This window comes from Giraffa tippelskirchi, chromosome 5 (genome assembly GCF_054371585.1).
Source record: "Giraffa tippelskirchi isolate mGirTip1 chromosome 5, T2T-mGirTip1v1.2.pri, whole genome shotgun sequence".
NCBI classification, from domain to species: domain Eukaryota; kingdom Metazoa; phylum Chordata; class Mammalia; order Artiodactyla; family Giraffidae; genus Giraffa; species Giraffa tippelskirchi.
Genome location: NC_137279.1, coordinates 11250822 through 12404254, shown reverse-complemented (window position 1 = coordinate 12404254; position 1153433 = coordinate 11250822). Strand labels below are relative to the sequence as shown.

Below are 1153433 nucleotides of genomic sequence, written 5' to 3'. Positions count from 1 at the left end.
GAATATGATTGCTTTCGATTCTGATGTGCTCTGTGGTAAGATCCCACATGAATGTGCTGTGCTTTGCTTAGTCGCTCCGTCATTTCTGACTCTTTGCAACCCCCTGGACTGTAGCCCACCAGGCTCCTCTGTCCATGTGATTCTCCAGGTAAGAATACTGGAGTGGGTTGCCATGCCCTCCTCTAGGGGATCTTCCCAACCCAGGGATCAAACCCAGGTCTCCCTCATTGCAGGCGGATTCTTTACCATGCAAGCCACCAGGGAAGCCCTCCCACATGAATATCTAGTATTAATAGTTACCATTTTGAATACTACTATACACTATACTATCCTGCTTTTGTTGGTGAAAATATTGAAACTCAGAAAAGTTCAATAATTTATCCAAGGTAACACATTAAGTAGGTTGTAGATTCAGAATTCTAACCCTCACTTTTTCCTTAGTTGTTGTTGTTGCTGTTGTTTAGTCTCTAAGTAGTGTCCGAATCTTTTGCAACCCAATGGACTGTAGCCTTCCAGGCTTCCATTGACAAGCAGATTCTCCATCACTGAGGCACCTGGGAAGCTCTTTTTCCTCAGTGCTATACTGCCTACCGGAGAAGGCAACGGCAACCCACTCCAGTACTCTTGCCTGGAAAATCCCATGGATGGAGGAGCCTGGTATGCTGCAGTCCATGGGGTTGCTAGGAGTCAGACACAACTGAGCGACTTCACTTTCACTTTTCACTTTCATGCATTGGAGAAGGAAATGGCAACCCACTCCAATGTTCTTGCCTGGGGAATCCCAGAGATGGGGGAGCCTGGTGGGCTGCCATTTATGGGGTCGCACAGAGTCAGACATGACTGAAGTGACTTAGCAGCAGCAGCATACTGCTTACAGGGCTTCTCAGGTAGTTCAGCGGGTAAAGAGTCCACCTGCAATGCAGAAGACATAGGAAATGCGGATTCAATCCCTTGGCAACCCACTCCAGTATTCTTGCCTGGAGAATCCCATGGAAAGAGGAGCTTGGCGGGCTCTGGTCCATGGGGTGGCAAAGAGTTGGACACGACTGAATTGACTGAACATGCATGCACACGCACGTACTGCTTATAATTAAAACATGAATGATTTATTCCAGAAATAAAATTGCAAACATTATTATACTGAAAACAGTAACAGAAGACCAAACAAATTTTGCAGGCATTTATTTAAATTAATGCTGATAGAGTGGAAAGATATCTGACCAGGTATTTACATTTAGATGATGATCTTTCCATTATTTTGAAATAGTTAAAGAAAAATGCACTATGACTTAATTTCCAAATAGTTTCTTTCCAAGCTTATGGTGAAAGGGAATGCTGCATTGGAAAATTCATAACATCAGTGAACAATTTGAATCAAATTAGACAGAATTTAGGAAGCAGAACAATTGGCTTCAAGACAAAATTTTTCTAACTATTTTCATATATCCTCAAGGAGTGGGACAGAATTACTGTGGGCTTACAGACCAGACATTTCCAGGAATGTTTTCTCATTCAGCCCTATGGGTCTTAGGGGTCCATGATTTCCAGCCTATTCTCTCTGCTCCAAGCCTCTCTGACCTGAGACATCAAAGTAGCTGCTTTAATGTGATGTCTCAAGCCATTTTCCCAGCTTTGTCACCTTTATCACCATCTCTATCAACTGTGCCTTCCTCTTGTCACTCTGAGTTTGAACTTAAGTTTTAGTATGGCACGTAGAATGAGGGTTTTACATAAATGCTTTTGGAGGGTCACAATTCTAAGTTATTCTTTGAAAATTAAACTCTGATGACTACAAGTGCAGTTCCAATAACACTAATTACTGAGAAAGGGATCAATTTTAATACATTTAAGGATGCTCTTCTGCACCCCAAAGAGTTAAATGGTTAAACAAGTTCTTATAAGACCTATAGCTCATTGTCAGAATCAAAGTTTACCCCAGAGCAGACCAAAAAGAGTTCCAACTCTCATGCATTACTGTATTGTTTCTGTGAGTTTTCCTGAGCAAGATGAACTCCATCACCTTCAGGAATCTCTCTCTCTTTCAAGAACATCTTTCTGTTTTTCTTTTTAACTTTTTATTTTGTATTTATTTTGTATTTATCTTGTATTGTTAATGGCTGTGAGGGGCTCTGGCTGACAAGCCCATCTGAAGTCCTGATTGATAGTCAGCAGTGACTACCTGTCATGTCAAGAGGGAAGCCTCTTGATGAACACTAGGGCCAGACACCATTTGACTGCTACGTCAAGAAAGTCCATGGAACAAGAACTACTTTATCCCCAGTCAACTACCAGAATTGGAAGCGATAAGAAGTGATTGCTTCTACTTTATGCTACTCTGTTTGGGGTGGTTATTATGCAAGATAGAACTGGAGCCACCTAAATAAAAACCCTTAAAATAAAAGCAAATACCTAAATTGTACGAAATCACTGAAATTAAAATTTAATAATACGTATCTTGTAAAAATAGTGAAGAGGTTATAGTGCATAAGAAAAGTGATAGATTCACTTGTTCTATGTCTTCCCACTTAGCAGTCTTCCTTTTCAGTAAATAACTAGGAGTGATAAACTTCTCTAATATTGTGCCTCAGTCAGGACAACAGTCTTTCTTGTCTGTTAGTGCTCGGGTTCAGAGCAGGGCAGCCACATTTCCCAGGTTTCCTAGGATGGTCCCCATCTACATATGTGCAGTCCCAGGGTTGTTACTGATGACTCCCCCGTCCTTTGCTTTGCTTTCAAAAGTGTCCTAAATTGGACAATAGATTATATGGTCATGCTGATCTAAGGGAACTGACCAAATACACAGTCAGGTAGATCATTATTCTCTAAATTTTTCTCACCCAAATTAAAATGATGGTTAATGTGTGAAATTGCTTTATGTTAATTAACCTAGTGAGACCACATCCATAAATCATGTCTGTGTAGAGAGTACAATGGCTAGGCTTCACCACATCATGGTCAGTGAACCCATGAACATTTGGGTTACATGGCTGTCCATCACAGTCATACTGAATTTATGAGGATTATCGATGTCATGCTCTGATGAAGCAGGATTCAATATGTGAGCAACAATCAAGGAAGTACCAAGGACAGCATGCAAGATTCATTTGTTCCAGAAATACTATAGAAAGCTCACAGCTTCCTTCTATGAGGCATTGCTACATACTTTACAATAAACAAGCAAAGAAGTAGGAGAAAATTTTGAAGTACTAAAGGTTGAAGCCATCATTTGCTACCCAGATTGGATTCTTCCTTGCTAAAGAAAATGGAAATAAAAGTCCAAAGTCAAGAGAGCTTGTAGAATGCCAATATTAATCCTGTAGCCTTAGAAAATTTTATAAAATGGCAAAATGAAAAAAAACATAAAAGGTTGTGCAGGAAGGAGTCCAGACAACTCTTTATTCTGCATTAACAGTATCCAGGGAAGAAAATTCCACTATTTTTATCTTAGCAACCTGTTCCAAGGTCTAAAAATTTTTACAATTAGCAAAGTTCTGTTTAGTCACAGGCATACAGTTTTTCAAAGTGCTTTTGTATATATAAATCATCTCTGGCATTGGGTAGAAAAAGCACACACACCTGACTGAACTTTTTTTTTTTTTACTGAAACTATATAGCTAAAACCTATGATAGTTCTAGCTAGTTTTAAATTTCTTTCATGACATTTGAGTCTCTCACATTCTTCCTCCTTTTTAACATTTAGATCATTTTAGATGAATTTTCAAATCACATACTTTTTCAGCTCTCTGGTTCCTTCTGGCAAAATGCTCAGAGGCCATGGTATCCATGCTTTTATCAAATGTTTTAATTCATTATTTTAATTTAATATAATTGCCCATTATTATAGGTGTATAAGTGCAATCTTGAGAGTCCCTTGGACTGCAAGGAAATCAAGCCAGTCAATCCTAAAGGAAATCAGTCCTGAATATTTATTGAAAGGACTGACGTTTGAAGCTGAAACTCCAATACTTTGGCCACCTGTTGTGAAGAACTGACTCATTGGAAAAGACCCTGATGCTAGGAAAGATTGAAAGCAGGAGGTGAGGGGGATGACAGAGGATGAGATGGTTGGATGGCATCACTGACTCTATGGACATGAGTTTGAGTAAGCTCCGGGAGTTGGTGATGGACAGGGAAACCTGGCGTGCTACAGTCCATGGGGTCGCAAAGAGTGACTGAGTGGTTGAACTGAACTGAAGTGCAATCTGTATGTGCATTTAGTCTCTAAGTCATGTGTGACTCTATTGTGATTCCATGGACTGTAGCCTGCCAGGCTCCTCTGTGCGCTGGATTTTCCAGGGAAGGATACTGGAGTAGGTTGCCATTTCCTTCTCCAAGGCATCTTCCTGAACCAGGGATCAAACCCACGTCTCCTGCAGGCAAATTCTTTACCACTGAACCACTGGGGAAGACCAAGTTCAGTCTAGAATATATTATCTTCCATATGAACATGCTTATTAACAGAATATTATGATCATAGGGAATGCTTAAATTCAAAATAGTTGAAATGCTGTTAGCTTTTTGCTGTTTTCAAAGACCACTTCCTTCAGTTCAAATTTTAAATAACATTTTTATAGTTTTCAATGTAGTTTTAAACTGTCTTAAGCATTCACATTTCTGTAAGTCTTCTAAAACTAACAAATGCCCTAAAATAATGTATATAAAGTTGATATACAACTAGATATAAATAAACAGTTAAAAATGATACAGACATGTATATTTAGTATATCCATATAGAATATATTGGGGCTTCCCTGGTGGCTCAGTGGTAAAGAATTTGCCTGCAATGGAGAAGATGCAGGAGACATAGGTTTTATTCCTGGGTTGGGAAGATCCCCTGAGGGCATGACTGGAGAGGCCACAGTCCATGAGGTTGCAAAGGGTCGGACACAACTGAAGCGACCAAAAACTGAGCACATACAATGTATTAAATTGGAAGAACCTGGATATTACAACAAGAGAAGTAAAATTTGACTTGTTCACAATATTTGTGTTTTCTGAAAAATGACAAAATATATCACATAAAAAATTCTCTATTTATAAACATTGGTCCATATCTGCCAGGATTTGTAAACACAAAATATAGACTCAAAAGCATCTGTTTCAAACTTTATTCTTTTAAAAAGGCATTTTCTTATCCTTAGCGTTTTGCTCTATTTTTCAACGTTATTGAGTAAGCTACACTTTTTCTAATGTAGTTCACAGGCCAACACTGTATGAATCCACTTTTGCTTCTTTATTTATATTAGGAGATGATAATAAATAATAGAGCTAAGAAAGTGAGGAGCGGAGCTGTCAACAGCACAGTGTTGGTAGGGAAGAGTGATTTATTCCTCATTGTTAAACATCACTATTGAAATCTGTCAAGCAGCTTAACGGTCAACTATAAAAGTGTCAATAAATATGAGACCCAGGCCTCATGCTGGAGAACAACAGAGAAGAGTCAGGAAACACTCCTTTCCTTGGCGGAGATAATGGGGCACTCAGAGAGACATAATAGTTCCACCGGATTTTCTTCTATGCAGCTCCAAGTTCAAGGATAGCACTCTGCTCACTGTGGGAATAATACAAGCTTTGTAATAACTTTAGCCTAGGACTGTGTAATAGGATTAAAATGGTATCAAATTTGTTTAGTCGAACAGTATGCACCAAGCTTGCACTGTGAATAGAGATCCTTACACCATGTTAGAGGAATTTCCTTAAGAACAAAGTGGGGAAAATGCAGAAGGAGGGAAGGGAATCAACTAGGAGACGTGGAGATCAGGGCAGGTCATGAGGGAGGAAGTGAACTTAAAGCCAGAGGATTCAAGGGAATTCTTGCTCATCTAGCGTAACCATGCCCACATCCCCTTCCCAGACCTCCCTCTTGTCCTGCTTTTTAGGCTGCTTTTTTTTTTTTTTTCCAATCCAAACTTCAGGGAAATCTCAACTTTCTGAATTTTTGCTCTTTCTTCTTAACCTTTATAGAATATTGAAATCGGAATCAGGCACACAATGATAATTTGAGGCTATAAGTATATAAAATTCATAATTTCTCATCTTTACCTGTGAACCATAAGACACACACACACACACACACACACACCAAAGGTATAATTTAATGTGGTTTTCCTGTAGAGTTTTATGTGATTTTAGGATAATAAATTTGTGGATCAAAATTTTTGGCTTTGTGTCCCAAATGTCAGGTTTAGAATTTATGATCACCATAAATCCATTCTTCAAGTAAAGAGGAGTTGCTATTATATTTTTATGACAATATGAGACTTTCTATATAAACACAAGTCAGACAAATATTTATAGACTCTAGGCACTAGCTAGTTGTTTAGAAAGTATACATAGTAGTGTAATTAGTTATATTAAACAATAGAAAATATGGTTGCCATAAATTAAATCTACTCCCACTGCTGGAAATTCACATGTGGATTGTGCTGAGGTGCTTATGGTGGCCTGATCTTGATAGAAAAAAGGACAGAAGGGCAGGGCTTCCTATAATATTAATAGCAGAGCTGGAGGTGCCTTATATCACAGGTTTCTAGAATTCCATCAGGGTCCCCTCTGGTTCAATACAATTTTTAGCTTTTTTCTAAGAAGAGCAATTTCAATCTCATGAGTAGAAGTTGGGCTTTAAAGACTGATGCAATTGATGTGTAAACATACTAACATTATAAAAGATATAAGTATCTTGAGGTCAAATGTTAGAGTTGAAAAGTCTTTAGAGGTCTTCTAGTCCTACTTGCTGCCCAACACGTAGATCTCTTTCTTCCAGCTGTGGATCATAACTCATTTCACAGACCCTTTTGAGAATCTGAGGAAAAGTAGGGACCCTTGCCCCAAACACTGGTACACACAACCTAAAACCTTGCATTCAGACAATATATTTGAATCCACATGGTCATTTATTAAACAAATATTTATTACATATCTATTGTGTACATGTCAGATACTCTCCTAGACATCGGGAAGATATCAGCGAATCCCTGCCTTCCTTGAACTTAGGTTTTCTCGTTCACATTGCTGGATTTTCCCTGGTCTACATTTAATGTTTTGAACATTGGTGCTTAAATTTATACATTTCCAAAAAAGTCAAGAAAATAACTGACTGCTGAAACATGCTGTCCTTGCCAAGGTGTGAACTGTAAAAATAAGAGCTATGCCATTGTCTAGTGAGGGCTTCTTGTTGGATACAAGAGGCCATCTGCCCAGTCTAACATGCTTTGTCATGCTTTGTAACACTCAGTAATCATGCTCTTGAGATCAAGTGTGTTTTCACTGAATAACCCATCTGACAAGACTGATATGGTGATGTCTTACAGGGTTATTGTGAGGATTAATTGAGACGCACTAGATAAAGCCTTTAGCACTACTAATTTGGTATGACCTTTTTAAATAGCATTAATTAAGTTAAGGAAAATGATTCAAGCCAATGGATAGAATAAACATAAAGAATGGTTTGATGTGTATGTGTGTTTGTACATTTAAAATTCACTTTACCATCTTTGCCAGAAAACAAAATGCTGGTTTAGAACTGTATTTTCTCAAATTCTACGTTTAACTGATTCCATTCTGTAGGACTTAATCACATTAGACTTTATTTATAGATTTTCACAATTCTAAGATCCCCAATAAATTAAAAAAATCCATGTTGAAATAAATTGATCAGACATGTCCTAATGATCAATTAATTCTCCAGGTGCAATGATATCTTGACTTTGGCAATTAGAGGTGTTCTATAATTGATCACTCAAACATGTCTCATCTTGTTTATTTCAGATGCTCAAGTTCTCTAAATTTGAAAGGAAACTTTAGTGTTTTTAAAGCACTAATTTATTTGGTTCTCTCAAGTCTTACAAGTTGTCAATAACTGATGAAATGACCTGTCCTGTACCCCCATCTTTCTCTATTTTTCACATCCATTTCAGGGCTTTCCATTGCTGGACTAATTTATAGAAACTCCATGATTTCAAGTACAATGCTCAGTTCAGTTCAGTTCAGTCGCTCAGTCGTGTCCAACTCTTTGCAACCCCATGAATCGCAGCACGCCAGGCCTCCCTGTCCATCACCAACTCCCGGAGTTTACCCAAACCCACGTCCATCGAGTTGGTGATGCCATCCAACCATCTCATCCTCTGTCGTTCCCTTCTCCTCCTGCCCCCAATCCTACCCAGTATTAGAGTCTTTTCTAATGAGTCAACTCTTCGCATGAGGTGGCCAAAGTATTGGAGTTTCAGCTTCAACATCAGTCCTTCCAATGAACACCCAGGACTACCGCACAATGTTCAGATCTATAATAAACTGCATTTAATGGCAGATTGCCTTAGTGATAACTTTTGTCATCATTTAATGTAATGTGGCTATGAAATTTGATAGAGAGATACAATCTGAAATTGGTAATTTTCTTACAGTTTCATACTGTGTTAGCTTGGTCCTTATTTTGTTCTTTTCCTTCATCTTCAGTTCACTATCTTTATTATATTTTAATCTACACTGTGTTCTAGTTTTTTAAAATGCAATTGTCTAAACTTCCATTTAGAATATAACCAACAAGTTAGAATCTATTCAAATGTTTAAATCAATACATTCACCTTATGATTAGGAACACTTTTTTTCTCACTTTGTTCTTTACGTAGCACAGGGCCTGGCTCTTTAAATTTAATAATGTGATTGTCATGCATAAATTGCCTCATAGCATCTGCCTTATACAGTATGGCACCACTTTCAACAGCAGATAATCCACAGCAAACATGAAACATCTGACTTGTGTTTCATGACTCCTCTATGCTGCACAAGCTCAGACAACCTTCCTAAGAAGCCCAGGAGTCTGAAACCGAGGAGAAAGGTCAAGACGGTTTATCAGTCCTGGAAAGTAGATACAGAACCAGACAGGCGAAAATTTCTCTAGTATGAACATGTGCAAGTTTTGCAATCATGTTATTAAATTTTGCATTAGCAGATTGCTTGAGGTAGAGTTGCTTGATCAGCATGTGTCAGATATATTGGCAGCCACCTGCATTCCTTTGAAAATACAAGCCATAAAAATATGAGATCTAAGCCCAAGGCGAAACTGACACAGACGTCTTCTCAAGCCAAATGATGGCAAAGAATATTAAGACAGGTTTCTTATGATTCAAAACAAGACTCCCCATCATAAAACTGCTTGGTGAGTAAGGCTAAATTGTTTCTTCTACTTTAAAGGTAATATTTTCATACCACACAGTGTCTTATAGTGTTGAGAACTGAATGCCTATTATGTGTGTGACCAAGACATATGAAATGGAATAAACTTGTGTGTTTGCTTGGACATCGAAAAGGGCATTTTTGCATCATTGTCTTTTTAGAAGAAGCTGCTGTTTGTTTGTTCATATGTGTCTTTTCTCATTGAACGCATGTTAGGTACATCTGTTGATGAACAACTGTGGCTCCTGTCTAAGGCTGCTGAGACTACTTAAGAATTTTGCCTTTTGGTTGGCCCGAAAATTTTTCTCTAACAGGACAATTCCACCTCTTATGGCTGGCACCAAGTGCCCATCACCATGGTGCACACATATTAAGTCACTTCAGTGGTGTCTGACTCTTCTGAAACCATATAGACTGTAGCCCTGCAGGTCCTCTGTCCATGGGATTCTCCAGGCAAGAATACTGGACTGGGTTACCATGCCCTCCTCCAGGGAATCTTCCTGATCCAGGGATAGAACTCCCAGACGGACTCTTTACCACTAGCGCCACCTGCGAAGCCCATCACCACTGTACTTCTCATTTATCCACATGCTATGGTAAAGCGTTTTCCTGTTTTCCAGTTTGGAATCACCTCCCTCTTCAGTCCACAACAAAACACCTCACTGGACATTGCTCTGCATCTGATTCTTTGCAGACTCACCAGTGTGGACTGGTTTTTACCAAAGTACAGGAAAATTATACACATTCTAAGATTCCATTCTTGCTGACTTTCTTATGTCATTGAATTGTAAAACTGAAAAAATATTTTTCAAGTCATTAATTATACAAACTCAGAATGTTGTTTTACTCTTTCTGGAAGATTTTTAGTTGAGATCTAGTCACTGCCATTAAGGCACTAAATATAATGTGTATTGTTAGTACAAGAATCCTTGCCAGAAACATTCTACACCTAGATACCTGCATGGCACACTCCTTCATAGCTCTGCCCAATTATCATCTTTTCAGAAAGGCTATCTCTGGCTCCCCAACTCCCACTACCAAGCTGGTACCCCTTATCAACCCTGTCTTGCATTATTTTTGATATTAATACACATTAGAATATGACATAGACATTTATCTGGGCTTTGTTTCATTCTCTGTTCTATTTCCAGCTCCTAGAACCATGCCTGACTAGTAGGTATTTAAAATATATGTATTGATTAAATGAATAAATGAGACTAATTATTCATGGACCCACACTCTAACCTGGAGCTTTTCACCATAGTGCCCCTTTTGGTTCATTCTCCTTTTTGAGGATAGATGTCTCAGGGAACAGAGGGTTGCTCAAGTAACAAAATTTAATGTTAATTTCTCAGTCTGTACTCTTGATAGAAATTAAGTTGGGATATTCCAGTACTGGAGAAATGTGATATATAAAGGATATCTGCTTCAGATTTATTATCTAACCCAACATAATTGTTTGTTCTAGTCCATTCCATCAATAAGTGGATTAGACTGACCTTATGGATTAAATTACTTCTTGCCCAATTAGCATAATTAAGTAGGTGTCATGGCATGTGTTCAGTCCAGGGACTGCAGAGATTTAAGTAAGAAGAAATTGGCTTAAAAGAAGTGGATGGATTTTATTAGTCATAGTAATAAATTTTCCTGATTATCACCATGACTTAAAAAATACAAATCAAACAGGAACATTTGTTGTCTATTGAATCCTTAGTATGTGTTGACATAGTGCAAAGAGGCTTCTGTCTCACTCAGTACTTACAACAGTCAAGTGAAGGAGGTATTCCCATTTCCATTGAACAGATGAGGAAGCCAAATCTTAAAACACTGTATGAAAACTATCCTAGGGAAGAAGCTAGGACCTGGCAGAGATGTAATTCAAAATCTGATTCTCTTGATTTCAGATTCTATCTTGATCTGCTTATGCTGAGGCTATTGAAAAAGAACAAAATCACATCTACTTGAGGGAGCTCAATAAAATGATTAAATCGAATTGTCTTGAAAATAGAAAATAATATGACCTGTTCAAATTAAAAAAAGTTTCTTCCTCAGTGCCTGGTTTATACAGACTGCAGCTCTGTGTTCTATCATCCTCATAAGCTGCCCCCTTTCACTCTGTGCTCAGTGAAATTTTGCTTGAGAGACTGTCAGCAGAACAACTTTCTCAAGAACCATAAGACACTATCGGTTGAAAAGATGACATTAATAGCAGAAGTGGAAAGGAGGGCAATTTGCCTTATGTTTCCATTTCAAGATAATAGACTAATCCCATCAATGGGAAAGTTTATCTTAAACCTCCTCTCTCCTCATCCCACTCCTCTCCCCAAAATAGCGTCTCTCACTCTAGACTTTCCAAAGTATTCTCTAAAAAGTAGTCTTTTTGAAATTCTTGGACTTGGAGATAATGTTTTTTTATTTTTTAAAAAAAGAAGTAGACTGTAAACTTGATCCATCAGTAGCCAGTCAAGGGCTTTCATCCATGAACTTGTTCTGGAGAAGGTCATTGATATTTTAAGTGCTTTTTGACACTGAAAAATAAATCAGGAGACATTATGGAAAAATGTTGTCAGTGGAAAATGCAATTGGTGAGTTTGTTTAATCAGTCTGATTTCAACAGAAGGGAAAATCAAACAGGAATTTAAAAATACTCTTTGTTAGTCTTTTTTTAAAAAAATTTTACTCAGCAAAACTATGGAGACAGTAAAAAGATCAGTGGTTGCCGGGGGCTCGCGTGGAAGGAGGTATAAGTAAGTAGAGCCTAGAGGATTTTTAAAGGAGTGAAAATACTCTATGCACAATACTATAATGATGGGTATATGACATTCTCCATCTGTCAAAACCCTTAGGATATACACCACCAATAGTGAACCCCAGTGTAACCTGTGGACTTTGGGAAATAATGATGTGTCAGTGTAGGTTTATCAGTTGTAACAAATGTACCACTCTGATGGGGGATTTTGTTTTTTCATTTTTTAAAATTGAAGTGCAGTTGATGTACAATATTATGTAAATTACATGTGTACGACATAGTGATTCACAATTTTTAAATGCTATATTCCACCTGTAGCTACTACAAAATACTGCCTATATAGCTTATTTATTTTATACATAATAGTTTGTACCTTTTAACTCCTATCCCAATCTTGCACCTTCCCCCTTCCCTCTCCACTGGTAACCACTAGTTTGTTCTCTATATCTGTGAGTCTGTTTCTTCTTTGTTATATTCACTAGTTTGTGGTGGGAGATGTTGATAATGAGGGAGGCTGTGCCTGTGTGGAGACAGGGAGTATATGAGAAATCTCTGTACCTTCCTCTCAATTTTGCTGTGAATCTTAAACTGCTCTAAAAATAGATTTTACAAAAATGTATTTTTTTTTTTCAGTGACCTGAATGTGAAGGAAGTCCAAAAGGGAGGGGCTATATGTATATGTATAGCTGATTTTTTTTTTTTTGCCATAGAAACTAACACAACATTGTAAAGCAACTATGCTCCAATAAAAATTAATTTTAAAATATATGTTTTTCTTCTGTTATTTAAGAAGATAAAGATGCTTAGAGTGACCTGCAAAGTTTGCTGATGAAAAACTCCCTCTCTGGTATAGGTGAATTCTGATGTTCCAAGCCTCTGCCTGTGGAAGAGCTATAAAACCTTTGCTCTGAATCTCAGGTAAGACCAACATCCAATTAAAAAGATGAAAGAGCTGGTAAGTAAGATATATATTTGTTGAAACTGAGAACTGATTCATAAACAGTACTAAAAATATCTCCACAACTTGACCAGAAGCAAGATAACATCACTAAAAATGTCCTTGACAGGAATAAAAAAGTGATAAACAGCATTTTTAATAAAAAAATAGTCACTGGTGTTAATAATTTGTATTTACTCTTTTATCTGTATTTTGATATACCAACTCTGTATTTAGGAACTTTTATTAAACATATCCTGAAATTAACACTTTTTTTGTATGAGACTGATGCATTGACATGAACTTGGGCAAACTTCTAGAGGTGGTGAGGGACAGAGAGCCCTGGCCTGCTGCAGCCCATGGGGTCGCAAAGAGCTGGACAAAACTGGGCATCTGAACAACAACAATAAAGTAGAAGCTATTTAATAATTAAGGTCTCCTGCCTTTTTTATTTACTGACTCATAAATTATTGTTATAACTAGTCTTTTTGGTTTCCTATCGCTATTGTAACAAATTGCCACAAACTCAAAGGTTTATTATATTCCAATCTGGAAGTCAGAAGTTCAAAATGGATCAGCAGGGCTGTGTTCCTCCTGGAGATTCTGAGGGAGAATCTGGTTGCTTTTCTTTTCCAGCTTTTGGATTGCGGTGGTTTAGTCGCTACATTGTGTCCGACTCTTACAACCCCATGGAGTGTAGCCCACCAGGCTCGGCCACCTGCAATCCTTGGCTTGTGGTCCCTTCCTCCATCTTCAAAGCCAGCAGTCAGTGTGGCATCATCCAATCTCTCTTTCTCTACTTCCGTTGTCATATCAACTTTTGATCGACCCTCCTGCCTCCCTCTTATAAGGACCCTTGTGATGACATTGAATCTGCCCAGATAGTCCAGGATAATTTCACAACTCAAGGTCTTTAACATGTCTGTAAAGTCTCCATTTCAACGTGAGGTAACATATTCACATGTTCCAAGGATTAGGACATGCACATTTTGGGGGGGACAAAATGTGCATGCCACAAATCTGTCTGCCACACTAAGCTGCTGTATATAGATAGCTCCTGAAACCCATACCAGCAGAGTCTAAACATGCCAAAATATTTTTAAGTTTTATTTTATTACACAATTAATAATGAATACATAAATGTATTCTCATTGTCAAATATGCAACAATATTATGATAACACCAAGTCTTACTTCACTATCATGTTTAATGTCCAGGCCCTTCCCTTCTGGTAACCATTATTATTTATTTGGCTCCATCAGGTCTTGTTGTCATGCAAGATCATTTGTGTGGGGCACAGCCTCTCTAGCTGTGGCACTTGGGCTCTGGAGCGCAGGCTCAGCAGTTGCCGCCCACGGGCTTAGCTGCTCCACAGCTTGTGGGATCTTAGTTCCTTGGCTAGGGATTGAATCCAGACCCCTGCCTTGCCTGGTGGATTCTTAACCACTAGACCACCAGGGAAGTGCCCAAGTAGCTAATAGTATCAATGAATATCATATATGCTATGAGGCCGTTCCATATATTTGCATAAACAAATGTCCCTATACAAAAATGGTATATATTATTATTTTTTAAAGATATAAATTATAATGTATATTTCTATATCCAAGTAACATTTTCCCATAAGATACTAAAAGTTCAGAAAGAGGATATAATATGTTGGAATATAATCATTTTGTTGATATATATGCTTATTTCTCTTTTTTAAAAACAAGCAATTTTAACTGCTTAAAATTGCTGCAATACCTCACACATATCTCTCTTGGCACACTACTAGAATGGATCTTTAGAGATCTCTAGGGCTGGAAGTGTCAAGACATAGGAGATGTGCTTCAAGAAGTTCTGGTACATATATATATGTATGAATATTGGTCAAAAAAAGAATGAAATTCGGTCATTTTTAGTGATGTGGATGAATCCAGAATCTGTCATATAGAATGAAGTAAGTCAGAAAGTGAAGCACAGATACTGTATATTAATGCATATATATGGAGTCTGGAAAAATGGTTCCGATGAACCTATTTGCAGGGCAGGAATAGAGACACAGACACAGAGAAGGGACTTGTGGACACAGCAGAGAAGATGGTGGAACAAATTGAAAGAATAGCATTGACAGGTATACACTACCATGTGTAAAATAGGTGGCTAGTGGGAAGCTGCCGTATAGCACAGGGAGCTCAGCTTGGTGCTCTGCGGTGACCTGGAGGAGTGGGAGGAGGTTGGCAAGTGGAAGGGAGGTTCAGGAGGGAGGGGATATATGTATACATATAGCCGATTCATGTTATACAGCAGAAACAAACACAACATTGTAAAGCAATTATCCTCCAATTAAAAACATTATCTAACAAATACCACAAAATTGCTTTGCAAAGTGACTGCACCAATTTTAATACTAGCAGCTTTGGAGAAGCTTTGGAGAGTTCTTTCCACCTTTAGGCTCAATAGCTTTTTATATTATAGCATTTTCCCCTTAATTAGATTGTTTTTTAAAAAATGGCATCATATGGTTGCTTTAATTCCCATTTCCTCCCTGACCCGTGAGGCTGCGTGTCTTGTTTACTGGCTGTTTGGTCTTCCCCTTTGGAATTGCCAATTTATACTCTTTCCTGATTTTTGTAGAGCATTAAAATTTTAATTTGTAAGAGTTGTGTTTTTATATGGCTGGACATTAACTATTTTCTTGTGATAGAGATTTCAAATATATTTCCCTTTTTTATTGTTTGGTTTAAAAAATTTTATGGTCACGTTTATCATAGATAAGGCTTTAATTTTGATGTAGTCAAATTTATTACTCCTTTAATATTTTGTTTTTAAGTGATGATATCACTTATTCCAGGCTTATAGATATATTATTCATAGTTATCTTAAAATTTGCCTTAGACTTATATCTTGAATTAATTTAGAACCCATTTTGTGATTTCTGTGAGGTAGAGTCTTAACTTTACCATTTTTTAGAATTAGTAGTCAACTGCTGCAACCCCATTTATTGAATAATGTATCATTTCCTTAGTGGTTTAAAAACACCAACTTTATTTAGTTACAAAATCTACATTTATTAATGCGTCTGTTTCTTGATTCTTTGTTTTGATTGACTGATATGCTATTCTTACTGTGATCCTTTTTTTTTTTCCCCCTTTTTATTAAGTTGCTCAGTTGTCTCCAACTCTTTGTCCCATGGACTATACAATCCATGGAATTCTCCAGGCCAGAATACTGGAGTGGGTAGCCTTTCCCTTCTCCAGGGGATCTTCCCAATCCAGGGATCAAACCCAAGTCTCCCACCTTGCAGGCAGATTCTTTACCAGCTGAGCCACAAGGGAAGCCCAAGAATTCTGGAGTGGGTAGCCTATCCCTTCTCCAGGGAATCTTCCCAACTCAGGGATCGAACCCAGGTCTCCCGCATTGCAGGTAGATTCTTTACCAACTGAGCTATCAGGGAAGCCCTATTGTGATCCTAGCCAGCTTAATTTCTGTATGTCGTTTAGGTATGCTTTCATAATACATTTTTTTCTTCTTTGTCAAAAATGTCTCTGATATTCTTATAGTTAAGACCTCCTACATGATATTGTGAATCAGCCTGTCAAATTCCTTCAAAAATCCTGTTGGAATTTGGCTTTGGATTATGCTAAGTTTAAGACTATTTTGTTGAGAATTATAATGAATTTCTTCATTTGTTCAGATTATTATTCCTGTCATTCTGGATAATTTTATAGTTTCCTTGAACAAAGTCTTGCATATTTTAATTTCTCTTTTACAGGGTTTTTTAAAAATGGTTTTCATGTATAGTTTTAATGCTCTGGCAAAATGCCCCATTACAGGGTTTTAATTAAGTGATAGTAGAGAAGATATTAAATTTATTTATTTATTAATAAATAAGATACACCACCATCAGATGTTTTTATGAAGTAGCTGAAAGAAAAAAGGTCTCAATCAACATGTTGCAAAAGTTGATATTTATTAACCAATATGTTACTAAAGTGTTTTTTTTTTTATTTCCACTACATTTTCAGTCAGTCCATTGGTTATTTCTAGTTATTTTTTATCACTTTAATTTTTTGTCATTATAACATGCATTCTGAATCTTCAGTAGAACTTTCTTACTATGACCATAAAAAATGAGATATGTGAAACATCCCTAAAATGGGTTTTCATTTCTTCATTGTCATCATAAAGACACTCTTATTGAATAAATTGAAACAGGTAACAAAAATTGACCTAAATTATTATCTCACATACTATGAGTCTGGAAATATAAAATAGAAACTAAGACTATAAACGTATGAGTTACTTTGCAACATTTTTTTCAACATCTTAACTATCAGATGAGAGCAATTTAGGATAACAAAAGTTGCATCTGTAGGAGCCATTGCAAATCAGCATTCAGAGCCATGAACAACACGCTGCAAAACAGAGTTCAAAGGATCTCCAGTAAGCTATTGTTTATAAGGAAGCCTCTTGTTGGACATGATTTAAGGTCAATATTTTACATTTTTAGACTCCCACTTAGGTACTCATGTGATGCAGCATTGTGCATATTTTCAATCTAAGCCATGCTTGTAAGTGGCTACTGCCCTAGTTCTCGCCTGATGAATTGGTAATACGCCTTTGTCCTCTGGATGCTTACTATGAGCCAAGTGGCATTTTGTTTTCTGCTGCCATATGCTCTATCAATCTGTAAGCACTGGTTCTATATTTAAGTGACACTTAGTTCAGCTCAATTATGAAATTGGCTTTGGTGTCATGTATTAAAGACATAGTTGGCTTTGCTGTTCCTTAAAAAAAAAAAAAACCTGACAACAGGTCAGACATTGTAATGTAAATGTGCTAATGAAGACAAATGTATCTACTGAATTAAAAACATTATCTCAGAACCACAGCTTTCTGTATTTTTCTGAAGACACAAATGATTTTATTCAGAAATTCTTTTCCCTGATGGTATTGGAAGAAATTTACAATACAGCCAATATACGCTTAATTAAAACATTCCACATATGATATCAAAGCATTTTATCTTTTCTCACTGCAACAGAAGTAGGACTATCCAGTAGTAATAAAAAGAAGACTGAAGAAATATCATGGAGCCACCACAGCTCCACAACATTTAGACACAAAAGTCATTTGATAGTGCGAAAGTGTAAGTCAGTTTTAAATTGGTTTTATATTGAGGCTCTGTGACGAGAGAAATCCCATAATGCTAGCAGTTTTAACTATAGGAAGATAAATTGAATCAAAGTGATTATATCAAGTGGCTGTGATGATAATAAATGTGATGATAATAAATATATGCACATATTGCCAAGGTATACAATTGTAGTCAGAATTATTGATTTCAAAACATACTTGTTATTGAAAAAGCATCAGCAACCTGCTCTGCTAAAAAAGTAGTTTCCTCAGCTTTTCTTTCCACTATGTCTCTGGGGAGGTTTCTCCTGAGAGAACTGCCACCAGTTGTATTCAGGACCAGAAGCGCTGAGGGAAGGGTAATGCTGATACACAGAGGGAAGCATCAACGTTCATCTTTGGGTGAAGACAAATCAAAACCACTTATTTATTATAATTGACATTTGAAATACTTTTTCATTTTATTCCTCAGAACTCAGCTAAATAGACCATATTCTGAGTTCTATGCCATTATATGAGCTTCTCTGGTGGCTCAGATGGTAAAGAACCTACCTGCAATGTGGGAGACCCAGATTTGATTCCTGGGTTGGGAGAATCCCTTAGAAGGAGGGAATGGCACCTCACTCCAGTATTCTTGCCTGCTTCATTTTTTCACTTTATGCCATTATATTGGTGGAGAAAATACATTTTATTTTTTTAAAATATAATTTATACTGGTTACTAAGCAGTTCAGAAATTGCAGACATTTGTTTGGTTGTTGTTCAGTGGCTAAGTCCTGTCTGACTCTGCAACTCCACGGACTGCAGCACTCCAGACTCTTCTGTTCTCCACTATTAGTTAACACCAAAGATTAAACAAGTAAAAACTCCCGATAGTCTTTGATTCTCAAAGTTATAAATAATATATGAAAAAAAATGTCTTCTTTTATTACCTTGATTATTTCTATTTATCATTCAGTTTTATTGACGCTAATGTACATGCAGCAAATGACGCTGTTAAATATGCCAGCAAATTTGGAAAACTCAGCAGTGGCCACAGGACTGGAAAAGGTCACTTTTCATTCCATCCTCAAAGAGGGCAACACCAAAGAATGTTCAAACTATCATACAACTGTGCTCATTTCACATGCTAGTAGGGTAATGCTCAAAATCCTTCAAGCTAGGCTTCAATACTACATGAACCAAGAACTTCCAGAAGTACTGACTGGATTCAGAAAAGGCAGAGGAAGCAGAGATCAAATTGCCAACCTCTGTTGGATCATAGAAAAAGCAAGGGCATTCAAAAAAAAAAAAATCTACTTCTGCTTCATTGACTACATAAAGGCCTTTGACTGTATGGATCATAACAAACTGTGGAACATTCTTAAAGAGATGGGAATACCAGACCAATTGACCTGCCTCCTGAGAAACCTGTATGCAGGTCAAGAAGCAAAAGTTAGAACTGGATATGGAACAACAGACTGATTCAAAAGTGAGGAATGAGTTCATCAAGGCTGTATATTGCTACTCTGCTTATTCAACTTATATGCAGAGTACATCATGCGAAATGCTGGGCTGGATGCAGCACAAGCTGGAACCAAGATTGCTGGAAGAAATATCAATAACCTCAGATATACAGGTGACACCACCCTCAGGGCAGAAAGTGAAGAGGAATGAAAGTGATGGATGAAAGTGAAAGAGGAGAGTGAAAAAACTGGCTTAAAACTCAACATTCAAAAAATGAAGATCATGGCATCCAGTCCCATCACTTCATGTCAAATAGATGGAGAAACAATGGAAACAGTGGCAAACTTTATTTTGGGGGGCTCCAAAATCACTGCAGATGATGACTGCAGCCATGAAATTAAAAGACTATTTGCTCTTTGAAAGAAAAGCTATGACCAACCTAGACAGCATAATAAAAAGCAGTGACATTACTTTGTCAACAAAGTTTCATCTAATCAAAGCTATGGTTCTTTCAGTAGTCATGGATAGATGTGAGAGTTGGACCATAAAGAAAGCTGAGAGCTGAAGAATTGATGCTTTTGAACTGTGGTGTTGGAGAAGACTCTTGAGAGTCGCTTGGACTGCAAGGGGATCAAACCAGTAAATCTTAAAGGAAATCAGTCCTGAATATTCATTGGAAGGACTGATGCTGAAGCTGAAGCTCCAATACTTTGGCCACCTGATTCAAAGAACTGACTCATTTGAAAAGCCCCTGATGTTGGGAAAGTTTGAAGGCAGGAGAAGGGGACAGACAGAGAAGGAGATGGTTGGATAGCATCACCAACTCGATGGACATGAGCATGAGCAAGCTCCGGGAGTTGGTGATGGACAGGGAAGCCTGGCGTGCTGCAGTCCATGGGGTCTCAAAGAGTCAGACACGACTTAGTGACTGAACGATAATAGTGATATTTTATTACTGTTTCAATTTGCATTTTCTTGATGACATATAATGCAGAGTTCTTTCATATGCTTATTTACCATCTGTAGATCTTCTTTGGTGAGTTGTCTGGTAAAGTTTTTAGCTAATTTTTCAGTTAAATATTTGTTCCCTTAGTATTGAGTTTTAAGTAATGATGTGTATTTTGAATCACAGTCTTTTATCTTATGTTCCTTTCACATGTATTTTCTCTAATTGTGGCTTGTCTTATCTATCATTCTCTTGACATTTTCTTTTGTGGAGCAGAAGTTTTTAATTTTAGTGAAGTCTGGTTTACCAATTATTTCTTCCATGAATTGTGTCTTTTTTGTTCACCTAAAGCTAATACCAAAGGTTATTTAATTTTCCTTCTATGTTATCAACTAGGAGTCTTCCAGCTCAACATTTTGCATTTATGTTTGTGATTCATTTTAAGTGAATTTTTGTAAAGAGTCTAAGGTCTGTGTCTATATTCATTTTTTGCACATTGACTGTCTACTTGCTCCTGAGCTATTTGTTGAAGAGACTCTCTTCACATCATTGTATTGCCATTGCTCCTTCATCAAAGATGTTTTCTATATTCAGGGGGTCTGTTTCTGGGCTTTATATTTTGTTCCATTGATCTATTTTTCATTTTATCACTGATTCCAGACTGTCTTGATTACCATAGCATTATAGTTAAGTCTTAAGGTCTGATAGTGTCAGTTCTCCAACTTTGTTCTTCTTTCTTCTTTCCTTCAGTATCACATTGGCTGTGCTGGGTCTTTTGCCTCTCCATATAAGCTGTAGAATCAGTTTGTTGATATACACAAATTAACGTGCCAGGATTCTGATCAAGATTCCATTGAATCTATGTCCCTGTATTTTTGTCATATAAATGGAACCATATAATATCTATCCTTTGAATTTGGCTTTTTCACTTAGCATAATGCATTTGCAATTTATTTGTTGTTGAGTGTATTAGAAACTCACTCATTTTAATTGCTAAGCAATGTTCTGTTTTGTGGATATAACTGTTTCAGTTGTTTCTAGTTTTTGGTAATTATGAATAGTCACTATAAATATTCAAATATACATTTTTGTATGAAAGCACAAGTTTTCACTTTTCTTGAGTAAGTAACTAGAAGGAAGATTGCTGGCCATATAAGTGTATAAGAATTACTTTAGAGGAAAAATTTGTGAAATACATATATGAATATTGTATAATAAACTATAATTTTTTCTTCAGTTCAGTTCAGTCACTCAGTCGTGTCCGACTCTTTGTGACCCGATGGACTGTAGCACGCCAGGCCTCCCTGCCCATCACCAACACCCAGAGTTTACTCAAACTCATGTCCATTGAGTCGGTGATGCCATTCAACCATCTCATCCTCTGTCATCCCCTTCTCCTCCCGCCTTCAATCTTTCCCAGCATCAGGGTCTTTTCAAATGAGTCAGTTCTTTGAATCAGGTGGCCAAAGTATTGGAGTTTCAGCTTCAGCATCAGTCCTTCCAATGAATATTCAGGACTGATTTCCTTTAGGATGGACTGGTTGGATCTCCTTGCAGTCCAACAGACTCTCAAGAGTCTTCTCCAACACCACAGTTCAAAGGCATCAATTCTTCAGTGCTCAGCTTTCTTTATGGTCCAACTCTCACATCCATACATGACTACTGGAAAAACCATAGCTTTGACTAGACAGACCTTTGTTGGCAAAGTAATGTCTCTGCTTTTTAATATGCTGTCTAGTTTGGTCATAACTTTTCTTCCAAGGAGCAAGCATCTTTTAATTTCATGGCTGCAGTCACCATCTGCAGAGATAATATGTTCTTAAGTTACTTTAAAGAAATTTTTAAAACTTCCTTAGTAACTTATCTAAATAATCTTACTCATACCCACTTTTTTTGCTGCATTAAGAAGGTTGGTTGAGTTAGATTTGTCTACTAAGAGTATTTTATTTTTGTCTTGATAAATTTCAGGATTAAAATGTAAAACAAAATCCTAAATAAAATATACTCTTTTCATATTTGTTTGTTACACTACTATATACTTTCCTTTGCTTCTGACAATAGATGCCAATTCATATCTATTCATTCACTCTGAATAGAGGGAGTTAACTTAAGTAATTGAAATGCACATTAAATAATGGGAATACACACCAATAAAATCTTATATTAGGTCTTATTAGGTCTTTTGCTTACCAACTGTCTTTTCAGAACTGCCAAGATATTGACAGATTTCTGATATTACCTTCACATGGTTTATATCTTCTGATCAGTTCTGGCAACCAAATAAGAGAGAGAGATGGAGAGGAGAGAGACAGAGGAAGAGAAAGAAGGAGGGTGAGAGAGAGATCAGGAGGAAGAATAGAGTGAGGGAAAGAAAGAAGAAAGGAAGGCAGGGCTTAATGGACCCAGATAATTCACAAACTGCACTCTCAGTGTCTGTCTGTATGGAGTATAATGACCACTTACCCGATTTCAGTACATTTAATGTTTACAAAATAGTAACAATAAGACAGCTAACTTTCATATTGATTTATATTTTATTTTTTGTTCTTCAATAATCATGACAGTAGAGATCATTTCAACTTTATTTGTAAGAGTAATACTTGAAAGAAGACACTTTACTTGAAAATTATGAAATCCGCACTGGGATGCATCTATCAAGTTAAATTCTTATTTCTTAGGAAATTTTAACAAATTATAATAAAATGATAGATTTTTTAATTGCTCAGTACAAAGTGTAACACAAAGAGAATAATAAGCTATTTTAAGCTCTAATTATTATAGTTAACAAATAATAATAACAATTATTATTATTGTCTTCTTTCAAAAGTACTGTGTTAGTCATTTTGCACAATTCTGTACAGCTAAACACTGATAGATGCTTAAACACTTTTAAAGAATGCTTTTATCAAGTTTCCTCAGCACAGAAGCATCATTTTTTTAGAAGCCTTGATTGAACTCTTTACTTGGTAAATTATTTATCTGTTTCATTAGTTGTTTTCTCAGAATTATTTCCTTGTTTTTTCATTTGAAACAAATTTCTCTGCCATTTCATTTTGCTTTATTGTCTCTGCCTCAGTGAAATTAGATGAAAGAGTTACCTTTCCCAGTCTTAAAGAAGTGTCCTTGTGTGGTAGTATCCCATACAGTCTATCCAGTGGCTTTGGTGGGAGAACAGTATCTGAAGTGAGCAAGAATCATATCTTTCCCCAGGGTAAGTTGGCAGCTATCACTTGGTAGGAGGTGGGGCTGGAGATGGATGGGCTAGAGCCAGAGCCAGGTGTGAACCCTGGCGTTTCCTCTGTTAAACTGGCCAACACCATCCTAATGGAGGGCAAAGTCAGGCCCTAAGCTGCTGAAACAGAAGCCTGAGGGTCAGGTCTGAGCTAGCTATGCTTGCTTCCAGCACCTGCACCCTTGCCCTACAGGGAAATGGTACTGGGGCCAGATGGGCTGGAGTAGGTGTTCAGTGTGGGTTGCGGTGCAGACTGGGGTGGCCCTGGCTCCAGCAATAGTTCTGGACTTCTCCCAATCCACTGTCTCTTTAAGCACCATCAATGGCTGTCTTCTCTCCACTCAGATACTGCATCATGCCAGAGCTGGCTCCCAATAGGATTACAAGGTACAAACTCTGTGTATGAAATAAATAAGCTACAAGGATATGTTGTATAGCAAAGGAAATATAAACAACATTTTATAATAACTTTAAATGGAGTATAATCTATAAAAATATTAAATCATTAGGTTGCACACCTGAATCTTTGTGATTCAACTAATATTTAAATCAACCCTACTTGAATTCAAAAAGCTCTAATTGTGATTAAGTATAAAGTATGTATTTTAAGAATAAAAGAAAAATTTTCAAGTAAAAAGTATTTAAATTTTATTTAAAAAAATGAAATCAATTAAAAGTAAAAATGATAAATACACCAGAGTCTGCAAGATTAAGTATATCAAAATATAAAATTTTGATGACCATTCATGCTTTCCATAAATATTATTGATTACCTGCTATGAGCCAGATACTTTTCTAGGCATTGGGGATGAAGCAAAGAGCAAGACTGATAAGACAGGAGCCGGCAAATATGGTGCCTGGGGCAAATTTGTTCTGATATCTGTTTTTTAAATAAAGTTTTACTGGAGCATAGCCATGACCATTCATTTAGGTTACTGTCTACAGTTTCTTTTATGCTATAAGGGCAGAGTGCGTGCATGCTCAGTCGCTTCAGTTGTGTCCGACTCTATGCAATTCCATGGACTGTAGCTCACCAGGGTCTTCTGTTTAAGGGACTGTTCCAGCAAGGATATGAGAGTGGGTTGCCATTTCCTCCTCTAGGGATCTTCCTGATCCAGGGATCGAATCCATGTCTCCTGTGGCTCCCGCATTGGCAGGAGGATTCTTTACCACTGAGTCACCTGGACTTCCCATAAGGGAAGAGTAGCTAAATGCAATACACACCATATGGCCCATACTGCAAAAAAAAATTTACTATCTGACCATTTCTATAAAACTTTTGCAAAATCCTGGATAGGACTATTCTCATGGAGCTTATATTCCAGTCTGGAGGTGATTGGGACAGAAAAATTATGCATGTACATAAGATAATATTAGATTATGTCAAGTGTAAATAAAGGTAGATATGTTAGAGAGGGACCAGAGTTTGGATAATTTCTTTATACTGGATGTTTCTAAGGAGAGGATATTTGAGACACAATCTAAGTGAAAAGAAAGGTTCAAGTATGAAATAATCTGGAAGTAATTTTCTTTAGGCAAAGAGAATAGTAGGTGCAAAGGCTCTGAGTTAAGAAAAAATTTGGCATGTGTATGAACCAAAAGACAATAAGACTTGAGTTAATATGTCAGAGCCAAAGGGAGACACAGGTTGAAGGGTTTGTTGATGACAAGAACTCTTCAGGTCTTATAGACCAGTGGTCCCCAACCTTTTTGGTAACAGGCACTGGTTGTGTGAAAGACAATTTTTCTAGGGATGTGGGAAAAATAGTTCCAAGATGATTCAAGTGTATTACATTTGTTGTGCTTTTTATTTCTATTATTATTACATTCTTATATATAACAAAATAATTATACAACTCACCCTAAGCAGAATCAGATCATAAGGCATTAGGTTCTCATAAAGAGCATACAGCCTAGATCCCTCACATGCACAGTTCACAGTTCATGCTCCTGTGAGAATCTAATGCTGACCCCGGATCTGATGGCAGGTGGAGTTCAGGCTGTAATGTGAGCAATGGGAGCAGCAGTAAATGTAGAGGATGTTTCACTTGCTTGCTGCCCACCACTCACCTCCTGCTGTGTGGCCTGGTACCTGTCTGTGGCCAGGGTTATGGTCCCCTGTTACAGACTATAGTAAGGAATTTGGGGTTTTCTTCTCATTATAATGAGAAGACACTGGAGCAACTTAACAATGGGAGTGATTTTATCTGTCTCAGTGCTGAAAATATTTCTAAAATATAAATTCCTGGTAAAGTGAACTTGTAAGTCATTAAGGTTTTTGGTAAGGAAACTATACTACAAACCACTAGCTAACATTTATTTAGTGATAAACACTGTAGGCATTGATTGTCATTATAATCAGAGATAAGAATATCACCCCCTTTATTTAATATTAATAAAATATTATTTATTTATTATTTATTTATTAATATTTAGTCAATATTATTTTGGAAATGCTAGCGAATGTTATAAGCAAGTAAAATAAATAAGAAGGGCAAATACTGGAGAGGGAAATGGAAATTATTTTATTATCTGTAGGTATTGTGGCTGAAAACCAGGATATGCAAAAAGGAAAAAATCAGTAATTACAAAGTAAAAATACTGGCATAATAACAATAGTTTTCTCCTTATCAACAAAAAGCAACTCAAACATATAAAAGAAGAAAACTTAAATATAATAGCATAAGAAATATAAAATAGTTAGAAATATTTAAGAAAATAATCAAGAAAGCTAATGAAAAATCCTGAGTCACATAAAACAGCTTGAGAAGAGATACTTAGCATTTTTCTAGATAGGAAACCTAAATAAAAACTGAAACTGAAGAGCTGACCATTTTTCCTGAATAAATTGATAAATTTAAGTTAATCTCAATTAAAGTCACAGAGAGCTGATCACCAAGAGCAAACTCTAAATATTCATAAAGCCTGGGAAAAAACACATACAACTTCTCCACCAAACAGAGAAAGGCACACTTCTTTTAAATGGGATATGCTGCCTAATTGGCAATATAATAAGTATACTAATGCCTGTGACTGGGCTTCTCATGTGGCGTTAGTGGTAAAGAATCTGCCTGCCAAGTAGGAGATGGAAGAGACTCAGAAAAGATTATAAAGTAGCCTCTGATTTATAGAGTTACAGAAAACAAAGACAAGATGAATCCAGGATAATGAGAAAATAATAGACAACCCATAATATTAAACAAAATTTTATTGAGATATAACTTACATTAAATAAAATGCATCCATTTTAAGCATAGTTAGATAAGTGAAAGTCACTCAGTCATGTCTGACTCTTTGCCACCCCATGGTCTATACAATCCATGGAATTCTCCAGGCCAGAATACTGGAGTGGGTAGCCCTTCCCTTCTCCAGGGGATCTTCCCACCCAGGAATCGAACCAGGGTCTCCTGCACTGCAGGCAGATTCTTTACCAACTGAGCTATCAGGGAAGCCCATAGTTACATAAGTTTTGACAAATGTATAACTACACATATAACACATATAATTACATGCTTATAATCATCCCCAAAAAGTTACTTTATGCTTCTTTGTGGTCATTCTTTTGCATTCTGACCCCAGGCAACTATCCGGGCCCTGTAAAAACAGCCATTCAGAAAACAACCATAATGGCAAAAGTTTTTCTTTTGCATCTTCATTTTCACTTTCTGCTCCTTCCCCCTCAACTTATCCAGGCACCAAGCTCCAAGTGTTAACCATTTAATGAGTTACCAACTCAGGGTACCAGGATTTTTTGAATAGAATAGAACACATCTAGAAATAAAGTATTTCAATAGCAAAGAAGTAATGAAAGAATTTCCCAGGAGCAGAAACAAGTTTATGGGAGATAGTTCATCTGTGTGTGCATATATGTGTGGGTGTGTGCTCCTTAGATGCTTGACTTCCTGAGAGGCAAATTATGAGAATTACATGAATTATTAGGTATATTCATACAACAAAATAAGAGTCATTGAAAAGAATTAGGTACATTTATACCTATATATTTGTGTGTAAATAAATAATAGAAATAATAGATTAGTATGCTGAGGGAAAAAAGATGGAGGGATATGTTTCATTCGGTTAACTGTGGCCATCTCTGAAATTTTTGGTGGGGAGGACTTTCTTTCCTTTTTAAACTTAATTATTTCTATAGTGTTTGAATTTTGTATAATTTGAGCAGTCAGAAAAATAAATAATAAAACTCAAGGGAACTCCCAAGTTTGCCTAAAGTGGAAGCGTATCTGGTGGATCCATAAATCAAAATAACATAAAACACAGTAGCTTAAGCATTCACCATATGTTCAGTTCAGAGAGAAGGTGCCTTTAACTTTAAGAATGTGAAACTGAAGAATACAAGTTACATTTTTTTTGTTCCACAGGCCTGATCATCTCACTTCCAACAAGTTAAGGAAAGTAGAAAGAACGGGAAATGAAAAACTTATAGAGCGATAGCTGTGAGACAGGAAGGAAAAGACGTTGACAAACAACCAAAGTGTGTTCCAAGAAATGAGTACACAATTGGACTACAGTATTAAAAGGACGCATTTGAGAAGGGGACCCAGAGTGATGATGAACAGCAGCAGCGGTAACTGTTCCGGTGTGTGAGGCCCTCCACGTGGTTCTCCTCAGTTCATCCCCACCTCAACACGGTGAGGACACTTACCCTTTCGGAGCCTCAGTGTTCCCCTTTCTAAAATGGGTACGAGCACTGTGTGACTCACGGGCTGGTTGTGCGGATTAAATGACACGATGGCTGTAAAACATTCAGCATAGTGCGTGAGACGCAGCACTGCCTGTTCACTGTGATTCCTTTCTTCCACCCCAGTTTACAGATGTGGGAATTATATCTGAAGCTTGCCCAAGGTCTGAGAACTAGTAAATGGCAGAGCTAATATCTGAATCTGGGCTTGTCTGTTTCCAAATCTGTTTCAGGATTTATGTGAAATAGTTACATTCTGGAACCCTCTTTAAACACCCTGAGAATTCCACCAGTTTTGATGATCATTTTTAGGATCATGATGTACAAGTGTAACTAAGACCTATTGTTGTAGGCAAATGGAAACAGACTCACAGACTTAGAGAATGAACTTATAGTTGCCGGGGGAAGGATGGAGGGAAGGGATAGTTAGGGAGGTTGGGATAGATGCATACATACTGCTATGTTTATAATGGATAACCAACAAGGACCTACTGTATACCACAGGGAACTCTGCTCAATGTTATGTGGCAGCCTGGATGGGAGGGGAGTTTGGGGGAGAATGGATATATGTATATGGCTGAGTCCCTTCGCTGTCCACTTGAATCTGTCACAACATTGGTAGTCGTGTTAATAAGTTTTGATTAACAATCAACATTGTTATCATTGTATACCCCAATACAAAATAAAAAGTTATTTTAAAAAGACCTATTGTTGCAGAAATAAGCATGTTGGTGGAAGCACACATTATTAGAGACATCAACAAAAACAGATCACACCTTTTCTGAAGACGAGACCATGTTCTATAAGCAGGATTTGTAGATTGTAATGAATTTTTCTTAAAATAATACTGAAGCATCGAGTGTGACCACTTTACTTTCAATGCTAGTAGGAGAAAAAAGCACATGACTCCTGTAGTGACTCTGGCATCAAAGTGACAGATGACTCTGTCCATGACTCTGACTTCCTGGCATAACCTACTACCTTCCTGGCATAGTAACTATACCAGTATAACAGGAGCTGCTCCAAGGAAAAGCTTACGATGAGGTGGGGCAGAGTTAAGGCATTAACTTTGCTACTGCTGCTTTGTAAAGATAAATCAAGACAAGTCAGCTTTGCTTGGGAAGTTATACTGGCACTGAAGAGGAAATCAAAGACAGAAGCAAAGAGGAAAGGATTGCAGGTCTTTGGGCAGAGGTCAGTGGTGCTGAAAGTTGGGATGCCTGGCCAGGAAACATTCTTTAAACAGGCAAATCCACTGTCGTGCATGCTTTAATGGAAAATGCAGACCCACAGTGTAGCAGTGAAAAGTGGTGCAGACTCTAAACTCAGCTTGTCCTAAACCAAATTGACTTCCTGGCTTTGAACGCTAGACAGAAACTCCTGGTTCAGTTATTCAAACTGAAAAAAAAAATGTCCCCTGGAGGAGTACGGAATGAGAAATGAGAGTGTGTTGAAAGGGTAGCAAGAGAGCAAGGGGGCGGGGAGTTAGTGTTTAATGGGAACCGAGTTTCAGTCTGCGTGCTCAACTCACTCAGTCGTGTCCAACTCCTTGCGACCCCGTGGATTGTTGCCCGCCAGACTCCTCTGTCCGTGGAATTTTCCAGGCAAGAATACTGCAGTGGGTTTCCATTTCCTACTCCAGGGGATCCTCCTGACCCAGGGATTGAACCTGCATCTCCTGTGGCTCCTGCATTAGCAGGATTCTTTACCACTGTGCCACCTGGGAAACCCAAGTTTCAGTTTAGAAAAGCAAAAAAATTGGGAGATAGATGATGGTGAGAGTTGCACAACAGTATAAATGTACTTACTGCCACTGAACTGCATAGTTACATATGATTAAAATAGTGTGCTTTATACTGTATGAGTTTTACCACAATAAAAACAAAAAGTAAAAATAAGGATGAGGTTCACAAAGCCAGTGTTTTAGAATCAGGTGCAGACACCTGGCTTTAGAATGAACATCATGAAGGGAAGACAAGTTTCACTTGAATATAACCCAAAGGCCAGAGGAGGTTAGTTCAACCTATTCATCTCTCCTGTCTGGCACTGCCATCTGCTCTGAGCCAAACTGGCTATGAAACACAGTGGTTGGTTTATCACTTGGTACAGATCTGTCTGTCCATCATTAAAAGGAGGGAATTTGAGGCAGAAAGCAAATTCTTGAATTTCAGTCATTCATACAAGGTGGGCTTCTATTCTACCAAATCTCTGGGCAGAAGGAAATCTTGAATTTATAAAATCTTGAATTTATAAAAGTGACAGGGGAATGTCCATTCACTTAACCAAGTAGAAGCCTAGTCTTCTCATCTCTAGCCTGGATCCATGGTGAAGGGCAGACTTCTGAACCAGTGGGGCTACAGCAAGGATGACAGTGAAAACGACTCTTCCTCCATGGTCATCAGGACGACATTTCTCTGGCATCCCTCTCCTTTGCTCCTAGCATCTGAGGAAAGAAAAGGGGGAAGGAAAATCAGAGGAATGTAGAGTAGAAAAGCATGTTTGCAGATGGGGCCTGGAATTTTTTAGAGGCAGTAGCTGAAGACACCTTGTAACTACTTGAAGATTTGATTATCTTTGCTACGGACTGAATGTGTACCTCCAAAACTGAAGCCTAATACCAGATGTGATGGTATTAAGAGGTGAGGCCCTTGGGAGGTGACTAGATTATAGGGGGTGGGGGCTTCCTGAATGGGATTAGTGCCCTTACTGAGAGACTCCAGAGAGCACCTGTGCTCCTTCTATTAATACTATGTAAGGATACAGTGAGAAATGGTCATGTGCAACCGAGAAGAGGACCCTCAATAGAACCCAACTGTGCTGGCATCCTGATCTTAGAATTCCAACCTCCAGAACTGTGAGAAATCTATTTCTGTTGTCTTTTCCCTACCCAGTCTGGTGTATTCTGTTACAGCAGCCCACACCAACTAGGACACTCTTATGCCAACAGTAGCCATCTATGCTGGTAGAATAATCAAGTGACTTAAGGGGGGTGCTAGGCATTTTTGTTTTTCTAGATGTTCTTGTCATGCTACAATAAATGTTTCTTAGTTATATGAGCAAACAAATGAAGACCCCAAAATAACTTGTATCAAGCAATAACTATAAAGAACAAAAACAACTAGGGAGCAGTTGGCTATGTTATCTGGGCCTTAGTAGAATATCTGAAAAGATTTCAATTTCCTCATCCCCACTCCTTATCACATACTAACACACATGTCCAGTCAGTTTGCAAGGGGCACATTTGTACAAACAGGTGAGTGGAAAGGATGATTCATTGATCTCATTCTGATTTTATATGAGGTTCCTGTTCCTGTCATTAGCAGACATTGTGATTAGAATGACTTAATTGACAAGAGGGTCTGTTAATACATGTCTTGTTCCAAGCAGTTTGGAATGTTTCAGAATGTCTTTCTACTTCCCCGTTGTTCTGGTGAATGCAACCTTTGCTAGAGTTGAAGGTATATTCCTCAGGTGGTCATCCTCAGAGGGGACAAGCACTGTGCCAGAAGCAGTGAAAGAATTTCACTTAGACATCTTAACACAAGGTTGCAATTTTTTTTGCTAAGTCTCATCCTTGAGTAACATAAAAATACTACTGTCTTCTAGCACTAAGTAGGGAACTAGACACCTTTTCTGGTAGCCTGGTCCAAATCTCAGAGCAAGAACCTGAAGGAGACAGTAGTACAGCTTGTGATGGGTTCCTGCCATGAACAAATCAATATATGTATAGATATATGTTAGTCTTGATAAGTTTTAAAAAAGCAAATTCAGAGATGAAGCCCTATAAAATAAAGTCCTTATTTTTTTGTGTTTTATAAACTTTTTCATTTTATGGTGCCTTGAGCATCAACAGATGTTGATAAAAACATGATTCTTTATACCACCTTAAAAAACATAACCCATAAAAAATCAAACTAGTTATTACTTTTTGAGACTCATTTTGGGAATTATAGATGTATAATTCTTATTTCAAATTAAAAGAGAAAAAAGGTTTCTAGAACTTCACCAATCCTAGCTTTTATGGCAGCTTTAATTCCATTTCTTTTAAGAAAACAAACCTGTCCTTGCTAGAAATGAATAAATAACTGAATCCATTAAGAATCTCCTGTTAACCAGGAGGAAATTATTCTTCTATTACAAATTGCTAAAGCATAAATCACTGTGCTTTTAGTCTTCCTCACCAATGGTTTAGAGAAGACATCACCCCTCTTCCACTGTTTCAGGAAGCAGCTTGAATCTTTCCTCTCTGAGTAAGACTACAGGTTATTCCACAAGATTTCAAGAGAATCAAAGTTAAAGAACCGAGTTTGAAGAACTCTTTAGAGACTGAGGATTCATCAATGTCAGCCAGTGGAAAACTCATTTGATTCTTAAGAAATTTTTATGTATTCTCTTTTGACTCCAGTGGGCCATTTGCAGCAAGACAAACTAGTGGGCGTCTCGGAGAACAAGGAATGGTACAAATCCATGCATTAATGCATTGCTTTCATCTGGCTTCACAAACGATTTACCACTCCATTCAATTTTTTCCTACGGGAAACTGGAAAACTGCTTCCACTGGCTTCTGGCACAGTGCTTGTTCCCTTCACGTACAACCATCTCAGGAACACACCTGCACTCTCGCAAAGATTGTGTTCACCGGAACAGAGGGAGGCGGAAAGACATTCTGAAATGTTCCAAATTCCTTGAAACATGCCATGTATTAACAGACCCTCTTGTGTGTTAGATCATTCTAATCACAGAGTCTGCTAATGCTTTTTGTGAACAGGAATCTTTGTAACTTTAGCGAGGGGGAGTAATGACCTCAACAGCTTTTACCGGACCTCAAAAATATATAATTGTCAGCAGCATGACAATTTTTTTTACATCAGTAACAAAATGGCTATTTTTTGGGTAAATAAATACAGGAAACTGCTTTTACATTTATCTGCAAAACAAGGACCAAAACAAGCAAAGATATGCAAAACATTTTGTCAGGGAAGGGGGGGAGCTGGATTCTTAACTTTATGTACAAAGGTCATGCAAAACAAAGCAAGCTACAAGGAAAATGAATATAAAACAATGAAAATTTCTAGTGGAAGGAGTTGTCTAAAACTGCAAAAGGTCTGGGATTTTACACTGCTTACAAACTAACAAGTTAACCTGACACAGTTTCATGGATGCTGGTAGAAGAATTGAGACTCCTGGGTGAGAGATGAAGACATATTTATTACTCACAGCAATAGCAATAGCCAGAGTATCTGCATTTTGGTGTTGATTTTCTGAGGCTGTTCCCATAGGGTGATGTGAATAGGGTCAAATGACACTTGCATAGGCAGTGGGTTGCCTTGTAGGAGAGGAATTCTGAGCTTTGGGCACCTGGGCACTTGAATCTTTTATAAAGGGCAGTAAGCATGCTTTCCTTTTGCTTTAGAGTTAGACATTATTTTACTGAATTGTAGTTACATATGTCCTTTGTTTCAGAGCATCATCTCCATCTTAAAAGGCTGTGAACAAAACTTTTCTTAGCTCTAGTGGGAGACATTATCTCTGTCTTCTAAGGTGGGTTGCTAGGTGAGCATCCTTGAAATTGTAGTCTAGAACAAGGGGCAGCCAATGACTATTTGCAAGATGTACAGAAATGTCAAAGACCCACAGTGAATCATCTTCCAGTAGGATTATCTGTGATATTGTGTTCTAGTTTTAACCATTAACAGACTTCAGGTCATCAGCCATTCATTTATTCTCAATGGGTTGCTCATTCAGTCAATGACTGTCAGTCATTTCACAAACATTTACTGAGTGCTTGCCATGTACCATAGAGAAGCAAAATGAGAAACGCTGAGTACATTTCCCTGAGGAAATTGCATACTAGTGAAAGAAACAGGAAGCTGGGTAGGATTGGGGGCAGGAGAAGAAGGGGACGACAGAGGATGAGATGGTTGGATGGCATCACCGACTCGATGGACATGGGTTTGGGTAGACTCTAGGAGTTGGTGATGGACAGAGAGGCCTGGCATGCTGCAATTCATGGGGTCGCAAAGAGTCGGACACGACTGAGCGACTGAACTGAACTAAACTGAAAGAAACAGTAACTAAAAAGATATTAATGTTAGGCAGAGATAACACTGTATGTTCACCATAGCTTTTCTTCCTGGGAATGCACAAAAACTGTTTTCAGGTTTCCTTATATATGCCAGATGGAACAGTGGTAAAGAATCGGCCTGCCAATGCAGGAGACAAAAGAGACTCGAGTTCAATCTCTGGGTTGGGAAGATTCCCCTGGAGTAGGAAATGGCAACCCACATCAGTGTTCTTGCTTGTAAAATTCCATGGATAGAGGAGCCTGGCAGGCTACAGTACATGGGGTCACAAAGAGTCAGACACGACTGAGCACGCATACCTGCCTTGTACTTGCCATTAGTTTGGGAACATGCAACCAATTGCTTATAAGCAATGTAAGCTAGTGGTAGACTAGATCCTTCAAAACTTTCCATAGAACGATGAAGCTTTCTCTTCCTTGGTCATGAAATCTGTGGAAGGCTGCCAGTTCCACATCAGATTTGCATGAGCAAAAAATTAACTTTTATTATCTCCTGTTTACAAGTGAGGAAACAGAACCACACTATAATGCACTAAATTTGATAATGGAGATCTATTATTGCCAGTACCATGAACAAACTCAGAGCAAGTGTTCTGACTTATTCATTTCACGTTCAGTTGCCTTGTATGTCAAGAAAGAGATTGTTATAGTAATAACAATGGGGCACAGAATCAAAGCAGATACTTTTTATTTGCTTAGGTTTTTCTTTTTTAAGACAAAAAGTGTTTGAATATAACCATAGGTGAAGGAAATGAATCAATGGAGAGGGACAGGGTGAAGTTATGGAAAGAAAGACCTTCAGGGGAAGGTAGAAGAGGAAGGTCTGGAAGAGCCAGTAAACAGGTGAGAAAGATCACCTCTTCTTTTTAAAAAAATAGCCTCTTCTTACCTGACCACATGAGAACAAGGGGGAATAAACACTTGAGTGATGGCTTTGGGGAGTGATTGTTTTATTTAAGGCAAGGGAGGTAGAAACAGCATTAAGAAAATATATTAGGTTGTAGATTTCAGCCATTGACAGAAAAAACAGTATGTACTGTCTATTTTGTACCAAACAGTTTGTTAGAGCATTCACAAACATTTCAATGGATCTACTTGGCATTCAGCAAGGCACTTCAATATCACTATTATTAATTTCATAGATGAAGTAACTGAAAGTCCTAGAGGTGAAGTAATTTATCTGTTAAAAAGTGGCAGAGCTAGGGCTCAGATCTGATCTGTCTGACTCCATGCTGCTTCTACACTAGAATGATCTGATGGGGGAGGCTAAGGAACAACATTATGTCAGCACTCTCAGAGAATTTGAGCCAAGATGCCTGACTGTGCTCCTGAGGTCACATTGCCTACGTCCAGTAGATGCGCTGAGAACCTCCATATAGACAAGAGAGCTTTAAAACGATTTAAAAATGGAACAATGAAGTCAATCAACAATAGAGGAATGAACTCACCAGTCTTTTACCAGTTTGGGTTCATGATATTATGCAACTTGAATGGTTACAACCTCCTCAATGTGAAAGCCGATTCAGAAGGAATTAAAAGGTTGTAATAGACCTCTGGACTTCCCAGATGGTGCAAGTAGTAAAGAATCTGCCTGCCAATGCAGGAGACACAAGAGACATGGGTTTGATTCTTGGGTCAGGAAGATCCCCTGGAGGAGGAAATGGCAACCCACTCCAGTATTCTTGCCTGAAAAATTCCATGGACAGAGGACCCTGATGGGCTACAATCTATGCAGTCGCAAAAAAAGAGTTGGACACAACTAATGCACACATGCACACCAGACCTTCAATATCTCCACTGCGCTATTAGCTTGTTGTCCTTTTTAGAACTATCCTAACTCCTTTTAAGATGTAAGCACATACTGCATGACTATAAATGAGAAGGATTTATCAAGTCATGGGTGTGAGGCCGAATTAAAATTTTGGAAAACATTTGTTATCTTGACTTACTAAAATAGTCTTCAGGACCTGAAATTAGAGATCCAGAATTGTATGTGTTCAAATAGGTTGTGTTTTCTAAACCGAAGAAACACGTTAATTCACCAGTAACTTCCAGAAGTAACATTTAAGGTAAGTCTTTAGAATGGAATGAAATGAATATTAATAGTGATACTGCACCCATGCTGGGAGCTACAATGATGACAATAGAAGACGCTTGGTACAAATTTCCAGGAAGGTACCTGAAGCATCAGGTGAGCCCTGTTCAGCAATGGAAAGAGAGAATAGATTACGAGGTAAAGTAAATGAACAGGATATATAACATGGGTTTGGCTGATGCTCTCCTTTCCCTTTTTTAGGAAAAGCATCTCCTTTCACGAAACTCTGCTTGCTCCTCCAAAGTTCCACCTTAATGAGCTCCTAAAGCTCAGTGCATCCCCACAGCTGCCTAATGAAGGGATTATTTTGCTCCTGGGAACACACTTTTCCCAGAAGAGTTTTCTGGTCTGGCAACATGACTGAAGATGACCAAGAATGCGTTTGCACATTTTGTGGCTGAAACAAGGTCTACATTCCAAGCGCAAGCCCCTGACTGAAAGAGGCCAGATTCCTCTTTGAATCCTAAGGGATCTCACAAAAGGATTTACCCAGGTGTTTGGGGATTGTATAGTTCCACTGCAAAGAGGCACAGCATCTGGAAGCCTTCCTTGTTTCAACATCTGTCTTCCTGTGTGGTCCAAGTGTACTAGTCTGTTATTAATTTGTCCAACTTCAGTCTTGTTTTGTGGAATTAAAGTTTTGATGCTTTCTTGGTTAACTTCCTGTTAACTGATTGAGACAGCGTTCTAGGAATGCGGTGAACGAATGTTTAGTTGCGCAGTCATGTCCAAGGCTTTGTGACCTCATGGACTGTAGCACACCAGGTTCCTCTGTCCATGGGATTTTTCAGGCAAGAATACTGGAGCAGGTTGCCATTTCTTCCCCCAGGGGATCTGTCTGACTCAGGGATCAAACGCTTGTCTCTTGTGTCTCCTACATTGGCAGGCTGATTTTTTACCACTAGGGCCGCCTGGGAATCACAGGAATGTGGTAATGCTCCAAACTTGCCTATGGTTCTAATTCTGAGCTTCACCTGGCCTTCCTGAAGAGCATGATACGTTTCATCTTATACTTCTGGCATTCATTTAGAATTTCTGACAATTCAACCTCACAAATATGTATTAAGAACCAGGTAGGTCTCTGCTAATCTCTGCAGTGCCCCCAAAACATGGGTAGAACAGTCCTTTTAGAATTTTTATCAATAAGCTTATAATTAGAAATTAAATCTGCTTTGAGAACTACAATCCATTAATACAATCAAATATACTTGCTAGCATTCCTATAAATCTCTTAAATGATTAAAATAATTGGTAGTACTCTTTTACTAACTCTAAAGTACCAATACAGACCTCAAAATGTCCAGCCTTGTCATAGCCAGCGGGCCTCTACGTCTATATTCCAACCACGACATTCTCCTTTCCCCATCTCACAGAAGCTCTGCTTTCCTACCTCTGGGTTTTATTTCATCCTTTTTAGAGTTTTCTTTCTATAGAAAAGAATTCTCTAATCATCTGTCTTCCAGATCTGATTTAGGTCTCTTTCATTTTTCATATCAGAGAAGGCAATGGCAACCCACTCCAGTACTCTTGCCTGGAAAATCCCATGGATGGAGGAGCTTGGTAGGCCACAGTCCATGGGGTCTCGAAGAGTTGGACATGACTGAGCAACTTCACTTTCACTTTTCACTTTCATGCATGGGAGAAGGAAATGGCAACCCACTCCAGTGTTCTTGCCTAGAGAATCCCAGGGATGGGGGAGCCTGGTGGGCTGCCGTCTATGGGGTCGCACAGAGTCGGACCCAACTGAAGTGACTTAGCAGCAGCAGCAGCAGCATTTTTCGTATCACCTCTCGCTGCCACCATCACAGACTTTATCACTGTGTATTGTGTGTATTGTGACTGAGTTATTTTCTGCCTCCCTCATGATTCATAAGCTCCATGAAAACAGGTCCTACTTGAGTTTTATTCTTTGCATTGTGCCTCTTACCACAGCTAAAGCCCATCATTGATAAGTAGTCATTGTATTTGGGAGATAGGCTAAAAGTATGAGAAGACATAGGTGAAATGCTTTGTTATCTATATGTTAATTATTACTCAATCTTCTTAATTGTATTTCTAGTTCATCTACAATATACTAATTTTTGCATTTTATGTTGCTTTTAAGACTTGCTTGGAGCTTCCCCAGTGGTTCTGCTGCTGCTAAGTCGCTTCAGTCGTGTCCGACTCTGTGCAGCCCCATAGATGGCAGCCCACCAGGCTCCACCGTCCCTGGGATTCTCCAGGCAAGAACACTGGAGTGGGTTGCCATTTCCTTCTCCGGTGCATGAAAGGAAAAAGTGAAAGTGAAGTTGCTCAGTCGTGTCTGACTCTTAGCGACCCCATGGACTGTAGCCTACCAGGCTCCTCCATCCATGGGATTTTCCAGGCAAGAGTACTGGAGTGGGGTGCCATTGCCTTCTCCGGTACATTCACGCAGACAGTCTCAATTCTATGTAGGTTAAGGATTACTAATGTACTTGAGCAACAGGGAGAAGTTTAAAAACAGTAGCAAAAATGCACTTCAGGTTAGCAATGTTACGCCCTGAAATGTGTGAGAGGTGGCCTGAAGACACAGGTTTGATCCATGGGTCTGGAAGGTCCCCTGGAGAAGGAAATGGCAAGACTCTAGAATTCCTGCTTGCAAAATCCCAATCCATGGGGTCACAAAAGAGTCAGATACAATTGGGCAACTGAATGACAACAACAAGGTTTGTTCAAGATTCTTTCGTGTGATTTTTTTTCCTTCCCCAAGAAAACTATAAGTAATAGATTTCACTTATCTTTAAAATTTTTTTAACAGTGTTTGTCACCCTTAAAAAGTTACAGAAAATTTAAGGCAGAGATTTTATAACCTATCAATTGGTTTGCTTTATGATTTTCATATTAGCAAATATTCAACTAAAATGTATCTGTATATTTAAGAAATTATATTTTTTTCTATTTAACACAGTTTATACCATTAACATGGAGAAGGAAATGGCAACCCACTCCAGTATTCTTGCCTGGAAAATTCCATGGACAGGGGAACCTGGTGGGCTACAGTCCATGGGGTCGCAAACAGTCGGCCTCAACTGACCACATCAGCACATACCATTAACAAATAGAAAATTATTTATACTTACATTTATAAAAAAATTAGATACTTGAATTCCAGATCCATTAATATTTCATCTCTGCTATCTGATACAATAAAAATAAAGTATGTAGATTACTTGATTTTAAGAATATTGAGGTTTTCATGTACAATAACAAAATGTATTTTTTAAAAGTAAGTATAGAGTTTATTTATGTATTTAAGTATAGTTGATTTACATTATAATAGTTTCAGATGTATGACATAGTGAATCAATATTTCTATAGATTATACACCATTTAAAGTTATTATAAAATATTTGCTATATTCTCTATGCTACAAAATATCTTCTTGTAGCTTTTTTATCTTACATACAGTATCAATATTTTGTACCTCTTAATTCCCTAGTCCTGTCTTTTCCCTAGCCCCTTCCCTCTTACCACTGGTAACTAGTTTGTTCTGTATATTAGTGAGTCAGTTTCTGTTTTGCTATATTCATTCACTTTTTAAATTTTTTTAGATTTCATATATAAGTGAAAGTATACAGTATTTGTCTTTCTCTGACTTATTTCACTAAGTATAATACCCCTGGGTCCATCCATATTGTTGCCAAAGGCAAAATTTCCTTTTTTATGGCTGAGTAATTTTTCAGTGTGTGTGTGTGTGTGTGTGTGTGTGTGTGTGTGTGTTCTTTATCCATTTCTTCCTAGTTGAAGTTGGTACTATATCTTAGCTATTGCAAATAATCCTGTTCTGAACATTGAGGTATGTGTATTTTTTCAAATTAGTGTTTTCAATTTTTTATGGATATATACCCAGGAGAGCAATCACTGGATCATACGGTAGTTTTAGTTTTTGAGGAGCTTCCACACTGTTTTTCATAGTGACTGATCCAATTTACATTTCCACCAATAGTGTACAAGAGTTCCGATTTCTCCATATCCTCATCAATACTGACATCTGTGGTCTTTTTGATGATGGTCATTCTGACAGATATGAGGGGCTATCTCATGGTGGTTTTGATTTGCATTTCTCTGATAATTAGTGATGTTGAGCATCTTTTCATGTATATGTATGTTGTCTTTGGAAAAAATGTCTATTTGGATCTTCTGCTAATTTTTGAACTGAGTATTTGTTTGTTTGTTATCAAGTTGTATGAGCTGTTTAGAAATTTTGGATATTAACCCCTTATCAGTCATATCATTTGCAAATACATTCTCTAATTCAGTAGGCTGTCTTTTTGTTTTGTCAATAGTTTCCTTTGTTGCATGAAAGTCTTTAAATTTAATTAAGTCATATTTGTTTACTTTTGCTGTTTTCCTTTGTCTTATTTATTTTTTGATGATTTATGTCAACAAGTGTTCTTCCTCACCTCCTTCTTTCTCAACTCACTATGATGGATCCTACAGAAACTCTAAAAATAAGATATGTGAACATCTTGCCAAATAAATTTGGCAATTTAGGTAAAATGGTCACATTCTTGCAAAACACAATGAATAATATTTGACATAAGAAGAAATTTAAAGCCTAAATCATGTTATATCTATTAATGAAGTTGAATCTATAAAGAAAAATTTCAGTCCAGAAAGCTTTGTTAATTATCCCCAATAATTAAGACAGAAATAACATGTAACTTGTGCAAACTCCAGACAATAGAAAAAAGAAAGGGAAAGAAATTCCCAGCTTGTTTTATAAAGCTAGAATTAAACTGATACCAATATCTGACAAGAAAATTATAAGAAAATCAAATCAAACTACAAGACAACCTGGAAAACACAGATGAAAGAATACTAAATTAAATATTAGCACATAGTATCTATTGATGTAGTCCAAAGATAATACATCACTATCAGGTGGTGGTTTATCCCACAATCACAAGGGTGGCTTATCACATGAAAATTAATCAATACCATTCACTATATTAAGAGAATAAATAAGAAAAACTGTATGATCATCTCAATACATACACAGATATTTGAAAACATTTGTCACTCACTAATTATAAATAGAATTCTCAGAGAATTCATAACAGAAAATATCTTCCACAATCCAGTAAAGGATAACTACAAAACACCAACAGCAACTTCACATTTAATGATAAAATACTGAAAGATTCTTTTGTGTGAGGTCAGAGATAAGACAAGGATATTTGCTACTAGGACCCTTATTTAACATTTAATCATAAAAGACAATGCTGTTATCATAAAAGATAAGTGCTGCACTCAATATGCTAGCAAATTTGGAAAACTCAGCAGTGGCCACAGGAAAAGGTCAGTTTCTTTTCAATCCCAAAGAAGGGTATTGTTAAAGAATGTTCAAATGACTTCACAATTGCACTCATTTTACATGCTAGCAAGGTAATGCTCAAAATCCTCCAAACTAGGTTTCAACAGTACATGAACCAAGAACTTCCAGATGTACAAGCTGGGTTTAAAAAAAGGCTGAGGAACCAGAGGTCAAATTGTCAACATCTGTTGGATCATAGAAAAAGCAAGAGAATTTCAGAAAAATAACTATTTCTGCTTCACTGACTATGCTAAAGCCTTTTACTATGTGGGTCACAAGAAACTGTGGAAAATTCTTAAAGAGATGGGAATACCAGACCACCTTACCTGCTTCCTTTGAAAGTTGTATGCAGGTCAAGAAGCAACAGTTAGAACTGGACATGGAAAAACAAACTGTTCCAAATAGGGAAAGGAGTATGTCAAGGCTGTATATTGTCACCTTGCTTATTTAAATTATATGCAGAATACATCATGTGAAATGCCAGCAGGATGAAGCACAAGTGGGAATCAAGATTTCCAGGAGAAATATCATAACCTCAGATATGCAGATGGCACCACCCTTATGGCAGAAAGCAAAGAGGAACTAAAGAGCCTCTTGATGAAAGTGAAAGAAGAGCGTGAAAAAGCCTGCTTGAAATTCAACATTCAAAAAACTAAGATCATGGCATCCAGTCCCAACACTTCATGGCAAATAGATGGGGAAAAAATGGAAACAGTGACAGACTTTATTTTCTTGGGCTCCAAAATCACTGCAGATGGTGACTGCAGCCATTAAATTAAAAGATTCTTGTTCTTTGTAAGAAAAGCTATGACAAACCTAGATAGCATATTAAAAAGCAAAGCCATCACACTGTTGCCAAAGTCCATATAGTCAAAGCTACAGTTTTTCCAATAGTCATGTATGGATGTCAATGTTGGACCATAAAGAAAGCTCAGCACTGAAGAATTAAGGCTTCTGTACTGTGCTCCTAAGACTGCAAGGAGACCAAGCATGTCAATCCTAAAGGAAATCAATCCTGAATATCTATTGGAAGGACTGATGCTAAAGCTGAAGCTCCAATACTTTGGCCACCTGATGGGAAGAGCCAGCTCATTAGTAAAGACCCTGATGCTGGGAAAGACTGAAGGCAGCAGGAGAAGGGGACGACAGAGGATGAAACGGTTGAATGGCATCATCGACTTGATGGACATCAGTTTGAGCAAGCTCCATGAGTTGGTGATGGACAGGGAAGCCTGGAGTGCTGCAGTCCATGGGGTCACAAAGAGTCAGATATGACCAAGTGATTGAACAACTAGATAGCTGAATAAAGTAAGAAAAAGAAATCAAATATAAAGTCAAAGAAGAAATAAAAATATATCTTTCTTAGTTGTCATGATTATGGTAGACAATCCAAAAAAATCTATATGTAGATTGCTATAATTAATAAGTAAATTTGGAAAAGTCAGTGATATAGAATCAGAATCCCCAAATCAGTGGTATTTCTATATATTGCTAAGTCGCTTCAGTCATGTCCTACTCTTTGTGACCCTATGGGATTTTCTAGCCAAGAATACTGAAGTGGGTTGCTGTGCCCTCCTCCAGGGGATCTTCCTGACCCAGGGATCAAACCTGTCTCTTTCATCTCCTGCACTGGAAGGTGAGTTCTTTACCACTAGCACCAGCTAGAAATGAACTATTTGAAATAAAATTAAAAATTTTTTAAATTATAAGTTTAGTTTTTAAATGAAAAATTTAAATAACAAAGACCTAGGAATAAATCTTTTGTAAGACATACAAGAACACAAAACCTTAAGATGAGAGAAATTAGAGACCTAAATACATGGAATAATAAGTTGTGTTTACAGATAAAGTTATTAAATATCAGAATGACATAATTTGTCCCATGTTGACCTATAGACTCAAATAGACAGTTTTTAGGAAATATAAAGCTGATCCTAAAATTCATATCAAAAAGCAAAGAACTGAGAATAAACATGAGAACCTTGATGAACAAAGTTGGAAAACTTAAATTACTAGATATCAAATCTTAGTAAAAGTAATGATAATCAAGAGTAAGATAGTGGCCCAGGGATAGAGAACTAGGCCAATAAGTTAGGATGAGCAATTTAGAAATAGATCTGTACATATTTGTTAAACTGATTAAAGCAAAATATTATTGCAATAGATGGTTTCATGTCCAAATAGTGCTGTATCAACTAGATATACATGTGGGGGAAAAAGAATATTGCTCCCTACCTCTTATCAGCCTCAAAAATCAAATATAGTTGAAACAGAAAAAATAATGAAAACAATACAGATTCTAGAAGATAATATAGGAGATAACATATCTTTATGACCTTGTGGTAGGAAAAGATTTGTTAAAGAAAGATTTGATAAGCAGAAAGCAAACAGTAATAATCATAAAAGAAAAGTTTACTAAATTTAATTTAATTAAAATTGAGTTCCTCTTTTTAAAATTTATCATAATGAAAGAAAATCTACAGAGTGGAAGAAAAATTTGCTATATGTTATATACAACAGATGACTCATCTAGATTATTTAATTCAGTCTAACAAATCAATAAAAGAAAGACAGGACAATCTAATTAATACGTAGGAAAATTCTTAGACCATAACTTCCTATAGAAATATATCCAAATGACCAGTAAGCATTAAAAAAGATGCTCAAGTGTTTTAGGTATCATGGAAATATAAATCAAAACATGATGAGATAGTATTCACATCTACCAGAATGGCAAAAATCTAAAAATCTGATAATGCCAGGAGTTGGTGAGAATGTAGAACAACTAGAACTTCTGTATACTGCTGGTGGGAGTTTACATTTGCAAAACCACTTTGGAAAACAGAATGTATAATCTATGATTCAGCAATTTCTCTCCTATATTTATTTCCAAGATAAATGCTTATACATGTGTACCAGAAGACATGTACCAGAATGTTGAGAGTATCCTTGCCTGTAACAGCCTCAAGCAACTCAAATGCTACCAATGGAATGGATAAATAAATTTGGATATACTTCTACAAGGGAGCTGTGCAACAATGATAACACTGTGATACCCCAGAAAAATCTCACAAACCATTGAATGAAATATATCAAGCACATAAGAGCAAATGCCTGTGCACTTTGTATGATTTTTAAAGCTCAAAAACAGTGAAAACTTAATGTGTGGTGATAGAAGTTAAACGAGCAGTTTCTTTATAAATGGTAGTTACTGAGATGCGGCTCAAAGGAGTCTGCGTGAATGCTAAGTCACTTCAGTCACGTCCAACTCTTTGTGACCCCATGGACTGTAGCCTGCCAGGCTCCTCTCTCCATGGGATTCTCCAGGCAAGAATACTGGAGTGGATTGCCATCCTCTCCTCCAGAGGATCTTCCCAACACAGTGATCAAACTTGAGTCTTTTCCATCTCCTGCACTGGCAGGTAGGTTCTTTACCACTAGCGCCCTGGGAAGCCTGGTGCTATTCTATGTGCTGATCCGTGCAGTAGTTGGATAGGTAAGCGTCCACCTGTAAAAATTCTTTGAACTACATATTTAAGATTTGTGCATTTTTTGTATGTAAAATTTAAAAGCTTTTAAAAAGAATATATAGGCTGATACCTTGTGTTAGCCACACCTCCTAACTTCTTTTAGTAATGGAAAATGGTTTAGTATTTCTATAAATAAACAAATGAGCTTGGCTAATGGATGGTTTGAGAATGCATCATACAAGATTCTACTAAATCTACTTTATTAAAATACTTGCCAGAGAAATTAACAGATATATTTAGTGCAATGCACATTTTTTTTTTCAATAATAAAGGGGACAATTGTTTTTAGTACATGAATTGCTCACTTATTTCTCATACTCCTGTCAAGAATAGATTACTTCACATTTCTTTCTTTTCAAACCTCTACAGGAAAATTCAATGATCACGACTCAACTCTAAAATGATGTTTTTTCTGGTCAACCACTTGTAAAAGAATGAAACTAGAACACTTCCTAATACCATACACAAAAATAAACTCAAAATGGATTAAAGATCTAAACGTAAGACCAGAAACTATAAAACTCCTAGAGGAAAACATAGGCAAAACACTCTCCGACATAAACCACAGCAGGATCCTCCATGACCCACCTCCCAGAATATTGGAAATAAAAGCAAAAATAAACAAATGGGACCTAATTAAAATTAAAAGCTTTTGCACAACAAAGGAAACTATAAGCAAGGTGAAAAGACAGCCTTCAGAATGGGAGAAAATAATAGCAAACGAAGCAACAGACAAACAATTAATCTCAAAAATATACAAGCAACTCCTGCAGCTGAATTCCAGAAAAATAAACGACCCAATCAAAAAATGGGCCAAAGAACTAAACAGACATTTCTCCAAAGAAGACATACAGAGGGCTAACAAACACATGAAAAGATGCTCAACATCACTCATTATTAGAGAAATGCAAATCAAAACCACAATGAGGTATCATTTCACACCAGTCAGAATGGCTGCTATCCAAAAGTCTATAAGCAATAAATGCTGGAGAGGGTGTGGAGAAAAGGGAACCCTCCTACACTGTTGGTGGGAATGCAAACTAGTACAGCCACTATGGAGAACAGTGTGGAGATTCCTTAAAAAACTGGGAATAGAACTGCCATATGACCCAGCAATCCCACTGCTGGGCATACACACCGAGGAAACCAGAATTGAAAGAGACGTGTGTACCCCAATGTTCATCGCAGCACTGTTTACAATAGCCAGGACATGGAAGCAACCTAGATGTCCATCAGCAGACGAATGGATAAGGAAGCTGTGGTACATATACACAATGGAATATTACTCAGCCATTAAAAAAAGTACATTTGAATCGGTTCTATTGAGATGGATGAAACTGGAGCCCATAATACAGAGTGAAGTAAGCCAGAAAGAAAAACACCAACACAGTATACTAATGCATATATATGGAATTTGAAAGATGGTAACGATAACCCTATATGAGAGACAGAATAAGAGACACAGATGCATAGAAGTCTTATGGACTCTGAGGGAGAAGGTGAGGGTGGGACGTTCTGGGAGAATAGCATTGAAACATGTATATTATCATATGTGAAACAGAACACCATTGCATGTTCGATGCATGAGACAAATGCTCAGGGCTGGGGCAATGGGATGACCCAGAGGGATGGGATGGGGAGGGAGGTGGGAGGGGGGTCCAGGAGGGGGAACACATGTAAACCCATGGCTGATTCATGTCAATGTATGGCAAAAACTACTACAATATTGTAAAGTAATTAGCCCCCAACTAAAATAAATAAATTTAATAAAAAAATAAATAAAAAAAATAAAATGATGTTTTTTGTCAGCTGTGGTTTATTGAATAACTGTCAATCTGCCTTGGTGTCACGGTATATGCTCATTCCAACATCTCAGCTCTGTGTGATGGTGACCCAAATGACCGGATGTCTTCACTTTTGCATAAATTGCACTTTGGCTGAGCACCTGCTACTATTATTTTGTCAGGGAAGGTAGCCATCCAAATAATTAAATAATTATGTAATTGGTATTTGTGAATACTGTTTCCTGTAGGAAGTAAATAGCAAAAAGTAAAGTGGGAGGGGAGCTAAGTTTTGGCTGACTTTAGGAGGGAAGAAAATCCCAGAGCACATTCTTCCTTTCCAACCACAATTTGCTTAATTACCTCCCCCCTTCATTCTAGAACCTCAGTCTAATTTAAACTTCCTGGATTTTGCAACAAGTCGCATCTAATCAGAATGGCCTCTGATTTAAGCTGCCTTACCTGCCACAATTCAAGCTGCTATAGGCATTGCTCCAGTGTCCCAAGAGAGACAGGACTTAACGCATCAGAAAAAGCAGGGTCAGAAGAATGCAACCTTTAATCCTTTCACACCCCACCATAAGAAAAGACTGAGCAGTCAGGGATTTACTGCTTCTTTGGTGTGAGTCAATTTAGCAGCTACTGTGTACAATGTACTAAATTCTAAGACTTTCTTATACCACAACACATTAAAGTAGTTTTATTAAAAAATTCTAAGCTTTTTGTTTTAGTAAATATGTATTTTGCTAGATGAATGTGAAGATAACACTTTATGGAGAACAGAATAGTCAGTTAAACAATTCAGGATATTGTTCTTATTCTCATCCATCCTTCAGAACGATACACACAGCAGTTGCACAGGGAAATGATTTTCTCAGATGTAAAGCTGTGATCAAAAGCATTCCCTCACAGGCTACACCTCATTGCCTTTGTCAGTGAAACTGAAATTGAGCTGCAGGGATAAAAATTTCTGTCTCTGATTCTAAGGCTAAACCTGCTACACACTCTTTTTCACCACGAAGACTATTGATAGGGCTGCCTTGAGCTTCCTTTTCTTCCCTTTGATGTAATTAAACGCACAATGGAAGAGGCTTAAACTGAGCTTTGATGTATCAGACAACCTTTAAAATCAGCAGCTCCTCATTTTCCTCCAAGGGCCAATTTCAGCGTTATCTATCATGGAGTAGAATTAGGGCTTATGAGCAAGTTAAATTCACCTCTGAGTAAAGAAAGTTGCATTTTTGCATATCTGTGTTCTGACTTTACATTTTCTACCTCTCTGTTGGGTAGGAAGAGAAACCACAGAAGAAAAGATAGGGGGAAATATGGTTAATCTTTTTGAAAATAAAAAACATGAGCTAATAAAAACAATACAGTCATGTGCATTTTACACCCAGAGATTAAGGAACTTGCTGGTCTCACAGCTAACAGATGGTGGAGCTGGCCTGTAAACCCGGGCAGCAGATTATCTTGTCAGGCAGGACTCCCTTACTGAACTGCTTCTGCAAAGGAAAAAAAGAGATGGCTAGGAGATAACAGAATCAATGGTGATTTTAAAAATATGAGGACAACTGACACATTTGGAGACGAAGAGAAAGAGTTAGAAATGATGGAAAATTGGGAAGGGGAATAGAGAATTCGTGGAATAAGATTCCCAGAAAACTAGAAGAAAAAGAATTAGAAGCAGGTGAGACACAAAAGGACATCTTCCCCTGGAAAAGCAGGTGGGGGGCGGGGGGGAGAAACGCAAGAAGACAGAAGTGTTTGGAGTCATGAGAAATTGCCACACAAAGGTTTTTCTTAGAAGGCTCATAATTTTACAATAAGGAAGGGGCGTGTGATCCTTTGAGAGACAGGGGAGGGTGGGATTGAGGGTGACTGAGAGGTAGAGCAGAGAAATGCATTTGGGGTGGAGGGAGAAATAAAGTCCTTGTGAGAGATGTGCTGGAGAATTGAATTTTTGTGGGTATAAATTGTTATTTTAAAAAAATCTGAAATCCGAGTGATTTAACATCTTGAGATTAAGTTAAATAACAGAGCTCTTGTGTGTGTGAAGACCAAACCTATATGCAGTTCACAGGTTTAGACACATCCCAGCTTGCATGAGCTTAAATAAGCATGCATATTAGGGTACTGCAAAGCTTCTACTGAAAGAATAAACTTTATTTTAGTTAGCAGACTTTCCAAACACAGAAAATATGAGTATCAAAATTCTAAATCAGAATCTCCATCTATACACAGTGAAACTAAGGAAGAGGAAGACAACCTAGAAAAGCGTTCTTTAAACAAGAACATCTCATATAAACATTTCACTCTGATCCCTTCCCCCCAAGTAAAAGTCTTCAAAAACTACGCATGTATATATAATTATATAATTACAGGAGATAGCATCATCTGAAGATGAAAAAGTTAGAGGTAAATGTTTGGACTGATATAACACTATCTTCTCAACATTCTACTTACAGGTAACATAATCAGAATTTTTAGCTGAAACTTAAAATATTTTGCACAAAATAGCTGACACCTTTTAACACGCTCGTGCTTGCTGTACTTGGTCTTTTATGGCTGCATTTTTAGAAGCCGCCTCCGCCCCTGCCCCAAGTGAAGAAGGACCACAGTGGCGGGAGGTGCCAGGCGACCTCCACTGTAGTCCGAGGCAAGAAGGCAGATGCCCAGATGCCTCCCAAACCCTGGAGAGCACGCAACTCACCCCACCCAGGTATCCCAACCGCTGCAGAAAATGGGCCCCGCTGCACCCCCCCAACTTCCGGTGTGGAGAGGCCAGCCCCCCAGAGGAGGCCGGCAGTGGCTTCCGGAGGGCGGGGCTGGTGTGCCCTGAGTTGGTGGCCGCCCGCAGCCGGAAGAGCAGAAGAAGGGAGTGGGGCTGAGCCCAGCAGGGAGGAGGGTGCATCCTGGAGGAGAAAACCCTGGCACTGCAGTTGGCCACCAGCACTCCCCGGCCATGCACGCCCCTCTTCCTCCGGCAGAGCCCACCAGCGTCCAGCTGAGAGCCCTGGGCTACTGCCCCCGAGCCCACTGCGGGGTAGGGAGGCTGGGCCCTGTGCCTCCCCACAGTGACCCGCTACAGATGGACGAGTCCCTGTCTGTCGCCTTTGAGCAAGGGCCGCTGCCATCCTGAGCGAAGCCGGGCTGAACCTAAAACTCTGCGACCCACGGGTGGAGTCCCGAGCCTCCCCGCACGACGTGCCCCTGTGCCTGGTGTCACTCTGTGAGGGCACCGCCAGGCAGTGCCCATGACGCCGACACCCGTGTCCCCTGGCAGCTCCAGGGAGAGTGCCTGCTCCCAGGAGCTGACGGGCACTCTGGGGGCCCAGGAGACACCACCCACATCTGTCAGCAAGTCGCTGCTCGCTCTGACTCGGACCTCTTACCTGAGACCACAGACTCAGATAAAGACACAGACTTTAGGGTCCCTCACTGCAACCCACTCAGAACTCCTTAAGATCTCCCCACTGTTGCCCGTCCTGCCTGGTATCTGCATGATGGACCCTGAGATGCTGCTTCGGCCTCCGCGGTACACAGAAGCCCTTCCCACGCTAACCCTGGCATTGCTGCCCTGAACGGAGAAGGAAATGGCAACCCACTCCAGTACTCTTGCCTGGAAAATCCCAAGGATGAAGGAGCCTGGTAGGCTGCAGTCCATGGGGTCGCTGAGAGTCAGACACGACTGAGCGACTTCACTTTCACTTTTCACTTTCATGCATTGGAGAAGGAAATGGCAACCCACTCCAGTGTTCTTGCCTGGGGAGTCCCAGGGACGGAGGAGCCTGGTGGGCTGCCGTCTATGTGGTTGCACAGAGTCGGCCACGACTGAAGCGACTTAGCAGCAGCAGCAGCAGCAGCTGCTGCCCTAAAACCCACTCCTGCGACTGCTGCCAAAACCGAAGGGCTGGTCAGTGGGGACTGTGTCAGTTGGCCACTCAGGCCCAGAACCAGCCCAGTGACGAAGGAAGCAAAGCACCTCATCCAGAAATTCCTCAGTCCCCGAGATGGACCACTCCCTGTCCATCCGATAAGTACCTGGGGGCTGGAGTCCTGCCGTGGGTCCCTTGCTCAGGTCCTCCTCTTCCCTCCTTGCCCTGTGGTCTCAGCCACACCCCACACCTGCTCTGAGCCTCGCTTCTGCTTCAAAATGGAAATTCTGGCCTGTCTGTTGAAGCGTCTGCAACTCCAAGGTGCTGGAGCAATAGAAACATCATGTGAACACATCCATCATGGTGAATTTTCCAGTAGCCAGGGTAAGCAAAAAGAAACAAGTGAAATTAATTGAAATAGTATATTTTATGAACTCTATTTGTGCCGACGTTCTTAGGACCATCCCCAGGCTGAGAGATTAGCTCGGAGCCTGGGTGTGCTGTCAAACTCACGGCTGAATTTATTACAATAAAAGGTACAGAGTAGAATCTGCAAAGGGAAAAGGCTTGGGGAGAAGCTCCGGGGGGAAGAGCATGGGCCTCTGGAGCTTTCTCTCAGTGGAGTCACACACCACGTGCTCGATTCTCTGACAACAGGAAACACCCTCCACCAGGGAAGTGCCTTAGAGTCTCAGGGCCCAGGGTTTCTACTGGGGCTGACCCTGCAGACACCCTCTGCCTCAGAGATACACTGAAAAAGGTTCCTGGGTCCAGTTCTTGGATACTAGCTGGGTGACCTATGATTCCTGTCGGTTCTGACACTATCTACCCGGAGATAGAATCATATTCTACAGGTAAAGGACACCATTTGTCAAGCATCCTCCACTTCAGGGGCAATCACAAGTTCAGGTGGTTACCTGTGCTTCTGATTGTGAATCGGAGGTTCCCGTGACTACCTCTGTGGGTTTTTGATTAATTTGCCAGAGCAGCTGTGAGTACTCAGGAAAACCCATTTACTCACTAGATTACTGATTTATTATAAAAGGATACTAAAGGATACAAATCTACAACCAGATGAAGAGATACATATGGAGAGGCCTGGAACAAGAGCATGTATGTCCTCATGGAATCTGGGGCTCTGCAAAGTGGCACGCAGAAGTGTTCTGGTTCCCTGATGTGGAAGCAGTCTAAAAAAGGGTCAAAAAACTGTCCTTCAGCATTTATATGGAGGCTTCATTACATAGTCATGTTTGATTAAATCATTGGCCAATGGCAATTGATTCAACCTCAAGCCCTTTCTCGCCTCCCTAGAAATCAGGGGCAGGACTGAAAATTCCAACCCTCTGATCATAAGATTTCCACTGGTCATGGAAAACACCCTCTTCCAACAACACAAGAGAAGACTCTACAGATGGGCGTCACCAGGAGGTCAATACCAAAATCAGATTGATTATATTCAGCCAAAGATGGAGAATTTCCATAAAGTCAGCAAAAACAAGACTGGGAGCTGACTGTGGCACAGACCATGAACTCCTTATTGGCAAATTCAGACTTAAATTGAAGAAAGTAGGGAAAACCACTAGGCAATTCAGCTATGACCTAAATCAAATCCCTTACGATTATATAGTGGAAGTGACAAATAGAATCAAGGGATTAGATCTGATAGAGTGCTTGAAGAACTATGAACGGAGGTTCATGACATTGTATAAGAGGCAGGGATCAAGACCATGCCCAAGGAAAAGAAATACAAAAAGGCAAAATGGTTGTCTGAGGAAGCCTTACAAATAGCTGTGAATGGAAGACAAGTGAAAACCAAAGGAGAAAAGGAAAGATATACCCATTTGAATGCAGAGTTCCAAAGAATAGCAAGGAGAGATAAGAAAGCTTTCCTCAGTGATCAGTGCAAAGAAATAGAGGAAAACAATAGAATGGGAAAGAGTAGAGATCTCTTCAAGAAAATTAGAGACACCAAGGGAACATTTCATGCAAATATGGGCACAATTAAAGACAGAAATGTTATGGACCTAACAGAAGCAGAAGATATTAAGAAGAGGTGGTGAGAATACACAGAAGAACTATACAAAAAAGATCTTCATGACCCAGATAATCATGATGGTGTGATCGGTCACCTAGAGCCAGACATCCTGGACTGTGAAGTCAAGTGGGCCTTAGGAAGCATCACTACGAACAAAGCTAGTGGAGGTGATGAAATTCCAGTTGAGCTATTTCAAATCCTAAAAGATGATGCTGTGAAAGTGCTACACTCAATATGTCAGCAAATTTGGAAAACTCAGCAGTGGCCACTTAGGACTTTCCAATCCCTAAGAAAGGCAACGCCAAAGAATGCTCAAACTACCACACACTTGCACTCATCTCACACTCTAGTGAACTAATGCTCAAAATTTTCCAAGCTGGGCTTCAACAGTATGTGAACTGTGAAATTCCAGATGTTCAAGCTGGATTTAGAAAAGACAGAGGAACCAGAGATCAAATTGCCAACATCTGCTGGATCATTGAAAAAGCAAGAGAGTTCCAGAAAAACATCTACTTCTGTTTCATTGACTATGCCAAAGCCATTGACTGTGTGGATCACAACAAACTCTGGAAAATTCTTAAAGAGATGGTAATACCAGACCATCTGACCTGCCTCTTGAGAAATCTGTATGCAGGTCAGGAAGCAAGTTAGAACTGAACATGGAACAACAGACTGGTTCCAAATAGGGAAAGGAGTACGTCAAGGCTGTATATTGTCACCCTACTTATTTAACTTATATGCAGAGTACATCATGAGAAATGCTGGGCTGGAGAAAGCACAAGCTGGAATCAAGATTGTCAGGAGAAATACTATCAATAACCTCAGACATGCAGATGACACCACCCTTATGGCAGAAATTGAAGAAGAACTAAAGAGCCTCTTGATGAAAGTGAAAGAGGAGAGTGAAAAAGTTGGCTTATAGCTCAACATTCAGAAAACTAAGATCATGGCATCCGGTCTCATCACTTCATGGCAAATAGATGGGGAAACAATGGAAACAGTGACAGACTATTTTTTTGGGCTCCAAAATCACTGCAGATGGTAATCGCAGCCATGAAATTGAAAGACGCTTGCTCCTTGGAAGAAAAGTTATGACCAACCTAGACAGCATATTGAAAAGCAGAGAAATTACTTTGCCAACAAAGGTCCATCTAGTCAAAGCTATGGTTTTTCCATTAGTCATGTATGGATGTGAGAGTTGGACTACAAAGAAAGCTGAGTACTGAAGAATTGACGTTTTTGAACTGTGGTGTTGGAGAAGACTCTTGAGAGGCCCTTGGACTGCAAAGAGATCCAACCAGTCCATCTGAAAGGAAATCAGTCCTCAATATTCATTAGAAGGACTGATGCTGAAGCTGAAACTGCAATACTTAGGCCATCTGATGCAAAGAACTGACTCAATGGAAAAGACCCTGATGCTAGGAAAAATGGAAGGCAGGAGGAGAAGGGGACAACAGAGGATGAGATGGTTAGATGACATCACTGACTCAATGGACATGAGTTTGAGTAAACTCTGGGAGTTGGTGATGGACAGGGAGGCCTGGCGTGCTGCAGTCCATGGGGTTGCAAAGAATTGGACATGACTGAGCAACTGAACTGAATTGATCTCAAGATTAATTATCTAGGCAACACCTTGGGGTGGTATCCAAAGTCATGTTCATTAAGATAAAACCCAGTTGTGATGGAAATGGCTTGTTATGAATCACAAGACATCCATTTAACATTTTTGGCCCTGCAGTGTTTTCTGGAACTAAGGTCAGGAGACCAAACATAACAAAAGATGCTCCTATTGTTATTATTGATCAGAAAATTCCAAGGGTTTACAAAAGCTGTGAGCCAGGAACTGTGGAAGAAGACCAAATATATCTGAGAATGACCATATATATATATTTCTTTTTAAAATTGCAGTATAGGTTATTTATAATGTATTAATTTCTGCTATAACAAATTGATTCAGTTTTATATATCCTTTTAAGTATTCTTTTCCATTATGGTTTATCTCAGGATACTGAGTATAATTCTGTGTGCTATACAGTGTCATATGTTTTTGTGTTTTCATACTGTTCATGGGGTTCTCTATACAGTACCACCTTGTTGTTTATCTAGTTTCTATATAGTAGAGGGTATCTGTTAACCCCAAACTCCCAGTCCATTCCTCCCCCAACTCCCTACCTCTTGGCAACCACAAGTTTGTTGTCTATGTCTGTGAGTCTGTTTCTGTTTTGTAGATTGGTTCATTTGTGTCATATTTTAAATTCCACATATAAGTGATATCATATGATATTTGTCTTTCTCTTTCTGTCTTACTTCACTTAGTGTGATAATGTTTAGTCCCATTCATGTTGCTGCAAACGGCATTATTTTTTTATGGCTGAGTAGTATTCTACTATATATGTGTAGATCATTATCCATTCGTCCGTCAATGGACATTCATGTTTTCATGTCTTGGCCATTGTGAATAGTGCCGCTGTGAACACAGGGGTACATGTATCTTTTTGAATTATCTCTTTGTACTGATATATGCCCAGGAGTGGGATTGCTGGATCATATCCCACTTTTTGAGGAACCTCCACACTGTTTTCCACAGTGGCTGCACCAATTCACATTCCCACAAACAGTGTAGGTGAGCTCCCTTTTCTCTACACCCTTTCCAGCATTTGTTATTTGTAGATTTTTTAAGGATGGCTATTCTGACCAGTGTGAGGTGTTGCCTCATTGTAGTTTTGATTTGCATTTCTCTGTTAATTAATGATGTTGAGTGTCTTTTCATTTGCTTGTTGGCCATGTATATTTCTTGTTTGGAGAAATGTCTATTTACATCTTCTGCCTATTTTTCAATTGGGTTTTTTGTTGTTGTGGAGTTGTAAGTACTGTTTGTATCAAATATATATATTCCTTATAAATCACAAAAAGGCTGCATTTTAGAAAATAGCTGAAATAATCTTTTGTTTTTAAATTTTTACTGTTTACTATGTTATATTTATCTTACAGTAATATTTAGTGTATCAATTTTTGCTAATACTTCTTTTACTAGTTTAATTATCTATAGTTAAATCAGAATTAGGGTGTGCACTTAGCATTTATACACACATTAATTTAAATTTTAAGGTATTTTTCTACTTAAAATCTATTACTTTTTTTAGTTTTGTTGATTTAAAAATATTATAAATTCTAAATACAAATGAGATACTGATAATGGTATATTATTTCAAAATTATAATGAATAAATATTGAAATGCTAGTTGATCATTTTGCTGCAATAATGTAATCAGAGCAATTAGAAAGACTAGCATTAAAATGACTGATCATGAGTATCCATTTCTACTTAGTGTTAACTAAAGCCAAAGTCATGTAATAAGCTAAGGGCAAAGGGAGGGCCATTAAAGCTGGAATCCAGTTAAAACATGCCGGTTGGTGAATTGGCCAAGGGTCAGTTGGAAGAATGAGAACCACTTTGGTAATTTGAAGTGCAAAGCAATTTGCTAGAGAAAATTAGATGCTTTAAAAATTATGGCAAAAATGGAAAGAATGTACATGAGACTTTGTCTCTGTGAAAGACTCCTAGAGTAAAATAGCTAAACCAAACTACCCGGAAAACAGCTGTGCTGACTGTGGAGTCAGGAAGTTGGAGGATCAGGAGGGACGACTAGAATTAGTGAGTTGAAGAGCAGTCTGCTGTAGGTGCAATCCAGGATCAGGGAGCTCCACTGCCTCTTGACCAAAACAAACTTGGTAACCGGATGCTGGACCATGGATTCCAGTTTCCACTAACACTACCATACTGCCTTCCAACACCCACAAAGAAAATGTCTGGACCTTGCTACACCATTGCAGAAGAATCTAAGTCTCTGGTATGTTTGCTTGCCAGAAGCAACTTCTAAGAGCACCAGAAACATAGCCGCGTTCTCACTGCTGCTTCCAAATCTTACTTGAATGGATCTAAGTGGCAGAATCAAAATCACAACTAGAACTCAGATATGGGTGTGAGAAATCCTAACTTTAGTTTTCTACTCTCTGTAGTTCAAGACACAACTAGCAAGAAATACAGTTGAGCAAACCCTGGATGGTAAAACTGTACAGTCAGTATGTGTTAAATATTTATTGTCATGACTTAATAAAAAATAACAATAAGAGACCTATGTTCATTTGTATGATGTATCTAAAGCAATCAAACTCATGAAAGCAAAAAGTAGAATGGTGATTGCCAGCGCCTGGGGGGAGGGGGAAACAGAGAGTTTTTCAATGCATAGTTTCCATCATGCAAGAAGAAGGATTTGCTATGCAACAATGTGCATAGTTAAAACAGCAATGTGTACTTAAAAATCATTAAGAAAGTAAATTTTTGTTGTGTGTTTTTAGCATAATAAACCAATAAAAATTTTTTTAAAAAGAGAAAAGAAACCTCTGTAGTTCAGGGATTTGTAGTTGTCTTCAAATTCTGAGCATTGTAGTGAGTCATATTTGAAATGGAGCATGTCAGCTGTCCTTACCTTAAACTCAAATGTCAAAGGTCTTGGATTTATCTTTTGTTATGTTAAGGTAAATTCACCAGAAGCACTATCTACCTACACAAGGCAATATTTGATTTTCTCGTAGTTAAAAACAATAAAAAAATTGCTCAGGAATTAAATTAGAATCCTTTCCTTGGAAGCTCTGATTGGAAAAAACTTCTGAGTGCCAGTATCATAAATATTTCACTTAAGCAGTTTTACTTGTACAGAATCTAAACGACGTAAGATACTATTTCCAAAATAAGTCACTCCATTAGAAAAGCTATAGCACAGAGCTTCTTGCAAGATCATTAATCCATTGTGAAGTTTGTCATTCTCGTTCTTGTGTTTTACAAACATATTTGAAAATCTAAATTACACAAAAGTGGAGGATGGATATGGTAGGAGAGCCATATTTGATCTTTGAACTTAAATATTTATTTTATGTATAACAGTATCAAGCACCTAAAGCATAAAATTAAAAACCTTCTGTAGATTGTAAATGGCTCTAACTCCCATAGTCCGTAGCCAGCTCCTGTAAAACCAAAAATCTGTAAACTTCATATCAAGAATTGTTTTAGTGCTTTGTAGGCTTCTTATTTGTGTTGATTTATGGAGAAAGAACAGAGATAAATTTTGGTCATTGTTATTGTTGATATTTAATAAATACCAAGGAATTGAATTAATCTAACGTAAAGCTTGCATAAGTTTCTTAGGATTATTTGTTTTCAGTTTGTGAATTGTGTTTACAATTTCTTATTTGTAATTTCCAGATAAGATTTTTCTAAAGTCTTATTTCCAATTCCCAAATATGGTGGTAGTATCTTTGGAAGAGTCAAATGAAAACAGTGTGACCCATTGCCTATATTCGCAATCAGTATTTTCCCATATCATCAAAGAATATGGAATTCCATTGCATTGTCTCATTCAGTCCAAGTTTCTGCTTTTTTCAGGGATATGTTTAATAGCTTTTAAAGAGGAAGTTTATCCTCCTCCCCCTCTCTGGGGTAGAAGTTCTTAGCTTATTATGAAGTCGAAACAATTCCACAACTGTTCCCTGACCTCACCCCCTCAAGGGTTGAGTTTCTAAACAAAAGACATGTTAATATGGAGATACAGATTTTGCACATGTTTCTTACCACAGTAACACTAACTGCAAAGGTCAAGATTACGATGATCTCCTTAAACCCACTGGATTCCCTCACTCCTGTGTCTGTTTCATTCTTCTTTATAGATAATTTGACAATTCCCAGAGCTGAATCAGACAATTCAGAGACTCTGTCTGGATCACAGGCTACCACCCCTTGGAAGGAAAATGAAAAATTCAGTCCATTGTGTGGTATCCAGATATCTGGATGTTGAAAATGGGGAAGACAACATGTCTCGATTATGTACTCTGTGCCAGGACCGTGGGTGACAGTAGGGAGAAAGAGAAGAGCCAGGACTGCTGAGATTTGAGGGGAAACCAGAGGAGGAACAGGGGAGAGGGTGCAGGCCAAACCACACACAGGAAATTCCCCGGCTGTGGAAACCAAGGGCATATGACAGGGCTGAGGCGAGAGCAAGACCAATGTGTTCAGGCTATTGTTAAATTTTGGCTGTGTTAACATGGAGGCTAAATACTTCTAATGTTATCAAGAATGTGCCAAGGATTTTCAAACTTTTTAAACGAATGAAAAGTCAAGAAAGTAATTTCATCAACTCTGTCCTATATGATTTGGCTCTTCAGTTTCCTGACTTTGAAGCTCAAAGATCAGTTTTTTGCCCAGAGTCGCCTTTGTGACATTAAGAGGGTCCAGTGGAATCCAGGTACCACACAAAGAGTAATAGTCCCACTAATAGAGGTCTGATCTTTATTTCCAAATTAAAAATCTCCTTGGAGGCATGGCAAATTAAGTCACTAACAGTTTAGTTTCGTATTAGAATAACAATAGCCTCATAGAATGGGTTAGGAAATATTTTCTTTGCTTCTGTTTTCTGGAAGAGATTGTGGAGAATTAGTTCTATTTCTTCCTTAAAATTTTGGTAGAATTTATCAATGAAACCATCTGGGTCTGATGTATTCTTTTATTTTTTTAAAGGCTACTTGAAACTTTTTTTTTTAGCTTTTTATTTTGTATTGGAGTATAGCGGATTAACAATGTTGTGATAGTTTCAGGTGAACAGCAAAGGGACCGAGCCATACGTATACATGTATCCATTCTCCACTAAACCCCCTCTCTAGGCTGCCACGTAAAATTGAACAGAGTTCCTTCCATGTGTTATACAATAGGTCATTGTTGGTTATCCATTTTAAATATATCAGTATGTACATGACCATCCCAAACTCCCTAACTCTGATGTTTTATTTTTCTGGAATTTTATTAATTATTGATTTAATTCCTCTAACAGATAAAGCCCTATCAAATAGTCTGTTTCTCCCTGTGTGAATTTGGTAATTTGTGTCTTTCAAGGAACTGGTCCACTTCACTTATCAAATTTGTGTCATAGAGGTGTTCACAGTATTCCTTTACTATCCTTTTTACAAAGCTTTATTGTGGAATATTTGACAAATATAATTGTGCATATTTAAAACTGCACAGTAAACTTTTAATGTCCATAAAATTAGTAATGATGACCTTTTTATAATTTCTGATATTGGCCAGTTGCATTTTGCATTCTCTTTTTCTTAGTTAGCCTGCCTATAGGTTTATCGTTTTTACTGATTTTTTCCCAAAGAAAGAGCTTTTGGTTTTATTGATTTTTCTCTGTTTTCCTGTTTTGAAGTTCATTGATTTCTGATCTCATTTTTACTATTTCTTTTCTTCTGCTTCTTTAAGATTAAATTTTCTTCTTTCTCTGGCTTCTGAAGGCAAAAACTTAGGTTATTGATTTTAAATCTTCCATCTTTCCTAATGTACGTATCCAGTATTGTCAGTTTGTATCTGAGCACTGCTTTCATCACATTCCACAAACTTTGGTAGGTTGTGTTTTAATTTCCATTTGCCTAAAATATTTTTAAGCTTCACTCTAGACTTCTTTGACCCACTCTAATTAAGTAAACTTTGCAATGTTATACCTTTACTGTCTCTTTCCTTGCTTTAGTTTTTCTCTCCTTCCTATTACTGGTAACCTCCTACGCAGTCATGTAATTTCTTTGCTATGTATTTTTGTTGTCTCTCTTTCTGTCAGAATATAAATTTCACAAGGGTAGAGTTGGGGAGCTTTGTCAGTTTTGTTTAATAATGTGGTTCATGTATTTTGATCTATGTCAGGTATATTGTAGGCACTGAATATGTATTTGAAGTAAGAGGAATTATATTAAAAGCTTGACACATGGAATGGGAGAGGGGAAGAAACCTGCCTTTTAACCAGAATTTTTTTTTCCAACTATGGGCTTCCCTGTTAGCTCAGTAGGATATTGGATTTTTTAAGCTAAAACATTTTGCTTTTCAAGTCTATATAGATTTTTGATAAACTCCATGTGATGTCTGAATAAAGCTTTTGTGCCCATTTGATCTTACCTGATCAGAACAGGACATGCTTTTAATGTAGTGCTCCAGACTATTTTTATATCTCTGGAGTCTAACTGATTGCAAATTCTGGCAATTCTGAGTCAGAGGCCTGTGACTTTCAGTCAAACTATAAAATTATTTACTCTGTAAATCACAAGACAGAAATCATATGTTTATGTCAATAACAAAGGAAAAAATTATATAGTGTGACTGATCAAAGTAGTGTTCATCTTTGGGTACAAAAAATGTGACATGAATTTTCTTAGATGTTATGTTTGGCCAGGTGAATTAGGATATGGGACACCTGACTAAAATCCTTAATGGCCAGAATTTGAAGTGGAGGTTTATGTCTTACAGAAGTTACTCTATAGTACCCATTTCGCTTCAATTCTCACAGAACACTTCACGTGGTCACAAAACACCACTCAACAGAAAAATATTCTTCAGTGGATATATTATTATCACCAAAGATGCTTACCTGTGTCATTGTACTGACCTGATGATATTGATAAAGTATATCCTGGCTATTTTACAGGAATATATTTACATAGAAATGCCATTATGTGAAAAATGCCGAAGAATCTTATACCTTTAATCTACTTAGTGGACTATAGAATTGCAATGCAATTAAAATTCAGTACTTAACCAGGTCTCTTACGTAAAGACATGGGATGTTGATTGGCATGGAATGGGACCTTGAGAACTGGGGTGGGAATGGGGACCATTGAGAGTACTCAGATGACTCTAAGAAACTTAAACACCCCAAACCACCTGAGTGTCCTTTGCTTTCAAAAGCAGCCCCTCATCCCCTTTCTAACTACTTTTTCACTTTCCTTGAGAATCTAGCAATTATCTTACAGGACTCAGTTTCTCTTTCTCCTCATGATCTATCCTTAACACCCATCTGCCTGTAGATTCATAATGAAAAGATCCCAGAATATTCCAAGGGATTAACATGAAAAGGATGATAACACTTTTGCCAGCTTATATTGGAAAAAAACCTAGAGAAGGTATATAGGAATGGATTTTCAGTGGGTAGACCAAATGCAATGGATTCTCTTCTTTAGTGGGGATGATGAGATCCCCAAAGGCCAAGGCAGAAGCCACATAGCAGTGCTTAATTTTAGGTGTGTTTTCAGCTGGGGCCACAGTGACAGTTTCAGCCTGCAGAGATTCTTGGCAATGGCAAGTTTTTTTTACAAAGTCTTTGAATATAAGATATATTGGCAGCTTAGCTTATAATTAGTAAAACTCTAGTAAGACTAGGGAGAGAAAACTTGATCGAATCTGCACAAAAGAGCATCCTGTCCTCTCATCCAGTTTCCAGACATGAAGCAAAGACCAAGGTCCACCTAAATGAACACAGACTGATCTACCTACTGACTGGGTAGGTTTGAGGCGGGACTGAGGCTGGAGAATTTTTAACACATCTGAAGGGATCTGAATCCATGTACCAGAATGGCTGTGTACTGAGGAAAGAGAAATACCCAGACATTTAGAGCATTATAAATCAGTATCTCTGGATTGCTATTCTCTGATGATGACAAATATCATTTTAATCCAACTAAAAGTATGTGGAGGTTTGGTTTTACTAAATCTCACAGTGGGGTTAATAGGTCCATGGACCCATGTTGTTGTGATTTTCATATCTCTCAAATACATAATTGAAATGATGTTTTTGGCAATAGATAGAATCCCCACCATGGACTCATGAACTATGGATGGAGGGCTATTATTATAGGCAGGACCAAGTGGAGGCCCTTAGAACTTCTCATTCCTACCAAAATACAAACTAAAAGAAATATCTCATTCACAGGAAGAATCACAGAAATTACTGTCATTTTTCAAATTTGAAAAGAGTTGCCATCCTAATTAGCATTGTCTTTTGTGAAAAGGGCAGGTGGATCTTGGAGAATGTGGGGCTTTGCAGATGTAATAAAGTGATAAATAATTCCAAGTATACATTGCAATTATAAATTATAAGATATGGAACAAAACAGATAGCCTTTGGAACATGGTTTATAGTTCTTGATCTGGCTTTTTTTTTTCTTTTCTATTCCAATTTACCAGGAACATTTGGCTTCCATCTGGCAAGAACAAAAGTTCACCTTCACTTTTATGACTTTGTTAATTCTCATGTTCTCTTGTGTATAATCTAGCCTGCAAAGACCTTGATTATCTCATCATTCTCTGGAACATAATGATGGTACATTACATAGATCATAACAAATTGATTGATCCTGGTGATCAGGGAGTGATAATTTCTATTAGTGACTTAGAAAAGTGGTTCATAAAATGTGATCTTTGGACAAGCAGCATCACTACCACCAGTGGATGTGTTAAAAGTTCTCCAGCCTCAGTCCCACTTCAGACCTACTGAGTGAGTAGGTGGATCAGTCTGTGTTTTAGCAAGCCCTCAGGGTAGTTCTGATGAGCACTAAAATTTGAGAATTATAGCCTTCCTTTAAAAACTACATGTGTGTGAGAGGGTAGGAGATAAGCCTCATAAAAAATCAAGGGTCTGCCATCTTGGTGGAATTTGAGCAGTCTAATTTTCTGGGGCATGTCTTCCAAAATAAAAGGACTGTATCTTGCACTATTCACCACTATGAAAGAGGTACATGCTTCTTTTGTGTGTGTGTTCATCTTTGCATTGCTGAGATAAATAATAACACATTTCGGTGTGCTGCTTTGAGTATTTACTGAGTAACTTGCAAGGCTACCAAAATAATGGTGCTCAAGGTGCTTCCACTTGGGTTTTATGACCAGAGGATTCAATAGCTGTCCAAATGTCTATCACAGATTAAGATGCTATGAAGTTCTGATGTGTTCCAGTACAGACTTCTAGGGCATACCCTGAGGGTTTGGAGGGAAAGCCATGCTTTCTTCTACAAACAACCACCTTCCCTCTAGAAACATTTCCTGATTTTGTTTTGGGTCCAGGTAAAAACCAGTGCTTGATTATCAAGTATCTGATTTGCCCATCATAAACCAAGTATTACCTGATCCACCAAGCTCTAAACAGAGATATATACAGAAGCAGTATTCTGTCATTAAGTGGAAGCTGAGTATATGAGATTAGACTAGATAAGACACTAAGAAGTAAATTTCATGACCAGTGGCTCAATCTTCTGTAACCCTTACTTCTGCTTTGTGTGGGCTTCCCTGATAATTTGTTGGTAAAGAATCCACCTGCAATGCAGATGACCTCAGTTTGATTCCTGGATTGGGAAGATCCACTGGAGAAGGGATAGGCTACCCACTCCAGGATTCCTGGGCTTCTCTTGTGGCTCAGTTGGTAAAGAATCTGCCTGCAATGTGGGAGACCTGGGTTCGATGCCTGGGTTGGGAAGACCCCCTGGAGAGGGGAAAGGCTACCACTCCAGTATGCTGGCCTAGAGAATTCCATGGACTATATAGTCCATGGGCTCACAAAGAGTTGGACACAGCTGAGTGACTTTTACTTCACTTCACTTCACTTCTGCTTTATTGCTATCATCCTTCAATCCACACCTAACATCTCATGGGTAGTTTGGAGCAAAGCCACGGCCTCTTCTGCAAGCAGGTACTGTCCCTTTGAGAAATAGCTCCTGACTTGATTCCTCTGGTCAAACTGGTAGAAGAAAAACTGAGACCTGGTCTACAGATGATTCTGCATGATGTCCTGACAGAAGATTGGTGAGGCAAGAGGAAAGAGGAAGTCATCTCCCCCTAGTTTTTGGAGATGTTTTGGGCAGGAGCAGCAATGGGAGAGCCAGCTCCTCAGTGGTGATCTAAGTGCCTGGATTCTCACTAAGTGGTGACACAGCAGTTCTAAGAGCAGAAGCAGAGGTGTGTTTCTCAGCAGCAGTGAGACTGTGTGTGGGCTCCTCAGTGGAACGTAGACTCCTGGATTCATGTTCAGTTGTAACAGTGGCAGAAAGTGGCAGCAGTGATGGTAGCAGCTTTCCTATCACAGCACAGTCGACCTCTCTTCCTTTTATATTTACAGCCCTTTTCAAGCCCCTGCATTAAAGCCCTCTCTGTTTGAAATCTTTGGAATCGTTTCTGTTTTCCTGATGGACATTGGCTGATACATCCATAAATGTTCTGACTGTGATTTAGAGGTCCAGCTCTATAAAATTTCCAGTATTCCTGTTGACCTTTTTTTTTTGGACCAACTAAGAAGTTGGGTTCTGCTTCTTGGGAACAAGTCATACTCTTCCACCTACCCTAAAAGCTGCTTGTCACTGATGACAACATTGACCTTCATGTTATTCCCTCTTTGAGAAAGCTCCAGCTCTAATAGGTAAAAATACATTCACATAGCAGTCCTGGAAGTTGAGAGTTAACATAGATTACTAGCATTTCTCTACTGAAACCAGGAAGAACAGACTTTTCTCGAGTTCCCAAAGAGTTTGTGACAAAGCCTGGCATAAATTCAGCTCTCTAAACCCATGCTCAGCAGTGTCTCCTCTATAAAGGAGGATAGTATAAGCAGGATGGATATCTTTAGACCATAATTCCTCCAGTGTTACCAGCATATTTGAGTAGTGGTACTGTGGGTACATTTATTGCTTGGAAGTTTCCAGTAAAGAGTCATTAGTTATAAAATTGTTTTGAAAACAAACAACAATATAAAAGCACAAAAACTTTCATAGAAAAAGGTATTCTCAAGCTGAAAGCTTAGGACATTTCTCATCTGTCCAGTGGCTCCTGGTTATCCTCTGAGAGATAGTGGTATTCCGGGAACTGAATCAGCTTATTGACTTGAAATAAAGCATAATGTTATTTTTCAACATTATAGAAAAATGAATCAATACAGATATTGTTTATTTGATATTTGATTTTCTTAAATTTTTAAGACCTGCTCCTACCTGTCTGCTGCTAGCAGAGGACAAAAGGAATGACTAACACAAAAATATTAAAGCAAAAACTTGAAAATGTGATTTCTCCAAACATTTTATTGTGTTAGTCTGCTCGGGCTGTCGTAATAAAATACCGCAAGCTGGGTGGCTTGAATAACAGAAATTCATTTTCTCCCAGTTCTGGAGGCTGAAAAATCCAAAATCACAGTGCCAACAAGGTTCAGTTTATGATAAGAGCTGTCTTCCTGGTTTGAGAATGGCTGCTTTGTCCTCACATGGCCATTGCTTTGAACTCTCTGGTTCCTCTCCTTCAGAGGACACAACCCTATCCAATCAGCAGTCTACACTTGCAACTTCAAGTAACCTTTACTTCCTTCAAGGCTTCACCTCCAAATGTAGCCACACTGGGGATTAGACCTTCACCATATGAATTGTGAGGGAACACAAACATCCAACCCATAACACAGATCTACTATCAGTCCTACCAACAGGAACCAATCTACATACAGAATGCAAATACATTTTCTGAGAATAAAAGTTTTCTTACTTCAAGTAACATCCTTGTCTACATCACTCTTTTTATGTGTTCTAAGATGAATGCCATCATTTTCAGAGTTTGGCTTTCCTTAATATATTTAAAACACACCAGAAGGGTAAATTTCAAATTCCTTGCTGATTATAACTAACTATGTTTCTGCCTTTTTGAAGATACTCAGAGCATTAATAAAATTTATTTGTTTTAATATTTATTTTGTATGTTTCTTAGAAATTCACACACGGTCTGCATCTTTCCCACTTTTCCTATGGAAGCAGAAAAGTGTTAAGTTTGGAGTCTTAATTCATTTACTCCAAATAAATTTTACTTACAATATGTATTTACTCTAAAAATATATTCAAGGTAAAACTGGATAAATTACTTATCAGCTCTGTTCCTTATTGACATGGTTGGTCTAATAATAGTCTTACACCATAAAGTTGTTGTTAGAATTAAATGAGATATTCCATGTTCAACCCTTAATGAAGGACCAGGAACTTTTTATATAGTTGAATATATCCTTATACTAATTTAAGGATCACAGATATAAGATGCAGTTGAAGCTATTTGCAAGGATTGAAATATTCTTTTTTATTAACAAAGTTTAAAAAATGATGTAAAGGTTAGTGGTGCCACATGGCCAAATTCATATTCTGATGCTCTAGTGTGCATTTCACCCCAGTTAGCTGTTTTCCCTCATCCATGGGGGTTTCAGGTTTAAGAAGAACAATATCTATTTCTCAGTTATCTAGCTTTGACCTCTTATCTAGCTTTTTCCTTTGTCTGTACTGGCCAAGGAATAAAAAGATCAAAGTACTATCATCAATTTGTTTGTGACTCTGAATTCACAGTCCACCACACCTCCTCTATCATTCTGTCTTCACAGGGTTTCCTGTAGGCAGTCACAACATTCATCACACTCACCACCAACTTCCAGGACAAGTCAGGACTTTTTCAATAGATGATCTGAATTCCGCTGCCAGGATGTTGCTGCTTTTTAGATGATGGCTAAATCAGCTGCTGGCTTGCTCCTCTGTAAAAACTGCACTGTTTTCAGTTTTAACATTTTATACTTGACAAATGGATTCTTTTCTCTGCTAGTGAAAGTGAAAAATCATAAGCTACTAAAATAAAGAGTGGCCAGTCAAACTGCCTTTCTGTCAAGGACCTTAAATTTTAGGTTTGTCTTGCTAACAAGATGAGAGAGAGGTAAGGTATAATTAGCACGAATAGATGCCTTTATAGTTCCATCCTACCTCACCCCCAGATAAAAGTCAACATATTCCACATTTTAATAAATGAGCAATGCCTGTATGTAGAGTGTGCACCTATCTATATTTAGAAAGTCAGTGGTTTAACCCAGAGCACTCCTTTTTAGCTTTTGGGTCTTGCTTCTCGGAAGAGCAATCAAGGCAAACTAACTTTCGAAGCTGTTTTTGAAAATGATCTTCTTTCTGTCTCCTCACTCAAATCTCACCAGGGAATATTTTATTCTAGAACATCATGCTTAAGCCTATGGCTGGGTACTCCAGCAAAAATTTGATCTTCACATAAAAATTTAGGTAATATAATTACTTATATATAAAAAAGAAAACTTGTTTTAAGTAGTCAAAATACACTAGGCTATGCTTTGATAATAACCCCAATTCTCAATGTTTTAAAAACACTATTTCTAGCTCATGTTTTATTTTTTAAAATTTATTTTTAGTTTGAGGATAATTGCTCTACATATTTTGCTGGTTTCTGGCATACATCAAATTGAATCAGCCATCAGTACAATTGAGTTCAGTTCAGTCGCCCAGTCATGTCCAATCTTTGCGACCCCATGCACGCCAGGCCTCCCTGTCCATCACCAACTCCCGGAGTTTATGCAAACTCATGTCCATTGAGTCGGTGATGCCATCCAACCATCTATCCTCTGTCATCCTCTTCTCCTCCTGCCTTCAATCTTTCCCAGCATAAGGGTCTTTTCAAATGAGTCAGTTCTTTGCATTAGGTAGCCAAAGTATTGGGGTTTCAGCTTCAGCATCAGTCCTTCCACTGAATATTCAGGACTGATTTCCTTTTGGATGGACTGGTTGGGATCTCCTTGAAGTCCAAGGGACTCTCGAGAGTCTCCTCCAACACCACAGTTCAAAGCATCAATTCTTTGGCATTCAGCTTTCTTCACAGTCCAACTCTCACATCCATACATGACTACTGGAAAAGCCATAGCTTTGACTAGACTAACATTTGTTGGCAAAGGAATGTCTCTGCTTTTCAATATACTGTCTAGGTTGGTCATAACTTTTCTTCCAAGGGGCAAGTATCTTTTAATTTAATGGCTGCAGCCACCATCTGAAGTGATTTTGGAGCCCCCAAAATAGCCTGTCACTGTTTCCCTTGCTTCCCCATCTATTTGCCATGAAGTGATGGGACCAGATGCCATGATCTTGGTTTTCTGAATGTTGAGTTTTAAGCCAAATTTTTCACTCTCCTCTTTCACTTTCATCAAGAGGCTCTTTAGTTCTTCTTCACTTCCTGCCATAAGGGTGGTATCATCTGCACATCTGAGGTTATTTATATTTCTCCCAGTAATCTTGATTCCACCTTGTGCTTCCTCCAGCCCAGTGTTTCTCATGATGTACTCTGCATATAAGTTAAATAAGCAGGGTGACAATATACCCTCTTGAACCTACTTTCCACCTCCCACCCTTTTTGAGATCAGTAGGAGGCTCTGTTCCTACTTGGAGTCTCCACATGTGGAACGTCCTGGTCACTGTGATAATGCGAAGGATAATTGTTAGTTTCAAAGACTTCCATAGGGAAGTAGTACATGTCACCACCACTCATATTCTGCTTCAAGAAAGCAAATGGGAATTGTTGAAATAGGAATCGCCACAGTTGTCACGACAACAGGCCAAAGATCTATGCTGTTGTTTAGTCACTAAGTCATGTCCGACTCTTTGTGACCCTGGCAGCATGCCAGGCTTCCCTGTCCTTCACTATCTCCCAGAGTTTGCTCAAACTTATGTCCATTGAGTCAGTGATGTCATCCAACCATCTCATCCTCTGTCATCCTCTTCTCCTCCTGACCTCAGTCTTTCCCACATCAGGGTCTTTTCCAATGAGTTGGCTCTTCACATCAGGTGTCCAAAGTAATGGAACTTCAGCTTCAGCATCAGTCCTTGTGAATATTTAGGGTTGATTTCCTTTAGGATTGACTGAATTTGATCTCTTTGCAGTCCAAGGGACTCTCAAGAGTCTGTTCCAGCAACACAGTTTGAAAGCTTCAGTTCTTTAGGACTCAGCCTCCTTTATTGTTCAAATCTCACATCCATACATGACTACTGGAAAACTATAGCTTGACTAGATGGATGTTTGTCAGCAAAGGGATGTCTCTGCTTTTTAATATGCTGCCTAGTTTTGTCATAGCTTTTCTTGCAAGGAGCAAGCATATTTTAATTTCGTGGGTGACCGTCTTCAGTGATTTAGATCTCAGGGATAATCTTTTTTTCCAATTTTAATTCACTGTTTAATTAACACAGGAAAAAAAAGTGTAGAAGCAAAGGCAAAATTTGGAAAGGGGGAGAACAAGAAAAGTCTAAAATTTATTAGGAGTCAAACACTTATTGAATGTGTTATTATATGTGACAAACGCACTACAAATTAGTGGCACTTAATTTATAATATCCAATAAAAAACAGGATCATCATATAAATGAAAAAAATATAAAGCTAAAACATGTTAACTTGCCCCAGGAATAAAAGTTTAATGCCATACAGATCCAAAGCCCTTGCTCTATTCTTTCCACTACTTTTTTTTTTTTTTAACATTCAGTTGGTTATAAAATTGTGGCTGATTTTTTTTTAATTTAATGAATAGAATAGATAGTATCAGAGATTCATGAATGACAAGGATATTTCTTTAAACTTTTACTTCTTTGGCATACATATGACCCTTTCTATGTGTATTTCAAATATGTTGCTTTATTCCAAACTAAAGAAAGAAGTCCTGTAACAACTAACTATGATAACCTCATCTTCTATCCCTTATCCATCACACAAAAGCACTTTGCTCCTTTAAACTAACCTGGCTGAGCCCATGATGAAGTATATGAAGATTTCATTACAAGAAGTCATACAAGTTTTGAAGGAACAAAAACCCCATGGAAAACTTTCTCATTATTTATAGAGTGGAAGTTTGAGAACTACTTTTGGTCAAAAACCATAACATCAGTGTGGAAACATCAGTTTTTGTTGTTCTGAGTTCTCTAGGTATAAAGTTGGATTGTTGGGCTTGATTCCTCTCCATTGAGTCTGGAGTACACATCTACCCACAAAACTATTGCCTGTATATAGAAAAAATATTAAATGAATGTTTAGTAAATATTTATTGAATGACATACGACATTAGAATAACTTATTTATCAAATACCAAGATAACTTCCATGTGAACATTCAGAAGCTGTCACTGTGTACCATCTGCTTACTAAATCCATATTTTCTTCTTCTTGGGAACACAGATAGAATTTATTTCCTGGGATACCATGCTATATGACTGAGTTCTAGTCAATAAAATGTAAGTAGAGGCGATATAGTCAAATCCCAGGCTTGGTCTATAAAAGTCTTCTGTACATGTTCACTCATTTCCTTTCCTTTCTCCAGCTAGCTGAAATGGAGATGATCCCAGCGTGGCCTTAAAAACCATGTGCTGGTGATGGCAGAGCCATGTTGGTCTGGTTCATAGTTGTGTGAAAAAGCACCGAGGTATTTACCAGGTAAGTACTTTAATGTGAGCACAATTTTTTCTTTAAACCTCTATTGTGTTTGATGTTTGAGCAATTATACATTTTGGGGTCTATTCATTATAGCAAATAGGCTAGCTTAATTAATAGAAATGGAAGTGAATATTCCAGATGAGGAAAAAGTAAAGGCTATGACTTAGTCTATGAGAAGTCACTGCAATCAGGATTTTGTTTTTACTGATTCCCTATTGAAGTCTTTCCTGAGGCTTTATCAAACTTTTTTGAGACTTCTGGTATATTACAAGTCAACGATGGTAAAATGATGGTTAAGTAGTCTATATACATAAAATACAGAATTTACATTTAAGTATGCTGGATCATTGAAAAAGCAAGAGAGTTCTAGAAAAACATCTACCTCTGCTTTATTGACTATGCCAAAGCCTTTGACTGTGTGGATCACAATAAACTGGAAAATTCTGAAAGAGATGAGCATACCAGACCACTTGACCTGCCTCTTGAGAAACCTGTATGTAGGTCAGGAAGCAACAGTTAAAACTGGACATGGAACAACAGACTGGTTCCAAATAGGAAAAGGAGTACGCCAAGGCTATATATTGTCACCCTGCTTATTTAACTTATATGCAGAGTACATCATGAGAAATGCTGGGCTGGATGAAGCACAAGCTGGAATCAAGATTGCCAGGAGAAATATCAATAACCTCAGGTATGTAGATGATACCACCCTTATGGCAGAAAGTGAAGAGGAACTAAAAAGCCTCTTGATGAAAGTGAAAGAGGAGGATGAAAAAGTTGGCTTAAAGCTCAACATTCAGAAAACTAAGATCATGGCATCCGGTCCCATCACTTCATGGGAAATGGATGGGAAAACAGTGGAAACAGTGTCAGATTTTATATTTTGGGCTACAAAATCACTGCAGATGGTGACTGTAGCTATGAAATTAGAAGATGCTTACTCCTTGGGAGGAAAGATATGACCAACCTAGATAGCATATTAAAAAGCAAAGACATTACTTTGTCAACAAAGGTCTGTCTAGTCAAGGTTATGGTTTTTCCAGTAGTCATGTATGGATGTGAGAGTTGGACTATAAAGAAAGCTGAGCGCCAAAGGATTGATGCTTTTGAACTGTGTTGTTGGAGAAGACTCTTGAGAGTCCCTTGGACTGCAAGGAGATCCAACCAGTCGATCCTAAAGGAGATCAGTCCTAGGTGTTCATTGAAAGGACTGATATTGAAGTTGAAACTCCAATACTTTGGCCACCTCTTGCAAAGAGTTGAATCATTGAAAAAGACCCTGATGCTGGGAAGGATTGGGGGCAGGAGAAGAGGGGACAACAGAGGATGAGATGGCTGGATGACATCACTGATGTGATGGACATGAGTTTGGGTAAACTCTGGGAGTTGGTGATGGACAGGGAGGCCTGGCGTGCTGCGATTCATGGGGTCGCAAAGAGTCGGACACGACTGAGCGATTGAACTGAACTGACTGATGGGGATGTCGTAATGTGTTCTCAAAGAACCCAGTTCAATATGCCTGAACTTATATTCCAGGTGTACACATCCTCCTATGAGCAAGAAGAGTGTGATTATTAGTTCATGAGTGTGTAATTTTTTAAGATCATGGAAAAAAGTTGAAATTGATGGTCCAGCTCTGAGTGTGTTTCTTTGCCACATAAAGGGTTTTGTAGGACAACATGCTTCCCTGGTATTTTTGACAGTATTTACTTTAAAAATCAGATCATTTCAAAACTCTTTTGCACAACAGAATGAACCTTCAGGATTGTTAATGACAAAGAAATGAAATTGTGATAACATTCAATTTCAGCAGTTAAGGGCCCAATATTGATCAAATCATGATATCTGACATAAAACATATATTGAATTTTCTGACCTTAAAAAAAAAAAACAACTCTTGATGATAATTCAATTCCCTTATTCTCCTCAGTGAGAAATATTATATCTTGCCTTTGAATGATGGGTTATTATCATTATCACATAAGTACTTTACAAACGAAGCCCTAAAGATGTGAAGTGATTCTCCCAAGGCCCCATAACTGGTAAGACATAAGGCTGAGTCTCAAACATCGATCTTTTTTCTGTTTATACCATTTGTTTATATATGCCTGTCTGCATTTTATACCTTTTCAAACAAACTGTCTGCCTAAGGGAACTGCAGATTCATTATACAAGGGAACTTGAGATAGAAAAGGATTGAAAGAGACCAATAAAGTATATGAAGAGGCAGAAATCATAATTATGGCTGTATAGTTCACCAAAATATATGTGCAGAGTGTGCTCAGAAGTACAATCTTTTCAGAAAGAAAAATGAACTGTAATATAAAAGCATCTAACACGGTGCCTGGCATCTGTTATGCCATCAACAAAGACTAGGTGGAGCCAAGTCCTCATGAAGTATTGTATGTAAAATCATTTAATCAAAAGCTTGACTTTCTTGAGGAACCCATTTGCAGAAGATTCACTTTGATTATTTATTTTTTAAAACTTTTTGTTTTGTATTGGAGCATAGTTGATTAACAGTGTTGTGTTAGTTTCAGTATACAGCAAAGTGATTCAGTTGTACATAAACATGTATCTACTCTTTGATTGTTTATTACTCAAAGGTATTGATCAGTATGAGGAAAAGTTAATGATAAAAAGCTAGAGGCAGAACAAGGAAGGCAACCTCAGCCAACTGGATTTCTTTTTATCACCAGGAATATAAACAGTAACTAGGCAGCTTTTGCATTGTGAGAAGCAGAGGAAAATATATGTATTAGCCTTATTATTAATTAGAATTTTGGCACATGTATTTCTAAATACATGATTTTATTGGAATTTGAAATAAATGTTTTTAAAGAAGCAAGCCTAGGTAATGTGACTTTAAATGATTCTTCCCAAAGTTAACATTTCCAGACAAACTATAATGCCTCCTTATTTTGTGTTTGTACTGTTTTATAAATATTTTGAAGGATTTGAGTGATAAGATACTTTTTTTCATGGAATTAGATCCTATAGTTAACAAAGACTCAATGCTTCTTCTTTTATTAACTTCTTCTATTGACTCAGAAGTAAAATGTTCAGGGCATCTTAGGACGTCTCTGGTTTTTGTTTTTGCTTGTTTTTCAGTCTCTTGCTTCTTGGTCCTCTGATATCCAAAAAATTTCATTTTAACTTTGATAGCAAGTTTCTTGATGTATTGTTTTATTTCTTTTATATTCCCCCCGCTTTGGCCTTCATAAGTCCCCAGTGGTGCAAGGGAAGAGGGGAACACAACAGGAAATAAGGGTGCTTACTGAGCATCTACAAATGGGAAACTCAGGGAAATGGTACTTGTAGGAGTTACAAGTAGGACAATCTTTTTCTTTCTCTCTGTAACTGTTTGGATTGACAATCCAGTCTCCTAAGAGAAATCCCAAGGAGTGCTAGTGCTATGCTCCTTTAAGGGTGAGATTTAGAACACGATGCTCAACTACAGTAAAACGGACCTTTGGACAAATTTTTTTTCTTACAAGAAAACAGTAGCTATCTGATTACTTACTGCTTTAAATCCACATTCAGTCCTGGAGTTACTCAGATTAATCTAAGACTCTTCCCTGTAAGTTGGTAGAAGTAGAAGCTGTTATTTCTTACTATGTTCGAGGACCTTCTTTCAGTGATAATATTCTCATTTCAATGTGGTAATAAGTCTGATAAATACAGCAGGAGATTATAGCTTCCTTTTTGAATTTGTGTACTTGTTAGGTTTTATCCTCAAATATTCATTACTTGCTGTAAAATGCAGCTCACTAAAAGAGAATTTTTTCAGTTTCTTTTTTTTTAATGAAAAAAATTGACTTCCTCCCTCTCCTTCCCTCCCTTCTCTTACTTTCCTTTTTACTTCATGAGGAAATTGTAGGAAGAAAAGGGCTAATCAACTGTTTTACACAAGCAGAGGCTCATTTTGTTTTTACTTATTAAATGGTTATCTGAATTAGTGGATTAATAGATTTTACTTATTTAGCTAATTCTCCCCAACTTATTGATGGATTCTAGGTTGATTAAATTTATATATTCAGTAGTTACTTTGCACTTATAAAAAATAATTATGCAAAAAAATTCTGGAAGCTAGAATGTAAGTAGGAAATCATCCCACTAAATGATTATAATAGCATAAGAGAGAAAAGAAAATTTACACATAACCATCAATTAGACATCATTATAGAAAGAGGGCTGAAAATTAATGAAAAAGGAGTTAGATTTGTGTAATGAGTAAGATACTGTATAGTGAGCTATCTGGACTTAAATGAAAAGAGGAGAGCTGAAATTGGGTAATTTCAGTGATTTTCTGAATCCTCAACAAAATAGGTTAGCTGCCTGGATGTATATATATGTGATTGTTTCAGTAAAGTAATTTATTTAAGCAAGGGCAGGCCACCCTCACCTTCTGTGCCATGATAGTTGCATTCTTTAGAATTTGCTTTACCAATTGAAGATCAGAGTCAGCAGCTTGTAGAGCCAACCAGGAAATGTCCTGACAATTAGGAATCAGTCTAATTTTCTTTAAAATATTGTCTATTCTTTCAGGCTCAAATGTGAATCTCTCATTTGATATTGATCTCCTCTTGAATATCTGTTTGTTTTTTCAATTATATTTTGCTATTTCTTAGAGCAACTAATGTGTTTGGCACAGCTTTCATTATGAATATTGTTATCATTATATTAATAATACCCAGCATGTGTAAAACAGTTCATGATAGCAGAAACAAATTGGTTCCCACTCACTGAACACAGCTTACAGACATGTTTGGTTGGCCCACATTGGATATGATCATTTTAATTGATCGCTAGTATTTTTGAATGGGATATGTTATATATAAATCCGTATTTCTATTCTTGAGAAGTTGGATGAGGAATTTCATTGTCAGCGTAGGGATGGTTTCATGACAATAATTAGTCAAAGCTGAGCAATAACTGCTGTCTTTTCCCCCACTGAGACAGTGCATTGGTTTTCTACACTTCACATTCTTCGGCTTTTTCCGCTTATGATATTTTCTCAGCACTCAACAAGAATTTGAGTTCAAAATATTTAATTTTCAAGGTAAAAGTTTGTTGTCATTTTATCACTACACATTCATATAAGGTATAAAATGCAGGTATCCAATAGATACTGAATTGAAGGAAATTGAAGATCAAGGAGCTAAGTAAACTATCTCAAGTCAAATAATTAGCCAACAATAGAAAATGTTTTCTGGCTTCATCTTCCGGTCTTTCTACTCAATGATGCCATATCTCAGGAATAAAATAAAGTGATTTATAAAAGTCTTCAAATTTCAAGTGAAGTAAAGTCAACAGATTTGGTAGTTTTTGTTTTAATTTTAAACAATTGACCTTGTCAATTTCTACAAAAATACTACAGCTGAGATTTTTTGATTGAGGTGACATTTAATCTGTGGATCAATTTAGGGGGAATTGGATTTTATCAATATTGCCAATCCATTACTATATCCCTCTCTTTAGTTCACTCTTCTTTAACTTACCATAGCAAAATTTTATAACACTCATTGTATTTTTCTTGTTCTTATTTTGGTAAATCTATTTCAATTTTATATTTTTACGTTATCATAAATAGTATTTTAATTTAAATTTCCAACTGCTTGTTGGTTGCATATAAGGAATTGAATAAGATTTTTGTATATTGATCCTGCTTCCTACAAATTTAGTATTCATTTACTGGTTCTAGGATCTCTTTTTTTGGTAGATTTCTTACTGTTTTTTGCATACATGATAATATCATCTGTGAAAAAAGACTGTTTTATTTTCTTTTTCCTAATCTTTTAGTTCACTTCAGTTCAGTTCAGTTCAGTCACTCAGTCATGTCCAACCCTTTGCAACCCCATAGACTGCAGTGCACCAGGTTTCTCTGCCCAACACCAACTCCTGGAGCTGGCTCAAACTCATGTCCATCAAGTTGGTGATGCCATCCAACCATCTCATCCTCTGTAATTCCCTTCTCCTCCCGCCTTCAATCTTTCCCAGCATCAGGGTCTTTTCAAATGAGTCAGTTCTTTGAATCAGGTGGCCAAAGTATTGGAGTTTCAGCTTCAACATCAGTCCTTCCAATGAATATTCAGGACTGATTTCCCTTAGGATGGACTGGTTTGATCTCCTTGCAGTCCAAGGGACTCTCAAGAGTCTTCTCCAACACCACAGTTCAAAAGCATCAATTCTTCAGTGCTCAGCTTTCTTTATAGTCCAACTCTCACATCCATACATGACTACTGGAAAAACCATAACTTTGACTAGATGGACCTTTGTTGGCAAAGTAATGTCTCTGCTTTTTAATATGCTGTCTAGGTTGCTCATAGTTTTTCTTTCAAGGAGCAAGTGTCCTTTAATATCCTGGCTGCAGTCACCATCTGCAGTGATTTTGGAGTCTAAGAAAATAAAGTCTGTCACTGTTTCCCCATCTATTTGCCATGAAGTGATGGGCCCAGATGCCTTGATCTTCATTTTTTGAATGTTGAACTTTAAGCGAGCTTTTCTCCCTCCTCTTTCACTTTCATCAAGAGGCTCTTTAGTTCTTCTTCACTTTCTGCCATAAGGGTGGTGCCATCTGCATATCTGAGGTTATTGATATTTTTCCCTGCAATCCTGATCCCAGCTTGTGCTTCATCCAGCCTAGCATTTTGCATGATGTACTCTGTATATAAGTTAAATAAGCAGGTGACAATATACAGCCTTGACATTCTCCTTTCCCAATTTGGAACCAGTCCATTGTTCCATGTCCAGTCCTAACTGTTGCTTCCTGACGTGCATACAGATTTTTCAGGAAGCAAGTCAGTTGGTCTGGTATTCTTATCTCTTTAGAATTTTCCATAGTTTGTTGTGATCCACACAATCAAAGGCTTTGGCATAGCCAATAAAGCAGAAATAGATGTTTTTCTGGAATTCTTGTGTTTTTTTTGATGATCCATTGAATGTTGGCAATTTGATCTCTGGTTACTCTGCCTTTTCTAAATCCAGCTTGAAAATATGGAAGTTCACGGTTCACGTACTGTTGAAGCCTGGCTTGGAGAATTTTGAGCATTACTTCACTAGCGTGTGAGATGAGTGCAACTGTGCGGTAGTTTGAGCATTCTTTGGCATTGTCTTTCTTTGGGATTGGAAAGAAAACTGAGCTTTTTGAGTCCTGTGGCCACTGCTGAGTATTCCAAATTTGCTGGTGTGTTGAGTGCAGCAGTTTCACAGCATCATCTTTTAGGATTTGAAATAGTTCAACTAGAATTCCATCACCTCCACTAGCTTTGTTCGTGTGATGCCTTCTAAGGCCCACTTGACTTCACATTCCAGGATGTCTGGCTCTAGGTGAGTGATCACACCATTGTGGTTATCTGCATCCTGAAGATCTTTTTTGTATAGTTCTTCTGTGTATTCTTGCCACCTCTTCTTAATATTGTCTGCTTCTGTTAGGTCCATACCATTTCTGTGCTTAATTGTGCCCATCTTTGCATGAAATGTTCCCTTGGTGTCTGTAATTTTCTTGAAGTGACCTCTAGTCTTTCCCTTTCTATTGTTTTCCTCTATTTTTTTGCACTGATCACTGAGGAAGGCTTTCTTATCTCTCCTTGCTATTCTTTGGAACTCTGCATTCAGGTGGATATATCTTTGCTTTTCTCCTTTGCCTTTTACTTCTCTCCTTTTCTCAGCTATTTGTAAGGCCTCCTGAGACAACCATTTTGCCTTTTTGCATTTCTTTTTCTTGGGTATGATCTATATCACTGCCTCCTGTACAATGTCTCAAACCTCCATCCATCCTCCAGGCACTGTCTATCAGATTTAATCCCTGGATTCTAATTGTCACTTCCACTGATTTGAAATATTAGAATGAAATAATGCCATTTGCAGTTACATGGATAGACCCAGAAATTATAATACTAAGTGAAGTAAAACAGACAAAGACAAATATCATGTGATCTCACTTATATGTGGAATCTAAAATGTGACACAGATGAACTTATTTGCAAAACAGAAATAGACTCACAGACATAGAAAACACACTTACGTTTACCAAAACGGAAAGGCAGTGAAGAAGGAACAAATTAGGAGTTTGGAATTAGCAGATACAAATTATGCAATAGATAAACAAGATCCTACTCTATAGCACAGAGAACTATATTTGGTATCCTGTAATAAACCATATGGCAGAAAGTGAAGAAGAACTAAGGAGCCTCTTGATGAAAGTGAAAGAAGAGAGTGAAAAAGTTGGCTTAAAGCTCAACATTCAGAAAAGAAAGATCATGGCATCTGGTCCCATCACTTCATGGCAAATAGATGGAGAAACAGTGGAAACAGTGGCAGACTATTTTTTTGGGCTCCAAAATCACTGCAGATGGTGACTGCAGCGATGAAATAAAAAGATGCTTACTCCTTGGAAGGAAAGTTATGACCAACCTAGACAGCATATTAAAAAGCAGAGACATTACTTTGCCAACAAAGGTCTGTCTAGTCAGGGTTATGGTTTTTCCAACAGTCATGTGTGGATATGAGAGTTGGACTATAAAAAAAGCTGAGCACCGAAGAATTGATGCTTTTGAACTGTGGTGTTGAAGAAGACTCTTGAGAGTCCCTTGGACTGCAAGGAGATCCAACCAGCCCATCCTAAAGGAAACCAGTGCTGAATGTTCTTTGGAAGGAATGATGTTGAAGTTGAAACTCCAATACTTTGGCCACCTCATGCAAAGAGCTGACTTATTGGAAAAGACCCTGATGCTGGGAAAGATTGAAGGCAGGAGGATAAGGGTATGACAGAGGATGAGATGGCTGGATGGCATCCCCAACTCAATGCACATGAGTTTGAGTAAACTCCAGGAGTTGGCAATGGACAGGGAGGCCTGGCGTGCTGTATTCTATGAGGTCACAGAGCATCAGGCACGACTGAATGATTGAACTGAACTAAATAAACCATAAAGGAAAAGAATATGTATGTGAGTGTGTGTGTATATATATATAAAACTGAATCGCTTGCTGTACCAGAAACTAACACAATGTTGTAAAACAACTATACTTCAGTTTTAAAAAAGAGATTTGAAATACCAACATAAGACTAGTATAATGATAAACCAATAAGTATAACTAAGTAGGAAAGGAAATGAAGACAAGAGGAGAACACAGAAGGGTCCAAATGACTCCAGATCCCTGTGCCAAGAACAGAAAATATTTAAGTGAGTGAAAGAGAGCCCAGAAGTGTGATTAGCAAATGACGGGCTCTGTAATGAAGATTGTGGAAGTGGAGTGTTCCAGTTAATGATCAACAAATTTCTGTGGATGTCTAGAGTAGAGATAAAGGCCCCTTGAATAGTAAATGTAGGTGAACTATGATGCCAGAGTATTGGATAGGTCAACAGGAAGCTAAATCACTGGACATGAGGCAGAACTTGGAAATGGAGAAGAAAACTGGTATCGAGCCTGGTATTATAGCCTTAGTAAAGAAAAGGAGACTGATAGATAACACAAAAATCAGAGATTGAAGATTAAGTAGACAGTGACATGAACTTCAAGGAAGCCTCCAGTTGGAGGAATAATGTTCTGCAGAGGGCAATACAGAATGAGAAAAACATGGATGTATGTGGGTATTTGTCAAAACCAAAACAATAAGCAAGCTTATTGTTTCAAATAAGCAAACTTATTTCTTTGACAATGTATGTGAAATTATGTCACTTTATTGTATTTTCCACTTATCTATATACTATATATTTATGTTGAATTTGAGAAATGTGTCTGTTGAAGATTTCATAATTGTTTATTTTGTGAGCAAAGTGTTATATGTCAGTGATAGGATGTCAAAAATACGTGTTTTCTTCTTTAACACTGTACACAAAAATAAGCTCAAAATGGATTAAAGACCTACATGTAAGACCAGATACTGTAAAACTCTTAGAGGAAAACATAGACAGAAAACTCTGACATGAACCACAAGATCATTTCCGATCTGTCTCCCCAAGTAATGGAAATAAGAACAAAAATAAACAAATGGAACCTAATTAAACTCAGAAACTTTTGAACAGCAAAGGAAACCATAAGCAAAACGAAAAGACAACCCACAGAATGGGAGAAAATACTTGCAGATGATGCGACTGACAAGGGGTTAGTCTCCAAAATTAATAAGCCACTCATGCAGCTCAATAGCAAAAAGACAACTCAATCAAAAACATGAGCAGAAGACATAAAGAGACATTTCTCCAAATAAGACAAAAGAGATGAGCAAGAGGCACATGAAAAGATGCTCAACATCACTAATTATTAATGAAATGCAAATCAAAACTATAATGAGATATATCCCCTCACTCCTGTGAGAATGGCTATCATCAAAATATCTGCAAACTATATGTGCTGGAGAGGATGTGGAGAGAAGGGAACCCTCCTACCCTGTTGGTGGGAATGTAAATTGGTACAGCCACTCTGGAGAACAGTATGGGCATTCTTTTAAAAAAAATGAAAAATAGAGCTACCGTATGATCCAGCAATCCCACTTTGGAGCACATATCTGGATAAAAACATGGTTCAAAATGGTACATGGACCCTAATGTTCACTGAAGCAATAGCCAAGACATGAAAGCAACCTAAATGTCCATCAACAGAGGAATGCATATAGAAGATGCGGTACATATATACAAAGGAATATTATTCAGCCATTAAAAGAACGAAGTCATGCCATTTGCAGTAGCATGGATGGACCTGGAGATTATCATTCAAGTGAAGTAAATCAGAGAAAGACAGATATATGATACTGCTTATATGGGGAATCTAAATGAGAAAATAATACAAATGAATTTATTTCTAAAACAGAAACAGACTCACTACTTAGAGAATGAACTTACGGTTACTGGGGAGGGGAAGGGCGGCAGGCGGGATGAATTGAGAGTTTGAGATTAACATGTGCTCGCTGCTATATTTTAAGTAGAATGTCTTTCCATGAAAAATAAATACACTGTTTTTTAAGAGAAAAAAGAAAAGCTGTGAAAACAAAAGAAAAATTCATACAATTCATGAAATAAACAGCAACATTTATATCTAGATGACATTTAAGAAATGTTTTCTTCATATGTATGAAGAAATCCATTTTCTTCTAATTTAAGATAATGTAATATGACAAATTTTAAGGAGTAACTTGTAAACAAATAACAATAACCCGCAAATGAAAAGGTTAAAATTTACAGGTGAATTTGTCAGTAAATTTGTGAGAATGATGAGTCCCAGCACTTTGAGCTTCACAATTTTAATCTAGACTTTACCTTTTAATAATATACATGAAACATACATTTCCTGACACCTGTATTGCTTTAAATATTTGAATGTATTTATCAAGGGATACATTTCTGAGGATGTTAGAATTACCAATAACTTAATTTTTTTTTATTTTGAACAATTACAAATAGCTATATTTGAAACCAAAGAATAATTGCATGTTCTCTCATGACTCTTGAAGTTTAAATAAGGACTCTAGTTTCCAAACATCCCAGTTAGCCATTGCAGTTTCCTCATAGTCACAGACCAGTCCATACTGGCACCATGGTGCTGCAAAGAAGATTAAAGCTAACAGTTTTGAAAGTTGTTTCAAATTACATAGTGAGGCTTCAAAAATGTGATTTCACAATATCTATTATTTCAAGTCATTTGAAGGATTTTTGGTCTTCTGTTTATTATGCTAAGTTAATTGTTTCTGTGATCAAGAGATCTCCCAAAGGAAATGTTTTCTTATCTAAATAAATTTAGTGAAGCCCAAGCTGTACATTTTGGCTTTACTTCAAAGGTTTTAAAGAGCATCCAATCTCAAAGCAAATTTTTATTCCAAAATAAGTGAAAGAAAGTCACAGATGACAGAATCAGTTCCAACACCTGTAGGGTACAGTAATTAAATAGATTCTCTTTAGTTAAATTTGAACTTCCTATTAGTGATGGATTAATTTGAATTCATCTAGTTAAATGCTTTCATCTCCTGGGATGAAACTGTAGACAAAAGGAAAGTACCTGTCTTATTTCCCATGATTTTAGATCCCCACTGTCTCTTTACTTCTTTTTGTTTACTTGCCAAAATGGGCTCTAGTCGATTGGGTTATCCATCTTGGATATGCTAGCCTCCTTATTCAGTCTTCTCCACCAATTCTTGTCTATTTCCTTTTTCAAAAACCTTACTTCATCTGGACAAACATACGGACACCAAGGAGGGAAGGGGGAGAGGGATGAACTGGAAGATTGGGATTGACATATATACACTGCTATGTATAAAATAGATAACTAATGAGAACCTGCTGTATAGCACAGGGTACTCTACTCAGTGCTCTGTGGTGACCTCACTGGGAAGGAAAACTAAAAAAAAAGGGAGGCTATATATATACACGTATAGCTGCTTCACTTTGCTATACAGCAGAAACTAACACAACATTGTAAACAACTGTACTCCAATAAAAATTTAAAAATAATACAATTGAACAATCATCCCACTGAATGGAATTGAATGATGTATTTCGTGTATGTACATGTATGTGCATTGATAGATGTATCTCATCAGTCAAATGAAGGTCAAAGCAAGCGAGTGTTTATATTTGCTTTATCCTCATTATTGCAACTGAAATAATATTATAAAATATAATAATGAATTTATTGTATCACTCAATAAACATACAGGGCTCATAAAAACAAAAACAAATACAAAAGCCTTACTTCATCTGGGATCACTCACCTGGGAAGACCTCCATAGATTAATTACACCTAACTGTATGCATGCTTCTGCTTTCTAATCCTTTAATTATATCTGCAATTTAATATTGACTTGATTTATGTGACTTATCCAAACTGTTTAACAGATAAGTGCATGGTGTTATTATTATCATAGAATAATCACTATTTAGCTGTAGTTTTGTGTAGTCTTTCCACCAAGTTGATCTCTTTATGAACAAGGTGTATGTCTATCATCGCCATGTCTCTAACTCCCAGGAGAGTACTCTGGCTCATGGTAGACAACCCTATCACATGCATGTGTGTGTGCTTAGTCACTCAGTTGTGTTTGACTCTTTGTGACCCCATGGACTGTAGCCCACAGGCTCCTCTGTTGATGGGATTCTTCAGGCAAGCATACTAGAGTAGGTAACCATTCCCTTATCCAGGGGATCTTCCCAACCCAAGGATCGAACCCAAGTCTCCCACATTGCAGGCAGATTCTTTACCATCTTAGCCACCAGGGAAGCCCCATTATATGTTTAGATGTCTGGATATCTGTGTAAACAGAAAGAACAAGGTTGATTTGGGGTTTTCCAAAGCGTCAAGACAGAATTATGAAAAGTAGGCTTAAATGTCAATAAATAAGCAAAAAATAGACTACTTTCTTTCAAGTATAAGCTCCTTAAAGATATGTGTCAAGTTTGTAAAACTGACACTGCCCATGAAATATTTTTAATAGTATTGTATACATTATGATGTAAATGTTAAAGTATTAAAGGCAACTATAGTGAAAGAATGGTAGAGTTCCAAAGCAGAAGCAATGAAATACCGTGAAAACAACACTGGATTAAAAATCATAAAATGCAGGTTCTAATCTGTATTACATCACAGCTGGGCAGCCATGGGCAATCTACTTAATCTTTCTGAAACAAGATTCTCTTGTTTTTCAAATGAAATAGTTGGGGGTATGATTTTTAAGATTCTTATAGCTATGAAAAACTGTGATACTTTAAAGTACTTCAGAGAAGTGCAGAAAATTGTATAATGCAATTATGGTTATTAGAATACAAAGAACATATCAGTGCATCTTATAGACAGCAGAAAGTTCATTATTAATTATATGAAGGTTATGGGGAGGGCATTCCAAATTGCCTAGGAAATTCCACATGTGGCAATTGTCCACTACATTTCATAAAAGGCCTTAGGAATTTACAGCTGGAAGGTATCTTAGCATTATCTATTAAACATTTAATTATACAAATGAGGAAAGAAAATTAAAGAAGTTAATTGATTTGCTTAATCTCATACTCGGCAAGTAAATGTAAAAACTATGCCAGCATTCAGGTAAGTGATTAACCTCAAGGTAAATATAATAGTTATTCTATGCTGCAGCCATTTGCATCACAGGAAGAAAGAAAGGTTTGAGCAATATTACTGATAGCTAATGTTCAGTGTCATGGGAAAAATTACTTGCAACAACAAAAAAATTGTTAATATCTTCAAGACTTAGGGTTCTTAAAAATCAATAAAAAGTTAATAAAATAATTGGAAAATGTATAAAATAGTGACTATCCAATTCACAGAAAGATTTAAAATGTAGTTAAAAGCAAGATGGAGGATAAGGAAGTCCCAACCCTCATCTCCTCAACCAAAGCAATAAATAAAAACTGCACTCCGATGTTAATAGCTCAGAAAGTGTTCTGACTACAAAAGAGAAGTAGAAAAAAGCCAACAGAGCTCTGTGGCTACACAGAAAGTACAGGAAGCATTTTATCTGTGTCACCCAATCCCCCAGTCCAGAGCAGCTTGATGCCAGTAGAGATTTCTTCAGGGAGCATTCACCCTATGAGGAAAAGGAGATCACAAGGACCCAACCAAGGCTCACCACCGTGCAAGTTTACAGTCTGCTGCTGATAAGGTCTTCCACAGTCAGTTCAGTTCAGTCCAGTCGCTCAGTCATGTTCGATTCTGCAACCCTAAGGATTGCAGCACCCCAGGCTTCCTTGTCCTTCACCATCTCCTGGAGCTTGCTCAAACTCCTTCATCGAGTCGGTGATGCCATCCAATAATTTCATCCTCTGTCGTCCCTTCTCCTCCTGCCTTCAATCTTCCCTAGCACCAGGGTCTTTTCTAATGAGTCAGATCTTTGCATCTGGTAGCCAAAGTATTGGAGCGTCAGCTTCAGCATCAATCCTTCCAATGAATTTTCAGGATTGATTTCCTTTAGGACTGACTGGTTTGATCTCCTTGCAGTCCATGGGACTCTCAAGAGTCGACTCCCACAGTGTACACCAACCTGATTCTAGCTGATGAAGCTGCCCACAATCTCCTCACTGCATCTTCTCCCTGGGGCTAGAGCTATCAGTGTGACAAAATGTGCCCCAAGAGATCCCAATGACTGCTGTGTCCTGCTCTCCTAACTGGGTAGTCACAATGCCTTACCATCTATGAAATCACTGCCATTGCCGTGTTCTGCCCTCTGGGTTCCCAGTCGTGGTTCTGACCTGTTGTTGCCCAGCCATACTGCTGCTCCTCTGAGCTCCACGCCATAGTTCCTGACATGTGGCTTTAATAGGCCACCACTGGGGACATGATGCTTCTGTCCTGCAACTGCCATCTGAAGTAAGAGCTGGGACTTTGACCAAGCATCCCCACACTGTGCTAATACTGCAGCCGGCTGCCTGGGGTCCAAGTCACTGTTGTACCATGTCATCCCAGGGCTCTGTGGAGGCTGCAGTGGCATCCACCCCAGTTGGAGTCACTGTGGTGACCCTGAACTCTCTAGTTCTACTGATGATCTGCATATGCCTACTTAGACACCAGTGCCACTGCTCCAGAAAGTACACCTGTGCTCCAAGACCAAGATACTATGTTGGTTTTATGTGTACCTGACCCCAGGACCCTGAGTGATAGCATACCAGGTGCCAAGAGGAATCTCCTTGGCTATAACTTCCTCCCATGGGCAAAATAAAGAGAACAGGAAGACCCCAGCATCACCTTTGAGGATTCCAGGAGCACTAGCCACTACTGCCATCCACAGCCCATCATATTCTTGACCAAAGAAGACCCCTGCAGTCTGTGCCAACTGACCTCAGCTGATGGAGATGCACAGAGACTACACTTCTGTGCCAGGAAGAGGAGATGTGCCCTCAAATGTGCAGATTTAAATGCAAAGCCATCAGAAACATGACAAAGCAAGGAAACGTGGTACTACCAAATAACGTTCCAGTAACTGACTCCAAAGAAATAGAGGTCTCTGAGTTACTTGAAAAATAATTCAACAGAAAGAGAGAAGTTATTTAAAATAATCAAATAGATATTATGGAGCTGAAGAGTACAACAAATGAAATAAAGATGCAATATAGAGCTTCAACAGCAGCCTCAGTCTGTTGAAAGTATCAGGATGGATAAAGATATTCCATGAAAGTGGAAACCAAAAGAGATCAGGGGTAGCTATATTTATATCAGACAAAATAGATTTTCAATCAAAAACTGAAACGAGAAAAGGTCATTACATAAAAAGGTAGATGTCAGTTCATTGAGAGGATGTAAGAATTGTAGACTTATACATAACAATTACTGGGGCACCTAAATATATTAAAGAATTACTAACAAATCTGAAGATGAAACTACACATCAATACAATGATAGTAGAGGATTTCAGTTCCCCATTTTCAACAGTAGATGGATCATCCAGAGAGAAAATCAACAAGAAAACATTGGACTTGAATTATATTTTAAACCAAATTGACGTAACAAGCATATATAGAACATTCCATCCAACTGCAGCAGAATACATATCTTAGCAAATCCACACAGAACATTCTCCAAGATAGATCATGTTAGCTCACAGAAAAGTCTTAACAAATTAAAAAAGATTGAAAATATGTTGAGTATTTCTTTTACCACAGTGTATAAAACTAGAAATTAGTAACAGTAAGAAAGTTGGAAAGTTCACAAGTATGTGGAAATTAAACACCATACTTCTAAATAACAAATGGATCAAAGAAGAAATCAAGAAATCAAAAAGATATCATGAGAAAAATGATAATGGAAATGCAACATTCCAAAACTGATGGGAATCACCAAAAGAAGTTCCAAGAGGGAAGTTTATAGCAATGAATGCATACATTAAGAAAAAAGAAAGATCTCAAATAAACATCTTTACACCTCAAGGAACTAGAAAAGGAAGAACAACTAAGCCCGAAGTTAGTTGAAAGAAAGAACTAACAAAGATAAGAGCAAAAATAATGGACTAGAGACTAGAAAACAATAGAAAAGGTCAATGAAACTAAGATTTGCCTAAAGATAAATAAAACTGAAAAACCTGTACTGGACTAAAAAAGACAAATGACTCAAAGTAGTAAAATTATAAATGAAAGAATACATTACAACTGAAACCACAGAAATACAAAGGCTCATAAGAGACTGCTGCTGCTGCTGCTAAGTCGCTTCAGTCGTGTCCGACTCTGTGCGACCCCATAGAAGGCAGCCCACCAGGCTCCCCTGTCCCTGGGATTCTCCAGGCAAGAACACTGGAGTGGGTTGTCATTTCCTTCTCCAATGCATGGCAGTGAAAAGTGAAAGTGAAGTCGCTTAGTCGTGTCTGACTCTTCACAACCCCACGGACTGCAGCCTACCAGGCTCCTCAGTCCACGGGATTTTCCAGGCAAGAGTACTGGCATAAGAGACTATAATGAACAATTACATGCCAATGAGTTAGACATTTTAAAAGAAATGAATAAATTCCTAGAAGCACACAGCTTATCAAGGCTGAATTATGAAGTAAAGGAAAATCTGAACAGATCAATAATGAGAAAGATGATTATTTCAGTAACAGAAATCCCCCAACAAATAAAACTCTAGGATCAGATGGCTTCACAGGTGAATTCTACTAAGCGTTAAACATTAATACTAGCTGTAATCTGCTTACTAGGTGCTATAAGCATATTATCAATATATTGGATCACCATAATATCCTATGGAATGGTGTGGTAGATAATCTTCAAAACGGCACCATCAATTCTTTCTTTTCTGATGAAATCAAGAGGTAGACATCACATCCACGTCAATTGAATTTGCTTGGTGTTAGTGACTGTCTTGATCGACAAAAGTGACATTTTAGGACTTTTGAAGCTAGGTAATAGAAACCTTAAAATTTTGACTTGCTTTCATAAGGTGCTTCCACATGAAAGACAACAACTGAGAACTTCCCAGTTAAGCCCAGTCATCTCCAGAATAAAGAGAGATAGTGATAAACTGCCAGCAAGTCTGGGGTGGTCTGTGATGGGCATGTGATTGGGCCCGCCACCTCTGCGTTCCTCACGTTTCTCCTGGAGGCACTAATATCTGAAAGCCTTTAAGGACTACAGTATTGCTTTTGTTTACTCTTTTGACAGAAAAAGTAGTTTTAAGGTTTTTCACGTGACCCTTTCTACTACAAAAACTCTCCTTCTATAGCTAATGGAACTAATATAAAGAGAAAATGAAGGGTTTGTGTCCAGCTCTTTGTGACCCCATGGACTATAGCCCACCAGGCTCTTCTGTCCATGTAATTCTCCAGGCAAGATTACTGAAGTGGGTTGTCATTTTCTTCTACCAGGCTATCTTCCCGACCCAGGGATTGAACCCAGGTCTCCCGCATTGCAGGCAGCCTCTTTATGGACTGAGCCACCAAGGAAGAAATTAAGAATTAGGACCTATGCAAATGTGAGAGGAATTGTGAAACTGAAGATTTGGAAGGGGGTTTCAGTGAATGATAGAAATCATTAACTGCTACATCTTGACATACTGGAGCAAGTGGAAAAGCCAGAATATGGGGGTGGGGGGGGGATATCTGAGAAGTCATGAGTATTTTGTCACCAAATTGAGACCTTAAAGTGGAACTTAGAGAGGTGGGTAGTTGAGAGGTCTGTAAAGCTACAGCATCAGTCCATGCTTCCCTGTCTGGTGCCATCATGAGAGGATCCTGGGGCTCCACAATCTCCTAAAACTAATGGGTTTCACTTCCCTTCTGCATTTTAATTTTACACAAATTTCTGTCATTGGTAAACTTTAAGCTTGAACCATTCAAGGAAGGTGATTTTGAAAAAGAATCAAGAATTAGCTAGAAGTGGAGGTGCCACTGTTAATAGTCCCTTGTGTGAGCTTAGTAAGGAGTTCAACTTTTCCTTTAGAGTTTTATCAAGGACCTCTATTCTTAGAAGGCTTCCAACTTCAGAATCTAATCTTTCCTGGGAGCTGGGACCTACACAAACACATAGGTCCTAACAGAGGGAACTCAGTCAGTGTTCTGGGGATGATATCAACCATCTCTACATTCTTAAATATACCCTTCAGAAATACAAGTGGTCAGAGAAAAAGAGTATATGCTCTTTGTGAAAAATTCTGTGCGAATTCCTGCCCTCAGTGAACTTACCCTTCTAATGGGAAAACATAATACAGCATCATGAATCAAATATTCAGAAAATCAGTGCAAATCAAGACAGTTCCCATTTTAGTAAACAAAAAGAGACATGCTGGAAGTGGAATGCTAGAGTTTATTTGTACTAGCTTGTAAGAGCCAGCTATTAAGTGTTCAGGAATTTTGCAGACTGGTTGACATCACCAGCTTGACATTGGCCTTGGCAGTATTATTTATGAAAATTGGGGAATATATTGTATTAGAAGTTTTTCTCTGAAGAGCCAGTTGCTAAATATTTGCCAATAAACTGTCGCACACTGCATATCATTACATATACTTTCCATTTCAAATTCTAGTTAGGATCAAGGTATGTAAGCAGTAAATTTCTGATTCTATTAACATAATTATCTTTGCAAGTAAGTAATGCTGATCTGATGTTGGAGCAGTTAACAATTAAAATTTGTTAATATGGAAAGTTCATGAAGTGTTTTAATCAAAAAAAAAAAAGAATATGGAAAGTTCATTTTGGAAAAGCAATTAAGGTTAAATTTCCTATAGGTAACAGAGGTATGCTGCATGAAAATAGAGTTAATTGAAGCCATTCAAAAAGATAGTTAGGTAATATGTATTTTTAGCTATATTTTATTTTGTAAGTTGCAACCTGATTTCATGTTATGATCCTTGCATAGACTTTGAATACATACCTAGGATAGCTATACACTGTATATGTACAATGCAGAAAGGAAGTATATTAATAATTAGGCAATTTCATATAAAATCAATTTGTCAATGATGATGGATCTCTCAAAGAATATTTTTGTCAATACAAAACCCAAGCTAAAATGAGTAATTAGTTAATTAACTTTAGTTTTTTCAGGCAGCTTATTTGTTTATGGCTGAATTCCCTTAGGAGTTTACTGAAACTTAGATAATTTTTAAATTGGCAGTTTACAGTTAAAATGGAAGAAATACTGAATGTGGATGAATATTTTTGTATATGTGTTTTAATATATTTATTGGAGTATAATTTGTTATAATTTGTTAATTACCCATTGTAAGCATATAATTCAATGACATTTAGTAAATATATAGAGTTGTGCATTCATCACCATCATCCTATTTTATAACATTTCTATTATACCAAAACAGTGTTTGAGCTTGTTTTTTTAAGTTATTCAGGTTTTACTAGGTTCTATTTAGAACCTCGAAACCACTAATTTACTTTCTTTTTCTATGGATTTTCCTGTTCTAGATATTTCAGTAAATGTAGCAAAACAACATATGGCCTTTGTAACTGGATCCTTTCACTTATGTTAATGTTTTCAAGTTTTATCCATATGTGGCATATATAAGAATTTAATTTCTTTTTCATAGCTGAATATTATTCAATTGTTAGATTGTTTCTGACTTTTGAACAATATAAATAATACTGCCATGAATATTCAGGCAAAAGTTTTTGTGTGGACATATGTTTACGTTTTTCCTGGGTATATAACTGGGAGCGGAATTGCTGGGTCATGTGTTAAGTGTATGCTTAGTTTTTTGAGAAGCTACAAACTGTATTCCAGAAATGTGTCCTCCTCTCAGCACTTCAAGGATAACATTCACTGCCACTGACTCCTATTATCTCTAAGAAGTCAGCTTTCAGTTGCTTTTCTCTCTGTTTTCAAGATTTTCTCTCTGTCTTTGACTTTCAAAAGTTTGACTATGATATGTTTAGGAGAGAATCTCTTGGTGTTCTTCCTGCTTGGTTGTCATTGACTTCCTTGGATAGAAATGTTCAAGTTTTAATGTTTTCATAAAATTTAGGATGTTTTTGGCCATTATTTCTTTAAGCTTTTGTGTGTGTGTGTGTGCCATGTTCTCTATCTCCTCTATTCCGAAACTTCTGTTATGATATTGTCCCATAAGTATCTGAGATGGTATAGTTATTTTTGTTTTTCAATCTTTCTTAATGTGTTCCTCTACTTGATAATTTTTGTGATCTATCTTCAAGTTCATGGATTCATTTTTCAGTTGAAGTCTACTGTTGAGTTCAGTTATTGTAATTTTCAACTTTTAATAGTTTGTATTTCTTTATTGAGATTACCTTGATTCAGTGAGATGAGTTATTGTCATCATAGTTTCCTTTAATTTCTTTATATAGTTTAATTATTTGAATGCATTTATAATAGCTGCTTTGATGTCTTTGCTACATCTAAGATCTGGAACCACTTGGAGTAACTTTTTTTTTTTAATGACACTCTTTCCATTTTTCAAAAATTTATGTTTTACTTCTTTAAATTTTTAAACTTTATTTGGCTGCACCAGGTCTTAGCTGTGGCATGTGGGATTGTCAGTCTTCATAGCAGCCTGTGGGATCTTCTTTAGTTGTGACATGTGGAATCTTTAGTTGTACATGTGGGGTCTAGTTCCCTGACCAGGACTGAACCCAGGTCCCCTGCTTTGGGAACACAGAATCTTAGCCACTGGACCACCAGGGAAGTCTCACTTGGAGTAAATTTCTATTCACTGTTTTTCCTTCTCAGTATTGGTCACACTTTCCTGTTTCTTTATGTCTTTCATAATTTTTTGTTAAAACCTAGAAATTTTAGGCAATGTATTTTGCCATTCAGATTCTGAATGTATGCCCTTGTTGGTTCTTTCTATGGTAAAATATCTCTTGTTTGTCTTCCTTTTTCTTTTAAGCAAGAAAGATTTGATACATTCAAAGCCATGTACCTAATGCATGGGGACTTCCCAGGTGGCACTAATGTTAAAGAACCTCCTCCCAGTGCAGGAGACATAAGAGACATGAATCTGATCCATGGGTGGGGAAAATGGAAGAGGGCATGGCAACCCACTCCATTATTCTTGCCTGGAGAATCCCATGGACAGGGGAGCTTGGCAGGCTACAATCCATGGGGTCCCAAGGAGTCGGACATGACTGAAGCAACTTAGCACACATGCAAGCATGTAATATGCATGGAACTTATGAAGAATAGTAACAACTTAAACAGAATGTTTCCAATCTTGCAGAACCTATATGTGTTATTAGCCCAGATTCTACCCCATTCACCCCTAACTCCTCAGATATCTTCAATTAAATAAAAAATTTCCTTGATTTTCTTTAACTTTGCCATATATGTACGCATCCATAAAATGTATACCTTTTAATTTTGCTCTTTTACTTTATGAAATAGTATCATGATGTATATTGTTATCTGTAATTCCCATTTTGCTCAGGCAAAATTATGAGTCTAAAATTTATCTCTTGACATATTTGGTTGTTCTTTGCTCTTTTTCACTGATATGTAGTATTCTTCAATGCCTTTTAGTTCTCTCTTAACTAATACGGCTGTTTCTAATTTTTACAATTGCAAGTACTGCTGATTTGATTATTCTTTTTTTGTGTCCTATGCATATGCACAAACATTTCTCTAAAGTATAAACCTAAAGTATTGCTTGATCATTAGGTATAAAGAAGTGAAACTTTTGTAAGATGCAACTAACTTATTTCCTCCAAAATGGTCATATTTATTTGATCTCCTGTGAGAATTCTAGGTAATCCGTAGTCTTGTTCACTTAATATTAGTTGACTTGTATGTCTAGTAGATATGCTGGAACTTTCTCATAAGTTCCCCTTCAGACACTCCATTTTATTTCCCCCTCAGACACTCCCCTTCAGACACTCCAGTGTCAGTGACAATGCTGACATTCCAGATCAGCATTGTCTTATAACCATTTATGTTTAAACCCATCTCTTGCAGGGTAATTAAAAGAATAGCATTATTGCTTTCCATTGCTGCCCAATATGATAACCACCCTCTACATGTGGCTATTTAGCTCTTCAGTTGCATTTGCCACATTTCAAAATGCTCAGTAGTCACACGTGACATGAGGCTGCCATATTGGACAGCACAGGTATTGAATACTTTCATCATTACAGGGTGTTCTATTGGGCAGAATTGGCATAGATTTATCATCCTTCCCTAAAGTAAATAGATGAGACCAGATATCTGAGTAAAATTGGGGTTTCCAAAAAAGGGGTGGATGGATGCTTGGTTTTCAAGGGAAATAGTGTCTGCTACATGTTTTTAAACAGTAAGCCATTTATAAAATTTAAATGTTTGCATGTAGATTAGCAGAAAGAATACTCCGCTGCACTCATCTCTCAAGCTGCAAAGAACCACAGTTATTGCATCTATCACAAGTGACTAAGATATAATTTTGTTGATAGTATTATTAAAAATTTTAGTTGATAAATTAAAAAATCTTTTAGTGAATTATCTAAACAAACTGCTTCTTGGAAGAAAAGCTACGACAAACCTAGACAGTACATTAAAAAGCAGAGACATCACTTTGCTGACAAAGGTCTATGTAGTCAAAGCTATGGTTTTCCCAGTAGTCATGTATGGATGTGAGAGTTGTACCATAAAGAAGACTGAGCGCTGAAGAATTTATTCTTTTGAACTGTGGTGCTGTAGAAGACTCTTGAGAGTCCTTTATACAGTAAGGAGATCACACCAGTCAATCTTCAGTTCAGTTCAGTTCAGTTGCTCAGTCATGTCCGACTCTTTGCGACCACATGGACTGTAGCCAATCCTAGAGGAAATCAACCCTGAATATTCATTGCAAGGGCTGATGCCAAGGCTGAAGATCCAATACTTTGGCCACCTGATGCAAAGAGCCAACTCATTGGGAAAGACCCTGATGCTGGGAAAGATTGAGGGCAGGAGGAGAAGGGGGCAACAGAGGATGAGATGGTTGGATGGCATCATTGACTCAGTGGACATGAGTTTGAGAAAACTCTAAGAGACGGAGAAGTATAGGGAAGCCTGATGTGCTACATTCCAAGGGATCACAAAAGTTGGACACGGCTGAGCGACTGAACAAAACAACAACTAAACAAATTGGGAATTATAAGGTGCAAAATGAGTCTAGATAGATAGCTGAAAGGCACTGAAATTGGCAGGAGTGGTGAATTAGATTAATCAAGCACTCAACAGAATACTTTGTTAGCTTTTAGTGCCATATATAAGGAAAATTACAGCACTGTACAAGGCTTTTGAGATTTTTTTTCCCCTTGGCTTTCCATTATAGGAAACTTACTCATCAGAGGTCAGTCTGAACCAAGAGATACTTGATGAATCTGAGGCAGAATGGTATTATATAAGAACTGAATCATAATTTCAGTTATTATTGAATCATAATTTCAAGTAAGAATAATTAGTTATTCCAGCATTTATGTTTGTGTTCACCCTCCATTGACATCAAAGCCAAGAAATTATATCGCCTTCTGGATCTACTTCCCTGTTCTGTAACCCAAGGGGAATAGCTCTGCTAGTTCTTTAGATGTTGATAAAGGGGATTCCCAAACTTAAATCCAAGGCAATTAAGCATATATTTAATGAATATTTAAAACATTAAAATTAGAAAAATATAAAAAAATTTAGAAGGAAAGTACAAATTGTGTAATACAATAAAAGGAGCCATATTATTAAAAGGTCAATGGGATTGCTGACAGCACAATAATTCAACACAACCCATCTACCAGCATCATTAAACACTCAAGGGAGCAGGATTCCTTTGAGGGAAGCACGTGAAGACAATAGATCATAGCCAGCTCCTAAAGCTGCAGCTGTTTTCAGTCTTCTAGAAACTTTGAAGTTACCTTTGATTTTTTTTTTAATGTTCTTTTTATTCTCAGTTTTTTTTTTTCCCTTCATAATATCTCTGGTATTCATCCTGTCTGTTTACCCAGAATTCTCTAGAGAAACAGAATTAAATAGATTATATACATAGAGAGAGAAAGAGATTTTAGGAAATTGGCTCATATGATGGTGGGGAGTGGCAAGTTCAAAGTCTGTAGGGCAGAGTAATAAGTCAGAGTTGATGCTATAGTCTTGAATTTCACAGGGTACCAGGCTGGAGACACAGGCAGGGTTTCTATGTTTCATTCTTGTGGAGAATTCCTTCCTTAGGAAAGCTCAGTCTTTGCTCTCAAGGCCTTCAACTGTTTGGATGAGACTCATCCAGATTCCAGAGGCTAATCTGCTTTACGTAAAGACTGTTGATAATGTTTTAAAACATTAAATGTTAATCACCTCTAAAAATATCTTAACAGCCACAACTAGACTGCTGTTTGACCAAACAACTGGGTACCATTGGTTTGCCAAGTTAACACATAAAACTAGTGATCACCCTTTCATTTCTATTTATATATATATAACTTAGACCTATGTTTCCATCACCTCATATTTGAAATTATTGAAACACACCCACACCCACCCCAGACTAATTTGCCTCTTTCCAGTTTCTCCATTATTCACTTTTCTTATGCTGTTGCTATATTCCTAAAATATTCCCTTGAAGTTTTCCACTGTCTTAGCCAGCCTGTCAAATTACACTGACCCTCCCTTCATTCCACTCATGGTGTTCTTCTCATCCATCACCACATCGAGTGGCTCAGTTTGTGCTGGTCATGTCATAGCTGAGCTGTCATGTTTCCTCCTTTAATTTTCTAGTACTCTTCCTATTATTCAGTTCAGTTCAGTCATTCAGTCGTGTCCGACTCTTTGCGACCCCATGAACTGCAGCACGCCAGGCTTCCCTGTCCGTCACCAACTCCCCGAGTCCACCCAAATTCATGTCCATTGAGTTGGTGATGTCATCCAACCATCTATCCTCTGTCATTCCCTTCTCCTGCCTTCAATCTTTCCCAGCATCAGGGTCTTTTCAAATGAGTCAGCTCTTTGCATCAGGTGGCCAAAGTATTGGAGTTTCAGCTTCAACATCAGTCCTTCCAATGAACACTCAGGACCGATCTCCTTTAGGGTGGACTGGTTGGATCTATTTACAGTCCAAGGGACTCTCAAGAGTCTTCTCCAACACTGCAGTTCAAAAGCATCAATTCTTCGGTGCCCAGCTTTCTTTATAGTCCAACTCTTCCATCCATACATGACCACTGGAAAAACCATAGCCTTGACTAGACGGACCTTTGTTGGCAAAGTAATGTCTCTGCTTTTAAATATACTGTCTAGGCTGGTCATAACCTTCCTTCCAAGAAGTAAGTGTCTTTTAATTTCATGGCTGCAGTCACCATCTGCAGTGATTTTGGAGCCCAGAAAAATAAAGTCAGCCACTGTTTCCACTGTTTGCCCATCTATCTGCCATGAAGTGATGGGACCAGATGCCATGATCTTAGTTTTCTGAATGTTGAGCTTTAAGCCAACATTTTCACTCTCCTCTTTCACTTTCATCAAGAGGCTCTTTAGTTCTTCTTCACTTTCTGCCATATGAGTGGTGTCATCTGCATATCTGAGGTTATTGATATTTCTCCCGGCAATCTTGATTCCAGCTTGTGCTTCCTCCAGCCCGGCGTTTCTCATGTTGCACTCTCCATATAAGTTAAATAAGCAGGGTGACAATATACAGCCTTGATGTATTCCTTTTCCTATTTGGAACCAGTCTGTTGTTCCATGTCCAGTTCTAACTGTTGCTTCCTGACCTGCATACAGGTTTCTCAAGAAGCAGGTCAGGTGGTCTGGTATGCCCATCTCTTTCAGAATTTTCCACAGTTTATTGTGATCCAAACAGTCAAAGGCTTTGGCATAGTCAATAAAGCAGAAATCGATGTTTTTCTGGAACTCTCTTGCTTTTTCAATGATCCATCGGATGTTGGCAATTTGATATCTGGTTCCTCTGCCTTTTCTAAAACCAGCTTGAACATTTGGAAGTTCACTGTTCATGTATTGCTGAAGCCTGGCTTGGAGAATTTTGAGCATTACTTTACAATCATGTGAGATGAGTGCAATTGTGCAGTATTTTGAGCATTCTTTGGCATTGCCTTTCTTTGGGATTGGAATGAATACTGACCTTTTCCAGTCCTGTGGCCACTGCTGAGTTTTCCAAATTTGCTGACATATTAAGTGCAGCACTTTCACAGCATCATCTTTCAGGATTTGAAATAGCTCAGCTGGGATTCCATCACCTTCCTATTATATATCCAATTTATATCTGCTCCAATTCCCATGATGATCTTGTATCTCTAAAACATTTATGCCATCCATCACCATTAGTTTACGGTTTAACAGTTAGTTGCTCTCTCATTGTTTAATGTATGTTTCCTTTGTCCTCTTAATCAAATTGCAAAGTACTTGAATTAGCAGTTGTGTTCATTTCTCTTGTATGCACCACTTTGCCTAGAACAGGGCTGGCAATTGGCTGCATGGAATTGATAATTTTGCCTTTCATGTATGTATTATGGCAAAAAATCTAGAACATGGTGCAGTTCAAGTTTAAACAATGCTTAGAAGCTACAACTTAGGACCATCTTTGATATACTGAATTAGGTCTCTGTGGATGAGCCTAGGAAACTGTACTCTTCAGAAGTTCCTCAAAGTGACTTTGATTTTGCAAGTCCAGACATTGGTATTCAGGAATTACTATATAGACTTAGTCCTATTTCTTATCACCACATTAATTCTCAAAAGAGTTCTGTGGGTTTTTCCTTTAACTAGTTCACAATGATGCCTTTATTGTCATTGCCTCTGGTAAGAATGTAAGGCTTTCCTCACATGTAAGGAAATTTACATCAGTGTCTTAACAGCCTCCATGCTTCCTGTCAGATTCCTCTCCAATAATGCCTTCAATTAGCAGTCAAAGTGTTTGTGCTTCAAATTCAGAAGTTTGATTGTGCTGTTTAAGCATAAATTGCTTTACAATTTTCCCTATTCAGAGTGAAGTTCTGTCTTCTTTACATGTCTTATAAAGCTGTTCAAGGAATATCTGCCTACCTTTTTAGCCTATGCTTCTTCCACTGCCTCCATCCATACTAAGCTACTCGAAACAGTTTTATCCTTTTGGGAGTCTTTGTCTTAGTACATTAAAAGAATTTTGTGCCATAATCCATGCCATTTGTTCATGTAATATTTATTGAATCGGTACTATGTATAGTCTAGGCATTGCCATACACTGAAAATTCTGGTGTTAAAAATATAGTCTCCTCCTGAATCCACTGCTCAGAAGGAAAACAAATAAAAACTCATTTAATGATAGCTACTATGGACCAAGGATATATTATTTACCAGGACTAGACTTAAACATTTTGCACGAATTACCACTTTTAATCTTCATAAATACACTATATGGAGCTGGGCTAGAGTCCAGGTCTTTGGAACCTGGAGCCCACATTCTTCGCTGCTACACCCCTCTGCTGCTATGCTGAAAGAATTAAGAGGAACCACAGTCATATCACAGGAAACTTAATATATTACTCATGGTATCATCTCCTTGATTAGCAAGAAAGAAAATTAAAAATCATAAATTTGAATACTTTCCTTTACTCTTTTACACTGCCCTGGAACTAATACTTTATTTATTTTTGTAGCATCAGAAATTAATGAAGTGCCTGTCATGTGGCAGGTACCAAATAAAACTTGAATGTTCCTGTTCCTTTCCTTCAGCCTTCTCGGATCATTTCACTAGCCCTCAGCGTGTCAGCACTGACAAAGCTAAGTGTGAATCTGGCTCTGGCCTTTTATTAGTCATTTCCTCTTAGGAAAGTTATTTAGCCTCTTGTTCTTAGTTTTCTCCTCTATAAAATGAAAAATACAATAGCTTGTAAGCCATGCTGAATTTTAATAAAAGCTTAAATTGGAAAATGACATAATCAGATTTGTGTTTTGGGGTGATTAACACTAGTAAACTCTGTGCAGTTTTCTCCATAAAATACATTAATGGACAAGACTATGATGTTAACAGAGGGTATGGAAAGAATAAAACTCATGCATATCTATGTATTGAAGTCTTCTTACCCAAGTGATAAAAGAGGTAAGATTCATTCTTTACAACTCCCTCTTTATAGTTACATAGGGCTTGACATAAACTCTAAGTTTCAAACTTATTCCCTATTGTAATTCTCAAATAATTTGAATCACTCTATCTCAGTACTGAAACACTTACATAAGATAATAGCTAAAATAATTTCTTATGGATTCTGTAAGGAACGTGACTAAGGGAGCAAAAAATATTTAAGTTAAGGGATAAAGTGTATAATTGTGATATATTCATGGGGAGGATTTGAAGTAGCCTATATCTTGTCTTTTGAGATATGTAGTTGAGAGATAATAAAAAATTAAATAAGTAAGAAATAATAATGAAAGCATTTTATTTAAAATAACTGGCGTTAACTAACAGAAGAATTAAATACAAATTCTTAACATTGGTCTTTTAAAAGACTGACCCCAGAAGGCAACTAGATCTCTGAGATTGAGGCTTTTGATAATGAAGCGTTAGGGGACACTATTCTGATTCCTTCAGGCAGCTCTCAACCAGGTGTTAAATAGGTGGGTGTCTGGGAGACACTTACAAAGGGTAAAGTAAGCCAGCCTACAGGAAGTTCTCTCTTCCAGACAAAGGCGCTGAGTTTTGCAGATGTCCAAGGAGAAATACCCTACTCTAAGAGAGCTTATCTATTTTTAATTAGTTAAGTACCCTTTTAAGTTCTAGGGTTCTACAACAGGATAGCTTTTTTAATTTAAAAAATAATTGTGTTAATCGGAGCTCCAATTTTTTTTAATGTTGTGGTAATATATATATATATATATGTGTGTGTGTGTATATATATATATATAAAGTAAAATTTACTATCTTAACCATTCTAAGTGTTCGATTCAGCAATTCTAACTAAATCCACAATATTATGTAGCAGATTTCTAAAACCTTTTTATCTTGCAAAGTTGAAACTCTATACCTATTGAGCAATATTTCTACTTTTTCCTCTCCTTCAGTCCCTGGAAACTACCATTCTGATCTTTGTTTCTAAGAGTTTGACTACTTTAGGTACCTCAAATAAGTGGAATCATGGAATCATTTGTCTCTTTGTGATTGACGTATTTCACTTAAAACAGTGTCCTTGAGCTTCATCCAAGTTGTAGCATACAAGAGGATTTCCTTATCTTTAAGGTTAAATGATGTTATTAGAAGTATATACCACATTCCCTTTTTCCATTCATCCATCGGTAGCTACTTATATTATTTCCATCTCTTATTTTGGCTATTGTGAATAATGCTGCAATGAACATGAGTGTAACTTCTCTTTGAAGTTGTAACAGGATAGTTCTGAACATAAATTAAATGTCCATTAAAGGAAAATATCTACATAATTTCATCATTAAAATAGTCTAAAACCAGACATTTAAGAAGTATGTCTGACAGTTTTCATTAAAATTAAATCAACTTGGTGTTGTAATTTAAACTTAATGTCATTTTGACATGCTCTGTTGAATAAATGAAAAATAGCAAATGCTTTGCCTTGAGTATTGAGTTCTTTTAATCAAAAATTACTTTTCTTAATTACTCTATATTGAGAATCACATGGAATGTTAATTTATTAAACTATTTGGAGATCAATAAAAGATAATTAATTATATGTGAATTATAGATAATACTATATGACTTCAAATAAGTAGAAGCTTATTCCAATTATAAACATGAGTAAGAATGAGATCTAAAAATTAACTTGTCATATCTCTAATGCAATAGAATAAGCTTAAAACTAATATATTGAAATGTGATTGGGATTTATTATATTCATGAATAGTAGATTCACATTTATTAATATTATAATTTATAGAAGACAATTGGAGCAATGCTATTAAAATGAATACTGAGGAAAATTATATACTATATATCCATATGCCAGCATTGGAATTGAGACTAATAATATTAGACATTTCTCCATAAAGAAATTTCATTGGCTAACTTGTTTAGTAAAACAGCATTTTTGTATGTAACCAATTACTGTTTATACCAAATTTGCTGATCTTTGAGCTAATTGTCATAGATTTTTTAAAACTACATTATTTTAATCCATTTCAGAGTATGCATACAAAGTTTACTATTAGAAAGAAATAGGTTTTAATTATAACAAACATATGTTACTGGTAATGTGTAAAGAGACTCATGTTATCTTGAATGGCCTCTGTAGTTTAATGTAAACACAAATATGAAAAATCAGGAACTCTTCTTCAAACATTGCATGTTCAATATACCAGGTCAGGAAAGAAAACGCAATCAGGAAATTGAAATTATATTCACATTTGTCATATTAACTGTAGTTATTCTATAAAAGCAAAATATGTACCTAGAAAAAATTATGAGTCTCTGATAAATTCTAGATATTGTGATAGACTCTGGAGATACAAAAATGAGGAAGACATCCTTTTTGCCTTCAAAGTATCCATGGTCTGGTGGACAAAAAAAGACGTAAAGAGAGATATAAATTTAATTCGACAGGCCAAGAGTTAAACACTGTGAAAAAAATTTTTAATGAGAATATGAGAGGATGACGAATGAAAACTCACAGTATCCCAGTGTCTCAAAGCAGGCATTAGAGAGAGAGAGAGAGAGGAGACAGGGAAAGAGACTGTTAATACCTGAAGAAAGTGAAATCAACATTCAGTCCATTTTCTGATTGTACATCTCACAGGAAAAAACTGGTATGACTGATTTTCTTACACTATTTATTGAATTTTAAGCTGAAATGATAGAAACAATGATAGCTTGTGACACTGAATAGACATATTCAAGAAAAGTAGAATTTGCACATAAGCAGTACTGTTGGTACATGAAAACCTGGTTGAATTAACGTTTAATCTAGCACATAATATATTGATTCAAAGTGAATTTATTTTATCGTATAATAAATTATTTATTGTGTCCTTTAAATTAATCTTAAGTATTGATACAGTCATGCTGTGATGTCAATACTCAGCTATTTGAGTTGATGTATCAGGGCATCCTGTTTCCTCTGCTAATGTGTCTCAAATGATAAATATAAAATTTCCACTATATTTAGTATGGAATAATGGATAGAAGCAGTTCAAAGTGAGTCAGATATTAATATTTTGGACATCTATCATGAAAGGAGAACTAATCTGTGTTGAAGGTCACATTCAATAGCCAGATGAAACTTATACTGTAACATGATCGATTATTCACAAGTTTCAAGAGGCAATCTAACTGGAGCCTCCAACTTCCAGGAGATAATGGTTCTGGGTAACCTATGCTTAGATATGAATGAAGCACATCAGGGTCAACAGTAAACACTGGATGAAACGGAGATGGAGAAGTGTCAAAGGAAGAGTTACAGGGTAGGGAGAGAAGCAGAAATCAGGAAAAAGTATGTCTGTATTGTTAACCAGACTCCTCCATGGTTCTTAGCCAGGCTGCAAGTGATGACTGGTGCCCTTGAGAGGCAAGGTTCCAAGTCAGAAAAAAGTCAAAAATAATTTGTGCTGTGTTGTCTTCAGATTATTAGTAGGTCGTATTACTGGCTGTCTGTAGTATCAGTGGGAAGTTATCCATCTGGTTATGTGTGTGCTTAAAACTCTTAACGACCTCATAGACTGCAGCCCACCAGGCTCCTCTGTCCATGGGATTCTCCAGGCAAGAATACTGGAATGGGTTGCCATTTCCTTCTCCAGGGCATCTTCCCGACCTAGGGGTCGAACCCAGGTCTCCTGCATTGCAGTCAGACTCCTTGCCGACTGAGCTACCATGGAAGCCTGGTCATACCTGACAGGATTCCTTACAGTGGCATACCGTGTAACTGTAGACCCCTAGTTGGACTTCGGGTTGGAGGGTTAATAATCTGTAAGACTGTTGTCCTAATTCCTTGTACCCATGGCATAGTTGCAACTAGTTTGCAATTTCATTTTCTCTTTCCTTGACTTAAATGTTATAAGTTTGGGCATAGAACTCATTACTTCTAACTTTTTAAACTAAATTTTGGGTTTGGTTAAAGAAAACATGCTCTACAACACAGCATCCAAGAAGAGCTAGTTCTTCCGTCCTTTTTTATTACTTCATTGGCTAAACAAACCACTACACCTGTGGATCACATGTTCATGTTATTTCTTCTGCTAGATAGAAACTCTTACAGAGCAGAAAATCTGCTTAATGAATTTCTCTAGCTCCAACTTTTCACAGTGACTTGTAGTGACTTATTCTTAGTGCATATATCAGTGAATGGAGGGTGAAGACAGGCATTTTGCCTTCATCCTTAAATTACTACATGTACAGTTAGAAGCCACTAGCAAGAAGAAAAGCCTGGGGTTCCCTGGTGGCTCGGCAGTAAAGAATCCATCTGCAAGGTAGGAAATGTGGGTTCAGTCCCTGGATCGGGAAAATCTGCTGGAGAAGGAAATGCCAACTTACTCCTGCATGCTTGCCTGGAAAATCCCATGCACAGAGGAGCCTGGCAGGCTATAGTCCATGGCACCATAAAGAGTCAGACATGACTTAGCAACTAAAGAACAACAACAACAACCATCCGTTTCTATATTTCATTTCAGGAAAAAAATTGTAAATGATCTTGACCTCATTTCTTCATGCTAGAACCTCCAGAACTATGGAACTAGAGATATAGGAAAAGACTCATGGAACTTAATAATGATTAACAGGCACATAGTATCATAATGTTTCCGGTAAGGATGTCCTATTTAAATGACTTGGCCTTAAGAACCAGGTGTTAAATCATTTTCACATCCATGATGTCACTAATTTTCAAAATATGAACTTGACACATCATCTATTTAACATGCCAAATAAACATAACTAGAATAACTATTCCAATAATGTATGTTAAAATTTTACATTTGCTAAACTATTTAAATCATGTTTGAATCCCATTACATGTGGAATAAGTGTGTAGCACTTATTATGTGTCAAGCACTATTCTATATTCTTTATAAATATTAATTTGTCTACTCAGAACAATTTTATTATCTTCACTTCATAACTGAAAACATGAGGCGCAGATGTTAAATGACTTGCCCGAGGTCACATACCTCATAAGCAGCAGAAATGGAGAGTTTAAGGCCTTGCCATATGGTTCTAGAGTCTGTGCTCTTATCTATTATCCAAAGACAACAAATATTAAATTTGATTTATTAAAATACCTACTACACATTACCTAAATTAGTCATTCTAATAATACCAAGCCAAAACATTGTGGATGTGTTGAGTTAGAGTTGAAGGACTTTTTAAAAATCTTTAACTATTCTTTATTATCTATTTATTTTTAAATTAATTTTATTGGAATATAGTTACTTTACAATGTTTTGTTATTTTCTACTGTACAGAAAAATGAATCGGCCATACATATACATATATCCCTTCCCTTTTGGACTTCCTTTCCATTCGGGTCACCACAGTGCATTAAGTAGAGTTCCCTGTGCTATACAGTATGCTCTCATTAATTATTCACTTTATACATGGTATCAATAGTGTATACACCAATTTCTCTCACCCCTACTTCCCCCCTTGGTAGCCATATATTTGTTCTCTGTGTCTGTGTATCTTTTTTTTCTTTGCAAATAAGTTCATCTATACCATTTTTCTAAATTATTAGAAAAATATTAGATTTTCCAATATCTAATATGATATTTGTTTTTCCAGTTCTGATTTTCTTCATTCTGTATGACACTCTCTAGGTTCATCTATGGATGAAGTAATTTATGTGCTTTATATCAATCTGTCAAAAGAAAAAGTAATAAATTTAATTATGAACTATTTCAAACACTCAAAAATTAGCAAAACAACATATCCTATGTTTCAATTACTTAGACTTAACATATAGACATATGTGCTTTAGAATTCCATTTTAAACAAAACTAAGAAAAAAAAAGTGATCACACGATGAAAGGAAGATTTGCCAAAATGGTGAGTTGTACGCAAATAGGAAGAGAGAATGTCCATTGCTGCAGATCTCAGAAAAAAGCCAACAGAGAGCACTTTTCCAAAGAAATGGAGCCCCCGAGTCACAAAACCGACAACTTCTATTGGTGATACTGAGAAAGAATAAGAGGGCTCATGATGAGTTCTTCCCTAGATCTGGTAATAAGTTGCATAATGTTGGGAAGGGTGATGAGGAATCAGAGGAGTGCTCAGGCAGGCAGTATTTGCAGGAAGCAATGTTTGGAGAGGCAGAAATGCAAGAGAGAAGGCACTGTAGGCAGTCCTGAAAGTCCTAGCGGCTGAGGGAGGAGTAAGGACTCCTATACAAATATATTTATAGGATTTATTATTTATATATTTATTATTTAATTATTTATTGTTATTTATTTGTAGTGATAGGATTTCATACAAATCCCTATGATCTCTGGGCTGTAAGGAAAACTCTTACAGTCTGGTCCCCTCTCCAGGACCCTCATGCAAATAGCAGATCTAAGTATATCAACTTTATTTGGAGATGAGTCATTAAACATAAGCTAGTGTAGGATCTACATATCAAGATAAAACAAGATAAAAGTAGGCCAAGAGCAGAAAACAAAATGGTAGAGAATATTTATAAGGAGAATGTTGTCATGGAGTAGAAGGAAAATTTGACCAAATGTATCACTGTGAGTTTAAAATAAACAAAAGCTTAAAAAAAAAATGCATCCTAAAAAACAAGAGTTTAAGGGACAGCTCTAGACATTAAGGAAAATATGATAGTAAAACAAAAAAAAAAAGGACAGTAAATTTGCATGGCCCAGGAAAGAAGTAGAATCAAATAATAAAATAATCACAAAAAGTATAGCATCGAATGTGAAAAATTCATCAGTGTATTCATTTGTTCATTTGACAGATGGTAATGGAGAACCTCCCATGTATAGGTACTGCCTAGGCACTATTCTAGGAACATGACAAAGGATATGACAGGGACTCAAAGAGTCAAAAGTCCTTACCCTCATGGAGTTTGCATTCTACTCTGTGGAGAGAGACAATAAACAAATACACATGCACCCATATATATACATATACAGTTCATCATGTGATAAGTGTGTGGAGAAAATAAAACTGTGAAGGGAGTTAAGAAGTCCTCCATGTGAGTATGTACATAATTTTTCTATAGGGTGGTCAGGGAAGGCCTTCCTGGGAAGATGATTCTAGAAAATCAATCCTAAAATAAGTGAGGAAATAAAGAATGCAGACAGGATGAAGAGCTTATCTGGCAGAAGCTACACCAGATACAAAGTCTCTGAAGCAGAGGATTGCTTAACATATTTGATGAACATATCTGAGGAGCTTAAAGGGGGCCAGTGTGGCCAAAGAGGGGAGAGCAAGGAGGACATTTGCAAGAGACAAATTCAGAAAGCAGCATGAGACTAGATTTTGTGGAGCCTCTGAGTCAGCATTAATTGTGACTGCCATGGGAAGCCATTCAAAGGCGCTGAGCCTCATGGAGATGTTCTTGACTTACTGGCTGCCATGTTGAGAGTGTGTTATAATGAGGGGAAGGGCAGAGCAGAAGCAATAATTTGGTGACAGAATAGCTAAGATTCTGGTGTGAGTGAAGGTGGTGAGAGGTGATAGTTTCGAAGGATTTACAGTCTGATTGGATGCAAGGTGAGAAATAGAATGACTCCAAGGTTTTGTCCTGAGTAACAGGTAAGATGCAATTGCCATTGTTACATTTCATGTAACTGAAATTGAGAAGACTGAAATAAAAAGTTATGAGGGAAAATCAGAAGTCGGGTCTTAGGAAATGGCAATTTTGAGATACTATTAGGCATCCTAAAGAAATGGCATCACTGACTCGATGGATATGAGTTTGAGAAAGCTCTGATGGACTGGGAAGCCTGGTGTGCTGCAGTCCACAGGGTTGCAAAGAGTCAGACGGAACTGAGTGACTGAATTGACTGGGGCATATTTTATTTTTGGGGGACATTACTTTGCTGACAAAGGTCCGTATAGTCAATGCTGCGGTTTTTCCAGTAGTCATGTATGGATGTGAGAGTTGGACTATCAAGAAAGCTGAGCACCAAATAATTGATGCTTTTGAACTGTGGTGGTGGAGAAGACTCTTGAGAGTCCCTTGGACTGCAAGGAAATCCAGAGTCAATCCCAAAGGAAATCAGTCCTCAACACTCATTGGAAGGACTAATGCTGAAGCTGAAGCTCCAATGCTTTGGCCACCTGATGCGAAGAGCTGATTCACTGGAAAGATCCCGAGGCTGGGAAAGATTGAAGGCAGGAGGAGAAGGGGATAAAAGAGGATAAGATGGTTGGATGGCATCACCAACTCAATGGACATGAGTTTGAGCAAACTCTGGGAAATGGTGATGGACAGAGAAGCCTGGCGTGCTGCAGTCCATGGGGTCATAAAGAGTCGGACATAACTGAGCGACTGAACAACAATTAGGCATCCAAGTGAAGTTGTATAAAGCGTCAAAGATGAGACTGGACTTTATTTACAATCAATAATAAATGAAATTTTAAAAAATGATGCATATTCATTTAAACTTGACAACTTTTTATTCTGCCTTCTTTGTTCTTCAGTAATGTATAGAAAAACACATTTAAAACAATTTATTATTAGCGGAGGGCTCTTTATATACACAACCAAATTTGCAATTGTGAGTGTATCTCATGACATACTCCTATGGCTACTAGATACTAGCAGAAGCATCTTATTGGAATATATTCAGTATTCATTGCCCTTCACAAGGTTTACCGAATTGATCCTCATGTGGTATTCATCAAGTCCCACCCCACCCTATTAGCCAAAGAACTCAGTTCTTCAGGTTTCCTTTATAAACATTTTTCTCTTAGACATATGGATAATGCTTATTTTTTGAAAATAGTTTTATTCCTTAGTTCTGGACTGTGGAGCTAACTCATGCCATGAAAGCATCTATCATCTTTTGAAAATGGTAGGAGTCCTGTTGCCAGACTGGGTTTTTATCTTGTTGAATTTCCAGTGTGCCTTGGCATGGTTCTCTTTCTTAATAAATACCTATTAATAATTCCATCTTAAATCAAGTCCCAGAAATTTTTCCAGCTGCTTTTATGTTCCTTACATTTTAATTTTAGTTGTACTTCCAAAAATGATTGACAGGAAATTATATTCTTCAAAAACTGTATGCTGCTATATCCCCATATTTGTCATAACTATTTCAGGGAACATATTGCTCCAAAATATGAAGGGAGTGGTTCATATCTCATAAATGAGTACCTATTAAACAAATGCTTTGAGGGCTAATTAAAGACTAAAGAGCCTAAGATCAAAAGTGTCCTTCCAAAGATAAATGTCACCCTGGAGCCAGCTGTAGAGTTCCAGAGAGAATGTGGGGTGTAGATTCGTTTCAGTCCTAGTACTTAATCTCTAAACAACTTTTGGCTTTGAAAATTTCTGTTTAGTTCTACACTGCTTGGCAAAACAAGGAATTCTATCAGGGTACCAATTACAATCACATTTTGTGGCATATTAGGGTGGAAACAGTCAATTATCTTTATTTCCTAGTGGTGAAAGGCAAGCCACAGGTGAATTAAATTATTTGTATACAAGAGAAAAATATTTATATATTTATTTATTTGAATAATTGAAGTATAGTTGATTTACAATGTGCTAGTTTCAGATATATAGCAAAGTGATTCAGCATATATATGTACTCTTTTCAGATTCTTTCCCATTATAGATTATTATAAGATATTGAATATGCTACATACTTCACTATGCTATACAGTAGGTCCTTGTTTTTAATCTACTTATGTATTGTAGTATGTATTTGTTAATCTCATACTCGTAATTTCCCTTTCCCTCGCCCTTTCCCCCTCGGTCTTCTGTTCTGTACGTCTATTTCTCTTTTGTAAATAAGTTCATTTGTATCATTTCTTAGATTCTGCATATAATTGAGATCATATGATATTTGTCTTCCTCTATATGATTTACTTCACTTAGTATTGTAATCTCTAGGTCCATCCATGTTGCTACAAATGGCATTATGTCATTCTTTTTTGTGGCTAAGTAGTGTTCCATTGTATAAATGTATGACATCTTCTTTATCTGTTCCTCTCTCCATGGACATTTATGTTGCTTCCATGTTTGGCTATTGTAAACAGTGCTGCTATGAACATTGGGGTGCGTATATCTTTTCAAATTGTTTTCATCTTTTCCAGTAATATCCAACAAGTATTTTCTTAATATAACTGTATTTCTGCTTAATAGTTAGTGAATTAAGCCTATACCTTGCTTTAGCTTAAGAACTTTTTTTGAGCCTAGAGAGCTAATTTCTAAAAAAAAAAAAAAAAAAAAAGAGTTAAAAAATATATATGTATGTACATATATATATATGTATATTTGAAGATAAATCTATGATTTCTCTCCTGTTCCAGATTTGCTAACATTCCAGCTGAGTGAACTCACCAGTGTTTATTGTTTAAAGGGTCACTTGTTTTTGACATTTTTTTGTTGTTGAGATAGTCATTTTCAGAACCAGAATAGAATAAAATTGTGTATCTACACTGCATGTACTTACATGTGTAAGTAACAAAGTCCTCTTGAAAAGACTGTTTTTAAGTGTTTTACAAGAAGTAAGAATGATCATGAAAGAAAATTAGTAATCAGATGGTATATTCATGAAGACCACTAAAGAATGCAGAAATCAACACAGAGAAAGGGAAAGGGTAGATACGTATAATTGTTGAGGTAAGAAAAATTATATATATTCTCTGTGATAAAGTAGAAAAATGTATCTTGGCCAAAACATGAGGCAGGGAAAATTTTCTCAGCCCTGGATGCACATGAGAATCATCTGGGGAGATTTTTAAATATGCGAATGCCTGGGTCCCACCCCACCCCCCAAAAATCAAACTAGCGCTGGGCTGGGACTTGGGAATCTAGACATTGGTATTTCCAGAAAGTTTCACATCAGTGATTCTGATGTGTCACCAAGGCTGAGAACTTTCAAAGTAGCACCATAAAAAGGAACATAAAAATGTGAGGCCTTGGGATGAAAGAATAGCAATTCATTCCTCAAATGGAAGGGTAATTAATGGGCGGACTTAATTTCAAGCAAAGGATTGAATTCCTCTCTTGATTTTACAGGACCTATTATTTTTCTCCACCAAACAGTTGGAACTAAAATGCTTCGAGTGTCTGAACAGGCTCTGTGGAGCTACAAGGGGACAGTGAATTCTTTAATGCTTTGAGCATCTACTCCAAAGCCACCTCCTCTTTCATTCACAGCAGCATGATTCTCTACCCCACCCCCTACACATCATTCAGGCATTTTTCCCTTTAATAGCCTTAGCATAGATACAGGATTTTTATATAAGGGAGCAACCATTGCATGCTTCTTGTATTCAGTTTAGAAGGTCATTCACAGATAATTTTCGCTTTATTTGGGTACCTATTACCTTTAGCTTTGTTGAATAAAAAGTTTTCACATTAATTCATGAAATATTTAATGAATGCTTGCTATGTGCCAGACACTGTTCTAGATGTTGAGGTATCAGTTCAGTTCAGTCGCTCAGTTGTGTCCGACTCTTTGCGACCCCATGAATCACAGCACTCCAGGCCTCCCTGTCCATCACCAACTCCTGGAGTCTACCCAAACCCATGTCCATCGAGTCGGTGATGCCATCCAGCCATCTCATCCTCTGTCGTCCCCTTCTCTTCCTGCCCCCAATCCTTCTCAGCATTAGGGTCTTTTCCAATGAGTCAACTCTTCACATGAGGCGGCCAAAGTATTGGAGTTTCAGCTTCAACAGCAGTCCTTCCAATGAACACCCAGGACTGATCTCCTTTAGGATGGACTGGTTGGATCTCCTTGCAGTCCAAGGGACTCTCAAGAGTCTTCTCCAACACCACAGCTCAAAAGCATCAATTCTTTGGCTCTCAGCTTTCTTCACCGTCCAACTCTCACATCCATACATGACTACTGGAAAAACCATAGCCTTGACTAGATAGACCTTTGTAGGCAAAGTAATGTCTCTGCTTTCAAATACGCTATCTAGGTTGGTCATAACTTTCCTTCCAAAGAGTAAGCGTCTTTTAATTTCATGGCTGTAATCACCATCTGCAGTGTTGAGGTATAGCAGTGAAGAAAATACACAAAAAAATACTATGTTGTATGATAAGATGCTGATCATTGCTAATTATTAGAGAAATGCAAATTAAAACTACAATGAGTTATCACCTTGCAGCAGTCAGAGTGGCCATCATTAAGAAGTCTACAGATAATAAATGCTGGAGAGGGTGTGGAGAAAAAGGAATCCACTTACACTGTTGTTGGGAATGTAAATTGATGCAGCCGCTTTGGAAAACAGTATGGAGGCTCTTCAAAAAACTAAATATAGATTTGCCATATGTTTCAGCAATCCCACTTCTGGGTCTATACCCAGACAAAACTATAATTCAAAAAGATTCATGCATCCCTATGTTCAAAGCAGCACTATTTACAATGGACAAGAAATAGAAACAATCTAAATGTCCACTGACAGAAGAATGGATAAAGAAGATGTGGTATATATATATAAATATAAATATATATATATGCAATGGAATATTACTCAGTCATTAAAATGAATGAAATAATGCTATTTGCTGCAACATGGATGGACGCAGAGATGATCATACTTCATAAGTGAAGTAAGTCAGGCAAAGAAAGACAAATACCACATGATATCACTTAAATGTAGAATCTAAAATGCAACACAAATGAACATTATCTATGAACTAGAAACAGACTCACAAACATAGAGAATGAACTTATGGTTGCCAGAGTGAAGAGGGTGGGGGAGGGAAAGATTGGGAATTTGGGATTAATAGATGCAAACTATTATATACAGGAAGGATAAACAACAAGGTCTTACTGTATAGCACTGAGAATTATATTCAATATCCTGTGATAAACTATAAAGGCAAAGAATATGAAAAAGTGTGCGTGTATATATGCATATGTATATATAACTGAGTCACTTTGCTATACAGCAGAAATTTATACAACATTGTAAATCAACTATACCTCAATAAAAATTTTAAAAGTACTCTGTGGTAGCACTTACATTCTCTTAATTCTTTGATTGATGTGTAACACTTTAAATAGGTTTGTACATTTTGTAGCTCCCTTGAGGAAAATCCTGCAGTAGTTGCTCCTGAATAACTTATGGTTTTTTTGTTTTTTTAAGTCAGAAAGCTCTTTGTGTTGTTTCTTGACTAAGAGAGACAGAGTTTTCTTGGTGAGGCTTGAGCAAGGGTCACTCTCAGGTTTCCTCCCTTCTTTCCGGAGCCAATGAATCTGTAGGCAGGGAGGATCCTTCTAGGTCTGCTTAGCCTGACTTTTGTAATTTCAAATTCACAAGCAGATCTTTCAGGAGAAACACATTTCTAGAAAGGGTTTTCTTAGAAACGGCATCACTTTATATAAGTTAAATAGCTAACAGACTTTAAAAAATATCTGGAACCATTGCAGTGAAATGTGTGCAGGCATCTTTTAAAGAAGAATCATGCTGTGTTTTAGCTACAGGAGGGGAAAAGCTTTGAAGTAGAAATGGGGAAAATTAGGCATTGAGACTCAGGGTTTTACAGTATTCCCTGAGGACAGTCCTCCTACTGTTTCTCAGCTGGAAAGTTGGTTCTGCTGCACTCAAATCTGTAGAAACGGATAAATGTTCACTTCTATGATGGAGAAGGCAAGCCAGGTGGCAGGGGTAACCTCGTTGTAAAGACGAGTTGAATTGAATAACTTGATACTGGCAGTCAAGGTGGCGAGGATGATGACACGACTAGAAAGGAAGAAACCAAGGAAGTCTCTGATCCTGCCGCCTTGGGGATCAGTGGTTGGGGAGAGAGAAGATATATTTTAGAAGTCTGAGTGAGCCTTGTATTAGAAAGTGTCAATTCAGTGCAATGAATAGGGCAACTTTGTGGTATGAGGGACAACTGAACTCAGAATAATATAGTGAGATGTAAATTGTGAATTTTGAAGAGATAAAAGAAAGCAAGGAAAAAAATCAGAATAAAAATAGTGCCTCTGGACTGTAAATGCCTTGAACTCAGAGGACTTGTTTTATTTATCTTTGTGTTCCTGCACAGCACATGAAGCAAAGGTGCTCAGTTAATATTCGCAGAATTAAAGCCAAGAGGAAGAGCAACAGCTACAGCTATAGCAAGATCTGAAACAAGTTGAACTCTTGAGATGGCATAGCATTTGTGCAGCTCTGTATTTGAACACTGGAAAAAATTGAAGGCAGGAGGTGAAGGGGACGACAGGAGATGAGATGGTTGGATGGCATCACCGACTGGATGGACATGAGTCTGAGCAAGCTCTGGGAGTTGGTGATGGACAGGGAGGCCTGGTGGGCTGCAGTGCATGGGGTTGCAAGGAGTCAGACATGACTGGGCAACTGAACTGACTGATATCTGAACACTAAAATGAATAGCAAGCCCACACAAAGTATAGCTGAGAGGAAGAGGGAGGGGGGAGGGAGGGAAGGAGAAGACCCACATGTGGGTATGGAGGACAAAAATGAGCAACATAAATGAGTGACAAAAGGATGGTGTTAGATTGTACCATGTTATATTTAATTGATAATTCAACTATATACACTCATTTGAAAAATAAGTAGTAGAAATTTCTGTCCCACATCAGACTCAAAGAGCAAAAGCCCTAAAGTGACTCTGAGATGGAAAGTACGACCTCGCTTCAGATCTAATTTTTTATTTCAGTAACTGCCTCTCAGTGTAAAAATTTTGCCAAGCTGTGGGTGATTGTACAGTTTAAAGATACATTTATCTTAATACATAGTTCCTGCTTTATCTGATGCTTAAAGCTGTGTTGCCCTATTGATTTCCTGCCTGGATGACCTGTCCATTGATTTAAGTGGGGTGTTAAAGTCCCTGCTATTGTATTATTGTCAGTGTCTCTCTTTATATTTGTTCATGTTTGCTTTATATATTTAGATGCTCTTGTTTTGGGTGCATATATTTGTTAATGAACTTTATATCTTCCTGAATTGGTCCTTCATCATTCTATAATGCCTTTCTTTGTGTTTTGTTACAGATTTTGTTTTAAAGTCTGCTTTATCTGATGTGAATATTGTTACTGAGCTTTCTTGTCTTTTCCATTTGCATGAAGTATCTGTTTCCATCCTCTCACTATGTCTGTGTGTGTCTTTAACTCTGAAGTGAATCTGTCATAAACAGCATATAGAGGTGTCTTGCTTTATCCAGTTAGCCACCCTATGATAATTAAAATGATTATAAATTGTTATGTAGTTATTGTCATTTTGTTGCTTATTATCTGGTTGTTTGCTGTTCTCTGTTCTTTTCTTCTTTTAGTTTCTTCCCTTGTAATTTGATGATTTTCTTTAGTAACATTTTTTTATCTCTAGTTTTGTGTATCTGTTTTAGGTTTTTGACTTGTGGTTTCCATGGGGTTTGTATATGTTGACCTGTAAGTATATCTACTTATTTTAAACTATAGTCATTAAATTAAAACACATTCTAGAAGATAGTCATTTAAGTTCTAATATCTTTTAAAAAATTAAATTTTTAATCCCCTTCCCTCATGTTTTGTGTTTTTATGTCACATTTTACATCTTCATATTTATGCCTTAACTGTTTACTGTAATTATAACTGGTTTTATAATTTTTGTCTTTTAATCTTTGTACTCGCTTATTTAAGTGATTGACCCACAACTTTATTTTATATTTGCCTTTACTAGTGGGATTTTTCCTTTCTTATAAATTATTACTTCTTGTTGTAGCCTTTTTTCCCATTTAGAGAAGATCATTTATACATCTCTAAGTCAATGTAGTATTGATGAACTCTTTTAATTCTTGCTTAAGAGAGTATCTCTTCTTGAATTCTGAATGATTATCTTGCTGTGTAAAGTATGCTAAGTTTTAGGTTTTTCCCTTTCAGCACTTTAGATACATCATGCCACTCCCTTCTGGCCTGCAAAGTTTTTGCAAAAAATCAACTGATAGCCTTATGGAGTTCCCTTGCTTGTGGCTCTTTGTTTTTTCTCTTGCTCCCTTTAGAATTCTCTCTTTATCTTTAACTTTTGCCATTTTAATTATGATCTGTCTTAGTGTGGCCCTCTTAAGGTTCATACTGTTTGAGATTCTCTGTGCTTCCTGTACTTGGATATCTGTTTCCTTCTTCAAGTTCAGGAAGTTTCAGCCATAATTTTATCAAATACATTTTCAAATGCTTTCTCTCACTCTTCTCTTTCTGGGACCCCCACAATGCAAATGTTAATATGTTTGCTGTTGTCTCAGTTCATTTCAGTTGCTCAGTCACGTCTGACTCTTTGCAGCTCCATAGGCTGCAGCACGCCAGGCCTCCCTGTCCATCACCAACTCCTGGAGCTTGCTCAAACTCATATCCATCCAGTCGGTGATGCCATCCAATCATCTCACCCTCTGTCATCCCCTTCTCCTACTGCCTTCAACCTTTCGCAATATCAGGGTCTTTGCCAATGAGTCGGTTCTTTGCAGCAGGTGGCCAAAGAATTGGAGCTTCTGCATCAGTCCTTCCAGTGAATATTCAGGACCGATTTCCTTTACGATTGACTGGTTTGATCTCCTTGCAGTCCATGGGACTCTGAAGAGTCTTCTCCATCACCACAGTTCAAAAGCATCAATTCTTTGGTGCTGAGCCTGGTGGGCTGCCGTCTGTGGGGTCACACAGCGTCAGACACAACTGAAGCGACTTAGCAGCAGCAGCTTTCTTTATGGTCCAGTTCTCACATCCATACATGACTACTGGAAAAACCATAGCTTTGACAATACAGACCTTTGTCAGCAAATTACCATCTCTGCATTTTATTACGCTGTTTAGGTTTGTTACCGCTTTTCTTCCAAGAAACAAGTGTCTTTTAACTTCATGACCTTGTGCTGTTGTCTCAGAGGTCCCTTAAACTGTCCTTATTTTTTCAAATTTGTTTTTCTTTTTGCCATTCTGATTGGATGATTTCCATTATTCAGCCTATCAGATCATTTATGTGTTCTTCCGTATCCCCTTCTATATCCCCTACTTTTATGTCCTTCTAGTTTGTTTTTACTTTCAATTATTGTTTTTCTTCAGCTCTGGCTGAGTATTTTTTATATTTCCTAGTTTCCTGTTAAAATTCTCACTGCGTTCGTCTATTCTTTTCCCAAATTCAATTAGCATTCTTATTACTAAGGCTTTGAACTCTTTATCTGGTAAATTATTTGCCTCTGTTGACTTAGTTGTTTTTCTCAGGGTTTTTTTCTTGTCTGTTCATTTGAAACAAATTCCTCTGTCTTCTCAGATTTTTTAAAACTTTCTTTGTCTCTGTGAAATTTGGTGAAACACTTACCTGTCCCAGTCTTGAAGGCGTGCCCTGGGTAGGAGGATCCCTGTACATGTGCCCAGTGGCTTTGGTGGAAGAGCTGGATCCGAAGTGAACACAATGCATGCCTTCCCTCAGGGTGTGCTGGTATCACCTTGGTGGAAGATGGGGCCAGAGATAGAGGGGATAGAGCCAGAGTCAGATATGAGCCAGGGCTTCTCTTCTGCCAGGGCTTCCCTCACAGCTCGGTTGATAAAGAGTCCACCTGCTTGCAGCAGGAGACCCCGGTTCGATTCCTGGGTCGGGAAGATCTCCTGGAGAAGGGAAAGGCTACCCACTCCAGTATTCTTGGGCTTCCCTTGTAGCTCAGCTGGTAAAGAATCTGACTGCCATGTGGGAGACCTGGGTTCAATCCCTGGGTTGGGAAGATCCCCTGGAGAAGGGACAGGGAAGTATTCTGGCCTGGAGAATTCCATGGACTGTATAGTCCATGGGGTTGCAAAGAGTTGGACAAGACTGAGCGACTTTCACTTTCTCTTTTGCCAACACCACTCTATCAGGGGTAGGGTCAGATCCAACCTGGTTTTGATCCAAGAGTACATTCTCCCCTCACCTTCACCCCAGAAAGGACCAGTGCTGGAGCAAGAGGGGTCAGAAGAAGTGTTTGGCATGGGCTGAAGCCAATGCTCTGATACTCCCAGCATGTCAGAGTTTAACACAGTTCCCGATCCACCACCTCTGCAAGTGCCAGTATTGGCTGCACGTGCCCATTCAGAAGTAGTGTCAGATCCAAGATGTCTCTGTGCCCTCAAGTGCGCATTCTCCCTGGCAATGGCAGCCTTTACCTTAGTGGGGAGCTGCACCAGAGCTACAGACGCCTGGACTGTGCTGCAGGAGTCGCAGGAAATTGACAATTTCAATCTCTTTCCCTTTTTCCCAGAAGTAAGCAAGTGTGTGTGTTCTCTTCAGGGGCAGTGTCAGTTTCTCACAGCCCCTCTGTAAGTCACACAGGTTTTCAAACCAACTATAGGGACTCATTTTTCCACTGTCAGATCCCAAGGTTGGGGTACCCAACATATGGTTCAAACCTCTTACTCCCCAGGGAGGTTCTCTTAGCCTGTGATAGCCCCCTCTTCTGTGTCTCCTCCTGGGGGCACAGGTTCCAATCTGATCACATCCACTCCCTTCCTACCCAACTCAATGTGGATCTTTTTTATGGCTTTGGTTATGGAAGAGTCTTTCCACCAGTCTCCAGTTCATTTTCGATGAGCGTTTCTCTGGATGTAGATGTATTTCTGATGTGTTCATAGCAAGGCATGAACTCAGTGTGCTCCTATTCTGCCATCTTGATCTCCTCCAAATGCTGTTTTGCAGTAACTAGACTGGAAAACAAAGCTCTGCAAGATAACTGCTCAAGTGCTTCAACAGCAGGGACTCTGTCATATTAATGGCACCTGAAAAGCAGCAGGTTATTTTAAAAATGTCTAAATTGGCTTTTCCTGCCAGTAACCTACAGATTAGAAATTTGGAGATTCTTTACAAAAACTAGAGCTTCAATAGAAATTAAAATCCTTACAAAAGTCCTAAGATAGAGAGAAGTCAATACCCATTTTTGTCTTCCATGTCTCCAGCCTTGGAAGGTACAGGTCAGCTCAGAGGTCACATAAAATGTTCTAATGCCTCTGACGTAACTATTTCTCATGTATAGTATAGTATGTATCAGTTTTTCTCTAAGAGGAGACAGGTGATATTTAAGCTTCTCTTGTGGTCAAAATGTTTATAAAGATTTACAATTTTAATCTTTGAAAAATTAATCAGATAAAGTATATTGATTACTTTTATCTTTGATTTATCTTCCTTCTTAATATGATTCATTAACATACTTAGTGGTGAAATGGTGAAAAAATGGAGTGAAATTAGAGAATTTGACTCATTTCCTTTGGAAGCAGTCAATAAAAACTAGTATTGGGTATCTGTTGTATGCAAGGCCATATGCTAAGTTCTCTGGCAAAAATGGAAAGCAAATAAGGAAGAACTTCAAGGAGTTTTCAAATTTCCTGAGGCAATTCATCTAAAATCTATAATAAAAATTTAAGTATTTTATAAAAAATGTATTTAAAGATCAAAAACAATGCATTATTATCCATGTACTTGCTCGTCAAGAGGCTTCACGGTAAATAACCTATAGTGATCAAAGGACTTGCTGGTACGGGTATCCTGTGGTTATTATTTTGAAGAGGCCAGAGTCATGGATCAGGAAAGAAAAGGCACATTGTTTTGCTAGGAGAGGCATTTCATGTGAAAAGGCACACAGGCAGATTGCATGTAGAAGCTGACTGGCAGAGGAGTGTCATTGCAACAGAACATGTTGAAGACCCAATGAGAGACTGGGTTGAACAGACACTGTAGCTATAGAGACATTGCCCTTAGATTAAGGATGAATACAACCTTAAGGTAAATTTCAGACATTGCTAAGTCCTTTGGAAAAATATAAGAAATTTTCTCAGCCAGACAGAACTCCTTCACTCCTTGTGCACAGCACTCTTATATCATTCCTGACTTTTATGCAGCAGTTACAATGACTTCATTTCACAGCCACTCTTCTCAATCCGTTCTGAGTGTTTGCCCTTTGCAAAGCACCGTAATGGTTTTCTCTTACAGCTGACGTGAGGAGAGGCTGCACTTAGCATTATCAGGGCTCTACCAGCCCTGCTTTCTCCTACTAGTAGTGCACACTGTCTGCAAAGTAACCAAACAGATGCCCACTTCTTTTGGAAGGAAGACATGTCAGAGACAGAACCATTATCAAATGCTCTAAAATTGCATTTTCACCTGCTTCTGTGGAGTGTGTTCCTCTTATTTAGGAGGAAATTATTCTGAATATTATTTAGGGGCTGTGTGTCATCAGAGCTTTTACTTTCCTCTTCTTCCTTCCCAATGATCTCAACTCACTACTCTACCAGGAATTCACTCCTTACAAGTGGAGAAGTTACTGATTCAGTCCTGTCTGTTTTCAGTATAAATGAGCGAGAGACATTGTTTTCTCAGATGTGAGGCCTCTGCAGGGAGGTGGTTCCATCTCTCTTTGTTTGTTAGCTTGGGGCACCAGGATTTGTTCTCTCTAGTATTGTTGGGAGTCAGGATCACCCTCTTTTCCAGAGGGTTCAGAATTGCTGCATCCTACCGCATTATAGAATGTTTTGTTGAGGGGGAAGGAGACCCATGGACAGAAAATGTTCAGAGCCAGAATTGAAAGGCAGTGGAAAAGAGTCCTGAGCTGAAGTGGAGTGCTGGTATACATTTCTCAGTGCTGTTAACCAGCTGCCCGGCAAATCTATTCATGTCTCTGGCTCTCATTATGAACTCTGTAAAATGAGAAATTTGGATTACAGAATTTCAAAAGGATGTTCCAGCTCGAATGCTACGTTTTATTTCTCTATAGACAACAAGAAAGCCCCAAGAAAACAGAATCATCGAAAACACATATTTGTTCTGAAGATGTTATTTGAAATTTTCCATAGTGTCCTTACAGGTACATAAAGGAGCAGAAGATCTGGAAAGAGGGGGCCTAGGATCCCAAATGAGAGTCATGCAATTTGCTCTAAATGGGTTCTATTTAACATGCTCTGTGTCTCCGTAGAAGCACAGTTATAAAGAGGAGGCTCAAACAATATAGCATAATTTTTTTTTATAAACTTGCTACATAGTTTTCCAGCTGCTCTGTCATAATCTTATGCTTTACCTGAAAACTGACTTACTGTAATCATTAAGAAAAACTTCAGCTTTTCTATTCTGTTACAGATATTTAAGTAAATTAGTTGTTTATTCAAGCAACAGCTGAATTCATTATAAAATGGCATTACTAATTATAGCAGTTTAGAAAGCCTTCTTTGTTTATTTATTTTTAGTTCAGTGGTAATTATGAATAAACTGGTGGAAAATGTGACATAAGGCACCAAAACAAACCACTAGTGGGAAAAGAAAAAAAAAATGATGTAGCTGTACATTTAGTGGGGACTACCCTGTTTTAGAAATGGGTTAAAAAATCTATGTTCATAAATTTATTTTTAAAAATATTTATTTTTAATGGACTTTGAGCTAGCTTTAATGAAATACTAGGGAACAAAATCAGTAACATCTTTACTGCATCCCTAAAATTAGTCTCAATTTATCCTGTAAGTGTAGCCAAATATTCTTAGGTTTTGTTACCATTTTCCTCCATAAAATGAAAATATAGAACTGGTATATTTCCTATGGTGGATAAAAGAAGACACTTACAAAATGTGCTAGTAACATTTAATGAAAAGAAATGCTGGCCAATAAAATTACTTAAAAAGCAATTTCCTGAACAGGTTGTGTTCTATCCAGTGATATTCTCCTTGATGTTTATTTGAGTTAAGCCAATTGCTAGTTACTAACATCACCATTCACAGTGAAGTAGCATCATTTGGGTATCTTTTCCAGTGGAACACTAAACTCTAGGTGTCATTAGTAATGGTTGATGTGACCTGATGATTAGCAATGTTGAGCATCTTTTCATGTGCCTATTGGCCATCTGTACATTTGTTTGTTTGTTTTTGGAAAAACATTCAGGTCCTCTGCTCATTTTTAGATTGGGTTGTTTTGGTTTGTGATATTGAGTTGTATGTGTTCCTTCTGTCTTTTGGATATTAGCCTCTTATCAGATATACAGTTTGCAAATATCTTCTTCTATTCGGTAGGCAGTCTTTTTGTTTGGTTGATAATTTCCACTGTGCAAAAGCTTCTTAGTTTAATACAGCCCCATTTACTTGTATATTTTTGCCTTTATTTTCTTTGCCTTAGGAAATATATCTACACCAAACATTCTGGGAGCTCTTCTTCTGTTGTTGTAGGGCCTACAGTCTTGGTAGCCCAATGTGAGGCTTGGACCACTTAACTCCTTGGGAAGCAACTCTGCAACTGTAGTTTCTCTCCTGTTTGTGAGTTACCTACCTGGGGATAGGGGTTAGAGTATGTCATCTCCATCCCTTCTACCCATCTTGTTTTTTTCTTCTATATAACTTTAGTTATAAAGGATCCTTTATGCTAGTCTTCAGATTGTTTTCATAGATAGTTGCTCTGTAAATAGTTGTAATTTTGGTGTGCCCCTGGGAGGAGGTGTTCAGGGTCTTTCTATTCTACCATCTTGGCCACTGCTTCTCTACTCTATGGTTTAAAAAACGCACACTGGAAATTATATTAGTCTTGATAAGGAATATGGCTGTGTCTTTGTGTTTTAGGAACCAGAACTCCAAAAAGATTTCTGCTAAGCATGGTTTTAAGGGTATGGTGTGGTGTAATGCATTTGTAATGTGGATGGTTTATGTTCTATAAAAATTGTTTTGAAGAAGGAAACAGTGTAGTCTTGATGAGAGAAATGTCTCTCTGGATGTACTTCTTGCATTATTCTGCAGAATCCATACCAATTAGAGATTGCTTTGTCCTTAGATTAAAAATATGTCTTCAAGTTAAGATTCATGAATCGGAGGAATAGGGTTCTTCTCTATGATGGAGCTATATGCTGGGGACTTTCATCCTTAGGAATCTTTTGAGAGAAATACTGATGACAGTTTTGAAATTAAATAAAAAATCTGCCTCATACCTGCTTCTGCCTCAGGCCAATAAAATGGGTTTGATCTGGGTCTGATCTGTTACCCCTCTTGTTTATTATACTTTGGATGGTCACTTTAAGTTATTTATTTACAAAAGTAAAATCTTTTAGTTTATTTTTGCTTTGGTCTACATTCTTAAATTCTATCAACCATTTACCCTTACAGTTTATTTATTCTTCTACATTCTTTTAGTTAACTTTTATTATTACTGCAATGTCCTTACTTTTTTATCTTGTAAACAAATACTTTATATTATTTAAAATTCTTTTTATTTACTTCATTGTAATTTGCTATTCTAATTTTTATTTTTTGACATTATATTTGTTTTCTATTGTTTATTTTGCACTTTTATCTTGGTTTATATCTTTTGATTTTACCATTTATTTTTCTAGTAGACTTTTTAATCTAATTGTACTTATTTAATTTTAATAGTTTATTTGATAATTAAGCAGGAAATAAAAAGTGTGACTTTTCTGTCATCTCACGTTGACACTGCACTGACAATCAAAAATTATTGTTTTGCCTAATTGATCATCATATTCAGCCTAAGAGCTAATTGATCTAGCACAACAGGTATATATAGTCTCAACTTTTGGATTTATTTCTCAAAGATAACTATTTGAAGTAGTTGAGTTCTTGGAAATTTAAAAAAAACATGCAATCCAAAATGTGGCTTTCTTTAAACAATCGTTTTTGTTATAGTGTTGGTTTACTTGGCACCATTATTCAAGCTGAAAAATAAAATTCAGTTATGGAAATATTTCAACATATGGAGTCTTCTGAATAATTTGATCCTATTATAAAAATCTGTTTTCCTTAAAATAAGTTTTGTCTATGAAACTGTACACTAGCACTTGCAAGTAGATAAAAAATGGCTGTATTGTTGTCAAAATTATAATAGTTAAGAATTTCCCACGTGAAAGATATTATTTTTCACACAATCATGAAAACTACGTAGATAAATTTTTAATGAAGTATTGGGGAATGGTTTAAGGACAATTTTTTAAAAATAAGGACCAGCTTAATTTGTTGGTCCAGACAATTTAATATAGGTATCAGACAATTTGTCTCGTGTGTCTGTGTTATAATTCAGTATCATGCTAAGGAGAAGGAGGAAGAGGAGGAGAAAAGAGAGGTAGGAAGAAGAAAGTGAAAAAGAAGCAAAGGTGGAAAGGAAGGGAGGAGAGAAGTGAAGAAGAAGGAAAGAAAAAGGGAAGAAAGGAAAAAAAGAAAAAGAGACTGAAGGAGAAAGAGAAAGAAAATCTGAGTGTTATGAACAAAAAAAGAAAAAAAAATATTGCAATTATCAATGTCCTGTTACCTCCATCTGCTGTCTTCCATTTGTGAGTTCTAGATACTTTCACTGTCGACATACTTTCATTTAGAATGGTCATGGCTGTTGATGGATATGATCTTTATAACTCATCTGGGACCAATCTTTGACCATTGATCCCATTCCATACTGTGTTACTGGGCTTGTTCTTATTTGGGAAGCCATGAGGGTAAAGTTGGATTTCCAAAACATTTTAACAAACTGCTCACTGCTTGTCTGCCTGAATCAGTCTTCTTATGGTGCTTTCTTGATGCCTTAGCAGTATTACTCACTCCCTCAATCTGTTTTATCCATAAGAAGCCTCTGAATGTATTTCATCATTTCCTTACTTTCCCCCATGGTTCAGTAAGAAGAGTGAGGGTCTAATTCCTGTTTCAAGCATTTTCTCTTACTCATGGTGACAGAATTAATAATTCTTCAGAACCTGGGTAACCAGTACAAAGTTATCTTTGATTTATGAAGTATTTTATGAGTACACTAACTGATTGCACCACTGGAGCTACTGTGGTTCTTTTTAAATCAAAATTCACTCTACATATAACATTAAATAAAATTGGTGTGTCTTTTATGCTTCTTTTTCTAAGAGTAAATCATTGAAACACTGTTTTGTTGGTATCTATGTTCTTTCTCCCTCATCATCTTAAGATACAGAAAATTTGGTGGAGAAATAAGTGCAAGCCTAATTCTTATCCCAGTCATGCTAACTAGAATAGAATTTCACATGAAATAATTGGCTAAAAAGTGAAAACTCGTTTGGTAATTTGCCAGCATGTAAATAAAATAGATGGATGGGTTGAATGAGTTTGATGAAGCTGATTGCTACATATATTATGACATAATCTTTGCCTCTATGATTCTGTCTTATATGATTTTAAGTAATTTACACCTAATTTTAATTGTCTGTCTTTCTTTAAAGGATGCTTATTGAAATCTCACTCCATTCCTAGTTCCTTAAAATGATTTTTTCTCAAATGGAGATTTTTAGAGATAGATGGCTCCAATGCACATGTGCTCAATTGCTTCAATCACGTCCAACTCTTTGTGACCCCATGGACTATGGCCCACCAGGCTCCTCTGTCCATGAAATTCATCAGACAAGAATATTGGAGTGGATTGCCATTCCCTTCTCCAGGGAATCTTCCCGATCCAGGGATCGAACCTGAACCTCCTGCATTGAAGGCAGATTCTTTGCTGTCTAAGCCCCAGGAGAAGCCTTGAATAATAATGATATTACATTCACATAACATTTTTCACTTATAAAAATATTTATCTCACTGACAAAAATCCTGTGAAATCAGTACAGAAAGTACTATTTCATTTAACAAGGGGAAAAAGACAATAATAATGGCAAGGATAGACATCCCTGAGGACTTACATTTGTTGGAACAAAAGTGACTGTGGACCCTTGTTATTCCCCTGCTAGCATCTTCCTCATACTGTAGGGATCCTTCAGAGGCTATGAAGTTCCTCAGATTGACCTCCTGGGACAGAATAGCCTGTTACAGGTAGTGAAGAAGGAGACAAACTCCAACATTCAGTTAATATATCTGAAAAGATTTATTAGATGAGGGGTAGGTAATGTAAATGATTCTACAGAGAACAATTTATTTTCCATAGAATTACTGAAACTTTGATTTACAAACTTTGAGGTTCCCTATTCTAATATTCCTGTATATGCAGGAACACTTGAAAACTTCCCAGACAAATGTTTAACCCATTAATCTTGATGTGATAGGGAGGCTATTATATTCAAGGCAGATGCGCCTACTGTTGAACAGTTTTATATATTATAAAATTTTTCTCATAGTGAACTAAAACCAGCCTTCTTATAACTTTGATCCTAGCTCCGTTCTTTAAAAGTGCACAAATTGTTTAAATTGTTTTGTAAATGAAAGTCCACCAGATATTTCTTACCATTCAAAATAATTCTACTTCAGAAGAGTTTTATAAACAACTTTACTGAGAAATAATTGATATGCAAAAGACTGGACACACTTCTTGATTTTGAAATATAGTATAAAACTACAGTAATTAAAACAGTATGGTGCTGGCACAAAATAGATATATAGACTTATGGGACATAATAGAGAGCATGCAAATAAATCTGTGTTTCAGATATGGTGAACTGATCTTTGACAAGGGTGCCAAGAACACACAATGGGGAAAGTGTAGTCTTTTCAACAAATAGTGTTAGGAAAACTGAGTATTCATATGGAAAAGAATGAAATTGGACCCTTATCTTATATCACACAAAAATAAACTCAATATGGGTTAGTGATTTAAATATAAAAAATCTAAACTGTAAAACTTCTGGAAGAAAATAGGGGGAAGGCTTCTTGACATTGGCCTCAGCAATGCTTTTTTGGATGTGGCACCAAATCACAGGCAAGAAAAGCAAAAGTGGACAAATGGAACTTCATAGTTTTAATGTTCCTTTAGACCTACAAGTGAAAACACTTTAAAAACGAAGAGTCTTGTTCAGGGTAACCCAGTTTCTGGGAGTAAAAATACAGTTCTTCTGATGTTATTTCTAGCCTATCACCAAGAAGTCCTGAATAAGTGAGGTGTCATCCTGTTCTCATAAGTCATATTGATTGGAGATTTTTATATAGCAATTATCATTAACTAAAATCACAGAAGCAAGTGAACATGGGAATCAACATAAATTGCTTACACTCCAATATAAAATAAAAATTAAATAAAAACACACATGCACACAAAAGAATTAACACAAATAGCTCAAAGTTATGATATAACAGTGAGGAATAGAAACAAATTAAGTGGAAAATGAGGAGAATTAAATTCTAATTTCAGTTTTACTCCCTAAAATCAATTTAACAATTAATATTAGCATATCATTTTATGTTTAGGGAGCCATGTTTCTTGATTTGCTATACCTTATGAAATTGTAAATCATAGATTTCTAGATTTCTCCTTTGATACTCAACTCATAGAGAGCTATGAATCAATTCAGATATAATTTGGAACCAACATGACTATTAACCTTGGTGTTATAGTAAATTTGTACTTCATATCTGAATATTCTATTCCCTTAGTCATAAGATGAAAGTGAAAGTGTTAGCCGCTCAGTTGTGTCTGACTCTTTGTGACCCCATGGACTGTAGCCCTCCAGGCTCCTCTGTCCATGGAATTCTGCAGGCAAGAATACTGAAGTGAGTTGCCATTCCCTTATCCAGGGTATCTTCCAGACCCAGAGATCAAACCCGGGTTTCCTGCATTGACAGGCAGATTCTTTTCTATCTGAGCCACCAGGGAAGCCCATAAAAGTGTCCTAATCCAAAGTTAGTGATGTCTCTGTTCTAAAATTTTAGACCATAAGATTTTAACATTCTGTGATACATATGTAGTCTGGATATAGTCTGGCAAATAAATAAGACTTTAATAAATAAGAATGGTAAGACCACATTCTTGATTTTTCTTTGTATTTCCCATAGTTCTTAACACTTATGAAAAAAGTGATTAATAAGCAATGTTAGTTTTGTGTGCAAAGATAAAACAATTGAACTGAGGAAAATGGCTATTTTGCAAACAATTGTTTATCCTTCCTGAAAAATGAACAAACACTGAAATGAAGCCAAATATTATGCTTGCATTGTCATAGAATTATCTGATGCTTTACTAGTTTCATTCATTCAACCAGCCTTTATTAAGTATTCTGTTTTTGTGAACATGGAGATGGAATTACTGCACCAATCCCATTCAAGAAAGGACTTACTGACCCAACTGTCAGCTCTTATCTCATCTGAAGAGAGTCTCATGACCAGATTCTCATACTCCCTGGAGCAGACCACATCCAAAGACAGATTGTGGTGGGGTAGAAATTCTCAATCAGCTAATAGAGAGTGGTGTGTGTTAGGTGAGATGGGTGGTGGTGGTGTGGACCTGGGAAAAATCAGTTGTTTGGCTGGAGTGGCATGCATTTTGAGGGAAATTATTTGTTGTGCTTAAATGATTACCATATAATTAATCCCACATTATGTCCTCCTTTGACTAAAAACGTTTACTGTTGTGCCATGAATGCTTCAATGTAACTAGATCATTAGTCTGTATGACAGATTTATGGCTTCTATTCAACCACGGTACTTTAATTTCTAGAGTTGGCTTCCATTTTAGCTCCACTACAGGCTACTTTGAATGTGAACCCTGAAGTTGTTGGGCTGCTCTATCCTCTTCCCCATTCCGTGGGAAATTAATGGACCTGGACACCTGTAAGCTTTACAGAGTTCCAGAAAAATTTAAAAACTGGTTACCTCCACTTATCCCTGATAAAGAATGTAGCAAGCACTTCTCCAGTCACATTTCCCAAACCCCTAATGGGAGCTGGGATACCCTCTATCTCTTAGTTGAGGCATGGGGTATTTAGCTCCCTGACCAGGGTTCAAATTGGGCCCCCTGCATTGGGAGCATGGTGTCTTAGCTACTGGACCATCAGGGAAGTCCCTTTTGGTTAACTCTTGACACTAGGAACTCTTCATGATTCCAGACAACCCCAAATTCTAAAAGGCTGTTTCTATCCTCAAATTTCTCCCTTCAGACTAAATAGACTCCTGGTATCACCCATCTTGGTCACTGAAACTCTGAATGCTAAATAACCATAGCCACCATAGCCCATCTGTGAGATTTCTCACAGGACCCCAGGTTGATAATCTGGGTGTTGCCTGTCACTGCCCTCCCAAACTATCTGTTTTACTTTCTCTAGGGGAAAACTTTGTGTCCAGTCTTGTCATCATCCTTCTGTCTAGCTCTTCCATATATGATGCCTCTCTGCATCATGTTTGGATATCATTTACCTCATGTTCTGGGAACTTAGGGATGGTCCCATCTCATTCCTGGAATGTACTCAGTTCCTGGAATACTTGTCTGGCCAGAACCCCAGGTATGCAATGCCCGGGAGGAGTGTAGGTTTCAGCTGTACTTATGCTTTTTTGCACAGCCTTTTCTGACATTGTGCACCTGCCCTGTCCCTCCCCTCCTCCAGATAAGCTCTCCCTTCTGATTCTATTGTCCACTTTAGTCCTGAATACAGGTGTGGTCATCTATTTACAGTTTTGTGGCCTTTCTCTCTCCCAGCACCTCTCTTCCACTCAGCTAACTATGTTATCTACTAAACTTAGAAGTTTTACTTTAGTAATAAATGAGGAAATAAAAATGTATCTAACTGACCAAACAAGAGGATATTCTGGGATTATTTGAAGAAAAGAAATATAAGATAGCCTCTAACGCAAATATTCCTACAGTAGTGTTTCGGTTATCTATTGTTTAACAAACCGCCCCTGAATTTAAAACAACAATCATTTATTTACAATGTGAAACTGCAGTTCGGGCAGAGCTCAGGGAGGATAGCTTGTGTCTGCTCTACATTATTTGACACCTCAGTTGGGAAAATGCCAATGCTGGGTGTGACTGGTTGACTGGGAGCTAGAATCATTTGAAGGTTCATACATTCACCCATCTGACAGTTGATGCCATCAGCTGGGGTCTTAGCTGAAGTTATCAACAGGAGCATCTGCATGTAACCTTTCTTGATCCTGGGATTCTCAAAGCATGGCAACTAAGTTCCATGGGAAAGCACCCCAGGAGTACCAGCTGTAAGCTGTGCTGCTTTGTATCATTTATCCTTGGAAGTCTCACAGTTTGACTTCTGTGTCACCCACTTTCAGAGGGAAGGAATACAAAGCCTGCTTCTCAATGGACAGACTTTCAAAGTTATAGAATCATAAGAGCATGTGGGGTAGGAAACCACACTGGATGCCTCTTTGAAAAATACACTGTGATGGAAAATGTGATTCTAATCTTATCAAGTAATAAAGGAAGCATGATATTAAGGATTTTATTATCCAATTATGACTTTACTAAAATAATTAGTTTAACGTTATTACTAAAATCTTATGAAAATGATGTCTGAGATTTTTAAGATTTTTTTGTAATGTAGACCACTTTTTAAAGTCTTTATTGAATTTGTTACAATATTGCTTCTGTTTTATATTTTGAATTTCTGGCTGTGAGGCATGTGGGATCTTAGTTCCCTGATCAGGGATGTAACCCTCACCCCCTATACTGAAAGGCAAAGTCTTAACCACTGGACCATCAGGCAAGTCCTGATGTCTGAGATTTTCATCAAAACAGTTTGGTGTAGGGAGATAGGGTAGCAGTGTAGATGAAATAAGATTGTACATGAATTGATGTTTGTTGAAGCTGATTGAGGTACACACAATTGTTCACTCAATTACTTTGTCTACTTCTATATGTGTTTGAAATTTTCTATAAGAAAAGGTTTAAATAGTCATGAGAAACTATCAATACATGTGATTAACTTCTTAAATGCATTTTTCTTTTCTTTATATTTTCTCTAATTTGTAACACATTTTATGTTTTAAAAAATCTAAGTAGAGCTAACACCCCTGGACATTATATATGAAATAAACACAGGTGGAGAAAAGGCAGACTGTTGAGGAAATTTGGTACTCAAGGAATGACAGTGATGAGTTGTCTGAGTTTTCCTTTTGACTCGTATATCCCAGACCAGGTAGCATAGAAGATGGCAGTCGGAAAGTGCCAATATGTACAGCCACCCCTCCTTAAAAAAAAACCCAGCCCAAGAAAGCCTTCCAGCACTAGCCAAAGGACTAAAAAAATGCACAGCCTGGCAACATAGAAAACTTTTACAAAATAACCACTCTACTCCAGCCTACACCACAGAAAAAACTGTGGTCTGACCCCTACCCAGACCTAGTCTTCCACACCTACCAGGCTGTAAAAAGCCTCTCCAAACCACACCTTCCCTGACCCTGGGGTGGTGTCATTAAATGCAGAGTGGGGAGCAGGACTCTAATCTTCACAGAGCACTAGCAAGTCCCTGATCGGTTGTCCTTTAAATTCATGACTGTGAACTTACTGACAGCAAAAACAGTCCAAAATGCTGCCTGCCTGGCGATAATGCTATATTTCTCTAAGTCATACATTCTCAGAGGGTGTGATATTGCTCCAGGCAAGAAAAAATTGATTCTGTGAGAGAAGCAGTATGAAAATGAAAGAAAAAAATTTAAGAAACACCACCCTCGTCACTTTGACATTTTTCTCTGGAGGAAATTCTGACCTTTCTCTCTCTGCATTTTTTCCATTTCTTCAAATCAACTTATTTTACTAAATCCATCCACTTTACTTGCATGTATATGCCATATACTAAAGACATAGATTGTTAAAACCTGTGGATTTTTTTACCCTATTCCTGAAATAATTCTTTCCCACTCACTTTCTTTGCTATTCTGTTGGTTCACACTCACATCCTTTCTTTCCTGAATTATTGTGAGTCTCCTAATGGTCTCCCTGCTTCTGGATTCTCTCCTTTCATCATGACAAAAGCTACTTCTCTAAAAAAATAATCTTTGTACTTCTCAGCTGAACTCTTTCGGTGGATTTTAAATATATACAGAATAAAGGCCAAGATCCATAGCATAATATATGAGGTTACTTAAGAAGAGAAACGTTCTCTCTTTTCTATTCAGTCGTCTTTTTGTTCCTTTAAAAGACATAAATATATGTGACTCAGATCCCTGTTCAAGGAAGAGTTTGTTCACAACACAACTAGAGATGCTGTCAGCTCCTTCAGGATTTGCCTCAGCTGCAGAGAATACTCTTCCTCAAGGACATACCCTTCCCACGTGGTCCTTATCCAATGAAATATTGCGATGGGAGTATAGATGCCTAGCCTTTTTAGGCAGAGTTTCCTCTGTGTGTGTGTGTGTCTGTGTGTGTGTGCATGCACACATGCTTAGTCACTTAGTTGTGTCCGAATCTTCACAACCCCATGGACTATAGCCTGCCTGGTTCCTCTGTCTATGGGATTTTTCTCCGCAAGAATACTGGAGTGGGTTGCCATTTCATTTTCCAGGAGATCTTCCTGACCCAGGGATCGAACCCACATCTCTTCTGCAATGCAGGTGGATTCTTAACCTCTGAGCCACCTGAGAAGCAAAACTTCCTATGAGTCTGGTCAAAACATTAAGGTTCAACTTCTCTACCCAATCCTCATTCTTACTTCTCCAATCTATAGGTATTCAATTCAGTTCAGTTCAGTCGCTCAGTCATGTCCGACTCCCTGCGACCCCATGAACCGCAGCACACCAGGCCTCCCTGTCCATCACCAACTCCCAGAGTTTACCCAAACACATGGCCATTGAGTCAGTGATGCCATCCAGCCATCTCATCCTCTGTCATCCCCCTCTCTTCCTGCCCTCAATCTTTCCCAGCATCAGGGTCTTTTCAAATGAGTCAGCTCTTCTCATCAGGTGGCCAAGGTATTGGAGTTTCAGCTTCAGCATCAGTCCTTCCAATGAACACCCAGAACTGATCTCCTTTAGGATGGACTGCTTGGATCTCCTTGCAGTCCAAGGGACTCTCAAGAGTCTTCTCCAACACCACAGTTCAAAAGCATCAATTCTTCGGCGCTCAGCTTTCTTCACCGTCCAACTCTCACATCCATACATGACCACTGGAAAAACCATAGCCTTGACTAGACGGACCTTTGTTGGCAAAGTAATGTCTCTGCTTTTTAATATGCTGTCTAGGTTAGTCATAATTTTCCTTCCAAGGAGTAAGCGTCTTTTAATTTCATGGCTGCAGTCACCATCAGCAGTGATTCTGGAGCCCAGAAAAATTAAGTCTGACACTGTTTCCACTGTTTCCTGTCTATTTGCCATGAAATGATGGGACCAGATGCCATGATCTTAGTTTTCTGAATGTTGAGCTTTAAGCCAACTTTTTCACTCTCCTCTTTGACTTTCATCAAGAGGCTCTTTAGTTCTTCTTCACTTTCTGCCATAAGGGTGGTGTCATCTGCATATCTGAGGTTATTGATATTTCTCCTGGCAATCTTGATTCCAGCTTGTCCTTCCTCCAGCCCGGCGTTTCTCATGATGTACTCTTCATGTAAGTTAAGTAAGCAGGGTAACAATATACAGCCTTGACGTACTCCTTTTCCTATTGGGAACCAGTCTGTTTTTCCATGTCCAGTTCTAACTGTTGCTTTCTGACCTGCATACAGGTTTCTGAAGAGGCATGTCAAGTGGTCTGGTATTCCCATCTCTTTCAGAATCTTCCACAGTTTATTGCAATCCACACAGTCAAAAGCTTTGGCATAGTCAATAAAGCAGAAGTAGATGTTTTTCTGGAACTCTCTTGCTTTTTCAATGATCCATCGGATGTTGGCAATTTGATTTCTGGTTCCTCTGCCTTTTCTAAAACCAGCTTGAACATCTGGAATTTCATGGTTCATGTATTGCTGAAGCCTGGCTTGGAGAATTTTGAGCATTGCTTTACTAGTGTGTGAGATGAGTGCAATTGTGTGGTAGTTTGAGCTATAGGTATTGATACCTAATAAATACTCTGTATGCAAAACTCTGTCTCAGCCTCTGTTTCCCATAGTAGTTCCATCTACACCTAAGTACAACACATTCCAGATTCTGACATGCTCTGTTCTTTTATATATCTGTGTTTTTAAATGCATTGTTTTACCTGCTTGGTTTCTTCAGTCTATCTGCCTCTCTTTTGAAAAAAATTTTTTTTTGTAAGATTGACTTCATCTGCTACATCCTATGAGCAGCCTTCCTTGGCTTCTTTAAGCTCAATTACACTTTCCTTTATAGTCCAGTGATGCTTGGTTTATATCTTTATTATCACCTAATAAAATATACCGTGATTAGCCAGGACTCTTTCATTTGCAGAAGATTGAGATCAGTTCAGTGTGACTTAAAAAAAATGGTATTCTGTTGGCCTTACACAACTGAAAAATTGGTGGATGGTGCTGATTCCCGGTATAGCTGAAAGTAAGGACTCAAGAAAATGTCATTAAGATACCAAATCTCTTTCTGCCATAGAGCAAGCTACCTTCATGTGAATGCAGAATAGCTGCTTACAGCCAAGACTTAAAAGACTTACTTATATAAGCTTTCTTCCTCAGTGAAAGAACAAATGTTTTATTCAATAACTGACAGGCAAGCTCTAGGGAAGACTTGGGTCTCGCTTGGGTCACTTACCTATTCTTCAACAAATTATTGTGAACAGTCAGAAGATAGCTGATTTTCTAAGTCTGTAGAGCAAGAAGAGCTCTAACCAGACCATATGGAATGTGTCCCTCAGAGGAAATACAGTTACTATTAGCAGAGGAAAGAGAAGGGTTAGCAGACAGGCAAAAATAGCACATATTTGCTACGTGCTGTGATAGCTGGCCAAAAGTTAGAAAATTTAAGTGGGCTGATCTGATGATTCTAAACTTCCAAGTCATTTGTGTCCACTGATGCATAAGATAGATTTCACATGGCTTAAAATGAAACAAAGGAGAGAAAATTGATGGCACCATCAGGTCAGTGAGAACAAGACAAATATTTTACTCATTGAAGGGATGCAATTTTCATCTTGCAGAGCTCTACTGAATGTAAACAAAGTGAAAAGAGAATACATTTTAAGTATATAAATCACCTGTTATCAGGCTTCCCTCTTGATTCACTGGCAAAGAAGTTTGATATATAAGCATAGAAGGCTAAATAGGAGAAAGAAACAGTGCAAGAACAGAAACAAAATTGGAGAAAAGAAGGCATGAAAGACAATTATTTAAGATTAAATTTGCTTCTCTAAGAGTAATAACCCCTTAAATAATATTTATGTGACTGACCATTAGGTTTCACTTTAGCCAGAATATTAATCAGCATACTCTCTCTTACTTGAGATATGGGTATATAGAGATAATATTATATATATAAAAAATGCAATTGAAAGTAATACTAGTAAGACAAGGTCAAAATAGTATTTAATCCTATAAAACTCCTTGCACTGGTTACAATAGAACCACAAATTAGACTCCCAGACTGCTAGGAGCCCAGGAGAAAAGGTAAATGGAATGCATTATACCACTCCTAGTGTCCAGTTATACAGAAGAAGCAAAAACATTTGTGACACTATCACAAGAATAAATCACCTCATCACAATATAACATAGCTGTCAGCGTCCTCAGTGCCAGCCTCCTTAAAAACACTCCAGATAATCGCAGCATGGCTGCCTGCAGCCCAGGGCTCACTGCACTCGGGATAAGCTGACAATATCATGACAAAATTTAATCCGGGTAAGTCATTAAAGGACAGCACAGAATGCTGTAAAGCTGTGCGTAGTTGAAGAATGAATAAATGTACCTGTGGTCTGTTCAACAGTGTGACATAATTGGGACAAAAGATCTAGTAAAATATGTCCTCTCAAGTTAGGTCTTCTTAAGGGATGTCTGTAACTTTTTCTTCTTGGCATAACTTAGGTCAAGTTTGGTTTTTTTTTTTTACATAAGACATTCCAAAAGAAGCAACCCAATGACATAAAATCTACTCTTTGTTACTTGACTACTGTCTACTATCTATGTCTTGGCAACAAAAAAACAATTTTTTTAAGGAAGAAAATAGTACATAGTAACTTCAACACCTGTTCCCTTTTTCTAATAGCATGAGTTAAAAAGGCAAATATTAAAATAATCACTAGCTTCAAAGCAGGAATGAGAGTCCAAGTATTTAACAGTTTGTCTGGCACTGACACGGACCGATCACAGCAGATGCTGCACTCGGCCTCTTGTATTATGGCAGGATTCTGGGTGCCAAGACCTTCTACTGTGAAGGGCATTCATCTTTTAGTTATTAGGTCATAGAAGGGGGCAGGTGTGAAAGAAGGGAGGGGAGCATCTGGAGGATGCAGAGTAGCGGCTATTTCCCAGTGAATATTTGCATATTTAATATTTTAACACTTCTTACCCTCTGGCAGTACAAGATGTTCCAGACATTACCTTATAGGCTCCAGTCCTAGAAGCAGCCATTTATCCAAGAAGCTGGTGTTAAATATTAAATCACTAATGAGTTAATGATTTGACCCAGATCCTGAAATACCTGGAATTAATGTTTCACAAGCTTTGTCAAGGGTCTCTGTGTGCATGTCTGAGCATGGTTTCAACAGTCAGACAGGCAATTGAAAACTCTGCCTTAGCCCTCACATCCTACTTTTGCAGAGCCTCAAGTTCAGCTAGAAGCAAGAGTTAAGACTTCTAGTTTCCCCAGAATCTGTCAGAGTTTCTGAAAGGCCCATATAGACAGTTCATTGTGTGTTTCCTTTTTGATTAAAAATTTCTCCACTTGTTATCTACCACCCCCAGACAGCAGCAATGCTACACTGGATCTTAGCCAAAAGGCCGAGAGGTGATAACGTCAATGTTAAATAATTTCCACCGATTGTTTTCAACAGCTGCCCCAGGGCTGCTGCATTAGGAAAGTTCCAAGTCTAGCCTGATAAAGACAAGCTTTGAGAGCGGGTTCTTCCAGGGAATGATCAGATAGGTCAAATAACAACCGTTTTCTGGAAATGAGGCTTTCAAAGGGCTCCAACTCCATCTTTCCCCCTCCAGAGCCTGCCGGGCTGCTGAGTTTCACTGTGATTTCAAAGTTTCGTTTTTCAAAGACACCTCTGAGTTGTGGAGGGCTTGATGATAAAAGGGAAATTAAAATTACCAATATTTAAATTTTTTAAAAGATAAAGTTTTCCAGATTCTGTCAATACTTGGATTGATTTACAGAATTCTGAAAATGTTGATTCTGATAATGTTGGCTAGTAGTCTCACAGCTTTTATGAAGGAGAAAACTTTTGAACTCGTTACTAATTCCAGTCATATTACCCCTAAAGAGTTTATTTAAAATGGTCTCACACTTGTTTGGCCATATACTATTTCACATCTGAATATCAGCCAGACTCTTAAGCACAGTTGGCATGGTTCACCAATTGTGAATTATTAATTTAAGTATTAATTTTCTTCATACCTAGAAAAGAGATTACCACCTTTTTTTATTCTTATTGGACTATAATTGCTTTACAATGTTGTTTTAGTTTCTGCTATACAATGAAGTAAATCAGCTATATGTATACATAGATGCTCTCCATTTTGGATGTCTCCCATCCGACCCATCTAGGGCATCACAGGGCACCAAGCTCAGCTCCCGGTGCTGGACAGAAATTCCTAGTAGCTATCTGTTTCACGCATGGTAGTGTATTTATGTCAAACCTAACCTCCCAACTCCCCACCCTCCCCTTCCCACACTGTGTCCAAATGTTCATCTTCTCTGTGTGCATCCCTTTTCTTGCCCTACAAATACGTTCATCTGTGCCATGTTTCTAGATTCCACATATATGCATTAATGAGTAATCAGTTCTGTTCAGTGGCTCAGTCATGTCCGACTTTTTGCAACACTATGGACTGCAGCACGCCAGGCCTCCCTGTCCATCACCAACTCCCAGAGCTTGCTCAAGTTCATGCCCATCAAGTCGGAGATGCCATCCAACCATCTCATTCTCTGTTGTCCCCGTCTTCTCCTGCCTTCAATCTTTCCCAGCATCAGGGTCTTTCCCGATGAGTTCGCACTTTGTATCAGGTGGCCACAGTATTGGAGTTTCAGCTTCAGCATCAGTCCTTTCAATGAATATTTGGGATTGATTTCCTTTAGGACTGACTGGTTTGATCTCCTTGCAGTCCAAGGGACTCTCAAGAGTCTGCTCCAGTAACACAGTTCAAAAGCATCAATATTTCAGTGCTCAGCTTTCTTTGTGGTCCAACTCTCACATCCATACCTGACCACTGGAAAAATGACAGTGTTGACTACACGGACCTTTGTCATCAAAGTAATGACTATGCTGTCTAGTTTTGTCACAGCTTTTCTTCCAAGGAGCAAGCGTCCTTTAATTTTGTGGCTGCAGTCAACATCTGCAGTGATTTTGGAGCCCAAGAAAATAAGGTCTGTCACTGTTTGCATTGTTTCCTCATCTATTTGCCATGAAATGATGGGACTGGATGCTATGATCCTAGTTTTCTGAATGTTGAGCTTTAAGTCAACTTTTTCACTCTCCTCTTTCACCTTCATCAAGAGGCTTTTTAGTTCCTCTTCACTTTATAAGATCCTTTTAATTTCTCTCTGCTGAGATTATCCCTGACCCACCAGCCAAAGCATCAAGCAGAATTTCTGCTGCTGTCTCCCTAACACACCAAACACTGGCTTCACAGTATAGAGCCCTATCCTGACTTTTTACTAAATCGCTTGCTCACACCCGTTTTCACGTATTATCTCCCCGTTAAAAAAAAATGAGTCTTTAAAGAGGCCACTCTGCGTAAATATTTTTAAAAATCCTTCAAACCAAAAGAGCTGTGTCAAAGATGGCTGTACATATTTTGCCATTCTGCCTATAGTGGCTTTTAAGCCAGAAAATGAGAAACTTAAGAGAACAAGCAGGGAAGCTGTAACAACAACTTAGAGCAGTGCATCTCAAACCTGGTAATGTCTTAGAACATTCTAGAGAGTTTTACAAATATTCATACCTACTCTCCTCCCCAGAGCAATTATGTCAGAATCTCTGGGAATAGGGACCAGTCTTTAGGGCTTCCCTGGTGGCTCAGATTTTGAAGAATCTGCCTGCAATGCGGGAGACATAGGTTCAATCCCTGGGTCAGGAAGATTCGCTGGAGAAGGAAACAGCAACCCACTCCAGTATTCTTGCCTGGGGAATCCCATGAACAGAGAATACCGGCTGGCTAGAGCCCATGGAGTCACAAAGAGTCAGACACGACTGAGTGACTAACACTTTCACTTTATGTGTTTATTGAGTCCCAGATGAATCTGAAATGCAGTCAGGAAAAAAAGCCAGCGGCAAACCCCAGTACTGGAAGAACTCCTGCCCTTGTAGACACCTGGAGTATGCGGAGGAAGGGATATGTTGCAGCTAGTGACGATAGAAACCCCAAGATGCAGGCAGAACTAGAAAAACAAAAACAAACAAACAGAACAAAATGCACTCCAAATATCTCCGTATAATAACTAAATCCATTAGGCACTGGGTTAGAAGGCAGGGTCCTGGGTTCTGTTAAACAACCAACACCTAGCCAGTGCCTACCTGTGCCAATCTCTAGCCTGTATTAACCATCTTGATTAAGTTATTTAATTAGGTCTTAGAGAAATCATTTATAATATCTAGACATGGGATTCTTCTAGTAGTCCATGGCAGGATTTTTAACTTATGAGTATTTTGCCCACTTCCTCAGAAGGTTTATTCCACTTTTTCTATAATTATGTTTTTCCTACTCTGGAGGGTTCAAATATAATTTCCCTTATAAAAAGACTATGCTAGAAAATAATACATTTTAAAAAATGCTTTCTGTTAACAAAATAGAAATCTGGAAGTATTTTATTGGTGCTCTTTTTGGAAAAAGGAAACAGTTTTGGTTGTTTATAAAATTCGAAAGTCTGGAAAAATTGAAACCAGTCATTTGGAAAATAATGTCTGTATTTGATGACTTAGCTGAAGGAACATTAATTCAAATTACTACAACACTAGTGTTTGTAAAATATTGTGTTTTGAAATGTGAAGTCAGATGCCTTTATTTTTCCCCCCGTGGCTTATACTGTGTTGTTCTGTGCTTAGTCACTCAGTCTTGTCCGACTCTTTGCGACCCCATGGACTGCAGCCCTCCAGGCTCCTCTGTCTTTGGGGATTCTACGGGAAAGAATACTGGAGTGGGTTGCTGTGCCCTCCTCCAGGGGGTCTTCCCAACCCGGGGATCAAACCCAGATCTCCTCCACTGCAGGCAGATTCTTTACAAACTGAACCACCAGGGAAGCAGCTTAATTAAAGGACAGGCTTATTTAGGATTTCCTCTGGAATATTTAAATTTTAATGAATTTTGTTTTAAATCAAAGTTAGCACTAGAGCTTACTGAAAGAATAACAATCTTACCTGGCACTGCGAATTGTAAATTAAATTTGTTGGCAAAAAATTTTTGACTCTTAGGACCAAGCGAAATGAAAAAGAAAATTAACCATTTTCTTTGGAAAACTGGATTTTCAACTGGAAATCTTATACTGGAGAGTTGTTAACCTTTATCTTGTATAATTAACAGTCATTAGGAAATATTATAGTCATTTCAGTAATTGAGACATAATACTCCAGTCATGTCAATATAACCCCTGTGTGAGGAAATCAACAAAATGTTTAAAAAAACAGGTCCCTAGTTAGATATGGAAGTGACTAAATCTGTTTTTTGTTTTTTTTTTTAACTCTTTGCCCATGTTGTTTTCTCTGTTGTTGTTCGGTTGCTCAGTAATGTCTGACTCTTTGTGACCCCGTGGACTGCAGCACGCCAGCCTTCTCTGTCCTTCACCATCTCCTGGATGAAACTCACATCCATCCAGTCAGTGATGCCATTGGCAGCTGTTTTCTCTAGGTGGGCCTATTTTAGACTGAAAGGTACAGGCTCCAAAGACCTTGGAACAACAAAAGTATATTTTCTTACAGTTCTGAAGGCTACATGTCCAATTCAAGATGTCAACAAGACCACACTTCATCTGACGGCTGTAGGGAGATTCCTTTCTTGAATCTCACCTTCTTGTGACCCTATCCATTCCTTGGCTTGCGGCAGTGTAACTCAGTCTTTGCCTACCTCCATCTTCATGTGGCCATTTTCTGTGTGTGTGTATTTCCTTTTCTGTCTCTTTCACGTTCACATTCATAGATTTAGGGATCATTCAAGAATCTGCCTGCAGTGCACGAGACCTGGGTTCAATCCCTGGGTTGGGAAGATCCCCTGGAGAAGGAAGTGGAAACCCACTCCAGTATTCTGGCCTGGAGAATTTCATGGACAGACAGAGGAGCCTGGCAGGCTACAATCTATGGGGTCACAAAAGGTCAGACACAACTGAGTGACTAACACTTCACTTCTTCACACAAAGAACACATACTGAAACTAATTCAGTATGTTCTCTTTTCAATCTTTAGTTGTATCTACAGAGAACCTATTTCTAAATAAGGTCACCTTCTGAGATTCCATGTAGACCTGAATTTGGTGGAGGTCACTATTCAATCTATTGTAGTCCTGAGGCATGCTCTCTCTCAGTAATTACATTTAGCCAACTTGACCTACCTACCTCAGTTTTTCCCTTTCCTCCTCCTGAAGCATCTTTCTCCCTGAATTTTGCATGACTAGTAGTAGTTCAGTCACTCAGTCGTGTCCGACTGTTTGCGACCCCATGGTCTGCAGCATGCCAGGCCTCCCTGTCCATCACCAACTCCCGCAGTTTACCCAAACCCATGTCCATCGAGTCGGTGATGCCATCCAACCATCTCATCCTCTGTCGTCCCCTTCTCCTCCTGCCCCCAATACTTCCCAGCATCAGGGTCTTTTCCAATGAGTCAACTCTTCACATGAGGTGGCCAAAGTATTGGAGTTTCAGCACTAGTACCTTATTATTAAGTTTAAATATCACCCTTTGTCCTTAACTGTGTAAATTATCTAAATTAGATAGTCCTTAATCATCTAAATAATACAAGTCAATAAGAACTCACAAGTCACTTGTTATTTAATCACTTTGTCTTATTGTCTTTATTACAATTTTGACTTTCTGAAGTTATCTTTTTTGTTTTTGTAGTAATTGTTTCACTTGCTTGCTTTTCATTTTATACCACCATTCCATTCTGACAGAATATATAATCCACAAGAACAAAAGTTATATCATGTTTAACTATCGTACCTCTTGTAGATATCTCAGTAATAGGACCATGGTAACATTCAATAAATATTTGTTGAAGGAATGAGTGACCAAGTAGGAGGAAAAGTATGAATTGGGGGTTAGCTGACCTAGGCACTAGTCCTTTGCCACTAATTAGCTATGTGACCTTGGGTGCCACAGCTAACCTCTCTGTTTATCAATATCACCATTTATTAGTGAGGGAGTTGATTGCTGAGTAGTTTTCTGGTTGGAAGACTCTTACTACAACTTCCAATAGGTTCTGGACCATGTTTTTGTCAAAGAGACAAAATTTCCAAATAAAAACATCCATTATACTCTTGAAAAGACTGTACTGTAGCCACATTAGTGGCTTAATTGGAAAGTTCTAAGTTTCAGTACAATTTGGGGAAAACTATCTTTTTTTCCTTAAAACTGGTTCTGTCTGATGACCATCATCAATTCTATTTTCTACTTTGTCAGCTGATTTTTGAGCATGTTTGAGACAGTTTTAGTCTTACTTAATAACCAGGATCAGAGACTCCATTGTGATGAAAGTAGGGTGCTGATGTGCCCAACCCCACTCTGCAAGAAAGATCTCTGATGGGAGTACAGTGATGACAATATTTCTAACACAGCCATGAGTTCAAAAGTAGATACATTTGAGTAATTCTCCTACATCATGTACTTTTACAGCAACTCAGGTTTAATAAAATAGCTTATTTTCTGAACATACCCTCTAAATTTTTTATTTGTTTGTTTTTCTTGACAATTCTATACAAGGATGCCTGACAAAGTACAGATTCTGAGTATGCTTTCTGGAGGAGAATAGAAAAGAACATATACTCTACTCCCAGTTAATCTCCTCCTGGAGTAAGACAGTGATGATAACTGCTCCAAAGATGGAGGAGTATCAGCTTTCAATGGCTATTTCACTGTCTGCCACTCTGCTCACTATTTGACTAAAAGAACCAATTTTGTTGCAGCCTGAGAGGTAGCATAGGGCCGCAAACACATAATAGTGGATCCTAAATCCGAATACACTTTATATCTAGAGCTGCTGCTACCCTCTTGGCTACCTCTGAGATTATGAATTTGGAAAGTTTTTCTTTGTGTAACATACTGAATTTTTATCTCAACAATAACAATTTATAAATACGATGCTTCAGATACTTGTTAGAAGAACATATACATATGGAAGTTACATGTAAAGAATGTGACTTGCACTGAACCTAGGTATTTCCAAAAGGTATACTCTATAGCAACTAGCAAGTAAGCTTTAAAGTACTTCATTCTGAAAGGAAACGTTTGTTTCCTATGTCATTTATTTGATGACAAAAATAATCTTCATGAAATGACAACTATGAGAGAGAAGAAACATAAAATTCCATACATTGTGTAAGTTAGTTGAAATAAAACATGGTAGTAGCATAGATAGCTGGGAAGTAGCACAGATAGCTGGGAAGAGAAGAGAAGCGAAAAGCAAACGAGAAAAGGAAAGATATTCTCATCTGAATGCAGAGTTCCAAAGAATAGCAAGGAGAGATAAGAAAGCCTTCCTCAGTGATCAGTGCAAACAAATAGAGGAAAACAACAGATTAGGAAAGACCAGAGACCTCTTCAAGAAAATTAGAGATACCAAAGGAACATTTCATGCAAAGATAGGCTCGATAAAGGACAGAAATGGTATGGACCTAACAGAAGCAGAAGATATTAAGAAGAGGTGGCAAGAATACACAGAAGAACTGTACAAAAAAGATCTTCACGACTCAGATAATCACGATGGTGTGATCACTCACCTAGAGCCAGACATCCTGGAATGTGAAGTCAAGTGGGCCTTAGAAAGCATCACTACGAACAAAGCTAGTGGAGGTGATGGAATTCCAGTTGAGCTATTTCAAATCCTCAAAGGTGATGCTGTGAAAGTGTTGCACTCGATATGCCAGCAAATTTGGAAAACTCAGCAGTGGCCACAGGACTGGAAAAGGTCAGTTTTCATTCCAATCCCAAAGAAAGGCAATGCCAAAGAATGCTCAAACTACCGCACAATTGCGCTCATCTCACATGCTAGTAAAGTAATGCTCAAAATTCTCCAAGCCAGGCTTCAGCAATACGTGAACCGTGAACTTCCAGATGTTCAAGCTGGTTTTAGAAAAGGCAGAGGAACCAGAGATCAAATTGCCAATATCCGCTGGATCATTGAAAAAGCAAGAGAGTTCCAGAAAAACATCTATTTCTGCTTTCTTGACTATGCCAAAGCCTTTGACTGTGTGGATCACAATAAACTGTGGAAAATTCTTAAAGAGATGGTAATACCAGACCATCTGACCTGTCTCTTGAGAAACCTGTATGCAGGTCAGGAAGCAACAGTTAGAACTGGACATGGAACAACAGACTGGTTCCAAATAGGAAAAGGAGTACGTCAAGGCTGTATATTGTCACCCTGCTTATTTAACTTATATGTAGAGTACATCATGAGAAACGCTGGGCTGGAAGAAACACAAGCTGGAATCAAGATTGCCGGGAGAAATATCAATAACTTCAGATATGCGGATGACACCACCCTTATGGCAGAAAGTGAAGAACTAAAGAGCCTCTTGATGAAGGTGAAGGAGGAGAGTGAAAAAGTTGGCTTAAAAGCTCAACGTTCAGAAAACTAAGATCATGGCATCTGGTCCCATCACTCCATGGGAAATAGATGGGGAAACAGTGGAAACAGTGTCAGACTTTACTTTTTTGGGCTCCAGAATCACTGCTGATGGTGACTGCAGCCATGAAATTAAAAGACGCTTACTCCTTGGAAGGAAGGTTATGGCCAACCTAGATAGCATGTTTAAAAGCAGAGACATTACTTTGCCAACAAAAGTCCGTCTAGTCAAGGCTATGGTTTTTCCAGTGGTCATGTATGGATGTGAGAGTTGGACGGTGAAGAAAGCTGAGCACTGAAGAATTGATGCTTTTGAACTGTGGTGTTGGAGAAGACTCTTGAGAGTCCCTTGGACTGCAAGGAGATCCAATCAATCCATCCTAAAAGAGATCAATCCTGGGTGTTCATTGGAAGGTTTGATGTTGAAGCTGAAACTCCAATACTTTGGCCACCTCATGCGAAGGGTTGACTCATTGGAAAAGACCCTAATGCTGGGTAGGATTGGGGGCGGGCGGAGAAGGGGACGACGGAGGATGAGATGGTTGGATGGCATCACTGACTCGATGAACATGGGTTTGGGTAGACTCCGGGAGTTGGTGATGGACAGAGAGGCCTGGCGTGCTGCAATTCATGGGGTCGCAGAGAGTCGGACACGACTGAGCAACTGAACTGAACTGAGTAGCATAGAAGTGGGAAAAAATTAAAGTCATCATAAGCCGATGTATCTATTTGCCTCAGTACCCTTCACCTACCCCTTTCTTTTTTCTCCTTCTCCCCTATCTCCTTCTCCCCACTTCTTTCCTCTCCTCTACCTCTTTTCTCAGTAACCATTAATTTACTTTCTATCATTATAGTTTTGCCTGTTTTAGAAATTTTATATAAATAGAATCATATCTTATGGGGTGTTTTGTGATTGGATTCCTTGACTGAGCACCATGATTTTGATAGTAGTTCATGTGGTTGTGTATGACAGTAGTTTACTCCTTTTATTATGGGAAAATATGAAAACTAAGACTACATAAAATGTAAAAACACCATTCTTTCTGATGACAACAAATAGGCATCCAAAAGAGTTAATTCCATAAGTCTTATTTGCAAATAAATCATTGAGAGAGAAATGAGCTCATTTTTATGGCAAGAAAATAACCAGAAAATTAATTGGGCCCAAACAAATTCATCTTAACTTCTATTACTCCTCCAGCATAGTTTTCTGGCACTGAATTAATTTGAAAAAGTCTCTAGTGCTTCCAGTACGTGCATGTTTTATTTCTAAAGTATTTAAATAAGTTTCTAAGAAATTCTTTTCTTGAGCAGAATGAAAATGCTCTTCCTGGGAATTATAACATACACTCATTTACCTTTTCCATTGTTTATCCTGCTCTTGTTAATAAGCAAAGGCATTTATGCTTACCTACACTGTATTTTCCCATATAGTATAGCCTTTTTTGTTGCTAATGACTTAACCTACAGTGAAGGTATATGCCCAAACTCATGGAGAATAAAATTGTTAGTCAAGCTGCATAAACACTATTAAAACAAAAACACAAAATAAAAAGTTCTTACAGTGAGAAAAAATACACAAGCTTGAAGTGTTTAGTGCCCTCTTAGTCTGTTTTCTTAAGCTTAGATGCCAAAGTTGTTGTACTTCAAATCTTGTTCCATATTGTAGAGCATAAAGAGAAATATTTAGTTCTGTTTCATATTACTACTGGAGAAGGCAATGGCACCCCACTCCAGTACTCTTGCCTGGAAAATCGCATGGACGGAGGAGCCTGATAGGCTACAGTCCACGGGGTCGCTAAGAGTCAGATACAACTAAGCGACTTCACTTTCACTCTTCCCTTTCATGCACTGGAGAAGGAAATGGCAACCCACTCCATTATTCTTGCCTGGAGAATCCCAGGGATGGCGGAGCCTGGTGGGCTGCTGTCTATGGGGTAGCACAGAGTCGGACACGACTGAAGTGACTTAGCAGCATATTACTACTATAAAATCTAGTTCCTGGCATTTAGAAAAAAATATATGCTACTAAATAAATTTAAAATAATATATTCAAATATACAAAAAGAAGGAAGGAAATGGAGAATGGAGAAAAAAAACAGAGGGACAAACATAAATAATAAAATGGTGGACATAATTCCAGACTTGTCAGTGTATTACACGAAATATTAGTGGACCAAGGGGCTTCCCAGGTGGCTCCATGGTAAAGAATCCACCTGCCAATACAGGAGATGCAGGTTCAATCCCCGGGTTGGAAAGATTCCCTGAGGAGGAAATGGCAACCACTCCAGTCTTCTTGCCTGGAAAATACCATGTACAGTCCAGGGGTTCACAGAGAGTTGGACATGACTGAGCACATTAATAGACTAAACACTCAAAGGCAGATATAATCAGAATATTTAAAACTGAAAAATCCCACAGAGTGAAAGTAAATTATTAGAAAACAATATGGTGGTGGTTTTGTCACTAAGTCATGTCAGCTCTTGAGACCCTGTGGACTGTGATCTGCCAAGCTGCTCTGTCCATGGAATTTTCCAGTCAAGAATACTAGAGTGGGTTGCTATTTCCTTCTCCAGGAGATCTTCCCGACCCAGGGAATGAACTCGGATCTCCTGCATTGCAGGCAGTCTCCTGAATTGCAGGTGGATTCTTTACTCACTGAGCCACCAGGGAAGCCCAGAAAGCAATATGCTATACAAATGTTAACTTAAGAAGGCTAGAGTGGCTATATTAATATCTTAAAAATTTGGTCTTAAGGCAAAAATTATTACTAGAGATAAATAGGGACATTTTAGAATGATAAAATGTCAATTCATCAGTCAGACATAAAAGTCATAAACATGTATAGACCAAATAAAGCAACTTCAAAATACATGAAAAAATGAAAAATTGACAAAATTAAATGGAGAAGTAGACCACTCTACAATTATAGTAATAGAGTTTAATGTCATAGGCCTGCAATGAATGAGACAGCTAGACAAAAATTTGTAAAGGCAGAGATGATTTTTACAATAATATTAACCACTTTAATCTAATTGATATTTATATAGCTCTATAACAATAGAATACCATTTTTTTTTCAAGTACATGTGACAAATTTACTAAAACAGACTATATGCTGGGATTCAAATCAAACAGAGTGAATTCTCTATCCAAAGCAGAATTAAAGTAAAAACCAATTTATATAAATGTATATACATTGTATATATAAATGTATATATCTATATATATCACCAAATTTATATATTTATGTATATCACCAAAGTCCTAAAATATTTTGGAATAAATTAACAAAAACTTGCAAGCTGTGTACACCGAACACTACAGAATAGTCCTGGGATAAACCATAGGAAACCCACATAACTAAAGACGTGTATTTACAGACTTACTATTAAGGTGACAAATTTCCTCAAATTTATCTGCTGATTCAGGAAAACCCCAAGCAAAACTCCCGTAGGTTTGTTGTTGTTGTTGTTGTTTTAAAGAAATTGATAGTTACCTAAATTTATATGAAAACACAAAAGATCCAGATTAGATAAATCAATTAGACAAAAAAAGGAAAGTACCTCAATCTCATTGGTCATGAAAATCCAAATTAAAATCATGAGATGCTATTTACACACGTATTCACACACACGTTAGAAGAGATAAAATTAAAAGGCGATATCAAGGTGAGAATGTTGAGCAACTGGCACTTTCATATACTGCTAGTGGGTATATGAAAAATGTATGTAAAATATGTAAAATAGTACAAGCACCTTAGAAAGCTGTTTGGCATTAAATATAAATAAGGATTTAACATACACCTCCCATACAAAACAGGCATTCCACTCCTCAGTATTCACTCAAGAGAAATAACAGTGGATGTTCACATAAAGACTTGAAACTGATTGTTCCTAAGAATTTTGTTCATAATAGACCCCAAATGGAAATGACTCAAATGTCCATCAATGGCTGAATGAATAAGCAAAATGCAGGCAATACTCAGAAATGAAAAGGGAAGGAAGTGAAAGGAGCACAACTCAAAAGAGTACACAGTACATGATTCTATTAATATGAAATTCTAGAGAATTCAAACTAATTAATAGTGACATAAAGCAGATCAGTGATTGCCTGGAAAGGGCATAAAGCAAGAAGGGATGGCTACAGAGGGCCACGAGGAATCTAATATGCGTGATGGATACATTTACATTTTGACTGTCAGCGACTTCACGGTGCATGCATCTTTCAAAACTTATCTGATTTAATTGTACAATTTAAATGGATGCAGTTTATTGTATGGAAATTATACCCCGATAACATTTAAAGTGATAAGGTAGCTGGCTGAACATGTAAGGAAACCTCATTATAAAAAAAGTAAAGTTCAAAACAAAAAAGAGGAGTCTTCTTATATTAGAAATGGAGAGATCTGTAAGTAGACAAATAAAGCTAAAACAGAAACAGCCGGGAACCCGTGATGGCAGCCAAGAGACAGAGACAACGGTTCAAAAACAAAGGGAGCCTGTATTAGATGAATGCCAGTCATATAACATCAGGACCAGTGGGCTCAACATCTGTGTAGATGGACTCACTGTTTCTAGACTGAGGATCTATGGATGCGTGAATTTGTAACACATGTGAAAAGGAGCCAGCAGTAGTTACCTGTGCACAACCATACCCAGCTACTCAAGTTTGCAGCAAAATATGAGGCTCCATTGTACTGCAAGGAGCAGGGGCAATATCATTCATGCCTAAGTGGGACTCAAGGCTATGTTACAGATATAGGACTCTGTATATACAACTCTGTATAGGACAAAGAGTTGCATCACCAGCAAGAAACTGTAACTGTAAGCATGGACACCCAGAACACATCTGGTTTGGATAAATGTCCCAAGCAGACCACAAGACCTATTTATAGGACAATTACATATGTGGAGATGATTTCCAAAATAATAATTTTTAAAAATATAGAGTGAAAGTACAGAATATCATCCTTGGGGTATAGGGGTGATAATTAAGTGGATCCCTGAAAGAGAATAAATGACCTCCACCCAAAAAAAGGAGGAAATGGAAATAATAATTTGTTAACAAGCTAAAGAGAGAATTTGTTAAGAAAGAAAAGACTGGCCAGATTTTCATGTTTTCCTGGGTCAGAATTGAGTTATTTTCTGTATCTAATATCCATTTCTAAAGTATGTTATTAATATATTTCGTTACCATCTACATGATTCCCTTATTTACATATATACATATGTATACGTGTGTGTGTGTGTAAGTAAATTCCCATATTTGTATCTGGCTTTACATCTGAACACTAGACTTTATATCTGACTGCCAACCTGGGTTTCCCAGGTGGCGCTTGTGGTAAAGAACCCTCCTGCCAATGCAGGAGACATAAGAGATGTGGTTTTGATCCCTGGGTTGGGAAGATTCCCTACAGAAGAAAATGGCAACCCACTCCAGTATTCTTGCCTGAAGAATCCCATGGACAGAGGAGCCTGGTGGCTACAGTTCATAGGGTTGCAAAGAGCCAGACAGACTGAAATGACTTAGCATATACACATACCAACCTGTGAAGTACATGTGGTTATCCTAGAGATATTTGAAACCTAATATCTTCAAAACTAAACACTGGAGTCCTCCTACCACCATAACCCCCACCATTCTTGCCCTTCCTTACCTTAGCATGTCACTACCACTTACAAGTTTGAGGGTGCAAAATGTACATGTCCTCTTTGATTCATCTCTTTATTTCACCACCATTACATTAATTCACCCATAAGTGACTTGACAAGATAAGATCAGGTACATTTAGGGTGGTATGGCTGTAGATACTCATAAGTGATTTGAATCTACCTGCAAAATGCATCCACATTTATCCATCTCCACTGCAATGACCTGTTGTAAGCTGCTGTCTCTTGCCTTGACTCAGTCTTCTCTTAGTCTTCTCACTAATCTTCCCCTTTCTGCGCTTGCATCTCCTATAATCCTCAACACAGCAGCCAGAGAAGTCCTTTAACGTTAATCAGATATTCTCTGTCTCAGGCTTACAATATTCCAGTGTCTTATTTAGAGAATATTTTCTAAGGAGCAGTAATTCACTTTGGGTGTAGGAAGGTACTAACTAGCTCTGAGAAGACTGTACAAAATAAAATTATCCTAAGTGAATCTATTACCTTGAACTCAAGACTTCATGAAGTATTCTAAATTGCCATATTTATATTTTTATATGGGGTTATGTGAGGTAAGCAGTAGAATAGCTTTTTCTGCTGTCTGGTTTGGGATTTTGGATAGGACAGGGTGGTGGGGGTGGGTGTTATATTACTACCATTGAAAGCAGCTCCAAAATCTGAAACAATACGTTTGAAAAGCCCATTTTTTCTTTGGAAGCTCCCAAGTTAGAGAGTGTGGGTGGCAGTTGATTTTCCATTTTCACTTGGTGCCAAGTTCCTATGGGTTTTGTTTGATCAAAATAGCGGGTAACTTCAGTTGAGTGATAAGATTAGCTGAGGATGAAGGAGAAAAGGGAAGGATAAAAGTACCATCAACTTGATGTGTTTTTGGTTTTCTGGCCGATGTAGCTGTCAAAATATTTATTTGACTAAATGTTTTATTTTTGATGTTCCTAGGATTTGTACTGGCTCTCTTAGATTGCTTAAACCTCTGGGATCTTGTGAGAGCTTTTTGCTGTGATTTATTTATTTATTTATTTTTGAGTTTGAGTGATAAGGCAGTATGTCATAAAGTAGAAGACAATTCAGTCAAATTGTTCCTTTGTTCATGTTGTGGCATTAAGAAAAGTGCTATGTAGGGGCAATTCAGGAGATACACTCCTTATTGACTGTGCCTGATGCAAAGAAGCAGGATAGTTCCAAGGCTGTTTTAATTAAAGTGCCTTTGTTTTTTTGAAGTTTAATGGAAGGCTATTTACTACCAGGTTCTTTCCATTGCAGTGTAATTCTTGTGTGGCCTATTTTCCATAACAGTATTAGAAAGATTCCCTAGGAGACCTCACTACAGATTGCAGAGATGGCCTCTACTGAGAAGATGAATTGTTGACTTACAGCTTAGAACTTGCTGCAATATTTACCAAAGGCTATCACAGTCTATTTTAAGCCCATGAAGCCAGGTATGAGGTTAGATAACTGAAGCCCAGAAGGAAAATTTTATTGCCTTTTTGAAACTGCAAGTACCTTGAAGCATGCCTGCTAAAAATACTGCTGAGTAAGGACTTCTGGGAGAAAACAGGGTCTGACACCAGCCTGGCACCCAATAAAAAAGAAGGAATCTCACTAAAGGGAAATAATATTCCTGAGGAAGCACTTTGGGTTAACCACAATAGTTACTTTTTTTCCCATGGAATAAAATATAATAAAAAGTTTTAAAACAGTTGTAAAATTTATTTAATGGAGAGACACCCAGGAGAGTATTGGGAGACATAGATGCTGTGGTTGGTGGTTTAGTCCCTAAGTCATGTCTGACTCTTGTGACCCCATGGACTGTAGCCTGCCAGGCTTCTCTGTCCATGGGTTTCTTCAGGCAAGAATACTGGAGTGAGTTGCATTTAAGATGCTGTACAGTGCAGTTTTTACACAGCGCATAGAAGGTAATCCAGAAGTGACAGGTAGTTTGCATTAACCCAAAAACAGAGCCTGAGAGAAGACCAAAATAGCGGAAGTTACTGCAATAGCATCTGCTGTACAAAACACAGAACTCAGAGTATGTGAGCCTGTGAGTCTTCATCCACATCAGCATACACTGACTGAATAAAAGTAAAATATGTTAGGGAATTCATTAAATATTTTATCTGACTACTGTCTCAATGGTGAGTAATGATAGAGGAAATGGTGCAACTATCTTATGGTCAACCTTTCTATAGAATAATTCTTCAAATCCGAACTTCTGTGTTGAAAAGCTTCAGTTTCAGAGATACCAAAAGGACACAAATCATGTCTACCCTTCTTGCAGGGCATAAAAATTGCTAAGATTCACTGGGTTCATACCATTTATTTAGATGTTGTATTAAGTCTCATATACGAATAGAATAATACACTTTAAAGAGCAATGCCACCCACACTTAACTATTGAGAATTCGTTTTTATTTAGGTGGATTTTGTATTTCCAAACAATTTCTCAGTTTTTTTTTTGGTTTGGTTGCTTTTTTTTTTTTTAATTTTTGCTGTTTTTTGTTTTGTTTTAGTAATGCAGGAGAGAGAGAATGGGCAAAAAGAGGATGGAAAACAGTAATGCTCATCCCCGTTTGCTTACAGGATTAAATCTAAAGCCCTCTCTCTCTGATTTTTTATACCTGTAGGCCCTGATTGGCATCAGGGAAGCCTGATTGGGATTCCCCGGTGGCTCAGTGGGTAAAGAATTCACCTGCAATGCAGGAGACACAGGATATGTGGGTTTGATCCCTGGGTCGGGAAGATCCCCTGGAAAAGGAAACGGCAACAGGCTCCAGTATTCTTGCCTGGAAAAACTCCATGGACAGAGGAGCCTGGTAGGCTATAGTCCAAAGAGTAGCAAGCAAACAGTTGGACATGACTAAGCATGCACGCACCACATGGCCCTGATTGAGTTCATAATATGATCATTTAACCCAATAAACTATTAACCTCCTCCCTGGGACACAAAATTTAATTCCTAATCTCACATAAGAAGAAACATAGGACAAGGAATTTACCTACAATCAAGTCTTATGTTCTGTCTTCATTGGTTAACACTGTTAAAATTGGAATCTACATTCACATATCCTCATCAGGTACTTGCTGACATAGCTTGGTAATGTCATGTAATCATATTGATATAAAGATTGTTTCTTTCTAAAACTTGCCTATAACTCAGCCCAAGATATGTGTTATAGGTTTGAGTCAATGAAAGGTATCAGGATGCACCCAGGTTAAGAACAGGCATCAACTTGAGAGCCAACCATTAAGATGTATATATATATAGATAGATAGAGATATAAATATAGATATAGACATACATATGTATGTATGACATACATACATAGTGACATACATATTAAGAGACATACATACATATGTATGTCTATATCTATATCTATATCTATATCTATCTATCTATATACATATACATTTTTCCCCCCCAAAGGACGGTTTGGAGAGGATTTCTTTACTGGCAAAGGGTGTTAGAGAAATTTTGAAGTTCAAAATTCTCAATCTCAACTTCTGGTCATGATGAGCTAGCAGAGATTATATTTCTCCACCAACTGAAAAACTGGACAAAATTATGAAATTGTGGTTTTCTAGATATTATATATGGGAGAAGGCAATGGCACCCCACTCCAGTACTCTTGCCTGGAAAATCCCATGGATGGAGGAGCCTGGTAGGCTACAGTCCATGGGGTCGCTAAGAGTCGGACACGACTGAGCGACTTCACTTTCACTTTTCCCTTTCATGCACTGGAGAAAGAAATGGCAACCCACTCCAGTATTCTTGCCTGGAGAATCCCCGGGACGGCGGAGCCTGGTGAGCTGCCGTCTATGGGGTCGCACAGAGTCGGACACGACTGAAGCGACTTAGCAGCAGCAGCAGCAGCAGCAGATATTATATATGAGGAAGCAACTGGGATTGTTGAGATGAGAAACAAATAAAATGAGGCCTCTGACTGTCCAGTGTATTGCCTAGAGAATGTTTCCAGCCCAGAGGTGTGGAAAAAGACCCTGAGAAGAGCCTGGTGTCCTCTCAGATTAGAAGAGGAAGCCAGGAGCATAGAACAGGTCAGCTAGAGTGCACAGGACCAGAGTACCCGAAAGGAGAGAGCTACATGGAGAAAGAACTCTGGAATTCAAGTCTCCTTGAATTAAACTAAAATCAGTTTGGTAGGGATTAACATATATGGATAAGGAAACTGCCCAAGGCGAAGGAAGGCAGGCTAATAGTAAATTCTTCCAACTTTTGTGTATCTTAAACAGTATTTATTTCACCTTTGTTTTTGAAAGACATTTTTGCTGGATAAGGAATTATAGATTGACAGTTTTTTTTTTCTTGTGTCTTCTTCAAGTTTACTTTGTTTCTAATGAGAGGTCTACTGTCATATCTTTATCATCGTTCCCCTGCACATGATACATCGCTTCTAGCTGCTTAAAATATTTTTTTATATTACAGTGAGTTCTTTCAATTTTTAAAATTGAAATATAGTTTATTTACAATAGTATATTCATTTTAGGTGAACAACATAGTGATTCAGTTTTTTCATATATTATATGCCATTTATAGTTATTAAAAAATAATGGCTGTATTTCCCTGTGCTGTACAATATATCCTTGTTCCTTATTTATTTTATACATAGCAATTTGCATCTCTTTATCCCTTACTCCTGTATGCCCCTCCTCCCTTTCCTACTCTCTACTGGTAACCACTAAATTAAATTATTTTCTACATCTATAAGTCTGTTTCTGCTTTGTTATATACATTTGTTTATCTTTTAGATCCCACATGCAACTGGTGACAAGGAGTATATTTCTTTCTCTGTCTGACTTATTTCAATAAAGATAATATCCTCTATGTCCACTTACATGGTTGGAAATGGAAAATTTTATTTTTATGGCTAATATTTCATTGTATGGAGAAGGAAATGGCAATCCATTCCAGTATTCTTGCCTGGAGAATCCCATGAACAGAGGAGCCTGGTGTGCTGCAGTCCGTGTGGTCAGAAGGAGTCGACAACAACTGAGTGACTAAACAACAACAATTTCATCATATAATATGGATATATAGATACGCACCACATCTTCTTTATCTATTCATCTGTTGATGGAAACCTAGATTGCTTCTGTATCTTGGCCACTGTAAATAATGCTGCTATAAAAGATAAAGGCAAGCAGAAAAGGAAAGATATACCCATGAGAATGCAGAGTTCCAAAGAATAGCAAGGAGAGATAAGAAAACCTTCCTCAGTGATCAATGCAAAGAAATAGAGGAAAACAATAGAGTGGGAAAGACTAAAGATGTCTTCAAGAAAATTAGAGATACCAAGGGAACATTTCATGCAAAGATGGTCACAATAAAGGACAGAAATGGTATGGACCTAACACAAGCAGAAGATATTAAGATGAGGTGGCAAGAATACACAGAATAACCATGCAAAAAAGATCTTCATGACCCAGATAACAATGGTGTGCTCACTCACCTAGAGCCAGACATCCTGGAATGTGAAGTCAAGTGGGCCTTAGGAAGCATCACTACGAACAAAGCTAGTAGAGGTGATGGAATTCCATTTACAAATCCTCAAAGATGCTGCTGTGAAAGTGCTGCACTCAATATGCCAGCAAATTTGGAAAACTCAGCAGTGGCCCACAGGACTGCAACAGGTCAGTTTTCATTCCAGTCCCCAAGAACGGCAATGTCAAAGAATGTTTAAACTACCACACAATTGCACTCATCTCACACGCTAGCAAAGTAACGCTCAAAATTATACAAGCATGGCTTCAACAGTACATGAACTGAGAAATTCCAGATGTTCAAGCTGAATTTAGAAAATGCAGAGGAACCAGAGATCAAATTGTCAACATCTGTTAGATCATAGAAAAAGCAAGAAAATTCCAGAAAAACATCTACTTCTGCTTTATTGACTATGCCAAAGCCTTTGACTGTCGATCACAAGAAACTGTGGAGACTTCTTCAAGAGATGGGAATACCAGACCACCTGACCTGCCTCCTGCAATATCTGTATACAGATCAAGAAGCAACTGTTAGAACCAGACATAGAACAACATATTGGTTCCAAATTGGGAAAGGAGTACATCAACGCTGTATATTGTCACCCTGTTTATTTAACTTATATGCAGTGTACATCATGCAAAATGCCGGGGTGGATGAAGCACAAGCTGGAATCAAGATTCCTGAGAGAATATCAATAACCTCAGATATGCAGATGACACCACCCTTATGGAGAAAACAAAGAGGAACTAAAGAGCCTCTTGATGAAACTGAAAGAGGAGAGTGAAAAAGTTGGTTTAAAACTCAACATTCAAAATAAAAAAAAGATCATGGCATCTGGTCCCATCACTTCATGGCAAATAGATGGGGAAACAGTGGAAACAGGGAGAGACTTTATTTTGGGGGGGCTCCAAAATCACTACAGATGGTGACTGCAGCCATGAAATTAAAAGACACTTGCTCCTTGGAAGAAAAGCTATGACAAACCTAGACAGCATATTAAAAAGCAGAGACATTGCTTTGCTGACAAAAGTCCATCTAGTCAAAGCTATGGTTTTTCCAGTAGTCATGTATGGATGTGAGAGTGGGACTATAAAGAAAGCTGAACACCAAAGAATTGATACTTTTGAACTGTAGTGTTGGAGAAGACTCTTGAGAGTCCCTTGGGCTGCAAGGAGATCCAACCAGTCCATCCTAAAGGAAATCAGTCCTGAATATTCACTGGAAGGACTGATGCTGAATCTGAAACTGCAATACTTTGGTCACCTGATGGGAGGAACTAACTTGTTGGAAAAGACCCTGATGCTGGGAAAGATTGAAGGCCAGGAGGAGAAGGGCACAGCGAAAGATGAGATGGTTGGATGGCATCACCGACTCAATGGACATGAGTTTGAGTAAGCTCCAGGAGTTGGTGATGGACAGGGAAGCCTGGTGTGCTGCAGTCCATGGGGTCACAAAGAGTCAGACACGACTGGGTGACTGAACTGAACTGAACTGATGAACATCCATGTGCTTTTATCTTTTCAAATTAGTGTTTTATTTTCTTCAGATAAATATCCAGCTGTGGAATTGCTATGTCATATGGTAGTTCTAATTTTAAATTTTTGAGAAACTTTCATACTGTTTTCTGTAATGGTTGCACCAATTTACATTCCCACCAGCAGTCCACCAGGGTTCCCTTTTTGCCACAACTTTCCCAACACTTGTTATTTGTTTTCTTTTTGAGAATAGTCATTCTGACAGGTGAGAGGTAACATCTCATTGTGCTACTGAATTGCATTTTCCTGATGGTTAGTGATGTTGAACATTTTTTCATGTGTCTGTTGCCCATCCATATGTCTTCTTGGAAAAATGTCTATTCAAGTCCTCTACTTATTTTTTATTTGAGTTTTGTTTATTTTCTGATATTGAGTTGTTCTGTTCTTTATATATTTTGAATATTAAACCCTTATCAGATGTATCACTTGTAAATATCTTCCCCCAATCAGTAAGTTGCCTGTTTATTTTGCTAATGATTTCCTTCAGTATGCAAAAGCTTTTTAGTTTGATGTAACATCATTTGTTTACTTTTGCTTTTGTCATCCTTGCCTGAGGAGAACAATGTGGAAAATGTGTTGTTAAGATTGATGTCAAAGAGCATTACTGCTCTTGACAGTATTTTCTTTTCTATATTTTCTTATAGGAGTTTTATGATTTCAGGTTTTATATTTAAGTCTTTAATCCATTTTTATTTATTTTTGTATGTGGTGTAGAAAGTGGTCCAGTTTCATCCTTTTGCATATAGCTGTGTCCAGTTTTGCCAACGCCATTTATTGAAAAGGCTTTTCCCTCACTGTATATTTTTAGCCCCTTTGTTGTATCTAAGTGTGAGTTTATTTTAGTCCTCTCTATTTTGTTCCATTGATCTGTGTGCTTGTTTTTGTCCCAGTATAATACAGTTTTGACCACTTTAACTTTGTAGTATAACTTTGAATTCAGAGAACGTGATACTTCCAGTATAGTTCTTTCTTAATATTGCTTTGGTTAATGGGAGTGTTTGTGGTGTCATACAAATTTTAGAATTATTTTTTCAGTTCTGTGAAAAATGCCCATTGGTAATTTGATAGGGATTGCCTTAAATGTATAGATTTCTTTGTGTAGAATGGATATTTTAACAATATTAATTTGTTTGATCCATGAGTATGGTATATCTTTCCATTTATTTGTGTCACTTTCAATTTCTTTCATCAACTTCTTGTAGCTTTCAGAGTACAAGTCTTTTCACCACCTTGGTTATATTTATTCATAGCTATTTTATTCCTTTTAATGGAATTATAAATGGGATTGTTTTTTAGTTTCTCTTTCTGATAGTTCATTATCAGCGTCTAGAAACACTACAGACTTCTATGTATTGATATTGTATTCTGAAATATTATGGAATTCATTTATTAGTTCTAATAGTTTTTTGATAAAGTCTTCAAAGTTTTCTATACATAATACTATGCTATCTGCAAATGGTGACAGTTTTACTTCTTCCCTTCCAATTTGGATTCCTTTGATGTTTCTACTCTGATAGCTATGGCTAGCAATTCCAGTACTACATTAAATAAAAGTGGTGAAAGTGGGCATCCTTGTCTTGTAAGGTTAAACAGGAACACAGAAGGAGAGTGAAACAAAACGTTTAGTAAGTAAAGCATAATTAGAGTTAACAATCATTCCCATCTCACTCCCAGGTGATTCTGGACAATATGGATCATGAGATGATTTAGGCAGTGTCTTAAATGTTAGTTCCGTGGACAAATCTAGAGCTCTTTGTTAGCATTGTTACAATAAGGTCAACTGGAGGTGAATGTCAAGAGGAAGCTTATTGCTTTCCAGAGTAATGAAAACAGAAATTCAAATCCCAGATGTTTCTGGAAAGCTAGATAATGATCATAGATTTTGGGCTTACAAAAGTATTGCTCAGCCTCTGGTTTTGCACTTTGCTTGTTTAAAAAAAAAAAAGACACCCATGTGTTCAAGCATACATCTTTAGCAACTGGCTCCAAATCAAAAGGAAATATTTTCATTAATATGTGTTCTCACTGAAAGTAAAGATTAGGCCTTCTTCTTCAGGCTGTGAGAATCCTCAAAGTGCCTAGAATTTCACCGGGAATATAATAGGTTTTTAATATATAGTGACAGCTGATAAGGAGGGTAGGCTGAGTAGAGAGATAGTTCTTGGATTTGCACTTGAGGACTCCTAGACAGTCCAAGTGGCTGTGCTAACTCCTCATGTCTTTTCTATTATGTGCTTCCCCTCCTGGTGTTCAGGATTTTGTGAGGATCATTCATCTCCATGCTGCAAAGGAACTTCAGACATCTTTAATCGTTAGCACCAATTTAGATCACAATTATGTCTATAGTTCAGTGACAGCCTAATAATACTCACCCATCTCTCTGTCCTTCTACATCCTTTCTTTCAGAACTTAATTCACATGCCTGTAAAGTTCCTACTGCCTGTTGCTCATCCTGTAGACATGACCTTCTACTTCTCACCCACTTAGCATTTTCAGTTGGATCTACTACTTTCCATTATAAACTCTCTAACCCAAGTATGGTACCATCAGGTATGACCGAAATCAAATACCTTATGACTATACAGTAGAAGTGAGAAATAGATTTAAAGGACTAGATCTGATAGACAGAATACCTGATGAACTATGGATGGAGGTTTGTGACATTGTACAGGAGACAGGGATCAAGATGATCCCCAAGAAAAAGAAATGCAAAAACGCAAAATGGCTGTCTGAGAAGGGCTTACAAATAGCTGTGAAAAGACTGGGAAGCGAAAAGAAAAGGAGAAAAGGAAAGATATACCCATTTGAATGTAGAGTTCCAAAGAATAGCAAGGAGAGATAAGAAAGCCTTCCTCAGTGATCAATGCAAAGAAATAGAGGAAAACAATAGAATGGGAAAGACCAGAGATCTCTTCAAGAAAATTAGAAATACCAAGGGAACATTTCATGCAAAGATGGGCTCAATAAAGGACAGAAATGGTAGGGACCTAACAGAAGCAGAAGATATTAAGAAGAAGTGGCAAGAATACACAGAAGAAAAAGATCTGTACAAAAAAGATCTTCACGACCCAGATAATCACGATGGTGTGATCACTCACCTAGAGCCTGGAATGTGAAGTCAAGTGGGCCTTAGAAAGCATCACTACGAACAAAGCTAGTGGAGGTGATGGAATTCCAGTTGAGCTATTTCATATCCTCAAAGATGAGGCTGTGAAAGTGCTGCACTCAATATGCCAGCAAATATGGAAAACTCAGCAGTGGCCACAGGACCGGAAAAGGTCAGTTTTCATTCCAATCCCAAAGAAAGGCAATGCCAAAGAATGCTCAAACTACCGCACAATTGCACTCATCTCACACGCTAGTAAGTAATGCTTAAAAAATTCTCCAAGCCAGGCTTCAGCAATACATGAATCGTGAACTTCCAGATGTTCAAGCTGGTTTTAGAAAAGGCAGAGGAACCAGAGATCAAATTGCCAATATCCGATGGATCATCAAAAAAGCAAGAGAGTTCCAGAAAAACACCTATTTCTGCTTTACTGACTATGCCAAAGCCTTTGACTGTGTGGATCACAATAAACTGTGGAAAATTCTGGAAGAGATGGTAATACCAGACCACCTGACCTGCCTCTTGAGAAACGCGTATGCAGGTCAGGAAGCAATAGCTAGAACTGGACATGGAACAACAGACTGGTTCCAAATAGGAAAAGGAGTGCGTCAAGGCTGTATATTGTCCCCCTGCTTATTTAATTTCTATGCAGAGTACATCATGAGAAACGCTGGGCTGGAGGAAGCACAAGCTGGAATCAAGATTGCCAGGAGAAATATCAATAACCTCAGATATGCAGATGACACCACCCTTATGGCAGGAAGTGAAGAAGAACTAAAGAGCCTCTTGATGAAAATGAAAGAGGAGAGTGAAAAAGTTGGCTTAAAGCTCAACGTTCAGAAAACTAAGATCATGGCATCTGGTTCCATCACTTCATGGCAGATAAATGGGGAAACAGTGGAAACAGTGTCAGACTTTCTTTTTCTGGGCTCCAAAATCACTGCAGATGGTGATTGCAGCCATGAAATTAAAAGACGCTTACTCCTTGTAAAGAAAGTTATGACCAACCTAGACAGCATATTAAAAAGCAGAGACATTACTTTGCCAACAAAGGTCCATCTAGTCAAGGCTATGGTTTTTCCAGTGGTCATGTATGGGTATGAGAGTTGGACTATAAAGAAGGCTGAGCACCAAAGAATTGATGCTTTTGAACTGTGGTATTGGAGAAGACTCTTGAGAGTCCCTTGGACTGCAAGGAGATCCAAGCAGTCCATCCTAAAGGAGATCAGTCCTGGGTGTTCATTGGAAGGACTGATGTTGAAGCTGAAACTCCAATACTTTGGCCACCTGATGCGAGGAGCTGACTCATTTGAAACGCGTGTACCCCAATGTTCATTGCAGCACTGTTTACAATAGCCAGGACATGGAAGCAACCTAGATGCCCATCAGCAGATGAATGGATAAGGAAGCTGTGCTACATATACACAATGGAATATTACTCAGCCATAAAAAAAATACATATGAATCAGTTCTATTGAGATGGATGAAACTGGAGCCCATTATACAGAGTGAAGTAAGCCAGAAAGAAAAACACCAATACAGTGTACTAATGCATATATATGGAATTTGAAAGATGGTAACGATAACCTTATATGCGAGACAGAATAAGAGACACAGATGCATAGAACAATCTTACGGACTCTGAGGGAGAAGGTGAGGGTGGGACGTTCTGGGACAATAGCATTGAAACCTGTATATTATCATATGTGAAACAGAGCACCATTCCATGTTCGATGCATGTGACAAATGCTCAGGGCCGGGGCAATGGGATGACCCAGAGGGATGGGATGGGGAGGGAGGTGGGAGGGGGGTCCAGGAAGGGGAACACATGTAAACCCATGGCTGATTCATGTCAATGTATGGCAAAAACTACTACAATATTGTAAAGTAATTAGCCCCCAACTAAAATAAATAAATTTATTTAAAAAAAAAAAAGAAAAGAAAAGACCCTGATGCTGGGAAGGATTGAGGGCGGGAGGAGAAGGGGACGACAGAGGATGAGATGGCTGGATGGCATCATCGACTCGATGGACATGGGTTTGGGTGGACTCAGGGAGTTGGTGATGGACAGGGTTGCCTGGCGTGCTGCAGTTCATGGGGTTGCAGAGTCGGACACGACTGAGCGACTGAACTGAACTGAACTGAACCCATTAAGTGGGTTTCCCTTGTGGCTCAGATGGTAAAGACTCTGCCTGCGATGCAGGAGACCTGGGTTCAATCCCTGGGTCCACAATGGAGGGATTTCATAGTCTTGACTTATACAACCTGCTGCAGGTTTTATCACCCTCTTGGTTTGAATTTAAAATGTTTTCTTTGATTTCCAATGTCATTTAATGACTTCTCTTAGATATGGACTTGTGACATGTTAGTCTTCTTCCATCTGTTTTCTTTATCTTGGCACTTCTCAGACTGCCATTCACTGGCCATGTATCTTAAGAAAGCCATTGCAACCTCTGTAGCCTCATCACTAAAATGGGGAAAATAATACTGTCTGTCTCATAAAAGTGTTTTGAAGACTGAGTCAATATATATGAAATTCTTAGCAATATTCTTATTATAGAGTGCTATATATATATTAACTACATATAAAAATATAAAAATTATAAATTAATATTCCATATATATGTATATATACATATATATGCATAAGTATGTATCTATCTATTGTCTATCTACCCATCTATCTATCTCTTATTTAGTCCTCTCACTTTTGGTGTTTTTTTTTTTTTCCCCAGTCTTTTTATCCCTTTGCATTTCAGTTTAAGAAATTTTTACAAACATGTGTTTAAACTCACTAATTCTTCCTTTGGCTGTGACTAGAGTACAGATGAGCCCATTAAAGGCATTCTTCATCTCAGTTACAATGTGTTTAACTGAAAAACCATTTTTCCAACATTTCTTTTTTATTCTTTCTTAGAATTTCCATTTCTGTGCTTACATTACCCATCTGATCTTACATATTGTCTACTTTTTCTGTTAGTGCCCTTAACATATTAATTATAGTTACCTTACAGTTCCTCTCCAATAATTCCAATTTTTTTGCCATATCTACAGCTAGATCTGATATGTCCTTTGTCTCTTCATACTGAATTTTTACTTGCTTCTTAGTATGCTTTAGGATTTTTTACTGAAAGCTGGATATGATTGATCAGGTAATAGTAACTGAGGTAAACAATCTAATGTGAAGTTTTATGACAATCTGGTTAGGAATTGAGCTGTTTAATTTTTGTTGCAGCTATAGATGTTCTGAGACTTCAAATTACTCTGGTATTCTTGTGTTTTATTTCCCTGTTGTTTTTCAGTTTCTCTAAAAACTTCTCCTTAGGTGATGGCTTCATGTTTTAACTGTTGTTTGTCAGTCACTAAGGCATGTCTGACTCTTTACAACCCCATGGACTGTAGTATACCAGGCTCTTCTGTCCTTAGCTATCTCCCAGAGTTTGCTCAATTTCATGTGCATTGAGTGGGAGATGCTCTCTAACCATCTCATTCTCTCCTGCCCCCTTCTCCTTTTGCCTTCAATCTTTCCTAGCATCAGGGTCGTTTCCAATGAGTTGGCTCTTCACATCAGGTGGCCAGAATATTGGGGCATCAGCTTCAGCAACAATCCTTCCAATGAATATTCAGGGTTGATTTCTTTTAGGATTGACTGATTTGATCTCCTTACTGTCCAAGGGACTCTCAAGAGTCTTCTCCAACACTATAGTTCAAAAGTATCAATTCTCCAGCACTCAGGTTTCTTTATAGTCCAACTCTCACAACCATACATGCCTACTGGAAAAACCATAGCCTTGACAAGATGGACCTTTGCTGGCAAAGTAATTCTCTGCTTTTTAATAAGCTGTCTAGGTTGGTCATAACTTTTCTTCTAAAGAGCAAGCATCTTTTAATTTCATGGCTGCAGTCACCAACTGCAGGATTTTGGAGCCCCCCAAAATAAAGTCTCTCACTGTTTCCATTGTTTCCCCATCTATTTGCCATGAAATGATGGGACCAGATGCCATGATCTTGAAGCTTTCTGAATGTGGAGTCGTAAGCCAACTTTTTCACTCTCCTCTTTCACTTTCATCAAGTGGCTCTTTAGTTGGCTTTCTGCCATAAGGGTGGTGTCTTCTGCATATCTGAAGCTATTGATATTTCTCTTGGCAATCTTGATTCCAGCTTGTGCTTTATCCAGCCCAGCATTTCTCATGATGTACTCTGCATATAAGTTAAATAAACAGGATGACAATACACAGCCTTGATGTACCCCTTTCCCAATTTGGAACCAGTCTGTTGTTCCATGTCCAGTTCTAATTGTTGCTTCTTGACCACACACAGGTTTCCCAGGAGGCAGGTAAGGTAGTCTGGTACTCCCATCTCTTTAAGAATTTTCTACAGTTTATAGTGATACACATAGTCAAAGACTTTAGTGTAGTCAGTGAAGCAGAAGTAGATGTTTTACTGGACCTCCTTTGCTTTCTCCATGATCCAACGAAGGTTGGCAATTTGATTTCTTGTTTCTCTGCCTCTTCAAAACCCAGCTTGTATATCTGGAAGTTCTTGTTTCATGTAAGTCCAAGGAAAGACATTGATTTTTGTTTTGTTCATTTTTTTTTTTACTAGTTGTAAGGACAGGTGTGAGAACTTCCAATCTATTTATGTATAAGAGCTTGGCAAATGAGAATGCCACGTCAACAGAGCTTGGAGGCTCACTCCCTCCCCTTGTTCTTGGGTTAGTGTTTCAGTCCTTTGTGATCCCTCTTCAAAAACAATACTATAGTCAGTCCAACCCAGGTTAGCTTGGATTTTTTTCACCATTAAGTATTTATTGAATGTCTACTGCATTCTAGGCACTGTACTAGTTTATAGAGATACAGTGTGAACAAACAGGTGAGATCATCTATTTTTCCTTTCAGTTAGAATTCTTACACAGTCCTGCTCTCTACCAGCTCCTTCATGTTAAGATCTTGCCACACTGTTACAAAAATTTATCTCTTGTTCCTATAAGCTCCCTCCAGCATAGAATCTCCTTTCCTACTATCTTCACATCCTACCCAGCCTTTGGTGCCCAATTCAAAACCTGCATTCCCCAAGAAGCCAGAATTTTTCTGTTTATCTTGATTTATTGCATTTCACTTTATTGCACTTTGCAGGTATTATGTGTTCTATAAGTTGAAGGTTTGTAGAACCCATTGTTGTCAGATGATGGTTAGCACTTTTTAGCAATAAAGTATTTTTTTAAAAATAAGCAATGTATATTGGGTTTTTTTTTGACATAATGCTACTGCATACTTAATAGACTATAGTAACATGTAAATACAACTTTTATGTGCACTGGAAAACCAAAAAGTTTGTGTGACTTGCTTTATTGTTGTATTTGCTTTACTGCAGTGGTCTGGAATCAAACCCACAATATCTCTGAAGTATGCCTGTAGTGAGAGTTCCCCACATTAAATTCTTACCACTTTGTGTTTATTTTAAGCATATCAGTGGGGGCAAGGTAGAGGAATGTTTGTTGAAGAGTTAATAATATAATATCGTGAATTGGAAGTTGCCTTTTTAAAATATCACCTATATTTCAGTTTTTATGTAGTTTGTAAGCAGTTGTGACGAAGAATCTAGTTGTCTTGTTCCCTTTTAATTTATCATTTGAGACCTTTCATTAGTACAGAGGACACAATGGGGTACTACTGAAGAATTCAGTTACATCCATCACTACAATGCAAAAAGACCAAAAACGAGTGGATACTTCATCTAGTAGGTTCTATCCTGTGTGCTGATGGCCGTAGAAGACTGTAGCCAATTTCTCAAAAACATTTGATTTCTCCACAAGCATGCATCTCTTATTGTATTTTGAGAGCATGTACTTTTTCAGAGACCAAGCATAGCAGATCTTTTTCTACTGTGCAATTTCCAGTCCTTTGCCATATATAAGAAGTTCTTGATGGTGAAGCTATCAGATACTATCTGGAAGTGTGGATTATGTTACAGTCAATCATTTCATTTGTAAAGCAATTCATGCATCTGCACTAAACAGCTTCAACTCTTTCTTGTTAAAAATAACTGTGTGTTTCATAGGCATTTCTATAAATACATCCAATTTTTACAATGCTTCCTGTAAATAACCAATGTGGTTTCTGCACTATCCACCATGGAGACACATATGTGTCCTGTACCGTTGGCTTGGATTTGCCAGGAAGTGTTCTTGATGAATGTGTGGAATGCCCTTTTTCCAGAGTCAAACATCTGGTTTTGGCACCAATTTTCAGGCCAGCCCCATGCTCAGCACAAAAATGGAATGTATTGGATTTTCTTGGGTAGAAGTTGCTCACGCAACCCACATTTCCAAATGCCAGAGCTTTTGAAAAATTCATTGAAGTTGATTTTAGGTATGACATGGAATCAAGAACAACACTCCTTGCTTGCTCTAGATTTTTGCTGATGCTACTATCGCATACACATCATTGCTACAAGTTTTCATGTTACGTGGGAAGATCTAGCTTACCAACAGTAGCAAATAAGGGCTAACCAGCAATTTCCACATCAACAATTAAGAGAATATCTTCAGATTTAAACAAAACTACAGCAGCAATTCAGTTTTAAAATTTTATTACCGTTAATCTATATTCAGAGGTAAAGATAGAATAGGCACATATTTGGGGTTTATACTTAATTGTACTATATAATAGACAATTGTTCACACAAACCTTCACATCATTAAACCTTTGGATTATACTGGATTATAGCACTGAACGTGAGTCTCTGGAGGAGAGCTTCTGTCATATTCTAGACATCTTGCTGTATCCATGAGTGTCATATTTTCTTTTTTCACAAATATTTTTTGAGGACTAACTCTATGTTAATCACTATAGTAAGTGCTAAAAAAATAGCCATGAGTAGAAGAAAGCCCTTAACAAAAAACAACCGGGAGGGGTAGAGACAACAAAAAATACATTAACAGGTAAATATGTAATAAATATGTGATGTCAGTCAAAGTAGAATGAGAGAATAGTGATAGATAGGATGACTTCTGAGTACACACCTGAATCAAGTGAGGAGTGAGCCAGTCAAACAAATATCTGGGAGAAGTGTGATCTGGATAAAGAAGAAGGGAGAATGCAGAGCCATTGCCCTAAAGCAGAAGCTTGTCCAGCTCTGTTCCTCCAGAGGCCAGGAGAGAAGTGATGTTGCAACAGAGTGAACAGGGGTAAAAATGGTAGTAGAAGAGATAGCAGTGGTAAGATTCTTTTATATCAAAGGAAGGACCTGGATTGTTCCTGTGTAACAGTAAGATATTGGGGGTTACATCCATAGAGCCTAGCAGAGCCCAGCAGAATCAGCCTCATGGTGAAAGTTTATTGAATGAAAATAAATAAATGAAAAATTTAATTACACATTGTATTCAATTCAACAGCTTTAGCAGGTCAAGGTAAATGGGATTATACATCTCATTCATTGCCCTAAATCCTTGGCATCTAATTTTGAATATATTTTTGCTCCTTTTATACATACTTTCAGTAATTTACCCATTACTTCTTCCATCAGCTGCAACAGATGACACAGACTACATCTGCACCCCTCTGATGATTTGCTCTGGAGGGCTTGGACCCTGTCTCCATGTATATACACCTTGACACTCTCTCGTTCTTTGAGCCCATTATTCCTTATTGTTCTCTAGGACACAGCAAAAGCTCTCTGGAGTCAGAGAGCAAGCTGTCCCCTTACTTAAACCAGAGTATTTAAGCAAGTGTTTCATTCATGGAATTAAAATCATTTTTTGAAGTTTAATTTCATTCTGGGTCTCAAACAGAGCAGGTAACCAAAACATATTTTGACATCCCTACCCAACCTGGAGGGAAAAACATAGGCCTGGAATTTAGACAGACATAGACTGTAGTTCTGAATCATGGCCATGGTGTGAGGGGAGGCAGTAAGTGTGTGGGATTTGCAGTTGCACACCGCTGCTTACTTTATGTGACTTTAGAAAATTTGCTCATATTTTCTGTGCTCTAGTTTCCCTATTGGCAAAACAATGAAAATAAAAGTAGTCTCTTCAGAGCTAATGTAATGATGAACGAGCTAATGCTATACACAAAAAGTGCTTAGGAAATCCTGAAATACAGTAAGTACAAAATAAATAGGGCTTCCTAGGTAGTGCTAGTGGTAAAGATCCCACTTGTCAATGCAGGAAATTCCTGAGACAAGGGTTCGATCCCTGGGTCAGGGAAATCCCCTGGAGGAGGGTATGGCAACCCACTCCAGTATTCTTCCCTGGAGAATCCCATGGACAGAACAGCCTGGTGGGCTACAGTCCATGGGGTCACAGAGAGTCAGACACGACTGAAACGACTTAGCAGCACGTACGCACAAGATAGATATTCGTTATTACTATTATTATATTCACTGTGTGCCTAATGAAATTACTATGTTTGTGACCCTCATCCAAAAATGAGGAATTACCAGATACCTATGTTATAATAGTCATAAGAGAAACAAACGAGATATGTAAAATACCTAGCCAAGTATTTGACACATAATGGCAAAGATAATACTGAAATTGTTATTATTTGAAGTGTTCTTTTGGTTCTTATGGCTCCTTCATGCACAACAGTAAAGCTCTTCTGACTTCTGATTTCTGCTTTTGAATATGGCTAAATACTAGATTCTACAACCCATGCCACGGTCAGTTGTTCCCTTTTAAGACCAAAACCAGGACTCTGCCCTCAAAGAAGAAAGGAAAATAGGATGCAGGGCTGACAACAGTGTCTGCTGTAAATGTCCAGCAAAGCTTGCAAAACTACTTGTACCATCCCCTAAAAGGCACTCACGCTTAAGTGGTCTGGTTTTTATGAGTTCTAAGGACTGACTGACTGCTTGGGCAGTAGCTACACTCATGTTTCTCACCCCAGACTATTACATAAAAAAATAGTTTCCAAGCCTTGGATGTTTTCAAAACAACCTTGTCTTTTTACATACCCAAAGACAACCAGAAGTTGCAAAAAATCTCCCATGAACATTTCAGGAGTTCTGGGTCAGGGACTTTCTTATTGCCAGTTGAGTTGAATTTTGCCCTCAAACCAAGTTTCCACATTCCAGGATGCCAGTGGAATGTGGGATGGCCAATGTGGAAGGGAGAATTTGTTCTAAAGCGTGTCCTTTTTGTGTTTGTAGTAATACTGTTATTGCTTTAAGAGGGCAGGAAAATGCTAGCTTTGCTCCTTGTTTATTGAATACAGCCTGCCATAAACTTATTTTACTTTCCTCATAGTTGTATTTGATTTTCATCTGTGCTGGTGACTCAAATAAATGTCTGGCAGGACCAGCTGGTGAGGATTTGATAACAACAGGAATCACTTTCTAAAAAAGTAGTTGAATGTAGGAGCAATGAAAAAGTTAAAAATTAAACAGCAGGGAGCTCTTCTTACTGAAAGTACAAACTGTACCATCAGCACTAACCATGCACTGGCTACAAGGATAGACTTAGCAAGCAAGAGAGAAAGAACCTCCGGTTGAAATTTCCTTTATAGAATCTTTCAGAAAAAATGTTAACTAAGATGCCGATCTTAAATGAGTTTGAATAGTTAATACTGAAGTATTGAGTAGTGTGCATTAATACTTGCTTTGTTATTGTTTGGTCACTAAGTTGTGTCTGACTCTTTGTGACCCCATGGACTGCAGCACACCAGGCTCCTCTGTCTTCCAGAGTTTGCTCAAACTCATGTTCATTGAGTCGGAAGCTATCTAACCATCTCATCCTTTGTTGCCCCCTTCTCCTCCTACCCTCAATCTTTCCCAACATTAGGGTCTTATCCAAGGAGTTGGCTCTTCACATCAGGTGGCTAAATATTGGAGCTTCAGCTTCAGTATCAGTCCTTGCAATGAATATTCAGTTGATTTCCTTTAGTATTAACTGGTTTGATCTCCTTGCAGTCCACTGGACTTTCAAGAGTCTTCTCCAACACCACAGTTCAAAAGCATCAATTGTTTGGTGCTCAGCCTTCTTTATGGTCCAACTCTCACATCCCTACCTGACTACTGGCAGTGATCCATGAAAGGGAATACTTGTTTACATGGACTTAAATTCTGTAAAAGGGGAAACTCATTCTTCCTTATCTACTGTAACCTTTCTTCTGCTATCAACATTCTAGTTATCTTTAAATATCCATGATTCATTACCAAATATAATAATCCTTTCCCTATTATCCTTCTCAATCTCTCTCTGGTATTTGATTTACTCATTCCATTTGTTAACTTTTCTCCCCTCTTGGGATCCAGACTAAACATATTCACACTAGAAATGTCAACTCTGCATTCTAAATGAAGTGCTGGAGCCAGTGACCACTGGAAACTGGTAGAGGGGCAGAAATAAGGGGTAACTGGTAATTTACATATAAGTAATGTGAGTTTATCATTATGTCCATGGTCCTAAGAGACAGACTCTCTTGGCTCCAAAATCTGTGTGGCTAACTAGTCTGAAGTTTTGTTGGGCTAAATCCAGAGAGAAACAAATGTATCAAGGTATGGATAAAGTAATCGGTAAAAAGGGTTGGATGATGCAGGGGGAAGGAAATTGTCCACCAAACTGAGAAGGCATCTTGAGACTGAAAAATGAGGCAAGCAGGTCCATATAGTCAATGGATCAGTTTGTTATTGGCAACCTACTCACAGAGTGGATGGGTATTGGGAAGATAACAGTCCAGAAGCATTTTCAGCTACACTCCACACTTATGGAGGCCACTGGAACCATCTTATAGTTAACCTCAAGTGCTGGCGAGAGGTGCCTGGAAACAATATGTGCATTCCTAAGTGAAGATTTTACGACTAGGTAACTAGTCTAGTGGGTGCCAGAAATACATCAGGGAAGATTTTCATCATTGAAGATTACAGAGAAGCATGGTCCTACTGATTATTAAAATATGTCTACTAATTAGAAAGTCCATGGTGGTAGATAAGCCACTTACTGCACAGTACAGTCCTGGGTTCAGGTCAGTTCAGTCACTCACTCATGTCTGACTCTTTGCGACCCCATGAACTGCAGCACGCCAGGCCTCCCTGTCCATCACCAACTCCCAGAGTCCACTCAAACCCATGTCCATCGAGCTGATGATGCCATCCAACCATCTCATCCTCTGTCGTCCCCTTCTCCTCCTACCCCCAATCCTTCCCAGCATCAGGGTCTTTTCAAATGAGGCAGCTCTTCACATCAAGTGGCCAAAGTATTGGAGTTTCAGCTTCAACATCAGTCCTTCCAATGAACACCCAGGACTGATCTCCTTTAGGATGGACTGGTTGGATCTCCTTGCAGTCCAAGGGACTCTCAAGAGTCTTCTCCAATACCACAGTTCAAAAGCATCACTTCTTCAGCGCTCAGCTTTCTTTATAGTCCAACTTTCACATCCATACATGACCACTGGAAAAACCATAGCCTTGACTAGATGGACCTTTGTTAGCAAAGTAATGTCTCTGCTTTTTAATATGCTGTCTAAGGTGGTCATAACTTTCCTTCCAAGGAGTAAGCATCTTTTAATTTCATGGCTGCAATCACCATCTGCAGTGATTTTGGAGCCCAGAAAAATAAAGTCAGCCACTGTTTCCACTGTTTGCCCATCTATCTGCCATGAAGTGATGGGACCGGATGCCATGATCTTAGTTTTCTGAATGTTGAGCTTTAAGCCAACTTTTTCGCTCTTGTCTTTTACTTTCATCAAGAGGCTCTTTAGTTCTTCTTCGCTTTTTGTTATAAGGGTGGTGTTATCTGCATAACTGACGTTATTGATATTTCTCCCGGCAATCTTGATTCCAGCTTGTGCTTCCTCCAGCCCAGCGTTTCTCATGATATACTCTGCATATAAGTTAAATAAGGAGGGTGACAATATACAGCCTTGACATACTCCTTTTCCTATTTGGAACCAGTCTGTTGTTTCATGTCCAGTTCTAACTATTGCTTCCTGACCTGCATACAGGTTTCTCAAGAGGCAGGTCAGGTGGTCTGGTATTCCCATCTCTTTCAGAATTTTCCACAGTTTATTGTGACCCACACAGTCAAAGGCTTTGGCACAGTCAATAAAGCAGAAATAGGTGTTTTTCTGGTACTCTCTTGCTTTTTCGATGATCCATCGGATGTTGTCAATTTGATCTCTGGTTCCTCTGTCTTTTCTAAAACCAGCTTGAACATCTGAAAGTTCATGGTTCACGTATTGCTGAAGCCTGGCTTGGAGAATTTTGAGCATTACTTTACTAGCATGTGAGATGAGTGTGATTGTGCGGTAGTTTGAGCATTCTTTGGCATTGCCTTTCTTTGGGATTGGAATGAAAACTGACCTTTTCCAGTCCTGTGGCCACTCATGAGTTTTCCAAATTTGCTGGCATATTGAGTGCAGCACTTTCACAGCATCACCTTTGAGGATTTGAAATAGCTCAACTGGAATTCCATCACCTCCACTATCTTTGTTCATAGTTTTGCTTCCTAAGGCCTACTTGACTTCACATTCCAGGATGTCTGGCTCTAGGTGAGTGGTCACACCATTGTGATTATCTGGGTCATGTCTTAACGGTGCACAAACTCGAAGGCTGCAACAGTGCATAGTCCTGGGTAGGGTCGGTGAAAGGACAGAGGAAACTGTAAGGCCCAGGATGGCACCAGCTATGCTAACAGCCATATGTGAAGACACAAGAGGAATGAGAAAAGTAGATGAACTGGAGGGTAATCAGTAAAGCAGATAACTCTCTCCATGAAACACACTTAGAAGCACAGCTGCAGACATTGGGGAATTACGGTCATATTCCATTTAATCATCATAATAATTGATTTGCAAGAGCCAGAGCAAGTCTGGTGTTTGAAAGAAAGAAAAATCTTTCATCACAGTCCAAGAGTGTCTTTTCTTTTTACAGAATTGGTAACTCAGGTGAGTAGGAAAGATCTGAAGAGTCCTCTTCCTGGGCATAACTGTTGGAGGGAATGAGCACAGGGGTTGGGCCGTGAGGTTCATGGGCTACTGGCCTCTCCTATTTCACTCTTATCTTTCTTCAGGGTTATTTCTTTTCTATCTCTTTCATCTTCTCCCTTCTATGATGTAATAGTATGTCTTTCTCTGCCTTCTCTCATTGTCAATTTCATTCACTTTTCTGATTTCAAGTCTACATCTCTGGTCCCAACTTCACACCTAAATTCCTAAACCACTTGTCAAATCTCTCCACTGAACTGTATTCCTGCTGCTGCTGCTGCTGCAAAGTCGCTTCAGTTGTGTCTGACTCTTAGCGACCCCATGGACTGCAGCCTACCAGGCTCCTCCATCCATGGGATTTTTCAGGCAAGAGTACTGGAGTGGGATGCCATTGCCTTCTCCACTGAACTGTATTAGATGTTACCAGCATCCCAAGATGAGCTCCTCTTCTCCATCAGAGCTAAATTTCCTGATGTCCCTTCTTTTATGGGTATTGCCATCTCAGTGAAACCTCACTTGTTTTGGAATATATCTTTATCCTTACACTTCATTCAAGATTCTGCTAAATTCTAGACATTCTAACTTTTTCTCCTCTCTCACATCAATTTCCTCCTCCATCCCCATGGCCATTACACTTTTCAGCAGGCCCTTACTTCTCATGTAGTCTACTATCCCAGCTTCCTTTTGCTCTCCTTTCAACTGTTTCCTATAGAGCTGCTGCTGCTGCTGCTGCGGCTGCTAAGTCGCTTCAGTCGTGTCCGACTCTGTGCGACCCCATAGACGGCAGCCCACCAGGTTCCCCAGTCCCTTGGATTCTCCAGGCAAGAACACTGGAGTGGGTTGCCATTTCCTTCTCCAATGTGTGAAAGTGAAAAGTGAAATTGAAGTCCCTCAGTCATGTCCGACTCTTAGCAACCCCATGGACTGCAGCTCACCAGGCTCCTCCATCCATGGGATTTTCCAGGCAAGAGTACTGGAGTGGGTTGCCAGTGCCTTCTCCATCCTATAGAGCAGGGGTTCCCAAAGTTTGGAATCTAATGCTTGATAATCTGAAGTGAATCTGATGTAATAATAACAGAAATAATGTGCACAATAAATGTAAAGTCCTTGAATCAGCCCCAAACCACCACCCTCCCCAGTCCATGCAAAAGCTGTCTTCCACAAAACTGGTCCCTGGTGCCAAAAAAGGTTGAGGAACACTCCTATACAGTACTATAATTTTAAATTTCCCAAAGTTTATTTCTTTTCATTTCCACTACTGTTCAAAAACCTTCACTATTTCCATCACCACTGACAATACTATAGTCTAAGCCATCATAAACTTCTCATCTGCTTACTACAATAGACCTTTGATAGACTATTTACTGCCTCCAATTAACCTGCCTCTAATCAAGTTGGCATATGTTCTCAGTATGATTGCTTCTAAAATTAAGAGTGAACTCATTAGTTCCCTGCTTTTAGCACTTCAGTGGTTCTCTATTCCTCTAACATTGTTTTGAAAGCCTTTCAAGATCTAGCTGCTATTTTTATCTCTGATCTCATCTCTTGTGATAAAGTCGCCAACCCCTCTACCCCTCTTAGGATACAGAACAAAGAAGAAACTAATTGCAGATGTTTCCTCTTATCAGACAGGACAGCTTATGTGGGTAGGCACCAGTTTATGCTTTAGCAGTTGGCTTGAGGCCACTGTGTAAACAAAGCCTGATGCTTTGTTTCCATGATGCCAGAAACCATGTTGGTTGAAAATGAAAAATTCAGTCAATCATCTGGAGGCATCCCAGATATCCAGATGTTTGGCACCATGTAGACAAAGTAGTCAGACGATTCAAAAAAGAAGTTTTCACCCTTCCACTTAGAATATGATTTGGTCTCCTGTAGTTATCAAAGGGGCAGATATACCCAAGTGACTTCCCTGAGAAAACGAGTTCCAGGTGTAATTAAAAATTCAAAAGTCAAAGGAGAAGTAAGGACCATGGTTATTGTACTTGTAAGACTCTAACAATAATAAAATTGTTTGAGATGTGGCAAACTGTTGTTAACAACAATCTACCTTGTTATTACTTGATGCTTCCAACTGTAACTGTGGCAAAGACTTGCTTCCTTATCAAGAACTGCCACAGATCCTCTGATGTGCTATAGGTAGGAGTCCACATATGTAACTGTAAAATAACTTGAGTGCCTTTTGTGTACAAACCAATTTAGTTACCTGAAGGAATTAGCATTATGATAATGGTTTTGTGACTAAAGCTAACATTTCTGAAGCTGTACCTCATAGCCAAGACAACTTGAAGAACTGAAGAGAAACTAATCTAATAGCATAATTAATTATATAGGTTTTATAGTCAACTAAGAAAGAAAAATAAGCAGTGATTTAATTTACCTGTAGAATTAATAGTAAAGCAAGAAAATGTGCCTCCACTACTCTGAGTGCTGAAGGGAAGAGGCTTAAGAAATGTATCAGGTGAATTTATCTAGGCCAGGAAACACTGAGAAATTAAAAGTCAACAAACCCAAGGATAATCAATGAAGACAATTTAGAATTTGTGTTTGAATCTATTAAAAATAAAGGTTCATTTAAAACTTAAGTTTACAAATTCTATTGGACATACTATAGATATCTGTTAGTGATTTAATTTTATCTAGGCAAATGCACACTCTTAACGGAATCAGTTGTAACCATTTGTGACTAGGAAAACCCAAGTTAAAAAATGGCTACTGTCTTACATGCATGCTCTCCAGGCGATGTGTGTGAGACTACTCAATGTTTAAATATGGAAACTTTCCATTGCAAAATTTATCACCAACCAGTTGGTTGACGTTCATGGAAAGGATATTGTTGTCATGCAGCAAATTGATGGGAAAAATTTCAAGGTAGGAGATTAGCAATGCATATGATGTTGAAGATCAGCAAACACAACCAGAGAAACCTATTTTATAGTTGAACAGCAGTGATAGCAGCAACAGTAACAACAACAAAACCCTCATCTCAAAGCAGAATATAATCTAAATGAAAAGTGATAACTCATTACATTTTTTTCTACTATATCATTGCTTTACCTTGTTTGGTTATGTAGGAAGTCACATTATTGTGTTGCTTACATGAAATTAATATTTATTTCTCTCATAGGAAAATTGATTGAGCAAAAATATCTTTTGTGTTCATTGCATCAATTGAATTTATAGCAAATCAGTTATATATCTTTTGGCTTTCACCTGGCTAATAACATGGGGACTGAAGCAAAGGACCTTTAGATATTCCTTCAGCTCTAGAATTGCATGATTATGATGGACAACTGTCAGGTCTGTCTGGCCAATGTATAGGAAAGAGCTAGCCTTCATAGGAATAGAATCCTTGTTTTTTTAAATTATTACAGCCCCCTAGGTCTTGAAGAATTTTGTAAATTCTAGGAAACAATATGCGGCTCTGCTTCTATGAGGCTGATGAGGGTATTTTATTATTTTAGAAGCAAGGCAAAAGTTGATGACTTCCTGTGGGTATAAGTTATTTCCTCAGGAATCAGGATGTAACTCAGAACCCTGTTCATTTCCATAGATACATACATCCTGTCCACTCATGCACATGCATAGGAGTAATTAAGGTTTTGAGTGGAAAACTTTTTACCACATGGGATGAAAATATAATGTTGAGACCAAATATACGGAATACGCACTCCAACATTTGGTTATGATTAGCCCCAACACGTATACAATAAAAATACATTCAAGGAACTAGGGTGCGTGCTGAGCAGAAGGCTGATAGTTCTTTAAAGTTCTGTTCTATTATTAAGTCTCTTCTGCTTTCATATTAAACTTCAATTAAATAGTCTCACTGGTTCATTGGAGTAGGTTTCCATTCACAATGAACATTTGTCAGCAGATGCATTTATAAACAGCTGTGGTTTTCTTTGGGTGTATATGGTGTTATTATCCAGACCATCTGGTCATTTTACTGATGGTGTTTCTTATTTGGGCTCTGTTTCTGACATAATAATTTATTATCTTTAATCTGCTCGATTTCTTCAGAGAGAACTTTCCCTCTCTTACACCTCATGAACCACCCACCCCAAAGAAAAACCCAAAATAAAAAGAAAAGTAAACTGACAATTGAAAACGTTTATAGGGAGTGAATAGATCTTTCTAAAGGTCACTGCTTGGCCTGGTAATTTTTTTCTCTCTTTTAACGATAAAATGCAGTCTGATTAGAAAGAAAGATCAATTTAAAAACAACAATGCTACATTAATATTTTAAAAATAAATTGTTTCTAAACATAAATATGTTCTGGGATTTATTCTTTTGATTTATTGTTTATTTAATTTTACAAACTTTGGCCATGTCACAAATGATTAAGAAACAACAATTTTATTTTTTCAGGCTTATCATGCTTTTCTTACCAGCATTTTTAGTCAGAGCAATATAATCACGGAGGGAAAAAAATAAGAGAATAAATGGGTTTTCTCTAAAATACATCCATCTAGGAGCAACATAGGAATCTAAAAGTATGCAATTTTTTATTCAGGTATAAGAAGTAAATTTTTAAAATGTGGAAAGGTATAAGACACTACAATATGAGTCAAATATGTAATGAATATATTGGTAGTCAAAAAAAGTAGAAAAAATATAAGCTACATTCCTATAATCATCTTATTAAAAAATATAAATTACTAATCTTTGATATTAAATTTATGTATAAATTTAAGTAAGGCTATATTGGAAAAAATTGAATATGGAATAAGAATTTGTCATTTCTGATGTAAAGACTGAGTCTATCAACAACCTAGAAAACCCAGCAAAACAGGTTGATTATTATAAAAAAATGTAAATAAGAACATTTATTCCCCATAGGCAAAACATTCTATGACATTAATTGTAGGAATGTTTTCTTAGGTTGGTCTCCCAAGGCAATAGTAATGAAAGAAAAAATAGATAAATGAGACTTAATTCAACTTAAAAGCTTTTGCACAGCAAAGGAAACCATAAAGAAAACAAAAAGACAGCCTACAGCTTGGGAGAAAATATTTGCAAATGATGTGACCAGTAAGGGGTTAATTTAAAAAATATACAAACAACTCTTACAGCCCAATATAAGAAAAAACCCAATCAAAAAAACTGGCATGAGACTTTCCCGGCAGTCCAGGGGTTAAGAATCCACACTTCCATTGCAGGGGGCACGAGTTCAATCCCTGCCTGGGGAACTAGGATCCCACATGCTGCATGGTGCAATCAAAAAATAAATAAATAAAAATAAAATTTAAAAATGTTTTAATTGGCAAAAAAATTGGCAGAAGACTTAAATAGATATTTCTCCAAGGAAGACATAGAGATAGCCAATAATCACATGAAAAGATGCTCAAAAAGTCTACAAATAGTAAATGCTGGAGAAGGTGTGGAGAAAAAGGAATCATCCTACACTATTGGTGGAAATGTAAATTGGTGCAGCCACTATGGAAAACAGTATGGAGGTTCCTCAGAAAACTACATGTAGAATTACCATATGATCCTACATTCCCACTCCTGGGCATATATCCAGAGAAAACTCTAATTTGAAAATATACATGCAGCCCAAATATTCATTGCAGCACTGTTGACAATAACCAAGACATGGAAGCTAAATATATATGTGTGTGTGTGTGTGTGTGTGTGTGTGTGTGTGTGTGTGTGTGTGTGTGTGTGTGTGTGTGTGTGTGTGTGTGTATATGTATGTATTTGCAGTAACATGGATGGACCTAGAGACTATCATACTAAGCCAGCCAGACAAAGAAAAATATCACATAATATCACTTATATGTGGAATCTAAACTATGATACAAAAGAACTTATTGACAAAACAGAAACAGACTTATGAATATAGAAAACAACTTGCAGATATAGAAAACAAAACTTACGGTTACCAAAGGGGAAGGGGACGAGTAGGGGTAGATCAGGAGTTTGGGATTAGCAGATATTAGCTATTATATGTGAAGCAGATAAACAACGAAGTCCTACTGAATAGCACAGGAAACTATATCCAATATTTTGTAATAACTTGTAATGGAAAAGAATGTGAAAAAGAATAGATATCTGATATATGTATATATACACATCTGAATCATTTTGCTGTACACTAGAAGTTAACACAATATTGTAAATCAACTATACTTCAATTTTAAAAAATAAGATTAGATTTATAAAGGCACAGAAAAATGAAATAAAGGTAATAAATGTCAAAACTGAAAAGAAACCATTTATTCTTTTTAATGTCAGTGAAAAAGGTAGGTTTTAAGTTAGAAAAAATGGTTAAAGGATTAATTTTTTTAAATTGATGATATGAAAGAAATAGAAGGCACAGAACATACTTAAGGTAAATAAACTTTGCACTTGTATATTCATTTAAATAACCAAATGCCTGTTACCCCTAGATTGTTTAGAATATATTTATTCTTAAGTTACTTGTTTAAAATTATTTTAGAAGGAGAAGATATGACATAAAAGATAAATAGGGGAGTGTTGAACTTACGGGTAGCTCTTTCTGAGAGTAATTTCAGTGGTAGGGAATTTTAGCACTTTCTTGTGAGTAATATAAGAACTTACATTCATAACAATGATTGTTAAAGGCTGCTAACATTACAAGAAGAGGGATACTCAGACATTATGAACCTCCCAATGGAGTTCAGCACCACCTATGAAGTAATTTTGCTTAACATAAAATTACACTTGACACTGATCCATCTCTCTAACAAAGTATACAAAATGCAGAAGAAATACACACATGTAAAATGACCCCATGAAGATGAAATCAGCAAAATCTAAACTGTGGGGAAATCTGCACGACAAAATACAGTCTCTTTAACAAAGAGTTGAAAGGAAAAGCAAAATAGATCAGAGAGGTCCAAATAGAGTAAAAAAAAAAAAAAAAATTAAGAAATATCCCAATCAGTTACAGTATATGAACCTTTTTTGGATTAGAAACTGTAAAAATTAATGTAAACTCATGGCTGATTCATGTCAATGTATGGCAAAAACTATTACAATATTGTAAAGTAATTAGCCCCCAACTAAAATAAATAAATTTATTAAAAAAAATTAATAAACAGAAACCTCAATTAAAATAGACTCAGGAAGTCAAAAGGGGGAGCTTTTACGTTTTATGGAGAGTGGAATCCAGTAGGGTGAAGAACGACCTCTTCTTGCCTGGCAAGAGCTCAGCCAATAAGAGACAGTCACAACTTAACCAGTGAAAACCTGCTATACTTGATCTCTCAATTCCTCCAGTGGACACTTGGTTTGCTATAGCCCTCCCAACTTCCTTTCTTTGAAAGAGTTCCGCTTTCTTCATTGCAGGATCGTGTATGTGTCTCATCATGGTAGCAGACCCCAAACTGTAATTCTTTGCTGACCCCAAATAAATCCATTTTTGCTGGAGAAATAGTCAGCAGTCTACTGGGTTTAAGTCAACATTTTGGTGGTCCATACAGGAATCCAGAGAAGACCCCCAGTGACTCAGGGGCTGATACTCAAACAGGTGTAGTACCCACGTTGAGCCCACTGTTGCTGATTGCTTCTCTAGCCAACCCTGGGGTTTGAGGGACAGTCTTTCTCCTGGATCTGAGTTTCCTTCCTTTTTGCATTTGGAAGTTTTCCAGGCCTTATTTGGGTTCTATTTTGAGGTTTTATCTCTTCTGGTTAAGACTATCTTCTGTATGAGAATATTCCTTTTGCACTTTGGCCTGACTTTTTGAAGCCAGCTGAAACTGTGCTATCCCTCAGCCTGATACTTTTAGGAAAGAGTGGTGTTCTGTTGGAATCGCACTGGTAAACTGTTAGCCTGGCTCCTTAGAATTTAGGCAGTTTCATTAGAGTTGCGCTAAACAGACTTCAGCGTGGATCCTTGAGGATGAAACTATTTCTTAGAACTAGCTGGTGTGTGGCCTGTAGATTATTTAAGCTGTTTAAGGTGTTGAAGCTGCTTGAGCTGTTTAGGCTATTTAAAATTAAGTGCTTCAAAGTGCCTCTAGGCCTCTAACCAGCCTTTTCGATGTCCTTCCTATTCTCAACTGTAGAGGTTCTTCCCAATCCTCCCTCTTAATCAGCTGGAGAAACATTACCCCAGACTGGGGATGAATCTCTTCCAGTCCTAATTGACACAAGAGTCACACTGTCAGTACTCAATTCACTACCATAAATCAGCCCTGACTCAAGAGTACTAAAACAATTCAAACAGTGAAGATCTCTGATGAACTTCAAAAGATCTAATGAACCTAAAAAGGTTTCTAACCCTGAACCTATTCCCTTTTGTTTAGGTCCTTTGAGAGGTGCACATTGGCCCTTAGTCCCTCTGCCCCTGTTTATTTACTAGGCCGTGTGTGTGTGTGTGTCTGTGTGTGTGTGTGTGTTCAGTTGCTGAGTCGTGTCTGACTCTTTGGACTCCATGGACTGTAGCCCGCCAAGCTCCTCTGTCCATGGGATTCTCCAGGCAAGAAGTACTGGAGTGTGTTGCCATTTCCTTCTCCAGGGGATCTTCCTGACCCAGGGACTGAACTCGTGTCTCTTACATCTCCTGCATTGGCAGGCAGGTGGATTCTTTACCACTGTGCCACCTGGGAAGCCCTACTAGGTTGGGACTTCTTAGAAAAGTACCATACCAGAGATTCTTTCTCCCAAAAAGGGAAAGTAATTCTAGAATTTGATCATAAATAAAGCAGCCAAGCTGGTAAATTAAATGACATTTTGAAATCTTTGTTACATCTCTGATGATACTAGAGCTGATTCTGAAAACAGGAACATTTATCCCTATTGAATCGGTTACCACATTCCTTACAGGTAAATCTCCAATTGATATTGGCAAAATTCACAGCATACCTTCCACCAAGATTCAAATAGATCCCTGAAAATATCTTCCTAGAAGTAATCAATGATCTATAAGTAATGTAACCTTTCAAGGTATAAAGCCCATAATAGAGGATTACAAGACCTCAGGCTTCATTATTCCTTGTGCTAGACCCTGTACTACTCCTATTTTAATGATGAGAAAAACCCAAGGTCTTGTCCTGGGGCTCTGAGCAATAAACAACATTGTTATCCCTCAACACGCCCTATTGTTTCTAATCCTTATGTGCCACCAACATCCGTTTTCACCAGAAGCAAATTCTTTATTGTAACTGATTTATGCAGTGCATTCATTAGTATTCCTGTCGAGGAAGCTAGCCAATACCTTATGCTTTCACTTGAGAAGAAAACAAAATTACCTGGACAGAAATACCGCAGGGTTTTACTGAGAGTCCTTCTTATTTCTCACAAATCCAGAAGGCTGAACTCCTGATGTAAAGCTTCCTAGAGTTCTCCTTTGTCACAATATGTGGACCATTTGTTTCTTTGCTCTTCTCAAGCTTTCTCTTACGAAGACAGCATCCACTTGCTAAAGCTTTTAGAAATACAGAGTCACTACAGAAAAATTGGAGTTTGCTCAAACATAGCTTTAGTATTTAGAGCATCTAATATTAAAACAAGGGCTACATCTATATTCTGATAGGCTTCATGGTGTTCAAAACCCAAAACTAAGCATCACCTGTGAGGTTTTCTTAAGTTAGTTGTATATTACCAGCACTGGATTCCAAATTTCTCTCTTATGGCCAAATTTTTGTATGTTTTACTGAAGAGCAACAAGCCCAACACAATTTTATGGAAAGAACTGGATGACCCAGACTTTAAGGGCCTTGAAGAAGAGTTTGATAAGCACACCTACCCTTGGGTTCCCAATGGTCAGATTCTCGTTTTCCTTTTTGTGTATATAAATGAAGAGAATGCCCTTGGGGCATTCATCCAAACCACTGGGACCACCATTAACCCATAGGTTGTTATAGCTAGCAACTGGATCCCCCTTACCTTAGAGCCATTACTGCCACTGACCTTTTGGTTAAGACCATCAAGAAAATCTTTGTGGGATCCTCTTTATCCATTTCTGAACTTCACGAAATAAAAGCCCTCCTGAATCCCATCCCACTCAGCATTTCTCAGTCAACCATCTCACCTCCTATGAAGTTCTTTAGTTAACTGCTCCTCACATAATTTTTATATTGTAATATCCTTAACACTGCTGCTCTTCTCTCCTTCATCTCCAATGCAGTCCCTCATGATTGCCTAAGGCTGAAAGATCACCTCCTGACTCTTCATAAGGATCTGCTGGAAACAGCTTTAACACATACTGTTATACATATGCTCTTCAACATAGAGTGTTATTTTTAATACTATAATAATTTAATACATAATTAAACTAAAATAATATTACATTGTAATTTTAAAGACCCTGTAGGAAGAGAATTTGCTCCCTTCCTAGAAAACCAGTGCGTGGCTAGTTTTCCATGCGCACCACAATGTTTCAAGTAAGACAAATGCCATGAATGTGAAAACTGCAGTTTACAGGATATCATATATCCAGAACCAAGGGGAGAAGAATTAGACACAAGTTGTAGTCATTCAGTTATACAATCCTGACAAGTTGCTCTGCGGCAACAAAACTCTACAGTTAAGTTTCTTTTTTGTTAACAATCAGAGGTTCCACGTTTTCTGCAGTTTTTTTTTTTTTTTTTTTACTGTGCTTTGGATGAGATTCATCACAGAATGAGAACTTTGGAACTCCAACAGTGGCAGTACAAAGCTTTTTATCTCCCAAACTCTCCACACCAAAAGCATGTATTATCTTGGGGTTGTCTTTCTGGATGTGAAGATTCTCCATAGATTTGCTCTGATGATATTTAACACAAAAATCTTTTGTAAGTTACATAACCAACAGCAACTATCACAGCAGCAGTGGTTACTGCTCTAGTCTGTTTTACCTTGAAATAATGACAAATTCTAAAAATGTAAAAAAAGTTTTGTTTTGTTGTTGTTATTGATGTTAAAAAAAAGTAACAGAAAGTTAACAGAAAGTAAAGTCATATGGAACCAACAATAATTTAATTAGCTTCTATTCAAGCAATAAATCTTAAATGGAAGAAAAGCTTTTCACTCACTAAGGTTATAACTTAGTACATAACTTAGTACATAACTTAGTACATAACTGAATCATTCATGTCAGGTCAGACTCCTGAGATAAGAGGAGATCATGAGCTGAGGAAATAACCTGAAAACTTTTTAAATGTCTCCAGAATGTTTCTGTCTAGAATCTTTGTGACATTGTAATTTATAATATGGAATATGTATGTAGTCTTTTCCCATTTCTGACACAGAAAAACTTCTGGAATTTTCAAGTGATGAGAGTAATCAAGGTGTCTTTTGTTATGTTAATGAGGCGACTTTTGGGAAGCACCTCAGGACGGGAGCTAGTTGTCAGGAGGAAAAAAATCTAGTGATTAGAAGGTTGGAACTTTCAGTCCTTCCTGATCCCTGGGGAGTGGAGAGGGACTGAAGATGAGTTCAATCACAAATGAGTGATGGCCTAATCAATTTTGTCTCTGTACTGAAGCCTACATACAAATCCACAAGGAATTTCAAGAGAGCTTCGGGGCTAGGAAACGTGTCAATTTGGGAAGAACGGTGCACTCAGAGAGGGCACGGAAGCTCTGCTCCCTTCCCCATAGTTTGCCTTGTGCATCACGTCCCTCTGGCTGTTCCCGAATCATATCCTTTTATAATAAACCAGTAATCCAGTGAGTAAACTGGTTTCTTGAGTGCCGTGAACCGCTGAGCAAATTAACCGAACCTAAGGAGGGGGTCCTTGGGAACCTTTGGGAACCTTTGGTTTATAGCTGGTGGCTCAGAAGCGTAGGTGACAACCTGGGCTTGCACTTGGCATCTGAAGCAGAGGGCAGTCTCATGGGACTGAGCCCTTAACCTGGCAAACCTCCAGGTCGATAGTGTCAGAATTGTGTTGAACTTCCAGATGCTGTCAGAGAATTCTTGGTAGCATGGGGAAAACCCCTGACCAGAATTGGAGTGAGAATCATTACTCCTTCAAGTTCCTTTTTAATGCTCCTAATCTATCAATGACCCCCATCATTCTCTTAGTCCCACAGAAATTGTGCTATAATTTTTCATCCTTTCTTTCTTTCATTGCAATTGCAGTCAGTTAACAAGTCTTGATGAGTCTTGTTTATCAATGTGTTGTATATTGCCTTCTCCCAACTTTAATTTCCACACCTCACATGTGACTCTTGCTTAATAGCTGAATTCTCATACTACTGACATACTACTTCCTAAAAGGCTGGTTTTATCACATCATCCTGTACTGAAGAACTTCCAGTCATCCTTCATTGTTTGATGTCAACCTTTACTTCTTTGCCTAACAGTCTACATTTTCCTTTAGCCTACATAATCTACAGCTCTCCCTTTCTTCTCCACACCATGAAGTTTTGCTCTGTACTCCAACCCCATCCTTCAGCTGTCTCCACTCTGTCCTCAGAACCTACCCTTCATAAGCCGCTGCCCTCTAACTGTTAGGCTTGGTAAACAGCAAGTACTATCAAGGGATATATGGGTTGAATAAAACCTAAAGGAGTTTAAAAGAAATTTTTTATTTAAAATAGAATGGGGAAAAAAAAATCCCAAACAAAATTATTTTCTCTCCGTCCTAATCAAAATCATAGTAAATTATATAGAACCTCAGAGTAAAAAGAGATCATAAAATTTATATACTCCAATGCCCTTCCAAAGTCAAAGTGTTCTATAGAATAGTCCCTGGCGTGTGTTCCCTCTTTTCCAAGAAATTCCTTCCAGCCCTTGAAAGCTTTCACTTTTAGAAAGTTCTCTGATATCAAACTTTCTACCTCCTCAGAATTACATCCGTTGACCTTATCCACTCCCCTGTATCTTTAATGATAAAGGCCCAGTTTCCGTCCTCATGATAGTACTTCAACTGTTTTATGATTGCTATCACTTGGTTTACTCTTCTCTAAGCTGGAAATTTCCAGTTTGAAAAACTGTGCATGAGAGGATGTGTTTTGAGACTCACAGAGCCTGCTGACGAGATCTTCCTTGTGCACTCATGACCGTAAGGGAGATCTTTTCTGGCAGCACCTGTGCTACTGTCTTAAATGCCTGACTTCTCTGTCATATGCGAGTTCCCTAGAATTGGTGACTGTGTCATATTCATCCAGTGTTTCCAGTTGCCTTGCCCAGTTATTAGCTTATTTATTTTTAAACAAACAGATAGATGGTTTCAGTTATTCCCCTTTAATGCTTCAATGTGCCCCTCTCAGAAACACAACTCAATAGTTCAAATGAGGTCTGGTGAGTAGAGAGAGGATCGAAGCCATACTTGTTCAAGACAGAATATCATACTTCCTGTGACGCAGCTTGAGATTATGTTAGCATCTTTTTTTCCTCAACCAAACACACTATTGGCTCATATCAAATATATTTTAAATTAAAATCAAATTTTTTACTTATTACATCCAAACTGTATCTTCCTAGCATGTATTAGTGTAATAGCACTTTTTCCTTATCTAAATATAAGAATAATGTTTATCCATGTTAAATTTATTCTTGCTGAATCTAACAAACCATACTTTGAGATCATCTAGGATTCTGATACAATCATTCATTGTATTTGTTATCTCTCCTACTGGTGGCTCAGCTGGTAAAGAATCTGCCTGCAATGGAGGAGCTGCTGCTGCTGCTGCTAAGTCGTTTCAGTCGTGTCCGACTCTGTGCGACCCCACAGACAGCAGCCCATCAGGCTCTGCCGTCCCTGGGATTCTCCAGGCAAGAACACTGGAGTGGGTTGCCATTTCCTTCTCCAATGCATGAAAGTGAAAAGTGAAAGTGAAGTCGCTCAGTTGTGTCCGACTCTTCGCGACCCCATGGACTGCAGCCCACCAGGCTCCTCCATCCATGGGATTTTCCAGGCAAGAGTACTGGAGTGGGGTGCCATTGCAATGCAGGAGAGTCCGGTTCAATTCCTGTCTAGGGAAGATCCCTGGAGAAGGAATAGGCTACCCACTCCTATATTCATGGGCTTCTCTGGTGGCTCAAATGGTAAAGAATCCACCTGCAATGTGGGAGATGTGGGTTCGATCCCTGGGTTAGGAAGATCCTCTGGAAGAGGGCATGGCAACCCACTCCAGTATTCTTGCCTGGAGAATCCTCATGGACAGAGGAGCCTGCTGGGCTAGAGGCCATGGAGTTGCAAAGAGTAGGACATGTCTGAACGACTAAGCACAGAACTTTTTCTTTGTTAATTATGATAATGTCTTAATAGTTCTTTTTTCCATGCATTGATAAAAGTTTCAATTTATTCATTAATTTAATCAATGACTATTAATTGAGCATCTATTAAATCAAGCACTTACTCTGGGTGCTGGAGATGAAGCTTATATTCTACGGTAGTGTTTTCCAAATTTAGGATGGATCAGAATAACTGGGAAGGCTTGTTAAAATACAGATTATTGTAATGGTCTCCACCCCCAAAGTTTATGACTTAATAGGTCTGCTGTGTGTGGCAGGGGAGAGATTCTAAATTTCTAACAAGTTCCTAGATGATGCTATCCAGGGCCCACACTCTGAGAATAACTATTCTAAGTAGAGATACACTTTTAAATGCTAAGGAGTGATTTTAAGTAAATATGAGTTCACAAGACAGAGGATAGATTCTTGCCTATAGAATACTTCAAGGTTTATCTTATTTTATATGTTGCTTACAAATATAACAAAAACAATAGATGAACAATTAATTACGGTAAAAGAGATTATCCAATATATTGGGGAGGAGTAAAGAACACACTAATAGGAAATCAAGCTGTACTTTTATAAATTAATCAGTTAATTCAATTGAAATAAAATATTTAATATTGTTGTTGTTGTTGTTTAGTCACTAAGTCGTGTCTGACTCTTTGTGACCCCATGGACTGTAACCCACCAGGTTCCTCTGGCTATGGGATTTCCCAGGCAGGAATATTAGAGGGGGTTGCCATTTCCTTCTCCAGGGGACCTTCCTAACCTAGGAATTGAACCCACATCTCCTGCACTGCAGGCGAATTCTTTACCTATGAGCCACCAGGGAAGCCCCATTTAATGTCATACTCAGAGGCTATTTTAAAATAGTTACTATTACATAAAATTAAATAATATTCTCTCAAGTATTTTGTTCAGAAACTAGTAAATCTCTAATGCTCTATTAATATAACTATGAATGAATGAATGAATAAATGAAGATCAGAATGTTAAGAGATTTTTCAGGTAAGTGATCCATAAATAAGCGGCAGAATTTGTACCTGAACTCAGATCTCCAAAGGGGAACAGAGTCAACAGTATATTTAGAGCAGCAAAAATTTCTAATTTAATGTCAATCTCCCAGAGAAGAATATGAGTTGCCTAATTTTGAGCGCTTATTTTCACAAGTGAGATTAAGCTTAGGCATTGTGGGAGACATAGACGATGGTTTATCTGAATCCCTTGGGAAAGTCACCTACTCTCAGATCCTTAACTATTTCTCAGAAGAAAGCCAAAGAACTGTACAAACTGTACTGTTAACAGCTGTAAACTGGCAGACTGACTTTAAGGAACATTCAAGGGCTGGCCCACCCAGATGGGACCTATTTGCCCCAGTTGAAATGTCTGCCAAATGCCCAGCTGGAACAGGGCATTGAAAAGATGGGTGGTGATTTTAAAGGGTTGTAACAGAGTCCTGCCTCTAGCCTGCGTCCAGGTGCTCTGCTTCCAAAGTGATGACTACACCATCATAGACCCTGCAGTGGTTTGCTGGAGCCATCCCTGTGCTGTCCTGTGAATAAACCGAATAATGTGTAAATCATACTTATTACTGAACTAAAACCTCCTACTCACTGTCAAAATTTTTAGCATTTATAAGCTCATTAGATGGACAGTTCAACTCTCAAACACCCAAATGTTTTAGTTTTCATTATGTCAATGACTCCAAATTTTTTGAAATAGAAATATCATGTTTGTGTTTGTTTTTGCCTCTGTTGAGTTCACTAATAGCTCCTACTCTATTATTTTATAGGTATTTACCTACCATGTTAATCATTAATTTTCACAAGATGGAGGCTGCATATTTTATATTATTTGAAGTACAGTGAAACGCAATTTTGTGTTGAGTACCTTACACCACTAACTGAGACAATTTAAAGTGTCTGGATGATGCCATACATTCAGAGCGGGAAGTAATAGTTTATATATACAGTGACAAAGCAAGCTGCTGTAGACTGAATTATGTTCCTTTAAAATTCATCTGTTGAAGTTCTATCCCCACTGTGGTAGTATTTGGAAATGGGGCCTTTGGGAGGTCGTTAGGTTTAGAGAAGTTCATGAGGCTCTCATGATGAGATTAATCCTTTTATAAATGGGGACACCAGAGAGTTTGCTCCATTCCTCTCCCTGCCAGGTGAGGACACTGTAAGAAGACCTGTCTACAAGCCACAAAGACAGCTCTCCCTAAAACCTGACCATACCAGCACCTTGATCATGGGCTTCTAGCCTCCAGAACTGTGGGAATTCAAATTTCTGTTGTTTAATGCACACAGTTTTGCTATGGAAGCCCAAGTTGACTAAGACACAAAGTGTTTTAAAACAAACTTTTAAATGAAATTAAAACCATCTCTACTAATAACACTCAGAATTTTTCTGCAAATGAAACAGACTCAATTTGACTTTTTAAAGACTGATTTTACTGGAACTTTGAACATTACAAAGACATGACCTGATTATTAATTTTCATTGTACATCATCACGGAAATAACCCATTTGAAAATAACAAGATGACTCTTAAATGAATTTTGATGCAATGTACAAATTCTTCAGCTATGAAAAAACAGTGCAAAAACATGTATCCTTTCTCCTTTCTTTTACAAGAAAATCATTGACATTCAGAACAATGCCCAGAATCAGAACTAGTTATGATTGCTTGAACATGCCATTCTTGGGGTATATAATTTGACATGCCACATGTACCCGCTTGAACTACAACTGTATCTTGTTAGAACGTGATAGCAGGCTAAGTTGTGTAGAAGATTCTAAGGACTGAGGGGGGTACTGATCGGCATCCTCTGAGTCAGTCAGATGTTCAGATTTCCAGTAAAGGTCCCACAAACAACTACCATAAGTGCGTTGACAGTCAACTGCCAAAACAACAGCTTCTCTGTTTTCCAAAGCAATACATGTGTACAATCCATAAACAAACTGTCAAGGAGATTGTACATCTGGACAACACAGTTGCAAAGTTAATTTCGGTTGGAAGAAAACTATGCCTCTGGTTTTAATTTAGATGGAATTTTGATCAGAGAAAGACTCCTATCTTGGGCATTTCTGATACTTCTATGGACATGTGCAACAATTCTATGAGCTGCCAAACACAGAAGATTCTGAGAAATAAAATTAATGCTTTGAGTGAAGTCAAGAAGTGTCTGAAGGCTTTGTCTCATGGACCAGGAACCTGGGCATTCAATATCATATTATTGACTCGGTATTTCAAGATTCATATTGTAGAAATAGCATGAAACAGTGAGTGATGAAAAACCACTGAACAGTTTCTCCTGCCTTAGAAGACTATGGTGAGTTTTTCTCACTCTTAGAAAAGAGCAATCACCATCATCAGAGTAGTCAAAGTTCTCTTATACCCTTACTCAGAGCATTTGGAGCTGGCTACTCAATCCTTCTCTTATTTCTGATATTACTAACATCCATTTAAATCCACTGTCTCCAGGCAACAAGTATCTCTTTTCATCCCAATCATTTTTAAGGGAAAAACAAGCATATCTGTGGGACTTCTCTGGTAGCTCAGTGGTAAAGAATCCGCCTGCCAATGCAGAAGATGTGGGTTCAATCCCTGGGTCAGTAAGATCCTCTGGAGGAGGAAATGGCAACCCACTCTAGTATTCTTGCCTGGGAAATCCCATAGCCAGAGGAACCTGGTGGGTTACAGTCCATGGGGTCGCAAAAGACTTGGACATATAAGCATGAGTAATGAAGAATGAGTAACTTTCATGATGTTGCATAAGTGAACTCTTACAAGAATCAGATTCTTTTTACCATGTTCTCAATCCTTCCTACTTCTCCCCTGAGTAGGACATGGTCCACTGCGTCATACAGCTGCCTTCTGTTCTGTTGTCACAACAGTCTCTTGATAGTTTCCATCTGCAGTTAGGACCACCTCTAATGTCTACTAAGTTCCGATTACCACGCGAGGAAGAGTCTGAGGAGCATTCAGCACTCAACTGTCAGCTGTCACCCCTGAACACCCGTCTTAGCAGCTATCATCACCATTCTGACAGAAGTGGTCTTCCACTTGCATGTGACCAAGTTAAAATGTTTTTAATAAACTGGGCTTAAGATGTTAGCTTTTTAAATTTAAATAAAGCCAACATACAGAATTATAAATAGATGCATTTGAGAAACTATTCATTTTTATGAGTTAAAAATTTGGCCAAAGAATTATCACAATTCCCCTAGATAATGACAGTTCCTAGCATTAAATGTTCTAATATATAGAACTCTCTTTTTACCTGCAAGTGTATAGGAACATAAAGCTATCACCTTTTACTTCAATATTTCACATACTCTGTATATTGATTCATATTATCTTAATAACAATTTTATAAACAATATGGAACAAGAATGGTGTCAATTTAGTAGTTGTAGAATCTAAGAGAAATAAAATGACAAGTATATGCTCTCATTGATTGGGAATCAAACTCAAAACTCAGACTTCAATTTCAAGTTCCATGTGCTTTCTACTCTACAGTGTCTGCCTCTGAACTTTTGTACCTAATAGAAACATTCAGGTAAGCTAAATGGTATCTATTTCTATTTAAACATTGGGCTTCCCTGGTGGCTCAGTTGACAGAGAATCCACCTGCAATGCAGGACACTGCCAGCAATGCAGGAGACTCTAGTTCAATCCCTTGGTCAGGAAGATCCCCTGGAGAAAGAAATGGCAACTCACTCCAGCATTCTCGCCTGGAAAATCCCATGGGCAGAAGAGCCAGGCAGACTACAGTCCATGGGATCTCAAAAGTCGGACATGACTTAGTGACTAAACCACCAACACCACCTAATCCTCTACAGTGTCTACCTTTGAACCTTTGGACCTAATAGAAACATTTAGGTAGATTAACACATGGCATCTGCTGCTATTTAAAGATTAAGGATCAGGAATCCAAAGTATTGCATATTAACTCATAATCAACAGTAACGATGCAAAAAAGTGATATACATATTTTTTCAACATCATAATAACTGTTTTCTTACCTCTGCATGTCTTTACTATACTTTAAGCATAAGGGCTGACTTCATCCCTATGTGGGAAATATAAAGGCCTATAGAGTTTATGGTGAGTCAGGAGGCAAAATTCGCTGTTAATTTCATATCAACCTGTGACTCATTTCTGATAATTGGACTTCTTAATAATCTGCATTCCTAATCCATGTTCCAAATCTCTTCCCTTTTGCCTCAGTTTCTGTCTTAATTCAATGACAAACACTTTGGTTCCTTCACTCTGAGGACTTTTTCTGTCCTGATGAATCCTATTGCTTCAAACAGCATTCACACCCTGCGCCAAGTACTTTCCCGTCTGCAGCAACACTTCCTCCATACTGATGTTAGTCTGCCCTCTGGAATCAGGAGGGCTGCCTGGTGGAGATACCATGGCCTTTAGATTCCGATCATGATGGGTTTGAATCACTCACTCTTCACTTTTAGCAATTAACTTTAATCTCTACAACTACTCCATGAAGTTGTTTTTCAGTTCCCATTTTACAAATTATAAAACCAAGGCAAGTTACTTAACTTCCTGAAGTTTCAGCTTCAAAATTCATAAAGTGCTATCATTACCATTATTGCTTAACCGAGGCCTCTCTAGTGTTGACCAGAAATTGAACTGCCATCCATCATTGCTTTTCTGGTTTTGCTGATTCCCTGCAGACCTGGAAGCATGTCTCAAGGCTCCAGGTTCCCTTTCTTCCTACTCAGCTCTATTTTATGACAGCCTGGGCAGAATACCCCAGGAAAAAGTACAAGTTGACAAAGCAAAGTGTTGGTGTTTAAATCAACACTTCTTGTCATAAGCTTAAGACAGCAAGCAGAGGTAATGTGCTGTGAAATCTGAAACAGTCATCCACCTTAGTACAGTTCATATTTCCATGTATCATTGTCCCCCTTTGTACTTGAAACAGTCACATATTCACTTTACTTTGCTTTGTTTTCCTTAACACGAATCTGTCATTGCTCTCTGTTATTGTGCTATAGATGTGTTTGTTTATTGTCAGGTTCCTCGTCGTGAGCAAAGCCTCCGCTTCATGCAAGGAAGGTTGTCTGTATTGTTCTTTTCTCCAGCACATAGAGGAGCTTGGAATACTATAGTTCCTCAATAATGTTTGTTAATAAACAGTCAAAAAGGAAGGAAAGGGGAGAAGGAAGGAAGGAAGGGAGCGAGGAAAGACGAAGCATGCTTGGGGTAAGTTTGGAAAGATTAAAAGTTTAATAATTTTGATAATAGTCTCTGAGACTTACTGAGTGCTTACTCTTATTGAGTGATTACTCTATGTCCTATTCTAAGAAATCAAATATGTATTAATTAATCTAATGGTATAAATACACATTAAAAGACAGGTAAGATTGGGAAACTGGGACAAAGAGATTAAATAACCTGTTTATGGCCACAAAGCTCATATTAATGTGGTTAGGATTTAAGCCCAGGAAATTTAAGTCCAGATTTTGTGCTCTTAATCTCCATGATGTATTGTTTCCTTTTAGAGTGCAAAATTAATGCATGTAATAAAAAAATTAAGGCTAAATATATATTGCTCTCAAAGCAAGTGACTTAAAGAAACAACTCTAAGAAGGTTCTCAGTAATTGTTATTAAATTCTGTAAACAACAAACAAAAAAATCCTTATTTAGGCAAATTCACAGTGAACCCTTGAGATAAGAGCAATAGGAGAGAGAGAAGGACCAGACCATATCACACATTTCTTGTCCAGACCCAGTACAGATCAATAAATCACAAACAATTTACAGAACACCCTCATGCAACTTTGAGGTTATTTCAAGGAACCCTCCCATCTGGAATCGGTGCTGATTCTTTTCATATTGTATCTCCCCAAGGATGACTCACAGAAAATTGAGGTTTCAGAAATATGTGTTTTTCTATGGCATTTCTCTACCTTCACTACAGAAGTTTTAAAGATAAGTGATTCTGTGGTTGTGTTTTTTCCCATTTAGTTTATGGAAAGAAGATCACTACTTTTCAACCAATTTTCACAATTTCTCGAATCATAATAGCATTTATGCTGTTATGATAAGTGATGATAGTGATGATAAGCCTGTTGACTGTGGTACAAATACTCCAGCAAGTGAGGGTATGAAGAGAATTAAAAAAAAAAAAAAAAAACAACCTGGATAATATGTAAAGTTGCAATAAAAAATAGTTAACCACTATGGATAACCACTCTGTGTACTGAGCTATGCTGCATATCATGAGGGGTATGCAGATACATAGCGTCACCCTTGCCTCAAACAACGACCTCTGTTGGAAGAGTCGGAGGTAGAGCAAGGGTCTCCAGCAGGGGATGGAGGCAGTGTGATAGAGACACACCGTACAATGATCACACATTTACTGGCATATGATTCATTCCAGCTGGAGGATCCTTTAGAGCCTTGTGGAAGGTGGCATTTGAAATAGGTCTTGAGAGATTGTATACTTTCTTTAAAAAGAGAAGGAAATACACAGACGAAACTTGTAAAGTGAAAGAGAAGAGTGAAAAAACACTCTAGTTTTCTGACTATCTCTCTTAATAGACTCTGAGACATCTGGAACAAGGACCATAGCTTTATTCATTTATTAGGTATTTTATTTGATACCTATGATGTTTCAGCTGCTGTGTTAAGTATTGTGGTGCAAAAAGGAAAAATATACTCGGGGCTGGTGCACCGGGATGACCTGGAGGGTTGGGATGGGGAGGGAGGTGGAAGGGGGGTTCTGGAAGGGGAAAACATGTACACCCATGGTGGATTCATGGCAATGTATTGCAAAACAAATACAATATTGTAAAGTTAAAAAATAAAAAATAAATTAATTAAAATAAAAAATTAATTAATTAAAATAGAAAAAAAAAGTGAAAAAAAATAGTCCCTACAGATGCTGTGCTTACAATTGATGATGGAGAAGGAGAATACAGCTGATGACTTTTAGATAATATCTACTGCCAGTCACTATGATAGGCAGTGCAAACACATTATTTACTTGGTATACCTGCCCTCTAGGGCAGATATTATCTCCATTTTACAGGTAAGGATTTAAAGCTTAGATTGGCTAAGTAATTTGCCTGAGGCCACATAGCTGTTGTAAATCTCACCTGTTAGAGCTGAGATTGTAAAGCTCAGACTCCAAACCCTGCGCTCTGACCTGTTCATTACACAATGTTAGGAGTTGGCAATACTGTTAATCTTTAAACAATGTGGAGATTAATTCACACATAATTTATACTCTGTCCTTGAAAGCTGGGGCTCTTCCCCATCCATGGATTTAACCAAGCATGGATCGTGTAGTACCATAACATTTACTACTGAAAAATATTCATGTATAAGTGAACCCTCGTGGTTCAGACTCACGTTATTCAAGGGTCAACTACAGTCACTTCCCAAATGGGCGCCTAAGTTGCATCTTAGAAAATTATTTTGAATTTTTAAAGAAGAGAAGTGGTGGGGAGAATATTTGAGACCAGAAAGCAAGTGGTTTATTAAGACTAGGCCACAGGGAGTATTATGAGAAAGGTGTGGAACATGTGGTTCAAGAAACAGAAAGGAGACAGTTTATAAGAAGCACTGGATACTTCAGCTCAAGCCGTGGCTCCCCTTGGCTGAACGTTAGAATCAACTGGGGAAAGTTTAAAACACATCAAAGCCTGGACACCTGTCCAGACCAGTTTAAATGAAGCCTCTAGAGGTAGGGTGTCAGGCATCTGTATTTTGTAAAGTTCTTCTGGTGATTCTAGCACAGTTTTGGGTGAAAAACCACAGAGCAGAAGCGATAGGAAGCATAGAATTTACCCAGGGAAGTGTGGTACATGGATTAGAATAGAGGCAGGGAAATGAGTTAGAAGGGGCTAATGATGACGACCTTAATAATATTAGGGGCAAAATGAAAGGAAGTGAGGGAAGATATGTGAGAATAATTAGGGAGGAAGTAGAACACACCGGTTTTGTTATCCGTGTGGATGCACAGGCTGGAGAAGATGGAGAATGACTTTTCCATTTCTAGCTTGGATGTTTAAAAGTTAATGCCATTTACTGAGGCAAATATGGGAGAAAGGGCAGGTTTGGGGAAAAGCTGGTGAAGCCAAAAGGCTGTGAATGAGACGTGACAGAAGTCAGAGAAGCCATAGAAAAGAGAGGCGACAGTAAGACCATAAAAGCCAAGAGGGGTAGGTTATCAGTAGTACAAAAATAGTACCAAATGCCTCTAGAATCGGGCTTCCCGGGTGGAGCTGGTGGTAAAGAGTACACCTGCTGATGCAGGAGATGCAAGTTTGATTCCTGAGTGGGAAAGATCCCCTGGAGTAGGAAGTGGCAACTCACCCCAGTATTCTTGCCTGGAAAATTCCATGGACAGAGGAGCCTGGCAGGCTACAGTCATGAGACCGCAAAGAGTCGGGTATGACTAAGTGACTGAGCACAGCCTCTAGCAGCAGGAGCAATGTGGTTTTATTTAATTGAAAATAAAATATCAGAGTGATGTAGGTTCCTCTCCCTTTGTCTACTGTCTAAACAGATTCCTGCTTTGGGTTTATGAAGCCAACGGGCGTAAGAGCAGAATTAGAAAAAGCCTATGTCTGTTGTCATTGTCCTCAGCTCCTGACTCACCCTTCTCTACTCTGCTTTGTGATGCTGAACTCTGCAAACCACGTTGGCTCTGCCAGCTGCATGCTATTAAACACTGCCAAGGAAGGGAGCCAGAGAGAGTCCGCAAGGCTGCAGGAGGAACCGGCAACACTTGGATTCCTCTGAGGGCAGTAGCCATGAACATCACTTCAGGATTGTTTCTTCACCGTGTAGCAAGTTTATTACTTCCCCGTGGCAGCAACTGAAACCAACCAATTTATAGTTTTTATCACACTTGCAGAATCAGTGTCATTATGTCCTCCACCCAAAAACACCAGCAAGAACAGTCTGATGCCCCCTGTCCTGAGACCTAGGTCCCAAGTCCACAGAGCTCAGGTATACCAGCTCTAGCTGAGTGACATTTCTTCTTCTTATGCCTGTATTTCAGCTCCACAGAAACTATTAAACTTAGAAACTAAGTTTTCAGTTTTGATAATTCCAGCCTTTTCTCCTTGCTACCTCAGCCCTAAGGGTGGCATCTACTTTCTGCAGCTGATGTCTTAGATATCTTAATATTATACTGGCATTCTTCTCTTTATCTACTGAAGAAGTTTATAATTAGTTAATCATTCTTTATAGTAACATTTCTTGGTTCAAATAGGTAGTGCTATGTCTGTCTCAGGACTGAGCCCTTACTTACCCAGAAATTAACTAGTTCCAGGGGTCATTTTAGGATACCAGATCCTCCATGTTATTTTGGGATTAGTTTGGTCATATTCTTGAGCTCCTTGCCAATGGGAAATGAGATTTTTTAAAGTTATCATTGGAGTATAGTTGTTTTACAACATTATGTTACTTTCTGCTGTACAGCAAAATGAATCAGCTATACGTATACATATCCTCTCTTTTTTGAATTTCCTTCCTATCTAGGTCACCGCAGAGCATTGAGTCGAGTTCCCTGTGCTGTACAGTAGGTTCTTGTTAGGGAGAGATGAGATTCTAATAACCCATGGCAAGTAGTCTTATTACAATTAATCAAGTTACTATTTGCGGTAGACTGTGACGAAAAGAAAGGGAAAGTGAAAGTGAAGTTGCTCAGTCACATCCAACTCTTTGTGACCTCATGGGCTATAGCCCACCAGGCTCCTCCATCCATGGAATTTTCCAGGCAAGAATACTGGAGTGGGTTGCCATTTCCTTCTCCAAGGGTTCTTCCTGATCCAGGGACAGAACCCAGATATCCCGCATTGCAGGCAGACGCTTTACTATCTGAGCCACGAGGGAAGCCAGAGAAGACTGGGATGAAGTGTTTACTTAATCAAGGGTCTTAGGACTGTATTTGGCTTGTGGGAATAGGATGCCTGTAAAGACTGTGGTATGGGATGGATTTTTATGAGTGCATTCAAGTGCTTATAGTATGGAAATGACAAATACAGGTCTTTAAATTTTCAGCTCAAATCATAGCCAGAGAATAATGAAGCTTCTATGCCAACCCTAAATGAGTCTCTCTCTTCTTTTTGGTAGGCACAGAAACACTATTTCAAAAACTAAACTCAAAATATTGTGTGTGTTGCACAATTGCAATGTGTTGAATTCACAGACTCACCAAGTGTATCACAAGAAAGTTGGGGTCTTAATTAGGAAGAAGAGGGGCTAAGATATTTAAAATGAACACATCAAGTTAGATGAAGCTGAGAATCTTAGACCCTAAGTCACTGAGTCTCCCTTGGCAATAGGAGCTGATTTCCTGTCTCTGTCTGAAAACATTAGCCTTCCCTTGCTTGGAAACTTGCAAACATCTAACCAGGGGTTGTTGCTTTGCAAATGGAGTTCATTTTGTTCACAATTAATCTCCACCATCTCTTGTTGCCACTAGACTTACAACTAGGGTCAGATCTCAGCATGTTCCATTGGTCAAGTACAAAATCTGACCCCAGGGAAATAGTTTATACACCAAAATAATTGTAAGATTTTGCAAAAATATGTTGATAGAAGCCTAGGGAATAGTGCCGAAGTCAGGTCTAAATGACTGCCTTCTAAATGGGGAAGGTAGAATGAAGAAGATGGGATGTATAATAAAATCAGACCTAATTTACTGATAGGAGTGAAATTTTACTTTAGTTTTTTTTTTTACTTTAAAACTTTTTACACAGTTTTTAAAGGTTACACTCCATTTACAGTTATTAAACAAATTGTAAGTGCTGGCTGTATGCCCCTTGTTGTATAATACATCCCTGTAGCTTGTCTTGTTTGCTGCTCCCACCTCCCACCCCACATTGCCCCCTCCCCCCGACTGGTGGGCACTAGTTCTCTGTATCTGTGAGTCTGCTTCTTTTTTGTTATAGTTATTAGTTTATTGTATCTTTTAGAGTCCACATATCAGTGATAACATACAGTATTTGTTTTTCTCTGTTTGACTTGTTTCACTTAGCATAATGCCCCCCAAGTCCGTGCATGGTGCTAAACATGGCAGATGTTCAGTCTTTTTTATAGCTGCAAATGGCTTTATTTTGGCTTTTTTATGGCTGAGTAATATTCTGTTGTATGTATGTACCACATCTTCCTTATCCATTTCTCTGTGGATGGACATTTAGGTTGTTTCTGTGTCCTGCTGATTGTAAATAATGCTGCAGGGAACACTGTTATACATGTATCTCTTTGAATTGTGGTTTTCTTCATTTATATGCCCAGGAGTGGGATTTCTGGGTCATATGGTATCTCTATTTTTAGATTTTTAAGGGATCTCCATAATGTTCACCATAGTGGCTGTACCAATTGACATTGCCACCAACTGTGCCAGAGGGTTCCTTTTTCTCCACATCTTGTTCAGCAATTTATGGTTGATCGAATTTTTGATGATGGCCATTCTGATGAGTATAAGATGATACTTCATTGTAGTTTTGATTTGTATTTCTCTAATAATTAGTAATACTGAGAATTTTTGCCATCTGAGTGTCTTCTTTAGAGCATTAGCTATTTATATCTTCTGCCCATTTTTTGATGAGCTGCTTGTTTTTTGATACTGAGCTGCATGAGCTGTTTGTATATTTTGGAGATTAACCTCTTGTCAGTTGCTTCTGCAGTTTTAAAAGATTCCAGATTTAATGTGTTAGGCCATAGAGCTGATTCAAGCAGTTTCCTTGGTGCATTGAGGTAGAGATGGCAAAACTTTCATGGCAAGATGTAGCGAAAGGAATTCAAAGGCTTTTTGTTGTTCAGTGGCTCAGTCGTGTCCAGCTCTTTGCCACCCCATGGACTGCAGCACACAAGGCTTCCCTGTCCTTAACCATCTCCCAGAGCTTGCTCAAACCCATGTCCATTGAGTTGGTGATAACATCCAACCATCTCATCCTCTGTCATCCCCTTCTCCTCCTGCCTTCAATCTTTCCCGTCATCAGGGTCTTTTCTAATGAGTTGGCTCTTCGCATCAGGTGACCAAAGTATTGGAGCTTCAGCTTCAGCATCAGTCCTTCCAATGAATATTCAGGACTGATTTCCTTTAGGATGAGCTGGTTGGATCTCCTTGCAGTTCAAGGGACCCTCAAGAGTCTTCTCTAGCACCACAGTCCAAAAGGATCAGTTCTTCAGTACTCAGCCTTTTTTATGGTCCAACTCTCACATCCATACATGACTACTGGAAAAACCATAGATTTGACTATATGAACCTTTGTTGACAAAGGAATGTCTCTGCTTTTGAATATGCTGTCTAGGTTTTCCATAGCTTTTCTTCCAAGGAGCAAGTGTCTTTTAATTTAAAAGGCTTAGGGAGATACAAATATTGGAGAAATTACATCATATGCAAACTGTACACCAGTATGTCAACAACATCTCCCAACAGGGCTCAGAAGACATTCCCTTTACTCAGCTATTGGGAAACACACGCATGTGTGAAGTACCTGCAACTCTGAAAAGCCTGTGATGACTCTCTTCTGTAAACCAGGTATGAAAATAGGAAATGCCATATTTGAGGTGAAATTCCTGATTTCATTGCCACTGATGGCATTTTGCTGATTGGATATAACTTGCATAAGTAACAAGTATTTGAGATGGTTCCTCATATGTGAATGTGAGAGCGGGAGATAAACCAAGTGAAATATCAGGCATCTGCCACTTCAAGGGAAGTGGTCGGAGGACTATCAAGTTAGCTCTTGACAGTGAAACTCAGGGTGCTGCACTTTGTACACCTTCCAGTAAAAATGAAAAGGCATAGTGTCTGATGGCCTTGTTTGTTTTGAAGCAACATATACCAGATTTGAATGTGTTACTTTGTAGCTTAAAAGGGTGCCTTTGGGGAGGAAGGGACCAGAGTTAAGAGAAGCCTCTGGTCCAGTGCAGTACAAACCACTTCTTCCACTTTTACCTAATGACCCGGTGGATCCAGTGATACTTGAAGTATCGGGACAAATACAGATGCTATCTGGAACCTCTGATAAACACCAACAGGAATAATTTCAGTGCAGACCTTTAGAATTTTGGAGAAAATCTGTACTCTCTTTTGCTGGTAATTGTTTTTCTTTTGAGAAACAGCTTCTGGCTTACTACTGAACCATGGGTAGAGACTGAACGTAGAACCATGGGACTTTGCGTGGCCATGCAACCTGAGATTTCCATTATGCTCAGGTGCTGTTTAACTCACTAAGATATAAGCGAAGCAACCTGTTATCAGTTGGTAAAGGCATATATGAGATTGTTCTTGAGCGGGTCGAAAAGGCAGTATCTAGTTGCATGAGCAGGTGCTTCGTGCTTCTTTGACATCAACTTCTACCAGCATCGTCTTCTCATTTAAGATTCCATAATTTTATAACAGGGGAGTGAGGAAAAACACCACTGACTCCTAGCCTACAGATAGTTCTACACAATATGCAGACCCCACTGAAAGTGGACAAATGCAGCAGTCTAGTACCACTCAGGAGGAGCCCTGAAAAAGTGCCAAAGCGTACACCACACAGTGGTCAGACATTGCATGGTCCATTTGGTTGTCCACTTTCTCTGATCTATGGATGTCATTCAGCCTCTTATCCCAAGGATGACCATGGATGCACACGGCAGCCAGTTAGCCAATGGTGGCAATGCTGATAGGGATGGAGGGACAACTCATGACTTCAGCAACATGGACTTCTCCTCACCAAGGCTAGATGCCTCACCTGCCAAAAGCAGGGACCTGACGGACCATCCAGTACCTGATAACAGACCCGTGACACTGGACTTCTTCCTGCGTGACCACTGATTTGTCATCGCTGGAACAGATACATATTCTGGACATCAGTTTTCTTTGCTGCATATCATGTTTTTTCCAGAGCTCCCTTTCATGGACTTACAAAAGGGTTTGTTTTTTGTTTTGTTTTGTTTTTTTTCCATCTGTCATCATTTTCCAGACAGCATTTCTACAGAAATAAAAGTTAATAGAAAATTACTGCAACCGGTAGCAAAAGACAAACTCACTAAGAATTCAGATCCTCCAGGAATGAATTTGAGTGCCCTAACCAGGTAAATAACTAAATGCGTGGAAGTAAACAAAAAGATTTCGAATGTGTGTTGCAGGAAGGAAGTTACGTATGTATCTATTGTGGCCTCTTGACTAGTTATAAAATTCAAAAATAGGAGACGCGCATTTTCTTATTTGCTTTGTCTGTGAGTGTGTGTGTCTTTATATCTATATATCGATATCTTTGTGTGCTTATGCGTTTATACGGATTAACTATTTTCTTCTGTCTCCTCTTTCATCATTAATTTATACAAGTTTTGTTGGAGGTTGACTTTACTGTTTAGTCTTTAAGTAATAGAATATTTGGACGCAATTGTCACTGAATTTAAGGAGTAATACACAGAGCCCCCAAATGGATACACTGATTATCAGACTTTGTAACTCCTTTTTGGAGAGAGAGTAATAATGTCTTCATTTGTGAAGGTAGTTGCATCGTCTTAGGCAGAAACAGCATATTTTATTGTATGGAAGGAAAAACACGTGTAGAATACTGCATGCGGATGCGAAGTAGCCAGAGGCAGACTATGCCAGTTACTGCACTACTGTTCCAACTCCAAATACATCCTTGCGTCACCCGTCGGTGATGCTGAGCATGAGCTTCTGTGAACCCCCTTTTGTTTTTGCCACCTGACTCTATGCTAGGCTCTGCCAATAGAGGGCGCAAGAAGTAGAATAATACAGTTTGAGCTTCCCTGGCAGCTCAGCGGGTAAAGAATCTGCCTGCGATGCAGGGGACCCCGGTTCAATTCCTGGGTCAGGAAGAGCCACTGGGGAAGGGATGGGCTACCCACTCCAGTATTCTTGGGCTTCCCTCGTGGCTCAGCTCGTAAAGAATCCGCCTGGAATGCGGGAGACCTGGGTTCAATATCTGAGTTGGAAAGATCCCCTGGAGAAGAGAAAGGCTACCCACTCCGGTATTCCGGCCTGGAGAAATTCCATGGACTGTATAGACCATGGGGTCGCAAAGAGTCCGGCATGAATGAGCGACTTTCACTTCACAAAGAGGTCTAAGAGATTTGCTTCTTCCCTTGTGCTTCCTGTGGGCTATTTCTCTGCTTGCCTTTTCTGTGAAAGTAACTGTAGCAAAATTTCTTTCTTCCAGAGAGGGAATTTCTTCCTAGAACAGTAACTGGATGCAGATTTCAGTTTTCTCAAGACCTGTAGAAGCGGTCATTAAACTCTAACACCTGCCAAGCAGTGCTTCCTCCTCAGAGATCAGAGTTTTAGCTACATGGAGTTATCCCCTAGATTTCTAAGCTTTAGTAATTTCACCATCACCTTTTTTATGTCAGTGCCGGAGTGGGCGTGGCTTCCTGTGCTTGCTCCTCTGCAATATCCTAAAGTTCTTTTTTTACTTTTTAATTTTCTTAGTTAACAAGTTTATTCCTAGTTAACACTTTAAGTTCTTTTTGCTCTTGTTTTTGTCTCTTGACCGGACCTCTACTAATACAAAACCTTAGAAAATCTGCATTGAATTCTGTTGGGAAGGGCAAGGAACCATTGGAAGGAAAAAAGGAAAAGAAAATAGGAGAAACAGAGAGAGAGGAAAAACTATATGGGGAGAAATTAGGATAGTTAGAAGAGAGGGAAAATTGTGGATGTGGTGGGTGGTGGGTGTGATAGAAAGACCTTTGAGGAAGGGGGTGAAAGAATGTATGTGTAATAGTTTTGGCTCATGGCATGACATGAAATCCCTCCCTTTGCCCTGACACATAAGATTTCAATTGCTTTACATTCCTTCTGGACATTTTGATGTGTGCTTTCTCTGAATGCAGCACTTAGCTAAGCCTGAACAGAAGTCACAGCTTTATATTAGTCATATTTTGGAGTTTCTCTGTGGGAGTTGGACCCCAGGTCTAACATCTAGCATCCCAGTTACTGTTGTTCAGTTGCTAAGTCGTGTCCGACTCTTTGTGACACCATAGACTGCAGCACACCTGGCTCCTCTGTCCACTATCTACCGGAGTTTGCTCAAATTCATGTCAAGAGAGAATTTCAACTTTCACTATGACTCTCCGGCTTCTGGCCTTTTCATGCAAGTAACTGAGAACTGACTTGGCATAAAATGGGATGGTCCTCTAAATGCTGGAGGCACATTTGCAGAGAATGAATTATTGCAAGTCAGCAGTTACATGGCCCAGTAAGGGTGTACAAAGAATCTGACTTGTTTCACGTTATGTGTGAGTTCAGGAAATTAATCAACTTTCAAAAGTCTGATATTAATTTTATGGTTAATTTTTTCACAGGTTCAACAGATTTATCAATTTCTTAGGAAATCAATTCTCTCTGGAGGGGAAGAGAAGGTTTGTGGCAAACATATTTCAATTAAGTAATTTTGAAACTTTTTTTCTCTTTTCCTACCAACTGAAAATAGAGTCCCTTGATCTGTGCAGCTAGTCTAGAGTGTCCTGTGGATCAGCCTTTGAGTTTACTAGTAGAGAGTGTGGGAGGAGTACAGTATGAGATATAAGCAAAAGACTAAAAAGTTATATGATTGTAATAGGATCGTGAGGTTAGAAAAAGACCAGCACTTCGGTGGAGTGTTTCAGTACCCAGTGTTAGGAATTATTTGAGCCTTCAGAGCTATAAAAATCTCTATCTTTGTGGTTGCTGTTATGAGCATCTTTGGAAAAGACTAGCACTGAGTAGAGAATTCATAATTACAAATTGAAAAAGACATACATGGTCTACAAATTGCTTCCAGCATATAGGAATTTTGGAGAGGCACATGTAACAGGAAGCTAGTCATGGTGGCCAGCATCATGTAACATGACCACAGGGATGAAACATTCTAATTGCAGGCCCCAACACAATGACATGAGAGGGGGAGGAATATTTCTCCAAAGAAAGTTGGGCACTGTCCCTAGAGGAAGGGTGTGAAAGTTGCACAACAGACAAAATAATGAGTAGCTACTGAAAAATTGCATTAAAGCAGTGATAAAAGACTCCCAGTTGTCTTGCAGCTGACTTTTCACACAAGCAACCAAAAAAACCCAAAAGTCTTGTAAGATTTGTAAGCCTTTTTATTTGTTTAATAATTCATTTAAGAAGAGTCATTTCCAAAATATTTCTTAATGGAGCTGATACTATATATTGAAAATATACTTGTGTGTGTGTTGTGTTGTGTTGTGTGCATGCTCAGTCATGTCTGACTCTTTGTGACCCTATGGACTGTAGCCCGCCAGGCTCCTCTGCCCATGGAATTTTCCAGGCAAGAATTCTGGAGTGGGTTGCCATTTCCTCCTCCAGGAGATCTTCCCAACCCAGAGAACAAACCTGCATCTCTTGTTTCTCCTGCATTGTCAGGCAGATTCTTTACCATTGGACCATCTATTGAACTGTATTTGCAGTTGTTCTGACATTTTCTGAATAAATAGTATATTACCAAAGTAACCCTCTTAGACCCAGCTGAACCTAGCCTAGAGTTAACTGTAGCTAGTGATTCAGAGCTTCAGGTGTTACCTTTGAAATAATAAGGAAGAAATCTAATTAGTAGAATTTTGTTTATACATTGACTTAAAGCAATATTTTTTTAAAAGTTTACACTATTTGAGACCTTTTTTTTTAATTAGTTTATTTATCTATTTTTTAACTTTACAGTATTGTATTTGTTTTGCCATACATTGCCATGAATCCACCATGGGTGTACATGTTTTCCCCTTCCAGAACCCCCCACCCACCTCCCTCCCCACCCCATCCCTCTGGGTCATCCCGGTGCACCAGCCCCAAGCACCCTGTATCATGCATCGAACCTGGACTGGCGATTCATTTCACATATGATAATTTACATGCTTCGATGCCATTCTCCCATATCACCCCGCCCTCGCCCACTCCCATAGAGTCCATAATACTGTTCTATTTATCTGTGTCTCTTTTGATGTCTTTGAGACCTTTTAAGATTAAACTGATAAACAGAGTTGTTAAAGATTCCCTAACTTCAGGCAATTTCTGTGAGGATGCAGTCTAACCCAACTGCAGGACACCTGGCAGGGCGGTAAGCACCCACTAGAGCTAGTGACAACCCCTAAGGACCCAGCCACCTTTGGAGAGAGTAACTGGAAAACAAATCAAAGAGGAAATAAGGGGCCGGTAGCAGCTTGCTCACTTTCCAGACTCAGACCTCAAGCTAAACATAATTTGGAAAGAGAATCTGCCAGGAAATCTGGATGTCTGCACACATGCTAACCGTAAGATTGCTGAGGTCCTCCTATGTGGAAAATGAGTGATTATTTGTAAGTACATTAAGGTGAGAGAAGAATATAATACTGGTATCAGAGCTTAATAGTTCATGTAGAATCTCTATTGAATGCAGCTTTGAATGGTCTTTTTTTTTTTTTCCTTCGAAAATTCATTCAATGTTTTATTCATCCTTAAATTCTTTTTTTTTTTTAATAAATTTATTTATTTTAGTTGGGGGCTAATTACTTTACAAGTTTTGAATGGTCTTAAGTTGTAATCATACATTCACACAGGCCATGTGTATATAATCAATTTCCTTTCTCCTTGAAATGCTATATTAAGAAAATAACAATGGTCAACAAAATATAACTAAATATCACACATTGTCTACTGAATCCAAACTGGGGTCCACCCCTTGGAGACCTAATTGATAAATCTTTCAATTCTTTAGAAATTGCCTTCCTTTGGAGGAACTCCAGTATGGCTATTTATGCTTTCTCTGATCAAAAGTTTGCAGTACATTCTTCCTTAACTTAAAGTCTCATTCATAAAAAGAAAACTGAATCGTGAGCATAGAGAACAGAGGGAGAGGGATGGATTGGGAGTTTGGGATTCATAGACGCAGATTATTATATATATTATAATGGAATTACTTTGCTGTACACCAGAAACTAATACAACATTGTAAATCAACTGTACTCCAATAGAGTAAAATTTTTTAAAAAGAGAGAAAAAAAAAAAGAAATGATAAAATAAGTCATGAGAAAGGGAGATGCTGTCTTCTTTGTACATTCCCCTACCTTAAACATACAACCCACAACTTGTTTTACAAGTTACACTTCACCTAGGGTTGTTACAGTTGCCACCAACAGTGGTCACTAAGTACAATCCCAGGGAAGAAAATGATGGTGTTGACCTCCTATTACACTCATGGAAACTGACATGCTTCCCTCCAAAGAATACCATGCAGCTGCCAGTGGTGGCACATAGCATTCCTGGACATGGAGCACTTGGAAGCATCTGCAGTTCTAGCTCCCAAAATTCACATTTAGTTTCGTTCACAAAATATGCTTAGCTTCTGGGTGAGCCAAAGTATTTGGATATGCAAAAATAGATTGACTCTAAGGTGATCAGAAAGATGAGTTTGAAGCCACATATATTAGTGTAATAAGGAGAAATCGAGGATAACCTATGATAGGATCAGTTACAGAAAACAGGAAAATTGGCATCATGCAGGAGAGGACCGAACCTTAAAAAAAAAAAAAAAAGCATCTCATTAATGCTTCAACCTACATCTCTTCTTTCAGATTGGGATACTTAAAAAGTCTAAATTTCATATACACATATAACATATACACATAGGTGGCGCAGTGGCAAAGAATCTGCCTGCCAGATGCAGGTTCAATCCCTGGGTCAGGAAGAACCCTTGGAGAAAGAAATGGCAACCCACTCCTGTATTCTTGCCTGGAAAATTCCATGGACAGAGGAGCCTGGCAGGCTACAATCAATGCAGTTGCAAAAAGTTGGACATGACTGAGCACGCACACACACCTATGTACATACATATGCATACATGTACAAAATTAATGAGGAATAAAAACTGAGAAATACAATTTTTTTAGTGGAAGGAAAGTTTAACAGTTCTAACGTATAAATTACATATACAGCAAGTGAGTAGAAACACTAAGACTTAAATAGATAAATGGGGGAAACCATTAGCTGAGAAGTCACAAGATGCTAATGTGATGTAGAAAAGAAGTGGGAACCCTGGAGCCAGATTAACCTTACAAATTTTACACCTTTAAGATGTACCACTTAAAAATGTACAAATGGGGACTTCCCTGTTCATCCAGTGGCTAAGACTCTGTCCTCCCAGTGCAGAGGCCTGATTTTGATTCCTGCTTGGGGAACTAGATCCCACACCCCACAACTGAAAAATCCCACATGCGCAACTAAGACCTGGAGCAGCCCAATAAATAAATATTTTGTAAATGTACAAATGCAAATAATGAGGCTCAGCTCTTCTGGCTGCACCAGCCTTTTTCATTATCATCATATCCTTCTATTTGTTCACTCTCCATGGATCCCCATGGCCCATGCTCCTTCTGGCTCCTTTTTGGGCTCAACTAAAAGCTATCACTCCTAAGGCTCCACTAGGATGCCCTAGTTAACAAATACCATGGCCTTTCTCTTCATCAACTTCCTGAAAGTGAAAGTCACTCAAGTGTGTTTGACTCTTTGTGACCCCATGGACTATATAGTCCATGGAATTCTCCAGACCAGAATACTGGAGTGGGTAGCCTTTCCCTTCTCCAGGCAATCTTCCCAACCCAGGGATCAAACCCAGGTCTCCCACATTGCAGGTGGGTTCTTTATCAGCTGAACCACAAGAGAAGCCCAAGAATACTGGAGTGGGTAGCCTATCCCTTCTCCAGGGGATCTTCCTGACTCAGGAATTGAACTGGGGTCTCCTGCCTTGCAGGCAGATTCTTTACCAACTGAGCTATCAGGGAAGCCCCCATCAACCTCCTGAGTGAAATACAGTTCTTATTAGCCTATGGGTAGTGAATGGGCATAAAGTTGATTCTTATCTCAACCAATGTTTGAACTCTATATTTTGGTTGGAACACAGGAGATAGTGTAAGGAGCACACATCTTACAGTCCAAGGACACTTGATAGAATCTCAGTTTTTTCACTTATTCTGTGTTTTAGGGAAATTATTTGGGATGACTAAGAGACATAGTTTCCTTACATGCAAAAGGAGAAAAGTTAAATCCACCTTCTTGAATTCTTGGGATGCTTAAATGTCCATATTTCTAAAGCCACTGATGGTGCCTAGTACATAAGTGTCCAGTAAAATTTACTGCCTCTCTCTCGGTACAGAGGGAAACAAATAAATCTAACATGTCCCAATCTTTCCAGGCAGCCTATTCACAAATTTTTACAATTAGTCAAAGGAATAAGACTGTATATGTATGCCAACTTAGTATGAAACTCGTATGTAAATTTGAGTCTTGGTTATAATCTTATTCTTCTGTCACATGTGTTTTTTACTGTGAGCTTCTTCAATATTTTTGGAATGTAATTTAAATTTGAAATATAAATTGAAATACTGGAAAAATAATCAAAATGCATTTTCTACAAAATCATTCATCCTCCTTAGTGTATTTGCTGAGGCTGTTCTCTGCTGGAAATACAAAGTTTCAAAATTCAAGCAAATTTCATATGATAATTACTGTGAGCAAAGCAAATGTCTCACTATCGAGGTTAAATAATGTGTAGCTATGATATATATACTCTTGTAAAATATATTTTAATAAGAGATAACTAGTCACTACATCTCTATTCTGTAGATGTTAAAATCTCTCATCTGTTTTATTTTCACTCATATTTATCCTCTGACAGCCATTTGATTAGTTGGGTCCAGTAGGGCCTGCAGTCTTTCTTGACTCTAAACTTCTAATCTGCTTCTGAGACACTATAGTTAGAATTGCCTTGGAGACAGATAAATAGCTACTGTATGGGAAATTAGAGGAACAAATGTCTCACTTGGCAGCAGGCCAGCATGCTGTCTAAAGATCTTCTATAGGAAAGTGACAACTAAGACATGCCAAGCATGTTTACAATTTCTACTGAATGAAATGCCACTCAGAATAGAACAAAAGTCATGACATCTTTTGTCCCAAACATTAATGACCAGGGTGCCCTGGATTTTTCTCTCACAGCCTTGAATGGAAGGATTTTGCTGGCCTGAGATGAGGTTGGAAATAAATTAACTGAGGCCTCTGATGTCAGGATGAACTAAGCACTCATTCCTTCCATGGATGATGTGAGTGCACGCTACTTTTCTTCTCTGAATGGCTGAATTGGTCTGCCCTTGGTCCTTTTCCATTTCCATTTCTAACTCGTATCATAAAAGGTAGATCTTAATGGCTCAGGAATTTACAAAAGAAGGCACCCTTGACCTTGAAGGCATTAAAATATCAGAAATTTTAATCTTAAAGGGATTAGTCAGTCGAAGCCCTGTATTTGCAAAATGAGGGAACTGAGTCTCGCCTTGCTTGTCATCACACAGTCAAGCAGTAGGAGCATTAGAACTAGAACCAAGACTAGAACACTTTCTATTCTACCATGAATCAATCTTCTTAAGTTCAACCCAAGGACCCATTTTCTGTGCCAATACTCCACATGACAAATTTCAGCAAAGACTATCACTAAACAGATTTTCTGAAATAAAAGAAATAGTAATTTCCCAAAAGGCCCTCAATTTAATTCAATTTAATAAACATTGTTTAAAGACCTGTATGTCAGGCATAATATACAGAGTCTGGTCCAGTGATGATTACCTAATTATTTTTGACTAGATCCACGTAAGATAAGAGAATCCAAAGATTGTCTTTGACCAGTTAAAAGGCTTAGAGGTTGGTTTATTGTATGCAAAGGTCCAAAACATTTTCTAACTTCCATTCTGTATCCTAAAGCTGCAATGACTTGCTATTATATTTGACTCCTTCAAATAGTCAAAATACTTCCTGGGTCAGAAGCCTCTCCCAGCTCTTTAGTGTGCAGAAACACTTATCAGTCAAAAGCTGTATAAGGTGTCAGCTTGCTGACCCACCACAGCTATGCCTTGGACCCACACAAAACAAAGAGGTTGGATAAAAATCCAGCAAAGAAGAAACTGCTTTATAATTTAGACATTACTTCAACTGCCCTTTAATTTGAGGAAAAAGCTTATTTTTTTAAACAGAAACTCAAAGACCTACCTATTCTAGCCTCCATTATATTTGCCAGAGCATGTTTCTAAGGTGGGGAGGGCGAGTCTGGGTTGTGGGTGATGATGACTTTGTAGGAGGAAGACCACACTTTACTGCTCCCCAGATACACATACTAGCTACTACTGTATTTGGTACCCAGGCTGCTGACAGGTGATGAGATGGATCTGAGATTAAAGGAAAGGATGGCCTTAGAGTTCAAAGTTGAAGTGAAAATTGGGCTTCTTCCTTGACCTAGGGTAGGATTAAGAAAGTGGCAGTAAAGTCACAAGATCCATGTTGGGTGGTCCTTACAGATCTGGAAAAGCCAGAGCTACCCTCTAATGGTAGGTAGCATACAGTCAACTTAAAGAGAAAGATCTTGGCTCAGAAAGGAGCTGAGTGTTTCCCCAAGATTCTTCCTCCGAGGTATGTTTGTAAGCAAAGTGTTGCTGGTATCCACTGTGACTGTGGGTGCACATGGTGGCCCTGTGACCCTAGGCAGGAGGGCTTCCTGGCATATAGCTTACCTGGTGGGCAAACCAGCTGCCGTGGAGGCTGACAGATCTGACTTTGGTATGTGGTTCTCTTAGTGCATTCTCAGCATTAAATGGCTGTTACAACTGTGATGGTGTCTCCTCTAGTGACGGTATGTAATCCTGAGTGAAGAAAGGAGGATAGTCTTACCAGGCCTGAGGATGGTTTACCAAGGACCTGACCTTAGAATCTGATTCTCATTTATACACTGGAGTTTCTGAGAAAATATTGAACCCATAGGCATCTGATGACAATCTAATCTAGTGCAGACCTCTTCCAAAGCCTCTCAAGTATAACACAAATTATAAAGTTGTGTCACAGCCTTCTCCTGCCAAATTGTTTTTCAGAAGTCTGCTAGGTCAGTTCCTCCCTCCCTCTCAACTTCTACCACTTGGCTGCCTTCCTCTCTTTTGCCCTCTCAGCCCCACAGATGTACTTTCCACTTGTAAAAAGCTTAAGCCACTGTGTATTATGGGTGAACAGAGGAAAATAAAACAAAAAAAATACCTACCTTCAAAGTACTATAATTCAACACCCCAAGAAAATATGTATTATATAAATGATACATGAACTTTAAGGCAAAGAAAAATAGATTTTATGTGAGAATAATAGAAGATTATCTCACGCTATCACAGGACATAGATCAATAGACTAATATTTCTAAGATCTTTGTTCCTTTCTTTCTCTGTACACCTCAAATAGACACATCTCTTATTCCCAGTGATCAATGGCTTACCAAGGAAATGTACTCAATCTTGACTCTGTTATTGAATAAGTTTTGAGGAACCACTGCTAAATATACTGAGCTCTTAGGCTGACTCTGGGGCACGGTGATAGACATCTCTCCTTTCACTTTAAAATGGGGTCACTAACATGTAATTGCTATATATATTTTTAGCTTGCAAACTTTTCCATTCAACAGCCTTGGATCAGTGTTGGGTTTCTGCCTGAAATTTCACCAAGATTTTAGAAAGTCTTGTAACCCTAAAGCTACATGAATGGAGATGAGTTGTTGAACTTAATCAGAAGCACTCTTAGGGATTTGCCTCTTACACTTCCTATCTTAGCATTTATAGGAGATTGTGACTTCAGTTCAATCACTCAGTTGTGTCCAACTCTTTGCGACCCCCCATGGACTACAGCATGACAAGCTTCCCTGTCCATCACCAAATCCCCGGAGATTACTCAACCTCATGTCCATCGAGTCAGTGATGCCATCCAACCATCTCATCCTCTGTTGTCCCCTTCTCCTCCTGCCTTCCATCTTTCCCAGCATCAGGGTCTTTTCCAATGAGTCAGTTCTTCGCATCAGGTGGCCAAAGTATTGGAGTTGCAGCTTCAGCATCAGTCCTTCCAATGTATATTCAGGACTTATTTCCTTTAGGATAGACTCCTTTGATCTCCTTGCAATCCAAGGGACTCTCAAGAGTCTTCTCCAACACCACAGTTCAAAAGCATCAATTCTTTGGTGCTCAGCTTCTTTATAGTCCAACTCTCACATCCATACATGACTACTGGAAAAACCATAGCTTTGACTAGACAGACCTTTATTGGCAAAGGAATGTCTCTGCTTTTTAATGTGATGTCTAAGTTGGGCATAGCTTTTCTTCCAAGGAGCAAGCGTCTTTTAATTTCATGGCTGCAGTCACCATCTGCACTGATTTTGGAGCACAAAAAAAAAAAAAAGTCTCTCACTGTTTCCATTGTTTCCCAATCTATTTGCCATGAAATGATGGGACCAGATGCCATGATCTTAGTTTTCTGAATGTTGAACTTTAAGCCAACTTTTTCACTCTCCTCTTTCACTTTCATCAAGAGGTTCTTTAATTCTTCTTTGCTTTCTGCCATAAGGGTGGTGTCTTCTGCATATCTGAGGTTATTGATATTTCTCCTGACAATCTTGATTCCAGCTTGTGTTTCATCTACCCCAGCATTTTGCATGGTGTATTCTGCATATAAGTTAAATAATCAGGGTGACAATACACTGGCTTGACGTATTCCTTTCCCAATTTGGAACCAGTCTGTTGCTCTTGTCCAGTTCTAACTGCAGCTTCTTAACCTGCATACAGATTTCTCAGGAGGCAGGTCAGATGGTCAGGTATTCCCATCTCTTGAAGAATTTTCCACAGCTTGTTGTGATCCACACAGTCAAAGGCTTTGATATAGTCAGTAAAGCAGATGTTTTTGTGGAACTCTCTCACTTTTTTGATGATCCAGAGGATGTTGGCAATTTGATCTCTGGTTTCTCTGCCTTTCCTAAATCCAGCTTGAACATCTGGAAGTTCTTGGTTCACATACTGTTGAAGCCTGGCTTGGAGAATTTTGAGCATTACTTTGCTAGCGTGTGAGATGAGTACAATTGTGTGGTAGTTTGAACATTCTTTGGCATTGCCTTTCTTTGGGATTGGAATGAAGACTGACCTTTTCCTGTCCCGTGGCCACTGCTGAGTTTTCCAGATTTGCTGGTATATTGAGTGCAGCGTGTTCACACCATCATCTTTTAGGATCTGAAATAGCTCAACTGGAATTCCATCACCTCCACTAGCTTTCTTCCCAGTGATGCTTCCTAAAGCCCACTTGACTTTGCATTCCAGGATGTCTGGCTCTAGGTGATGGATCACACAATTGTGGAGATAAGATACATTAAGAAGATAAGACAAGAAAGCCTTCCTCAGTGATCAATGCAAAGAAATATAGGAAAACAATAGAATGGGAAAGACTAGAGATCTCTTCAAGAAAATTAGAAATACCAAGGAAACATTTCATGCAAAGATGGGCACAATAAAGGACAGAAATGGTATGGACCTAACAGAAGAAGATATTAAGAAGAGGTGGCAAGAATACACAGAAGCACTACACAAAAAAGATCTTCATGACCCAGATAACCACAATGATATGATCACTCACCTAGAGCCAGATATCCTGGAATGTAAAGTCAAGTGGGCCTTAGGAAGCATCACTAGGAAGAAAGCTAGTGGAGGTAATGGAATTCCAGTTGAGCTACTTCAAATCCTAAAAGATGATGGTGTGAATGTGCTGCACTCAGTATACTAGCAAATTTGGAAAACTCAGCAGTGGCCCCAGGATGGGAAACAGTCAGTTTTCATTCCAATCCCTAAGAGAAGCAATGCCAAAGAACGTTCAAACCCTCACAATTTCACTCATCTCACACGCTAGCAAAGTAATGCTCAAAATCCTCCAAACCAGACTTCAATAGTTTGTGAACCAAGAACTTCGAGATGTTCAAGCTGGATTTAGAAAAGGCAGAGGAACCAGAGATCAATTTGCCAACATCCAATGTTGGATCATCAAAAAAGCAAGAGTTCAGAAAAATATCTATATCTGCTCTATTGACCATGCCAAAGCCTTTGTGTGGATCACAACAAACTGTGTAAAATTCTGAAAGAGATGGGAATACCAAACCACCTGACCTGCCTCCTGAGATATCTGTATGCAATTCAAGAAGCAACAGTTAGAACTGGACATGGAACAACAGACTAATTCCAAATAAGGAAAGGAGTACATCAAGGCTGTATATTGTCACCCTGCTTTATTTAACTCATATGCAGAGTACATCATGCAAAATGCCAGGCTGGATGAAGCACAAGCTGGAATAAAGATTGTCGGGAGAAATATCAATAACCTCAGAGACGCAGATGACAGCACCCTTATGGCACAAAGGGAAGAACTAAAGAGCCTCTTGATGAAAGTGAAAGAGGAGAGTGAAAAAGTTGGCTTAAAGCTCAACATTCAGAAAACTAAGATCATGGCAACCGGTCCCATCACTTCGTGGCAGATAGATGGGGAAACAATGGTAACAGTGGCTGACTTCATTGTTTTGGGCTCCAAAATCACTGCAGATGGTGATTGCAGCCATGAAATTAAAAGACGCTTATTCCTTGGAAGGAACATTATGACCAACCTAGACAGCCTATTAAGAAGCAGAGACATTACTTTGTCAACAAAGGTCCGTCTAGTCAAGGCTATGGTTTTTCCAGTAGTCTTGTATGGATGTGAGAATTGTAAGGTGAAGAAATCTGAGCGCCAAAGAATTGATGCTTTTGAACTGTGTTGTTGGAGAAGACTCTTGAGAGTCCTTTGGACTGCAAGGAGATCCAACCAATCCATCCTAAAGGACATCAGTCCTGGGTGTTCATTGGAAGGACTGATGTTGAAGCTGAAACTCCAATACTTTGGCCACCTCATGCGAGGAGTTAACTCATTGGAAAAGACCCTGATGCTGGGAAGGATTGGGGGCAGGAGGAGAAGGGGGCGCCAGAGGATGAGATGGCTGGATGGCATCACCAACTCAATGGACATGAGTTTGAGTAAGCTTCAGGAGTTGGTGATGGACAGGGAGCCCTGGCGTGCTGCGGTTCATGGTGTCGCAAAGAGTCGGACACGACTGAGCAACTGAACTGAACTGACTCAATCTAAACCTAATCAAGGGAGCTCTTTCTTTAGCACTTGAATTGAATCAAGTTGACTCAAAAGGAATTGCAGGCAACTTGGCTAGCTCTCCTCATTCATTGGTTTCATTGCTTTGATGTGAACAAATTTTCAGTCTGAACCAGTTCTCTAACAGCATTCCTTAGTTTGTGAGTATCTCTCAACTGTATATATTTAATTAGCTGTCCACCTATTTATTTTGCTAGAGTATTTCTTTTCCTCTTTGTTGAATGTTACTAAACTCCTTATAACAACATGTACCACTGTATAGTTCAGTTATTGTCAACTAGGAGTAATTTTGCTCCCAAGGGGACATCTTGTAACTGGGTAGGAACCTACAGGATCTTTCCAGGACAGACCACCTGCCCACTCCATGCCCTCTACGTGCCTCTTGTTTGTGGAAAAACTTTAGCCTCCTAGGCTTTACCCAAGTTCCAAAGAACAAATTTAATCAGAGAAATGAGAAAATGAAGAAAGAACGCAAAATAGTCAACCAAGACAAAATAATAATAGTTTAGCCATTAAACAAAATCAAGGACTTGCAGTTCCTTCTCAAGGGCTCTAGATAATATCTCAGCCATTGTTTTGTTGCTGTTTAGTTGCTCTGTCATGTTCAGCTCTTTGCTATCCCATGGACTGTAGCCTGCTGGGCTCCTTTGTCTATGCAATTTCCCAGTTAAGAATACTGGAGTGGGTTGCCATTTCCTCCTCCAGGGCATCAGCTTCACCCAGGAATCGAACCGGAGTTTCCTGGGTCTCCTGCATTGGCAGGTGGATTCTTTACCACTGAGCCACCTGGGAAGCCCAAAACACTGCTATAGAAATTCAAATATTACCAAGGCAGATATTAGAAAGATGTGCACTTAAATCATGTAATTTTGACCCATGCGAAAGAAATACTTTTACTAAATTAGAATTGGTGCTATTCCATTACCTTATATCTAGAACCGATGTGAAAACAGTCATAGAATTCACTATAACCTTTTTGTATAAATATCATGTTTTGTTTCACCTGCATTTCTCTCTATTACCTGGATGAAGCCCCATATAAAATGTCTATTTTTAGAGCTCAGCCCTGAAAAGGCTTTGTTTTCATGAGACATGGATATACTTTCTCATCATGGACAATGAGAACCGAGTCATCATTTCACTGATCAAGGTTTTACTTTTCAATGTGGCTACCTAGAAAACAGAAGTCAAATAAGCCCTCAAAGTTATCATCTATTAGAAAATGTTTTATTTCTCCCTACCCTGGACCTTATTCCAATATATAACTTCTATGGTTGTCTTCAAAACAGAACCTGAGACAGGGATATGGGTACATGTGGTTTTTGGAGACTTGCCCTTGGGAGTAAGGGAATGTGGAAAATGTGAGCGAAGGGAGGAAGTGTTAAGCCAGGATGTGGTCTCAGCTGGAATCTGGCCTCAGCCTGGCCCCACAGAGAGCTCTGGAGTGTAAGCTGTAGCACAGTGGTTCTGCCACCTAAAGCAAAGGTGTCTGAGTTCTGTTACCCCCATGTCAGTTATTGGCCTTGGGTCACCCCACTCTGGGGCTTCCCTGGTGGCTCAGATGGTAAAGAATCCACCTGCAATGCAGGAGACCAGGTTCAATCGCTGGGTCAGGAAGATTCCTAGAGAAGGGAATGGCAACCCACTCCCTTCTCCATTCTCTTGCCTGGAGAATCCCACGGACAGAGGAGCACGGTGGGCTACAGTCCATGGGGTCGCAAAGACTTGACAAACATTCACTTTTTCACACCCATATTGGGGTGGGGCTGGAGCTAGGTAACTTTCCAGTGAGGAGGCTTCTAATCTGCGTAAGGTTGCTTTCCAGAAAAGGAGGCTGTGAAGTGTTAGTATCCAACATTCAGAGCAGCAGGTGATGGGGCCATTGGCCCAGTAACAACAGCACTCTCCATTAAAGCTGTCATGTGTGTTTTCATTTGTGTTTTTCTATTTTAATGCAAGACTAAGTTACATTTCTTCTTTCTAAGAAGAGAGGATGGGTTTCCAAGGTGGCTCAGTGGTAGAAAATCTGCCTGCCAATGTAGGAGACACAGGAGACATGGGTTCTATCCCTGGGTTGGGAAGATCCCCTGGAGAAGGAAATGGCAACCCACTCCAATATTACTAGAAAAGTGAAAGTGAAGTTGCTCAGTCATGTGCGACTCTTTGCAACCCCATGGACTGTAACCCGCCAGGCTCCTCTGTCCATGGGATTCTCCAGGCAAGAATACTGGAGTGGGTTGGCATTTGGACCTGCCCTCAAATAATTCTTGTCTAACATTTAGGTTAAAAATGCTCCAAGGTCTACTTATTTAACTCACATGAGAGGTTTTTTTTTTTGTTTTTTTCACTTGCATTAAAATATACCTAACCTACATAGTGGTAAAGAATCACCTGCCAATGCAAGAGACTTAAGAGATGTGAGTTTAATCCCTGGGTCGGGAAGATCCCCTGGAGTAAGGCATGGCAACCCACTGCAGTATTCTTGCCTAGAGAATTCCATGGACAGAGGAGCCTGGCGGGCTACAGTCTATCGGGTTACAAAGAGTTGGACATAACTGACGCAACTGAGCAGGCACACAAGTATCATTACTGGAGCACCAAATATTTACAAGGGGAATTTTACTTAACAATATTAACTGGTGACATTGATTTCTAATTTTCAATGTGCAATCTTTTCATGTCAGTGATTCCTACATTCATTTCTCTTCCTAGGATCTCTGATCTGAGTTCATTTGAGTATTCTAACTCCCCATGAAGGGTTTTCATTTCTGTGACCCAGTAGGTGCCTTAAATTCAAAGCCTCCCCGTTTCCCCTAGCTCAGTGTTCTGAATCTGAGCTGAAGGCAGCAGCATCTTCTCAGTGCCCTCATGGGGTCCAAGCCTCAATCTCTCTCAGGGACTTCCTGCCACACATCACACCTCATTTTCCCCCAGCATCTATTCCACACTGTTGCCCGAGTGATTGTTCTAGAAGTACAGATGTATTCATTTCATTCCCTATTTTAAAGTTTGAAGTGGCTTTCCCACTGTCAAATGCAAAATTCTTGGAGAGGCCTCACAGTTCTTTCTGAGGGGCCTGGCTCCAGGCCAGAATGCCCTGTGTGATCTCCCAGCCCCCGGAATAGACAATGTCAAGGTTTTGTTTGGCAGGAGTCCTTGGCGAAGCTGCCCTCCCACTAGAGTGCAATGTTATCGTCTGGAGAGAAAGTTGTAGTCAAGGACTCAGACTCAATCACCTCTACTCAGAGACCTCCTTATTGGGGCCTCAACTGAGCCACTTTTCTCCACTCTGACTCAGTAACTTTCCACTGTGAGCCCTTCTCCCTTTCCTTCTGCCTCGGACTCTCGGAGTCATAAACAGTCCTCGTGTTCAGGGCTCCTCGGTACCAAGACTTTCCCTCCATCTGTGCTGCTTCTCCGCGTCTTGCCATCTCCTAGAGAGCAGACATTTCTTTGGCATAGTATTTCCAGCGATTGGCACATTAAAAGCTCTTGAGAAGTGTTGACTTGGTAAACCATGAACAGAGTCATATTTTGTTTGCACATACAAAGTAATTATTGAAGAGATTCACACACTTGGCTAATCTGTCTGCATGTATCTAGACCTTAGCCATATTAAACTTTCTCACACATGTATACACTCTTAATTGCTGTACCTGACTAAGGAACAGAATGGGTTTGATAAATATCTTGATAGTGTCTTGACGCTATGTCTTTCCATCTCTCTAATACTTGGGTAGTGATAAAACTTGAATCTGGACCAGATACTACCCCTTACTGATGCTCACTTAGAATTTTTGATAAAACTCCAGAAACATACAGTCTTATGTCAGTAATATTTAAGAGTCTAAAATGTTTTTTAACAGAATACGTAGTACAGTAAAAATCGTCTGCATAGTACTCTTTTAATTCTATAGTGTAGAAATGGATACCATCTACAAAATTCAGGCATCAATGGGGTGGAAACTAATGTTTATTCTATGAGTTGATTTCAAAATCATACCATGTAAGTGACTAATATTCTCAATTGGATACAGTTCAAAATGTACCCAATAATGGATTTCTTCCCAGACTGCTTATAAATTTGTTTAAGCATGAGAAAAGCTGAATTTTATTTGGCAAGGATAATAAATGTGCATTTAGCTTTCTACTAATAAAAGGCACCCATTTACATGTATTAGCAAATATGCTTTACAATTAATTTCTAAACAAATTTTCAGGATTATAATTGAAAAGCTTTGATAGTATCTATTAGAAGCCAAAATTTGAAAATGAAAATAATAAAACCCTTGTTTAGAAGGAATAAGAGTATGACAAACTGCAAGCTTCTTTAGTTGAAGAATTGGTTTTGAGTTTTTTATATACAATGAGTAACTATTACCAGCTTGTCAGTTAATAGGAGAAATATTTGTATCTCATTTACAACTAAGCTTGTAGAAGAGCACAGACAAATGTTTGCAGAGCTGAGAAAATGTGGGATACTTATACATGAGGATACTTCAGATGGTTACAATAGTTAAATCTCTGTTTTTATTTTCATTTATTCATCACGTGTTTTTTGAACACTCACTATATGTACTTTGCTAATATTTGGAAATGAAAGTACCTTTAGTAAGTGAGAAAAATGAATTAGATTCTAGTGGGAAAGATAGATAATAATCAATATTATCAATCAGGACTACTGATGGATATCTAAACATAAACAGGGAAATAAACAGGGTTTTATAGAGTATATTATAAAGGTGCCTGAGTTGGTGTCAGGGAAGGCCTATCAGGGAAAGTAATACTTAAGCTGGGTTATGAAGAATGAGTTTGTTAGATGAAAAAAGCTGAGGATGAAAAGGAGAGCAAGCATTCAAGGAATAGCTTCATGAAAAAAGAGAAAGCACTGGGACTGAGCTGCAGAGAGAGAGAGAGATACAATATGAGCCCAGAAAGTGAAAGTGAAAGTCGCTCAGTCGTGTCCGACTCTTTGCCACCCCATGAACTATACAGTCCGTGGAATTCTCCAGGTCAGAATACGGGACTGGGTAGCCTTTCCCTTCTCCAGGGGATCTTCCCAACCCAGGGATCAAACCCAGGTCTCCTGCATTGCAGGCGGATTCTTTACCAGCTGAGCCACAAGGGAAGCCCAAGAATGAACCCAGAAAGGATGGCAAAAGGGAGACCAAAAGAAGTCCTATTTGAAAGATTCTGATCTCACTGCTAAAGAAATGAAAGACTGTTAGTGGCTTTAAATTGGAGAGTGACCACAATCAGATTTGCATATGAAAAAGACCACTCTTCCATCAATGACTGGAGCAGTTAATAGAAGGGGCAGATATGGCAGCGTCTTGGATTAAAGTGATGACTGTGTATAAATTCAAGACACAATCAGGACACAGGTCAATATGGCTTGGTGATAGGTGGGTATGGAGTTGAAGGAGAGAACACAACATCAAAGATGACTTGCCCAACCACATGGATGGTGATGCCATTTGCAGAAATAGATGACACTAAAGAGGCCCAGGTCTGGGGAAAGATGAGAGTCTTAGCTATGTTGAAGTGTCTTTGAGAAGTAGAGAAATCCAACTGGAGTTAGCTAGATGAATATGGAACTCAGAATCCAAATCTGAGAGGGCAAAGAAAAAGAATAAAGACCAGGCAGTGAGTTTTCTCTCAAGGTCCCAAAGTATCAATAATTTGGAAAAGAATGACAGATAAAAAGAAAAAAAAAAAAATTCTTGTAAACCGAGACAAGCATAAAACAGTGAACATATTTTATAAGGCTAATCCTAGGAAAATAAGTGGTTTTATGAATCTTACATATATAATAAGAGGTGAGGCCTAGTGAAAAAACAGTGTTGAGTCAAACAAAAGAGCAGAGTCAAAAGTCCTGGTCATTGGAACTAATCCCTGTCTTTTAAGAAGGGGTAGCTGAGATCTGGGTGGGGAAGTATCATGTGTGACAAAAGCTGTATAAACCTTTGAGGTGGGGTGGGATGAAGGTGGCTCCTGGAGTTATGAAGCCTTCCCCTTATTAAGATAACCACAATAAGTTACTCTCAAAAGTTCCTACCCAGAGTAACCAGGTTACTCCATGCCACCTTGGAACCACACATGAACATATGCAAGACCAGTAAGTTTCTCTGGAAAAGACCCATTTAAGTAAAGTCATGCTGAAGCAAAAATCATATATTAATTTTAATGCAGTTATGAGTATTCAAATAGAGACATCTTTTACTTTATACAAAAGCAAATTTATACTCATACTTTGATAAGGAACGCAAACCACAAATAAGTTATGATTTTTACTAGAACAGCAAACATTTTTTAAAGGAAAACAAAAGTTGATCTAGGCCTCCAGTTCTTAGGCATAAATAGCTATCTCAGATCTTCAGAATGTCTACATTTTTTTTTTCTGGTGTTCCATGTAAAATTTCTCTTGATCTCTTTGAACTCCTAGCCTTCAGAATCAAAGCATTCTACAGATTTTTTTATACATAGTGAGGTGGGATTTAGTTCTTCTTGTATGTCATGTGTTCCTTAGAATTTGAGAAAGAAACCAAGCCTTATAGCCTATTCTTATTTTTTTGAAGATCATGACATATTATTCAATTCCCTCTTGCCTTTAGAAGTTTCACTTTTTCCTATATTGCAAGAGTGAAATATTATTGGAAAAAAAGGCTGTGTGACATGAACTATGGTAGTAGAGTACATAGATTTATGTAATAAATTAAAAGAACTCCAAAATAATCATTTTACAGTTACTAGTTGTAAGGCAGGTAAAAAGCCTTGTCTAGAATCCATGTCTGATTCCAGATAAAAGAGTTCCTAATTCTTGCTGGGCTTGGCACTTTTTGTTTTCAAATATCCTTCAGGGCAAAACCACTCATTCTTAAACTAGTCCATTTTAAAAATAAACTCATAGATTATGTCAAAATCTCTATCAACATTCTCTCCACAAGAGGTAAACAAAATGAAGCTTGAAAAACAAAATTTCTATATGTACACATTTCCTTAGATTTCCCCCAATTCTAAGCATAATATTGGGGAGCAGTTTTAGGATATTTACTGACTATCAAGGTGCTTGGGAATGAAAAAATAAATTTATGTAAGCTACTGACAAGGTATGTAGTCCAAATATTTGGGCTATGAGGTCTAATCATGGCAACTTCCTTCTTTAGGCTTCAACACTGCCAGGATGTTTGACTGTTTTTTGTTTTTTGTTTTTTTTTCTTACAAAAACATTTAGGTGCCCATGTTCAGCATTCCAATTACTTCAGGCAGGTCAAGACAAGGTCTAACAATGACAAAATAAGACATTGACATAACAATTTAATAGAAACAATCTTGAATTTATATGCTCTTTAAAATACCATATTTCAAAAGTGAAATTTCAGGATTTTTACTTTTGATTAACAGCCACCAAGAAGAACATTTGCGTGTGTTTAACAAGGGTAGAAATACTGCATCAAAAATATTTCTTGAATATTGTGAACAAAGGAGCCACAAAAACTCAGCATGAACTGTGACATCCTGGAGTTCTACACAGCCAGGATCAGATCTAAACCCTCAGTAGCAAGCAGGAGACTCAGAAGATGCTGACTTTAATTACAAACTTTATTTGTCAATACAATTCACAGTTTATACATGGTGCAATCCACCATATGAAATTTCAGAATAGTTATCGAGGAAATGGGTGTAGCTTTCCTTCTAAAAGAGCCTGACTTTCCAAAATTTTGGTTAGAATTCTTTAAGTTTATAAAAGTACCTTCAACAAATTAACTGAATATTTACATTTCTGGCTTAAATTTTGAAAAATAAGCATCTGTTAAATTTTCTTTTATTTTTTTAAGATCCTGGGTTTATTGTTTAAGACCCTAATATGAACGCCACTTATTCAAATACTCCCACCCCCAAGAATAAAAGTCATGTTTTGCAATTATATTTAGGGAAATCATTTTCTTTCTGCATTTTAAAAATTTTATTTACAATGTACAGCAGATCTATGTATGAAAATAAAAGAAAGAGGAGCGATCTACTAGGTGTCTTTACTGAATTTCTTCTGAATCCTGAAAACCTTCAAAGAGTTGCAGGATATAAAATTAAACTAAAGAGGATTAACAGCCTTTTCTATCTTAAAAAAAAAAAAAGCTCTCAAGATTTAAATTGTGCTGTAACAGCTTTTTTCTCTAATGTCAGAGATGAATTATGCCTGCAATCTGCATTTTTCCATGTGCAAAATCACAGTGATCCAGTTTCAGCTTCTGCTCTCACACTCAGCCACAACTCCAGAGGTACACCCACAGAAGGCGGGGGCTGTGCCCAACTCTGCCTACACATCCCCTCCCCTCACCGGGCACACGCTACCCAGGGAAAGAAAACCAGGTAAGCCTTTCATACGTCAGAAAACAGATAGGTGCTGGCAGTATAATGTTTATTAGCAAATGCTTATAACACATCGGCTCTCTTCATGTCATCTGAATGGCAATTCACACCAATTGTCTAAATTCATCTTCAATAATATCCATTTTAACAGTCGTCTTTTGCCACATAGCTTATGGATATATATATATATGGATCTATATATGGATTTTCTTCTTCCACCTTTAAAAGATATGTATATATATATATACAAATATATATATATACATACATAGTTAGTAATAAATGATAAATTTTAAATACTGCCAGGAAAAAAAGGGACTGTTTGGGAGCAGTCAATTTTACTGGCCTGGTAATAATTACACTGTATACATGTACCATTGGTACCCGAGTCAAATAAATACTCAGAGGGGCCATCTTTGCACCTCATTTCTCTGCAGTGCCTGTAACGCTAGGGTTTCTGAGTGTTGCTTCAGTGTCCATCTAATTTGGCATCTATTCCTTCTTCGGGCATCATCACTTCGGTCATTTTACACACTGTTTCCAGCAAGGTATGGTATTCAAACGGGAGTTGTGGGGAAAAGGACTGTGGAGCTGAGCCTAGGGGTGGGGCAGGGAAGGAGAAACCACACATTAGCCAGAGAGGTTCTGTTTCTTCATAAGATAAGGCACTGACAGAAAATTTCTTAGGTAAAAGGCTGCATAAGAATTTCTTGCCATTTACAAAAAGAAATGTTGTCATCCATAAATGGTCCATATCTAGGCTCAGTTAGGTAGACCCTGAAAAGTAAGGACTGATCCCTCAAAGCTACATTATTACCAGAAACAATTATAATTCATTCTGAGGCCTTATGGCACGTTAGGAAAAGAGGGAGGAAAACAGTCTGGGCACAAAAAAAAGGCATCAGACATCGCTTGTTTTATTCCACTCGTCAAAGAAAGTGGACTGTTCAACAAGCATCATCAAAAAAAAAAGTAGTGCTGGCTCAGAATTCCAAATTCTCTTGATGGCAGATGACCATGATGGGTGTATCTATTTTTTTTCCCCCCTTTGGAGCTCATGCACAATTTTAAAAATGCTACCAGCAAGAGTCATAAAGAGCATATAGAAGTCCTCACCTAATGGCTATGCCTGAGGCTCTTCAAAGAGAGGGCTACTTAATGTTCTCAATAACAGCAATTTCCTCGCCTGCACAGTGTGGTGTCAATCCGTTCAAATAGATACTTTCTGTTTTCAGTAAGGAAGGCAGGACATCCCTCTCGCTGGCCAGGTGGTTCACGGACAGGGTCCTCCTACAGGGAGTCAGCTCCTGGTTGGGGTTTCCAGCCAGTTCTGCAGAGAGCTTCCGCTTAATGGAGGTGGCGCGCTGGAACTTGTCATAAATCTCCACGCTCAGCCGCCTCCTGGTTTCCTTGAATTCAGCCGTGACGTTGGCTGTCCACTCGGCAGCATGGGCTCTGAACTCTCCCACCTGGAACATGCGTGCAGAGAAAAGACAGACATACCAACAGCACAGTCAACATTCTGTGTGCTTTACCCTCTGAGCATTGTATTTGGGAGGTTTGAAAAGGAGGTCATAGCTTTTTGTAATAGGAGCCATCTGAGAATTGAGGTCACTGGGCAATTTGTGAAGAGCAAGATTCCATTTTATATAGATACGACTTTAAAAATGAATCTATGAGCTTAAACTCTATTAACTAAATTATATGAGAGGTACTAGATGTCCTTGTTTCTGGAGATGAGTCCTGTCACTGATGCTATAAAAAGGCAATCTCTTTTAAAAAATCTGCTGTGAGGTGTTTTTTTTTTTTGTAATTTTAAGAAGTATTTGAATGTGGAGAAGTCAGGAAGACATAGGAGAAGCAGCAAGACAGGGGAAAAGAGCCTGGAATGTGAACCCAGGTGACCTGGTTGGTTCTCATAGCAGCGATGCTATTTGCTCCAGATATAAACACAGATTTTAGAGACCAGAAATGGTGTGTGCGAGAACTCTGAATTCAACCCCATACTGGTCATTTAGGAATCCTCTGTTTACTAAATAAGCAACAAAATGTTTTGTCTCTGCTTCCAGGGAAAGCAAATAGAAAAGGACTGACAAGTTTATTGTGAGGCCCATTTGGAGAATTTCCAAGAAATAGTTTCTCAATGAATGTTTATGGAATTAATTAATTTAACCTGTCTGAGCTCTCATTTCCTCAGCTGTAGCACAGGCATCTTTACAGTATATACCTAACAGGATGGTTGGGCTAATGTTCAACTGCAAGGTAGTTATGACTGTGGCCTTTGTTTGAAGGTTAAAGAAAAAAATATTGTCAAGTCCTAAGCATGTGGCCCTAAAGAATCTGCCTGCAATGCAAGAGACTGGGGTTTGATCCCTGAGTTGGGAAGATGCCCTGGAGGAGGGCATGGCAACCCACTCCAGTATTCTGGCCTGGAGAATCCCATGGACAGAGGAGCATGGTGGGCTACATTCCATGGGGTCACAAAGAGTCAGACACAACTGAGCGATTAACACTTTCACTTTCAAGCATGTGCATAATAATGTTCTCTCTGACCTCTTTAAAATGATTCTGTACTTTAGTGACCTAAAACAGAACAGTGACCAATCCCATGGTAAACTTTTTCTTAATCAACTAGAATTCAGTAATCAAGAAGATTTCCTAGAATAATCTCCTAAGGTGGAACAAGTCCCCCACCCCTCGTTGGTAGCACTTCTTTGGGGGCCAAACTTGACTCACTTTTTAAATGACGTGGGCACCTCCTTACCTGGCAAGTGAATAACTACAGCTTTGTTTGGTTTTGTTTTACCTCTGTTGCTTTTCATTTTAAATTTTGATATGGGAAATATAATTGATAGTTTCTGCTATAGTTTGAATTCCTAAAAATTCATATATTGAAATCCTAACTCCACAGGTGATTGTATCAGGAGGTGGGGCCTTTGGGAAGTGCTTAAGTCATGAAGTGAAGCCGTCATGGATGAGAGCAGCATTCTTACAAAAGAGAATCTAGAAAAATCCCTCACCCCATCCATCATGTGAGGACACTGCAAGAAAGCTCTGGCTCCAAACCAGGAAGAGAGTCCTTTATCATGCTGACTCTATGATTTTGAATCTCTAGAACTGTGAGAAATAAATGTTGTTTATAAGATCCCCAGTGTGTGGTATTTTGTTATAGCAGCTTGATGGAACTAAGTGAGGTTCTAAATATTTACACTGAAAGTCATAGATATGTGTGTGGGTTGCGGGGTGGGGGGTGTACCCAAGATGGAAACTGTTCAAATATCCTTGGAAGGTGGCACGCAGCAGATCAACTCTTCCGCATCCACCCATAATTACATACATGCACACATTTCATGATCTACTTTTTATTTTAAAAAGGTCTACTTTCTACTTGTATTGTCCTAACAAGGAATAATTGCTTGTTTTCCAGATCTGGTTTTGGAAAAAGCAAAAATGGAAAAATGAGAAGTTTGTGGCATACATAATTCGCAAGATCAAGCATTCCTTAATCACTGAGGCATCTTAGAGGGAACCTACAGGAAAAGAAATGCTAATTTTATAGCAATTCAGCCTGAAGATTCTTACTGTTCCCATAAGGGACTGTGCCTGACTGCACTTAGCTCTAAAAACGATTATTGAAAGTTTAATTCTGCTTTGGGGAAACTCTCTGGTTAGGCAGTATCAATCAGTGGTTAGAAATGCTGAATCATTCCAAACACACTTATAAATAAACCCCTCCAACTGTTTATATTCTTTTTCTGTTTGCCCAGCTGTCTTTTTTATTAGACTAAGCATTTTTGAGTCTGGGGTCTATACTATATTCATTGGTGTATATAAAACACCTAGTATCTGGAACAGAAAAAGCACTCAGTAGAAATTTGATGAATTGCACTGAATAAGTAAACACTATTCAAAAAGTTTTGAAATAAATATTTTTAATATAAAAAGTTAAGAGATTCAGTTGTTTCTCTATCAGTTTTGATTTAGTTTTAAAGACTTAAAATTGCCGTATGCTTACAGAGAGAACCTGATTAATATGGTCTTGAACAAAACAGTTATCATTGTCCGACATATCATTAAATTCTCCTAGTTTACATTACAAATTGATAATCTCAAGCAGTGTGAAATTTGCTGTTTAAAATAAAACATAGCTATTGATGAAAAACTAAACATTCTATCTGACTTTCACTCCCATCTTACCAATGATTTTATTAAAAAGGAATTAACCTGTTCTATTTGAGAATTCATAATTTTCTAAGTGTAAAAAGAAAAAAATTACTAATATACTATTTTCTATTATGAGCTTATCTTAATAGTATGGTTAATATTATAAAGAAAACAGCTAAGAGTCTACATATTTGTTTAAATAAATGTTTGTGAAAAGTGTAAGAATTAACTACTATATTCAATTTCCTCCCATAAACGACTAGTTAACTAGAAATAGTCACTTTCTTAGAGGACATCCATCTGAGTAAGCCCCTAAATCATGCCTCAAGTCTGGAGGCACTGTCAAAACTGATGGACCTAAAATTAGGTCTATTCTCTTTTTTAAATTAATTTTTATTGGCAAATAGTGATCTGCTCCAGTATTCTTGCCTGGAGAATCCCAGGGACAGAGGAGCCTGGTGGGCTGCCGTCTATGGGGTCACACAGAGTCAGACACAACTGAAGCGACTTGGCATGCATGCATGCATTGGAGAAGGAAATGGCAACCCACTCCAGTATTCTTGCCTGGAGAATCTCAGGGACGGGGGAGCCTGGTGGGCTGCCGTCTATGGGGTCGCACAGAGTCAGACACGACTGTCGCGACTTAGCAGCAGCAGCAGTGATTTTCAATGTTGTGTTAATTTCTGCTTACAGCAAAGTGAATCAGTTATACATATACATATATCCATTGCTTTTTAGATTCCTTTCCCATATGTCACTACAGAGTATTGAATAGAGTTCCCTGTGCTATACAGTAGGCCCTTATTAGTTATCTATATTATATATAGTGGTGTGTATATGTCAATCCCAATCTCCCGATTTAGAGGGAGGGATAAATTTAGAGTTTGGGATTAACAGATACACACTACTACATATAAAACAGATAACCAACATGGACCTATGTATAGCACAGGGAACACTACTCAATATTTTGTCATAACTTATAAGGGAAAAAAATCTGAAAAAGAATAGATATGTGTACATGTATAATGGAATCACTTTGCTGTACACCTGAAAGAAAAACACCATTGTAAATCAACTATACTTCAATAAAAAACTTCTTATTGTTATAATAGATTTTGCTTATCTAAAATGCAGGTGTTAATACTTTTATTTGCTAATTTTCTCTCTCCTACAACTAGGATATAAGTTCTATGTATATCCCAGCACATAGGAGAGTACCTGGTATGTGGCTGACTTCTAAGAAATATCTGTTAAATGAATGAGTACATGCCCCCCAAATTCATGTTCTCTGTAATCTTGCACCTGAATGATAACAAGAGCCATAGTATAGCACACATACCACCACTGTCTTTCTTCTCTGTTCTAATCTTTATTCCTCCTCCCTTTTGATGACCAGTAATAATTTTGCAAAAATGGTCTTATATTAAACATACTGTTTTGCAAATGGATTTTTTTCACATAACCAATTTTAGTCTTTTTTTTTTTCCTATTAGTACTCATTATACTACCTCATGGAGAAGGAAATGGCAATCCATTCCAGTATTCTTGCCTGGAAAATCCCATGGATGGAGGAGACTGGTAATCTACAGTCCATGGAGTCGCAAAGAGTCAGACATGGCTGAGCAACTAGTACACACACACACACTACCTCATAGTTTATACTAGCGGCCCAGCACTCCACGGGATGATGAATGTGGCATGCCCTTCTTGATGAATAAGGGGTTGTTTTTTTGTTTGTCTTCTTTTGCTATAGAATATAGCAAAATATCAGTGAATATTCTTATACCCATATCTTGGTTAATGTGATCAATAATTACTAGAAGTGGAAAAACTGTGTCAAAAGATACGTGTATTTTCAGATTTTGAGGATGCTGAAGTTTCCATCTAATCCCTACTGTCTTCAGACTCAAGGTTCCCAGTCACCCCACTATTTCCTCTTTTTGCACACTGAGGTAACCTCTGTCTTTTCACAGCAAAAAAAGCATTAGATCATGGATCCTGCATAGAACCTCTTTTAGAGATTTTAATCATCTCTCTATTGTGACTGGAAATTTAATTGGTCATAAAAAATTGAGTGAAAAATGAAACCCTTTCTTAACTTGATCTGATTTTTCTCCAGAAGCAGGTTTCTTGAAGTCACCATCATTGCTCAGGTTGCACTAATGACACACAGCTTTCTACAGAGCAAGGTGCTTCCACAAATTAGTGATTCCTGCAAATTAGGAAAAGCCTAAATACAAGGAGAGCTCAGACTTGTCTGAGTTCATAACTCTTTAATTTCTCATCTTTAATTGCACTCAATCTCTGGCAGAGGCTGGTAGAATACTGCCTCTAGGGCATTTTTTTTGTTTTTTTTTCTAATTTTTCTGGAGTTCCCAGGGGTGGAAATGCAATTTCTGAAGGTCATAAGGGCTGCAGCTGGAAATGTGATCAAACAGGGATAGGAGGGGTTAGCAAGAGGTGAGAAGAAGCCTCCAGTTCCAGCTCTGTCACTTAGTGGGTGCCTACAGCCAAGCAATTTAATCTTTTTTGAGTTTCAGATTCCTTATCTATAAAACAAGGTCATAATATTCTATTTCACAGGAGAAACAAATGGTGTGTGTATGCATGTGTGTGTGTATGTGTGTGGGTGTCTGTGTTCTTATAACATAAAGAACTGCACAGTTAATAATTATGATGATAATGCTGGGTAATGATATGGTTTGCTCAGGGCACTTAAAGAGCTTAAAGAAAAGTACCAGATACAGAATAAGTGATATAGAATTGAAAAAAATGGGGCATTTTCCCCTGGAATATAATTCACAGGTTCTAAGAACCTGGTGGCAGTGAGGTCTAAGTTCTCTGATACTCTCACCAGAAGTGCTACAGATGGATCAAACCCAGAGTTCTGGAGATCTTTAAGGCATGAGGTGTTTTGAGAATGTTGGAGACATACAGAAAAATTCAATTGGCCAATCGTCCCAGTCAGAGACATTGAATGATATATTTCATCACTCAAATGGATGTCAAGGCAAGAGATTGTTTGTGTTTGCCTTATCCTCATCATTACAACTGAAATAATACTGTAAAATATAATAGTGAATTTATTGTATCACTCAGTAAACATGTATAACTCATAATGAAACAGACTCTCATTATTAATATAGGTCTATGTGATGGGATGGAGTAAATTTTGTATGTACAGATAGAGCCTACTATGCGCTAGGCATTGCTCTTTTAGAAGTATGAACTTATTTAATATTTACAACAAGTCTGTGGGGAAGATTTCTATTATTTCGCAGAAGAAATTGAGGCTAGAGAGGTTAAAAAACTTTAGACACACAATGAATATGCCAGGATTCAAATTTGGAGGTCTAACTCCAGCATACTGTTTCGCCTCACCAGGAAAATCTTGTTAATTCTAAAGACTAAACATCTTTGGGAGGAGTGCAAGGCAAATTCACATTATGTGGAAATCCACCCTATAGCAGGTTATTAGGGCAAGGATCTACCACCATAATTTCCTAAAGATATTGAAAAGAATGAAAATTTATTCATAAAAAATGCACTAGGAGCACTTACCAATTCAATAATGATATCTATATCCTCTCTACTGTGCCCTTATTTTTCTACTATTCTTCATGATACTAGACGAAGAACATAGCAGCTCAAACTCAAAGCAAAAAAAAAAAAAAAGAAAAAGAAAGGAGAGTCCCTCAAAAACAAAACTAAGGCCACCAACATAGTTGCTTATTCCCATTTCTCTAAAACATTCCTGACCTGAGAGAACTGTCTATACCAATGTATTTATTATTCATAAAATAGCACATGGTATCCTAAAGTACAGACTCATATTTTTAAATGATGACAAAAATACACGTTCAAACTCTGAAGGTGCTTTTTTGATTTCAAACACGTTAAAAAATAAGCTCTAGAGATCAGTACATTTAGATAAGTAAATTTTTCCTCCACCGAAATGTTAATGCTTGTGGATAATTACAATGAATCCTTATGCATTAAAGCATGTTTGTTTCATCAGGTTTTTAGAAAAAATGTTCAAGAACTTATTCAAATGCTGAAGTATGTCATCTCCCTAAAACTAAGCAAATCTACAAACAATAATAACAAAGCTGAGGACTCCACCATGAGCAGTAATAGCTCCTACGGGATTGCCTGCAGCCCGTGCACATGACTCAAAGAAGAGATCTTCCTCTGTATTCCATGTATTCTTAACATTCACTTAATTCTCATGGCCCAGTGATCTGATTTACAAGAAAAGAAAGAAAATGGAGTGCTACAAATGCTCACTTGCCTTCTAAACGCTACTGGAAATGCTCTCATCCTTGTGACTAAATGCAGTTGCACCATTCTCTGTCCCTCTTTTGCCTGATCTTTGTAGCAAAAAAAAAAAAAAAAAAAAGGCATTGGTGAAGACTTCGTCCCTCCCAATCAGTCTTTGCTCTTAATTTCCAAATCAATACATTTTCATGTTTTTTTTTTTTTAAACCATTCAGGTTAATTCTCTATCAACCTAGAGGGATCATTTTCTTTTACCCTCCTCTTAACTACTTTTGTACCTTAGGCTTCTATTCTTCTCTTCCCCTGGATAACCATATCTTTCCAATCATTTCAATTAAAATCTATTCGCTGATGACTCTCAAATACATATTTCTAGATCAAGTCTCCCTACTGAATTCTGTATCTGTACAACTGACTACTTATGAAACAGCTTCAGTTTAGATGGATCCCAGGCATCTCAAATATAGCACATCTCCAAATGAAATCCTTTAACTTCTCAAACCTGTTCTTACCCCAGTGAATAGCACCATTAACCACTAAGCTTCCTAACTGGAACTTCAGTGATAACCCTTTATTCTTCCCCTTACCCAGTCTACACCAAATCAACCCAACGTCTCGCTGATTTACCTCTTTTTCTAGCAATTCCATTTACTTTTCTCTGTTCCATTGCTAAAACTATTGTCTAGTCCATCATTCTGTCTCATCTATATTATTTCAGCAGCTTCCTAACCAGTTTTGCTGACCTAAGTCTATCTCCCTTATGTGTATTCTTCACACAACAGCCAGAGTGCCCCTTAATAAACACAAATCAATCAACTATTTCCCCTGCATAAGCCATACAATTGGTATTCATTTCACTTAGTTCAAATTCCTTAAAGTGGCTCATATGTTTTAAGGTTTACCTCCTGTTCCAGCTCAATTCTCACTCCCAACCCTCTCAAAAGTCTACTCCTGGGGGCCATCCTGAACATTTGTTTTTTAATTTTTATTGAATTTGTTACAATATTGCTAATGTTTTATGTTTGTTTTGTTTTTTAGCAGTGAGGCATGTGGGATCTTAGCCCCCCGATAAGGGACTGAACCCATACTCCCTGCACTGGAAGGCGAAGCCTCACCTACTGGACCACCAGGGAAGTCCTTGAACATTTCTCTCATTTCCTCAAACATGCCACTCTTTCTTCTCCTTCACTCATTCATTCCTTACTGTTTTCTCTGTCCAGAATACTGATTCCCAGTCTTTCTCTGGGATATTTCCTACTCATCCGAAATTAGACAACTTTATGGGGCCATTCTCTGATCCTCTAGACATCAGATCACTTGATATTTGTATCTATATAAGCCTGTACTTCCCTGACATTACTCTCATCACAACTTATTACAGCTACAAGTTTAAATGCTCTTTTGGCTTCATGCCCACGGAAATCTTCAGGCAAGAATACTGGAGTGAGTTGCAGATTCTTTACTGCCTGAGCCACCAGGGAAGCTTTCATGGTAATAGAGAGGGTTTGTCTGCCATGTACTATTCAGTTTTCTTAGAACCTGGAGGAGTGTACATGTGGAAGTTCAATAAGCATTTGTTAGACAAATGAATATCAACAACCTCAGATAAACAGATGATACCACCCTACGGCAGAAAGCAAAGAGGAACTAAAGAGCCTCTTGATGAAAGTGAAAGAGAAGAGTGGAAAAACTGGCTTAAAACTCAACATTCAAAAAGCTAAGATCATAGCATCCGGTCCCATCACTTCATGGCAAATAGATGGGGAAATACTGGAAACAGTGAGAGACTTTATTTTCTTGGGTTCCAAAATTACTGCAGATGGTGACTGTAGTCATGAAATCAGAAGATGCTTGCTCTTTGGAAGAAAAGCTATGACAAACTTAGCATATTAAAAAGCAAAGACATTACTTGCCGACAAAGGTCCATCTAGTCAAGGCTATGGTTTTTCCAGTGGTCATGTATGGATGTGACAGTAGGACCATAAAGAAAGTTGAGCACCAAAGAATTGATGTTTTTGAACTGTGGTGTTGGAGAAGACTCTTGAGAGTCCCTTGGACTGCAGAGAGATCAAACCAGTCCATCCTAAAGGAAATCAGTCCTGAATATTCATTGGAAGGATTGATACTGAAGCTGAAGCTCCAATACTTTAGCCACCTGATGTGAAGAACTGACTCATTGGAAAAGATCCTGATGCTGGGAAAGATTGAAGGCAGGAGGAGAAGGGGACGATAGAGGACAAGATGGTTGGATGGAATCACCGGCTCGATGGACATGAGTTTGAGCAAGCTCCGGGAGTTGGTGATGGACAGGGAAGCCCGGTATGCTGCGGACCATGGGGTTGCCAAGAGTCGAGCACGACTGAGCAACTGAACTGAACTGAACTGGAGATGAATGAATGACAGACAAATCAATCATGTTTTGGATATACACTCCAGTAAAAAAGAGTCTGCTTCTTAGTGACTGTACTGGGATAATCTTGTTTATCTCAGGAGGGAGACATGGCCAGGTTTATTTAAAGTAAAGGTTCAAAGCATGTTTCCTCAAAGTTCTTAGTCTTTGGAGAGCTTCCTCAGCATCCTAAGAAGCCTATGATGCTGCTAATGTCTTCTTTCACAGTGAAGAACATCATGTTTCTTGTACAAATCCCTTAAATCAAACTGCCTTTTCTTTCCCTTCTCATTTTGCATGCATGGTCAGCCATGTCCAGCTCTTTGTGACCCCATGGACTGTAGCCCACCAGGCTTCTCTGCCCAGGGAATTTTCCAGTCAACAGTACTGGAGTGGGTTGTCATTTCCTTCTGCTTGGGATCTTTCCAACCTAGGGATCGAACCCATATCTCTTGCATCTCCTAGCACTGGCAGGCAGATTCTTTAGCACTAGCACCACCTGTGAAGCTTTTCCCTTCTCCTTGTGTGTTAGTCACTCAGTTGTGTCCGACTCTTCTGCGCATGGTATTCTCCAGGCAAAAATACTGGAGTGGGTTGCCATTTCCTTCTCCATCCCTTCTCCTTACCAGCTCCTTAATCTTTTCCATTGTTCTTATCACTCTGCATGACAATACCTGGATAGGTTATCCTGGAACCTGGTCTTCCCTATCCTCAAGGGATGTAACCTTTTGAAAGATAAAGAAGGTTCAACCTTTTAACTTCAGAAGAATCACTGACATCTTCATCACTAACTAGCAATCCTTATTAAGCATCTAGGGCTTCTCTGGTGGCTCAAACGGTAAAGAATCCACCTGCAATGCAGGAGACCCCAGTTGGATTCCTGGGTCAGGAAGACCCCCTGGAAAAGGGATAGGCATGGAACAATAGACTGGTTCCAAATAGGAAAAGGAGTAAGTCAAGGCTGTATATTGTCACCTGCTTATTTAACTTATATGCAGAGTACATCATGAGAAACGCTGGGCTGGAAGAAACACAAGCTGGAATCAAGATTGCCAGGAGAAATATCAATAACCTCAGATATGCAGATGACACCACCCTTATGGCAGAAAGTGAAGAAGATCTAAAGAGCCTCTTGATGAAAGTGAAAGAGGAGAGTGAAAAAGTTGGCTTAAAGCTCGACGTTCAGAAAACTAAGATCATGGCATCTGGTCCCATCACTTCATGGGAAATAGATGGGAAAACAGTGGAAACAGTGTCAGACTTCATTGTTTTGGGCTCCAAAATCACTGCTGATGGTGATTGCAGCCACGAAATTAAAAGACGCTTACTCCTTGGAAGGAAGGTTATGACCAACCTAGATTGCATATTTAAAAGCAGAGACATTACTTTGCCAACAAAGATCCATCTAGTCAAGGCTATGGTTTTTCCAGTGGTCATGCATGGATGTGAGAGTTGGACGGTGAAGAAAGCTGAGCGCCGAAGAATTGATGCTTTTGAACTGTGGTGTTGGAGAAGACTCTTGAGAGTCCCTTGGACTACAAGGACATCCAACCAGTCCATCCTAAAGGAGATCAGTCCTGAGTGTTCATTGGAAGGTCTGATGTTGAAGCTGAAACTCCAATACTTTGGCCACTTCATGCAAAGAGTTGACTCACTGCAAAAGACCCTAATGCTGGGTAGGATTGGGGGCAGGAGGAGAAGGGGACGCCAGAGGATGAGATGGTTGGATGGCATCACCGACTCGATGGACATGGGGTTGGGTAAACTCCGGGAGTTGCTGATGGACAGGGAGGCCTGGCGTGCTGCGATTCATGGGGTCGCAAAGAGTCAGACACGACTGAGTGACTGAACTGAACTGAACTGAACCCACCCTTGAGGCTCAGCTGGTAAAAAATCCACCTGCAATGTGGGAGACCTGGGTTCGATCCTTGAGTTGGGAATGATTGAGAATGTTTAATATTTCTGAATCATAATTTTAAATTGTTTACTAAAGTATAATTTTTTTTATATCTTACTACACACCTGAGTGTGATGAAGGATAGTTCCCTACTGTGTTTTTCATATTTGTTAACAGTTTCACTCCTGAAAGTATGCTTGTCCCTACCCCTGGTCAATCTTCATTGAAGTAGTCAGTTCTTAGTAATAAAAAGTACAACATGAACTTAAGAGAATTTTCAGTGTTCTCAGTTTGAAAAGAGTATTTTAAATAGTATGTCTTTTAAATGCTTGGTCTTTATCAACTGCATTTCTAAGGTTAATTTCCTCCAACCAACTCTACAAAACGTCAGCAAAATGTTTTTCCAAAAGAGTAAAGCTGACTTTTGAGCAAACTCTGGGAGATGATGAAGGACAGGGAAGCCTGGCGTACTGCAGTCCCTGGAGTCGCAGAGTTGGACACAACTTAGCAACCGAACAACAAAAAAATGTGACTTGTGAGGAGCAGTACATTTTTACACTTTTCTTTTTTCCCTCTGATCTGTTTCTGAACCATGTTTCTTTGACAGGAAGTCTTAATGCTACTTTGACTCTTGATAAGAGGTAAGCCTGTGAAATTCCTCAAATTTAGAATAATTTTAACCTTAATTATTTATTTACATTAACTCTCTAGTTCACTATGACCCTCAGAATCACCCAAAATGCCACCATTTTGAACAAATCTTTAGTCCTCTGTACCTTTCCCTTATATCAGAAAGCCTAGTGTTCTCTGTGTCAGCTTTTCACCAGAATCATAACTACCCACTTTGCCTAACTATTTACTAGCTTTGAATTTCTACGATCCTCTTTATGGAGTTTTGGGTTTTGATCATTAATAGATGAGTGATAATAAAAATTTGCTAACATTCTAAAGTATCCATTTCCAAAGATGAGTTTCTCAGCAATTATTTGCAGGCAGCTACTTTAGAGTAGAAACTGGTGGTATGATTTGGAAATCTGGCAGCAGCAACTCTGCCGGTCCACTGTGATAAGATAATTCAGATTTTCCTTTCCTCAAAGTCCCTCCCAACAATCATTTTCCTTGCATCACTCCATCCCCTTTATCACTTCATTTCCAAGAACAATTTTTTTTTTCAGAGCTACAATCTTTTCTAAAGATTTTTCCCTAGAGATCTTATCCTGCCTCACCCATATTTTCTGTTCTAATTGGTTTTACTTTTTCTTCCTATGTGCACTCAATTAACTATGAATAATAATCACTCATTATAGGCAAGCTAATCCCTTTTATGGAATCATAACTGGATGAGGAATTTTTTTCTGAAATGCTGGAAGGTTTTTGTAAAGTTTTCACAATTACCCACAGCCAACTCAAATATTGGATAATACTTGAGCCTCAAGTTTTCTTTAAAAAAATAAAATTCTATTTACATGTAGATCTGAGCAGAGTAGGATGAATAGAAAACCTTTTCCCTAAGGATGTAAAGCAAAGCTGAACATTTAGGATTTAATTGCTATTAAATAACCTCCTTCACCAGGCATAACATTTAAGAAGTTTTTCTTGTTTTTGACCAGTGCTTTTTCCTGACCCTTTTGACAGTGAGATTTTGATTTACTCCTCTCAGTACTCAGAAACTTATCTACTTTAATGACTTGAGGAAAGTTAAATATTACAAGCAGGTAGCTGAGTTGAAATCATCCCTCTGGTTAAATATGTAAAAATAATTTTAAGCCTACTTTGCATTCCAATTTCAAAGGTTGCCTAGACTATACTTTCTAACAATTATCATTAATTCATTTTCTGAAGTATTCCCATTTCATTGTATTGTTTAACTGTACTATTAAAAGAACAATTCAAAGTATTCTCTTTACCAACCAGGTTAAAAAAAAAAAACAGAACAACTGAAAGGATTACAAAGTGTCACATTATCCTGACAGAACAGTACATGATGTTTTTCTCTGGTTTTCAGGAAAGTATATGTAATATTCATAAGGTTTCCTTAATTTAAACTACCATTTTTAGTTAGCAATTTCTCCACTTGTTAATACCACACATGTTAATACAACTGTATAAAGATTAAGTACAATAGTTTTAATTTAAAAAGTCAGAAGGATAATAATAGTAATATCATGATTTTATCTTTCATCAAAAATTGCAAAAGGATAATGTATATTATCAACTGCATTAATAATGAGGTGGGGTTGTGAAATCAGACGCTTGTTGTACAGTAAACTCAGTTTCTTAATTATTGTCACTGTAGTGACATACTGGCTCTGTGTCACTGAACACCTTTGAAAGCCTCCCCCCTGGTCTGGGGTTACTTTAACAACCTATGTTTCAGAGCTCACCCAACTTATATAACATTTTATTGCATTATAAAAATATGGGAATTAAAATTCATGAAGCAAAATAATTTACATATGTTTTAATACAATTCTCCACATTTTTATATGATTGCGTTACAGTAACTAGACATGTGTCTGTTAGTAAGTGTGGACACTCTATGATGGGGGGATGATGTTGGGGGGTGGTGTTGGGAGATGGTCATCATCTGTTTGTTATTTAATTTCTTAAACGTGTATAGTTGTGCAAAAAAAAAAACCCATTCAAATGAAAGGGTGGGCTGAAAACCTTAAAGGCACTCTCCACAAAATATCTTCATTATATAATTAATAAAACCAAAACACGTAATTACACTTCAAAATTCGTTTAGGATATCTGGAGTTAACAGTAGTTTACCTGTAACAAAAGGGTATTTTATGTTCCTATAGGAATGCAAGTTGTTGTTTACTCACTAAGTCATGTCCGATTCTTTTGCGACCCCATGGACTATAACCTGCCAGGCTCTCTGCCCATGGGTTTTCCCAGGTAAGAACACATCATGGGTTGCCATTTCCTTCTCCAGGGGATCTTCCCGACCCAGGGATCAAACCCGAGTCTCCTACACTGGCAGGCAGATTCTTTACCACTGAGCTACCAGGGAAGCCAAATAGAATACAAGACCTGTGTTATTAAAAAATAGCTTGGCTTCTCTTCTTCTTGCACTTTCCTTTCTAAGCAAATGAGCCCCAAAGCAGTTAGATGAACAGAACTACGGAGACATCAGTGTGACAGGTTTGGGGAGGGGGCCTTGGTACCAGGATGAAATGTCAGAGCTAGATCAGCTTGAGGGGAGCACCCACACAATGAGTGGTGCCCAGTGTGGGGTTCAGAGCCTGAGAGGGGTAAGGAGGACAACCCCACAAGGAAGTCCAGTGTATACTGCTGGAGACCAAGCAGGAGGGAGAGGGCGTCCCTGGAGGGTGGGGAGTGGGCACAGCAGAGGCAATCCGAGCCTGGCTATATACAAGAAGAAAAAAAATATTGGGAATAACAAGGATTAGGTATTTTGCTGTAAGAGGAAGTAATTACAAATACAAAAATCAGAGTAGATTAGAAGGAACTCTTGGGTTAGATTGGAATGGGAATATCAGTTTGAATTCATGATTTTCTCTGTGATTATTATTTTTTTAATTGAAGTATACAAGGCTTCCCTGGTAGCTCAGTAGGTAAAGAATCCACGGGCAATGCAGGAGACTACAACGCATGAGACGCAGGTTCGATCCCTGGGTTGGGATGATCCCCTGGAGAATGAAATGGCAACCCACTCCCAGTATTCTTGTCTGGAGAATCCATGGGCAGGGGAGCCTGGCGACTGGTGAGCTACAGTCCTTGGGGTTGCAAAAGAGTCAGACATGATTTAGCGACGAAACAGCAACAAACATAACTGACATAACATTATATTGGTCTCTTGTGTCTCCTGCATGGCAGGTGGATTCTTTACCCACTGAGCCATCGAGGAATCCCCACATAATAGTCATAGTTAAATGTTAGTGTTTAAGTTCACTGATAATTAAATCCCTTGAAATTAACCTACAATGAAAATTATTTAACCTAAAATGAAGTATTTTAGGTTTTAACTTAAAAATATGTGTGGTCAGACCCCACTTTTCAAAATACTTTCAGGGAGTTCACACAGACTGTTGTTCTGGACCAGTGTTTTGTAACTATGGTATCGGGCAGCAAATGAGAAAAGGTTTTCTCCTACAGTCCATTCCCTTCCCCTCCTCCAGAAATAGAAGTTGTGATTCACTTCGTTATTCTCTTTTTCACCTTTTTGTCCTTCTCTATCCCATAGTTTAGGAAGAGAGTGTAAATATTTTTTATATTCCAAGAACATGATTGATTCAGGAAGTGTCACCCAACCATGAGCTTAGGAGTTAGTCAAACCTCTTAAAACTGTATATGCACTTAGGATTTGTGCATTTTTCACTGTGAAAGGAGATCAGAGCTCTTAACAATCTCAAAGAGGATGTGACCCACTAAAGGTTATAAACTCCTGCTCTATTAAGTAAATTCAACACTGATGTTTATAAGCAGAATCTTCCTTACTAAAAGTGGAAGGCCATTCAAAGCAATATGTTTTCTAAGTTTCATGGTGTGTACTGTTTTATCTCCACTGCCTAACACAGGACAGGCACATCGTCAACACTTATAAATCTTTGCTGAATAAATGTCCCAGGAGCCAAATGAATTTTAGATGTCACAAGGAGGTGGGTAGATAACAGAGGAGAGGATGGTAGACAGGATTAGGGAGAATGCTATAAATTTCACATGAAGAGTGCCATGACACAAAGACCCACTGGAACGGGTTGGAAGAAAAGCTACTGACTTCATGGTGCTTCTTGGGTGAGACAGATAACCTCATGAATACATGCTGATACCTAATCACAAATCATGATTAAGTGAGTTAAGCCAAGATAAGAGGTGTGAAGAGTGCATACAAGGAGGAGGGATAATCCATATTAAAGGGGTCAGATGGGATGTCCACAGAGATGTGACATTTGATCTGAGATCTGAAGCGGCTCCGTAGTCAGCAAGGTGATAATGTGTGGAGAAGAACATTCAAGGCCAGGGCATAATGTATAAGAAGGGAAGGGACATGTGCAAAAAACGAGTTTGGTACAATCAGAGAACTGAAAGAAGACCTGTGTGGCATGATTGTCGTGAATCTACAAGATGAGCTTTGAAAGGCAGCTAAGGCCCAAATTACATGAATGCAGAAATCATGGTAATTAAAAGACCTTGAACTTGATTCTCATAGCAATGGGAGGCAACTGAACGACATGCAACAGAGAATAACATTGTTAGAGGTGGGTTTTAGTTTCTGTGCATGCACCACATACTGACAAAAAATTCTTGGTAATGCAGAAAAAAGAAATGCAATTCTAGTTTCATTTCTTTTTATTAAACTGCTACTAACATTTCTGTATGGGATGACCCTAGCGCCTTCACGTGGAACCTATTCCATGGAGGAATGCCAGGGGAAGAACCTGATCTCCCTGATGGGCTAGGGGGCAGGAGCTCGCTCATTCCCTTGCTGTCAGCATATTCTAATGCATTCGAATTTATGGGTTATTGGATATCAGCAATATGATTACTCTCATAAAACCAAAATTCTTAAATCATAGAGTTTTTGTAAAAGTAAGTAATAAGATGGGGCATGGTCATGAAAATCTTTGTCACCAACATACTGGCGGCACATGCTGCAAGGTATAATCTATGCATTTTTCTTTCTTAAAATTTGATGACCTCATTTGTGATGAGAAAGGTGTTCCACGGGATGCTACTTGGCAGATATTTTGAAACAAATAAACTATTTTGCCTGTCCCTTCAAAGGATATAAGATATGTAAGATGGTCACTGCTATTTTAAAAAAAAAAGTGTGTATACGATGATGGAAGAAAAAAAAATTAATGAGTGGTTGCACATACTGTCATTGTTATATCTGTCCCCTCAAACGGGGTGCTACTTATCAAATCACATATCTTAATACTTAGCAAACTTGGAAGAAGGATTTTACCACTTGTAGGAAAGACTCTCAAACAAAGGGTTTCCATGGATGTTAAAAATGGGCTAACCTTAAAAACAATGGTTTGGCATCAGAGAAGATGGGTATTTCCTAACTTAAAATAACTTTCACAACCAGTGAATAATATTTTAAAATGAGTTCAATGTTTAAAAGGCAGAATTTTAAATGTACTTCTTTCATTTGCACTATATGAGTTACCTTTTTCTGACACACCATCAAATCAAGAATCAAAATAAACTGCACTATGGACTAGAATTGGGGATGACTATAATGTGGAGTGCTAAATCCAGATCTGACAAAGTTAACAGGACATACAAATCATACTATTCTCATTATTAATAATTTTTTGTGAGAGCAAGAAAGAATTTGAATTACCAGTAAGCACAATTAAAACATTTTAAGCTACTTAATTTTCATCTTTTAAAATTTCTCCCTTTACATATCTTGTAAATATATATCTAAATATTGGTACAGGAATACAGTAGTACAGGTATGTAATTTACAAATAAATATGCATACTGTAGAGGTACATGCTCAAAACGTTTTTACTAATAACAATTCACAGTAAAAATTCTGGAGACCACTGAAGAAAGGAAACGGATAGGTGAGGAGGGAAGGAGATCTGGTTAGGATGCTAACTGTGATGGGTCAGGCCGACTAAAAGAGTAGTTTCAGAGTATGGACACAGAATGTCCAGGGAAGCATTTAAGTGTGTTTTGGTGACATTATCATTAGAACTTGTGATGCACCAACTATGGAGGTGAGGAAGACAAAGTATCAAGAATGACTTCAGGGTGGTCCAGTGGTTAAGACTGCCCCTTCCAATGCAGGGGATGTGGGTTCGATCCCCAGTTGGGAAGCTAAGATCCCACATGCCTCACGGCCAAAAAACCAAAACATAAAACAGAAATAATATTGTAACAAATTCAATAAAGACTTTAAAAATGGTCCACATCAAAAAAAAAAAAAAAGAATGACTGCAAAGATTTTGGCATGAGCAAATGAATACACGTTAAGTGATAATTTACTAAGGGCTGGAACCTGAGATGAGATAATGTTAAGTTAGAGATGGTAAAGTAGTGATTTATTATAAAGTATCTCTTGCACAGCAGCTCCTGCCAACTTCTCAGCAGAGTTTCCATCTCCAATGAGCACAGGAGCCCCCCCCCCCAAGCTCCCCCTCCAGCATCCCTGGCACCATAACCTTTGCTTTAGGTCAGCACCCACTGGCATGGCCTTATCCTGGACCTAATCTCTGACCATAAGTCCAGTCTCTCTAGCTCTTTTACTCTCTTACCACCAATATCTCATACGGTGACTGCGCTGAGCCTCATAGGCACTCGGTTCATTAGCATCTTATCCACTGGTCCCTCTTGACTCTTTCCTTTGCTATTCTAGCTACTCCCCCTAAAGCATCACCTCTATACCCTTCCAAGACCCCATAAATTCCCTCAAACACTGTTTGTATACCTACTTTGATAGTCACATATTGTATCATGGCTACTGGTTTACATCTACTACATTTTCTACTGGACACTCATCACTGAAGCCTGAGACTGTGTCTAACTGGGTCATTTTTTATTTCCAACATCAATCTCATTGCCTGAACACAGTGGCTGCCCCCATAGAACTTTAAAAAAAACTGAACTGTGCAGATAAAAATAACTTTTTCCTTTTAATTATTTACCGTAAATCTATTGCAATAGGTAAATGATACCTATCAATGCTCTCAAAAATTCAGTTCAGTCAGTAAACTAAAGGTAATTGTTTTAAATTTTAAAGCCATTAAGGCTATCATCAAAAAAAAAAAACCCACAAGCAACGAATGCTTGAGAGGGTGTGGAGAGAAAGGCACCCTCCTACAGTGCTGGTGAGAATATGAAGTGGTACAACCACTGTGCAGAACAGTATAAAAGCTCCTTAAAAAACTAAAAACAAAATACCATACAATCCAGCAATCCCATTCCTTGGAAAAACATGCTCTAAAAGGGTACATGCACCCCAGTGTTCACCGCAGCACTGTTTATAATAGCCAAGACATGCAAGCAACCTAAATGTCCATTGACAGACGGATGAATAAAGGTGTGGTACATATATGCAATGGAATATTACTCGGCCATTAAAAAGAGTGAAATAATGCTATTTGTAGCAACATGGATGGACCTAGAAATTGTCAAGCTGAGTGAAGTCAGTAAGACAGAGAGGGAGAATATCATATGACATCCCTTCTGTGCAGAATATAAAAAGAAATGATACAAACGAACTTAATTACAAAACAGAAACAGACTCAGATTTAGAGAACAGACTTATGGTTGTCAAGGGGGAAGAGATAGTTAGGGAGTTTGGGATTGACATGTACACACTATTATATTTTAAGTGGATAACCAACAAGGCCCTACTGTATAGCACAGGGAACTCTGCTCAATGTCATGTGCCAGGCTGGATGGGAGGGGAGTTTGGGGGAGAATGGATACTTGTATATGTATAGCTGAGTTCCTTCACTGTCCACCTGAAATTATCACAACACTGTGAATCAGCTATACTCCAATATAAAATAAAAAGCTAAAAAAAACATTTAAAGCATTAAATCCAGTCTGTATTCATGAAATTTAAGCACACTGGAAATCCAATTCCAAGCAATGCCAGCTATGCATTCTTTTTTTTTTTTCCTATGAAAGTTAAAAAAAGTTACTTAGGTTTCCAGGGATAAACCAGTGTCTGATCAGGTGCATTTCTAGAATCAGTGTCAGTGCAAGTTCTAGATGAGGAGCTGGAGGATTTAAGGGTGTGAAAAAGAAGGGAAGTGAGTAATAAAGAAGTGAGAGAAGAATGTCTTCATTTTATTGTTGTCTATTTTTATTTTCAGAAGTTAATGCATTTATATCTAAAGACATGCTCTATTAGTTTAAGAGTAGTTTTCTCATATTTAAAATTTACACAAAGGAATGTGAAGACAGTATTCAATATGGTCTAAGCAAACAGATCCAGGAAAAATCATATCTCCAACTTCTTTCTCAAAGGGGAATCTGATTCCAGAAAATTGCTCTTACAGAGTAAACTCTCCCCTGTATAACTGCATGGGTGTGGGTGGTCGACCTTTACAGAAATCCTCTGAAATATTTGATGATCCACATATAGCTGTTCACCTTGACACATTAGATGAGATGCAGAGGCAGCAATAGTAACCCTAACATTAAGCTCAAAGATATTCTCCAAGAACTGCTTCAAACAGGGAAAAGAGCAAGTAAGGTGAATTGACACGTGTATATCACTGCCTTTGCAACTTGCCTTTTACTCTTATCCTTTCTAACTCCTCGAAATGATATCAGTTAAGACAATAAAATTTCCAGAAGGAAAAAACACAATCTATATCATTAGCACAGAAGAAGCAGCTCTGTTTTAAAACAAGTTATTGCCTGAGACTCTTAGTCTATATTCTATAAGACAGGCTACAGTCTATATCTTCATCCTAGTCTACAGCTGTGCTGTCCACTTCAGTGGCCACTATCATTCTGGCTATTGGACACTTTAAAGATGGCCAGCCTGATTTGAGATGCACTGTAAATGTAAAATACATATCAGATAACAAAATTTTATTACAGAGACTGTAAGGTATCTCATTTATGTTTTCTATTTTCAACATTTACATATAACAATGATAGTAGTTGAATATATTAAGTTAAATAAAGTATTAAAATTAATTTCATGTTTCTTTTTACTTTTTTAATGTTGCTGCTGCTGCTAAGTCTCTTCAGTCGTGTCCAACTCTGTGTGACCCCATGGACTGTAGCCTACCAGGCTCCTCCGTCCATGGGATTTTCCAGGCAAGAGTACTGGAGTGGGGTGCCATTGCCTTCTCCAACTTTTTTAATGAAGCTATTAGAAAATTTAAAGTTAGACATGTGACCTGCATTTGTGTCTGCATTCTATTTCTATTGGGCAGCAGTGATCCATAGAATGCCCTTCCAATGCCATCTTTAAATTGGACTCAAAAAATCATGCTTTTATTCTTTTATGAATGTGCACAAAAACTTTCAGAAAACAAGTAAAAGTGGTCATGTAGTTTTGGAAAATAATACAAAATCAGCAATTTTCCCCCACTCTATTTCAACAAATAAAACTGGCAAATGGATAAATCTGCCAGATGGATAAATAAATAAAACTGCTCTCACAGTCCAGTGGTTAAGACTCCACGCTTTCACTGCAGGGGGTACGGGTTCAATACCTGGTCAAGGAACCAAGATCCTACACGCCACGTGGCCAAAAGAAAAAGAACTGGCAGAGAAGGTCTAAAAATGCAGTGTTCACTGCATACGGAACCAGTGTTCACAGCTGCTTTTCCCAAACCCAATACAGCAGTGGCAAGATAATCTTCCTGAAAGGCTGCTGACTGTGCCGGAGAGGCTCTGTCTTACAAGTATATCACCATATTCCAATTAACTTGGCCAAACTATGATGAGGCTGCCTAAGAAATAGGAGGGAAAGATAGAAAATTAAGGAAGGGGCAATGGAAATATTGAGGATGGGACAGCAAGACACAGCAGGTCTCTCACCCCAGAGTGCAGGAGCTTTCCCTGAGTGATGTGCATGCATCAGAAAGGCCATGAACCTCTGTCCCTGGCTGTGTCTACTGATGGTGGATTTAGAATTTAGGAGAAAAGAAGGTCGCAGAATGAAAGGATAAAACATAGGAAGCAACCACTGTGAAAAAAACCAAAGAACCATACGTTAATCTCCCTTCAATAGATGCTTCTAAACAATATCCCGAAAGGCAGCAGAATGGACACACACACTCCTTCACTGTGGCAGTCGGAGCATCCAAAGTATCTATTCCCACCATACAAACAGTACAGAAATCTACTGAGAAAAAGAATGAAATGGAACCTCTCCACTTCCGCGAATCTCCTCCAGGCTAACTTTCCCATATAGCACTTACGATATCACTTCATGCTTTAGAGAACACAATTTGACCTATTTTCGTTTGTATCCATTTAACAGAGAGCTGTGTTACAGTGGGTCTCTGTTATACTTCTGTCTGGTTATTTTAGAAAGCTTGCCTTACATCAAGTCCTAAAGGGGAAGGAACATTCAGGAATGTGAGAAGAGGCTGGCAGTTCAGTTCAGTTCAGTCGCTCAGTCGTGTCCGGCTCTTTGCGACCCCATGAATTGCAGCACGCCAGGCCTCTCTGTCCATCACCAACTCCCGGAGTCTACCCAAACCCATGTCCATCGAGTCAGTGATGCCATCCAACCATCTCATCCTCTGTCGCCCCCTTCTCCTCCCACCCCCAATCCTACCCAGCATTAGGGTCTTTTCCAATGAGTCAACCCTTCGCATGAGGTGGCCAAAGTATTGGAGTTTCAGCTTCAACATCAGACCTTCCAATGAACACCCAGGATTGATCTCTTTTAGGATGGATTGATTGGATCTCCTTGCAGTCCAAGGGACTCTCAAGAGTCTTCTCCAACACCACAGTTCAAAAGCATCAATTCTTCAGCGCTCAGCTTTCTTTATGGGCCAACTCTCATATCCATACATGACCACTGGAAAAACCATAGCCTTGACTAGACAGACGTTTTTGACAAAGTAATGTCTCTGCTTTTTAATATGCTGTCTAGGTTGGTCATAACTTTCCTTCCAAGGAGTAAGTGTCTTTCAATTTCATGGCTGCAATCACCATCTGCAGTGATTTTGGAGCCCAAAAAAATAAAGTCTGACACTGTTTCCACTGTTTCCCCATCTATTTGCCATGAAGTGATGGGCCCGGATGCCATGATCTTAGTTTTCTGAATGTTGAGCTTTAAGCCAACCTTTTCACTCTCCACTTTCATCAAGAGGCTCCTTAGTTCTTCTTCACTTTCTGCCATAAGGGTGGTGTCATCTGCATATCTGAGGTTATTGATATTTCTCCTGGAAATCTTGATTCCAGCTTGTGCTTCCTCCAGCCCAGCGTTTCTCATGATGTACTCTGCATATAAGTAAAATAAGCAGGGTGAGAATATACAGCCTTGACGTACTCCTTTTCCTATTTGGAACCAGTCTGTTGTTTCATGTCCAGTTCTAACTGTTGCTTCCTGACCTGCATACAGGTTTCTCAAGAGGCAGGTCAGGTGGTCTGGTATTCCCATCTCTTTCAGAATTTTCCACAGTTTATTGTGATCCACACAGTTAAAGGCTTTGGCATAGTCAATAAAGCAGAAATCGATGTTTTTCTGGAACTCTCTTGCTTTTTCAATGATCCATCAGATGTTGGCAATTTGATCTCTGGTTCCTCTGCCTTTTCTAAAACCAGCCTGAACATCTGGAATTTCACGGTTCACGTATTATTGAATCCTGGCTTGGAGAATTTTGAGCATTGCTTTGCTAGTGTGTGAGATGAGTGCAACTGTGCGGTAGTTTGAGCATTCTTTGGCATTGCCTTTCTTTGGAATTGGAATGAAAATTGACCTTTTCCAGTCCTGTGGCCACTCATGAGTTTTCCAAATTTGCTGACATATTGAGTGCAGCACTTTCACAGCTTCATCTTTTAGGATTTGAAATAGCTCAACTGGAATTCCATCACCTCCATGAGCTTTGTTCGTAGTGATGCTTCCTAAGGCCCACCTGACTTCACATTCCAGGATGTCCGGGTCTAGGTGAGTGTGAGGGATCACACCTTCATGATTATCTGGGTCGTGAAGATCTTTTTTGTACAGTTCTTCTGTGTATTCTTGCCACCTCTTCTTAATATCTTCTGCTTCTGTTAGGTCCATACCATTTCTGTCCAATTTTCCCCAATTCACTCAACTAGATTTAGTAATTCCACTTCTGGACACCATTGAACACAAAGCTTATTCTTTATATTTCTATTAGAGCTCCTATCCTGTAGCACATATTTTTTGTTATTGTTTAGTCGCTAAGTCATGTCTGATTCTTGTAACTCCATGGTGGGGTGCCCCCCACCCCTCCCCCCTTCACCAGGGCAGCACAGAGCACCGTGCGGAGCTTCCTGTGCTCTGCAGCAGAGTCTCATTAAGCAGGGTATATATACCAATGCTACTCTCTCAATTCGTACCCCCGCTTCCACGCTGTGTCTACCAGTCTGTTCTCTACATTGCATCAACTTGTCTGCAGCCGGTTTGGTCCCTCTGTGTGTATGTGTGTGTGTGTGTGTGTGTGCATGTTCAGTGGCTCAGTCGTGTCTGATTCTTTGTGGCCCCACAGACTGTAGCCTGCCAGGCTCCTCTGCCCATGAAATTTTCTAGGCAAGAATACTGGTCTGGGGTGTCATTTCCTACTCCAGGGGATCTACTTGACCCAGGGATCGAACCCCTGTCTCTTGTGCCTCCTGCATTTGCACGTGGATTCTTTACCACTAGCGCCACCCGAGAAGCCCCAGTTTGGTTCCTGCACTCAGGATAAGGAATACCCAATTCGAATGAACGGATCTAGAGTGATAAGCAGACCCCAGGAATATGTTACAGAGCCAGGGATTGAAGAGTGAGATGCCAAGGGGGAACCCTTTGCGAAGATGACCAATGAACTCTAGCAGCAATATTGTCTAATTGCCTAAGTGTAAAGTGTTCCCTTTTCTACTCTGTAATTTCCTTAAACTATCCCCAAGCCTTCCACAAAACTATATAAATTGTTTCAGCCTCATACTGGCTGCTTTCTGGGAAACAGAGTGAGGAGTCTAAAACCATGAATGCAGTTAAGTAGTCCCAGAGAGAACTTCAGCAGTTATGACATGGCTGGGTGAGAGAAGAGGGAAATTCTGAGCTGCGGTTTGGATTGACAAGCGACCGGGATGGATCTGTCAATGTGAGAGGACAACAGATTAGTCTGTCTTCGAGTTGAGATGAGATAATCAGTCTATAGTCTACACATAATGAAAACAGAATTTGGCCAAGTTTTAGCCAAGTACTAAATAAAGAAAGGATACCAGAAATATCTAGCCATATATGATTTTGCATAATGCATAGGTCATAATTTAATGATAGATTATAACATGAAAATTATTTATAGAAACTGGTTTGGAAATACAGTTGAAATGTTAGAATATTAGGTTCAGCCATATGAAATTGTGATTCTTAAGGTCAAAAACAGTTGAATGTCAACAATTCAACCTAATAAATTTCAAAAATAATATATAAGGAGACCTTGCTCTTTCATATCTATGATTACTCTGGTATGATGCACTGGTTTTTTGAAACTTAAATTTCAGTTCAAATTTCTTTATTTCAGAGAGCTTACATATACAACAGATTTAATATCACTGGCTCAATTTTGAATGAGTACATAATCCTGAATGAGTGGGAGAGACTGCTTTTTTTTATAGAACAGGAATATTTGGTCTCCGGACAATTTAAATCCCACCTATACTTTCTTTAAAAAGCAGGTTGCTCTATTTCACTTCAGCTCTTATCTTGATGCTTCCATTTTAGTAAAACCATTAGCGAATTTTAAGTAAGATAAATACAGATAATATATCTTAAATAATATAAATGCAGATAATAAACATAATCCTATCAGAGATTTGGAAGCTAATACAAAATTCACCAAATATGAGTATGGCTCATAAAACTTAAATCTTCTAAATTATTATTGCTACTTTAACTCTATTAGAGCAACTGTATTTTACTGTTTTACTGGATTAGTCAGGACAGGCAAGGTTATAACCTAGAACAAACAGCTCCTTAATATTAGTGGCTTAATGCAACAAAGGCTAATGCCTCACTATTGCTGAATACCCACGACATGTCGGCATCAGGCTCTGCTCACTATGGTTACTCAGGGACCCAGGCTGACACAGCACCGTGATCTTTATGGTCACCGAGCCAAAGGCACATAAGCCCTTGAGGGACTCACAGGTGCAATTAAATCGTCTTCCCACTCTGCCCACAACTGTTGCCAGAACTATTCCCATAGCTCACCAACCACAAGGGCAAGAGAAAGTGCAATCCTACCATATGTCTGGATGGACAGACAAACGAAACTATTTGTATAATAAATAACATATAAAATTTGTCTAATAGATGAATAGCATTGATGACTAACAATTTTACTGGAGGAAGAACAGGGGTTCATCCTTGTTCAAAAGTGGGAGATTTTCTGTGTATCCACAAAGGCACAAATATCATTAATGAGAAGCCATTCTTTTGGTTCAAATCAAGATTGAGGTAATAAGACTGCCTTATTAAAATTAGGATGCCATCCACTAAACACTAAACAAATCACCATATTTTGTTGCTAAAGATGAACAAAAATCCTTGATTAAACTTCAAAGAGCTCTACCTACTCTTAGCTCTGACTGACCACAAACTAATATTCTTTCAGAAAGCCATCCATGGAGGAAATAAAAGTGAATTATTTGTGTTGCTCCATCTCTGAAAACACACTCGCTTGTGTTTTCAGCAAACATAGGCCTGATTTTCTTTTTTTTTGTAAGATGTGATTGATTTTAGCCCTGAATACAGGAGAGTACAATACTTTACTTTGATGAAGGAAGTCCAAAAACAATTTTGAAAGCCAGGTTCATGGCGGTCACTTTCCTCACAAATTCTCAGAACAGATGACATTATCAAAACAGTCAAAAGAGAGAGATAACATTACATCGTGTTGCATTAAGTTCCATAATGTGCTCTCTAGCTAAAAAAAAAAAAAAAAAAACGAAATTACTTATAAAGTGCTTTGAGGCAAAAACTATTATCTTAAGTTATTTTCCTACTGTGTACAAATGAAAAGAAAAAAATTGCTCTGCATTTTCATTACCAGATGATGTTCTGTGAAATAACTGAAGCAAAAAGAAATTACAATTTATAAACAGTGAGGGTTCAATCTAAAATCTAAAACAGAAAAAAAAAGGAATCTTCCTTCATGCTTTTATTTTTTAATATAACAACTGAGCTACTCACTCTCAGTTTAATAAAAGGAAAAATATGAGTGGGTTCTACCTCAGTCCACACATCAGGACACCAGAAAATCTATAGCTCTGAATCAAGCAAAGAATTAAGATAGCAGTAATCTAGGTAGATTTAAGGAACATTTAATGCAAAAACTAGTTTTCAAGTCCGGAGAACATTCAACATATTTGAAATCTTTGAACTCACCTTTCTCTTAGGCTATTTTGGACTCTGATAATGATCAAATTCTAGCAATATACATAACCTTAATTGTTCCTTGGGGCTTCCCAGGTGGCCATAGTCGTGAAGAACCCATCTGCCAATGCAGGAGACATAAGAGACACTGGTTGGATCCCTGGGTTGGGAAGATCCCCTGGAGGAGGGCATGGCAACCCATTCTAGTATTCTTGCTGGGAGAATCCCATGAACAGAGGAGCCTGGAGAACTACTGTCTATAGGGTCACAAAGAGTCAGACAACTGAAGTGACTTAGCACAGCACACAGTTCTTTTCTTTTGTGTTTTTATCATTTCAACCAGATAAGATGTTTAGACATATAAGCGCTCACAGCATTTTATACTCTATAGAGAACAATACATGATGGCATATAGATGATGATCTTAGAACGTTACAGGTCATTTGATTTGGGACAATAATTTGATACTAATTCCTTCAGAAAACCCACGAGGAAAAGAATAAGCATTCAGTAAGAATTTAGCCACATCCTACACTCTACCCACTGAATCTTTACAGCAGCCCCAGAAAGGGAGTTAAATAGCATTTTCGCAGAAAATGGTGACTAAGAGATTAGGTATTTTGGTGAAGTTTGCAGAGCTAGTAAATAGTTAAGATAGAATTAAATCTCAGTTTTAAGGGTTCCAAAGCCCACACACATTTTAGAAAGGATGCAAATCATTTCCAATTATTTAAAAGAACGTCAAAGCTTTAGATTTCACTGATCATAACACAACCAGTGACCAAACTGATGTAATAAATTCACAAAGCTCTTCTCTGTAGCTGCACTGTAACAAATGGGTTAGAGTTGGGTACTCATTTCTAATGTGTCAATATTACCTACATGTAAAATGATAAGAAAAAAAAAACAATATATAACCAACTTTTTTGAGCACTTGGGAGGCAGTATAGAAAAAAAAAGTTAGTTTAGCCAAAAGGCTAGGCCATGCAGTCAAGCCATCTGGGTTGATTACGGATTCTATCATGTGCTGGCTGTATAACCTTTAAGTCATTTCATCTCCCTGTGCTTCAGTTTCCTTTTTAGTGATTCTTATTTGACAACTGAGAAGGAAATGGCAACCCACTCCAGTACTCTTGCCTGGAAAATCCTACGGACAGAGGAGCCTGGTAGGCTGCAGTCCACGGGTTCGCTAAGGGTCAGACACGACTGAGCGACTTCACTTTCACTTTTCACTTTCATGCAATGGAGAAGGAAATGGCAACCCACTCCAGTGTTCTTGCCTTGAGAATCCCAGGGACGGGGGAGCCTGGTGGGCTGCCGTCTGTGGGGTCACACAGAGTCGGACACGACTGAAGTGACTTAGCAGCAGCATTTGACAACTGAACACTTTCATCGCATTTAAGATTAAAAAAAGAAATAAAGCATATTCTAGAAGGAAAGTATTTCCATTTTCACCACTTCAAACCCTATTTTGTTTTTAACATATATTTTGCCTTCTAAGACCTTCCTAACATTAGACTCAGAAAGGTTCACAGTATGCACCACAATACTGAGATGAAAGAGAGATACAACTTGGGGACTGGGTTCTCCAAAAGTGACTATCCATAAAGATCATTTAGAAATTAGACATACCCTGGTGTCTGAGAGCTACTATTATCTCAAAGCATAATTTAAGTCTTATAATGTTATCTGTTCTTTTCTTGTCCTTTCCAGTTGCCTGTTTACTACATAGGTGATGATTTGCTGAGCTGAGGGTAGGAATGAAAAAGAGAAGGAACTTTCTCCATGGCACAGTGAGGTACAGTGAAATATAAACCAGCAGACGAAGCTCAAAGTCTGCTTTGATCTTTTCCCCAAAGCATGTTCTGTGCTGTGCTTAGTTGCTCAGTTGTGTCTGACTCTTTGTGACCCCATGGACTGTAGCCCGCCAGGTTCCTCTGTCCATGGGATTCTCCAGGCAAGAATACCGGAGTGGGTTGCCATGCCCTCCTCTAGGGGATCTTTCTAACCCAGGAATCAAACCCAGGTTTCCCGCATTGCAGGCGGGTTCTTTATCATCTGAGACCAGGGAAGCCCTCCCCAAAGCATAGTGAGGGACATCTCCCTCCCCATGGGGCAGAAGACAAGGGCCCTTTAGATATGCCTCATTTTTAATAATTGTGATACCATCTCTATTTTATTCTAGTCTAACTCTTTAGACGAAGAAGAGTTATCTGCATTAAAATATAAACCTGAGATGTCTTATGATCAGCATATGTTGTGCCCACAGTCCAACTCGAGTCATTCATAATGCCTTTAGTGTCTCAACAGAAAAAAACAAAAATATATCACCCCTCCTCCAAATATATTAGAAGTCAAAGCAACAACTATAAAGTCTGATGTGTTGTTTGAGGATTAAAGGAAGGAAGGAAAGGAGGGAAGGAGGAAGAGTAAAGAAAAAAGTAAAAGTAGGCTATTTTGAAAATTAATCAAAGACTAAGGGCCTTCATTTTCAAAATTCCCTCTTCCACCTCTAGAAGAAGAAAAGTAAAGGCAAATTTATCATTGTGTGCTTGGTCACTCAGTAATATCCGACTCTTTGTGGCCCCATGGACTGCAGCCCACCAGGCTCCTCTGTCCATGGGGATTCTTCAGAAAAGAATACTGGAGTGGGTTGCCATGCCTTCCTCCAGGGGATCTTCCCAACCCAGGGACTGAACCCAGGTCTCCAACATTGCAGGTGGATTCTTTACCGTCTGAGCCACCAGGGAAGCCCAAGAATATTGGAGTGGGTAGCCTTTCCCTTCTCCAGGGAATCTTTCCAACCCAGGAATCGAACCAGGGTCTCCTGCATTGCAGGTGGATTCTTTACCAACTAAGCTACCAAGGGAGCTAATTTATCATTATAAAGATAAATAAGGAAGTGCACCACCTATGGTATCTTTCCAATAAAGAGATAAGGCTCAAACTCCCACAGACGGAAAATTACTCCCAGAACCTAACATACTCTACATCATATTATACTTAGTAAATCTTTTCTTACATGAATGAATAAATGAGTGATTTAGCAGTAAATTAGACGTTAAATAAATTCCCTAACTGGTTTCCACGAGACCAGTTTTCCTCTTTCTGCCTCTTTGATACTGTCACTCCACAGTTCATCCCCCACCCCACCACACTGTCCATATTTGCCACATATGCATGCCTACCAGTACCCAGTATCAATGCTGTTACACTGCTCCATCAACAGTTTTTTATTACTTGTGCTCCAATGCTCCCATTTTCGTAAACTATTCTGTGAATATTACCCTTTGGAATTGTGCTTGATGTGCCTAAAAAACATACATAGGATATATCCAATGTACTGTACAGTCCAGAGTTTTTTGTTGTTGTTTAGTTGCTAAGTCATGTCCTATTAATACTTAGCAACCCCATGAACTGTAGACTGCCAGGCTCCTCTGTCCATGGGATTATCCCAGCAAGAATACTGGAGTGAGTTGCCATTTCCTCCTCCAAGAATCCAGGGGTAAATATTTAAATTTTCTGCTACAGGAGTGGCAGGCTTAGAGCACAACCTCACAGAAAACTCTCGCTAATTTATTTTTTAGGTTACTGTGTCAATCTTCCCTTGGGTTCCTTTCTTTACCCATTGTCTTTAGCCAGTCTGATCCATCATTTGAACCATCCTCTCTTCAAAACCTCAATGCCTCTGCCCTTCCATGAATCAATTTATTTAACTATATTATTTGCTACCCCATTCTTTTGGTCTCTCCATCCACCCTCTTAACTATTTTATTCCAGGTTCCATTTTTAGCTCTATGGTTGACTACTTTCCAAGTCTTCATTAGGTGAATTCATCTATAATCAGAAATTCCATCGTCATGCATGTTGTGATGAATGCCCTCTCCCCCACCCCAACCTGGCCAACTCTCTGCAACTCCTGTCCTTCCTATTTCCCAGGCTTGCATATCCAATTCTCTACACTTGATGAGCTACCTGGATGTCCAAACGCAGTCCTCAATCACAATACATCCAAAATGACATTCTCATTCCTCTCGTCTACTCAGAATATCTCACTCTCCTGTGTTTTGTAATTCCATCCAAAGCTAGAATCATGAATGTCATTCCCCACTTTCTCTTTATTGCCCACGGCTAAAGGGTAACCTATCTCTTCTATCCTCCAAATAATTTTGAAATCCTTACTTTCATCTCTATCCGGCTGCCACCAGAGACTCTTCATTCTGCACTACCTGGATTCCTTCAATAATCTCAATAATCTCACAACCGATTTATCAGCATCAGGCTTTGTTTATAATCCATCTGCCTTCCTGTTGACAAGATATTTCATTCCACTTATTTAAAATTCTTCAATGGCTCCCTAAGGTTTTCAGAATAAAGTCTAACTTATTTCAAAAGGCATATGAAACCTTTCATATTAAAAGCACTTCTCCCATAAGACCTAACGATAAAGTACTCTACTGTAAGCTTTCCAAGGCTCTGGCTGCAACTATTCTTTAGTTCTGCATCTCTAGACAAGATAAAGAGTTGTTAAATCCCAGCTCTTTCACTAGCAGGAGGCATTACCACCCTGAGTGAAGATCAGGGAAGACCAAATGCTCTCGCCAGGTCATTAGCAGAAGAAAACTATGTCCCTCCATATTCTCAGGTCCCTGCACAATGCTGGGGCCAAATACAAGTTCTAGGAACAGTCTTTCAAGGCTGCTTAGCATTAGAGCTTCCTAATCAAAGGGAGTTTTCTTAATATGATATAAGGCCAACTTACTAAAGTGAATGTTACTTGCACAAACACCTTCAGAGGTTAAAGAAATGATATTGGTTAAAAAGGGCTTCCCTGGTGGCTCAGACGGTAAAGAAACTGCCTACAGTGTGGAAGACCTGTGTTGCATCCCTGAGTTGGGAAGATCCCCTGGAGGAGGGCATGGCAACCCACTCCAGTATTCTTGCCTGGAGAATCCCCATGGACAGAGGAGCAGGCTGCAGTTCATGGGGTGGCAAAAAGTCAGATGTGACTGAGCGGCTAAGCACATCACAGTACACTGGTTAAAAAAAAAAAAAGCAACTCTTGGGTATACATTCAGTGTGGCTAGCTACAGTGCCCTTGAGAGTCCTTTAGACTGCAAGGAGATCAAACCAATCGATTCTAAAGGAAAGCAACCCTAAATATTTATTGGAAGGACTTTTGATGACGTTGAAGTTCCAGTACTTTGGCCACCTGATGCAAAAAGCCAACTTATTGCCCTGATGCTGGGAAAGACTGAGGGCAGGAAGAGAAGGGGATGACAGAAGATGAGATGGTTGGATGGCATCATCGACTCAATGGACATGAGTTTGAGCAAACTCCAGGAGATAGTGAAGGACAGGGAAGCCTGGTGTGCTGCAGTCCATGGGGTAGCAAAGAGTCAGACACAACTTAGCCATTAACCAGCAACAACAGAGTGCCACTTCCGGCCCTACAGAGAACACCAGCAGCTGATCTAGGGCTGAAGTGGTGTGTGTCACACATACGGACAAGACCATCCCGACAAGCTGTGGTACATGTACATCAGTACAAGAGCAATATAGAAATTACAGGTCTTTCAAACTCAAGCAAAGTCAGCAGTGGCAAACTGAACTACATCTATACATAAGGATGCACCATCCTCTGCCTACTTAGGAATTTACCTTCTGAATTTTGTGGTCACACCTTATTTTTATTTTACCTGTCTCAGATATCAGTATTATTGTGCTGCTTAGAATATATAAATAATCTTTATTTTCTAAATGGAAACATTATTTCCTCAGAAGAGGGCACATGGCTTCGCAGAAAAAAGATAATTAGTCGTATCAATTCTCAGCATTGAATATTGTTACTCTCCATTAGAGTTTAAGAAATAATGGAACAGATAAATCCTTTTACAGAAACGCATATGACTCCATGGAAAAATTATTCAGGTCATTATTCTTTTCCTTGAGGAATGCAGATCAACTATAATTATACGTGACACTTCTGAAACTACAAAGTGTTGCTCCAACTAACTCTATTTTTAATTGGAATATAATTGTCTTACAATGTTGTGTTAGTTTCTGCTGTACAACAGTGTGAATCAGCTGTATGTATACGTATGTCCCCTTCCTCTTTAGCTTCCCTCCCACCCCCCAGCCCATCCCTCTAGGCGATCACAGAGCACTAAGCTGAGCTCCCTGGGCTATACTGCAGCTTCCCACTAGCTATCTGTTTTACACATGATAGTGTATATGTTTCAGTGCTACTCTCTCAATTTGAACCCTTTCCTTTCAAACATTTCAGATTAGCTGTATCAATGTTTTATTTCAGCACATTCATCAAAAACTTTTTCCTCACTCCTAAATATATTTTCATTAAAGTTAATCTTCATTGGAAACAGAATAGACTTTAAGATTAAAAAAAGAAATAAGGTCACATATGATTAGAGCTCTATGTTTGCACTTACCTGATATGATTTAAGGAAATTTGTTTTTGAAAAACTAATGTAAGACTGGAGCTTACTATTAGCCAGAATCTTTCGTGGGAGGGAAAGCTTGTGTTTTTGTATCACCACTTGAAAACTTGCTAATATATGTTATTTTGATTTTTTTATGTTCTGTACCAATGACATTTTTAATAGCAAGAATTCCAAGTTATCAAAAATTATTTAGCATTCTTATGGAATTGAAAACTAGAAACATTCTTGTTGCTTCGGAACATTTAGGCAGTTTTTAAAAGTTGGAGTGTTTGGAATGGTTTAAGTACAAAAGGTAATGAATACATGGTAAGCAGTCACCCAATATGGTTTGTGTGTGTAAAGATGACTCCTAGGATGTATTTAGTTGGTTTTTATTTAATTATTTAACTTTAGTGAGTTATTTCAAGATTAAACTTATTCAATAATCTTTTTCCACTGCTGTAGAAATGTTTAGTCATATTTCCTTTATAAAAATTTTGGCCCTAACAATCTATACATTCAGAATTATAAATTGTCTTTCTCTTTCTTTTTTCACAATTATAAATCATCTCTCCCTTTCTCTCTTTACATTCTCTGTTGAATTTGTGACCCACTTTTGTCATTTCCCTAAACTGCATTACAAATTAGAAGACACACATCTGCTCAAAGTGACAGTTCCATTGCAACTGGCTCAACTGTCTGGAGCAGCTGCAGCTCCAGAGGGTTTCGTAAACTTGCTCATGGCCTTTACTCACATGAGCTTTCTCCAGATGCGGTCACCAGAAAGGGCATGTCTCTCCAAAGACGGGGGACAAGCCAAAAGACTTACGGTAAAAAAAGAAAAGAGCTTTCCACTTTTCAGTGTTGGAAACACACAATGATACATCTCACACTTCTGGCTGAGAATCAAGAAGATCATTCAAAAGGAGGCAAACAAACTTGTTTCTCATATTAAATAAGCCAGTTAATGTAGCAATTTAAATTTCTTTGAAACGATTGTGTTACAGCCTGAATCTGGTCCTCCAGCAAGTCCTTTGTTGAAGCCCTAATCCCCACTGTCACTGTATTTGGGGACAGAGCCTTTAAGGGGGTAATTAAGATTCAGTGGGGCTTTCCAGGTGGCACTAGTGGTAAACAACCTATCTGCCAATGCAGGAGACATAAGAGACACAGGTTCAATCCCTGGGTCGGGAAGATCCCCTGGAGAAGGGCATGGCAACCCACTCCAGTATTCTTGCCTGGAGAATCCCATGGACAGAGGAGCCTGGCAGGCTGCAGTCCATGGGGTCACAGAGAGTCAGACACAATTGAAGCAACTTAGCACACCTACACACACATGCAAGGTTCAATGAGGTCATAAGGGTGCAGCCCTAATTCAACAGTACTTGTATCCCTGTAAGAAGAGGAAGGTGACCTAGAACCTTCTCTCTCTGCAGGCACATGTGCAGAGGCAAGGCCCTATGAATACACAGCAAGAAGGCACCACCTGCAAGCCAAGGAGAGAGATCTCACCAGAAACCAGCACCTTAATCCAGGACTTCCATCTTCCTGAATTGTGAGGAAACAGATTCCTACTGTGTAAGTCACTCCTGTTATGGCAGCCCAAGGAGAGTAATATAGATGATTATCTCACTGCTCTGGAAAAAACATGCTAGTGCTTTGTGCTAGCTAATCCTATCACAAAAAGCACTGTTTTTTTTTTTTTTTAACAATACGAGCTTTTAAACTTTAATCAAATATATTTTGCCAGCGGCATAAAGATAAAATTTCCCCCGTTCTATATGTGCCTTGGTGGCTTTCAAACTTTTGGAGTGTGATCCATAATAATCTTAGTATGTGTGTGTGTGTGTGTGTATGTGTGTCTATAAGTGTATATATATACACACATATGTGTGTGTGTGTGTATAATATATACTACATTTATTGTATATATGTATGTGGAAATACATATTTCCACAAAACAATACTTTTTAAACTATCTAACAGAGATATTCTCTGTTCGACTCTGTTTTACTTAGAAAAAAATGCTTGTGTGTGTGTTTTAAAAATGTATTTTAATGCCAGCTTATGCTAGAAGTTTGAAAGTTCCTTTTTTAGCTATGTTATCTAGCATATTTCCTAGTTACAATTTCTTTTGTCCTCCTCAGCATCTCAAGATCCTTAAAAGTACACTGAAGTTAAAATAACCATAATTATCTCCCTCTCAACCTTATTCTATCCCTCCCTCTCTCCCTCTCTCTCTCTCTCTCTCTCTCTCTCACACACACACACACACAGACACACACACACAATAAGACTGAGGCAAATCAGTTGAGGTCCTATTCAAAGTATTTTTCACATGAGTTAAACTAGAATGTCAAGCATATTGTCCTCCTGATTTGTTTATAATCAAGTTTTTGGTTTTGTGGTGTAACTAAGATACAGATTAATACACACAGACTGAATATATGAATTACCAACTGAGAAATACAGTATCCATGATGGGAAATGTTGGATAACTTACACTCCTTCTAATTACCATAGGCACCTTGGGTATTAATAAGAAATTATAGGACATGAGTTTGGGTAAACTCCGGGAGTTGGTAATGGACAGGGAGGCCTGGCGTGCTGAGGTTCATGAGGTCGCAAAGAGTTGGACATGACTGAGCGACTGAACTGAACTGAACTGATATGACTTGATGTGTTCAAAGAAAATATTTGTTTGTAGAGAGAAATTAATTTTATAATTTATCATCTTAGTCTATTTCTTTTGGGTGTATGTTTAAAGAATCACAATTGCTGTATCAATCAAAGATTTTGACACTGATGTTTCTTGGTCTATGAACACCAGATAATGAAGTAGAGGGATAATTAAAGGAAGACTGGATAGTATATTTGCCAGTCTTATGAATTTGTTGTACTTTAAAAAAAATTAGTAAAGTTGGCTAAGACCCAGAAGCAAAAAATACAGAAATCATAATAAAACACTACTCTGTCACACTCAAACTAATAGTACTTATGGACCTTTCAAAAAAATTAAAATGTAATTCCTAAACTATAAAAATCTTCAGAGTTAAGATTGAAATTTCAAACTTTCCAAAATCTCATGAGTCAAAAATTCTAATGGTCATTTCTGAATAGTTGCACCAAAAAGATAAAAGGATATCATTTTGAACAGCTGAAATCCATACATGGGGTAATGGGTTCTAATGCAAATAGCTTTGGGGAATACATGTGTGTGTGTACATGTGCATGTGTACACACTTATACAGACCTAAGAGAAAAGGAAACAATACAGTGAAAATTCAATATTATATATTACCTTCACTTTTTCATGCTACTGATATCTTGACACAAATATTTCCTACTGTCTCTTTATGGAATAAAATTTACTCTATGTCATTGAGGAAATCAAGAAAAAAAAAGAAAAGAAATAATGAATAAAATGTTTTTAATTGCACCTTTTTTTCATTACAAATTACTCTCAGCACCAAGATATCATCTGACATGGAGAGGTATTTAGTAAGTTTTGGTTAAGTCAATAAATTGCACCTCATATGATTGATAGCCTCCTGTAGCAAATGCATACCAAACATAAACATTAAAAATTTTAAGTAATGTTGAAATATTTTTAAATATTTAAATGAATTAGTAAATATTTAATATTTAAAAAAACTGTTAAAAAACATTAAAAGTAATCTTTTTTGAATTAATTAAATCATATTTTTACACACATTTTTATTTCTCACCTCTTCCTTTGTCTTTTTTGATATCACTCGGAGCCAGTCTCCAATCATACTCAGGACAGCGGCGAAGTAAGCAAGCCCTACAAGGATCCAAAACCACACGACAGGCTTATAGAAGTCTAGGTACTCAATATCCGACCCACCTGTGAGACAAAACAAAGCAGAACAGAATAACTTCATATTATAAAAGTGAACAACATAGATCCCTGCTGAAATATTAACTGCAGTTTGGCCTTCAAAACACAGAAATCTTGTCAGTTGATCCATGTTGTTCACTTCATATGGAATTCCTTATTTTCACACATGTAATCCTTATCTATTTTTCAAGAACCATTCAAATTAATTCATTTTTAGTTGAAGTATAGTTGACGCTGAAGCCAAAACTCCAATACTTTGGCCACCTGATGCGAAGAACTGACTCATTGGAAAAGACCCTGACGCTGGGAAAGCTTGAAGGCAGGAGGAGAAGGGGACGACAGAGGGTGAGATGGCTCGATGGCATCACGGACTCCATGGACATGAGTTTGAGCAAGCTCCAGGAGCTGGTGATGGACAGGGAGGCCTGGCGTGCTTCAGTCCATGGGGTCGAAAAGAGTTAGACACGACTGAGTGACTGAACTGACAGCTGATTTACAATATTATATTGGTTTCAGATATAATAAGTTCTTAATAAACCTTTCATTACTTCTTCAGGTAATAACAATTTTTCCTTGTCCCATGTTTCTTTTTGTTTATTATAATGAATCTCAACTAGTCTAGCACTTAATTATTCCATTTTATTAGTTTCTCTTTCCACCTCTCTTGCAATAGGGAACAGAATTGACACTTTTTTTAGCATGCATTTAGCTTAGTATTTTTATCCTATTTCCCCTCAATTCATGCTAACCAATCAATATATGCAAACTAATCAATTCAAAGACAACCTGGACAGAAATTAGTTCTTATTTTAAAATCATCAATACAATGGATTGATAAAAAATGCCAGTGACAATATTTTGGCGGCTCTGATTTGAATAAATAGCAATTTTCAGATGATACTGCAATTCATTATTATCTGAATTTTCAAGGGAATTCCCATGTTTGTCATAAATTTAAATCCCTCACTCTCAAGAAAAAAAATTGGCAACGGAGTTCTTTGGTTTTAATCTTCGTTACTTTTCCATTTGTTTGGTGTAATGATTGCACCTATGAGACTCTGAATACATTTCAATGCATCCTAACTTTAGCATATATTAATAGGGCACTTATTAAGTTTCAAACACCAAAACAGTTATATTTTTCACAGGAGAGGGAAGCAGTCTCTCTCTTGAGAAATTAATAATTTAGCCTGAGAAAGTCTCACATAGACAACTGATCACAGTGTGACATATCAAAGGATGGCAAAAAAGAATTAAAAAGTACTATGACAGGACACAGAAGCAATGATTTTTACTTCTGGAAGGCGAAGATGAGAAGACAGAGGTGAGTCAAACAATGAGGATCAAAACAGAAGAAAAAAACTTACTGTGAAAACATTTGATATAGCCAAAGGACTAGGATTTCCCCTGTGGTCCAGGGGTTAAGAATCCACATTCCAGTGCAGAGGACATAGGTTCAATACCCGGTTGGGGACCTGAGATCCCACAGGCCGTGGGGTCACTAAGCCCACATGCCTCAACAGAGAAGCGAGCCTGGTGCTGCTACTGAGCCCTCATGCTCCAGAGCTTGTGCTGGGGCAACAAGAGACGCCCACGCGCCGCAGCTTGAGGAAGTCCTTACACAGCAACTAAGACCCAGTACAGCCCCCCAAAGCGCTGCTAGTATCAGCTAAAGCTACATTTAGAAGGGGGTTAAGAGAATAGACAGGTAGAAGAGAGGAATTTAGAAAAAAAAAGTTGTAAAGAATTGTTCTTAAAGCAATGGGGAGTAGGTAAAAGTTTATAGGCAGATTGGTGTTTGACTTATATGCACAGAAAGATCTAGGGGCAGAGAGGGAAGGTTTGACAGGGAAACCCAGTGAGAAACTTTGTTCTGAGCTAGCTAAGGAGTGACTGTGCCTGAGTCAGACTGCGATGGAAAGAAAAGACATCTGAGGCAGAATCGTCAGGTACTGAAGACTACTTAGTTGGTGTGGTAAGTGAAAGAAAGGGCTCTAGGATGACCCGGAGACCAGAGACCCTCTGGTGGACGGTACCAGCAATGAAACAGGAAACTCAGGAGAAGGAACAGGGACAATAAAAGGGAAAGTAATTCAAACCAGGGCAAAACAATTTTGAAGTGCTTGAGGTACCAACAGGCAAGACAACCAGCAGGATCCTTAAATACAAATCTAACACTGAACGGGGCAGAGTTTCCCTGGTGGCTCAGACAGTAAAGAATCTGCCTGCCATGCAGGAGACACGGGTTCGATCCCTGGGTCAGGGAAGGTCCCCTGGAGAAGGGAATAGCTACCCACTGCAGTATTCTTGTGCCTGGAGAATCCCAGGGACGGGGGAGCCTGGTGGGCTGCCGTCTATGGGGTCGCACAGAGTTGGACACGACTGCAGCGACTTAGCAGCAGCAGTATTCTTGCCTGGAGAATCCCATGGACTGAGGGGCCTGCTGTGTTACACCCCATGGGGTCACAAAGAGTCAGACACAGCTAAGCAACTTAGCACACACGCAACAGGGAAGAGCAGGTAATGATTTTAGAATCAAAACCATAGAGACTGGGGATGTTTAAACAGGGGTTGTGGACATAATTTAAAACACTCAACCTGCATATTCAGAAGAACAGCTAATAAACAGCTGCTGCTGAGTCACGTCAGTCGTGTCCGACTCTGTGCGACCCCATAGACGGCAGCCCACCAGGCTCCACCGTCCCTGGGATTCTCCAGGCAAGGATACTGGAGTGGGTTGCCATTTCCTTCTCCAGTGCATGAAAGTGAAAAGTGAAAGTTAAGTCGCTCAGTCGTATCCGACTCTTAGCGACCCCATGGACTGCAGCCTACCAGGCTCCTCTGTCCATGGGATTTTCCAGGCAAGAGTACTGGAGTGGGGTGCCATTGCCTTCTCCGAATAAACAGCTAGTATACATTAAAAATCAAATATAAAAATTTGAATATAACATACTCTCTATAACTTAGACTGTCAGTTACCCACAATGACATTTTCAAATATTAAAGGGTCAGAGTAAAAAGAGAACATTTTTCCATCAGGCAAATAATAGGAACAGATACAAGTTCAGCCTTCATTAGGGACAAAGAATAATTTTCAAGATTCAGTTTATAAAGTCAGTAATATTTACCTTCAAAATATTGTAAAAAATTTACCTTGTGCAGCATTTTTAAAAATATCATTTCTGGGAAGGATTATAAAGGCTAAATGCATCTTGGGATGGTTAAGACTTGGCCCATGGGGGATGCAGTGCTACAAATTCACAGAAGTGACTTAGGAAATGTGTGTGGAAATCTGTTACATGATAGGCTCACTAGCGAATTCCATTTTTTAAATGTTTCCATTTCAAAGAAACCAAAATGACATTTTTTTCCCCAGTACTTTCTCTTTCAAAACCAGAAAGTCCTCATCCAAATAGTTGTGACTCACTTAACACATAAGTTCACCAAAATGTTGATTTTAGAAGTTAGTTCATGCTCAAGATGACTTTTTATAAGTTTTCTTTCTTATAAACAGGATGTCACAGTTTGAAAAGAGTAAATTAACTTAATCACTAAAAGGTCTATATTTGGGTAAAACGTTCATCCCACAAGTTTTAGTGGATTCTGAGGGGGGGGTTGTGTGGGCTGGGGGAATGTTTTCTCATTCTTAATTGCCACTCTTAAGATGAAATACTGGCAGTCAAGTGATCCAGGAAAAGCTAATGTATATACAGGTATTATCCAATACTCACAAAACCTTTTCACTTTCTGATATCTAAGATTTATGAATTAATTTTCACAGTATTTGATCTATTGGATTCAAGAATCTTAGCCAAATTTGAAAAATCTATAATGTTAAGATAACTTGATGAAAAAGTTATTTGTTTCTTTTTTAATTAGGAAATATTTTTAAAATGTAATTATAAGCATTAATTTTAGTCTAGCACATTCAAGAAATCTGTACGTGGGTCTCTTGCTAGCTAGTGGGAACCTACTGCATAGTGCGGGGAGCTCAGCTCAGTGGTGACCTAAACGAATGGGATGGGAGAGGGGAGGTCCAAGAGGGACGGGATATACGTATACATATAGCTGATTCACTTTACTGTACAGCAGAAACTAACACATTGTAAAGCAACTCTATCCCCCCATCCTCCCCCCAAAAAAAAACCTAGGGTCTTCTCTCTGTCCTGGCATATTCCCTCCCTATTTGGCTCCCACTCCCATCTCCATTCCACCACTCCATTGTGTTTTTTCTTTCTTGCCCAGACTCCTGAGACGTGGCCTGCGGGCTGCTACAACCCACTCTTCCCTCCTCATCTGGCACCTCACTGCCATTTTCTTTGTTGCCACTGAAAATATGCACACAAGTCCTTTCCATTTTAAGAGCTTTCCAGCTAATCATTACAGGAGAGCAGACCATGGTAATAAAAATAGCAAAGAGGGGTGGAGGTACCAAGGTTTTAGGAACCTTATAAACTTTTTAAAATAGTTAAAATAAGTCTCTTTCTGACTCTCACATGATGGCCTCTTTTAGATGGCACCATTTTTGTCTGGAATTATTTTCCTTGACACTTCAATAAGGAAATCACCAGAGCCTAATAAGCTCATCAAGCCCAGGAAAGTTTCTGTTTCAGTCTGGCATTATTCCTAGGAGCCCATTCTCATCAGATGAGATTCCCAAACATTGTCCCACAACAATCCCTTTCTTACCTGATTCCAGCATTAACGAAGCCCTTTCCTATCTGGTACCAAAGAGTTGTTGGTTGAGGTTCTTTTATTTTGGCCTCATAGTCCTAGCTAACCCAGTCCTAGCTAATAAGCTCACTGCAGCTGATTTACAGAATATTCAAACTCTGATGGAGAGAGGAGAGTGAGAGCTAAGGCTTTACTGATGGTCTGCCTCAATGAAATCATGCTGTACTAAAGTCCTGAGTAGGTAGGTATTGAGGGGTGTTGTATTCACACTCCTCATGAAAGTTAAAGTGTTAGTTGCTCAGTTGTGTCCAACTCTTTTGTAAGTCCATGGACTGTAGCCCATCAGGCTCTTCTGTCCATGGAATTCTCCAGGCAAGACTATTGGAGTGGGAAGCCATTTCCTCCTCCAGAGGAATCTTTCAGACCCAGGGATTGAACCCAGATCTCCTTCATTGCAGGCAGATTCTTTACTGTCTGAGTCACTAGGGAAGCCCTTCCCACTCCTCCTATTTCCACTGATTTAGCACAAGATTCTTTTATTTTTTTTTTTTTAGCACAGGATTCTTAAAAAGACCAATTGGTCATTGAGCCTTAAGCCATATCTCCAGATGTCTTTATCAGTAGTTAAGGTGATATTTCAATTGACATCATTCTCACAGTCTGTTCAGAACTCAAGGATGGAAGATTTGTATTGGATTCCTAAAATCCCAATAGTAAGTATCCCCATTTTCCAACAGACAAGCCATACTATCAGCAGATAAAATAACAGTTGTCAGGTCACACAGCAAAAGCAACAGCAGAGCTAGGATTTGCACTCAGGCTTGGTCTGGCTTCATAACATATGCCCCTGTCATTGAACCAGGTTGTCTATGTTACCTGTGATCTGTTACTGTCCTTCCCATTCAGTTCAGCTCAGTCACTCAGTCGTGTCCGACTCTTTGCGACCCCATGAATTGCAGCACCTCAGGCCTCTCTGTCCATCACCAGCTCCCGGAGTCTACCCAAACCCATGTCCATCAAGTCAGTGATGCCATCCAACCATCTCATCCTCTGTTGCCCCCTTCTCCTCCTGCCCCCAATCCTACCCAGCATTAGGGTCTTTTCCAATGAGTCAACTCTTCGCATGAGGTGGCCAAAGTATTGGAGTTTCAGCTTCAACATCAGTCCTTCCAATGAACATCCAGGATTGATCTCTTTTAGGATGGATTGATTGGATCTCCTTGCAGTCCAAGGGACTCTCAAGAGTCTTCTCCAACACCACAGTTCAAAAGCATCAATTCTGCAGCACTCAGCTTTCTTCATCGTCCAACTCTCACATCCATACCTGACCACTGGAAAAACCATAGCCTTGACTAGACGGACTTTTGTTGGCAAAGTAATGTCTCTGCTTTTAAATATGCTATCTAGGTTGGCCATAACCTTCCTTCCAAGGAGTAAGCGTCTTTTAATTTCATGGCTGCAATTACCATCAGCAGTGATTTTGGAGCCCAAAAAAATAAAGTCTGACACTGTTTCCACTGTTTCCCCATCTATTTCCCAAGAAGTGATGGGACCAGATGCCATGATCTTAGTTTTCTGAATGTTGAGCTTTAAGCCAACTTTTTCACTCTCCTCTTTCACTTTCATCAAGAGGCTCTTTAGATCTTCTTCACTTTCTGCCATAAGGGTGGTGTCATCCGCATATCTGAGGTTATTGATATTTCTCCCGGCAATCTTGATTCCAACTTGTGTTTCTTCCAGCCCAGCATTTCTCATGATGTACTCTGCATATAAGTTAAATAAGCAGGGGGACAATATACAGCCTTGACTTACTCCTTTTCCTATTTGGAACCAGTCTGTTGTTCCATGTCCAGTTCTAACTGTTGCTTCCTGACCTGCATACAGGTTTCTCAAGAGATGGGTCAGATGGTCTGGTATTCCCATCTCTTTCAGAATTTTCCACAGTTTATTGTGATCCACACAGTCAAAGGCTTTGGCATAGTCAATAAAGCAGAAATAGATGTTTTTCTGGAACTCTCTTGCTTTTTCAATGATCCATCAGATGTTGGCAATTTGATCTCTGGTTCCTCTGCCTTTTCTAAAACCAGCTTGAACATCTGGAAGTTCACGGTTCACGTATTGCTGAAGCCTGGCTTGGAGAATTTTGAGCATTACTTTACTAGCGTGTGAGATGAGTGCAATTGTGAGGTAGTTTGAGCATTCTTTGGCATTGCCTTTCTTTCGGATTGGAACGAAAACTGACCTTTTCCAGTCCTGTGGCCACTCATGAGTTTTCCAAATTTGCTGGCATATCGAGTGCAGCACTTTCACAGCATCATCTTTCAGGATTTGAAATAGCTCAACTGGAATTCCATCACCTTCACTAGCTTTGTTCGTAGTGATGCTTTCTAAGGCCCACTGGACTTCACATTCCAGGATGTCTGGCTCTAGGTGAGTGATCACACCATCGTGATTATCTGGGTCGTGAAGATCTTTTTTGTACAGTTCTTCTGTGTATTCTTGCCACCTCTTCTTAATATCTTCTGCTTCTGTTAGGTCCATACCATTTCTGTCCTTTATCGAGCCTATCTTTGCATGAAATGTTCCTTTGGTATCTCTAATTTTCTTGAAGAGATCTCTAGTCTTTCCCAATCTGTTGTTTTCCTCTATTTCTTTGCACTGATTGTTGAGGAAGGCTTTCTTATCTCTCCTTGCTATTCTTTGGAACTCTGCATTCAGATGGGAATATCTTTCCTTTTCTCCTTTGCTTTTCGCTTCCTGTCCTTCCCATTTTCCCACCTTCTTTTTTTGTCCATACTGGATGGCAGTAGCTAGCACTGGAGATGCTACGTCAAACAAGGTGTTCCTTTTCCCCTCAAGGTTCTTACCTAGAAACCAGGTGGGTCTGAGGTCAGCACTGTTTTACCAGAAGCTTCTTGTCTTATGTCCCCATTCCAACAGTTTCCAAAAGTTGGTCCTATTCTGCTCTACAACACTTGAATATACATTGCCTTCTCTTCCCTTAAATTTAATTTTCTTTCTCTTGATGATGCTGAATCACAGAATATTTACAAATAAGGATTTAAAGAATGATTTAGCCATTCTAGATCAAACTCCATGTTTCTCCTTAGCTTTTCTAAAATAATATATAGAGTATAGATAAAACATACAACTTTGTTTTAAAGAAAATAATGGTCACTTTTAACATGGGTCTGTATTTTAGTACAGATATCAAATATGGATTTCAGTATTTTTGGTACATTTGACTCTCTTTTTATTCATGAAAGCTGCATGGTAATCCACTCCAGTACTCTTGCCTGGAGACTCCCACAGACAGAGGAGCCTGGCGGGTTACAGTCCATAGGGTCACACAGAGTCAGACACGACTGAAGTGACTTAGCATGGCAGGCATGCATGCTGTCTTAATATGAAGGGGCAAAAACAAATTTTATGCTTTAGTATATTTTTATTTTTTATAGTAAAGCAATTTAACCTAATAAAGTCTTTTATTAATGCTTCAAGAATTAAGAGGTTCTTTCAGTAATGATGTAAATTATGTTTTCTTTTTTACAAATGAAAATATGACTTCAGTATTAAACAACAGCTCACCCACTAAATCAAACTTTCCCTATGCTATTAAGTTAAAAAAACACACACAAGATCAAAAAGGTAACTAAATCTCTCTAGCATTTGAACCTATATTTGGGGATTTTCAATATCAGCACTCAAGAAGTTGTCCATTTCCTGGTAGGTACTTGGTCTAAGACTAGGGAAACTGCCATCAGAAAAACAGCAGTCTCATGATCATAAAGAAAGAAAAATCAACACATTGTCTTACTCATCCTTTATAAGGATGGAAATCTATAGGATATAGGATGTACATTATTCTTACCTCTAGAAATTATCTTTAAGCCTATATATCAATATACAGTAATTTGGAATCTTTTTCATTAAACTTAGTACAACTTACTGTCTAGCTCACTAAGACTTAACTGTCAATCACTAACCATTTTCCTTGTCATTTTTTCCCACGTGTTCTGCAATTCTTCTATATATCCATTCTGAATCCTAGAAGTTAAATAACTCCTTGGTTTGCCCACAGTCCCTAACTTCTGAACTGTTTGGGTCAAATCCCATTTAATTAATTACACACATAGCTCTCAGTTCTCTGATGAGTTGAGTTCTCTGAGAGTCACCAGCTGATTCAGGGGGTGACCAGATGTCTTGCAGAATTTTTCCATTTTAACACACAGAACTATCAAGAAGAGAAAATGATTTCCTATTTAATTGTTACTCTTGGATTTCAAACATTATGTCCCATAGGAACAGGACCCAGTGCAATCATTACCACTAAGTGCTAAGCAGTTATCTAATATACAATATGTGCTCACTAAACATCAGAATGAATGCACATATGAATGATGACTATAAAGCATCTCCCTAACAGTCCAGTAAGCCCTCTCTTTTCAATCAGAGAAATTTTTCTGAGCCATTGTGGTGGTGCTGAAGAACTGACTGTTCTTCAGTTGACCTCACTTCTGATCAGGTATTTTCCTTGTCATTTGCTAAATTCCTGGCAAATCTCTGCTCAGTGATCAGCCCAATAATAGCAATTTTAATACCTGGCCTTTGAATAGTTGCAAAACTTTTAGACCACATCAGTAACTGTTTTCTCAAAGTTATCTATTAGGACAAACTGTTTGGAACAAAAAAACAAACAAACTGTTGGAACAAAACCTTGTCATGGTTTTTCAATGGAGATTTATATGTTTTCATGATAAAATCATCTTCCATTAAGCAAGCTCCTAGCACGCCACTAATTGAGTCATGTTTTTGGTTATAAGAGAAAGCAATGGCTTGGTTACAAAAAACTGCATTTCCAATAATGACTCTGAAAACATAATTCCAAGAAAACTTAATTCTTAATATGAGATAAACAAATATGTTTTTTACCCAAGTCAAAAAATATGGAGACAAAAGATTCAATAACCGTGAAAATCTATAAAGTTTTGAAAAGGTAAATGCACTGGAAGGACAGTTTTACCTGCTTTAATTTCCCAATTTTTTTATTTTTTTCTATTTAGAGAAGCATAAGGCTCTAAGCCTAAAGCCTGATTAACCCAGTAAGTATTCAAAACTATATGTGAGACAAAAAAAGTTTAATTATTCAACTAAATATACTAAATTTTACTGATCAAAATTCCAAGAATATATATTTGTATGGCAAAGTAAATTTATGCTCAGAACGAAAATGTGTTTTCATAATATCAACTATAAGGGTTTCTTAGAATACATCTAAACTCTTGGTTAAAATTTTTGGTTTTTATTAGAAAAGTAGCTAATGTGAGGACATTGTTTTGTGAAACTATGTATTTGTATCTGGCTTTCACTCAACCATATTATCTCTTATGAACTAACCTGGCTTCCAAAAGAGTGTTGCTGAAGACTTCTGGCATGGCAGGCTGCAGTCCATGGGGTTGCAAAGGAATCAGACAAGGCTTACGAGACTAAACAAGAACAAAAAGACTTCTTTGGGCAATGTCTATCAGTTCATAGGAATGCACTTCTTGGTTTCCATGGCTTACTCTAGTCCTAACAGTATATATTAAAGAGGACACTAACTTTGAAAAATAATGTTAAATTATGTTAAATTAGGTAATTATTTGACTTCACTTCTGAAGAATCATCAACTAATTTTTTACTGATGTGTAACTGACAAGCTCAACGTTCAGAAAACTAAGATCATGGCATCTGGTCCCATCACTTCATGGGAAATAGATGGGGAAACAGTGGAAACAGTGTCAGACTTTAGTTTTTGGGGCTTCAAAATCACTGCTGATGGTGATTGCAGCCATGAAATTAAAAGATGCTTACTCCTTGGAAGGAAGGTTATGGCCAACCTAGATAGCATATTGAAAAGCAGAGACATTACTTTGCCAACAAAAGTCCGTCTAGTCAAGGCTATGGTTTTTCCAGTGGTCATGTATGGCTGTGAGAGTTGGATGGTGAAGAAAGCTGAGTGCTGCAGAATTGATGCTTTTGAACTGTGGTGTTGGAGAAGACTCTTGAGAGTCTCTTGGACTGCAAGGAGATCCAACCAGTCCATCCTAAAAGAGATCAATCCTGGGTGTTTATTGGAAGGACTGATGTTGAAGCTGAAACTCCAATACTTTGGCCACCTCATGCGAAGAGTTGACTCATTGGAAAAGACCCTAATGCTGGGTAGGACTGGGGGCAGGAGGAGAAGGGGATGACAGAGGATGAGATGGTTGGATGGCATCGCCGACTCGATGGACATGGGTTTGGGTAGACTCCGGGAGTTGGTGATGGACAGAGAGGCCTGGCGTGCTGCAATTCATGGGGTCGCAAAGAGTCAGACACGACTGAGCGACTGAACTGAACTGAACTGACATAAATTTCATTAGTTTCAAGTGTATAATATAGTGGTTCGACATTTATATATATATATATATGTATATATATATATATATATATAATGAGATGATCATGTCTATAGGTCTAGTTACTGTCACTAAAGTTATTACAATATTAGTTAATATACTCCCTATTCTGTAACTTATTTATTGTATTATTTATTTTAGAACTGGAAGTTTGTGCCTCTTAATCAGCTTCACCTATTTTGCCCATCCCCCAACTCGTAGTAATTTTTTTAAATCATGGATTTAGACGACAAGTTTTAGAAGCAAGCCTAAATAAGTAGAGCTCAATCTTTCACACTTTTCTATATAAGTAGTATAACTTCTTAGATTTTAATGAGATCTAACTCTTGGCCTATAAGGCAAGCATGATTTAATAATTTATCAATTCAGACTTCTCATCAAATGAAAAATAACATGACAAAAATTAAGAAATAAAACATAGGAAACCAAGACCAGACTGTCAAATACAATTTTTACCAATCTTCCCTGGTGGCTCAGACAGTAAAGAATCTGCCTGCAATGCAGGAGACCTGGGTTCTATCCCTGGGTCGGGAAGATTCCCTGGAGAAGGAAATGGAAACCCACTCCAGTACTCTTGCCTGGAGAATTTCAAGGACAGAGGAGCCTGCCATAGACTCAGACACAACTGACTAAATAACACTTAACTTACCTCTACAAATTTGACTACAAATTATTATAGACATTCTTAAAATCAAGTAAATGATACTTTGCTAAATAATGTACTTTCTTTTGTTATCTTTTAGGAAGAGTCACTCTGTGAACTACAGTTAGCAACAGAGGGTCTGTTTATTCATATGTAAAATAAAAGTGCTGCAATAGATCTGTGGCTCCCAGGTCTTTTTTAGCTCTAGAATATTGAGCATTAGTAAAAGAACAAAAAAGGCCATCAGGAAGGAGTAAACACAAATTACTAAGGCAACCAACCAGCCAGTAAAACACATTCTTTCATAAATATAAATGTAAGATTGAAATTTGCTGGGGGAGTTCTTCCTGCAAAAAACTATTAAATGTTGAATTCTTATGTTCAGTCACATACACAGAGAAAGTTGAACTCTGAAACATATTAGTCTTTACTAGTAGTTGCTAAATGCTTCTGATACAGTATTGCCAACAGTGAAAAGGATCAGTGGGTGCAAATAGAAATTTACATTTATCTATGAGTTAAAAATATATTATGCTCTAATAGATTATATCATGAACATTATGACATACAAAAAATGAAAAGTAAGCAGCCATAAAAAGGAAAGAAATTGTGCCATTTGCAGGGACGCAGACAGATGTGGATGTTAATGTGAAATTATGCAGAATCTAGAAAAATGATGTAGATGATCTTATTAGCAAAGAAGAAACAGAGACACTGATGTAGAGAACAAATACATGGATACAAAGTGGGGAAAGGAGGCAGTGGGATGAATTGGGAGATTGGGATTGACATATACACACTAGTATAAAACAGACAACTAATGAGAACAGACTGTGTAGTACAGGGAATTCTACTCATGTGCTCTGGTGTCCTAATTGGGGAGGAAATCCAAGGAACAGGGGATATATGTGTATGTATGGCTGATTCCCTTTGCCGTACAGCAGAAACTACCACAACATTGTAAAGCAGCTATACCTTTGTATAGCATTCGTCACTCAGTTGTGTCCAACTCTTTGCAACCCCATAGACTGTAGCCCGCCAGGCTCTTCTGTCCAGGCAATTCTCCAGGCAAGAATACTGACATGGGTAGCCATTCCCTTCATCAGGGGATCTTCCTGACCCAGGGATCAAACCCAGTCTCCTGCATTGCAGGCAGATTTTTTTTTACCATCTGAACAACCAGGGAAGTCCAAAGGTAGCTATATTACAAATTAAAAAAAAAAGAGAGAAAGAAACAGAAAAAGAATCATAGGATCATAGCAACATAATAGATCTAAAGCCAAAAAATAAAAAATAAGATAGAAAGTAAGAAATGACATTTAAAAATACAAAGCAACAGGGGTTGACCTGTTTTCTTCCCAGGGCAAAAGGTCTAGCTGCATGTTTTCATGCTCATTCCCTGAGGACGAGCACTCTGCTTCAGAGTTGTCTGAACGACCACATCATATCAGCTCTTGTTGCTCTTGAAATGCTCCTAATACTTACGCCAATGTTACAACATTTAGATATCACATTCCAAAATTTACTCCTTTTACTTTAATAACACCATGGTTTGAAGTATATGTTTTTAAATTTGTCTTCAAAGAAGTTCAATACAAATATAATTGAATTCTAATCCCATTTGAAACAGCACTTGCAGACTTGAGAAAGGCATCAGACAGTGGGTGTCTATTAAGAGAAGTACATCTCTGTTTTCTTTGGAGATTTATAGCCTAATAGAAAGATGAGAAGGGTCAAGTTTGAGCAATGCTTCTTGCTTTTTCCTGGCAAAAATATCAAAATTAAGTGAGAATCCTATCTGTAGAGACATCTAATAGCAAGAGGGAAGGCCCTAAAAAATAAACAACTGATGTTTCCCAGATGGGGTCGTCGCTTTAACTTAGTGGCTAATTTTACTTGTCACAAGGTACCCAGAAGGAAAGACTATTTTTATGTATTCTACTTAACTATAGCAGTTATTTTCCAAGATCTTTTTAAAAACTCACAATGCTTTTTTTCCCAAAGACTCTTGCAAAGGGCACACATTTCCTAGGCAGCTTTGCCCACATCTTCCCCCGTGTCCATCATTTCACTGCAAAAATGCCCCCCGGGCACACAGGTCTAGGATGTAAAGACTACAGGACTAGGAATAGGGTTCCACAGTCTCACAAAGACCAAAATAGGTACAAAATACGTAAACTAAGGCAACAGAGATAAGTCAACAAAAGTAGTGTCCATTCTGCTGCTCTCACATTCTCAGCATTTGTCACTTTGAACACATTAAGTTCCTTTGTGAGTTGTTAGCAAAGTGTATCTCTACCATTTTTCATTATTCCTCTGTAAAATACAAATAAAATTAAAATAATGGGTTTAAAGAGGGGCATGATAAAATAAAACCTTAGTAATAATAACAATGTTTATTAGACTATACCTAATGCCATGCAAATATTCTGTTCCCCTGTCCCCCTACAATACTGTGACCATGACTCTACATTCAGGGTTCCCACTGATATACAAGATGTTTTCAGACAGCTGAGAGCGGCTACTAACAGACTAACACAATCCAGCCAGTTTCAGAGTGTTGGTCTCCAAAGGGAAATTAAATAATAACTTTTTTCATCTTCTACAAAACCATAAAGGAAAAATATTTGTTCATTTTTTTCTAAGCTGGTTATACTGCGGTCACAAATAGAACACTATTTTAGGATTCCACCCACATTTTTATTTATAATTTTTGGTTTTTTTAGAGTCTCAGACTATGAGGTTCACACTGGACTGACACATATTTAAAATAACATGTGCACCATATTGTATCATTGAAATTTGCTAAGATAAAATAACTTAAATGTTCTCACTAAACAAATAAATGAGATGTCCATGCTTAGTTGCTCAGTCGTGACGGACTCTTTGCAATCCTTAGCACCATGGCCCACCAGGCTCCTCTATCCATGGGATTCTCCAGGCAAGAATAGTGGAGTGGGTTGCCATTTCCTTCTCCAGGGGATCTTCATGACCCAGGGATCGAACCTGCATCTCCTATGTCTCCTGCCTTCAGGCAGATTCTTTACCTGCTGACCTATTGGGGAAGCCTAGAGTGAGGTGAGGAATGTATTAATCAATTGGATTTTTTCACAATGTATAATACATGTGTATGAAAACACCACAATGTGCACTTTAAATATCTTATAATTTTACCTGTCAATTATACCTCAATAAAGCTGAAAAATAAATACGTTAGTAAATAAACATAACTAAGCATTACCATAAAACATTAAAAATTAAATAGGATATAATAACATGAGCAATACAAGGCTGTTGGCTTGAAAATGGAAGACTTGTCACCTAATATCTAGATATTCCACAGTTACTATAAGACCTATGGTTAATTATATTACACATAATTTAATTATAATTCAATATAATTTCTAATTATACTTACAAAATGGTACAATAGCCTGGGCTTCCCAGGTTGCACTAGCGGTAAAGAATCTGCCTGCCAAAAACAGGAGACGCAAGAGATGCGGGTTTGATCCCTGGGTGAAGAAGATCCCCTGGGGGAGGGCATGGCAACCCTCTCCAGTATTCTTGCCTGGAGAATCCCATGGACAGAGGAGCCTGGCGGGCTATAGTCTATTGGGTCTCAAAGAGCTGGACACGACTGAAGTGATAGCACACACGCACAATGGCCTAAGATTAACACAGCACAAGTATAATTTTTTTTTTAATTGGAGTACAGTTGCTTTACAATGTTGTGTTAGTTTACACTATACAATGAAGTGAACCAGCTATATACATACACACACACACACATATCCCCTTCCTCTTGGACCTCTGTCCTACCCCCTCCCCATCCCGTCCCATTCCACTCATCTAGGTCAGCAGAGCACGGAGCGGAGCTCCCTGTACTATACAGCAGCTTCCCACTAGCTATCTGTTTTGCACATGGCACTGCACATATGTCAAGCCCAATCTCTCAATTCGTCCCACACCACCCTCTGTGTCCACACACCCATTCCCTATGTCTGCATCTCTTTTCTTGCCTTGCAAATAGGTTCATCTGTACCATTTTTCTATATTGCACATATATGCATTAATATATGATATTTGTTTTGCTGTTTCTGATTTACTTCACTCTGCATGACATCCCTACGTCTCACTTTCTGCTACATTAAAGCTCTTTCCATTTGCAAACTGTATCGATGACGTTAATGAAAGGTAGAAAGATGGTTATTTTAGGACAAAAGCTGGTTGTCCAATATAGAGCTACAAATGTCTGAGATTCTTCTCTCTGCATTTTGCTAATTAGAAAACAAAAAGAACTCCACCTTTTCCCATCCAGCACAGAGATGTGAATGTACTGCTTTTGACCAAAAGCAAATCTTTGCTTGTAGAAACATCCCTGTCTTCAAAGATATTATACATTCCTGAAAGAAGGGCTTGGACAAGTTAAACTGTAATTAACAAATAATAAAAACAGATGCCTTCTCTGAAATTTGTATAAAGCTACACAACATATTTTCTTTTCGGATAATATTTAAGTAAGAAGTTTGAGTCAAAAAAAAAGAGTAAACAACTCGAAAGTATAAAACCCTCCTAAAATTAAATTAGGCTACTTAGTTTATTCTGGGAAGTTTACTAGCACATTCCTACTATAATGGTTATGAGCATGTTTTTCTAACACTTCAAATTTATTTTTCTAAAGAAAAATTTAGGTTTTTTAGGAGCTGGTCAAAATGATGCATGACAGACAATTATTACATTATTTTTACCACTATTACTACAATTTATTTAATACTGGAGTTAGAACAATAATGTGTGTGTGCTCAGTCGTGTCTGACTCTTTGCGACTCCATGGACCATAGCCCACCAGGCTCCTCTGTCCATGGGATTCTCCAGGCAAGAATACTGGAGTGAGTTGCCATTTCCTCCTCCAGGGGATCTTCCCAACCCAGGGATCGAACCCGCATCTCCCAAGTCTCCTCCACTGGCACATGGATTCTTCACTGCTGAGCACTGGGGCAGCCCCTGAACAGTAACAATAATGAGATAATATAATAGGAAAAGAGAGATGAAATGATATAAGATCTAAGAGATAAAACAATAAAGCAAACAGCAACAGAAATAACATCCATAGAAAAAGAAAACCTGTCTTAAAATCATGAATTTTAAAATATGGATAAATTGCTAAAAAGATTAAAAACACTGATGTTAGAACTGAAAATTAGAGGAGATAAACATCTTAGAGAAAAGAAGGTTTTAAGTAGCTCAGCACATCTTCCAAAGTTTGAGGTGTTTCTAGAACTAAAATATGAGAGTGACATTACCAAGATGGTGACTAGCTGTTCCTGGCTTCGCTCTTCCCTCACAAGAAGAAAAACTAACAACGATTCAAGGACGAGACACCACTGAGAGAATCCTAGGACACGGGAGTGGGGCTGAAGCACCCTGGGACCCCAGACAGCGAGGCGGACTGCATTAGAAGAATGGATGTTAGCTGAACCCACTGTGGTGATCACTTCATTGCATCATCTATGTAAATCAAACCATCCTGCTGTTACCCCTTGAACATACCCAGTGATGTATGTCAATCATTTCTCAAGAAAACTGGGAGGAAAAACTAAGATATGGAAAGGCTTAGTAAAAAGAGCAAAGATAATTTAAACTTGAATTCTTGTACAACTACAAAGATAAATAAGAGGCATATAAGTGGTTTCTGAAATTAGAGTGGTACTGTAACACTCTGAACAGACAGTAATTTAAATTTCTTTCATAGAATGAAAAATAAATATTCAACTGTACCCTTTTGCTGACCTTCACTGTCATGGGATGATCTCTTTATTTTTTTGGCTCTGTCACTGTTATGGATGAAACTGTGTTTTCCAAAAGTACGCATTGAAGTCCCAACCCTGGTACTTTGGAACATGAGCTTATTTGGAAATAAGGCCCTTGGCAGATACAATTAGTTATGATGAATTCATACTGGAATAGAGTGGGCTTTTAATCTAATGTGACTGGTGTCTTTATAAGAAGAGGGAAATCTGGTCACAGCAACTGGGACACAGGGAGAACATGATATGATGATGGAAGCAGAGATGAAGTGATACAGCTACCACCCAAGGACCAGCAAGGACTGATGCTCTCCACCTCCAGAAGCTGGGGAGAAGCAAGGGAGGATTCTACCAGTTTCAGAGGGCCCCTGCCCCTGCTGGCACTCTGATTTTGAACTTCTATAAGAGAATGAATTTCTTTTGTTTAAAGGCACCCAGTTTGTCGTACTTTCTTATGACAGCCCTGGGAAAAGAAGACAGTCACTGTGTTGTCTGCAAACCCAAGAGAAAAAGTTTAACTAATGGAGAAGGGTTAGGAGAGCAGTGTATCTCCAAAAACTTACCTGCGACATAGTCACCAAAGCCAATGGTGGTTAAGGTGATAACCACAAAATAAATGGCGTCCAGGGCACTCCAGCCTTCTATGTGTTTGAATATGATCGCAGGCAGAGCGACGAAGAGTACACAGCCAAACAGAATAAAGATGATTGTTGAGATGATTCGTATCTTGGTTTGACTAACATTCCACTTCTAGGGATGAGAGAGTGGGGGGGGGGCGGAGAGAGAGATACTGAGATAGAGAAATTGATTGAGATCTATTATTGATGTACCTGCAAAGTTAACCTATATATACTGTTTAAATTATTTTTCATTGGAGTATAGTTGCTTTACAATGTTATGTTAGTTTCTAGTGTACAACAAAGTGAATCAGCTATATATATACATACACACACATGTGCACACACATACACACACACACACATCGCTTCTTTTTTGGATTTCCTTCCCATTTAGGTCACCACAGAGCTCTGAGGAGAGTTCCTGGAGTGATACAGTATGTTCTCATGAGTTATCTATTTTATACATATAATCTATACACACTGTTAATCAGCAAATCAGCAAATGAGAATGGTATTTTATTCTCTTATAATTAATTTTCAATTGTCTTTACTTAAATATATTAGGTATAATATGAATAACTGAAAACAACCAATGCTAATAACGATGCTACTTTACTTTTATACAGCTTTGCAACAGGTAAAGTACTTTCTAAAATATGTAACATTAGCTCAGAGAACAAAATTTCAGATTTACATCATTCTTTGTTTATCTCAACTACTTTTGAAATATTTCTATTCTACAAGCAAACAACTGATTTCGGGCCAAACGCAATCTAGAAATACATGAAAATGGAGAAAACTGAAGCATAAACTAAATATCTTCCACTGTTGATAATTGATAAGATCATTAATTTCGTGGAGACTTTGCCCCTCTCCTACCACATTTTTCTATCATTTTTCAATTGATTAAAGAGAAATACTAGCAGACAAAGTCCACAGTTCATTCCCATGTGAACTAGACAAACCATCTCACTGTTCTACGACCTTAAGCTATACAACTAAATATAAAAGGCATGATATGTAGACAATGATAAGTCTTCAACACCTCTAAGCTAGAGCTGTCCTCAGAGGACCCACACTGTTTCACCTCTGAATTTAATGTGAAACATGTGTGCGTGCGTGCATGCATGCTTAGTCACTCAGTCATGTCTGACTCTTTGCAACTCTATGGACAGTAGCCCGCCAGGCTGCCCTGTCCCTGGCATTCTCCAGGCAAGAACACTGGAGTGGGTTGCATGCCCTCCTGCAGGGAATCTTCCCAAACCAGGGATCAAACCCATATCCCCTGCGGCTCCTACATTGCAGGCATATTCTTTATACCGCTGAGCCACCAGGGAAGCACCAATATGAAATATATCTAATGTTAAAACTGGAATTATAATTTCAATTGAACACCTAACACTCAGTGGTCTGATTTCATCAATAGTTAAGTACTCGAACTTTTTATGAGAAGATAAAACATTATCGAATAACAAATAAAACATAGTAGTAGTGGCAGAAGTAACAAATCATCTACAATCTCACTCTCTAACACAATTATTTTCTTCACTCATAATTTTCAAGAATAAAAGCTTGTCATCATGGTATTATTACTATTTTTCACTTAAAATTCTAAGAGCATTTTGATTTTATTTATTTTTTTCTACTGACTATCATATGTCCATGAACATCTTCATTATATTATTTTTGGTCCTACTAAATTACATACCTTAGTTCAATTTCTATCAGCAACATTATTAAAATAAGTTATAAGATCCCCTTTATCATGTTTGCTATATATTATTCAATCCTTCAGCAAAGGGCTAAGGTTTACTAGCTATGTTAAGCTTTCACTTAGAATATCTCTAAATCTCAGAGTAATGCCTCATCATCAGTACTATTATTCATATAAATGGTAAAATGGAGATCTAAGGGTGAAATAACTAGCTTAAGTGAATATAGCTAGGATACAATACATCTGGAATCCAAGCTCAGGACTGTCAGATTTCTACTTCTGTATATTTCGCTTTTTCTCATTCATTAATGTATTCATTCAGAGAAGTATAAAAACAACTATACAGTGAGTTATTTGCAAAAAGAAGTTCATGTAAATTGTCATAGAAAACCCAATAACTTACATCTAACTATATCTGAGGTGAACAGAAAAGTTATAATATTTTTGCAAAATGAGACAATTAACAGATGCAGTCAAATGGCTATCATACTCACAATAAATGTATCTTCCACCTTTGCAATTCCTTTTCCAAATATGGTCCCTAGTTGATCTCCAACTCCAGCCAACAGAAAGCCAAAGAGGGGAATTCCCAGTAAGGCATAGATGATACAGAATATTTTCCCCCCTTCTGTGCGTGGTGAGATGTTTCCAAATCCTAAAAATACAAAGATAAAGAAGAATTCAGTCGTTTAGAAATGAGTAATAGTTTAAAACATATGACCTCAAACTTGATTCACAAATTTCCAAATATTATAAGATATCAATCCTAGATTTCAACTAAATAAGAATCCCTTTATACCACATAAGCTTTTAAGGTAAAATCTTCTTATAAACAAGCACTCTAACAATCTCCAAAGTATAGCTAATGTTCCAATTAAACTAGATGATGAAAACTGAGGGAGTAACACACACAATAAAGTCAATGTTTTCACTCAATTTACTTCTGCCTCTCTAAGCTGCCAATGCTGTTGACTACAAAGCTTTTGTTGCCATTTATTAAGTGTGTATTGCCTTAAGAGTATTCAAATATGCTTAAATTATTAAACATTTAATAACAACTTAAAAATTTTTTTTTCATTCAAGTACCTACCAAAAAGCAGTAAATGAAAACTTAAAATTATCAAACCCGTGAATTACAAATTGGCACTTGCCATCTACATTTACAAGGATTAAATCATGTGCAGCTGTTACTGCTGATCTTCAAAATCCCCTGCAAGGAGTTCAGAGTAGAGAGCAGAAATGAGGTGCTCTGTGCTCCGGGGAAATCTGGCAGAACAGGTCTGCATATAGTTAGACATTTCCAGGAGCCAATTTTATGAGCCAAATTTTTGTATCTTTTCATGTCTAGAAAAGCACTAAAATCCTTAAATCTTTCATGGTGATGACTACTCCCTGTGACTAGCAGAAACCTTCTGCAAAAAAATCAATAATGTGCTTAATTGCATATACTCCCCCTTCACCAAAATCACATATATACTGACCTTTCCCCCTATCTCTCTGGAGCAGCTTCCTAGAGTTATCTGAAAGGCTGTCTCTCAGGCTATCATCCTCATTTTGCCCCCAAATAAAACTTAACTTGCAACTCTTATGTTGTACATTTTTTTTAGTCAACGAATCTTTTTTTTTTTAGCCTCCAGTTCAAGAGCTGCCTTACTACTTCCCAGACCTGCTGACTGCTTGGGGAATATGATGTAAGCTGTCTACGCATTTAACTCATTTACCTTCCTAAGCATTTATCTTGCATCTGCTCTTGTCTATTAATGCTTTGGAATGCTGAGCATCAGGGCAACAATATATAGAAAGGTCCATCCAGGGCGTGTGTGAAAAAGGCCCGGAAGTCTTGTATCAAGGTAATTTGAAGAAGGAAAAGGCCATCACAAAAGTTAGGTAGAATGTTTAATCTGGACTGTTTGGAAGAGTGTAGCATTTCTTAATATCATCCAAGATGGAACTCAATCATCTCAACCCTGTCTTCTATTCTAGCATCAATAAGCAGAATGCCAATAACAAGAGAGACCTGCTAAATCAGCAGGGTGGACTGTTTCGCTCTGGTTTCTCTGATTATTCCAGAGAGTCCTGCTAAGATCAAACACTTTTTTTTATTGTCTCTCCAGATGAACAACCATGCGACCTGAAGTAGGGCAAGCATCTGAGTTATACCATATCATCCCATTTTCTCTTTCTGCAGAAGAGGATAAATATCTTCAGAGTTACAACCATGAGAAGTAACCTACCACCAGAAAGGATCAAGAATCAAAAAGAAGAGATACAATTAAAACAAATACTGACTGGGGCATCACTAAAAATAGGCTCTACTGTTTAAAAAATAAAAAGCCTAAGTGTCAGAGGGCTCAATTTGATCTGCCCCACACGAGTTAAAAGAACATAAGAAACAAGACTCCAACTTTTCATCCATCACTGACAGATTCAGCCAGAAGTAACCAGAACATCTTCAGAAAAGGGGTCAAAGGATTTCCTCAGAAATCCTGTTTATGTCATGAATGAGGTGGCCCCCAATCCAAAGAATTCTAGATGTAAAGAAAGCCAATCTACCTTTCATTGATCAAAAGACAGAGACCGGTTCCTTGTGGCATCTCTATACTCCATCTTTATTATCTCCAAAGTTAGCAGACGGGAGAGTGAAAGGAGTAGGTTGAGGGAGCCTGATATGACTCTTCTGGGAGTCTCTTCCTGCTTCATCTTCCAAACACGAACCTCCTCTCAATAACATTATGCTGAGCTCTCCTGCTGAAGCTGCACCTCGGAGGCGGGAGCCCTCACACAGCCACCCAATGCACACACACAAAGCCACCTAGCAGTTTTCTGACATAAAGGACATGCCAACAACGCCCCGGACATTTGCCCGAGTAAGAGGATCACATGGCTGTTCAGGGGATGTTCCTCGTGTTTTCTTCCCTCTCTTCCATAAAAGAAGAGTAGTCTTCACACATTTACCACGTTTTAACCAATGAATAGACCCTGGTTAAATGACTTGATACTATTAATGGACTTATGAAAAGTATCTATTGACTCTAAGCAATACAGCCTGCCAAGCTTGTAAAAGATTAATTTTAGTGGTTGACTGGACTTCCTGACTCTTTCCCTTGGTTAGTCAGCAGCATCTTCCTTGCCTCAGGGTGAAACAGACTGTTTTGGCAAGAAGAAAATGGAAAAGAAACAATATTAAGTTTTGTTGTAACTCCTAAATTAAGGTGTTCACACTCAAAACGCTTCGCCTGAGGAGAGCAGCTGTCAGTTGATAGCATCACATATGCTTGGCAAGAAAGTTAAAGGACTGGCAGTCGATCCAGCTTCCAAAGAGCTTAAGGGAACAGTCAAGATTGAAGATTGAAGGGGCCTGACTGCGGAAGAGGTTGGGTGGGGCAGAAACCAGAGGACAGGAGCTGGGAGGAGGAGAGGGTTCCATGTATCTTGACTCTATCTTGAGAGATCAATGGTTAAATTCTCAGGAATTCTATAAGTCAGCTGACTTCACACTGATAGCCTGAAATCAACTACAGTAGACATATTTACACCTCAGAAATTGCCAAGCACTGCAATTTAGGACTTCTCCCTTTTCAGCTACTTAATATTGACCAATATAGCACAGAAGAAGAGCCACATTTAGGAGACTGTACATAGTCTGTGCTAGAGATCTGAATGGGAGCCAAACCAGTGCCTCTAGGACAACCGCTGACATTTATAGGAACATATCATCAGAACTGCTATCATCTTGCCTTCACATCACTTTCAGGGAAGGGCCTTCTGCAGAAAGCTGCTGCAGGTCCACTGTTAGTGGAATACCTACAGGAGGCCCATTTATGCCACCCCCATCTGAATAGCTCCAAGTGAACATGTCACTTTTATGACAGAATCTATTAATACTACAAATAAATAAGACCCTTTTCAAATACTTTGTACACTTGCAATTATGTAATTATTTGCAACAATTGATTTACTATCTATTATATATATTCCTCACTTGACTATGAGTTCCATGAGTGTAGAGATTGATTTATTATAGATATATATTTATTATTACATGAGTTTATCATTAATGAGTTCCATGAGTACAGAGATTGATTTATTATTTATATATGTTAATAATAAATAATCATGCAAACTGCCGACTGCATGAAGCACAAGCTGGAATCAAGATTGCAGGGTAAAATATCAATAACCTCAGATATGCAGATGACACCACCCTTATGGGAGAAAGCGAAGAGGAACTAAACAGTCTCTTGATGAAAGTGAAAGAGGAGAGTGAAAAAGCTGGCTTAAAACTCAACATTCAAAAAACGAAGATCATGGCATCCAGTCCCATCACTTCATGGCAAATAGATGGAGAAACAATGGAAACTGTGACAGACTTTATTTTTTTTGCTCCAAAATCACTGCAGATGGTGACTGCAGCCATGAAATTAAAAGACGCTTACTCCTTGGAAGAAAAGCTATGAGCAACCTAGACAGAACATTAAAGAGCAGAGGCATTACTTTGCCGACATAGGTCCGTCTAATCAAGGCTATGGTTTTCCCAGTGGTCATGTATGGATGTGAGAGCTGGACTATAAAGACAGCTGAGCACAAAAGAATTGATGCTTTTGAACTGTGGTATTGGAGAAGACTCTTGAGAGTCCCTTGGACTGCAAAGAGATCCAACCAGTCCATCCTAAAGGAAATCAGTCCTAGGTGTTCATTGGAAGGACTGGTGCTGAAGCTGAAACTCCAAAACTTTGGCCACCTAATGGGAAGAATTGGTTCAGTGGAAAAGACCCTGATGCTGGGAAAGATGGAAGACAGGAGGAGAAGGGGATGACAGAGGATGAGATGGTTGGATGGCATCACTGACTCGAAGGACATGGGTTTGAACAACTCAAACATCATAGAGTTGGTGATGGACAGGGAAGCCTGGTGTGCTGCAGTCCATTGGGTCACAAAGAGTCAAACACGACTGAGCGACTGAACTGAGCTGAACATATATATACATATATCTTAAAACTATAATTCTAAAACTTTACTGGCTTATTAACTAGTACATTAATTGACAATCAATGAATATTTCTTGACTGATCAACTGGCATATAAACCTAAAAAATTCACAAAACTTTAGAAAGAGGGCAAAGAAAAATAAAGATGCACAGAGAAATAGAGTGTTTCTGTGTGAGAACTCAAAAAAACTAAACTTCTCCCTCAGTAATTAATAAATTTACTGTCTTTACAATCAAAATTCCATAGTTTTAAAACTTTGCAATCTAATGAAATGATCCTAAAATTCATCTGGGATAAAATTAACAGTCAATAAATATTTAAAAGGAGGACTAACGTGAGGCAAAATTTAGTTCCAAATCAAAAATATGTTATCTATAGCTTTAATAATTAAAACTACGTGGGAAACTACTGAATGAAAACAATAGAAAGCATAGAAAATACCCAGCATATAAATGAGCTTGTGCTGTGTGCCGCACTAAGCTGCTTCAATCGTGTCCGACTCTGTGCGACCCCCTGGACTGCAGCCCACCAGGCTCCTCTGTCCATGGGATTCTCCAGGCAAGAATACTGGAGTGGGTTGCCATGCCCTCCTCCAGGGGATCTTCCCAACACAGGGACCAAACCCGGGTCTCCTGCATTTCAGGCAGATTCTTTACCACTGAGCCACTGGGGAAGCCCAACAAGGGGCTAAGCTAGGTCCGCTCAAACACTAAGTCTACTCAGAGGCCACAAATACTCTCAATATGCAGCATTTAAGCGCTGGTGGTAGGAGAGACTGAAGAAGAGCTTTCAGATGACTCTATACTGAGACATAAAATGTTAATGTCATGGGTCGGGAAATTCTGCAAGGACCCATGGATAAATAAAGGATGAGAAGTAAAAGGAAAGTGAAAAAGAAAGTCAAACATAAACCACTGAACATAAGCCACTAAACAAAAGTCCATGAATAAAGCAAATGCTAAAAAACAAAAACACAAACAACTAAAGCAGGAATTTATCTAAATGTGAATAATTTCAAGGGATAGTCTAAACTTAAATTTTGGAAGAAGTATATTAAAATATCCAGAGATAAAAACAAATTTTTTAGTAAAATTATGTAATAAAAAGGTATAAGGATGTGAACAGGCAGATAAGAAAGGAAAGAAACAAGAAATCTTGGAAATGAAACACACTAATTTTTAAAGAAATAAAGAAGAAATAGACTGATAGAGGTGAAGAAAGAAATTATGAATTTAAAAGTGATGCTGAATAATTCATGAAGAACCCAACTCAGAAAGGAAAGGAGACTTAAAATTAAAAACATGCAGTAGGCCTTAACAGACAGAGACATGGAGAATTGCAATCAGAAAAATTTCAGAAGAAAATGTAATGACTAAGAGGGAAACAGTGTTCAAATTGAGAATTTTCAAGAACTGAAGATCTGTGCACTCAGAATTGAATATGGTACATGCATGCATGCTCAGTTATGTCCCACTCTTTGCAACCCCATGGACTGTAGCCTGCTAAGTTCCTCTGCCCATGGAATTTTCCAGGCACGAGTACTGGAATGAGTTGCCATTTCCTTCTCCAGGGGATTTTTCCAACCCAGGGATGGAACCTACAACTCTATGGCTCCTGCATTGGCAGGCAGATTCATTACCACTGTGCCACCTGGGAAGCCTCAATTAAATATGGTAAATACATGTAAATCCACACCTAGACACAAAATAACAAAACCAAAGAGCATAGGAAACAAGATAAAATCTAAAAAGCTATCAGCTAGAAGGAGTGAAAAGATTAATTAAAAAGGGAACAATATGTGAGCACTAATAATCTTTGGAAGTAATGTAGTAGCATATTCAAAGTGCTGAAGAAACACAACCATTATCCTAAAAATTTATATTTAGCTAAAGTATCAAATAGTAATGAGAGAACTATTGCAGCCAATTTTCAGACATACAAAATCCAAGAATATTAATCATCCAGGGAACTCCTACATAATAACTATCTAGGTGTGCCTGAGAAATTATATACTTCAGAAAAAAGAAAGAAGCCTAATAGGAAAGCATAGCATAGGAGAAACAAAAGTAAGCAGAGAAAAGGGGGGGAAAAAGTCAAAATTAAATCAGCGACTGACTGCAAAACATGTGCACACACAGAAACACACACATGCAAACACTAAGAGTAAACAACAGACAACAATAAATACAATGGAAGGGAACATGGGGAAATTCAATAAGTAAGTTAAGTGCCGGTCAGCTAACACAAAGAATTAAAAGTATTAGCTAAAAATGCGTTAAAGAATAATAGCAACCACTATCAATTCAACAGAAGGGTAGAAAAATTGGGGAAAAGGAAACAAAGAAAGGATGAAATAAAGCAACACGAATGGAAGAAAACCTAAATATTTCAAAGAATCTGCCTACAGTGCAGGAGACCAGGGTTTGATTCCTGGATCAGGAAGAGCCCCTGGAGAAGGAAATGACAACCCACTCTAGTATTCTTGCCTGGAGAATCCCGTAGACAAAGGAGCCTGGCCAGCTACAGTCAATGGGGTCACAAAGAGTCAGACAAGACTAAGCTTTCTTTCTCCCCAAGCTGACCATTCCAGGAGATATTTGCAAGATTAATGGCAATTTTACTTTACTTCCTCACCTCTGCTACTTTAATGTTCTATAACAGAAACCGGCATCCAGACCCCAATAAGATGGTTATTTTGAGACATGAGGCTGACATCTCAGTCTGCTGGCTTTCCAATAAAGTTGCTATTACTTGCCTCGACACCTTGTCTTGTAACTTACTGGCCTGTCATGCATCAAGCAAGCTTGGACTCAGTAACAAATAGATGTAAAGGTTAAACATAGTCCTAGTAATAATGAGAGTGACTATCTAATAGTAGAGATGGTGTATTAATTATGATTCTGTATGTGCCAAACACCATAACTTTGTAAACTATTCAGCAAAAGCTGACAAAGTTATAACAAAGTAACAACTCGACACTCATTCAACATCAGAAAAGCAGCTAACGAAATATACCACATTTGCAGATTGAAAGGGAACACAATATGACTATCCCGATAGATTCACCCATTCAACTTATTCAAGTAACATTTATTGACTGCAATGTGTTAACCATTATAAATTCAGTAAGTGAACAAAAGAAGAAAGTCTTCTTGGTTCATATGGAGCTAATACTCTTTTTGGAGAATGTGATAGATTGTAAAGAAAATTAATAGATTAAAATGCAATTATTAGAAATCATTATATGGAATTAAAATAAAGAAGAATGGGGGTTATTAGGAATATGGCACGTAGGATATTGTAATTTTAAATGGTTTTTTCAGAGTGGGTCCATTTGAGAAGGTGATAGTTGAGCAAAGATTTGAAAGAGGTGAAGGGAGAGAGGCATGGAAATATCTGGCAAAAAGAGGAATGAGCTGGTACAAAGGACCTGAGGCAGAAGTAGGCCTGGCATAAGTGAAGGAGACTGAGGAGGCCAGTGAGGCTTGACTGACAGGGGAGAGTGGTACGCCCTGCCAGGGCCTGACTATAGGGGTCTAGTGTAACCGCTAAGGCCTCATAGGTACAAGAATACAGAAAAGCACACAGCATCACTATGCCGTCTCTACTATACTGCATTGTAGGTCAATGTTACCAAATTAGGGAAAAAAAGGTATAAAACGAGAAAGTAAAAGTTGAAGTCATTACTATTTTTTGGTACAATGTGCTTGTGTATGTAATAAAACCAAGAACAGGTATACCGGATTCAAAGTCAAGAAAACAATAGCCCAATAATAACAAATACATTATTTATTATTGTATTAATAACAACAATTAATATTGTATTAATGTGACAGGTATTCTTACAATCAATTAAACAATGATTCATTTACTTCTCGCAACTATAATAATATAGGTACTCCTATCCTCATTTCCCAAATGGAGAAACTGAAGCACAGAGAGGTTAAGTAATTTTCCCAAGATTACACAGTTAATAAAGTGGGGGAGCTGGGATTCAAACCCAGGTAATTTAGGTCCAGTGTCTGGTCTTTTATCACTCACAATACAACATTCGTATACTCCCAGAAAAACCGACCAGCCAACTCACTGTAGCCCTAGCACTTTTCCTTTGGACGTCTAAGGTAAATATATTCCGGGATTCCCTGGTGGTCCAGTTGGTTAAGACTCCATGCTTCTACTGAAGGGCGCATGGGTTTGACCCTTAGCTGCGGGACAAAGATCCTGCATGCTAAACTCACAGTACGGCCAAATAATACATAAAATTTAAATAACAACAACAAAAACAAAGCTCAATTCCAAAAAATAAAATTTAAAAAATATATATTCTTCCTGAAACTCCCTTTCTACTCTCTGCCCCTCACTGCAGCCCTCTCTTTTTTCTATTCAGGCAGCTTCCATTTTTCAAATGTTGGCGATTTCAAGAGTACTTGATTCACTTTCAGAATTTAGACCTAAAATGCCTTCAAACAGCTGGTTTGTTGTGGCTCTCATGAAATGGTGGGATTATAGAAAGATGTTCACAAAGAAATCCTTCTCCTGACTCTCTTTATTCCATCAAAAGCTCCTCTGTGTCTAAATTGTTAGTTGAGGTTTCTCTTTATTGTGTTGACTTCTGAATAGCACTGTCTCTTTACAGATAATCAGATTAGCATGTTTCACTTTCCTCCCTCTGGCAATTCAGGATTTTGTTCTTAGTGGATGACTGGCAGATAACTATCACGTTCATTCACTTTGTCATTGCCATATTTTAAAAAGATTTTTAATCAGAGGACAATTGCCTGACAATGTTATGCTGGTTTCTGTCATACAACATGAATCAGCCATATACGTGTGTAACCAAAAGAGCCATACACGTATGTGTATGTGTATATATATATATACACATCACAAGTGCTGGGTGGGGCTCTCTGTGTTATAAAGTAGCTTCCCATTAGCTATCTATTTTACACATGGTAGTGTAAATCCCCGGAGAAGGCAATGGCACCCCACTCCAGTACTCTTGCCTGGAAAATCCCATGGACAGAGGAGCCTGGTAGGCTACAGTCCATGGGGTCGCTAAGAGTCGGACACGCCTGAGCGACTTCACTTTCACTTTGCCCTTTCATGCACTGGAGAAGGAAATGGCAACCCACTCCAGTATTCTTGCCTGGAGAATCCCAGGGACAGCGGAGCCTGATGGGCTGCCGTCTATGGGGTCGCACAGAGTTGGACACGACTGAAGCGACTTAGCAGCAGCAGCAGCAGCAGTGTAAATCCCGAGAGATCCCAAAGCCATATAGCTCTGCAGGCAATGAAGCAGATCCCCAGTCCATGACAGCCCTTCCATTCTCCTCCTCTGCTTCTCAAAGGTTCTACTGCCACCACCTCAGGCCATCCAAACAGCCTGACCGTGGTCTTTTCTCAACCAAACCCATCTCATCACAGTTCATTCTCCCTAAAGCACCTTTAGGTGTTTATACTCCGTAATCTGTAAAACCCTTAGCTGTTCCAAGGCCTTTACTTACAAATCACCATTCCTATTTCCCCAAACTCCCTGTTACGCAATTGTACTCCCTTCACTAACACCAGAGTCACCATTACTAACTGAAAAAAACTTGGCTTGTCTTTTTTGATTCCTTACATTTCTTATACTGTTTTCTCCTTCGAACTGAGACAAATGTGGCCCCTTCAATCGTGATTTGAAATCTTTTCTGTCCTTTCTGCCCCCCTCACACATCACTTCCAATATACAGTCATTCCTCCCCCTTTCAGCCAGCTGTGATCTTGCTTCTTTGAACATCCATAACACTTGCTATTTCCTTTTCAGGGATTATGTATGACTTTTACATGAATTCCTGCCATTTGGTTACATGCTTTTGTGTTTCTTCTGGATGACAAACTTCTTGGGAGCAGAGATATTTTTCTTTCTTGTACATACAAAACTGTGTAGTGCTCTGCTCAGAGCAGATGCTCAAGAAAGTATATTGAATTAAGAAGAAACATCTATGGGTCTTATTAATGTATTTTAATTAAATGTACATCCTCAGATCTAAATAGTTCCACTGTACTTTTTTACTCCTTTTAGTTTTTATTTGGAGCTGACAAGTAAAAAGAGAGTTCTATATCTGTGCAAACTGTATTTTAAAAAGTAACCCCTAAAAGTAATAACTAAAATGATATTTTAATATAAAACAACTTAAATTATTTTAGGTGCAGGAGAATATTAATAGAGTAGGGTATAAGGATAATATACTGGAGGTAGGGTAAGAAGAACAGGGTAAATTCAGGGTGTCCTCTATTAGCAACCTAAGAAAAAGAGGAAGCTATTCAGAAAACAAAGCGAAACGATAATCACACCTGGTCCTTTTTATTTGTTTTTTAATGATTTTTTTTTCACGTGGACCATTTTTGAACCTGTTACAATATTGCTTCTGTTTTATGTTTTGATTTTTTTGGCCTCAAGGCATGTGGGATCTTGGTTCCCTCACTAGGGATCGAACCCACACCCCCTGTGTTGGAAGGTGAAGTCTTAACCACAGGACCACCAGGAAAGCCCCACACCTGGTCATTTTTAAAAAGCAAGTCAAACCCACAGCACTGACATGCAAGCTAACCAAACACTGAATAAGAAATAATAGTTCTAGAAAAAAATATGATTTTAATTAAGAGACAACTAAACAATGTTTTGATAAAAGAAGTATTCATTGCAGAAGTTTCACAAAGTAGTACATTGTTCTTCTAGGTCATTGTTTTTAAACCAAGGGTGCACATCAGAATCACAGAAGGAATTTTAAAAATCCACCCCAGAACACCTAACTTCTTATCTTCCACTGGGAGAGGAGGGGATTCTGTTCATGTATTTTAAAATATCTACAGATGTGATTCTGATTTACATTCTGTGACAGTGGCATGGTTCTGTGGGTCTAAAGCTATTCAATATGGGGGTAGGGTTCTTCAGGAGAAAAGAAAGCAAAATTAGGAAGCGAATTGTATGTAGGATGATCGTGATCAGAGCACCTTTTTTAGACCAGCTATGGCATTACTTTATTACTCTATTTTCATTACCAAAAATAAAATAACTGTCATTATCAATGACAAAAATAATGGCCAACAGTATTTATTGACACACACACACACATACACACTCTTTCTCTCTCTCACTACATCACACATACAATGCTAGTCCCTTCATGAAAGTGAAAGTTTTAGTCCCTTAGCCATCTCTACTCTGCAACCCCATGGACTGTAGCCTGCCAGGCTCCTCTGTCCATGGAATTCTCCAGTCAAGAATACTGGAGTGGGGAGCCATTCCCTTCTCCAGGGGATCTTCTCGATCCAGGGATTGCACTCAGGTCTCTTGCACTGCAGGCAGATTCTTCACCATCTGAGCCTCCAAGGAAGCCCAGTCACTTCATGTGTACACTCCACTCGCTAATTATCTTCATTCCGAATGGGGAAACAAACAGGTTTACTGAAGTAATGTGTTCAAGGTTAAACACTTACTAGATTTTAAGGCTGAGATTTAAACTATTAATTCAATCACTTACAGCAAGTATTTAGGATTAAGGATCAAGGCTACAAGTATCATTCCCCAAACTTAAGGGATTTTTCGGTTAAATAACCAGTGAATGTGAACCATCCTTGGACATACTATTTCTCCAGCACTTGCTGATTTACGTAGACTGGGAAAGAATGTATAGGCGCATCAAAACAAATGTGTCAGTTAAAGGAATTAAATTCTGACCTTTTGTTTCACCATTACTATCACCAGCTTTCCTCTCGGCCCACAAGCCACCAGCCTGCAGTTCAAACAGTGTTTCACAAGATGGCTCCCTTGCTATCTTTAGTTGCAACTTAACATCATAAAATCCTACATCACAGTTGAATAATGGCAAATCTACAGGAAGCTACCTATTTCTTACGTTGCTTTTTTATTTTTTGCTAACAAAATACAGTTATAAAAATCTACAACTGCAGTTAAGGTTGAAGGGAAATTCTCTTGCAAAGTAATCTTGCCAAAGAACAGTAGTAATCTACCTGCACAGTTTCCAGCTTTTCACTTAATACATTGGAACTGCATCTGTTCTCCTTTCACATATTCAAATACGTGGGAGGAAGGAAAGAGATCCAGTGAGGGGAGAGGGAGTAAGAGAGCATATTTAAGTAGCACTAGGGTTTCACCCACTAGTGAGAACAGCCTAGACCATATGGGTCAAGGGAGAAATAAAACATCTCACCTCAACGTTCTTCTCAGTCCCCATATGCCTCTCCTAGTGAGAGCATCTAATTGTCCTGGATTAGATTCTCAGTGTTCAAAGATGTGCATTTTGATAAAACATGACCACTAAATGTTGGTCAACAGTTTCATCTGAAGCTCAAGCCAATAAACAGAGATCTGTTCAAGGTGTAATGAAATGATATTTCTATAAATGGCAGCAAATTCACGTGCTATTTAACTGCCTCTTATTATCTGGTTCTCCTCTTATCCCAAGAGGGGAGAAAGATGATCCAATAGCATCAAGGAAGTGGCGAACTATTTCTTAGCAAGAAATCTGAATAACTTACATTTTCCCACACATATAGAGACTGTAATCAAGAATCTGAACTATGATAAATGCATTTTCTGGAAATCATACTTTAAAGGTTATTGTTAAAAGAATTTTCCAATAAGAATTTTAGTATAATTTGATGTTATCTTCCTGGTCATACATGGCATCAAGTGACAAACCATCAAAGCAATAAAGAAAACCATACTGTCTACTGGAAAACATTCTGTCTTGGACCAAACTCTGGTCTGGCTCTTCTGAGTTCTCTTTTGACTAAGCCTTGGGCTAAGTTCAGTTCTAGTAAGAATCCTGTTGAAGTTCAGTTTAACCAGAAACACCCCCTTCCCATTCTCAGTATTTGATCATCCTGTTTCCTTATCCTTCACCATTGCCCAGGTGATACCTGATCACCTCTGATAGGCCTTTAGCAAGAATCTTGTTAGGGGGACTTCACTGGTGGCCACAATGCAGGGGGCCCAAGTTCGATCCCTGGTCAGGGAACTAGATCCCGCATGCTGCAACTGAGAGCCCACACTAAGACCTGGTACAGCCACATTAAAGAAGAAAAAAAAATTCCTGTTAGGGTGGTTTGGTTAAAATCAGCCCCTTGTGTTTCCTCATGCTCCCTTTTAGTCACTTTCTACTGATTCCCCACCCTGTGCTCTTTGGCCATAAATCCCTATTTTGCTTTGCTGTATTCAGAGTTGAGCCCAGTCTCTCTCCCTTACTACAAAACTACTGCAGTGGATCCTACAGCTATCACATGGCCCTGAACGAAGTCTGCCTTACCACTCTAATGAGTGTCACTGAATAAATTTTTTTTAATGCTATAAGCAGTAAAATGATAAAACTGTACAATACCTCTAAAAAGAATATATTAGACATAATAAATGCAATTTTTTTCTCTTTTTCATTTTAGAGAGTTGGATCTTGGAGGACATTGATAATCTGAACTGCCAAGAAAGCTATAGAATCTTTCAGTTCAGTTCAGTTCAGTCGTTCAGTCGTGTCCGACTCTTTGCGACCCCATGAACTGCAGCACACCAGGCCTCCCTGTCCATCACCAACTCCCGGAGTCCACCCAAACCCATGTCCACCGAGTCAGTGATGCCATCCAACCATCTCATCCTCTGTCGTCCCCTTCTCCTCCTGCCCTCAATCTTTCCCAGCATCAGGGTCTTTTCCAATGAGTCAGCTCTTCACAGCAGGTGGCCAAAGAATTGGAGTTTCAGCTTCAACATCAGTCCTTCCAATGAACAACCAGGACTGATCTCCTTTAGGATGGACTGGTTGGATCGCCTTGCAGTCCAAAAGACTCTCAAGAGTCTTCTCTAACACCACAGTTCAAAAGCATCAATTCTTCGACACTCAGCTTTCTTTTTCTTTTTTTTAATTAGTTTATTTTCTATTTTTTAACTTTAAAATATTGTATTTGTTTTGCCATACATTGACATGAATCCACCATGGGTGTACATGTTTTCCCCTTCCAGAATCCCCCTTCCACCTCCCTCCCCATCCCATCCCTCCACTCAGCTTTCTTCACAGTCCAACTCTCACATCCATACATGACCACTGGAAAAACCATAGCCTTGACTAGATGGACCTTTGTTGGCAAAGTAATGTCTCTGCTTTTTAATATGCTGTCTAGGTTGGTCATAACTTTCCTTCCAAGGAGTAAGCGTCTTTTAATTTCATGGCTGCAGTCACCATCTGCAGTGATTTTGGAGCCCAGAAAAATAAAGTCAGCCACTGTTTCCACTGTTTGCCCATCTATCTGCTGTGAAGTGATGGGACCGGATGCCATGATCTTAGTTTTCTGAATGTTGAGCTTTAAGCCAACTTTTTCACTCTCCTCTTTCACTTTCATCAAGAGGCAGGCCCTTTAGTTCTTCTTCACTTTCTGCCATAAGGGTGGTGTCATCTGCATATCTGAGGTTTTGATATTTCTCCCAGCAATCTTGATTCCAGCTTGTGCTTCCTCCAGCCCAGCGTTTCTCATGATGTACTCTGCATATAAGTTAAATAAGCAGGGTGACAATATACAGTCTTGACGTACTCCTTTTTCCCATTTGGAACCAGTCTGTTGTTCCATGTCCAGCTCTAACTGTTGCTTCCTGACCTGCATACAGGTTTCTCAAGAGGCAGGTCAGGTGGTCTGGTATTCCAATCTCTTTCAGAATTTTCCACAGTTTATTGTGATCCACACAGTCAAAGGCTTACTATCTCTGATATGCAATAATTTTCCTCAATTGCAAACAGACTCACTCAAATCTCCCTTCAAGGATACTGAGGGCAATATAGCATGGTGATTAAAACTGCAGGCTCTGGAGCCCCAAAAACTGGGTTTGAATTCTAGCTTTGCCAGTCTGTCACTGAGAAAGTTATTAAAAGAATTTTTGAAAAAACACTGTGCTTCAGTTTTCTCATTTGTAAAGAGTGATGAAGACTGTGTGATATACTACACAGGAAGGACAGGATACGGTGCTTGGCACATGGCAAGCAGTTGATGAGTATCAGCTGGCCAATGCTACTTTTCTGCCATAAAGTCTGGCTCAGGTACTGCCACTGGTGCTCTGAATAAATGTCCACCTCACACACACCTCGGTCGCTCAGTCATGTCCGACTCTTTGTGACCCCATGGACTGTAGCCCACCAGGCTCCTCAGTCCATGGAATGTTCCAGGCAAGAATACTGGAGTGGGTTGCCATTTCCTTCTCCAGGGGAATAAATGTCCACTGTTGATGAAAACAACGGTGGTAAAGATGGTGATGCTTATGTTGACACTACTTTTCTCACTGAAGTGTGTTTAGAGTAAGGAGGAGTTAAGCCAATATTAATTTTCCTCTTTAAAAAATTCTATTGGAGTATAGTTGGTTTACAATATGGTGTTAGTTATCGGTATAGAGCAAAGTGACTCAGTTACACATATACATATATCCACTCCATTTTAGATTTTTTCTCATACAGGCCATTACAGAGTATTGAGTAGAGTTCCCTGTGCTATACAGTAGGTCCTTGTTGGTTATTCATTTTATACATAGTAGTGTGTATATGTCAGTCCCAACCTCCCAATTCATCCCTCTTCCCCTTTCCCCCCGGTAACCATAAGCTTATTTTCTATGTCTGTAATTCTGTTTTGTAGATAAGTTCTTCTAACCAATTTTTTAGATTATACATATGAATAATATTATACCACTTATATGTTATAAATGATAACATAATATATAAGTGATGTTATATGCTATTTGTTTTTTTTTTTTTTCTGTCTGATCTATTCCACTCAATATAACAATCTCTAGGCCCACCCATGTTGCTGCAAATGACATTATTTTGTTCCTTTTTATGGCTGAATAATATACCATGTTCTTTTTTCATGCTCTTCACTGTGCAGATTGGCTTCCCTGGTGGCTCAGAGGGTAAAGCGTCTGCCTCCAATGCAGGAGACCAGGGTTCAATCCCTGGGTTGGGAAGATCCCTTGGAGAAGGAAATGGCAACCCACTCCAGTATTCTTGCCTGGAGAATCCCATGGACGGAGGAGCCTGGTGGGCTACAGCCCACGGGGTCGCAAAGAGTCGGACACGACTGAGCGACTTCACTCACTCACTGTGCAGATTACACAATGGAACAAAAACAGTTATATGATACCAGTCAAATAATGAACCAAGTGCTCTGTGTTACTGCAATTCACTGGTTATTGTCACAGCCAACCAGGCATTCGCAGCTATTAGATATTTCATCCATCATTAGCAAGCAGCAAATATAATAACTGTATCACAGCAAAACCTGTTGTTTTGGAGGAACTACTTCAACATCTCTCACAGGATCTCTAGATAGTATCTTATCTGAAATGGTCTATTATTTTTCTGTATTCACAATATAAAGTACCACAAATAAAGCAGGAAAAGTCATCTTAAGTTAGTAAACAAAATTATAAGATGCAAGAACTGAAATGGCCAATAGAATTCTAACCCCATCATTATACAAATACGAAAAGCTGAGACCAAGAAAATTGAAGTATTGGTGGTAATTAGGTAGCAGACGCTGAAGAGATGGAATGCAAAGTTTTTAAGTGCTGAGTGTCCATATTTAATACAATGTAAGTTAAAATTAAATTATGGTATAAGGATTTTTCTATGCTTGTCTTGGCTATTACCCTGGGGCAGTAATTCAAACCTCATCAACTACTGCCAGTGTCAAAAAGGAAAAGAAAGAGAATGTGACAGCCAACCTACCTGAAAGATGTATAATTATCCAGATACTGAACTTGAGTGATGACAGCTGAAGTTGGATCATTGAGATGAAAGAATACATCACCCAAATCATTAAGAGACATTGGGTAAATTCAATTTAAATTTAATATCCAACATCTTTTAAGATTCACTTCAGATATGAGATTAGATTTCCATGCATTCTTTGATTTTTGACAAATTAAATATCTTCAAACTAATTTATCTGTGTATCTTATTTTTTTAAAAAATACACTAAAAAAGAAAGTTAAGGATGCATATTTTCCCATCTAAACATTTATATCCTCAACATCAAAAGAGTAAGGTCACTTATATAAAAGGTTTTCCTCACATGGTAAAGGCAGATATACTTTCAGTTCAGTTCAGTTCAGTCGCTCAGTCGTGTCCGACTCTTTGCGACCCCATGAATTGCAGCACACCAGGCATCTTATACTTTACTGAATCCAATATTCACAAGTAACAAGTGTTGGAGGATCCATCAGAGCCCTGAACTTTTCAAGTTGATTTTCTCCAAATTACTTATACATTTTCCAAAGGTAACAATGGCATCACTCATTCACCTAGAAAGGTGGAGTCCTGAAACATTCCCTAACCATTAGGAGGGACAGGTGAACAGATACGATCAGTTCACAAGGAATTTATGGTAAATCACATGGTATGGTATAATCACATACCATATAATCACATACCATGGTATGGTATACCCTGCTTTCTCAACATATAATGCAATAGAGGTCAGAGATTATGAATGTGGACCCTGAAGCCAAGCCAGGTGGCTTAAAACCCCACTAAATGCCATCTACTCGCTGCGTGACTCAGGCACTTTATCTAAACTCTCAATGCCTCCCTCTGCTTATCCTAAAATGGAAATAATGACAGCAATACCTTATAGGTTGTTGTAAGGATGAAAATGTTTGAATATACACATAAAGTACTTAAAACAGTACCTAGCACATACAGAATGTTATGAAAGTGTTAGTCACTCGGTTGTGACTGATTCTTTGCGATCCCGTGGACTGTAGCCCACCAGGCTCCTCTGTCTATAGAATTCTCCAGGGAAAAACAACTGGAATGGGTTGCCATACCCTTCTCCAGGAGTCTTCCCGACCTAGGGAATGAACCTGGGTCTTCCACATAGCAGGTAGATTCTTTGTCATCTGAGCCACCAGGGAAGCCCTACTGAATGTTATACTTCTTTGCTATTATATTATTATGTAAGGGACCACATAAAAGACAAATACTTCAGTTTGATGCCACAGTTTTGCTGATTTGTCAATGTCTTTGGGGTTTTATGCATGCATGCTAAGTCACTTCAGTTGTGTCTGACTCTCTGCGACCCTGTGGACTGTAGTCCGCCAGGCTCCTCTGTCCGTGGGATTCTCCAGGCAAGAAGTGGAGTGGGTTGCCATGCCCTCCTCCAGGGGATCTTCTTGACCGGGGATTAAACCTGTGTCTCTTATGTCTCCTGCACTGACTTTATATATAGGTCTTACCAACCTACCCCTAGGGCTTCCCTGATGTCTCAGCGGTAAAGGATCTGCCTGTCCATGCAGGAGACCTGGGTATGATTCCTTGGTTGGGAAGATCCCCTGGAGAAGGAAATGGCAACCCACTCCAGTATTCTTGTCTAGGAAATCCCATGGACAGAAGAGCCTGGCCGGCTACAGTCCATAGGGTCACAAAGAGTCAGACATGACTTAGCGACCAAACAACAACAACTAATCTACATCTATTACATAGTTCTGTCAAGCAAAGAACTATCGAAAGCTCAAATAATCCACCCAACCACTGTTGGTGATTCATCAATCATAGGCTATTAATTTTCATCGGTTCTGTCCTATCTAATGTTTTGCTTTATGTGGGTCATTTCCTTTGGTGTCTAGAATTTATTTCCCACAGATAGTAGAAAATGTGCTCTTCTCAGCCTTGGGACTAGGAGAAGAGGGTGGGGAAAGGCGCATCCCCCAAACTCTGACCGGGAACATTTGAACTGGAAAGGTGTATAAAAGAAATTTAACAGTGAGAATCTATTATGAGGGAGAGATTTTGGTATCCTAGGCACTTTGGGTATGTTTTCCTCAATTAATTCCCAAAGTAACATTCTGGAAAAGGTGTCTTAAAACTTAGGGCTCAGAAATGTTAAGTAAAACAGACATGAGCAATTGAAAGTGACACAGCCAGCATTCGAATGCACATCTATCTGACCTGGAAGCCTTGCCCAACTATGGAAACAGGCTGCCTACTCTCGGATATGATCCACTCTCCCTCCCCTGCCACAGACAGACACGCACACACACAAATGATTCCATTTACCTGTTTTAGATATGTTTGACATTCATAGGGTTTAATTTAAAGGAAGGATTCAAGAGGTGGTAGACAGGGAAGGAGTATGACCAAGACCATCACTGTTTCTCACCACCTGCATCCTTACTTCTTAATTTCTTACACAGTCTCATTTGAACTTGAACTGAAGCATGAACACACACACACACACACACACACACAAATTACAAGAAGGCCTCATCGTGCCCAAAATGTGAACTCTGAGTACATTTTTCTCTTTTTTGTAATTTCTTCACAGCTACGAACACTCTATCAGATTAAGTCCTTTACCTTGAATTCAGTCTATTAGAAAACCTAATCCTGGAATGCAAGATTTTAGTAAGAAATCAACAAGACATTCTCAAAGACAGCTCAGGATAATGGCTATGAAAACATGATTTCCTTGTTTCCATAACAATTCAGAGCCTCTAGAGAGAGAATATGGGAGGATTTTCCACTTGGTAGAAGGCAGTGCACTGAAATTACTAATTGGTAGCTAACTCGAGTTATGTTACCCTGCTACTAAGCCTGCCCAGATTGAATTAAGTGGGAAGAACTTTCGAGGGCCCCATTCACACTCTATGTTCACAGTTTAGAAACACAAACCCAAAGCGAGAACAAGTAATATAAAAACTGGAAAAGAAATATTATCTTTTAAACTCCTTTAAAATTGTGCCTCCCATTCCCAGCCTATTTTCCTGGTCTAGTCTTTTTTTCCTTTATCCAGTACCACTTTTTTAATTGTTATACTTATAGTTGCATGCTTTCCTTTTCTTGTTTTTGTTTTAATTTTTATGAAATATAGTTGATTTGGGGGCGGGGTGCTTCCCAGGTGGCGCTAGTGGTAAGGAACCTGTCTACCAATGCAAGAGACATAAGAGATACTGGTTCGATCCCTGGGTTGGGAAGATCCCCTGGAGGAGGAAATGGCAACCCACTCCAGTACTCTTGCCTGGAGAATCTCAGTGACAGAGGAGCCTGGTGGGCTACAGTCCATAGGGTCTCAAAGAGTTGGACATGATTGAAGCAACTTAGGATGCATACATACTTGATTTATAATGCTGTGTCAGTTTTGGTATTCAGCAAAATGATTCAGTTATACACGTGTGAGAGTGTGTGTGTGTATTCTTTTCCAGATTCTGGCTTTACAGGCCATACAGCCTCTGTTGTACTATTCAACTCTGCCATCACAGTGTGTAGAGAGCCAAGACAATACTAAAATAAACTGATGTAGCTGTGTTCTAATAATTATAGAACAGAGGAAAGGCTGAATTCTTAAAACCCAGAATGTCATGGATGGGGATGGTAATACTCTAGTTTTCTAAAGCATAACATTTCTTATCATATTTACAGAAAACAATTCAGAATCTGCAGAATTTTGGAAGAATTGAAAATATTCGACACTATAATATCACTCAGCGCTCAGCAGTAACATATGATTTTCTTATTTTTAGAAATGTGCTTTTACATGGTTTCTTTCTGAGCACTGCACTCAGTTTTCCAAGCAGTTATTGAGTCCGCCACCATCTACACCAGCATATTACTACAATGTTTCTGACACAGTATTTTTTTCCCAACTTTTGAAGTGCTACAAAATGTTACTTTCTATCAGTCTAAAAATTAAAATAGAAATTATTCAAGCCAATGGTTTCAACGCCTTCTAAGAATTACAGGACACTTTGAGAATCTAACGTACATTATGGGTCGTCTCTCTGCAAAATGAGATTATAAACCCCTGAGGCTTAACTTGCCAGAGGTTCATAGAATTTGAATTACAGAGCTCATTTCAACCTTTATTGGACAATGAGGAAAAATGGAGAAAAAAAGCATCTTCTTTTAAAACGATGAATTTTAATTGCATAGTAGTTGAGCATTATTAAATATCTTTTGAATTTTCATAAAATCCTGGGGGACAGGAAGCACAACTATTATTTACTTATTAGGAAATCATATGGACTATTCACACGAGAAAATAATTCAGAGATGTTCAGTGATCTGGTCAAAAGTAAACAGTGAATAATGTTAGAATCAGGACAAACCCAGGTCTTCTATTTACAACTTGTATTTTTTTTTTTTTTTGCTTTACGTTCTTTAGTCCAGTGCTTGGCAAATGTTTCCTATAAAGGGCCAGATAGTAAAATTTTCAGCTTTGCAGCCACACAGCCTCTGATGTATTATTCAACTCTGCCATTATAGCATGAAGGTAGCCAAAGACAATACTAAAATAAGTGGACATAGCTGTGTTCTAATTACATAACAGAAGGAAGGTTGGATTTTGCCCACAGGGTCATAGTTTGCTGACCCCTGCATTATTTTGCTTCTACATCAAACGTAAACTCAGTTGTTTAATTTACTTTCCTAAACGGTTTTACTGTTTTTGTATCATCATAATTTTGACCTTGATAAGTGATCATTAATAAAATGCAGTTGGCCCTCCATATCTTTGGGTTTTGTATCTGAAGATTTAATGAACCATGGATCAAAAATATTTGAAAAAATAATTCCAGAAAGTGCCAAAAAGCAAAAGTTGAATTTGGCCTCTGCCAAGAAACTAAAACCAGAATTTTATATATTGATTCTTATTTTCATTTTGAGATAGTAACACTGATGAAATACTGTAGAGGGAGGTAAATTTGGAACACAATCTCCTTCAGCAGCACACTATTAGATGTGAAAAATGAAAATTCTATGAAGTTAAGGAGACACAATTTGAAAAAGCGAATTAAAATACAGACTATATTTTGTTATCATGTTTAATTACTTTGAATATCAAATAACATTCAAGGAAGTATCTAATTAGTATATTTGCTTGTGGAAATTATTAGGGCTGTCACAAAATACCCTGGTTCTTCTGATCACAGGGCAGGAGAGCACTTCCCCGCCTACACTCTTGAAGGTAGTCTGGCCAATGTCATGTTGGTAAAAACAGTGTGGTCACACATACAAAGCATGAACAGCCAGCGGTCAGTTTTCCATGCTCTCCTTCTTACGAGCGAGGACAACGGGCAGGGCCCTCCTGTTGATCCACACTGGACATACAATGTGATCAGGAAATCAACTTTTTATTCTGTAAAGCCAACAAAATGTGAGGGTTGTTTACTACAGAAAATAACTTGGCAGACACTAATATAGAGGCACAGATTTTTTTAAAATGATATAGAAAAACATTTATACAAATAGTAGTTTAGATGGTAAAGAATAAGCCTGCAATGCAGGAGACCCAGGTCGGGATCCTGGGTTCAATCCCTGGGTCGGGAAGATCCCCTGGAGAAGGGAATGGCTACCCACTCCAGTATTCTTGCCTGGAGAATCCCATGGACAGAAGAGCCTGGTGGACTACAGTCCATGGGGTCACAAAGAGTTGGACATGACTGTCTGACTTTAACTAACTTTTATTATTCTCAACTAATAGTTAACACCTTGCTTCATTATATATTATTCTGATGATCACATTTTAGATCACCTAAATATCATTAAGGCAATGGCAACCCACTCCAGTACTCTTGCCTGGAACATCCCATGGACAGAGGAGCCTGGTAGGCTGCAGTCCATGGGGTCGCTAAGAGTCGGACACGACTGAACGACTTCACTTTCACTTTTCACTTTCGTGCACTGGAGAAGGAAATGGCAACCCACTCTAGTGTTCTTGCCTGGAGAATCCCAGGGACGGAGGAGCCTGGTGGGCTGCCGTCTATGGGGTCGCACAGAGTCGGACACGACTGAAGCGACTTAGCAGCTGCAGCAGCAAATATCATTAAAATCAACTCATTTCATTAGATCAAACTACAAATTAACTAGATGAAGAAACTAGTCAAATCTAACAGTGAGCAATGTGAGAATAACTGGTTTGAGCACACCTTAAGTATGTGAAGGCAACATTATAAATATTATAAGCATTAAAATGAATGGATCAAATCTTTAAGAAAGAATGAACTTTCTTTCTTTGCTAACATTAGTAATATAAATAAAAGTAATACAAAGTTTAATAATAAAATAAAAATTACCCTACTAATAAAATTAGTTTCAATTATACTGTCATTCACTGTACAAACTGTTTTTACACACATGTTTATTTAACTTTCACAACAATTTTGATTGTGGGAAACAATAGCCCTGTTTGATAAAGAAGAAAATTAAGGATAAGAGAAGAACTCTGATTTGCTTAAGAACACAACCCTAGTTAGCAGTAAAGACAAAACCTAAACAAATTCTCTGAAATGACATCTGATATTCCTTCTCCTGCATCACTTCTTTAAAAAAATAAAGAGAAATATTTTCATCCTGTGCTGTACAATGTAAGTAAAACTAGCATGAATACGTACAGAACTTCATTGACTTGTAGTATAATATTTATTAGGAGGTCATGTCTACATCTGTTTTTTATGCATCAAATGAAATTTAAACAGAGTTTCTATTAAGTCATCTACAGGTAGCAATGAAATGACCTATTAAAACCTGCATTCTTTGAACAGGAGCTACTTAAGAGGATCATGATTTATTCCATACCTTCTCTTTCTTTTTCCTTCTCTTACTGCTTGCCTTTGGAAATTCTTTGTTAGCATCTACAATAAGGGAAACTTAAACTTAGGAAAGGCACAACATATCAACCAAACTTGTCCACATGTTTGTTGTTTTTGCTTTAAAAATAAAGTTAATAGGGAAAGAAGTTTAAGATTAGTAATTAACATGCATTTTTGATGACCTGTGGCACCGAAGAATTGATGCTTTTGAACTGTGGTGTTGGAGAAGACTCTTGAGAGTCCCTTGAACTGCAAGGAGATCCAACCAGTCCATCCTAAAGGAAACCAGTTCTGAATATTCATTAGAAGGACTGATGCTGAAGCTGAAACTCCAATACTTGGGCCACCTGATGTGAAGAACTGACTCATTGGAAAAGATTCTGATGCTGGGAAAGATTGAAGGCAGTAGGAGAAGGGGACGACAGAGGATGAGATGGTTGGATGGCATCACTGACTCAATGGACATGAGTTTGAGTAAACTCTGGGAGTTGGTGATGGACAGGGAGGCCTGGCGTGCTGCAGTCCATGGGGTTACAAAGAGTCAGACATGACTGAGAGACTGAACTGAACTGAACTGTGACTTTCAAAAGTTTATATTATCAGTCCTCCGGTGGTACTTTAGAACCAAAAAATGGCTTCCTGGAATTCTTTTCTGTTTAGAATTAATTATTTGCATTGTACCTTATGTGCACACAAACCACAATAATTACTCATGAACCTCATTTGGCACAGGTACTTCTTTTGCATATATCATGTTATATTTTCAGTACCACATAAATAACAATGCCAATTTTCCAAGAGTAAGATTGCACAAGTCTAGATTTTTTTTAAAGGATTGGGAAGAAAACAAATATGTACTATAATTACTAGCTTAAAGTAGACAGGCCCAGACAAATGTGATTACATTCCTTCTCTATCAAATGCAGTACTTGAGACAATTAAAAAAAAATGTTCTTCTGATAATCATCCCACCTATAGTTTTAATCACATTCTGAGCAATACTTGCATATTTAGGGGTCAATCAGATGCTCTTTAAAACCTATAATGTATGACAAACGTGCTGCATGTCAGTGGTTGGGAAAGGAGAAAAGACAAGATTAAAAATAGATTCTGTATTTATTCAGGGCATGAACTTCATGACAATTCTTTGCTTCCAGTTTTAAGGTAATTTCACAATCACACCATTTAACAGTGATTGTTTTCAGAAGATTAAAAATATGTTAACGCAAACTTCTTGAAAGTAGGCAGAAATACATAAAAGTATATTTTGTTGCAGAAAATAAGCAATTTCTGCCTTGAATACACCCAAGATATGGATGACTACTATGCTGATACCATAGCCCTCCCCTCACTGGCACTTTCAGTTTCTTTTATATCTACACTTTCTTGCTCTGCATTCTACTACCACAAAATAAGAATAATAAACACTGCCTCACTCCTGGGAAGACGACATCCATAACACTCCTTCCAACTAGCATAGGATTCTAAGTACTCAGTGCTCTGAATTAAACCTCTTTGTGGCTGACTAACATACATACTAACATATATAATGAGAAAAGAAGATGACTAATCTACTTCATTATTGCTTTAGAGTCTTTATCACTATTTAAGTAAAAATTCTGCTTTATTATCTATCAAATATAATTTTACACTCTGCAAACTTAACTACTGTTCAGAAGGCATTTTTCTTCTCTGAGAAATGCATTTGAACTTAGAAAATAAACCTACGTGAAGATTTTGAATGGTAGGAATATGTCTATATAGAAATATCTTGAGACAGATTTTCCTTTTGTTAATTTTAGTAGATTAGAAGAGAAACGGAGCATCAATGACCCAAAACAATTTCTTAATTTCAACTTCTGAATTTCAACTGCATAGCATTAGAATTACATGCTAATTAGAATTCCATTCTAATTAGAATTAGAATTCTAATTCCAGAATTAGATTTTGGAAAAAGAAAAATCTACTTTAACAAACTGGTATAAAGAAAAATGCAAGGAGATTGTGGAGTCAGAGCTGGAAGTCACCTTGCAACATAATTCACCTTTTAAGCTGCCTGAAAGAAGTTCAGCTTTCCTTTAAAATGGGTTCCCAAAATCCAATATGCAGTTCTCAGAAAATATCCAAGAGACTAGTGAAATGCCACTGAATTACAAGTATACCAAATAAATAAGATAGCACCTAACAACCAAAGCTGCAATGACATCACCCCCAGGAAAATGCTGGCTGTCAAATTCTACACCCCACTGCCTTAAGTCTGCTCATTTCCAAGTTCAGTTAGTGGTTTCATGAGATAACAAAATTGTACAGAAAAGCTCTTACAACTTTTCCCTCACCTTTTAAGCTATAGTTTTTTGTTTTTTGTTTTTTGTTTTTTTTATCATGTCCAACACGAAGGTCCTAGATTCCCTGCTAAAGATATGCATAAGGCTTTACATTTTTCAACATACTCTTGGCATTTTCAAAATTGACCTTTTCTTTTTATCTGGAATTGTTTGTTTAAACTACTCTCTAGTTTTTTTTCTCCTTTTTGTCTACTCAAGTAAGCATTATGCCAAACAGGTGAAACAGGAGCTTGCAGAAAATCTGTGACCATTGTCCTAACAGCATCAGCAATTCAATAATTCAATCAAGGTAAAAGGAAATTGAGAGACTTGGTGGCTGGTTCAAAATACAGAAAAACTAAACATAGAAATTATATACCTGAATCCAATCTCTATAACTCAAGGGGAAGAAAACAAGAGTCTTTTGTAAATACAAGAAACATTACTCCATGGAAATGTTTTCCATAAGACCTAACATGATGCTTTGAGATCTTAAAGTTGCTATAGACCATAGTGCTTATCTCGTTATTTGCATTCTGACACTCAGAGACCACGATGATTCAGTGATAAGCTTGGGCAAATCCTGGCTCTGGCATTTCAATTTACTTTCCACTGGGGAAAATTTTATTATATATTAATGCCTTCTGGGAACAAAATCACCTTACATCTTATTCTAATCTTTAAATTGACCTCAAAATAGAATACAGTTTTCCATTACATCACTTTTGCCAACAGACTTTCCTAGAGTTTAAGTGATTTCTTATTAGCTTTAAAATAACTTAAAATTTAAAACACTAAACTTCCCATGGCACCATTCTCAGAGACAAGTATATTTCCATTCATAAACTCTCTTTTAAAAAAAAATTATTGGAATATAGTTGATTTACAATGTTGTGTCAATTTCAAAAATCAGTTATACATACATATATATCCACTCTTTTTGCTAGATTATTTTCCCATATGGGCCATTACAGAGCATTGAGTAGAGTTTCCTGAGTTATACAGTAGGTCCTTATTAGTTACGTATTCTATACACAGTAGTGTGTATATGTCAGTCCCAAACTACCAGTGTATCCCTCTCCCCTCCCTCATCCCCTGGTGACTATAAGTTTGTCTTCTACATTCATGACTCTACTTTTATTTTGTAAATAAGTTCATATATACCCTTTTTTCTAAGATTCTCTTTTCCATATAAGCTATCTCATATGATATTTGTCTTTCTGTGTCTGACTTACTTCACTCAGCATGACAATCTCTAGGTCCATCCATGTTGCTATCTCTCTTATGGATTAATGCAATAACCTTCTCAATGGCCTTCCTGCTTTCCCTTTTGCCCTCTGAACAGCAACATGAGTCACATTAGGACTCTCTTCTGCTAAAATTTTTCCTTGGCTTCCCACTGAATTGAGGATACTGGCACGACTACCAGGTCCTAACATGTTCATCTTGCTAACCTTGCTTCTTCTTTGCCAGGCCATGCGCTCTGCCTGAACTCATCTCTGCATTCTTCTCTTCCTGACTTGGGCTTCCCGGGTGGCTCAGCAGTAAAGAATCCACCTGCCAAGGCCTGTCAATTGCAGGAGGAGCGCGTTCGATCCCTGGCTGGAGAAGATCTCCCTGGAGAAGGAGACGGCAACCTACTCCAGTGTTCTTGCCCGGGAAATCCCATGGACAGAAGAGCTTGGTGCGTTACAGTCCATGGGGTTGCAAAGAGGTGGACACGACCGAGCACACACGCATGTACGTTCGTTCCCTGGCTGATTTTGTTTCATCCTTTAAGCTTCAGCTTAACCGTTACCTGCTCTGAGAGCTCTTGAATCAGTCTGCTCCAGAGCACCGGCCACTCCTCGCTCTGGCTCCACTATCGACTCTCCATCACGCACGTGAACTTCTTATGGAGCACCCATCACCATGGATAATGGTCTTGTTTTTCAGTGCACTGACTGATTTTGGGTTCCCTCAAAGCCAAGAGCTCCAGGAGGGAGCCTGATTACCTTGTCTTTCTAGTCTGTCTGAATTAAAGAATAAACCAACAAGTAAAAATTGAGGAAGGAAAACAACTAAAATGAAGCTTCCTAATACAACAACATGTATAAAATTTTGGCCATTAAAAAAAAATCAATTTATTTATTTTGATTGACCATTTTTTAAAACTTCTTTTTCTTCCCAGCATCAACTAGCACTGCCTATGAACTGTACTGACCTGCTGCCTAAATATTCATTTCAATAGTCAACATTTTGACACCTCTCTCTTAATTGCATTACTCCCCAAGGCCTGTTGATTCTTGCATCTAATTATTTCAACCTTTTGTCCTAATCCCATTTCTCAACACCAGCTCCAGTCCTCCCAGTCAATACTCTGACTCTTCTGTGGATCACAGTAAAGGCCTCTTAACTGTTCCCTCACTGTCAGTCTCCATATATCCTATTCCAGACAGATGCATCTTCTAAGGTTCCTTTTAACCTATCAACTCACTTTCCAAAAAAAAAAAAAATTCCTTTGTTCCGTCTTAGTACAGTAGATCCAAGCTTCTTGAAAACCAAATTATATTCAACTGTATCCTTCCCATCTGAATCAGTCAATAACATTTCCCACCACCGGGTTAAACAATTCCTCTGGTCTACTCAAATACTTCTCTGTCTTCAAAATAAGTCAGGCTCGTTTTCTCTTGGTATTTTTGCTTAGCTATCTCGCAGACTGGGAGACTTTTATTCCCTCCACCAATCTAAACCAAAACATTTACTTCAAATCATAGCTCAAACCCAACTTCTCTAATTAAATCTTTCTCCCCATTCTAGCCCACGTGTTCTTTCCTTTTTCTCTTCTTATAGCACTGAAACCATCATTCCATGTAATATTTGATTCTACAAGACCTATTTTTGTTATTATTCCATTATTTCCTAACTGTAAATTTTATCTCCCAAATTAGATTGCAAACCAAAACTGTGTTCTTATTTCCTTTTACACTCCCTGCAGCAGCAAAAGTAGCATAGATTTCAGTAGGAGCTACTATGCTGACTTGATTTACACAGTCCTAAAGATGAATCCCTTTAACTACAACCTTTTTGGATGGGCTATAATTCCTAAACGGGCTTCCCAGGTGGCTCAGTGGTAAAGAATCTGCCTGAAATGCTGGGGGTGCAGGTTCAGTCCCTGGGTGAGGAAGATTCCCCTAGAGGAGGAAATGGCAACCCACCCCAGTATTTCTGCCTGGGAAATCCCAGGGACAGAGGAGCTTGGCGGGCTACAGTCCATAGTGTTGAAAAACAGTTGGACACGACTGAGCGACTCAACAACAGTTCCTAAACAGATCATACTCTCTGTTACCCCTAATCTTTCCCGCATGAACCCCCGATGCCTACAAAGCTCTCATTTTATTAATGTCTTTAATTACCTGAAGTGAAGTGTTAGTTATTCAGTTGTGTCCAACTCTTTGCAACACTGTGGACTGTAGCCTGCCAGGCTCCTCTGTCCCTGGAATTCTCCAGGCAAGAATACTGGAGTGGGTTGCCATTTCCTTTTCCAGGGGATCTTCTCAGTACATTCGCATTAAATGCTCTTAAGCCATAGCACCTGGCAGGCTATATGGTAAATGACAATTTGCCTACTGATCTCCCTGACTGGTCTGTGTGCCACTTGGGCCCAAATAATTTATCTCTTATCTTTACAGTAGCAGAAAAATCATGTTTTATTATTTATTGAATAAATAAATGAACAAAATGTTAGTAACCTGTTTAAGGAATTAAGAATTTAGTGTAATAAGTTACCAGTTTAATGTTATGTAATTTCCAACAAGCTGTAGTTCATCTCATTTAGAATCTCCATCTGTTTTTTAAATTCCAAAAATAATTATTAAGCATCCACTATGTGTCAGGCATTGGGGGATACAGAAAAGACTCACACACAAAAGTCCCAGAACTTGCATCTTACTAGAGGACCTAAGCAATGGAGAACAGACTTTGCTCTGAATTAGTTGGAATCCAAAGAGTATTTCTGAGCCGAAGGTTTCTCTATACAGGGATGCTGGCGCTGAGATGATGCTGGCTTGGGCCAAAATGGTGGCAGTTTGAATGGTGAGCAGTAGTTAAATTCTAGATCTCCTTTAAAGGCATAGCTAGCAGGATTGACTGATGAACTGGGAGTAAGGAATGAGAGAAAAAGAATAGTCAAGAATGTACGTTAGTCTGTGACACTGTGAAATGGAATTTGTGAAGGGTTTGGAAGGGTACGGTTTTGGAAAGAGCATGTAGATATATGAAGAGATTCTCTTAAATTAGACCTTAAATTTTAACATTCTATTTTGTATAACTGAACTTCTCTTGGGAATATTTGTAATGAATAGTAAGGGTCACTTTGACTTCTTGGATAAATTGTCTACACTGAGTAGAAAAATCTGGGACAGTGTCAGCCAGTGCAGCTCCATGAAGCACTGCCTGTATCAGGCACCCTACAAGAAGCCACTGAAATTGATTCTCCCAGACTATCTCAAGTTTATTGTTTAAACAACTAATGCAATGTAGCTTAGTGCTAGAGGTTACAATTTTCTCAATTTCTAGAAACCACTTCAAAGGTCAGACAATTATTATCATTAGCAATATTAATAATTACACTGAATTTTATTAAATAATGACTTGGATGTCAAATGGAGACTTAGGAAAAAGGCCAAACGTTTATCTTGCCCTAGACCATAAAACTAGTCTAAGGTCAGAGGAGACTGCCTTGACCTTACAGTAGAAGACCATGGAGTAAATGTCAGTGACCTAGAATGACTTAATCAACCTAAGATTAAAGCCTGAGGTAGAACAGTAAGAGATGTGGGCTGTCAGGGAGCTACCTAAACAACCTAAATAATCAGCTACTGTGCTTAATGGCTATAATTTGGGGTAAGGCTGGTAATAATGGTTTATTTTTTTTCATGTGTTGAAGTATATGTCTGCAAAACTTACTGAATTTGGGATTCAAAAAATGAGACTGTTTATAAACATAGGATGCAACAGTAAGTCTGTATAATGACTAAGTCTCTTGGAGAATAATTTAGTGGTGGTCATGATGAGCTATGACGTGGACTTTTTGAGTTTTCACTGGGCAGAAACAAACCATTCTCACTCTGTCTGTAAGCTTTTTTTCCCTTCCAGACTCTAAGTAGTTTACACAATAAACAGTCATTTCCATAGTAGAAATGGCCAAGCCGTCTAAGCTCCATAGTTAACCTATTATTATGGTTAGAAATCAAGGTTGCCATTCTTCCAGATTTTCACAGCCACAGAACTTTTGACCTAGCTGATGGAAATGTAAGAGTAAACATAGTTCTTTGACCTCTTAACGAAGGCAAACATCAACATGCTAAGGTATTTATTTCACTGGCAAGTGATTCAGCACAAAAAGGCATTACAGGGGATCCACGTAATGACAGGACACTACAAATTCCTCTCAAAGGAAAATTTAAGCAAGAGTTCATCCATAAACTGTCCATGTTCTCTTATTCAGGACTTTGATAAAAGTACTCATTTGAAAACTGTAGGCACTTCATAATCTACCAATGACAAACAATAAAATTAAAGCCTTTAGAAAATTAATTCACATGCCCAAATCAGAGGTCAGGCTCATGAGAGGAAATCTCATCACAAGCATATGTGCAAGAGGAGAATTCCTTTTGCACACATATTTTCTGCATAACTGTGATGGGTCCATTTTCTTCCCTTCATTGAAAATTATCCTTTAAACCTACCTCCTTCCATGAAATAAGATAGCTGTAACCCCTCCCAATTGTCACAGCATGGCAAGCATAGCTTTCACTATGGGGTCTGCGTTTACATCCTCGGAATGTTTCTTGGGCACTGAAGAATAACAGAAGAGAAGTTGCCTACATGTACCCATTCTGCTGCCTAGTGGGTGCTCAGTGGATGCAGTCAGTCCCAAAAAAGAGACCACGTTCCACTTTCAAACACTATGATATTCAATGTGATTAAAAGATAAAAGGTCAAGGGCTTAAAGTTCCATTCTTTTTGTAATCCTCATATTTCACCGTTAATTTTTTACAGATTTGTGTTACTGGAAAAACATAATGCATAAAAAGGTCTGAAGCAATCATAATAGACAACCACATAAGAATAGAACAATCTGCTAAAATGTAGAGTTAAATTTACAAGTTGAAGAAAGTGATATCCAATAAGAACTTCATGAAAAGGATGTCAAATCATTTCTTTCTGCACTAAAGAATCAAAGATGCAGGAAATTTTTCAACTACTTGTCCCCTCCACCAAAATCATCATTTCAAGCCGTTTCTTGATGTTCTTATCCATTAGTCAAAGGACTCAACTGAACTGCTCCCAAGTTTTGGGTGGATTTTAAACAACTCGGTATTCTGAATCAGTAATTCATTTTCATCATTCCTTTGTTCAAACTTTTAAACTCTCTTTTCAAAATCAGTTTACTAGACTCTAGTTTTCTACCTTGAGAAGACCATTTTGACCAACTGTAAAAAAAATTCAAACAAATGAATTTTAACTCACAAGCTGTACCAAAATTAAACAACAAAATAAGTTGTCTCCTACCTATGGTTGTAATAACAGTGCCAGCAAAGAAGAAGGAACTTCCCAAATCCCAGTGACTGATTTGATTGGAGGTGTTTCCTAAAGGTATAATCCCTGCATTTATTGCTGCCACTATTTGCTGCAAGTTTAAAAAGAAATTTATCAGTACACATGAATCACATGGAGGCATCAAACAGCATATATTCCCCCCCAGACAACCAATTAGTCAAAGAGCATCAATTCTAAGGTCTACTCTTCCATTTAAAGTATACACTATAGATTAAAACTTTACACTAAAGAATTTAATACATTAAATTATAAGAAAATTATATTTGGTACCAAAAGAATGGATCTGCATAAAGTTTATCATAAAGTGTTATGATATGCATTCATAATGTCATCCAGTACCACTGTTAGCAACTTATTTGAATTAACAACTAAATATAGCAATAATTTTAATAAGCACCACAGAGTTAAAAATACCAGATTGCCAACTACAATTTAAGTAGTATATAATAGCTTCATCAAAAAAAAGCCAAGTATTTCCAAAATGCTAGTCACTTTGAATGGTAAATATAAGTATTCAATCCTGGATTGTGTACAACAGTATAGAGTAAAAAATCAGTTATTGTTCCATCGCTAAGTCGTGTCTGACTCTGCGACCCCATGGACTACAGTGTGCCAGGCTTCCCTGCCCTTCGCCATCTCCCAGAGTTTGCTCAAACTCAAGATAAAATCAGTAAGGTCCAACAAAACAGGCTAAGATGACAAGGAACAGGCAATTGCCCTTTACCATCAAGCTTAAGTAAATCCATTGATATCGAGATTCTTAGAATCTCTACAGATTTTTATAAATTCTATGACAGTGTACATCACCAATGACTTGTAAATGACAGTCAACAATATTCATACAGGAACACTAGAATCTAGATGCTGCCTTGAGTAGTAACACTGGGAGACAGACAGAAAGGTGATATTATAATCCCTTCTCAATCATCAGATGTTAGGGAGGGAAGACGGAGCTCCAGAAACACAAACACAGAAGAGAATAAGGAGAAAATGTACAGTGAAAGAGATACATATAGATTGTGGCAAAAGACGTTTCCTTTGGAAATACAGTTTTTAAATAGTTATCACGTAATTTCCAGATTTTAAAATTGGAAGGAACTTCATTTGATAGCCAAGGAAATTGAAGACCTAGAGAGGTAAAGTGACTTGTTTAAAGTCATACAGTTTATTGGCAAATGGACAAAAACTACACTGGGAAAATGGATGTACTACCCAAAGAACTTGCTGTCAGATGTAAAAGAGCAGGTAATCTCGAGCTGAAATGCAAAATAAAATTTCATTTGTCTGACTTGTCTTAATCTGTAGGTTGAAACTTCAATAGTTAATTGAATTGTAAGCTTTTATTTACTTTAACAACAGTATGTATTCATTGTTTTAAAAGTTTAGGAAAATACAGAAAGGAATAAAGAAGATAATAGAAATTATTCATAATTTCAGAATTGAGAGACAACTACAGTTAATGTATTAAGGTGTCTACTTCAGGCATTCTGTTATACATTTTACACAGACTTATGCACTATATGAAAAGTATTCTCTATTTTTATTTAATATTATTCTACATGTAGTTTTCCTTGCAATTACCATATTTACTTAATCATTGCCCAATATGTAGACATACATGCTGTTCTAAAATTTGTCTTATTATAAAAACTGCTGTTAAGAACATATTTGTGTATAAATATTTTTTCATTTTTGAATATTTTTGTGGAAGAGATTACTAGAAATAAATTTGCCACATTGAAAATTATGAATATTTTAAAGCACTTGATGTATAGTAGCAAGTAGCTATCCAAGAAGGCAGTTACAATTTACATTGCCCCCACAGCAATTTACAAATGCAGTTTACCTCTAATATTAATAATCTATCTTAACCAAACTGATAGGAATTGTTTACATTTATGTATCTTTTATTGTGAGCGAAGTTGAGTGCTAATGTTTCCTTTAACATGTACTAAATGCACCTGAATATATATATGTACACATATATGCATAGCTCACAATGAAGCTAGTTTTGAGATCACTGATTTTCTTTATCTGACTCTCTACTATAAATATAATATCAGATAAGCAGGTCTCCCTGATAATCCTTCTTTGAAAAATATTTTTTGCAGCTACTAACCTATTATTCTCGCATAAACTTTGGAATTATTTAGTTAAATTTTATAGAAATTTTCATTTTCATAGGTTTAAAATATTTTTGCTGTTTAGATATATGTGTAATCTATAAATTAAGTAAGGAAAATGAATACCACTACGATAGTGAAACTTCCCATCAAACAACATGATACGAATCTTCAATTACTGAATCTCCTTTCATATTCTGAAATAGAGCATTTTTTATTATACTTCACATAGACCTGTAAGACTATTTTTAGATATTTTACTTTTTTTCTATTTTAAATTACAATTGGTTATTGCTATTGTACACACAAATATGGGCTTCCCAGGTGGCTCAGTGGTAAAGAAACTGCCTCCCAAAGCAGGAGACACAGGTTCAATCCCTTTGTTGGTAAGATCCCCGGAGAAGGACATGACAACCCACTCCAGTATTCTTGCCTGGGAAATCCCATGGACAGAGGGGCCTGGCGGGCTACAGTCACAGGGTCACAAAGAGTGGGACACAACTGAGTGACTGAGCACGCACACAAACACAAATATTTATTTCCCTTCTCTGAGCCAGCAACTCTCAAATTTTTTATCTCAAAAACAATTTACAGTCTCAAAAAATATTGCAGACATCCAGGAACATCAGAATGCGAGTTACAACTATTGATACTTATATTCTTGGTTGAATTTCTAACTTTCAAATGTTTTGATTAATTCACATAAAAATAACAATAAGTGTTAACACATTTTTATGAAAAGGAATTATGGTTTCCAAAACAAAGATTTAGTGAGAAGACAGGCATTGTTTTAGGAGTTTATAAATCTCTGAAATGCCAGGCTTAATATAAAACAGTTACACTCTAATATATGCTTCTGCATCCAATCTCGAAAACAATATGGCAATTCCTCAAAAAATTAAAAACAGAACTACCACACAACCCAGCAGTTCTACTTCTTGGTATTTATCCAAAAAACACGAAAAACACTAATTCAAAAAGATACACGGACTTCTATGTTCAATTCAACATTATTAACAATAGTCAAGATATGGTAGCAACCTAAGGGCCCATCAATAGACAAATGGATACGTGTACAATGGAATATTACTCAGCCATAAAAAAGAGTGAAATCTTACCATCTGCAACATGAATGGACCTAGAGGGTATTATGCTAAGTGAAATTAGTCAGAAAGAAAGAAAAATACCATATGATTGCATTTATATATGAAATCTAGAAAATAAAACAAAGCAAAACATAAACAAAAGCATAGATACAAAGGACAAACTAGTGGTCGTTAGAGGGGGAAGGGCAGGGAGCTGAGTGAAATAAATGAAGGGGATTAAGAGTACAAACTTCCTTATAAAATAAATAAGTCACCAGGGTGTAATACATAGCAAAAATTTCTTTATAAAATAAATGTCACAAGGATGTAATATATAGCAAAAGGAATACAGTCAGCAATACCCTAATAATTTTGTATAGAACAGGAGGTTACTAGATTTATCAGGATAATTATTCTGTAATATATTTAAATGTTGAATCATTATGATTTACAACTGAAACTAATAATATTATATGTTAACTGTACTTTAATTGAAAAGTATATCTTCAACATATTCATTTATTTTTACCAATTGTTTATGGTGCTAAGCAATGGGAAACAACAGAGAAGTAAAAATATGGGTGATATAAATGTGAAAAGATAAGACATGTCTGCAGATTTCACTTAAGTAAAATTATTTTATTCACTAGAAGCCAGCTAATTCCTTCAACAACTGACAATATAACATCCACAGCCAGCATCATCATTTTAGTTTATTCTTTTGCTTGTCGATGACAAGGTTCACAGCATTACCCAGACAGTTGGATAAGTTCCACAAATTATTTAAATCCAAAAGAAGCACATGTAGACTTAGAGACAGTAATGTCTGGCAATGTGTGGGTTGTAAATAGTTATCACAGAGCTGTGATTATTGCAACACAGGCTTTAGAGGGAACCAGGAACATGTCAATTCACTGTGAGGAAGAGTCTACCATGAGGTCCTTTCTCTGAATATTCTTGTAAATTTATTTTATCTATCTGTACAAGGTCCCTTGGTCAACATCCAAAGGATATCAGATGCCCTTGGCAAGGGCACTGACACAGACCTGAGAGTCTCTATAATTTCAATGTCAGTTCAGGCCATCAGAGCACATAACAAATGCCTTCCTGAGAACTGTTCCTGTGTGTGCTGTATTATGTGATTAAAGCAACAATCACCTCATGTACAATAAAAACTCACTTTTCCACTAAAGACAACTTTTGTGGACAACCATATTGACAATTGATGAGTAAGTTGTATTTTTTAGTTTAGGGTAAAGAAAATGTAGGATCCTCTGCATTTAATCCTAACATATTTTTACGTGAAGTATTGATTAAGAGAGGACTTTCAAACATAAAACTTATAATAGAAATAATATAAAATAATCTTCAATGGATTCACATTCAGTTTTGCTTTTCAGTTCATCTACCATCATAGAACGTGCATTAAGGAAAGGCAGTTGCATTAAATATATATATATTTATACACATCCACAAAGTTACAAAAACTGTACAAATATAACAAAGTAAATATATATGTATAGTGAAAAAAAGGAAATGAAAGGCAGTTGCATACGTGATTCCATTCAAGAATAGGAACTTAAGCTTAAGAAACAGAGCTCTGAGAGGCTTATATTCCTAGAGTTGATAAAGGTAATTGCTCTTAAAAGTAATTATTAAAAAAAGCTTGGTATCCATGACAATGGTGGCTTTAGAATCAAACTTCACTGAGTTCTAATGGGAATACCAGACCACCTGACCTGCCTCTTGAGAAACCTGCATGCAGGTCAGAAAGCAACAGTTAGAACTGGACATGGAACAACAGACTGGTTCCAAATAGGAAAAGGAGTAAGTCAAGGCTGTATATTGTCACCCTGCTTATTTAACTTATATGCAGAGTACATCATGAGAAACGCTGGGCTGGAAGAAACACAAGCTGGAATCAAGATTGCCAGGAGAAATATCAATAACCTCAGATATGCAGATGACACCACCCCTATGGCAGAAAGTGAAGAGGAACTAAAAAGCCTCTTGATGAAAGTGAGAGAGGAGAGTGAAAAAGTTGGCTTAAAGCTCAACATTCAGAAAACTAAAATCATGGCATCTGGTCCCATCACTTCATGGGTAATAGATGGGGAAACAGTGGAAACAGTGTCAGATTTTATTTTTCTGGGCTCCAAAATCACTGCTGATGGTGATTGCAGCCATGAAATTAAAAGACGCTTACTCCTTGGAAGGAAGGTTATGGCCAACCTAGATAGCATATTAAAAAGCAGAGACATTACTTTGCCAACAAAAGTCCGTCTAGTCAAGGCTATGGTTTTTCCAGTGGTCATGTACGGATGTGAGAGTTGGACGGTGAAGAAAGCTGAGCGTTGCAGAATTGAGGCTTTTGAACTGTGGTGTTGGAGAAGACTCTTGAGAGTCCCCTGGACTGCAAGGAGATCCAATCAACCCATCCTAAAGGAAATCAGTCCTGGGTGTTCATTGGAAGGACTGATGTTGAAGCTGAAACTCCAATACTTTGGCCACCTCATGCGAAGAGTTGACTCATTGGAAAAGACCCTAATGCTGGGAAGGATTGGGGGCAGGAGGAGAAGGGGATGACAGAAGATGAGATGGTTGGATGGCATCACTGACTCGATGGACATGGGTTTGGGTGGACTCCGGGAGTTGGTGATGGACAGGGAGGCCTGGTGTGCTGCAGTTCATGGGGTCGCAAAGAGTTGGACACTACTGAGCGACTGAACTGAACTGAACTGAATTGTACTGTTTATGTCTCAATGTCATCTGGCATTTTGGAACTGTATCAAGCTTTAACACCAAACCATGTTAAGACACACTTATTTGTAAGAGACTTGTATAGGCTTGGAACTCAAGGCAATCAATGACAATCATGAAAATGTTCCTGGGAGTCCAATGCCTAGGAACAATTTTCACATGTGTTATAAAGTACTTGACTAGCTTTAAGGAATAGCTATTAGAAAGTAAGCAACCCCAGGGAAGGCCTGAAGAACACACTGTTTTCAGAGTAGGTTATATTGTGAATCTTAAAATACAATTTCTGATTTCACGTTTTTTTCTCCTTTGCTCAGACACTCAGATGTTCATGTTTACCAGAACAATACAGATTGTTCTGAGAGCCTACTACAGATTCCTCCCTTGCTAATATTATAATCAAGATTTCACTGAAATATGCTATTACACCTATAATCCTAAAAGTAGGGTCACGCTAGTAATCTGAAAATTTGGAGCGATATAAGAATTTCAAACTTCAGGTACAAGGCACTGGCATCCAATTGGGCTACAACAATGATGCAAAGGGCCCCCCAGCGCCTCAGCAGTAAAGAATCTGTTTGCAATGCAGGAGATGCAGGTTCAGTCCCTGGGTTGGGAAGATCCCTTAGAGGAGGGCAAGGCAACCCACTCCAGTATTCTTGCCTGGAAAATTCCACAAACAGAGGAGCCTGACAGGCTACAGTGTATAGAGTTACAGAGTCAGACGTGACTGAAGCGACGGAACACACATGTCCAAAGATGTACATGTAACTGGTTCAGTGACAACTTCTTTTAACTGGATATTTAAGATTGATCTCCCATTTTCTCCTCTGAAAAAGGACATTATTTCTACTAAACTTATATAATAGCTAAATCCAACTAGAGTTATACTGACATCTGTATAATTATAGAGTTCCTTAAAGAGGAACAAATACTCTCTTGCCAAACTTCTGTGAGACACAATTTTATACCTTTTTGGTCACTATATCCTTGTGGGGGAACTAATTTCATCCTGAGGAGGCTCCTCTTTTGGAAAGAAGTCAAATCACGCATCTGACCATTTCTCACAGGTCTGACCACTTCAACCATGTAAACAAGACTATTTTGAAAGACTTGAAGAATGCATAATGAGGAAAGCAAAATAATGATGCTCTCGTTGCCAAATGACTTTGTGGGAAGATACTATGTAGGTATCATTGCTATTTATTGTTACGCTACAAAAAACAATCATCATCCATCAATAATATGCAGAATGCTTGAGAACTTTTGCCAAAGGCTACAGGATCCTTATGCTTACCCTTAACCTTCTGGCTAGTTACCACTATACCATGATTACCTAATGTCAGATGATGTGAGCTGCTTTGGAACCAGAAAGTGAAAGTGAAAGTTGCTCAGTCGTGTCCGACTCTTTGCCACTCCATGGACTATTTAGTCCATGGAATTCTCCTACAAGAATACTGGAATGGGTAGCCTTTCCCTTCTCCAGGGTATCTTCCCAACCCAGGGATCGAACCCAGGTCTCCCGCAATGCAGGCAGATTCTTTACCAGCTGAGCCACAAGGGAAGCCCAAGCATAGTGGAGTGGAGTGGGTAGCCTATCCCTATTTCAGAGGATCTTCCTGACCCAGGAATTGAACCGGGGTCTCCTGCATTGCAGGCAGATTCTTTACCAACTGAGCTATCAGGGAAGCCCCAGATAGAACCAGAGAGTATTTCAAAATGGCCTTTACTCTTACAGACTCAGCATTCAGACACAGCACTGGGAGATCCTAGATAACCTCAATTGGCACTTTTGAATCAATGAGTAATCACATTTGTTTATCCATTTCCTAGGTGCTTTTTGGAAAATCTTTATTAGCCATACATATCTGTCTTAAATGTTATTTATAGACAACTGTTGCATAAGAAGCTTCTATTCTAATGTCACTGATAGGTTGTAGTCTTAATCACTGGGGCTGCTTCCCGGGCCATTATACAAACTAAATCAGGTTCAGCCAAGAAGTAACATTCTAGGGTTTCATTGCAAATTTACATACAAAGGCAACCCATGATATCCTTTGTACCACTGGAAAAATCCCCAGAAACCAAACTCATCTTCTTCAACTTGGGTCCTTGCTTGGTCTTCTGGAAAGTTAAATAGTGCCACAGGCTTCCTTGCATGAGATATTTCTATCACAATGTCAATTGGGATAGTTGACAATCTAAGGAATCAAACAACTTTCTGAAAACCATACAGTATTAGCACATAGTTCCACAAAAACATTCCAGCAGTTGCTCTCAGCTAATGACAATACTGATTGGACTACGCCAAATGGCCAATATCCAAGCACTTTTTGATCTATCAAATGACAATTTCATATTAGCAAACAAAAGAATGGTATACATGTTTTCACTAATAGTTTATAACATGATAAATTTCACTGAGCGTAACACTTGTGTTGAGTGTTTAGTTGCTAAGTCATGTCCGACTCTTTGCCACCCTTTGGACTGTAGCCCCCCAGGCTCCTCTGTCCATGCGATTTCCCAGGCAAGAATACTGGAGTGGGTTGCCATTTCCTTCTCCAGGGGATCATCCTGACCCAGGGGTCAAACTCACATCTCCTGAGTCTCCTGCACTCCAGGCAGATTCTTTACCCACTGAGCCATCACATTGTAGAATTAAAGCTAATTCTAATAAGCAGAAAACGTAACAGCAAATTAATCTAGTATGGTCTTGCATACAGTCCTACTGTGAAGGATATGTATGTGTTAGCTTAAGAAGAATTCTGTATGGTTGAGAATGCTATTCTGAGAAAATATGGACTAACCATTGCATCCTTATTGGAAACTCACGTTATGTCCAACTTTTGCACACATCTCAGAAATCAGGTGATATTATCTACTATTTAAGATGATAACATTTGCTAGCAGTAAATGTATATATTCATCTTTTGACATCAAATACTTCATACTACTGTACATTCTAACCTCTGGTTTGTTAAATGAACCTGAAACACATTATGTAACTTAATTTTTCAGAACTTCTATCCTAACAAAAATCGGTCAAGATAAAAAAATTCTATAGTTATATAAAGATGACATTTTTTTTTTCCTTTTTTTTTTCTGTCTAGTAAAATTAGAGGCACCCACATAAATTCAAAAAAGAAAAATAAACCCCAAAATTATATTTCACAGTTAAGTGAACTGTTGTAAGTATTGGCAAAGGACAGATTTCTAAATCTAACATTAATAATATTTTTATTTTTAAAAGATATATTTCTGAATTTATATGCAGAAAAAAGATGGAGTAGAACATTTGTATATTTCATACAGAACACAGGTGATTACATCATACTATATTTAGAGTCTGATAAAGGAGGAATTTTTCAAGATACCCCCAGAGTATATCTTTTAAGTCAGAAAGGTAATATGCAGTAATGTTTTTAATCTTTTGTCTTTGTTGGACACAATTTGAGTCAAAACACATTTCCTATTATCTTAAAAAGGCTTTCAAAGCCCTTAGAATGTGTTTCCACACAGTGCATGACCTAAGTTTAACCACACATTAATTAGAAACTTCTTGTAAAGAAGAGTCCTTTCTGTAAAAAACACAAAAAGCTTAATTCTTATAGCTTAGAAAGGATAGTGTTACCTACAGAAAGCAATTTCCACACACCAGATTTTAGAAAGCACCTCTAAAAGTAAACATCTCACTTACCTTCCCAAGACTTTCTTTCTATTTAAGCATTATGCCATTGCATGTCAAAGCTATTTTTATACAGACTAATGAAATGTACAGCTTTTTTCTTGTTCTTTTGTAAGTGTGAATTTATTTCCTATTAGTAGAAACAAAAGCTTGAAGTCCAAAGTAGGAAACAACAGAAAGCTGGAGGTGGAGGTTATCAACAGGGCCAGAAGCAAGAGGCACATCACAGGGTATGAGGGTCGCCTTCCCTGTTTTATCCACTCTGGAAGCTGTTTTTAAATCATAAAAGTTATAGATATACATACATATGTGAATATACAATATGGAACATTTGGAAAAATAAGAATTAAAATGTTCACTCACTGTCCCTGAAGCCGTTTTTTTTACAACATGCATATATTCAATTTTGGGTTTTAATAGTTGTCATAATTAATGTGCTTTCAAGTTTTCATCTAATATAAGCATGTTCCAAGGCATTCTGAAGTCCTCAAAATCTCACTGAGTAGCTACATACTACTCTTCTATCATTAAATGAATTTGTGTAACAGAATCCAAGTTCAGGTGATCATTTGAAAGATGATTATAGAGATGATTTATACATCAGACAAGGATCAAAGTGGAAACACTGAAATTCTGTTATTCTTTGAATCCTGCCTGAAATGACACTGTGATGTAGAAACGATAAAACATGGCCAAGATCTAAGTCCTTGTAACTCTGAAAGAGCCAAAAAAAATACATGTACAAGCAAGCAGACTGAAACCTGCATTTCCCCAGCTGTGCATTTTTCCATGAACTTTCCTACATTCCATATTATGGTGCATTAATATTCTACCAGAATATTAATCTCTGTCTATCTGTCCCTTTCCACCTTATCTCAGCATAAATCGGGGAGGGGGGGAGGTTAATGGAAGAAAAGGAAAATTTGGAGAGAGAAGGAGACAGAGCAAGAAGTCAGAAAGAAACAAAAGAACAAGTAGAAAAGAAAAAGATAAAGGCTGTTTAGTTAACAAAAAGACAGGTCTAGAAGAATAAGATAGGAACTTAATACAACTTATAGTCACACTCTGTCTAGGAAGTTCTTTTGAAAGAGGTTATCCTTAAAATAGGATTTGAGTAGGTGGGAAGTGAGGTCAAGGAGACACAGCACTGGGCAATATTTTTATACCAGTTTGCCCAAGGCACACCACCAACCAACATTTATTCATGCTCTGTTTTTAAAGCTTGAAGTTCTAAACTGATGAGGAAAAAATAGTCCAAAATGGAACAAAGGCAGTCTTACTCTGTCAATTACACACATTCATAGAATTCCCAAATTTGGAGATTCTGTTGGCCTTTTCACAGAATGTCACAGGCTTCCACTTATTTGATTTTCCATCACCCTTAAGCATGTACTTCCATAATAGATACCAGTTTAAACAAAAAAGCGCTTAACACCTACATAAAATTAATCCCAAGGGAAATAGTTAGGGAAGCTATTCAGGTTTTCACAGAAAGGCAATCTCTTTTTCATAATATATTTTAAAAACAAATGAATTTTTCCTGCCCTTCCTGAATACGTAAGTAAAACATCATGACAAGGATTGAAAATTTTAAGGTCTATATACACCTGCATAACCAATAAAGTAAGTAGTTAACCCAGTTTGTGTTAAAGTAAACCAAAATTCCCACACCACAAAATAGTTATCTATAAAGGCAAAATATCACAATACTAAAACATTCCAATAATATTCTGATAAACAGTCCCTCTGTTTCAGGCAGCACAAATTTATGTATTTCTCACTTCAACTGAACTGACTCATTGCCATTAATAAGCCTACAAGAAATGTCTATGCTTTCGAGATCCAGGTAACATTTCTTAAAACACTGCAGAGTAAATTTACCAATGACTTGCTAACATTATGCAGAGAATAGGAAGTTTGGCAAAACTGCTTAATATGTTAATATTTCTGGGCTCTAATTGTCACAAAATCAAGTCAGAAAAAAATAATATATGAATAACTTCCCAAAATATAGTGATTCATACTTACTCTGTCTTAGCTTCTTAGCTTTTCTCAAAATTTCCCCCATCTTTCTCAATTACACACTCATACACTCACTAGTTACAGCAAATGTGAATTGGTTGAAATCCATTTTGTCGAAAATAGGAACCTGATAGAATTTCTTACACTTTTTCAAGCCAAGTGGAATGATGGAGCTACCCTTTGACACCTGTCCAGTAGTGACTGCACAAAAATGCAATTAAACTCTTCCCTCGGGCACCTCTCAGCCTGACTTAAGAGTGTCACACCACATATCTGCACTGAAAATGAGCCTGGCATTCTCTCCTCATGTTATTTATATTAGTCACTCACATATGCAGTATTGTTCATCTTCATTCACACAAGGATACCAATCCCAAGACCATTTCAGAGCACAGCAACCTAGGAAAGGGTCACTGTTGTTGATTAGTTGCCAAGTTCTGTCTGATTCTTTTGTGACTCCATCGACTGTAGCCCACCAGGCTACATGGGATTTTCCAGGCAAGAATACTGGCGTGAGTTGCCATTTCCTTCTCCAGAGAAATCTTCCCAGCCCAGGAACCTACAAAAGGGAAGATGCCCTAAAATCCATGTGATAAGCACGAGACTAGAGGGTCCCCTCTGCTCAGAGGGCCAGAATACGAAGATGCCGTTACTGGGGCAGTCTGTGCTGGAGACTGGGTCTAGTGCCTGGAGAGGTACCACGATGGGCTAAACACACTTCGTGATCTTCACTTCTCCTCCCTCCCAAACTCCTTCAAGACAAGAATGCTTTTATGCTAGTGGGATGGGCAAGATAGAATATGTTTAAACTGGGCAGAAAGAGAGAGGAATGAAAAGTCACAGTAAAACAACACTTCCTCACTTTTTTCATTTTTAGTCCCCTGCTGTGTGCAACTATTGCGTGTGCTCCAGACAGCTATCTCTCCTTAAGTAACTATTGGGAACCAGCAGTGCAAGACCTGAGATGCTTCATCATCTCATAAAAATAACCCTGTGACCACTATCAGTAGTGGTACCATTTGATAGGAATTAGATGTCTCAAATGTATCTTCCACAAAAGCTGAGGTATAGAGAGACTAAATGGATCACGAGTTTCAAAGTAAGTAAACAAATAATAAAATAACCAGAAAAATCAGTCACAGGTCTTGGTGTTACAGTTTAGCTGCTTTATAGCTTTGGGTCCCTACCTTTAGAGATAACTATCATTTATAGTATTATTTCTATGTGATAATACTTTGAAAGTTCCAAGTAGGAATTACATTTATAAATGAATTTTTTTAAAGTAATAGTCCCATTTATGAGTTTGAAGCTGGGTGAACATCTTGTTTATTTTGTCTACCTGTGTATAATATACCCCAAATGCTCATCAGGCCTTATCTTGTATCTTTGTGTCTCATATGGCCTGTATGTCTAGCATAATATTGATTGCTCAAGGATTATTTGTGGCAAAGGTTGTGCTTATTGATTTCTAAGTACACATAAAATCACTAACATGAGCTGATAGAGTTCTAATTGCATATTATAGGACATGGTAAAGAGAGTAAGACTTTGCAGTACCATTTGACACAGCTAATCTCTCCCACTTGGCAAGGTGTCCTGGCTCAAGAACACCACAGTCTAGCCTTCCTCAAATCTCCCTGACTTCTGTCTCATTCCTCTCACCTTTGAGCCCACGATTCTGTTCTCTATCCATTCACACACTCCTAAGTGATTTCATTTAAATTCAAGGCTTTCAATATTGTCAACATGATGATAACTCCCAAAGGTATTCTTCATCCTGGACCATTCCCTGCATGGATGTCTGAAAGGCAACTTAAACCAACTACATGCAACGTTGAACTTCTAAGCTCCTTCCTGAACCTGTTCCATATGAGTTTTTCCCATCTCAATAGTTGGCAACTCTATTTTTCCAGTTTTTTAGGTCCAAAACCTATGAATCATTCTTGATTTCTTTCTCTCACACCTCACATCAAAATCTGCTAGTTTTATCCTCAAAAGATCCCAATGTGAAATTTCATCACATTCACTGCTTCCCTGCTCATCCAGGCCACCGCTATCTCCCCTGGGCTCTTGCAGTGGATTTCCAACTTCATCCACCACATTCTACTCCTCACAGGGCAACCACAGTGATCCCTTTAAGCTATAAGTCAGATCATGTCCCTGCTTTGTCCCAAGTCTGTTCACGGTCCTACAAGTCACTCTGAGCAAAATCTAGGACCCCATTTACCAATTTACAAGGTCCTATGAATCACAAGCTGAAATCGAGATTGCTGGGAAAAATATCAACGATCTCAGGTATGCAGGTGATACCATTTTAATGGCAGAAAGTGAAGAGGAACTAAAGATCCTCTTGATGAAAGAGGGGAGCGAAAAAGCTGACTTGAAACTCAGCATTAAAAAAACTAAGATCATGACATCTGATCCCATCACTTCATGGCAAATAAAAGAGAAAAAATTGACAGTGACAGATTATCATTTCTTGGACTCCAAAATCACAGAGGACGATGACTGAAGCCATGAAGTTAAAAGACACTTACTCCTTGGAAGGAAAGTTATGATAAACCTATACAACATATTAAAAAGTGGAGACATCTCTGAGTTTTGACAGAAAACAACAAAAAATTCTGTAAAGCAATTATCCTTCAATAAAAAAAAATTAAAAAAATATCCTGAGAAAAATTAATTAGTCTTACATTAAAATATCTTTACTAAATTAAAAAAAAAGAAAGCGAAGACATCACTTTGCCAACAAAGGTACATATAGTCAAAGCTATAGTTTTTCCAGTAGTCATGCATGAATATAAGAGTTGGTCCATAAAAAATGCTGAGCACTGAAGATTGATGCTTTCAAGTTGTGGTGCTAGAAGACTCTTGAGAATCCCTTGGACTACAAGGAGATTAAACCAGTCAATCCTGAAGGAAATCAAATCTGAATACTCATTGGAAGGACTGAGGCTGAAGTTGAAGCTCCAATATTTTGGCCACCTGATGTGAAGAGCCAACTCATTGGAAAAGACCCTGATGCTGGGAAAGACTGAAGGCAAAAGGAGAAGAAGGTGGCAAAGGATGAGATGGTTAAACAGCATCATTGACCCAATGGACAAACTCAGGGAGCTAGTGGAGGACAAAGGAGCCTACAAGCTACAATCCATGGGGTATCAAAGTGCCAGACATGACTTAGCGACTTGAACAACAACAACAAATAGGATCTGAGCTCCTGTTACTCCTCTAACTTTTTAAAGATTTATTTCCCCTTCATTCATCCCCTCTAACCACGTGGCCCCTCTGCCAAGAACGTGCCTATCTCTGGGCCATTGCTTTTGTTCTCTCTACCTGGGATGCCTTCCCCTGGTTATTCACATGTCTATGTATAGCTATTTATTACCTTCGAGATCCATGCTAAAATATCTGAGTTCCCTGATCTGCCAATTTAATTAGCCAAGGCAGTGAGGGAAAGGCTACCCACTCCAGTATTCTGGCGTGGAGAATTCCATGGACTGTATAGTCCATGGGGTTACAAAGCGTCAGATTGACTGAGCAACTTTCACTTCACAGTGACTCTCTAGCACACAAACTATATTACTTTCTCAAAACACTTAGAATTGTGGGGGTTTTTATTTATAATTACCTTATATATTTATTAGTTTACTTATTATTTCTATTAAGATAACTATAAAAATCTTACTGAGTTATTCATGGCTTTAACGTTCATGTCCTTAAGTTGGGTGACATCAGCAAGACAGTAAAATAGAAATACCAAGATTCTCCAACCCCATCCCACCTCCCCAGAAAGAGATATTAATTCAACAATGCACAGACCAGTTCCCTTAGCAAGAAATCCAGAAATCAGTTAAGAAGTTCCTAAACTTCAAATGAGCATGAAATCACCTGCATCAAAGCTGGTAGAAAAAATCCCAGACAACTCCCCCCCACCTTCCAGTTCAGTGTGGGGCAACTGGGAGAAAACTCAGCTCTGGCTTCTCCTTAGAGAGGAAAGAAACTGGAATACACATCTAATGTCCTGGGTTTTGGGGGTGCCACCTATGGGACAGGTTTCGGTCTTGCCTATCTTAGAGCACTTACAGGACTCCATACACTCTAGATGCCTAGCAGACACTGAGAACCAAAGTGCTAGGTAGACTGAAGCTTGTTTCTGCCCCCAAAGGACCCCTGATAGAGCAGACAGTCAGTTACATCTTAACGATCTCTCCATCAGGGTACTGACAAGAGTGGAGCATGTGTCTAATACTCTGGCTTTTTGGGAGGCTACTCAAAGGACTGGTTTCAAAGGACTGACTCAAAGCACTAATAGGATGTAGCATATTCTAGAAACATTAGGATTACTGAGAATAAAAGACCTGGGAAGCCTGCAGTAGCTCTAGAAAACCTGAAGTTACTGTACATATACTCCAGAGGTAGCAAGAGATTACAAATAGGCAAATCCATCTAACTGGGAATTTATATGCACAAGTCTGGGTTTTACTGGTGGCTCACATGGTAAAGAATCTGTCTGCAATGCAGGAGACCCGTGTTTAATCCCTGGGTCAGGAATACCCCCTGGAGAAGGGAATACTACCCACTCCAGTATTCTTTCCTGGAGAATTCCATGGACAGAGGAGCCTGGAGGGCTAGTCCACGGGATCATAGAGAGTCAGACACAACTGAGTGACTAACACATATACACATCCACATAAAAGGTTTGAGAGGCCCATCAAATCTCATTCTGGGCAGACTGATGAAAGTCTTTCCCTGTACATGATCAGTCTGTAAAAACTGAGAAAGGTGGTTGTTTTTTTCAAATGTGTAGATCACAACACCCAGTTACACCACACACAAAGAAACAGGCAAGCACGGCTCAATCCAAAAAACAACATAAACCTACAGAAACAAATACTGAAGAAACAAAGATATATGAATTACAAAGTAGCTATCATAAAGATGATCAGTGAGCTCCAGAAAACAATGCACGAACAAAATGAGAATAGAAGAAAGTAAGTATAAAAAAGAAACAAACGGGAATTTTGGATCTGAAGAACACAATAACTGAATGGAAAATTTTCTAGAAGCGTTCAGCAGCAGACCCAACCAAGCAGGGAGAAAAAAAAGGTTCAGGGAACTTAAAGACAGGATATTTACAATTATCCAGTCAGAGGAACAAAAGGAAAACGAATGAAAAACAGTGAGAACAGAGACGGAATTCCTTGGTGGCCCAGTGGTTATCACTCAGTGCTTTCTCTTCCAGGTCCTGGGTTCAGTCCCTGGTCAGGAAACTAAGATCCCATAAGCTGAGCTGCTGCTGCTGCTGCTAAGTCGCTTCACTCGTGTCCGACTCTGTGCGACCCCATAGATGGCAGCCCACCAGGCTCCGCCATCCCTGGGATTCTCCAGGCAAGAATAATGGAGTGGGTTGCCATTTCTTTCTCCAGTGCATGAAAGGGAAAAGTGAAAGTGAAGTCGCTCAGTCGTGTCCGACTCTTAGCGACCCCATGGACTGTAGCCTACCAGGCTCCTCCATCCATGGGATTTTCCAGGCAAGAGTACTGGAGTGGGGTGCCATTGCCTTCTCCGATAAGCTGAGCAGCATGGTCAAAAAAAGAAGGGAACAAAGAGAACCTAAGGGATTCAGAGATCACCATCAAGGAGATGGATAGTCATCCAAAGACCCAGAAGTAAAAGAAAAAAGAAGCAGGGTTTATCTGAGTAAATAATGATCCAAAACATCCAAATTCTGAAGAAGATAAAAAAATTCAAGAAGCCCAAAAGATTCCAAACCGGATGAATCCAAAGAAGTCCCCACAAGACACATATAATCAAACTGCTGAAAGTCAAAGAGAGAATTTTGAAAACAGCAAGAGAAAAGTAACTCATTACATACAAAGGAGCCCACTTAAGAAATCTGCTTAAGGCTCTAAGCAGATTTCTCGGCAGAAAACCTGCATGACAGAAATATTTATTCAAAGTGCTGAAGGAAAAAAATGCCACCCAGGTATACTACATCTGATAAAACTGTCCTTCAAAAATGAAAAATAAATAAAAACCTCACCAGATACACAAAAGTTGATGAAGTTCATTATCACCCAGCCTGCTTTATAAGAAATGTCAAGGGAATCCTTCAAGTTGAAGTGAAAGGATGCTAGAGATCAACAAGACAGCACATAAAAGCATAGACTTCATTGTTAAAGGTAAACAGATAAACAAATATAGAATATTCTTGAATTGTTAAGGTGGTGTATAAATTCTTTTAATTCTGATAAAGAAGTCGAAATACAAGAGTATGAAAAATAACTACAACTACAAAAATGTTAATGCACAAAAAGAAAACCCATTCTTATTCACAATAGCATCATAATGGATACATGTTTAGAAATAAACTTAACCAAGCAGATGAATGACTTGTGTAATGAAAATTACAAAATTTGCTGAAAGAAATTAAAGAAAACAGAAATAAATGGAAATACATCCCTGTGTTCATATATTGGAAGACTATAATATCACTGAAATGTCCATACTATGCAAAATTATCTGCAGAGTCAATGCAATCCTATTGAATTCAGAATGTTACATTTTGCGGAAATTTTTTTTAAAAAATTCTAAAATTCACATGGAACTAAAAAGGACCTCACATATCCAAAGCAATTTTGAAAAAGAACAAAGCTGGAGGCTCCACATTTCCTAACTTCAAAATATATTACAAAGCCACTTAACCAAAACAGTATAGTATTGGCATACAGACAACAGAACAGAAGAGAGAGCCCAGAAAAAAATCCACACATACATGGTCAGGGGCTTCCCTGGTAGCTCAGTTGGTAAAGAATCCGCCTGCAATGCAGGAGACTCTGGTTCAAATACTGGGTTGGAAAGATCCCCTGGAGAAGGGTTAGGCTACCCACTCCAGTATTCTTGGGCTTCCCTGATGACTCAGACGGTAAAGAACCTGCCTGCAATGCAGGAGACCTGGGTTCGATCCCTGGGTTGAGAAGATCCCCTGGAGGAGGGCATGGCAAGCCACTCGAGTATTCTTGCCTTGAGAAACCCCGTGAACAGAGGTGCCTGGTGGGCTACAGTCCGTGGGGTCACAAAGAATTGGACCCAACTGAGCAACTAAGCACAGCACAGCAAGGACATGGTCAAATGATCTTCCACAAGAGTATCAAGATCACAAACAGGGAAAATATAGTCTCTTCAACAAATGATGCTGGGAAAATTGGATATTCACATGCAAAAGAATGAAAGTGAACCTTTATCTTACATCATACATAAAAATCAACTCGAAATAGATTAAAGACTTAAACATAAGACCTGATACTATAAAACTGTTAGAATAAAACACAGGAGACAAACTTCATAAAATTGGTCTTGGCAATGATTTCTTGGACATGTTGTCAAAAGCACTAGTAACAAAACAAAAATACACAAGTGGGACTTCATCAAACTAAAAATGTTCTGCACAGCAAAGGAAACAATCAACAGAGTGAAAAGGCAACCTACATAATGGGAGAAAATATCTGCCAACTGTTTATCTGATAAGGGGTAAATATCCAAAATATATAAGGATCTCTTATAACTGAATAACAAATAAATAAATTTAAATATTTTAAATAAGCAAAAAACTTGAACAGACATTTAACCAAAGAAGATATGCAAATGGCCAAGAGATAACATGAAAAATGCTCACCATCACTATTCATCATGGAAATTCAAATCAAAACCACAATGAGATACAAGCTCACACCTGTTAGGATGGCCGTAATAAAACAAACAAAAAACAGAACATAAAAAGTGTTGCCATTGATGTGGAGAAATTGCAACACTTGGGCACTTTTGGTGGGAATGTAAAACAGTACAGGTGCAGCTACTATAGGAAATAGTATGGATAGTCATCAAAAAGTAGAGATTGAACTAGCTTATGATCCAGTCATTCCACCTCTGAATATTCAACCAAAGGAATACAAAACAGTTTCTCAAAGATGACGACAGCCATCGTAGCATTGTTCACAAGAGTCAAGCGGTGAAGACAATCTAAATGTCAATCAATGGAAGAATGGATAATGAAAAAAAGTGGTATACACATACAATGAAATATGATTCAGCCTTCAAAAAGAAAGGCATTCTTTCATGGGCAACAACTTGGATGAACCTGGAGGACATTACACTAAGTTTATAAGTTAAATAAACTAGTCACAGAAGGACATATACTTCATGATTCCATTTACATGTGGTATCTGGAGTCGTCAAACTCAACAGAAGCAGAAAGTAGGATGGTGATGTCAGGGTTTGGGGGAGGGGACAAGCACAGGTGCTTTTCAATAGATACAGAGCCTCGGTCACACATGACGCAAGAGTTCAGCGGTCTGTTGAACAACACTGTACTTCATACCTAAGAATTTGTTAACTGGGCAGATCTCAAGCTATGTGTTTTTACCACAATAAAGAAATAATAATAAAAGATTAAGTCCCCGAAATAGGAGAATAATCTTAACAGAGTATGATACTTCCATAAAATGGCATACTATAAAGCCATTTAAAAGGATTTCATAAACCTACAGTGAAAGATATAGATTCATGATATATTGCAAAGTGAGACAAGAAGGATATAAAAAATTACATATTATAAAATACAATTTTAAATCATAGTCTCATTCAGTCATTCACTCAGTGTAAGAGGCAGTAAGCAATGGATAGGTGCAAAACAATGAGTCCTATCTGTATGGAAATCAAACTATATACAGAGGGCAAAAGCAAAATATCTGGATTATTTATTGCAACAAAATAAAAAATGTTAGTCTATCAGCTCTGATCCTAGAAAGATGCTGATATTTATAAGAGAAAAAGAAAAAGGAGAAATTGGGAGGTGGGGGAAGTTTAGGGAGTTTGAATTCATGGATCCAATGTTGTTCTGTTCCTAACTGGTAGCAGACGCTTAGAAAAATTATTGAACTGTTTTTCTGTTGTTTAGCTCTAAAATGACACAGTTTGACTAGGCAATGTAGATTCCAGGTTCCAAATTCAACGATTTATTCCTTAAAATGTTGTATGCAATTAATTCAAAATACATTATGAAAAAATTTTGCTGATGTTTTTCAGAAATTCCCTGACTTTCAGATATAACAGTTACCACTTTTGCTTGTTCTCTGTATTTTGAGTCTCAAAGACACACGCTGCAGTACGTAATGAGATTAACGTACTTTTTTTTCTTTTTGCTCAAGGAAGAAGGCTATCTGAAGCAATTTAATTCTGCATAAGGGAAGAATCACAGGGCATAAAACGCACAAACATATAAACGTACACACAAGTTCTCTATGGATCAAGAAATACTAAGACTATGAGGTACTAACAAAAGGAGAATAAAGTAGGAAGTCTTGTCTTATCAAAAAAATGGGTTTTGCATTATTTTTGCATAATGCACACAGACAGCACCTCATGGCTGTCCACGAAAAATATGCCCCAGGAATGTTACCAATATTATAAAAAACACTATTCACAATTTTAATTAAACCAATTTATTTAAAACAAGCCTCAAGAAATAGATTCTTCAGGCTTGCTCAAATTAGGAGCCAAATGTCATCATCTGATAAATATCTTCCAGAAATGAAAACTGGTGTGAAGCTTTGGAACTTATTAACCAGAGGGGAAAAAAAAAAGAACATTGATATTTATCAAGGAAAAAGTAATTATACAATTTTTTATGGTAGCATGTAAGCTGTAACATGGCCAGAAATATCACTATTGTGGGAAGTTCTAAATAAAAAAATAATTTTAAAGGCAATAAACATACATCTTATATCTTAAAATAGATATTAGGATGTATTTTGCTAAAATAAAAACAAAATAAAGGGCTTCTGCCACACAGAGCCCATGCAAATCATCTAGCAATTACTATGCTCATAGAAATGATCTTCTTCTCAATGGATCTTACACACACTAGGCTGAATATCTAGTATCAGCTTCAGAGCACTTAGTCATCAGTTCTCTCCTGTCTTCCCCCAAAGTACACACATTACCAGGATCGTCACCCTTTAGCATGTCTTCCTGAAAGACTCTCCTCTCCTCCTAGCCCAAACCTCGTTTGTTCCCCCTTACTTAAAATTCTTCACAAAATCAACTTTCATTAAAATTTATCCAACTAATCTTTCTAATTTTATTTGATTAAATCCCCCTAACAAATCACTGTATTGTTTGCCTAGCACTATTATGACGTAATTAGGTTTGTTTCTTTCTAAATTTTCTATTTGTTGATTTCCATTGCACGTAAAACCTACATCATTTATGAAGACTAGAAAGTTTTGGCCAGCTTCCCTCAGCTCACAAACAATGGTCCACCCACACCAGTGCTTGCATAGGTCCTAGGACACACCAAGGATGCTCTTCACCTTTGCATTTGCTGCCAACTCCTCCTGGAACACTTCCTCCCAAGATTTCTACGTGACTGACTCCCTCATTCAAACCTCATCTCATTGGCATTATCTCAGAGAAAACTCCATCTGAACACAGCCCTTCTAGAGGAGCCCTTCCCCTGTTTCACGGGGTCATTCTTTGGTCTTTAGAACATTTGCACTTCCTGAAATTATCTTGTTCAGCTGCTTCTTTATTTTCAGTCACTTCCTACTAGCGTAGTAGCTTCAAGAGAGCACCAAAGTATCTAAACAGACATAGACCAGTGTCTCTTCACCCACGAATCTCAGACTCTGCTTCCTTGGCACCATTAGTGTCCTCTTAGGCCGAATGTACATGATGTCCAAGGAGAGAGGAGCTCCTTTTACCGTATCTGTCACTCAAATCAAATGTTTTTAAATCACCCTCTCTATATATATGAATAACAGTGACAGGAAAGGAGAACTTTTCATTTGCCCAAAAGAAACATGCTCTGTTTTAGCTTATGAGTTCTGATGACCCCCCATATTCCTCGAAGTGCGTTTTAGCAAAATAACAATAGATGCATAACTGGAGAAAAGAGATTTTTACAATAGCCAAGAAACTATGTGGGGACCCTAAAAAGGGAAAATTTAAGAATTAAAAATACTTTTTACTGAAATGTGTTGATGATCCCTCTCGCTTAAAACCACACCTTTTAAAAAATACTGCATGCAGAATGAAAGTGCATTTTAACTACTTCCTTTAGATGGGCAGATCTTTACATCATCTTACTTCAGGTCTCTCTAAGAGCTGATATACTGTCTGAACATGACAGATGAAGGCAAAAATATTTCTGAGTGAGGATTCAGTGGCATCACCAACTCGACGAACATGAGTTTGAGTAAGCTCCAGGAGCTGGTGATGGACAGGGAGGCCTGGCGTGCTGCAGTCCATGGGGTCGCAAAGAGTTGGACACGACTGAGTGACTGAACTGAACTGAGGATTCACAAAGAGAGCACTCAGGATGTTCAGTGTGTGTCCAAATGTCCAAAAAATTCCAATTCACAAAACTATGCTATAAATCAATTCTTTTTCTCCTGTATGAGTGATAAGTTGACTAATCAAAATGTAATTTTGTCTTACAAAATTTTATTTCATAAAAACTGGGAATAAATGTCTCCATTTTTGATATGCTCTTGATTTGTGCATCCACAGGGACAAATGGAGAAGAGCAGCAGCCTGCCTCACCTTCTGAGAAGCGAGAGTAAAACAGATGTTCAGAGAAATCCTCACCAACCCCTCCGTCGCCCAACAGGACCTTTAGAACTGCACCCAGAAACCTTTAACTTTCGTTATGGGCTGATATGTAATTAACATTGTAAACTCTGTTTTACCAGAAAACAGCACCATCGCCCGAGCAGGCTCTCAAGTCAAAGCCAAGGAGATTTCTGCCATATTCACCAGCTGCTTCTTTGCTCAAGAAACACCTGATGCTGCTACATGAAAATATGCTGCCCACTAAAGAACATAATTTTTATTTACCTCCAGGGCTATTTTAAAGAAAATAAGACCTTCCTTTTATTCCCCCTGAAAATAAAACATAAGAACTCTACCATCTAATAACAATGCTTCTCCTTTCTAACCCATTTGGCCTTGCCTTGCTTGGAAATCTGTTAGTGAATCCTGACTACCCTGTCACCTTGTTGGAAACACACACAACACCACAGACACACGTGACTCTTGGTTAACACGAAACCTCCCTAAGGATGCCCCTTCACCTATGGAGGAGAAGCGAGGTCCCGCTGCGCTCAGAGTTACACCAAAGTATCTAAACAGACATATACCAGTGTCTCTTCACCCACGAATCTCAGACTCTGCTTCCTTGGCACCATTAGTGTCCTCTTAGGCCGAATGTACATGATGTCCAAGGAGAGAGGAGTTCCTTTTACCGTATCTGTCACTTAAATCAAATGTTTTTAAATCACCCTCTCTATATATATGAATAACAGTGACAGGAAAGAAGAACTTTTCATTTGCCCAAAAGAAACATGCCCTGTTTTAGCTTATGAGTTCTGATGACCCCCCCATATTCCTCGAAGTGCGTTTTAGCAAAATAACAATAGATGCATAACTGGAGAAAAGAGATTTTTACAATAGCCAAGAAACTATGTGGGGACCCTAAAAAGGGAAAATTTAAGAATTAAAAATACTTTTTACTGAAATGTGCATCACTGCAACCGACCTGGTCATGTGACAGTGTCTACTGCGGTCCTTCGCCTTGTCCAAAGAGCTCACATTCGTCACTTTACTTATTTCCCAGAGTTCCCTTCATGGTCACACCACCAGAGAACATAACTTACTTCTACAAGTTTCTGGTAAACTGTGATTTCTTAGGTACCCCTAAAAAGACGCACATATTTTTAAATTTGCTTGCTGCTGCTGCTTAGTCACTAAGTCGTGTCCAACTCTTTGTGACCCCATGGACTATAGCCCGCAAGGCTCCTCTCTCTGTGGGATTTTCCAGGCAATAATACTAGAGTAGGTTGCCATTTCCTTTTCCAGGGGATCTTCGCAACCCAGGGGTCAAGCCCGCATCTCCTGTGTCTCCTGCATTGGCCGGTAGATTCTTTACCTCTGAGCCACCTGGGAAGCCATTTTTAAACTTAACACTCTGCAAATATTGACGCTTTCACATAACATTATTATAGACTGAGGACTAATTGGAGCTCTGTCACATATAACAATAAATTCTAAATAAACTGGAGTTTTCTGAGAAAAATTAAAACCAGAACAGAATGAAAGCCCATAGAGTATATTTTTGAGCACATATGCAAGATAACTAATCATGGGGGGAAATAAAGCAGTTGTATAGAGAAAGTAGGCTTCGCCAATCAAACAGCTGTTATAAGGGAGTACATAGGGACATGGAGAGAAACTAATTAGTAAAATGTAAGAAGTCATAAAAAGAAGAGTACGTACCAAAGACTGAGAAACAAACGTTCTTTGTAAAAATGCATACATTTGGTTACAAATCTAAAAGGAAAAGCTTTAATAGCTTAGAAATGTAGATACAATAAATATGTATCTGAAAGGATTAAATCTGTTTGAAGGTATCTGTTCTGCAGTTTTAATTTTACATGAAAAAGGGAAATATCCAAGTGTGGAAGTAGTACCATGATCTTTAGGATTGTGAAATGCCTGATATTCAATCAAATTTTTAAAATCTCGCATGCCTGGGTGAAGAGGCACACGAATGAGAACTGAAGCTCATCTTTGTTAAGTGAAAACTAATGGACTTGTGAGAAAATAACCTAAGTTACCCTTTTCAAATGGGCTTCCCAGGTGGCTCAGTGGTAAAGAATCAGCCTGCCAATGCAGGAGACACAGGTTCGATCCCTGGGTTGGGAAGATCGCCTGGAGGAGGAAATGGCAACCCACTTCAGTATTCTTGCCTGGGAAACGCCACAGACAGGGGAGCCTGATGGGCTTCAGTCCATGTGGTCACAGAGTCGGACACGACTGAGCAAATGAGCACGCACGCATGCACCCTTTGCCAATAGTGTTTTCAGTAACCTAGAAGAAGCCTCAAGTCCCTGCGATTCTTTGCCTGAAGGCATCATCCAACAATGCCAACATACAAACGCTAGGCATTACCAGAAAGGTAACAGAAGTAAAACGGAAGGAAAAAAAAAAAAGGACAGAGAAAGAATCAAAACCGACAGCCACTCTCGTGCTACATTATGATTCCTCCTCCTCTGGAATACTGCCCACAGATTTAATTGACACTTATCAAAATGTTAACTTATCCTTCAAAAAAGGATAAGTAAAATAATCTAGGAGACACTGTAAGCTAAGGAAGAGATTAAAAAACATGACTACTAGAAAGTCAAAGACCCAAGACACATCATCAAGAATTATAAAAGCATACAAGCTCAGCGAGAATGAATTTAGATGCGGTAGGGGATGAAGATAAAAAAGACAGTGTCTCTCTCTGTAGAAGGGAATTACATTTCTTTGTTTGCAAAATTCACTAGGAAAATGGCTTAAAACTTAGAGGATGTAATTCTATAAAAGAGCAAATGAAAGGGAAAACTTTATTGAATAGAAAGTAAGACACATCTCAAGAGAAGGTACAGGGTGAAATACAGCTAAATTCAAAGAGTTTAGATAAATGAAGCTTATGGATATTAGATCCATGACAGATTTTTTATAATGTCAGGATGCAGAGGGTCGACATATCCCTTTTAAAGCTGGCTTTATAAAGGGAACCATGGTACTGTTTCTAAATGTTCCTTAGTACCATTGCTAAAAGTAAGAAATACTAAGCTAGATAAATTACTCTTCTTGATTCAGCCAAGGTATTCAAATGTTCATAAAAATAAAAGGCAGGGAAACAGCTGAAAAAGATAGAAAACATCATCTCATTCCCTTGCTGAAAAGGATATCACCTAATCTATGTGAATACTTAAAACTAACAAAATAGGAATGAATGGGACCATGCCTCTGAGTTTAGACCCGAGGTTCCCAGTTTAATGGCTAAGAAGAACCATCATTCATTTCCTGAGATGAAAACATTTCAGGATGTAGCAGTGATACTACTCCAAGATCTAGAAGAGATGAGTAGTTCTCTTTGGCAATGCCACAGGCTCTACTTTATGCTCTCCAATACTCTGTACTTGAACCCTTCAGTCAATACTTTGGTTTCCCCTACACATTACTTATGAGAACAATGAGCCATTTGAACCAAAGGACCAAAAGAGAATTTAAATCCCCCACCACAAGGGACATGGGTGGGGCGGGTGGTAGCCCTCTGTGTCAAGTCTTCTATGTCAAAACCCTTCAGACAATATCTAACATGAAGACTCGGAATATTCCTGAATTGGCCCCTACACAACAGTGAGCAAAAAATGGAGATGGCAAAATGGCATGCCTATGTGATCCCACATGTGTACAATTCTGCATGGACATATGCATATATGCACATACACATACACACACACACATACACACACACACACACACACACACACACCAGTCTATTCCATTTGTGTATAATGCCTAAAGAGAGGTCTTGGCCAACTCTAGGGTGAAGGATTTCAGATTGTTACTTTCTTCTTGATATCTACTGGAATCATCTGGATTTTGTACAAGATCTATTAATACTTTGTGAATACCAGAAATCAAGAAAGGGATACAAGTGCTATAATTCTACAGACAGAATGTTAACTTAGTGTGTTCTTGCAACTATTTCCCTCTGCTCTTCCACTTTACACTTCTGTCCACCTCCTCCTTCCAGGTAAGAATTCACCAGCTCTCAATCACCTTCCCTGACTTACCTCACCTGCTTAGGCTTCAGCATGACTTGCGCCCAATCACATGTTTCTGCATTGTTTTAGCTGCTCATTGTGGCCTAATAATTGTACTCTAACTTTCCACGAGCATATATTTTGCCTTCACACTTACAGACCTGCTGCATCTTCTGCAGCTGATCTAAGTACAGCATGGAGTGTATAGATGCACCAGCAACTTCAAATGAAGACAGCTCATCCTTGGTGCACGAATCAGAAATCTGATTTTTCAGTCGCTCAGTCATGTCCAACTCTTTGTGACCCCATGGACCACAGCATTCCAGGCCTCCCTGTCCATCACCAACTCCCGGAGTTTACTCAAACCCATGTCCATTGAGTCAGTGATGCTATCCAACCATCTCATCCTCTGTCATCCCCTTCTCCTCCTGCCTTCAATCTTTCCCAGCATCAGGGTCTATTCCAATGAGTCAACTCTTCGTGTCAGGTGGCCAAAGTATTGGAGTTTCAGCTTTAGCATCAGTCCTTCCCATGAACATTCAGGACTGATTTCCTTTAGGATGGACTGGTTGGATCTCCTTGCAATCCAAGGGACTCTAAAGGGACCCTAACAACACCACAGTTCAAAAGCATCAATTCTTTGGTGCTCAGCTTTCTTTATAGTCCAACTCTCACATCCATACATGACTACTGGAAAAACTATAGCCTTGACTAGATGGACCTTTGTTGGCAAAGTAATGACTCTGCTTTTTAATATGCAGACCAATATAGGTTGGTCATAACTTTCCTTCCAAGGAGTAAACGTCTTTTAATTTCATAGCTACAGTCACCATCTGCAGTGATTGTGGAGCCCAAAAAAATAAAGTCAGCCACTGTTTCCACTGTTTCTCCATCTATCTGCCATGAAGTGATGGGACCAGATGCCCAAGGAGTAAACGTCTTTTAATTTCATAGCTGCAGTCACCATCTGCAGTGATTTTGGAGCCCAAAAAAATAAAGTCAGCCACTGTTTCCACTGTTTCCCCATCTATCTGCCATGAAGTGATGGGAGCAGATGCCATGATCTTAGTTTGCTGAATGTTGAGCTTTAAGCCAACTTTTTCACTCTCCTCTTTCACTTTCATCAAGAGGCTCTTTAGTTCTTCTTCACTTTCTGCCATAAGGGTGGTGTCATATGCCTATCTGAGGTTATTGATATTTCTCCTGGCAATCTTCATTCCAGCTTGTGCTTCATCCAGCCTAGCATTTCTCATGATGTACTCTGTATATAAGTTAAATAATCAGGGTGACAATATACATCCTTGATGTACTCCTTTTTCTATTTGGAACCAGTCTGTTCTTTCATGTCCAGTTCCAACTGTTGCTTCCTGACCTGCATACAGGTTTCTCAAGAGGCAGGTCAGGTGGTCTGGTATTTCCATTTCTTTCAGAATTTTCCACAGTTTATTGTGATCCACACAGTCAAAGGCTTTGGCATAGTCAGTAAAGCAGAAATAGATGTTTTTCTGGGACTCTCTTGCTTATTTGATGATCCAGCGGATGTTGGCAATTTGATCTCTGGTTCCTCTGCCTTTTCTAAACCCAGCTTGAACATCTGGAAGTTCACGGTTCACGTATTGCTGAAGCCTGGCTTGGAGAATTTTGAGCATTACTTTGCTAGTGTGTGAGATGAAGGCAATTGTGCAGTAGTTTGAACATTCTTTCTTTGGGACTGGAGTGAAAAACCGACGTTTTCCAGTCCTGTGGCCCCTGCTGAGTTTTCCAAATTTGCTGGCATATTGAGTGCAGCACTTTCACAGCATCATCTTTTAGGATTTGAAATAGCTCAACTGGAATTCCATCACTTCCACTAGCTTTGTTCGTAGCGATGCTTCCTAAGGTCCACTTGACTTCACATTCCAAGATGTCTGTCTGGCTCTAAGTGAGTGATCACACCATCATGGCTATCTTTGTCATTAAGGTCTTTTTTGTCTAGTTCTTCTGTGTATTCTTGTCACCGCTTCTTAATATCTTCTGCTTCTGTTAGGTCCATACCATTTCTGTGCTTAATTGTGCCCATCTTTGCATGAAATGTTCCCTTGGCATCTCTAATTTTCTTGAAGAGATCTCTATAGTCTTTCCTATTCTATTGTTTCCCTCTATTTCTTTGCACTGATCACTGAGGAAGGCTTTCTTATCTCTCCTTGCTATTTAGTTTGTAGGACTGGATAAACCCGGGGCCCAGGGTGAGAACACACAAGAAAACAATGTCGCTTTCGAAAAGGCATTTGGAACAATGGAAACGAACTACAGAGGCACCAGAAGGACAGCTCTGCAATTGTAATGCGCGTTGTGCACCATCAGCACCTAAAGCCAAAAAAAGGCTGAGTAACCTGAGGTTACATTCTGTGCCTCAGCTCCCTTATCTACAAAAGGGGATGATGAAGAATAACCTCTCTGCTTCCTGACCAAAAAAAATCAAAGTACTTTTTAAAAAGATGTATTTTTGAACTAGGGCTTCCGAGGTAGCTCAGCTAGTAAAGAACCCACCTGCAAATGCAGGAGGCCCCGGTTGGATTCCTGGGTCGGGAAGATCTGGAGAAGAGACAGGCTACCCATTCCAGTATTCTGGGGCTTCCCTGGTGGCTCAGTCAGTAAAGAATCTGCCTGCAATGTGGGAGAACTGGGTTCAATCCCTGGGTTGGGGAGATCCCATGGAGGAGGGCATGGCAACCCACTCCAGTATTCTTGCCTGGAGAATCCCAAGGACAGAGGACCTGGTGGGCTACAGTCCAGGGGGTTGCAAAGAGTCAGACACGACTGAGTGACTAGGCACAGCACAGTCCAACACCCTTGAACTAAATACTTATTGGGTATTTACTATCACTAGACATTATGCTACACACATTCTTGTGTAACCACCTAAGTAAAAGGCCCTGGAGGTGGAGTCACAAGGAAGAATCTAATCAAGGTACTATTTTGTCTCTTTCTGAACTACAAGGCACTTAATCTGTCTGTGCCTCAGTTTCCTCGTTGTATAAATGTGAATTAAAATACACATGTCAGGGGCTGTGTGAATTAAGTAATATAATATGTCTTACTATGCAAATCAGTATTCAAATATATGATAAAATGAAAATGTACATATACAACTCTAAGAATTTTATAGCCACCATCATAATTGATGTTGACAGATATATATACCAGCCAAACTTCATTCTAATACTTTTTGAGCTTTACGTTTAAGTCATGTTTTTAGTTTAGACCAAAGAAATTGTTAGCCAAAAACTATTTTTAAATGTATTTGCAAAAGAATTTCTCATATTCTCCAATAACCATTCCAGCTATCAAATCATGCCACTATTATTTTAAAATATTCCTTTTTAATCATATCAGTTTGGGTCATATTTTATTGATATACAATATTCATATAGCACCTTACTAATCTTTTACCAATATTAACTAGTTAATTTTCATATATCCTTTGGAGATAAAATCATTTTCTGACAACTACTTTTAAGCTTTATACTAAAAACTCAAGTATAATTAAAAGACAGTGAAGGAAAATATCTCAGTTGTTACTTGATGTACTTACACATGGAAAAAAGGTTTTCCATTTTAATGCTTTTCACTCGGAAAGTCAAGATAGCATGAAAATACAGGGAGGGATGGGAGGCAAACATGTTTCACTAAGAAAGTAGCAAATGAGAGAATCCCAGGAAAACTGGAAACTGACAACATTTTCCTTAAGACTTCTACATCACCCTTGATACCTTATTCCTTCGTGTAACTGTGAAAACAGTGCTCCTGAGTAACCATCACCCTTGAAGCCCAGTATTTTTAAAAAAAAACTCCTAGATATTCTGGCAAAATAATCCACGCTACTAGAAGGAGAAGAGGGTGACAGAGGATGAGATGGTTGGATGCCATCATCAACTCCATGGACATGAGTTTGAGCAAACTGGAGATAGTGAGGGACAGCCTGGTGGGCTGCAGCGCGCAGGGTCACAAAGAGTTGGATGTGACTGAGTGACTGAACAATGAACAGCAGCTAGAAGGTTATACATTATGCTATCTAAAAGTGCCTTCTCCAGAGACTAACCCGGAAATATTTATGGGATGTTTAAATATTTTTCAGGTAACTCTTTTGTTAAAATCATGTTCTACAGTCAAAATTCATCCAAAAGAAAAGACAACCCTTTTAGATGCTTTCTGGACAACATGATATTGTATCCATAAATAAAATGATCAAAGATGGGCTTCCCAGGTGGCACAGTGGTAAAGTGGTAAAGATTTCTTCTGCCAATACAGGAGACACAAGAGAGGTTGGTTCAAATCCTGGGTCGGGAAGATCCTCTGGAGAAGGAAATGACAACCCACTCCAGTATTCTTGTCTGGAGAATCCCATGGACAGAGGAGCCTAGCAGGATACAGTCAGGGTTGCAAGAGAGTCAGACACGACAGAAGTGACTTAGCATGCACACACACACGAATCTTCTTCAGTAACCAAAGTCTGTCTAATGGACACTATCAGTGTCCAAAACTAAGCTCCCCCGGCACTCTTCCTCATCTCAGAAAAATGAGAACTGCCTTCTCTTAGTTCCTCAGGACAAAAATACTGGGGTTATCTTTAATGCTTAACCTTTGCCCTGCCCATCTTGTCCGTGAGTAAGTCTCACTGGCTAGCCTTGCAAACTATATCTAGAATCTGACCATATCTTACACCCTTTACCCCTACCACCTGACTTCAAGCTCTCCTTATCCCGGATCCATCACCAAGATTATCGCAGCAGCCTCAGAACTGCTTTCTCCTTTTCTGCCTGTGGTCTCCTGCACTCTATTCTCAACTCAGCAGCCAGAGGGATCCTGGTGAAACACACTCCAGTAAAGGACTCTCATCTGTACCAAAAAAGCCAAACTCCCGATTATCACTTACAAGGCCCTACAGGACTTGGCTCTTGTTACCTGCCTGGCAATCCCCTCTACCAGTCCCTCCCAGAATCCCAGCTGCTCCTCTGCATGCCAGGGACGCTCACATCTCTGGGATACACTGAGCCCTCTGCTGAGTGTTATTCCCCAGATGGTCCCTGTGTTAATTCCCTCACTCCCTTCATTAAAAGTCACCTTATCTGTGAAGCTTCTTCAGTGACCTTATCTAACACTCATCAACAGGACCATCCAACATTTCCTACCCTTCTTCACTCTAATTTTTTTCTCTTGAGACTTATCACTCCCTAACAAACTCTCTTCCCTTAGGAGAATGCAAGCTCACCCAGGGCAAGAATTTTCACGTTTTATTCTCTACCGTGTTTCGGTGCCCAGGACAATGCACATAGCAAGAATTTAATAAATACTTGTGAATGAATAAGTGATAACAGAATTAATATAAACCAAAGTTTTTCTTTTTTTTAAAGTCTAGTCTGTTGGCATTCTAAGAAGGCAGGTAGCTCCAGGCATCCCCTGGTACCCAACCAATGCCCTCAGTGGCACCCCTCCTCCAGAAGGAGGGGACCAGGCCTAGGATAAAGCCCACCCCCTTCATATGGAACAAGAGGCCTTGCTCTGCTCTGCTAGACTTGCTCATGATGCCGCCCCTCACACCCAGACAATCCAGTTACACCATGCCCTCTGCCTCGAACATCTGCTGATCCCATTTTCCTCCAGAGAGCTCTGATTCCACACTTAAAACCCAGTTTCCCTTTCACTACCTCTTCTGTGCCTTCTCCACTCTCACTGGGTGGTTAATTTCTTCCTCAGCAGCTCAGCTCCAATCTGTAAGTACTTCAGTTCAGTTCAGTTCAGTCGCTCAGTCGTGTCCGACTCTCTGCGACCCCATGAATTGCAGCACGCCAGGCCTCTCTGTCCATCACCAACTCCCGGAGTCTGCCCAAACCCATGTCCATCGAGTCCGTGATGCCATCCAACCATCTCATCCTCTGTCGTCCCCTTCTCCTCCTGCCCCCAATCCTACCCAGCATTAGTACTTACCTTATGACTAAGTTTATAACAGTCTCCTTCATTGACTCTGGAGGAGAGGGGATCTTAAGAGAAGCCATGTTTCTCCCATCATTTTACTTGGCTCAATATCCAGCACAAAGTTGAACACAGTGGAAGTGCTCAATAAATGCCACTGAATGAATCAGTAAGAACAAAATTGAAAGGAGGGAACCATGCAGAGAATATAATCCTCTCAACAGGAAGACTCCAAGACCTAGATCTGAGGCTACCACATGACCTTGTTAAATGTGTCAGCTTCTTCACCCAAAGAGCTGATAGAATACCTTCCCTACCTACCTCACAGACGGTAGAGCTCAAATGATAAAACAAATGTCAAATATCCCATGAAATACTTTTTATCAATGTATAGATCAAAAATTTTTGCCCTTTTTTTAAATCTCAGAATTGATTCAGCAAACGTGGAAATAACTAGATCAAAACCAGGTACATCTAATTTAAGAGTTTTCCAGTAGTCACGTATAGATGTGAGAGCTGGACAATAAAGAAGGCTGAGTGCTGAAAAATTGATGCTTTCAAACTGTGGTGCTGGAGCGGACTCGTGAAAGTCTCTTGAACAGTGAGGAGATCAAATGTGAATACTCTTTGGAAGGACGATGCTAAAGCTGAAGCTCCAATATTTTGGCCACCTGATGCAAATAGCTAACTCATTACAAAAGACCCTGATGCTGGGAAAGAGTGAAAGCAGAAGGAGAAGAGGGCGAGAGAGGATGAGATGGTTGGATGGCATCACCAATTCAATGGACGTGAACCTGGGCAAACTCCAGGAGATCGTGAGGGGCAGGGATGCCTGGCGTGCTGCAGTCTGTGGGATCAAGCAGAGTTGGACATGACTTGGCAACTGAACAACAACAATCTGTAGCTCAGACGGTAAAGAATCTGCCTGCAACGCAGGAGACCCAGGTTTGATCCCTGGGTCAGTAAGATCTCCAGGGGAAGGGAATGACAACCCACTCTAGTATTCTTGCCTGAAGAATTTCATGGACAGATAAGCCTGGTGGGCTACAGTCCATGGGGTCCCAAAGAGTAGGACATGACTGAGTAACTAACACTTGCACTTTTTTTCACATATCTAATATAACTATGCCTCTACTGGTTACAACATTCAAACAGGAGTAAACCAGGAAGTTGTCCAAAAAGAATATTAAAATACAGGTTATATATTCTCTGTGTATATGGAGAGAAAGCTATGTTATAGAATATAAATCACTTCATACAGAGGACTATAATTTCATATTCATTACACTTTACTGAATAAAATGATAGAGAACTTTGCAGCAAACTTTAATGCTTATTACCTGTTTTTAGAGGCAGTAAATTCAAGAGCTAAAAGCATAGGCTCTGGAGTCTGTCCATTTAGCTTTGAATAACAGTGCAGTCTAACTTTTAGAAAATTAGCTCCTTTTGACTCAGTTTCACATAAGTTAAATATAGATAATAAAGCACATTCTTCATAGAGTTGTTTAAGAGAATTAAAGGAGATAACACACATAAAGAGTTAGAACATTGCCTTGCACATAGAAATAGCTCATTAACTTTTGGCTATTATTAATGTATTCATGACTCTTGAAATTTAAAGACGTTTCCATATATTTTTCTGTACTGATATCAAACTAACAAATGTAAAGAAAGTTGAAAAGTCAAAGTTTTCAAAGTATTTCATCCCAGAAAAGATCTCTTTGTCTTGATATCTCTGCCGCCACCTTAATCATGCCTTAGAGGGCCTGTGCCAAAAACAGCACTGAGATGGAACACACATGTTGGGAATCAAAAGAGAAGAGGAAGTTGCTCTCATGTGCCTTAAGGCTGCATTTCCCTATCTCCCCTCCCCACCTGCCCCCAAGCCTAAGCTACCCTGTGACACAATGGCAGCGTGGAATGAAGTTGCAATCACCCACTCAGAGGTGTAATTAACAGCAAAAAAAAAAGAGCAGAGACATCACTTTGCTGACAAAGGTCCATATAGTCAAAGATATGGTTTTTCCAGTAGTCACGTATGGATGTGAGAGTTGGACCATAAAGAAGGCTCAGCCCCAAAGAAATGATGCTTTCAAACTGTGGTGTTGGAGAAGACTCTTGAGAGTCCCTTGGACTGCAAGGAGATCCAACCAGTCAATCCTAAAGGAAATCAACCCTGAATATTCATTGGAAGGATTGATGCTGAAGCGGAAGCTCCAATACTTTGGCCACCTGATGCAAAGAGCCAATTCATTGCAAAAGACCCTGATGCTGGGAAAGATTGAGGGCAGGAGCAGACGTGGGTGACAGGGGATGAGATGGTTGGATGGCATCACTGACTCAATGGACATGCTGCTGCTAAGTCACCTCAGTCGTGTCCGACTCTGTGCGACCCAATAGGTGGCAGCCCACCAGGCTTCCCCGTCCCTGGGATTCTCCAGGCAAGAACACTGGAGTGGGTTGCCATTTCCTTCTCCAATGCATGAAAGTGAAAAGTGAAAGTGAAGTTGCTCAGTCGTGTCCGACTGTTAGCGACCCCATGGACTGCAGACTACCAGGCTCCTCCACCCACGGGATTTTCCAGGCAAGAGTACTGGAGTGGGGTGCCATTGCCTTCTCCACAACTGACATGGGTTTGAGCAAATTCCGGGAGATAGTGAAGGTCAAGGAAGCCTGACATGCTGCAGTTCATGGGGTCACAAAGAGCAAGACATGACTTAGCGACTGAACAATAACAGTGAACAAGATTAGGTTAACTGTAGGTAACCTAAGGTTAACTGACGTTGGTCTTACTGTCTTACTATCTGCTTCCTCTTCCTTGCCCACTCATCACAAAAAGAATCCGGAATTCCTTCTATATCAGCACTAGGCCTGAACTTCTAACATCACCTGTTTCACCCTCAGCACTGAAAGCCATGAAAGAGTGCAGATTCCTAAGAGTAAAACCAGATCAAGATTCTGAAGACCTGAACTTTGATCCTAATGATACTGTCCGGAATAAGTCAGTGGGGCTTCTGTGTCTTAGTTTCCTAATCCTTAGCGCTGCAATATTACTGCTTCACATGACTACTCATGAGGCTTCAAGGCAGGAGTAAAAGGAAAATAAACATGGGAAAAACACTTGGAAATTTATGAGAATCACACAAATGAAATGTAATTCTAATATATGATTCCTGGCTCATTTGCTTTCCTCCCTCTTTAGACATTGATCTGGACCCTTGGAGCCATGCCATTACAAAGATTTCTCTGATAAGAAGAAGTTATATTCAAAGAGAGAAAAATAATTTATTTAAACCACAGGGTTAGAAAGGTGATGGATATGACAATAAATAACAGGCAACTTCTGCATTTAAAAGCACTGAATAAGCACCAAAATCCTTAAGATTTTTTGAGAAGCAAAAATACTCAATCAGCAGTGAATATCAATAAGGCTAAAATGGATTGCCTGTGGATAGCAGAAAGAAATAAAAAATTAGGTCATATACTGAGCTCCATTTGTGTTTATTCCAAAAACAATGTAACATTTTCTTTTTCTGCTGAAGACAAATAATCTCTCTGGAGAAGGTAAGAATGCAACTACCTGAAACAGATGCTTCCACCCAATTAAAAGATAAGCAGGGAAGGAAAAATAACGACAGCAAGCAAACCTAATACTTCTTGAGCACCTCAATGCCTTACATGGATTATCTCTTTACTCCTCACAGCAACCTGTTTGATAGTATTTCTTCCTTTATTCTAGATAGATCTTTCAAGGCTTAGAGAGGAAAATTACTTGTTCAAGATAACATCTCTAGTAAAGTACTCAAATGGAGTTTAAAACATCTTATCCCATCCCAAAGTTTAGGTTTTTACCACAACTTCAAGTTCCCTCTGCCAAAATAACCAGGAGCTCAACTAAAACTCAAAGGAAGTGAGGATTCTTTAAAGATTTTTAGTACCGCTATGGATGATATGCACAAATCAAGAGTGAAGTGGAAATGATCTTATGCAGGAATAGGAAATGGGATGGTTGAATCAATATTATCTGGCAGGTACATTGTCAATACTGAAAATGGTGCCATCACCTACAAATAGTAGGGAATTCAGTATCTAAGTGGCTGAAGAACCTTTCCAAAATTTAAGTCCAATAGGTGAGATGGAGAAGTGTCTGAATATGGTAGATGAGGATAAGAGGATACTAGCTTCGATAGGTTTTAATAAAACTTGAATGAGAACTTGTGTGTGTATTCTATAAACAGTGTGATAAAAGACAGAAGTAACATTTGGGGATCCATGGCAAGAGAGAATATGAGAAGAAAGGTAGTAGAGCAAGAAACTGGGTAAAAATCGCCAATAGTTTATTCCCTCAATCGACTATCCCAGCTCACTCAAATGATGTAAAAAACCAAACATAACATGAGGAAGAAACTGTTCAGTTGATGACTCACAGATGGTTTTCAATCCCATTTGACTTAAATCTGGTAAGAAAAATAGGCTCCATAGCAAAATGAATATATGTATAATTAAAATGTGTTCAACTATCAGTCAGATCTCTCCTTGAAAAAAATTCTAAGATTTTCTTCTTGACCAAGATTCTTGGTTGGACCAATGTATTCTTTTAAACAAAAGAAATCTACAACAAAAATATAGCCATCTCCAAGGAGTCTAACTGAAATATTTACATCATTTTGGGATTAACATTTTTTTGAAAAAAAAAGCTTTTCCATAAGGATACTACTCTGCCATTATAGAGTAAATTAAAACTAAATTACTTTTTATTCAAAAACTCTATTTTTCTGTGTTAGTATTAAATTGCTTTTAGTTGGGGTTTAGAGAAGCAATGATTAATCACTTCTCCCCAGACACCTAAAAAAGCCAGTTACTAGGGTTATAATTTGGTTAGATTAAAGAAGTGAGCTATGGCTTGTTAACCATGAGGGGTACCCACCTTAAGTGGGTCACACCACAAACCCATCTTTGCTTTCCTACGGTGTCCAGTGCCACAGTTACTGCACTTTTCCCGCCTCGTACTTTCCCTTCGTTTGTCACAGCCAAGTTCCTCAGTTGGCAATGGTCCTCTCACCTTGAGGGCCTCCAGCGAGGTGACCCCATGTTCACAGGAGTTCACTGGCAGTTCCAGGACAAGGCAAATGGAGAGAAGGGAGGGTGAGAGCAGGACAGAAACAGAGAAACACAAGGGCAGAAGGGGACGAGAAGAAGCAGCAAGCTGGAGACATAAAGGAGAAGGAAAAGAAGAGAGGACAAAAGCAGGAAAAGAGGGAGGCAGTACAATAACAAGAAAAAGAAACGGTGGCCAAAGAGGTCTAGGCTAGGGAGAAAAGCGGAAGAGGACCCCACGGGCACGGGGAGGGCCAAAGGCTGAGTTACTGCCTCTTCCTCTTCCTCGTCTTCCCGCAGGGAAAACAGAGTAACAACCCCTGGGCGCCTTACCTGGATGAGTTCGTCCAGCTCGGTTGAATTGACACAGGCGTGTTGGGAAATAAACGTCTGCTTCTGGATCACGATGGTGGTCCGCTGGGAAATCTCGTGCGGCTGCTCCAAGGCTTTGAACACGGTGGCTCCGATGATGAGATAGAGGACGACCACCAGGAAAATTGTGGAGACCGTCTTCCATTTCATAACATTGATGGTCGTGTCACTCTCCACCCGGGAAGCAAGCACGGTGGGTTTGGTGGAGAAGGAGAGCCTGGGTTTGGAGTTCTGAGCAGCAGACTTAGGATCCAGCAAATCAGGGGCCGCCACTGCCAACAACAGAGAAAGGAGGTTAGAGAGGTCAGCAAAAGTGGTCTGGACGCTATCCTGGTAAGAGCTCCAGAGCCTAAACCAGAAGTGTCTCCATGAGGTCACATCCAGGACCATATATGAGGTTCAGGGAGAAGGGGGTGGGTCTCAGCTCTCTGCTGCTATTGGGGTTTCCAGTAGGAGGAGGAAAAAAACAAGAGGCAGACCAAGAACCTTAAAAAAAAAATGAATAAAAGAATGCCTGCGGTCTTCCTGATTAATTTAAAATTTATACCTGTCCGACGTGCTAGTGAACACATTTGCAGAATTCCTAAGAGTTGACGGTACCAAACTAGATATCTGAATGCTCATAAAGAAGGCTAATGTATTATTCCTGTTCTCAAGAACACTCTATAGCACAAGCAAATTATCTAAAAATTCGTTACAATAAAGGAACTGTATTATAAGTGAATTTGCACTCCAGACATTGTTGCTCGAAGTAAAACATTAGTAATTATCTGGTAAAACGTGATAGCAAATAAAGCACTCAATAGCTCTATCATTTCTTTTTGCCCACATCCAAAGTGAGCTCACGATTAAGTATCCTCTGTATTTTGTTACTCAATCTCTGATATCTTGAAAAAAGAAAAACAAAAGTAATGTCACCCATTCTGGCACAACCACAGGTGCAGCCAAGAGATGACATGTTCTTTCCATTTCAACAGTGAACATTATCAAGAAAAAAAAAATTTAAAACCTTGTCTCACACTTTCGACCTACATGCTCTGTACAAAGCTAATTGCTCCATTAGAGTGGATTTACGTGTTCTCTTACAAATTCCCATATACTCTGAGGTGACTCTAATCCATTTATTATTTATCTCAGCTGTTCCAAAATATCATTAATGGATTTCTTTTTGGAAAATTCAAGAGATACTAGACTTCCACTTGCTAAAGGGAAAATAAGCCATTTTTCTACAGAGTATTTGACTGGAAAGGCAACACTGAACCAAAAGGGGTAATAGAATGGCTGAAAGATGGGACACTTCAAAATATCATTAACTCAGACAGAATAATTGATTTACCATCCATAATTCTTAAAGATAAAAGTAAAATTACTTTGCTGTTGTTGTTTAGTTGCTAAGTCATGTCTGACTTTTTTCAACCCTGTGGACTGTAGCCCGTCAGGCCCCTCTGTCCATGGGATTTCCCAGGCAAGAATACTGGAATGGGTTGCCATTTCCTTCTCCAGAGGATCTTCCCAACCCAGGGATTGAACCCACATCTCTTGCATTGGCAGGTGGATTCTTTACTGCTGAGCCACCAGGGAAGCCCAAAATTACTTTGGTGTTTAATAAAATGTAACCTAATTTGAATAACACTTTTTAGGTAAGTATATAAGAAATACCTATGCAATTGCACCCAAATATCATACAGGTACCTGAAGTTACTTGAAAATAAGAAGGGAATAAGGAGTGTCAGTTTTCACATGACTACCTACTCTGCCCTCTTGTCTACCACTGGGAGTTAAATGTAGGACTGCCACAATTGGAGTTCATAAAATAAATCATCTGTTGCCCATCAGAAAGAAGCTTTGCAAACAAAGCTATGTGAAGCACCAGACCTAAGTAAGGAGTGTTGTGTAATGATGGCAGATAACAGAGAGCTCCTCAATCAGCATAACTCTGAATGATTCTGACTTTGAAGGGAAGTCAGCACTCTAATGAAGTAACTGTAGCCTGGGTTCCAAGTGGGGATTCCACATAAGTACAGGTCATTTCAGCAGTTTCAAGTGGTTCAACCTACTCTGCACAGATATGTACACATTTTCCTCATGATACAGTCACCTGCTCCAAATAAAACCACAGATTAGCAGACACCTTTTAACATGTGACACTCATAAAGGAAACTTCATCTCAAATAAGCACTGGATATGTGTTTCATGGCTACAGTCCATGGGGTCTGAACTGTAGACCAAAGAGTCTGACACGACTGATCAATTAAGCATGGCACAGCACGTGTTCAAGGCTTTAATTTTTTGAAACATTTTAATAGAAATGTTGATAACAGCTGAAATTACTGTCATCTGCTGTCTAGCCACCTCACCCCACCTCCAAGCTGCTTAGTGAGTCTCAGTGAAAAATAAAGGTCATCATCTAAAATTAAGCCATCTTTGGAACAAAAATAACAGAAAATCACTCAGAAACTCCACATTATCTCTCTGAAGGAAGCTGTCCAAGCCTTTCCTCCCCAGTTCTCTGTGCTCTCTTCTCATCTTTCTGATTTTTCCCATCACTTATTTCTGGTCTGCAGCACTGGAAAACACCAAGACCGTTTACCCTGATGCTCCCAAATCCCAATCCTAAATTGCAATGCCAAACTAAGATATTATTATTATATGATTAGGGGGGAAAGGGAGAGATTTTTTTTTAAAGACTGTGTGTGTATTATTAAGCTAAAACATTTCCTGATGTATTTTAATTCTTTTGAGTTATTGCTTTTTTTTTAATTAGCAGAAATATATATAATGCACATTTGGCAGACAGAATGGGCAGAACCTGGTGAAACACCAAAATAAAAAACAACAGTCTCTCCGCACGATCTAATATGGGGGACCCTCTGGGTTTCCATCTCCATGTCGTTTGATGTATGATCATGAAGAGAAGCTCCTTAGAATAAGGAATCAAAGATTCGCCCCTTCCACACACTCGGGCACCATCACGCCCTCCCTTCTCTGCCTGCAGCACCTCACAGCCTCCGCTTAATCCTAGCCTCTCATCCGCACCCACGTCTGTCTTCTTTGCTCCCGGCCACAAATGACGACTCAATTCCAGGAGAAATGGGCTTTTTTCAGCACCACTGCCTATGCCACCGCGCTGTGGGCAACAAGTGTGACCAGGGTCACCCGTCGGGCGACTCCCAGGAGCTGACCCTCCTCCTTCGGAAACTCCCCTAAGTGTCCCAAACCTATACCCAAGACAGATGCAAAAAGCCCAGGCACCCGCGGGAGAGTAGGGAGAAGCAGCCAGGAGTGGATCCGGGGACAGATTGACCTCCAACCCCAGATTGGGATCCAACACCTTGGACGGGAAACGAAAGATGGAAAACGTCCGCGTGCTGCCAGCGGGGCTTTTGCAACCCTCCCGAGACTGGCTGGGACGGAAAACGCGCGGCGGGAGATGGGGACGGGGCGGGGGGTACCCGGGGGTCTCACCTCCTGCTCTATAGCCGGCTCTCTCCCGCGAGGCGCTGGGAAGCATGAGGCATGCAGCATTCACAATTTTTTTTTTTTTAAAGACGGACTTGAAGCTTTTACAAACAACACGCCATTGTACTCACTTCTTATTCAGAGACGGGCTGCGCGCTCCGAGCTGCACAGGCAGGCATTTTTTTTTCCCCCGGCTTTGTTTTACAAGGTGGGGAGAGCCAGGGCTGGACGCGGGGAGGGAGGAGGGGAGCGTGAGAAGACACGGAATCGCGGGAAGGAGGGGACACCCCGCGGGCCGGGCAGAGGGCGAGGCCGAGGCCAAGTTGGGCTGGGGCGCCGCCGCCCCCGCGCGCGCCTGCGGCCGGGCCCGGGTCACCCGGAGAGCGCGGGCGACCCGGGTCCCGCGCCGGCCCGCAGCCGCCGCCGCCGCCGCGCGCTCCGCCCCGGGCTGCGCGCTGGCCCGGCCCCGGCGCGGCGCGGCGCGGGGGCGGTGGGTGCAGCCCGAGCGGCCGTGCGCCCCGGCGTCTTTGTGCGCGAGCCTCGCTCAGCCCCTCTTCGCATGTCTTTGTGCGTCTCCCCGGCAGAGCCCTCGGCGCCCCGGGGGCGAAGGTGGGGGTGGCACGGTCTGGGCGCGCCGGGCGCCCTCCAGCTCGCAGCTCGGCCGGCCGCCGCCGCTCTCCCTTCCAGGCTCGCTCCTTTCCCTCCTTTTGGAACTCCCTCCCACTGGGCTCCCCGCCCCCCGCCTTCCCTGTCCGTCTCACCGCCTGGGCTCGCCTCTCCGCCAGCCCTGCGAGCCCAACCCTAGCCTCGTCTCTGCTGGCTCTTCCGAGGTCCCCCTCAATCCGCGTCCCCGCCTGCGGGCACAGCCCTTGGGTTCACCTGCTGCCTCTCCTCCTCTCGGACCCGTCTGCTAACCCTGCCCCCTCTCTCTGCATCCTCACTCACGCTCTCGGGTACACCCGGCTCCAACCTGTCTCCTTCCAGGTCGGGTTGCAAGGTGTGGGGCCGAGCTTTGGGGAGCAGGGTCCTGGGCTCCAGCACGTGGGCATCCTCCACTCCCTCCCCCACCAGGACTGTACAGAAACGTACCCCCTGAGACCCCTCGAGCGGGGGCAGTAATAAGGATGCTGATTTCTTCCAGCCCGCGCCTGGGTAAGGGTTATCAAGCCCCAGCAACCTCCACACCCCATCTTCCAGGGTGCTGGACCTGGGCACCTAGCTTTTGTGAGCAGAACGTTGGTCGAATGGGGGAAGGCACCGGGAGCCAGGGTGAAGACATTTAGGGATGCAAAGGAAATGAAAGAAAAATCGATTTGGTTCTCAGGGCAAGACCTCTTTAGCTGGGCACAGAGGTTGCGAATGTGGTCGGTGGGGACCCCCGGACCTCAGTCTGAACTCGGTGCTCCGCGAGCACCTCCGCACCCATATCCTAGCTTGGCAGGTACCTAGACGCCTTCCAGACTGGCAGGCTGCCGCGCTGTGGCAGCTGGACTCCTGGCGATCGGGGGGTTGGGGAACCGAACCCGCACGAGAGCGGGCAGAAAGTGGGCAGACGCCCGGCTGCAGCTGTGATGGGCGAGCCTTCTCGCCGCACACAGGATGTAACGGAACTTCAGCCGGTTTGTAAACTCTTTGCTCCTTCCCACTTGGCCGCGGGAATCCCCTGCTGACCTCCACCCTCCCACCTCCAGTGCTGTGAGAGAGTTTATCTTCCAGAACCGCTGCTCGGTCGGATTGGAGCATCTCCCCAGGGACCAGGAGAATTTCCATGCGTAAAGCTATAGACGTGAAGGAGGGAAGGTAAAGCGGAAAGGTTCTGGATTGTAAAAAGAACGCTGTATGCGAGGCTGTGGCCGTCAACGATTTGAAATGCCAAATTACTTTTTAAATTCCAGGATAGACTCAGCCGGCTGTCTCCTTCTTTATACTATTAAAAAATATTTCCCTTATTAGGAATTCCTTCCTGCTGGAATTGAAACAGTGTTCTCGACTTCTGCTCTCAATAATAAAATAATCGGATGTCCTTTGTGAAATGTGAATCTGATCCTCTCACTCGCGGACGTAAAATCCTTTCAGACTCTCTAGGTCCCATGTAAGGAGCTTCCTAGTCTGACTTCTCTTTCTCATTCCTGGCCTCTGTACATACTGTCACCTTCCCTCACACACCTTCCCCAGTCCTCTCCCCAACTTTACGTGACTAAGATCCTGCATCAGTATGGTTGTCCAGAGAAATAGAACAAAGAAGATGTGTGTGTGTGTATGTGTGTGTGTGTGTGAATTTTATTTTGGCTCACACAACTACGGGGGCTGCCAGGTCCATCTGAAATCTCTAGGATAATTCTGGAAAATCAGTCAAGAGTTGATGCTTCGGCCTTGAATTTCCTCTTTTCTGGAAAACCTTAGCTGCGCCCTACCCACATGGTCAAGGGTAATCTTTCCTTAAAGTCTACTGATTGTAGATGTTAACCATATCTACAACATACCTCCACAGCAACACCTAGGCAAGTATTTGATGAAATAGCTGGGTGATATAGCCTAGCCAGGGGCTTCTCTGGTAGCTCAGTTCATAAAGAATCCACCTGCAATGCAGGAGACTGCCTACAATGCAGAACACCCAGGTTCCATCCCTGGGTGGAAAAGATCCCCCAGAGGAGGAAATGGCAACTCGCTCCAGTATTGTTGCCTGGAGAATCCCATGGACAGAGGAGCCTGGCAGTCCATGAGGTCCCAAGAGTCAGACGTGATTTAGCGGCTAAACCACCACCATAGCCTAGCCAAGTTGACACATTAAACTGTCATAGGTATTATTCTCCAGATCACCCAGCTGTTGAAGTTTCTCCTGAATCCTAGTCTGGTGTTTCACTTATGCTTCTGTTTGTGCACTTGTCACATTGTGTTGTTCTACTTTAACCAGACTGTAAGCTCAGTTCAATAAGCTCGGTTCCTTAATCAGACTGTAAGCTCAGTTGAATACTCATTGGAAGGACTGATGCTGAAACTCCAATACTCTGGCCACCTGAAGCAAAGAAGTGACTCACTGGAAAAGACCCTGATGCTGGGAAAGATTGAAGGCAGGAGGAGAAGGGGACGACAGAGGATGAGATGGTTGGATGGCATCACGGACTCCATGGACATGAGTTTGAGCAAGCTCCAGGAGTTGGTAATGGACAGGGAGGCCTGGTGTGCTGCGGTCCATGGGGTCACAAAGAGTCGGATACAACTGAGCAACTGAACTGACTGACTGAAGTTCAGTTAGGGTATAAACCATGTCTCTCTGTTCCCCATAAATAGATAAATAGATGTTTGATAAACATATGAATGAAAGTGTGATTGCAAACATCATTTACCTGGCCTCCTTCTAGGTTTTTGGAACCAGGTATCTTACGTTTATAGGAAATGAAATGAATTCACTTCAGAATCATTTTCTACCCTATTATAGGCTTCTTGTTCTCCTAGTAAAATGACCCCAAACACTTTGCCTATCCTTTTTTTTTTTTTTAACTTTTCCCCTTTTAGTTAACAACTTGATGGTTCTTTTTTGTTGTATTTGGGTCTTTTGCAAATTTAGCCACACCTTGCCAAGCACAAGTCCTCTGTCCAGTTGGCTAATGTTTACTAAAGTGGGAGATTAATTCATAGTTTAAATCTGCCTGTGGGGACTTCCCTGGTGGTCCAGTGGTTAAGAATCCACCTTGCAGTGCAAGAGAAGCAGTTCAATCCCTGGTCAGGGAACTAAGATCCCACATGCTGTGAAGCAACTAAGCCCATGTGCTGCACTGCAGCTACTGAGCCCATGCGCTCTGGGGTCCGTGGACTACAGCTAGAGAGTCCATGTGCCGTAACAAAAGACCCTGCATAATGCATTGAAGATCCCATCAGCTGCAACCAAGACCAGATGATGCCAAATAAGTAAATAAATAAACATTTTAAATAATAAAAATAAATAAATTTTCCTATGTAGTGCCTCCCTTACTCATGGGATGTAAGACTCATCACCAATCACAAATGCTAATTGGCCATTTTCCCTTCTCTCAAGTCATGTGCTGCAGTGGTCTTTCATGTTCCCCTTGCATATCCTCATATCACACACACACACACACACACACATAGGGCTGGGGGTAGGGAGCCACAAATTTACCTTCCAGAGATATTAAACTAAAATTTTAAAAACAAACAAAATTTCAAACTTTGACATTAGTAGGAATCATTCCAACAAGCTAGCCTCACCTCACAAATAATTCAAAAGAACCAAGAAACTTGTCTCCACACTGACTCTAGCCCCGCTTTCCACTGTAGCCCCTCACAGTCCCTCAGTTAAAGCCTCCTAACCCTTTAAGAGCCTTCTTGTGCTTACTCACCATGTTTGAGATAAAAGGGAATAAAAGGGGAATAGACTAGTTTGTGTATCATTGCAACTCGAGAAACAAGGAAATGAGATGATTTATCCCGTTTAATTTTATGTCTGCATTTCAGTGCATATAAATCCCATCAAAGGTGTCTTAGAAAGACTAGACAGACTCTATTTCTTTCATGCTTCCAGACCCAGGCTACTCAACACCTGCTAACTTTATTTTACTGGATGGGAAACCCCAAAATACATAATAAAAAGATTCTGCACCCCCAAATTCCATACTCCCCTCATTCCAGCGCTTTCAGAGTTTCTGTTGTGCTCCAACTAGCAGCAGCAAATCTACACTGCTTCACTTTCATGTTTAATTTCCTTTTTGACCTTGCCCTACTCAAAGATAAAACAAAAAACAAAACAGAGCATGCCACTGCCTTTTCCTTAGTTCCATTCAGACTTGGACTTTTGTGATCAAAGTCCCTTCTGTAAGTATGCTAATTCTGCTACTTGTGAACAATGTGAATTTGAGGGAGTCCTTCTTTCTCTCTGACCATCAGTTCCCTCAGCCACAAAATAAGGATACTACACTGAACTTGCAAGAGATTGTTGTAAGAACTAAACACATATATATGTTTAACATTGCAGGTCCTCAAAAAGAATTTCGTTCTCTTCTGTGCTTGACCTAACCCAATGAACCAGGGGGCTCCCAGCCGAACAAGACCTCCAACAAATCTCAACTCTGTAATAAATCTCGTCATCTATTTAATCCTCTGGAGAACACAGTTGCGCAGGTCTAAGATGAGGGAAATGCATCACATTTATCAAATATCTATTGAGTACCTACGAGGAACCAAACAGAAGCTCTGTAGCTAGAGCAAGGCTACTGCTTTCATTAGCTCATGGTCTAAGGGAAAGTGCTTAAAAAAACCTGAAATGAAAATTCTGATAAGTGCGATAAATAGAAGGTGCAGAGTACAATGAGAGTACCTAACGCTGGACCGTCCAGGAAGGCCTGTCAAAAGTGACATCACAGTTGGGCCCTGAAGATGAGCAAGGGCAGAGAGGGGGAGACATAATGTAAGGAAAGAGCCTCCTCAGCAGAAGGTGGAGCTTGTGGCCCTTCCTTGTGGCGGGAAGAAGCTTGGAGAATGTGGAGAGCTCAGAGAGGGGGACTGGTGGTAGACAGTGGTCAAGCTAAAGAGGCAGGCAGAGACCAGGTCAAAACACCCTGGATTTTAATTACTGGGACTTTGATGAATTTTCATCTAACTTCATCAGAATGCACTTAAAAGAAATTCCCCACGGTTGCTACACGGGGAATAGACAGAAGATGGGCAAAACTGGAAACATGTAGCCAGGGAGTTAGATGCTCTTGCTTAGTCCAGGTGAGAACTTCATGGTGACTTGGATGAGAGTGGAAGAGAGGATATGAGACGTGGCACCAGTAGGTCAACTGGACTCTGTGATCCCCTGTATGTGGGGAGGAAACACTGGGGAGAGGGTGGCCATTATCCAAGAGGTTCTAGTTCATGCAAACTCAGAGGAGACAACACATATAGGCAGTACTTCTGTGAAATGCCGGCCTAATATGGTCCCTCCAGGGCCACTTACCTTCCCTGCTCACGGCTGTTATGTTTCTTGTGAGACTCACCCCTGATTATACGTGCTGTGTGTGTCCTGGGCCTCAGTAACACAGTCATGATTCCTTGGTCTTTCAGTTGGTTCAGGCACAGGCCTGTGGCCCACTCAGTCAATGGAACCTATGCCAGGATTTTCAAGGAAAGAGACTTTCCTGCTATACTTCTGACCTTGAACCTGAAGGCTTTGGAGACTATTATGCCAGCAAGAGAAGAGAAGCTACCTAAGAATGAAGCCAGTAAAGAGCAGATAGAACCAAAATGACCAGGTCCCTGTGACAACGTTTGATCAGTTCCCAAACTGATCAAACTACACCATAAGCCACACACATTTTCTCTTTGTATAAGCCAGTTGGTCTTGAGATTTCTGATACTAGAAAGTCCTAATCAAAACATTATAAAGCAAGGAACTGGAGGAAGAGAGAAATAATTTACCTATATGGGGATGTCTAAGTTGACCCCCAATGATCCCTGCCTGCTGGTATTCATGCCTTGTATTAAACCCATCCCCCTCAAATGTGGGCTACCAATGAACAAAATGCAGTGTAAGCAATGGGATGTCTCTTCCCAGGTTAGGTTATAAAACGACTGTGGCTTTCCTCCTGTGCGTGCCCTCTTACCCTTGGGTAAGGGTCTTGGATCTTTCCCTCTGGTGGCAGCCAGTTTCCATGTCGTAAGGGAGAGGAGAACCTGGAGGTGGTCTCCTATGCTCTTCTAATAGCCATGTAAGTGAGCTTGGAGGCCGATCCCTCTCCCTTCGAGTCAGGAGATCACTAGTCATAGATAACGCCTTGAGTACAGCCTCTTGAGAGACCCTGAGCCACAACTACCCAAGTAAGTTCCTTCCAAATTCTTAAGCCTCAAAAACTGTGAGATCACCTAGAGGAAAACATAGGCAGAACACTCTTTGACATAAATTGCAGCAGTACTTTTTTTGGAGAGGAAGGATATCCATCTCCTAGAGGAATGGAAATGAAAACAAAAATAAACAAATGATACCTAATTAAACTTAAAAGCTTTTGCATAACGAAAGAAACCATAAATAAAATGAGCAGACAACCTACAGAATGGGAGAAAATATTTGCAAAATTAGATAACCAACAAGGGATTAATTTCCAAAATACACAAACAGCACATATATACATACACATATGCATATTAATATATATTAATATATAACTGAATTATTTTGCTGTACACCTGAAACTAATACAACATTGTACATCAATTATACTTCAATTGAAAACATTAAAACAAAAACAAACTATGAGACCATAAATGTTTCTTGTTTTCAGGTACTAAGTTTTGGAATAATTCTCTATGCAGCAACAGATAGTAGTACAACCTCTAAGAGTTAAATTCCAAGTAAGCTGTGAAGTATCAATCAGACCCGAGTCGTGCAAGTTACTTTAAGAAGGCAATTCCTCAAACGCCAAAGTGGGGCTTCCCTGGTGGCTCAGTTGGTAAAGAATCCACCTCCCAATGCAGGAGACATGAGTTCAATCCCTGATCCAGGAAGATTCCACACGCTCAGAGCAATTAAGCCCGTGCACCACACCTACTGAACCTGTCTCTAGAGCCCAGGAGCCGCAACTGTTGAAGCCTACCCGCCCCCCACCCCGCCCCCCCAACCAGAGCCCGTGTTCCGCAGCAAGAGAAGCCACTGCAATGAGAAGCCAGCACAATGAGAAGCCGGCTAGAGAGCCGCCCCCTCTCACCACAACTAGAGAAAAGCCTGTGCAGCAAGGAAGACCCAGCACAACCATAAACAAATTATGATTTTTTTAAAAAGGTCAAAATGTATTCATTTTGAAATATTCATAAACCTAAAATTCGAATATGTCAGTCAGAAGGGAAGTTGGACATTATCAGGAGAAGAGCAAAGAAAGCAAAGAGGTAGATAGGCAGTGCCCATACATGCACTGTCTCTAGCAGAAGGTCTCAGGCCGGAGCAAACGTCAGAATCACCTGGAGAGCTTCTGGAATACACACTGCTGAGCATGGCCCCTGAGTTTCTGGTGCCTTTTGTCTGGGCGGGCCTGAGAATTGGCATGAATAACAAGCTCCCGGGTGATGCCGACACTGCTAGTCCAGGGAGCATGCTAAGAGAATCCTGGAGGAAAAGCAGGATTTGTGTTCACTCTACTGGCGCTCACTGTCACAGAGGCGGTTTCTGAAGTGGTAAGAAATTGGGCTAGATGACAACTAGGGCCCTCTGCCCGTGGTTGGCGAATCACGCCGGGCACTGGCACATATCACCATTCACTGTCACTGTTAAGCACCTCTGTGTAACAGAAAGGGCTTCCCTGGTGGCTCAGCGGTAAGAATCTGTCTGCAATGCAAGAGACCAGGGTTCGATCCCTGGGTCAAGAAGATCTCATAGAGGACAACGGCAACCCACTCCAGTATTCTTGCCTGGAGAATCCCATGAACAGGAGAGCCTGGCGAGCTACAGTCCTTGGGGTTGCAGAGAGGTGGACATGACTGAAGTGACTGAGCATGCATGCACATGTATCAGAAAGGCATTTTTCTAGTACTTGGGGATATACTGTAGGAAAAAAGACACACCAAATCTTTCTAATCATGGAGTCAAATAAGGAAAGAATCACATCAGTGATACCATGTCTGTGTCTATTGGAAAAATATCATTGAGTTCCTGAGGGGGCTTCAGATTAAAGTACCTCACCCTGAAAAATGAAAAAAAAAGTTATTTTTTTCATTAAACTTTGCAAAATTTATCAAGAGCTTCATTTTGCAAAAATTAAAGTCCTCTAAAATATATAACACTCAGCAATATCTTTTTTAATAGCTTTATATATTTGCTTACTTTAAAATAAACACAAAACTATGAATAATGATAAGATTTTCAAATGTAAACAAGGATCTCTCTTATAATCGCAATTCTTAGTCCCATGCGATTTCTTGTCAGTTTTGAAAATTTATGTAAGTCAAAACACCCAACTTTTGCATATAAAATCAGTTCTTTAAACAGTAAGTACATTTAAGTGTTACTTATAAAAATAAGTTAACATTCATATATAACTTTGCTTGAAAGAAAATAAGGTCTTGATTAAGGGTGTCGTAAAGAAATCCTTATCATAATGGTACTCTGTTATAAGATTAAATTCCAAAAACATTAGAATTTACTTAGTTTACAAAGAGGAAATTCTACTCCAAATTTTCTTCCTCCTTTCAAAGCTGAGTATCATAAGTTATCACTAGGAAATGAACATTTCACTGATATGTATCTAGACTAACAATGGATTCATTTTTAAATAATTTTTAAAGTCTGCCAACATTAGGCAAACTAATTATATCAAATGTGGCGCTTTTTATTAAAATCAGCCATGAATTCAGAGAGAACTAAACTTAAATTTTTTTCTTGATGGCTTTCATTTCCTAATGAATTTTCAGCACATCCAGTACTTTATTTAAAACTTGAATTGGTTGTGAAAATTTGCCAAGCTAGCATTTTGTCTTCACCTGAGAGCACAGATTCTGACAACAGTGAAGAAGAAATCAATTTTTGTGTGTGACGAACAAATCAATTCAATTTCTCTTCTAAAATTAAGTCACAAGATATAAAGGCAATAGAAAAGCAAATAGAGACTGTGATGTTTGAACTCTCTTAAAGATATTTGTTAATGTGTTCAATAACCAGAGATCTCAATGCCACCATTAAGATCACCATTAATGTCACTATTAAGTGAAAGTTGCTCAGTTGTGTCCAACTTTTTGCAACCCCATGGACTATACAGTCCATGGAATTCTCCAGGCCAGAATACTGGAGTGGGTAGCCTTTCCCTTCTCCAGGGGATCTTCCTACCCAGGGATAGAACCCAGGTCTCCTGCATTGCAGGCAGATTCTTTACCAGCTAAGCTACAAGAGAAGCCCAATGTCACCATACACCCATAGAAGCTAACTTTCCCTCATACCTTTCTGTGTCTATGATTCAATGAACACATACAAGTCTTGCTCAAGGCCACCTACTAAGTTTATGGAAGAACTGAGATTAAAAACCTATGCATCACCCAAGGCATGTTTGTTCTATAAGAAAAAAAAGAAGAAAGCAGCTTTTTCTTGAATTTTTAAAATTGTTAAGCTTATTGTGCGATCTCTCCAAATTCTACAAAGTGAACCAAGCAAGAAGACTGCCATCCCCACGGCCACCCGTCCCCAGGACCTTCACCAGTGGCCTCCTCTCCACTAACCTCTGATCCATCCTCCACAGTGTGGCCAGAGGAAGCTTTTAGAGATGAAATCCAGTTCAGCTGAAGCCCTGAAGCATACACTGACCTCCCATTGCCTTCACCGTAGAGACTAATAGTCTAGGGGCATTCTCAGGGCCTTGAAAGTCTTTATCTTGTGAATAATCATAGTAACATCAAGAACAACAGGACTCATAACAAGAGGTAACATCTAACAGAACGTGTGTGTTGGCCATTCTTTTAAGACTGTTTTATTTACTTCTTCATTTAATCCTCCTAACAACCAATGAGATAAGTACTGTTATTATCCTCAGAGAAGTTAAAATAACTTGCCCAATGTAACATAGCTGATTAATCAGTATACCTACTATATAGATCCAGCTCACCAGCTTTTCCTCTCGTTTCCAGTTTCTTGAGTATCCCCTATTGCTTCTTTCCTTAGTGTCTTCACACATACCAGTCCTTCTAGCCTAGACTGTGCCTATTTCCCTTACTACTAGAAACTAACTTACACTATTTCTTCAGACTTCAGCTAAGACGTGTGTGTGTGCGCTCAGTCGTGTCCAACTCTGTGACCCACTAGTTTCCTCTGTTCATGGGATTTTCCTTCCTCAAAAAAGGCCCCATAACCTCCTAATAAGATCAGCCCATCACTGCAACAGATACACTCTTGTAACATTCTGAATGCAGGTCAGGAAGCAACAGTTAGAACTGGACATGGAACAACAGACTGATTCCAAATAGGAAAAGGCTGTATATTGTCAACCTGCTTATTTAACTTATATGCAGAGTACATCATGAGAAACGCTGGGCTGGAGGAAGCACAAGCTGGAATCAAGACTGCCAGGAGAAATACCAATAACCTCAGATATGCAGATGACACCACCCTTATGGCTGAAAGTGAAGAAGAACTAAAGAGCCTCTTGATGAAAGTGAAAGAGGAGAGTGAAAAAGTTGGCTTAAAACTCAACGTTCAGAAAACTAAGATCATGGCATCCGGTCCCATCACTTCATGTCAGATCGATGGGGAAACAGTGAAAACAGTGTCAGACTTTATTTTTCTGGGCTCCAAAATCACTGCAGATGGTGATTGCAGCCATGAAATTAAAAGACACTTACTCCTTGTAAGAAAAGTTATGACCAACCTAGACAGCATATTAAAAAGCAGAGTCATTACTTTGCCAACAAAGGTCCGTCTGGTCAAGGCTATGGTTTTTCCAGGTAGACGGTGAAGAAAGCTGAGCGCCGAAGAATTGATGCTTTTGAACTGTGGTGTTGGAGAAGACTCTTGAGAGTCCCTTGGACTTCAAGAAGATCCAACCAGTCCATGCTAAAGGAGATCAGTCCTGGTTGTTCATTGGAAGGACTGATGTTGAAGCTGAAACTCCAATACTTTGGCCACCTCATGCGAAGAGTTGACTCATTGGAAAAGACCCTGATGCTGGGAAGGATTGGAGGCAGGAGGAGAAGGGGATGACAGAGGATGAGATGGTTGTATGGCATCACGGACTCTATGTACATGAGTTTGGGTAAACTCCGGGAGTTGGTGATGGACAGGGAGGCCTGGTGTGCTGCGATTCATGGAGTCGCAAAGAGTCGGACATGACTGAGCGACTGAACTGAACTGAAACTTGCACATGCACAGGCTGGCCTCACCAGCCTCACCTTAGTCCTGGCCCTGCAGTTCTGTTTCACTGATGCTTACCCTCCCTGCTAGATCACCCTGCTAGAACTCTCTTTTATTGCTTAAGTTTCCCTTTCCTGGAGCTCCAAGTACTCTGTGTATTACAGAGGAAGCAATTATCACTCACTCAAAATACTGTGCTCAAACATGCATTGCACTGCACATATGATGAAATAAATTACACTTCCAGTAGAATCTCAAGTTTATCTCCCTCCTTGGAAAGAATGCCTCTTGAGCACTGTTGTTTCTTCTCCTCTGAGATGTTGCAACTCATTTCTCATGGAATTGCCTTAACTATACTTTTCTCCCAAGTGTCAGCTTAATACCTGCTCACTTCTGCCACACTGCTAGATGCTTCAGATGGAGATCTGTCTCTAGCCCTGCAACAGCTTGCCAGTGGAGTCCAACATATACAGGTTCGTTACCATGGAATGCTCTTATGGTGGTTCAGCTTTCAGCTTAGAAATCACATCTGAAATGTTTTAAAGCTAGACATTATAGAGAACACCGCGACCTTTCCTAAGCAGCCACTCACAATGCGGACCTTCTCATCCATCATCACAGCATGAGATAATTAATGTGCACAATTAGATAATAACTGAGGTCAAAATGTTAATTCAAGGTTGTCACAATCTCTAGAAAGCTTTTCTCAAAGTTTAAGAGCCATAAGACATGTCAACCTCACACAAGGACTAACATAGTCAGTTATGCAAATATATTTGCGTGCTTAGTGGCTTCAGCCCTGTCCGACTCGGCGACCCCATGGGCCATGGCTTGCCAGGCTCCTCTGTCCATGTGATTCTCCAGGCAACAATATTGGAGTGGGTTGCTATTTCCTTCTCCAAATCTATTTATGAATTGGCAAATATATTTATGAATTGTCAAAACACTCATTGGGAAAACAGAACTAGCATAGACACTTCAATACTGCATAATCCCTGTAACTATAATTTGCATAAGAAGAAGATATAATGAAGTCTCAAGTTCCTGTGAAATCTGGGTCTTCAGACATTAGAAAACAAAAAATATAGTTAGACAATTTGATCAGGACAGCTACCTGATCATATATCCTGACTATCCTGCTCTGTGAAATCTTCCTTGTTCTTAACCTCTGATAAATTTGATCACAATTGTCTATGGATCCTGCTATAAATTCATAGCACCTTTTACTCTTACGTGTATATTTGTCTCCATGTCATGCTTGCTCTACTAGACTAAGGCTCTCTGAAGACAAGTATCTTATCTGAATTTTTTTAAATTTATTATAACACATATTATATGCAAAATTTTTTTGAATTGGTGTAAATAAAAGACCACCACTATCCCAACACACAAAATCACCAGCTCTCATGACTTTCAAGGAGGATTTCACGGTAACTGTGACATTTATCATCAGAAAGCATTTTTCACATCAAAGTATTTTTAGCACATTGAAAGTCACTGTATTTCTTTCATGCTCTTTATTATCTCATATAATTCTATCATCACATAAGATTCACATGAAGGTCAGGGTAGTTCACTGGTGAAAATTGTGAGTTGCCCAGATTCAAGTCCAGGCTCAGACACTTATTATTACCTATGCCTTAATTCCTCATATGTGAAATGGGGGTGAAAAGTAATCAACCTCAACCTGTTAGTGAGACCTAAAAGAGTCAATACTTAATAAGTATTCAGAACAGTACCCTAAACAGAGTAAGAACTCAGCAAACATTGGTCACTATTAATAGTATTACTCGCACTGATAGCCCTAAACCGTGGAGAGAGGGAAAGATGCTGATCTGGGGTAAGTGAAAACAAAAAGGAGATCATTAATCTTCTGGGTCTTGGCCAGTGATCACCTGGAAACTGGCTTTTAGGAACCAAATGAACAACTGGGATTCAGGAAGGAAAATACAGCTGCAAAAGATGGAGTCAAATTCTAGCCTTTCTGTTCTAGAATGAAGAGGACTCTGCAACTCAGATGGCTTCTTCCTAGAGCACGAAGCCTTGCCCATTCCACCTGCTGGCGGAGAAGTCCTTACAAGGATGTAGTCAACAAAGGTGGATGAGTGAGATCCAGTTGGGTTAGGAATGGGGACAGTAGAGGGGTTCACAAGGCTATACTGGGAGCCCAGAAACAGACCTAAAGCTTTCTTCTCATCATTATAGATGGGATGTTGCCACTTTCTTTACCATACACATGCTCAGATCTCCATTTGGCTATGGCTCCAACATTTTGAACTGTTGCTATATGAAGTGAAAGTGAAAGTCGCTCAGTCGTGTCCGACTCTTAGCGACCCCATGGACTATACAGTCCATGGAATTCTCCAGGCCACAATACTGGAGTGGGTAGCCTTTCCCTTCTCCAAGGGATCTTCCCAACCCAGGGATTGAGCCCAGGTCTCCCAAATTGCAGGCGGATTCTTTACCAGCTGAGCCACAGCTGGCCTTTAAATTGTGTTGACTTTACTTTCTATCTCCTTAGCAATTATGATTGCTTTCAACATTTCTGGGTTTGCTTGATTCTTCCCCCCTTTCATTGTTATCAATGTTGTCTTCTGGATACAGATACAACTCTCCCACAAACAGGACTTTGGTTCAGGTAAAAATTTTTAGAACCCCAAGTTGTTGGTTGCTAAGGGGACCAACGTATGCAAATAACATACACAGTAAGGGTTCCAGGACTGGAGTTTTCTGTTGAGCCAACAGGTGTAATGTATATTTACTCCTGTGACTCAAATACTGAACCTGTTCCCTCTTTACCGATTTATCAGGGATTTCTTCTATTCTTCTCACCTTGGTATCATGTTATGCTCATTTTAATTAAAATTGAGATGTCAAATATTTATTAAAAATAAATTTAACAATTTTTGATGAAAATCTGTTAGCCACCAAGCACAGCTGTGAGAAGAATAAATGGCCTTTTTTTCTACCCCAACAGTAGAATGCTATTTTGTGGTAGCTTTTCTTTGGACAAAAGTTGGGTATAAAAAAATTTACTGTTTTGCATCAATATTTTCTCAAGAAGGGGAACCAGTAGTGCATTGTTCAGATTCCAAAATGTCTTGCCAACCTTCTTCGTAATTAACTATAGTGTTTCTTTTGCCTGAAGTGATATATGTCATTTGTAACATCTTCATATGTGACATTACATTTTTCACATAATATATCCACATATTTCTGGCAGTATAGATTTTAAATCTATGTATGTTTCCTGCTACCCTTGACCCTGAATTCTGAGTTCAGAATTAAATACTCTTTCACTATGATCCGATATCATATAGTAGGCATTCAATAAAAATTTGTCATTGCTATTGTCTATTGTTATTGAACCATTGCTATTATTTATACATAAATAATACATATATACTTAAAGCTCTAGGGATTGGGAGATAAAAATATGAAGACCAGCCAACCCTCTCTGTAAAGATTTATCTTGCCAGGAAGACAACATTTCAACATGAACAAAAATATGAATCATAAAGACAGAATTAGAAGGTACCACAAAGGATATCTGCTAAGGTACATAATGAATATTTATTTAAATAAATTACATGGGAGCATATGCCAGTTATATTTGAGAACCTCTCTTTGAGAATACTTTGTTAGCAATCCATTTGAAATATTAAATATGAAAATGTTATTTTTAAAATTCAATTCATGATGATTTTTTGTCATTAACTTGGTCTAGGTTTCATTAACATTGAGCCAGTAAAATCATCATCTCAGACTCAATCGTTCCATGTAGAAACCATTATGTATAACATGATTGTGATGACCACATATAACATGATTATGGGTATTTATTATGTCAAGGGAATCTCTTTTCCCCGTGACAGTGAATTCCTCAGGGTAGGGACGGAGTCACCCTCATGTCACTCTCCCTAATACCTAATGCATACTAGATTCTCAATAAAGCCTTGTTAAATGAACTCCAGTATTTTAGCAACCTCAGAGACTTTTTTGTTTATAAAAATTTTGCAAATTTTTAAGTAGCAAATATTACAAAATAAGCTAAAATAGTGTAAACCTGGATTTTAAAAGTACTAACATTTTGCCATATTTGCTTCAAATATATATTTTTCTCCTTTTTAGATTAAAAAACATATTACAACCACAGTCCTGATTCACCTAGCCTATCCTGTTCTTTTCCTCTTTCTCCTTCTCCCAAAATAACGGCCCTTCTGGAGTTGGTGCTCATCCTTCTTGTGACTGTAAATGTGTTTTTCTCATGTGCCTACGTAGCCATAAAAATATAAAGCATTTTGAAATTTACATAAATGGTACTGTATTAAACTAATTCTATTCAACTGGCTTTTCTTTTTTTTCATTTAAAGCTTACCTTGTCAAGATTTACCCCTGTTGAGATATGCAAAGCTTTTTCAGAATGATTCCTAATCAAATTTAGAGTAAAAATCTTTATCATTTAAAATCTAATATTTGCCTTAGGTTATAAAAATGAAAGAAAGTCTTATGAATATGAAGCAAAGAGTCTCTTTCATGCCTTTTCACATTGTCAGACTACCTTGACCAGCCCTTTCTACTGACTGCTTTATCAAAGCAAAAAGTCCTGAGTTAAGAGCCAAGGATTAGAAATGATAGGCAAGGCATGTACTTTGCACTCTGACCCAAAGATCCACACCAAAAACTGTCCAGCAGTCACCAACTTCATACCCAGTTTAGAGTATTGGCAAGAAAAGGAGGTGGGAGGTTTTCTTTTGAAATTTAAGAAGAGATATCTTTCTTTCCTTTCCTCTCAGTTTTTCCTTCAAAGACATATGACTTAATAGTTAGGCAGGCTATTAACTCAGAACATGGGTTGCTAATGTAAGTTGTCCACATTTCCCATCAAATAACATTGTAGTGTTTGTGAAAACAAAGCAGTAGCTTAGAAGAGACTTGCTTGTTAATCACATGCACAATTTCCTAAAAACATTTTCCTAGACAAGGTCCTTTTTATTATTTGGCTCCTGGGTACCTAATTCTCATTTAATATGAAACCGAAACACTGAGTCATAATTTACCCCTAGTCAATGACCAGATGAATACTGCTAAAGGAAAGAACTTTAGCTTTGAGATCCTAGATGTTTCAATAAATATATTTCATATATCTCAACTCATGAAATAGATGCTTGAATTTCTTACTTTTCATTCTTTTTATTTTCCCCTAAAAAATCTAGCTAAGACTAAGGACCAATAAAATGTCTTTTGGAAAAAAATTTAAAGAATACCTAAATTTCTCTGTAACTTCTGGTTCAAATCTGATCTTTGAAGACAGATAAAATAGGTGGCAGCTCCTTGCTTTGTAAGAGGATTTATCTGAGTGCATCTTCAAATTAGAGTACCTCTAAAAATCTTGTTCCATTTCAAAAGTTCTGTTTACAAAAAAATCTAAAAAATAACTTGCTTAAAGCATCAGATAAATCTCTATGGGTAAGAATGCAAAGCCTTGATAATATAACGTCTAATCCCTCAATGTAAAATTAGTTTAAATAAGTAGTATATTGCATTACTTGCAATTTGTAATCCTTTATTACCTTTCATTTCTAAAGTTTCCCCAAATCAAATCACAACATAATCTGCTTGATAAGACACAGCTAATGATTAAACACTGCACCACAACCCTGCACAACCCACAAACACAAGAAATAAAGAGGGTGTATGGCTTCCCAGTGGTGGAGTGGTAAAGAATCCACCCTGCCAATGCAGGAGACAAAAGGGACGTGGGTTCAGTCTCTGGGTCAGGAATATCCCCTGGAGAAGGAAAGGCCAACCCACTCCAGTATTCTTGCCTGGATAATCCCACGGACAGAGGAGATTGCCAGGCTACAGTCCATGGGGTCACAGAAAGTCTGACATGACTGAGCACGCACACAGCTAGCAGTGGGAGGGAAGCAATTGCAGAAAGAAGAAGACAGATCTTTTCTTTGAAACCGCAAAGGAATTCAAGTATAAGTAATATCATTACCAGAGATGGACTTCAGTCTGAGCTCTTGAATATTAAACAACCCTGCCTTCAGTGAAGCTTGGCCTTGATGTTTGAGAAACCAGAGTGGCCTGTTTCCCAGCTCCTGGAAGGTCAGACTCAGTAGTAGTTTTGCCTGCTTTCTCCCTGACCCAGGTTCCAGCTGTACTTACAGCAAGCCATAACTTTCCCAGTTACCTGCATCCCTTTATGGAGGAGCTCAGTGTCCGAGTAGTGAGGTCCTTAGAAAAGAGTGAGCAAGTCCAAGCCTGTTGGAATTACCCAGGGAAATAAACACTGTTCTAGACACTGGATTCTGCAGCCTCATCACCAAGGTGATGCAGCCAAACACTGTTTCTAGGACTTGGGAAGTTTCTGAATTTTCTGAACTATATGAAATCCAGTTATTTATTTTCGTTGGTTGGATCCATCTGTATTAAATACTTACAGACATAAGCTTTTAAAAACGCAGACTTGACACAGTTTTGTCTCAATTATCAGGATAGTTCAGATATTTCAGATAAATCTGGTATTTTAACTCTAAAGTTTCATGTAGAATCTCGTTTCTCTAATTTTCTTTGCATGAGTACCTGTGAATTTACATAGCTTACTTAGATTACCAAAAAATGCTTAATAACCTGGTAGATAGATAGATACTTAGATAGATGGATAACAATCCCTTTTCCTCAGTGATGTCGCCCCAGATCATGTCTCTTTTCCTGCTTTAGGATGCTCAAGGGAACTGGTCCACAAACCCCCCTAGACACATTCTATGGGGCCCCTTTCACTCTGGTTGCTTTTAAGTTCTTACTTTTACAGAGCCAACCAGCTATTAATTTTGTTTTCCCTTCGAAAATATTGTGAAGGGAGGATTTTTCTAGTGGTTCTATTTCTTTGTGTTCTTTCTCCATTTCTACACGGCACCAAATCTGCCAGTTTCCTCAGTTATGATATTCCAGCAGGGAAATGAAGGCTAGTATATCATGCATTATATGCGTTTCCTTTACTCTCTTCCCAATCAAAAGAAATCTGTCTGCCTGCCATTCAGAGAATCTGGATTAAGAGATAACTAGCTAACATTGTTGGAGAAGGAAATGGCAACCCACTGCAGTATTCTTGCCTGGAGAATCCCAGGGACGGAGGAGCCTGGTGGACTGCAGTCCATGGGGTCGCTAAGAGTCGGACACAACTGAGTGACTTCACTTTCACTTTTCACTTTCATGCATTGGAGAAGGAAATGGCAACCCACTCCAGTGTTCTTGCCTGGAGAACCCCAGGGACGGGGGAGCCTGGTGGGCTGCTGTCTATGGGGTCGCACAGAGTCAGACACGACTGAAGCGACTTAGCAGCTAAAACTATATGTTATTTGATGATGTATACTTCTTTCAGGTAACATAGGTGCATATAAAGGAAGCTTTGCTCACAAAGTTTAGTGGTAAAAATGTCAGTCATTATGGTAAATTGATGAAACGATTTAATCATCCGCAAAGATGATTTTTTAGAGTCTTACAGTGTTTAAAGTATATGGTGACAATCACAGTTTCTAGGATTGGCCCAGATGCTTACTATAATTGTTCATGAAGAGAAGTCTCAGTAATCCCAACAAATCTGGACGAAATACAGAACAAATTAAACAAGAGTGCATGCTATTTTTCAGATAGTTTGAAGAAATGCTCCCTTCCCTTACTTGGCTCCCAGAATGCTGACAGCAGGCTTAAGTCAGGTCCCCAGGCCAAGGATTAGGTAATTCCTCTGTGGAGAAGTTGACAGGCCCAAGAAGAAAGGTCTGGAGCTCACTGTCTGCCTGATCCCTATAGTAAAGTCGCTACTCAGAAACTCACCACTCCACAGGCACTTCCCACCACATACACACATTGCTGTTAGTTCTCATAAACACAAATGGACCACCAGGGATCACTGAACGTAAGAGGAAATCCTTTAATGCAAAAAAGAGCAAAACAACTCAAAAAAAAAATCTCAGCACACAGAGACAATCCAGAGACCAAAAGATAATTTCACAGAAACTATAAGTTTTATTCTGAGAGCTAAGAGAAGTAAGTAGGTGAGATGATGGATGTGATGATTAGCTTGATTGTGGCAATCATTTCCAATACGTACTTATACAAAATCATCATACTGTACTCTTTAAACAAATACAATTTTTATTTGTTGTTTATATCTCAGTAAAATAAAGAGATAAACCTATATTTTTAGTGAAAATTCAATAAAATTAATTGTTGATCAAAAAAAGACAATCCAAACAATAACAGGAGATTATAAAAAAGGAGTGATCAGGAAACAAAAAGAAACTCTTGGAAGTCAAAATTTGGGTAGCCCTAATAAAAAATTGCAGAGATGTTTGAGCAGATACATCTGAGGGTACTCCTTGGAAATTAACAAATAAACACAGAGACTAGAAAAGAGGAAAGAAAAATATAAGATGGAGTATTAGTTCAGAGGGCCTAGTGTTAAAATAGTAGTAGTTTCAGAAAAAGAGATTTAGCAGAGAAAATTGTCAGAAAAATAATAGAAAAATTTCCAGAACTGAAGATCAAAAGTCATCATACTGAAATACCTCACATAACATACAGCTCAATAAATGAAAAAAACTAGAAATTGCCAGAGCAATGGAGATAAAAAGAAGATCCACAACACTTCAAAAGAGAAGAAATAGGTCACTTACTACAAATCAGAATTTAGAATGATTTAGAATGTATAAACAGGCTTCCCTAGTGGCTCAGCTGGTAAAGAATCCGCCTGCAATGTGGAAAACCTGGGTTCAATCCCTGGGTTTAGAAGATCCCCTGGAGAAGGGAAAGGCTACCCTCTCCAGTAGTCAGGCCTGGAGAATTACGTGGACTGTATAGTCCATGGGGTCACAAAGAGTCAGACACTACTGAGTGACTTTCACTTCACTTGGACATATAAACCTTAACACCAGAATTTGAAGAAAATTTAGCAAAAACTGCAATTTCAGAGTAAAAAAAGATGTCCAAATGAGAATTCTATATCTACTAAACTAATCCTATGAGTTTATTTTTTTTATTTTTTAATTGGTGGAAGATTGCTTACAATTTTGTGTTGGTTTCTGCCGTGAATTGCAAATTTGTCATAATTATGTGTGTGCATATATATATACATCCCTTCTGTCCTGAGCCTCCCTATCAACCCCATCCCATCCCTCTATGTCATCACAGAGTGCCAGGCTGGGCTCCTTGTGTTATTTAGCAACTTCCCATTAACTATCTATTTTCCACAGGAGAGTATATATACATGTCAAGGCTACTTTCCAATGTGTCCCACTCTCACCTTTCCCCGCTGGGTCCACAAGTCTGCTCTCTACTAGGTTCATCAGTACCATTTGTCTATATTCCATATATGTGTGTTAATATACAATACTTGCTTATTTCTTAGAATACAGTTATTTTCAGACATGCAAATTCTCAAAATATTTACCTTATATGTTGACAAGAAATTTAAAACATTCAAAAACGATCAGGACAGAAGACCATCATCAGAATGCACATCTATCATTAACTATCTATGTCTATCTATGTGGGGCATAATGTGGTTTCTGCCCAGTTTTTCGTGAGCTCTTTCTCAGCAATTGTGGGATAACATAGCGATAAAGAATCCACCTACCAATGCAGGAGACATAAGAGACGAGGGTTCGATCCCTAGATCAGGAAGATCCCCTGGAGGAGGGTATGGCAACCCACTCCAGCATTCTTGCCTGGAGAATCCCAAGGATAGAGGAGCCTGGTGGGCTACAGTCCATAGGGTCGCAAAGAGTCAGGCACGACAGAAGCAACTTAGCGCACATGCTCCAACAAAGCCAAGAAATGGAATAAGAAATTGGACGACATGCAATACAGAATATAGAAATGAGGCAAAAGCAATTCACAGAAAGATGGTAAAGGGAAGCCCAGGACTTCAGAGATCAGACAGACTTAAGGAGCAAATCATCTGATTAAAAGAGGATATAAGGAAGGCCGGGGAGATGTCTGCAAGTAAAAAATGAACTTGACAGATTTCCTCATGGGTGATACAGCGAGAAAAGAGTTATATTTCTATCAGACTCTTGAGGAACAATATAGTGATAGGTACATGGGAAACAGCAAATTAAATAAGGTGATTATTAATTTCAGAGAAAAGACAAGTAATACTAAAAAGGACATACAGTCACATTTCACTATGTGGGTCACAGTGAATAATATTTTTAAATATTAATAATGTAAACACTGAATATTGACACCCAATAATTGTGGCCTAACACCCTTGTATCTGTTTGCTTCCTAACCCAATATGTGCATTTAGTCAACAAATCCCACAAATTCTAACTCGTGAGTAGTTTACATCCTTTCTTCTCCATCCCATGGTTTATAGTGCCAGGTCTTACCTGGAGGTGGGGGACCTCAGCTGAGAGGTCAGCCCAGGGTCCTACTAGGATCAAGTCTAGGTGCAGAAACATGGGTGGGCGTGGGTGACTGAAAACTCACTAAGCCGAAACAAAATCAAAATCAAACCAAGGAGAGTAATCAAGACAAAGGAAAGAAATTATACAAAGAATGATATTACTGCAGACAGTAATGACAGCAAATTGGTCAAAAACAGACTCAGAAGCAAGTTTCTGCCACTTGTTTGCTTTGTGATTGCCTTGTTCCTTTTTTTTCCCTATAAAATGGAGATAATGATAGTACTTTCCTCACAGGGCTGTTCTGAGAATTATATCATTTGTGACCTGTAAAGGGTGTAGACGTGTCTGACACATAGGTATTAGTTATTATCATTAGCACAGTTACTCTCTGAAGAGGCAGGAAAAGAATCTTTCAAATGCTTATGATACATGGAGTAGAAAGTCCAAAATATGAGTATGGATGGAGATGTGGACAGGGCAGGGTTACTCATCATTTTGCACCTGGGTTCCTGCTGTAGGCTCTAAGTTGGTGCCCTCGCCTCTGCCATATCTCTCTCTAACCTTTTCCCCACACTGGTCAGAATCCAACCTTGCTATAAACCTTCCAGTGGCTTCCCACAGCCTTCAAAATAAAATTCCAGCTGCTGGCAAGTTACAGAAGCTCTCCACTTGGATGTTTCTTCAGATTCATGTTCTATCCTGCTTCTACATACTATGACTCTAGTTCCCAGCCTTTTACTGCTATGTTCCCCTGAACAGGGCAAGCTCTCCCAAGCTGATATCTCTTTGCATAAGATCTCCTTGCTCCTTGACCCAAATCCATCTGGCTAACTTCCATCCATCCTTCAGAACACCTTCCAAGACTGAGCATTACCATCTCCCTCTTCTCTTCTCTCACAGGAAACTTTTTGGACTCATCCTTCCAGCACCAGGTTTATTCTTTTATAATTCTCATTTCACTGTATTACATCCTTTCATTTTCTGGTACGTTTATTCTTCTTTGAAATCAGAGCATATATCTTTCACTTTCTAGATCCCCAAATTTCAGACCATGGGCCAACATGTAGTGAAAGTTTTAATAAATGTTTGAAGAGTGTATAAAATGAATTTGGGATCAGCAGTTTTACTTTTAAACATATTAAAAGATTTTCAAAGTAGGTCTTTGTTTTAAACAAATCTTCTGTGATCTTATTTGCACAGTTGCTATACTTCTTAATTAATAGTGTTGAATTAAACTTCAGTCCACTCCACATCTAAGGATCATGAGTACCAGCTTAAAGATTTTACTTTGCATTTTGGGCTTAGGGTTCTTATAGATTCTATGTTTGTCTTACCTTCCTTCTTAGAGTTGGCCTTTTGGAAGCTTGATATATTTATTTTCCCACTATGTTCCACATAAGTGTAAAATACTGGATGTTGTAGAATTACTAAGGTACTAGACATAAAATTCAGTGAGTTTGGCTTATGAGCTGACCACGAGTCTTGTTTAGATCTCAAAGGGTTTAAACTGATCTGAAGTGGTGCTTTAAAAAGAAAACAACGTTGTAGCTATTAAAACCAAAGTAGAGAGTCTGTTTATTGAGCAGGATTCATCTCTTTTCTTTAAATTAAGTCCACTCTCTTATCTGTGTTTTTGGTTTCCAGCATAATGTTTTGATTCCCTGAGAGAAATTTTTGGCCTTTTGAACAGGCTTAGACAATTAACTCTGTCAGAGACTTGTGTAGAATTTAATGAATGCCATGTATTGACTAGAGCTGAAAGGAAGAATGATACTGTTAAAATCATAATATTGTGTTGAGGATTGTTAGCATCTATTATTACACCATAAAATTACTTTAAACTGCCTAATAATTTATAAATAATTTTTAAAATTTAAAGTCAGTGTTTAATTAAAGCTTCTATACCTTTAAGATTATTTTCTTCTAAAAATAAAACAAATGCTAATAAATCCTTCTTTATCCCAACTATCCCTTGACTACTTCCTAAATAATATGTTTCCAAAGAAACAGGCTGAGCCACTGTTAATTACTTAAATTAATTACAAGGACAACTATTTTTTATTAGAGAAAAACAATACATCTGGAATAGTTTTAAAGAAATTCACTTCTCTCTTAAATCCACTCAGATATCCAAAGTAACTCTTAAGATATTCTTGGAAGGCCTCAAGAGTTTGCACCAGTGAATTAATTAAGTTTTAATCCACAGACTATTTGCATATTTGACAAGCTATCATAAATTTTTAAATCAACAGACACTTAAAAATAATCAATAATACAATTTAAAACTTGTTCTTTAGAGGTTTTTTCTTTTAAAAGGGACATTGAAACTTAATTTGAAAAATAAACTATATAAATATTCGAGAGATTCATATTTGTAACTAATTTCAAAATTTAAAGTATGTCAAATCTCATTCATTTTACATGGATGCTTAAAGCAGATGCTTCAAAGCACTTTGAGAATAAGCAAAGGCCATATTGTCTGAAGGTGATAATAGCTGATAATAGGTGAATCCATTGATAATAAACCTCACTCTCATACAAGCTATGACTGGGAGATACACACAAAGTTTTACCTGTAAGAAGAATTATTTCTATAGAAGAAATATTTATTGTCCATCATTACAGCTATGGTTTAATAAGTCATGATATATAGGCATTATTGGACATTACATACAAATTAAAAACTGTTTTTTGAAGATATTTTAATGGTATGGGAAAATATTCTCAATCTGATTAAATGAATATTTAGAGGGTTTAGAAGTTGAACATGGTACATAGCATGATATACAAATCAGCTACTATAATATTAATTTTAAAAAAGATGTTAAAAACAGAATATATAACATGCTACCAATTTTGTGCTAGATCTATTTCTATTAATATATGGTTATGTGATCCAAATTTTCCTAACATTCATGTTTTCTATAATTAGAAAATTTATTGAGAATTTTAAACATATTTTATATATGCATATAGACCAATGCAATGGACATGAATGTGGGCAAACTCCAGGAGATAGTGAGGGACAGGGAAGGCTGGTGTGCTGCAGTCCATGAGGTCGCAAAGAGTCGGATATGACTTGGCGACTGAACAACAACAACAATATATATAATCTTCTAGCTGTACAATCATATATTCTTAAACTTAATATTTAGCTTAAATAGATAAATGTCTTCCTAAATGTATTCCTTCATATTTTTATATCCACACAAAAAGTGATAAACTTAAGAAATCATATTCGGTGTTGATACTATTAGTCTCAGTTTGAGAAGGTTATCCGTATTCAGTAAATATCTAAGGCATCAGAATGAAGAATGAGTTTCCATTCAATATGGTAAAATGAGTTACAAAAGCAACTCACATGACAGGTATGTAGAGAAAATGTAGACTCATAATTTTGTCTGAAACTGCTCTGATCTTCCCCAAATCCCTTACCTGCTATATGGCATAAGAAAAAGGGAGAAAGGAAGGGAGGTAGGGAGGGATGAGTTGAGTTCAAGTAAGTTCAAAACCCATTTGAGGGACTTCCCTAGTGGTCCAGTGGTTAAGAATCTGTCTTCCAACACAGGGGATGTGGGTTCTGATCCCTGGTCAGGGAACAAGGATCCCACACGCCCACATGCCCCAAGTACTAAGTTTCTGCACTAAGTCACAGCAGCCACAAGTACTGAGCACGCAACACCTCAACTAGATCTGATGCAGCCAAAAAAAAAAAAAAGTTTGTCTGAGCCATTAATTTATACTAGACACCTAGGTATTATATCACCTGTCCTTTGGGAATATTTGCTCTGTCCTCAGTCACAACCTCTCCTTGTTTCTTTCAGAGATGGGGTCTAGGGAACAGGACGATGTTTACCTCGCCTCCTGGTATTGGGGGGAAGGAGGCCACAGAGGAGGGCATGTCCCTCCTTTGTTGTGAGTATCATCAGGCCAGTCTCTTCTAGAGCTAGTATCAACACTTGACTCTCAGGTCAATACACCGAGTCTCTGTTCTGCCTGTGGGCTGGGGTCCAGGCCCTGCCTCACCTCAGCTCTGGCTGGCACTGCAGACCCTCTGAGTCTTGGCCAGGTCTACAGTCCCTAGGCCGGGTCTGCTGGCTCTCACCACAGAACCCATGCTTCGGGGAAACCGAAGCCAGGCCGTACACTGCCATCTATATAAGCATCAAGACTGCGGAGTCCCCAGGCACACTGACCATGCTGGTTTGTCCTGTCAACTGTGTTGGGCCCCAAGCCCACCCCTCCATGTTGCCTCAGCCCCTCCATGCATGAGGACCACGTCACAAAAGAGAAGCAAGGCCTAAGAATGTCGGCAACCCACCCTCCTACGGCCCCACGGTTCAGACCAAGAGGGTATGTTTCTGACTTCTTACCCGTATCTTCTTTTTATCTTTCTTCCCCTTCTCCAGGGCTCAAGTAGATAGATTTTTCTTTTACTACATCTTTTCTCTATCACAGATTGCCTGTGTATAAAATTATCTGATCTAGTTTGGCCAGGCCTGGCATTTTAGACTGTTAAATGGGAGCTATAGAGATTTAGAAAATTCTTTTTCTTTCAATAGCTTCTGGCTTTTAAAGCCACTGATTTGCTGCAAGAGTCTGTATTGAAAGTCATAAAATAAATGATTTTTTTTTCTTTCCTTAACAGTCTTAATCTCACTTTACCCCAAGGCAGATGGATGCCTTGAGTTGTTTGTGTGCTGAAAGTAAAAAATAAAATAAAAGCATCTGAACTTTTTTCTAAGTAGCATTTCTTACTATTTTTATCACTACTGACTTAGCAAATTTTACTCATTATTAATAACTTATCAAGTTAGAAGAAGGATGGAAAAGTTTTCTGGATTAACAGCTTTATTGGAATGCTGATCACCTATAAAGAATTTCAAATACTGGCAAGGATTCTATATTCAGAGTCTGAATCATTAATTTAACAGATTACGTACTGAGTTCCTATTATATACTAGCCATAACTCTTGGCACCAGGAAACATTCTGTAATCAAGACAGGCATGACCTCTGTACACTTAGAGCTGAAATTCTTGGGCAAGGAGATACATATATACACACATACATACATATGCCCAGATACACACGTGAGAGAAACAGAAGTGAGAAGAGCCTGTGTGAAGAAATAAACTAGTTTACTGTGACCCAAGAGACTGGGTGACTTTTACATGGAGTAGCAATCTAAAGCTGCTCTGAGAGTGACTTTTAAGCTAAAATCAGAATGACAAGAAGGAATCTGGCATACAAAGATAAGAAAGAAAAGACAGAGCCATTTGAAAAGCCCTAAAGGGAAACATCAAAACTTGGCAAGTTCAAGAAACAGAGAGAGAAATGTCTTCAGTCTGGCTTGAGGGTAAAAGGCAAGGAGAAAAGTAGAATAGAAATTGGAAAGGTCAATGGAAGCGATTATTCAGGGCTTTGTAAACAAAGAGAAAAGGTTTGGATTTTATTTGAGTGCAAAGGGAGGCCATCCCGTAGGATGCTTTTGATAGAGGAATAATTTTACCTTTGGGGAAAAACTGTGGGAGGCAAAAGTGGAAGCAAAGCTTGTCTTAGAAAACCTGCTGACTGCCAACGAAGGCTCAGGCTAGTGAGATAGTAGTATAAAGAAAGTGGATGCAATTAGTACACGTTTTGGAGGTAAAATTAACAGGGTTTTTTGATGAATGAGAGAAAGAGGAATCAAGAATAATTCCTTTGCTTTTGGCATGTTCTGAAAAGATATATAGAGTTAGAATGAGCACATATCCATCCCCAATCTGCATAACTAATAGTCCTGGATTCATCTTTAGTTCAGTTAAATTGCAGCTCATAAGCCGCAATTCTGTCCCTCCTAGAAGGGCAAGGAGGTGGTAAATATCACAAACGTGACGACTGAGGACCTCTGGCAGCCAATGAATAGGTAAATGACCCATATCTATCTAGTGGAGGGGCATGGCTGCCATCAAGGGGAAGAGAAAGAGGTGCTATTCTTTGAAGAGGGTTGGGGCAAAGCTTCAACCAAGTCTACGTGGCATTCAAAAAAGGAACCTCTTTCATGTTGCTTTTTCCCTTTTTACTCCTCATATTATACTTTCCTATTCTCCAGGCTTCTTCTCCCTCTCTTTTTCTTACTTCTGAAACTTGTTAGTTTTGCCCTTCATCATCATCATCATCACGATCATGTCATAATCATCATCATCAACATGGCCATCATTGCTGCCATTATTTATTGAGTATTAAACCAGCAGACACTGACACTCTGTATTACTTCCTGAAGCTCCCCTGGAGCAGATGTGACAGACCCCCTGAAAGGTACCCTGGGCTTGGCAAGACAAAGCAGCTTACCCAAGGCTAGGTCACCCAGCCAGGAAATGGCAGAGCTGAGTGTGAAAACAAGTTTGTCTGCCTTAGCTCTCAGGCCCTGTGACTACTCTCTCCTTCCTTCATATTCCCTGTCTTTTCTCTCCCGTCCCTCTCTCCTTTCTTCTTTCTCCCCTTCATTCTGGCTTCCCCTGACCTCCTCCTGGCCGGTCTGTCTTTCCTTCTTCTATCTCTTCTCCCATTGCCTTCTTCTATTCTAGTCAGACTACCCTGCCTCCTCCCTCTGTCTTATCTGGCTATTCCTGATCTGAAATTTGCTATTATTACAAATAGAAATGAGAAGTTATGGGCTATTAGAACTGAAAGAACTTCAGGAGCAGAGCCAAGGCTTAAAAGCAGGTCAGTTCAGTTCAGTTCAGTCGCTCAGTCGTGTCCGACTCTTTGCGACCCCATGAACCAAAAGCAGGTCAATGCAGCTTCTATTCCACAGAAACACTGCTCCTAACATAGAAACACAGACAGAGGCAGAAACTATCTTTTTTCATTGTCACCTGGTGGGTCCTGCCTTGACTCTCACATCCAGAGTCAGGCCACTTGTGGAAACTATACTCTCTGCCCTGACTTCCAGCCCAGTCCCTGTGTACATGTGGGATCTTTGTCACATACCCAACCAGGCTTATAAGCACTTAAAAGATCATTTTTCCTGTCTCTATATCACTCGCTATGTATAATTCAAAACAAGAATAATATTGAGCCAAAAAGACAGGCAAGAATGTATGCAAAAGTTGTGATTATCCTATAACAGTTCTCTGCTTAAATATAAAAGCCCAAATTCACTCCAAAAATATATTTGTACCTCTGGTTTGCTATTGCCCCAAGCGCAGACTTCACCTGACTTTTAGGTAATCCAACTGCATACTGCAGAGAGCTGGCTAAGAACAGGTTAGGAAATGAGCAGGTTTGGATTTTTCAGAAATCCAAAAAGGAGTAATATAGACAAGTAAGAAACTTTATCACCCACTCTGAGCTAAACAAGTGACAAATTGTTTACATTTAGCTCTTCCGACAAACATTTTAGATAATTATTAAATAATTCCTATTCTACTGCTGAGTCTCTAGGATAGTAAGTTTCCTGGGAGCTAGACCTGATTCTGCTGTCTCCACAGCCTGTGTTTAAGGCAGCAGACCCCAACATTTTTGGCACCAAAGACCAGTTTCATGGAAGACAATTTTTCCACAGACTGGGAGGGTTGGGGGGGATGGCTTCGGGTTGATTGAAGCACAATAGGGTTCACACTCCTATTAGAATCTAACGCTGCTGCTGACCTGATAGCAGGCGGTCCTCAGGCAGTAATGCGAGCAATGGGGAATGACTGTAAATGCAGACGAAGAAGCTTCGCTTGTGTGCCCACCACTCACATCCTGCTGTGTGGCTGGTTCCTAACCATGCTACTGGTCCGTGGCCCAGAGGCTGGGGACCTCTGGTTTAAGGCACATCCTGCCTTACAAACATAGTGTGGATGCTGTGCGTGCATGCATGCCAAGTCGCTCCAGTCGTGTCCGACTCTGCAACCCTATGCCTGTAGCCCGCCAGGCTCCTCTGTCCATGTGATTCTGCAGGCAGGAATACTGCAGTGAGTTGCCATGTCCTCCTCCAGGGGATCTTCCTGACACAGGGATGGAACCTGCGTCTCTTACGTCCCCTGCATTGGCAAGCAAGTTCTTTGCCACTAGTACAGCCTGGGAAGCCCATTCCTGAGTAAACAGCAGAGCAAAAGATTTAAGATTTATCAGTATCTGGGTATTTTTATACCACCTTCAGAGAACTATTTTATATTTTCCAATAACTTTGTGGGATTAGAGATTCTCACTACGTGCTCGGAATATCTTCCCGTTTCAGACAGAAGCAGACATGTATCATTTCCACGAGGCCATGAAAAAGGACTAACAAATGGATGTTGCACTGCGCATTGATTTTCAAGTTATAGGAAGGCATTCCTAAAGAACTGCCTCCATAGTTACAGGCATATTCTCAGAAGCTTAGGTGGGGCAGCAGAGAAAAAGGACATGCTCTTCTAGTTACTATTTGCAGAACTTTTTTTTTTTTTAAAGATTTCTCTGATGTGGACCATTTTAAAAGTCTTTATTGAAGTTTACTTAGGAATGGGCTTTCCAGGCCGTGCTAGTGGCAAAGAACCTGACTGCCAATGCAGGAAATGTAAGAGACTCTGGTTTGATCCCTGGGTTGGGAAGACTCCCTGAAGAACATGGCAACCCACGCCAGTATTCTTGCCTGGAGAATTCCATGGAGGAAGAGCCTGGCAGGCTATAGTCCACAGGGTAACACAGAGTCGGACACAACTAAAGCGACTTAGTACACACTCACTCACTGAGGAGTAATGGCAATATTCTTGAAAGACAGAGTACCATAGATGCTTCTTATATTATAAACTAATCATTCAAGGTGAAACTTGCAGGATTCTGATGTATTTTAGATTCAATGATAAATTATGACATTCCTGTAATATGCTGAGATAAGTAGTTTATTCAGTCCAATGACCATGAAATTTCAATTCTACGTTCACTATTTAAAAGAGAGACCTTACACTTGAATCCTACGCTCAACAGTCAAATTAGTGCTTTCAAGATACAGTTTCATGGACACATAGTATTTGGTAACAACAAGTAAAAACAAACCTAGTGGAAAGAACACAAGAGAAAAAAATGAAAAATGATTTAAAGTATCAATACATGTGCACTGAAAATCATCTTTTTGAACAAGCCTTGATTGGTTTGTATAGAAAAAGCCAAGAAAATGTCCCCAGTCAAGCAATAGTTTCTTTGTCTCTATATATCTTTGTGGTTTGCATTATCACTTACTATTTATAGAAAGACATGCTAGTGACCTTGACACAAAACTTGCAGACTTTTCCTTGTGCATAATAACTCATGGCTGGTGCCTTCTTGGCCCCTGCAAGGAGAACCAACCAACTCCAATGGGTATTTGGTACATGCCTGGGGAAGCTAAGTTACACTGAAGAGAATACAGTTCATTTTTTACTCATGATGAATTACAGTTTCCTGGTGGAGGGATGATGCCGAAAACAAAGCAGTCTTTGAGACCCCTCAAGTTTTTCAAAGTGACCTGGGGGCTTTAGCAGTCAGAGCTAAAAACAAGGAGCTGTTTATAAGCCTTTCTGACTTGGAGGAGAAAGACTCAAAACTCCCTTTGACAGTCTCCTAACTATCCAATTCCCTTCCATCAAGGAAAGTGACATTGACAATTCTGAATTAAAAGAAATCTCAGCAACTGTAAAGTTCTTTTATTTTTTTAAGATTTTTTTGACGTGAACCATTTTAAAAGTCTTCATTGAATCTGTTACAATGTGGCTTCTGTTTTATGTTTTGGTTTTTTGACCACGAGGCACATGGGAGGATATTAGCTCCTCGACCAGGGATCAAACTCGCACCCCCAGAGATGGAAGGCCAAGTCTTAAACACTGGACCATCAGGGAAGTCCCCACCATAGATCTCTTTAATCATGGAATTAATACTAACAGAAATTGAAAAGTTCAAAAATATAATTGCGGCTCAAAATTATAGATTTTCTGGTATCTATGCCATCATTTACATAAGGTAGAGGACCATTTTGACTGACTAAGAAGAAGACAGCTTTGAAAAGCAGCAATAAAAAAAAAGAAATCAAAACCCAACAGCTAGGGCTGTACTTCATTCACAAATATGTATCTAAGATTTTGTTTCTACCTTTGTAAGCTAGAAACACAATGAAGAAGAAAGTATTCATTTTCACTTTCTCTTTACTAAAATTTTCTAGTTGTGATTATGATTAGAGTTCAAGCATGAAACATCACTTTTTCAGATAAATTTCTGTCCAAAAAAAGTACATTTAACAAATTCCACAAGCTGTAATAATTTGCCTTATCCTTTTTGGCTCTCCCTGTCTGCTGGTTTGTTCATTCATTTATTCACTGCTCATTTAACAAATTTTCCAGTGTCTAACCTCATGTCCTCATACATCCCAGGGCCTCAAACATTTTTCAGTTGGTACCTTCCTACTTATTACCCAAAGTATCTAGGAAAAATATCAGTCATTGTCACTCTTATCTCAGGATAATTTCAGGAGACAGGTAGCGAGCATCCTTCCTGAGAGGAGTTTTGTTTTTCACGTGTCTACACAGATTTATTCTTCATGCCTCTGTTGTATAGATGGGAGAGGTATAATGATGGTTGAGCCATCATTAACTGGCTCAACCCAGAAGTACAAATACAAAAAACCCTGCAAGTGAAAACTTGAGAAGCTCGAATTCCTCTGGGTTTGGGTTCTTGCATCTACTCAACTGACTTTAATATAACTATCATTTACAGGTAAGAGAGGAATTGAGTACCTTGGCACAAATTCAGTGAAATACCTGAGTATTTCCTCATCCACAGTATACTACTTCATTCTATGTGATAGTCACAATGCAAAACAGTTCCTCTTCCCTTCTTTCTCATCATAAAACTAATGACTAATGAACATTGTTCATGGCTGATGTCCCAAACATATAAATCATCATTGACTCTTCTCCTGTAACTTCTAATCCAGGATTTCTCAGTCTTGGCATCACCGATATTTGGAGTTGAATAATTCATATTGTGGGGATGCTGTCCTGATCACAGTGGGATATTTAGCAGCATCCAGGGCTTCCCACGTGGCACCAGTGGTAAAGAATCCACCTACCAATGCAGGAGACACAAGAGTTATGGGTTGGATCCCTGGGTCGGAAAGATGCCCTGGGGTAGGAAATGGCGCCCCACTCCAGTATTCTTGCCTGGAGAATTCCATGGGGAGAGAAGCCTGGTCACAATCCATGGGGCCATAAGAAGTCAGATGCAACTGAGCAACTGAGCACTGGTTGACTTCTCCATGCTAACAGCACATCCCCAGTAATCACAACCAAAAATGTTCCCAGACATTTTCAAATATCTCCTGGGGGAGAGGGGTGAAAATCATTCCCAACTGAGAATCACTGAACCCAAAAGCAAGTCCTGAAAGCTGAAATTCCAAAATTGATCTTGAATCTACAACTATCACCTGACCCAGATCTAAGCTCTCACCACTCACCCGGAGCACAGCAATAGCTTTTCACTGCAACTGCTTCAGTCCATTTTCCACTCTATAGTCAGCATGATCTTTTAAGAATCTCAATCACATTATATCATTTCTCTTCTTAAAACCTTCCAGTGGCTTCTCACTACACTGGGAACTGCTCACAATATCACCTCCCAGCACTTTCCCCTTTTTCACGGTTCTCAAGTGTCATTGCTTTTATACCACTTTTCAAACCTGCCAAGTTTTCCCACTTCAGAACATTTATATACCCTCCTTGGAATGCTGACTCTCTTTGTAGTATTGAAGAGTTTATTGAAGTATCATTTCTCAGCAAGTTTTTCCAGAATCATCATCTGTAAATAACTCCCTTCTCCCCCAAACACTATAAGTCATTACCCTAAATTAATTGTATTACAGTCTCATCTAATTATCTTTATTTGGATTTACAAGTCATTTTTCATTTTTTACTTTACTTTTCATTTCATTTATATTATTTTCATTTTATACATTTAAAATAGTGTATGATTTTTATGTGATTAACTCTACTCAAATCAATTTAGTGTGGTACATATATTTTGACTCAGCTGGTAAAGAATCCACTTGCAATGTGGGAGACCTGGGTTCAATCCCTAGGTTGGGAAGATCCCCTGGAGAAGGGAAAGGCTACCCACACTAGTATTCTGGCCTGGAGAATTCCATGGACTGTATAGCCCATGGGGTCCCCAAGAGTTGGACACAACTGAGTGACTTTCACTTCACATATATACAATGGATTATTACTCAGCCATTAAAAAAAATGAAGTAATGCCATTTGCAGCAACATGGATAAACTTAGAGAGTGTCATACTAAGGACCCCAGACAGAGAAGGAGAAATATCATATGACATTCCTTGTATGTGAAATCTAAAAAGAAATGATACAAATGAACTTACTTATAAAACAGTAAGAGGCTCACAGACTTAGTAAATGAACTTATGGTTGCAGGGGCAAAGGATAGTTGGAGACTTTGGAAAGTCTTGCACACACTGAAACACAAAAATCGATTCAAAGGATTCTTATCTCATCCAGAGTTAAAACAAAAGCCCTTCCAATTACCTGCAAGACTCTGCATGATCTGGACCACGTCTACCTTCCCTGCATGATTTCCTAACATTTGCCTCTCAAAACTTGAGCCACATGCTGGCCTTCCTTCTGCTCCCAAACATGCCCAGCACATGCCCACTGCAGAGCCTTGGCACTGGCTGCTCTCCAGTCTGAATGCTGGACCCTAGGCGTCCTGTGACTCTCACATCTGCTAGGTCAAGTGACCTCTTGTTAGAAGGGCTGTCCCTGACTACATCATATAAAAAAGTAAGAAAGAAAATGCAGCCCTCATCTACCATCAGCTTGGAGCTGTCCTCGCTACAATAGCCAGGCAAATGCATTTTTCTCTTGAATGATAAACAACTTTATAGAACACCAACATTAGACAAGGCTACTTTGTGATGTGATAGATCAAGACAAAAACAAAAGCACTCTGTAAGTGTGGTGAGTAGAGACTGAGAGAGAGAGAGAGAGAGAGAGAGAGAGGAACACTGTCAAACACTCCCCTTTCTTCTGCTAATATGAGTGACTGCTCCATCTTTATCAGTGTTGGCTGTAGCTCCACTTTGTTCCCTATACCTAACATATTAAGACTATTAAGCAAATCATAGAAATGCTTTGACTTTCTAACAGTAACCAATCAAGAGCAAAGCCTCACTTTCTTGAAAGTCCTCCAAAATCACACAACACAAGCTCAAACCCAGTATAAGCCCCCTTTTAACAACCTCTTACCAAGACATCCCAGTTTCCTATGGTGTGCAGTCTTCTTCATTGCTATGAGTTAATAAGCCCAACTTTGTTTGACTACAGGTGTGTTTACGTTAGATCTTGCCTGGGGGGGGATCGACAATAGTATCACCAACCCCAAGAAGCAAACTTCATGACTTTAAGCAACATGTCAATAGACACCAACTTGGGAAAATCCAAGTGTACACCTCTTGTTTATGTGCCACTTGGTCAATGCCATCTGTCACTCTTAAAGATGTCCTACTTTGGAAGATAAATCACGTAGTCACTGTATCTTTAATCTGCACTATTTTTCACAATAACCCTTATCGCCATCTACAACATGATACTTTCTGTTTGTTTCCTCTCTGCACCCCCTGGCCCCCGCTCCTACTCCTCAACTGGAATTTAATTCCCACAGTACAGAAAATTTACCTATTTTTTTTTGGCCTCACCATATGGCTTGTGGGATTTTATTTCCCTAACCAGGGGTTGAACCTGGGGCCTTGGTAGTAAAAACTCAGAGTCCTAACCACTGGACCTTCAGGGAATTCTAATTTTTTTTTTTATTGTTCTATCCCTATTACCTAGAAGAGTTCTTGGCATACAGAAGGCTCCCAGTAAATATCTGCTGAATGAATTAACTAATGAAAAGCTATAATACTACAGGAGGTCTTTGAACTAGGAACAACTTTAAAAAAATCATCCCAACATACATATCAGTCAGATTTCTATATAATAACCTGTAGAAACAAATCAAAATATAGCACCATTTATTCTGAAAGCAAATGAAATGCTTAGATTTACACTTTAAAAATAGGCGCAAGATCTGTATGGTGAAAATTACAAAATGCTGATGAAAGAAATCAAAGAAGATAAAAAATGGAAGTTTATGAATTGGAAGATTCAACATAGTGAAGATGTCAGATCTTCCCCAAAGTTGAACTACAAGCTTATTGAAATTCATAGACAAGTTTATTCTAAAATTCATGTGGAAAGGTACAGGCTGTAGGATAGCTAAAGTAAATAAGAATAAAATAGAAGGAATTATTCTGATATAAAGGCCCACTGAAAAGCTATAATAGTAAGTGGAGTAAGCACACAGGTTCAATGACCAGTACAGATAATCCGGAGACAGAGTCACACATTTATGCCCAATTCATTTTTTTACAAAGGTGGAAAGAAGATAACTTTTTCATCAAATGATGTCAAAGCAATTGGACTTTCATGGGCAGAAAAAAAAGAACCTAAACATCACACATTACTCAAAAACTAACTCAAAATTAAACATGCACTTCCATGTAAAACATAAAGCTACACAACTTTTGAGCTTCCCTGGTGGCTCAGTGGTAAAGAATCTGCCTGCCAATGCAGGAGATGGAGGGTCAATCCCTGGGTTGGGCAGAATCTCTGCAGAAGGAAATGGCAACCCACTCCGGTATTCCTGCCTGGGAAATCCCATGGACAGAGGAGCCTGACAGGCTACAGTCCATGGGGTCACAAAGAGTCAGACACAACTTGGTGAATAAACAACAATAATACACTTAAAGGAAAAAAAATCAAATCTTTGGGATCTACGGCTATGCAAAGAGTTCTTAGACTGGACATCAAAGGAAAACTTGGTAACTCAGATCCCATCAAAATTAAGAACATTTGTTCTGCAAAAGATCCTGTTCAGAGGATGAAAAGACAAGCTACAGAGTGAGAAAATATAAATATCAATAACCTCAGATATGCAGATGCTGCTACTGCTAAGTCGCTTCAGTCGTGTCCGACTCTGTGCGATCCCACAGACAGCAGCCCACCAGGCTCCACCGTCCCTGGGATTCTCCAGGCAAGAATACTGGAGTGGGTTGCCATTTCCTTCTCCAGTGCATGAGAGGGAAAAGTGAAAGCTATGGCAGAAAGCGAAGAAGAACTAAAGAGCCTCTTGATGAAAGTGAAAGAGGAGAGTGAAAAAGTTGGCTTAAAGCTCAACATTCAGAAAACTAAGATCATGGCATCTGGTCCCATCACTTCACGGGAAATAGATGGGGAAACTGTGCAAACCGTGTCAGACTTTATTTTTTTGGGCTCCAAAATCACTGCTGATGGTGATTGCAGCCATGAAAGTAAAAGACACTTACTCTTTGTAAGGAAGGTTATGGCCAACCTAGATAGCATATTGAAAAGCAGAGACATTACTCTGCCAACAAAGGTCCGTCTAGTCAAGGCTATGGTTTTTCCAGTGGTCATGTATGGATGTGAGAGTTGGACTATAAAGAAAGCTGAGCACCGAAGAATTGATGCTTTTGAACTGTGGTGTTGGAGAAGACTCTTGAGAGTCCCTTGGACTGCAAGGAGATCCAACCAGTCCATCCTAAAGGAGATCAGGCCTGGGTGTTCATTGGAAGGACTGATGTTGAAGCTGAAACTCCAATACTTTGGCCACCTAATGCAAAGAGCTGACTCATTTGAAAAGACCCTAATGCTGGGAAGGATTGGGGGCAGGAGGAGAAGGGGACTACAGAGGATGAGATGGCTGGATGGCATCACCGACTCGATGGAAATGGGTTTGGGTAGACTTCAGGAGTTGGTGATGGACAGGGAGGCCTGGTGTGCTGCGATTCATGGGGTCGCAAAGAGTCGGACACGACTGAGCGACTGAAATGAACTGAACTGAACTGATCCAACAATAGACTGTTATCTAGGTAAAGTTCTCTGGGAACAACAGTTTTTAAAAAATGCAATTTGAAAACAGGCAAAAGATATGAAGAAATGGGACTTCCCTGGTGGTCTAGGGGTCAAGAATCTACCTTGCAATGCAGGGGATGCAGGTTTAATCCCTGGTCAGGGAACTAAGCTCCCATGGGCCACAGAGTAGCTAAGCCCAGGTGCCGCAGCTACTGAGCCCACGGGCCACAACTAGAGAGCCTGTGCACCGCAACAGAAGATCCTTCATGACACAACAGAGGTCCTGTGTGCTGCAGCTGAGACCTGACGCAGCCAAAAAACAAATACTTTTTAAAAAGACATGAAAGAGACACAATGGAATATTTACTCAGCTGTAAAAAAGAATGCATTTGAGTCAGTTCTAATGAGGTGGATGAAACTGGAGCCTATTATACAGAGTCAAATAAGTCAGAAAGAGAAACACCAATACAGTATATTAATGCAAATATATGGAATTTAGAAAGATAGTAACAACGATCCTATATGCAAGGCAGTAAAAGAAACACAGATATAAAGAACAGTCTTTTAGACTATGTGGGAGAAGGTGAAGGTGGGATGATTTGAGAGAATAGGATTGAAACGTGTTTGTGTAAAACTGATGACCAGTGAAAGTTTGATGCATGAAGCAGGGCACTCAAAGTTGGTGCTCTGGGACAACCCAGAGGGATGGGGTGGGGAGGGAAGTGGGAGGGGGGTTCAGGATGGGGGGACACATGTGCACCCATGGCTGATTCATGTCGATGTATGGCAAAAACCACCACAATATTGTAAAGTAATTATCCTCCAATTAAAATAAATTGATTAATTTTAAAAAAAGAAATGAAGAGCCCTTTCACTGAAGAGAATGTACAAATGGCAAATAAGCACATGAAAATATGATTAACCTTTATAACTATTAGGAAAGTGCACATTAAAAACACAACATGAGACATCACCAAACACCCATCAAAACAGCTAAAATAAACTTAGCGTGAGTGCTGAGTTGTGTCTGACTCTGTGTGACCCCACAGACGGTAGCCTGCCAGGCTCCTCTGTCCATGGGCTATTTCAGACAAAATACTGGAGTGAGTTGCCATTTCCTCCTTCAGGGGATCTTCCCAACCCAGGGATGAAACCCATGTCTTCTCCATCTCCTGCATTGGCAGGCAGTTTCTTTACCACTGAGCCACCTGGAAAGCCCAAGATAAAACTTAGTGATAACCTCAAGTGCTGGCAAGGATGCTGAGAAACTGTATCACTCGTATATTGCTGATGGGAATGGAAAATGTTCAGCCACTCTGGGAAACAGTCTTGTGGTTTCTTATGAAACAAAACATGTAATTATCATATGACCCAGAAATTGTGCTCCTCAGCATCAGAGAGATGAAAATTTATGTGCTCCCAAAAACCTATATATCATGTTCATAGAAGCTTTATTCACAGTAGCCAAACAGTGGAAGCAAGTCAGATGCTTTTAATAAGATAATGGTTAAACAAACTCTGGTACATCATGAAATACTACTCTGCAATAAAAAAAAAAACTTATAAACTATTGATACACACAAAACTTGAATGCATCTCCAAGCTTGGAGGAATTCTTGCTGGATGACACAGCTTAACCAAGGCATGGGGTCTGGTGAACCAGAGCGGTGGATTCCAGTCTTCCCTGTCCCTTTGGTTGGGTGCTCAATGGTAAGTCACAGAGCTAGCAAAGAAGGGAAGACAGTTTACTCTGGCTATTATCTGTCTAAAACAGTAGAGCCCCTTTGACTTCAGAAAAACTTGAATTGAAAAGCATAAAAGCATTTTTAAAAATAAAAATTGTGAGGGACTATGTTTTATTTGTTGTTACTGTTTGTTTTGTTGCAAAGCATGATTCTGTGTAGCACATACTATCAGCCAGTGTGAGAAATAAAGCCACAAAATCTATAGGAAATTCAAAGAAACTTCTCTTTTAATCACTAAGCATAATCACTGCAGATGGTGATTGCAGCCATGAAATTAAAATATGTTTTACTCCTTGGAAGGAAAGTTATGACCAACCTAGACAGCATGTTAAAAAGCAGAGATGTTACTTTGTCAACACGGGTCTGTCTAGTCAAGGCTATGGTTTTTCCAGTGGTCATGCCTGGAAAATCCCATAGACAGAGAAGCCTTGTAGGCTGCAGTCCATGGGGTCGCTAGGAGTCGGACACGACTGAGCGACTTCACTTTCACTTTTCACTTTCATGCATTGGAGAAGGAAATGGCAACCCACTCCAGTATTCTTGCCTGGAGAATCCCAGGGATGGGGGAGCCTGGTGGGCTGCCGTCTATGGGGTCGCACAGAGTCAGACATGACTGAAGAGACTTAGCAGCAGCAGCAGCAGCATGTATGGATGTGACAGTTGGACTATAAAGAAAGCTGAGCGCTGAAGAATTGATGCTTTTGAACTGTGGTGTTGGAGATGACTCTTGAGAGTCCCTTGGACTGCAAGGAGATCCAACCAGTCCATCCTAAAGGAGATCAGTGCTGGGTGTTCATTGGTAGGACTGATGTTGAAGCTGAAACTCCAATACTTTGGCCACCTGATGCAAAGAGCTGACTCATTGGAAAAGACCCCGATGCTGGGAAAAATTGAGGACAGGAGAAGAAGGGGACAACAGAGGATGAGATGGTTGGATGGCATCACTGACTTAATGGACATGGGTTTGGGTGGAATCCGGGAGTTGGTGATGGACAGGGAGTCCTGGCGTGCTGCGGTTCATGGGGTCGCAAAGAGTCGGACACGACTGAGCGACTGAACTGAACTGATGAAAAACAAAAAACCTCATATCACTGAAGATTCTCATGAAGGCTATAGTGTGAATGCTGCTCCCACACTTTGGAGTGGATGCATGTAGCTTTTTGTATTAAAATCTTCACTCGACATACAGATATACGCCCAGCGGTAGAATCACAGGATCATATATAACTCTTTTTAGTTTTTTTAAGGAAACGTCATACTATTCACAACGGCTGTACCAATTTACATTCCCACTAAGAGTGTAAGAGGGTTCTTTTTTCTCTACATCCTCTCCAGCATTTATTATTTGTAGACTTTTTACTGATGGCCATTTTAAATTAATTTTTGTTGGAGTACAGTTGCTTTACAATGTTGTGTTCGTTTCTACTGTGCAGAAAGTGAATCAGCTCTATGTATACATATATTCCCTCTTTTTTTTGGATTTCCTTCCCAGGTAGGTCACCACAGAGCACTGGGTAGAGTTCCCTGAGCTCTACAGTAGGTTCTCATAGTTATCTATTTTTATACACAGTATCAATAGGATATATATACATGTCAATCCCAGTCTCCCAATTTATCCCACCCCCTTTTCCCCCTGTTAGCGTCCATATGTTTATTCTCTACTTCTGTGTCTCTATTTCTGTTCTGCAAATAAGATCATTTATAACATTTTTCTAGATTCCACATATATGCATTAATATGCAATATGTTTTTTCACTTTCTGCCGTACTTTTGCTCCCTATGACAGTTTCTAGGTCCATCCACATCTCTACAAATGAACAGATTTTGTTCTTTTTATGGCTGAGCAATATTCCATTGTATGTGTGTATCACATCTTCTTTATCCATTCCTCTGTTGATAGGCATTCAGGTTGCTTCTATGTCCTGGCTATTGTAAATAGTGCTGCAACAAACATTGGAGTAAAAGTGTCTTTTTGAATTATGGTTTTCTCTGGGTATATGGTGGACTTCCCTGGTGGCTCAGACAGTAAAGCGTCTGCCTACAATGCAGGAGACCTGGGTTCAATCCCTGGTTAGGGAAGATCTCCTGGAAAAGGAAAGGGCAACCCACTCCAGTATTCTTGCCTGGAAAATCCCATACGGAGGAGCCTGGTGGTACAGTCCATGGGGTCACAAAGAGTCAGACACGACTGAGCGACTTCACTTTCTTTCACTTTCACTTTCTGGGTATATGACCACTAGTGGGATTGCTGGGTCATACGGTAATTCTATTTTTAGTGTTTTGAGAAACCTCCATACCATTCTCCACTCCATGGCTGTATATCAATTTACATTCTGACCAATAGTGTAAGAGTATTTTCTTTTCTCCACACCTTCTCCAGCATTTATTGCTTGTAGACTTTTTAATGATGGCCATTCTGGTGGGTGTGAGGTGCTACCTGATTGTAGCAGCATAAAGAATATCTTTATATTTAACTCCTATAGAGATTGCTAAAGAAACTATGCTTGATCAGATCTGAGACATAAAAGCTATAGTTCCTGCATTGTTAAAACAAGGGAGAAATTTTATTCCAAATGTAGGAAATTATTCTCAGAAGATTTTGGCAAATTTCCCAGGGATATTTTAAGTTTTAATGCATTAATAGAGGGAGCAAACACCATAGCACTGCTTAATAGTATCGATCATGTATGTTTTAAGTTATGATCAAGATTAGGGACTTAGGAGTCAAAGAGCTCTATGTTGAAATCTGGGTTCTTTCATTTGCTAGGTGTGTGATATTGGGCTATTACTTAATCTAAGTCCTAAGTCTTATACTTTGCTCAACTTCATCTCTAAAATGAAGATAATAATCCTAACTACTTCATCCAAATCAACTATCACTATAGGAATTAATATATTTGTCTATATTCTGTGAAAAAATCTTCTAAAGCAGAACATTAAATTATATTTATTTTTTCTGTAAATTGAAACCGGACAATATTTTCCTGTCATGATGCTGAAATTTCCCATTTTGAATGGTCAAGGAACCTTATTCTTAATCATTTTCAATCTATTCCAGGCTCTGTCTAAGAAGTTTTAAAATCGTGTGACTTGATCACCTTAGACAATTGCTAGAAAATCACTGTAGAGAGATTAGTTTCTCTTTTCCCACAAACTTAACACGAAATTGATCTACACTCTGCTCACACTTCACAATCAAGCCAAGTCAAGCCTTAAATTTATATCACATGATAAAGTCAAGAAATATATATTTTGATGTAAAATTTATTTTATCAAGTTAACTTTTAAGTCATATTACATATATATTTATAAATTTTTTATAATATGAAAGTAGGATATAAGATTATGTTTATATAAAAGAGTATATGTTTAAAAATCCTGAGAAAACTAATCTGATTCTATGAATATGGTAATAATCAGCACAATCTGAATCTGTTTATTCTGAGGAAAACTTTCTTCTAACTATGCCAAATGAAGTTAATTGCCCCTGAACTTTCAAAGTTGAAACACAAGCATTAGCATGAGTATTCTATACCAGAAAATGAAACTTTCCTAAATGGCACATTCTTATACATCAGATTTGACCTTAGTCAAATATAGTTCCCAAACACGTTCATTACACCTGAAAAATATTAAATTTATATAGCATAAAAAATTAAAGTGCATGAATACGTATATATTTAATCCTTTAAATTTTTTCTTAGATCATCATTTTTTTTTTACACCAAGGGCCATCTCTATAAAATGTAGAGCTGCCATATTTCTCAAACCATACTTTCCAAGGGACAATTCCATTAGGTTCTATTTTCCTAGATATGACCTAGAGTTTACAAGTCTGAGTTAGCTTAAGATGCAAATATTTATGAATCATTCCTGTATTATAACCAATTCTTGGATAGTAGAGTTTCCCATGATTACTTGAAGTATTAAAAAGTGTAATCTGTCACAAAGAAAGCTATAAAATTCTACTCGTTAACATTCTGGAACTGTTTTTACACTATAATGGATTTTTTGTTTGTTTGTTTTGCCAATGGTGAGTCCTTTAACAAGGTAATTAATACGAATTGATTGTACCATTATTAGCATTAATGGACATATTCATTGAGCACACATCAGCACTCTTACAGAAGTCATGCATTTGTTAGCATGGCAAAATGAGGGAACCACAGGAAGGAAAATCTATTTATAGGCAAGAGCCCAGGAAAACCTGATAGGAACACATGTACCACTTTGGATAATTATTCAAGGCCATCTTTTTATTTAAAAAATTACCCAAGGTCAGAAATACATAGATTGAAGAACAAGACTTTCAGATAATCATTCAAGGACAGAATTTCACATGCAGTCTATCAAATTAAGCAAAGGTTATATGCATATTTGAATTGCTTTATATGCATTTGGGAAAAACCCAAGATATGCATAATCCTTAAAATTTCTTATCTCAAGTATTACTCACAAGGTCATCCTTTGATGAACTGCAAATGCAACAAGCAAGATTAGAGTTCTCTTTGAATTTTAGTTTGCAAAGGAAAACTGTCACATTGAGAAAAAGGTTAGATCTCTCCAGCAGCTCATATAGGGACATAATTAATGGTACAAAGACCCAGACAAATTAGTTTCCTAGGCCAGTACGGGGTTTTATATAAGAGATCACAAAGGTTTATTTTATTGGTAGGAATAGTTGCTGACTCATAGTTTAGCTAATCCCAAATTTGTTTTTAACTTTGTTCATCTGTTAAGAAATTCTGGCCAACTCACCATCAATACACACACAAACGAACCCGCAGGTGTCTAGTTATAGAACATCACTCTGGTCAGTGATGATCCCCAATTATGACTCAATTTTCATATCTCCACATCAGCTTGTGCCCTTTCAGAATCCTACTCTTTCAAGATACTACTTTTTACTGTATGTGTATGTCAATAGGTGGTAACTGGTTAATCAATTAATTAAATCAACTAATGGGTTACTTTGTCAAGCAATCTTAACTTCTAGCATTCAGCTTCATGAAGTAGATACTATTATTATTATGCTCACTTCATAACTGAGAAAACTGAGACACAGAAAAATGGCATTCAAACCCAGGCCTTCCAACTAAAAAGATCCTATCTACTTTTTAAAAACATTTATTTATTTATTTACTTACTTACTTACTTATTTGCGTGGCTGTACCGGGTCTTCCCTTATAGCTCAGTCAGTAAAGAATCTGTCTGCAACGCAGGAGACCAGGGTTCGATTTCTGGGTTAGGAAGATCCCCTGGAGAAGGAAATGGCAACGCACTCCAGTATTCTTGCCTAGAAAATCCCATGGACAGAGGAGCCTGGCGGACTACAGTCCATGGGGTCCCAAGAGTCAGACATGACTTAGTGACTAAACCAGCACCACCAGGTCTTAAGCACTCAGGATATTTACTTGTAACATGCAAACTCTTAGTTGTGGCATGTGGGATCTAGTTCCCTAACCAGCGATTGAACCCTAGCCCCTTGCATTGAGAGTGTGGAGTCTTAGCCACAGGGAAGTCACCCATGTACTTTCAATTATATAATTCTCTCCAAGGTGTGTTTTAGAATATTAGTAGACTTTTTGCTCAAATAAATCACGAAAATGCTGGGTGAGACACAAATTAACAGTTTTTTCATCATAGGGATCCTCAGAGCTCATGAATTTTGTAAACATCTATGAAGTGGAATCTGCCTACAATGTGGGAGACCTGGGTTCGATTCCTGGGTTGGGAAGATCCCCTAGAGAAGGATATGGCAACCCACTCCAGTCTGGGAAATCCCATGGACAGAGAAGCCTGGCAGGCTTAGTCCATGGGGTTGCAAAGAGTCAGACACAACTGAGCAACCAACATTATGAGGTAGATTATATATATTATATATATATATATATACTAGGTCCAAAATATATTAATATGCAGTCACCTTTTCTCTCCACTCAGAATGTCATATAAGACTAATGTTTTCTGAATGTATTTTTGGAAAAACTTCACCAAAACATGTTTTTTCCCTGTTTAATTAATTTATTGTACTTATTAATAAAGAGCCTATACACTTTTCAAACTGGTGTTCTTCCTCAATTCAGTTAAATTGTCTTCTCTTATATTTTATTAATTATCTTTGTCTTATCCTTTTATTCTCTACCTATTTGGAGAATTCTTATTATATATTTATCTTTCCTCTTATTTTGTTTCATTGTGATAATATTTTTTAGCATCATCTATGGGCTTCCTCTCCCCTTCATGGATCACAGCCTTGTGGTGGTGAAGGGGCTTACATAACTCAATGAAGCTATAAGCCATGCCCTGCAGGGCCACCCAGGATGGGTGGGTCATAGTGAAGAGTTCTGACAAAATGTGGTCCACTGGAGAAGGAAATGGCAACCCACTCCAGTATTCTTGTCTGGAGAACCTCATGGACAGTGTGAAATGGAAAAGAGATATAACACCAGAAGATGAGCCCCCAGATTGGAATATGTCCAATATGCTAATGGGGAAGAATAGAGGGTAATTACTCATAGATACAGTAAGAATGAAGCAACTGGGCCAAAGCAGAAACAGTGCTAAGTTGTGGATATGTCTGGTGGTGAAACTAAAGTTCGATGCTGTAAAGAACAATATTGCATAGGAACGTGGAATGTTAGGATCATGAATCAAGGTAAATTGGGCATACTCAAGCAGGAGATGGCAAGATTGAACATTGACATCTTAGGAACCAGTGAATTAAAATGGCTAGGAATGGGGCAAATTTAATTCAGATGACCATTATATCTACTACTGCGGGCAAGAATCCCTTAGAAGAAATGGAATAGCCCTCATAGTCAACGAAAGAGTCCAAAGTGCAGCACTTGGGTATAACCTCAAAAATGACAGAATGATATTGGTTTGTTTCCAAGGCAAACCATTCAACATAATAGTAATCCAAGTCTATGCTCCAACCACTAATGCCAAGGAAGCTGAAGTCAAACAGTTCTGTGAAGACAAGATTTACAAAACCTACTAGAACACCAAAAAAAAGCTGTCCTTTTCATCATAGGGTTTTAGAGTGCAAAAGTAGGAAGTCAAGAGATATGTGGAGTAACAGGTAAGTTTGGCCTTGGAGTACAAAATGAAGCAGGGTAAAGGCTATCAGAGTTCTGTCAAAAGAACACACTGGTCATAGTAAATACCCCTTTCCAACAACCCAAGAGATGACTCTACACATGGACATCACCAGATGGTCAATACTGAAATCAGATTGATTATGTTCTTTGCAGCCAGTGAAGAAGCAGCTCTATTCAGTCAGCAAAACAAGACCTAGAGCTGACTACTGGAGAAGGCAATGGCAACCCACTCCAGTCCTCTTGCCTGAAAAACCCCATGGACACAGGAGCCTGATAGGCTGCAGTCCGTGGGGTCGCTAAGGGTCGGACACGACTGAGCGACTTCACTTTCACTTTTCACTTTCATGCACTGGAGAAGGAAATGGCAACCCACTCCAGTGTTCTTGCCTGGAGAATCCCAGGGATGGGGGAGCCTGGTGGGCTGCCGTCTATGGGGCCACACAGAGTCGGACACGACTGAAGTGACTTAGCAGCAGCAGCAGAGCTGACTAGGGCTCAGATCATGAGCTCCTTACTGCAACATTCAGGCTTAAATTGAAGAAAGTAGGGAAAACCACTAGACCATTCAGGTGTGATCTAAATCAAATCCCTTATGATTATACAGTGGAGGTGACAAATAGATTCAAGGGATTAGAGCTGGTAGACAGAGTGCCTAAAGAATCATGGGTGGAGATTTGTAACACTGTACTGGAGGCAGTGACCAAAACCATCTCAAAGAAAAAGAAATGTATGCAGGCTAAGTGGTTGTCTAAGGAGGCTTGACAAATAGCTGAGGAAAGAAGAGAAGTGAAAGGTAAAGGAGAAACAGAAAGATACACTCAGCTGAATGCAGAATTCCAGAGACTAGCAAGGAAAGAAAAGAAGCCCTTCTTAAATAAACAATACAAAGAAATAGAGGAAAACAATAGAACGAAAAAGACTATAGACCTCTTCAAGAAATTTGGAGAGATCAAGGGAATATTTCATTCAAGGATAGGCATGATAAAGGACAGAAACGGTAAGGACCTAACAGAAACAGAAGATATTAAGAAGATGTGGCAAGAATACACAGAACTATACAAAGAAAAAGGTCTTAATGACCCGAATAATACAATGGTGTGGTCATTCACCTAGAGCCAGACATCCTGGAGTGTGAAGTCAAGAGGGCCTTAGGAAGCGTTACTACAAACAAAGCTAGTGGAGGTGAGGGAATTCCAGCTGAGCTATTTCAAATCCTAAAACATGATGCTGTGAAAGTGCTGCACTCAATATGCCAACAAATTTGGAAAACTCAGCAGTGATCACAGGACAGGAAAAGGTCAGTTTTTATTCCAATCTCAAAAAAGGGCAGTGCCAAAAGTGTTTAAGCTACCATGCAAATGAGCTCATTTCACATACTTGCAAGGTTATGCTCAAAATCCTTCAAGCTAGGCTTCAGCAGCATGTGAACAGAGAAATTCCAGATGGACTAGCTGGGTTTAGAAAAGGCAGAGGAACCATAGACCAAATTGCCAACATGTGTTGCATTATGGAGAAGCAAGGGAGTTCCAGAAAAACTTATGCTTCTCTTTCATTGATAACGCTAAAGCCTTTGACTGTGTAGGTCACAACAAACTGGGAAAAATACTTAAATTGATGAGAGTACAGGACCACCTTACTTGTCTCTGGAGAAAACTGTATGCGGGTCAAGAAGCAACAGTTAGAACTATGCAACAACTAACTGGCTCAAAATTAGGAAAGAAGTACAACAAGGATGTATACTGTCACACTGCTTACTTAACTTATATGCAGATTGCATCATAAGAAATGCTGGACTGGATGAATCACAAGTTGGAATCAAGATTGCCAGGAGAAATATCAACAACCTCAGATATGTGTTGATACCACTCTTAGGACAGAAAGCGAAGCAGATCTAAGGAGCTTCTTGATGAGGGTTAAAGAGAGGAGTGAAAAATTGGCTTTAAACTCAAAATTCAAAAACCAAGATCATGGCATCCTGTTCCATCACTTCATGGCAAATAGGTGGGGAAAAAGTGGAAACAGTGACAGGTTTTATTTTTATTGGCTCCAAAATCACTGCGGACAGTGACTGCAGCCATGAAATTAAAAGATGCTTGCTCCTTGGGAAAAAAGCTATGACAAAGCTAGACAGTGTATTAAAAAGCAGAGACACTACTTTGCTGACAAGGTCCATATAGTCAAGGGTATGGTTTTTATCCAGTAGTTATGTACATATGGGAAAGTTGGTCCATAAAGAAGGCTGAGCACCAAAGAACTGATGCTTTTGAGTTGTGGTGCTGGAGCAGACTCTTGAGAGTCCCTTGGACTGCAAGGAGATTAAAGCAGGGAATCCTAAAGGAGATCAACCTTGACTATTTATTGGAAGGACTGATGCTGAAGTTGAAGCTCCAATACTTTGGCCACCTGATGGGAAGAGACAACTCATTGGAAAAGACCCTGATGCTGGAAAAGATTGAAGGCAAAAAGGGAAATGAATGGCAGAGGATGAGATGTACAAGATGTTAAAGCATCAGCGACTCAATGGACTTGTATCTGAGCAAACTCCAAAGACAGTAAAGGACAGGGAAATCCAGCGTGCTACAGTCCTTGGGGTCACAAAGCATTGGACATGACTTAGCGACTGAAAAACAACATGGATTTCATATACCTTGCTAACTCAGTTTTGGGGGGGAATATATAACCTGCTAATTATTACCTAATATTTTCTTTCTTTTATTTTTATTGTGGTAAAATATACATGACAGTTACATTCATCATCATTCATCTGTCTCCAGAACTTTTTCATTTTTTAAACTGAAACTCTGGATACTTTAAACACTAACTCTCGGTGAGGGTGGGATGATTTGAGAGAATAGCATTGAAACATGTATATTATCCTATGTGAAACAGAATATCAGTCCAGGTTCGATGCATGAGGCTGGTGCGCTGGGATGACCCTGAGATATGGGATGGGGAGGGAGGTGGGAGGGGGGTTCAGGATGGGGAACACATGTGCACGCATGGCTGATTCATGTCAGTGTATGGCAAAACCACCACAATATTGTAAAGTAATTAGCCTCCAATTAAAATTCTTAAAAAATCAACAGGAAAAAATAAATAAATAAACACTAACTCTCCATTCCATCTTTCCCCAGCTTCCAGAAACCACCATTTCACCTTATGTCTCTGTGAATCTGACAACTGTTATCTCATGTAACTAGAAGCCTAGAACATCTGTCCTTCTGTGAGTGGTTATTTTACTTAGCACAATGCCTTCAAGGTTCATCCATGTTATTGCATGTGTCAGAATTTCCCTGCTTTTTAAAGCTGAATAATATTTCACTGCACACATATATACCATATTTTCCATTCACCCATTAACGGACATTGGGTGGCTTTCCTTTTGGCTATTGTGAATAATGCAGCTGTGAACAAGGGTTGCACATATCTGTTAGAGTCTGCTTTGAATTCTTTGGGGTATATTTCCAAAAGTGGAGTTGCAGGATTGTGTATTTTTTTCTAAGTGTAATATTTTGAGGAACTGCTGTGCTTTTTTTTCACAGCAGCTACAACATTTACATTTCCATTAACAGTGCACAAAGATTCCAATGTTTCCACAGCGTCTACAACACTTATTTTCTTTTTTTTGTTTGTTTATAATAGCCACGTTAATGGGTGTGAAGTAATGTATGATTTAAGGAATGTTTCAAATATTGATCTTGTAGCCCCACAAGGGCACACACTGTTTTACACATGATCATGGGTACCTAGGAGGACATGTGATACATACTGGATGCTTAGGGAGCACTTATTATATATAGTAAGAGAGAAGACTAGATTCAAAGAGAAAGCCTAGAATGGAAAGATGAGTCCGTACTTTGTCCACTGTTAAAGTGGGAGCCGTTGTGAACTCAGAAAAAAGTAAATATTTGAGGTAAGAAATGGTCACTTTTGTTGGAAATTTTTTTCTGGAGTTGAGCCCATATAGGAAATGGCAAGACCAGTCATGAGTTCATGAGAACAGAGTAAAATCTACCCAAAAGGGTTTGATAAAAGAGAAGAACAGGGACTTCGCTGGTGGTCTAGTGGTTAAGATCTTCCAATGCAGGGGGTGTGGATTCAGTCTTTGGTCAGGGATCTATGACCCCACGTGCCTCATAGCCAAAAAATCAAAACATAAAGCAGAGCAATATTGTAAAAAGTTCAGTAAAGACTTTTAAAATGCTCCACATCAAAACAAATTTTTTTTAAAAGAGAAGAAATAAAAGGTGACTCTACGTTTAGCATCTTGATTGACTGTCTAGCAAGAGAGCCACTAAGAGAAATTTTAAAATTGAATACAAAGACAGTGTACTTTCTACTGTCCTGCTATTATTCTTAGGCAAATTAGCTCAATACAACCTTAATCCATCCATTCTACTCCTGCTGATGCCCCTTCCCAAAGTTATATTGGGATGTGAATGTGCTGCGTTTTATTTTCACAAATTGACAGGCTCTTTGACTCCATCACTGATCCCTCTTACAAAACTCTAGCTTCTCTAGGAACCTTCTCAAACTCCTTTTCCTATTCATTTTGTCTAAAGCAGTGCCTCCAATAAAATATCCTCACTGGGCAAGCCACGCCCACAAATGCAATTAAAAGATTTCTTCAATACTTGTTCCTTTGTACTTATGTCCTCTCTATGACTTTCTTCATAAACATTATTTGTGAAACTGTGAACTCCTATAGAAAAAAAGACCATTTCAGCCTGCTTTCAAAAAACCTGATACTCTAGACAAAACCATGTTTAATGGGCTCATGCCCTTGCTGATAAATTACACCTCAGAATACACTTGCAAACTCCTTCATTCATTTGAAAATCATCAATGGTAGGCATTCTGCCTTTCCCCCGGCCTATATATACTTAAGAATTCATCACACAGTTTTGAGGACAAACATCTGTGCTTAAAACCCAACATTTTTAGCAAAATAATAATATCAAATTTTGACTATATATGATTCACTTGATTATCCATATTAACGGTAGACAAAGAAAACATGAATCACAGAAAATTTCAAAATCATATTTTAAGAAAACAGTTGGCCTTTTCTATCATCTTGGATCAGAGTTCCAAGAAACAAGATTTATACACTCGAGTTTTATTTCATATCCTCAGAGCTCTTCTCACCAGTTAACTATCTACAGTTAGCACACACTGTGAGCTACTGTTAGAACACACTTTGTTCTGCACTTTATATGCATTATCATATTTAATTCTACTATCATATTTAACTTATGGAAGTGGTTCTTATTATCCTCAGTTCACAGATTAAAAAAAAAACTGAGGCTTAGTGAGAAAAGTAACTTACTCAAAATGAATCCCTAAGAAGTAGCAGAGTCACTCCAAAAATATATAAAAAATAGGAGAATGGAATCAAGCATAATTTGCTGACAGTTTGGCTCCTAAAACATGGACCTCTGTTGCTGAACATCGAGTGGTTTTCTCAGTCCAGCTAGAAATGGAATGGTAGAGGAGAAGAGGAGTGAAACATAAGAATGCAAACGTTTAAAAGGAAGACAAGCCCTCGGTCAGAGGTCCCTGCCTTGTTCAGACCTGTCTGGGTTGGCTGGCTCTGCGTTAAAAGGGATTGCAGAGTGGCCCACAGAGAACATAGTCCATTCTTGAATGCAGAGCACAGATGCTATGCAATCTGCAGTTTTGTGTCAAATATTTTATCTGATACTGCAACCGCCTTTTGAGGTTGACTCATCTGCAGAATATTATCCTCATCTGGTGTAACGCTAGAAGGCATTGAAAATTGATAATGACTGAATCTCAATTAGACTTGAGAAAACTGGTTTGTTTGCCCAAAACCTCACAGCTAGCAAGTAGCTAGCTTCCTACCACATCATGTCAATTCACTTCTAGCGACAAAGACTTTCTCACTTCATAAACAAGAGACTTCCGCTAGGTGGGTCAGTCTTTTTGTTTATATTAAGTCCCAGGGTTCTCATTAGTCATACAGTTGTATAAGGGAGGCTCTGAAGGGTTAACTAGCTTCCCCAGTATCATGCAGTTATTTAGAAGCAGAGTCACATTTGGTATAATCATAAAGAATAATGTCTTTAAAAGCAAATAGGCCTACATTCAGATTCTGATCTTGCCATTGAACTAGGGGTATGACTTAGGGCAAGCTGTGGAGCCTCTCTAACCAACTATCTGCTTTGTCATCTGTAAAATGGAAGTAGTAATAGTGCTTTCCTTGTAGGTTTAAGTGTTAAAGGTAATTGCAAATATTATGTAGCCTCAATTATGTGCCTTGCAACAGTCTTACAGGTGGACAGAGTATTATTTTCCTAACTAATAAAAGGCAGAGATAGGTTAAATATGTTGCCCACCATCTCATAACAGTAAGTGAGGAGTTCAGATTCAAAACCAGACTGGTTCAAAGCCTGTGACCACTACAATACTCTAATATAAAGTAGTTAGCACAGAACTACAATATATTAAACACTCAATTCAGAGCTCCTTCAATTACACCACGCATATCCTTCCCCATTTCTAAAACTGTCCAAAGAATGACATTCCATACTGTTCTGCAAAGTGGCACAGCCAGATTGCTCAGTCCCTAGTTAATCGTAATGTGCTGCATAAAATCAGCTCTTCCGGAAGAAAACAATGATGGAAAAAGTCTTCATTCATTCCTCCTCTGTCCCAAACACCCCAGTCTCAGGAGATTCAGAGTAATTGAGTTCTTCAGAGGATAAATTAAAAAATTATTAGAAAGCAAATTATATGTGGTAGCAAGGATCCAAATACTGAACTATGCATAGCCTAAAAGAAGAAAAATACTTGTAGAAATAAAATTAAAGAGAAAACTTTTAAATAGTCCATCAGATTCAATTGTGTTTGGTTTCTGATAATAATTTTTGAAATATTTTGAAGTCATGTATTTTACCTACTATGCCTCAACTTCAAGTTAAATTTTGTAATTTACATTTCCATTTAAATTGTGTCTCTATCAATTTTCAAAATAGCTTACCTTCAAGTTACTTCTCTTCAATATTCAAAAACTACCTTCTTTGACAATATTTATTTATAATTTGGGAGATAATCAAGACATAACAAGCATGGATGCATTTTATTAGAAAACTATAACAAAGATTCTCCCAAGTAGAGACTCTAAGGAAATTACTGTATAACTCAGTGACCTGTGATGAATGACTACACTTCATTTTTCAAGATTAATCTTGTGAGAAGTTTCATGAACAGATGGAATTGTCCTTGCCTTGCTGCAAGAATCATGATCTAAGTTATGGGCTAGCTTGTTAAAACAGAAGTATGTGCAAGTTAGAGGGATTCCCAGGTGGTTCAGTGGGAAAGAATCCGCCTGCAATGCAGGAGACCCTGGAGATGCCAGTTCAATCCCTGGGTCAGAAAGTTCCTCTGGAAGAGGAAATGGCCACCCACTCCAGTATTCCTGCCAGGAAAATCCCATGAACAGAGGAGTCTGGTGTGCTGCAGTCCATGGGGTGGCAAAGAGTTGGATACGACTGAGCATGCATGCATATTCAAGTTAGGGTAATTTTTTTGTGACCCAATTCAATTGACAAAGATTAAAGAGCAGTCAAGACACAGATTGACACTCCTTAGCTTTACTGTATGGGTAAAATGCACACACTTGGCTCCATATTTGATTTTTACATTCTTACAGATAGTCTCAAAATGAAATGACTAATTACTATCTAATTTATACTTTGTTTCTCTTTGGGTACAAAAAGCAGGCACTTTTTCATTTTTTCAACATTATCTGTCCAACCTAATTTCTACCCTAACTGAAATATAAATTCTCTTCCTTGATAGCATAATAGCTTCCCTGGCAACAATAAAAGATGTGAGAGTATTCCCTGCTGCAGGTGAAAATAATCATAACATATTGATAAGCCATCTTAAGATGCCATTTTCATGTAAATGACCTTATAACTGAAGAGAGAAAGGAGAGAAATAGAAGCAAACGAAGCGGCATTCGGCAAGCAGAAATGCTTGGAATACAACATTTTTCAGTGGTTTCAGGGATGTTGGAGAAGGGTCAAATTGAGAGAAAATGTCAGATAGTGATGCCTCCTGATTAGAATTTTTAAATAAATAATATTTCTTTAAAATTTACTGAAGAAAAAAGGAAAAGAGTTCCCTATTCCAGGAGTACAATTAACTGATTTGGCTTCTGTGTCTCCTTGAAAATTCTTTGGGGACAAAATGAAATATATGGAGTTAAAAATAAGAAGTGACTCTGGAGCTTGTCTATAGTACTAGAAATGCTGTGAGAATATTTAGAGTCTTCTAGACAATGTTTACAAACTTAAATTTAAGGAATAAAATTTGGACCCTGAAATGGAAATTTGGACACCTTAACATATACCAACTTCATTCACTTTCAACTCTTATGCTACCCTACCATCTCCTGAAGGACCAGCAGCTGTTGGTACCAGCAAGCCAAATATAGTTAGAAGGCATGAGTCAATGAGTCATAAATCTGTTCCATTTGAGGCTTGACTCAAAGGACATTACCGATGGGCCCTACACCAAGGAACTAAGTGAGGTGGATCCTGGAGAAGGCTTGTCCTCAAGCCCCTGGAAGGGTTTCCCTGGTGGTACTAGTGGTAAAAACCTACCTGCCCAAACCTCCTGCAGGAGACCTAAGAGATGTGGGTTTGACCCCTGGGTCAGGAAGATCCCATGGAGAAGGAAATGCGAAGCTATTCCAGTATTCTTGCTTGGAATCCCATGGACAGAGGAGCCTGCTGGGCTAAGATCCATAGGTCACAGAGTCGGACTAACTGAAGCAACTTAGGGTGGGTGGATGAAGACCCTGGAATGGGTGGGTGGGTTTATGATCTCCTCAGTGAGATGCGGGGTGTCTTTGGTCTCTAAGATTTACAGAAGAGATAAACATGTGGATTAAGTTTTACCACTGAGGTTAGGAGAACAAGGAGAATGAACAGCTAGAAGCTTTCCTCTTATGTCTCGAAAGAGACATTGACAACCTACCTGTTGCTGTAACATACAAAACTACTTCCTACCACCGTGAATATCTCTCAAAAAAAAAAAGAGAGAGAGAAAACACAATGACCAGTATCAGAAATGAAAGAGATCATTACAGATTCTACAAACCTTAAAAGGAAATAGGGTGTGTTAAAAAATATGATGCCAATAAATGTGATGACATAGATAAAATTGATAAATGCCCTGAATGATACAGATTATCAAAACAGACTTTAAAAAAAGACTTAGATTATCATAATGTTAATATCTAAATATTAAATGTTAACTTGTAAATAGTTGAATTCATAATTTAAAACCTTACCAAAAAGAAAACTCTAGGCTTGGGGAACATCTATAAATTTGAACAAACATTTAAAGAAGAAATAATACAATCTTACACAAATCTTTCCAAATATAGAAGAGGATGGAATACCTTATAACATTTTACAAGGTCAATAACCACAACTCAGGAAAATATGACAATGATTTTATAAGAAAATAAAACTACAAACCAATATCATATATGAATTTGGACCTGGAAATCCTTAACAAAACCAATAAGTCAAATTCAGAGATACATAAAAAGTCAATTCATCACAAGCAATTAGAGCTTATCTTAGGAACACAAGATTGACTTACTATTTGAAAATCAGTCAGCATAATACACTACATTAAAATATTAAATGAAAAAATTAAAATGTGATTATGCAGTAAATATAGAAAAATCAATTCACAAAATTCTATACCCATTCATGATAAAAAAAAAAAATTTGAAAAAGTTCTCAGCAACTTGGGAATAAATGGTAACTTTCTCAATCTGATAAAAGTTGTCTGCCAAAAACCTCAAAATGCTACATTTGCTAACATATTTAAGGATGAAACACTAAGTGCTTTGCCCTCCAAAGATCAGGTACAAAGTAAGGATACACATTGCCATCAATTGTATTCAATACTGAATTGGTATTCTATCCTGTGAAACAAGGCAAGAAAAAAAAAACACAATGGATGAAAAGGGAAAAGTAAAATAACCTCTATTCACAGATGATATGATTATCCACTTAGTAAATTTGAAGCATCTACAGAACGAGTATGACAACAAATTAGTGAATTTATTAAGGCTGCAGAATATAAGGTCAGTACACAAAGTCAACTGAATTCCTGCATATTAGTAACAAATGACTGGAAATGAAATCAAGGAAATGATACCATATACAACAACATCAGAAAATACTGAAATACTAAGCGATAAGTTAAATGAAAAATCTCAAGGTCTATAAACTAAATACTATAAAGTATTGTTTAAAAAATTAAAGACAATTTAAGTAAATGAGTGTGATAGTATGTTCGAGGATTCAGTCTTGCAAAGATGCAAATTCTCCCTCAGATAATCTATAGATCAAAGACAGATCAATTCAAACTTTAGTAGGTATTTTGAAGAAATTAACAAACCAATTCAAGAAATTGAAAATACAAAATAGTTAAAGCAAGGTGGAAAGGAAGAACCAAGTTGGAAGACTTACACTAATGTTTTAAAATTTTATATAAAGTTATTTTTATTAAGACAGTGTGATATTGATGTAAAACAGCAAAATAGATCAATGGAACAGAATAGAAAGTCTAGATATAGCCCCACATTTGCGTACACAATCTGGTTTTCAATAAGCCTACCTAAGTATTTAAGTGGAGAAAAGGAATATCGTTTCAACAAATGATACTGGAACAACTGAATATCCATATGGAAAACAAATGGACCTTATAATTATGCTTGTCTTATCATACACAAAAATCAATTTTAGATAGATTATAGATTAAAAGTGAACATTAAAATTGTAAAATTTTAGAACAAGCATAGAGTATTCACAAACCTGAAATAGCCTAAGATTTCTTACGTAGTTCACAGAACGCACTAACCACAAAAAATTAATAAATTGGAATTGATGAAAATTAAAAAAATTATTATCAAAAGGCATTGTTAAGAAAATGAAGAGATAAAAAGTGAACTAGGAAAAAATATCTGTTATGCATGTATCTCACAAAGTACCAGGGTCCAGAATACATAAAGAATTCTGTAAACCAATCACAAATCTGACAACACCAAATGATGAAGAGGAGGCAAAGCATGGAAACTATGATTCACTGCTCTGGGAAGCAGAATGCACAGTTGCTTTAAAAAGTAATTTGACATTTTCTTATAAAGGTAAACATATACTTACCATAGAAACCAGCAATTCTACTCCTAAGAATTTATACAAGTGAGCTGAACATTTAGGTTCTGACAAAAACCTGTACACCGATGTCAATAGTAGCTTTATTCATTATGGTCAAAAACTGGAAACAAGCAAGATACCTTCCAACAGGTGAATGGATAAACAGACTGTGGCATACCTACACAATGTGTTACTACTCAAGTTACTCAAACAATAATATGGGTGAAACTTAAGTGTATTTTGCTAAGGAAAAGAAGCCAGACCAAAAGTCTACATATATAAACTTTCAAGTATATGCCGGGAAAAAAGCAAAACTATAGAAATGGAAGACAGATAATGGTTTCTAGGAATTGGGAAATTAAGAAGAAATTGACAATAAAGCTACATAAAGGAATTTTAGGGTGATGAAACTGTTCTGTATAGTACTGGGATGATGGATACATGACCTTAGATATCTGTCAAATCCCCAATGAACTATACAATACAAAGTAACTTTACCATATGCAAATATTAAAAACTCAACCAGATATCAGGTGGTGACAGGACGGACTGCATACTGTGATAAATGAGTCTGACTGTATTAAACATGTATGACATAACATCACTAAAGTGGGTATGGAAAAAAGTTGTTAACCTAAATAACTTTGGAAAACTGTGTGTTTACTAGACAGTATAAGTAAAAACCAAAACGATTTGTAAGCAAATACTAACTCTAGCTGGCAAACTTGTTTCTCACAGGGGTGTAGTTTAGAAATCTGCACATACGTTAGAGGTGAACAAATAAGTAAACAAATCCTGTGCTAACAGGATCCAGCTTTCTCATTGTCTGAGGAAGAAGTTACAAATGAGCAAGTGATAGGGGTTGAGGTAGGTTAATTAGAATGAACTCTGTGATGCTGGATTAGAATCGTCAATGTCAACGTGAATTCACCTACGTTTTAAGGTATATACATATAGATAAATATAAATGCACGGATGCATATTTGTCTAGATCTTGCTTTCTAATGTCTTTGTCCAATAAAAGGACCCAGGGCTCCTTGTGAAAAAGGTTGAATTTAGGGCTGATTGAGGGAAAATACAAGATGAGCCTGGAGCACCTCACACTAGAAAATAAGAAAGTGCAAGAAGAAAAATGGTAACGAGGAGAAAAAGGAGAAGGAAAAGAATGTTGCATATCCAAAGGATGTAGGAGTCAAAAGAGTTCTCAGTGGCCAAAGCTGGAATAATGGGAACAATAATAGCAATTGTATGAGATTATAGTATACATAAAATAAATATATACAAATCCATACATATATAAATAAATAAGTCAATAATAAATAGTGGAGAAGGAACAAGTCTTTCTTACAGAAAATTTCAAATAATATATATAGATACTTCTTCCAGGAGGTGATACTTAATTTCCCTCCCCTTGAGTGTGAGATGGACTTAGTGAATGGATTCTAAAAAACAGTTTGGAAAAAGAAAATAGTAAATTTATAGTGGAAACTTGACAGACTAACTTAGCCAAGGGATCAAGGCAAACATCATCAGTAAGCCGTGTTGAGATCATGTGTCATCAGACATGATGTGATTAGAAGGGAGCTGCATTTGTGTGATATCCTTCCAAAAATCCATAACTAGAGTCCAATCATGAGCAAATACCAAATGAGCTTAAACTTAGGAATATCCTACAAAATACTTGTCCAGTAGCACTTTTCTAGCTATCAAGGTCATGAAAAATAAAAACAGAAGCAAAATGACTGAGAAATGGACACGTATTGAAGGAGATTGAAGAGACATGACAACTCAGGGCAACGTGGTGTTTCAGATTTAGTCCTGGAACAGAACAACGCAGAGAGTCAAAACTAGAGACATTTGAATAATGTACAGATTTTAATGAATAATAATATATAAATAAAGGTTCACTAATTGCAGCAGCTGATGAATTTGAGTAAAGTCTGCAGTGTAGTTAAAGCACTGCACTAATGTTAACATTCTAGTTAACACGGTTATATAGTGAAGATCGACATTTTAGGAATCAGTGAACTAAAACGGACTGGAATGGCGGATTTTAACTCAGATGATCATTATATCTACTACTATGGGCAAGAATCCCCAAGAAGAAATAAGTGGCCATCATAGTCAATAAAAGAGTCCGAAATGCAGTACTTGTTTGCAATCCCCAAAACGACAGAATAATCTCTGTTCGTTTCCAAGGCAAACCATTAAATATCACAGTAATCCAAGTCTACGTCCTGACCAGTAATGCTGAAGAAGCTGAAGCTGAACATTTCTATGAAGACCTACAAGATCTTCTAGAACTAACACCCCAAAACGATGTCCTTTTCATTATAGGGGACTAGAATGCAAAAGTAGGAAGTCAAGAGCTACCTGGAGTAACAGGCAAACTTGGCCTTGGAGTAGAAAATGAAGCAGGTCAAAGGCTAACAGAGTTTTGCAAGAGAATGCACTGGTCATAGCAAACACCCTCTTCCAACAACACAAGAGAAGACTACACATGGACATCACCAGATGGTCAATACCGAGATCAGACTGATTATATTCTTTGCAGCTAAAGATGCAGAAGCTCTATACAGTCAGCAGAAACAAGACCAGGAGCTGACTGTGGCTCAGATCATGAAATCCCTATTGCAAAATTCAGACTTAAATTGAAGAAAGTAGGGAAAACCACTAGACCATTAGGGTATGACCTAAATCAAATCCCTTAAGATTATACATTGGAAGTGACAGATTCAACATATTAGATCTGATAGACAGAGTGCCTGAAGAACTATGGATGGAGGTTTGTGACATTGTACAGGAGACAGGGATCAAGACCATCCCCAAGAAAAAGAAATGCAAAAAAGGAAAAATGGCTGTCTGATGAGGCCTTTAAATTACTGAGAAAAGAACAGAAGCAAAAGGCAAAGGAGAAAAGGAAAGATATACTTATTTGAAGGCAGAGTTCCAAAGAACAGCAAGGAGAGATAAGAAAGCCTTCCTCAGCGATCATTGTAAAGAAATAGAGGAAAACAACAGAATGAGAAAGACTAGAGATCTCTTCAAGAAAATCAGAGATACCAAGGGAACATTTCATGCAAAGATGAGCAAAATAAAAGACAGAAATGGTATGGACAAAACAGAGGCAGGAGATATTAAGAAGAGATGGCTAGAATACACAAAAGAACTGTACAAAAAAGATCTTCAAGACCCAGATAACCACAATGGTGTGATCACTCACCTAGAGCCAGACATCCTGGAATGTGAAGTCAAGTGGGCCTTAGGAAGCATCACTACGAACAAAGCTAGTGGAGGTGATGGAATTCCGGTTGAGTTATTTCAAATCCTAAAAGATGATGCTGTGAAAGTGCTGCACTCAATATGCCAGCAAATTTGGAAAACTCAGCAGTGACCACAGGACTGGAAAAGGTCACTTTTCATTCCTATCCCAAAGAAAGGCAATGCCAAACAATGCTCAAACTACCACACAACTGCACTCATCTCACATTCTAGCTAAGTAATGTTCAAAATTCTCCCAGCAATCCTGATTTTCTTAGAGATCTCTAGTCTTTCCCATTCTATTGTTTTTGTCTATTTCTTTGCACTGGTCACTGAGGAAGGCTTTCTTATCTCTCCTTGCTATTCTTTAAATTAAAACTTAAAAAACACAAACAACTTCCCCCAGATTGGCCAAAGATTCCAATAGCTACTTCACAAAAGAAGAGACAGAATGAAGCAAACGAGAAGTACTTAATTTTTTTAACATTATTAGTTTGCAAGGAACTGCAAATTAAAACCACACTGAGATATCATTTCACAAATACTAGAAAGGCTCGAATTACAGAAACTGACAGCAGAAAGTATTGCAAGCATGTGAAACAACCAGATCTTTTACACACTCTGGTGATGATGTACAACGATAAAAACCCCTTCAGTAACGGGAAGTTACTTATAAGGTTAATTAGTATTTAATCAAGAGACATAATTAAAAAGAACAGAAAAATAAATATACGATATTAACAGCGGCTTTTTTCACACTAGCGAAGTAGATAGAAACAATACAAATATCCATCAGCAGTGGAGAGTATAAACAGATTATGCTATATCCATACAATTAATTGCCACTAAGCAATGAAAAGTATTGAATAATGGTATATGTAAAAATATGAATGAATTTTAAAAGAATCATTAAATTATTCAGTTTATATGAAGTCCCACAATAGGAAGATTAGTTTATAGTGACAGAAATCAGAGCATTGGTTGCCTAGGTGTTGTAAGGAATTTACCAGAAAAGGACATGAGTGAGCTTTCTAGGTTAATGGAAATGCTCTAAAATCATACAAAATCCACAGATGCTCAAGTAACATGCTCAGCTCTCTGTATCCCTGGATTCTACAAGCATAGATATGGAGGGCTTGCTGCATACTTATTGAAAAACAAATGTGTGTAAGTGGACCTGCACAGTTCAAAACCGTCCTGTGCAGAAGCCGACTGAATATCTTAATAGTCACATGCTGAATGCATTTGTCAAAACTCTTTGAACTGTATACTTATAATCTATGCACTTCACCAAATGTAATAAACCACAATTTTGTAAAATGCAAAAACTTATAGGAGTGGAAATTTTATCCAAAGGAAGATGCATACCTTAAATGTCTCTTCTATTAAAGAAGAACTAAAATAACTCAGCTTAGTATAGTTCCTGAGAATTAGAATGACAATGATCTAAAAAAAAAAAAAGGAGAAAGTAGGAGAGGTTCAAGAGAAAAAAAAATCCGTATTTAACAAAATTTCTCCCCAAACTAGGTATCCATCCTGAAAACATTAAAGTAATAATCCTAGTTCATGTCATATATTAAAAAGGTAGATTATTTAAAAGTGTTAAATATTATTTAAATATTTTATCAGGATTTCTAGGGAATATATAAAAGTTAATAAGGAACTGTGGTATGGCAGAAGACACTTAATAAAGACAGTAAACAAATAACAGACTTAGAAAACATGTTTGTAGTGTAGATGACAGATAGGGTTTAAAAGCTATAATTACATAAAGGGAGCTTTAGAAATCGAAAAGAAACAGGCAACAGCCTAAGAGGAAAATGAGCAACAGATATAAATAGGCAATTCATAGATGAGCAAATCCAAATGGTCAATAAATACATATAAATATATTTTGAAATTCACTAATAGGGAAATTGAAACAGAGTTAGCAATAAAACATTACTTTCTGCCTAGCAGACTGGCAAAAATTTTAAATAATGGTAACATTGTCCATGGGATATGTGGAAAAGAGTCTTTTCTGCATTGCTAATGGAAATGCAGGAGAAGGCAATGGCACCCCACTCCAGTACTCTTGCCTGGAGAATCCCATGGACAGAGGAGCCTGGTAGGCTCCAGTCCATGGGGTCGCGAAGAGTCAGACATGACTGAGTGACTTCACTTTCACTTTTCACTTTCATGCCTTGGAGAAGGAAATGGCAACCCACTCCAGTGTTCTTGCCTGGAGAATCCCAGGGACAGCGGAGCCTGGTGGGCTGCCGTCTGTGGGGTCGCACAGAGCCGGACACAACTGAAGTGACTTAGCAGCAGCAGTGGAAATGCAAATGGGTACCGCTTCTTTAGAAAGCAGTATGGCAGCATTTACTAAAATTAAAAACACAAACCTTTTGACATGGCAATCTATCTCCTAGGTATATATCCCATTACAATATAATCACTAGTAACAAAAGATATGTGAGCCCAAATGTTTATTACAGTAATCTTGATAGTGGCAATAAATGTGTACACAAAGAGATAAACTATGGTAATCCCATAGAATACAATATTATTCAGATAATTCAGAAAATTCAGGTAATCCACAGGGCACAATATTATTGTTCATATATGCTAACCTTGAGGGGTTCCCAAAAGCAATTAGTGCATGAGAAAAGTAAGATGCCAAAAAGTGTATATAATATGGTTTTCACTTTTGCAAAGCAAACAATGACACAAACATACACACATGAGCATCTATGTGCACATATGTATATTATAAGTATACATGTGAGATCTGGTTCAATAATCATCAGGGACTTTACAGACAATTCATGTACGATGATTTATTACTGCTCATTTAACAAATGAGAAAACTAACAGGTTAAATAACTTTCCCAAAGTTATGCAATATTTAGCTCCTGGGCTTGTATTTGAACTCAAGCAGTGTGACCCTGAAGCCTTGGCCACCAGACATATTGCCTTGTAGCCAGTTTATGTCCAGGGCTTATTGTTAAGCTAAATACACAATTGCAATGTCATGTGTATAATAAGGTAAACTCCTAGAGATATGTATGCTTATCTGAGCAACAAAAAAAGTTACAGAAGTCTGTTAGGTTGTGGGCTATTAATTTATTAGCTCTTGTAGGTGGGGATGATGATAAAGAGTTTTGTATCACTAATACATGTCTAATAAGCAGTCAGATAGTCTCCTACACAGCAAAAACAATTCATGAATCATTGAGGGTTTTTTTTCCTTTCTCATTTAGAGCTCTTTAACATTTAAGTAACATTTGTTCAGTGGGAATTTCAGACATGAAAAGCTTTATGAAGGAGGTGATATTTAGTGCATAGGTAAGATTTTGAGAAATCATAGAATAGTGTGAGAAAAAATTCAGCAGAAAACTGCAAGTCATCTTCAAAACCTACATTGCTGCAGGAACCTGGGCCAACATAAGCATTTTTTCATGAAAGCAGGGTTGATAAGGGGCTTCCCTGGTGGCTCAGAGGTAAAGAATCCACCTGCAAAGCAGGAGCTGCAGGAGCCATGGGTTTGATTCCTGGGTAGGGAAGATTCCCCTGGAGGAGGGCATGGCAACCCACTCCAGTATTCTTGCCTGGAGAATCCCATGGACAGAGGAGCCTTGCAGGCTACAGTCCAGTGGGTGGCAAAGAGTTAGATGACTGAAGCGACTTGGCGCACACACACGCAGTGTTGATAAACCTAGAAGGGTGCATAGGTCTATACGGTGCCAGATGCCAGGACATTCTCTGGGCAGGTGGACCAGAATCACTGAGCCTCTTAACACTGTGAACCAAACACCATGAGAAGATGACACGGATGATGTGTGGACAGCTGACATGGCCCCAGCCTGGAAGTCCTCGATAAACACGGGCCCCATCCAGAGATTGTCTTAGTCCACGTGGCTTATGAGTCCATAGGGTGTCAGGGCAGGGCTGTGCCTGGCAGAAGCATTCACCCCATCAGGTCCCTACACCTGCCTCAGGAACCTCATGCCACCCCTACTTTGTCAGAAGTAAAATAAATGTCCCCATCCTCAAAGGGGGCATGTTTCCCTTCTCCTGCCTGCTTCTTGGCAGCTGCTGCTCCCCATGGTAGTTATACTTGCGCTGGCGGGAGGCGGGCGGGGATTCCCAGCGCCGGGTATGCAGATCTGGCCCTTCTCTTCTGTGTCCTAATGACAAGACATCAAAAGCAGCAGGGTGTAGCGGTGGGAGACAAAACAAAACAGCGCACAGTGTAAAATTTAGTGTAAAATTTAGGGTCGGCTATCTGGAGTCAAGCATAATCGCTACAATAGATTAACCGAGCTTTGAGCTTCTCTCATCCAAATTTTCTCACCTGGAAAAGAGTGTCTTGTAAACTAAAAATTATTTTCTTTAGAATGTATAATTGTTTTGCACCCCTCCCATCACTAGTCAACACCAGTGTCAAAACAAATTTAGGAATTTGGTGCTCACTAAAAGGCACCTGCTGATGGATGGACTTTAGCTGTGTATCCTTAGATGCTAAATCTGCTTGCAACACGCCCATGTTCACTAACCAGGGCACTCAACTATTGACTATGATTGTTGTGGAGTTATTTAAAGTAACATACTGTCATGTCTTTCCATTCTCAAAATGTTTCCATGTAACTCAGTTCAAACCATAAAATAATATTGAAGTGACATACTTATGGCCAGAGGGCAGATACTAAAAGGAGATTCATTAAGGAGTCACTGAACTGACACGTTAAGTTATGCACAGCTGGATAATACAGCAGGAATTCTCTTTGCCAAATAGAGGTACAAAGAAAGATGCCTTTGTGATAGAGTTGGCTAGAGCCCAAAGAGCCTGTGTATTTCCAAGAAGAGATTTCTTTCCTAATTTAACTGTACGGGGGAAAAAATGCAACAACAAAAAGCAAATGAAGCCTTAGAGAAAGTTTCTAAAAGACAAGATTGGTCAGTTGAAAGGGATTTCCACAGCTGTTTCACAGTAGCAATAGCTCCATTCAAGTGGAAGCCTCACATTTTAGGGTCACTTACTTTGGTTTAAAATTCTGTAAGCTGAGGAACGCCATGTGTACACAACCATACTCTTTCTACTTGGATATTATATAACTAGACGGTCTCTCTTCATTCCTAGTCATTTCTTTTTACTCATGTGATTCTACTCCCATTGATTAAATCAATCCTAAATTTACAGCCTCTAGGAAGGAAAGAACAAAGTAAATCACTGACTTCTGCGTTTCAGAAGCCAAAGTCTTTATATAAACATTAAAGGTGGGTGGACCTGAAACTATCACAACTTTGCTTGTAATTGACTATACTCCAATACAAAATAAAAATTAAAAAAATAAAAAACATTAAAGGTGGGAAAATCATGATGTATTAAATTCAAGGTTTATTCTTTTCTATTTCAGAGAACGTAAAGATAATCTGGGCTGGGAAAAGGAGACAAATATCAGAGAGAGGAAGTGAGATTAGATGCTCTTGAATCCTTGGGAAGGGGCCCTGTACCCTCCCCTGACCCCAGACCAAGTCAGCCATGGGGAGAATCCACCTCTTCAGATGGGTTTGGGGAATCCCACAGGAGCCTGTGACCTGAAACTCACTTCGCAGATTTCAGTAAGCAGCATATTTCTTTAAAATACATTATGCCATGCTTGGCATGATAGCATTGACTAGCAAAGGCTGCGTTAAGGTTTCCAGCCAGAAAAGGATGGACATGGCATCAGAGAGCCCCTGTGGATCCAGAGTGGCACAAGGGAATGGCCACACATTTCCCGTGTCTCCTGAGAGGGGCTGAGAAATTGCCAAAACAGACTTAAAGAGTGCTGATGTTTAGGACAAGCAGGATACAACTTTTGAGGACTCAATAACAAGATATGGCACAATCTTGCCAGTGCTACCAAGACGGATGACAAAATATCCATGCCAAGGACTTAGATTGCTAAAATCTGCCAAATCCAGGATTTGAGAAGATCCTGAATTGACTGAAAAGACCCTGAAACAATGGAAGAAACTCCAAATTAACCCAAGATTAAATTTCTCTCAAGTAAAACAGGGAATGTAAACTAAAAGCTAAGTTCACTTTATAGGAAAATCAAATCATATTTCTTAAACATTCAAATTTATAGGTTGAAAATCATAAGCACTTCACATGACTATCTCAAGCATAATTTTCTCACTGTCCAAACATAGATGACAATTACCATAAAGTTTAAAAAATGTTCTTAATATCCAATATCCAGCTATCATCTATCAATGGAAACATACATTCTGTGATTTTTAAAAATTGGATCATTTGAAGCTATTGAAATGACTAAATCTTCTCTTCACTACTGAAATGGATTTGATTATTAGAGTTAGGCAGACCAGGAGTCTTATAAATGAAATTAAGAGGTGATAACCTATGTATGACATTTTAGTTAAAGGATTTTTAATCCTATTTATTTGTCTAAGTGTATGTGATCGGAGGGCTTCGCAGATGGCACGAGTGGTAAAGAACCTCACTGCTAATCCCGGAGACATAAGAGACGGGAGTTCGATCCCTGGTTTGGGAAGGTCCCCTGGAGAAGGGCATGGCAACACACTCCAGTATTCTTGCCTGGAGAACTCGCATGGACAGAGAAGCCTGGCAGGCTACAGTCCATAGGGTCACAAAGAGTCTGACATGACTGAAGCCGAGTTAGCACTCACACACCCATATGATGAGAACAAAGAATAAAGTATAAAGGAAACTTTCTAGAACTCCCACATTCAAATGATTACCATATTGAAACAATCACACGGGAAAACCATTGATACCTAAAGTATTGATGCTGAAAATATTCTTGGAATCCCTCTTTTGAAGTTGGCTTCTGAGATGGTATAAAAGCCCCACAAGAAAATAGGTGCTGTCACTCAAGAAAGGTAGACATTCAAGAAAGGTAGTCTAAAAGTCTTTATAATCAGACTTTATCTTTGATTATTAATAATATTTCCAAGCTTGATACACGTACCCAATAAATTGGTCCCAAACAGTATTAATAACTATCCTCAAAGAATGCCCCACTGAAAATATGCAAAGCATCACACATCTGAAGGACAGCTAATGAGCTACCAAAGGGTTGCCACAAACGATGGAAGATGCACACTCATTCAATAAGGGAGGAAAGACAGTTAATACTATGAACTTTGACCAAGTGATCTATGATGAGTCATGAACTAAATCCTCTTAGCATTTTTTTTTCTTTTTAAAAAGAAAAACAATAATATCACATCATAGAAAGGAAGAAAAGCATAATAGAGGCAAACCAGCTGGAATATTCTCCAAGGAACATAACCAAGCATTCTGAAAAACTGACAATGCAAAAAGAGATGACCTTAAACATCTTTAAAATAAGTCTCTCTGAATAACATCGAAACATGTATATTATCATGTGTGAAATAGATCTCCAGCCCAGGTTCGATGCATGAGACAGGGTGCTCAGGGCTGGTGCACTGGGATGACCCTGAGGGATGGGATGGGGAGGGAGGTGGGAGGGAGGGTCAGGATGGGGAACACATTTACACCCATGGCTGATTCATGTGAATGTATGGCAAAAACCACCACAATATTATAAAGTAATTAGCCTCCAATTAAAAAAAATTAAATTAAAAAAATAAATAAAATAAGTCTCTCTGACAGTCTTCCTTTCTTGCCTCCTAAAAAGATTGTAAGTGGTGTGTCTGAATGTTGCCTATCCTCACCCTCTAATTCCAACCATATAGAGGATGAATTAAATGAAATATGTTCCAAAAGGAAATTTTAAATATTATGTTGATATTCATGAGCAGAGTGAGTTTTTAATATCTAACAAACATTAATGCATCAGGGGACATCCCTGGCAGTCTAGTGACTGAGACGCTGTGATTCCAGTTCAGGGGGAGCAGGTTTGATACCTGATCAGAGAACTAAGATCCCACTTGCCAAGATGTGCAGCCAGAAAAAACAAATGACTGCATCAGCACTGACCAATGAGAACAGATATGGCAACTAACAGACACTAGCCACTTACAACAGACATTATCATTGTTGTTGTTTAGTCACTAAGTCTTGTCCAACTCTTTTGTGACCCCATAGACTGTAGCCTGCCAGGCTCCTCTGTCTATGTGATTTGCCAGGCAAGAATACTGCAGTGGGTTGCCATTTCCTTCTCCAGGGGATCTTTTCAACTCAGGGATCAAACCTGTGTCTCCTGCATTTCAGGCAGATTCTTTACCACTGAGCCACCAGGGAAGCCAGATACTATCGTACTGAACATATGTGAGCACTGCTCATGGCTGTTTCTTTTTTTTTTTTTTGTAATAAATTTATTTATTTTAGTTGGGGGCTAATTACTTAACAATATAGTAGTGGTTTTTGCCATACATTGACATGAATCAGCCATGGGTTTACATGTGTTCCCCCTCCTGAACCCCACTCCCACCTCCCTCCCCATCCCATCCCTCTGGGTCATCCCATTGCCCCAGCCCTGAGCATTTGTCTCATGCATCGAACCTGGAATGGTGTTCTGTTTCACATATGATAATACACATGTTTCAGTGCTATTCTCTCAGAACGTCCCACCCTCACCTTCTCCCTCAGAGTCCATAAGACTGTTCTATGCATCTGTGTCTCTTATTCTGTCTCACATATAGGGTTATCATTACCATCTTTCAAATTCCATATATACGCATTAGTATACTGTATTGGTGTTTTTCTTTCTGGCTTACTTCACTCTGGATAATGGGCTCCAGTTTCATCCATCTCAATAGAACTGATTCAAATGTATTCTTTTTAATGGCTGAGTAATATGGCTGTTTCTTAATGGGAGAAATAGATGCTTTTCACATAGAGATAGGTGTTTTTTCCTTGTGTGAACTTAATACAAAATGCAATCTATCTTTTCAAGTCTGCTTTTTGCTTCACAAAAGGTAAAAAACACATTGTACAAGTAGGTAGTTTTATCTGTTCATAAGATTTTAAAAGTAAAATGATATTACTCTATCAAACAGAAAAGGGCCTCCTAATTCTTTTCCTTTTTCTTGAAATTGAAGTACAGTTGATGTGCTATATTATGGGCTATAGGTATATAATATAGTGATTAATAATTTTTAAAAGTTATACTCCATTTAGAGTTACTATAAAATATTTGCTATTTCCTGTGCTACACAGTATATCCTTGTAGCTTGTTTTATACCTAACGGTTTGTACTTCTTACTCTCCTACCCCTATATTGCTCCTCCCCCTTCTCTCTTCCCACCATGTTAGATTCTTCTTTATTCTCTATATTTGTGTTTGCTTCTTTTTTATTATCAAAATTGCTTGGAGTCTAGGCTTTATTGGAGAAAACTATACTATAATCAGTTATTGATAATAGTGGCACAAGGATAAAAGAGCTCATTTTATAATATCAGATACTTAGGGCTTCCCTGGTGGTTCAGACAGTAAAGAATCTACTTAAGACAGTATGGTTTTAGTGAAAGTTTACACACATAAATCAATGGGGCAAAATGGAGAGTCAAGAAATAGACCTACAAAAATATAGTCAAGTGAATTTTAATACAAGTGCAAAGGCAATTCTGTGGATAAAAGATAAGTCTTTTCCACACATGGTGCTGAAACAATTGGATGTGTGTGTCTTAAGTCACTCGTATCAGACTCTTTGCGATTTTATGGACTATAACCCACCAGGCTTTTCTGTCCATGGGATTCTTCAGGCGAGAATAGTGGAGTGGGTTGCCATGCCCTCCTCCAGGGGATCTTTCCGACACAGGGATCAAGCCCGTGTCTCTTATATTTCCTGCATTGGCAGGCAAGTTCTTAACCACTAGTGCTACCTGGGAAGCCCAAAACAATTGGAAATTCATATGCAAAATTATATGCCTCGACCCACACTCCATATCCTATTTAAATAATTAGTTTATAGTGGATCATGGACCTATAATTTATAATTCATAAAATTATAAATCTTCTGATAAAACACAGGAGAGTGTTCATGAGTTTGGGTTGTGAAGAATTCTTATGAATAACACCAGCAGCTTGACCCATAAGAAAATAATAGGTTGATTATATTGCGTCATAACTAAAATCATCTTCTCTATAAAAGATGGTTAAGAAAGTGAAAAATAAACTGCAGAAAATATCTTCAAATCACAAATCCAACAAAGGATTTATACCCATAACTTAAAGAACTCTCAAAGTAACAATAAGCAAACAAATGTTGTTCAGTCACCCAGTGGTGTCCGACTCTTTGTGACCCCATGAACTGCAGCACTCCAGCCTTCCCTGTCCCTCACCACCTCCCAGAGTTTGCCCATATTCATATTGCATCGGTGATGCCATCCAACCATCTCATCCTCTGATGCCCTCTTCTCCTTCTGCCCTCAATCTTTCCCAGCATCAGGGACTTTTCAGTGAGTCATCTATTCACATTCAATGACCAAAATACTGGAGCTTCAGGTTCAGCATCAGTCCTTCCAGTGAATATTCAGGGTTAATATCCCTTATGATTGACTGGTTTGATGTCCTTGCTGTCCAAGGGACTTTCAGGAGTCTTCTCTTGCACCACAGTTCAAAGGCATCAATTCTTTGGTGTTCTGCCTTCTTTACTGTTCAACTCTCACAACTGTACGTGACCACTGGGAATATCATAGCCTTGACTATGCAGATCTTTGTTGGCAGAGTAACGTCTCTGCTTTTCAACACACTGTCTAGGTTTGTCATCATTTTCCTGCCAAGAAGCAATCATCTTCTGATTTCATCACTGCTGTCACCGTCCGCAGTGATTTTGGAGCCTAAGAAGAGGAAATCTGCCACTCAGTTCAGTTCAGTCGCCTAGTCACATCTGACTCTTTGTGATCCCATGGACTGCAGCACGCCAGGCTTCCCTGTCCATCACCAACTCCCGGAGCTTGCTCAAACTCATGTCCATTGAGTCAGTGATGCCATCCACCCATCTCATCTTCTGTCGTCCTCTTCTCCTGCCTTCAGTCTTTCCCAGCACCAGAATCTTTTCCAGGGAATCAGTTCTTCACATCAGGTGGCCATCCCCATGAACTGTATGAAAATTTGTCACTATTTCCACCTTTTCCCCTTCTCTATGCCATGCAGTAATGGGGCCGGGTGCCATGACCTTAGGTTTTTTAATATTGAGTCTTAAGCCAGCTCTTTCACTCTTCTCCTTCACCCTCATCCAGAGGCTCTTGAATTCCTCTTCACTTTCTGCCATTAGAGTGGTATCATCCACATATCTGAGGGTGTTGATGTTTCTCCTGCCTATCTTGATTCCAGCTAGTAACTTATTCAGCCCAGAATTTCTCAGGATGTGCTCAGCACATAGGTTAAACAAGCAGGGTGACATCAGACAGCCCTGTCGTACTCCTTTCTCAATCTTGAACCAATCAGTTGTTCCATACAGGGTTCGAACTGTTGCTTCTTGGCCCGCATACTAGTTTCTCAGGAGACAGGTAAGGTGGTCTGGTGTTCCCATCTCTCTAAGAGCTTTCCACAGTTTGTCATTATCCACACAGTCAAAGGCTTTAATGTAGTCGATGAAACAGAGAGAGATGTTTTTCTGAAATTTCTTTGCTTTCTCTATAATCCAACGAATGTTGGCAATTTGATCTCTAGTTCCTCTTCCTTTTCTAAACCCAGTTTGGACAAATGGAAGTTCTTGGTTCACATAATGCTGAAGCCTAGCATGCAAGATTTTAAGCATGACCTTACTAGCACAGGAGATAAGTGCAACTGTTCAACGGTTAGCACATTCTTTGATATTACCCTCCTTGGGAATTGGGATGAGGATCGACCTTTTCCAGTCCTGTGGCCACTGCTGGGTCTTCCAGATTTGCTGACATAATGAATGCAAAACCTTGATGCCATCATCCGCTAGAGATGTGAAAAGTTCTGCTGGAATTTCATTGCATCCACTAGCTTTATTAACAGCAGTGCTTCTTAAGGCCAACTTGACTTGGCACTCCAGAATGTCTGGATCTGGGTAACTAACCACACCATCATAGTAATCCAGTTCATTAAGATCTTTTTAATACCATTCTTCCGTGTATTCTTACCCCATCTCTTCTTGATCTCTGCAGCATCTACTAGGTCTCTACCATTTTTATCCTTTATTGTGCCCATCTTTGGGTGGAATGCTCCCTTGATGTTTCCAGTTTTCCTGATGAGATCTCTAGTCTTTCCCCTTTTTGTTGTTTTCTTCTATTATTAAGCATTGTTCATTGAAGAAGGCCTTCTTTTCTTTTCTAGCTATTTTTTGGAACTCTGGATTTAATTGGATGTACCTTTCCTTCTCTCCTTTGCTTTTCATTTCTCTTTATTAGTCTGCTATTTGTAAAGCCTCCTCAGATAACCACTTTGCCTTCTTGCTTTTATTTTTCTTTGGGATGTTTTTTTTCACCACCTCCTGTACAATATTATGGACCTCTGTCTACAGTTCTTCAGGCACACTGTTAACTAGACCTAGTCCTTCAAATCTGTTTGTTACTTCTACTGTGAATTCATAGGGGATTTGATTTAAATCATACCTGGCTGGCATATTGTTTTTCCTGATTTTCTTTAGTTTAAGCCTGAATTTTGCTATGAAAAGCTGATGATCTGAGCCACAGTCATCTCCAGGTCTTGTTTTTGCTGACTGTATATAGCTTGTCCCACTTTGGCTACAAAGAATGTAGTCAATTTGATTATGGTATTGACCACTTGGTGATGTCCGTGTGTAAAGTTGTCTCTTGTGTTGTTGAGAAACGGTATTTGCTATGACTAGTGCATTCTCTTGGCAGAATTCAGTCAACCTTTGCCCTGCTTCATTTTGTTGTCCAAGGCCAAACTTGCCTATTACTCCAGGTATCTCAGGACTTCCTACTTTTGCATTCCATTCCCTGACGATGAATAGAAAATCTCTTTTAGGTGTTAGTTCTAGGAAGTCTCCTAGGTCTTCATAGAACTGATCAATTTCAGCTTCTTCAGCATGAGCGGTAGGGGCATAGACTTGGACTCAGCATACTGTGATGCTGAATAGCTTGCCTTGGAAATGAACTGAGATCATTGTGTCATTTTTGAGGTTGCACCCAATTACTGTATTTTGGACTCTTTTGTTGATGATGAGGGCTACTCCATTTCTCCTATGGGATTCTTGTCCACAGTACTAGACATAATGGTCATCTGAGTTCAATTCACCCATTCCCGTCTATTTTAGTTCAATGATTCCTAGGATGCTGATGTTTATTCTTACCATCTCCTGTTTTACCACACCCAGTTTTCTTTGATTCATGGCCTTGCATTCCAGGTTCCTATACAATACAGTTCTTTGCATCATTGGATTTTACTTTCATTACCAGAAAACAAATATCTAATAAAAAATGTACAAGAGGTTTGAACAGACATTTCACCAAAAAAGATATTCAGATCACAAATCAGCACATGAAAAAATGCTCACCATCTTAAAGCCATAATGAGATGCCATTACACACTTCTTAGAAAGGGTAAGAAATAAAAAGAACAAAACAAACAATAAAACTGACCAATGATGCCAAGTGCTGACAAGGAGGCAGAGAAACCAGAACTCTTACATCTTATTGGTGGGAATGCAAATTGGTACAGTCAGTTTGGAAAACAGTTTGGCAGCTCCTTATAAACTTAAATGCACATTTACCATATTAGCTACAACCTCATTCCTAGGAATTCATTTACCCTAGAAAAATGAAAACTCACATTCACACAAAACCCTGTGTTTACAGTGCATCATGTTTACAGCAGCATTGTTTATAATCACCAAAAACTAGAAATAGTCTGAGTGTTCTACATTGGTGAATAAATCAACAAACTCTGGTACAATAAAATACTGCTAGGCAGTAAGACGACACAAACTACTGACAGACACAGATGAATCACAATTGCATTTTGCTAAGAGAAAGAAACCAGACTCAAAAGGTTGCAAACTGTATCATTTCACTTATATGACTTTCTGGAAAAGGCAAAACTATAGAGACTAAAACAGATAAGTGTTCCCAGGAGTTGGGGATGGGGAGGTTTTTACTACAAACTGGCAGCATGAGGGAATATTTTGGCGATGAAGGAGCTGTTCTTTATCTTGATTGTGGCAATGGTTACGAGACTCTATACATTTGTCAAAACTCACAGATATATGCACAGAAATATTAATTTTATATTATGTACATTGTTTAGTAATCTAAGATATATAAACAATATACAAATCTGTTTTTTTGTGAGCAGACTATCTTAAATGTACAGGTGAGAATCCTGTGAAGTGAAATGTTAGTCACTCAATCATGTTTGACCCTGTGGCCCCATGAACTGTAGCCAACCAGGCTCCTCTGTCCATGGGACTCTCTAGGCAAGAATACCGGAGTGGGTAGCCATTCCCTTCTCCAGGGGATTTTCCTGACCCAGGGATTGAATCTGGGTCTCCTGAATTGCAAGCTGATTCTTTACCATCTGAGCTACCAGAGAAGACCTAAAGAATCTTGTACCATTCTCAAAAAACAAAAAAAAAAACAAAAAAAAACCCCACTTCAAAGCATAAAGAAAGAGAAGCAAGAACTTTTCCAGGGTTGCACTACTCAGAACTCTTAAAATGTCAAGGTGTGAAAAGTTTACTGTCTGCTTTTATACATAACTGTTCAATTCAGCTTGACCTGTCACCTTGGGTTTCAAAAGAACAAAAACAGCATAATGGAAACAAGACACTTTGGCATCATGCTATTTAATGACCTGTATTTGCACTTCTATTAGCTCTGCTGCACCAAGTCTAATCTTAGAGGCTGTTTCCTTCACAGGAGAAAGGAGTAATAAGGATACTGCTCTCTTCCATTTTCTCGCAGATCAAGGTTTTCTCGGAGTTTCAATCTATTCAATTCAAAATGTGCCTAAGCCCTCGGTTCCAAAGTTTCCTCTTCAAAGCAACATTTTTCATAAAATGCCATCAACCAGAAGTATTATACAGAACATGTGGCAATGTTACGCTTTTAAATGAAAAGAAAATTAAGAACTGAGCTAACACAATATTGTACAAAAGGGGTTGCTGCTAAGAAAAAATCAATGCATTTCATTTCAAAATCACCTAGTGGATAACTTACGTAAGATATATGGACCTTGCTGCTGTATACTTTTCTGGTTTTCTCTTGTATCTGCAAACTGTGGTTCTTGCTGGCTAAAATCTTCAGTCACACCAAGAAAGACTTCTGATTATTAGACACAAATCAACAGATATAACCATACCCTGAGTCTCTGTATCTATGCTTATAAGATGTAGTTTATTAACCTTTGAACCTTTGTATATATGCATATATATATACATACATATGCTTATTTGCTTATATAGCATATAAATGAAAAACTATGAGATATATAAAATTGTCCAGATCCATGTCATTTTAGATAAGGAAGATGGCCAAGAGTGTTGACTGTGACCTTGACTCCTTTCTAAAACAAAGAGCAAGTCTCAACAACTTTACTCTCTGGAAGTGTCTAGGATATACTGATAGTAGAGGATACAGAGAATTCCAACAACACAGGTTTTCTGCATGCCTAACTGGGGTTGAACCTAGTTGCAATATCTCTTTTTGTGTGCCTGGTTGGTTGGGCCTCCATAGAAGGCACAAAACGAGGTAAATTTTAATTACCGCTCAAGTTTAAGGGTCCTATTAAGGTATGAGATAAGCACATGAGTCTCATACTTCTAGATAAAAATCAGAGATAGCCATAAAACCATTAGATAAATTATACTAGGTAAAAAATCTTATTTCATATTTATTCTCCTCCTTAGACAATTCTGCCTAATCTCTGACCTATTATTCATATTATGCAGTAAATAAAGTAAATGTAGCATCCTTTCTAGTTCAAAGATGAGGAAAAAAATTGAAATTATATATGTAGAAATATTTTTAAAAGAAAATGGCACTAGAGAGATGCAAGATAATATTTTCTTTAATAGCTACTAATGACACTCTCCTTAATACATAGTAACTCTCTATATGGGCTTCTCAGGTGGTACAGCTGATTAAGAATCCACCTGCCAATGCAGGAGACTCAAGAGACACAGGTTCAATCCCTGGGCCAGGAAGATTCCCAGAAGCAGCTAATGACAACCCACTCCAGTAATCTTGCCTGAAGAATCCCATGGACAGAGGAGCCTGGGGGTCTACAGTCCATGGGGTCATAGTCAGACACGACTGAACATGTCCACGCACACTCGCAACTTTTCAGATAGTAAATCTATCAGGTAAATTGTTATTTCATATCTGTGATGTGTAAACATTGCTTAAGCTAGTTTAAGCAGTAGTATAAGAATGATGGTTCTGCCATGTACTTTGCACTTATGCTGGTAACAAATGGACATAATAAATTAAATCATCAAAATACACCATCCCCTTAAAACTTGGACTTTTGTAGACACCATAGGAAGATGTCATAGGAAAAATTTTGAAGATGAACATTTTATGTCATTAAACTCTCCAAAACCATTTCTCCTGAGAATGACCTTGTTAGCTATGGTGGGTTTCCTAAAGTGGTTAAAAACAGGAAAGAGGAAATTCATTAGCCAAGGCCAACCCAGTGTTTACAGTATCTTAGTCATTGAAGACTGTAGAACAGTCAATCAAACTAATTTAGACCACCTAACACATCAAAATCAGTTCTGAATATTCATTGGAAGGACTGATGCTGAGGCTGAAACTCCAATAATTTGGTCACCTGATGCAAAGAACTGACTCTTTGGAAAAGACCCTGATGCTGGGAAAGATCGAAGGCGGGATGAGAAGGGGACGACAGAGGATGAGATGGTTGGGTAGCATTACTGGCTCGATGGACATAAGTCTGAGTAAACTCCAGGAGTTGGTGATGGACAGGAAAGTCAGGCGTGCTGCAGTCCATGGGGTCACAAAGAGTCAGACACAACTGAACGACTGAACTGAACTGAATTTAACACATCAAAAACATCACAAAAACCCTTTTTTACTTTCATATCATACATTCTGATTGCCTTATTCTTTTACTACACTTGTAATAGCTTTGTTTTACAATTTTCTTATGAGGAGCCCACTAGGTGGAGAATAGATATTTCTACTGAGTTGCATCTTCGAATAGCATTTTAGCACAAACAAGGAATTTAGATTATTTTAAACATCTAAAGCATCACAGGTGGCCCTAGTGGTAAAGATCCTGCCTGCCAATGCAAAAGATGTAAGAGAGGCTGGTTCCATCCCTGGGTGGGGAAGATTCCCTGGAGGAGCACATGGCAATCCACTCCAGTATTCTTGCCTGGAGAAGCCTATAGACCAGAGGAACCTGGCAGGCTGCAGGTCATAGGATTGCACAGAGTCGGAACTCGGCTGAAGCGACTTTGCACCACGCATGCAAATGTCTAGAATTACTAAAATGAGAAACTAGAAAGGTCTCCAAAGCTCATGTAGTTTAACCATCTTACCAGGCCAAGCAGTTGACATAAATTATCTCACTTAATCTTTACAATAATTCTAAAAGGGAATAATTATTAACCCCATTTTCTGTATGGGAAACCAGACATTTAGTTTAAGTAACTTGCTCAAGGTCACACAGTTTATAAATGAGAAATCTGGAATTTCAATGCACATTTGTCTGATTCAAAATATTTTCTTTTCCCTCCACGTTTAACCTCCTCATCTACCAGTAGTAGGAGTGGCAAGGAGTTTATTCCTCCTAATACAGCAAATCTTAAACAGTTTGGCAATAGATATTTCTGATGTTGAACAACTAACTAGGAAAGATTATACTATGCCATAAAAATTCAAATTATTATTTGTTATCAATAACTATATTCTGATCAGTACTGGCAGGGGGAGGGGGGTGGGACACATCCTAAACCTACATTTTCCTTTTGAAGATAATCCTCAAAATCAGTCTACCACACATTGGCCTTCAGATTATAATCAGATCCCTTTCTGTTCCTTAAAAATGAAGGCTTAAGACTCCTCTAATGTTGTATCATTTCTTGACTGAGGTCTCAGAATCCTGCCTAATAAATCTGGGTGAATTTAATGTGAAAACGTGCTCATGCAGACAATATCAGCCAACCTTTCAATTCTTAAAAGAACTTCTAAATGATTCCTATAGAATATGTTGTTCTAATTATAGTTACATTCTGATAGATACGCCTGGATAAATTACTTGTAAAATACATAGAAAGTAGGAGACTAAACTGAACAGTTATTGGGATAATTTAAGTTTATCTAAATATTATATACGATTATTCAAAAATCTTTTACCTTGATGATAATTGTTGCTTAGTTACAGCTTCCATCATCTCCTACTCAAAGGTTCCCATCACTTCTAATAAGACACAACAGAATCATGCATATAGCATTCTTATTTCCTACTTGTGGTAGTAGAAGGACATGTGTTTAGTTTAAGTATCTATAGCAAGTGACCTAGGAAAAAATTGAGGTACTAGAACAGTGTTAGCTGGCATTATATGAGCTAGAGATGGCATCTATAATGAGTTTCCATTACCTCTCCAGCTCTCTCCCACGCTATGGCTTTCTCCATATTTTCTGCTTCTCTTCTTTCATTCCAGAAACACTTGGCTTGACTCCAAGAATCTCTTCATCTACTCACCTTTCAGTTTATTTTCATGTCCCTTACACCTAAAAAATGATCTCCCCATTTGAGGATTTGGCCAGTGTCCTGACCTACCCATCAATCCTCAGCAGAGGGGGCTCCAAAATTGCAATTCCAAGTCTCACTGTCACAAACTAGCCCCTGGAAATTACATACTAATTGGAACTAAACTGATATTTTATATACTGAATTGCTCCAGAAGCATTATGATACCCCTTCAGATAAACAATGTTACACAAACAACTAGGAGTAGAAATCCATTCAAAATTTGATTTTTAAAGCAATTCCTTACTGAAAACAGCAAAACAATGTAACACCATTATTCTACAGTTATTTGTTAAACAATTTAATCACACATTCATGGGTAAGTTCCTAAAGTGAAATCCCGATATGAAATGACTACTGTACAATCAGGATACTTGTTCTATTACCCAACATCAGCCTATACTCAACATGCAACAACTATCAAGTATGTACTCTGTGCCAGGCACTAAATATGGACTTAGCTATATTTAATAATTACATAGGATTATGCTATTGATGAGCTTGATTCACATTTCCAAGACCATAACAATATTTATATGGAGTTAGAAGTCTTATATAGAGAACTCTAAATGATTTTCAGAATACTTTCCAATATATTATGGAAATGTAAATATTTTCAAATGCCTTAGTTCTCAAGTTTAAAGCTATCATACCTCTTCTTCCCCATTTTCAAAATCCAACACACCTCTTCCCCCACTATATATAAATTAGATTCACTAAGGAAAGAACTAATATTCTCTCTAAGCAAATTACAAACAATCTGTCAAGCTATTTATGAAAAAACACAATTGCAGGATTAAACATAACATGAAACCAAAGTAAATATCATTTAAATAACCAGAATCCAAATGTAAGGGAATTTATAGATACAAATATTGATCAATTTTACATTGCCAGAGTAATACATCACACAATAAAAGCCTGATATTACATGCCTATTGTATAAAACATGCCCATGTCAACTTGCAATTTATTTGTGTTGCAAGGTTATGGAAAAAATTCTAGTAACTAATCCTCTGTTGGAATCACCCAATGAGTTTAATTATAGACTTGACTATAATGAAGACTCCTTACATCAAGTACTTGCTTGGAAATCTAACTCCACATACTCTAGAAATTTTGAAAATATTTAGATACTTGATTATCACAAAAATACTTACAGTAGAAGTTCCTTTTTGCTCGTGGGTTCATCATTTGGGGATGTTTTCATCAGGAGTCATCATGCTTTTGATCTTTAACGCTGTTCTTCCTCCAAGGTTTCTTGTCCGTAATTTCCCAAACAGAGTCACTTGTACTAACAAGCCATCGTCCCATACTGTTTCCTTTTTGTGTGTGAATGTTACCCTGTAGATCGATTTCCTGTCCAGAAACACTCAAAAGTGAACAAACGCTGCTGTATACAAGTGAAAATGTGCTACTCAAACACTGTTTTTGCAGTTTGGTTCAGGAAGAAATTGCCTCATTGAAAGGAGGAACTATATCACAGTTGTCCCAGAGAACTTAAAAGGCAGAAGTTTCTTCCTTTTGAATGAGCATATCCAAATTGCCAGAGTCATTTACTCGCATTAGTCTGTGGCTCAAGTACTACTGCACCCAAGCATTGTGCACTGTGTTCAGCCTAAAGACACTCCCAATTGCCACAGTAATAATATCCCAACTATATTTTAAAATCAGGCTTAGTATGCTTTGAAGTACATAATGTTTTCCATTCCTGAAAGGACAAAGAGATCTACATTGTCAAAGTTTATTTTTAAGCTCATGTGCTTGCTAAGTGTGGTGGCGAGCAGGCTTTCCGTGCCTGTAGTACCATAGCTGGAACCTATTAATGCAAACAGATGAATCGTTGGCTTGGTTCCACATGGGCTTTTATTTCTTCTTTTTTAAAAAAAAAAAAAAAAAAAACCTTATCTAAATTGTACTGATTATAATTTCTTAAATCAAGAATGCTATCACTTTTCTGAGCTTCCTTGTTTGAATTTGATCGGTACAGAAGCAATGCAAGCCACGCAAATAAGAGGAAGGTTTCCAATAGCTTTTGCAGAGATAAGAAAGTTAGTAATTAGAGGCAGCTCCTGTTTCTGGAGTAAGTTTGAGGGGCATTTGGAGACAATAAAAATGACAACAAATTTTAAATAAAGAAACCAAAGATAAAGAATGAAAGGCAGAGTGAGAGGGAGGAGAGAAGAGGAGAAGCAAGGAGAGAGAGGGAGACAAAGCTGGAGAGAGAGACAGGGGTGCTTTGACCATTAACAATAATTCTTCACATATTTTCTTATTGTTGGGAAAGCAAATTGCTCTGGTTTGTATAACCCCCTACCAGTCTGCTCAACCCACCAAAATTAGTCCACATGTCATCTAATACCAGACTAAGACTTGTGGAAACACATTACTGCTGTATTAGAGCCATAACAAAATACAGCTGAGCAGTGAGCATAAGGCGGCAGGGTGACCCTGAGGTAATACAACCCGTGTTATGGAATTTCTAGCCCAAATTTTAAACATCTGGTTTTGATATGATAATAAATGTGATAATGTACATTAAATACTAGTATTCAGGTAACCTAATCTTTCCATCTGACCAAAACAATGCACGCTTTTCAAATCATGTGGGAGTGAGAGAAATTGGACAGACACATATTTATACCTGCATATACCAAAATAACCCTCGCCAGGCACAAACTTATGTGTATACATAAGCGGCAATAGCACATAAACTGACTTCATTCAGAATTGAGTGAGTTTTCACTGAATCCTTTCTATGCTCTCTTCTCTGGATATCTCTTTGCACAGTTGCATTAACTGGTAGGAGACTTGGCTGAGAGAGAAGGGAATGGAAAGAGGAGGTGAAAAATAATAATGCTAATTGGACCAGACAGAGACGTGAACCCCTGACCTTTGCTTCATTAGTACCATCTCATGCTGCAATCTGATGAAGTACCCAGTCACTGGCAACTTGAAAAATAAACTAATCAGATTATCCTTATCCTGTTTCAACTTTGTGGGAAAGAATTTCTGCATTTCAAATCCAAATATTACCATATTACTAAATGTCATGTAATTCAGAGCTGCAAATGGTTAAGATTTCTTTAAGTTAGCATCTTAGAATTAGACCAATGGATGAAAAAGTCCTAACTCATGAACATTTGCTGACCTTATATATTTGCAAATGAGAAGGCTGATGAAGTGACCTAAGGATGGAGAGGGTGAAAGCTACTGGGGTGAAAGTCATGTTGGGAATGACAAATGGTTGGTTAATGTAGAATTGAGAGATAAGGAAGTGGTTAATGATGGTTGATGGTTTGTTTCCTCCTGGTGCACAAAGTTCCATGATTCAGGTGAATGGTATTTGAAGGAGTTGGCACAAAAGAAAAACCTCAAATGCTCTTTCTTGGTTTGAGCCAAACCCAGACCTTTTCAAAGGTGTGAAAACATGCAGCCTCACTGGTTTGGTTTTCCTTTGCTGGGCCACCCTTCTGCCTGGTGCTGGCCAGCACCGCACAGAAGTCTTGCGACATGAGCCATTTCTATGGGATTTTAACTTCTGCCAAAAAAAAAAAAAGAGGGATTGGAAATTTCATGAGAATGGTTATTCTTAGGAGATTTCCATCCCAGATTCCTAACTTGTGTGGCTCAGATAAGCATCTAAAAGGCACTGCCAAACCTTCTGAGGTCCCTGATGCATTTATTTTCAATCACATTTCTGCATAGAGACCTCAAAGTAACAGTGAATGCAATGGTTTGTTTTGAAATATTTTCTGTATGCCAGCCCATGATCCCCCTACCTATGTGGAAATGGGTTTGGAACGCCATTTGCAACACAAACATTGGGTTTGAATGTCCCCAGAAGATGTTCAATTTTTAGATGAAACATGTTCACATTCTCCCAAATGAAAAAAACCTACCCCAAAGGAACCCTTCAATTAAATTATTTTACTTCTGAGAACTTCAAAATATTATAAGAATATTTTCCTGGCGTACTGTTAAATATATAGTTGCCCAAGCTCTTCCTATAGGTTCATTTCCATGAGAAGACTATACGGTAAGTACAACCAACATCTCACTAACTGGGACACTGTATCAGTTAGTCATTGCTATGTAACACATCTACTCCAAAACTCAATGGCTTAATACAACAGACATTTATTATTGCTGACTATTTCACAGGTCAGCATGACAATTCTGGTCATATCTGGGCAACAGCTACATGTCAAGTAGGTGACTCTGTGATCTTTATTATGTTTGGGAGGATAGCTCTCTGCAAGCTGATATAGAATAGACTCATATAACTCAATAGCTGGGAAAACTGAACTCTTGTGTCTTCACTTGTACTTGTTCTTCATAACCCTTCAATAAGTGAGCTCAGGAATGCTCTGGCCAGCTTAAATACATTTTCAAGGCAATCAAAGCAAGAGAGGAAGTGTAAATGTACAAATGCATTTTAACCCCTCTATTTGGGTCAACTTGCTGAGCCCAGAGTCAATGTGTGTTTTTGGAGGTGGCAGAGATTCAGTACCAAAAGATGTGGATACACAGAGGCATGGAACGTTGGGGCCATTCGTACAATCTCTCTACCACAGGCATACTGAAAATAAGAAGTCAGTCATATTCAGTCACTTGGATGAATCCACAACAATTTCGGCTTCCTAGGTGCCTCAGAGGTAAAGGCTCTGCTTGCCAATGCAGGAACCTCAGGAGATGTGGGTTCGATCCTTGCGTCTGCAAGATCTGCTAGAGGAGGAAATGGCAACCCACTCCAATATTCTTGTCGGGACAATCCCATGAACATCAGTAGGCATGATTTGCCCACAGGTCACAAACCTGAAACTCCAGATGTAGAGGTCTCATTTCTATGGAGCAATCTCTAACAGACATTCCAAATATATATATATTTAACATTAACAAATTATAAGTGATTTGCCACCCGAATATAAATAATGTAAAAATTGTTAGATCTTTCTAGAGTATCAAACACATAGTTAAGAGGTTCCTAAAGATATTTTTGGCTTTCCCAGGTGGCTCAGTGGTAAAGAATCCACCTGCATTGCAGGAGACGCAGGTTCAATCCTTGGGTCAGTAAGATCCCCTAGAGAAGGAAATGGCAACCCACTCCAGTATTCCTGTCTGGGAAATCCTATGGTCAGAGGAACGTGGCAAGCTGCATTCTGTGGGGTTGCAAGACTTAGATACGATTTAGCAACAAAACCACCAATCACCACAAAGATCTTTTTATCTCCTAAAAGCTTTTGCATTTCAAGAGTTTGCATTTTTGTGTGTTCTTTATCTAGAATTCTAATGGGTACTTCTAGAATCCCACCCTAAAGTTAATTGCCCCTTATTTTCATTTTTTTATGTTCAAATCCATTTTATTAAAATTATTTGGCAATTCTGGCAGCAGTACAAAGTTTGACCACTGGACACAAAATAGACATGAGTTTCTAATTTTGGTTTGTTGTGGGTTTGAGTACATGTACTTTTCTAAATCTTCTGCCCTTCATTTCATTACCAAATGGCAATGTGCCTTAAGTTTCTCTATCTACAATACTCTATTATTTATAGAACAGGTATTTGTAAAATGATATTGGAAAACTAAAATGCACAGATGTAAAAAATTCTCTTCAAATATTAAGAACATACAAAGCATATTGAAGACATCTACGTTTAGTCCTTCAAGTAACTAAACAAGTGTTTTGATGCCTTGTATTACATTTATTTATTGCTAATTACAATTCAGAGACTAAAGTGTTTCCAAAAACTATGAAAACCTTCATCAACATACACAGTATGGTTCCAATGGGTTTTGAGAGTAAAAGCAGTGGAGCATCTGATTTGGTATTTTAAAATCACAAGCTTTTATATCTTTAGTGGGATTTTTTTTCCTCTATAGTAGCTCAGGGCACTATTTGCTTACTTAATTCCTTATAATTAACATCAGCTTTACAGTATTAATGATCTAAGCATTGGCCTTGTAAAGTATATTACTGGACAGCAAATGGTGGGAGACTTTTCCAAGGTAAAACTTTTCCTGGAACTTAAAGTAAAATCTCTGAGGGTTTGGTGCTCCTTAGTCGTTCTCCAGTGATCCTGAAGTTGTAAGTGGAGTCCTGATTCCAGAGTTGCTATGGAATGTCAAGGTGACTGTTTTTACATCCTGTTCTTTGATCAAAGGCATAGCAGGTATCAAAAGGCAGACTGTTCAAGTGAAAGTGCAGGGCAGGTTCTGTATGGCTAGCAGTCTGTACTAGATGTAAGCCAATGGAATCGTTGATGTAGGCACACTGGTTTTCCCTCAAGATTCGTTCAAACTTCTTGAAGTTTGAAGAATAATGTCTCTTTTAGATTTCCCTGCAGCATATTCAGAAAGCAGCGGGAGTTGGTGCAAGCATGGATACTTTTGCCATGTCTTTCACCCATAGAATCATGAGATTAAATTTTCCATTTCCTTGATTCTCCAGGTTTCAGGTACACTTGTGCTGGTCGAACTTGGCATACACTGCCCATTCAGCGGGGTTTGCTCTCATAGGCTTACAAGGATGCCTGCATGCCCTCCACACTGACCTGCTCGCCTGCGAAGAGCTGGCATGAGATGCCGATCAGATTGGCCAGGGTAGGGCGTGTGGCTTTAGCGCCTCAGTCTGCCTGCTCCATCCCTTGCCGAACTGTCTCGCTGCTGGGCTGCAATGAAGGAGCTGAGCGAGTTGGGTAGGGAGGGCAATGTCCCTAGCTGCTAGCTAGTCAGTTACACACAGACACAAAAGCCCTAGATGCACGAGTGCCACAGTATAAAGAAACCCTCGCCAAGACGCCCACTGTGGTAGATCTGGGTATGCTCTGCGCACACATATAGGGACCAAACCTGCCCCTTAGGTATTTCTAAAATCAACTTGCTCATGACACTTTACTACATAATGACTTGCTGTTTATAAGAGTATTGGTCTAATATTCTGAACCCTCATCTTGCTGATTTCTAGAACACACGTTTTCCTATATAGCTCTCTTCCTACAGTACCTAGAAAATACATATAAATTAAGCACTTAGAATTCTCAGCCTTGTTCATCTGAAAGATTGTTACTCACACTGCCATTTTCTGAATTTCAAGTTTATTGATTCATCTTCTCCACTTGTATTGTTGGCTTCCTATCTCTTTTTGTTTACTCTATAGGCAGCCTAGGGGGAAGCTGTTTAAAATCCAAAGATCTATTTCTTCTGCTCTGGAGAGACAGCCCTTACTAGGCATCCAATTCTTGGCATTGTTTGGAAGACTATCCTGTCTATTTCCAGACAACTTTTTACTACAAGTGGTTAATCCAAGGGGTGAAAGAGAGGGTGACAGGTAAAGATGGTTTTCTTTAGCTTCCTAAGACAGGTCTCCCAAATAAATCTTTATTACTCTGTTTTCAGACTTATAACTTGGATCTCAGGAAATATAAACACCCGTTCCAAAGCTTGGCATATTTTCATATTGTATTCTGTACAAGATTATACATACTTCTTTCTCTTTCTTTAGTGCAGAGATTTGAGGATGCATTATATATTCTGTTGGTACTACTGCTGCATCTGAGATTGATTAGCTGATATTGTATTATCACATTTTATCCTCCTATCTATATCCTCTTGACTTCACCTGACTCCCAGGCCCTCAGCAACTTCCTCCATCCAGTTTCTGACCCCAAGAGCTACTTGTGGGTCTAATGTGTGATTTTATACCTGAGGCCAAACAAGCAAAAATATATGGAGCCCCAGGTTCCTTTCACCACTTTCAGAAGCACACATTGCATAGAGTGTGATGGCTTCCCCAAAGCTGCTGAAGGGACCAGGTGAGAGAACTTTCTAAGTGTATGTGAATCGACTCTCACGAGTCCAACTGTGACCAACAAGAAACAGAAGATGAGAGAGAGCAGGTAGATAAATGTCATCTCACTTCTTCCCTAAGATGGGCTGTCAGAGATACAAGGTCCTGCCATGCCATCTGTGTAAGCAATACTACACACGGCCAAGCAGGGGCACAGCTGATGGCACGGCTAAGTCTCACTGTGGCTCTTTGTGAAGCAGTGGTCAGTATGATAACATGTCAGCTTGAATGTGCTTCCCATTGCTCGCTGCCACACTTGCCCTTTTCTTCACTCTAGTTAACTTGGAATTCTTTTTTTTTTTTTAACGTTTATTTATTCATTTATTTTGGGCTGCATCGGGTCTTAGCTTAGGTGTGTGAGCTCCAGAACACGTGGGCTCTGAAGACTGTGGAATGAGGGCTGTCAAGTGGGGGCATGTGAGCTCAATAGTTGTGGTGCATGGGCTCAGCGGCCTCAAGGCATGTGAGAATCTCAGTTCCCTGACCAGGACTTGAACCTGCATCCCTTGCACTGGAAGGCAGATTCTTAACCATTGGACCACCAAGGAAGTCCTTACCCTCGAGTTCTCTTTCCAAAAAAGCATTAGCACCACAGTCCTTTGTTATGTTCAGTTTTCAAGGGAATCCAGGGGAAGACATCTGTGCCTGTATATATGTGCATAATTTTATATATACCTATTTATACTATATACATATATAATTGTACAAATACAGTTTGATATATAAATATATGGATATATATGAAAAATTACAACCTATGATAATTTGCTCCCTTTTACTATTCCATATAAAATTCCACACCACATAAAATCCTTAAGTACTCTATGGTGACAGTATGACACAAGATATTTAAGTCACAAAGAATTTATAAACCCTAGAATTTTTGTTTGCTCTTTATGGTTTTATTTTGTTCTTTGCTAGTGGAAAAATAAAGCTTTACACAAAGTAATAACTATGAACTTTGTAAAATAGCAGCTATAAATTTTGGAAAATGATCATTAAGAACACTAATCCTTTAGGAAAGTGGGGTTTCAGGCTCTCAAAATTCTATATAAATGAAATAAGTACCGTGAAGACTTTTAGCTTAAGACATTTTTCAGCTTAAAATACTTTTCTCTTAAATGTTATGAAGCCTGAAACCAAAAATCTGTTTTAGTTGCTCTGCTAATAGCAGAGGCGTATTTTAAGATTAATGTCCATTTGACAGTTTTTTTATGTGTGCTATTTTATTTCATGTTGGGTAGAAAATAAGGCAAACTTCTAATGCCATTTGCAGTATACTTTTATAATATACATAGCAAAACAATACAGATGTTTAAATGATCTTGATTTTATTCTTCTTATTTCCCAATTCTAAATCAAGGCATGCATATTAATTTGTGGTTTGATAGTCCAGCATTATTGATCCCGATCAGTATCCTTTTCTTATGTCAGCCTTGGGATCATTTCAGAAATCAGACCATTTGTAGTTGATTCATTGCTGTCTGTGGGGGAAGGATAATTTCATATTCATTCAAGGCCTATCTAAGAATCAACACACTTCAAAACACTGAGGAGAGATCATGGACGATACAGTCTTGAGATAAATCCTATAAAATAATTTCAATCACAACCTTTCAGACCTCACCAAGCAGAGAGATCAGGGAAGAAAAGCCACCGAGGCAAACTTTTCCAAGAGGAATCTGTTCAGAATTGTTGGTCCTGGGCCATTTGGCTGAGAGTGAAGAGTGAAATGAAGTCCATAAAGATACCCCTGAGATGAAGGATGAAGGAACTATATCTCTGGCCCACTGGGACAAGAGCAACTTCAAGAAGAAAGCGATCTTAGTATCCTGTCCACCAGTCCTTCCAGACGCTGGAGGTCTGGGACCTAGAGTGCCCGTCTCTTCTGGATCAGGTCTAGGTCAGCCCAAGTAGAAGAGAGGTCCTACAGAGATCTGGAAAAGAGACTCAGGGGAAAGAAGAACAAGGTCCAGTGGCTAGCCTGGGACATAGCACATGGTAGACATTCCATGTGTGGAATGTGGCTGTGGAATAACCAATTTTAGTTCTATGTGGGCAACATCTGTGCAACACTGAGCAAATTACTTTTTCACTTCTTTCCTTTGAGCCTTAATTTTTCCACCTGTACAATGGGGATAATAAAAATTCTTACTTTAAGAATAATTTCAAGGATGAAATGCACTAATAGTATTACTTTGGAATTCACAAAGGCATAAACAAACCCAGGAATGGAAAGACAGAGAGCAGCATCCATATTCTTCTTTTCAAATATGCACAGATTTTACCATTCATCATCTTTAGCATTCCCTACAAAAGCAGATCCTGATATGAGGACTTGTATGCTGATATGAGGATCAATTCTTAGAGGGAAAGAGGGAAGAGGGAAAGTCAAAGAGGAGGGAAAAGCTAATTTTTGAAGTCGCTTCTGTGGACCACTGGGGCTTGTTCTTGCAGGAGAGTTTATAAAAAGTTTATTAATATATCTTAGAACTATCCACCTGGGGGTGAATTTATCCATCTGTTCCCACACTCCATAAAGAATGCTCCTGGAAGTGGTCCTCTCCCAGTGTCCAAGTGTATTCAAATCCTTGAGAGAGCAGCTTTCCACCAGGGGCTATAGAAAGAAAAGTGCACGTAACAGAAGATATCACGAGGTGAACTGAAGCCCACAGGGAGATGAGGCTCAGAGGATCTGAGTACAGTCACTGGAGATAGCAGATACCATTTTAGTAACAAAAAAGCAGAGCAACTTTTCTCTTTGGCAGTCTTCTATTTGATATAGCATATAATTGAACACGGAGTATAACACTGATATTTGCTGAATCCTCTTGCCTCACAGAAATCTTATTGAACTTAACCTTAGTGAAGCCCAAAGAGACCCCAGATTCATTTTTTGCAGATTCCTGACAGTTTAGGACCTCTGTTTCTTGGTCTATTACCTATAATCACAAAGTCCAACCTCTATATCAATTTCTGTAGAATCACTATATGGGTTGAGTAGCTTTAAGACTTAAAGGATCTGGGGGCTTGGGGAGGTATCAGTCACTCAGTCGTGTCCAACTCTTTGTTGGAGTTCGAGAACTGTAGTCTGCAAGGATCCTCTGTCCATGGAATTTTCCAGGCAAGAATACTGGAGTGGGGTGCCATTTCCTACTCCAGGGGATCTTTCCCCACCCAGGGATTGAACCCATGTCTCTTGCATTTCCTGCATTGGCAGGCGGATTCTTTATCACAGTGCCACCTGGGAAGCCCCATGGGGGTTCCTCTCATACTGCCTCTTGTCTGTCATCTTGCTCTCTCTCCACTCACCCATTCCCTCCTCTTATCCTACACCTTCAAGCCTGTTCACAAACGTATCCCATTTGCTCACTCACACAGAAGTTCATCCATACTCAGTCCTTAGAAGCTTCGCTTCTCTCTACAAAACTGGGTTTCTACCTCAAGGAGTTCTTATATAAACTACTAAATTGTTTTTCTCCATAGCATGAAGGAAGGATATACGATTTACTCTGTGTGACTCAATAAAACTGTTTTTGAGTGAAAAAAATCTTGTCATAAACATTTTCTTTTTCCTAAATTATCCCTTGCATAAAATAGAATACTCATGATGGACTAGCTCAATTCTCCCTTTAAAATGCTTGCACGGCTCAAAGCATTTCCCCTAACTCTTTAAAGTTATTATATTTATACATTTTTCTTTTTATGATTTTTGAATAATGCATGCCTCTTCCCACTAGAATGTAAACCCCAATAGTGTCACAACTAAGTTTTGCTTTGCTTGGTGCTAAATCATTGGTACCCTGTGATCTGTCTGGCACAAAAGTAGATGATCAATACAAATGTTCAATGAACAAATGAATGAAATTCTATCTGTGAACTTTTAAATTTCTTCTTGAATAGGTAGAAGAAAAGAATTAGAGAAAAAGAAAAGCTCAAGTCCCAGAAAAGTTAGGTGTCTTGCTGAAGGTCACAGAACTGATTGATTGCAGAGTGATTTAACAAGCCTGCCATGCTCACTGCTTCAGCCCTCTTGTAACATTAGACTGTAATTCACTGTGATATTGCCTAATAGGAACAGTATGATAAATCCAGTGTTTTCTCTCAAACCTCTATGCTTGACTTCAGAAATATCACAGAAGTCTGGTCTCAGTGTTCTCTGACTCTTTTTTTCCTACTGAGAGATACCCAATGATTATAGTTTACATTGGAAAATGATGTTTTGGTGCTATGTCCCTCCCCATTTTTTGAAATAACTACTATTTTTAAAAATTTTTACAGCTGATTTATAATGTTGTTAGTTTTTGCCATACAGCAAAATGAGTCATTTATACATACACATATTTACACACTTTTTTAGATTCTATTCCCATTTAGGTCTTTACAGACTAAGTAGAGTTCCCTGTGCTATATGGTAGGTCCTTATTAGTTATCTATATTACATAGAGTAGTGAATTGATGCTTTCAAATTGTGCTGCTAGAGAAGACTCTTTTTATGTGAAATCACAGCTTTAAAATGCCTCTTTATTTCCAATGAAGCATTCACTGATTTAGGACAGGGATCATTCGTCACATACACTAAAAAGCAATGAGTTCTACTCTCAAGAACACACAGAACAAAACGGCACAGGAGGACAGCACTTACAAGGTCTCATAAAAACAACTAAGTAAAGCTGTTGGTCCGCTTTGGGACTTCAAAGAGCCCCAGAAAATCACGTAAAAGTAAAAGGGAAGTAAAAAAAATCTGACTTTATTTCAACACCTCTTAAAAGGAGTCAGATCGGAATATAAAATTCCACTCGGAGCCTGGAGGTGGATGCACTTTTATTTTCTTATTTTTTTCTGGTCTGCCAGGGTGAATAGCTTAGGAGCTCAGGAGGGGAAGCCTGGGGCTTCAAGTCCAGGTGGAGTCCACTTTACTGATGACTTTTGAGAAGGGCAGAGGGAAATCAGAAGTTGTCATCTAAGCACCTAGAATTCAAAACCGTGCCACTACCCAAATATTATGCAACTTGTTTTAAGACAGAGCCTACAAATACAAAAAGTGTTAGTTGCTCAGTCATGTCCAGCTCTTTGCCACCCTGTGGACTGTAGTCTGGCAGGCTCCTCTGTCCATGGAATTCTCCAGGCAAGAATACTGCAGTGGGTGGCCATTTCCTTCTCCAGAGGGTCTTCCTAACCTGGGGACTGAAGCCGGGTCTCCTGCATTACAAGCTAGATTCTTTACCATCTGAGCCACAAGGGTAGCGCACTAGGAAAAGGGACAAGAACAGTAATTTGATAGAAGGCTGGACCATACCTACAGGCCTCTCACGTTATTCACCCTTAACCCATTTCTCAAAGATTTACTTATGTTACTGCCAGTATTCACCAAATGGGATAAAAGTTCACTATTTTGCACAAAGCAAGGGGAAATGGTGCTTTTAGTAATGGCGTAGAGGTGATATTCACTTAAACGTGTCAATGTTATTTCCTGAAAACTTGCTTACACATTTTAAATGGTAAGCCATCTTTCTGATGATAAACGTCAACAACAGCCTTGAAGCACTATTCCAGATTGGTATGGCTGACACCAATGGTATTTGCTATGAGTGACTTACAAATAATCTCTACCTGGGATCCTACCTGTTATATACAAAACCATTCAGAGCTTAGTGGATTGCCTGCACTCCCATAAGGGCACCATGAATTATTTCTCACAGGGAAAAACATTTTTAAAGGCATATAATGATAAGGTAACTATCAGAGCAACCCGTCTCTGTTACTGTAGAGTGTAGGGATAATTTACCTCCTTCCTTCACTTTTCTTTCTTCTATACTACACCCTGGTTCCTGAAGCCAATTGTACTTAAAAAAAAAAAAACCAAAAAACTAATGACCCTGCTTTGTAACGTGTTCCATATGTTTCACAGGCTTCATAAAATAATTCCACATTAGTTTCCCTAGCCTAGTGTTTAGATCGTGACATCTGTTTTTTCCTAGGTTTTCATGATTTATTTTGGTGTCTGTGTGAACTTGCTCTATGAGAGTAAAAGGAATTTGCTTAGATTCCCTTTTCCTGGAATGTATCCTGGTGCTGTGTAGACTATCAGACTTCCTATCCACAGAAGATCTGCCACTATCAAGCCTAGAGCTGCCACTTACTATGAACTCACCCAAGTCACTTCATCTCTCTGGACCTCAATTTCGACATCTGTAAAATGGAGATGATAGCAGAAATAACTTTATAGCATGTGGGGAATGTCTAAATTAATAAATTATTATATATACACACACATAACCTTTTGCCACCTGATAACCATTTGCTGCATGAACAAAGAAATGAAGGCCAGCAAAGGTACAGAGTATGAGAAATCTATCTCTTAGAGACCTTCCTTTGTGCCTTGGCATTAATAACTAAAGCAACCAACACTTACTATGTGCCACGCTCTGATCAATCAATCAATCAATATATATATATATATATATAAATATAGGTAAAAAAGGTAAAATTAGCACCAAGGATAGCCAAATTTGAGACTGAAGCTAAAGACAGTCAGGAATACTAACCCTATTTTTATTTAAAAATTTGATATGCTATTCATCAGATTTTTATATCTTGACATTTTAAAAACATTGTATCAAAATATTATGTATCATGATTACTTAATGTGCCCTCCCCCAATTAAACTTTATGTCCAAAGCACAAGCCTCAGTTGTCACAGTTGCTCTTGGACAACTGTGAGCAAGTAAGACTTAGTTCCAGTCTTCATGCTACTCAGAATCAAGTGGGAGGAGGGGACAGGCCTTAACAAAGTCATCACAAGAATATTTATAATTTTTTTCCATTAAAAATGCAAGAGTTTTATATTATCCCTTCAGCCTGTGGATGAGTACAGATGCTCTTCTTGAAATTATGAGCTTAAGTTTTCCTTCACTCCTTTCTCAGGAAAGAGATATTCAGTGTCTACTACACGCCAGGGAATACCAGACCATCTGACCTGTCTCTTGAGAAACCTGTATGCAGGTCAGGAAGCAACAGTTAGAACTGGACATGGAACAACAGACTGGTTCCAAATAGGAAAAGGAGCACGTCAAGGCTGTATATTGATTGTCACCCTGCTTATTTAACTTATATGCAGGGTACATCATGAGAAACGCTGGGCTGGAAGAAACACAAGCTGGAATCAAGATTGCCGGGGGAAATATCAATAACCTCAGATATGCGGATGACACCACCCTTATGGCAGAAAGTGAAGAAGAACTAAAGAGCCTCTTTATGAAGGTGAAAGAGGAGAGTGAAAAAGTTGGCTTAAAGCTCAACGTTCGGAAAACTAAGATCGTGGCATCTGGTCCCATCACTTCATGGGAAATAGATGGGGAAACAGTGGAAACAGTGTCAGACTTTATTTTTTTTGAGCTCCAGAATCACTGCAGATGGTGATTGCAGCCATGAAATTAAAAGACGCTTACTCCTTGGAAGGAAGGTTATGGCCAACCTAGATAGCATATTTAAAAGCAGAGACATTACTTTGCCAACAAAAGTCTGTCTAGTCAAGGCTATGGTTTTTCCAGTGGTCATGTATGGATGTGAGAATTGGACGGTGAAGAAAGCTGAGCGCCGCAGAATTGATGCTTTTGAACTGTGGTGTTGGAGAAGACTCGAGTCCCTAGGACTGCAAGGAGATCCAATCAATCCATCCTAAAAGAGATCAGTCCTGGGTGTTCATTGGAAGGACTGATGTTGAAGCTGAAACTCCAATACTTTGGCCACCTCATGCGAAGAGTTGACTCATTGGAAAAGACCCTAATGCTGGGTAGGATTGGGGGCGGGAGGAAAAGGGGATGACAGAGGATGAGATGGTTGGATGGCATCACCGACTCGATGGACATGGGTTTGGGCAGGCTCCGGGAGTTGGTGATGGACAGAGAGGCCTGGTGTGCTGCGATTCATGGGGTCGCAAAGAGTCGGACACGACTGAGCGACTGAACTGAACTGAACTGAACACTCCAGGCACTGGTCTAGGTGCTGGGGAAGAGCAAAAGAGACACAAATTTCTACTTTCACAAAGTTATAGTCTAGCATGGAAGAGAGACAATGAACAACACAGATGAATAAAATACACCATATGTCATATTGTGCTAAGTTATAAAGTTTGTGTTATAAATAAATAGATGGGAGAGAGAAGTTATCTGAGAGAATTAAAATGTTAGACAAGGGACATTGGAATTGTGACCTTGGGGGATGTGAAAGGGAGAAATGCAGAAAACTGCAAGGAAATACAGAGAAGGCAATGGCACCCCACTCCAGTACTCTTGCCTGGAAAATCCCATGGACGGAGGAGCCTGGTAGGCTACAGTCCATGGGATCGCTAAGAGTCGGACACAACTGAGCGAGTTCACTTTCACTTTTCCCTTTCATGCACTGGAGAAGGAAATGGCAACCCACTCCAGTATTCTTGCCTGGAGAATCCCAGGGACAGCAGAGCCTGGTGGGCTGCCGTCTATGGGGTCGCACAGAGTCGGACACGACTGAAGCAACTTAGCAGCAGCAGCAGCAGCAGCAAGGAAATAGTCCAGGCGGAGGCAGCAGTTACTGCAGGGCAGAGACCCTGAAGTGGGAATGTGCCTGTTAAGTGTTTAAGAAAACAGCAAAGATGGGAATTCCCTAGGGTCCAGTGGTTAAGACTCCACATTTCCACTGCAGGGGGCACGGGTTCAATCCCTGGTCAGGAAACTAAGATCCCACATGCTGCATGGTGCATCCAAACAAACAAAACTTTTCAGAAAGGAAGGAAGAAAGAAAATAGCAAAAAGACCAGTGAGCCAAGGAGAGAGTGAGCAGGAATTTAGATCAAAAACTTAATGGTGGGATGATCATGGAGGACCTCTTTAATCATAAGTGCTTTGCTTTGCACTCTGGCCTGGTGGGGCAATCACTGAAAGGATCTGGGTAGAGGAGTGGAGACCTGACTTAGGCTTAGCAGGATCAGGCCAGTGCTGCGCTGAGATGGACTCACCGGGAGCAAGAGAAGTCGGACCACGTAGGCGTTCACCACACAATCCAGGAGGGATATGACTGGGGCTTGGACCAGTGTAAGAGCTCCAGAGAAAGAATCTAAGCAGTCAGATCCTGGATGTATTTTGCAAATGGAGCCAACAATGTTTGCTGTTACTTTGCATGTGACATGAAAGAGAACGAAGTCAAAAGGTTCGATACCTGAGACAGGGTGCTCAGGGCGGGTGCACTGGGACAATCCTGAGGGATGGGATGGGGAGGGAGGTGGGAGGGGGGTACAGGATGGGGGACACATGTACACCCATGGCTGATTCATGTCAATGTATGGCAAAAACCACTATAATATTGTAAAGTAATTAGCCTCCAATTAAAATAAATAAATTAATTTACAAAAAAAAAGGTTATCAAGATTTTTGGTCTAAGCAACTGGAAGAATGGAGTTATAATCAACCAAGATAAGAATGTAAAGAAGTAGGTCTGGGAGGGAACATATAGGCAATTGGTTTTGGATATGTTAATTTCAAGATGCCTGTTAATCACCAAACTGGATACGGGAAGCAGACATTTTGATACAGGTTTGAACTCTAGAGCCAGGGTACCATTTGGATCTAGAGATACAAATTTGGGAGTCATCAATATATGAAAGTGAAAGTGTTAGTCGCTCAGTTGTGTCCGACTCTTTGCTATCCCATGGACTGCAGCCTGCCAGGCTCCTCTGTCCATGGGATTCTCCAGCCAAGAATACTGGAGTGAGCAGCCATACCCTTCTCCAGGGGATCTTTCTGACCCAGGGATCAGACCCAGGTCTGCAGCATTGCAGGCAGATTCTTTATCGATATTTAAAGCCACGGTATTAGATGTAGAATGGGCATAGATAGAATAGGGAAGTGGTCAGTACTCGGAGAAGAAGAACTATATGAGAAGAACTAAACCCTGCTCATTGGATGTAGCAAAGTGAGATGACCTTGATAAAAGCAGTTTTAGTAAAGCAGTGTCAGTAAAAAGCCTGATTTAGTGGGTTCAAAAGAAAAAGGAGAATTTTTAGAGAATTCATTTTAAGTTCTGCTGTAAAAATAAGTTGGCAAATGGGAGAAAGACTTGAAGGGAAAAGAAATTCATGAGAGAATTTTCAAATTTTTGTTTCGTTTTTTGTAATTTCATTTGTAGGCTATTCTGGGTCTTCGTTGCCGCATGGACTTTTCTCTAGTTGTGGCAAGAGGGGGCTACTCTCTAGCCGCAGTGTGCAAGCTTCTCGTTGTGGTGGCTTTCTTGCTGCAGAGCACAGGCTCTAGAGCATGTGGGCTTCGGCAGTTGTGGCTCCCAGACTCTGCAACACAGGCTCAGTATTGTGGCACACGGGCTTAGCTGCTCTGGGACACGTGGGTTCTCCGATCAGGGATTGACCCTGTGTCTCCTGCATTGGCAGGCAGATTCTTTACCACTGAGCCACCAGGGGAGCCCTGTTTTGTTTTTGAAATGGGGAAAGCATACCTTATTTGTGCAGGAGGCAGAAGACAAGGATGATATCAAATGAGAAGATACATTGGGTAATAAGTCTGGTTTGATAACCTCTGTGTGTGTGTGTGTGTGTGTGTGTGTGTGTGTGTGTGTTTCCATTGTCAGAGGAGGGAATGAAAGGGCCTGAGAGGCAAGGAGGCTTAAGAAGAACGACACCATTAGCTCACTTCAAGCCGGTGGTCCAAAGAAAGCAACTGGAATACAGTTCCCATTTGGAAGGGCGGCAGGAAAGCAGCGTGTCCCCTGGAGAGCCAGAGCTGGTTATAGCCAGCCATGGTTCTCTCGCATGCATCAGAATCACCCGGAGGACTCGTCAAGATGCAAATTTCTGAACCCTATTCCAGGACTTCCTTTTTTTAAATTAATTTTTATTGGAGCATAGTTGCTTTACAATGTTGTGTTAGTTTTACTGGACAGCAAAGTGAATCAGCTACACATATACATACATCCCCTCCCTTCTGGACTGACTTCCCACCCTGGTCACTATAGTGCATTAAGTAGAGTTCCCTGTGCTATACAACGTGTTCTCATTAGTTATCTATTTCCTGATGCAGCAGATTGGGGTGGGGTCTGAGAATCTGAATGTCCAACCAGTTCCAATGATGCTACTCTTCCTGGGAGATACAATCCACTGAGTTAGTGCAAGAAAGTACAAGTAATGTTCACAGAAGAGTCTCTTTAAGTTTGTGATTTTTAAAATTTAGTATCAGCTAAAGTTTGCGTAAACTCTGGGAGTTGGTGATGGACAGGGAGGCCTGGCGTGCTGAGGTTCATGGGGTCGCAAAGAGTTGGACACAACTGAGCAACTGAACTGAACTGAAAGCCTGGTCCATTTAAAATTAACTTCAACTTTCAATGATTTTTAAGCCAATGCTTAAAAATTCATTTTTAAACATAGGTCTATTTTTTTTCTGTGTCCCTTTACACTATTGGTTTGTAAGACTGTTCATTGCAAAGAGTGCACATAAATGCTACTTCAGGTTGAAAAAAGAAATATATACCTTCTTAATCCAATTTTGAGTATTTTTTAGCTGCTTACTAGTTTTATCTATTCCTTTGAATCTGTTCCATTCACCTTGAAAACATTTTACTTGGAGCCAAGTTATTTATTCATTCATTCATTTATTCAGCAGATATTCATTGAGCACCTAGTATCAGGTACCGTTGTATCACTTGGGATATAGCAATGGAAAAAACATTTTGGCCTTTGGAAAGCAACATTGCAATTCAAAGAGAGAGATATAATTAAATAAAATAAACACATATAGTAATTCAGCTGGTGATAATTTTCACAAAGGATCAAAATAAAGCAGGAGAAGGGATAGGAATGCAACACAATGAAATACATGATGGGTTGTCAGGTAAAGGCTCAGTAAGACGGTTATATTTCAGCAAGAATATGAAGGAGGTAAGGAAGTGAGATATCCAGGAGAAGACCGTTTCAGATAGGAAATTAAAGAGGCTCCAAGTCTAGGGGGGCATACATAACATGTTTAAATAAGAACAAGGAGTCCACTGAAGTGGCTTGGACAGGGGAGAGGGTGAGGAGTCAATAAGATCAGAAGGCAATGTGCAAGGTTAGGGCAAAGGACTGTGTCAAGCCTTTTATGCCTTTAAGACAGTTTTGGTTTTTCTTTGGAATGTGAAGTCAAGTGGGCCTTAGGAAATATCACTAGGAACAAAGCTAGTGGAGGTGATGGAATTCCAGCTGAGCTATTTCAAATCCTAACAGATGATGCTGTGAAAGTGCTGCACTCAATATGCCAGCAAATCTGGAAAACTCAGCAGTGGCCACAGGACTGGAATAGGTCAGTTGTCATTCCAATCCCAAAGAAAAGCAATGCCAAAGATTGTTCAAACTACCACACGACTGCACTCATCTCACATGCTAGCAAAGTAATGCTAAAAATTCTCCAAGCGAGGTTTTAACAGTATGTGAACCGAGAACTTCCAGATGTTCAAGCTGGATTTAGAAAAGGCAGAGGAGTCAGAGGTCAAATTGCCAACATCCGTTGGATCATCGAAAAAGCAAGAGAATTCCAGAAAAATATCTACGTCTGTTTCATTGACTACGCTAAAGCCTTTGACTGTGTGGATCACAACAAACTGTGGAAAATTCTTATAGAGATGGGAATACTAGACCACCCGACCTGCCTCATGAGAAATCTGTATGCACGTCAAGAAGCAACAGCTAGAACCAGACATGGAACAGACTGGATCCAAATCAGGAAGGGAGTATGTCAAGGCTGTATATTGTCACCCTGCTTATTTAACTTATATGCAGAATACATTATGTGAAATGCCAGATTGGATGAAGCACAAGCTAGAATTAAGATTGCTGGGAGAAATATCAATAACCTCAGATATGCAGATGACACCACACTTATGGCAGAAAGCAAAGAGGAACTAAAGAGCCTCTTGATGAAAGTGAAAGAGGAGCATGAAAAAGCTGGCTTAAAACTCAACACTCCAAAAATGAAGATCATGACATCCGGTCTCACCACTTCATGGCAAATAGATGGAGAAACAATGGAAACAGTGACAGACTTTATTTTGGGGGGCTCCAAATTCACTGCAGATGGTGACTGCAGTCATAAAATTAAAAGATGCTTTCTCCTTGGAAGAAAAGTTATGACAAACCTAGACAGTGTATTAAAAAGCAGAGACATTACTTTGCCGACAAAGGTCGGTCTAGTCAAAGCTATGGTTTTTCCGGGAGTCATGTGTGGACGTGTGAGTTGGACCATAAAGAAAGCTAAGAGCCGAAGAATTGATGCTTTTGAACTGTGGTGTTGGAGAAGACTTTTGAGAGTCCCTTGGACTGCAAAGAGACCCATCAGTCCATCCTAAAGGAAATCAGTCCTGAACATTCATTGGAAAGACTGATGCTGAAGCTGAAGCTCCAACACTTTAGCCACCTGATGCGAAGAACTGACTCATTGGAAAAGACCCTGATGCTGGGAAAGACTGAAGGCAGGAGTAGAAGGGGACAACAGAGGATGAGATGGTTGAATGGTATCACTTACTCAATGGACATGAATTTGAGCAAGCTCTGGGAGCAGGTGATGGACAGGGAAGGCTGGTGTGCTGCAGTCCATGGGTTCACAAAGAGTCAGACACGACTGTGCGACTGAACCAAACTAAACTGAGGCTTTTCGTTATGTGAACTGGGCAGTCAGTGCAGGATTTTAAGTAGCGTAGAGCCATGAACTGACTTGCATTTTTCAAAACTGAAGTATAGTTGATTTGCAATGTATTATTTTCAGGTATACGCAGTTATTCAGAGAATAATCTTTTTCAGATTCTTTTCCATTATAGGTCATTATAAGATACTGAATATAGTTCACTGTGCTATACAATAGATCCTTGCCGTTGATCTATTTTGCATGCAATAGTATCTCAAACTCTTAATTTATCCCTCTCCACCCTTGCCCTATGGTAACTATGTCTGTGAATCCATTTTTGTTTTGTAAATAAATTCATTTGTATCATTTTTTTTAGATTCTACCTATGAGTGATAGCATATGATATTTGTCTTTCTCTTTCTCACTTAGTATGATCATCTCTAGGTCCATCCATGGCATTGTTGCAAATGGCATTATTTAATCCTTTATTCTTATTACTTATTCTGAATATTTCATTGTATATATGTACCACATCTTCTTTATCCATTCATCTGCCAATGGACATTTACTGAAAAGCAGAGTATTTTGGAATGAAAATATGAATTTTGGATTAATCCATATTGAAATAATATTAAAAGTCATGAGATTAGATGAAATCACCCAGGGAGTGAGTACAGAGTGATGAGTATACATAGAAAAAAGAAGAGATCTAACGATCAAGCCCTAGGTACTTCAACATTTTAGAGGAAGATAAAATAACTGTGTAGCAGAATGTTGAAGACTTACTATTCATCTAAAATGGCAACTATTACCCACCCCCAGCCAATCACTGGCCTGTGAGATGGAAATGTCAAATACCTGGTCTTTTTTCAAAACTGCCAGAGATATGAACTCTTACGAGAAACAATCAGTTTTTAAATGTTGGAAAATAATATTTTTCTGAACACTTTGCAGACCAATCAAAATACGTTCACTGGCAAAATCCAGACCTTGATTTGTCAGTTTTCAATCTCTGATTTATACTTTTAAAAAGATTATTCCTGCCCTGATTACAATGAACTCAGGAAAAAAAAAGGAAGCAAGCACAGTCTGCCTCTAAATTGTAAGAGTTAAAGTTGATATTACCTATAAAATCTTAGAACAATGTCCAGTGCATAGTAAAAAGTAAATGTCAACTCTTGTATTATTATTATTATGACTTATTTGGAGCTTTAGTTATATCATCATACTGCAAAAGGCAGCAATAACTTATGCATTCAGAATGAAAAACAAAAGGGCCAAGGTGACAGTTCTCAGAGATCAGAACAAGGTTATGTATCCAAATTATGCCAACATGCTAGGGGGTGGCCAACAATTGACTCTTATCTTGAAAGGGAGGGGAAAAAAGACAGAAAATACCTGTTAAGTAGGTGGTTGCCAGGAATATACTTTAACATATTCTAATTATACCTTAAATTTTGGCACTCACTTCTTATAAGAACCTAGGAAAATTCCATCGCAATTTCCAGGGCTCCCGGAAATTTATGTTTTCTCAAAGACAACCTGACATGCCTAAATATCACTTAAAATCTCTCTTGCAAACATCTGTGGGGCTTTTAAAAGGTATAAAAAATAAGTATTAAACACACAAACATGCATACACAACCACACAAGCACATGTACTTGCATGCACATAGGCAGGTATATGCCCTTGGAGAAGGGAATGGCAACCCACTCCAGTATTCATGCCTGGAGAATCCCATGGACAGAGGAGCCTGGCAGGCTATAGTCCATGGGGTCACAAAGAGTCAGACATGACTGAGCGACTAACAAACGGGGCGGGGGGGGGGCATGTACATACACATAAACACAAACGCGTACACTTTCTCATTCAAGCATCAAGGTTTCAGCAGAGTTTTCCAGTTTTCTGCAAGTCTTTCACATGAATCTATCTCCATTCTTTTTTGGGAAATTATTTGTCAATCATCTCTAGCATCCCCTCCAGAGTTTTTGCATCAGGCAATGTTTAACATTCTAATACAGAAAGTTTTCCAACTTGTGAACAGAGCCTGTTTTTGCCCCAGGTCCTCAGGCTCCTTACAGCAGGTGTCCAGCAGTAACAGGAAGAGCCACCTTCATCTTCAGAGCTTTCCACAGCCATGCATCACCAGCCTTCCCAAGTCCTCCCACTGCCGACAGTACCTTGCCACTGATGGTTGGCTTTTTTTCAAATTGACTCTAGCCATAACTAGCTGGAGCAAGAACTCTGTCTTCTCCCCTCTGTAAATTTATAGAAGAGAATTGAAAGCAGGCCCCCCTGGGCTGTACATTTCAATTATTTATAGTGAGGCCATGGATCAGCAACCAAAGACGTAAGAAGCATAATTTGTCTCCCAGGCATATGTTAGTGACAGTCCTGGTGGCAGGACCATTCCTATTTAGTGCTAAAAAACTACAATGTGGGAACAAATGGGTTTGTCTTGTTTTCAATGATGGTATCAGAAAATCTCTTCGTAGGACTCACAGCTTGTGTCATGTGATTTCTCTGAATTTCAGTTTCCCTTCTGAGAAATGGGGAACCAAACTCATGGGCATGTTTTAAAATCCCTATTCAGTTCAGTTCAGTTCAGCCGCTCAGTTGTGTCCGACTCTTTGTGACCCCATGAATCGCAGCATGCCAGGCCTCCCTGTCCATCACCAACTCTCGGAGTTTACCCAAACTCATGTCCATCGAGTCAGTGATGCCATCGAGTCAGTGATGCCATCCAGCCGTCTCATCCTCTGTCGTCCCCTTCTCCTCCTGCCCCCAATCCTTCCCAACATTAGGGTCTTTTCCAATGAGTCAACTCTTCGCATGAGGTGGCCAAAGTATTGGAGTTTCAGCTTCAACATCAGTCCTTCCAAAGAATCCCTATTAGCTGAGTATAATTATTCCTGCTGTACAGATGAGGACACAAACATTTCAGGATATAAAGAGAGTTTTGTACATTGGAAAATGCTTTACAACGTGAAACTATTAATATTACTATTTATCTAAAACTATTGAGAAGATCCCCTCCCCTCCTCCTTTCCTCATCAAGTACATAAATTTGGAACTTGCAGCCTGGTGATAACACAAAAGGGCATTTAATGTTGCAACTAGGGATAAATATGTTACAAGCCTGGTCAGGGAAAAATAATTTTCTGGGGATGAGCTAGCCAATGCTCTGATTTTGATGGAAGGATGATTGAGAATTGAATTTTCCATCATAAAATCTGTGAACCTACTGATGATCTCCCCATAGGAAAGCAGTTGAAGGGTGTTTTAATGAAAGAATAGGATGTCACTCTGGGGAGGAACTCCAGCATTTAGATACCAGAGAGTCCTTTCAGACAGAAGAGACTGTGCTGAAAACAGAAACAATTCTCAGAGAATCAAAGATGCCATATCTAGAGTCTCAAATTTGAGTATGTATAGAATCTCCTGACGGGCTTCTTAAAAACATAAAGTTGCTGTGTCCCACCTCCACAGTTTCTAATTCAGTAAGTTTGAGATGGAGCTTGAGAATTTGCATTGTTAACGAGTTCTCAGGTGACCCTGATGCTGCTAGTCTTGCTCGGTACTTGTCTGTGTCCTCATCTCCTCTTAGAAGGACACGAGTCATATTAGATTAAGGTTCATCCTAATGACCTAACTTTGACTGAAGTACCTGTTTAAAGACCTTAACTCTAAACACAGTCACATTATGAGGCACTGGGGGGTTAGGACTTTATCATGTGAATTAGGGGGTTGGGGAGTTACCCATAACAGCTAGACAACTGAGTTATGAGCAAACTCTGCCAACACAGTGCCTCGGAAATCACAGCAAGTTAGAAGCCAGAGAGCAGACCCCACACATCACTCCATGGAATGTGGCCGAAGATGAGAGGCAGCCCGGGGAAATATTTTGCAGGACTCTGTGAGACTATGGGAGGATGACACAGGTCTCAGACCTGAAAGAGCGCTTGCCTGAGTCACTAAAATATGTTACAGAACATTCTGGTTCAACCTAGTGTTAAAAGATTAAAGCCCAAATGCTTTTTAAATGAGCATGGTTTAAAGGGTCAGATGATTTCTGAGTAGGGGTTTATTTAAGGAGAACAAGACAACAAGCCTTCTAGGACTTAAACCTACAAGCTTCTGCTCAGGGCTCGAGCATTCCTGCTCTCCAGCAGCATTTCTCAGGCTCAGCAGTACTGATTACTTGGAGCAAAATAGTTCCTCATTTAGGGGGAGGGGGTTGTGGTGGTGGTGGCTATTCTATGCATTGCAGGATGTTAAGCAGCATCCCTCTAGCCACTAGATGCCAGTAGCAACTTCCCTAGTTGTGACAACCAAAAATGTCCCTAGACATTGCCAAATGCCCCTAGATAGTGGGGAATACAAAACTGTTCCAGTTAAGAACCACTGCTCAATAGATCCTGTCTTAATCCATTTGGGCTGCTATAACAAAAATACCATAGATTTGGTGGCTTAAATAGCTCATATTTATATGCCACAATTTTAGAGGCTGGAAAGTCTAAGTTAGGCACCAGCAGATTTGGTGTCTGGTGAGGATCAGCTTCTTGGGTCATAGTCCATCTTTTTCAAACTGTCCTCACAGGGGGGTAGTGGAGAGGAAGCACTTCTAAGATGGCACTAATCCCACTCATGAGGGATTCACCCTCATGACCTAATCACTTCCAAAGGCCATGAGTCCTCATGCCATCACCCTGGGGATTCGGTTTCAACATATGGATTTTCAGGGAGAACAAACAAACATCTCATAAACTCCAGGCACACTATCCCCATTCTCAACAACTCTGTGAAACAAGTATCATACACACTTCTTTGGATTAAGAATCACAGACTCATTGATATTTGCTCATTTTCACTCTCCTAAAAACTATTCATCTGATTCTCAAATCTCTACCTTTTTTTAATAAGCTGCCTTCATTCACTTCATGTGCTTCCCAGGTGGCACACTGGTAACGAATCTGCCTGCCAGCGCTGGAGACACAGGAGACGCAGGTTTCATCCTGGGATCAGGAAGATCCCCTGGAGCAGAAAACAGCAACCTGCTCCAGTCTTCTTGCCTGGGAAATCTCATGGACAAAGGAGCCTGGCAGGCTACAGTCCATGGAGTCACAAAGAGTCAGACATGACTGAGCACGCACACACCCACAGATTAGAATAAAGGGACAATGAAGTTCCTATTTCTGAAAGTGACTCTAATTCCCAAAATTGGGTAAATGAAAATATCTTAGGTTCCAGGTCCACAGATGAGATCACGTAGTAGTCAAACGGAGGCCACTTTTCACACCCAGCTGCACGTACAGGCAATACCACTGGGCCTCCTCGAGGCTGTTTTTTCTTGCTGCCACCCGACAGACATCTGTCAGGTAGATGCTCAAAACTGGCAGGGTATGAAAAACACACCCAGCCCTCTGAGATTTTTCAGGCAAAGCACAGCTTGTCAGCCTGTCAGTTACTGTCACGATGGTGCCAGACTGATTTGGGTTCTTTCATCATCACACATGAAATACTTTGTGCTTGCAGGGAAACCCTTTTGGGAATCAAAGTCCTATTTCTCTTTGTGAATGTTTCTTGGATGTCAGAGAGAATTCATTGCTTCAGAGGAAGTAGAATAATAAGCAATCTGTCTAAAGAAATGGGCTGAAAGCCTGTTTGGCCATGCCAAAGGGTCACTAGTTTATTCATTCATGTCACAACTTTCAGGGAACACCTAAAGTGTGCCCAGTCTTGGGTCAGGCATAGGAAACTCACTGATGGACACAACAGGCTCCATGTCTTCAAGAGTCTCACTGGCAGCTGCAATGATACACTTAATCAATCAAGTTGAATACAACGGTGCTCAGGTGTTCAATCTCAGAAGAAGAGCTAAGGAACCATATTAGGAACAAAAAGCACTAGGGCTACAAATTTAGAGATGCCTTGCTCAATTAAATCATGATATGAGCTGTTCTAGTTTGCTGGTAATTCAGAGTAAAAGGAACCCACTGGGTTGGAATTATAATCCCTTTTGAGTCTTCCCCCTATAATCGATCCTTTAGTCCCCATTGCTTCCTTCTCAGTCGAGACAAGTGTTGAATCACTGGCCAGTAATCTTGTACCACTCTTCTTTCAACAATTCTTTGCCATTTGTCTTATTTACAAACTGTTAACCTATCTAGTAATTCTTTTCCTCCTATTTTTTGCTTTTCTTTTTTCATGTTTACCAAATGCTCTCACTTTCCTCTTGGTTTTAGTTGGTTTTTTATTGCAACTATGAAATATCTGACTCCCACTGACAATTCTCTGCCTTTCCCTTTTAGATTTTCTGGTACAAGCTGGCATTCTTTCAGCAAAAGACACTGAGAACTAAAAAGAGCCAGACATATTATTTCTGATTCTGCTCATTTTACTGTACTGTGGCTACAACAGAAACTCAGGTGAGATTTCCACAAGGACTTGTTCAAAGCCTTGACTATATGGAATCAAAATTAAAAATCTACTTTATTCTATGTGAAATGGCATCTTCACTTTGAAGCTGCCGTTTTTACAGCATTACAATTGATTTTGAGTTTAAAGTGATTATAAAGGAAACAGATTAGAAGCCAACAGTAGGACTGAGCAAGTTAAATCAGTGAAGCTGATTTTGTCAGAAATAAAGGGTAAGACAAATTGAAACAAATAGAGATGAGTGCCTATAAGCTAGTGTTTATGATGGGAAGTAGAAACATATGAGCCCTGTTTGTTAATAGCTTTTAAATTCAAATAACCTAACTTGATGTTCTGGCACAACAATGATGTATGTGGCTAGATCATCTCACACACAGCTCTGCTCCCCACTTGCCAAGTAAAGAGCAACAGGGAAAAAAGGGGTGTCCTTTCCCAGCCCCCAACTGGCCCAGCACATGTTCCCAAACAGAAAGAATCAAGATGAGTAATTCAGGTGCTCAACACATATGATAAGAAGTTGGAAGAAGTATAAGAACATAGTCTGTGTTCTTCACTTATTTTTCTATTAGTTTTTCTTTCACCTTGTGGGCAACAAAACAAGAGAGTGTTTCTCGGTCATTTTCACCGACTCAAGAGCAACAGGTAAACTCCAAAAATAAATATCTAAAAGTAAGTACTTCCTTCATCCTACAGACATCATCTGCTCAACCAAAACAGCAAGACCTATCAGTTTCGAGCACTTACTATTTGCTAGTGTGATTCTTAGCACTTTTTCTACATTTATATACTTTGTACTCTTATAATCAATACAAATATCCAAGAAATAGGTCCTTTTGAAAATTATTTTTTATGTGGACCATTGTTAAAGTTTTTATTGAATCTGTTTTATGTTTTCCTTTTTTGGCCATGAGGCTTGTGGGATCTTAGTTTCCCGACCAGGGATCAAGCTAGCACCCCTTCCACTGGAAGACGAAGTCTTAACCACTGGATGGACCACCAGGGAAGTAGGTCTTAATATCGTCATTTTACAGATTAGAAAACTGAGACTCAGAGAATCTAATGAACTAACCCAAAGTCACTCACATCCACACTAAGTGATCAGACTGTGATTTGAATCAAGGTCAGTGAGACTTTACACTCTCCTGAGAATTTCTCCTGGCATGCATGGACACAAACCTGGACTGTTTCTCTCTTCTGGGACCCGCCATATGCAGTTCTCCTGGAATGCTATTCCTGTTCATTTCCATCTGCCTAGTCCTTCCTCTCAAGGTCTCAACTCTCATCTCTTTCACGGAGTTTAGTCCAGCCTTTCCAGTAATCAATTGCTCCTCTGAAATCCTATGGTGCTTCTTTATATTTAACAAACAGCCTTCTGCTGTTCATTTGTTCTGCAGCAGGGGTTAGAAGCCAAGAGGGAGGGGACATATGATGTCAAGGGGGAGGGGACTGATGGCTGCGTCATGTTGATGTATGGCAGAAACCAAGACAATATTGTAAAGCAATTATCTTCCAATTAAAAATAAGTAAATTTTTAAAAAACATAAGCTCTCTATCTACTGAATATTCAGACAGTTTAGGGCTATAATTCTTTCTGCTAAGATGCATGATAACAGAAACTGGGACTGTTTCGTCCACCAGTATATCGCCAACGAGTACCTGACACATAGTAGGTACTCAGTATATTTTTTCAAATAAACACATAGGTAGAGGAACATTAAGGTTGAGAAAGACAAGATCTGCATGCCTGAAAAGCAAAGAAGCATTCTGTGAAAGCAAATTATTGTCAGCAACAATTAATCCAAGCCCAGTGGTCACGTAGGAAAGGAGGAGTAGTTTAAGTGCCACTTGAAGTATGTTGTTCCCATTTTCTCTCAGCCCATCCATCACCATCTTACCTAATAACTCTAGCAGAGCTTAGCCAAAATCCCAAGAAGTTAGAGCTTATAAAGTGAATAAATAAAAGTGCTGCTTTATTAAGATCTGCCAGGCACAGAGCATACTGGGTGCTGCTTCTTTTTAGTCCAGGCAGGAGACCATAGCAACCAAGTAGGGACAGAAAGCATTTTCTTCTCTTGAACAGAGCAAAAGGCAGGAAAGAGAACACGGTAGCCTCTCGAGGTGGCCACGATACTGCGCAGTAAGGCATGATGAAAGCTTTCCTGGTAGCTCAGTCAGTTGAGAATCCACGTGCAATTCAGGAGACTGTAAGCAATGCAGGAGATGCAGGTTCAATCCCTGGGTCAGGAAGATCCCCTGGAGAAGGAAATAGCAATCCACTCCAGTATTCTTGCCTGGGAAATCCCACGGACAGAGGAGCCTGGCAGGCTACAGTCCATGGGGTTGTAAGAATTGGACATGACTCAGCGACTGAACAACCAACCAGCCAACCAAGGCATCATGAAGAACTCCTGGAGTCTACCACATAGACAAGAAACCTCTGTTGGTTAGCACAGGTGAGATACTCCCTCAGAGTTTCCTGAATTAGCTGGGAAAATTTGAGGTGGGAAATGGCAGACCAAACTATATCTAGTAGATGAGCTGGAGAAATATTGCTGGTTTGTTTTTTATTATCATTGTGAACTGTATTTTTCTGTGGAGCCTAGATATACTCTGGTTATAATAATATATGCCCTGACTTCTGTACAAGATTGCAATTCCTGAAAAGTCGGGAGATATATTCATTTTGCAGTCCCCAACTCTTGGCAAGATGGTCTCTATTAGATCCTACTAAACAAACATTTGATGCAAAGATGAGAATAGTGACATGACTCTTAAAGGGATCATTAAAAGATACCTTGATTTTCTTACATGCAGTTGTTATTGTTGCATTTTTAAATGTTTTTCTTCTGCTCCAAAATGTTCCTGTAATAGTATATTCATTACTACAAATAATTATACCTTAATCAATCAAGGACAACCCCCCGCCAAGAAAAAAACGTTGTATTTTTAAGAGTCTTCAGTGAATATTCTGTTGCCTTAGAGAACGACATTTGGAGGAATCCAGGGTCAAACAAACTTGCCAAAAACCACATAAACACAGTACCCCTAGACATCACAAAACAAAGTAGAGAGTTCAACCTTTTCCAAAGGAAAATAGATAAAACATGAAAACAATCTGGCCACTGCAGGGGCCTATTTGTCCACAGTAGAATGTCAGATGCAGCTAAAGCAACAAGAGTTTATGAGATTCTGAGTTACCAGAAAACAGAGTCTCTTTTCTACACTCAAATGCCTTTTTAGCATGCTGTGAAAGCTGGAATCATGATATTCAGATCTGGATGGGGGACGATGACTCTTAGTTACCCTCCTCTCCCAGAAGTTGAGATAGTAGTGTTCTATCCTAAAAATAGGTTGGCATTATTTGGCACCAGTGGTAAAGAACCTGTCTGCCAATGCAGGAGACACAAGAGACGTGGGTTCCATCCCTGGGTCAAGATGATCCCCTGGAGAAGGGCATGGCAACCCACTCCAGTATTCTTGCCTTGAGAATCCCATAGACAGAGGACTGCCAGGCTACAGTCCATAGTGTTGCACAGCGTAGGACACAACTGAAGCGACTTAACACACATTTTGAATCAGAGCATTGATGATAGTGGAAAGCAAGAATTGGTTAGGCCTTGTAAGAGCTTTCTCACAATAAAATTAAGTCTCTCTTATGATTCGGTGGATATTAAGTCACTAAACTTCCCAGATCAGCTTCTGCTCCAAATGATAGAAATGTAACTTAACCTGGCAAAACAAATGGGGAGACCTTTCACCCAATAGGCCTAAGCTGAAGCTGGACTTAGAGAAAACAGGGGTAGGGGAGGGGAGAGGGCTAATATTACCATGATGCTCTCCAGTCTCTCAAGATAGCTCCTCTCTTGATTTCCAACTTCCTTCTTTTATACTGGCTTTGTTTAGGGGATCAGAGCACAACCATTTACTATTCCATATATATATATGTATATATACATGCTCAGTTGTGTCTGACTCTTTGTGATCCATGGTTCTGTAGCCCACCGGGCTCTTCTGCCATGGGATTTCCCAGGCAAGAATACTGGAGTGGGCTGCCATTCCCTTCTCCAGGGAATCTTTCTAACCCAGGGATCGAATCTGCATCTCTGCATTGACAGGTGGATTCTTTACCATTGAGCCACCTGGGAAGCCCTGGTAGACAGAAAGATCCATTGTATTATATTCTAAAACTTTGATTTAAAAAAGAAGTGTTATATACTTAAAATTAACTTCATGTACTTTCCAGGAGATTCTATCTGGATTTCAATTTTCTTATTTTTTTTAACCATTCTGCTATTAATCCAGGAAATCAATAAATTTTGGATTAAGAACCTTATAAGCACAAGATACAATCTTTAAAAAAAATAAATAAGCAAGCACATCAAGCACTTTCTTTTTTAATCCTAAATGTTCTCTTCCCTATAGTCTAACCATCCATATCTCCTGCCCTATACATACTTCTCACCTTTGCTTATAGACCCCTTTCTCTGAAATGTTTCTTATTGCTTTTTTTCACCTGACCCCCTTTTGAAATCAGGCTAGATACTCACCTTCTTCATGAAGCTTTCTATGATTAGTCTCACTACTCAGCTACTCAGTGCTTTTGTTGGAGTATTTTCTCTGTTACGTTAAGTTTGTCCTTATAATCAGGAAACTTTTTTTTTCTATGACTATCGGAATCCCATCTCTTAAAAATGCTAAGGACTAAGTCTAAGAATTAAGTGCAAACAAATAAATTACACATGGCTATCACTTACGGTTCAAAAAGAGAACAGATAGTAAGGCAAACATCTAAGGGTATATTTAGGAGAAAAAAATATATTATTTTTCACAAATAATTGTCATTAAAATGAACATCCCTCAGTAGCAAACACAGTTCCAAACCTCAGCATATTTCAGACAAAATTCAGTATGATGTCCTAGTTCAATTGTGGTTACTGGATGCCACAAAGTTCCAAGTACTTTGTTAGGCAACTCTGGGACAACAAAGATAAGGAAAAAGAATCTGCTTATCATGAAACTCTTAAATTAGCAGAATTGAAAAATGATGGTGGAACAGCTGAATTAAAGGTGCCTTGGAGAAGGAAAGTCTAAGTAGTAGAAGATAATGTCTTCTCTAACTTTCCCCAACAGATTTAGTGAACACTTCCTCTGTATCTCCCATAGGGTCAAAAAGGGTCAGACATAACTGGGCGCACACACACACACACACACACACACACACACACACACTCCACTGTATCTTCTGCATCTTCCTATTACAGCCAGTGTAGAGGTTTCTCTCATTTTTCTCCTTTCTATCTACTTCTTACCCAGAACCCCACTCTTACCTGGGCATAAACTGTGCCCATTAATCTTTGTATATATTTCCATGACGCATTCAATAAAAATCTATTGAACAAGTGAATGAACGCATGCATACATGCTGACATAATTTAGATGCAGATAGAAAAGTGCCTTATACACTTTGCTCAGAGGGATGGTGTTTTATTCTATAAGCAGTAGCTAGGCATCACAGCTTCCCAAGTGGGAAGAAAAGATCAGATCTATATTTAATAAGAAATACCTGAGTGCACACAAAGTATGTAGTGGGTGAGGCAGGAAGAGTTTGGAGGATCTTATAATATTATAGACAAGAGATAAGCTAGTTCAGACAAGGGTCTGAACTAAGGCAGTAATAATGGGGATGGAGAAGCCAGGACAAATATTTGCAAGACAGAATTTGGTTTCTGCATGGATATGGAGATGAACCAAGAGTCCAGGATTAAAACCATTTTGATGTGAAGAAAAGAATCTGGGCAATTCCTTAAAGACTATTGTAACAGGGCTTCTCTTGTGCAAACAAGGATGATTGATAATGAAAGTTGCACAAGCCCACATAATCAGCATCCCGTGTCAATGCCAAATTTTTCTCACCCTTGAATTCCCAACACCTGCAGGAAGACAGACTTGGCTTACGTATTTTGTGAACTGCCGCAGTATGTGTTAATTTTATGACTTACATAATTATTCCCTTTTATGTGTCTTAAATGTCAAGGTTCCTGAAGTAACAGCAGAGTAGCAAATTAAATAACTTTGACTGAACTTATGAAGTCCTCAGTATTTAGGCAACCTTTCAACATCAGCAACTTCCACAGAATAATATTATGAATTTTGGGAATCTCCCCCCAAAATGATGCCTCCAACAAGGTGTAATTATTTCACTGAAGTTGGAAAATGATTTGTAAGCACAAACTGGAGTGCTGTTTCATCTCATCAAACGCCTCCACCCCCCTCATAGATGTGACCTGCCCTAACAAGGCTGGGAGCCCTCAGGCCATTTTGCTCTAAGGAAGAGTTTCAAAAGGAACAACTGGACCAGTAAGCTCAAACATTTCAGATCCATGAGTAAGACTGAAGGATTAGGAAGAATATTTTGTTAACTGCCTGGCGTGCTGTACGATGAGAGGTACCCATTAATGAGAGAGGCAGGAAGTGGTATCCTAACCCCTCCGTTCTTCAAGCTTAGCCTCCTTGGGGAGTCAAAAATACCTTCAGCCTTTCAATTAAGTCATTAAATTCAAAGATGGGAGAACCTGGGCCTCCATTTTCCTGGGGAGGACCTTGGAAAGGAATTGGCTGTGCCAGTGTGGTGTGGGCACCATCAAGGATAAAGGAGAGGGCTGGATTTGCAGCAACATGGATGGACCTGAAGATTATCATACCAAGTGAAGTAAGTCAGGCACAGAAAGACAAATACCATATGATATCACTTATATATGGAATCTAAAAAGAGAGATAGAAATGAACTTATTTACCAAACAGAGAGACTCAGGGACATAGAAAACAAACCTATGGCTACCAAAGAGGAGAAAAGGGTGGGGGAGGGGCAAATTAGGAGTTTGGAATTAGCAGACAAACTACTATACATAAAATAGATAATCAATAAAGTCCTACTGTATAGCACAGGGGATTACACTCAATATATTGTAATAAACTATAATGTGCAGGTGGGGGGGAAGGAGAGGGCTGGGGAGAGGAGACTCCTTTGACCCTGGAATCAGCAGGAACACATCGAGAGGTTGTTGTGGTCCCCCAGGCTGGGAGCAGCAGTTGGCCAAAGCACAGAGTGCTGGTAGATTACAGAGGAATTACAGCAGGGCACTAACTCAGAGACTACAAAGTGCCCTGTCCAGTAGGGATTCCACTGTTAAAATGCCACAGGCACCATATTATGATGGAGACAAGCTGGAAAGTCAAACGGACAACAGCAGGCCACCGGGACACATCCAAGTCAGAAAATAAAACACCTCCGCACGGTCTACATAGCCTGCTGAGCACAGCGTTAACTCCAGGGAAAAGCAGGGTGTAGCAGAATAACTTCAAACCTGAAATGAGAGACAACAAAATTAAACACGACCGGGTTTCCCTGGTAATGTCTAAATTAACATGTTTGCATCAGAAATCAGAGGAGCTTGAGAGAGAAATTAAGTTTTTTATTGACAAGTGAGGAAATGTACATGTTTGCTCAGCTGAGTAAAAGTGTGAAATTTGTACATAAGTTCATGACATAAATGTCAAGGACAGGAGCTCTAGAGGAAGACAAATCTAGATTTGAAGCCAGCTCTGCCCACCACTAACTATGTGGCTATGAGCACGTCACTTGATGCTCTGTAAGCCTCATTTTCCTCTTCTGACGTGACATTCTCATTTGACTCGGATTTCTGATAATTATTCATTTACGAAACTTAATGCCTTGCCCATGGTAAGTCAATACCATCTTGTGTTACTGATCCCTTTTCTTGCTCTGTATCTGCAGCACCTGAGATTCTTATTTTCCAGTTTTGCCTCTAATTTCAAATTGCTCATTTTCTAAGCCTTCTAAGCCCAGAGTTATGCCCTCACAACAATTAACCCAGGCAGAAGTATTCAGCCAAACCCTGTACTTGAAAACCCAGTCTCTGACATCACAGTTAGATTAGCCTTCCTGGAGGGGATGGACTTTCAATTTAGTTGATTCTGCTCTAATTTCGAGTGTAGAATTGCAAAGATTTTTAGGAGAAGATTAAAGTGATGGGATTAGATGGTGCTTGTAAAGCATTTGGTATTAAAAACTTTAGCTGTCAGTGCTGTTAATAGAACCCTGTATGTACACTGAGTTCCCAGAAAATAAAATAATAAGGATGGAAAAGATTCATACCAGCGAGGAACGTAAGCACCATCAGAAGGTGCGACATGGAGCACAGAGAACCGAGCCACAAGCAGCACACGCGGAAGCCACCTGTGCTGTAGAGTCCTCATCACTTTGAATTTATCCGACTGATCTCCGTAGACAGTCTTTATGCCACTTTTCCCAGGATCACTCAACATGGAAACTATGTCATGGTACTGAAGCCTGAGTCTGAGCAAGCTCTGGGAGACGGTGAAGGACAGGGAAGCCTGGCGTGCTGCAGTCCATGGGGCTGCAGAGTCGGACATGACTGAGCAACTGAACAAGAACTGAAGCCTGCACCCTGCTGTTTTCCCTAGATCCGTTCCAGGCATTCCCGGGACAGCCAAAGCTTTCTGGATTCTCCTTCCAAAACTCCCTTTTCTTTCCCCCAGGGTGAATCAGCATCATTAGTATGCTATTCTTTATTGACACGAATTTCTCCTTTCCTTAAGAACATGAGCATATATTCCTAAACCATATATATATAAAATGTTGTTTTATAAGTAGTTCAATTACACACATTTTATTCATTTGTTTATATCCTTACTTCTTACACAGAATATTTGGGGTAGCTTATAGTGAAACTAGAAATCACAAAAATCCTAGTAAAATATAAATTAGAATTAAAACGTTAATAACAGAAAGAATGCAAATAAAAGCAGCGAATTAAGGTTTGAGAAAAGTGGAGAAATAAGCCAAAGTGATTATCATTCATAATGAAATAGAATAAGACTGAATTTCTATTAGAATATTATAATTTAGACATGTCAGACTATTTAGATTTTAGCTTAAACCATGGAGGTTTTCCTGAAATCTACATATATGTGAAATATCCCATACTTTCTCATGGATTGATGACAATTTATTCTCTTTCATCTGCCCCAAGAATAGCCCATCACTGGTTCTTACCTTTGGAAGAAGAGGTGTGATCAGAGTGGTGGAGGATATAGTCAGGGTAGAGAACCCAGCTAGTAACAAGAATAATTACTAAGATTTACTGAACACTTAGGGGCTTCCCAGGTGACTCAGAACCCACCTGCCAATGTAAGAGACTCAGGTTCAATCCCTGGGTCGGGAAGATACCCTGGAGAAGGACATGGCAACCTGCTCCAATATTCTTGCCTAGAAAACCCCATGGACAGGGGGGCCAGGCAAGCTATAGTCCATGGGGCTGCAAAGGGTCAGACATGACTGAGTGACTGAACACTCATGCATGCAATGAACACTTACCAAATCAGGCACTTGCTGAGCTCTATAAATATCATCTTTGACACAATCCTCACAACAGTTCTTGGAGCTGCCCACAGAAGAGCAGATTGAGATGTAGAGAGGGTGGGCATTGGCCTGAGATTAAATAGTAAGTTGCCACCCTGGATTCCAAGATTTATTGGAATGACAGATAATCCACGTACATGTGTTAGTTAAACCATGGTGCCAGCCTGCTTGGAATCTCCAGATTCGCTCCTCCACATCCTTGGGTGTATTTGTAACTTCTGTCTTGGAGACTGAAGTCTGAGCATAAACATGCCGACATAGTTCATTAATATTTTTCAACTGAAGACTTTTCCAACTTTTGAACTGAACCTCAGACTCCTCTTACTAGGTGACAATGTGCATTCAGGTCGTCCTGAATCAATGGGTGTCAAAGCCCTGGCAACTGTTTCCCTCAGCCTCTCTTAGAGGCCTGAGACAAACTTCCCAGAGAAAAATCAGAACCCTATTCTTCAGCTTTAGGACCAATAACATTAGATACAAAGGCTCTGTCCTGAAGATCATAGACCCCAGAATCTGACCACTATGCCCCTGTGACAAAATGCACCCTTTCAAAACTCTTGGGAGATTTTGCTTCTTTTAAGAAAAAACAATTGAAAATGTTAAGAGCTTTTCCATCTTACTAGAAAATATTTAACATTGAAAGTACCTCAAGAGGCACATCTGAAAAATCCAGAAATAGATATCTTACATTTTACATTCAGCCTATTTTCCTTTACTTAATTGATTCCATTATTCATGTTTTCCACACCCCCAAACTTACTGATTTTTTCATAGTGCTTATGCACTTCAAGAATGCATAGTTATTAATCAAAGGATCTATTCTTTACTTAGCCAAGATATCCATATTAAATTCTTTTCATCTTCTGCCATAAATCAGGTCTTCCAGCTCCTTCATCATTTTCATTACTCATGTCCATGTTCTTTCCAGTTTATCTGAGCTGCTCGAAAATTCCCATTGTTACATATTCCACAAAAAGGAATACTTTACTTGTAAAACTGTGGTATTGTGATTCCCAAGAGTAAAATTAAATTGACATGGGTGCTTTTTTGCTTTTTCCTGCTCAAATAAGATTGAATTTGCTACCTTCCAAGATGGCAGCTTTTCAGATTTGGCTTCGTCATAAAGAAACTGTTTCTGGTTACTGTTTTGTGCCTTAATTTGGGATGAGATACTAACAGAAAAAAGACCCTAGCTGGGTATTTAAGAGCTGAAAAGGGCTAGAGATTCAAAACATTTGATTAAACTAATTCATTAGAGTCCATCTCAATTCTAAGGGTGGTGAGTCTGGAACTTCCAATTCCTGCCTTTATATAAACTCAGAATCAAGTCACAAGATTGTTTCCAGTCAGTATTAATTCAGGCATCTGTATACAGTCATGTTCTCTGTCTCCAATCATTTCCATGATACCATAAGGCCAAATAGAATTTGAGGGTTAGTGGCAAAAGCATTTTTATGTGAAAAGGTGCCTCGCTGGCAAATTTTGGTTTAGGAAGCCAAGAGGTATATTTATTGTTCAGTTGCTCAGTTATGTCCGACTCTTTGTGACCCCATGGACTGCAGCACATCAGGCTTCCCTGTCCTTCATCATCTCTTGGAGCATGCTCAAACTCATATCCATTGAGTCGGTGATGCCATCCAACCATTTCATCCTCTGTTGTCCCCTTCTCCTCCTGCCTTCAGTCCTTCCCAGCATGAGGGTCTTTTCCAATGAGTCAGTTCTTCCCATCAGGTGGCCAAAGTATTGGAGTTTCAGCTTCAGCGTCAGTCCTTCCAGTGAATATTCAGGACTGATTTCCTTTAGGATAGACTGGTTGGATCTCCTTGAAGTTCAAGGACTCTTAAGAGTCTCCTCCAACACACTTCAAAAGCATCAATTCTTTGGTACTCAGCTTTCTTTATTGTCCAACTCTCACATCCATACATGACTAGTGAAAAAACTATAGCTTTGACTAGATGGACCTTTGTTGGCAAAGTAATGTCTCTGCTTTTTAATATGCTGTCTAGGTTTGTCATAGCTTTTCTTCCAAGGAGCAAGCATCTTTTAATTTCATGGCTGCAGTCACCGACTGCAGTGATTTTAGAACCCAAGAAAACAAAGTTTCTCACTGTTTCCATTGTTTTCCCATCTATTTGCCATGAAGTGATGGGACCAAATGCTACGATCTTAGTTTTTTGAATGTTGAGTTTTAAGCCAGCTTTTTCACTCTCCTCTTTCACTCTCATCAAGAGGCTCTTTAGTTCCTCTTCACTTTGTGCCATAAGGGTGATGTCATCTGCATATCTGAGGTTATTGATATTTCCCTAGGCAATCTTGATTCCAGCTTGTGCTTCATCCAGCCTAGTACTTCACAAAATGTACTCTGCATATAAGTTAAGTAAGCAGCGTGACAATATAAGCCTTGACATACTCCTTTCCCAATTTGGAACCAGTCCGTTGTTCCATGCCAGTTCTGACTGTTGCTTCTTAACCTGCATATGGGTTTCTCAGGAGGCAAGTAAGGTTGTCTGGTATTCCATATCTTTAAGAATTTTCCACAGTTTGTTGTGATCCACACAGTTCAAGGCTTTAGAGTAGTCAATGAAGCAGAAGTAGATTACTAGTTAATCCTACATAGTTTAACACTAAAATTGTTCAATAAACACACAGTCCTGGTCATTTTCTCCTTCTTTCCTTAGCTTGATACATAGACATTCTTACCTCTGTCTAAGGATCGATGTGAGACATGAAAAGTATTGGGTTGGCCAAAAAGTTCGTTTGGGTTTTTCATAACATGTTATGGAAAAACACAAATACACTGTTTGGCAGATGCAATAGTAAAACACACAGCAAAATCACTCTTCATTGATTTTATGTTATGTTTCTTAGTTCTATGCCAACAGAATAGTATTCCTTCAAATATTCAAGCCAACTGTCCCCGTTCCTAGATCTGCTGCTGCTGCTGCTAAGTCGCTTCAGTCGTGTCCGACTCTGTGCGACCCCATAGACGGCAGCCCGCCAGGCTCCCCCGTCCCTGGGATTCTCCAGGCAAGAACACTGGAGTGGGTTGCCACTTCCTTCTCCAATGTATGAAAGTGAAAAGTGAAAGTGAAGTCGCTCAGTCGTGTCCGACTCTTAGTGACCCCGTGGACTGCAGCCCACCAGGCCCCTCCATCCATGGGATTTTCCAGGCAAGAGTACTGGAGTGGGGTGTCATTGCCTTCTCCACTAGCAGAGAGAATTGCGCAAAACAAAGGCAGCTCCACAAGTGACAGCTAACTAAATATGGTATCAAGTTATCTGTAGACTCTGTTTACTAATGTTAGGATTACATTACTTGGCTGTGTATGCTGTCCTGTGCTAAGTCGCTTCAGTCATGTCAGACTCTTTCTAACTCTATGGACTGTAGCCTGCCAGGCTCCTCTGTCCATGGGATTCTTTAGGCAAGAATACTGGAGTGGGTTGCCATGCCTTCCTCCAGCAGATTTTCCTGACCCCAAGATCAATCCCATATCTCTTATGTCTACCTGCATTGCAGGTGGGTTCTTTACCGCAAGTGCCACTTGGCTATGGACAATCAAGAATAAGATATAAATGAATCACCACCACTAGGAAAACCAGCTATAATTGACAGGATAGAGAATTAAGCATCATCTCCTAGAATCAGCCTAATAAAATAATCACAGTATATTAGGAATGGACGTTTTCTACTGAGACTCCAATTACTACTAAACATGCTAAATCTTGAGGCAGAGCTTTGGTCATTCATTAATGAATCTGCCAGTTGTAAAGCACCACAGACACACCCCCGATGAAATCGTGCTGTCTACAAAAATATAACACGTGTGATTATAATCTGAATATACTGACTCTCTTTTGAATCAGAAGTAATGTAATCAATGCAAGTGATTGTGAAGATAATTTTGTCATCAATTACCTTTCTTTTCTTTATACTTTAATCCCAAACTACTACAAGGTATAAGCAAATATTTAGCATTCCTATTTAAATCAGAAAGAGATATACTTTGAGTTATAATGAGGCTAAAATTTCTAATGGGATCTTGAGTGTAGTTAGCAGTTACTCTGATTCGAGGAGCTTCCCAGGTGGTGCTAGTGGTAAAGAACCTGCCTGGCCAGTGCAGGAGACCAGGGTTCAATCCCTGGGTGGGGAAGATCCCCTGGAGGAGAGTATGGCACCCATGCTCCAGTATTCTTGCCTGGAAAATCCCAAGGACAGAGGAACTTAGTGGGCTACGGTCCACAGGGTGACAGAGAGTTGGACACAACTGAAGTGACTTAGCACACACACACTCTGATTGGAAGCTAGATGTTTTCTATTGTGGTCTTGAAATTAATTACCAGAGTCAGGATCCACCTCTGGCAACTGATCTCCATATTCTAAATGAAGCAGTGGTTACCATTGCTGACTGGATACTTCTTTAGCAAAGTTTTGAGATACCAGAAGTTTAAGAATTTGGAATCATCTCCATCATCAGAATCTTTTGTGTGTGTTCATCGCTCACTCATGTCCGACTCTATGCAACTCCATGGACTGTAGCCCACCAGGCTCCTCTGTCCATGGGATTCTCCAGGCAAGAATACTAGAGTGGGTTGCCATGCCTCCTCTAGGGGATCTTCCTGACCCAGTGATTGAACCCAGGTCTCCTGCATTGCAGGCAGACTCTTGACCATCTGAGCCACAAGGGAAGCCTAGGCTACTCAAATATGAGGGCTAATAATGAATGTAATATTTATTTGGTTAACTGAGGATCTAAACAGATTTAGAGTCGATATGCAAAACTTTCACTGATGACTCCACTGCAATAATGTACATGTAATTAAGATCACTGTATACATAAGCCCTCAATGCATGCCATGAAATTCCTTGTTCATATCAGCTGATACAAGAGTTATGGACTAATTTCTGTCATTTATCTTGTTCTGCCAAAGCACAGGGTTGAAAATAATCTAGCTAATTAACAGGTCTCATTAGGTTTCTACTGGCCAGTAGTGCTGAGTTGTTGTTCTATATATATTTCAGCATGATTTTTGTTAGCATGACACACAGAACAGATGGTGGAATCAACCCTAAGGATGATAAGTTGTGACAACTGTTATAAACATAAAGAGAAGGAAACACAATGCCTCTGATTTGTCAAGTGATTGCTAACCATTATTTCACTTAATCCTCAAAAAACTCTATGAGATATAAAATACTATCCCCATTTCTGAGACAAGAAAAATTGAGGCTCAGCAAAACTAATTAAATACAAGCTGTCTGGGGGGTGTGGGACATAGAAAGTTGGGTCAATTGTATAGCCATAAAAAAATGATGCTTCCCTGATGACTTTGATTATAAAGAATCTGCCTGCAATGCAGGAGACCCAGGTTCAATCCCTGGGTCAGTAAGATCCCCTAGAGAAGGAAATGACAACCCACTCCAGTATTCTTACCTGGAGAATCCCATGGACAGAGGAGCCTGGGGGGCTGAAGCCACGAACAGTCAGACACGACAGAGTGACTAACAGCAAAATTAATTAAATACAAGCTGTCTGGGGAGTGTGGGGCAGAAAAAGTGGGGTCAATGGTACAGCCATGAAAAAGAGCATCTTTTCCTTGAATGAGTTCAAGTAGCTGCTTTGGCCACATCTGACCATCCCAATAGTTAGCAGTCTGAACCACACCTGTAGGGGCCTGAAAACCAGAAGCCCTTCTGAAAGTGCCTGATGTGGGTGAGCGAGTCCCAGAGAAGCCATCTTCTCCACAAGCCGGTGCACAGGCTCGTCGAGGCTGGGAGTAGTGAATAATGAATACCCTTCCATAACACTTGCATACAAGGCACAACTACAGACCTAAAGGTTGGTGCCAGTTCTGTGGGTCCAGCCTTCCCCTGGTGTTCTTCAACATGGGCCTGTATCAGAATTCCAGGCTGGAGATGAAGAACCTCAATGCCCAACAGAACTGCTCTGACAAGACTGTCAGGAAAGCTGAAATAGCCAGAGCAGAAGCATGGCAGGTTAAAGGAATGACTTCAGGGTACACGGAGGCACTGCCGTGACAAAGTGGTCTCAGACACCAAGGGCCGATACTAACCACCCGAGGAGTGGGGTGGTGGAGGAGCTGGGAGCCAGCCCTTGTCAAGCAGAGGCTTCAAACCAATACCAGACGATGATAAGCCCTGCAAACGGCTCTGGCCACACATCACAGCACAAACAAATCCCCTGCTCCAAGACGTTCTGTGTAACACACACATCTCTCAACCCTTCAGGTTCAAAGGAGGCAGGTTTTTAGAAATGCTATCAGCTCTTTCACATTGACACTCAACTTGAACTGTACTCCTTTATGTGTGTGCAGGTTTAGACTCGGTAATTGCAAGCCCTAGGACAGTAACAAATTGTTCTTGTGTGGGTGTGGGAGGGAAGATGGCAAAGGAGTGCTGATAGGCACTGTATTTGTAGCGCTCACAGCTCAGGAGCAGGAAACAAGACAGAAATAAAGGATTGATCCTCCTATGGGATGCCCCACGTTTCCCATGATGCCTTCTCTCCTGCCCCGAAGAAACAAACTTAGGTTTATGGAGTCCTCATTTATCACAATCTGGACCTTTCCTCCTTTTAGCCCCCATCCCGACATTCTTATATTAAAAAAAAAAAAAAAAAATTCCTCTCTCTAATAAGGATTTGGAGCAATCATTTGGGGTTCAGATTTTTAAGGGCTTCCCTGGCAGCTCAGCTGGTAAAGAATCTGCCTGCAATGCAAGAGACCTGGGTTCAATCCCTGGGTTGGGAAGATCTTCTGGAGAAGGGAACAGCTACTCACTCCAGTATTCTGGCCTGGAGAATTCCATGGACTACATAGTCCATGGGGTTACAAAGAGTCGGACACGACTGAGCCACTTTCATTTTTCAGATTTTTAAGGCTATGGGAAAATAATAATAACCAGAGAGCAGCTTCCTAAAAATAAACATTAACTGCACTATAGAAGGACCTAACATTTCTCCCCTTCACCATATTTTGTCAGAATAGTTTCAGAACCAAAATCAATTCAACCTCTTTTTTTAATTGGAGTATAACTGCTTTACAATGCTATTTCTTCTGTACAAGGAAGTGAATCTGCTATATGTATACATATATCCCCTCCCTCGTGGACCTGCCTCCCATCACCCCCATCCCACCCTTCTAGGTCAACACAGAGAACGAGGCTGAGCTCCCAGTGCTATACAGCAGCTTCCCAATAGCTATCTATTTTACACATGTGTGTGTGCGTTTAGTTGCCTAGTCATGTCCAGTTCTTTGCAACCCCATGGACTACAGCCCACCAGGCTCCTCTGTCCATGGGGATTCTCCAGGCAAGATTACTGGAGTGGGTTGCCATGCCCTCCTCCAGGAGATCTTCCCAACCCAGGGATTGAACTCAGGTCTGCCACATTGCAGGTGGATTCTTTATCATCTGAGCCATCAGGGAAGCCCAAGAATACTGGAGTGGGTAGCCTATCCCTTCTATAGGGGATCTTCCCGACCCAGGAATCAAATCAGGGTCTCCTGCATTGCAGGCAGATTCTTTACCAGCTGAGTTACCAGGGAAGCCTACTTTAGGCACAGTAGTGTATAAATGTCAAACTTCTGCAAGATCTTCCTATGTCAAGTCTCTAGGCAGGGGCTCTAGTATACACAGTCCCAGCATTTGGTCCTCAAAACAGCTCTGTGAACAAATCTTACGACCCACTTCCACAAATGGGGAAACAGAGGCAAGGAGGGATCAAACAGTGGGAAGCGGGCAAGTTGGAGGAGCGGAAATCACAAACTTTTGACTTTAAGCCCAGAGATCTTAAAATCACATTACCCTTTGTTTTTATTTAAAACCAAGCTGTATAGGACTTTTTAAAATAGCTTTTTATTCTTTGTGGCTTGGGGAAAATTAGAAAGTCTTTGAAAGCAAAATTAAAGGCTAAGTCTGCACATAAAGTTTTAATGCTTATGATCAGAAAACCTAAACACTTCCACCAAAAATACATGATGATGAAATAATGCCTTAATTTGGTGCCAACGTTTCATAAAATTTTAGGATTTCTGTAAATGTCTCCTTTTCAATTGAGGGTCTGGTGTATCCCCAAATTGGCTGCTCCTTGCATTTTAGAGGAACGGTTTTTCATACTTACTGAACTCCCCTGGCACATGCTTCTTTGGCAAGTACATGAAACTGAGTTAATTCTGAGCATGAAGTCAAACCAAGTGCCCTAAAAAAGAAAGTCAAAGGAAAGAACATGCATGTTTGCTTGAATCATCAACGACTGCTTCATTTCCACTTTTCTGAACCTAAATAATTATGTACAGTGCTCAGATCATCAGTCATTTAAGGCCCCAGACTCTGGGCTTGTCGAAAAGCCTCTCAACCCTACCTGGACCTGAGCTAATTGATCTGACTCTCACTTGCCGAACCCACTGGACCTTCATAAGCTGGGGCCATACGTCGGCTTGAGGTTTTTAGATGAAAGTGCCAGAAGCTGTCTCTGACTGAGTAGGTAGAAAATGAGATTAAAGATATCATGTAGTTCCCAGAGGGCTTCCCTGGTGGCTCAGATGGTAAAGAATCCGCTGCAATGCGGGAAACCTAGGTTCTATCCCTGGGTTGGTAAGATCCCCTGGAGAAGGGAATGACTAACCCACTCCAGGAGTTAGTAAAGGACAGGGAAGGCTGGCGTGCTGCAGTCTGTGGGGTCGCAAAGAATTGGACAGGACTAAGCTACTGAGCAACAACAAAAAAGTTCCCAGAACCACAAGGAGTGCTAGGGACACAGGCTCGAGGCTTTACTTCCAGGAATAATGCTCAAAATCGCGCCATAGGACTGCCATGGTGAAGAAAACAGTGCAGCCATCATCAGCGGCTGGGTACTGCACTATCATTTCTGTGTAAAGAACTAAGCCTGGGAAGCATGGCTAATGCCCTGTTGACAGAAAGAAGGACACAGAGTGAGCATCTCTGCTGTGTCACTAGGTACAGAGTCAACCGCTGGAGAAGGTGACTCTGACTGGCAAGCCCTTTGTCACCTCCCTTTGCCTGAGTATCAAGGCGATCTCCAGCATTACGGGGAAAGCAGTTCTTTGACACATGGCAAAACTTGTAAAGAATTCGCAAATGTCAAAAGGGATGGGGCATAGACGTGTTTTCAAAGCAAATGACAGATGTAATATCCATTTCTTGGCACAAAAAAATAAATATAACAATTCCTATTCTTGAATTGAGAGATCCGGAAAGGTATAATAACACCTGAATTCATAATGACAAAGCCAGGACTCCTACTTTTTTTTTCTGATTCAAAAGTCCATGTATTTTCAATTAAGCTATCCTGCCACTTTCTTTGAATTAAATAAAAATTGTCCTAAAAAAGAGAGAGAGAAAATTGTCCTGATTCAATATTCTAGACAACACCAGAAATATCAGACATATAAGAAAAGTAAAATATCTTAAAGTGGTGATCATGTTTATTTGATTTAGGTTTGATATTTCCAGACAAAATAGTCACTGCTGTTCAAATGAGCTACCTACTTATATTTTCCTCTTTGAGTTAAGTATGGGTCAAACACTGAATCAAAATGGTGTAATTTTGTATTTGTGACTCATTTATCTGTTTTCTTACAGGATATTAGGAGATGAGCTGCAAAAGCAGTTTAATGTATAAGGCTGTCATTACGGGGATTTAGGTCTGTGTAGACAAAAACTGCTGCTAAGTCACCTCAGTCGTGTCCGACTCTGTGGACCCCACAGACAGCAGCCCAGCAGGCTCCCCCGTCCCTGGGATTCTCCAGGCAAGAACACTGGAGTGGGTTGCCATTTCCTTCTCCAATGCATGAAAGGGAAAAGTGAAAGTGAAGTCGCTCAGTCGTGGCCGACTCTTAGCGACCCCATGGACTGTAGCCTACCAGGCTGCTCCGTCCATGGGATTTTCCAGGCAAGAGTACTGGAGTAGGGTGCCATCGCCTTCTCCATAGACAAAAGCACGTACCCATTAAGCTGCTACTCTGTACAAAGCATTGTTGTAGCCACTGGGGAAGAAATGATGCCTCTGCTGTGGAGAAGTTCAAAGTTTAGGAAATAGTCAGAGAAATAAAGAAATAATTTCAATGGTGCAGTGAATGTTGTAATATAAACACATGTAAGATAGGACAGAAGCTCACAGGCCATCCAACCAATATTTAGAGAATCTGGGAAGACTTCTCAAAGGAGTTTCCAGTCACGAGAGAGGCTCCAGCCATGTTCATGATTCTACAAAATTCTATGAGCATCTATGGATCACCTCATGTAGGCTTTGCTAAGGGTTATATATTTAGCATTCAAATTTGTCTCTACCCACCTAGAACTTAGAATCTAGTGAAGAAGATGTAAAGAAAATAATTAAACTAGCATTTTATTAAATGTAATTGGAATAAGTGTTACCAAGAGAAAATAACAGTTTTATGAGAATTTATAACAAGAGAACCTACCATAATGTGGATGAGGTAGTGAAGGGGTGTTGGGAGACCATTCTCCTTGGGTCTCTCATATTCATGTATATCTTGTGTCAGCTTTTGTTCCCTTCTTTCTTTTCATGGATGTTTGTATAAGAAGCAGCCTCAGAAGATAGAGATAGTCTCTTCCTCTGAAGCACAGGGAAGGTTTCCTACCAGCACAGTAAAGACCACGCCACCCTCCATGGCAAAGGATGGGCAGGTTTGCCGGAAGTCCCCTTTAGAAGACCGAGGTTCTTCGGCGTGAGTTTCCTTAGCTGTGCGGCAAACCCACTGTGTCCATAGCGCTGACCCGCTCTCCTCTGCACCATCCTCCTGAGACTTCAGGGACAAGAGGAACTGAGGCGAAAGGACAGCTGTGTTGCCTGTTGTGCTGTGAGTAATGAGGAAACTGAGGGACTTCCCTAGTGGTCCAGGGGTTAAGAGTCCACCTGCCAATGCCGGGGACACAGGTTTGATCCATGGTTCAGGAAGATTCTGCATGCCACAGGGCAACTAAGCCCGTGCCCCACAACTACGGAGCCTGTGCTCTAGAGCCTGTGCACCCCAACTGCTGCGCCTGCACGTCCCAGAGCCTGAGATCTGCAACAAGAGAAGCCACCGCGATGAGAAGCTCATGCACAACTAGAGAATTGACTCCGCTCACCTCAACTAGAGAAAGCCCGCACGCAACACTGAAGATTCAGTGCAACCAAAAAAAAGAAAAGAATTAAAAGAAATGAAACTGAGGGCAAATCTGATTAAGACTGCCAAACCTAATCTGCCTCACTGGCTTTTAATTGCTGGCTTCTAGCTGATTTTAAACTAAACTCCCAAGAGCTTCCTTAGAGAAAACACTTCTGACATATGGGTCACTGGAGTAATGACTGCTTGTCTTTCAAGAACTTGGAGCTAGATCTTGCCTGTTGGGACCAGTTGAGACCACGGACCATCTGAGTGGGCCTGCGTGAATGTTCGATGGATGACTTTTTGACAACAAAGGGCCCAAAACTCCACCCTTAGAGCAGCTAATGAAGTCATTCTCTGAACATGTGGCCTGTGAAGAGCCATGAAGTCTGAGTACTCTTGTGTAGGCCACCCATGACCTCACTTTTCTTACCTCCAGTCACTTTTTCCCATGCCTCAGATCACCCTGCCCCTCTAACCCTTAAACATCCCTAAACCCCATCTTCTGGGAGGCAGATCTGAGATTTGTTCTCCTGACTCTTCACTTGGCTGCCTTGCAAGTAAACTTCTTCTCTGTTGCAAGCCTCAGCTTTTCAGCATCTGGCATGTTGCATGTCTGGCAAATGAACCTGGTCTGGTAATAATAAAGACTGTCCCTGACCCACAAGTCTTGTGTCTTCTGCCAGCATCTATGAAAGTGTGGCAGGATAAAATGTTAGCTTACACAGAAGGTAGAACTTCAGACCATTCAAGGCACGGGGGTAGGATTAGTCTCCTTGAGGAAGGTTTACACTGAGACCTAAAGAATAAGAAGCTGATAGTGGAGACTGATTGCCAGGAGAACCAACCACATAATTACAGAGTGGTGTGCCTGCAGAGGGCGAGGAAGTGAGGAAGCATGAAGCCCTTTCCCCATGCCTTCCCCTATGCATCTCTTCGCCTGGCTGTTGATTCACATCCTCTAATATCCTTTATAATAAGCTGGTAATATAGTGAGTACATGGGTTTCCCAAGTTCTGTAAGCCACCAAGTTAATCAAACCCAAAGAGGGAGTCATAGGAACCTCTGATTTATAGCCAGGCAGAGGAACCTGGCCTTGTGATTGGCATCTGAAAGGGGAGCAGTCTTGCAGGACTGTGGGGTCTGTGGAATCCGATGCTATCTCCAGGTATATAGCATCAGAATTGAGTTGAACTGAAAGACACCTAGCTGATGTCACAGAATTGACTGTTGGATGGTATGGGGAAACTACCCTCCCCAGATACTGAAACTGTATGCCGAACACAAATAAAGGAGTTGAACATGTCCTGGGAGACAATTCTCCATGGTCCTCTCTTTTATCTACTATCTTACAAGGTGCTTACCTGCCCTTTGTTCTAGATGCCAGAACAGAAATTATTTTTGGGTGAGTTTTGAAAACACTCTAGTCAACTGCAGTGCCCACTAAGTCCTGGCTCTAAGAACTGAGCCTGGCTAAGCCAGGCTTGCTTCCCATAACACTCTTTTCAAAAATGTTTGTATAGCGAACAGTTTGAGAAGATATTAATAAAATACAGTCTTACTTTGGAGTAGAAACACACCTGCTATCTGTGCTATGCTTAGTTGCTCAGTCATGTCCAACTCTTTGGGACTCCATGGACTGTAGCCCGCCAGGCTCCTCTGTCCATGGGGATTCTCCAGGCAAGAATACCAGAGTGAGTTGCCATTCCCTCCTTCAGGGGATCTTCCCAACCCAGGGATGGAACCTAGGTCTCCTGCATTGCAGGTGGATTCTTTACCATCTGAGCCACCAGGGAAGCCCAAGAATACTGGAGTGGGTAGCTTATCCCTTGTTCAGGGGAACTTCCTGACCCAGGAATCGAGCCAGGGTCTCCTGCATTGCAGGCAGATTCTTTACCAGCTGAGCCACCAGGGAAGCCCAGAAGCATGGTTACTATCCCATTATAGTTCCTTCCTATAATACAACTCACTGCATACAGAGGTGTTATCTGGTCCTCTTGGTAGCACCTGATAGGAAGCAGAACTTGGAGAAACAATATGAAAAATGTTGATGGCTACTGCTATTACTTAGAGAAATCTGTGTCTTCTATCAGCCTCTATGAAATTGTGGCAGGCTTACTTCATAGTTTGCAAGTAGGGTAAAATCTAATCCTTAATTCACAGTCCTTAAAAGTACTCTGTAAGACGTTAGTCAATGGGATTTTTTTTTAATTTATTTTTTTATTGAAGGATAATTGCTTTACAGAATTTTGTTGTTTTCTGTCAAACCTCCACATGAGTCAGCCATAGGTATACATATATCCCCTCCCTTTTGAACCTCCCTCCCATCTCCTGCCCCATCCCACTCCTCTAGATTGAATCAGAGCCTCTGTTTGAGTTTCCTGAGCCATATAGCAAATCCTCGCTGGCTATCTATCTTACATATGGTAATGTAAGTTTCCATGTTACTCTTTTCATACATCTCACCCTCTCTTCCCCTCTCCCCATGTCCATAAGTCGATTCTCTATGTCTGTTTCTCCTGTCAATGGGATTTTATAGTTCTATATTTTGGCTATAGTATATAGCCATATACCCATATTTATTTGGTATAGTTACCTACACATCTCTAGAAAATAGTGAGATAAATGGAGGAAATCAAGCCATCTACTCCCAGAGTGATATCTGGTACAATGAGGAAAAAAATGCTACAAATAATCACTTGTTTTCAAGGCACCTACAATATTGGTTGCATAACTGCAGAGTGGTTTAATGGAAACCATGCGGATTTGGTGAAGTCAAGTCCCAGTTTTGCCCCATACCACCTGTCTGAAACTGTACAAGACACCTGATTTCATCTGCTCTGAATTTATCATTCACTAAACAGAGATAATACAACCTATACCATATAGTTCACATGAGTGTAAAATGAGATGATAGCATTTAAATTATAGTAATAAATTTTTCTAACAAACACCTCTTAAAATTGACCAACTATATCTCTCCTTAAGAAAGCTAGCTGTTGAAGAAGATGGAGAAAAATTTTCAAGCTGAGTTTGTTCTTAATTTAAAACTTTTTATTGTTGGGTCACTGACAGACATTTGTCCATTTGTGACAACCTTGGTTTGATCTTTCTCAATGTTTTGCCAAACTCAGGGAAAATGGTGAGAGCAAATGTACTAGATGCTAAAATACAACCCGCTTCCAATCTAGAGGTAAAAGGATTTTCTTTCCCATAATCAATAACATTATATATCCTATAATATTGTAGCCAATACTTGAAAAACTATTGCAGTAGAACCACTGTGACTACCTGTATCTCTAGATAATCTTCAGAGGCATAGCTGCAGAAATTCAGGAAAATGAAGCCATATGTCAATTCCCCAAAACATGTTGAATGCCAGTTTCTTAAAATGCAAGTAGCAGGTGAGGTTTTTGATTCTGCTCTTAAATAGCAGTGAAGCATCCTCATTTTCAAATTGATGAAGCCCAAGGTGGCAAGAATACACAGAAGAACTGCACAAAAAAGATCTTCACGGCCCAGATAATCACAATGGTGTGATCACTCACCTAGAGCCAGACATCCTGGAATGTGAAGTCAAGTGGGCCTTAGAAAGCATCACTGTGAACAAAGCTAGTGGAGGTGATGGAATATCAGTTAAGCTATTTCAAATCCTGAAGGATGATGCTATGAAAGTGCTGCACTCAATATGCCAGCAAACTTGGACAACTCAGCAGGGGCCACAGGACTGGAAAAGGTCAGTTTTCATTCCAATCCCAAAGAAAGGCAATGCCAAAGAATGCTCAAACTACCGCACAATTGCACTCATCTCACACGCTAGTAAAGTAATGTTCAAAATTCTCCAAGCCAGGCTTCAGCAATACGTGAACCATGAACTTCCAGATGTTCAAGCTGAATTTAGAAAAGGCAGAGGAACCAGAGATCAAATTGCCAACATCTGCTGGATCATCGAAAAAGCAAGAGAGTTCCAGAAAAACACCTATTTTTGCTTTATTGACTATGCCAAAGCCTTTCATTGCATGCATCACAATAAACTGTGGAAAATTCTGAAAGACATGGGAATACCAGACCACCTGACCTGCCTCTTGAGAAACCTGTATGCAGGTCAGGAAGCAACAGTTAGAACTGGACATGGAACAACAGACTGGTTCCAAATAGGAAAAGGAGTATGTTAAGGCTGTATATTGTCACCCTGCTTATTTAACTTCTATGCAGAGTACAAAATGAGAAATGTTGGGCTGGAGGAAGCACAAGCTGGAATCAAGATTGCTGGGAGAAATATCAATAACCTCAGATTCACAGATGATACCACCCTTATGGCAGAAAGTGAAGAGGAACTAAAAAGACTCTTGATGAAAGTGAAAGAGGAGAGTGAAAAAGTTGGCTTAAAGCTCAACATTCAGAAAACTAAGATTATGTCATCTGGTCCCATCACTTCATGGCAAATAGATGGGGAAACAGAGGAAACAGTGTCAGACTTTATTTTGGGGGGCTCCAAAATCACTGAAGATGGTGATTGCAGCCATGAAATTAAAAGACGTTTACTCCTTGGAAGGAAAGTTATGGCCAACCTAGACAGCATATTAAAAAGCAGAGACATTACTCTGCCAACAAAGGTCTGTCTAGTGAAGGCTATGGTTTTTCCAGTAGTCATGTATGGATGTGAGAGTTGGACTGTGAAGCAAGCTGAGTGCCGAAGAATTGATGCTTTTGAACTGTGGTGTTGGAGAAGACTCTTGAGAGTCCCTTGGACTGCAAGGAGATCCAACCAGTCCATCCTAAAGGAGATCAGTCCTGGGTGTTCATTTGAAGGACTGATGTTGAAGCTAAAACTCCAATACTTTGGCCACCTCATGCAAAGAGTTGACTCATTGGAAAAGACCCTGATGCTGGGTAGGATTGGGGGCAGGAGGATAAGGGGACGACAGAGGATGAGATGGCTGGATGCCATCACCGACTCGATGGACATGAGTTTGGGTAAACTCCGGGAGTTGGTGATGGACAGGGAGGCCTGGCGTGCTGCAGTTCATGGGGTCGCAAAGAGTCGGATACGACTGAGTGACTGAACTGAACTGAACTGAAGTACATGGCAAAGCCCAGTTCTAAGCTGCCTCTTTAGAGCTTTCAATCTTCTGTGATTTCTGAGCAAAGAAATGTGCCTTTCCATTCCACCGTGATGTTTTTCTGGCACTTGCTTGAGATTATGATAAATCAGCAAAAGCCTGATTAATTAAAGCCTCAAGCAGAAGATAATCAAATGCTTTGGCGGGATGTTTCTTTGCTATTTTGTGGACAGGAATAATTAATCTGAGAGGCCAATGGACTTTGTTATGGGAAGCAAGCTTGGTTTGGCCGAGCCCAAATCTTAGAGCCAGGGTTTAGCAGTTGCTGGGGTTGACTTAGGGTATTTTTAAAACTTAACCCAGAGTAATTTCAAATTCAGCATCTGACCCTCCATTCCTTCACCTCCATTCCTTCACTCTGTACGTACTTTCTACCATGACCTAACACTTATGCCACTTACTGGTTTATCCATTAGTCTCCCTCCTTAAAATTAGGAACTGTATTGATTTAACTATTAAACTAACATAGCTGCTTAATGAATTTTTTCATTTTTAAGTATAATGAATCAGTAAATAAAATATAGTAACCTGTCTGATAAATTACACTCCAAAATACAAGCAGAGAAATGGCCATCAGGGGGCTATGGGACAGTTTTGGGAGAGGACACTCAAGTGCTCAGGCATTCTGGCAGCAAACTAAGTGAGTCAGATTTGCCTTTCAAAACTCTAATTAAAGTTCCTTTCTCCCTCTTCCAAAGAAAGAGTTTGGCCCTAGGGCTATTTAGGGGAACCCAGAAGAAAAAGCTAAAGCCTTTGCCTTCTTTCTTGAACCTCTAATTACCAGAGCACAAAATAAAGCTTAGACTTTAGGATTGTGAAAGGCTAGAGATGCCTGAGGGTGGCTGGACAAGTCCCTGCACAGCAGATCTCCTGGGGTCCAAGCAGACAGGGACTGGAAGACTTGCTCCTCACAGAATTCGGAGAGAGAGCAGACCATGAAGTTACTCCATCCTGAAGAGGTTTTCTCAAAATACTTACTCATTCTTCTAAGAGCCACATATTGGTCTGTGGTTCCAATGATCAGGGTGAGCATCAGAAGATCTTTATCAGATCAAGTGCCCAATTGTATTCATCCTCTCGGTTTTGTGCCTTCATGGGTAATCTTAACTAGTAAAGATACTTCGTCATCTAATTCATGCTCAACATTTTCTGCCAGCATTTCTTTCTCCCATGATCGACATGGTTCTCAGATGTAAACATATTCAATCAAAACAAAACCAAAATGTATGGTTTGTATACACAGTAAACATTAATCATATCTAACATTTTCACAACTCCACTGAACCAGAATTAGCATCTTTACAAACTGAGTATTAGGGCTTCCTTGGTGGCTCAGACAGTAAAGAATCTGCCTGCAATGCAAAAGACCTGGGTTCAATCCCTGGGTTGGGAGGATCCCCTGGAGAAAGGAATGGCAACTCACTCCAGTATTCTTGCCTGGAGAAGTCCACGAATAGAGAAGCCTGGTGAACTACAGTCCATGGGGCCACAAAGATTTAGACATGACTGAGCAACTCACACTTTCATATACTTTCATAAGAGAGGGAAGCTTCTGACGAGTTAAGGATTATTAATTATTTCCCAAATCCCTTTTTACCAAAAACAACAGAAGTAGAGGCAGCACTACATATCAGTGAGACTGAGTAGGAAGTCAGAGGGCTGTTCCAGTAGGTAGCAAACCCATAGCCAAGATGCGCTGAGCATCAGGAGGACCTGACGGAAGAAAGCAGTGACCTATCATGGGAAGGCATTCTAAGGAGAAAGGACAAAGGAGTCCCAGGAGCAATCTAGGATCCAAGGAACTGAGATACTAGGCAACTATTAGGACTGGGATCCTATTACAAATAAAGGCTTGATCCCAAGGAACACTGAGGAGCCCATCTAACTGAAAAAGGCAGAGGGAAGCGCAGACTCATTCTCCTCCAGCAAGAAGCCTTTCTGGTAGGACCTGAGTCGGACTCCATCTGCAAGTGAGTATTAGGAAGACCCAGCCGTAGACATTAGCGTTCTTGTAGATATAGACCCCGCCACCTCCCGGCAGGTATTGGGATGAGAGAGACAGCAGATGAGCAATTTATCTGCTAAAAGACACCTCCTTGAAACAGGAAATTTGGAAAGTCTCTCAAAATGAGCATCACCATCTTGCTAAGGATGAAACATCACAGGCAGCCTAAGAACAGCTAAGTCCCCTACCTATGAACTTTCAATTTGGGCACTTTCAAAGATGTGAACGTACATCTGGTTCCAGCAAGGAACCAGAACCTGTGCCATCAATGTCAGGCCTGAGTGAAACTGCAGCTTGCCTTCTATCGCCTTCCTTCTTCCATCTCCCACCCCTCCCCAGTGAGTAACTCTTGTTTCCCGTTCACCAGATGCCAACCCCTATATGCCAGTTGTTGTACTATACTACTGTATTTTTCAAGGTATCGTACTATAAGATTTAAAATGTATTATTTTTGTGTTTGTTTTTTACGTATTATTTGTGTGAAAAATATCACAAACCTATTACAGTACAGTCCTATTAATATATAGCCAACGGTGTTAGTTGGCTACCTAGGCTAACTCTGTTGGACTTACAAACACATTGGATTTAGGAGGGTGATCTCAGGATGGAGCTTGTCTGCATGCAGGGAACTTACTGTACTCATCTATTTGCAAAATGCCCTGCCCAGAGCCTCCCTCTCGCTGATCCCATATCTCTCTCTTGACCTTGGCACCTCTTCCTCTCTTTCCTTCCCTTCTGCAGTCCTCTACCCCTCTCTGCAGTGCATTGGCTCTAGGGTACATAAGAAACAGATGCTCATGTAACTACCACAGAAAGCACCATACTTGTCCCAACTCCGAACTTCTGGGCTCCAAGTGAGCTCTTGTTAAAAACTTCCTGAAATTTTGAGGCGGTTTGAATGGAAATGTTGCTCACAGTCCCATGCGAGATTTAAAATAAAAAAAATGCTTCTTCTATACTTCAAAAATAGCAGCAAACCTGGGAGACCAGAGCAAATTCCCTTCTGTCTTTAACCAGGTGAGCTCTCAGAATTCAAAATAATCTAATTTAAGACTTCTGTTCTATTCATTAGGATATCCAGGAAGACTGGATAGTTTCTACAAGACTATAAGATAAATAAGGCCAATGAGAAATCTCTGTCTTACTTATTGATGCAAGCCCAGTGCGCACGTACTGGCTTATACATAAGACACTCGATATATGTTGGTTTAATGAGTTAATGAATGATTTTCCTTTATTGACCTTTATCTGGATTTGGCGACTTTAAGTTAGAAAATTTCTTTAAAATCTGTAATGAAGACCCATCTTTAATTCATCTTTGTTGGAGATGAACACATCTTATGCCTCCATAGTACTCTTTGTTTACACACTCCCTCCTCTTCTATTATTATGTAAGTAAACCCAAACCTTCAACCTCTCCCTACTAGTCTCAGAACCTTGAACACTTAGTTCAGAATGCACAGGCTCTTATTATTCCCACATGTTCCCCATCTCACCCTGAATGACTTTCTTCACTCTAATTTTATGCTCCTCTCCCTGTAACCTCTGGTCTAGCAAATAAATCTTTTTGTTAAAATTTAATTATTAATAAGTGGTATCAGATATTTTCTACATTGGTCCTAAAAAAAAGTAATTTATGTGACTTGAAGTTCACATAAATAACTTACTTTGCTATGAATAAACTTATATATTGATTTTGTTATAAAAACATTAAAAATAAAATCTGCCAGGAATAATGACAAATAGATTCAATTAATTTTGTGATTTATTCCATTTCAATGAGTCTGTAAAGATCATTTTTTTTTACTCACTAATAGTATTATGTGCATAGTCCAAAACATAACACATGGTAATAATTTATACTATTTCTTTGTCATTATGATTATCATAATCAAAGTGATTAGATTGATCATTTTCCTTTCTGCAGAGGAAAATATTTCTTAAAAATATAGGAAAACATCCACTGAAATTCTTTCCTAACACGGTAGCTTATTCGCCTATTGCTTCTGTCATTCCTTGGTGTTGTTTTGTAAGAAGTATAAAAAAGTGACAAGGGATATTGGAGGTAGTAAGTGATGTAATCCTCTACCAAGAGCGGGCTAAAACCCAGAGAGCTGAGAGACCCGAGCTCTGCTCCAATCAGTACAACAGAGAGGTTCCTGCCCACTCTGCCCTATTGAAAGCCTTAGAATCACACGGCAAAAACCTAAGGTTCATGTATTCATTGGCTGTCTTATGGCAGGAACAGGATCCTGCCATGAACTCCAGCAATTCTTACTATGCTAATTTTAGAGCAGGCCACCATATTACTGTCCCAATGCTGTTCATCCATTAGCTATAATCAGTCTGAGTCTTTAATAGCATCTACATACATTGCAACTTTCCTGCCCAACTAATATTGAGAACAGTCACCTTTACAAGGAGAGCTTGGGTTTTAGAGATGGACTTTCCTGCTTTGTAATCCTGTCACTAACCTTGGACACCTGATCTAAACTCTCCTTGGGTCTGCATCCTCCTGCATAGACTGTCACCTCAGTGCCCATGTGAGTGAGGTTATTAATTTTAGGAAGTTCCCAGCACGACTCATGGCAAAGTGTAGGAGCAGTGAAATACTATTTTAAAATAGCCATCCATGTGCTTTTCTTTACACATAATCCTACTGCTGAATCATTTCCTCAAGGAAAATTGTTCTAGGCTGAAGACAAAGAAGAAGCAACAAATGTTCTGGGTGTTTTTTTTTTTCCTTTACAATTCACAAGTAGGCTTTTGAAGCTCAAAGAAGCAAGATATATGTGGTTATGGGATGAACTGTATTGCCCCCAAATTCATACACTGAAGTTCTAATTTCCCGTACCTCAGAATGTGACTGTATTTGGAAAAAAGGATCTTTACAATGTAGCTAAGGTTAAATGAGGTCATTAGGGTGGGCCTTCATCCAAAATGACTCTTAAGGTGTCCTTAAGAGAGAAGGAGATTAGGATACACAGCTATGGAGGAAAGACTACACGAAGAAACGGGGAGAAGATAGATACCTATAAGCCAAGGAGAGAGAGTTCAGAAGAAATCAACCCTGCTGACACCTTGATCTCAGACGTCTAACCTTCAGAATGGTGAGAAGATTAGCCATTGTTGCTTAAGCAACCTGGTCCATGGTACTTTATTATAGAAGCCCTAGCAAACTAATACAGAGATCTTAGGCCACGATAACAGATCAAAAAGGATGGAGAATGCCCCAGATGCTCCGGCTCTGCAGGGGACATGCTGAGCATTGTTCAATCAGGCAGGGACTGGAAATGTGAAGGAGTGCATTAGAACATTGGAGAATGATCCCAGGATGAGGAGACCTGATCTAGGGGATATACAACGGAGGCAGTCCCTCTACAGAGAGATTCAACAATAGTTAGTCCATCTCACTCCTCTCACCATCACCCTCACCAGCACAGACATACATTTCAAGGCCAGCAAAGTACGATGAAAATCATGGAAGTCCACTATGGATTTGACTCAATATTTCATTTTTATCATAAATATCAAGAAAGGTTTTTTAAGTAAAAATTCCAAATAATATTAATCTAGAGGAAGAAGGAATAGGCGCTGTCCAGGAAGATGAATTGTTTAATTCAGAACGTCCTGGGAAGAAGTGGAAATTTCATTTAAAGACTGAAAAAGAATAATTCCTAAAGAAAGGCAAGTGCATCAGAGTATATAGTGCTACACAGACATTTAGAAGAAATCTCTGGAGATTAATCTTCTGTTCAAATCCAGAAGATTTAATGAACTTCTTGAAAGAAAATCCTGGAAGAGGGCCTATTTGAGACATAAAATTAAATTAAATAATTTTTTGTGGAATAGTTGAATTTTGAATGAGAACATTAAACTTGTCTGTAATCAAAAGTCATTTTGTTGGTTTGGAGATATAAAAATACAATTTGTACTTCTTCATGCTAATCAATCACGCAGATATATTTTTTAAATGTTTCTATGGTATTATATTTAAAACTACTCAGTCTGAAATGATCATTTTAGTGAAATAAGAGAGTAAAAAATGTTTTGCCTTTACCATGTTCTACTTATTCATTATTTTTCATTTAACTGAGAATATTTTTTTCAGTCACTTATTATATACTAGGCACTCTGTTAGGCAATGGGAGCACCCAATGAACAAGACAAATACTTCTCTGCTTTCGTGATGCTTACAATCTCCTAGGGAGGCAGGCATTTAAATGAAGTCACATGAAAAATCATTTAAGAAAAGTAATACCGGGTCAAGGTACAACTAACTAGGCCTAAATTTCAGCAAGGAAAAAAAAAAAACTTGAAAGGAAAGAAAAAATCTCCAAACAAATTACATATCACTTTTAATATATAAAAATGTGTAATATAAAATTTAAAAATATAAAAGTTATGTATGTCATGTATCAACTCTCCTCCTTCGGGTTTCTTTTTAAATTATCATTTCTTTTAAAATTATCATCAGTTTCTTTTTAAATTATTGTCAAGAACTTCCGAAAGCTGAACTTTGCCTTAAACAAGTATCCCGTGCTTCGGGTTGTTTCTAAATTCGATGTATTTCTGAACATAGATTCTAATCTTTCACATCTTGCTTGGACATGGAAGAGATGAAATCATTGCAAACCATGGGAGAATTCAGAAACGTGCTCCCATTTTGCAGGGAAGATCAGAGTGACAGGACCCCAGTTAGCAATCCAGAGGCTAATTTAAGGCTAAAACCTTAAAATTTTCTCTTCTTCCTCTTGGGAAGAGCATTCTGTATTAGTCAGGATTCTTAGCTGCAAGTGATAGAAGCTGACTCTGAGTGAAAAAAGCACAGCAGGAGAGCATTTGTTTGTTTAAAGACATACGGTTCCTTTCAGTTCAGTTCAGTCGCTCAGTCCTGTCCAACTCTTTGCAATCCCACGGACTGCAGCACGCCAGGCTTCCCTGCTCATCATCAACTCCCGGAGTTTACTCAGACTCATATCCATTGAGTCAGAGACGCCATCCAACCATTTCATCCTCTGTCGTCCCCTTCTCCTCCCGCCTTCAATCTTTCCCAGCATCAGGGTCTTTTCAAATGAGTCAGTTCTTCAATCAGGTGGCCAAAGTACTGAAGTTTCAGCTTCAGCATCAGTCCTTCCAATGAATATTCAGGACTGATTTCCTTTAGCATGGACTGGTTGGATCTCCTTGCTGTTCAAGGGCCTCTCAAGAGTCTTCTCCAACACCACAGTTCAAAGGCATCAATTCTTCAGTGCTCAGTTTTTTTATAGTCCAAATCTCATATCCATACATGACTATTGAAAAAACCATAGCTTTCAGTAGACGGAACTTTCTCGGCAAAGTAATGTCTCTGCTTTTTAATATGCTGTCTAGGTTGGTCATAACTTTTCTTCCAAGGAGCAAGCATGTTTTAATTTCATGGCTGCATCTGCAGTCACCATCTGCAGTGATTTTGGAGCCCAATAAAATAAAAAATGTCACTGTTTCCACTGTTTCCCCATCTATTTGCCATAAAGTGATGGGACCGGATGCCATGATCTTAGTTTTCTGAATGCTGAGTTTTAAGCTAACTTTTTCACTCTCCTCTTTCACTTTCATCAAGAGGCTCTTTAGTTCTTCTTCACTTTCTGCCATAAGGGTGGTGTCATCTGCATATCTGAGGTTATTGCTATTTCTCCTGGAAATTTTGATTCCAACTTGTGTGTCATCCAGTCCAGTATTTCTCATGATATATTCTGCATAGGTTAAATAAGCATGGTGACAATATACAACCTTGACATACTCCTTTCCCTATTTGGAACCAGTCTGTTGTTCCATGTCCAGTTTTAACTGTTGCTTCTTAACCTGCATACAGATTTCTCAGGAGGCAGGTAAGGTGGTCTGGCACTCCCATCTCTTGAAGAGTTTTCCACAGTTTGTTATGATCCACACAGTCAAAAGCTTTGGCATAGTCAATAAAGCAGAAGTAGATGTTTTTCTGGGATTCTCTTTCTTTTTCAATGATCCAACAAATGTTGGCAATTTGATCTCTGGTCCCTCTGCATTTTCTAAATCCAGCTTGAACATCTGGAAGTTCCTGGTTCACATACTGTTGAAACCTGGCTTGGAGAATTTTGAGGATTACTTTGCTAGCATGTGAGATGAGTGCAATTGTGCAGTAGTTTGAGCATTCTTTGGCATGGCCTTTCTTTGGGATTGGAATGAAAACTGACCTTTTCCAGTCCTGTGGCCACTGCTGAGTTTTCCAGATTTGCTGGCATATTGAGTGCAGCACTTTCACAGCATCATCTTTGAGGATTTGAAATAGCTCAACTGGAATTCCATCACCTCCACTAGCTTTGTTTTTAGTGATGCTTCCTGAGGCCCACTTGACTTCACATTCCAGGATGTCTGGCTCTAGGTGAGTGATACAAAGGGTAGATAGGGTAGATCACAGAATTTCCAGCTCCAGGTAATCTTCTAGGGAAAACATTCAAAATCACACTGCAGAACTGGTCTGATAAGGAAACAACTGCAACAACCACTTCCATCACCAACACTACTGCCCTTCTGCCTTTTGTCACCAGCCCCAGAGTTCATGTCTGGCATGAGTGCCCCTGAGTGGCAGAGCTGGGATGACATGCCTATTTGACTGTCCCTGCACCATTACCAAAATGCTTTAATTACTCTAACTTTACAGAGAAGGTCTTAACATTTGCCCTGTGGATCTTTGTTTGGTCTTATAATTTCTCTGTATCCTGAGATTTAGTTGTATCCCTTACAAATAGATGAGTTTTTTTATAGAGCCTGACAATTTTTATCTCTTAAATGGAATGTTAGTCCATTTATGATTATTATGATGACTAACATATGTGGACTTGTTGCTACAATACTATTTTGTACTTACATTTGAACTGTGTTTTTTCTCTTTCCTTTTTTGATCTTTCTTTCAGTTAAATGAAATTTTTATATTCCTTTTCTTCCTTCTCTAGTTTGGAAGTTCAGCACTGTATTTGAGACAAGAGTTAGTGACTGAACCACAACAACTTTTAAAACATTTTCCTCCACCCACCCACTTCATCTGCACCATTCCCCACCTCAGTTTACAACCTTATGTAATGTGTTTAACTGCAAATTTCTTTTAATTTACCATGCATGGGGATTTAATGAACTCCTGAATCTAAGCACTGGTATTTTTTACTAATTCTGGAAAATCCTCAGCTATTAAATTATAATACTTTACTCTTCCCCATTATTTTTCTGTAATGAACTGTTGGACCAGATAATTAGATTATGATATAGCTTTTAAAAAAAAAAAAAAAACAACAACACTCTTATATGTGTCTCAACCATATTTTTTCATTTTCTTAATTATTTTATTTTCCATTTCTTACTGTTCTGGGTTTTTTTTTTCTCTTTCTACCTACCAAGAAAATTTTAAGGGTCTTGCTCTTCTATTACACTTTCAACTCCCTCTTTAATTTCTATAAATATATTAAACATATTTATATTCTGTGAGCTTCCCAGGTGGCTCAGTGGTAAAGAATCTGCCTACCATTGCAGGAGACACAGGAGATGGAGGTTCAGTCCATGGGGTCACAAAGAGTCACACACAGCTGAGCACGCACGCACACACACTGTGTTGATATTTAAAGAGTCTTCAGGTTTGTTTGTTTTTCTGCCAGCTCTAACTCATGGTACCTTATGTCCTCATGTATTTTGTGACATTGCGTAACTTAATCTTGACATGTGAGAAGTCTGAGGCCTAAAAGGAAGGTTTTCCTGAGACAATGTGTTTGCTTCTACTAGGCACTGTAACTCTGGGCATTACAATCCCAGAATGATTTTCACTGAAATCACAAATTAATGGATTTTGTTTATTTATTTGATACATAGATAGGATGAATCTAGACCACATATCTATATGAAGATTATAGTTTTACATTCCCAAGGGATTGTTTTTTCTTCTTGCTCAGCTGCAGTGTTAAGATAAGCAAGATCCTTTACTGTTTCCTCCTGAGGGATGGTTTTATTTCTAGTTTATACCTACGTTAAGGATATAGAGACATTTGAGTTCCAGTGGCTCAGTAGGAAAGAACCCACATGCCAGTGCAGGAGACACAGGAGACACAGGTTCAGTCCCTGGGTCAGGAAGATCCCCTGGAGAAGGAAATGGTAACCTACTCCCAGTATTCTTGCCTAGGAAATCCCATGGCCCAAGCAGCCTGGTGGGCTACAGTCCACAGGGTCACAAAGAGTCAGACACAACTCAGCAATTCAACAAAAACAACAGAGTTAAATCTTAGAGATTTAACATTCTCATGTTGACTAAAAAACTCTTAACAGCTATCTTTTCAAACAATTCTTTCTCATTATTTTTCTATTATCAACCTTGGAATCTCCAGTGAGGTGTATCTTAGATCTAAGTTTTGTCAGTATGCCCTGCATCTTGTGTGACCATCAAATTGTAAGCTCAAAGTCACCATAGTTTGAGTGCTCTCAAGAAAAGAACAGCTTAAATGTGTATCCACCTCCCTAGGTTCCTACATTCACTGTTGTTTTCACTTCTAAGGATTTCTCACTGCTTCTCCTGGAAACATATTGCAACTCGGCAATACATATAAAATGATTCAACCCTAAGGTCTAATATTAATAGTGTGCCTTGGGAATACTATTCTTTCAATTCGTAGAAAAGAACATGGGCTTTCCAGGTAGCGCTAGTGGTAAAGAATCTGCCTGCTGATGCAGGAGATGCGTGAAGTATGGGTTCGATCCCTGGGGTGGGAAGATCCCCTGGACTAGGAAATGGCAACTTGCTCCAGTATTCTTGCCTGGAAAATTCCATGGACAGAGGAACCTGGTGGGCTACAGTCCATGGGGCTGCAAAGAGTCGGACACAACTGAGCGACTAAGTACACGAGGTCTAATAGTTTTCAGTGATACAGCTTGTTCAAGGTATTATACTTCTAGAAAAAGATTTCTCTTTTTTTACATTTATTCTTTTTTTTCCTTTTTATAATATGACTTAAAAGATATCTGTGGCAACCTATATACTTTGGGAGTTAAGTTACCTATATAACAAATGTAAAAGTGGGTTTAATTAAAATCTGCAGTTTAACAAGCTTATCAAGTTTATTTATGATATGTATACATGTTAAAGTTTGAGCAGCCTATTATCATACATGAGAGGACCTTTGTCATAAGCAAATACAGTCAGGAACTCCTCTCAGAACTGATACATGCATGTTAGGGAGAAGGGCTGCCTTTCCCTTCTAAACCTCAAGCCATAATCATTTAAGACTGGGGTTGTGAGGGCCATCTTTGCTACCACAAAAAACAACAACAACACATCAGAAAGTGTACCTAGACCACAAGGGAAGGAAAGTTACAAGATGTAGCAAGATAGAATCCAAAAGGTATTACATGAGTACCTGCCATGCTTGAAGTTATAACCACTCTGAAATTCCCAGTTAAACGAGTTAATAAATTCCTTCCTTTGCTTAAAATATTTTGAGTTGAGTGATTATCATTTGAAACAGAAGGTTCTGAAATATATATTTCAGCAGTATCAGCTATCAAATACCAAAAGATACATATATTTACCATTCTAGAGCATCATGCAGGAGACAGTCTTAATTTAACTTCCAGACTATTTCTGAGCCAGAAGTTTTGTAGAGGAAGTAGTCAGTGGGCAAATGGATAAATATTATATCTCACTGTCAGGAAGAACACTTGTGTTCTTTTATATTATGCTAGTTTCCCCCTCCTGTTCTTTTCCAAGTATCTCTGGAGCCCAAGATTTCCAATTAGTTAATAAACTGTCTCCAGCTGTCCTCTTGTCAAATTTTAATAAAAGGAGGAAAATCAGTTAGCATGCACCTGAATACATTTAGGCAAGATTTTGAAGTGGCTTTTTACTAAAAAACCTGAGGAGCCCTATAAAAATAAGTCATTAAGCTTTGGGAATACAAGATTGGAAATGAAGGACTTTCACTTTCACCTGGGCTAACAATAACAAATGAGCTAAGTGATCAGAGAGGTGAATAACTGCTTAAATGAGAATTTTCTTATAGAAATCAGTTACATTGTCTTATAGTATTGAGAACAGTTTTTATTCTCAGGAAAAACCAAGAATAAAATGCCTCCTTGCTACATGAGGCAAACGGAAATGATTGCTTTTAATCCTCTTGAAAGACCAATTAATTTTCAGTGGGTTCTATCCTGTTTTGTCTCCTAGTATTTTATCCACTTCATGTAGGCAGTCTTGGGAATGATGTATTTGCTCTTATCAAAAACCTAAGACTTCTAAGGCAAAATAGGAACTCAACATTTAATGTTAATGAGTCCTCAAAAACTTTATCTTTCTTTATCTGATCTGTAAATATGCCTTATGATAAATAAGACATAACACTTGTTTCCTCCAAACAAAACAAAATGACATTAAACAAGCCCTATGTTTCTCCATATCTGAGCTTTTGCCATGTTTTTAGCTCAGGGCATATCTTTTGCCCTCCCTCTTATTTCTGAAACATACAAAATGACTCTTGCCTTAATATCTATACATCTTAAATGTACATGATTAGAACTTGCTATCCCCACTGAAATAATAATCCAAGTAGTTACATCTTATATGTAACTTATAGTGCCAAGCACTGATTTGCTTTACTCATATTAATTCACGTATCATCAGAAGAACCCTATGAGGCAGATATTAGCATCATCTCCACTTCACAGGTAAGAAAACAGAGGCACAGTGATTTGCCCAAGATCACACAGTGACTAAGCAGCAAAGCTGTGGTTCAAGTCGCGCTATACTGACTGTCTAGCACAGTATTTTTCACAGAAAAAAAAAGAAAACTTTCCACCTTTAAGAGAAAATTTGGTAAACCGTCACAAAATAAATAGATTTACATGAGTGTACACAACTTACTGTGCTCATAAAACTCAATTTAAGAACCTCCTTCTTAATGACTATTTTCAGATTTTCCTCCTACTTATCCTTAATTCCCACTTGGAAATAATCTATACACTCTTATGTGATTTTCTACTTGTAAAAGTATTTTCCTCAGACATCCTTGATTTTAATTGTGTGCATGATTCATTGACCCAGTGAAACTGCAGGCTCTCAAAAGTTAGAGCATTTCAAAATTATTATCACAAAGCAGCTAATGCAGTGTTTTGTATGGAATACATGCTTAAATAATCACTTGTTAATGGACTTAATTTATCCTTTAGGCCAAAACTGACTTCTACCTGAAGCATATAGTTCAAGCAGTTGTCTTATATCTTTTGGGAAAAAGACAAGAATGAGGGTGATGATGGTGGTGATGATAATGATAATATCTTATGGAAAAACCCAAACAAACTTTTGGCCGACTCAATATATAAGAAAAAAGAGAAAATAGTACTGGGCAGTTCTTTGCAAAATACCTGTTTTCCACAGTAATTTTAATAATTAGCTCAACTCTCTTGCAAATATCCACTACCAATACCTAAGTAACCACCTCCATATTTGTCATTTACACTAGGAGAAGAAATGCAGCTTCTTCCAATCTCTAATTAAGGAAAATTTAACCTAGACAGCATAATAAAAAGCAGAGACATTACTTTGCCAACAAAGGTCCATCTAGTCAAAGCTATGGTTTTTCCAGTAGTTGTGTATGGATGTGAGAGTTGGACTATAAAGAAAGCTAGGTGCCAAAGAATTGATGCTTTTGAACTGTGGTGTTGGAGAAGACTCTTGCAAGTCCCTTAGACTGCAAGGAGATCCAACCAGTCCATCCTAAAGGAAATCAGTCCTGAATGTTCATTGGAGAACTGATGCTGAAGCTGAAACTCCAATACTTTGGCCACCTGATGCCAAGAGCTGACTCATTTGAAAAGACCCTGATGCTGGGAAAGATTGAAGGTGGGAGGAGAAGGGGACGACAGAGGATGAGATGGTTGGATGGCATCACTGACTCAATGGACATGAGTTTGAGCAAACTCCGGGAGTTGGTGATGGACAGGGAGGCCTGGGGTGCTGCAGTTCATGGGGTCACAAAGAGTCAGACACGACTCAATGACTGAACTGAACTGAACTGCTAAAATAATGAGATGATACATTTAAACCTTCCTGAGCTCAGTGGGAAATCAATACACCTGTGCATTAATTCTTACAACATATTTTTATCATATATTTAGAATAATAATAATTAGATTGTAGTAATAATAGCAAGAAGTAAGCATGATGACAATTATCTAAATAGCAATATTCATCTGTCTAACTTTCTAACAATGTAATGCTGCTGCTGCTAAGTCGCTTCAGTCATGTCCGACTCTGTGCGACACCATAGACGGCAACCCTCCAGGCTCCTCCGTCCATGGGATTTTCCAGGCAAGAGTACTGGAGTGGGTTGCCATTGCCTTCTCCGAACAGTTTAATACTTAGGCTCAAAAAAATACCAATGATATTTTCTGGCCCCTTTCTCAGAGATGACATCATGGGGAAAAAGGTGGGCTCCTGAGTTAGATCTTCGGGCTCAGGCTCTGGCCCTGTTCTCTGGGCAGCCTCAGTCAGTCACATTGCCCTGGGGTTCCTCTCCTGTAAGACAGTAACAACAACACCTTTTTCAGAGAGCTGTTGTGAGGTTTAGATGACAGGCCAAGCCCTGAGACGAGCAAACCGTGTATGAAAAGCACCCAGGGAGACTCAGCTACTATTTCAAAGGTGTTCTATTGATAACGTTCATATTTCTCTAACATTATCCAGTCACCAGGAAAAACCATTTAAAATCTAATTGTACCACAGAATTTGCACGCATGAGTAAAGACTTTGCCTGTTTGATAATGTTTTCCAAATGACCTCTTGGTCCTTCATTTCCCAGTGAGCATTTCAGAGAAGGAAATGGCAATGATAATTATTTACTTTTTGATGTAATTATTCTGCTTTGAATTCACATTTATTTATGGGCATTGTTATTTGCCTCATCAGGTCTTCTGTCAAATATGACTATCATGTTTAATATCCTTCTATTAGTCTCCTGATGTAATTCATTTAAGACAGGCATGGTCATTTGTTTGGTACTTCTAGGCAAGGAGATAATAAAATGAACCACAGAAGAAAAATCACACGGATTTTGAAAATCTGTGATGGTAAAACAGTATCTTTTCTAACTTCTAAAGGGTTGTATATTTTCAATTTAATTAATTCCTCCTGAGACTCTTAATGTGGTATAATTTGCATATTAATTGTTGCCTCTCAAAGTATTAATTGGTTGCTCAAATAAATTTGGTGGATTTTTAATTGTCCTAAGTGATGGGGTGAAAAAAATACAGTATGAAAATGAGCTACAGCCCACACAAAGAAGTTTCTGAAAGAACTTTCACATGCTCAATGGATATTAAATCCATGGTTTTAAAACGAGCCTTATTTGGGAGCCGGTTTCCCGATCTTGTTGCAGTATATTTAATGCTTCTTTGTGTCAACCCAGATGCCAAGGGAAGTCTCAAAGGCTAGCAGGGCCTCACAAAAGGTCTGGATCAAGCTGTTGGATGATTCAGATGTTGACCTTAGTTGTCATCTGGTTAAATACAGATTTGTAATTTGGATCACAGCCTAACACAAAGCTATATTCCAAGACTATGTCAAATATTTCTACGTGGATCCCATCTCTCTAGTAGTTTCAAGTGTCCTGATAGATCGATATTTTCCTTTTTGCAAACCCTAATTTTTTTCTTACATATTTTATTGAATGAGTTACCAGTGAAGCTTCAATTTATCTGCTCTTGACATTTAGAAAGTCTGGACTGCTGAAACTGCTATGGGATTTTATGAATGTCAAATCACCTCGTAGTCATCAAGAAAAATAAGTGTATATTTGACTTGAGACTCTTCGTAATTTTGTTAATTAATGGGTTATACTCGTTTTTTTCTTCTTAATCAAGAAACCAAATATAATTGCTTTTGCCGCAATTATCAATATGCTATACTTCCAAGCTTTTTGACAAATGATTCTATAAAGGACAAATTGATTTTGCCATCATAATGAGTAACATAAATGCTTGATCAAAATAATTACCTCTATATTTCTGGCATTTTCATGTTCCTTCCTTGAGGAAAAAAAAAAAAAAACTAAAATTTTTCCTAGTTACCTTCTTCCCAAAAATGTGGAATCACTGAGTGAACAGATTTTTGCTCTTAAAACACCTGCAAAAATAGTTATGGTCTTCTTCCAAAGAATTTTTATCCTGTGCAGCACTATTTAGCATTTAACACATCAAAGTCATGTCAAATTTTCCAATCTTCTAATCTTCCTTTTACCAGAGGTAGGTGGAATACTGAGTGGCATTATTACAATTCTTTCCTAAATCGGAGATACTAAGATCTGCAAATGCCATACATGTGTAATAACTCTTCTTCACCCTTGTCCTTAATAAAAAGCTAAAATCACATCTGCACCGGCAAAGTTAAGTCTCAAAAAGAGAAAAAAAAATTTTAAGCTTCATATATGAGGCAAACAGCATGATCTTCAGAACCAGAGATGAGCGTACCTTGTCATAAGTTATAGGTTAACTTTTTAAGCCTCTGACTCTTTATCCATGATATGCAAAATAACTATGAAATAATAATATCCAGCTTCCAGAACTATTTTGAGGATTGTGCTGTGCTGTGTGTTCAGTCGCTCAGTTGTGTCCGACTCTTTGCAACCCTATGGACGTATAGCCTGTCAGGTTCCTCTGTCCATGGGATTTTCCAGGCAAGAATACTGGAGTGGGTTGCCATTTCCTCCTCCAGGAGATCTTCCCAACGCAGGGATCAAACCTGCCACTCCTGCATTGCAGGCAGATGCTTTTACCATTGATCCACTGGTTGAGATAATCCACCATAGAAGATGGGCACCTAATAGACCTTTCAATAAATGGCAGCTATTTTTATTAAATTTTTTCCTGGACAAAACTCATCAGTTCCACCAAGGCCGTTTAATTTGACTAATGTAAACAAAACCAGGAGTTCAAGTGACAAAATAAAAGAAAATAATGTCAGTTTCAGCTGAATCAGATCTCACACAGAAGGAAAGGACTGTTCAGAGGAAGGAAATAGAGCTGAGCTGATTACTCTCTGAATTGAATCCTACAGAGAGTCATCTGGATAATTATTTGTTTCATTCATACATCACAGAATCACCAATTCAGCCCTTCTACTTAGCCACTTTCTTTTTTTTCATCCTTTATATTTTCCAACTTCATAGGTATGTTTACATGAAAGTCAATCAACACTGTAGGAAACAGTGAGGTAACTATATGTGATTTTGAGTTAGGGTGGTTTGAAAACAGGACTGAATTCTGAACTAGCCAGATTGCCTGCTTACAGTGCCCATGTACACCAAAGCCAAAATACTTGCTCAAATACTTCATTAGGAAATTGTTTTTCCTAATCAGGGCTTCCCTGATGGCTCAAATGGTAAAGAACCCACCTGCAATGCAGGAGACCAGAGTTCGATCCTGGGTCAGAAAGATCCCCTGGAGAAGGGCATGGAACCCACTTCAGTATTCTTGTCTAGAGAATTCCACGGACAGAGGAGCCTGGTGAGCCTATAGTCCATGGCGTTGCAAAGTGTCTGAGTGACTAACACACAACATTTTGTAACTGATCCCAAAACTCTTATGATAGAGATAAAAGGTTATATGAAATCTACCTGTGCTTATTGAGAAGCTATATTATATTAAAATTATACATTGTCAACCCAGGTTTGTGGAGGTTTGCCTGGAGTCTGTGCATAGTGAGGGCATAACTGGGCTGGAGTCAATGGAGAAAGATCTCCAGCCAGCTGAGCACCAGTGGAATACTGTGCAAGGGCCTGTATCACCAACATGATTCTAGCTCGTTCTATTAAACCTAGAGTGTCATTCACCACGCTGACCCAACCATGACCAGCTGCATGACTTTGCTGCCAATAAGGCTACTGGGAGAATACTGACCACATTGCAACCAAGGATGGAAAATAGACCTCCTCAGACTGTAAAGCACTACCCACTGTTGTGCTCTAGTTTTAACAGACAGCAAGTTTCCCATCTTTTGTGGCTTATTAAATCTGGATGTTCTGAAAACCTTTGACTGCTTACAGCTATGGTGGCCATAAACAAGGCCACATCACAGTCATCCATGACTCACCACAGAGAGCTCTCTGATTCCTACCTGTATTTCAACTGTGCTAGCATCTGATTTAATCATCTTTATATTTCTACAAAGGCTTAATAATTATATGTAATGGTCACATAATACTCTATTGGAAGGTGGGGAACACATATTCCTCTACAGTTGGACATTTAAATTACTTTTCCTATGATGAACAATGTCCTTTTTCAAATATTCCTTCTCGGGGGAAAAAAAAAACTGAATCAAAGGACATCACTTTTACAGTTTTTGATGTGAAACACTAAAAACACTAACTCACACGACCATTTTATCTACTACTGTGGGCAAGAACCCCTTAGAAGAAATGGAGTAGCCATCATAGTCAACAAAAGAGTCTGAAATGCAGTACTTGGGTACAACCTCAAAAACAACAGAATGATCTCTGTTCGTTTCCAAGGCAAATCATTGATTATCACAGTAATGCAAGTCTATGCCCCAGCCAGTAATGCTGAAGAAGCTGAAGTTAAACAGTTCTGTGAAGACCTACAGGACATTCTGGAACTAACACCCAAAAAAAGATGTCATCTTCATTATAGAGGACTGGAATGCAAAAGTAGGAAGTCAAAGATACCTGGAGTAACAGGCAAATTCGGCCTTGGAGTACAAAATGAAGCAGGTCAAAGGCTAACAGAGTTTTGCCAAGAGAATGCAATGGTCATAGCAAACACTCTCTTCCAACAACACAAGAAAAGACTCTACACATGGACATCACCAGATGGTCAATACTGAAATCAGATTGATTATATTCTTTGTAGCCAAAGATGAAGAAGCTCTATACAGTCAGAAAAAACAAGACCGAGAGCTGACTGTGGCTCAGATCATGAACTCCTTATTGCAAAATTCAGACTTAAATTGAAGTAAGTAGGGAAAACCACAAGACCATTCAGGTATGACCTAAATCAAATCCCTTATGATTATACAGTGGAAGTGAGAAATAGATTGAAGGGAGTAGATCTGACACAGTGCCTGAAGAATAACGGACAGAGGTTTGTGACATTGTACAGGAGGCAGTGATCAAGACCATCCCCAAGAAAAAGAAATGCAAAAAGGCAAAATGGTTGTCTGAGGAGGCCTTACAAATAGCTGAGAAAAGAAGAGAAGCTAAAGGCAAAGGAGAAAAAGAAAGATATACCCATTTGAATGCAGAGTTCCAAAGAATAGCAAGGGGAAATAAGAAAGCCTTCCTCAGCGATCAGTGCAAAGATATAGAGGCAAACAATAGAATGGGAAAGACTAGAGATCTCTTCAAGAAACTAAGAGATACCAAGGGAACACTTCATGTAAAGACAGGCACAGTAAAGGACAGAAACGGCATGGACCTAACAGAAGCAGAAGATATTAAGAAGAGGTGGCAAGAATACACAGAAGAACTATGCAATAAAGATCTTCATCACCCAGATAACCATGATGGTATGATCACTCACCTAGAACCAGACATCCTGGAATGTGAAGTCAAGTGGGCCTTAGGAAGCATCACTATGAACAAAGCTAGTGGAGATGATGGAATTCCAGTTGAGCTATTTCAAATCCTAAAAGATGATGTTGTGAAAGTGCTGCACTCAATATGCCAGCAAATTTGGAAAACTCAGCAGTGGCCACAGGACTGGAAAAGGTCAGTTTTCATTCCAATCCCAAAGAAAGGCCATGCCAAAGAATGTTCTAACTACTGCACAATTGCACTCACTTCACATGCTAGTAAAGTAGAGCTCAAAATTCTCCAAGCCAGGCTTCAGCAATACATGAACCGTGAACTTCCAGATGTTCAAGCTGAATTTAGAAAAGGCAGAGGAACCAGAGATCAAATTGCCAACATCTGTTGGATCATTGAAAAAGCAAGAAAATTCCAGGAAAACATCTATTTCTGCTTTACTGACTATGCCAAAGCCTTTGACTATGTTGTTCACAACAAACTGTGGAAAATTCTTCCAGATATGGGTATACCAGACCAACCTGACCTGCCTCTTGAGAAACCTGTATGCAGGTCAAGAAGCAACAGTTAGAACTGGAACATAGAACATAGAAGAACAGACTGGTTCCAAATCGGGAAAGGAGTACATCAAGGCTGTATATTGTCACCCTGCTTATTTAACTTATATGCAGAGTACATCATGTGAAATGCTGGGCTGGATGAAACACAAGGTGGGATCAAGATTGCTGGGAAAAATATCAATAACCTCAGATTCGCAGATGATACCACCCTTATGGCAGAAAGTGAAGAAGAACTAAAGAATCTCTTCATGAAAGTGAAAGAGGATAATGAAAAAGTTGACTTAAAACTCAGCATTGAGAAAACTAAGATCATGGCATCCAGTCCCATCACTTAATGGCAAGGATGGAGAAACAATGGAAACAGTGGCTGACTTTATTTTTTTGGACTCCAAAATCAGTGCAGATGGTGACTGCAGCCATAAAATTAAAAGACACTTGCTCCTTGGAAGAAAAGCTATGACTAACCTATTTTATCATATTAAAAAGCAGAGACATTAATTTGCTGACAAAGGTCCATATAGTCAAAGCTATGGTTTTTCCAGTAGTTATGTATGGATGTGAGAGTTGGACAATGAAGAAAGCTGAGCGCTGAAGAATGATGCTTTTGAACTGTGGTGTTAGAGAAGACTCTTGAGAGTCCCTTGGACTGCAAGGAGATCCAACCAGTCCATTCTAAAGGAAATCAGTCTTGAATATTCATTGGAAGGACTGATGCTGAAGCTGAAACTCCAACACTTTGGCCACCTGATGGATAGAACTGACCGATTGGAAAAGACCCTGATGCCGGGAAGATTGAAGGCGGGAGGAGAAGGGGACAGCAGAGAATGAGATGGTTGGATGGCATCACTGACTCGATGGACATGAGTTTGAATAGGCTCCAGTAATTGGTGATGGACAGGGAAGCCTGACATGCTGCAGTCCATGGGGTCACAAAGAGTTGGAGATGACTGAGCGACTGAACTGAAATGAACTGTACTAAAATTCTTTCCAAAGGAGTTGAGCCTGTTTATAATACAAACAAAATCAATTAAAAATATCAGTCTCATTTTGCATTCAACCACTATGTATTGTTTCAAATATTTGATTAAAAGATGCCAGTTTATTGTTTTAGTCTGTACTACTTTGATATTATTAATATTTCTTCCTATTATTGCTTTATAAAAATCTTCATATTTTAAACGTATTAACAGTATTTCTGATGTATGTTGAAAATATTCTTCCCCAATGTGTGCTTTGGGTTTTTTTGTAGCGGTTGTTTTTATGGTTCAAATTCTAGTCTTCAATTCACAGACATTAACTAAGAGCTTACTGTGTGTCAGGCATGTAAGGAACGCTCAGGGACTGCAAGATGGACATGGCTGCTGTTCCCATGCAGTTGCACCCAAGAGGAAAATGTAATGATCAAGAATGCATTACACATGGGATTGAGTTTCTAAGCTTCCCAGGAAACCATGAGTTTAAGACTCGTTGACTAGACCTGCATCACACTGCCACACTAGTGGCAAGAGAGCTTAGTGAAGCATTTCTATTTACCTGGGCACTATGACCCTCTGAAGAACACCAAGGGCTTCTTAACAAGAAAAAAGCAAGAAGAGCTATTAGGAAGGCATCTAACAGTGCCCACCTCAAGAAGACTATCTACAAAAAAACCCAATAATTCCTGTAATGAGTACAATATAAAAGGTATGAATGCTGCTAGTAAGTAACAAGGACTAATGAGGAATGGAACTATATTAGATAGGATGTTACCCTTATTACACAGGAAAGCCTCTTAAAGAGGTGATCAAGTGTGATGGGAAGGATAAGGAGTCAGTCTTAGAGGCAGAAGGAATTAAAAATGCAAAGGTTTTGAGTCAGGAAAGAACTCGGTTTTTTCACAGAACTAAAAGGCTAGTGGAACCGTGAGTGCAGGGAGAAGGGCCACAAGATGAAGCTGTGTGTGATGTGCTTAGTCACTCAGTCACGGCCAACTCTTTCTGTCCGCATAGACTGTAGCCTGCCAGGCTCCTCTGTCCTTGGACTTCTCCATGCAAGAGTACTGGAGTGGGTTGCCATGCCCTCCTCCAGGGGATCCTTCCAACCCAGGGATCGAACCCAAGTCTCCCACGTTGTAGGCGGATTCTTTACCATGTGAACCACCAGGGAAACCCAAGATGAAGCTGTAGAGGGGGTCAAAGTCTCGGTCTTAAAGGCCATGGTAGAGTGCTTTGATTTTCCAGTAAGGGACAATCTTTGGTGTGATGTCTTACATAATCTGATTTACATAGTAAGAAGATTATTCGAGCTGCTATTTGGAAAAAGGATTGCAGAGGACAGAAGTGGAAGTGAGGGTCAGGATCTTATTCTGTAAAAGTCCAGATGAGAAAGAGTGATTTCCTTGATCAAGACGATGGAGTAGTGATGAGGAGAAGGAAATAGGGTCATGATAAATCTCAGGGAAAAAATTACCAGGATATGCTGACAGTTGGATTCTGAAAGAAGAGAAGAAATGAAGAATGGGTCTAAGATTTCTGGCTTGAACAATCAGGAGACAGGTGGAGTTGCTATTTACTAATAGGATTGGTGGCTCAGATGGTAAAGAATCTGCCTGCAATGCAGGAGACTCAGGTTCGATCCCTGGGTCAGAAAGATTCCCTGGAGAAGGGAATGGCAACCCACCCCAGTATTACTGCCTGGAGAATTCCATGGACAGAGGAATCTGGTGGACTACAGTCCATGGGATTGCAAAGAGTGGGACATGACTGGGCAACTAACACACAAACAAAACAACAACAACAAAAATAAAACAGGATTGACAATGGCGAGAGTAGAGAAATCAAGAGTTTAGGATAAGATGTGTTAAAACTAGAGCTTCTACTAACCTTTCAAATGGACAGATCAAGCAGGCTGTTTAAAATACTATAAGCCAAAAGCTCAAAGGGAAAATCAAGGCTAAATATATGGATATGAAAGTCAGAAAGGTATAGATAACATGTAGAGGTATGAGTATCAGTAAGATCATAGATGGAGAAAGTATGCAAAACAGAAGCGGGCTCAGGAAAGGCAATAGAAATATTTAATGAGGAAAAAAGTTCTCAGCAAGAAGACTGAGAAGCAGCAGAGAGTTAAGAGGAACACCAGCAGGGTGTGGTGTCCCTGAAGCAAAAAGAGGAAAGTTTCAAAAAAGAGACAGGGGTAACTCTTTTCAAAGTTCATAGGAGACAAAATAAGGGGAGAATGGAGATGTGTACTTATATAGACTTATCCATAAGTGTATATAAGAGGACTAACTCAATAAAATGCTTAGAGTCACAAACACACAGCAATGATACAAGCCTTAGAAGTTACCTGATCCAATCTCCTCAATTCAACAAATAAGAAAACCCAGACCAAGAGTGGTTAGACAATTTGCCCATAATTATTGGCTACTTAGCAGGAAATCTGAAACTAAAACCCATACCATCATTTTCCAATATAAAGTATTTTTCCCATTGTATACAATCTATTTATTTTTGTTTTCAGAAATGGACATGGAGGGAAAAGGAAAATGTTTAATTTCTTAAATGCAAAGAAAGCTTCCTGTAGCTAAGTCAAACGTTTAGATTTTCATTAGAAGGCGAGAGAAATTAAATGTTGATAGTGAACATACCTGTATTGAATACATACAGACATAACTATTATACACATCTTTGCAAATAATAAAACATGGATGACTCAATGACAATGATTGGGGGAAAGCTAGAGACAGAAAGTCCTTGTTTCCGTCAGTATATCTAGCAAGGTAAACAACTTACTTGCCTATTTGCTTGCTTCCTACTCACCCTATCCAGCTCAAGAACCATGTAAAGTTGAAGGCTCTAGCGAAAGAATGTGTTTTCTTACCTCCATATAGTTTTAAACATTCCTGCTATCAGTCATAAACAACACTAAAGAAGACATTATTGACAAGTCAATGCAAGACTATTGTGAAACACATACCATACTAACAGCTTCTAATATAAGCTCTTTATATAATACTGGACATCACCATGTTCTGCTGATGTTTCAATCATTAATCTAAAATGATAAGCAATGTATAACAAGTATAATTTCTTACAATCTTAAATTTTACTGGCTCTTAATTCCATCACATAGTGTAGAGTCATGTTCTTTCTAGGTAGTAAATCACACTGACAATTCACTGCAAATATTGACTAAGTCTTAATGAATCATATAATAAATTCTTAGATTGTTTCCTAATGAAATCTCTCCATAAGAGGTTAATTCTTATCTGATTTTTCTCTTACCCAGAGTTTTCACATTCTTGAGAAGTTATTGAAAAGCATGTTGCATAATTATGTATAGTGTTATATGAACCATAAAAATCTATCTTTGTTCTAAAATTTTCTCATTTGTTAGAAACTGAATAACTTAAAATGCTAAAGCATGCCATTCTCTGCTTCTGGAGACACAAAGGAGCAGATGGTTCTGGAACAATTATTATGATACTTTAGACACATTTTTATATTATGTAAACAGAACCAAGCAGAGTGATTAATCTAAGTGAAAATTAACTATACATTAAGTAGAGAATATCATGACGATATTTTTAAGAAAGTTGTATTCTTACTTCTAGCTAAATTTATTCCATATCTACCTAGTGAACACATCTTGAACATGTTTTCCCTAGTTAATTCTTGAAAGATTTCCACTTTGAGGAAGAAAACTGACTCATAACTTTGATAGCTTTTCCAGTTGATTTTGTTGTCTCCAGAGGGTACAACAGCCTAAAAGAACTGGATGGCATCTGCGTTTAAGCCACAAAAGACGAACTAACCAGAAAATATCTTGAACACAATATAGATAAAATATGAAGCACAGTTTGCCCAGGCAATCATAATACACCTTGCCAGTTCTAGTCCTTAGTTACTAAGAGAACTTTGTCCATAGTGAATAAACTCTTTTGTAATACGCTCGTCCATTGGAACAGTTATTATCATACTCCAGCACTCTCAGTGGTTAGAGACAGATTGTTGCTTTCTTTCCCACTAACTCCAGGATAGACTGAGCTGACAATCTTGGCTTAAATGGCTCTAGACTGTAGGGTAGCTGCTTATGAAAATTTGACTGCTATCAATTCTCTCTGGGGGGATTAGTCTCCTCGTCCCTCCGCTCCAGACTCCTGGGACTAGATATGAATATAACCTAGGCTCTGGGACTTCCACTACATTGAGTCAGCTCTACATTTGTAGCAAAGGATAAATATGCAGTGATAGTAGCCAGGCAGTGACAGGAAGAGGGTAGCATCTGCACCACCTTCTCTTCCATCTCATAAATCTTTAGATCATCTACATAGAGAAAAGTGAAACATATTTGGATCTATTTTTCCCAAAGTAAATCCAGGCCCCTCCCAGGAAAGAAGAGGTCAATCTCTTGAGCAGATACTGAAAGACCATGTGATGATCCAATATGCAACATGGTACCACAGTATATTATATATAAAATCCATAATAAGAGAAATGAGTCACTTCCAAGACAGGCTCAAGAACGTGTCACCAGACTAATGCTCTTGATGTTGACAGTGAAATCCTTAGAAAATGACAGCAATGAGGTCTTTTTCAACAGTTGAGTTCCTTCAACGTTTCACTCTTAGGTGAAGTACATTTTAGTGGTTACATATACTTGCTGTGGAGTCATACTGCCTGGCTTAACACATGGCTCAACGGCATTGCTCTGTAGAGAGATGACTTTGAGCAAGTTCTCAAGCACTGGGAATCTTAGTTTCTTTATCTGCAAAATGGGATCTACTTTATAAGCTTTTTAGGAGCATTTAAGAAAGAAAACATAGATGAAAATATTTGGTACAACACTTACTGCAATCGAAAAAGAGTTAGCAGAGATGAAAAGCTACTAATTGCTCTTTGGGGCTTTATGTATAAATAAAGTCAGAGCCAGAGCCCATCTCTGTTGAGCACTCTCTCCTTTGTTTGCTTCCCTAGAGAATGGAAGGTCAATGACTGACACGATGAACCCTTCAGTGCTCACCAGAGCAGCCCGAACAAAGATAGTATTGGTGTAATTTCATGATCAAGTTAGATTCAAGTTTCCCAGTGGTCATGTATGGATGTGAGAGTTGGACCATAAAGAAAGCTGAGTGCCAAAGAATTGATGCTTTTGAAGTGTGGTGTTGGAGAAGACTCTTGAGAGTCCCTTGGACTGCAAGGAGATCCAACCAGTCCATCCTAAAGGAGATCAGTCCTGAATATTCATTGGAAGGACTGATGCTGAAGCTGAAGCTCCAATTCTTTGGCCACCTGATGTGAAGAACTGACTCACTAGAAAAGACCCTGATGCTGGGAAAAACTGAAGTCACGAGGAGAAGGGGACAACAGAGGATGAGATGGTAGGATGGCATCACTGACTCAATGGACATGAGTTTGAGTAGGCTCCGGGAGTTGGTGATGAACAGGGAAGCCTGGCGTGCTGCAGTCCATGGGGTCGCAAAGAGTCAGACATGACTGACTGACTGACTGACTAACTATTAGAAGCAAGTAACAGAAATTACAATAATTGCTGTTGTCCAACTTTGTTTGGACATGTTATTAATGTCCAATAATAAATTATCCATAATAAATTATCATGTTATTAATATATTTCATCCTCATGACCATAAAATGTGTTTAAGTAACAAAAAAGAGATATTTGATTTTAATACTTTCCAATTTTTAGTACCCTAAGGCCTATATTTACTTTCCATGGTTACAAATGTAGATCTCCAATAAGCATAGACTAAGGCATTTCATAAAAACCAAAGCTGAAACACAACATCAATGGTGTAAATAATAATAAGAATACTTTAAATGTATATACTATACATTTAAGTATACTTTGTGTATTTACTTTATATATATTTTTATAATGTTTATATATATTTTAATAGTATATAAATAATATATACTAATTTATATATAGTATATAAATAATATATAAAGTATATACTTTATAAAGTATACTTTAAATGTATAGACTATACATTTAAGAATACTTTAAATGTATATACTATAGCATATACATATACCTTACAAATGCATGCTATATAATTAAAATGTTGTAAGTATATAGATAAGGACTAGAAAAAAGTTCAGGAAAAAATTAAAATAGCTAGATTTTGTTGAAGAGACAAAATTTTCAGGAAAATAATGATTTTTTAAAAAATGTTTCACTGTTATAATGTTGCTTACATGGCATTTTACACTGTTCACATAACCATGACTACTAGCCGCTTTTTAAAAATCTAGCTATTTGACTGTGGAAAGTTGCTCATTATTTTTTTTTTTGTCATACACATAAAAAACAGTAAGTAATCTCATTCTCCAAAGGACTGCTCTGTAATAGTTTATAAACCTATTAAAACATTATAACAAATTCATAAGGAATCTTCAAATAGTTGAAAATGGTTATACTAGGTTTCTAATAGCAGATAAATGATGTTAAATGTTGCAAATATTCAAAATAAATGTAATAATAAAAAGTAGTATAAAAATAAGCCTACTATAATGCTTATTTTTTCTAAAGTTGAGTCCACCAGTACACACACACAAATACACATTTAAGATTATCAGTTTTTAGTAATATTAAATTATATAACCCTTTAATCTAGAAATTAGATCTATTAGTTAGCTCTCTAATCTAGACACTAAAAGTGATAGACTTATTGAGAAATTATTTTTATGTACCTATTTCTATTGAGAAATATCTTTCAACATGGGTTAGATTTTTATAAATGTACCATTTATTATGTTTGAGAAAGTATTTACCTCACAATTACAACTTATTGAACATTTAGTGTGTGATTATACCCATTTATCTATAAGAATACAATAAGGAGCATCTTCAGCATTGACAATTCCATTTAAACACAATCTTTAACCCTAACAAAGATATATATAAAGAGACATTCAAATCCAAGTACAGGTTAACATCGGCCATTCAAGAATCTAAATGCATTAACCTCATGGTCAATAACACTGTTTAGGAATGTGCAGATAGTTTTACTATTATATCTAAAAATTGTCCCCCATCTCAACCCTGCAATGAACTTCTTCAAGTGTAAGCAAAATATCTAAAGCAGTGATCCCCAAGCTTTTTGGCACCAGGGACCTGTTTCATGAAAGAATTTTTTCACAGACCAGAAGGGTGATGGTTTGGGGATGATTCAAGTACATTACATTTATTGTGTGCTTTATTTTTATTACATCAGCTCCACTCAGATCATCAGGCATTAGATCCCAGAGGTTGGGGACCCCTGATTTGAAGAACATGAGTATGAAAATGATTAGCCAGAGAGGAACTGAGCCAGTGGCCCTGTCTTCTGCTTGGTAAGATGTAAGTGACTGAATATTTATCTAACAGGTGCTTAGAGTCTGTCATGGGACTATCAGAACTTTTGCACAAGTTTTGGCTGAACTAAGCATTCAATGAAGAAAATTACAGCGATAAATCAAGGAACAAAAATTATTCTCTGTCCATTTCTTAATTATTTTAAGTGATTGCCCTGAAAGTGTTTCAGATCTAGATTACTCAGAAGAGCATCTTAAATCTCCACTTCACTTTGCAAATTTAGTTAATATAAGATTTCTAGCTAATACTCTACTGTATCTTTCTACAAAGACACTGTCAGTAAGGCAGTTTGAATACCGGTATGTAAACTCTTCTATAAAAGTCAGGTATATATTTTAGTACCTGCTTTCATCATATAGAGGGTGCAGCATATTTTGTGGGTCAACCAGAAGTTGATTAGGCAAAATTTTAAAGGAAAAGCAATTAGGACATTATGGTATTTTGATGTTTGACTATTTCCACATGTATGATGCATGAAAATGAAGACTAGCTAAGAGTCTAAATAATTCTGAAAAGTTTTTTTTTTTTTTTAACTCTGAAAAGTTTTATCAAGGGCAACTCTAAATCATGCTTTGCTTGTTGTTCTTGTTGAAAGCATTCCTTAATGTTGATCTGTTTGTTCTTTTAGAATGTTGAGAGGAGGCGGGGGGATCTCAAGCTGATTAATAATGTTTTTCTTTGAATTTGTTTTTTTGAGTCCCACAGTTCAGTATTTATATAAATGGGTGCCCTGCTGCTGTTAAATCATTCATCCATGTTTGTCTAGAAACTGTTTCCTATAAAGCTAAGCCCATATGTTTTGCAAGGCTTTTTCTCCCTCTTAAAAATAAACCTGAATTTCCCCATTGCACTACCACAGATGAGTATTCTAGATATGATTTGTTGTCATTTCCCCACAAAGGAAAATTAGAAAGTATGTAATAATAACCAATCTAACATGCCTCCAAAACTAGTTTAATATCAGGTTCTAATTCTTCTTCATTTACTTGAAGCTTCATCTGCTTATAAGGAGAGAGAAAAAACCCTCGGTAACTTGGCTACAAGGAAAAAAAAGTGGTTATTATAGTCAGAGTTTAGACCATAAAACTGCAACTAGTCTACTTTTTTCCAAGTACCATAAATGCTTAAATTTTATTTTTCCTAGTTTTGGGAAATATGAGGCAGGCACTTTTTTAGAAAACAAAATTCTTTTAAAAGCCATGATCATAAATTTGTAAGGTTGAAGCCCAAACTATTGAATTTGTTCATGAAAAAGTCATAGCAGTCTTTTGAATCCTGCCAAAAGAAAGAAAGAAAGAAAATTATGACTTGTGAAAGTATAGTAAATTTTAGAGACTTTTTCAGGACATCAATAATACTAGCTCCTAAAATAAAATCCCAAGGGAGTTAACCTTCCATTAATAAGGAAGAAGTTTAGGTTTTGCCATTGGAGAAAATTTTGAGGTCAGATATTGATATATTTTCTAGATTCTTACTACTACTATTAGCAGCAGATAGGAAGCATCAAGGCTTGAAGACTTTAGTTCTCTCTTCCGCCCGCTCAACTCATTCCCCTTTAAGCTATTTGATTTAAAAACAAGCTGTGTTTTTCTTCCATTATTCTCCACCCCAAGTGTGGATGATGGGAGCACATCTCTCTTTGGTGGAGCTGCAGTCCCTGCCTTTTCACTACTTTTCTTTTTGAAAGAGATAAACACGTTCTTGTCACCCACAGCTGTTCCTCCAGATGTCCCTGAAAGAGGACCAAAATCAGCTCATCCGGGCCTTAAATGTGGTCTCCTCGGGCATTCCTGTGAGAGCTGCTGTCTTCTCTAGGTGAGATCTCTCTCAGTTCCAGCACGCCTCAGGGGAGAGACCTTTCGTTCTTCACCCTCTGAAGAACATCTGCCCACCAAAAGCTGGGCAAGGCTCTCTGACCACCTGGGCTCGGGAACAGGCAGCCCCACCGGCAAGTGACCCATCCCGGAGAAGGCAAGAACAACGGCTCTCAGCTGGGAGCTGGGCAGAGGGAAACACAGAGAGATTTCTTCGTAGGGAAGGAAATCTGAGCGCTTGCCTGCTGTTGAGTTCAGAGTTCATTTGCTGAGGATGTAATGTGTGCTGGGTAGTTGGCACACATCATTTTATTTAAACCTTACTCTACGATGTGCTGAATCTCATTACCATTTTACAAATTGGAAAACCAAAGGAGCCTATGAATAAGGATTCTTTGGGTAAAACTGCCAGGAATCCAATTCAAACTATTTTAAGCAAAGGAATTTAGTTGGCTCAAACAACTGGAAAATCTAGACCACTGCCTTCAGGCCTGGCTGAGGCCACAGGTTCAAAGGTTATCATATTCCTGGCTTCATCTTCTTTGCTCAGCCCTGTTTCCCTCTGTGTTGGCCCTATTCTCAGACAGACTCTCGCCATGTATGTCAAGGATGACCACCAACATGCCAGGCTGACGTCATCCTTAGAGCTCGCAACCCCAGAGGGGAGAAAGAATGCCTTTTTCCTGACAATTCTGGGGAAAAATGTTCCGAGGAAGTCTCTGGTTTTTTGGCTTGGATCACATCACTCTACCTGAACCAATGATTTGAACAGGGCACCCTGGCCAGGGTGGGTCACATGCCCATCGTGTAGTGAGAGGGTGTAATCAGAGTCAACCAAACCACACAAAGGAGGTCCCCACAGAAAAAAGAGTTCAGTGACCAGAGAAAGTAGGGAAAAGAAAAGATGTTCAGGGAAAAAAAAAATCAGTAGCTACCGCATTCTTATAATGTGAAAGTGAAGCTGCTCAGTTGTGTCAAACTCTTTGCAACCCCATGGACTGTAGCCTACCAAGCTCCTCTGTCCATGGGATTTTCCAGGCAAGAGTACTGGAGTGGGGTGCCATTCCCTTCTCCAGGGGATCTTCCCAACCCAGGGATCGCACCCGGGTCTCCCACATTCAGGCAGATGTTTTACCATCTGAGCCACCAGGGTTTAAAAATAAATTCTTATAATAGGAGGTGTAAATCCTGCCCAAGGTCACAGCACTAAGGGTCATTCTCATCTGAACTGACTCCAAATCCCCTATACTCCCAGTGTGAGGAAGAGAGAAACATACAGGCAAACTAGCTGAGGAGAGAAGACTTTCATTATATCCACCAAATAACTCCAAAGTATCATTACTTTGGAAGTAAATCCATGGTAGATTCAGGTGCTGATGGGCTTTGATGTACTCCACCATAAAAGTGGAGATCCTCTGAAAAAAAGTGTTCTTCTGAATAATGGATTTCTAATTTAGGTTTAACCTCATAAACATAAAAATGTTGACTACTCAATCCAACTTGTAATGAAAGCATTCCAAATATATATTTAAAGTGTTATTGCCATTTTTAAGAGAGAACATATATGGAATGGAATGGCTCAACATCATAACATAAACATCAACCAGTATAAAATACTACTACACAGTTTCACCCGACAATCTCCTGAGCTCAGTGGAATTATTTACCCAAATCTTAAACTTAAGTTTGAGTATCAGATTTTGTTACTTTTCTGTCAACTCCCTCACTTGTCAGGACAATATATAAAAACTAAAATAAAATGATAATTTGAGTAAGATGGAAGAGCGGTCACATACCACACCTAGCCTCCACCAACGTGCTCTGCCGTCTTCTTCTTTGATGCTTCAAAAGTACAATGAATTTTGAAATCAGATTATCAGTCATATCAGGAAGGTGTCAGTATGTTAAATTAATGCCTTCAGGAATTGTCCTTTTGTAAATGAACTTGTAAATAAATTACTGATGATAACTGTCTTATGAAGGAAATATCACAAAATAACATTTCTAAGAAAAAAACAGCAACCACACAGTCAATGCCTCAAATATCTAAAGAAAAATAAAATACAGGCTTCTTTATAGGAAGTAGTCTTCATGTAATATTGTGGATGAAGGGACATGAAGAGAGACTGTGATGTGGCAGGTCTGGGTCTCCACCTCACTCCCAGAGTGGAAAGGTGGTGGAGAATCAAGTTTTAGGGCTTGAAAGCTGGAGTCAGACAGATTTGGGTTTGATTCAAAGATCAGTCATCTTTCTGCTATGGATCCACAAACAAGTTCCTAACCCTCTCTGAGCATCTATTTATTCATTTATAAAATAGCAAATAATTTTTTGGAGGGTACTTATGAGAATTAAAGAAGATAATACTTTAAACTGCTTGTCACAAGTGCTTGGAAAATGATATTCAAACTTTCTACTGTTGTTATTGCTGCTTGGAGCCAACAGACTATAGGAACATGACATATACAGAATGACTTGATTTCAATAATATAACAAGCAGAAAAGTGCTAGAGGCTGAAAAACTGAGGTTTAGGGTTTTAGTCTTACATCTTTCTTAACCTTCTAACTCTGCTGGAAAAGATAGAGGAAGAATTTTGCCTCTTCAAAATTTAAAAAGTAAGATTTGTAAATGTATAAAATCTATGTATGTATACTATTCCATCTTGGAGAATGGAATGGCAACCCACTCCAGTATTCTTGCCTGGAGAATCCCGTGGACAGAGGAGCCTGGCAGGCCACAGTCAGCGGGGTCACAAAGAGTCAGGCATGACTGAAGTGACTTAGCATGCACCCACGCAAGCCATGGTTATCACACAATTTGGTGCCAATAGCCAATGGTCCCATATACCAGACTTGCTTGGGCTGTGCATAGAAGTCTATCATATTTGTATTTCAGATGATAAAAGAGGGACCCAAACTTTGGGCCTCTAGGGCTCCTATGCTGCATAATTAAGGAAGAATGTCCCCTTTCCTGGTTTGAACAGGGGCCAAGGTACAACAGCAATGTTAGTTAACAGAACCTTGGTTCCAATCATATCCTTTCATCTTAAGTATTCACTGTTGAGGATAACTCCAGCACCTTCCTGCCATGGTGGTACAGATGAAGATAGGAGGTCGGTGTCCAAATTTGCAGTTGATTAGGACTGATCATCTTAACCACTGACTCAAAACCAATATCCATGGAACTTCAAGGAAACTCAATTACTTAACTGGAAGGCCAACCTGCAGGAGATCAGTGGTAGGCAAATTAATCCTATGTCTCCATAGATAAAGCCGTAATTGTTTATAATCAAAACTATCCTTCAAAAATCCCTCAAACTGATCTAAAGGACAGTATACAAGGTTTATATACAGCGGTCTTCACAGTCATCTCGGTCACTAATGTAGAAAATCACTGACCTCAGCTGAAGGAAAAAAAAGAGGAAAGTCTATAGACAAATACAAGGACATTCAAATAATTTAGCTTTTAGAACAAGACTGAAATTACTAGGTAAATGAAATCCTGGCAGAGAGTTCTAGAACGTTCCTACTCATGTACAGAGCTCACTCCATTCTCTTTTAGTAGAAAAAAGTCTCTGTAGCATTAATATGTTTTTTTGTTGTTGGAAGAATTATATCAGTTCTTAAATTAAATGGACTTGAGTTTCTAGAGAGAATGGTTACTGATATGTTAAAAACTACTGAATCCTTTTTGTTTTTAGGTGGTAGTTGAGTTTTTCTTTATTTTATTTACATTGTTCATTTCCAAAACTTATCTCCTTATAGTTTATGGCATCTTTCCAACAATGGGGGATCCTAAGACCCAAAGTTGATATTGCAAGGAGGTAAGGTAGTAACATATTTCATAAATTACATGGTCCCCATAAAGCATTATGGGAAGGAATCTATTTTTTTATTGAAGTATAACTGATTTAATATGTTGCACCAAGCTTTGCTATACAGCAAAGTGATTCAGTTATACATATATATACATTCTTTTTTATATTATTTTCCATTATAGTTTATCATAGGATATTAAATATAGTTCCCTGTGTGGGAGGGATCTTAATATTGCTTTTGTTGTTATTCAGTTGTGAAGTCATGTCTGATTCTTTGCAACCCCATGAACTGCAGTATGGCAGGCTTCCCCGTCATTCACTATCTCCAAGAGTTTGCTCAAACTCATGTCCATTGAGTCGATGATGCCACCCAACCATCTCATCCTCTGCTGCCCCCTTCTCCTCCTGCCTTCGATTTTTCCCAGCATCAGGGTCTTTCCCAATGAGTTGGCTCTTCTCAACAGGTGGCCAAAGTATTGGAGCTTCAGCTTCAGCATCAGTCCTTCCAATGAATATTCAGGGTTGATGGCCTTTAGGATAATATTGCTTTTAGTTACAGAATAATTGCAGTGGTGATGTTTACTATAAACATTAGATAGATCTCTAAGTGCTTTCTGTATATTAACTCTTTTAATCCTGTTTGGCTGTTCTATTATTACCTCTGTTTTGCAAATGTGGAAACTAATACAAACATAGACTAAGTATCTTGATCAGAGTTCCAGCACAAGTAAGTATTAATAGTAAAACTTAGATTGCACACCAGCTGCCTGGCTTTGAGCTACTCCAATGGTAAGACCTAGAAAAGATTTGGAATCATGAACCTCCTAAACTTTTAATAAATAGGACTAAACTAACAGAGCACTTGAACACCTAAATTCAGGGGCATTAATAGCTTGGAAGGCACAATGATTGGAGGCATTAATAAGAGAGAGTGTTTTCTATCAACCTAGAATGATTCAGTCAGAGATATACAAAATAGATGTTTTAGTACAATGACTGGAGAAGGCAATGGCAGCCCACTCCAGTAGTCTTGCCTGGAAAATCCCATGGATGGAGGAGCCTGGTGGGCTGCAGTCCATGGGGTCGCTAGGGGTAGGACACGACTGAGTGACTTCACTTTCACTTTTCACTTTCATGCATTGGAGAAGGAAGTGGCAACCCACTCCAGTGTTCTTGCCTGGAGAATCCCAGGGACGGGGGAGCCTGGTGGGCTGCCATCTATGAGGTCACACAGAGTTGGTCACGACTGAAGCGACTTAGCAGCAGCAGCAGCAGCAGTACAAGGGTGTACACAAGAACATGAGATAAGCCCTTAAAAGGGTGTCTGAGTAAAAATGTAAACTGTAGCTGAACAAACATCTGCTAAAACTATAGAAGTTGATAGATGCTTTCTCCTAGTCTCAACCTGTAAAAATGGAAAGATTCCTGCAGCTTTATGTCATTATTGCTAACCAAGACTGGACCCCTGAGCTAGGGAAAAAAGTAAAGATTTCACCTTACCTATGGGCTCACTTTCCCAGTGTAGCTCAAACGTTTATACTTCGTATATGATGGGATTTATCTTGGTTACCACAATTCCCCAGAGGAGGAGGAGCACCCAGGAATAATAAGAGCTGAGGGCCTTCCCTGGTGGTCCAGTGGGTAAGACTCCACCTTCCAATGCAGGAGGTACAGGTTCCATCCCTGGGTGGGGAGCTAAGATCCCACATACATCGGGGCCAAAACAGAAGCAGTATTGTAACAAACTCAACGAAGACTTTTAAAAATGGTCCACATAAAAAAATCTTAAAAAAAAATAACAATAAGTGCTGAACTGTGGTGAGTCCTTATTGTGTTCCAAGTAGTCTGCTTGCATTAATGCTTTCTTGCCTTACAGCTGCTCTCTGAAGTCAGCCTTGTGTTAGAAGGCAGCTTTTTTCCTCCTGACCCCAGACTGCTCTAGCTAATCCTCTCCTGTGCAGGAGGAGTTGCTAATCTGAGTTCAGAGCTAGAGGCAAAGGCCTTGCTAAGGTAGGAAAGATCATACTCCCTTAATGTGATTACAGGATCCACATGAGACCACTTACATTAAGTTGACCGGGGCAAAGTCTGTCTTCTGAGTCAGGTCATGGGCCACTTTTTTCTCTTTTACCTCTGTCATGGGGAGATTAAGTGGGTAGTCAGGTCAAAAATCAGCTCTACCAGTCCAACCAACATTCAAAGGCAAAGGATAAGGGGCCTTCTACAGGCTCCCTGGATTGTGCCACAATCTCTACTGAGCTCTGAACAGCATCCTGGGTGGTGGGTTACTGGGGACTCTTCCAGATATTTATAAATTGGCTCTTAGTTCCTTTTTGGGTTATTAAACATCTTGATTGAAATCTCCCATGCGTGCATGCTCAGTCACTCAGCTGTGTTTGACTCTTTGCAACTCCATGGACTGAGGCCTGCCAGGCTCCTCTGTCCATGGGATTTTCCAGACAAGAGTACTGGAGTGGGTTGCCATTCCCTTCTCCAGGAGATCTTTCTGACCCAGGTATCAAACCTGCGTCTTCTGCATTGGCAGGTGGATTCTTTACCACTGAGCCACTGGGAAGCCTGAAAGCTCCCTAGGAACTGGCATAAGTGACAGGTTACAAAATCTACCCTCCCTCCATGACCCCAAAAAATAAATGATTTTCTTATCTCCAGGAATCAAAGGAGAGAACCAAAGTGTAGCTGGACTAGTTATCACTAGCATGAGTGAAGTGAGTGAAGTCGTTCAGTCATGTCTGACTCTTTGCGACCCTATGGACTGTAGCCCACCAGGCTCCTCAGTCCATGGAATTTTCCAGGCAAGAGTACTGGAGTGGGTTGCCATTTCCTTCTCCAGTGATCTTCCTAACCCAGGGACGGAACCTGGGTCTCCAGCATTGCAGGCAGACGCTTTACCGTCTGAGCCACCAGGGAAGCCCATGAGGTTAATACAAAAAGGAGCATAAAAAGTAGGCCCTGGAGCAAGAACTATTTAATCACAACCTTTATTTTTTTTGTAGAAGAAATTTAAAGCCCTTAGTTCCATTGTCTGCAAAACACCTAGAGCTCACCGAGAAACCAGAGTGGGCTTTTCCCTGATGGGAATTGGGAAGGGAGGAATTTGAGACTCTGATGATCTACTTTGTTCAAAAAGGGCACAGGCCAAGACCTAGTAGTGATGGTCAGATCTTCACCACTTAATCTCAGAATGGGCTTCTTTTGCTGTAAGAGGAACAGGATTAACCTAAATGACCTCAAGCTATCTTTCAGCTCCAGAATTTCATGGGTCTTGGAAACAGCTGCTAGGAGAATCAAATAAGATGATAGATGTGAAACAACTTAAAACACTTACCAGATGCTTTGGAAAGGTACTATTATATGAAAAATCATAGCAAAAAATGTTCCAGAAGTCCTAAGAACAAAGAATCCAGGTGCTTTCCCTCTCTGGCCCCCTTGGAGGGCACTCCCACACAAAGCAGCAGAGAAGCATCAAAAGGCCTAGAACATCCTTGAAGAACAAATATTTCTGCTTTTATTTTTTCCTGAGACTCTTCTTCTTCCCCAGTTGGGGTTCTTTGAATTGACTTCACAGGAAGAACTCCCATCTTCACAAATGAAAGTCACACCTGTAATCTATAGAGAGGCAAATGGAACTCACCAGGAGGATAATGAAACAGACAGGTTTTGCTTAAATCAGAGAATGGGAAAGAGATATCACTTTGAAATTATACTTTACCACAGCAGTAAAACCACAAGTTTACGAAGTAGGCATTATGCTTAGAGAAATGCACGGAATTTGTGTACGAGATAAAGATCTAGGGATAGAATGGGGCCAGGAGAGAGGAGAAATTGACATTTTTAAAGTGGGACAATATGGCAGATGAGTATGGCGATAGAAGCCTCACTAGACAGAAGAAGGAAAAGTCCAACTATCTATAAGGGACTTTACCTTCATCAATTTAAAACAACCTAGCAAAATTGGTATTTCTACAGTGTGCTAATTATAATTCCAGGCTAAAGCAAAGAAAATTGACATTTTAATTAGCATAGGCAGGTCTGCAATAATAATGAATCATTTCTACTGGCTTTTGTAAATACTGAAAATAGCTTCTAGTTGTTTTAGGATCCAGGCATGCAGGGTTCAGAAACGGAGTCTCCTAGTACCTGAAATTGGTCAAGTGTCTTTTTTGTACTCCCTTAGGTCCTTCTGCAGGCCCTTTCCATCACACTTTCCACACTGTGTTGTAATTTTCTTTGTATACCTACGAAACTAACTTGATCACTTAACCACCATTCCTAATTCCATAAGCATACCTACTGAGTTTCTTCCAAATATGTGCCTTCTCCAAGAAGAATTCCAATAAATGCTATTTTCTCCATCTCATATCACCCATATCTGTTTTGATACATGAACATGCCATTCAAATATTGGCATGTTATATAGTCCAAGAAATGAAAATTCCTTTTCTCCAATTCCCAACTTGATGAATAGGCAGAAGCGGATGGTTCAGGCATTAGGTGAATGAAAAAAGGAGGAAAGGCAGGGGAAGATGGAAAAGGTAGGGAAAATATTTTCATGTTTATCAATATATGAGCTTAGCCAGACAAAGACAAGAAAGTAGGCATCAAATCATAGAGAAGACAGTCAAACCAGGGACATGTTTATTACCTGCATTTAACTAGAGTTTAGAGATGGGAGAAAAATGACAAGAGATGTTGGTGCAGGTGGTAATAGATTGTGTGTTCACTGATGAGAAGCGTAGATTCTATACTGATGAGAAGTATAGATTCTATGTGGAAACTACAGGTAATCACTGAGGTATTTTGCAGAAGACGTGCTTGTACTTTAGAAGGCACAGTGGGGCTGATGACAGCGTGACCAATGTGTAACCCTGACGTCAGCAGCATTGACCCTGTCTAGTGACACAATAAGAATGCCCTGGGATTCCCCCAAGTCCAGGGCCCTTTCAGAGAGCTCTGCTAGCTCCCCAGAGAGTTTTTGTTTCCTGGCTTTTCCAGTCTCTCAGGCTTCTATTTCCTTTCAATATCAATCCCAACGATAATCCAGTTTTCTCCTCTGATTTCAAACACACAATAAAAAACTTCCTTCATTTACACCAAGTCTTTGTGAGTGTTAGTTGCTCAGTTATGTCTGACTCTTTGTGACCCCAGAGACTGTAACCCACCAAGCTCCTCTGTCCATGGGATTCTCCAGGCAAGAATACTGGAGTGGGTTGCCATTCCCTTCTCCAGGGGATCTTCCTGACCCAGGTATTGAACCTGCATCTCCTGTATTGCAGGTAGATTCCTTGCCATCTGAGCCACCAGGGAATCCCACACCAGGTCTTTAGTTTATTGTTTTTTTCTTATTTTGTTTTGAAATCTACACTGAAATTTTCTTAGATAAGATGCAGAAAGGTTTACATGTCAACAACACAAAATGCCCTTGGCCATCCACTGTGGCCCACTAGAGTCTAACTGGGTTTCCCTAGGCAGTTACCTATTTCTCTTTCCTTACTGTATCACTGTGACTTTCTCACTCCTTTTGGGCATATTCTCAGCAGCAAGAAATGTTTTTCCGTCTATTTGGCCAGCATGCCCTCTGCTCTGATGTCAGATTCCTGTATACTTTTCTGCCTGGGGTGGTTCAGCTGCCCCAAAGCAGGCATATCAAGGCATATTCCCATAAAGAGTATTTCTTCCTCAGAAGAAACTCTCACAACTGTTAGAAAATAAGATCTTTTTCATCATGTTAAAAATGATTGAAAGAAGGCAAAGCTGCAATGAAAAAAAAGATATAGTTGATACACAGATATAAGGGGAAAAGAAGAAGATTGTTTTAAGAGATAGCAAGACAGAATAAAAAGATTGGGCACCAGCTTGTGGCAGGAGAGATGAGGTCAAGGATGATTCTGTTTTCCTAGTTGGCCAACTGGGATGACCATAAATGATAATGACAGCCACCAAGATAGAAAATATTGGATGATTATTATTAGTTGGTGTGTTCTAGTTTATGTGCTGAGTTGATACGTCTGTGGAACATGCAAATGAAGTTGTCTAGCAGGCCACTAGACTTGCTCATCTAGAACTCTGTGGACAGACATTCAAACATCCCCAGAACATCGGTAGGTTTGAAGCCATAAAATAAATTACATCATACCAGACCAGTATAATGTGGACAAAAAAGAAAAGGGACACTAACTCAGGGAGACATTCACACATAAAGAGTGGAAAGAGGAAGTGGAGTCCTTATAGAGCCTGGAGGAGCTGGAGAAATGGAGCAACGAAATAATCATGAAGGAACTAGTGTCTCAAAAGCCAACGAGGGCAAGTCTCCAGAAGGACAAATCGGTCATAGCATCACTGCTGTACAGAAATCAAGTAATAAGGGACCACAGTGCCCTCCTGGGCTTTCTGTTTTATTGAAGGAAGAAACCAGTGTGAGATGTAGCAGATCTGAATTAAGCAGCTGGTTTAATTCCTACTAAGTTCTAACAATTTATTTGTCTTAACCCAGTTCTCCTTTTCTTCGGGTAAATGTATTCCAGAAAATGACTTTCTTATTTTCACAGCTATGGAATAAGGATAATCATAGGAGTCTAAGGGGCCATACATCACTTCCATTCTTAAAAAAATGATAAAGCTGAGAGTCCCAAGGAAGCAAATGTAACATTAGCACAGCTATTATCAAGCATAAACCATTGCCTAGTGAAAGTTAGGCATATTTTTTAGTAGCTGCATTAAATCTTTCAGGTCACTGGGTTGGATATTACAGTAATTGATATGAAAGAACAAATACGGTTTACTGAATGTCTAGAAAAGTGTCTATTCGAATCTGCTCTAGGACAGTGGTAATTTGATTTTTTTAATCTTATTTTCTTCCTCTATACGCTATTCTCAGATAGCCCTAACAATATCTCCTTCAATATGATCTGCCTAGCTCCCTAATGTTAACGAATATCATTCTTTAGAAGAAAAGGATAACATGAAGACATATGTCCTACCTAAGAGAAGATACTCCATTGCAACTAGTGGGGTGGGTGCTGTGGAGTGTCACCCAGATCCCTCTTCAGGCTCTTGGCACCCTTTCCACAGGCTGCCGGGACAATTGGCTGCTGACCTCTCAGAGCTGAGACTCTCCCTGAGTCAGAGGGCCAGCCTCATCCAAGTTTATGTCCCACTGACAAGGGCAATTCATATCCAACGGCTGGCTGATGTGAGTATGAAGCCAGAGTTGCCCTACGTCACTCACTGATTCTGGGTAACTCTAAAGACTCTAGCTGAGGGCTGTGTGCATCACAGTTCAACAGACCTGCTTCCCTCACTCCCTCGTAGGCGCTGATCCCAAGAGTACCCCCTACTAAATTTCCTTCACACACTCTCTGTGTCTCTGCATCTGGTTTCCAGAGAACTTGACCTAAGATAACTGATAGTACATGTTTATGTATATACTTTAGATGAAGAGACAGTCAAATTACAAAGGAATTTAGCATTATAACTATCATTTTCTAAACCTTTCAAATGCAAAAGGACAAAGTGATTTATCACATATATTTGTAATATTCAATCATCCACATTGTGTGTGCTAAAAGTTCAGTTAATAATTGTGTCCTCCATCATTTCTGGATAAATGCCATTTTGAGCAAAGTGGTATTCATCTCTTAATCTAACCACTTCCATTCCCTTCCTCTTGAAAATTTCAGGAAGTCTGTTGTGTTTTTGATGGTGTCATTATTGACAATTTTTAAACATGCTTTCATTAACTTTGATTCCTATTTTCTTCGTTCTCAGTTGTTTGCTATTTACAGTTACTTAACCTTTTATATCAATCTTTAATCTTCATGGATTTCATTAGCTTACAGGAATATCTATTACATTTCTTAAAATACTCTGATTTTGTTTCTTCACTTTGATTACTTGCTTCTTTTGAAAACATATCCCTTGACACTTCTGTCATTTATTAAAGGAGCAGGGTGCCCTTTACATTAATCATTTCTTTTATATTTTAAAGTTCATTTTACTAGTTAGCAGTTAGAATGAGACTTTAATGGTGTTAATTAGAGAAACTAGTGGCCTTAATTGTGTGTGGTCAATCATTCTACACCCATGAATTCCTCCATGAAAACAAACATTCAGTGAATTAAAATAGTATATAAGACACCATTCCAAATCAAAGACAGCAGCAGAGCACTTGACCTAAACTAAAAGCCTCATCAGAAGGCTACCTAGGCTCCTATTATCCTCTAATTGGTTAAGTGGTACAGGATTCTAAAAAGTAACAAGTGCATTTTATAAAGGCAAGAAAAAAGGAGAAAAACAGCTGACCTCATGCATCTGGTTATCTGATGGAGGCTGCAGTAGAAACAACTCACGGGTAAATAAATGCACAGCCTTCCACACACAGTGAATCAGTATTCCCAACAATTTAACCAATAAATACGCCAGAATGTTCTTCCGTGCAGGGTAAGCAGAGGAGGCAGCCCAGGAAAAAAAGTCCCCCTACTCCAAAATACGCACACGCACACACACAGAGGCATGCTAACGTAGAGGAACCTTTTCATCCGAAGCTTCTGTTTCTGCTAACTTTCCCTGCTTTTAAAAAACTAAGCTAGCCAACAGAAAGAAGCATCTCCATTACACATTTCAGTAAGGGTTGTCCACTCTGATGTTGCCCCCTCTGAAAATTATAATTCTTTTCTAAATTCAGATAGGATCCACACTATTCATCAGGCTGTTATAATCCTGAAATATTATATCATGTGTGTAAATAGCTGTCACCTGGTTACCATGGCTGTCGTCCCCACAGGCTTCCCACCCCATCCTCATTCACACACTCACCCCTCCACAGTCCACTGAACAAAGGGATAATGTTTCACGCTGCAAGGGACCCCAGAACCCTGCTCAAGCACCATAGCTGGTGGCCACTCATTGGTCACTGCAGATGATAAACTGGCTGCTAGATACTTTTCCTATCAGTCCTACATACACAATGCAGAAATTAGAGGAATTACTTAATTTGTGATTTTGTAAAGGTGAAAAAAGAGCTGGTTGAGAATGACCATTATAACAATAACAAATAATATTTTCTATGTGTCCTACACTCTTCTAAGACCTTTGCATGCAGTGTACTAATGAGGTGTCCCCCGTTAGCCATATTTTACAGCCGAAGAAACCAAGACTTGGGGATGAAAGGTATTGCTGCCGAAAGCACGCTGTTATCAACTGTAAGAAGTACATACAGTGTGTTATACGGTGGATTCTGACAAGAATTTCCCATGTCTCCTTGCCTGTGTGATGAAGGGAATAGAATCAGTTCCACTGGTCCCTTCACAGAGTCTCCCTCTTGTTCACATCCCACATGATCCCATCAGCACTGAGATGTCGGCTTCTTGCTTCTAGTCCTCCTTACTCAGCCGCAGTCTTCATCTTTACTTGGACACTCAGCACCAGCCTTTAAGATCTCCTGGTTTATTTATGCTCATCTCTAATGTGTTTTATACATATGCTCTTATTTTTCCCACTTTCAAATAACTTCTCTTGAAACCACTTCCTTTGCCAGCTTCTGCCCCTGCTTGGTAGCAAAATTTATCCAAAAAAATTATTTGCACTCCTTGTCTACAATCCCTCTCCTGCTCCTCTCTCCTAAATTCACCTGAGCAGGATCCCTCTGACCAGTGCTCTGAAACTGCTCTTATAAAGGTCCCCAGTAGCAATCCCACTGACAAATCCAGTGGTGAGTTCTCAGTCCACACCTGACAGAACACACAGCAGTGTCTGATACACGGGATCACTACAGCATCCATGACACTGCATGGCCATGACTTCCCTTGTAATTTCCAGGATTCCACGTTTTCCTGACTTTCCTCGCATCTCACTCGTTGCTCATTCTCATCTCCTGTGCTGGTGCCTCTTTGTCCCTCAAGTTCCTAATGCTGGCACTCTCCCAGATCCCAGCCCTCCTCACTTCCCTATCTCTACTCAGCCCCTTTAGAGACTGGGATCTTAAGTACTACTTACATTGCAACAGCTTCCAATTTATACCCCCAAGCTCAGATTTCTCTCCCAGACTCTGTGTCTTCATATAGCCCACAGCCTATATAACAACTCCCTTTGCATATTTAAAGAACATCTTCCACCTAACGTGTCCAAAACCCTCCCAGGATCTTCCTTGCCCAAACCACTCGGTCCATGGTCTTCTCACATCAATTCACGGTCATTCCATCCCTCCAGGTTTCAGGTCAACACCTCAGAGCTATCCTTGACGGTTCTTCTTCCTCTCACAAAGAAGAGCCAAGCCAGCAAGGAAATCCTGTCAGCACCATCTTCAACATATATCCAGGATCTGACCGCTTCTCCCCACCTTTATTGCTACTATCCTGGTCTCATGCACCCTCGTCTCTCGGAGGCAACTACAACAGATGCCTAATTCGTCTCCCTGTTTCCATCTTTGCCTCTCTTTTGTCTGTGCTTAATTCAGTAGTCATAGTCATTTATCAAAAACATAAAAGTTCAGTTATATAACTCAAAACACTACAACAAATTCTCATGCATCGGGTAGTAAACGTCCAAACTCTATAGTTGCCCATAGGACACTAAAGGGTTTGACCTCACTGTTACCTTTCTACCACTCTTCCCACTTTCCTATCCCCCACTCTCATTCCATTCCAGCCTCCTTGTTCTTAGAAATACAAAGCATATCCCTTTTGCTTGGAAGACTCTTTCCCCAGATATCCACAGAGCTAATTCCCTCACTGCTTTCAAATCTGTGCTTGTGTTACTTGTTCAATGAGACTTACCCTGATCATCTTATTTAAGATTGAAAAATCCCCTCAGTACTCCTGATCTCACTTACACTACCACAAGTTTTTTTTTATATATATATATAGCACTTTATATTCTTTGAATATCTTTTATAAATTGTCTCTTATATATTATGTCTCCCCTCATTATAACACAAATTCCATGAGAAGAGGGGCTTTGTTTACTTTAATTCAATGATACATTCCAAGTACATAAACTAGAGCTTGGCACACAATAGATGCTCAATAAAAATCTGTTGCATGAATGGCTTTGGTAGTGCTAGCTCTCTAACCTAAGCACGCTCTTCCTTGTTCTGTCTTTTTAAGTGGCTGACACCTTCCCAGAGGTCGTTAGGTTTTTGTGTATTCTACCAAAGATGGGATTTTTGTTGTTGTTGTTGCCATGCTTATTGAGGCAATTTTCATATGACCTAATATTAACCATTCTAAAGTAAACAATTCAGGGACTTCTCTGGCAGTCCAGTGGTTAGGACTCCATGCTTCCACTACAGGGGGCACGGGTTCGATCCCTGGTCAGGGAACTAAGATCTCACATGCCTCATATCTTGGCCAAAAAATAAAATACAAACAACCTAGTTATTTTTTAAGTGAACAATTCAGTAGCATTTACTACATTCATAGTGTTGTACAACCATTACCTCTATCGAGTTCCAAAATATTATCATCACCCCCAAAAGAAAAGCCCATTTCCATTAAGGAGACACTTTGTATTCCCCTTACTCCCAGCCCTTGGTAATCACCAATCTGTTCAATCCCTGGGTTGAGAAGATCCCCTGGAGAAGGAAATGGCAAACCACTCCAGTATTCTTGCCTGGAAAATCCCATGGACAGAGGAACCTGGCAACTTACAGAACCATGTGGTTGCAAAGAGTCGGACACAACTGAGCTCACATGCACATATGTATGTATGTGTATATAAACGCATATATATATATATATATATAGTGCTGCTCTCCGTTGCTTTGCACAGGCTTTCTCTAGTTGCAGTAAGCAGGGACTACTCTCCATTGTGGAGCTCTGGCTTCTCACTGCAGCAGGTTCTCTTGTTGTGGAGCATGGGCTCTAGGTACTTGAGCTCGGTAGTTGCTACTGGCCGGCTCTAGAGGAAGGGTTTCAGTAGTTACGGCACATGGGCTTAGTTGCCCTGTGGCTTGTAGAATCTTCCTAGCTGCTGCTGCTGCTAAGTCGCTTCAGTCGTGTCTGACTCTGTGCGACCCCACAGACGGCAGCCCACCAGGCTCCCCTGTCCCTGGGATTCTCCAGGCAAGAACACTGGAGTGGGTTGCCATTTCCTTCTCCAATGCATGAAAGTGAAGTCGCTCAGTCGTGTCTGACTCTTCGTGACCCCATGGACTGCAGTCTACCATGCTCCTCTGTCCATGGGATTTTCCAGGCAAAAGTACTGGAGTGGGTTGCCATTGCCTTCTCCAAATTTTCCCTAGACCAGGGATCAAACCCATGTATCCTGCATTGGCTGGCAGATTCCATATTTTTGATACATGCCATGGTGTAGCATGCATCAGTACTTCATTTCTTTTATGACTGGATGATATTCCATTTATATATATACCATGATTTGTTTATTCATTCAGCCACTGATGAACTTTTGCGATGTTTTCACCTTATAGCTGTTGTAGAGTGCTGCCATGAACATGAGTATAGATATTTGCTTGAATACCTGTTTTCACTTCTTTTCAGTATGCACCTAGGAGTATGAATGCTAAGCCATATGGTAATCCTATGCTTCATTTTTTGAGAAACCATTAAAATATTTTTCACAGCAGCTGAACAATTTTATATTTCCACCAGCAATGCACAAGGGTTCCAATTTCTCCACATCCTGTCAACACTTATTATTTTCCTTTTTTTATAAAGTATTACTATATTTTCCTAGTAGGTATGAAATGTAGTATTTCACTACAGTGACTAATGATGTTGAGCATCTTTTAACATTCTTCTTTTTTTAAGATGGTTTATTCATCTTTTGACCATCTGTATATCTTTTCAGAGAAAAGTCTCTTCAAGTCTTGTGCTCACTTTTTAATTTTTTTCCTTTTATTGTTGAGTTATAGGAATTCTTTATATATTCTGAATACTAGACCCCATCAGATATATTAGAGGCTTCCCAGGTGGCACAGTGGTAAAGAGTCTGCCTGCTGATGCAGGAGATAACAAGAGACGTGGATTTGATCCCTGGGTCAGGAAGATTCCCTGGAGAAGGAACTGGCAATCCACACCAGTATTCTCGCCTGGAGAATTCCATGGACAGAGGAGCCTGGAGGGCTACAGCCCATGGGGTTGCCAAGGGTTGCATGTGACTGAGCACGCACATACACTTTATGCTTATCAGATATACTGCAAATATTTTCTCCTATGCTTTGGTTAGTTTATTTTTTTCCTTTCTTTATACTGTTTTGATACATGAAAGTTTTCATTTTGATGAAGTCCAATTTATCTGTTTTGTTGTTGTTGCTCACAGTTTTGGGGGGTGGGAGTTTTTAAAATCACATTAGTGGGAAGAGTTTCTTCCTAAAGTTTGGAGTCCAAACTTTAATCAAATTCTAAATGTGATCAGCACTACGACACATCCATGTAACCCCATCCAACACCTCTTTGACAGCAGTCAATCTGGACATCACCACTCATTCAGTCGCTCTGTTGTGTCCAGCTCTTTGCGACCCTATGTACTGCAGCATGCCAGGCTTCCCTGTCCATCACCAACTCCCAAAGCTTGCTCAAACTCATGTCCATTGAGTCGGTGATGCAATTCAACCATCTCATCCTCTGTCATCCCCTTCTCCTCCTGCCTTCAATCTTTCCCAGCATCAGGGTTTTTTTTCCAATGAGTCAGTTGTTTGCATCAGGTGGCCAAAGTATTGGAGCTTCAGCATCAGTCCTTCCAATGAATATTAGGACTGATTTCCTTTAGGATTGACTGGTTGGATGTCTTTGCAGTCCAAGGAACTCTCAAGAGTCTTCTCCAACACCACAGTTCAAAAGCATCGATTCTTTGGCACTAAGCTTTCTTTATGGTCCAACTCTCACATCCGTACATGACTATTGGAAAAACCATAGTTTTGACTAGACAGACCTTTGTCAGCAAAAACTGACCTTTTCCAGTCCTGTGGCCACTGCTAAGTTTTCCAAATTTGCTGGCATATTGAGTGCAACACTTTCACAGCATCATCTTTTCAGATTTGAAATAGCTCAGCTGGAATTTCATCACCTCCGCTAGCTTTGTTTGTAGTGATGCTTCCTAAGGCCCACTTGACTTCACCTCCAGGATGTCTGGCTCCAGGTGAGTGATCACACCATCATGGTTTTCTGGGTCATTAAGATCTTTTTTTGTATAGTTCTTCTGTGTATTCTTGCCACCTCTTCTTAATATCTTCGGCTTCTTTTAGGTCCATACCATTTCTGTCCTTTATTGTGCCCATCTTTGCATGAAATGTTCCCTTGGTATCTCTAATTTTCTTGAGGAGATCTCTAGTCTTTCCCATTCTATTGTTTTCCTTTGTTTCTTTGCACTGATTACTTAGGAAGGCTTTTCTTATCTCTCCTTGCTATTCTTTGGAAGTCTTACCACAGAGCATTGCTTCTCAGCTCCTGGTGTTCTTTTCCTTGTGGAGCAAGCTTCCCTGTCATGAAGCTCCTGGGCTCTATCCACCCCTGGCTCACTCTCCCCTGTTATCTGTAAGCAGATTTAGAAGTGATAAACTGGCATAATTATCACTCCCCCTCCCTGTTACTCCCAGTTACAGCTGGTCTGCCCTTGGAGAACACATGTCCTCCAGTGGCCTAAGAGGCCTTGCAACTAAGTTTGCTCAATACATTTGCTCAATTCTCAGATATAATCTCATATCTGTAATACAGTTGATGTTTTTATTTTCATATGCCTTTCCCATTCATTCATTTATTTCTTCACCCATTCAACAAATAATTATTAAGTGCCTATTATAAACCAGGTACTATCTAACATGGGGCTTCCCCAGTGGCTCACTGGTAAAGAATCTGCCTGCAATGCAGGAGACATGGAGATGCAGGTTCTGTCCCTGGATCAGAAAATGCTCTGGAGAGGAAATGGCATCCTACTCAAGTATTCTTGCCTGGAAAATCCCATGGATAGAGGGCCTGGCAGACTACAGTTCATGGGATCACAAAAGAGTTGGACGTGGGTGAGCAACTGAATAACAACTATCTAACATACTGAGGATTCAGCCATGAACAAAACAGACAAAAAAGCTTGGGAAGGCAAGGAGCTCTGAACTGTGACTATGGAAGGAGGTGAGTAATTATTACAGCAGAATAGATGTCTCAGCTTGAGAACAAAAATGTCTGGAGGACTTTTCATCATCTTAGAGAGGCCGGAGAAACCTATGGGACTCTTACAGGCTGAATTGTGTTCCCCTAAAGATAGGGTGAAGTCCTAACATCTGGTGTCTATGAATACGATCTTACTTGAAAATGGGTCTTCGCAGATGTAATCAAGTTCAGATAAGCTTCTTAGGGTGGACCTTTAATCCAATATCGCTGGTGTCCTAGTAAGAAGAAGGGAATTTGGACACAGAACAGAGACGGCCATGTGATATTGGAGGAGAGATTGAAGTTATGCAGCCATAAGCCAAGGGACATCTGGGGCTACCAGAAAATGGAAGAGGCAAGGAAGGATCCACCCTAGAGGCTCCAGTGGTGGTCGGGGGGTTGTTGCCCTGCCAGCAACTTGACTTCAGAATTGTAGCTTAGGGGTCTGTCAGACAATAAACTTCTTTTGTTTTAAGCATGGCTGTGGTGCTTTGTTACAAAAGCTGTAGGACTCTAATACAAGGACCAACCTATGATTTGTCAAAGGCTAGCTCACAAATGAGGTTCGAATGGGCAGTAGAAAATACAATTTTTTTTTTACTCTCACCGTATCAAGAGCTGCCACTAATTTAAATGCAAGCTAAGAGACCTAGTGCCTCATACATGTTCAACAAATACCATTTGTGAATCAATGGGTTTCCTAACTCATTGAGATGTACGATTTCTTACATCTTGTTTCATTTAATTACTCAAGTGGGTTTCTGTGCATTATTTCCATTTTTATAAATGAGGAAGCTGATGTCACAGAGATTAAATAATTTGCCCAAGGAAAATGGCTCAGACTGCAGAACTGAGATTTGAATGGAGGTCTTCCTGCCTCTAGTCTGTATTTTTCTACTTAGTCATCAGGGTAATCCAGAAACAACAGGTGAGAGGTCCAATGTCCTGTGTCCTCTTATAACTCATGTTCAAAGAACTATGACTCTTTTTAAAATGATTTTTTTTTAAGTTTTATTATGGAAACTTAAAACATGGACAGTTCAGTTCAGTTCAGTCGCTCAGTCGTGTCCGACTCTTTGCGACCCCATGAACTGCAGCACGCCAGGCCTCTCTGTCCACCACCAACTCCCGGAGTCTACCCAAACCCATATCCATCGAGTCGGTGATGCCATCCAACCATCTCATCCTCTGTCGTCCCCTTCTCCTCCTGCCCCCAATCCTACCCAGCATTAGGGTCTTTTCCAATGAGTCAACCCTTCGAATGAGGTGGCCAAAGTATTGGAGTTTCAGCTTCAACATCAGACCTTCCAATGAACACCCGGGATTGATCTCTTTTAGGATGGATTGGTTGGATCTCCTTGCAGTCCAAGGGACTCTCAAGAGTCTTCTTCAACACCACAGTTCAAAAGCATCAATTCTGCGGTGCTCAGCTTTCTTCACCGTCCAACTCTCACATCCATACATGACCACTGGAAAAACCATAGCCTTGACTAGACGGACTTTTGTTGGCAAAGTAATGACTCTGCTTTTAAATATGCTATCTAGGTTGGCCATAACCTTCCTTCCAAGGAGTAAGCATCTTTTAATTTCATGGCTGCAATCACCATCAGCAGTGATTTTGGAGCCCCAAAAAATAAAGTCTGACACTGTTTCCACTGTTTCCCCATCTATTTGCCATGAAGTGATGAGACCAGATGCCATGATCTTAGTTTTCTGAACATTGAGCTTTAAGCCAACTTTTTCACTCTCCTCTTTCACCTTCATCAAGAGGCTCTTTAGTTCTTCTTCACTTTCTGCCATAAGGGGCCTCAGTGCTACAGGTATCCAGATTAGCCTGTTTCTGTCTTGCAGCACTATTTTAGCATATAGCAAAGTCGATTTTGAAATAAGTGTTTGTGAAATTAGAGGAAATTTATAAACAGCAGCGGCCGACAGGGGCTAGGCCGGGCCGGGGGCCGGGGGCGGCGGCCGAGAGGGGCTAGGCCGGGCCAGGGGCCAGGGGCCGGGGGCGGCGGCCGACAGGGCCTAGGCGGGGCCGGGGGGCCGGGGGCGGCGGCGGACAGGGGCCAAGGGTGGCGGCCTACAGGGCCTAGGCCGGGCCGGGGCCCGGGGGCCAGGGATGGCGGCCTACAGGGAAAACTAGCTAATCTGATCACACGGACCACAGCCTTGTCTATCTCAATGAAACTAAGCCATGCCGTGTGGGGCCACCCAAGACGGATGGGTCATGGTGGAGAGGTCTGACAGATTGTGGTCCACTGGAGAAGGGCATGGCAAACCACTTCAGTATTCTTGCCTTGAGAACCCCATGAACAGTATGAAAAGGCAAAAATATAGGACACTGAAAGATGAACTCCCCAGGTCAGTAGGTGCCCAATATACTAATGGAGATCAGTGGAGAAATAACTCCAGAAAGAATGATGGGATGGAGCCAAAGCAAAAACGATACCCAACTGTGGATGTGACTGGTGACAGACTCAAAGTCCGATGCTGTAAAGAGCAATATTGCATAGGAACCTGGAATGTTAGGTCCATGAATCAAGGTAAATTGGAAGTGGTCAAACAGGAGATGGCAAGAGTGAACATCGACATTCTAGGAATCAGCTAACTAAGATGGACTGGAATGGGTGAATTTAACTCAGATGACCATTATATCTACTACTGTGGGCAAGAATCCCTTAGAAGAAATGGAGTAGCCATCATGGTCAACAAAAGAGTCCGAAATGCAGTACTTGTATGCAATCTCAAAAATGACAGAATGATCTCTGTTCATTTCCAAGGCAAACCATTCAATATCACGGTAATCCAAGTCTATGCCCCAATCAGTAATGCCGAAGAAGCTGAAGTTGAATGATTCTATGAAGACCTAGAAGACCTTTTAGAACTAACACCCAAAAAAGATGTCCTTTTCATTATAGGGGACTGGAATGCAAAAGTAGGAAGTCAAGAAACACCTGGCGTAACAGGCAAGTTTGGCCTTGGAGTACAGAATGAAGCAGGGCAAAGGCTAATAGAGTTTTGCCACGAGAACGCACTGGTAATAGCAAACACCCTATTCCAACAACACAAGAGAAGACTCTACACGTGGAGATGGTCAACACCGAAATCAGATTGATTATATTCTTTGCAGCCAAAGATGGAGAAGCTCTATACAGTCAGCAAAAACAAGACCGGGAGCAGACTGTGGCTCGGATCATGAACTGCTTATTGCCAAATTCAGACTTAAATTGAAGAAAGTAGGGAAAAACCACTAGACCATTCAGGTATGACCTAGATCAAATCCCTTATGAGTATACCGTGGAAGTGACAAATAGATTTAAGGGTCTAGACCTGATAGACAGAGTGCCTGATGAACTATGGACAGAGGTTCGTGACATTGTACAGGAGACAGGGATCAAGAAAATCCCCATGGAAAAGAAATGCAAAAAAGCAAAATGGCTGTCTGAGGAGGCCTTACAGATAGCTGGGAAGAGAAGAGAAGCGAAAAGCAAAGGAGAAAAGGAAAGATATTCCCATCTGAATGCAGAGTTCCAAAGAATAGCAAGGAGAGATAAGAAAGCCTTCCTCAGCGATCAGTGCAAAGAAATAGAGGAAAACAACAGATTGGGAAAGACTAGAGATCTCTTCAAGAAAATTAGAGATACCAAAGGAACATTTCATGCAAAGATGGGCTCGATAAAGAACAGAAATGGTATGGACCTAACAGAAGCAGAAGATATTAAGAAGAGGTGGCAAGAATACACAGAAGAACTGTACAAAAAAGATCTTCACGACCCAGATAATCATGATGGTGTGATCACTCACCTAGAGCCAGACATCCTGGAATGTGAAGTCAAGTGGGCCTTAGAAAGCATCACTACGTACAAAGCTAGTGGAGGTGATGGAATTCCAGTTGAGCTATTTCAAATCCTCAAAGGTGATGCTGTGAAAGTGCTGCACTCGATATGCCAGCAAATCTGGAAAACTCAGCAGTGGCCACAGGACTGGAAGAGGTCAGTCTTCGTTCCAATCCCAAAGAAAGGCAATGCCAAAGAATGCTCAAACTACCGCACAATTGCACTCATCTCACATGCTAGTAAAGTAATGCTCAAAATTCTCCAAGCCAGGCTTCAGCAATACATGAACCGTGAACTTCCAGATGTTCAAGCTGGTTTTAGAAAAGGCAGAGGAACCAGAGATCAAATTGCCAATATCCGCTGGATCATCGAAAAAGCAAGAGAGTTCCAGAAAAACATCTATTTCTGCTTTATTGACTATGCCAAAGCCTTTGACTGTGTGGATCACAATAAACTGTGGAAAATTCTGAAAGAGATGGGAATACCAGACCACCTGACCTGTCTCTTGAGAAACCTGTATGCAGGTCAGGAAGCAACAGTTAGAACTGGACATGGAACAACAGACTGGTTCCAAATAGGAAAAGGAGTACGTCAAGGCTGTATATTGTCACCCTGCTTATTTAACTTATATGCAGAGTACATCATGAGAAACGCTGGGCTGGAAGAAACACAAGCTGGAATCAAGATTGCCGGGAGAAATATCAATAACCTCAGATATGCGGATGACACCACCCTTATGGCAGAAAACATGGACAACGGGTAATTAAATATGACCTGTCAAATAACTATCACAATTTTCATGAAAACCTTATATAAATCACATAGATAAAAGATGAATATATATCTATGTGATTAATATATGTAATGTTATGTTTTTATATCTGTATTGAACTATGTAAGCAGGGAGCGAGATTTCTCTAGATTTACACTCTGAGATGCAGTTCCAAAACTCCTAACAGCTGACCCCCTTCCTGCCAGTCCATCCCAAGGGAATGAAGACAGGCTACCAGAGAGAGGCCAGCTCCTCTGTCATAGGGACAGGATGCTGTGCCCTTCTAATCTGTCACTCACTGGGAACAACAACAACAAAAAAATGCTGTGTTCATTGATCTATAGTACCATCTTTAAGGTTGGAAGAGATAAGCAAGGTAAATAAGTAAAATTATATTGTTCAAAAACTTGAGCAAGGAATACAGAGGTGCTGCTTATTGGCCTGGTTATAGCCCAAGAAAGACCAGTGTTGTAGATTCAATCTCCTGACTCAAAAAGATTATTATATTCTCCTGTCTGCATCCTTGATTGCAAGCTGTAGAAAGGAACACTGACTCTCTTATGCACAGATGAGATTAATAAAACCATAGAGGGGTTCACAAAGTATAGAAGCAGGCTTGATATGTAAACAGGAGCCAAGAAAGCTCTGGAAGCCAACCGCAGGGTGTGATTTCTGACCACTCATTTCTGAAGCCATTGCTAAAGGCCTCACAACTCCTCAGCTGTTTCTCAAGGGACAGGTTCCCAGACAGGAGCATCCTAATTGTGGAGCTGAAATCAGGTACACAGGCTCTGGGTGTCAGAGACAGGGGGAGGGGCTTACTGGCCTTTTTCAATTTCCATAGCGAAAGGGATGAATGGTTCTGCTTCCCACTTAGGCTCACCTAATGAGATCATTCAAAAATCAAACTGGTTCGGTGTTGTGCTGCCTGGCTGGCCAAAAGACATATATCCATTTTATTATACTGGGCTTCCCAGGTGGCGCTAGTGGTAAAGAACCCACGTGACAATTCAGGAGACTTAAGAGATGCAAGTACGATCCCTGGGTGGGGAAGATCCCCTGGAGCAGGGCATCGCAACCACTCCAGTATTCTTGCCCGGAGAATCCCATGGACAGAGGAGCCTGGCAGACTACAGACCACAGGGTCACACAGAGTTGGACATGACTGAAAGCAACTTAGCACTTGTTATATTAACACCATGTTATTTCATGCACTTTAAGTCCAGTTAATCATAGTTTTCTGCTTCCCTTTTTATAAGAAATGCTTTCAGCCTAATTTTTTTTTTCTTTTAATCTTATGGCCAGAAATTGGGAAGAAAAAACATCATTTTAAAACTGCAAATACTTCTGTCTCCTGACAGATGGAGAATTGAATTAACCTCTGAGGCAAACTGCCCCTTCATTTTCTGAAAAAAGAAAAAAAAAAAAAACCAAACACCTATTGCACAACAGAGCATCCGTCCTGAGCATCCTGAGTACAGATGTTTCTAGCAGAGCTATGTCTCTGAAGATTTAGTTGGCTTATTGAGATAAACGTTTCTAGTTTTCTATAAGAACAGAAAGTAAAGTCAAGTCGCTCAGTCGTGTCCGACTCTTTGCGACCCCATGGACTGTAGCCCACCAGGCTCCTCCGTCCATGGGGTTTTCCAGGCAAGAGTACTGGAGTGGGGTGCCATTTCCTTCTCCAGGGCATCTTCCCGACCCAGGGACCGAACCCTGGTCTCCCGCATTGTAGGCAGATGCTTTTACCGTCTGAGCCACCAGGGAAGCCCTTATAATTAGTTTTATTATAAAGGATTCAAATGAGGATCAACCAAATGAAGACACACGGAAGAGCTAAGGTCTGGGAGGAAACACAGAGCTTCTGCACCCTTTCTTTGTGGAATCAAGGCACATCGCCATTGCAGCACATCAGCCTGTTCACTAGTCAGGAAGCTCCACTTAGCTTCCGTGTCCTGAGCTTTTTATTATTTGGGCACGACTGGTTACAGAAACTGTGTCTTTGTAGTTTGTTTTTGTGGCAATGTGTGGGTGTGCGTGTCTACTCACGTTCAAGCACTTTCTCGGAGGCAACGTGGGAGCAAAGATGCTAAAAACTGAAGAAATATGACATTTGCTGTGAGCAGACAAGAAACAGTAAAGAAACTGGAAATATAATGCTCAACACATGGTATTGTTCAAAAGGGAACAACACAGAGTTAGGAAAAGAGACTTATTTTGGACAGTGTTTGGAGGTGATCTATGGACAAGATGGTGAGTTGTAAGTAGCCTCCTCTCTGGAGAAGGAACATCCCGCTAGCCCGAATTCAGCCACCACTTCATTTTGCTGCAGCTACTGCAACAGCTGCGTGCACTTCTACGCCCAGGCGCCCAATCTGACAGCTCCTGCTGCCTCTGCCTGACCGTCCCCTCCCCCTGCCACTGGCTCCTGACTGCACCTGACGGGAGGCCGGCCGAGCGCTGCACGCTGGGTAATCCGCTTATGCTCTAACGCGGGGCAGCCGAGCCAGCCAATGGGCCGCATCTCCTCTAACCGCAGGGCAGCCGAGCCAGCCAGTGGGCCGCATCGAAGGGAGGGGTCTTTGCCAACAGTCCTCGGTCCCCTGCCAAGGTGGGGGGACTCCCAAACGTGGGAAAAGAGTTTCAATAGATAAACAGTAACAAATGACCACCACACCTTCTAATGTTTTAAATACAGTGTTGTCTTTAGAACACCATCAAATGTGAATTAGTTTTGGCTACCATTACCTTCATTTTCTACCTCGGAATCATGAGAAAACAACAGTATGAGGGCCAGAAATTTAAATTTACTGGCATTAAAAATTCTTTTCAATTAGTTAATTCAAACAATCCAAAACGTACCTATTAAGTGCCAAATCTCAACTTGGGGTATTCAGTAATAATTTAGAGTTGTTTGAGATGAGAGGCAATGTAGAATGCCTTACATAAACATTTTATTAAACATTCGGAAATTACTCAAATTTTAAAATATCTTAGAAAAAGCAAATCTTAGAAGTGTACTCACTCCCTAAATTTTTCTGTATTTTCCTTCTTTTCCAATTTTCTTTCATATCTCTGATACTTCATCTTAAATTCTTATGGAATTGTATCTAAAATATTACAAATTTACAAATGAAGGCAGTAGGGACATAATAGACGATATTGGGGTGTTTTTTTGATAAAGCACTCTAGAGACACAGAAATATCTCCTCTGAATCTCAAAACACATTTTCAAACATCATGTAGTAAACTCATACTATATGGCAGAAAACACAGTCTGGTTTTGAGACAGACTTGTTAATAAATAGTTACCCAAAAAAATAAAACCCATTTTACCTTTCACACCTACATAATTAACCTACTTTAAAGTTTACTTATGATGTGAAGTAAAATATATTTTCACTTCCTTCAATATGAAAAATTGTCCCAGAACCACTTGTTTAATCATATTTCTCTTCCTCCTCGATCTATAACATAAGCGTCAATGAACATCCAGCTGAAACTGAGCCAGGGCTGTCTACTGTGCCCACGACACTATCGCCATCCCCACATTAATGCCAGGCTCTCCAAGCACAGTGAACTGCTCCAGAGAAGTCTTCTCTGGAGGAGGTTCAATGGGCTCAGGCCCCTGGTTCCTGTCATGTAGGCAGGAGATGATCCAAAAGAGATCCCCAGAGGATGGGCCTGTGTCAGGGCCTATCGGTTCTGAAACTGGCCCCATCTAGAACTGAAGATAAATTCCTTCCTGTGTTGTGCTTCTTTCCTGTTATTCCTAAATCTCCATTAAAAGTGTGCCAAATTTTATACCCTTGACTCATCTTTCACCCAGGGAAACCAGAGAAGGCACAAGGAGGTAATACGATGAGAACAGTACAAGGATGGGCAGCTGTTGGGAGACAGTGTTCCACCAGTATTTTCACATTTCTGCGCTCTGGACCTTCTGAGCAAAGAGCACTGATACCTGTGTAAAAGGAAAACTGAAGAGCAACCCTAAAGATACGGACATCTGGAGAGAACGAAGGGTTATCACCCTGGAACCATCTGTTAACACTGCAGAGCGAGGATGTGTTCACATCACAAAACAAAAACCATTCTCTTTTTCTCACGCTTTCTTTCCCTCCCCCTACCTATCTCCTTCCTCCCCAATTCCCCTTGAAGCTTCCAGAGGGCATGATGTGTGGATGTGCCAGGAACTCCTATATAAATTTCGAGTTTCATAATCTGGGGATTCCTCGCCTACAATGCCAACCTCTGCATGGGTGGGTACATACAGCACTCACCGTGCATTCACCCCCTGGAGAATTTGGGCTCAGGGAACTGATGGAAGCTGCTCTATGAGAAGGGTCCATTCCCTGATTCTGAGATGTTATATTTATATAGAGAGATTATACACACACACACACACGGATAAGGATTTGGAGACAGACATACAAAGACAGAGACAGAAAATATGGCAGGTCAACTTGTTAGCTTGCAAGTACAGTAACACTGCAGACTTTTCACAGCTCAGACTTAACCACTGCCACAATCCAAGTAAAATTTATTTGGAAATCACCAAAAGTGATCTTGAAAGGATATACAGTGGCCCACGGGCAGCATGGAGACAAGAAATCTGGGTCTGTGAGAAGAATCCAGGACAGATTCTCAAAGCTTCAGTCTCAAAAGCTTCCAATAACTCTGGGGCAAGAAAACCAGTAGTATAGATTGAATGTTTTTTATATAGATTGAACTTTATATAAAGTAAATTTATATAAGATAAGGGGGTTAGGAGATGAGGTTGGAAAAGTAGGCTGGACTATGACCAAAAGTACTAATATCACACTGAAGAACTTGGATTTCATTCTATAGGTAGTCAATAATTTTAAGCAATGATCAGATCTGTAGATTTTTTTAACTTTGTTTTTGTTTTAAGATCACTCTGACAACAATGTGCCCAGTATAAATTATAAGAAGTGACTGGCAAGAGGGAGAAAATACAGAGACTGTTATATTAGTCTAGGTAACAGATGATGAAGTCTTCTACTAAAGTCTACAGATTCTAGCCCTGTCTCTCTTAAATGGATGTTACAATTAGAACTAGCTTCTGTGGTGATTGAAAATGCATTCATCCCTGACTCCAGAATTTGGATTATAACAAAGACACTTCTTCTGCTCATCCAAACTGAATATCCAATCAGTCTCCACTACATATACCCTGGCTACACTGCTTCTTTTTTTTTTTTTTTTTTTACACTGCTTCTTATAACTAGATGTTCAGCAGATTCTCAAGCCACATCTTTCCTTGAGAGGGTCTTCATACTCCTCCTCTTATGTTGCCACCCTTACAGAACACAAACTGGGAATACCTACTTTCTTCCCTTGGGCCACTCTTTCATCCTCTGTCTTCTGATCATCTACCTCAAACTTCTCAATTTCTTCCTGTCATTCCAGCCTTGAAAATGAAAGTGTTAGTTGCTCAGTTGTAACCGACTCTTGGTGACCAATGGACTGTAGCCTGCCAGGCTCCTCTGTCCATGGAATCCTCCAGGCCAGAATACTGGAGGGGGTTGCCATGCACTTCTCCAGAAGATCTTCCCAACCCAGGGACTGAACCTGGGTCTTCCACATTGCAGGCAGATTCTTAACTGCCTGAGCCTCCAGGGGCATCCCTGAAGGCTCCCACTTGTAACTGATAGCTGACAGTGATGATGCCCCTTGCTAAGCCAAGGAAACAATATCCGGGGCTTCAGATACCTTACTGCCATGTGTTTGCAGTCCTAGGCCCTGCTGTTGTTGACCTTGAAGTCTTTCTCCAGCAAGCTGTGTACAAATTGAGCCTATACATTCACTGTATCCTCACTCTTCATCCCTCTGGTGCCAATTCGAGATCCAGTGGATTTTACATCTATTAATGGATCTTCCTTCTTCTCTTCATTGCTAATGTCTCTGTGTCTTTATCCCTGGAAGCATTTGACCCTTAGAAAGAAGCTAAACTTACACTTGTAGTAACCTAGCAAAATAGAAATTAAAAAAATATTATCTCCACTTTATAGGTAGAAAAACTAGGTCACAGAGACATGAAGTGACTTACTTCAGAGTTACCCAGTTAGTGGGTGTCAGTGCCGGGACAGATAACCTAACTGCCTTACCCATCACCTATCACTACTTCTAAGATAACATCCTACCCAGTTAGAAACATTTTTCAAACCAAAGGCTTTCATTCATACCCAAGGACTTAACCAAAGCTTTCTATAATACTCAAAGCAAAAGGAAAAAAAAAGGAAAACCTTAGAATACAGCTTATAATGTTATGATTCAAACTGTCTTTCTCTTAAAAATAAAAAAGTATAACACTTTGTCAGAACATTTGGACTATTTCAGACAGAAACCAGTGGATGTAAAATATTAGAATTCAAGAAAAATCCTCTTCAATATTTCCAACAGTCCAGATAATAGTGGGAAAGAGTTTAATGATTTTATTAGCATAATCAAAGTAACAATTTTCATCACACTATACGTATACAAGTGAGGAAAAAGGAAATCAAAAAAATACTGTTATCATGTCATTATGTGATTGTATAATTTTCCCCCAAGAAATATAAAGACTTGAGCCAATAGTTGAAGATAGGTGAATCTGCAATAGATTGGATAACTTGATGTGTTTTTCCAAAGGCATTAAATACTATAGGAATTCCAACAACAACAAAATTTCCTTGAATTTTCATTAAAGCTTTTCTCTCCCATGATCTCAATAAATAAAAAGAGATGACTTGGTTTCTGTGCCTGCCATAGACATTTTTCAGTAAGGTTTACAAACTAAACATTTTGTTTTAAATATTTTATATGTATTGAAATAAGAAACAGAATAAAGAACATTCATTATTCCTCTGAGGTATAACTCCAATATTCAATGAACATATAAATTCTACATGGTTCATGATATAAATTAACTACATATACCCTGAATACAAGAACTGTCAAGTGTGATCAGAGTATTTTTTTTTTCCTTTCAGCTTACCTGAGAGATATAATTAAATATAAAATTGTGTAAGTTTATGGTACACAATGTGATGATTTGGTATACTTACATATCATCAAGTGTTTACCATAATGTTTAGTTAATACATCTATCACCTCTCACCTCACCGAGGACCTTTTGTCTTTTTTGCCTTGAGATCTTTTAAGATGTACTCAGCAGCTTTCAAGTATGCAATACAGTGTTGTTAACTATAGTTATGCTGTACATTACGGCAACATGTATTCATATTATACATGGAAGTTTGTACCCTTTGATCACCTTCACCCATTTCCCCCAGAGGCCCTGGAAACAACCAACGTACTCCGCTTCCATGTCCTCCTTACTTAAAGTTGTTGTTTTAGTCAGTCACTCAGCCGCACCTGACTCTTTGTGACCCCATGGACTGCAGCACGCCAGGCTTCCCTGTCCTTCACCATCTCCCAGAGCTTGCATAAACTCATGTCCATTGAGTCGGTGATGCCATCCAACCATCTCATCCTCTGTCATCCCCTTCTCCTCCCAACTTCAATCTTTCCCAGCATCAGGGTCTTTTCCAATGAGTCGGCTCTTCGCATCAGGTGGCCACAGTATTAGAGTTTCAGCTTCAGCATCAGTCCCTCCAGTGATTATTCAGGGTTGATTTCCTTTAGGATTGACTGGTTTGATCTCCTTGCAGTCCAAGGGACTCTCAAGAGTCTTCTCCAGCACCATAGCTTTGACTATATGAACTTTTTCTAGCAAAGTGATGTCTCTGCATTTTAATACTGTCTAGATTTGTCATGGCTTTTCTTCCAAGGAGCAAGTATCTTTTAGTTTCATGGCTGCAGTTACCATATGCAGTGATTTTTGGAGTCCAAGAAAATAAAGTTTGCCACTGTTTCCATTGTTTCCCCATCTATTTGCCATGAAGTGATGAGGAGAGCATTTAAGTAAGTGGTCTCTTCTTCCAGACTTTACAGATTCGCTGCAGCATGGAAAAACATTCACTAGGTAGCTCAGTGTGGGGTACTGGGTGGGTAAACAGGCAGAGTTCATGGGCAGGCAGGGCTTGCTCTCAGGGTCTCTAGTTGGTCAAGACCACTGCCCATGCTCTCAGGTCAAGGAGAGGTAGCGGATGCCTCTGGCTAAGCTCGGTGGCTGAGTGAGCCTGCCAGCTGGCTTCTTTGTTCTAGCAAAGCCACAGTGTGGTCTTTGTGCCCAGGAGGGGCTTCTGGTGGTGCTTCACAGCCAGGTCAGGCCACTAGCTAGCATCTGGTCAGTGGGGCTTCAGGCTAAGTAACCTGGCAGGGCAGTGCCACTGGTTGGATTCTACCATTCGGCATGGCTGTGGGCTGGGTTGAACAACTGTTCCTGGTCTGGTGGGGCCCCAGGCTGTGCTAAACTGGATGGTGCCACTTGTAAGACTCTATATTCAGGTGGGGTGCATGCAGAGCTTTGTGGTTGGGGGGGACTCAGTTTGTGGTCTGTAATCGGGTGAGGCCACGGGTGGTGCCACAAGGTCTGGTGGGGCTACAGCTGGGGCTCTGAACCTGAGTAGCCCACTGGCTGTGCAGTCGTGCTATACTGCTGGGCAAGGTTGCTGGTTGGGCCCTTTGACTGGGCATGACCTCCAGCTGTACCCCACAGCTGTATGGAGCTGGAACCTGTGCTCTGCAATAGGGCAGGGTCACTATTCAGGCTCCCAGGTACTGCAGGTTACGTTTTGTGACTTGACAGGGCCACTGGCGGGTCTCCTTGCCTGGGCAAGGCCACAGGCCACATTCAACAACTGAGTTGGGCTGCAGGGCTGGGCTGTAGGCTGCTCAGGGTCATTACTGAGAGTCTCTGGTTATGCAGAGTCGTAGGCTATGCTCAACAGTTGGGCAGGGCTGCTGGCTTGGCTCCTGGGGCTGTCGAATGAGTTCTGCAGCTTTCGCTAGACTTCCTGATTGAGTGGGACAAGAGGCTTTGCTCAGCAAGTGGCTAGAGCTGCGTATTTGTTTCTCTGCCCAAGTGGATTCATAAAACAAGCTCTACAGTGGTAGGGCTTATTGTCTAGGGATGCAAATCAGGCAGAGTTTCCATTTCTTGGCTAAATGGGTCCACTGACTTGACTCTCCTCATATCATTTGGATGGGAGGGTCCCATTAGCAGAGACCTCTGCTAGAGATCTACTGCAAGAAGGAATATTTGAACAATATCTGAAGTCCGGTTGCTGTAAACCCTGTCTGCTTCATGTCTATCTGATCCCCAGTGTTTCTCCTGATGATCACCATGAAGTGAAATTTAAGGAGACTTCTTGTGAAGGGTCCTGCAATGCTGAGAAAGCTAGATGTCCACTTTGCACTCCCTCTGGAGAAATCACAGGCCAAGGGGTGGGGATTGGGTGGCATATTGTTGAAGTGCTATGCCAGCCTGGGGGCGAGGGGAGCGATGCGGTCAAAGCAAAACTGCTTGTCAAACCCTTCTAATCCAATTCTCCTCATCTCTGTGGTCCAGTGAGTGCTTCAGCCTCACCCTGGTTTCTGGGATTTTCACAATGGTGTCTTCTCTATGTAGAGCTGCCAGCTGGTCTTCTTATGAGTGTCTTTAGAGTATTTTCCATTTAACAGTATATTTGAATATTTAAGTTGCTCTCATTCTTCTACCCGACATAATCCATACCCCATAATTCACCGGACTATGCAAAACTCTGAATACTTATGTTTCAAGAAACTGAAGGTCAGCCTGGCTTTGAATGGTGGTGCTTTCCATAGTTATTGCTTTTCTTATGCTATACGTGAAGCCACTATCAAGTATCTGTTAAATACTGCTTTTCAGGAAAAGCTACAGAAGTGCCTCTCCCAGACCTTGTCTGCAGGGATTAAGTCCTCCAGCGTCCATGAGCCACTCCCAGCAGTGGCCCATTACCTGCTGAGGAGCTTTGCAAATCTCCATCATCCACAGAATCTATTACCCACCAACACAGCCTGGCTCAGTGAATCCCTCCTAAGAACACTCTCTTCTTCTTTCAAGTATCAGCCTCTCTCCCCTCATTCTCTTCTTCTCCTGACAACTTCACTGCATCCCTTGTTGAGCCCGACTTTCCCAACAAACGCTACCTGGCAAACCTGAAGGTGATACAAAAGGGAAAAGAAGGGGCCCTTCATCAATGATTCTCAAAACACACTGTGGATAAGTATAGCTTGAAATACCTTTAAATGTACACATATTAGTCAGTCAGTTTTGAGTGTATCCCAGAAATTTATAGGAAGGGCCTTGAATAAGTTGGAAACAGGTGGTCTAAGGACCACACTTGGAAAAATATTGGCCTAGGTCCTACAGTGGGCTTCCCTGGTGACTCAGATGGTAAAGAATCTGCCTGCCATGCGGGAGATCTGGCTTCGATCCTTGGGTTGGGAAGATGCCCTGAAGGAGGGCACGGCAACCCATTCCAGTATTCTTGAGTGGAGAATCCCCATAGACAGAGGAACCTGGTGGGCTACAGTCTATGGGGTCGCAAAGAGTCAGACATGAATGAGTGACTAAGAACAAAAACAAGAACAAGGTCCTACAATACAAATGCTTGGCTAATCCTCCAGAAGGGACAGGAACGGAAAAGTGCCTCTCAGCCTTTTATTATGAACCTAGAGTCAGCCTTCAGTGTGGAAAGTAAGAGTTATTTCTCAAATATGGTTGTCTAGCTTAATGCGCTTTGCAACTTTTTTCTAAAATATAAATATTCTGGATATCAGAATGAGAATCTGTCCATCTGAAAAAACAACAGCCAATAGATCAAATCACTTAGTGTGTAAGAAGCAAAAGCTATATTAACATGATATACGTTCAAATAATTTACATGTCTATATAAAGCACAAGCTGGAATCAAGATTGCCGGGAGAAATATCAATAACCTCAGATACGCAGATGACACCACACTTATGGCAGAAAGCAAAGAAGAACTAAAGAGCCTCGTGATGAAAGTGAAAGAGGAGAGTGAAAAAGTTGACTTAAAACTCAACATTCAGAAAACTAAGATCACGGCATCTGGTCTCATCACTTCATGGCAAATAGATGGGGAAACAATGGAAACAGTGACAGACTTTATTTTGGGGGGCTCCAAAATCACTGCAGATCATAACTTCAGCTATGAAATTAAAACACACTTGCTCCTTGGAAGAAAAGCTATGACCAACCTAGACAGCATATTAAAAAGCAAAAACATTATTTTGCCAACAAAGGTCTGTCTAGTCAAAGCTATGGTTTTTCCAGTAGTCATGTATGGATGTGAGAGTTGGACTATAAAGAAAGCTGAGTGCTGAAGAATTGATGCTTTTGAACTGTGGTGTTGGAGAAGACTCTTGAGAGTCCCTTGGACTGAAGGAGATCCAATTAGTCAATCCTGAAGGAGATAAATCCTGAGTATTCATTGGAAGGACAGATGTTGAAGCTGAAACTCAAATACTTTGGCTACCTGATGGATAGAACTGACTCATTTGAAAAGACCCTGATGCTGGGAAAGATTGAAGGTGGAAGGAGAAGGGGACAACAGAGGATGAGATGGTTGGATGGCATCACCGACTCAATCGACATGAGTTTGAGCAAGCTCCGGGAGTTGGTGATGGACAGGAAAGCCTGGCGTGCTGCAGTCCATGTGGTTGCAAAGAGTCAGACACGACTGAGTGACTGAACTGAACTGAATAAACTGCCTAGTTGCTAAATCATGTCCAATTCTTTTGTGACCCCATGGACTTTAGCTCATCAGGCTCCTTGGTCCATGGAATTTCCCAGGCAAGAATACTGCATTTCCTTCTCCAGGGGATCTTGTCAACCCAGGGATTGAACTTGTGTCTCTTGCATTGCGGGCGGAGTCTTTACTGCTGAGACACCAAAGAAGGCTATCTATGTAAATTACATATACATAATTTCAGACTATTTTATTGCAAGTGTTTTCATTGCCAACTTATTTTGTAAGGCAATATGTTATACATATGTCTTCTCAGGTGGTTTGGAGTAAAGAATCCACCTGCTAATGCAAGACATGCAAGAGATATGGGTTCAGTCCCTGGGTTGGGAAGATCCCCTGGAGGAGGAAATGGCAACCCATTCCAGTATTCTTGTCTGGAGAATTCCATGGACAGAGAGGAACCTAGGCCACAGTCAGTTTTCTACATTAAATATTCTCTCATTTAAATTGTGGTTTATTTTCTATCTCCTAACTGGACCCTGACCAACACAACATCCAAGTGGAGATGCTTCTTAATGAGCTACAGACGCAGCTTTAAAGAGACATTTAAACAGGAGATTTATACTTGGAAGTCTCCAGAATACTGGTGGAATTTAAAGCAAAGGGTAGACGATTAATCATGGAGAGGATAAAACATTTACTTTGATAGCTGCCCCATTAATTGCTTTGTACTTCTTACATAGTCCCATTCTTAGGTAGAAATGGTTCTTACTACAAGATTGGGTAAGTACTGTGAGATGAAAGCAAAACAAGAAAGAATTTCTCTATGAGAAAAGTAAAGTTACTTTGTGCTTCTTTATAAGGAGAAAACAGATGTATGTGTATAACACTGCTTGCTTGTGTGTGTGCTCAGTTGTGTCCGACTCTTTGCAACCCCATGGACTGTAGCTGGCTCTTTGTGATATTATATGTTTCAGATGTTCAACTGTGTTTCACCTTATTTCAAGACACTGATGGGCAAGTTTATCATATTTATCATAAAATATAAAAAGAAAAAGGATTATTTCCAAAAAAGAGAATATTTAAAAATGAATTGTCATATACTATGGAGTCTCCTTCTTTTGATCCCATTTCTAATAACAATACACTATGGCCACCAACTATTTGTTCATTGACTATTCATGATCCAAGAAAAATGGATCTCAGCTACTAAACAGGGACCCAAGTAGGTGATTTCCTCAGAAGAGTCATATAACTATTTCAAAGAAGAGGAGAGTATGTGAAAGACCTCTTAAAATAGAATTCAGCAGAATAGGAAAGATGAAAAGAGATTTACTGAAAGACATACATTATTATTATAATGTTATATGTCTTTCAACATATTATTATGCATGTATTTCAACATCACAGTAATCCAAGTCTATACTTCAGCCACTGATGCTGAAGAAGCTGAAGTTGACCAGTTCTAATAAAGATCTACAAGACCTTCTAGAACTAACACCAAAAAAAAAAAAAAAAGACATCCTTTTATCACAGGGGGTTGGAATGAATGCAAAAGCAGGAAGTCAAGAGATATCTGGAGTAACAGGCCAAGTTTGACCCTGGAGTACAAAATGAAGTAGGGCAAGGGTTAACAGAGTTTTGTCAAAAGAACACATTGGTCAAAGAAAAGACCTTTTTCCAACAACACAAGAGATGACCCTACACATGGACATCACCAAATGTCAACACCAAAATCAGACTGATTGCATGCTTTCCAGCCAAAGATGGAGAACCTGTATACACAGTCAACAAAAACAAGACCTGGAGCTGACTGTGGCTCAGATCATCAGTTCTTTATTGCAAAATTCAGGCTTAATAGGAGAAAGTAGGGAAAACCACTAGGCCATTCAGGTATGACCTAAATCAAATCCTTTATGATTATACGGTGGAGGTGACGAATAGATTCAATCAATTAGATTCTGTAGACAGAGTGCCTGAAGAACTATGGACAGAGTTTTGTCACATTGTACACGAGGCAGTGACCAAAACCATCCTCAAGAAAAAGAAATGCAAGAAGGCAAAGTGGTTGTCTGAAGAGGCTTTACAAATAGCTGAAGAAAGAAGGGAAGTAAAAAGAAAGGGAGAAAGAAAAAGATATACCCAACTGAATACAGAGTTCCAGAGAACAGCAAGGAGAAATAAAAAGGCCTTCTTAAATGAAAAATGCAAAGAAATAGAGGAAAACAATAGAATGGGAAAGACTAGAGATCTCTTCAGTGGAACAATACATGCAAAGATGGGCACAGTAAAGGACAGATATGGAAAGGACCTAACAGAAGCAGAAGAGATTAAGAAGAGGTGGCAAGAATACACAGAAGAACCATACAAAAAATTTTTAATGGCTGAGATAACCATGATGGTGTGGTCACTCACACAGAGCCAGACACCATGGAGTGTGAAGTCAAGTGAGCCTTAAGAAGCATTACTACAAACAAAGCTAGGGGAGGTGATGGAACTCCAGCTGAGCTATTTCATATCCTAAAAGATGATGTTGTTAAAGTGCTGCACTCAATATGCCAGCAAATTTGGAAACCTCAGCAGCAGTGTACACAGGACAGAAAAATGTCAGTTTTCATTCCCAAAGAAGGGCAATGTCAAAGAATGGTCAAACTACTGGATAACTGCGTTCATTTTGCATGCTAATAAGGTTATGCTCAAAATCCTTCAAGCTAGGCTTCAGTAGTACGTGAACTGAGAACTTTCAGAGGTACCAGCTGGGTATAGAGAAGGTAGATGAACCAGAGATCAAATTGCCAACATTTGTTGGATCATAGAGAGAGCAAGGGAATTCTAGAAAAACACCTACCTGCTTCATTGACTACGCTAAAGCCTTTGACTGTGTGGATGACAACAAACTGTGAAAGATTCTTAAAGAGAAGGGAATAACAGATCATCTTACTTGTCTCTTGAAAAACCTACATGTTGGTCAAGAAGAAACAATTAGAACCGGACATGGAACAATGGACTGGTTCAAAATTGGGAAAGGAATACATCAAGGCTGTATATTGTCACCTTGTTTTTTTAACTTATATGCAGAGTACATCATGCAAAATGCTAGGATGGATAAATCACAAGCTGGAATCAAGACTGTCGGGAGAAATAACAACAACCCAAGATATGAAAATGATACCACCTTAATGGCAGAAAGCAAAGAGGAACTAAAGAGCCTCTGATGAGGGTGAAAGCGAAAAGTGTAAAACCTGGCTTAAAATTCAACATTCAAAGAGCTAAGATCATGGCATCCGGTCCCATCACTTCATGGCAAATAGAAGGGGAAAAAGTGAAAATTGATAGATTTTATTTTCTTGGGCTCCAAAATCACTGCAGATGGTGACCGCAGCCATGAAATTAAAAGACTCTTGCTCCTTGGAAGGAAAGCTATGACAAACCTAGACAGAGTGTTAAAAAGCAGAGACATCACTTTGCTGACAAAGGTCCATATAGTCAAAGCTATGGTTTTTCCAGTCGTCATCATGTACGGATGTGAGAACTGGACCATAAAGAAGCTGAGCACTGACGAAATGATGCTTTCAAACTGTGGTGTTGGAGGAGATTCTTGAGAGTCCCTTTGGAAGCCAGTTAATCAAACCAGTCAATCCTAAAGCAAATCAACCCTAAATATTCATTGGAGGAACTGATGCTGAAGCTGAAGCTCCAATACTTTGGCCACCTGATGCAAAGAGTTGACTTTCCTTGATGCTGGGAAAGACTGAAGCCGAAAGGAGAAGGCAGCAGAGGATGAGATGTCTGGATTGTTTTTTAAAAAACCTTATTTTTTATTGCCTTATACTCTTAGGTATACTTTAACTCCAATCTTGAATTATTTTGCTAAGTGATGGCCCTTAAAGGTAAAGCATTCAGGATTTCTGCCTTTCCTCCTCCTTGCTTTTCGAAAGCAGTTAATTACTTATTAGCCAAGATTGAAATGCATAAAAGGAAACTGTTAATAATTTTTCAAAACAAAGTCACACTTTTAATAATGTTAATCCTCAAAATTTATGTAATTGTTTAGCAAATCTATAGTTTCTTAATCAATATTCATATGACTAAACAGATACAATTTATGCTTTAATCATTTTAGATACCATTACTTACAATTATAGTTCAACTTTTCCACTGAAATTAATAACTTCCAAAAATTCCAGAGAGCTAGTTCTCATTTATAGAAAGTTCAGAAAAGGTAAAATTAAGTAATATATCGCTTATAGACACATAATACAAAGTTGACTTTAAAATAAAAAAAGTTAAGAAAGCCAGAGAATGATTAACAGGAAAGGCAAAATGTTTCCAGGATGGGGACAGAATTGGGAATGGGCATACAGAGAATTTTTTAAGTGTCTGTGATATTCTATTTTTGATTTGAGTGGTGGCTACACATTAGATTTTTATTATGACTCTCTAAAAGGTATGTATTTGTTTACACATCCTTATAGAAATATATTTTACATTTTTAAAAGGAAAAATAAAGTAAAAAAGAACACACAGCAAAATCAATGTTGTGTTTCAGGGAGAGAACAAAGGGAATAAACGGAAAGAAAAAGCCTTCCCAAAAGGCTAGAAATGATGATGTTCAATCTATCAGTAAAGAAGCAGAGCCAAAGGTATCTGACTAGCAGAAAAAGCTGATGTCTGGAAGTAAATAAAAAGAACTACCCTTGTCTCCAAATATCTGTGAATAGTCCCAATTGGAGCATTATAGCCTTCTGAGAAAGAGATCCAGACTAACTCCAAACACTTCTGATACTGTCTAAATATTCTAGGCAGGTAAAAGATAGAATATTCTAGAAGATAAACTAAGAGCACCAAGAAAGCTAAAATGGAAAATGTAACACAGCTAAAATGGAAAGACTCCTCTTATATTTACCTATTGTATTATAAGCCAGGAAAAGGAATAACTTATTAGTTGGAAATTTGAGCTCAAATCTCAATGCAGGACCCTGATAAACTAGATTGACTCATCAGTTTATTTTTGTTAAGGCTTACATGAACCCAGGGAGCAAAAACAATGGTAGAAAAATAAACTAGGTTATTGTCTTCTACCTCTAAACTCACAATAGTCTCTTGTACTTCTGGTGAGGAAATTCAGAGAACACACACTAGCAAGGAGAGACGTTCGCAGAGACAGTTCTTAGGCCAAGGCTAGAAAAGCTACTCCTTTGGTCAACTTACCGCATCAACACATCACACTGAAAGAGTAAAGGATGCAAATAAGAAGCCAAAGTAAAAGGAGACTGTTGGAGTTTCTCTTGAAAGGAAGCATCCCTGGCCAGTTTCACACCCCAGTCACATTAGGCTGTGTGCCAGGAGAAGAACAAAGTCAACAAAGGCAAGGGATCCACCTGTGTGGTTAAGAACACTGATTAAACTCTAAGGGAATCTACTAGAGAAAATAAAGGTGTTGATCATGGCAGGTGGATTTCATGCCACAAGGAACCAAGTAGGTAGACTGGTCATGCATTCCTATTTCCCCAGAAAAGTTAGATTTATACCACATCCGGGCATATTTTTAACAGCACTTCGTCTCGCTCAGAAAGGTGTCTCTGTTTTGACCATAAATTACATCATCCTTCTATACATAAGGGGGGTTCAGGGAACTGAAGCTGAAAATGAGCCCCTGTTTGTTTTCAGTCTCTTCATCTATTTTTGATGGTACCTCTCCCAGGACTTGATGCCCTACGCCTGTCTCCTTTACTTGCTTTTCATCTCCCTTTTTTCATATTTCTTCAACAGAAATCACATCATCACTCTTTTATTCCAGATGAATGGAAATCTCTAAATATTTTTGCTAGAGTGATTCACTGGATCATAAGAATTTAATAGGAATCTCCAAATTAGAGGATTCAAATTGTGGCCCAAGAAGGGGAACAAGATGGGCTTGTGGCACAGGATCAAATATGAAAATTCCTGCACTGGATATGTCTTGGTTTACATCATAGACTTCTTGTCGTTCTTGTTGTTGTTATAACATACCTGCTCCAATGCCATTAGATGCTATTTTTAATAGTTTTAGACATTCACATTTTTCCTCAGTGCAATGCATTAAACTGCATCTTCAATCCAGTAACTTCCATTTCATCTGCTCATGTTTTCTTTCATTTCTCCATATGTGCTAGGGTGTTCCCAGCAACTAGATGTTTTATCTCTTCTTTCTTAACTTAGAGATTATCAAATTCTTCATTTACAAAATGCATATACTTAATACTAAAGATGATTGACAAGTTATCACTGTATAGAATTGAAAACATCTAAAATCCATTAAGATAATCTCTTAGATCCCAGATTTCCTCCCTTAATTTCCATTCTTATGTGATTTTAGCACTAGGCTTCTAAAAGCTCCTATTTGTGTGTTTTTTTGAAGGTGAGAACTCTACCACCTGTCTCTACAATGATCAAATTTTTCCCTAAAATATAGTACAGAACTCTTATTTTCTAATTCAAAATTTTAGTCTTATTCAGGTAGCTGACATTTTATAGTTCAATCAGGGGGCAATTTACTTGAAATAGATGAATCTTTTCAAAATCCCTGAAGGATTTCAGATCAACAACCCTATAACCAAGAATCAACAGCAGAAAAGAAGTCAAAATATCAATTTACTGTTTGTACAGTCCTTTTCAGACTCAAGTCTAAGCTTGTGACGTAACTACTCTCATCACTATTTTTACTCTAAACTTAGAATTCAGCATGTGTTAATTACCCTTAGAGAAAGAGATGGTCTAGGTCACAAGGTGAGCCTTGAATTCATTCAACTATTTAATTACAATAAAATGAAAATGAATAAAAAAAACTTTCACCTATGGCCATGACTTTCCTAAGAAAGAAACAAGGATATGTACATATAGTAGATACAGACATAGATATACAGACACACAGAAATATATAAAAGAATCTATGAGTGAGTGCTGGGTTTTAAAGTCCTTTAACACAATAATGTAATAAATTGTACCTCTGAACAGTTGACTTTTCAATTTCTCCTCCATTTTTGAAAGATAAAGTTGGTTCCCTCCCTAGGCACTATGCTGGGTAAAATGATAACAAAGATCAGCATTACAACCCTCACAAACAGCTCATGCTATTGGAGTAAATGGCAGATGAATCAACTATCAGCTCCTTCAAAGGCTAGACCTAAATTATTCTACTAAATACGCATTAATCTAATCAAGCAGTTTGAAAAATTTTGACTCATATAGTCATGGGCTCTATAAGACAACAACAGATATTCACTAAAATTAAGTAAATTATTTAACTAGTTTGATTCTAAGATTTTCAGAGTCCATCCAACCCCCACACAAGGACGGATTTAAGTTTCTGATCAGTTTAAAGCAACACATAAAGGAATCATGCTTTCAAAAAATATAAAAACCACTAAGACTTTCATTCATTTATTCTATAAATACTGATTAAGCACCTAATATATGCAGACACTAAGGATGCAGCAGTGAACAAGAAAACCAAGGATCCTTTCCCAAGGAATTTATTTTTATAAAACACAAACACGAAGTATGCAAAACTCATAAAATCAGTTTTGAAATAAGTATAGATCTGTAATGTTTCCTAGAATTGAATAACTTTATCCATAAATTAAAAGGACAAGGACTTGAAAGACTATTTTAAAAATAGTCTTTAAAAATAGTCAGATAAGAAATTCAACAATGAGAAATAATTTGTACAAATGACTATTCTCTTCACTAGCATGAATATGTGGCTCTCTTCTGCTCAAAAACAGATGTCACTCATCGATTATCACACTCTCTCCACCTGAGCCCAGATATAATCTCAGAATATTTCTCACAGTCCCCTAGGTAGCAAGTACAATCAATCATGGTAGTCACTTAAGGTGGAACCATTATCCTCCCTGATATAGAGCATCTATCAAAGTGCTTAGTGAGTATCTACCATGTACCTCCAACTCCTGCTAACTGTTAAAAGGGAAAAATAGGACTAGAAGACATAGAGGTAAGCTAGAAATCTTACACACATAAACAGTTACTGAACGAGACTTTCATTAGTATGGAGAGAACATAATAGAATTTAATGTCTTTTTCCTAGTCTGAAAACTTCCTACCTGTGAAATCTCAGGCTTGTTTCTTAACTGTGTCTCAACTTTCCCTTCAATGAAATGAGAAAAATGATGTTTATTTGGCCTATATCTCAGAGTTATTGTATAGATAAAATGAGGCTTCCCTCGTAGCTCAGTCTGTAAAGAATCTGCCTGCAATGCAGGAGACCCAGGTTCGATTCCTGGGTTGGGAAGATCCCTTGGAGAAGGAAATGGCAACCTACTCCAGTATTCTTGTCTGGAGAATCCCATGGACAGAGGAGCCAGGCAGGCTACAGTCCATGGGGTCGCAAGAGTTAGACATGACTTAGTGACTAAACCACCACCACCACTATAGAAGAAATCACTTTGAAAAATAGAAAATGCCACAGAGTATTACTAGAGTGTATATATACAACAGGATACTACTTAACCATAAAAAAGAATGAGATATTGCCATTTGCAACAACATGGATGAACCTGGATGGCATTACGCTTAGTGAAACAGGTCAAAGAGAAATAGTCTGTGTTATAATTTATATGATGAATATAAAAAATAAAACAAACAAATGAATATGACAGTAGAAACAGACTCAGATATAGGGAACAAATCAGTGCTTACCAGTGGGGAGAGGAAAGTGGAAAGGGGCAAAACAGGGATGGAGATTAAGAGGTACAAACTATTATGTATAAAATAAGCTACAAGGATATATTGTACATCACTGGGAATATAGTCAATATTTTATATAATTATGTGGTGTGCTGTGTCGTCAGGCATGTCTAACTCTTCACGACACTTTGGACTGTAGCCCACCAGGTTCCTTTGTCCATGAAATTTTCCAAGCAAGAATGCTAGAGTGGGTTGCCATTTCCTTCTCTATGGAATCTTCCTGACCCAGGAATTGAACCCATGTCTCCTGTGTCTCCTGCATTGCAGGTGCGGATTCTTTACCTGCTGAGCCATTGGGGAAGCTCTATAATAAGAGTATAATCTATAAGAAATTTTAATCAGCATGTTGTTCATCTAAAACTAATATAATATTGTAAATCAATTATATCCCAATAAAAACAGGAAAAAAAATGAATAAGTAAAGAAAACGTTGGCAAGAATTTGAGGAAATGAGCACTCTCATAATGTATCAAAAGAAATATATAGTGGTACAATGTCCACAGAAAACAACTTCTCATTTGACATCAAAATTTTTATTGTGTTAAATATTCCTTTATATGACTGCCCACAACACTGATTATAATAGAAGAAAATTAAAATAGTTGAAATGTTCATCAATAGAACATTTGATATACACAACTTATGATTTTCTACCAGTGTAATGCTCTGTAGCTTATACAAAAAATAATATAGATCTTTACTTATTAGTCCATGTATTTAGGTGTCTATAACACATCATGGTTTTACCATTTTGTTATATTTCGATCTTTGTCTTTAAAAAATAAAAGCTTGAGTATGTCATGGCCTTACCATTTTGTTATATTTCTTTGTTTCCTAAAAAATAAAAGCTTGAGTGTGAATGAGCATGCACAGCAAAATAAAATCTTGAAATAAAAACAAAATTTGAATCATGACCATCTTTCCATGGTACAAGTGGTAGAAATTTCCTCTTTATATTTTTCACATCATGTTAATTTCTGCATTATACAGATTTCATTTTGTAATCAGAAAAATCAATGGAACATTTGAAATATATAACAAAAAGTAAATATATGTTTTAGATTGCTACATGAAAAACAATATTATTTTTTCGGATATAATTTGATGTACAGTTCTGTGATTTAAAAGCACGTTTTGTGGATTTCACAAAAGAGCAAATGAGAGAAGTGGACGACATGACATTCTCTTCGTTTTCTTCCAAACGTCATGACTTGTCACTTGTGTAGCTTAAAAAATGGGCCCTGAAGAAAAAGAAAACCTGGCTTCAAATTCAAGTTTCATATCTACTGCTTTACACCCTTGGCAAACCACGATCTCTTTCAGATTCCTTTTGCATTCTTGGAAAAGCGTATCCTTTCATTTTCATTATTCAAATGGAACTAATTAAAAAAAATTTTACTTTAAATTCTAAGGCTCACTTTGAAGTAAAAATGCATCTCAACTATCAGAAACCCTTTAAATAATTATCTTACAAATGGTTAATTTCCAAAGGAATCCTTAGCTCTTGGAACAAAATGCGCTCCTGACATACATCATTCTCATCACTTGGATTGTCTTGTGCAGTAATAGACTGCTTCACTAAAGGCTGAAAAAGTTATTATTTGATGCTTCTAAAAGAAAACCTGATAGAAAAGAAAATTCTGTGATCTCTTCCAGCCTCCTGGCTTTAAATGCCAACCTGTCATGGGTGGTTCCGAAATTTCCATCTTCAACTCTGACAATGCGTGTCTAACTCTTATTGACATGTCCACTTTTTGCCTAATAAACATATCAAAATATCCAAAATCAAATTTATGGCCTTTCCTCCCCAAATCCTGTGGCAACACCTAATGCTCTATCTCAGCAATGATTCTTCTATTCACCCAGTTGCTCAGGCCAGTTGTCTTCTCTTGCATTTTATGTGTGACTTCTCTTTCTCTTGTATGTCATGTTGATTCCAGTCACACAGTGGATGTACAGACTTAGCTTTGCAGACTTCCCACCACGATAGCTCCATGCTCCCAGCCCAAGCCTCCATTATCTCTTACCTGAATTACTTCAATAGCTTCCTGCTTGTCTCCACTCTTGCTCTCCTTCTCCCTAGTTTAGAAGCTTTTTTTTTTATAATTTTGATACCTCACACTCAGAATGAAAAGCATATCTATTAACACATTCAGTTTAAACTCATTTTAGGTTTTGCTTATCCAAGAAATCAGAAAAATATATATATAGATGCCTGCAGGCAACTGTTTCTTAAGTAGTTTCCACAAGGTGTGTTCAGCAGAATACTAGGTCATTCATTTATTCATTCCACAAAAATCAAGTGGGACAGGCACAGTGATAGGCACTAGAAAGAGAATGGGGAAGGCCTATTTCAATAAGCATCCTTAGAACACATGGGTGGTGTCATGAGGGCAGAAGTGTAATAACCAATTGAACAGCGGTAGAGGGTAAGAAGGGTATGACACTGGAGGGTGGAATGTAAGCTGACAGCTTACAGGAGGATAAGGATAAGGAGGACTTAGCTAGGTAAAGAGGATGAGAAAGAGAACAGCATGTGCCAAGCCTGGGAAGGAAAGAACAACTGCAGCCACTACGGAAATATGCCCAAAACATGCTCAGTTTGGGAGAGCAGGGTGAGGCAGGAAGGGGTGAGGAGCGAAGCCAGCAACAAAGATCACTGATGACTTACTGCTTCAGTCCTTCATGCATTTTGAGATTTTGGGCACCTACATTATGGCAGACTCTGTGCTGGGTCTGGGGTTCTGCAGAACAGATGTGACCCTGCTCTTGCTGGGCTTATACAGTGCTATGGGAGGAGGGTAACTGAGCTTTTACAGAAATAGGAGGTAGGAGCACCTAATTTCAACTTAGGGGACAAGAATTCAGGAAAGCCTTCTTGAAGAACAGAGCCCTTAAGAGAATTGCTACAGAATGAATAATATTATTCATGGAAAAGGGAATGAAGAAGAAGAACATTCCAGGCAAGAGGACCAAACTTTGTGCCAAGGCTTGGTAGGAAGAGGAAGCCTGGAGATGGAGACTGAAAGAAGTTCATTGTGGCTGAAGTGAGGCAAGGCGCCAGGTGAGACTTGAGACAGTGAAGGCAGATCTCAAAGGGCCTCACCGGCCACAAAAAGGAGTTGCATGTCATCCCAAGGACAATGGAAACCATGAAGCACAGGGGTGATATGACCAGACTTATATTTCAGAAAGGTAATTCTCATTGAGGTGTACAGAGTAGATTGGAAGAAGCCAAGAGTGGGTGAAGAAAGACTGGTTAAGAGGACGTGGTAATAATGAGGGATGAGGGGTGGTGATGGCCTGGACTAGGGCAAAAGCTGTGAAGTATTGTTGGGAGAAGTGTTGTTTCATAGAATTAATTTGTCTGTGATTGTCATCAACCAAAAAAAAATTAAGATAAAGAACAAACTTTACATGTATATATGCAAGCATGTATAGAGGAAGCATCACCAATTCAATGGCCATGAGTTTGAGCAAACTCCTGGAGACAGTGAAGGACAGGGAAGCCTGGCATGCTGCAGTCCATTGGGTCACAAAGAGTTGGACACATCTTACCAACTGAATGACAACATGGAGATACATAGGCATATATATGTATATATGTACATATATAACTCTTTACAATATTTACTATTTTAACACCTTATTGTATGTGTATATTTTAACAAGATGTTAAAATAATAAATACTGTAGTAAATTGTGTGTACAAAAATATTAGGGTGATGGTGATGATAATAGCTACTGTTTATTAAATATCTTCACTGTATTAGACACTAAGCGAGTTACTTTACACTATTAATAACAATTGGCTTCCCTGGTGGCTCAGACAGTAAAGAATCTGCCTGTAGTGCAGGAGACCGGGGTTCGGTCCCTTGGGTGGGAAGGTCCCCTGGAGGGGGGAATGGCAACCCACTCCTGTATTCTTGCCTGGAGAATTTCACAGACAAAAGAGCCTGGCGGGCTACAGTCCATGGGATTGCAGAGTCAGACATGACTGAGCAACTAAAACACACACATTAATAATAATTACAAAACCAGGTAGAGCAAGTAATACCATCTGTCTTTACTTTAAAGTAGAAGAAACAGATATAGGCAAATTGTGATTAATGCAAGCTTATCAAAGTAACTGGTGGAACTGGGCTCCAAACACAGAGCTGTAGGAACCCAAAACCTGTTCTATTTCCACAGGTTCCTTATTTTACATACAAAGCCAAAGAGATGCCTGTTTTTAAGCTGATAATCTGAAAAGCTTTCTTGCTGAAAGAGATAAACACAGTGGACATTTTTTGAACATCTTTTTAAAAACATTGCTGTTGTGGAAAGGAAGTAAAGAATGCTCAGAAGCTAAGAAAATTCAGTGAAAGGGGAACTGAAGAGGCAAGCAGAGCACTGATCCCCGTTTCACTCCAAGGCCAACAGCTGAACCCTGATGAACTTGAGCTTGAGTTTTGATGGCCCTGTGCATGCTAAGTCGCTTCAGTCATGTCCAACTCTTTATGACCCTATGGACTGTAGCCTGCCAGGCTCCTCTGTCCATGGGATTCTCCAGACAAGACTACTGGAGTGGGTTGCCATTTCCTTCTCCAGGGGATCTTCCCGACCCAGGGATGGAATCCATTTCTCCTGCATTGGCAGGTAGTTTCTTTACCACTAGCACCCTGGGTACGAAGCAAAAGAGACAAAGCCTGAGGGTAACCCAAGATAGGGAGTCAAATAGGGACCCAACATAAATGTGGACTATCAGTGAGATTCACCTTCATTGTGAGGGAGAACTAGAAACGAACCCATGGACTGAAGGGTCTTTTAAGGTAACATAGTTATCCTAACTTCAGTGCCCAGTCAAGAGGGAAATTCTCCCCCAAGCATTCAGAGACACAAGACACCATACAAATTCATACTATCTATGAGATTTAAAAGAGAATAAAAATAATAAAGCTTTGAGCTGAGAATTAACTTTAAAGTAGTCCTGAGTTGATAGCCCTAATGAATAAGCAGAAGCAAACAAAAATCTTATCTGCTTCTATGGACCTGCAACTCAAACCTTAAAATATTCCTCTAGATAAAGTTTCAGAATCTGTGAGCTCACAGTCAAAACCAAAACATACAAGGTAACATGGTACCATGCAGGACACAACAAAATCAATACTAAACAGAATCAACCAACAAAATCAACATTAAACAAAATATTCAGGTATTGGAATGATAAGAACAGAATATCAAATAGCTACCAACACTATGGTTTAAAGAAATAAAAAGCAGATTGATAATATCACCAAGGGATTGACAAATACCTAAGTAAATTTGACAAAAGATCTTCTAGAAATAAAAACTTTGATAACTGAAATTAAAACTTAAAAGTCAGACTTAGTAATAGATCTGAAAAACACATATTAACTGAAAGATAAATCAGAAGAAAATATTCAACACAACAAAAAATGAGAAGAGATTACAGGTGAAAGAAAAGGTAAGAGGCATAGAGAATATAATGGAAAAGTCCAACATTTTTCTAAGTGGAGATGAGTAACTGAGAAGAGACAATTCATAAGGAGACAACTAGCGATGTCCTACAATCTCACAGTTCAGATATGAAGAAATCTGAGAGTCTTCCCAAATACAATATCATTCTCTGCAAGTATAGCACGTTGTCTATAACAAGTTAGGGAACAGAAAGCAAATTTTCTAAGTTAGCAGTAATAAAAACAACTTTTGGCTGAACATTCTTAAAGACTAAATTATCTTTCTATTCTCCATGAAAAATTAAATTACATAGCTGTTATGAAAAGAGACTTTCAAAACTAGGTAGTTTAAAATGTAGGAAAACATTATTGGACATACTTATCAGATAGTCAATAATAACAAGTAATATTATTAGCCCAGGTTTTGTGTTAAGTCAAAATTATAAAATTTGGTCTTCACAAAACTTAAATTCATCATGTGCTCAACTGATAGTTATTTTTCACAGAATAATGCATTATAAAGCTAAATATACATTTTGTATGATACAGCCACAGACATTTACAATGAATGTGGTAGAAAAAGTGTTACTTATAAATAGTTTTAGGCAGCTAATTTGTAATTGGAGATAATTGTGAGATGAAATTGCAAGTGTAAAATCTGCTATTTATTTCTAAATGTTTGGCAGAAATAAAAGAGTAAAGAAATATTTTCCTACAGAGAATCCCCTCCCAATAGCATCAGTTCAGTTCAGTTGCTCAGTAGTGTCTGACTCTTTGTGACCCCATGGACTGCAGCATGCCAGGCTTCCCTGTCCATCACCAACTCCCAGAGCCTACTCAAACTCATGTCCATTGAGTTGGTGATGCAATCCAACCATCTCATCCTCTGTCATCTCCTTCTCCTCCCACCCTCCATCAGGGTCTTTTCCAGTGAGTCAGTTCTTCAAATCAGGTGGCCAAATTATTGGAGTTGCAGCTTCAGCATCAGTCCTTCCAATGAATATTCAGGACTGATTTCCTTTAGGATGGATGGTTGGATCTCCATGCAGTCCAAGGGACTCTCAAGAGTCTTCTCCAACACCACAGTTCAAAAGCATCAATTCTTCGGCGCTCAGCTTTCTTTATAGTCCAACTGTCACATCCATACATGACTACTGGAAAAATAACAGACATCAAATTAGCTCCACCTTTTTCTGGTTGTAAGAAACCAGGGCAATCGGCCAATAAAATAGGCCAATAAAATTGTATATAGACAGATATAGTCTTGGCAAAAGAAGAATTTAGATGAAGAAGACATCAAATGCTCTAAAGATAGGTGTATGACAGAGAAGAGACAAAGCCAAATCTATATTTTGTGGATCCTATAAAGTCCATGTTTAATTTCAGGTTGGTTTCTCCCTTCTATCCCAAATTTTGTGGGTCAGACTTCTCTCTGCTTTCAATTGATATATGTTCAGGGCATACAAACCAATTTCAAGACCTAAGGGGAAAATCTTGAAGAAGAACATTTGCAAGAATAAATTATTTAACATAGTTCAGTGCAAAATATAAATTATTCTGAACTCAGTAGAATCATCTACATCTCCATGGACAGAACAAAGGAGAATGGCAAGTTGTACATGTGTGTGTTTGCATCTCAAAAGTCAAAATATTTCTTAATATAGACATAAACTGGATAATCTGAAATTCTAAATACTACACTATAATAAATGTATGCAGATGAAATCGACTCATGCATCATTTACCAAAAAATATATATCTTCTAGTATTAATATTTATCAGCAGAACAAGCACTCTAGCTCCCATTAAAATTTAACATAATATTTATAACAGCAAAATATTAAAATTTATCAAAATATAGCATGACTAAAAATGTAACACTAATAATGAGTTTTTGTGTTTCTCCTTCATTCTACTAATATTACCTACTGCCTACTTTTTACCAGGCCCAGGTTAACTGATTACTGCCTCGTAGAATGCTCTGAACCATAATTTCAAAAATTAAGAAAGAGAGAGAATCCTCCCATTTCAATAATATGAGAAAGCAGACACTATAAAATGTGGCAAATAAAATTAACTGGGTATTCTACTAGACCACTGGGAATGTCACAGTGATCAAAGGAGATAAAATCATTCTCATGGTTTCTATAGTCTGTTGAAGGAAGCATTTCTATACCAGTATGAAATGATCCTTCTTTTCACTTCTTAATTCTCCACTGATATGAGAATAACAAATATCAACAATGTGATTTTTGAAAGTCAAATACTGAAGAATGTGGGATTTATTTATTTGTCCAGATGAAATTTACTGAGATTTTGCCCATATCCCCTGGTACACATTGCTTTCATAAGGCCAAAGGTGGCTCAGCAGTAAAGAATCTGCCTGCCAATGCAGGAAACATAGGAGATGCAGGTTTTATCCCTGGGTCAGGAAGATGCACTGGAGGAGGAAATGACAACCTACTCCAGTATTCTTGCCTAGAGAATCCCATGGACAGAGGAGCCTGGAGGGGTCACAAAGAGTTAGGCACAACTGAGCAACAGAGCACACACACAAAGGTGTCTAACTGCAAGCGCCTGTAACTCTTCACCTGAGTGCATTTTTAGGGCCAACTGGGATGGCCTGAAGTGCTAGGGAGTCCACACCTTTAGATGTAAACTTCAACCCCACTTGAGAATTAGAAAATAGTAGCTCCGTCCCCTCACTCCTTGAGTGAGATCATTCTGAGTTCCATATGCACACCATCTCCCAGAGATGCCCACAGGGATTAGGCGCCAATTGCCCATGGAGGTAACTGCTTATAAATGCACTCTGCATCAGCATCGGGCTTCCCAGGTGGCGCAGTGGTAAAGAATCCGCCTGCCAACGCAGGAGACGCAAGAGACACGGGGTTCAGTCCCCACAGGAAGATCCCCTGGAGTAGGTAATGGCAATCTGCTCCAGTATTCTTGCCTGGAGAATTCCAGGAACAGAGGAGCCTGGTGGGCTACAGTCCATGGGATCGCAAGAGTCGGACACAGCTGAGCGACAGAGCATGAATCAGCATCTTTCTTTTTCCTGTACTGTATATGGCTCAAGCACCTCCATCTAACTCTTTCTGAGGAGGAGGCCTTTAGGACATTCTCTTCACAGACAGTTACTGCTGTCATTGGAAAAGGCTAGTAATATCTTTGAAAACTTCTGTGCTGGATATCTTCTGTAATTTGGGAGTGACGGTGGGGGTGAGAGGATTTGGATTCTTTATAGAAATGGGGATGGTAGGATCCTGGGATGCAGAAGCAAAACAGCAGCACTTGACTGGCTGAGACAAGATGGACATAATTACCGCAATGGATAGCAAAACCGAAATGTCAACCAAAGTGTTTTGACCTACTGTGTTCTAAAGATGATGGTTAATGGATCATGATATTCTTTTTTTTTTAATTTATTTTTATTTATAACACAAATTTTAAAGGTGACTTTCAATTTATAGTTATTATAAAATATTGGCTATATTTGCCAATACAGTTGTACAATATATCCTTGAGCCTATCTTACATCCAATAGTTTGTACCTCCCACTGGTAACCATTAGTTTGTTCTATATATCTGTGACTCTGCTTTTTTGTTGTTGTATTATTGTTTAGATTCTACATATAAGTGATATTATACAGCATTTCTCTTTCTCTGTCTGGCTAATTTCACTTAGCATAATATCTTCCAAGTCCATCCATGTTGCTGCAAAGGTGAGATTTTCATTCTTTTTTTCTGTTCCAAGTAGTATTTCATCATATAAATATACCACATCTTCTTTATCCATTCAGCTATTGATGGACACTTAGGTTGCCTTCATATCTTGACAACTGTAAATAGTGCTGCTATGAACACTGGGATGCATGTATATTTCCAAATTAATCTTTTTGTTTTCTACATATATATATACCCAGGAGAATTGCTGGGTCATATGGTACTTTTATTTTCAGTTTTGAGAAATCTCCACACTGTTTTTCACAGTGGCTGCACCAATTTACATTTCCACTGACAGTGTGCAAGGGTTCCCCTTTCTCCACATCCGCACCAACATTTCTCACTTGTGTTCTTTTTGATGATAGTCAATCCGACAGGTGTGAGGTGATATCTCATTGCAGTGTTAATTTGCATTTCGTGATGATGAGCCTCTTTTCACGTACCTGTTGGCCATCTGCATTTCCTCTTTTTTTATAATTTATTTATTTTTGGCTGCATTGGGTCTTTGTTACTGCACACAGGCTTTTTCTAGTTACAGAGAATAGGGGCTACTCTTAGATGTTGTGCATGGGCCTCTCACAGTGGTGGCTTCTCTTGTTGCAGAACACAGGCTCTAGGTGAATGGGCTTCAGTAGTTGTAGCACAGGGGCTCATTAATTGTGGCTTGTGGGCCCGAGAGCATGCACATTTCAGTAGCTGTCACATGAGGGCTCAATAGTTATGGCTCATGGGCTCTAGATGCTGGCTCAGTAGTTGTGGTGCATGGGCCCAGTTTTCCATGCCATGTGGAATCCTCCTGGACTAGGGATTGAACATGTGTCCCCTGCACTGGCAGGTGGACTCCCATCCACTGTACCACCAGGGAAGTTCCTGTATTTCCTCTTGGGAAAAATGTCTATTAAGTACTGCCCTATTTTTCAATTGGGTTCTGTGTTTTCTTGATGTTGAGTTGCATGAGCTATTTATTAACCCCTTATTCATCATATCATTGGCAAATACTTTCCCCCATTCCGTAGGCTGTCATTTTGTTTGTTTTTTTTTTTCCAAAGTCAGTTCCCTTTATTAAATGTTCATTTTTCACAGACCAGAAATACAAAATAAAAGTAGAAATAGGCCCCGGTTAGGAGCTACAGACCTGCCCTCACAGGACCCCTGCCTGCAGCAACTTGTACAGGACAAGCAGCAGCTACACCCCAAAGGCCAGGAAGGCAGGGGGTGCAGTGGGATCCGGCCCTGCCCTGCCCCCCACCCGATGTCTCCCCAGATTATAAAGAGCCATCTTCTGAAGCCGAAGCCGCAGGGTGAGACACCTCCCCTGCGGCCCCAGGGAAGTGCAGGTCAATGGTCTCCTTTGCTGTGCAAAGGCTTGTAAGTTTAATTAGGCCCCATTTGCTTATTTTTGCTTTTATTTCCTTTACTTTAGGAGATGTATCAAAAAAAAAATATTGCTATGATTTACATCAGAGTGTTTGTCCACTATTTACAAAAGCCAGGACACGGAAGCAACTTTGATGTCCATCAACAGATGAATAGATAAAGAAGATGTGGTAGATACATATAATGGAATATTCAGTTCAGTTCAGTCGCTCAGTCATGTCCGACTCTTTGCGACCCCATGAATTGCAGCACACCAGGCCTCCCTGTCCATCACTAACTCCCGGAGTCTACCCAAACCCATGTTCATCAAGTCGGTGATGCCATCCAACTATCTCATCCTCTGTCATCCCCTTCTCCTCCCGCCCCCAATCCTACCCAGCATTAGGGTCTTTTCCAATGAGTCAACCCTTCGCATGAGGTGGCCAAAGTATTAGAGTTATCAGACCTTCCAATGAATACCCAGGATTGATCTCTTTTAGGATGGATTGATTGGATCTCCTTGCAGTCCAAGGGACTCTCAAGAGTCTTCTCCAACACCACAGTTCAAAAGCATCAATTCTGCGGTGCTCAGCTTTCTTCACCGTCCAACTCTCACATCCATACATGACCACTGGAAAAACCATATCCTTGACTAGATGGACTTTTGTTGGCAAAGTAATGTCTCTGCTTTTAAATATGGAATGTCTCTGCTTTTAAAAATGGAATATTACTCAACCATAAAAATGAACGAAATTGGGTCACCTGTAGTGATGTGGATGAATGCAAAGACTGTCATACAGAGTGAAGTAAGTCAGAAAGAGAAAAACAAGTATCATGTATTAACACAAAAATACGGAATCTAGAAAAATGGTACTGTTAAACCTATTTGCAGGGCAGGAATAGAGAAGAGACTTATAGACAAAGGGGTGGAGGGAGGACAGGGTGGGACAAATTGAGAAAGTGGCACTAACACATATAAATGACCATGTGGAAAACAGATAGCTAGTGGGAAGTTGCTATATACCACAGGGAGCTGAGCTCAGGGCTCTGTGATGACCTAGAGGGGTGGGAGTGGGAGGGAGGTACAAGAGGAGGGGATATATGTATACTTACAGCTTATTTGTGTTGCTGTACAGCAGAATCTAACAGAACATTGTAAACGAATTATACTCCAAATTAAAAAAATACATTTAAAAAAAGCATTCTGTGTTTTCATCTAGGAATTTTATGACATATGGTCTTACATTTAAGTCTTCAATCCATTTTGAGTTTATTTTTGTATATGGTGTGAGAGAATGTTCTAATTTCATTTTCTGCCTGTAGCTATCCAGTTTTCCCAGCACTACTTACTAAAGAGACTGCCTTTTTTATGCATTGTATGTCCTTGCCTCCTTTGTTATAGATTAATTGATCATAAGTGTGTGGGTTTATATATCCTATATATATAAACTGGGTTTTTTTATATGTCCTGGGCTATCTATCCTATTATACTGATCTGTGTTTGTTGTGCCATTAATATACCATTCTGATTAATGCAGTTTTGTAGTATAGTCCAAAATCAAAGAGCATGATTTTGCCAGCTCTGTTCTTTTTTGTCAAGATTGTTTTGGCTATTCAGGTTCTTTTGTGTTTCCATACAAATTTTAAAATTATTCATTATGTTTCCATGAAAAATTTCATTGGTATTTTGATAGGGATTGTATTTAATCTGTAGATTGCTTTGGGTAGTATGGTCATTGTAACAATACTAATTCTTCCAATCCAAGAATACAGAATATCTTTCCATCTGTTTGGGCTTTCTTCAATTCGTTTCATCAGTGTTTTATAGTTTTCAGAGGGAGTATAGGTCTTTTGACCCTTTATTTAGATTTTTCCAAGGTATTTTTTTTGATGCAATGGTAAGTGGGATTTTTTTCTTTAATATCTCTTCCTGCTGCTTCATTGTCAGTGAATGCAACAGATTTCACTTTTCACTTTCATGCATTGGAGAAGGAAATGGCAACCCACTCCAGTACTCTTGCCTGGAAAATCCCATGGATAGAGGAGCCTGGTGGGCTGGTGTCTATGGGGTTGCACAGTCGGACACGACTGAAGCGACTTAGCAGCAGCAGCAGCAGCAGCGGCAGAGCATTCTCTCTGAAAGCAGTAGAATACACATTCTTTTCAAGTGCACATGGAACATTCTCCAGGATAGATCACACGCTAGACTACAAAACAAACCTTGGCAAATTTAAGAGAACTAAAATCATATCAAGCATCTTTTCTGATCACAGTGTTAAGAGATTAGAAATCAACTACAAGAAAAAAAACTTCAAAAAAACCCACAAACACGTGAAGGCTAAATAACATGCTAATTGATCCCTGAAGAAATAAAACAGGAAATAAAAAAATCCCTAGAGACAAATGAAAATGAAAACACAATGATCCAAAATCTACAGCTCACAACAAAAGCACTTCTAAGAAGGATGTTTATAGTTATAGAAGCTTACTTCAAAAAACAAGAAAAATCTCAAATAAAAAAACCTAATGTTACACCAAAGCAACTAGAGAAAGACAAACAAACCCAAAGTTAATAGAAGGAAAGAAATCAAAACGATCAGAGCAGAAATAAATAAAGACTAAAAAAAGATCAATGAAACTAAAAGGTAGTTCTTTGAAAAGGTAAACAAAATTGATAAAACTGTAGCCAGATTCATCAAGAAAAAAAAAAAAGGGAGAGGGTCCAAATCAATAGAATTAGAAATGAAAAAGGAGAAGTTACAACCAAAACCACAGAAATACAAAGGATCATAAGAGACTGCTAGGAGCAACCATAGACCAGTAAAATGGATAACCTAGAAGAATGGACAAATTCTTAGAAAGGAACAATCTCCCAAGACTGAACCAGGAAGAAATAGAAAATATGAATGAAATTGAATCAGTAATTTTAAAACTCTCAACAAACAAAAGTCTAGAATCAGAGGGCTTCACAGGTTACTTCTACCAAACATTTAAAGAAGAGTTAACACCTCACTTTCTCAAATTATTACAAAACATTGCAGAGGAAGGAGCACTTCCAAAGTCATTCTGGAGACCAGAATCACCCTGATACCAAAACCAGACAAAGATATCACAAATGAACACAGATGCAAAAATTCTCAGCAAAATACCAGCAAATCAAATCCAACAATACGTTAAAAAAGATTATACACCATGATCAAGTGGACTTTATCTCAGGGATGCAAGAATTTTTCAATATACACAAATCAATGTGATATATCACATCAATAAATTGAAGAATAAAAACCATATGGTCATATCAATAGATATGAAAAAAATTTTGACAAAGTTTAACATAATTTATGATTAAAATCTCTAGAAAGTGGGCATAGAGGGAACATACCTCAACATAATAAAGGCCTTATATGCAAAGCTATAGCTAACATCATAAACAATGTTGAAAATCTGCCCATTCGTCTCTCCCAACCTCCTTGCAACCATTAATGTACTTTTTATCTCTATGGATATTCTGGGCATTTCATATAAATGGAATCATAAAACATGTGGCCTTTGTGACTGACTGCTTTCTCTTGGTATAATTATTTTAAAGTGTCAACTGTGTTATAGAATAAGCCAGTGCTTGATTTTTTTTATCCATTTTATGGATATTTTGTTTATCCACTTAAACATTTTGTTTGCCCACTTATCAGAAGTATCTTCCATAGTGGCTGCACCATTTTAAAGTTCCTGCAGCAATGTAACAGTGTTCCAAACTCTCCACAACCTCATCAACACTTATTATGCCTTCATCTTTATTTTGGCTGTCCTAGAAGGAAATAGTAACCCACTCCAGTATTCTTGCCTAGGAAATCCCACAGACAGAGGAGCCTGGCAGGCTACAGTCCATGGGGTCACAAGAGTCAGACATGACTTAGTGACTAAACAACAACAACAGGAAGTGTGAAATAGTATACAATTGTGACTTTAATTTGTATTTCTTAATGGTTAATGATGTAGATCATATTTCCATGTGCTTGTAAGTCTATTCATGTATTTTTTTAGAGATATTTCTATTTGAATCTTTTGCCCACTTTGAAAGTAAGGTTGTCTTTTTGTTGTTGAGTTTTAAGAGTTCTCTGTACCAAATATATGATTCACAAACTTCTATGAGCCATCTTTTTCACTTTCTTGATTGTGTCACTGCAACACAATCTTTTACTTTGATAAATTACAATTTATCTATTTTTTTCTTTTGTTGCTTATGCTTTTGGAATCATATCTAAGAAGTCACTGCCTAATACAAGATCCTGAAGATTTACTCCTATGTTTTCTTTCAAGAGTTTTACAGCTTTAACCCTTACACTTAGGTCTATTATACGTTTTGAGTTATTAATTTTTGAATACAATATGAGTTGGAAGTCCAACTTCATTCTTCTAAATGAGTATCTATAGATTTTCCAGAACCATTTTCTGAAAATACTATTCTTTCCTTCATTGAATTGTCTTGCTGCTGTTGCTGATCAGTTGCTAAGTTGTGTTCGACTTTCTGAGACCCCATGGACTACAGTATGCTAGGCTTCCTTGTCCTTCACTATCTCCTGGAATTTGCTCAAACTCATGTCCATTGAGTCGGTGATGCCATCCAACCATCTCATCTCATTCTCTGTCACCCCCTTCTCCTCCTGCCTTCAATCTTTCCCAGCATCAGGGTCTTTTCCAGTGAGTCAGCTCTTTGCATCAGGTGACAAAGTACTGAAGCTTTAGCTTTAGCATCAATCCTTCCAATGAATATTCAAGGTTGATTTCCTTTAGGATTGACTGGTGGGATCTCCTTGCAGTCCAAGGGACTCTCAAGAGTTTTCTCCAGCACCACAATTCGAAGGCATCAATTATTCGGTGCTCAGTCTTCTTGGTCCAACTCTCATATCTGTACCTGACTACCGGAAAATAATAGCTTTGACTATGTGCCAGACCTTTGCTGGCAAAATGATGTCTCTGTTGTTTAATAGCCTGTCTAGGTTTGTCATAGCTTTTCATAGTTTGTCATGGCTTGTCTTGGGACCCTTGTAAAAAAAAAAAAAAAAAGCAAACAAGTTTTTGTTTACATACTCAAAAATATCATGAGTTAGCAAAAAAAGGTCTGAAATCAGCCACCACATTTAGTGCTCACCATCACTCTGCAAGGTTATGCAACTATTGTTATCCTTAGTTTACATATTAAGAAGGACAAGCTGAAGCTTTTTAAATGATTTGCCAAAAATTGCACGACGATTAATGAAAAAATTAGAATTCAAATTGTTGGACTCTAGACTTGGTTTTCTGACTAAGCTCAATTTTAAAAAGAATTAATGATAAAACCTTTTCTGATCTTCCAACCACACATGATAATGTCCTCCTATACATTAAGAAAAAAAAATACCAAACATGTTCTTGGCACATGGTATGCATTTACTTGATATTATACCCCCTCACATTTAGTCTCTGATGTTCCATAGTTTTTCATGGCACATTCTTTTGACAATTACCTTAGGCTATAGTTTTAATACTGTCTTATTTCCTCTGCTAGATTTATAAGTACTTGAAAGCAGACTTGAGATCCCCTGATTTCCTCAGCAATTGATATACTTCAATCTGATGGATCATTGAACCCCTCTCCCTGTACCTTCTCCCCAAAGGTGATATTTGCCTTACCTTGGTCATTATTTGTGATCTTTATTTTCCCAGTCATCTAAAAGTCATGGCTAGTGGAATCCCGAGATTACTATTTCTCACCTACTTATTATCTCTTGAGTGACTTCCAGCCACCAAACAATTATCTTTTCAGATCTGGGAACAGCACTATCCACCTTCTCAGACCAGACCTAGACTCCACCACTATTGTAACTTTCATTCATACATTTCTCCTCGATTACCACCATCCTAATGTCTAACAATATCCTTCATGCCCCTAGCAGAAAAGGGTACTCCTTGCACAATGTACACATGAACTGATTTATAAACTGGTGTGGTCTTGTGATCCTGTTTCTCAAAGTTCCAACAGACCAGCTGCTCCTGTATTCCAACCAATCAAACATTAAGGATTTGTGAAACATCAACTATTTGGATCACATGTGCCAGTCACTATGAGAAATATTTAGTATCTATATGTCAACTAACACTGGAACTTATTTTTTGTTCCTTTCTAATTCCATTAAGATCATGATTCCTTATTCTGAAGTAATACACTGCAGATTTATGACAGAATTAACTCAAAAATTTGATAGCAATATTGTACCATCTGGTTAAAAGTCTTATTCTTTTTCTGTGGGTTGTTCCTGTTACTCAACACAACAGAAGGGTATCAAGGATATCATACTACTTGGGCTACACATCATATATTTTGAACCAGCAAGATGAATGCAACTGATATAATTGGTTAATCCAGAGTATGAGCTCCCCTATTAAGTGGCGAACTCTTGAAAGTCAATTACCAAGTTTTATTTATTTGTGCCTCCTGTATATAAATATTTTGCTGAATCAATTAGGGAACAATATAAAATTAAAGTGCTAATATGAGTAGTATAAAGCAAACTCCTATGAAACTTGGATAGGGAATATATTCTAATTTCCAGAACTGATTATATGAAATGCACTATTTTCACACTGTCATCAACATTATGGTAATATGGAGACAGGACTCCAAAATAAATACGAATAACTTCAAAAACAACACACGAAACTTCTATTGAAAATTTTATAGTTACTCTATGTCCCTTAGAGTCATTAACATTGATTTAGGTTCAGTATTTCTCATTGCTCCCCAAACTAACATTTTGCCCATTTTGAAAAATATTTCATGAAGGTATACTCTACGGAAATTACTTGTCTTTCTTTCATTTATTAACATGGACTTTGTCCAGATGGCTCTATTCTGAGTAATTTAGCAGTATTATTTGAAATACATGAATTTTTTAGTCTCTTTTCCACCTGACATTCCAGTTACCCAGCTTACCCTAGATTCCATTGCCTTTCAAAAAAATTATGATCAGTGTGTTTTGAAAAATAATGAATATTTCTTTAATGGGTAGGCATCTAGACCTTCACTGCCTCTTACATCTTCTTCAGCTCTGTTCCTTTAATACTTCCTGAATGACTAAATGGAAAATTAATTTTAAAAAGTTAGATTTCTATTAAAAAGAGTCTTATGCAAGTATATTCATAATATCTTTTCCTTCCAAAAAGGATTAAAAATGCCTTACAAAAAATAAGAAACATAAAATAAAATTAATACAATAGAAATAGAAGTGGAAAACTAGCATTGAGGAGAGTAGGAAAGTAGAGAGTCAATATAGTAAGTGAACTTAGTTATAATTTTCCTGACATCCCAAACTAAAAGGGATATCTAATATGTTATACAATGTGCAACATCAGTGAGGAGGAAATAAATTCTCCAAAGCATAAAAAGAGTGATTAGTCCAAAAAGTGTAATAATTTTCCAAAATACCTTAAGGTAGAAGTAATACCTTGCCATTCCTTTAGCTCAAAAAATATTAAGCATGTAATTCAAGGACTTACACTAAGCATTGTACTGAATATCAAGATGCAAAAAACCCTAGACCCTACGTATAGAATATGTATAATCCAGCTGGACAAAAAGGGGTGTGCTTATAAAAGCAAATGACAGGAAGGCCTATGTATTTTAAACGTGAAATGAGTTCTGCAGCCATTAAGAGCTGAGAAACTGAGAAACTGAGAGGAAAGAGAGACCGCTGTTTCAGGCTTAATAAGATAACCACATGACAAGCGACGTTAAAATTAGTCCTAGGATTTGGGCATGCAGAGCAGAATGTTATTGGGCATCCTATGGGCAGAGATGAGGTCAGAATTCAGGGTATGAGGGCAAGCCTAATGATGCAAACAAATTTTAGTATCTAAGAAAACTGACCAAGTTTGATTTTCAGAGATCCAAGCCCAGTAGAAAGACATAGGAGAAGTTTCAATCCAAAAATACATTCACACTCAGGTTTCAGTTCTCAAGCCAGCTATCTAGTAACAAGTGAAGAATGGGGTTTCACCCAAAAGACCTGAAGCCTTGTCTGTTTTCAGACTCCTTGGAAGGAGTGCATAAGAAAGAGTCAGAGTGGGTGCTTCTCGAAGTGAGGCAATGGTCCCCAGAGGCTGGTACCTGCTCAGAAAAACAACTCTGGGAGCCACCTTTTGGGAACCAGTAACCCTCAAATCAATTCCAGGTTTGTTCAGAGAATAGCAAATGAGATAACAAAGGGTCTGGAAGTGACTGCAAGTGAGCACTTTTTAAAGAATCGATCATATTTGTGTTAAAGGTAAGGAGATTAAGAGGAGTATAATAGTTACCTTCAGATATTTTAAAGGGTTGCCATGTTTATCTGTGTGTGCATGCACACTCAGTGGTGTCTGACTCTTGGTGACCCCATGGACTGTAACCTGCCAGGCTCCTCTGTCCATGGGATTCTCCAGGAAAGAATTCTGGAGTGGGTTGCCATTTCCTACTCCAGGGGATCTTCCAGACCCAGGGATCGAACCTGCATCTCCTGCATTGGCAGGCGGATTCTTTACCACTGCACCACCTGGGAAGCCCTATGTATATCTATAAATGTAAATCATTTTATTCTCCATTTGTGCATTACTACCTAGTTTTTAAGCATTAAATATATAATCTCAGTTCAAATTTTTCTTAATGGAATGAACTATCTATTTTAAAAACAAATGAGTTTTCCATCCGAAGAGCTGGAAGTTAGATGACCCTCTGTTAGAAATGCTATAGATGATATTCTGACACCAAATCACTTTCAAGTATCTCTGCTCTATCTTCTGTAAGTTTCATAGTTTCAACACTACCTTACTTTCAACCAAGGAATATCTTGATCCCTCTTACACACACCAGCTTTTCGTAATAGATCTGACAATACTTTACACTTGGTCAGGGAAGAATGTTTCATAGCGCATTCCTGATCCTCCTGACTTGAAGCCCTCCTAATCATTGAAAACCAAGGCTAAAAGAGGTCTGATAACTCACGTGAAGTCACAAGGTTAGTTAATGGTGGAGCTGCAATATCAACACTCCAAAGTCTTAGTGATTCTCTTTCCACTCGACCATTCTTCCTCTCTTGCAGGAGGAGGAACCCATGAGGGAGGCGTATTGTAAGGCAAGTGCAAGGGACAGAAAGCATATCCATGTTGAATGAGAATCCAGGCAGGACACAAACCAGTCACTTTTTCAAAACTAGGGTATTTCCTTGCAGAATGCTGAGCTATCTCATTTCCTATTTGCTTTGTCCACACACAGACAAGCAGTCATCTTCAAAACTGGAAGCATATACCCTAAGTGAAAGTGTTAGTCGCTCAGTCGTGTCCAACTCTTTGAGATTCCATGGACTGTAGCTCACCAGGCTTCTCTATCCATGGGATTCTCCAGGCAAGAATACTGGAGTGGGTAGCCATTCCTTTCTCTACAGGACCTTCCCGACCCAGGGATTGAACTCAGGTCTCCCTCATTGCAGGCAGATTCTTTACCGTCTGCTCCACCAGGGAAGTCCCAAGAATACTGGAGTGGATGCTAAGCAACACACAAAACAACCCATCGGGATGAGAAAAGAATACAGTAAAAATTCTATTTATATTAATTTTAATATAACCCATCTGTACTATTTTTATATATTTATATATATACATATAATGCATTGTTAGAGATGCATGTGTATATAGTTTATGTATTAATATACACATATTGAAGATATGCTCAAGAAGCAATCATTAAAGTTTAGAGACCACTGTTGTTTTTTTTAAAGATATTTTGATGCAGACTGTTTTTTAAAATCTTTATTGAATTTGTTACAACATTGCTTCTGCTTTATGTTTTGGTTTTTGGACCCCAAGGCATGTGCTCCCTGACCAGGAATCAAACCCATACCCCTCCACTGGAGGGCAAAGTCTTAACCACTGGACCTCCAGAGACATCCCTAGAGACCGCTGGTTTTAAAACAAACTATGCATGAGATGCATCTGCAATGTTCACTGCATTCCTGAGTTGCTGCCTTCAAATATTTTTCCCTTGGTTACACAAAACAAAAGAAAATATATACCCTTTATAATTAGCTCTAACTGGTTACCTCCAAAATGTCCCAAGGTACAAAATACATCAGAGATTTACCTCAAGGCTCAGAACTGCAGAGCAAAAGGTGGACATCACAGGTAATGGCTCGATTTCAGCAGAGACAAAGTCCTGATGTCAAGGTTGAGCAATGGTTGAAACAAAATAATCAGGCTGTTTGTATCTCCTCAGGGCACAAGCAACAGACTGGATTTCCATCTGTTTTGAGATTAGAGGACCATATTCACCTCTTGAACTGCATCTACAAAAGGAGCAAGAACCTGTTGGTAAGTCAGTATTTTATCACTCCTCACAAAGTATACAGAATGTGTCTGAGACAAAAAATGAGCTGAAATACATGTAGAAAGAAATTTTCTCATAAAAATTCATGGAAAAGGATAACCTTACTCAGCCACAGCGTCCACTGCATTTTGCTGGAAGAATTCTAATATGAGGAATCGCTGAGGGTCACTAGTTCTTCCAAGTGATGGTGTTCCCAAGTGGGGAGGACATAAGTCACTTGGAGCCCTCCAGGTCTGACCCCAAACCCAGTCTGATCCACACTTCATGTGGATCATGAGCCCTAAGCCCTGCAGGGCTTGGGACTTCTAAGAATGCTTTCTCAGAAGGCAGCTTTTAGCTTCTTGCATCAAAACTTCAAAATGAACTAAAAGAACCTTTTCCTCATGTGAAGTAAAGCCAGTTACAAGCCGGTAAGGCAACAGGGATCAGCAAAATCAAGGTTCAAACTAGATGTCGGAAACAATGGGAACAACATGGGTGAGAAGAGACGTTATGCTCGCTCTCTAACGAATGAATTAATAAGGTCTACAGGAGACTTCCCTGGTGGTCCAGTGGTGGAAAGTCTGCCTGCCAATGCAGGGGACATGGGTTTGATGCCTAGTCCAGGAAGATCCTGGACATGTTGCAGGGCAACTAAGCCTGTGCACCACAACTACTGAAGTCCACATGCCCCAGAGCCTGTGCTCCTCAACAAGGGAAGACACTGCAATGAGAAGCCCGCACACCACAACAAAGAACAGCGCCAGCTGGCCAAAACTAGAGAGCTTGTGTGCAGCAACGAGGACTCAGCACAGTCAAAAATAAAAAAATAAAATAAATACATAATAAACACAACCTTCTTTAAAAAGAAAAAAAAAGATCTGCAAATAGAACCAACTATGGCTCCTTTACAAAAATGCAGTTCCTAAATGAGAGTGGTAGAGAGTCTCAGAAAGCCAGGCTTAGAGGCTAAGCTATTGGCACAATGCCCCAATTATACCGTAGATCTTCCCCGGTGAAGATGCCACCGTTTGCCACACCTGGGCAAGGGACCCCACAGTTTTCCCCACTGATGCTGTCACTGGACCTCGATCCTGCAGTCTCTTCTTTCGACCCTCACCAGGCTGGATGCCCCACAACACCTGTTGCTTAAAGCCATTAGTTTCTGAACTGAAGTCTCTCATGAGTGAGTCTGATTGCTAGGAGCTTAGGTCACACACCTGAGATACAACTGCAAGGGAAAGACCAATAACTGACTTCTACCTTGAGGACGGAGTAATCGTAAGTTGGGGAAGTTTCCAAACATCAAAAGGCGTTCACAGTTGCCAGAGGCCACCACTTCAAATAGGTATCACATTGGAAATGAGCTATAGCACCTTACTACCAGGCACTGCCTGACATCTGGGGTGGGATCCAGTGAGACAGCCTCCCATTTGGCCAGATCAAGCTCTTCTCAGTGGGGTCGAAGGGTGTGCCTACACCTTTTAATACAACTGGCATGAGGCAATAGTGTGCAAACAGAGAAGTGCTTGTCCAGTGTCAGATTATTAGCCTTTAGCTGTGGAAAACACTAGGTCAAGAGTTTAAGCCAAAGCACAGGCTCAGTGCACATCTTATCTAATTTTGAAGAAATGGATAGGTTCAGATAAGCAGCTATTTTGATTTAATAAAGTTGCAGTTTAAACCCTCAAGTTGAGGCAAGTTTCAGTTCAGTTCAGTTCAGTTGCTCAGTGGTGTCCAACTGTTTGCGACCCCATGAACCACAGCACGCCAGGCCTCCCTGTCCATCACCAACTCCCAGAGTCCACCCAAACCCATGTCCATTGAGTCGGTGATGCCATCCAACCATCTCATCCTCTGCCATCCCCTTCTCCTCCTGCCATGCTACTATTTTTCTTCACTGTGAAAATAAATATCAGGCTACACATATACGATTATGAAGAGAAAGTTGCAAGTATAGAGTCCTGGGCTGTGGGCTCAGTCTGATATTTATCAGGTGAAGAACTGTATTATGGCTTTAAGATATATTCCAAGGATTTTTTTCATGGCAAAATAGATATTTCTGTCCATTTCTATCCTCATAAATTATTCAAAAATGGCAGAAAGTGTTAAGAATCAAAACTACAAACTTCACCTTTGGTAAAAAGAGAAGACAGCTAAACCACAATAAATGAAAATGGAAAGGAAATGAGAGAAGTGGCAAAAACAAAGTGGAGCACAAAATGTTAGTGCCCAGAGATTTGCAACATGAATGATGAATAATGCTATTTACTCACAGAAAGTCTCACAAGAAAGGCTCAAGAGACTCACAGGATGAAGCTTATAACACAAAGTGATGTGAAGAGCTGTGGTAAAAAACCTCAGAAAATGGATGAGGATTATATAAGCAACAGTTGAAATGCCTCCTTTCCTTAATCCACCATGCGTAGAAAAAGAACAATCAGAAAATAAGGAAAAAGAAATAATGCACTAAAATAGAAGATACAGCCAAGAAGCACAACAGAATGGAGGGAGAGGACTGAATGCTGGACAAAAACAGAAAAACCAGGAAATGAGAAGATGACTTCAAGAGGCCCCATATTCTACTAATGGAATTTACAGAGTGAAACAATAAAAAAAAGTTGGGAGGAATTTATCAAAGAAAGACTACTAAAACTTTTCACTTAACTGAACACAGGAGCCTCCAGATTGAAAGCACCCACTAGATACAAAGCTCATTGAATAAAAACAGGCCCATACCAAGACACATCATTTTGAAATGTGAAACAATGAAATCATAAATACTTCCAGAGAGGAAAAATTAGACCACATACAAAGGATAAAAAAGAATGACACTTGACAGGTAATCAACAACATTTAAAGTTAGAAACAATGGAACAATTCCTTCAAGGAGGAAAGATCATTTTGAATTGTAAATCCTACCCCAAATCAAATTATGAATTAGAAATGAAGATATAACAAGCACATTTTCACACACACAATGCCTCAGAAATTTATTGTCCAAATACTTTTCTCAAAAACCACCTAAGGGCTACAATGACATAAGTGGGGAAAAAACCAAAAAAGAAAAAGACACAGGGTACAGAAAGCAAGGAACAGGAAGACACTCAAAGGTAAACCCCAGGATAAACCCCAGGATGCCAAGAAGGCTAGAGAACACCATTCGGATTGAAACAAGAAGCTGAAAAACTCCTTCAAGGGCAAACGAGAATCTCATTGATGACCTCATTCAATTCAAATACAGGAAACTGTATTGAAAAGCCATGGAAGGTAATGAAAATACCTAGTAATGGTTACAAGTTCAGTTCAGTTCAGTCGCTCAGTCGTGTGCGACTCTTTGCGACCCCATGAACCACAGCACACCAGGGCTCCCTGTCCATCACCAACTCCCAGAGTCCACCCAAACCCATGTCCATTGAGTCCGTGATGCCATCCAACCATCTCATCCTCTGTCGTCCCCTTCTCCTCCTGCCCCCAAGCCTTCCCAGCATCAGGGTCTTTTCCAATGAGTCAACTCTTCACATCAGGTGGCCAAAGTATTGGAGTTTCAGCTTCAACATCAGTCCTTCCAATGAACACCCAGGGCTGATCTTCTTTAGGATGGACTGGTTGGATCTCCCTGCAGTCCAGGGGACTCTCAAGAGCCTTCTCCAACACCACAGTTCAAAAGCATCAATTCTTTGGTGCTCAGCTTTCTTAATAGTCCAGCTCTCACATCCATACATGACCACTGGAAAAACCATAGCCTTGACTGTATGGACCTTTGTTGGCAAAGTAATGTTTCTGCTTTTTAATTTGCTGTCTAGGTTGGTCATAACTTTCCTTCCAAGGAGTAAGCGTCTTTTAATTTCATGGCTGCAATCACCATCAGCAGTGATTTTGGAGCCCCCCAAAATAAGTCTGACACTGTTTCCACTGTTTCCCCATCTATTTCCCATGAAGTGATGGGACCAGATGCCATGATCTTAGTTTTCTGAATGTTGAGCTTTAAGCCAACTTTTTCACTCTCCTCTCTCACTTTCATCAAGAGGCCTTTTAGTTCCTCTTCACTTTCTGCTATAGGGGGGGTGTCATCTGCATATCTCAGGTTATTGATATTTCTCCCGGCAATCTTGATTACAGCTTGTGCTTCTTCCAGCCCAGCGTTTCTCATGATGTACTCTGCATATAAGTTAAATAAGCAGGGGTACAATATACAGCAGTGACGTATTCCTTTTCCTATTTGGAACCAGTCTGTTGTTCCATGTCCAGTTCTAACTGTTGCTTCCTGACCTGAATACAGGTTTCTCAAGAGGCAGGTCAGGTGGTCTGGTATTCCCATCTCTTTCAGAATTTTCCACAGTCAAAGGGTTTGGCATAGTCAATAAAGCAGAAATAGATGTTTTTCTGGAGCTCTCTTGCTTTTTCGATGATCCAGCAGATGTTGGCAATTTGATCTCTGGTTCCTCTGCCTTTTCTAAATCCAGCTTGAACATCTGGAAGTTCACGGTTCACGTATTGCTGAAGTCTGGCTTGGAGAATTTTGAGCATTACTTTACTAGCGTGTGAGATGAGTGCAATTGTGCAGTAGTTTGAGCACTGTTTGGCATTGCCTTTCTTTGGGATTGGGATGGAAACTGACCTTTTCCAGTCCTGTGGCCACTTCTGAGTTTTCCAAATTTGCTGGCATATTGAGTGCAGCATTTTCACAGCATCATCTTTGAGGATTTGAAATAGCTCAACTGGAATTCCATCACCTCTACTAGCTTTGTTCGTAGTGATGCTTTCTAAGGCCCACTTGACTTCACATTCCAGGATGTCTGGCTCTAGGTGAATGATCACACCATCGTGATTGTCTGGGTCATAAAGATCATTTTTGTAGAGTTCTTCTGTGTATTCTTGCCACCTCTTCTTAATAGCTTCTGCTTCTGTTAGGTCCATACCATTTCTATCCTTTATCGAGCCCATCTTTGCATGAAAAGTTCCCTTGGTATCTCTAATTTTCTTGAACAGATCTCTAGTCTTCCCCATTCTGTTGTTTTCCTCTATTTCTTTGCACTGATCACTGAGGAAGGCTTTCTTATCTCTCCTTGCTATTAGTTGGAACTCTGCATTCAAATGGGAATATCTTTCCTTTCCTTATTTTCTTTTCACTCTCTTCTTTTCACAGCTATTTGTAAGGCCTCCTCAGACTGCCATTTTGCTTTTTTGCATTTCTTTTCCATGGGGATGGTCTTGATCCCTGTCTCCTGTACAATGTCACGAACCTCCGTCCATAGTTCATCAGGTACTCTGTCTATCAGATCTAGTCGTTTAAATCTATTTCTCACTTCCACTGTATAATCATAAGGGACTTGATTTAGGTCATACTTGAATGGTCTAGTGGTTTTCCCTACTTTCTTCAATTTAAGTCTGAATTTGGCAATAAGGAGTTCATGATCTGAGCCACAGTCAGCTCCCGGTCTTGTTTTTGCTGTCTGTATAGAGCTTCTCCATCTTTGGCTGCAAAGAATATAATCAATCTGATTTCGGTGTTGACCATCTGGTGATGTCCATGTGTAGAGTCTTCTCTACACATGGGTACAAAGAAAACTCAAATGAAGGAAAGAGGCAATGATTAACTCCAGGAAAATATTTTTTTTTCAAGAAAAGAAATTTTAATATGTTACTGTGTCACCAGTGAACAATTTTTTGTCTACCAGTCATAATGTAAACTCTAAGTTTTGATTATCCCAAGTTGTCCTATAACTGTATTGGAAAGATGGGGTGAAAGGACTCAGAGTGTATGTAGGAAGTGGGATGACTGGGCAACAAGTCTATGTATATGACAGCTAATTCTTAATCATCCTTAGTCAAAAGTTGAGACAAAGTCTAAAATTGGTTCATCATGAAACAGTATAAACAACATTAAGAAATATGAAGATAAACACAGAAAGGAGCTACTAAAAGACTATGAAGAATTTGCCTCTGGAGAGTAGATCACATGCTAGGAATTAGGGGGAGAGATGACCATTTTCATAAGTCTTCAGCACTCTTTCAATATTTGCTTCTTCTTTGTATATTTTTATTAAAATTTAAATTACTTTTAGAAAGATATTCTCAGAGCTAGAGTTACACAGTCTTAGAACCCTTTGGAAAAGCAGTTTAAAGAGCAACAAGGCATTTTACAAGAGCTGGAGGGGTCAAGTCTGGGCTAAAGCGCCCCAGGGCTCAAAGTTCTTTCCCAGCCTAGCTCCTCCCCCATCCTCGGGACTCCTGCCAGGACCGCATGTGGCTTGGCCTCCTGCAGGCTTCCTTCACAGACCCTGCTTCCAGCCTGGGCTCTCACCCTGAGCTTCGGATTCAACAACACAGTGCCCTGTCACATGCTCCCTCCACCAAGGCCTGTATCCTGTAGTTTTCAACACCACTGAGAGACACTGAGTGCTTAGGAAGGTGACTGTGTCAAACCACGAGTTGAATCTGTGTAGCAAATAAGGATAGATAGCCCAGGATTGAAAAGGTGGGAAACAGTCTTCTGAGAAGTCCATCCAAAATGCCCAGCAGCGTATTTCTTGCTGAAAGCTTTTTAGTAATCATTGAAATTTTGTGCACTAACTCCTGCTTTATAATGGCTTAAAGGCTCCTCCTGGGGTCTTCATTAAGTATCTGATCCTGCCTATTAGCTCAATAAATCTCAAATAACATTAAATTATATGCAAGAAGAATGTTCTGATCTATGTGATGAAAAGCAACTAGCAATTTTTGCCTATCTTATGCACATTAAAGTCAGAAGTTTAGGGGATTTCTGTTTATTAATAAACTTAATATCATTGGAAAAGACCCTGAGATGCTGGGAAAGACTGAAGGACAGAGGAGAAGGGGACAACAGAGAACAAGATGGTTGGATGGCATCACTGACTCAATGGACATGAGTTTGAGCAAACTGGGCGATGGTGAAGGACAGGGAAGCCTGGCGTGCTGCAGTCTACAGGGTCATAAAAAGTTGGACACGACTGAGCAAATGAACAACAACAAAAAGGAATAAATTACCTAGCAATATTCCTCCTGGCTTCTCTAGTAGCTCAGTTGGTAAAGAATCCACCTGCAATGCAGGAGACCCTGGTTCAATTCCTGGGTCAGGAAGATCCACTGGAGAAGGGATAGGCTACCTACTCCAGTATTCTTGGGCTTCCCTGGTGGCTCAGTTGGTAAAGATTCCACCTGTAATGCAGGAGACCTGGGTTCGATCCCTGGATTGGGAAGATCCCCAGGAGAAGAGAAAGGCTACCCATTCCAGTATTCTGGCCTGGAGAATTTCAAGGACTGTACAGTCCATGGGGTCGCAAAGAGTCAGACACGACTGAGAGACTTTCACTTTCACTTTCACTCTTCCAAGATTTGTTAGGGACAGGAGCGGTAGCAGACATGAGGGTGGCCTTATGATCTGCTGCCTTCTCTCGGAGTGGAAGACATCAAAAAAGGCACAAAAGAACCTGGGAAAGAAGCCTCTGCTATTGGTTACTGAGGCCCTGACACTACAGAAGTAGAAAAGCACCAGCTCTCTTCTGATAAGATAAAGGCTGGGATAAAATGATAATATAATGTGGCAATGTGTACAATACAATATTGCCTCTAGTCTCATACACTATCTCAGCATTTGTTTGTGGAGTGAGCATAAATCTCATTCTTGATGTGAGCAGAGGTCCGGAGCCCAGATCTCAAAGTTACACCCACATGATGCACTGAGCCATGGCAGAATTTATAACTATTAGGAAAGTACCCTTCTCCTTTGGTTCCCTGGTCCCAGATCTCAAACAGAGATCTAAGTCTTGCAGGACTCAGACTGATCATTTTAAGCTCTGGTCCATAGCTGGTATCCACAGAGCATTGCTGCAGCACAACTCTTCTCTGAGAAGCCTTTGAGGAGGCATCAGCATTAGATTTGTTTTCTCATTTACCAGTTTTATGTATTCATCCCACAAATGTTTGAGTACTTTAAATGTGAGTACACAGATGAAAATGAGGTTAACTGCCTTCCGTGGGTTCTCAGATGAGTACGGGAGACGGACTTCAAACAACAGCATATGTAAGTGTGCTAACACAACTACACTTGGGATAATCAGGGTCAGAGGAGGGCTAAGAACCTCGTGAAGAGGGGGTCAGGGAAAAATTCCTGAACTATTGAAGGGTTCAAAACTAAGAAATTCTCAAGCATTCTAGAGAGAAGAAACAGAATACAAAAAGGGCAAAAAAGAAAGGGAGGTTATGGCCAGGTTGAAGACCGGAGAGTAAATTGGATTGTCTAGAGCACAAGGCACCGTGCTGGGAGATAAAAGATTTAGAGCACTGAACAGTCTGTATACCATGCTAAGAATTCAGGCTTTTTCGCCTATTACAGATGGGAAGTCAAGTGCTAAAGAAATTCAGAATTACATTTTAGAATGATCATTGTAGCATTAAAGTGAAAGATAAATTTTAGTGAGAGATAGAGGAGATTGAAAGTGCGAGTGGAGAGCTGAATTAGGAGGCAAAATGGAAAACCAAACAAACAAAAACCAAAATCTAACACAATGACAATGTGGGTGGAGATGACAGACTTCAGATTTATCCATAGCAGGGCTGTTTCTCACTCCTCCACTGCTACTGCAACAGCACATAAAACACTGACCTGCCTGAACTGGTTTTGCCTCTTTACACAGACTGTTGATTAATCAAACTGAAACAGCACACAACTTCCTTAAATAGGTTGACCAATTAATCAAACCCTGAGTTATTTTACAGACAGCAATGCACACATGCAAGATGGGAACTCAGATCTCCAAGATGACCCTAGAACCAAGAATCTTCTGTCTGGGGAGCTCCAAGAATAACAACATTGCTACCCATCCCTTTACAAAGCAAGGTGTCCGTCAATAGGGACCGTCAGGTTTCCGGCAGCAAGAGTACCATCCATGGACTGATTAGAGACTAGCCAATCAGATTTCAGTTTGTTTTCCCCTAACCCTTAAATTTTGCCCCAACCCTGGATGGAATAGACAGATTTGAGTCTTCCCTCCTCTCCTTGTTGGTCGACCTCACAATAAAGCTCTTTTGTTCCCCTCAAAAGCCATAGTATTAGATTCGATGCATGTCGGGCAGTGAGCCCTTGCTGGTAACACTGCCACACTGGGGCAAGCCATTATTATCTCTTGACTGGATTTTCACAAAAGCCTCCCAGCTGGTCTTCCCATTTTCCTCCTCGCTTTGCCTTCACCCATTCTCACTCAGCAGCCAAAATGATTCTGCTGAAACTTAGATCTGATTATGTAACTCCCCTGATTAAAATCCTCCAATGGCCTGGCATCATACTGCAAATGCAAACCAAAGCTCTTTAAATGGGCCTCAAAGTCATACAGCCTTACCCTCTCTCATCTCGCTGACCTCTTCTCCCATTACGTATCCCCAAACACACCAGGTACACTGTTGACTTAGAGATTTTTCCCTTTTACTGGAAAGATTTCCCCTCAGTATTTCTTCCCTCTCCTCCTTCAAATCTGCTCAAATGCCACCTTCTCCATAAGAGTTTCCTCATGGATGAGGGAATTTTCCAGAAAATTACCATCCTTAACACTCCCTATTCCCTTTCCCCTGTTTAATTTTGCTTATGGCTCTTTTTATCTCCCAATATACTGTATAATCGGAGAAGGCAATGGCATCCCACTCCAGTACTCTTGCCTGGAAAATCCCATGGACGGAGGAGCCTGGTAGGCTACAGTCCATGGGGTCGCTAAGAGTCGGACACGACTGAGCGACTTCACTTTCACTTTTCCCTTTCATGCACTGGAGAAGGAAATGGCAACCCACTCCAGTATTCTTGCCTGGAGAATCCCAGGGACGGTGGAGCCTGGTGGGCTGCCGTCTATGGGGTCGCACAGAGTTGGACACGACTGAAGCGACTTAGCAGCAGCAGCAGCATACTGTATAATATTTTACTTTTTTTTGTTTGTTTTTCTTCTGTGCCCTTCACTTCATCCTGGACTATAAGTTCCACGTGGGTAGTTTTGGTCATCGCTACAAATCTGCAGTGCCTAGGATGATGCCTGGTACATAGCAGATACTCAAGAGATATTTATTAAATGAATAAAAATCTAGGACGTGAAATCAGTCGGACTTGTTGACTGATAAAATGGAAGGGTTAGGAGAAGGAAAGAGTCTAGGTTGCTTTACAGGCTTTCCATTTGTCTGACTGGGAATATAAGTGATACCATTTAGTAAAACAAGAATCAGCAGATACTGTAATTAGCTCTATTTTTGACAGATTGCCTTGAAGGTACAAGGGAACCATTTGTGCCAGTTATCAATTTATTGTCTCTGAGCTCCTAAATCCACCCTTCTTGCTTTGTATGCTAAAGCCAACCCCTGTAGACAAATATCCTTTTCAAGCTGACTCAATGTTAGAGTTTATCACCAGAAAGTACTGGAGGGACCCTTTGAGATCCAAGCAGCAGAAGTGAATCAGCATGTAGAAGGCCCAGGGCGCTCACCCCAGAGCCCCTCTCAGATCAGGTCCCGTGCCCTCTGGCAAGCTTTTCCACCACTGCTTGTTCCTCTGACAGCCAAAATCTCCAAAGGGGCCTGAATCAGCCCTGGGAGGGAGGAAGGTGGCTTTCTGAAATTCTGAATTTCTTACATTTTTGCTCTTCCACAGCCCTAGAGGTAGTAGTTGCTTTCTGCATTTAATAATCTTCTACTTTTAGAGACTTATGTTTCCCTTTTGCTTCCCTGGTGGCTCAGATGGTAGAGAATCTAACCCAGGTTTGATTCCTGGGTTGGAAATTTCCCTTGGAAAGAAGGGCATGGCAACCCACTCCAGTATTCTTGCCTGGAGAATTCCATGGTAGGCTATAGTCAGTTTTTTCTATTACATATTTTCTTATTTAAATTGTGGTGTATTTTCTATCTCCTAACTGGACCCTGACCAACACAACAGCCAAGTGGAGATGCCTCTTAATGAGCTACAGACGCAGCTTTAAAGAGACATTTAAACAGGAAATTTATATGTGGAAGTCTCCAGAATACTGCTGGAATTTAAATCAAAGAGTAGACGATTAATCATGGAGAGGATAAACAACAAAGATATCAAGGGCTAAAGAGGGAGCCCTGGGTCACCATCACTGGAGGTGAGGGGAGAGGGAGAGTTAGAAAAAGCATAAAACTGGACAGTCAGGGAAAGGGGGAATTGGGAAAGTAAAGTGGAGAATAAGAAAAAGCTGAGAACTGTTCATCTCAGAGATAGAAAGAAAATCAAGAGAAGCCAGAGGCAGAGAGGGTTTCAAACAGAGCTTGATCAATAATGCAAATACTACAGGAAACTCAATTAAGTTAACTGGAAACATAAAATGAAGTTAGGACTAATCTTTTCAAGAACAATTTTAGTACAGTGGTTTGAGAAGTCAATAAAAAGAGAGGAAGTAGGCATGACAGATGTAAACCACTCTTTTACTAAACTTGAAAGATTAGGCTGCTAGAAGGGTAGCTGCTGGCACAGGAGCTCTGCAAAAAGCACCAGGGTCTCATAGCCCTCATGGCTTTCTGCTTCCCTCCTCTGTCTTCACCCAGAGGTGCCTGACCTTTAACATCTTAAGTCTCCATTTGCTTTCTGTCCACAGCCTCTTATCTTTCCAGGTTTTTCTCTCCCTTACTGTGTTTACAAGAGCACACTTGCCCTCTCCGAGCACCAAAGCCCTTGCCTCAGAAGGGAGCAGTAGCGTAGCAAGGGAGACTTGAAGCAGCCGTTCTGCATGGGTCTGAGTGCAGGCTTCGGCAGCCAAGGCCTCACGTAGAGTTCTGCACCCCCTCTGATGTGCTGCTTCCATGCAATCACTTCATCCCAGAAACCCTCACCCTATTTAGATGCCATTCCGGGTCCAAGTCAAGCTCATGTCCTTCATAACTGACCACTCCCCTCAGCTGCTGCAGCCCCTGGCATAGGATGGAGCTGGGCCATGCAGCAAGCAGTGCTGCAGTGGGCATCTGGCTCAGGCTGGGGCACACGCCAGGGTGGTTGTGGGAAACTGGCCAGAGTTCAGTGCATTTTCAATCTGCTTTCTCCACTTTGTTTCAATATGGTCTATAAAGGAAAAGAATCTTTAAAAAGAGGTGGATATATGTGTATGTACAACTGATTCACTTTTCTGTATTTGTGAAACTAACACAGCCTTGTAAATCAACTACATTCCAATGAAATTTTTTAAAAAATAGTAAACAAGGGTGTGCACACTTTTTGCAAGCAGGGTCTAGGTTTCTCAGAGGCCTCCAGTTAGCTCCACTGCTATTCTAACTAGCTAAGGGGACTCACCTTCCCAGTGTCGGAACCCAGGGCTGGCATGCCAAATATGTGGCTTGAACCACTCACTCCCAGGGCAGGTCTCCACCTGTGCCATCTACCTCCTCTTTTGTTCCCTCCCAGGGGCACAGGTTTCAACCTGATAGCTTCTCTCCTCTTCCCCTCCCACCCAATTCCATGTGGATCTTTCTTAGCCTTGGTTGTACAAGAGTTTTTCTGCTAGTCTCCAGTTATTATCCCAAAAGAATTGCTCCACATGTAGATTTACATTCAGTATGCTTGTGGGTGGAGGTCGAGTTCCATGTCCTCCTACTTGGCCATCTTGATCTGAATCCTTTTCACTGGTCATTTAAATCATCATTAGAGAGTGAACAGTAAAAAAACAAAAGTATGCAAAGTTAAGAGTAAATTTTTATTTTAATCCCTACTCTAGGAGATAACACTAGCTAAACTTAATTGTTTTACATCAAACCATTTCCAAAACTTTTGGGTTTAATATAAAACATAGTCGAGTGCATCTAAATCATGTTCAAAATTCAGACTTACCCTGGAGGCACCAGTATGTCATTTAAGGATTTTAATCAAAGAAATGGGAATGGACTTGACTGACCTGTGACAACAGTTCACAGAGTCAGCAAGCTTATTCTGTGAAGGACCAGATGGGAAATACTTTAGGCTCTGTGGATCATAAGTTCGGTGCACAACTATTCAACTCTGCCATCACGGAATGAAAGCAGCTGTGAACAATACAGAAGTGACTGAGCATGAATGTGCTCCCCAAAACCTATTTATAAAAACAGGTAGTGAGCCGGACTTGGTCCTTGGGCCATAGTTTGCTAACCCCTCATACAGACGTAATAAGACCCAAAGGGGGAAAAATTAAGGATAAACTTCTAAATTCGCTTGCTGCAACTTAGTTAACTTTGAAGATAGAAGGCTTTTTAAATTTTTTACTGATATGAAAAGACTAGCATCAGAAAGGTTGGGACTGTGTTTGTAATTCTTTTCTACTTCTTATGCTGATAGATTTCAAACTGGGGAAATCCTGCTTTCTATATCTTAGCCTCATTGTCTCCTGTTATCTGAGTTAACACCTCTATTCCCTGCTGCCAAAAGGGCTGTTCTTGTTACTATGTCAGACCCATTCTTTTCTGACTGGTTTGTATTCACCTACCCTTCAAATATACAGTTTTGAGGGAGGAGGGATAACAATGCCTGGCACTCATGGTACTCCATACACCCATTACGCAAGCAACATCAGTCTGCTCAATTAAAGAGCCCAGGACTACAAAGGAACTGTGTATCATGTGTATTACCACTCTGCCACAGACACTATTCAAATATCTGACTCTGAGAGCCCTTTTCTGCTTAGCCAGGTATTTTATCCTATATTTTTAATTACAAAAAGCATCAACAATATTCTTAGTAAATTTTCCCGTGCTCACTCATATCACTACTTTATAGAAAAAAAAAAAAAATCGAAATAACTTCTTTCTCTCCCTCACTCTCAAGTTTCCTTTCTGAATTACCGAGGAGACCTTTGAGTGTTGGAATGATAGTCAGATCTGGGGAAAACTGGCACAGTTCGTTTTAGAGATTGCCTCTTAAAACTCTCTAGGCTCTCCTAATTCTTTTAGAAAGGATCAAAATGACTATACAAATGCTAATAATAGTACCAATAATAGTTAACATTTATTGAAGGCTTCCTCAGAACTTTTCTTAAAATTCTGTATTTAATTCTCACAACAAGCCTATCAGGGAGTTACTATTAAAATCTCTGTTTTACATGGAAGGTAAGCAAGGAGTTGGAGAGCCAGGCTCCGGTCCTCAGGTCTCCAACTCTAAAACACACTGTGTGCTCTTGACAGCATCACCTCACTTTCCAACATCTCATGTTCTCCTCACCTGTCATGGCTCACTACCAGGGAGCCTTTACTGTTGATGGGGTAATCAGAAAATAATTGCAGAAGTGAAATTTGGTTCCTTTATCAGACTTTCCAGAGTCAGATATGTTGGCGCATTCAACCAGATGTGGCAGGTTAAAGTAGAAGTAAAAAGATATTGAAAAGAAAATCATTATTTCAAAGATGAGAAAAACAAGTGTTCATGGCCTCACAGACTGAAACCAGCAGAGCCTGGGGCCTGAATCCAGTCTTTCTAATGCCAGGTCCTTTCCAGGGACTGCTGCTCCTAACACGGACTTCCTCAGGAGTTCGCTTTCTCCAGTTTATTTAATGCCCTCCCATGATTAAAATAAATGATTTCAGAAAGCCGCTGAGTCTAAAGATAGGCCTGTGACATATCCCTGGAGGAGGTATTTTGGATGATGGAAACCTTCTGCTCTCCAGATCACAGGGCCTACTTAAATGAAGAGCTGACTCTAGTTTGGGAACTAAATTTAATATACTATCTAAATAATCTAAAAGAAAAATCTGGAAGTATTTTTATATACTGACTTTATCTATTAAATATATATTTATGTCAATTCTGCCTAAGATTTCTTTCTGGAACTCTTAGAAAATTATGCCATGACTCTAAGAGAGACACATCAAAACCATCTAAATTATAAATACAGTTATCATATTAGTTGGGACTGCAATATTTATGTAGCAAGCCTGTTGTGGTTATCTCACAGAAAGGATAGACCTACCACCCCAAATTTGGTTTGCATGTTGAGACTGATCATGCCACACATGGGAGGATATGAAAAGGCTTATCACTCACACTGTTCTGGGAGACCAGAGCATCCTCCTGACCAAGTCCTAAGAAAGCACAGGGGAGCAACTGGCATAGGATTATATGATGGCTAGGAGGAACAGGACTGGATGAGGGCTTCCTCTCAGAGATGGGCCTGGCATTGTTTGAACTCCCTGCCAGCCCTAAATGAGGGAGCACTCAACTTTATTATTAGAAAGTTTGCTCAGATGTGGGACAAGGGAGGAAGGAAGAGTTGTGGGGTGTGAATGCTGTCCATGGTCAAACACTAAAAGCGGAGTCAGACTCCTTAATAGAAAGCCCCCTCTAGACCCTGCTTGTTTCCTTTATATGGTAGTCAGAATTTGCCACTATCCACTGCTTCATTGCTTGGTATCTCTCTCTCTCCTCTCAACTGTGAACTCCAAAGACCATCACTTTATCAGTTTCCTTCATTAGTAGATGCCCAGAGCTGATCCTAACACCTGGCACAAAAGAGATGATCAAATACAGTCACTGGAAGCCAACAAGTACATGAAATATGCTCAACATCACTAATCATCAGGAAATGCAAATTAAAACCACAATGACATATCAATTCACACCTGTTAGGATGGCTACTGTTACAAAAACAAGGGATAACAAGTACTGAGCAAGGATATGGAGAAAGGGGAACCTTTGTGCACTGTTGGTGGGCATGTAAATTGATGCAGCCACTATGGAAAACAATGTGGAGGTTTCTCAATAAATTAAAAACAGAACTACCATATGATCCAACAAATCCACTTCTGGGTGTATATCCAAAGGAAATGAAAACAGGATATCAAAGAGACACATATACCCCTGTGTTCACTGCAGCACTATCCACAATAGCCAAGACATGGAAACAGCTTAAATGTACATCAATGGATGAATGGGTAAAGATGTATATATACACAATGGAGTACTACTCAATCATGAAAAAGAAAGGAACCCTGACATTGATAACAAAATGGATGCATTTTTAGGGTAAAATGCTAAGTGAAATAAACCAGACAAAGACAAGAACTACATGATATCAATTATATGTGGAATTTTAAAAAAAAGAACAAAAGAAAAAAAGTCAAACTCATGCAAACAAAGAATAGAAAAATTAGGTACCAGGGGTTGGGAGGTAAGGGAGATAGGAAGAAGTTGGAAAGGGTACAAACTTTTAGATATAATATGAATCGGGTCTGAGGATCAAATATAAATCATGGTGATTGTAATAACACTTACACACGTGTTATTAATAACACTTATACAAGGAATTTGTATAACTGATATTTACTAAGGAGTAAAACTTAAATGCTCTCACTAAAAAGAAAAAGTTAAATATATGATATAATGAATGTGTTAACTGACTAGGAGGAATCCTTTCACAATGTACACATACATCAAGTCACCACAAAGTAAACTTTAAATATCTTATAATTTTATATGTCCACTACACCTCACATCTGAAATAAAAAGCAAAAAATTAAAAACATTTTTAAGCAATGATAAAACAAAGATGCATTTGTAGGCTTCATTTAGCTATTCTATGTGTATCTATTAACAACACCCTTAATAACTCACCACTTACTTCATGCATCACTCCCCCGTACTTAGTGCAGGAGTGCTACAGTGCATACTGAATAAATCCTGAGGACTGGTGAGACTTTGTTATAACTGTTGCTTAAATTGGTAAAACATTCTTTTCAGTATGAATTTGATGGTGAAGTATACAAAATGGTTTCAATTATAATCCATGTTCACATGTTCATAACTTGATGAAAAAAATGTCTTTGAGGCTGAAACTTTCCATTTCATGTTCAAGCTCCACCCAAATATAGTTATTTTTTTCCTCTCTGGAAAATTTGAGAAAATCTGTATGATCACTTATGAATGTGGAAAATATGCAATCTTTCAAATGTTTAATTAAATAAAAGGATCAACAATTACAAAATTTGTAATATAAACCTACCATGCACATTTATAAAAACCAAAATATAAATATAGCAGGCCTCAGAAAAGAGATACTTTTTTTTATCCATTTAGAGAAAAACCTTAATTTTGAATGACTGCTAATTTAAAGCCTAGAAAAAGCTGTATTATGCAAGCACAATAGAAACTTTCATGTTAAGTGTGATCATTCAATATGCCTTTATGATACATTTACTTTATTAATTTTTGCTAAATGATAAACCATGGGCCAAGGAATAGAACTGAGGATAGAGACTGTTTTCTGATTTTTAATGCTCTGCATATAGTGTGTACTCAAAAATGTTTACTTATCAAATAAAATGTATACAATATGGCAACTAACTTTTTTAGTGCTTAAAGTTAATTTAACTTTCAGAAGTGATTTTTTACCAAATTTTCATAACAACTTACTTCGAAAATTTTTGAAAATTCCATTGTTTTAAATTCAGAATATCGCCTAGTTGATGCTTAGTTTGGGTGAAAGTCGACAGTCAGAGCTCCATAATCATTATTCAAAAGTTTAATTTCTTTAATAGCGTGGACCCAAGTACACACCCTACCCAAAGACAAAAAGACTTGGAGACTGATTTAAAATAATAGAAAGCTTTTCACATCTTTTTTACATTCAATAAAAATACAGTAGTACAATGGTGCTCAGTCACGCAGTTGTTTCCGACTCTTTGAGACCCAGCAGACCACAGCCTGCCAGGCCCCTCTGTCCATGGAATTCTTCAGGCAAGAACACTGGAATGGGTTACCATTTCCTCCTCCAGGGGATCCTCCTGATCCAGGGATCGAATCAGCATCTCTTAGCTCTCTTGCTTTGGCAGGCAGATTCTTTACCACTAGCGCCACCTGAGAAACCCTGATAGTGTTATAATGGCTCCAGATTTTTGACCTCTTACAGTGGAACAGGCATTCTGCCTAGCACTTTGCACAAATTATCTTCACAACAACTCATGAAGTAGGTATCATTTCCATTTTCCAAATGAGGAAAATGAGGTTTACATTGTTACACACCTATTAAGAATCACAGCTAAAACTGATCTGACTCCAGAGTACTATGGCCCTCTTACCCACAGTATATATAGCTCTAGAGTCTTTGCTATGAAATACTAAAACCCCAATGGTACTGAACAATGGACATTTAGGTTTCTTCCATGCCTTGGCTATTGTAAATACTGCTGCAGTAAACATCTTTCCAAGTTTGATTTAGCAACTTCTGAAATAATTTTAAAAGACTAACATTTGCATATACAAGTCCATAATCGCTCCTCTGAAGTTCCTGCAGCCAAGTGTGTTTCAAATTCTGTGTGTTTCTGATTTCAGGGAAGTATTACTTTGTATGCACTATATACCACATAATGTCTCCAATGGCATCTGAAAGCTCAACTTGCAGTCAAATCCATTCTTATGTCTGCAACAAATACTAAAAAAGATCTAAGGGGCATCACATCAATTTAGGTCAGATTGGTTATTGGATAAAAAAGATGTGATGCATATATAAAATTGAATACTACTTAGCCATGAAAAATGATACAGATGAATTTATATGCAAAGCAGAAGCAGAGGCACAGGCTTAGACGACAAATGCATGGATACCAAGGGGGAAGGAGGGATGAATTGGGTGATTGAGATATATATACTAGTATGTATATTCATAAAATAGACAACTAATAAGAACCTACTGTATAGCACAGGGAACTCTATGCAATGCCCTGTGGTGACCTAAATGGGAAGGAAATCCAAAAAAGAGGGGATAGATATAAACATATAGCTGATTCACTTTGCCGTACAGCAAAAACTAACATAACATTGTAAATAACTATACTCCAATAAAAATTAAAAAATGAAATAATGCTATTTGCAGCAACATGGATGAACCTAGAGAGTATTGTATTAGTGATAGTGAAGTCAAAGAAAAATATCATATGAAAACATTTATATGTGAAATCTTAAAAAATGATAGAAATGACCTTATTATTTCTAAAACAAGAACAGACTCACAGTCTTCAAACACAAAGTTATGGTTACCAAAGGGGAAAGGTGGGGGGAAGGAATAAATTAGGAGGTTGGCCTTAACACATACACATTACTACATATAAAATAGGGGCTTTGCAGGTGGCTCAGATGGAGAAGGAAATGGCAACCCACTCCAGTGTTCTTGCCTGGAGAATCCTAGGGACGGCAGAGGCTGGTGGGCTGCCGTCTATGGGATCGCACAGAGTCGGACACGACTGAAGCGACTTAGCAGCAGCAGCAGCAGTGGTAAAGAGTCCGGCTGCCAATACAGGAGATGCATGTTCCATCCCTGGGTCAGGAAGATATCCCTGGAGGAGGAAACGGCAACCCACTCCAGTATTCTTGCCTGGAGAATCCCATGGACAGAGGAGGCTGGCAGGCTACAGTCCTGGGGCCGCAAAGAGTCGGACACTACTGAGCGACTGAGCATGCATGCATGCATATATAAAACAGATAATCAACAAGGACCTACTGTATATAGCACAGGGAACTCCACCCAATATTATATAATGACCTTACGGGAAAAAAATCTGAAAAAGAATTGTTTGTCATATGCTCAGTTGTGTCTGATGCTTTGCAGCCCCAGGGACTGTATAGCCTGCCAGTCTCCTCTACCCATGAAATTTTCAGGCAAGAATACTAGAGCAAGTTGCCATTACCTATTCCAGGGAATCTTCCCGACACAGGGATCAAACCTGCATCTCTTGCACCTCCTGCATGGGTAGGTGAATTCTTTACCACTAGCGCCACCTGGGAACCCCGAAAAAGAATGGATATATGTATATTTATAACTGAATCACTTTGCTGTCCACCTGAGACTAACACAGTATTGTAAATCAACTATACCCCAATATAAAATAAAAATTAAATTAAAAAAAAAAGTTGGGAAGACAAATATTTATAAACAAAATAAGAAAGAATGAGCAAAATCTATACTGACCTAAGTAATACAGCTAGGAATATATCTTTTAAAGTGGGAAGAACTTTTATCAAATGTTAGGTTTTCAATTATCTATATTATAGGAAACTAGAATTGTGAATGTGAAAAAAAGATGTCTTTTAAAAATGTGCTTGTTATTTGAACTGTAATTAAATGGGGAAAATCTTTGCAAATATATTTGCCTCCTACTTGTGAACTTTTAAAAAGTGAAAATTTATCTTTTCACAAAGTTCAAATGAGACAGAACAAGTGATTATGACCTTCTTCTGGTGTGGATGTGACATGCTGATTTTGCTTACGCCAGGAAGTGTTTGTGTTTTTAATTAACCAATAAAACAAAGAAAGCTAAAAATAAATGTGGAGCTACAGCATATTAAAACAATTATACAAGTGTTTTTCCTAGTAAACAGACTTAGATATTATTGCCCTTCCTACATTTTTTTTTACAAAAAGTACTAACACATGAAAAGTTAACAGTATAATTTTGTGACATAAAATGACACTTCCATGTATACTGCTTGGTGGAAGCTGGCCCTGTGTATTTGCCACATTCACTTGTCATATACTGATGCTGGCATTACCACTGGGCTCCTATGAAGTCAAGTGAACTCTTTTTTAAAAATTTTATTATGAAAGAGTTTAAATAGATACCAGGTAGAGAGAAGAGCACAATAAACCACAGTTCATCTAGCACCTAGATTCAATGATTGCCAATATTTTGCCTGATTTTATCTCTCTCCCTCTTTTTCTCTCTCATGTCCTCTCACTCTTTCTTGCTTTTTCACCTTCTCAGCTATTGAAAAGCAAATCCAAGATACCATGACATTTAACTCCAAAGTACTTCAGGGTGAATTTTTTAAAATAAGAACATTTTCTTGCATAACAACATTAACATAATGTTATGTTAATAACATAACATAACAACAATAACAATAATAACAACATAACATAATACATTAAAAAACTTAACACAGCTCTGATCCTTTATTTTCATCTAGTACCCAGTCATATTCTAATTTTATTCATACCTATATAGTCAAATAAAGTCAAAATTGCATCCTCACTGGGCTTCTCTGGTGGCACGGTGATAAAGAACCAACTTGCCAATGCAGGAGACATAAGACACGCGGGTTCGATCCCTGAGTTGGGAAGATCACTTGGAGAAGGAATTGGCAACCCACTCCAGTATTCTTGCTTGGGAAATCCCAAGGACAGAGAAGTCTGGTAGGCTACAGTCCATGGGGTCTCAAAGAGTTGGACACGACTTCATGACTAAACAATAATAACAATAGGCTAATACAGTGTTGGGGGACAAAGGGGAAGCGGAGTAAATTCAAGCACCTTTAGGCAACACATGCCTGTACCTCGGTTCTTACTTCTTTTCTTTTCTAGTGGATTTCCATATTCCACTGTCTGATCTTGGCTTCTAATATTTACTAGTTGTGTGATGACGTAAGAGAATGCTGCATACTCTTGTCATCAGTTTTCACGTCTGCAAAGTGGATCCGATAAAACTTGCTTCAGGGGATAGCTGTGAAGATTCAGTGAAACAACACCTTTAAGAACTCAGTGATGGTGTAAGTACTCCTTAAATGTCCACCTCTTGTCCACTTTGATTAAATTAAGACTGCTCCACTTATTATGGAAGCAACATCCTACAATCTTACAAGTCGTTCTTGATCGGTTCTCCCACTCTGTCCCAGACACATTCTCAGAATTCTCTCCTACCATCTTTCTCCCTGTTTTTTACTTTTTTCTCCACTGACATTCCCTGTACCTTGGGCTGAGGAAGATAAGGTATTAACACGACTCCCATTCTTACATCTAAAACTATAATCACCACTACCAAAAACAATAACAGCAACAATAACTGCTTATATTTAACATCCAAAATAGTTTTTCACGTGCCATATTTGATGCTGTTCACAAGCCTATAAACAGGATATTACGATCTCCCTCTTTATAGTTAAGGTAGCCAAAGAGTGAAAATTTGTTTGCAGGTTCAGGGGAAAAAAAAATGTTGTTACCAGTATTCGTATCAATTATCAGCCACTCTTCAACTAACAAAGGAGACTGATGAATTTTAATTTGTTCTTTCTACTTTGAAGCTGATTTGAGGATCAGGGAGGCACCAACTAGGAGGACTGTGGCTCCAGGTTAGAGTTTCTTTTTAAGTGTTGGTTAAAATAACTTAACTTTGAAGAATGTTGTATCCTGTAGGAAACTGGTTCTGATTTAAATGAATTCTGCCACTCCATATTCTGTCTCAGAAGCAGATTTTACAAGAAACTGTAGCTGAAGGAACGGGAGCATTTCTACTTTAGTTTATACAAGGCCTGCTAAAGCAATAGAAAGTTAGGGACTAAAGCAAAAATAATCAGTTTGTATGTGATAATCTCTCTGTTTCTGTAAGAGAAAGATCAGAGAAAGAACAGGGACTGTGGAAAGCAAATGAAATTCCTAGCCTTGATATTAATACTTAGTGTCGTGGTCTGTGCGCTGGCTGGAAAAGAATTTCCAGACATGAGGCAGAATGAGAGGAGAATAAAGTTTACTAGTGTGGGAGACGCTGTTAGAACAGCAGGCCGGATCAAGGGAGAGTCGACCCCTTTCATGGGCTAGTAGCCAATTTTTTACAGCATCAAGACAGAGAAAACTCCTATTGGAAGGGTGGCATTAGGTGACTGGTTAGGATGCTACAGGGTGGGCAGCAGGGTGGGTATTTTGCCCAATATGGGGTCAGGGAACTGGCAGGTTTAGATCTGGAGGCTCATAGCAGCAGCTGCTATGGGGATTGGTCAGTTCCAGAGATTTTTGTCCTGTGACCTTGGTACAGGGCTCTACACCTGTGACCTTGCCATCGTGCTCCACAGTGAGGAGCCATCCAAGGATTCACCTTAACTGAAGGGGGATTCAGCTGAGAAAAGCTGCCCACAGGAGGTTCACTATGGCAACTCTGAATCTGTAGCATTCCTCTAGAATGGACTTCTTGGCTGTTAAGTAATAGAAGTAAGGTAAACTCCCCCCAAATAACAATAGTAAATTTATGCTTGTAAAAATTTCAAGAACTCGTTAGAGACTAATGTAACATACACTATTATAAGATGATGAAAAGGATATTTAATTAGGATAACTGGTTCTATATACTACACTCTTTAACCGCCACACCAAAATTATCTTTAGAAGAATCTTTTTAAATTGTATAAAAGTGAAAGTCGCTCAGTCATGTCTAACTCTTTGCGAGCCCATGGAATAGTCCATGAAATTCTCCAGGCCAGAATACTGGAGTGGGTATCCGTTCCCTTCTCCAGGGGATCTTCCCAACCCAGGGATCGAACCCAGGTCTTCCCACAATGCAGGTGGGTTCTTTACCAACTGAGCCACCAAGGAAGCTTTAAATTGTATAAATCCCTAAAATAATATCTTCTCTAGTTGCCCCTTTATAAAAAAAAAAAATCCCCAGTGGAAATTGTGAATAAAAGTTGTAGAAACTGGCCAAATATGTGTGAGGTTAATATATACTGAATATCAAACTCAGATCTTTTTTTCCATTCTTTTCCCAAGGATAAGGTAGTTCAGGGCACTGTAAATGATACTGGAGGATAATAATGTTTGTAATGGCAAAAACTCAGATGGTGCCATATTTAAAAAAAAAAAAAAAACTGAGGAAAATATACAGAGGAAAAGGATATGAGAAAGGAAACAATTAAAACTCCAGCCAAAAAGAGCAGCTGTGGGAGAAGGATGGAAATGGAAGTGAGATTTTAAAAGAAAGCAAATGCTACTTTCATTACTCTTTTATAAGTATTTATTTGTTAGAAATAATCAAGAGTGCTCTAGAATTCATAGAACCAGGCAAAATTCTTGCCCAGGAGAAAAAAATCAAAGACCTAACAGTGCCAATGTGTAGACCCCATGAACTATAGCCCACCAGGCTCCTCTGTCCATGGGATTCTCCAGGCAAGAATACTGGAGTGGGTTGCCATTTCCTACTCCAGGGCATCCTCCTGACCCAGGGATTGAACCTGGGCTGGGTCTCCTGCATTGTAGGCAAATTGTTTACCAGCTGAGCCACCAGGGAAGCCCTAGAAACTCATTACCTGGACTCTATTCTTTTATCAAATAGGAGTAACTGGGAAGCTGTGGTTTGTATTTATCCTACATATTATAACCACTGCTGTGATTTAATGGTGATTTGTATCTTAGCTAATCTTGCTGCTACGGTTTGAATGTCTACAGGACTCCCAAGACTGTGTTGAAGTTCTAATGCCCCATGTGATGGTATTAGGAGCTGGAGCTTTGAGAGGCGCTTAGGTCATGAGAGTGCCACTCTCATAAATGGGATTAGTACTCTGATAGAAGAGACCTACAGAGCTCCCTCACTCGTTTCACTGTGCAAGGACACGAGAAGTCTGCGACCCAGAAGGTCATCACCCAACAATGTTGGCACTCTGACTTCAGACTTCCAGCCTCCAGAACCGTAAGGAAGAAGTTTCTGTAGTTTATAAGCCACCCAGTCTGTAATATTTTGTTATAGAAGCCAAAGCAGACTAAAACACCTGCTCTACTGAAATGATCTGCCTACATTCTGCCACCTCCCCAAGATCATACCCACCTTTAGGGCAAGGCCTAGACTTCATTCACTTCGGTATCTTTGCCTCCACATTCATGTTTCCCATGACAATGCAGCCTGGGAGTGTCACAAGCGTGGCAATTTACTCTCAGCCCCCCTCCATGCTTGTTCTGTTTCCCGTTTTCTCTCTGAACTAACAGAGTCACAATCCAGTGGCTCTCGATGTAAAAATATGATGGCCATCTTGACTTTTCCCTTTCTTTGCATGTATATCATACTGCTCAACAACAACAAAAATCAATTAGCTTTACTTTTCAAATGTCTCTCAAGTCTACTTTCCTTCTCGATCCTCCCACAAGGCCCAGATTTTTATTTCTTTTTATTTCTCACTTGTGTTTTAACAGCCTCAAACTGGCTTCTAAGACACACATTTTCCCAGTGTGTCTCTCAGTAGAAAGATAAACTTGAAAAATTCAGACTATACTGCTAAATAAATAACAAAAATCAGAGATTTCTGATCAGCTGGGAGTAAACTCAGCCTTTTCTGCAGGACACCCAGATACCCCATGGGCAGGTTCTGTGTCTCCCTTCAAATTCATTTTTCATCCACACTCCTACACTCCTCTCAGCTGAACTTCCTTCTGTCCCTCAAATACATAAAACTTGCATTCCCTTACATATGCTGCTCCTTCTTCCTAGAATGCATCCCTCTTTTACTCAAGGCAAAGCTCTGTTCACTGATGTAGTATCATCTCTCCTGAAAAAAATTTCCCAACTCCTGGATGGAGTTTGCTGCTCCAACTCCATATTCTCACAACATAGCAGTCAAATTTGAGCATTAATCATATGGTAACAATATGCTGACCTCTCCATGGGTTCTGGCTTCCTGAGAGCCAAGACTGCTATATGACTGTCCCTCAATACAAGTTCTATCAATGTCTGAATAAAAGAATAAATTGATCAATGAAAAAATAAATACAGTATTAGAATTTCTAAATAACTTGAGAGATAAAATTTTCTCAAGCAATCTTAAGCACCATTTATAGGAACTATCTTGCAATCAATAAATCTTAAGTAGATCACTCCAATAACTTAAGAGCATTAAGGTTACAGCATTAGTGTAGTGTTAGTCACTTAGTTGTGTCCTACTCTTTGCAACTGCATGGACTGCAGCCCTCCAGGCTCCTCTGTCCATGCTATTCTCCACGCAAGAATGCTGGAGTGGGTTGCCATTCCCTTCTCCATGGGATCTTCCTGATCCAGGGATCGAACACAGGTCTCCTGCATTGCAGGCGGATGGATTCCTTACCATGAGGGAAGCCTGATGGCTTTTAATTACTTGGCTTTTAATCAATTTAAAGTTATTTTAGGTAATTAAAAATTAAGTTATTTAACTTTTAATTACTTAAAAGTTATTATTCCCAAAATTCATGCTGAGTTAGACTGCCCTTCCTCTTGCGTTCTATAACTTTATTTATTCACTTAAGAAATATCTTCCTCATGAGATTTGAAGTCCATCAGAAAGCATACCATAGTTGTTGTTTTGTACAACACTCAATCTGCAATACCTACTCACAATATCTGGCCCAAAGTAGGCTGTCAAACAATATTTTGAGAATGAATGAATAACGGGTTGATGCTTGTCAACTGCTAAAGACCCTGACAGATGAAGACTTAAACATGGTTTAAACTGAGTGGACTGGGCCTTAAATTGTATTGTTAATTCTCTGCAGAAAACAAACCAGTATAGTGGTTCACTGACAGAAAAGATTCTATCCTTTCAAGAGCAGTTAAGACCTAAGAAGCTAAACTAAAAAGAAGCAAGGAGCTCATTACCACTCTAGTTGATTATAAAATTTTACCCTGATAATTTTTCACAGTCACTGAAGTTTCTAGTTCTCCCTGAGAAAAAAGATGTCCTGCCAATCAATGTTGTCATCCTAAATCACTCGCTAATCACAAAAAATAAATATGTGTTGCTATTTTAAAAGACTAAATTAGAAGGACTATGCTTACATGTTTAGATGATTAATGAAAAGACTCCCCATAAGATTCCTTAGAGTAGGAAACTCCTTAGCTCTTTTCAAATAATTCTTGATTTATAACAGTTTAAAACATATAAGTCATTAGACAGGTGGTATTACATTACAGAACTTTGAAGTCAAACAGGCCTAGTTTGAATCTGAGAAAGTTAGCAAAACTTATTAAACTTCACTTTCCTTATCTGCAATATGCAAATAATAACTCATACATCTTAAAACATGTAAGGCTCTTATCTTGGTGACATCCAAGTAGAAAGTGCTCAACAAATAGTTGCTTTAAGAAAAAAAAAGTATTTAGACTCTTCAGCCAAACATCTGCCCCCAAGTTATAGGAAAATTTTACAAACTAGGCTGTATGATTTCTATTAATGTTGAAAAACATATACATCTTTCTTTCCCATATAAAGCCTCTGATGGAAATTCATTCCTGGAACACATATTTGGCTGACACCCATGAGTCAATTTAGCCTATACCTGAATGAGGCTGCAAGTTTCTGGAACTGAGGATTCACTTGTTTTCACTATCAAAGAGGAAAAAATATGTTTGATGGAGACATTTTTTAAATCTTGTATTTATAAAATCTTATATTATGTGGTTTAGAATTGATGTTATCCTTCTCTTATTTTATCAAAAATAATTACTAAATGAGATTAACTAGGTGTTTAATCTGTGTTAAAACAGAAAGTTCACAATAAGCAGTATTACCCCCAAAATTCCCCATGGATCTTCTATGAGACAGTGATGGGTTTTGTACTTTTTACTGGTGATTATACTTATAAATCAAAGATGTAAATCAAAACATTAAATTGTTCATTGGGTAGATCAAAACTTACTATCCAAAACAAACTTCCTTTATCTTCAGAAGTGGTGTTTCTCATCCGAATCACTTAACTCACAGATATAACTTGCATTTTGCACAAGAAATTCCACTTATAACATAGAGTTAGAAATCACTGACCTGCAGAACCTTACATGCATGTGTGTACTGTGCTGTGTTCAGTACATGCTAAGTCATGTCCGACTCTTTGTGACTGCAGGGACTGTAACCTGCCAGGCTCCTCTGTACACAGGATCTTCCAGGCAAGAACATTGAAGTGGGTTGCCATTTCCTACTCCAGGGGATCTTCTCAAACCAGGAATCAAACCTGTGTCTCCTGCATCTCTTGCACTAGCAGATGGATTCTTTACCCTGAGCCGCCTGGGAAGTTCCCCTTATATGGATGTTCAGTTCAGTACAGTTCAGTCGCTCAGTCACGTCCATCTCTTTGCAACCCCATGAACCGCAGCACTCCAGGCCTCCCTGTCCATCACAACTCCCAGAGTCCACCCAAACTCATGTCCACTGAGTCGGTAATGCCATCCAACCATCTCATCCTCTGTTGTCCCCTTCTCCTCCTGCCCTCAATCTTTCCCAGCATCAGGGTCTTTTCAAATGAGTCAGCTCTTCGCATGAGGTGGCCAAAGTATTGGAGTTTCAGCTTCAGCATCAGTCCTTCCAATGAACACCCAGGACTGATCTCTTTTAGGATGGATTGGTTGGATCTCCTTGCAGTCAAAGGGCCTCTCAAGAGTCTTCTCCAACACCACAGATCAAAAGCATCTATTCTTAAGCGCTCAGCTTTCTTTATAGTCCAACTCTCACATCCATACATGACTACTGGAAAAACCATAGCCTTGACTAGACAGACCTTTGTTGGCAAAGTAATGTCTCTGCTTTTTAGTATTCTATCTACGTTGATCATAACTTTCCTTCCAAGGAGTAAGCGTCTTTTAATTTCATGGCTGCAGTCACCATCTGCAGTGATTTTGGAGCTCAGAAAAATAAAGTCAGCCATTAGGTTAGTGCAAAAGTAATTGTGGTTTCAGACTATGAATTTTAAATCATTATAACTAGGCCCAAACACATCTTTATACAATCTACACATTTTTGCCAATGAGAAATAAGTTTGTTTATTCCTGTGGCATAAAAATCCATGCTTTGAGATTCAACAAACTCTTGGAAAGAATTTTATGCTTCCTGCTGGCTGTGGAAGCATTTTCTCTGCAAAAAGGTGCTGAGGTGCTTGAAGAAGCGGTAGTCAGTTAGCAAAAGGTCAAGCAGATGAGGTAGAATTTCATAGCCCAATTCGTTCAACTTTTGAAGCATTGGTCATGTGATGTATGGTTGGGTGTTGTTAAGAACTGGGCCGTTTCTGTTGACCAATGCCAGCTGCAGGCATTGCAGTTTGGGGTGCATCTCATCGATTTACCGAGCATACTTTTCAGATGTAATGGTTTTGTCAGGATTCAGAAAGCTGCAGTGGATCAGATGGGCAGCAGACCACCAAACAGTCACCATGACCTTTTCTTGGTGCAAGTTTGGCTTTGGGAAGTGCTCTGGAGTTTCTTCTTGGTCCAGCCACTGAGTTGTTCATTGCCAGTTGTCGTATAAAATCTACTTTTAATCTCATGTCATGATCCGATTGAGAAATGGTTCCTTGTTGTTGTGTTGAATAAGCGAAGATAACACTTCAAAAAGAAGATTTTTAGATTTGTGGTCAGCTCACAAGGCACCCACTTACTGAGCTTTTTCACCTTTCCAATTTGCTTCAAATGCCGAATGGCCACAGAATGGTTGACACTGAGTTCTTTGACAACTTCTCATGTAGTTTTAAGAGGATCAGCTTCGATGATGGCTCTCAACTGGTCGTTGTCAACTTCTGAAGGCTGGCCACTGTGATCCTCATCTTCAAGGCTCTTGTCTTTGACCTCTCAACCTCAAAATAGATGCCTGAGTTAAAACTCCGTCTCTACACTTACCAGTTGTGCATCCTTCAGCAAGTTAGTTACCTTCCTCGTGTCTTGATTACCTATTCCAAACTATGGTGAGCACAATAGCAGCAGCAGCAGCAGCAATAAGGTCTGAAGATGAAATGAGTTACTACAAGCAAAGCACTCATAACAGATCACGACACGCAGAATATGTGATGTGTGAGCTATTAGTATTAAGGCAATATCTACTGTTTCATGTTGTTATCGTCATTACTTTAAGTCACCACAGGAGGCCTTATCTTTTACAACAGAATCAACAATCTTTTTCTTACAGGGTCAGATTAAAAATATGTTAGACTTTGGGCCCAGAAGCAAAATCAAGGCTATTAGGTAGGTATATACAAAAACATTCAAAATGCAACCATGAAAATAATCAGAATGAAACTGGAAAAAAAAAAATGTAAAAAAAAAATTTTTTTTTTTTGTTAATAGACATCAAAAAACAGGTGGTTGGTCAGATTTGACCCATGTACCTGAGTTCGTCAACTCCTGTTCTAGAACCACACTGTCCAGAAGAAATATAAGGTAAGCCACAAACATGAATCACACAAGTAATTTAAAATTTTCCAGTAGTCATACATTTAAAAAAGCAAAAACAAGGAGGCAAAGTTAAATTTAATTATCTATTTTATTTAGTCTTATATATTTAAAATAGTATCATTATAGAACATTCGAGTACAAAAGAGCCACATTTCAAGTGTTTAAAGGGCAACTTGATCAGTGCAGTCTAGAAGTACAGAATGAAAGAGTTGGACTAAATAACATATAAAATTATATATAAAATATATGATATAAATAATGTAGAAATTCAAGATAATACATAAAAGTTTCCTTTTGCTCTAAAAACGTCAATTCTGAAGTTAACTTTCTAAAATCCCACCAATATGTATTTATTTATTTATCTCTGAAATTGAGTATCCTGTATGTAACAGGTACTGTAGCGAGCTTGAAATAAAGACAGACAACTTAAGAATGGTATTCCTATTCTATAGAAGTTCACTCTCTAACATGGGAAGAACAATTTCTAAGACTATCAAAAATATAACACAGTAAGAAAGTCATACAGAGATAAGACAGAAATGGTACTGAAGGAGGGTGTAGCACCAGGGAGGACATGGCCATTCCCCCTGAGAACCGAGAAGAGGGCCAGAGCAGCATCACAGAAGTGGTGATGTTTGACCAAAGTTGGTAGAGTGGTGAAGGGCTTCAATTTCTGGACAGGAGGCAACACGATGGAAGGCAGGGAGGGAGGAATGAAATAGCCGGGCTCCATCAGAGACCTGAAGGTCTCCTCCTGACTGACTAGACTTACAGATGCTAGAAGGAAAAGTCCTAGCCAGAGATCTCAATGAAGAGCCATATGCTGGCTGTTATTATTCCGTGGTGAATGCTCACAAGTTTGGACAGTACCCTGTAGGGAATGAGGAGGCATCAAATAATTGGGAGGCTGGAGCTGGCGATGATCAGCTCTGCATTTTGAAAGCATCATTTGCCTGAAGTTTGGAGCCTGGGTTAGAGGGGGATGGGAAGACATATTGGGAGATGATGGTAGTTACCCAGACTCGTGACTGTGAAAGGTTGAACCAAGAAAGAAACAGAGGAGGACACAGACACGGGAAACAGTAAAGGCAACAGGTAGGTGTTAGATGAGGGAAAGGAGAGGAGGGAAAGATGCAGAGGCTCAGATTTCTGACCTAGATAACTGGAAATGCCACTGGGCTTCTCTTTACCACCACAGGAAAAACAGAAGGAGGCTCTCCAGAGAGAGAAATTCCTTTATAGAAGCTTCCAGAGAGACCCATCTTACATGGAACGCCTCTCTGTAGCAAGTCTGTCTTGGTCAAGTTCAATATAAGGGACTTGATTTGTTTGTCCTTTCATAAAAAGCTCAGTGGAAGAAACAGATTTTTTTGAAATGCTTTGTGTGAGTTTCCAGCCCTACACTGGAACAATGATGCCAGTGTATTGTTCAATGCTTGTTTTGGGACAGAACATCTTAAGTTCATGATCTAATGTTCCTGAATCAACCACAAACTCCCTGCAGAAAACTAAATTTGCCTGAACTGCAAGTTCAACGCTTTCTCTTCACGATTCAGTAATGGAAATATATCAAGCTTCTCTTCACCTCAAGCAGTCATTAGTTCCTTCTGACCACATTTTTCAGTCTCTTATTACCACAGATTTCACCACCATGGTTATCAAGTCTTTCAGTGCAGCTTCAACCATTATAACCTCCCTTAGTTTTGGTCAGGGCAGGCAGGAAGGGGGAAGATTTCTCATCTCAAAAGCGGTTTATATAAAGGAGCAAAATCCTTCCCAGGAGGTCTCTGTACCATCAGTCTTCCCTTTATGCCTCACTGAATGGAACTGAGACACAGGTCCATTTCTAAACCACTACCAACAAGGCCAATAGGTTTACCATGGCCTGGCTTAGATCAAATACAGTTCCATTTCATAGCACTGAGGGGCAGGAGTCATCTTTTCTTTCCATGTGCTATCAAAATATTAACAGTAATCAGTGTATCCATTTCCTATGGCTGCTGAAATAATTGCCACAATCTTAGGGGCTTAAAATAACACAAATCTATTATCCTACTGTTTGGGAATCAGAAGCTCAAAATGGGTGTCACTGGGCTGAAATCAACATACAGGCAGGACTGTGCACCCTCTGGAGGTTCTAGGAAAAAAAATTGTTTCCTTATTTCTCTTTGTCCAGCTTTTAGAGGTCACCAGCATTCCTTGGCTGACAGCCCCATTTTGCATCTTCAAAGACAGCAGTATAACATCTTTCTATCTCAGTTAAAAAAAAAAAAAAAAAACGAAAGGAGTCTATCATTTTGGAGTAACATTCTTACTATGTTGGAATTATACTGAATTACATTAGTATTTCATCTAATCTGTATTTCATCACAGGTGCATACAGGACTAATACATTTCAGTACTTATCTCAGGGACTGGAAGAATTTAAACAGAAGGCCAGATTTAGCAAGTGTGCTGGAGATTTAACATTATAACATGAATGTGTTTTCGTTCACTTTCTAGTGTCGGTCAATACAGTGTTATCCCATTGTCCTTCTTAATATAGATACTTTGGGTAAAAGCTAATAATAATTTAATTTCAATTTATTTTTGAGGACTTAGTCCTGTAGGAATAATCAACCTCTACCCACTATTTCCATTTCCTGTCTATGCCTTTCAAGGTCACAAAAGTAGAGATTTTTAGAAAAATAATTGTTTTAAAAAAATGTTAGCAGTAATATCTACTGGGTTTATTGTTTTATTTCCTTTTTGTTTTAAAATCCCAGGGCAATTATAGTTGCATTTAAATAATTCTAAAAAGTAGTCTCCCTGGGAAGATTTCCCTATCTATTCAAAGGTAGACATACAATAAAATATAAAAATAGCATTTGTGGTAAACAAAGTGTTAAAAATGAGTTTATAGTTTTGAAAACTGGCAACATGAACACCTAGATTTTAACACATATAATGATAAATAGCTATGCTAGCGTATTAGTAGGCAAAGACATTTTCTTAAACTAATAGCATCCATTTGCAGAAAGGCAAAAAGGTGATGGGTTAGAGAGATAATTCTTAATTTTTACACATGATGAATTCCTAAGAAGACACATGAACACCAAATATGGAAAAGTTGAACAATGGCCTTACGTATTACAAGGGAAAGATCTATTCCAAAAAGGCTAAAAGACAAAGGAAAATCCCTGATTACATCACGCCATTTAGACCATCTTCAACAACATATTGCCAACATGCCCTTTATTTTTTTCCCCTTCCTTTACAACTGAACATCCCTGGCAACTCAGGTCTGATAAGCATTGATTGAACCTAAAAATTAAACGCTCCAGGGGTGGGGTGGGGGGGAGAATAATCTTCATCTCAATAGTTTCATCACTAATGTCAATAATTCGGTTTCTCTGTTTTCCACACGTTTAAATATTAAGGATTATATGCAATAAAATATTTATTTAAATAATTACAGAAACAAACACTACTATACAGACAACACTGAACTACTGCTTGGCAAGCAACAGTGACGGCCAGTAGATCTCAGGCCAAATTCAGCATAATAAGAAAGGCAGTTTGAGTGTACTATTGCATAGCTTATGAAACAGAATTAAAATATCAGATAGTAGAGAAGGAAGGCCTGTAGTCCTATTCTCAAGTGTTAAACTCTTAACATCTCAACTGGGATATACGATGGTTTCATGTGTGTAATAGGGTAGGGTGTCTGGAAGGCAGAGGTTCTATCTTTCTCTCCACGGCTGTCTGGGAAGTGAGTTTGGCTTTTTGTCTGAATCTCAGACAATTTTTTTCAATTAAAATACTTCCAGAACAACGCAGGCCCAACAGTCTAGGACCCTTTTCAATGTCCCCGCAAGTCCTTGTCTCTCCTTTCTCCCTCCAGAGTCAGAACTCGGGACTCAGCCAACTTCAGGTGCATGGGACATGTGGCAGCTAGGATACACCTCACCAGCAGCCATCAACCCTCCTGTTTTCCAGATGTGCACCCATTCACTGCATGCCAGGTTTGCTGCTGCAGATTTGGAAGTTTACAAGTGAGTCATGAAGTAAAAACGACCAGGAAGCTCTGGCCTAAGCCATTGCCTCAAAGCTGAAATCTGAACCATCGACTTTTTTCTCCCTTCAAAGTATTGATGAAGAGGACTGCCTTACCACCAAAGCCACATTCAGTATTGGGCAGAAACTCATGGAGAGTTTTTCTCAGGCCCTGGGGAATGTCAGAAGGTTCTTATTAAAATGAACACTGAGTAATAAACTTTAATAGTCTCCAGAGGTACATAACGGCAGAGAATGATACATTAAAAAAAATGCTGATTTAATAAGAATACTTATAAACTCCTCATAAATCACTTATTGGAAAGTATAATTTTAGATTACCTAAAAGACAATGAAACTATGATAAATTGTAACTCATGCTGAACTAAGCCTTATGTCTCCAGTATCAAACAAATACATAAATTAATGTCCTTAATTAGCAGCTGATGAGAAAAAATCATGCTTAGCTTTAGAAGAACTCTATAACGTCTGTGAAATTTCCAAGTCTGTTGCTAAAATAAGCTTTTCTCTTTCACAAGTTTGTTTTTTTTTTCCTGGATCTCCCTGCAAGATGTCAACTCAATACATTATGCACACTTCTGAGGTTGCCCATCACAGGAAATTGCTGTCTGACAAAGCTATTTCCAATCTGTAATGATTACTGTATCTGTCAAACAGGTAGTTAAAGTAACATAATAAAAGCAAGAAAATCTGATGCTTCCCCAAACGTCTGGGCAACCAGTCTTCTCTCACACATGCACTTCACAGATGCACTGTATTTGTCAGCAGAATACAAAATAAAACATAACAAAGCCCATTTTCTCCAATTTGCATAAGCAGCATCAGTGGAAGGGGGAGCAAGAATGAAAGAGTCTGGATTTCTTTCACTTGTATCTTCCAGTTGTCAAAATCTGAAAAGGTATAATCACCCTGACAAGAAAGGAGTCAGCGGTTTCCATGGTAATGCTGAGAAGGGAATGCCAAGGAACGGCCAAAGGAGGTAAGAAAGAGGTCAAGTTTATTACTACAATCTCCTTCTGAATCTTGTTATTTTCGACATTTTGATGGAAAAAAAATCCAATTTTAAGTGACTTTTCTTGATGTTTCATGGGTAAGTGTCAAATTGCAAGACACGGAAAAGAACGTCTGAGTGGAAGTGAATGGGAGGGAGATCCTCATAAAGGGATCGAACTGCTGAGATCTAGGCTGACGGACGAGTTCCAGGAGTTTTACTAACCTCTCCAAAGGCAGGTGGACCTCACACCTAAAATCAGAGCTTTCCAGAGAAAGTGAGTGGGAGGGGGGACGGAGCTCATTGATTACCTTCTGTCACGCATTTTCTCACGTGTGGGCAAGACAGAGTGGCAATCTACCAAGCCCCTGAATGTCATCCCAGAGAATTTAATTTCCTTCTATTCAGCTTGTTATGGAGTTAGAGAATTTGGAAAAGTTTCTAACACATGGACAATCTGTGACCTAAGACCTCTTTATTATAAGAACAGCTACCTGAGGCAAGTACTTCATTTTTGGGCTCCAGTTTCCTTCTGTTCAACAATGGGCATTAAAAATGCTTATTTGCTCTCTGATTGCTGCCAAATCTAAAGGAAGAATTGAGCAAGGGTGAGTGGGACAGAGTATGCTGAGAAGAGCCACCTCTAAACTGAACTTGGCTTTTGAGGAACCAGAGTCTGGGTACATTGGGGGTGGAAGGGTACCCAAGGGTGCCAAGGCAATAGGCAGGGTACAAATAGAGTGAAGTCAAGAGTAAGTATCAATGGGCTTCCCTGGTGGCTCCATGGTAAAGAATCTGCCTGCCAATCCAGGAGACACAGGTTCGATCCCTGGTCCGGGAAGATCCCACAGGCCCTGGAACAACTAAGCCCATGCACCATAACTATTGAGCTTGTGGTCTAAAGCCCGGGAACTGCAACTATTATGCTTACACACTGCAACTACTGAAGCCCATGCAACAAGACCCTATGCTTTGCAGCAAAAGAAGCCACCACGATGAGAAGCCCACACACCACAACTAGACCATAGCCCCCACTCGCTGCAACTAGAGAAGTCCACGCAAAGCAACAAAGACCCAGCAAGAAAAAAAAAAAAAAAGACCCAGGAGAGCCATAAATGAATAAATAAAATTATTTTCAAAAAGAAAATAGTGAGAATCAGAGTGGAACAACACAGAGAAACAGGGTCTCCCAACAACCACCACTGAATATATTAGAGAAGAATCCAGGGATGTTCCTGGTTTCAACACATTTTTGCAGTTGTGACAGATTCTTCATGACTCCATGGACTGTAGCCTGCCAGGCTCCTCTATCCATGGGATTCACCAGGCAAGAACACTGAAATGGACTGCCATTTCCTCCTCTTGGGAAACTTCCTGACCCAGGGATTGAACTCACATCTCTTACATCTCCTGCATTGGCGGGAGAGTTCTTTACCACTAGCGCCATTTTTATTAAGCACTTATTATGTGCCAGGCACTGTTGTAGGTGCCAGAGATGGTGAACCAACTAGAAAGTGTCTCTTCCCTGAGGGACAAGAAGTGTGACAGAGAAAGTAGTATCTGCCTCAGGAGGATCTAGCAAGAGTGCCTCATTTAGGCAGAAAGGACAGGAGAGAATTCCTGGGAGCAGTACCCCTTTGATCAGCCTGAAGCATGAACAGGAGCCAGCCAAGTGAAGAGGGAGAGAAAGAGTATCCCAAACCCAGGGGCACCCTATGTTTTTAAGGAAAAATGAGTCCATGGGGCCTGAAGGACTGAAAGATCACAGCCAGAATTTAGAATATGCCAGTTGGGAGAGAAGGGGAAGCAATACAAAACGAGTGAAAGATAAGGGCAAATTCCTAAGGTGTTATGAGTCAGGTGAAGACTTACCTAAGTGTCAGGAGAAGTTACTAAGGACAGTAAGCAGAGGAGAAAGGCGATCTGATCTACATTTTTTCACATCACTGGCTTTGGTGTCAAAGATGCATTTGATTAAACCTTAACTCAAGGATTCAGGACTTTGGGATGCTGCTAAAGTAGTCCAGGCAGGGAAACTGGCGATACGTAGACTAGGGTGACAGTGGAGGCAGACAGAACTAGAGGAGTCAAGCTCCATATTAGGAAGTAGGCATAAGACATCACAGTGGCTGATAAGACTGGCCATGGGAGAAATGAAGAAAGAGCTAAGGATGAAGTCTAGGTTTGCTACTTCAGCTGCAAGGTGGGGAGAGTGGGTGTTTGAAAAGCCAGTCATCGTATGTTCACCCTGTCTGCAAAGTAATAGGGCCCAGAAGGTTCAGAAAAGGAAATTCAGATATAGAAAAATCCAGGAGCTGGCCAGGCTCCTCTGCCCAAGGGATTCTCCAGGCAAGAATACTGGAATGGGTTGCCATGCCCTCCTCCAGGGGATCTTACCAACCCAGGGATTGAACCTGTGTCTCATTATGTCTCCTGCATTGGCAGACAGGTTCCTTACCACTAGTGCCACAGATAGCTAAGTCATCATCAAAAACTTTCTGAGATGAGCCAACAAAAGATCAGGAAACCAGATGTTCCTTCTAGTCACTCACTCACTCATTTGTTCCTTCTCTTAAAATTCACTGAGTCATTCAACCAGTATTTTAAAAGCTCCTTTCAATGTTCTACCCTGCGTTAAGCACTGGGAAAAGAGCTGTGAACAAGACAAGCTGTCTACCCTCACAGTGTATACATTCTTGTAGGGAAGACACTAAATAAGCCACCAAGTATTTGTTTGGGAAAATGTTCTAAAGAAAATAAATGGGGTAATGATCACTGAGTCCCTGGGGGTGGTCATCTTATCAGGAGTGGTCAGGGAAGGCTTGAGTTTCTGATAATGAAACCAGTCATGCCAAGAGCTGGAGAAAGAGTGTTCTAGGCAGATGGAACAGCATGGATAAAGGCTGGGAGTAGGAAGGGCTTTGAATGTTGAGGAAGAGGAGGGTTGTCCAGGAATGTCATGAGCAAGTAGGCAAGTGTTTTAGACTGAAGGTAAAGAGGTTGGTAGAAGTCTTGTGAGTTCAAGGCCTCATAAGCCATGATTTTAAAAAATGCTGGGGTTTACTCTAAGTGGAAAGGAAATCACTGGATGTCTCAAGCAGATTGATAAAATCTGGTGTATTAGTTATAAGATCACTCTGGACATAATATGGAAACACATTGGAAATAGAAGCAAGAGATTATTGTCAAGAGGTTGCTGCAGGAATCCTGATGAGAAGTAGAAAAGTAGAAAAGTGCTCAATAGTCAACAACACTAATCATTTTGGAAATGTAAATCCACGATGAGACAGCAGCTTAGACCTGTTGGAATGGCTGTCATCAGAAAGAGAAGAGATATGTGGAGAAAAGGGGTTCCTGGTGCATTGCTGGCAAGGATGTAAACTGACACAGCCACTATGGAAAACAGTATAGAGAGTCCTCAAAAAATTAAAAATAAAACTACCATGTAATTCAGCAATCCCACTTCTGGGTACATATCTGAAGGAAATAAAATCTCTACCTCCAAGAGGTATCTGTACAACCATGTTCATTGCAGCATTATTTATAATAGTCAATGCATGGAAACAACCTAAGTGTCAATTACAGATGAATGGACATAGAAGGTGGTATCATGGACTATTTTTTCAGCCATAAAAGGGAATGAAAGCCTGCCATTTGCAACAACACAGATGGACCTTGACAGCATTATGCTAATTGAAGTAAGTCAGAGAAAGACAAATACTATGTGATCTCACTTATAAATTAATACTAAAAAAACAAACATGTAAACAGAGAACATATTGGTGGTTGCCAGTGTCAGGGTGGGAGGTGAGGGAAAGGAGTGAAGGTGGTTAAAATGTACAAAATTCCAGTTATAAGATGAGTAAGTTCTACAGGACCAATGTAGAGCAATGGTGACCACAGTTAACAAATATTTTTATATTTAAAAGTTGCTAAGAGAGTAGAAATTAAAAATAAAATAGAAATCAAACGTAATGCTGACATTACTTTGTCAACAAAGGTCTGTCTAGCCAAAGCTATGGTTTTTCCAGTATTCATGTATGGATGTGAGAATTGGACTATAAAGAAAGCTGAGCATCAAAGAATTGATGTTTTTGAACTGTGGTGTTGGAGAAGACTCTTGAGAGTCCCTTGGACTGCCAGGAGATCCAACCAGTCCATCCTAAAGGAGATCAGTCCTGGGTGTTCATTGGAAGGACTGATGTTGAAGCTGAAACTCCAATACTTTGGCCACCTAATGAGAAGGGCTGACTCATCTGAAAAGACCCTGATGCTGGGAAAGATTGAAGGCAGGAGGAGAAGGGGACGACAGAGGGTGAGATGGTTGGATGGGATCACCGACTCAATGGACATGAGTTTGGGTGGACTCCGGGAGTTGGTGATGGACAGGGAGGCCTGATGTGCTGTGGTTCACGGGGTCGCAAAGAGTCGGACACGACCAAGTGACTGAACTGAACTGAAGAGAGTAGATCTTAAAAGTTCATAATACAGGAAAAAAGCTGTTACTATGTGAGATGATGGACATTAACTAAACTCAGTGGTAATCATTTCACAATATCTACATATATCAAATTATTATATTGCTCAACTTAAACTAAAACAATGTTATATGTCAATTATATCCTAATAAAACTGGGATTTGACAGAGAAAAAGGAACAAATGGGGAGTAGGGTCAGGATACAATGCAGATGGAAAAAAGTGCAACAGCTTCAGAGAAGTTTGGGGCAAGCGGATGGAGATTGGGGACCAAGGACAATCTCTCCTCTGTGCAAGGCACACACTTTTCAGTACCAACTTCCCATTTTAACTCTACTAATGGCTTGTGGAAACTATTCCCATGTGGAATCACAATTTAGCCAATATTATTGGATTCAGCTCCACTTAAGTCTTATTTTCATGTCCTGGCCTATGTGTCAGGTGTATTTCAGGTCACAAAGGAAGGATTCTGTACTCAGCCATAAACACGGGTGGGTAGGTTTTTCACTGCTTGGCCCATCATCCCTTCTTTTCCCTCAACCCCACCCTCCTGGAAAGCACTGTTCTTGCACAGCTGGAAAAGATGACTGTTGGGGGCCAAGACACCACTACCGCCCAGCAGGCCAAGGAACTGCTGTAAAAATAGAATATTGAACTGCTTTGCAGTCCAGTAAAAAGTCCAGATGCCGCTGGACTTGAGAATGATCAAGAGAGGCTTTGGGGCCCTTCTAGACATTTACTTCCCCTGTTCCTCCTTAATCTCTAGTTCAGGATACACGAAGAAAGACACAGCACTGCCTCTGTAGGCTCACTTTGAATAGCATGGAGTCATCCGTATGTGAGGGCATCATCACACATGGTGTGGGCTCATCTAAGGAGATAAAACACAGTGTCTGTCTCTGTCTCTGACTCAGAAATCTCCCTCAGTAAAAGCACAGTGACTGAGCTCTACTTCATCTGCCTCTCCGAATAGATCTTTGGGTTTTTTTGTTTTTTTTTTTATCTTAGAACATTTGCCCCATGTGCAGGCACGAAATCGAACGAATGTCGTTCACCCGTTTGGTGTTCCCTGCTAGTTAAACCTGAGCTGGTCTCGTTTCTCCCAGTGAGTGACCCAGAGTAGCTTGGGGACAAGGCAGGGAATTACTTGAGGATTTTTCTATGTGGGTATTCAAGTGCAGAACTTTCTTAGCCTGTCCCTGGAAACAAAATTGATGGGGGTTAATTGATGACAGGTTAAGAGCCTTGCAGGGCTCTCCATCTGGTGGGCTGAGCAGACTGCAGCTTTATTTACTGGGATTCTGCATTTCAGCTGTCTCATTCGGTTGCTACCCAGAGCTAAATATTCCTTTCAAAACATTTTCATCCGTAATAACAAAAATAACTAAATCATTGATATATAAAGACTTTGAAAATTACATATCTCAACTGAGAGAGATTTCTGGGAGAAGGGAAATTGGTTTTTTTATCCCTATGTTATCCCTACAACAACTGTTATAGAGAAATTCATCTGGCATATTAACATTTATGTACCAGAAAGAAAAGAAGCTAAAAGCATGACTTATCTTTTTGTCAGTTCTGACCCTCTCCAAATGTTTCCAGGAGTTGATATTAAGATGGAAAAAAATACACCAAACTCAATTTTTCAGACTCTTCTGTTCCCTGTGTTGCCTTTCCAACACAAGTACTTATTTAAAAAATGGGAACCAGACTATGTAGCCATGAAAGGGAATTAAGTTATCTTTTATTGAACCACAAAAATGATTTTCAGGAATCAAAATAATTTTATTTTCCCACTTTCTAATAGAAAATATAGATTTAGACTGACAATTTTCCCAATCTTTTCCCTCATTTAAAAAAAATTATTTCTTAATTTATATACTATAAAATTTTCACCCTGTGATGTACAGTTCTGTGGGCTCTGACAAATGCACAGAGATGTATGCCCACCAGAATTATGATGTAGAACAGTTCCATTGCCTCCCCCAAATTTTCTCGCACTGCCCTCTATAATCAACCCATTCTGCAGCCTATATCCCCTCTCTTCTCTTTTCTATCTCCACAGTTTTGCCTTTTTTGTAATGACATATAAATGAAATCAGACAATAGTAAATCTTTTGGATATGGCTTTTTCACTTAGCAAAATTCATTAAAAATTCATGCACGCTGTCACGTGTATCAATAGTTCACTCTTTTCTGTCGTTGAGTAGTATTGCATTACATGGACATATCACAGTTTCTTTACCCATGCATCCACTAAAGGATATTTCAAATGTTTTCAGCTTTTAGAGATTATATATAAAGTTTCTAAAAACATTTATATACATGTTTTTACACAAACTTAAGTTTAAACTTCTATTGGGTAAACACATAGATAGATCACCCAGTAAGGGTAGATTAAAATTTCTAAGAAAACTTGAGTTGCACATTTTACATTTCCATTTTCAATGTACGAGAGTTCCAGTTGCACCTCATTCTCTTAGTACTCTCAAGTCCAGTTCAGTTCATTTTCTCAGTCCTGTCTCTTTGTCACCCATGGACTGCATCACGCCAGGCCTCCCTGTCCATCACCAACTTCCAGGGTTTGCTCAAACTCTTGTCCATTGAGTCAGTGATGCCCTCCAACCATCTCATCCTCTGTCGTCCCCTTCTCCTTCTGCCTTCAACCTTTCCCAGCATCAGGGTCTTTTCAAATGAGTCAGTTCTTCGCATCAGGTGGCCAAAGTATTGGAGTTTCAGCTTCAGCATCAGTCCTTCCAATGAATATTCAGGACTGATTTCCTTTAGGATGGACTGGTTGGATCTCCTTGCAGTCCAAGGGACTCTCAAGGGTCTTCTCCAGCATCACAGTTCAAAAGCACCAATTCTTCGGCACTCAGCTTTCTTTATGGTGCAACTCTCACATCCATACATGACCACTGGAAAAACCACAGCTTTGACTAGACGGACTTTTGTCAGCAAAGTAATGTCTCTGCTTTTCAATATGCTGTCTAGGTTGGTCATAGCTTTTCTTCCAAGGAGCAAGCGTCTTTTAATTTCATGGATGCAGTCACCATCTGCAGTGATTTTGGAGCCCAAAAAAATGAAGTCTCTCACAGTTTCCATTGTTTCCCCATCTATTTGCCATGAAGTGATGGGACCAGATGCGATGATCTTAGTTTTCTGAATGTTGAGTTTTAAGCCAGCTTTTTCACTCTCCTCTTTCACTTCCATCAAGAGGCTCTTTAGTTCCTCTTTACTTTCTGCCATAAGGGTGGTATCATCTGCATATCTGAGGTTATTGATATTTCTCCTGGCAATCTTGATTCCAGTTTGTGCTTCATCCAGCCTGACATTTCACATGATGTACTCTGCATATAAGTTAAATAAGCAGGGTGACAATATACAGCCTTGATGTACTACTCCTTTCCCAATTTGGAACCAGTCCATTATTCCATGTCTGATTCTGACTGCTGCTTCTTGAACTGCATGCAGATTTCTCAAGAGGCAGGTCAGGTATTCCCATCTCTTGCAGAACTTTCCAAGTTTGTTGTGAGCCACACAGTCGAAGGCTTTCGCCTAGTCAGTGAAGCAGGAGTAGATGTTTTTCTGAAACTCTCTTGCTTTTTCGAGGATCCAACGAATGTTGGCAATTTGATCTCTGGTTCCTCTGCTTTTTCTAAATCCAGCTTGAACATCTGGAAGTTCACGGCTCACATACTGTTGCAGCCTGGCTTGGAGAATTTTGAGCATTACTTTGCTAGCATGTGAGTTAAGTGCAACTGTGCTGGAGAAGGCAATGGCACCCCACTCCAGTACTCTTGCCTGGGAAACCCCATGGACGGAGGAGCCTGGTAGGCTACAGCCCATGGGGTCTCGAAGAGTCAGACACGACTGAGCGACTTCACTTTCACTTTTCACTTTCATGCACTGGAGAAGGAAATGGCAACCCACTCCAATATTCTTGCCTGGAGAATCCCAGGGACGAAGGAGCCTGGTGGGTTGCCGTCTATGGGGTCGCACAGAGTCGGACACAACTAAAGCGACTTAGCAGCAGCAGCAAGTATTGCCTTTCTTTGGGATTGGAATGAAAACTTATCTTTTTCAGTCCTGTGGCCACTGCTGAGTTTTCCAAATTTGCTGGCATATTGAGTGCAGCACTTTCACAGCATCATCTTTCAGGATTTGAAATAGCTCAAATGGAATTCCATCACCTCCACTAGCTTAGTTCCTATTGATGCTTCCTAAAGCCCTCTTGACTTCGCATTCCAAGATGTCTGGCTCTAGGTGAGTGATCACACCATCGTGATTATCTGGGTCGTTAAGATCTTTTTTGTGTAGTTCTTCTGTGTATTCTTGCCACCTGTTCTTAATATCTTCTGCTTCTGTTAAGTCTATATCATTTCTGTCCTTTATTGTGCCCGTATTTGCATGAAATATTCCCTTGGTATCTCTAATTTTCTTGAAGAGATCACTAGTCTTTCCCATTCTATTGTTATCCTCTATTTCTCTGCACTGATCACTGAGGAAGGCTTTCTTATCTCTACTTGCTATTCTTTGGAATTCTGCATTCAGATGGGTGTATCTTTCTTTTTCTCCTTTGCCTTTAGCTTCTCTTTTCTTAGCTATTTTTAAGGCCTCCTCAACCATTTTGCCTTTTTGCATTTCTTTTTCTTAGGTTTGGTCTTGATCACTGCCCTCTGTACAGTGTCATGAACCTCCATCCATAGTTCTTCAGGCACTCTGTCTATCAGATCTAACCCCTTGAATCTATTTGTCACTTTCACTGTATTTGATTTAGGTCATACCTGTAAGGGATTTGATTTAGGTCATACCTGAATGGTCTAGGGTTTTCCCTACTTCATTTAAGTCTGAATTTTGCAATAACATGTTCATGATCTGAGCCACAGTCAGCTCCTGGTCTTATTTTTGACGACTGTATAGAGCTTCTCCATCTTCGGCTGCAAGGAATATAATCAATCTGATTTCGGTATTGACCAACTGGTGATGTCCATGTGTAGAGTTGTCTCTTGTGTTGTTGGAAGAAGGTGTTTGCTATGACCAGTGTGTTTTCTTGGCAAAACTGTTAGCCTTTGCTCTGCTTCATTTTGTACTCCAAAGCCAAACTTGCCTGCTACTCCAGGTATCTTTTGACTTCCTACTTCTACATTCCAGTCCCCTAATATGAGAAGGACATCTTTTGTTGGTGTTAGTTCTAGGTCTTGTAGGTCATTGTAGAACCGTTCAACTACAGTTTCTTCGGCATTAGTGGTTGGAGCATAGACTTGGATTACTGTGATATTGAACGGTTTGCCTTGGGAATGAACAGAGATCATTGTGTCATTTTGAGACTGCACCCAAGTACTGCATTTCGGAGTCATTTGTTGACTATGATGGCTACTCCATTTCTTCTAAGGGATTCTTGCCCACAGTAGTAGACATAATGGTCATCTGAATTAAGTTCACCCATTCCAGTCCGTTTTAGTTCACAGATTCCTAAATGTCAATGTTCACTCTTGCCATCTCCTGTTTGACCACTTCCAATTTACCTTGATTCATGGACCTAACATTCCAGGTTCCTATGCAATATTGCTCTTTACAGCATTGGACTTGACTGCCATCACCAGTCACATCTACAACTGGGCGTTGTTTTTGCTTTGGCTCCATCTCTTCATTCTTTCTGCAATTATTTTTCCACTCTTTTGCAGTAGCATATTGGGCACCTACTGACCTAGGGAGTTCCTCTTTCAGTGTCCTATCTTTTTGCCTTTTCATACCGTTCATGGGGTTCTCAAGGCAAGAATACTGAAGTGGTTTGCCATTCCCTTCTCCAGTGGACCACATTTTGTCAGAACTCTCCACCATGATCCATCTGTCTTGGGTGGCTCCACAGGACATGGCTCATAGTTTCATTGAGTTAGACAAGGCTGTGGTCCATGTGATCAATTTGGTTAGTTTTCTGTGATAGTGGTTTTCATTCTTTCTGCCTTCTGATGGATAAGGATAAGAGGCTTATGGAAGCTTCCTGATGGGAGAGACTGACTGTGGGTCTTGTTCTGGGTCTTGTTCTGACGGGCGGGCCCATGCTCAGTAAATCTTTAATCCAATTTTCTGTTGATGGATGGGGTTGTGTTTCCTCCCTGTTGCTTGGCCTGAGGTCAAATTATGGAGGGGTAATCAGGACAGTAATGGGGAACTCTTCCAAATGACTTGTATTCAGTGCCCCTGACCCCAGAGCAGGACTGTCAACCCACTGTCTGCCAGAGACTCCTGGACACTCACAGGCAAGTCTGGCTCAGTCTCTTGTGGGGACACTGCTCCTTTCTCCTAGCTCCTGTTGCATACAAGATTTTGTTTGTGCCCAGGATTTGTGTCTGTGCAGTATTCTCTTAGTACTATCATTTTTCTTAAATTTTAGCCATTCTGATAGGCGTGAGTAGTTATACTTCCATTTTTTTTATTAATATATAGTTGATTTGCAATGTTGTGTTCGTTTCTGCTGTATGGCAAAGTGATTCAGTTATATATATGCATACATTCTTCTTTACATTCTTTTCCATTATGGTTTATCACAGGATATTGAATATAGTTCCCTGTGCTATAGTAGGACCTTGTGTTTACCCATCCTATATATAATAGTTTGCATCTGCTAACACCAAACTCCTAATCCATCCTTCCCCCCACATCCCTCCCTGGCAACCACAAGTCTGTTCTCTACATTTGTGAGTCTGTTTCTGTTTTTTAAATAGGTTCACTTGTGTTATATTTTAGATTCTACATGTAAGTGATATCATGTGGCATTTATCTTTCTGACTCAGTTCACTTAGTATGATAATACATGCCTAAAATCCATACACATTTTTGCAAATGTCATTATTTCATTCCTTTTTATTATGTGTAGTATTCCATTGTACATAAGTACCACATCTTCTTTACCGATTCGTCTGCCAATGGACATTTAGTTTGTGTCCCTGTCTTGGTTACTGGGAATAGTGCTTCTATGAACATTGGGGTGCATATATCATTTCGAATTAGAGTTTTCTTCTGGATATATGCCCAGAAGTGGGACTGCTAGATCATTTGGTAATTCTATTTTTAGTTTTTTTAAGGAAACTCCATACTGTTCTCCATAATGGCTGTACTAATTTATATCCCCACCAACAGTGTAGTATGGTTCCCTTTTCTCCATATCCTCTCCAGCACTTGTTATTTGTAGATTTTTTGATAATAGTCACTTTGACTAGTGTGAGGTTGTACCTCACTATAGTTTCCATGTGAAGTTCTCTAATAATTAGTGACGTTTACCATCTTTCCATGTGCCTCTTGGCCATCTGCATGTCTTCTTTGGAGAAATGTCTATTTAGGTCTTCAGTCCATTTTTCAATTGGGTTGGTTGTTTCCTTGTTGTTGAGTTGTATGAAGTATTTTATACCATTATGTCTTTAAATTGTATTTCCCTAATGATGGTTCCTTTGGTTCCAACCATCATTTTCATACTTGATGCAGGAAGAAGGGAAAATTGACAGGCAAAGAGCACACACTAGCAGAAGCAGCACCCTTTCTAAGTGGCATTCTAGAAGCCCCTCTCAACAACTTCTGATGACACTTTGTTGGCTAGAACTAGCCACAAGACCTCCCCTATGTGCATGGAAGATTGGTTAATGTAGTCTGGGGAATTTTTTAATCTGAGTTCCTTATCACTTCTGCTAATTAGGAATTTCTAAATACAAAAAAAAAGAGGGAGAATGGATCCTTGTCAGCAGCTCACAGACTCATCACATTGACCTCTCTTCTCCTCTCTGTGCAGACTATTCTTCACCTGCAGCCAGAGAGATCCTCATTAAAATTCATTAGATCATGTCATTCCTGCGCTTGAAATAATTCAATGCTTTCAATCTCTCTCAGAGTAAAATCAAGTCCTTTCAATGGTTCATAAGCCCTTTCTGGGTCTGCAAGCACCTCACCTTTCGGAATTCATCTCCTACCAATTTTTTCCTTGATCACTATGCTACAGCCATACTGCTGTGCTTCCTTTTCTGTGAACAAACCAGCTGTGCTCTCACTTCTGGGTCTTTGCATTTATTACTCCTTCTGTCTGGATGATTCTTCATTCAAACAGCCTCCTGTTCTCCTCTCAGTTCCCACAGGTTTACACACAAATGTTCCTGTATCAGAGAGGCTTTTCCTCATCTATAAAATCAACCCTTCCCATATTGTTTTATTGTAAGTAGCACCTAATATCATCTGACATATTGCATATTTTATTCATTTGTTAACAGTTTCTGTCCTCATCTCTAGAATGCCAGGGGGCAGGAACCTTGTTTTGTTAATGCCTCGGGCCTGGCACTCAACAATATTTGCCAACAGAATGAAGGTAAAGAGGAGTACGCTTGAATGCAAGGAGGCGGATGGATGAATGCCAATGAATGGCAGGAACTTGTTACTACAGAACACATCCTTTACTGTAGGTTCCTCAGTCTCCACTTCTCAGTTGAGTGAAGAGGACTCCAAGTGAGTTTGGGGAACGTGACATCACTCCCCTGGCTGCATATTTGCTGAACTAGAAAATTCTGAGGAGAGGAGTTACCTGGAATCTCCCGATACTACAGAACATGGAAACAGAGGGAGGCATTGGGAGCTTGGAAGGAAAAGATGTCATGTGACTTCCTGTCTGCCAAGCCAAGTAGACACCATGAAGGCAGCCAGGCTATGGCCATATTGAAAGAGACCCACCAAAGCGCCTTCCAGGGCATACCAGTTTTCTAGGGCTGCCATATCAAAGTACCATGGCCTGGGTGGCTTAGCCTACACAGATTTATTGTCTTACAGTCCTGGAGGCTAGAAGCCCTAAATCAATCAGCAGGGCTGTTTCCTTCAGAGGACTGTGAGGAAGCATCTATTCCATGAATCTCCACTGATTTGCCAGCAATCTTTGGTGTTTATTGGCTTATAGAAGCATCACCCCAATCTCTAACTTCATCTTCCAATAGTGTTCTCTCTGTGTACATATCTCTGTTTCCAATCCCCACTCCCACCCCACCCCTGCCTTTTATAGGGACATTTGTCATATTGGATTTAGGCCTCACCCTAACTGACTCATCTTCACTAACTACATCACAAAGACATTACTTCCAAATAAGGTCACATTCTAAGGTACAGAGGGTTAGAGCTTCAACATAGGAATTGGGAGAAGGGTAGAAGATGGATACAGATCAGTCCGTAATAGTCTCTCTTTAAAGGAAAAACATTTAGTTTCTTCAGGGCACCCTAATGGCAGGACACCATCTCATTTCAAATATGGTTACGATAAAAACTAAAAAGTCATGTGAAAGCCTGGCAAGAAATCTCACTCAAGTGAATGACCCACAACTTTAGCAACTAAATAATCAACTCATACAGCAAGACTGACACCAGTACCAAAATGCTCTTTTTTCTAAGTCTACTAATAGCAAGCAATAAAATTGAGAAGACTTTTTAAGTAAAAGACAATCATTTAATTTTTAAAAATCAGTGGCAGCAACTTTTGCTAACCAAATGTAATTTCCATTAGTTGAGAGAAAAACGCATGCCTTTAAGTTTCCCTCTTTGAATGGGATGGGAAGACTCATATTGGGATATAAGGCTTCATATTTTATTTGTTAACCTATCTGCTGTTGATTCATCTGTACCCAAGAGTTTACACACTAGGATTAAATGTGAGAAGAGCTTTGCTTTGACGTCAAAAGTATGTTGGGGGCTTTTATTTGCTTTGTTTGGAAATATTTTTCTTGGACTGTCTTATTTGATTTCCTATTATCCAGGGAATTTAGAAAAGTCAGAAACACATCAAAAGTTTATTCAGTGCCCTCTATCATTGAGTGACATTAGCACTGTCTTTAAGGAATGGTCCTTGCATGGATATGTTACATTTATTTATTCAAGACCTCAGAGTCTTTTACAACAGATATTATTTTCTAAGTTATGGCTTCAGAGGTGACTAGAGGCTAGTCCAAGGTCTGTGAATAGATCTGGGAGGAAAAATCAAGGAGTAAAGTATTATGATTGAATTGCTAGCCTGTAGGCTTCACTTAGAAAAATGGACTCTCTTTAACAGAGTAATAGCATCAGATGCAAATATATGGGCATCTGTCATCTGATTAAAACCTAGTCTGACCAACCAAGAGTATTATTTATTTAATAAACATCACTAAACCCTACCACGTGTCTCAGACTATTCTATGAACAGGGATGTAGTGATGAGCGAAGTTCTCCCAAATATATCTTTCAGTGAGGGAAAGAGACAATAAACAAAATAAATGTATTAGTGTACTGAATTTAATAGTGTCACTTTCCCTTAAAATTCATATCCATCTGGAATCTATGACTATGACCGTATTTAGAAACACGGTCTTTACAGATGTAATCAAGGTAAGATGAGATCATACTGGATTAAAAGGAGAAAGGGTGGCTTTGGTCACCAGATGTATACGCTGAGTCCCATCAGTCATGTCTGACTCTCTGTGATCCTATAGACGGTAGCCTGCCAGGTTCCTCTGTTCATGGGATTCTCCAGGCAAGGATACTGGAGTGGATAGCCATTTCCTTTTCCAGGAGATCTTCCCAACCCAGAGACTGAATCCGTGTCTCTTACGTTTCCTGCATTAGCAGTTGGGTTCTTTACCAACTTCTTTAGAGACTTCCCTGGTGGCTCAGATGGTCAAAGCGTCTGCCTACAAGGCAGGAGAGCCGGGTTCGATCCCAGTGTCGGGAAGATCGCCTGGAGAAGGAAATGGCAACCCACTCCAGTACCCTTGCCTGGAAAATCCTATGGACGGAGGAGCCTGGTAAACTATAATCCATGGGGTCCCAAAGAGTTGGACACGACTGAGCAACTTCACTTTCACTTTCTTGACCACTAGCACCACCTGGGAAGCCATAATTCAATTAAAAGGTGAAGGTGAAAATGTCTGACTCTTTGCGACCCCATGGACTGTAGCCAGCCAGGCTCCTCTGTCCATGGAATTCTCCAGGCAAGAATACTGGAGTGGGTTGCCATTCCCTTCTTCAGGGGATATTCCCAACCCAGGGATCAAACCCAGGTCTCCCACATTGCGGGTGGATTCTTTACCATCTGAGCCACCAGGGAAGCCCATACTGGATTAAGGTGGGCCCTAAGCCCAACATGACTGATGGCCTTCTAAGAAGGGGGAAAAGAAATATGGGAAGAACACCATGTGATGATAAAGGCTGAGACTGGGGTAATGCAGCTTCACACCAAAGAATGCCAAGCACGACCAGGAGCCACCAAAATTCAGGAGAGAGCGACAAACAGATTCTCCCTCAGAACCTCCAGAGGGAACCAACCCTGCTTCACCTCCATTCTGGACTCCTATCCTCCATAACTGTGGGAGAATAAATACCTGCTGTTTTGAGGCAGCTGGTTGTGGTTCTTTGTTACAGTAGCCCAAGGAAACTAGCACAATTTATGAGTGATAATAAAAGATAAGGAGAAAAAAAAAAGCAGTGAAATGGAACAGAGAGTACTGGGGAGAGAGTGCAATATTACACTGGCCAGGAAAATCCTCAATGAGAAAATAACAGTGATTAAAGCCTAAAAGTGATGAGAAAGTAACACATGATGATACCTGGAAAAAGTGGTCCAGACAGGACACTCTGAAAAGACAGTGTGGCTGGAGCAGAATGACAGGCAGGAGAGGAATAGGAGAAAATGAGCTCAGAGAGGTGATGCGTGGCCAGATCATGGACATGCTATGGACTGCTGGAAAGTCTCTAGCTTTCACTCTGCATCAGAGGAAAAAGGAAGCTCTTGGCAAGTCTGGAACAGGGAAGTGGCACAGAGGAGTTACGAAATCTGACCTAGATTTTAATAAGATCTTTGCATTACTGAAATTATTCTGAAAAGAACAGGATGGAAGCAGGTTAGAAAAGTATTGCAATAATCCAGGTGGGAAATGACTTAGACCATGGCAGTGATAGTGAAAGTGATCACTACTACAGGTTCGTTTTCAGAGTGTATTTTGTAGATGCGACGATAAGATTTACTGTGGATCAGATGTGGGATGTGAGTAAAAGAGAAGAATCAAAGATGGCTTCGAGGTGCTTTGCCAGAGGAACTGGAAGTATGGACTTGCCGTTTATTGAAAGGAGATGGGCATGGGAGGATGAGGCACAGTGAGGAAGATCAAGAATCAGTTTAGGACATGTTAACCATAAGATGCCATTTAGATATATGTGACAACATTCTGGGAATACAAGATGGAGTTAGGGAGAAGTCTGGGCAGGAGATGCAAATGTAGAAGTTGTTGGAACAGAGGCAGCATCATATGTCTATGTATTGATCACTCTCCTGCATAATACTTCTTGTTTTCCTGCAGAAATAGTATTTAATTTGACCATGCAGAGAGGATGACCCTGCCTTCAACTTGTGACAGTTCTACACTCTTCTTGGGGGAAGAACTATAAAAATGACTTACCACAACCTGTTCAATGTTTTAGACTATTAAGTATTTTTATAAGCCTTCTATTTTAAAAAAATGTTAGGCAGTTCACAACTTTAGGAGACATAAAATAAGAAAATTACAATTAAAAAAGGAAAAATGGCAATTAGAGTAGTTAGGTAAGCCAAGCACCTATGAGTAAATTTCTTTGAGTTTTTTTATGATCATCACACTTTGCAAGAATAAGAAAAGATATCAAATATAGCCTCCATAGGAAATTTTATATCTTTTTATTTTTTTATCTCTTTGGAAAAAAATTAACATATTTTGAATCAATGAATAAAATGTTTATACCAATCAATTAGATCTAACCACAAAATTGTTTTGATTCCTAGTATTAATTAAAAACATTGTCTCCAATGACCCAAATGTATCAATATTTAAGAAATTACTTAAGAGCACTGAAGAAGGTGGACCAGTGACAAACCCAGGTGGATCTGTGATGACCCAAATGGAAGCAAGAAGAGGTTCACAGGACAAAGTGAATTCAGTGAGGGCTACACTTAGTGGATTAGGACTACTGTGGTGCAGATTTTCCATATTCTTACTCAGATGCTGCTTTGAGGTCTGGTATGTCATCTATAGTTTCTACTTTTAACCAAAAATTGAATCAAGTCATGATCCAAGAGGAGTTTCTTCCCACCCATCCACTACTAAACACAAAAAAAGAATGCTGGGCTAAGAATGTCCCACTTTGGAACCAGTGGTGTGGAGCAGGTAAATCATACCACTTGCCTTTAGTTTAAGAATCTGGTGTTGTGTGTTGAGTTAAATAGAGCTTTCAGTGGGCAACAGTGAAAATGTTTTTATTAATTCCTTTCTTCCCAATCTCTCTAGCCAATTCAAAAGTGAAAGTCAAAGTTGTTCAGTCCTGTCCAACTCTTTGCAACCCCATGGACTGTACAGTCCATGGAATTCTCCAGGTCAGAATACTGGAGTGGGTAGCCTTTCTCTTCTCCAAGGGACCTTCCCAACCCAGGGATCAAACCCAGGACTCCTGCATGGCAGGCGGATTCTTTATCAACTGAGCCATAAGGGAAGCCCAAGAATACTGGAGTGGGTAGCCTATCCCTTCTCCAGCGGATCTTGCCACCCAGGAATTGAACCAGGGTCTCCTGGATTGCAGGCAGATTCTTTACCAACTGAGCTACCAAAGCTATCTAAAGCAACTGGTGTAAGTTAGATATTACAACTGAATGCTAAATTTAACTTTGAGCTTCATAGTAACTAAGTTTTAAAAACTTCAAATTCTTGAAAGATCTATATATTTGCTTGAAAAAATGTACTTTTTGTTCTGGGGAAATCTATGAAATGTTTATTGTGCAGATTTTAATGTCAGGGACATTGGATGAGAGTAGGAAACACTTACTGTCATGATATTGCAAATAACACAAACTATAAATGATCACTTTAGTATCATCCTTATACACAATGGGTGGTATTACATAAAAATCAAAATGTATCTTCAAGGAATTAGAACCACACAAACTGACTTCTAACTATGTAACAGAAATGCAGAGGTTTAGGAAAACTAGAGAAATTCATAATTAAAAGTCTATTAGATATCTCCTTTAAAATATCAGATGACTCAAAAATAAAATTTTGGAAAGTGCTGAGCCATCAATTCATCATGCCTCAAGTGTTGTCATTCTGTAATGTTGATTAAGAGACAATCCTATGATTTATACAAATCTTACAGAAAAATCAAGAAGGAAATAGTTCTCAACTCCTTTTGATGCTAGCATAATCCTTAGACAAAAACCTAACAAAAATAAGAAAATTACAGGCTAATATATTTTATGAATATATATACAATAGACACAAAATAGTAATAAATAGAATTCAACAATATACAACAAAGATAATACATTATAATCAATAATGATTTACCCTAGGAACACAAGGTTGGTATAAAAATTAACTGATGTTAATTGACACATGAACAGAATTAGAAGAAAAATTTTAAAATTATTGCTAAAAATATCAAAAAAGCAAAAATTCAGTAAACAAAATTCAGCACTTATTCATGATTTTGAACAGAATACTCAGCAAATAAGTAAGAGAAGAAAATCTAATAAAGGGAATAGAAGGAAATAGGAATAGAAAGAATGGAAATATTCTAAATGAGGAAAAGGAAACCTAATAAAGGGAATATTAGTAACAATAATAATAAAAAGTTAACAGCTAATACAATAATATAAAAGTGAAGCATGAAATCTTTCTCCCTAATACTGGGAACCAGGAAAGACAGTAATTCTCACCATTTCTACTCATTTTTCTATTCTGGTACATTAGAAATATTGTACTATTATTGCACTAGAATTAATAGGCAAATACAGCAAAAAAACCAAAACAAGCCATACGGTTTTGATAGGAAATAAAACTATCATTATTTGCAGTTATGGCTGGGTACCCAGAAATTCCTACAGAAGCTGCAAAAACAAATTATATTGGAACTGACAAGTGAATCTAGCAAGTTTGAAGAATATTAGGTCAAAACATATAAATCAATTGTACTTCTACATATAAACAACAAACAATAATAAGGTGCAATCTTAAAACAATATCATTTACTATAGCAACACAAAACATCAAGTACATAGGAATAATTTTAGCAAAAAATTCACAAGCTGTATAAATTAAAATCTATAAAAATTTCTGAAAGAAATTAAAGAAGACCTAATAAATGGAAAGATACTATGTTCATAGATTGAAAGACTCAACACTGTCAATATACGTTTTACCCAAATTGATGTTTTAGTACAATCCCAAAATTCCAGCCGCAAAGTTGATTCTAAAATGTTTACAGAAATGCAAAGAATCAAGAGTAGTTTTTTAAAAAAAAGAACAAAGTTGAAGATGTATACTGCCTGGTTTCAAAACTCACAATGTAGTAATAGTAATCAACACAGGGTGCTAGTGCTACAAAGATAAACAGATTAACAGAACAAAATAGAGATTACAGAAATAGATCCACACACATATACTGCTTGGTTTTCAAAAAAAAAAAAGAAGTCAAGGAATTTCTATGAGGGAAATAAAGTCTTCTATACAATACTTCAAAAAGAAATAAATACATAAATAAACTTCAACTGCTATTCCACTCTACACATAAATAATTAATTTGGGGTGGATTATAGATATAAACTTGAAAACTAGAGCCATAAGGTTCTAGGGTAGATGAAGATTTCTTAGGTCACAACAGCACTAGCTATTGAAGAAAAAATTGATAAACAGACTCATCACAATTTTAAAATTTTGCTTCTTGAAAACCACCAGTTACAAAATTAATAGGCAAACTACACACTAGGGAAAAAATATCTGCTAAATATGTTTTAAAAAATCTGTACCCAGTATACATAAAGAACTCTTACAAATCAACACTTAAGAAAAGGAAACTAACAACCTAATTTTTTAAATGGGCAAAATATTTCAACAAACTCTTCACCCAAAAATAGCTATACAAATAAGTGATCAATAGGATATAAAAAGAAGTTAATTATTATTCAAGGGAAATTCAAAATAAAATCAAAATGAGATACCATTTCATACCCACTAGAATAGTCAACATCAAAAATCACACACTAGGACTTCCCTGGTGGTCCTGTGGTTAAGAATCCACCTACCCATGCAGGAGAGACAAGTTCGATCCCTGGTCCAGGATGATCTCACATGCCACAGACCAACAAAGCCTGCGGACCACAACTACTGAATCTGTATGCTACAACTACTGAAGCCCACGTGCCTAGAGCTCATGCTCTGCAACAAGAGAAGCCACTGCAATGCAGAGCAGCCCTCACTCACCACAACTAGAGAAAGCCTGTGCACAGCAATGAAGACCCAACATAGCCAAACATAAATAAATAAATCTTTAAAAAAATAAAAATAAAAAACTGATATTAGCAAATGCCAGTGATGATGTGGAGCACCTGGAACTCTCATACACTGCCATGAGAATGTGAAATGGTACAATATTTTGGACAACTGTTAGGCAGTTTCTTACAAATATACATCTACTTCATGGCTGGCAGTTACATTTATAGGCATTTACCCAAGAGAACTGAAAACATATATCCACAGAAAGAGGCATACAACAATGTTTACAAAACTCATCCATCACAGCAAAGCTCTGTAACAATCCAAATGTTCAGCCACAGGTTGCCTGTTGTAAGAAGAGGGTGTAAGGACTAAAAAGGGACACAAGGGAACTTCTTGGAGGAAATGTAAATATTCCACACTGTTTTTATGGATGATGGATGTACACAGTTATTAAAACTAATAAAACTAAATTCAAAATCTGTGCACTTTATATGTAAATTATACCTCAATTTCAAATTTTGAAAAATTTTATAACAAACTTTTTAACTTAAGTTCCTGTGTGTTTTCTTCTGCTGAAAAAGACAGAATGACCAAGATTTTTCTTTTAAAAAAAAGGATTATATCTTCTTCAGCACTTGGATACTTGGTCATAACTTCATAAATTTATGTCATCTAACAGCAAGTTTCAAATGGTATTAAGCAATTGAAAGTAAAATCATATGTGGGAGCCAAATATTTTTAAAGGAAAAAAATGAATAAACTGAAAGTTCTTATTAACTCCTTCTTTATCCCTAAGTCAGGTAGCTCCTGCACTTTCAGTAAGAAATTCATGTGATCATCAGAAGAGTTTGAGGGTCTCTGTGCTCAGTCGCTTCAGTCGTGTCCGACTCTGTGCAACCCCACAGACGGCAGCCCACCAGGCTCCGCCATCCCTGGGATTCTCCAGGCAAGAATACTGGAGTGGGTTGCCATTTCCTTCTCCAGTGCATGAAAGGGAAAAGTGAAAGTGAAGTCGCTCAGTCGTGTCCGACTCTTAGCGACCCCGTGGACTGCAGCCTACCAGGCTCCTCCGTCCATGGGATTTTCCAGGCAAAAGTACTGGAGTGGGGTGCCATTGAGGGTCTCTAACAAATAGCAAATACAACTTTTGTGGCTTTGAAAGAAACTTTGTTACAATCTCCCAATGAATGAGTTACACTGCCAGAGGGCTTTTTCTTTATTTTGCTATATTCTGCTGAAAGGTGACTATAGGGGTGCAGTACACTTATATTTGGAGAAAATTTTAACCGAGACTATAAGTCTTGCCTGAGTTAGCTGATGTCAAGCCCACCGTATTGACAACAGTGAGCTCACAAGCTCAGTTGCTTCCTAAGGTCATCCTTTCTTCCTAACGATAAACCAGAATGTCAACACGGAAGAGCTTCCTCAAGGCACACAGAGGGCAGGGCATATACCCAATTAACTGAAGAGCCTCTCCAGATTGTTTAAATTATGCTCTTAATAAGAGAAGAAGTGACAAACTCCAGTTCTGCAGCATTGAGAAATGAAATTCCCTTGGTAAGAAGGCAATTCTTACCTGCCTTAATCTAGTAGCATTATCATACTAGAAGTTTTGAACAAGTGTTACAAATGTTAAAACATGTTCTAAAGAATATTCTCGGCTATTTCACTGAAATCTATCAAGAAAATGAAAGCAAAAAGCACAATATCTTTTTACTCTGTATCACTGTTATCCATTAACTTGGGCAATGAAGTACATTGTAGCTGTTATCAGCAATGGAATAGTTGCTTTTTTCATGCAGGACATCAAGTCAAGTGATTGTTCTGCACCATTAGTTTTGTTCTGTTTCTTTCTTTTTTCAGAAAAACTTGTCCACAGTTTTGAAGGACTATACAAGGCACTAGTAGCTCTGTAAATTGGGATCAACCAGATTATTTGTGAGAACTGGGTAACAACACTTCAAATTCACTCTGATGCAGACCTACAGAGGAGGTATTTAAGGCAAAGTTTGAAAAAAGCACTGGTGCTCTTCCCGCTTTCAGTTCTAGCATGGAGGAACAGGAAAAAAGCAACTTCTTTGCTGCTACTCCTAGTATGAAATATTCACAGATATTCTAAGATGGCAAAGAAAACAACTGATAAAGTTAATAACAAAATTAAAAATTCTTCATGGAAAAACTCACTATTAGAAAAGTCAAACTACAAATGAAAAATAAAGAAAAAACATAGCTAAAACAAGTCAAAGACACAGGGATAATTTTCTTTATAATGGCCTCAGAAAAATCAATAACACCAACAAATCAACAGAAGCATGGAAAAAAGGACAGGAACAGATAAGCTACAAAAACAATAAAAAGGTCTTAAATATATGATTAAAAAGTATCTTATCTCAGAAAACAATACATAAACATCTAAACTAAAATTATATGCAATATTTTATTTACAAAATTGTCAAATATCAAAAATATTGATAGCCCTCAATGTTGGTGAAACTGGTGACTTATAGGATGAAATTTATACAATGCTGAGGACAGCGTAGAGACAATGAGAAACTACACACATAGTAATTGGTCAATTTGCAAATGTCTATCAAATGGACAAGGATATTCACTGCCATACTGTTTGCAATAGCAAAAGATATACATTGATGGGATACCAGGTAAATAAATTATAGAATATACACAGAGTGGAATGTGACACTGGAAAGAATGAGGAAGTTCCATGTGTCTGGGTAGTGGAGGCAGAGAGTCTCCATCTTTAAAGAAGGGGCTTTTACCCCTACATCTCCAACCCAGGATCAGGTCTTAGTGTAAGGGAAAAGAAAGATGAATAAATTCTCCTCAGATAATCCTGGCATTCAGAGAGCAAAGGCGGACTGAGCTTATTTCCAAGCCGAGCCCAGAGAGACAAGCAAAGGCGTTATTTTAGTCTGCAGAAAAAGGACAGCCTCGAGAAGGTTTATCTGCTACACATTTTGGAGAATACAAAAGGCAGGCATGAAAGATGGGGAGAGAAGCAGGGAAGATTATAAGAGGAGGCATTATCAAGCTTGGCCACAACAAAACATGACTGATTACTGCATTTTTCTGAACCAATCTCTGAGAAGTCATTTGGGAAGAAAAAGTCCCCAAATGGACATAATCTGAAACACTTAAAACTAGAATTAACTGGGCAAATTTTCTGCCACCAGGCAGAACTGAGGCTCAAGACAGAAATAAGGGAGAGTGATAGAAAAAAATAAAGTCGTATTTCTAGTATCTCTGAGCACACGGCTTGAAAATATTGATCATGTCACTTGTATATTGGCTGATACAATGACAGCAATATTGAGGCTCAGAGCACATCCATACTGGTCTAAAAAGTCTATCTCAAGAGTAGAATTTACAAAGAAACACTGACTATTAATTAATCAATAGGACTGATCTCTTGAGGTAAGTAAAATTTTCTCTAGACAAATATTATTAGCTTGCTAAGGCTGCAATAACAAATTACCACAAGCTGAGTGGCTTAAACCCCAGAAAATGATTTTCTCACAGTTCTAAAGGCTAAGTTTAAGTTGTCAACAGAGATGCTTTCTTCTGAGGTCTCTCTCCTTGGCTTCCAGATGACTGTCTTCTCCCTGTGTCCTCAGATGATCCTCCCTTAGTACAAACCTGTGTCCAAATTTCCTTTTTATCAGCTTGGATTAAGGTCACCCTAATGACCTCATTTTAACTTAACCACCTGTATAAGGATCTAATCTCCAAATATGGTTTCATTCTAAGGTTAGGACAACAATACAAATTGTTTTCGTGGGGGGAGACAACACTAATGAGCCCATAACAAGTTACCTTTTCTTCTTTTTTCACTTCTTTTTCTTTTCTTCCTTTTAAAAATATGTGTGAAGTGCTATGAGGCAGCCAGACATAGGGAAGGATCTATAAGGGCATGGCCTGAAGGCGTGTGTAGAGAGGCTGAGGAAGGTAAACAACCAAGAGGCTGGTGCAAATTATCGTAGACATATCAGACCTCCTGAAAGAAACAAAAGTAGATTTTAACGAATGGTAAAGCAGTCTCTGTTCTTGGTTAGGTGACCTGGCATTAAACATGACAGTTTCCTTTATATTAATTTATTAACTCAATGTAACCCTAATAAAATTACCAAGAAATTATTTAACAGAGTTAGATAAGTTGATAACTAAAATTTACACAGAAAAACAAATACGCAAGAATAGCTAGGAAAACACTGAAAGAGAAAAATTACAGAGGGAAACTAGCCATATCACACATTAAAATACACTATGATACACTATAAAACTTCTGTAATTAAAAGTGTGGCATTGGCACACTTTTGTGGACAACTAGATCAATAGAAAAGGATAAAAAGTCCAGAAATAGATACAAGTATAGATGAGCACTGAGTAAATGCTATAAGTGGCATCTTAAATCACCAAGCTAAAAACAGACATTTTAATAAATGGTGCTGTGACAACCTATGGATGCTGACAAGTTGATTAGAAAAGTTAAAATTAGATAAATATCTCACACTGTCCATAAAAATACTATACACTATTTAGCAAATCTATTTCTCATAGCAGTATGAGCTAGCAATTCTATAATCCTTTATGTGTACTCTAGGACTGAACAAATAAGTAATGGTATTGTACATATTGAGATCCAGCTTTTTCATTATGGAGAAAAAGAAGTTAAAAATAAGAAAGGAGAAGACTTCCTTGGCAGTGCAGTGAATAAGAATCTGTCTGCCAATGCAGGGGACACGGGTTTAAATCCTGGTCCAGGAAGATTCCACATGCCACAGAGCAACTAAGCCCATGTACCACAGCTACTGAGCCCTGGCTCTATGGCCCACAAGCCGCAACTACTGAAGCCCATGTGCCTAGAGTCTGTGCAATGCAACAAGAAGCCCGTTCACCACAACTAGAGAAAGCCCATGCATAGCAGTGAAGACCCAGTGCAACCATAAATGTAAATAAGTACATAAAAATGAGGAAAGAAGGATGGCTACCAAGACCTTGTGGTGTTGGATTGGAGTTTTTAATGTATATGCAGATTTATGCATATAGACATAAATGTAAATACCTATGTGTATAGTTGGGTTAGTATATATGCTGCCCACTGAGAGGGCCTGGGATCAATGATACTACAGTGACAAGGAGCACACCCAGTACCCAGATCTTCACCTTCTAAATACTGTTCTCCAAAAATGAAAGCAGCCTCCTTAGAGGACTAGCTGATATCAGGATTGGAGCAGAGAAAATGTAAGGTAAGTTTGGGACACCTCATGATGCTAGAAAAATAAGGAAGTGTACAAAAAGAATGAGATATGTCAGAGGGACACAAGAGCCAATGGCAGTTCAGTTCAGTTGCTCAGTTGTGTCCGACTCTTTGTGACCCCATGAACTGCAGCACGCCAGGCCTCTCTGTCCATCACCAACTCCCGGAGTCTACCCAAACCCATGTCCATTGAGTCGGTGATGCCATCCAACCATCTCATCCTCTGTCGTCCCCTTCTCCTCCCGCCCCCAATCCTACCCAGCATTAGGGTCTTTTCCAATGAGTCAACCCTTCGCATGAGGTGGCCAAAGTATTGGAGTTTCAGCTTCAACATCAGACCTTCCAATGAACACCCAGGATTGATCTCTTTTAGGATGGATTGATTGGATCTCCTTGCAGTCCAAGGGACTCTCAAGAGTCTTCTCCAACACCACAGTTCAAAAGCATCAATTTTGCGGCGCTCAGCTTTCTTCACCGTCCAACTCTCACATCCATACATGACTACTGGAAAAACCATAGCCTTGACTAGACGGACTTTTGTTGGCAAAGTAATGTCTCTGCTTTTAAATATGCTATCTAGGTTGGCCATAACCTTCCTTCCAAGGAGTAAGCGTCTTTTAATTTCATGGCTGCAATCACCATCTGCAGTGATTTTGGAGCCCAAAAAAATAAAGTCTGACACTGTTTCCACTGTTTCCCCATCTATTTCCCATGAAGTGATGGGACCAGATGCCATGATCTTAGTTTTCTGAACGTTGAGCTTTAAGCCAACTTTTTCACTCTCCTCTTTCACCTTCATCAAGAGGCTCTTTAGTTCTTCTTCACTTTCTGCCATAAGGGTGGTGTCATCTGCATATCTGAGGTTATTGATATTTCTCCCGGCAATCTTGATTCCAGCTTGTGTTTCTTCCAGCCCAGCGTTTCTCATGATGTACTCTGCATATAAGTTAAATAAGCAGGGTGACAATATACAGCCTTGACGTACTCTTTTTCCTATTTGGAACCAGTCTGTTGTTCCATGTCCAGTTCTAACTGTTGCTTCCTGACCTGCATACAGGTTTCTCAAGAGACAGGTCAGATGGTCTGGTATTCCCATCTCTTTCAGAATTTTCCACAGTTTATTGTGATCCACAAAGTCAAAGGCTTTGGCATAGTGAATAAAGCAGAAATAGATGTTTTTCTGGAACTCTCTTGCTTTTTCGATGAACCAGCGGATAGCCAATGGCAAGGAACTCCAAAAAGCTGAAGTTTGAATGATGAAAGAAAAAACAGAAGAGAAGAGAGGAAGAAAGGGAGGGAGGAAGAAAATGAGAGGAAAAGAGAAAGTGTTGGATTTATAAGCCATATTAGTAAAATAAATACCCAGGAGTCCCTACAGATTATAAATACTTGAATAAAAAAATAAATTGGGGATACAGGATATCTTTTATCAGAAAAAATCCCACTAATAAATGTAAAAATAAAGAAGGAAGTAGAAAATTACCATGAGCCCAACACATCAGTAATATCTGTTACAGACAAGTTCCACCAATGGATGCTAACATTGGTGGGCAAAAGTTTGATGAAAAAATATTACTCCACTACAAAATTTCTCCCCCACTATAATTATCAATCTCAAATGCATAAATAATAACTTTATGGTGGAAACCCAGCAGACACTACCTTAACCAAGTGATGAAAATTATTGCTGTGATGCACTGAGAAGGATGCAACATCACTGGTGGTATTTTTGTTGAACAAGCACCATCTTACTCTAATGATGAGAGGACATCAGACAAACCCCAAACGAGAGAGAGATTCTGCAAAACATTTCAACAATACTCATCCAAATTGTCAAGTTGATGAAAGATACAGAAATAATGTGTCACGGGTTGCAGGAGACTAAGGGGACGGATGCATTAAGTGCAGGTGAAGTATCTTGATAGGGTTCTTGGACAAGAAAAAGATATTTTGACGAGAGGGAAACTGGTGAAATCTGAACAGAACTGTATCAGTGTTCATTTCTTGATTTTGGTCATTGATTTTGATCACTGTACCATGGTTATATAAGTTACTGACATCAAGCAAAGCTTGGGGAAAAGTATATGTGAAGTAGACACAATTTTTGCAACGTTTCTATAAAACTAAAATGTTTAAGCTTTTTAAGAAGACATTAGGAAGAGAGAACCATTTCTTAACTGCTACATGAAAAACAGAATTCAAAAGAGAAAAATCCTGCAGATAAAGTAACACAGCAAAATAACACAGTGAAAGGAACTACAAAAGCAAAATGGAACTGCACATGGAAGACACAGTCTAACAACTGTTATTCTTTCGAAGAAACTTCCAACCCATAATCAGTGGCTGATCTGGATCCTTAACTCTTATCAGAGGAGTACAAAGCATGTGCCATTGATGTCTACTCAAAAGACTATTGTGAGGGCTCATGAGGAAATATATTCAGGAAGAGATCAATTTGGTGACTGATAAATGAGTGACGGAGAAGGCAATGGCATCCCACTCCAGTACTCTTTTGCCTGGAAAATCCCATGGATGGAGGAGCCTGATAGGCTACAGTCCATGGGGTCGCTAAGAGTCGGATACAACTGAGCGACTTCACTTTCACTTTTCCCTTTCATGCACTGGAGAAGGAAATGGCAACCCACTTCAGTATTCTTGCCTGCAGAATCCCAGGGACGGCGGAGCCTGGTAGGCTGCCGTCTATGGGGTCGCACAAAGTCGGACACGACTGAAGCGACTTAGCAGCAGCAAATGAGTGAGGCTCAGTAAAGTCTAGTTCCTGAAAGGCCAGAGATGGGTTAGTGTCTATCCCCTGCCCTCACTTGTACATAGAAGAGAGGGAACTCTTGTTCCACTGTCCAGGAAGGAGTAATCGTTGTTGTTGTTTAATTGCTCAGTCATGTCCAACTCTTCGCAACCCCAAGGACTGTAGCCTGCCAGGCTCCTCTGTCCATGGGATTTCCCAGGCAAGAATACTGGAGTGGGTTGCAATTTCCTTCTCCAGGGGATCTTCTAGACTCAGGAATCAAACCCATGTCTCCTGCACTGAAAAGCAGATTCTTTGCTGCTGAGCCACCTGGGAAGCTCCAAGTGGGTAGAAGGGACAGAAGAAGAGAGGGAACTCTTGTTCTACTGTCCAGGAAGGATCAATAGGAATGAAATTTCCAGTCTCTTCTCTAAGCACTGAAGTCACAGAGTGACTAATGAGACGGGGCCACAAAACAAGCAAGCTGCTCAAAAGCAAGACAGACTCCTTTATTTCTCACTCACTATGGGCTGCCTGCTTCAAAAGTCTATAAAACAAACAAATTTTTAAAACCCCTGGCTTCCTCCTTTATGCAGTAAGCAAAGAGAGATCTAATTTGGCTTCTTGCCTGGCTAAAGCTTTCTGTCTGCAGCTAAGTGGGTAAACCAGAATAGCACAGGTCCCAAGGTCATTTGTCAATGGCCACTCTCAATTTGGTCCCCTACTAAAAAGCACTGCTCTAAGAAACAGATTAATGAACTGTTGTTTGGTATTTTGATAACATTTATATTTTTATCCCTGGTCTTGTCTTTATGGACATACTCAATGGACTTTGGAAGAGAACAGAAAAGGAGTGATGAAATCTAGGCATTAAGCCTGACCCTAAACTTCCTAACATTCTGTTATCTTCTTAGAGACTTGGATTTGGGTAATTATAATGTGATCTTTGTCGACAAAGATTTCCTGAATTCTAACCATGCCTGAATTGTCAACTGGATTTCTCTTTCACGAAACAAACAATAAAATCCAAGGGCAGATGCTCTACTCTATTGAAAGATCCTGCTGCAATCATTTAAATTCTAACCAACTCCGGCTGCCAGAGTAAGAGAGGGAACTAGAAAACATATTATAAGAATCTTTCAGTAGCTCCACTTTGGTGGTAGGTACATCAGTGAAGTGATCATCAGCCCAGGAACAGGTACCCCATCAGGCTTCCTTTCCCCAAAGCCTGCTACTTATATAAAACTTTAAATATTTACTGAACCATCAAGAGTACTATAAGATCATGTGAAAAAATGTGGTATAAACAATATGGTCAAAGAAAGAAAAGATCAGGATTGCCAATCATATGTGAGGAAGGCTTCAGGAGGATGTGAAAACTGAGTTTCTGGAGGATTTATATTTGTCATGGTCAAGACAAGTCTAAGTCAGAAAATGGTGTGCTAGGCCAGATTAATGGCCCCCCAAGGATGTCCATGACCTAATACTGGAACTTGTGAATATGTTACCTTACATGGCAAAGGGATTTTGCAGATGAGGTGATTAACATTATAGACTTTGGGGCAGTGGGATTATCCTAGATTATTCTGGTAAACCCAGTCTAGTCATATGAAAGATCGATCAAGGAGATGAGAAGACAGAAGAAGCAGCAGAAGAGATCTGGAGCTTGAGAGGGAATTGACTTTCTCTTTCTGGCTTTGAAGGTAGGAAAAGGGCCACAAGCCAAAGAATGCAGGTGGCTCCTAGAAGCTGGGCTTTCAGTTGACCGTGAGCAAGGAAAGAATCCTTAATCCTACTATTGCAAGGAACTGACTTCTGCCAACAACCTAAATGATCCTCCAAGCAGAATCTTCTCTGAGACCTCAGGAAAAAAAAAAAAAATGTAGCCCTGCTGACACCCAGATTTAGTCCAATGATACCCATACAGAACTTCTCACCTACAGAACTATAAAATAATAAATTTGTGCTGCTTTAAGCTGCTAAATCGATAATTTATTACAGCACAAATAGAAAACTAATTAACATGAGCACAGGTCCCATAGCTTGCACAGGGAACCTCTCTCAAAACCATTATTTCTATTTAGGTCTTATGTCCATTTTTTGATTGGGTTGTTTGTTTTTTATATTGAGCTGCATGAGATGCAGAAAAACAAATACAATATATTAATGCATACACATGGAATATACAAGAATGGTATAGATGATCTTATTTGCAAAGCAGAAATAAGAGAAACAGATATAGAGAAGAAATACATGGATACTAAGGAGCAAATGCCTTTCTTTGGGATTGGAACGAAAACTGACCTTTTCCAGTCCTGTGGCCACTGCTGAGTTTTCCAAATTTGCTGGCATATCGAGTGTAGCACTTTCACAGCATCACCTTTGAGGATTTGAAATAGCTCAACTGGAATTTCATCACCTCCACTAGCTTTGTTCGTAGTGATGCTTTCTAAGGCCCACTTCACTTCACATTCCAGGATGTCTGGCTCTAGGTGAGTGATCACACCATCATGATGATCACACCATCATGATTATCTGGGTCATGAAGATCTTTTTTGTACAGTTCTTCTGTGTATTCTTGCCACCTCTTCTTAATATCTTCTGCTTCTGTTAGGTCCATACCATTTCTGTCCTTTATCGAGCCCATCTTTGCATGAAATGTTCCTTTGGTATTTCTAATTTTCTTGAAGAGATCTCTAGTCTTTCCCAATCTGTTGTTTTCCTCTATTTCTTTGTACTGATCGCTGAGGAAGGCTTTCTTATCTCTCCTTGCTATTCTTTGGAACTCTGCATTCAGATGGGAATATCTTTCCTTTTCTCCTTTGCTTTTCGCTTCTCTTCTCTTCCCAGCTATCTGTAAGGCCTCCTCAGACAGCCATTTTGCTTTTTGGCATTTCTTTTCCATGGGGATTTTCTTGATCCCTGTCTCCTGTACAATGTCACGAACCTCTGTCCATAGTTCATCAGGCACTCTGTCTATCAGATCTAGTCCCTTAAATCTATTTCTCACTTCCACTGTATACTCATAAGGGATTGATCTAGGTCATACCTGAATGGTCTAGTGGTTTTCCCTACTTTCTTCAATTTAAGTCTGAATTTGGCAATAAGCAGTTCATGATCTGAGCCACAGTCTGCTCCTGGTCTTCTTTTTTGCTGACTGTATAGAGCTTCTCCATCTTTGGCTGCAAAGAATATAATCAATCTGATTTCGGTGTTGACCATCTGGTGATGTCCACGTGTAGAGTCCTCTCTTGTGTTGTTGGAATAGGGTGTTTGCTATTACCAGTGCGTTCTCGTGGCAAAACTCTATTAGCCTTTGCCCTGCTTCATTCTGTACTCCAAGGCCAAACTTGCCTGTTACGCCAGGTGTTTCTTGACTTCCTACTTTTGCATTCCAGTCCCCTATAATGAAAAGGACATCTTTTTTGGGTGTTAGTTCTAGAAGGTCTTGTAGGTCTTCATAGAACCGTTCAACTTCAGCTTCTTCGGCGTTACTGGTCGGGGCATAGACTTGGATTACCGTGATATTGAATGGTTTGCCTTGGAAGCAATTGGGAGACTAAGATTGACACATATACATACACTATTGACACTATGTATACATAACTAATGAGAACATACTGTATAGCATGGGGGAACTCTACTTAATGCATTATGGTGGCCTGAGTGGGAAGGAAGTCCAAAAGGAAGGGGATACATTGTGTATACATACATCCATGTATCTGCAGTCTTTCCAGGTGGCTCAGTGGTAAAGAATCCACCTGCCAATGCAGGAGACTCAGGAGATTCCAGTTAAATCCCTGGGTCAGGAAGATGCCCTGGAGCAGGAAATGGTGATCTGCTCCAGTATTCTTGCTTGGAAAATTCTATTGACTGTGGCAGGCTACACAGTCCTCGGGGTCACAAAGAGTTGGACATGACTAAGACACAGATGCAGATATGTATATGCATGGCTGATTCATTCTTCTGTACAGCAGAAACTAATGCAAGATTGTGAGGCAACTATATTCCAATAAAACTAAAGGCAGAAAAAAAATTTTTTTTTAATCTATTTCTTATTTCTTGTAGGCTACGCAGCCCATTAGGAACATCATGAAATGTGACTATATTTACAGTGCCCCAGCTGAGAATCCTCAAAGTGGCTGCCATGGACTTAGCCCACTTCTAGATTCCTGACATATAGGTCTCCATGCCCTGAAACATGTAGCCCTAATACGCTGAGCGGAATTCAATGAACAGAGAAAGGATACCTGACCAAAGGCAACCAAAATAGTTTACCAGATGTTTAGCAGGTGACCCAGGAGCATGCTCTATTCCTTGATGAATGGGTGATAGAATCAAATCCTCTACTCAACCCCAAAAGAGTCATCAGATAGACAGTTGTTAGACAGAAAAAGGAGACAAAGAAAGAAAAGTAGTAAAAAAAATAAGTTATTCAGAAGATAACAGAAGGCACGACTACAAGCCGCAAGTTAGCAGAAACCCTGCAATTAAAGAGGGGGAAAAAGAAGGGAACACAGGAACTTATGTGATGATAGTAACAGCAGTAGAAGCAGAGTGTCCAAGCTTGTGCAGGAGAAAGGAAGCAAAAACTTCTGCTGTTGAGGAGACACAGAAGGAATAAGATGGCATGAACAGTGTTGCACTTGAACAAACTTCTAGATTCCATGAAGCCTTCTGTGAAAGCTTCCCACTGTTCATCTCCTATTCTATGCATCCTTGCAAATAAGCCTTTTTCTCCTTAGGTGACCTGACGTCTCTCTTACCTTGCAACCTGAAAGAGACAAGCCAGCTCACAGATTCACATGACTCGCCTTATTACTTCCTGAGGGTGACTTTTCCTGTCGAATGAAAAGAGATTTATTTTTCTGTGACAATCTGGAGGGGTAGGAAGGGGTGGGAGGTGGGAGAGAGATTCAAGAGGGAGGGGACATACGTACACCTATGGCTGATTCATGCGGATGTATGGCAGAAACCAACACAATACTGTAAAGCAATTATCCTCCAATTAAAATAAATAAATTTTTTTAAAAATAGAAAGAGATTTATTGTAAGGGACTCTTGACTTCTGACCTCTGTGGATTTCATTTATTGTTGTCCTTCAGGTTGTTTATTGAGAAATTGGCTATGATTCCCCAGAAACTACCCTGATAACCAGCTATTCAAAATACCAGTATCAGAAGTGAGCAGAGCCAGAATACACGAGCAGGAAATCAAAAGCTTCCCTTAATCCTACACACACAGAAGTATCATTTAGCAGTTAACTAGATGCATAATAATAATCTAGTATTTTCAGTTGTTTCACAGTTAATAGTTCTTTTTCCCTTATTACAATATAAATTTTGAGGAGACAGAATTTCTATGTTATTTCAATCATGTAGAATACTTAAGTTATATACCTAATAAATGTGCATTAGTTCATTACCCTGGGGACTTTTGACACAATAATGTTGTTTCTCAGAAAGATGATGAAAGCCCTCACAGCATAATCAAAGGCCATCTGTATTCTCTTCATACCACTTACTACTCTCCCTGCCCAATCTTCAGGAAAGAATCCTCTGCCGAAGAGTCCAAAATTGCAAGAATAATACCCTACCAACAGTAGACACTGGACTAACTACTTGAATATATTTTTCTAATAACAAATGGGTAGGTAGAGAGATGATGGTATGATCATGCTTTCCTTACCGTGTTTAGCTATGGGTAAATACAACTTCCGTTTGCTGAACAGCTGTGTAGCTGGCCCACAGTCGTACATAATGGCTAACCTTCACAAAAACTTCTGTGAAAGTTCACTTCACTTGAGAGGTGAAGAGCCGGAGCTGAGAGGGACTTTGTTGCTTGTCCAAAGCATTCAGCAATGAAAGGCAGAGTGGATATTTCCAAGCCATTACATTCTAACATCCTCTTGCCTTCCACTTCCTTATTTACTGATTTTAAGTATGTAAGTAAACACATCCTGATTATCTCAGGAAAATGGGAAGCAGGGTTATGAGCCCCACTTTAGTCTGCCAAGTTTAGCTGAAGGTCAGTGGTCTGTGCTATAGCTTCAAGGATAAAAGGTTTGTATTGGGACGTGGTGCCACCTGTCGGTTAATCCATGAAACTGGTGATGCAGGTATTCAATAGTTTCACCCCCACAACCACATCCCCATGCAAGAATTCTTTAAAAACAGGAGCCATATGAAGAACTTGTCTCTCAGTCTTATTCTTTTCCACCTCCAGCCTCCAGAGTCTGTCTCCAACCAGCTGGTGCTACACAAAAATTACTGAATTTAGAACCCTGAGGAGGTGAGTTAATTTCCTTGAGTTTGAATTTCTCACTCAGAAAATTAAATGATATCTTCCTACATTTCAAGTTTATTGTGAGGATCAAATGAGATAATGTAAAATAAAATGTGGTGTAAACAGAATAGCATTCTATAGGCCTTAGGTTATTGCCACACTTTATTGGCACCTACACTACTTTTCATTTAAAGTTTGACTTATTTGAGAGTTCCTCATGTGCAATGGATGTGTCCCTCCACCACTGGATCACAGATTTCCTGATTTTATTCCTGTCTGCCTATGTCAGAATTATCTACGTACGTAACAGTCTCTTCTCCTGGATTATAAATTCCCAAGGATTGGACAGACCGTATCAATCTTTATATACTCACGGTACATAGCCCGATGTTTCAGGAGTTCAAATATGTATTTAAATTTAAAATATTTTTCCTCAGTAATCATGTGGTATTGAACGAGAATCATCTGTGAAATGCTTCATTAAAAGAAAAGAGATGACTTTTAATTAAAGGTAATATTGGGAGAGGCAAAGGAGGAAAAGTGGATTTTAAATAGGCACAGTCACAAAATCTTGTGTGAAAGAACATAGGGTAGAAATGCTGATTGCTGGGTGCCAATAATCCCCTTAGAATTGTCAAGATTTTTTTTTTTTTTAATTCTTTCACAAAACAGTCTGCAGGACAGAGATGTTAAATGACTTACCCCTAAGTTATAATGTACAAATCAGGACAGGAACATGTTTTTCTTGATTTTCCACCCAGTATTCTTTCACTTATCACATCACCTCACCACATGGAGAGTGCTCAAATAATCATGATGCATATGTATATATACATACATATTATATATATATATATATATATACAGAGTTTGTCAAACTCCTATTCACACTTCAAAACCCACATCAAATGTCACTTTTTGAAAAGTCTTTCATGATGCCCTCAAGTAGAGGTCATGGCATCATTCTCTGTAATCCCATGAGAAAAAGCAACTCATTTTCTATTTACAGGGCTTTCTTCCCTTGCCTCCCCACCCCCACCACCACTTAAAATGTTTGTATGCGATCCTGCAATTTAACACAATGTTTGGCACATATTAGATGATCAATAATCATGAATGCATACTTATTCAATGCTGTTCTGGGCATAGCTGCCTTCTGGGAACTCACTGTTGATATAAGGCATGATGTTCTCTTTTACCTAGTTATATCTAGGAAAGTATATAAAAAAATAAAATGACAGAAAAATAAAGATTGTGATTTAAAAGATTAACCAAGACTCTGAACGGTACTTAGAAATTGCCCATTTTTAGAATGTTAAATATCAGTCAACAGTGAAGGACTCTAATAAGAAAATCAGGCCATAAACGTTATCTAGTGGACAAATGTGGGAGTAGGGAGTTCAGGCTCTGGAGTTTGGGGTTCAAATCCAAATTTATTTTCTATGAACTTACATATGTGACTTCAATTCTCTAGGCCAAAATCTATTACCTTTGGTCTCCTTTTTAAAACTCTTATTAGCAAACCATATTCAGGCTCACTCCTTTTATCTTATAAGCATATTCTTAAGAAAAAACCCAGCAATCCCTTTAACACGTAAGACATTCTCTGCAGAGCCCCCAGTTGCACTCTTGGGTGTGCAGGCTAGGAGACAGAACGATCCAGACACAGTTCCAGGCAAAAGCAGAGCTTTACCATTACTCTGAAATCCCTGATGTGAAAAAGTTTGGATTCAAAGCCTACTCATTTTCACATGAAATTCTACCATTGACTATTTCAACATGATAAAAAGAACCCTTAGAGTTACTAAGTATAATTCAGTTCAGTTCAGTTCAGTTCAGTCACTCAGTCATGTCCAACTCTTTGCGACCCCATGGACTGCAGCATGCCAGGCTTCCCTGTCCATTACCAACTCCCAGAGTTTACTCAAACTCATGTCCATCGAGTTGGTGATGCCATCCAACCATCTCATCCTCTGTCACCCCCTTCGGATTTAATTGGTTATTAAAATGAATTCAAATTTTTTCACCTGTTTGTAGAAGTTTATAGTTGATGATCACTATCAAGAATTTGAAGCAACTGTCCTTAAAAAAATCTGGTCAGAAATTATGTTTCAAGCCTAAAATCTGATGCCAAAATTATATGGTCATAGAAGTGAGCTCATGACCCTTATTTAAAACATGCCAAGAGCAGATGCAAACTATTATTACTAGGCTGGTGCAAAAGTAATTGCAGTTTTTGCACTGCTGAAATTTGCCATTTGATACTTGAATACATTCTTAAATAAACATGGTTATGTTTTATATATCATTTTAATGTGAATTTCTCACTTTATGGTTTTTTGCTAATGACTTATTATTTGCTGATTATTTTATATGTATGTGTATTTCCATTTATATGACTGTGGAAATGATGTTAAATGATGAGCAAATTTGAGCAAATTTCTTATCCAAGTTCAAAATGGGTCATAAAGCAGTGGACACAACTCACAACATCAAGAATGCATCTGGGCCGGGAACTGTGAATGAACTTACAGTGCAGTGGTAGTTTAAGAAGTTCTGCAAAGGAGACGAGAGCCTTGAAGGTAAGTAGCATAGCGGCTGGCCATCAGAAGTTGACAAGAACCAGTTGAGAGCAATTATCAAAGCTGATCCTCTTGCAACCACATGAGAAGTTGTCAAAGAACTCAGTGTTGACCATTTTATGGTCATTCAGCATTTGAAGCAAATTGGAAGTTGAAAAAATGGGTGCTCCATTAGCAGACCGAAAATCAAAAAACGTCATTTTGAAGTGTCTTCTCTTATTGTACGCAACAACGAACCATTTCTCAATCAGATTGTGACGTACAACAATAAGTGACGTACAACAACCAGCTCAGTGGTTAGACTGAAAAGATGCTCCAAAGCACTTTCCCAAGCCAAACTTGCAGCAAAAAAAGGTCATGGTCACTGTTTGGTGGTGTGCTGTCCATCTGACCCACTACAGCTTTCTGAATCCCTACAAAACTCAGCAAATTGATGAGATGCACCAAAACTGCAATTCCTGAAGCCAATACTGGTCAACAGAAATGGCCCAATTCTTCTCCACAAGAACGCCTGACCACATGTTGCACAATCAGTTCTACAAAAGTTGAATAAATCGGGCTACAAAGTTTTGCCTCATCCACCGTATTCACCTGACCTCTTGTCAACTGACTACCACTTCTTTAGGCATCTCGACAACTTTTTCCAGGGAAAATGCTTCCACAATCAGCAGGAGACAGAAATGCTTTCCAAGAGTTAACCAAATCCCAAATGCTATGCTAAATTACCAAATCCTTATGCTACAGGAATAAACAAACTTAATTCTTGTTGCCAAAAATGACTGTAATGGTTCCTAATTTGATTAATAAAGATGTGTTTGAGCCTTGCTGTTGTTGTTGTTCTTGTCGTTCAGTTGCTCAGTTGTGTCCGACTCTTTGTGACCCCATGGACTGCAGCTTGCCAGGCTTCCTTGTCCTTCACCATCTCCCGGACCTTGCTCAAACTCATGTCTATCGAGTCAGTGATGCCATCCAACCATCTCATCCTTTATCATCCCCTTCTCCTCCTGCCTTCAATCTTTCCCAGCATCAGGGTCTTTTCAGCTCTTCGCATCAGGTGGCCAAAGTATTTAAGCTTCAGCATCAGTCCTTCCAATGAATATTCAGGGTTGATTTCCTTTAGGATTGACTGGTTTGATCTTGCTAGCCAAGGGACTCTCAAGAGTCTTCTCCAACACCACAGTTCAAAAGCATCAATTCTTCAGTGCTCAGCTTTCTTTATGGTCCAACTCTCACATCCATACATGACTACTGGAAAAACCATAGCTTTGACTATGTGGACCTTTGTTGACAAAGTAATGTCTCTGCTTTTTAAGCCTAGCTATAATGATTTAAAATTCACAGTCTGAAACTGCAATTACATTTGTAACAAGCTAATATGTAGGAAGGACAGACAACAAGGTCCTATTGTGTAGCACAGGGAACTACATGCAATATCCTGAGATAAACCATAATGGAAAAGAACGTGAAAAAGAATATACATATGTATAACAGAATCACTTTGCTGTACAGCAGAAATTAACACAGTATTGCAAATCAGCTATACTTCTCTAAAATTAAAAAAATAAAATGGGACAAGATTTATTGGTTTTATTAAAAAGTCCTTGTTCTTTTGTTTTTATTTTTCTTATAATAGTTACATAACACAGGGAAAATATAATAAGCTGTTTTCCACCAAGCCCCATTATAGATATTCCCAAATCCCCTTCAGTTTTCTTAAAGTCTGTCTGCAAGTATTGTCAATTTCTATGCATGCTACTACATGAAACAATATTGGAAAGTTCTGGAGTAATGGTTAAGAGAGACTGAAACAGTAAGCTGGTTCAGATTCACATTTCAGTACCCATTAACTTGGATGAACCCTTTCTAAACTGTAGTTTCCTTATCTATAAAAATGAGGATAACAATAGCTACTCTATCCGTTTCTTGTGAGGACTACATAAGTGATGCATGTAAATCACTTGGCACAGTGCCCAGTATGTAGTAATTGCTGTGATTGCAACCCCATGGACTATACAGTCCATGGAAATCTCCAGGCCAGAGTACTGGAGTGGGTAGCCTTTCCCTTCTCCAGGGGATCTTCCCAACCCAAGGATCAAACACAGGTCTCCCACATTGTAGGTGGATTCTTTACCAGCTGAGCCACAAGGGAAGCCCAAGAACATTGGAGTGGGTAGCCTACCCCTTCTTCAGTGGATCTTCCCAACCTAGGAATTGAACCAGGGTCTCTTGCATTGCAGGTGGATTTTTTACCAGCTGAGCTTTGAGGGAATCCCACTGTAATTGCAGTAAATAACAACTGCATCTCCACGAGAATGGTGAGGAAGTTATTGGTTGATGCTGATGAAAAGCCTCGAATTATAAAACTGATTTTATATGTTAGTTCCTTAGACATCCTCAGATAACCAAAACTCTGATTCTCCCCTATCGGGAACTTTATGAAACACAGCTCAAAAAAACAAAAAAAGCCACAAACAGACTACAAGAACACAAGTTGAGAACCTTATTCCCCACATACTGTGCTAAATGTTCTCTGCAATGTATTAAACTGGGCTTGGTACTGAAATGGTCTCAGCAAACTTGCAGACATTTCAAGACACTAAATAAGGATATCTTTAATTCAACCATGAAACCATGAAATGCAGCTTAAAGAACATATTTCATTTTACTCTGTCATTCTGCTCACTTTTCTCAGGGTTAAATATAGATAAGAAATAAAAATGGCATCATCACTCTATGAAAGAATCTCATGCATTTTTCATAGATGTGTGACATTAATATACCTTGAGTATCCTGAGTCTGTTACTGGGGGGGGGGGGTTAGTTATATTTATGACATTCTACCATCTGCAAGTGAGATTCCAACTAGAGGGAAATATTTATATACACTAGGGAGTCATACATAATTTAATGCTGGAGCAGGAAAGAAGAAAGAAAAGTGTTCCAGCATGTAGTACAACATCCCTTACAAGGATATATATCTGAGTAGGAGTTGAAGATCAAAGAATTTTCTTCTTGAGCAACACCAGATATTGAGAATAAGAACAAATTGAATTTGGATTTTTTCCATTGACTATTCCCTAGAAAATCAGGACTTACTTTACCACTGAATTAAGGGATAACACTGAAATCTTCCTTGGAATATTTACAGAGAATTTTTTATATTGCACATATATTTTTCAGCTCCAATAAAGTCTAGTAACAGAACAGATTGATACATGTTATCTGTGTAATAATAAACTCAAACAAATTTTGGCAATAATCTCAGACTTTCTAAGAGTCAGCTGCAATACTGGACAATATATTTACACTCCTAGTGCCTCATATTCATTGTTTTGTTGGAAATTGATGTTATCTGAGAATTTTATAGTTTTTTCTATTTTTGATTTTGCAATTCATAGTACTTGTTAACAGCATGAAAATTATAAACATTTGAGACTATATGATAAGACATAATGCAGCAATTTACTGTATGACACAGGGAACCCAAAGCCGGTCCTCTGTGACAGCTTAGAGGGGTGCAAGGAAGAGGGAGGTGGGAGGGAGGTATAAGAGGTAGGGGACATATGTATACCTATGGCTGATTCACATTAATGTATGGCAAAAACCATCACAATATTATAAAGTAATTATCTTACAATTAAAAATAAAAATTATATATATATATAACACAGCAATTTAGCAATGAAAATATGTCAGTATAAAAGGACAAAGACATTAATTAAATAATGCTAAGTGAAGAAAATGGGATGAAAATTTTTCTATAAACTGGGATTAAAACTAGTAAAATGATGTATATTTTACATCAATAAAGACACTGTGATGGTCATTAATGCCGTTTATAAATATTCCAATCTTCTCCTCCTAGATATACAGTAGGTGTATTAGAACTGCTGTAATAAAGTATCACAAACTGAGAAGCTTCAAACAACAGAAATCTATCACGTCATAGTTCTGGAGGCCAGAAGTCTAAAATCCAGGTGTCAACCAGGTTGGTTCCTTCTGAGAGCTGTGAGGGAGACTCTCTCCCAGCTTCTGGTAGCCTCAGGCACATCTTGGCTTGTAGTTAATGTTCTCCCTGTGTTTTCACATAGTCCTTCCTCTACACATACTTATCTCTGCCCAAATTTCTCCTTTTTAAAAGGACATCAGTCATATTAGATTACAGCCCACTCTAATGACTTCACTGTAATTTGATTATCTGTGTAAAAACCTCATTTCCAAGTAAGGTCACATGCACAGGTTCTGGGGGTTAGGACCTCAACATCTTTTGAGGAGTGGAATTCAACTCACAACAGAAGGACAGCATTTCCCCACCCACTCTGAAGTTTGGCCTGATTACGTGATTTATAATGACCAATCCAATGTGAGGGTGTCATTCCAGCACACGATCCTATACACCCCTTTCTTGCCTCAGCAACCATCCAAGGATGTGCTCAGATGGACTCCCCACTAGCCTGAAGCCCTAAGACATTATAAGGCTCCAACCCTCTTTGGATGCTATGAACAAGAAATAAATTTCCCCCGTGTCAAGTCATTGGAGTGTCAGAGCTGTTTGTCACTACACCATAACTGAACCTGTACAGATACATATAAAAACTGGAACCTAAAAGTAGAATGTACCATTGTAGTACTATAATGAAGTACTATAATGAAAACCTAAACTATGTGATATTGGCTTCGTGGTCAGTTGGCAGACAGCAGGAAAACTGCTAATGGAGTGTGGTAAGGCGGCGATCTGGGTTAGAAAAACTTGGGAAGCAGACCACACACCTACTAAACTTAGAGCTGCAGAGGAAGCCGTGAGGGAGCAAACTGTTGATACTGAGAATTGGTGCTGTCATTGCCTTTGGCAAGGTTTGCAAGAGGGAGGTGAGTTCAGAAACTACCTGGCCCAGTTTGAAGACAAGAAAGATAGGTTAATAGAGTCCATGAATTCAGAGAGTCAGAGAATGAAAAGAGGCAACTACTTCTCAGACCCAAATACTAAAATGGAAAATTTAGAAATGCTTTAACTAACAAAGTTGATTAAAACACAGCCTTGATCAATCCTAGCTAACAAGTCAAAAGAATCATACTCATTGCTAAAATCTCAATGGATTAGTGTCCCCGAGAGCAATAGTCAGCTAAGAGCATGATATTTAGTAAAGACTTTCAATAGGAGCAGACAGCTTTTTTAAAAAGAGAGAAATGAAAGATTAGGCAGAGCCCACTGCTGACCCTCTTTGGACATGATACACTAAAATAAATAAAGATTTGCCAATTAGTAATTTAGTCAAGAGAGAAAAGGGAAGCAGAAAGCCAAATATATAGAGAGAGAAGCATAAAAGAAGCATAAAAGAAACAACCTGTGATACACTTAGCGATACATGAAATTGATTGGCATCAAATACATGGAAAGCTTACTAAGTGCCTGAGAAAACTAAGCTGCCCAAGAAGCCCCTAAACTTGTCCTCATTCAGAAGTGAAAGGAACACAAGAGAGAATGAAAATAGCTGCTGTGGTAGGGAGTTAAGTTACAAGTGAAACTAGAGTTCTATTTCCTTTCATAATGTTTTATAATTGTTTTAACAATGTCTTTACAAAAACTAAGAAATAATATATAAAAACTTAAACTCTGGGAGCGACTTTGTTCTTTCTTAAGTAAATAATATTCTCCCAAGCAGTATCAACCCAAGGTCAGGGGTGTGAGAAGTGACTTGGCATCATGAGAATCTCAGCAGGAATCAAAAGAACTTGGCTCTGCTGCAAATTTCCACAGATCCCCAGGCAAGTGAGTACAAATTAGACTCAGGCAAAAGAAACTCTATTGGGTAAAATTTTGGATAGGGTAGATTCACGTCTGCATGTTTTGTTTGCTAATATTTGTTACTGAAGGAATATGTCATTTATTATACTCTTTCAAGAGTTCAGTTGATTCTTTTGTGCAAAAATAAGCACTGTAATAAATGATGGATCAGGGCTTCTGTTTCTACTTTTAAACAATTTACTAAAATCTTTCTTTGATTCAAACTTGCAGTTAACATGCTTGTAAGCCCAAAAGAGTATAAAAAATTGAGTTCTTAGTTTAAAGTCTATTATGTTATTATCTATGACAAACAATAGATGATTGTTTATCAAATCCTTGAGAAGATCAGATGATTTGATGCAAGAAAAAAAGAAAAGAAAGAAAAAGCGAGGTTATAGAGAGCAGAAAGGAATCTTTGATCACAAGGACTATCAGATTCAAGGCAAGGTCTCAGTGGAATTATTTGGTCTTGATTTTGATTTAGAAAGTAAGAGACCAATTCTAAGCCAGCCAAATCTAACCCCTTTGATCCAGTGAAATCTTCCTTGGTCTGGAAAAGAGATTTTATGATAATGAATCCCTGGGGAAATCAGACTTCAACAATTTGGCAACACTTGCTGAATAGTGATTGTTCTATGTTGCTGCAGTTCACATATCAATCTGCAAATTCAAACTGGATACCCATATGTAGAATACATTTATAGAATATCTTCCTTACCTCAGAGACTTACCTACAAAGATGAAGTTAACTCTTCTCATGCTCCATCCCCAAGACACATGTGGGAACAGGTGGGCACTCACACACAAAACACCCCTTATTGTTACCAGTCTTACTATTACAGCCAGATCCAAATGGATTCCAAAGGGCCAATAAAAAGTCAAACCCAAGAATAAAGAATTACACACCAAAAACTCTTCAGAATGTAGCTTGTTGATTTTGGCAAAACTGTGGAGAATATGTACAAGAATGTATTGTGAAGTATTTGATCAAGGGAAAAAAGAAACTAGTTTTATATTGGGGCTAAATTTATCAATATAAGCATACTTAACAGAAATTCTGGATTTGATGTCCTTGCTCAATAGCTGGCAGTAGTCCTAAAAGTGTGCTTGGCTGGTTCATAGAAAATTTCTTTTCCAGTTTTACTGAGAAATAATTGATACACATCACTGTAGTAACTTTAAGGCATACAGCATGATGGTTTGATTTATATTATTGTGAAATGATTACCACAACAGGTTCATCTGACATCCATCTTCTCATATAGGTACAACAAAGAAAAAAAATGGGAAAAAAAGTCTCCTTGTGATGAGAACTCTTAGGATTTACTCTTCTTCATGTTGTACACTACATCCATAATACCTATTTATCTCATAACTGAAAATTTGTATATTTTTACCACTTTCCTCTAATGCCCTCTCCACTTTCCCTCCGGCAAATATGAGCCTGATCTACTTTTCTATGAGTTTAGTTTTGTTTTGTTTTAGATGCCTTTTTCTGTCTGACTTACTTCATTTAGCAAAATGTCTTCAAGGTATTCACTGAAATAAATGCTATTGAAAATGGTAGGATTTCTTTGGTTTAATGGCTGAATAATATTCCATTGTATAATTTCTGTATTGTATCTATTCATCCACTGATGGACATCTACATTGTTTTTATTTTGTTTCTGACTCTTTTTGACCCCAAGGGCTCCTCCATCCATGGGATTTTCCAGGCAAGAATACTGGAGTGGGTTGCCATTTCCTCCTCCAGGAGACCTTTCCCACTCAGGTATTGAACCCGGGTCTCCCGCATGGTAGGCAGACGCTTTACCATTCTATGTCTAGACTATTGTAAATAATGCTGCTATAACTGTGGGGGTATAGATACCTTTTCAAGTTGGTGTTTTCATTTCATTTCCTTTGGAATTGCTGAATAGTATGGTGTGGTTCTATTTTAACTTTGGGGAGGATCCTCCATACTATTTTCCATACAGGCTATTGAACTGAAATACCTATTTACAATCTTACCAACAGTGCGAATGTTCCCCCATGCCAACATTTATTATCTCTCATCTTTTTGATGATGAGCATTCTAATAGGCCATTCATACAACTCAGTGACAAAATCACCAACCACCAGCACCATTCTAATAGGCATGAGGTGGTAACTCAATGTGATTTCAATTTGCATTTTTCTAATAACTAGCAATGTTGAGCATCTTTTCATGTACATGTTGACCTTCTGTATATCTTCTTTGTAGAAATGTTCATCCAGGTTCTTTGTACATTTTTTAAATTAGTTTATTTGGGTTTTTTTTTTTTTACTGAGTTGTACAAGTTCTTTATATATTGTGCACATGAAACCCTAATCATATGTATGGTCTGCAAATACTTTTTCTTATTCCATAGGCTCTCTTTTCACTTTGCTGATGACTTGTTTTTCTCTGCAGAAGTTTTTTAGTTGGAGGTAGCCCCACTTCTTTATTTTTTATTTTGGCTTATGCTTTAGGTATCATATCCAAAAATTATTACCAAGACCTATGTCAAGGAGCTTTGTGTGCATGTGTGCCAAGACGCTTCAGCCATGTCCGACTCTTTGCAACCCTATGGACTGCAGCCTATCAGGCTCCTCTATCCATGGGATTCTCCAGGGAAGAATATTGGAATGGGCTGCCATTTTCCTCATTCGGGGGATCTTTCTGACCCAGGGATCGAACCCGTGTCTCTTAGGCCTTCTGCACTGGCAGGCAGATTCTTTACCACTGGTGCCACCTGGGAAGCTTGAAGGAGCTTTATTCCTGTTTTCTTCTAGGAGTTTCATGGTTATAGATCTTATATTTAAGTATTTAATCCATTTTTAGTTAATTTTTGTGAGTGGTGAAATATATGGGTCCAGTTTCTTTTTACATGTGAAATTCAACTATCCCAGCACCATTTATTGATTTGCTAGTATTTTATTGAGAATTTGCATCTATATTCCTTGGGGATATTGGCCTGTACTTTCCTTTCCTAGAAATTTCCTTTTCTGGTTTTGGTGTCAGAATAATGCTCATCTTGTAAAAGCAGTGTAGAAGTGTTCTGTTCTCTTTGATTTTTTTAGAAGAGTTTGAAAAGAATTGGTTTTATATCTTTATTAAATGTTTGGTAAAAAATCAACAGTGAAGCCATATAGTCCTGGGCTTTTCTTTACTGGGTGATGTTTGATTACTGATTCAATCCCCTTCCTAGTAATTGGTCTAATCAGTCTATCCTCCACTATCTCCTGGACTTTGTTCATATTCATGTCCGTTGATTCAGTGATGCTGTCTAACCATCTCATCCTCTGCCACTCCCCTCACCCCAGGCCTTCAATCTTTCCAGCATCAGGAGGGTCTTTTTCAATGAGTCAGTTCTTTGCACTAGGTGGCCAAAATATTGGAGCTTTAGTTTCAGCAATAATCCTTCCAATGAATACTCAGGGCTGATTTCCTTTAGGATCTACTGTTTTGATCTCCTTGCAGTCCAAGGGACTCTCAAGAGTCTTCTCCAGCACAATTCAAAAGCATCAATTCTTCAGTGCTCAGCCTTCTTTGATTATACAGACCTTTGTCAGCAAAGTGATGTCTCTGCTTCTTAATATGTTACCTAGGCTTGTCATAGCTTTCCTTCCAAGGAGCAAGCATCTCTTAATTTTGTGGCTGAAATCACTGTCCACAGTGATTTTGGTGCCCACCAAAATAAAACCTGTCACTTCTTCCACCATTTCCCCTTCTATTTGCCTTAATGTATTGACTTCACCTATCATTAGATAATGGCCTTTTTGTCTCTTTTTACCAATTTTAAAGTCTTTTGTGTCTGATAAGCATATATACTCCTGCTTTTTGGTTGTTGCTAACACTTGCTTGTTAAGAGTCCCTTGGACTGCAAGGAGATCCAACCAGTTAATCCTAAAGCAAATCAGTCCTGAATATTCATTGGAAGGACTGACGCTGAAGCTGAAACTCCAATACTTTGGCCACCTGATGTGAAGAACTGATTCACTGGAAAAGACTCTGATGATGGGAAAGATTGAAGGCGGGAGGAGAAGGGGATGACGGAGGATGAGAAGGTTGGATGGCATCACCGACTCAATGGACATGAATTTGAGCAAGCTTCGGGAGTTGGTGATGGACAGGGAAGCCCAGCATGCTGCAGTCCATGAGGCTGCAAAGAGTCGGACACAACTGAGTGAGGAACTGAACTGAATATCTGCTTGAAATGTCTTTTTCCATCCCTTCATGCTCAGTCTTCCTGTATCTTTAAGGCTAAAGTGAATCTTTCATAGGCAGCATATTGTTGGATCTTGCTCTTTTACCCATTTAGTCATTCCGTGCCTTTTAATTGAAGAATTTAATTTGTTCATGTTTATAGTTAAACTATAAGTAAGGACTTACTAATGCCATTTTGTTAAATGTTTTCTGGTTGTTTACAGATCTATTGTTCCCTGTTTCTTAAACTACTATCTTTTTTCATTCTTCTAACCCAACAGCAATTTATTTGCACACATATGAAAAATCTGACAATATTACATTTAGGGACTAGTATATTTTTATTTTGATGTCTTCTGGTATCAGTATGCTTTAACTTCTTAATTGTGTTCTTTTGTATGATTACTACAATATTTTCTCTTGTGATTACCATGAGGCTTACATAAATATCTTAAACTTCTAATACCGTATTTTAAACTGATAACAATTTAACCTGAACATTTGTAAATTTAACACTTTTATTTCTCCTTCTCTTTCTCTTCATATGCTAGGTTACTGATGTTACAATTTACATGGGTTTTCTTTTTTTGTATTATGTAACATGACATTATTGTAATTATGGTTATTTTTACTATTTTATTATGTCTGTTTTTTTTAACTTTTAGAGTTTTTTGTGAATTATGCATCACTATTACCATATTACAGAACTAACTATGACTACCATTATCAGTGAGATTTATACTACCTTTCTACATTTTCATGACATTAATTAGTATTCTTTTACTTCCACTCAATGAACTCACTTTAGTATTTCTTGCATGGCAGGTCTGGTGATAGTGAACGCCTTCAGCTTTTGTTTGTCTAGGAAAGTCTTCTCAAGAAGACAGTCTAGAAGTCAGTTCTGAAGGAGAGCTTTGCCAGTATATAATTCTTGGTTGACAGCTATTTTCTTTCAAATTTTCAATATGTCATTCTGTTGCATCCTGGCCTGAGAAGTTTCTGTTGAAAACTCTGCAAACAGTCTAATGGTGGTTCCCTTGTATAAAACTTCTCTCTTTTCTATTGCCGCTCTTAAAAATCTTTGTCTTTGACCTTTGACAGTTTAATTATGACATGTTTCAATGTAGCCCTATTTCAGTTAAGTTCAGTTCAGTTGCTCAGTCATGTCCCACTCTTTGCGACCCCATGGACTGCAGCATTCCAGACCTCCCTGTCCATCACCAACTCCCGGAGTTTACTCAAACTCATGTCCATTGAGTCAGTGATGCCATCCAACCATCTCATCCTCTGTCATCCCCTTCTCCTCCTGCCTTCAATCTTTCCCAGCATCAGGGTCTTTTCCAGTGAGTCAGCTCTTCGCATGAGGTGGCCAAAGTATTGGAGTTTCAGCTTCAACATCAGTCCTTCCAATGAATATTCAGGACTGATCTTCTTTAGGATGGACTGTTTGGATCTCCTTGCAGTCCAAGGGACTCTCAAGAGTCTTCTCCAACACCACAGCTCAAAAGCATCAACTCTTCAGCGCTCAGCTTTCTTTATAGTCCGACTCTCACATCCATACATGACTACTGGAAAAACCATAGCCTTGACTAGATGGACTTTTGTTGACCTTTGTAGCCCTATTTAGGTTCAACCTATCTGGCCTCATCGATCTGCGATGTTCATTTCTAGCCTCAGATTCAGGAAGCTTTTAGTCATTATTGCTTTAAATATTCTTTTGTCCCTTCTCTTTCTCTTCTTCTGGAACTTCCACATTTTCATTGTTTCCATGTTTATTTTCATTGTGTCCCATTATTCCCATAAGTTTTCTTCACTCTTTTTCATTCTCATTTCTTTTGCTCTTTTGACTGGGTATTTCCAATGTCTTATCCTCCAGGTCACTAACTCTTCATGGTCAAGTCTACCTCTAAAACTCTCTATTGAATTCTTCAGTTCAGTTATAGTATTTTTCAACTCTACAATTTCTGAGCTTTTTTATGGTTGCTATTTCCTTGTCAAATTTCTCGTGTTTGTTCATGCGTTGTTTACTAATTTTGTTTAGCTATCTGTATTTTCTTGTAGTTCACTAAACTTCTTTAAGAGAATTATTCTAAATTATTTGACAGTTCATAGACCTCCATTTCTTTAGGGTTAGTTACTGAAGCTTTATTTTGCTTTTCTTTGCCGGTGTCATTTTTACTTTATTTTTGCAACCCTTGATTCTTTACTACACATTTGTATAATCAAGTCCCTCCTCCAGAATTCACACATTGCTTTGGCAGAGACTTTTTCACCAGTAAGTTTAGTTTGCATTTGGAGATGTGTCTTCTGATAATGTCCTTTGACTAGTAGGGTCTGCTATTATGGTTTACTTGAGGGCAAGTCTGCTATTCAAATTCTGAGGACAGGGATGGGTGTTGTGCTGAGGTTGAGGACAGTTGGAAAAGACTGCTGGTTTGGTCCCTACCCAAGTAAGGCTGCAGGATGAGCTCTGTGGTTGTCTGGATTCTCCGGTCAGGCCTACTAGTTGGTTAGGATTGGATACTATATTCAGCAGTAGTGTGTGCACGCATTTGTGCTCAGTCGTGTCCGACTCTTTACAATCCCATGTACTATAGCCCCCCAGGCTCCTCTGTCCATGGGATTCTCCAGGCAAGAATACTGGAGTGGGTTACCATTTCCTCCTCCAGGGGATCTTCCCAATCCAGGGATCCAACCTGCGTCTCTCGCATCTCCTTAACCAGCAAGCATATTCTTTACCATTGTGACACCTGGGAAGCCCCAGTCAGTAGTAGATGGGGTTATAAATTAATTGTGCTGCACTGGACCCAGGGCCTGTGCAGCTCAACATCTGGGGACCGAATCAGTCCACAGGAAGCACTGAATTCCCTGGCCAGGTGAGACCATCAGTTTTCCTCTGCAGACGGTGAACTCATAGATTGTGCAATCTGTTCAAGTGCCACTGTAGCAAAGCAAGCAACCAAAATGGTCCAGATCTTTGGCAACGACCAGGGGCCCGTAAGAAGAAAATATATGGGCAGCTAAGATCCTATTTGATTTTTTTTTAATGAAAAATGTTTCAAACCTAATAAACAGAAGTTTGGTGTGACAATAATAAATGGAGTTCAGACATGGCAATCTCAGTAAATCACCCCACACATTTTGAGCTTATTTCCCCAGTTTCTAACCCAATAGCTGAAATAGACCTTTTCAGGAATTGGAAAGCTCTCTAGACTGACTCACTAGCCCAAGGCATATCCTCTTGATACCTTAGAAACAGATGCATGTACTAGAGAGCAGGGGATAGATCCTAGAGGAATAAAGAGGCTTGACAACTCAGTAATGAAGACAAGTCAGCACCCAGTGGTTTCAAGTGACTGAATAGCTCCTCTAAAGAAAAAATCCTTCACCCCACCAATAAGGAGAAGCACAATATACTGTACGCCTCTTTCCATGTGAAAGGCAAAATCGGTCACACTTGCAGAAGATGCTCTGATACATTTACTAAGTGATCTTTCAACCACTGGCCTTGAGTGAGGTCAATAACAAGATAATGTTTTCTGACTGGTTAGATAGTAGAACCAGCCAGTAGAGTCGGAACTTTTGCCATCAACCTTATGACTCAAAGATGTCAGGGAACTCAAAGGGTCTTAGGTAGATCAAGTTGTTGTACGGAGACTGTAACAAACTACTCTAGGACAATCAGAGAGGAGGCCCCTTGAGTTCCAAAGGAAAGTCCTCTTTATCTTTTTTTAATTTGGCTAAGATCCATATTTATTATTTTTAAAATAGATATAAAATTAGGAAGAGGCAGAACCAGAATTTGAAATTAGGTCTGACTGGTATCAAAGCCAGTATTCTCATTACTAAATCATATTGCTCCTCTTGGGACTATAGAAAGGCCCATATAATTCATCACTGAAATGACTGATTGACCATATCACCTAGAAAAAATTCTTTTATTATACAGGGATTTTCATCTCTATATAAAAGGTCTACATTTTACACAGAATGTTAAATGTAGCATAGTTGAAATCAGTGATCACAAGCTGCCTATTAATCAGATGACAATGGGATTTTGATTCCAATGATAACTACATAATAATCAATATTTATCTGTACTAAAAACAGTGAAATCTATCCTCTTCCCCTCTTTGGGGACACGTGGAGTAGGAAAAGGGAAGCCAGTAATGGGCAGGCTGCACTTGAATCCAGCTACACTGACAAAGCAAGGCAAGTGGATTTTCCTTCTCAACATACAAATATGTCCTTGTAAGTCCAATATTAAACAAACAAACAAAAAAGTTTTCCTTGATTCACTGACAGAAGGCCCTTTTTAGAAGCTACTGCCTTGCTATTAGGTTGGTGTAAAAGCAATTACAGTTTCACATTGTTGAACTTTGACCTTTGATATTAAAATACACTTTTAAATAAAAGTGGTTATGTTATACACCACTTTAATGTGCAATTTCTTGCTTTATATTTCTTTGTGAATGACATTACTTGTTGTGTATTTTATAATAATTTTAGACTACGGAAATGACGTTAGACAAAAAGCAAACTTGAGCAAAGTAATTTGTTCTTGTTGTTCAGTAGCTTCGTTGTGTCCGACTTTTTGTGAGCCCATGGACTGCAGCACTCCAGGCTTCCCAGTTCTTCACCATCTCCTGGAGTTTGCTCAAACTCATGTCCATTGAGTCGGTGATGCCATCCAACAATCTCATCCTCTGTCGTCCCCTTCTCCTCCTGCCTTCAATCTTTCCCAGCATCAGGGTCTTTTCCAATGAGTCGGCTCTTCACATCAGGTGGCCAAAACATTGGAGTTTCAGCTGCAACATCAGTCCTTCCAATGAACACCCAGGACTGATCTCCTTTAGGATGGACTGGTTGGATCTCCTTAAAGTTCAAGGGACTCTCAAGAGTCTTCTCCAACACCACAGTTCAAAACCATCAATTCTTTGGCACTCAGCCTTCTTTATGGTCCAACTCTCACATCCATATGTGACTACTGGAAAAAACAGCTTTGACTAGATGGACCTTTGTTGGCAAAGAGATGTCTCTGCTTTTTAATATGCTGTCTAGGTTTGTCACAGCTTTTCTTCCAAGGAGCAAGCATTTTTTAGTTTCATGGCTGCAGTCACCATCTGCAGCGATTTTGGAGCCCAACAAAATAAAGTCTGTCACTGTTTCCATTTTTTCCCCATCTATTTGTCATGAAGTGACAGGACTGGATGCCATGATCTTTGTTTTTTGAAAGTTGACTTTTAAGCCAGCTTTTTAACTCTCCTCTTTCATCTTCATCAAGAGGCTCTTTAGTTCCTCTTCACTTTTTGCCATAAGGGTGCTGTCATCTGCATACCTTATCTGCAATTTTCTTATTCAAGTTCAAAATGGGTCATAAAGCACTGGAGACAACTTGCAATATCAACAACATGTTTGGCCTAGGAACCGCTAACAAACATACAGGGCAGTGGTGGTTCAAGAAGTTTTGCAAAGGAAACGAGAGCCTTGAAGATGAGGAGTGTAGTGCTCAGCCTCCGGAAGTTGACAACAACCAACTGAGAGCAATCATCAAGAAGCTGATCCTCTTAAAACTACATGAGAAGTTGCCGAAGAACTTAACACTGCCCATTCTATAGTCATTCAGCATTTCAAGCAAATTGGAAACGTGAAACAGCTTGGTAAGTGGGTGCCTTGTGATTTGACCCCAAATCAAAATTATCATTTTGAAGTGTCGTCTTCTCTTATCCTATGTAGCAACAATAACCATTTTTTGACTGGATTGTGACATGCAATGAAAAGTGGATTTTATATGACAACCAGCTAACTGGTTGGACAAGAAGCAGCTCCAAAGCACTTCCCAAAGTCAACCTTGCACCAAAAAAGGGTCACAGTCACTGTTTGGCAGTCTGCTGCCTGTATGATCCACTACACCTTTCTGAACCCCAGTGAAATCATGACATCTAAGAAGTATGCTCAGCAAATCAATGAGATGCACTGAAAACTGTAACACCCATAGCTGACATTGGTCAACAGAAAGGACCCAATTTTTCTCCACGACAATGCCTGACCACACTTCGCATAATCAACACTTCAGAAGTTGAACCATTTGAGCTACGAAGTTTTGCCTCTTTCACCATATTCACCTGACCTGTTGCCAATCGACTACCACTTCTTCAAGCATCTCGACAACCTTTTGCTGAGAAAATGTTTCCACAACCAGCAGGAGGCAGAAAATGCTTTGCAAGAGTTTGCTGAATGCCAAAGCATGGATTTTTATGCTGCAAGAACAAACAAACTTATTTCTTGTTGGTAAAAACATGCTGATTGTAATGGTTCCTATTTTAATTAATAAAGGTGTATTTGAATCCAGTTATAATGATCTAAAATTCACTGTCCAAAACTACTATTACATTTGTACCAATGTAATATCATACCCAGTTTCAGAGTGAATAATTTATAGCAAGCTATGAATGACCACGGAATCTGAGCTGTATATAATCCAGATGGTATAAATTCTGGTATATTCATCTTCAAGAAAAAAAAATACACAGGTCACTGTGTATTTGGGGCTGTTTACTTTGTATAGCTGGGCTCCAGCAAGTCCTGAAGACACAGGAAAGTTGCCTGAGCAGGTTGCTTATGCTTCCTACTCCAGTTGACCTCGTCCTGCTGCTCTGCCAGCTCTTTCCAGCTCGCATGGTAAGAGTATACCAAACAACATTCCCTCTGAACAGCCAAATCACGTTATAGCAAAGGAAGAAGCTGGGGCCCATGGGATTCACTGGTATGATCATATTCCACAATATTTACATGCACAGATATCAGACAATCCGTCGTAAGAGACTTGTTCACAGTGTCCAAAAGGATCCAACATTTGAAAAGTTGGAGCACTACCATGGCAAGATACAGTAAATGCTCTGAAATAGAAGCAAATCTATGGAACCTAACAATGGTTTCATTTAGTTGGAAGCTGACAGTTTCAGACATCTTCCAATAATGGGTAAAAATGAGGGAAATTATGGTATGGCACTGGTGATTATTTCTGATGAGCAAAAGGAATAGACTGGCAGCTACTGCCTGGAGGACAAGAAAAAGAGTATGGCCAGAGGCCAGATTATCTTTTGTAGAATCCCCCTGGTATAGTCAAGTCTAGGGGAAGAGTTAATTAATTAACCTACTCTGTGTCAGGCACTGGAATAGGCATTTGGAATACTGAAGTAAAAAAATGGGCAAGACTAGAATCATCCTGACCCCAAAAAAAGACAGAGGCAAGGGATTACCTAAAGAGTTATGCAGAAGCATAGCATCAGCATCCCTCTGTTCCAAGCAATCCAAGATATTTAAACCAGAATATTCTAAGTCTAGACTCTGATTATTTCACTGTTCAAAATCTTAGTAGCCATCTCCCAACATACCTCACCTCTATCACCTACTGAATTAAGTGATACCCTCTCACCATGGATGAGCTTTCTGGCATTATGCTCACTACCTCTCTGTCTCCACAGAATGCTATGACTTTCTGTTCTCCAAAGCACACACCACGTTTTTATGGTACTGTACCTTTGCTTACCCTGTGCTCTCCATCTATACTGTTACATCTCTACCCATTAAAGTTCCATCCATCAGTTACAGCACATCTCCAATGGCACCTCCTACATGATACCTTGCAAATCTACCACCCAAAACATATAATCTCTTCTTCTGTTGAATTTTTTAGAGTATTTCGCATTTCTTCTCTTACATCAGCCATAGGATTCCACATTATAATTATTCGTGGACTTTTCTTCTCATTTTAGAATGGAAATAATTTAAATATTTTTCTTTGTGGATTCTAAAGCACCTGGTAGGTATCCCCTCCCAAAATATAACTGAATAAGATTATTGGATGAATTCAGCACATTATGCGTCTGCTGCTGACACATGAAATGACACATGTTCTGTGTGAAGAAGAGTTAAATCACCTATGTCCAGTACGGCAAATGTGCTTACTGGAAAGCAACTACAACTGCCTTCTAACGTGGCTTCTTGTACTAGAGAGGCTGGAAAACTGGGACCTGGGGACACGTCAGCCAGCGTTATTGTACTTCCCAGATTCTATTATATACATACATATATGTGTAATGACTTGAGCTCCTCACATGACTTGGACGCCAAGAAAGCAAACACAATCACATTATAGCTGGAAGTGGCTATGAGTGATGGAGACAGTGCCTCACTGAAGGAAGCTGGCCAGAGGCCCGTTTGCCTGCTTTCAGCAATGTCCTCTGGAGGTCTCAATGCGGCAAGTGTCACGTGCCATTTGAATGTTCCTTCTCTTTCTTCCAGTTCAATTTTATAACTACATTTGGCTGGGATATTATGTCTGTAGTTTTTCACTGTGCACTTCCTAGAAAAGACCCATCAGCCAGTTGTTAGAAGGAATCATTACTTGTTTTCATGGAATCTGAAATGAATTTTTTGATTAAATTTCTTTGACTTATTTATAACATGTCACACTGAAGCATTTTCCCCAGACAGTAAGGCTTTAATGAATTTTAAATTCTGGGCTTCATAAGAGATTTTAAATATCCAAAGCAATTAAATTCTTTATAAATTAAATCCTTCCTGTGTAACGTGTCGAGTTTCTAGCCATTATTTGAAAATAATTGTTTTATTTGTTTAGCAATATGTTACAGAGCTTTTGTTCTTTATTGTTCCTGGCTTTCACTAATAATAGTGGAATAAAAATACAGTATTCTATCATTTTTATTATGCTATATGCCCTCACTTCCTCTTATTTTATATTAAATATAATAGGTAGAAAATAATCACACCATCAAATCTGCTGACAGAAAACCATAGTAATGCATTCATGCCTGACTAGGAAACACTGATTGTTACCATCCTTCAAAACCAAAAGACATTAATACTGCACTGCAGACACTCAATATGAAGGGGTCTTAAATTCCTACTGCACCAAATTCTCTCAGCTTCCCAAAGATAGCCAAACCTTCAAGATTCCATCTTAAATTTCTTTTGGTATCAGATCATACATCATACTACTAAGTAATAAAACTCAACGACAGAACACAGGCTTTTATGTCAGTAAAAAGCTTTTGCGAAGTTGTTCATGCAGACTGCTGCTCTGTGGCCTTATTCTGACAAATATGTCAGGCACACATGCCTGGTGTATTTCTCTCTAAAAGAAGTTCCTTAATGGCTCTCTCTGGGATGCTGAGTTAATTATTAGTCTTAATTTATAGTGCTCTCCATTCAAGAAATACAAAGTCTTCTCCACTCATAAACTTACTGGTAGGATATACTGTTACAGGATTTCCACAGAATATCTTGACAGTGTATCAAGCCTTAATGTACACTTGAAAGCCTTAAAAAAAAAAAAACAACTGCATACTTTTGTCCAGAAACTGCGACTTCTAGAAACTTATCCTAAGAAAAAAATTACTCTGAAAGATGGCATCATACATGGGCATAATAATGTTAGATGCAACATTGCTAATCATATTAAAAATTAGGAAAAACCTAAATATCTAGCAATAAAAGACTGGCTAAGAAAATGACAGTACATTTGTTATATGGTGGTTACCAAGCATATATTAAATATGTTCTAGAAAAATATTTGTTAGCATGCAAAAAAGTCACAATAGATTGCTAAATGAAAAAAAAAAATCACATCACTCAAATACTATTTTGTTCAAATATGTATCAAGAAAAGGGGTAGACTGCTTACAAAGCCAGCACACTTCAGTTCCAACCCCCACTTTGCACTAGCCCTTCTAAAGTCAGGCATATCTTTGTTCAAGAAGAAAGGAACAGCTTCAGTCACTACCCTAGACTGGAGGTCACGGTCTATATCCCAGTGATCATCTGGGAGTTCATGAGCCTGCAGACTACCAGACCTACCTCCATCCCACCAGGTCTCCAAACACACACCTTAGAGAATCTTCTACAGCATTTAGATCCTGTTTTTGTCCCCTAAAAGAAGGATCTGAATGAGTCACTGCCTAGTCACTGCCTAGACAGAAACACCTTTCTAGATTTTATATAGAATGTTGTTGCTGTTGTTTAATCACTAAGTCATGTCTGACTCTGTGTGACTCCATGGACTGCAGCCCGCCAGGCTCCTCTGTCCACAGGATTCTCCAGGCAAGAATAACGGAGTGGGTTGCCATTTCCTTCCCCAGAGGATTTTTCTGACCCAGGGATCGAACCCTCATCTCCAGCTTGGCAGGAGGATTCTTTACCACTGAGCCACCTGGGAAGCCCATTTCTATAGAATATGTTATTTCAAAATTGTTGTCTTATGAGGAAGCAATAAATGAGTACTCAACCCAAAATGTGGCAGGGGGGAGGATAATCAAACAAAATATTAAACAGTAATTTGTTATTTTTCTGGATTGTGTGACATTTGTAGTCGTTTTCGAGTTTACAAAATTTGTGATTTCCTTTACTTTTCTATATAAATATTCACTTTTGAACTCAATTTTGCCCTCAGGGTGTTCAGGCCCAGTCCTTACCCTAGGCAGTGCCGCCCGCTCCTCTCCGTTCAGCCCCCACTTGCTGGTGGCGGATGCAAACGTCTGGGGTTCTTTGCTGAGAGTTGCCTTTAGGCATGTAATCTGTGGGTTTTATTTATTTTTTCTCCCAGTTATGTTGCCCTCTGAGATTCCAAATCTTCCCCCAAACCCACCGGTGAGAGGGTTTCCTGGTGCTTGGAAATTTCTCCTCTTTTACGACTCCCTCCCCGGGACGGGTCTCCGTCCCTAACTCTTTAGTCTCTCTTTTTATCTTTTATAATTTCTCCTACCTGCTTTCGAAGATAATGCGCTGTCTTTCTGGATGCCTGACGTCCTCTGCCAGCGTTCAGAAGTAGCTTTGTGACGTTTGCTCAGCGTTCAGATGTTCTTTCGATAAATTTGTGGAGGAGAGAGTGGTCTCCCCGTCCTATTCCTCTGCCATCTTTGAACTCAATTTTGTATCTATACTTTTGTATTCCTTTTTTTAAAGGTCCTCCAAAATGTAAAAGTTTGGATCTCATAAAAATTCTAGATTAATTCCTGATCTAGAAAAAGTACTGAAAAGACCAAAATACACCGTGGTATCAACAGTGAAGAAACCAATCGTGTTAAGGGGGATTCTTATGTTGCTCTGCATTTCCATATTTCCTACACTATGTAATTATACTCTTTTAAAAAACATACAATAGGAAATGTTTAGAGAATTGCAGTATTTTTTATATCCTATCACACATCCTATATCTTAACTAACCTCCTAGGCTGAATTTAAAATACAATTTAAAAAATAAGCACTACACACACTCTCTCCACCTGGACACATAAGAAGCAATGCCTTACGTTCAGTGGGGTGCCTTACGTTCAGTTAGCACTCAGTGACTGAGTCCAAAACATCGGGGAAAAAACTCTTTAAAAATATAGTCTTTATATTTAATTGAGAGAAATATCTTGCTAATGACATTTTTAACATTGGAAACTTATTAAATTACCTAAATTAGCCTATGAATTAACCTGCTCACAGATTAATTAAAAGCTGTTCTGGGAAAACATAAAATTGCAACCAACCCAAGAAATTATTAACCACCTCTCAGAGATACGAGCCCTCCGTTAGGTATGAAGGAACACAAAATAATTAAACTGAGAGAGTTTTCTCTGTGGAGGCTTATAATATTATCGGAGAAATAAGGATGTACAATGAAATAAGTCATGAACAAAACTAATATCCATTACCACTTGTGTAAAAGTACATGGCAGAAACATCTGAAGAACAAGGCAGTATATATTAAGATTCTGATTAGGCAGTACAAACTTGGAAGGATTTAAAGAAGAAATAAATCAATGTGTATAGATATCCTGAATGAGGTCTTACAAAATATGGGTAAAACAGGACTGGAAAAGGCCTTCCAGATTATATAAATGTATTTTTTAAAAACTCAAGGTAAAGGTGAGCATAGCAGGGCTAAGAAACAGGAGGGAGACCAACCTGAAGGAAGCAAATAGTATTTGGAGAGGAGTAAAGATTCATATGGACTTTTTAAAAGATGGCTAAAAAGTGACATTTGAAAAAATTCATCTCTGCTGTGAAATATAAACTAAGAAAGTCAGTGACCTATATAAGTTTTAATTGAGGAGATGCTCTTGATTAGAAAAACAAAAATGCAAATTATTGTAATTATTCATCCAAGTCCAGTTTTGTTAACCTAGATTTATTTGCATAACTCTCTCTTGTTGAAACCTGAAAACATGGACATATGTTAAAATATACATATATCCTTTATTTGTTAGCAAATGTCAATAATTGAACCAGAATAATTTGCATGTTTTGTATAGATACGGATAGATTAAGAAATCAAGTTTATAAGAATCCATTTCATGGTCACTTGATGTACTCTGGCCAGGCATAATTTTCCCCAGTAGTGAAAGGGAATTCTTTTTCACATGTCCACCAGGTACTCTATTAAATCTATTTAAAAAAATTATGATGGTTAATTCATTTCCTGGTAGAGAGAGAACATTTTCTCCTCTAGTTGAGGGTTTCAGGAGATAATATGGTATACTAGAGAATTTCAGCCAAAAAAAAAAAAAGAAATTTCTGGTTCAGAAAGGATGCAGATTTTGAGCCACTTAACTATACGTTCAAATCAAATATTATGGCTCTTTCATAGGAAAGTTTAAAACTGTCAAAGTGGAGTATAAAACATAAGAAAATGAAAATATGACATATGCTGAAAACAGAAATAAGAATATGAAAATTTTGTTCTTTCACTCCTAAATAAAGGAAGACTTATTAGATCAAAGAGCCCATAAGTACAACACAGGCATATTGAGAGTATGAATTTTTTACTGTCTTAAATTTCTCACAAACAGATTCATGAACATCAGTCTTTGTGACCCAAATCTCCCCCCAAAAAAACTGACCAGAGGGTACAAAAAGATCAGCATTACAGTTAACAAGAGCCACTTCTAAGTTCACAGATACCTAGTATCAGGCCCAGGTCAAAGGCCACGTGGGGCATCTCTCACAGGCACACAATGGCATGCACGCCACCACCCTTCCCTCACTACTCCTATTCTCAAGGGGTTCCCAGGGTACCGAAATAATGGCCCCGGCCAAATCCTCCCACCGTTCATCATGACAGGGTCACGCAGAGGAAATTCACCTGCACTGCAACCTATCACCAACTCTGGATACTCACTCAACGTCTTCAAGAAATGCTTAATGGTGCGAATTTTACTTTACTTGATGTGATTTAGTTTTTACTTCTTATTCAGCCCCTCCTCCTAGGTCACTGGCAAAGCTCCCCTGGGAGGCAGGGCCATTTGCCACTCTGGCTTTACACCATTAACCAGGTATTTACGGCTGGCTGAGCTGGTAAGGAACACAGACAGGCATCGCTTTTCTGCCCCATCCTCAATTCCGCATTTTACCTCTACTCACTACTCAGGTATTGATTTGCAATACTAACAGAGGTATGGGCTTCCCTGGCGGCTCAGATGGTAAAGAATTCGCCTGCAATACGGGAGACCTGGGTTCAATCCCTGTTGGGAAGACCCCCTGGAGGAGGGCATGGCAACCCACTCCAGTATTCTTGCCTAGAGAATCCCCATGGACAGAGGAGCCTGGTGGGCTGCAGTCCATGGGGTCACAAAGAGTCGGACACGACTGAGCGACTAAACACAGCAATAGAGGTATACTCCCACTTTATAGGCAGGAGTTGAGGCTCAAGAAAAGGGGTAAGGAGAGAGCAGGTTGGTGGGGGATGGAGTGGGAGGTATAGCCTCTATTCCCTAATAATCTTCTTGGATTTTGTTGGAACACCTGGCTTGGTCAATTAGAAGGAGGTGAATAGGAGCCAGGCTTCAAGAACTGCTCCCTGGGTGACATCCTGGCTCTTCTGCTTTTTCATCTATAAAATTGCTGTGATGATTAGATCATTATTTTATAGTCTGATAAATAGTAAGCCCTCTGGATAGAAAAATTAGGTCTTGAGAACAAAAGTTTTCCTTTGAATTGCCTACTTGGTAAGTTAATGTGAAAATTGAAAAAATATCTTGTAGATCTTCCTATGATATAGAATATTGCCTTTCTAAAGTACATACATAATTGAAAAATGTATGAACAGTGTCAGAAAATCCTCAGTTCTTGCTCTCCCAAGGCCTAGTTCATAAAAGAGAAAACTTAATGGCTGGTTTCTGCCTAAGGAGAGAAAAATCCATTGCAAAGTTGAGAAATTTTTGCTTAAAAAGAAAGTGAAAGAAAAAATATAAGGGGAAAAAAAGGATATTATTAGCAGAACACTGTTCCCACTATCTCAGATTATCACATGAAGAATCCAAGCAAACCATTTTGGGGACAGCTCAACTTTTCAACATCAGCTCTTGGAGGTCATTAAAAAGTAAACTTCAATAATAAAGGATGTTTATTTAGGACAGTATCTACCAAAAAAAAAAAAACCCACAAATTTTATTTAATGCTTCCAATAGATAACACAATGTAAAAATAGAAGCAATTTCTCAGATTCAGAAAAGAATCTCAAAACTTTAAAAATGGCAACCAGGCCTCAACTTGCAAAATATGATCTCTAATGAATAAGAGTTTTGTCATTTTCTGACCTCTGTAAAGAGTAAAAAATAAAATCTCTCAGCTACTCAATGAGGGATGATATAGTCTGATTTATTTACATCTAGTTCCACCTAAAGGATCCAGTTATGCTTAAATTCTTCTTCCAAGAGGCATGCATTTAGAATGAAAACAAGTTGTCAGTTTCTCTCCAGCATACCAATTAAAACTTCCACACTTGGTGGGAGAAACAGTGGTTTGAGGCTTGAGGTTGCAGGGAAAATAGGAAAATTTTAAAATCTGACTTTATTTGCTTCATTATCCAAGCATCACACTAGTTCAGTTCAGTCACTCAGTCGTGTCCGACTCTTTGCGACCCCATGAATTGCAGCACGCCAGGCCTCTCTGTACATCACCAACTCCCAGAGTCCACCCAAACCCATGTCCATCGAGTCAGTGATGCCATCCAACCATCTCATCCTCTGTCGTCCCCTTCTCCTCCTGCCCCCAATCCTACCCAGCATTAGGGTCTTTTCCAATGAGTCAACTCTTCGCATGAGGTGCCCAAACACTGGTTAGTCAATTATTATTTTAGTAACTGTCATCATCACAAAGCACTGATTTCTAATAATATCTATCTCACTTATTCATAAATGTATTCTAATCCCTCTTCATGTTGTTCATTGGAATAGGATACAGCACTTTGACGCAACATTAGAACCTAATCAACCTAAATTTTTCTCAAGGACAGTCTTAGAAACACACTTAGTAATCAATCCTACAGGATGTAAGCAAATAATAACAGTAAGAGTAGAAAATGCTACAAGTTACACCATATTCAAGGCACATCAAAAGGTATGCGAAGACCTGCAGTAGAGAACACTTAAGTATTTTTAATCTAGTGCTTGTAAATTTTGTTTTTGCTACAAAACTTTTTTTGCATGGAACATCTATAAACATCTTAAACATCGATCATATTTGGCCAGCCCACTGGGAAATGCTGGATTAGAGAGCAGTAAGGCAGAAAGCTGTATAGATGATATGTTAGAGTCCTAGGATGTGACCCATGATTCTTTGATTTATGGTGTTCTAGGACTTTTCAAGAAGGAATGCACTTTTATGTTATTCTGTAATGAACTTTCTGGATCACGACATAAATCTCAGTAACAGTTCATTTGTATTCCACTTTCATTTCAACCAAGCCATTTATTATGCTCACCCTAAGAGCAAAGCGTTTACAACAATCCTGTGTGGGTAGCAATTATTATTTCATTTTACAAATGAGGAAGCTGAATTCAGAAAGGTTAATTAATTTGTGTAAGATCACGTTGCTATTAAGGGGCAAAAGCAAAGTCTGTTTCAAAAGTCAGTACATTTTCTGTACCTTAGAATGCAAAATGAATATGAATATTACTATTTTGAGCACTCGTTATAGAGTCTTCCTGCATTCAGCCCTAAGGATTCAATATTTAGCAAAAATAGACAAGACTCTTGCCATCATGGAGCTGGAGGCCAGAGGGTAAGGCCAGCATTAGTCAAGTAATCAAGAATATGACCAAGGCACTATGTTAGTGATTCAAGGAAATATAGATCATACATTTCATTGAAGATGTTACCAGCTAATTGAGTGCTTTTTAAAATGAGAAACTGGAGTTAAGTGATGGACCGGCTAAGATGGCGGAGGACTAGGACGGGGAGACCACTCTCTCCTCCACAAATTTATCGAAAGAACATCTGAACGCTGACCAAACTTCACAAAACTACTTCTGAAGGCTGACAGAGGACGTCAGGCTTCCACAAAGACAGCGCATTATCTTCAAAAGAGGTAGGAGAAATTATAAAAGATAAAAAGAGAGACAAAAGAGTTAGGGACGGAGACCCGTCCCGGGGAGGGAGTCGTAAAAGAGGAGGAATTTCCAAGCACCAGGAAACCCTCTCACCGGCGGGTGTGGGGGAAGATTTCTTATCTCGGAGGGCAACGTAACTGGGAGGAAAAAATAAATAAAATCCACAGATTACGTGCCTAAAGCAACTCCCAGCAAAGAACCCAAGACGCTCGCATCATCCGCCACCAGCAAGTGGGGGCTGAACGGAGAGGAGCGGGCGGCACTGCCTAGGGTAAGGACCGGGCCCAAGTGCCCCGAGGGCAATCTGAGGGAGCTAACGTGAGATAGTGGCCTAAACTGTGGGACAGCCAGAGAGAGAACTATCCCGCGAAAAGCCCAACTCTAAGGCACTGCCGGCCCGCTCACAGAACAAAGGACTGAGCGATACCAGAGGAGAGCTAGCTGGCTGCGGACCGCCCCATCCCCCGCCGGACACAGCGGGCAGGCGGGGCCCGCCAGAGCCGGAAAGGGGCAAACTCGGCCCCAGAGAGGGCACCCCCTACCAAACTGCAAACAGCCTCCCAGTTTCTAAGCAAAGACTGCCTGAGATCCCGGAGGGTCGACAGCCGCCGGGAGGGTCGCAGCCAGAGACCAGCTCCCCAGAACCGACACAAAGCACACCGGAGCCGGGCGCGCCCGTAAACCGAGGCGGGGACCAGGGAGGTGATAAGCCGCACCGCCCCAACAGGGGGGAGCGCGCTCGCCAAACTCCTGGCCGCCTGAGCAGCTCCGACCGGGAAAGGCACAAGCCGTGGGCGAAACCGAGTCTGCGCCTTGGTGGAGTAACCGGGAGCCTGAACCCGAGCGGCTTAGACCTGGGAAGTGCACGCATCTCAGGGCCCACTCCCCGGCCCACTCCCCGGCGGAGTAACCTGAAGCCTGAGCAGGGTAGACGGGGAAAGCACACACGCGGTGAGCGGGGGCGAACCCAGTGCGGCCCAGACACTGCGAGCTCACCACACACACGCCAGATTTGCAGTGTTCCTTCCTCCCCACAGCACGATTGAACAAGCGAACTTAAAGAGATCACCTCCACCGCTTTGTTGCAGGGCGGAAATTAGATACTGAAGAGATCTCCAAACAGAAGCCAAATAAACAGAGGGAAGCGCTTTGGAAGGGACAGGCCAACAGATTAAAATCCCTGTAGTTAATACCGACTGCATTGAAAAGGACCTATAGATCTTGAAAAGTATAAGCAGGAACAAGGATCTATCTGAAACTGAGCAGACCCCACACTGCTCACAACAGCTCCAGAGAAAGTCCGGGATATATATTTTTTTACTATTATTATTTTTTTTTTATTTTTTTTTCTCTTCTTTCCTTTTTCTTCAAGTCCTCTATTACACCTTTAACTTTAATTTTCATAACCCACTATTAACTTGCAAAAAAAAAAAAACAACCCTATTTTTGAAGCAAACTACATACGTATATCTTATACCTTTTGTGTTTTCTTCTTTTACTGTTTTTTTCCTGTTTTACTTTTTTTTACTGTTTCTTTTTTTAATGTTTTACTGTTTTTTTTTCTTTTTACACTGTTTCCTTTTTTCTTTTTTTTTTATATTGTAAGTTTTATAAGAGTCTAACCTCTACTCTAGATTTTTAATCTTTGTTTTACATATTTGATATCAATTTTGTACATTTAAGAACCCAATCTTTAGGACCCATTTTTACTCAGAAGTGTGATCACTGGCCTGATTACTCTCTCCCCCTATTGATGCTCTTTCTTCTCCAGGGAACCTCTATCTCCCACCCTCCTCCTTCTCTTCTCAACCCAGTTCTGTGAATCTCTGAAGGTGATCTGGGTACCGGAGAACACTTCAGGAACAGGATACTGCCTAGATCTCTCTCTCCCCTCTTGATTCCTCCCTTTCTACTCATGCTCACCTCTATTACCTTCCTCCCCCCTCTCTATGTATCTCTGTGAACCACTCTGAGGGTTCCAAACTGTGGAAAGCACAGAGGGAAGTGCTTACTGGCTAGACTGCTCTCTCCACATTTGAATTCCCCTCTTCCCCTCCTGGTCACCTCAACCCCCCCCCCACCTCATCTCTCCATGTAACTCAGTGAACCTTTCTGGGTATCCCTCACTGTGGAGAATCTTTTCACCATTAACCTAAAAGTTTTATTATTGATGCTGTATGGAAGGAGAAGTCTTGAGGCTACTGCAAGAATAAGACTGAAAGCAGGGGAAACATTAATTAATAAGAGACCATCCAATAGCCTCCACATATACACTGAAACCAAGCTCCACCCAAGAGCCAATAAGTTCCAGAGCAAGACATACCACGCAAATTCTCCAGCAACGCAGGAACATAGACCTGAGCATCAATATACAGGCTGCCCAGAGGCACACCAAATCCATAGACATCTCAAAAATTAATACTGGTCACTCCATTGCACTCTAGAGAGCAGAAATCCAGCTCCACCCACCAGAACACCGACACAAGCTCCCCCAACCAGGAAGCCTTGACAAGCCACCTGTCCAACCCCAACCACAGTGAGGAACCTCCACAATAAAGAGGAACTTCATACTACCAGAATACAGAAGGGCCACGCCTAACACAGCAATCTAAACAAGATGAAAAGGCAGAGAAATACTCAGCAAGTAAAGGAAAATAAGAAATACCCACAAAACCAAACAAAAGAGGAGGAGATAGGGAATCTATCTGAAAAAGAATTTAGAATAATGATAATAAAAATGATCCGAAATCTTGAAAGCAAAATGGAGTTACAGATAAATAGCTTGGAGACAAAGATTGAGAAGATGCAAGAAATGTTTATTAAGGACTTAGAAGAAATAAAAAGGAGTCAATATAGAATGAATAATGAAATAAAGGAGATAAAAGACACTCTGGAGGGAACCAACAGTAGAATAACGGAGGCAGAAGATAGGATAAGTGAGGTAGAAGACAGAATGATGGAAATAAACGAAGCAGAGAGGAAAAAAGAAAAAAGAATCAAAAGAAATGAGGAAAACCTCAGGGACCTCTGGGACAATATGAAACGCCCCAACATTCGAATCATAGGAGTCCCAGAAGAAGAAGATAAAAGGAAAGGCCATGAAAAAATACTCGAGGAGATAATAGTTGAAAATTTCCCTAAAATGAGGAAAGAAATAGTCACAGAAGTCCAAGAAACCCAGAGAGTTCCAAACAGGATAAACCCAAGGCGAAACACCCCAAGACATATATTAATCAAATTAACAAAGATCAAACACAAAGAACAAATATTAAAAGCAGCAAGGGAAAAACAACAAATAACACACAAGGGGATCCCCATAAGGATAACAGCTGATCTTTCAATAGAAACCCTTCAGGCTAGAAGGGAATGGCAGGACATACTTAAAGTAATGAAAGAGAAGAATCTACAACCCAGATTACTGTACCCAGCAAGGATCTCATTCAGATATGAAGGAGAATTCAAAAGCTTTACAGACAAGCAAGAGCTGAGGGAATTCAGCACCACCAAACCAGCTCTCCAACAAATGCTAAAGGATCTTCTCTAAACAGGAAACACAGAAAGGATGTTTCAACACGAACTCAAAACAACAAAGTAAATGGCAACGGGATCATACTTATCAATAATCACCTTAAATGTAAATGGGTTGAATGCCCCAACCAAAAGACAAAGGCTTGCTGAATGGATACAAAAACAAGACCCCTATATATGCTGTCTACAAGAGACCCACCTCAAAACTAGGGACACACACAGGCTGAAAGTGAAGGGATGGAAAAACATATTTCATGCAAACGGAGACCAAAAGAAAGCAGGAGTCGCAATACTCATTTCAGATAAAATAGACTTTAAAATAAAGGATGTGGAAAGGGACAAAGAAGGACACTACATAAAGATCAAAGGATCAATCCAAGAAGAAGACGTAACAATCATAAATATATATGCACCCAACATAGGAGCACCACAATATATAAGGCAAATACTAACAAGTATGAAAGGGGAAATTAACAATAACACAATAATAGTGGGAGACTTTAATACTCCACTCACGCATATGGATAGATCAACTAAACAGAAAATTAACAAGGAAACACAAACTTTAAATGATACAATAGACAAATTAGATTTAATTGATATTTACAGGACTTTCCACCCCAAAACAATCAATTTTACCTTTTTCTCAAGTGCACATGGAACTTTCTCCAGGATAGATCACATCCTGGGCCATAAATCTAGCCTTGGTAAATTCAAAAAAATTGAAATCATCCCAGCCATCTTCTCTGACCACAATGCAGTAAGATTAGACCTCAATTACAGGAAAAAAACTATTAAAAATTCCAACATATGGAGGCTAAACAAGACGCTTCTGAATAACCAACAAATCACAGAAGAAATCAAAAAAGAAATCAAATTATGCATAGAAACGAATGAAAATGAAAACACAACAACCCAAAACCTATGGGACACTGTAAAAGCAATACTAAGGGGAAGGTTCATAGCAATACAGGCGTACCTCAAGAAACAAGAAAAAAATCAAATAAATCAACTAACTCTACACCTAAAGCAACTAGAGAAGGAAGAAATGAAAAACCCCAGGGTCAGTAGAAGGAAAGAAATCTTAAAAATTAGGGCAGAAATAAATGCAAAAGAAACAAAAGAGACCATAGCAAAAATCAACAAAACTAAAAGCTGGTTTTTCGAGAAGATAAACAAAATTGACAAGCCATTAGCCAGACTCATCAAGAAACAAAGGGAGAAGAATCAGATCAACAAAATTAGAAACGAAAATGGAGAGATCACAACAGACTCCACAGAAATACAAAGGATCATAAGAGACTACTACCAACAGCTATATGCCAATAAAATGGACAACTTGGAAGAAATGGAAAAATTCTTAGAAAAGTATAACTTTCCAAAACTGAACCATGAAGAAATAGAAGATCTTAACAGACCCATCACAAGCACGGAAATCGAAACTATAATCAGAAATCTTCCAGCAAACAAAAGCCCAGGACCAGACGGCTTCACAGCGGAATTCTACCAAAAATTTAGAGAAGAGCTAACACCTATCCTACTCAAACTCTTCCAGAAAATTGCAGAAGATGGTAAACTTCCAAACTCATTCTATGAGGCCACCATCACCCTAATTCCAAAACCAGACAAAGATGTCACAAAAAAGGAAAACTACAGGCCAATATCACTGATGAACATAGATGCAAAAATCCTTAGTAAAATTCTAGCAAACAGAATCCAACATCATATTAAGAAGATCATACATCATGACCAAGTGGGCTTTATCCCAGGAATGCAAGGTTTTTTTAACATCCGCAAATCAATCAATGTAATACACCACATTAACAAATTGAAAGAAAAAAACCATATGGTTATCTCAATAGATGCAGAAAAAGCCTTTGACAAAATTCAGCATTCATTTATGATAAAAACCCTCCAGAAAGCAGGAATAGAAGGAACATATCTCAACATAATAAAAGCTATATATGACAAACCCACAGCAAACATTATCCTCAATGGTGAAAAATTGAAAGCATTTCCCCTAAAGTCAGGAACAAGGCAAGGATGCCCACTTTCACCACTACTATTCAACATAGTTTTGGAAGTTTTGGCCACAGCAATCAGAGCTGAAAAAGAAATAAAAGGAATACAGATAGGAAAAGAAGAAGTAAAACTCTCACTGTTTGCAGATGACATGATCCTCTACATAGAAAACCCTAAAGACTCTACTAGAAAATTACTCGAGTTAATCAATGAATATAGTAAAGTTGCAGGATATAAAATTAACACACAGAAATCCCTTGCATTCCTATACTCCAATAATGAGAAAACAGAAAGAGAAATTAAGGAAACAATACCATTCACCATTGCAACAAAAAGAATAAAATACTTAGGAATATATCTACCTAAAGAAACAAAAGACTTATATATAGAAAACTATAAAACACTGATGAAAGAAATCAAAGAGGACACAAACAGATGGAGAAATATACCGTGTTCATGGATTGGAAGAATTAATATAGTGAAAATGAGTATACTACCCAAAGCAATCTATAGATTCAATGCAATCCCTTTCAAGCTACCAATGGTATTTTTCACAGAACTAGAACAAATCATCTCACAATTTGTATGGAAATATAAGAAACCTCGAATAGCCAAAGCAATATTGAGGAAGAAGAATGGAACTGGAGGAATCAACCTGCCTGACTTCAGGCTCTACTACAAAGCCACTGTCATCAAGACAGTATGGTACTGGCACAAAGATAGAAATATAGATCAATGGAACAAAATAGAAAGCCCAGAGATAAACCCACGCACATATGGACACCTTATCTTCGACAAAGGAGGCAAGAATATACAATGGAGAAAAGACAATCTCTTTAACAAGTGGTGCTGGGAAAACTGGTCAACCACTTGTAAAAGAATGAAACTAGAACACTTCGTAACACCATACACAAAAATAAACTCAAAATGGATTAAAGATCTAAACGTAAGACCAGAAACTATAAAACTCCTAGAGGAAAACATAGGCAAAACACTCTCCGACATAAATCACAGCAGGATCCTCCATGACCCACCTCCCAGAATATTGGAAATAAAAGCAAAAATAAACAAATGGGACCTAATTAAAATTAAAAGCTTTTGCACAACAAAGGAAACTATAAGCAAGGTGAAAAGACAGCCTTCAGAATGGGAGAAAATAATAGCAAACGAAGCAACAGACAAACAATTAATCTCAAAAATATACAAGCAACTTCTGCAGCTGAATTCCAGAAAAATAAACGACCCAATCAAAAAATGGGCCAAAGAACTAAACAGACATTTCTCCAAAGAAGAAATACAGATGGCTAACAAACACATGAAAAGATGCTCAACATCACTCATTATTAGAGAAATGCAAATCAAAACCACAATGAGGTACCATTTCACACCAGTCAGAATGGCTGCTATCCAAAAGTCTACAAGCAATAAATGCTGGAGAGGGTGTGGAGAAAAGGGAACCCTCTTACACTGTTGGTGGGAATGCAAACTAGTACAGCCACTATGGAGAACAGTGTGGAGATTCCTTAAAAAACTGGGAATAGAACTGCCATATGACCCAGCAATCCCACTGCTGGGCATATACACCGAGGAAACCAGAATTGAAAGAGACGCATGTACCCCAATGTTCATCGCAGCACTGTTTACAATAGCCAGGACATGGAAGCAACCTAGATGTCCATCAGCAGACGAATGGATAAGGAAGCTGTGCTACATATACACAATGGAATATTACTCAGCCATTAAAAAAAATACATTTGAATCGGTTCTACTGAGATGGATGAAACTGGAGCCCATTATACAGAGTGAAGTAAGCCAGAAAGAAAAACACCAATACAGTATACTAATGCATATACATGGAATTTGAAAGATGGTAACGATAACCCTATATGCGAGACAGAATAAGAGACACAGATGCATGGAACAATTTTATGGACTCTGAGGGAGAAGGTGAGGGTGGGACGTTCTGAGACAATAGCATTGAAACATGTATATTATCATATGTGAAACAGAACACCATTCCATGTTCGATGCATGTGACAAGGGCTCAGGGCCGGGGCAATGGGATGACCCAGAGGGATGGGATGGGGAGGGAGGTGGGTGGGGGGTCCAGGAAGGGGAACACATGTAAACCCATGGCTGATTCATGTCAATGTATGGCAAAAACTATTACAATATTGTAAAGTAATTAGCCCCCAACTAAAATAAATAAATTTATTTAAAAAATTAAAAAAAATAAAAAATAAAATAAAATGAGAAACTGACTAACAATACATAGTAGTAAATAACAATATAAACTTAAAATACAACTAATCTTCAGCTCAGTTCAGTCACTCTGTCATGTCCGACTCTTTGCAACCCCATGGACTGTAGCACAGCAGGCTTTCCTGTCCATCACCAACTCCTGGAGTTTACTCAAACTCATGTCCTTTGAGTCGGTGATGCCATACAACCATCTCATCCTCTGTCGTCCTCTTCTCCTTCTGCCTTCAATCTTTCCATTTTCCAAAGAGTCAGCTCTTTACATCAGGTGGCCAAGCTTCAGCTTCAGTGTCAGTCCTTCCAATGAATATTCAGGACTGATTTCCTTTAGGATTGACTGTTTTGATCTCCTTGCAGTCGAAGGGACTCTTAAGAGCCTTCTCCAATACCACAATACAAAACTATCAACTCTTTGGTACTCAGCATTCCTCATGGTTCAACTCTCACATCCATACATGACTACTAGAAAAACGATAGCATTGACTATACAGACCTTTGTTGGCAAAGTAATGTCTCTGTCTTTTAATATGCTGTCTAGGTTGGTCATAGCATTTCTTCCAAGGAGCAAGTGTCTTTTTATTTCATGGCTGCAGTCACCATCTGCGGTGATTCTGGAGCCCAAGAAAATAAAGTCTGTCACTGTTTCCATTGTTTCTCCATCTATTTGCCATGAAGTGATGGGACCAGATGCCATGACCTTCATTTTTTGAATGTTGAGTTTTAAGCCAGCTTTTTCACTCTCCTCTTTCAAGAGGCTCTTTTTTCTTAAGAGGGGATATATGACTCCAAGAATCAAAACTGACTATATGAATAAGAACTTCCAGATATTTGTAAGAGCTTTGGGGATAACACTGGACTCTCCAAAGGACATGAGATAGGGGGTTGTGACGTACTTACCTAAGCCTTAAAGACAAGGTTACTCAGCTGAGAGGACACAATAGGTAGGCAGAACAATAAACCAACCTTTGTTGCTAGAGTATAGAGGTAAAAATATAAAGACATTTATTTATTCATCAACAAATATTTACTGAATCACAATTACATGTCAGGCACTATGTTGCATTTGGAGCAGATTGTAAAGGGCTTTTTTAAACCAAGACAAAATGTTTAACCAGCCAGGCAAATTCTCATTCCTGGTTCCACTATACAGAAGTTGCATGAAGGTGGACAAAGGACACTGTAACTTTCATTTTCATCATCTATGGAATAGATGCAGTAGGAAAATAGACTTCATTGGAACTTTTGTGATACTTAAACCAGAAAGTGTATGGGAACAGCTTTCCACAATTACTGGAGTATAGTAGGTGCTCAATAAATAGCAGTGACCAGTAGTCAACAGAAGTGAAGAGTCATGGGAGTTTTCTAAGGACACACAGGACATGACCAATGAATGGCTGGAGAAGATTAATTGGCAATGAGGTGAGATTTGGTTGGCGTAGGGAAGGATGAAGCCATGTGCTCTACCGTACCAGATAGAAGAGCAGGCTGGGTATGGGATAAAAAGAAAGAGAGTGAGGCAGGGGTCATGACCTTCAGAATTACATGTGAAAAATGTATCAGGGGAGAATGGATATGACAGTACTGAACCTCAGACAATACTGAATGCTTATTGGTCAAGGACCAGTTTTCATTGACTGTCAAGTTGTTAAATATTTGAACATGGTGATTTCCAGCATGCCTGCCCCTCCAATAACACAGCCCCAACCCACTGCTTGGTTCAAAATGATTCAAGATGCAACAGTGACCTATGAAAAAACGAAAAGCATAACTTTTAAAATCATATAGGCACTATTACATACCAGTTTTTCTGTGCACTTTTCTATTTAATATGTAAGACACAGAGGAAATTGAAAACTGAACTCAGCATTTAAATCCTACAAAAGAAATGCTTTAGTGTTTCTCTTCATCCCTACTTAACTCCAGAAATGTTTCCCAGGGGCCCCACAAAATGAGCAAATCAGGTGGTTTTATGAATAATGAGTCCTGATTATATTCAGACCCAATGCAAGGCAGGCAGACCAATAATGCCATCCAAAGGACATTTAGGGTGACAGCCAGGCCAAGGGGTAGTGTGTTGGAGCATTTGTGTCAGAACTAGGAGGGACTGGAAAGATCATCCATTACAATTCCTCACCTACTGTTCCTGTGGCCCTCTACAACATGTTCAAGGATGCAAAGATCTAACTGAAAAATGCCATGAGGGGGACCACAGATATTTTAGAGTTTGTGAAAGTACTGGTTGTTAAGAGTTTCACTTCAGTGATTTGAAATTTTGCACCCACATGCCTTGGCTGAGGGCATCTTAGAATCTGGTGTTTTCATTGCCAATTTCTTCTGAATTCTTTCAAAAGGCAACTTCAATTCATTTACAATAGGTAGCAAATGAAGCATTGTACTTTCTGTGATTTTCTAATTATGTTTCAATTCCAGTATATTCAGCAAACAAATTGTATTTGCAAAACAAAAACCACCATTTACAAAATGGAAATAATAATAAAAAGGAAAAAGAATGAAAGAAACATAGTAAGGGACAAAGGGGTAAGAGTAGCTGAAGGAAAGCACTTCCTAAAAACAAATATTGGTAACTTTTAAAAACACATAGGATTTCCATTAACAGCATACTGGAGATTGAAAGCCATGGGCCATAAAACATCTGGAAACGCTAGATAAGAGAGTTTAAACACTTTTAAATGCATTGCTGAGCTTGTAAGAAAGTAACAAATCTCCAGATGCCATAAATAAAGTCATGAATATAAAAGCCAGCCCAGCAGCTGCCTGTTTCCAGTAAACTTGAACTTTCAGTTTTAGTAGGTGGCTCTTTGCATATAAATAGTAAATTAATAAAGATAAGAGAAAGAAATCACAAAAATAGGACCACAAATCAAAGCAGACTTCTCAGTTATGTGCAAACAAATAAGAAAACATAGATGAGATGAATTGCTTTCTAGAAGAGAGTCAAAAGCAGTAAGATAATTTTTATTCTCTGATATGAACAGTCAACTCATTTGGAAAAGACCCTGATGCTGGGAAAGATTGAGGGCAAGAGAAGGGGGCGACAGAGGATGAGATGGTTGGATGGCATCATTGAAACAATGGACATCAGTTTGAACAAACTCCAGGAGATGGTGAAAGACTAGGAAGCCTGGTTAGTTGCTGTCCATGAGGTCACAGAGTCGGACATGACTTAGCTACTGAACAACAGTAACAATTTTCATTAAGTCAAGGATAAGTTTTGGCTTGTTAACTATCACCACAACTGACTAGCAGAGTTCTCAACCTACTAACCAAGGCAATTAACCAAAAGAAAGAAATAAGTCAGGCTCCCTGACTACACATGTGCAGAAGGGCTCCTTGGAGATCAAAAGGAAGTGGGCATCACCTCATAGTAACTGATGTGGACTACCCACAGGCCTCATCACTAGAATCCATCTTGGCTAAGAGATGCATGTACACATACGGAAGGACCCTGAGATGAACTAAATACGGACTCAGAATCAGGCAAAGCAAGATGACTGGCCAAAGGAAACTCGGAAGAAATGCCCCATAAACGTGATTCAAACTGTCATAAGGGCATGACTCTCTCTGAGCCTACCCATGTGTTAATTTCCATGTGTCTATGCATACATACTCTTTTCCTCCTAATAAATACTTTCTTGTTTTACTATTTTCCATCTCTATGTGGAAATCCATTCCTATACAGCTGACAGGCCAGGGTCTCGCCACTGACCAAGGTCCCTGGTGGTCTAGTGGTTCAATTCTCTCCCTGCCTCTGCCCGACCTTGACCTCTGGCCAAGAACCTTGCTTCAAGCCAATTCAGGCCAAAGCCACCTGAGATCAGTAACATTTACATTTTTTTCAAGATGAGATAATTATAAACCTGGAAAATCCAACAGAATTCACTAGAAAACTATTATACTGCAAAAATATGAGAATTCAGAAAGAGGATGGGCTTCAAAATTAATTCAAACAATAGGCAAAACCACTAGACACACACTAGAGGAGAAGACACTCAAAATAGTATCAAAATTATCAAATATCTAAAAATAAACTGAGTCCAAATATAAAAACTTTCTATGCAAAAATGCTTTAAATATGACTGAGAGATACATTAGACCTTGGTAAGTGGGAAAACATACAATGCTATTATTAGATAGGAAAATTCATTGTTACAAAGATGCCAGTTTTCCCTAAATAAATGTTTATTATCATTGCAACTATTCATAAATCAAAACGGGAGTTACTTTTTATATAAGCAAGCTGATTCTAAAGTTTCCATGGGGGGTGGGGACAAAAAATTCTGAAAAAAATTTTAAGAGAAATGATGACTAGACCCACCAGATATTGAAATCTATTTTAAAGGTGTAATAATCAATGGATCAGAACAAAGGATCCATAAATAGGGGCAAATACATTGAGGTCTTTGTGTCATTTTATTCTCAAAAATAAAGATGGATTACTGGATAAATTTATTATTCAATAAATAATGCTTTATCAACAGGGTAGCCATCTAGGAAAAACTATTTCATTCCTCTTTCATTCTTTGCTCATGCTCAGTCATGTCTGACCCTGTGACCCCATGGACTGTAGCCTGCCAGGCTCCCCTGTCCAGAGGATTTTTCAGACAAGAATACTGGAGTGGGTTGCTACTTCCTCCTCCAGGGAATCTTCCTGACCCAGGGATGGAACCCATTCTCCTACATCTCCTGAATCAGCAGGCAGATTCTTCACCACTGAGCCACCTGCGAAGCCATTTTATTCTTTATATCCAAGTAAATATCAGATGGAGCAGAGATTTAAGACATTTTTTAAATATGTAGAAAAGAAAAAAAAACCCCATAAACCATTAGTAAATAACAAGGGAAAGAAATATTTTTTCTTTCATCTTAGGGTATAAAAGGCCTTTCTAAGTTTGGCCACCAGATGTGAAGCACTAACTCATTGGAAAAAACCCTGATGCTGGGAAAGACTGAAGACAGGAGAAGGGGATGACAGAGGGTGAGATGGTTGGATGGCATCACCAACTCGATGGACATGAGTTTCAGCAAGCTCCGCGAGTTGGTGATGGACAGGGAAGCCTGGGGTGCTGCAGTCCATCGGGTCGCAAAGAGTCGGACATTACTGAGTGACTGAAGTATGACACAGAATCCAAAAGACAAAGAGAAAAGACTAACAATTTCAAACACATGGAGAAAATTAATTTCTTCATGGCAAAAAACAAACAAATAAATATTTACAACAATATGTTAATAACCATTAATATGTGATGAATTCCTACATAATGAATTCCTATTAAGACCAACAGATCAACAGAAAAAAATGATCAGAGGATATAAAATGATGATTCACAGTATAACAGAAATGGTTGTAAACATTTTAAAAGATATTGAACTTTACTCATAATAAAAGAAATTCTAAATGAAACTATAAGATATCAAGTATTTTCTTATGTATTACCTTATTAAACAGAATTCCAAAAATCAAAAAGTTGGATACTTTTTGGTAAGGGTAGGGTTAAACAGGCCCTTATCTCCTCATTGATGTGAAACTAGTGCTACTTTATGTTGTTAGTTTGTCAATGTCTACCAAATTTTAAAAAGCATGGTTCCTTTGTCCTAACAACTCTACATCTACAAATATGTCTTCCAGAAATGCTCCAACATGTACTCAACGTTGCAAGTGCAAAGCTACTAGCTGAGCATAAACACAAGACTGTTTAAGGCTGCAGACAACCCACTGAAGCAGACTGGGTAAATACACCTTGGTACATATGTGTGTTTGTGTGTGTGTACGTGTATGTGTGCTCAGTCATGTCCAACTTTTTGTGACTCCATGGACTGTAGACCGTCAGGCTCAAGATATACATATACAACGCATTAAAAAATAGCCACCGCAACTATGTTCTAAAATTGTACAATCTTCAATATAAATTGTTTGGTAAAAAAAAGAAAACTGTATTGTATACTATGAAAAACAGAATATGTATATATTTATTTATCTGTATATACAGACTTTCTCTCTAGAAGGAGATATAATAAAACTGACTGCAGATGACTCAGATAGAATATTGGGTGACTGGTAGAGAAGGACAAGTACAAAATTTGTTTTATATTATATCTCTTTTTGAACCATTTAAATTATGTACTACGCTCTTACATTAATTCTTCATAATTTAATTAACTTTTCTAAGTAATATACATTGATCACCTTCTCAAAAATATATATATGTTTTTGGTTGATATACTGTGCTATCTCAGCCTGATAACTTGTACAGTTTAAAGAAGCATGTGAAAGCATTGGGTTTTTTCCAAAAAAATACAAGCAGTACAATCTTTTGAACAGAAGAGGTTTATTTTTGCTGGAGTCATTTACAAAAACATACCAATATAGATGGGCTTCCCACGTGGCTCTAGTGGTAAAGAACCTGCCTGTCAATGCAAAAGACATAAGAGACACAGGTTTGATCCCTGGGTCTGGAAGGTCCCCTGGAGCAGGGCATGGCAACCCACTCCAGTACTGTTGCCTAGAGAATCCCCTGGACAGAGGAGCCTGGTGGGCTACAGTCCATGGGGTCACAGAGTTGGACATTAACTGAGGTGATTTAGCACCCAGCACGCTGGCACACACCAATATAGACAAAACTTGGGGAGTGTAATTCTACATGAAGAAAATGCATCCATTTGCTTTGTCATTAAAACTACATTAATAATTTGGGTGTAATTTTCAATATGTATTCTAATAAGTTTCTTAAGAGTTTAGCAAATCATTATTTAGCAAATTATTTTAATTTCGCTGCTTTTACAAAAACAAAAAAAGTGGTTGTCTGAGGAGGCCTTACAAAGAGCTAAGAAAAGAAGTGAAGCAAAAGGCAAAGAAGAAAAGGAAAGATACACCCATCTGAATGCAGAGTTCCAAAGAATAGCAAGGAGAAACAAGAAAACCTTCCTCAGTGATCAATGCAAAGAAATAGAGGAAAACAACAGAATGAGAAAGACTAGAGATCTCTTCATGAAAATTAGAGATACCGAGGGAACATCTCATGCAAAGATGGGCACAATAAAGGACAGAAATGGTATGGAACAGAAGTACATCATGAGAAATGCCAGACTGGATGAAGTACAAGCTGGAATCAAGATTGCCGAGAGAGATATCAATAACTTAGATATGCAGGTGACACTACCATTATGGCAGAAAGCGAAGAAGAACTAAACAGCCTCTTGATGAAAGTGAAAGAGGAGAGTCAAACAGTTGGTCTAAAACTAAGATCATGGCATCTGGTCCCATCACTTCATGGCAAATAGATGGGGAAACAATGCAAACAGTGACAGACTTTATTTTCTTGGGCTCCAAAATCACTGCAGATGGTGACTGCAGCCATGAAATTAAAAGACGCTTGCTCCTTGGAAGAAAAGTTATGACCAACCTAGACAGCATATTAAAAAGCAGAGATATTACTTTGTGGACAAAAGTTCGTCTAGTCAAAGCTATGGTTTTTCCAGTAGTCATGTATGGATGTGAGAGTTGGACCATAAAGAAAGCTGAGCACCAAAGAATTGATGCTTTTGAACTGTGGTGTTGGAGAAGACTCTTGAGAGTGCCTTGGACTGCAAGGAGATCCAACCAGTCCATCCTAAAGGAAATCAGTCCTGAATATTCATTGGAAGGACTGATGCTGAAGCTGAAACTCCAATATTTTGGCCACCTGATGTGAAGAGCTTACTCTTTGGAAAAGATCCTGATGCTGGGAAATATTGAAGGCCGGAGAAGAAGGGGATGACAGAGGATGAGATGGTTGGATGGCATCACCAGTTCAATGGACATGAGTTTGAGCAAGCTCTGGGAGTTGGTGACGGACAGGAAAGTCTGGGGTGCTGCAGTCCATAGAGTCGTAAAGTGTCTGACACAACTGAGCGATTGAACTGACTGATCAAAAAATATAGATCTTTAAAAAATACACATTAAAAGAGGAATATGTATTATTCCACTCAACTTCCATAAAGATGTTTTATATCTCAATTCTAAGATGATCATAATCATCTACATAATGATAATTTTAGTAGCAAAAGCTTGATTTTTTAATATATTGATAAATGCCTAAGAATAGGCATTTATAGAGATAATACAATTTTAGGAAATGTGATAGCAATTACTTTAATATGTGACAATTCTTAAAGTTCACTATATAAAGAGTCAACATTAATATATAATTAAAATGTTAAGATAATGTTTGAGTGTTGTACTAATGAAAGGAAAGTTTTAGGAAGAAAAACACAGCTGTGTGACTATTTCCCAAAAATCATGAAACTACCATATGAGAAAATTTTACCAGAAACATTCTATGAATAGATTTTATTATTCTATGTTTCACTAGACTTAGTCCCAGGATTTCATTCTCTTATTTCCTATTTCAGTTTTTGCTATGAAAGGTCTCAAAAACACGGAAATATGAATTCTAGTGGTTGTTTTCTAACTTAGAAGTATACTTTAGCAAACAGTCCTTAAGAATGTCAAAGTAAGTAACCAAGAATTCAGAATATTAACGTATTAACTGACACATCCACAATGAGCATCTCCTATGAGTTCAGTATTATGTCAAAGTCATAGTTATAAAAACCACGTAACCAAGTGTGAGACACACAAACACACACACCCCTATATCACATGATAGAAAGAAAGAAGAAAGAAAGTTAGTCGCACAGTCACGTCCAACTCTTTGTGATCCCATGGTCTGTAGCCTACCAGGCTCCTCTGTCCATGGAATTCTCCAGGCAAGAGTACTGGGGTGGATTGCCATCTCCTTCTCCAGGGTACTTCCTGACCCAGGGATCGAACCCAGGTCTCTTGCATTGCAGGCAGATTCTTTTACCAACTGAGCTACTAGGGAAGTACATATATAATACGAGAGACTTTATGAGTAGGGATTGAATCGGGTATGCTATAGATTCAAAACAAGAGTCCAGAAAAGAGGGAGCTCATATAACCTGCAAAAGCCTCCAGGCTTCATCAACATGTGATAAACAGGAAGGATTCTTTTTTTAATTAAAAAGTTTAACCTAGATAAAAGACATAAAGAATGAAGTTTATGGGCCAAGGCAGAAATCAACTTTTTAGAAGTGTAGGTTGGAAAATAGGAAGCACAGCAAGATAAGCAGACAGAGGGTAGGCTACAAGGACTTCAGAAGCTCAACAAATCAAGGAACCTTTCCAAGATCACAGAGCCAGTGAGGGCCTGAGCCAGGATGCAGCCCACCAGGACTGTTGCATTACTTGTTCTTACCCCCTCCAGCCTCAGATATATTTTACAAAATTTTCAGTTAGGAAAAAATTGTTTCCAACACAAACAACCATTTTGGTGGGTTAACGGTTCCATCACCATGAAAGCCTTTTCTTCAACTCTCTGCCCATATTATGGATCTTCTCTATCACACCTTCATTCAGCCAGTTCCTACTGGGCAAGAAATCCTTTGTCACCTCCTCACCTTTGCTGGGTGCTGCTCCACCTAGACAGCATGCCCTCCTTCTTCTTGCTTTCTGAACAAATTCTAACTTCCCTTCAATCATAAACTCCCAGAACATTCTGTTGCCTGTCTCATTTCCTCTAAATCCACACCAGTGTCTGCTTTCTCTGAATCTTTCTAGTGTTTACAACTTACACGACATGACTGAGCTCTTAATTATATATTATTTTGTATTGTTCTCTAATGTGTATATCTCTCTGATTTATAGTATCTTACTAAAAACATCATACATATAGGAATCACATTATATTTTTTCCTGTGTTTGCCATAACTCTAGATAGGTGTTATTTACCTTTATTACTCTTTCCCCTTTCCTTCAGTACAGTTTTACTTGAATGGTTCCACAGGTCAGATATACTGATGGCTAACAGGGGCAGTGGCTTCCAGATCCTCTCCTGGGAGAACCGAATAGGACATGAAACTAAGAACATTTGGTAAATTTCCAAGTCAGTTAACCTTTTCAAAATGATCTCACTGGACATGTTAGATAATACAGAGAGCCTAAAATAATAAAGATTTTTTTTTTCCTCTGCTTATTTTTTTGTTTGAAAAACACAGAGAAATGAATTATGGGTTCTAAAATCTGAAACGTTTGATTCAGGCACTTCAGAAAAACAAGCAAATTAAAATGCAATGTTTATTTAAAAATTTGCTCCTAGTAGCATCCAAAATTTAAAATCAAGATGAGTCACAAGTTTTATCTTTATGTTTAATTCAAGGACCAGAAAGAGTCAAAGGTCAATAAGAGCTGAGCTGCTACAAATTGATAAGCAAAACTGTGTCTCCCTAGCAATTCATAATGCTCCTTCAAGCAAAAGAGTCTCTGGGTTATTCAATCAGCAATGGCTTAATCTGCTGGAGAACAGATGGGCTACCCACTCCAGTATTCTTGGGCTTCCCTTGTGGCTCAGCTGGTAAAGAATCTGCCTGCAATGTGGGAGACCTGGCTTCGATCCCTGGGTTGGGAAGATCCCCTAGAGAAGGGAAAGGCTACCCACTCCAGTATTCTGGCCCAGAGAATTCCATGGACAGCCCATGGGTTCACAAAGAGTCGGACACAACTGAGCGACTTTCACTTCAATTTGATAGCTGAAGTGTTAGAACATAAGAGATTTCATTAGGAAAAGCACTGGCTAAAGTGATAACTATTGCTATTCTTGCAAAATGATTGGTGAAGTACCTTTCTATTTTACCTTGTAAAAATTCTTGGACATACACAAGAATGGGGTAAGACAGTTTAAAAGAAGGTTTTATAATGCTAACAGGTGCTTCCTTAACTCCTCCACTTAAGATTGATAGTTGATATACTCCTAAGAGGACATATCAGGGGCTTCTCTAATATATATTCCTAAGAGGACATATATATATACTCCATATACATATATTCCTAAGAGGACATAGCAGGGGCTTCCCTGATAGCTCAGTTGGTAAAGAATCTGCCTGCAATGCGGGAGATCTGGGTTCGATCCCTGGGTTGGGAAGATCCCTGGAGAAGGGAAAGGCTACCCACTCCAGTATTCTGGCCTGGAGAATTCCATGTACTGTATAGTCCATGTGGTCGCAAAGAGTCAGACACAACTGAGCAATTTTCACAAGAGGACATAAATTCTACATTATATTCTCAGATGATAATTTGACATGTCAGGAAATACAGAAAGGTTTTGCTATATAAGAGCATTTACCTCATCACATCCCATGGTATCTATGAGCCATACAGATGGACCAGACTCGGGCACTTTTCAGGCTGCAAGGAAAGGGGAGGTATGCTAAATAGAACCCAAAATTGAGGAGACGAGTCTGAGTTGGGGGAGGCCTAGATGGTTAGAATTTGCAGGGTCAAGACCAGGAGAGGAGGCACTATGTGGAGAGAGGGCACTTGAGCCCTGGAGACCCTGCAGGCTGAGCACTGGTTGGCACATATGTGAAAGGTCAAGGAAAGAACTAACAGAAAGGAGCAGAACAATTTCCAAAGATCACACAAAGCTGTGAGCAGTTCCAATTCCCGCCAACTTTTAGGGAGCAAAGAAACTCAGCACCAAAGTGGTGGGAGGGCTGATCAGGGAACTGCTACTTTTCGTAAGAGGCCTCGTGCCATTATCTGACTCTCAAACTCTGCGCTTATATAGCTTTGATTTTTTTAAAAAAATGTTTAAAAACAGTTATTAGAGCTGCACTATTCACAATAGCCAAAAAGTAGAATCAGCCCAAATGTTCATCAACAAATGAATAAATAAACAGTCCTTGGTAGAAGCACACAATGAAATATTATTTAGCCGTAATAAGGAATGAAGGGATAATTGTGGTGTCACATCACCGAGACATAGCCTGATCCTGAATTTCCCTCCTTCAAATTTATAGCTATTCACAGAGCAGTTCTCTGAGAGAAATCCAGAAACTAGTTGAGTGACCCCTTCATTTCAGGTGACAAAAAAATTATCCACATTGAAGCAGGTGGAAAAGGCTAAAAACAATCTCACCATAAACCCCACCTCCAGCCCCACCTCTACAATCAGGAGTGAAACCCCAAAGTCCAGCTTCTCCCTAAAGAGTGAAGGGCTTGGACTACAGATATAGCACTTCAACTTTTAAGGTTGCCACCCAAAGGTTCCCAAATCATCTGAGAGCCAATGGAGCTCCCACCAGTCCCACAGGACTATAGCAAACACAGAGCAGTTTTTAAATGGGAGTGCAAATATTTCTCAAAGCTACCCCCAGGCTCAGCCCAGGGGAAGCAGACAAAAACCCCCATCTCCCAGATTTCTTTTAGAAGGAATTTGAGTGCATATGTCACTAGCAGACATGGAAAAATATAAAGTCTGTACCACCCCCCCAAAAAACTGTTTGAAACTAATAAATTCAGTGAAGTTGTAGGATAGAAAATCAATATATAAAAATCAGTCACATTTTTTAAACATTAACAACAAACTATGGGAAAGAAATTCAGAAAACAATCTCATTTACAACAGCATCAAAAATAAAATACTTGGGAATAAATTTAACCAAGGAAGTGAAAGATCTGTACCCTGAAAACTATAAAGCACTGACAAAAGAAATTGAAGAAGACACAAATAAAAGGAAAGATACTTAGTGCTCATGGATGGGGAGAATTAATGCTGCTAAAATGTCCATACTACTCAAAGCAATCTACAGATTCAATTCAATCCTTAGCAAAATTCCAGTAGCATTTTTCACAGAAACAGAACAAACAATCCTACTACTAGCATGGAACCACAAATTATCCCAAATGGACAAACCGATCTTGAAAAAGAACAATGCTAGAGGCATCACAGGGCCTGATTTCAAAAGATGTTACAAAGTTCTAGTAATTCAAACAGTACTATTGGCATAGCAAGGTCCATGAAACATGATAGAGAGCCCAGAAATAAACCCACAGATACATGGGCAATTAATTTTTGACAAGGCATCATAGTACTTATATATGGAATCTTAAAAAAAAAAAAACCAAACTCACAAGGGCGCTGGACGATGCCAGGGCGCGCCGACCCAGTGGCTTCCCTGAGTTCAGGACCGACGAGTTGGGGTCCTCACACGGGTTCAGCAGTGTTTCTGGCCTCAAGGGTTCTGAACCGGCCGGAGCCTCTTCAAGCCGCGGGTCTGGAGGCACGCGGTGCCTGATGGGAGCAGAGATGGCTCTGCACCGCCCCCTGACGCACGGAGGGGCGGTGCCCGCCGCGGCCACGCCTCCAGGCCCTACTTGGCCTGGCTTTCTCGGATATCCCGGAAGAAGCCGGAGAAGTCTGTGTGGGTTCCGAGGTGCGACTGTGTCCTGGAGTCTTCGTCCTGTGACGTGATGGTGAGTGTGGTGGTGGTAGTCTTGGCAGCTCAGACCCAGAAACCACTTTCCTCTTTCTTTATCCTCCCCTGGAGCTGTGGCGCCTTCCTGCGCCGCCTGCCTGCCCCTTGCAGTGGGGTGACCCTAGCACAGGCTGTTGGTGCTTCTTGTAGTGGTCTTAGGTTCCCAGAAGAGCCAAAGCGTCTTATTTGGCCGTAAGTGGGGAAAGAAGAGCTGGCAGTGACTTTTGCCCGTCCCGAAGGCCTCAAGCCTTGGGCCGAATAGCAGCACCTCCGCTGGGAGGTCTAGTGCCGACCCACCTCTTTGGCACTTGTTCATGGGCTGCTGTCAACGGGGTCTCGGTGGAGTCGCCTTTGGTGGTAGAAGACCTTCCCGCGATTTGGAGTCTCCGCTCCTACCTCTCTGTGCCTGCGGCGCTGGGCCTGCTGGTGGTGACCCTGTGGAGGCAGCTGGCCAGGGCAAAGGCCTGAGTGGGCCCCCATCCAGCTACCGCCTTCCAGGGTGTCCTGCTGCTGTTATGGTGACTATCCGCTGTATCCAGGGGCCCCAGGGCCTGGGCTGCGGGTGGGAGCCCCCGGAGTGAAGGTGGAGGCCTAGTTCTGCGGGAGCCATCCAGCCAAGCAGCAGGCATCACCCCCAGCCCAGACCCTGTGGGCCTTCAGTTCAGTTCAGTCTCTCAGTCGTGTCCAACTCTTTGTGACCGCATGGACTGCAGCACGCCAGGCCTTCCTATCCATCACCATCTCCCAGACCATACCCAAACTCATGTCCATTGAGTCGGTGATGCCATCCAACCATCTCATCCTCTGTCGTCCCCTTCTCCTCCTGCCTTCAATCTTTCCCAGCATCAGGGTCTTCAGTTCCTCTCTACCCGTGGTACCCGCCTCCTGGCCACCACCAACGCTCTGATCAAGGGTGTGTTGCTATTGTGCAGATCTAGTTCTGCTTGCTCTGTGGGTACCTGGCCTAGGACTTGGTACTGCTTGGCTGTGCCACCAACTCCCTCGCCTGCTTCCTGACAACCAGTGTTCTAGTCAGGTCTCTGGCAGGGCGGGGCAGTCTCTCAATACTGAACATGCTCTTTGAGGCCTACCTAATGGCGCTGGCATTCCTGAGCCCCTGCCTGTCCCCTAGTGGGCACCTCTTCCGGGTTGGCCCTTGTGTGGTGTTGTGGATTCTGTGTCTGGGCATGTTCCATGTGAAGGTAGCTGCCAGCTCCCGGCTGCACTGGGAGGCTAGGAGGGGTAGGGGGAGCAGGGAGCATTTTTATTACAAAAAAAAAAAAAAACCTCACAGAAACAGAATAGAATGGTGGTTGCCAGGTATTTTCATTATTTCAATGAAAGATTGGTGAAGAGTACAAACTTTGTTATAAAGTGAATAAGTTTATAGCATAATGACTATAGTTGATTAGACTGTACTGTGCATTTTAAATTTGCTAAGAGAATAAATCTTAAGTGTTCTCACATGCACACAGACAAAAAATAAATATATAACGTGATGAGAGTGATGGATATGTTACCTTGATTGCGGGAATCCTTTCATGAGGTTACAGATATGAAATCATCATGCTGTACCCTTTAAATATATTTCAGTTTTGTCAATTATATCTCAGTAAAGCTGAGAACGAAAAGGAATGACATATTGATACATGCTGCAATGTGGATGAACCTCAAAGTCATTATACTGAGTGAAGGAAACCAGACACAAAGGATTACATATTGTTAAATCCAGAGATCAAACACAGAATGGTGGTTGACAGGGGGTTGGAAGGGGAAGGAATTGGGAGAAACTGCTTAATGGATAGGGATTTTACTTTGGAGTGATGGAAATGTTTTGGAACTAGACAGAGGTGGTGGTTTTACAACACTGTTACTGTGCTAAATGCCACTGAATTGTTCACTCCAAAATGGTTCTTTTTGTGTTATGTGAATTTCATGTTCATAAGTTATTTATAAAAGCACTTATTAGACAAAAGCAATAGATGCTATGTGTAATCAAGCTTTAGATGTGAATTGCCACTCAGTTGAGCTCTAATTAAGCTTCATAATAACCAACACAATTTATTTTCTCCAGAAATCTTGATGGGAGGACTTTCAAAAGAGTAAATCCACAGTGAGTGCCAGTCATCATTGCCAGAATATTAACACAAGAAAAGTTGCTAATTTGTTTGCAATTTAATGAAGAAACAAACATTGACAAGAGGGTGGGGAGAATTTGTTGAAGCTGAATCTCTGCCACATTTGTGCAGGGAAGCCTTGAAGCACCTTTATCTTTTAACAAAATGTAAATTTGCTTTTTGATTCAACACTGCTACCCTGACAAATGAGAAATTTCTCCTACTTTAAATTCAGCTGAAGATGAGAATTGTATCTTAGTGTATAATGAATGAGAGCTATTTAGAAACATAAATGTAAATGTTCTGTGGCTTATGGTCAGTCCTTTGTTTCCAACAACTTATGCGTTTGGCTTCTCTAGCTTGTATTTGTATTCTGATTGTGAAGATTATTTCTGAATCTTTATTTCATATATTGCCATGTCATTTAACATTTGAAAAACTGGACGGTTCGATTATGGCTCAGCTGGTAAAGAATCCGCCTGCAACGCGGGAGACCTGGGTTCAATCCCTGGGTTGGGAAGATCCACTGGAGAAGGGACCGGCTCCCCACTCCAGTATTCTGGCCTGGAAAATTCCATGGATTGTATACTCCATTGGATCACAAAGCCTCGGACACGACTGAGTGACTTTCACTTAAGATTCCTTTGGGTTTGGTTTTCTTTTGTTTGGATGCAAATCAAAATAACATGGAAACATTACAAGCATTTCTGCAATCTGCAGTTTCCATTATTTTTAACAAGATAAATCAAACATTAATTTCTTCCTTTGGATTACAATAAGGAGGCAACATGATGTGGAGTTTGGGGGTCAAGAGGACCTATATTTAAACCTTGGTCCTGCCCCTTAAAAACTTACATCGCAGTGCACATAATAGGTAGCTATAATTATTACCATTACCCAAAAAAGCAGAAATTTGAAGGAGAAAGGAAGGAGAAAGAAAAAAATTAGGAAAAGGAAAGGGAAAGTGAGGAAAGAATAAATTAGAATTTCAAGAGAAGCTAATTGGTAATTTATGCAAGAATCCTAAATCTTTGCCTTGGTTATTCCTCTGATTTTACTGTTTGTTCTTCCTTTTCTTTGCTTTCCTCTCTTTGGGGATGTTACATAAAATATCTCATCATTTTCCATCTCCTCTTGGGTAATATTTAATGAATACACAGAATTCATTATTGGGATAAAGGAGCAACAAGCCAATGAGGTAAATATAACTAGATCATAACGTAATGGAAATCTAGTTGTTCAAGCCCAAAGACTTGACTTTACAACTTTTTTTTCTGACTGTTAAAGTCACTATTAACACATGACCCCACAGAAAGTTTAAAAACACAGAAAAGTACTAGGAAAAAGTTAAAATCGCAGTAAATATGCCCACCCTGATATAACACAGGTAATATTTTTTTTCTCCCAGTCTTTTTTCCCCCTAGTCTTTGGTCTCAGTCTGTAATGTAATACTGTCTTCTGATGTTTTAGTTTTCATTATGTCATGAGCATTTTCCATGTCATTTTTTCCAAAAATACTATTTTTAATGTGTAGATGTTATCTTAGTTCCATTTAACATTAATAAAATGTTAATAGCACCTTCTACCCCAACCCACACCCCCACCCCAAACGCGTCCCCTCAGAATCCTGACAGAGCTGTAAAAGAAAGGTAACATGGGCTTTAAGAGTTGGGTATTGTTATATATGTCTTAATTTTACAAGTAAAGACTAACCGTGTATCTGAAAAACCTAAAAAGTTGGAAAAGATTGAGAAATAATACAGCCTTCTTCCCAACTATTCTTTTACTCTTCTTATTTTATTACACCTGTCATTTCAACATCAACTTCCATTGAAGCATAAGGAAAACTCTTCCCCTCAAGTTCTTTTTTGACTTAAATTTGTTGCTTGCCTTAGCAAAGGCAAGGCCATGTCCTCCAGAAGACAGAGATCATTTTGGCCACAGACATGCTCAGGCCTTGACTTTTCCTTAGTCAGGGAGGCAATTTGCCAATGAAATTAACTAAGTCATGTCTCAGCTGACTGCAAGTCAATGATTTTCCCTCATATTTGGCCCAACTTAGCCCAGACCTGACATAAAAATTAAAATGAAAACAAATTCAGGTGCTATCTTGAGCTTTTGAGGTTTCATTTATTTCAGAAAAGAAAGTGTGTAATGCACATCTTCTTAATTCTCTGGAGACAGGAAATAGGGAGAGGCATCTTAAATATTTCAACTCCCTTAACTATTTTAATCTCATAAATACTATGCACTAAATATTTGTTGACAAATGAGTGAATAAATGAATAAATTTTAGCATTAAATAATATAGAGTTTGGAAACCAGAGTCGGTTCTTGTGAACCCCAGTGACAGGAGTGTTAAATTGAGATAATCATGAATGTCCATGTATGTTGTAAATAGCAGAGTAAATGGAGAGCCATAGACTTCAGACTACACTTTTTTAGCCATGCCAACTGGGGCAAAGGACTCAAATTCAATAAACCTGTTTTCTTACCAGTAAAACTCGAATAATACGAATTTAGGAAACTGCAAGTTTTAAAATGTGGTAATATGTGTAATACATGTTGCAGATTAAATACTCTTTTCCTCAGGAATTAAAATTGTTTACATTTGTCAAGAACTTTAAGGTGTAGATTAAGTTGTAATTATGTTTCAGGAACTCTTGATGCTACAGTTTAAAAAGTAGCATCAAGCATCAAGTAGCATACTTGTTTGTCTTTAATTTTTTTCCCTTTTTTCCCCTTTGCTGGTTTCTTAAAAACAGAACAACTTTCACTATTTGTGACATAAATATAAGGCAGAATAATAATTGGGAGACTACTAGTATTTAACATCAAGGACATTGGCAGGTATTGATGAAATTTTGTGTTTAAACATTAATAGTTTTCATAAGTAAGGAGTCAACTTCAGAGTTATACTTGTGCTTCCTTAATGAAGTGATTACCACCAGATAATTTCAAAAACATATTTTATTAATGAAAGTATAATGAACAAAAGCCAATTGTAATCCTGAAATTGCTAAGGTGACTTAAGTTTATTCAAAATAATTTTGCTTCCATTTACACCCTTACAAAATGAATTTTATATTTTTCAAAATAAAGTGGAAATGAGCACCAAGACACACCCTCCCCCAAGGACCTCACCTGTTTTAAAGGCATGTAAACTCCTGCAGGAAATCATCTAATATATAGTAAGAAACTATTCCCCAAAGTCTTGCAACAGTTAATTCATGTACTGTACAAAGAATAGTCTTTGTGGTAGTTTTTTTTCCAGATAGTTGCCATTATTTTTTCTTGCTGATACCATTCCCCCATCATAGAGTGGAATTGATTTTTTATGTCATTCCCCCATGGAAAAGTGGAATTTTCCCTTCCTTCCCTTGAAACTGGGCTGGATTGAGAGACTGGATTGACCAATAGAACACAGAGGAATGAAGCTCTGGGACTTTTGAAGCTAAGTAGTAGGTTGGTACAAAAGTAATTGTGGTTCCAGACCATGAATTTTAAATCATTATATCTAGGCTCAAATACATCTTTATTAATCAAGCATATTTGATTATGTTTTGATTATCACATTTTGCCAACAAGAAACGTTTATTTATTCCTGTAGCATAAAAATTCACGCTTTGGAATTCACCAAACTCTTGGAAAGCATCTTCTTCCTCCTGCTGGTTGGAGAAGTGTTTTCCCTGCAGAAAGCTGTCAAGATGCTTGAAGAAGTGGTAGTTGGTTGGCAAGAGGTCAGGTGAAAATGGTGGAAGAGGCAAAACTTCATAGCCCAGTTCATTCAACTTTTGAAACATTGGTTGTGCAACATGCCATTGGGCATCGTCATGGAGAAGAAATGGGCCCTTTTGTTGACCAATGCAGGCTGTAGGCATTACAGTTTTTGGTGCATCTTGTCAATTTGCTGAGCATACTTCTCAGAGGTAATGGTTTCACCAGGATTCAGAAAGCTGTAGTGCATCAGACTGGCAGCAGACTACCAGTGACCATGACCTTTTCTTGGTGCAAATTTGCTTTGGGAAGTGCTTTGAAGCTTCTTCTCGGTCCAGCCACTGAGCTGGTCATCACCGATTGTCGTATGAAATCCACTTTTTGTCACGCGTCACAGTCTGATCAAGAAATGGTTGATAGTTGTTGTGTAGAATAAGAGAAGACAACACTTCTAAACGATGATTTTTTTTTTCGGTCAGCTCATGAGGCACTCATTTATCGAGCTTTTTCACCTTTTCAATTTGCTTCAAATGCCGAATGACCATAGAATGGTCAACATTGAGTTCTTTGGCAACTTCTCATGTAGTTGGAAGAGGATCAGCTTCGATGATTACTCTCAATTGGTCACTGTCGACTTCTGATGGCCAGCCACTCCATTCCTCATCTTCAAGGCTCTTGTCTCCTTTGCAAAACTTCTTGAACCACCATTGCACTGTACATTTATGTCAAAGGAATCAAACTTCTCATGTGATAGGTGGTTTCCCCTAGAGCATTTTAAGAGAAAGCAAAAGCATACCAAACTGTAAGACTTCTAATTATTAAGTCGGTACAAAGATAATTGCAGTTTTGCATTGTTGGAATTTTGCCATTTGATATTGAAATGCATTCTTAAATAAGTGTGGTTATGTTATACATCACTTTAATGCGTGTTTCTAGCCTTTTGTGTTTTGCTAATGACTTATTATTTGCTGTTTATTTTATATTTACTTAAGACTATACAGGGCTTCCCTGGTGGCTCAGCTGGTAAAGAATCCACCTGCAACGCAGGAGACCTGGTTTCCATCCCTGTGTTGGGAAGATCCCCTGGAGAAGGGAATGGCTACCCACTCCAGTATTCTGACCTGGACAAGTCCATGGACTGTATATATAGTCCATGGGGTCACAAAGAGTTGGACACAACTGAGCGACTTTCACTCACTTAGACCAGTCGGATTCTTTACCAACTGAGCTGTGAGGGAAGCCCTGAGACTATAGAAATGATGTGAGCAAATTAGAGTGACTTTTTTATTCAAGTTCATTAACTGTTCCTGGGCCAAATGCATTGTTGATGTTGAGAGTTGTCTTTGTTGCTTTATGACCCATTTTGAACACAAATAAAAAAGTGTGTTCTGAGGTAATGCTCAAGTGAAGGTAACATATGTTGTCATGTCTCATGAATGTATTTTTTATCATTGTTAAATATTTATACATTTGTATCTTTTTGTGTTGAATTTTTTAGCCTAGTTACTGACAGTAAATTTGAAATTAAAAGTCTAAAATCTTTAGACGTTTTTCAGCCTTACATGTCATTGATTAATGTAAATATTTAGAGTTTAGAAAGCACTGAAAAAAGACAACTTTATCTAGAAAACAAGGTAAATTACTACAGAGTTACAATTGGTATCTGTTATAACTAATGTAAGTGCAATCAATTATCCTGTCAGTATTTTTTCTTTTTGTTCTTAAGGGAACCAGATATTGTGTTTTTATTTTCTGATAATCTCATTTTATTGTTCTATTTCAAAGGGCATTTGACTTCATTTTCAGACACATATTAAGAATAGATAAGTTCTCAAATAAGCCTGAGTTTTGGGGACAAGATGGTGACATAAAAAGAGCTTGAATTCACCTCCTCCCATATAAACACCAAAATCACAACTAACTGCCAAAAAACCATTGAGTAAAAAGATATTCTGTATATAAAGACAAAGAAAATGAAGAAGAAACCACAGCAAGAGGGTAAGAAGGGCATACTCACAATATTATCAAATCCCATACCTCCCAGTTGGGCAACCCACAAACTAAAGGGGCTTGAGTCATAGCTTGAAAGAAAAGCTATGACACACCTACCATCATGATTATCTGGGTCATGAAGATCTTTTTTGTATAGTTCTTCTGTGTATTCTTGGCACCTTCTCTTAATATCTTCTGCTTCTGTTAGGTCCATACCATTTCTGTCCTTTATTGTGCCCATCTTTGCATGAAATTTTCCCTTGGTATCTCTGCTTTTCTTGACGAGATCTCTAGTCTTTCTCATTGTATTGTTTTTCTCTATTTCTTTACATTGATCACTGAGGAAGGCTTTCTTGTCTGTCCTTGCTATTCTTTGGAACTCTGCATTTGATGGCTATATCTTTCCTTTTCTCCTTTGCCTTTTGCTTCTCTTCTTTTCTCAGCTATTTGTAAGGCCTCCTCAGGCAACCATTTTGCCTTTTGGCATTTCTTTTTTGGGGGGATTGTCTTGATCACTGCCTCCTATACAATGTCATGAACCTCTGTCCATAATTCTTCAGGTACTCTATCAGATCTAATCCCTTGAGTCTACTTGTCTCTCCTACTGGATGATTGTAAGGGATTTGATTTAGGTCATACTTGAATGGTCTAGTGGTTTTCCCTACTTTCTTCAATTTAAGTCTGAATTTTGTAATAAGGAGTTCATGATCTGAACCACAGTCAGCTCCCGGTCTTGTTTTTGCTGATTGTATAGAGCTTCTAAATAAGAAAAGGAGTACATCAAAGCTGTATATTGTCACCCTGCTTATTTAACCTCTATGCAGAGTATATCATGAGAAACGCTGGGCTGGAGGAAGCACAAGCTGGAATCAAGATTGCTGGGAGAAATATCAATAACCTCAGATATGCAGATGACACCACCCTTATGGCAGAAAGTGAAGAAGAACTAAAGAGCCTCTTGATGAAAGTGAAAAAGGGAGAGTGGAAAAGTTGGCTTGAAGCTCAACATTCAGAAAACTAAGATCATGGCATCCGGTCCCATCACTTCATGGCAGATAGATGGGGAAACAGTGGAAACAGTGGCTGACTATTTTTCTGGGCTCCAAAATCACTGCAGATGGTGACTGCAGCCATGAAATTAAAAGACACTTACTCTTTGGAAGGAAAGTTATGATCAACCTAGACAGCATATTAAAAAGCAGAGACAGTACTTTGCCAACAAAGGTCCATATAGTCAAGGCTATGTTTTTCCAGTGATCATGTATGGATGTGAGAGTTGGACTATAAAGAAAGCTGAGCGCCAAAGAATTGCTGCTTTTCAACTGTGGTTTTGGAGAAGACTCTTGAGAGTCCCTTGGACTGCAAGGAGATCCAAAGGAGATCAGTCCTGGGTGTTCATTGGAAGGACTGATGTTGAAGCTGAAACTCCAATACTTTGGCCACCTGATGCAAAGAGCTGACTCATTGGAAAGACCCTGATGCTGGGAAAGATTGACGGCAGGAGGAGAAAGGGACGACAGAGGATGAGATGGCTGGATGGCATTGCTGACTCGATGGACATGGGTTTGGGTGGACTCTGGGTGTTGGTGATGGACAGGGAGGCCTGGCGTGCTGCAGTTCATGGGGTCGCAAAGAGTCGGACACAACTGAGTGACTGAACTGAACTGATAGAGCTTCTCCGTATTTGGCTGCAAAAAATATAATCAGTCTGATTTCAGTATTGACCATCTGGTGATGTCCATGTGTAGAGTCATCTCTTGTGTTGTTGGAAGAGGGTGTTTGCTGTGAACAAACCTAAGGGACACAACAAAAGCGATTCTAAGAGGGAACTGTATAGCAGTACAGTCTTACCAAAATCTCAACTAGACAACCTAGCCTCACACCTAAAGCAACTAGAGAAATGAGAACAAACAAAACCCAAAGTTTGTAGGAAGAAAAAACTTCATGAAGATCAGAGCCAAAATAAATGAAGTAGACACTGAAGAAAAAAAAAAAATAGAAAAGATCAGCAGACCTAAAAGCTGGTTCTTTGAAAAGAAAAACAAAATTGATAAAAATTTAGCCAGACTTATCAAAAAAAAAAAAAAAAGCGGGGGCCCAGATCAATAAAATTAGAAATGAAAAAGGAGTAGTTACAACTGACATCACAGAAATACTAAGTAGCATAAGAAACTGTTATAAGCAACTATATGTCAATAAAATAAACAACCTGGAAGAAACAGACAAATTTTTAGAAAGATATACAATCTTCAGAGATGAACCAGAAAGATATAGAAAATATGAACAAGCAAGTTACAAGTACTGGAATTGAATATTTGATTTTAAAACTCCCAATAAATAAAAGTCTAGGACTAAGTGGCTTCACAGGAGAATTCTATCAAATATTTAGAAAAGAGGTAACATCTATCCTTATCAAACTATTACAAACAACTGCAGAGGCAGGAACACTTCCACATTCATTCTATGAGACCTGATACTGAAACCAGATAAATACATCACCAAAAAAATAAAATTACCAACCAGTATCACTGATGAACATAGACACAAAGATCTGAGCAAAATACTAGCAAACTGAATCCAAAAGTACATGAAAAGTATAGTACACCATGATCAAGTAGGATTTATCCCAGGGATGCAAGGATTTTTCAATATACACAAAACAATCAATGTGATACACCACATTAATAAATTGAGAATAAAAAACAGAGATGGTCATCACAATAGATGCAAAAAAAACTTCTCCTAAAATTCAACATCTGTTTATGATTTAAAAAAAAAAAAAACTCTCCAGAAAGTATGCATAGAGGAAACATACCTCAACATAATAAAAGCCGTATAAGACAAACCCACAGCTAACATCATACTCACTGTTGAAAACCTGAAAGCATTTTTCTGTGAAATCAGAATCAAAAGAAAGATGTTCACTGTCACCACTAAAACCAAGAAAACTAGACTTTATTCAGCATAGTTTTGGTAGTCATAGCCACAGCAATCAGAGAAGAAAAAGGAATAACAGGAATCCGAATTGGAAAAGAAGAAGTAAAACTGCCATGTTTCTGGATGACATGATTCTATACATAGGAAAGCCTAAAGATGCTATCAGAAAGCTACTAGAGCTCATCAATGAATTTGGTAAAGTTGTAAGATATAAGATTAATACACAGAAATCTATTACATTTCTATACATTAACAATGAAAGATCAGAAAGAGAAATTAAGGAAACTATCCCATTTACCATCATATCAAAAAGAACAAAATATCTGAGAATAATCCTACCTTAGGAGACAAAAGTCATATACTCCAAAACTGTGAGACACTAATAAAAGAAGTCAAAGATGATGCAAACAGAAGGAAAGATACACCATGTTCTTGGATTGGCAGAATCAATATTGTCAAAATGACTGTACTACCTAAGGCAATCTACAGATTCGGTGCAATCCCTGTCAAATTACCAATGGCATTTTTCACAGAACTAGAAAATGTTTAAGTTTGTATGAAAACACACAAGAAAGACCCAAGTAGCCAAAGCGGTCTTGAAAAAGAAAAATGGATTTAGAAGCATCAAGCTCCCTGACATCAAACTATGCTCCGAAGCTACAGTGATCAAAAGTACAGTATGGTACTGAAACAAAAATGGAAACATAGATCAATGGAACAGGATAGAAAGCCTTTCAATAAATGGTACTGGGAAGACTGGCCAGCTACATGTGAAAGTATGAAATTAGGACTTCCTTGATGGTCCAATAGTTGAGAGTTTGCCTGCCAATGCAGGGGACACAGGTTCCATCTCTGGTCTGGGAAAATACCACATGCCAAGGAGCAGTTGAGCCTGTGCATAACGACTACTGAACCAGGGCTCTAGAGCCTATAAGCCACAAATGCTGAGCCAGCACAGCATACAACAGTTACTAAAGCCTGAGCACGTGGAGCCCATGCTCCACAGCAAGAGAAGCCAGTGCAATGAGAAGCCCATGGACCACAAAGAAGAATAGCCTCTGCTTGCCGCAACTAGAAAAAGCCCATATGCAACAATGAAGACCCAGAGCAGCCAAAAAAATAAATACTTTCTTAAAAAAAAGAATAGAATTAAAATATTCTCTAACACCATATACAAAAATAAACACAAAATTGATTAAAGGCCTAAATGTAAAACCAGGTATTATGAAACTCCTAGAGGAAAACATAGGCAGAACATTCTTTGACAGAAATTAAAGCAATATTGCTTGGGTCCACCTCCTACAGTAAAGGAAATAAAAATAAACAAACAGGACCAAATTAAACTGAAAAGCTTTGCACAGGAAAGGAAATCATAAAAAACAAGTTACAGAAGGGGAAGAAATATTTGCAAATGATGCACCTGACAAGGGATTAATCTCCAAAATATATAAACAGCTCATGCAACTCAATCTTAAAAAAACACCACCTAATAACCCAGTCAAAAATGGCAGAAGATCTAAGTAGATATTTCTCCAAAGAAGACATTCAGGTGGCAAACAAGCACATGAAAAGATACTCAATATCACTAGAGAAATGCAAATCAAATGTGCAATTAGGTATCACCTCACAGAGGTCAGAATGGCCATCATCAAAACGTCTGCAAATAATAAATACTGAAGAGGATATGGAAGAAAAGAAACCCTCCTACACTATTGTTGGGAATGTAAATTGACACAGCCATTATGAGGAACAGTATGGAAGTCCCTTAAAAAACTGAAAATAGACCAACAAAATGATCCTACAGTCCCACTCCTAGACATATGTCTGGAGTAAACTCTAATTCAAAAAGATAAATGCACCAAAATGTCCATTGCAGCACTATCTACAATGGCCAAGACATGGAAGCAACCAAAGAGTTTACTGACAGATGGATGGATAAAAAAAGATGTGATATATATACACACAATGGAATATTACTCAGCCATTAAAAAGAATGAAATAATTTCATTTGCAGCAACATGGGTGGACCTTGAGATTATCATACTAAGTGAAGTAAACCAGACAGAGAAAGACAAATATCATATAAATATTTTTATGTGGAATCTTAAAAAAATGATACAAATGAGCTTATTTAACAAAAGAGCACTAGAAGCACAGACATGGAAAACAAATTTATGGTTACCAAAAGGGTAAAAGGGGGATAAATTAGTAGTTTGGAATTAAAATATACACCCTGTGCTAATGGTACAGAACTTGACTCCCAATGGAGACATAAGAAATGCAGGTTCGACTCGTGGGTTGGGAAGATCTGGAGAAGTGCATGGCAACCCACTCCAGTATTCTTGCCTGGAGAATCCCATGGACAGAGGAACCTGGTGGGCTACAGTCCACAGGGTCACAAAGAGTTGAACATGACTGAAGCGACTTAGCACACACATATATAAAATAGATAATCAATAGAACCTACTGTATAGCACAGGGAGCTATACTCAATGTCTCGTAATAACCTGTATTGGAAGAGAATGTTAGGGTAGCTTTGGCACCTAAGATTTTATTTTAGATTCAGATTTTATTTTTTTAATTAAAATAATATTGAAATATAGTTGATTTATATTGTAAATTATATATATTAGACATATATATGAATTCAGTTATATATAGTTACTTATATATATTCTTAGGGATTCATATATATAATCTATATAGTTGATTTACAACATTTCAATATTGTTTCAATTAAAAAAATAAAAGCTGAATACTTAGATGCCAAAGCTGCCCTATGAATTTGAACTTTGGAGAAAAAAAGAGAATAGATAAGCCTGGGCTTGATGAGATAGGTTAATCTAAGTATATTAAGTTTGCATTTTTGTAGTCACCTCACAGTCTTTCTTACATCTTTCAAATCAAGGTTGAAAACTAAACAATTGTTTTAATCCACTGTGTTCCCAGATAGTAAGAACTTCGAAGCTTCCTTTTCTTTTATGTTTTAATTTTTTTTTTTTTTGTAACTTCTGCCTCCAAAATCTTAAACCATTTGGACACTGTGCTTCCTGGTTTAAATACTTTAGGTCTTGGTAGAGGTGCCGTTTGTCTCTACAAATTTCTTCTCTGTCATGTGTGAAGCACAAGAGAGAATGAACATATAACTCTTGTTTTGAAATCGATCTGAGGGTAGATCCACTTCAAAAGCTTAGGGTCCATCTTTGAAGTTTACTTCACTGCAAAAGCTTTGCCTTGAAGTGTGTTATAGAGAGAAATGCACACCAAGACATCCTGAATTTTAAGGTTTATTGAGAATTACGTCCTGTAGAGAAAAATAAAAACAAAATAATAAATGAGGGAAAACCAGCCTGAAAGTAAACTTGAAGAAATGTAGAAATAAATTTTTTCTTTATCCAAAAAAAAAATTCATATGTTTACTTTGCATAAGTTTTAGCATACTTTTTCTTCAAGGCTTATTCTACTAATAACTTTAAACTAAAAGATTTTTCATTCTAAATAAAATAATATTGTAAACAATTTGAGTATTTTTTTAATCTAATAAAATTTAAAATAGTATTAAATAGAGACCACCACTGGGAGTCAAGGGTAACAAAGAATAGTGCCGTTTCTCTTTGTCATGTAAAAAGTTTAAAGTGTTACTATATGGAATGAGGAACAGAAAAAGATGTAGTATAAAAGATATCTGTCATTTTATTTTCTTTAGAAGTTTCACTTAAACTAAGGTACTTCTTTAAAGATAAGGTGTTTTCTGTTTTATTCACTGATGTATATATTTCACTAGATTAATGCCAGCCACATTGTAGGTACTCAAAAAATGTTTACTAAATAAATGAATGCATCACTAGTGAACCAGAGAGGATACAGAGCCTCAGTATTTTTTTTTTCCTTTCATCTGCAAATTCAGATAATAATACACATTTCATGTGACTAGCACTTTCACTTTCATACCCTTCAAACTATCAGTTCCATTCTTGGACATATACTTTTAACTATAGACAGTCTTGCATAGGTGAACAAAAAGAACTTTTGTAGCAGCATAAAATAATAATAGCCAACTGAAAACAACTAAAGCATACCTTCCCTAGTGGAATAATTTACAGCAATGGCAATTAATGAATAAAATCTACGTATTTTGGCTAAATCTTTGTAATATTAGATTTAGAGATATAAGCAAATCTGTAAGGACTACTACTACTTTGTTTTAATTAAAGTTTAAAAGTAAATTAAACTTAAAATACTGAAGTATTTGTAAGTATTAAAACTGAAAAGTAAGGCAGGGAATAATGAGCACAGAAGTTCAAAATGGTTTCAACAAGATGGGAAGAAACAAATGGAGGAAATAAAGAGAAGCATAATGATGAAAGTTGTACCATAACCCTTGAATTGAATCCTGGATAGGAGGGTACCAATTATATTATTAAATAAATGAATCCAAAGGCCAATGATTAAACTGTAATAAACAAGGATGATCACTAACATCAGGGCTGTACCCTGACCATGCTAATTTAGAAAAGAAAAAGAATAATAGAAAAAGGATTAAAATTTTTGATAAGGTTGCAAAAGTCAAATTTGTTGTGAAAATTATCAAATCATATATAATCAGAAATATTAAATCATTTGAGTAATTTTTACTCGAAGAATAAATGCATATGTGCATTTAAAGGCAGAATATTGTTAACTTTAAGATAAAATCAATTTATTTTCATAATTTTAACTTTAATTTTAAGTCTCAAACTTTTTTTCTGTTTGTTGTTTTATTCAAAATGGTAAATTTTGATTATTCCTTTTCTAGAACCAATAATCTTAAATTAACACGTGTTGGAAAGAGCTTCCTCATATTAGTCCAAAATCTGCCCTTTGCAGTTTCTCTGTTGACGCAAGTTCTGTGTTTTGGTACGCATTCCTACTTATTTGAAACAGCCTTGCTTCTAGATTTCTACCTCCTCCTTTATAAATCTTACTCTGAGTACTCAGTGATTGCTGTCTTTTATGATTCCTTGTCCGCATCAGTGAGTTGATTATTTAAATTTTTAATTGAACTTATGTGCTCATTCCTGGCCTCCTCAACTACATTATAAGCTACTTGAGGACTACAAACTTACATGTTTATATCTCATATTTGGAGTGTCAGACACTCACGTTTCCTCCCATCCAAGTCCTTCCCAGTAAAGAATGGATACTGGAAGATGTGTAGAGATATAAAATCCAGTTTTATTAGTGATGATCTAATAACTTAAAAAGAAAAAACTGATAAAGCTAGGTTGGAGAATGTAACTGAAACCTGAGACCACACTGGGATCTTGAAAACAGTCAAGTCTTCAAAATATTTGCAACTAGAGAAAATGGAGAATGTCAGACTTTCCCTCCTCTGTCCTTGGTCTCTTAAAAAGCCCCTCGCGAGGGTGCTGTGGTGTGGAGAATAGTCGTGTAGGACCATCGTGCATGAGCAGAGAGTACAGGCACTTCCCAAGAGGGAGATTTCCCATTGTCAGGTAACAGCATCAACCAGTAACATTGGTTAGTCCATCTAATTAGGTGAAAAGAGGAAGAAACTGAAATGTTCACTGCGCTAATCCCACACTCACTGGGAAAGGAGTAGCACTCTTCTCTGGTAGAAATACCAGAGAGAACATGAGCATCCTCTGTTGAATGAATGAATGAAATGAAAATGTTCATGAGACAAAAGGCAAATTGTGATAAGGGATGCCCCTGTACAAAGAGAAACACAGATATTCTGATGCAAATGATACCTGACCTACAACCTTATTGGTCCCTGGTACAACAGCTGCGAATCAAGATATTGTACACTGGGCTGGTATCCTATATACATACAATATTATAAACTGAATTTTCATGTCTGGAAACAGTTTATACCTAAAGAAATGAATATAAACCACAAATAGATGTTTTTACAAATAACTGAATATAAAGCTAAGTATAAATATTGCTAAATCCTAAAGGAAATCAATCCTGAATATTCATTGGAAGGATTGATGATGAAGCTGAAACTCCAATACTTTGGCCACCTGATGCGAAGAGCTGACTCATTAGAAAAGACCCTGATGCTGGGAAAGATTGAAGGCAGGAGGAGAAGGGGACGACAGAGGACAAGATAATTGGGTGGCATCACTGACTCAATGTACATGAGTCTGAGCAAGCTCCAGGAGATGGTGAAGGACAGGGAAGCCTGGCGTGCTGCAGTCCATGGAGTTGAAAAGAATCGGACATGACTGAGTGACTAAACAACAACAACGATAAATGTTGCAGGGCTTGGGGAGGGGGAAGGTTCTGTAACTGATTTGAACTAGGTGAGGCTTTTGCAAATATATGTCCAACAATATGTCTCTTTCCTGATCAGTCTTCCCTACATCAGACAAAGATATTCTTTCCTCCAAGGAACTTTGATCCACATTCAAAATTAAGGTCATCTTTTGTACAATTATCATTGCCCATGCAATGTTCATAAATGTGTTCAGAAGTTTTTGAACAGTAAATGGTAAGAGAATGAGGGAGTGGAGGAGGGAAGATATGGCAGTTTCCATAGTGACTACTTTACTGTGACAAATAGATGTATTTAGTGGAACAGTCATTCATTCTAGGTCACATTCTTTAGACTGTCATCCATGTGGCACATGGGCCACAGCATGTGGGATTTTAGTTCCCTGACCAGGGACTGAACCCATATACCCTGCAGTGGAAGGCAAATGCTTAACCACTGGACCACCAGGAAAGTCCCCAGTAGTTTCTTTCTTTTTATTGCTGAGTAATAAAAAGGTATGGTATGGCTGTGCCACAATTTATTGAATCACTCCCTGAAAGGACGGGAGAAGGCAATGGCAACCCACTCCAGTACTCTTGCCTGGAAAATCCCATGAACGGAGGAGCCTGGTAGGCTGCAGTCCATGGGGTTGCAGGGAGTCGGACACAACTGAGCGACTTCACTTTCACTTTTCACTTTCATGCACTGGAGAAGGAGATGGCAGCCCACTCCAGTATTCTTGCCTGGAGAATCCCAGGGACGGGGGAGCCTGGTGGGCTGCCATCTATGGGGTCGCACAGAGTTGGACACTACTGAAGTGACTTAGCAGCAGCAGCAGCCCTGAAAGGACATCTGGGTTATTTCTAGGTTCTGGCTTTATGAATAAAGCTATAATAAGCATTAGTGTACAAGTTTTCACGTTACCTTAAAATTTTACTTCTCTTGAATAAATGCCCAGGAATGCAACTGCTGAGTCATATAGTAGCTTAATGTTTAATTTATTAAAGAAACTGCTGCACTACTTTCCAGAAAGGGTGTAATATTTTACATTCCCATCAGCAATGGATAAATGATCCAGTTTCTCTGCATTGTTGTCAACATTTGGTGTTGGCACTACTTTTTATTTTAGCCATTCTGATAGGTGTGTAGTGATATCTCACTGTAGCTTTAATTTGCATTTTCCTAGGGGCTAATGCTGTTGAACATCTTCTCATGTATTTATTTGCCATCTGTATGTCTTCTCTGGTGAAGTGTCACTTCATACCTTTTGTCCATGCTGAGTTTTCAGAGTCCCTTTATATATTCTAGATGATAGTTCTGTGATAGGTAGTTTGTAAATATTTTTTCCCCTCTGTAGCTTATCTTTTAATTTTCTTAACTGAGTTTCACAGAGAACTGTTTTTAAGTTTGACGAAGACCAATTTATCAAATGTTTTCTGCTTTCCCTGTTAAGTCTAAGAACTCTATGTTTAGCCCTAGATTAAGATTTTTCTATGATACTTTTCTTAAAATTTTATTATAGTTTTACCTTCTATATTTAAGTCTATGATCAATTTTGAGTGAATATTTGTGTAAGGTGGGAAACCTAAATTGAAAATCCTTTTCTTAGCATATGGATGACCAATGCTCTAGCACTAGTTATTGAAAAGGCTATCTTTTCTCCACTGAACTGATTTTTCACCTTTGTCAAAAATAAGTTGGCCGTATTTATGTTGGTCTACTTTTGGGTTTTCTGTTCTATTGACCCATGTATCTATCCTTCTCCCAATAACACACAGTCTTGAATAGTGTAGGTATATAATAAGTGTAGGTATATAATAAGTCTTGAAATCAAGTAGACTGATTGCTTCTACATTATTCTTTTATGAAACTATTTTAGCTCCTATAGTTCCTTTGCCTTTCCATGTAAATTTTATTTCAATTGAAATATAGTTAATTTACAATGTTTCTGGTATTCAGCAAAGTGTTTCAGTTATATATATGTGTGTGTGTGAATGTATATATTCTTTCTGAGATTCTTTTTCATTATAGTCTATTACAAGATACTGTGCATAGTTCTCTATGCTATACAGTAGGTCCTTGTTTATCAATTTTATATACAGTAATGTGTATCTATTAACCTGTGCTATACAGTAGGACCTTGTTCATCCAGCTGAACTTTTAAATTTTGGTTATTTGCGTTTTTCAGGTCTAAAATTTCCACATTGTTCTTTACATTGTTTTTACATTCCATTGATGAGACTTTCTACTTATTCATTGAGTTTTTCTTTTTTCATTTGTTTCAGGCATGTTCATAATTGCTCATTGTTAGCATCTTTATCATGGCTGTTTGAGAATTTTTGTCAAGATACTTTTAACATCCCTGTCATCTTGGTGATGACATCCATTGATTTTGTTATTTGGTTTGAGATAATTCCTCATTGTATGGCAAGTGATTTTCAATAAAAACTTAGACATTTCTGTATTACATTATGAGACTCTGGATCTTATGAGAGAGGTGCCTCCTCATTACCACTGGATAAGGATGAAAGTTTCTGCTCTCCACATGGTCTCCACTGACACCATGGCATGGTGGCCTTATTAACACTGGGTGATGGTGAATGTCCTGAGTCTCTACTAGAGTTCCTTTGATGCCATGCCCACTAGTGGAGAAGTGTTTGGGTGCCTTGTTATAGCCTTGCTAAGGTTGAATTCTGAGCTCCCCATTTGCCCTTTGCTAGCATGGGTAGGGGCTTCCCAGGTGGCACTAGTGGTAAAGAACCTGCCTGTCAATGCCGGAGACAAAGAGATGCAGGTTCCCAAACCCTAGGTTGGGAAGATCCTCTGGAGGAGGGCATAGCAACCCACTTCCATTTTCTTGCCTGGAGAATCCCATGGACAAAGGAGCCTGGCAGGCTGCAGTCCATAGGGGTGCACAGAGTAGGATATGACTGAGGCGACTTAGCACGCACGTATTGTTTTTAGAGTAGAATGGTTATTGTCCAAAATGATTCTTTATTGCTAGGTTTTCTGCTTTCCAGATTTTTTTTTTTTAAACTTGGCTGTCCCAGGTCTTACTTGTGGCACGTGGATTCTTGTTGCCATGGGCAGGATCTTCATTGCGGCATGCATGATCCAGTTCCCTGATCAGGGATCAAACCCGGGCCCTCTGCCTTGGGAGTGCAGTCTTAGCCCCTGGGCCACCAGGGAAGTCTCTCTCCTGATTCTTTGACTAGAAACAGCAGACTTTTGTTGAGACTTCTTTGGTCTGTGCCAACTGGAATTTCTGAGTTGGCAGCTTCATCTTCATTTGCCTATCTGAGGCAGAAAGAAAAGCCAAAGAACCCGTCAGTGTTTTGTTCCTTGGGTCCCAAGGTCCTTAGCTAATCTGCTCTCTTCTCTCCATCTTTCAGAGTCTTCTTACGTTTGTTCTATATATAATATTAATATATGGGTTAATCTGTTCATATTTATATAATTATATATTCATATTTTATATATTTGCTTTATACATAATGTCCAGGGTTTTTATAACTGTTCTTGGTGAGAGAAATAGAGAAAAAGTACATCTATTTCATCTTTCCAGATGTGGAATTGATTTTTAGTATTTCTTCTAATGTTCAAATGTTTCTACTTTTTCTCTTACTTGTATTGCAGGCATTTTCTCCCAGGTGTAACTTTTCTTTTAATTTTGCTTTTCAAGTCTTTGACCATTTCATTCACAGGAATTTTTAAGGAGACAGTTTTTTTTTTTCCAATGGCTAAGAGAAAAGCAGACAATTAAAACAGAAAGAAACTTCAGTTCAGTTCAGTTCAGTCGCTCAGTCGTGTCCGACTCTTTGTGACCCCATGAATCGCAGCACGCCAGACTGCCCTGTCCATCACCAACTCCCGGAGTTTACCCAAACCCGTGTCCATAGAGTCGGTGATGCCATCCAACCATCTCATCCTTTGTCGTCCCCTTCTCCTCCTGCCCCCAATCCTTCCCAGCATTAGGGTCTTTTCCAATGAGTCAACTCTTCACATGAGGTGGACAAAGTATTGGAGTTTCAGCTTCAACATCAGTCCTTCCAATGAACACCCAGGACTCATCTCCTTTAGGATGAACTGGTTGGATCTTGCAGTCCAAGGGACTCTCAAGAGTCTTCTCCAACACCACAGTTCAAAAGCATCAATTCTTCGGCGCTCAGCTTTCTTCACCGTCCAACTCTCACATCCATACATGACCACTGGAAAAACCACAGCCTTGACTAGATGGACTTTTGTTGGCAAAGTAATGTCTCTGCTTTTTAATATGCTATCTAGGTTGGTCAAACCTTCCTTCCAAGGAGTAAGCGTCTTTTAATTTCATGGCTGCAATCACTATCAGCAGTGATTTTGGAGCCCAGAAAAATAAAGTCAGCCACTGTTTCCACTGTTTGCCCATCTACTTCCCATGAAGTGATGGGACCAGATGCCATGATCTTAGTTTTCTGAATGTTGAGCTTTAAGCCAACTATTTCACTCTCCTCTTTCACTTTCATCAAGAGGCTCTTTAGTTCTTCTTCACTTTCTGCCATAAGGGTGGTGTCATCTGCATATCTGAGGTTATTGATATTTCTCCTGGCAATCTTGATTCCACCTTGTGTTTCTTCCAGCCCAGCATTTCTCATGATGTACTCTGCATATAAGTTAAATAAGCAGGGTGACAATATACAGCCTTGACGTACTCCTTTTCCTATTTGGAACCAGTCTGTTGTTCCATGTCCCATTCTAACTGTTGCTTCCTGACCTGCATACAGGTTTCTCAAGAGACAGGTCAGGTGGTCTGGTATTCCCATCTCTTTCAAAATTTTCCACAGTTTATTGTGATCCACACAGTCAAAGGCTTTGGCATAGTCAATAAAGCAGAAATAGATGTTTTTCTGGAACTCGCTTGCTTTTTCGATGATCCAACGGATGTTGGCAATTTGATCTCTGGTTCCTCTGCCTTTTCTAAAACCAGCTTGAACATCTGGAAGTTCACGGTTCACGTATTGCTGAAGCCTGGTTTGGAGAATTTTGAAATATGAGTAACAACTAGTAAATAAATGAAATTTTTTATCAGTGAGTTCGATTTGAAGCAAAAGTATGAAATTATAGAGATGATACAAATTTTAAGGCTCAAAATGTAAAAGCTTTAATGAAAAAAATTCAGTGAAGTATCAGTCAGTCCATGATTTCCTGTGCTAATAAGGAATTTTAAAGTTATATTCAATTCTGGAAATTTTTTCATCCTGGCGTGATGTCTCTAATTGTTAAAAAAAATTTACAAATCAATTTGTACATGGAGTATCATGGGGATGTTAGAAATCTCTTAAAACTAGAGATGTACAAAATTTGTTTTATGACCTGTTATTTTTGTGAAATTCACAAAAGAGACATAAAATTAAAGCACTGGAAGTACTTAGATCAGAACTCCTTTTAAAGGTGTAGAATTCTTAGTACTCTAAATAAGACAAATAGTCTCTGTGAGAGCTAAATGTCTTTTTTAGGCTAATTTACTAAATGCATCAAATTATTAGGCCCCAATAAAGAAAGATACATCTAAATATAAGTTTCCTTTTAGGATAATGGCTTATTTTTCCTGTTTCCTAAGATGCCTTCAGCCACTTATGTGCTTTTAATATGTAGTATTAATTTTGCAACACAATGCTCTTGAGAATTCATAGCATATCTAGTTTCCTCAGAAAAGTGTTTTAGAGGATTACATTGCTTGGTTTTGTTTTATAGGCCTCACATAATTACGTGTACTGTATTTGACTGGATAAAAATAGCTGTGGAAGGTTTGGGAAATTTTATGGATGATAATGTAGATATCTATTTCACTGTGTATCTATAATTGGCATTCCATTTTCTCCAGGGGAAGGGGACATAGGTACTGGAGTAAACTTGAAACCTAATTTCAGCCTTGTTCATAATAAAAAGTAACTTGAGTTACAAACTATCCAGAAAATTACCTTGATTCATACTTGCCCCTACCTGTCTATTTTCTGAGACAGCTGCTAGTGCGACATGAAAGATGGGTAAGAGAAATAAAGATAACCAGATGACTGGATTAAGCACAGTGGGCTGGAAAGTTTTCATCTCAAGTTATAGAATCTGAAATACCAATCATGTCATGATGTAGGTATAAAATAAAAGTAATGACAATCATTGAATTGTGAGAAAAGGTGATATAGCAGTATATAATAGGCTGTAAAGGAACATTTCTTTAACAGTGTATCTCACTGTACTGGAATATGATATTTGAATAGAGATTTTTAGTCTAGAATCCTATAGAATGGCCATTTTTGTCAGTAAAATATGAACAATTTCATATGGCTCAGTTTATACAAACTGTCCAACATGACCACATATATTAGGCAAGACATTTCAAAATAGCAAAATTCCAGATTATGACTTCTCTGATGGTACAGTGGATAGGAATCTGTCCCTGGTTGGGGAAGATCCCACCTGCCAAGGAGCAACTAAGCCTGCACGCCACAGCTACTGAGCCCACGTGCTGCAGCTATTGAAGCCTTTGCACCTGGGGCCTGAGCTTTCTAACAAGAGAAGCCACCACAGTGAGAAGCCTGTGCGAGGTAATGGCAAGTAGCCCCTGCTCGCTGCAGCTAGAGAAATCCACACAGCTGTGAAGACCCAGCAAAGCCAAAGGGAAAAAAAAATCCTAGACTGTGATGGGTGAGTAGGGATGAGGTAAGAAAAAGAAGGTGTAGCATGTGGATCACATGACACAGAAAACAAAAAAGGCAACTCTCTGCTATCACAAGAGAGCAAGTTTAAAATGTTGAACTTTACTTCTAGGCCACGTATCAAACCTTCACCTCCACCCCACCCTCACTAGCACCTCTGTGCAGATTGTGTTTAGAAGTGTGAGAGTCTGGATCAGTCCAGAGGAAGAGGAACCAGTCATTCCTAGCATGACAGGGATCTACAAATGGTGCTGAAACAGCATGAAAAAATAACGTGGAAAACACAGAAAAAGTAATCATGGAAAGATACTGAACTACAATAGAAGGATCAGTGCATTGTATCTGTTCCTATCCTGGTGTATGACTGTTTATATTTATTTGATAATTTAATAATTTCCAGAAGTCTCTGTGTTTTGAACTCATAGATCTGTGTGCTGCATTTGCTGTATCATTTGAGAACTGGTTTGGATTTATGAACTAACATGGAGCAGTGAGGAACCAACCACAGTTCTCTATCTGAAATTGTAGCAGGGTTTCTAGAATTAGCTGTTCTAGTTGCTGGCACGAGCAGCTCATGTAAGTTTAAAAAATTATACAACTTTCTGGATCTAAATTTCTGTTAGTTGTTTTCTTGCTAAATATGATGTCTTTGGTGTATTATTAAGAAGAAGTATACCACGTAATACAAAATGCTACTGAATACAGAGCATTAAGTCACTAAATCACTGTGGACGGTGACTGCAGTCATGAAATTGTAAGATGCTTGCCCCTTGGAAGAAAAGCTATGACAAACCTAGACAGTACATAAAAAACCGGGACATCACTTTGCTGACAAAGATCCATAAAGTCAAAGCTATGATTTTTCCAGTAGTCATGTGAGAGGTGGATCATAAAGAAGGCTGAGCACCAAAGAACTGATGCTTTTGAACTGTGGTGCTGGAGAAGACTCTTGAGAGTCCCTTGGAGAGCAAGAAGATCAAACCAATTATTCCTACAGGAAATCAACTCTGAATATTCATTGGAAGGACTGATGCTGAAGCTCCAATACTTAAGCCACCTGATGTGAAGAGCTGACACACTGGAAAAGACTCTGATAGTGGAAAAGATTGAGGGCAAAGGGAGAACGGGGCAGAAGAGGATGAGATCATTAGATGGCATCACTGACTCAATGGACACGAATCTGAGCAAACTACAGGAGCTAGTGAAGGACAGGGAAGCCTGGCATGTGGCAGTCCATGGGGCTGCAAAGAGTCAGACACAGGGTAGCAACCAAACAACAACAATGGAGCACTGACTATACACAACAGGGAGATAAAAGGAAAAGTAGCACAAAACACAGTCATTTGTTTCTTTTATTGTGTGTGTTTAATTGTCTCTTTTATATTCATTCTAATTAAAGAGGGAATGCATGAAAGTCATGAACCTAGATAGAATTTTGGAGTTATTCTCAAAGAGCCTCCCTTGTTCACTAGGGAACATACATGGAGAGCCACTACTGCACATGGTAAATAAAATAAAAATTTAATGTACAGTTATAAATCTCAAAGAAGTGTGTCACAATGTCCTCTAGAAAGGGGTTGAGTTTGTACCTTTGGCTGAGTCTGAGTGACTGTAAAGTAATGCCAGGAGCTAACGTTTAAGAGAATACCCAGAGAGCAACAATCAGTTGAAAATCAACACTCATAGGGAAGAGAAGCTATTACAAAGGAAAACAATTCTGAAGTGAGTCTTAGGAGAGAGGAAGCATGGATCATTACAGGTACTTATTTCTTTCTACAGAGTTGCTTTACAGATTAACTGATTTAAAAGATTTCAACTTCTTTTTCCTCAAGAGAATATTCACTGCCTACCCTATGTCATTGGAATTAAAATTTTAACAACCACTGAAAACATCAATTCTATACTAACTGAGGCCTCATGAAGAATCTGAGATTATTTTTTGCATTTAATGCACTATCAAAGTATGTTGATTGTGATTCCAGTTTCATACGCTGCACACATTTCACTCCCATATACCTATCATGTAAAATAATGCAAAACCAAACATCAAGATGCTGACATTTTCTATGTGTAGAACGATAGTATTAGAAAAAAAAGTTATGGCAAATCTTCAAAAACCTGATTCTACCACAATTTTAGTAACTTTAAAACAACACCACATTCACTTTAGAAAGTCCTCCGCTACTGATTTGGTTAATAGAAAATGGTGAAATGCACATGAATATTTTTAGGAAATCTTGAGAAAGCTGTCACTACTAAGATTCAAATACATTATTATAATTATTTTAGATGAAATCAAATTGGCTTCAAATACATTTCCTTGAGGGCAGATTTCAGGTTTATTTCTTAAGGGTCTCATCCATGTGGTCAAAATAAGTGCAAACATTCATCAACATACTGAATGTATTTTAGTAATCATTTCTCTCCCTAGGCAGCACAATCAGTAAAACAAAGCAAAACAGCTTCTTCCCCCACTGCCTGACAAGGGCATCCAACCCTACTAGCCAGATAGCAGGTACGCAAATTGCAGTACATATACTGCAGACTAAATGAAGTGGCTGTTTGCAAAATCAGCTTGGGAAACTGCAGGGTATTAACCATGGGGTGAGATTTCAGCCTCTCAATATTTTTCTAGATATAATATTCATTTTCAAATATCAAGACAGGGCTGATGAAATATTCATGGTAGACAGCAAGATTTCAAAAAGACTTTCTGCTTGTTTAATGTTTTTAACTCATCTCTGTCTCTTTCTTGACAATAACCTCAGCTTCAATTTTATAGATAAGATTGAGTTCTGGATCACTCTGCATGTCTTAGCTTTCCTACTTCTTTTCTAGGTAAGAATTGTCCCTTGTCCTTGCCAAGTTCAAAACTGGTATCTGAGCTCATGATTTCCATTTTGTGTGTCCTCCTTCCATATACACTATGTCCCAGGTGGCTCAGGGGTAAATGAAGAATTCTCCCTCCAACACAGGAGATGCAGGAGACATGAGTTTGATCCCTGGGTGGGGAAGATCCCCTGCAGGAGAACATGGCAACCTACTCCAATATTCTTGACTGAAAAATCCCATGGACAGAGGAACCTGGTGGGCAATAGTTCACGGGGTCACAAAGAGTCAGCTATGGCCTAGCGACTGAGCACACACACAAAGTCAAGAGAGCTGCTCTTTTAGAGGTTCACTTTTGCCTTTTCTGCTCGCTCCATTTCTGCCTCTAAACATGTCATTTCCTGTTACAACGTATTTCCCCTTGATCCTGCTACCATCTCAAGTTGTAAGTACAGTATCACATGATATTGAGCATTTTTTCATGTACCTGCTGACCACCTGTATGTCTTTGGAAAAATATTTACTCAAGTCTTCTTCCCCTTTTTTAACTGGGTTGTTTGTTTTTCTGATTTTGAGTTGTAACCCCTTTTGATGTTGTTTAGTTGCTCAGTCGTGTCCAACTCTTTGCAACCCCATGGACTGTAGCATGCCAGGCTTCCCTGTCCTTCACCATCTCCTGGAGTTTGCTCAAACTCAAATCCATTGAGTTGGTGATGCCATCCAAGCATCTCATCCTCTGTCATCCCCTTCTCCTCCCACCTTCAATCTTTCCAAGCGTCAAAGTCTTTTCCAATGAGTCAGCACTTCACATCAGGTAGCCAAACTATTGGAGCTTCAGCATCAGTCCTTCCAATGAATATTAAGGAGTGATTTCCTTTAGAATTGACTGGTTGGATCTTCTGCAGTCCAAGGGACTCTCAAGAGTCTTCTCCAGTACCACAATTCAAAAGCATCAATTCTTTGTTGCTCAGCTTTCTTCATGGTCCAACTCTCACATCCATACATGACTACTGGAAAAACCATAGCTTTCACTATATGGACCTTTGTTGGCAAAGTGATGCCTCTGCTTTTTAATACAGTATCTAGGTTTGTCATAGCTTTTCTTCCAAAGAGCAAGCATCTTTGAATTTCATGCTGCAGTCACTATCCACAGTGATTTTGGAGCCCAAGAAAATAAAATCTGTAACTGTTCCTGCTTTTCCCCCATCTATTTGCCAGGAAGTGATGAGACTGGATGCCATGATCTTCATTTTTTGAATGTTGAGTTTTAAGCCAGCTTTTTCACTCTCCTCTTTCACTCTCATCAAGAGGTTCTTTAGTTCATCTTCACTTTCTGCCATTAGGGTGGTATCATCTACATATCTGAGGTTGTTGATATTTCTTCTGGCAATCTTGACTTCAGCTTTCCAGAAGAAATATCACTATCTAGCCTGGAGAATTCCATGGAAGAGGAGCCTAGCAGGCTACAGTCTGTGGGGTCACAAAGAGTTTCACATGATTGAGTGACTAACACACACACTCTGCATATAAGTTAAGTAAGTAGAGTTACTGAGCATGGCCCTGACCATGAAAGCAAGACCCAGTTTTCCCTACCAGCAGTCCTTCCCATCAGGAAGCAAGAACTATAATGTCCCAGTCTCCAGAATGAAAACCAAAATCATAGAAATCTACCCAAAATGATCACATGGATCATAGGCTTGTGTAACTCAAGGAAGCTCTGAGCCATGCCGTGCAGGGCCACCCAAGACATGGGTGGAAGAGTTCTGACAAGACGTGGTCCCCTGGAGAAGGGACTGGCAAACCTATGTTGAGACTGCTATAAGTGACTCTTTTTTTTTTTCTTGTATATGTAGCTGAACAAAAGCTAACTGATATGTAGCTTATTATCCATTGTATTTCCTAATTTGATGTTGCTAGCATAGGAGAACACAATTTATGTAGATTGATATCATAGAAATTTGCATTAGTTCTAGACGCTTGCTCCTTGGAAGAAAAGCATGGCAAACCTAGACAGCATATTAAAAAGCAGAGACATTATTTGCCAACAAAGGTCCATATAGTCAAAGCTATGGTTTTTCCAGTAGTCATGTATGGATGTGAGAGTTGGACCATAAAAAAGGCTGAGTGCCAAAGGATTGATGTTTTTGAACTGTGGTGTTGGAGAGGACTCCTGGGAGTCCCCTGGACAGCAAGGAGATCCAACTAGCAATCCTAAAGGAAATCAACCCTAAATATTCATTGAAGGACTGATGATGCTGCTGAAGCTCCAGCTCCAATACTCGGGTGACCTGATGTGAAGAGCTGACTCATTAGAAAAGACCCTGATGCTGGGAAAGACTGAAGGCAGGAGGGGAAGGGGACGACAGAGGATGAGACGGTTGGACGGCATCACGGACCCAATGGACATGTGTTTGAGCAACCTCCAGGAGTTGGTGATGGACAGGGAGGCCTGGTGTGCTGCAGTCCATGGGGTCGCAAAGAGTTGCACATAACTGAGCAACTGAACAACAATTAAACAATTAGTTTGTGCATTATATTGATTCACTTGAGGTTTCTCTGTAAAAGATGAAATCATATGCATATGATGCTAAACTATTATTTCCCCAATACTTACAAGAACTCTTTTTTTTTTCCTTTCCTTTTCTTAGTATGCTGGCCAAAACTTTGGAGTACCAGTGGTCATATATTCTGAAAATATTTACTGAGCATATATTTTTTGCCAGATGCTATACTAACCACTGTGGAAACAAAACTTCTCTAGTATACTAAGGACATCCTTTTTTCTTATCTTAAAGAATTCATTCACATATCTTATCTGTTTTATTATTGATTTTAATTTTCTTACTTATATCTATACTTGTTGTGAAAGCAAGTCTGGTGCATACATGCTCAGTTGCTTAGTCGTGTCCAACTCTTTGTGGCCCCATGGACTGCAGCCTGCTAGGCTCCTCCGTCCATGGAATTCTCCAAGCAAGAATACTGGAGTGGGTTGCAGTTTCCTCCTCCAGCAAGTCTAGTTCAGCTTCTCTATAATGCCTAGAAGGAGTTGTACCCAAAGAATTAACTAACACACATCAATATAAAGTTTCTGCTTACCCGTGATATTTGCAGAGGTTTTTGGTGAATAGTCTTTATAAGGTCAAGGGAATTCTATTTTGTTACTAATTTCTAATAATCAGAAATTAATTTGTTAAGTTGTATCAAAAAGTTTTCTGGGTTTATCCTGTGGTTTTTCTTCCATAATTAATGTGGTGAATCACATTGATTTTTCTGAGATTTATTTGTGTTCTTGTACTGAATTTCATTTTATTATTATGTAGTACTATATTTTAAAATAAACCATTCTATTCAGTTAATATTTTATTTAGGATGCTTTTACATCTACATTTTTAAGTGAAATAGTCCTATACTCTTCATTTCTTCTTGCTTTTATATTTCAATTTTGGAATCAAGACTACTTTGACCTCATAAGATAAAGAGGACTACTTTACTAACTGTCTTTTTTCGAACAGCTTTTTTTTCCCTGTAGTAGATCATCTGTCGGAGAAGGCAATGGCACCCCACTCCAGTACTCCTGCCTGGAAAATCCCATGGACAGAGGAGCCTGGTAGGCTACAGTCCATGGGGTCGCTAAGAGTCGGACATGACTGAGCGGCTTCACTTTCACTTTTCCCTTTCACGCACTGGAGAAGGAAATGGCAACCCACTCCAGTATTCTTGCCTGGAGAATCCCAGGGATGGTGGAGCCTGGTGGGCTGCCGTCTATGGGGTCGCACAGAGTCGGACACGACTGAAGCGACTTAGCAGCAGCAGCAGCAGCAGATCATCTGTTACGGTAATGTTGGATGGAATTCACTTGTATAATTTTCTGGCTCTGTTCAAGCTTTCTATTTCTTCCAATTTGGGCATTTTGTATTTTTTCAAAATTATGTCTATTTCTTCTAGATTACCAGTGTATGCTTTTTCATGTTATCTTTTTATTAAAGTACCTTTTACATTTTGATGTATTATTTTTCCCTTTTATTATATATTTTAACTCCTTTTTTTCCCATCTTATTAAACTTGTCAAAGAATCTAATGTTTGTGTAATTTATTATGTTTTGATTCTTTTGTCTTCTAATCCATTGAGGCCTTATAGCTGTCAATTAGTTCCTTTTTCTTTTGAGCTTATTCATTGCTTTTTATCTCTTCTCAATTTGGACATGTTAGCTCCCTTATTTAAAATTTTTATTTAAACTATAACATTTCTTTTTAAAATTAATCTTTATTGGAATATAGTTGATTTACAATGTTGTGTTAGTTTCTGCTGTACAACAAAGTGAATCAGTTATACATACATATATCTACTCTACTCTTTTTAATATCCTTTTCCATACAGGTCATTAGAGAATATTGAGTAGAGCTCCCTGTGCTATACAGTAGCACATATAAAATTTCTTTGAGTACTGCTTTAGTGATATCCCACAGATATCGGCATGCAGTGTCTTCAGTGTTACTCAGTTCTTAGAATTTAACAATTTTCCTTAAAATTTCCTCTTTAATGCAGGTGTTATTTCTTAGAGTATCTTTCAGTTTCGATAAATGCCAGCTGTCATACTTATGTATTATCACTTCTGGACTAGTTTGTAAACTCCTTGGAGATTCTGTGCTTTCCTTACTGTCTTTCCTTACAATATTCAGTGGAGATATTTTATACTTCTGTAAGTTCTTAATGGATTTCTATGATAAAACTGGTAATCTATAGGAGAAAATTACTAAATTGATGTTTACATAGCATTGTAGTCATTGCTGGCTCTAATATTGCTTTTCTTTGTGCCTGACTCTAAAGAATTGTCCTCTCAGGAAAGGCACACCCTATAAATAACCCAGCTGAAGAGGTCTACTGAACAAGCCAAAAAGCTTAAGAACTGCAAATAGATGATTATTTTCTTACTTTTGACAGAGCTTGTAAGTTGATTTAACTCACTGAGTAACTCCTCTTCCTCTTTTCCTATGGTAGATGGCTGCCACAAAGCTGTGAAGGGTGGAAAACTTAATGATACAACTCTGATTCCAGTTCTGTATTTATTTGTTCACTTAGCCCAGTGAAGCCAAATGACATAGAAGGACCTATCGATGCTACCACTTCTCTCTCTTTATTTTTTTTTTTTACATCCCATGGCATTACACATATGGCTACTTCACTGTCAGCTGAAGATATTTGAAACTCCTCTCTCTCCACCGCAAGTAGATTGTGGGATTTATTACTTTACTAGTAATGAGAAACTAAGAGTCATTATTTTTTGGTGCTTGAAAGGCATAAATATGTATAAATTTCCATTTAAAATATTTTAGTCAATTAAATAAAAAATAGACTAGGAAATGAACAAATATGCACATGTTAAGTCACTTACTGGCATCAGTCCAGTTAAGTTCAGTCGCTCAAAAAAAAAAAAAAAAAAAAAAGTTCAGTCGCTCAGTTGTGTCTGACTCTTTGCGACCCCATGAATCACAGCATGCCAGGCCTCCCTGACCATCACCAACTGACAGAGTTTACCCAAACTCATGTCCATCAAGTCAGTGATGCCAACCAGCCATCTCATCCTCTGTCGTCCCCTTCTCCTCCTGCCCCCAATCCTTCCCAGTATCAGGGTCTTTTCCAGTGAGTCAACTCTTCGCATCAGGTGGCCAAAGTATTGGAGTTTCAGCTTCAACATCAGTCCTTCCAATGAACACCCAGGGCTGATCTCCTTTAGGATGGACTGGTTGGATCTCCTTGCTGTCCAAGGGACTCTCAAGAGTCTTCTCCAACACCACAGTTCAAAAGCATCAATTCTTCAGCGCTCAGCTTTCTTCACAGTCCAACTCTCACATCCATACATGACCACTGGAAAAACCACAGCCTTGGCTAGACGGACCTTTGTTGGCAGAGTAATGTCTCTGCTTTTTAATACGCTATCTAGGTTGGTCATAACTTTCCTTCCAAGGAGTAAGCGTCTTTTAATTTCATGGCTGCAATCACCATCAGCAGTGATTTTGGAGCCCAGAAAAATAAAATCTGACACTCTTTCCACTGTTTCCCCATCTATTACCCATGAAGTGATGGGACCAGATGCCATGATCTTAGTTTTCTGAATGTTGAGCTTTAAGCCAGCTTTTTCACTCTCCTCTCTCACTTTCATCAAGAGGCTTTTTAGTTCCTCTCACTTTCTGCCATAGGGGTGGTGTCATCTGCATATCTGAGGTTATTGATATTTCTCCTGGCAATCTTGATTCCACCTTGTGCTTCTTCCAGTCCAGGATTTCTCATGATGTACTCTGCATATAAGTTAAACAAGCAGGGTGACAATATACAGCCTTGACGTACTCCTTTTCCTATTTGGAACCAGTCTGTTTTTCCATGTCCAGTTCTAACTGTTGCTTCCTGACCTGCATACAGGTTTCTCAAGAGACAGGTAAGATGGTCTGGTATTCCCATCTCTTTCAGAATTTTCCATAGTTTATTGTGATCCACACAGTCAAAGGCTTTGGCATAGTCAATAAAGCAGAAATAGATGTTTTTCATAAATAGTTTGATCCAACAGTCCCTCCACTTCTGCTTTTATGCTATTTATAATACTGATCCTAACCTTTATTTCAACACCCTGGAGTCCGCACCACAGCTAGAGAGAAGCCCGCCCACCACAAACGAAAATATCCCACATGTCGCAACAAAGATCCCAGGTGCCGCAAGTAAGAGCTGACTCAATCAAATAAATAATTTTTTTTAAAAAAAGGAAGAAACTATTACACACACACGCACCAAACTAGATGTATCTCTAGAGAATTATGCTGAGTTTTTTTAATCCCCAAAGATTATATGCTATGTGAGTCCATGTCTCTAATATCCTTGAAATGATAAAATTATAGAAATGGAGACCATATTACTGGTTGCCAAGGGTTAGGGAGGGAATGGGGGTGGAAGGAATGTGGCTGTGATTATAAAAGGTAACATGATGACTCCTTATGGGGATGGAAATATCACGTATCCTGACTGCATCAGTGTTCGTATTCTGGTTGTGACATTGCACCATATGTTTGTAAGATGCTACCTTTGGGGGCATTGGAGCAAAAAGTGCATCAGAGCTCTCTGTACTGTTTATTACAACTGCAAGTGAATCTGCAATTATCTCTAAATCATTAATTAAAAGGAAAAAAATCAATGAGAAATTACTATTAGAGGCAGTTCTGCCAGCTTTTCCTTTATAATTCTGGTGTTTGCTTGGAAAGTGTCTGCTCTGTTCAAGATTGCAAAAGTGCCCTGTTGCATCTAATGCTTTGATAGGTTAGTTTTTAAAATTTGGAACTTTTCTCCATTTTGATGTTTTAAAATTCGGCAAGTCATGGCATTCCTCCTTCTGGATCAAACCTCAGGTCTCTTGATAAAATCCTGTATGCACGTATGCTGTTTTTACCACACGGTTGACCTGCATTCTCTTAAGAGACAGGATGACATTGGCCCATCTGTATTCTCTCTCACATACCATGAACTGTTCTGTTGGCAGCTATGATGGGTTTTATAAATTCTCAAAGGGAATTGATAATTTTAAAAAATCACCGTACTTTTCTACAAGCACTTTCACAAGCAAAACCTAAACACATTATTAGGAAGTTAGTCACTGACACTAAAAGTAAGCTAGTAGATTTTCAGTTAAACCGCGTTGCACCTGGGTAAGGTTGCCCCATGCAGTGTTGCAGGTAGGCACGACTCCAGGCAGCACCCGTGAAAGTGAACTACAACCTGCACAGCCTCAGTTGGCAGCACTTTTAATTCAACCTGTCACCCTTTTGTCCATTGGCTCTTTGCCAGTTTACAACACCCAGGTGCTACCGACCATGGCTCTGCAATGGAAGAAAAGCTTTTGGGCGAAGGGAGGAAGGTTTACTAGGAAATACAATAGGAAAGGCTCATCAGGAGAGGAGAGTAACTGAGCATCTGAGCTTTCTTCTCAAATACCCTGACCACACATTTCACTGTACTGAGATATGGAAAGAAAGGCCCTTTTTCTCATCCACATTCCTCCATCTCCCGAGTTCCAGCTCTCTGAATCTAGAGTAGGACTCCCAGTGACCAAATGCAGAAAGAGGGAAAGGGTCACATGAGGAAATGGACCCAGGATGAAGAGGCAACACAAGGGCTTGCCCTGCCTGAAGCCACGGGACTCCCTGACGGTTGGAACAGTTTCTCTGGCACTCTTCAGCCCACAGTTCAGAAGTACAGCCTGGGGAGATGAAAGAAAGTACAAAAACCCCAGGCTTCTAGTAAGCAGCAGAAACATGTGATTGTCATGATCCAACTAGTGACCAAAGATTTGGAGTGCTGCTAAGTATATATAGCCTTCAATTTCCATAAGCACTAACCAAAATATCTAAACTCTAGCTTAGTTATCTAGCTTCCTTGAGAAAACAAGAAGATGACATCACATCAAGTATACATAGTCAAAGAGAATAACTGTCTTTGAAAAACAGACCCAGAGTGTCCTCAAAATGTTTAATCATGAAAAATGATTATAACGAGGAGTTGCTGAGTACTACTATCCCCATGACACAGAGTATCCAAATGATTCTGAATAGGGGCTTAATCTTGTAGGTAGAATGTCTTTATTCAGCTTCACTTGTCCCCTGCTAAAATGAATGGTACACAATTTAAACAAAGAAATAAATGTCAATGGAAAAATTTATGAATAAAAATCTAGCTTTTTCATCCAGTTATCATAGAACTAACAAGAAATCTGCATTTCTAAAGTAATCCAAGTATCATTTCCAGTAAACCAAACGCTGAGAATTTTATATTAATGTTTTGCAGATTTAAAACTAAGAGATTTATGTGTGTGAGGAGAGAGTATTCCAGAAGTTGAATTAGGTTGAAATAACACCAGCACCTTTGATTTAGATGGAGCTGTCAGTAATAAGAGTTCAAAGTGCCTTCACAGAGTGGTGCTTCACGTACCAGTAAATCCAGAGATTACTGCGAGTCAAACCACTCCTCACGTTTGCAGTTTGATTTATCTTATCCGCTAGAAACTACTTGCAGTGAGTGTTACTTGAAATAAGCAAGGAGTGGAAATACTTTTTATTAATTTAAGATTGAGATTTGGTGGGTGGGGGGAGTATTTATTTCCTCACATTGGGATTACATCCAACAGTTACGTCCTAGTCACTGATTGCAAAAATCACTATGTGCAGTTTCTAAAAGTTTACTTCCAAAGTACAATGTCTTTGTCCACTGTTTTTCTATGGCTGCAGTTACTGTTACTGGTAACGGTATTAATGATGGCTGCCTTTCTGAGCATTTATGATAGCCAAGTAGGCTTCCCAGGTGGTGTTAAGTGGTAAAGAACCTGCCTGCCAGTGCAGGAGACATAAGAGACACAGGTTCAATCCCTGGGTCAGGAAGACCCCCTGGAGGAGGACATGGCAATCCACTTCAGTATTCTTGCCTGGAGAATCCCATGGACAGAGGAGCCTGGCAGGCTACAGTCCATGGGGTCGCAAAGAGGCGGACACGACTGAAGCAATTTGGCACACCTGCACAATGGCCAAATAGTATCATATATATAAAATCATGTAATCCTCACAACAGCCCTGTGAGGTAGGTATTATTATACCCACTTTAAATATAGAGAAATCCAAGCCTTGGAGAAATTGAATAACTCCTCAATATCACAGAGTTTATAAGTGGAAGAAGTAAGATCTAACCCTGATCTGTCTGCCTCCACAGCCTGTGTTTGAACCACTCAGCTAGCCCACAATTCTGAATATCGTCTCCCCTTTCTGTGTGATGCAGGGACTAGGGAGCACCTCTCAGCACCAAGGCTTTAGGGATGCCTTCGCATTCCCTGAAACACATTACACTAGTGGGTTTTCTCTGGACTGTGGTGGAACGATTGTTGTTGTTGTTGCTCAGTTGCTAAGTCCTGTCCAACTCTTTGCAACCCCATGAACTGCAGATTCAACTGTGGAACAATTACCCTTCCTTAACTGAACATTTCCTAAAAACAGTGAATGTATCACTTAGATAATGCATCACCTTTATGTAGTTAATAATCATGGCAAACATTTTTAAGGTACCTGCCAGTCCCTTTTCTAAACACTATAAATACATAAATATCACCTAAGAGTTGGTACTATTGTTGTCCCAACTCTATAGCTGAGGAACTTTCCTGAGAGCACACAGCTAGTAAGTGGCAGAGCCACGTTCACACCAGGCAGCTCTGAGGGTCCCCTAGTGAATCTGAGCAGGACCTGGATGCTCAACTCTGTCCTGGGCTCCAGGGAAGCTACTATGAACCAAGCAGACTGACTTCCTGGAGCTACTAAGTCTGGTATGAAAGGTAGAAATGGATCGTATCAATACACATATGATTACAAACTGTAATAAATATATGAAGAAAATGAAGCAGGAGCTGAGAAAGCATACCAGTGACCTGTCTGGGGGTCATCAGGCCAAGCAGGCCTCTTTGGGAAGCTCCATCTAAGCCGAGCCCTAGAATGGAAGAGGAACTGGGCAAGTGAAGCCTCCACGCCCAGAAAGCAGTGTGTGGAGGCAAAACTGAGGTCGGGACATCCGGACATCAACTCATTTCCTTATTATTTTAAAACTGTAAGAACATGCTTAACTGTGGCGTGTTCTATGTTTATTCTCCCCATTGGCTGACAGCAAAATAATAGATCCAAGACTTCCCCACAGAACTTGCCAAGAGGGTATCCAGGCATCCCTTCATCACCCCCTAATCTACCACCCTTGAGACTACAACAGGGTTGGAGTTGAAAAGGTTGAGAGCAAGAATTTCTCTGAAGAAGCTGTCATTCTGCATCCACTCCTTCAACCTGTCTCTTCCACAAAGGGGAAGAAGAGGGATCTTTTACCCACACACTTTGAGATCTAGTGGGGAGATTCCAGGAGACTACTCAGTACACTGCAGTCTGACTCAGCTGAAATATCTGAAGTCATGCTAATAAGCAGCGTTAGAGAAAGTGAATGTGAATTGCACTTTACACAGGCAAGGATGTAAGGAGAAATACTCTTCAACCATATATGGGTCTCCTGGGAGCCAGACTGGAGCCATCTTCAAAGAGACCTTGCTCTCAAGAGGTTTACCACAGAGACTCTGGTAAGGTGGAAGGCCCAGGGTTCCAAGTCTGAGAGTTTGTACTGTAAAGTGGCCAACCACAACCCATATCACAGGACTGGTTATTATCGGAGATTCCTGGTGAGGGGGTGGCGAGCAGGGTTTCTTAGAAACCCACAAGATGTATTGCAAGAGAAAGATCTAGATCTAGGTTTATTTTTGCCAAGCCTCATGAACACCAAGGACAGATTGTAAAAACAGCAATCTCTGATCCTGTTTGTTTCCTTAATGCCTTCTTCCCAATTCAGAAGGAATGAGAAGGAGTCAGAAGCCTGGCCTAGTGAGCAGGATTTAGAAATGGTAAGGCTATGGAAGAGAAGCATCCATGCTTCCCTTAGCAGTACACGATTCAGAAGCTGGGGATGATGATTAAATTGTTTTTCATCACTAAGCAAGTATGTAGAGTGCTTTCAGTGTGCCATGTATCAGTATGATCCCGTGCTTGGAAATATCAGCAAACAGACCAGATATCTACATTCTTCTGGGGTGGGGGTAGGGAGATAGGATAAGAGAACACAGTAAATATGATGAATAGGTAAATTATATATTATGTTTAAAATGATTAATACGCGGACTTCCCTGGAGGGTCCAGTAGTTAGAAATCTATCTGCCAGTGCAGGGGACATGGGTTTGATACCTGGCAAAGACATTACTTTGTCAACAAAGGTCTGTCTAGTCAAAGCTTTGGTTTCTCCAGTAATCGTGTATGGATGTGAGAGTTGGATCATAAAGAAGGCTGAGCACAAGGAATTGATGCTTTTGAGATGTAGTGTTGGTGAAGACTCTTGAGATTCCCTTGGACTGCAAGGAGATCGAACTAGTCAATCCTAAGGGAAATCGATCCTGAAGATTCATTGGAAGGACTGATGCTGAAGCTGAATCTCCAATACTTTGGCCACCTCATGTGAAGAGCTGACTCATTAGAAAAGACCCTGATTCTGGGAAAGATTGAGGACAGGAGAAGAAAGGGATAACAGAGGATGAGATGGTTAGATGGCATCACTGACTCAATGCACATGAGTTTGAGCAAGCTCTGGGAGATGGTGAAGGACAGGGAAGCCTGGTGTGCTGCAGTCCATGGGGTCACAAACAGTCGGACATGACTGAGCTGCTGAACAACATAAGAGCACCATGAGCACCATGTAAAGCACCATGAGTGAATTGTGAAGTATCCAGAACCCAGGTAGAAAAGAAAAGTAAAAGGAATGAATTTGCTTAAAACCAGAACAGAACTTTCTGCCAAGTATTGTTGTTCAAAAAAAATCTTACTACATAGATATTCTTTAGTAATTCAGAAAGTTTTTTTCAATAATTGCTGTTTTTTAAAAGATATTCTGGGTTTCTTTCTCTCAGTTCAGTTCAGTCGCTCAGTCGTGTCCAACTCTGTGCGACCCCATGAACCGCAGCACGCCAGGCCTCCCTAACCGTCCCAAACTCCCTGAGTCCACCCAAACCCATGTCCATTGAGTTGGTAATGCCATCCAGCCATCTCATCCTCTGTCGTCCCCTTCTCCTCCTGCCTTCAATCTTTCCCAGCATCAGGGTCTTTTCAAATGAGTCAGCTCTTCGCATGAGGTGGCCAAAGTATTGGAGTTTCGGCTTCAACATCAGTCCTTCCAATGAACACCCAGGACTGATCTCCTCTAGGATGGATGGGTTGGATCTCCTTGCAGTCCAAGGGACTCTCAAGAGTCTTCTCCAACACCACAGTTCAAAAGCATCAATTCTTCGGTGCTCAGCTTTCTTTATAGTCCAACTCTCACACCCATACATGACCACTGGAAAAACCATATCCTTGACTAGACAGACCTTTGTTGGCAAAGTAATGTCCCTGTTTTTTAATATGCTGTCTAGGTTAGTCATAACCTTCCTTCCAAGGAGTAAGCATCTTTTAATTTGATTGCTGCAATCACCACCTGCAGTGATTTTGGAGCCCAGAAAAATAAAGTCAGCCACTGTTTCCACTGTTTTCCCACTGTTTCCGGTGATGGGACCGGATGCCATGATCTTAGTTTTCTGAATGTTGAGCTTTAAGCCAACTTTTTCACTCTCTTCTTTCACTTTCATCAAGAGGCTCTTTAGTTCCTCTTCACTTTCTGCCATAAGGGTGGTGTCATCTGCATATCTGAGGTTATTGATATTTCTCCCAGCAATCTTGATTCCAGCTTGTGCTTCCTCCAGCCAGCCCAGCGTTTCTCATGATGTACTCTGCATATAAGTTAAATAAGCAGGGTGACAATGTACAGCCTTGATGTACTCCTTTTCCTATTTGGAACCAGTCTGTTGTTCCATGTCCAGTTCTAACTGTTGCTTCCTGACCTGCATACAGGTTTCTCAAGAGACAGGTCAGATGGTCTGGTATTCCCATCTCTTTCAGAATTTTCCATAGTTTATTGTGATCCACACAGTCAAAGGCTTTGGCATAGTCAATGAAGCAGAAATAGATGTTTTTCTGGTACTCTCTTGCTTTTTCTTTGTCTAGATTTTTATTTGTTGAATTTCTTAAAATGGGAAACACCATGTATCTTCCATACTGGGGAGAAGAGAGACTGCCTATGGTCAGGAGTGGCTTGAAAATGTGATAGAACCTCTCTATTCTCAACATAGAAAAGACTCTCCTGTTAAACTTCCCTCTCTTGTTTCATCTATTCATCTTTCTTCTTGGTTGACATAATAATCTGTCAATCACATAATCAGATGATTGGCCCTGGAAAGGTAAGTGGCCCACTGACCCAGTTCTCTTCCCAAAGAGTGCCCAGGGCACCAGCTGAGACTCAGCCTGCTTGTCCAGGAGAGCTTCTTGCTCATACCTTCCTGATAAGCCTTCATCGGAGCCCAGTTAGTCCTGCAGCTCTTGACAGCATAACTGGCATGACATTCTTCTGGTGGAAGAAGAGAAATAAATGTCTAAATTCGTGTTATCAATAAAGCCACATATAATGACTTGTCTCCCTGAAGAGTTGGAGTGAAGTCCTTCTTCAGCAATTTTTTTCAAATTTAGAGTTCCCTATCTCTCTTAAACATAGACAAAATTATTTTTTATAGAAGAGTGTTAATTTCTTTATGCCAACCAGTCAGTTAAGAATATTTTTGGAGTCCCCTCTGTCTGTAAAGTATTAGTTATCTATGACTTCAGAACTCAGAGCTACATTCCCACCATTGTTCCTTGGTGAACCCTCTAACCACAATAAAAAAAAGGAAATTTAGTCTCCCTCTCTGCAGTCCAGACAAAGAAAATAGCAGCTAGAGGTCAGAGGAATAGACTAAATGTCATTCTGACCCAAAGGTTTGGAAAGACTGTAAAAATGCCATTATGAAAAATAAGGGGCCAAGAGAAATCATGGTATAATATCAAACTGCTAGGTATAGTCCTGGGATGATTATGTTCCCATGATGGATGGACCTATAACACAGAAGTACAGACAGTCTGTTCAGTTGAGTTTCAGACTGAAGGTCAGAACTAGACTAGGTAGTCCTTAACAGTCCTATGGCTCTAACACAGTGAGTAATCAGGGTACAGAAAACAATGGAGCAAACCCCAAAAAAACAGAGAGGTAAGAATAAACATAGCCTAATAAAGGAAAACATTTGTAATGTACTTAGACTCAGAGGATTTCACTTTGACTTAGAAGGCAATAGAAGAACTAGTTCCTAATCAGGCTGAGAGAGTTGTTTATTTTGCTTTGCTCAAGTCAGAGCTAATGATCCTAATGACTTTAAATGTTCCTAAATTATTCCCCAGACTTGGTTAGATTGTGTATTGGGGCCATAGTTTAGACAATAGACACTGATTTATTTAGTGTTCAATCAATCCAGCTCTCAGTTTGCCAACATTCTGGCCCACTGTCCATACGGTGAGGGTTGAAATTCATACTCCCACCTCTAAAACATTTCAAAGTCGTAGCATCACTTCAGATTTATCAAAGTACATTTTCAGAGTTAACTGTATAGGCTTTTTTTCTTTTTTCGTTTCTTTCTTTGATTTGTACTTTTTTGAGCCATATGTAGTATCTTTATGTTACCCAGAAAATTCAACTGGCTAGAACCTCTTTCTCTAGAACTGTGCTGTGCAATAGACCTTTCTGCAGTGAGGGACATGCTGTGTATCTGTATTGTCCAATACAGTAGCTAGTAGTCACATATGACTTGATGTGTGACTGGTGTATCTAAGGAACTAAATTCTGAATTTAATAATTTTAATTAAATTTGTATTTTAAAGAACCACATGTAACTAGTGGTGACTATGTTACTGGACAGTGTGGTTGTAGAAAAACAGAGAGGGTGTTGTATATTACTAGCTTATAGACAGATACTGCCTTTACATAAAGGCAAATGGGTGTGCAAAACACAGTGGTTCTTTCCATACTCTAAGCAGAAGAAATCTATCTTTTATTATATGGCCTGTGGTAAGGCCATAAGAAGAACTGATATGGGACTGCTGACAAGGTAAGGAGTATTAGTTATACCAAACGGTGGATGGCTTGAAACAATAGGAATGTATCGTCTTACAATGTTGGAGGCCAAAAGTCCAAAACCAAGATGTTGGCAGGGCCATGCTCTCTCTTACATCTCTAGAGGATAATCCTTTCTAGCCTATTCTGCCTTCTGTTGTTTGCCAGCCATCCTTGGTATTCCTTGGCTTGTAGATGGCATTTTTGAGTCATATGGATAAAGTCCCCTGTGCATCTTCATACTATTTTCCCTCTGTGTCTCTGTCCTAATTTCTCTTTTTTATAAGGATACTAGTCACAGGGACTAGGGCCCACTCAGTGACCTGATTTTAACTTGATAACCTCTATAAAGACCTTATTTCTGGGTAGAGACTTTCCCAGTTTTCCTGTAGATATCATGTTTTCCCTAGGAAAATAAAGGCAAGGTCTGTTTTCCAGTCTTTTAAAAGATTAATAATAAAGACCCTATTTCTAAGTATGGGCATATTCTGAAGCGCCTGGGAGTAGAACTTCAGCATATCTTTGCCAGGGGGAAACAACTGAGCACAGAATCTTCACCGCAGTCATTTCTTTGTGTGGACGTAAGTGAATCCCTGAAAGCTGACAAGCCCCCTCTTTCATTCTGATCCTTAAAAGGCAGCAAGTACAGGTCAGAAGTCCTAGCAGCCCCCCATTTCCATGTAAACAGTATTGACCACATAACTCTGAGAAGAAGATATTGAGAAGCCTCATCTGCTCGTCTTTAACCTTCTCTAGTGTCTTCTCTTTTCATACAAGTTTTGCCCTAGACTAAGGAGAAAGTGACTTTGAATGGAAACCAAGGCATCATTCCCCAGCCTACAGACGAGACCAGCTCTATGGTCTGGCCTGCACAGTGTTGCTTTCTGAATTCACCACTGTTCACAGCTTTCAGGAAGTTTAGATAAGGAAGGCTTTCCCTTTAAATTTTTTTCTTTAAGAAGTGCATACTTGCCCTTCTTTCCTTTTGTCTGTCTCCTCAATTCCTTCTGCTAAGTCAATCTGATGTGTCTAATGCTCTTTTTGTGTCAGGCAACATGCTTCTGCTACCGCTTGACTTTATACCTGATGCTTCAGAAAACCTGTTAGGTCAGTCAAAAGTGAAGGGCACAAATCTCCCCCAGATTAAATCTGATCCAGGCAGCAGCTCAGGGGAAAGCCATAGGCCCTGATGAGCTGGGCTGTGGAAGATGTCCCTGGTGAAGCTGAAGACCCATGACTGCTAGGAGGGCGGAGGGGGAGGAAGAGGATTTGCATGAGCAAGAAAGTCCAAGGGGCTTCCCAGGTGGCGCTACAGGAGGCTCAAGAGACCTGGGTTCGATCCCTGGGTTGGGAAGATCCCCTGGAGAAGCGAATGGCAACCCACTCCAGTATTCTTGACTGGGGAATTCCATGGACAGAGGAGCCTGGCAGGCTACAGTCCACGAGGTCACAAAGAGTTGGACATGACTGAGCGAAAGAAAGTCCAAAAGCCACAAAGGGAAGGGAAAAGGGTATGAAGGGACTGGAGAGATGAGGCTTGTCAAGGTAGCTCAATAGGGGACTTTGAGAAGCAGAACAAGGACATGAGATGCTGAGGAAATTACTATGTTGTGGCGTGAGGATGAAAGCGAAAGTGACTCAGTTGTGTCCCACTCTTTGTGACCCCATTCAGTCTATGGAGTTCTCCAGGCCAGAATACTAGAGTGGGTAGCCTTTCCCTTCTCCAGGGGATCTTCCCAGCCCAGGGATCTAACCCAGGTCTCCCACATTACAGGCAAATTCTTTACCAACTGAGCTATCAGGGAAGCCCAACATGAGGAGAGGGAGGGGAAAAAATAAAAAAGAGAAAAGGCTGTTCAATCAGCATCTCCAAGGACTGAGTAAGATGATGTCAACCAGACTCTCAATAATACTTCATCAGTGGATAGTTGAGTTAGACAGTAAGCTTCTTGAGGGCAATAAAAAGAGACTATCTTATGAGCTTTCTGTATCAGCACCTAGTACAGTCCCTGGTGCATGGAAATTGTCCAATAACTGCAAATGTGTTTTATTTCACCTGCATGGGGTTAAAAAATAGTTTTTAAAAAGGAGATCTCCAATGGACATAAAACTCATTGGACTGTAGTTCACAGTGGCATGCGTGCTCAGGCTTACCACAGTCTGCACCGCTCTCTGTTTTATCTCCGAAGAGTCTCATTTTACTCCACCTCTGTGGCCAGTGTCTGTTTTGATCGATAAATGTTGCTCCCATAACAGTGAAACATCATTAATAGCATCTCTACATGTAGGTCACCTGCCAGTTCCCCGCAGGCCTTTGAGCTTTCCACCTCTTTCAAACATTAGCCATCTCTCCATCTCATGCACAGGTGCTCATCTGAAGCACCTGTCTTCTGCTGCTGCCCTATAAATATCAAAATATTTGGCTTGTTGACATCTTTATGTAACCTGTAGAACATGGCCTTTTTAATAGCCTCATTCCCCTGGAAAGCCCTAAGTAATTGCCATGTCCAGCCTTTAAGCTTAATCACTCCTCTAATCCTCTTCATTGTTGCTGGTTAGTTTCCATGATATCTTCCCAGAAAACCCTCCCTTTGCTCACTTCTCTGGGGCTCCGTCCACCCCCATGCTTGCTGTTTATTACTGGATTTGAATTCTAAATGTTTGGGTACTCTTTGTTTACCTAAAATTTAGGCAAAATAAAACAAGAAGAGGAAGTTTTATTGCAGAAAAATATTCTATGGATTAAAAAATTACTCACTTTCGTAAAGAAACTTGAATAATCAGCAGTTAAGAAAGAAAATCAGAAACATAAATTTTTGGACCAATTTTCTAAGTGTTTCTGTGTAAGCCAAGAAAATATCTAAAGTACTAGGAGCTTCATCTTAACACTGAACTCCTGTGGTGGCCAGAATTTGGCTGCATTTCAAAATAATAAGCATTTGGTTCAGAAGGCTGTTTAAAGGAAATAAAAAGGCATAAAATCTCAGTCATTCAATATGGTTTGTATTAGAATAAATTGATTACCCAAAACCTAACGTGATTATAGCTCTGCCAAGAGGCTGGCAAGCAACCACTGTTGACATAGTCCAAATTCTAATCAGTTACTTGTAACAAGTGATTATTTAATAACCATTCACATTCATCTTTGCTGCTTCAGCCAAAAAAAGGAGGAAAAAAGAGAAGAATCCTCAGAGGGAATAGAGTTCCAAGCTTTTTTTTTTCCTCTTTGTGAGTACAAGAAAACGTATCCATATGCAAAGAAAAATTCAGTGTTGTCAGTCAGACCCTACACAGTGAAAATCCAAGTCCCTCTCTCCATCCTTGAAACTCTTAAAGAGCAGTTGGCTTACTCAAAGGTCCTTAAAGTGGAAATATTGGATGAGGAGATTTGGTGTCATGACGCTTCTCCTAAAGAGAAAATTATTTTTTTCTCTTGTAACCTGTATAAAAGCATAAAACTGCAAAGCAAAAATTTAATTTAAAAAATGTTCCATTCTTTCTTGGTACTTTATTGAATGATGAATCCATTTCATCAAGCTTCTGAAATTCCAAAAATGAACTTATCAAGTATACTGAATAATGATAGGCATGGCAAATTTAAAGAGAAAATTCGGAACATGTTTAAGACAGTGATGCCTTACTAATAGACAATTAACTTAAAAAACAAAGTTTTTGTTAACCAGAGTCTTGAACAGAAAAAAAAAAGCAGCATTTTTTTTTTTTACTTCATGTTATCACTATAAAGAATATTTCTCCTCATTTCTCCCTTGATGAGTTTTGGTAAAAACATTTGTAGTTAGCTTTTGACTTCCTAGTATTTTAGTTACTTCACAAGACACCCATCGGTTGTTCAGGTTGCTATCCAGTTGTCTTTTGTAACTGTCTAAAAATATGATAGAATTGTCAAAGGTATATGAAACTACTTACATAAATCTTGGAAGTCAGTATTCTTTGCTCTCTGATGGTATCTATTTTCAGCCAAAAAGTTAATATAAATAAAAGCTATAAATGCCATTTCCTGGAGAGATCAGACACAACCATGCCTGTTTCCCTGCACCAACACAGATGACAGCATCTGTGATGTTGTTACAGAAGTTCCGTGGCCACTTGCTCTTGAACTGAACTGAGGGAGGTCTTAATGCAGACCATTCCCACCGCCCTACAGAACACACCTCTGCCCTGGAGAGCGCTGAGAGCAGAGTCAGCTACCTCTCACCCTTTTCCCACGTTTTCCTAGAAGAACTGAGCTGGGTCGGGCATCTTCAGCATGGGTCACAAGAGAACTTGTGAGAAGGACCCTGAGAAGGGTAGCTTTCTCTGGGTCATCTCTGGTGTTCCCTGAGAAGAGCCCATGTCTGAGAAAATTGCTTCCGTATCTTAGGTTCCTCAGGTGTTCCTAATCTTCTAGTATTTGCTTTTTCATGCAAATGGAAGGCCTTGTGGGAAGCGAACTCCATTTTCAGCCCATATGTGTTTGTGTGTGTGTGTGTGCACGCATGCATGTGTGTGTGTGTTGCTAACTCCGTTTTCAGCCCATACATATGTGTGTATGCTGCTAACTCCATTTTCAGCCCATACGTGTGTGTGTGATACTAACTCCGTTTTCAGCCCATACATATGTATGTGACTTAGTCACTCAGTCATGTCCTCATGTCCAACTCTTTGTGATAAATCCATTTTCAGCCTATACCTTCATGTGTGTGTATTTGTGTGTGTGAGAGAGACTTAGTCACTCAGTCATGTCCTCATGTCTGACTCTTTGCAGTAAATCCATTTTCAGCCCACACCTTCATGAGTGTGTGTGTATGTGTGTGTGCACGCGCACACGCACGGACATAAGTCCCTCAGTCATGTCTGACTCTTGTGTGATACCTTCCTAGCTCTGTTAACTGGCAAGCAAAGTCACCATGGCCACTTGTCAAGGCTGCTGTCGGGACCTTCTGGTGCACACTCCCGCATTGGCATACTTCTCAGCCAAGATAGGGAATTTGGAAGGGAGAGACCTCTTTTTTCTTACCTTTTAATTGAGGCTCACTTCCTTCAAAATCTTACTGAGAAACATTCTAACCCATGAAGCCTTCTCCTGGCTTCTAATTAATTCCCTTGACTCAATTAGTTCATCTTATTTAGAGATTAGAGCCTTAAAATGTTGCAATGAAAAGAAAAAAATATCCCTGTAGTCTCAAATGCCTTGTCTGTCTCTACAAGGGTACAAGATCTTAAGAAATCATCTAAAGTTTTATGCCTCAGTGTTCTCAACTGTAAATGGATATTTGAGTATGTTATTCCTCATTTATTCAGCATTTATTTCATGCTCAAACACTGGGAATCACTGATGGCTTTTATAAGCTTCTAGGGGCATCTCCGATGGCTCAGCAGGTAATGAATCTGCCCGCAGTTTACGAGACACAGGTTCAATCCCTGAATCAGGAAGATCCCATGGAGGAGGGCAGGGCAACCTACTCCAGTAATCTTGCCGGGAAAATCCCATGGACAGAGGAACCTGGTGGGCTACAGTCCATGGGTCAAAACAGTCAGACAGGATGGAGCATGCATGCACACATGCTTTCCTTGAGAAGCTGATAGATAGTTTACTAGGATTACCCCAAAGTGTCCCTATTTCTTTTTCTTGCTTTTACTCCCTCATTCCATAAATACGTTATGAGTTCGTATTATATTGCAAGCATTATTCTAGGCACCAAAGTAGAGAGAAGAGAATGAAGGGAGAGAAGGAGAGAGAAAATTCCCTAACCTCATGGAATTTACTGGGGAGACATAGATTACTTTTTTGAAAAAGAAGATCTAAAATATTAAGCAGGTAATAGACACTGATAGCATAGACTGTATTAAAATCTAAAGGAATTGGAGGGAGAGAGGCGTGTGGATATCTGGCAAGATTTTCCCCAGCAGGGAGCATAGCAAATGCCAATACTGAAACAAAAGCACCTGGCACTTTAACAGCCAGAGAGGCCAGACCAGAACAAGAGGGTGAGACTAGGAGATGAGGGCCAGAGCACAATGGGATCCCGCTCACAAAGGCCATGGAGAGGACGTTGACATTTACTGCAAGGTAGAAGGGAGCTCATTGGGGATTTTTAGCAGAACAATGACATAATTCTACTTTCTTTCAACGGAAAGGCAAGGACAGCATCAGAGAACTTTATAAGGCAACTTAAAAAATCCAGGTGAAAAATAATAGTATCAGGGACCCAAAAGGAAATAGTCATGATAGAGGTGGGAAGAAATTTGTTGTTGTTCAGTCACTCAGTCATGTCCGACTCTGCAATCCCATGGACTGCAGCATGCAAGGCTTCCCTCTCCTTCACTGTCTCCTAGAGCTTGCTCAAACTCATGTCCATTGAGTCACTGATGCCATCCAACCACTGCATCCTCTGTTGCGCCCTTGTCTTCATGCCCTCAATCTTTCCCAGCATCAAGGTCTTTTCCAGTGAGTGGGCTCTTTGCATCAGGTGGCCAAAGTATTGGAGTTTCAGCTTCACCATCAGTCCTTCCAATGAAAATTCAGAGTTGATTTCCTTTAGGATTGACTGGTTTGATCTCCTTGCTGTCCAAGGAACTCTCAAGAGTCTTCTCCAGCACCACAGTTTGAAAGCAGCAGTTCTTTTATGCTCAGCTTTCTTTATGATCCAACTCTCACATCTGTACATAACTACTGGAAAAACCATAGCTTTGACTCTTCAGACCTTTGTAGGCAAAGTAATGTCTCTGCTTTTTAATATGCTGTCTAGGTTGATCATAGCTTTTCTTCCAAGGAGCAAGCGTGAAAGAAATTTTTAATTTTGTGAGAAGAAATGGTTGGATGCTTTATATGTTCTAGGAATTCTTAGTACGCTGTGTATATTTCCATTGTATCATTTACCAAGCTGTTCTGTAAATGGTGCATTTATCAGGACTGAGAGCTGCTGAAAACAGTGGTTTTGTCTTTCCCCTTTGTTTCTAAGCAGAATTAACTTTATTTATTAATTGCTTAATAAACATTTTCTGAAAATTGAATGAACCTGGATCAGAACAGAGAGCTCAGAATTGACCCACACGAATACAGTCAACTGATCTCGAAAAAGGAACAAAGGTAATACAATACAGAAGAGATAGTCTTTGCAACAAATGGTGCTGGAACAACTGGATGTTCATACGGATAAAAATCAAAATCTGAACACCTTACACCCTTCGCAAAAATTAACTCAAAATGGATCACAGAACTAAAGATAAAATGGAACACTATAAAACTTCTAGAAGAAAGCATAGGTCTATGTGCCTTTGGATTTGGTGATAACTTTTTCGGTGCAACATCAAAAACATGTCCCATGAAACAAAGAATTATTAAATTAGACTTCACTAAGTTAAAAACTTCTGCCCTGCAAAAGATACCATTCCATAACAACAACAACAAAAAACCTGAGGAGCAGAGTAGTTAGCAAATCAGTAATGGCACACCCGAACACTGCTCTCAGCCCAGAAGTTCTCAAGGGAGAAACTTTGTTCTGACCTCAGAATAGCCAACTTCAAGCCAAAGTCTCTGTCCCTAAAGCCCATCTGCACTCATGCTGAGCAATGTTGAAAGGAATATTTAAATCGATTCTGTTGCTCCCACTGGGGCTTCTCCTTCCCTGCCAAGAACAAGAAAGACCCAGGATCACTGCTTCTTGGGGGAGATGATTATCATAATGTCCTGCATTGCTCCCTCCTGTGATTTGGAAGGTGTCACAAGAGTGGAACTAACTTGGATACTCCCATTCCAACTCATCCCCTCTTCCTGGGATGTGAGGAGACAAGGAGACACAGAACCATATCAACTCTCTTCTGCTGGAAACGGAGATTGGTGGACTTTTTTTTTTTTTGGTCTTGAGGTATTAGCATCAAGCTTGGTAAATAGATTGTTGCAGAAGGAAAAACAGGATTTCTAGAACATGTCACTAATTCAAACACATTTGCTGGAAATTTTAAAGGTGGAAAACAGAGAATTTTAAATATTTCTATTACCTCCATATACACAAGAGAACCTGTGTGGTCTGTCACACAGGGTCCAACCAGGACGCAGAAATGACACCAACAATTTAAACAATGAATTTAGTAAAGAATTGTTAATTAGATATTGCAGAACTGAAAAAGCAAACAAAAGAACACAAAGGATTTACAGAGGTTGCAAGTGCAATAAGCAGTAACTATTCCTAAGATGAAAGGAAGAGGTGAAAATTATTAAAATAAACATACCTGAAGGAAAGGCCTTGCAGGTTCACTCAGGGAGGTTAATGAGGCTGGTGAGTGTTGGGACTGTTGTAAATTGAATCCATTTGGAAAACGTGTTCTTCCAAAATAGTGCAGACAGAGCTCAACCTAGAGCATGTAAGACATTTTCACAAATCCCAAATTAATGAAGAATGGATACGTCAGGTTTTACTATACCTGCAAAGTTATATAAGGCTTGAAACTTCTAATCCAGTTCTCAGAATTGTACTAGGGTGGTGAAGGTGAAAGTCACTCAGTCGTGTCCAGCTCATTGCAACCCCACGGACTGTAGCCTACCAGGCTCATCTGTCCATGGAATACTCTAGGGGAGAATACCGGAGTGGGTTACCATTTTCTTCTGCAGGGTATCTTCCTGACCCAGGTCTCCTGCATTGCAGGCAGACTCTTCACCATCTGAGTCTAGGGTAGAGGACTGCAAACCATCCCAAGTCAATGCAGGAGAGCATCACTGGTCAGCAATGTGAGGGTGGAAGCTACAGCTATTAGTTAAATCAGAGTTAGAATCAGAATAGCCTGACTTTAACTCTATACTAACTTCTTTAAATAAGCAAAGGCTTTTTGGCTATGCCTGAAAAGTAAGTGTGTATGTGCGGAAGGAAGGCTTTAAACACTGGATAGAGCCTTGGAGTGGCTTCCATGAGTTCACAGTTGTAAAATGGGTGTTGGCAGGTAATAGCTGTGGGATGGGGGTCCCAGGTCTGCCCAGCCAAGAATTAGCAGTCCTCTCATGCAACTGAACTTCCAGTTCTTGAACTGTAACTGTAAAAACCTCCAGGGCTCTCTGGGCATGTTCTGATCCCCAGCCTGTATTCCTTTCCCACACTTCTCTCTCCCCATCTCCTCAGTGTTCCTCCTTCACACCCTTTTGTTTCCTTCCCTCACTGTCCATCTTTCCACATTTCCTGATCATCACCACCAATAGTGCATTCATTACCAGTTACTGTGAGATGGTCATGGTATCTAAGTCAACCAACCTTAAATCCCGGGCTCATTTACTTCAATCACTTAAAAAGTTATTTTAGAGACTAGAAACAGTTAAAGTGGAAATTTAACATGTGAAACCAGAAAACAAAAAAGACTTGTTTATCTTTTTGAACTTAAAAAGTATATAACAGTAAAGAACAGAATTGAGAGGAAACCTTAGTGGGTAGCTCTCCAGCTAAGATGAGTGTGTGGTTAATAGCTCTCCTCTGTTAGTGTGTCATGAAAAGCTACATGAGGAAAAAAATGTTTCCTTAATATCTCTATTTCTGTTAAAAATAATTTTTGAGTTAGGGTGAGTTTGTAGACAATATTTCTATTTTCAAAATTCTATTATTTTTATATTGACTTAAAATATATTTTGCAGGCCTTCTCTGGTGGTGCAGTGGTTAATGCTGCACTCCCAACGCAAGGTGCACAGATTCAGTCCCTGGTCAGGGAACTGCCACGTGGTGTGGCCACAGGAATAAATAAATAAAAATAAACACTCCACAAAAAATAAAATATATTTTGCTTTTGCAGTGACCACCATGGATTCTTCATCTGTATTTCTACTTGATCTTCAGTGGGTGGAACCCTCTAACTAACCTCACTATTAAATTTCTCTCTAAACATTCAGCCTGTCAAGTGATTAATTCTCCTCAAAGCAACATAGTAGGGCTCTCACCCACTGTTACTTCAAGGGAATACCCAGGGATGATTTGGAAAGGTTGATATTCATACTCCGATTTGGTTCTGGTTTTCATAAATTGAATCAAAGTTGAGGATATAGGTTGTACATATGAAGAGAAGGAGTCTGGGAGAAGTTCTTAAAATTCTGACAAATTCTATCTGAGGATTTTTTTTTTTTTTTCGATGTAAAGCCCCAATTGTGTAAAAGACACACACGGCCATGTTTGAGAGCTGCTAAGAGAGAAGCCCTTGAGCACACAGAGGCATTGGCTTGGGGGAAAAGCCCAGTGAGGGAAGCAGAGAGCTTCTGTGATTCTGTCACCAGAAACACTGAGTGTTCATTCTCCGTGTGTCTGTCCCCACGATGATTCCCTTAACACGCACACACATACATCTCTCTGCAGCTGGCATCCTAATCATGGCTTCCCACAGGTTTTCCTAGTGAAATCGCCTGGTCTATAAGGCCAGGACAAAGCGAAGGGATATTCAACCCGCGTAGAACTCAAGATCCAGTTTTCTGGGTGTGGTTCACACTGGCTACTCCTCTGAGGGCTGCAAATGATCATTTCTAGAAAAAAAAAGTGAAAATATTATTCACATTGGTCACATGCTTTATTTTTTTAAAACACCATTCTGAGGAGCTGGAATGCAGGTTTCAGGACAAAGTGTGGGATGTAGAGGAAACAATTTCTTATTCAGGATCTCAATGTCTTCATCTTCAAAGTGATAAAGGAGACCTAGATAATTAAACCATACTGTCATAATAGAAGTTATGGATGCCCCCAAAGGGCATTTGATTTTTGGACTTTGTAGCTATTGTAAATACCTGATATTGAGGGAAATCCCAATAGAGTAATGAATGACTTTCAAGATGAGCATTAAGAGGCACCGGGGAGACTTCCCTGGTGATCCAGTGGCTGAGAATCCACCTTCCAAATGCAAGCAACGAGGGTTTAATCTCTGGTCAGGGAACTAAGATCCCACGTGCCTGGGACAGCTAAACCTGAGTGCTGCACATAGAGAAGCCACCATGCGTCACAACCACCGAGGCCTCGTGCTCTGCAGCCCATGCTCCCCAGCAAGAGAAGCCCATGCGCCACAAGGAAGAGCCCACACACAGCTAGGACCCAGCACAGCCAAAAATAAAAGCATTAGGAAATGATGTGCTTTCTTTATGTCCTCCCCAATGGAATTTAGGTTTCAGACAGGTACCCTATGCCAATCCAAGCAGAAATGCTATTCATGACAGACCTGGAGAAAGTAGGATTGTCAGGCATATGAGTTTCAAAGGGCTCTCTTGCTCAGGTAAGCAGACAAAAGGCAAAGTATGAAGAGTGCAGGAACTGGCTAACAAAAAATCATAAAACAGGCTTTGCAATTATATCAGGAAGCTTGTGGGTGGAGTAACAGAATTTCCTCCTGAAAGTTACTTTAAAATATAATAGCTTATTTTCTGACATAACAAGAAGTCCAAGATTGGTTCAGAGGCTTGACATAGTTGTCAGTGACCCACCTTTGTGATCTAGCATCTGTGTTTTGGAAATGCTTTATTTCTGGTCTCAGAATCAGTGACTATAGAGTGGTCATCATAACCAATCTCTGGCAAAAGAGAATGGAATGACCATAATAGGCTTAAGCTAATTTCATTCCTTTCCTAGGGATGGGAACATATTTTCTGAGCAAATGCTGCCCAGCATCTGAACAAAAGCAGGTTCCATTGGCAAGAAAGAAAGTGGAAGTGACAGTTGAGTAGGCGATCAACCATCTCTACCACAGCAATAAAATTTTCTGTCTGAGGATAATTTTATTTCTAACTGACAAAATTTGCTTTAAAAATATTAATAATTCTTCATTGACTACAACCTTCATTGACTACAACATTCCAAATATGTTTGGAAGATCAGTGTGAGACTCTGCAAACCAATATATTCTCAATGAGTTTATAACAACTTCAAGGAGGAGAAAATTCTAATTTTGTTATACGTGTTGGAACAAGATTTAGGATGCTAATTTGGGCTTCTGGTTTTTATAACAGCAGATTGGTAAGTGGAATCTGCAGTAAATCTTCTCAATAAGAACTTGTTTTAACTTCTAGGAATGATGGGTATCTTCCATTTATTTGCTCTGCCATTAGAATCTGTTATATGCAAGCCCATGAACATCTGGCATTTCAACTTGTCTCACAGGTTGAATACCTAACCTCTGAAAGAACCTAATTGGGCAGAGCCAAGGTGTAGCTCACTTACCTGCTCCAAGTCGTGGCTGTTTCCAAAGAAAAATAAGTCTCCATACTTACTACACCAGTTTACAAATCAGCAATAGCACTTCTTAACTTCCCCACACGTCTATGATTTGGAGAAAAGTGACCACCAGCCTGCTGTGAATGCATAAGCTGTGGGCTGCCCATAAGCAGCATAAAGGAGACAAAGCATTGTGGGCGGACACAGGGAGGACATGCTCATGACCCTCTGCTGGCCTATGTCCAAGAAGATGACCATTAAAACAGCAGGCAGGTGGCAACCAGGACAATGGACAGCCCAAGACCTAGCAAGAAGGCAAGGGCTCTCAGCCAGTATACGCTGTTAGATAACACAGCTTCGATTTCAACACCCAGAAAATCAGCTCACATTTAAGACTCAGAAGTATCCCAATGTTTCCCTAAAAAGTCTGTAACTGTGGAAAGCTGCCATTTTCCTACCTCCTTGAAAAAGCAGCATTGGAGGAAATTTTGAAGTGGGAAGAATTGAAATTCCCTGTGATTACAACAGTGTAACTTTTACTAGAAACCATTCCAGACTAAAGCATTAAATAAAGTTAAATACAGCACATTTTCCTTAGGTGTGGAGTTGTCCTAAGCCCTAAAAAAAGAACTTCCCCCTACTGGGTTCAGAATAGGATCCTAAAAAGAACTCATCGGGATGGTGTTTGACTTCTTGGTCTCCTTTACTCTCTACTAGGGGGTATATGGTAATATATGAGGAGCTTTGGACTGGAGATCAAGTCTAGAACCTCAGCTTTGTTTTGCTACAAACTTTGTAACATTTTTGGCTATTTTGGAGGGTGTCTTCTTGAGTGGCAAAATAGGGCCCACTCCAGTATTCTTGGGCTTCCCTGGTGGCTCAGATGATAAAGAAACTGCCTGTGGAAAAAAAAAAAAAGAGAAACTGCCTGCGATGTAGGAGGCCTTGGTTCAGTCCCTGAGTTGAGAAGATCCCCTGGAGAAAGGAATGCTACCCACTCTAGTATTCTTGCCTGGAGAATTCCATGGACAAAGGAGCTTGGCAGCTACAATCCATGGGGTCACAGAGTCAGACACAACTGAGTGACTAACACTTTTCACAAGATTATTAAATATCAAATGAGATAAAGCATTTGAAACCACAAGGATTCCACTTGACAAGTATGGTTATTTATATACATATAAACATTACCCTCTGATCACCCTCAAGGTGTCCTAGAGGAGAGGAATAACAAAGGACAGTCATCTTATTCATCTCCCGCAGTCTTTGTTTTGAGGGGATGAGGGCTGGTGGGAATTTTGTGTGCTGAAATTCAATCTTCAAGTCAACAAAAATGTATTAAGTTTGGGGATATGCATGTTTCCTCATGGTTTTCTAAAACATCAATAGAACATTTACATTTACATACATAAATACCTCAACATCACATAGGACGACCTTGCTGCAGCATCAGAATCAACACAAAAGCAGTCCCTTTGGCTTTCATACCAGGAAAGGCTGCTGCTAGAAATGAGGCAGACAAGAATCTGCACACCTATTACTCTCCAGAAACCACTAGAAAATTCTGTCCAACACTACACAAGGTGGAAGAGTGGGACATACTAGAAAAAGAATTGAGGCATAGAAAAATGAGTTTCTGTAACCCAAAGCTTAAAATATACATACATTTTTTACAGTAAGACAATGCTATGAGTGGAGGTGCTGATAGTTGAAACAAAAGTATTTCTCATTTTTAATTTATTATGTGTGAGCTCAGTTGACTTTCTAAGCTTGAATTAGGCACAATTCGTAATGTTATTTCTGTAAAGAAATGTATTTTGAGTTCCAAATGGTCAACTCATATGAACTTCAGCAACACAACTCATTTGTAATTAAAATTGCAGCAACTGTTTTGAGTATTTTTAATGAGCCAAAGAAAAACCAAAACCAGTGGACAGTACATTTGCAAGATCAGTAATTCAACAATATGAACAAGCCTGCAGTGATTAAACTCATTTGCAAAACCAGCATTAGTGGTTTTGAGAATGGTGAGAATTTTGTAGGACAGAACTTCATCTGAAATTAATGTGTAGTGTTGGATGAACAGATTTATCTAACAATTGTAAACTGAAATTTTAAAATCACCTGTGTAATTATCTGTATATAGAATTGTTTGGTTGCTAAGTTGTGTCCAAATCTTTCACGACCCCATCGACAGTAGCCTGCCAGGTCCCTCTGTCCATGGGATCTCCCAGGCAGAAACACTGGAGTGGGTTGCCATTTTGTTCTCCAGGGGATCTTCCCAACCCAGGGATCGAACCTGGGTCTCCTGCATTGATAGGCAGATTCTTTACCATTGAGCCACCAGGAAGCTCATCTACAGGATAACCAACAATTTATTAAGTGTAAAATCATTTGTGTAGGTAAATAATAGGCAATGAATTTAATTATCATGACAACATTAAGAGGTATTGTTGTTTAGTTGCTAAGTCATGTCCAGCTCTTTAAGATCCCATGGACTGCAGCACACCAGGTTTTATTCACTTCAGTTCAGTTACTCAGTCATGTCTGACTCTTTGCAACCCCATGGATTGTAGCACGCCAGGTTTCCCTGTCCATCACCAGCTCCCAGAACTTGCTCAAACTCATGTCCATCAAGTCAGTAATGTCATCCAACCATCTCATCCTCTGTTGTCCCCTTCTCCTCCTGCCTTCAATCTTTCCCAGCATCAGTGTCTTTTCTAAGGAGTCAGTTCTTCGCATCAGTTGGCCAAAGTATTGGCCCTTCAGCATCAGTCCCTCCAATGAATATTCAGGACTAATTTTTCCTTTAGGATTGACTGGTTTGATCTCCTTGCAGTCCAGGGGACTCTCAAGAGTCTTCTCCAGTACCACAGTTCAAAAGCATCAATTCCTCAGTGCTCAACTTTCTTTATGGTCCAATTCTCACATCCATACATGATGACCACTGGAAAAACCATAGCTTTGACTAGATGGACCTTTGTTGGCAAAGTAATGTCTGTGCATTTTAATATGCTATCTAGGTTTGTCATAGCTTTTCTTCCAAGGAGCAAGCGTCTTTTAATTTCATGGCTGCAGTCACCATCTGCAGTGATTTTGAAGCCCAAGAAAATAAAGTCTGTCACTGTTTCCACTGTTTTCCCATCTATTTTGCCACGAAGTGATGGGACCAGATGCCATGATCTTAGTTTTCTGAATGTTGAGTTTTAAGCTAACTTTTTCACTCTCTTCTTTCTTCATCAAGAAGCTCTTTAGTTCCTCTTCTTTGTCTGTCATAAGGGTGGTGTCATCTGCATATCCAAGATATGTAGTACTTCTCCCGGCAATCTTGATTCCAGCTTGTGCTTCATCCAGCCCGGTATTCCCCATGATGTTCTCTGTGTATAGGTTAAATAAGCAGGGTGACAGTATACACTCTTGACGTACTTCTTTCCCCATTTGGAACCAGTCCGTTGTTCCATGTCTGGATCTAACTATTGCTTCTTGACCTGCACACAGATTTCTTAGGAGGCAGGTGAGGTAGTCTGTTATTCCCCGTCTCTTTAAGAATTTTTCACAGTTTGTTGTGCTCCACAGTCAAAGGCTTTGGTGTAGTCAATGAGGCAGATGTTTTTCTGGAATTCTCCAGGCTTTATTACTATTCCCAATTTTACCAGAGGAAAAACTAGGGCATAGTGAAGGTCTAACTTGGCCTAAGGTCACATGGGGAGCCCAGGCATTCTGACACTTGACTTTTAATGTCTACATTATACTAAACATGCATTTTAAATAGTGCTTATGTGTTGAGTTGGGGCTTCTCAGCTGGCGCTAGAGGTAAAGAACCTGCCTGCCAATTCGAGAGAGATAAGAGATGTGGATTCCCTCCCTGGGACAGGAAGATCCCCTGGAGGAGGGCATGGTGACTCACTCCAGTATTCTTGCCTGGAGAATCCCCATGGACAAGAGAAGACTGGCGGGCTACATCCATTGGGTCTCAAAGAGTCTGACATGACTGAAGTGACTTCTCACGCACACATGCATGCATTGTTAGTAGTTATAAGTTTTAAAAGTTGAAATTTATAGCTAGTCTCATTTTAAGGTTTTGAAAATTCAACAGAAGGTAACACAAGCCAGATGCCATCATCCTAGACTGAAGGACAGACATCTGCATTGTACAAAATGGAAAAGCTACTTCTATCACAGGAATATTTGTGCTATCAGAATTATTCTGGAACAGCCTGCTCCCAGAGAGGCACAGTATAAACGAGAGAGTGGCCTCTCTGCTCACGAAACCAAGTTTGAAATACTTCAACTTTCTGAGCCCAGTCATCTTTTATCCAAGGAGGATAATCCCCATTTTGCAAGCTTGTTGTGAGACCATTGTTATTATTATTATTCTTAACAAGCTCTCTCCAGACATGAGTCAGAAGCTCTGTGTCTCTTACTTAATCTTAGCCTATGAAATGGAGATCCTAATGTCCACCTCATGAAGGTATAAGGTCTGAGCAAACAAGTGAAAACACTGTGAAATGAATACAACTTTCCACACAGTGTTTTAAGTAGCTGAGCCATAGCTCAGGTGAATAGTGCCCTTAGATACACAGCTCTACCTGGAGGTAGGATGCTAGTTTCAGGTTCTCAGGCTTTTCTCATTAGAACAACCTTGTTCTTCTGAAGCTACCTAAGTTCTATCCCCTCAGTGTTCCCTCGGGTCAGTAAAGCCCATTTCTCTAAAGGGAAGGCAGCTTATGTGAATAGAAGTAGGAGAGAAAACATAGCTCAACTATCCTCAATCAATTAATTTGCAACTACCGATTCCAATGTCCTGCTGAAGAAAGACTTGTATCCACTTTGTCAACCACAAAAGGGAACTAAAATACATGCCAATGATTAGTTCAACACCTGATTGTGGTATAATAAACCTCTGACTTAAAAAAGGACTTCCCTGGTGGCTCAGTGGTGAAGAGTCTGCCTGCCAATGCAAGAGACACAGGTTTGATTCCTGATCTGGGAAGATTCCACATGCTGCAGAGGAACTAAGCCCGAGTACAGTAACTACTGAGTCTGTGCTCTAGAGCCCGGGAACTGCAACTACTGAGCCCACATGCCCTAGAGCCTGTCACAGCAGTGAGAAGCCTGTACACCACAAGTAGAATAGCCCCTCTCGCCACAACTAGAGAAAAGCCCACACAGCAAAGAAGACCCAGCATAGCCTAAATAAATACATAAATCTTTGTTTAAATTTAAAAAAAAAGAATTGGTCATTGTTTATTTCCCACTTAAATTATTTTCATGACTTCTTGCCCTAGCCTGAATGGCTTTAGGAAAGCTAACTTGGAAATTCTAAGATCAATGTTCTGAGCCATCCTAAAAGTACTTAGAAGTCTTTTCAACCAAAAACAGTTGGCAAGGGAAACGGATCACCCCTTCTAGAGTTAGGAGACCCTGGGAAGAATTATACTGACTACCTTCCAGGTTTATACAAATCTAAATTTAATAGTTCCAACAAAAGAAATACATTGGAATGGAATGAGAAAAATGACAAATCTTGGAGAAAATTAGTATGTATACAGAGTTGAGGGGTTACTCTTAGAAACTCAGGCTACAATTTCAATGTTGGTTTTTATTCCCTTTTTATTGAAGATGCAGTCCCTTTGGACTCCTGATAACTCTCAATAACACAAAGGACCATCTTAGTTCCTACAGAATATTCAAGATGAAGATAATCATCTCAACTGAGCCTGTCATTGTACAAATGAGAATCAAATACCTAGATCTCTGGACTTGGTCTATTTTCCCCTATGATTTGTCAACCAGATCTTATCTGTGACTCAACTGGCTTATCAGGTACTTCAGGGTTAGGACTAGTGTATAAAGTTTTCATGCTATATGCAATGAGAAGGAAATGGCAACTCATGCCAGTATTCTTGCCTGGTAAATCCCATGGACAGAGGAGTCTGGCAGGCTATAGTCCATGGGGTCTCACAGAGTCAGACACAACTAATCTACCACCTATATGCAACTCAGCTCATAGTATAACAAATATTGTTAGCTTGAGGAAAAACATACTTAACGTCTTGGCTGCCCATTTATAAGACTGTGAACAATTCTCTATAATTATGTAAACTGAAGACATGCTGAGTATTTCCTGTAAGAAGAAGCAGCAGCTACAGTCCACCTGGGAAAAGATCAAGATGCTTTCATACAGTGGAATATTACTCAGCCATAAAAAGGAACAAAATTGTGTCATTTGTAGAGACATGGATGGACGGAGACAGTGTCATACAAAATGAAGTAAGTCAGAAAAATAAACACCATATATTAATATATATATGTGGAATCGAGAAAAATGGTATAGATGATCTTATTTGCAAAGTAGAAATAGAAACACATAGAGAATATACAGATACCAAGGAGGAAGGTGGGAGGGGTGGGAGGAAGTGGGAGACTGGGATTGACATATCTACACTATTGATACTGTGACTAAACTAGATAACTAATAAAAACATACTGTATAGCTCAGGGAACTCGACTCAGTGCTCTGCAGTGACCCAAGTGGAAAGGAAATTCAAAAAGGAGGCATTATGTGTATACACATAGCTGATTCATTTTGCTGTACAGAAGAATACTACATTGTAAAGCAAATATACTCCAGTAAAAAGTTAATAGAAAAGAAAAAAAAAAAAAAAGGATGCTTTCAAGGACCCACAGAACCACCCAGGCAGACCTACTGAGTGGAATCTTCCATTAACTGCAGACAGCCAATAAAGTTGATGGCCTGATAGTAGTACTATCTCCTCTGGGCCATGCCCTTGAGCACACGGCAGCCTTGGGATGACTTATGATAAGGATATTACACCAGACCACAACCCCAAGCAACTGAAGAAACAGGAGGAAAGACAGGATATCACTTGCAGTGGATGAATACTAAGTAGCTTCATATTATTGAAGCATTATCCAACAATACAGGCGACCTAGCAAAGGACAATTTTAAAATATAAATGTTAGTATTTGTCAAAGTTTATACATAAATCTGAACTGAAAGTCAACAGCAAAATTATCTTTTATAAGTTCATGTCTTGGAAAACTTCTTTACCCTGATTCGAGGACACAAGGACTTGTTCCAGAGTTTTTGGAATTGATATGGCTCATAATGCCTGCATATTTACAAAATTCTGTCATCCATAAATGAGCTGGAAAATACCACATACTTGTAACCTTGTTGATGAGATTTAATGAGTACACACAATGTGCTAGGCACTGGCTGGACGTATTATATGCCTACATAATCTTCATGACCCACATTCCAAACCATGTCTTTTTAATATAACTGAATGTGTTTTCTAAATGTAGTAGTATCATTGGTTAAAACATTTTTACTTTTATAAGAGGCTGTTGAAGTTAGCAAGAAATGGTACCAAAGTTCATAATATATTTATATTTAGAAATCATTTGTACATATAACAAAGGTGAATTGAATTTTTTATTAGAAAAAATGCCATATTTTATTGATCGCCATTTATGAGAATCCTACCAAAACACTACAACCAACTGGCCTTGAAGAGAAATAGCACAATGACAGAAAACTCAAAATACTATACCTTTGAGGAGCCTGCAACCAGGCCAATTGAAAATCAACACACAACTCCCACCACCCCACACACAAATATGAACAGGTTATATAAGGAAGCCAAGGCTGAGAAAACACATTGGAAGACAAGGAACATGCCCACACATGATCTGTGTGCAGGGTTTCCTTAAAAACATGTAAGAGGGTCTCCTTCATTTTACTTAACTCAAAGAAATTCTTGATCTAAAATTATTCCATGTCTAACATTATACAAAGGAAATATCATAAAGCAAAAGTTTACATTTTCCTGGGAACTGTCCATTGCAAGTAAGAAAATGTTACTTGCATTTTTTAGTGTAAAATCCACATAAAAACAGGAGTTGTAATATAGTGCTTGCCGTTTAAGTGTAACACTGCCAAAATGCTTTATACAGGACTATTTTACATTACAGAAGGGGAATATCAATGAAGAGGTAATCAGTGCTTCCAAACTTTTCTAATTCTAATTCTGCTACAGGGGAGATCTAAATAGTCAAATATATTTTGATTTAAAAGGAGTTGTTTTCTTCCCTCTGATAAGGTGCTTGCTGAATAAAAAGACAAGCCCACAGTCACACTGCTTTCTGTTCAACAACTGCCACCTTCTAGGAGTCCTGACACACACGGGCTCTTCTACTGGACCCTACAGTTCTCACTGCCCTTGGACTCCAGGCTGGCTTCTGGGCTGGGGGCGTGGCAGCCTCGCTTGGCTCTCAGGCCCTCCCTGGGGCTGTCTGCTGGACTTCTCTCAGGAAGATTACTGATGGAGAGCGATCTGGCAGTGGGATCTCGGAAGGTAGTGCCTGAATCCACTGGGCTCTGTTGAGAAACCTTGACCTGCAGCACAAGTATCGTTGTTAGAGGTTTAAAATCACATTCGCATTTCTACAACATGAAAAATAAAGTACTAATTTAGGTCATCACATTTGAAGTTCAATTCGTCTTCTAGGAGTTGTACACAGTTTGACTGTTTCTTCTACCCTGAAAACAGGCCCCCACCTAAATAAACAGAAGCTAGAGAAAAGGATCGGATACAACCTCTGATGAGCCACCTTGCAAAGCTCTCCTTGACATCTCTGATGACCGGAGACTTGTTCCCAAGGCCACTGTGACCTTCTCAGATCAGAAGGTAACCTCTCTGAGGACAAAGACTATGTCCTCTTTACCTTTACATCCATAGTGCCCAGAATATGCTTGACTAACTGCAAACATTCAATATTTGCATAAGAACCCAAACCAGCTCCCATTTATCTTACTTGAGCCCCTATCATTCAAATAAACGTAATCCAGTGAGTCATAACACTTTCATAAGGTGGAAGCCTTATTTATAACATTTAAAAGACCTAGAGCCTCTTCCTCACATAACAACCTTTTAATCATTCTCCCTCCATTGTTGGTTTATGGCAGAAGGGCAGCTATCTAATAACAAAGTCCAGAAAAAAAGTTAAGTTCCCTTTCCGATGTCCTGCCTTTTAAGAGAAAGGGGGATCCCCGTTTTAAGAGAAAGAGGGATCTCAAAAAATGTGAGACTTTAAGAAGTAGATGAGAGGGTAATGCAGCTGGTAGGGTTGAGATTTTTTAAGGTTTCTATGGTAGTGAGAAAAAATACGGGGTCAGGAGAGAGAAAAAGCAAGACAGATGAGATACAGAAAAAATTCACAACCAAAGTGAAAGGGCAAGAGTAGACGGTTCAGGTAGGAAGATGTTTAAAAGAAAAAGAGGAAGAACTCTTAACCAGGGTGATACGTGTTCAGTACCAACTCGGAGAAGCACCTATGTCCAACCGACTGCCTGGGACCTCCTTCTGAAGCAGAAGAATAAAGAATGGAAATTATTTCCCCGCATATATTCTTTCCATAGGAAGTGTGTGGTTTTAAAAGGCAGCTAAATACTTCATTACAGAAAACATAGTAAATCTGGCCAACAGATCAGATCCCTGGAAAGGTTGCCTCTACCTCAGATGATGTGCAGAACACTTAAAAGGAGCAGCCTTGAAGGATCAGGACTCAATGGAAAATTACTGTCCATGGAAATTTGAAGGAAAAAACAAGAGTTTTACTGGCACTCTTTTCTTTCCTTTTTTTTTTTTTTTAATAGTAGAAAGTGATACAGAAGACAGACATTCCCCTTGAACCCATGAGCTGCAGGAGAATCAAAACTTTAGTTGCACCATTAAAAGAGAGGAGGTGGGGAGAGACACCGCATTGGGGAAAGAGAATTTGAGCTAGTAAAACTTCTGAAACCCAGTAGAATAGCCAAAGTTCACCCTTTGGCCTCCCCTTCCAGACTCAATTTCTTTGATTCTGAATTGAGGAAACTGTAGTTGGTAATCAGAGTTTTAACTCTGGATTTGATCCTCATGTTGGTTAGTTAGCCTCAGACTTATCCATATAACTAGATGAGGTCAGACTTCCCCAGGTATTTAAGCTATTAATTGCACCCGTACCCTAACTGTCTGACAAACTGTGTCTGCCACCATAGCTCATTGGAAAAGAAACTCATAAGTAGGAAAAATGGCTAAGATCCCAATAAACTGCTGAAGGACCCTGTGGTGAAGGCCTCACAATCATCTCATACAGTTAGTGGACAGTCCTCTGGAACTAACTCCCAGAGACAAAGCAGAGACTGATCCTCACCTATTCTGCATCTTACCCATGTTCCCCTTAGAACTTGTCAGATGTCACTAACAGTTCTGTTAAATGATCTAGGAAATCTCTCAACACTCAGCCAGTGACTTCAGGTGAAGAGTCATAATCCAAAGTTTCTAAGCAACCGCTTTAGGAAAGGATAACTTGCTATCTCTTTTTTCAAACTGAATGATGAAATATGCTTAGCAGATGAGGCAAGCATTTTATAAGTTGACTCAGAAAATGTTGAATTACATTAAAAACCAATAGGCTGGGTTTTGAGGGCTTGCATCTAATCACAAGTCCCCTATAACCTCCTTTCAAGAGGAACCACCCCCCATTCATGTGCACAAGTGCACAAAATTGCTTAGCAATTCATAACCACTGGTGCCTACTGCAGCCTCTAGCTCCTGCACACACAAGTCTGCAGGAAACCATGGTTACTGCTCTGTCTTCAGCAGATGCGACAGCAGTGTGGAAAGCAGGCCCCCTAGCGTGCAAAGCTTTCTTAGAAAATAAGTTCGAACTCCACATGAAAACTGCTTTACCATCAGTTCCTCATAAAAGAACAAAATGTGACCCCTATGGTAATCTTATGAGGTGATTTCCTAACACACCTTTAAACATTTATTATTGCAATCACTTCAGGACATTAAGAGCTCCATTAATTTAGAAGATAACTGTATTAGACATGAGGACACAAGTAAACTGTTAACATAATCAGCAACATCACAGAAGTCATACTGGAAAGAGCCAAATACTTCATTTCAGGAATTAGGTTGTGGTTAATAGCTTTGGTCAAGTCTGGAAGCTTCACTCTTTAAAAGCACTAGTTACTTTATGGAAAATAAACTGTTCTCAGGGTCCCTGGAGACTTAGGACCTACTCCAGTATACTCTTCAGTGTTTTACTGTTACCAACATTCAAAAGTTAACTCCAAATGTGAGTGAGGGAGTGAGTAAGAAAGAAAAATAGAGAAAGGTGGGTTGGAGGTGGGAGGTGGGAGGACTGATGGGGAAGGGAAAGAAATATGCACAAAATAGCAGAATATTTCTAATTGCAAGTCACAGATGGGCCCATTTTAATGAGTGAAAGAAAATCTCAGACCCTTCTCCCTCAGCCCCCGGTTAATAAAATCTTTATTATAATGTAAGTGATGAACAAACTCAACTGTAGATATAAACTCCTTAATCCTTAAAGCTCTTATACATCAGCATAGCAAACATTTGCTTAAATGTTGCTTTGATGCAACTAATCACCAAAGTCTTTGTATTTGGTATCTAAAATCCTAATGAGGAACACGCCTGCCCACTTAAAAAGTATTACATTATACAAATAAGGGTTACTACACCTTCAAAGTTTTGCTGGCTGGGTCAAGGTTATCTGATTGAATACTTAAACTCTAACCAATAAACAAAGTAAAATCATAATATTAAAAACAAAAATTCTGTAAGCTATTCCAGAAACTTCCAACAAGATTCCTATGATCCCTAATTTGAGAAACAATAGGAAAAGAGCAAGACAAGCTGAGAGAGACAGGTGTTAACCCCGGGTAGATTCAGTCTTTATGAGTCTTACTTTCTTCATCCTTTTATAATACTACTTACGAGAGTTAAATAAAATAAAACTGAGTTCCCTAAAATTCATGTACTTTGCATATATAAATGGTAGCTGCTGGTATGGCTGTGAAGCAAACACACTCTGTGTTTTAAATAACTTGACTGGGCTGTTTGCAAGGTGCTGCTGCTGCTGCTGCTGCTAAGTCACTTCAGTCATGTCCGACTCTGTGCAACCCCATAGACGGCAGCCCACCAGGCTCCCCCGTCCCTGGGATTCTCCAGGAAAGAGTACTGGAGTGGGTTGCCATCTCCTTCTCCAATGCGTGAAAGTGAAGTTGCTCAGTCGTGTCTGACTCCTAGCGACCCCATGGACTGCAGCCTACCAGGCTCCTTCATCCATGGGATTTTCCAGGCAAGAGTACTGGAGTGGGGTGCCATTGCCTTCTCCTTGCAAGGTGCAGAGGTTCCTAAGATTCCAACCCTCGCTTGCCTCAACAATTAAAATAGAGACACCCACAAACAGAACTCCTTTCTTTAGACATCTACTGAAATATGTGCTTTTTGTAGAAAGTCAAGGAGTAATAAACACAAAGAATCACAGCCAGGGGGCAGAGGGGTGAGAGGGAAGCCTGTAAACAAGCAAAGACCTGTGTCTGTGCCACATGCTTCCATGGTTCTGCCCGAAACGTTCTAACAAACCCTTGGAGCTCTGCTCTAACAACACCATTTCCCATCAGACTGTTTATATGCAGCCGGCTGGGTCAAGGATGAGAGATTGTGTGGCAGGATAATGTGACGTCTATCCTTGCATCTGCTTGCTACTCTCCTCACTACTGACTTATTTATACCACGGGGAGAAGGTCACACTTTGAAAAGCTCCTGAGTCAGAGGGTGCAGTGTCAAAGCCTTGCCCAGATAACGCTCTCATTTCCTGGATTTCACACAGTAGATACATGTTCACAGAGTTTACCTTTTGTGATCTGCTGCCACCAGCTGTTGGTTTGGAGGTCTCGGTAAGGTTTTCTTTGTCGAGACTTAGCGGGGATGCTGCTAACTTCTGGGCAGCAAGGCGGGGGCTGGTCCTGGTTGCCATGGTTGTCCTCCGCAGGATGTATGGGCTAGTCTTTCCGGTTGGGATGTCAGCAAACCCTAAGGGCACAAAACTGATTGTCAGCACTGCTGACTGCAATTTCATCAGCCTCTCCAGTGGGAGTGATATTCACGAGTGAGCAAGGATAAGGGTGACTCCAAAACCACTTCCTCCTCACCACAGTGGATAGTGGACCCACTTTATTCATAATTACCCTGGGAGGCAGCAAACTGAGTAAATCCCTAACAGGTTTGTTTTTTTTTTTTCCTTATCAGAAATATAAGAAACACCATGGGGAAAAGGGAGGTGGGGGTGGAAATAACATTAAAGAGAAAACAATCCTTCCTGCTTCTACTAAGAACCAACCGGCGGGCCTGCCTATAAGATGAATCAGAGGGGAAAAAGGGGGGTAAAACAGAAAGGGACAGGCAAAAGAAAAGGCCTGCTCTTGTGGAAAGGGGTGGTTTGTGAAGTCACAACAGCTACTTGCGGTGACTCCTCTCACACAGACTGGATGGGAGGAGAGTCTGGATCTTGCTACGAGTGATTCACTCGGCATCATCTCCCCCCACAGAGGGAGATAACACACCTTGTGGTGACCAGGAGGAGAACGGCAATCCCAGGGACGCTAAAAGAAAGCGCGTCACACACACTCCAGAATAGCTTTAAAGTAACTACATTAACTACAGGAGCCTGTGTTTTTGCTTTGTTTTTAACCCTTTACCTACAAATAAAAAGCAGTCATAAAGAAGAGCCAGCTAACTATTTGGAGGTTAGATTCCTTAGCTAAGGGTTAGAATTACTCAGAGTAGCGCTTCTCAAACCATCTATGGCAAAAAAAAAAAAAAAAGTGTTTTTTTCCAAATCATCTCCCAGAATTTTTTCAATTGAGGTATAGTTGATTGACGGTATTATATTAGTTTCAGGTGTACAACACAGTGATTCACAACTTTTAAAGGTTATATTCCATTTTAGTTACTGTAAAATATTGGCTATATTACTGGCTGTATTCCCTATGCTGAACAATATATACTTGTAACCTATTTGTTTCAAACATAGTCTGTACCTCTTAATCTCCTGCACCCATCTTGCCCCTCCCCCGTCCTCTCCCCACTGGTAACCATTAGTTTGTTTTCTATATCCCAGAATTCATTTTTAAAAATCAACTGTTCTGTTAATTTCTACTGTATAGCAAAGTGAAACAGCTATACGTACTGCGTTCCCATTTAGGTCACTACAGAGCCCTCAGTATGGAGTTCCCTGTGCCATGCAGTGCATGACGGTTTAGTCAGTTAGCTGTGTCCGACTCTTGGTGACCCTTTGGACTGTAGCCCACCAGGCTCCTCTGTCCGTGGGATTTCCCAGGCAAGAATACAGAGTGGGTTGCCATGCCCTCCTCCAGAGGATCTTCCCAATCCAGGAGTGGAACCCTGGTCTCCTGCATTGGTAGGTGGATTCTTTATTTCTTTATCATTCATAAAGAATATCATTTATTCTTTATCACCTGGGAAGCCCATGCTGTACAGTACGTTCTCATTAGTTACCTATTTTATACATAGGATCAACAATGTCATATGTCAATATATATATGTGTCAGTCCTAACCTCCCAATTCATCCTGCCTCCCCACTTTTCCTCTTGGTATCCATATGTTGTTTTCTATGTCTGTGTCTCTATTTCAGCTCTATAAATAAGACCATCTATACCAATTTTTTCAGATTCCATATATATGCATTAATATATGGTATTTGTTCTTCTCTAGTTCTAGGGAAGAGTGGAGGGGTGGGGAGTAATGTCCCATCTGCTGTGTAATGATATTTTGTACAATACAATAAGAATGAGTACAATAGAAAACTGATTATGTGCTTGGATATTGCAAACAGCAAAGTAGCAAATGGCTGTGAAAACTTTCAACTCTTAATTCATGATTTCTATACATTGTTTTGGTCACAGGGCAGTAACAAACATTCCTAGACTGGCCCCAGTCTCTGGGCTACACTTTGAAGAACAACTGGGCTTAAAAAAAAAAAAGCGGTAAGTAGCTCCAGCCAGGAGCCAGCATCATGGGGCCCATCCTTCAGCTCCCCTACTACTTGGATCACACAAGACTAAAGGTAGGAAACCTGAAGGGTTATCTTTGATTTGGGGATTTTTCAGCACAGAAATATCAAATTCCAAACAGTTTTTTCACAGTCATTTTTCAAATCTCCTAGTATTTTTTTGTACTGTGACATAAGTAATTAGATCTGTCATTCTCTCATGACAGAAAAGAAAGTATATACCTTACCAATTCAACAGTGGACTATTGCATCTGAAGATTAATTAGGACCATGGCATAATAACCCCAAAATACAAATGCTTCTTTTCCTTTTGTATGTGAATTTTTTAAGAATTTTTTAAAAAGAACACAAATACTTTTAAAATTATGTCATACCTTTCTTTACAACTTCTGGAAGCCCCTCTGGCTCAAATTCAGCATCTTCTGCATCCTCTGCAGGGTGAGTACCACTTTTGATGGCTTTCCTGCTTTTTTTAGAAAATGTCTCTGGTGTAGGAGGCGTGGTTTCTCCCCCATCCACCCGAATCCCACTGGACCTTTGCCTTTTGCCTGAAGATTTATTTTGGCTGGATGGTAACTTCTTTTCAGTGGCAGAAAGGACTGGGGATGGTCCTGGAGCAACTGAATTCACCAAAGGAGAACTTCGAAGATTAAGTTTAGATTGTTGTGAACTCAGACGAGCAACTTGTGTTTCTAACACCTCTTTGGCTCTCTCTAACTTCTCGTGGCTTATAAGCAGGGAACAGTACTTATCCAGGTATTCTTCTGCCTCCTTGGTTTTTTCTTCCAGGGTTTCTTTTAGTTCTTTCATTTCGGTTATTAATTCGTTGACATTAGCATCCATAACAGTATCTGTCAAAAGTAAAGTGAGAAGTCATTTGTAATGTGACACTTCTCTAGTTAACATCGGGCATCATCAAGCAGATAACCTTAGACTTGCTCTTGATTTTTTTTATTTTGGAGGAGCAGGGGAAGATGTAGCTACAAATGTTCTTATACTTCAAACAGCTCTTGTTTGGGAGGGATTGTATCAAGATACATATTCTAGTGAATTACATACATATTGTTGTTTACTCGCTAAGTCACGCCCGATTCTTTTGAGGCCCCACAGACTGTAGCCCACCAGGCTACTCTGTCCATGGGATTTCCTACGCAAGAATACTTCAGTGGGTTGCAATTTCCTTCTCCAGAGATCGAACCCGCATCTCCTGCTTGGCAGCCAGATTCTTTACCACTTGGCAGGCAGATTCTTCAGCCAACAGGTAAGCCCACATACTTACTGGGATAGCTTAAATATAACCCATAAATATCTCAAACTCGTATTTCAGCCCATCCATCAAACCTTCTTGTAGTTAACCTACTACATAAAATGAATTAATTTATTATACCCCTCTATATTCCTCTGTCCATTCTTTCTATTTTAAGTGAATGAACAGTAAAAGTCGACAGAGAATATAAACTCACTGTTGTAATGGCTTTGGGAGACGGGTCAGTTCAGTCTCTCAGTCATGTCCTACTCTTTGTGACCCCATGCCGGACTGCAGCATGCCAGGCCTCCCTGTCCATCACCAACTCCTAAAGTTTACTCAAACTCATGTCCATTGAGTAGGTGATGCCATCCAACCATCTCATCCTCTGTCATCCCCCTCTCCTCCCGCCTTCAATCTTTCCCAGCATCAGGGTCTTTTCAAATGAGTCAGCTCTTTGCATCAAGTGGTGAAAGTATTGGCGTTTCAGCTTCAGCGTCAGTCCTTCCAATGAATATTCAGGACTGATTTCCTTTAGGCTGAATCTCCCTGAAGTCCAAGGGACTCTCAGGAGTCTTCTCCAACACCACGGTTCAAAAGCATCAATTCTTCAGCGCTCAGCTTTCTTTATAGTCCAACTCTAACATCCATACATGACTATTGGAAAAACCATAGCTTTAACTAGGTGGACCTTTGTCAGCAAAGTAATGTCTCTGCTTTTTAATATGCTGTCTAGGTTGGTCATAACTTTTCTTCCAAGGAGTAAGTGTCTTTTAATTTCATGGCTACAGTCACCATCTGCAGTGATTTTGGAGACCCCAAAAATAAAGCCAGCCATTGTTTTCACTGTTTCCCCATCTATGTGCCATGAAGTGATGGGACCAGATGCCATGATCTTAGTTTTATGAATGCTGAGTTTTAAACCAACTATTTGACTCTCCTCTTTCACTTTCATCAAGAGGCTCTTTAGTTCTTCTTCGCTTTCTGCCATAAGTGTGGTGTCATCTGCATATCTGAAGTTACTGATATTTCTCCCAGCAATCTTGATTCTAGCTTGTGTTTTATCCAGTCCAGCATTTCTCATGATGTACTCTGAATATAAGTTAAATAAGCAGGGTGACAATATACAGCCTTGACGTACTCCTATCCCAATCCCTTATGATTATACAGAGGAAGTGACAAATAGATTCAAGGGATTAGATCTGATAGAGTGCCTGAAGAACTGTGGATGGAAGTTCATGACATTGTACAGGAGGCAGTGATCAAGACCATCCCCAAGAAAAAGAAATGCAAAAAGGCCAAATGGTTGTCTGAGGAGGCCTTACAAATAGCTGTGAAAAGAAGAGAAGCTAAAGGCAAAGGAGAAAAGGAAAGATATACCCATTTGAACGTAGAGTTCCAAAGAATAGCAAGGAGAGATAAGAAAGCCTTCTTCAGTGATCAAGGCAAAGAAATAGACGAAAACAATAGAATGAGAAAGACTCGAGATCTCTTCAAGAAAATTAGATACCGAGGGAACATATCATGCAAAGATGGGCTCAATAAAGGACAGAAATGGTATGGACCTAACAGAAGCAGAAGATATTAAGAAAAGGTGGCAAGAATACACAAAAGAACTATACAAAAAAGATCTTCACGACCTAGATAATCACAATGATGTGATCACCAGAGCTAGACATCCTGGAATTCGAAGTCAAGTGGGCCTCAGGAAGCGGCGCTATGAACAAAGCTAGTGGAAGTGATGGAATTCCAGTTGAGCTATTTCAAATCCTAAAAGATGATGCTGTGAAAGCGCTGCACTCAATATGCCAGTAAATTTGGAAAACTCAGCAGTGGCCACAGGACTGGAAAAGGTCAGTTTTCATCCCAATCCCAAAGAAAGGCAATGCCAAAGAATGCTCAAACTACCGCACAATTGCACTCATCTCATATGCTAGCAAAGTAATGCTCAAAATTCTCCAAGTCAGGCTTCAACAGTACATGAACCATGAACTTGAACCAAATGTTCAAGCTGGATTTATAAAAGGCAGAGGAACCAGGAATCAAATTGCCAACATCCATTGGATCATCGAAAAGCAAGAGAGTTCCAGAAAAACATCTACTTCTGCTTTATTGACTATGCCAAAGCCTTTGACTGTGTGGATCACAACAAACTGGAATATTCTTCAAGAGATGGGAATACCAGATCACCTGACCTGCCTCCTGAGAAATCTGTATGCCGGTCAGGAAGCAACAGTTAGAACTGGACCTGGAACAACAGACTGGTTCCAAATCGGGAAAGGAGTACGTCAAGGCTGTATACTGGGAGACAGGCAGGGGCTAATGAAAAGACAAGTTCAAAAAAGTGCTGAAAACCATGTGGAGGCAATGGAGGATCTGATGGACAAGGGTTTGAAGGACAGTAATATGGGAAGATGTCTCAGTAAGTTGTAGCTGCCTGGTTGGTGTTGATTCCATCCTTGAAGCCCCAGTCCATTCTGACTATTCTTCTCAGCAGGGAAGACTGTTGACCCCTCACCCCTGCCAAGCTATGTATGGTCCAGAAGAGCCAGGTATACTATATTTGCCATCATCTATCCATACAGAAAAAGCATTCTACTCTAGGGGTGTATGTGGAGAAAAGTGACAAAAAGTGTTGTCATTACTGTTTCGTTTCACCTACACACCCAAAAATATAGTCCCTAACCTTTTATTTAGTAGGGCCAAGGACAACCAGAATCATCTGTTTGTAAATTACCAGTGCCAGCTCAGACGCAAATCTTCCTTTGATGTAGGAACTACGTAATGGACATCCACCTGAATAACTCTTCTTGGAAAGGCTCATTAGCAAACACGGCTGCCAGGTTTTTATACGTTTTGTAGAACAGAAGGTGCAGTCATTCTATTTTTAAAATGCAGGCTTCTTTCTGAACCCTATTAATGACCCCAGCCTGAGCACAAAATTCAGAAACTGGGAAGCGGCTCGCTGCTCAAACTCAGCGTGCCATCACAGAGCAGAGCACTAACCACGCTTCCTCCGCAGACACACGAGTGTGTGATTTCACTGGGGGACACCAGATGGGCCCGTCGACGTGCGCCCAGTTAGCACCCACCTGCTCTCTGTTTCTTGTGTGCAGCTTCAAGATGAGACAGTTCTTTCTGCAACATCACCTTTTCCTCTTCTAGCTGTTTACAGGATTTCATCCATAACTTTATTTTACCCTGGGCACGATCATTTTCCTTCTTCAATTTATCTGCATATTTTAGATTTTCTATCTACAAAACAAAAAGCAATTCCACTTAAAAACCTTGGATTGCTTTCCGTGAGCATATGGAAAAGTAATCATGCTATAATTACAAATCATATGCTGTAAGTTTAAAAACAAGACAAAACATCTAAAGATGCATAAAACAATTCCTCGTGTCAGTTCAGTGTCCTAAGTCCCCCCAGTAGACACTGGGTCTTTGTCACTCCCTTTCTTAGTGTCAGCAAACCTAAGTCACAGTCCTTTACGATAATGTCCTATTAAGTAGCCCAACGTATCTGTGTTTCTCCAATGGGAATCACACCGGGAGGTAGGGCCGAGAGTTCATGGACACATTCTTGGTGGGCCACACACTCCAGATGAGAGAACTGTGTTCCCATTTGTGGTTCTGTGCTGTCGCAGTCTCAGTACCTAAGATGACATCTGCTGAGTCATACCAAATGAAGGCCAGAGATATGGCTCACAGCACTAATTTAAAGCCAAATGATATTATGGTTTATAACAAATTTAAATGTTATAAGAACTCAAACAAAAAGTGAATAGAATGATGGGAAAATTATGTCATCAAACACTTCTTAGTGTACATGTTCATAGTTCCTTAAGCACAATTGCAAAATCAAAAAAACAAGTTCTGAAAATGATTTATAAGCAAAACTTGACCCGGACAGATATAAAGGAATTTACAGTCTATATTTATCCCACCTTGTGAAAATATTCATACATTTTGCTATAAAAATATGAATTTGATTATGAAGTATCACCACAGATTCTGATAGGATATTATGTGATATGTGGCATATTAAGAAATACAGAATTCTAAAACAATCTAAGCTCTAAGAGTTTCTGATAAGAGATGATAAACATACAAAGGCAGACCAAACTATCAAAAAAAAAGAAGCTGAGTAGCACATTGATGTTACAAGTAGATTTCCCTCTTTGTACATTTCACCTTGAAATAATTTTATCAGCAATGTTGCAATAAATCTGTACTTTCAGAATTTTCTATTTCTGATTCCAAACATAAACAGATTAGATTTAATTCAATTTCAACAATGCTTATCAACTTCAATAAAATTATGAGATCTGAATAGACTCAACTAACAATGTACCATTTGTACATATATAAATAGACATTCCCCACAGTACAACTGTCAAAGATTTTAAAAAAGGAGAAAGTAATTAAAAAATAGACCTGAAGCTATTTATTTCTGTTATTAAACCTAATATCTCTCATTTTGTATCAACAGAACATTATTGATCATTAATGTTATTTTAAACTTAGTTTGTATTTCCTTGGTATATTTCCTTCACCATGATAATTGTATAAGACTATAAACCTAAGAAATCTATGCCTAGTTAGCTTAACTTTTCTGAAAGATATTTATTTTCCAGGTTCATATTTTACATTCTGGATGGTATTCGTTTTATGCAAAGTATTTGTGGGAATCAGAACAGCCTCCTTTTCCAGGTAGAATTACTATAGGACTTCCCGTACTCTAACAATGGAATGTTCCAGGTGGCACAGTGGTAAAGAATTTGCCTGCCAATGCAGGAGACACAAGAAACATGGGTTGGATCCCCAGGTAGGGAAGATCCCCTGGAGTAGGAAACAGCAACCCACTCCAGTATCCTTGCCCAGAAAATTCCATGGGCAGAGGAGGCCGATGAGCTACAGTCCATGGGGTCGCAAGGAGTCGGACGTGACTGAGCAACTGAGCCTACACATATAATCTAACAATATTGAGATTAGGGTTCACCTTCTTTTTTTCTAAAGAAAAAAGTTTGATGGTCCTTGCATCGTGAGGAAAAGGAGAATGTACACATATGTATGGCTGGCCAAGTGCTTGGCCCACCTTGAGCCCCAAAGTCATGGGAAAGTGGGTTTGGTGACAGTAGTGAACCTGAAGACCACTCATGTAAGACTTTCACCACCAAATCATTATCTACGTCTGGAGAGGCCTGCAGTGATCTGTTATTGGCTTGATTTCATATCCACCTCAAGAAATCTCTGACATCCCCTACTTTGAGAGGATTCACTGAGTGATGGATAAAGTCTGCTCAAGCTATGGAACTGCATGCTGTCCTCTCATCTGTAGAAACAACTCAACAGACAATGGATGAATGATTTTATTTATCACTACAAAAACTTTTTTCATGAAAATTAAAATGAAAACATTTAATTTCATACCACTAAAACCACTGTTACATGTATGAGCCATTCTAAGTTATGAAGTAATGATAAGTGAACATACCTTGGTTTTCTTCATTTCTTCTAAAATCTCAGTGGTTGCTTTCAAAGAATTATTGAGTTCTTCTTTACTGGACTTTAAGAGGTCTATCTCCACCTTCTGTGAGCTGAGACATTCCTCCTTAGAAGTCAGTTTCTCTCGATATGTCTGGATTTCCATTTCATGCTAGGGCAGAAAAATGTTACTTTAGCCAGGAGGCTCAAGCAAAAACATCATAAAGGAAACAAACAGAAAAGAAAACTGCTATTCCAAAGACCGTGGTTTTTGGAACTCTCTCCAAGATGGAAATGTATTTTTTAAAAACTCAAGGCATAAAATAAGACATGTGCAAATAACTGAGGGAAAGAAAGGTAAGTTAATAGAATGAGACCATTCACAAAATTATGAAGCATAATTATAATACACAGCACTGGCTTGCTTGCAAAAAATGCCTCATCGCTACCATCGACACATACTCTCCAGCTTCCCCAGTCACCAGACCACACATTTTTACCTGTTTGTTTGTATCCAGAAGCAAAGCCTGATGTTTGTTTTCAGCTTCCTGAAGCCGTAGCTGATATTCAGCTATTTCTCTTCTCATTTTCCCTTGCTCTTCCATCTGGTCTTTGTGTACACAATCCAAACTCTTCTTCAATTCACTATTTTCTAGCATGAGCTCCTTCAGTTGACCCTAATGAGAAAAACAATAAAATTATGGGAAGATAATTAAGAACCTGGACATATATGTTTAGGGACACTGAGTATGGAAGGGAAAAAAATCATTTACAGGCAAGACAAAATCTATATAGAATTAGTGCTATAATCCTCAGCAATGTACAGTTGATGTTCTATAGCCACAGATTAAACATCCATAAATTTAACCAACTACAAAACAAAAATATTCCATCCCCCCTCCCCCCAAATTCCAGACAGTTCCAAAAAGTCAAACTTGAATTTTCTGTGTACCAGGAACTTTCCACACAGCCTTTACATTGTATTTACATATTCTAGTGAGTTACGTATTGTTGTTGTTTAGTTGCTCAGTCCTATACAATTCTTTTCAACCCGATGGACTGGGGCCCACCAGGTTCCTCTGTCCATGAGGACTCTCCAGGCAAGAATACTGGAGTGGGTTGCCATGCCCTCCTCCAGAGGATCTTTCCAACCCAGGGATCGAACCCAGGTCTCCCGCATTGCAGGTGGATTCTTTACTGTCTAAGACACCAGGGAAGTCCAAGAATACTGAAGTGGGTAGCCTATCCCTTCTCCAGGGGATCTTCCCGAACCAGGGTCTCCTGCATTGCAGGCAGAGTATTTCCAACTATTTATATAGTATTAGGTATTTTAAGTAATCCAGTATGGGCTTCCCAGGTGGCTCAGTGGTAAAGAATCCACCTACCAATGCAGACACAGGAGACTTGGGTTCGATCCCTGGGTCGGAAAGATCCCCTGGAAGAGGAAATGGCAACCCACTCCAGTATTCTTGCCTGGAATATCCCAAGGACAGAGAAGCCTGGCAGGATCTAGTCCATGGAGTCACAGAGTCAGACATGACTTAGCAACTGAGCACATGCAGACTTAAGTATATAGGAGCATGTGTGTATGTTACATGCAAATACTACGCCATTTTATATGAGGCACTTGAACATCTGTGAATTTTGGAATCTGGAGGGCCTAGAACCCATCTCCTGTGGATACCGAGGGATGACTTAATTCACTTTAAACGGTGACTTCACCTCCAGGGGCACTTTCCTTTGTTCCAACGCCAGGTTACCTCCACAAGGAACACGGGCTCTCTGAAACCTCAACTTCACAGCTAAGACACCCTGGACCAAACCTTCCTTGGCTCCCTTGGCTTCTCACTTTTTTAAGTACTTCTATTACGGTAATTTCTTGACCTCATCAACAGCACCACCAACACCTTTACACTCAAGCCCCTCCAGACGTGTGTTTCCTTCCTTGGCCAGCTTAGGTGCATCTTCTGTCACTTTAAGAATTTCCTTCCACATGCTCCCCACTCCTCTGCCCCTCTCTCCCTTCACGGTGCAGGACTAGCAAAACTGCAGCCCTAGAGGCATCTGGCTTCTCCGTGCCTGATCCCAAATAGCTGCAGCAGCACATGTGTTTATATACATGCTGTGTCCACTTTCCCATCAACCACTCAAGCCACTCCAACCTTTTATCCCAGCTCCTCCTGAAATAGCATCATCAAGCTTCATGTTACACATCCCATTCTTTAGCCCTCATCTCTTTCAACCTCTGAGCAGAATCTGATGCTGCTGACCGCTCCTTCAGTCCCGGGACAGCCTCCACTCGTGCCTTCAGGAATAGAAGACTCTCCTAGTTTGCCTCCTCTTCTTAGTTTCTTTGCTGGCTCTTCCTCCTCCGTCTCACCCTACGTGCTGGGGGTCTCCTGGGCTGGGCCCTGAGCCTCCTCTTCTGCACCTTCTCATCTCCATCTGTATTTTCTACCATCCTCATAATTTTTAAACACTACCTATATTGTGAACTAGCCAAATTCATGTATCTATCCTAAACCTTCCCTTCAATCACCAACCTCCTGTATTTTGTGTCATTTTAGATTGTACTCAAGTTCTTTACCATGTCTTCCTACTGCTCCAACCTTCTTTCATATTATTTTCCCTCTGACTCCAGCCACAATGGCTTCCTTTCAATTTAAAAAATGTCCATAGGTACTTATAATTTCAGAGTTTTGTTTTTTCCCCCCTTTTTGGCTGCTCCACGTCTTTGCAGCACACAGGATCTCCAATCTTCATCGCGGCATGCGGGATCTTTAGTTGAGGCATGTGAACTCTTAGTCGCGGCATATGGGACCTAATTCCCTGACCAGGGATTGCACCCAGGCCCCCAGCATTGGGAGCACGGAGTCTTCGTCACTGGACCACCACGGAAGTCCCTGATTTCAGAGTTTTATCACACTGCTCTCTAGTCCTAGAAGGCTCCTTTCTTGGTCTTGCTCTTCACATGGCTGACTTCTTGCCTTGCAGGTGGCATTCTCAGACCACCTTGTCTAAATTAGGTTGTTCCCTACTCCTATACCCAACTTCCCAAACATTCTGCAGGGAAGAATCTTGTTTCCTTTATCACGCTTAACAGTTGTTTTTTTAAAAAAATATTAATTTATTTATTTGGCAACACTGGGTCTTCATTGCTGCACATGGGCTTTCTCTAGTTGCAGCAAGTGGGGGCTATTCTCTAGTTCTGGTGCCCGGACTTCTCACTGCAGCGGTATCTCCTATGGCAGAGCACAGGCTCAGAAGTTGTGCACACGGGCTTAGCTGCTTCACAGTCTGTGGAATCTTGCTGGACTAGGGGTCAAACTGGTGTCCCCTGCACTGGCAGGCAGATTCTTAACCACTGGACCACCAGGGAAGTCTTATAGCACTTAAAGAGTTTATTTATTTTATACATTTCCTGTAGAGTGATTTTGGAGAAGGAAATGGCAACCCACTCCAGTACTCTTGCCTAGAGAATCCCGTGGACAGAGGAGCCTGGTGGGCTGCTGTCCATAGGGTCGCACAGAGTCGGACACGACTGAAGCAACTTAGCATGCATGCGCGCATGCATGAAGTGATTTACTGTGTCAAGATGGTAAGCTCTGTGAGTGCAGGAACCACTGGATAGCTATGGTTCACCGTTCTATCCTTTGATTTTAGTAGTGTTTACAGAATGAATAAAGCCATTGCAGACCAACACACTCAAACGTACGGCCTTCAGGCTGAACACTTAGCTTTTTTTTTTTTTAGTAGAGCCTATAAATGAAATGCAAGTAACAATATACTAGGGATACTCTCAAACTGCTCAGTCCCAAGCAGATTTCAGCAGGTGCAAGACTCCGATATCATTCATAGGAACCCCTTCCACACAGCATTGCCACAAATCCCATGAACCAATTGCTGAGATTAAACGCCAAAGCTTTTCCATTTTTATTAAATACCATATTTAAAGAAAAGTACAGGGCTTCCCTGGTGGTTCAGTGGTTAAGAATCCACCTTGCAATGCAGGGACCATGGGTTCCATCCCTGGCCCAGGAAGATCCTATAAGCCGCACAGCAACTAAGCCCACGTGCCGTAACTGCTGAGCTTGGACTCTAGAGCCCGTGCTCCACAACAAGAGAAGTCACGGCAGCGAGAAGCGTGAGCACTGCAACTACAGACTAGCCCCCACTCTCCGTAACCAGAGGAAGTCCATAGGCAGCAGCAAAGACACAGCAAACACATAACATTAATAATTTTTTAAAAACCTACCTTATTAAAAAAAAAAAAAAAAACACAAATTTCCCCCATTTCTTATACAGGTTATTACAAATATCATTGCAACTTTATGTGATTATTCTGGGTCATAATCACAATTATATCTTGCTATTCTTTTCTAAGAACTACTTGGGGACGAAGCTGCACACAGACTAACTGGATATAGGAATTTTACCAGCTGGCTGCATGGTAGCTGCTACCTAAGTCTCGTTGTTAAGAGATTCAGGAGAAAGCACGTGAATCAGCAATGTCTATTACGGGACCAGCAGTGGGAGTGGCAGCCCGAATGCTATAGTTCTGCCACCACCCGCCCTAAAATAGCACCCCAAGACTGCTCCAACCTTACATTTTACTGTGACTCTGTTACTTTGTTAGTTCTTTGCAAGATCAGTGCATCTGTCTCTAGCAACACTCTGGCTTGTAATCTGGGGCAGGCCAGGAAAACAGCCTATTGAAAGCTGCACGCAATCCATTCCTGGTATGAGTTAATATAGTTAGAAGGGCTGTCTTCTATGAAAAACATATCTGGGCTCCTTGACAGGTATTTTGATGTGTTTGGGGGCCTCTGTGGACTCCGTCAGGGCTCATGACAGTGCTGGATGACGGAGATTACTGCAGGTCTGACCACTACATAGCTTTGGGTTATTCTTTTCAAAAGTCAAAAAAAGTTTGATACATTACAGAAGGTCTTACAAAAACAAACAAGGAGAGAGTGCACAAAAATTATTAGAGTGCAATCAATCTGTCATAGAGAAACTTACTTTGCTGCTCTTTATTTCTTCCAACATTAAATTTAATTCTTCCGTTAGCCTGTTTTTCTCCCCACTAAATTCTTCTTTCAGTTCTGCCGTTTTTTGTATCATTGCATGTATTTCCTTCTGAAGCTCAGTTTCCTTCACAGTCATTGTGTTTACCTGAAATTTCATCTTTCATTAGGATCTGCTTATGGTTGTCTGTTTGATCAAATTAATCACTGTGGTACAGCATATTCGTGACATTCACATCACTCCAATAATAAAATAAAACCCAGCTAATCCTCCCGTTACTAATCCACTCAGCTAATATTCTCAAAACCGACTTATAAGCTTACCTTTTCTTCTGTGCAAGATTTAACAAAAGACAGCAATAAGGAAAGGAATGACAAAGAAAGATAATATTATCAAATCTTAAAATCCTTCATAGAGGTAATGATTTGAATTAAACATCAGAGAGTGTTTACGAGGCAGTGACTTAATCTATCAGCCCTTGGATCTCTTATGTATTCTCCAGAGCCATGCTAAAATACAAGAAACAGGATGATGGTTTGTTAAAACCAGTTAAAGCAGGATTGTATGCATCTATCCCTACACCAGACTGAAATAGCCTGGTAAAGTTTGTCTAATCGTCTCTATCGTAACTGCTGTCACTTCAAGCTATGCAAAAACTTGAAATTCTTGGAAAATATTGAGATATGATTGGCTGTATTTTCTGGACAATCTACTTGTCCAATAAAAACTTAATTTGAAGGAATCACTTTCCTAGATCAGTAAGTATAGGGAAAATTTTTAATTTTTCTTTAATAATTGAGCTTCTTGATGGCAGATCTTCCCTTTCATCATCAGCTAACAAAACAGGAGACTGCCCAAAGAGAAGGGGGCTGAAAGCACAAAATCCCTAGGAGGGACATGCCCTGGGAGCCATGAGGGTTCTGTTGGTTATAATTATATCAGTATCTTTAACAGGTCCTTCTCCTAAAGGCAAAAATGGCAGGGCAAAGGCAGAATCTCTTAACTGATTCTGACTAATATGTGTTATACTCTCCTACAGCAGTGGTACTCAACTAGGTATGGTTATGGGGGCTACTATTCTGATGTACTACAAGAAATGAACCATGCACAACCCAAAGCTTCTTCCCTACCCAGGTGTCACAGTGAAAACTGGGCCAATCCATGGAAGCACCCCATGGAAGTATGTGCCAAAGCTAAGAATCACTCACTATTGGAGCCAAGTCAATGTCCCCCACAGTTCAAGACCGCCAAACTTAAAGCCTTTTCAAAGTTTGATCCAATACAGCAAACACTGTCCAGAAGGAAACAGAATTCACACAGTGGTTGCCCCTCCTCATGACAACAAATTCAAATGAAAAGACATAAAGCCACTTACTTTTTCAACAAAGGACATTTTTTCCAATTTTGTCACCTCAAGCTCTTTCTCCAGATTCCTGGAAGAATTCTGCAGAGCTTCTAAGGTGTCCTGCAAAGCATCATTTTTGGACTGCAGCACCTGAATCTTCTGCTCCAATTCCACCATCAGATTTTCCAGGTCTGCCTTTTGCTTCTTCCAAAGTTGCTGTTCTCCTTCCATCTGGGACAGTTTAGAGACAAGCTGCTCTTGGTCTTGAGTCTGACTTTTTAGTATACTGATTTCTTCATCCTTTTTCTCTAGTTTCTGTTTGCCATCTTCAACTTCTTGAATGAGGTCATTCACAGAAGACTGCAAAATCATGTAATTACTTTTGGCATCATCAAGGCCCTGCAGCAACTGAGCCTTCTCATGTTCAAGGGAATCTACTTGACTACTCAGGCTCTGTTCTTTGACCTTCCAGGTCTCTTGGTCATTACCCAAGGCTGCCACTTTCTCGTTTAGCTCTTCTAATTGTGTTTGCAGCATCTCCACTGCAGCTTTAGATTCTTCCTTCATCTGTACTTTCTCTTGCTCTTTTTCTCGCAATAGGTTTTCAAATGAAGAATTTAATGTTTCTAATTCAGACACTCGACTCTGCTCTTTCTGTAATTCTTTAGTCAGATCTTCTTTTTCTGATCTTATATTGATAAGATCTAATTCCAAACCTCTTAGATTTTGGTCCATCTCCTCCATTGCTGCTTTCAGGGTCTCTACTTCTGCTTTGGACTTCTCAGCCTCAAGAGTCACATGCTCTTGGTTTTCTCCTGATAGCTCGAGTTCTCTTTCAAGGGTCTCAACTGTATCCTTAAGCAAATCTGCCTGATGCTCACTTTCCTTGAGTTTTTCTAAGATATGGAGCTGCTGCTTTTTATCAGTGTCCAAGTGGACTTTCAGCTTTTCAATGTTATCTCTCAGCTGTTGTACTTCCTGAGCAGGAGAGTCCAAACTCTGTTCTTTGATCTTCCAGGTCTCCTGGTCATCACATAAGGCTGCTACTTCCTCACTTAGCTCTCTCAATTGTGTTTGCAGCATCTCCATTGCACCTTTAGATTCTTCTTTCGTCCGTATTTTCTCTTGCTCCTTTTCTTCTAATAGGTTTTTCAGCGAGGAGAGTAGCGTATCTAATTCAGACACCTGACCTTGTTTTTCTTGTAGCTGTTGCAAAAGATTTTCTTTTTCAGACCGTATTGTGACAAGGTCTACTTCTAAATCTTTCAGGCGTTCAGTCATCAACTCTGTTTGTGTTTTTAGGGTCTCCACCTCTGCTTTGCAATTCTCAGCATCAAGAATCACCAGCTCTTGGTTTTCTTCTGCCATCTGCAACTCCCTTTCAAGGGTCTCAACCTTGTCCTGAAGTGAGTCATTCCTCCGCTCACTTTCTTTCAGTTTTTCTGAGACATGGAGCTGCTTCTTTTCATCAGCCTCAATGCGGACCCTGAGTTTCTCAATGCCTTTTCTCAACTGGTGCACTTCCTCTTGTGTGGAGCTCAGCCTCACTGCGACCTCACCTTTCTCCATCAGTGCAGCCTCCAAGGCCTTGGTGACGGTCAGCTTTTCATGCTCCGATTCGCTCAGTTTGGCCTGCAGGCTTTCGGATTCCCATACAAGTGAGTCTTTCTCTTTATTCAGTTGTTCAATTTTGTTTTCCAGCTCCCTTCTTACCAAAGACAGTGCCTGTGAGTCCTCTTCCAAACTCTGAAGCTGCTCTTGGAGATGCAGACACTCACTTTGATGAGATTCAAGCTCTCGTATTTTCTCCTTCATCTTTTCAGACATCTGATCTAGCTCTTGATTTTCTTTTGACAAAGTATCTAACTCTCCACGAAGCTGATCTCTCTCACTTGTGACTACTGAGAGTCCTTCCTCAAGACAGGTTATAACTTTTTGTTTATTTTCATTGTCTTTTTCTAAATACAGTTTCTCTGTTTGAACTGCCTCTAAGCTGGCTTCCGCAGAGAGGGCATGATGCTGCATGCTATCTTTCTCAGATTGAATCCTGTGTAGCTCATTTTCCACCTGGAGACATTTCTCTCTCCAGTTGTCAGTCACCCTGGCTACATCATCTTCAGTACCTTCATGTGGCAATTTGCTTGTGCCCATTTCTAAGTTAGAAGTGAGACCTCCTGAACTTTCTTCTCTCTGGTTATGACAAGAAAAGGATTCCAATTTTTCATTTAAATCTAATTTTTCTTTCTTAAGTTCCTCAACTGTTTTTTCCAATGCCACACATGCTTCAATCTTGGTAGTTAGTTGTACTTCCAGTAAATGGAATTTTGAGTCTAACTCTTTGATTTCATTTAGCAAGTTTTCAACTTTTTGGTCACGTTCCTCTATGCCATGAAGTAATCTCAAATTCTCATTTGATGTCTCTTTTATCTTCAGCTTGAGACTCTGAATGGTTACCTGATTCTCCAGAAAATCCCTAGGCACTGAAGCATTAGGACCAGAAGGGGACAGTTCAGAAATGCACTCTGAACAGCCCTGGGCTGTATCTTCCACTGGGGTCTCATGATGGGTTTCTGAGCACTGCTCTCTGGACCATTCTTCTGTAAGTTTGGTTGCACTAGTCTTTGTTATTTTCTCCATCTCTAGATTGAGGTCCTGCTCAACATCTTTTTCACAAATCTGATGAATCTCATGCTTTGGGGCCTTCTCTTTAGTTTCTGAAGTATATTCTTCTGATTCTCTTATGTCACAGCTATCATTTCCACCTGGAAGAGCCTGTAGTTGCAAAATATAATAAGAATCCATCTTACTTTTCAAGAAGAATCAGAATAAATAGGCTTATTATTTTTTGGAAACTAGATACTTGTCTCTGCTAAACACATCTCTTCAAATGGCATACTGCCTACCAGATTCACCTCTCTCCATCCAAATAGTCAACACAATTAAACAAACATTCAGGAAGTGTTCTCCATGTGCAAGGTCCTGGGTATTTATCAAGAAGACAAACCCTTCAGGTCAGTTATGTGATCATCTAAATTGTGATGTAGTTACATTTCAAAATTCTTTTTCTTGTTAGGAATAGTCTAAGTAGCCAAATTTGAAATTTTCTTTGGGATTATCAGATAAGAGGCTAACAAATTCCATAATAAAATGGTCAGCTTCCATCTTCAGCATTTATGACACTCTTCGGTAAGAGAAGGCAGTAAGGCTTCATGACCAGATTCCCAGGTCAAGGACTTAATCACTTAATATAAGCGGCCTATATTCTTGGATAAATCACATGTTTGAACCTCCCCTTCTCTTATCTGTAAAGTGGGGATCTGCTACTTTGACCCCAATTGCTGTCACCTCTCCATCTGCCTTCTACCACCTTACAGAGGTAGAGGGAGGGAATTAAGTGAGACTCATTGACTGTACACCGTTATTAGTTTAACTGGTAGACTAGAAAAGACAAAGGTATAAGTAACTAAACAACTTTTTATTCAATAAAGAAAAAAGTGTCTCTTAGAATAACTGATATCAAATCATAGATTTGTACCCAAGCAAATTATTAGAAAAGTATTCAGAATTACATAATAAACACTAATATTTAGTTTCATGACTATAACTCTGTAACATTAAAAACAATCTGAAAAGGGTAAGAGAAGTAAAAATTCCGATCACCTTACCATTCCTAAGGTCCAGTTTGAGATTCAATGTGCTTTATTAACTCATAAAGGGAAAATATACAGACATCCTCAAGAAGATATTCTGACTCTATAACATGGTTTTCTCTAGGAGACTTTAAAAAACATCTGTTAGTAATGTCCAACATAATAGTGTTTAAAGATGATCATGATAGAAATTACCCCCCAAATAAAGCTGACACACTTTCCTAAAGTTCTGGCTTTTTTTTCCCAAAACTTTGGTATATTTTGCTCTTATTTCCTTAAACCCTAAAGATAATTTAATTTGGATTTAATGTCAATTTCAACATTGCATGCCTACGAGACATTCAATTAGAGAAACAGCAAGTCAGTTCCGTGTACTCACATCTTCTGGGTCGGTGCCAAGCAGAGACCGAGAGCTCAAGTCCAGACCCTGCAGCTGGAGCCGCGCCACTTCCAGCTCAAGCGTAAGGCGCTCTGTGTGTATCTTCTCAGCTGCCAACTTGGACTCCATCTCCGCTGTCACGTCTGTCAGCTTCTGCTGCCACTGTTCATTTTCGGACAGATACTGCTTCCTGAGGTAGTCGAGCTCCCCCCTTGAAGAACTCAGTAACTCCTTGAGCTCTTCGATTTCCTTGTTTTTCATAATCCCTTGACTTTCAATTTTCTCTTCCAGCTGCTTGAGGGACTGCAGGTACGTCTGACAGAGGGTCTCAAGTTCTTGAGTGCTCCTCAGTAAGGCAGAGGGGATTTCTTTCTTTGTCTGATTCTCCTCTTCCAGACTACTGCAAGAGACTTCCTCTACATTGGACTGGTTTGCCGAAACAGTTCCTTCTAAATTATTCAAGAGGGACGTTTCTGTCGTGTGCTCTAAAAGATCTTTGTAAAAAGAGGCTTCTCCCAAACTTGTGTTACCAGGGCTGTCAGTCACACAAGAGAATGACAAGGACAGTAAATGCTCCTCCCCGGGTCCTGGCGTCACCTCCTTTACCAAGTCACCTTGAGAGCTTCTCAGACTCATCGACAAGACTGAATTTTCAGCCTTTAATGTGTCAACGTAGGACTGCAGCTCTGACATCTTAGAGCTCATCAGACAGTGCTGATCATGTAAAATTTTGTGTTCACTCTGTAAAGATGAAAATTTCTCCTGTAATTCAGCAAAGTGCATTTGAACCTCTTTGTTTGACAGAGTCAAATGCTCATAGAAATTACTGTCATCCAAAGGATTTAAGTTCGCCGATGTCTGCTCATCTTGTTCACCAAATTCACCTTCTGGCGTTTCTTCCACTAACTCGCCTTGGAGAAGTCCATTTTCGTCATTTAATGTTTTAACTTCATTTACTAGTTTCCCTACCTCTTCTGCCATTTTACTAGTTGCTGTGACACATTCTGATCTTGAGTCATTCAGCTCAGATATGAGTTCAGACTTTTCAACCTGCAGGGCTTCACACATTTTCTCTAACTCATTCAGCTTGTTCATGGCTGTCTGTAGAGAGCATTGCAGGTGGGCATTGTCCTGCTGACTTGTTGACAACTCCTGAAGCACTGAAATATATTTTTCTTCCAGATCTATTTCAGAGTCTCCAAGGCCACTAATATCTTGTGACTGAGTATCTTGTTGCAAATCTTCAGTTTCTAATTCTCTAGTTTGTAATTCGTGCTGTAGACACTCTTCCTTCTCACTTTTCTGAAGTTTTAATTCCATGTTTCTGGCTCTAGAGTCTACTTGCACCAGTTGTGCATTATAAGTGTCTAGAGAAGTGTCTTTAACATCAAGAGCCATCGGAAGTTGAACATGACATGTATTTATCTCCCTCTCTCCTTCTTCCTCATAGTCTTGAATTGGTTCCAGTTCTAGACATTGATGCTCATGTTTCGTCTTCATTAATTCCATCAGGTGCTCATTCTCTTGTAATAAGGCATTAACTTCCTGTTGCACCTTATTTTGTTCTTCCTTTAAATTCATGATTTCTTGCTTTAAACCATCAGTCTCCCTCTTGGAACTGTTTTGGATATCTGTAATCTCAGATCGCAGGGCTTGCTGCACTGTCTCCAACTCCAGAATTAAATTCTGGTTTCTTTCTTCAGCTAATGCTAACTGTGATACAAATGCCTGGTGTTCCCTTGCAAATGTTTCCTTTAGCTGTCCCAATTCATTTTTTCTGTCTTCACAAACACTCGTGCACTCACTCAGCAGGCATTCTAATTTAGAGTTCTTTTCCTGAGCTGCTTTGTATTTTTCACTAAGATCCTGAAATGCATTTCCTGTTTCTTCGCATCTTTGTAGTAAAGTAAGTCTTTCTTGTTTGTACTGATTAGATAACTCTGAAATGCTTTTGTCTCTCTCATCTATACAGTTTGAAAAACTCTCGGTTTTTTGGAGCAAGTTCACCTTCTCTTGAGTTAAGGTGGCATTAATTTCCTTGAGAGTCCCATTCTCTTGGGTCAACCCTTCAATGTCCTTTTTATTTAGAGAAATGATGGAATTCAGTTCCCTTTTCTCCACGCTCAGGGTTTCAGACAGAACCTGTAGCTCCTTGAGAGATTCCTGAAGCGAATGGTTCTTCTTCTTGAACTCTCCAACCTCTGCCTGCTCAGTTTCTAATTTTTCATTCAAAAGTTGCAACTCTCTCTCCTTGCTCTCCAGGGCAGCTAAAGTTTCAGCAACAACATTCTGATGAACACAAGTGTCTTCTTGTAACTTACTAATGCGTTGACTTGTTTCAGCCACAAAACTTTGATGCATCTGTTCTGCTTTCATGAGGTTTTCTTCAATTTCTCCTTTGATTTGCACCAACTCTTCACACTGTTTCTGCAGATCTGAGTTAATCTGCTTTTGCGACTCTAAGGAAAATTCAAGAGAAACAACTCTATTTTGCAACATGGATGAACTTTTTGGACTTTGGTCTGTGGTTACATGGCATCTGCTCCTTTCTGAAAGCATGCTTTCTTGCTCTCCAATTATATTCGCAAAGGAATTGTTCAGTGCAGGCTGCTGTTCAAAAGCCAAACGACTTCTCTGATGAGGCTCACTTGTTACCAGAGAGGAATCTCTGGATTTTAGCAGATCCCTGAGGCTCTCAGATTCAGCATGCAAGTCTTGGTAACGCTGATCTTTGTCCACGATTTCACTTGACAGTAACTGAAGCTTATGTTCTAGGTCTTCCACTTGCCCAGTGAGGTGAGAGATTTTCAAACACATATTTTCTATCTCCTTCTCGTGTTTCTGATCTGAGAATTCAGCTTTCTGTTGCAGTTCTCCATAAGCTCGTTTCTGTGTCTCTGCCTCCACGGTCTTGCTGTCTATCACATTTTGAAGGTTCCTGATCTCCACATTTAGATTTTCTCTTTCCATCTCCAGTATTCTTACCCTCTCATTATATTCATGACTTTTTATTTGTTGTGTCTTAAGACAAGTTTCCAAGTGATTAACTTTACTCTGCAAGCTTTCCTTTTCTGATTCCATCTGATTCAAAAGTTGTTCATTTTCACTTTTCCAGCGAGAAAACAGAGTTTTCTCTTCTTTCAATTCTTCATATTCTTTCTTCTTTAATTCCAAAGCACTCAACAATGCTTCGGATTCTCTCTCTGTTTTGCTTAACTTTTCGTTCAGTTGTTCAATGTGATGTTCCCTTTTCTTCAAAAGGTCTTGAGAACAATCTCGCTGCTTTTCCAGGTCAGCCAAGGCAAGCTTCAGTTTCTCTAAAGTCAAGGAATTCGCTTGCTGATTTATCTTTTCTTGAAGATCTCTTAACATGGTTTCCTGAGAGGTATTCTTAGCTATTGAAACAGAAAAAATATATTTTTAAGTTGTCATGGCTTTAATAAATATTTATTCTACAAGAATTCTAAACTCTAAAAAAAAAAAAAAAAAACAGCTTAAGTCATGTAAAAATTGGCATTACTGCCTGCATACCTCCTTGAAAGCAAACCAGCTGATAATTATCTAAGCTCATATAAAGAAAATGAGAAAATGGTCCCTTTCAGGATGGCAATACATTTGTTTATCTTCTTTCTAAGCAGCATAACAAAGTGCTATTGTATAAAATACCAAGGGGTTATTTTCCTAAGCACTTGAAAATTTCTTTTATTCTTTTACCTTGTATATGCTTATGTATATGCATATTTTTGCCCTTTGGAAATAGCTATTCAAGGAGAGAAAAGTGTGACAAGAGCAGCACTAAAATGGAAATATCCCACATCACTACGCAATATCCCTGATATCTCAGGAAATTTAATAACTTCTTCACCATTTTAGCCAAAAATCCACAGGATCAGGCTTAAGTACAAGAGTATGTGGTGCTATAGGGAATTATACTCAACTAGTCTGTGATAACCTATAAGGGAAAAGCATTTGAAAACAGATATGTGTGTGTGTGTGTGTGTGTGTGTATATGTATAACTGAATCACTCTGCTGTACAACTAAAACTAACACAACATTGTAAACCAACTATACTTCAATTAAAAAATATACTTTTTTTTTTTCCCCAAAGTATATATGGTCTATATATCAGTAACTCTAGAGGAGTACATAGGAATGTCAGTGAGGAACAACAGCCCTACATCCCAGCCCCTCAGAGTCAGGGTGGTACCTGTGAAGATGAGAATCACCAGGAAGATGTCATAGACTCCATCACCGCCTGTTCTCTGCCTAAAAACTCCCCTCTGCCCACGGGCCCCTCCCAGTTGAGAATAATCACACTGCTTTCATTAGACAATGGGAAGTCTTACAGAATCTCAGTAGTAGATGAAAAAGGTAGCATGTATTATAAACTCAAGTGTTATATCAACTGGACAGCAATTCCTCTTTCTAGCCCGCTCATCTCCGTCTCCCTACCGAGAGTGGATGGCTTGCTGGAGACAGCGCCATAGGGGCTATTTGCTTGTGAGCACCTCAAGCAATGACACTGGTGACCAATGCTGAAAAAAAACCCTCTTTTCCTATAGTTTTCTTTCAAAAAATCTGAAGATTGATATTTCTACCTCCTGCTGTGGAAAACTGAAAGCTGTATGGGGAGGTTAGAATTTAAAAAAGTAAAGAGAGAAGTGCTCAGGTTAAAAGAAATCCAAGACATGCAAACACCCCAGGGGAGAAAATAAATCTAAATAAAGACACATGGCACATACAAATAAATGTGAAACAAACAGTGGAATCATTTGGTGCACATAGCATCATTCTGTAGCTATATAGAAAGTAAGGAAATAAAATCAGTCAGTCAAGCAAGCCATCCAAAAACAATGGTCACTAAGGGCTGGGAAAACATGCATTTAATATAGAATTTTCCATTATAAGGGAAACGGTAATGGGTGAGAAGATGAGCCGTCTGCATATAACTAACAAACACACTTGAGACACAAACTAGCACGCTGGGGAAGAGACAGCACCAACGATTCACTTTTGTGTGGAAAATATTTACCCTTCTGGTTTCAAAGTGCTGAAAACCAGGCATTTGGGGACTCAGTGTGTCCAATAGAAAAAAGTCCAACTATCAGTCTGGAAACTAAAAAGTGGAAAAGTGAACACTTTTTCCACATCAGCTGCTGACATCTCTCTGGGAGAAGATATGGAAAAATTCAGAGAAGTTTCTAATGACATCCACCCTCCCTCAAGGGAACATTAGCCTGGAGAAAGAGCTCTACAACACCACTCACCCCTCATTTCTTCTGCAAAATTCTGGCTCTGACTCAAACACTGCTTGGCCTTCTTCAGTTCTTCCTCCAGGTGGCAGACTTCTCTGGCCCTTTGCTCAGACTGACTCTCGAGGAGGCGGTTTTCCCTCTTCATTTCCTGAAGGACAGGTTTAGTTAGTTATCTTACGGTCCAGACAGATGCTCAAGCAGCTCAGGACTTCTGCCTTGGTGGGACTTCTGTCTCATGAGACTGTGTGTACATCTCATTAGGGCAGGAACCACACTTGCCCTTCGAGCTATGAAGTTAGATAGTTTTATTTCAATAAAATGATATTATAAATAGAAGTCAGAAGCACAAAACCTAAAAACTGATAATCTTTTTCCTTCAAGAAGTTTACTTTTTGAACTTTCCAGTGTCCCTATGGTTGTTTAAGCATTCGCTCATAAGGAAAACCCTTTTTACAAGCTCCCCAAAGACACAATCGCTCCAAGTTTCCATCACACCTCAATAATCAAAAATATCTTTGCAAAGTTCCGAGGAGCTAATGAACCAAAAAAATTCATGTAACGATTTTTGATGTTTTGTTGTAAGTTTCACTGCTATATGGGAACGTCTTTATGAGTAAAATTACCTTTAAGAAATGTTTATTAAAGTCTGCAATGTACAAGATGTTGGAATGGGCATTATGAAAGATGCAGCTACAAATTAAGACAGAGTCTCTGCCCTCAGGACAGGTACCTGCGAGGGGGCCATCGCTTAATACCTGGCAGGATGTGTTATATGCTCAAGCGAGGTGAAGTGTGCTATGGGAAATACGAGGGCTGGAGTATGGAAGGATCAATTCTAGATGCAGGAATCTGAGGCTTCCCAGTGAAGACAGGTCCTTTGGTTGGTACCTGATTAAATGAAGAGCTGTGCATTGATGTGCCATAGAATAGCAGAGAGACACATGCAACCTCCTTCTATTTTCTAGGGAGACCTATCTTTCTTAGTCTTAAAACAAAGTAGTATTTGTCTGCTGAATAAAAATGCTTCTTATTAACCATGTGACTTGCATAATAAATATTATAAATCCTCTATCCATATTCCTCAACCTGCTGTTCAACCTTCAATGATGTTACAGTTGTTAATTATTTCAACCTATATTATATGGCACCTTCTGGATCACTGGGAATTGGCATGGATCATGACAAACTGACAGAACTAAGCAACCCCCATCCTTGGAGTGGTGTGGGGAGGGGAGACTCATAAGCCTAACTTTAAAAGCACACAAACACACTTAAAAAAATATTCCTCTGAATAAATAAAAGAAAGGAAATTTTTGAATTCTTAAAGAAACAGTTAAGACCCATCCTCTAAAACCCTACTGCGCCATTAGAAAACAGATGGCCCTGGCAACGTGGTGCTGGAAGCCTGCCTTCAATTATCAGTCTGGTTACTACCAGCAGATGGGTACTGATGTAGCAAAGCCAAATTCAAGAAGAGGGAGAATCTGGCTGGTACAAAGTACTTGAAAACTTGCTGGCGGCTGCTGTGTTCATGTATATATGGTCATTTCATCATCAAAATTTAAGAGCCCATGGTAGTTATATTTCTGTCTCTTTTGTCTTGATCCTCCCTCCTTTCCGTGCGCTCAACTGAGACTCTGTCAAATTAAGAGATCCACCAGAAGTAAAGGCCCACACCGACTCATGTCAAGACTAACGTTCATACCAGTCATTGTGAAATTCTGCACAGGATGAATGATCAGTAAGGTGCAAGGACGTGATTGACTTAAACGAGCATCATTCAACTAGAGAATGTGTAATCACTTGTTTGCTCTTCAGACTCAGAATAATCACCACTCAAATGAGATCACAGATGTGAAAGGAAAAATACCTTAACTCACTCTAACATGGGCAATGGGGCATTATTAGTAGTGTTTCTTCCTAAAATTCAACAGCAGCTAGGTCTGTGTGTTCAACGTTAAGATCAGCTAAATGAGCTCAACATAGGAGAGTAACTAGAATGTAACCATCTAAGTTGCATTTTAAAACTTGTATTTTTTCCTCTAAAAAAATCATTGAATCAAATGGCATCTACATCTAGAGGCGTGACAAGAAAGCTGACAAGACACTGTGTGCAAAGCTGGGTGCATCCCAGCAGGAGGAAAGAAGGTGAAAAGAAGAGGAAGGAGGGACCCCAGGAGGGACGGGGACACCTTATGTTTATATGTCTGTTCGTCTCTATCCATCTTTGTCCATAACTGGAGACATTTAAGTGAACACTAAGCCCAGTAGAAAGATTAACGTGCCTTTATTCTGGCATTAGCTCCGTAAATATTTGTTTCAAATGAAGAAATGTTCAGCCAATCCCAGGACCCTGCAGGCTTATCATGCTATGGCTACGGCCAACCCAAGAATTTTAAAAGGCCAGAATTTAGAAAATGAATATCTGAAAATGAAGCTGTAGGCTGCCATCCATCAGCAATTAGTTTTCTGCACAGCTTACAGCCACTGAAGACTTGATTGGGTAGCTCATTACCAACAATGAGTTAAGCATACAAGGATACAGTCTCCCAGGCATCTCTCACAACCAAACATGATTCGAAAAATTGGGCACTGGTCTGGAAACACACAACAAAAATCCCTATAAGCACAAGCCAGCATTAGAGCTTAGCGAGCAGTTCCACCCAGATCAACTTTGGTTTTAGAAGCAGCAAGGGAAGTGTCATTTCCTAGGGCCAGACAAAACACATTCCAGTTACTGAGTGGCATCTCGTGATCACACCCATGAATGAAGCTTAATACGTCCCCTGCTGGCGCGAAGTCTATATGGTGAACCAGGGATGGATGCAAAGGATGAGTTTCTCCCCTTCCAGCTCATCATTCTTGCCTGCCAGACCAGGTCCCTTAGAGGACCCTGTGTCATACAGGTCCCCACGCTCAGGAAGGTCCCCAAGCAAGTGTTCCCTCATGTTGGCTGTCAAATGATGGTTTATGATCGTCTAACCCCAGTGCTATGGGGCTGGCACTAGATGTTGGATGAGCAGCCTAGCTAAACCCTCCATTCACTTTGATACTAAATGTTAACTTTACCCTTGATTGGGCCATTAAATCACGTTTCCACTACTGATAATTTCTCATTGTGAGCGGCATATTAGTTTGCTAAACACGGACAAGGAACATTTCGGTACAACTGTCACATTATTTCAGCATCCAAAACCTATAAGCGCATCAAACTTGCTTGCACTTACTTATAATTAGATACAGAAGGACACCCAGAGTGATAAACTAGAACAGGCTATAATTTTAAATGTGAAAAATCTCAAATGCCATGTCCTTTGCTCATCCCTTTCTGTGCCTCGGGGTGACAGCAAACAGTGGTCACACCAAAAAGTTCTAACAGTTATCAAGGCCAAAGGGCCCTGGAGGATTGGGCACATGTCTAAGCACTTGACACACAATACTTAATCATTAATTCAACTCCGAGAAGGGAGGGGTTTTATTAGTCCTCATATGAAGATAAGGCAAGTCAAACTCAGAAAGGGTAAGTCACGGTCCCGAGGTCACACAGCAGGTTCAGATCTCACTTCGTCTAAAGCCACCATTTTACCACAAAGTTATACCACCCATCAAACTGGGTAGATTGTTTCTCTGATTCCAATCCCAATTCAAAATGCGAGAGCCAGCTAAGCCCTTTGAATTTTTGATATTATTCCCAAGAGAAGACACATAGACACAAACATGCATTGAAGACTAATTCTAAATGAATTCCCTGGCCCTGTGCTAGACCCCTCCATGACTGCCCTCACTGGACACAGAAATTTATGAAATATTAAGCAAAACATAACTGGCATTGAACTCAGCACAGCTCAAGTTCATGGTGGACAGCTCCTCAGCTGACAAACCAGACCCTGCAGGGATGCATGAGTCTTCAGAAACACCTGCAAGAAATGTCCGGCTTGCTATGCAGCCTTGGCCAGGCAAACCGTTTGAAAAGTGTTTGGACCCATTTAACGAGACGATCGCTTTTACAAAATGTTTCCACCAGGCAGCCAGTGGAGTCGCAGGAGAGTTCCTGGCTGAAAGGGAAGCTCAGAGAGTGAAGAGCTCGGTGCCAGTCTGCCTGTGGAAATGTTAGCAGAAGCATCTGTTGGTTGGTCCCCACTGGCCAAAAGGCAAACATTTGTTTTGCTGAAACAAACGCTTCCATTTAAAAACGTTTGCTGATGAAACCATCATCTGATATGAAGCTTTCCTCTACTTAGGCGGCTGGGGCTGTGGCCGCCTCTCTCCAGCAATATTACCCCTCTGAGGCTATAGCTGCTTTAACAACCTCTTCTTTGCCACTGACAGATGTTCTGATTTTAGAACCGATACACTTTTTGAAGCTGAGAGGATAAATACATTTAGACTTGCCTCACCTGGATAAATCACCGTTCCTTACAAAGAACTTAAAAAAAAAAAAATCTGCACAATCTAACAAGTAATTTTAGATATGTAAATGATTTAATATTTAATACTTTAAAAAATATTTTAAAAACTAGTGAAAAATAGTCTTCCCTGTGACATCTGATGGAGAAGAAACTTCTACTGTTCTGCTATGCTTCTTCATAAAATTATGATGCTGACTTATGGCTCTATTCAAATTGTTTCAGCCTATTAACTGTCCCTAAGTGGTTCTTAATTAAGCCCTTTAAAATAAACTCCAAGCAACTAAATAAATTCAGAGAGAAGCAAATCAAAGCAAGCACGGATGAAAGCTATCGGTAGGAGCAGTATCAGAGCACTCCGTGCATCCTCGTCACCGGGAAGCCTCATCCACCATCACGTATCATGACCATGACTCTACAAAGATGTCATCACACGCACCTGCACGTGCTCAGCATGAAGTGTGACTGCTGGAGCCAGAGTGATACAATTTACCATTACTTGATGCTTTTGTAACAATATTAAATCTAGAAACTATATCAAAAAAATCTTATTTAAGTCTATCACTTTGCACAAGGTTTTAAATACTTGATGACTCAAAAGCCAACCCTTGGAAGGGGGACTTAAATCATACCTTCTATCACCAATTTTGTTACTTTTCACTTAGAAAATCTCTTGTGGGACTTTTCTGGTGGTCCAATGGTTGAGTCTGCCTGCACTGCAGAGGACACCGATTCAATCCCTAGTCCGGGAATATCCCACATGCCATGGGGCAACTGTGTGAGCCTGTGTGCTGCAACCACTGAGGCTGAGCGCCCTACAGCCCATGCTCCACAACAGGAAAAGCCACTACAACTAGAGAAGCCTGTGCAATGAAGACTCGGTGCAGCAAAAATTAAATACATTTTAAAATTAAAATGAAAAAAAAAGAAGGAAAATCCTTTGCTTTCTTCCATCCTTCCACCTCACAGGTGGTCTAAATCTATCTTCAAATAATAAAGAGTAGTATCAATATGGTCTTACTACAAGTCATGTTTTCCTATAATCGCTAGATGCATATTAGTAAGTTACATCAGAATAGAAAGTGAAAAAACCACTTATGTTCTATGTCATAGATTATATACAAAACACTTTGTAATACTTCCAGCCAATAAAAAAGAAAAACACTACTGGAAAATGGTGTAGAAATTCTTTAACCCTCACACTTCCTCATGCACAGAAGTGAATAAATGCTCTCTGCTCCTCACCTCACTGCTTCTCCTCAGCTCGCTTTCCTTGGTCTGACTTGCCTGTAAGGCCTGTTCGGTTCTGCTGAAATTTTGCTTAAACTCTTCCAATTTTTTTTCTAGTTGGTGCTTTACAGACGTAACCTACAAAGAGAAAACAAGGAAAAGCTTCATTTTTGTTTTTACTTTTCAAGTAGCTATTCATTCTTAAATAATAAAAAGGTCATGGAATATAAGAACTGAAGCAATCTGTTTTGGTTGAGACATACTATATATGTTATAGCTTAACATGGTCCTAGAAGCTGAACTTAAAATACCATCATGTTAACCCATGGCATCACTTAGCAATAGCATACGTTGATGAATAAGGCTGGGTTTGGGGAGGAAACCACAAAAGAAAAAAATTAACCACAAGAAATAAAACAACTAAATAGTAATAAACAACTAAAATTTGTTTAAAAAAAATGAGATGAGAAACAAAAACAACAAAAGATGGGAAAACAAACTGAGAGAACACATTTGCAATAAATACAACAGAATAAAAATGATATTTCCAAAATACAATACATAAAGCATATCTATGATTCAATGTACAAAAAAGCAAGCCCATTTAAAATTGAGCAAAAGACAGAAATAGAAATTTTATACAAAAGATATAAATGGCAAGTCACCCTCTGAAAGAAATAACCTCAGTGGTAATCAAGAAAGTGTGAATTAAAACAATAATAACATTTTTCACTCTTTGGCAAAATTTTTAAAATCAGGACTTTCCACTACTAGCAGGATGGAGGTAACAGGCCTCTTATACCTGGTGTCAGGGAAACTGCTACAACTTTCCTGGAGGGCAGCTTGGAAGTACCCTGTCACATGTGAGAAGATATATGCCCTAGAGGCCGTCAGTGTCACATGCAGGAAGCTGTCCTACAGAAACATCAGCCCCACACACATTTACCTGCCCAGTGATCCTACCAATGGTACTACACAAACCTCAGTACCCATCAGTAGGGAAAATAAACTACAAAACATCTGACAAGGACAAAGCTCAGACAGTTTTCCTTTTTTAACAAAAATTAAAACAAGCAAGAAAAAAAATTATACATCTGTAAACATTTATTGTTTTTTTAATCTTGGAGGACAGCCAATAAATAATTCATAAAAATTTATCCTGGCACAGGAGGATACTGCTAGTACAGAAACCCAGATGAGAGATGATGTGTATTAGAGCACATATATACAAATGATTGCAAATACACATATGCATAGATATACACAAATGCACTCAAGTGTACGTGTGTGTGTGAATAAATAAAGGTACAGTCAGCAGAGTTTTAAGGGATTATTTTGACATATGAGAGGAAAGAGGAGTTGAAGATGACGGGAAGGTTTTGACCGAAGCAATGTGAAGAATGGAATTGCTATTTACTGGGACAAGGAAGACAAAGCAAAGAAGTCTGAAAAAAGGTGGAGTTCCAATAACAACACGTTAAGTGTGAAATGCCTGTTAGACACGTGAGTGGAAATATCGGATGCACTCCCCCAGGTCTGAATTTCAGACCATATACCCAGGCTGGAAATTTAAATATGGGTGTCATCATCACCTGGAAGATTCAGAAAGCCATAAATCTGGATGAAATCATTTGTGCCGTGGGTGTTGAAAAAGTAAATTGTAATTTTCAGCGCTGTGACCGGGGGCATACACACTTACAAGCGCTCCTGTGTGGTGGCATGACCAAGAACCACCGGAGGATCAGAGACGTCCACTCAGCGTCCTTTCTCTAGACGAGAACACCCAGACCCAGAGAGGTTCACTTTGCTCTCCACTTTAATAACTAAAGAAAGTGAGGAAAGTTTTTTTCCTTTAAAGGAATCCTATTTCCGCTGTGGTGCAGAAATGACACGTTATTTTAAAACGTGGGGGAGGAGGTTACGGAGGAGGGAGAAATAAGTTAGCAGCCTACTTTATCCAGTTCAGCCTGCAGGATGTTGTGTGTGTTCTTAGCTTGCTGTAGCTCCTGGGTGAGCTTGGCTTTCATCTGCGTGCACTCCTGGTCCAGGGTTTGGAAGGAACGCTGTTGACGGGAGATCTCCTAAAAAGTGAAAGTCAAATGCATCCAACGGACGCTGGTTAACAAGGGCAGCCCAGGGCGAGACCCAGACATCCTCCAGACACCGCTCTTCTGAAAGAACAGGACAGCATGGAGCCAGTCGGCATCTCCTTGATGGCCAACACAGGCAGCCTTAGCACCGGTCCCGGGCATCAGAGCCAGGTCTCTGAGAAGAGGAGGCAGTCCACCAGGAGAACACGTGGAAACTGGCCCGTCTGCACCTCATCCCCATCTTAAATGAATCACCTCTGTTCCGAGGTTCCCAGTGACAAAGGAGTAGGGCTGAGAGGCAACCAGTCACAACCCCACTGAGAAATCAACACACTCGAAAATGGAGCTTAAAATATCAAATATCACACGCCACTGACCACTGAGAATGACAGAAAGTAGATGCCACCAATTAACTTTGATAACCACACAGGGACACCAAATTAACAATTCCAATAACTCTCACCGAAAGACTATAGACCTACTTCCAGGCTAACTCACCTGAAACTGATACCAAGATTTATTCAAGTGCATCTTCAGCCCTAACTTGTCTGCCAACTTCTTCCCACCAGACATTAATTACCTTTCTAATGTATTTGCCAACTCACAGACTTTAAAAACAGCTGGAAGGACTTCCCCTGCAGACCAGTGGTTAAGACTCCACCTTCCAACATGGATTAGGTGTGGATTCAATCACTGGTTGGAGAACTAATATTCCACATACCACAGGGTACAGCCAAAAAATTAAAAAATAAATAAAATTTGTAAAAATTAAAAAAAAAAAAAACAGCTGTAGAATGTAATATAATTTCCCTTACAACACAGAGTGTTTGAAACAAGAAATACGATCCTTTTCTACTTGGTATCAAATTTCAAACAAATCAGAAAACGTGGATTAAAAAAAAATATTCTAAAGCCCTTCTCCAATCAAAACCTGAAAGATGGAAAAGTGTGAAGGAAAGTATAGTAACCTTTTCCACACATAGCATCTCCCCTCTAGTGGAACATCCCAAATGATGACAGACACTCCTCTTTTCAAATGATCAAACTAGGAAATGACCACGAGAGCCTTCTGGACAAACTGCTCATGAATCCATTTACCTTACCTCTTGGAACTCTTTTTCTTTTTCCTTGATTTTCTGTTCCAGAGAACATCTGGCACTTTCTGCATTTTGACGCTGACAACTCAAATCTTCAGTCAATTTTTTCAGTTTTTGTTCCAAAGCAGTACACTAACAACAAATTAAGACGTTCAATACAAAATATTCTTGGAAAGAAGCAAACCTTCTGAATTTTAGAAAAATTAGTTCCATGATCTAGTTCAAGTTTAACATTGTTTTGACTTTTTTATAGCATACAAAGTTGGGTTTAAAATGATTAGCCAAACACCAAAACTACTACAATTATTTTAGCACACATAAATTTATATTTGGGAAATTTATATTTACATCAGCAAGGATGTAAACCTGCATTAGGCTATTTAAATAAACACTTCATAAGTTGTGCCGTACAAGAAATCAGTGTGTCTGAATAGTGAGTCACCTAACATTTTGTCGTATGGAAATGAGAGGTTAAAATGCAGTGATGTTGACCTGTGTAGATTAAAAGCTGAAAAATAACCAGAGGGTACCTGTTATCCTCATATGTAGTCTGTTTCAAGCATAATAGATTTTGTGAGAAATTTTAAATATTAATATGCATCTTTCCACAATGCTCTCACTATGTTATTTTAAATGTTTGGAAGTTCACAGCACTCCAGAGAGTATCACAATGGGTTTTTAACCAAGCTGCCAAAGGCAACACAAAGAATACTCATTTGCCTTTTTACATAGCCAGTTATCTTTTTTTTTTAATTGAACTATAGTTGATTTACAGTGTTGTGTTAGTTTCAGCTATACAGCACAGTGATTCAACTACACACACATGCACACACACACATTCTTTTTCAGATTCTTTTCCATTATAGATTATTATAAGATATTGAATGTAGTTCCCTGTGCTGTATTATTTATCCATTTTATATACAGTAGTATGTATCTGTTAAGCACAAATCCCCAATTTATCCCTCTCCCCACTTTCCCCTTTAGTAACCATATATTTGTTTTCTATGTCTGTGAGTCTTTCTATTTTGTAAATAGGTTCATTTGTATGAGTTTTTTAGATTCCACATATAAATGATATCATGTGATATTTGTCTTTGACTTACTTCTAATCTCTAGGTCCATCCATGTTGCTGCAAATGGCATTATTTCATTCTTTTTTATACGTAGCCAGTTATCTTTAAAATAATTTTTAAAACATGAACTACATTGAAATTTAGGATGCTCTTTAAAATTAAATCTTCAAAGTGTTAAAACCCGTTCCTCTAATTCTTCCCTGTGGTGTTCAAATCCTAGAACTGCCCTACAAAACAACTCTAAATTTCCAGGAAAGAATAAGAACTCAAGAATTCCTGGTCTAAAAGAAATATATCCCAGTGTGGCAAATCTCTCCACTAATATATTTCTCTGAGACTCATTACAGACACATTTAGAACTATTAAAAATTTAACAAAGAGGAAAAGAAAACACCATGTAAAACTTTCCCATACGACCTGACACCAATTATTAACTAACCAAAGATGAAAAGTTAAAGCTGCTCTGATCTTGCAAATATCAGAACTTTCAAGATCCTGAATTTAAAAAGTAAAATATTGAGCCAGTAGTTCGAATTAACTCACTGCTTTGAATATTAACATACCTCTGTCATTATCCTTATTGTTCTTGAATTTTTAAACCTCTAAGGAAAAGTATGAAAGAAATTACTTCCAACAATAATAAATATGAACTCAGCAAATATGTCAAGCACCATGCTAGGCACTGGAGATACAGCAGTAAGCAACTAAGACAAAAATCACTGCCTAAATGATGGTCTAAAATTTTGACAATTCTCAGGGGGGAGAAAAAACCATGCACGGCAGAATAAACGAATGAATCCCTGGCACCCTCTGCTGGCACTCCCTCAAACTGCAACCCACAAGATCTCAGAATCAATACTTTATTATTGTACAAACAGTTGGTTTAAAAAAAAAAAAAGCCTTTGGGAGTAATTTAAATTTTATTTAGTTTTTTTTTTTTTTTTTTAATGTTGGTATTTATGATGCACCATCCGTATACAAGTACCTGGCCACTGGGTGTCATGAATGCTCCATAATACTCTAAAAAAGGGTTCAGGGCTCTAGTCCTTTAACAGTATGTATATAGAGACCCTAGAGACTCAGTGCTCTGGGCCTGAGTTTTTAGCCATAAAGTATGAAGTCCAAATTTGCTGCCCAGCCCCAACACTCTGTTTCTACATGAGTTCAAACCCTGCATCCCACATGGTATGTAAATACTTGGAAAGAAGCATACTAGGAACAGCATATGTTTACTGAAGCACGTGGTTGATTTTGGCTAAGTTAGCTCCATTTTATTTAATAGGTAATTCTAAAGGTAGGTCAGGGAATAGCATAAGCAAAGGATAATTTGATTTCAGCAACATATTGGACAAGGTCATACTACATTTAGAGACAAGATGGAGAAAGGTAGACTGAATTTTCAGTTAGGTGGCTTTGTAGTTTAATGAGAAAAAAAATGAAATACAGAAAGCATCAAATAAATGAGTCTGAAGAACCTGGAGGGAAGTCTCTAACAGAAAGAAAGCAAAAACTATGTTCTCAGCACTGTCCTATTCAAAAATTTTAATTCATGATCTGGTAAGTGACCTCATGATATATGCTAGAGAGAAGGATCTGGTGATCCTGTCACACCAAAACCAACAAAACAACATGTAAAAGTTAGTTGCTCAGTATCTTTGCGACCCCATAGACTGTAGACTGCCAGGCTCGTCTGTCCATGGAATTCTCCAGGGGATCTTCCAGATCCAGGAATTGAACTTGGATTTCCTGCACTGCAGGCAGATTCTTTACCATCTGAGCCACCAGGGAAGCCCTCAGCATGTAAAAGAATAGGTATGATTCTCACATATAAAAGCAGCCTGAGTTGGCAGAAATGCAAATGAAACTGAACTAAATTGACTAGCAACTTGATATAACAATAACAACTATTATAAGTTCACCATATGCCAGGCACTATGCTAAAGCCTTTATAAAAATTATCACAGACTTTACAGCAATCCTATGAGAAAGGCATTATTACTAACACCAATTTATTGATTAGGCAACTGAAGCTCAGAAGTTAATTAAATAGCTCCAAAGTAACACAACTGGGATGCAATAGAGCCAGGGCTTGAATCCAAGTCTAACTTAGAAAACCAAATTACAAACCCAGACTCACAAAGAGAGTAAATATACAGATCAAGGGAGGTCATGTTTCATCATATATCTAACCCATAGTTGTTGAGAATTTTTCTGTGGAAAGTACTGCACTAGAGGAATTCTAAAAATGAACCGGGACTACCACCTCCAGGAAGATGGAAGAGATGAACATTTCCCTATAACTCCCCAAACAATTCAAAACCGACATATTTTATTAAAACAAACATAAGAAAGCTCTGAAAAGAGAGAAGAAAGGAGATTAACAAGAAACTTTGGGACCCAAGGAAAAGCATGATAGTACTGAAAGAAAAAACTGTTAACCCAGAATCCTATACCCTGCAGAAATATCTTCCAAGAATAAAGACATTCCCAAACAAAAGAAAATTTAGAGAATTTGTTGCTACACTAAAAGAATGGTTAAAGGATGTTCTTTAAAAAGAAAGGAAATGATGAAAGAAGGAAATTTGGAAGAAAAATAAGAATATTTGTATATATAATAAATGTATATATAATAGGCTTTCCTTTTCTTCTTCTTCAGTTTTCTAAATTATGTTTGACAAGTAAAGCAAAAGTGTAACACTACCTGATGTGGTTCTAAATGTATATATAAAAAATGCTCAAGAAAATTATACTATAAATAGGGGAGGGTAAAAGGACAAAAAGAGAAGCAAACTTTCAATAATTTATTAGAGTTGATAGAATAACAACACCAATAAACTGATAAATTGTATGTATATATACATTATCTAGAACAATCATAAAAGCCCTACAAAGAAATATACTCAGAGACTATTGATAATTCAAAATGGAATTCTAAAAAGTGTTCAAGTAACCTATGGGAAGGCAGAAAAAATGAAGACAGCCAAATGAAAAGTGAAAGAAATAAAAAACAAAAAATAAGATGTAAAACTTAAGTCACGACATATCAATAATTACATTGGCTATAAATGGTCTAAAAACATTAATAGAGAGATAGTGTTTCTAAAAGGGAATAAAAGAGTGGATTAAAAAATATGACCCAACTATGTCCACACAAAACTAACATTAGGCTATTTTTTTAATTCATAGTAAGGTCATATTTTTTAACTTAACAGTATAGATAGGCGGAAAGTAAAAAGACAGAAAGAAATACATCATGACACTTTAACCAAAGGAAAGCTAGAGAGGTTATATTACTACCAGATAAAGTAGACTTCAGTATAAAAATTATCAGAGACACTAAGGGATATTACATGATAAAGGTCAATCCAAAAGAAGACATAACAATCCTAAATGTATATGCACCAAACTACAGAACTGCAAAATAAGTTAAGCAAAAATTTATAAAACTGAAAGGAGAAATAGACAATTATGGGAGACGGCAATACCCTTCCCTCAACAATTGCTAAAAGCAATTAGACAGGAAATTAGCAAAGATAAGGAGGAATTCAACACAGAACATTAATCAACAGGAGCTAATGACACTTTTAGAATATTGCTCTCAACAACAGAATATACATTTTTTTCCCAAGTGCCTATGAAATATATACCAAGACAGAACATACCCTAGACCATAAAACAAACCCCAAGAAATCTGAAAGAACTGAAATCATAGAATATGTTCTCTGAGAGCAATGGAGTCAAACAATATATCAATAACAAAAAAAGAAAAATCTCCAAATACTTGGAAACTAAACAAGGTATTTCTGAATAATCCATGAAACATAACAAAATTTGAAGGGCACAGTTAAAGTAGTATGGAAAGGGAAATTTATAGCATTAAATGTCTGCATTAGAAAAGAAGAAAAGTCTTAAGTCAATAACCTAAGTGCCCCATTTCAACAACCTAGAAAAAGAAGAGCAAAATAAACTCAAAGCAAGCAGAAGAAAATAACAGAAGGCAGAAAAAAAAAAAAATCGCTGAAATTGGAAACAGGAAATAGAGAAAATCAATGAATTAAAGAGCTGACTCTTTGGTAAGATCAATAAAAGAGCCATAAAACTGACAAACTGCTAGCAGTATTGACAAAGAGAAAAACAAAAGAAGACACAAATATCAGAAATGAACAGGGAATAAGCCTGACCTACAGTCATCAAAAGAATAAGAAAATACTATGAACCCCACTTACATAAATCTGACCATTTAGATGAAAGTTACTCTAAACTCACAAACTAACCCACCTCATCCAATGTGATATAAATAATTTTAATAGTTGTCACTATTTTAAAAATTGAATTTGTAATTTTAAAACTCCCAAAAAGAAATCTTCAGGCCCAGATTAAGTTTCATGGAGAATTCTACCAAATGTTATAAAGAAGAAATAACACCAATTCTACACAATATCTTCCAAAAAATCAGAAGAGGAGGGAACACTTCCCAATTCATTTTATGAAGCCAGAATTACCTGATACAAATACCAGACAAAGACAGTACAAAAAGAGAAAACAGCTGACCAACATCCCTCATAAATATAGACACAAGAATCCCTAACAAATTATTAGTAAATAAAATTCAGAAATATATGAAATGAATTCATTTTTCTCTACACTTGTCTCCATATAGCACACTATCAACGTGCCTGATACATTTACATCACCTCCCCCATTAGGATGAAGCTCCATAAGGGCAGCGCTTTTTATTTACTCACTGCTACTGCCGCATCCCAGGTCTAGAACAGTGCAGGACATACAGCAGACTGTCAATAAATATTTGTCAAATGAGTCAGTCAATGACTCAAGTTGAGTCCAGAAACACTCACAGATTTAGAGAATGAACTAATGGTTGCCAGGGGGAAGGCTGGGCGAAGGGATAGTTAGGGAGTTTGGGATGGACATGTACAAGCTGCTATACTGAAAATGGATAACCAACAAGGGCATATTGTCCAGCACAGGGAACTCTACTCAACAACACGTGGCAGCCTGGATGGGAGGGAAGTTTGGGGGTGAATGGATGCATGTATATGTACGGCTGAGTCCCTTCCCTGTTCACCTAAAACCATCACAACACTGTTATCAGCTATACCCCAATACAAAACAAAAAGCTTAAAAAAGAAAAAAGGTTAAATGGCAGAAGAGCATATGTTGGTTTCCATGAGTGGATCAATTCAACTCTATCATATGTCCTAAACCTCTTTAAAAGCTCCATGACTTTAAGTGCCTCTTCTACCTATCAGGCACCTGCCAGATGCTGTATACACATCTTTATTCTTCACCACCCTCTGAGATGTAAAAGAGATCAGCAATTGTCCAAGTCCCTCAGCTAAAAAATGTACAGTCCAGATTTGACCCAGATCTACCAAATCCTAAAAGAACTTACTGTTCAACTGCAGTCAATACTGCCTAGTATATATTAATAAGGTTCATTACTAATATTTACTTTACAAGTCTAAGCATACTCTTTCCAAAGAATTGTATGAAAAAAATGCAGATTTATCAATAATTCATGAAAAGTTAAGTACCTTGGTTGATGCCTGGTCATACTGTGCAGTTGTTCTCACTAGTTCATCCCGATTTTTATTCAAAACTTTCTCTTTTTCATTTAATTCCACTTTTACTTTCTCCAGCTGGAGTTGGAGTTCTTGAAGTTTATTCACTTGGCCTTTCATTTCTTTTTCTTGTCCTTGCAGACGTAGTTCCAACTCACTAATCTTGCTCCTTAGCTCTTAAATCACAAACAAAACCCACACTTCAATTAACATATATTTTTCACAAAGAAATTTACAACTAAACTCAGAACGTATCACCATTACTACACTGAAATCTTTGGTGAGTCAAATATAAATCAATTCACATTAAACAAAGAAGCTACTTTAATTGGATTTAATTTCAATATTTAGTCTTTATTGTTATTTATATTCAAAAATCCTATAAAAAGCAGAAGAAAAATTTTGTTTTCACAGAAAACTTGTGGCAGGGGGGAATGCTTTTCTAAAATCATGAATAGTATCTTATTGAGAAAACTGCAAAAAGTGTATCACATATAATACCCTGTGTTAAAATTACCACTTGGTTTTATACACCCACAAATATTTGTTTTGTACCCATATCAATGCAAATGAGTGCTAAGCAGTGAAAAATTCACCCTCCTGTATTCTCTAGTGGCTTTACCTCCAGTAAAGAGCAAAACAGTGTGAACCTCCTCTACTGCCAAAATTAACATCAATTTTTTCATTTTTTTCTCCCCGCATATACACAATATGGGTTCCAAAGGCACTGGCCGTGCGCTAGCTCTCACCAGTGCACGCTGATGGTGATTTTCAATCTATCACAGCACTGGAAATTATCAGTCTGCAGAGCAGATTCCAAAACACCACCTGGCACCTTTGGCTGTCAGCAGCAGTGCAGTGCAGCAGCCAAGGTTACAGGTTTGCCCCCATATGGACAGCCTGGCAGCACACAGAAAAGCTGTTCTGCAGGCACATGCCACACCTCTGGCCAAAACTAGCTTGTTCCATGGGCCACAAAAGGAGCCAGGTGAGAAGCACAGGCAATGTCAACAGTAACCACTTTTCCCTGCTTTGGAAAGTCAAAGCCACTCACCCTACTTTTGAAGTCTTCACGGCACCAGCTTTTTAGTAAAATAAAGGTATCTTTCCAAATGGTGATAGCTGTTTTCATTATCCCAAAGACACTATTTCATATCACCAGGCTGGGATGTTGACCACAGATGGGTCTAACAAAACACATTACCACTTTCTAGGATTAAAAGTGTCTGGAGTTATGTCTGAAATTATCTCAGGAAAATTTGACTCAAGAAGTTACCTTGGTTCTGTGCTTTTAACTGATCCAAAAGATGAGAATTGCTAGAATTATCACAGAAACTGCTATTAGCATCTGTTTTCCCTACTTGCAAAGTTGATCTACTTGGAGTCACTTCTTGTTCCCCAGAAAAATGAGATGCAGAGAAATCTCTCCTAACTGGAGTTTTCAGAGTGCTGGATGAAAGACGGCTTGGGGTTTTTTCTTGTTGCCATGAGAACACAGATGAAGAAGCCTGATGTCGGGCGATGTCCCGGTGATTCATGGTGCTTTGGGGAATAGCCTGGCTTGCTTTCTGTAAAAACAGAAGCTTTTTAGAGCCCTTTAGAAGCCACAATATTTAAGACTACGTACTAGACTCACAGACATAAACACGCTTATGAAAGAGGAAAGTGGTGGTGGGGGAAAAACTACTACATGTAATGTAGATAAACAAGATCTTATACACAGGGAGCTATATTCAATATTTTGTAATAAACTATAACAGAAAAGAATATGAAAAAGTATGTGTGTGTACATATATATACATATTTATATATATAAAACTGAATCACCTTGCTGTACACCTGAAACTGATACAACACTGTAAATCAGCTATACTACGATTAAAATTTTTAAAAAGACTGTACTTATTTTTAAATAGAACATAAAGCCATGCCAAAAAGGTTTATAATAGCACTTCCACTGTGTACCAAGAAAGAACATTCATCAAGTCAGGGGAACCACTGTGTCCCATTACCCAGTGAAATGTTCTAACGGTCAGACTTAGCACTGAAGGGTGAAGCCAGGATCATCTGAGGTCCAACCTATTTTAACCGGGCTCAGCTTTGGTATTTATTCTGCATCCCTCATATACTTCATAAAAACGCATGTGAGTACTCACTGCCATTTTGAATTCTAAAATGTGACTTTCCTTTGCTCACCCTTGGTCACTTCCCCCTATAGCTTTCCACACAGAGACTCAAAATTCAGTACTAACCAAAGAACTCTTACAAGAATCTCATGTTCCACCGTACCATTTCCCCCCAAAAAATGTCCTAGGAGGCATTTTGTTTTATATAAAACACATTTGTGGATTTTCTGCTATTTAGAATCCTTTTTGTTCTTCTCTCTGTCTCTCTTCCGACAAACATCAAGTTGCAGCTACAGTAGCTGAGTTAAATTTTTTATAGCAAGGGCTTTTCTCACCACGGGGAGAGGTTTAATGTTTCCGGAGACTCACAGTCCTCCATAAAATAACTCTGGGAACAGATGTCAGGGTCAGAATTGATACCAGTGACTGAAATGAGTAACAAAGCAAATGATATTTCCAAGACAATCAGAAGTTTACTGTTTAATTTTTATTCATGTTGAAAAGCAATGCCTTTGCTATGTATCAAAACTCTGGTGATCTCAAAACAAGGGTTAAAGGCTTAAAAAAAATTAAAATTGCTTAAACTTTAACAGGTACTTTTTGATCCTCACTATTTAAGGCATATACTTATAAATTCAGCCTTAACCTGTCTGCTAAGTTGGGCCATCTCACCAAGTTCATATGCTTAGTGGAATCGTGCCATTCGGTACCAAACTGGAATTTTTTTAAAAAACAAATAATACCATGTGAGCAGAAATGGGAAAGGTATATTCTACAGATACCAGGATTTTTCAAGGTCAGTCCCATAACTAAAAGCTGGAGTTCCCAAAACATGCATTTTATTCTATTGATGTTAAGCAAATCTTTCACCTACCTCTCTCAGCCTTTTTTTCCCCTATCAAATTGGAGTTTAAATCCCTTGTCAGCTACTTATTTAAAAGAACTAGACAGATTATGTTGACAACCTTCTCACCTGAAATAAACATTAATAATGATCCCCAAACCTCTCATCCCTGGTAGCAATCACCAAATTCCATCAGAAGGTCTGAATAGGAAGCAATCACCTCCAGGTGCCAAAGTCAGCCAGGAATGACTCTGGTCCCACCCTTTCCAAACATACTCTTTATCATAAGATCTTAACAGAGAAATTTAAGTATGTTGCTACAGTTTCTGGAGAATTTGGGGCCTATTTGATACCTAGGGATAAAGTCATCTGCCCAATCTATTTTACTCCACTCTTACCTATTTTTAAACTTAAAAATATAACCAATGAGCCAGGAACTCTGTTTTCTCAGTGTAAGAAAAATGGGTCAGTCCCATGTACAGCAGATTTTTCTATCCTACCTATATCAAAGTACTTCTTCAACTGCATACTCCATTAAAAGGCCCATAATTAACTTACCTTTGCCTGCAAGGCTTTTACCTCTGCCTCTAATCTTTTTCGTTCTTCAACTTCTTTATTATATTTTTCTTTTAGATCTTCATACTTGGAACCTAAACACAGACAATGAGATACAGTTTCAGTCTGATCACTGATTTTGCAAAGAATCTTTATGATAGTCTAGAAATGAGTATCTTCCTATATCAGATAGAACATTTTGGTTAAGGCAACCGATACTGATCAAATTACCCAAATATCAAAATGCATAGAAACACAGGCCTTTTGAATATTCCAAAACTGAATTATTTTAAAAAATACCATAGACACATAAAGTGAAAAGCTTAAAGGCTTACTGATGGCGCAACCTATTTCAACAGATACACAAATGTATATGTAATTAACGGCTGCTTTTTGTTGTTGTTTTTAATGCTTAAATTAGAACCTGAATTCAACGTTGAAAGATTTCATTTCTTGGGTAGAATTAAAATCTCAACAAAAGAGCTATTTATACAAAGGGAAAAGAATCCTTACCGCTATAATACTGGCTTGGTGTGAGCGGAGTTGCAAAAATTTTTTGTGGTGTAAGGCATGAATTCAGAGAGACATCCGCAGATTGTGCAGCTTGTTGGCTTCTTTCAAGTTCAGATTTACACCTGTGAGAAAACGACCCGAGAGGATGCCACACCAGAGTCACAGCTGCAGAACACCAACACCATACATTCCCAGAGAGCAACAAACTGACAAAAAAACCCACCCTCTAAGAATTCCTACCACTGCATTTATCCGACAGACACTTCCTAAGAACTAACTTGTGAGACAGTCCTTTGTGTCCAAAGGAACTAGGTCTGGTTAGGAAAACAGAAATATAAGCCAGCCAACTGCAATGTGATAAAGGCTATAATGAAAATCTGTAATAACCACTATCATAGCAAAGAAGAGTTGGAAGGGTTGGGACACACTCCAATCAAAGCTTATATTCTAGGCCAAAGAAAGACACAGTGCTACCAAAAAAACACAAACAAACACACAAACAAAAACCCCAGAACTTAAGAAACACAGGAGGACATTGGTATCATTGAAGCAGGGGCTCAAATCTTGAAACTAGATAACATTACATATAATATTGTCATTATATTAATAACAGACTTTGGCAAGATCCTTTTGACCTACCTTCTAGAGAAATGAAAATAAAAAGAAAAATAAACAAATGGGACCTAATTAAACTTAAAAGCTTTCGCACAGCAAAGGAAACCATAAATAAGATGATGAAAAGACAACCCTCAGAATGGGAGAAAAATACTTGCAAATGAAGCAACTAACAAAAGATTAATCTCCAAAATATACAAGCAGCTCATGGAGTTCAATATAAAACAACAACAGCAGGGCTTCCCTGGTGGCTCAGTGGTAAAGAATTCACCTGCCAATGCAGGAGACATGGGTTCGATCCCTGATCCAGGAAGATCCCACGTGCTGTGCAGCAACTAAGCCCATGCACCACATCTACTGAGCCTGTGCTCTAGAGCCCGGGAGCTGCAACTACTGAGCCTGTGTATCACAACCACCGAAACCCGCGTGCCCTAGAGCCTGTGTTCCACAAGACAGTAGCCCCTGCTCACCACAACTGGAAAAATGCCTGTGCAGCAATGAAGACCCAACACAGCCAAAAATAAATATATAAATAAAAATTATTTTTAAAAAAAAAAATTTAAAAAATGGAAGATCTAAACAGACATTTCTCCAAAAGATACAGATAGATGGCCAACAACATGAAAAGATTCTCAACATCGCTCATTATTAGAGAAATGCAGATCAAAACTACAGTCAGGTATCACCTCACACAGGTCAGACCAGCCAACATCAAAAAATCTACAAACAATAAATGCTGTAGAGGATGTGGAAAAAAGAGAACCCTCCTGCACTGTCGGTGGAATGTAAATTGATACAACCACTGTGGAGAACAGTACTGAGGTTTCTTAAAAAACTAAAGACTACCATATGACCCAGCAATCCCACTACAGGGTATATACCTTGAGAAAACAATAATTCAAAAAGACACATGTACCCCAATGTTAAGGGCTTCACCAGTGGCTCAGCAGTAAAGAATCCACCTGAAATGCAAGAGACATGGGTTCAATCCCTGGGTTGGGAAGATCCCCTGAAGAAGGGAATGGCTAACCAATCCAGTTTTTTTTTGCCTGGGAAATCCCATGGACAGAGGAGCCTGGCAGGCTACAGTCCATGGTGGTCGCAAAAGAGTCAGACACAACCTAGTGACTGAACAACAACGACAACCCCAAATGTTCACTGCAGCACTATTTACAATAGCCAGTTCACGGGATCAACCTAAATGTCCATAGACAAATGAACGGATAAAAAAGATGTTCAAATATACAATGGAATATTACTCAGCCATAAAAGGGAAAGAAATTGGGTCATTTGTAGTGATATAGATGAACCTAGAGTCTGTCACATAGAGTGAAGTACGCCAGAAAGAGAAAAACAAGTATCATATATTAACACATATATAAGGAATCTAGAAAAATGGTACCGATGAACCTATTTGCCAGGCAGAAATAGAGAATGGACTTGTGGACAGAGGAGGAGGGAGAGGGTGGATGAATTGAGAGAGTAGCATTGACTTATATACACCACCATGTATAAAATACACGGCTAGCGGGAAGCTGCTGTATACCACAGGGAGCTCAGCTCAGTGCCCCGCGATGACCCAGAGGGGTGGGATGGGAGGCTGGGAGGGAGGCTTAAGAGCGTCGGGATAGATTTATACTTACAGCTGGTTCACACTGTTGTACAGCAGAAACTAACACAATATAATAAAGCAATTATACTCCGGTTAAAAATTAAATAAGTAGAAATTTTAAATAAATAAAAACATAGCCTTGATATACATACCATGCCTTTTATGACATTTTTTAAAGGCATATATAAAAATCAAGTTAACTTCATGCATGTAGTAAAGATACTGGCAGGAAACAGACCCAAAGAAATGGAGAAAGTGAGCTAAACACAATCATTCTCAGTAAGTGTGGAGCATTGGTTCCAAGACCCCTGCAGATGACAAATATCCAGGGATGCTCAAGTCCCTTATATAGAATTAGCAGTAACACCTTCAGCCCTTCATATCGTTAGGTATAGAACCTGAGGATACAGAGAACCTGGACTGTACACGTGTACAGAGGATCCTTACCATTTAAGTTCTAACACCTTTCAAGAGAACTCAATTCTTGCAGCTCGACCAGTGTCTCTGATTTTCCCTTAATACAAGAAATAAAATGAAGCTCCTTGTACAATCGCTAATGATGTGCACTATTCTCTTTGCCAAGGACACATTACTCAAAGCAGGGAGGGAAGAAAGGAACAAAGGAAGGGCCTCAGTGCCCTAGCTCCTCCCGGATCTAAATTCAATCCAAGAAGGAGCTGAAAAGGGTTATTCAGCAAATCAAATCACCTTCAAATTTACAATAGATAACACCTCTCCAACAGAAATGTTCTATTAGTGTGAAAAAAGTAACAAGAAATAAATGAATTCAATCTTAATATTTCACTCAATATTTTTGATATTATCATTTCAACTTACAATCAATGCAAAAATCATTAATAAGGTATTTTACATGTTTTTGTACTAAATCTTCAGACTTTGGAGTTCACTGTGTACTTCCAGCACACCTCCATTTACACTATCCACATTTCAAGTGTCCCATGGCCACATGTAGCCAGTGGCTACCATATTGGACACTGCAGGTCTATAGACTTCCCAAGGTATAAAAGGTTGGTGACTCCAGAGAGAAATTTTGAAGGAACTTGGAAAATTGGTGCTTCTTTTCCCTCTCAAATTCACATCTTATTCCCTTTTCCCTGTCTTTTCATTTGAAAAAGTTTATTAATTTTAATATTAAATAAAAATATACCCTGCTGTTAATTTTATAAACCTTTGCATTGCCTGTCTCCTAGGGGAAAAAAACCACAAACTATCACCACTAAAAAAATGTACTAAATTAAGCTCTTTTCTACTAGGTTTAATTTAGCTAAGCATCTCTTCCTCAAATGTTAAAATACAAATGTTTCTGTCTAAATTATTAAAATCAATATTTCTAACATTGGAACCCAAAATGTTGTTTTCAAAGAAATAATTATTCCAGCATACTAAAGTGAACTTCCTACTTCCCAAGTACCTGCTTTCCAAAACAAATGCTTCTTTCATTTATTCATTCAACAAGTATTTGAGGACCTGCAATTGCCAAGTGTTAGGAATACAGTGATGAACAAGACAGACAAAGATAAAGTTTAGGAAAACAAAGAACAAAATAGACCTTTATTTATCATTCTAACATTGCAATTTAATAGCCACCTTACCACGTGGATAGAAAACAAAATTAGAAGAAGACTGCTATGTACCTAAGTTATCATCTTCATAAAAAGACAAGCACACAATCAACCCTTGGTGCCTGCAGAAGGTGGGTTCTAGGACCCTCTTAAATACTAAAGGGCTTCCCTTGTGGCTCAGCTGGTAAAGAATTCACAGGCAATGCAGGAGACCTGGGTTTGATCCCTGGGTTGGAAAGATCCCCTGAAGAAGGGAAAGGCTACCTACTCCAGTATCCTGGCCTGGAGAATTCCAGGGACTGTATAGTCCATGGGGTTACAAAGAGTTGGACACAACTGAGCGACTTCTCACTTTCACTTTAAATACTAAAATGTGCAAAGGCTTAACTCTCATAAAAAATCACATAGGGAGCATCTGCATAATAACCTATGCACATCATCCTGTACATTTTAAATCACCTCTAGGTTACTTATAATACCTAATATAATGTATATACTATGTTAATAATTGTCAGCATACAAATTTAATTTTTGCTTTTGGAACTCTCTGGAATTTTTTCTTCAAATATTTTTGACCCTAGTTGGTTGAATCTGTGGATGCAGAACTCATTGAAATGAGGAGTCAACTCTTAATTTTTAAATGTCTTACCTTTCAAAAATATGTTTGCTTCGTAGGTAGAATTAAAATAACTGCAAGCTATGCCTGGAAAAGTTTTTGGTATCAAAATACTTACTAATTACAAATGGAAAAACAGTAATTTACAATCCAGAAATTCAGGTAACACCCTAACCAAGTGATGGTTTAAAAGTCAAATAGGATCATGTACCCTCTGATATGAACCACTGAGAAAAGCATGTCACTAGTTCTGTGATACTTTTACCAAAAATTCATAGCTTCAGTGTGACCCAGTGATTCTCTCCAGGATGACTTTGCCCTCCCAAAGGGCATTTGGCAGTGCCTGGTGACATTGCTGACTGTCCAAATTTGGAGATGGGGTAAGTGCTACTGGCATCTGGTGAGTGGAGGCCAGGAATTCCATGAATCCCGTGGTGAACAGGGCAGCCTTCCACAACAAAGAACAGTCCAGTCCCAAGTGTCAACTCTGCCATTGTTGAAAACAGCAGACAAATCCAAATTGAGTACTATTTTACAATAAAGGGGTCTAGTGCTCCTTAAAAATGTCAAAGTCACAAAAGTCAAGAAACCATCACAGCTTAGGGAGAAAAGAACACATCCACTAAATGCAACGTGGAATCCTGGCTCAGATCCTGGAGTACAAAAAGGACACTCCTGGAAATAGGAGTGTAAGGACATGGCTGGAAAAATGAGAGAAAGTCCAATAAGGTCTGTAGTTTAGTTAATGGTACTGAATTAATGTTTATTTCTGGTTTGGTCATTGTACCCTAGTTATGTAAGGTGTTAACTACTGGTTCTGGAAGTGTGAAGTTATTTAAAAATAAAATTTATTCTTAGAATTTCTAGGGGAACATTCACAGAATTAACATGGGCCAATTTGCCAGTCTTTTTTGCTTTTAATCTTCCACTATTAGAATGAGAAGATTCCATTTATAAGCTAGCAGTGCTCAAGTCCCACTAAACTTATTTTTTATTTTGATTAATGCCTCTAGTTGTTTGGGGATTTTTTTTTAATGGAAAAATAGTAATAAGCACTTTTTAAAAAATTGGTTAAATATGGCATTGAAATTGGTGGGATTTTTTCCATTTAACAAGTATTTTATTGGTTGCCTTTTATAAGACGAGCAGTTTTATTTTTTTTATTGGAGTGTAATTGCTTTGCAATATTGTGCTTAGTTTCTGCTGCACAATAAAGTGAATCAGCTATATGTATATATTCCCTTCCCTCTTAGACCTGCCTCCTAGCCCCCACGCCCCCATCCCACCCATCTAGGTCTTCACAGAGCACCAAGCTGAGTTCCCTATGCTTTATAGTAGATTCCAACTAGCTATCTATTTCATACAAGATAGTGTATATACATCAGCCCCAATTTCCCACCCCCACCTGCCCCAACTGTGTCCACGTGTTTCCAGGGCAGGAAAAGAGATGCAGTCAGAGAGTGAAATCAATGAGTTGATTATGTAATGCTTAAGATGGAAGATGGGTCTCTTGGATGGGGATCTCAGTGGAAAAGTCTTCCAGACTTCACTTCCCTCCTCTCCAGCTGAGATTCCGTGGCACCCAACTAGCACCCAACTTCAATCACTCTCTTCCACATCCTCAATTATTCCACTGTCTTCTATCCCATCACCCTTGCCCCCAAACCCTGAATCAATCCTCTTGGATATCTTCTCAGCATTTATATCCCACATGCTAAAGAAAAAAAAACAAAACACAAAAAACCCTCCTACAACTCTATAGACTGGTCCCACTATAAATTCCTGGCCTCCAATCTTAACTGAGCTCTCAATGCTCCTCATCCTTTGGAAATTCCCTAGTTCTCTCATTCTCTACAACAGCTTTTCCATGCAGAGAAGACACAAGCCATCAATATAAGCCACGTTTTAACTTCCCTGCATCTTTCCAGTAACCACTGTTGACAGTTTTGGAATTTATCATTGCACCCCCCTAGTAACAAACACAATGCCTGGCACGAGGCGGCTTAATAAACATATACTGAATAAGTAAACGAATAAGCCAGCAACCATTTAACAAATTTACACAGCCCTGAGCCATGAAACAACAGGACTGAGGCATATGAGAATTGTCCTCAGATCATTGTTCATTCCACTGGAAAGAAAAAAACTACACTATGTAGTAATAACATCACAAAAAGGATGCATCTGATAAATACATATAAAGACATCCATAATAAATACTATTCCCAAAAAAGTTACCTTTTAAGTTCCTGTTCCAGCTTTTCTATTTGTTTTTTGCTTGAGTTCAGTTGACCTTCTTGGAAATTCACTTGTGACTCCTTGACTTGAAGTTCATGAGAAATCTTCTGCTTAGTCTTCTCCAGATTTTCACATATTTCCATCAAGCTTTGGTTCTCCCTTTTCAGGTTTGCACCCTCAGTTTTTTCATTCTCAACCTAATGGGGATTGTTCAAAGGGAAATACATCACTTACTCATGAACTTACCAGACATTATCTGTGAATCTGAGTCTAATCCTGATGACTAATTTTCTGAGATACGAATGTAATAATCCAGAAGTCAATGCTTGATGAACAGAGAAATCCTAGATGATCTCATTTTGAAGTTTATTGATAGAAAAGTTTTACAAAGTCATGTATCACACTGTCTTTGGTTAGGTCTACACACACCAATCCTAGAGAGGCTTTAATATGCTTTTGAGAATTAAAAAAAATTAACCTTATAAACCCTCTCTTAGCTACTCATTTTCAAGTTCAGCTGCCAAAGCCAGTAAGTGTAAGAAATTGAAAAATTCTCCCACTAGCAAAAACGTTTCAGAAGCAGTAATTGTACTACTACTCTAGTATGCTGCTGCTGCTAAGTCGCTTCAGTCATGTCTGACTCTGTGCGACCCCACAGACAGCAGCCCACCAGGCTCCCTCGTCCCTGGGATTCTCCAGGCAAGAACACTAGAGTGGGTTGCTATTTCCTTCTCCAATGTGTGAAAGTGAAGTCACTCAGTCGTGTCCGACTCTTAGCGACCCCATGGACTGCAGCCTACCAGGCTCCTCCGTCCATGGGATCTTCCAGGCAAGAGTACTGGAGTGGGATTGAAAGAGTACTATTTTAAGTTTCCATTTACTAGTCCTGAAGAGATCTGGGAACTCCATGGTGAAAGCTCACTGTCTAAAAGCAGTATCTAGGAGACTTCTTTGGTGATCCAGTGGTAAAGACTCTGAGCTTCCTACACCCAGGGAGTGTAGGTTCGATCCCTGGTCAGGGAACTAAGATCCCACAAGCCGCACAGCCGCCCCACCCCCGCCAAAAAGCAGTATCTATTTGGGCTGCAAAGTGTTCTGATACTGACCCCGGATTCAGAGCCAGAGACTTTTGGCCATGTTGGTGCAGAATGCAAAAGCAATGTCCAATTCATGGTCCCTAACAGAAGTGAAAATGGAGCTCAGCACCCCTACAGAGGAGCACTTAAGCAGAAATGAGGACAGAGGATGGAGAAATATGGTAACCACAATAAAAAAGACTCAAAAGAGGAGAGGAGGGAGGATTACCACCTGAAGACAGCAAAATCATTTTTCTCTAAATTAAAAAGACCAAGATAAAACTGTTAATACAAATAATGAGTGAACAATTTTAAATACCAGCATTTCAGTGATACCTTCTGTTTTTGCTTCTGCAACGCAGCCTCCAGGGTTTCAAGCTGAAACTGCCTTTGCTGCCTTTCTTTCTTCAGTTTGTCGAGCTGTCCTTCAAGCTCCTGAATCTTCTGAAGAGCTCTTGTAGGCAAGCCTTCCTTCCATTCTTCCAAAGCCCAGCTCATTTTGCTCTCCTTTCTTTATTACTCAAACATTTATAAATAAACTGAAAAGAATTAACAGACTGTTGATCTTACCATAGTCAAAGGAAACTTACAGCCTCAGAGACAAACTAATCTACATAACCACCTCTAAGAACCAAATTTCAAAACTTCTTTCAAAAGATAACAAAGCATAGCATCCGTCTGGCCACCCTCCGCAAGGTGACTCCCAATTAACTCCGACTGGGAAGTAGTACACAATATGCTCGCTTGGTTTCACCTGGCTTTCTGTTTTCCTTATTTCTCATTTTCTACTTCTTATTAGGCTACCTGCTTTCTACCAGTCAGTTCATTTCATTATACAAGCTATGAATATTTTGCTATAAGGTTTCTGGGGAAATTGGTCTTACAGGACAAATAAGATGCATAAGTTATTTTGCAAATGCTCGTCTTTCTTCTCTTCATGTCATTAATTCCCACTCATACTCCGTCCCTCTTCCTCCAGGAAGCCTTCCCTGAGGACATCCATCATAATCTGGTGTTTTCTCCCCATCAGAGCCTCTTATGGCACAGGTACCTCCGTCGCCTCCCAGGTGGTTATCATTTGTTGAGTAGGTGCATGAATGAACAAGGGATGAAGGCCAGACTAGCGCTAGAATCACTGCAAAATGCAGTCAAGTCATTCTCCAGACCAGCCGTGACCAGGAATCAGGTATACAGCCTTAGTGAGTCAAATCCCTCCTCAGCTACAGGCAAGATGTGTGGCCTTGGGCATGTTATTTAACAGGTCTGTGCCCTGGTTTTCTCATTTGGGAATAATAATGGTGGTGACTCCCTAAACCTTTAGAACACTACCTCCTGATAAGCTTTGCATACATTTTAGCTATTATATTAGTCCCTGAAAACACTTTTTCATTTGTATATTGCTACCTATGGTACCAAGACAGAAATGGTACCTCTTTCTCAGACATATCTTAGAAAATTTAAGTCAGCCGAGAGAAAAGTATGGCAATTATTCTTTTCTCATTAGCCTTTAGAACTTAAATGGAAAGAAAAAGCATTCATTTTCCAGTTAGAGGATGAGAATCTGTTTCTCTTTTACTAAATGAAGTCCGCAAACAGTTTAGTGTTTTGTTTCAACCGACTTCATCAAGGAAATTATCAGCATGATTAAAAAATAGTTGATGAAAGTACTAAGAATAATAATTTTTTTCCAAAAATTAAAAGAGAAGCAAGGGTCTCCGAAAGCACATAATTTAGTATCAAGCCTTGGAAAGCAGTTTTCTCTGCCCTTCTCCCTTCCCCCTTAATTCTTTGAACATAGTATCTTAAACCCCATTCCCATCTACCCAGAAACTGCTTCAAGGAGTCTCATGCCTCTCCAGCAACAAAGACAATTTACACTTCCCCAATAGGCAACCTCCTCTATTATAAACTAGCTTGTTCATTCAAGAGTTCAGGGGTGGGTGTACCATACTTCAGAGGCACACAACTATAACTCCTAAACAATTCTGCCACCCATGGAAAGTATTACATCAAGACACCATAGCAAACAAAATATTAAAAGAAGCAATTTAAAAAGATGATTACAGACAGTGGAAATAAACAGAAGGACAACTGGCAAGTTAAATGCTTTTCCATTTCAAAGTCTAAGATACAGCAAAACATAATGGTTAAAGCAATCACCAGACCCAAGCTAATTTTGATTAGAGGGGTCTTCAACAGATTTAAGGTATCAATCATTCAACAATCTATATGGAGCCACTGGGGCAACAGGACCAAAAAAAAAAATGTAAACCTCAAGATGAAAGGGGCAAAGGGGGTTTGGAGGTGGAGGGTGGGGGTTGGGGTGATGAAGAAAAGCCCAGGATGTCAAGGTTCCTGCCAAAAGGATCTGCAGGACTACGCGCCTTCCAGAAATGCTCCTTCAATTTTAACCAAGTGGAGGACACTTTTCATGCTCGAATCACTCAACCCCATAAAGTGCCCAAAGAAACTCTTCTATGACTCGCGCACATCACGCACTGCAGGCCAGGTTCACATTTTCCCTTTATCAGAATCCCCCATCTTCGGCAAGAAACCCGAGTCCCCGCCGACAGAGCCACCGCGGAGCCTGTGAATGAAAACTGCTCCTCCAGACGAAGCTCGAGAATAGGACTCAAAGTCACTTATTTCTGAGTCCTCATCCCATAGCGCAAGCCAGATCCACACGGGCAGTCCAATAAATGAGAAAATAAACAGAAGGCAAGAGAGAAGAGCTTTCGCGACGAACAATAGGCACACCAAAGCGTTGCCCAGATGAAAACCCTCAAATCCCAACGTTGCATCTCCTCCAAGCAACAAAAGACTGATGTCCAAATTTCAAACAGGAGGTGCAGAAAGGCTGCCAGTGAAATACCCGCTGAGTTTCAAGTCCCTTACCGTACAGAGGAATCAGTTTTCCCCAAAGGGCGGAGCAAGGTCTCCTGACACTAGTGTAAGCCCACTTTCACCGGGAGCACAGGGGCGCCGAGACCCCTAAGAACCTGGCCCGGGGCCGATTCTCTAGTCCCTCGGGTGGGAGGAGGCAGCGGCCCGCGGCACCTTCAGCGCCCAGAAGCGCCATCCCACAGGCATCGCCGCCCAGGAGCCCCCAGCACAAGGCCAGCGGCTCCCTCACGCCCGCCGCCAGGGCTGGGACCCAAGAAGAACGCTCACCTTGCTGGAAGGAGAGGGCAAACCACCCTTCTGAAAGGCGAGTCCTTGTCCAGCCTCCGCGAGCAGGAGCACGGAGACCAATTCAAACTGCCCGCGGCCGCCACCCGTTGTCGATTCGACCGCTTCCGGCCTCCCAGACTGAACTCGGCTCCAAGCCTATTGGTCACTGGCAGAGGTTGTGAGCCAATCGGCTTCCGCGTAGTCGAACGGCTGCCTCTGATTGGCCTTTTCGGATGGATTTAAAAATCAAGCCAAGCCCGCAGAGGGGCCGGTGCTGGTGCTACAGGGCTTTTGTTGTTGTGGGGAGGCGGAGCCCACGTGCTTTAGCTGAGGCTGGGAGGCGTTAGGAACCGCTGTTTCCTCCTAAGCCAGGGAAGGGGACGGCGGATTAGGAGGGTGTGGTCTATCGGCTACAGCCAGCTGGAGAGGGCTGCCAGGTGAAAACTTTTTAGTATTTCACACACGTATCTACTTACTTACTAAATATATAGTTTAGGACATATCTACTAAAGTACTATTCTGCCAGACATTCTTCCTCCTGTGTCATTCCTAACAATTCTTTAGGAAAGTGTTCTTGTTTTTATTTAAAAGTTAACTGAGGCACAGAGAAGCTAAGTCTTTTGAAATTGAATCTAGAAGATGCAGGGACTCACGTTTAACTGCTTCTAAACAGGTGATTCTAAGCATTTGTTATCTGCGATTCGAAGGGAGAAGATTGTACCCAGAAAAATCGTGAACGTATGATGTAACCCCCTCTTTTCTTATGAAGCTCCCTAGTAATGTGTGTACTTATGTACCCTAAACTAAAAATAATGGACTTCCCTTGTGGTTCAGGGGTAAAGAACCTGTCTGCCAATGCAGGAGACCCGGCTTTCCATCCCCGGGTCAGGAATATCCCCTGGAGAAGGAAATGGCAACCCACTCCAGTATTCCTGCCTGGAGAATCCCATGGACAGAGGATTCTGTCCAGGACTGGATTCCTGGCAGGCTCCAGTCCACGGATTTGCAAAAACAATCCAACAGGACTCAGCTACTAAACAATAGCAACAAACTAAAAATAAGCCTCTAAAGACAGGATCAAAACAACGAATTGTTAAATTACTATTTCTCTGACACTATTGTGTTCCTCAATAGATTCCAACTTTTCTGTTTACCTTCCATTAGGCTATTCCTGCAGCCCCTTATCTTTCACTGAAAGTTTACTCATCCTTCAACCCAACTCAAATGCCACTTTCTTCTTAAAATTTTTGGTCTTCCCACCCACTCCTTGAAATAATTCCCTAGACCTTTCCTAGAGTTTGGCTTACTTCACTATAAGGATTTTTGCTGCCTTTTAAAATGGATGGATAGATAAATATAGGTATACATATAGATACCTATTTTTGTCTGGCTCCCCCTGCAGACTCAAAAATTCCTGTAGGGTAAAATCTTTTTGAATTCATCTTTACATTCCTAGCAACTCCTTAGTAACCTTGCACATCATAACTTAAAATTACCTTGGGAAGTAAAACTGCCAGCTGGAGAAAGGCCTTGTTCTCCACTCTCCTTGAAGCCCTAAGGAGAGAGGAGGGAGCAGATAGGGGAGGAAAACTTTTCTCAGACACTGCTCTATGAGTCTAGTATCTGACTGTTCCGGGATTTGAACCAAATTCCAACAATAGTTACAGCTGCATTGTTTTCCAGGGTAATTATTCAACTATTTATTAGCTGTCAAAGGAAAACAGAACTAGAAAGAACAGAACAGAGCAGCCTGGTGGGCCACAGTCCATGGGGTCACAGTGTCAGACACAGCTGAGCTCATGAGCATATGTTATGAAGTTAGGATTGATATTTTTACATTTTCCCATCTAGAGATCCAGTTATTCTACCACTGTTTAGTGAAAAGATCATCCTTTCTTTTTTGAAAATGCCTTTGTACAAAATTAACTGAATTTCAGTTAACAAATAAGGATATATTTGTGCCTCTCTATTCTGTTTTACTGATCTATATTGTCTGTCTTTATACCTGTAGCACACTGTTTTGATTACTGCCACCTTATAGTAAGTCATGAAATTAGGTAACAGAAATTCTTGATTTACATTGTGATCTTTTAAAATTGTATCATCTGTTCTAGGGCCTTTATCTTTCTAAAAGAAAATAGAATAAGAATATAAATTTTTCCAAGAGCCTTCTAGAATTTTGATTGGGATTATGTTCCTAGGTGAGAGATTAGTGGTCAACACACTTGGATTTCACTTGATTTATATCACCAGAAATATTCAAGCGTTGGCCCAGCAGAAAGCTGAGAGCCACTACTATGCAAAATGAAGGGAGGGCTCTGTATGTGGCCATGTCCTCTGCAAACCTAACAATGCTAGAGATGAGTATAGCAGAAAAGGCCAACCCGCTGGCAAGCCTCAGGGAGCGATTCATTGCACAGACTCCCTAGCATCCTGGAGCAAGGCCATGTTTTTTCCATAGAGAATGACTCACCATCCGAAAAAAGCATCCTGATGTGCTGCTGTCTTTATCAAAGACTGAGCGCCTGAGCTGAGAACATCGGTCGTGTCCGTCACTAGCTGTGTATTGTCAGACCCACCAAGTCAGGGGTTCTAGTGGGTACAGCAGCAAGCCATTCTATGATGGGTCCAAAGGGCATAAATAACTTACATAAATAGATAAATGGCTATAGGTCAGCTGTTCTGTTTCACCAAGACTTTGTCTCAGTGGACATCTGAGATCTTACAGTGCGTGCGTGCATGCTCAGTCGTTTCATCATGTCTGACTCTTTGTGACCCCATGGACTGCATAGTCCACCAAGCTCCTCTGTCCATGGGATTTTTCCACGTAAGAATATGGAAGAGGATCACAATTCCCTTCTCCAGGGGATCTTCCTGACCCAGGGATGGAACCCGTCTCGCTTGCATTGCAGGCGGATTATTTTAGGTTCCCCCAAACAAGCCAACAGAGGAGAAAATGCCTGATCCTCGTTCACAGATGGCTTGGCTCAATGTGCTGATGATCATCCAGCTGATCACATCGTCACCAGCAGGCCAGCGGGGCTTTCAGTATATCCTTGCACATGAGCCATGATGCTCCTGCAGCAGAGATCCTAAGGGGAACAGCCACAAGTCCCCAAGCAAGGAGCCTGCACTGAAGGGAAAACCTACCCCATACCACCACCACCAGGCACAGGCCGATGCTTCTACACCTAGGGGGGCTCTGTCCCTGCAGAGGGCTGCTCCGCGGGTCCTGGTGCCCCAGCTCTAGCTCACGGTGTGCTTCCAGAGTAGCAAGGACGCGCTGAAAGGTTTTCCCTTTTCCAGTACACAAGAGGTTTTCTTGAAGCAGCAGCTTTATCAAGAATAATTTTTTTTTATAAAGGCTCAATACTTTGAGAACTGTTCTAGGGTGTCCTGAAAATAAACTGCTGTTCCCTACAGCACCACAAGATGCTGTAGGCAGAAATCTGTGAGCAGCTTCTACCCTGTGGGCAGAAAGCTGTGAGCAGAACAGTTAATTGTCTGCTTCACATGGAAGAAAAGGTAGCCCAAGATCAGGATATACCTCTGGGCAAATGATTTGGCTGATTGATCAGGGGCCTGGAAAGAGCAGGATTAAATTATTAATATTATAAACAGTTTTAGAAAAGGGGGTTATGGGTAGACCTTATAGGAAAGAGAACGAAGTGTCCGAATCTTTGTGTCTTAACGTCAGTACTCACTGGAGAGCATCCACTGCAGAGGAGGGACAGCCAGATGGACAAGATGATTGGTCTGAGGGATTGTCCAGTGGATGTCCTCAGTCTCCCAAGTGCACAATGGTCCCATCATCAGAGCAGCCATGGTATCAGGGATGATGGCTGTAAATGGACCCAACAGCATGGACTGAATAAAGCTGGTCTAACCACCATTTCTGGTGCATAATCAACCTGTCATCATAAGACTGACACTGGGCCCTCAGAAACCCAAGTAAAAACAACCAGCTTCTTGATGGCAAGTCAGTTGCATTGGATCCCTTCCACTCTGAAGGACTTGATACCTGCTCCCGGTATTGGTTTATCTTCTCTTTCTGTAGTTCCTCTACCAGTTGTACTATCTGAAGGGCTTACAGAATACCTGATTAACAGTCATAGCATCCTGCATAAGATTGCCTTGGATCAAGGCACTCCTTTTATTGAGAAATGTGTACATGATTATGGGATTTGCTGGTTCTACCGTAACCTACCTTTTTCCTGGAAGTAGTTGTTCAGTTGCTCAGTCATGTCTGACTCTTTGCAACCCCATGGACTGCAGCACACCAGGCTTCCCTGTCCTTCGCCATCTCCGGGAGCTTGCTCAAACTCATGTCCATTGAATCAGTGATGCCATCCAACCATCTCGTCCTCTGTCATCCCCTTCTCTCCCGCCTTCAGTCTTTCCCAGCATCAGGGTCTTTTTCAATGAGTCAGCTGTTCACATCAGGTGGCCAAAGTATTTCTGAAAGTAGCTGGTCTAATACTGTTTGAGTTGAATTGGTCTTCCCCTGGAAGTAGCTGGTTTAATAGTGTTTGAGTTGAATTGTGTCTTCCCCCCGCCATAAATTCATATGTTGAAGTGGTAACTCCCAGTAACTCAGAATGTGACTTAATTGGAAACAGGGTCATTTCAGATATCATCAGCTTGTAGATGAGGTCATTAAGGTGGCCCTTGATCCAGTATGACTATGTCCTTATTAAAAGGAGACATTCAGACACAGAGACAAGAGCACGGGGGAACACCATGTGAAGAATGGAGTTACGCTGCCATGAGCCGAGGGACACCAAAGATTGCTGGTAAATGACCCAAAGCTGGGTGAGAAGCATGGAACAGTCTCCCTGACAGCTCTCAGAAGGACCGATCCTGCCAATGCAGGATCTCAAACCTCTAGAATCCGGAAATCTGAGACAATAAATTTCAGTCATTCTAAACCACCCCGTTGTTTGTACTTTGTTACAGCAGCTTAAGGAAACTAATACAAATACCAGATTGGAATGGCCTATGAATAGCTCAACTAAGGCGACATCCCATAGACCTGGGGAAATAGCCTCCATAACTCACTATCTGTATTAACCAGCATACCAAGTGGTGTCCCTCGTGGCTAGAATCTAGATGCCAAGAAATGGAACAGGAATTTGCCCTTCTCACTACCACTCCCAATAACCCATTTGTGGTTCCCATTCTAGTGTGGGCTCTACTGGGTAAAGTGGGGAGTGGGTCACACTACTCCTAGTGACACATGAAGGGTTCCACAAAATCAGAAGCTACAACTGATCTCTTTGGTTTCCTGGTTTCCTCTTTGTTATGTGGGTGTAACAGCAGGCAAAGAAAGGAGTTACAATACTGGTGAGGTTACTCAGTCTTGATTATGGTCAGAAGTCAGCACTGGTGCTATGTTAAGGGGGCAGTGGAGAATATGTCTGGAACTCAGGGGATTCCTTGGGGTACCCTTATGTGTCTTTGTGTTTGATAATAACAGTGAACAAGCACTTGCAGTCACGATAGCAAAATAAGGGCAAGACAGTGAAAGGCCTGACCTCTCAGATGAAGTTCTGGGATTCCCCACCAGGCAAATAAATTAGACCAGCCAATGCTGGCCAAGGATGAGATCATCCAGAATAAGTGGTAGAGAAGAGAGTTGGTGAATATCAGTCATGGCCTTGGGACCAGCAGGCATCGTGACCTTATTCCACTATTTCTCCTGCACAGAGTCCTTTCTAGAAATCGCGGCCACCACCTTGAGGTTACAGTGACAGCGTGAACTTAATAAGAGGACAAACAGGTCTGAGTAATATAAGGTGTGGTCTATAGCTAGTACTTTATGACATCCCCCTGGCCCAGCTCTGATTTCAGCCACAGTTGTGGTAGACAGTTCCCTGTAGGCTCAGACTTTTTTCCACCTCAACAAGCCACATGTCACTCCAATTCTCTGCTCCAGGGCCTTTTCTGAAGCGGAGGGAGGCTGCTTAGCCAGTACACAGCACAGCTTGGAGATGTGTGGTAGTTACAGTATACAGGAGCAATCCTCAATGAACAGAGTCAGGAGGCAGATAAACATCACAGGGTTCCATCTTTCCCACAGGCAATTCTGAGAGATGCTGGGAGAATCAAGCCATGGGCATCTACTGTAATAACTGCCATTTGTCCCCCTTCTCTTGGCTTCTCCCCCCACCACTCCCGTCTCAGTCTCCCTGCTCCCTACTTTGCTTCCTGGAATCATCACGCATGTGAACTACTTCCAAATGAACTACTACTAAATCTCTATCTTACTTTCTGTTTGGGGGAGAACCAAAACAAAAACAGAAGTTGCCATCCGCATATGTTTCATTATTATCTTCAACAAGTGAAAATTCCATCTTGGTCCCAAATAGTTTAAAGTTTCTATTATATAGATAGAAATTCAGCTATCTCAACTGTTAAATTAGAAGTACAATCCTAATGGATTTACCTTGGCTTCCCAGGTGGCTCAGTGGTAAAGAATCCACCTGCCAATGCAGGAGACACAGGCTTGATCCCTGGGTCAGAAAGATTCCCTGGAGACATGGCAGCCCACTCCAATAATCTTGCCTGGAAAATCCCACAGACAGAGGAGCCAAGCAGGCTACAGTCCATGGGGTCACAAAGAGTCAGATACAACTTAGCAACCAAACAACAACATGGTTTTTAGACCAGAGGTTTCTGATAGGTAAGGGTCATGATTTCATGCTTGTTTTGTGCATATCTAGACTTCTTGACCATGAAATGAAAGTCGCTCGGTTGTGTCTCTTTTTTGACCATGGAGCCATGAATTTAACACACTCAGACAAGAGTTAATTTTCAAAGCTTAATAGTAGGGGATTTTTTGATCCCTCTAGAAAAGAGAGGCTTGAGGGTAAATATTTACATATTCAACCTATTAGTATGATTTCAATAAAGCTTATCACAAAAAATAAATATTCAACATCTTCTCATGTTTTAAATAAATTGATTGCAATCCATATGGACTCGCACAGGAAAAAAGGATCTTAAACTTTTAAAAAGCTTTTCCTAGTTCTACCACTAGGTGATCCCCTATACCGTACCTTAGAAAGGGTTTAAAAACTGCTGCTGTCGTATATCCTGGGTTATTTCATCATCCTACTTTCCTCTCTCCCTTCCCTTGGTGGATCTAATGTTTTTGTTTACTCTCTTTTTAAAATAACATGTGCTTGTTTAAAGTAGAGGAAAAAATAACAGCTCATAATCCTACTGCTTATAAAATCTTTCTTACTAACAAAATAATGATAATGTTCACATGATAAAAATTCCAAACATTCAAAAAGGTTTAAAAGACGAATTCAGGAAACTGGAATGAATGTTGGACAACCACTAGACTGAAATCATCTTGTAGCTGAGGTCAGTGAGATCAAGATATTTCTAAAAATTCACACAACCAGTTACTGACCCTCCCCTACAAAAAACCCAAGATGCAAATTAAGAAAATAAACAGATAAAACATCATTATTCTGGAATCAGCTACCTTACAGAAACTCAAAACACATCTTATGACTCTAGCAGTAGTAATGTTTATGAATGAAATAATGTATGTTTTTTAAAATTTTAGTAGCATTTTGTTAGGAGGGAAACGTCTCACCCAGTGCTTATCTCTTCCAAAGTATTAAAAGCGATGTTCATTAGCTATAAACCTAATCCTCAAAGAAAGAAAGTGGCTGGTATAGAGCCAAATTCCCCAACAGGCAATGATGTAGCCAAAAATAAATCTCTCAACCTGCAAGACAAGTTTGCTTAAGGAGAGGACAGTATTTTTATCTTGTGACTTAATTTAAGTTCAGTTTGTGTCTAGCTCACTTTCAATAATAGTTTTGATCCAAGTGTTAGATCAGCCATGAAGCACGTGATCCTCCCAAACTCTCTGACTGTGGAGCTTGACAAGGAAAAGGTGAAGGAATTCCCTAAACCAGGAGGAAAACTTGAGTGTCCCTAAGAATACCATGGACGGAACTATACTCAGTATTTCATAATAATCTATAAAAGAAAAGAATCTGAAAAAAAATGGATATATATATGTATGTATAACTGACTCACTTTGCTGTGTACCAGAAACTAACACACCATTGTAAGTCAACTACAATTCAATAAAAAAAAAAAAAAGATTAAATAAATAAGCAAACAAATACAATTTAAAACAAGAATATCACGGAAAGCTTCTTGTAACGCAAATTTTGATGCTATATCTTGTTCAGATTTGACAGGTTTGGAGTGGAGTACAGAAATCCATTTCATGAAGCACCCCATGGTAGTAGATAAGGTGAATATACTTCCTGATTTACTTCTATTGTCCTGGCATCCCTCTGGTTTAACAGGTCTCCCACAACTGTTGTTGTTATTTTTAAGAAAACATTATTCAAAACAGTTGTATTCAAATAAGCCAGCCTGGGTTTGATAGATCACTTTGTACTTCCATATTCTATGATTGGCCTTCTTTTTATATATTTATGTACTTTTGGCTACCGTTGGGTCTTAGCAGTTGCCATGCCAGCTCTGTAGTTTGCAGCACACAGGCTCTAGTTGCGGCAGGCAGGCATAGTTGCCCTGTGGTATGTGGGATCTCAGTTCCCTGACCAGGGATGGAACCTGAATTCCCTTCACCGGAAGGTGGATTCTTAACCACTGGACCACCAGGGAAGTCCCCCATGGCCTTCTTTGGTAGCCGGTGAGCTACATGGTGCAGTAAGCAGAGTCCAGCAATTAGTAAGTGGAAAAATCCGAACCAGCAGTGATAAGACCTCTGACTTATCCAAAACCAATTTCGACACTGGTAACTAACTCCACCACTTTCAGGATGGCATACAGAATGCAGGCTGATCAAATGCAGTTGCCTATAGGCAGGCGGTTTGAGACAAGGAGCTTCTGGTTCTCAGTGATGGGGGTGAAGCGTTTGCTGCTGCCCCTGGTGGCCATCTGGTGGATGAATCGTGGTTTCTGAGTCCAGAGAGAGGCCTGTGAGTGAGGAAGTAGACTGCCAGCCTCCCAGTGGGAGAGGTCACATTGAAATGTGAGATATTAGAAATTCCCGTGCATGAGAAATAAAGACGGGAAGTGGGAGTGAAGCATGCCTGCAGTAGAGCTTTTACAGAGAAGTGTGAGCAATCCTGCTGAAATGGGTTTGTCTTATACTACTGTATGTAAGACCACAACACCTTACAGCTATCCTCCGCTTTTCGAAAATTTGCTTTAAGCCACTTATAGTACCTTTCTTCGACAACTGAACCAAATCTGAAGAGGATTTTCGCTTTCACAAAAAAGGGGAAAAAGGGAAAACAGCATTGCGTGTTTGTTTTGCAGGAGCCCGTATTATAGAGGCAGTACACACTTGGCATCACCAACTTGATGGACAAGTTGGTGTTTGAGAAAGCTCTGGGAGATGGTGAAGGACAGGGAAGCCTGGTGTGCGGCAGTCCATGGGGTCGCAAAGAGTCGGGCATGACTGAGTGACTGAACACACACTCAGAACTGGGAGAGAGGTACCGCCAAGCTCCTTCCCCAGGAACTACACTCAGCATTTGAGCATCCATCCACCACAGCTTTGAACTTTGAGCATCCGTGCCTTAGCTGGATTTATGCTGTGCATCCATTAGCAAGATGTGTCCTCAATAAATTGCTTCTTCACTTCATATCATTTCAGCTTAGGAAAGATTTAATAGAAACACTCTACTTTTGTAAAGCAGGGGAAACCTGCATTTACTTTATTATTGTAACAATTTTTGAAGATTTTACAATGAGCTCTCTCAGGAACAATGAGCTCAAGAAACAAAACTAAACAAAACAAAAACACAGGTTTAGTGAAAATGAAGTACAGAATTTTTATTTTTCAGTAAGATTGATAATAATTGTACAACATACATAAAATGTTTGTCGACATTTACCATAAACCATGGGGCCTGTAGTAACAAAAACTGGGACATAAATATGCTATAAAGACCCCAGAATTTACTTTAAATCTTAGATATTATTTTAAGGTTTTCTTGGATGAGGATAAACCATGAAAAATAGCTATTAATGTGTTTGGTTTAATTAACAGGAGAACTCTGCAGATAGCTTAATGACTCAATTTTTATGTGTCAACAGTTGTTTCAAATTAAAAAATTAATTCCAATAATTGTTCAATTTTTTCATGATTCATGGAATCAAAGTTTTAAAAGTTAATTAGACCTTACTGTGAATACTACTATAAATTTAGTTAAGAGTTTAATTTTGAAGATAATTTGTTTTGTAAAGATCATACAGGTACAAATTCTGCATACAGTCTATCTTTTAATAAATTTCTTGCTAAATAAGAAATATAGAGAGCAGAAATGCTTTTTGAAACTTTTAGAAAATTGCATTTCATAAAAACAAATTTGGAAACAGGAGATATTGAAATGCAAGGGAAAAAATGAACAAATTAAACTATGAGGGCATACAATTTGCAAGGTTTACTTTTGAAATTCTAACATTGTGCCTTGGAATATCCACACTTGGGGAGTAATCTTCTGAGAGAGCCTCTTGTTTTTATTTCATGAATGTATATTCTGTCCCAGAGGGAATGAAACTGCAAAAGCTGACAATTTTGAAGCATCTAAATTATACAAAATATTTTGAAGAAGTGTAAATGGAGACAACTTACAAGTTTTGTCTTGTTAAGTGTATTTGTAAAAAAAAAAAAAAAATACTCTGAATGAAGGCAAACATAAGGCACCTGTGAAAATACCTTTGCTGAGGGACTTCCTTGGTGGTCCAGTAGCTAAGACTCCAGTGCTTCCAAAGCGGGGGCGCTTGGGTTCGATCCCTGGCCAGGGAACTAAGATCCCATGTGTTGCATGATGTGGCCAGAAAATTAAAAAAAAAAAAAGAAAATACCTTTGCTGAGGTATTTACACAATAAAAAATAAAAAGAATAGAATTGATAATCTCCTCCATTCAGCAGAATTAGTTCTGAGCTTACCATGAGTCTCACCACCTGAAGAATAAGTTCTCAGTTGAAAATACTGTGGGCTCCAGAGAAGAGTCAATTGGAAAAAATTGTGGCAATTTGATGGAAAAAGTAAAGATCGTATTGAAAACAACATATTGTTCAGAAATATCTCAGTAACAAAGTATTAGCAAATGATACAGCTAAGAAACTGAATAAAGTATATAAATCTATACCAACAACAATTATTATGTTTATATTATTTTTAATATTCAGATAATCAATATAAATGTTTCCAAAAGTATGCTTTATTATGCATGGGTATATATGGGTTTTTGCTTTCTGATTTTTGGCTGCACTTCATGGCACCCAGGATCTTACTTCCCCAGCCAGGAATAGAACATGTGCCCTCTGCAGTGGAAGCATGGAGTCAACCACTGTACCACCAGGGAAGTTCCTGGTGTATATGTTTTTAAGAGAGAATTTTTTTTTGAAAATGAATTTTAATGGAACTATTTTATAGATCCACCGATATAAAAAAAATTTATTGCTCAATAAATAAATATGTTAAAAGTGACACGTGTTAAATAATTTTAGTCAGCCTTTTTATTCTCAAAAATATCTTTTTCGGTTAAATTGTATACTCACTCTATTTTAAGCCCAAATTTGAGAAACAGTTAAATCATTCACGCCCTTTATTGGTTCTAGGATTTTTTTTTTAAAGAACATATCCCTTTTTATTTGGCTGTGGTGGGTCTCTGTTGCTGCTTTTTGGTTTTCTCTAGCTGTAGAGAGTGGAGGCTCCTCTTTGTTGTCACGCGTGGGCTCCTCACTGTGGTGGTTTGTTGTGGCGCACGGGCTCCAGGCGTGCAGGCTTTAATTGTTGTGCCGCGGCCTCGATGCTCTCTGGCATGTGGAATCTTCCCGGACCAGGGATCAAACCAGTGTCCCCTGCACTGCAAGGTGGATTCCTAACCACTGGACCACCCAAGAAGTCTAGTTCTGGAATGTTTTTAAATGGATTTGGATGGAGATTCTTTTATTATTTTAGGGTATAAGACATTGAAAAAAAAAAGGCCAGAGTATGTTTAAAACTGTTTCATTTGCTTCTAAGCAAAACATAATCCTACATATTGAGGGTGTAGGTTTAGCTTGTTGCCTTTCAAGGAATCATTGAAGGACCAATGTGACAAATGCCCAGGAGTGAAGGATGGTTTCCTGGGCTGTGGGACTTTCAATGCTAAAACTGTGACTGTCTCAAGCAAGCAGAAATTGATATCTCCCTACATCTATTACATGCATGCAGACTCCAGGGTGTTTAGGTGAGGCTAGGTTTGCATGTAAAGAAATGAAATCATGAATACTGGGCCCCTGAGCCATGATTTTAGAAAAATCTCTTTACCTTCACTGTATCGCAAAACAAATAGCAAGTTTTATGACTCCTTTATATTCCAGTCCTCACTTCTCAAACTAGAAAAGCTCAAGACAAATACGAGGATTCTTTTCCTTCTCTTTTCTCTCCAAGGGATCCCTGACTTTTGCTTCTTCACACCCTCGGCCTTAAAGCCATTCCTGCCTATGAGAACAGATGCAATATTTGAACAGCACGTGGAGACTGCCTGACTTTATAGATGTCCATCTCCTGCATATACACCAAAAAAGCTGAGCATTGAATCCTCATGCCTAGTTCAATGCTGGACACATTGTAAGTTTCAGTGACTGTATGTAGAACTTGTGAACGATAGATCAAAGTGTCCCCCAAAAGAAGAAACTCATCCAACTGTTCTCACCCAGCTCTGTGGTGAAAGTCCTTGGGAGCAGAAAGGAGAGAAAAAGTTGGGGAATGACTGGTTTCCTTTTTGCCTCACCCAAGAGCTCAGAGGATGAGTTGAAGTGCAAACGAACCACAAATGGGCAACTCTTTTTTCCTGTCTCCTTTGCCTCTTTGACATTAAAGGAGAAAGACCAGCTGAAGGAACCTAGCTGTCCTCTCATGGTTGATATCAGTTACCCAGACGTCTGAGAGATAGAAAGTATAAAATCACCCCTTATATTTTCCCTTCGAGAAGATTTTGCTTCTAGAATCCTAGAACCAGAAAATAGGAATACCCGATTATTTCAAAACAGGTAACCAACACTTTTCAGATTTGCATGCGACTCAATTACCAAGAAAAAAGACATTTTTTTCATGAAAAGTCAAAGGTGACAGAATATGTGTTCAGGATGTATGAAGGTGATCTGTTGACCATAGTAACTGAAGAGTGTTTTCCTTGCCTTCTAGATTCCCATCCTGCCTGGTGACTGGGAGGCAGCCCAGTGCTGGGCTGTAGGTATCAACTGAAGATCACTTCTCAGGGCCACCACCACTGTGAGACACTGGGCAAATGACTAAATCTCTTTTCACCTTTATCCACCTAATAGGGTTGTTAGGAGGATTAAGTGAGATAATCTGGGGAAAGCTCTTAGTGCCGGGCCACACGGTAAGCACTCAAAAGGTACTGTTCTGAGTAGGCTGTGTCATCTAATTACCTGTGATTTCTGCTGGAAGAACTAAGGTGATTTTTACACCTCCTAGTAAGTTTATAAGGTATATTAATCATAGGAAAGGTTATACGGTGAGTTGGTGGTTGCCTAATTTGATGAGTCAGATTGTTTTCTTTTTTTCACTTCTGTGCTGAAAATAGAAATTTGGGTCAAATTTTTGCTTGAGGCAGAAAAGCGTTTTTATTTGGTTACTTGTCTGCAGTGAGAACGTAATGCCTATTAATGCCTGGCCACCGACCCACCCTTGTGGCTGATAGATCTCCTTTAGGAATCACAAGCAGGAGTCTTAGGACAGAATCTGTATCTGGCTCTTCAGTTAGGAAGCATAGATGACAATCGAGTTTAGAGTCTTTTATCTCCAAGCCCATCTGAATGGAAACATTTACAGACTCAGAACACTAGAATTCTCCGGTCGACTTTAATGGACAGTGTAGGCTGGTGAACAGCTACACCAGATCGGAGCTCATTACTTCCGTGGCCCAGGGAGGCAGCATCAGGAAGGCTCCAGAGCAGAGGGTGCATGTGATGGGAGACTGGAGGACACCTGGGAACACCCAAGGTGGTCGTCCTGCTAAGAAGAGCTCATCTCACGAATCACTCTAACCGGCTCCTAGGTGGCTATTAATAATAATCCCATGGCTCTAATGAGCAGTAAATGAGCACCTACCTAATCAACTCAGAGTCCCAAGGTAATGTGATCTAACAAGAAAGGTGAACTGCCTGTTCACTAAATAGCATAACTTTGAACAAAACTGGCAGATTCTCATTTTCCCAGTGTTCTCCTCCGTGCATGAAACTGGGTGCTGGCTTAACAACTCTCAGCCATAAAATACTGTAACATGTTAGTTCATGCTGAGTGGCAACAGGTTTGTTTTTCATGATTATGTAATCTGAATTCTTTTTCCAAGAAAGGATTTGGAAATGAGTTATTACATTGCATTGCCAGCAAGCGTTTGGTCTAAATGCACATGTGTATTAGCTACAGTAAACTCAGACCTTTCCTCTCAAACTGCCCCCGACTCTTAGACAAATCTGTAAACTACAAATCGAGCGTGACCCGTGAGAAATGTCCAGTAGCCGGCTGAGGTTTACAGAAAGCACTGAAATGCCTACTAAGGACTTTCAGGGAGGGTATTTGATCTCCCTCAGTCTTAAATAGCAACCTAATGAGCCAGGAGATCTGGGCTCTCTGTACAGAAGTACCCATATTAGATTGGCTTTAAAAACTAATACAGTGTTAAAAAGGTGGGTAAAGGGTGCATACTGGAGTAGGTTCAAAGACTCTGGGTGCTAGGTTGGTACTTATTGACTAGAATGCTACTTAGAAAAGAGTTCACATTATTCTTAACTTCCAGGACAAAACTTGAAACCACAGCAAATAACTGCTTGGGGGTTTGCATTCCATAGTCCTGGGCTCAGAGGCAAGCTTCCTGTTCCCTCTTGGCTGGCAGACCCGATCCCAAGGCCAGACGGTGAATGGTTTGATTCTTATACTTGAAGAATCTGCCCTGGCTTTCAGCCCTTAGTGTTCTGGGTGCCAGACCAGGTGTGGGTTTTTTTGTTTTTTGTTTTTGTTTTTAAGTTCCTCCTGGAGACTCGGATTTCACCTGAAGATAACAGGACAACAACAGACTGAGTTAGGCATTTTGGACAAAGACCAAGTCTAATAAAGATCCCCACACCCATGTAAACCCCAAAGAAGAGTGTTTCAGAATAACTGAGGACCAAGCTTGGGAAACTCCAATCATTCTCTGGGATCTTCTTGTTAGGTTTCAGGAATTAAGATGGGGGAAAAAAAAGAACACTACAAGATTCTTGGGCCAACATGATTTTTTTTGTTGTTCTAGGGGAAATGGCAGATTTTTTTTTTTTTCGAGTGGTATAATTCTATGCTTTCCTATGCAACATGTACACGCAGTCGAATGTTTCATATGCATTGAAAGTCAAATGCTAAGATTTCCTTTGCTGCCTTCACCAGCTAGCGCTATTAAATGGGCCCCAGGTCAGAACCTGTGGGAAATTCTGAGTGAGGGAGAGAGATGAGATTGTAACTGGCCATGAGTGTGCATGTGCGTGTGTGTGTGTAAACAAAGAAAGAGAGAATTCCAAAACTTCTCCTTGTATGGAGTAGCTATGAGTCTGATATGAATTTTTAGCAAAAAAATAAATTAAGAGAATACTAGAAAACTTGTTATTCAAAAAGCATGCCCAAATTAATTGCTTAGGAAAAACTGTTAAGTTTTTCTTCTCTGCCTCATTGTTTCAGCAGTGTTAAAGGTCTTATGGCCAAAGGAAAGGATCCTGAAGGGTTGGTGGTGGGACGGGGGGGAGTTGAATTTTAACTCAGCCAAAGTGGGGACTAATTTCCTTGGCAGTTCAAAAGCTCTTAATGAAGGCTTTCTGCCAGACAGAAGCAGTGTGGGCCACTGGGCAGGCATGCTGAGGCCATCCTTCAGAGAAGAGGCTGGTATCCTGCACCTCAGAGGCAGCCTCTCCCTTGGCTAGAACAAACAGCCTTCCTCAACCCCTACCCCCATCCCCACCACTGTGCTCATTTGAACCCCTGTACCCCCTTTGAAACTCTGCTTGGAATTCTTTCCCCCCACCTCTCTAATTTCCCTCCTTCCAGGTCCAACTCAAAACAGCCTTACCAATAAAGAACTTCAACCCAAGGGCACTCTCCTTCCTCCAAACTATCATGAAGCTGCTACAGTTTTCACTATTTCTGGTAGATTCTTTGAGCTAGTGAAGTGTTATTTGCCCAGTCATGTCCATCTCTTCGCGACGCCATGGACTGTAGCCCGCGAGGCTCCTCTGTCCATGGGGATTTTCCAGGCAAGAATACTGGAGTGGGTAGCCATTCCCTTCTCCAAGGGATCTTCCCAACCCAGGGATCCAACCTGGGTCTCCTGCACTGCAGGCAGATTCTTTACTGTCTGAGCCACCAAGGAAGTCTCACTAGAGACGAAAGCCTTTCTCTTTGATTTCTTGGCTGCAATTTTCTTTCTTTTCTTAAAAAACAAATAAAAAATAGTCTCCCTGCCTGATTTTATCATTGTTTACTATAGCCACGGAAGTGGAACATAACTGACTTTTCACTGCTGTTGCATCCAGGCATGATATTATTTCAACTTAATCCACCATTATCAACCCAAGTACATATTTGGTTTTTGCAGAAGTTCTCTGACATTAGAATTTAAAAGCATTCTGAAAGAACGGAAACTATTTCTCCAACTAGGTCAGGAGGAACCGAAGAGAAAGTGCGCAGAGGGTATGTCATGTTACTTACATTCCTCTTCTCCGGGGAGCACACAGAGAAGTAACCTGGAGGAACTTTTCAGAAACATGTCCGAAGATACCAGGGAAAATCCTCTTTCTATTAACAAAAATGTCTTAAAGGCTTTTTAGATGAAACAGAAAGTAGAAATGTTTTTCTATTTAGGTCTCCCTAACTTTTAAAATCTCCCTTGGTAGTAATAGAAATGGATACAGGGAATAGAGATTCATGAGAGAGAAATAATTCTTTCTTGTGTGTCTAGACGTCCCTACCTAGGGAAGCTTAAAGGAAATTGAGTGCAGTCAACCTGCAAGGGTGAGCAGAGATCATGGAAACGCACTGATAATTCAGAATCTCATTTCCACCTCATTAATTTCAACCCCTGTTCCCTTCTACTGGTACTTCTCCAAAAAAAACAAGGTAGACTAAGTTGAAGATAACATCCTATCTGCACTCCTGCCCTCTCCTCCCCAAGATGCTCAGTTGAGTGGAAGATCATTAATAGAAGGAGGTAAAACAAGTGGCCCACAAGTCTCATAGCCCAGCTAGCCTCTCTTCATCACTTGATTGTGCAAAGACTGTGGATGAGTACCACTTTAATATTGGCAAGATCTAATATGAAAATTATTTCTGGCCTTGATCTGTTTCCAGTTTGTCAACACCCTAGATTTTACCAAGTTAGGGAACCTTAGCATAATAATGGCTAAAGTCACTTAACTACAGTTAGTGAACTTCTGCATTTTTACTCTCCCTCCCATTCTTTGGGAAGGGGGAATTTTGCATTGCTTTCAATAGGATAATAATAGAAATAATTTCAATAATTGATAGAGTTATTAGTTATTGCCTATAAAGTAATTGAGGCACTGCCTCTCTCTAATATTTTCCTCTGTTATTTTACAGTATGTACTCATCCTATTACTGTATAAGAATATGAATTGTAAATACAGTAGGTCATTATAAGGAAAAAAACCCTATATTCTTGCAAGGAAAATTTGAGGATTTACCAATACTAGATAACACATCTGGGTGATAATCTAGGGAACATCAGACATTAATTAAGTATTCTAGGACAATCAGGTATAAGTGCAAAGAAGAATATTCAAAGTCATAGGAAGCCATTGTAAAGAGAGAGGAGGAAATTAAAGCAGATGTAAACACCAGAGACTAGATGGAAAAAGGGTCAGAGAAAGTAGTTTCCTGTGAGAGTCAAAGTGAGTCCTACTCAAAACTATGCTACAGATAAACTTAACTTTCCTTTTTCCTCTTCTTTACCAAGACCAGCTTAGAATTTCCAATAACAGGATAATTATTATTACTACTTATGGAGTTTACATTTTAACAGTGTTTGCCACTTAAATTATCTCTAACTGGCAAAATTTTAGGCTGGAAAAATGTAGATGAAGGGAAATTTGTGGAAGCAATTCCCTAGCCCAAAATTTCTCTTGTACATCAAGAGTGCTTTAGTCCAACCTTGAATAGCAATAAGGAAAAATTCTAGGCCCTGATCAAGGTATCTGGTATGAGGAAATAAAACATATATGCCAGCCACTCTTTTCCCTTTCATGCACTGGAGAAGGAAATGGCAACCCACTCCAGCATTCTTGCCTGGAGAATCCCAGGGACGGCGGACCCTGGTGGGCTGCTGTCTATGGGGTCGCACAGAGTTGGACACAATTGAAGAGACTTAGCAGCAGCAGCCAGCCACATGAAAGATTAAAAAGAATCCAATACTTCTAGCAGGGTGTGTTGGTTGGCTTTATATGTCAACTTGGCTAGGCTATGATATCCAGTTTTTCAATTCAGTATTAATCTAGATGTTGCTATAGAAGTATTTTGTAGATGTGGCTAACATCTACAATATGTCGACTTTCCCTTTTAGTTTTTCAGTTGACTTTGAAATAGAAGAGATAAGCCTACCCTCATTAGAGGGTGGGCCTCATCTAATCAGTTGAAAGGCCTTAAGAGCAAAACTGAGATTTCCCTGAGGAACAAAAGTCTTGACACAATAGTCTCGGGGCAGAATCTACCCAAGACTGCAGTGTCAGCCCCTGCCTGGAGTTGCCAGCCTGCTGGGCTGACCTACAGATTTCAGACTTGCTACCACCCCTCCCCCCATAAAATGTCTATCTATTTATCTATCTACATAGCTTCATCTCTGTCTATCTGTCTGTCCTTCTATCCATCATTCTTACTAGTTCTGTTTCTCTAGAGAACCTCGATATAGAGAGTTACCAGGGAAGACCTGAGGAGGTGATAGTAAACTGACCCGCAATGAATAAGGAATCAACTGTATGAGAAGTAGAGGTTAACTGTGTTCCTTTCAAAGGGATGAGCATATATATACCCAAAGGCCCTGAGATGGGAAGTAGCTTGTGATAAATCAGGATGTGAGAAAGAACTCAGGATGTTTTAGGCACAGTGAAAAATAGAGATGGCTCAAGATGAGGTTGGAGAGGTTTGCAGAAGTCAGATCATACAAGACTCTTAATAAAATACTTGAACTTATGGTTCAAACTACCATAGGAGGCCGCCGAAGGTTTTTAACCTGGAGCAAGTTGGCTGCCTCTGGAGAAGACAATGGAGGCCAATCAACAGGTAGTATGTTACTATAGTTGTCCAGGTGGGTAATGGGAATAGCCTGGCCTAGTATGCTGGCAGAGGAGATGGGAAGATGTGGGCTGATTCAAGATTATATGATAGAATGCATGAAGAAAGTAGGAGGTGAGGGCATCACAGATACTCCTATGTTTCTGGCTCATACAGTTGGGTGGATGGTGGTGTTAATGCATACAGTGGGCTAGACTGGGAGAGGAACAGGATTAAAGAACGTGAATTCAGAGTTTAATCTTGCTACTGGAGCTCAGAAGAAAGATTTCAGCATTAGATATGAATTTGGAAGACATCTCTTGCCAATGGCATTTGAAGTCACATGAATGAACATAATTAATCAAGGAAAGCAGAAGAAGAATCAAAGACAGAGTGCTCAGGACAGAACCCTGAGTCATTCCAACATTTAGAGATGGGTCGAGAAAGGAGTAGCTAGAGAGTTTGGAAGGGGGCAGTGAGAGGAAGAGTGTGCCAAGAGGTGTTGTGTTTCAGAAGAGGAGGTCGTCAACTCAGTGAAATGCTGCCAAGAAGCCAAGCAAAGGGAGAACAGAAAGAAAAATGAACGTAGGGCTTGATAGCATGGCCTCACTCTGAGAGTCCTGATGTCTGGTGTGCCTGATTATTTACTTAAGGTGTTCTCATTTACCATTCACCATTTATCATGACCCATCATGTCTAATTCCAGGCTATTACTGGATCTCCTAGGTATTGGTTTTCATAACTGGGTGTATGTGTGTCCGTGTTCAGTCATTTCATTTGTATCCGACTTTTTGTTACCCTATGGACTGTAGGCCACCAGGCTCCTCTGTCCACGGGAAGCTCCAGGCAAGGCCTGGAGTGGGTTGCCATGCCTTCTCCAGGGGATCTTCCCAACCCAGAGATTGAATCTGCCTCTCCTGCCTCTCCTGCATTGCAGGCAGATTCTTTACCACTGTGCCACAGGGGAAGCCCAGCTGGATGTACATGGGGGCCTAATTGTTTCTGAAGGAGAAGGAAGGAAAGAGTTGGTTTCCAGGAACCTGCGGGTGAAGAAGGAAGAAAAGAGAGAGGGGTTTAGAAAGGAAGGACATTCTACATCCCCCAGCCTGACCTTCGAGAAAACATCTGATCTATAGGAAGCATCTTATATAAAATATGAATGTTTTAGGAAATTCCCTGGCAGCCCAGTAGTTAGGACTTGGCACTTTCACTGCTGTGGCCTAAAAGTTGAATCCCTGGTCAGGAACTAAGTGAGGTATACCTATGGGGTATAGCCAAATAAAGAAATAAATAAAATTTAAAAAATCTTTAGAAGATGAATTGTTCTAAAGGTTCAAATATCCCAAGTTCTAGGTTACTCTCTCCTTTCATATTGGTATTGGGTTTTTCTGTTTTTCTTCATTGTATTTGAAGGTTAATTTTATGTGTTGACTTGACTGGGCAAAGGGATGCCCAGATAGCTGGTAAAACATTATTTCTGAGCGGCTGTGAGGGTGTTTCTGGAAGAGATTAGCATTCGAATTAATACGGTGAATAAAGAAGATACACCCTCGCTGATGGGAATGGGAACCTTCCAAACCATCGAGAGCATGGATGGCACAAAAAGGCAGAGGAAGTGGGGATTTGCTCCTTCAGCCTGAGGTGGGACATCCATTTTCTCCTGTCCTTGGACATCTGCACTCCTGGTTCTCCGGCCTTCGGATCTGACCTGGACTTATGCCATTAGCTCCTCTATTATTGGGCCCTGGGACTTGAACTGAACCGCGCCCCCAACTTTCTTGGTTCTCCAGCTTGTAAATGGCAGATCATGAGATTTCTTGGCCTACATAATCATGTGAGTCAATCCTAAAAGAACTCCCCCCTTCTCTCTATGTCTGAGCATGCTCAGTTGCTCAGTCAGGCCTTACTGTTTGTGGCCCCACAGACTATAACCCTTAAGGCTCCTCTGTCCGTGGGATTTTCCAGGCAAGAATACTGGAGTGGGTTACCATTTCGTCCTCCAGGGGATCTTCCCGACCCAGGGATCGAACCCATGTCTCCTGCATTGGCAGGTGAATTCTTTACCATTAAGCCACCGGGGAAGCCAAATATATATATAGCTTCTATTGATTTTGTTTCTTTGGAGACCCCTGACTAATACATTCAGCCTGGCCTCAGAGATCACATCTGATCTCGCATAAAAGAGAAATTGTTGTGAAGATTCAAGTATCCCAAATTCTAAGGAGATTTATCCTCTCTCTCGTGATACCATCGTTTTTCTCCCTTCATTACATTTAGCACAATTTGTGATTATGAATGTATTTGGTATACTAATTTCTTTAGCGCTTATGTCTGTGCTAGCTGTAACTTTTGTGAGGCCAAAACCTGTCTGGTTCCATCTATTTGTGTCCAGTGTCTGGCACAAGGCCTGGCTCATAGTGAGAGTTCCAGTTATAGTTGCTGAGTTAGTAAATGATGATTGTTTATGTAGGAATAGAAAACTACAGCCATAAGTTTATAGGCATAGATAAACTCATGAACTAAAATTCAGCAGTCTTCTATTTCTCCATCTGCACTCATTTGTTACCTGTTTATAATGCTCTCCTCCACGGATGGAGGAGCCTGGTAGGCTACAGTCCATGGGGTCGCTAAGAGTCGGACATGACTGAGCGACTTCACTTTCACTTTTCCCTTTCATGCACTGGAGAAGGAAATGGCAACCCACTCCAGTATTCTTGCCTGGAGAATCCCAGGGACGGCGGAGCCTGGTGGGCTGCCATCTATGGGGTTGCACAGAGTCGGACACGACTGAAGAGACTTAGCAGCAGCAGCAGCCACCAATAGACAAATAGTGGCAGACCTTAGAAATTTAACAGACTATTTGGAGAAACAGCAGAGAACATTTATTGTACTAACTTGCTTTTCCAGAGATGTTTTAAGAAAAGACAACTGTTTTATTTTACCTGTAGAAAGTCTCAGGTAGAATTCTGCACAGTTTTGGAGATTAAAAACATTTTTTCTTGACATGTTCCCCAAAGTCCAGATGTATAGTAGCCAAAGTTCTAGAATTACAGGAAGTACACTTGTGTAGTTTCCAGACCATTGGCCCAACCCACCACTCTTCAAAATAGGGGGTCTGGGGACAAGGCGTATAAGGGAACTGTGAACCTACACCACTGATGTAATAAATTTATCTTAGAGAAATCAGGAAATCATACAATCTTAGAGTTAAAACAGGTTTTAGGCCAGTTTTCCTGACTGTATAGTTGGGAAACAAGGACCCACAAATGAATTGTAGAGTTACATGGCCAGTTGTTACAACTTGTAATAATCTCATGCCTGACCTCAAATCAAAATAGCACATCATGTGTGCGTATATGTGTCTGTATAATTTGCATAAATTTTGAATTCTGACGTATAATCAGTACTGGAGCACATAATATAAACGAGCCTGTGGTTAGAGTCTTGGCTATTTACCTTGAATGAGAAACAATCCCTCAATATATTTAGTTCATAAGTTTGGGATTTTTATATTAGGTTTTCTCCAAAATGAGGCACTGCTGAACTATTCTGATGAAATCTCAATTTTAGTGTGAGTGAAAATGTCACTTTCTCCTCTTACAAACTCTTGCTAAGACATCAGTGAGCTCAGCAGGGGCTATAGAGTGTGGACAAGCGCCCTGTGCTCCAGCAACCCAGGCCTGGCCAGCAACAGCCTGAGTGGAGGGTCTCACACATGAATCACATCCCTGTCCTGCCAACTCTTTATAACTCATGTATTTCTGTGCATTTTTGAGGAAATTGATAGTTTTGTGTGGCCATGTATTAATATTTACTTTCTCGGTTACAGAATTTGGTTTAGAAATGACTACTACAGTAGTTTTCTCAAATGTTTTTCCACAATATAGAGAGTGTTTTCTCAAATGTTTTTCCTAGAGTGCTTGCTTTCTATATACTACAATGGGTACCAATGGCTTTGCTGATTGCAAATCAATAAAAATGTGTGTTCAGTCAGATAGAAAACACACAGAAAGATGTAAGTCACTCTGCAGAACAGCTATTATTTAGAGTAAAATTTTTAGTTCCTTAATTTAACATTGTTTTCTTCCTTTGTATGGTTTTCAAATACTAGGAATTCTGAAGTCAGACTCCTTTCATATGCTTCATTTACAGTTCTTACAGCAAAGTGCTATTTTAGCCAGAAATGTTATTCTTGTATTCTTGTGCTCCTCCTAAGGACTGTTTTCCTAAATCATCATGATTTGATAATATCTTAATATTTTTCAAGTTTTACCTTTTTAAGTATCACTTAATTCGAATGATTCTTTTTAAAATTAAAGAATACAGAAAGATGTGGTAATAGTGTTTCAAGGAAAGTAGTTATTGAACCTTTTCCCCAAATTCTATTATAAAAAAACACCCTTCATTTGTATCAAAAACCATGTAGTCTTGCATAATTTTGTCTTACAGATAAGAAATTATCAAAAGATGATAACAGAGCCCTGCTTTAGTATAAATATGGAAGATTGTTTAAAAAGTTCACCCCAAAACATGTCTTATTCAACTGTATATTATCAACACTTAACAAACAGTAAGGGCTTATTAAACACTTTTGAATTAATGTCAATATCAGCTGGGTACACAGAAAAGAATAATTAACATTAGCCAATATTAATCTATATACCATCTATAATAAATAGGTTAAATTTTACACAAATTCCATCATGTAAGTGCTTTAATGAGTTTGCAGAAAAATTGAGTAGGAAAGATGCTCTCCTTAATTGGAAAAAAAAAAGAAAAAATCTCACAGAGAGATACATTGATTTTAGAGAACATATGGAGCTGGCCTGGCAGATGGGTGGGAGTAGGTGGTTCCTGGCCTGCAGAAGGGCCGTACAAGTCCATCCTTCTGCTTCTTGTCAGAAAAGAGATAATAAGATCGATGCACACACTAAGTGTTTCTCTCTCTGTTTTTAAATAAGGTCCATGTAGTTATGATACTTGGTGGCTATTTATATTCTTATGCTTGCTGAGCTTTCTCTTCTTCTCTTTCCTGGACAGGTCTACTGTGAGTAATTTATCAACTATTTTAATGGAGTATTTCTAGCTGAAATGGATAGTTTTAAAAACCTAATTGACAGGATTGACCAGTTATTTGGATTCCCAGCACACAGGTTACCAATAGATTCAGTTCTTCTGACTTCAAATCCAGATCATGGATCATGGAGTGCGTGCATTTGAAAAGTTATGTATAAATTCAGTAGAACTTAAAAATCAAAATCAGTAGTGGAATGCACCATCTAAAGGAGCCCTAAGCTATACTTATGTTTACTTGTTTTGAGTGAAGATTCCTTCTATCCAATCCCAAACAAATTTGTTTCCTCAGTTTGGAATGTTTATACTGTGTTTTCTTCTAAGTGAAGTATCTTGGAACTTGTTCTGATAGCTTCAAATCCCAAATTTAGAACAAATGAAAATGTCATTTTTCTCTTCTATTTTGTTAACAGCTTGATATGTATAATTACAAACTTTAAAAAAACTTACAATCTTGTGTCTATCCTACCCAAAATGTAGGATGGCTGACAGCATTTTGTAGTAGCTAATACTTCGCTTCAGCTTTCTCTTGCACTTAACATATATATAGCTATAAAATAACTCATAAAACCTTTGTATCAGTATAGAATTACAGTGATCACCTGCAGGGAATTTTAAGATGGAAATAGGGTTTGAAAACATGCAACCCATCTTTTACTTATATACTTCAATAATATTTGAAATGAGGACATATTATTCTTATATTTTTCTTTTTTAAACTTTTTATTATTAGGCTTTTAACTTTATTATTTCATACTTATACAAAATTAACCAGAATAGTAAAATGAATGCCCATGTATCCATCAACAAGTTTCAGCAATCATAAACTCTTTGCCAATCTTGTTTTACCTATACCCCCATAAATTTCTCATCTCCTGTCTTATTTGGAAGCAAAGCAGAAATATAACATTTCAACTATAAATAAATTTTAAAAATATGTGTACATATATGTATGTATATTTAAAAGAGGAGGAGCTATTTTTAACATAACAATATCAGTTAAATAAAATATTTCATAGTAACTTCTTAATATCTAATCAGTGTTCAAAGGTCTTCATTAATAGAATAAATAACTTTTTTTTTAGATGCTGTTTGAATCAGGATACAGATAAGGCCACATGTTGTGACAGTTGATATGTCTTTTAAGTATCTTTTAATCTATACATTAACCTTATTTCTTCCCCACCATTGAAATGTATGTGTTTAAAGGAAAAAAAAGTTTTCTTCTAGACACTCCCACAGCCTACATTTGGCTAATGCTCATTTACTGATCTCTGAGGTCTGTTTGAACATATTCCTCTGACATGCACTTTTTGTAAATTGGTAGCTAACTCTATCTAGAGGCCTGATCAGGTTCAGATTGTCTTTTTCAAAACAAAATAGTCTTATGTTTGACTCTCTTTAGTCCTCAAAATAGTCCTCTTTTTGTGATGTTAGCAACCACTGCAGCTCTTGCCTAGATCCATTCCTTATCAGAAGTTGCAAAATAGTGATATTCTAATTTCATCATCCCTTTTATTTGTTATCTAGGGTATTTCCATCATGTAAAATCCCTCCTCATCTGCTATTTGGTTACCAGTGGTGTAATTTCTTAGGAAAGACATGGTGATTTATTTCTATGCCTTCATTTATCATTTTTCAAAATAATGAGTTGGTTCCAATGGTGACTAGTTGGGTTTTTTTTTTTCTTTTCCTTTTTTTTTCTTGTACCATTATGAACTTACGGGTTTCAACACAGTTGAAATTTTATAACTAATTGCTGTTATTATGCTTACTGATGCTAAAATTGGTCTATCTACACCCACTGAGAATCTCTTCAAGGTGGTTCCTGAGTTCTTTGGTTATGATCCTAGTGTTCTTTTGATACCTTTCTTGTACATTTCTTTCCTCAGACTTGAAGTTTGCCATTTCTCTAAGGAGCCCATGTCTGGTTAGTGGGAAACATTTGGAATGAAATAATTTTTTAGTTGAATGGATAATCTGACCCAATCACCTTTTAGCAAACCCTGAGTATAGTTTAGGGGCTAAAATCACAAGGATTGGAATAAAAAAGATCAAAGCTTGAACCTCAGCTCCATCACTCACAGCTGGTGATCTTGGGAAATTTACAAAGCTTCTGGTTCAGGGCAAGATAGCAAAGAAACACAGATTGAGTGTTTTCTCCTGGAGAAATGCCACGGGAGACGAAAAACCTTGGAACTGTGCTCAGCAGTTAGCCACGGAAAGAAATTCTTGGAGAGGATAGCAGTTGACTTGATCTACCAGCAGGGAAACTGGCCAGGAGTGGGGAAGCCCCGGGGTCACAAGCAGGGACTCAGTTTGGGGGAAATGTTTTAGTGCTGCCCTTTCTTCATCCATGTTGCCCTAGGCAGATTTGCCCCCTCCTTTTGGGTACCATGGAGGCAGGATTTCAGAGCATAGGCCAGAAGCAGTGGGGTAACTATAAGGCAGAGCTCAGACCAGGTATGGGTATAAGCAGATGGCAATGAGTGTAGCTGGTCTGACCAGTCCCTAATAATACCCCCTCCGCACACACATCTTCTTGCTCTCATCCCCCTATGGCATCTACTTATACAGAGTGGCTGCCTCCAATAAAAGATAATTCAGAAGCTCTTTGGAGACCAGTTGAGCAAAGTCCTGTGCCTTTCCCACAAATGCACATAACAAATAGAGGCATCAATTCATCTAGAGCAGCATAAGCTTACTATAGATGTCTGCCCTCTCCACAGATGAATTTTGCTAACCAAGGCAGTGCAGGGATAAAGAATTAGCCTGCCAATGAAGAAGATGCAGGAGACTCGGGTTCAGTCCCTGCTTAGGGAAAATCCCCTGGAGGAAGAAATGGCAACCCACTCTGGTATGCTTGTCTGAAAAATCCCATGGACAGAGAAGCCTGGCAGGATGCAGTCCATGGGGTCGCAAAGAGTCAGACAAGACTCAGCAACTGAACACACACACACACACACACAATGGTCCCAAAGGAACAAGGATGAGTTCAGAGGGCAAATACTGAGAACCGTGAGTCTGAGGAACAACCAACTGAACGGCTTATGTCAGAGAAAGCAGAACTCATGGAAAAGAGGAAAAGAATTGAAAACCAGAATAATAAATATGCTTGAAGAGGTGAGAGAAGATATTGGAAACATAAAGTGAGAATGAACAGTTCTTACTAGGAAAGTAAAAGAATTAGAATGAATCCCGACAGAGAAAGACAGTACTGATGGTGTCATTTCTACGTGGAATCTAAAAAAAAAAAGTCAAACTCATAGAAGCAGAGAGTAGAAACAGGAGCTCGGGGAGGGGGGGGGAATAGGGAGAGGCTGGTAAAAGGGTACAAACTTTCAGTTAGGACCTAATGTGTAACTATGTGTGACTATGGTCAAAAACACTATTGTGTAATTGAAATTTGCTAAGAGGGGTAGAATTTAAATGTTGCCACCCACCCGCCAACAGTAAATACGTAAGATGATAGATGTGTTAACTTAATGGGCAAAATCCTTTCACAGTGTTTACATATATCACATCATTGCATCATATATTTTTAAGTATCTAAAAATTTTATTATACTTCAATAAAATGGAAAAATAATTTTAAAATCCTGTAATTATAGAATAAATAATTCAATAGTTTGCTTACAGAATGAAGGTATCTAGTAAATATATGAGCTGGAAGATTAAGTTAAGGAGTTTCCCCAGGAGGCAAAGAAAGTGTAAGGATAAAGAATGGAAAATGGAGAGAAAAGAAATGTGGAGAATCAGGTAAGTGTTAAAGTCTCTGTATTAGGGACACAGAAGGAATAAAAGGCAATGGAGAGAGACCAAAAGTTCAAGAATCACGACCAACAACTTCCTAATGTTACAGCTAATAAGTGGCAAAACCAGGAGGTCAGTCCAGGCAAACTAGCTGGACCCTTAACTATTATTTACTGCCCTAGACATACAATATCAAATGCAAATCTAGAGGAAGAGAACCAAGTTAGGAACAGGGCATAAAGAGGGAAAATTATAAAATAAGCAAAAGAGAGGCAGTGTATAAACTGAAGAACAGAGTGTGTTTGGAATGGAGATGAGTCCAGGCTTCCCTGGCGGCTCAGATGGTAAAGAATTTGCCTGCAATGCGGGAGACCTGGGTTTGATCCCTGAATTGGGAAGCTCCCCTGGAGGAGGGCATGGCAACCCACTCCAGTATTCTTGCCTAGAGAATCCCCATGGACAGAGGAGCCCTGCGGTCTACAGTCCGTGGGGTTGCAAAGATTTGAACATGACTGAGTGACTAAGCACAGCCCTCCACTCCATGTGACTGAAGTCCTTACAGTCAGACTTCCCTAGTGGTCCAGTGGGTAAGAGTCTGTCTTCCAATTCAGGAGACACGGGTTCAATCCCTGGCTGGGGGACCAAGATCCCACACACCATGGGGCAATTAAGTCCAAGTGCCACAACTAGAGAAAGCCTGTGTGCCTCAACTAAGACCCAGTGCTGCCGAAGACAAACAAGCAAACAAACATCAAAACCTCCTAAACACAGAAACCACCAGCTGGAAATAACAACAAAACCAGATAAGTTATTTCATCTCTCTAATCCTCAATTTCTTCATCTATAAATGGGAGATTATAACCCCTACATCATAGGGCTTGTTGTAAAGATTAAATAACATAGTACATGCAGAATTCTGAGCACAGGAAAATAACTGTATATAATTACATAAAATTATACAGTTTTTATTTATCCAAATATTCATGAAAAATTTGTTGAAGATCTGTGTACCAGGCAGTGGAATACCATGGTGACCAACACAGACAAAAATCTCTACCTGCGATGGAGCGTCTGGAGGGGCAGGGTTGGGGTGGGGGCGATAAACAAACAAATGTAAATAGATAATATAATGTCAGGTACTGTATGTGCTATCAACGAAATTAGAGCAGGGTGAAGGAAGAGAGGGTTTCCCAGGTGGCTCAGTGGTAAAGAACCCACCTGCCAATGCGGGAGATGCAGGAGATGTGGGTTCAATCCTGGGTCAGCAAGGTCCCCTGGAGGAGGAAATGGCAACTCACTCCAATATTCTTGCCTGGAAAATTCCATGGACAGAGGAGCCTGGTGGGCTACATAGTCCACGGGGTCGCAAAGAGTCAGACATGACTGAGCATGCACACAAAGGAATAGAGAATGGAGTGTGAAGAGGTTCTATTTTGACAGGATGTCTGGGAAAGTTCTGTCCAAGGAATAAAGTGAGGAAACATCTGGAGGAGTGGAGTTCTTGGCAGAGGAACCAGTGCATGCAAAGATCCTGGGGTGGGAGAGTACTCGGAGTGTATGTTCAAGGAATAGCAGAGTGCCGGCATCCCGGGGGCAGAGAGAGCCAGGGAAGTATAGTTGGAAATTAGATTGGAAAGGTAGCTAGTTTTTCTTTCAGCATATAAAAGCTCTGTCTTTGTGTATCCCAGGACCTCAGAGGTGCCCATCGTGGAGGGAAGCCCAGGACGCGCCCTCTACATGAGTAAACTCCTTCTAGCATCTTAAGACTTAGGATGTCAAAAAAAAATTTTTTTTAGGATGTCAGAAGGTACCTCTGTCCCCTAATTGTAGCAGAAGACACCTCAAAATTGAGCTTCCTAGGCCATTTGCCTTTCCCCTGCTGGCCACCAGAAGTATCTTGCAATCCTCAGTGGTCATTCCAAACCAGTCTTCTAATTGCCCTTGTCTGGGTCTGTGGGAATTACTCAGAAATGTTTGAAGTCAGGGAGTCAGCCACACTCTGAGTCACCCCTTATTCTAGGGGAGGCAGCCAGGAAGCAGCCGGGTCTTAGAGAAGGTTTTGATTTAATGCTATTGGATTCACTGACATAGCCCTGCCCATACTTGGGGGTAACCCTATCTCACCCCTGCAGGCTGGGGAGTCCATGTTCTTTAGAAAGGCATCCCAAACACGACCTGATTCTTCCCTCCCCCAGCAAAGGTTGTTCCTTGTTGCTAATCACAGCAGAAGATTCTTTTCATGGCCCATACCTTCAGAGGGGTGTTCTGGCAACAGCAGCCAATGTTAGAAACAAATGCACCCTTTCTGGTTCTATTTTCCAGTCCTCTCTGTATCTGTAATCCATCTGGAAGTCTATCTAGCTTTTTTTTTACTTCCATAAATGCAGGAGTACAGTTTGCATTATTATTTATTGGCAATTTCACCTAGGTGTTTGCTGCTGCTATTACATTTAAAAATAAACTCAGAACCAAAGAGGTGAGGGGAAAAAAACAAACTAATGAATTGCCTTTTATTGGGGCTTTATTTAAATGTCACATTCAGGACATGAGATGGAGAAGAGTCAATTCCCATAAAGTTGGAATCCAGCTTCCTCAGGCTGGATATATTTTCAGGGAGGTTTTAGGGCAGCTCCGAATATTAGCAAACACAGTGTCAGCGAAAGCGCTGTATCTCGCCTGGCCCCTTTATTCTGAATGCTATCATTATAAGAAGGTACAGACTGACCCTCTGGCTCTAAACATTTTTCCTCTGAGGTTGGTGGGAAAGGACTGGAAAATGTAGATAGTGAAGAGGGGGAATCTATTGACATTTTACTCAGAAACGTCCTGGCTGACTTGACTTTTTTTATAACAGTGCACTTAGCCATCGCTTTATCTCCTACGAACAATGATTTTAAGATTCCACTCAGGATTTCTCTAGCCCAGTTATTCTTAGCAACCTGGAACCTATTGGCACTACCACGTCACAAAATGACAACAGGCAGATATTTTGGAGATGGTTAGACAGGGATAAGTGTGGCTCTCATTGACCTGCCCTCACGCAGCTCCTTGAAGTGTTGATGGCTCCTTGGCCAGCCCTGGTAAATTCTATAGCTGTGTACCTTCCTCAGAGCTGGCCCGGGTAGGGATATAAACAGGACGAAGAACAGTTTAGCTCAGTTCATGGATTCATGAGAGATTCACAAGTAACTATTCTTAGAAATTAGGGTATTTCTGACCTTTTGAGATCGAGGTCATGAACAGAAATGACGCTGCACTACCAGAAACTGTGACTTCATGCCAGTCAAAGGCGATCTTCTATGTGCTAGAAAGGACCATGGACCCAAACTGCCACTTCTTGGACTTCATGCAGCTAAAAAGTGAGGACATTAACTCATAGGAATCTTGGGAGCCGATGACATAAATACTGTTGTTCAGTCGCTCAGTCATGTCCAACTCTGCGATTCCATGGACTTCAGCACACCAGGCTTCCCTGATGCGCTAATTAGTAGTGAAAATTACAGTTCTTTGAAAGGCTTTGCTCCCAGACCATATGGCAGCAGCTTCCCTTCCCCCTTTTACTAGGCGCACTCAGAAAGACATGGGAAAAGAAGGATTTAAAATAACCGGAGATACATACTCTGGGTATGTGCCTTCTTATTAGTAGAATTTAACATCAGCCAAGTACAACTGTCCTCTTCATGGGGAATTTGGACTCTACCCTGTTGATGGTTTCATTTCTCTTTTTTTACCATACAAGCTCGGCCACCACCTAACCCTACTCCTGACCTATCGTGGTACTCAATAAACTTGGCGGCAACATGATGGTTTAGAAAGAACATGAGCAATTGGAATTAGAGAGGTCCACATTTGAATCTTGGTTCTGCCACGTACACAGGTACTTAGGGACTCGTCTAAATGCAGGTATTTAACGTCTTGAGATCTCAGTTTATTTCTCTGTTAAACAACGAAAATGCTAACCTCGATGTATCAGCCTGCTAGGGCTGCCATAGTGAAATACTACAGCCTGTGTGGTGTAAACAACAGAAATCAACATTCTCACAGTCTTGGAGGCTGAAAGTTCAAATTAAGGTGCTGTCAGGTTGGTTTCTGGAGGGTCCTCTCTCCTTGGTTGGCAGATGGGCTCCTTTTGTGTCTTCACGTGGCCTCTCCTCTGTGCACACATAGCGAGAAAGCTCTGGAATCTCTTCCTCTAGTTATAAAGACACGGGTCCTATTGGATTGGAGGCCTGCCTTCATGACTTCATGCAACCCTAATTAGCTCTGTAAAGTCCTTATCCCCAAATGCAGCCCTGTTGGGGCTTAGGACTTCAACATACGAATTTTGGAGGGACACAGTTCAGTCTACAACACTCAAATACCATCACAAGCACTACTTCGGATTGCATATATACAGGACCTAGCCTTGTTCCTAGCGCATAGCAAGTGCTCAATGAATACTGGTTCCCTTCCTTCCTTCCTCTGTCACTCCCCTCCCTAGGAGGTCACTTTCTTCTCTACCATGAGGAGCCAGGTGTGAACAGAGGGATTCTCAAGACTTCACTTTGGGAAAAAGAAAAAAATAAAGCCTCCCTTCCCTTCTCATTGTAGTTTCAGATGCCTCCCTGGGCACTCTCTTCTGTCTGGGAATTCTCCTTCCCACCCAGAGGGCTGCACCCAGCCTGCTCCTTCTCTAAGACCCTACACTGACACCTGAAAACATATTCTTTCTCTTGGGAATTTGGATTGAGATTCAGATGGATTTTCCTGCTGAAGGCAAGAAATCCAGTCTGTAAGAAATCTACAGAATGAGGTTGGTGATGGTATTAATACGTATGTAACATACTGCGAGTTCAATGTGAACCAGGTGCTGTTTGAAGAGTTTCCTCCATAGTGACTCACTTACCACAACCTTACTACTCCTCGCTAATGCAACCCTATGAGAAAGACATGCTCATAATTCCTTGTTTTACAGGTGAGGAAGATCAGGTGGGAAACCTTTAGTACTTTGCTCGGGGTCACATAGCTATCAAGTCGCTTCCCTGGGGACTCAGTGGCAAAGAATCTGCCGGCCAATGCAGAGGAGACATGAGTTCCATCCTTGGGTCAGGAAGATCCCCTGGAGGAGGGCATGGCAACCCTCTCCAGTCTTCTTGCCTGGAGAATCCCACGGACAGAGGAGCCTGGCGGGCTACGGTCGATACAGTCGCAAATAGTTGGACCCCACTGAAGTGACTTGGCACGCATGCACCAGATCTGTTACGCTCTAACAGACTATGCTTTTGAGTTTATCAATCACATGTAAATGACTACAGAGAGCCTTTCTTTCTCCCTTTCATTCCTCTGTCCCTCCCTCCTCCTTCCTTTCCTTTTCTTCTCGCTTTTCTTTCTTTCCTTCTTTTTTAATGACTCTATTTCATTACAAAGTTTAAACTGGTTTAAATCAAAATGAAGAAGCCCTCCAGAAAAGATTTTGGAAATAGTGAAAACTTCTCCCCCTCCCCTGCCCTGAATAATAGATGGCTTTCAGCAGTAAGAGGAGGGTAAACTCTTCCTTGGCAGTGTGCCCCATGGAGGCTATGGTGATGACGTGTGTGTGTGCGTGTGTGTGTGCGCGCGTGCACACGCAGGAATGCACATGTCAGTGTGGGAGGAAAACTGTGTGTTCTCATCAAGCCTGGAAAAGCTGAAAGACAAGGTGGGGGCCGAGAGCAGGGGGGAAAGTCAGCAAGCTGAGATCAGTGAGTATGACCAGGAAGTTTTCACCTTTAAGACATGATTCAAAGTGTGTTTGTGATCTAAGGTGAAATTAGTAGACAATAATGAATACATTGAAATAGGCAAGATACTCAATGGTGCCTAGGTTATATTTCTTTTAAAACTTGCTGAAAATAGTGCAAATGTGTGTGAATTAACCTTTCTCAAGTGTACTTGATTAATATATATTGCTATCGTATCAAATTTTAAAGAGTAAATGATTGGCTGCGTCTTGTACATTTTCTTTGGAAAAACTAGTGATCGGCCTAGAGTGAGGCTGCCTGGTATATATATGACCCTTGCTGATACCATTGTCCACGTGGTCAACTGCAGTTGCCAGGAGAGCTGGCACAGTGTCCTAGAGGACAGATTTATCTTTCTCCTCCCAGCTTGAAAGAACACAACCCCAAAATCTTTGGAATTCTTTCCAGAAGGAAGTAACAAGGCAATAATTCATTTGTGACCTTGGTTGATGGGCATGGATCTGGGGGCCCTCTCTTCTTTGACTTAAGTCAGAGGGTGATCCCTTTGGAAGGCAGGGAGAATTTTCCTGAGAGGTGGATAAAAGAAGAGAAATGAAGTGGGGCGATAATATGGTGCCCAGAAGGCGTGGTGGCCAGAGATCGGGGTCTATCAAGAATGAGAGAGCTGAGACACTAGGAAATATGATGAAGTGGAGACAGTATGTAACATAAAGGGTGCAGGTATGGTGGGCCTCAAAAAGAGACTGGAAAAACAGGTATCTTGCACTTCCGTCTTATTCATGAGTCCACAGAAGTCTCCTATTATGTTCAGTTCAATTTGGTTGCTCAGTCTTGTCCAACTCTTTACGATCCCACGGACTGCAGCACACCAGGCTTCCCTGTCCATCACCAACTCCCGGACCTTACTCAAACTCATGTCCATTGAGTCGATGATGCCTTCCAACCATCTCATCCTCTGTTGTCCCCCTCTCCTCCCACCTTCAATCATTCCCAGCATCAGGGTCTTTTCAAATGAGTCAGTTCTTCGAATTAGGTGGCCAAGGTATTGGAGTTTCAGCTTCAACATCAGTCCTTGCAATGAATATTCAGGACTGATTCCCTTTAGGATGGACTGGTTGGATCTCCTTGCTGTCCAAGGGACCCTCAAGAGTCTTCTCCAACACCACAGTTCAAAAGCATCAATGCTTCAGTGCTCAGCTTTCTTTATAGTCCAACTCTCACATCCATACATGACTACTGGAAAGACCAAAGCTTTGACTAGATGGACCTTTGTTGACAAAGTAATGTCTCTGCTTTTTAATATGCTGTCTAAGTTGGTCATAACTTTTCTTCCAAGGAGCAAGCATCTTTTAATTTCATGGCTGCAGTCATCTTGGAGCCCAAAAATATAAAGTCTGTCATTGTTTCCATTGTTTCCCCATCTATTTGCCATGAAGTGATGGGACCAGATGCCATGATCTTAGTTTTCTGAATGTTGAGTTTTAAGCTAACTTTTTCACTTTCGTCTTTCACTTTTATCAAGAGACTCTTTAGTTCTTCTTTGATTTCTGCCATAAGGGTGGTGTCATCTGCATATCTGAGGTTATTGATGTTTCTCCTGGCAATCTTGATTCTAGCTTGTGCTTCATCCAGTCTGGCATTTCTCATGATGTACTTACTCTGCATATAAATTAAATTAGCAGGGTGATAATATACAGCCTTGACGTATTCCTTTCGCGATTTGGAACCAGTCTGTTGTTCCATGTCCAGCTCTAACTGTTGCTTCTTGATCTGCACACAGATTTTTCAAGAGGCATGTCAGATGGTCTGGTATTCCCATCTCTTGAAGAATTTTCCAGTTTGTTGTGATCCACACAGTCAAAGGCTTTAGCATAGTCAATAAAGCAAAAGTAGATATTTTTCTAGAACTCTCTTGCTTTTTCGATGATCCAGCGGATGTTGGCCAATTTGATCTCTGGTTCCTCTGCCTTTTCTAAATCCAGCTTGAACATCTCAAAGTTCATGGTTCACATATTGCTGAAGCCTGGCTTGGAGAACTTTGAGCATTACTTTGCTAGCATGTGAGATGAGTGCAATCGTGCAGTAGTTTAAGCATTCTTTGGCATGGCCTTTCTTTGGGATTGGAATGAAAACTGACCTTTTCCAGTCCTGTGGTCACTGCTGAGTTTTCCAAATTTGCTGGCATTGAATGCAGCACTTTCACAGCACCATCTTTTAGGATTTGAAATAGCTCAACTGGAATTCCATCACCTCCACTAGCTTTGTTCGTAGTGATGCTTCCTGAGGCCCACTTGATTTCGTATTCCAGGATGTCTGGCTCTAGGTGAGTGATCACACCATCGTGATTATCTGGGTCATGAAGATCTTCTTTGTATAGTTCTTCTGTGTATTCTTGCCACCTCTTCTGTTATGTTAGCAGTATTTATTTGAGTATGGTGTGACCTCCTGCCTTTAGTCACCGTGGGGAGATCTGAGCTTTAGAAAGTCACTTTTTTGGAATTCCCTGGTGGTCCAGTGGTTAAGGTGCAGCACTTTCACTGTCAAGGGTGCAGATTCAATCCCTGGTTGGGGAACTAAGACTAAGATCCAACAATCCGAATGGCATGTCCCCCACCCCCTAAAAGGCACTTTTCTTCCCCAAACTTAAAGTCCACAAAGGTGCAACCAGGAGGGAAGGGCTCAGTCTTCTGTGTCAGAAATGATTCTTCCAAAGCAGATTCCATGAAGTTATTAATATCTCTAATATAAGAGCTCATAATATCACAGCCACCACAGTGCCCTATCCAGAGGATGCCATTCACACTGCAGACTATTTGAGCTCCTGGAATACTGTGTACTGTGCATGTGGCTGTACGTGACAGTTCTGCATAGTCACATAGCTTTTTAAAACGTCACTAGATAACACAAGTCCGTATTCCAGTCAATTTCCTAATTTGTTTTTATTGATAAGAAGCTCTGAATGTGTACTACCATTAAAAAACTCTTAAAGTTGGTTGTTCTAAAATGTTTTTTCCTCCTCTGCTACTTAATATTTTTTGTAGGTGTTAATAATCTAGGCTTATTTATGATTACTTTTGTTGTAACTCAACAGTTCTGAACTGGAGGTGGTCAGGCATAACAGAATTACTTGGGAAATGCTTTCAAAATATACTTACCCAGTATATCAACAGAAGAATAGATAAGCAAATTGTGACCCAGACCCACATATACATACACACATTATATTTATCATTCTACTTATATGAAGTTTGAGAACCTGCAGAACTAGTCTATAGTAGTAGAAGTTAATCTTGAGAGGTGATACTGACTGAAAGGTCACTTAAGGGAAGTTTTTGTGGTGATGGATATTTTCTATATCCTGATTTGGGTGGTTTTCACATGGGTATATCTGCGTGAAAAAGTCAAGTTGTATGTACATTTTTATGGAGTATGAATTATATCGATAAAATACTGCCTAAAAATATTATATATATAAACACATATATATATACACCAACTGAAGTCTCTCTCCCCTAGACCATGGGGATAAGATGAATGAGACATGGGGAGCAGGGGTTACAGAGGATGTGTATTTTGAAAAAGCTTCTCTTTTCTCTTTTCCTCTATTACTGTAAACTGCCAAATATCCTCTTAGGAACTGAAATTAGATTTAGGATAAAAGCAAACATTCTCTCTCTCTACTTATATATGACTTTATATTTTGTAGAAGGCCCCTAGTGGTTGTCAGACTTCTCCTAAGAGAGCCTGCTCACTTTCCAGGTGTCTTTGATTGGGGAACCTGTTTTGTTTTGCTTTTCAATGGTTTTAAAGGTACAAAATTAATAAATTAATGAGAAACACCTTGGAGGCGGGAGGAATCACGGAGGCCTATGAGATTTGGCCTGTATTTGTAATTTAAATTGGGCTTAGAACTGATTGAAAGATTTGGGAGCATATTTAATATTGACAAGTTCCTAAAATTACAAAGTTTGAAATAAATGTGTAGCAATGTGTTTGGAGCTTATCCCATCAACCAAGCTCCTAGTCACTCTGATGCATATTGAGGAGACTCAAGTATAATGAAGATTTAGGCAACGGGTTGCTCTTTTCTCTTATGAAAGAAACCTGTGACTACTTTTATATATTTATCTAGAGAATGAAAGTTTTTTTAACCACTTTATGGGCTTTTAAATTACTAAGGCATTTTTTCTTAGAAGTAAAATTATTTAAAATAAAAATGAGTCCACCGGAGTAGTACTAAATCTTATTTGGTGGTTTTCTGTTTTGCCGTTGAACACCTAGTAACATTCTCAACATTTATTTTGATTCTGAAGGCAGTGTGAAAACAGTCCTTTCCCCAAGACGTCCTGGCTTTATCACTTAGCTTCCTCCATAGGCATGCCATCTGCAGAAAGGAGTATATATTCATCCTAGTTCAGACTGGGAAAGACTTGAGAGACGAACTCTTTCAACCAAGCTCTGAAGTTCATGTCACATTCCACTTCACAAACTCAGGCCTATAGGTGAAGTGGCTTCCTCAGGGTCACCCAGGTACAACTGCTGTCTACATACAAGTCCTTTCTCTTCTACACAACAGTCTCAGCGTGTTGTGTTCCTGAGTTTGGTATCAAAGTGACTTTCAAGCAAAAATACACAAATGCCACTTCTTTTCCTCCAAATCCCAAGAGGCCTTCCTTGAGAGCCTGTAGGCATTTCCTTATCTTTGATCTTAATCCTGTCCTGGTTAAATTTTAAAGAGTTTGTAAGTTTGCATTTTGGGGCCAGACACACTAGGGTCCATTATCATAGTATACTTGCTCAGTGATCCTCGGTGAGACAGATAATGTCTTCACACCTCACTTTCTACATCTTAGAAATGGGGATAACAGTGTGTGAGCATATGAAGTGCTTCCCACACTTCCTGGTGGACATTAAGGCACTTCCTAATTTTCTTTGGAAATCCAGCAAGTCCATATTGACAATATCCAGCTATTTCTTGAAAGTTGGAGAAACTGATCTTAACTCCCTTCAGCCTTTTCCCTGCCATCCCTTTAAGGTCTTCTCTGCTTCCTTGTAATTTTGGAGATGGGCAAATGCTCAGAGAAGTCACGTGACCACAGATTTGTACCTGATGGGTACAGGAGACTCTTCCCCAAGAGCCCAGGAATTTTTCTGAGTTGTGGGACACGGAAGGAATTTGGAACGACATCCTCAGTGGCAATTCTCCGAGGACCCTATTCAACCTAAGAAAGGTTGAAAGGACCGGGCTCGGGTAAGACCACAGCTTCCTCAGGCATCATTTTTGCAATGCCAAGGACCACAGAAAAACAGGCAAAACCTTTAATTTTTACAGCGACAGAGGTCAAGGCTTTCAGGCACGGGGACACTCTTCGGCCGGTGACGGCAGGGCAGGTCCGAAAATCCGGGTTCCCGGGCTTGGCTACGACAGCCTGGTTCGTCTTACCAGCTGCGTCTCATTAACTCCACCTCCGAAAACGCTCAGGAAGTTTCCTCCCAGTGCCTACGCCGGCTGGGTGGGGCGATTCTGTGGCATGGAAAGAACCGGGGAAACGATTCTAACTCCTTGGGTACACTAATTCCTTGGGTACACTAACTCCTTGGGTACACTAACTGTTTGTACGATTCCCGGAGGAGCGGGTGAGAGGTGGTTTAGACTCCAGGTTTGGTACCCAGAGGTTCCAGGAGTCCTGGACAGACAACTTAAAAGATTGCCTACTCTGGGAAGACACCCTCCTTTCTCCAGGTCTGTTTCCCCTGTGCAGTGACTGTGTGGGGACGACCTGCTTCGAGGGGTCCCCCAAATAAGGTGGGCCGCTCTAGGTCGGGGTGGGCCAGTCCCCGTTGCGGCCCCGCCTCTGCAGGTTGCGGAGTTCTCGGTGGGATTTTTCCTGCCCCACCCCGGCAGACCCCGTCTTGGCCCCCGTCCGGGAGAGGCGCTAGGTGGGGTCGCTGTGGTCCCTTCGCTTTCCCCATTCCCCCCGTTTCTTCCTCCGGGGAGTTTCCCCCCGTCCTCCCAGCTCAGCCCTCACCTTTGAAAACCTTCTCCCAAAGCCACCGCATTTATAAAAGTGCGCGACTTCTCCCGGGCCTGCAGAAGGAGCTCCGGCAGCTCGGCATTCCTCGGATTCCAGCGCTGTGACGTCCCCAAGGACGCGCGCCCGGGGCTCGGGAGCCGGGGCTCCCCTTCCCGCGCCGCCCCACTGCGCCCCCGCGCGCGCGCCCGCCCGCCCCGCCGCATTCCTCCCCGCCCCCGGCGCGCGCCCCGCGCTCCCCCCGCGCCGCCGAGCCGGGCCCGGGGGTGGGGGAGCCGCGGCCGCCGGCGCCTGCTCCGTCCCCTCCCACTCGCCAGGCCCCTTCCTCCCTCCTCTCGCGGCCGCTCGCATTTCCTGCCGCTCTGGCTCTCCCGGCCCCTGAAAGTTCGTCCCAACTTTTCTCTCCCCAGGGAGGGCGCGGCGGGCGCAGTCCGGGGGCAGGTTGCTGCGCTCGTCCTCGCTCTGCCGCCTGCTCTCCGGGCGCCGGTACTAGGCGAGCGGCCGCCACTCCGTGGCCCCTGGCGGCGCGTCCCCTCCCACCTCGCCCAGCCTCCACGTCCCGGCCCCCTCTCTGGCGGGACAGCCCCACGCCGGGGTGGTTCTCCTTTTCCCCTTTCTCCGGGCGCCCCCGCGCCAACTCTCGCGCCGGGATCGCGGCGGAAACCTCTCTCCCCTTTCGCCTCCTCCGGCTCCTTCCCTCCGCCCCTCCTCCGCCAGCCACTGGAATCAATTCCTTGGGGGGACCTGGGACTCCGCCGCCCGCGGAGGGCAGCCTTTCGGCGCAGGACTCCGGGGTACCGACGGGGCCATGTAAGCAGGTAAGCGGCGTCTGGGGCGGGGAGTCAGGCCCCAGGTTGGGGGCCGCCCTGGGCGCTCCGGGTGCCTGGCCGAGGACTTGGGCGAACGCTGGCCACGCCGACTTGGGATCGGCGGCCCGGGACGCCTGGCAGGACAGCGGGAGCGCGAGGGGGCCGGGCAGCTGGACTTGTTAAGTGGCGGTGGGAGCCGCCTGCTAATGCGAACGGCTTGGAGTTAAGGTGGAAGGTGTGCGCTGTCTGCAGAGTGGACGGTGAAACTCGCACTCTCGCCCCCTCCTCCCCACTGCTGTTTTCTTTTGGGGAACCACAGAGGGCCTAGTGAGGGCAGCTGAGATACCCAGACGGCGGGGGCCGGAGGATGAAAGCCAAAGACGTCGCTGCCTCTCAAGCTGGAGAGGGTCCCCCGCCGCGACCCTCTTCTGTTCCACACCCCCCCCAACCCCCCAGGAGACAGGATCTTGAGAGGGAGACGTTTCCATGCCCTCCCACTAGGCCACAGCCTTGCCACCAAACTCCTGGGCTTCTTGGCCCCTACTTGGGTGGTCGGCCGACTCACAGGGAGACCCTGTGGCCCCCTAATTTCAGAGCAGGTCTCCACCTCGAACGCCCCACGTTCTGAGTATTAACAAGTTCCGAGGGTGGTGTTCAGACACCGTCTCCCCTTTCTCCTGGCATGACCCCTACTTCTTGGGTTTCAACGCTCGGAAGAGGTTTTTCACCTTTTTGAGGAGCAGTGAGGGAGCGCTGTCCCGACCCCTCCCTTTCCTTCCCACTTCCTCCAGGTCCCCTCACCCCCACCCCACCCCTCCCTGCAGCTTAAGGCCGCGTGCGGGCTTTCACCTTCAGTCCGTCCAGGGGCTGGCTGTTGCTGGGTCTTTGAAGGTGAGGAATTTCCAGACCGCCAGCTGTTGATGGGTTACAGGGTTTCCACCAACGTGTGAATTTCTTCAAATGGGTTAGTTCGTTGGCCCATTCATTGAACAAACCTAGTATGGCAGTTTTTCCCCCTGGGCTAGAAACTGGGGATACAAAGATGCTAAAACAGAATGTAACTGCAGCCTGCCTGAGGAAACCCACTGGCTGATCTGGAAGTAGAGTGTAGTGAGAGGGCCTGGGAAGGCTTGGTCCAGAGGTGAGGGGGCCAGGTGTACGCTGAGTCTGGAGAGTTGAGGTGTTGCTCACCTAGAGGACCAATTAGGAAAGTGCCTTCCAGGGGGGAGGAAAGAACTTGTGCAAAGAGTCATCCAAAATATGAGTGCAAAGAGATCATACTTAATCGAGAGTTGGGGGCAGAAGGGGGATTTATGGCTTGGTTGGTTCAGGGTAGCCAGGACAGCTTTTTTTTTTTTTTTTTTTTAAATATCAGCTATTAAACTGGAAGCACTTAGGAACCAAGTAGCTTCCAGAGGCGCACACGTCTCTTTGGATGCCTGATGCTGGTTCTGCAACAAGCAGTGCTTGGGGGACCATCTACATTTTCATTGACACTCATGCCTGGTTTCATCAGAATGGTACTGATTCCCGTTCAAAGGGCCACCTGACAGCAGTAGGTGATAATACCGCAGCTTACAGAACCTTGTATTGAAGTCGCCTTATCTTTTGGTGATGGCGTTAAAAGCATGTGCCTTGGGAATGATAGCCTTAACGAGTGGAAGCTGGAGAGCACAGATGCCCTTTTGCCTAATCTGACTGGGCGTCTGTGCTGTGCAGAGTGAGTTCGTGTGTGTGTCACTGTGTTTGTTGTAGTATCCTCCACTTTCCCACGTCATCACGGCATCAGCACAGTTGGAGGAATGACTTTTCCTTCCTCTGAAACTTTACGAAAAGCTGAATGTCTTCTAGCAGATTGTTGTCACCTCCTGGTCCAGGAATCAGCAGATCCTGCCTAGAAAGCTTTTTATAGCGCAGGAGCCTCCTGTGCGTGGTTCAGGCTCAAGGGTGCCTCTTCACTGGGCTGGAGTGGCGGTGTAGTATTATTCATAGTGGCTGCGTCCTGGCCCAGGTGGCGGAAGTCCAGCTCTTGGTGACCTCAGGCCAGTACGCGAGACTGAGAAGAGCACACTGACTTCCTACAGTGCTGGGTGTTTGCCTAAACCTCCCCCAGCCCCCCAAAAAGAGAAACAAAAACACACCTTTCTTTATCTCAGAAACAGCCTCCAGACAACGGCTTTCCTGAAGGTATAGGACCTTCATGAGAAAAATGGCTCAAGAGAAACTCTTGCTGTTCCCAGGTACCAGTCCAGCCTCCATCATTGGCTTAAACATACAGTTATTATTAACACTTTAGATATTCAGGTTTGTGCAGACCATGTGGAACAGACAGCTGTAATGGAAAGAGCATTTAGGCTATTTTCATGTGGAGGAACCTTAAAAAAACCAGAGAAAAATTAGGATGTTGGGGAGAATTCTTACTTTTCCTGAATGGATGAGCCAGAAGTTGACAACTATGAGAACTTTTCCCCTCAGTGCCTTCCCTCCTTATGAAGGGTTTCTGTTTTTAGCTTCAGGGATGCGAACATACACCCTTGGATTGCACCTTGTCCCCCACCTGGGCTCCGTATTCTTATCCTTCGTCACCTGCAATCCTGCATTCGGACTTCTTCAGTCACCAAACGCTGTGCATTTTTTGAACTCATTCTAAGCCTCAGCGCAGTGTGGCTTGTTAGAGATAAGGCAGGGGAAAGAGATAAGATGAAATCTTTAGCCAATTCAATTATTGCTGCTTGTGCTGCTTGAAAAAGAAAGAGGGAAAACAAGCATGTTTTGGGGGGGAAAAGGTTAAAATTGATGTCTAAAATAATACTCTGAGGTCTCCCCTTACTGATTTAATTTACCCTTCCCCCCCGTCTGAGCCCCGGGGAGGGCTTATCGAATGGTTCAAGGGGTGTGTGTAGCAAATTCAGCAGCTTTTCTGGCCTGTTGGTGTGTTGGAGCTGGAGATCCAGGTTTGGGAGTTCGAGATATAGCTAAGTTTGTGTCCCAGCTCTGCCGTCTTTTAGCTGTGATGTTGACCGAACTTTGCAGTTCTTCCGAGCCTCCCTTCCTTCGTCCCTAAGGTGGGGCCAGTAGTTGTTAATGTGCCAGGGTACTTGTGGGGAATTCTGTGTGATGCCCTGTGCCCCTCTGCTCACAGTGCCTCCCTCACACTGAGGAGGTGTTGGGTCAGGATGGCTATTTCTATGTCCCAGGAGTTATATGTGGCCATGAATGTGTTCTTTGTGTGTCGCTTTTCCCCAGCAGCCTGAATTCACATGCGTGCCAACATACACATAAGGCTTTGTCTTTGACCTTTTTTTTTTTTTTTGGTCTGTTGGCTCAAAGCAAACGTGTTGGCCGGCAGCTGTTAGCCCCTCATGTAGAAGGAGGGTGTGAGTTGCAGGACCAGGCAGTAGGTTAGTTTAGGGGGGGAAAGCCACGTAGACAAGGGCAGAAAAAAGGATCCTTTCCCCCGTATACTGCTTCCTATAATGAGAGTCGAGTGCTAATACAAGGATCCTTGCGTTTCTAATGTTGAAATCCAGTGAATTAAATGATGTTAGAATAAATCCGCCTGCCTTTAGCAAGAATGCAAAAGGTAGCCGATCGGCACAAATGGGTCTCTGCAGCCTTGCTTTCCTTCTTTGAAGCTCAGGTCTAAGGAGTCAATTGCAACGCGCCTCTCAGGTCCTGCCAGCTTCAGGTCGCTTGAACTTTAATGTTGCCTTTCATCCGAGAAGCCTGAAGTATTTGGCAAACATTAACTCACTGATCTTCATGTCAACCTCCCAGCAGGAGGGGATGTTAGAAGAAAGGAACAACTCCTAAAACGTCAGGAGGACAGGTGTGTAGTAACTGTTCCAGAAGCCGAACGGATTGTTAGAGCCAAGAATTGATTGAGAATCCTACGTGATACAGGATTGCAAACAGGTCCCAGGTGAAAGAAGACCCCTTTGAAGAGTAGAGGGAAAAAGTTTAGGAAAATGCAGATCAGGCTGTGGTTTTTGCAGTGGAAAGGGAGAGGAAATCGCATTGCTAGGACCAGCCATTGCCTTTGCTGTGTATTGCATGCATGCTGATTATGAAAATAAATAATCTCTGAATTATTTATAATTTTGAATGAGAGGATATGATGCAATTCTTGTGGATGAGGATTTAGAGTAGCTGAGGTAAAAGGTAAGTGACTAAGTACCTTTTTGTGGGATAGGAGTGGTTATGTGTCCAAGTTGAATTATAAATGGCATATGAACATTGTTTTAATTTCCTTTCCCTTTTTCCTGTTGGTTCCATATGCCTTGGCATGGTTTTGTTTCACTCTCCACTCAAGCTTTTGTTGGACTTGTTTTATGGTCCTTGCTACTGGAAAAAAACACATTGTGGCCAGGCTTGGATCAAGCTTGTATGTAAAATCTGATACGTGGCTGATTTGGCTTAGTTCCTGAGGGGACTCCATTAGGCCCAGCTCAAGGATTTCATCCTGGGCCTGGTCAGTTAGCTTGACCCAGAAGTCTGTTGCATTTCCAGAGGTCCTGTAAACCCTAGGTGGCCATCCCACCAGTGCTTGATGCTGGTCAACCGGGAGGTGTGGTGAGAAAAGGAGGGAAAGCGTGGCGTGACATCCTCTGTGAAGGTGAGCATCCTTTTCACGTTTGTGATGTTTGAGATTTTAGTACTGACCGATATTCCTAAATCGGGGAGCTTTACTGTGAGGGCCGCTGACTTGATCTCCTTTGGCTTCATTGTTGAAAATTAGCACAAGTTCCTGATGCTTGTCTTTGTGCAAAGTGTATCCTTTTCCAGCACTTCGTTTCCTCAAATCTTTGGGAATCTGTCTCCCAGGAGTTCTTTCTTTCACACTCCATTCCCTTCAGGTAATTGGGACATTAGCTAAGGCGGTAGTGAGACTCAGAATCACCTGCAGGGCTCATTAAACACTGTTTGCTGGTATTATCCCCCACGCCCACCCCAGCTTCTGATTCTGTAGGTCTGGGGTAGGCACTGAGACTTTGCATTCCTAAGACACTCACAGGTGATGCTAATACTCCTGGTCCTTGATCACCAACATTTTGAGAATGGTTGAGTCATTTTGGTCCACCCACCTCTGTCAGCCTTGTGTGGTAGTCACTTAAGTTTTTCACTGCAGTGGTTTGAATGATTCTGGTTCTGGTGATTTGGGCACTCTGGAGAGGCTGGGAGTCACTTAATGGTAACTTATTCCTAGCTAGGCCCATGGAGAGCATGAATTAGATGCTTCCCTTTTAATGGATTTGCATGCTACCCTCTCCCATCTGACCCCAGCGCTCGGTTGTAAACAGTTTGGTTTATCTGGTACTTCTCTCTGTCTGCTTATCCGCTATACATGCCCAATTCTACCTGTCTCAAATTGAACTCATTAGTTTCTTGCCACAAAAGCTGCTGCCCCTGTATTTCCTGTCTTACTGACATGAATTGAGTTAGCTGCTGAGGCCGGACACTTGGAGTTCTCTCCAACATGTCACTCTTCGTTAGCACCCAGCGCCTCCGTCCGTCAAACCCCCATAACAAACCCAAGCAGTCCTTAGAGCCTTTGAGTTTGTGTCTGTAAAGTATCCTTGATTTGTTTCTTTCCCTCCAACACTACTGCCTCTTGGGATTGTTCAAGAGGTTCCAAGGCTGTCTTTCACATTCTCTTCATCTGTTCTTTTAAAAAGCTTTTTAAAATGCAAACCTTTTATAGTATTTAAATTCTTACTGTGCTTCTTAGTACCTGTATGATAAGGCTTCCTTCCCCTGACTACCTTCACATTCCCATCTGCGGTTCTTCGTGTCTCTATATGCTAGGGCCCTAAGACCCTAAGGGTGATGTGTAATCCCCTCTCCTTTATTCCTTACATTCCAACCCAGACTGACCTGTTCCCCTTGGCTGCCTGCTTAGCCCCTGCACCTTCAGCTAAAGCTTCTCCTGCTCTGACACCCCTTCCCACTACCAGTTAGGCATTGCTTTCTTTATAGTTCCAGAACACTTTGCAGTTAGCTCTATTGGGAATTTCTGTCTCACCATATTATTTATGTTTACCTCCCTGTCTCCTCTGCTAACTTATAAGCTTTTCCCGGCAGGATTTACATTTTATTTGGTTCAGAATCTCTGCCCTGTATGGAGGTTGGCTAGAAAGAGCCACCGCTTGCCTTTACTGGTGCTGACTCTATCCCAGTGTTCTTAGCACTTTCTATTATGTCTTTCAACAATCCTGTAAAGTAGGTACAATTATTATTGCTGTTATGCAGAGAATGAAATGGAGTTGACTTTTTATAAAGAAGTGTTTAAAGAATCCATGAATGAATGCGTGTCTGAAATGCTGACCTGGAGGTTTAGAGTCCAGTTTGGTGTGGAATTTATTGTTTATTCTTTAATAGGAGGTGTGGTGCACTGGGAAGATTATATCATGTTAATGACTGTATGTGATTTTCAAAGTTAAACAGATATCAGTGCTGTTACGATACACATCTTATTTGTTCATTTGAGGAGGCGAATCACATCCCTGAGCTGTTTTCTCAAGTTACTGAGACTCGGGCTCTTATTGTTGTTCTGTTTTACTTGGTTACTTTCAAACACATAGTTATTTTCTTTCTCAATTTTTCAAACCTAGGAAACCTTGTAGATCAAGGGAGTGTAAATATCACACAAAAGTTAGTAAGTAGGAGCATTTGGGGCTTAAGGCATAAAAAAAATTGTTTTCACAAGTTTAGATGTACTATTGATTAGAGTATGTTTAATTTCATTTCTGTGCATTATTTTCTTTTGTACCTTATATTAATGAGGAAAAGGCGAATCACTCATTATTCAACCTCTGAGTTACTAGTCTTTAAAATGGAAAAGAGAGAGACCCTCCATGACATTGTCATAGTGGATACCAACCTGTCCTTAACCAAGATATCCTGTTCTAAATAGTGTTGTTGTTTAGTTGCTCAGTCATGTCCAACTCTTTGCGACCCCCATGGACTGTAGCCCGCCAGGCTCCTCTGTTCATGGGATTTCTCAGACAAAAATACTGGAGTGGGTTGCCATTTCCTTCTTCAGGGGATCTTCCCGACCCAGGGATCAAGCCCATGTCTCCTGCTTGGCAGGTAGATTCTTTACCACTGAGCCACCTGGGTTCTACATATAGAACCATGTAATAAGAACCATGTAATAAGCAGCACTGATATCACTGGTTATCCCCCAAATCATGAGATGGGCTTTAGTCATTATTTTAGTTCTCAAGTAAAAGGAATTAAGGCAGATTTCATGGTCATGAAAGTGAGTTTGTTATGAATTACATGTACACACTATATATACTTGAGCTTGATCTTTTAAGGTTCTTCACGAATAACAATCCCCTCCCCCCCCGCCCGCAGTGTTCCTCTGATTTCTTCAGCTTTATGTCCTGCTATTCTCCAGGGTTCTGCCATGCTGCAGCTATTTCCTGAACAGGTCTCAGGAATCCTAGAGCTCAGCCATCCTAACCTGTCGAAAGCATCTTCGAAGGTCCACCATAAACACCACTCCCCTGGACAGCCTTCCTGATCTCACCCCTCTGACCAGGCCCCTCTGCCACTTTTTAAAAAAACTTTGTTTATTTATCTAGCTCTATCAGGTCTTAGTTGCAGCAGGTGGGATCTAGCGCCCAGCCCGGGGATTGAACCTGGGCCCCACCCTGGGTTGTCTGTGTTGGGAGCGTGGCGTCTTAGCCGCTGGGCCACCCGGAAAGTCTCCCCTCTGCCACTTCATCTTGGCATTGACCTCCGTGTGCTCTGTGTCCTGGTTAACCTGCTCATCCCGCTCTTGAGCCTGCCAGCTGCCCAGGAGCTGCCACTGGCCTCACTCCACTCCACGTCCCTCCTCCGCCCGGGCACAGACCGCCCCAGACTGTTGCTTCTCTTCTGCTGCTGGTCGCCTGTACCTGTTCATTTGGGTCTGCCTCCTGCTTGCCCCGGGGGTGCCCTCTGAGGCTACCCCTTTTCTCTCCATGGTGACAGTTCCTTCAGGAAAGACCATTACCTCAGCCTCTCTTTATCACCTGTCCTGCTGCTGCCAGTGCGGAGACCAGTCCACCTCCTGCACTTCCAAGTCTTGTTTTAGACACGTCTGGGACTTCCCTAGGGGTCCAATGGGTGAGACTCTGTGCTTCAGCTGAATGGAGGGTAGGTGGGTGCAGACTTCATCCTTGGTCGGGAACTAAGTCCCCCCCCCAAAAAAAAACAAACCACATCTGTATTTTCCTTCTCTTGCTTGAAATCTATCTTGCCATTTGATACTGTTCAGAGATACATACACCAGTCCTAAAAGTAAAGTTGAACCCGGAACAATGTGTGCATTAGGGGCGCCAACCCTTCGCACATTTGAAAATTCTCATGTAACATAGACTTGCGTACCCCCCCTCCCCCACCCCCATATCTGTGGTTCCACATCCATGGATTCAACAAATACAGATCAGGTAGCACTGTAGGCACTTACTATTGAAAAAATTCCAAGTATAAGTGGACCCATGTAGTTCAGATCACGTTCAAGGGTTAACTGGGTAAAGAAATACCAGAAAGACGATAAACACCAAACACAGGGAACAAGGTGGTAGTGAAGGTGAGGAGAGAAGTGTAGTGTTATTTTATTTCCTAAGCTGAGTGGTGGAAACAGGGATGTTTACTATGTTCTCTTGTATGTCTAATGTACTTAAATTTTAACAATACACAAAGCTGCCCAAGGTCAAGGGCAGACTTAGCTGAGCCTTCCAGGCTCTGCATGCATAGCTCTTGTTCCTACCTAACCTAACTGCTAGCCTGGGCTGAAAACATTTCTCACGGTTGAAACGTCGTGGCTTTGACTCATGTCCTCACTGTTACTCTTCCCTTGAATTCCTTTTCCAATCTGGTCACATACCTAATTTCTTCTGTTCTGTTTCTTCTTACCTGTTTTGTCTGACATTCCTTTTTTATCATTTGGAAGAGTTCATTGTCACCTGGTCTGTCTTCCTTTGGTCTTCTCCTCGTTCTTTACTGAGAAGCATCACATTAAATTATAGCTGTTTGTTCATCTGTCTCCCCACAGTTTTGAGCTCTTTGGGGACATGTTTTGTAGATTTATTTATCTTTGGGTTCTTGGCACCTGCTGCAAAGTAGGTATTCAATAAGTGCTTGGAATCGTTGAGTCATAGATGTAAGATTAGTGTTTTTAATTGAAGTGATTTTTTTTTTTTTAAAGAGCGTGTCCAGAAAATCTTCAAAGCAAATTGAAGGAAGGAATGTCTTGTGGATTCGGTATCAGAAATGTAGACTGTAGACTGAATTGACTTATACATGTGCGTGCTTCTGCGTGCTAAGTCACTTCAGTCGTGTCTGGCTCTTTGCGACCCTATGGACTGCAGCTTGCCAGGCTCCTCTGTCCATGAGATTCTCCAGGCAAGAATACTGGAGTGGGTTGCCATGTCCTCCTCCAGGGGATCTTCTCAACCCAGGGATCGATTTAGACATGGATCCCCTAAGTCAAACCCATGATTAGTTTTAGACCTAATTTCTTCTGCTTTTCCCATTTCCCTTATGGTGACAGGGGATAGTGTGATTGTTTTGGTTTGTTCTTGTTTTTGGTCCTTTCCCCCCATGATCATGACTGTGTCGGTGTTTCCTGGAGCAGTGTCCGAGAGTCTGTGTGAGTCTAGGGATGGAAGTAGATCTGGGCTGTGAAGTGGTACCACTTGTTGGAAGGGTGACTTCTGCCATCAGTGCTACTTGCTCTGGGATAGAGAAGCAACACATCCTTGTAGAGGAGAGGCAGCAGAGTTTATTTTTGCGGCGGACGTGTCCCACTGCAGAGCTATAATAACCATAATGAAGGAGGATTATGCTGTATTAGGTTTATGAAGGGTGTACTGGTCTGTTACCAGGGTCAGTGGTGACAGCTCAAGCCAGCAATTAGGTTTCATTAAAGACTCCAGCAGGCAATTAGCATTTGTTTCTGTCAGTGAAATCCTATGATCTATTAAGCATATTCTTTTTCATTAGACATTTTGTAAACTGTGCTTTACATGACAGAGGTACACTTTTTTTTTTTAGACATACACACGTCTCCAAATTATCATTTGAAAAATGGGCTGACTTTTAGACTCCCTGTGTTTAAACCTGTTGGCTATACTAACATTGTGGGTGGATTGTGCTGTTTTAAAATCTGTATATTTTTAAAAGTTCATACAGATTCTTTTATTAAAAGGCAAAGAATTTGTTATGGAATATTATATAATTATGTGATTTATGAGGGGAAACAGTGTGACTGATGTGAAATGAATTATAATAAAACTCTAAAAGAATGAAATGACACCTACCAGTTTTAATTATATTCTCTAGAAAATTATTGTTTTACTTAAGAGGCATCTAAAAATAAAGGCTGGGAAGGATGATTTGTGCTGTGTTTCAGCTGAGCAGCTGTTTGGTTGTTTTGAAAATGAGGCTTATTTTCCAAGGGGTGGGTTTGGTACAAGTGAATGTTTCATGTAGCTTCATCCTTAGGCATACGTTGAGGCATTTAAACTTTGCCTGTGAATATGATGTGATGTTTACACTTACCACATCATTAAAAGAAATTTCCTCCCTCCTCTCTTGCTCTCTATTCCAGTCCTTTCTCCTTGCTTCTTTCTTCTTCCCTCCCTTCCTTCTTTTGTAATAAATTGCCTTCATGTGGAGGACTCTGATAAGTTAATTTGGGCTTCCCTGGTGGCTCAGTGGTAAAGAATCTGCCTGCAATGCAGGAGACATGGGTTTGATCCCTGGGTCAGGAAGATCCCCTGGAGGAGGAAATGGCAACCCACTCCAGTATTCTTGCCTAAAAAATCCCACGGACAGAGGATCCTGGTGGGGGCTACAGTCCATAGGGTTGCAAGGAGTTAGACATGACTGAAATGACTGAGCACAGCACACACAGATGGGTTAATTACTGTATATGTATCAGGGACGATAAAAGGGAGAATTGCAGAGTACAGCCCATCAGGCTGGAAACTTGGTGTAAAGGTCTGTACAGATGTCTGTTTCCATGAGTTACTTAAGCTATCTTCCTGTTATTTGATTCTCTTGATTCACTTGCCATTTTTCTCATTTGGAGACTGTTATCCCCACCCAGAGATAGAATGGTAATAGTTGGCTGAGCATAGCAGCTTGAGAAGGAAGCTGCTGAGAAGCTACTGGAGAAGGAAATGGCAACCCACTCCAGTATTCTTGCCTAGAGAATTTCATGGACAAAGGAGCCTGGTGGGCTACAGTCTGTGGGGTCACAAAGAGTCAGACACGTCTGAGCGACTACCACTCACTCACAGCAGCTTGAAATCTGTGTACAAGAGCATATTAAAGACTCCAAGAAGTCTTGCAATAAACAAAAATGTGTTGAATTTATTTAAGGACTTTTTTTTTTTTAAGTCAATTTTATGGAACACGTAATCTCAAGGGACATGAATATTATGTAAAATACTTTCTAGGAAAATCTCATTTTAGAAGGTGGCTGTAATAGAGAAGTCTTGTTTGTTGTCTTTAAGAAACCCCACGTCTAAATTAGAGAGTATAGTGACTTAGATTATTAACACGAATAAGCATTAAAAGTCTTTGCTAGCAGACTAGACTAACTTTATACTTTTTATTAGTTGAATTTTGGTGGAAGGAGTGGCAGTGGGGGGAGAGGCACAAAAAGCAAGTTTAAAATAAAATATCAAGACTTTATTTGCAAACCAACTTTCAAGGAAAGTTGTAGGAATAGTAAACATCTATTCTAATTTTATGTATTTGTAATACAGGGAAGAGTTATGTTCCGATTGAATTTGAGGCACTACAGCAACCTCATCCTTCAAAGAAAGACCCATGGATCTTCAGTAATCCATCTAGTTGAGGCCAGAAGCTGTGATTAATATATACACTACCAAAAAAAAACCTTGATTCTCTAAATTTTGGCAGTCAGCCGTATCCCCCACTCCCACCCCTTATCATTCTGCCTAAAGAAAGCAGTCAGGCTTAGGAGATATAAACCATTGAGGGCTTTAGAAATGTCACTGCAATTATTTTATTAATAGCTGCCACTGTGGCAGTTGTTTTGTGTAGCTGGGCATTTAATGCAGATGCTGTGACCATCACATGACGAGTTTTTCTCTTCCATGGCCTTTTTATTATCTCTAGCTAATTTGCTCATTATTTCCTTCAGTTTTCCCCACTTTCATTCCTGACCTTTTACAAAGCAGAACTTTCTGTATGGAAACCCCTTTTCCTCTACAACCTTTCAATTTGTAACAGTCTTATGAAAGAGAGGTTATTTTTACCTACAGTTTATCTTTGAGACATATAAAAGAGGTTATTAGCTAACGAACCACAGCTACCAAGTGGAAGAAGTGGATCTGAACTCATTCCGCAGTCCAAGTTCTGAACCACAACCCTAGGCCCAGAAGTCTATGCAGGTCAGGGACATCTGTTCTTTCTGCCTTCCTCTTTCTTTATTTCCTTTCATCCATTCCTTTAATAAGTGCGTTTTGATGTTTTTAAAGGTAGGGATTTTTTTTTCTGAGGTCTTAATCTTTAAAAGACTCAGCAACTATTCAGGTAGCCACTAGGCACATGTGACCATTTGGCATTTGAAATGTGACTTAGCTTGAGTTGTGATGTCCTGTATCAAGTACACACCAGATTATTGCAGAATTAGTACAACAACAACAACAAAAAAGAATGTTAGGTATTCCATTGTAATTTTAAAAAATTGATTACTTCTTGAAATAATTTTCAGATATACTGAGTTGAATACAATCTATTATTATTAAAATTAATATCTTGTGTTCTGTTTTGCTCTTTAAATGTGACAACTGGAACATTTTAAATTACCTATGTGGCTTGCATTTGTGGTCCACATTAAGTTTTGAGGACATAATGAGTCCTTGAGGACAGGACGGTTACAGATGGTTATCCAGCTATGCTTGGCAAACCTAGCCCCTGAGTGATGCCTCAAGACTGAGGGAACAGTGGATGGAGACGAAAATTAAAAGTAGTTTTTGGTGATGGTGAAAAGCAAACTTGATGGTGCCTTAAGATGACGAGCAGAGAGAGGCTAATATTAGCTGGCATTTATTTACTACTTACTGTGTGCAGGTACTTTGTCAAGCACTTTTTTGATCCTTGTAACAACTCTGTGAAATAAGCACTCTCATTGGCTTATTTTATAGATGAGAAACTTCCGGCTTAAAATGGCTAAGGCACAAGAGCCTAAACTAAATACTAGTAAATACTAGTATACTGTGTAAATACACAGTAAATACTAGTTTACTGTGTAACACCATTGGCATGCAAATACGAGTACATAAATGATGGAGCTCAGTGTCAAATCCGGGCATGAATCCAGAATGTGTACTTGTAACCCCTCTGCATCACTGCCTCTCAAAGGCAAAAGAGAAAACATTACCTGGACTCAATCAGTAACAGCTCTTGATTTCATTCATTGCCTAGGAAGGACACACATTCCTCTCCGCAGCCCTGGCCGATGTCACCTTTGAATTGGGGAGTGCAGTACAACCATTGATGAGGTCAGGTTATCAAGAAATGTTGAAGTTATGCTTTAGTTTACTCTCTTTACTAATCCAAGATTGTCTTAATTAGAAAGGCATTTACCAGAAATTGATTTTAGAAACTTTTAAGTGTGTTTCAGATTGCTTTTAACTGAGAGACATTGATGTATCTCATAGCAAGTACAGATTTTGTAAATATAAGCATTAGATCTTTTTCCTTAGTATAGCTATAATACTTTTCAAAAATTGGTAAAAGTGTATTTTACAAATCTATTTAATTTTTTAGCCTTTGTTCTTATGTAGACATATTTTTGTAGTTTTATATAAACTCCCCTGAAAATGTGTTTTTCATCTTTCTTACTATCTTAATAATTAATATTTTATATATCTACATATATTGACATTCTGTGAGTTCCTTTTTTTTTAATTGTTGAAAATACATACATTTATATTTCTTGCTATCTCATAAAAGAATATAGTGAGAATCTTCACATTAACAGATTTTTAAAAAGTCTTTATTGAATTTGTTACTATATTGCTTGTTTTATATATTTTGGGTTTTTGGCCCCGAGGCATGTGGGATCTTAACTCCCTGACCAGGGTTCAAACCCCAGCCCCTTGCACTGCAAGGCAAAGTCTTAACCACTGGACCACCAGGGAAGCCCCACATTAACAGTTTTTTAAAAATTGCTGCTGAATTTGTTTGATAAATTTCTGTGAGTAACAGTACTTGTTATAATAAACACGATTCTTGAATCATACAAGTGTGGTGGAATTTCAAGCAGGTCATAAAGATAAATTCAAGGATAGCACAACTTTATTTTCTGGTTAGTTAGTTCAGTCGCTCAGTCATGTCCGACTCTTTGTGACCCCATGGACTGCAGCACGCCAGGCCTCTCTGTCTATCACCAACTCCTGGAGTTCACCCAAACTCATGTCCGTTGTCTCGGTGATGCCATCCAACCATCTCATCCTCTGTTGTCCCCTTCTCCTCCTGCCTTCAATCTTTCCCAGCATCAGGGTCTTTTCAAATGAGTCAGCTCTTCGCATCAGGTAGCCAAAGTATTGGAGTTTCAGCTTCAGCATCAGTTCTTCCAATGAACACTCAGGACTGATCTCCTTTAGGATGGACTGGTTGGATCTCTTTGCAATCCAAGGGACTCTCAAGAGTCTTCTCCAACACCACAGTTCAAAAGCATCAATGCTTTGGTGCTCAGCTTTCTTTATAGTCCAACTCTCACATCCATACATGACCACTGGAAAAACCATAGCCTTGACTAGACAGACCTTTGTTGACAAAGTGGTGTCTCTGCTTTTTAATATGCTGTCTAGGTTGGTCATAGCTTTTCTTCCAAGGAGTAAGCATCTTTTAATTTCATGGCTGCAATCACCATCAGCAGTGATTTTGGAGCCCCCAAAAATAAAATCAGCCACTGTTTTCACTGTTTCTCCATCTATTTGCCATGAAGTGATGGGACTGGATGCCATGATCTAATTTTCTGAATGTTGAGCTTTAAGCCAACTTTTTCTCTTCTCTTTCACTTTCATCCAGAGGCTCTTTAGTTTTTCTTTACTTTCTGCCATAAGGGTGGTGTCATCTGCATATCTGAGGTTATTGATATTTTTCCCAGCAATCTTGATTCCAGCCTGTGCTTCCTCCAGCCCAGCGTTTCTCATGATGTACTCTGCATATAAGTTAAATAAGCAGGGTGACAAGATACAGCCTTGACGGACTCCTGTTCCTATTTGGAACCAGTCTGTTGTTCCATGTCCAGTTCTAACTGTTGCTTCCTGACCTGCATACAGTTTTCTCAAGAGGCAGGTCAGGTGGTCTGGTATTCCCATCTCTTTCAGAATTGTCCACAGTTTGTTGTGATCCACACAGTCAAAGGCTTTGGCATAGTCAATAAAACAGAAATAGCTGTTTTTCTAGAACTCTCTTGCTTTTTCGATGATCCGGTGGATGTTGGCAATTTGATCTCTGGTTCCTCTGCCTTTTCTAAATCCAGCTTGAACATCTGGAAGTTCACGTTCACGTATTGCTGAAGCCTGGCTTGGAGAATTTTGAGCATTACTTTACTAGCATGTGAGATGAGTATTTTCTGGTAAGTAATGTCTTTTCAGGTCTTGCTTTTGCACAGTGTTTGATGACTAGAAAGTGGATTATCCCTGAAAATAACTCTTGCTTTTGTCTTTTTTTTTTTTTTTTTTTACAATTCCTTTCCTTGTAGTCTGACAAAAGAATTTGATCAACCCTGACTTCATACTTTAAAAAACCAATTAACCTTTCGCACTAGATTCACTTTTAGCATAATTGTTCACTAACATTTATATCATTTAATGCAGAAAAAAGTGTGTTGGATAGAATTACTTCTGTTATAATTATAATCTGTATATATATATTAATATAAGTGAAAGTCGCTTAGTTATGTCCGACTCTCTGTGTCTGAGCCACCAGGGAGGCCCAAGAATGTAAGAGTGGGTAGCCTATCCCTTCTCCAGTGAATCTTCTCAACCCAGGAATCAAACTAGAGTCTCCTGCATTGCAGGTGGATTCTTTACCAGCTGAGCTACCAGAGAAGCCCTACATTGATATAAAGGTAGCATTTAAAAGGGAATTAAAGATATATAAGTGCCTGCTTTATTGATAAAAATAATCAGAAACTTGTTACATCATTCTGAGTTAGTTAATTTCTGGTGCTTGTTGGCTTGCCTTATTTTATATAAATGTCCTTGGCAAATGCCTATTAGTTTCATCTTCTATTTTCTCACAAACATTTTTCAAATATGTTTTCCTATATCAGCTACTCTATACCTTGCCATATTTTCATGACTGTTGTATTAGTTTTTGATATGGTAACAAAAAAGGTTCCAGCATCTCAGTGGCTTATGACAACATTTATTCCCTGTCTGTGTGACGTGAGTTCTGCAGTGTGCTGTGGCTCCTGATGGCTTGACTGGGCCTTGGTACCACTCCACATGTCTTCTTATCCAGGAACCCAGGCTAAAGGTCAGCCCCCATCTGGGACATGCTGTTCTCCTGACTGAGGGCAGGAATAATGTAAGAGGTGTGCAGTCTCATTTAAAGCTGCTGTATGGAGGTGGCAGGGCTTCCCTGGTCACTAGTGATAAAGAACTTGCCTGACAGTGCAAGAGATGTAAGAGACCTGAGTTCAATCCCTGGGTTGGGAAGATCTCCTGGAGGTGGACTTGGCAACCCGCTCCAGTATTCTTGCCTGGGAAATTCCATAGAGGAGCCTGGCAGGCTACAGTCCATGGGACCCCAAAGAGTTGGATGTGACTGAGCTCCTGAGCATGGAGGTGGCAAGTAATGCTGTCTGCTCACGTCTCATTGGCCAAAGTATATCCCATGGCCAAGCCACAGGCCAGTGAGTTGGAGACCAACCCTGGCCTGATTCCCAGGCAAGTCACAGGGACATGGATGGGATATATTATAGGACGGGAGCAAAGAGCTGGGATCCATAATCTCATCTTTTATACCATCATTGACTTAACTATTCTCTTATGGTTTAGTATTTGGATTGTTTTCAGCGTTAACAATTATAAATAACATTGCAGTCAACATTGTTGAACAAATTGCATTTCTTTATCTGCTGAGTATTTTCTTGGAATACAGTTTCCAAAGTAGGCTATCTGGGTCAGAGGGCATGGATTGCTTGTAGATCTTGTTACATATGGCCAGATTGTTCTTTACAAAGGCTATCAGTTTATAGCACCATCATCAATATTTAAGTATACAGTTTTCATCAATGCTTATTGTTTAATTTTTGTAATTATCAAGGATGGTATTTTAAAACAAAATGTTTAGAACAAATTGTGTTTTCTATTAAATTGAATAAAACCAGGGCCTGTTATAATTTCCTTTCCCAGTTTCTGAAGGTCATTGTAAGTAAATACTCATTTTTGTCTTCGGTTTTTCTCAATACACTGTTTCTTAAATACACCTTTATTCTTGCAATAAAACAGAATGGTGAAAACAAGTAGAAAGAAAGCATATATTTGATTTGAGGTTTTATAACTTTTATCCAAAGCAAATCAGTAATTATTACTGTGGAACTAGGTAAATGGCTGAACCTACTCAAATTGCTGACTTTTGCTGCATATTTCAAAGTCGTAGCAGAGGAGATTTGTTTATTGTTCTATTGCCTAACATTGGATGGCTTTAATTCTGCAGCATTCAGATTCCCCATGGCCGTATGGTTTTTATAGCAGAAAATACCAATTGAAACTTAAGAACCAGGCTTTCCTACAGTTTCTCCCCTCAAACTGTAAACTAAAACGCTTTATTACCAACTGCCTCCTCTCTCCTGGCTTACTTTGCAAGTGTCGTGTTGCCTGCTGCTCTACTCGTCTTTGGTTTCTGCTTAGAAATAGTAATATCTAGACATGCCTGTCAGTGTCCTCGGTTATACTTCCTCATGTAAGGATCTGAGATCTGACAGCCAAGGAAACAAGAGTTGCCGGACAGATAAGAGAAATCCTTAGGCCACTCAATCCAGAGTGCATAGGCAGAATAAGCAGGGTGTGTGTGTGTGTGTGTGTGTGTGTGTGTGTGTGTGTGTGTGTGTGTGTGTGTGTGTGTGTGTGTGTGTGTGTGTGTGTGTGTGTGTGTGTGTGTTCATGTTTGGATGGTTGGATGGGAAATGGTGTGCTGGAATTTGGGGGTGATAGGTTTGATTTTGCAACTACCATTGAAGTGCAAATGCCTCCCACCTCATTTAGCAGAGGAATGTTAAAAATCCTCAGAACTGAGAAATTCATTTTCGAGAGACAGCCTGGTCAAGCTCGTAAGAAATATTACAACTCAGTGGGAAACAAGTGTATGTGTGAGCCAGACATCAGTGTGTGAACCAGAGTTCATTTGAACAGTTAGAATAGGTGCTGATTGCAGGATTTTAAAAGTGTGAGTATTTATAGAGTATTACTATTGTGAATAGTAAGACTCAGATTAGTGTTGAAGAAATATTAATTTGAATAGACTTGCCGTGAAAGTCTTTGGGTTTTTGTTCCTGAGATGGTTTCCTGTTTGAACTTAAGTTCATTTTGTATAGGTCTTCTTGAAATTTGGTGCAAATTTCTTTGGAAGATGAGGACCCTGGCTTTATGAAGTTTTGATTTGGTAATTAAATCTTTTGGGAAAATTGGATTCTAAGGCTCAAACTAAGGAGAATGAGGATGTTTTATGGTAATATAGAGAAAATCAAGTTATCACAGAACAGGAGCTTTTAAAAATCAGTGTTGTGAAATAGGATACTTGTTTTATATTGAGTGGTGATATATCTAGGTTGAATTTACAAGCAGAAGGTTATTACTTAACTTTTCTCAAAGGTTGTCATGCTCATTGTAAATGTTTTCTTAAGCTGCTAATAATTTTAAAGACAAAAGAAGTGCTTATCTTTGCATTGTGTTCCTCTTTGCCAATTTCTGTATTTCGGAGTTGAGGCTAAGGGTGTAAAGGTGAAAGTGAAAGTGTTAGTCACTCCGTCGTGTCCGACTCTTTGCGACCCCGTGGACTGTAGTCCATCAGGCTACTCTGGGGATTCTCTAGGCAAGAATATTGGAGTGGGTAGCCATTCCCTTCTGCAGGGGATCTTCCCAGGGACCGAACCCAGGTCTCCTGCATTGCAGGCAGATCCTTTATGGTCTGAGCCACCAGGGAAGCCCAAGAGTGTAAAATACATGTAAAAGCTATATTTACATATATTTTTTAGGGGTGTAAAATATACGTAAATATAGCGTTTAGGTCTGGGATTGATGGTCCCACTTATGGGACCCTGTACATTTGCCCCAAATTAGTGTTACCCTGTTCACTCCTCAGAACTTTTTCCTTTCTCTTCTTCTTCCTTCTTAGCCTGTGTGTTGGCCTAAAAGTGGAATCTACTTATATAGTGCTGTGCTCTGAATGTGTCCCCCTAAGATTCATATGCTGAAATCCTAACCCCCAGAGGTGGTGCTTTTAGGAGTGAACTTTAAAATGCTTAGGTTGTGAGGGTAGAGCCCTTATTAAAGAGATCAGTGCCCTTATTAAAGAAACTCCACAGAGTTCTGTAGCCTCTTCTGCCGTGTAAGGATACAGTGAGAAATCTGCAGCTTGGAAGAGGGCCCTCACCCCATCGTGATGACACCCTAATCTCAGAATTCCATTCACCAGAACTGTAAACAGTACATTTTTGTTGTCTGTAAACCACCCAGTCTGTGGTATGTTGTTCTAACAGCCCAAATGAACTTGGTCGCATGGCTTAACCCGATGGGTGATTGTCAGGCACAATGTTGTGGTTGTTTACCTGGGAAGACCTGTGACTACTAGACAGTTTTAATATACCTGCATCCAACTGACTGTGTCTTTCACCAGCATTGAATGTTCAATGGTTTTTAGACATAACACAGACTTGGGGTTCTTCTCTCCCACTGTTGGTCGTGTAGCACTTAGTACTTGTTTGTTGATATCCACAAGTTGCCCGAGGCTGTTCATAGGGAGAACAGTGGCAAAAACCATGTTAATTTCTCTCCTGTCTTCTTGCTGCAGGTTCGCCAAAGAAACATAGGCAACACATTCTATTGCACTGGCGTGCTCAGTTGTCAAATTCAAGCGCATTCTGGGCAGTGGCTACCTTGTGAGTGACCTGTCATCTTCCCCTTGCTGCTTTGAGGACCTTGGTCTCACAAGCACGTACTTTGCTTGTGACCAGGTACCCTTGACTTACAGCTTAGGATCTACCATCCATGACTTCTGCGCTATGGGCATCACACTGAAGTTCCATTTTAAAAAACAACCATACTTCAATTCTTTTTCGTTTATTTTTGGCCATGCTGAGTGGCTTGGGAGATCTTAGTTCCCTGACCATTCATCTTTATGTGTACTTTATTAATTTTTTAAATGTTTTTTATAGATTTTTTTTGGTGGGGGAATCAATGAAGAGAAAAAAAATGTAAAAAAAAATATATCCAGACACCATTTGTCTGAAAGACTTCAGGATCTGCTTAACAGCATTCCCCAACTACTTTTTCAGAATTTTCTGTTTGGTTGATTGTGATTGGCTAAGCATATCTCAGCATGCATTTCTGTGCTACTATGAAATCAGGTCCATTTTTAAACTACTTCAATATTCGGACTCTCGGATGTGCCTGCTAGGAGGAAATATGTTATGCCAATAGGAGTTTTTAGTTGATGAAAGGAAATGCTAAAAAGAAGAATTAAAAGTATAATTACAGCAGTGTTTAAGGGTCATTCTGAACAGGTAGCAGAAGAATCAGTGCATGGAACAGACTCTCCTTGTTTTATAGCAATAGGTAGAATGATCTATTTCTCTTCATTATAAATTTTTGAGTCTTAAACTTATTTGCCAAAACCCATTAGTCCTTTTGAGTTGAGAATGAGCAGAGTCCCTTTGAAAGTTTAGCTTCTCAGTATAATTTCTCAATTGGCATTGGTCGTTTCTGGTTGAACTCAAAATCAAGTTCCTTAACCGGCAAAGTCAAAGACCAAACCTGATATGTAGACAGCCTCTGTTGGCATTTGAACGGAAATCTCCAGATATCCTGGGACGTGTGATCTGAGTCTTATGTCTTGATCAGGGTTTTCCCCCATGAAGGCATGAGGGCTTCCCTACTGCCCTCTTGGATAATATATACCATTTTTTTTTTTTTTTTTTGCCTTTCCTGGCTTGTATCTCTGGCTCTTTAATTCTTCATTACTTTCTTCTGATTTTCTATTCTATCCTCCTGTTCTGTCCCTTCTTTCATCTATCATTTCTTCCACACATCCCAGGTTTAATATAAAAAAACAAGCAAACGAGAACCTCTAGATTTTCAAATATCTTGCCAGTCAAAATGCCCAGTCTTCTCAGCTGTGCCTGGGCCAGTCAAGGCTGGGTTAAGACCTTGAATATCTTTCATTGCTGTATTTTGTTCCTGGGAGCTGTGCTCAAAGAATTGCTCTTCTACTGGAGTTAGGTCTGTCTCTCTCAAATCATATGTATCTTTCTAGTGTCTGGGTACCTACCTCGAGTTGTTACTAAACAGACTCTCAGGGTACTCTCCTTATTGTGGATATTTTGCTGGTGATTGAATACATTAAAATGATATTTTCTCATAGATTACTATTTAACCTAGAAAACTGAATAATGACTTCTTTGCATGATATTTGAGCTGCTGTTGGTATGTGTACACTCAGCTTGATTTTAATTACTTTGATCACACATATGTCTAAAAAAGCTACTACCCCTTAAAAAGGCAGCCCTATTATGAAGTGACTAGCTTGTTACATGAGAGTCCTTTAAGTCGTGTAAGATGAAACTATGCTGGGCAGATGTGTAATGGGCTAAGTCCAGTTTGAATTTTTGCAGACTCTCCACTCATCCCCCATCATCACCCATGTGGTCTAGTGGAAAGTGCACTCCTGTGCAATTTAAGAAACCCGAGTCCTACTTCTGCCACTAATTAGCTATTTTGGTTTTAGGCAAGTTTCTCAGCCACTCATGACTCGGTTTCTTTGTCTTCATCATGAGTTTGTTGATCTAGTAGAGGAGGATTTCTCAGGTTCCTGGCTTCACACTTCTCTGAAAATTCAATAGTTCTGGAAAACTTTTTGTTTTAACTCTGTGGTTGAGTTTGTGGTCAGAGCAAAGGAAACCTCTGCTGTTACTCTTCTCAGAAGAAACTACTAGTTGCCTGGTTTATTTTTGTCCAGGAAAAGATTCAACTAGCATAGTTAAGTATTAAACTTTTTTGCAGTGATGGTTAATTTTATTTGAATGAACCTGTGGCATTTACCTTTGACCCTTCCCATAAAAAATGGGGGTTATCCTGTATGCTATATATGAACTTATTCCGTTTATTTAGATCGATCCTAATTTTGTTTGAATATATTTTCAGAGTTTCACCCTGGTCATTGAGGTCATTTTAGATAGCATTAGGTGTTTCCCTGTCAAAGCGTGGAAATCAGTGGGGTAAAAGAATGAGTACAATTTAGCAGAAGTGTCTTTGTATTTTGGAAAAGGACTCCAAATCTTGGAGATTAGTGCTGACTTTGTTACCATGTAGGTCTTAGAGTGTTTGTGGGTTGCTGTATGTTACATGTATGCCTCTTTGGCATCTCCTGAGCAGTGATTTGTCTCCTTTTGGGAGTTGCAACATCGTCTCCCAGGGTTTTAGGTTTCCTGATGCCCTCCAGGGTAGATTTCTTTATAGCATACACTTATTACATTGATTTGTTTTCAGAATTTCATCACTTATTTTGAAATACTTTAAGACATTCAGGGTGTTTCAAATTCCAGGCTGGAAATCTAGTCTAGAAAGCAGTAGGTGGTGGATAAGAGAGACAAGAGAAGATTGGGAGGTGGGTCAGTGGTTTCCAATCACAGAGCCGAAGCTGATGTATAGAAGTTGCAGGATAAGAGTAGTCTGAAAAAATAGATTTCACGGTATATATGTGATCTTTTCTCCCTATTTTGTTTTCAGTCCTTTCATATTTTGAAGTACATCTTCTGTTGTTTCCTTTCCATTTTAAGTGATTGGATTTTAATGTAATCAAAGTGTTTTTTTTCCATTACACACGCACACACACAGTTTTGTTTATTGATGCAAATTGCCATTCTTTCACTTTTACTGCTTTAAAACGTGTATCCTATTTCAACTTCTAAGCCCATTTTATCAAGAATTGATTCCAAAAGTTTGTGTGTAAATCAATTATCCCAGAACCAAGAATTGATTTTCCTGTAGAAAGATGTTAAAATTGATCCTAAGTTCTCAGCTCCCTGGAGAAAAAGTCTCTTGTGTTGTGCATGACAGAAGAAGCTCATCTTTTAAATACTATTTCAGTGCAAAAAGTGACTCCTATGTCTTTGCCCAGTAATGGGAGTCAGCAGGCTCCTGGGCAGCTGCTAGGAGGAAGGAAGGGCTCTGGACTTTGCAGTTGTGGCTGGTGCTGTTGGGGGGGTAGCTGCCTGGGGATTACTACTAGACACCTGGTTTCCCTTACCCCTGGGCACCTTCATAGAAACTGCCCTCAGAGCCCCCAGCTGTCAAACCCGTGAAGCCAGTTAAAGTTATTACTCTGGGTTCATTCCTTGTTAGGAAAGATTACCCATAAGGGATTTACAAGGAAAATGGGAAGATAGGAGAGGAGTGGGCAGATGTGCTTCGATGAGAGATTATGTTCACCTTTGCGTCCAAGGTCCAAGGTCACTGCCCTCTGTAAAGATGGGTCATGCCTGTCGCTGTAGATCCTGCACTGTGAAAAAATCAGGATCATTCAAGAATTAATAACATGTTAGTCTCCTATATGCTTAGATGCCTCAGAAGTATGATGGAGTCAAGTCAGAATAATTTTCATTATTTTGGCACTTAACTCCTGACCACCATTGTAAAAAAAAAAAATCTTGTGCTGGTATTTCCCTGCTTCTTAACTGGTCTAGATGGATGTGAGAGTTGGACTTTAAAGAAAGCTGAGGGCAGAATTGATGCTTTTGAACTGTGGTGTTGGAGAAGACTCTTGAGAGTCCCTTGGACTGTAAAGAGATCCAACCAGTCCATCCTAAAGGAGATCAGTCCTGGGTGTTCATTGGAAGGACTGATGCTGAAGCTGAAACTCCCATACTTTGGCCACCTGATGTGAAGAGCTGACTCATTTGAAAAGCCCCTGATGCTGGGAAAGATTGAGGGCAGGAGGAGAAGGGGACAACGGAGGATGAGATGGTTGGATGACATCACCGACTCAATGGACATGAGTTTGGGTAGACTCTGGGAGTTGGTGATGGAGAGGGAGGCCTGGCGTGCTGCGGTTCATGGGGTCGCAAAAAGTCAGACATGACTGAGCGACTGAACTAAACGAACTAACTGGTCTAGTGGTGGCTGCTTTTTCCTTTTGTCTTATCTTGCCAGTATTTTAACTGTAATTGATATCACGGGCAGTTATTAAGTATTAAGCATAAAGTTACTTGTTAAATCATTAAAAACACCATGGCATTTATTTTCACCACTGGTGATCTTTTGTTTACAAGTGCAGTTTTTGTTTTTTACAACGTTCTTGCTATTTTTTTCTTCTGGTGGTCTTCATTTATACTTTCCAATGTCCTTTATTTAAAATAGCCTGAAGTCTGCTCATTACTCTTCTAGGCAACCTCTCCCATTTAGCACCATTTGGTTTAGACTCATGGAATGTTAGCTATTTTTTATGCTGGTTTGAGCCAAATGTAATTAGGAAAGCAAGTTTGTTTCAGAATCTGATATAAAGCATGCAGCACGTGCGTTCTTGCTTCTACTGATTTGGGGTGTTTCTATTCTGCTTGTTCCTCTTCTGAACATAGAGAATCCAGTCTCTTGAATTAGCTGACTCTTATCCTTTTTGAAAAGGAGGCCAAGTGGCGCAGTGCTAAAGAATCTGCCTGCAATTAAGGAAACTTGAGAGATGTGGGTTCGATCCCTGGGTTGGGAAGATCCCCTGGAGGATCCACGGACAGAGGAGCCTGGCAGCCTACAGTCCATGGGATCGTAAAGAGTTGGACACAACTGAGCATGCACACTGGCTATTTAAAGCTTGCCTTGGCAGTGATTGTTATCACAGACTCCGCAACCCAACTGGCAATCGTGTATTTAATTACAGCTACTTTTGAACATTTCAGTTGCTATACTATTGATATGAAATCACTCATACTTCTGAAAAGATGATTTAAGAAGTTTCTGATTTATGTTTTCTTGTAAATTAAATATAAACAAAATGAAAGTATCGTGAAACATGGTGGTTTTAGGTGCCTTTGACAAACAACTGGGGGAACATAATTAGGGGATCAATATTGCCCATATTCCTAACTGTTTATGTTACCTCTTTGAATACATTTTTTTTATTGAACTCCTTTAGTTCTTTCTTGTTTCTATTTATTTATGCTGTCCTCAATTTAGTACTTGTATATGCTTTTCTCATTTGATAGTTTTAATTGTGTTAATTGTTTTGTAGGAATTTTTTTTGTATACCTGGGCCAGAGTAGGTGGCTAAGAAGTCCTTTTTGCCACTAACTAAGGGATTATCAAATACTTTATGAAGGGAACATACATGTGTATGTGTTTATATGAGAGGTCTTTTTATTTAGTCTATTAACATGTCGTATGTGTCATGGACCTTGCACTAATTCATGCCTTTTCACCAAAACTTGAAACAAGCAAACATGCATTTATCTCTCTCTCTTTTTTTTTAAAAAACTGCCACTTGCAAAGATAAATTTTATTCTCTACTTAGGAAAACAAATGACTTTCTTTCCCTAAAATTCCTTCTGTGAAATGGAATGTGGACCCAGCAGCCACTGTGAATCTGTTTTATTTTTCCCTTGTGTTACATAAAGCAAGGAAGGCATTTTAGCCCCTTTAAGGAGACACTGGCCTGGGGTAAATAACAATTTAGTCCAGGTGGGTAGAAAAGAATGCTTATGACATTCTTTTCATCGGCTCCATGTGTAACCTCCAAGCAGGAGGTCAAGCAGTAAAACATTTGAGTGAACTGGTGAAATGTTTTGTATTTATTTACAAGGCTCTTAATCACAAGACTGATCCCAATAAACTCAGCAAGTCAAAGTGATGGAGGAAAGTATATGAGGCATGCAGAACAGTAAAAGTGGGGAGGGGATGGGGTCTTTAGACTGCATTTAGCCTGCCCTTCTGTTCCCACTGTGGATGGTGGCCGTCAGAGTCTCCGGTGCGGCGGTCATGGGTGAATTTGATGAAAAATGCAGTTATACCCATTCTGTCCCCACCTGCTGCTGAACTACTTGACAGTTCGCTTTTAAGGTTCCAGACATCTTGAAGTATTTGAATTCTCTTTTGCTAAAAATCCTCACTTTTTTTTTTTAACCTTCTCTGCCCCAAGTCTGTCTGTCTTTGTTCCTAGGGTATTCTGCATTTTCTGTGGCGCTGGAGTTGACGACTTGATTTCATTGCTTATTATAGCCTGATTTAAAGCAAAAGCATTCAAATACCTTCTTTTTGAAAAATTCATTTATTTTCGGCTATGCTGGGTCTTCCTTGCTGCCCTTGGGCCTTTTCTAGTTGCAGCTCGGGGGTTTCTCCCTCCCCGCAGTGTGCGGGCTTCTCGCTGCGGTGGCTTCTCTTGTTGCAGAGCCCAGGCTCTGGAGCTCAAACTCAGTAGTTGTGGTGCGTGGGCTTAGTTGTCCCGCAGCAGGTGGAACCTTCCCAAAGCAGGAACTGAAGCTGTGTTCGTTGCATTGGCAGGTGGATTCTTAACCACACAACCACCAGGGAAGTCCCCAGATACCTTCTAAGTTCTGTCATTTAATGTTATTGCATTTTAAAAAAATTGTTCTGATGTAGTTGTAGATTATTCAGAAAACGGAAGTGAACAGTGCCTCTAGATAAGCAGTCCCTAACATTTTCTACCCAGAAGGCCGATCACATAGTGAGCTCTGGGGTCACAGACGCGTCCTCCTTGTCTTTATGTGGCCTGTTCATGTTTTGTCAGGCAGCGCCGCCAAATGATGGGCAAGGCTGTAATCCATACCTGACAGCTCTGCTTTCTTGTATCTCAAAGATTGCAAGAGGTGGGAGGGTTCAACTATTTTTGAATATTAATAATCCAGATTAATGTGAAAGAGCTTTCATTTTATATGCTACCAGAAACACAGTTTAGACAAGCATTTCTCTCGCTCAGCAGAAGTCTAGATATAATGAGTAAATTAGAACAACTTAGTGCTAGCCTGTTAGACAAATAAGAGCGCTTTGGTATCTGGAATAAGATTTTGCCGGGTTTTGGACATTTCTTTTTGCAAACTGACTCTGGAATATATTAATGAGTATTTGGCAGTTACTTCAGTATTTTATGGGCCAGCAAACATTGAGAACTGACTGGGTTGCGGGTAGGTACAGGGACTATGAAAATGAGTTAGGTGCTCCTAGCTGGAGTGGGGATGGAGAATAGATTCAGAATCAGATAATTTTACTAGAATGATAAGAACTTGGTACAGGAATGCAATTGATGCTACTCTCAGAACACGCTTCCCACTTGCTTCTTGAGAGATTTTTTTAAAATTTTGCTTTTAATTGGATGATAATTGCTTTACAGTATTGTGTTGGTTTCTGATATACATCAACATGAATCAACCATAGGTATACATTTGTCCCCTCCCTCCCTCCCTCATGAACCTCCCTCCCCTCTCCCACACCATCCCACCCCTCTAGGTTGTGATTTATTTTTTTCTTTATTAAGTGGAGGAGTAGTTTGCAGCAACCATTTCTGGAGTATAAAATAAAATATAGGGCAGGCATTCTTAGGACATTTTCATCAGGTTACCATTCGTTTTTATTTTGTTGTTTGTAGTTTAGCTTTTTCATTTTTCCTCTTTGCTTCAGTATAGTTGATTCTAACTTAGAATGCAAATTTATTGTCTTTAGAGGTAGAGCAGGTAACAGACAACTCTATCATTTCCTTATATTTTTTCCCCACTTGGATCCAGCTGATCCTTGTGTCCAGTGGGATTTTAGTTGGTTTAGATGTTTTCTCTTGAGCCAGGAACTCAAGAGAAACCATAGGAATCTATTTTTGAAGCTTCGTCTTCTCTATATGAATAAGTTACTTATCATTATCTACTGCTTTTCATTCTTTGTGAAAGAAATGAAGAGAGAACTGGAGGCAGGGAGAGAAGAGAAGGAAAGCAAAGAGACTTAAAATATATGCAAAGCTTATAATAAAGTCCTCTAGAGAAGGAGCTTAAAATTCATCATCTATAATAATGGATAATGGAGAAGAGTAGTGTTCTAGACAAAAGAAATTATATTTGGAACAGGTCATGTAATACAATGTTTACTCCATTTAATGACTTTTACGAATAAAGGGCTTCCCTGGTGGCTCAGACGGTAAAGAATGCGTCTGCAATGTGGGAGACCTGTGTTCCATCCCTGGGTTGGGAAGAATACTGGAGTGGGAATGGCAACCCACTCCAGTATTCTTTCCTGGAGAATTCCATGGACTGAGGAGCCTGGCAGGCTGCAGTCCATGGGGTCGCAAGGAGTCAGTCATGACTGAGTGACTAAGCATAGCACATGAACAAAGAAGTGAAATAAAATATTGTTGTTCTGGGAAATAATTTACCAAATTCTAAAGGAGATTGTCCCGAATCTGGCTGGGACATCTTTTATTAGTCCTGGCGAATAGAGATTACTGGCTTGGATATGCTGGAGTCATCTTTTCATTGGGTCGAAATCTCTCTAATATTTCTGCATGACGTGGTGCCTCTCAATTCTCCCCCCTAATGATAATAACTTCATCCTTGGGAAAAGAAGCCCATCATGGCTGGGTTTTCAGGTACAGCAAGGTTCCTCCTTTGATGAACACGTATTGTTTACTGTGTGCTAGGTGAAGTCGCCGTGATAGTTGGACTGTTGAGAAGAAAACAAAGCGTGATTCCTTTTTTTAGAGACCTTTATTATAAGTTTTACATGTGTTAAGCCTCTTTTCTTCTCTCCTTGCCTTCAGTTTTTGTTTTTCATTTTGTTTGGTTTTATTATTGTTGTTTTAAAATATTCAGGGTCTTCCTTGCTACACTTGGGCTTTTGCTACACTTGCCGACTGGGGGCTACTCCCTAGTGCCGTGTGCTGGCTTCTTATTGAGGTGGCCTCTCGTTGCAGAGCGTAGGCTCTAGGGCTGTCGGGCTTCAATCGTTGTGGTGCCTATGATCCGTTGCCCCTCGGCATGAAGAATCTTCCCGGGTCCCAGAGATGAAACCCGTGTCCCCTGTGTTGGCAGGTGGATTCTTAAACACTGGACCACTAGGGGAGTCCTGTTTGTGTTTGCTTCCCTTTCCATTTTATCTGAGAAGAAAGATGTGTTTCACCTTGCTGGTGTATTCTTACATCTTTTCATTTATGGCTCCTGGTTAGTGCTGTGATAAGATTTTCAGGTGTGTGTGTGTGGTTAAGTGACATTTCTTTCCTGAACTGTTTTCTCTGTTTTTCTGAGGAAGGCTGGTAACCTGACCTAGCAGCAGCATTTCTCAAGCACCTTCAGATTCAATGTGTGTGCTAACTTTTGTCTTAACCAGTCTTAATCTTCATGGTTGGTGTTCCATTGAGAAATAGTTGAGGCAGAGGTCTCCTTCTCCATTTAGGTTCCTTAAGATCTGGTGCAATAATGAGTTTAGGAAGGTGCTGCTAAACTCAGGCATGCAATAATGTTGTAATGCATACATAAAGTTTGCTTTGGGGAAAAACTTTTACAGTGCGCCTACCATGCTTTCACAGAAACAAGGTAGAAAGAAGATACACAGGATTAATAAATGCCATGAATAAGATGCTGTGACGCTTAGAGGCAAAACTGATTGAATTTGCCTGGATGACATGAGACAAACTTAGCAGAAGAAAGAGGTGGGTCAGGAGGAATGAGTAGGATGTATTTGTTGGGAAGAGAAGAAAGAATGTCCCCAGGAAGAGAGAAAACAGGAGCTGAAAGACTGGTAGAGTGTGGATGCCTTCAATGCAGGACATATTCAGGAAGCCAGGAGTCCACTATGGGTTTTTCTTAGGGTAGGTCGGGTGAGGTGGGGTGGGAAATGGAAATTGTTTTCAGTCTGGGTTGTGATGGTAACCCAAGAATTGCGTATGACTTTTCTCTTTGGAAAGATAAGAATTTTCCTGGATGGGACCCTTAGGACTTGCCTGTGTCACTGACTTTTTTTTCTTGTTTCCAAGTCAATCCTTTGTTTTCAAACATAAACTGCCTATCTCCATTTGATTCTGTGCCCAGAGAAAATACATATTTACAGACCTGGTAGCAATGTGGATTGCCTGGGTAAGCTTTTAGGAGTAGGTAACGTCAAACATACTTTACCAAAGCACATTTTGTGTTTGTCTTGCTCTGGTGATAATCTGGCAAGAATGATGGCCAGCATGAAAGTCAGCATATGTTAATAAACCATCTGTTTTACAGGAATGCTGGGGTTCTGGCAAAGGTCATATCTGCCTGGCATACATTTTATAGTGATGACTCTTTTGAACTTGTTTGGGTGGCGACAGCAATGTATGTCCCTGGTCACGGTCGTCCTTGCAAAGGGTAGTCTGAAGTGCTGTGAATTACTTTTCAACTGGTGTGCATACCTCAGCCTCTTACACCATGAGCCTGAAAAACCAAACAAAAAGCATCATTCGGAAATTATTTCTACCATTTCAGTGCAGTGGCGTCAGAAGTGGGTGGTAGCGAAGGGTGAAGGAACTGGAGAGACAAATGACGTGTTCTCTCTTTTTATTTGGCTGCACCAGATTGTAGTTGTGGCCCTTGGGATCGTCAGTCTTTGTTTTGGGACCTAGTTCTCCAACCAGGGATCCAACCCGGGCCCCCCGGCACTGAGAGTGCGAAGTGTTAGTCCCTGGACCCCCAGGGACGTCCCTGTGTTCTTCTTCTGTGACTGGGTTTGTCAGCTGGGCATGTGCTGATGTGTGTTCTCAGTCGCTCAGCCGTGTCCGACTCTCTGAGACCCCATGGACTGTAGCCCACCAGGCTCCTCTGTTCATGGGACTTCCCAGCCAAGAATACTGGAGTGGGTTGCCATTTCCTACTGAAGGGGATCTTCCCAACCCAGGGACTGAACCTGCATCGCTTGTGTCTTCTGCACTGGCAGGCGGATGCTTTATGCTGTGCCACCTGGGAAGCCCGAGTGTGCCAATACAGGGGGATTTTCCTTGAGAACCTGGGTGCAGGGTGAGCCCAGCGCCTCTGAGATGAGGTGGAGATGTACTTCCTGCTTTTGTGGTTTGGCAGGAGGGGTTCAGGAGAATTATACCCAGATATTGGGAGTTTCTTTAAAAAGCTGGCTACCACCCTCTTTATCCGATACAGGACGAGGCCTAGTGAGAATATCAGCCCAATTGCAGTTTGGCCAGAAAAGCTGTATTTGCCAAATGTTGCTGTTCTAAGGGCAGTGATATAGTAAGACATTTCCCGAGACAGGGAAGGAAAGAGGAAATTCCCTGTTACGGGATTAAAAATGGAGAGAGTATGCTGAAGTCAGTTTCTAAAAACTCAAATAGTGTATACTTTTTTTGTCTTTTAATCCCTGAGGTGAGGCTTTTTCTGCCTATGGAGGGGTCTTTCTGCACTCTTGAAGAGCTGATTGTTGAGAAGGCATTGAAGAGATGCCATTCCCTGGGCATGTTGTCATTTTGATGATGTGGAAGATGTGTTGGGAGGAAGGGATTCTTTTCTTGATAATTCTACCTCTCCATGGTGGAGAGAGAGTTACGGTTGACTGGAGGAGAGACATTGCCAGGAGACTAAACAGGGTTAAGAGGGTTCCTGCTTAGTATGTGACTTACACTAACGCCTCTAGTGCCTTTTCTGGTCCTCAGGCTGAGCTTGGGATGCATGTCGTGTGTGGAGTCTTAAATGTGTGGCCTTGTGCGCAGTGCAGTAATTGGTGAGCGGTTGTGGTGAGGTGGTGAATGCTGGATCAAATGATGGAGGAGTAGACATACTTTGGTATTTCATCGTAGTCCTGGCTCTGCTGACCTGGAGGGCTTGTTAAAACTAGATTCCTGCCGGGAGTTCCCTGGTGGTTAGGCCTGGTGGTTAGGATTCCAGGCTTTCACTGCCATGGCCTGGAGTCAATCCCCATTCAGGGAACTGAGATTCTGAAAATCATGCTTATCAGTCAGGAAAAGAAAAAGAAAACCCAAAAAACTAGGTTCCTGCAAGGGACCCCAGACATGGGGAATCACACTCTTTAGTGAAGCCTTGGAATCTGCATAACAAATTCCTTAAGTTTACTTGGGAAATTGCTGGTTCATAGTTGCCTATCCACAACTGCTCTAAGTTCATTTTATAGTTGGGAAAAGTCTTTCCCTCAATTATCCAGCTGTGGGGAAGGGGTGTGAGTGGCCCAGAGTGGTTCTGATGCACCAACAGGACTCATATGCCGCACATTCTAAAATCAGGGTCACCTCATGATATTTTGCAGAGAGCTTGGGAGTCTATTTCAGGTGCTGGGTTTATTGCCCTTTAAAACGTGGTATTTCCCCCTGTTTAAGAACAATTTAAGACTGTTAATTTGCTCCCTGGGGTTACAGGTTGAATATGCTTGCTGTTCTGGAATTTGTAGCCTGGGCTTGGCTGGATGGTAAAAGACCACCTGATTTTCCTAAGTCAACTCTCAAAATTATCCTCCTGAATATTCATTGGAAGGACTGATGCTGAAGCACCAATACTTTGGCCACCTGATGTGAAGAACTGACTCATTAGAAAAGACCCTGATGCTGGGAAAGATTGAAGGCGGGAGGAGAAGGGGTCGACAGAGGATGAGATGGTTGGATGGCATCACTGACTCAATGGACATGAGCTTGAACAGACTCCAGGGGTTGGTGGTGATGGACAGGGAAGCCTAGGGTGCTGCAGTCTTTGCAGGGGTAGCAAAGAGTCCGACACGGCTGAGTAACTGAACTGAAAAAGAGAGAGAAAAGAGAAAAATTGTTGGCCTAGAAGTGGTGCAGGGGAGGAGTCTTTCACAACTGGATGGGTCCTAGAATTCCCTGCGTGTTTTAGTTGGTTTTTTTGCCATAATAAGAATGGTGATGGTGACGAGAGTAATAACACACACAATAAAAATAGCAAGTATTTAATGAGGACTTACTCTGTGCCAAGCACTGTGCTAAATGCTTTGCATACCTTGTCCCATCTGATTTTTGTGACAATCCTCTGAAGTAAATATTTACTCTTCATTTTACAAATGAGGCAACTGAGGTAGAGTGATTAGCTCAAGTCGCATAGCTAGTGGTGGCAGATGTGGAATTCAGACTCTGTGAAGTCTGACTTCAGGTGCAAAATCCAGTGCAGATTATAGATTCCGTGCCTCTAGGGCGAGGCCGGAAGAATGAATGAAGGGGGCACACGTGCAGTCACACAGGGGACGGTGGGGACCACAGCCAAACCAGAGTCCTTCCCCCGCCAATGCAGTAATCACTGCAGTCCCACCTCCTTGGTGCTAGGCTGAAATCCAGGCCATTGCTATCAGATTTTTTGTTTTTTTCACGAGCTAATGGAATCTGTATTTTGGGGTGAGATAGCTTGGTTTTTGGGCTTTCCAGGTGGCACTAGTGGTACTTAAAGAACCTGCCTGCCAGTGCAGGAGATGTAAGAGACATGGGTTCGATCCCTGAGTTGGGCAGATCCCCTGGAGGAGGGCACGTCAACACACTCCAGTATTCTTGCCTGAAGAATCCCATGGACATATGAGCCTGGTGGGCTACAGTCCATAGGGTCATGAAGAGTCAGACCTGACTGAAGTGACTTAGCACACACACACATCTTGGTTTTTAAATAGGGGCAACAAATTCAGATTCTACAATAAAAGTATCTGGGTCAAACAGAACAACAGAATGTAAACAAGATCTTTAATCTGTTCTGTGTACTGCTATATTCACAGCTTTAAGAACAGTGCCTGGCATATAGTAGGTAAGAAGGAAAAGTTGAAGTGACTGTGAACTTTTTGTTTTCCCCTGGAAAGCTGAACCATCTCATAGTGGCAGAGCTTAGTGTATTTAGAAAGGATGGATAAATTGAGTAGCCACATAAGAAATGTAAATGAATGATCTTTCCTTGTGCTACATTGCTAGTTGGTAATGATTAGAACAAACTTGATGGAATTAATGTGGTGAAGTGTTAGACGCTCAGTCGTGTCCGATTCTTTGCAACTCTATGGACTGTAGCCCTCCAGTCTCCTCTGTCTGAGGAATTTTCCAGGTAAGATTACTGGAGTGGGTTGCCATGCCCTCCTTCAGGGGATCTTCCTGACCCAGGGATCAAACTCGGGTCTCCTGCATTATAGTTGGATTCTTTACTGTGAAAATAGTGGTAAAGTCTAAAACTCTCAAATCCCAGAGAAGAGTAAATTGAAGTCTGTGACAGCTAATTTGTAGTTTCAGGGTTAAAAGGTGTTATGTACACCTCTTGAGATTTTTATTCTAGAATTTAATATTACAGAGTGAACCTCTCCTGACTCAAGATTAATTGAAAAAAGGTACATATGTTAAGAGGTCTTAACTTCTGAGATGTTCTTTATTGATAGAGCATTGCTGTGGGATTAACCATATCTGGAGCCTTAGAAACAGGAGGCATTCCTACCTTTTCACTGTCTGGTTCGCAGACATGAGGGCTTGGAAGGATTGTCAGGGCTTTTGTGAGGCAGTAGGTTAATGGTTAACTCCTGCAACATGCCAGACATAACACCTAATCTTTGATGAGACCTACAGCTCAGAATGACTAATGGTTAACCATTCCTTACCTTTGACTCAGACCATCTACCATCCATAGTTTGTTCTCTTAAATATGTGAGACTGTGAAGGGTTTTTTCTTTCTTTCGCAAATAAAATTTACATAGCACAGACATTTTATGACTCATTCCTTGCAAAGAAAGCAGGTGCTATCTATGAATAGTTTGGTGGGTTTTTTTCGGGACTAGCAGAATGATTGCTTCTGAGTTTTCATTTAACTCTATCACAGCTATGTAGCTAGAGATCCATCTAAAATGGTCCTTTGCTCAGTGCAAAATATGGAAAAAAAATAGTGCTGGTGTGAGCAGACGTGTCTTTTCGTCTGCTGTGCTGCACATGACAGTGAGACTTTCTTATTGATGGTGACCAGTCATCTGGACTGAAAAAGATAAAATATGAAAGCAAACAAAGAAGGACAGGGAAGCCTGGCATGCTGCAGTCCGTAGGGTCACAAAGAATCAGATGCGACTTGGCTACTGAACAACAACAAGGGAGCAAAGAGAAGTTTGAGGTCTCCGTCTGCTCACAGGGGTTTTGAGTTGGGTTGCACAAGGAGTCAGCCCCTTCATTGCTGGTTAATGAGCGGTGGTCACCAGGCAGAATGCCTGTTCCATGATGAGGAGTTTCAGATCTACCATGTATTATATCCAACTGAAGCTTTTGGTGCTCTTGCCTACTGAAGAACAATCTATAAACATTAGAAAGAGTCTTATCTTTTAAAATAAATAAATAAATAAAGAACCTGGGCTGAAAATTAGTTTTTGCTAGTTCTAAGAAGTTGGTCCTTAGTGGTGTTAATGGTTCCATACTCATTATTATCAGGGTCCTGGTTTCCTTTCTTAATAATCTTTCTAAGTGGTTATTCTCCATTTCCTCTCTTCAGTCTGTCTGGGTCTGAGCTGAGGATGCGTGGCTGACATGACCAGTGTCTGTCTGGCTTGGATTTACTCCTGAGAGTTCATTGTCATGTCATGTGCCATATGCTCAGTTGTGTACAAATATTTTGACTACATCGACTGTAGCCCGCCAGGCTCCTCTGTCCTTGGGATTTCCCAGGCAAGAATACTGGAGTGGGTTGCCATTTCCTCCTCCCGGGGAACTTCCCCACCCAGGGATCGAACCCATGTCTCCTGTGTCTCCTGCATTATAGGCAAATTCTTTACTTGCTGAGCCATCGAGAAAGCCCTTACTTACTGAGAGTTCCTTGTAAATCTGTCTGAACTGACAGTTCAGTCCAGGTTGGAATACATTTTGTTTATTGCAAACTCTTAAAAAAGAGAGAGACTGGGCACCCTTTCCTTTGCAGGTAATGGTTTTTGAGAAAGCTCTACGGGCTGGCTGCATCTCACATTCAGACTTTGGTTCCACGCAGATGCTGGCAGCCCCACCTCACCTTGGACTCTGCCTTTGCAGAGGGGCTGGCCGTCTCCTAATGGCCACAGTGCATATTTCTGAGTTCTCATCTGATTTGACCTTCCTTTGGAATTTGACATTGACCATGGCTGCCTCCTTGAAGCATTACCTCCTTGGGCCCCGGTGATGTTTCTCCTCCCCTGGGTGTTCCCTGTCGCTGTCCTTTGACGGTTCTTCTCTGCTGCTCAGCTCTTGAGTGCAGGTGTGGTCCAGCAAGTGACCCTCTGTTCTCCTGTCACTGATTTCCAAGCTTGTCTGCAGCTCATCTCTCTCTGTCTTCAGGGCAGCCACGTTCCAGCTGCCCATTGGATTTTCCACGTGATTGACTGCAAATATCAAAGTCAGAGTGTTACCCACATTCATTGACTTTCTCCTGAAATACTCTTCCGTTTTCCATATTCCCACTCTTGGGCATGGTATCACCTCCTGTCGAGTTAAATGCACTAGAGACTTGAGTCAACCTCCTTCACCCCCAATGTGTGTAATACAAAGCCCTTTTTCCTTACTCTAAGGTTGGTATTTTTTTTTTCAAACTGAGCTGATTGTGCTGTCCTTCAGAGATAGTCTGTACCTTTCCTTGTGCAGACAGTTTCCCCAGGATTCTTGACCTAGTCCATTAGTGTAATAAATCTTATTTACCTGTTGGTCTCCGCCTTGATGGATGGAACTCAGCCATCACCGAGCAGAATGGTACCTTGGAACTATGTAATCTAGTGGAAGAGTGTGAATACTATTCCGTGGCTAATGGGCATGCTCCCTTTTACATTCAGAGTTGGGTCTGGGATATCAGTCTGTGGACTTCCTGCTTCTGAGAACCCTGTTTCTGTGATGCCTGTTATTTGGGTGCTTTAAGTTGGGTGTGACAGCTATGAAGGTGATAGAGGGCAGGAGGCAGTTTTGGTTCCGTGGGAAGAATACAGACTTCCAGAACATTGCTGTAAGGATCAGGGAAGACTCATGCATCAGGAACTCCCAATGAGAAGCAGGTTCTCAGTTGTAATAGGTTTTGGGCAGCTCCCCACTGCCAGGGCTGGACAAAATGCTTGCATGCAGCAACTGAGAGAAATGGTCTTTGGCTAAATGGCAATTGACCGGAGTCACAATCCTCATGTATTTCCTCACTCCTCCAATGTAGGTATGAAGGTCATCTCAGAGGTGGGGCTCAGGTGAAGGTAGTAGCAGTGCTTTATGTTCTGTAACATCAGTTGGGAGACTTCAGTCTTAAGTTGACTCTCCCTCATTTCCAGAACTAGTGGGAAGGAATTGGGAAGGGGTGACATCACTGACAGCATTCTAATGACCATTTCCTACTTCTGCAGTTGGGGCAAGGCACCTGACTTCCCTGACTATTTCTCAAACTTCCCCAGAACAAGGAAGTTCTGTATTCAAAATGGGTAGAGTCCCAGATAGCATATTAAAAAGCAGAGACATTACTTTGCCGATAAAGGTCTGTCTAGTCAAAGCTGTGGTTTTTCCACTAGTCATGGATGGATGTGAGAGTTGGACGGTAAAAAAGGCCACGTGCCGAAGAATTGATGCTTATGAACTGGGTGTTGAAGACTCTTGAGAGTCCTTTGGCCTGCAAGGAGATCAAACCAATCAGTCCTAAAGGAAATCAACCCTGAATATTCACTGGAAAGACTGATGCTGAAGCTGAAGCTCCAATACTTTGGCCACCTGATGTGAAGAGCTGACTCATTAGAAAAGACCCTGATGCTGGGAAAGATTGAAGGCAGGAGGAGAAGGGGACGACCGAGGATGAAATGGTTGGATGGCATTACTGACTCAAAGGACATGAATTTGAGCAAGCTCTGGGCAATTGTGAAGGACAGGGAAGCCTGGCGTGCTGCAGTCCATGAGGTCGCAAAGAGTCAGACACGACTGAGCTGCTGAACAGCAACAAAGAGTCCCAGAAACCAGCCGTTGCCCTAGGCTTGTCCTTACTGGGAAGGCTCAGAGACTCAACTGTAAGCTAAGATAAATAAGTAAAAAGACATAAGGCAAACCTTGTTGAAGTAGGTGATGTCAGGTATATTGCGCCCAGACAGAGAGAAATATTTTATATGCAGATAAAATTAAACAACACATAATTATTGCTGATGTTAGTCTCTCCTCTTCCTGCAGCTAAATATGTTGCATGATTTTTGCTGATCGCCCCAACTACAAATTGCAATAACATCTCGTTTGATTTTTCTGCTATCTTGTTAGAAAACTTGAAAGGAAATCTGGTTACAGCCTATGTAAATAATTGATATAAGAATGATAGCACTGTTTCATCTATGTATTCCACATGTATATTTTCTGTGAGATTTTTAGCATTACACTAGGAAGGAGCACAAGACGACATATTAAGATGTTGCGCTTTGCTTTGAGAGGAAAGAATGAGCCCCTGGGGAGCTGGTGGAAATATAACAATGCAATGCTGGATTTTATTTTTCTGCTCCTTAAACTCTATCTTTAAAGTTTGTCTTGTCTTGTAACTATATACCTGCATGTTGGAGATAAGAATGGAAGAGGGGCAGCTGGCGATAAATTTATGGCTGTGTTTACATAAGGTTTAGTCTTCTGATTACTGAGGTGTGTCAAAGAAGTCATGCCTGAAATGTCTTGCAACATCTTTCCCCGTGCCAACCCCAATAGTGGATGTAAGTTTAGGTCAGATTACCTCTTATGTATTGTCGGAGATTATTTTGAAGATATAATGAGTTATTTCTTACAAAACATTTAGAATAGTGTCATAGAAAACACTAAATAGTGCTTGCTGTCTTATTAATACTGTTTATTTTTAACAAAATTGGATTTAAGTTTTACTTTTAATTTAAAACTCAGAATTCCTCTGTTAATTGGATTTTGAGTTTTTTTTTTTTGGTTGAAATTTTCTTTTGAGATCCTTTGTTTACTTTTATAGGGTTAGGCTACAAAACAGACTAATAATATATACTACCAATAATATATTTAAAAAATTTTTAAATTGAAGCATAGTTGAGTTACAATGTGGTGTTAGTTTCTGGTATACAGCAAAGTGATTCAGTTATACATATACATATATTCTTTTTTCATATTCTTTTTTACTAGAGGTTATTATAAGATAATGAATATAGTTCCCTGTGCTGTACAGTAGGACCTTGTTGTTTATCTACTTTATATATAGTCATTATTAGGTTTTTTAAATTATAAATTTCAACAAAGTCTCATCTGATTTTTTTATCTTGTTAAAAAACTTTAATGAAAATCTGTTTACCTCCTATGTGAATAATTGACGTGAGCGATAGCACTGTTTCATTTATGTTTTCCACATATATATTTTCTGTGATACTATTGCTTTTAACATTACTGTGTTATGTTTCATTATGGAACACTTCCACACAATCAAATAACTGCCTTTGTTTTTCATAATTTCTTCTAATTCTTAGACCTTCAGATGCTGTATCTCCCCCAAAGCTTAGATTAAAATGCCTATCTATCATTTTCCTTAGCTTTTAAATGATGAAAATGTTGAATTAATATAACAAATATTTTTCAGTTCACATATTTCTCTTATTTAATTCTTGCCCCTTTGTGAGTTGTATTGTAGCAAGAGGAGACTTATCTTGTCCCTGGGAAAGCAGGCTTATAAAGTGTCCATCATTTGCCTGGCTAGTAAGAAAGGGAACTGAATTAAACTCAGATCTCTGCCTCTAAAGCCCAGACTCTTAACCAACACAATAAGAACATTTCATAACAGTTGTTCTTAAAATTGAGTATATGGCATGGAAAATGGCTTTAAGTTAATTTTTTCTTTATATTACACCTGGTGATCCCAGTTCATTTTCTTAAGTGTTTGTTAAGCTTCTAATATGTTCCATGCTCAGTGTTAGGTAGAAGTTCAACAGGGATAAATATGAATACGGTCCCTTCTTGAAGAGTTTATAGCTTCTTGTTCATAGAATTTTTATTGTTTTTACTGATTAAATTTTCTGTTTAACCAGCTGTCTTCTGGTTTATGAGACTATAATATTATTATCACACTGTAATATTGTTAAAATATGAAAAGAAATTTTAACGCTTTTGCCCAGTTCTGCCAGATGAATCTCAACTATTTGCCATGATATTCCTTGAACCTTGGTGTTGACTTAAAACTGCACAGCCTATCAATTAGAATACATTTTAATCTTTACTATAGTTAGTTTTCTCTAACTACTCTTGAAGACGATTAAATCCTTCATTGTTAGTGTCTGACATAGTTTCTCACAATAATGAATAATTACCAAGTACTAGAGGTTTTTCTTCATCTTTCCTCTAAGGCTCACACTCAATCTCTGGAATGAATATATGCTTTCCTCATATTCATAATGCAAGGATCCAAGGCACCACATGCCCTACAGATGTGGTCGTTCCAGGCCCGAGTAGCCCTGGCAGGCTTCAGGTTTCTTTCAAGCTCTTATGAAGACCTTAGATAGGCTGTAACAAGTTGTCCCCTCATCTGCTCCTGTGATCGCCAAGGTTCCTTACGGACATGGAAATCTGATGAGACCAGTGATGAACTGATTTTGAACATTCATTTCTGCCTGTCCCTTGGTGGTCCTGACAGCGTCAGGATGTTGTACTTCTCGAGAGATTTATTCAGTAAACACTGTATCCCGGAAGCCGCTTGTCTTCGAGCCACTTGTATTAGGAACCAAAAAAAGAGTTGTCATTTACTGAGATGGAGAAGGGCTTCCCCGGTGGCTCAGATTGTGGCTCATTAATGAGATGGAAAAAGATGGCATTCTTGCAGGGGTGGCTCTGACTCTGAGAGCCCTCAAGTAGAGAGTGCTCAGGAGAGGTAAAGCTGAGCCGTATGGAAGAACGTGGGAAGTTGAACAAATTTGGAGTCGCCTTGGGTATGTTGTAACGGAGACTGCAGATTTGGCTGGCCAGGGAGTGAGGCAGATCTATGGTACCTTCTAACTGGGAGGCTGGGACGTGACTATGCCTTTGGTTCCAGGCTCCTAAAAATCAGGTGTCTTTCATGATTGTCACAAATATAACAGCAACATGAATTTGTGAGTATATGGTACTTAGTTGGGAGAATATTCTTCAGAGAATTTTATGCTTGGGCACATCCTTGCTGATGTCTTGGAATTAAATATAAAGCCAAGATGCTGTTGACTGGAATTGTGACTCGTTGCCTTCCGTGAGAAAATGTCACACAGAGTTGCTGGCAGACACTGGCAGGTCAGACTGTTTTCCCTTTCCCTCCTCAAGTGGCTGGTACAGTTGTGTCTCCAGGAGCAAGAGTTCCTGTAGGATATGCAGTGGCTTTTGAAGTTGAGTTTCCTGTAGTATGAAGAGTGTTTTCTGTATTTGGAGACAAACGGAACTGAATATTATTTTCCTTTCAGGAGTTGTCTTATAGTCATTTTTTGAAATTTTGAATTAGAAGTCATATAACAACCTGGGTTCCATCCCTGGGTCAGGAAGGTCCCCTGGGGAAGGGAATGGCTACCCACTTCAATATTCTTGCCTGGAGAATTCTATAGACAGAAGAGCCTTGAAGACCACAATCCATGGGATCACGAAGAATAGACATGACTGAGTGACTAACAAACATAACTCTCATAAACATAACTAACAACTTTACAGAGAGTCTGACATATTAATCATTTAAAAAATTATAGTGACGGGAACTTTAGCAGACTTCCTGAGTTCAAACAAATAGATAATTTTACCATGTAAAGTGTTGGCTTTGAAGATTTCTTTTGAGGGCAGAGATAAAGTGCATTAAATTTAAATTTTAAATCATAACTTTTAAACAGTTTTTTGAAATGTTGCTTTATTTTTGGACAGTCAAACTGAGACATGTGATCAGTGCTTCATGTAGCTCCTTTAAGAGCTAATAGTTTTAATGAAAATGTCAATCAGTTAATCTTTATGACTATTAAAGACTATTAAAGACTATTGCTACTGTATCTTTTTGTTAATTTTTATTTGAGTATAGTTGCTTTATAGTGTTTTATTTATTTGTGCTGTACAGCAAAGTGAATCAGCTACACACACACACACACACACACACACATCCTCTCGTTTTTGGATTTCCTTCCCATTTAGGTCACCACAGAGCATTCAGTAGAGGTCCCTGTACTATACAGTAGTTCTCATTAGTTATCTGTTTTATATACAGTGTCAATAGTGTGTACATTTCAATCACAGTCTCCCAGTTCATCCCACCCCATCCTCCCTGTGGTAGCCATACATTTGTTCTCTCCATTTGTGTCTTTATTTCTGTTTTGCAAGTAAGTTTCAGTTCAGTTCAGTCCAGTCGCTCAGTTGTGTCCGACTCTTTGCGACCCCATGAACTGCAGCACGCCAGGCCTCCCTGTCCATCACCAACTCCCGGAGTCCACCCAAATCCATGTCCATTGAGTCGGTGATGCCATCCAACCATCTCATCCTCCCTCGTCCCCTTCTCCTCCTGCCCTCAATCTTTCCCAGCATCAGGGTCTTTTCAAATGAATTAGCTCTTCCCATCAGGTGGCCAAAGTATCGGAGTTTCAGCTTCAACATCAGTCCTTCCAATGAACACCCAGGCCTGATCTCCTTTAGGATGGACTGGTTGGATCTCCTTGCAGTCCAAGGGACTCTCAAGAGTCTTCTCCAACACCACAGTTCAAAAGCATCAATTCTTCTGTGCTCAGCTTTCTTTATAGTCCAACTCTCACATCCATACATGACCACTGGAAAAACCATAGCCTTGACTAGACGGACTTTTGTTGGCAGGGTAATGTCTCTGCTTTTTAATAAGCTGTCTAGGTTGGTCATAACTTTCCTTCCAAGGAGTAAGCGTCTTTTAATTTCATTGCTGCGATCACCATCTGCAGTGATTTTGGAGCCCAGAAAAATAAAGTCAGCCACCGTTTGCACTGTTTCCCCATCTATTTTCCATGAAGTGATGGGACCGGATGCCCTGATCTTAGTTTTCTGAATGTTGAGCTTTAAGCCAACTTTCTCACTCTCCTCTTTTACTTTCATCAAGAGGCCCTTTAGTTCTTCTTCACTTTCTGCCATGAGGGTGGTGTCATCTGCATATCTGAGGTTATTGATATTTCTCCCGGCAATCTTGATTCCAGCTTGTGCTTCCTCCAGCCCAGCGTTTCTCATGATGTACTCTGCATAGAAGTTAAATAAGCAGGGTGACAATATACAGCCTTGACATTCTCCTTTTCCTATTTGGAACCAGTCTGTTGTTCCATGTCCAGTTCGAACTGTTGCTTCCTGACCTGCATACAGGTTTCTCAAGAGGCAGGTCAGGTGGTCTGTAAGTTTATCTGTACCATTTTTCTAAATTCCATGTATAAGCAATATTATATGATATTTGTTTTTCTCTTTCTTGAGTGGGTGAAAGATGAAAATAATACAGAATATTAAAGGTATCCTTGATCCCCAGCCTCAGATTCTCCCTCTTAGAAGTCAGTTTTTAATAGTTTTTAATGTAGTCTTTTCTGAACTATTTTGTATACATAAATGCGTATGTCCCTCCCCCTACTGTTTCCACAAACCTAGTGCATCACTCCTGTTCTATATCAAATGTTATATCTTATCCTGGAAACAATTTATTTCAGTGTATATGGGCCTCCTCATTCATTTTTCCTTTTTATGTACACACCATTATTTAACCTGTCCACCATTATTTAACCTGTGATGGGATTTTTAGGTTGTTTCCAGATTTTGTAATTACAAAGAATCTTTTCATATGTGTATGAACCTTAGAATAAATTTCTAGAAGTAGAATTGCTGGATCAAAGGGTTTATGCATTTGTAATTTTAATAGATACTGCCAAATTGCTTGTCATGGAAGTTATACCACCAGCAATGTTATTGGGATACATTGTAGACTGTTGGCCTTGATATCTTTCTGTTCGGGTAGGAATTTGAGAAATTAAAAACATATACTGTTAAATATATGTGTCCCACTCCTGTATTCTTGCCTGGAGTATTCCTTGGACAGAGGAACCTGGCCAGCTACAGTCCATGGGGTCACAAAGAGTTGGACATGACCGAGTGACTAACACACACACTCACAAATATATGTGTGCATATTTAAATGTGTTTTGGCATATATTTCATTATTATATAGTCATCTAAGAGTCTCTTTTGGGAAGCTAGGTGTTTTAAGTGGCAATTTTCAAACGTTGAGAGCTATCAGATTGAGAAGAGATGACTACTAGTAAGATAATTGGAGGGACTTTTGGGTTCATGTCCTCTTTTTCTCTCTCTTACTTTCCTTTGAATTGTTTAAGATTTGGACCCGTGTTGCCTTCTCCTATGATATCTTCCATAATTATTCTAGGTCTTAGTGACCTGGAACAATGTTTGGAGCCTGTATTTAATTATATTCTTTTATTAACATTAATCTGTATCATGACTGAGTCATGTTGAGAGAATCAGAGTTAGAATGAAAAGAGCGAGGAGGACTTTGCCCTGGGTCTAGTTCTGGGGACAGAACTCTAAATACTGTTGTAGTTATTATATTATACTTGGGATAGGAAATCACTATCCCAGGGAAATCGGGCTTCCCTGGTGGCTCAGACGGTAAAGCATCTGCCTGCAGTGTGGGAAACCCGGGTTTGATTCCTGGGTCAGGAAGACCCCCTGGGGAAGGAAATGGCAACCCATTCCAGTACTCTTGCCTGGAGAATCCCATGGAGAGAGGAGCCTGGTAGGGCTACAGTCCATCAGGTGGCAAAGAGTTGAATACTACTGAGTAGCCAACTGATACTGACTTCACTTTCACTTTTGGGATAGGCAATAAACACTATTTTCTCAGGTGTTTTAAAGCTCCTGTAAGCACTTCATTATAACATTTTGAATGTAACAATATTTTTTCTGAATATAAAAGTAATAATTATTGTTGTAGAAATATAGAAAATTTTTTAAAGCAAAAAATAAAAAATCTCCCAGCATCCTACTACCCGTGAATAATCACTGGATCACCTGTCTTGTCCTTTTCTGTGTTGTGTGTATGCACAGATATGTGCATTCCTGCATGTGGGCAGGTGTATGTATGTGTTTTTAATTAAATTGGGAACAACATACTGATATAGTTTTATGTTCACTTTTTTTCACCCTGCCAACAGCTGACAGTTTGAGGTATGTGTTCCCAGAACTATTTTTATGCATATGCATACACAATGTGAAATATAAAGAAAGCTTTAAAAAAACAAATTAGAGACAAAATTAGGCTTTTTTCACGCAGAGATATGCGGTAATAGTTCCTTATCCTGTGAGTATGTACACATCTGGTTGTTTTAAATGTTTGCACCATGTTCCATACAAAATTTCAGTTTTATCAAGTTTTCCCTATTGTAAGTAATGCTAAGGCAAACGTCCTTTTACATAAATACATGTAGAATCTTGTAGGATAGATTCCTAGAAGTAGAATTACTGGGTTAAAGGTCACGTACACTTATGTTTTCCCAGGTAGTGTCAAATTTCCCTTAAAAGGATCTTACCTGTGTCTGTTCCAATAAAAAACACTGTATCCTCTATCCTCACTGGCACTGAAAATGGTCAGTCTCTTGATTTTTTTCCAACTTGAGAGTTTAAAAAAAACAGACCATTTATGTTTAATTTACATAATTACATGTGTCTAATTTACATTTCCCTAATAATTTAGTGTGTTTGAATGTCTTCATATACTCCTTAGCCCTGTGTCTTTCAGTTATGTATTGTCCATTTTTCTAGTTTCTTACTGATTACTAGGATATCTTTGATATTGACTTTTTTTCTGTTATATATGTTGCAAGTATTTTTTCCCCTGCAGGTCTTCTAACTTGCTTTGTGTTATCTTTAGCCATGTAGGAATTTTAGGTTATGTAATAAAATCTAATATGGCTCCTGAAGGTCAGGATCTTATTTAGGAAAGACCATACGTTCACATTTATGATGTATAAATTAAACAATTTTATAACTTTAACATTTAATTTGAGCTAGATTGGTGGACTTCTACTATTCCTTTTCCCTGTAGTTTAACCATGAAAACTGGTATATTTTTGTATGGAATTTTTATGATTTACCAAAGCAATTCTGTAGAATAATAAACCAAGTTAAAACTGAATGATGGAAATTTACATGTCCTAGATACATTTTTCTTGAGGATCTTCCAGTCTTTCTCTAGCTCCCATTTATTAATAGTTTGTCTTTTCAGATTGCGTTTTCTGTCAAATCATCCAACCCTCTCCTTCTCCCACTGAGTCCAAACGTTACTATGTAAAATAGATAGCCAGGGAGAATTTTCGGTATGATGCAGGGAACCCAGAGCCGGTTTGGGAGGGAGGGGACTCATGTATGCCTATGGTCGATTCATGTTGATATATGACAAAAACCACCACAATTTTATAAAGTAATTATCCTCCAATTAAAATAAATAATTTAAAAAGATTGTGGTTTCTGGTCACTTTAGAGATCCCAGGACTCGGGACTGGGTGTCAGGGTGACACCTTAGTTCTGCTTTCCTCTGTAATGTTTTCTTTGAGAATAAAGATGTTGCTTTAAAAAAAGAAACATAACTACTGATTTGCTAATTTGTTTGCTGTTTGGGGAGCAGGGCAGGTAAAAGGAGCCTCTTTTCGCCTGGAGGGGTCCAGAGGGTGGCACTTCCAGTGCTTGGTGTTGATCCTGCATGTAGTCTGTGGCCTCTGGAGCGAGAATTCCCTGCCTTGAGGACCCGTGCTGAGCTCCCTGGGCGGGACTGGGCTCAGCCTCACCCTGTTTCCAGCCCTATCCTGTTACAGTTATAAAGTATGTTCCATGGCTTGACCTTCTACTCTAGAACACTTTGCACGCTATTATTCCACATTTCCTCCTGAATACCTTTCTCATCTGTCCACTGGGATGTAGTTAAGCAGAAGCAATAAATACTTCAGAGCATAAATATTTTTGTTAAGCACTAAAGTGCTTTTCTAAATCTGTGAGCACAGAAGTGACATGGAAAATTACTGAGTACATTCTAAGCTCCAGACCAAGAATGCCAGGAGAGTTTTATTTTTATGTTTAGAAAAGAAGCATGAAGTGTTGTTTTTCTGTGGGTATGAAAAAAGTATTAAAATAGCATTTGCTAACTATGTTGTGAAGCTTTTTTCCTGCCCTATCTTAATTGGATAAGTTCAGTCTTGTTTAAATATGTTTTCTCCTGGAGTAGATTGATGGCACAGTCTTTTTTATTTGGACTCCTTTGAGTTACTGCAGACTTTTTGACTCTTTAATTCTTATGCCTCACCTTAATGTTATTTAAGTTTTTCAGACATTATCAAATAAAGTTTAGTTATTAGTGTCACCCTTCAAATTTGTTTATGTCTTGAGTGCTTTTTTGTTTTTGTTTTCAGCTGTTCTGTGAAGCTTGTGGCATCTTAGTTCTGTGAGCAGGGATTGAACCTGGGCCCTTCGCAGTGAGAGCACCGAATCCTAACTACTGGACCACCAGGGAATTCCTTGAGTGCTAATTTTTTACCACCTTTCCTCCAGCTTTAATAGATATATTATTAGAAAACTCATGAGGGTTTATTTGTGGTCCAAATACCCTAACTATTTTATATGTATTGTCTCATTTAATCCATCATAGCACTGGTGGTAAAGAACCCACCTGGCCAATGCAGGAGAGGTAAGAGATGCAGGTTCGACCCCTGGGTCAGGAAGATCCCCTGGAGGTGCAAATGGCAACCCACTCCAGTATTCTTGCGTGGAGAATCCCATGGACAGAGGAGCCTGGCAGGCTAAAGTCCATGGGGTCACAAAGAGTTGGATACAAATGAAGCAACTTAGCACTCAACCCTGTGAAGTGTAGTTACTATTATTTTTATCTTACAGATGAGGATATTGAGGTTCAGAGAAGTCAAGATAGTTTGCCCAAGATTTTACAGCTAGTTAAAACTCAAGCTTAGTATTCAAAGTTAGGACTTTCTTAAATCAAAGCCCAAGCTCTTAACTCTTATTAACGTCTTTAGATTTTTTCAGGATGTGTCTCCATCCTTTTCTGGTATGAGGCTAAGGAAAGGGAAAATCGCTCATCGCCAGTACTGGTCCCAGTTCTCAGACTGTCATTGCTTAATCTAAAGTGAGTTGTTAAATAACCTTCAAGATCTGTTTAGTTTCATGAGCTGGACAAGAGAAATTCCAGGTCTTGTAGGCATCTCTTTCCTTTAGGTTCACTTGTGGTGAAGATGACACATGGTCATAGTTGCTAATTATATTTCATTCCTTCCTTCCCTTGAATCTTGTCAAGGAACAGAATCACCCGCCCCCACTTCCTCTCTTTCATCCAATAGTGCAGTGGTGATTCTTGGTCTTAAAATGTTAGGGGAGGCCATTCTTCCTTTAGATATGCAAGCATTTTATCAGCTTTCCTTCTCTCTGCCTTGCTCCTGTTCAGTTAAGAGCGTCTATGTGATCAGTTTCCTAGCATCATCTCTTTCTACTCCTTCAGAAAAAAGAGCAGCTCTAACTTCTTAGATGATGGAACACAATGGAGCATACTGTTTGTTGGTTAGTTCAGCAGGTAAAAGAAGTATATCCAGAGTTTACTCCTATTTTGACCAGCAGACATTACAGTGTAAGTTTATATGGCAGGAATCACCCACCTCTGTGACCTTGGGGACCATCCAGTAGGCTGCCAAGACCACTCATGTAACATATGGAAGAGAGAAGGAGGGAAAGGACAGCACTAAAGATGGGAGAGAGGACCCTGGTGGAGTGTCCCAGCAGTTTTATATTTGGTTGTCTTCATATGAATTGAGTGCCACTGGTTTAGAAGCTGTTCTTATTTTCTTTGATGCATGCCTCTAAGAATGCGTTCTGTATATGCTCCTCTCAATATAATCATTCTGCCAATATTTCACATTTGAGCAGCTTCTCGTCCTGTATGTGTGACCTATATGTATAGTGCTCTTATACATAAAATAGGTCTAACACATGGCCAGCAGATCAACCTAGAGCATCGTCAATGATCTCACTATATCTCTGAGGAAATGAAAATTGTGTTTAAAAAGTAAATGCCTTGCTTAGTGTTCTGTTTTTTTTAGACTGAGACCTACTGTAATAAATAAGCCTTTTGTTGGAGGAGGGTGGTGTATGAGAGAACAATGACGCGTGGAAGGAAAAAGGTGCAAGTTTGCTGTGGCAGGCTATGCAGCTGAGTACCCATCTCATCTGGTCTCCTTCCAAAACTAACTTTCCATGTTCCGAAGCTTTCATTGTGTGCTTCTGGAGGTGGGGTGGGGGGCAGTGTGGGAAGATGCAGTGGTACTTTATCAAGGCTGGTGAATGGAAGTTGGAATACTTCAGCAGCATTGTCCATCTACAGCCACTGTAGAGCTCTTACAATCGCAGTTTTATCCATGAACTAATATGACATTATGGCATCATGAGAACATATAAGATGAGGCTTGATTTTCGAAATTTTCCAGGTCATTCATAGTTCTACATCATTATCGTAATAAAATCTATAGTGTTTTAACACCTATTAAAGAAAACATAATTTTAAAAGCAAATTTTTCCTGCCTGAACGAGAGGGGAGTTTGGGGGAGAATGATAGATGCATAGGTATAGTTGAGTCCCTTTGCTGTTCACCTGAAACTGTCACAGCATTGTTAAATCAGCTGTTGTTATTGTTCAGTCGCTTAGTGGTATCCGACTCTTTTGTGACCCAGTGGACTGTAGTCCGCCAGACTCCTCTTCTGTCCATGGGATTTCCCAGACAAGAATACTGGAGTGGGTTGCCATTTCCTTCTCCAGGGGTTCTTCCCAACCCAGGGATTGAATCTGTGTCTCCTGCCTTGCAGGTGGATTCTTTACCACTGAGCCACCAGGGAAATCCTAATTAACTATACTACAATACAAAATAAAGTTTTTAAAAAAAACAACCAAATTGCTCCTATGGCACTGAATATGGGATTAGGTCATATTAAGCAAATTATATTTCTTAAAGTAGCACAAATATAAATTCTGACATCGTTCATGGTATTGTCATTTGTATATGCAAAAAGGGAAACACTTGTGTTGTCTAATTTCTAGCTAAGGAGGTTTTGACCAGTATGGTATGAAACAACTAAACTTTTGAACTTGAACTAGTGATCAGTAATGATAACAATTACTAACAGTGCTCTGTCAGAGGTAATTGTTACAGTAGCAATTGCTTTATTCTGAGCTAGGTCATCAGTTCCCAGGGAAATGTTTATCTTGGGATAAAAGGTTAAATTCAAGGTTTTGAGTGAAACATTTTTTTTTCCTCTCAAAGCTTTATTGAAAAACCTAAGTGATTTTTAAACGTTTAGCTCTGGAAGGGACTCAGATTGGTTGTGGAAGTGATCTGTCCCACCCTGTAGCCATTTTGTAGGGGGAACAACTTTGTGTCTGCCCAGAGCGTTTAGATTGGAGGGGAGAGAGAAGCTGGGTACCAGGGCCAAAGTACTTTACTACTAGAAGGTTGGTTATTGACTTGTACTTTACTACTAATAGCTGACATTTATCGAACACATACTATATGCCATGTACTGAGCTGTGTTGTTAAATCTAAATCCTCAGAACAGCCTTTTGAGCTATATGCCACTGTTAACCTTCATTTTATAAAGGAGATCAAAGCTTAGAAAAGTGAAGTTGGTCAGGTTGGTAAACGATCAAGTTAGGACTTGAACTTGGGTATTTCTGGCTCCAAAGAATGTCCTGGAATAAGCCCTTGGCTTCAGTTCTCTCTCCTTAATCATTTGTTTAACCAGCCAGCACAGCTGATTTGATGCCTGCTTCACATAAGCACTCCACAAAACTCTGAAGCTCCAAAATTGAATATGAGATGGCCCATGACCTTGAGCAGCTCAGGACTGAGTGACATGTTGAAATAAGTACTGTGAGACAGAGGACCCATGCCCAGGGCTGTGGAAATCCAGAGAAGAGACATCAGATCTTAGAGAGGGGCAGTTTAGAAAAGTTTCCTGGAAAGATGACGCCAAACGAGTCCTGAAAGACACATAGGAGTCAGCTGGGTGAAGGTTGTAAAGAAAGTAGGACCTCTCAGAGGCCAGAGCACTTATAGACTTGGCAATTAGAAAGGGTGTGCTGGGTTCCTGCCCCTTGCAGGTGATGGGTGCAAGTGGGGAGGGCAGAGTACATTAGGTAGACAGTTGGGTGTGACTCTGCCACTGCCTAGCTTTGTATCCTTGAGCAAAGTCTCTACGGCTTCAATCCTCAGTTTCCTCATCTGTAAAGTGGGGGTAAATAATATAGCTATCCCATAGGGCTATGATAAGCATTAAATGACCATGAACCAAGACTGCTTAGCCCAATGTTTGACTTGAAGCTTGGTTTTAGAATTTTTCCAAATGCTCTGTTCATTGAAGCTGCAATTATTAATCACCATCATTATCACCATCATTCTCGAACTCCTCCTCAATATTTAAGGAAGGCAAAGACCAGATCTTAAAGGGCCTTCCTTATATCACCTTATTTAGTCTCTAGGAGCAGCCTTTAGCCATACCAAAGACTAGGGAAAATTTAAATGACTTTGAATGCCATAGTGGGAGGGAGAGTGAATTTCGTATTTTGTTAAGTGGCAGCAGGCTCATTTTGATAAGCACATTACACCGTAGCAGAGGTCAAGAGCCTGATCTGATGTCAGTGCTTACTTGGGGAAATTTGTAAGGGAAAAAAAGCAATAATATTACTGTGTGTCAATTTTGCAAAAATATTTTTTGAAAAAAGAAATTTATTTACATATTTGGCTGTGCCGGGTCTTAGTTGTGGCACGTGGGATCTAGATCCCTGACCAGGGATCAAACCTGAGCCCCCTGCATTGAGAGTGCAGAGTCTTAGCCACTGGACCACCGGGGAAGTCCCTCTAAAACTCTTCATAAACACAGCTCTCAAACCTCTTTCCAGAGAATGCTCGTTGCCCTCCCTGATTTTTAAGCTTTCATTCTCACTAGATTATGAGCTTCCTGAAGACAAGAACCAGATTGTATACATCTTAATATCTGTGGTGTCTGCAGGGTTGCTCAGTGGAAATGAGTTGAATTAGATACAGTTAATGGTGTTCCATAGTGTTCTGGTATTTGTCAGTAAACAAGCGTAGCTATCGTTAACAAAAAAGATGAGATTTAATGCTGCTGCGTTATTTGGTGATTTTTATGTGCTCAGCTGTGATACTCCCCTACTTGGATGCTTTAGTGATTTCGATCTTTGTGTACTGTACAGACAGTTGTTTTAGAGATTAAGGTATTTTATGGTAGGTGAGCTTCTTGAGGACAGCAGAGCTGTGTCTGTTTTAAATAGTTTTATCTCTGCTGTCTAGCACGGTGCCTGGCACGTTGTAGGTCCTTGTAGTAATAAATTTCTTTTAAAAAATGTGTTGTTAGACCATTGCTCTGAAATACAATCTCAATAGAGACAACAAATTTGACTCTTACTGACTTCTCTTGGCTCGTAAGTGGGAGGGTGGCCGGTGGTCAGTACAAAATTCAAGTGTGGAGAGAAATGCTCTTCTGTCTCAAAGGTTGACTTCGATGCTGTTTGATATATACAGGGCCTTCACTTTCTCGCAGAGTCACCGTTAGCGTGGTGTTGTCAAGGTAAGGTCTCTGGGCTGAATGGGTTCAGTGCGTCGGGTGTGGACTTTCGGTGCCGGCTCTATTTCATATCTGTTTGCTCTCCTGACTCTGACTGGAGTGTTGGAGGGATGTCCCGGCAGAGTGGGAAAGCCGTCCTGCAGGGCTCTCCCCTCACCCTCAGATGAGCCGACTGTGTGGCCTGAAGGTCACACCCATAGCATCCTCTGCCTCCTCTTCCCAGGCAGGTCAGAGAGAGGCCTTCCCCCAGAGCCAGTTTCTCTTCCAGTCACTGTTTAGCATGTAACCTGGCAACACAATGCTTTCCTACCTTTTCCCTCTGTTATCTGCAAAGTGTAGGTTGGTTGAGCTTTTTTTTTTCTATTGCTTTCATAATGGATTTCATAGTCCTTGATTCACCTCCCTTAATTGTAGCCTATTTTTTGAGACCTCTCAGTAAGTTTTCTGTCTAGTCTTTCTTTTCCTTTTCTTTCCTTTTCTAGGCATATGTGAACTACCCACAAATTGCTGACTTCAGGATATGCCTTGGAAAATAGGCATAATTTACTTTAATTTTGTTATTTTATCTTTTTATTGAAGTGTATTTGGCTTCCCTGGTGGCTCAGCTGGTAAAGAATCCACCTGCAATGCGGGAGACCTGGGTTCAATCCCTGGGTTGGGAAGATCCCCTGGAGAAGGGAACGGCTACCCACTCCAGTATTCTGGCCTGGAGAATTCCAGGGACTGTATATCCATGCGATCACAAAGAGTCGGACACGACTGAGTGCCTTTCACTTACATGTAGTTGAGTTACAATGCTGTGTTAGTTTTAAGTGAACAGCAAAGTAATTTAGTTTATATATATGTGTGTGTGTGTGTGTGTGTCTATATTCTTTTTTAGGTTCTTTTCCCTTACAGATTCTTACAAAATATTGTGGTGGTTCACTGGCCTATATAGTAGGTCCTTATTGGTTAAATTTGTTTTAATACTGACACTGGCTTAAGGGGAGCAGGTGCAGTGCAGTTTGTGTTCACTTCTGCACTTACCCATGAGAATATAAAAGCATACTGTTTTTTTCTGGTATTAAGATTTTAAAAAATCAGCTTTATTAGGGGTATAACTGACATATAAAACTGTAATGTTCTTATAGAATCAGCATCATAGTGATTTGATATACACGTATACTGTGAAACCCACTCCAGTACTCTAGCCTGGAAAATCCCATGGACGGAGGAGCCTGGTGGGCTACAGTCCATGGGGTCGCTAAGAGTCGGACACGACTGAGCGGCTTCACTTTCACTTTTCCCTTTCATGCATTGGAGAAGGAAATGGCAACCCACTCCAGTATTCTTGCCTGGAGAATCCCAGGGACGGCGGAGCCTGGCGGGCTGCCGTCTATGGGGTCGCACAGAGTCGGACACGACTGAAGTGACTTAGCAGCAGCAGCAGCATCCTGTTAAAGGGTTCCTTCCATCCAGTTAACGAACACATCCGTCACCTTACGTGTTTATCTGGTATTTACTATTTGTTTGGTAGATGAAAAGATGCTTTGGAGAGTTTTACCAAAGTGCAAAAATGAACGTGAATAGGTAGAAGGTTGGTGCCTCTGGTGACAGTGGTTCAGCTTTTCCAGATTCCATGAGAAGTGCCGAAGCTAAAACTTGGTTGTGCCAATTTGTCATGTAAGTGTCTAAGAACAGCCCCACATTTTAGTTTATTTTTTCAGTCCTACAGTATCAAGATTGGCCTCTGTTCATCAGTAGGAGGAGTTTCAGGGTCCAGGGAGGTTGTTTTTGTTTTTGAAACAGAGAAGGAACAATAGTGGCAAATTCCAGGCATGTGTTTAGAGCAGAGGAGCACATGGAGCGAAGACCTGGCTTTTCGCCTCCAATCTCTCCAGTCTCAGTTCTTTCTTTTTCTCCTGACCCTGGGTCATCTAGCAACTTTGCTCCTCTTGTCCTAATTCTAGGAACTCAAAGAGTGCATTTCTCTTATGTGGTAATTAATTGTATTCCACATTTGGAATACAAGTTGGTCTTGAGCTCTGAGTTCTATGTCCATGCATGGGTAGAGACTGATTTCCCTCTATTCCTCCAAACTCTAGAAGAGTCATAATAAAGGCCCATACTGTAATGTATTATGGAAGATGGGACTCCACATGGCCAAATGGAAACCATGTAAACTCCGTGGCTAACTAGTGAGCTATCTTAGGTAAGTTACTTAAAACTTTGTCAGCTTCAGTTTCAGTTCAGTTCAGTCGCTCAGTCGTGTCCGACTCTTTGCGACCCCATGAATTGCAGCACACCAGGCCTCTCTGTCCATCACCAACTCCCGGAGTCTACCCAAACCCATGTCCATAGAGTCGGTGATGCCATCCAACCATCTCATCCTCTGTCGTCCCCTTCTCCTCCCACCCCCAATCCTACCCAGCATTAGGGTCTTTTCCAATGAGTCAACCCTTCGCATGAGGTGCCCAAAGTATTGGAGTTTCAGCTTCAACATCAGACATAATCCAAGTCTATGTCCCAACCAGTAATGCCGAAGAAGCTGAAGTTGAACGAGTCTATGAAGACCTACAAGACCTTTTAGAACTAACACCCAAAAAAGATGTCCTTTTCATTATAGGGGACTGGAATGCAAAAGTAGGAAGTCAAGAGACACCTGGCGTAACAGGCAAGTTTGGCCTTGGAGTACAGAATGAAGCAGGGCAAAGGCTAATAGAGTTTTGCCCGAGAACGCACTGGTAATAGCAAACACCCTATTCCAACAACACAAGAGAAGACTCTACACGTGGACATCACGAGATGGTCAACACCGATATCAGATTGATTATATTCTTTGCAGCCAAAGATGGAGAAGCTCTATACAGTCAGCAAAAACAAGACCGGGAGCAGACTGTGGCTCGGATCATGAACTGCTTATTGCCAAATTCAGACTTAAATTGAAGAAAGTAGGGAAAACCACTAGACCATTCAGGTATGACCTAGATCAAATCCCTTATGAGTATACTGTGGAAGTGACAAATAGATTTAAGGGTCTAGACCTGATAGACAGAGTGCCTGATGAACTATGGACAGAGGTTCGTGACATTGTACAGGAGCTTCAGTTTACTTATCTATAAAATGGGTATGATGCCTAGTAGAAGATTGGTGATGTGAATACTGGAAATAATATATACACAGAGTTTAGTGTGGAGGAAATGCTCCATAAATGGTAACTGTAATGTCTAGCTTTTGGCCATGAACACTTAGTGACCAGCACTCATTCACCTTTACTCACTGACTCAGAGTGGTGCCAGCATCTGTACACGTCTGTCCTTAAGGAATCACCACTTACATATAAAGGCTGGACGTCTTCAGCGCCCCCTGGTCAGCTGTCTTCATGGATTTAGACTCAGTGCAGAAGCCACCTGCATTTGCATTTAGATTAGCCTCTGTAGTATCTGAGTGGTGGAGGTTGGGAGTTGGAGGTCTAAGTTAGTTGTATTTCACATTTCTCTCCCCATCCACTTCTCCCAGCTCAGGGTCCATGGGCCCTTCTTTGTCCAGTCTAGCTTCCTCTAATGAGACCCTGTTCTCTAGTCACAGACATCCTGAAACTGAGCAGGATGCTCCTCTTCTCACTGAAGGAATCCCAAAGGCTGACTTCATGGTGTTCAAGAGGACCTTTCCTTCCTGGAGAAACATTCCTCTTTTCGCAGCCTGGGAGGCTTCAAGGTGCCTTTTGTCTTGACCCCTAGGAGAGACAGGAGCTGACTAGTAAGTGCTCAGAATAAAAATTACGAAACACAGTTAAGTGTTCAATAATGTTAGCTTGGCTGCTGCTGCTGGCGGTGACGGTGGTGGGAGGTAAGGGCTTGAGCTCATTTTTAGTGCATCTTCCTTTCCCATTCTTTCAGGATGATTAGTAGCATGAATATTCTGGTTAGACTCAGTCCAGTGCTTTCTATTCATATAAATATGTAAGTAATGTTTAAAGCTAAGCCCAGGGCGTTGAGATTGCATTTGCTTTTTCAAACACATTTTGATTTTTCCTTGAGTAAGGAAATGCTTTCCTTTTCCCTTTGCTGGCTTTTCTTTAATCATCTAAGTTTTCCCTCACACCTCCAGTGGCTTTGTGAAACTCCTTTTATACAACTTTCCACATGATCCAGTCTTGTCAGATAATTTCACATCCCTCTCCCTCCCCTCTTCCCTCCTGGAGACATCTTTTGGAGCCCTCTGACTTCCTGTTCCATCTGGACTGGGAGGAGTAACACTTCTTTGTGAAGATGCTCAAATCTTCTCGCTACTCACAACCTAAGCACTCACAAAGCAAAACAAAACAACCTGCCCACCCCAGCAAACAAAACAAAACCCCTGCTGTGTTGTGCCTCTCAAAGGCAGGCTGGCAGGGCCAATTTAATCTGCGTTCCCAGGTTTTTCCAGCCTGGATTTGCATTTTTTTTTTTTTTTTTTTTTGCCGGGGGTTTCTGAAATCCTCTCATTTCATCAAGCTTGGCGCTTTTAGCATTTGTGTCTTGTTTTATCTTTCAGTTGGGAGAAGAGCATAAACATCTTTATTTTGTCAATTAAACTCATCAATCTCCTAGCTTCTAGCTCCATATTTGTAGTTACTGATTGGATTCAAGCAACTAGATGGAGCAAGGAATTAAACCTACATATTCCAGGCTGATGTTATACTTTCTTTTTCCTTTGCCCTATTCTTTTTCTTTGTCCGGTACAAATGAAAACAGAACTAGGTTTGTTTGTTGTTTTTTGGTGTCTTCCTCTAGCGAGAGATCTTTTCCTTCAAGTAAAGATATGGGATGAGATGGTTGGATGGCATCACCGACTCGATGGACATGAGTTTGAACAAGCTCTAGGAGTTGGTGATGGACAGGGAAGCCTGGCGGGCTGCAGCCCATGGGGTTGCAAAGAGTCGGACACAACTGAGCAACTGAACTGAGCTGAAAGATATGGGAAAACTCTGCTTGTGTGTGCTGTGTTTTCTGTTGAATCATGAGCTCATCTCAGAGAGATAAGTTGTAAAGATAGCTTGTCTCATTTCACTTCTGCAACTAGAAGAAGATAAGGGGAATTTAGAGTTAATAGGGAACCACAGAGATAATTAACGGACAGTAAGCCAGTACCTAAAAAGAGAAGGTAAGAAAGGAAAGATTAAGTTGGAATCAGAGGTAGTGCATGTCATAATAAGTGTTAAATATTTGAAGGCGTGATGTAGAGATGATGACTCGCAGTTGCCCTCTTCAAGATGAAAGACTGTAAGAGGAAATGGATAAAATTAGAAGTAGAGATTTAAGGGTATTTTACAAAGAAGAAATTTCAACACAGTGAAGATTGTTGTTGGAATGAGTTACTGAAATATGGTAACCCTGGGTGATTTTTCTTTGTTGTGTTTAACCATCATCTAAAAGTTCTAACCTTGTGGCTAAGTGCCATTACATTTTTTTCCGAATCAGTTCACTCTCCCTTGAGAATGTCCAGGAGCAGGTAGTAGAATGGAATCTTCATTCTTCACTACTTGCCTGTTTGAGCTGCTTTACTAGAATACTCATTTACCATCTTGACTTAACTGCTCTTGAGAACTAGTGATTATGACAGTGTTTGAGTAAATGAAACAGTTTCAAAATACTGTATTGATAGTAAGATCAATAGAGTGTTTTAATTTTTATTCTTGTGCTGTATGAGTTTGGACCTTCCATTGCTTCTGTCTCAAATCTTGTGTTTATGTGAAATAAAATGAGCTTGAACGTAACCTTCAGCCAAAAACCTCTCCATCTTTGAAGCTCTTCTTGAGCCACCAACCTTTCTCATTTCCCTTTATACCTTTTGTATGTTGTCCTAAAGCCTCAAACAGTCTCCAGGGGGTTGCTGTGCATTTTCATGTACCCCTTCTTGCCCTTGCTCTGTCTGGGCTAATCTCTTTTCAGCTGCTCCGAGCATTGGCGGCTCTTGGTTTTTATCCTTACCTAGCATTTCCTACAACTTGGTAGGCAGAGAGGGTGTCTTTACTTGTTCTTTGGGATTTCCCACAATCAGTAGTCTGTGCTGAGTGAATAATAGTTTTTGAGGAAATGATATATAAATATAAGGAAGTACAGTCATTTGATGTTCAGGCCAAGTGCCTTCCATAGTTACCTCTTGATGGAGGGCAACATATTCTGTTTCTCAAAAGCTATGCTTAGAACTGCTGCTGTGTTTCAGCACCGTAGCTGTGGAGAGAGGGGGCTCCCATTTATTGCAGGCTGGATATTGGGAGGTGTTCTGTTGCCTAGACCTCTTGTCACATGGTGCTTTGGGGCTTTTATGTCTCCCTTTTGGGTTGAAATTTTCCTTTTCTGAGGCTTTTCAGGTTTTGGGGGAGTTGTGCTGATGATAACTCCGTAAGGGAAGGAAGCTTTAACCTAATCTTTATACTTTTGACTCCCAAGTTTAATTTCCTTCTGTTTTATTGTACAGCTTTTTATTACAGTATTTAAGGAAACAAAGGTATTTCAGTCATTTTGTAGGTGAAGAATTGGAAGTCTTAGCAATTTGTCATGGTTTCCGCATTTTATAGTCCTTTGGGAATCGCTTTAGAATTATACAATAAGACTTTTAAAAACGTGTAGCTTTTGACTTGATAACACTCCCTCTTATCTACCATAAAAAAATGATCAGAAGTCTAGGCAAATCTTCTTTACCAATGGCAAAAAATCAGAACCAAGCTAACATTTCAGCAATGGAGAAATGTTGATCTTTCCCATAGAATATGATGTAACAGTTTAAACTTGTTTTTGAAAAATTTTCAATAATATGGGAACATAAAAAGTAGGAGTGAGAAAGAAAGCTCAATGTTATACAATCCCAACTATGTAAGCAAATTTAAAATATACTTAATTAAAAGAATGGGATAAAATGGGCAAAAGGTTTATATTGATCTGAGTCATGACATTATGAGTGACTTTTATTTTTTCCTTTTAATTTTCTATAATTTCTAATTTTCTTTTAATGAATTTATAAACACAAAACCTTAAAGATTATTAAAAGTTTTAAAGGGAGAGAAAGAATGACATTTCTAACTCTAATAATTCAAAAGAATGAAAACTCATGCATGTTCCACAATTAAGTGACTTTGAAAGTTGCTCAGTTTTGTCCAACTTTTTGTGACCCCATGGACTATACAGTCCATGGAATTCTCCAGGCCAGAATACTGGAGTGGGGAGCCTTTCCCTTCTCCAGGGGATCTTCCTAACCCAGGGATCGAACCCAGGTCTCCTGCATTGCAGGTGGATTCTGTACCAGCTGAGCCACAAGGGAAGCCTTGTGATTAAGTGGCTTTAATTAATTCTAATTTTGAAAAGGAATGCTTGATCCCAAGTGACTTTTTTCCTTTTGCTTTTACTCAAGGGATGATTATGTCTGATGCTGAAAGCCATATGGTTAGTGAGATAGTGTTCTAAATATTGATATTTATCAAGAGGACATATATGGCAAATGTGCATCTTGCCATGTAGTCTAATGGTGAAAGACTGGACTTTGGAGGGAGCCTCTGGCACCTGCTTGCTTTGGGAATGGCCAGATTGTATAGTCTGTTGTCTTACCTGTAGGTTGGGATTGTGATGATTAATTGATATGATGCATGAAAAGTCTTTAGCTCAGTTTTGGCACATAGTAATTAATCACTCAAATGATGCTATGACTGAAGTGATAAATGATAGCTGATATGATACTACTCCTGAAGGAAGACTTCTTCCAAATTTCCTTCATATGGTATTTAGGAGAGGCAGGGACTAAGTGGGTTAAAGCAAATTTTTTTTTTGGTCCTAATACGGTATTAATACTCCAAAAGCTCTGAAGACAAGGTAGACGTTCTGCTTGCCCTTCGTCTCTCTGAAGATGAATGGAAATGTTCTTCACCTTTCTCCGAGCTTGTATAAGCAGAAACGTTCAAGATAACTGGCTGTGCTCTGTTTTCCCCTTTTTTTCAACTTTTCTAGGAAGCCAATAGTTATAGAATTTTTTAATGGGTGTTGCTCTGAGTTCATAGGTTCAGATATTCCTAATTTATTAATAACTGCATGATACCAAAAATAATGTGACAATTACAGAATTTATTTGGTCATAACTCTTAGTTCTCACTCTCTGCTATAGATGATGTTTCCTGCAGCATCCTTGCATGTAACCTTAAGATCCATTGCTTTTATTTCCAGTTAGTTTCCCCAAAGTGGCATTTCTGAGTCAGAATATGTGTTAATTACAGTGCAGAAGGATTTGGGGTTGTAGAAGTTGTGTAAAACATTGTTGGTTCCGGCCCTCTAACAATCTAGTTGAAAATCAAATATGCATTTATTGTCCCAGCGATTTCTTTCTTTCTTTCTTTCTTTTTCTGCTTATGTACAAAGACTTCAGTAGATGTTGTTTATTTCCAGGGAAATTTGAAACCCTTAACATTTTAAAATATAAATCAGAGCAAAAGGGGGCCTCTTGAATGAGATTTACTCTGTATAGTCTTTGCTGCAGTTGTTAGATATGAATTTGTTAGAATTGTACATGTGTAAGTTTTTTAGTTTTTAAGAGCTAAAAGTCCCACTTGTGAACTGAAGCACTTGACATTTGCCCTCCTGGTCCTAAAGGGGCTCACACCCTACAGGGCACAGAAATCCCCTGTGCAGGGAAAGGGTAACCCCATGTGCAGTGTCTTATTTCTCAAGGCCCAGACTTGCTCTGCAAGATGCAGGCAGCTGAACAGATCTTCAGGTTTGAGGTCACTGATCCTAACATGAAGAAGATGTTTTTACAACAGTGAAGTTACTATGCTATGCTAGAGGTAGACAGATCTTTGTACTGTCACTCAGAACTACTTAGTACAACATAAGTTTTACGAAGTACCTACTGTGTGTGTGGCGGGGTGTGTGTGTCTCCCTACCAGGTAAGGGACAAAGAAAAGGAAGGATAGTTAGGGTGGGTTTGCCATGCATTGGTGCGTATGTGTACGTGGTCTTCCTACACGAAGGGACGTACTTGTCGCATGACCATCTATCAATATGTAGAAGCTTTGTTTTCTTCCATTAGTAATTACCATTTGATTGCATCAGTTGGGGTTATGCAACTCTCTGACAGCTGACACTAGTTCATACCTGTTTTCATTCTTTCTCCCCCCTGATTCAGCATCTTGGCTCCTGAGAAGTGATTGTATTATAATACTTTAGAACCCACTTGGCTGTATTCCTGACTCACTGGGGTGGTCACACAGCTGAGACTCACTGGGTGCCCTGTCATGGTCCTCGATCAGCGGGGCCAGTAATTGCTTGTTTTTCATTCATGTTTTGTCTCTTTATAATGAATAGCCTTAACTTTAAACATTCTAAAACCATTGATTTGTTGGAGAACAGTTTTCTGTTTGTTTCTAACTCTTTGGCGACTTAGCAGTAGTCTGGGTTTTCTTGGGCTTCCTGCAATATTCAGTGAAATAACAGTAACAAGGGCAGTGAGAGCAAACAGACACAGTGCGGACCACATGCCAGGCGCTGGGCCAGCCCCCTAAATGGTACTTAACTCCTATCCTTCCTCCAACAGCTCTGTAAGGGGTGGGACTCATCACACCCATGTTACAAATGCAGAAAATGAGGTGGCTTTTAAGTGGCTTGTGCATGGAAATGACTCCACATTAGGGTGAGGCTCACTGATGGGGCTGGAGAGACTGGGGAACAAGGCGACCCGCCCAGGGCAGCCAGCGCTGGATGTGCAGACCCGGAGGTGGGGGGGTAGAGAACGGGCAGAGATGCTTGGCTGCCGCCTCTGGAGAGGAAGTGACACAGATGAGTCCTCCCATCTGAAAGCCCTGGACTTGCCAGGGAAGTCCAGGGAACTCAGGGCAGGAAGGAAGCAGAGGAAAGGGAGGTGTGGAAACTGGGCTGAGGGAGTTTGCTCGCTACAGCCTCTCACAAAGAGCCCCTTCTCTTCATGAGCCTTGTCCCTTCAGGGTGTTCATCCCAAGGGCAGGGGGGTGAAGCAAGTGAAAGGTGTGTTTACCTTCAGCCAGTTTTTTTGTTTTCATAAGTGAGTCACATGACCAGGCTGGAAAACCTCATCGTGGGCTCTTACGATTGTTTCTGAAATTGGTTTTCGAAGAGGTTGTGTGTGACCTGCTAGGATTACCCCAGTGGGTGGCATAGACCACAGACCAGGACTGTGGGAAGAAAGCCATTTAGGTAAGAGGCCTCGGGGGTAGGGTGGCATGTGGTGGGCCAAACCGGACCTTGATCCTGCTGCTGTAGCCTCTGGAAAGAACATCCTAGGGCCGAGAATGGGTCACCTGCCTCAGGGTCTGTCTCCGCAGTATCTGAGCCCTGTGTCTGTGGGTGAGCAGAGGCAGACTGCAGAGGGCGTGTCACAGTCCGCACAGAATGTGGTGGCTTGCTTCTCTCACTGTCATTTTTCTATCACCAGGTCATGGTTTCCAACCTGCTTCCTGGATTTTATTAGGATGGTTCCTTGAGTAAGAACTTGGCAGGTCAGATAGCGTCATTAGGAACTGGCGAGATCTTGAGCTCTCCAGCCTTGATGCCCTAGCCTGTGAAATGGGGCGTTAGGAGGTGCCATCTCCTAGGGCCTTTGCAGTTAAAGCTCAGCAGGGCACCCCTGGCCTCAAAGCTCCTTTAAACATGGAGGCGCCCATCATTGCCTTCTTCGTGTTCTGACACTTGTGGGAATCACCCAGTCTGGTCACTGACTGCTTGAACATTCCAGGACACACATCACCATGCTGTGGGTGTAGATACTGACAGTAGAAAGAGCTGGAATTGAGAGTTGCAGATTCTATGGTCTCTCAAAGAAGGGTGGAGTCTTTAGAACAAAGCATTCCTGGCATGAATAGACAGAGAGAACTCATTTAAGGAGTAAACCCAAGTCAGGTATTTTGATACAGGTGATTATGCAAGTTGGAGAGAGAAGAATCCCTTATTTGCCTGATTGATTGTTCTCTGTATTTTATCCACCTTGTCACTTTACCTACCAAAAGAACTATTCCTATCATCTTTTAAAAATGAAATGAAAAACTCCACTGTCAATTTGATCTAAGTACTTAGATGCAAGGTTTACTTTGGAAGGGCAAGAGGGATTGGGTTGGAGGGAAAATATTGACCCCCATTTTTCTGTAAAACACCTGTTGCAAGATAGGCACTGTTATCTGTTATACCAGGTTACTTTCAAAGTACCATTTAAGAAATACTTCTTTATTAAAAAAAAAAAAAAAGCTTTTCAATATGGAAAAGATTGCAAGCACAAAGCTGTAGAGAGTGGTCTGAGCCTTGACATGCCTGGCTCCAGCCCTTAAGACCTGTCTACTCATGGCCAGTATTGCTTCACCTGTACCCCCACCCCCGAGTCCCCCCACCCCATTCCTTTTAAGCAAATTCCAAACACCATATTATTTCATTTGTAAATATTCAAGAGGTACTTTGAATGCCTTAAAAGTTCAGTTAAGTGAAAAATGGAAATTCTCACATTTTAAGGTCCTTCTTGTGGGAAGAGCCTGTCTCTCTAGAAACCTCAGGGCGGTAATCCTCAAAGTTGGGGGTGGGGAAATGATTTTTTTAAACATTTACCGTGGGAGGGGGGGCCTTGTCAACTGCTTGTTTTCCCAGAGTTGCCTTCTGCAGGTCTCCTCCCCTTTCCTCCACATCTCCCTGTCCTGCTCTCTCCTTCTCCCTTCCCCAGTTAAAAAAGGCAGCATCTGATACTTCTTGAAACTGGTTTGCTTCTGAGTATAAGAGCAGAAATAAAAGGGAACCACTTGCTTAGGGGAAAAAAAATGATTCCAAGTAACAGAAGCTTTACCTTCTCAAGAACCATTGTTTTTTTCTTGTTATTTTTAACCAACATGAATGGGACTGTTTAAAAATATATTCATTTTCTGCCTTCTTAACCAGAGTCCACTGGATGTTATCTAATCATTCCCATTTACTGCAGAGTGTTTTCCATACAGCTTCCCATGCTGTTGTGTGCATGCTCAGTCATGTCCAACTCGTGTGACCCGATGGACTGGAGCCCGCCAGGCTCTTCTGTCCACGGGATTCTCCAGGCAAGAATCCTGGAGTGGGCTTCCATTTCCTACTCCAGGGGATCTTCCCGACCCAGGGATCGAACTTACAGCCCCTGCGTCTCCTGCATTGGCAGGCGGTTTCTTTACCACTAGTGTCTTTTTACAGTGTATCTGTCACCTCCCTCACTGCTAATTTCATGCCCCGTCAGGGTGCTTTTCCTTATCCCTTTTGAATCTGCTAAGGGCGGATTTAGCTATATAAAGGTATGTAAAGTTAGAATGAATGAACTGTTGAGTGTTGTTTCTCCAAGCAAAAGTGTATGTTGTTGGACTTAAGGCTCTTGTGATATTTGAGTGCTCAAAGGCTGTTTCGGCTCTGTTTCCTGATTTTCAGCGATATTCTGCATAGATGTTACTGTGTAGCTACCTTTCCTATGAGGTACCCTGTGATGGGGCTCTATAATAGGAACCTTTCTTCTCACTTTAAATACAGCTTAAGAAAGGCTTGAAAGGCCAACTGCATAGTTAGTGCATAGGAATGTTGGAAAATGTATTTTTGGACACATTTCTCGCATCTCACTGCTGGATGTTTGAAAGTGAGTTGGTGGGAGAGAAATAAAGGGATTTTAAAAAGTGGCCATTCTGTTCTTGTTGTTGTAGTTGTTTAGCAACCGAAAGGTAGAGATTTGTGTTTCAGACCTTGCACAAAAATTTTGTTTGGCTAAAAATAATTTGACATATGGGTATATGTCAAATTTATAGTAGAAACTAATAGTCTGATTTTTTACTAAACAAAATGAACTTCCTCTCTGCTATTTTTTCTTTTTGAGTATAATTGCTTTACAGTGTTGTGTTAGTTTCTGCTGTACAATGAAGTGAATCAGCTATAATATACATGTATCCCCTCTCCCCTGAACCTCCCTCCCACCCCCTCCATCCCACCCTTTTAGGTCATCACAGAGCACCAGGCTGAGCTCCTTGTGTTATACAGCAGCTTCCCACTAGCTCTCTATTTTACACATGGTAGTGTTTATGTGTCAAACCCAATCCTGTTTCACCCCACCTTCCCTCCTTTCTGCTATTCTTCAAATAGGGAGTCAGAGAAGACATTTTCATCCCCTCTCACCCCATGCTTTTGTAAAACTCCCCTTAGGAAAATGGCATAGTATTTTTCAAAACCAAGCTGTGCCTTATGCAGGTTTATACACAGGATGTGTGAATTACATCAATTTTTCCCTTCTCACACCCAGACCAGGGTTACATAGTTCTGTGAGGTGTACTTGGGAGTTGTAATAATATGGAATGCTGGAAAGATTCCAGAAGCTGTTGGTAAATAAAGAATGCAGCTGAACAACAGTTAGCTTCTGCTAGTGATTTCAGAACTCACATCTGGGGGAGTGGAGAAAGAAGGCAGGTATATGTAATATAGCATGAGAACGCAAGAGAAAGTGTGATGACTGTCTTGGAGATTTATTTGGGTTTTAATTTCTGTCTTTCATTTTTCTAAACGCCGTACAGGTAATTTAATAAAGAAGATTAAGCTATATTTGGTTGACATTATGAAAGATCTCTCTACTTTTAACTCATCATATTTAAAGATTTATTAGATCAGCCAAATAATTTTTTCTGTACGATGACGAACCTGTCTTTGCTTTGTGTTTTTAACTGGCAGGATTTTCACTGATATGTTTAGATAAAAGGAGTACAAAGCACTAGAAATTCACAGCTGATAGTTAAAGATGGATATGTACATGTTAGAGGTTTGGGAAATCTGATGGATTAGTCAGGAGTGGGTTTTAGAAGTGACTTTAAAGCTTTCTGTACGTTCTCTCTTACTGTTGCCTGTTACATGAAAGGAGTGGGTGTTTACAGAGCAAATATCCCAACAAACTGCTTTCAGCAGTCACAGGCCCGCTGAAACACTGTCCCATCATTAGTTCCAGTGTAGTTTTTGCAGAGCGCTTCCGGGCATATGGCATCTTTCTGGTCTTCAAGACCACCCCTGGAATATGGCACATCAAAGGCTGGAGAAGCGGAACTATTAGAAATCTGGGTAAAACTTTTCCCTCAAGAAGCATCAGGGAGCTAAATAACATCTCATGCTGTTTTTCCCACAGTTTAAGCCTCTCTTAAGCTTCCTCAAATCCATCCTCTCTGAGGCTCCAGATTCCTCCAGTCTCACTGAGGTCATATGAAGATGCCTGTCCTACCCTGGTTTCAAAAATCTCAACTGTTTTCAGGATTCATTCTTTCTTTCATCATAATGACAAATATTTATTCAGCTTCCTACCATGGACAAAGCTCCATTTCTGACAGGGGACCACAGAGCTGAATCCAACACAGATCTTTCCCTTCAGGATGTTACTTGGGAGCCCAGAGGCCTATGGGAGATTCTTCAGTGTGAGAGAGACTGGGATGTGCCTGCGGCTGTAGAGACACAGCCAAATAGGTTATAAAACCAAAGACAGTTTAGAATCAACCTTCTACCAAAAAACAAGCCAAAGAAACCAAACCCCAAACCAGTTGCTGACACCACACGCTCTCTACACGTTATTGCCTGAGATGACAGTCTTCTGACCCACTGAGGATGGGCTGGTAATGGGACATTTCCTCTAAAGGCTGGTTAATTTCTGCTCCAGGTGTCAAAGTCTGGGGGGATGGCAAGGGAGCGGTGCTGGGAGAGGCCATGATTTTGTTTTACACTTGGTCAGGTTTCACCATGGAATTGTCATTGCTTCATGCTAAACTTTATATTCTTTGTTTTGCCTTTTTCTTTTTAAATTTTTTTTTGGAGAGGAGGGATGTGGGCCATTTTTAAAGTCTTTATTGACTTTGTTACAGTACTGTTTCTCTTTTATGTTTCGGGTTTTTTTGGCCATAAGGCATATGGGATCTCAGTTTCCTGACCAGGAATCTAACCCACACCCCCTGCATTTGAAGGCAACGTCTCTACCACTGGATCACCAGGGAAGTCCCTGCCTGTTTTCTTTTTTAAAAGACTTTGTCCACAGTAGGTGTCAAGATCCTCAAGTCCTTTCGAAACACACCTGCTCTGCTATCCTTGAGCAAACTCAGCTCACAGCTAGGGGCATAGGAGGGGAAAACGCCCACACTTACTGAGCACACCCAGGAAACGTTTTCTCACTGGCACCTCACAAACACCTGGGGAAGAAATTATCTTTACAGGTGAGTAAACCCACTATAGTACTCTTACCTGGAGAATCCCATGGACAGAGGAGCCTGGTGGGCTACAGTCAATGGGGTCACACAGAGTCGAACATGACTGAGCAACTGAGCACAATCTGAGGCTGAGTTTATCTTTGTGCCTGAGTAAACTGAGGATAAATAATTGGCACTCACTCTAGGCCTCTCTGGATGAATCCAGTTCTCCCACCAAGGTTTGAATGTGTCTTGTTCCCTGAGATTAAACTTTGAATCTTAGAACTGCTCAGCTCATTTGGAATTCTCTTTCCTTAAGTGAGTGACTTTTTACACCTAAATATATAATGTTGTTGTTGTTGTTTAGTCACTAAGTTGTGTCCGACTCTTTGCGACCCTAGAGACCCCGCCAGGCTCCTCTGCCCAGGAGATTTCCCAGGCAAGAATACTGGAGTGGGTTGCCATTTCCTTCTCCAGGGGATCTTCCTGACCCAGGAATCGAACACGTGTCTCCTGCATTGCAGGCAGATTTTTTTACTACTGAACAATCTGGGATGCCCATAACCACAATTCCACTATTGAAAAGGAAGAAAACCATAAAACATTCATATCATCTCATTTCTACTCCCTATTTCAGATTTCCCTAATGTCTTATGTGTTTTATAACTTCTTTTTTTTTCCAAGGTTGGTTTTATGAAGGTCACCCATTGCATTTTGTTTTTATAACTCCAGAATTTCTCTTACTCTGGAGCAGTCTGCCTCCAATCATTCCTGTTTAATTTTTGTTTCATGACATTGACTTTTAGAGGAACCAGACCAGTTTTCTTTTAAGCTTTTTTGTTGACAGTTTACCTGGCAAATGTCTGGCAAACTGAAGATTTCAAAACTTCTTTAAAACTTAAAATAGGTATTTTCTAGGAGATGTATTGTCAGATGTTGCACTTGATGTACCATTTTCTGTAGCTAGTATATTTTAAAAGAATCTTTAGTTATAAAAATAAGGCAGTTGTAAAATGTTAGAACAATTCAGAAATACAGTTGGCCCTTTGCAGCCACGGGATCCACATATGTGGGTTCAACCAACTTAAGATGAGAAATATTTTTGAAAAGGAAAGTTCCAGAAAGTTCCAAAAAAGCAAAACTTGAGTTTGCCAGGCTGGCCAGCTCTTTCCATAGCATTTATATTGTATTAGGTACTGTAAGTAATCTAGAGATGAATTAAAGTATAAGATAGGTTCTTTGCAAGCACTGTACTATTTTACACAAGGACTTGAGCATCCTCCAGTTTTGGTCTCTGTTGAGGTCCTAGAACCAATTTCCTGCAGAGACTGATGGATCATTGTACAATATATGAAATACAAAATGGGAGTTCTGCTTGATACCATCACCATGGGGCCCTGAGATAACAGTCATTTTGGTGAACTTACTTTTTTTCCCATTTATTTATGTGTTTTTGTTCATTATAAAAACAGTGTTTATCTGTGCACATTGTTGCACAGTGTACTTTTTATCTCGCTGTATTATGGATTGTGTCCTGTCAAACATATATTTAAGAGCAGGGACTGTGTTTAGTAGTGGCAGGGAGAAATGTGCACCAAGCCAGCCGCATTCCTTCCTAGGTGTTCAAAGTGACACACCCAAAGGAAAAGTGCCCGGCCCAGGATGAGAAATGTGACTTGTGCCCACAGAGCAAATGTTTTTCTCTCTCTGAGGCTCTCTAGTTTTTTAATATAGGCATTGAATCTTGATGTCTTCTGCCTGGTGTTTTAGCAAGTTCATGGAAATGTGAGAGGAGTAAACTCTTTAAGGACTCCATAGTTGAATTCTGATACTCTCTTTTTTTTTTGCCTTTCTTGGGTGGGTCCCTCCCTGTTTTTTTTCTGCCGATATCAGGAGATCATCAGGTTGGCCTACCTTGGAGGTAAACACGACACTCTGCCAACATAAAGTGATTTAGAAACGTTCATCTATTTTACCAAGCCCAAGTCTCTCGCATATATATTTTAAGCCTTCATAAAACATGTACCTGTCACGCTAAGGAATGTGCCGAGGGCAGACATCAGAGACTGGCCCAGGGAGTCTCGGGAGTGTGTTTGGCTGTGTTGTAGGGTTGTGTCCTGACAACCTCCTGGCTTGAGGCCTGGGGTGATTTCTGACAAGGAGTAATTTCTAAATATTGAAGCCATTAGGATTATTAATTCAAGAATTCCTGCAAGTAGCTATTCCTATTTGTCTATCCAAGCGTTGGGGGCTCATAGGTAATTCTGTGTAGCAAAGGCTTAAAGGCTGCCTGACTTAGGGAATCAAATTAACAGAATGATCATATGAACATGAGATGGCTCTTTGTGCTTCTCGGGAAACAGTTGAACAGAGAGGCCATGTGGGCATGTCTGGCTTCTTTGGAAGATGAGAGCATTGGAAACCTTCCAGTGAGAGCATTGCTGGCACAGGGTGGATGGTAAAGCTGCTTTTGTTGTTGTTATTTTATTCTTGGGTTGTTCATGGCAATAATGTCATTACTGGCATTCATGGGACATCTAGGGGTCAGTAAATCTTGTTATTAGTGAGTTAAATTTGGTGTAGTTTGGTGATGGGCTTTTGCATCAAGCATTTTGTAAAGGAACAAAATGAGAATAGGGTGGTTCTCCACATCTGTCTAAATATTTGGTGAAAAAAGGATACAGCTGTGATTTTAAGTACATTAAAGAATTCATGTATTCCCTTTTTCTTAAAAAAAAAGTTGCAGACTAACTCATCATTAATGACTAATTTATAATTAATTAAATGCATATTCATTTATTTTCTATCATCCAATAATAAATAAGAAAATACAGTAAATAAGAAAATAAATATAAGTATTAAAAATAAAGACAAATAATGTTAAAAGAGGAACAAGATTCGATTTTAAGTTCAGGATCAGTGAATTGCTTAAATCATTGAACCCCAGTTTTTCCATCTGTAAAAAAAAACCAGAGAGCTGGTAATGGGGTTGAAATGAGACAATATATTTAGAAGTTAAAAAAAAGTTCAAATTTCACTCCTTATTTCTGGAGTGGACAGGCTGTGTTATGTAACAACCTGAATAGGAAAAGAATTTGAGAAAGGATACACGTTTATGTATAATTGAATCACTTTGTTGTGCACCAGAAACTAACACAACATTGTTAATCATCTATACTCCAATATAAGACAAAAAGTTTATCTAAAAAAGAATACAGAAGAGACTTAAGAAATTTGAAGTTAATGATGCTTGAACCAAACATTCTGATAGGTGGATAAAGAGGGGCAATGAGATATAAATATCTTATTGAACTCCAAGTATTGCTGCCCATCTGAGACTTCTCCAATCTTATGGTTACACTGACTTCAATACAAGCTGTTGGATGGTTTTTATAGAAGGTTGGTTCTTAAGTAAACATAATATTTTATTCACTGTGTTTTTCCCAATCATTAAATCAGTGTTCACGACAATAAAAACAGAAAATCAAGAGTAATCAAAGGAACATTTAAACTACAAAATCTCTCATAATTCTATTCACCTGAAACAACCATCATTAAAGCTACCATGTGTACATTGAAGGAGCTTCCCAGTGGCTCAGAGGGTAAAGAATCCACCTGCTGTGCAGGAGAACTGAGTTTGGTTCCTGGGTCGGGAAGATCCCCTGGAGAAGGGCATGGCTACCCACTCCCAGTATTCTTGCCTGGAGAATTCCATGGATAGAGGAGCCTGGCGGGCTACAGGTCCATGGGGTCATGGAGAGTGGGACACAACTCAGTGACTGACACTTTCACTTTCATACATTGAAAGAGATTTTCTTTACCTGTGCTGTCATACATATTCTGTTTTTAACTTAACCAGGGTTAATATAGTAACTTTTCCTTCTATCATCAGTGATCTAGCAGCACATGTTTTAGTTACCTATTTTTTCAATTATAAAAGTGATACTCTGTAAGTAGATGAAGAATCTTTATTAGAACTCACAGAAAAGTAAAAGATTTCTCTCCCAAGAAGCAGCCACCCAACAGTTTTCTGTGCATCCTTTAAGAAATATTTAATGTATACACAAGAATATGTCTTTCTCTACATATTTTTAATTTTATGCAACTGGACTCTAACTATGCATACAGTAAGCATCTTGCTTGTTTTTGTTCCATTTAATTCCATATCCTAAATTGCCACACTAAAAACACTAGCTCCCTAGCCTGATTGAAACAGCTTTGCAAATGATATATTTATCTCAATTGTCAGTGGTAACACATTTTTACGCTCTATGGGTACAGTACTACTTACATAATGAATCCTCTGTTGATAGAGAAAATGTCTCAATTTTATGCTGTGTGTACATGCTAAGTTGCTTCAGCCACGTCCAGCTCTTTGCATCCCCATAGACTACAGCCCACCAGGCTCCATGATTCTCCGGGCAGAATACTGGAGTGCTACTTATAAACAATTTTTCAGTGGATGTCCTTTTCAAACTTGGACAAATGTATCTCTAGAAAATATTTCTTAAAGTAGAAGTTCAGAGAGTAAAAGGATATATACATTTAAAGTTTTATGTACTATTATTAACCAAGCTTTGTTTTTTAGCATTTCCTCAGTTTACACTCTCACTAAAAAATATTACCCAGCATTTTCCTTAGTGATGGGTATTACTAATTTTTTTGGTCTGTGCCTATCTAATAAATGAAATATGATCTCTTAAAAAATGTGAATTGAAGTTGCATAGACATTGGTTTGAATACTGGCTTTGCCATGTGGGTTCTTGGATGAGTCTTTTTAATCCTCTGAACATCTGTGTCTCTAGCCATAAAGTGGATCTTGTCATATCACCCTTGTAAGATAAGGTCAAGTGCATGAGTTCCACCAAGGCGCTTGGGAGCATCAGAGTTTGCAAGCTCTTGAATCTGCGCCTCAGGGGGTTGTGCTCATGTGGGAGGAACGTGTGCCGCCTGGAGCTTCCCTTTCAGCCCGTAACCTTACTGCTACATTTGTGTTTGCAGCGACCCTCCGGAGTGCCACGTCGGGCATGGACGCCTTTTTCCGCACCTGGAGGAGCACGGGTGGTAGTGCCCCGTCACGAAGCTGCTAAGGCCATCTCACGGGCGTGGGCGCCAGGATACGAGGGCAGCATCCCAGGCCCGCAGAGCCATGCCATTCGGCCTGAAGCTGCGCCGTACGCGGCGCTACAACGTCCTGAGCAAGAACTGCTTTGTCACCCGCATTCGCCTGCTGGACAGCAGTGTCATCGAGTGCACGCTGTCCGTGGAGAGCACGGGGCAAGAGTGCCTGGAGGCGGTGGCCCAGAGGCTGGAGCTGCGGGAGGTAAGGGTGCATGCATGGGGAGTGGAGCAGCCACAGTGCTCCTCGGGGACCCAGCTTGTTAGCCTCAGCCTGGTTTCCAAGCATCCTGTGATTCCCAGCATGGCCTCCATCGTAACATCTTTCGGTGGATGCGGGGACCTGCTCTGATGCTGCGAGAAGCAAGGATACCTCCTAGAGCTTGCACCGGGCTGGGGGTGGTGGGGGGAAGGAAATAGGGGTGTGTGTGTGGCAGCTCCCCTTTGCTTTCAGCCCGTGAGGAGGTTGTAATGAGATTCTCTTCCCCAAAGTCATTTACTCACTTTAAAAACAATCAAGCAGGGTGGCTGGGGTTTTGATGTTCCAGCTACATATCAAGGAGAAAACTCCCACGTACGGGGTGGATGTAGCTGCTTTTATTTTTTGTTTGTTTCTATACTCTCCTCTTCAAAGAGGGTAAAAGAAAAATGAAAAAAGCATTTATAGTGAGCATGACCATTGAAGCTTTTTTTGTGGGAGCTTGTAAAATGGGAGTTTTGTTCCTCTTAAGATTCCTCATGACCCATGTTTTCTTTGGGCTTTAAGCAAACCCAGGGTTCACCATTCAGACAGTCACGTTACCTCTCTTTAGAAGAGACTCTTAGAGCAATATGCCCTTTGGTAATAAGCAAGCCCTGCTGTTTTGCAGTCTTATAGACATTCAGAAGAAGAGACTTTTGAGAGAGACCCACTTCAAGCACTTGTTTCTTGAGAGCTTTGTAGGCTGGTAGGTAAGGGACCATGGTTGAACGGTTGCCAGTGTTGAAATGACAGCAGACCCTGAGAGTCAAGCCCTCCTTAGGGTAAGGAAGAGCCTGTGATTGTCCTAGGCCCTGGGATATCATTGCCCAGTTCTCAGGGTGATGGGGAAAAGGGGAGTGGTCCCTCTGGAAAGTGATCACATTTGATCTCTTTCCTCACCTCTCAGGATCCACACCCTCTTTCCATTTGCACAAGGAGTTGGGGTCAGGGAAGGTCTTCCTGCCCCCTTGGCACCTATTGCAGGCTGCCTCTTGTCCTCTGGAGGACTGTTTCACCCGAGCACTTGTTTCTCCGACCTGTCTTCACGTTTATACTTTGGTTTCGGTGTTCAGGTCTTCCTTTGACTTTTCTTTTCCTGTGGAGGAGACTGTCCCGCCCAAAGGATACATGTAGCTTGGTAATGGACACAATTGGATAAGCACATGAAATGTTCTGACCTTGGTGGTTGATAGTTGTCTCTTTTTTCCTTATTAGCACATTAGGATGTATGCATTTAAGCATACGTGTGTATATTGGCATAAAGCATGCATGTTTTATAGTTTAGGTGTGTCCTAAACTTGATAGTAGCTTTGTATTAGGAAAATAAAATAAATTTTTATTTAAATTTTGATCTACATTAATTACAATTGGTGTTGTATTAGATAACTTTAAAATAGACTATAGTGGGGGTTCCCTGGTGGTTCAATGGTTAAGACTGCACCCCCAGTGCAGGGGGCCCAGGTTTGATCCCTGAGCAAGGAACAAGATCTCACATGCCACAACCTAAGACCCAATGCACCCCAAAAAACAAAACCAAAAAGCCCAAAACATTGTAGGGAATTTCCTGGCAGTCCAGTGGTTAGGACCCCATGCTTCCATTGCAGAGGACACGGGTTCAGTCCCTGGTTGGAGAACTAAGATCCTGCAAGCTACATGCTGTGGTCAAAAAAAGAGAAAAACATAGGCTGTATTTTTTAAGGCAGTTTTAGCTTTATAGTAAATTTGAGTGGAGAGCACAGAGTTCTATATACCTCCTGTCCCGCCCGCACTGCCTCCCCCACTATCAACACCCCACACCAGGGTGGTACCTTTGTTACAGTCAATGAACCCACATTAACACATTGTATCACTCAACATCCATAATTTACATGAGGGTTCACTCTTGGTGTTGTATGTTCTGTGGATTTTGACAAATGTGCAATGATCTCTGTCCCTATGGTAAACTTGTTTTTTAATTAAATGAACAGTGATTCCTTAAATATACTCAAGCATTAATGTAAAAGGATACACGTTTTAGTGTTAAACACATATTCCTCTTCCAACAAAATGAAAGATCATCCTGAGGCACCTTGGTCACCAAAGGCCTCAGATGTCTCTCTACTGGTGTTTGACTGTGTCCTGTATGACTTCATCCTCTTGTTACTGAATGCAGGTTCATGTGTTTGATACACGGTGAGGCCAAACCGACATGTCCGAGTTTGGAGCAAAAAAAAAGGTTTATTGCAGGGCCAAGCAAGGAGAACAGTTGGCTTGTTCTCAAAAATCCCTGAACTAATATGGTAAACTTTTCAAAGGTCAAATCTGGTTTTGAATGCATGGCTTTGCTGCCGTCTCAGCTCCCAGGCCTGGTTCATGTGATTAGCAAGCAGTCATCTCCTGGGGAAGCAGCATATGACAGGGTCCCTGTTCCCAAAAACCCCAGAGTTGGGAGAATAGGAAAAACAAGAAACAAAGCAAAGAAAACATCCTGTGCCAAGGTATAGAAACAGGAAAGAACATGGAATTTTCAGGGAAGGGCTGAGTGCAGTTTGTACTGATCTGTGTGTGTGTGTATGTGTGTGTTTCTGTGTGTGTGTAGGGGTTATGGAGGGGAGGAAGGGTTAGTGTGGGTAGGTAGGTGGAGACCACTTTTGAAGGGTTTGATGTATCTGACTGCTGCTGCTGCTGCTAAGTCGCTTCAGTCGTGTCTGACTCTGTGCGACCCCATAGACGGCAGCCCACCAAGGCTCCCCTGTCCCTGGGATTCTCCAGGCAAGAACACTGGAGTGGGTTGCCATTTCCTTCTCCAATGCAGGAAAGTGAAAAGTGAAAGTGAAGTCGCTCAGTTGTGTCCGACCCTTAGCAACCCCATGGACTGCAGCCCACGAGGCTCCTCTGTCCATGGGATTTTCCAGGCAAGAGTACTGGAGTGGGACTAAGTACTTTTAACTATTAACAGATCCCATAGGACATTGTTCCTAAAACATGTCACAAAACTAATTAATCACCACCTTTTAATGTACCACGTGCTATGCTGAGCACCTTTTGTCGATCAACTCATTTAATGCTTCTTACAAGTCTGCCAGGTGGCTACTCTTGCTGTCCACTTTTATGGTCCAGGTAGGCCGACTCCGCTGTTCTAATTCCCAGGGATGTGTAGCGGCAGAAAAAGGGGCCGTGGTAAGATGCTCTGAGAAACACTCTCATAAGTGCTGCAGTTAAAAAAAAATTGTGTTGAGCTCAGTGTTTCACAGTTATTTAAGCCTTCTAATAAATACTCTCTGAATCATTTGGAGAATAAAAACACTGCCTTGAAATAGAAAGCCATCAAAAGCTTCCAAGATGAAGCATGGCATAGTCACCTTGTGTTTTAAAAGAACCAAGTGGCAGAAAAATGATGGGGATTGGGGTGACATGAGAAGTAAGTAAGCAAGCATAAGTGTTAGTCACTCAGTCATGTCCGACTCTTTGTGACTCCATGGACTATAGCCTACCAGGCTTCTCTGTCCGCAGACTTCTCCAGGCAAGAATACTGGAGTGGGTTGCCTTTCCCTTCTCACAGAGATGCCAATTAGACATAATAAGAACCTGGCAAGAGGAAATAAAATGAACCCTTTAAGAAAAAAAATTTTTAATTCTTTTGAATAAGTTCAGAAAAAAAATTAGGTGTGAGTTTCTGACTGGGAACTTTTATTAAGGAGGAGACTTGAGAGATACACGAGGCTCAGAAAATTAGAATTCTGATAATACAATTACAATATACTTGGATCAATGGATTTTACCTTTTCCCTTTTCCCCAAATGAAATCTTGGGTGGAACTCCATTAGGTAAAATGGAGCTGCTCTGTTTGCTGAGGGGATCGATAGGATTATCTGGGGTCCCATCTCCTTGTGCCTTTCCCACCTCCCGCATGGCTTGAAAAGTAACTGACCCAGATTAGGACAAAAATAGCTAGAAACAATGCTGCCTTATGATTGAGTCTTATATTTGAAAAATAAACACATGGAGAACAGCAAAGTTTAGTGGCTAGCAATGTGAGCTTGGACCAAACTGTCCGAGTTTGAATCCTGGCTCTGTCACTGATTTGCTATGTGACCTTGGGTAGTTTCTTAACCACCGTGTGCTTTTGTTTTCTCATCTGTGAATGGAGATGGTAAGAGTAGCAGCCTCCATGAGTTGTTGAGAGTAGATTAAATGAGTTAGTTTTTGCAAAATTGCCACTGTATCACAGTGTCAGGCACATAGGAGGCACTCAATACAGTGGTCTCCTTGGCAAGACAAACCACTCAAATCAGACAAAGAGAAATACCGTATGATATCGCTTATATGCAGACTCTGAAAAGAAGTGATATAAATGGACTTATTCACAGAAACAGACACAGACTCACAGACTTAGAGAAAGAACTTATGGTTGCCAGAGGGGATGGGTGGGAGGAAGGGTAGTTGGGGAGTTTGGGATGGACATGTGCACACTGCTATACAATGGGTAACCAACAAGGACCTGCTCTATGGCACAGGGAACTCTGCTCAGTATTATGTAACAACCTAAATAGGAAAAGAATTTGAAAAGAATAGATACCTGCATATGTATAACTGAATCACCTCACAGTACACCTGAAACTAACATAACATTGTTAATCAATTATTGTCCAATATAAAATAAAAAGTTAAAAAAAAAAGACATCATCCAGGCCCCTCCAGATATTGGACTCTCACCTTTTCATAAGTCTCCTTGTTGCATTTTTAGGTGGCTTTAATCATAGAAGCTATGATCTTCCACTGAGCCAAAATCTTTCAGTTCCTTGCTTGCTGCTGCTGCTGCTGCTGCTAAGTCGCTTCAGTCGTGTCTGACTCGGTGCGACCCCATAGACGGCAGCCCACCAGGCTCCGGGCTCCGGCGTCCCTGGGATTCTCCAGGCAAGAACACTGGAGTGGGTTGCCATTTCCTTCTCCAGTGCATGAAAAGGAAAAGTGAAAGTGAAGTCGCTCAGTCGTGTCCGACTCTTAGTGACCCCGTGGACTGTAGCCTACCAGGCTCCTCCATCCATGGGATTTTCCAGGCAAGAGTGCTGGAGTGGGGTGCCATTGCCTTCTCCATCAGTTCCTTGGATAGTTGCTAATTTCAGATTGTGCTGTCCGGTGTGGCTATCGAGCACTTGAAGTGTGGCTAGCTTAAACTCAGATGTGAAGTAAGTATAAAATATACAGCAGCTTTTGAAGGTCTAGTATGACAAAAAGTTAAAGTACCCTCATTAGTCATTTTTATATTAGTTACGTAAGTAAGTAAGTTAAGTGTTAGTCACTCAGTTGTGCCCGACTCTTTGCGACCCCATGTACTGCAGCCCACCTGGCTTCTCTGCCCGTGAGATTTTCCAGGCCAGGATATTGGAGTGGTTGCCATTTCCTCCTCCAAGGTATCTTCCCGACCCAGAAGAGACCCAGGGAAGAAGTTGCATATTAAAAGCATAATACTTTGAATGACCATTTTAAATAAAATTTATTGACATTTGAATTTTACTTCTTTGTACTTTTTAATGTAGCTACTAGAAAATTTTAAATTAGGTATATGGTTCACATTATATTTCTGCTAAATACTGCTGCTCTAAGAAAAGCAAGGAGGCCACTTTACTAGTAATAAGGAATATAAATAATTCCAATAAAATGTAAAAATATGCTGGAATTACCTCCTTTAGGAATAATCTTGACTCTACATTTTTTCTGAGTTTTTTTATTGGAATGTAATTGCTTTATAATGTTGTGTTAGTTTCTGCTATACAATGAAGTGAATATGCTATGTGTATATATATCCCCTCCCTCTTGGACCTCCCTCCTGCCCCCACCCCCCATCCCACCCATCTAGGTTGTCACAGAGCCCTGAGCTGTGCTAAACAGCAGGTTCCCACTGGCTATCTTTTTTGCATATGGTAGAGAAATGACTGTACTTTTTCCCTGGTGGCTCAGAGGGTAAAGCGTCTGCCTGCAATGTGGGAGACCTGGGTTCTATCCCTTGGTCGGGAAGATCCCCTGGAGAAGGAAATGGCAACCCACTCCAGTATTCTTGCCTGGAGAATCCCATGGATGGAGGAGCCTGGTGGGCTACAGTCCACGGAGTTGCAAAGAGCCGAACATGACTGAGCGACTTCATTTTCACTTTAATTAAAAAATAATAAATGAAAGAGGGAGAAATAACAGAAGTACCTGAGACTACCCTTCTTGGCCATATTCTATTCAAGATAGATAACTTTTTTATTAGGAAATCCAGCACTTGGTGGAAGGATGGATTTGATAACTCTTGGGTCTCTTCTAAGGCTGAACTAAGAGTCCTGGTTTTTAAAGGAGCCTAAAAAAATCCATAACTGTTTCATAGGGTTGGTGATTATCCTCTAAGTTATCCCCCTTTTCTTTTACAAATTTATATTTTCATCTTTACTGAAAGCTGATTTATCCAAAGCTAGCAGCTTTGGTAGAAGTGTCTCACATTTTGCTATTTTCATAATGGCTAGAGTTTATAAAGGTACAGTGTCTTAACATGCATTTACTTTCATCAAAGTAAAGCTAGCCTACATTAAGGACATTGCTATGGCTTGATTTTATGTTAATCTTTTGGGAATTGGAAAGTTATCTGTGATAATGGGAGTACTTGAACACCTCATTCCCTGGCCCAGTGAGATAATAGTGGAATTTGCTGTGTTTTATAGCCAGCTTAAACACATCTAGATGTGTCTGTATTTGGAGAGGACTAAAATAATCAACCATGATTAAGAAACTATTCAAGAGTAGTCTGCTGGGGAGATTTCTGAATTTTGCACTGCTTTTTGTCTTTGTAAAGATTATGATGTGAAATCTTATTAGCTTAATGTCAATTCTGTAAGGTAAATTGGCACCAGTGTCTGTTTTCTAGATAGACGGATTGTAGGTGAGGTAATCCCCTGGTCTTCATCTTTTTGTGTATTCCAAGTGAGTGGTATAGCCTCCTAAGGAGGGATTTTTCTTGACTATGAGATTTGCTTCTTGGGCCTGTGTTACTCTGCAGTTTCTTTTCCTGTACTTTTATGAAGAGATTGCCTAGGAAAATGAAGATGGTGCAGTTGTTAATTATAGACGTGTCAGTTATAGAAATCCCAGACTACCCAGAGTAGAGGTTGATTGCGCATAAGTTGTTTTTTTGCAGTTATTCAACTGATGTATGGTGGTTTATTTTCCAAAGCCGTTGGAATGTAATTGCGTGAACTGCTATTTCACAGTCTGCGTCTAGTCATCTTTTGAAGTATTTTCCATACCTCAGTGAAGGTTTGAATGCTTGTATATAATTCCTCTATATTTTATGTGGAGGCATCTCAACCTCTCTGCTTCTTAATTTACAACTGAACTATATGCTCCTACAGAGAAACCCTTACAACCTAATGCAGAGTATTTTAAACTTTTGCTTCTGGATGATTACCTCTTCAAAATGCTTGAGATAAGATCATTGGATTTAATCCCTGGTCCTTCTTAATTGCCAAGATTGTGTCTGTAACCCTTATAAACAGCATTTAAGCTGTGCTGTTGGTCACAAAACTAGAAAAACAAAACCCTCAAAAAAAAAAACAAACACCTTAGCCTCATTAATAGCTACTGTAGGGGATAATACCATTTTTACAGATGAATGGACAGCAAATCAAAAACGTCTCAAATTGTTTTTTATTTTTATTTTTTCAAATTGTTTTTAAAGGCCTTCTTCACTACAGTCTTTTGATGATCCCGCAAGAGGGATCTTACTTTCACGCTAGGGGATTTACAGGCCAATCTGCCGCTGAAGAAACCTATTTTTGTGGGCTCATATACACTTATGCTTTCCTGTTAAAATGCAAAACTCCAAACCAAATAAACCAGGAAGCAACTCATATGAAAATGACAGTTTAAGGTGACTCTTCTTCCATTGTTCTTTTAGTCGTGCATTTTTAGCAGTTGGTTCAGAGATGTGGTTCCTCTCCCTGGGAACTGGTTCTTCTGTCTTCTTTTTCTTATCTACAGTGAACTCATTGCAGAATTCACGGCACCAGAGCTGTTTTTTCTAAAGAAAACTAGAGAAGTAAAATGGGATTTAGAGCTCACACAGAGGTATTGTGAGGCTTAGATGGACCTGGCTTATGTTTGGTGCTTTGGAGATAAACCAAGCAAGTGTCTCAGGCATTTTACTTGGGCAGTGCGGTAGAATCCTTTGGGTCGTGGAGGAGGGGGTTTCTGTTCGGAATCCACCACATTTTCTTCAACCACGTGGCAGTGTTTAGCAGAGGAGCTCAGCTTTCAGAATTCAGCTGGAGTTGAAATTGGCAGGTGACTTATGCACAGGCCTGGTGTGGCCTCAGCTAGGCTGGATGGGATTAATGGCCCCTTGGATGATACACAGGAAGTTAACTGGCGCACATATTAGTTTAAGTGAGAGGTTAGGTTCTGGTTCTATTTCTTGTGACGCACTATGAGACGTGGCTGAGTAAACGTGTGGCCTTGTGAACTTGGATAGATCAGGGTAATAAGAACTTTAGGCAGGGTCTTTTGCCTCTGTTGAGCACTCGAGAGCAGGCATATGGCAGAGGAAGAATAGGGAGGGGTGAGGTGGGAATGGAGAACATTACTTGGAGCAGAGCTTTACGAAACAGTGTGCGGTTGGGGTGGATAACTGAATTCAGCACTTCTAAAACTAGCTTTTTCTGGCCATAGCAGGTAGAAACTGTGTCCTCCAGGTTATCTGCCTCTCCTGCACTGTAACTCCATTTCTTGAATAGTTAAATAATCGTTTCATTGGGTAAATGCATGTGAGTCACCCAGAAATACCCTGTGTCTTGTGGAAAAGGCGGTACTGCAGCAACAAAAGTGTCTTATGCCATGGATTAGGTTTTGACATTAAAAGTGGTTTGCCTGGTTATTTGGAATTCTGTACTATTAATTATAGCTCAAGACTATTTTCACACCATGATTCTCTTATACCTCATCACCTTCCTTTTCTGTGTATGCACTCGTGCATGCATGTGTATCTGTGTGTATATGTGTATTCCATGGAATACTTTCTCAGGGTGTTTTTTTCTTTTTTAAAGAGCAGAGATCAGGTCTCGTTTAATGATTGGGTGGGAAGGAGAAAAAGAAACTTAAAATATTGGCCTTTAAAGCACAGGAGAAGTAAAACTTACCTTGTTTTTTTTTTGCAAAATCAATTATAGAATGTTTATGCAGTTATTGTGGACCCTTTATAGTTTAAGTGCTACTAATTTGAGTGAATGTTACAGTTTGAGTGAAGTAGGGACCGTAAAATCATACCTCCAAATGTCAAGACTGCTTTTAGTGAAAGGTGATAAATCATGGCTGGCCTGCTACGCAATTGCAAAGTTTGCCCTCACTTTCTCCACCCAGGCTTACAAAAGGGCTGTTTTCCAAGTAAAATAATTATCACATAGCCCATCACTGCTTACATATATTACCTCATTTATCATATACAGACTCACTCCTAGTCATCCAAAATACAGTGGAATACCCTTATACGGCCCTGTGCTCCATGCAGGAATTCGGTGCAATGCAGAACTGCATTGGATCTTTTTCAGATGGTTGATTAAATTAAGTCCCCGGATTGCCTCATTTTCAGGCTAGCCTAAGCCCACATGATAGATCCCGTTGGAAAACATCAGAGTGATATTCCAGTGTCCCATAAACACCTTTAATGAGACTCTTAAAGAATCTCTTTGGGGAGACACTGCTTTGTGATGTTTTTTCTTATACCTTTTAGAATTTTTATGTTACTCATAGACCTTCCAGCTTCTGCTTTTGCCCTGCCTCTTCTCCTTTATTTCCAGATAACTTCCATTTTCTGATTCGGTGGTTGACAGGGATGCCAATAGCGGCTGATGACAAAGATTCTTGAGGCTTGTCTGCTTTTTTTTTTTAACTGAGGCTGATGATCGTGGTAATACATAGCTGCAACAGAAAGCACCTTTTGTGAAGTAGTTACGTAAGGTGGGCCCTGCACATGGTGGATGGTCTTTATCCCATTTACACCCCTAACAGCCTGTGGCTGATGGTGGTAATCACCATCCCCATTTCGCAGAGGAGAAAGCTCCGAGACTGGGAGGCTCCATCACTCATACAGTTACGGAGACAGTGAGTGTAGAAGCTGGGAGATGAACTGACGTCAAAGCCTATTTTCTTTCCATTCAGCCACATTTCATTTCTTCTATATCATCAGCCATACTGGAACAACTAATGGACTCGCTGGAGCTGGGAAATGAACAATAGGGTCAGAATTCACTCAAGCAAGTTGGCCTAAGTTTTGAATAGAAACATAGCCTTGGTTCTGTTTGTTGGCATTTTGTTGCTCGAGAAACGCATAGATTTCTGGTGTGGACTTGCCCTGTGAAATATCGTGGAGGAAACAGTCCCATCTGAAAGCTCACACATTTAAAAATATCCTTTAGAATATTTAGATCTACAGTTTTATATAGGGAAGGATATGTCTGGTTTTCTAGTAAACTCAGAGTCAAGACTTGATTACACATTTTGGTGGTGTGGTGATGGGGATTGATGTACTGTATCGTTGAGGGTGCAGCCAGCTGTAGTGAGAACCTGGGCACAAAAATGCCTTTGGAAATTAAACATTGTAATGAAATCATGCCTTTGAAGGCAGATTTCCAGGTGTGCTGTAAAGCATTCTAGGCTATAATTGAAATATAAAAGAACGCTTCAAAAGCAGTGATCTGTTTTTGTTTTTTTTTATTTCGGGTGACTACTGTGCTAATCCTGAAATCCTAGCATGAATTAATATAAGGACAAGATTGAATGCATAAAAGTACCTGTTTTAATCATTTAGCACGTTGTTCAAAACTCAACCAGTTGAAGCTTCAAGTCCAAGGGTGAAAAATCTCACTTTCATCTATCAAATTCCCCCCACTAATCTGCCAAGAACAGCCACCGGGGGCTCCTGTGGCAGCTGCGAAGAGCAACTCCTTGCACTCTCCATGGTTAACATGGGGGAGAGACTCGCTGCAATTCATGTATAATGAAGTGGTCAAGGCCGATGTTTTTTAAAGTACTTCATTAAAGCTCAAACAGAGTGGATCCATTTTCAGTTCAAATCAGGTACCCTATGAAAACATTCTACACTGCGGAAGCTTAACGTTGGCAGAAGGTTTCATCTTCGGAGTTGAGCAGTAAGTTACTTTGCAGCAGATGCAGGAGCCATGTTTGCCTCTGCCAGCGAGCTCCATGTGAGATCACGAAGGCTTCTGAAAGCACAGGGAAGTCAGTCTCGAGATCTTAGAATAAGTCCGCATGGTCTCCACTCTGTATCACCCACTGCCCCTGCCTAACATAGGTGCGTCCGTCCCCACGTGTACACAGAGCAGCCATGGGTAGGCATACTGCCATCTGGAGACTCGGGGTGGTTTACAGTACTATGTGCCTCTGCTTTCTTTTCATAAGTTCCAAAGTAAAAGCTGGATCCTTGTGTCCGGGCTGGGGGACCAGAGGTGAGGTTAGACGCTGGAGTCTTATTTCCTGTGTGGTCTCAGGATGCCCCTTAGGAAGCCTGAACTGATGCTGTCTTGTCTTTTTACCTAGACACACTACTTTGGCCTTTGGTTTCTCAGCAAGAGCCAGCAAGCACGATGGGTGGAGCTGGAGAAACCTCTGAAGAAACATCTGGACAAATTCGCTAATGAGCCTCTGCTTTTCTTTGGAGTCATGTTCTATGTGCCAAATGTGTCATGGCTTCAGCAAGAAGCCACAAGGTAGGTGCAGTTTTTTTCTCCGTGTTCCAAATAAGGGTGTGGACTGACAGGCTTCAGATGAAGTAGATGAGCTGGTTGATTTAGGGGGGTGTGTGTTGTGTGTGTGTGTGTGGAGTGGAGGAGAGGGTGAGGTAGTTGGGGATTGTTTACCAGTCACTTTGCAGCTTTAGAATTTTTGTTTGAATCCATGTAGCTCATGCCAGTGGTTCCCTCCTCTGCTTGTGAGGTAGCAGTGATCCTGAGACAGGTAGAATTTTGTGTCTAGAAGCATAGAAATATTAGTTGGAGACTGTGAGTAAAATAAATATGCTAGAATTTAATGAAAAAAATTAATTAACCACCTAATGCTGTTTGGTCCACTCCTTCCCTCAAAATGTCCCCAAACAAAATGCATCATCCAACTTTGAATTTGAGGATTGAGAAGGTCACTGAAGATAGGAGTAGAGTTGAGGAAAGCTCAGACAGGGTAAGGGTTTTGGTTAGGTAGGCTTAATACAAAGAAACAGGAAGCCAGCAAGCAGAGAGACCTGGGGATTGGCCCCACCCTCCTGCTCATTGGCTGCTTTACCTGGGAGAAACTCTGTGCGGTCTTTGAAATGGTATTTCTCCCCCATCTGTAAAGTGAGGGATTTGCGTCTAAGTCTTGAATGATCTGATTAGTCTGCAGCTCTGTGAATGAAATGACTAAGTTTTTATTGATGTTCATTAAAATATGCAGGTGGGGAGCTGTTTTATCAAACGGTTATTTCCAGTAATGAAGGGAATTACATAAACTCTCTACTTATAAGCCTTTTACACAGATCATGGCATTCAAAGTGCTTTGGAAGCAATGCCAGTGACATCTGGGGTAGAAGGAACAGTATGCTACTTGATTATTATATGTGTCATTTCTTAGATTTTAAATTTCTGAAATAAGGATGTAGTTGAAATTTTTATTTACATTTTAAGGTGATAGTGTCCATCTTCTTTTTTTTAATCCAAACTATTGTTACATAGGTGGTGTTTCTATAAAACAGAGGCTGTGAGAGAGCTGACTGTCTGACCCAGGAAACCTGCATCAGTCTTTCAGGTGTCATTCATTTGAAGCACTTGATTATATACCATCATGTGCTGTTTTTGAGTGATTTCATTTAAGTCCTTTCTGTCCAAGAAATTATATCCTCAAATCTCCTCAAGTCAGATCAGATCAAGATGGTTTCCTCCAGCTTTTGAATCCTTCTTGTGTTAGGAACACAGCATTAGGTTAATAAATACTTGATGATTCATAGCTCTTGGACCTTTAAATGAAAGACCATGAGTGCCAGGGGTGAAACATGGACTATAATGCATACTGAGAAAAGTTCAGCCTGTAAGAAAAAAAAAAATGAAGTGGTGTTCCTCTAGACAGATTTATTCTGTAAGGTCTATTTAGGAAGAGCAGTTGAAGGGACTCAGAAATTATGCTTTAGGAAGTTAAAGGAAAAAACAAAAGATTGTTTAAGCTTAGAAAGATGAAGACTTGCAAGGGAACAGTAGCTGCCTTTGGACTCTCATGGGGAGGGAGTTCTGTGTCAGCTCTGGAGAACAAAATTAGGATCAGCAACAATGAAGTTCAAGGAGTTGAAAGACTTTAGTTATTTGGCTTGACATAAGAACAGAGTTTCTGATAATTAAAGCCATATAAAAGTGGAACAAGCAGACTTACAAAAGAGCAGGCTCCTTGGTCTCTGGAATTGCTGTAGCTCAAAGTGAATAGCCTGTGTGGTATCTTGAAGAGGAGACCGCCATATTGGATAGGATGTTGGAATCATCAGTGGTTCTCAAACAGACCAGTGCTTGCTGGATCATAATTAACCCAAAGCATTTATTCAAAATATGGATTCTAGGACTGCACCAGAAGTCTGAACTTGAATGTCTCAGGCTGGGGATCACAAGGATGTGTTGTTTAAAATAAATGATATTCCTCAGGTAGTTCTGATGTTCATCCAGACTTAGGAATCAATAAGTTAGTTAACCTCTAAAGCTCTTTACAGTTTTAGATTTTCTAGATAAGTAAACTTAATGCTGCATTATTTGATTGTCAATATTTGCCTATATAAGCTGAAACAAAACATGTTTAAATCTCAAAACCTGAGGTATAGAGTAGGAACTTTTGACTTTCTTTTTCCTTGGTTAGATTGGTTCATGTAAGAGGTTTGGTAAGGAAGAAAAGAAGTGTTTTTCAACACAGGCGTTTGAAGCAGACTCTTACCGTTGTTTGATCAGAAAAACTAACTGAAAATAATTCAGAACTTTGAAGGACATTTTTTTAGACTTAAACTCTGGAACTAACCTATGTAAATTTCAGGTATAACCTTCTCTTTGTGGGAAAGGATATTTGTAATTAGGAGCTGGGTTTGCATGAGGAGTTTTTTGGTACTCCCCCCCCCCACCCCGCCCCGCACCAGCATTGCAGGAATTTTTGTTGTCCCAAAGGGCCCGAAAACTGAAATGTGCCAAGGGGTGTCAGAGCAGGTCAAAGACTTATGCTGGAGAGATGGAGAAACAAGAGAGAAAAGTGTTGTAAATAAATAAAGGAACAATGATAGAGGGATAAAGAAAAGAATAAAAGCAGGGAATTCTGTCGGAGTTCAACATGTGGGGGCCCTGGATTCCATCCCTTGTTGGGGAACTACAATTCCATAAGCCACACAGTGTGACCAAAAGAAAGAAAAAGAAGAGAAGGAATGTATATACTTGGGAAGGTTGAAGGCCACCAACTATGCCCCAGATTTGGCTCACTGAGACCTACCCTTAGTTTTGGACATGTAGACCAGAGTGTAAAGGAGACCTGATTCAGACAGAAGAACATTTTTGAGTGCTCAGGATGTCTGAATTTGATGTTAGAGATGAACAGATGAGCTGAATTCAAGTGGAAGAGAGCTGTAATACTAACAGTCATTAGGAGCCCTAGGGAATGTGAACCTTCTGGGGAGGTTTTAGAAGCATCTGGGGTCTCCACTGAATATTGAAACCGTCTTCCAGGCAGAGCGGCCTAGGGGAAGCAGTGGTGGGACGGGATCCCAGAGGACTCTTTCACCGAAGGCCCCAGCAGCATTCACGAGGAGCTGGTTAGTGACCGGCTCTCCAGTCAGCAGCCCCTGTTACCTGAGTGACCAGGCGTCTCAGGTGCAGATGGACTTTGGCTTCTGAGAGCACCTGGGATCCGCAGCTTTGACACAGAACAGTTAGTCTTTGTGATGTCCCGCACAGTAAGATGTTTGCATAGATTAGAAATAGAGATCTGTCTTTCATTGCGGGCAACCCTTTGGAGGAGGCAACCATTCAACCATCTGTGCTTAAAAAATAAGCCTTTGTCTGGAGCCCACCACACTTGTTTTCAAGCAACACATGTTTGCAGTGATTTGGCTACCTCTATTTAAGAGTAAAACAGGTTCTATAACATTAGCCACTTCTTCTCTGAATAAGAACAAAGAAGTTAGAATTAATACTCTCTCTCTCTGTGAATCTATATAAAAAACACACAGAGGTGAAAGGAAGATATATTTAATGTATATTTCATTATGTGTGTTTCATTTCTCGTCTTCAGACAGTTCTGCCCTTGAAAACTTGTGGGTTAATACGGTATTTGGAACAATACAACAAAAATTGGAGAAGGATGTTGATTGCATGCTGTTTAAGAAGGTGATTGACTTTATTAAGATGATCAAAGTTTTTTAAATTAGAAAATTGAGACTCTGTTTTTTTTAAGTTTTTTAAAAAATAATTTTACTTATTTATTTTCCGCTCTGCTGGGTCTTCGTTGCTGTGCGGGCTTTTTCTCTGGTTGTGGTGAGCAGGGGCTACTCTCTAGCAGTGTGTGGGCTTCTCATTGTGGTGGCCTCTCTCGTGGACCACGGGCTCTAGGGCGCGTGGGCTTCAGTGGTTGTGGCTCCTGGGCTCTAGAGTACAGGCTCAGCAGCTATGGTGCACGGGCTTACTTGCTCCATGGCATATGGTATCTTCCCGAACCAGGGACTGAACCTGTGTCCCCTGCATCAGCAGCTGGATTCTTAACCACGGGACCACCAGAGAAGCCCCTGTTTTTTTTCCTTTAATTTTGATGTACAGTGTTTCCTGTCATCTCCCAGATATGACTTTTCAAAAACAAGCCTCTTCATAAGTGAGGGGAAAATGCCAAGATTACTGTGATGGAGTCAGGAATGAAACAGACAGTTCACAACCAACATTTAGGTGGTGATTGAATAGAAGACCAAAGTTATGAGAAGGAGGATACACACAGAAGTACACATAGAAGGGAAAGGAAAACCCTCTTAATCTTCTTAAAGAAGTGTGAAAAAGCTGGTGAAGAGGACACGCTAATAGACAGATGGAGGATGAGTCATGAAACCATGAAAATGAAAGAGATTAGGGAGAGAATTCTGTCCAAGCTGTAAGATACATTACCTTGGGGCTTTAAAAATGTTCATTTTTCCTCCTTTGGTTAAAATGACTCAAGGATGGACCACCATAATTTTTTCCATTTTTCTTGGCTTCTCTTCTGCCTTTTTGCCAGCTTTTCTGTTCAGCAACGGGACTCTGGTTAAGAGTTTATCTTCCCCCGTTCTGTCCTCCTCCTGACTCAAAGGAAAGATTTTTGTAATGTGTTTTAACGATGTGCATAGCAACAGGCTCATTATAAACACATGGTGTTCAGATTTTTCTGGACACAGAATGAAAAAAGATGGTTTGTGAGAGGTGGAGAAATTCTTAGTCAAACAGAAGGATCCTTAATAATAGCCAGGGGAAACCAGAAAGCTGCTGGCCAAGATCACTGCTTTTCATTTAGGTCTGGGGTTTTTCCAAGTCATCCGCTAGTGAGGAAGTCCCTCTTTAGTTTTTTCAATACTAAAGAGAACACTTTGTAAGAGAAGAAGTAATTTTTGAAGAGTGAATTGGCTTCGAGGTTGAAGTTCCTTGACTGCATGCATGATTTCTAAAATTTTCAATTCTGAGGCATTTTTCCTTTATCAGAACATGTTTGTCTTTGCATTATCCATGTTGAATGGTCTATTTGCATATTGCCAAGGGCCTTCTGGGCTTCCTGGATGGTTCAGTGGGTAAAGAATCCGCCTGCAATGCAGGAGATGTGGGTTCTATCCCTGGGATGGGAAGATCCCTTGGAGGAGGAAAATAGCAACCCTCTGCAGTATTCTTGCCTAAAAAACCCCATGGACAGAGGCGCCTGGCAGGCCAAAATCCAAAGGGTCGCAAAGAGTGGGACACAACTGAGCAACTAAGCCGCAGGGGCCTTCTAATTGTCCTAAGGAGGCCAGATAACCTTTCCTTCTTTTCCAGGACACATTTGTAGCCGGCTGTGGAGGCGGGGTGGTCCGTGCTCTTGAGGTGAGCGTCATTTAGACAGAGCAGTGGCAGCACCGCTGTGGCCAGCACAGGCGCCCTGCCACCCAGTGACAGTCTCTGCACATTGTAGCGCATCTGGTGGAAACTCGAGGTCTGTGGGCCCTGTTGCAGGCTCCCTCCACCTAGTGGGCGCTGCGTCTGTGCTTTCTGTGCTTCTCAGCCTCTCTGGGTGGCTCTTCTCTCCATATCACTCTTCTCCTGTACATCTCCCAACTTCCCGAAGGCACTGGACGATGAGGCTACATGCTAGTCTGCTTGGTAAAACCGCCTAGCAGTTATTTCCAGAAAGATTTTGAAAACAATTCTTAATCTCTGTATGGACTAGTAGGGAGCATTCCGCAATGTTAAACGTAATTCCTTGTCTGGGAAGAACTAATGGGACAATGTGTCATTCCACTAACTGGAAATACATGCCCATGTTGAAAGCTGCACTGTTTAGGTGCCATAAAGAGCATGTGTGCGTTTTCTGTTGTGATGGTGGGTGACAAGGGAGTTATAACATTATTACAATGTTAGATGGTGGTGGGGAGTGGTACCCCACTTTTCTTCCAGTTATGTGTTTTGGGCTATTGGCATATCTGTTGATGTTTAAGGTAGATTTGCTGAAGACTTTTTACATCCCTGTGAAAGTCAAACTGGTGTTTTGATTTTTTTTTTTTTTAACTAGGCTTCAAAAAGTGGTTCCAGTGACCTTACAAAAGCTTTCTTCACCTTACCTTTCTTGTAAATACCTAAGGTTTCCTCCTTAGTCTCTTGCCATCTGCCTTGGGTGCTATTGTAAACAAGTCAGCGTTCAACCAGTGTTTGAAATGTCTCTTTTAAAAGCTCTAATTATGGTAACGTTTCCATTTCCTTTTACAACACCATTTATTTTGTTCCTCCGGTTCTCTGAGTTCTTTTATTATTTTGAAATGTCATTTTAATGGCTATTTAAAGTTTACCCGTGGGCTGGGAAATAGGGACTCCCTTCAAGTCAGACTTAAGATTCAGCATGAATTCCCTGTGGATAATATAATTTGCTGAGAATGGCAAATCCTTCTCCTAGCCAGCTCCAGCCAGTGAATGAGAACTTGTTCTCTCTCTGTCTCATGATTGAGAATGAAATTGTTTCTGCCAGATATTTTAAGATGCTGTTGATACTGAGATTTAACCTCAAACATTGTACTGTGTGGCTAACATCACATATGATGAGATGAGAGAGGAGAATGGCCGTATGCCACAGACGGGCATCTTGAAAGCAAGAATTGATTCCCCAAAGGGGATGAGCTGATGAAAATATGAGTTGCCATTTGTATTATTTTTTATTTCAACCTTTGTGTTAAGCACCTATTCCATGTTAGACACTTTGCTAGTCAGTGGGAGTATAAAATGAACAGATCTCAACATGTCCCCTCTCTTCTGAAAGAGCTGTATCTCCAAGCAGCATTTATTTCATTTCCACATATTTGATTTATTGGAAATTGGAGTTTGTCTGTAAAGCTTACACTGCTCATGTTATTTACTTCCTGGCGTAGGCTTTCTCGCTCTTTTCGTGAATCATGGGGAGCCTGGTAAGTGTCTTCCTGGCCCAGCTTTGTGGGCTTGTGACCTGTGCAGGTATTTGCACAGGCCCCCACACTCAGAAAGGTACTGAACTTGGCTTTGTGCTCTGCTGTCATTCTTTTGAAATTCTTAATGATTTTTTTTTTTTTTTTTGGCTGTGCCAGGCAGCATATGGGATGTTAGTTCCCTGACCAGGGATTGAGTCCGTGCCCCCTGCAGTGGAAGCTTGAAGTCTTAACCACTGGACCATTTGGGAAGTCCCAGAAATTCTTAATAATTTTTGAATAATGAACCCTGCATTTCATTTTTCACTAGACTCTGCAAATTTTGTAGCCAGTCCTGCCCAGGACAGCCTGCTACCTACGTCCCTGTTCATTCATCTCTGCTTGTTTTATTGTTGCCTTGTGACTCGCTGGGTGGATCTGAGTCTGCTGTTATGGGTGTGATCAAAGAGAAAGAGTAAATAATAACAGTAAAATCCACAAGGGAACAAAAGTAAAATTTTCACTCTGTATGCACACTCTAGCAGATAGTGTGGAACAGGGAGGCCTGGTGTGCTGCAGTCCATGGGGTCGCAAAGAGTCAGATACAGCTTAACGACTGAACAAGAACATGCAAATATGAAAATAAAATTGAGGTCTTAGTAACCATTTCTGCCCCAGGACTTGACTTACTGGAAAAATCCTGCAGAGTTGGGAGAGCCATGAATATTGTAAAATCAGTTGAATTTCTTTTCGGGAAGTTGATCAATTAGCTTATCTCAATCCTCAACTAGGATTTCCTTACGTTTTTCTGTAAAGAGGTTGACTCTCCAAAGATTAGACTTTTGTTAAGTAAAGCAAAAGCACACCTTAGTGCTTACTTACCTCATCATACCAACTCTTCCACATGTGTGGATATCCTTTTTATCCTTCTCTTTCCCCTCTTGGGAAAAAGATCTCATTTGCAAGAATATGTAGAGAGACAGCAATTTAGGCAACAGAACAATGAAAGGGAAAGGAAAGGGAAGTCGCTCAGTCGTGTCCGACTCTTTGCGACCCCGTGGACTGTAGCCTACCAGGCTCCTCTGTCCATGGGATTCTCCAGGCAAGAATACTGGAGTGGTTTGCCATTTCCTTCTCCAGGGGATCTTCCCGACTCAGGTCTCCCGCATTGGAGGCAGACGCTTTAACCTCTGAGCCAACAATGAGGTGTACCCAAATAAAATGAAGTTAGTACTTAAACACAGTCTGGTTGTTTCTTTGTTAAAATTCTCATTTTCAATCATACGGCTAATGTGTATTTACTGGTATTTGATGATCTGTTCTGAAATTCTCAAAAGCAAACAAAAATCATGTATTTCTGTTGAGCTTTTTGGAAATAACTTGATGTCTTAAGCAAGGGTAACAATTTTGTTCTTTGTGCATTCCCTGATCTTCAAAGATACATTTATTCATTTGTTTATTCACTGATTCATTGATTCCAAATGGTTCTTTATCACAGTTGCATTGCAGAAGACTGAGAAATATCCAACATTTGACTCATGGAGTAATAAAGATTTATAATAGAGCAGGGATTAAAATTTTAGAATATTGAATTTTTTCAAAAGCCAAGTAGAACTGGATGATGCCATGCAACAGTGTTTACCTTCAGCTGAAAGGTGGAGAGAGGGGAAAAGTAAACAGTAGCGATGAGAAGAGGTGTTTTGTCACGTCAAAGCATGCCAGCTATGCTGTATGGATTTTATTTTAAAGAAAGCATCCACTTCCTTAAAAAGTATTTCTCGGATTTGTTGGGATACCATTATAATGGGTGGGATTGGGAGGAGTGTGTTAATTTCACTACTGGGGTTTTTAAAAAATCTTGCAGAGACAGAGACGCACAGGGGTAGATGTTTTAGAATCCTTTGCTCTGCTTTTCCCCTGGCATCTCAGTGTGGGGGACCTTAAGTTGGGGCAGAATGGGTTGGGAGGGAGGAGGGAAGTGGCAGGCGTGCGGGGCTCCCACATTAAAGAGGCCCACAGTGCCCAGCAGCAGCAGCATCTAGAAAGCATCGAGTCCTCTTTTGTGCTTTTTTGGCATAGCTGTTTTCTGACCCAATACAAGACCTGCAAGCCTAGCCAGGGCCTGAGAATATAACTCTATGGGGTTCCATGGAAGAAGGTAGTTGGTATTCCGTCACTCGACAGAATTTAATAGTAGTAACCATGAGAGTGGCTAGCATTTATGTATAAGGTACTGCAGTGAGTATTTTAAGTAATTATCTTTTTCGGTCCTCACTTGTGTGCTTAGTTGCTCAGTCGTGTCCGACTCTTTGTGACCCCATGGACTGTAGTCTGCCAGGCTCCTCTGTCCATGGGGATTCTCCAGGTAAGGATACTGGAGTGGGTTGCCATGCACCCCCTCCAGGGGATCTTCCCAACCCCAGGGATCAAACCCAGGTCTCCCGCATCGTAGGCGGATTCTTTACCATCTGAGCCACTAGGCTACAACCCCATAAAGGGGGCTCTATTATTCTTCTCTGAAAAAGGATTGTGGGTTATTTCCCTAATAGAAGTTTTATTACTAATAAGTGGAGATTTCATCCATCAAATTAGTTGAATCCTTTACATTTCATTGCTAGAGAAATACTTCTGTCCACATGTCCCCTGAGTGGGGGTTAGTTCCTACTGAAGGGTCAGCAGAGAAAGGCGAGGGCAGGAGTACCTGTGAAGTCAGAAATGATGAACTGGCAGTGTGAGAGCTGATTCTGGTTTACTGGTGGGTTTTGTTGTACCTGGAGCATTTTTTAAAGAGTTGGATTTGGATGCCTTGCAGGTGGGCATGTGCTATCCAGTTTGCCCATTACCCCAACTCCCTGTGGTGCAACATGGACTCCTTCATGTGACCTGCTGGCTCTGTAGGTATTTAGGTTGTGACCGCTGATACTTGTACTTTCTGTATACCTTGGCGTGCTTCTCAATACTGCGATCAGCCCCTATCTCCGCATTGGCCCTTCTGGATCTATGGCACTCGGAGTCCAGCTGTCTTCATGCTTTAGCCACCTACCAGAAACTGGAGATGGTCCAGATGGATGTGGGAGTATCGTTCTCCTTATATCCTCGTTTGAAAAGCTTGTTTCTATGTCAGATCACTCCAGAGTGCCAGATCACATGTTCCTGTACTTTATGTGGTGGAGATGTGGCTCAAGTCTTCCAGATTTTCCCTCTTTATTGCTTTCAATATCTGCCTCATCTCTGATTACTCATAGAAGATTCCATCCATCAGAAAGGTACCAGATGTCCTTTAGGGCCAAAAAAAAAAAAAAAGAAACCACCCAAATTTTAAGCAAACATAGCTTATTTGAGAAAATAGTTTGCTATCTGTCAAGATAGATTAAGCTTTACCAGAGTCATGGTTTTATATCCAAACATAAAATGCCACACATTCTAGAGGCCACTTGCTTTATTGTACAGATGAAGGAGATGAGAACTAGGGAGATGAAGGGGCTTTGCCCATAGTCACACCACTGCTTAGAGACAGAAGTCTGGTTCTTCACCCGGTACTGGCATGGTTTGTAGGTTAACCAAGAATGCAGACATGGGAGAGGATTTATTTAAATTTCCAAAAGCCTTAGCCCATACTCCCCTCTCTTGCCCTGCCACAGCTAAGACACCCTATGGAACTGAAAGAGATGTGTTTTGTCCAAGGGAAGGAAGTAGTTTAGACAGAAGAAACAAAGGGCAAGGGAAAACAGGCACTTCTTTGAATGGAGCCCTTTAAATAGTGAGCCTTCTGTCGAGATTGGAACTGAGATGGGTTTTATTTAGCGTTTTTATCAGTGATCTGCCGCCCTGGGCATAGAGTGAAAGTGCCAAGCTTTCAGATGACACTAAGCCCTTTAGAAGAGTGGAAAATTGAGACATTGGAAATAAACAGTAGAAAGGTGTCAGCCGGTGTCAAGTTCCCAGGTGTGACTGTGAAAGGATACTGTGCTTTCTGGTATAATTTGTGAGCGGAGGGGAGGAGTCGTCATAGCAGGGACATGTTGCAACGTGTTTCAGCTTACAGCAACCCAGCTCTCAAGGTTAGCCCATCAATCTTGTGCCTGCAGCTGGCCAGAGTGAGTAGATGTGTTGCCAGTGTAAAAATGTTTCCTGCCAACATGAAAAGGTGTTACTGTTATTCAGAGCAAATCCCAGCAAATTTGACGTAAGTTTCACTAAAATACAAGCCAGACACATTATAATTTACCGGAAAATCAGAGAGATGAAGAAGCAATGTTAGAAACAAATGTTTTTGACCAAGACACCAAATGTTTTGAAGAAGGTCTTCAGAAGACATGAACTGTGATAAATAAAGAGAGAAACCTGTAGATCAAAGGAAAACTCAAAAAGGTCAGTATTTTGGATCCTTGAAATAAATGACCAATTGTGGAAAGATGGATATTGGTGGAAAAATATGAATGCAAGTTAGGTATCTGCCAGACTGCACTGTGTATATACTTTGAATGACTAATAGAATCAGTGAAAAACTGGTATTTGGTTTAATCTTCAAGGAAAATATTAGCTGAAAGTAAAATATAGTTCAAAAACAAACTCTGCTGTAGTAGGTTTGCAGTCAGGAAACCTACTTTGCAGGTATTTGTTTCTTAGTCAGGGTCTGCAGACTCCCTCAGACTCAGCTTTTGTGTTTATAGTCGATTGGAGATGATGCCAGCATAGCTCCTGTGAGGATTAATTCGAAAAGCACCCATCACTGTGTTCAGCCCATAGTGGATATTCAAATAATGTTTGTTTTTTAAATAACAAAGATGCACTGTGAGGTAAGGAGAAATTGCTGTGCAGACAGTTGTCAATCAGTTTTGGCCCTGGTAACCAGAAACGTACCAGGAAGAGAATTCTGGGGACTGTAGATTAATCTAGTCAAGTTGTGACATTGCAGGGCCACCAGGGGGCTTAGTATCTGACTGATGATCCTCACTGTGCTCAATCGTTCAGTTGTGTCCGATTCTTTGAGACCCTAAGAACCATAGCCCACCAGGTTCTTCTGTCCATGGAACTTTACAAGCAAGAATACTGGAGTGGGTTGCCATTCCCTTCTCCAGGGAATATTCCCGATGCAGGGATCGAACCCATGTCTCTTGTGTCTCCTGTATCGGCAGGCAAATTCTTTACCATTAGCGCCACCTGGGAAGCTCTTGATTCTGCTGATGATTAGCAGAGTCCAAATCACTATAAACCCTGCTTTTGTAGCAACTCTTATTGGCTAGAAACTTATTAATAGTATTGACTCATGCGTGCTAGCCCCTTCATGGATCACACCCTTGTCATGGCGAAGGGGCTTGCCATGCAGAGCCACCCAAGATGGACAGGTCATAGTAGAGAGTTCTGACAAAATGTGGTCCACTAGAGGAGGGAATGGCAAACTACTCCAGTATTCTTGCCTCAAGCACCCCATGAATAGTATGAAAAGGCAAAAAGATATGAGACCAGAAGATGAGCTCCCCAGGTCAGAAAGTGTCCAATAGGCTACTGGGGAAGGATGGAGAAATAGCTCTGGAAAGAATGAAGAGACTGGGCCAAAGTGGAAATGATGCTCCGTTGTGGATGTATCTGGAAGTAAAGTCTGGTGCTGTACAGAACAATAGTGCATAGAAACCTGGAATGTTAGGTCCATGAATCAAGGTAAATTGGACATGGTCACCAGGAGATGACAAGAGTGAACATCGACATCTTAGAAATTAGTGAACTAAATTGCACTCATTTTACATGCTAGCAGGGTAATGCTCAAAATCCTTCAAGCGAGACTTCAGCAGTGCTTGAATTGAGAAATTACAGATGTGCAAGCTGGATTTTAAAACGGCAAAGGAACCAGAGATCAAATTGCCAACATCCATTGGATCACAGAGAAAGCAAGAGAATTCCAGAAAAAATCATCTGTTTCATTGACTTCTCTAAAGCCTTTGACTGTGTTGATCACAAAAAACTGTGGAAAATTCTTAAAGAGATGGGAATACCAGACCACCTTGCCTGTCTTCTGAGAAACCAGTATGCCAGTCAAGAATCGACACTTAGAACCAACATGGAGCAACAGACTGTTTCAAAATTGGGAAGGAGTACGTCAAGGCTGTATGTTGTCACCCTGCTTATTTAACTTCTATGCAGAGTACATCATGCAAAATGCCAGGCTGGATGAATCACAAGCTGGAATAAAGATTGCCAGGAGAAACATCAACAACCTCAGATATGCAGATGATACCACTCTAATGTCAGAAAGTGAAGAGGAACTAAAGAGCCTCTTGATGAAAGTGAAAGAGGAGAGTGAAAAAGCTGGCTTGAAACTCAGCATTCAAAATACTAAGATTATGGCATTCGGTCCCATCACTTCATGGCAAATAGATGGGGCAACAGTGGAAATAGTGACAGACTTTATTTTCTTGGGCTCCAAAATCACTGCTGATGGTGATTATAGCCATGAAATTAAAAGATGCTTGCTCCTTGGGAGAAAAGCTATGACAAACCTAGATAGTGTATTAAAAAGCAGAGACATCACTTTGATGACAAAGGTGCATCTAGTCAAAGCTATGGTTTTTCCAGGAGTCATGTATGGATGATAGAGATGGCTGAGTGCTGAAGAATTGATGCTTTCAAGTTGTGCTGCTGGAACAGACTCTTGAGAATCCCTTGGACTGCAAGGAAATCAAACCATTTAATCCTAAAGAAAATCAACTCTGAATATTATTGGAAGGACTGATGCTGAAGCTACAATACTTCTGCCACCTCATGCGAAGAGTCGACTCATTAGAAAAGACCCTGATGCTGGGAAAGAATGAGGGCAGGAGGAGAAGGGGTGACAGAAGATGAGATGATTGGATGGCATCACTGACTCAATGGACATGAATTTGAGCAATCTCAGGGAGATAGTGAGGGACAGGGAAGCCTGTCATGCTGCAGTCCATGGGATCCAGAGTCAGACACAGTGACTGAACAACAGCAACATGAGTGCTCGAAATCAAAATTACCCTCTAAAGATAAAGGATTTGATGTCATTGAAGTGAAGTTGAACTTTGTCCCTTATTTCCTCTGGCACTTCCTAAAGGTAGAGTTGCAAAAAGTAATTGAAGCAAAAACTGTATTGTTATCATCAACATGTATTTCCTAAGTATATTCCCCACTCCTGCCCCAGTGCCATGCGAGGGGTCAGATCTTGCCCAGAGGGTCCAGGCTGGTCATGCTTACTGTGCAGAGGTTATCAGGCCAGTGTGAGAAAACAGGATAAGGCAGGCCTGGCCTGCAGCTTCACAGATGGTCAGAGCAGCTGTTCCTACAGCAAGAGGGGCCAGGATGACTTGATGCTAGTCTTGCAGTACTTGTAACTTGAAGAGGGTGTAGCTTGAAGAATATCAACAGATTTCAATTAAATTATTTAAGAAAATGATAGACTTACCAAGGTAAGTGATGATTTTTTTTTTTTTTTTTAAAAGCAAAACTAAGTAATTGGGCTGCTTGTGTCTTTAAGTGTGGTCCTTAGCTTGCATGGCTCAGAATCACCTGTGGCATTCTTTAAAAATGCATGAAAAAGTGAAAGTGTTAGTCGCTTAGTTATGTCTGATTCTTTGCTACTCCATGGACTGTAGCCCTCCAGGCTCCTCTGTCCATGGGTTTCTCCAGGCAAGAATAGTGGAGTGGTTAGCCATTCCCTTCTCCAGGGGATCTTCCTGACTCAGGGATCAAACCCAGATCTCTCTCAAAGCAGGTGGCTTCTTTACTGTCTGTGCCACCAGGGAAGCCCTTTGCTGTACAGAAGAAATTAATACAACACTGTAAATCAACTATACTTCAGCAAAATTTTAAAAAAAAGAATCTATACCTTAAAAAATTGCATATTCTTATACCCTGCTCTTGATTGCTTGATCAAAATCTTTTAATTAATGCCACATTGAGACTTAAACTTTGTTTTGTTAAATGAAAGAAAATTCTATCCTGATGTTCTTTCAGGTGTAGCTAGTGTTTTATGTTTGTAAATAGATTTTAGAGATTCTTAAGATAGATTGGAGGAATTGAGAAGGAATTAAAGAGTTGCAAAGTTCATTTTAGGCTGAGGAACCTGGAGGATAGATTATTTTTGTTGTTTAGTCGCTCAGTTATATCCAACTCTTTGCCACCTCATGGACTGTAGCCCTCTAGGCTCCTTCTGTCCATGAGATTTCCCAGGCAAGAATACTGGAGTAGGTTGCCATTTTCTCCTCTAAGGGATCTTCCTGAAGCAGAGATCAAACCTGCATTTGCAGGCAGATTATTTATCACTGAGTCACCAGGGAAGCCCAGAGCATAGATGGGCTTATTTGTACAATAAGTGAGCATCTTCATGATGCCTGACATCTGCAGCAATTTTGGTTAGTTTTTATTTCTCATGTTTTATAGTTTAAAATTTTAGCCTTTTAGTTAAAATTTATAAATGCATAACTGATTATACATAATATAATGTATGGTATATCCTTAAATAAGTCATTAAATTTACTTATTGTACAAGAATTTAGCATTATGTTGTTGTTCAGTCCCTCAGTAGTGTCCACCTCTTTGTGACCCCATGGACTGCAGCATGCCAGGCTTCCCTGTCCTTCATCATCTCGCAGAGCTTGCTCAAACTCATGTGCATCGAGTTGGTGATGCCATCCAGCCATCTCATCCTCTTTTGTCCCCTTCTCCTCCTGCCTTCAATCTTTCCCAGCATCAGGGTCTTTTCCAATGAGTCAGTTCTTCGCAGCAGGTGGACAAAGTATTGGAGCTTCAGCTTCAGCATCAGTCCTTCCAATGAACACCCAGGACAGATTTCTTTTAGGATTGACTGGTTGGATCTCCTTGCAGTCCAAGGGACTCTCAAGAGTCTTCTCCAGCACCACAGTTCAAAAGCATCCATTCTTAAGCGCTTAGCCTTCTTTATGATCCGGCTCTCACATCTGTACATGGCCACCTCATGCAAAGAGTTGACTCATTGGAAAAAACCCTGATGCTGGGAAGGATTGGGGGCAGGAGGAGAAGAGGACGACAGAGGATGAGATGGCTGGATGGCATCACCGACTCGATGGACATGGGTTTGGGTAAACTCCGGGAGTTGGTGATAGACAGGGAGCCCTGGCGTGCTGCGATTCATGGGGTCTCAAAGAGTCGGACACGACTGAGCGACTGAACTGAACTGAACTGGAAAAACCATAGCTTTGACTATATTGGTATTATGTATGTACATCCTTAATAAAACTGATAATAATAACTGGCCTAAACTCTAGTACTCTAGGACCCTAAAACCCTATGTGAGACCTTTTCCATTGTCTACTCATGCTTTGAAATTATAAATTTAATTTTAAAAAATATTTCGAAACTGAGAATCTGGTATGGATTTCAGTAATTCTCTTGCCATTCCAATATGTCAGCTTTTACTGAATTTAGGTAAATGTAAGATGAAACAATAGATGAATTTAGAAGTGATGATAAAAACACTTCAGCCAAATACAATTCCCAAGTTGTAAAAACATCAGAGTTTTCATCATTAGTTTTATTAAAGAAGGTATTATTTTCTAGACTGGTTTATGGAATCCTTGATTCTAATTACCAACCAGAAGCACAATATATTTGAGTAAATAAAAACAAACTAAAGATAGACATTCTCAGTTCTAGATTGGAGGTATTTTAATTTTCTAAACTGTCTTCTGTGACTGTGCTTTACTTTGAGAGGTTTTGTGTTACACGTGTGGACGCGCACACACACACACACACATTTCTGAAGTGCCCCCCTTTGTTATGAGTACTGAAAGTTTTATCCTGAGAGCTAATACTCTGACAATCTTTCACAAGAAAATTTAACTCGTATTTAAAAAAAAATATGGTCTGCTGGAAGTGTTTTTATCCACAGGAAGTTGGGAAATACCACATAAAAGAAAGCTGGGTTCTTTACATCTGGCTCATTTTCAAAAGGGTGTCACGAATCTTATAACCATTATACACCAAAGGAGATATTTTTCCTTCCTGATTAAATGTCATTATTTGCCAGTTTGTACCATTGTGTGATTATAACTGCAGTATGATTGGAAATCTGTTTAGAGCTTTCACCATCTGCAGGAGAGGAATGTTGAATCACAGAGGTTCTTATTCATTGCTTGCATTTTTACCTGAAAACACACACACACACACACACACACACCAGGACTAAAACATTTTACCTTTCTTTACCCTTGACCCAACATATAAATAATTGGTTAGAAAGCATTAAATAAATGAGAGAGAATCAATCTGGCTTTTGATCATCCATAATGAAATAGTGTATATATAATTTAATTATCATGTTTACTAATGTTGTGAATGAGGCTCACTTGGCCATTGTACAGATTCTCCTCTTATGATTTTCATTTAAGAAACACAGAACTTTATCATGATAAAGGACAGTACAAACCATCAAATGGGACTCTTATTTAAAGAAACCACCCTTATCAGATCCAGAGCCAAAAACCCAGGCTGGCACCTATTTCTGGAGTGGTTTCCTGTGCCCACATCTTTGCTTAATATGTTCCAGCTGCTGCTTCTCTCCTCCCACCCTTCACCCAGGTCCCGGGGCTGGGTGTCTGCTGTCTACTTTTTTCCTTGACTGTCATCGCTTTCCCTAGGCTAGCTCCAGTTTCCAGTGATTTTCAAATATCTTTAATATCTGCTTCTCATAGACTCCTTGCCTTTTTTTTCAATCAGACTTTTTTTTTCTATTTTAAAAACTCACCCCAAATATTCATTTCACACATTTTTACTTCTTAATTACTATTTAATATTTCTATTACCTTTGGGTGCCTGGTGTTTCTGCTTGTATTCTGTTTGTTGCTTACTGCTTCCATCATTTTTTGTTTAGTCATTCCATCTTGAGCCCTTGAGAAATTATGTCCATCATTTATTTGGCTCATTTGAGCCCCTTGCAGGTTACACGGGAACCCCGACCTCAGAACCAGGGACCTTTTCCTATTCATTTCACCCCTGATCAACACTAGACATGGAGAGTCCACTCCTGAAATTCTCTCCCTCCTAGAGTCCCAGTGCCAGTCCCTTACCTGATCCTTCCTTTGCCAGAACTCTGCCCTTCTAAATTTTTCTTTATCTATGATCTTTATAAAGCTTAAAATCTCCTGCCTTTACAGGTAGTTTCTGATAGATGTGTCTTAATTTTATACCACTTACATCTTACTCTTGATTCCCTACTGACAGAGGACAGTCTAGAATACATTCATACATATATTGAGTATCTACTGTATGCATGGCCCTGGAAGTGTATGCATAATACAGCCTTTTTCTTAAAGCGCCTATGTTCATAGGGGCCCTTCTGTTGCCTGTTAGTCTTGCTTTAGACTCCTCAGGGTGATGATGACAGTACCGTTTGTTGATAACCTCTACCTGGGGCACTTTGCTCACTCTTGCTCAACCAAATTTTGCAAGACCTAGAAAGCTAGACAGTGATGAACTATTACCCTCCTGCTACCTTCTCCTGACCTTAAATCCTTCTCTAAACATCCCATTTTTCTGTAGGTAGCTCCATCATTCTTTTCCTGTCACAATTTGACAATTGTCATAAATTGACAATACGCATCATCCAGGGCTCTCTATCCTTTTATCATTTGTTATACCAGGTCCTTGCCATTCCTCCACACTCTCATAGACACTTCCACTTGAAGTCATGTTGTTACCTTCTTTCTCTACCATCAGTCATTTTTTTTCGGTAAATTTTTATTGAAGTGTGACACATACAAGTGCAGAAATCAGACTGTACGGTTGCTAGTCCTTCGATCAAAACTTGGAACATCACTAGCCCCTCACATCCTTTCTCATGTTCCCTCTCAGTCTCTGTGCCCCCAGAGTAACCATTAACCTGACCTCAAACAACATAGGTTAGTTTTACTTTATTTTTAAAAAAACTTTTTAAAGTGACTAATATAATATGTTGTCTTTGGTTTCTTATTTCTTTAATCACCATTTTGTGAGAGTCATCCATAGAACAGTATATGAGAGTCAGGTCTCAGTCCTTTTCATTGCTGCCTAATATTCCAGTACAGACATATACCACAATTTGCACATTCTACTGTGAGTACATTTGGACTGGTTTCAGTTTGGGACTGTTGGGGACTGTGCTGCTGTACATGTATTACAGACATTCTAGTACATCTTCTATGGGCATTCATCCCTATGGCTTTGACAAGCGGACTTGTTTTCTGCATATGCACATATGTTTGTTTTATCTAACAGTTCTACAGAATTTTTATTATTACTGGGAAAATGAAAAGCAGATTTTAAGGCTGGAAAATTTTAGCTACTTGATCTTGCTTTCTCTGTGCTCCATATATTAAGTTCGTCATTAAACAAGCATGTGTTGCGTGCCTGCTGTGTTTGAGGTTCCTGGGGCACATCAGTAACATAAAAACAGGTGTTTGGGCACTTGGTTGCAGATGCTTATGATTATTGATCTTTCTAGTTATTAACAATAATGACTATTATCATTTATTAAATGTTTAATATGTGCCAGGGTACAATTCTAACTTCTTTATATGAATTAAGTCACTTACTTGTTAATAACTCTTAAAGCTAATACTACTGCATTTCTAATTTTACAGACTAGGCAACAGAGGCACAGTGAGGCTGAGTAACTTGCCCCCAGATATGAATAAGTGACAGAGCTGTGATTCAGACCTGTGCATTGTGGTCCAGAATCCGCGGCTACCCCTGTGCTGTCCCACTTTCCATTTAAATCCATTCCAGCCGCCTTTGCCCTGCTTTATGTTCTCTTACCTCTGGCCCGAGTATATAGGGAGGTAGTGAGGACCACGGGCTTTTGAGTTGCACAGACTTGGGTTTGAATTCTAGCTCTGCCGCTCGCCCTCCGTATGCCCTTCGGTGAGATATTTATCCTTTCTATGATTTAGTTTCTTCACAGCCAGGTCTGGTGAGGATTAATCTGGTTAATAAATGGAAAAGCATGCTTCATAGTGCCTGATACCACCATCGTGGTTATTATTTGGCCTCCTAACTTGTACCTTTCCCACCCATCTGCGTGGTACATACCACATACATACCAACTTTAAGCATCTTCCTTAAGGGTGGTTGTTTACAGCATTTTCCTTTTATCAGAAAGGTTTAAGTATCGTTGCCTTAACGATAAAGACAAACATCCATAAGCATTTGAAGCATTGCAAAATTGTGTCTTCCTTATGGCCTTCTAACTTCCTTCCATATATCTTTCATACTTGTTTGGCTGGCCTGTTCAATGTTTCTTGACACCTGTGCTCCTCAGTTCTTTCTGTTCTTTGCCAGTACTGGCAGGATCTCCTTCTTCCTTTTTCCTTCCTGCTTTGGAAACCTCCCCTGCCTTCTAGATTCATCTCTAGACATTCCTTCAACATGTTTAGTATAGTCCCTAAGTAAAAGGCACTGTAAAACGCGGAGTGGCGTGAAATGGCACTCTGAGTTTTTCAGTCTATGAGTTGGACTGTGAAGAACGCTGAGCGCTGAAGAATTGATGCTTTTGAAGTGTGATTTTGGAGAAGACTCGAGAGTCCCTTGGATTGCAAGGAGATCCAACCAGTCCATCCTGAAGGAGATCAGTCCTGGGTGTTCATTGGAAGGACTGATGTTGAAGCTGAAACTCCAGTACTTTGGCCACCTCACGTGAAGAGTTGACTCACTGGAAAAGACCCTGATGCTGGGAAAGATTGAAGGCAAGAGGAGAAGGGGACGACAGAGGATGAGATGTCTGGATGACATCACTGACTCGATGGACATGAGTTTGGGTAAACTCCGGGAGTTGGTAAAGGACAGGGAGGCCTGGTGTGCTGCGATTCATGGGGTTTCAGAGTCGGACACGACTGAGCGACTGAACTGAACTGAACTGAACTGAACGAAGATTATATGTTATGTAAAAATATCTGAAGGTTGGATATGGTAGATGCCAACTGGAGGTACTTTTCAGGGGTGGAATGGTAAGAGGAGACTTTGGGAAGATGTATTTGGGTTCTCTTAGAGAAACATAACTAATAGGATATATAGATATGGAGAGCGATTTCTTTTAAGGAATTGGCTCACAGGCCTGTGGAGCCCGGCAAATCCAAAATCTGCAGAGTAGGCCTGCAGACTGGAGACCCAGGGAGGAGTTGCTGTTTGTGTCTGGAGGTAGTCAACTGGCAGGATTCCTTCTTCTTTGGGCAGGTTCAGTCTCTTAGGGTTTTCCACTGATTGGATGAGGTCCACTAGTGCTATGGAGGGTAATCGGCTTTATTCAAAGTCTGTTTGATTTAAATGTTAATCTTATCAAAAAAATTAGCTTCCCAGAGACTTGTTGAATAGTGTTTGACCATACGTCTGGATAGGGGCTTTCCTGGTAGCTCAGCTGGTAAAGAATCTGCCTACAATGCGGGAGACCTGGGTTTGATCCCTGGGTTGGGAAGATCCCCTGGAGAAGGGAAAGGCTCCCCACTCCAGTATTCTGGCCTGGAGAATTCCTTGGACCGTATAGTCCATGGGGTTGCAAAGAGTCAGACACGACTGAGCGACTTTCATACATCTGGATATGGTGGCCTGTTTGAGTTGACACATAAAGGGAACCACCGCAGGAAGTGTCAGTTGAGTTGGGCATTGAAGAAGGCATCGGATTTTGATAAGTGAGTCAGGACTGTTGGGAGGGAAGACAAGGTGGTAAACCATTTTCTTCCCAGTGAACCTAAAGAGTACGGTCACTTCCATCAGTAGCAGGGGTTCACTGATGGGTGAAGTTGGAGAGTCTGAAGGGAGAACAGTCCCAGCAGAGGAAATTTTATGAGAGGAGTTGAGAATTGCAGTGTAAGTTCCTCAAGGGTGTCACAGAACGTGGTAGGAAGCAGCTGCCTTGTAGCAGAAAGAGTCTTGGATTTGTATTTTGGCTCCTCCCTTTCACTCCTTGCATAAATTGTGTAAGGTGACTACCCTCTGAGAGCCAGTTCTCATGTCTGGAGATAGAGGTGATGAAGTTCATCTCTGCCCTCCACTAACACAAATACACCCACTTAAATTCTCTTGAATCAGTGCGGTTTCAGCCAGAAGGAGAGACGCCTAGGAGCCAGCAGCGCTGCTTTTGGTGCCGGTGATAACTTGCTGTGTGACCTTGGGGAAACCGGTTAGCCTCTCTGTTATTTTCTTAAGTTGTTAAATACTATCTCCTATGCCACAGCAGAAGTTGACATTTTCTGTCTTATAGAAATAATCATATCTTTTTGAATAAGCTTTTGGTTTTTTGGGAAAAAAAAAGTTTGAAGTTCAAGATTTTCCTGTTACTACTGGGTCACAGGTTCCTAGTATGAAATCTCTCTCTCTATCTGAAACTAAGTTACGCTGTTCTTTAGAGTTTTAATTTGGTAATCATTAAGGAAAAGTATTGTCTTCTAAATCTAGTCAGTATTTTCATTATAAAGAGACCACTTTTGCTTTTTCTTCTCATCATAAAACCCTATGTTTTGAAAAAAAATTATCCACCTTTAGTACTTCCTAAACATTTCTTATCATTAAATACCACATATTTATCCTTAGCATGGAATAACTAATATAACAACACAATTTTTTATTAGCTTAGACCACCATTTGGGGCAATATACCAGTCAATTGGGTTTTTCATTTATTCATTCATGTGAGCATGTATACAGTCAGTAAGAATTTACTGAGCATCTGTTATGTGCTAGGAATGTCCTAGTAATTAGAGATACAACAGTGAACAAAATAGGCCACCTCCTTGCCTTCCAAAAAGGTCACATTTTAAAAATATTTATAGTAGTTTATGAATGTCTTCTTCCCTTCTATAAAATTCAGGGAATTATAAGAGGATATGGCACCTAGTTATCTGAATAATTAAAATCAGATACCAAATTCTCTAAAGAAAAATTGTGAAACAGTTGTCTTCAAGTCTCCGTAAATGGTTTCTTTTCACATGGTTATTAAAAGCCTTGCCGTAGAGAAGATGATAATCATATAGAAGATGTTAAATACACACACACACACACATATATGTATAATAAATATAATATAAACTGTAGAAGGGTCTACAGCGTTTGTTCTTCTTTAAATAAGTTTTTGATCTATAGACTTGACATAAATCTATGATTATGACTTTGATGAGGAAGTGCCTGTTTACAAAGCCAGTTGTTTCTTTATGTAAGAATTGATGGAAGTTATACAGAGTATACTAACTTGAGACAGTGAAGAAATACTTGGGACTTAGTTCTGTGTGGAATGCTTTCAGGGCTTAGTTGCAGTGTAAAGAGGATAGTGGCTCTAGATGAGTCTTCAAAAAGATAAAATTTAACAAGAAATGCACGAACTAGTAACTAGATACACAAACTTTTTTTTTCTCCCTAATCTTTTTAGCGCATGTTTTTCCGTCAAGTTATACTGCAAAACATTTTTTTAGTGTTACTGTTCTTTAGATGATGACAATGTTGTTTTTAAAGTGTGGCAGTTTTATAATGGAGGTGAAGTGGGAAGGGCCCATGATTTGGGCTTCCCAGGGGTTTTGCAAACACTGGGTAAGAGTGGTAGTTCATTTCCCATTTCCTGTGTGTCCTTTTGCTCGCTCCGTGTTTGCTACATGGGCCATTCTGCTGTTCTAGATCAGAACTCAAAATTCAAATCACAGGGAACTTCCTGATGGTCCAGTGGTTAGGATCTGATGCTTTCACAGCCGTGGGCCTGGCTTCAATCCCTGGTCTGAGAACTAAGATCTCATCAGTGTCATGGCACGGTCGAAAAAACCCCAACAGTTTAATCATAGAAAACAGGAAGAAATATCTATGAACTTAATTCATCTCTGCTTTTTTTTAAGAAAAAATATTTTAGCCATGCCGCATGTCATGTGGGATCTTAGTTCCTTGATCTGGGTTTGAACCTGTGCCCCTTATGTTGATAGCACAGACTGTTAACCACTGGACCACCAAGGAAGTCCTTCATTTCTGCTTTTACAGAAATAGAAAGCAGAAGATTTGAGGGAGCGAAGGAGAAGAAGAAACAGAAGAATGAGAAAAAAGAAGTGAATCCATTACTATGTCAAAGACACCCCCTCCAAACTTAAAAAAGATTAAATCAAATGTTTGCAGTGTTTTAATGAACTCATAATAGTAAAGGATAATCTGGTCATAACTGCTTTTTAACTGATAGTAAATTCCATTTCCCTCCAAATCGACTTGTTGAAAAGCAGTCTGTCAGTTTTCCATAAAGGAAAAGTCTTTATCTGAAAATGTTAGTTTAGTTGCTCAGCTCAAAAATCTTGCAGTCATCCTTAAATTCTCTTTCTCCTACACCCTGTAACCAGCCAGAATATGTCCAGAATGTAACTACCTCCCACGTCCACGGCTTCTGCTCTAGCTCAGTGCACAGTCATTTCTCATGATTGGTGTCCCTACTCCCACCCTTGCGCCTTGCAGCCCAGTGTCTACACAGTAGCTAGTACCATCCTTTTAAATGCATGTCAGTTTATGTAGGGGCTTCACTTGTGGCTCAGATGGTAAAATGTCTGCCTGCAATGCAGGAGACCTGGGTTCCATCCCTGGGTTGGGAAGATCCCCTGGAGGAGGGCATGGCAACCCACTCCAGTATTCTTGCCTGGAAAACCCCATGTACAGAGGAGCCAGGCAGACTCTAGTCCATGGGGCTGCAAAGAGTCAGACATGACTGAGCGACTTCACTTTTTTTTTTTTTTTTTTGGCTCAGCTCCTCCACTGATTTGCCATCTTCCTTAAAACAGTCAAATCCTGACATTCTGCCCTAGAAGCTGTTTACAATCTGTTCCACTTCCTATCTTTCACCCATCTTTCCCTGCTGTTTGACTTCTTGCTCGCTCCTTGCTATGTATGCTGGCTGCCTTGCCATTCTTGAACTCATCACAACCTGCACTTTCCCACAAGCCTTTGAACTTGCTGTTTATCTGCTTGGAATGAGAGCATCCTTACCCCTCCAAGTAGCCACATGTCCAGTTCCTCATTTCTTTCAAAGATCTCTGCTCAAAGTTCATCTTATCAGTGTTCTTGACCTCTTCCACTTTGTTACTCTCTATTCTTCTTACCTAATTTTATCTCAGTGAGCCTATCTATTTTCTTAAATATTGCTTGTTGTCTGCACCAGCATGTAACCCACATGATTGAGAGCAGGGATGAGGACTTTTTAGCCACTGCTATTTGCCAAGTGCTGAGAACCACTCTTGGTATGTAGTAGGTACTCAGTAAGTTTTATTGAATGGGTGAATACATAATTGAATTTATTTGCACACTTCTAAAATTTTACCAGTAAATTGGGTCTATGTTGGCCTTACTTGTTTTTTAGAGAATAAGTTGGCTAAAAAGTTGAAACTGACTCTTTTTCAAATATAATTTTCTATATTTGAATATATATTTGTATTTGAAAATGTATTTATTTTGGGCTGTGCTGGGTCTTCATTGCTGCACAGGCTTTTCTCTAGTTGTGGTTCTCGGGCTTCTCACTGCGGTGGTTTCTCTCGTTGTGGAGCCCGGACTCAAGGGCGAGTGAGCTTCAGTAGTTGCAACTCCTGAGCTCCAGAGCACGGGCTCATTAGTTGTGGTGGGTGGGCTTAGTTTCTCTGTGGCATGTGGGATCTTCCCAGATCAGGGTGTGAACCCATGTCTCCTGCATTGGAAGGCAGATTCTTTACCACTGAGCCACCAGGGAAGCCCTTGACTTTACTTTTGAATAAAGGTGTTATAAGAGGTTAAAAAAAAGAATCATTGTAGTAGTAGAATTTGATGGCTTTTATTAGAATTACTCCCCAGTGGATCTTGTGCTGGTTTCATGAACAGGTTAACAAAGTATAAGAGGCCATATATGTTCTGCAGTCATAATTTTTAAGGAGAAGCCCACTGAACTTTTTGCTTAAGGGGGAGTTTGAGTGCTTATATAGTTCTTTTCTGTAGGAATCCTGCTCTTTGAACATGGCCTCAGAGGCCGTGTAGCCACTGACTCTCCGGAACTGGCTCCCTTCTTGGTTTTCTGTACTTGGGTTTTGGGTTTCTAAAGAAACATTTGATGTGTTTTTATTCTGGTTCCTAGTGAGATAATTTTAAATTCTTAAACACAGAATGATAAAGAGACATATGTTTCTAGCAGCTTTCTGCATGAAATGAGAAATGAGGAATTTTCTTTGATGTGGGAGTTACAGTTCTCTGTTTAACATTCCCCCTTCCCTGTCCTCATACCTAAACAAGGGCTTCTTTCTACCTGTGTATGGTTTGTTGTCACTTCGGGTCATCATTTTCATTTTTTAGAAATTAAATTTCCTATCTCTGATAGCTCAGTTGGTAAAGAATCCACCTGCAATGAAGGAGACCCCAGTTTGATTCCTGGGTTGGGAAGATCTGCTGGAGGAGGAATAGGCTACCCACTCCAGTATTCTTGGGCGTCCCTCGTGGCTCAGATGGTAAAGAATCCGCCTGCAATGTGGGAGACCTGAATCCCTGGGTTGGGAAGACCCCCTGAAGAAGGGAAAGGCTACCCACTCCAATATTCTGGCCTGGAGAGTTCCATGGACTGTATAGTCCATGGGGTCGCAAAGAGTCGGACACAACTGAGCAACTTTCACTCACTCACTCACCTTGAAGTTTACTAAGTATTGAGGTTTGTGCAGAGACGGGGCAGTTAGTAAACTGAAACTCGAATGGAAGAAAGGAGAGCGAAAACTATTTTAAAATTACATTTACCACAGGGAGTATCTAGTCCTTCAATCCTAGAGACCCAGAAGAGGCCTGAAAGGAAGAATTTCAAGAGACATTCTCATGCTTGAAAATATCAGGGACAGTTTTGCCAGAAAGCAACAGGACAGGAAGATGGTAGATTCTTGCCCAATGAGATGTGTGCGGGTTTGGTATTTTATCTTTGGCCATTGTCGCCACATCTGATATTCTCAGCTGCTTTTGAAGATTCTGCAAAAGAATAGTAGTATTCATTTACAGCAGTAAAAATTCAGTAAGTGGTCAGTGGATTCATGTTGTAATGTGTTTATAACTCCCTGTAGTTTTTTTCTTCCTTCCAGTTTTTCCTTTGAGGTTTATGCTTCCGACTTATAGAAACTATGGACTGTGCCAGTTTACTACACAGGCGCGACGTTGTCATGAAAGAGCACTTGACTCTAACATCAGAAGTCTTGGCAAGCCGCCTTGCCTTTCTGAGTCTCTACTTCCGCATGAGTGAAAGGGAAATTGTAGTGACTGTCTTAAAGGGTTGTTGTGAATATGAGGTAACATGTCGCAGTACCCATGAAAACACTTGGAAAATAACTCTTCAAATGGAAAGCACTGTTATTATTAAGGATTATTTGAATCTTCTGATTTCTTAACATGTAAAGAATTTCACTTGTGGAGAATTCAAGTTGTCCATAGGTTTTGATGCACAGAGGTGTGTTTTTATGGTTTCTTTCAGAGAACCCTAAGAACAATGTAAAGTTTCTTTCAGCTAGCCTGTAATTAACTGGCTTTTAAGTAAGGCTGTATCATATATGGCTGGCATGATGTCTTGCTCTAATGAAGAGATGCAGTGAAGACCTACTTTATGTAGATGTTGAGGTGAAATACAAAGATGTACATAATAAGCTTATAGAGTAGCCAAAGAGGCAGAAGTAAATCCCCATAATTAAACACATTGCCTGATTAGGCCATGTGAGAGTTAGCAAATGCTGCAGGAACACAAAGGATGGAATGAATGACTCTAATTCTGTGGCTGGGGAAAGTCTTTATTTTGCAATACCTGGAGAATAGGTGATTTGGGAGGTTTGTTTTGCTGCTGAGTGTAGTATTATTCTTTTATGCCAACTATTTGGGTGGCTGACTTCCAAAATTGAAAAAAAAAAAGTGTTCTATTTTATCCCCTGGGCTTTTGTGAGTCAGTAAATGATCATAGTGTTTTTGAGCACAGTTATTAATGTCATGTCTGGGATCATCTGTGGGTCTGTGAATCACTGAACGATGAGGGGTGGTTCTTGCCCTCAGAGTGCTTCTGGCTTGATGGAGATGGGTGAGCCTGCCATCATTCGAAATGTGTCAAGTCTGTGATAATGTGAAATGTTGTGACTGGGGAGAAGTTGGACATGGATCTCATTGGCCAGATAGAAAAAGGGGTGGAATGGGCACAATAGCTCCACACAATGGGAATTTTGACCATCCCTCAGGATTTCAAGGCGTCTCCTATATTTTTGACTTCAGGGCTGAAATTGCAGCTGTTTGTTGTTTCTGATGAACAACCCATCTGGCTTATGTGTTTGTTTTTTCTGTCAGTGTTTTTAAATATACTTTTAACATGAGTCACTCTGTTAGGTCTCAGACATTTTAAGCAATGTATATGAGGAAATATGTATTAAGTGACTAAGAGAGCATGGGGTGAGTGGGCACCTGAAGAATTTAAGCACTAAAGTCCAAAGCCTAGTGATGAAAAATATTTAAAACTTAATTGGTCAGTATGTAAAAACAGCAGCAGGAGTGTAAAATTAGACTTGGCTAGCCCTTAGTTGGAGCTTCCCAGGTGGTGCCAGTGGTAAAGAATCTGCTTGCCGAAATGGCAGCCCACACCAGTATTCTCGCGTGAAAGATGCCATGGACAAGAGGAGCCTGGCAGGCTATAGGCCACCGAGTCGCAAAGAGTCTGAGCGACTGAGCACCATTGACTGCTTAAGTTAGTGACCTAGTTGTTGGGCTTCCTAGTAGTTCAGTTGGTAAAGAGACCGTCTTTAATACCGGATACCTGGGTTCAATCCCTGGGTTGGGAAGATCTCCTGGAGAAGGGAATGGCTACCCAATAGGGTATTCTTGCCTGGAGAATTCCATGGACAGAAGAACCTGGCAAGCTAGAATCCATGGGGTCGTGAAGAGTCAGACAGGACTGAGTGATGAACGCTTGCACACACAGCTCTTAGGGACAAAATCTGAGTGGGGTCATGGTTTTGGTGACAGAGATACCAGGAGGGGAAGGGTGTCTTGGTACTGATCATTCAGAGCACTGAGGTGTAGGAGCCCAGAGACAGGGCTGGTGGAAGACAGCTAAAGGCAAGGAGGATTACAGCCCATCATTGTGAACAGAAAAAACCTCACAATCAATGACAGATCATTCTCTTCCAACACTTATTTTAGATTAGAGATTCCCATGGCCGGAGGGTATTGGCTTGGCTTGACTTGTCACTTGCCTTTTGGCCCGTGTAGAATCTTTGATTATTTCTCGAGTCTAGTGGGGGTGTGTGAGAGCTGGATAGACTAGCATATTTCATATAAGAACTAAAGAAACCCTCCTCTTGGTGTTTTCCTGCTCTGATGATAGGAAACTGAGTTGGAGGAGATATTTATAGACTCCTGGTACTCAGTGATCTCCCCTTTCTCCTCTATCCATACCAAGTTTCCTGGTCACCAGTAATGATCAGATACCCTCTGGGTCAAACCATGTGACTTAATACAGGGTGGAAACTTCTATTTTTATCATAGTCTCTCAGAATGTATAGTTGATTAGTTAATTCCTTTCATCACATCATTCATTCATCAAACATTTATTAAGCCCGTAGTCAGAATGCCCTTCTCATTTCTGGGGCATTACCTCATTGACCGAACTGGCTTCTTTTGACAGTTGCTGTGGAAATGTGGGAGCTATCCTTAGGATTCTATCCCTAGGATTCTATCCCTAACTATGTTATGTTTCCTCCTCCCACTGCAATCACTGATCTTTTGGCCATGTTTATAGGTTTGCCTTTTTGAGGATGTCATGTAGTCGGAATCATACAGTATGTACCCTTTCACACTGGCTTCTTTCATCCAGTGTTATGCATTGAAATATCCTCCGCATCGTCTCATGACTTGATGGCCTAGCCACAGAGATGATCCTCTTGCCAACCTCCTGTTCATTGATTTTTATTCATTTTCTCCTTCAAACCAGGCATATTGCTAACAGCAGTACTGCTTTGCCATCTGCTAGCTCACCAGCATTTTAAGGATGTTATGCAAACTTTTTAGCCACAAACCTGGCTCTTTCCCAGGAAGACAGATCTTCGAGCAGTTGACTCACTCAGTTTCCAGGTGTAATTGAAGCACTCTTTTTCCCACAGTGTTGTTGTAGGTGATACTATGAACATCTGATTTTTGAGGCAGGCAGATGTGTAGTTGGAGCTGACGAGTCAAGACATATTTATTCCTAGTGTTATAGGGCTGCGAATCCTGTTCTACAGTGGTGGTGTAGAGGAGTCATTTGCCCACGTAGAGTGCTAATTTGAATGGACTTTGTTCCTCCTTGATTGGTGCTGCTTTTGCCACCAGGAGGATTAACTTCATGCTACTGTTGATCATAGACTGTGATTCATCCCCAGATTCCTTCTTTGCCTTTTGGTAGCTCAGAAAGCAGTGTAAATAATTTACAGGTAAACAAATGATTCACATGCTAAAAGAGTATTTTTGTTGAGTCTATTTTTTTTTTTTTTTTAGCAGTTTTAGGTTTATAGCAAAATTGAAGGATAGGTACTGAGATTTCCCACGAACCCCTCTGCCCCAACACATGCATGGTCCCCTGCATCATCAATACCTCTCAGCAGAATTTTTACCACAGACCTACGCTGACACATCATAATCACCCAAAGTCCGTAGTTTACCTTAGAGTTCACTTTTGATGTTGTGCAGTCTAAAGGTTTGGACAAATGTATAATAACATGTATCTATCATTATATGGGGCTTCCCAGGAGGCACTAGTGGTAAAGAATCCGCTTGCCAATGCAGGAGATGCAAGAGACACGGGTTCCATCCCTGGGTCAGGAAGATAACCTGGAGAAGAAAGTGGCAATCCATTCCAGTATTCTTGCCTGGAAAATTCCATGGACAGTGGAGCCTGGTGGGCTAAAGTCCATGGGGTCACAGAGAGTCGGACATGACTGAGCAATGGAGCAGCTTCTGTCATTATATAATCATTGAGGGTATTTTCACTGCCCTGAGTCCTGTTCTTTGCCTATTCATCCTTCCCCTGCAACCATTGCCCTTTTTACTGTCTCCATAGTTTTGCCTCTTCTAAAATGTCTTAAAATTGGAATTGTACAGTATGTTGCCTTTTCAGATTGATATCTTTCACTTAGTGATATGCAATTAAATTTCCTCCATGTCTTTTTGTGGCTAGATAGCTTATTTCCTTTTAGCCTTGAATGATATTCTAGTATGTGGATATACCAGAACTTATTTATTGATTCACCTACTGAAGGACATCGTGGTTTCTTCTAAATTTTAGAAATTGTGACTAAAGCTGCTGTACACACCTATGTGTAGGTTTTTGTGTGGACATTAAGTTTTCAGTCCCTTTGGGTAGATACCAAGGAGTGCTGTTGCTGGACTGTATGGTAAGAGCATGCTTAGTTTTGTAGGAAATCACCAAACTGTCTTCCAAGGTGGCTGTGCCATTTTGCAGTCCCCCAACAGTGAATGAAGAGTGCCTGTTGTTCAACATCCTTGCCAGCATTGGGTGGTGTCAGTGTAGTGGATTTTGGCCATTCTAATAGATATATAATAGTATCTCATTATTGTTTTGATTTGCATTTCTCTGATGCTTTATGAGTAGAGCATCTTTTCATGTGTTTATTTGTCATTTGTATATCTTCTTTGATGGGATGTCTGTTAAGGTCTTTTGCTTTTTTAAAAAAAATTGAGTTATTTGTTTTCTTATTATTGAGTTTTAAGAGTTCTTTATGTTTTGGATCAGACTTCTATCAGATGTGTGTTTGGTAAATATTTTCTCCTGGTCTGTGGCTTGTCTCATGATTCTCCTGATATTGCCTTTTACAGAGCAGAGGTTGTCTTTTTTATTTTTATTTTTTATGTATTTGGCTACATCAAGTCTTAGTTGCAGCATGTGGGATCCCGTTCCCTGATGGACTCAAACCCAGGGCCCCTGCATTGGGAGCATGGACTCCGAGCCATTGGACACCAGGAAGTGCCGCAAATCAGAGGTTTTTAAATTCAGTGAAGTCCAGTGTATCAGTTATTACTTTTATGAAATTTTGTCTTTGTTGTTTTGTCTAAAAAGCATGTCATACCCGAGGTCATCTAGATTTTCTCCTGCATTCTAGGAGTTTTATAGTTTTGCATTTTGCATGTAGGTCCGTGATTCATTTTGAGTTAATTTCTGTGAAAGGTGTAAGATCTGTGTCTTGGTTTATCTTCTTGCATGTAGATTCACAGTTGTTCCACCACCATAGATTCACAGTTGTTCCACCACCATTTGATGAAGAAGCTATCTTTCTTCCATAGTATTGCCTTTGTTCCTTTGTCAGAGATGAGTTGACTGTGTTTACAGGGATCTTTATCTGGGTTCTGCATTTTGTTCGTTGATTTATCTGTCTGTTCTTTTGATAATACCGCACTATACCGTTGCTGTAACACTGTCGTAGGTCTTGAAGTCACGTAGTGTCATTCCTACGACTTGAGTCTTCTTCAACATTATGTTGGCCATTCTAAGTCTTTGAAGGAATATTTTTTCCCTTTGCCTGAAAACAGATATGTAATGGCTTACAGTTCTGAAACTTGAGGTGCCTGTTTCATACCATAGAAACAGCAACTAAAAATCTTACCCTGAGGTAATTAGTCTCGCTTTCTCCCACTTTCTTTCTATTTCATCTACTCAGAAGCACATATTGTGTCTCTAGTTGGCACCAGGTACTGGCATTAAATGGTAAGACCCGTTCCCGAGTCTGTGTGGAGTGGGAGAGATGCTGACAGCAGTGAAGAGGGACCTGGGTGAGGTGCTCTCAGCGCTGGGAGAAAGGTTCGTTAGCTGGTTGAGAGGATTGGGGAAGCCTTACAAATGAGATACGTTTCTACGGAGGATGAGTAGGGGAGTGTCCGAAGGGAGAAGCGTGGGTCGGGGCTTTCAGATAGAGGAAGCAGCAAGAGGAAGCACAGTACGCCGGCATAGCTCAGTGCGTGGTGCGTGCTGAGACATAAAATGGGAAAGAAAGTAGCTCTGAGCGAATCCCGAAGAGCCTGTTATGCTGGATCAGGACTGCCTCCTGAGTCCAGTTACTGGATATTTCGTTTTGTTGAGATACAATTCACATAATGTAATATTTACTATTTTAATCATGTTAAAGTATATAGTTCAGTGCTTTTTACTGTATAAACAAAGTCACCCACAGCCATCACCACTATCTAATTTCAGAACATCAGCAGTCATACCCCCTCCCTTTGTCTCCCAGACTCTGGCAACCACCAGTCATATGGATTTGTCTGTTCTTGGACATTTCATGTGAATAGAATCATCCAATACTTGGCCTTTTTTGTCCTGAGTTATTTCACTTAGCCTAATGTTTTCAGAGTTCATCCATGTTGTAACAGTGTATCAATACCTTGTTCATTTTTGTGGCTAAACACTATTCCATTGTATGACTAGACCACACTTTGTTTATCCACTCATAGGTTGATGGAGGTTGGATTGTTTCCTCTTTTTTGGTTGTTACAAGTGATGTTGCTGTTTGTGTACCAGTTTCTGTGTGAATATGTGTTCTCAGTTCTCTTGGGTGTATACCTAGGAGTGGAATTGCTGGGTCAGATGATAATTCCTATTTTGAGGAATTGCTGAACTCTTCCAAGTTGCTGTGTTTTTTTTAGCCCGGGCAAAACAGACTCAGGTTTTGTTTTAACGTCACGTACTTGAGGACAGTGTGGGTTTTTTTTTTTTTTGAGATGAAGTATTTCTACTGCTGTTGCCTTGTTTTCCTACTTTGGGACATCACAGTTCACAGCAGGGAAACATATTTGGCTCTTTAAAATTCCATTGATGTGATTACTGTAGAGGAATCTGTGCCCAGTAGCACACAGTGGGACAGAAAGAAGTGCTGTCAGGGTATTCATGTTCTCTGTCTAGGATGTATTGTAGAGAATGAGTTTTTCTACTTTAAAAAGAACCCTTGATTAAATTATAGGCTATTATTAGGGAACTTATTGTGCATATAAACTGTACTTGGATTCCCTGTAATTTGTTATAATTAATGCAAGAGTTCAAGAGCAGAAAGCAAGGATCAGGTTGTGGCATGCTTTGCTCTTTTGCAACACCTGGCTATTATTGGCCTTTTTTTCACTAGCAGTTAAGGCCCGTGTGTGTTTGCGTGCATTTAAACAAACATTATCCTTTTTAGGAAGGAATTGCAATCCTTTGACTCACTGATACTTAAGGAGCCTAGGTAAGAAGTTAGGTGTCTCTGGCAAAATAGAATATTGATCAGTGATTGCCAAGACAGTCTTGTCTGTATGTGTCTGAATGTGTGCACATGTTTGTATTTTCAGGTATGCCTGTGTGTCGGCTTGTAGTGTAAAAAAGACAAGAAGAAAAACTTTCCCTTTTAAGGTGCTCTTTGTCAAGTTATGGTTTTAGCCTTTTCCTTTCTTTTTTTCCCTCTCGGTTTGTTTCAGTTTTGCGTAATTGCAGGCAGTGTTGAAATCTGTCAGCTGCTTGATGATGCAGAGTTCTAATTGACTGCCAACTTGAACATTTCATTAAATAGAAAAGATTTTAGATAGTGCATTGCTCAGGTACCAAACACATTATTATACTTGAATAATCACAAACTGGAATCTCCTCGGAGGCTTTGAGGACAGAGGGGCTGAGAGAGGGGAGCCTTCAGGTTTGTCGGGTTGCATGCTCATGTATGGGCTTCCCTGGTAGCTCAGTTGGTAAAGAGTCCTCCTGGGTGCAGGATACCTTGGTTCAATTCCTGGGTCAGGAAGATCTGCTGGAGAAGGGAAAGGCTACCCACTCCAGTATTCTTGGGCTTCCCTTGTGGCTCAGCTGGTAAAGAATCTGCCCACAATGTGGGAGACCTTGGTTGGGAAGACCCCTTGGAGAAAGGAAAGGCTACCCAATCCAGTATTCTGGCCTGGAGAATTCCATGGACTGTACAGTCAGGGGGTCGCAAAGAGTTAGACACGACTGCGCGACTTTCACTTTCACGCTGGTCCTGGCAGATGGACAGCAGGTTGCGCCACCCTCTCTATTATCTGGATTTACAGCTGTGAACACCCTTCCGAATGACTGGAATGTGCTGTTCCTCTCGTATTGGTACCTCTGTCACTCTAAGAATTAGAATTATGCTTTGCCATCCCATATCCCAGACTTTCAGGGCAGCTTATCGTCAATCCCCTCCTTTTTTTTTTTTCCATAGTAGGGAAATTTGTATGTTTATTTCTTATTGGCCCAATATAATGCCGACCAGAAAGTAATGCGAGCATTTCAGCATCTATTGCAGTGTCCTGCGAGAACTGGGTTTCTAGGACATTCTAGCAAGATTCTTCTGATATTGCTGATTTTACTAAAGAGAGTTTTCTAGTGAGGAAAGAACAGTTTAAGTCTTACCTTTTTCTTAATAATAACAGTGGCAAAACAATCTGTCTTTCTCTCGTCCTCCCATCCTGGTAGATTTATGGAAAAGCTTCCCAGTTTGAGGATTTTCAGGATGGATTTTCAGGGCACCGATCATGCCCCCTCTCTCTAGATTGTCACAGTCCTACTGACCATGTGCATGGGAAGAGACGGGTTGATTGGACTGACCTTGAACTGTAGAGAAGGGAAAGGCATATGTAGCTTTCTGATAGTGACACTGCGTGTGCACAGATCGTTAGGCAGACAGAGTGCTTTTACTGACCTGTTCTTAACTATAAAAGAGCATTTTCTTTCTGTCCCAGATCTCCTTGGGCACTGGGCGTAAAAGAGGTCAATCTGTGGATGGTATGTGCTGATCAGACAGCTTCAAGTGTTATTAATACCTTAATTGAATGAAATCTGTGTAACTTTTAATGATCCGTAATAGGGAAGTATCTTTACTCAATGCAAGGCAGTAAAGACTGTATGTAATACTGATGATGAACTCCTGGTTACTCTTTAAAAGCATGTGGCATTTAGAAATAAATGCATTTAAGAGACTAGTCTGCACCTGCTTCTGGGTATAGCCTCTCCTTTTAGGTAGGAGCCTGTAATCTGAGACCCCAGTGTCTAGATTTTACTTTTATCCTTCTGTGCATCTTTCTAGGTTGTCAACGAGTAGTTAGACGGTCTCTTTTTCCTTCCTTCTGCCTCGAGGGAAGGAACCTGAAATATCCCAGGGGCTACGGCTGGGAGAAAACACAGATCTGAGCAATCCACGGGCCAAACTGTGAAACATGTCGTGTAATGTCTTCACAGAACTGCTTCTATGTCAGTGTTTGTCTCATACACTGTGGCATAGATGGTCTAACAGGGGAGGGAGGGCAGCGTGGTTATCGAAGCCTGGGATCATGAAAATCACCTGGCGGTGGTGTTTGTATTTTCATTTCTCTCTCTCTCTCTCTTTTTAACGTGGCTGTGCTGCACAGCTTGCAGGATCTTAGTTCCCCAATCAGGGATTGAACCCAGCAGTGAAAACCTCGAGTCCTAACCACTGGACCACCACGGAATTTCCTGTACTTTTATTTCTACAACACTTTTCGACCTCAGTGAAATTGATGACTTGCCTACAATGGCTGGGAATCCGATCCCACTCTCGTCACCTTGTGGTTGCCATGCAGAAAGGGATCTCTGAGCTCTGGTCTGCATGGTCCTGCCTTTAAGGAGCAGTATTACCTTGGGCCAGTCCTTCTCCTCCCTCAACGGAGTTTCCTTCTTTAGAAACGAAAGAGCTGGACTTGAGTTGTTGAAATCCTTCCCTTATTAGATAGCTTAGGCTAACTCACGCTGCCACAGTGTATGACCTCTAGCTGTCTGTGGCTTTCAGAACCAAAGGCTCATTCCTCGCCATCTTCCATGTCCACTGTGTCCACTCCTGTCTTTCTCTGGGGCTCAGACTAACTGAGTAACAGCGCCTACCTGGCTGCCGCACATCTCATGGCAGAGGGAGGCAGAACAGGGAGCCAGACACGGGCTTGGAAGGCTTCTGCTTGGAATCGGCACGTGCTGTTTCCTCCTCCATGTCATTGACCCCAAAGCTAATCGCAGAGTTAATTTGTTAGGTGGCTGTGACCCTCTGGGAGGGGCAGAACCATGGTGAGTGTCAGCAGACATTCACACAGTGATGTGACCTTTCACCCTCCCGCCTCCACCATCCTGTGATTTCGGCCCAGGCTCTTGCCCTTGCGAGTAGAAGCCCAACAAAAATCACATCTTAATTTTATTTATTTTTTAGTTTTTGGTGGCACAGCATGTGGGATCTTAGTTCCCTGACCTGGGATCGAACCTGAGCCCTCTGCATTGGAAGGCAAAGTCTTAACCACTGGACTACCAGGGAAGTCCCCGCAACTCACATCTTAAAGCTTTCAGATTTTCATGTCCTGTGTTTAAGGCATTTCTGCTGAACTGGACTTGGAAAGAATATTTCATTTGTGAGAGGGGTGGGAGGAGCATTTTAAAGCAGCACGTACTCTGCCTCTGAGTTCTCTTGCCTTATCTGTGGTTCTGTGGCAGCACAGTCCATACTTTCCAGGCCAACACGTGGAAATTTCGCAATCTGAGAAGTATTAATAGACCTGCAAGTGAAATAGGCTTGCACAAATGCTTAGATAGAGTCCTCATACGTGAATTAAAATGAGAGATGAAAGATCTTAGCAGTATATCTGTAAACATTGAAGATAATGTTATGGGGTATAATTTTGAAAGAGTCCTTTGACACCACTGGCAGAAGTACTTAATGCTTTATTGAATTAACTCAGTGTGATGTTTTTTTAGAACTTTCTTTTCATAATCTTAGGGAGAGGAGGGAACATGGAAAAGTCACTTATTTTCTTGAGTTTGTGTAGAAAATATCCTGATGCTGGGAAAGACTGAAGGCAAAAGGAGAAGGCGATGGCAGAGGATGAGATGATTAGATAGCATCACTGATTCGATGGACATGAATTTGAGCAAACTCTGGGAGAGACTGAAGGACAGAGGATCCTGGCGTGCTGCAGTCCTTGGGGTTGCAAAGAGTTGGACGTGACTTAGTGACTGAACAAAAACAAATTCAAGACAGATGAAACCTCTAGGGGTCGGTTCTTAGTGACTTCCAGTTTCTAGGTGTGATGTTTAATCGCACCGATTACCAGGAAGCCTCTGTTACTCCTCCCAGAGAAACCTGCATTCAATCCACAAATTAATGTTCTCCGGAGATTCAGAACAAAAAACTTTGAAAATAGAAATGTTACCCTTATTCAACAAGCACAATTCGGTTCACTAATTCTTAGAGAGAAAGCAAAATCTTCACCTAAAACCATTCCATTGGACCTCAGCAGATGGACTATTTCCAGGTCTTTGAATATAAAAAATATTTAAAAATTTTCCTTGTGGGCTTGAGTTTTCAAAGAGGATCCCTTTGGAAAGTTGGCAAATACTTACTTTCCTGGCACAAAGATTGGTTTTTTTCTTTTCCCCCTCCACCCAAAGCTATGACAGGGTGGAGTGGAGTATCCTTCCATGAAATTGCATGTTTCCAAAATAGGATTCACTGTTACATTTGACTTCTGTTGGAATTGAATCTCTAATCAAAAATAAGCTAAAACCAAACACTCTAGAAATAGAATTTCAGCTCATATTCTCTAATTTGGTCTTCATATAGGATAGAATTATTATATTTTATAAAAATGCCTTTTGAGCAGAAATGTAGCAAACAATCAATTAACAAAGTGGTTCAGATTCCATTCCCGTGTCTGTGATCTCATGTAGTAATATCCACAGTCTCAAATGGCTGTTGTACCATATCATTAACACTGTTCAGATTCTCTTGCAGTCTGGACGGCTTCCAGGAAAGAGCCATGCATTCTTCCGCTCCTTAGTTTTGTTTCCTGGTATTAAACTACGTTTAACCTAAAGGACCAGGGAAAACCCTGGTGTTCCTTGCTAGTGGCTTGGGATTCCCTGTTGCCTAGCATGGGATGGATCTGTAATAGAAACCGCTCATATGTTTTATAACAGTGATAATTGTAGCTGAAAGTTGGGATCAGTAAGGTAAAAGAAATCATAACTATTATTTTGCTGGATGTTGTGGATTATATTTCCCCAAGGTCTCAGCTGATCATTCTTGCCTCCAGGTGATGGGCAAAAAGGCTTCTAGCTATGGTAGCGAATGCTAGGATAATACCTTTTACAATGCTTTTACTCACTGGTTCTTAAGCATTAAACCCTTAATAGTGCACTAGAATGAGAAACCATGGCAGCAGTGGCCCGAGAGACAATGCGCATCCTTGCAGGGCAGAGACTGTCTTAGACTCCTCCAGGAACTCTTCAGCTTCCAGCCGAGCTGGACTTACAAGGAAGTGCTTAATGACTATGTGTTAATATCCATGTGGGGAGCAGAAAATGAGTCGAAACCACTTGAGCTAGGATGGTTTCATGCATATAAAAGAGTTTCAAACATTGTAGGAATAGGAGGAGTAGCAAGCTTTACTGTCCCTTCCCACCTTGAAACTGTGTCTTCTGGCTTGTTTGGGTTTGGGGTTTTGTGCATGTTGTTCTTGTCGTGAGATTCCCATTGTAGCTTTCTTCAATAAACAGTAACATTCCTTCCTATCCTGAGAGTCTGTTCTTGAGTTTTTTGGGTGTTTTCTTAATTTGTTTTTAATATCCTGTAACTTTTCTGAAAAAAGACACAGGTGGAGGGTCCTCTGGTCAGAGGCTGAAGTTAACACTTTTCCTTATCCCTCTTTTCTTATCCTCCTAGTTTTGAAAGTGTGGTCTTCAGATTCTAAGTGACTCTTCTTGAAAGATCTGTATGCTTTCACAGTGAATTCTTGGCACTCGAAAGATCTTTGATGCCTAAGGACCCCCTTGTTTGCCTGGGTTTCCATAGAAGATATTCTCCTGTCTGAGAACCAGCTAGGCTATAAGCATAAAAGATCTTCCATGAAAGCGTTAGTCGCTCAGTCATGTCCAACTCTCGGCAACCCCTTGGACTGTAGCCCGCCAGGCTCCTCTGTCCGTGGAATTCTCCAGGCAACAAGAGTGGAGTGGATTGTCGTTTCCTTCTCCTGGAAGTCTTCCCAACCCAGGGATCGAACCTGGGTCTCCCACATTGCAGGTAGATTCTTTACCATCTTAGCCACCAAGGAAGACCCACCAGGTTATAAGCATAAAAGATCTTCAGTGAAAGTCTCCCAAGCAATTCCTTAAGTCTCCTGAGAGAAGTTACCTTACATGAATGAGTAGACCTTTTACTGTTTCCTGGGGAACTGGCCCAGAAGCACAAGAGAGGTGCCAGAGAAAAATCAAGATCCAGTCTGGGGACAGGAAAAGAGCAAGGCAGAGAGATACTGAGGAAAAACCTTGAAGGGAGGGTGGAGAACACCACAGAAAACATGGACTATAGCTTCGCTTGAGAAGAAAGCTCCTGAAGCCTGTGCTTCTCCTAGCTTTCTTCCAGGAGGTGAACTAATAGTGTACATCATTAGATTATGGTTTTAGGCATGAATCTCTTATTTAAGTAAGGGCTATAAAACCCTGAGCTTTGCTTGTATTGATACTTAATAAGGGTGCATGCTCCTTGAAGCTAGTGTAAAGCATTTTTGTTGAGGCTCTTGATTTGCTGAATGAAACCATGGAACCTGTGATCCTTGGCACTTGCCATGTGCAGGCTGGCCGTCTTTCCCCTTGGAACAGGAGACATGCAGGCAAACAGCAGGCCTGTGGATCCCGGGAATGTATGGGACCGCCCTTCTGTGATCGTAACTCTCCTTGGGTAAAACATCTGAAAAATATGCCTGAGCTTGGGGACTTGACCTGAGTGAACAGGGAGGAAAAATGGAAGCTAGAAGGTAACATGTAACATACTTTAACTCTGCAGCAATTCAGGTTTCTTAAGTCTTCAATACTTTGATCCACTCTCATGCTGTTTCTTTTAATTCATGTATAGTTATTGCTTCAAAATATTTTCATTTACTCGGATTCTCTCTTGTGAACAATGAGCAGGCAGATCATGGCTTCCCCTTTTCCCGCCATCGTATGTTATTCCCAGAAACTCCGTCAACAAAGAAACACACACACACACACACACACACACACACACACACACACACGTAAGGGCGGTATCTTCAACTTTACAGGATTTTAAAAAACATCCTATCTAGTATTTGCTCCAAATTGTGCACATTCAGAAGCAGCAGACCGCCACTTTATTACCAGGAAAAGACTTTCAATCACAAGTTTTTAAATATAACCTCTGTTCCTGTTTGTTGAGATTTAGACTCCATGATGCCTTTAACAAGCTAAGAATACAATGAGTAGGTGAGGGCAAGGCAGTGTCCTCTGAACTCAGAGTGGTGAGTGGACACAAAGATTTTTTCTACACGTACCAGACACTTGTCTCTGAAAATCAGCGAAGATACTAGTTATGTACATTAATTGGTTTCAGTCAGTTCAGTTCAGTTGCTCAGTTGTGTCCGACTCTTTGTGACCCCATGGACTGCAGCACGCCAGGCCTCCCTGTCCATCACCAGCTCCCAGAGTTTACTCAAACTCATGTCCATTGAGTCGGTGATGCCATTCAGCCATCTCATCCTCTGTTATCCCCTTCTCCTCCAGCCTTCAATCTTTCCCAGCATCAGGGTCTTTTCTAGTAAGTCAGTTCTTTTCATCAGGTGGCCAAAGTATTGGAGTCTCAGCTTCAGCATCAGTCCTTCCAATGAATACTCAGGACTGATCTCCTTTAGGATGGACTGGTTGGATCTCCTTGCAGTCCAAGGGACTCTCAAGAGTCTTCTCTAACACCACAATTCAAAAGCATCAATTCTTCAGCGCTCAGCTTTCTTTATAGTCCAACTCTCACATCCATACATGACTACTGGAAAAACCAAAGCTTTGACTAGATGGACCTTTGTTGGCAAAGTAATGTCTCTGCTTTTTAATGTGCTGTCTAGGTTGGTCATAACTTTTCTTCCAAGGAGTAAGCATCTTTTAATTTCATGGCTGCAGTCACAATCTGCAGTCATCTTGGAGCCCCCCAAAATAAAGTCTGTCACTGTTTCCGCTGTTTCCCCATCTATTTGCCATGAAGTGATGGGACCGGATGCCACGATCTTAGTTTTCTCAATGTTGAGTTTTAAGTTACCTTTTTCATTCTCTTCTTTCACTTTCATCAAGAGGCTCTTTAGTTCTTCTTTGCTTTCTGCCATAAGGGTGGTGTCATCTGCATATCTGAGGTTATTGATATTTCTCCTGGCAGTCTTGATTCCAGCTTGTGCTTCATCCAGGCCAGCATTTCTCATGATATACTCTGCATATAAGTTAAATAAGCAGAGTGACAGTATGCAACCTCGATGTACAGCCTTAATTGATTCAGTCAGCTGATTTTGGCAGGAAGTCAAATTATTGACTCACTAGTGGACCCCCTGAGAAATAGGGAAAATAGGGGAAGGTTGGTAAAAGGGTACAAACATTTAGATATAAGATGAATAAGAGCTGAGGAACTAACGTGTAACATGACTGTGGTTGGTAACACTATACTGTATGTGTGCTCAGTCGTGTCTGCCTCTTTGCGACCCCACGGACTGTAGCCCGCCAGGCTCCTCTGTTCATGGGATTCTCCTGGCAAGAATACTGGAGTGGGTCACCTTTTCCTCCTCCAGGGGATCTTCCTGACCCAGGGTTCCAACCCACATCTCCTGTATTTTCTGCACTGGCAGTCAGATTCTTTACCACTGTGTCACCTTGGAAGCCCTACTATACTGTATAACTTTATATAATTGTATTGAAATTTGCTAAGAGAATAAAACAATTTTTAACCAAGAAAAAGTGAGAATAAATAATATTCTTATATATATATAAAATAATCGACCCTGTAAAATGATTATGAATATTTTAGGTGAAAGATAAAATGGTAGTAGGAAAAATAGATGGCTCTTCTAATAGATATTAAGTTTGACTAGAAAAAGGTTTTAGATAACTCAGAGTGTTGGTCTTTCTAATTTTAAGTAAAGGTTTTCTCACCAGAGTCTTCCCTAGTGGCTCAGATGGTGAAGAGTTTGCCTACAATGCGGGAGACCGGGGTTCGATCCCTGGGTCAAGAGGATCCCCTGGAGAAGGGAACGGCAACCCACTCCAGTACACTTGCCTGGAAAATCCCATGGGTGGAGAAGCCTGGTGGGCCCCAATCCATGGCATTGCAGAGTCGGACACGACTGAGCGACTAACACACACTTTGCCACCAGAGGCTGACATGGCTGTCTTTACCCTGTCCTGTAGACTCAAGAGGAAAGACGTAGAGACTGTTTTGTAGAGAGAACTGGATTCTTCTTCTCAAATAGGTGCTAGGTTGACATGTAATAGGCTTCCCTAGTGGCTCAAACAGTAAAGAATCTACCTGCCAATGCAGGAGACCTGGGTTTGGTCCCTGGGTTGGGAAGATCCCCTGGAGAAGGGAATGGCTACCCGCACTAGTATTCTTGCCTGGAGAGTTTCATGGACAGAGGAACCTGGTGGGCTACAGTGCATGGAGTTACAAAGAGTCAGACATGACAGAATGACTAACACTACTACTGACATGTAATGATGTCCATGACATCAAGGTAGAGACAGCAATAATCAGCTCTCACGACTGATTGCCTCTCTACAAGAGAGCTGGGCTTTGGGTCACTCTTGAATTCCCTTGACTGACATGCTGAAGTTTTGAAGACATTACAGAGTTGTGGTTACCAGGAGCAAAGAGGTTGTTAGCATTTGCCAAGAATTAATGCCTAAAAAGTGTGACTGTTCTAGAGGTAGCTTGTTTTAAGAGTATATTCAAAGGAAGTGGAGTCCTGGGATGTAAAGGTTTGGGGTGAGGAGATTTCTAAACGCTTAGGTAATTCTAATTATGATTTTATTGGCAAGGAAACAATAGCACTCTGTTAGCTTCTGAGAACAGTGGTCTGGTCTGAAGTTGATGTTGTATATGGGCACATTCTGTCTGTCTGCACTTTGCAGCTTTGAGGATGTACTTTGGGTTGGAAGGCTCAGTATCACATTCGATTAGATTTTTATGAGTCACAGATGTGGAGGGTGAGCCTGACTCTGAAAAGCTTTATCCTGTCCATTAGCAGAATTCTAAATGGTTTGGCCTGTTTGTCTTCTACCCTTTATAACCTTGGGATTAAAAAAAACGGTGTGTTTCCATCATTTTTTTTTCAGGAATGCACACTGTTGCATGGCTTTGGCAGCTGTGTGCTGTGGGTGTCCAGGTGTGCAAGAGTGCTCCCATCCTCAGTCTCTCGTTATGAAGAGCTGGTCCTTATCAGTAGTTCATCCTGCTGGCCTGCCATGAAATGATGTGATGAGAGCACTTGCAAACTCAGAGCGGAGGGGACGTGGCACCTGCCACATCAAACAAAGACAAACACAGGCAGAGGTCACTTTCCATCTTTTATAGATCTGACCTTTATCGACATCACCTGTGTATCCTGCTGTGTACACAAGGGGTCATATCTAGAGGCATTCATGGCGTGGGAATATATTCCAAGTATGTGTTTTTAAGGTTATTTCTTCTTCTTCTGTTTCCATGAATAGATATCAGTATTACCTGCAAGTCAAAAAAGACGTGCTTGAAGGGCGGTTGAGATGTTCATTGGAACAGGTGATCCGGCTGGCAGGCTTAGCTGTGCAAGGTAAGAGTGGGGACTGGTGTGTGACAATCCATCTTGTCTTGAATGCTGGCACCGCTAGCCTCTCGGAGGGAAAAGTTAAATTTACTTAAATGATCCCTTCATAACTCTTTTTTACATTTTGAGGTATCTTACATTAAAAGTGCAGAGGTAGTGACTTTTGGTGGCAGGATGGTGGATTCCTCAAAGCTGTTCGCAAATTGCTCATGCTTGTACAATTTTAGTTTTATTGAAGAAATAGCAGCTTTTATCCTGCCTCTAATTAAAGCTCCATTGCAGGGTTTGTAGACCATTTTCTTAGAATTTTTCCACTGCCCAATGTGGTCATATTTTGTGGCTTGATGTTATGGCTTTGTGACTTTCACATCAGTTTCAAGTGTGAGAGCTTAAGACATTATAGTATACTTTATTCTGACAGTTAAAGAGAGAAATTTAAAATGCAATGTTGTAATGTGAGATAGCTAATGTGTATTAGAGTCAATTTATCTTTCAACCTACCCTACTTAGATCGACCTAGATCAGACTGTTATTTTTTTTTAATCTTCTGTAAATTTTTACACCTATTTGTGTAGCACACTGTGTAATCTTTTACATATATTTATACATTATTCTTTATTGACTGGTAGCTTCATTGTCTTTAGTCATGTTAAAAACAAGAAGATAAAAGAAACATGTTTTTAAAAAGAAACATGTTTCCCTTGCAGTAGTGACTTTCCTTAAAATCAGACACCATCCAAATGTAGGCCTGCCAGCTGCAGAGTCCTTGCTGTGTGAGTTGTTGTTTTAGAAGCTGTGAACTGAACTTCTCATCCCAAAGTCTGCACTGAAGTTAAACCTTTTGGATTTAAAATGCCTAAAGTGGCAGCCTTCCCTTGATAACTTTCATTCCTGGGATATTAATGGTTAGCAGTTTTGGTTGGCCATATGCTACTTAAGTAGTTAGCTTCTCCCTGTGGATTCGAAGTCTGCAAAATACGTGGTATCTCATCTGTTCACCTAAAGACTGGAAGGGGAAGGAGAAATGCCTTGACTGTATAACAGAAGCATCCGTGGTTATAATTGAAAACTCATTCAAACAGTGGAGAAGATACCCTTAATGGGGAGATGAAAGGAAAGATCTGGCGGGTCCCTCATCTTCCAATTGGGTCTTTCTCCTTTAAGTGCTTCCTTTTCTTCTTCTTCTTTTTAACTCCCTTTATTCCCCTTTCACTCTTCAATCATTGGTCTCATTACAAGCATCCTGGATATTGGAAGACCTCAGTGATGGCTTTCAGGCTGAAGGAAGTTGGTGAACTTACTATGGGGTCCCTTTTACTTGGATCCTTGAAGCTCGCCATTCAATCTGATGAAATCCTCTAGCTATAATATTTGTAGAATAATTTTTCTGAGAACTTTCATTGGGCAGTTAGAAAGCCACATCAACAGAGATATAAGCTGTGATAAAGTAAGGTAACAGATGACTGACCTTGGAAATAGGCAGAGCTCACGGTCTTTGGTAATTCCAAATGCCTCACCTTGTAATTACTTGTAGGAATTGACACATATTTGTAGGTGCAATTTTGCCTTCTTGGTCTTTACAGTGGCCTTCTGTGTGGATCCGCTTATTCTTGTTACCTTAAAGATATCTGGATCCATTTCTACCTGATAGTGAACATTTTACATGAAATTTAAATCTCATACTATTTTGATTTTTTGTTGTTATTGAGAGCAACTGGGATAAGATGCAAGACATTTATTTATTTATGATAGAGGTTCTCTGTATTCATTTTATGGGATGTTCAGACTTAGAATTGTGAGATGAAAACAGGACAAAACAGAATTTGGGGCATTTTGTAAAACATGGAGTTGTTTAGGAGGTGTAAAAATTTGCAGCGTTGCTTGCCAAGGGTGATTTACAGTGGGAATTTCCAGCTGCAAATATATGAAGAGATGCAGATGGGTTTGGCTCTTCAGTTCTCAAAATTAACCTTGTGTTAAAAAGTCCCCTTGGCAGATAGTCTTAAGATCTGTGTTGGCACATATTTCATAAAAGATAAATATAGGTTTGTTTTAAATTCTTAAAATAGATTAGGAATCACTTTCAAATTTCTCTATTCTTTCTAGAAAATAATGTAGCAGTGCTTGCATGCTGATATTTACATTATTGCTATGTAAAAGTGGTAGTAATAGCAAACCCATCTTGACAACGTTTGTATTTAATAATAGTGCAGAAATAGGATGAGGTGAGAAGAGTCAATGTGGTAATAAATTTACCCTATTTTATCCCATCTTTAATGTCATATAATAAAGACTACCCTCCCCCCTTTTCTTTTCAGCTGATTTTGGAGATTTTAATCAGTTTGATTCTCAAGATTTCCTCAGAGAGTATGTACTATTTCCTATGGTAAGTATATCTTCCTTTTTCTTAGCTAATGTTCTATCTTCTTTGGATATTTAATTTTTTCCTTCAAAGATCTCAGACGAATTTACACATATACTCCCTGGGAAGAATGTCCCTGTATTTATGGAGATAAGATTTATAAGACCCAGAGAAAAGTAAAGATGCCTCTTCTTACCTCCTCAGAACACTTCCCTGGCTCATACACTGGCCTCGAGTACTAGGCACTCTCTTCCTTTTTTTTTAATATTTATATATTTATTTGGCTGTACCAGGTCTTAGTTGCGGCATGTGAACTCTTGTTGCGACATGTGGTGTCTAGTTTCCTGACCAGGAATCAAAACCGGTCCCCCTGAGCTCAGAGTCTTAGCCACTGGACACCCAGGAAAGTCCCTGTCTTTCCTTCTGAGCCTCTCAGCTTGGTCCCACTCCAGAACCTTTGTCCTGCCGGTCCTCTGTCTGGAATGCTCGGCCCCGGGTCTTCCTGTGACTGGTCGTTCAGGTCTTGATTCAAATACCACCTCCTCACAGAAGGCTTCCTTTTCCTTGACCGCCTGTATGATGCACTCCAACCATCCAGCACTTCCTGCTAAATCACCTTTTGTATGCATACTTTAGAGCTCTTTCAGTATCTAAAGGTGTTCATTCTTTCCTTCCTTTTTATTGTCAGCTGAAATGTCTTCTCCGAGGTGCTTAAACAGGGACCTTCTCTGTCTTGTCCATGGTTGTCTGGTACATAATTTCGTGCTCACACAGGTTTGTTGAATGAAGTAAAATATCCATTCTTGGATTAAATTAGGGGTGAGGCTGATTGCCTGGAGAATCCCAATGAGACTGTTTGCAGGAGGATGTCAGATGAGAGTGTTCTCAGCATGACATAGGAATTAGGTGTTGGTCCATGTAGCTCAGATAGTAAAGAATCTGCCTGCAATGCAGGAGACCCAGGTTCAATTCCCAGGACGGGGAAGATCCCCTGGAGAAGGGAATGGCTATCCACTCCAGTGTTCTTGCCTGCAGAATCCCCATGGATGGAGGACCCACGGCAAGTCCGTGGCAGAGAGTCGAACATGAGTGAGCGGCAGAGCAGAGCACGTAGTTTGTCAGTTGTAAATATCGCTGCTGGGAACTTTAAGGTGCACGTATCTTTTAGAATTAGTGTTTTTGTTTTTTCCAAATATATACCCAGGAGTGGAATGGCTGGGTCATGTAGTGGTTTTATTTTTAATTTTTTGAACAACCTCTACACTGTTTCCTGCAGTGGCTACAGAAGTTTGCATTCCCACCTACAGTGTATAAAGGTTCCCTTTTCTCTAAATTCATCTGAACCTTAACCTTATTCTTCTAAATTAGGGAAATACTGCAAGATCTCTAACATTTTATGAGTAGCTCTGTCTTTAGTCTTATTCCCGCTAAGATATCAGCAGTATTATCTGCTGGGGCCTGCTGTTTTTGATGCCTTGTTAATTCCACTGATTAAATCAGCCTCCGTTCAAAGAGATTTGCAGATTACTTAGCACAGAAGTTCTGCATGGGACTTGGTGTCCATGTCTCTGACATCTCAGAAGCTCACCTCAAAAGTCAGGATGTTTTCCCATGTGTGTGGTGGAAGGAAAAATGCAGCTCATACCTCAGAATTTTAGAGAGTGTGCATAATTGTGTCAAATGAAGGTGATAAACTTGATAATGTTCTGCAATTTCTTTTCTTTTTTTTTTTCACTTTTCTCTCATTAAAGGTCTCTGTTACATAGCCTTTAGGCAGAGAGCAGGAGAATATTCAAAGTTGGTTTCCAGCATGAGATGTGTGCATTTTTAGATGGTAAAATGCTTTGACAGGTTTAAGTGCTGTGAAGCAGTAAAGGAGTTATTTTGTACATATCATATCTTTTTCAGAATAAAACCTGTCTCCACTGGGCTCTAAGCAAATCAGGTATTAAAACAGCCCAGACCTCATTCAGTTTCACTATGGGCAGGCAGATATTGGTGGTGGTGTTCTTGGATCTAAAACTTCCCCTTTTGGGATAGTAGCTACTAGTGATGGGTGCCTATTTGCATTCAGATTGAAATGAATTAACCTTAAATAAAATTTAAAATTTAGTTCCTCGGTTGCATAAGATACGTTTTTTAAAAATGCTCAATGGTCACATGTGGTTGTGGCTACTGTCTGGAAGGCTTGGATATAGGACATTTCCATCATTCCAGAAAGTCCTGTTGGGCACTGCTGAGGATGAAGTGGCTGAGGATGTCAGCCTGTATGTCTGAATCGTGAATATTCCTTGGCTTTTGTCATCAGTCATGTATCTTTTAGGGCTTCCCTGGTAGCTCAGCTGGTAAAGAATCCGCCTGCAATGCAGGAGACCCTGGTTTGATTCCTGGGTCGGGAAGATCCCCTGGAGAAGGGATAGGCTACCCACTCCAGTATTCTTGGGCTTCCCTGGTGGCTCAGAGGGTAAAGAATCCACTTGCAGTGTGGGAGACCTGGGTTCAATCCCTGGGTTGGGAAGATCCCCTGGAGGGAGGGCATGGCAACCCACTCCAGTAATTTTGTCTGGAAAAGCCCCTGGACAGAGAAGCCTGGTGGGCTACAGTCCATGGATGGCAGAGTCGGACACAACTGAGCAACTAAGCACAGCACAGCGTGTATCCTTTCTTCCACCCCACCCCCCACCCCTGTTGTATTCTGGACGCACTGTGGTCTGTGGTCAGGCAGCTTAGAGCATAGGGGTTAAGTGTTCTGTGCCTGTATCCTGGTTGTGCCATTTACTGGCTGGACAAACTTGAGCTCGTTATTTAGCCAAAGGCTCCATATTCTCATGTAAAAATGAGGATGACAAGCCTGATGTGATTGTGAGGATAAAAGGAGAGAATGCGTGATGTGAAGTACTTAATTTGGCACGTGGTAAATTCTCAGTAAGCATTTATTCAGTTTTCACTGTCGTCATCATTCATATTATCATCATCATCAGCGTATTTTTCTGTCTCAGGCAAGCACAGGATGCTGAAGTGTGTGCTTTCTAGGCATGAATACTCTGTGTTTCTTGAAATGTGAGCAGACAGAGGACAGGCAGAGGGTATCAATGATCATTCAGCGGCTTTGTGTAGTTCAGACTCTACTCAATACTCTGTAATGGCCTATGTGGGAAAAGAATGTAAAAATGAGTGGATATATGTATATATATAGTGCAGGGGACCCAGGTTTGATCCCTGGGTGGAGAAGATCCCCTGGAGAAGGAAATGGCACCCCACTCCAGTATTCTTGCCTGGAAAATCCCATGGACAGAGGAGCCTGCCAGGCTACAGTCCATGGGGTTGCAAAGCATCGGACACGACTTAGTGACTAAATCACCAACCAATATGTATGTGTATAACTGATTCACTTTGCTGTACAGCTGAAACTAACACAACATTGTAAATCAACTATACACCAATGAAAGTTTTTTAAAAACCTAAAACAAAAGCAAGACAGTCTCATTTGGCAATATGAAACTGACATGTTGTATATTTGGTTCAGCTCAATCAACACTTATTGGTCACCTACTGTATGTTGAGAGTTTGTAAGCAGGTATTGTTCCGAGCCCTAAGATGGGCCATGGAGGTGATGTGGAGGCTTGCAGCTTGCTGAACTTAAGTGCCTGTCATTTCTAGTAGGAGGGAAACAAGGATAAAGGATGAGTATCCAAACAACTGTGTAAGAGAGGGCTTCCCAGGTGACACAGTGGTAAAGAATCCACCTACCTATCAGGAGATGCGAGTTCAATCCCTGGGTTGGAAAGATCCCCTGGAGAAGGAAATGGCAACCCACTCCGGTATTCTTGCCTGGGAAACCCCACGGACGGAGGAGCCCGGTGGGCAGCAGTCCGTGGAGTTGCAAAGAGCTGAACACGAATGAGTGACTAAGCAACAGCAATAACAAAATATAAGAAAGACAGTAGGCAGATTCTGGTAAGGACTATGGGAGAGACACACAGGGCCGAAGATGAAGCTGCAGAGTGGGAAAGGCTCCTGTCCTGCTCGGGAGAACATGGAAGCCTTGTCCAGGGAGTGGTAGGTGTGATGGACCTCAGAGACAACACGGTGAGATGTGAAAGCGTTTTGTGTTGGAAATAGTCGGCCTGAAGTTATAAACTCTTGGGAGAAGGGGTCTGAAGGGACGTCTGGGTTGCCCTGAAGCGCGGTCTGAATGCCAGGCCCAGGTGGTGACCTGATTGAGCAGGCAGTGGGGAGCCATGGCAGGTTGTACACTTTCTGCTGGGTTCCACTAGGGCTTTCAAAGGGAAGAATGCATTCCTTTGGTGGGGGAGGGAACCAGGGATGAATGGCTGTGTTTGATCTCATAAAGCCACCGAATTTGTCAAATGGCATTTCTGCGGCCGAGCAAAAGAACAAAGTTAAGTACACAGGGCGCTCCCCAGGTGTGCGGCTGTGTGCAGGCTCGCTCCCTGCCATTTTTCATCCCGGCTTGGCCGCTCTGGCCCGGCCCAGTGGCGGGGCCGCATGCCTCAGGGAGGCCCGGACACAGATGGAGGTGGTGGGGTTGAGTACAATAGCAGAGGGTCCCTTTGGACTTCTTCTTTCAGAGAGTCGGAGGCAGCGGTTTACTGGAGCATGTTTTGATCTTCACTTAGCTTTATTTTGTCCTATTGTCCCACGCCTTTTATTGGCTTTTCAAAATTAATATCGAGTTATCCCTCATCCTCGTTAGCCAGATGTGTACCGAGCTGGATTTCTAAGCCATGTGGCATCTTTGTGATCCCACAGTGTAAAACTGAAAACGTGGAGCTTTATTTTCTAAGATGGACTTGAGATGCTTCAAGTGGGTGGCTAAATAGACAACAGCAAATGAAACAGCTCACCTATGAAAAATAAGAGCTGCCAGTAATTCCCTCAGTCCTCTCTAAGGGGTCTCAGGACCATCTGCAGAGCTCTAAGAATTTCCAATATAGAGCTATGCTAGCATTTTCCAACTTTAAATATATTCTGATTTTTTTTTTTTTTTTTACAATTTCATCATTTGAGATGGGATGTTTCTTACAGTTTTGAGGTGTACCTTCTTGGGAATAGTGTTTCATGAAATGTGGTTAAAGTGGAGATAATCTTTATGTACGTGATATTTTACAACCAAGGGAATGAGGCATTTTGGATGGTTTGAAAGCATCAGCCCTCACCCCTCCTGCCCCCGACTCCCAGTGGCTGTGATGAGCCTCGGAGGGCCTCCCCGGGACACAGAGCTCACACAGCCCCCCCTGGGGCTCAGAGGAGGATGGAACTTTACAGGCTGCTACCTAGTAGGAAGGGCAGAGGCAGCGGAGCTCCTGGCTGGAGCCACACACAGGGAATGGGATAAGCTTTAGAATCATCATGCCTCTCAATGTCTCAGGAACCGACTGGTCTCCCCGTCTTGGATTTATTCCTCCAGACTCCATCTCACTTTCCCAGTAAGTGTTTAACAAGCTCTGTAAATACTCACACTGTCCTAGAAGGACTCACTCCTGTGTCCAGTTGACTCTCTACTCCCATGGGAGCTGGCGCAACACTGGTCCAGGGTCCTGGGGTTTATCTAGTTGAGACACCAGCTGGTTAGCTCCCCAGCTGTCATCTTCTGGAGCTCCCTTGAGGAAGTTTAGCTGTTGTGGCCTCTTTTGCTCCCAAGGCCCCTCCAAGTAGCCTCTGAATGAGCCTGCTCTGCCTAAAGTGTCTCTGAATTAGTTTGCTGGGATTGGGCCGGTAGATAAGAAGGTCAGGCACTGTCCCTTCCTGGGCTTAACTTTTGAGGAGATGATGGCCTGGAAACTCATCTGCCTGTATATCCTCACATTTTGTTAAAAATGTGTAGGCGCTTACAAAGCACTTTTTTTTTTGGCCATGCCAGGCGGCATGTAGGATCTTAGTTCCCCAACTAGGGATCAAACCTGTGCCCCCTGCATTGGGAGTGTGGAGTCCTAACCATTGGACCACCAGGGAAGTCCCTTACAAAGCGTTTTAAATAAAAGTCTGAGAGGCAGGCAGATAGGCAAGAAGAAGCTAAATGCAAAAGAGCTATTCTTAGTTCAGTTCAGTTCAGTCGCTCAGTTGTGTCCGACTCCTTGTGACCCCATGAATCGCAGCATGCCAGGCCTCCCTGTCCATCACCAACTCCCAGGGTTTACCCAAACTCGTGTCCATTGAGGCGATGATGCCATCCAGCCATCTCATTCTCTGTTGTTCCCTTTTCCTCCTGTCCCCAATCCTTCCCAGCATCAGGGTCTTTTCCAATGAGTCAACTCTTCGCAGGAGGTGGCCAAAGTATTGGAGTTTCAGCTTCAACATCAGTCCTTCCAATGAACACCCAGGACTGATCTCCTTTAGGATGGAATGGTTGGATCTTCTTGCAGTCCAGGGGACTCTCAAGAGTCTTCTTCAGCACCACAGTTCAAAAGCATCAATTCTTCGGTGCTCAGCTTTCTTCACAGTCCAACTCTCTCATCCATACACAACTACTGGAAAAACCATAGGCCCTTCAGAATTTAGATGGCAACCCCAAATATGCCTTGGAGTAGCCTAGGTTATAATGCAGAGCCCTGTTACAAAAGTGAACATGAACCTCTGTTCTAAAAATGACAACTTTTAATTCAAAGGAATAAAAGGAGCAAAACAGAGACACAGACATAGAGAACACAGATATGGACACCAAGCGGGGAGAAGGGGGTGGGGTGAATTGGGCAATTGGGATTGACATGCACACACTACAATGTATAAAGTAGATAACTAATGAGAACCTGCTGTATAGCTACTCAGGGCTCTGTGGTGACCTAAATGGGGTGAAAATCCAAAAAAGAGGGGATATATGTATACATAAAGCTGATTTGGGCTTCCATGGTAGCTCAGATAGTAAAGAATGTGCTTGCAATGCAGGAGACCCAGGTTCGATCCCCGGGTCGTGAAGATCTCCTGGAGAAGGGAATGGCAACCCACTCCAGTATTCTTGCCTGGGAAACCCTATGGACAGAGGAGCCTGGCAGGCTACAGTCCATGGACCGCAAAGAGTCAGACACGACTGAGCGACTACCACTTTAACACTTTAAAGCTGATCTGCTTTGCTGTCCAGTAGAAATGAACACAACATTGTACGGCCGCTATGCTCCAGTAAAAATTAATTTTAAAAGAAAAAGGAATTGCAGAGAAGTAAAGGGAGGTTGAGGAAGTGAGGCGAGTCAGGGACATCTTTTAGAAAAAAGGAGCGAGTTAAAGGTCCACAAGCAAAATCGCAAAGGACCTTAACTGCTTTCCATTTTGACAGGATTTGGCCCTGGAAGAAGCTGTTCTGGAGGAACTGACGCAGAAGGTGGCCCAGGAACACAAAGCCCACAGGTGAGGCGGGGCGGCCTGGCCCAGCACGCGGCCACTGTCCTGTCTGAGACTCAGGTGGTGGCCCCCCACCCCGCAGTCTGCGGCTCGAGTGCCCGCAATTCTGTTTCTTGTAGCAATGACTCAGCTCTGTTGTGAGAGTGCATGTAGATTGGAAGACTGTGCTCCCTGCCCCTATTCCCCTTTCTTTTTCTCTCTCTTCCTTTTCTTTTTCCTTTCTTCCCCCATCCCCTTTTCCCCTGTTCTTCGACACCAGTAGACCCACACTGACGTGGAGCTGTTGGCCAGAGGGATTCCTCCCTGTGACCTTCCTAAAACTCTGTTGCCGGACTTGGGAAGCTTGGGGCTGCTTATGCTGAGTCTAGACCTCAAGAGCTACTTTGGGTGGGAAAGTCAAGGTCAGGGAGAAAAATGGTGAGATTCAAGTCATCACTGAGAGCTTGCTCAGGGCCACTTGGAGCTCTTTGGGATGAATAGAAAATAAACAGCTTCCCTTCCAACTAAACCACCACCACTTCCAACCTCAGAGGATGTGTGCAGCGATCCTAGACTCTCTTAACTTGGTTACTTGGCTCCTGAATTATCATCCTCACAATCTTTTTCCTTTCTTCCTTTTTTTCCTTTTTTTTTCCTTAACAGTGGAGATTTTTGTCCCAGGTTGGAGAAAAATACCTCCCCCCCCCCAAGCAGTCAGCATTATTCACTAGGACGTCTGGCATAATCCATGTTCATAGGGCTGTGGCTCTCAATTAAATGCTTTACCTTCCTCTTATTATTCCCTGTTGAGTGAAAGGCTACTGGGGGAAATGTTAATGAATTACTTAGTAATGCGCTGTGCCCACAGTTGGGTGATGATGACTTTTCTCAGAACTAAAGCCACGGTTCTGGAATTTGCCACCAGGAGGGTCAGGTCTTCCACTGACTTTATTGCCCTTAACCGTTTCCTCCTTTGATGCTCTTTTGGTTTTAGTGGAATCCTGCCAGCAGAAGCCGAGCTTATGTACATCAACGAGGTGGAACGTTTGGATGGATTTGGACAGGAGATCTTCCCTGTGAAGGTAGCATCCCCTGTCCTTGCTTCATCTGTCTCAGAACAGCATAGGCATTTGGAAAACCAGTGTTGCTTGAGAGCAGAGAACCAGAAGGCTTGGCTTTCTCATTACTATGTGGCATTAGTGAGCAAGTCCAATTTACTTTAGTGAAAGCAAACCCTGTTTTGTTAATGGAGAGATTTTGAAGCTTTCCACAGTTCTCAGCAGACTCTCTCAATTGTAAGACAACCTTCTGAGTGAGTACCCAACAGCAGCCCATCTGGTGCCAAGAAGTTGTCAAGGTCACAGCCAACCTTACAGCGGGACACGTAGCAAACGTCACACGTGCCTTAATACAGACCCTCCACCACTGTTTTCCTCCCCAGCCTTTTCTTTTCTCTTCTTGGGGCTGATGCAGTGATAACTGTTTTGAGGAAGAATGAAACATTTCCTGGATACAATCATACTTTATTTCTCTGGCTCTAGAGAGCCTCTGTTGTGGATTTCCAGCCCCTTTGGTGTTTTCTGGAAAGTATGCCTAGGAAATGGTTATAAGCACATCCCACCCTTTGCAACAGATTCACCTCCTGAAGTGTGGGTGTGGTGGTGGGGTCATGGTGCAAGGTCGTCTGTAGAGCTGAGTCCATCATCCAAACTCATTTTCCTCTCTCTGCTGACCCACTTTACAAAAGACGGAGTTTTATCAGAAACCTAAAGCAACTGGCACATTTCAGCAATTTGGGAGACGCCTGCAATTTCAGCATAAACATTTCACTCCAAACTGGCTCCACTGGCTGTTTTATAAGTGTTCTGTTCCCCCTCTGTCACACGTTTGCAATTTGCCTTAATGAGAACTGCCCATGTGTATCAAGTAGAATCAAGCAGGGTGGCCGCAACTTGCAGAAAAGGCTAAATGGCTCTTTTTTAGATTTGTTTAATTTTCTTTTGCTTCTCTAATGGCTGCCCTTCATAGGGTTGTAATCCATTTTCCTTGCAATAATGCCTATAAAGCCATCTGCATCCCACTTACACTTCAGCAGCCCATATATAGTCATGATATTTTGGAAAATCAGAGTAAACTTTTCTCCGCTTCTAGAAAACCGAGTTTTCAGGCCCTGGAAGTCGGAGGTTTGGTCGTGGGGGTCATTTGCCTGCGTGATTTTTAGTCATTATGAACTGTGGGAAACAGAGGCAGTGGAGACGACGTTGAAATCTGCTGTGCTGGGTTCGGATGCATTTTTGAGTCTGTCCTTTAGTGGGAAAAGTACAGGGAGCTACCCGAGCTACTCCGAGTGGGCAGACAGGCTCGGCTGACTCACTGCCCGTGGGTGTAACTCCGCTGGGCTGCTGCTTTTTTTCCTCCCCCACCGCATATCTGTCCATGACTCAGGTGACCACCTACGGACCGCATGATTCCTGGGGACCCAAGGGTGATGGACGGGGCGGTGGGTACCCGTGGGGGCTGTGATGGAGTCAGCTGTAAGTGAAAAAGCAGCCAGCAGAGTACGCAGGGGCAGCCTTCCCGTGCTGACGGAGTCCCTCCGGGCTGCTTGGGTCCTTCTCCACCCAGGAAGGTTTCAAACATATGTTATGGATATGTCCCAGGGAAGACCATTAAACTTGAGTGTGGGTTTTTGTTTTTTTTTTCCAAAAAATTTTCAAGATTGGGGAGCAGGAATACCCATGCATTTCCTGACAGGTCTTCCCTCCCCTTCCACAAACATGGGGTGTCCGCAGCCTCCGTGGACTCCTGTACTGTCAGAGCACGTGGGCGTGGTGGGGAGGGAGCTTCTGGAAAGGGTCACACCGAGTCTGGAGCCTCAACCCTAGCTCTGTGTACTGTTCTAACGGGTGTCTGGTCTGTGTTTTTTCCGCTGACCCGCTCTGGCGGCCTGCTCCTCCCATGTCCCCATCCATTCCCCTCGACCTCTGCACCCACCTACTGGCAGCGGTCCCAGGGAAGTCTTTCCGCAGAATTTTCCTTTTTCTTCCCATCTCTACTTTGCCGGTCTTTTTTTCCCACATAGGTTTTTTTTTAATCATGTAACCTACCTTTTAGCTCCTTGTAATTACTGAGTTCCTCTCCCCACTCCCCGGTTCTTTCTCGCTCAGCTTCCGCCATCAGCGGTTGTCTTTCTTTCTCTTTCTCTCTGTCTCTGTGAGAGAATTCCTACTTTAATGGAAAATTTGGGGGAGGCGGGTTGAGATGAGGTCCTTGAGAAGGAGGTCTTTGTGTCTTAGATGGGATCAGGTATTCCGAGGAAGGTTAGGGGTTTATCTTTTCTTTCTTAGTCTGAGCTAGGCATCCCCTCACTCCACAAAGAGGATGCCTCCCAAGTGAAAGCAGGGAGCTGGGTGACAGTTTGCTCACTGGATGCTCAGTCTTGCTCCCACTCTGCTCTCAAGAACACTGGAAGCTGGGTTATGCTTTCCCAGGCAGGAGGTTGGAGGCACCTGACTGGACCAAGAGACCAGACTGAAGACAAGACCTCTGGCCTCTCCCAGACAGGGCCCAGCGGATTGCCCAACTGTGAAGCTTATAGTGCACGTGCCCTTCCTATGCTCACAAAGGTCCCAGGCAGTGTTTAGCCTCCCACCGTGGAGCGTGAATAGATACCCCATCATCACACCCCCCAGGGTTGCCCCAGTAGGAATAACAGAGGTCAGTACAATGAGAATGAAGCACCCCAAAAGAGGCAGAGATTCTGCAGGGTGAAGGATTCCCCCATCCCTCACACTGTGAGCTTCAGGGATTTTACATATGTATGTATAAGCATATATATTATATATTACCTCATTGAAGGGATAGATTGCTTTTAAAAGAGAACATTCAGAAAATAAAAACTCTCAGAAATTTAAAATACGATATGGGAATAGGTAAACTTAATGGATAGGTTAGAAGAGTAAGAAAAGTCTCACCCAAAAACCCGAAGTTATGGAACAGGGGAGGCAAGAGATAAAATTGGAGGGCCAGCCCAGGTGTTCAACGTCTGAATAATGGGAGTTCTGAAAAGAGTGAATGGGGGAAACAGAAGGTAGTAATTTGGAAAAATATCCCAGAACTGAGGAACACGAGGTTCTGAATTGGAAGGCTGAGCATGGTGGATGCAAATAGACATACTCTAGGGCTTTAAGTGGTAGAAGTGGATGCCCATAAAGGAGAGGAAATGGTGGGGCTGGGTCTGCTGCTGGCTGCTTTAAACAAGATCTAAAGAATATTCAATTCCTCAAATTACGTGCCTGTATAATTGCACATATACAGTATGCATATATAATCAAAATGTATGCACATGTAATTTTGATTTAAAAAAACAAAAACTAGGGTTAAAAGAGATACTAATAGATGCTCATGAAAGAGATCTTAACTGCAAACCAATCTGAGAAAAATCCTAAAATTCTTTCTTAAACAGGAAATGTGACAAATTGAGATAAAAGGAAAAAACATATCTATGTAGTCTCTTAGGATGTGCAGTGGGGTGCCTCCCTTCAGGTTGCCTTGTTACCCCGATGCTGTCTGTGATTCATTCCATGTCTGGGCGAGAAACGGGGTGTGGTCCTCATGGGGAGGCTACCAGACTGCTCAGATGTATTTCATCACAACGATCTCTTGTTGATCTTATGCAGGACAATCATGGAAACAGTGTGCACCTGGGCATTTTCTTTATGGGGATTTTCGTGAGGAACAGGATGGGAAGACAACCAGTAATCTACAGGTAGTCTGATTTGTCTCTTTCTCCTTTTTTCCCTGGAGGTGCTCTCGCAAACCCCATGGAGTATGAAAGTTATACGGATGAGTTAAGAGCCAGACCGTGGATAAGAGTTGAGCTTTTCTCAACTGTAATAAGATCAGCCCCTTCTGCAGGGTTTAAGTGGTTATGGAGAAATTCCTCTCACTTTCCCTGGGGATTTGTTTGGGGACGGGGGATGGAGGGTGCTCTTTCTTTCCACTGACTCCACGAAGTGCGTAGTTGAACCCCTACTGAGCCAGAAGTGTGGAACCAAATTCTATGAGTCTGGTTGGAAATGGGCTCTTCAGGCATGAGGCTCCTGCAGGATCACCTTTGCCCAGATTACCCATGACCAGTCATTAAATCCAGCCTGGCTTCCATCCATTGCCCAGCGCTCCCTTTGCCTAACTCCATGTGCTATAAAGGTGCAAACTAATTTTTCTATTAAGAAAGAGGGCTATTTGTGAAAGTGTGTTTTGAAAAAAAAATCAATGTTTGTTATCATTAATGAAAAGACCTTGGTCCGTGTTTATTACTTTGACCCTTCAGCCTTCTTTTCCATTTAACAGGAGTGGAAGCAGCGTAGGGAAGTGGCAGGATGTCCCCTACATTACAAGTCCATGAGCTTGCCTTGCATTGATGCCCACAGATCCCATGCTAGTGTCAAAATCCGAAAAACTGCATTCTTGCTTTCATTTATGAGGGCATTGTGGCCTATTATTTACAGGAAAAACAGTTTTCCTGCGTGTGCATCTGATAGGCAGAGCTGCACGTCCGGGGAAGATGATCAAAGACGGCTCTTAGAGGCAGAGCATGGTCCACCTTCTGGAAGTAAATTCTTGGCCAGCAGTATACTTGTTGGATCAGCAGTTACTGCAGGTCATTTTGAGAAAGTTTTCCCACTAACAGCTTCCTAATTAGCTTTTGTTTTCCTAGGTCCCCACCCTACCATTATTTTTGTCCATTTGTTTTTTTTGCTCTTTGAATAGAGACATTATTGAATGAGGAGTGGAGAGAGAGTGCTTTGGGGCTACAAAATAAGCTTTTTAATTTTCGTACATGTTTTTAACTTTGGGAAATGTTGCAGGACTCATATACCTACAATGAATTGAGCAAAATACATAAATATGGGCAGAGTTGTAGCTATACATTTTTGTGTCCAGGTAAAGCTGTCTAGGCCTTTTGTCCCACACAGTTCTCTGTAGCTAAATCAGTGCTTGAGTCCAGAGAAGAGAAGCAGATAGATTTCGCATTCTGGCTCTCTGGATTAAATCAAAAACAGCAGTTTGATCATAATAAGCCCCTCACAGGTTTTGTTCAGTTTCCTTGGGAGCTGCTTCCAGCCCACTTCCTTTAGCATGTGCTTTGAAACCTTTATAAGATGTGAATTTTTTACTGCTACTATAGTGTCCTATTAACTGTGCCACTAAAAGTGAAGTCATATGGTGGAGTGAGGAGTGGATCGATGGATAGAACCCATCCATCCCTGTTGAGGAGGGTGGATGAGGCTAAGTCCTCCCCTTTGGCCCGAATTGGCTCATCTCCAAAGTGGGAAACTTGTCTACCTAGAGAGCTGATAAAAGAACTAGCCTTTATACAGATAGGAGGCAACATCATTACTTTTCATTATTTCAGAAAGCATCTATCGTATGCTGTATACTAGATGTACTCAGTCCATGGAATACAGAGATAAAGCAAGCAGAATCTCTGCCCGAGGCATGGGTCCTATGGTTGTTTGGTTTAGTTAGGAATCTGATCACAAACATAAACCGCTGTTATAAAATGTGGTGACTGATAAAGGACTACACCCGGTTCTTTCCTGGCATGTTGGTGGTTGGGAATGAGGAAAGGCTTCCTGGAGAAGGTGGGCCGCTTCTGGGTCTTAAAGGAATCATGCAGGCAGAGATGGGAGTGCAGTGAGCAAAAGCAGGATAGAAGGGGACTTCCATGGCAGTCCAGCGGTTAAGACTCTGAACTTTTACTACAGGGGGTATGAGTTTGATCCCTGGTTGGGGAACTAAGATCCCTCATTCTGCCACAGCATGGTCAAAAAAAATTTTTTTTAAGTTTTAAAAAAAAACCAGGATGGAGAGGAAAAGGCAGTGGGCAGGGAATTATAGGTTGGGGAGCAGAGTGAAGGGCAGGTAGTGTAAGAGATGATTAGAAACTGACTCTAAATAGAATTGGAGAAGGAAGTGGCAACCCACTCCAGTATTCTTGCCTGGAGAATCCCTTGGATGGAGGAGCCTGGTGGGCTATAGTCCATGGGGTCGCAAAGAGTCGGACACGACTGAGCGACTTCACTCACTGAGCGACTTCACTAAATAGAATGGGAAGCAGCCGCTTACCTTCCGTTGTCTGGTGGTTCTGTCTGTGTATCTCATTTCAGGTCAGATCTCCATGGGGAAAGGGGAGGAAATTTGTGTGTGTTTAGATCACAAAAATGTAGGCACGTTAAACATTCCCTCAGCATTTTTTCTAAGTGGCATAATCAAATCTGTAGTGTACATTGCAACACAGAATCTCGGTGGATTCTTCAGCCTAGGTTCCTGAAAATACATAATTTTTTTTTTTTTATTTTGCTGCCCTGTGTGACTTGTGGGGTCTTAGTTCCCAACCAGGGGTGATCCTGGGCACACAGCAGTGAAAGGCTGGAATCCTAATCACTGGACCTCCTGGAAACTCCACACATGACTTTTAAATGACCTGCTCTCCTGGCATTGAAAATGGGGTTCATGGGAAAGACTTTGTCCGTCTGGAAATATGAAAAACCAGGCAGCAGATGTCTCTTGCATATTTTTCTCCTAGCTCATAAGGGAAAGTGTACTTTCAAACAGCAACGTTGAGATGGTGTGTAGCTGTTTAAGTAGATGCATATTGCATTTTATTTCCTTTTCTGCTTTGAAGGAAGAAATGTTTAGCTTTTAAAAATACAGCTAAACCATCATTTGTAAAGTGAGGCTCAGTAATAGCAGATGACCCTCCTGTGCTGTCATAAATATCTAAAAAGTCTTTGGGCAGACACCGTGGGATTTCTTCTGCGCAGGTGGAACGACATGGGAAACATCACCCACAGCAAGTCGACTATCCTGGTGGAGCTCGTCAACAAAGAGGAGACGGCCCTCTTTCACACGGTAAGCAAAACAGTCAATGAAGGCGTGGTCCCACAGGCAGCTTTGCTGTCTGACTTCTCGGCTCCTAATATGCTTTATGAGAGAATAGTCTATCAGACCCATAACTTTCCATTATGTGCCCAGTGCTGCCATCACTCATTTCCAAGGGGTGGTGGTGATCTGATGCTCACAATGCCAGGGTTCCAAGCTGAGTTTTTACTCTAGGCTTCGCGTTCCTCCTCCAGCCTTATTTGTGCTGGATCGCAGTGTCTGGCGTGCCCTTCACTAGTCAGCTCTGATGATATGGCGTGATATTTTCTTTCGCTGGCTTATTTGGATTTTCTTTGCCATCACAGCCCAAGCCTGATCTGAAGCAAACTGGTGATTGCCTTTCTGTTGAGTACCTCCTTGAGAAGCAAGGCAGTTTACGCACCTCTCTGCCTCTAACTGAATGATGCTTGATATCCATGCCACACTCTGCCTTGATTCATTTATTGATTTGCAAAGCACTTGGTTTGGCATGATGTAAAGACACGCCAGATCACCAGTGTAACCCCAGCGCCATGGACATAAAGGATTCTCTAGCAGGCAGGACCATCTAACATCCTTGGGTGGGCTTCATCAACATGACCGCCACTGAATTTCAGCATGTTGGTTTGTGGCTCAGGGGGCTATTTTGTGCCTGACTTGAAGGGAGGAAGGGACATGTCCCTGCCCAGAGGAATCGTAATAAAATGCATATACAAACAAATGTTTATTTTTTCCCCATTTCTTCTTTTCCAAGGATGATATCGAAAATGCCAAGTACATATCTCGACTGTTTGCTACGCGGCACAAATTTTACAAACAAAACAAAATCTGCACCGAGTAAGTAAACATTTCATCCACCTCCCAGGGTGGCTTGTTCCAGCTTAAATTCTTATGCTTTCGGAATGTTGTAGATCACCTTTTCGGCTCACTCTTTCGCCTCATTCCTTGTAGAAGCTAAGGGGGCAAGCTGAAGCTGGGCGGGAGGGAAAGAGCTTTAATGATGAAGACTGTCTGGTGTCGCCTATATGCCTAGGGGGAAAATGATTTGCAAATTGACTGTGAATGCTTGACTTCCTGGACGGAGTGGCCAACATCAGTGCCTTTCCAACCTCTGCCATGAGTTTGGAGGAGCCGAGCAGTTCCCAATTTGCCAGGGCGCCCCTTCGTGTCAGATGTACCGTGTGTTCAGAAGCATGTAGTAGAGCAATGAGCCAACTTGAAAGAGAAGAAGCTGCTGTCATCCTCAGCCCCGTGGTGCTCACACAGTTGGCTAACCCTGCGTGTGCTTCTGGGTCAAGTCACCCGCCTGTAAATGAGAGGCCAGGGTAATTAGAGGAAGACTTGGAAGACACTAATAGATGTCACAAATCCATGTGTGTGTTTTCAATTTAATTTGGAAATGGGGATGATAAAGAGAGTCTGATGAGCGAACTTAACCGTGACCTGACCTTGGATAGAGTGTGTCTGGCTCACGCTCTCGTTGAATTTCCTTTGGTTGCCTTCAAAAGACGTTCCTCAGCAGAGGACCTCAGCAGTTGGGGCGCCCAAGGTGCTTAATTTTATTTCAAAGAACTTCAGGGATGTAAATGCAAGAGAAGAACTGCTTTCCCGCTTCCCCAGTGGACACATCCAAGAGTGTGAAAACGCTGTCCTGGAGCAGATCCTGCTGTAGAAGGCACTGCTTTAAAACTGGAGGATCAGGTCCTGGCAGACTTTTTTCCCTATGTGATGGAGACTCTTTTAAGCCAGTCTCCGCCACTGGTCACTCTTGGAGTCTGAAAGTATATTTGATAGTATAGTCAGCCCTCTGTATCTGTGATTTCACATCCATGGATTCAACCAACCGTGGATCAAAATATTTTTTAAAAAATTCCAGAAAGTTCCAAAAAGCAAAGCTTGAATTTCCTTTGTACTGGCAGCTGTTTACATTATATTAGGTATTATGAGTAGCCTGAGATGATTTAAAGTATGTAGGAGGATGTGCATGGGTTATATGCAAATCCTATGCGATTTTACACAAAAGCACTGGTGGATTTTGGTATCTGAGGGGGTCCTGGAACCACTCCTCCTTGGATGTTGAAGGATGACTCTATTAGGTCTGCAGACAAAATTTACAAATGTAAATCAGAAGAGCACTGATTTGGGAGCAGCAATTTAAGCAGCCATGTCTATGTTATGAATGCACATGTGCATACACATGCTCTTGTGCACACGCACACACCATTCTTTTGCGCACACACACATACACACACCATTCTTTTGCACACACACACACACCATTCTTTTGCACATACACACCATTCTTTTGCATGCGTACACACACACACCATTCTTTTGAATAGATTCCCTATAGATCATATCTTTGCAGTTTTCTGCTACTGCCTTTTATTTGTTGAGATGTCTTTGAATTAACAAGAATTCTATAGTTGACTTCCATAGGGTGGATTTAAGAAGAAAACTATTTTGAGAAGTAAATATCATTGTAGTTTTCTTGTTTGACCATATCTTAGCAAGTGGCTTTATTATAATACTTTCTGAGTATTTGTATTTCTTTTGTGTTCTTTTCTTCTTTTACAAATGAGCATCACATATTAGACTGAAAATTAAGGAAACTCTTTCCTCCTTCGTACTTCTGTAATAACCATCCTTTCTTCTTCCTAACCAGGTATGAGACGTTCCTATTCTCATATCTGATGAAAACTGGGACTCTTTAAAAACACCCTCACCCCCACATAGACAGTAAACTCTGTATGAAGTTTCAGAGTTTCACCATGGGCTACATGAAGGCTTAGGATAGCTCTCTGGAGTTTATGAAATCAGAATCGTCTGAGCAGCATCCTTCTCCAGAGGTCTCTGTTCTCTGACCTCTAAAAGATGGTCATTGATTTCTATTTCCCTTATAATTCATCTTTAGAAAGAAGCCTCATTCTTTTCATATTACTTTGTAAAACATTATAAAACATCAGCTATTCCAAACATTTTGAAGCTAAAACAAGAACAAAAAAGGAAATTAAAATTGTCTTGGCTGCACCAACCGGAAATAGAAAATATTTTTGTTTTACCATAATCCGTATTTATTGGATATGTAGGTTGTGCTGGATCTTCTTTGCTGCTCTCAGGCTTCCTCTACCTGCGGCAGTCTGGGGGCTGCTCTTCACTGCAGTGCACAGGCTTCTCTTTGTGGCGGCTTCTCTTTCTGCAGAGCACAGGCTCAAGGTGCATGGGCTTCAGTAGTTGCAGCTTGAGGGCTCCAAAGTGAGGGCTCAGTAGTTGTGGTGTGCTAGCTTCGTTGCGGCTCGGTATGTGGAATCTTCCTGGACCAGGGATTGAACCTGTGTCTCCTGCATCAGGAGGCGGGTTCTAATCCACTGTACCACCAGGAAAGTCCCTGTTCTACTGTAATTCTTAACCCATTTTGTCTACTTTCCCCTCTTCTCCCTCTCTCATCTATCAGGTCATCTTATACATGGTGAATAAGAATAACCATCCTCATTTTTTTCAACTTTTCATATAGACAATCCAATTCTCCACCCCCTATCAGACGCCAGCCCACCTGGAGCCGGTCCTCCCTGGTATGTATGACATCTTCAGTTATCAAGTCCTCTGACCGCTGGGGCTCACGTGTCCTTCTGTGGTTGATTTTGAGGGGAGGGGTGGCCAGGGGATCATGATGAGGTGAGATCTGGTGAGGATGCTGAAGGACGTCCGTCTGTTCTGCAGATGGGGTGTGCACACCCATGGCTAGCACTTCTCTAAGTGTGACCCCAGGTTCACCCCTGGGAGTCTTATTCCAGGCTGATGAGATCTTAGTCCTTTAGCATGCGGCTTACTGTGTGTGTGTTTTTTTCCACTTGCTTTATCACTGTTTGTGATTTTTGCACATACAGTCGTGTCATCAGTTATAATCTCTGCAAATTCTTTTGTATTCACTGCCATAGACAGTTTAATAAACTAGTCAGAAAATGACTACTTGAAGGTAGAATATTTAGTGGGGAAGAAAATTAAGGTGAATTAATTTTCTAATTTTAATGTCAACAGAATTTGAGCTGAGGTACTTTTCTACCTACTGTTAGCCTTAAAAAAAAAAACACAAAAAGACTGCTCTCTTCATATGAATAAGGAAACAACTCATTGTCATGTGAATAAGGAAATAACTTATTCTAGGTTATGATTTATTTTACACAAAATCAAAGTAAACACATGACCTTTAAATGTCTATAGATGAAGAGTTCCTTTGAATTGATGGGAGAATAAAATTTTTCTTTATACATGATATGTATCCTATAGGACATCTTTAACCTGTCATTTAAAAGCAACTATTTAAGGAATTTTTTTTTTTCCTGGAAAATGTGTTCACATGAACTCTTAGAATTCTAGAGTTTGGTCATCTTATCATCACTTAATAATTCCTGAGAACCCATGTAAATACTATTAATTCTCTGTGTTAATGCAAGATCTCTCACAGAAAGTCCTTGGAGATGTAGTAGGTTGCTTTAGGCTTCTCCCCTGAAGCAGCAACGGATTTCCTCCTGGCATTGTTTTCTTTATTCTTCTCCTTTGTTGATATTATTTCCCTTTTCCCTTCCTTAGAGTCCACACGTCTTTACTAGTGAGATAAATGTTCACTTGTGTCCATAAAATACCAAAGGAAGCAGAGTGTTTCAGGGCTATCTTGTGATTTGATCGCATCCTGATTATCTGGAGAAGATGCAGAGGCTTTCCTGTTTCATTTGGATGCAGATAATCTGCCGGAAGCCAGGTTCCTGGCTTCTCCCTTTCCTCTGCCCTTTAGGATTAAACCGTGTCAGCAAGCGTTCCTTGGGATGAGTGAGAGTAAAACCAGATAACGTTGTCGCCTTTGGGTTTCCTAGCTGATAACCAGGGTTCCGGGTGGTTGTTTTTCTCTTGCTCTTCTGGCTCCTATATAGTGGCATCTAATTTGTTGTTGTCTTAGCAGATCTGGAAAGAAACAGAATAATACAGTGAAATATATAAAGAGATAGAATAAATAATACAATCCTGAAATGGTATTTGGAAGACTACTATTATTACTTCTCACTTGTATTGCTTATATACTTATGTTGGTTCATAAACAGTCACTTACTTGTAGGATTTTTCTTTTTAAAAAAATTAAAGCAAGAGAAGGCAGGGTGAGCCAACTTTGTCTTGCTGTGTATTTCTATTCTCTTGTACGAATCCTTCCCCACTGTTTTGTTTTTGTCTTTTTTTGTTGACCTGAAAACTGGCTATCCAGTCACGGAAAAAATTGAGTTGAAGTAGGTGTTACCAAAAAGAGGAAAAATGTTTTTAAACTGCTAGTCAAAGACCAGCCAAAGAGAGATTTGGGAATGTTTAGAAGAACTCATACTCTTAACTACTGTATTAGATTGGTTTCAATTCTTTATTTCTTCTCCTCTGATTCTCTTTAATTTTTGGATTTCTGGTCATTATGTCTTCTTTATTTGCTCTTTTGATACTTAAACATTATTTGCAGAAAAGGAAATAGTAGATGATGAGTTATTAACCCAGCTTCATACTGCCCAATGCTCTTCAGTCTAGGGATACTGAGAAAGTGTGACCCCTGCTGGCTTTGTGCAGTTTTTTGGCTTGATCTCAACTTCTGTCCCAAAGCAGTAACATTTAAACCAATGTCTATAAGACAAATTTAAAGATAATCAAATAGAAATATAAGAGACCATCTGGTTTGGTGGTTTACAAGCTTAAAGTGTATTTTTTAGCATTACAACTCTTTTTTTCAAACATATTTTTACTTGGAACCCCAATATCTAAATAAAATGGATAATGTTGGAAGGAGGAGACTGATTTGATTGACAGCAAGTTGAGACCTACTAAGATTAAATGACTTCCTCTAGACCACATTAGCAACTAATCATATTTCCTTTATCAGCTCCCCAAATAGCAAAACTGTCTAAGCATTTTGGTGTTTTCTCTAAGACTTTTACCCTCCTCTGCAACACGCGATTATTCAGATTGAGTGTAAATGGCCATGTTTGAGTCCCATGGTAATGAGTCTTCACTGAAGGGGTGTTATGATTTGACTGGGTTCTCTGCAAGACCTTTCCACATTTGGTTTTGCAATGGGGGAGGGTCAATAAGTGGTCTTGGGAATTGCACACTTACTGTTATGGGTCTTATTTCAGATTTTATATACGTTTGCAAGTGGGCCCAGCTTAACACTCCCCCATCCCTATTTGAGGTTGTTGTGGCAATGGGAGCTTGAGTCACAGGTACAGCTATGCCGATAGATACAAGCTTGTGGCTAAATTTAGGCGGGACCCAGTTTTGAATAGAAGGAAACAATCTTCCCCTTGACTCTCCTTATATTTTAGGTGGAACATAATAATATGCATGTTCTGAGTTATTCCTTTGAAAAATGGCACTGGGAGCTTTGCAGGGGTGTTAGAAAATAGGCTATAATGAAGTCCTTTCATGCTGATTGCAGCCTCCTTCTCACCTTGAACCAGCCTCCCCGTTCCCCGCTTTGTGTTTCTCCAGTCCGAGGCTTGGTGATGAGATGAGGGTGCAGATGCTCGGAAGAGGGAGGGCTGAGGGAGGAGGAGAGAGAATCCCTCGCATGTCTCCTTCAGGCAGGATGAGTGGTGGGGCCCGTCGTGTGCTCGGGCTGGCGCTCGTGAGCGTGTCCGTGTGGGGCCTCCCACGTGTGCTGTGTTCTCTGTTTCAGCCCCGGCAACAGCCCTACATCCTGCCTCCCATGCACGTGCAGTGTGGCGAACACTACTCGGAGACACGCACTTCTCAAGGTAACGCTGGCTTGCGGCTGTCCCTTCTTAGGGCCTGAATTTGAGTACTGGGGGTCAGTGCTGAGATTATTTTGTCTTAGGTGACAGCGATCCTTTTATTTTAACTTTGTCATGGTCTGAATGGCAGCAGTTTGGGATTTGTGAGAGTCACGGAATACCATTTACCCCTGAGAGGAAAACTTCCCCAGCGTTGCTTGCAGAGAGAGTTGGGGGAAGACAGAAGGCGAGTTCGTTTCTCCTCCTCTTCCTCCTCGAAAATGGGTTAGAGAAGAGGGTGACAGCTAAGCCCAGCGGAAGACTCTTCACCTTCCTTGCCAGGGTCAGAGAGCTTGTAACAGTGAGCCAGGTTTTCATGGTGACAGAGAACACAGGCGTCCAGAATAATTGAAAGAAACACACACGTAATCTCAGCCCCTCATTTTAGCTCTCATTTGCCGCCCCTCCCCTAGTCTCTTTCTCAGTGCACTTGTTAAACTGTTTTGTTTGTAGTCTCTCTGAACACTTCCCTGCAAAATGTATGAAAGAAAACACATTTCAATAATAATGGTCTAACGATGAGCATTTATACAGCAGTTCTTTTCCTTAAGCACTGTTCTAAGTACGTGCCCTGCATTGTCTCATTTCATCCTCAAAATAAACCTAGGAGATAGGTGCTATTGATGTCGCGATTTCCATTTGCTATAGAAACTGGGATGCAGAAAGGGTATTGGAGGAGCTTGGATATGAAAATCAGTGTCTTAACTCTGGAGCCGGTGCTCTGTGATCATTTCAGTAACTGCATCTTAGAAAACGAGTGGGATTAAACACTGGATGTTGACAGTGGGGTAAAGGATAATTCATTTCTGTGTTATCGCATGCTAGCTGTTCTCAATCTTTCTGCACTGTCAGAGTGCCAGCCTGGAAACTAAGATCATCAAGATGATGTAATTTAATAAAACACTACTTTTTATAAGCAGGCTAGCAAAAGTTACTCTGCTTCTATGGGAAGGCACCAAACCCCCTTAGAGTTGGATAAATGCAGTGTTCTCTCTCTCCTCTTTTTCCTTGCCTCTGTCATTTCATTTTGTCTGTGTTCCCACCTCTCCTCTTTAGGCAGCTGAGTATTTTCAGTCACCTTTTCTGTTTTTTAACCTTCTCTGCCTTTGAATTCCTCTATTCCGCTCATGCTTAAATCTATAGTGTACAAACGAATATATTTTGCTCACAGAAAAATGTGTTTGTAAGAGCTTGCCTCCCTTGGGTGTATGTATGTATGTGTGTGTGTGTGTTAAAGGAACACTGGATACATAGAATGGTCCTGACTTTAGAAATCTGTTTTTTATCTCTTTGTTATTGCTGTTGTTCAGTCGCTAAGTTGTGTCTGACTCTTTGTGACCCTATGGACTGTAGCATGCCTGGCCTCCCTGTCCTTCACTATCTTTTATCTCTTTAGGTACCTGTTTAAAGTATTAATAATTTTAAAGTGAAATTGACCTTGGTGATGAAACCAAGTCTAGAGGCAGATTTTAGACAGTGGCTAAAAACACTTCTGAGTCTTATTTTGCCTTCCACTGGTTGCTGATCAGAGTGAAGTAGCCATGCTTGCTGACATCCTGACTGTGTTACTTGCCTTGTGTCTTAATTGATGCTTGGCAGTTCCTTGGATACAGGGAGTTTTTCCATTGCAGTCAGGAAGATCAGCTCCAAGAACTCAAAGTTCTTCACTTCCTGGCCTAAATATCCAGTTCTGTCACTGAACCCTGCACAAGAGGGACCGGTCTCCCAGTGGGAGGACCGTTGTTGGTACCTGATTTAAAAACTCAGGCCAATCGAGAACTTAACCCAGGTGACAACAGTTCCTTGTGTACCTAGCTTCCTTTGTTTAGATTCACTTTTTCTTTATAGTGTGCTTTAAAATATTCTTTCAGTATGTTGGCATCTTGCCCAAGAAGTTGCTGGTTTTTTCAAAGGAATATGTGGATGGGATTTCCCTTTTTATGACTTCTGTGAGTTAAAAATTACCCCCATGAGTGTGAGGATGAACTCGATTGAAGCAGGATGGAGTGGAGGTTCATGGGCCTCTGTTTGACTTCTTGCAGACAGCATCTTCCATGGGAATGAAGAAGCCTTGTATTGCAACTCACACAACAGCCTGGACTTAAGCTATTTAAATGGCACCGTCACCAACGGCGGCAGCGTGTGTAGCATTCATAGCGTCAACTCCCTCAGCTGTTCCCAAAGCTTCATCCAGACTTCTCCCGTCTCCTCCAACCTCAGCATCCCTGGGAGTGACATCATGCGGGCGGACTACATCCCAAGCCACCGGCACAGTGCCATCATCGTACCATCCTACCGGCCCACGCCCGATTACGAGACGGTCATGCGGCAGATGAAGAGGGGCGTCATGCACACAGACAGCCAGAGCCAGTCCCTGCGAAACCTCAACATCATCAACACCCACGCCTACAACCAGCCGGAGGACCTGGTGTACAGCCAGCCCGAGATGCGGGAGAGGCACCCCTACACGATCCCCTATGGGCTCCAGGGGGGCTACGCGAACAAACCGGTCAGCCCATCAGACCAGCTCAACCCCACGAATACCATGGTGCCCAGCAAGCCGGGGGGACCCAGTGCCATCTCACACACGGTGAGCACCCCGGAGCTGGCCAACATGCAGCTGCAGGGCGCTCATAGCTACAACGCAGCCCACGTGCTCAAAAACTATCTCTTCCGGCCACCGCCCCCCTACCCACGGCCCCGGCCAGCCACCAGCACCCCGGACCTCGCCAGCCACCGGCACAAGTACGTCAGCGGCAGCAGCCCCGACCTGGTGACCCGCAAGGTTCAGCTGTCTGTGAAGACCTTCCAGGAGGACAGCTCCCCGGTGGTGCACCAGTCCCTCCAGGAGGTGAGCGAGCCCCTCACGGCCACCAAGCACCACAGCGCGGTGCACAAGCGTCACAGCCTGGAGGCGATGAGCAGCATGGTGAGGGGCATGGAAGCCATGACCCTAAAGTCACTCAACATCCCCATGGCCCGTCGCAACACCCTCCGGGAGCCGGGGCCCCCCGAGGAGAGCCCCAGCAGCCACGAGGTCCCCCAGCTCCCCCAGTACCACCACAAGAAGACTTTCTCTGATGCCACCATGCTGATCCACAGCAGCGAGAGTGAGGAGGAGGAGGAGGAGGCTCCCGACCCGGTGCCCCAGATCCCCGTGCTCCGGGAGAAGGTGGAGTACAGTGCCCAGCTACAGGCCGCCTTGGCCCGGATTCCAAACAAGCCCCCACCCGAGTACCCCGGGCCCCGGAAAAGCGTGAGCAACGGGGCACTGCGGCAGGACCAGGCGTGCCTGCCTCCTGCTGTGGCCCGGGCCAGGCTGCTGCGGCATGGGCCCGCCAAGGCTATCAGCGTCTCCCGGGCCGACCAGCTGGCCGTCAATGGGTCCTCTCTTGGGCCATCCATCTCGGAGCCCGACCTGACGAGCGTGAAGGAGCGGGTCAAGAAAGAGCCTGTGAAGGAGAGACCTGTGTCTGAAATGTTTTCCCTGGAGGACAGCATTATAGAAAGAGAGATGATGATTCGGGTAAGTGGCCGCCTCTCCTGGGGGCACCTTTGGAGGGACGATTAAAGGGGCTGATCCCTCCACCCCCACCACGGAGCACCCTCTCTGCTCCTTTTTGGTGATTCAGGCGCACCTCCCTCCTCTGGGCACGGAAGAAAGCTCGAGGCTTATCAGGGAACATGGGAGGATTTAAACATGTGATAGGATTTAAAAGTCACTTGCATTTTAAACAGGTAGGGTTTCATTTCACAAAACTTTGTTTTTTGCTCCTTCCATTCTCATTCATGGCTTCTCATAGGCATGCATGGGGCAAAGCGCTGTGACAGTTAGGATATTACAGGTATGTGGTATTGAGATCAGTGTCTAAGCCAGCATTTTGGTGTATATATTCAGGGTCAGATTTCCCATTGCCTGAGCTGCCCGGAACTCACCTTCTTCCATCTCCTGGTATTTTGGTTTTTTCTGGGGAAAGCAGTTTTTCCCCAGTTAGAAATTAAAAGAGCGGCCTCCCTTCAAAGCACAGCTTTCTGTGTAGATCTGGATGTCAGGATTGCTCATGAGAGTTGACCATGATGTGTCCAGTTTCATTTTCAGATCTTCTTTCAATAGAGGGTCAACACAAATCTACGAAAATTACAGTAAACTCAGAAGTGTACAGTTGAGCTTGAATTCACCATTGAGCTTACTCTATCAAGAGCTCACACGTGCATATTCATACACTCATGCACACACGTGTAACATTTGACAATGCCTAATATTAGAGATAGGTCACTCTTCTTCAGTATGTTTCCTCTGGAAGGTTAGTGATGTTGCCAGAGCAAAAGTATGCAGTAACAGTTGCACACCTGGAACAACAAAGTGAATTACATCTTACTAATGAGAAAATTGCTGGATTGTAGTTGCTACTTTACAAAATGTTTTATAATACCATTGCTACTCATCCTGGAGATGTTCACTCCCTTAAAAAAAAAAAAATCCTCTCATTATAACTACTCAAACCCAGATGGACTTCTCCTCTGCATGTACCACATCTGGGTCATAAGGTAGCCAGCGCTTCTTTTAGGAACTTCAATGCAGTTGTAACTTACATTTTGCTTTGAGAGAATTCATCACACTTTCTTCATATATGAGTCTACCCGATTCTGCAGTGGGAATCAACTTGTAAAGAACAGTAAAGAGCCAAAGTTTTAAGAAAGCCAAGTCCCTAGGTTTAGGAATCTAATCCATAGCAACGTTCCGGCTTTAGACAAACCTCAAGAACATTCTCAGCCTCACAGTTTCAGCCATCCATGGACTATTGGTAGGAATTTGGTACAGGCGTAAGTTTTTCCACTTTTCGCAAACCTGGAGGGAAATTGTGAAAGATGTGCTTGTGCCTGTGGCAAATAAAACTGTTTGGCTGGGGGATGGAATGAAGTGCGGGGGTGGGTGCCTTGGGGAGAGCTTTCCACGTTTGGGAAAAGTAATCATTGGTAGAAAGGGAGTTTCAGCACTTCTGGGCCTCAGGCCCCTTTCACACAACTCAGCGTCAAGAACTCATCAGTCCAAGCATTCAGCGTTGCTATTCCACTTGCTGACTGGCTGTTTATTGCTGCCTACATGGTTGCCTAGCCTCACTTTGATCGTATTCATCCTCTTGTTACCTGTATTAAACAAAAGCCTGTAGCTGATACTTATGGCACTGACTCCTCATACCGTGCTCCATGCGTTATCACAGAGCAAAGGCCTTTCTCACTGTTCATCCACGTGTCCTCCCATCCCATGCACTGGGTAATAGTGAAGAGCCGATTTTACCTCTTCACTAGTTCAGTAACATCGTTATCCCAGCCCCATGTCATTTTCCCTTATTTTTTTTAAAAGTGTACCTTTTTAAAAAAAAAAATTGTTTTTTGTTTCTGCGCCATGCCGCAGAGCATGTGGGATCTTAGTCCTTGACCAAGGATTAAACCGTGCCCCCCACATTTTAAGCACAAAGTCTTAACTACTGGACTGCTAGGGAAATCCCTTCCCTGATTTTTCCCCAAATCCTACATACTTGTGAGCTCAAGGGCAGCCACCCCCGGTTGTTGTCCTGACCTCAGAGTAGGACTCGGAGGGTCTTCAGTGAGCCAGGCCAGATGGTGACGTGGCCCCTGGCACTGGAGCTTGGGATGGGTTTCCATTGTCTTTCTGAAGAAACTCACCGCAGTGACCTCCCGACATCTCAGATGCCTTACTCTGGTCCCCATCATGGGTAGCTTTTGCCTGGCTTGTTAGGCAGAGCTAAGAGAAGGCTGTCAAGGCCTTCCTAGGATGAGAAAATGTCACCAAATAGGAACTGGAAGCAGACAGCTATGGTGAGAATTTGCCCTGCAGGCAACCTTCTCTCTCCCTTTCTGGAGCTGCTTGTCCCCTTGATGGATAGTTCAGGCCTGTGGTTTGGATAGCGCCTCCTGCATGGCTCGTGCTGCTGCTTTGAAGACATTTCACTGTCTGTGGTTCCCTAACTCTCAGTCAGGTACTGGGGAGAGAAAAGGGCAAGGCAGATCTTTGAATTCATTATTTTTGATTTCTGGTAATAAGCTCATAGGATAAATGAGGAGGAGCTAAGAGAAATAGTTTATCATTGGGGTTTCAGTGTCCCCTGGGTAGTAATCCTTTCCCAAGAAAGACAAGTAAGTTACTTTTTGCTTTGGGCCCAGTTGGGGTCACCTTGTGGTGCAGGTGGGAAGGAAGTAGAAGGACTGTCAGGAGGATCTGAGGACCATTTACCGAAAAAAAAAAAAAAATCATCGCTCTCTGAAAATTTTGCAGAGAAGTGAAACATTCTCAACTAAAAGAGGTAACAGCAGGCAGGGGGGAAATTCTCCCTTACAAAAACAAACTAGTAAGTAAGTAAACCAACAAAACTCCCCAAATTTAAATCCTGAATCTTCAGTCTGCCCAGGGTTGAGAAACCAGGATCATTCTTGAGAATAGAACATGTTTTGGCCCTTTCTCACTTTCTCACAGTTAATCCTCCTCTGAGATGCTCCTTTGGTTTATCTGACAGGTTAGCCCTGTCATGGGACCAAGCATCTTATTGATAGCATCACTCACAAAGGCCAGGGCTCCATTCTTCTTTTTTTTTGATATACAAAGTGTTTCCTGGTGGCTCAGGTGGTAAAGAATCCACCTGCAATGCAGGAGACCTGGGTTCGATCCCCGGGGCAGGAAGATCCCCTGGAGAAGGGAATGGCTACCCAATCCAGTATTCTTGCCTGGAGAATTCAATGAACAGAGGAGCCTGGCAGGCTACAGTCCATGGGATCAGAAAGAGTTGGACACGGCTGAATCAACACACACAACAGGTGTTCTATCCTCTACCACTACCATAGCTCCATCAAGACACTTCTCTAGGAAGTAAATTGCTAAATGACATACTGAGAAAAAAATACCTGAAGGTTTGAAAAAAACATTAAAAAAAAAAACGGAGTAAGATCACTTCTTCATCTTTGGCAACCAAAGGAACCTGCAGACTGTGGGTCAAAATTGTAAACTCTGTAAAGCTCATCTGTTTCTGCCTTATAGAGCCCCTCTGTCCTTTTGTCTTCTAAGACAAAATTATTGGATGGAAAATGCTCCTGTTTTGCCTGAAGTGAGCAACTGGAGATTGGTTCATGCCCCAGTCACCTTAGAGGAAGTGGGGAAGCACAGCTGTAGACAAAATAACAGGAGTCCAACAGTTTCAGAGTGTGCAGGTGAGGACAGAGAGGAGTCACAAAGTCATAAACAAGGGCCACGTGTGGTCTGCGTGGCCCCCCGATCGTATTCTCCCATGGTTTCGTCACAGCCAGTGGTGCCCCGCTGTGGTTACTGGGAGCCATGGCGTCCATTCCTGTGGGTCTTCTGCATAAAGCATGAAGGGTCCTGCCAGGGGCTCATCTCAGGTGGTTCCAGGCTATGGTATTAGCGAGTTTGTTAAACTACATCAGCTTTCTTTCTGGGGATAATATCCCAGGGACCCGAGAGATTCAATATAGAATTAACACCTCAGTCTTAGCCCCTCTGAGTGGGAACTTGGGAAGGAAGTTTTTTCTCTACTTCTGTGTGTATCCATCCTCTTATCAGTGGGACAGTTTTTCTGCTATATCCTTCTGCTTCTCTATATATTCATTCTACTGATTTTTGAGAGTTTGATGTTGAAACTCCAACTAAAAATCTTCAATTTTGCTACTTAAAAAAATAATTGTAATATATAGTGGAACTGTATATAACCTTGTTCTGTATTTTCCAAGTCTCCTATAAATGAGTTATCACATTTTCATAATTAAAAAAAAAAATCTAAAAAAAAGAATGCAACAGTTTTTGTAAGCTTTTTACCATTTAATCTGCATAAAAGGCCCATCATTGTGATTAGGTTTGGTCATTCATGAACCTGTTTCTCTTCTCTGTCCTGTCTTCCTTCAGTGCTCATCTTCCTAAGGTGACTCGTGTATGCTTTTTTTGTGAGCCCCGTGGCAGAGTGTATTTGTGCATTTGTGTATTTTTGTGAGCCCCGTGGCAGGGTGTATTTGTGTCGAGTCTCGTCTCCTGTTTGTTTCTTTACTCCATTTTTAAAGAAACGCTCAGGAGGCCCAGAGGAGCCGGCTTCCTCGGGCGCAGTGGGAGTGAAGGGGAAGGCTGTGTTTGAATTTGCCCTGCTAATGGTAATTGTCTGCATTCCTTGGCTGGGGAGTTATAGATTTGGGGAGATTAAAACACATTCCAGCATTCTCCTGGTATTACAAACAATGAGAACATGCCTTTTCTTGCCGCAAGAATCTAGAAAAGCAGAAGATGGCAGGCCTGGAGGTACAGAAGAGGCCACTGATGTTGGCAGCCTTGAACGGACTCTCCGTTGCTCGGGGCTCAGGGCGGGAGGAGAGTCGCATCGATGCCACCCGAGTTCCCATGGACGAGAGGGTAAGTGCTGGGCTCCTCAAACGCGTGACTCATTCTCTGTGGTCTTAAGATTCTAACGCTCTCTCCTCGCCCAGGCACGCCAGCACGAAGGTGTGTTTGACGAATTCATTCGTCAACTTGAAGAATTAGCGCCACCTGGGTTGTGCTGTATGAGACTGATCCTTGCCAATAGCTCTTGTTTCTTCGTCAGGTTGGTTCAGTGATGACACCTAAAGACACCAGCCTGGCCTCCTGTCAGTGTGGCCTCAGTCAACCCACTTTTCTCTGGGCCCGTTTCCTTGTTTTGCAGAGTGAAGAGGTTGAGCCCTTGCCCTAGTGCTCCATTTCTGTGATTTTTGTGAACAAGTACCCTTTATTAGGGAGTAATTATTTTACCCAAGCACTTAGAGAATTCTTTAATATGCTGGCCCCTTGCTAGGAGCTTCCCAGGTGGCGCTAGTGGTAAAGAATCTGCCTGCCAATGCAGGAGATGCTAGAGACAGCAGGTTTGATCCCCGGGTGGGGAAGATCCCCTGGAGTAGGAAGAGGCAACCCACTCCATTATTCATGCCTGGAAAAATCCCCGGATGGAGGATCCTGATGGGCTACAGTGCATGGGACCACAAAGAGTCAGACGTGACTGAGCACATCCTTGGCTATAGACTATGACTGATATGTAATTGTTAGGGTAATGCAATTGTGAGAACTTTGGTTTTGAAAAGCAAAGAAAGTTGCATGGTAGTGTTTCAGAGGTGAACAAACATGGTCCTTTAGTCCCTGAAATTGCTGTCATGTTAAAAAACAGGTTGTGTAAATGTAATAGAGTGCCAATAAGATTAGGGTTTTAGGTTTTACCAGCATATATGAAGTGTTAGCATGCTTTGAGAGCCAGGAGTGTCTTACTTTTTTTTTTGGCCGTACCACATGGCATTGTCCCTGACCAGGCTCAAAAACTGTGACCCCTGCATTTGAAGCATAGAGTTTTAACCTCTGGACCACCAGGGAAGTTCCTAGAAGGGTCTTTAGAGGGACCATGTAACCCAATTAATACCATGTTATTGTAATTAGTATTTTGGCCATGGGAAAAATAAAAGAAGGGGTGTCTAATTTGCATGACTAGAGAACTGTGGACCAGCATCACCTTAAAGTTTAGCTAAAAACAAATACATAAGTGGAGAAAAGGATTTTTTGGATAACAGGTTTAAAAATCTCCTTATCACTAGAACTTGAAACAGTGGGTGGCTCAGCGGTAAAGAATCCTCCTGCTGACTCAGGTGGGTTGAATCCCTGGGTTGGGAAGATCCCCTGAAGAAGGAAATGGCAGCTCACTCCAGTATTCTTGCCTGGGAAATCCCGTGGACAGAGGAGCTTGGCGGGCTACCGTCCATGGGGCCACAAAGAGTTGGACATGACTGAGCAACAGAGCATGCATACACGTTAATAACAAAAGACTAATTTTGAATTTCAGCTGTTGCCTAGTCTGGCAGATCTATGCTGTTTAAGGTATGAGAGGGCTTCCCTGGTGGCTCAGATGGTAAAGTGTCTGCCTGCACTGGGGAAGACCTGGGTTCAATCCCCGGGTTGGGAAGATCCCCTGGAGAAGGAAATGGCAACCCACTCCAGTATTCTTGCCTGGAAAATTCCATGGACGGAGGAGCCTGGTAGGCTACAGTCCTTGGGTTTGCAAAGAGTTGGACACGACTGAGCAGCTTCGCTTTCTTTCTAAGGTATGCTGCTGCTGCTGAGTCACGTCAGTCGTGTCCGACTCTGTGCGACCCCATAGACGGCAGCCCACCAGGTTCCGCTGTCCCTGGGATTCTCCAGGCAAGAACACCAGAGTGGGTTGCCATTTCCTCCTCCAGTGCATGAAAGTGAAAAGTGAAAGTGAAGTCGCTCAGTCGTGTCCGACTCTTAGCGACCCCATGGACTGCAGCCTACCAGGCTCCTCCGTCCATGGGATTTTCCAGGCAAGAGTACTGGAGTGGGGAGAGGAGGAAATTGGTTATTGGACAAGAGAAACTTGCTATATGGTGAATGAATGAGACCGAATAATCAAGTTTTGATTGTCCATCTTGAAACTACTGATTAACACTCTTGCTGTAAATATTTTGAGAAATCTGGTGGTTTTTGTCAGTGTTTGGATCAGATCATTCAAAGAGCTTAGGATCACCTTCTCTTGCAGTTCAGAACCCTGAAGAAGAAGCTTGAAGAGGGAATGGTGTTCACAGAATACGAGCAAATTCCAAAGAAAAAGGCAAATGGCATTTTCAGCACAGCGGCTCTGCCAGAAAATGCTGAGCGCAGCCGAATCCGCGAGGTTGTTCCCTATGAGGAGAACCGCGTAGAGCTAATACCAACCAAAGAAAATAACACAGGCTACATTAACGCCTCCCACATCAAGGTAAGAAGGGGGGTGTGTTGGGAAGGCCGGTCGAAGATTGCTGGGTTAACGGTAAAAATGCAGGGAGGAGAAAATAGACAGGCTGCCACTGCACCACTTGGCTGGTCCCCAAACCCCGAGGGAGTGTTTTTGAACTCATGGAGTTTTTCTTAGTCAACTCTAAGGCCCTGCCTAACGCTGCAGAGAGAAGGAAGCCCAGTGGCCTCAGGGAAAACCTCAGGTCAGCTGTTTCTGAATCTTGATCATATTGGAGGATTTAACTTTTTCTTGTCTCTGTAAGTAGTAACTTTTCAGAAAACTCACAGATAAAGCTGAGGATTGTCCCTTTCAATTTGTAATTTGCAGGCGATGGAGGCTGTGGAAGTTACAGGCACTGTATTTCTGTTACTGGAGTTTTTATGATGTTCAAGAGTAACAGGGAGTTGTCATTTCTCTCTTGTGACACTGGTTATGCATTTTATAGCTGAAGTCCCAAATTTGTATGATATTCACAAGAGTGGACTAATTTAACCATCAACCATAATGGTGACATTGATAATGAATTTTGCAAGGTTTGCCACGTTATTCAATGTATTTGAGTCATTAAATTTTTGTTGACTAGTTCAAATACTCCAAATCTTCATATCTCAGTATTTCATAGACTTTAAAGTTAGTCAACTTAGCTTTACTTCAGTTAGAATTTAGAGTTATAGATGATACGTATGTGCATGCAAACAAGTTTTCCCTAAATAGCTTAATTTCACCAGGGCCCCTAATGACAGAGCATATTTGTTTAGAATATTACCATTTGCCCTGACCTCCAAACTAGGGGAATTATTTGTATACTAATGTGAATTGTATCCGTATAACTGTTACAGCTGTTACAGAATGTTTTTCAACAATACAAGGTTCACATTAGTAGTCTGTTGTGGTCAATAACCTTAGAAACCTATCTCTGGCATTATTTCCTTTCTTCATTGAATTTTTCAACTGTAGCCACATCATAGGTAGGTTCCTTTGAGCCTCTAAAATACAGCCAGTTGTTGGCCTGTGTATCAGTTCAAACAGTTTTGATGCAGAATGTGGAAAGTGTACCATTGCTGGTATAGTGTTTTTGTTCACTGAGCATAGATAACCACATATTTTTCTATTGGAATATAATTGCTTTATGATGTTGTGTTTCTGCTGTACAACATTGCGAATCAGCCATATGTGTACATGTATCCCCTCCCTCCTGACCCTCCCTTCCACTCTCCCATTCCACTCTTCTAGGTCATCACAGAGTTTTTTTTTTAAATGTCAGAAAGTCCTGTCCAAAGGAATAGGATGGCATAACTCTCATGGATCATAATTGTGTATTTTACTCGTATTTTTGAGAGTGAGAACTCTCAAAACAATAATAATACAATAAAAAACAATAAATAAACTAAAACAATAAAAACAATAAGCCTCATAGAACTCTGAAGGAAACTGACAGTGGTGAGTTTCCTAGGCTGAATTTAGATAATGAAACAGTGACCGAAAAAATGGACTCAAACAAAGATGTGGATCGCACAGCTGCTTCTTGCTGGAGTATTTGTGAAAATCTTCCACAGCTGTAATATGCTATCTTCTTTTGGCCAAATTGCCTCTCCCGTTTTCCATCTACTCTCTGGAAAAAGCTGTCAGTCTGCATGGGCTGTGCCCATCGGGCACTGTTAACAGAAATGTGCCTTCCTCTATATTCTCCGAGGCCCACATTTCATCTTGTGGATCTGGGTTAGACATGGGTGCGTTTAATAGACCCAGAGAGCTTGCGAGAACTTGTCCTTGTGTTTTTGGAATAGAGTTGTATATCTTGCCAGTGTTTCCTCCCTGGATTCCAAGCAGCCGTTAACACAGAACAGAGATTTATTTGCTCCAGAGGTGAAATCACATCTGTGAAACCTACCTCAGTAGCATTGGCGGTTGTGTTTTTAATGCAGCTTTTAATACCCTCCTGTCAATACTTGGGAATATGCTGAAAGGCCCCAGGCTGCAGCATGCTCTGGAAGTATTTATGGCTCCTATATGTTGGGTGCCAGAGAGGATAATGTTTAAAAGCATGATTCCACAGATAAGCCAAATTCCTAGCCAGCCAGCAAATACATGAGTGTCATCTCCCACCAGTACTCAGAAAATGGATTTTGCTTGCCAGCTTTGACCTAGACATGTCTTGTGTAACAAGATAATAACTGACATGGTTTTTGTTTGAATCAAGTTAGTATATAGTTTCATAAAACAAATGCGAGAAAAAGTTCCGAGCAGTGATCACTCCATTACCCCTAAAGCTATCTTGAGATCCACACCAGTGAATGTGTAAGGAAGCCTGACTTGGCAATATCAAGGCACAGGAATGAAGAGATACCCAGAAAAAGTCCCTCCAAAGGCCCCCGTTTCCCCCTGCTAGCATCACCTCCCACACTTGGGGCATACCTTTTTATTGATGAGTCTCTGCTGCTGATATTTATAGCTGCAGAATTATCCTCCCAATGTGGGCTTTAAAAATATTCACAACCTAAAAGTTGAGAGTTATGCTTTATTTGGTGGGGATTTTTCAGGATTTAAAGCCCAGGAGACACCATCTCAAGTGAACCTGAGAATTGCTCCCCAGAGGTGAGAGGAGGAACCAGGTTATATAGAAGTTTTGGAACAAATGGCAGGTAGTCTGAACATCAGAAGATTATTGTTAATTAAAGAAAACCAAATAACCCAAGTTAAGGAATTTCTCACTTTTCTGTGTATGGGAAGATGCAAGAGTCTGGGCTCATTGAAATCCTTTGCTATGCACTTCAGCTATCTGGGGCCAATATCCTCTTTTTACCACCTGAGCTCCTTGGGGGCTCACCATGGGGAGTGGCTGCAGTCTGATGGCTGCTAGAGGGCAGGTGGTCTTTCCTTCCTGGGTCCTCTCAGGGCTCACCAGCTCACCATCCATGCTGGTGGTGACTGTGATGTCCTTTGTTTACTGATTTGGCAGGAAATACTGCATTTCTCACTAAGGTCACCCTGAGCTGTGTAGGGTAATGATTTTGTTATCCAAAATCATCTCAGGAATCCAGAGTTCAGTTGGATGCCATGATACTGCACAAGGGGAAGGTGGTGATGAAATATCATGTACTGTTGGCTTCTGTGCATTCATAACACCTTGACTGTATGTGGTATAGAGCAGTGGGTACAATAGAGGTTTACACTTCCTATCAGGGCAGTGGTAGAAGGACATTGTTATTCCAAAGGGTTGTTATTCCACGGTAGACTTTTCTATTATTTAAAAAGATGCCACAGAGTACTGTTCCTCAGACCGTGGTCCACAGTATGGTAGTGGGGTATGAAACCAATTTAGTAAGAAAGATTGTGTGGGTTTTATTTTTTTGCTTGTTTTTTTCATGGATAGACTATAAAAAGGAGAAAAGAATGGCAGTTATCAATACATTGCATATTGGAAACACAACTATTATGTCTGTAAAAATTGTTAGATTATGCACATATATATTCATATAATATTATACATGTGGATATATATGTGTGTGTGTGTGTGTGTGTGTTTAATATGCACTGATTTGTACATAATTACTGTGGGTTGAAGACCAAAACCCATGAGGTATATTTGGATAAGCTTGAGTGGCATAATGTTTTCATGTGAACCTGTGTCACTAGCCACACCTGGTCTCAGGGCTATTGATAATGACACTAACACATTTGATCTAAAAATGTTATCCAAGGTTTTCAGGTGGCTGCAAAAGGACCTGCAGTCAGCATGGAATTCTGTCCTGGATTTGGGGTTCATTCACTGATGCTTCCCTTGGCTTCCAGGTGGTGGTCGGTGGGGCAGAATGGCACTACATCGCCACTCAGGGGCCCCTGCCACACACTTGCCACGACTTCTGGCAGATGGTGTGGGAGCAGGGAGTGAACGTGATCGCCATGGTCACTGCAGAGGAGGTAAGGGGAATGGGCACACCGCCATCTGTCCCCGGGGAGGGAGTGCCCAGCGGATGAGCTTTGTGTTGGTGACTCCACTGCCCTGTCCTCCTTCTGGCATCGTTTCTCTGCAAATCCTTTTCTCTCTGACGTGCCTCTCTTTTCTCTCCTTATTTCCATATAGGTTTGTTTTGTTTTCCAAAGATAATTTATTGTTATGTCCCATTTTGATCCAGCTTTTAACTCTTCCTTGAATCACCCTGTACTAAAAGCAAACAAACAAACAAAAAAGAAGCAGACTTCAGTGCAGCCAGCTCACTTTTGTTTTGCCAAACAAAGCAATGGTCTTTCCAGTGGAGTCTGAGAACTTTGGGGGAGCTCCGAGTAACTCGGCGTATATTCCCAAACCCGGGCATGGCAGCTCGCAGGCTCTCCTGTTTATCAGCTGAAAAGAGACCAGAAGCTGTTATTTCTGTAGAGGAGGCCTCTATTCTTTGGGGAGAGAGAAAAAAAACTTTTTCTTCCTTGCCAAGTCAAACATAGTTTTTCCATTGTAACTGAAGAAGTCTGTGGTGTTGCCAAAACTGGCATATACCCCCAGTCCATCTAGCAATTCACTCAGAGCCTGTTGTCTTTGGAGAAAGATGTTTTGTGTTTCTTCTCTTGTCACAGTCTAAAAAAAAATTTTTTTAACCACTTCCTTTGGTTCCCTCCATTAAATTTTACCTTATGTTTTGAAGTCATTTAAGGGTCAGGCTTCATCTGGGTGTTTGGGTTTTTTTTTTTAACCATGTATCACATACTTCCCTGGTGGTTCAAACGGTAAAGAATCTGCCTGCCGTGTGGGAGACCTGGGTTCGATTCCTGGGTTGGGAAGATCCCCCAGAGGGAGGTCATGGCAATCCACTCCAGTATTCTTACCTGGAGAATCCCATGGACAGAGGAGCCTCGCGGGCTACAGTTCATGGGGTCGCAAAGAGTTGTACATGACTGAGTGACTAAGCACATCACACCGTGGTATCGTATACCCATTTCCTACCAAGTTTTAAAGGGTAGGAAACAGAAAGAAGTGAAAAACACTTCATATTCCTTTTATTGACTCTTCTGAGCAGATGCTTTCCAGAACAGCCCATTAGAAGGTAGTGATGAAAGGACTTTGGGCCCTTTCAGGCCAGCTGTATTTCTCTAGGCTGACCTTCTGTCCCATCTGGGAGTAAATGCTCCTTAAAGTCTCTAGTTTTATCACCCTATTGAATTACATCCCTAGAAGGGATTCATTCCATTGAAAACGGTGTATTTGCCCTCTGTGCTGACCCCAGGGAGGGACAATGTAGTAAACACAGCAGGTATGATCCTTGTCTCCAGGGAGCTTACATCCTAGTGGGATTTACCATAGAAAGTGAACCAATAAAGTCAGCCCAGATAGTGGTGAGTGCTGTGAAACCAGTAATGGGCTGGAGGGTGACTGCGGGACTACTTTAGGTTAGACAGCAGCCCAGGGCCCTCCAAGGAGGCTGCATTTGAGCCGAAACTTGAGTGACAGGAAGCCTTAGGAACAAAGGCCAGTGATCTGTGAAGCCGCCAGAGGCTTACAGTCTCTTGAAATCTATAATCGATGTAGGTTGTTGTTGCTGAGTCGTGCTGGACTCTTTGCAACGCCATGGACTGTAGCCCACCAGGTTCCTCTGTCCATGGGGTTTCCCAGGCAAGAATACCGGAGCAGGTTGCCATTTCCTTCTCCAAGCTGATGTAGGTACTCAACCAGTTATGTAAAGGCCTCCAATAAATCCTCTTTCACAGGATGGTTCAATAAAAGAGGCAGATGTGCTTCAAATTTAAGACTCAATTCAACCAAAAGAGTCAGGGCAGGACTACTTGAGTCCCTGAAGATGTGTTGCTTTGTGAGCACACCAGCCACCACTTGCGGCTCACTCCCCCTGCCCTGTACGCTGGGCTTCTCGCCTCTCTCTCCACCCGCTTTTCTGCCCTAGGTACCCTTCTTTATTTTTATTTTTAAAATTTTTAATTAAAAAAATTTTTTTTGACCACACCATGTGTCATGAAGGATCTTAGTTCCTGGACCAGGGATCAAACCTGTGCCTGCTGCATTGAAAGCAGCAAGTCTTAACCACTGGACCACGAGGAAAGTCTCCTGGGTCCCCTTCTAAGCCACCACGTCATCTACCCCCGCTTCTACCCCTGTGATGTCAAAATTCTACAGAACTTTAAAACAGACCCTGTTTTTGTAAACGGCTGAGAATGCATATCCCCAGAAAAGATTTTAAAGTTAAGAGAGAGCAAAAGCGGGTAGAGCCAGTTTTCCCCTCTGCTTCAGTTGCAATGGAACTAAAACAAATGAATCAGGCTGGGGAAAAAAAAAAAAGGAGATTGACAGCAGATGATAGAGACAGTGTCACTGGTTGGTGGAGGTAACAGAGAGTAGTACCCGGGGTCAAGCATATGAAATGAGAAGCGTGACCTAGAATGGGAGCTTCCCAGGAGGCACTAGTGGTAAAGAAGCTGCCTGCCAGTACAGGAGACAAAAGAGACCTGGGTTTGATCCCTGGGTCAGGAAGATCCCCTGGAGAAGGGCATGGCAACCCACTCCAGTATTCTTGCCTGGAGAATCCCATGGACAGAGGAGCCTGGCGGGCATGACTGAAGTGGCTTAGCATGCATGACTTAGAATGATTGCTGAGATCTCTCACTCCTCTGCTTAAGGTCACTTCATCACCTTCAGATGGCTTCCCACTGTCCATGGTGTGAAATCCCTACTCCCTACCATGGACCACAAGGCCTTTCTAACTAACCTCTTCTCTGCCATCCACACTGAAGACCTTCATGCACTTCTCATAGTACCTAGCTTGTTCCCATCTCTGGCTCATCCTTACTGTGGCTCTTCTCTCTAACATTCAACTGCAGCCTGGTTGGGAATCTTTACATTTTTCCATTGATACAACTGCATGGTAAATCTTATTACTGGCCTTAGCTAAAATGTATGAAATCTACTCTGTGGGAAACAGTGCATGATGTTACTGAGTCAGTGACTTAGAAGCCATTCAGGTTTTCTGCGGTCCTCAGATTTTAAAACTAAGAGGATAAGAGCTTCCCTTGACTCCTGTCCAATTTTGCTTCTCTGTGTGATTCAGGAAGGCGGACGAACCAAGAGCCACCGATACTGGCCCAAACTGGGTTCCAAGCACAGCTCAGCCACCTATGGCAAGTTCAAGGTCACCACAAAGTTCCGAACAGATTCCGGTTGCTATGCAACCACAGGCTTGAAGGTCAAGCACCTTCTGTCCGGGCAGGAAAGGACAGTGTGGCATTTGCAATATACCGACTGGCCAGACCACGGCTGCCCAGAGGATGTCCAAGGATTTTTGTGTAAGTTTTGGCTTCCCAGTCAGAGTTTTACCAACAGCATATATGGTCTTATCAGTTGGAGGTGAAATGAAAAGAGAGGATACTTTCTCTTAGGTGGTGAAAGTACTGTAACATTGAAGTATATAGTACTTTATATAGTATGTGTAGAACAGAGAAGATTAATACTTACATTCTCTTTACCATTGATGCAGTGAGCTAAATATGGTAAACTAACTGGTTCTACCTTGATTTAGACCTTTAATGCCTATTCTGATACACATCGCATCCTTGAACCTTGGAAACGTGCTAAATAAAATAAACCAAATAGAAAAGGACAAATGCTATGTGATTCCACTTATGTTGAGTTACCCAGAATAGGCAACTTCAAAGAGATTACCAGGATCTAGGGGGAAGGGGAATAGGAAGTTATAGTTTGATAGATACAAAGTTTCTGTTTGGGACCACAAAAAAGTTCTGTAAGTGGATAGTGGTGATGTTTGCAGAACATTGTGACTATACTTACTGTCACTGTATACTTAATGTTATGTACTTTTAGAATGATTAAAATGGTACATTTTATGTTATGCATTAAATATGTTTTACCACAATAAAAAACACAGAGCAATAAAGTAAAGAAAAAAAAGACGTTAAAAATTTCTCAGGAAGATTTATATCTCAGAAGCCCTGCATTTCCTACAGCAGTAAATCCCCGTCAGTAGTTTCTCATACCTATGATTAAAGATAGGTGGCTGACTATGAAGATAGATAGACCCTTATTGAAATAAACCTGGAGTGTTTGAAACTGTCATTTTCAAATTCACTCATTTGTATATATTTTTCAAGTTACGGTCATCTTAGAAACTAATTTTTCCAGATTGTATGCAGTAGCTATTTGAAAGGCCAACAACCTGGCGTGTGTCCACCACGTGCCAGACACTGAATCAGGCTCTTAGCACACGGAGGTGAAACAGTCTTTGTTTTAAAGGCTGTCTCAGTCTTCTGATGAAGGCAGGCCAGTGATCACAGTCCTGGGTGAGATCTGATGCTTCCAGTGCTAGCTGTAGCACCCTCTTTCCTTTCCACAGACGTCCCTAAACATCCTACACTTGTGGGAAACCCCACTGCTTCCTCACCCAGCTCGGAAGGAGGCCTGGGGATGCCCTGCAGATTATTGATTATATACCTGCTAAGTTGTTGATTCACCAGCTGGCAGAGGAACTGTGACCACCACAAAGGGAGGATGTTGAATGTCAAAACCTTGATTTTCATTTTGATAACTTATTTAGAATAGAAGGAGTGGGGAAGAGAAGCGAGAATAAGTTTTCCAAAACCTAAAAGTACCATTACAAGTCCAACTAGAAAGACTCTGGTGCAGGTATTTCATTTCCCATTAATGTGCTGATGGCTCTTAAGGAGTTGGACACTGAAAGTAAGAAAGATGATTGGACTCAGAGGACCTAAAACAAGATCTAGAGTGGGTTAGTGGTTTGCCTGAGGCCCGACAGTTACCTATAGCTCAGAATATTAATAAGGAGCATGGTGACCTCTGCAGAAGTTTCTTTCTTCGTAACAGTGTGCTTTTTATTCTTTTTTGGTAATCTTTTACTAATTGCTGTTAGAAGCAAGACTTAGAAATTGGAAGCAATAAAAGCAATAAAAGTAAATCCATTGATGATCTGATAAAAGATTGAGTTTATAAGATGGCTAAAATTACAATCAAATCTTTTAAAGCTGAGCCAGTTAAGAAAGGTCAATCTAAATTACTGAAAAAAATAGAGAAAAAATTTACGTAGTATTAATTAATTTACCTTTCTAAGAAACTCAGGACAAGTGTGCTGAGCAGGGTCTTAGAAATGATGGCTCCTTAGGTCATTAAGAATTTTAAGAGATTTTTGTTTGTGTTTAAATTAGATTGCCTGGATGCAGAGGAGCTGGGTCAAACTGTCTTCCAGCCTCCAGAGGTCTTCACTGAGTTACAGCTCCAGAAACTTTATTAATATGATTGCTGGAGAAAGAATTCATTGAAATCTAATTTCTCTGTTTCATGAAATTCCATTTGATAGTGGCATCTGTTTTATTGATCAATATTCTTTTCACTTCTCTGCTTAAATTTAACACAAGCAAAACCCTGTCTCTTGTGTGTGAGCATTGCCTGCCATCAGAGAAGGTTTATCACCTAATATCTCTGGAAAACAATTGTGAAGGGGGTTCCATCCTCAGTATTTAGCTCATGTTGGGACAGATAGCAACTACTTTGTGTAGTCACCTCCGATTGCCTTCCGTCTTGTTTTGTTCTATCTCATTTTACATCACTGATGGTGATAGTAAACGTTCACTTGGGTAAAACTACTTCAGATTACTAATTAAATAAGGTTATAAAGGAAAATAGGAGTTCTGAGTCATTGTATATAAACTGGTGCTTTTACATTATCAGAATGGTTTGAAAGCAGTTTTTTTCTCTTCAGCAGTCTGAATTTTTCTCCTCATTTGATTTTACTCTGCTGCACTGGAACGAGATTTTCTGAGCACCGAGAACCTTCAAATCTGCTTCTCCCCTGAACTATAAAATCTCAACTACTAATTGACTTTTTCTGATTCTTAGACTGTATGAGGATTACAATTATTCTTTTCCCTTTTTTTGTGATCATGAAAAAAAATAGTCTTTAAGGTTTAGATTGACTAATTTTTCATTTGTGACCAATTGGAATGTTAAACAGTCCCTTGCATAGCCCTGTGGGGCCAGGCAGATGTTGGAAGCAATGAGGGAGGTGGCACCCCCGCAACCCACACATTGCCTCCAAGAAAGGGGGGGGCCATTACCTTGAGCTACTCAGGTACCCACAAGGGATCCAAGCTGAAAACCAGGCTCCCCAAAGTCTATTTTAAAGTCTAAAAATGGAGTCAGGCCTCAGCTGATGTTCACTCGTTCAGTGAAAGGAAGGAAGAAGGGCAGATGGATGCTCTTCCCACCAGAAATTGGCTCTGACAGGTGGGCGTTTCAAGGGGACCTAGCTGGTGTTCTGATCCCAGTCTGTTAATAGTAGGAATTGCTGTAAGTAATGTCGAGAATCATCTGCTTGGGGGACTTTGGGATTTGCAGAGGGGAAAACAGAATTTAATTTTTTAAAAAGAACTATTTAATTTAAAGAACAAATTCTCCCATGGACTAATTGACTCCCAGCTGGTCCTTTCTGGATCCAAGACTGTACAGTGGGTACCAGCCAAATAATTAGTGTCTTGTAAGAACTGTAAATTATTGTCACTTAAAAAAATTCACCGTCATTTTCTCCCCCCTCACTTGTATGCAAAGCCGTGGAGGACTTCAGTGACGAGATTTGCATTTTGTCTTGCAGCCTACTTGGAGGAGATCCAGTCAGTCCGTCGCCATACCAACAGCATGCTGGAAGGCACCAAGAACCTCCACCCCCCGATCGTGGTCCACTGCAGTGCTGGGGTGGGAAGGACCGGCGTGGTCATTCTTTCTGAGCTGATGATCTACTGCCTGGAGCATAATGAAGTAAGTCTCTCTGGGCTTCTGAATCGTTCCCCTCGGGGGCCAATCTACACCGTGGCCAGCCTTTCACCTGCGCCCTTCCATTTCCACTGCTTACTCTTCTCTCTTGACGAGAGTTTTCCAGACCCTTGAGTCCCACCTGGACTCTGACATTTACAACCTTCCTTATCTTTTCCCCTTTCATTGGTCTGTGTAGAGACCCAAATAATATAGAAGAAGAGTTCAAAGTGTAAGAAAGGAAACATTTAGAAAATCTGATCTTCACTGGCATCGACTTCCAAAAAGCCTGCAGTGTTTTTTGTAGAAGGTCTGGTTTTATTGTGGGTAATTCTCCATGGTGCGTTATTCAGTCCATATAGTTTAGATGAGTCTTAAGCATTTCTGGGATGTATTTTGGTGTAACTCCTCCGTGAAAATGTGTGTACTTTAAAAACATGTTTCATTCTTCAGAGGGAGGTTTTATTGAGGAGGCTGTTTGCTCTAGTCGAGGTTGGCAGTGGTGTGTAGCTGAGCTGGGTGATAACCTGAGGGTGCAGGCATGGCCTGCCTCTGCCCAGGCCAGACGCGTCCAGCTCTTTCCCGCTAGACGCGGGCTGTGGCTGTGTGTGCCCACACGGTGCGTGGCGTCCCTTCTTGCTGTAGGTCAGAGAGTTACACTGAGGGACTTTTGATTTTGTGGAGATGAGAAAATCGCAATCAAAAGGCTAAAGACCAGTTTATCTTCCTTCTATTCTCATGAAGCCTTAGGGGTTTTAAATGGCTTTCACTTTTTTTTTTCTCAGCTGGATTCTTCATAGCAGCTTGTGTCAGTTTTCTGATTTTAGAGATGATGATACCGAGGGCCAGAAACAATCGAATGACTTGCCCAGTGCCAGGTGGCTCTTAAGCACTGGTGCCAAGGTTTGAAATGAGGTCCTTCACTTCCTGGCCCTGAGTTATTTCTCATCTTCACTCTGCCTCCAAACGCCGAGTGTCATTTGGTTCTTGTTCAATTTCCAAATTGTATAACTTGGCGAATCAAAGGAGACTTTTGAAATGGTAGTTTTAAATCAGGAGATGTTATCATGCACGTTCTGTGAAGGAATTTATCCAACAATATATGTATTTGCTCAATAGCATCAGTGGTTTGAAAAATGAGATTAAATATTGCCCCATGAAATCTATTATATTGAAACTTCTAGGAAAACAGTCAATGCAAAGTTTAAACATGTTCAAAGGAGGTTTTAAGTTCCCTGCCTGTAAAAAGTTAATTTTGGAAACTTTCAGCCTGTACGTATGAATGTTTGTGCTGCTAAAAAGTAGGAGAGGGGTTATATCAATGTGGCCTGTTGTTCAAACAAACAAACATTCTGTTGGGGAATGAAATGCCCATCACGGAGTCAGTTGAGTCTACATCACAGAAATCTCATCATCTTCTGTGAGTTTTTATCCTTGTATCTCACTGAAGATTTCTGGGTTGTTTGCTTCCCTGTCACTACTAGAAGTCTCTAGGAGTTTCTCTTAGAGTAATGACTCAGCACCAAGTCCCAGATCCACTCGGTGCTGGGAAGATGGATTGAGAGACAGTGGAAACTGGGGCCTGTGGCTGCAGCATATCCCAGCTCCCCTGCTGGCACAGTGGGTTCCTGGGGAGGAGAAAAGGCCTCATGGTCCCCTCTGGATCCACTGAGAGATCCTGTCCTCACGTCAGTTTCTTTGACAAACTCCCCTTCTTTTCTCCATTCCCCACGAACCCTGCTGTGCTCCCGTTTCCTCCTTTTCGACTATGAGAAGCTATTTTCTGTCTTGTCTGACATGAAGGATCGCTCTGTACTGAGCGCTCTTTGGAGACCCATCAAAGACTGAGCCTCAGTAATGCAATGACATGAAGGCTCATTGATCACCAGATATCCATTGGCCCAGGGGAACCTAAATAAGACGTGTCAGAGCCCGCAGGGTGCAGAGTGAGGGATTCGGCCATGAGCACCCTGTGTGGACTTGGTGAGGGCTTGGGGTGATTAGACTGTCCGTGGGGTTTATCCAGGCATGGTGGATTTCCTCAATGCCCCGTTGCACGCCAGAACATTCTCTACTGGAATGCATGGTCAGTCCAAAAAGGACTTCTGTTCCCATTGATATTCCAAGATAGCAAGATGACTCATATTTTTCACTTCCCTTGCCCTAGCACAGATACAGTCAGCCGATTCTGTGCTGTTTCCCATAATAGATGGCCAGGGGGAAAAAAGTACTCTACCTGTTCTGCTTCAGGCGTGTCTAGTAAAATTCAAACCCTTATTTTAGGAGTGGGACCATGTTGCTTCGTTTTTTTAAACAAAAGGTTTTGCTAAATCAGTATAAAATCGGGTGTCCCATTTTTCTCCTTTCTAAACTTCCCCATCTTCTTTTCCTGTCTTCTGGATCTCGGATACTTTCTGTTTTAGTCTATAATCCGTAGAGTTTTAATTTTCTCAGTGAAATGCTTTTTATCGGAGCAAAGATCCTTCCTGTGAAGTTGGGTAGCTGTGAGGTGGGAACGGGCGGGGATTCTCCAGGGCTGCCCCGAGAAGTTTCCATGTGTCCTGTTGCTTTTGGTCATCGAATGTTAGCTGTAACATTTCAATGCCCATATATTTTTTCCCTCCAGAATGCACCAGTTTCATGGTTTGTGATACTCCCTCCTGGCTGCCTGTCCCAGATCAGCTAAATTACAAAAGGTCAGGTTCTCACTAGCCAAATAGCAAGCAAGATGTCTTGATCTTGCTGTTTTTCTGAATTGGTTACCCCCTCCTTCCCCATTCATAGAGTAGGGGGAGAAAATGTCTCCTAAACAAGGTGGAGAAAGCATCAACGGCCTCCCGATTCCTTGACTTAGGAACAATGGATAGTGGAGTCTGTGGGAGTGAGTCTTCAAGGCAAGTTGAAGGATTTCATTGAGGAGGACCAGGGGAACCTTTGTCTTGTCTCCAAACGGCCCCACATCAGCTAGTATACCACCCTTGAGTCAGCGTCGGGGGCTGAGTCGTACAGGTTATGGAGATGGTAGTGACCATGATGATAATGGTGGTGGCAGAGATGGAAATGGAAGTGATGGTGGAGGTAAGAAGGTGGTGGTTGTGATGATAGAGGTAGGGAAGTTGGAGGAGATAGTGGTGGAATTGGAGGAGAAGGTGGAAGTAAAGGAGATGGTGGTGGTGGAGGAGGTAATATAGATGTTGAAGAGGGTGGTGGAGATGATGAAGCGAGTGGTGATGATGACGAGAAGAAAGAAAGTATTATAATAACCACAACTAACATGTGTTTAGCATTTACCGTGTGCCAACACTGGGACTTCTCTGGTGACTCAGCAGTAAAGAGTCTGCCTGCAAAGCAGGAGACTTGGGTTCAATCCTTGGGTTGGTCAGATCCCTGGGAAGAGAGCATGGCAACCCACTCCAGCCTTTTTACCTGGAGAATCTCATGGACAGAGGGAGCCTGGTGGGCTACAGTCCATAGGGTCCCAAAGAGTCTGACACAACTGAAGCAACTGAGCACTTGTACATGCACCAACACTATTTCAAGAGCCTTACAACGCGTAGCCTTTACAGTGACCTTATGAGAGAGGTCCGACTAGTGTGTGCGTGCTCGCTAAGTCACTTCAGTCATGTCCAACTCTCTATGACCCCACAGAGGGCATGGCAACCCACTCCAGTGTTCTTTCCTGGAGCATCCCTATTAGAACCCGCATCTAACAAAGAGAAACTGAGGCACAGGGAGATGAACTCTTAGCTCCTATGTGACTCTGCCTCTCTTGTCAAAGCCTTTGATGGGTACGAGGTAGAAACAGTCTTATTCTTTTCTTACATTCAGGGCCCAACACAGAGCAATGCTCATCATGCATTATGTTAATTGTCTATATTAGGTGCTCTGTGTTGTATATCATGTCAGTCACTTTGGAATATAGTTTAGACACAGACCCACTAGTTACCATCAGAAGCTTATGGTCTAGGCTCTGTATTTTGACTAATAGTTTGAGGATTCACATGCCTTTTTCTCTTTCCTTATTACCAGGGACTTGTCCCTTTTAAATCTGTGGTGTGTATTACTTAACTAGTTGTGGAGAAGCTCAACGAAATAGGATGGCATGTGTGGTATAGTAGCTACACAAAATTTGGAAATAGCTGAAATGACTTTTGAAAGTCAAGGAAGAGAAGACATATGACTGAGTTTTTATTATTCTGTTTTCGATGCTTGCTCAGTCCTTGGTAATTTCCTGGGTGTGGTCATTTCCCTGGACTAAGGGCTCCCAGAGCAGGGGGACGTGTGCCAAGGCCGCAGTGGCACATGGACTCCATGGTGCTTCTGCCCCAGCTGGTCCAGGAGGATGGAAGTGACAGGAGGGAGGGCGCACCAGGGCACCATCGTTTTCATTCCTTTCCATTGGAGATCCTCAAAGAATTTACACGTAGGCAATCTCATTTAACACTCAAGGTATTGTTAGTCAAAGGCTATCACTCCAAACATGACAGGTGTCCAGAGATTGTGCTTGACATTTTTAAATTATCTCACATGGTTATACCTGAGGTCCTGCAAGACAGCAGGATGGGCACGGGTGTTCTTATTTCACTAATATTGAGACACTGAGGAGTCTTTATTGAGAGCTCTTGTGTGCCAGACACTGTGCTTAATGCTTTACATGCAATTCTTCATTTGGTCTTGTGAGGTGGGTATGGCGTATCATCCCATGTTATTGCTGAGGAACCATCACTGACTTGGTCAAGGCTACATGGCGTTAAAAGAAAGCATCAGTATCTTGATGTCACAGAGGAAGAAATGAAGACCCATAACTGGCTTAAATCCTACCGTTGGGCCATGGTAGCCTTGAGAGGAACTAACTGGGGTTAACTCCAGCCTCCCTGTTTTGTCTAACAGACTGGTCTGTATTTAAACTATCACACCAGTGGTATGGGACAGCCAGCTTCTCCAGTTGTAGGCATGGTCTTTGATGGGGGCAGCCTAGAGGGGGCTGTCTTTGGCTTCCTCCCATACCTGTACAGGGGCCGCGAGTGAATACGTTCCTCATTCCAGGTAAGGGGATGAGAAATGACCCAGGGGAAGCCCCCCACCATCTCAGAATCTTTTCTTTTCTTTCAGAAGGTGGAAGTACCGATGATGCTGAGGCTCCTCAGGGAGCAAAGAATGTTTATGATCCAGACCATCGCTCAGTATAAGTTTGTCTACCAGGTCCTCATCCAGTTTCTCCAAAACTCCAGACTCATTTAACACCCCCATCCCCGACGTCCGTTCCCAGAAGAGGGACCCAGCTCCATCTCGTGGATGGGGAAACACCTCCAGACAACATCTGTTTCCCAGCAGGGCGCAGATGGCCGGAGCAGGCAGGCCACAGACTCCCTAAAGGCGGGAGCCAAGATCATGCACAAACATCGTGTACTATTTTATATGAGATAATTTATTTTTTCCTCCTTCGGGAAAACTTTTGTGAATCATCCTAAAGCAGTTTTCACAGTAATATAGTCCTTTTCATTTGAACCACATTTTGACTGATCTGCAGTGTAAATAGGGCCATAGGGAGGGAGGGTTGCCTGGTGCATCCTTTGGAGGGCAGAGGCAGAAGGGAACACATCTCTAGTGAAGTTGCAGCCAGATTTGTGACCAACCCTGAAATTCATCAGCCTAATTGCTCATATCCAAATCAAAGATGGCAAGAAAATGAGTGCATCCTAAAATATAAAGGGCTGAGACCCTATTTCTGAAGGGGAAAAACAACACTATTCTCTTATTCTGGGGGTTCCTGTGGCTTGATGGGGGCTTTTCAGGTGGCTCTAGTGGTAAAGAACCCACCTGCCAATGCAGGAGACGTAAGAGACACACGGGTTTGATCCCTGGGTGGGGAAGATCCCCTGGAGGAAGGAATGACAACCCACTCTAGTGTTCTCGCCTAGGAGAATCCCATGGACAGAGGAGCCTGGCAGGCTACAGTCCCTGGGGTCACAAAGAGTCAGACACGGCAGAGTGACCAAACTACAACAACGTTGGTTCACCGGTCACCGTCCTGAACTTCGTGGGTTAGTACACAGTAAAACGTGTTCTGGGTGCTTTCCCTCTTGCGGACATTGGGGGATTCTTCTCTCTGTCGTCTGGCTTTTCTTGGTACAACTTTTCAGTTGTGGCTTTGTTCTTAAAATTGACCTTTGTGGATATTCCATGATGTGTTCCTCCACTGGTACCTTCCCCCCCCCGCCCTGAGCTGTAAATACAAGGAAAGAATGGCATCCAACCCACCAGAAGGAGTGCACCTTTGTGATTTCCAGTCACCACACAACAACAGATGGGTGTGGAAGCTGATTCCCGATGGGCTTCTTCGGAGTATGAATCAACTTGGATTCATACCTGGCCAGACTCAGTTTCAAACCTGAGTCTGTACTTGGACTCAGAGTATCTGGCCAGGGAGGGTTTGTTCCCTTCTTCTCCAAGGACTAAAGAATCAGTCAGGAGTAGAGCTTCTACTGAGCCCCCTAGGGTCTGGAATGTTGCTGAATGATCTGAAAAAGGAAAACCACTCAGATGACATGTATTTTCAGAGGATCAGAGCTCATAACTCTCATGAGGAGATGCTCAGAATACAGATCATCAGCAGGCAGAGAGGTACTTGTTTCCCTTTCTTTAGAGACTTTCCATCCTTGGGATACTCTGCCATTAGGGATGTTTTAACAGTTGGTCTGTAGTTACTGGCTTATTGTTTGATGAACCACATTGGTATTCCTCTTTCCTCTCTCAGCCCCCCACGTGGGCACTGTTGATGTCTCATGTGGGCAGCGAGTAGATATGCAGTCTCTTTGAGCCCATCGCTCTTGGCCCTCCTTTCAGCTCACCCACTGTTGCCACTTGGTGCCGAGGGAATATTCATGAATGCACAAAAGGTATAGAAGAAGTAGGTTCAGTATCCAACTTCCTAGCCAGAGTTTATATTGAAACTCAAAGGAAAACATGTAAAAGTGATTTCCCATATTTTGTTTTTAAAAACAAATGCTTTTGGTCCTTGAGCCCATTTTGCATTCCTTTTCACATCTCCAGTAAATGCCAACCTATCTCCTGTTAAATTAGCAGCAGCCATTTAAAGTCCTTTCAGTGGCATCTGCATCATAATTACCCAGAGATGCTTTATATCTGGGAAGCAAGCCAAGGAATAAACCTTGAAGCAAAGTGTATTAAATTAGTTATCTAGTTAGAGCTTTTGGAATGAGTTCCTGACGACATATCAAGTCTGAAGCTGGAGCTGCCGGGGTCTGTTGCTGCAGTGGGGAGAAAATAAAAAAATGGAGAGGGAAAAAAAAAGATACTATCTCACCACAAGGCCGTCCAACACTTTCAGGCCTCTGGGTTTGCAGTTTTTCTGTTGAAATGTCTTGTTTCTTTCATCCATCTCATTTGGATATATTGACCCAGTGTTCATCCTTGTTTACTGTGGCCCCTGGACCAGGGGGGCTGAGTTTGATGTCTTCATCCTTGAGCTGAGCTGAGGCTGCCAGCAAAGCCAGACTGTGTCCTGCTGTGCTTTACTGGAATCCTTAGGCTCTAAGGGGACACCAGCTTTTGGCCGTATTTACCTTTAGACACATCTCTTTCCCTGGATGGGAAGCAGATGAGGATTTGGTGGCTTTAGGCAGGGATGCCAATCACTGGTCCCTTTATAGGCAAGGAATTGAGTTTCTCCCCTCAGCTGGCGAGAACAGTAAGGTCAGGGATGGTGAAAACATCTCCATGTGGACTATTATGAGTAATAAACTTGGGAGAACCCTAAACAGAGAGAACTTTACTTCTACAACATTTGTGATCCTCAATTGAGAAGCGCGACTATTTTTTGACTGTCGTTAGTCAGTCACTTGCCTCCAAGTCCCTTGGTCCTCTGGCACCTTCCTCCATGGGCCTGGATAGAGGGTCTTCGTGGGCTCTGCTGGGTGAGGTCCCATGGGACTTGTCCATGGCCACCCAGGACACATGTAGCCTTTGTCCTGCCTACACTCTGCTCTTTGTATAAACACTGGTGGCTACAGTAAGTCAGCACTCTGATCCAGCTGCCGACCTTTCTTATCCTTTTCCAGGTTGACTCATATGAAATTTCCAGTATTTGGACCATTTTTTTATTTACAACGACAGAAAATTCACTTGGATCAACCTAGTATGTACAGTTTGTTTCTTCCCCTTGATTAGTGTGGATCCCAATGCGCCATATGTCTTTTCTCAAGAGCTAATGAACATGAAAGTGTGTACCTTGGGTTCTTTCTGTTAACCTGTGGCCTTGCTGCGGCGACCCTTGCCTCACTTGGTGAGTGGGCTGTCTCCTGGGGCTTGGAGTCACACTGTGCAGAGATGTCAGTGCACTTCGGATTCTCATAAGCAGGGCTGGCCATCAGGCACACGACTGGGGGTTTTCAGCTGATGTTCTTTCTTGATGTATAGTCCGTATTAGCTGGCCTCAGCCCAGTGGTTATGGAACATAATCTGTGTGCCCAAAGGTGTCCAGAGTGACACAGCAAAATGTGCTTTCAAATCTCTTCCCCACTTCCAGGCGTATGTATGATGGAGAAAGTGGGTAGAGTTATTGATTTTTTTGGGGGGGAGGAATCTGTTAATCAGTTGAGGTCAAGGGGTGGGCAATCACAGGGACAGACTTCTAATATGTTTACCAGGGAGCTTAGACTCAAGGAATGGGGATTGAGTCACAGGCATATCAGTGTTAATCTACCCTTCATTCCTCTTTCATGTTGGGAATAACTGTCAGCATCCTAGAGTAAGAAACTTCCAGAAGCACCAAGTAATTCCTGTTGGGCTGTTAAGGTGGCACTTTGTGGGAATTCAGTTTACTCCTGTTCTACCAAAGATTCTTCGGCAACTGTGTTTTGTTTTATGGCCTGTGGATTTTATCAGATGTTTATCATGTTGTTATTTAGTCATTTCTTTTTGTGAGCGAAGGAACAATTCATCTAGCACTACTTTCCAATGGAGAAATTTGGGGTTTTCATGGAGACTGCACAAAATTTCCATTGGTCTGGAACTTTATGGGTGACAAACTAGTTGGCCCTATTGGGTTGACACAGTCCTAGTTGGCCCTACAGGGTAGAAATCTCTAGGACATTAAGATTATGTTTGACACTTCTGAGCTCTGAGCAAGGTAGCAGAGTGGTCCTTCTCTTTGCTTCAACTTCTAAGATATTTGGGGGCAGAAGACCTTACTGTTGAAAGGAATAGCAACATTTCTGGGAGAAATGGGCAGGTGTATTCAGTCAAAATCTGCCAACTCATACTTATTACCCTGAAAATCGCTGTTCTTCGTAGGGTCCTGAGAAACTCAATGACCTGCTTGCCCAATACTCAACCTTTATCCTGCCTGCTCTGAGGCTTTGCATTTCCATTAGAAACTCAGATGGGTGGGTGTTTTGACCAGCTCACTACTTGACTTATTTTTTTCCAGGTTATTATAGCTGCATCTTCTTTCTCAAGGCCGAACTAAAAAGTTCTCTATTAAAATGTCCGTGAGGCTGGCATTGAATATCTGGCATCCGATCGGTGTCATGAGACTGCATAATTTATTGTTGTTTGGTGCTGTAAAAGGGAGGATGTGCATCAGTTCCTACTGTTCAGCTTCGGTCAGCCTTCCCATTTTAAAAATAAATTCAAGGACGTTTTAAGATAGGAGGGCATGAGCTGATGGGCAAGCCTGACTATGATGAGCATCTGTCTAGAAAGTCTCTGTTCCCTCTGCCATGCTTTGGGCCATCAAGACCATTCTTTCCCAAAAACACCAGGAGCTTGCCCAGAGAAGAGCTGTAAACCGGGGGGAGGAAGAGGAAGGCTTTTTATATCAGCTTTGGAGTTGCTATCAAAACGTTTTTGACTCACAAAGAATTTTTTGAATTCAAGGGTGTCTCTTCTACTCCCTCCTCCTGTGCGAGGTCAGAGGGATGGAAATGAGATGGCACTCCTAGGAAAGACTTCGCTGCAGTGGGAAGATCAGTTTCACCCTTGCTGGTCGTTTTAAACTGTCTCGCTGTTGTGGGAGAGCTTGACGAACGTTCTGGATTCTGATGTCTGCCTCGATCCACTGCTCAGAAAGACCCCTCCCCTTGCTTGCTAGTGGCCCTCCCTTTGCTGGCAGCCGTTTCAGCAGAATGTTTTGCTCATCCACACGGCTCCAGAGTTAGCCATCGCAGCTCCTGGGCGTCTTGACTGTGTCTCTCCTGGGGGACCCCCTTTCCAGCATGTCGTGTTTGTAATCAGGGCATGAGAACCAGGAAGATGTCAATACATGACAGCGGTTCCCTGTCTCACTTGAGAGCACAGGTGGGAGTACTTTGTGATGTCACCCTCTCCTTTCCAAGGGCACCCTGCGTGCACTTAGGACGGTACCGACCTTTCCTTTTCTCATTTGCTTTTATGGAGCAGCTCTCGACAGCAACACCTTTTCTTTCCTTACCCTCCTAGTGCAACCCTTACAAAACAGTTCAATCTAGTCACAGGGACTCACTCTTTAAAATCTCTCCAAATTATAAAATTAGGAAATCTAATTCTTATCTTAACATGCTTCTGTAGCTTCTAAGAGTAAAATATGGCATTTGCATAGTTTCAAGGAGTAGAATCTGGCAAATGGAAGTAACCAGAATGAAAATAGCCAGGTGCTGTCAGCAACCAGGAAGTTGACCTTCCACCCTCTCTCTTTCCCCTTGGTGATCGACACTATCGTTCAGGACTAGAAGGGATGAAAGAAAAGCTGGATTCGATCATCAGTCCTGTTTGAACAAAGATTGCAGCAGTCTCTCAGGCTTGTTTTGAGGTGAACTTCTATGGATCCCCACTGGCTGCCTTTGGCATAATGACACATGTGGTCAGATCATCTCCAGCCCCTTCCTGCAGACCGTGTTCCTTTCATCGTGGCCTCTATGCAGCCTGGCCGGTCTGGTGAAACAGGTGAAGCTCTGGGCTCTTTGCAGACTTTTTACAAGCTAGCTCTTTAGGGAGGGGCAGGATTGCTATTCATCCAGTCTGTGATGGGACCTTTCTTCCCAACCTCCTCCTCAAGGGAAACACAGAGGTCACCTCACCTGACAAAGGTCTTGGGGACAAACCTGAAAACATTGGACTGGGGTCTTTTTGTGCCTTGGAGTGGAACTGTTTTGCTAACAGCTCAGGAATCCTGCTCCAAGTTGAGCTCGGCTGGCTCTCAGAGCAGAGGTGCCTGGTATTCTCAGCATTTCTCAGGGGCTGCCCACCTCCCTGAATTTCAGTGTTAGCTAATCAATACCTTCAGCTTGGAACTGAGAGCTGTAATTCAGAGCCATTGTCTGCCCCCAACGGGAACGTTGTAAAATGTTACTGCAACTTCCTTTGACTGAACTTTCTTGCCAGTTTGGAATCTTTAAACTCTATCAAACTTATCCTTTCAGAAGTAAGGTTACTCCTCATCAGAGATGATTTCCTGTGTATGTCCTTTGTTCCTTCAATAGTCAGCTGACTTGCTTGAGGATATATATGTAAATGAGATAAAAAAGGGTTTACATATGCAGATGACTATTAAATGTGTAACCTTATATAACCTGTGTTACATCAAGTAACATGCTAATCTATTTTGTTTCACTGGACTATAATTGTGCTACTTAATTCAGTATTTTGAAGTTTTCCTTGGTCTCTGTCTTTAATATGTTGTCAATTGTTATATTATTCAAGCCAGTTGACATTTAATAGGTCTCATTTCGGATGTACAGACAAGTCCCTAATGTAGAAACCGGTTTGTTCTTAAGGTTCTTGAGTCAGTCCGCAGAAGCCTTCTGACATACAACACAACTGAAGTGCAGGGCTGTCAGCCGTCCGTGGCTGGCTGGCATGGGCTGACCCGGACATTTAACCACCTATTGAGTTATTGCTGTGAGAAATGCATTCCAGAGCGGGGACTTGGGATCCTGAGAACACGTTCTTCTCCCCGAGGTGTCCACTTGCTACCTTGCAAGATGGAAGTCCAGTCTCATTACGACAAACTAGTTGTAAGGAGCGGGGGTGGGTGAGACATTTATAGGACATTCCCTGAGTTGGGGAGTGATTAATACTCAAGTGTCAACTTTACTTTGCTATAGACTCTCTCTCGATAATATTAAAAGCCTTAAATAAATCTATGCATGCTATTCTATGTGCTTTTTTTATATCAGTAAATAAGCTTATGCTTGCCAGTTTTATACACAGTTATGAAGTGTATGAAACTGACTTTTGACAGTATTTTTGCACTGTTTCTTATCTATTTTAAAAGTCTTTAGATATTGGTCCTAGTTGTGTATTGTTTTATGTTCTCACTGCCCTTGTCATTGCTGTAAAATGTTTCATATGTGCCTTTACAAATGTGAGATCTTTATTCTAACCTTTTTTGTAAAAGATATCTATTGACTTCCAAATGCAATAAACTTTTTTTTTTTTTTTCAGAGAAAACAGTTGAATCTTTTCTGTACTCTGTATGTTTTGCCTTAGCTGAAAGCATCTGCTTACTTTTAGGATTATTTTCATAGGCAAATGTGCCTGGGAAAAACCTGCTTTTGAACCTCTTTAAAGCCCATTTATTTCTACCCACTTTTCATTCCTGTATAACATGCTGAAGAATTAGTTTGAAATGTCCCAAAGTCATCACTGTTAGAACAAAACGTGAAAGGGGTAATTGCTAGGTAAATGGAGTGTGAAGAACCCAGAAATGGAGCTGTCTCACAGCTAGTGATAACCCTTATTAAATGCCCAGAATGTGCTATCCCCACCCCACTGTCATTTATTCAGATCCCAATCTGTCCACCAACCGAGAAAAGATAGGCAGAGGCTGCTATAGAAAACCCAAATTCTTGTTTTTGTCTTTCAAGTTTATTAACAGCATGACTCATCTCTTTAAAAATGGCTTCCCAGGTGGCGCAGTAGTAAATAATCTGCCTGCTGATGCAGGAGGCGCAAGAGACGCAAATTTGATCCCTGGGTCCAGAAGATCCTCTGGAGGAGGGCATGGCTACCCGCTCCAGTATTCTTGCCTGGAGAATCCCATGGACAGGGGAGCCTGGAGGGCTACAGTCCATGGGGTCGCACAGAGTTGGACACGACTGAGCAGGGCAGAGTGTAGCCCCGGCCCGTATGTTCAGCCAGCCAATCGACTGCCATAGACTCTCACAGGGAGCCCCTGGTGATGACGGTGGGCAATGTTTTCATCTCTCTTTGATGAGTAACAATGCACTATAACCACTTCAGCGACTCACCCACTTTTCAGCCCTATCCCTGTATAAGGAGTGTTTCACCTACAGAGGCGTCCCAGCTTGTTTCACATCCCGAAGATGGAAGGCTCCGTAAGCCACACGGGGTGATGGGAGATGCAAGCAAACATCACTAAACACACGGGTCATTCTGCGTAGAAGCTGATCGTGGCAACAAGACAATGATACATCTTTAAAAGAAAAAAGACGTTGTGTTTGAAAAGAAAAGCTGACAGGACATCCCTGCAAGACGGCGGGACAGAGCCTCAGCTCCCCTCCTCTCACAAACACCCCAAAAATCACAACTGTCTGCAGCACAACCACTGATGAACAAGCTGGAACCCACCAGCAAAGATCTTCTACAACTAAAGACCCGAGAGAAGGAACCGCAACGAGAAGGAGTAGCAGAGGCAGACTCGGGACATAATCAAGTCCCACACTCCCTGGGTCCCGGGGTGACCCACAAACTGGAAAATAACTCTATTGCAGTGGTTCTCCCACAGGAGTGAGGGGTCTGAGCCCCCCCCATCAGTCTCTCCAGCCTGGGGGTCCTGCACTAGGAAGATAAGCCCGCAGAGCACTTGGCTTTGAAGGCCCATGGGGCTTAATTTCAGCAGCCCCACACAGGACTGGGGGAAATAGAGGCTTCACTCTTAAAGGGTGCACACAAAACCTCTCGCCCTTTGGGACCCAGCAAAAAGCAGCAATTTGATAGGAGCCTGGGCGAAACCTACCTGCAGGTCTTGAGAGGCAGGGATGGCCGTGGCTTATCCTGCGGATGTGGACACTGGCTGCAGCCGTACTGAGGGATGTTCTACCACGTGGACATTGGGGCAGGTGCCATCATGGGATCCTCCCTCCAGCTCATTAGTGCCAAAACTGGGCCCCACCCAACAGCCTGTAGGGGCCAGCGCTGGGCTGCCTCGGGCCAACCAGCTAACTGGGGAGCTACACAGCCTCATTCATTAGCACACAGGCTGCCGAGAAGCTTCCTGAGCCCACAGCCACCTCTCAACATACCTTTAGACCAGGCCCTGCCCACCAGGAGTCCAGCACCCACCTCCATCCACCCGTGGACAGGCCCCAGCCCTGCTCTAGCCTCTAGACCAGCTTTACTCACCAGGGGGCAAATACTACACCAAAGAAAACCACAATCTTGCAGTGGAATGAGTTCACCCAAAAGAGAGACCAGACCCTACCCTGGAATCAGCTGGTCCCTGGCACTGCCCACTAGCAGGGCAACACAAGCTTTGAGACACCCCAGGCCCCACACCCAACTGTGCCAGTAACCTGTCTCCAGTAACCAGACCCAGGAACTGGATCTCCTCGGCCCTGCCAGCAATCTGACAACAGCTCTGGGATCTCCGAGCCCCGTAACCAAACTCCAGGACACAGCTCTGCCTACCAGTAGGCCAGCACTAAATCCAGGACCTGGCTTCACCCACCAGTGGGCAGGCAGCAGCCCTGGTGTCTTCTGGACCCTGACTCTGCCCACCAGTGAGCCAGCACCAGCCCACGGCCCCCAGGGGTTCTGCAGCCAGCTGCCTCAAGACCAGGCCCCACTAACCAGCAGCCAGGAGCATGCATACAATGCAGAGATGGCAACCAACCAGACTAGGGGCCAATCAAACTTAGCAGACCACCCACATAGCCCCCCAAAAGAAGGATTAATGCAGCCCTCTTAGGGGGAACTCCGAGAGCATACAGCTGGGGCAACAAGAGGGGGAGTGTTCTGCTGGGAAACATAGGACATCTCCTACAGAGGGCCACTTCCCCAAGGTCGAGAAACATAACTAGGCTACCATACACATAAAACACAAACAGCAATTCAGACAAAATGAGGCGGCAGAGGAAGATGTTCCAGACAAAGGAACGAGACGAAGATGCCAGAAGAACTAAGTGAAGTGGAGATAGGCAATCTACCAGAGAAAGCGTTCAGAGTGATGACTGTAAAGAACTCAGGAGAAGAATGGATGCACAGAGCAAGAAGTTACAAGTTTTTAACAAAAACTTAGAAAACAAAGAAAACCAGAGATGAAGAATACAATAACTGAAATGAAGAATACACTAGTTGTGCAGTCATTAAGTCTTGTCTGATTCTTTGTAACCCCATGGACTGCAGCACACCAGGCTTCCCTGTCCTTCACTCTCTCCCGGAGTTTGCTCACACTCATGATGTCCGTTGCATCAGTGATGCCATCCAACCATCTCATCTGCTGTCCTCCTCCTCTCTTCTTGCCCTCAATCTTTCCCAGCATGAAGGTCTTTTCCAATGAGTCAGATCTTTGCAGCAGGTGGCCAAAGTATTGGAGCTTCAGCTTCAGCATTAGTCCTTCCAGTGAATATTCAGGGTTGATTTCCTTTGGGATTGACTGGTTTGATCTCCCTGCAGTCCAAGGGACTTTCAAGAGTCTTCTCCAGCACCACAGTTCAAAAGCATGAATTTTTCAGTGCTCAGCCTTCTTTATGGTCCAACTCTCACATCCGTAGATGACTACTGGAAAAAACCATAGCTTTGACTAGATGGACCTTTGTCAGCAAAGTGATGTCTCTGATGTTCCCCCAACCAACGGAGTGGGCTTCCCTCATGACTCAGATGGTAGAGAATCTGCCTGAAATCTGGGAGACCTGGGCTCAATCTCTTCGTCGGGAAGATCCTCTGGTGGAGGGAATGGCAACCCATTCCAGTATTCTTGCCTGGAGAATTCTACAGACAGAGGAGCCTGGTGGGCTACAGTCCATGGGGTGGCAAAGAGTCGAACATGACTGAGCGACTTTCACTTTCACCCAACAGAGGAAAACACAAACTTCAAATACTATTATCTTTTTTATTCTCTTTCATCATTCATGTTTGTTCAGAAGGTTACAGTAGTTGTGAAGGGAAAAATAGCTACATTTTTAAACACAATCTGTCCGAAGTATAATATATGAAACCATGCCAGGATCTCTTAAGGGGGAAAAAAAAAAAGCATTCAAAAATGAATTTGATATTGTAGGTCAAAGATTAAGATCAATGTCCAAGTAAGCCATGTGTGAGGTTTAAGTGCAAGTCATGTTTTCATTCAGTGAATTTACAGAAATGCTGGCGTGAATGATTTGAAATAGTCGAATCCTTGAAGGTGTCTGCACTAGGATTTAAATAAAAACTAACATGTCAGCGTAGTTTCAGTGGCTCTCAATTTCCTGTTTGATCTCAGAAATGTACGGATGGTCTTTGCCATGAGCTACTTCCATGATGGCGATGGCCTAGGAGAGAGAGGAACAGGGGTTGAGAGTTTGAAGCCAGCGCCCCTGCCCCTCCCCTAGGCTGACTTTAATTCAGGCCAGACTCCTCTGCTTGAAGGTGCAGGATACAAAGTGGCTTTCAGAGCCCCTGTTCGCCTCCAGTCCAGCGTTTTGTTTTTTTTTTTTTAAAAAGGAAAAAGACAAGATTGTCTCATATCTAACTAGTCACCCAGTCTCTACTGTTGAGGAAAACATTCTTCAGTAGCTGAAGAAATGATAGAGAAAGGGTTTAGGGACAAACCTTTCTGATTTTAGTTTATATTACTCGTGTGTAAGACATGACTAAATCATTTTTCCCTTTCGAAAAGCTTACGTCTTTTTGTCTTCTTTAAAAACTTAAAAATAGGCACGAGTTTCATATGAGGAGTCCAGAGAGAATATATTGAATAAGGTTTCTTTCAAATGAGAGAGTTTGTGGTGGCTCCGTCCTTCCTAGCTGTGTGACCTTGGGCAATTTACTTAACGACTCTGTGCCTCAGTTTCCTCATCTGTAATAATAAAAGAGGAGCAATATCTTACTCTCAGAGTTGTTGATACACATAAAGTGTTTAGAACAGTGCCTGGCATATAGGAATTATACATCTAATGTAATCCATAATTATTTATCTTCCTCTTCTGTGTTCAAAAGTATTATTCACAGATAGAAAAACTTAAATTATTCCCATTCCCTTAAACAGGGAATTTCTGACGGCTTGTGACTGTTGACTGGCCTTCCTTTCTGTTCTACTATTCTCTTCCTAGATCTCAAACCAACAGGAGTGCAAGCCTCCAGGAAGCACCTGATTTAAATGTCTCTCCTCACCCCCTGCATTCATGTCAGGACTCGTGTTCCTTCCTCAGATCCACGCTATCCTTCAGGGATCTGCAATTAGTTTACTTACTCTGCAACTGAGACCTAACTGGTTAATGTTCTTCCAACCTCACTGAGGCAATAAACATCATCTTAGAAAAACCAATTCCGTGGTTCAAAAACAGAATATTTGATCTTTAACTCCCACGTCCAGGGTGGGTCAGCCCTGGCACTTCCTTCCACCATGTGGGACCATACTCCTTCTTCCTGTACAGTGTACTGGGGAGGTTTGGGGAATCTGGAGGGTTCGGCATCCAGGCCTAGTCCACGACCCCAGCTTTTACAAAGGTGTTTCTCTTAGTGATACAAAGAGACTGTCCCAAAGGTTATAGTTGATCAACTTCTGGCTTCTCCATAAATAACGACTGTCCCAAAGATTGTATTTCATCAGCATTGACATCCATAGAAAGAGCAATGAGAAGCAATCAATGCTCAAGACGGTGACTGTGCTTCTGTAAGGTAAGGGGCACGGCCTAGCGCCCTCACCCACTGGGCACAGGGCAGCTGGCAAACACCACGCCCAGGGTCTTGGGTCTCCCTGTGTGTTAGTCCCAGCATGAGTGGGTGGACTTGAAGCTTTCAACTCGGAAAGACCCCAGTTTGAATGAGAACCTCAGCATGTACCCTCAAGAAATTACTTAACCTGCTTGAATCTCAATTTATTCACTGGGAAAGCCTATCTCATTTTTTTTGAGAATTAAAAGAAAAGGACCATATGAAGGTCCTGGCACGTAACCATACTCAATGAACACTGTCAATGGTTAAGTTCATTTTAAAAACTGCAAAAGCACAATTCTCACACTGAGGGCCCTCTCCAGGCCCAAAAGCCTTGACTTCACCACAATTGGGCATCATGAAATCTGTATCTATAAACCCTGAAGAGTAGAAATTTGGAGAATTCCTTCACCACAGTCTTCTGACCTGTCCTTGGCCTTTTATTTTTTTTTTTTTCTTTTTATCTATAATAGTGGACCAGAAAAGACATTTTAATAATGCTGGCCTCTTTGCATGGTCATATTTAGCACTTCCATGGCTTCCCAGGGGACAGGGGCAGTACCCCCTTCTCCACAGCCGTGAGTCTGTAGCCACAATATGGACATACCTTTCACAACAGGAGGGTCAGGACGCAAAATTGCCAAAGGCGCAATTACTCCGTCCCCTGCTGCCTGCAAACCCACCTTTGCCCACTCTTATGGCTGGAGGGTGGCCAAGGGCTGGTCATTCTCCATGACTCTATCAGTCACCTGCATCCCCCAGGACAGGAAGTGCAAGGAGGCCGTCAGGCACTGGGCAGCCCAGCCTTGCGTCACACACGCACCTTCTTCAGGGCTCTCTCTCCAGCAGCTCTGTTCTCCAGGCCCATGTACAGTCTTCCTAGCTTCAGCCACATGGAGGCCACATTGAGGGAGTACAGAGGGTAGTGCTTACTGGAAGAAGAGAAGAGACAACAGGCTGCCTTGTAACAGCTGCGGAGAGTCCACAGGCCAGACGCAGTGAGCCTGTGGCTGCCCAGCTGATGGCCACACTGTCCACAGCAGCCAGGCTCCTCCAGACCCTGGCAGGTGCTGGGTGGAAGACATGGATGGTTCAACCCTGACTACTCATTGTGGATGCACTTCCTTTTATGCAGTTTGTGTGCATCTGAAAAACCACATGAAACCTACAGGGGAGATCCTACGGAAAGACATGAATAAACGCAACATTCAATCCTAGCCTCAGAGTTGTGTTTTAGGTGCACCTGCTGCAGGGCATTGGGAAAAACATCTTTAAAAATAAATTCCTGGGATTTCCTTGACGGTCCAGTGGTTAGGAATCTACCTTCCAATACATGGGACGCAGGTTTGATCCCTGGTCAGGGAAGTAACATCCCACATGTCTTGGGGCAGCTAAGCTTGTGTGCCTCAACTAGAGAACCCGCATGCCACAACTAGAGAAAGTTTGCACACCACAATGAAGACCCAGCACAGCAAAAAAAAAAGGTAAATTCCCTCTTTATGAATATCCCCTCACATTAAAAAGACAGTATCCTTAAAGATACACACACACCAGTGAATCAAGACCTCAGCTTTCTGTCACACTCTATGATGTCAGTTGGTTTAGCAAAAGTATAAGCTCTCTAAAGTCTTACTTCCTACTTCTTTTCTCCATTGCCCAAGAGAGGGCTTTGTATACAGGAGGTCTTCTCTTTCTGGTTTCAGCTAAAGGCTGACTGATGGGGCCTGCCTAGGAAAGAGCCATTGCCCTATGAACAGAGCCCAGGAGGCTTTTGGGGGTGGGGAGGTGTAAGCTGGAGGTGTTTATTTACAGGCTGGTACGTTCTACCTGCTGTGGCCTCAAAGTCCATAGATACATTCAAGCTGTCTTCCCAGGCATGGGGAATCCCTGGGGATCCCCACAGGATCAAATTCTTCCCTGGTAGCTCAGCTGGTAAAGAATCTGCCTGCAATGCAGGAGACTCTGGTTGGATTCCTGGGTCGGGAAGATCCCCTGGAGAAGGGATAGGCTACCCGTCCAGTATTCTTGGGCTTCCCTGGTGGCTCAGTTGGTAAAGAATCCGCCTGCAATGCGGGGGACCTGGCTTTGATCCCTGGATTGGGAAGATCCCCTGGAGAAGGGAATGGCAACCCACTCCAGTATTCTTGCCTGGAGAATTCCACAGACAGAGGAGCCTGGTAGGCTGCAGTTCATGGGGTCGCCAAGAGTCAGACACGACTGAGCCACTAAGCATGGCACAGTGACCCAGGGAAGGCAGGGCTGGGCCTCCCCAAAGTGGCTCCCAAAGCTAATGGAGGGTGGAGCATGGCAAGCCCTGCTGGGAGAGTAACCACAGGGCCAAGATTCATGCCAGATCTCACGGCAGGAAGTGTGCGTGGACTTCCTGACCCATCTCAGGAAGGACAGGCTTTGAGATTATCCCCACAGGATCAAATTCTGTTTCCAGGAGCAGATTTTAGGAGCTGGCTGCCCCGTGGGCTCCCCCTGCTGGCTTATCACAGCACTGTGGGGTAAGTGGAGGGCCAAGTGGGCAGTGGAGATTCAGATTAGACAGAGTTACAGCCCCGATCTTAGAACTTGAAGGAGTACTGAGGGCTTTGCAAAAGCACCGGGGTGCCTCTGCCACACAGAGATTTCAGGCATGATGCCAAGAGTCTTGCAGCCACTTAGTCTTGAAGAGACTCTGTAAAGTTTAACATAAATGTGCTTAACAAGCACCCCAATGATCTGATCTAGGTCAGCCCAGCCCTGAAGCAGCTAGTCAGAGCCGCCTCCTGTCACCCACTTTAAGGTTTACTACCCTCTCGACAGGAAACCTCCCCTTGATTAACATTCATTATTACTACAGGTTAAAATCCAACTTATTTTAATCAAATCTACAGGAGAATATTAAATAACCGCGACCAACAGTCCCAGAGTTCCCTCATTTGCAAACTGAGCAAGTGAGTGAAAGTCACTCAGTTGTGTTCGACTCTTTGCAACCCTGCCAGGCTCCTCTGTCCTTGGGATTCTGTAGGCAACAATACCGGAGTGGGTTGCCATGCCCTCCTCCAGGGGATCTTCCCAACCTAGGGGTCGAACCCAATTCTCCTGCTGCTGCTGCTGCTAAGTCGCTTCAGTCGTGTCCGACTCTGTGCAACCCCATAAACGGCAGCCCACCAGGCTCCACCATCCCTGGGATTCTCCAGGCAAGAATACTGGAGTGGGTTGCCATTTCCTTCTCCAGTGCCTGAACGGGAAAAGTGAAAGTGAAGTCGCTCAGTCGTGTCTGACTCTTAGCAACCCTATGGAATGTAGCCTACCAGACTCCTCCGTCCATGGGATTTTCCAGGCAAGAGTACTGGAGTGGGGTGCTATTGCCTTCTCCCAATTCTCCTGCATTGCAGGCCAATTCTTTACCATCTGAGCCACCAGGGAAGCTGGTGCAAACTGAGGCTGCACTTTAAAAAAAGCAAAAGAAGGAGATGGAAAAAAAGCGTTTCTGAGACTACTGCTAACCAAGTAACTCAGTGCCATTTAACTTAAAAGGCACAGAAAGGAAAAGAAACTAACTGGTGGCTTTTTCACACTGGTCTGAATTAACTCCAATGAACAGAGCATCCTGGACGGGTCCTAGGAGAGATCCTGCCCCAGCCCCCCTCCCCCCACTCCCAGCATCACCTCAACCCGCCTCCCTGGGTGTCTCTTCCAGGTGGTGGAGGGCACAGGCTAGGCCCAGGGGAAGCACCCTGAGCCTGCACCTGCAGATGTCATGGAGAGGAGAGAAAGCTGCTCCCGGCCCGCTCCAGCATGGCAACGTGAAGACACGGGACGGCCAAGGGACACGTTCCAATCCACCCAATTCTACTCTGAGCTATGCTGATGGGAAGAGCCAGTGCAATCACCTGTAGGGCTGGATGATTTTCTGTCCATACCGCAGGGCTCCCTCCCAGTCCTGCATGTACAAGCAGACGCCCATGGCCTGGTACATCATGTGCAGCATGTACACGTTACTGTCCTCGAACACGCAGCCCATCTTCTCCTGGCTGAGCTCGCAGATCTCCAGCAGCTCACTAGGGGGTGCTGTGGAGTCAAGGAACGGACAGGCCTGGCAGTTCCACGAGGAGGCTTCCCAAGGGCGGGGTGGAGGGGTTCAGTGGAAAAGGGGCAAGGAGTTACTATTTTGTCCACTCCACCCCCAGCTACACCCTCTGAAAAAGAAAATTACAGAATGCCAAGCAAGTGAAAGGGCTCATATATTTTTCTGGAAGGAAAAAAAAACCAGGAAAAATGGAAGACCTCAGCTGTTAAACACAACTAAAGAATTTCAGCCACAGGGAACACAACCTTCCTTCAGCTGTGAACAATGTTGATTAGAATTAAAAAATCTTCAATCTTCTGGTTAAATCTAAATCCTCACCCAAGCTGGGAACTTTCGCTAAAGCTCTTAAGGAAGCATTCTCCAACATGGGAAAGTTCTTATGCTCAGGAAAAAAAAAAAGTGCCTTTCTTTAATTTCCTTTCACTGATTTTCTTTCTTCAGTACAAATCTAACCCAAGAAAATGCTACAATATAGTGGTTAAAAATATGGATTGTGCTGGCAAGGGGCAAAACCCTAGACCTGCCCTGCTGAATGGTGTGCCCTGGGCAAATGACCTGCTATCTATAAGCCTGTTTCCACCTGTTACACAGCAAAACCCTCAGTGAGGTGCCTTGCCCAAAGGAAGATATCCAATCAGTGAGGATCTTCAAGGAACTGTTCTCCACTTTTAGAAAATAAAAGCCTTCCACCAGGATGAGCTCCTGAGCAAACTAGTCCAACAAAGATAAATAGGATAAGGGCAACATTATGAAACACTGATGTAGTTGACTACAGGTCATGGATGGCCAGTAAGTCTTCACCCTGGCCATCCTTTGATAGGAAACGTCCTTCCTTCAATACTCAGAAATCCACCCTTCTCCTGCTTCCTGTGCCCAGCTCACCAACGCCCCCTGTAAGACAGAGAAGGTTGCAAAGGATATATTTGTAGTGCTTGGCTCGCCGGAACTCCTCAATGACATTGCGTGCATATCTGACCATGTCGCGAATGGTTTCTGCCTTCGGGGGATCGTTGAGCTTCCGGATTTCCACCTTGGCCTTATCCTGAGGGAAATGTCCACAGGTTACTTCCCACGGAAACCATACTGATGGGGAAACCTCTCAAATAGCACATTTTCCCACACAGAGGTACAGGCTTGCCCCTTCTAAGGTTTTGAAGGGGAATCAGGCAGCTGGTCTCAGGGAAGTTCAGTATTCATTACCTGCTCACAGAAAGACAAAACCATTCATTTTTGAGGTGTTCCTTATCGAGGCAGGACACCTGCCTGCCTTGATATGTTTGCTGTGGGCAAATATGTCTGTTCACCCATCTGTGAAGTCAAGAGAATAGAACAAGGAGAGATGGTACTGACAAGATAATCTGGGCAACGTCCAAGAAAATTCTGTGGCGTCTGGTGAAGAGGGGAAGGCTGGAGAATGCTGTCCACCTCCTCGTGGGTGGACCTCTCCACCCATCTTTCTCCCTTCCCTCTCTTTGGAGCAGCCATTTCTTTTAAAGAAATTGCAATCTGGCAAATCCTTCTCTTATCTGTAAAATGTGATGGAAACGTTTTCATCGGCTCTGAGAATCAAGTTGGAACAGAGACCTGGTCTAACTGGATCACCTTGGGCTATACTAGTAAAGCAGGTTTAAAGGCTCAAAAATACAACAGGAAGAGAGGCCCAGCTCAGGCAGGGGTGCTCGCTTGGCAGGAACGTCCTGAGAGGGTCGAGTCAGCATCTGTGCTGGGAGAAGGTGCTGACCTTGTCTTTGGTGGTACACTCCTGGCATTCACAGGTGAAGAAGTAAGAATCTCTTAACCGGTCATTCCTATCTTCCGTTGGGTACAGGAGGTCAATGTAGCTGGTAAAAACCTAAAGTGAAAAAGTGAAAGCATTAGTCGCTCAGTCATGTCCGGACTCTTTGCCACCCCAAGAACTGCTGCCCACCAGGCTCCCCTGTCCATGGAATTCTCCAGGCAAGAACACTGGAGTGGGTTGCCATTTCCTTCTCCAGGACCCAGGGATCGAATCCTGGTTTCCTGCATTGCAGGCAGATTCTTTACCGTCTGAGACACCAGGGAAGCCTGCTAAAAACCTAACAGGGTCCAAAAAGTTGATGTTTGCTACAGGCCAGCTCATGCCACGTCCTCCCTGTGTGGCTCTGCAAACACTCCTGAGGGTGACTGTGAGGAGGGCCACGGCTCAGCATACAGTCTTCACCCTAACACACTCAACTCCTTAAAATGGCACCGCTGGTGTTGTCCACCTCCTCTTACAGAATCAAAGGGTCCCTAAAGTGGTCAGCTGGAGGGTTCAGAGCAGCCCCGTCTCCTTCCTCCGCAGAGAGCGAGCTGGGCTCTGGCCCAGCAGTGGATGCCCTTGTCTCAGGTACAGAAGCAAAGGCCACCATCGGCAAAGAGTCTGCTCGGCCTTGGGATGGGTCCTGCACTGTGTCCTCTTGGCCTTTGTTAGGCCTCTTTTATCTCACGACTTGGGATGGGCCACATGCACTCTTGGGTGGGTGGTGGGGAGATGAACGTGCATATGCAGACACACACACACACACAGACACACACACAGACACACACACACACAGACACACACACACACACACACACTCACTCACTCACTCTCTCTCTCTCTCTCTCTCTCTCTCTCTCTCCCTTTATCCTGCCATCAGCTGGCGATGGAGCGGGAAGTCAGCTCAGCAGGCCGGGACCGGTCAGGGCAGGAGGACATAGCTCCTAGGCCACCAGCGCACTGCCGCCTTTACCCAGCATGGCCAGCAAACCTGGAAAAGTCGTACCTTGGGGCTCATCAAGTCCTCCTGTCCTTGCTTTTTCCTAACAGTCTCTATAACTGAGACCTGGAGCATATGGAAGAGGCCGGCATTTAACTGCCCGTTATCTACTCACTGGGACGGCACTGGCGGCTCATCTCACGCCATCAGGCAAACGTCTGACGGAACAGATGGGTGTCCCAGAGCCGCCACTGTGCCAATCACCTCGGGCGCTGGCAGGCAGGCCGGGGTGGGGAACCCGCACAGGCTGGGTGCTTGCAGGTGCCCCGAGCTCTCCCCAGCCCAGAAGGCAGACATAGAGACCCCGTGGCTCATTGGACACCCCAGCAAATGGCTTCCTCCCCTTTGAAGGGCAGGTCCCCCCCAAAGCAGCAACTTCCCCCCAAAGGCAGAGGCTGAATTTCTGATATGTGACAGCAGAAGGGCAAAACCACAGGAAGGAGCCCTGTCCTGCCCGGTGGCCAGAGCCCACCTCGGCGCTTCGAAATGGCTGACGGGCACGGGATGCAACAGACAGAAGGGCCCAGAAGAGGGCGACAGAGGCCGCTCAGCATCGCCGCTCATGGTCCAGACACAGCCAGGGCAGGCGACACAGTGCTCCGGGCAGTCCACGAGCCAGGGGCCTGGGGACTTAGGTTCTGGCTGACGGGCGTCGGCTGTTTTAACAAGAGGCGCTGGGGCAGCCTCCACAAGACATTCAGAAACTAAGACACCCTGATCCCTAACAGGGTGCCCCCTGCAGGATGCCATTTCACACAGGATGGCAAGTCTGATCTGTACATGGGACCTGGGGTCCCAGTTCGGCTGTGGCTTATCGAACACCATCCAGAGAAATGGAGGCTTTGAGCATTTTGCCACACTAATTATCATATTGAAAAGATTCTAAATATCCAGACATATAACTTAAAAAAATCGCAGTCGTGTTCGTTGCTCAGTCGTGTCCATCTCTTTGCAACCCCAGGGGCTGGAGCCCAGCCAGGCTCCTCGGTTCATGGAATTCTCCAGGCAAGAATACTGGAGTGGGTAGCCATTGCCTTCTCCAGGGGATCTTCCCAACCCAGATTATTTAAAATGAAATGTATTTAAAGTGATTACACTGCCTAAAAATTCAAGTGTCTTGTTATGGACATCAGGCTTTATTTTAAGAACGTATAGCATACATCTGGCAAGGGCTGGTCAGCGTTCTCAAGGGGAGACACCTGATGCGGTGGTTGTGGGACCCCACAGCAAAGGACAGGAGAAGGGGATCGCTGGGCAGGCTTGCCCCCTACCCCGAGGTTGGGGAGGGAAGCTCGTGGTGGCCCTGGCCACAGACTGCCTCTCCCCACCCCATCACTGTGTACCTCTGGCCATCTGAATTCCATCCCCAGAAAGGGAACTGTCCCAAGTACAGATGTGCAGGGGGTGCGATGCGAACGCGCCATGTGTCATCAGGAGCTGTAAGTCGTTAGCTACTGCTGGGTTGCTTTGCTCTTTGGAGGGAAGAAAAACAGGTCGAAATTCACGAATCAAAAATAAACTCCATTATTTGGCCATGGGAACTCACAGTCTCTAAGATTTCGTCTTGGTCATTTTGGCAGCCTCGTTTCTCTATAAATCTCTGTAAACCTTGTGAGGAACTTTATTCGCATTTAATCTTCCTTGGTTTTTCTTTCTTGGCCACAGCTTCCCAGGTGGCGCTAGTGGTAAAGAACCCGCCTGCCAATGCAGGAGATGTAAGAGACATGGGTTCAATCCCTGGGTAGGGAGGATCCTTTGGAGAAGGGCATGGCAACCGACTCCAGTACTTCTTGCCTGGAGAATCCCATAGACAGAGAAGCCTAGTGGGCTACAGTCCATGGGATCGCAAGAGTCAGACAAAACTGAGCGACAAACACTTTCACACTTTCACAGATGGACATGGTGAGCACCAAGTGGGAGCTGAAGCTGTGGGCTCCACGCCACAGGTCTGATCCTGAACCCGGGAGGACCCGAGGACGGTGCCCACTGTCACATCACCCTCAGCCACACACTCACCTCCTCTCCGGGGTGGATTTCCTGTACAGCTCTGACTTCTGCCAGGGTCCCCTTGTAGGTCACAATGACATTGGGGCAACAACTATGATTCATCAGTGCAACACTGTCAATCAGAAGAGAAAACCCAACATTCTCAGGAAGGCAGATGGACTGTTCAAGTAACTCCTTGGCCACTTACTTGCTAAATTATGGAAACTGGATCTTAGCAGGACATTAAAAAAAACCCAAAAAACAACTAAGAGCTGGCCATCAGAGTCTGAGAGGTTGTTCTGCATGCATTTATAACAAGATCTAACATCTTAGATTTGAACAATACTGAAAAGTGAAATCTGCATTGCAAAACAGTGATATCTAAGCCAAAAATGTAGCAAAAAAAATAATACCACATAATAAAGGGAGATAACAACAAATGCCTTCCTGTTAGATGCAGACTCAAAACTCAACACCCCCAGTAAACCACTCCTCCACCGGACACTGTGCAAGACAAACGGGCTGTCGTTGCCAAGCAGGTTTTATATCAGAGGATGGTTTCTAACATGCTGTCTTCAGATGTTGAGAAATCCCCACTGTGGGAGATGCCGGCTTCCCAAGTGAGGGTGTGGGATCCCCCAAGAGACCGGGGAGGGGGGGCCCGTCTGACTCTCTGCAACCTCCATTTCCTCATCCGGAAAATTGGGCCATTGGTCACTCCTGCTGCTCGCGGGCCGTATTACAAGGGATGGTGGGGACAGACAGTCGCCTACGCGAGGGCTTTGAGCTTTCTGGTTATATCAAGGTCAAAGTTCTGAGAACAGAAATGTCTAAGCTACAGGGGAAGAGTGCTTGATCTCTGAAAATGCTGCCTTTGAAATCACAATGTTGATATGATTCTCAGCAAAAGGAATTTCCCCCCCCAATTAAAACTAGAAACTGGGACTCAGAGGGGCACTCAGATCCACCTGCATAGTGGCTCTGATGGCTCTGCCTGAACCCTCCACGACCAGAACTGTTCTCCTGTTTGCTCCATGAATATAAAAAAAAATGAGGTTGGAAATGGTGGTGCAGAAGAACTGCCCCAGGTTGGCGTGTCTGGGGAAGCCACTGCTAGAGTCTCGGTGAAGGGTGTGGCTGGCCTGGGGCCAGACATGCAGGGGTTTCCTGTCTTGTCTGTGGGAAGGGTCATCTCTACCCTCCTTCCTGGCCCACCTGGCTCCCTGGCAAGTCACGCACAGGGAATCAGGCCCTAGGAAATAAACAAATGCACCAGACATTGTTCTCAACACTCTGTTGTTGTTTCAGCCGCTTAAGTCGTGTCCGACTCTTTGCGACCCCGTGGACGGCGGCCTACCAGGCTCCTCTGCCCATGGGATTTCCCAGGCAAGAATAATGGACTGGGTTGCCATTTCCTTTTCCAGGGGATCTTTCTGACCCAGGGATCAAACTCCTGCATTGGCAGGTGGATTCTTTACCTCCGAGCCACCAGGGAAGAAGTATTAAGTAACCGCGCTCAAAATAGACCACTGGCTATCTTTCTCGTGAAGGCAGGGAAGCTGCCTGAAGGCAGAAGACCTGACCTAACTCATGTTCTGGGTGCTGCGTTCTTGTGGCAGCCGCTGGGGTGAAGCCTCACACACTACCATGCTGAGCCTGGCTTTCGCTCTTTCAGATACAAGAGCAGACATTCTAGGGCTCATTTCAGGGCTGAAGCAGTCAACACAAGCCGTCTAAAGAGGTCTAGTCACCTTTCTCTGTTCTCTTTCCTTTTCTCAAGGGCAAAAGTCCTAAAGAACCTATCCTGAAACCATTTCTGCCCTCACTGTTGGAATTCTAAATGCAGACAACACCATTTTGGCCATAGAAACAGTAATATGATGGGAATACACTGTTTGTTTCTCTGGTTCAAGAAAGCCTGTGTAGCTTCTCAAGAGACATGCACCTGAACAGAGTTTTCTCTTTTGGACCCATATGATCCAAAGAGCTGGGCAGCGACAGACTGTGTGGGCTTCACATGCCATCCACGGCCAATGCATGGCTGTACAGGTTTCCTGCAGCTGCGCCAACCTAGAGGCAGAGGTGCCTGTGGTTTATATTAAGCGACATCACTCTAGACCAAACTAATCTCTAGCGTGGATGAACTCAGATAGGGGGTGCTGGAAGGGCTCCTTTGCTCCATCTGTGAAGCCAGGGTGTGATGTTTGGGACTGATGTATTAGGAGACTACCCTGTCCATTAAACAGATAACAGCAAAGCCAGGCTTGGCAGAGCTATAACGTTAAAGTCAGAGCTATAATGATCTCCACTGATCAACTGACTAGCCTTTCTTGAATTACTTGTATATTCCCGAGGTTAAGAAAAATCCTATAGGTCTTTGAAATTTATCCCTAGTTCACTACTTGAGCATACTGTCCCTCCAAAATGTGGTTTCTATATTGGTATATTTCAAAAAGGACAGATGGGGAAGAAGCTTATATAGTCTCTACGTACGTCTACAGTCAATTCCTGGCAATTAATGTTTTCCTTTGAATGAAAGAATCCCAAAGATTTCCAGAACCACAGCTATGCAAAAAAGCAAATTTCTCAGCAGGGCCTAGGTTGTTCCTTCTATGTGCACTCTAAAATATTCTTTAATAACAGCTCTCTACCTAGCAGGACTTAACAAGCAACTGTTCTCTTAACTACTACCTTCAGATCCTTAAATGCAGGGGAAATATTTTGAAATCTGGCAGAATTAAAAAGGGGACTTAATTCACTCAAGAGTTTCATGTCTGCCACATGCAGTTAGGGAGGTTATTGAAAACTAAAAAAAAAATCAGTGTTAAATAAGTAAAAAGGAAAGAGATGAAGTCACACTCGGCCTACTCAGGAAATATTGCTGATCCCAAATGAGAAAGTTCTTCATCTTCGATTGTGAAGCCATTACAGTTAACCTGCGGTGAGAAAGGGGAGAGAGAAAAAGGGGAAAAAATGAACTAAAGCTTCTTTCTGGATAGAAATCACCTCTTTAGTTTTGACTATTAACAAATTAGCTGGGAAGATGTTTGGTTTAGTGATTTGAACACCCTTCTTTTGAACAAAGTATCCTACATTCAAACACTACTTACAGATCGGACTCACATGTAAACAGATACAAGCTGAACTGTCAAGTCTGAAGCATCTAGTCCAGCCCACCTGCCCATGGTGGCTGAAGATCACAAAGTACCACTAAGGCTCCAAGGACTCAAGTCTGCAGAGCTGCATGGGAATCAGGACATCTGCACTCTAACCCCAGTTATGCCCCAGACCTGGTGTGGGATCTTGAACCCATCACTCTGTCCCTTCTGTGCTCACTTTTCTTCCACTAAAAAAAGAAGCCACTTAACCTGGTACCTCGCTCACAGGTGAGGTGGTAAATCTGAAAGGCTTTACACAGCTAATCTAACTGCTGTCCATCCCCTTGAGAGGCAGGGGGACCAAGACCCTGGAGCCATGGAGCTGCGAGTGTCCCTTCCAGCCTCAGACACATCAACCACTGGCCACCTGCTCATCTGTAGCAAGAAGTATTACCCTGAAAGTCACCAAAGGCAGCTCTCAGCATCCTAGAAGCCAAGCTTAGAGCTGGCGGGCTGAAGATGAAGACTACAATTTTAGGCTGTTCCATAAACTCCCTCTTTGCACATTCACTAAGGAAAGCTTATATGCTGGGCGCTCTGCAGAGAAGGAAGACCAGGCCAAATCTGCACCCTTCAGGAACACCCAGGCCACTGGGAGACAACTCGGTGAGGGTGTTTCATTTGGACCTACAACTTCACAGCTGGAAGGGCACTCCGTCCCTTTACTTCTCAGATGATGAAACTAAGGTCAGAGAAGGGCAGTGACTCGACCAAAGCCAGCAGCAAAGGCTGAGAGCCTGGCTCCTCCTGTGCTGCTGTGAAGCTGTCTGTGAAGTGTGCATGCTGAACGATTCCACCCCAGGAGCTGCAATCAGGCTCTTCCCCACCAGACACACAGCACGGCCAATGGACGAGCTTTTTGAAACAGTACTTGCTGAGCACTTGGTCTGGGCTAGGCACTGGGCTGGGTGCTGCACATTGACCCTCCCTTAAATCTACAATACTACCCCATTTTACAGATGGGGAAATTGAGGCCCAGGGAGGTCAATGATTAAGTAATTCAAGGCCATATAAGTGGCAAGTGGCAGAAAAGGAGTCAAAATTCAAACTAGGCATTCCGATAGTGAAGCTGTCAGAAACACAAGTGTTTCTTTTCACTAAACCATGCTTCTTCTAAAATTGTTCTGATCTCTGATTTTTCTGGTTGCAATTTTACTTAAAAGCGAAGGGCCAGTGTCAAAGGCTTGGAAATCTTGGTACATAGAGAAGTAAAGGCTCCGCTGGGTTTGACTTACAGCTTTTACCATTCGATACATTTACAATCAGTATTTACAATCTTCAACACAAAAACAGATGACTGCAGTGAGTTAAACAGTATACAGTCTTTGGAATCCTGAGGTATCAGGCACTTTTATGTAGAAGACACAGCATCCTGTTTTTTGTGCCAGCCTCAGGTACTCTAACCTCTTCTGTCATCGGGACATTCACCAACTATCATTCACCAGGGACCGTCAACCAACATCGGGTTAAGAGTAAATTAGGATTTTCATTCATTCAACAAAATTTACTGAAGTATGAACTATGCGTCCTGCACCTGACTAGGTACTTAGGGATCTATGCACAGTCTCGGATTGGGATACTAACATGCCTCGGCCGTGTCTGGTTCCCACAGGACGACAACAAATTCTGCAAAGTGGAAGAAGGCATGTGAGCATTTAGCAATTTTCACAACGGATCTCGGGACCGACAGCTCCTGCCTAGCTCTGAGGGGTGAGGGTACGAGACACGCTCCTTTGTTTTGTAATCTCTTCCTCTACAAGGACTGTCCGTAATTCCAAATTCCTTCAGGCTTGAATGTTACACGACCACTGGTCCCTTTGTTCCCTCTCCGCTGTCCTCTTACTGTGAGGGAGAGTGTGTTCCTTCACCGCAGAGAAAGACTCTGTGAGCGCAAGTGTCATCACTGTTCCTCTCGGGGAGCTGGCAGTGATGTTTAAGCCTAATCGCCTAGCAATTTGCCTGCCAGCTTTTCCTCCCTTCTGAAAGATCCCTAGGGAAGAAAAGTGAGCTTGCCTGTTAAGAAAGATGCATAGGCCATCGTCCTTTTTTTTTCCTGAGTCAAATCAGGCGTAAGTGCCTTGCTGAAGCTTTTCTCATAATTAGCATTTAGACTACATGTAGGCTGCACACCAAAAATACATTTCCCAACCATGCATAGGCTCCCAGTGATTAAAATGCACCTCGGCGCTGCCGAAGGAGTGCAGTCACCTTCTGCTGCCAGCTGCTGCCGGGCCACGAGTTAACCCACAACAGCCTCCCACAAACCAGAGAGGAAAGGGCTCCGAGGCCCAGAGGGTTGGACATGCAGCGGGGGGCTGAGCAGCAGGACCAGAGGGGCTGGAGCTGGAACAGTGCTTTCCACTTGCGCTTCAGAGTTTTCTTTGGAGATACCGAATGTCCCCTTGCAAATTTATATGTGAGAAAAGACATGAATGTGTGTGTGTGTACATCGGTGTGTACGCACACCGTCTCAGAGTGGATATTATGATTTGATTAATATGAAAGTCAAAGTCACTCAGTTGTGTCTGACTCTTTGCGACCCCATGGACTATAGAGTCCATGGAATTCTCCAGGCCAGAATACTGGAGCGGGTAGTCTTTCCCTTCTCCAGGGAATTATATCTCCATTAATTATATTGATTAATATAAAGCCTTTGAAAAAACTACCTACCTATATTTACATATGTGTGTGTGTGTGTCTGTATCTATCTCCTGGATACTCTGAGTCAGTCCAAATTTCAAGGACTCTGAGTCACTTTCAGCACAAATATAACACTTCTATTTGTGACAATAAAGGTCCATCTAGTCAAAACTATGGTTTTTCCAGTAGTCATGTATGGATGTGAGAGTTGAACCATAAAGAAGGCTGAATGCTTAAGAATTGATGCTTTTGAACTGTGGTGCTGGAGAAGATTCTTGAGAGTCCCTTGGACTGCAAGGAGATCCAACCAGTCCATCCTAAAGGAAATCTGTCCTGAATATTCATTGGAAGGACTGATGCTGAAGCTGAAACTCCAATACTCTGGCCACTTGATGCGAAGAACTGACTCATTTGAAAAGCCCCTGATGCTGGGAAAGATTGAAGGTGGGAGGAGAAGGGGATGACAGAGGATGAGATGGTTGGATGGCATCACCGACTCAATGGACATGAGTTTGGGTGGACTCTGGGAGTTGGTGATGGACAGGGAAGCCTGGCGTGCCGCAGTCCATGGGATCGCAAAGAGTCGGACACAACTGAGCGACTGAACTGATTTGTGACATCAAGTGCCTTGATTTTTGGTAAATATGGTCCCATATCTACTATGTCAACCTTGAGAAGGCCCATCAGCACGCACTACTCTGTTGCTAGAAGTGAAAAGATACCTTATGTTTACTTCATCTCTCTTGCTTTCTCACAAAACCATGTCTCATCTGATCCAGAAAAGTCATGTATCCAGTTTTTCTAAAAATGTAGTAAGAGAAGTCAATCCCTCCATTGTGTACTGTTACCCAAATCCATTGCCTTAGCATGGGTAGGGAAATATGCTGTAATCCCAGGATAATATAATGAAATCAGGAAGGTTTTTCATTATGTCTAATTTAACACTCATAACTTGAACCCATTTTTTCTTTTACTGAGAACAGCATTTTTTTTCTGATTATGACAGTCACATAACAGAAATATATCCACATAAACATAAAGTCTATCAAGGAACTCATGAAACTGTTCACACTGGTTCTCACGGGTGGATGAAGTAGGTCAGTGAAATGGTGAAGACTCACCTCTTTCTTTACAGGAGCAATTTTTAAAGTGGGAGAACTATGGGTGCTTTTCATCTTTTCTTTTTTTTAGTATTTTCTTAAGTTACAGATACTCACTGTAGAAAATTCAGAAAAATCACCCTCAAAAAAGTAAAAATTTTCCACAACTCATGAGATAACTAATGGTGAACTTCCATTTAAACTTTTTTTTACCAAAGTAAATTTTCATATTACACATTTTTCCCCTGCTTTTACACTTGATATTATGTCATCAGCGTTTTACATATCTTTGCTCTTTGAAATTTAATTTATAAAGGCTACATAAATTTTAATTGAAAATCTAAGTCATGATTTACCAAATGACCACTGCTGACCATTTATAACATGTATTTCCTTTTTTTTTCCCTTTCTTTTTGTTTTCATGGTTTTAAACAGAACCACACAGTAAACAGTTCGCATGTCAAATATCTCTGGACTACTTCCTTAGGACAGATCCCTAAAAATGGAATTAGTGACTGGAGGAGTACCTAGGTGATGCTTACTCTATTCTAAGATGACAGCGTGTAAGTATCCACCCGAGCTTTTCTTCCTGTCTAGACACTGAAGGCAGGGGAATGCAGCGACTTGCGCCCACAGAACAGTATTCCAGTATTTCTCCCTCTGCGAAGGTCACCTTCAACTACACATTCGGCTTGTAGGAGAAAACACAAGGGTATGTTAGGGAGAGAAATCCGATCTGGTAAGTCATGCCAGGAAGAGCCACCCTCACAGTAACAGGAAGAAGGGTGCAGCCAGACGGTTTCCAGCCAAAGGGTGTTGACCGCACTGTCTTCTCCTGTCCAGCCACGTCCAGCCAAGCCTCAGCCTTTCCAAAAGGCTGGTCGTCAGTTCCTTAGCGCCTTTAAGTTGCTCTTGTCTAGAAGTCTAATTTAACCTAGGCTTCTAGTCTAAATAGGATTACTTAGCAATCATCAGGAAAGACTGTACCTAGACCCACTCAGGCTCCTCTCTGTGATGTCTGTCCTTCCTGGCCATCTGTATTTGCCTCTGCTTTATCAACACAGTGTTGGTAAGAGTAAAACAGAAAGAGTAAAAAAAAAAAAAAAAAACCAAACACAACCCACTACTGTCAGAAGGGAAGGTTTAAGAGAAGAGTAAAATTGAATGTAGCAATCTCAAATGGTCTTTTCTATCCAGTCTGCCACAATCCTGGGACACTGGCAACTCTGTTTTCACAAACTCTTTCTGCAGCAAGAGGCACAGGGAGGGTGGATTTCCTATGCTCCACCATCAATGAGGGCCAGCACAGACAGGACCCTGATCTGCTCAAGGTCACCTAGCAAGCTTAGGCAAAACATGGACCAATAGGTCAAGAACTGTATCAGGTAGATGCCATCATTCTGCTTTCATTCATTTTCACCAACTATGTGCTGGGAGAGGGACGCTGGCAGGGAAAGGCTAAACGAAGTGTTGCCTGGCACTGGCATGCTTACCTGGGCAAAGAGCACTACCAGGCTATCGTTGTCGGGGAACTCAAGGTGCTTGGAGTAAAAGTGATGGAGAGCAGCGATGTCACTCTGAATCAAATCCCTCTTCTCATTGTCTAATTTATCCAGATCTGTGGATAAACAAACCATTATTCAGCAGGTAGAACACTCTGGATCACTAGCTATACATCCTTTCAGTACTGCCAATGGCACAGGGAGAGAGAAAAAAAAAAGTGGAGCCCCCAGAAAATATTATGCCTCCTCCCGGGGTCTAACTGATATACCCTCGGGCAAGAAGAGCATGCCATTTCTTCCTTCTCTTCCTCTGACAAATGGAAGTCACCCAGGACAGGGAGTGTCAACTGACTGTTAACAATGAGGTCAGGAATGAGTGGCAGTGACTGATAACCAGCCTCGGTCTAGTCAAGGGTCCCCTAATTGGCCCCAGAATCTGTGTCATGATGGAGAAAGTGGGCAGCCCCTGATTTAATGCCTTTCAGTAAGGACATCAGCTGTGTACAGGACTTCAATTCAGCAAAGATCCAAAAAAATATTCAACATGCCAGGAGAGCCAGCAGGAGATAGCTCAGGATGTAATAATTTATCCTGCAAGTTCCCACTTCCCCTTAATTATTTCCTAGCAATCCTGTCAGCTGAGGGGGGAAAAAAGTTATAGTCCATTTTTCAAAACAGCACACAAGTCGAAATAAAAACTGATAAGTATAAAATCCCCACCACCACGAAGAACCCAGCTATCCCTTCCTTCTTTCAATCCTGTCTAATCCACAGAAAATGTGTGGCTGAAATAATACATCAGCCAGTCACAGACAGACTTACGTGACTCAAACTCCTTCACAGCTAACAATTTCTCCGAAGGTGTTCTCTCTGGGTGGATTTTCTAGTAATTGGGGAAGAAATCACACAGTTACAGATTTCAACGACTTGTGCAAAAAATAGTGCTTTCACGTTTACATCGACATGAAGAAAAAAGCAACAGTTCTAAATGAAGTAAAGAGCTAGCCAAGGAGCCTGCCATTTGGGCTCTGAGAGCATTTGCCCAACGTCCAAACCCAAAGGACTCTTTTGAAAAGCTTTTAAAAGCATCGGCTGCGTTCCTAACACCCTGATAATGCTATGCACACAGTAGGCTCAAAAATGCTTGTTATGGGAAAGAACAGTGGCTAGAAAACAACTTTTTAGGGCCCCGACTTAAAAGGACTGAGTCTACAGATGAGCCATCCCATTTATTATCTCTCCTTCTAAAAAGGAACAAAATCAAACCCCCCATCCATTTTACACTTTCTTTAAGCATAGGCTAAAATGATCTCAAATTCCCCGTTTCAAAAAGAACACTTTCGGTTGTATCCGTGAGCCCAGATTCACTTGAAACGTGTTGCCGGCTTTGTTCTAGACACCCCAAGAGGAACTGACAATAGTAAACCCGCCAGGCTTTGAGAACATGAATAAACTTGGTGTTGACAACAGTTCAAACGCAGAGCTCAAGAGCTGGCCCAAGGCCGTGTCTTTGTAATCGGGCTATTCAACTTGAGGATACAGGTGGTCCACCCAGGCATGCTCACCTCCCTAGTTAACATGTTACGCTCCCCCTTGGTAGTTGGGTAGCCTGTCCCCCCGAATCTTTTGCAAGCGACTAGAATACAAATGGTCTGTTTTTTTAATCATCAAGTCCTACAGAGATGAAAAGATGGCCAGGTAACTTTTCATTTAATAGACTATTAGTGGTAGCAGTAATTATAATAACAGTTGAATGAAACTGGTATAAATTCATCATACCTTTCAGACTACTCTCCTGGTGCCAAAACATTTCAATAGTTCTTTTTTGGAGTAGAAATCTTCCCATTCACAGGATCCATTTCTATAAGATTAGTAAGTCATTTTGCCTGGGAAAACTTTTCATTCAGAAAAGGGCACCAGCTCCTTCTGAATTCTTAACCACTACACTTTCAATAATGTCAGGAGATGGGGCTGGGAGAGAACCACAACACTGGTCACTCAACCCTCGCAAGATGCTTCCGGATCGAATCTGATGGCTTATTTACCCTGACACCTTGGTGGCTCAGAGGGTAAAGAATCTGCCCACAATGCAGGAGACCCAGGTTCGATTCCTGGGTCAGGAAGATCCCTTGAAGAAAGAAATGGCAACCTACTCCAGTATGCTTGCCTGGAGAATCCCAGGGACAGAGGAGCCAGGTGGGGCTACAGTCCCTGGGGTCCCAAAGAGTTGGACATGACTGAGCGGCTAACACACACACACACACACACACACTCACCCAGTCACACCATTTTCTCCTACCCTTTCCTTCTGACCAAGTACTCGGCCTATATTTAAAGACAACCGTGAGTAAGGAACCAAAAGTTAACCTCCCCCAACGAAAACAATTCTGACTTTTCGGTCCCACTCTACAGGCCAGCCTTGAGTGCCTCTGGTTACCCTGAGCGGGCAGAGTGGCATTTCAGCAATCACCTGACCCAGGCTGAACATAACGGAACTATGACCTCAGAGGTTGGAAATGTTCTACTTCTGTTTACGAGGTCGAGGAGCCTAACTTGGTCTGGGGACAGATATGAGCTGATCATTATGATCACACAAAAAAAAAAAAAAGAAAGAAAGTTGTAAATGGAAGGAGGTGTGGTAAGGGAAGATAAAAAGAAGAGGCAGATGAAATTTCAGCTTTAACAGATTGACAGTAGAGAGGCCCTGCCCTCAGCTTATCACTGGCAAGCAGCTATGTGGACATTCGCCTTCTAAGCTCCGTGCAGCCTATTTCACTGTGTCACAAGGACACATCCTATGGCATTTTCCTCCCCTCCATTTAGGCTGGTCCTGTGGAGATCAGGCATCTTATTATCATGCAATCAGTACGGACTGAGCCAAAAAGGGGTCAGGACAGCCAGCCCTTGCTTCATCTTTGGAGGAAACTGTTGATGGCCACATCGTTCCCACCCTACCTCCCCGGCCTTGATTTTTTACTTTTCTGCTCCTCTTTTTTCTCTCCCTGCAGGCGCCATGCTGGTATCCTAACCCATTCCCTGCCCACCGAGGTGGGGCAAGTATGGAGACGGGGAGGAGCAGGAGTCAGTCCAGGATGGGGGGCTAGGGGAGGTGGCAGCAGGGGTGTACGGTGTAACAGAAGGAAAGAGGGGACCTCCCAAAGCTTTGAAGGCCAGTCTGGTTCCCTAAGATGTTCTCATTACCATCACTCAGGTTTTCATGCCCTGAAAGGCCATATTTTTCTACACAAATCTGTCTCAAATAAAAGCTCAGAACTTAACGGCAGCGGCTAGGTTCCTGGCCTGGGATGAGTGACATCCTAGCTGCACAAGGCAAACAAGTCAGCTCACTGCTGGAGCCTTGCACTCATCTCTGTCCACAGGGACATGACAGGAAATGGGGTCCTAGAATGCTGAGTTAGAGATGATCATCATGGTCACTCACTCATCTTTCTGACCTCGAGGAAAAAAAATAAAATAAAACACACTTGAACCTGATCCCAATTCCTCACCTGTTTGGCCAGAATCCTTGCTGTCAGCCTTACGGTCTCGGAGGGATTCCAGTTTTCCCCAAAAACAACCATGGGAGAACATTCCAGCTTGTGCATGGGCCAATCTTCTCTCTGGGAAAGTTAAAAAAAAAAATATGACACACACACTCACGCGCGCGCGCGCACACACACACACACACACACACACATTGCAATCAAGTTTGAGACAAGAGGATGCAGTAAGTTCTCCTGGTTAAGGTCAAATGAAATATGTTTCCTTTTGGAAAACACGACGGTGCTCACAAAACTTAGAGACGAAAACATCCTTTAAGATAGACGTGGCTGTATGACCTTGACTCAGGCCTGGCCGAGCTTGCTGGCAAGAGAAAATCTGCTTGGTGTGATTTCATCAAGCATCTCACACCCCTCACTATTCCCAACAACACGCACACCTTTGCATTATCTGTGGACGCTGTCATGTTACTCATGGGGTGAGTGACTTGGGTATCAGCCGGTGGTTTGGCTCTGCTCCCTACGGTTCTGGTCTACCTCTGTTCTCACATCAGGGCAAATAAACGAGAAGTGATGTCCACAGCACCTTGTCCCCTCCTATAGGTGATAAAATCCTATCAGAGACGAGGGCTCTGTCAAGGACCCGCGAAGAGTCTGGTCAGGGCAACTCTCGGGCATATTTAGGAACACGGACTCCCTGAAGAGTCACTGGATAAAAGAGGAAAACTGGACTCCTTTCTATCACCTGTCTTGATGCTTGTTGCCCCAGGCTGCGGGGTGAAGGGCATGTGCTCACTCCGGGAAGGGTGGAGATGCCCCTTTTGTGACTGGAAGGCTGGGGAAGGAGGAAGGTGGGGTGCTGGGGAGGAAGGCACTGAGGCCCAGGGCGTAAAGGACGATGCTGGTGCTGGTGACAGGGTCAGTGGGGGATGACTAGGAACTAGCTGAACCACACGGGCTCTGATAAAAGCCAGCTGAGGTGGCAGGATGGGCTGAGCGGCTGCGGGAGTGGACTCAGTGGAAGTCTGCAGACGCTCTTTGCTGCAACGGAACTGGGTACCATCATGGTCTTCCCTCCGCCTCTCCTGCCTCAGAAAGGGGCAAGTCTGACCTTTCCAATGCTCAGGCCAGAACCCTGGAGACTTCCTGGCCGCCTCTCTCTCCCCCACACTCCACGTTCACCTCTCTGGTGAATCCATCCTGTCTGCCTTCGGAATACACCCAGCCTCTGATCATTTCCCACCCCCCACCTTCCTTACCGGGTGGCAGATCCTACACCTGCCCCACAATGGCTCCCTCTGCCTCCTATCTGGACACCTGCTTCTGCCCCCCTTACCCCCCACCCCACCCCCAACTGTGCTCCAGAGAGCAACCGGAGTAATCGATTCCGAAAAACACAAGTCAGATCCTGCAGTTCATGGCTCAGCACAGTCTAATGGCTTCTCCGCTCAGAGCAAAAGGCCAAGTTGTAACGATGACTCACGAGGCCACACGTGGCAGGAGCTGACTCCCTGCTGCTCTGAGTCATCACCCCACCATGCTCCCTCACCTCACTCCACCGGGCCACCGTGGCTGCTGCTCCCTGGACTGACCACACTTGCTCCTGCCTTGAGATCTTTGGCACGTGCTGTGTTTCCTGGAGAGACGCCTCTTCCCCACACATCCTGTTGGCTCCCTCCCTCCTCCACGTCTCTGCTCTGATGCCCCTTTTCAAGGTACCCTCCCTAAGCCAGCACTCTCCCCATTACGCTCCCTTTTCCGTGCTTTATGTTTTTTCTTAGTACTTCTCACCACCTGACATATTTATTACACATTGATGAGTTGTTTGGTTTACTATGTTTCCCCTCCTGCCCCCACTATTCATCTGTTTCAGGTAAATCTATTATCCTAGAACCTAAAACTCTGCCTGACATTCACTAGGCATTCAATAAAGTTGTTGAATGAATGAAGATGTCTCCCTCCCCACTGCCAAAAAGCAAGACACAGTGTCACCTAATGATTGAATGCAGCCCCCGTGGCACAGAGCCTTGGCTCAAGCTCTGTGCCAAGGTGTTCTGCAGAGTTAAATAACAGCGTGCCGAATACAACCAAGAGCAAGGAGAGACAGAAATGACAACATATACACAAGGGAGAAGAGGATCTGTTTTTAGCCAAAGCCTAAAATGAGAGCTCGGTGATGAAGCAATGAGGTAGGAACAGGTAGGTCCAGCTCCCGGCAGACAAACTGGCTCCCTACACAAATGCAAACCAAAAAGGGAAAGACAACAAGGGCTTCTGGCCTTGGGGCATCCGAGGGAAGTAAAGAACACCAGCTGGGGACAGACGGGTAACTGACACCTACGAACACAGGCAGTAAGTTCACTGTGACCCTAGCAATGCTAAGAAAAGGTGTTCTCATGGCCTTAAACACGCTAGCTTCCTGAAGTGTAGGTGGTGTCTTTGGTGTTTAACAATGAGCTCCGGTGAGAAAGAAGTTTAAGATTAACATTTCTTAATATGACTTATGTATTTTTAATACAATTTAATTAATACAAATATAAATAAATACATACAAAGACACAATGCTGACATCTATTGATGTTAATGTCCTCCAGGGAAGAGAACCTAACTACAGGGCATGCTGTGGGGGAAAGCAGAGTTCTATCCAGCAAGACGAGACTGGCCTGGGGCTCAGGGAGACCTGCATTCTCACCCCGCCCTACAGCGAAGCAGCTATGTCACACCAGACAGTCCTCTTAATCCCTCTGCCTGTGTATCCTCGGCTGTAAATAACATGATCCCTAAGTTACTTAGCAGGTCCGGAATTCCAAGTCTATGACTGTACGCCTTCCAACAGTGATAATCAGACACAAAGCTTGAAGGCTACCATTATCAGGCATTCATGCAAGGACAAAAGGTCGTTGTGAGGATCCAACAAATAAGCTAACTCACAAGAAGCACTCAGACCAGTGCCTGGCACACAACGTGGTCTCAACAAATGCTGGTAATTGTTCATGTACTGGCTCCTTCATTCATTCAATAAGCCCTTGAGGACCCCAGAGGCAGGGATGGGAGATGGAGTCTTTGACTTAAAGTAGTTTATGACTATATCAGACCACCAAGTAAAGCAAGAGCACCTAGAATATAACAGAGACCCACACAGAGCAGTGAAATCGGAGAGCTGGGTAAATTCAAGAACTGGCAGAATCAAGTTAAGTTTCATCAAGGGAAATTTACCAGATAGTAAGACGTTTTCCCTTTTTGTCAGAAGGTGGAAATGTCAGAGACATACCACAGTGGCACTACTTGGCTTCCAGTTTTCTTCAAAATTTAAGCTGTTACTCCTTTCCTGGTTGCAATCTTTATAAAACTTTATGTAAATTGAGACGGATCCCATTTTCTAGGAAAGTAATATATTACAATATATTACAAACAAATGCATACGAAGGATTCAGAAAGACACATGCCGAAGTGTTACTAGCGGTTTTCTCTGGAAGGATAAAATTATGAAGTATGGCTACTCTTTCTGTTCCTCTTTCAGTCTGAAACTTCTGATTTTTCTATAATGAGCACAGATGATTCATGCAATAAGTTTAAACAATTAAATCTATGTAAAAAGTAAGAGGGAATTTTTTTGGTACCCTTTTAAACTTCTAGTTCACTTTCAGCCACTGTAACAACAGCTCTGCATGACTTTCCCTTTTGTGCATGGACCAAAATACTTAAAGATGCATAAAGAGTTGCAAAATTGTCTCATGGTACACCAGCACTTCCAACACTGGAAGAAGAGTGATTGTTATGTCATCCAGTTTTCTGCTGAGCAAATGATATATTGTCTCCCTGCATAAGGAGACTGAATGTTTATTGTGAAGTCCCCTTTCCTAACTCCTGCATTTGGTGCTCCTCTTGTTCTAATGGGGCTTTCAATTTAGACCATGTCTACTTATATACATGCCTATGTGATATCCTGAAATGCACAGTAGCATGCATAAGTGATTTCTTAAAATGTGGAATAGTAAGAAAATGTCTTAGGGCTACTGTTCTCCACCACTATTGTCGGCAAGAAGAAGAATGCAGAAGGAATTAAGGGCTTAGTGACCACCTCTGTCACTGGGATGACACCGGGATGACAGCCACTGCTGGCCCCATCTGCTTTGTTTTCTATTTCCATAAAACAGTGATGGGACAAACTCACTGATTCCTATTGGTGACATTAAACATTTACTCATAGGGAAAAAACGGTGGCTCCTTTGAGGATGCTTCCTGTGTCTGAATTAAGAGAGCAAAGTGAATTTAACCAGGACTAAAGCTCTGACTCTAGCCCACTCACTAATCACCCAAAAAATGACAGGGTCATGGGAGCATTTCTTAGACATTTTCTACACTTCAGTTACTTTCTGATTGGTGATGAAAGTCGAGAATGTTCTCGCATCTTTGGTCATGCACTCCTCATACATGCTTTCTTCAATCTTCATCAGAACATGTCCCTTCCTCCTTTCAAAATCACACTCGTAATCCTAACACCTCCACTTACAAAACACAAATTGTTTTCTTCTATTTGTCAATGTCAAGAAATAGCACATTAGAAAGTTCTACTCCACAATGATCCCTCTATGTAATAATTCTAAAACATTTCTCTTCAACGTGACATGGTACAATTTAACAAAAAAAGTCTGAATGAACAACACACTTAGTTTTCCAGGCATATTTATAAAAATAAATATAGTTCATTAAAACATACAGCTTACAAACCCAGCCTAACTAAAAAGGAATTTCTATTTCTTTTATATTTCCTCCCATTACCCTTTCATGCATTGTCAATTAAAATCTTTCCTCTGGCAGGATCACACTGAGTCAAATGAATGAAAAGGAGAATAAATGGGACAAGACATGAGCCAAACTGTATAAAGTAAAGCACGATCCTAAAGTCCTGCGATCAGAGAGGAGAGCTGGGGGCAGGAAGCAGAGCGCTGAGGGTCTCCTACCATGCTGCATTCCTGGAAGGACACCCTCAGGGAGGGTTGTGGACCTTACACTCTTGGGAGAGGATTCTGGAAAGACAATACGACTGGAAGGGATTTTCCTTTCACCTCCATGAAAGGCCACTTCTCTGTCTCTGACACATTCCCACAGCCCCTCTTCTCCTGGGGGGTCCTCAGGACCCCTAGGCACAGTGCCGGAAGCAGTGAAAGCCCTCCTCAGGGTTTCTGCACACTCTGGTCTCAGTTTTGTTGCTGTGTGACCTTGGGCAAGTCACTCAGCCACTGTGGACACTACTTTCTTATCTCCTGATGAGCTCCTTTCCAACCCTGTCATCTGCTCTATGGTATGGACCCCCTGATGACTCCAGATGGGTGGGGTCTGCCTTTGAAGAAGGCCCAGTGAAGAGGAAATGACCCTGATGCTGGGAAAGACTGAAGGCAGGAGGAGAAGGGGACGACAGAGGGTGAGATGGTTGGATGGCATCACCAACGCGATGGGCATGAGTTTGAGTGAGTTCTGGGAGACAGTGAAGGACAGGGAAGCCTGGCGTGCAGCAGTCCAAGGGGTTGCAAAGAGTCGGACATGACTAAGTGACTGAACAACAACAGTGGAGAGGGCCGTGCTTTCTCAGGTGGAGAATCACTCAGTTGCCTTCCTCACTGCTGCCCTTGTTTTGCACCCCTTGTCTTACCCTGCAGCAGAGTCTCCACCTTGATCCCATCCAAGTATTCCCTTGGGCAGAACTCCGAATCCATTTTCATCTGGAGCAAATGCCCCAGATTCCTCCCTAATGATTTTATGACGAAGCCCTTCTATGGCCATTTGTTTCTGGCACTTAACTTTATGACCATCCTATCTCATCGTAATACGGTGGGCTGCTCCCACTCAGTCCTTCAGATGACGGGACGGAAACCCTTCATGATCATGTGCCTCTCCCTGCCACCACAGGAGAGACACGAAACAGACATGAGACGGGTCAAACCCAGCCTCACTGCTAGAAACCGGTGGCTTTTGGGAAGTGTGTTACTGCTTGTCATCTACGAGAATATCTTGGTTATAAGATACTTCACAGAGCACTGGGAACCTGAACTGCTAAAGTCCTCTCTAGGACTGAGGGTGTCCTGGCCCAGGAGCTGGCGAGATGCAAGGAAGACCACATGGTGGGGCTGGACACAGCAAGCTGTCACGGCCTGGACCTTTGACATGACTTAGAGTCACAGGACTGTGTCCCCCATCCTGGGATTCCTTGCTACAGCAATCACATTACGATGGGACCTGTACCATCTGTCTACACAGGAGGAGGACATGCAGCCTGTCGAGCTGCTTGGTGTAAAAGGCTCATCTTTCAGTGTCACGTCTTCTTGCCTTTTCATTCTGTAAGGTGACTTTCATTCTGTAAGGTGACTGACGTGGAGGCTGAAGCTCCAATACTTCGGCCACCTGATGCAAAGAGCCACCTCACTGGAAAGGACCTGACGCTGGGAAAGACTGAGGGCAGGAGCAGAAGGGGGCGACAGAGGATGAGATGGTTGGATGGCATCACTGACTCAACGGACACGAGTTTGAGCAAACTGTGGGAGATGGTGAGGGACAGGGAAGCCTGGTGTGCTGCAGTCCATGGGGTTGCAAAGAGGAGGACAAGAATTAGAGACTGAACAACAACAATAAAGAGGCACTCTGGTTCACACGGGTTGATATACTTGGTTGTCAGAAACCTCCCAAGGCCGGGGACCTATCACTGTGAGTCAGTAAATCTGGAAGACTAGGTCCTAAAGGCAAGGGAGCCACAATGGCCACCACAACACCCCAACCTGGACGACGGTTATGCATCAGTATAATGCCACCTGGGGGGGCCTAATGGAAGACAGCTCAAGAGACGGAGAGGTAGCTCAGCATCTCACAGATCCTCATGTTTCATATCCATGCAGGCTTTACAGTTCATCAGAAAAGTTAAAGTTCCATTTTGTAACAGGCATTATTCACATAACGTACCCTTAGGGATCTCAAGTTCTTAGAATCCGTCCATCCTCTTTGGTGAAAAATACGCAGTCCTTTAAATCTATAGTGGGCTGCCTACTTTATTCTCTGCGTAAAGCTAAGCTTCAGTCCAGCCTGAATTACTATAATATTATTATTTATAAGCCCTCATGCCTGCATGCTGCATCACAGTTTACATAGAACCTTGATATCTCACATATCATTTGATCCTTATAATTCATCAAGATAGGGGCCACTATCCTCATTTATACTTAAAGAAACCGAGACTCTGAGACGTCCTTTGAATTGTCAAGTTCACAGAGGTAGGCAGGTACAGGGCTGGAACTATATCCTCCAAGTCTTCTGTGTTACAATAGTCTGACCTGTGTGTGAGTTACTAGCTGGCTTCTTTAAAGAACCAGAATATCATGAGCTACTTTTTCTAGAAACGTTTAACTTAAATATAGAAACAGCTAACTTATCAGGACTGGAACCTAATCACGTCATTCCAGCGCTCGCTGACCTCTTTGCATGCCCAGCAAACTAACCACAGAACTCTCTGTCCACAATCGGGAGGAGCAAAGCACAGTCTCTCCTCTTCAGAAGAAGCCACACTCCCTGAGAAACCAATGACAAGCCCATCTATAGTCTCACTGCCCTGCAGGCTGGAAGCCTGCGTGGAGACACAGGGAGGCGGACTATGCACGTGGCCGTCAGAACCAAGGCAGATCTTCCCAAGCCAATGGCTCAGGGCCCGTGAGGGGAGCTGTCAGATAAGACTTTGGGGCTTAGCAACCTCTCCCACTCCTGCACAACACCCTTTGGAGATATTCAGAGACCAGCTGCGCAGGGAGAAGGCAAAAGGAAGGAAAAAAAAAAATGAAACCGTGGGTAATGTGGTCAACCAGAGCAGGGGTGGGGGGCGGAGGAAAGTGACAGTTACGTATGGGAAGAAGAACAAAACCAAGGTGCAGGTTTGAAGAACGGCCTCCCTGTCCTTTAGAACCACTATTTAGTAGCATCATTTCCCGAGCCGTAGTAGTAGGTTCCCGCTTAAAAAATAGAGTAGGGAGGATACACAGAGGTTGAAGATCATATCCTCCCCAAATTCAAACTGCTAGAACCTGGAGCGCATTTTTTTGTAGCTGTGAACATTTTGTGTAATTACACAGTATTAAGTAGAAAACTTTGGGGGAAAAAACAAAAAATACTTATCCCTTAAAGAGTCTACCAAGAGTTCCTCCAAATACCCTCTTGAAATCCTCAGTCCTGGGTTACAAGACTCCCTTGAGATGCATCCAGCCAGCCAGAATGCCTGTGGTCTACATGCAACCTGCCGCCTGAACCGCACAGCCCCCACACCCAGGTCTCCAGGTCCAAGTTCAGACCAGTCCACCTCTGGCCGCTCAAAAGCTGTGCCAGGGGCCCGCCTAGTCCAGCTGGAATCAGGCAAGATTAGACCACCCCAAGGGTGACGTGTGGCCTGCTAAAGGGATAGATACAAATTCAGACTTGGTAATGGTAAAGACTAAACAATTTTAAAGACAGCATTTTAACATTTTTCACTGGTTGTCTTTGCACATTCCATCTGTTGCTGGGAGCCATGGGGGGCAGACTGTCGACCTTGGTGATACACCTGCCTGTAGCCAACGTGGCCCCTGTGTCTTTCCCACTCTACCAACCTCTATTTTTGATCCTGTGTGGGGCCCCAAAATGTTACTGCCCATCACTGGCTTCCCATCACCATCAGTCGCGGGTGCCAGCACACAGGGGCATCCAGCCACACCCTAGGCCACAAGGAGGCTTTCCAGCTCTGGCTGCGGGAGGGCCCTGGGATGCTGTGACAAGGGTGAGAAGGACGCTGGGGTCCCGATCTTCCGATCTTCCGAGGAAACCAGACCCTCCCTGCCAGCTGGCCCAAAGACACCTACCTGACACTCCACATTGCAGTAAAATGCCTGCTTGCATCTTCCACATTTGGACAATCCTTCTTTCCTTAAAAAACAGAAAGGGCACTGTAGTGGCGAGAGGCAGAGAAACGTGAAGCCGCACATTTTATCATGCAATAACAACAGCCATCTGGTCCGAGAGCAGAGCCAAGAGTCACCTTACCTTGCTCTCCCACTGGTACATGGCATTTTCTGAAAGGAGAGTTTGACCAGACTCAGTCCTTGAGTGGGAGTGAGTTAGTCAAAGGCGACACGCGCCAACACTGACCGAACCCAAGAAGCGTGAAGGGCACTTTCCAGAGAGATGACCGACACGCTCTCTGACTTGTGAGCCTGGCCTGGGACGCCACAGCTGTAAACGTCAACCTGCACTATGATTCAATGGTTTGGGGCAAGTCAGAGGCTCTTACGTCCTGATTTTCTCACCTGCTAGAAAGGGACAGAAATAAACAAAGCCATCTTGGAAGCCTGAGTCCGTAAAGAGAGGGGACTGGGGTCGACCTACACTGCTGACAACACGAAGTGAGTGACGATCTTTAGTATTTAGGGATGCAGAAGACAGGATGGAGTGTGTCAGTAACAAATGCTGCCCAGAAAGCGAAGTTTAAAAATGCTACCCAGCATCTGGGGACATGTTCTTAAATAAAATACCCCTGGATCTGACTGGTACACACATCTACCTTGTCTGTATCCCGTTGAACGATTCTTCCGCCTCGTCATAACTAGGTCAGTCCTCCCCGTTCATCGCCATAGAATTCACTTTCCTACTTCTCATGGGGGACAGGGTCGCTGCTGTTCTCCAACTGTTAGGTGCTGCTGTGTTTGCTGCATTAGACAAGCCACGGGATTTTTCAAAAACTGTGAAGCCACTGAGTTAAACCGCATATGACAGAACCCTTCAAATTTTTCTGAGATGGGGAACAACCACTTCATTAAATCAGAGTGCGATCTGTAAAGCCTGCTGTCTGCTTCTCACTGACCACCCTGAAGTCAGCTTTCCGATGTACAGAAATGCTGATGCTGCAAAAGGCACTCTCGCTTACTGCCGGGGGCGCCCCCTTGCCCTGCCACGGAGCCCCCTCACCCCCGCCCCATCTGCAGCGTGCCCGGAGGGCTGATATTGCAAGACATACATATCATCACGCTGCCGAGTCCTCCTCCGCGTCTTCTCAGAGAGTGGTAGTCACCACACTACTCCCACGGAATCAGGAAAGGGTTCCAAAAATGCTACTGTTGGAACGAAACTGGCTGCCTTGCAGTTTTCATGACAGTGCTTGGATTCCAAGCAGCAGGCTGAAGAATTGTGTGGGAGAAAAAAACGCAACTCGCAGTTGAGGTATAAATAAATATTCTGAGTTTGCACATCTCAGTGGTTCAAAGAGGAGCCCACTAATTTGGCTGAGTGCATCCTCTGGCCTGAAATACCCTCCGAGGATACATGTGGATGAGACACCGGGCCCTGGCGTCTCCTGCATTTTATGCCAAGGGGAAAAGGACAGACGACGTGCTCAAAAACAACTGTGAAGTAACTTGTGAGCAAGTGCTAATTGACGGGGACCGTGAAGGAATGCAAAAGGAGTGGAAAGTGCAGACGGGCAAAGCCGCGGAGGGAACTCTGAAAATTATTTTCCAAAAGACGTGTGTTTGGACATGGACAATGGGTGGGTAGATGCCACCCATAACAATGTCCTTCTGAAACAGCCATTTGGTAATGGTTGGTTTTGCAGGGGGCAAGGTCACAAAACCTCTCTGAGAATTTGAAGCTATTAACTCTCCCCAACAAGCCACGTTCTCCCCAACCCTCAAAGAACAAATTTTGAGGGCTCACCAGCCATCTAGAATCTACACACAGACTAGTGAAGTGCCTCTGAAACCAGAATTAAGACCCTTGATATAATGGACCAGGAAACTATTACAAAAATGTCTGTATTAGCTCTATACCACACAAAAAGAAAACAAGGATTATATACAGAGATCTTCCTGCACACAGATGCAAGCAGTAAAGCTAATACAAAACCAAGGTTTGTTTTCGGCTTCAAGGTAATATCCCAGGAAGGAAAAAAACAACTGGGCTCTGGTGAACACAGGAAGAACTCTAGTGGGATTTCATCAAAATAATAGATCTCCCAAAGGCCAGGCTTCATTCAGCCTGGCTAGTCACCAAGTCCACAGCCACAGACAATGAAGACCAGGAAGAAAGAGCTAACTTGTCAAGACTGGCAAGAGGTTACATAATGCAAGTGGTTCTCGAGGTGTGGTCTGTAGACTACTGGAGGCCCAGAGACCATTTAAGGGAGCCTGTGAGATCAACGCTATTTCCAGAATGTACTACTGCCCTTAGTGTCTTGACATCTGTGCTCTAGAAAGCGGAGGGTGCCTGGAGGGTGAAACCTGCAAGGCTTTGAAGTGAAGTGAAGTCAAGTGAAAGTCGCTCAGTCGTATCCGACTCTTTGCGACCCCATGGACTAGTCCATGGAGTTCTCCAGGCCAGAATACTGGAGTGGGTAGTCTTTCCCTTCTCCAGGGGATCTTCCCAACCCAGGGATCGAACCCAGGTCTCTCGCATTGCAGGCGGATTCTTTACCAGCTGAGCCACAAGGGCTTTAGCACTAATCAAAGCAGCCAGTAGTCACTGTATTCCTCACTTCCACATGCTCACAACCATCAGGGAAAAGCCAGTTTCACTTAAAAATGCCCCTAAAGAGATCTAAACTATGATACAAAAGAACTTACTTATGAAACAGACTCACAAACTTAGAGAACAGACTTGTAGTTGCCAAGGGGTAAGGGATGGACCAAGAGTTTGGGATTAGAGAATGCAAACTATTACATGGTGGTGGTTTAGTCACCAAGTTGTGTCCAGCTCTTGCGACCCCATGGACTGTAGCCTGCTAGACTCCTCTGTTCATGGGATTCTCCAGGCAAGAATACTGGAGTGGGTTGCCGTTTGGATAAACAACAAGGTCCTACTGTAAAGCACAGTGAACTATAGTCAATATCCTATGATAAACCATAATGGAAAAGAATAAGAAAAAGAATGTGTGTGTGTGTGTGTGTGTGTGTGTGTGTATAACTAAATCACTCTGCTATACAGCAGAGATTAACACCACACTGTAAATCAACTAGAATAAGATAAATTAAAAAAAAGAATGTCCCTAATAAAGCAGTGTGTGCATGCTCAGTCACTTCAGTTGCATCCAGCTCTTTGCGATCCCAAAGACCGTAGCCCACCTCTGTCCATGGACTCTCCAGGCAAGAACACTGGAGTGGGTTGCATGCCCTCCTCCAGGGGATCTTCCTGACCTAGGGATCAAACCTAAGTCTCCTGCAGTTCCTGCATTACAGGAAGATTTTTTACCACTGAGCCACCCGGGAAGCCCAATAAAGCAGTCACAAATATTAATATCCTTGAATCTCCAGTCTTTGGTATGTATCTTCTTGGCACCCTGAGATGAAGGGGGAAGAAGGCAAGAAGTGTTTCTGCTCCTACTGAAGAATGAGGCTTATCTCAAGGATGAACTCTTGGCCATCCTTGGAGCTGTAAACTGAACTTGCCACTATTTTCTTGAAATACCACTTTTACTAGGAAGAACAACTTTAGACAAATTGGCTATTCAGACTTGCGTATTCGGCAGCTATATTATGGGAATAAATGAAGTGAGTCCATCACATCAAGGAAAATAATTGGCAATATTTGTTGCCAATGATAAAATTTGGGCTCTTAAGCAAAAATTAGAACTTTGGAACACACGGATCTGCTCTGCTGCCCAGAGTTAGACAGTCTCTCATCTGAAAGATTGGTGATGGTTTTAATAATTGTGGGGGGTTTTTTTGTTTGATTTCAGGGTTGATGAAATAAAGTTTTAGGAGTTCTATATAACTGAGTGAACCAATGTTTTCCAAATGACCTGACTATGATGTTTTAAAAATTACACATGGCTAAAAGAGTCATTCAAAGTACAAGACAGACCAAGGGATTTTATGTAACAGAGTACATAAAATTCACAGACATGGTTTCAGAGTGCACATTACAACTAATCTTTAAGACAACAATCACTTCACTGAGTTCTAATGGTGAATCAAAGAATATCCACAATTAACTGAAAAGGCTATTAAAACACTCCTTCCCTTCCAATAACACACCTATTTGAGGCTAGATTTTCTTCGCATACATCAACCAAAACTACATAATATGCCAGACTGAATTCAAAAGCATATCTGAGAATCCACTTGTATTCTTTAATCTCTCATTAAAGAGATTTGCAAAACTGTAAAACATCACTATTCTCATTTTTTGTTTTGAAGAAGAGTCCTCATTTTAAAAAATGAGTCCTCATTACAAAAACAAGTGCTTTATAATATTTTCTATTTTTAATTATAAATATGGGACATATTGATAAATACCTAGGTGAACAAAAAAGCTCTTTGGAGTTCTCAATTTTTATGGGTAGAGAGGGATCTTAAGAACAAAAAGTATGAAAACTTCTGATCTCTTGTAATAATTCCATCAGCTCTATGAAGAAGTTATTATTCCTGCCTTTCGAATGAAGATACTGAAGATCCTAGAGGTGAAATATCTAACCCAACATGGCCATTCAGCAAGTTGGTAGCAGAATTAGAATTCACACATCAAGGGACATATTTTGTCTCCATCATGCAAAAATATCCTTCCTTGAGTATGATGACATGATCAAGGAGCATATACTACAGCAAACAAAAATAATCTGTGTGTCTAGATAAGGTAATAGCAGTAAGTAAATAAGTGTTAGTTGCTTAGTCATATCAGACTCTTTGTGACCTCATGGACTGTAGCCTGCCAGGCTCCTCTGTCCATGGAATTCTCCAGGCAAGAATACTGGAGTGGGAAGCCACTCCCTTCTCCAAGGGGGTCTTCCCGACCAAGGGATCGAACCTGTAATAGCACTAACGAAGAGTAAATAAAAGCATTCTTTACTCTGGTCTGCATAATGTCCCAGCTCCAATGGAATCCTGTTAATGCTGTGTGGTGCTATACTTGGTCGCTCAGTCACGTCCGACTCTTTGTGACCACATGACTGTAGCCCGCAAGGCTCCTTTGTCCACGGGATTCTCCAGGCAAAAACACTCAAGTGGGTTGACATGCCCTCCTCCAGGGGATCTTCCCAACCCAGGGATCGAACCGGGTCTCCTGCAATGCAGGCGGATTCTTTATCGTCTGAGCCACCAGGAAAGCCCAAGGATACCAGAGTGGGTAGCCTACCCCTTCTCCTGTTAATGCTACTTGGCTTCAAAGATATAATGAGAAGAATCCAGTCATTTCTGAAAATGAGATCCAGGAAGGGGAACACCCCCACAGAGGGTCTCTTGACCAACTATGCCAGAGGAATCAATGTCACTTGAAGTGGACTGGAATTAAAATAAGGACTGATTCTGTATTCAGCCTGTGCAAGGAAGGTCCCTCTGTCTCATTCAGGCAGTAAATCCAGGTGTGTTCACAGACACTGGACCAGTCCACATGGGATTGCGTCCTCTGGGAACTAGGTGATAAAATACTGCAGCTCTCACAAAAGACAGAAAAGCCTTGCCTGGCTCGGACTCAGATGTTACCGTATATGTGCTTATGGAGTCATCTACCTGGCTTACTTGTGCGAATATCCTTAGCAAAGATTCTCCCAGCCAGACTGCCTTCAGCAGAGAGAAGGAGAAAAGCTAAGCCAGTTACTGGCAGCGAACAGTTTAAGAACCTCGTTTGGTAATAGCAGTTCTCGGTGAAATGGGATAGGGATGGGAGCTCTGTTTAAACGCTTCAGTTCTTCCCATAGCTTACCACAGGGCGAGGCACACATGGTCTGTAGGTCTATCGGTGGAAACCCCAGTTACAATGTGCTGAGCTGGCTCGTGTGTGTGTGTGTGTGTGTGTGTGTGTGTGCGCGCGCGCGCGTGCTTCAGAGAGCAAGAAGTAGAGCTCCTGAGAGTCCGACTACTGCTGACTGCAAAGTTCAGCCAGAGAGAAACTTCATATGGGATATCCGTTTTCACTGTCGGAATACACAAGGCTTTTAGAATAAACTCTGTGCCTGCAGAAGACCCAGCTGTAAAGCCTTCATTTGCCATGTAACCTGATCTGAATTGTCCAGGAGGTTTGGGGAAAGACTGCAAAACAAGGAACAGAAAACTGCCCTCTGTGACAGAGGAATAAAGGTCATTTGGAGGAATGAAGTGAAATAACTGAAAAGGAAGGGAACTAAAGGAACATTAATGGTGAAATCACGCACAGCCTCTCAGAGTGGTTCTCAGCCTCGGCTGCCTGTGCCCGTCTGGGGTTGGGTCCAGCTAGTCTCATCAGACTGTTCCATGCTGGGAGTTTTAGAAAGCTACCCCGATCAAACGTGCCTCCATAATACACAACCGCTGGTCTAGGCCCATGGTCATCCATTTGGGTTGAGTGTTTTTGAGGGCAGAATTTGAGGAAGAGTGTTGAAGCATTCTTCTCTGCAGTCCAGACTGCTTACTATGTAACTCTTCTTAAGAATGACTCGCACACAGGATAGATTAGGTAGTTTAACTACCTTGATGATGGATGGATAGGTTGGAATAAAGTGGCAGACACTGTCTTTTCTTACTATGACAAGCAAGTGTTCTGGAAGCCAGGCTAAGCTTGCTTTCCACCTCTTCCTGATTCCTGCTTCACAATGCAGGATGCCTGTGCTAAGCTACTTTTCCTACTTCTCTGTCTCAAATCCTTTTTCTTTCTCATGCTTGAGGTGCTATGTGATCTTGGGCAAATTATTCATCCTTTCTGAACCTGTTTCCTCCACTGTAAAGATACAGCTTCTACCCTGCAGGTTTGTTATGTAAATTAAATGAAAAAATAAGCGAAGCCCACCACTGCTATACTTTTAACCAGTCTTCATTCTTTTGTGTGTGTGTTTTTTTAAGTGATGTCAACTCCGAAATATCTTCAGTACAATCTCGCTCAGACTCATATTTAGAGGATTTATGCTTCTAAAGCCTTTGTTTTACAGGCAAATATCTACTCTGCTGTGAATGGAAGGGCTCTTTGAACTTAAGAAATGGTTCCATCCACAAAAGGAGGAAAGAAATGTGACAGGAAAACGCAAGTGTGTGATTATCAGTGGCTGAAACAGAACTCAGAAGACACGCTCCTGTCATTTTCGACGGGAGGAGACATGCGCAGTGATTAATTTTCTTGCTTTTAAAATTCAGAAGCTGGGAAGATCAACAAGTTAGGGTTGTAATTAACAACTCCTGCTAGTTAATGCATTGCCGCAGGTGCTGTGGGTCCAGATAAAAAGGATTTAAAGATCCTGTAAGCTCCCTCCTTTCTGCTACCGAAATGAATGCTTTGTGGGTTTTCCTCATGAAAGAGAATGATACTGGCATGGAGTGGGTTTGCAATAACAATTACTTTTAACTAACGGTGATAGAAGAAGTGACAAGGAGGCTCTGCTGAACAGAGGCAGCCCCGGCCAAACGAAAAAAAGAGAAAAGGAAAAAAGCCCCAGCGGCACAATATAACTTCACCATGGGTTGAAATAAGACAATCAGAAACAAAGTTAGTCTCCCACCCAGAGTGAGTGGTTCCACTAGCAAATTTTTATTGGAGAGAAATAAAAATTGGAGGAATTGTGGCAGAACCCTATTATAACCCTGGTCAGGGGACAAGGATAATACTCAGGGTATGGGTTTTTGTGTAACCCTGAAAGATGCTCCATGTAGCACTTTAATCCACAATGTAACAGTGAAACGGGACCACGTGCTGCGGGAGCTTCTTCCCAGAGCAGAGCTGAACCTTCCCCCAGGCATCCAGCTTTGTTCTGAGGCTTGTTAAAAGTTAGAGCCCAGGGCCTCCAGGGAAGCGGGAAATATTTAGGGCAGTAAGGTAGCAACTAATAGGTTTTCCCAAATATTGGAACAGAAGCTGTGATTTACAAGGAGAAATAGGGGGCTTGGTGGTCAGCACTGAATAGTTGATCTTGTCATAAAAATGATGACCCTAGGGGAAATGGAGTGACATGGTCAAAGGGTAGAAAGTTTTAGTTGAAAGAAGAAAAAGGTCTGAGGATCTACTGGATGGCACGGTGACTATAGATAATAATACAGTAGAGCATGCTTGAAGTTGCTGAGACTTGAGCTTAAACATTCTTGTCACACAAAAGGAAGTTACCTACGTGAGGGGATGGATGTGCTGATTATCTTGATCTTAGTAATCATTCCACAGCCTCTATGTACACCAGATCATCATGCTGTACACTGTAAATACAGACAATCATATCTGTCAATTCTTCCTCAATAAAGCTAAAAAAATACTGTAGACATGACTCTCCACATCACTGACTCATGAAAATCAAACTCAGCAATGAAAAACCAGTGAGGATGCTGATTTAAGATTTGTTTCAGTGAAGGCCCTAGGGAAGCCTGGCAAGCTGCAGTCCATGGGGTTGCAAAGAGTCGGACATGACTGAGCAACTGAACAACAGCAAAGGCTCTAGTTGAAATGAAATGTTCCTCTGCCTTAGAAAGAAAAAATATTCATGAGGCTTATGGATAGAGCAGAGAACTACTCAGCCTATGGAACAGTAGCGATGACTCTTTTCAGCCACTGGACAGCACCTACAATCAAACCTCATCTTGCAGGCCCTGTAAAATCCCTAACAGCTGAAGCCTGCCAGAAGGACAGATGTACGGGCTTTTAAATTGAACCTTCTCCTCTGAAATTCTGTATATGAACTTCTGTGCGAGATCACAAAGACGCTTCCTTGCAATTTGTCTTTGACTTCTCTGACGCTTACCAATGAGGAAGTCAAAAGGAAAGAAACAATAAACGCGCTTTTAACTTAGTTCTCTCTTACAAGAACTGATCTTAAGTAACAGCCACCATTAGAAGAATGGGGAATGATGCAGCACCATTGTGGGGGAACTGGAAAAACCACTTATATTTTGTTTAGGTTTTAAGTGAAAAAAGCAGTAAGGGATAATGCCAGGCAAGGTGGAAAGAGCACTGAATGTCGAGGACTGGAGCAGTCAAGATTCTGCCCTGAAGGCAGGGATCGATGAAGTGTTCTGTAAGTATCTATAAGGATCCACTTCCAAGAAGGAACAGAGAAGGTGATGAGGCCTGCCCACAGAGCTATTAGTAAAATAAGACTGCAGAAATGAGACTATTCATTTAATATTTACTGAGGTCATGGAGTATCAGGCATCAGGCTAAGTGCTGGAGTTACAAGGTTGAAGAAGACCTGGTTCCTATAGTCAAGGAGCAAGTGTAATGAAGGAAGTATGCAGAAGGTGCTATGGGTGCAAACACATGCATGTATGCATGTCCCACTATAAGCACTTTGGAGATGCTGGAGTGAAATTAATGCTGCAGAGCAAACTGGACCCAAACAGTGCTATGCCCAGCCTTGGGGGCACACCAGCAGGTAGCCTTGACCCTACGGTGGCCTTCCACTGGGTCACTCTCTGAAGATGCACAGAAACAGAAGTTGGCAGTGGGCTGCTTTCCCCACTCTGTGCCTAGAAAATATTCAGCACGTGGGTGCCTCGGAAGGCCTGAACATGTGCTGAAATCAATTTACTACTGAGTGAAATAAGTCAGCTGTTAGTTTCTGAATCTCTACTACTTTGTGACCCTGTAAGTTTTTAAGGTGAAAAAAAAATCCTAAAGCTTTTTAAGTTGTATTTAGAAATATTTACTCAAGTATGAATATTTCTAAATACAACTTAAAAGGCTTTATGGACATGAGTTTGAGTAGGCTCCGGGAGTTGGTGATGGACAGGGAAGCCTGGCGTGCTGCAGTCCATGGGGTCGCAAAGAGTCGGACACAACTGAGCGACTGAACTGATTCAAGCGTATGAGCAGACCAAATTTCATCAAATTTCAAAAAAATGTCTACCCAAAGTGCTGCTATTTTAACACAATTCAGGGATGCTACAGTTTCATTTGACCCAGTATTATCTGATCAGCATTCTCCCTTAGTTGGCATAAGTCATGAACTAGATTGTGTGTTTAAACTTCTCGGTTAACAGTTTTCTTTTCTTTTTTTTTTTTTAATAAATTTATTTATTTTAGTTGGGGGCTAATTACTTTACAATATTGTAATAGTTTTTGCCATACATTGACATGAATCAGCCATGGGTTTACATGTGTTCCCCTTCCTGGACCCCCCACCCACCTCCCTCCCCATCCCATCCTTCTGGATCATCCCATTGCCCCGGCCCTGAGCCCTTGTCACATGCATCGAACATGGAATGGTGTTCTGTTTCACATACGATAATATACATGTTTCAATGCTATTCTCCCAGAACGTCCCACCCTCACCTTCTCCCTCAGAGTCCATAAAATTGTTCCATGCATCTGTGTCTCTTATTCTGTCTTGCATATAGGGTTATCGTTACCATCTTTCAAATTCCATATATATGCATTAGTATACTGTATTGTTGTTTTTCTTTCTGGCTTACTTCACTCTGTATAATGGGCTCCAGTTTCATCCATCTCAGTAGAACCAATTCAAATGTATTTTTTTTAATGGCTGAGTAATATTCCATTGTGTATATGTACCACAGCTTCCTTATCCATTCGTCTGCTGATGGACATCTAGGTTGCTTCCATGTCCTGGCTATTGTAAACAGTGCTGCGATGAACATTGGGGTACACGCGTCTCTTTCAATTCTGGTTTCCTCGGTGTATATGCCCAGCAGTGGGATTGCTGGGTCATATAACAGTTTTCTTTATGACATACGTGGATTATCAGTGTTTGATGAAAGAAAGCACTGAACTCAGAACATTACTGCCTTTAACAAAAACTCTGCTAAAATGACAAAGTTCATGGCACTACTAAAAATTGTCAACTAAAAATTGTCACTTGCTATCTGCTTCTACAAGGATGATATCACTAGCCACTGCAGTCGCTGACCTTCAACCATTGCCTGAAAGGAGTCCAGGGCGGAGATGAGGAGTTATGCACTCTATGCTCTGGGAAGAACTGGCAGAGCAGGACTTCAGATAGCTAGAAATTTTCAGACAATTTTATGAGCCCAATTTCTGACATCTCCACGTATCTAGAAAAGCACTAAAATCATTAGCGGAGATATCTGCTCCTCGTGACTAGTTGCAACCTTCTTGAGACTCTTTGCAAACCCACGGACTGTAGCACACCAGGCTCCTTTGTCCATTGGATTCTCCAGGCAAGAATACTGGAGTGGGTTGACATTCCCTTCTCCAGGGGATCTTCCCAACCCAGGGATGGAATCTGGGTCTCCTGCATTACAGGCGGATTCTTTACCGACTGAGCCACCAGGGAAGCCCCATCTTGGGACTGGCAGTAACCTTCTGCTGCGCGTTTCACCAAAATCAAATTTACGCTGATCTCCCCTACCCATCTCTTTGGAGCAGGGCCTCAGAGCTCTCTGAGAAGCTGTCTCTTGGGCAGTGAGTCCTCATTCTGCCCCAAATAAATCTTAATTCACAACTCTCATGTTGTGCTTTTTCTTTTCAGTCTACAGTGTATAAAATAAAGATGAAAACCTACTGGAACATAAGCTCCATGGTGGGAGGGATTTTTGTTCCCTTTTCACACGGGGATTCAGCACCTAGTGTGTGCTCAGTTGCTCAGTTGTGTCCGAAAACTCTTTGTGACCCCATAGACTGTAGCCCACCAGGCTCCTCTGTCCATGGGATTCTCCAGGCAAGGATACTGGAATGGGTTGTCATCTCCGTCTCCAAGGGATCTTCCCAATTCAGGGATCAAACCTGCATCTCCTGCAGTGGCAGACAGATTCTTTATCACTGCACCACTTGGGAAGCCCAGAGCCACAGTGAATGCCCCATAAATATAAACATTTGCTTTATATATTAAAAACAGAATCCCTGCTCTCAGAGAGCTTACCTTCTGCCCATCATTAAACGTCTCTTACTGTTGAAGTTTTAAGAACCTGTGAAACCATCACTGACAGTGATCGTCACTCTGCTAGAGATTTGTGCAAAGGAGGGGTAAGAGATTTTTTCAGGTGGCACAAGTGAGGAAAATCAACAAGATCTGAGCCCAGGGCCCACATCCCTTGAACAGCCTCTCCTAGTCCTCACAGACTCAAGACAAAAAGCTCCTCTGGTCCAATATTTTTTCATTTTGTCACAGACGGCAACATAACTCCTCTCAAGTGCCAGGATATAAAATCCTTGAGATTTTTATTTGGCTCAGATGAAAAAGTGCGTCCTGTTGCCAGCCAGACTTCCTTTGCACCTCCCTCCCCCAGGATACGCCTGTGTCTTCAGGCCTTGGTGTGAAATTGGCTTCTTGGTAAGGGAGTCGGCCTTATTCTTCCTCTCCCCCAATGGTGACTGTAGGTTCCCAGGGCAACGAGATGTCTTGTTCATCGCAGTGCACTTGCAGATACACAGTGGTGTCTCAGCTATCATGGCAAGCATTTATTTTGGTTTCTAAGGACTGTAAACTTGTGAAACAGAAGCACTTAGGGATTCTTGGATGCACTCCTTCTTTAAAAAGCGAACTCAACCCACTTGAATAATGCACATGCCATATTTCCACTCAGTCATCAGAAACCTTTCACTTAGCCCCTAAGTTTTATGTTAATACATTGGCACAAGGAGTTTCACAGTACTTTAAAATTTTTGATGGAAGGAAAATCTGAGACACACAGCTGGATTCTCAACAAATGCATGGACTAGAAAGATAAGTTGTTTCCCGAACCCTCAAGACACTTTGGTCTTATTTTCCTGCTAAATTGCATATCTCTGGCCTTCAGAGAAGTCTAGAAGAGATCCGATTTCCTTCTGTTCTATTGTGCCGGTGTGAACGCCTTTGCAATTGAAAAGGAGGCCTCCGAGGGTGGTAGGAACAGAGTCAGCAGAAGTTACACAAAGTGAGGTGTGTGGCTTTGTGACTGGTTACAGCGCCCGTGCTAATGAGGCCAAGGTCGTGGGTTCAGCCCCTGAAAAGGCAGTTACTTCAGTCAATTCCCTGCTGGAGGACTGCACCCCTAAACTCCCACAGATTCACTAGAAATCCAGAGATGCGAGGGTTGGGATGAGAATGGGAGACTGATGGTGGTGTACAGAGACTGATCACATTAATACAAATCCCTTGAGAGAGGACAGAGACCTCTAGTCCCAGAGTGGGCCCCTCTCCAGGGCAAGGGGACGGCTCCAGAAGCGACTAACCTCCAGGCTGACCAGCACTCTGTTGTGCTCAGTCGCTCAGTCATGTCTGACTCTTCGCAGTCCTATGGACTATAGCCCGCCAGGCCCCTCTGTCCATGGGGATTCTTCAGGCAAGATTACCGGAGGGGGTTGCCATGCCCTCCTCCAGGGGATCTTCCCAACCCAGGGATCGAACCCAGGTCTCTCACATTGCAGACGGATTCTTTACCATCTGAGCCACTAGGGAAGCCCAAGAATACTACAGTGGGTAGCCTATCCCTTCTCCAGGGGATCTTCCAGACCCAGGAATTGAACCGGGGTCTCCTGCATTGCAGGCGGACTCTTTACCAGTTGAGCTACCAGGGAAGCCCCTCCAGAAGAGGACTCAAAGCCTTCATCTGGTCAAGTACAATCAGGGTGCCCCACTCCAGGTCTGCCTAGTTCCCTGGTGGTGATCAGGACTATATGCTCATGGACTCAAAGGCAAGCAGGCAAACCAGAATCGGGCTGCCTTTGACAGGAACAGGATGTGGGAATGCAGAATCAGTAAGAAAGGAGAAATTTCAATCCAACTGTCCTGGCACAGGTCAGATGGAAAGCATTCCTCAAACTGAGAAATGTGATTACTTCCCTCCATGTCTGAAGTACAAAAAACAAAATGTGCATATGGTGGGAATGACCTTAGCTATTGATGACTCCAGTTACAGAAGGGATATTTGTAATTACTGACTGCCTCCTCGGGAGGCAGAAATACAGCAGCTTAAAATTACAATGATTTCATGTTTTCTTTATATCGACAAGAAAAAGAAAGGGGATATTGCTGCTGCTGCTAAGTCGCTTCAGTCGTGTCCGACTCTGTGCGACCCCATAGACGGCAGCCCACCAGGCTCCCCCGTCCCTGGGATTCTCCAGGCAAGAATACTGGAGTGGGTTGCCATTTCCTTCCCCAGTGCATGAAAGTGAAAAGTGAAAGTGAAGTCGCTCAGTCGTGTCCGACTCTTCTCGACCCCATGGACTGCAGCCCACCAGACTCCTCCATCCATGGGATCCTCCAGGCAAGAGTACTGGAGTGGGGTGCCATTGCCCTCTCCAAGAACTTGAAACAGAAAACTGCAAAGAATGTTTCTACTTGATTTTGGAGTTTGAGACTTCACTCTTTTGCCTGAGGTTATCCCCTTAGGCAAAAGAGTTAAGTTTCAAACTCCAAAATCAAGTAGAAACATTCTTTGCATTCTGTTTCAAGTTCTGTAAGATAACTTCTCTGTCCCAGGTTCTTACCAATTCTGAGTTCTGTTGAAGATCAGCTGCTGCCAAACTACAGCCCTGAGCCCTGAATGTTCCCAAAGAAATTTAAGACATTTCTGAGCATCTTTTAAAGAACGTTCGGACAGACAGTGTGCCATATGCTTGTCCTACAGGAATAACATCCAGGGGCCTTTCAGCACAGCTACATCAACAAATCACGTCTGTTTAACTTTGCACAGAGCAAAGTGCTGAAGAATAGGCCTGTTTAAGAAAAAAAAAGATAGGCGGGGATAGTTAATATCCTCACGCTGCCCTACCAGAGCACACAGAAACAAACTGTCTATATGTACCTATAAAGACGAAGATGACAAACTCCTTTTAAATAATTTGAACATATTTAAAAATATCCCAGACTTCCCTGGTGGTCCAGCAGTAAAGAGTCCATCTGCCAATGCAAGGGACCTGGGTTCGACCCCTGGTCTGAGAAGATCCCACATGCCACAGGGCAACTAAGCCCATGTGCCACCATGACTGAGTGTGAGGACTGCAACTATTGAAGCCCACGTGCCTAGAGACTGCGCTCTGCAACACGAAAGGCACCGCAATGAGAAGCCTGTGCAAAGAGTAGCACCCCTCGCTGCAACTAGAGAAAGCCCGCACACAGCAATGAAGATCCAGAGCAGCCCAAATTAACAAATAAAAGCGAAATTAAAAAAAATAAAAATATTCCAAACTCACCAAAGGACCAAAGCCTCATATTTCTTTTTTACATTTTATCAGGTAATAGTGGATAATACAGAAGAATATACACAGTTGTTACACAAATTTCAAACCGTTAGCATAAAAAAAAAAGAATTCTCTGAAACCACAGCAGCATAACATATAAATCCAAGAGAGATGAATCAATTGATTTTTCTGAACTTTTAGAAACGATGCATTAATCTGTTGAATTATCCACAGGGGCAGGGAGAAGCAAAAGAAGAGAGGTGATAAAAAATGCCTTCACTTGAGAAAGCAGAAATGCCTTAAGCCCTCATGTCCAGGTGTGAACTACATAGTAGTTTCAGGTCCAAAGGGACAGAGATACATGTGGCTGATTCATGTTGATGTTTGGCAGAAACAAGCACAACATTGTAAAGCAATTATCTTTCAATAAAAATTTTTAAATTAAAAAAAAAGAAAAAGGGACAGTGAAAGAATACCACACTCAGAACAGAAAGATACAGTTCCCTCCACGAAGAGGCTGGGCCTTAGGAGGCACTCAATATCTGCCCCCAAAAAGGTAAAATTCAAGGAAACAACTTTTCCAACACTCAGTTACTTCCTACATAACATGGGACAAGGTCTTCTCTACACAAGCCATCCTTGGGAGGACCAAACACAAATGTACCTGGAAACGCTTTATGAGCTGCAAAGAGCAACATGATATAAAGGAATATCATTTTATACAGGATCTTCAAATTTTTGCAATTGAGAGGATTTTGTGCAATTGCTTTTTAGAGGGAAAGGGGTTAGATGGTGGTTTTAACTCACCAGGGTTTGAATTTCAGTTCAGGATATCAATCCTGCTGCCAGTCTGCCTCTTTCATCTCAAATCGTTCTTAATCATGCAGCTTGGTCACTGGGCCCTGATATGCTAGAACAGACATGATGCTCCCTGCATGTGAAAAATGTGCGTGTCCCGGCACTGTGCACACCTGAAGTCTTGCAGGACTGCTCCTTGGCACAGCTGAATCACGCTGAAGGCAGAGAGCAGAGAAGAGCCGTGGTATCCTTGCTAGGTGGAACATTCTGTTTTCCTCCGTTTCTTATTTCAAACATTTGTTTAATTCCAGGGTAAAAAGAGTATTAAAGTCGCTATTCATTTTGGAGCTACACAAGGCTCTTTAAAAAAATAAATAAATAAAGCTTTACCTGTGTAGGCTCATCATATCATTTTCATCAGGTTTTGGAAAATACTGAAAACTGATCCCAGATAAGATAACCATTATTATGCTGTTGAATGGGAGGCTGCGAACCGCTGCTTGTCAACCTGCCATCTGAACGATGATTCCACTGGCTAACAAGGTACAATATTTTCTTCCCAGTATTCCCCAGCTCAACCCCACCACCATAAAAATGTCCCTGAAATGAGAATATGTTCTCATACTATTTAACTTTTAGCCAACAGAGCTCATCAAATAAGTCCATAGAAGCGAGACACCGAGCCAATGGTGACACCTCCTGAACTGTCTGGGTCGTGGTGGGCACTTGACTTCGCTGTCTCAGGACCAGCTCAGTAGGTGGGTGTTAATGTGCACTGCTTACAGATAAAGAAAACTGGGAGTCAGTGCCTGCCTGCTAAGTTGCTTCAGTCATGTCTGACTCTGTGCGACCCTATGGGTTGTAGCCTGCCAGGCTTCTCTGTCCATGGGATTTCCAAGCAAGAATACTAGAGTGGGTTGCCATGCCCTTCTCCAGGGGATCTTCCCCACCCAGGGATCGAACCCGTGTCTCTTATGTCTCCTGCACTGACAGGTGGGTTCTTTACCACTAGTACCACCTAGCAAGCCCAGAGGGGCTAAATAATTTGGCTCAAGACAATCCATCAGGAAGGGATGAAACCAGAATTCCAACCCAGTCAATCTGGCCCCAAAGTCCCTCCTTTGCAATCTCTAAATAAAGAAAAACTTGAAATACTGAAATGTGGGAAATGGCAACCCAATATCTCACTAACTACTATACAAATGGCTGAACTTTATATTCTTTAGAGTTACTTTTTAGAGGAAATCTGTTATCTGTGTGTGTGTGTGTGCGTGTGCGTGTGTGTGTGTGTGTAAACATATACTTTTTTTGGGGAAACACCATGCAGCATGAGGGGTCTTAGTTCCTGGACCAGGGATGGAAACCTACAACCCATGCAACAGAAGTGTGGATTCTTAACCACTGGACCACGAGGAAAGTCCTCATTGGCTATCTTAATCTTTCTACTCATTTCTTTAAAACACATGTAAAAAGATGCAGGGAATAGATTATTGGAGCGTGTGCCCATAGAAAGTGAAAGTCACTCAATCATGTCCAACTCTAAATGACCCCATGGATTGTAGCCTGCCAGGCGCCTCTGTCCACGGAATTCTCCAGGCAAGAATACTAGAGTGGGTTGCCATTTTCTTCTTCAGGGATCTTCCTGACCCAGGGATCAAACCCGGGTTTCCTGTACTGGGAGGTGGATTCTTTATCACTGAGCTACCAGGGAAGCCCTCTTAGATGGAACGTAGGGTTATAGACTTTTCCCTTTCTGAGACAAATAACAGCAAGCGTTAAAATACATTCAATATCAAGTGAAAAAGTGTGCCACAAAATATTGACCAGGCCAATGTATGCGCATGTCAGTGAGCGCGTGCATCTGTGTTTCTGTATACCAAAAAATAAATACATAAATAAAAATCTGAGAGGTCTGATGAGGACAGCTCCCAACTTGAAGACATTTATATTTTTAGGAGCTGCCTCTTAGCAGCTGAGGCAAGATACACATCTTTCCAAGTGCCACCCTGAGAAAATGTGATACAGATGCAAACCTCTGCCTGTGTTACCCTGACAGTAAGAATTCCACTTCACTGTGACTTAAGAGGCTTCCTATTATTTTTCCATTTACAGAACATACTTATTTCTGAAAAACATCACTTCTTTTCCTTCAAAATAAGTCAAACCCTGATACAGTTAACATGACAAGGAAGATCTCTCCAGGCTCATTTGTCTTAAGCAATATTATTTACCTTCAACTTCTGGCACAAGAAGCAATACGTGCAGTTTTCTTTTCATGGCAGGGGAGGGGAAGTCATGGATCAGCATTTTGAGAATTCTGCTCCTACCCCTAGGGGAACCATGGGGACATATATGTCCAGTACAGCTAGACAGAATAATCTGTCCTTGGTCTATACGGACAGCTGACAGAGGAAACAGAGCTAAATCTTTAAGACTGATCTAGCCACTAATTCTAAGTGAACTGGATTTAATAGAAACCACAGAGTGAGTACAAAGATATTTCTGATTTCACAGGTATCATGATGTCATGATGTCATATCTTGTGTGTTATTTTAGCTGATTTCAAATGAGTACTCAGGGAGAGAGAGAGGAAAGAAACTGTGGGTGTTGACAGAAGTTCACCTAAGCCAGAGAAAAGGGGGGGGAAGGTGCAGTGGTCCCTCCCCAGTGTAGGGGGCAGCGCTGGAGAGGGGTCTAAGGCAACAGTGACACTAATGAATGTCATTCAGAAAAAGGGGAAATAAAGGCAAATGCTGTCCTATATGGCAGGGTCATTGGCCACGCCGCACCTGACTGCACCTTCCTATCCGGAGGTGAGGGCGTGTGTAGTAGGTACAGTTCGGAGGCGAAAGAGAACCATCTCTCCACTCTGCTGCTCCACCACGAACCCAGCTGGATCTGATCTATAATTCACCAGAGGAGTGGTCTGGTAACAGACATCTGACCACCTACTAGGTGCCTGGTCCTGCAGTCTTCTCTGCCACGATGGATCCCAGGAATCACCAGGAGCCCTCATGGAGGAGGGAGGCCCCTTCCGTGCGGGGTGACCTTGCTTTGCTCCTGCCACTCCAGACACCCACGCTGCTTCAGACTCTGAGCCACAGCAAGGCTCAGAAGATCAAGGGACCAGACACAGCAGCCTTTTTAACTTTGGGAAAACCCAATGCTCACTTCACTCAAACGTCGCAAAGTGGTGCCATGACCCTTTAGCTCTTGGCTCACCAATTCAAAGAGACACATCACATACAGCCCTTAAGCTGCCCACGGCATGATTCTGTGTCTAGTTCCTTTCCAGGTCCCCCCAAAGCGGAAGACAGCTCTGGCAGGGAGTCTGGGCAAGATGACTATAGTATTTAGCTTTTGTCCCTTCTTTTGCTCTGTCTTACCGTGGAATAAGATGAACGTATCTCAGGCACTGAGTTCTTCCGCGTGTGTTGGACTGGAGACCTGTATTCAAAAGGTACCTGCAAACCTCAGGTGGGCTTAATCTAGCCCAGGAATCTCCACTTCGAAGATGAAGAAACTGAGGTTCAAAGAAAGTAAGGCAGGGTCCGGGAAGGTCCCATGGCATAAACTCCAGTGCCATGCTTCCTGCCTCGGTCCTTTCATTGAAGACTTAGCTAGGTAGGCAATGGGCAGAACTGAGAACATCAGATTCATTTTCTTAACTATAAGCATGAATATATATACTTCTATATATATAGAAGGGGGCAGTAGTTCTCTCCCCCTTAAAATGGAAAGTGTTGCATTCATGATGTCTAACGTGCCTTTCAGGTCTGAAACTGTCATAAGGCTTGAAGATATAATTATCCGTTGGTGTATGTGAATATATACACATATACACACATAAATGATCTGCCCCATTTAAATACCAACTCCAACCAGACGTTTAGCCTAATCCCCCAAGCAACCAGGTTTTCCCAGCCCCAAACCAGAGCTAGATCCCGTTCCCCCCGTTGCAGTTCCTCTGAACCCCGGGTTGGTGTCTCCCTGGCTTCTCCCCAAAGACCAAGCGCAGAGGGTGACAAGAAAGACAAGGGGCCACGTACTTCACACGAAATACGAAGTGTCATTAAGTTCCTCGGCAAAACAGGGCAAGCCTGCGGCAACGCGGGGCTGGCGGGGTGGGGGCGGCCACAGATCACCTCGCAGGAAGCACAAGTGAAAGGTGTCTTGTGGCTGTGGCCACTGCGCGAAACCTGGGACCCGCCAGCAAAGCGCCGAGTGGCCAGCGCTGGGCAGCAAGCCTGGCTCCGAGCCCACGTGTTGCAGGCACGACCCTGCCCTGGCTGGTTCGCACAGCCCGCCGGGGCCAGCAGGGAAACGTGCCGTGGTGCAGGGCGTGCGGCGGGAACTTGGCGGGTCTTGCCGAACGCACGTGGCCCGGCCAGTCCCGGGTTCCAGGCCCCCTCCCGCAACGACCCCGGAGCCGCGGGCGCTAGGACCCCGCGAGGCGCGCGCACTCCCGCCCGCCTGCGCGCGGCGCCCCCCGGGCCCCCGCGCGCCCGCCGGCGCCGCCCTACCTGGCGAAGCAGAACTCGCAGTGGTTGCCGCGCTCGCTGACCGTGAGCACGTAGGCGTAGGCCGGGCAGGAGAAGAGCAGGTCCCCCACCTGGAAGGGCTGCAGGGCCCGCAGCCCCCGGCCCTTGCCCGGGCTGCAGAAGCGCTCCAGCCCGCCGTCGCCCTCGGCCCTCATCCCCGCGGCCGGGCTGGTGCGGAGGGGGGCCCCCCGCGGCTGCGGCTCCCCGCGCGCTGTTATTGGAGCAGCGTCACCCGGAGCCGCGGGGGCGGGAAGCCGCCCGGCGGACGCGGCGGCGGCCACCGCTTCCCCGGAAGGGACGGCGGCCCCGCCCGGCGCTCGCGCGCCCCCGGGAGGCGGGGGACCCGGCCCGGCGGCCCCGCCCCGCGCGCGGGACCCTCGCCCGCGGCCCCGTACTCCACCGACTGTCGGCCGCCGTGACCGCCGCCCGGAGCTGCGTCCCCCCGGGGCGGCTCCGGGCAGGAGGGCGGAGGCGTGCGCGTCCTGGCGGAGGGCGCGGGCCGCGGCCGCGTTCCGGTGGGCGGGATGGGGTCGCGGTGGGGCAGGTACCCAGAGCCACCCCAGGACCAGCCAGTAGCATGGCCCGCTCTGGGTTAATAGAAGTTGGCGGGGTTGGGGGGCAAGATGCTTCTCAACCTTCAGTTCGGTTCCTCTGTCCTTGTCGAGAACCCTAGAAGGAGTCCTCGGGGAACAGCAAAGGGAAACCGCAGTAGGAAACTGATGTACCGAGGGTTAAAAGGTGCTTCCCCAAGGTGAAAGGTTTTTAGAGCCCAGTGTGACTCCCAGGGAATCTCAAGTATTGATAGTGAACCTCCTCTTTTTTTCCTCTGCTCCTCTGGTGGAAGTTAATTACGTGAACGGAAAAAGGAAGTGCACTGTTCAGGCTTGCTCACTCAGACTCTCTGCGTACAGGCAACGATGCGGAGGACGCAGGAGATAACCTTGCAGTCAAGGAACTTAAGACTTGCCTGGGGGCAGTGCCGTGCTGTGGCCAGAGCACACGGCTAGGGATCGAATCTGCTTGACCACGCACTGACATCTTAGAAAAGTCAATTAGGTTATTAGTCACAGAGAGGACTTTCCGTCCTTTCTGAAAGAAGAGTTTGATCTGTTCTGCACAGGAGTGTGGAAAGGCTGCAGTTGATGTGCGGGCTGTAAGGATTCCGTGTATGAAGAGAGGATTTAGCAAAAACACTAATACTTAAAGTGCAATCTCAAACTAGGTTGCCTGTGTAAGTTCAGGAGTAGTTCAGCAAAGGGTGAGATCAATGTGATTTGAGTATGTCATCAGAATTTTTGACCCTTCAATAAGACTTCTAAAATGAATAAGCCTCTGGCCTTCCTGAAGAGAAGAATACGTCATGGATACTCTCCTGTTTAGTCAGTTAAGAAGCATTCCCTGAGCACCGACTGTGGCCAATCTGTAGGATAGAAAGAGGGGCAAAATGTAGGCCTGGGCCTTTGCCTTCCATACATTCACAATCCTTATTGGATGTTATGGGGGCAAACACTGGGCTAAGTGGCTTAAACACATTACACCCGTAAATATGTAACTCTAACTGCCCAGTGAGTTAGGTGTTATATGTTTCCCATTTCTAAAACTAGGAAACTAAAACTCAGAATACTTTCCAAGGCTACACAGCTAGGTTGCAGAATTTGGTTTCAACCTCCAGTCAGTCTGAACATGAGGCCCACGCTCTTAAATGAAATGACCCTCTGCAAACAAAGATAGCTCTCTGAGACAAGTGTTATTACGGTGGCTTCTACAAAGTGTTCTGTGGGAAAACAGGCAGGGGAAGGCAAACAGCTTGGAGAATGAAGGTTTGGTTAAGGCAGGTGCCACATTCAAGTAACCTTTCAGCTGGGCCTGAATGATGGATGAGACTTAAGTACAAAGGAAGAGGACAGTTTGCCTGGCCGAAAGAACTGCATGTGAAGACAGAGGGACTGGAAAGAAAGAATGGTGTGTAGTTGCAACCCTCTGAGGTGTTGAGTGGAGCCTGAGATCTCGGGGAGGGCAGGAGGTCAGGCGAGAGTAATGGGAGGGCATTTTCTCAGGAGATGAGTTTCCTCCCAGAGGACGTGTGGGAGTCACTGAAAATGGTTAAGCAGAGGGGGGCGGTGATCAGTCTAGTGTTTTAAACAGTTCTGCTGCAACTTTGCCGATAGACTGGAAGGGAGAAGACTGAACACAGGACCACCTGTTAAGAAAACCCTGGATACAGCAGGCAGATAACAGTCAATCTTACAGGCTTAAAACAGGAACCAGAGACTTCCCTGGTGGTCCAGTGGCTAAGACTCCAAGCTCCCAATGCAGGGGGCCTGGGTTGGATCCCTGTTTGGGGAACTAAATCTTGCATGTTGAAACTGAAGATCCCACATGCTGCAACTAAGACCCAGCACAGCCAAATAAATAAATATTGGGCTTTTTTAAAAGAAACAAACAGGAACCATAAATATCCTAGAATTTGGGGGAATGGGAGAGGCATTTTCTTACTAATGAGGAAAATGAGGCAGAGCTAGCAGGAGATTCCATGACATATTCATTCAACATTTAAATATTTATGATGTGTTTGCTGTGTTCCAGCAACAGTGATAAAGGCTGGTGATATAATGGTAGTGACAACAACAACAAAAATCTGACATTCCCTGTCCTCACAGAGCTTTGTACAGTCTGTCTGGCAGAGGAAGCAGACATTAATCAGATAATGACATAAACAAATATAAACTGTCAACAGTCTCAAGTGCTATGGCAATGCTTAGAGGACATGACCTAGTCTAGGAAGGCTTTTCGGAGAGAGTAATGACTGAACTAATATCTGAAGGATGAACAGAACTTAATCAAGAGAAGAGTAGGGACAAGCATCCTAAACAGAGGGAAAAGCATGTGTAACTAAGCAGGACCCCATAGGGCCTTCTAGGAACAGATCCCAGCCCCTACCATGTCCCCCACCTGCCTCCTGTCTGTAGAAAAAGCTTTAGCCTCCCAGGCCTTCCCCAGGTTCCAACGAATAAGTTTAATCTGAGAAGTGAGAGAATGTAAAAAAAGGGCAAATAGTCAAGCAAGACAAAATAATAGTTTATCCATTAAATAAAGCCAAAATCATTTAGTTCCTCCTCAAGGGTTACAGATACTGAAATCGCCGTCAGGTGGAAGAAGTTAACTGCTGGTGACCATCAGCACATCACAGACCCCAGACAGGTTGGAACCAGAAGGTTGATGATGTTGACTCCAGATTACCTCCCTACCAACTGATCAGAAGACTGTCTGCAGGTTCGTCATGCACCCCACACCCCCATCACCATTTTAAAAAACCCTTCCCTGAAAGCCATTGGGGAGTTCAGACCTTCTGGGCACTAGTTATGTGGACTTCTTGCTTGGCATCCTGCAATAAATGCTGCACTTTCCTCACCACAACCTTGTGTGAGTAGACTGGCTTTACTGCACACAGTGAGCAGACCCAAGCTTGGTTTGGCAACACGTGTGCAAAGTGTCATTGGTTGGAAGAAGTGCGACTCTAGCAAGGCTAGAGGAAAAGTGTTTTTCTAGATGATTTTAGGAGGTAAGTAAGTCCTGTTGGTCAACCCACAGGAGTCTCTTCTGATTGAAAAAGCCCCTGACAGATGCCAGATTCTGTTAGATGAGCTTTATGTCAGTTACCATACCGAAATCGTATTCCCAAGTAGTGCAGTGGTTAAGAATCTGCCTGCCAGTGTAGGAGACAGGAGACACAGGTTCGATCCCTGGGTCAGGAAGATCCCCTGGAGGAGGAAATTGCAACCCAATCCAGAATTCTTGCCTGGAAAATTCCATGGAGAGGAGCCTGGCAAGCTACAATCTATAGGGTCACAAACAGTCGGACACAACTGAGCACACACACCTAAATCAATTTTTATTACTGTGTTTTACTACACATGGATGTTGTATGTTAATGAAAGAATTTTCTTAAACCTCAGAAGCTTTCAGATATACACCTACATAGGCAAATCTTGGATAAATTTGGTGACTCTACATAGTTGTTTAACTTTCTGATTTCTGGCAGCTCTAACCAGCACAAAGATGAAAAGACTGACATAGAAATGAACAAACAATTACAACAATGTGCCGTTACACAATGTGCAGTAAACAATGTGCCGTTTAAGGATTCCTTATGCAAAGTAATCTGCTTGTTAACTTTTTATTGTAAGTCATCTTCTCCTCTTTCACTGAGAAGGATTTCCAACAGCTGAGCAAAACAATCATGTTAACTGCTGAGTTGTCTTTGCAGGTGAGTGGTGGCCGGAACAGACTTAGGGTGAAGATGGGTCTAATTTAAGAACGCTGGAAAAGAAACAGCCTCATTTCAGAAAAATGCCTGAGCCGAACCCGAATGACTCAAGATGGAAAGATGGTCAGTTAAGTAATAGCCATTAATTTAGGAGCTTAGCTTATGAAAAAAACTGTGTTTAAAATAAACTGCCAAAGAATGGCAGCTCACCAGGGCAGCCGACTGATGACAGCACTCTTAATGCAGCTCATGCTTGTCAGCCAGCCGCCACACATTCTCGCATTCCGGGAGAGTCTCCGTCCACCTTTTTCACTGCCTGCTACCCCACAGCTTGAAAAGAATGGAGCTTGAACGGAGCTTTTTGGGGACTTTGCCTCACCATAGCTCAGGAGAAGCAATAAGAAGTGGTAAGTTCACTTAACTTCTCTAACCTAGAAGGTGATCTATTGAATAATTTATGAGTAAAATATCCTTCCGGCCACAGATTAGCACATGAAAGCAACAGCTCTGGCCTGGGGATATAAAGCCTTAGCAAAGAAGGAATACCAATGAACACGGACACTGGGCCCCCAGCCTACACCACCGTACCTCTGTATTTCATGTATTTCACTTATTGATTACATGTACTTACCTGGTGCTAAATCCTTGTCGTACCATGGTGAAAAGACCCAACACATGTGCAAGCAGTCCTGTAGTAGCTGAATAATGGCATCCAAAGATATTAGGCCCCGACCACCAGAGCCTGTACATATTACCTTGTGTGGTTTGAAAGCGTCTTGCAGATGTGTTAAATTGAGGATCTTGAGCTGTGCGATTATTCTGGATTGTCCAGGTGGGCCCTCAATGCCATCACAAGAGTCTTTACACATCTCCAGACGGCATTTGACACAGACTGACCCAGAGATTGGAGGGATGTGGCCATAAACCCAGGAATGCAGGACCTCCAGCAGAAGCTGGAAGAGGCAAGGAGCAGATTTTCCCCTTGGAGCCTCCAGAAGGACTGTGGTCTGGCGAAGACCTTGATTTCAGCCCCGGGACACCAATTTAGAAACACGAGAATACATTTCTGTTGTTTCAAGCCACCCAGACTGCAATAATTTGTCCCAGCAGCCATAGAAAACTAAAACAAATTGTAATACAATAAAAGTGTTCACGGGGGGATGAACAAAGTGAAGTGGAAAGGCTTCACAGAAGGCCTGACATTTTAACTCCTCCTAGAAGACTGGGCTTCCCTGGTGGCTCAGATGGTAAAGAATCTGCCTGCAATGCAGGAGGCCTGGGTTCGAGCCCTGGGTTGGGAAGAACCCCTGGAGAAGGGAATGGCAACCCACTCCAGTATTCATCTCTGGAGAATCTCATGGACAGAGGAGCCTGGTGGGCTGTAGTCCAAGGGGTTGCATAGAGTCGGACACGACTGATCGACTAACACTTTCACTTTCAGAAGGAAGACTAAAAATTGACCAAGGGAAAGAGGGGGCCCCACAAATAGGATTAAGAACCTGAAGGTGTAAATTCACTGGGGTAGGAGAGACCTTGATAACCTGGGGAGGTATTTTTGTCGTACTTAGCAGACGCTTGCACAATTCTGACTATGTACTAAGTGCGCTTTTAAAATAAAGTCTCACCTAATCCTCCTAACAACATTGTATAGATGAAGGATCACTATAAATAACTTGTTCAAGTGAACAGCGGGGTGAGGACTCAAAGCAGGCTGTGTGTAACGAGTCCGTGTCCTGGACCACTGCACCTCACTGCCTTCCTGCTTGGCCCAAGCTGCAGCCTTAGGAAGGAGACCTTAGGTAAAGCGGGACCAGCAGGAGTGGCCCAATGATGAAAGGTTCTATAAAGCTGTGTGCCTAGGAGTTAAATACCCTGTATGGCACTATGGAGCCAGAGAAGTTTGGCAAGAATGATTCAATTGTTGCTTAAGGTCATATTCACGGCTGAATCAAGGATACATTACAGGAGGGCGAGGACAGAGAGAGAAATAAGAAGTGTAATGCAATCGATATCCCAGAGGAAGATGTTGCTGGCATGAACAAGGGCAGTAACGGAAAGAAGGGATACAGGTTTGGAGAACTTTTAATTAACAGGACCTGGTGATAATAGTGCACTAAGGGAAAGGTGAAAGGGGAATTTGAGCCATGGAAAAACCTGTCTGCTGACAGTTGACATCAGTTCCATTCAGTGCCTCAAGTTCATTGACGTCCTGTGAGTATGCCACAAACAAGATCTTGTTATTTCTTCCTTTCCACTATTTCTTATTTAATCTCACTTCATTTCTATTCTTATGCCACTCCTTGCTGATGGCTTTATTGCTGGATTACTACAATAGCAGTAGGCAGCCAAAGATCATATACAGCTTTGCATTTCCTTCTGAATCCCTTCCACCACCATTCAGTCGGCAGCTGACTCAGAGAAGAAATGATATTGCAGAGCAGGACTGAGAAAACTCTTGGGCTCCAGGAGACTAGGATCTCAGGAGACTCAGGGCTCGCTCCAGTGATAGCAAATCCGTGGTGATGTGGGAGCAAGGCCTCTGCCCAGGGAGTAAGAGGGAGAACTGGCAAGAAAGCCAGGGGAAGTTGGAGTGTTTGTGAAGGGAGCATGCATCTTCGTTTCCTCCCAGGCTGCACCCTGAAGGAGTGGAATAATGCAGTAAGAACCCCGTAGGTTCGAGGGGATTCAAAAGAGAGAGAACCAAGGACCTGGGGTTCTGCCCCCTGCCAAACACATCTTGCCTTAGCATCATGGTGCCACCCAAACGCAAGACCCCACCCGCAAAACTGATAAGACATTTCTACCACCTGGGGAAAATGAAGGCTCCTAACAAACTCTATTCCAGTTTCTTTAACTGTGCTGTGCATTTATAGATGAGCTTCACCTATGGTCTCTCCCTATTCTGTGTGCCTTGGTTACTGCTGTCAAACACATCATCTCAAAAAAATTGCTTTTTCTATCGAAGAACATTCAGTTGCTCCTTACTGGATATCGCATCAATGACAAGCTCTTCTTTCTGGCTTTAAAAACTCTACCTCTGACTGTCATACTCAGCTTGAGTTCTATCTGTTCTGAGGAGCCATCTCCAAACATTTCTGCCCATAATGATTTCCATTTCCTAAGGTAAGTCTTTATCTATCTGTACTTCTTGACATATAATCAACAACTTTATATATATAATCAACAACTTTGTTTATAACCCCATGTAAGTTAAAAGGTCCTTAAAGGAAGACACTCTGTATCATATTTATTTGTAGTATCAATACTTGTTATGTGTTAAATTCTGACACATTTTCTGAGTGACTAGAATCATATGTATTGACTTGGAGTGTTTACAAAGCAGACAGCTAGAGGCACCCATGTATTTCTCATTGGCAAGCAAAGGTGTGGACTCAATAGAAATCAACCTCTGCTTCCAGGCTGGAGTGCAGCAAAAGCTTTCCTAATGCGTAATTTACAGTCCAAACACTAGCTCCTCAGTCACATTGCAGCAATTTTACTAGAGGCAGAGTTTCTCCAGAATAAGAAGGAGCAGAAGGAAAGCCAGAGAAAAATAACTTAACTATTTGAGAGTCAGATGGATCAAGTCTCAAACTACCAATCGTGTTCTCTTGCATCTGGAGTGAAAAAGAAAGAAAAAGAGGCGGGGGGGTGGGGGGTGGGGACGGGGAGATGAAGCTGGGTTTGCAGGCATGATGCAGGCAATATAGTGATTCTGAGTAGATGCTAAACATTGAATGAAAAGGCAGCCCCCCTAAAAGGGGTAGATTGGGAGTTTGGGGTTAGTAGATGCAAACTATTACATATTGAACGGATAAACAACAAGGACCTACTGTATAACACAGGGGACTCTATTCAATCTCTTATGATAAACCATAATGGAAAAGGATATGAAAAAGAATATATATATATATATATATAACTGAATCCCTTTGCTGTACAGCAGAAATTAATACAACACTGGAAATCAACTATATATATTCAATAGAATAAATTTTTTTAAAAGGCAGCAAAAACCCAAGAAAAATCCCATTACCGACATAGTTGGTTCTGATCTAGACTTGTCAGCTTTTTTCTTTATCTCTAGAAAGTCTTGCTACCTTTTTTTCCCCACTTGAAAAAAAGTGTTGACGGTAACAGGTAACAGAGTTTAGAGGTTTTACATACTTAGAGGTCTTGCTGAGAACTATTAGCAACTTTTCATATTTGTGGGGAGGCAGTGTCAGTAAGTGGCTAGAGGAGCAGTGCTGGGTACAGAACTTGACTTTGTTACCGAAGCCGCATGACCTTGAGCAACTCATCTAGAGCCAGAGTTCCAGGGCTTTGTGCTACCTGTAAAGTCCCCAATGATTTAGGTAAAGGCAGAAGAGTTCCACAAAAAAGAGAGATGACATATGATAGTTAAAGCCTTACAGCCTGAGTCTACCGCTTTTATAGGCTTAATCTTTACAAAGAATTGGAATATATCAGTATGGTTTATCTTTTTTTTTAATAAGAGAGAAGAAAAAATTGGGAGGAAAAAAGTCAGTCACTGTGAATTGAATTCCGGAAGAAGAATCTGTGCAGAAGTGACTGTCATCATCTCAACTGTGAGCAGTGGCAACACTTTGAAAAAATCTTTGGTTTAGTTTTCTTTCCTATTTAGGGTGAACAATTAGTAACATTAAATGTTTATTAAATCATGCAAATTTAAGGTAAATACAATGTATTTTTTTAAGCTGGGAAGAGAGGATTTATGACTTTGCTTGATAAAAAAATAAATGTATACAATTCTATTTTTAAATACAGCAAATTTAAGACCCCAATAGGTTTTTGAATGATTTGGGAAAATATATACTGGTCAAAAAATTTTCTTTTCGAATATATTTTAAAGGCTTCTTTTTATGAAAATTTAAACATTCGGGCATTTATTTCACTGACATATTTCTGAAATAGAGCACTTTGAATGCAACAGGTGAAATGTCCATTTTTTTGCTTGCGTCGCTTGCTAGTTTTCCTTCACCACAAGCTCTCTCTCTGTTTTTTCTCATCTTCAGAATTTTATAAATTGAAATCAGGAAAATGAAAAACTGAAAAAAGGACAGGTTAAGTGGAAAAAAGGGAAAATGATTGGTGTGGTTCTTAGGGCCAAAGTATAAATAAACTGAAGGGCTGTGGAGACTTTCGTTGTTCAATTATTTCCTGATAGCCGTGCAAAGGGCTCTCTTGTGTGCTATGGAGGAGTCAGAGTTAAATTAGAGCCAGATCTTGTCCTGCAGGGACTTTGAATCTAGAAGAGGAAATGTGACATATCCTTAGAGAGCTACAACAGTCTGCTAGAGTGTGCACCTCCTGAAGGTAAGGAATGTTGTCTGCTTTGCCCACTCACTGCTTTGCCCAGGAAGTGTCAGACACAAAGTGGGTGCCCAAGAAATATTTGTTGGATAAGTGAATAATAGAAGGTAGAGAGTGTTGAGTCATTTAAGAACCGTTAAAAAAAAAATTTGAAATTGGTAATAGGAGAGATAGGTAACTTGCAACATCTGTAAAATTACACAAGTATCTTACAGACAATTAAGCTGACGGACCATGAACAGAATCTCCTATGCATTGCTACTATTTTTCAAATCCATCAACAACTCTGCCATCCTCTTCAAGGAAGACCGTGAACACGTAAGTAAAAAAGGACATTATTTAACACACTGCTCCTCAGTGAAATGAGGAAGTTAGACTATGTGAGTGTTTGTGGAGACAAATATGCAAAATCCTTTAAATGGCAGAATGGTTAAAAGTGTACACTTAGCCACCAAACCTCTGATTTCATAGGTATTACTACCGAGGAAAGAGGTTGAGAGGAAAAATATAAACTAAATAATAGTAGAGGTGTTCTGCAAATATGACAAAACTTGTAAACACAACCCATGAAGGATGTTTGAGAAACAGGAAGAAAAATGATTAAGTTCATTTTAGTTTCAGTTTACCATTATTTAAATGAAATTCAACAGGAAAAAAACATTGTCCTTTCCTAAATAATGTTAAACAGTTGACTTTCTTAAATCCTCTGAATCGTTTCTCAACAGCCTTCTGAATAGTTGGCCAAATATACACAGTGTTTACCCTGTTTTCTTTTTTTAAAGAGAACTCTTGACTAGATAACAGACTTAAAAAGCAATGCTAGTACCTGCTGAAGGCTTTGCCAGCAAAATGAGACAAACATAAATAAGGTACTGCTTTTATTTGTAAAGCTAAAGGGACTTTTCTTAAAGGACTTTTAAAAAAATCTGAGATTAGGATCTTTTCAATTTTAGAATATCTTTTCTTTTTAAATGATGGAGGCTGTGAATGATAGAATATTTTAGGCAAAGTAAAAATTGTCTGCCTTCTGGGGATCCCATCACCTTTTAAATAAATCATACTGTTTTCTGAAATTTAGAGGTGTGAATGTTAAGAAGGGCTTTACAGTTTACAGAGACTACTTGGAATTATTCCTTAGTGTGGAAAATGGTGAGTCTTCAAATAACCCAATGATAAGTATTCAGAATCATGACACCTCGGTTTCCTTTATTTTCCTCTTGGTCATGGACCTTGGTGATGATCTGCACCATTTAATTTTCAGACTACTGGGGATCAAGAAATATCAGGCCATGTGCAGTTGAAACTCATTTTTCAAGGGCATTAAAAAATTCATTTCTGTCCTTATTACAGTTTTATTATTTTTGGAAAAGTGATTAGGCATCTTTGGTGATTTTACCATTTAACATTACCATTTTAAGCAAGGATTTACTAATACAGTTCTATTGAATCATACTTTTTTTTTGGAAAATAAGTCATTTATGCTATCCAGAGTCCTTAGAACAAACTGTGGAAAAAATCCCTAAGTCCACTGATTGTATTGTTCCATAAACAATGTGTATTAACTTTATAAAGTTTAGAAGACACATATAAACCCAGTGATTGCCAGATAAAATTTTTGCTGTAGATCTTTCCATACCTTTGTTTATGAACGTATAAATATTTTACAACAAACATACAGGATCACATTATAAATGCTATTTTATAACCTTTTTTCAACTAAAAACTATGTTGTAAATCTCTTTCTATGACAAATATTTTTCTCCATCATTTAATGACTATTGTGATCTTCTGTGATATACAGCAATCCATTTAACTAGTTCCTTGTTGGATACTGTTAATGTCTTTTTTTCCCCCCATCATAATGTTGAAATGAGCATCTTTATCAAGTTAAATCTTTATATATATTCTAGAATAATTCATTAGGATAAATCCTAAAAGTAAAATTGCTGGGTAAAGTACATACAAATTTATAAGACCTTTGATAACACCACATGGAACTGATATAAAAATATATGTATATATTTATTTGATGATTTATTATAATGTTTACCATATGTGAAGAGGATAGAAAAATAACTTAAATCACTGTATAGCACTCCCTGCATTTCATTTACTTTCCAAAAAACTCATTGCAATTAAGACGAGACTCTTAGGTAAAACCATTAAGTTTTGGCTAAAGGAGTGCTACATGCCATTTGGTCCCTAAACCTTATTCTAGTGTCCAGGAAATTGAGGCTGAAGTCATTACAGATCCTGGTCACAGCGACAGTTAACAGAGTGTGAGTCAATCCAGTCCTGGCTCCAGATGCTGCCTTTGGCTCCCAAGATGCTCACTGTGGTTCGAGTTGTTCTTTAGATACTCAAGTAACACTAAGAACTGAGATGCAAAGAAGTATTAGACAGTATAAATAAGTTATACCATTATACTTACCAGTATAAGTTTTACCATTAATTTTGTTATTGCTGCTTTTAGCAAGCTAGACTATTTAAAAATAATTTTGTGATGAAAGTGTCCAGCTTGGAAAAGTTTTCTAAAAGGTTGGTTTACTCTCTGCAGTTTTATACTGATGGCCACTGAGTGCTGTGTAATTCCATTCAATCAATGCTGCTTATATTTATTTATTGCTTAAATATTGAAATAACTATTGTTTCTTCTGACTAAATAGATGTATTGGTTGCACAAACAATAATAATCAATAATAAACATATAAACTACAAAGGGAAAATCATATATAATTGCACCAACCAAAAATAATTACTATATACATGTATATATCTACTTATCTATTTAGACAGCATACAAAATTTCATAGTGGTCTAGAATCTACTTTTTCTCACATGTCATTGACATCTTTTATTATCAATAAATATGAACTTATATTATAATACATAATGGCTTCATGGTCTTTTATTGCACCATAATTCATCCAGCCAGCCTCTAAGTTGATGGACGTTAGGATTGTTGGTTGTTTTTAGTTAGTCTAAACAATGCCACCATAAACAATCTTTTAAATAGTTGTTTAAATATCTCAAATAAATAAATAAATTTTTTTTACCAATTTACTTGTTACATGTAGTATTATTTCTTGGAGATTCACACAGCACATTCACATATTAAGCAAATATTTATTGGTCACCTACCAACTGTGCCAGGTGCTGGGATTAATGTAGTAAAGGCTCTGAAAATTCTCACAGTAAGAAGACCCTTTAAAATTTTTTTAAGATTTTTTTTTTTTTAAATAATGGAGATCCCTCCCATTCCTCCCTCTTTTTAATATAGAACATCTACTAGTATTTCACTGATTTTATCTGGAGCAGAATTTGGGAAATGCTAATCTTGTTGAAAACTGCTAATTAAGTGCCTGTGCCTACCTGTCACTTTTCTGGGAACTCTGAAAAAATCCTGAGAATTATTTAGAGGAAAGGTATATTTTAGGCACTTCAGAAGAATTCATCTTTGATCTAAATTGCCCGATTAACTTTCAGAATAAATAGCATTTTGGTACAGATATTTCCGTGAGACACTGGAGTTTTGTTTCCTTGATAGTATTCATATCATTGGAACAAAAGGAAGACTTGAATGTAAAAGGAGAATGTGGGCCATAAAGTACTTTTTGGCTCATCAGCAGATTTGTTGGGGAGTGGAGCGAGTCAAGAGATGCAATTATTCAAAGGAATTAAGGGTGGAGGTTATGGAGATTATATGACAACATGTGAAATAATTAAAATAAAACATCTTGTAGAAAAAGGTTACAAAATCCTATACATAGTATGTGAAAACCAACTTAAAAAACCCCGAGGAATCCAATGAAATAACAGTGTTTGGGCTGGGGGTGCTTTTTTTCCTTCGACCTCTAATTGTCGTTTTCATTTTTATTTTTAAAATATATAATAAAATAGAAAAGAAAGAAAATACTAAAGGATCAGATAAAATTAGGAGAAGAGAGGCTTATGGAGGAGGAGGAAGATAGTGGTTGAGTCGAACAAAGGCAACAAATAGATTAAAGTGAATAAGGGTAGAAGAGCGAACATTCCATTTGTCCTGGAAGAGATCATTAATGGCTCAAGTGCTGTGAAGTGGACAAAAGCCAGACTGTAGTGGGGTCAGATGAGAGAACCAGAGAAGAATAATTTTTTTTAGGACCTAGGATCATAATAATTCACTTAGAGTTTCCCCCCAACCACTATTACTTTAGTTCTGGTTTTATCATGTTGGGATTTTGCCTATACCAGTTTTTTTTTTCCCTAGGAGCTGATAAATGAAAACCATAAAAAAAAGAAATCCTATGAGTAACTTTCTTTGCCCTTATATTTGAACTGAATAATAAAGAAATGGTAAATGCTCTTACTGAGCTGTGCTAGAAATGCTACCATATAGAAATCTTAATAATATACCCTGTGTCTGCCATTTAAAAACAGAAGAACTTGGCCTCCCAAGGTCATTTCAGATGCCTTTTTTCCTAGGTGATTTGTGTATATTTTATCCATAAAAGACAATTTACTATGAAAGGATGTGAAATATAGGTTTAAGAAACTCAAGGAACAAAGTGCATCCTTTTCTCTTTGAATTTCTTAAAATTAAGTTCTTAAGGCTCCTGCTGCTTACCTTCAAACAAGCAACCTTGAAACTACTCCATGAAACCCAGTTAAAGGACGAACCAAAGACTTTTCACTTATAAAGAAAAAAAGTAGCACATGGGAGCGAGAACGTTCAAGTCTTCAGTATCCATACTTATTAAGTAAATTGAATGCCTGTGGTGGGTCTCACGGGAGCACACGGTGGCAGCCTCTTTATATTACAACTCAGCCAGAAGCCCTTATTCCCTTGTAATTAAGGCCAGGGGTGCAACCAGGGATGCAAATGAAAGCAGTCATGTGGATTATGCAGTTCCCTCAACAATTCTCAAGAGGCTGTGTGTTTGTGGCTTTATGTTTGTTTGAAGTCCTCGTATGACTCCCTCGGTTCTCCTTGCTACTATAGGTTCAACTCAGACGAGAACAATCGCTAAAACTCAGACAGCACTTACTGTATGCCAGACGCTGTTTTAGGAGTTTATCCTCCTCTATCCTTTCTAAACTCTAAGAGGGCTAAATATAAGTCCTGTGCCCCCAGAAGCAGATGCTGAGATGAGGTTCAAATGCAACGGATTTATCCCTGAGTTGGCCCCAGAAGAGACCAGTATGGAGCAGGGGAAGCAGATCAGGAAGGGGAGTTGAGCCAGGTAAGGATGCATCTCAAGCCAAAGTCCTTCAGGGGCAACGCTGGGGCATAGGCTAGAAGGGAGAGCTTGGCTTCCAATTTCCCCCAGAGTCATTGGTTAACAACCAACAGGAGTGGCAAGAAATGTGGGATGGAGGGAGAATCCATGAAAGAAGAGCAGCAGCTGCTTACTGAAGGTGATGGGTCAGAAGCACCTGCATCGTCTGCTGCAGGCAGGTACAAGCATACCTCGGAGATGTGGCAGGTTCAGTTTCAGACCATTGCAAGAGAGCAGATACAGCAACGAAGTGAGTCACACACATTTTTTTGTTTCCTAGTGCATATAAAAGTTATTTTTACACTCTCAGTTCAGTTCAGCTCGGTCGCTCAGTCATGTCTAACTCTTTGTGACCCCATGGACTGCAGCACGCCAGGCCTCCCTGTCCATCACCAACTCCCGGAGTCCACCCAAACCCATGTCCATCGAGTCGGGGATGCCATCCAACCATCTCATCCTCTGTCGTCCCCTTCTCCTCCTGCCTTCAATCTTTCCCAGCATCAGGGTCTTTTCCAGTGAGTCAGTTCTTCGCATCAGGTGGCCAAAGTATGGAGTTTCAGCTTCAACATCAGTCCTTCCAATGAATATTCAGGACTGATCTCCTTTAGGATGGACTGGTTGGATCTCCTTGCAGCCCAAGGGAAGAGTCTCCTCCAACATCACAGTTCAAAAGCATCAATTCTTCGGTGCTCAGCTTTCTTTATAGTCCAACCCTCACATCCGTACATGACGACTGGAAAAACCATAGCTTTGACTAGACGGACCTTTGTTGACAAGTGATGCCTCTGCTTTTTAATAAGCTGTCTAGGTTGGTCATAACTTTTCTTCTAAGGAGCAAGCATCTTTTAAGTTCATGGCTGCAGTCACCATCTGCAGTGATTTTTACACTCTTCTGTAGTCTTTTATGTGTGCAACAGCATTATGTTGAAAAAGACAATGTACATACCTTAATTAAAAAGTAACTCTGGTGGGAAATGGTGCCAGTAGACTTGCTTGATGAAGGGTTGTCACAAACCTTCAATTTGTTAATGAAAAAAAACAATATCTGTGAAGTACAATAAAACAAAGCACAGTAAAACAAGGTGTGTGTATGTTTTGAGGGTTTCCCTGGTGGCACAGACAGCAAAAAAAATCTGCCTGCAATGCAGGAGACCTGGGTTTGATCCCTGGAGAAAGGAATGGCTACCCACTCCAGTATTCTTGCCTGGAGAATTCCATGGATGGAGGAGCCTGGTGGGCTACAGTCCATAGGGTCACAAAGAGTCAGACACGACTGAGCGACTTTCACTTTCATGCGTTTTGAGACATGTGACTGTTGAGACCACGGAGTCTTGCCCAAGATCTCAAAGGTTGTAAGTGAAACAGCTGGGTTTGAAACCATGCTGTTTGACTCCAAATGCGATGTGTTTAAACCACTATGTCACAATGGAAAGATAAAACCTTTACAGTGTGCTGTGGTGTTATTAAATTTTCTACAGTTTTCACAATGGACTATAGAGCATAAATTATTTTGATTTTATTTGGTTTCTAGAAATGCTGAAAGTATGTCTGAGGAGCAATCATTAATAATTTGTTGAACTAAGCTTCAGATACCAAAGCCCCCAAGCCTAAGAAAAGCTTAGAGAACAGATTAGAATATTAGACAGTTGGTATGTTTACACTGCTCTGAAACCACTCTAAACACTGGAACCCACCCAGTTCTCAGAGAATTATGTAAAAAATGATTCCACAATTTCTTAACAAGACGTATTCACACAGATCCTGTTTTTACATAAGAAAATGTCAGCTTAAAAATGCTGATCCCATTTTCTATATATTCATCATCTTCTTAATCTCCTATTTGTTAAACAACGTTTATTTTCTCTCCAAATCACTCAAGTGATTTTTTTTTTTTGGTTTTGGTATAACAATACCTGTTTTCTGAAACATTTTTGAATTCTTTTTTTTAATTTTAAAGTAGTTCATTTTATTTTTACTAAAGGAACTCTATTGTTTCATTTTAATATGGGGAAATACGTACAATACTTTTAATATGGGGAAATATGTATAATACACGTCTATCTCTTTCGACTTGGTTAAAAGAGGAGGAAAGCTGTGTATAGTGGTGGGTGACCAATCAAGTGTTCTCCCTAAGAGGTTAGAATGGCTGGGCTGGAGCAGGTGATCCAGAGAGAAACAAGTGATCACCCCACCTGTGTCCAGAAAATCAGCTGGCGCCTTGCTGGTCCAGAGAGGATAACGCAGGGCTATATTGAAAGGAACTAGATGGGTCAAGGGCCCTTAAATGGGGAAGGCTTAGGAGGTGCAGGAATTGTCCAGTTTTTCTCCTGTGTGTTTTAGGTGAAAGGAAGAACGCTTCTTTTTTCAGGGTGGCTCAGATGGTGAAGAATCTGCCTGCAATGTGGGAGGCCTGGGTTCGATCCCTGCGTCAGAAGATCCCCTGGAGAAGGGAATGACTACCCACTCCAGTATTCTTGCCTGGAGGATCCCATGGACAGAGGAGCCTGGTGGGCTACAGTCCATGGGGTCTCAAAGAGTCAAACACAACTGAGCGACTGTCCCTCACTCACTCATGCAGAGTAATGCTCTGTGGATGCATTGAATCCTAGTTGCTGCTGTGGCACCATGGTTATCCAGAAGGCAAAAATAAGGCAGGGAAAGCTTGAATGCTTGCCAAGGATTCTGAGACCCTAGATAATAAAAGCTAACACTTCTATGGTGCTTATTAAGTACAAGGGCCTGTTTGAAGAGTTTTACACATATTAACTCCTTAAATTTTCCCAGCAACTCTATGAAGCAGGAGCTATCACTATCCCCATTTTACAGAAGAGGAAACTGAGGTACAGAGAGATTAACTTGTTCAAGACCACATGGCTAGTAGTTGTGGAGCTGGGATTCACACCCAGGTTATCTGCTTTCATATTCCATGATCTTACCAGTGACCCATACTGCCCATCTGAAATGTTGAGAATGTGCTAACCATGTTGCTGATAATTATTTGTTTGTAGTTTAATCTATTTTTGAATACTCTGAAAAAATTTTTGTAGTTGTTTAGTCACTAACTCATGTCCAACTCTTTTGTGACCCCATGGACTGTAGCCCACCAGACTTCCCTATCCATGGGATTTCCCAGGGAAAAATATTGGAGTGGGTTGCCATTCCCTCCTCCAGGGGATCTTCTCAACTCAGGGATGGAATCTGAGCCTCCTGCATGGGCAGGCAGGCTCACCACCACTGATGTACCAAAGAAGCCCAGAAAAAAAATTTTAGGAGATGTCTATTTCAGCACTTGGTAACAGCTAAGCTATAGGAGAGCACTTGAATCCTGATAGAAACGTAAGGTCTGAAAGTTGACATGAAGTAGAAAACCCCTGTACCCTGTTCAGACACCAAAGAAGAAAAGATAGCTGCTGTGCCTGTGTCTGCTGGGACAGGGTGGTATTCCCTGCCCATGGGAGCTGGCACTGGCAGCAATTATATCAGAGTCACTCTCAACACTCAGCTGCTTGTTAAGAATTAAACTGCTGGAACCAGATCTAGTGAGTTTCATGTTACCATGGTTTGGATGAGGCGTTGGCACTGGTGTGATATATTTAGTCTTCAGAAACAGTTAAATCTAAGCTTAGTTTTCTTACCAAAACGATAATGTACGTTGGTATTACTTATTTGCTTCATTTCCTAAGTAACGGATCGCACACCTGTTTATTCTCTTGGTGGTAAAGCCAACCTCCAACCCTGTTTATGGAGTGACTCAACTGGGAATTCATTTGCAACGAGCCGGGAGCCGTTATGGCCTCTGCTGCCCTCTAGAGGCGCGTCAGAGCATGACAGCTCACCTCGGAACCCCTCCCGTGGGTTGCACAGGGCCGACCCTCACTCTCGGTTTTGAATTCCCAACCAATGCCCTTTGTCAAGAGGGGATGAGGTGAAACACTTTGAAATTCCAAAAACAATAATGGGACTTAGTTAATTTTAAGCTAGGCCTTTCATAGTTATCCTGTGTCCTCCTCTCAGCCACTAACTGGAAATTAGTCCACATTGTTTGAAAACTATAAATAGAGCTAACACAGAACATTTGCCAAATGCCAGGTACTGTTTAAGTGTTTCCCATATACTAAACCGGGGGCTTCCCTGGTAGCTCAGTTGGTCAAGAATCCGCCTGCAATACAGGAGAGCCCGGTTAGATTCCTGGGTCGGGAAGATCTGCTGGGGAGGGGATGGGCTACCCACTCCAGTATTCTTGGTCTTCCCTTGTGGTTCAGGGGGTAAAGAATTCGCCTGCAGTGTGGGAGACCTGGGTTCGATCCCTGGGTTGGGAAGATCCCCTGGAGAAAGGAAAGGTTACCCGTTCTAGTATTCTGGCCTGGAGAATTCCCTGGACTGTATAGTCCATGAGGTCGCAACGAGTCGGACACGACTGAGTGACTTTCACTTCATACACTAAACTGTTTAACCTACATGACTGTATGAGTAGAAGGATCCTCTCCCTCTAATAGGGGAGCTGAAGCAAAAAAAAACTATTAAGTATTTCTCACAGTACGTGAGTGGTAGAGCTGGATTTAAACCCCCTTACATCTGACCGCGTGGACTAGGGTTGTAACCAGTTCATTGCACTGACACTTTTATAACTATCAAAACATGCATCAAAAGCTGAATTTTGAGGGAAAGGTTTTGCTGAAAATCTTTAACCTGAATCCAGTAATGAGGAAATGATTGGCTTTGATGCTTTTGAAATGTCGCTGACATCACAGACAAAAAAACAAAAAGGGGAAGAAGAGGGAGGACAGGAAGACAGGTGGGAGGAGGAGGCAGAAGGAGCTGTCTTAGATACATGGTGTCTAAATATAGTGCGCCGTCTATGGTTATATCCTAAATATAAAAAACAAGACCGCAAACAACATTACTGGGAAATGGAGGAAATTTCAATATGGACTATATTGGCTAATAAAGTTGAATTCCTTGAGTATGATTCATTTATTGTGGACATATAGGATATGTCCTTATTCTTAAGCGATGCTTGATTTAAGTGTTTAGAGGTAAAGTGTCACGACACCAGAAAATTGCTATCAAATAGTTCAGGAAAAAAAAAATTAACTGTAAATGAGAAAGAAAGAAACTGTGACAAACTGTTAAGAACTGGCAACACTGAGTAAAGGGGTATGTGATGTTCATCATGCTATTTTTAAAACTTTTTTTGTAGGTTTAGAATTCAGAGAGTAAAAATTAGAGGAGAAATAAAACTAATCTTAAGATAAGAGCTAGCCAAGGATGTGGCCACCATATTGGTCTGGACTGAGTTAGGGCCAGTGAGAGACATGTGCTGGGGTTGGAACCCATAGGCAAGCTTTGAAATCTGTAGACATGTGTGATATATAGGTGTTCAGTTCAGTTCAGTCGCTCAGTCCTGTCCAACTCTTTGCGACCCCATGGACTGCAGTACGCCAGGCTCCTTGTCCATCACCAACGCCTGGAGCTTGCTCAAACTCATATACATTGAGTTGGTGATGCCACCCAACCATCTCATCCTCTGGCTTCCCCTTCTCCTCCTGCCTTCAATTTTTTCTAACATCAGGGTCTTTTCAAATGAGTCAGTACTTCGCATCAGGTGGCCAAAGTATTGGGAGTTTCAGCTTCAGCATCAGTCCTTCCAATGAATATTCAGGACTGATCTCCTTTAGGATGGACTGTTTGGATCTCCTTGCAGTCCAAGGGACTCTCAAGAGTCTTTTCCAACACCACAGTTCAAAAGCATCAATTCTTCAGCGCTCAGCTTTCTTTATAGTCCAACTTTCACATCCATACATGATTACTGGGAAAACCATAGCTTTGACTAGACAGAACTTTGTTGGCAAAGTAATGTTTCTGCTTTTTCATGTGCTGTCTAGGTTGGTCACAACTTTTCTTCCAAGGAGCAAGTGTCTCTTAATTTCATGGCTGCAGTCACCATCTGCAGTGATTTTGGAGTCCAAAAAAATAAAGTCTCTTACTGTTGCCACTGTTTCCCCATCTACTTGCCATGAAGTGATGGCACCAGATGCCATGATCTTAGTTTTCTGAATATTGAGTTTTAAGCCAACTTTTTCACTCTCTTCTTTCACTTTTATCAAGAGGCTCTTTAGTTCTTCTTCACTTTCTGCCACAAGTGTGGTGTCATCTGCGTATCTGAGGTTATTGATATTTCTCCCGGCAATCTTGATTCCAGCTTGTGCTTCATCCAGCCCAGTATTTCTCATGATGTTCTCTGCATATAAGTTAAATAAGCAGGGTGACAATATACAGCCTTGACGTACTCCTTTCCTGATCTGGAACCAGTCCGTTGTTCCATGTCCACTTCTAACTGTTGCTTCTTGACCCGCATACAGATTTCTCAGGAGGCAGGTCAGATGGTCTGGTATCCCCATCTCTTGAAGAATTTTTCAGAGTTTGTTGTGATCCACACAGTCAAAGGCTTTGGTATAGTCAATAAAGCAGAAGTAGATGTTCTTTTGGAAGTCTCTTGCTTTTTCAGTGATCCAATGGATGTTGGCAATTTGATCTCTGGTTCCTCTGCCTTTTCTAAATCCAGCTTGAACATCTGGAAGTTCACAGTTCACGTACTGTTGAAGCCTGGCTTGGAGAATTTTGAGCATTACTTTGCTAGCATGTGAGATGAGTGCAATTGTGCGGTAGTTTCAGAATTCTTTGGCATTGCCTTTCTTTGGGATTGTAATGAAAACTAACCTTTTCCAGTCCTGTGGTCACTGCTGAGTTTTCCAAATTTGCTGGCGTATTGAGTGCAGCACTTTCACAGCATCATCTTTTAGGATTTGAAATCGCTCAACTGGAATTCCATCACCTCCACTAGCTTTGTTCGTAGCGATGCTTCCTAAGACCCACTTGACTTCACATTCCAGGATGTCTGGCTCTAGGTGAGTGATCACACCATCGTGATTATCTGGGTCATGAAGATCTTTTTTATATAGCTCTTCTGTGTATTCTTGTCTCCTCTCTTAATATCTTCTGCTTCTGTTAGCTCCATACCATTTCTGTCCTTTATCGAGCCCATCTTTGCATGAAAAGTTCCCTTGGTGTCTCTAATTTTTTTGAAGAGATCTCTAGTCTTTCCCATTCCATTGTTTTCCTCTATTTCTTTGCATTGCTCACTGAGGAAGATATTTGAGTGTATAAGATGCTAAAGTATATTTATTAATGTGTTTCTATTGGTACTAGGTATTACATGCATCAGTGTGTATTTTCAAAAAACATCCACATTTCCATGAATGGATAATAAACAGCACAAATTGTAAAACCCTTTATAAAGAAAATGGGCTTCCCTGGTGGCTCAGACAGTAAAGAAACTGCCTGCAATGCAGGAGACAAGGGTTCCATCCCTGGATTGAAAAGATCCCCTGGAGAAGGGAATGGTCACCCACTCCAGTATTCTTGCCTGGAGAGTTCCATGGATAGGGGTGTCTGGTGGGTTACAGTCCTTGGGATTACAAAGAGTTGGACATGATTGAGCAGCTAACACTTTCAACACTTTATAAAGCTGAAAAAGGTCTAATTTCAGTCTTAAGATTGTTCCATTTTTGTTGTCAACAAATAAGGATGAAGAGTAGTCTACCTTTCCTATTTATTTATTCATTTACTCAGAAAATATGTATTGAATGTTCACTGTGTTTCAGGCACTGATCACAGTGTTTGAGATAGACAAGTGGACAAACCAAGATCCCTAAACACAAGGCACTTATCTTCTGGCAGGAGAGAGAGAGACAATAAACATGATAACTAAGTAAAGTGCAGAGAATGTTACTGATCATTGCCAAGAAAAAGTAGAAAAAAAAAACTGCGGCCAGAAATTGGAGCAGATGGTTGCAGAGAAGAGGGCTTGTGATTTTAAATAGGATCCCCAGGGTGGGTTTCACTCAAATATAACCTCACGATGATCTAGAAGGAAAGTGGAAGAGACCAGGGAAGAAAGACTGTCTAAGGTGAGGGTGTGCCCAGTGTGGCTGGAGCTGAGTGATAAGGGGGGAACACATACAAAGACATGAAATCACAGAGGAAGTAGAGGGCTCTTCATAGAGGTCATTGTGGAGGTGCTGTTTTTCATGCTGAGTAAAAATAGAAAGCCTTGGGTGATTTTGAGGGGAGTAGTGACATGATGTAACTTAACATTTAAAAGGAGTTATCTTGAAGTTACAAGATAAAGGTGGGAGCAGGGTTCCAAGTCAGGAGCTCTTGCCATGATCCAATCCAGAGGTGGCGGTGACTCTGCATAGGCTAATAGAATTCCTGATAGAGAGATGTGACCAGATTCTGGGTATGTTTTAAGGTGAGAGCCAACAGGAAAGATTTATAGGTAAGTTAGAATGTGATGTTTGGGAGAAAGAGATGACTCAAGGGTGACCCAATGTTTTTGACTTGAGCCCCTGGAAAGATGGAGTTGTCTTCCATTAAGACAGGGAAGACAAGGCAAACAGATTCTGAGGGGGAAGAGCAAGAGTTGTTTTGGATGTGCTGAGCTTAAACTATTAGACATCCAAATGGAGATGTCAAAAAAGTGTTCGGGGACAGAAGTTGTGAGATTGGAGAGCAGTCAAGGGTAGGGTTTTAAAGCTGGTCATAATTCATGTACAGATGTTATTTAAAGCCATGAATCACCAAGTATGGTCACCAAGATAGTGAGTGTGGATAAAGACACAAAGAATATTAAGGACTGTGTCCTTAGAATTATTTTGTTTTATGTGTTTATAATTATTTTGTTCTCATTTTGTTTAAAAAGTTATTACACTACACAAACTAAAAGGGAAAATGGACAGCTACTTAAATTACTGAAGGTAGTCCATCAAATAATTAAATTTGCAAAATATATTAATTTGCCTCAATTATCTGGTTTTATTTTCTATAAATGTCTGCATTATTCAAGCACTAGGACAGCTACAATTTGGGCTGCTTTATCCTAGTGTTGTTTAATCAATAATACATTAAACTTTGGGACAATAAAGATCAAAAATGCTTTCAAGTAAATCTTGAGGTGGTGTGATTCTCATGGGTATATGTTTTCTTAATGTAAATAAAATGTTTTGTTGAAATATGGTGGTCATTTCCTAGTTTTCTAATGCTTATGACTTGACAGTTCTCATTCTGATGGTATAGTAAATGGCTTCTAGAAGTTTTGCCCAAGCAGAACTGTTAGTACTAGTCAAGATGAGGCGGGGGGGTGGGGTGGGGGAGTGAAATGCTTTCTCCAGGCAAAGATAAAAACATGCAAATATATTTGCTGTTTCACCTAGTAAAGATAATTTGTGACGATAAGAAGTTCACTTAGCTGCAAATAAGCCCATACTATAAATGCACATTTTGTCAAGATTTGAATTTTAATATCGGAACCATTTTTATACTGCCTTTATAGTTAAGTGAGTGTGGACAAGCTCAGAAGCATTTTGTTTTTTTCATAATGAACTGTATAATAGTGGTTAGGCAATCTAGAAATGCAGGCACGTGATCATATTTATTAGTAAGGAAAACTCAAATTCAACCAACTTTAAAAATAAGGGAGTTTACTGACCCATATACAGTAGAAAATAGGGAGGTAGTCAAGCTTCTGGGTTTGTTTACCAAGAGTCTAATTTTTTGGCTCTCTGCTCTGGCCATCCGATGTGTTGTATTCAGTCCAAAGCTGGCTTTCTTGACAGGCCTAGAGAGGCTGCCAAAAGAGCCAGGCTATTTGCTTTCTTGAAAATGCCCCAGGAGAAGGAATGCTTTCTTCAGTTAGCAGGCAAGTGATCCGAGCTTAGTGCCAATCCTTGTAGCCAGTAGAATGCCATGTGCTGATGGTCTTAAGGCCGTGGTCACTCAGTGACCCAGGGATCGGATTGCCTTAACTTGCTTACATCTTTGGAGATTTCGGCGGAGCCTATGCCCTTGGAAGCATGTTGACTGCAGGGGCAGAGAGACACGTTGTTGGGGAAACAGTCATCATAGAAAATCCATGGGCCTGAATCATCCACGTGATCCAGACTTGACTGATGCTCCACCTGGATTTATTGTTGAGACTCAGCTTCCTAATCCTGGCCATTTTCTCTTACTGAGGGCCTTTCTTCACTTGGTAGTAACAGAAAACCAATTACTGATGTATCTAGTTATGAAAATGTTTAACTAGAACTCAGAAGACATAGACAAGAGGAAAAACTTACTTTTCCTCATTTACTAGTCAACAGTTGAGTCGAGTTGGGAAGATCCTCTGGAGAAGGAAATGGCAACCCACTCCAGTACTCTTGCCTGGAAAATCCCATGGACGGAGGGGCGTGGTAGTCTACAGTCCATGAGGGCACAAAGAGTCGGACACGACTGAGCGACTTCACTTTCACTTTCACTTTATAAGCAGTTGATGCCTTTTTGCATCTCTAGAGAATGTCTTCATTGCATGTGATTGCATATGATGTCCTTTCTTTCCTGTTATTAGAGCAACAGATATATAAAATCCTTTTTATATGAGCATTTCTCTGTTACTAATGTTGTTTAACAAATTTTTGTGACAAACTTTATTTCTAATGCCTTAAGTTTTCATTATATGAGTTATTTGGAGAAAGACATCATATTTATATCACAGTTTAATGGGAGACAGGAGGATTCAGCTAGTTGATGAACTGAACATTTGTGATTACCACATCTTCCTTCTAAAATGATGCTAAAATAAAAATAAAGGTTTTTTTAAAGGCATAGATCAGCAAGAACAAAGAGAACATGAGAGCAGGTAACAATGACAACAATACAATATTGGAAGTTGGAAAGGCAACAGACAGATATTAGACATGAAAACTTACAGTGCAAAAAAGCACAGAAGCAACTGGATTTGAACTTCCAAACCACAGAAGGTTCAGGAGTACAGGGGTCTTTGAAAGTGAAGGTTAGATGGGACTGAGAATAGAATTGCTCACAAGGCTGTTGAAGAATCAGTTAGGCCCCAGATCAGTATTCTTATGCTGGCAATTGCTCCCTTCTCCATTCCTCACACCACAATACGAAGGGAAGGTATTTTTTTCTGGAGGGGTGAACCCAAGGAATTCTGGACTGGGGAACACTAGCACAGCTGAGGGAAAGAATAACCTCTAAAAACAAGATGATTAGAATGGATCATAAAAAGGGGAGAATCTCAACTTTATCCCCTCAGTAGGCTTCCTAAATGCTAGAAATGAGGCAGGAGATTGGAATCCCTTCTCTGAGTAATTTGACTAGCCTAAGAGCACTGACTCCAAAGTACATACAGCATCCAGTAATGACAAGGCCGGGACAAATTATCTTAGAGTGAAGTCCGTCATTCATGAAACCTCTCTCTTAGAGCTTCCAATTCATTTTCTCCAGTTCTCCATTATGAGCAGATATATCTGAGGAAAGCTTCTAACTGAAAAGACAGACCAAATAACTGAAAAAGGAATTTGGAGGAAATAGAGACCATGTGTAGAGAACAAAATTGTGAGCAGAAAAATTAGCCTCAAAAATATGAGCAGTTATATCTATGAAACAAGAACGTGATGCTATAAAACAAGAACATTCAGAAGCTATAAAAGAATACTTGAAGTTAAAAGTATGATTGCAGAAATAAATAATGGAGAAAGATGAAACAGTGGAAATTGTTTAATAAAGTAGAACAATTTAATAAAGACAAGACATAGAATTTTTTTAATTTAAAAGTTTGACTCCATCTAGGAATTCCTGTATTTAAGTAATAGGAGTTCCAGAAAGAGAAAATAAACAAGCATAAGGAATAGAAATCACTAGAGAAATAATTCATGAAATTTTCTATTACTAATTGAATGAACCCACCAAGAGCCTCAAGAAATGGATGAAAATCACCACAAAGTTTTAGTACACTTGAGACAAAGAAAACATCATAAAGCTTTGAGAGAGTGGAAGGTGGGGGCCAAGCCACATACACAGGATGTCAGTAGCATTTGAGTTAGCAATAACAACACTAGAAGCTAGAAGAGAACTGGAATAAGTTGTAAAAATTGAGGGTAAATGCTGTCCAACCTGAAATTTTATATCCTGTCAAAGTGTCACCTGAAGATATTTCTTGACATGCAAGGTCTCCAAAAATATGACTCCTATGAATCTATTTCACAGAACTAACTAGAGGATGTGGTATACCAAAACGAGGAAATAAATCAAAGTGAATGATATGGTATGAGGTACACATATACAAGGAGAAAGAACTTTCCTAGGATGCTAGTGATGGAGGATTATAGGATATCAGCTGCACAATAGACCTCAGAGCACCCAGTTCAGACTGGAACTAATCAAATGAAGCTGGGAATATTCCTGATCTTGATTTCTTTCAGAGATTTATACTTTAAGAGAACAAGTTGTAGATGAATGTGTGATAAGCATTTAGAAAACAAGACAAATGAAAAATAAGATAATAATCAAGAAAAAACATATTCAAAAAAGTAATTAATCATAATATTATAAATTGGTGCAAAAGTTATATTATTAATATATTATATTCCATATTTTGTTGATTCTCAGACTATAAATAATAAAATGCATGAGATGAACCAAGACCAAAAAAGAAAAAAAAAAAAATAATAATAAAATGCACCAACATTTTAGACTACTAAGAAAGAAAAATCTCTGTAATCAAATGATGACAAATCACGTAATGTTAGTTTTGCATGATGTATTAATCAATAACATTAATCTCTTTTTGCTTTGGAACTTTTTTCTTCTGTACAGATGAATTTGGTGTATTTTTCTGTCTTCAGTTGCATTGCTGTGATAAGGTATCTTTCCAGATTCTTATTAACCAACAGAACACGGTTTCTCTACCTTAGGCATCTTCCTTTGTTAGATCTACATGAAGAACTTAGTTACGCTTTGTAAGAAAATAGTGAATTGCTATCATTCTTCCATTGAGAGATATCTGCTTTACTAATAACAAATTTATGCCCCACTACTCTGGGTTTTTTTTCTTTTTAGGTACACAATAACTTAGTGTATTAATTCAATTCATAGTGTAATAGTTTGAAGATGTTTTGTATGGCTGTTAAACTCAGCATGTGTAGTGCCTGACATGTACAAACCCAACTGAAGTGGTAACGTTATCAACCACTTTGACCAGACTTGTGCATACACAATGGCAGCTACAATACAACAGAATATTGTCTGGCTAACCATAAATGAAAGACACATCTAGACTTCAGAGATGTTAAAATGTGAGAAGAAAATTATCTAATAAAGTAGCACATCTATGATTAGGATAAGCATAGTAATAATACTGTAAACACTGAATATAAACTAATCAAAAGTTAAGATGTAACCATATTGGAGAATTGGGGAGGGAGAATATATATATACACACACATGATTATATATGCTGGTGGTGGGTGCAACATTGTTGAAGGAAAGTTAAATCCTGAATTTTTATAGTGAGAAGACAATTATTTATGCCCAGTCTTGAAAATTTATGAGTTACATGTAAACATGCTGTTGAAAGATGATATTAATATGTATTAGCTAAAAGAACTGAGAGAGTTGCCTCTAGATTGCAGTTCTGGGTCAGGGGATTATTAAAAAATTATTTATGTATGTATGTATTTATTTGATTGTACTGGGTGGTAGTTGCCACGCACAGAATCTTTGATTTTCGTTGCAACATGCAGAATCTTCAGTTGCAGCATGTGGGATCTAGTTTCCTGACCAGGGACTGAACTCAGGCCCTCTGCATTGGAAGCATGGAGTTTTAGCCACTGAACTACCAGGAAAGAAGTGATTTAAAAAAAAATAATGCTTTGTACTATTTGAAATATTAAACTATGTATATATGGAGTCACTTCAGTCATGTCCAACTCTTTGCAACCCCCATGTACTGCAGGCTCCTCTGTCCATGGAATTTCCCAGGCAAGAATACTGGAGTGGGTTGCCATTTCCTTCTCCAATGTGTATGTAACTTTGATATATATAAAATTTAAATTTGAAGTAAATCAGTGGCAACACAAGGATTGCTAGCATAATTTTCCATTCTTAGCAAACTATTTTGAAGCTTACAAGTCTTATTTGATATTTTAAAAATCTCAGGGATAATTTTCTAGTGGCAAACATAATATACCAGATGTGATGTAGAGTTCACTGTAGGCCTATTACTCTTATGCAGTTGGACTGAACTAAGAGAGACATCTCCTGTGTTGATACTGAAAGTTAATTTTTGTATTTTGGTTCAGATATAATCGTACCCCAAACATGTGGAAATGAAAACTTTCTGTCTAGATATTTCATTAATGAGAGAATTTACTGTTTGAATTAGTCCCACCTCTCTGCATGTTAGTGATCACGACTAGCTGGGTTTCTAGTCATTCTCCAGATTTTCTCCTTCATGTAGTTTGCAGAACAATCTTCATTCCTTGTGATTTATCACCTCTTTGTGGGCTCTTCTTCCTCTGCTCACGTCTTAGGTCACTTGTATGCTGATGGATCAGTTTTCTTATTCAAGAGTAAGTATCACCCATTTCTTAATTAATCCAAATCCTGTTAATTAGTAATTATCAGGGAAATATGGTTTAATGGGAAAAACACTGGACCAGGAATCAGGAGACTTGATACTTACTCAAGGTGGGCCATCTGAGGGTCTTAGCTCTCTGTACCTTTCTCACTTGTTGATCGAAAGACTTAGAATAGAAGCTCTTGAAGGTATCTTATGGGGCTTCCCTGGTAGCTCAGCTGGTAAAGAAGCCACCTGCAACGCAGGAGACCCTGGTTCGATTCCTGGGTTGGGAAGATCCCTTAGAAAAGGGATAGGCTACCCACTCTAGTATTCTTGGCCTTCCCTGGTGGCTCAGATGGTAAAGAATCAGACTGCAGTGTGGGAGACTTGGGTTTGATCCCTGGGTTGGGAAGATCCCCAGAGGAGTACTTGGCAACCCACTCCACTATTCTTGCCTGGAGAATCCCCATGGACAGAAGAGCTGAGTGGACTACAGTTCATGTGGTCGCAAAGAGTTGGATACGACTGAGCAACTAAGCACAGCACAGCAAGGCACCTTACAGTTACAATATTGTATGATCCTGGGAATATGCATTTATCTAAATGCTTTATTACAAGATTAAATTGTAGTATGAATGGATTGGGACTTTTTTAAAAAGTAAAATTCTGAATGACTGTGTTGGTAAAGAACTCTCTAGCTAATGCAAGAGACATAAGAGACTGGAGTTTGCTCCCTGGGTCGGAAAGATCCCCTGGAGGAGGGCATGGCAACCCACTCCAGTATTCTTGTCTGGAAAACCCCATGGCCAGAGGAGCCTGGCGGGTTACAGTCCATAGGGTCACAAAGAGTTGGCATGACTGAAGTGACTTAGCACCCACGCATCACTGTGTGGAACAGGCTGACAAATAAGGAGTTAAAAGAAAGTTGGATAGACTTAAGTCACTGGACCAAAGAAATATCTGGGTAAAGAACACACACAGCTCTTTAAAGAATAATATTAACATTGCATTCTATCTATATTGGTGTGTCTATCAAGATAGTCTAGGGATAAATGCTTGATTAGTTGCAGCTTATTTGTGAATAAATAGGGCATATACTCTATATTTCTAAACATTGCATCTAATCAAATTAACTACTTTAAATAATAATCCATTGGATTTCATTCTGCCACAACTATCACTGCTTGTTTTATGTACTCTGTGAGGTCACCAGTCAATGCAGAAGCTGGTTTTGCAAAATTGGATGAATAACTGCCTTGAAAACATGTCATCTAAACTCAGTTAACTGAAGAATTAGAAACTATCCTGAAAATGATATCAGAGTAAACATAAAAATGCTTAGTGGATATACATAATGCACCAGCTAAGAAAAATATCCTGATTTCAGGTATTGTATTTAATGAAAACAGTAATAAACATTTGGAGAAGGAAATGGTAACCCACTCCAGTATTCTTGCCTGGAGAATTCCATGGACAGGGGAGCCTGGTGGGCTGCAGTCCATGGAGTCACAAAGAGTCAGACATGACTGAGTGACTAACACACAATAAACATTGCCCCTAATGTTAAGAGTTACGCCACTTCTAAAAGGCCTTACAGTAGAAGACAGGCCGTACTGTGCTTGCTTTATCTGGTGAGTCAAGGCAGTATGAGTTCTGTGCTGTTAGTGGGGAGTTGAGCTATAGCTAAAGGACGACTAGCTTTCCCTTCCTCAGTTCTACCATCTCTATGGAATGTCATGCCATAAACAGGAACCAGGTGAAAATACAGATCCATTCCTTTTACTGCGAAAAGTAACCAGAAATGTCAACCGCATGTCCAAGAAATCACAGACGATTAATCATCTAAAGCCTTTAAATTGTACATAGACCAAATCCTTACCTTAACAGTTTTCACCTTTTGACATATATGACAACAATCTGAAGATTTTTATTTTCAAATTCATGTTGCCCAAGCCCCTTCCCTTGATATTTTGCTCAATCTGTCCACTGTCTATGTGTTTTGAAAACTACATTAAATGTAGGTTCTAATGTCAACCAAAGATGAAAAATACTGATCTATTTGACAATTAAACTTTTCAGTGAAACATTTCTGACATGACCAATTTACTTTAAAATCTACCCAAATTCCAGACCATTACTCTAGGATCTTTGGGAGGGAAATGTTAGAGATACACCCTATTAACTTACCAAGCCATGGCTGCTTGTTTGGACAATATTTTATTGCTTTAAGGGAAATAACCAGTTCTAGTTTATTTTAATTGTCTTTATTCTTTTTCCTTTTTAGGAGGTTTTACTGAATTATTTATTCTGTATACCTCAAAATCTTGGGAACAGGGAGATCCTTGTCTTAGGACATGACATATGAAAAAAATAGATAATAAATTATGTTGCCACCACTTTTCAGCATCTCATTTCCCCCTTTGCCTCTCCCTCATTTGTATGTGGGATCAATACCCATCATATACAGTCATTTCCCAAAGACACTGGACAACTTCAGAATGTCACACTTTTTTGTAGATTTTTAGATTCCCTCAACTAATTTATTCCCCATTTTTATGGGGTACAGTAGTTAAGAAAAAAAAAAAGTCCAAAGCTAAATATAACTTACAAGTAGATTTGCTTGCTTGGCTACTTTCCCATTTTTGTTTTCTATTATTCATGACAAAAGGTAACAGGGGTATGAGTGATGAGTATGAGGCCAAGGGAGCAAAGATTGGAAAATTTTGACAAACTCTGTTGAGTAGGAAATTTTTTTTAATAAAACTTTCTCCCCAGCAGGTCTTGGTGAATGTCATGTCTTTGACATGGATGAAGACTATGAGATGAAACTCATTCCATGTGCAGTACGAAACCACAGAGTGATTTACAAGCCAGCTGGGCTGACTTGGAAGGCCTTCATAGAGGAGCTACTCAGCAGGGCCCTCTCCTGGCCTTGTGATGGGCCACCTGCAAGTCGTTTTTCTGTTTTCACTTCTGGGCATGGCCAGAGCCCTAGACTCCAGCCCCCAAACTACCTTCATGAGCTTTAGAAACCAAAGTCTTTCTTGGGCTAGGTTTTATCCCATCTTACCCTAGATATATTCTTTAGTTCACACACACATGCGCATCCTTTCCTTTCCGATGAACAAGATGAAGGCGAGAGAAAGGAAGGTGATGGATCCCAGAGAACAGACAGATTCTTTTATCTCAAGTCCTTTGCTTCTATGGTTCACGGGACTTTGGTTTTGGAGTCTCAGCCCAATTTTAACGTTCAAGCTGCCTATTACTGGTGGAAAAAGGGGGGGAAGAAAGAGCCGCTTCCCTGTCTCTTTGCCTTAATCTGCCGTGCACGTGGACGTGTGTGCGGCTGACCCAAACCTCGCTGACATGTCAGCGTGCAGCCCGCAGGGCGAGGGGCGTTTGATTTATAAATGGAATGTATAATAGGCACGGTGCCTTCTGAGCCGAATGTTCATGGAAAAATCACATGCCGCTCACATGAGGGACCAAGATCTTTTTTTATTATTTTAATGAATTGAGTTTTTTCAGTGCACCAGGGAGATAAGAAGATATGTGCCAATAACCCTCTGATTGTGTCCTCGGCCAATGGGTGGGCTTCAATACCAGTACTCCTCTTGTCAATTGAGTTTGTGTGTTAAGTCAAGGTTTAGCTTTGGATTTGAAGCTCTCCCTCAAACAAAGCCACAGACGCTCCGACGGTGGAAACCATCGCATAATTCTCCTCTTTGTTTCTTTAAAGAGCACGGGGTTGGTTAAAAAAAAAAAATCCATTTTGGGAAGACTCGGTCTGGAGATAATGATAGAGAAGATGAGAAAAGACAGCAGGTTGTAAGTTCTGGCCTAAGTTCGGAAACAGGCGGAAAAAAAAAAAAAGGTTGAAAAGGTAATAAACTACAGCAAGGCCAACAGATCAACCAACATGAGAAAAACCAACAGGTAACAAGGGGCCTCTGGAGCTTCTGAAGAATAGGGATCAGTAGGAAGGCATTTAGAATGAGAAATAAAATGCTCCTTCCTGTCAGGGAGGAAGGGAGGTGTCTGGTGCTTGAGAAATGGAACAAAAATGCAATTAAAACCCAGAGATGAATAAAGATCGGGTGGGAGAGGATGTCACCCTGTGGCCTTTGGAACAGTGTTTCTGCTGCTTCCCCAAATTATTTTTTTTCCTGGAACAAAGGAACAATGTTGTGGAAAAGTGGGTGCCAGCTACTTTAGGAAAACAAGACACAGCGAAGCGGATAAAGGAGACAAAGACAATTGCCATCCTAGGCAGTAACTGAAGGCAGCTGAGGCCTGACACAAAAAGTGAACATTTGGAGCCAGCAAGATGACTGAACCGTGGGAAGGAAGGAGGGAAAGATGATTCACAATAGCATTTGAAAGACATTGGCTTGAATATTTATTGGTATTGCACACTGCTTGGCCTTGGGGGAACTGCCTTTGTTCGGCGAGCCATTTCCCGGTTTTAAGGCAATAAACAGGAAAAGAGCTTGAAAGATGGCCGTGGACACTTGGTACATGGTGTTGGAGAGGGTAGGTGAGATAAGACCTTGGCTCTCAGAGAGTGACAGATGTGCATGGAGGAGCTGTGACTGAGGAGCCTCCTCCATCCCCACACTCTGCCTCTAGGGGGGAATGTATGATTAAAATACTGTGAAAGGGAGGATTCCTTGTCATGAGGCTAAACCTTCCATCACATCTGAGTCTGGGGTAATTTCACTTACGTTTAATTCATCTGGAATACAGAAAAGAATAAAGAAGAGTGCAAAGCCAACGGTAGGATAACTGAACCTCATAAACCCATAAGTCATTCACCTTTGAGAGGGCCCAAAGTCTATGCTGCTGCTGCTGCTGCTAAGTCACTTCAGTCGTGTCCGACTCTGTGCGACCCCATAGACGGCAGCCCACCAGGCTCCACCATCCCTGGGATTCTCCAGGCAAGAACACTGGAGTGAGTTGCCATTTCCTTCTCCAGTGCATGAAAGGGAAAAGTGAAAGTGAAGCCGCTCAGTCGTGTCCGACTCTTAGGGACCCCATGGACCGTAGCCTACCAGGCTCCTCCGTCCATGGGATTTTCCAGGCAAGAGTACTGGAGTGGGGTGCCATTGCCTTCTCCCCAAAGTCTATACTGGTATCTATATCCCTTCATAGAAACAAGCACTTCAAGGGCAATTTTAAGCAAGACTTACGGTCTGTTCATCTTAGGATTTTTCCTAGAAAATAAGACACAAGGATCATTTGTAGACGAGGATGATCATCAGCTTTTAGGATGCAATTCTCAAAATGTTAGCAGTGTACCCCAAATTATAATATCCCTAATGCTCCCTTACTGAGCACTATGGCTATGTCAGCATGGAATTTTCCTTCTACGATTTGGTCTTAACAATAAAATGAATTTTTCCTAAGCCAGTCAAGGACCTACTCTTCTAACTACTTGATCAGAGTTTATTCTGGCAACAACAACAAAAATCACTCGAACTCTGGAGTTGCTAGTTAAGCATTTATTAGGAAAATTGTGCCCCAAATGGAAAACAAGAGCATCTACAGATAAATGAAAAAATAATCCAAAAGTTAGTTGGCTCTCAACCCTGTGGAGCTGAGATATTGTGCCAAATGGCAGGAGAAAAGACAGAAGAGTGAGAAGCGAACTTGGATAAGAGACTCGTCTGAGGCATCAGTGAGCCCGAGCTGGCTCACCAGTGTTTCTGTGCAGCTAGCGGAAAATGAATGCCTTTCCTAATCTTCCAGAGCTCTCTATCAGGAACTGAATGCACCCACACTAGCCACGGGAATGGAAAAGTGACTCAAGCATTGTCCAGCTCGATACCCAACGCAGCATAGTTTCCACTGTGGAGCCCGGATCACTGGCAGACCAAAGGGATAGAAGAAATGGGGCAGTTGAGATGACGGTGCTGAACCAAAGCACTGACTTATGGTTGGAAAGGACATCCATGTTCAGAACCTCAACATATACTGAGGTGGTTATTGTCGTATATCCTCTGCAGAGGTGCAACAGAACAGTTCTGGAGACATTGAAGGCTACAGTCCCTTCATTTGCCCTTCTCTGCATTGATGAGGAAGTTTATTTACAAAGGTCAACTGGGAAAAGACCTTGGTTTCTAGCTGGTTAGTTCAGCAGATATGCAGAGGTTATTTATCAATCTTCTCAGATTGGGGATATGGACACCTTAGATTGCTCCATCATATGATAAAACTGTTACCACAATTTCCTGAAAAGAAAAAGCAGTGTAGAAGTGTTTGCTTTACATAGAATTCCAGGGTTCAAATGCAGAGAAGCCTAATTACACATTATGTCTCCCTAACATTCATGGTTTGCAAATGCTTTTAAAATATGCTAACTCATTTAATAACTAGAGGGTGATTGTTTGCTTTGACATAGTGAGATGATTGAGGACAAAGCTCACATCTTGTTTATCTTCATCCTGTCGTTGCCAAAAATAGAGCGGAACACGTGGTTGGCATGTTGTTAAATGCTTGTTGAGTGATGGAACCTTTTTGTTTTGTTTCAAAAGAGATTGAAATGTCTTATTAACAATTCATTTAGCATCTCTGTTTCTCATTTAAAAAAATAAGATGTTTGGACTTGATTTGTCCACCTTGGCTGTATATCAGATCAACTCTGGGGCTTTTAAAATGAACTCATTTCCAAGTTCCTGCCCAGTCTGCACAATCAGAAGCTCTAGTTGTGGATCCAGCCAGCAAAAGCAAGTTGGAGGACCAGTGAACTAGATGAGCTGTGCAGACCCTTTCATCTTTAAGGTTCTCTAAGATAAAAAGCTCCTTAATACTTCTAAGAGCTATTTATCATTAACTTTCTGACAGCTAAGTAAGGACATGGGAGTTTTCAAGTCTTTACCTATTAGAAGGGAAGAGAATGCATCTTTGAAATGATCACATAAGGCAAAAAAAAGTCATGCTTGGTGTACAATATTCTTTTATACACTTTTCAGAGGAAGCTGTCTATTGTAATCTCTTGCATTTGTGTACTGTGTTGTCAGTGGCTTCACTTCATTATCTGATGTGATTTTTCACAATAATTCCCTCCATCCCCATTGCGTTTGTCTTCTGAGACTCACAATGACAGGTCAGAGAGGAGAGAAGCAAAGGACTAAAAGCACAGAGAGCAAAGAACAATAAAAGGTAGAATGTTTTACCCTCCTGGTCATTATGGGATTTTTGTATTGTTAGTTATCTAGTTTACTGCAATTTGGAAATTTGTAGTTGTCCATCTTACCTGAATGAGCCGTGTTGACCCAGCTGCTTTCTTGCTGTGGTTGATAATTAAAGAGTGACTTCTGCCCTCCTACAATAGGCAAATTTGGAGTCACACTATCTTGTTTTCACCATGTGGACACTGCAGGGCCCTCTGGGCAGTTTGACAGGTAGAGGGCAAGATTTCAGACAGGACCTGATAGAGTCACATGGGATGGAAATAACTGTTAATGAGAATTTTAAAAAATATACAATCTAAGATGACAATGCCAGTGTTTCATTTCTTCTTAATGAACATGGTGTGGACCATTTTGGATTTAAGACCACATTAAATTAAAAGTGAAGACTTAGAAAGAAACTGCAGCCAAGAAGACAAGAAAACCTAGTTTTTATGGCACTGATGGCAAAGTCAAGTGAAGATGTTTCTGATGGAAAGATGAAGATTTGGAGGGATATTCCCAGAGGCAATTAATTAGACCTTGTCTTGGACAATTAAGGTGTGTGTGTGTGTGTGTGTGTGTGTGTGTGTGTTTGGAGAATAGGAAGTGAGCTGAGGAAAGGCTTGATCAGTATTTCTTAAAGCTCACATAGCTTTGCAGGAGGAGGAAAGAGCTCAGGAATCCCTTTGGCTGGGTGGATCCACGGAAAATCCCTAGGCAGCCCTAAGGCAATTGAAATAAGCTCTTTTCTCTTGATCCTCTGGAGATATGTCTTTATTGAGATAAAATGTTCTGAATGCCACAGGCTGTGGGAGGGTTGGCACGAGTCTCTAGGAGGTGTGCAGGGGAGCAGTATCCGTCCTAGAGATAGAGGAGGCAGCCATGATGGATGAGAGCAACGAAAGGAACTCATGAAGAACACACTCGGAGAAGAAATCCAGAGTCATGAAACCACCTTTGAATTGTAAACGCACATGCTCCGTTACAACCATATGAAAATATCTGTGTCTGTATCAGCAAAATGGGGCGATTTTAGAATGGTATAAAAATTTCAAAATTACTGTGTGTGTTTGCATGCACATGCACACAAAGTTGTTAAAAAGTTAAATTCTTTTAGAAAAGAACATTAACAACCAACGTATCAGAGAATTAGTTCATTCAACAAATATTGATTGAGAACATCTTCCGTGCTGGGGACTTTCCCAGCCTTTGGGCAGACAGCAGTGCCCAAGCTCCCTGTTCCATCTCTTCTAGGCAGACACACCAGCTTCTCCCAGGTGGGTCCTCAGCGCTGAGCACAGAGAGCCTGGAGACACACGCTGTCACCAGGGAACTGAAGCCCAGAGACGTGTCTGCAGCCGACCTCCTGTGCTCTTCCTCCGAGTGAGGTCTGAACGAAGGAAGGGAAACCAACACGTTGCTTTTATTGATATGTATTTTTTTCAGGTTGTCCTTGGAAAAAGTCATCCTTTCTAATGTAAATTAGCCTGTTTACCTTCAGGAAAGAGAACTCCTTCCCCTTTGACATCACTTTGAGTTACTAAGATGGTTCTGTGCCCAGGCAATAATGCTTTCATTTCCCTCATCACTTTAGGATGTATATTTCTCCTCCTATAATACTAGGGGCAGACCCAGGACAGTCCAAATGTGAAGTCACATGGAACCCAAGTTGAAGGGACTCTGAATAGTTTCCTTTCTGCACTAATATCTCTCTCTCTACGTGCACACACACACACAGACACAGACACAGACACAGACACACATACACACATTTTCTTTGAAACTGACATGAGGCTTTATTTAGTGTCTATGGTAAAGATGTTGATTTCCTAAGGTTAAGTTTTACAGATCTGGAAAATCCAAACTGTGGCAAACATTAAGACAGAATGAAATTTAAGAAGGATGCTGTGGTGACATCTGCAATATTTCTTCAAGTGCTTAGACCATCGGCATCAAAATCACCTGTATGTTTTGATTAAAGTACAGATTCCTAGCCCCACTCTAGACCTGAGAAATCAATAGCTAGGGTTGTGGGTTGAGAGGCAGACAGGGAACTCTAGGCAATGCTGAGTTTCAAGAAGCAGCCT

At 40.2% G+C, this 1153433-nt stretch overlaps 4 protein-coding genes, 9 long non-coding RNA genes and 1 pseudogene across 34 annotated transcripts; 5 read left to right on the top strand and 9 right to left on the bottom strand.

Annotated features, from left to right (window-relative positions):
* Positions 1-29154: 29154 nt before the first annotated feature.
* LOC145504715 (uncharacterized) lies at positions 29155-37205 on the bottom strand. The gene is made up of 3 exons (XR_014052451.1): positions 36964-37205; positions 30581-30740; positions 29155-30017 (listed from the first exon to the last, which is right to left on the bottom strand). It is a non-coding gene; the product is annotated as an uncharacterized LOC145504715 (long non-coding RNA).
* A 187888-nt stretch (positions 37206-225093) lies between these two features.
* KCNK2 (potassium two pore domain channel subfamily K member 2) lies at positions 225094-708370 on the bottom strand. 3 transcript variants are annotated; one of them, XM_081491320.1, is made up of 8 exons: positions 359478-359523; positions 355974-356284; positions 317213-317330; positions 284224-284384; positions 281959-282145; positions 263698-263837; positions 225891-226243; positions 225094-225371 (listed from the first exon to the last, which is right to left on the bottom strand). In XM_081491320.1, the coding sequence occupies exons 1-7, from the start codon at positions 359521-359523 to the stop codon at positions 225926-225928; spliced, it is 1281 nt and encodes a 426-aa protein (XP_081347446.1). In that variant the 3' UTR covers positions 225094-225371; positions 225891-225925. The 3 variants fall into 3 exon arrangements, 2 of the variants coding, with proteins under 2 accessions (XP_081347446.1, XP_081347444.1); XM_081491318.1 differs by lacking the exon at positions 225094-225371 and having other exon boundaries at positions 225676-226243; XR_014053975.1 differs by lacking the exons at positions 225094-225371; positions 225891-226243; positions 263698-263837; ... (3 more) ...; positions 355974-356284; positions 359478-359523 and adding exons at positions 474453-474877; positions 485115-485192; positions 525369-525414; ... (1 more) ...; positions 609679-609868; positions 708200-708370.
* Positions 445646-465646, bottom strand: LOC145504642 (cysteine dioxygenase type 1-like; annotated as a pseudogene).
* Positions 708371-708467: 97 nt separating the features above from the next.
* LOC145506500 (uncharacterized) lies at positions 708468-780901 on the top strand. Its single transcript, XR_014053978.1, has 4 exons — positions 708468-708541; positions 771431-771568; positions 776946-777161; positions 777668-780901. It is a non-coding gene; the product is annotated as an uncharacterized LOC145506500 (long non-coding RNA).
* Positions 761205-763855, bottom strand: LOC145506501 (uncharacterized). Its single transcript, XR_014053979.1, has 2 exons — positions 762858-763855; positions 761205-761348 (listed from the first exon to the last, which is right to left on the bottom strand). It is a non-coding gene; the product is annotated as an uncharacterized LOC145506501 (long non-coding RNA).
* CENPF (centromere protein F) lies at positions 770301-830712 on the bottom strand. The gene is made up of 20 exons (XM_081491317.1): positions 830596-830712; positions 827761-827963; positions 826349-826545; positions 819685-819806; positions 819175-819266; positions 816923-817214; positions 815620-815822; positions 808995-809120; positions 807754-807882; positions 805817-805939; positions 800178-800313; positions 794910-798304; positions 790911-793652; positions 789530-789682; positions 785008-785184; positions 784518-784679; positions 782113-782275; positions 778149-778625; positions 775596-775774; positions 770301-771276 (listed from the first exon to the last, which is right to left on the bottom strand). Exons 2-20 carry the CDS (start codon positions 827920-827922, stop codon positions 771073-771075), a joined length of 9234 nt encoding a protein of 3077 aa, XP_081347443.1. The 5' UTR covers positions 827923-827963; positions 830596-830712; the 3' UTR covers positions 770301-771072.
* A 201-nt stretch (positions 830713-830913) lies between these two features.
* Positions 830914-845075, top strand: LOC145506499 (uncharacterized). Of its 2 annotated transcripts, none has more exons than XR_014053976.1 (4): positions 830914-831032; positions 838815-838879; positions 843048-843227; positions 843804-845075. It is a non-coding gene; the product is annotated as an uncharacterized LOC145506499 (long non-coding RNA). The 2 variants fall into 2 exon arrangements; XR_014053977.1 differs by having other exon boundaries at positions 843048-843649.
* Positions 845076-867388: 22313 nt separating this feature from the next.
* Positions 867389-870684, bottom strand: LOC145506493 (uncharacterized). Its single transcript, XR_014053971.1, has 2 exons — positions 870504-870684; positions 867389-869998 (listed from the first exon to the last, which is right to left on the bottom strand). It is a non-coding gene; the product is annotated as an uncharacterized LOC145506493 (long non-coding RNA).
* PTPN14 (protein tyrosine phosphatase non-receptor type 14) lies at positions 870684-1064361 on the top strand. 14 transcript variants are annotated; one of them, XM_081491307.1, is made up of 22 exons: positions 870793-871324; positions 886839-886934; positions 926172-926278; positions 926693-927043; positions 944255-944576; positions 956175-956344; positions 1000744-1000841; positions 1003154-1003221; positions 1010489-1010559; positions 1011527-1011614; positions 1015212-1015300; positions 1018362-1018449; positions 1019213-1019295; positions 1021973-1022030; positions 1025162-1025240; positions 1027319-1028802; positions 1033561-1033704; positions 1035866-1036084; positions 1039895-1040023; positions 1043152-1043386; positions 1046719-1046882; positions 1051989-1052389. In XM_081491307.1, exons 5-22 carry the CDS (start codon positions 944403-944405, stop codon positions 1052115-1052117), a joined length of 3570 nt encoding a protein of 1189 aa, XP_081347433.1. In that variant the 5' UTR covers positions 870793-871324; positions 886839-886934; positions 926172-926278; positions 926693-927043; positions 944255-944402; the 3' UTR covers positions 1052118-1052389. The 14 variants fall into 14 exon arrangements, with proteins under 14 accessions (XP_081347436.1, XP_081347431.1, XP_081347425.1 ...); XM_081491299.1 differs by lacking the exons at positions 886839-886934; positions 926172-926278; positions 926693-927043 and adding exons at positions 1052798-1052920; positions 1064147-1064361 and having other exon boundaries at positions 870725-871324; positions 1051989-1052078; XM_081491300.1 differs by lacking the exons at positions 870793-871324; positions 886839-886934; positions 926172-926278; positions 926693-927043 and adding exons at positions 937394-937504; positions 1052798-1052920; positions 1064147-1064361 and having other exon boundaries at positions 1051989-1052078.
* Positions 900254-908573, bottom strand: LOC145506496 (uncharacterized). Of its 2 annotated transcripts, XR_014053974.1 has the most exons (3): positions 908159-908568; positions 907629-907845; positions 900254-901964 (listed from the first exon to the last, which is right to left on the bottom strand). It is a non-coding gene; the product is annotated as an uncharacterized LOC145506496 (long non-coding RNA). The 2 variants fall into 2 exon arrangements; XR_014053973.1 differs by lacking the exon at positions 900254-901964 and having other exon boundaries at positions 905866-907845; positions 908159-908573.
* Positions 977683-981998, top strand: LOC145506494 (uncharacterized). The gene is made up of 2 exons (XR_014053972.1): positions 977683-980770; positions 981923-981998. It is a non-coding gene; the product is annotated as an uncharacterized LOC145506494 (long non-coding RNA).
* Positions 1062935-1115015, bottom strand: SMYD2 (SET and MYND domain containing 2). Of its 4 annotated transcripts, XM_081491316.1 has the most exons (13): positions 1114837-1115007; positions 1095066-1095210; positions 1094368-1094431; positions 1085507-1085617; positions 1082820-1082880; positions 1081989-1082113; positions 1076466-1076533; positions 1073628-1073730; positions 1070573-1070683; positions 1069732-1069873; positions 1068635-1068812; positions 1065574-1065682; positions 1062935-1063366 (listed from the first exon to the last, which is right to left on the bottom strand). In XM_081491316.1, exons 4-13 carry the CDS (start codon positions 1085600-1085602, stop codon positions 1063286-1063288), a joined length of 1074 nt encoding a protein of 357 aa, XP_081347442.1. In that variant the 5' UTR covers positions 1085603-1085617; positions 1094368-1094431; positions 1095066-1095210; positions 1114837-1115007; the 3' UTR covers positions 1062935-1063285. The 4 variants fall into 4 exon arrangements, with proteins under 4 accessions (XP_081347442.1, XP_081347439.1, XP_081347440.1 ...); XM_081491313.1 differs by lacking the exon at positions 1095066-1095210 and having other exon boundaries at positions 1114837-1115015; XM_081491314.1 differs by lacking the exon at positions 1095066-1095210 and having other exon boundaries at positions 1069744-1069873; positions 1114837-1115015.
* Positions 1115016-1119597: 4582 nt separating this feature from the next.
* LOC145506489 (uncharacterized) lies at positions 1119598-1124072 on the top strand. Its single transcript, XR_014053969.1, has 2 exons — positions 1119598-1122244; positions 1123618-1124072. It is a non-coding gene; the product is annotated as an uncharacterized LOC145506489 (long non-coding RNA).
* A 2396-nt stretch (positions 1124073-1126468) lies between these two features.
* Positions 1126469-1133542, bottom strand: LOC145506488 (uncharacterized). 2 transcript variants are annotated; one of them, XR_014053968.1, is made up of 3 exons: positions 1133349-1133542; positions 1130660-1130728; positions 1126469-1126832 (listed from the first exon to the last, which is right to left on the bottom strand). It is a non-coding gene; the product is annotated as an uncharacterized LOC145506488 (long non-coding RNA). The 2 variants fall into 2 exon arrangements; XR_014053967.1 differs by having other exon boundaries at positions 1133412-1133540.
* Between the last annotated feature and the right edge of the window lie 19891 nt (positions 1133543-1153433).

Bases quoted from the DNA above. Each gene is read 5' to 3' on its own strand.
- KCNK2 (XM_081491320.1), bottom strand. From the start codon at position 359,523: ATGCTTCCCAGCGCCTCGCGGGAGAGAGCCGGCTATAGAGCAGGAG. The intron at 282,146-284,223 runs GTGAGTATGATA...TCTCATCCCTAG, and splicing joins AGGTGGAAGATACATTTATT to AAGTGGAATGTTAGTCAAAC. The intron at 263,838-281,958 runs GTAAGTTTTTGG...TTTGTCTCACAG, and splicing joins CTTTGGTGACTATGTCGCAG to GTGGGTCGGATATTGAGTAC.
- CENPF (XM_081491317.1), bottom strand. From the start codon at position 827,922: ATGAGCTGGGCTTTGGAAGAATGGAAGGAAGGCTTGCCTACAAGAGCT. The intron at 807,883-808,994 runs GTAAGGTAAATG...TTCACTTTTTAG, and splicing joins AAGAAAAAGAGTTCCAAGAG to GAGATCTCCCGTCAACAGCG. The intron at 798,305-800,177 runs GTGAGTGGTGTT...CTGTTTCAATAG, and splicing joins TTTTGCAGAAGAAATGAGGG to CTAAGAATACCTCTCAGGAA.
- PTPN14 (XM_081491299.1), top strand. From the start codon at position 944,403: ATGCCATTCGGCCTGAAGCTGCGCCGTACGCGGCGCTACAACGTCCTG. The intron at 956,345-1,000,743 runs GTAGGTGCAGTT...TTCCATGAATAG, and splicing joins CTTCAGCAAGAAGCCACAAG to ATATCAGTATTACCTGCAAG. The intron at 1,052,079-1,052,797 runs GTCCTCATCCAG...GTTCTCGCCTAG, and splicing joins AGTATAAGTTTGTCTACCAG to GAGAATCCCATGGACAGAGG.
- SMYD2 (XM_081491313.1), bottom strand. From the start codon at position 1,115,009: ATGAGGGCCGAGGGCGACGGCGGGCTGGAGCGCTTCTGCAGCCCGGGC. The intron at 1,082,114-1,082,819 runs GTAAGTCTGTCT...GTTTATCCACAG, and splicing joins TGTGAAGGAGTTTGAGTCAC to ATCTGGATAAATTAGACAAT. The intron at 1,063,367-1,065,573 runs GTGCGTGTGTGA...TCTCTCTCCTAG, and splicing joins GAGAGAGAGCCCTGAAGAAG to GCCATCGCCATCATGGAAGT.